We start from the raw sequence: 1,153,433 nt of genomic DNA, 5'->3' as shown, positions 1-1,153,433 counted from the left end.
AGAGATGTTGGCACTAGCAATTCCTCTCCCTTCAGTGGATGCAAATTTCCCATGAATCTGGGAAAAGAGATTCCGTCTGGCTCCTTGCATTCAGACCAAATCTTAGCTCGAATGCCATCAGTCAGCGGGAGGCCCTTCTTGAAGTGCCTGGCGGTGACCCCGGGATAGAGGGAAGCAGGATCAGCATCCGTACACTGCCTCCTTGTAGCCGCATGTTCCAACACCTTCCTTTAGGGATGTTCTCCTCTGCAGAATGAATGAAGTCGAGGCGGAACCGGAAGAACTATAGGATGAAGAAGAGACCCTCGTGCACAGAGACTTTGCTTTACTCTTTTGGGCTGTACTAAGTTCATCCTGCAGCATTTCCCTGATAAGGGCGTTAAATTTGGAATTTGAACACTCCCCTCTTCCATGTCTCAAATGTGGAGAGGAGGAGGACTCTATGGGCAGACTTGACATCTCTCTGCACCTCCTTTTGGTCACTCTTAAATGAACCCATGCTTTCCTAATATTGTATCTGATAGCAAACAGACTTTCCTCAATACATCAAGCAAGGAACAGCATAGCAAACACAATTACCTGGTTGCTTTTATGAAATGACACCAGGTAGATGTTCACTCCTCCCCTCCCTGCCAGCCTCGCACCATGTTGAGGAGAAAAGAAGAGACACAGCCTCCCAGCCTCACCTTCCGCATTTTTCTCCTGGGAAACAACATCCCATAAAGCCGCCGCACTAGCTCGACCAGCTTGCCTGGCCTGGTCCCATCCCGGCAAGCTTCACAAACCCTGGTCCACCATCTCGGCTTGCGTTCCTGTGATCGTTCCTCACCTGGGCACACCGGGACTTCCTCGCTCCATCACCTCCCAAATCCTGAAGGGGAAGCAAGAGTTGGAAGTGGGATTTCATGAGGACACAGCCAGCAGGTCCCCAGATGCCACAAGAGGCTGTGGCACAGCCAACAAAACAGAAGGTAACCGGTGTGGTGACATTTTCTTCAGCCCGGAGCGGGGTATATTTTTAAGGTATTGCTATGAGGGGGACTGTAGTGAAGGTTTAAAACCTTCAGATTTTGTGGACTGGGATGAAGAAGGAGAGGACGCAGAGGCAACGAGACAATTAATCATGGAACATAGTTTGACTGCTCAAGTCTCCCCAAATAGGGAGTCTCCCTGATTGGATAACAGTGTCCCTCTGGAGATTCTGACCACGAATCCCACATAAATGTGTACAATCACCCCACGTCTCCCTCAGTTACTAGAATTGACCCCAGTTTTCTCTGAAACCAATAAAATAACCACAAAAATAATTTATTAACCACATGGAAAGTACACCGCCAAAACTTATCTGCCAAAATGGTAGAATGGGCAGGCTTTCTAAGCCATGCCGATGAGTTCTCCAGCCCAGGGCGCAACGCCACCAAGCGCCCCTCTCCTCCAATGCCCTACTCCCATATCACAATCTCCACTCTGAAATCTCTCCCCAACATTATTAAATCATTAAACTAAAAAGTAATAAGCATACAACATTAAAACAAAATTACAAACAGGAATTAATTTTCATCCTTTCATGTTCATGTTAATTGTCTAAACGAGGAGGGGCACTCTCTTGCATTTTGCTACCGCAAAACCATCTATTGCCACTGCCCAATATATTTTTCGGACCTAATGTTTCACTACAACACTCCAGATCTCTGTTTTACGCCATACATCTCACCGACTTCATTACGTTTTTTGAAAAATATGTGCAAATCCCGAAACACGTATGTCACGCAATAGCTGGCGTAAATGTTAATGCGCACAAAAACAAATGCATAAAAAGCCTGCGCGATCAACAAACGCATGTATACAGCTACGATGAATGTACCATTTGTCACAGCAGTGATCATGGGACACCACATGAAGAGGAGGATGGCCAGGGCCTGTATTTTTCTACCTAGGACCAGCCTTTTTGCGATGCCTGATGACCATGTCTATGGCAGGTATAGGTTTCCACCTCATATCATATTAGACCTGGTCACGGAGTGGGAAGATGACCTTACACCACCCATCCTGTTCTCCCAAGCACTGAGCCCTTTGGAAAAGGTGCTCAATGTACTGCATTTTTTGGCCACTGGTTCATTTCAGCAGATAACTGCCATAGTTGGGGGCATTTCACAGCCCACGCAGTCACGCTGCCTACACCAGGTGTTGGCAATAATGACTGCATGCCCCTCAGTCCGCAGGCACATCTACATGCCCAGAACATCTACATGACCACTCTGGTGAGGAGTTGCTATATGCACCACCACACGTGTGCAGGATCATTGTTGCAGCATGTGTGCAAGTGAGGAGAGTAGGGGACAGCTGCAGATGAGAGGAAGTTGATAAGTTGGGGGAACCGGCTATCAAAGAGGAGGAGATTTGACTGAGGGCCTTGCACCATGACAGTGCCATACAGGTACACAATAATGATGACTCTGGAGGAGTCAAAGAAAGCCATGAGGACCTCCCAGCAGGTGCCACCATTAATGGGAGAGGAGGAGGTAGGGCAAAGCACAGAGATCATATGAGGTGTCCATAGATCAGGCGACGGAACGAAAAAGAGAATGTCAGTGAAGGTTTGTCTGGCAGGGGCACTGGAATAGGTATCAGCGACGGGAAGGCCAGGGTTGGAAGCCAAGATCTCCTTTTTGAATTTCTTATGACCAGACTTGGTGGGAAGGGAAGAATAGTTAATAGAGAAGCAGTTGGAATAGATAGGAGACACAGATATCACCCTGAGTAAGTAACAAGATGATGGCAGTATGAAGAATATGCAAGAAAAGAAAGCTTTAAGGAAAAGTCACTGGGCTAGCAGGTTGCAGTTGAGGTCACCAAAAAGTAATGTGAAAAACACTTCCAAATTTCTGTTACAAAAACACACCCCAATTTGATTTTCAAAAACACTCCCGAATTGCAGTTACAAAAACACACCTAAATTTGACTTTCAAAAACACTCCCAAATTGCAGTTACAAAAACACACCCAAATTTCACATTCAAAAACACTCCCAAATTGCAGTTACAAAAACACACCCGAATTTGACTTTCAAAAACACTCCCGAATTACAGTTACAAAAACACACCCAAATTTGACTTTGAGAAGAGGGAGTATGCCACTACCACATGCCAAACTGGACATCAAATCATCTGTGTGTCACATAACCATCCGATATGTCATGTAAAATTATCACCAGACTGTGCTATGGTATGTAATGTCAAAGGAGATGAATAAATGGCCAATACATAAAACAAGTGTCTTAAAGCGCTCAACAATGTATGAAACAAGTACAAAAATAACACCCGTTCATAGAGTTCCATACTTTTCTGGACAGGAACAGTAATTGCATACATACTATACTATTAACAGTGGATGTAACAGTGAATCTTTCGGACAGTGATTCATCATATTTTCAGAAGTGCCTCAATGTGCCATCATGCAGGGAGCGAGGACAGGGTGGAACAGACAGGCACTGTACCTGCATGGTGCAATCAGAAGGAGCAAGTGCACAGATGTTTAGAGGGTTGTGGTATTTGGAAGGTGACAAGTTATGGGGTGTTTCAAGTGCAAGCAGTCAGTGGATGCTCAGGTAAGTGCAGAGACATGCAACTCTCTCGGGTCTTTCCCCAAGTGCAGTGATGATGCCACTAGTCCAGGTCACGGAGGCAACTGCCCCACAAATTGCTGGGGGTGACAGGGGCGTGTGAGACCTTGACGTACATCAAGCAGTCATTAAGTAGCAAGCACAAAAGGAATAGAGAGAGCGAGAGAGCAGAGGGATTGCTTAGCAGGGAAGAGGGAGAGAGAAGGAAGAGTAGAAGATGAAACACATGGGTAGTTCATGGAACTTAAGGAAATGAGTCCCCAAACAGAGGGCGGCAGGATGGGTATCCCAGATGTTGGCCCCTGCTGACGATAAAGATCCTCTGCAAAAAATCTCCATCAAGAACTGACTCACCTGAAGAAGGGCGGAGTTACATGATGAAATGGCTCTGGAGGGACAGAATTGAGGAATGAATATTAGCGAATAGGGAGTAAATAGGCCTCACAAATCAGAGTGCACAATGCATATTTCTTATGACTAGACGCTGTGTGCCACGGCTAGCCAATGGAGGACAATCAGTGGCAGACAGATGTGGTACCTGGCCTTGACGTCAAGCATAATACTTGCGGTCTTGTGCCGAATGAATTACACAGGGTGTCGATTAGAAGCATGAAGTTGGTGCAACAGGCAGTAGCAGTAGTGTAGCCTGGAGAGTACCAACGCACGTGTAATATTGCACCTCTGCATGATATTGCGGAAGTGTACATTAAATGTGTGCATCAAGACCTGCAAGTCGGACTCCTTCACAATCACATGAATATGTGCCACTAATGGAAGGGGGTAGTTGAAAATTAAGGCAACATTCCTGCATTGGAATGAGTGTGCAGGGAGTGAGAACATGTAGGAAGGACTGCGTCAATGGCAGAAGTAGGCTGCAGTGGAGTCAATTGGGACATGCAAATTTGTAAATGGCACACAAGCTTAGGTAATTTTGAGGGCCCCAGTCCAGGATGGCTGTGCGGCAGACCGCAGATATGGTGACTAAGAGTGCCAGTGTGTCACTAGGAACAGTGCTGAAGAGTACTCTGTCCTCATCATAGCACATTAATAATAATGAAAATTTTCCAAATATGCGTTACAGCAGGCAAATGTATATGTCAAAGATGCATGGAAAAGGAATGGACACCTGCATGATGCCATATTTTCAGGAATGACATAAGCAGGTCCACTGTCCATTCATGGATCATCAAAATGAGGATTGAATGCATCACTGTGTGAAAAGCAAATGAGACATCAAGGATGATGAGAACAGCAGGGCATTATGAATGGAGGGATGCTACCATTCATCATGTTACCCCAGTGTCTGTTGCACCAGACTGTTTCAATGCACGCTGGTGTTGACGTACATCCCCAAGAATGCCCTAATGGGCGTACATTTGTGTGTCGACAAACTTCGCTAGCTGTTTCTCCCGGAAGGCGTATCAAGCTATTCACCAGTATGTTGGTGGTCAGGATGGCTGTGCATATGTAATATTAGCAATATTGTGCACAGGTGAGTGCCTGATGGAGGATTGAAACTAAACACCAGTAAATGAGAGTATGCATAGATCAGCAAGAGCATTAGCCCTAGAGGAGATGTTTGCAATGATGGTTCTGTAGGAGCAGGTGTACACCAATAGACACCTTCATGTACTTATCAACTTGGTTGAGTACTTCAGGGGAGACATGAGTGAATGGGGAGAATGAATAATGATGATGGTGAGTGTCAGGGTGCGTTGAGGTGCGGAGGGTTGCGAATAAAGTGTCCTGTCAGTAGTTGGTTCAGTGAGTCATGTGTATTAGCAAGACATATGTGGTGCAAGCGCATACCAAAGGTACTGTGAAGGAGGTCTTGGAGAATATACAGTGGATGTCTTCACAAATGATCAGATTCAGTATAAGGGCACCTGGCAAAACCCTGAAGAGCCCAGGTGGGCGTACTTTAGTGAACAAAAACGAAAATTCAGGGTGAGAGGTCACACCAATCCTACATATAAACACATATCAATGTCATGAGTGTAGCATTTTTGAACTGAGTGTATTTAATAACATTTATCAAAGAAAAGTGGGGATAGAGCACCCAGGGGAATTTTAAAATACAATACAAATCTGTATAATTCAGTAGACAGAAGAGCTGGATTTAAATGTAACCAACATAAACAGAAGCACTGCCAAAATTTAGTCAATTCTTTCAATTGTGCAGTTGTACAATGAACATAGTTTCATGGACATTTTGAGAAAAACAAACAAACAACAATGCTTAAACTGTGCATTGTTCAACTGGTATGATCGTCAACGCAACAGTGTTTCGGCCTAGAGAAGAGCTGTAAGATGCAGCTGTGTGGGCAGGCCTTCATCAGGACGTGTGATGGGGTAGTCCCGGGGTCTCTATCTACAAATAATAAATGGAGTGTGATGAGTAAAGGAGTAACCTCAAAATAAAATGATGATTCATTGAGCTCCCTGAGGATGCTACATTAAAACAAAGAAAAAAGCTTCACAGAAGTGTAGCCTGGTTCTTACCACTAGCTTACCCAGTGCTTGGATGAGCAGTAATATCCATCATTGGTGTAGATATCTGGGTAGCACCAAAATGTGCCACTTCTAGGGACAATTGTGTGCCTATAACAAAAAAGATAGGATCTATAAGGATATGTTCCAAATCCAAATCATCTGTCTCATTTAATGAAAACAAAAGACAAAAATCTTACCTAGGGCGGTAAGCGGTGTGCCTTCTTAAGTGATAGAAATGGAGACACCCACTATGTATGAATAGTGTCTTCTATGGTTAAAAAGACTGTGTATCAAAGAACACGCATAACCGTGTGGTTATCGCGGTGCGTTTGACAAAAACTGCCCAAACTTGTTATGAATGAACGAAACTCAAATGAAGGTTGCGTATACTCGGGAAAACGCATAACCGTGTAGTTATTGCGGTGCGTTTGACAATCAAAAATGCCCAAAATTGTTATGGATGAACGAAACTCCCAAAAAAAAATTCATATACTCGGGAAAGTAATGGAGTCCCCCTTTGTCTAAACACGCTCGAAGCGTGTGTATTCAGACTTACTTGCAATGGGTTTCTTCCGCGTACATGCGGAGCAATGCTGCACGGCGTCTCCAGCAGCGAGAGAGTGAGTGAAACCGTTTCTTTGGGAACCGCGGGTAAACATACCAGCGCGACATCCTGATTGGATGTGCATTGGCGCTCCCCTGTTGGCGCGTCATTCGACGCACGGCCAATGGCCCGCTGCCACGTGGGAGACGAGGCGGTGCTGCAGACTAAGAAAAACACAGTGCCGATGTCACGGATCAATTGCGACCAGTTAATCAGCGAATCTCGGAACATAGGTCCTGTGTTAAGAACAGAACACCGGACAAGCCCACGGTCAAACATTTTAGCCGACTAGGACACACCAATGAAGACCTCTCATGGACCATCATTCAACAACTCACTCCACAAAAGAGAGGAGGCGACATGGATAAAGCACTCACGAGGCTTGAACAGCATTTTGTCCACAAATTAGACACCGTGAAAACAGGACTGAATGTTTCCGTTGAATGGAAACACTTCTGCAACCAATGAATAGTCATTGACTCTGTCACTTGAACAGAATTTGGACACTGAACACTCGAGAGGGTAGCCCGCCTTTCCACAGGAAAGTGATTCTGTGTTTGCAGAGGGTACTAAATTTTTATACTTTTAGATACTTTTCTGATACATATATCCACGGGTCCCACCGGATCTATCTCAGAAGTTGATTGGTGTTTAGACAAGTACATCCGCGTTCTTTCTTAGCAAGTTCTGAAAAGAAAACACACTGCTAATTACACAATTATGTTTTCTAATTTGGATGTTATCATGCAATGTTGAATCCACAATAAGGTTTTTCCACTAGGGCCTATGTAATAGTTATACCTTGCATATTTATTGTGTACCTAGATACATGTATTATCTAACATTTATACCTTGCATATTTATTGTGTACCTAGATACATGTATTGTCTAACACGCTCGAAAACTTGTGTCCTCTCCAACTTGTCCCGATCACAGATGACATTCTGGTGATTTTTGACCATACAAGGTTTTTTTTCAGTTTATTCCAGTATTCTTCGGTCCCTTAGCCCCTGAGACCGCTCTATCGCATTCACAGTACACAATACAGTACGCACACACTCCGCGCTGTATTCAGTGATCTACGAACGTTGTGTTCATGCGCAGGGTTTTATAGGCCTGCTGATCTTTAAAGGGACCTACATAGGTAATTTTACATTCACCTGCCTTTGAGTAGGCTTTTTCTCCCTAGGCGCAAATCCCATACTCTCACCGAGTCCTGTGCAACACACTCATTTATGATTAACTGGTCGCAATTGATCCGTGACATCGGCACTGTGTTTTTCTTAGTCTGCAGCACAGCCTCGTCTCCCACGTGGCAGCGGGCCATTGGCCGTTCGTCGGATGAGGCGCCAACAGGGGAGCGCCAAGGCACATCCAATCAGGATGTCGCGCTGGTATGTTTACCCGCGGTTCCCAAAGAAACGGTTTCACTCACTCTCTCGCTGCCAGAGACGCCGTGCAACACTGCTCCGCGTGTACGCGGAAGAAACCCATTGCAAGTAAGTCTGAGTACACACGCTTCGAGCGTGTTTAGACAAAGGGGGACTCCATTACTTTCCCGAGTATATGAAAATATATTTTTGAGTTTCGTTCATCCATAACAAGTTTGGGCATTTTTGATTGTCAAACACACTGCAATAACTACATGGTTATGCGTTTTCCCGAGTATACGCAACCTTCGTTTGAGTTTCGTTCATTCATAACAAGTTTGGGCAGTTTTTGTCAAACGCACCGCGATAACCACACGGTTATGCGTTTTCTTTGATACACAGGTTGGGCAACGTATGGACAGCCAGCTTTAACATTCTTGGAGCACAGTGAAAGTCTCCAGTCTTTTGAACCAGAGAAGACACTATTCATACATAGTGGGTGTCTCCATTTCTATCACTTAAGAAGACACACCGCTTACCGCCCTAGGTAAGATTTTTGTCTTTTGTTTTCATTAAATGAGACAGATGATTTGGATTTGGAACATATCCTTATAGATCCTATAATGTTTGTTATAGGCACACAATTGTTCCTAGAAGTGGCACACTTTGGTGCTACCCAGATATCTACACCTATGATGGATATTACTGCTCATCCAAGCACTGGATAAGCTAGTGGTAAGAACCAGGCTACACTTCTGTGAAGCTTTTTTCTTTGTTTCAATGTAGCATCCTCAGGGAGCTTAATGAATCATTTTATTTTGAGGATACTCCTTTACTCATCACACTCCATTTATTATTTGTAGATAGAGACCCCGCGACTATCCTATCAAGCGTCCTGATGAAGGCCTGCCCACACAGCTGCATCTTACAGCTCTTCTCTAGGCCGAAACACTGTTGTGTCGACGATCATACCAGTTGAACAATGCACAGTTTAAGCATTGTTGTTTGTTTGTTTTTCTCAAAATGTCCATGAAACTATGTTTATGTTCATTGTACAACTGCACAATTGAAAGAATTGACTAAATGTTGGCAGTGCTTCTGTTTATGTGGGTTACATTTAAATCCAGCTCTTCTGTCTACTGGATTATACAGATTTGTATTGTATTTTAAAATACCCCTGGGTGCTCTATCCCCACTATTCTTTGATAAATGTTATTAAATACACTCGGTTCAAAAATGCTACACTCATGACTGTGATATGTGTTTATATGTAGGATTGGTGTGACCTCTCACCCTGAATTTTTGTTTTTGTTCACTTCACAAATGATCAGCCACTTACCTCTTGCTCCTCCGCCAGAACCCTGCTTGATGTCACAAAGTACTCCTGCACACCGATGAAGCGTCAAGGGAAGACATAAGCCAATAACAAAAAGCAAACATATAAAATTATAAACATTTAAATAATGGTAAAAGTACACTGTAAACCACCAAAACATTGTCAATGCAGACTTCATTGTCACTGCTTACCAATGGTGTAATGCAGCATCTATTCTAATGCAGCACCACCATGCACCAAGATGCGTTGCACTAGAAGCTGCATACACCATGTTGCCACATGCCTGAGAAAAGTTAGAAAACCCACTAACAATACAAAACCTGATGTGCTGTAAGACCAAATAGCCCACATACCAGCAGACATAGGAACATGTTTGTGGACTCACAATGCTCTAGCACACACCAATAGTTGAACCATAAATTTGACCCGGCAAATCTGAGAAACATCCCTAATCCCACAAACCCTGATAGGGATCAGATGTGTCACTCATTAGACCTGATAAAAGTTGAATGAGGCACACCTCCACTCAAACATCTGCCCCTGCCACAGTCCACAAACTGTTGACCATGCTACACACTCACAAACAACCATGAAAGCCGTACACAGAGTTAGAGAGCACAGTTATCATAATCAGTGAACAGTGGCCCCAGTAATCCATCAGATTAACAAAACCATAACAATCATTGAAATCACCCCTGGGTGATTAATGCAACCCTCGACCAATAGTGATAGAGCAAAAGGTTAGCAAATCCATAGTGAACACACACAGTGCCCCGCTCCCAGGCAAACACCACCAAAGTGTCAGCAAATTCCATGCACTCACCTGTCCGTGGAACTCACCTGCCTTGCATAAAATGCACACCATCGGAAGACGCTTTACCTCAATGGAATGCAATTCAGAGTAACAGTACAAACTACATGCACATACATGATCACAAATGATAACAGAAACAAAATATGCATGTAACACAGATTGCAGAAGCAACACAGGGTGACACAGGGTGAATGGTCATTGATATTGATTTGTGCAGGAGTAAAGTGTACTACACCAGAGAGAGAGAGAGAGAGAGAGAGAGCGAGAGTGAAACAGAGAGTGAATAACAAGGTAATGACAGATCAAGGAGGCCATGGCCTGGTTACCAGATGTAAAATGACATGCTGCACAGCACAGTCGGTGCACCCATCGAGGTATCCACATGGGTAGGTTACACAGTGACATGAGCTATAATCGAATTACCATAACACCATGTGAGCATGCAAAGGACATATAAAACAGCCAACACATGCAGCAAAGATGCCAAACAATGAAGCATGCTCAACATGAAAGACAGTACAAAAGCTTAGTGAATTACTGTGTCTGCATGGAATAAATCCCACACGACCTTCACCAGTAAGTGTGTTTCCTAATTTGTCAAAGGAAGGACAGTGTCTGGTGAAGGGCATGAGGAGCATGGACTTCGAATGGTGCAGGGTGTCTCCCCTGGGACAGCAGTCACCGCCACTTCACGGATCACTGAAATAACATGGCAGAACATATTAAAACAGCCATTGTGCAGCACCATTGACACAGCACACACGTGCTATGGAACAACAAACCTATAATTACCTGCACATGCCATCCTGTACACCCCCATGCAAACATGCAAGATGACTTCACTAGGCATTCCTGCATGTACACCACAGCACACGTGTAGTCCATGAGGAGTTAATGGCACACTCAAGGGCAATCAATACAAAAATGAACAAAGAACACAACCAGGAAAGGGCAAACCAAAATATGATATGCCAACATCTGGCCGGGGGGTAAACATTTTTTTAAAAACAAGAATAAAAATGTCCATCTTGGACTGGGGAGGGGGGGGGCACCCAGGAGGGGGGAGGACAGGGTATATGTCAACTCCCACATGGGTGGATGTTGAAAAAAACAATTCCCTCCATGGGCTCATGGACCGCACAGCTATCTTGCATTGGGAAGCCTATCACTGCTGTGGCCACCATCATGTGTAGAATCCGAAGGTGGTAGAGGTAAGGGAGGTTGACTACATATAGCCCTGCCCTGGTCCTCAGTGGCAGCGGCCAGGCGGGACTCTGATGAACGCATCTGCAACATGAAGCCTCGGAGGTCCGCATGCAACACCTCACGGGATGCACAGATTTCCTCTGAGATGGTCTGCCTCAATAGTTGCAGCTCGTGTTGGTACTGTGTACTGCAGGCTGCCTCTAGCACTTCAATTGAAGCTCTGAGGGCCAGAAACTGTTGCCTTAGGGCTTCCCTGTGGGCCAGACCATCTGCAAGCAGGAATGCCTGCAAAGACCTCAGATCGGCCGGTTGGCTCCTGCTGCTGGCCTCCATGTGCAGCCTGTTTGTGCGGCATGTGGACAGCAATGGCCGCAGCTGGTGCTGTACCTGTGTTTCTGGAGGGATCATATAATTGGCCACCCTATCCATTCCCTGAGCCAACATTTCATAGGAAGCACCCTGTTGTTGTGCAATACTATACATGGACTGCTCCCACACTTTCTCCCCAGCTGCCACACGTCCACCATGTGTGCAGGCCCCAGGCCTGCCTGACCCAAGGGAGCATGGCCCTTGATATGATGCTGCTCTCTGTGGCTGCAAGACTGCATTGCTTCCTTGGTCATCTGTCCCAGGACCAGAAACCAATACTGTGGAGCGTGACCTTGCAGCCGTAACACCACAGACGGACGTGACAACACTGACTGGCCCTGTAAGGGAACATGACCCCCTGCAGACGCACCGGCTACAACAGCTCCAAAACTTGATGCACTCACCTCCGACAGCATAGAGTAATGGACATCCGGTTCACCACCATAGCTACTGGTTTATCAGAGTTGGTTACATACTGAGCCATACCCCAGATGGCCTGTAGCACCAGTGGATTTTCATGGGCTGCCACAACACGTCCTCCACTGGTGCTCGGTTCCGGCTCAGGCTCCCGTTCCTCCTCTACCTCCTCCCCTGCATCGAGGGGCTCATCACCTGCACATGGACATATAAAGCCATGAAGAATCATCTTAATTGCATCGACTACATACAAAGGTATCACAATTCTGTCCTGCAACACATTGCCATGCATGTTACCATGCCATAATTTGCATACACACACTCTGTACAAAAATCTCAGAGATCATGGCGTATGCAGACTTGCCACTACATCCCATGTCCCTGACCATGTAAGCACTGCACACATTGCCAACACACATATATCTTCGTATGCACATCCTGTCCCATGGCACAGCAAACAGTAGAGTGAAACATGCTAATTGTGACTCATCAAGTGGATATGCAACGTGCCATTAAGGTACATTAGAACATGTCCACACATAATCACAGTCAAGTCCACTACAATTATATCTAACACCAGTGTACCACTGGCACAGGGAGTGCACACTATGCACTATGTGGAAATGCCCCGGGTGTGGAGCTCCAGGTGTGTGATGTGGAGAGAGTAATGACATGTGCTGGGAGACAGTGACACACAAGAGGGACAGGAGTGTGTGTTGAGTGTGGCAGGTCAACAGGGATGACTTCTGACAAATATCTTACAAGGGGGTCAGTGCCATAGCTGCGGCTGGGATTTGCACAGTGTAGTAAAATGCTATGTCACTCATGGCACAATGTCACGCCTGTTGCCAGTGTTCATGGAAGGTATCAGTAACATGAAACCATCTATGGACATGTGTGGATGGACTTTCTACTACATGCAGTGCATGATGTGCAGCACGTGCTTCAGACACAAGCACTTGACTGGCATAGCTGAGTCACTAACATCACTGATGAAAATACCTGCTGGAAATGTCTTTTAGTATCTGATGGTTGGTCATGACTACTGTACCAAAGGCATGTTCAACAGATATGCAGCACATGGGTTGTATGCACTCTGCAGTACACTAAGCACGAGTCAGTACACCATCACATGGTTCACCCATGGCAGTCATCCAAATGCAGGCAGAAGTGCTACACAATCATACCAATTTATTTAATATACATACACATATTCAGGATGCACACGCTTCATCACTCACCAGACGTTTCCTCGTAATCTGACACGCCTCCCACGCCTTGCAGCTGATCCACATGAATCAACTCGCTCATGGCCTCTTCATGTGGTGTGAGCTCCTGCTCCTGTGGTGACCCACCTCCAGTTACCAGAGCAGAGGCGAGGTTGGCACCCAGCTTATGTTTGGTTCGATGGTGGAGGTCGTTCCACCACTTCATGACCTCACGAGCGGTGCGCTTCTCATTCTCCAAGGTGTTCATGCCATCCGTGACTCGCTGCCAGTGAACCATACACTGAGAAGGCGTATGTGTGCTCCCTGGCTGAGTGCACATGTCACAGTGGTGTTCGTGCACGTAGTCCACGAGCATCTGGAGTTCTTCATCATTGAAGCTCCTCTTCCTCAACGTGGCGTTGTCCTGTGCCATGCTTTGGGATTGAGCCTTACCCTGTTCTGCACACTTTTGCTTCTTGGCAAGTGGTGCAGACCCTGTGTGGCTGGGACCACTCAGGGCAGTATGGGCTGGCCCATGCCATCACTCACTGATGTTGGGTCAGTAACTGCCCTTGCAGGTCCCTCAACATGGGAGCTGTGGGCAGGGGCTTTACCCAGACATCCCTTCCCCTTTGAGGCACAGACAACAGCTGCCCCTGCGTCTCATGTACTGGGGTGGGGGGCAACAACAAATACTGTTGCAGCTCCCTGACCCTGGGTGTTGGGTTCAGCAGCTGCCCTACAGGTCCCTCAACATGGGAGCTGGGGACAGAGCATTTAGCTGGACGTCCCTTCCCCTTTGAGGCACGGACAACAGCTGCCCCTGTGTGTCTGTGTACCAGTGTGGGGCAACAACAGATACTCCTTCGGCTCCCTGACCCTGGGTGTTGGGGTCAGCAGCTGCCCCTGCAGGTCCCTCAAAATGGGAACTGGGGACAGGGCCTTTAGCCGGACGTCCCTTCCCCTTTGGGGCACAGACACCAGCTGCCCTTGCATGTCCGTTTACGGGGGGCAACAACAGATACTGCTGCAGCTCCCTGACCCTGTATGTTGGGGTCAGCAGCTGCGCCTGCAGCTCCCTGACCTGAGGCCTGAGGTGGTGGGGACAGCAGCTGCACCCCAAAAATCAAAGATGCATCTACGCGACACCTCGGTAGCTCCTGTAAAAAGTAAGTGTTACGCGATATGCTGTGGCACCTAGCGACACCAAAAGGGCATACGCAGAGCCCAGGAAAGATACAGTAATGGTAATAATGGAGGTACGCGACTCACTGTTAGCCTCTGGAAAAAGAAAAGTACACACACGTGTGTGCAGAGGCAAATCCCCCTCCAAAATAAGAAGTTCACACTGTCACAGTAATGAACGTATTGCGTGGCACCCCAAAATTCTCTGTAATGCACTCGTCCAATTCGCACGTGCGGTTTAATTTTCTCCTATGCACTCCTTTATCCTGATTCTGAACGCCAATGCCCAGCGCATGTCACGTAACTTACGCGATGAGGGCCTTTCCTCTGATTTCACGTGTCCGCGCTAATTTCAAGCGCGCAGAGTAACCATCACTCTGTTTCCGGCTGCCCACGCGATAGACATGGAAGACACATGCTCCTGCCTGTGAGACTTTTTACCTGCCTCCTACTGCCCTGAGCTGCCTCCTATGAGCCATCTGCTGCTGCCTGTCCACTGCAATTTGAGTGCCTGCTGTGCAGCCATTGCCAGAACTCCTGTCCTTGGCCCTGTGACCACCTCAGCTGATTCCGAAGACTCCCAACGTGCCATTCCATCACCACTGCTCAGCAACCCAGCCCCAGGACCACCTTGCCCACCCACACGTGCCTCAGGGATTGTCATGTCTTAAGCAACATCATCTGAGGTGAGTGGCAACCCCACGGCAGCGAGGAAGAGGGCTGTCAACTTCACTGCCAGGGAAGTTGACATCCTAGTGGAGCATGTCCTGGGGCATTATGATGCCCTCTTCAACACCCCAACGCAAGTCGGCAAGGAAGGACAGAAGCTGATCTGGGACCGGATCATGGATGCCATCAACGTGGAGGGGGTGGCATCCTGTGACTACCACCACGTGCACAAGCTCTGGGCGGACCAGAAATCCAGGACCCACAGCAACGCCCTGCGCTTCCTCCTGGCTGGTGCCAAACAAGGAGGGGTGCAGGGGCCGGATGAACACCACCGACATGCGGGTCCTGGAGAAGTTCTACCCGGCGCTGCACACCCAGGTCAGCAATTTGCAGCAACGTCTGGAGTCATCAGGTGAGTTTCCATGTGTCGCTGACCTCCACATTGCATGCTCATGTATAGTGGGAGTGTGCACCTTGGGCTTACAGCAAATATGACTCTTGTACAGATGTCTGTGTGCATGTCTGTGTGCATGTCCCAGACAGTGTTCTACATTGTTCAGTGAACCATTTCAATGGTCTTACATTGGCATTGTGTGTTGTACTGCAGCATTTCACTACATGCACATGGTTTTTTACATGTGTCTGAGACGTGCCCATGTGAGAGGTGTGACAGATGAGGTAGTGTTGTCAAACTCATGTGCATGCATGGTGTTTATGTGTATGTGTCTAAGATGTGACTGTGTGACTGGCCATCACTCCTGGATGGATGCAACAGGTGCTTTTCATTGTGTGACGTAGTCATGCAGCATGATTGCTGTCGAGGGGACGCTGATGTGATTGCTCAGTGCACTGCTTGAAGACTGTCAGGTGATGTATGTGCATGACATGTGTATGAGCACATAATGCATGTGTGTGTAGCATGTGCAATTTATAGGTTGTGACAGTGCCATGTCCACGGATGTGATTTTCTGTTGTGAAGGACAGACATGTATGTGTATGTATGTAAATTGCATGTACCTTTGTGTTGTGGAGGGTGATGATGGTTGTACCCTTTAGCAGTGTACTTCATGCAAAGGTTTTTGGTGGCAAGCACACATCGGTGCAGTACCCTGATGTTTGTGTTATATGGGCCTCATCACAAGTCTGGCAGTAGACATGCCGGTAAAACTGGCAGACTGCCGCTGGACTCGTGAATTTTTCTGGCGCCTGGCTTGCCGGTAACCGCAGGGGATTCGAACCCTGCCGGTCCTGGAAATCAGGCACCGGAAAAATGGTATTTCCCATTCCCATCGAGTCCCATAGTACTCAATAGGAATGGGGAACATGGAGGCACAGTAAATAAGGGTGCTACTGCCTCCGTGAAAGTCTGTGAGTGGCAGCCGTTCCGCCCACCAGGTCAGACCTGGTGGGCAGGACGGCAGTCGCATGCAGACTCAGAGTGTGCCGGTCCGGTAACAACAGTGCTGGTAGGCTTACCGGCACTGTTGTTACCGGACCAGCATGCTCGTAATGAGGCCCTAGGTGTCCTTATCTGCAGTTGCATTGGAAGAAGAGGGCAGAGATGGTTCTGTGGAGCAAGGTAGCAGGGATGCCTCCATCAGTCATAGGCGCAAGGTCCAGCCACGCTCCCTGGACACAACATCATTGGGGAGCAAGGAGGCTGGTGCCGCATCTGGACCATCGGCCAAAGCTGCTGGGGGGAAGTCCAAGAGGGGGAAGGTGGACGTGGACTCCTTGGCAGCGGGGAGGGGACAGGTGAGCTTCCACTTCGGAAGACGCTCCGGAGGCATCCAGGATAGTGGGGGAGGAGGAGGAGGAGGGGGCCATAGTCCATGGGGTCCGGCAGGGGTGGTGAGGTGGGTGTGACTACTGTAGTCCTGCCCTGGGGCATGAAACTGTACGGGTCACCGTGGAGGTGCCTGTGCAAAATCCTGTCCCTGGAGCAGTGCCTACAGCTGTATGCACCTGCCGGCATGCCTCTTCCCAGACCCAGCCCCAGGTGTCGGATGCTTCCACTTAAACCAACAGCTCAATGCCGGTGCGCTTTTGCCATTCGGGACAAAGTGGTACCCCTGCTGGTCGGTATTGGTAGGCATACCGGCGACATACGTGATGAGATGTGGCGTCTACTCAACTGGTTAGCAGCATTCCTCGTCTCGAGTGTGCTGCATGTGCTGACCTCTATTGTGACCCCCTCCCCGTCTTGCTCCTCTGTGCTACAGTCATCCCGGCTGCCTTCCGGGCCAGATATCACCAGGGCCCCCTGTGCACCAGTCCCACCCATGTTGGCCCATCTGGACGAGCAAACATCCCTGCCTGAGTTGTGAGTCAACAGTGGATCAGCTGGGGTGGTCACCATGCCGATCCAGGCTACGACATGAGCAATGGCAATGGAGGGAGAGCAGGCACCAAGGAGTAGGGCACAGGCCAGACCCCCCGGGTAATGTCATCAGCCCGGAGGGTGTCCACACGAAGCAAGCACCGGGTGCTATGGCAGCAGCAGGCTCTGAGGAGGAGGCTATTCTACTCAGGGCATACCATCTCAAGGGGGCAGGTATCCGGCGTCAGGCAGGACGCAAATGTGGAACTGAGAACCAAGATGTCTTCCATGTTCGTGCAATACGGGCAGCAAATCGGGGCAGAGAGGCAGTGGGCTCGGGGGGCGAGAGTTATCGTGGCCAGGGCGGAGGTTGCACTGCGTCGGGCAAGGAGACGGGCTGCCATCCTCAAGGATACTTGCAGGGAGGTGGAAGGGATGGAGAGGAGCATGCTGGTGGCCCTGCAAGCCCTCAAGGAGAGAACATCAGGCCGGCCTAGGGGTGTTGGACGCAGTGCTCAATGATGCCCTGGTCCAGACATTGACTGAGATTGGTTATTGGTGATGAGGAGACTAGCCCCCTGCCTGTGTACATAGTTTTGTAGATATGAGTTTCCTTTGATTTTTTCTTATTATTTGGAGCTTGAATTTCAGACATTACTCAATTTTTTGTGTACATAGTTCTGTAGGTGTAAGTTCCCTTTTATTTATGTTTTTATTTGGAGTGGACTCTGGACTATCCTCCATGTTTTTTTGTACATAGTTTTTTAGTGTATGTTTGAGAGTTCCTGTTAACCATGCTTTATTGGTATTTTTTATTCTTTTTTATTGTAAATATATTTCTACACATGGACATTTTTATTTTTCTAGTTTTACATGTACATCTTTGATAATTTTATTTACAGTCTGTATGCGAATAATACAACTGTTCAATATATTTTTTACTCTCACAGTCATTGTTTGTCCCAGTTATTTTTGCAGTGTGCCTGTTTGGTAGTCCATTTAGTAGCCCTGCTTCTGACCATTGTTAGTCATGTGTGTGGTTGCTTACTTGCATGTGTGATGTTCGGGGTTTATTTGCAGGGTGAGTATACACATGTGGAGGACTGTTGGTGGTCTGTGAAGTGGGAGTTGGGGTGTGCACGGTAAAATGGCATTTCCTTTCACATCTGCAGCATCACTGTGTATTAGCCCTCACTGTGTTTGTGAGGGAGGTGGGTGGAGTGACTGTGGGAGTGTTACATGTTCAGGATATTGGCACGTGATTTGCTTGATGCTGTGTAACACACATGTGGTGCTTTCCCCTTCACCAGCATGTGTTTGTACAGTTATCATTATCTCTGGTGTTGGTCAACCTCTTGCACTGGGATACACTATTGGCATTTCTTTGTACACATGGGCGAACCGGTGATGTGTTCATTAGGAAATCTGTTCTAGAAATATCAGCTCAATAAGGCTCAGGCTGTGAGACACCTGGCCGGTGTTTGTTCATGTGACACACATTGAGGGTGTTGTTGATTCTGTCGTCATTGTAGAACTATTTGTCCCTGGGGATTGATGACATGACTTTGTCACATGGCCAGCAGGGCCTCACTTTAACATTAACTTGTTACATGTCTATGTTGGGAGATGGTTGTGAACAGCGATTGTGTTTGAGCAGATGCCACACTGATGGATGTGGCCCAGGTGAATGCATTCATTTTGGTTTGCGGAATACATGTTCCTGTGGATATTCTGACTGGTGTCACAGCACAGCAGTCAAGGTGCACAACACACAATCGATGGAGTGATGGTGTGTCACTATGTCAGCGTACAGCATGCAGGTGATGTCCCATCGGGAGGGGGCTGCCTGCAGGTTGGGGGTACAAGTGATGGGGACTGCAGTGTCCTGTCTGGAGGGGGCTGCCTGCAGGGTGGGGGTGACGGGTGATGGGGGCTGGGGTGTCCTGTATGGAGGGGGCTGCCTGCAGGGTGTGGTCACGGGTGATGGGGGCTGGGGAGTCCCGTCTGGAGGGGGCTGCCTGCAGGGTGTGGTCACGGGTGATGGGGGTGGGGTGGGAGTGTCCCGTCTGGAGGGGGCTGCCTGCAAGGTGTGGTCACAAGTGATGGGGGCTGGGGTGTGGGTGTCCCATCTGGAAGTGGCTACCTGCAGTGTGTGGTCATGGGTGATGGGGGCTGGGGTGGGGGTGTCCCATCTGGAGGGGGCTACCTGCTGTGTGTGGTCATGGGTGATCTGGGCTGGGGTGGGTTGTCCCGTATGGAGGGGGCTGCCTGCAGGGTGTGGTCACGCGTGATAGGGGCTGGGGTGTCCCGTCTGGAGGGGGCTGCCTGCAGGATGTGGTCACGTGGGATTGGGGCCGTGGTGGCGGTGTCCCGTCTGGTGGGGGCTGCCTGCAGGGTGGGGTCACGGGTGATGGGGTGGGGGTGTCCCATCTGGAGGGGGCTGCCTGCAGGGTCTGGTCACATGTGATGGGGCTGGGGTGGGAGTCTCCCATACGGAGGGGGCAGCCTGCAGGGTGTGGTCATGGGTGATGGGGGCTGGGGTGGGTGTGTCCCATCTGGAGGGGGCTGCCTGCAGGGTGTGGTCACGGGTGATGAGGGCTGGGATGGGGGTGTCCCATCTGGAGGGTGCTGTGTGCAGGGTGTGGTCACGGGTGATGGGGGCTGCGGTGTGGGTGTCCCATCTGGAGGGGACTGCCTGCAGGGTGTGGTCATGGGTGATGGGGGCTGGGGAGTCCCGTCTGGAGGGGGCTGCCTGCAGGGTGTGGTCACGGGTGATGGGGGTGGGGTGGGAGTGTCCCGTCTGGAGGGGGCTGCCTGCAAGGTGTGGTCACAAGTGATGGGGGCTGGGGTGTGGGTGTCCCATCTGGAAGTGGCTACCTGCAGTGTGTGGTCATGGGTGATGGGGGCTGGGGTGGGGTGGGGGTGTCCCATCTGGAGGGGGCTACCTGCTGGGTGTGGTCATGGGTGATCTGGGCTGGGGTGGGTTGTCCCGTATGGAGGGGGCTGCCTGCAGGGTGTGGTCACGCGTGATAGGGGCTGGGGTGTCCCGTCTGGAGGGGGCTGCCTGCAGGATGTGGTCACGTGGGATTGGGGCCGTGGTGGCGGTGTCCCATCTGATGGGGGCTGCCTGCAGGGTGGGGTCACGGGTGATGGGGTGGGGGTGTCCCATCTGGAGAGGGCTGCCTGCAGGGTCTGGTCACATGTGATGGGGGCTGGGGTGGGAGTCTCCCATACGGAGGGGGCAGCCTGCAGGGTGTGGTCATGGGTGATGGGGGCTGGGGTGGGTGTGTCCCATCTGGAGGGGGCTGCCTGCAGGGTGTGGTCACGGGTGATGAGGGCTGGGATGGGGGTGTCCCATCTGGAGGGTGCTGTGTGCAGGGTGTGGTCACGGGTGATGGGGGCTGCGGTGTGGGTGTCCCATTTGGAGGGGACTGCCTGCAGGGTGTGGTCATGGGTGATGGGGGCTGGGGTGTCCCGTCTGGAGGGGGCTGCCTGCCGGGTGTGGTCATGGGTGATGGGGGCTGGGGTGAGGGTGTCCCAGATGGAGGGGGCTGCCTGCAGTGTGGGGTCACGGGTGATGGGGGCTGGGGTGGGGGTGTCCCATCTGGAGGGGGCTGCCTGCAGGATGTGGTCATGGGTGACGGGGGTTGGGGGTGTCCCGTTTTGAGGGGTCTGCCTGCAGGGTGGGGTCACAGGTGATGGGGTGGGGGTGTCCTGTCTAGAGGGGCTGTATGCTGTGGTTTGTGAGGTGCAGACTCACAATTTGGCTGTGGTACGGCCGGGGATTGTGAGGTGTTGGGGCGTGATTTTTCTGGTGTAGGGGCTGCCCTTGCGTGGGAGGGCATGTGTTTTCTATAGGGTGTGCCCGGGGATCGCGAGGTGTTTTCGCATGATTACACTGGGGTGCAGCCAGGGATTGTGAGGTGTTGGGGCACGATTTGGCTGGTGTAGGGGCTGGCCTTGTGTGGGAGGGCCCACGTTTTCTATGGGGTGCGGCCGGGGATCGCAGGGTGTTTTCGCGCGATTACTCTGGGATGCGGCTGGGGATTGCGAGGTGTTGTCTTGCGATTTGGCTGGTGGAGGGGCTGGCCTTGCGTGGGAGGGCACGCATTTTCTATGGGGTAATCGTGGGATGTTTTCACGCGATTACGCTGGGGTGCAGCTGGGGATTGTGAGGTGTTGTTGAGCGATTTGGCTGGTGTAGGGGATGGCCGTGCATAGTGGGGCACGCTTTTTCTATGGGGTGCGTCCGGGGATAGTGGGGTCTTTCCACGCAATTTAGCTGGGGGGGGGGTCTGTATGCTGTCCCAGGGATGGCGCGCAGGCTTGCGTGTAGGGACTGGCCTTGCGTGGAAGGGCACATGTTTTCTATGGGGTGATCCACAGGGTGTTTTCACACGATTACGCTGGGGTGCGGCCGGGGATTGCAAGGTGTTGTTATGAGATTTGGTTGGTGTTGGGGCTGGCCTTGTGTAGGAGGGCATACGTTTTCTATGGGGTGCGCCCGGGGATCGCGGGGTGTTTTTGCCCAATTATGCTGGGGTGCGGCCAGGGTGTTGGCATGCGATTTATCTGGGGGAAGCGGGACTGTATGCTGGCCCAGGGATGGTACGGAAGCTTGCGCAAAAGCAGTACAGGTGAAGCAAATGTCCCAGACTACCCACGTCCTGGCAACCCAGGTGAAGATGAGACCTCCAGCAGGTCGGCCAAAGCTCTGGGGAGTATGTGGGCCATGAGACCTTGCGTACAACGCAAGTGCAGCGGGTGAGGACAGCAACTTCCCCATGGAAATTTACTTATATGGAGGAGAGGAGCAGCAATGCAAATCCTCCAGCATTAAATGCATGCGGGTGCAAATGCAGGGGTTGCTAATGGATACCACTGGTTTATTGGATCCATAGTGATGCATTGTAAATTCCGCCTGCCGTGCGTACATACCTGGCAGAGTTTGCTTTCTTTGCATGGCGGTGTGCAAAAGGGGAGGGCAAGAGGTAGCATACATACTTGTATGCCACCTTTTACCCTCCCCTTTTGCACTCTGCCATGTAAATGACTAAAATGCAGTGCCAGGGACCAGCCTACATGTATGTCTACATGTAATTGATCCCCACCACCGAATTACACAGAGCTACAAAATGAGCTCCTCAGTATCTCTCTCCTCCTTTTACCCACTCACACCCAGAAATGCAATTACCTATATGCACCAGCCCAGTGGTTTCCTCACTCGGACCCCATATGGTGGAAGGCTGATCCAGAGAGTGATGTTCTAGGCCTCCCCTTTCCGGGCAGTACTGGCCCAGAAGAGGAGTGCTCTAGCACAGGATGCCGGACTTAACCCCACTCTCTCCCTACTTTTGCACAGTCTGGGGGTGGGGCTCCTCACCAGAACCCACTCCCAACATGTCTGAGATACAGTATGGAGGGAGACAAAACTCTATGTGCCTTGTGTAGTCTTCACTTTTATCTCCCCCAGGCTCCAATTTTTCCCTGGCTTATAGAACCAATTCTCTGCAAGCCGGGAACAACCCTGTACTGCATATGCACAAAGCGTGGCTCAGAGAGCCCCCGCATTGAACAGCCACAGCGCAGAGAGACAATGTCTATTGGTGAGGCAGGCTGTGTTACTCAATAGCCATGAATGACTTGTGTCACACATGGTTATTGTTTCTCCGCAGCGGCAGAAGGGGTTGGGGCACCGCTTCTTTCGCCCTAATGGGCCAGCTGCCCCTGCCATTGGCTGAGAAAAGTTGTGAATGGTTAAGGAGAATCCTAGCTTTTGCGGACTGAACTATTTGGAGAATGTTTCGCATACATTTCCAATCTAGGCATAAGAAGGACCAGCACAGATGCAGAGCAATGAGGTTTATCTTCGAATTAAAAAGACACATGCCAGCTCTTATGTAGAGCCAGCAGCGCTGGACCGCTTTGGTGTCTTGTGAGTTAAAGGACAGTTTACAGGCCACAAAAACGCTAGGATTTCTAACTTCCTTGTTCAGGGAGTGAAATGGGTCCATCAACCTGACATCCAGAGATGATGGTGAGGAGATGGAATTCAATGGCCTGTCCTACATCTCTACTCCAATGTAAAGTCTCTTGGCGTCCCTGTCGAATGCTACCCCTTCTTCAAAACACGTATCACTGAGATAAAGCCGGTACGAGTTATCACCGCTACACAGAATCAAACCCTTCATCGTCTCTGATTTAAGAATTATTGTCCAAGCATTGGTGCGCTCCGGTTTATAGTCATTGCATCGAATGCAATAGCGTTGAATGCCATATCAGAGAAAAAAATAGCATTGAATGCATTCTTTTTTCATGTTTTTTTTAATGGACGGGTCCCGGGCGGGTCCCCCCCACCCACCCTTTTTTAACCTTTAAACCCCATTTTAATTAAACGAAACACTTTACCTTTAAAAAAAAGCATTTGATGCTTTGTTTTCGATGCTTTTATTTCTCTAGTATGGCATTCGATGCTATTTCATTCAATGCAATGACCAGATACTGTGCGCTCCCAACTCGATGGTGGAATCCCCCTTTCACTCTTTGGTGACTAGGAAGCTCCATTATGAGTTTCTGGTGCTGCAACATTCTTTAGACTGTTCACTTTTTCGGGTTTCTTTGGGGTTGGCTGGATGGAAATTATATTGATAATTCTTACCTATCCAGCTTTTAAAAGAAGTGTATATGTGCTGTTTTGGTTTGGTCCGGAAGAAGGCGCAGCCATCTGTCTCCCTGGCTGAAACATGCAGCCTATTCAGTGAGCAGCATACGAGTCTGCTAGGCCCAAAAGAAATATTAGATAAGCTTTGGTTCAACATAGACCCTGGTTTGAGGGTCCCCAGAAATAGTTGTAGCAGCTCTCCGTTAGTAGATAGGCAACACCTGAGGGACCCAGCAGAGTTACTACTCGTCTGTCCTTGATTGTTGATTACTTTCTCTATAATTCAATTTGTGAAGTCTGCAATTGTCTTAATGTTTTTAATGTGTAGTTCTGTACTTTGTTATTAATTAGTGATATTTCATGGATTATTAAAATCTGTTTTTCAATCGAAATCTTGACTTGCGCTAGATTGAGTATGTATTTCTTTTTTAATTGACTGTATGAATATTTTTCCCTAAAATGTTTTACTTTTGAGTTTATTGTAAGTGATGACTTTGACATCACTATTCGCTACTTGGAGTGTCGCACTGAACACCCAGCACCATCTTTATTGTTTTTAAATTAATGTATATATGTAACTCATTCCTGGAGGGACAATTTCATTGTTTTTGTATGCTTTGCTCAGTCCCTTCTAGAGTTCGGGGCAGCCCTTGTATATTTATTTGGAATCAAACCTTTGGCAGGTGTATTATCAACAAGCTTGGCCCAGCTGAAAGCTGTCAAGCATGCCGGAACCACCTCATTACTGGGCTGAAGCAGTTCTACAATCTCACTCCAAGACTCAAGGAACATCACTGGTTCCCCTTCTTATCCGGTTTCCAATTTATTTCAAGAACACCATCCTCCCCGTGGGATCTCACACTTACAGAGATGAATAGTTTCAATGCCAATGAGAAACACTGCAGTGGTGATGACATGATAAGAATGATGACACTCCTTTCCTTGTCCCGCCCCCTCCTGTCAATATCCTATACACACTTTTCTCTACTTTTCCAACTTGTTATAGATAAATCGGCAACATTCATGCATGCACACATCCTCTATCGTGCCCACCTCAAATCCAATTTCCAGAATAGGTTTGTCTGTGTATGGATTGTAATATTTTACCCCTTTTCCTCACCACCGTCTCAGCAATATGATAGTGAGATATGTCTGTGATACAGGCTGATGCTCCAGTCCATTTAATTTAGCAAAACTCTTTGCCCCGTTCACTGCTCTTTTGGGCATAATACACCTGACCAAATATTGTGTCTGGTTCCCTTGCTTCCTGGAGGCTGGATGCTGCTCTCTTCCTAAATAAACGACCTTTCCTTCTTTCTTTATTGTTTGTGTTTCATTGCTGATGTGCTGGGGCGGGGTCGTGCCCATTCCGATGTCTCAGCGGCACATCTGGAAAAAAATTGGTTTGTGATTTTCTTTTTTTTTAAGGTAGCCTTTCTGTCCAGGCTGATAGCCGGGCACTCCTTGGAGTGTTCACTGTGACAACCATGGGCTTCAACTCCTTGTGACGAAAGGACTGCTCTGCAGGAGCACGGGGATGAGCAGCGAGTTCCAATCTCCTACTCAGCCCTATACTAGTGCTACTTCTACTACTACTAGAACAGCCGTGATCACAATCATAAATGTGAAACAGACACACAATGAATGGTATACCTCCTTTGCCTCTTTTAGGTAACCTGGGACCGGAGGCAGGCTATACTCTTCAAGAGGGTGTGGTCCAGCTTGGAAGCATCCAAACAACAATAGTGCGGTAAGTACCAACAGAAAACTAATGTCCAATCAAGGTTCTATAAAAATAAGACTTTAAACAGAAGGTCGCATAAACTATTAAAATGCCGGAACCACCTAATTTTAAATTAAATTAAATTAAATTAAAAACACTAAAAACCCACCATCTAAGGAAATAGACTGTGAATTCAAACTTTGGGATAAAGGGGTATTTAGGAAACGGGGTCTGCAAAGTAAAGTCTATCAGAAAAGTCAAACACTGTCTTTAATTCATGCAATGTCACCAGGGCCCACACAACAAAGACAAGGGAACAGGACCACTGGTTTATACCTTTTGACTTTTTATAGGAGATCGACAGCATGGAAACATCTTTCTGGACGCCTTCTGGTGCGTTGAATCAGCTTCAAGATGTCGAGCAGGTTTCACGTGACTCAGCAAGACAGCACAGTTCAACAAGCTGCAACAGGGCTCGGCTCGAACAAGCTTGGGACAGGCAAGCGATGTTTAAATCGTTGTGCTTCAAAGGTGGCACAGGAAAGCATTGATTTGCCTTCAGCAGCAAGCTGGCTCAGCTGGGTCCAATGACACAATGCTGTTCGTTCGAAGAAGCATGAGACAGGCAGGCAATGAGCAGCACAGCTCGAAGGGCACCGGAAGTGGTCTGAAGCTTAGAGTGTTAAAGGCAGCTCTGTTGGGTATTTTCAGTGGCTCCAATCATTTGGTGCACTCGCAGTGGCACAAATCTGCCCAAAATTGAAAGAAGAGCCAAAGGTGATCATTGCACTGGGTCTCTGGGAACTATTAGGTCTCTGCTTTCCTTTTTTCCCAGTCAGGAAGGTTGCCAGGGACACAGTACCCTGTGTGTTTTGACCAAATATTTATTTGTCAGAGCAGCATTTTGTTCCTGCAATTGTTTTGACTCAAATGGGGGTGGAGAACCCCTGGATCCCTCCCTCTCCCTTCGACCACCACCTTCACCCAAACACCCCCTGTATTTTAGTGACAAAATTCAATAAACAAATTGAGGTAAAAATAATCTGTAATCGAAATTATTTGGTAAAAAGACTAGATAGCCAGGGACATTGTCCATCAAATGTTATGCCCTTTCCCTTTTCCAACTGCAGGTCACTTCGAATGTTCCCCTGGAGTAGTTAGGAGAAGAGTTTGCATTCTCCCCAGAAGTCATTATCTTCACCGCACTGGCCACGGACTTTGTGCAGTATTTCCCCCAACAAGTTTCCAGTGAAAACATGTAAAATGCTTCACGAAGATTGTCCCATGAAGATGAATCAAAGATGATTCTTAAAAATGGTTCAATGAAATGGGGTTGGTCTCAACCCCTTATATAGTCATTGTGCCCACAGTGGATAGGTCCATTTCAAGTCTTCTGTAAGGGGTCAATACTTGCTGTTGTAGCATGGAATAGTCCTTGGGATGTCAGCTCCCAGAGTACCCTGCCTGCAGGACGTTAGGGGCTCAGGAAGGAATTGTGGCCTGGGCTTACTAAAAATGGCTAGAACATTTCCCTGTGTATGGGTCCTTGCCTTAGTTACACTATACTTCCCCCTCTTCTGTCTGCCTAAGAACAAAATTACTCCAATAACTAAGTCCCTGGTGTGACATCCCCATTGTGTTGCAGAGATCCCTTTGGAGCAGCCAGCTTTCACGCCGTGCATGGAGGATGTATGTCCTGCTCTCCCAGGTAGGTGTCAAGCTTTCCCAGTAGAGAACAGAAAAGCTTCCTAGGTCAGGCACAACATTTGGCGACGGTGAAACCTCCAGGCCCAGGCACTAATACTTAAATGGCCATGTAGCTGTAGGTCAGTGGAACTAATAAAATGACATCTGATTGGGATTTGGCAGTTTTAACTGTCTCTCCTCATAAACCACTATATATAACTAGATATAGTTTTATATTTAACCAAAGTGCTAGCACCAGGCTATGATGATATAGAGTTCTATGTAGTTTGAATCATGGGTGACCACTGTTAAAAGAAGCCTATGGCTGTAGGAATTAGTTTGATTCCAGCAGTCTGGTTCAGGGAGGCACATGTTCGGCTGCTACTGTGTCAGTATACAGGGCCCAGCAAAGTACACATTTATGAACTATACTTTTCAGCATGGAGCACTTGGAAGTGAGAGATAATCTACCATCATTTTGCTAAGCAAAAATCCCAAAAGCTCAGGAATGGACACTCTCTCAGATTGTCTTCTGTCATACTCCGATGCATATGCTCTTCCAGATTTGGATTGTTCCAATGTCTCTACTGGCAGAGGGTTTTGCTGTGTGTGGTGTTAGTATGTGCCCATAGAATACTACAAAATATTCTCCTAAAACATATAGCTCCATGCAGTATTCTTCAATGCTTCAATTGGTAGTAACACAATTATGTTATTTCCTTCCATTATGCTTCATCTCAACTTTTAGCACAGCTCAGCGAAATGATCATAGATTTTCTCTCTGAGCTGTGCGGAACAGACCTCACTTTCCAAATGCTCCATGCTAAAAAGCATAGTTCACACATGTGTACTAAAAAGTATCACCTTAAGTTTATAAATGTATTTGATTGTTAATAATCAAATAAAAACTTTTAAAAAATCTTTCAAAACAAATAGTACATACATAACAATGTTGAAAATAAATATACTACACACATTACTTACATACATAAATAAGACCAAAGTTAGCATTCCTTGATGAAATAGATATCTTAGACAATTATGTTGAAGACATCTACTCTATAGAACCTAATGTCCATATAAACAATATTATGTAGAATTCCTTCTGGAGCGATGATACAGATCCACAAATAACCAACGCTTCTTCATCAGTGGTAACGTGAGTCTTGTTTACATGTTTATGATACTGAGAGGAACTCTTGCCATACATGTTTTGTTCCCTAAAAGGCGTTGTAGGGACTTCTTCAATGGACTATTTGCATTCATGCCAAAACTATAGAGTAAATCTAGTGGTAGTTACATGTAATGAAGACATAGCCCACCAAAGGTCAATAATTCTCTGCAGAGGTAACAGTGAAATCAATACCCCTACCTGAATCCATTCTAAATTAGATAACAAATGTTAAAGGGGACTTGATCCATATTTTGGTCAGCAATTCGTTAAAACCACCAAAGAGGATGCTATGTGTAGAAATAACCAGACTCTCTCCTGTGCAGAAATGGAGATAGATGGTATTAGAAGCTCAAAGGACTAAAGAGCACTGTGACAAATCCAGGGTATGTGTCCCTTCTCCACAAGGGGGAGCCACCCTCTTTCGTACTAGGGATATACTCCCTAGGGAACAGGGTAAGCCGGATCTCACTGGGGGTGACTCCCCCCCATTAGGGGACAATACATCCCCAAGCAGAATTACTTCCATATCCCACCCCTTATTGTATTGACTCCCGAATGTTTGTAGAATATATCAGAGCTGAACCATGTCATAACACGCAAGTCCCTTTAAAGGAGATTGGCTTGGTTTCTGACTCTTTACAGGTTATGCCCCTACCTGATCCCAGGATCAATGGTTACTTCTCTCTCATTCCAGCAATGAACTGAAAAGACTCAGGGCCCACGCACAAGAGGGAACTACCAATCCGTGGAGTGAGCAGTCTGCGCAGAAGTGCAGCGGAGGGAATCTTTCCCTCGCAACCACCTGGAGGCAGGACCACGCTGGAAGCATAGTGGGTGCAGAGCCCACGGAATGCGGCTGAGCCCAGGGAGGAGGCAGAGAGGAGAGAGCTGTCAGATAGGACGAACCAACCAACGCTGGAGCATTTTGCCAGCATCCACCAAGCACAACACCTAAGTCCTGTCCAAGACAGACAGGAGGAACTGAACCCAAAGAACCGATAGTGAGGAAGTCGAAGCCACCAGCACCCACGACACACACAGCCAAAGGAGTAAAGAGACATGGCCGTGGAGATGAAGTGGGATAAGGGTGGAAAAATAATGAAGTCCGCCTGGGGCTGAAGGTAAAAATTGCAAACAAGAAACTGAACTTAACATAACCTACAAGTGGTAAACATTTAAATTATCCCTGAAATTGGGGAAACCAGAACCAGTAGCTCACAAGGGGCTGAGAGTGTAAAAACCCCATGGGGGAGTTAAAACACAGTGAACGTGTCCTTGAGGGACAGATAAGGGGAGCATCCCAGAAGAGGGTGAACACCATTCAAGCACACTAATGTGAGAGGGGCCAACAAGCCTATGAGGCACAGAGATTGGGAACACCTTGCAAGGAGGTGGAAGAAGACAGAGAGGCCAGTGTCCTGAAGGGTCCATTAGCTCCAGATGAGCTAAGAGAGAAAATTACTGTAGCCCTTTCTAACAGAGTGAAATCAAGACCTACTGTGAGTGTCAAAATAAACAAACTAGCAAGTGTCAGTCACTTCTACACAGAAGCAAACTTTTTCATTTATTGGGACAATTTGTGTGGGAATACCGTGTAACATTCTCCAGGATGGGGGAAAAGACACAAAGGATCGAACTTTGAACTTGTACATTATCACAGGTCAGAGCCTGAGACAAAGAGAAGAACCAGAGAATGAACCTGGTGGGAGTTAGAAACCAACCATCCAAGCCAAAGTCCAAGCCAAAGTATAGTGAAAGCAACTTGCTTAGGACAATGTGATTGTTTCTTTTATTAGTAGGAAGCGCATAGGATAGAATAGGTATTGGACAGAGGACATAATTTATGTGAGACATCCTGACAATCACTCATTTGTCATTTTCTATAAAGAGTATGGAACCTTCATCACAGAGTTAGTGGTAGCTAAGGTTTTCTTTTCTATAATAAACACACTTGAATCATGTCTTTTGTCCATCTCGATGTCTGACTTACCACAGCTCTTACGACCTTCAATGGTAGTTTTTATCAAGAAAACATTTTTTGTTATCATGGGATACTGAATAAACATTGTAATATTATTTGGAGACCCAATCAGATAACAACCTGGAAGTTGTAGAACACATTTTTCCTAGCAACAGGAAATTCTCTGCTCAACCACTTAACATCCAGAATCTTATGATCAAGTTATAAATGATACGGAAGGAGGACAAAAGCAGGATTTTCAATTGATAATGCTAACTGCACCTAAGTGGGAACTGACACTGGTCATGGCGTTAAAATGACCTCAAAGTTTCCTGTACCTTACCTTGCAAGTGTGAATGCACTGCTTGGTGTTGTGGCTATTGGATTATTACCTGTATCACCTGTGGTGTACTAATAGTAATTCCCTCCAAATAGTAATTTCCTCAGATACCCAAGGGTTTGTAGCACTATATAAATGCTAAATTATTATTATTATTGTTATTATTATTATTATTATTATTATTATCAAAAACGCAGAGGTCATAGGTGACGTCATGCAAATGCCTGTGCATGATTATCTACATAGCATGATGGCGTAATGGGAAATGTTTGATCAGTTTTAAAACACAATGGGCCTGAAACACTAGCACCCTATTGCTAATGGATAGGGTCCAAATGTATATGTTACATTTTATGACAATACAACCAGATACACAAACATTGTTAATAGTTGTAATATGTTACAGATAAACACCCTATTTCCAATGGAGTATTATATCTGAATATGCAAACACTTTTTAAATAATTGTTAAAATATATACATATGCTGATTGAACAAACCAGTGTATTACATCAATTGTATGAGTAATAAAGGTATTCCAAGATGCAGAAAACATTATTTCAATGTGCCCATCATAAATCTTTTAATAGGTCTTTTCATTAATTTAAATTAAACAATGCACATCTTTTAAAAGTATAACACGTGTTTCTCTTCTTTTGGAACATTCCTAATGGCCTCAGGAGTACCACATGTGTGTATCTGGCAAAATGAAAAAATGTGTAACCATCTGATATATTGTACAACCCGAATTTGGTGAATGCTGAAGAGAACATGCAACCTAAAGAATATTGCGAGCCATAAATCTAGTTCCCCAAATAAACTGAAATAATGCACATCATGTCCAAAGTTGTAATTGTCCACATAAATATATCATTCCAGGAAGAAAGGGGAGAAAAGAGAGCCATAAAAAACTGTTTTAGAGTTGTGCAAACAACATATAAAGTACACATTTTAAAATACTGTTGTATATAACACTGTATGCCCACATGGTTGTTTCCTATACTCGAAAGAAAAAATCCAGAGTATGATAGACATGCATCCTTTGAATAAATCTCACCAAAATGTTAAGGAGTACCCATATTACTTTTATGTACAGCGGCCTTGTTAGAAGTTAGCTGAATACATGCACCTTCTCAACTGTAATGGACTCCATCTTCTAATGGTCAGTTAAACGAAATATCTTTTGTAATCCTTAGCTCTGTTTTCTGTTTAATTTGAGCAATGTTGGTATAAATTATAAAAGGGAGGTGATATTAGGATACAATCTATTGGTTAAGTTACTACTGTTCTTTTTAAAAAGATTTGTGAATACCTTTAAAGTGTCCGTTTTGTGAGGTGTTTTTAAAAGACGATTAATTGATTTTCGTCAAGGTCAGTCTTTCTTGGTAATTAATCATCTTAGTTCATGTGAATCCTCTCTATGTTTAAAAATTTCAAATGGACCCAACAAGTGTTTTGATTAAAACCTTCTTGTTTGAAGGATAGTAACCTTATCAAATTATCTATTTATGATAACATCTTATTTGCACAGCTTTAACCTTTAAGATTGAAACTTTTTTTTTCTCTGTGCAGACTTTGAGTATCATTGTATATTAAGAAGAAAAGGAGTGGCCATTTGATCAAACTTTGAGAATATTGTTAATCATGTAGGAATTCATATTTTCTATTGTGCCGCAAAGAATTACAAAACTGTAGTGTGTATTATGTTTTTAAAAATATCGCAAAATTGATTTCTAGAGAATATTGTTTTAATAATTAATCTGTTACCGTCAAATAAACATAGCAAAAAAGATTCAGAGTTTGCAATTTTGTCTGCTAGAATGAAATACATATTTACTGAATAATAATTGAATTCATGAGTGGTATCTAGATGTTTGTACCATAGAAAAATATGTTCACGTTATCGTATAATCCAAATGCAAGTTAACTAAGCGAAAAGATATAGAGAAAAATCTTGTTACCTTTGGATTGATCAATTCCACATCTAATTTACATAAACCAATGTGAAAGTACTGTGCTGAGACGAGGAAGAGGCAGCTGACCGCAGTGAACTCTATACCATTTGACCATTCTGGTACTGGGACGAAGAAGATGCCTGCTAAGTGTTGTGAAGGTCAGGTCACGCATGTCCCCTTAATCATAGTCAGGCAATTCAAATTGAAAAAGCACACCAGCAACCTTTTAAAGTGTTGCATGTGTTTAAAATAAGAAGGAGTAAGCAACATAAAGGGGAGGAGCAGGGAGGCTGGTGTCTGAGGAAAGACGAACAGCTGGGCAAAACTGCTATGTGTCGATCCACCGTATGGAGCATGCTGAAACACTGGGGACTGGTGAGACCTGAAAGGACATCAAGGAGGGAGTTGCACTCACTCTTTTTAACTCAGACCTTCGAAGCTTCCGATGAAAAAAACATAAGACCGGAAATCAGAGCTGGCAAATGGTGTGACGGATGTCAGCAGTACATGCAAACCTACCGCACTGATGGCCAGTGCGGGGAGATGCGGTTGCCATCGTGGTGCCATCCTTGACTCCAGTGGCAAAGGAACCACCAACAAGTTCAGCACAGCTGGTGAGTCAGAAGAACCCGATAGTCGACCGTCGACCGGACTGTTTTAGGCTCAGGGTTGCATTAGCAACATTAAGAACATAATTAAACAAGGGTTCTTTTGTGAACAAACTTGGTACCAGATATAGAGTGGTCCGGCGCCATGTGGGCGCTCAGTCGAAGGTCTCTGGCTGGTACCACTCTCCTAAACAAAGAGGCTGTGTTGAACATTGTGAGTAAAGAAACTAGAAGTACCAAGAGGCCATAGGGGAGACCGGTATAAGGTGTTACGGTGATCATACAAGGGTCAAGTCAAATCCTTTGTACAATTGAGATTTCTTGACACATTGCAGACGTTGTGATACTGTGAAACAGGCATTTGCGCCCGGCTGAGGAGAACACTGTGTGAACTGTAAATGTGTGAAACCCATGCTTGCTGCAGGCTAACCGAGTGACTCAGCGAGACGAGATCACCCTTCGGAAGTCTCTGTTTGAATTGACAAGTGCTCTGGTTGGTCTGAGTCCGACTGAGGGAGGCTGAAGACTAGAGAAAGATTGCAGCCCGGCTAGGGTATCCAAGGGTGAAGAGTAATCACCCAACGTAAAGGTTAACAGAAGGAACTTTGTTTTGTTGTTTTGGCATATCAGCTTGTGCCGGAGAAGTCCAGGAGAGTGCGCTGCTCCAGAGTCCCGCCTTGCCCAATTTTACAGTTTAATAAACACCCTTGAACTGTGATCACTTGTGTCTGTCTTACTTTAATGCCATGCCTTTCTTACACATTTCAATTAATGAATGGCTTGATCTCGACATTGAAATAATTGATTTCAATCTCCTTGATTGTGCCAAGCTCAACACATTGTGCAATCACCAAATTAGTGAAAGCCGTTGAGATCCTGAGTTAGCCACGTTCCAGGCAGACGACCTTGGATTTGTAAAAGACGGAGACACATGTTTTGGGGGATTGCCGGTGCTCTTGTTTATATCATTGATGGTCCTTTGATTATATGAGCAGTTCGGTTGAGCTCTCGCCTTCCTAGGACGGTGTCCTGGGATTCATTGTGTGGGGGCTGCAACCTTGCCATGGGGTTTTACCTCCCTCAGCCACACCTTAAGAAGCAGGACAGCAACTGTTCAGCAATTGGACTGCTATAGACAGACAGAATAGACTGCATGGATATTTCATGTGCGACAGACCTGGAGTATGGATTCGAACTCAGGCGGGAATAAAACCTTCCTGTACAGACACAGCCTTCCCCAGAAACGAAAACAAGCCCAGACAGTCAAAAAGGATTCCCCAAGCAGACCTCCCCTTCCCATGCCTTCTAAAGCATAATGTTGCACCTAATTTGGGGCGAGCTCCAGGCGGCAGGGGACGGCCAGGGCACCAAGTAACAGGAGCAGTGGAGAGAAAAGCAATCCAAAGGTAGGAGGAAAAAGCCTGCCAAGGAGTAGGGGTCACATCCAAGCGGCAGAGTCCAGGGAAGAAGAAATCCAGAGTCAATTGAATGTTCAAAAAACAAAGTTCCAGAGTTCCACAGCCGGGGCAATCCACACAAAGGGGCAATCGAATAAGAAGTCCAGAAACAGTCCAGAATCCAAAAGCTAAGATCCAGCAAGTGACAAAGCCAAGGGAAATCTAGGAGGGGCGAAGAAATCCGGTCTGGGTCAGAAAATCCCAAAATTCAACGGGCAAAGACATCCAGCAACCAATGTGCTACTCAGGTCAGTAAATCCATTGAGGACCGAGGTGGCGAGGAAAACAGCAGCCTATATGCCGCACAGCACCGGCATGTCTGTAAGCATACTCACATCATGGCTGGCACTGCAGAAGCGCTCCAACATGCAGGCCTGCAGGAAAGTGAGTTTCCAGGGACGAAGAATGGGCAGGTGTTTGGTAGACAGCCAAACGTCTCCCGTTTGATATGTAGATGCCGGTCTGCAATGAAAATCTGAGACGAGCATGGTTTGCAGTTGGGTCTTTAACAAATGGTCCCAAATGCTAGCAAATATGTTGGACTGATGTTTCAAGCTATCAGTCACAGCAGGTACGGTGGAGGACTCAGAAAACTCCAGAGGGAGCATCTTAGAGTGAAGTCCGTACAGAGCAAAGATCAGGGAAAGCCCAGTAGAGGAATGCATGTGGTTGTTGTAGACATGTTGAAAGCAGAGTTACTTATGTCAGTCTTGCGCTCAGTCTTAACTTGTATTATGACACTGATGGAGTCCAAAAAATGATATATTATGGTTCAGGACTAGATATATACTTAGAAACAGTGTATTGTCTTAAATATCCCCTTTTATTTGAATATTCGGATTAATAATTGTGTCAACTCCAGCCGTCCACTATAGAGGATCTGAAACATACTCTGATTCTTCTTTGATTACAGGAAACTGAACAGATTTCTGAATATGATTTAATTGAACAGCTAAATATTGATGAAGACTCCATCAGAATACCAGAGCTGAAGAGAATGTCCAAATGTGCTCGCAATATTTCAGAGGATAACGCCATAGATACATTCCAGAAGGCAGCAACCCTAGATATTTACAAACTTGGAGACAATGGAGACAATAGAAAAACAAAGTAATGCCATACCAGAAAGAACTGGTTACATGTCTTTATACCGAAGTAACGTATAAAGAATGCACATATAACGAATATTTTTTAACGTAATTTTTTATAGAGAATTCACTCCCCCAAACCCCATTTTCCCATCCCTAATAACCCACCCCAACCGAATTTAACCTTTTACCTCACCCCTAAATACATTCTCTATAAAAATGTTTGTTAAAAAAATTAAATAAAAGTTAATTCTTTAACAAATATTCGATATAAAGACTGCATACCAAAGAACTTAAAGATATCAGAAATACGGGCATGGAACAATCTGAAATCAGACACAGAGGGCGGTCGCTCCGTACCGGCACCTTTTTCTGGTCCAGCATATTCTGAGTTGCAATGCCGCTAGCACTGTCACCGCAAGTGACCGACCGTAACCGTAAACAACATGGCCAGAATCTGCAGCAAAATGCATCTGCCGTGCCTGAGACACACGGCATGGTGTCAGTACGTGCACATTCCGAGTACCACGTACACAGAAACACCAGCATGGACATGCCGGTAGCACTGTGATTTCCACGCCGGAAACACTGGCATCGCGGACCAGGCGTTAACTAGAGTCAGCTGTGTAGTAACAGTGGCCAAAATCAGCCCAGGTGGCCCCAATGAGCACTGCAAAAGCACAAAGGGACCACTGCCACACCCCACACCCCTTCCAACACTACCATGCTAGCAGTAACAGTACTGTAGCTGGAGGCCCTGCATGCAGGCCTACTACTTGAAAAGGCAGGGAGGCAGAGGATGTAGCAGAGGCGCAGGAGGGCCATCATGGCCCTGCAAAACAACAATGTCCAGCAGGTTGCAGCCTGCAGGCAGCCACCTATACCACGCATAAGGGCCACCCCCTGCAACCAGAGCCAAACCCAGATCCACACCCTGTACCGGCTAGTCAGGGAGACCATCACATCCATAGTGGACATGATCCATGATGACCTGGTCAGTCTCATACAGATTCTTACAGCCACCTCCCCACCCTTCTTGCTCATGGTAGTCTCTGCCCTACACTTCCTAGCCACGGGCACCTACCAACACACTGTGGGTGCACTGCATGGACTATTGCAACCCTGTTTCTTGCGTCTCCTGTTCCAGGTCATTGATGCACTCCTGCGGCACGTGGTAGATCACATAGGGCTACCCAGAATGGCTGGCGAGGTCAATGCCACGAAAATTGCACTCCATGCCCTTGCAGGCATTCCCAATGTGATAGGTGCATTAGGCTGCACATGTGGAGCTGGTGGCCAGGCATGCCATTGAGGCAGTGGCCAGACATGCCATTGAGGCAGTGTAAAGGAACCAAAAACTCTACCACTCACTCAATGTGCAGATGGTGTCTGATGCCCGCCACCTCATCACCCCCTGCTGTGCCCGATTCCCTGGTTCAACCCACGACTCCATGGTGCTGCGGAAATCCACGCTGCCAGGGTACATGGCATGTCACAGTGGAGAGGTTACCTGGCTGCTGGGTGAGTGTATCTACCAAAACATGTGCACTGTTGAAGGGGGGGTGGGGAGGATACATCATACTGTACCTGGCAGTTGGGTGAGTATCTACCAAAGCATTCGCACTTTTGAAGGAGGGGCAGGATGCACCATAGTGTACCTAGCTGTTGGGTGAGTGTATCTAACAAATCATGTGCACTGTTGAATGTTGGGATGCACAACACCTATCTGCAGTGCATGTGTGCAATACAATGTCCAACACAGAAATATCATGCCAGAGTTCAAGGCCTTGACCGGCGTGTGGCAATTGTCCAAACGGGACCTCCGCATGCATAACAACATAAAATTTGTACTGCAAATTCAAAACCAATTCATGTACTAGAATGCATCACACCAACGTCCTTAAAGCCTGCACAAATACACTCAGCAAAACCCACACCACCTGCTGCACCAACAAATCATTCTACAGCATCACAACACCCCACCCCCATACCACCAGCATTTCAGACAGCAGGTAGCCAGCTCCCCTGCCAGTTTCAAGTGCACATACACACATGCATGTTACCTTATTCTCAAAAATGCAGCCAGACATAGCTATGAATGTGTGATATGCTCATCATAGGACTACAGAATTGGAACATAATAAGAACACACACCACTCTCATTTGTATTTTGAAGTGAAAGGGTGAGAGGTCAGGGTCGGTGTGAATGAGCCATGGAAAAGCGACAACAAACCACACACACCCACACGCATATTGCAAAGGCGTATTGGCTTGTTGGCAATCATACTGCTGTCATCGCCTTCCCCATACATTCAATTCCTCATATGGTATCTGAATATATAGACATCCATCATTTTGCCATAATCTTTGATGCTCTACAACCACTGCCATGCAGCACGTCATTACATCAGAATGCAAGCATGACTTCAGGCATGTACGTAATCCCAAAAATAAATTAACTCACATTGCAACTCATATATACATCCTTACGTGTGTCAGACCTGCCTACCAGGTCTAGGGCCACCGACAGGGACTGTCGTGTCGGGCACACCGGCTGTGTCAGTCTAAATACTATTTTGCAGGCAGAGAAACATTGCCACCTGGTGATTGCATGGGCACGCTTACACCCGACCAAGCCACAATTTCATTTAGAACATGCCATTACCTTGACATTGATGACTGCAGACATAAATCCCTAATATGACCCTGATGCTACGCAAAATGGTCCATACAATGCATGGACATCCATTCACACTGACAATGCGCATGTTAACATGCACAACTAGGACATATGCTATGTCACCAGCAATTAGCATGTGTAATTTTGCATTGCTTAGTGAACACAATACATACTGTACCAACATGAAACGGCCACAACAATGACCTTCCACCCTTTCTGTCACTCCTATGCAGGTGATGCTGGCTATCCCCTGATGCCATGGATGATGATCCCTGTGAGGCAACCACAGAACAAGCATGAGCAGGGATACAACCATGCTCACATCTGTACCCGTTGTACAATAGAGCAGACATTTGGCTTGTTAAAGGCAAGGTTCTGCTGCCTGAGCAGATCAGGGGTGGGGGGAGGGAGGGGTAGGGCACACTTATGTACAGCCCGGCCCGGTGAAGGTGGGTAAGATAGTCCTGGTCTGTGCCATGTTGCACAACATGTGTATCAGGTGCAACATCCCACTGCCCCCCCGACATGGACATGCATCCATTAGGAGGTGGGGAAGGATGACAGTGATGATGAACTGCCATGGGCACATCGCAGGGATACCATGGATGGCCATGTTGCACGCATTGACCTGATTTACCACTATTTTTGAGCACCTCACACATGAACGTGGCACAGACAGGGCACATGTGTGTCCTGGGCCTATTTACGTCCCCTTTTCGGGTCAGCCATGCGGCTGTGTGCCGAGCTGGACAGCCGCAATGAGCGCCCTTTGAGCTGCTCTGCACAGAACAATCAGGCGTTGTACTGGTGGATGGTGCACGGGGGAGTTTCGTGGGCCGTGGGTCTGGGAATTTCTGGCGGAACAGAGCTATTGTCTCAGCTATTGATGACATTATACTGTTGCCCTCCCTTACCCTGAAACACTTGTGTATAGGTGCGTTATAAATGCCATATCATATCATGTCCTGGACATCTGTACTATGGCTCTTGCACAACGGCCAAGTGCATGGGCAGTACGACGCCCACTAGCCTGGATGCTCTCACGCATCAGCTGAGCCTCCATCTTGGAGTCTGCCATCAACTTCCCTCACACTGGGGAAGGGTGGGTATTGTGGGCTTATTGGGCCCATGGAGCTGAATAGCAAAGGCTCATCAGTGCTGTGGTCGGTGGTCTCCCCCGTGTCCACTCCGCCGTCATCTGCTATCTTCTCTACACTGGACACATGTGCACGTGCATGTGGCTGCGGTAGTGGTGGTGGTGGTACTGCTGCGGCCGCCTGGATGGGTGCAGCTTGTGCGACCAGTGGTGGCTCAATGGCTGGGGCTTGTGCAACCAATGGTGGCCCAATGGCTGGAGCTTGTGCGACCGGTGGTGGCTCAATGGCTGGAGCTTGCGCGACCTGTGGTGGCTCAATGGGTGCAGCTGGGGCGGCGGTGGCAGTCGTGCCTGTTGAGGCTGTGATGACCTGGGTGGAAGTGGTCTATTGGGTATGGCGGAGTCGACAGCAGGTGCCCCTTGAGGTGCTTGGCTAGGCCTCTTCATTGTCAGATGGTGTGCCTGAGGGAGTCAGAAAGGCAGATTGTCAGTGAACAGTGTGGATTGAGGAGGCAGAGATACATGCATTATCTTGTATGTGCCTGTGCTGTGTCGGGGACATGGTGGGGTACATGGCATGGTGCACACATGCATGTGTCATGTATACTGTGCAGGTGGATGTGTGATGTCCGTACATGGTAGGGTGGTGTGCCCGAGATACTGTTGTGGTGTTCTGACAATTGCTGGGTACAGTGTTAGGGGTGTGGCCTTTACGCTGTGGGATGCTCGGTTGGGAAGGTTTGTGCCATGGGCGGGGTTGCCATGTGCCTGCTGCCTGTACCACTTACAGTGATAGGTGGCCATTTCTGCTCAAGGGTCGGACTGGCTGGGATGAGGGAGTAACATGTTTCCTTTGTGTGTGACGCTGGTCATTTGTGGGTGGAGAAGGGGCTTAGCACTGATGTGATTTTGTGCCAGGGGAAGCACGGCAGGCACACACAAATTAAGCTGTGGCAGGGGGGTGTGTGTCTGTGTGGAAGCAGAAGCATGTTCTGTTGGCAGTACAGGATGCCTGTGCTGTGTTCTAGGTGTATTAGTGGTATGAGTGATGTTTTTTTGGGAGAGTGTATTTCGGTGTATGCACCCAGGTTGCTGTTCTCTTGGGGGGGGGCATGCAGGGCTTTATTGGTGTTGTGGATGATGCACTTGACATTCATGTCATATGTTGCAACAGTAGTGGGAGCAGGGTGGACAGGGAGGTTGACATTACATTGGGGATAAGTGTACTCACCAGCCTCTTTCGGTGTCATGACTCCGGCCTCCGCAGCACCAACCCCTTTAATGGACTCGAGATGCAGCAGACTGCAGCACGTCTCCTCCCAGGGCAGCAGGCATTTTGGGGATGCGCCCCCGCCACCTGTGACCATGCTCTGTCTGCGCTGGGCAGAGAGGAATTTGCACACCCTCAATCGCAAGTCGTCCCACCTCTTGTGGCAGTCTCACACTGTGAAAGGAGCTGTGCCGACAGCAAAGACTTTCTGGGCAACATCCTCCAAGATGCTCTTCTTGCACAGCTGGGCCTGCCTGCGCTGGTCGTTTGCGAAGAGCTCTGCAGCATGCTGGACTCTGGTGTCGGATAACATGTTAAGCTCTGCCTCACTAAAGCGTGGCTTGTGCCTCCTGGTCTCACAGACTCTTGATGACATAGTAAAGGTGGAGTTTCTGTGGTCAGGAATGGTGGATGTCGCCTGTGCTTTCAGGATTGCAATGGATTGTGTTTTTTTAATGGCCGCCAGACGATTTTCTGTTCCAGCGATCACTGTGTTTCCGGTCACAGTATTTGCGGGTCTGCTGTTTTCGGTGGCGGTGGCTCTGGGACCGTGTTGCCAGATCTGTAGTCACCGGCACCGAGGACGATTGTGTTGTCATTTTTGGGGGGTTTTGATGGTGTTTCCAGCATGCCAGTACTGCCGTTTCCACAATGGCACCGGCATAACAGAAAATCGGATTTGTTACCGGCATATTTGAAATGAGGCCTAGATATAATAATAAAGGAGGCAGAAAAAGAGGGAATATTGTCATTCTTAACAGATCTGACTATATTGAAATGGCCACCAAACATCTACAAATGCCGGATTGTTATGAACTACCTCCGATGAACCATACTATGACAATCACAACTGAAGCTAGAAACTTAATTGTTAAATGGTACAGAAGGAGATTGCTAACAGACGATGAAAAATCATTCTTAACGGTGAAACAGACAAAGATACCCACCATATATTTTCTACCTAAAATACACAAACCTTTTTAAACTATCCCAGAGGATATACCGTTCCCAAGTGTGATTGGTTGGGTAACTGGGCCCATTGCTAATTACATCAATATGGTCATCCAAAAAGAGCTGTGCAAGATTCCCTCCTGCATAAGAGACACTATGCATATTTTACACATCCTGAATGATTTTGCCTAGCAACCACACTATTTTTTAGTCACACTTGATGTTAAAGCACTTTATATATAAATCAGGCAGTATTTGGCCATTACAAGCATAGACTACTGTGACAATTCCCCGGATGTTTACACTTCTCCCCTAGGGATAGCCCCTTCCCATGAGGCCAGGGAGGTGAGGCTGCTTTCCGATAGTCCCCCTGAGGTTGGTACTCAGCGGGCTGGATCTCATGGGGGCGGGAAGACCCCTATGGGATTAGTAACGGCCTGGGGAGAACATGGCATCTCCACAGCACACCTTACTATAGCCCACCTTCTCCACTAACTAACACCATCACTACTGTTCCTATGTGTTTTTCTTATATTTACTGTATTGGAAGTACTGGGATGAGGAAGAGTCAGGATAACCCAAATAGAGTGCCCCTTCCCAATACCAAAAAGAGGATTTACTCTGTTAGTTCTTGGGAGACAGTTCCATTTAGTGCTGAGACGAGGAAGAGGCGCAGAGTACCAAGAAGTACTTCAGGGAACAAAAGTGAGCTGTCTAGTCAATATGGACTTGATGTGTGCATAGAAACTGAGGATGTACTCAAACTAAGGTCGAGCCCTCCCTGGAGGAACCAGGAGTCCAGGAAAAGCACTGGAGAGAAGTCAGACCGGGACACCACAAAGGGAGCACTCCAACATAAGGAGGGTCCGTTGTGGAAGGACCGCTACATGAAGGAGGAGGAAGCAGCTCCTGGTGCCCCATTGGGATGGCAAACATGCCGAGCAGGAAGTACGATCGGCGAAAGGAGATTTCCCTTGCGGTGCCGCCACAAGTGACAGGGAACCACTGACCAGCATGAAACACAGAGGTGGGTCAGAGCATCACAGAGGCCCTAAAATCACTGCGGACCATAGAGACACATACACAAATGTGAGGGGAGGTGAAAGGTGCCCAAGGAAGTGGTGTAGAAGATGGGAACCTGGAGGTACACAAGAGTCACGGGTCTGGGACACCAACCTGGAGAATATAAGAAGTTGTGAAAGCATCCAAATGAATCATCATGGTCTCAGTAACTGGCAGACTAATAAACCAGGTGGAATGAATGTGGAAAGAAGAAAGTGTGAGTCTGGTACTCACACCCATAGAGGCGATCAAGGCCTCTGAGTTAATCATCATAGTCACAGTAACTGGCAGGGGAGTATACTAGGCGGACTGTATCGGGAAGTTTTGGACCCACACCCATAAATCATCTTTGTCGATTCTCATAATAATAGTACCTGGCAGGAGTGTCCAAGGTGGATTGTGCACGCAAGTCTGGGACCCGCACCCGTTAAAGTGTCCTCATCAATCTTAAGAGTTGCAGTGCCTGGCAGCGAAGTGAGTCAGGTTAACTGTGAGTCCAAAAGCAAAATAAGGGAAAGGAAGTATTACCCTTGACACAGTTTAGTTATAGTAATACCTGGCCAAGTGAAAAACCAGGTTGGTGGTGAAACAAAGTCTGAAACCAGTGGAAGGGAGCCATGCCCCCTGGTGTATTGTGAACATTTTTGCAAACAGCCAAGAGAGGAGAGTTATTCTCTTGGCACTATAAAATGGCTGAGACCTTGGGAAGGGAGTCATACCCTCTGCTGTTTTTGTGAAATTGAGAAAGACCTGGGGAAAGGAAACATTCCCTTCGGGAGTTGTGAAGATAAGAGACTTTATTTTCTTTGTGACTTGGTGGAGAGTCAGTACAAGGAACCTCTGAGACTTTGTTTTGATGTTCTGCCCTTGGCGAAGAACATTAAATTTTGCCCTGTGAGTGAAGGTGGAGGTACCACCCAGAATAAAGAAATAATTCTTGGGAACAAAGAAGATCCCAACTTTAGTTTCCATTGAAGTGCAAGGGAAGGAAATAGGTTTTGGACACACAACGGTGGACTATTTGTTTTTGACAGACTTGCCTAGGAGTACCCCATCTGCTTTGTGTCTCTTAGATCCAGAAGCCAGAAGTAACCCCAGTGGCATCTAAAGAGTCGATAAGCCCTGTATTGCTCTGGTTAAGACTATGGAACCAAGAAGGGTTGCAGAAACACAGAGACGCATTAAACCACATAATGTCCCTAAATGGAGGTAAATCCAGAGAATGGGTTTGACAAGTTAAAAAGTCCCCCCTCATGGAAATAGGGGGTGAAAAATTATTGGATAACCCCCAGGAAAGCGCAAAGGGCCATGGCGGTCAAAAGGGCAAGGGATTGTTTGGTTAGGGATGCCCTTAGTCTTAAACTGGGCCCTGACTATCTTGAAATCATGAACCAAGGCAGGAAACCATATTTGGATTATATATCTCCCCACTATTAAAAATCCTTATTTGTGAGAGTGAGATTGTGGACCTGACAGTGGCTGTTTTTTCTTGTGTCTGGAAAGAAACTAACACCGATAAATGCCAGTTGTGTGGGGATGCTGTTGAATCGATGACCCATTTTATATTAGTATGCGAGAAAACTAAATACTTCAGGAATCTTTATTTAAGACCGATACTGAGGGAAAAAGGGGTCAGGGATTTCAGAACAGTGATGTTGTTCTTGAAACAATGTTCCTCACCACATGTAGTTTTTGCGGTTGCAAGATGTACCCATAGATCATGGTTGCTAAGAAAGAAGATGTTAAATCATGTTAATGGAAGAAGTTGGGTAACCCCAATACCAGAGGCTGTGAGCAGTGCTCTCCTCCGAGTTGTGTTTTTATGGAAAGCAAGGCCATTAGAGATGATTGTTATGTCAACAAGTGGGCTACCCCTAAGAGCTGTGAGCTGCTGCAGACAAAGACTGGAGAAATGCTTTGTTGTATTTTTTATTGAGAAGTATTGAAATTGCATGTTATTGTTTTTATTCATTCTGTAATTATTCTTCATTCATTTTGTGTTCATTGTATAATATATGTGTTAACTTAAAGATTTTATATCGAATAAACGTTTTTTGATGATGAATAGAAACAGATAGGGGTTTCTCTTTTATTTTTCAACAAAGGTCTTTGAGCTAAAATACACCACCTGGTGGCAGTGTCCCACTTCCACACCCTTACACTACACATACTCTATGACATCAGCATCATACTTTACGCATTTGGAGATGATCAAAGAACTACTGAAATGTGACTTAAAAACAATGGGCCTCATAAGTTTGCTTGTATCCTGGTGGTAATTCTGCCAAGATACCAGCAAATGGTATCACCATTACTGGCACTCAGTCCGGCGATAATACTGGTGGATTAAGAGAGCCGTTAACGGTGGTAACTCTCATAGGACTCAATGGAGGGATTTGCTAGTATTACCAACACCGATAATCCCGGTGCCAGTAATACCAACTATTTCTTTGGAAGGGTGTCAGAATTACCTACAGCTCTTGGCTGAGGTAATTTCCTTCATCCCACCAGCAAACGTGTACTTTGCCGGTGTGGAAACGGGCCTGTATATGGTAATACCACCAGGTTAATTCTGCACCAGCAAAGTTGTAATGAGGCCCAATATCTTTTTGTTTAAACGGCATCAGTATCACCAGACAAATGGGATCGCCATTGGACTCTAACTATCCAGCAGCCCTGGCTAACCTTTTTATGAATCAGGCCATGTGAAAAAATGGCACAGATATATTGATCATATCTTCATGGTTTGGCAAGGGACTCGAGAACACTTACAAAAGTTTGTTACATATCTTAGTCACAATGATTTTGGTAAAGAACTAACAGGCACCACAGATGACACAACTATTGACTTTTTAGATTTGCGTGTAACAGTGTATCCAGATGTACTGCACATCCAAACTTTCAGAAAACCCATTGAAGTTAATTCTACGTTACATGCCTCCAGTTGTCATAGAAGAAGTGTATCTAGGGGCGAATGTATCAGTGCACGCAGACACTGCAACAAGGAGACAGCTTTCACAAATGAATGCATTATTAAACCAACGATTTTCAACAGAGGCTACTGTGATGAAACTGATGGTGTCATCACTCCTTTCCTAGACAAAGCCTCTCCCCATGTGGCCAGGGCACGGCAGCCGCTACCTGATCCTGGCCTTGGGAGCGGCTATATGAGGGAGGACCACTTAGGGGGAGATGACCCTCAAGGGGATAACATGGCGTCATCAGGTAAAGACACGTACCCCCCTTTCCCGTCTAGGGATGTTTCGCCCATATCTCAAGCTTTTATGGCTTTTTGTAAAAGTTCCCTGCCATTACCCACAAAATCTAGTGATAACCTTTTCCAGTATCATGTGGTAAGAAAACCAAGAAGTGACCAACATTTTCATACATACGAGAATACTGAGATGAGGAGGCTGAATGGAGCAATGAGGATCCATGAGGCTGAGAAGTGCAGAAGGCCCTCTACTGGTTATGAGCATACGACAGGTGCCGGGACATATAAAAGGCAGGACCTGAATGGAAGATGTGAGAGCTACCTGGGCAGGCAGGCGTTGTCCTTCCAGCATCAACTGAGGAACTACTGAACCGCTGAAGAGAAGTCTGTGCAGTCAGCTGGCTCCAGGGGAATGCAGAAGGAGGAAGGCTGCAGGAGATGGTTTGCCATGCTGGAACACACCAGATGAAAGTCAAGTCTGGTTGGAGGCCACGGGAAAAGAAGAGCAGCACTTATGTCACCTATATATGGTGAAGAGTTCAGCAACAAGGTGGGAGCCACGAAGGACGTGGAAGATGGCGTGTGATTTGTGCCCTTAGGAGTCTTGAAGTCTTTTGAAGAGAAACCTGGGGAAAGGAGCCATTCCCTGCAACTGTGAACCTTATCCATTTGGAACTTTTGTGTTGGAGTACATATACTACTGTGCAAATATTCTGAAATTACGCTATCCGAAGGCAACATTGGAAAGAGCATATATCAAGGCACGGAACCTAAATCATGATCTCCTTTTGATTCAAAACCAAAGACAAGGTAAAGAAACATCATACTATGGCTGCGTTATATAGATGATTTGTGCATTCTATGGAAGGACAGCGAAAAACAATGGAAATAATTGGTCCAGATCCTCAATACCAACATGTTGAATCTGAAATTTACTGAAACACACAGTAAACAATCTATAATTTTCCTACATGTAACAGTAAAAAATAGTGACGGTGAAATGATAAAGAGAATTGTACCGCAAACCTACCAGCTCTAATATGCCATTGTTTGCCACCAGTAATCACCCTTCCTCCCTCAAATGGAGCATTCCATATAGCGAATTTGTGCGAATATGCAGAAATTGTACGTGGCTAGACACGTCTGATGAAGAGTGCCGCACTACTGGGCAACATTTTCTGAAACAACGGTATGCGAAGACAATATTGGAAAGAGCATATATTGAGTCGCGGAACCTATATTGTGAACTCCTTTTGATTCAAAACCAGAGACAAGATAAAGAAACCGAATCCGATCCGCCTAATTCTCACCTTTGGCGCTCATTCCAGCGAGATTCGACAAATAATACATCATCATTGGCATGTGTTGAACCTAGATAGCAATCTATCATCCATTCTAGGAGAAAGAGTGAACATTACTTTCAGGAAGTCCGCATCGCTGAAGGATTCATTGGTTCAAAGCTTCATGACATCAGACAAACCCAGTTGTTCTCTACCATGGCTTAATAAAAGTCTGCCAGGGTTCCACAAATGCACACATTGGGCCTCATTATGACATCGGCGGTAGCCGTGCCTGTAATACAGGCACGGCTGCCGCTGGTGTCATTTTTTTTCCTCCGTCTGCGAATGGGCAATTACTGGGCCATTACGGCCCTGCCGGACCCGTTAATTGTCCATTTGCGGGCGCCGGTAAAAAGATGCTCCCCATTCCCACTCAGCCCCATAGTGCCCCATAGGGGTGAATGGGAATGGGGAGGTCGGATGCACTAGCACCGTGCCGGTGCATCCGACATGCTGTGCTCACGGGTGCCGCTCTGCCTGCCAAGTCCGACCTGGCGGGCAGAAAGGCACCCGCAAGCACAACTCGTATTTTGCCGGTCCGGGAACAACGGTACCGGCAGGCTTACCGGTACCCGTTGTTCCCGGACCAGCAAACCTATAATGAGTCCCATTGTAAGGTATGTAAATATGCTGAAAATAAATAAAATTATCAGCATACGGTATTAGGACACAAAGTAGAACTACATTGCAACAACACCTGCAACACAGAATTCGTAGTCTATGTTTTGACATGCCCCTTTGCATTGTGGTATGTCGGCAGTACCATTGGTATACTCAAGATACAAATCCTCCAACACATGAGCCATCAACAACTTTGAGCCATCTTACCCCATGGAAGTACATTTTCGAGAAAAACATGATTGAAAACTAGAAGGTCTAAAGTTTTTTTCAATACAAAATGTAGAAAAAACTTCAGAGGAGGAAATAAAGAGCTAGAACTCCGACAAACAGAGACGAAGTACATCCTAGATCTCGAAACAAGGAAGCCAAGAGGACATAACCCTGATGAAGAACTGTGTATTTTAGGAACCTGATAGAAGGCAGCGTTTGGAAATGACTTGAATATTTGCCTGGATCCTTCATAGACCTTTTAATAAGATCTTCCAATTTATAAACCTTTTCATAATTTGTCTGACCCTCTTTGATCCACCTCCAACCCTCTCTTTCCATCTACATTTTTCTATTTACATTTCTATCAAATTGATCTTTTTCTCCCAATTTCCATTTTTATGTATTGATTGTTTTTAATAATTGAGTGTCACTCTGTTGAATCACATTTATAACATTTCCTTGCAATTACAAGCTTTGATGGCTAACGGGTGCTAATTGGGAATATACAGGCCGATTCATGGAAATAATGTGCGCGGAAAAACCGGCGCACGCGTGCGAAAACGTGCGATTCGCAGTGGCACAGAAAAAATTGCAGAAAATCGCACAGAAAACAGCGCACATCCATTCATGGAAGCACGGGCACACGCGAAATGTGGGATGTGCGCTGAGAAAGTGCGCGGCGCACGCTGGCGCACAGGTCATCGAACGCCGTGCGATAAGGCCACAGCGAATTCGCACATAGCGCGGCGCACAGAACAAAAGTAGGCGTAACACGGGGCGTCACACGCAGAATGGGGAACAACTCGTGAAAATGTGGGCGTCACGGGGGAAGTACAGGAGGCAAGTGCGCAGAACACCCACACGCTCGCCTACAACACGTATTCATGGAATCGAATAGGGAAGAACAGCGCACGGCCAAAGACGTGCAAAGGCCCATACATGTCCACCACACGAAAGCAGGCGGTAGCGTCCCTGCGCAGGAAAAAAATGTGCGCCAAAGTCCTACACGCGCGAGAAGGCCCACACGCGATCGGGCCTGGGGGAGCGTGTGCGTGTATTTCAGGGGTGCGCGTGAAGTTCCACACGCGATTGGCCTGGGCGCGTGTATTTCAGGGGTGCGCGAGAAGTATCTCACATGCGATTGGCCTGGGCGCGTGCATTCCATGGGCTCGCGGGTGGTTTCACACGCGATCGGGCCTGGGGGAGCGTGTGCGTGTAATTCAGGGGTGCGCGAGAATTTTCACACGCGATCGGGCCTGGGGGAGCGTGTGCGTGTATTTCAGGGGCTCGCGTGTGTTTTCACACGCGATTGTCCTGGGCGCGTGTATTTCAGGGGTGTGCGAGAAGATTCACACGCGATTGGGCCTGGGGGAGCGTGTGCGTGTATTTCAGGGGCTCGCGTGTGTTTTCACACGCGATTGTCCTGGGCGCGTGTATTTCAGGGGTGCGCGAGAAGATTCACACGTGATTGGGCCTGGGGGAGCGTGTGCGTGTATTTCCGGGGTGCGCGTGAAGTTCCACACGCGATTGGCCTGGGCGCGTGTATTTCAGGGGCTCGCGTGTGTTTTCACACGCGATTGTCCTGGGCGCGTGTATTTCAGGGGTGCGCGAGAAGATTCACACGCGATTGGGCCTGGGGGAGCGTGTGCGTGTATTTCAGGGGTGCGCATGAAGTTCCACACACGATTGGCCTGGGCGCATGTATTTCAGGGGTGCGCGAGAAGTATCTCACACGCGATTGGCCTGGGCGCGTGCATTCCATGGGCTCGCGGGTGGTTTCACACGCGATCGGGACTGGGGGAGCGTGTGCGTGTAATTCAGGGGTGCGCGAGAATTTTCACACGCGATCGGGCCTGGGGGAGCGTGTGCGTGTATTTCAGGGGCTCGCGTGTGTTTTCACACGCGATTGTCCTGGGCGCGTGTATTTCAGGGGTGTGCGAGAAGATTCACACGCGATTGGGCCTGGGGGAGCGTGTGCGTGTATTTCAGGGGCTCGCGTGTGTTTTCACACGCGATTGTCCTGGGCGCGTGTATTTCAGGGGTGCGCGAGAAGATTCACACGCGATTGGGCCTGGGGGAGCGTTTACGTGTATTTCAGGGGTGCGCGTGAAGTCCCACACGCGATTGGCCTGGGCGCGTGTATTTCAGGGGCTCGCGTGTGTTTTCACACGCGATTGTCCTGGGCGCGTGTATTTCAGGGGTGCGCGAGAAGATTCACACGCGATTGGGCCTGTGGGAGCGTGTGCGTGTATTTCAGGGGTGCGCGTGAAGTTCCACACGCGATTGTCCTGGGCGCGTGTATTTCAGGGGTGCGCGAGAAGATTCACACGCGATTGGGCCTGGGGGAGCATGTGCGTGCATTTCAGGGGTGCGCGTGAAGTTCCACACGCGATTGGCCTGGGCGCGTGTATTTCAGGGGCTCGCGGGTGTTTTCACACGCGATTGTCCTGGGCGCGTGTATTTCAGGGGTGCGCAAGAAGATTCACACGCGATTGGGCCTGGGGGAGCGTGTGCGTGTATTTCAGGGGTGCGCGTGAAGTTCCACACGCGATTGGCCTGGGCGCGTGTATTTCAGGGGCTCGCGGGTGTTTTCACACGCGATTGTCCTGGGCGCGTGTATTTCAGGGTTGCGCGAGAAGATTCACACGTGATTGGGCCTGGGGGAGCGTGTGCGTGTATTTCCGGGGTGCGCGTGAAGTTCCACACGCGATTGGCCTGGGCGCGTGTATTTCAGGGGCTCGCGTGTGTTTTCACACGCGATTGTCCTGGGCGCGTGTATTTCAGGGGTGCGCGAGAAGATTCACACGCGATTGGGCCTGGGGGAGCGTGTGCGTGTATTTCAGGGGTGCGCATGAAGTTCCACACACGATTGGCCTGGGCGCATGTATTTCAGGGGTGCGCGAGAAGTATCTCACACGCGATTGGCCTGGGCGCGTGCATTCCATGGGCTCGCGGGTGGTTTCACACGCGATCGGGACTGGGGGAGCGTGTGCGTGTAATTCAGGGGTGCGCGAGAATTTTCACACGCGATCGGGCCTGGGGGAGCGTGTGCGTGTATTTCAGGGGCTCGCGTGTGTTTTCACACGCGATTGTCCTGGGCGCGTGTATTTCAGGGGTGTGCGAGAAGATTCACACGCGATTGGGCCTGGGGGAGCGTGTGCGTGTATTTCAGGGGCTCGCGTGTGTTTTCACACGCGATTGTCCTGGGCGCGTGTATTTCAGGGGTGCGCGAGAAGATTCACACGCGATTGGGCCTGGGGGAGCGTTTACGTGTATTTCAGGGGTGCGCGTGAAGTTCCACACGCGATTGGCCTGGGCGCGTGTATTTCAGGGGCTCGCGTGTGTTTTCACACGCGATTGTCCTGGGCGCGTGTATTTCAGGGGTGCGCGAGAAGATTCACACGCGATTGGGCCTGTGGGAGCGTGTGCGTGTATTTCAGGGGTGCGCGTGAAGTTCCACACGCGATTGTCCTGGGCGCGTGTATTTCAGGGGTGCGCGAGAAGATTCACACGCGATTGGGCCTGGGGGAGCATGTGCGTGTATTTCAGGGGTGCGCGTGAAGTTCCACACGCGATTGGCCTGGGCGCGTGTATTTCAGGGGCTCGCGGGTGTTTTCACACGCGATTGTCCTGGGCGCGTGTATTTCAGGGGTGCGCAAGAAGATTCACACGCGATTGGGCCTGGGGGAGCGTGTGCGTGTATTTCAGGGGTGCGCGTGAAGTTCCACACGCGATTGGCCTGGGCGCGTGTATTTCAGGGGCTCGCGGGTGTTTTCACACGCGATTGTCCTGGGCGCGTGTATTTCAGGGGTGCGCGAGAAGTTTCACACGCGATCGGGCCTGGGGGAGCGTGTGCGTGTATTTCAGGGGCTCGCGGGTGTTTTCACATGCGATTGTCCTGGGCGCGTGTATTTCAGGGGTGCGCGAGAAGTTTCACACACGATCGAGCCTGGGGGAGCGTGTGCGTGTATTTCAGGGGTGCGCGAGAAGTTTTACACGCGTTTTGGCTGGGTGCGTGTATTCCAGGGGTGCGCGAGAAGTTTCACACGCGTATTGGCTGGGTACGCGAATCCATTGGACCAAAGGCCCTTACAGCGCAGGCGCGTCTGTGACGTGAACTGCACGTCCTAGTATCAGCACTTGTAATAGGTCCTTAGCACGTATACGCGGAAGTGGCGTTGGACGTGTGGTCCGGTTTTAAAGGTACGTGTAGGACGTGCATTTCGTGGAGAGCGAGTGGGTGAAATCTGTACTTCTTGTCAGTTCACACGCGAATTACTTCACAGCGTTTCGAGTTCGTACTCCCTGTTACCTCTGTCAGTTTTTATTTTTTCTCTTTTTCTCTTGACCTGTTCCCTCAGACAGCGTTCACTTCTCCTGTAGTCCTGTCACCTCAGACAGCGTACAACTCTTCTTTTGGCGGGGGTGTTGCCAACACGTGCGCGCGCCTGCGCGTGTACTTCACGCACTTTTCCCAGGCAGACGGTGAGTTGCGCACCTATTTTCCAACAGTGCTTGCCCCGTGTGTCGCGTACCCCTTCAGAGGTCATTGTAGGCTGCGTGTGAGACGCATACATTCATTATTGTGTTTCTGGGTGCCACAGCGTAGTGCGTGTCTTTGCTTCCACGCACGTGGTCTACGAGGGGTTGCTTGCACGTCATTTTCTGTTATTGGGGTGCCTGTGCTTTGCGTGACCCGTCATCTTTCCCCAGGGGTTCCATTCAGCCTTGCAAGTGCACTAGGGTACGAATACCATCTAGTACCCTACCCCTTTGACCCCCAATTGCCCAGGACAATACTTCCCTGCTACTCCCATACGCACAGCTACATCAGTGCCATGTCTGGGAGGCGAGCAAGAGGTAAGGGTGGCAAAGGTGGCCGACCCTCAAGAGGTGGGCGTGGTGGGCGCGGTAGGGGACGTGGCCGGGATTTGCAGGCTACCCCTAGCACCCCACGTGGGGAGGACCAGTCAGGGAGACCCATGCCCCCCCCCCATGGTTGAGGAAAACGTGGCTGACACCATCGATGCTCAGCCCTTGTTGGACCCGTCCATTGTGGCACCTGACCTGGCACAGGCTGACTCCGAGACTGATTTCCAGGTCCACAAATCTAGGCCACGGGTGGCCGTGCCAGTCAGTGTCACCAGGCCACGTGTATCAGGGGCAGCCATGTCATCTGCTGCCCCAAGTAGGCGGGGTGGGAAGGCTGCAGGGCAGCTGCAGCTCCGTCCACCCCAGCTCTGACTCTCCCAGCCAGGACAGTGTTGGTCCCAGTCCGTCAGTCTGAGGTTCCCCCTGCCACTATCACACTCGAGCTAATGCCTGCAGGAAGTCAGATGGTCAGTGTGCCATTGCACACTACGACACAGTCCACCGGTGCTCCTGCCCCGAGTGGCCAGAGCGGCATATGCCACTCACAGTCCCCACCACCTCACAAGAGGAAGAGGAAGAGTGCACGTGCACTACAGGCTGATGCCCCAGACACGGCTACACAGTCCGGCACGCCGAGGAAGCCTAGCTTCAATGATGCCGAACTGAATCAACTTGTGCAGTATGTGTCCGATCATGACGCCGAAATGTTGAGCACTCCAGGGTCTAGGATCACACCTGCTCGCCGTCAGGCACACTGGCAGGCCGTCGCGGACAGCATAAGTTCCCTTGGGTTTATGAGGCGCACAGCTACTGAGTGCTACAAGCGATGGAATGACCAGAAGCGCAGGGCAAAGAGTAAGCTGGCCTCAAGTCATGCCGCAACTCTGGTGACTGGAGGTGGGTCTCCAGTAGAGGACATTGAGCTCACTCCACATGAGAATGTCGCTGGGACCTACGTCACAGAGGAGCAGATCCAAGGTTTGGGAGAACTTCCAGATTACGAGGCATTGTCCGGTGAGTGCACATGCATGTGTGTGTGATCCATGTGTATGTTGCATGTGGGAGGGGTCCAGGGTGGGTGCCAGGTCAGGGTGTGTGTGCCTGAGTGGTTTGGGTCACCCATGTGCTTCATCCAATGCATATTGCCCCCCGGGATTTGGGTATTGCAGTGTCCCTTCTGGCCACAGCAGGCATTTGCCACTATATTGCGCCAGTTGACCTTGAATTGGCAACATGCAACAACATTGTTCCGTATTTCGCTGTGCCCGTTATGGCTGATTGTAGGAATACCCCCAGTTCTATTGCACATCACTCTGCCCTATTCTCACAAATATGACATGCCTATGGTACATGCCAACTGTGGGATGGCACTGCTAGCCAGCATGCATCTGATGTGTTGCCCTTCCATCTTGGTGTCATCAGTGTCTGACATTTACCTCCCCTTCCAACTCAGTGACAGTGCATGCATGGGAGGGACATAGTCATGTGGGACATGTGTCTATCAAGTACATTTCCTGTAGCTTGTCTGGCCTATTTGTGTGCCATGGTGCTAATGCCTGTTTCCATTTTCTGTCTTTCATGTTTTTTCAGAGGATGACGCACTTGATGCTGTTGAGGGTGAGGAGATGGTGCTCACCCAGGAGGGATCTCTGACACGTCCGAGCACGAGTGGGGGACGTGGTGTGTTGGTGGGTGAGAACCCACTCTTGCTGCAGGGCATTCTCTCCAGGGCTGTATATGGGTGCACCTCCCCAGAACTCTTTTCAAGTGTTGATTCGGATGAGACCCATGTGGATTCGCAGGTATGTGTTCATGGAAGGGATACTGTTCTGTCTGACCAACCTGCACCAGGGGTAGAGCCCACAATGGGGATGTCAGTGTCGGTAGGTGCTCCTGTGGTGGTTACGGATGCAGGGCCACACTCCGCAACATCTGATCCTGTTCCTGGGCCAGCAGATCGGAGGGGAAATGCAGTCCTGCAGCCTCAGGCAGTGCCGAAACAGCGAGGCGCAGTTCGCCTTGCCCCAGACAGGTGTGGTGCCCGCCAACGCGGTGGCCGTCCGCCACCTGGCAATACCATATGGGAGCAATCCATATATGGTATGGCCAACCAACAGGCAGCATCATCAGAAATGATTGCTCAAGCCATGGACAGGGTGGCCACTTCCATTGTCCCCCCAGAAAGGCAGAGGGAGCTACTAGAACAGGCAACAGCCTCCATTTGCCAATCAGTAAGGGAGGACATGTTGGCGTCCAACAGGGACAGACAGGCGGCCCTGGACAATCTGAGGGAATCAATTTCTCTAGATGCCCAGGGACAGAGGGAAGCCCTGAGGGGGGAGGTCCAGCACCTCAGGCAGACTCTACTGGACCTTGAGGCTTCCACTGTCACCAGGACAGAACAGCTGCTGGAGCGCGTCACCCACGCGCTCTCGGCAGAGATGCAGGCAACTCGTGCGGAGGTCCGGGCAACACGTCGGGTGTTGCATGGGGATCTCCGCACCATATCCCTCCAGAACGAGGCCTTCAACACCTGCATGCTTGCTGCAATGGAGGACCACACCAGGGCTTTGCGTGGGCTGCCTCCCATAGCACCACCACCTCCTGTGGCAGCAGCAGAGGTCGAGGAGAGCGAATCCAGCAGTGATTCTCCCACAAATTAGTAGCCGTGCAGGCCATGAGCCCATGGAGGTGTTTTATTTTCGCAACATTCACCCAGGTGGCTGTTGGTGAGCATCCTGTCCTCGGACCTCCTGGGTGGCCTCCCCCACCCCCCTGCCCCCCACATGGCCATTTTTGATTTTTGCTTTTTGATTTTTGAGGTGCAGTGTGTTGCCTTGTGTGGCTCCCGTGGGCTTCCACTGTGTTCCGTTGGGCACATGCAGGCTTGTCCTGAGTTTGGGTTAGATGCTTGGGTTTGTGAGACACACACCCCTCCTGCTTCCCGTTTCCATGGGCTTGCAAAGGGTGTGCCCAAGTGACAGTGAATTACACAGTGACGTTGGACTCCCATGAGCTATGTGGCCAGTCTGTAGTCAATACTGTGTATACATTCCTAGTGCATATTGTAGTAGTATTGTACACTGCATGGTGTATTGATGTGTGCTTGTGCTTCCATGTCTCCCTCCTAATTTGCATGGTCAGTCCTCATGTCTTCACAAGCCCGTCTACTTTGGAGATGGAGTTCATGTTGTTAGCAGTGCACTCGCAGATGTGGCTGGCACCAACACTGTACAGTAAGAGGTGGTCGATGTGCTGGCATCATCAGGTTGTAGGTCAATGTATCCTTTAGTATTTGGTCATGTTTGTTGTTATTTATACATGTATGTGGGCATACTGTGTGTGGGCAGTTTCCATTTGGGACACTGTACTCTGTGGCACTTGTGTAATGTTTGGGGTATGAATTTGTTTGCTCTCACATTGCATGACATGCCATGGTGGAGATGAGTGTGGGCCTGTTGGCAGGTGCCCCCCACTGCTGGGGGGTGGGGGTGCAGGGGGACATGGATGGGGGCCTGGGGGGGGAGGTGTTGGGTGACATGGCACTGTTGTCATGTACTATCTTTGATGGTGGTAGTGATATTGGCATCATTGAAGTGTGTCTTTTGATGATACAGCATTGGTGGTGTTTGTGTAGGTAGGGTGGCACACAATGGTACACTTCCAGTTGTACAGTCTCAGGCTGGTATGGTTGTGACAGGTGACTCTCCATTGAGGCATCATCTTTGTCAGAATGAGTCATCATTGATTGTCAGCTGGTATGTGCCAGGGCTGTGCCCACTCCACAGGGGTGTGATTTTATGTGAAGTAATCAGCCACCAGCTGCGTGCGGGCTGCCTCCCCCTGTGCCCTTTCCCCTCCCATGCGCAGCGGGCGTGCATGCGGTTGGGGATGTGGGGGCACCACCATGTCCACGGCCAGGCCCCGGCGTGTTGCAACGTTGTGCAGGACACATGCTGCCACTATGATCCTGCACACTACTGGGGGAGCGTATAACAGCTGCCCGCCAGAACGGTCAAGGGAGCGAAAGCGTGACTTGAGCACTCCGAATGTGCGCTCCACTATGCCCCGGGTTGCAATGTCGGCTGTGTTGTATCTTACCTGGGGTGGTGTGGTGGGGTTCCGAATTGGCGTCATCATGTGGGTGCTGAGAGGGTAGGCACTGTCCCCTGGGGAGGTGGTGATGGGTATCATTAGTGGGGTTGTGACATTACTCAGTATCTGATATGCATGCACACGCAGTGGAATTTTTACTCACCGAGCAGCCATGTATCGCCATGCCGCCCAGCCACTATGTCCCGGTTTAGGGTAGACATTCTGTAGATGAAGCTGTCGTGGGTTGAGCCTGGATAGTTTGCATATACTGAGGTGATGATTCCCTTGACATCACATACTACCTGGACGTTGATGGAATGCCAGTGCTTGCGGTTTCTATAGATGTGCTCAGTTGCCCTGGGGGGACGTAGAGCCACATGGGTGCAATCAATGGTGCCTAGCACTTTGGGGAATTGTGCCACCCTGTAGTATTCCTGTGCGACAGCCTGCCTTTCTGCAGGTGTTCTGGGCAGGTATATGTGCCTGCGGACTGATGGGCGTGCAGTGATGATGGCCAAGACCTGGTGTAGGCAGCGTGACTGGGTGGCCTGTGACACCCCCCCCACTATGGCACTTGTCCGCTGAAATGATCCAGTGGCCAAGAAGTGCAGTACATTGAGGACCTTCTCCAGGGGGCTGAGGGCTTGGGAGCAAAGGGTGGGTGATGTGAGGTCATCCTCCCACTCACTGACCAGGTCGAGTATAATGTGAGGTGGAAACCTGTACCTCCCATACACCTGGTCATCAGGCATCCCGAAAAGGCTGGTTCTGGGTGTGAAAATTCTGGCCCGGACTATCCTCCTCCTCCTGCGATATCCCACGGCCACTGCTGCTAGGAACGGTATATTCATCCTGGCGTCTGAGCTTGTTTGTTGTTTGCGCGCACTTTTATGCTGTGCGGGTCAACGTACGCCTGCTTCCTGCTGGCGTACGTGCTTCCGGATTGGTCACGTTCGATTCCATGAATACGTGTTGTAGGCGAGCGTGTAGGACTTCCCGCGCACCCCTGTAATACACGCGCCCAGCCAAAACGCATGTGAATCTTCTCGCGCACCCCTGATGTACACGCACCCAGCCAAAACGCGTGTGAGACTTCTCGCGCACCCCTGATGTACACGCGCCCAGCCAAAACGCGTGTGAAACCACCCGCAGGCCCCTGTAATACACGCACCCCGCTCCCCCAGGCCCCATCGCATGTGAAACCACCCGCAGGCCCCTGAAATACACGCACCCCGCTCCCCCAGGCCCCATCGCGTGTGAAACCACCCGCAGGCCCCTGAAATACACGCACCACGCTCCCCCAGGCCCCATCGCGTGTGAAACCACCCGCAGGCCCCTGAAATACACGCACCCCGCTCCCCCAGGCCCCATCGCGTGTGAAACTTCTCCCGCACCCCTGTTATACACGCACCCAGCCAATACGCGTGTGAATCTTCTCGCGCACCCCTGATATACACGCACCCAGCCAAAACGCGTGTGAAACTTCTCGCGCACCCCTGATATACACGCACCCAGCCAATACGCGTGTGAAACTTCTTGCGCACCCCTGATGTACACGCGCCCAGCCAAAACGCGTGTGAAACCACCCGCAGGCCCCTGAAATACACGCACCCCGCTCCCCCGGGCCCCATCGCGTGTGAAACCACCCGCAGGCCCCTGTAATACACGCACCCCGCTCCCCCAGGCCCCATCGCGTGTGAAACCACCCGCAGGCCCCTGAAATACACGCACCCCGCTCCCCCAGGCCCCATCGCGTGTGAAACCACCCGCAGGCCCCTGAAATACACGCACCACGCTCCCCCAGGCCCCATCGCGTGTGAAACCACCCGCAGGCCCCTGAAATACACGCACCCCGCTCCCCCAGGCCCCATCGCGTGTGAAACCACCCGCAGGCCCCTGAAATACACGCACCCCGCTCCCCCAGACCCCATCGCGTGTGAAACCACACGCAGGCCCCTGAAATACACGCACCCCGCTCCCCCAGGCCCCATCGCGTGTGAAACCACCCGCAGGCCCCTGAAATACACGCACCCCGCTCCCCCAGGCCCCATCGCGAGTGAAACTTCTCCCGCACCCCTGTTATACACGCACCCAGCCAATATGCTTGTGAATCTTCTCGCGCACCCCTGATGTACACGCGCCCAGCCAAAACGCGTGTGAAACCACCCGCAGGCCCCTGAAATACACGCACCCCGCTCCCCCAGGCCCCATCGCGTGTGAAACCACCCGCAGGCCCCTGTAATACACGCACCCCGCTCCCCCAGGCCCCATCGCGTGTGAAACCACCCGCAGGCCCCTGAAATACACGCACCCCGCTCCCCCAGGCCCCATCGCGTGTGAAACCACCCGCAGGCCCCTGAAATACACGCACCCCGCTCCCCCAGGCCCCATCGCGTGTGAAACCACCAGCAGGCCCCTGAAATACACGCACCCCGCTCCCCCAGGCCCCATCGCGTGTGAAACCACCCGCAGGCCCCTGAAATACACGCACCCCGCTCCCCCAGACCCCATCGCGTGTGAAACTTCTCCCGCACCCCTGTTATACACCCACCCAGCCAAAACGCGTGTGAATCTTCTCGCGCACCCCTGAAATACACGCACGCAGCCCAATCGCGTGTGAAACCACCCGCGAGGCCCTGAAATACACGCACGCAGCCCAATCGCATGTGAATCCACCCGCGAGGCCCTGAAATACACGCACGCAGCCCAATCGCGTGTGAAACCACCCGCGAGCCCCTGTAATACACGCGCCCAGGCCAATCGCGTGTGGAACTTCCCGCGCACCCCTGAAATACACGCACGCAGCCCAATCGCGTGTGAATCTTCCCGCGCACCCCTGAGATACACGCACGCAGCCCAATCGCGTGTGGATCTTCCCGCGCACCCCTGAAATACACGCACGCAGCCCAATCGCGTGTGGATCTTCCCGCGCACCCCTGAGATACACGCACGCAGCCCAATCGCGTGTGGAACTTCTCGCACACACCTGAAATACACGCACAAGCTCCCCCAGGCCCGATCGCTTGTGAAACCACCCGCGAGCCCATGACATACACGCGCCCAGGCCAATCGCGTGTGGAACTTCTCGCGCACCCCTGATTTACACGCACACGCTCCCCCAGGTCGCGTGTGTTACTTCTCGCACTGGTACAGGGTTGGCGCAGCCCTTTGCGATGGTTTAGCGATCTTGATGGCTTTTCCTTGCGCGAGGGCGTTCTTGGGGGCGTAACTGGCGCTGCTGCAGGGTCGCTGCGATACTCTGCGCCACGGCTTGTTTTGGAGGATTAATCCATGAATATGATGTGCGCTGAAATGGATTTTATCGCACGCGGCTGGCGCAGACATTCGCACGGGAACACTCTGCACCAGCCGCGTGCGATACTTTTGACTGTATTTCCATGAATCGGCCTGATAGTTGGATATTATTCCCATAATTTTAAGTACATGCATTTGTCTAAGGTATGATACACTTCAGATTTTGGACTGTAGACCTCTACTGCAATTGATGGTGATTCTTGTTATAGATTTAGGCTATGGTTTTAAGATGCACTAAGCCATTAGACCAAGTTTGGTTTAATCTGTAGCAGATACTTAATGAAGCACCAAGCACTTTAACTGCGAGTTTCCACACACATTTGCCTAGCAGTTTTAGATTCATGCACTAAGCTATTGGAGCAAGTTTGGTTTTTATCTTTAGAAGATATTTCATGAAGCACCAAGCACTTTAACTGCAAGTGTGCACACAAATTTGCCTAGCAGAATATGCACTAAGCAATTCTGCACAATGTCATCCTGGCAAGTCTGGCTCTAATTCAAAGCATATCTATCTTGAAGCGCTATGCACTTTAATTGCGAGTTTTGCACATACAAAATTGAATCGAGAGAAAGCACTTAGACGCATTAAGCTATTAAATATAGTTTGTGTCTAACACTCAAAAGGGACATCTTTTAGCACTTTGCACCTTAAGTGCGGGTCTGCACATAAACGAATCAGCTGTGTATGTATTTAATAACTTTGCATCATGATGACTGATTCAGAAGCAGTAAGCCATTACAGCAAGCCTGGCCAGTACTATTCACCTTAATAGCAAGTTTGCACACATGTTGATCTGCAGGAGATACATACAGCAACCGTGCACCATGCGTGTTATTCATTCAATCTGCCCATCTAGACACTCGTGGGCCCGCATACGGATACTCTCCGTGATGTAAAGGCATTCAGGTTTGTAGCCTGACGAGTTCTATGGGATTCACCCTTTGGAATGTGCATTTCCACACCTGTTATATGGAGGCGGCCAGTCAACAGCCTGCCCGAATCAGACTCCATTAGCTTGAGTACAACAGCCTTCCATTCAGGTGCCTAGATGACAAACTGGAGTACATCAGTCTAAGCACTGTGCACTTTATCTGTTGTTTCAGCTACACTTCTTGACTGCTGGCGTTACTACACCATGCATGTGCGATAACCATATGGTTTTACAATTACGCGGCATTAAGCATTTTATTAAGTCCTAACTGGACCAACCGTGTTCTTGCTATTACCTGAAATAAAATCCCCCAGCACCCAGAACCACCCGTATAAGCAGGTTGGCAGCCAGCCCAGTATCATCACTATCTCCATTACAGTAGCCCATGTTTTAAAATGGCCAAAGGCTTTTCACACTAGTTACACCTATGCTTTTCTAGGTAAACCTTACCACTATGGAAATAGAAAATGGACTGGTTTTCTTCTGTATCATGGAGATGGCTTGACTGCCTTTTTAAGAACGATTCCAGAGTAACAACGTGATTGAATATGTGAAGAAGTAGCCAGTGGGCTACGAAATGTGGCGTATCTTTTTCTGATCTGTGACCCAATAAACTGGAATTGGTCCGGAATCTTTCCTGGCTGATGGACATTTTCTGGTATTTGTATGGGCTCTAAAATAATGCAATACAGAATTTGTTGTATAGGTACTGCTTTGTTCATGTAATCTTTGGTGTGTGGGAAGTACTATTGGCAAGCTGAAATTGAGAATATTGCAGCATATGTGTGCCATAAAAAATGTAGATGCTTTCTACCCCATGGCAGTACATTTTAGAGACCCACATCAGAGCAAATTAGACAGCTTTAGATTTTTTGGAGTACACCATTTCAAGCTCAATCCACGTGGAGGGAACCGCGAGCTGGAATTACGACAAATGGAGACACGATTTATTCTAGACTTCCAAACCAAGAAACCAGGGGGACATAACTTAGATGAAGAATTGTATACATTCCTTGGGACATAAATTTCCTCGTCCGCCGTAGTCTTGACAATTCTCTGAAGTCAGCAATTTAAGAAAATATTTTTTGCTGTTCTTTGGTAGTTGACCTTGTTTTAACTTCAACTTTACCCTTTTTTGTATTATACATGCATGTTGACTTTTTATGTAATAGTGAGAACTGCACAGCTTTTAGCCCTGATTCAAATCTCTTCCTCTTTTTACATGCTCTTGTCTATATTGTTCCCAAATCCTGGTTTTATATTGTATATTGAATACTAGTTGTGTGCATTAATGTATGTTTACAGCACTGAGCACTTTAATATGCTTTTATGTCGCTGCCAAGAAATTATTTAAAAAAATTAATTGATTAATTGTGAGGAACAATGTTCAGGATATCAACAAAACACTTTGCACTATGCACTTTAGGAGTTTTTTAAAGGTGAATCGATTGAGAGTTATGTTTACAGCACTATGCACTTTAAAATCTTGAACTGGAACATTTTCTAAGAAAATGCTACGTTTCCCCACATATATATATTTAACAAACAGGAAACTAATTGGTGGCAGCATAAGAACATTGTATGTGGCCAGTGCCCAATTTGTAAATCCAGGCTGTCATTGGGAAAAATGTGTCGATGCACAGGGAGCAGGTTTTGACTGTGATCAATAAAAAGCATAGAGGTAATGAACCTAAATGGTTGCATAAATAAAAACGTGTGACCGTGCATTGAAAAGTTTTAAATAGATGAATGTGATATCCCGCAATATTTAAAAGCACTTGCTTTAATGGACCAAGAGTGAGACTTAACACATTCCAAAATGGCCGCATGTATTTGACATAGAGCGTCTATGGGGAATTGCAAGAGGTGAAAGAGAAAAGGGACAAAATGTGTCGGGCTGAACAATAGAAATGGAGCCCCTCTGTATTTAAAAGTATTGTGCAGTTCTCTCATGTTTTATATGTGAGCAAGCAACGGGAGCGTTGCGAAACGCGTCGTAGGTTGCAATGCCCTTAATAAAGCTGGATATGGCATTAGAACTTTGGCGATTGATGGATTGATTTATTTTCTGGAGATTCATGATGGCGTCCTGACCGCTTTGAGTGCCATCCCTGTATGGAAAAGCGCATCTACTTTTCCTTTTTTTCAAAATATTTGCCCGCCTAGTGACAGGCGCTGGACGTGCACCAGCTGGATTTTCAGAAGAAAAGAAGGAGCACTGAGTCGCGTACGGGCTTCCCGTCTTTGCTCCAGACGAGGAATTGGAACAGAGGAGGAAAAGCATGTGCGGAAGTTGCCGGGAGGGGCTCGACTGATCGGAGGTGAACCCGGTTTTCATCGGAGGGTGAGCGGAGACACCAACATTTCGGTGAGTGAACTCCTGGTTATCCACAGACAATATACACCTGTCCTCAGTGGTCTGTGAAGTGGACTGCGCGATAGATTTCTCTCATGCATATTATTGCGGCCAGGTTACAACGTCAGCTTCTCCCTATTTAATGAATTCCGACCGAGGGTGTCTGAATTCTCTCCATCTGTGTCATGATCTCTGCTTCCAAAAGATCAGGACTTGCCCGACTCCCTTGGAAGCAGACCCATAACCCCGGTTCCGAGTGCCAGCCAGTCCCAATTGGGACCTTTTGGACCCTGTCCTGGCGCCAGTGGCACCAGGCTCATAAAGATGCCCAGTCCCAGCGCTGGAAGCGCCGGGCTCATAATGCTTGGGTGGACTTACCTGCAGCAGACCATGCTGCTTATTTACCTGCCAGTTGAACCCCTGATCCTCTTCTGTTTGGGACTACTTTTCCTGTTGGGTGGGGCAGGAGCCACTCCCTAGGTTCAGAACACTGGAACTCTTCTGGAAAGCAGGAACTCTTTTCTTACCTAGGCGTGGCTGTGGAAGGAGACACCTAAGCACTACAGGAGGCTATTTAAACCACACCCGATGGATGTATCTTGCTTTGCGTTATTCTGCATTCTCTGCAGCAGAACGCTCATCGTGTCTTCTGCTTCTGATCCTGGGCCTAAGGGAACAAAGGCTTACCATCCTGGAATCCAGTCTTCAGCAGCACCTGTAAAGACAAAGAAAGAACAGGTTAGCACTACGGTCTTCAGTGGCAGCGCATCTCTTACCTAGTCCATCGGCTGTCACCAACGCCTCGCGCTGCATTCCGCCATCTGAAAGACAAAGGCTTACCTACTCTTCGCATGCTCCGGAGGTCTTCGCACTGCATTCTGGCATCTGAAAGACAAAAGCTTACCAGCTCTTTGCACGCTCCAGAGGCCTTCGGCGCTGCATCCCGCATCTGAAAGACAAAAGAAGGTGCGTTTAAAGACATTGGGCAACTTTATTACTCACGTGCCATTACTCCTTCCCACGCCGAATCCAGTGGGTATTCCAGCACCCTTCAGCTTCTCTAAAGCTCCGAACTTGTACCTGCAAGATAAAAGGGACAGTTAGTGCGCATCGTGAAGCAGGCTACAAGCGCTTACTTACGTGCTTCCAGGCGCTGCTATTCCTCACGCGGGTTTGATCCTCAACTCTCATCAGCCCGCCATCCGCCATCGCCGGAACCCTGCAAAACAAGAGATATCATTACAAAAGACTTTTAAGACATTTGAAGTGCCCAGAACTTACCGTTCGTGCAGTTAACGACGGACAGCAGTCCTCTGAGGTCAAGAGGCCTGCACCCTTATCCAGTGAAGAAACTGGTTACGGCACCCTGCCCCGAGGCAGATGGAGAGCTCGGCGTTCACTTACCTAAGGTGAGGGTGTTAACCTTTGGGGTTCTACAGGAGAAGAGAAAGGGAAGAGGAGAGAGGCACCCAATAACCCCAGTTCATTAATCCCATATTTTCTATCTGCAGACATCTTACTCTTCGAGTCAGACATACAATGCACAGTGGTCCAGCCCAAAGAGCCAACCGTGTGTTACACATCACCTTTGAAGATACGGCATTCACCCAGTCAAGACCGGCGCCTCTGCGGGAATCAGGTGAGCGTTACAGAACGCAAAGCCTATCGCAAAACTCCCACCCAGGCGCTATGGAAACCTCGGATACCGACCAGCTAGCCCAGTTACTTGGGGAACTAAGAGCAGAAGTGCATGCAGCCCGTCAGGAAACGAATGCTCTAAGAAGGGAACTGATTATTTCCAAGGAGCGAACAGACGATCTCGCTAGACAATTGCTACAGTCACAAGCCGGACAAACTCCGTTACCCGCATCAGGGGCAAATCTTCCTTCAACATCCTCTACGAACCCAGTGCAGATCAACCTACCTGGGAATGTACCTCTGGCTCCGCCCGAACGATTTTCTGGTGACCCAAAGAGGTTTGCAGTATTTATTAATCAGTGCCGGTTGCACTTCTTATGCCGGCCAGCAGCCTTTCCAACTGATCAAGCTAAGGTAGCTTTCGTGCTTTCGTACCTTAGTGGCAATGCGGCAGACTGGTCGATCTCTCTAGTTAATCAAGATGATCCGGTTCTCCATGATTTTCAAGCTTTTCAGCTCAGTATGGAAAAACTGTTTGCAAGACATTCACAGGGGCAGGCCTTGGACAATGAGCTCCTTTCATTGCGACAGGGTAATCAAGACCTTTTGGCTTATATTGCGTCTTTCAGCAGACTGATAGTGGAAACTCGATGGCCTGAGGACAAAAGGATTACGCTGTTTTATAGAGGTCTACGTGGAGAGCTCAAAGATGTGTTAGCCCAAGTAGTGAATCCCCCGCAAGACTGTTCGGACTATATTGACTTAGTCGTTCAAATTGACCACAGACTGCAGAACAGGAAGGCCGATCGTTCCAAGTTTTATGCTCGAGTATTTTCCAAACCACCAACTCCTACTAAAGGAGTAGACTCCAGGGAAACCATGCAAATAGGGGGCCTGAAAGGACCACTAACACAAAAGGAGCGGGAAAGGAGAAAACAGTTGCAATTATGCCTCTATTGCGGAAACTCGGGGCACTTTCTTCGAGACTGTCCAGTGAAACCAGCCAAGAAGGCAGTAGGAGCTGCAGTTACCAGGGTCATAAACTCTGAGCAGGGAAAGGACTTTACGGTGAAGGACAACCTATTATATTTCCAAGAACGGTTATACCTGCCCAGCACAGATTTACAGAAAAAGGTAATCTCTTGTTATCACGATTCTTTAATGGAAGGACATCCCGGTATGACCAAGACCTCGGAAAAGATCAAGCGCTACTTCTGGTGGCCGTCTTGGAAAAAAGATATCAGAGACTTTATAATGTCCTGTGGAGTATGCGCCCAAAACAAGAGTCAAAAGGAAAAACCAGCTGGCCTCTTACGCCCTATTGACATCCCGCCTCGCCCTTAGCATACGCTTTCTATGGACTTCATCACCGATCTACCTCCATGCTCCGGATACAATACGATCCTAGTAATCGTGGACCTATTCTCCAAGATGGCGCATTTCATTCCACTCAAAGGCTTACCAACAGCAGCAACTCTGGCCCGAGAATTTCTCGAAAACATTGTCCGACTGCACGGTTTTCCTTCAGTTCTAATTTCAGATCGAGGTAGTCAATTTATTTCTCATTTTTGGCGAAGTTGCTGTCGGTCGGCTCAAATTGATGTGAGACTTTCGACCAGCCACCACCCTCAAACCGACGGACAAACCGAGAGGACCAATCAAACTCTGGAACAGTATTTGCGCTGCATGCTACAACAAACTGAAAAAACTTGGAAAGATATCCTTTGGATAGCCGAATATGCCTACAATAACTCTGTCCACTCGGGAACTGGGAAGACCCCGTTTTTTCTTTTATACGGTAGTCACCCTCGAACCTCGGAGTTGGATCCACTCCAAGATCTTGGAACACCAGCAGTAGACCACCTGCATTCTACAATCACCCAAGCCTTTAAGGAAGCCGTTTCTCACCTTCAAAGGGCTAAAGAACAATACAAGAAAGGAGCAGACCAACACCGGAAGGAAGCCCCCCAATATCAAGTAGGAGATCAAGTCCGGTTATCCACCAAATATCTACCTCTAAAAGGACCACGCACATTCAACCCAAGATACCTTGGTCCCTATTCCATCACTACCATAGTAAATCCAGTAGCGGTCAAGTTGGACTTGCCCCCTCACATGAAGATACATCCGGTCTTCCACGTCTCTCTATTAAAACCCGTGCAACCTCAAACCCGACTAACTACATCTCCAAAACCTATTCTAGTTGATGGAGAACTCGAGTTTGAAGTCAAAAGCATCCTGGATTCCAAGATCTCCAAATCTAAACTATTTTACCTGATTGACTGGAAAGGCTACGGTCCCCAAGAAAGATCCTGGGAACCTGCAGAATATGTCCACGCGCCTCGTCTAATCAAAAGATTTCATCGAACATTTCCTAACAAGCCCAACCCCCCGGAGAAGCCCGGTTTGCGAGGGGCCTTGAGGGGGGGTGCTGTCATGATCTCTGCTTCCAAAAGGTCAGGACTTGCCCGACTCCCTTGGAAGCAGACCCATAACCCCGGTTCCGAGTGCCAGCCAGTCCCAATTGGGACCTTTTGGACCCTGTCCTGGCGCCAGTGGCACCAGGCTCATAAAGATGCCCAGTCCCAGCGCTGGAAGCGCCGGGCTCATAATGCTTGGGTGGACTTACCTGCAGCAGACCATGCTGCTTATTTACCTGCCAGTTGAACCCCTGATCCTCTTCTGTTTGGGACTACTTTTCCTGTTTGGTGGGGCAGGAGCCACTCCCTAGGTTCAGAACACTGGAACTCTTCTGGAAAGCAGGAACTCTTTTCTTACCTAGGCGTGGCTGTGGAAGGAGACACCTAAGCACTACAGGAGGCTATTTAAACCACACCCGATGGATGAATCTTGCTTTGCGTTATTCTGCATTCTCTGCAGCAGAACGCTCATCGTGTCTTCTGCTTCTGATCCTGGGCCTAAGGGAACAAAGGCTTACCATCCTGGAATCCAGTCTTCAGCAGCACCTGTAAAGACAAAGAAAGAACAGGTTAGCACTATGGTCTTCAGTGGCAGCGCATCTCTTACCTGGTCCATCGGCTGTCACCAACGCCTCGCGCTGCATTCCGGCATCTGAAAGACAAAGGCTTACCTACTCTTCGCATGCTCCGGTGGTCTTCGCACTGCATTCCGGCATCTGAAAGACAAAAGCTTACCAGCTCTTCGCACGCTCCAGAGGCCTTCGGCGCTGCATCCCGCATCTGAAAGACAAAAGAAGGTGCGTTTAAAGACATTGGGCAACTTTATTACTCACGTGCCATTACTCCTTCCCACGCCGAATCCAGTGGGTATTCCAGCACCCTTCAGCTTCTCTAAAGCTCCGAACTTGTACCTGCAAGATAAAAGGGACAGTTAGTGCGCATCGTGAAGCAGGCTACAAGCGCTTACTTACGTGCTTCCAGGCGCTGCTATTCCTCACGCGGGTTCGATCCTCAACTCTCATCAGCCCGCCATCCGCCATCGCCGGAACCCTGCAAAACAAGAGATATCATTACAAAAGACTTTTAAGACATTTGAAGTGCCCAGAACTTACCGTTCGTGCAGTTAACGACGGACAGCAGTCCTCTGAGGTCAAGAGGCCTGCACCCTTATCCAGTGAAGAAACTGGTCAGGCACCCTGCCCCGAGGCAGATGGAGAGCTCGGCGTTCACTTACCTAAGGTGAGGGTGTTAACCTTTGGGGTTCTACAGGAGAAGAGAAAGGGAAGAGGAGAGAGGCACCCAATAACCCCAGTTCATTAATCCCATATTTTCTATCTGCAGACATCTTACTCTTCGAGTCAGACATACAATGCACAGAGGTCCAGCCCAAAGAGCCAACCGTGTGTTACACATCACCTTTGAAGATACGGCATTCACCCAGTCAAGACCGGCGCCTCTGCGGGAATCAGGTGAGCGTTACAATCTGACGCCATCTTCCTCCAGTATATGAACTATAAATACTCCTTAAAGGAACATGGCATCGCAACTTGATGAAGAAAATGCACGCTGTGAAGAGGCACAGAATTTATTCAGTGAAGCTCAACAAATCAAAGCAGCAAGCAAAAATGTAATAGAAAAAAACATTGTAGACAAAAATGAAATAAGCTTACTGAAAGAATTGGAAAGACTACAGAAAAAAGAAGTGAGCAAATGGTGGGAGGAGCATTCACTTCAGAATTATGTGGATGTTGGAAGGATTCCGCGAGGGCTCAGAATCTTAACATCACCTTCTTTCGAGGAACAACATCCGGAAATGCTCAAAGAATGGGGCGATTCCACAAACCTATGCTCAGGACAGTTTTTGAACATTTTGATCAAATATGCCCGAATTGACAGACAAAAGGTACTAATGAAAATAGAAGACATTAATGATCAATTGTCCACCATTTCACCTAGTGAAGAAGGGGACAAACTCAGAAAAAGTATGGAAGTAACTCTAATAGCATATGAAGAAGATATTAAATTACATAAGCAGAGAAAGTTCCTTCGTGACAAAGAGGAGTACGAAAGAGGAAGAGTTTATACCTTTGCATGTCGATTCGACAACTTGAGAAAGAATATGGCAAGTCAAAACACTGAGAACAAGGAGACAACTCCTACCTCAAGTGAAGCAGCTACAACTTCAGATTCTGAAGCCTCCACCAGTAATAACAAAAATCCCCCCAAGAAAACCAATTTTTTAGACGAGATGAGGATGCTTAGTCTAGACGGCAGAAAAAATCCCACAATAAACAAGGGCAAAGGATGGGGCAAACAGCAAGGGTCAGGAGGAAGAAGAAAACAAGGAGGGGACAAGGGCACAAGCAGCTCAGAGTCAGATCAAGGTACAACAACACGCTCTGGGAAGAAGAGGGCACAATAGAACCAGATGAACCTGACAGAAGTATCATCAACCTCTCAAACTATGCACTCAACCAGGAACAAATCAAAGTTCTCCAATAGGGGTTTAACTTCTGCCCTACAGCAGGCTATGACTACATGGAAACTAGAATAGATTTCTTTAAATACATGAGGAAGATTTGATTGAAGAAATTCTTCATTTTGAATCCACCTAAAGAAAAACCCAAATCAAGTTCATCAGGTCGAACGGCAGTAGCTATTGAGGATTTGGAAACATTAATAGATCTGGCCGAATTAGAATCCACAAATCAATCAACAGACATGGCCTCAGATATCACCCCTGAAATGTTGAACATAGAAACTGATTGGCCTATTAAAAGCACATTAAAAGCCAAATCTAGATGTAATCCTATGTTTCAGCCGGGAGGCAAAGTTGAAGCCTTCCAGGACTTGGTCATCCAGGATCTTAAGAAAGCCATATCATATAGAAACATCACAAAGCCAAACTTTTCATTAAAGGAAAGAGAAATCCTAAAAGAACTACAAGAACTTGACCATGTGATCATAAAAGCTTCAGACAAGGGAAGCAACATAGTAATCCTCAACAGAGAAGCCTATGTTAAAGACGCCCAACGACAACTCAGTGACAAGTACTGCTATGAAAAGCTTGCAGAAAACCCACTGGAACTCATAAAAAAAAACAAAGTTGAGTGCTTCCTGCACAAATGGTAGGAATTGAACATTCTTGATGAGGACGACTTGAAGTATCTCTTCAATAAAACTCCTCTCATACCCACGATTTACTTCCTACCGAAGATCCACAAAAACCCTACCTGCCCCCCGGGAAGACCTATTGAGACTTTAAATGGTGCATGCCTGGAAAATATGTCGAAGTATGTTGATCAAACACTATTGCCTTTAGTGTTCACGTTACCTTCATATCTACGCGATACTAAAGACTTTCTCAGTAAAATTGAAGGAATCACCTGGGAAAGAGATTTCATGTTTGCAACATTGGACGTAGTATCGCTCTATACCTCCATCCAACATAACGACGGAAAAAAAGCATGCAAATACTTCCTTGACAGTAGGTCGTTAAATTATTTAAGTCATGGACAAATGATCATGGAGATGATAAACCTATGCTTAACAAATAACGTCTTCCTCTTCGACAATATTTACTACAACCAACTACGTGGAACAGCGATGGGAACAGGTTTTGCACCGTTTTATGCAAATTTAACAATGGGATGGTGGGAAAAATGTGTTGTCTGGACCGATGCCAATACCAAGTATACCAACCAAGTAGTCCTCTGGCTACGGTTTATTGATGACTTATTCATCCTGTGGAATGGAAAAGAAAAGGATTGGCTTGACTTTGCAACTATTTTGAACATCAACAATTTGAATCTTATATTTACAGAGACTCATAGTCACGAATCCTTAATTTTTCTAGATGTACTGTTGAAAACGGATCAAAAAGAAATCAGTACAGAACTTCATCGAAAACCAACAAGCTCAGACATGCCATTATTTGCGAGCAGCAATCATCCGACTCCATTAAAATGGAGTATACCATATGGAGAGTTTGTCAGGATTCGGTGCAATTGTAGTAAACTAGACTGTTTCGATAAAGAATGTAAGATCACGGCTCAGAATTTTGCCAAACAAAGATACCCTAAGGCAATCATCGAGAGAGCTAACACCAAAGCACCAAACTTAGATCGAACAGCATTACTCTCTACCAATCAAACATCTGAAAAGACTTTGGAACCTGACGATGTAAGATTAATACTCACGTATGGCTCACACGCAAAGACAATAAGGAAAATATTACACAAACATTGGCATGTCTTAAAAACCGATGAAGCCCTATTGCCATTCATGGGGTAACGAATCAACATAATTTACAGAAAATCTGTCTACATTAAAGATACACTAGTAAACAGCTTCATGTCCCCAAAGGCAGAAACTTAAGCTGCACCAACATGGTTGGACAAAAAGAACACTGGCTTTTCCAAATGCACTAAGTGCAAAGCATGTCAATTTGCTCTGAACAAAATGAACTATTTACATCCAATATTAGGTTATAATGTTGAGGTTAAAACTAAAATAACATGCAATACAGAATTTGTTGTATATGTACTGCTTTGTTCATGTAATCTTTGGTGTGTGGGAAGTACTATTGGCAAGCTGAAATTGAGAATATTGCAGCATATGCGTGCCATAAAAAATGTAGATGCTTTCTACCCCATGGCAGTACATTTTAGAGACCAACATCAGAGCAAATTAGACAGCTTTAGATTTTTTTGGAGTACATCACATCAAGCTCAATCCACGTGGAGGGAACCGAGAGCTGGAATTACGACAAATGGAGACACGATTTATTCTAGACTTCCAAACCAAGAAACCAGGGGGACATAACTTAGATGAAGAATTGTATACATTCCTTGGGACATAAATTTCCTCGTCCGCCGTAGTCTTGACAATTCTCTGAAGTCAGCAATTTAAGAAAATATTTTTTGCTGTTCTTTGGTAGTTGACCTTGTTTTAACTTCAACTTTACCCTTTTTTGTATTATACATACGTGTTGACTTTTTATGTAATAGTGAGAACTGTACATCTTTTAGCCCTGATTCAAACCTCTTCCTCTTTTTACATGCTCTTGTCTATATTGTTCCCAAATCCTGGTTTTATATTGTATAATGAACACTAGTTGTGAGCATTAATGTATGTTTACAGCACTGAGCACTTTAATATCCTTTTATCTCGCTGCCAAGAAATTATTTTAAAAAATTAATTGATTAATTGTGAGGAACAATGTTCAGGATATCAACAAAGCACTTTGCACTATGCACTTTAGGAGTTTTTAAGGGTGAATCGATTGAGAGTTATGTTTACAGTACTATGCACTTTATAATCTTGAACATTTTCAAAGAAAATGCTATGTTTGCCCACATATATATATATATATTTAACAAACAGGAAACTAATTGGTGGCAGCATAAGAACATTGTATGTGGCCAGTGCCCAATTGTAAATCCAGGCTGTCATTGGGAAAAACGTGTCAATGCACAGGGAGCAGGTTTTGACTGTGATCAATAAAAAGCATAGAGGTAATGAACCTAAATGGTTGCGTAAATAAAAACCTGCGACCGTGCATTGAACGGTTTTAAATAGATGAATGTGATATCCCACAATATTTCAAAGCACTTGCTTTAATGGACCAAGAGTGAGACTTAACGCATTCCAAAATGGCATAGAGCGTCATTGGGGAATTGCAAGAGGTGAAAGAGAAATGGGACAAAATGTGTCGGGCTGAACCATAGAGATGGAGCCCCTCTGTATTTAAAAGCATTGTGCAGTTCTCTCATGTTTTATATGTGAACAAGCAACGGGAGCGTTGCGAAACGCGTCGTAGGTTGCAATGACTTTAATATAGCTGGCTATGGCATTAGAACTTTGGCGATTGATGGATTGATTTATTTTCTGGAGATTCATGCTGGTGTCCTGACTGCTTTGAGTGCCGTCCCTGTATGGAAAAGCGCATCTACTTTTCCTTTTTTTCAAAAAAAAAAAAAAAAAAAATATATATATATATATATATATATATATATATATATATTCAGTGAAAAAACTTTGTTAAAGGGACGTTATGGTTCAAAGTAAAACTGAAAACCCCCTGAAATTCGGCAGTTATGGTAAGATAAGCAACCATAACTAGTGCACCCTGCACTGCTAACACTAACACCAAGGACATCAAAGATGACATCACAAATGTCATTGATGACATCACTGATGACATCACATGGCTGGCTCTCACTTTTTATCCTTTACTGACATATCTAAGCCACATAGTTTTCTTCAGTAACAGTCAGGAAGTAAAAATTGAAAAGGTACTATATTTGTAGACTTAGTGTCAAGTCACATCATATGAAACATATACATAGCGGAGGACACTGCCTTGAAAGAGAGCAATCCTTTCTGTGCATGAAGATAATCATTAGGGTTATCAGCAATTTCTCAGTTTTATTTTTATTACTCTACCTTCCCTGTATATGCTCATATTTGTATACATTATACTCACTCTCCTTTCCTTTGGGTGCAGTCACATCATGTGATACACACACATATGGTAAGTAGCAGCTTTGAAACAGAGCAATAGTTTCTCTGCATAAAGACAATCAGTATGCCTAGAGTGTAACTGACCCAATCACAATGGACCAAATAATCAAGGGTCCTATAGCTAGTAGAAAAAATGAGACGTTGTACTTTTAGTGACGTCTGCATGAGTGATGTAGAGGGATGGGCGTAGACGCCCACCCGATAAGAGTTATCCAATCCTCACACTCCGTTACCATATACAGATATAGTACCTATACTTAAGTTATCATTTTAACCAATAGAATTGCATGACAAACTTTTGAGTGTTACACGTCAATGATGACGAGAGTTTGCTATAACTATTACTGTCTGAATGAAGAACTGGGGAGTTGAAGCGAGACGGGCGATTGCATCACTGATGATCGTCTATTGTTTCCCCGTTTTTTGTACTTGTCATTAAACGGATTTTCCTTTGCCAAACCATTGAGATGTCCTTATTGATTAGTGTTGGAGTAAGAGAATCCCGCACCCCATCCACCTCAAGGTGCAGCTATCTCGTCTTAAAGTACTCGAGGGTGAGCTCTGATCCCATGGGCCCATCATAGGTCGCTCTGCCCTCCTGTACAAACAGATCAAGTTATTCAGTACAAGCCACAGTGAATCCGACAGAGGGCGGCTGATATTTGAGAGGGATCTGAGCCCAGAAGAGGGGGACCCAAGGGTGAGGAATCATCACCCAGAGTGCAACCAGAAAATAACTTTTGTTGAACTTTTGTTTTGTAGGTTGAACTTGTCAGGCCCGCGGAAGAAAGAAAACATAACTACCGAAGGTCCTGATATCATTAAGAGCTTTTTGTGGATCTGGAGCCCGGAAGAGGGTGATCAAGGGTTGAAAAGTCATCATCCAACATACATACAGAACTTTTGTTTATTATTTTAAAACCCTTCAGGTCCTCGGAGGCTCTGATTGCTGGGAGCGGAACTGTTGGCTCGTGCTGGGAAAGCTCGAGCGTGCGCTGTGCTCCAGAATCCCACCTTATGCCGTGCTTAAAACATGGGGAAGGGAGACCTGCATCATGACATATTATGTGTGAACACTTCCTTCTTTATCATGAACATTATTCCACACTTCTTTTGTATTTAGCTTAAGGATTGGCAATAGGTTTTTCTTAGTATAGGCCCTTTTTATTTGAAAAGGCGCCACTAGGACTGTCTTATTATTATTTGATGGTCGAAGCTTCTCCCATCTTAGATTTAGGTTCAGGTTAGGCGTTTTTACAACCTACCTATACATTTTAATAAACCATTGAACTGTGATCATTTGTGTCTGTCTTTACTGTTGCCACCATGAGTTCCTTACATTAGCCACTGTGATCTTTCCACAAACCGCCCCAGGAAAGATTTTCTATATTCCTGCCAAGGTAATCAATTAATCATAAGGTGTTTTAATGTTTGCAACTCTTTTGAGTCTGGCCAAAAATTACATATTAGATCCTTTTCCCTCTGGCTACAACGAGCTGTGGGTACTTCATTTGTATTGAGCAAATTCAGCTGAAATCTTTAAAATTGACCTCAACAAAAAACGTTGGGGATTCTAACTAAAGATCTATCTCAGTAGCGTACCAAGTGGCTTAACAATTATTGAAAACGTCGGGTGCAAGGAGCAGTTACGTGTGCAGTCAATTGCGGCAGACCAATCTGAAGCAAACACAGCCTTTTTTTTACAGAGTAAGGGGTTTGCAAATAAATCATTGAACGTCCTACCATAATTATTTAAAAATGAATCTACCAAGGATTTAAGCTTTACCAAAGCCTTTGATTTACCTGCTTCCAAAGAACTTTCAAATCAAAATACATTGAGCAATACATAGAAGAAAGCATCTTACCATACGTTAAAATTCTCCATTTAATCCATGCATTTAACTAAACTAATCCCAACTCACATCATAGGGCAGCCATTGGGAGGCTGGTGGAGGGGGGGGGGGATTAAAACCTTTTTCCAAATTCTTCCTTCCTTCAAACCAAAACCAATCGAAATCAAAAGCCACAGAGTCAATGTCTGTACCATATAATACTGAAGGAACCACCTTTATTTTATAATAATCTATCAGTGTCTTAATTGAAAGCCTGCAAAATGTGCCTGTGGGTTTGTGGCAGGATTTGTGGGTTTGTGACTTGACGAAGCGTTTGTCCTTATACAATTCCACACTGTTTCACCAATCTGCACCATATTTTGCATAGTTGCCTGTTAGAACCCTCCAAACAATACTGGCTACATGCCATTTGTACACCCCACCCCGTTCCCTGTATTTCAGCACAAGTGAAAAAGTGTTGGTGGGTTTGTGGCTTGGCAAAGTGTTTTTCCTTCTACGATTTCACAACGTTTCACCAATCTACACCAAATTTTGCATCCTTACCTGTTAGGACCTTCCTGACACTACTGGCTACATGACATTTGGACACCCCTTTCCCTGCATTTCACCAAAAGTTACAATTTGTGGGTTTGTGGCTAGGCGAATCGTTGTTCCTTATACAATTCCAAACCATTTCACCAATCTGCACCAAATTTTGCATAGTTACCTTTTAGGGCCCTTCGGACATTACTGGCTATGTGACATTTGGACACCCCACGCTTTTCACCAGATTTCAGGAAAAGTTACAATTTGTTTGTGGCCTGCCGACGAAGCTGTAAACCAGGAAGGGAAACAAAAAATGTATGAGAGGCGAATGGACCCAAGTGGCGAAGCTAAAGGCAGGTAGCATTCCAGAAGTTTCCAAATATTTGCTGCATTAGGTGAAATTACTTTTCCATAGGATTTTTGCGGGATGGTGCCTGACAACGAAGCCATAAACCATGTTCACCAGGAAGGGAAACAAAAAATGCTGTTTCTAAACAAGCTTTACAATGCCATAAACCATGTTCACCGGCAAGGGAAATAAAAAGTTTTGCCGCATAAGGTGAAATTACTTTTCCTGGGGATTTTCATGAGATGGTGCCTGCCGACAAAGCCGTAATCCATGTTCACTGGGAAGGGATACCAAAAATGTTGTTTAGCAAACAGTCTCGACACGCATAACAAACTCGAAAAACCATGTTTCAAGGCGCTAGTATGCACGGTTTGCAAGATATTTGCACTGCAATGCACCGCAACGAACTGCACCACGCCAGGGTGAGGCGGAACAGCGACGTACAATTGATGAGAGTGTTATAATGTCTGTCTACAGAACCCGTCCGGAGAACGGGTCCTTTTGCTAGTTTGATATTAAAATGAATCCATTTTACCTTGCAGTCTTATTAAAATCAAGCACTGATTTGGACAAGCAGAGATCTCAAAGCCCAAGTAAGTAACCTTTGTAACAGGCGTAAACTTAACAGCTTCTAAACTCCATGAAAACCCATATGGCTTCCCCTTATTTTTAGCAAGACGAATGATATGCGATTATTTAGGGTTTATATCAAGATCGTTGGCAGAGGCATATGATACCATAGCATTCAGGAGCCATTGGAGGCCTATGGGCGTTAGGTCGACCAGAACAATATCATTGGCATAGGCCGTCCAACATATCTTCAGCCCACCAATCTTAAGGGAAACAAAAGCTGTTTTTCCCAAGAAATCACCAATTTCTGCAAGATATAAATTAAAGAGGCAGGGTGCCAAAATAAAACCTTGACAAAGGCCTCTGTAGGTCTTAATAGGATTAGTCAAATGACCCTGCCCATCCAATCTTACCTGCATCATTGTATTATCATGAAGATATTTAATCATCGCCAATATTGATGCAGGTAAACCCCACTTTTTTAGCTTATGTCACAGAAAATCCTGATTAACAGTTTCAAATGCTTTCGAGTTGCATAAATAAAAATATCAACTTTGTCGCAGGAGTTTACCCACATACAGTTCAGAGCAAGGCCATTTAAATCTGTGCCCATGCCCTTCCAAAAGCCGGTTTGGAACTCCTTCAACAGACCAGTCTTCATTGCCCATGCCTCTCGCTTATTTAAAACCATCACCGCAAAGATCTTAGTATCCGCATTAAGAAGGGCAATAGGCCTATAATTAGCCGGATTCGCACGATCACACTTCTTATAACTTGGAATAACTATGGAAACTTTCCATGACGGAGGGGTAGATCTATTTTTAAAAATATTGTGGAAGTGTAGGGCAGGAAGGTTAGACCAGTGGGTCTTAGTAGGCTTTCAAAATGTGATTGCTGAGACGTTAGGTCCAGCTGCCCTTGAATTTGACACTTTGCTTATATGCTCTACTTTATCTAGCCCATCAATGTTTAATTCCCAGTTAGAACATGCCTTATTAACTTTTGTCCCTCCTTCCAGAAGCGACTACAACTCCTCAAAGTAAGTTTTTCAGTAGCCTTCCGACACCGAGTTACTTTGAAGAGAGGATTGTGGATTGTAAATTTGGTTTATTAAAGCCCATACTGTTCCAGGCATTTGTGTTAAACAATACCTTTAACATCTGCTCTCCATCTGTTTGGTCCATCAAATAGCGGTGAGCCCTAAGCCAGTTTTTATACTCCTGCTTAAAGACCCTTTTCTTTCCACAATAACCTTTATTGGATAGATTCAGGTTTTTTAAGGTTCTAAGATTCCTTTTTAAAATCCTCTTATTTTCCAACAGCATGGTGAAAACAATAGTGACAAACGCATGCATGATTTCCATTTGACCCCTTCCAGTCAGGTTTCTATAAAAAACAGACAAAGTTAGAACCTGTCAGTAGATCCACCTTTTCAACCCGTGATGTGCTCAGTAGGAATTTCCATAGATTTGTATTCAAGGTTTCCCCACCAGCGTTGACCCCGGAGATCCTATTTCCCTTTTGACTCACTGTTAAACCAGTATGCGTCAATTAATACACTGATTCACAACCAAATTTAAAACCTGCAACAAGCATGTTGTGATCACTAAGGGATGTTACTTCTATCTTAAAGAATATGCATTTCATGAACATTGATGGGGACAGCACAATGTAATCAATGATTGATTTATTACTGCTGCGTTTCCAGGTTGAGTGTGCAACTAAGTACCCTCAATGTTACCATTTGCCATTCTTAAATCCAAATCAGTAAAATGTCCAAGTGGTTCAATTTTTAGAACAAGGGGCCTTCTTAATTCTATCAGTTGCCTCAGTGATACATTGTAAATTGAAATCACCAGCCAAGATAGCATGAAATGGCACACTATTTCAGTCACATCACTCAGATAATCTTCTCATCTGGAGCACACAGGGTTCCAATACAAATCCAGCAACAGAATGTAAGAGGGAGATGGTGTATCTTTTAAATACATTTTCTGGGCCAGAAAACCCTCTGTGTCTGCCACGACCTCTACCTGATTTATGAGGGCATTTCTGGTACTGACCAACAGACCTTTTTCTTCCTTTCCAGGTTTCTCAAACTTAAGTGGCTTCTCCACATGGTGTTGTAAAACGCACTGTATCAGTATTTAAAATTTTGTGCGGTGAAAAACTAGGCATTTTCCTCCCCTTTCTCCCCTTTCAGGTTTCTCAAACTTAGGTGGCTTCTCACCGGTTCTAAAGTTGAGCAGTGCAAGCTCTTAAACCTGAGAGTCTGTCCTATTGCGCAACCTGATTGCTGCTTGCTATCTTGTCTGCCTACCCTCGCCAGTGTCTCCTCCCTTCCACCTACTCTATGGTGCTCTCTGTCTCTCTTATCTTCTCTAACTGCTTCTCTATTGACTATCCTGCTCTCCTCACTAAATCTGGTAGGAAGAAGTTTAAAAAGGACATCCTGGTCTCTAACCCAGGCCTCCCTATCGCTGACACCTATACCAGTGCCTCCTCCAAGGAAACTCTCACCGACATTCTCTTTTGTATGGACCCTTCATATGGTCTCTGTGCTCTCTCCTTTCTCCTCTTCTCCCATTAATGGTGGCACCCGTTGGGACGTCCTCCTGGCCTCCTTCCACTCCTCTAAGGTCATCATTAATGTTTACTCTAATGGGACCATCTTGGTCCAAGGCCCTCAGGCCAACCTTCACCTCTTTGATAGACGCTTCCAGTGCCTCATCAACTTCCTTTCTTCTCCGGCTGTCCCCCCTCCCCGTTCCTCGGCTACCTTGTCTTCCCCCTCCCTCTCTGCCCCCTCTCGGGCTCCGTCTACACCTCTGCAGGGCGTACCTCTGATCTGTATCCCTCCCCGGAATTCCTTCAAGGATGGCAACCTTCTCCACATTGCCACTCTTAACTCTCGCTCTGCTGTCAAACACTCCTCCGATATCTGCCCCCTTCTTGAAGAACTTGACCTTGATGTCCTCGGTCTCACTGAGACATGGTTCACGGCCAGCTCTGTCACCAGCTTTGACAAGCTCCTACCTGATGGCTACAAGATCCTCTCTGTGCCCAGGCCCAACAGCTCTGGTGGGGGTGTAGCCCTTACATTCCCTGAGTGGATTCCTGCCTCTGTCACTCCTACGCAGACCTACTCCTCTTTTGAATGCCTCGTCTGTCGGCTCTCTCTCTCTCTCCTAGCCATTCCCTTACTGTGGCTACTAGCTATCGGCCACCTGGTCAGATTTCTTCCTTCCTCTGAGTGGGCGGACCTCTCCTGCTCACTCCTGGCCTCAACCACTCAACTTCTCCTTCTTGGAGACTTCAACAACCATCTGGATGCCTCCTGTCCCCCCTCTGGACTCTTTCGCGAACTCTGCGACTCTCTCTCACTCACCATTCTCCCCTCTGGCCCGACTCATTCTGCAGGGTACACTCTGGATGTTCTGATCTCCTCTGACCTTCCCCTCTTTGTCCCTCTCTCCACTCCTCTCTCCTGGAGTGATAACTTTCTCCTATCCTCCCACCTCACCCTCCCTACCCCTCAGGCCAAGCCACCTCCATCACTGCCACCCACCTTCTCGGTCATCCGACCCATGAAGTGCGTGTAAGTTGAGGCTTTCACCGCCACCTTTTCACCCCCTCCTCCCCCTTTGGCTGACTCTCACCCTGACACAGCTCTCTCCATGCTCCACTCTTCTATATCTGATACTCTTGATATCCTTGCCCCTGTCATGAGAATCCACCTGAAGCCCAAAGCCAAGTGTAACTCCTGGTATGACTCGTCACAAGTGCAGGGTGGCCGAGAGGAAATGGCGTGCTTCATGTTCATCCTCTGACAAACTGGCCAGCCGCCTGCTGCAAAAGCAATAACGGCGCTCCATCCTCACCAAGAAGAGAGCTCATATCCAAGCCCGCATACGTGCGGCATCAATCAACTCGGCTGAACTTTTTAAAATCTGCAAGGAACTGGCCATTCCTGCGGCAGTCTCTACATCTCCTGTACCTTCCCAGGCCCTCTGCACAGTACTGGCGTCTCACTTCATTTAAAAAAACTCAGAACATCCTGTCCTCACTCTCTTCCTATCGCCTCCCTCCCTCCATTCCCTGCTCTTCCTCTGGTCCCCCTGCAGCCACCCACCTCCCTCCTTCTCTGAATTTCCCCATTTCTCTGCAGACGAGGTCTCTAGACAAGTCCGATCTATGAAAGTCTTGTCGAAACAGGTTCACCCCTGTTCCTCCAAAACTATCAAGGACCACATCGACCCCCTGGCTCCTGCCCTGGCTGATTTTTGCAATCACTCCTTTGCCACCAGAGTCTTCCCATCCCCCCTGAAGCACTCCCTTGTGCACCCTCTTCTTAAGAAACCCGCTTCCGACCCCTCCTGCCCTCGTGTGTCCTCATCTTGCTTGATCTCTCTTCTGCTTTTTACACTGTCAACCATGCCGTCCTCCTCAATCGTCTCCATGATAACCTGGGTATCACCGGGTAGGCTCTGGCGTGGCTGACTTCTTTCCTCTCCGACCGACCCTCCCAGGTCCAACTTGGGTCCTTCCTCTCTGATATCTTTTTCTCTACCTGTGGTCTCCCCCATGGATCTAACCTCTCTCCCTGGCTGTTCAACCAATACCTGGCACTCCTTGCCCACTGCATCGCTGCCCTCTGGCCCAATTTTCAGTGCTATGCGGATGATACGCAGCTCATTTTCAGGCTACCTTCGGCCTCCCCCTCTCCTTCCCTCATCTCTGACTGTCTGTCTGTCTGCTATCCAGGAGTGGTGTGCCGCTAATGACCTCTGCCTTAATGCCAGTAAGACTGAGATTCTACTCATCAGCACACCCACTCCCTCCTTCCCTGCAGCTCTCTGGCTGGCCTCTCTTGTCCCTCTTCCTGCTCCCACCTGCAAGGCTAAAAACATCGGGGTCATCTTCGACTCCACACTCCCCTTCTCTCCTCACATCTCTGACGTCTCTAAGAAGTCACACTACCAGCTGCACCTCCTCAGAGGTATTCTTCCTTTCATCTCCTCCCCAGAAGCTCAACATCTCCATAGCCCTGGTTCTCTCTAGGCTGGACAATTGAAACAGCCTCCATCTCAATCTGCCTGCCTCTACTCTCCGCCCTCTGCAATTTATCCAGAACAGGACTGCGAGACTTGTCCTTGGCCTCAAGCCCAGGGATCGTATCTCTCCAGGACTGAAATCTCTGCACTGGCTCCCAGTGGCTTCGAGGATTAAGTTCAAAACCCTCTGCATTGTCCACAAGGCCTTCTGGGGCCTGGGGCTGCAATACCTTCAACTCTCTCTTCCCAAATATCTTCCTTCTCGAGCTCTTCGCTCATCCACCTCCAACTATCTCAGGGTCAGTCGCTTCTCCAAGCAATGAGTTGGTGGTAGATCTCTCTCTTCGGCAGCAGCATCCCTCTGGAACAGCCTTCCTGCCCCCCTGAAACTTGAGGAGAACCATCTCAGGTTCCGGAAGCACCTCAAAACCTTCCTCTTTGCCTCCGCTTTCTCGCCCCCTCTCCCCTGCTGAATTCCCGGCTGAAACTGCACTGCTAACCTGGCCACCCTTTCTGATCTCGGGCCCAGGCCCGCCAATTGCACACCTGCACTGCACCCTGGCACCCGGGGACTGTTTTTCAGTATCCCTACAGTACCCCTACCAGCACTTATGTTTGCTCTTACCTTGCCCTTGCCACCATCTGGCCGTTTTTATTGATCTTATTTATTCTACTATCCCATGTACTGCACTTTCCCCATTCCCTTCCCTCACGCACTTTTCCCTTTCCACCTTCCCATGCACTTGCACAATCTGAATGACACCTGGCCTAGTAAGATCGCTATTGGTCTTCCCTCTGTTCCCCCCCCCTTGCCTCGTCGCGCCTTGAAACACTTGTGTATAGGCGCGTTATAAATGCCATATCATATCATATATCATACCACCAGAAAGGCTACCTCCATTTGCTATCTTTGATAACTGTGGGGCTATCGTAAATCCATCAATATTAATGACAGATGTAAGCTAAATCTCCTGCAAAATAATGTCATAATTAGCAAAATGATGGACCCTTCCCATTTCGTTCATAAACTGTTTTACCCCCATGTGCTCCAAAGCTGGAAAAAATTAGCGCCTGATGCCACTATCCCCACGTCTCCTGAAACCTCAGACAAGACATCTAGGAAGCCACAATCAATCATTACCATCTCCTTGCACTATGGTACATGGTGGCTTTTCAAAACGGACAGTGCGACCACTTCACAAAGAATGTTTACATGTGATTTTTATCGTGCCACCAGGCTCATTATTTCCAAGAGACCTACTTGCAAAATGAGAAAGTCTCCCATGTCCAATACCACTTAACCTTTTTGGGAGAATATCATAACCCAATTTATAATTGGCCTCTGCTTCCTCCAGAAGCAGTTTGACAACAAGTGGTGAATTCAAGCACAATTCCACTGTGTCAGTCCGGTCATCGTCAAAGAAATAAGCAGATTCAATGCCTCTTGATTCTAGCAGACGCAATGAAGGAACCTTGAGGAAAAGATCCAAAACATTTCATCTATTCAAAATAACAGGAGTAACAGATTTAACTATACATTCTAGAATTAAACCAATAGAATATGGATCCTCTGATATCCATATACTGTCTCTTTGATCTTGCAGAGAGTTCAATTCCTTTTAGGATGCATGAGTTTGTGAAGGTTATCTAGAGGCATGAGGCACATTATTTTTAAAGTACATCACCCGGGGAAACCTGCCGTACAGTTTGGACCACGATAGTCTGTGTATTCGTTTTGTATTCTTGATTTGTGCTCCACTCAAACCAGACAAATCACCGGCTGCAGACTGCTCCAGAACCACCAAAGGCATCTCCTGATCTGTGCCCATAAACTGATGTTGGTTACTCGATGAAGGGATAGGGAAATTAGCAATTGCAGGCTGCTTTTTCCCTAAGAAAATAGGTTTAAGTCTTATTGGCTTATGAGATTGTCAGACCGTGTTAGGTCGATATGAATAGGGGCATTTGGCTAAAACAGCGACTGGGTAGGAGCCTCTTTTATCTGAGGTGTAATTAGAGATGCATTTACTGGATTAGTAAACTATAAGAGTTCTCCAGATTAACACAGTTTACACTAGTCAAATACTTCTCTGCTTCTTCCTCTGTTGAGTGGAGATTACGAAGGAATTTCCTTGAGTTTTTCCTAATATTATTTTTACAACCCTTTTTTGGTCGCCTTTTTAGGTCTTATATTTATTTTCCTGCTGATCCTGAGGAATCTCAATTAGCTCTGCTGTACCAGCAGGAGGCCCAATCGAACAAGTTACATGAGGCAGGATGGACTTATCTACTTGATTTAGATGAGGCCTGCAAAATTTCATGGATTATTTGCAGTGTAATTTTAATCTCGCTCAGTTGTAACGAATGAACAGACAATTTCAGCTAAATATTATCGTATAAACTCACAAATTAACTCAAGCTAAGTTCAAAGCGGAAATGGACGGAGCTGTTCATTTAACTTTAACATGTAAATCAGGTAAAGTGTGATGAAGGGCTTGGTTAGTCATTGACCATCTACAAAAGAGGAAGAGGAGCTACTTGGTGAAGTGGCAGGATGTACTGTGATAAAAGAAGGTACGTCACCCAGGGCAAGGTGGGGCACACCCCAACCCTGCGCTACAGCCTTTTTAGATATATGTATAGAGGGCACTCTTGATCCATTTCAGGAGCTTCAGCTGTATAAAGGTCAATTTCTGGTAGGCTACCATTATTCATAAAATTGGATTCACTCTGGGCTAATGGGCACAGAGAATTGAGCGTCAATCATATTTTTTTGCAATTTGGCTGGGGATATATGATGAATATTTCTGGTGGTAGCTGATATTGGGGTGGAAACGTGCTCTTCCGCCCCCAATACAGCATCAGAAGAAGGCCCGGCAATGTGCAGCTGACCTGTGTTTAAACCAGTACTGAGAGACTCGTTAGTTGTAGAATTTCTCTCAGCCTCATCATTCACCCCACTGCAAACCAGTGAGATATTATTATGTGGCGGCTCATTGGAAAAGGAGGGTCCAGTACAGACAATACCACCTGACTCCGTGATAGAATTGTCCCCACTCAAAGGCTGCCCAGATTGTGGATCAATTTCAGGCGATTTACCCGAAATACACTGGTTCTCAAAAAAGGGCTCATAAACTTGGGCTGAGACCACTGCAATCAAGCAATCGTCAGGCACAGATTTGCACCTTAGGTTATACATATTCATCTGCAGATTTTTTAAAAGGGGATTGAGCAAAAGAGGAAAGATACTTACAATGCCCAGGTAGCTACCATCACCACCATTGTCTGCAAGACTGCCAAAATGCTTCCACACACAGCTGCACACTTTGCATACAGGGTTTCAAATACCTATCAGCGTATCTCCAGCTCTGACAATGTAGGCACAATGGAAAGCCTCTGTATTGTACTGTAACAAATCCTTGGAAGTCGTCACTTCTCCCCGAAGGGCAGCCCCTTCCCATGATACCAGGGAGGTGAGGCCGCCACCCGATAGTCCCCTTGAGGGCTGGTTCTCAGTGGGAGGATCGCATGGGGAGAGACTCTCCCTCTAGGGACCAGGATGAACATCCAAGGGAGACGAAGTATAATAACCCTCACCCACCACCCTATACACCTCCCCACCTTGTAAATCCCACTCCTATACCGATCCAACCCATGTATTTATGTAGGACCAGAGACTTGACTTCTACTGAGAGAAAGAAGAACATGGACTACCCAGGGGAGAGTAATAGTGCAAGAACTGGGACGAGGAGGGGGCATAGAGGAATAATGATTGAAAAGCCAAAGACACTGAAAAGGGACTTAGTATATTATGCCAACTATTACCAACCAGCTGATATAAAAATAAATGAAGGACTCCATGAAAGGAGGCAGCCAACCAGCAAGAAACGCAGTCCAGCGTGGGAAGTTCAATGAGAGGATGCCAAAGGAGCCGCGAGCAACCCGCACCCCAAGTCCGGAGGCTGGAGAGTGGAACCCTTGCCCGGGTGGCGTGGAGCCACTCCAAGGTAGAGCTGGAGAATGAAGGTCAGTAGCGTGATCTGAAGCGGGTGGGTGGACCAGGTGTCCAGAGAACAACGCAGGGGCTGCCAGTAATATCCTGCAGCAGAGCTGCACAGGATCCCTCAGTGCAGAGAAGAGCAGCACAAAACAAGACACGCTACAACGCAGAGATCCGCGGAAGAGCTCCCAGAAAACAGGTAACGGGAGAGAAAGGAAGTCCGGATGGGGACCAGGTGTGAGAGACATAGTCAAGAGTGAGAAAGAGTGCATCGACAGTCATCTTCCTCCGCTCAGTGATTAGACGCAGACCACTGTTGAGAACAAGAGTCAGAAAGAGTGCATCAGTAATCATCTTCCTCAGCACAATGGTTGGTCGCAGACCAGTATGGAGAACAAGAGTGAGAAAGAGTGCATTGGAAGTCATCTTCCTCGGCACAGTGATTGGTCACACACCACTATGGAGAACAAGTGTCAGAAAGAGTGCATCAGGAATCATCTTCCTCTGCACAGTGGTTGGTCGAAGACCACAATTGAGAACAAGAGTGCAAAGGAGTGCATCGGAAGTCATCTTCTTCAGCACACTTGTTGGTCACAAACCACTCCCAAAGTAAATAGTTAAAGAAAGCATATTGGAAGTTGTTTTTTTCTTGGCAGTACCTGGCAGGAGAGTGAACCAGGTCTGCCAAAAACAAACCTTAAAGAAGTACGGGTCTGGGACCTATATCCACAAGCGAAGGTTACAGAACCCCTTTTCGCATCGCAGTACTTGGTAGTAGAGTACACCAAGTACACCTGGAGAAAGAAAAGAAACCAGGGTAAGGGACCCTTACCACAATTGGGTCTTTGCGTGTTGAGAATGGTCAGGGGAAGGGAGGCATTCCCACTGGTGTTGTGAACAAAGAAAGCAAAACTAACGAGGGCCAGGAGAAAGGAGTCATTTTCCTGGCAAACCAACACGCAAGGAGGATCAAACCAGAAATTCTGAGGAAGTGAGTCATTTCCTAAAAGATATATAGTATTGAATTTTGAGACGCAGAGCGCTGGAGGATCTGCATCCTTTTTGTTTGTTTGTAAGGTGCTGGAATCAGGCGAAGGAAGCCATTCCCTTCGCCAGAACTGTACCACCTATTCCAGGAGGAGGAGTCATTCTCCTGGAACAAAAACTTTGGCATAGCTGTTTAGTTTAGTTACAAATGTAAGGGACATAGATAGGGTCATTTTGGCACAGAGCGGTGGACTCTTTAAGTGAATATGACAGGTAAACAGGGGTGTTGCTAGGTGGGGGCTAAGGGGGCTATAGCCCCTGATCTTTTGTTTGTAGCCCCTGATAGAATCTCAGGAGCTACAGCCAAAAGACTAGCTAGCCCCCAGTCCCAACAGTTCCAACATCAGCTTAGCCCCGGGTCTTTTCCAGACCTAGCAGCTCCGCTGCAGGGAAACCCCTCATAGATATAGGGAGAGATAGGTTTTCTCTTTATTTTTATTTCAAATAAAAGTCTACAGCAACCACTATGCCACCTGTGTGTCAGTCTCCTCCTTCTGCACACTTACAGTACCCAGTGCTAGACTGTTTCCACACGTTGCCTCAACCCAAGCTCAGCTGACCTGCAGGGGGGTTTGAAGTTACACCTCCCAGCAGGTAAAGCTAGTTGGGCAGGGCACCCACCTTAAAGGACGGCAGCCCCCACGATGCACTGCTCCGCCTTACATAGTCTAGCAACACTGGGTAGTTAATTAGTGAATAGTTCATTAATGTAAAACAAGACTGCTTTCAAACTATATCCCCTGCTCATGACAAACAGCGTGAAAACAATACAAGAAGTCAAAATTCAGAGCAACAAAGAACAGGAAGTAGAAAATGGGCGAGGACTGAAAAAGGTCAGGACAAGCACAGGCGGTACCAGGCAAGCCCTGCAGGGCACCCAACTCGAAGGATGGCAGCCCTCACGATTAATTCGCCAAGCGGAGTTGCCAGGTTCTCAGAGCCTTTTTACCTGAACTCGTCGATTTTACCAACTTCTGCTCACAAGCTCATAAACTGCTGAAAACTCCAGCTTGCCATGGAGCTCCGGGACGGTACGAGGCTCAGAATCTTCGCAGTGCCCCTCTCTCGTCTATCACCACTATCCACGAGCTCAAACGCTCAAAAGCTGAGGAACCACTTAGGAAACGTGAGTGTCATGCCCCAGCTCCAACAGAAATCAGCAAGGCCGCTTCCGATACTTAGCAACCATTTTTATTAATAACTAGACAGTCTATGCAACCCTGCAAGTTTCTTGTCCAGAAACGGGAGGGAGTCTGCAGGGAAACAATATTGTTAAATTGGGGGTCACAGGTTCATAAAAAGAATTGTATTCAATAAATAAAACTTGTGCGCGCATGATTTGGGGTGGATGGAAAATTCCCAGGAACTTATTGCCACACAATTTGAACATCCTACAGGTGGAAGAATGTGACTGCTATCTGGAGAGTCGAGTGGTGTACAGTGAGAAGGATAAAAAGGTCTAAGAAAGACTGTGCGATAAGAACAGTGCAGCTACTAACTTCTGCCAATTGTATTTCAAGTACTAAAGTGTTGAATAAAAACTATGAGAGAATAGGAAATCACAAGTGAAACGAGACCTCAGGCATTGATTTCTGGGAATTGTAGTTCATGTACCAAAGTGTGTCACAAAGACTGCGAGAGAAGGAGAGATCAGACAAGGAATTCTGCGAATTGTGGTTTAAGTTCCAATGTGTCTAAAAAAGACTTCCATGGGGGAAACGTGTTGATGCTGCGTTGTGGGAAATGTAGTCTTAACACCAAAGTGTGCCATAAAGACTCTGAGAGAAAGAATACCCAGCCACTGCATTTTGCAAGACAAAATCCTGAAGAGAACAAGAAACTTTGTGCATGACCCAAAGCACCATCCTGACAAAAGGTAATAGAAGTTCTTTTCAAAACAAAATTAAGTATATGGTTTTTGATCAAGACCCTGGCGAATGGGCAATTGCAGTTTCACCCAATTCTTATGTAGCAGGTGTGGTGCTGCCCCTTTAAGGGTACCAGCATACGGCAGAGTGATGTTGCACATTTTCCATGCAGCGTACCATGCATACGCTCTAAACTTGGTTACTCACGTGTGCTAATCCTGCACACCATATGGCACGTAAATCTCCTATATGACTTCACAGCTGCCTTTGGACCCAGCCACCCCTTGGTGAGGCACTATTCTCTGCAGCCAATTACAACACTTCCAAGTTAATTAATGTTTGGTGCTCATCCACTTCAACCCATTACCAAACAGTACAGTGTGCTATCACTTACCCCTCACTGAGGAGAGATCGAACCACACCACTCGCTGGTCAAGTGGGTCTGATCACTCTACCTTGCTTGGTTGACACAACCACTTTCATGATTTTCTCTCTTCCCGTGCAAATGGCGTTCTCTAAAATACAGGAGACCGTTCATTCAGCTTCAGGGGATGCCTCTCCACGTGTATATCGACGGCAATCAGTAGCCACACTTTCAATGTAAACTCTCTGCCCCTTTGCCCCTTTGTCTCCCTCCCTATAGGTGAGTCCTTGAGCACATCTCACAATCTAACATTGCAGCCCATGCACAACTTGCACGAGGGCAATTTATGTATGACACCGGGAACCATGTTGGGAAAGTTACGCATGGCACTAGTACCAAAACGAAAGCAACAGCTTATCTGACTGTTCTCATAGACATGGTCTCAGACCCAGCACTGCATGTTCACTTTTGGGCAGAGATTATCTCCACTAGTTATGAGGTCATTTTGGGTGCTTCACCTCATCGACCAATAGTTAGATGAATCATAATACGATTCACTTATACTTTGATCCAGCCAATTAGATCTGATTAACTGGATTGAACCACAGTATCGTGACTTATGTTTACCTTGCATTTTTGTTTTGAAACTCTCTTCTTTCCTCTCCATTTATTTTGCTATCCCTCCATCAGACCATACTAATGGTATGTATGATTTCTCCTCCAACTTTTGGAATTGTGACCATTATGATTTACATGTTATGATTTTCAATGGTAGTACTCCTGTTTGAACTCACCTTTACAACATGTGTCGAAACACATGTTGGCTGGTATTAAAGGACAAACAATCCTGTATCTTGATAAATTTGGATGGTTTTATAGGACAACCAATCCTGTATCATAATAAATTCGAACTCTTGGACATATTTGCTCACAATGATTTCTACAAACATGCTAACCAACTTTTAAGCGAGTGCGAGTGTTAAGTGTATTTAATTTCACTTATACGATATATAAGGTTTATGGTATAGCCTCATCACACCAATCACGCAGCACGCCGGAACATATACTAGAGGACCATTTCGCACCCAGTAAGCAACCATACACCGATTCAGTTATTTGCCTACTATTCCGCATAGGCGCCTGCCTGTTAAGTTAAACCAAAATAATGGCAGATTATTTGCTTAAAAGAGATGAAGACAGTTCTGCCCTGTTTGCACCCAGAGGAACAGATAGCAATGCTTTCAGGACCAACTTGAGTACCACAGAAACAGAAATGTGTACAGCTAGAAAGGCTATCTAAGAAAGAGATCAACAAGTATTGGGAACAGGCCTCTCAGTCAAATTATTTGGATAATGATAAGATTCCCAGGGGTCGGGGGCACTGTTGCACGCTTGAGTGATGGCTGCCTAATCCACAGAGCTCCGATCTGAAACTAATCCTGATCTACAATAAATCCTGTTTCGGGGACCCCCACAGACTGGAAACATAGGTGTGCACTTGTCTGAAGGTCTGGGGGGCACCAACTGAGAATCCGCTGTGAAACTGTAGGAAAACAGCTGAGATAACTCATCAGCAAAAACCGCTGTGGACGCAGAGGTGCGCGGGCTGCTCATGGGAACAATGCAGTGACTATTTGAGGCCGTTGGGGTGGTCTGGCTGCAGGCCACAGATTAGAGGAGCTGCGGACTAGCAATAGGCGCCAGTTGCACTGCAGTGCTCGTCACACAGCCGAAACATTGGCGGTATTGTGGAACCCTGATGAGCAGAGCTCGACACTAGCAGGAGCGCCCCTCCGAGTATTTGACCTCGTTTGAAGGCGGCACCACAATCAATCCGACTCGCTCTACTGCCTGAACGGCGAATCAAATCCTGGTTAAATCCTCACATCGAGGGCTGCGCTACGTCACGGTACTTGGAAAGTTCTGCTGACACCAGATACCCCGTGACCCAGCGGAAACAGAGAGGAGGCGTCCAGCCCCACACGATCCGGTGGCAAGTCCCGACGTCCTGCAGGTGGGGAGGCTGGCTGAGTGCAACGTTGCCTCATAATACTGACATACTACAGCGGGCGGTTGAGACCAAACATTAGAATTGGTCTACCACGGCTCCCTCTCCTCGACACCTCTCGCGGCCCATGCACGGTTCTCCCTCCCTGTCCAGAGGACATTGACCGGGAGTGCAGGCTCACGCACCCAGCAGAGTGGAAACCACCTGGGAGACCTTCCAACACCAGGACAGCCCTAGTGTGTGCCATGCGACGTGGGGCAACAACCATACGGGGGGGACTGCTCTCCTACCATTACAGTTAAACTATTAAGGCACGCACCCGGGACGAATGCAGGGAGAGGCGCCATGCGGAATTGAACAGATCTCCTACTACACACAGCGTTGAGGTGGCGTTGAGGCTCCTCCAGTGCTGAGCTGCGGTTGCACTACGCGTTGCCACGGATCAACTGCACTCAGCAAAGCTGGAGGCTAGCCATCATAAGTGGTACATGTGGCAGCCACCGAACCACAAGGAATGAGGGAACAAAAGAAGAATGAGGTGGTAGGAAGACAGCAAGAAATCCTATCCGTCACCCTAGCTGGCTGCCCATAGCGGTGATCGGCGCAACCCTGCACAAGGTATAACTGTAAGACTTCTCATTACCATATCCTGGAATCTGTGACATCCAGGCCACAATTGGCCACATGATGATTGGGACGCTTAGGTCGTATGGTATCGTGGAGGTGAGCGGAGGCAGGGAACACAAATGGTGAAATTGGCATACAACAACATCTCCCATACTTGATACTCTGTTGACTCCACGACGTGAGAGAACACGGTCCATTCTCAGACACAGATCACAGTGCACGTACAGATACGAAGTACGCCAGGCTCAACACACCACTGACCACTCCATTAAGGGCGATTGGGGGAGAATATGGAGGCTCACTGCACATACTTTTGGCGATATTGAACCTTGCAACTCAAGCCCCTGGTTGAATCCGTATCCTGCACACCATAGCCTTACCAGCGGGATCACGTATAAGTGATTCCTATAAGACTGGAAACATTGGCTGAGCCATTGAGTTAGGGGAGAACTGGCCATCCATCCCATTGTAGTGTAAACTCATAACGAAGACTGGAACACTGGGGTTAAACAGTGGGATGAAGTGAAGCAGAAGCAGGTGACACAGAGCACAGTGAAGTTGGTCACACTATCCCGCATAACTGCTGATACCAAGAGATATGAAAATAACCACGGTGGAGTGTCACAGTTTGGGAACACACCCCATAAGCAACAATCCGGTGGTTCTGCAACGTGGGAGGACACAGTCCATTCTCCGAAACAGATAACAAGGCAGGTACGACTGCGAATGACACCAAGCCAGAGACACTGCTAGCTCCTTCACCAGAAACGACTGGGTGAGGCCCTGGATATATATTGAGCATCCCTGTGGGGATACTGAACCTCGCAACACAGACCCCTATATAGAACTACATCCTGCATAACGTTGATTCGGCAGTGCCAGACATGGTGCACCTTATATCACTGGAATAACGGATTGAGCGGTCATATGGAGTGAAACTGGACCATCCCTGGTCATATGGTGGAAAAACATATTTATCCTACCAACTTTGATTAAACATATCCGCCGGCAGAGTGGCTGTGAGGAGGCCCAATTGCGTCAAACTCCTACTGCCAGGAGGCACAGGTGATAGCTGGTGAGGCATACTGTCTAGTATACAAGCAATCACACCTGAGCTGCCCCACCTCATCCTATCTTGAGGTGCAATGCACAGTGGACGCTGATTTAGAGGCGATGACGAAGGGAGCAGGTGCCAAAAAGAAAGGGCCAATGGATTCGTTCACAAGCTCTCAGACGCAGGGCCCCACGGCAGAAACGTCAGCGGCTGCCAACACCCAGCCTGGGACACTGGACTACGACAGAGAGGACCACCTGACGGCCATCATACAAAACGGATTCCTAGCTGAAAACGTCAAATTAGACGACATTGTCGTAACCATTGGCTCACTTAAAGCGAGGGTGGAAAAAAAAGTGCACGGAGGCTGAGGGCAGAATCAGCTCGAATGAAGACGCAATTACCCAACATGGCTGGGACATTGCTCAACTAAAAGGGGACCTTTCCAGAATGCAAAACAAGTGTGAGGATCTCGAATCTAGATCTAGGAGAAACAACATCCGGATAGTCGGGGTTTCAGAATCCTTTGGTAAAGGTCCAATGGAGGGGCGCGTGGAATCTCTCCTGTAATCTCTCTTCGATGCAGGATCCTTTTCGGAGCACTTCTGGTTGAACGAGCTCACCGCACTCTGGCCCCTGTGCCCAGGCCCAGAGCGCAACCCTGCACGATAATAGCAAATTTCCTCAATTACAGAGACAGGGGCACGATCCTCAGGTTGGCTAGAGAAAAAGGTACGCTGCACTATGAAGAGAACAACATACACATTTATCCAGATTTCGCTGCCGGCGTACAAGCAAATAGGAGGTCATACGAACCAGTTAAACGTCTACTCCGAGCATGCCAAGTGCGCTACGCCCTGATGTTCCCTGCCAAAATGAGAATCCAACACAGGGGAAGGGCGCATTTCTTCGAGACTCCCTCTGCAGCCATGGCCTACATAGAGGCCTCCATCCTCCTTAACACCAGGGTACTCGGGGCAGATCAGAACATGAGACCCCGACCTGACAAGGAGAGGCATGGCCCAGCAGACTGAATAATGTGGATGTTGATATCCTTTAGATTGGTTGAATGGTTATCATAGTGGGTGGCGCTATACGTTACCTGTTAAACATGGATAGGGGGTACCTGGTGATGGCAGCCATGTAGCAGCAACATGTTTGCCTCAGGAAAGCTCCACAAGTTTGAAGGGGAACATTGTCAAGTTGGGGATGATGATGCGGGAGGGGGGTGGGAAAGGGAGGGGAATTGGTTGTTCTACACGACACCTATGGGGGGATGGAGATGGGTGTGGAGTTCAGGCCCAGTTGTGGGAGTTAAATGTTTTAAAATGTATGGTCATGTCACCACGAGTGATACTTCCTTAGAAAATTCACACACGAATCCGGAAATATGATATGATAACATTTATGATATTTATGACATTTATGAATAGATGATGAACGCGAATGGCACACAGGTAACAAACGGGCGAAGGGCTGAAAATTAATTTACTGTCTTGGAATGTACGTGGGCTCAATAATCCAACAAAATCTAGAAAAGTGGGGACATACATCACTAGAAACCACCCCCACATATTAATGTTGCAGGAAACCCATGCACTTGGGAAAGTGAACACTGATTTCCTTGCAAACTGGGTTAAACAGCGATATTACACTGAATACTCTACTCAGGCCAGGGGGGTACTCAAGTTGATAAATCCATCATTGGGATTTAAATATACAGGTAGCAAAATCGACCCCAAGGGACGATATGTGGTGGTTTGGGATGATATAGCGGGACAACCGGTTACCCTAGTCAATACCTATGACCCCAAGATTGGCGACCCGGACTTTTACATTAAAATTCTAGATATCCTCACTCCGTTGGATGAAGCCTGGATACTATGGGGAGGGGACTTTAATACAGTTTTAGACACCGCCCGTGACAGATCCTCTAATATTCATCGGGCACCCACCAAGGCAGCCACCACTTTGTAGCAGATACTGACGCAACTATCACTGATCGATGCATGGAGAACGCTCCATCCGTGCGAGAGGCAATACTCATATTAATCTTCGGTGCACGATTCTGAATCGCGCATCGATTACTGGCTTCTTTCTTCTTCTTTCTCAAACACATTGATGAGCTGTGACATTTACCCCCCACACACTCTCTGACCACTCCCTGATATCATTGGTGGTGGTGCAACGCGAGACTCCACCACCAGCTAGGAGATGGAGGATGCCTTTGGCTATCCTAAAAGACCCCAATGTAGCAGAGTCCCTCCATATGGAGATTGAAGAATTCTTTACGAATAAGGAGGGGTCAGTTGATCGCTATGCGACACTCTGGGAGACCTTTAAGGTCTGGGTGAGGGGGGTCCTTATGTCCAAGAATACGGGGCTCTTGAAATCTGTGAGACTAGAATAGAACTGACAAGGGTGGAATCACAACTGCGTGACCTGGAACTTAGGTACAGTGATACTCATGATAAAAACATCCTTACAGAGATTAACAAACTATTGAAAGATTTTGATAAACTGGCTGCCATGGAAATACAATACATTTCTACCCCTGTTAGTGCACGTAGATATGGGGAGGGTAATAAGTTGGGGCAGTCACTGGCCAATCTAAAAAAAGCTGAAATACAACATAACCCCATTGCAAGTATCCACATGACGGAAGGCACAGTGATCAGGAGGGAAGAGGGAATTAATCAAGAATTCACAAAATTCTATACAGAACTATACTCCAATCGGGAAACAAATCCATCTTAGAAACACATAACTATCTTGATGCGTTAAAACGCCCAAAACTACCCCCAGAAGTCAAATTGACCCTTGAGCAACCGATCACCTGTGAGGAGATAATAGAGGCAATAAAGCCTCTAACATCAGGGAAGGCCACGGGCTCAGACGGTCTGGGTGCCGAGCTTTACAGGCAATACCACACAGAGCTAGCCCCGGTGCTGCTAAAAGCATGGGAGGAGGCGATGGACCGGAATATCTTGCCAGAATCCATGAGGGAAGCCGTAATAAACGTATTGTTGAAACCCAGACGTCCACCCCAGGATATGTCCTCGTGCAGACCCCTATCATTAATTAATTCTGACGCCAAACTTTTCGCAAAAGTCTTAGCTACCAGGCTACTCCCTAGTATGCCGAGCCTATGCAACCAGATCAAAGCAGCTTTTTTCCGACTCGATCTACTGCCTTAAACCTCTGCAGACTGTTTGGGGTCATGGCACAAATAGATGCCAAAGCCAGAGCTGCTGTGATTTCCCTGGATGCCGAAAAGGCTTTCGATTCCGTATCCTGTGAATATCTATTTGCAGTACTAAAATCCTTTGGAATGGGCCCTTACTTTAGTAAGTGTACAGCTATTAAACACAAACCCGGGGCTAGGTTTCTCACGAATCATACGATATCCAAATTATTCTTACTGGGAAGGGGCACCAGACAGGGCTGCCCGTTTTCCCCTATACTGTTTGCTTTAACTATCGAACCAATGGCAGCATTCATACGACAAAATCATGGGAACAGAGGCATAAGGAGGACAGGCCCAACCCAATCATGACACACTTCTGTACATCCGGGACCCCGAGGCAAACTTAAATCCCATTATGTCTGACATACACGAATTTGCCGAGTACTCTGGGTACAGGATTAATAATGCTAAATCCGAAATATTCTCGTTGACCCCAGCCACGCTGCGCCCAACGAACACTTGTGGACTTTAATGGTCGACCCAACACATTTGTTACCTGGGCATACTGGTATCCAAGGATAGGCAGACACTGTACGCGAATAATTATGAATAACCTTTGCAGTCACTCAACACTGTATTACAGATATGGGCTAGGCTTCCCTTCTCCTTATACGGCCTGATAGCCATTCTGAAAATGGCGGTCCTCCCCAAGCTCCTATATCTCTTCGGTAATACACCCATATGGCCAGGTAGAGCTTTCTTTGTGAGACTCTGGTCCATGGTTACGGCGTCCACATGGAATGAAAGCGTGGCTAGGATGAAATGGGAGAAGATGGTTGAACCATATAACACGGGGATCATTGCAGCACCAGACTTTGAGTTGTATTATATGGTGGCGCAGGCTCAATTTGCCAATCACTGGTATGACCCACTAGACACTGCAACCCATATCCGGATAGAAAGGTATGCCACATCCCCGATTGACCTCTGTTCTATCCTATTCAGCACACAACACAGAGACCCATGCCAATTTGACCCGGTCAGTGTTAAGGTCCACGCCTAGACAGCGATTTGTAAAAAATTATATATAGAGACACCTTATGACCAGGATGTCCCATCATGGAATTTCACTGGCATCTCCCCCACATTTGATGAAGCTCTACAGAAAACATGGGACCCGAACAGAGAGATAAAAATGCGAGACATGTTCCCCAACGGGAAATATGTGACATTAGACGACTTCAAAAACACAGTCGGGCGATGCAGCTCATTTCACTTCAATATCACTGTAGGAGAGTAGCTTCCAGCAGTAAATGGCCACTATTCCCTGATGAACCCCCTTCACATGAATGTCTGCAAGCCATGACGTGCGGGGACGGACCCCGAATTTCTACACTATATGCTGTGATACAAGCACACTCTCTGTCCTTGAATAACATTAAGGCAACATGGGAGGCGGACATGGAGTTGACGATCATGGAAGAGAAATGGTCCAAATATTGCCAACTGACCAAACCCGTGTCATTGAACGCTGGCCCCCGCCAGATCCAATTTAAGATTCTAAACAAATGACACTACACACCTGTCAAAATGGCCAAATTCACTACAAACTGTTCGAGGAATGTCACAAATGTGGGGCGGCGCAAGCAGGCTCGTTCCATATGTATTGGCCCTGCCCTCTGGTGGAAAGATTCTGGCGGCAATGGCTGATGTCATTTAAGGAGATAGCACAGATTCCAGCTTCTCTTACCCCGAAGAAATATCTGTTTGGGGACATTGGAAAAGTGGCAGAAACCAGTAGAAGGCTTTTTAATGTGTCTTGTGTAATAGCGAAAAAATGTATATTGCAAAGCTGGAAAAGCCCCTCTGCACCACAGGTAGAACATTTCCTCCGGGAACTGACATTCGTTAATGAATGCGAGGAACAGTATGTGATGACATTGCCCAAAACAAGTCGCCCCAAGGACATTTGGGCCCCATTAAGGATCTACCTATGTGATATGATATCAGATGATGAAGCCTCTCCTAGGCCTCCAACATAGGTATGTGGAGCCTAAATATGTAAAGTTATTGAGAATGCATCCTTGAATTGTATTTTAATTGAACGTACTGTATGTGGCTGTCATGACCATCAATAAATAAAGTGTAAAAAAAAAAAAAGATTCCCATCGTTATGAGAATACTAATACTTCAAAATTTCGAGAACAAAGCGGACCAAGATCTAGCCGACAAATGGGAAAATAATCTCAATCTCAGTTAGAAAACAATGATGGAATTACTAGTGGAACATGCCACTAGGGAACCCGCACAGGTTCAGGAAGGAATTGAGAAGGTAAAACGGGAAGTTGCAGACAGCACAGAAAGCACAAAACAAAAAAACTGCAAAAAAAGTATGAAATCTTGAAAGAATATCAAGATGAGATCAAGATGCGTAAATCAAGGAAATAGTTTTGAGAAAATCTGTATTATCGCAAAAATAGCATTTACACCTTCAACCGAAGTTTGATAAATTCAACAAAAACCTACATCTAGAGAGAGCACTCCTTACACATCACCGGGTAGCTCAGATGTAGAATCTGAAGGGGAAAGCACCTTAGGAACTGGGACACTGATCACTAACCTCATGAGTGATAATACCAGACCTAAGAAAGGTTTTTTAGATCAAATTAGGAGGTACAGAAAAGGAATCCAAAAAAACACTATCAAACAAGTAAGATTCCAAAACCCTTTGGTACAAAATATCACAATAGGAAACCATCAGGGGCAGGAGGGGGCAGGAGGATGTTCAGATGAAGAACAGGGACCAACCAGCAGATTGACAAGATCAGGTGCCAGGAAGCAATCGAGGATATGATTGCTCCTAACTTGGCCGTGAATCTGTCAAACCGCGAGATCTCTACCACTGAGGTGGAGGTTTTCAATAAAGGATTATCCTTTGCTCCCACTACAGGCACAGATTTCACAAACTTTCGAATTGATATCTTTAAGTTTGTACATAAACTTAAATAAAAAAGTTATTTGCCACTTGAGTTACAAGATATGTCCAACCTCAAGTTCTTAAACCACTAAGTGAATTCTCAATTGATGATATACAAAAGAAACATCTCTTGATGTCTCTTGATAATGGCACTGGGGCTACCCATTCGGGAATCTGCACTGACCTAGAGGTTACCCCAAGGAATCTGTCAATTCAAGAACTTAAGCCAAGATCTCAATTCACCCCACAGTTGTCTACGGACAACATTATTGAAACATTTCATGAAGCTATCACAACTGTTTTACATCTGTGTTTAGACAATAAACACCCCAGCCATGTCAAGAGAAGCGGTAATCTCAGTAAAAGCAAACAATTAGCTCTAGCAGCATTGGCATCTGATAAAAGCATAGTGATTAAAGAGCACGACACGGGTGGTAATGTTGTCATTATGAACAGGCTAGATTACAGCAGCATGGCTTTATCACATTTAGTGCTACAAGAAACTTACAACCAATCGGACTAAGAAAATAGTTGATGATTTAACAGCAATGGGACTCAGTTGGCATGGCTGTGGACTGTTGACTGGTGAGGAAAAATCCTTTCTCACCATCACTGACCCAACAATGCCGACAATATTTTTCTTGCAAGAAATTCACAAAAAATTCAAGACACGACCACAAGTGAGACCTATAATGAGCCGCATTAGTTGTGTCACTAAAGGTTTGAGTAAATATATTGACAATGCTATTAAAGAGCATGTACTTAAGCTACCATCGTATATTAGGGACAGTACCCAGGTCCTCCAATTTCTACAAAATATTGATTGGCAGGAAGGATATTTATTGGCCTCTCTGGATGTGACAGCTCTCTAAACTTCAATAGATCCAGATTTGACAATCTCAATTTTGTATTATACTTTGCAGGATTTTTCAGCATCCCATCTGTCACATGAGGAGATTATTAAAACGTTCCTGCAATACACACCGGCAAACAATATCTTCATTCTTCATATTTGAAGACAGTTCCTATGCACAAACGAAAGGTGTTGCAATGTGTGCTAAATATGCCCTTTCACTGGCCAATCTTTTCATGGCACATTTTGAAGACATGCATGCCCTCAATAACAATGAGTTCACGGATAAGGTGGTAATTTTGACGGATATATATTGATGACATCCTTATCATATGGAAGGGAACTCCAGAATCATTTGATAATGATACTGATTATCTCAATAATAACAGTTTTGGTTTGACTCTGATGGGGCATTGCGATGACACATGCATTGATTTTTTAGATTTACATATCTAAATACATGACGGTCATATGGAGACAAGTACATTTCGCAAAGGAAACTGAAGTGAATTGCACACTCCATGCCACCAGTTGCCACAGGAAGGCTACCATTAACAATATTCCTGTAGTAAAGGTACACCGAGCGAGATGCAATTTCAGTGATAATACACTCTTTGAAAAAGAATGTGATCTATTATCCAAGAGATTCATAGCAAAAGGGTATTCAGCGTCTGTGGTGCTTAAATCGTATAACAAGATTAATCATCAGGACCGAACAGACCTGATTCACTCCGACTGGGAAATCACTCTGTACAACATAGTGCAAAAGCACCGGCATCTTCTGTGTTTGGACAATATGACTTGAAAAACTCATTGATCAGATACCCACATTTGTATTCACATGGGCACTGACAATTAGAAACCTGCTATGTCCCTCGTTATTGGACACCAGCTGGGCAAACCCTAACAGGGGGCGCAGTGGCAGCGACTGGTTGAGAACCCTAACAGGTTTCCACAAATGTCGGACATGCAGCATGTGCAAACATGCACACACAGACTGTGAAAAATGTATTTACAAACCAGGTCTAGAGCTCAATATTAGAGATTTCATCAACTGTAAAACAACACATGTGGTGTACGCTATTGTATGTGCATGCATAAAAACGGTATATTGGAAGTACCATCAGGGAGCATCTGGCTAGTCTAAATAGTCAGGATCCTCGGTTACCATTGGCAAACATGCCACCAAATGTGCAATAAAAGAGATCTCCAGTGTATTGGCCTAATGAAAGCCAAACGTGGAAAATAATGGGGGGCGGGGTCTTAAACTGATTCTCAGACGCATGGAATCGAAATGCATTTGTTATTTACGCAGCACCACAGAGGGGCTCAACACCGAACACAAAATGTACGTGTTTCTGTAACAATGTTGTTTCTTGTGTTTCATCATGCTACCCAAGTTGGTGTAGCATATCAGTACCTGCTAAGAAGCAACCATTTGATTTCTTGCACTTTATGTATTAACATGCTTATGTACAACTGCTCAACATATCATCCAATGGGTTTTTGCATCTCATTATGCTACCTGTGTTGGGGTAGCATACCGTTGTACAGTATTTTCACTGATGACACATCGGAAAGTCATACGCTAGATACGTACTAATTCACTCTGACATCATATGCACGGCGCACATACAAACATACGTTTTTTTTTAATGGCGCCCGTGTGTACTTTACATGCGTGTTGCCAGTCATCGATGCCCCAATCTGGCACCTACACCTATTACAAGGTAAGTCCCACTCACACTAGCCCACCTTTTGGGTCTGAGACAACAACCTTTACAATTTAAGAGTCTTGTGTTAACACTCGAGCTAAGGATTAAGGTGATTGCTATTTGGCGCAATAGTTGCCCAACAAAATATTTGCAGCATTTTAAGCATAACAATCTTAATTCTAATACAATCTGACTCAAGGGGAGCTTGGAACTTTGACAACAAGCCACACCTGTTTGCCATCACCACTTTGCTATTAAGACATTTGGTTGCTAAGAAGTTGCCATTTGAGTTTCTTCACTCGTATGGACCAATTTCCATGCTCGTGTATAATGAAGATTCCCCCTGCTAATAGCGCAGGGAGCTCTTGATTCTATTAAAGACAAGGAGGCGAGCATTAAGCTTTCTCTTCTCTTTAATTTACTCTGCAGCAGTTTCAACAAATAAATCATATTTCATGAAAACAACTTTTTTTTCAACAAAAACTTCAAGTCCCATCATTCCCTGTAGTTTCAGTCTCTAGTCTCTGTGCCTTAGCCCTTCCAGTTCCTGTGTTCCACCTCTTCTTTGACTGCTTTAAACTGCAATCTTCTGTAATATTAACTTGCCAACGGGCCCAACACATTGGTTTTCCTGCTTTCAGCGGAATCGATCTCTTTGCTTCGGAACTTGCAATTCGATCTTCTCAATCTAACTTCCTCAAAAAGAGTTCAACCGTCCTTTTGATCATCTCCTAAATCAGAAAAGAAACAATAGAGATATGTTAGGGCTGGGAATACACACCCTGTTCTGGGAAGAAAATTATAATCCTGGTTATTTACAATGCATACTTCATTCATTACATTAACTTTTCCCATTTCCTGTGTATTTGGGTCGGGAATTTAATGCTCGCCTCCTTCTCTTTAATAGAATCAAGAGCTCCCTGCGCTATTAGCAGGGGGAATCTTCATTCTATGTCAAGACGGAGGCGAGCATTAAGCTTGCTCAAAGCTTTTTGCTACTGCTCCTGCTATTGTGTTGATTGGCCTAAAATAAAACGTCCTAAACGTTTTATCACTCGCCCAATCCACTGCTTTCATGATGTCTTGTAACGCTGCGCCCTGCCCCAGTGCCTACGAAGCCATTGCTCCTCTGACTGAATGCACTCCAAATGTAGACAAATCAATACCCGCTAGGCCCATGATATCTCTGACCCATCTTGCTATCGTGGCTGATGCTACACCTTTGTGTGGTTTTATGCGCGCTATAAGGATTTGGGTTGTCCCTACAGGTCTCATTTCTGCTGTTCTACTTTCGTATTCTTTTATACGCACCATTTCGGATAGTCTTGCATGTATGGATATGTGATTGTAGACGAATCTGTTTTCGTTCTTTTTGCCAGGTTAAAAATTACTCCTTCTGGTCCATATGTCTTTCTATCTATCTCCAGTGCCTTCACGTCTGCCACTCTCCTGCATGATACCATGCAAGGTAGCATCGCTAGTTTCCCTGATAATTGTTCTAGAGATAAGTATCTGTTACTAGGCCAGTCTGCTAGCAGTTTCAGTACCACTGATACGTCCCATAGCACCTTGTACTTAAGCTGCGGCGGTTTCCTAAATCTTATTCCTTTTAGGAGTCTAATCACTGCCACGTTCTCACCCACTGGTATTCCATCTAGTGGTATATGACCTGCTGAAATCACAGATCTGTAAACTCCTATGGTTCTATATGCTTTGCCATCTTGCAGAAGTTCTGCTAGAAAGTTCAGTACTTCGCCTAAAGGTGCAGAAACGGGATGAATATCTCTCCTTCTGCACCATGACGACCACTTATTCCAAGCTGCGTCGTAGCTCCTTCTGGTTGAAGATGCCCATGACTCGGCGATGAGGCTTGCAGCCTGCGCCGAAATGCCCGGGAGGTTCCAGCGTCTCCTGCTATCCTGCACGCCATCAATGGCAGCATCCCCTTCACTCTCAGAGGGTGAAATGGCCCAACTGGGTCCATGAGCAGGCTCACACCTTGAGGTAGCATTCTCGGGTAGTCTACTAACATTTCCATGAGTGCCGGAACCATACTTGCGATCTCCATATTGGCACTATTAATATCAGATTCGCTGCTTCCCTGCGAGCTTTCGCTAGGACTCTGCTCAGCATTAGGAAAGGCGGGAAGGCGTACAGTATCTGCTCTCGCCAGTCCTGCAGAAAAGCATCCACTCCAGCTGCTGCTGGGTCTAACCTCCAGCTGAAGAACTTCTCTTTCTGTGCGTTCAGTCTGGATGCAAACAGATCTGTATGAATCGGTCCCCAACGTTCTTCCAGCTGACGGAAAACCTCTCGGTCCAGCCTCCAATCGCTGGAGTCCGAGAGGTACCTGGAGTTCCAGTCTGCAATCACGTTCTGTGATCCCGGCAGGTATTCTGCTACTACCGAGATCCCTGATTCCAGGCAGGAGTGCCAGAAATCTTTGGCTATCTCTGCCAGGAGTTTGGATCTCGTTCCACCTAGGTGGTTGATGTATTTTACTGCTGAAATGTTGTCCATTTTCAACAGAATACAGGAGTTCACTTTCCCTTTGGTAAACGCCTTGATCGCAAATGATCTGGCTAGAAGTTCTAGACAGTTGATGTGAAGTTTCAGTTCTTCCGAACTCCACTTCCCTCCTGTCTGCAGGTCTCCGCAATGGGCTCCCAGCCTGCTCTGCTGGCGTCCGACTCTATAATCAAGTCTGGACGATCGCCGAAAATGGCTCTCCCGTTCCATGCGTCCATGTTTGCTAGCCACCACTCCAGTTCTGTTCTGGATTCCTGGTCGATGTGGATCAGCTGCTGATATTGCAGACCCTGTTGGAGGTGTCTTATCTTTAGTCTTTGGAGGGCTCGATAGTGTAGTGGCCCCGGGAATATCGCTTGTATTGAGGCTGCCAGGAGGCCCACCACTCGTGCTATCGTGCGTAGTGATATCACTGATTTGCTGAGACATAATCTTATTTCCCTTTTTATGTCTCTTAGTTTCCTGTTTGGAAGTTCTAGTGTTGCTGACCTGGTATCTATGATAAAGCCTAGAAATTCTATTCTCTTGTTTGGTTTCATTTCCGATTTTTCCTGATTCACTAGGAATGCCAGCGATGTCAAGAGATTCACTACCCAGCTGGACTGATAGCAGAGCGTCTCCTTGCAGCTGGCCATCAGAAGGATATCGTCTAGATATATAATCATACAAATCCCCTTCCCCCTGATCGCTGCTGCTACTGGCTTCATGATCTTCGTGAAGGCCCATGGCGCTGATGCCAGGCCAAATGGCATTGTGGCAAACTACCATAATTGCTCGCCCCAGTAGAATGCTAGGAACGGGCGAAAATCTTTTTAAACTGGTATTGTCAAATAAGCATCTTTGAGGTCTATCCTCACTAACCAATCGTCCTGCCCGAGTGTGTCTCTGAGATGATGGGTTCCTTCCATTTTGAAATGGTTGTACGTTACCCATCTGCTCATGTCTTTTAGGTTTATTACGGGTCTCACTTTGTCCTTTCGATGGACTAAGAACATGTTGCTCACAAATTTGGGAGGAGTCTCGCCAGGCTCTATCGCCTGCTTCTCCGCTAACTTCTGTAGCTCTGCGTGTAAAAGATCTATCTCTATCCGTGAGGGCGGGATACCTGACTTTGGGTGGGAGTCTCGATAAAATTTATGTGCATGCCTTTTACTGTCTGTAAAACCCAGGCGTCGCTGGAAAGCGCATGCCAGTTCTCCCAGAATACTGCTGTTCTCCCCCCAACTGGTGGATAATTTGTGACTCTCACCTGTTGAGAAGTTCTGTCCTCTCCCTTGTCCTCTGCTACGTCTTCCTCTCGGGAAGCGACCCGTGGGTGGGAAGGATGCGTCTGGCTGTCTGTTTTCCCAGTAATTACTTCTGTTACCTTGAGGCCTCCTGAATGCTTGGTAGCAACCGGTCGCTCGGCCTCTAGACCGACCGGTCCCTCCAAAAATTCTTCCTGGAAAAATCTTTTTCATGGATGCTTGGGCCTTTTCTAGGGAGGTGTATGTTCCCACAAACCTCCCCATTTCTTTACCGAAGGTTTCACCGAATAGAAGGCCTTGGGCGGCTTTGCCTGCTTCATAGGATGACAGGTCTCCTAATTTATGATCAATCTTAAGTAGCAGGCCTTTCCTGCGTTCAGAAGAAATTGCGCAGTTCGCATTGCCTAAAAGGCATACTGCCCCCTGGGCCCAGTTTGCCAGGACTCCTGGGTCCACTTCTTCCCCCTTGTCCTTTGCTCGTTCGGCGAGATCCATAATCTTCGCTAATGGTCCCACTATGTCAAGCAGTTTCTCTTGACAGCTTTTCCAAGAGCGATCTATGCCTTTCCTTGGATCTTTGTTAGATTTTGAGACAAATGATAACATTTTTGGGTCGAGCTCCGGAGCATCTGCTACCTTGCCTGGTAACTCCGGTTTCGGGCATTCCGCCCTCATCCTCTGCCTGACCTCTTTCCCTAAGGCTTTTCGCAATCTCTGCGTCATGTATTTCGCCACTCTTGGCGATGGTACCCATTCCGATGATCTTGGGTTCCTGATATCTTCAGGATTAAACATATCGGAGGTCTCTTCCTCCTCTTAAGTTGTTGAGCTTTCTGAGCCTCTTCCTCGGCGGAGGTTGGCTGCTCTCGTCCCCTTCGTTGTCTGCTTCATCTTGTGAGGAGGAGGTGGGGGATTCTGGAATTTCCTCTTCGGGGAAACCTCCTTCTATGTTGCCCATATTATCATCCCCTGGGTAGGGGGTCTCGAGGCTCGGCACCTGCGCTTTTTGTAAGAACGCTTCTCTTAGTTTGGTAAAAGCGTCTAAAGCCTCCGGGGCCTCAGTACTTGCCCCCTCAGTTTGGCCCAAGGGGTCAGAAGAGTCCTTGCTCTTCCGGGCCTTGTTACACCCCTTGGGGTCCTTTGCTGCGACCCTGGTGGACGTGCTATCATCGGTGCATTTACCTTTTGTGCTCAGGTATAGTTCTATGGTGTGTAGCCTGTCTTGCAGGGGTCTCACACCCTGTGCTACTGCCTCTGTGAGCGAGTCTCCCAGCACTTCCTTAAAGCTGTAGGCTAAATCTTCTGGATAGATTGTCTCTTGCTCCTCATCACTCCACTCAAAGTTAGACATTATTGTGCTGTTTAGGTGCCTTTCAAATACCTTTCCAGGTGTAGGGGCACGTCCACTGCTCCACTCAATGAGGCTGCACCTGCACTGTCTGCACTATTTTTTGATGTGCAGGGATCTTCAGGGCTAAACTCTATGCCCTATGCGCGAGGATATATGCCTGCATGAGAATGTATTCGTGTTAAACATGTAATGGCAATCCACTGAGCTTATTAACGCTCTGTAACACACAGCGCGGTGAAATCACTTCAAAGTGAAGATATCTCCGAGCCGTGTGTTTGACTCCGCCCCCCCAAGGGTGGGGGGCTCCTCAAGCCGAGCGCTCGCGCTCTTATTGGCTTAATCGCTCGGGAGTAGTGCTCCTGCCTCGCAAAGGAGGGGGAAAACTCTCCTTTCGGGAGTGCGAGCTTCTGTGCATACTCACGCCTCGCTCCGCCACATACTCTCTAGCGTGGGCGGGAAAGCAAGGCTTCCCGCTCGCGCCACTTGCTCCGCCCCTCCAAGGGTGGGGGCCACCCGCACTCGGCCGCGCTGGGGAGTGCTGCGGGCTTGAATGAGGAGATCGGCAGGCCCCTGATGTGCCAGTAATGCGGCACGGGGCCGCGATTCTCCTCAGTGACACAAATTACTTATCCACCGCACGCTGCGCTGCGCTCACGCTGGGCTCCACAATGAACCCCATACCATTAGACCTCGTCATTAACAATAAACGCCATACAATCCTACTTCTGTAAGCATACAATTCACGGAGCTCTAAAATAACGTGTACTTATCTGGAGAGCAGGAAAAGAAGAGGAGGAACACAGGAACAGGAAGGGCTAAGGCACAGAGACTAGAGACTGAAACTACAGGGAATGATGGGACTTGAAGTTTTTTTGAAAAAAAAATAATTTTGTTTTCACGAAATATGATTTATTTGTTGAAACTGCTGGAGAGTAAATTAAAGAGAAGAGAAAGCTTAATGCTCGCCTCCGTCTTGACATAGAATTGTTCAACATATCATCGAATTGTAAAGATGTTTTGAGATCTACAGTATTTGATCATGTAATTACCAACTAATGAAAACAACAACTCTGTTAAGGGGAGATGGATGAAGCACTGCAAATGGTTGCGCATTTAGTTTAAACTTGATGCTGTCACTCAGGGAATTCAAGGACAAATGGTAGATATCAACCGCAATACCCAGTATCCCATAGTGGTGCAAGATACAATCTAAGATCAAAGTATACTCCAACTAAACATGGGCCAGTGTACAGTATTTTCACTGTTGACACATCAGGACGTCATACGGTATATACGTATTATGTCACCCTGATGTCATACGCATTGCACGCCTACAAAAAGATGCGTTTTTTTTTAATGGCGCACATGTGTACATTAATGCAGGTTGCCAGTCATAGATGTTCCAATCCGGCACCTACACCTATACCAAGGTAAGTCTCACTTTCACTTGCCCATTCTTTGAGACATAAACTTTTTATAATGTATAGAGTCTCCTGTTACCACACGAGCCAAAGATTAAGGTGCATGCTATCTGGCGGAATAGTTGCTCCATAAGACGTATACAGCATCTTAAGCATTACAATTTTCATTCTTATATAATAAGAGACTTTTTTAAGTGATTAAAGTCACCCTGGCGTCATACGCACGTCTCGTACATAAACACGTTTTTCAAAATGGCGCCCGTGTGAACTTTACACATGGGTTGCCAGTCGTAGATGCCCCAATCCGGCACCTAAGCCTATTATAAGGTAAATCTCACTCGCACTAACCCAGATTTTGGGTCTGAGACAACAACATTTACAATTTAAGGAGTCTCGTTTTAACACATGAGCTAAGGATTAAGCTGATTGCTCTTTGGTGAAATAGTTCCCCAACAAATCATTTGCAGCATTTTAAGCATACCAATCCTAATTCTAATACAATCTGACTCTTGCAGGGGGGACTTGGAATTTTGACAACAAGCCACACCTGTTTGCCATCACCATTTTGTTATTAAGACATTTGGTTACCAAGTTCCCCACTTACAGTCTGCCTCGAACCTTTGCAGGATTAAATATTGATGCTGACTCAGCTCTTCAGCCAGCGGGCTTGCATATTTCTCTGACTCAAGAACCAGAGGTGAGTTTATGCCTCTCAATAACCATGGGGAGACAGGCTTTCCTCTGGCATCAGGTTACATTTCATGCACTTCAGTATTTTATAGTAATAGCAATCAGAACTACCCAGTATACTTGACCGCTCCAACCCATATTTATATTCGACTTTGAGAAACGGCACACGGGTAAGTGCCAATCTGTACATTCATGGCTTGCATCACGAGCTTTCTTGACAGAGTATTACTGTGTACAACCATTCATCTTTATTTGACAGTTTATGCCATTTGCCACACCATAGGTGAGACCTTGAGCACATTTCACAATCTAACATTGCAGCCCATGCACAACCTGCACATGCGCAATTTATGTATGACACCGGGAACCATGTTGGGAAAGTTACGCATGTCACTAGTAGAAATACGGAAGCAACAGCTTATCTGACTGTTCTCATGGACATGGCCTCAGACCCAGCACTGCATGTTCACTTTTGGGCAGAGATTATCTCCACTAGTTATGAAGTCGTCTTGGGTGCTTCACTTCATCGACCAATAGTTAGACAAACCTTAATACAGTGAAAGTATGATTCACTTAGTCTTTGGTCTGATTAACTAGATTGAACCACAGTATTGTGCATTTATCCTTACCTTGCTTTTTGTTTTGAAACTCTCTTCTTTCCTACCCATTTATTCTGCTATCCCTGCATGCTAATGGTATGTATGAATTCTACTCCAACTTTTGAAATTATAGCCATTATGATTTACGTTGTTATGATTTTCAATGTTATTACTCCTGTTTCAACTGGCTTTTACACCAGCCTTGATAAAGACTGTGTCGAAATATGTGTTGGCTGGTTATAAAGGACAACCAAACTCTTTGACATATTTGCTCACAATGAGTTCTACAAAATGCTAACATAACTTTAAGGTGAGTGATAAGTGTATTTGATTTCACTGATCACACTTGGAGTCTGCATCTTCACTGGCTTCCAGCTGGCCTTCTCCTGGTCTCTTGGTTTTGGTCACTGGAGAAGCTTCTGGGGATTGAGCCTTTGAAGGATCTTCTTCAGGCTTTGTAGCGCAGAGTCGCAGCTGTCTTGTTACCAGCCCTTTGGAAGGTTCTTCCACTGTCACCGATGGTGTCAGCTCAACCTGGTCACCTGGCCCAAGCCCCTCCCACCTGGTGCCTTCCTGCCTGCCGCTCTTTTTCACCACATAGCAAGCTCTGCCCACCTGGTGCCTTCCTGCTTCCTGCTCTTTCACCATTTAGCAAGCCACGCCCACCTGGTGCCTTCCTGCTTGCCACTCAGTTTCCCTACTTAAGGAGCCCTCCAGCTTCTTTTCCTTTGCAGATGGGGAGCAGGTGCAAGTGGATCTAGGTCACCTGGCCTAAGCCCCACCCACCTGGTGCCTTCCTGCCTGCCTCTCTTTTTTACCACTTAGCAAGCCCCACCCACCTGGTGCCTTCCTGCTTCCCACTCTTTTTCACCACTTAGCAAGCCCCGCCCACCTGGTGCCTTCCTGCCTGCCGCTGTTTTTCACCACTTAGCAAGCCCCACCCACCTGGTGCCTTCCTGCTTGCTGCTGTTTTTCACCACTTAGCAAGCCCTGCCCACCCGGTGCCTGCCTGCTTCCCACTCTTTTTCACCACTTAGCAAGCCCCACCCACCTGGTGCCTTCCTGCTTCCCGCTCTTTTTCACCAATTAGCAAGCCACGCCAACCTGGTGCCTTCCTGCTTGCCGCTCTGTTTCCCTACTTAAGGAGCCCTCCAGGTTCTTTTCTTTTGCAGATGGGGAGCAGGTGCAAGTGGATATAGGTCACCCAGCCTAAACCCCGCCCACCTGGTGCCTTCCTGCCTGCCGCTCTTTTTCACCACTTAGCAAGCCCCACACAATTGGTGCCTTCCTGCTTGCCGCTCTTTTTCACCACTTAGCAAGCCCCGCCCACCTGGTGCCTTCCTGCTTCCCGCTCTTTTTCACCACTTAGCAAGCCCCGCCCACCTGGTGCCTTCCTGCTTGCCGCTCTTTTTCACCACTTAGCAAGCCCTGCCCACCCGGTGCCTGCCTGCTTCCCACTCTTTTTCACCACTTAGCAAGCCCCACCCACCTGGTGCCTTCCTGCTTCCCACTCTTTTTCACCACTTAGCAAGCCACGCCAACCTGGTGCCTTCCTGCTTGCCGCTCTGTTTCCCTACTTAAGGAGCCCTCCAGGTTCTTTTCCTTTGCAGATGGGGAGCAGGTGCAAGTGGATCTAGGTCACCCGGCCTAAGCCCCGCCCACCTGGTGCCTTCCTGCCTGCCGCTCTTTTTTACCACTTAGCAAGCCCCGCACAATTGGTGCCTTCCTGCTTGCCGCTCTTTTTCACCACTTAGCAAGCCCCGCCCACCTGGTGCCTTCCTGCTTCCCGCTCTTTCACCACTTAGCAGGCCCCGCCCACCTGGTGCCTTCCTGCTTGCCGCTCTTTTTCACCACTTAGCAAGCTCTGCCCACCCAGTGCCTGCCTGCTTCCCACTCTTTTTCACCACTTAGCAAGCCTCACCCACCTGGTGCCTTCCTGCTTCCCGCTCTTTTTCACCACTTAGCAAGCCACGCCAACCTGGTTGCTTCTGCTCTTTTTCACCACTTAGCAAGCCACGCCCACCTGGTGCCTTCCTGCTTGCCACTCTGTTTCCCTACTTAAGGAGCCTTCCAGCTTCTTTTCCTTTGCAGATGGGGAGCAGGTGCAAGTGGATCTAGGTCACCTGGCCTAAGCCCCACCCACCTGGTGCCTTCCTGCCTGCCGCTCTTTTTCACCACTTAGCAAGCCCGCCCACCTGGTGCCTTCCTGCTTCCCACTCTTTTTCACCACTTAGCAAGCTCCGCCCACCTGGTGCCTTCCTGCCTGCTGCTCTTTTTCACCACTTAGCAAGCCCCGCCCACCTGGTGCCTTCCTGCTTGCCGCTCTTTTTCATCACTTAGCAAGCCCCACCCACCTGGTGCCTTCCTGCTTCCCGCTCTTTTTCACCACTTAGCAAGCCACGCCAACCTGGTGCCTTCCTGCTTGCCGCTCTGTTTCCCTACTTAAGGAGCCCTCCAGGTTCTTTTCCTTTGCAGATGGGGAGCAGGTGCAAGTGGATCTAGGTCACCTGGCCTAAGCCCCGCCCACCTGGTGCCTTCCTGCCTGCCGCTCTTTTTCACCACTTAGCAAGCCCCGCCCAATTGGTGCCTTCCTGCTTGCCGCTCTTTTTCACCACTTAGCAAGCCCCACCCACCTGGTGCCTTCCTGCTTCCCGCTCTTTTTCACCACTTAGCAAGCCACGCCCACCTGGTACCTTCCTGCTTGCCGCTCTGTTTCCCTACTTAAGGAGCCCTCCAGCTTCTTTTCCTTTGCAGATGGGGAGCAGGTGCAAGTGTATCTAGGTCACCTGGCCTAAACCCTGACCACCTGGTACCTTCCTGCCTGCAGCTCTTTTTCACCACTTACCAAGCCCCGCCCACCTGGTGCCTTCTTTCACCATCACTGTCTTGTGGCCAATGCTGGATTTGACTTTTATGGACTTCATTCATTCACGGTGCGTCACTCTTTCTCAACTCTCATGCTGGAATTCCTTTGCATCTTGTACTCATGGTGGCCCTGAATCATGCTGTTCCCATCTTCATCTTGTATCCTGGCTTGCAACATTATGTGTTACTACTGACTTCTGCAATTGTATTTGCTCTCCACTCTTGCTTCTCCACTCTTTTGACTGCTTACTCTCTTTTCTCTCCTCCTTTCCCTTCTCCCTTTTCCTATCTCCTCCCCTTACTTTCTTCTATGCACTTACTGTATCACAATTGTCCCTGGACCTAATATGATAGCAGCCTCGTCTGTTTCTGCCGCCCTCCCATTACTGTTTTTTTCCTCCCCACCACCCCTCCGGCACTATCTGAAGGCCTAGTATGATAGTCGCTTGTTTTGTTCCTCCCCTCCCTTTCTGCACCCCTCTCCCTCACCTTTTGTTTTTCTGCGGCTCTACCAGAAATGTCGTCAGGCCTAGTACGGATGTCGCCTGTCTGTTTCCATTTACTTCCCACTCTCCCCCTCCCTTCCTTATTTATGCCTTAGCTCTTGCACTATCTGAAATGTCGTCAGGCTGAGTACGATAGTTAATTTCACATCCTTTCTGTTCATGGCCTGTAAGAATGTGGTTGTATTTTCCCTTGTTCCCTCCCTTGCCTTGAAGCGCTTTGAAACACATTGTGTATAGGCGCTATATAAATAAACAATCATATCATATAAATAAACGATCATAACCTCTTCTCCCCGACTGGGAGCCGGTGGTTCTGGTGTAAGGTCTTTAAATTCCTTGGCCGTCCTTTCTTTAGAGTCGGTAGATGGGGAGCTCTCCCAGCTGATGCTCTATGATGAAAGGCTGAGACTCCCACTTGTCGCCTAGCTTGCTGTGTCCTATCTTTCCCAGGCTGCAGATCCACACATGATTGCCACGTTGAAGAGCGTGAAACCTGACCTTGGCATCATAGCAGTGTTTGTTTCTTTCCGCTTTCTTCTCTGTGGCAGCCTGGGCAAGCTGGTGTGATTGTTCCAATTGACGCTCTAGCTATTTTACATAGCCGGCCTAGTTCGTGCTATCAACGAATAGAAGGTAGAAAGGAATTATCAACAGTTAAACCTCTAAATACACATATCCTGAATCAATTCAAAATTGTATTAGAAATTATCTATCTCATCAGGAGATACACAGTATGAAATGTTTGTAAAAAGCTCTTAAAACATACACATTAATAGCAGAGACAAAACAAATCCTTATGCATTGAAGGCTAAGTGTTGAATACACCTAATTCTTTGTTGTACAACATTAGAGTGGATAAAAAAACTTTGTTGTATAGACACTTCATAGGTCTTCATATCAACTTCTTCCAAACCTCAAGAAATATGGACATCATTCTTTGCACAGTAGTAAGCATGAGTCAGGGTGGCCACATGCTAACTCCATCGATTCTTCTCCTCTGGCCTCAGGGTGCCCAGCATTGCCAAGAGGGTTAAACCTCTCAGCTTGGGAATCCCCCTGAGGGTGATATGGAGTTTTACAGGTCTTCTTGATGCCAACCAGCTCCAGCATCTGCTTGATGAGCATCAATTCAAAATCCGGTCCCTGGTCGGAATGAATCCTAGCCGGCCAGCCGTAGATCACAAAGTACTTTTCCCACAACATGCGGGCAACAGTGGTGGCACGCTGATCTCTGGTGAGAAATGGCTGAGCATACCAAGTGAAGTGGTCTATCACCTCCGGAATGTTCGGTACTCCTGACATGTCCATCTCCAGCTTCAGGAAATCGATGCATCGACCCTGAATTCTGCAGATGATGAGAATAGGCTGCAAGATCGGCCATGGTCTTCCTGGTGACACACCTGGCACAGTACTGGCAATAATACTCAACATCTGCCACTAGTCTGGGCCAGAAATATCTTTAGCGGACCAACTCGATGGTTCTGTCGCTACCAAGATGTCCATGCTGGTCATGAAGTGCATTCAATACAGCTCGGCAGAATCTCTGTGGCAAAACCAGGCAATGTAGTAGCCAGTGTCCAACTTTGATTTCCTTGTACAGGATTCCACCCTTCTGCACGAGCGTCTTCCACTCCTTCAGCATCGCAGCTTGCTGGGGTCATGAAGGATGTCTCTGGACACATCCACTCTCATTGGCCTGGCTTTCAGGAACAGAGCGATGCCAGGATGCAATAGCTGTGATATACAGATCTCAACTCAGGTCAGACGCAGTTTTATTTGACTGGAATTTGTGTGAGAGATGCAGCCCAGCACTCAGAGGCAGTGTGGAGAGCCCCTCACAACACTACTCAACCTGGGCCAGATCTGCCGAGTGTGGCCCAGGGAGTCCAGATGAGCCACTGGACAGTGGGGGTGGCCCTTCAATTATAGACAGCCCAGCAGGGCCTAAACCCACTGGGTGCTCCCCTGCGGTGGGTAGTGCGGATAATGTGATGTGCCTAGGACCCTGGCTACAATATTTGAGCCAACTAGGAGGTGGCAGTAGTTACAGGTGCTCCCCTGCTAGTCAGGGGAGTGCCAGCATGAAGGCCCAGGCTGCAGCGGTGATGGGCGCTGAGCAGCGATCCTCCTACCCACTTTTTATTTTTCAGAGTAAAGAGACGCTTGTGTGGCTTCATGCGAGGGTCCCTTATTCTAACTTTTTCATTTCGGGATCCACGGCGCAGCTTCACATGCCAGGGATCCATCTTTACACTTACCATTCAAGTAGGGAGAGGCATAGATCCAAGCCTTCAAAGAAGCAATGCAATCACAATGGAGACAACCAATCACAGCTGAGAGAAACCGTGGAGAGGCTTGATTTCAGCTGCAGGATGTTGCCACCTCTGCTGGAATCCATCCAAATATCGCCACCCAGGTACTGCTGTGGTGTCATTCATGAGAGAGAAAGAGAGAACGAACGCGAAAGATAGAGAGAATACACACAGGATGCACCCCAAAGAGGGCTACTGGTGCCTGTTAAAAAAAAAATCAGAAGACTGGGATGAAATAGTGCAAGTGAGCTGACTTGTGAACTGTAATGATTAGACAACTATTCAGGTAAAAGCAGTGTTGCAACATTGTTTGTTCTATTTCCATACATTTAATGTTGCGTGTCTATACTGCCCCTGTCTAATTTTAGTCGGCAAAGTGTTGCATAGCGACTCCCTCTATACTTGGGAATTGCTCAACTTTGCCACGGGATGCTGCTCATCTACGCCAAGGGGCATTTTCAGGCATATGTTGGGCTTCTCGGATATGACAAAGATCTGCTGAGCACCCTGGCCAGAGGAGGTGCTCAACTGTGGTATAGGAGATGAGCAAGGCCTTCAAAGGCAGGCTCTAACAGGGGGCTTAGCTTCTTCCTGCAACAGCCTTGCAGACATGTAATTGTATCTTCCTATGCCAGATGCTAGGAAGCCGTGAGAGGTGGCGACTTCGGCGTCCATTCCTTCCTCTTCCCTGGCCTGTCCGGAAGGTTCTTCGTTTTCTGAAAGATGTGCGATTCCAAGGGGTTAGGGGTTTCTCTTTTGAGGAGCCAATGGTTGGCCACCAACATGTGAAGGGATCCCTGAGGAAGTCTAGCAGAGGCATCTGCCCTTGCAGCCAAGCCTATGATCATCTTCCCTTCACGCCTTCACCCCATCCCCCCTGAGGTCATCATGGTACCTGCCCACGGCTGTTGCGCAGCCAGAACTTCACAGCAGTGTGGAGCTACTCCCTATAGACATGGTCTTATTTGAGGCATGGCCATAAACTAAAGGAGATATTATGTGTTTTATTGGAGTGTTTTCTTTTGAAGGCTTCTGTGGCCCGGCTGAAGTTTGAGCTTTCATAAGCTATCTTTATTGCGTCTTAAATAAAAGACGTTACTATTACGCAACCCAATAGTAGCCATTTTATTGACTGTGGAAGGAGGAAAAGCAGACAGAACCCTGTCAGAATTCGAACATATGCAGGCAGGCCCTACAGAGATATCTGGAGAGCCGCACATTTGAACCTGAACCCCGGGATTGAAGCCACCTAAGTGGCCTTCCCATGCCGGCTCTCCCTGTCGTTCTCACTTAGTATTCGCCCCATTTTTTAGCACAACACTTCATCGTTTGCTTGCAAGTTTCATGCTATACAAATCCCATAAATGCATAGCTAAATTGTTTTGCATCTCCCACGTATCAGTAATCTGCATCCAAAATAACTGCTGGGTGGGAATATTCAAAAGTTAGCAATGCAGACCAGACACACCACTGTCCACTTTCCTCAGCCACCTATTTCATTCACGGTTTTGTTTGTAAAACTATGATGAAAAATAGATCTTAAATCATGCTCTGTAAACCATGACATTATTAGCATGTCATTTTACAAGCATGTGCTGCTTGTATATACAGGAAAACTAATACCAGAATGCAACTTCATATGAGCCTAAAATGGCAAACTCCAGGATTGTTTGCATCTATGTGATTACTGTGACCCCCATCCCTGCGACCTCCAAAAATGCTGACTGATCTTTCAACCCCTTTTCACCTCATATATATATATGTGGGGGGAGGGAAGACCCTCCGCACCCTCCCCTACCTACATTATATGCTATACCCACCCCCCACATATATACATATGGAGTGTACAGGGGGTCAAAATCAATAAAGTCGTCATTTTCGGATGTCGTAGTGAATGAGTAGCAGTAATCGTATAATCCCAATTATTTTACACCTGAATTGAGAGCCTGTTTCACTTATTTCAAAACGTTAGCCTCTCTGTGGCGAGGTCACATGCTTGTAGTCATTGTTGGCAAAGGCATGCAACTTTTTGTCACGCACAATAACTGCACTGCCACAAAAGTGTTTTGCACTTCTATTTTTTTTATTATAACAAGCCAGAATGCATCCTTGTCAGCTGTCAGAGACAGGCCTGATCACACTTGAACTGCTGCCAGAATGGCAAGTCTGGCCCTAGGGCAATGAGGATTACTGCCACTGGTATTGCAACCTCTCCTTTCTCCTCACTTTTAGCCTCTCGGGTCTGCAGCCATCCTTCGGGGCTCTTGTTCGGGTGGCTAACACCTCGGCTTGAAGGATTGTAAAGCTTTGTTGTCTTCTTTGTACAGGGCACTTTCTGTTGATAAGATCAGAGGTGTTGATTCTGCTTTAAGACGGTAGATAGGTTATTGTCCCTTTTCTCTTTTCTTATTTCTCCACATTCAGTTATTGTCCCTTTTCTCTTTTCTTCTTTCTCCACAGTCAAAAAGGAAAGGTTCCTCTGTTGGATGTATGGAGACCAGTTCTTGTTGATCCTCAGAGATCTGCCTCTTTCTGTAAATGTGTCAGCCTCTTTGTGACCTTTGGGTATCAGGTGAGGGTGGGAAGTATTCCCCAGTGTTTCCCCTCATTCAATCATTGAGGGCAATCCTCCTTTTCACTCGCTCCTCTCCCCAGGCTTTATAGGGAAGTACGGTAGGGGTATGGCAGCTCCCTGAGGAGAAGCTGTGGGAGTCCCCCTCTTGCACGTGTGTGGGCCACCCACTTGGGTCTCTTGCCACACATTTGCTTCCCACTACCGCCTCCATCAGGAGGAAAGTTTCAGTCATTGTGTTTTTTCTAAATAATGAGTTATGTTTGAGCTGTTTCGATAAAGTCTTAGGAGTTTTTGTGCGCTTTTTAACCTTAGGTACTCCTAATGTGATTCTTATAGAATAAAGACTCGGACGAGGAAGAAGGTTTTGGGGGAAATGCCTGGATTTCTTTTTTTGTTTTAAGTCTGTTTATTACATTTTCAAGATAATACAATCAACAATAATAGAACAACAAACTAGCAATAGTAACAAGATAAAAAGAACATAACATGTTATCAACTGTAAACAATTTCCCATGCGTAGAAAGATAGAGAGAATGAGAAGAGAAAAGGGGTTACATGCAATTATAACTAATGAAATAATAACTAATGAAAGAATAACGAATACAAAATAACTCAATCTTAAATAACGAATTCATTGCTCGTTTTTTTGGGGGGTGCACCCCAAGCCCCCCCCTTTTTTTAAAAAAAGAACTTTCCCCCACACCCAAACCCACTAGTTATTTTGGTATTAGTTCTTTTTTCATTCGTTCTTTTTTCATTAGTTGTTTTGTATTCAATATAATCACTGCATACAGAGAAAACGAGACCGAAAAGAGGGGGAGGAAAATAAAATGTCAAACAAACAAGTCATTGAAGAGGCTAGTGCTGGTCATTGGGCCGGCTCTCGGCAGATCTGAGATCCGCACTAGATCTGGAGTCGGATCCCAGGATCCGGCCAGAGTCAGCCACCCAAGCCCATGAACCGCGCTGGAATACTTAAAAAAAATGCCTGCAACGGCAGCATTGCCTTTTACCACGGCTTTGGCACTGGTTTGTAATGCACAATGCTCGCTACATGTACAACTGATTCATTTCAGTTGTACATGTAGTGAGCATTGTGCGTTACACACCAGTGCCAAAGCCGGTGGTAAAAGGCAATGCTATCATTGCAGGCGTTTTTTTAAAAAAAATTAACTATTCCAGCATTGCTGGAAGTCCACTACAAGCCCCCACCTCCAGACCACGCCCCCTCGGGCACCGCCCCCAAACTCCTCCCCCACCCCAGCCCTTGTGCTACAGGATCCCCCACCACATTTTTTCCATTTCCACCACTGGAAAACGCCCCAAATTTCAGAGTACTGAAGGGTCACCCTCTCTCTGTCTGAGAGAATTGACAAGTCGAGCACCATCCATCCACAGAGGGCCTAATGTCACTTTTCCAACATTTTCCAACATTTCGAAATCTGCTCCTTGGCCCACATTCGTTCTAGTCGTACTCTTCCTCCTCCCAATAATAACACTCTCCCTCCCTCCCTGCGTCAAAGTTTCTCGACTTCGGCTATAGGGAACTCGGGAGGAATGCTGGGCGAGGATCCCTGGGGGACGAGCCCTCTCCCTCCAGAGGGAAGGCTTTTGAGCCTTGGAGAATGTTCCTGTACTGAGCGGGAGATCCCTTTAGCAAGGACGAGCAGGACTAGGGGTAGCGGTGTCCCCAGTAGTCTGGGCAATGCTGCAGGACCGCCGCAAGCGAGGCAGGGTAACTGCTGTTACCATCAGCAGGCCTGGAGAGGGGCAGCACAACCTCCCCCACCTTTTGGCTGTTCCTCTCCTTCCCCCAAGCCAGAGAGACATGCAGTCTGTGCAACACAATGCTGAGGAAGGGTGAGGTGTGAGCAATCACCTCACCCTTCCTTCATGCAGCAAGGTGCTAAGCACCTAAGGAAACCAACAGGCAGGCAGGGATCAGGTTCAAAGACCTGCCCCCCCCCCAGGGGGCCAGATAGTCGGCTATCCGCCCAGCGGCTGAAACATAACAGCCCCCACTACTATACATATTAAAGACCCAGGGCTTCCCTGGGTCTTATAAATACAGAGCGGCATGCTCTAAGAAAACACAGTTTGTGGACCCTGAACGGGGACCCAAACACACTGGAGGCTGCACTGTTCAAGAACCTCGGCTTCGATGAGCGAGCGGCGAAAACTGAACAAACAAAGTCTGCTGGGATGAATCAAAGAGAAGCAGGAATCCAATTACCAGCGCGAGTGAAGGAAAAGCCTGCAGTTTCAGCCTGGCATAATCGGTGTCTTCAGGAGAACGGTCATTTTGAGGTAAGCCGCCACGCCGGACACGTAATAGAAACATTGTTTCCCTACGCGAGTAAGCAAAAGTAGATATCCACAGTCAGCCGCTCCCCCGGCAGACGCGGGACACGCGATGCGCGTCTATTTCCATAGAAACTTTGCAAATTTCGAGAACAGTGACGGAGGTGAAACCTCATTCTGGGAAACACTGTTTCAAGGCTAAATAACTTTGTAAACAGGCCTTTTTTGGCAGAATACATATATTGTATGCATCATACAACAACTGGGGCATTATTTAAGACCCAGGCACACAACGGGCACATGCAATTAAGTCACAGCTAATAAGAAGCTTTAATATGCTACCCAGAAAGCAAACCTGGCACAAGAGATAAATCTGCGTTCAAAGTCCACTACATGCATTTCTGCTGAGCTAAATCGAATAATTTTTAGGACAACATTAGACAGTTTCCCAGCACGGGAAACAGCATACCTCTGCTAACTCACAACAAACCCACAAATAATATAAATATGTACGATAGCTGGTGCAATGAGCAGTGAACAGGGAGCTCATTTATGACATCTGTACAGAGACTGCTGACACATTTTCAAACCCCTACAGGGCCAAAACACAGCCTTTTCAAAAGTATTTTTTCTTCCAATCGAAACAGGCTGAAAGGAAACATGGGTCCCAAACGGAAATCACGGGAATCCACCGCACCAGCACAGGATCCCAAATCACCCCGCCTACTGGCAACCTTTGAGGCAGCGGAACACTACGGTTGGGCTTGGGTGAGGGAGAATATGTACAGCCTACCGAGGGAAGGGATAACCATGCCACCCATCCAAGATGACATCACTACACCGTCAAAGAGACAGAAAGTGACAGATGGCCCCAGAAAAGGTAACAAAAACTGACAAAATTGTGCGAGAACATGTCTGAAATGCAACAGCTATTGCAGGAAATGAGGGGGAAACAATTAGCCCAAACAGAGGAACAGGGTGCCACAAACCACATCATACCCCTAGAACCTACCATAGTAGTGACCCCCCCCCACACCAGCAACAATCCAAACAATAGCAGTACCAAACACAGTACTTCCACATGTGCCAGCAACGCCAACAGCCGCCACCACGGTTGCACCAACGGCAACCAAGGCAGACCCAACAGGTGCTCTAAAAGCATGGGTAACCCCCAGTACAGAGTTAGTGGGACAAACTGGACAAAGCAACATCAACCAAACAGACATAGCAATGATCTGCAATGCCCAATTAGATTTAAAAATGAAATCCTTTCAGACTGAAATACTGAATAGATATAAAAGATGCCTAGCATGGAACATTGACACCACATTCAAGGAAGCCAATTGGGCCAGAGTTCATAGAAATCTTTTCATTGCTAGAAGACCAACGTAAATGGAAAGATGCGTTTAGGGATCCCAAAAAGATTGAAGAGAAAGCTATAGCCAGAAACGCCCAAGTAGAACAAAACTGGGACAACTGGCTTCAGGCTTTTGCCATCTTGGCAACAATATACGAGGAGAAATTTCCCCTTGATGGCAGAAAAATATGGGCTTACATGGACAAAATAAGAGAAGTGAACGTAGCTCAGAAGGAGAAGACCTGGCTAGCATACGACATCAGATTTAGAAGAAGCATGTCAGAGAGGCCATGGAATGGGACGAGGTCCAAAATTACTTATATATGTTAAATGCTGAGCCCCCAGTGGAGGAAGAGGGCTCACAGAATTCCTCCAAAAATAACAAAAAATACACAAGGTCCCAGAAATAACGATAATGAGAAACACAAAAAGGGGGAACAGCCCTTTCGGAAGAACCAGCCATGGGCGGCTAAGTCTAATACCCACAGGCAAAACAAGAACCACTCTGCAAAAGCCAACATTCCATGCAGGAATTTTGGGAAAAAACCAGTGTACCTGGGGTAAGGAATGCTGGTACAATCACGCTTGCATAAATGGCAACAATGATCACGCAGCAGGAAACTGCACCAGACTGCCAGCCAAAAATTCAAAAGATTAGCACCGACCACACCTTTCCAACCCCAGACCTGGCACCAGGCACAACTCCCATCAACCCATCCAATTTTAGAGAAGCACTCTTGAATTACCCAGACAGGGGAACCAGCGAGGAAATCTGGCAGGGTTTTTCTAAGGGTTTTATCATCCCACTTAAGGGCAAAGGGTCACAGAACATCCCATTGAACCTAAAATCGGCCAGGGACAAGCCCCAAATAGTGGAGAGCAAAATCAAAAAGGAACTGCTCCTGGGCAGGATTGCAGGACCCTGGGACCACATGCCCCTCAAAGATTACTTAATATCACTAGGACTGGTCCCCAAAAAAGAACTGGGAGAAATTTGGCTAATTCACCACTTATCTTACCCCAAAGGCCAATCACTGAACGACGGCATTCCACACACGGAATCCGCAGTATCCTACATACACTTCCAGGAGGCGGTAAGACTCATACAGGAAAGTGGCAGGAACGCCCTGATGGCCAAATTAGACATCGAATCCGCTTTCAGATTATTGCCAGTCCATCCAGACTCCCAGCAATGGTTAGGTTTTACTTTAAACAACAAATTCTATGTAGACAGATGCCTCCCCATGGGGTGCGCAGTATCCTGCGCCCTATTCGAGCAATTCAGCTAATTTTTTCAATGGGCTTTCCAAAAACAGAGACCAGGGACCAAAGTAGTTCATTACCTCGATGATTTCATGCTAACGGGCCCAGAAAATTCTGAGGAATGCAACGGGGCCTTGGCGAAATTAGAAGGAATGGCCTCACAGTGGGGCATACCTCTAGCAAGGGAGAAAACGACCAAACCAGCCACCAATATAGTTTTCCTGGGCATTGAAATTGACTCGGTACAGGGACTATGCAAGATACCGAAAACGAAAGTTGCTGAACTATTGGAGAAAATACAAGCCCTGGCAACAAAAGACAAGGGCACAGTTAAAGAAATTCAATCATTAGCAGGAAGTCTCAATTTCGCTGCTAAAATAATCCCTCCAGGGAGGGTATTTTCCAGAAGCCTGGAACTAAAAATCAAATCATACACCAAACCCCACCTACACATCCTACTAGGCGCAGAGGTGAGACAAGATCTGGAAATTTGGGGGAATTTCCTCAAAGATTTTAACGGGACCTCACTTTGGCGAACGCCTTTGAACACATGGACAAAAAGGGTCCTTTTCACCGATGCAGCCGGGAGCAAGGGGTTTGGAGCCATACTAGACACAGAGTGGGTGGCAGGACACTGGCCCAACTCATGGCAGCAGGCAGGGTGGACTAAAAACATCACCCTCCTAGAAATATTCCCCATCTGGCTAACATTACACATCTGAGCCAGGCAGCTAGCTAACACGAAACTCTTGGTCTGGTGCGACCACATGGCCGTAGTAGGCTCCATAAACAGAAGGTCTACCAAATGCCCGCTAGTACTAAAAGTCCTAAGAGCCATCACAGCAGTCACACTACAAGAAAACATTGTGGTCAAATTAAAGCACATAGCTGGGACGGATAATAACATTGCAGATGACTTATCTCGCTTTCAGTGGCCAAGATTCATGGAGCTAGCGCCTCACGCCCAGGAACAGATGACGCTGATACCAGCAGAATGCTGGGAAATAATGGGAAACCAAAAATAACGGCATCAACGCCAGCGCCAGAGAGCCAAGGCGGGGATGTCCAACAAGAACCAGGCACCTCAGAGACGGGTGCCAACAACTCCCTAGGCTTCCTCACAGAAATGGCAGGGAAAGCACTGGCAAACACCACCGCAGCGCAGTACAGTAAGTGCTTACAAACAGTATTTAAAGCCACAGGCGTAAACCGTGTAGAGTTAATAACGATTAAAGACATAGAAATATTTTTTTAATGGGTGCATGACCAGGGTTTTAAGAAAGAAAAAGAACATTTAGTCGCAATCTCATATTTCTCAAAAAATCTGGGGTGATTCAGACCCTACTCAAAGCGCTCTCATTTCTTACGCATTAAAAGGTTGGGATAGAATAGAGGGGCCCCAGGTAGACACCCGCCGGCCCCTGGATTTCAATAAACTAGTACAAATCGCAAACCAGCTGGAAGCCATATGCTGGCATCCATACGGGATCTTATTGTTTAAAACAGCCTTTTTTCTGGCATATTTCCGGGCTTTTCGGGTGGGAGAGCTCATCGCTTCCAGCACCAAGGCCAACAATGGCCTGGGTGTCATGGAAGTCCGGGTCAGACAGGAGAGCGTCAGCATAGAAATCCAACAATCTAAAACTGGGGCCAAAAGAACTATCAACATTTGTTGCATTGATGAGGCAGTAAACTGCCCGGTATGCATCACCAACCTATATGACACACAAAGACCCAAGGTTGGTGGGAGGTTTCTAATCCACAAGCAATCATTGGCACTAAGCCGCTATCAATTCAAAGGGGTTCTGATGAAAGCAATCGGCAAAGCGGGTGGGACCCCAAAGGTTTTGGCACCCACTCCTTCAGAATAGGTGGCGCCAAGTCAGCATGGCAAGGAGGTTTAGCGCCTCAACAACTAAAAAACTTAGGGGGTTGGAAATCAGATTGGTACAAAAGATACATCAGACCACAGCTAATTTAGCCAGCCACCCTCCATTTTTCTCCCCGCCCCCCTTCATACAGAAACACCAGGAGAAGGGAGGAACTCTCTCCAATCAGCATGTATAGTCGGCCACCCTTTTATCTTCAGGACGGGCCGATGGGCAGAGGAGACCAAAGAAAGGCCACCTTTCAGAAACACCATTTCCTCATGGTGGGGTTACAGAGGCTTACGATGGGCGGAAATCCACGAAACATTAGCGGAGCTGGTCGCATACAGAGACCCGCCAGAATTTTTAGTCATATACCTAGGGGGCAATGATCTAGTTCCCATTGGAAGGAGAAATTTATTCGAGGACATGTGCGCCTCCCTAGCAGGCATTTCACACAACTGGAAGGGAACGGAAATATACTTCTCAGCCATCCTACCCAGAAATAAATGGGTAGGGGCCAACTGCTACAAATCTGTAGACATTTCTAGGAGAAAGCTTAACAGGGGGATAGAAAAATGTTGTACGGCAAGAGGACTGGGCTTTATAAAGCACCCAGCCATTACACTGGGTGACCCAGATCTTTTTCACAAACACAGCACCCATCTATCAAACTAAGGTATGGAACACTTCTTTCGAGAAATTACAGCAAGTCTAGCCTCCAGGGGTTGCCATTAAGAGATACTTTCGGGGGAACGTGGTCAGCCACCAACCTACCCACGTGTGGCGGCACGGGCCAGAGGGGGGTAACCCCAAGACCTGGTGCCCAAAAGTATGTTACCATCATGATATGTGATTATTGTTATCTCCATAACCATATCTGTACAATAAAAACCTACAGCAGTTATGGGCAATGCTGCAGGGCCGCCCCAAGCGAGGCAGGGTAACTGCTGTTACCAGCAGCAGGCCTGGAGAGGGGCAGCACAGCCCCCCCCCCCTTTTGGCTGCTCCTCTCCTTCCCTCAAGCCAGAGAGACACGCAGTCTGTGCAACTCAATGCTGGGGAAGGGTGAGGTGTGAGCAATCACCTCGCCCTTCCTTCATGCAGCAAGGTGCTAAGCACCTAAGGAAACCAACAGGCAGGCAGGGATCAGGTTCAAAGACCTGCCCCCCCCAGGGGGCCAGATAGTCGGCTATCCGGCCGGGGTATGAAACATAACAGCCCCCACTACTATACATATCAAAGTCCCAGGGCTTCCCTGGTCTTATAAATACAGAGTGGCATGCTCTGAGAAAACACAAACAGTTTGTGGACCCTGAACAGGGACCCAAACACACTGGAGGTGCACTGTTTACTAAGTGCCTTCAAACCTTTGCTTCTTTATGTTAGGCAGAAACCTGTGCAGTTCCCTTTGGGAACACTGCAAAAGATTTAGGACTACAGGTGTTAGCAGTAACCCACTTGGTAGCAGTCTGTACCACCCAGATTTACCTGGTAGCTGTGGCTGAGCAGTCAGACTTCCCTCAAGAAGAGTTAGGCAGTATGCAAAGTATACACAATAGGCACTCAGACACAATAGCACAAGCAAACACTGACCAGAGCTTTGGTATCAAAGTATATAATTATTTATTTAAAAACACACTGTTTGAAACACTCCAGCACTCTTATTGTAAAACACTCTAAACACAGTTACTATTATGATATATACAACCCTTATTCCTTATCAGACAAGTCTTAGTTAACACCACTTATTTCCAGACAGAGGTGAGCGCTTAACTATAGATGGCACTCCAATAAGTTCATGAAAAAGGGAGGGAAAAAGACAGAATATGTGAAGATACACCACTCTAAGATTTAGGAACACTTTTAGCAAGGCAGAAGAGCAAAAGTCACTGGTGAGCCAAAGTCCATAGGCTAGGCCCACTCTTAGAGTGAGCAGAGCACAAATGCGCCCAAGATCACAAAGTTACACTAGGCTTTTAAAGTCTTGCAGAGAGTTCGAAAAGAGTTTAGAGAGGCTCAGAAAAGTTTAGCCAGGGTGTCCCAGGCTAACCCAGGTTTGAAAGCCGGGGGCTAAATCTACCCCATACAGTCGGTGGCAAGGGAAGCAGGTGGAACACGGTACCTTAAGTGGGAAGGATCCTCCAGCGGTGGCAGTTGTTCCTGGCAGCGGGTGCAAGTCTCGGCGTCGTCCTGAGGAAGAGAAGATCTCGACTTGGAGGAAAGATGAAGGTCGTTGCACTGCCAGGGAAGAAACCAGCCGCATAGTTTTCCGGTTAACGGTATTACCCTTTATTTCGCAGCTGTGGTAAAACGTGGTATTCCGGTTGCCGGGTTGCTTGGCACAGGCAAGGCGGCCACGAGATGCATCGGGAAGGCGAAAAGACGGTGAAACTGGTTATCCCCACCAGTCAAAGGAAGAAGACTCTCCGGCAGGAGATCTCCCCTGTCGTTGGGAAAAGTGTTGAGACGGTCCAGCAGGGCTCCACCGGTGGTGTCGTCGTGGTAGGTTGGCTCAGCTTCTCCCTCGTCGGATTCTTAGGTCCTGTGGTGACTTCTAAAGTTCCAGTCCCCAAAGCCCTGCTTTTATGCAGAAAACCCCCATTCACTCAGCCTAGCTGTCACTCAAACATGCTAAGTGGTGAGCCGGCCGGCTCACCACTTGGGCCAATCAGGACGGAGTGCGACTTGAGTTGCCTAGGCAACTCAGTCCAGGGTGCCTAAATCCCCCTCCACCCCTCCTAAGTACCCCAGACAGAGTGGCACCACTTTGGAGGGCTTCTGTGGAGAAGCCTGCCAAAAAGTGGAACAAAGGGCTCGACTTGGGTTGGAGTCACAGAAGAGAACACAGACGCCATTTTAGAACCGAGTTTTGGCAAAAAATACCAACCGGAGAATTAATAATAATTAAATAAACCGGCGGTATGTTCGAGGCTATCGTAATTAAATAAATAAAGATAGTAGCCTCGAACAATGGGAAAATCCCATAGAGAAATATTCGCGGTTGAATATAACAAGTAGTATCCACTGCCACCAGCCAAAACTCGATGAGGGGAGACAGAGACGTGCCCCCTCGACTAACAGACCCCGGGGCAATCGAATTGCCCCGGCCAGTACGTCCACAATATGATGGTTTGTACTGGTTCTGTTCACAATTTGTGACTAGTAAAGTCAATGGTGACTTTACATGCCCTGGGAGACAGTAGTCAGTCCCAGGATATGGAGTCTATACTGGGGGTCACTATGACACCCCTGTGTTATTGCACTGAGGGTGCTGTGTAACACGCATCACAAAAACACATGCAGCCCTATGGAGTAAAAGACCCCATAGCCCATTAAACACATCTAGAGTCAAAGGGACACACTCAAATCATGCCCAAGAGTGAGGGTAAAAGAGTCTCACTCTTGGCAGGAGAAAAAAATGAACCCCAAAAATCCAGCAAAGCTGCTGGGGGACTCACTAGGTTAGGAAATTCAGCCTAAACAGGGAATTCTCCCTAACACTTTACCACACAACCCTCCCACCCTACAAATAAGGGAGAAGAACAAAGGAAAAGAAGTACAAGGCACTGTACGGTGCCCACTACAAGTCGCGGGACATGAGAAGGCGGGCACGGGCCAGTGGGGGGTAACCCCAAGACCCGGTGCCCAAAAGTATGTTACCATCATGATATGTGATTATTGTTATCTCCATAACCATATCTGTACAATAAAAACCTACGGCCTTTTATTGCCAACACTTGACAAACAATGTGGGAGCCAATTTATTCTGGGTGAGGGTATCGGGCCGGCAAGAATGTATGCATGCATATGGGTTCAGCAGTTACAGGCATTCATGAGTGTTCATCAGAACTAGTACAGAAGCCCGCGTCTAAGCTCACGGCAGCGTGCTACCCCAACCTCTGAGCCATAAGGCAGCCAGCGCAAGACGACTTATAGCCAAATAATGCCGGCGAATCTGAGAGGAAGACGTGATCCGTGAGAGCTGCGAGTTCACCTGCCGTGAATGACTACTACGGGAAGGCACTCGCGGGGAATAATGGTCGTTTACACTTGCCTCAAAAGTATGGCTTCAAGGTTCTCCTGACACGTCGACACATACCCTGGCCTAGAGCAGGCGTGCAACGCCATTGGGCTAACCCGCCTTCAGTCCCCTCCCACCCCCTCAAATGTGAGCTGTGAGGGGAATGGAAAGGGGGTTCCGCACGTAGCTTTTGTTAGTCAAAGCGGGGAGAGTCGCCTTTCCTGAAAACGCGGCTTTAAAGTGTTACTGTGTTCGTGCAGAAAAAAATGATTTGCACAAACGCAGCAAAACTTTAAAGCTGCGAGTTTCAGGAACGGCTTCCCTCGCCTCTCTCCCACACAAGAACCACATGCACACATCAGCCCTCTCCCCGCGGATGCGAGCGAACATATAACCACATCCGAGGGGAAGGGGCTGATGTGCACACTTGCGAGGGAAGCCTTTTCTGAAACTAGCAGTGTTAAAGGGTGTTGCATGTTAGCTCATGATGCATGTGTGCAAGGAGTGTGTATGTAATGTGTGTGTGAATGAGTGAGTGTGGGGAGGAAGGTTAGCTCAGGGACAATGCGTTTGTCCTGGACTTATGTGGGCCAATGTTCAAAAGAACACATATGTCGGAGCAGAATCCACGCGGAACCATTTAGAACTAATGGGCTGGCATTGCACTCCACGCCAAAAGTCCCAATGCCATTCGGCCGGCACCCATCCAGTTCGGGCTTTTGGCTTTGCATTATGGAACGAGCAATTGTGCTCCCCTTTTTATATATACAAGGCTGCGTTCCCAGGGCGTAAAGGACAAAAAACAGGAACGAATATCGTGGGGCATGTTGGCATGTATGTAAAGGAGCGTTTTAAGGGTGCAATCTAGTTAAAAAAAAAACATTAACTGTTATCAAGGACATCAAAGTGCGAGAATCAAGTTGGGTGACACCTGAGGCGGCTGGACCAAAGTTAACATTTTTTTTAATGCAACATGGCGGTTCTCAGCTCTGAGACTCCATTAGAACCAATGAGAGCATAGAGTGGGGCCAAGAGCTATACTGTGCAGCAAGCTACATAGTAGCAACATGACCCAGAGAACGCGCTTTCCCAGGCCTGGGTTTCTTGTTTGCATTCTGGAACGTGCAGTCCTGTGTTTCTCCAATAAGTCCAGAACTACAAGTCCCAGAATGCAAATAAAGAACAGGGCTGCATAAGCATCTCCCAAATGGAATAGATCATGTCAACAGCAAGTGAGTGATGCGGTGTCCACTGCTGTCTTTCTTGCTAAGGAAAATAGAAACATAATGCTGTTTTGCAGGTTACTTCGGAACATGTTCTCTATATTTGTATTTGCTTTTAGAAATGACTGTGCCAAAATATAACATCTAGGGTGTTGTAGTAAAAGTCCATGTTTACAGGGTGGAGTCCCCTCTTGCGTAGTTCGTTAATATTATACAGGAATGGACAGGCGAGCGTCAATAATGTCCAAAAGATTAATACAATTGCACAATACACTGACCTGGCCCACACTAGTTTGACGTTTAGATAAGCGTCGCAGTAATGCATTTGTATTAATTCCACTGACGCTTTAAGGGCCAGTGGTAAACTCATTTTATAAACTTAACCTGAGATGCACAAGTCACGTTAGACGATAGTAATACTGATGTGCGTACGTCAACAGATGCATTCAGTGTCGTATAATCTATACGTGGACATTTCTAGACCAATTGCCTCATATATTAAAGGTACTGTATTTAATGCACTTTGTGACGCACATTTCACTTTATAGTTGGCACTGTTTGCATAAGTAATTATGCCTCTAATGTTCGTTTTACTATATTTATTGTGTTCTTTTCTTTCTGAGCTGCTTGAATTTTCTCATTTTTTTCTTTTGTGAAAGGCTTTGTATTTCGCAAAAAGTAAATAATACAAATGATGTGTTCATAAATAAATAAGCATCTTCTCTCCTCAGAATGGGACACCAGAAAGAGGTGGGGCAGCATGGGAGCCGGAAGCATTCGCCTCTCCTGGCACGCTTCCGGTCCCCGCCTCACCAGGCCAATCCCAGGTGCAACCCTGCTCGGCGGAGCACCGCACCCTTGCAACGGGCCGCGTATTGCAGGAGGTCCCTGGAACTGCCGGCGTCTTTTCGAATTCCAGTCTTTTTACAACGTGGGTGGAGACCAACGCCGCAGTGGGACTTTGCCCTAATCAATAGCAGCAACGTCCAGGTCCTATGAGAGCCAGGGGATAGAGTACAGGTGCTGACTGCAGTCGGCAAATAACCTAATTATAGGTGGCCCGACAGGAGAAGGGGGGCACGAGAAGGTCAGGGCCGGCCCCATTTAGGCAATGAATGATCATTAACCTGTGCGTGTATGTGTTTGCTCGGAGGCTTCAATGCCGGAGTGGTTTACATGCATATAACTCGTTCAAATCGAGTGCTTTACTGCCACCGTGTGGTGGGAAAGGGGAATGGTGTGACAAAACGGCATTTACCTTTTTCTTGGGGCTGTTGAGAGGTGCTAAATTCTCCCGAAGTTGGCGCCGAGCTTCAGTGGAAGTCAAATAAAAAAGAAACAAGGTTGTTGTCTAAATGTTTTACCATCTGATGTTAACAGATGTCATATATAAATACAAATGCAACGGACACATAGGTCAGCAAACGCATTGCTTGCTCTCTGTAATAATTAATTTATAAGAAAGAGGCAAGCTTGCCAAGACTAGGTTACCGCAAAAGTTACCTTCCCCGGTCAACATTAGCCGAATACAGTTTCACACGCAAACAGTATTTACTTTATTTAACAAAAGACACACAATGAACAGAAATGTCGCCATTGGTAGCACGTTGATCGCCTACATTTTGGCGTTGATAAGAAATAGATACAAAATCGAATAAAGGAATGATTACCAAAAAGGGCGTTTTACTTTGAAGTGTTCCATGATGCGTCATCACTGCTCTTCTGCTGTCCCAAACTGGCTCAATAACTTCGGAGGTGGTTTAGATTGTTTTACAGACAAGAAAAAAGCTGCCGTTGATCTTTTGAAGTGGAGGGGGGGGCGAACGTTTTCCACGAATCGGTACGAGCAAGCGATTCGGAACTATTTACGGACTTTTTCCGGGGTGGTCATGCTGCAGAAAACATGTATTAAATAACGGGTTCAAAGGCGCGCTTTACAGAACGATTAAAAATAGAAAATGTGCGAAATAAGCCGTAGAGTAGCAGCCGGTTCTGTACAACCTACGAAAAGCTTAAATAGATGCCAGCCAGGTCACCAACACGACACAAGAGAATTGTACACAACGTTTCAGTGCTGGCTGCGTCCAGAGAAAAACAGAAAAGGAAATTCCCTGTGGTGGGTAATTCGACATATGGAAACACAAAGCCCTAATTCATGTAATTATTTGCGTGTAAAACGCAGATTTGCACGCCATTCTGCCCGAAAATCCCCATACCTCAAGCAGGGATTTTAGGGCAGAAGGGCACGCAAATCTGCGTTTTGCGCGCTGATAATTCCATGAAATCAGGCTGAACAGTCTTCCTCTCCGTTTCGATCCGTTTCGATCCAGTATTCGTAGTGTGAAACAAGCGTATGGCACCAATGATATCATTTATCATTATAAAAAAGAATTAGTTTGCAAAGGAATCATTTGTTGCGCTACTCTGTGAGAGAGAGCTATATTACGGGCGTGCGGTAGCAGTCCTGTAGTTATGGTTAAGTTGCTCAACTCGTACAAAGAGCACCATTTGGGCGGCTTATAACTTTGCCCCACTGGAAAAAAAAACTCACTATGCTTTGAAAAAAAGTATATGGCCCCCCTCAGAATGATTTTGTGAAGTTTGGGTCGATTTTATCCCAAAATTTGTGGAAATCCTCTTAGACGCAATGGAAACATTTTTGTTGCTCATGCCTACAGCCCAAACGGTTGGATGGATTGGATGGATTTTCGCCAAATTTGCTCCTGGAGCGGCGGCTTGTTCCCAAAAGTTTGCATTTGTAAATTTGGTGTAAATCTGTCCAGTAGTTTAAAATAAAATCGCCAAAAAGTATGTAAAAAAATTAGGGATATCTGGGTTAGGTCAGCGGACTCACTTCCTGATTCGGGGTCATCAGACACCTCTGGACCAATCAGAGAGTGGTGTGACGTTCGCAGACTTTGTACGTGCCCGCTGATTGTTCAGTTAAAAACGTGATGTGCATCAAAACTTTTGAAACGGATGCCATGTTGGATTCGTGATCAGTGCACGTAGTCCGCAGACATCGCTGTAAAAACATATTAAAACACGCAACATTGCACTTGTCAAACAAATGAAACTATCTCTGGGGAAGTGAGCGGCGATGAGGATGGGATATGGCCATAAAAAGCCCAAAATCAGGTGTTTTTGCTTCTCAGATGTTCAGGTACATTCATGCATATTTCTGCATTACAGGGTCGGGGTAAAACAGTTTTTGAATGGCTTATAACTTTGGTGCAACTCAATGAAACTACATGACATTTTGCAATACCATTTTAGACCTGACCCTGAATGGTTACACACAGTTTGGTGCCGTTTCCTCAAGAGGGGGCAAAATTAGGAGGTCCCAAAATAATTGAAAGGCTTATACATTTGGTGTCGTTTGACAACTCTGCATAAAAGTTTGCATAAAGATTTTAGGCCCAGCAATGGCTTTGCAAAGTTTGGTGAGAATTCGTCAAGAGGTGGCAAAATTGGAGGGGGGGCTCAACATTTTTAGATGGCTTATAACTTTGCTGCTGCTTGACGAATCTGCACACAAGTTTCAGAAAGATTATAGACCCAACTTCGAATGTTTGTGCAAAGTCTGAATGGATTTTGTCAAGTGGGGGCTAAGTTATATGACTATTTTTTGTACGTACATTTTGACACTTTTCAAAAAATAAAATATGGATGGATTTGCCACAAACTTGTGCAAGGAGTATCGGAAGGACCCGAAAGCATGGTTTTGCAAATGTGTTGGTGCTTTATTTTTTGAAAAGTGTCAAAATGTAGGAACAAAAAATTGTGATATGCCTTTGGTGACTATGGTATAGCCTCTGGCCACGGCCAGTGGTCACTACTGGCCATGACCACAAGGAATCGGCAATGGTGTTAAAGTGGGCCAGGGATGTGGTGCCCAATAAAAAAACACTTTCAAGTTTATTAATTTCAGATTCTGCTTTGAGAAGGCAGCCAACCCGTCTCACCCCCCCACCACCCTCCTTGACAAACACCCTGTGTCGCAGTGGACCATGAACCAGGCCGGTGTGTAATAATGAAATGTTTATTTTTAAATTCAAATGAAAATTAAACAGATGAAATGTAGGGCAGCAATCACCAGTGGGGTGATAATTACACAGAAAAATGATGGGCGACACATCAATGCAAAAATGAATGAAAGCAAGATTACTTTTTGGTTTATTTTTAAATGGCACAACTGTTGTGCATTCCCCCTGCAACACTTCCCCAAACCCCTGTGAACCACGTTTTGTGTGGGTGGAGAGGAGTAGCAAGGAGTCAGGTATCATAGGTTATTTTACATGTGTGGTTGAATGAACGAGACAGGAATTTGTGTGGCTGTACTAAAGAAGCATGAAAACTTCGAAGCTACAAGGCAAGGCACTAAACAACATGCAAACAGGTTAGAAAATCGACTTTGGGGAGGAAAAACAGTGCAGCAAGAATCACCTGTGGCAACATTGCAATTTCTTAGTTTTCATGGGTTAAAAACAGGAAAACAGCTTAAGAAATGAGCACAACAGACAGAATCAGAAATTGGTTTTACTGATGAAATACAAAGGTACATAACCGCTATGATACTAAAGTGAAAGGGTGACTCTTGATGGGTGACAGTATGGGATTCTTTATAGGGAAGGAAAATCTGATTTTAAAAGGGAAACACTTTTATGAGCAAACTCTGTTTTGTTAGCAAAATGATTGGTTCTACTGCAACTATATTTTAGTGGCTAGATATTTAAAGAAAGACACGGTACACAAGGACGTTCATTTGCAAGGTTAACCTATTCACGCCGCGTTCATCTCTACGGGAAATTAATTTATTCAAATACTAGTAAGGATTTACACAACGGACTGAAATGATTTGGAACGAATTGCGCTAAAACATGGAGACTAATACAGATTTTTCTAAGGACAGGGTACACAGAGAATTCTGACAGTTTAAGAAGTTACTTGGGTACCTATATGATTTTTATAGGGTTGGATAGAATGCAAGGTAACAGAGCTACGAATGCAGCTTTTTGGTCACTGGGGAGGGTAATACTTGCAAAATGCACTTGAATAGGGTAGTTTGGATAGCTAACCGGGTCTCTGGACAGCGGGACAAGGATCTGGTCACTGCGCAGCGGCTGGGCTCTCCTTTAAGGGAACAGCGGGGCAACCGGAGTCTGGTCACAGTGGACAGTGGGTGCATCAGCTGGGCAAGGACAGGTCTGGTCACTGGATTCTCCCAAAGGGGTCCGCTGCCTTTCATCCTTTCTCGCTGAATTATTGGGATTTTTGTAGGGTTTAATTCTGGATAAGTGGTTCTGCCTGGATCTGGATCAGCTACCCCTGGCCTAGCTGTGGAGTCTGGAGTCTTGCAGGGTGAATGTGGAATGTCTGGATCTCTGGATGTTGAAGGTTGGAATTTTGAATGTCCTGACTCTCCCTAGGCCTCCTCCTTTTATAAGCAGGATGACACCAGAGGATTTTTACTATGTGGGCGGAAATAACCTGGACATACCTCTAAGATGGGAAAAGTCAGGATGTGGATATTGCCACCTTCTTGTAAGCAGAGTGGACACAGGGAGGTGACATCAGTTTAAAAGTGGGTGTTCTATGATGTGCTTTGTTCCACCACAGTTACTTTTGCCAAAATCAGTTATGAAACAAACCCTTATATTTACAATTGTTATCCTTCTGAAAATCAGATAGGCAGACCCCATATTTTACAAGGAATATGCTATTCCAAACCCCAGGTTTGTACGGTGCTCTTTTGTCCTTCTGGCAATCTTTCACCATTTCTATGGAAAATCTTTCCCCTAAAATTCTACAAATGGCTAGATGAGCCTAACAGTATCGGGCATATTTCCATTAAGTTTCATAACTGTGCCATGTACACTTTCCCCAGAAATGCCCTTTTACTGTCATTCGCTCCTAACACATGTCAGGAAAACCCACATGGTCTTATTTTAATGGCAAAAAAATTACATTAAACTTGTCATAATTCCACATTACTGCTTCTTTAGATTACTGAGATAAATGTCTGAATATAAAAAGTTCTTTCAAGTCTTATGGATGGCATTTGTCACTGTAGGGCAGTCCTTCAAATCCCCACAGCCAGACAGCGCCCTCTGTGTCAGACCTGAACAACAGGGTTGCCATAGCACCCTTTGATTCTGGCAGATGAAGCTGAGGAGAGGTGTCAAAAGGAATTCACACTTCTCTGTGAAGTGCCGATTCCCCTTGGTCCATTGTCCCTTGCTGGGGAAATGCTGGTCAGTCTGACAAGGTCGCAAATTCCCACACCTTCGGGCCTTTTATAGTTTGTGGAGGGGATTTGTTTCCCAGGAAGGGTTGGTGCCTTTGAATTGCATGCCTAGGCCAACGTATTCTGCTGTTTTCAAACACATTTTTTTTCCTTTCTTTCCTTCACAGAAACCAAGTCTTTTTGTAAATAAATATAATATACACTTACCCCACCCCAGTTCCACTCATAAAATACTCTGTGCGAGTATTTGGGATGATTTCACATTTTAGCTTTCAAAAGTGTCATTTCACTGCTTTTGCAAAAACAAATTTACACATGTTCATTTTACATGGGGATTTCACAAGATGCAGTTTCTTTGGCATACATTTTCTGAAAGGCCTTGACAGATCAGATCAGTTTCAGAGCACAGAAAGATGCTGGAAATAGTTTTCTTTGTAATTGACGCATAGTCAGGGAGAAAGAGCTTTCTTTTGAAGTGCTCTGCATCGGTTAATTTGTTGCAAAAGTGAACGCTGGCCGTGCGGACTGAAATTAATTTCTCTGCTCTTCATAGATTTGACATGATAAACAATGCTGTTCTGGGCAGGAAAGCCTTATTTGATGATGTTAAATTTAAATATATGGACAGGGCTGTGTTCAATTAGAACAAAATGGTGTGAGGTTTGCAATGAAATTAGCACCAGTGCGATGTCATTTTAAATGCAGGTCCTTTCTGGGTGCAGCCTTGAGTTTTCAAGATGACAGCACAGCAGCGCAGAGCCTTTCTGCATTTAATTTATTTTCTCTGTATTGACATGAAGAAACAAAATGCAGCCATTCTTGGGGGCTATGTTCAATCTCGCCCCATATGTGCTCAGCAGACACAGCACAGCCATTATTCTGGTAACGGCTGAAAATGCAGTTTTGTGATGCAAGGGAATAGGTGCTCAGTAGCCACAGAGCAGCCATTATGTTTGTAATGCTAAAATGCAGTTTTGTGATGCAGGGATTTCTGTAGGGCTGGTAAATGTACTCCACAGAATCCCCCCATGCTTTCCCTGGACTTCTTGTTGAGGGAGAGTAGGGCAAAGTGGAGTTCATCTGGTGGAGTTCTTTCATCACAGAGCAGTACACCAAGATCTTCTTCCATCTTTTGGTTGGAGAGTGTGGAGTGGAACCCCCTTTCCTTCCTTCCTTTTCCAGGTCCCCGTGGAGGTCTCATCGGTTTAGGACGGAATGGAATAAGTACTCTAATAGGAGAAAGACAAAAACAGGTTTTAGAATCTTTCACTGACCGTCTTCCCGGAAGGTTGACATCAGTGGAATAAGGCACACATTTACATTTATCAAAGGTACTTGAACAATATCAGCAAACAAACTTCTTAACAAGGCAAAAACATGATTGGACTTTTACACCATGATTTCGTTATACATATTTGCAATAACAATGAAGGAAAGTACTCCTTGTTAGATAGATATACCTATGGACCTACCTATTCCCTTCTGCTTTTTCTTTTTCTTTCTTCTCATTCTCCAGATGTCTCCTCTATTTCACTTTTCTTTGGCTCCTCAATCAGCTGCAAAGTGTGTTAACTGATTAATGTGGACCCATTTCTCTTCTGACAGCTCTCCATTGGGGATGCAGATTCTGTAGGCGACAGGTGAAATTTTGTCTACAATTTCAAAGGGACCGTGCCAGGAGGGGAGACATTTACGCTCCTTAGTCTCGTTCCACTGAAAATTGTACAAGTAGACCCTGTCTCCTACTTGGTATTCCTTTTTGGTTGTTTTTAAGTCACATTGAGTTTTCATCCCCTCTTCCGATTCCTCCAGATTCCGCTGAGCATACGCAAAAGCATGCTGAAGGTGTTTTCTTAGATTCTCAACATATTCATGTGTTGTGGAGGCGTTTATCTTTGTCTGCTTTTGTGTTCTATAGAGCAGATGCTGAGGTAGCACCATTTTTCATCCAGTCATTAACTCAAATGGAGACATTATGGTCGCAGACAATGGTGTAGATTTGATGGCCACCAGGACAAGAGGTAATCGGATGTCCCAACTTGGCCCAGAATCTGCCACAAACTTTTTTAGAATGCTCACAATGGTTTTATTGTACCTCTCAACTCCCCCACTAGAGGATTGGCGGTATGCAATATGAAGTTTCCTTTTTACCCCAAGTATCTCCCACATCTTTGTCATCACTTCGCTGGTGAAGTGACTTCCTCGGTCTGACTCAATCCTTTTGGGAAGGCCAAAACGCGAGAAGATGTGGTTGATCATCAGGGAAGCTGCTGTTTCTGCCTTGCAATTTGGGGCCAGCAGACATTCCACCCATTTGGTAAAAAAGCATGTTACTGTTAACATGTACTTGTTCCCACTAGAGGAGCGAATCACGGGCCCGATTAAATCTACTTGTAAATCTGACCAAGGCAGTGTCCTCCCTCTCTTCTGGAGGGGAGCTCGGTGTGTGAGTGAACGTGGCTGAAATTGTGCACACACAAGACACCCCTTCAAATATTGGTCGAGGTCCTGCCCCATGTGTGGCCAGTATGCAACCTCCCGCAAGATTTCTAGAGTAGTATGAAACCCTTGATGACCGGCTGTGGCCGCATCATGGGCGTGACCTAGCATCAGTCTTCGGAATGAGGTAGATACCACCCACTGGTCACATCCAGAAATGGATCTCCGTACCAACAAACCGTATTGGATTCAGAACATTTTGGGACACTTCATCAACACCCTGAGGTCCTCTTTCCCAATGTAATCGGTTTCCGTCAGAGGGAAGTTCACAGGGTCCTCAATGTGTTGGTAAAATTTCCCAATAATTGGATCCCCGTTTTGTGCTGTGATTAAATCAGCATCTCGGGTCTCCTTACTCCACTGGGCAGCTGAGAGTTCATTGTGAGCATTTGTCTGGGACTTGGTGACAGCAGTGACCTGGATTTCCCCCAACAGGGACTCAATCTCAAGGAGATCCCCCCTGGATGGCTCTGAGTTTGACCAACTGATCAGCCAGGTAGTTTCCAGCTTTGTCTGGTCCTCTATTCTGGAATGACCCTAAAACTTTTGCCAATAGATGGTCATCCCGTCGGAGGTGACCAGATCATCAATATTTTGTATGAGCTTGCCATGTTTAAGTGGTTTGTTATTTGCACACAGCATGCCTCTGGTTATCCAATTGACCGGTGCTCCACGAACCAGTTCCGGACATAATCCAAATTGGTGATTATGACCAGTTTGTGGAGTCGGTGTTGCACGGCAGTGAGAATGGCCTGATGAATCAATTCCACCACCGGACTACTTCAGGGACGGATTTTGTACCCAGCGGAGGGCTCCAAGGCATCATTCACCCAGCCATTCCCAATGGCGGCCACCAGTTCCTTTACCCCACTGTTGTCGACATGGTAGAAGCACCCGTCCCCTCAAACTTGTCTTCTTCATTGACTTTGTGCGGGGAATTCAGGTACGCCTCCATGTTGTCTTGAGTTTTGAGACTTTCGTCCTCAAGACAGTTCTCTCTGGCACAATTATGCAAGTCAGTCAGACCTTGCGTGAGGGGACTCTTCTTGTTTTGACCATATCTGACCTCCACAAGAAACCTTTCATTGCCAGAATCCAGGAGGTACTCCTGGAATTACTCACATTTCCTGCTCGGACTCTGTCACTTTGGAGGTATTGCAAAGGTGTCATGGCCACTGGCCCCAGAACACAAAAACACCACCATCTAGTGATGGGGGCAATGGGTCACTTGACTCACTTATGTCCCTTTGGGACCTATAAACACAGGGGCCCTGGCTGGACTCAGTCCTGGCGCCTTTGGCGCCTGGCTCATATAGAGATGTGAGCAGGAACACTTTATTTCAGCGCAGGCGTGCGTTTACTTTAGTTCAGTGCAGGAGTACTTTTATTTTACAAGAACTTTCCAGGAGCTGAACGCCTTTATTCCAGAGAACATCCTCATGTGCTGACTTGTTGGATTTTTGAACTCATCAATATTGCCAAATGTACCTTCTATAATGTCAATATACAGGTCACTGATATGTCTTTAGAAAGTTACTATAGATACTGACTCCGTTTACTAATCCTTTCTCAACATTTAAATTCATCTTGAAAGGAAATGTAGCTTGTTTACAGAGGTGTAGAGTGTTTACTGGCCAGCACTTCAAAAAGTGAACCATCTTCGAGTCTGCTCACTCATTTTAACAGTAAAGCTTTGTTCTTGAATTGTGTCAGTGGCCTCAATTGTAATTACAGGTTGATTTTCCTGACTAAACATTGAAGTATTAAATGATTCACAGGCAGCTATTGTTAACATTAAAGCTATAGACATATTACCCTTTTAAAAGTCAGTATATTGTTATTGTTGTTTTGCATTTATATAGCGCCTTATATACCATTGGTATGGTTTGAAGGCGCTGGTAGGTTGAACGCCCTTGGGAACCGAAGTTCAGATCAGTTGAGAGAGTAGAGAGAGTCAAAAGGTGCGTGTGAGCACCGGGTATTTGTGCAGCTCGTGCGGTATCCATGTAATGGCTGCTTTCTAGCAGTAGGTGTGATGGTTGAGAGGTCAGGAGTGTGTGTTCGTTCTGGCAGGATTTATCCAGACCGGATGTGGCTGTGTTAGACCTGAGGAGAACGCCTGGCTGGGGGTTGTGTAACCAGCAGTGATTACTTAGAATGATGTGGAGTGAGCGGCGAATGTTGGTATGGGAACAGTTATACCGAATGGTGTCATAGTATCTCTGTGTTCTAGTTGAGTGGTGATGTAAGGAGAGAGTAAGCGTGGTGGTGAGATATGGTGGGTTATATGCCCTTTCAGACGTTCTCTGTGTTCCAAACCATACTATAAACGTCATACAAATTCTATGTGCTCCAGTCTGTTCCCTGCACTCCCATCCACTCCATGCACCCCAGTCTGCTCCATACATTCCGGTCCACTCCACGCATTCATGCATTACGGCTTGCCGTGTGCGTTCGAGTCTGCTGCGCGTGCTACAGTTCACCTTGCGTACTCCAGTCATGGTGGGTTATACGCTCTTTCACGCATTCTCTGCCTTCCCAACCATACTATATACATCACGCAATTCTATTCGCTCTGTCCGTTCCATGCCCTCCTATCTACTCTTGTCTGCCCCAAGCATGCACACCTGTCTGCCTCACGTATGCGCTCCTGTCTGCTCCACGCTCTAAGCATTCGGGAGCTCTATGTATTCACCCATTCTACGCACTCCTCAGTATTGGGTGCAATCTGCGCTTGTTCGTTCTACGTACTCGGCTGCTCAACGCAACATATCCGTTCACTCTGGGCACTCGTTCGCTCGGCATTCATCCGCTTTATGCCCTCACATATACTAAGCATTCATCTGTTTTACTCACTCACCCCCTCTAAGTGCTCGCCCCCTCTATGTGCTCGCCCCCTCTACGCACTCATCCCCTCTGCGCACCCACCCTCTCTATGCACTCACCCCTCTATGCACCCCTCCCTTCATACGCACTTCTCGCTTCTACGCACTCATCCCCTCTACACGCTCATCCCCTCTACGCACCCCTCATCTGCTCCCCGCACTCATCTGCTTTAAGCACTCGTGCTTTCACGGATTCAACAGCAATATCCTGTTCTATATATTCATCTCTGCACTCATCTGTTCTATACTTTCATCCGTTCTGTACACTCATTCTCTCTGTACACTTATCCGCTGTATTCCTTCATCCGCTTTATCCACTCATCCGTTCTATCCACTCATCCACTCTATCAGCTCATACGTTCTATCTACTCATCCACTCATCCGTTCAATCCACTCATCCGGTCTATCTACTCATCCGCTCTATACAGTCATCCGCTCTATACATTCGCTAGGTCTACACACCTTCCGCACTTCCATATTCATGCGTTATCCAAACTGATGTGCTCTACATACTCATCTGGTCCACATACTCGTCTGTTCTACACACTTATCCCGTTTACGCTAATCCGTTTTACCCATTCCTGCGTTCTACTCGTTTTTCTGTATTACGCATTCATCCGCGCTACATGCTCGTCCGTTCTATACATCCAGCCGCTCTACACGCTCATCCACTCAACATGTTCATCCATTCTATACACTCATCTGATCTACATATTCATTCGATTCCCACATTCATTCAGACTATATAGTTATCTGTTCTAAGTAATTCATTGACACCATTCATTTTATTCACTCTGGATGCATTCTGTCCATTTCGCGAGTTTAAATCTCTTTACTGTTTTCGTATGATTTACTCTTATTAACCCTTTCACTGCTTTGATCTACTTTATTTGTTTAATTCTGTTTGTCCTTCTAGTTTATATTAGGGGTTGTTAGGTGTTAGTTTCTCACATCACGAGGTTTGATGGATTGGTGTCCTTGAGTTACTGTTGGGTTTTTTGGGTTAGTTTGGTACAGGTTGGTTTTAGGGGAAGAGCCAGGTTTTCAGCAGTTTGCGGAAAGACATTAAATCCTCGGTTAGGCGGATGTGGGGTGGGAGTGAATTCCATAGCGTGGGGGCCAAGGCTGAGAATGATGATCCGCCTAACCTGCTTGAGTTTGTCTAAGGTATGACTAGGAGGCCAGCTGAGCTTGATCTTAAGGTGCGTGGGGGGTGGTAGGGTTTTAGCTTGTCTTGAAGATATTGAGGTCCGGTTTTATGCAGTGCTCAATGGGAGATGCACAAGGTTTTGAAAGTTACCCTTCGGGCTACCGGGAGCCAGTGCAGGGTCTTAAAGGCTGGGGAGATGTGATCTCTTGGGCCAAGTGCAAGAAGCAATTTGGCTGCCGCATTTTGTGCCCTTTGGAGTTTATTCAGTTGGTACGCGTGGACTCCAAGGTATAGGGGGTTTGCGTAGTCCAGTCTTGATATAACGATTGATTGGACTGCGGAGAGTCTGTTGGGAAAGGAGAGATATGGAAAGATGCGCCTAAGGGTTTTAAGGTGGTAGTGGCAGGACTTTGAGATGTTGTTGACTTGGCGCAAGAGTGTTAGGTCTGAGTCAAGGGTGCAACCAAGATTTTTCACTGAGTTGGAGGAAGTCGGTGAGTTGCCCATGGCGGATGGCCTGGGGAGTGGTTGTGGAAGAAGTTCCAGGTTGCCACATACCATGATTTCCGTTTTAGAGGGGTTTAACAGGAGGTGGCTTTGGGTCATCCAGAGTTCTATGTCAAGGAGGCAGGAAGCCAGGTCAGGTCGGCAGTTGGGATTTGAGTTCAGGAGTTTTAGAATTAGTTGCGTGCGTCGGCATAGTTGTAGCACAGGATGTTGTGTGAACGAATTATTGGTGGGAGGGTGATCAAGTAGAGATTGAACAGGAGGGCGGATAGGCATGCTCTTTGTGGGACTCCCGTGTCGACTGGTCGGGCTTGGGAGGGGTAGTTGGAGAGTATCGTTATTTGGTACCGTTCTTTGAGGAATGAAGCTATCCATTTCAGAGCGTTTCCACAAATTTCTAGGGAGTGGAGGGGGTCTATACCCCCGTTTCACTTTTATTGAAGGGTATACATTACTTAGAAGTTATTTATTTAAAAGGTCAAAAGTGATTATTCACATTTCTTTTAGAATATTAGCATATGAAATGTAACCCCACAAATTCATATTCAATACTTCCCATTCTTTTACTGCTGTCTTTAGTAGTTATTTTACAAACTGGTGGACCATTTACAGGAGTGAGCTGGAGTAAATCTCCAAATAAAATGGCATATTTTCCACCAAAAGTTTCAGTATTACTTGTTTTCAAAATGTCTACAAATCTTACAATATCAAACCTACCATAACATTTGAAAGCATATGGCCTTCACCTAATTATCAATACATTTTTACCAGAATTTGTGAGAATTCTGCAGCAGCCTCAACAAGTAATCTAGAATACTATAACTTTCTTTGTGCAAAACTGGTAACAAATAGGCAGTGAACAGCTAATCTGCCAATATTATCGACTGCTAAACCAGACGGAGCAGAAACTACACTTTCTAATGTACAACTGTTCAAACAAATAGATTAAAAAAAATAACTTTTAGCCATTCCTGCCTTACCACTTACACATAGTAAAGGTGGGTTTATGATTTTTACAGTTCCAGTCATTATCTATTTTTCATCAATTGTTTGAAAAATATGACTAGGTTAATTGTTTAATTTTTAAATAAAATCATGCAATATGTCATTTTGTGCTTTTGATTGATTTATGGCAGTCATAGCATCATGCATAGCCATTGATGCCTCCTTTTGGACAATGGTTTCACCTGAACAGCCTATATCATTCAAAGCATTGATGGAAAGGGAATTGAGTGCTCTTTTTAATTTCTCCTTCTATGAGATTCTCTTTTTGTAGTTCTTCATTGAGCATTTGCACATATTTTTGAAATTGTAAATTAATGGAGGATTACTCATATTATTTTATAACATTTCAGTTTCTTGACCCCAGGGTAGAAATAACTGAAGGCAGCAATGGTAGTACAGTTCTTGACTTTCATTTGTTCAACATGTAGGATTTTTAAATGAAACTTGCAATATGTCAAACAAGACACCCATTTTTTTACATTTTAAATAACAATTTTCTACATTATGTTACATGTTCACTATGTATGTTTATTTTTAAGGATTTCATACAGGCTTAAACCTATAACTCATTGGCCCTTACTCATTAATGATTGTCTAGAATATTAACAACTGTTCTCATACTGTCGGATTTAGTCTTGGCTAGCCCTCATAATAAAGTAGAAACTCTCTTTCCCTACTTACAGGATATCCTAAACATATCCATTTAGTATCTATATATTTGCCATATACAGCTGTTCCAGTTAACCAATCTGTTGCTGCATACGTTTCACACTTTTGAAGTGAGCTTTAATTTGCAAGCTAAATATATTGCTTGTGACTTCTTTTGAAGTGTCACCCAACAGATAATGCAATGGTACTTGTTTCTACTTTCAAAATGTATAAAGTTATATTCCCAGTTTCTGCCATATAATTGTCAGCTACAAAGTGAATATAAATATTAGCATTCCAAAACTAAAGATACACCAAGAAAAATCACTAAGGTGCTCAGATGTAGAACTACATAGTAATTCTGTAATTCATGATGTTGAAAGCTGATAAGTAATCATTTAATGGAGTTTTATCTGTTTGCTTCGGAGGAAATCCAGACAGACACCTTTAATAAAAGGGTTTATTAGTTTTTAAAGTGTGGTTACAGTAAACATTTATACTTTTGTTAGGATATTACGTTGTTGTAAAGATCTGGATACTGCTCATACTTTGGTATATCACAGATGAGATTTATGTCAAACTTGGACCATTCAATCTTCTTTGTTTTGACCAAATCAGAGAAATCCTTCTATACATAAATGCATGTCAGTTTGTGGTTCATTTCTTGATTGTTATTCTTTTTTCCAAAGGTAACATGTAGCAACATCTTAGCTATGAATATGTAGTATTTACAATAAAATGTATCATTGCTAAAAATCAGTGATAACAATTCCCAGAAACAGGATCTAAAGCCAAAAAACGTCGACTACAGGATAATATGTTCATGTTGAGAAGATCTATATTTGAAGTTTTTAGCAAATATATTCCTTAATGGCAAGCATATTCTGCACAACTAAATGTTACAGACCACATAGTACGGCTTACATTACATAATATACAATAATGTTCAGAGGAACATCTACATCAGTATTTACACATATTAGCTGAAATGATGGTTAAGCTATTTTCTAAAATGTGATCTTTTCTAAAAGTAGATGTCATTTTTTAAATAGCTTTCTTCTATTTAATGGATGAGCTACCCAACAAAACAATAGTATGGTTTTATCGAAAGCGTCAATCAAAAGAATATATGCGGTTTGATACGGTTTTCTGAGGAAGAAATTACTTCTTGTCTATCATCCAATCTACTAGCATGACCTGTTGGAAATAATTGAGGAATGCAGTTTCTTCTAAATGTTTTCAGAGACACTTAACATTTTACCATTTTCCTGTCAGATTTGATAACGTTCAATAGTATCACCCCTAACTTTGCAAGGGTGCATGTAGTTGGTGAATAGCGTATTCTTCCATCTACCTTTTGTGTGATATTAAAGGATACTTTTTAAAACAAATCATAATTTTCATCTGAATGGGGTTTATGAAAAGAGAAATGTGTTCTTCTCCATTCATCTTTTCATTGTTTGCATTATTTTTGTTTTTAAATATTTTAGTGCTTAACATACGTTGTTTAAATTCTCTAGGCCTGACCAAATGGTCTTCCTTTTTGCAGGCACTCCCATCAATTAGTACCAAACGTGTTTTTTCCTTTGCCCGAGTTACTTGCAACACTTTCAAGTTATCTTTAATACTGAATATAAAAAACAAACTTTTCCTTTTAAGGCTTTAACAAATTCATTTGCTGGATTCATTCTAGACTTTGGCGACATACTATAGTTTGAGAAGTATGTACAATTTGAATTATTACATTTTCGTATAACTTTAAAAATTTTCAGTTCATCTGGAATTGGTTCTGCTTTCATATTATTGGAGATAAACTCCCTGGTAATTTATTATGCTTTAACTTGTTTGTACATGTTGATCCACTTGTAATGTGTCATATAACAAACACCCTCATGAACAAATAAATAGGCAAATAAACCAAGCCACAATTTATTTTCATTGTTACTTGTCCTTTTTTGACCATTAACATTTTACCTACTTTTTATAAAAAAAATACATCTAAAACATTTGCAAATATTAGTGGAATATTGAATTCAGCAATTTGTTTTCCACCGAATTTCTTTAACATGTCATCAATAAAAGCAAGAGTAGCTAACATGATGGAAATATTTGGACATATTTTGCTGCTTAACACGATACATGGTGCCCACAATGTATTCTAATAGACTTTATTTAGACATGGATCTAGATTTATTTTGCTCTTTATGTTGCTTTTGTATATTTAAAACAAACAATTTAAAAAATGTGTAGCTGTCCTGTGTTATGTACTCATTTGAACACAAGACCATTGATTGCATTTTTAGAAAAAATGCATACATCAAATGCTAATTTGTCAGTTTCTATGCTACCATTAGTAGGTTACTTTAATAGTTCTTAAATATCTTTATGTATATTGTTGACATTATGGCAGTAATCTCTTTTTGTCTAAAAACCTTAAAGCACACTCCTTTATATGTGTCAATCTTTACTGACCAAAATAAAGAATTTCAATTTCTTTCAGAAAGTTTTTATTAGTTGTACTTTTTCATTTGTTTACTATAATAAACATTGCCATTCTTTTTCTGTTAAGACACGGTTTCTGTATTCACTTTGGTAAAGTCTGACAGTCTGCCTCAAATGGAGTATTGCACTTTCACATTTGAGGTGTAAGGTTTTTTTATCCGAGCCTAAGGCAAAGTCAATTTTCGGGAGCAAACAGCTTGCATTTGAGCTAATTTGCATGCCCACATTGCCTTGTTGATGTGGCTCTGAATTGGAGGTGTACGTCCAGCGATGGTTACTGGGTGGCGGTGTGGCATATGCGACTTGGCTGAAATGGACTATTGCACTTTCACTTTTCAGGTGGAAGATTTTTTTTAATTTAGCTGGCGTTATATTTATAAAATAAACTAAAAATATACATATGAACACACAGTTCACACAAGCAAATGGAAATGTTTTTCTTCCAGGTTTAGTCAACCAGGTGTTGATGTCTGAGGTATTTACATTTTAAAAGGGCTGGTTGTTTTTCTGTTCTCAAACCAAGCTAATCTGAAGTGAAATAATGTCTTAGTGGCATGAAACATTAAATAAGTGAAACCATCTATATTTGTGTGCTTATATATTCATATGAAAAAATACATAACAGTCGGCATGGCAAGTCAGAGATGGAGTTTTGTTTTAACTTAACTTTGGGAATTTGGTGCTAAACAGCGCAGATGATCAATGTACCATTAACCAAATCCAGTCAATAGAACATTTGGTGGAGCAGAGTGAAACATGGTACAAGTTGATCAAGGGGTCATCCAGTTGATGAGGCCCAGGTGGTGTGGCATTCACCAGGACCAACTCATGTGGGTGCTTTAGCCCCAACTGAAGCTGGTACTGTCGGGGAGGAGAAAGGAGATTCACTGAAAAGTGCATATTATGTATGTGCACAATATGGGGCGCCCTTCCAACCTATTTGGTAAGCTCAGGGCATTTGTTTTGTGAAGTACATGCCACTATGCCCTAGACATTCTTGGATATGTAGGACTAAATCTCTAAGGTGACAAAAAGCAGCTGAAACTCTGAGCAACTGCTGAAAATGTGATGCTCACCTCCTGAACGCCTCACTGACCTGCACCTCTCAATGACAGCATGAATTTCCAACGAGTACAAGACACATTGCTCCGGCAGGACCCTCTAAGCAGTTTACTTTGCGTCATACCAACAGCAATGTCTTTACACTAAGCTTTAGCTCATAACAACAGAAATATAATAATACAAATATGTAATGTAAAAACCATGCATACATAATTACGAATACTGAAAGTATTCACTGGAATTTTGTGCTCATTTACTGGCCCACGCGTGTTTTGGGAATAGTTCAAAACATGCATGGAAAGAAAGGCAGGGCAGAACTTAAACCAATAAACAAACAATAACGAACTCTGATGTTAATGTCATGTTGACGGAACGCATTCAAAATAACACTGGTGGAGTGTTTTGAAATATTGTGGCCAGTTGATTGAGGGGTCACCTAGTTGCTGAGGTGTTTAGTAAGTTCGAACCATGGACCCTGCTCTATAAAGGGGTACGAGGCAGGCACTCAGCCGTGTAGCCACCGATGTTACAACAAAAAGGCATGTGATGTGACGAAATGACTACTGCTCTGCAGACGTACAGAGATCAGTAGTGGATAAAACTCCTTCTCAGCCCTATGTTACTAGTAACAAGCAGTGATCCCAATCACTAGAAAACGATTGATTAGGCTCTCACTAGTTAATATGGCCCTTTAGGGCAGGTTAGAGAGCGGAGCCGCTTCAAAATACCTTTAAATGCTTATTTCAGAGTTAAACAGCACTGAGCCCAGCTTCTAGGTGATTTTTCCGAGTCGGCATCAAAACGTTTCTGGTTGAGAGGTCCCAGTGATCAGGTGTGTTGAAACATTCTAGTCTGCTTGAGACGGTCCAGCGATGTGGCGCAGTCCTGTGGTGATGACGGTCTCAAGTCGGGTGAAATGACTCAGGGTCTTGATATGGTTGCGCCGGTTCAAGGTCCTACGATGTGGGACAGTTCTTTAGCGATGATCGGCTCAAAAGACACTGGAGCTTAGTCAGGTGATGGGTTGTGTCAGTTCCTGAATGGCAGTTTGGAAAAGTGGCAAGTTTCAAAAGGTAGCTCTGGTTGCTTGCATAGGCACGAAAAGTGCATCTAGACAGTTGAGTTGACTCAAAGATGGATCAAGGCTGCAAAACAGAGACCAGTGCTGTTTCTTGACTTCTTGGTACTAGGGGATTCTGTCCAGTGTCTCCAGAGGCAAGATAAATCCTTTCCTCTGCACCTCCCATATAGGACATTTTGTAGAAATTACTTGCAGGGCCCCATCACCTCCAGTGAGGAGGTTTCTGAGTACCAATGGTCTCGGCTACAGTCAGCCTTGCCCAGCCAGCAGGGCATCCCAAACATTGGCTTTGGACGGTTAGGGAGGGCGAGCTTACCAATTCCTTGGAGCTTTCTGTCTTCACCTCTATGGCAGAGGACTTCGCATAACAGATGTTCAGGTGTATCCTCCAAGTGTTCAAAAACAAATCAATTAAGGAGAGAGTCCTCCTCCCCCGCTTCTATGGGCAGAATTCCATAGTGGATAGTACTCTTCTAGTCTTCTGTATGGTGTTCAATCTAGGCTACTGGTTTGTCGGGTGAGGTCATACCCAGAGTGCTTTGTCTGCAGGAAATGGGTAGAGAGACAGGAAGTCTGGAAGCCCTAGGAAAATGGAAGAAGGTGGATCCCTTCACTAACTGGAAAGTCCTCTACCAGTCTACCCCGCTCCGCACCCTTCATCTTTCTGCCTACATCGAAGGGTCTCCGTTAGTTAACACCCATGTATGATTTCCTTTAGCCTGGCAGAGCTTATCCTTTGATGCCTTTGACCTCTACCTACTTTTGGGAAGTGGGGCCGAGCGTCCCAGGCTCCCAAGAAGTTCCGGGTGAGGCAGCGACCTCGGAGTAGGCTGTAGATGTTTGGGAATGCTATAGACGGAAGGGGGTGGTGATAAAAGCCACACCAAGGGCGAGCTAGAGCATGTGTGGGTGTAGGGTGTAGTCAGACTGAAACACCATCTTAGAAATAGCAGTCACATTGAAATCGAGACCCAATGCTGCGCTGCAGCCAGGACAGTAGGCACAGGCCGCAAACGTGGAATTATGCTTGTGTATGCAAGGATAGGTTGTAATATGGGCAACAGAGAGAAAGGCCAGAGCCACAGAGATTCATAAACTTCCATTGTCTCAAAAGGCAACCATTCATATCCCAGGAGGAATGTGCCCTGCAATGCCATGAAGGGGCCGAGAGCCCCCTGTGAAAAATTATCCCACGAGAAGGAGGGCATGAGCCTCAGACCTTCCTCCATCCCAGCTTTAGGATATAGTGCCCAGATGCCCTCATTCCCAAACCCCTGCTTTCCAAGGTATTAGCCAGTCCCAGACCACTGACCATAAAGCCGCTAGATCACTAATCGATCAGAAAAGTTCAGAAAGCAGGAACGGCTGCCCCCACCACTAGGTCATGTGATTTGTGCTGCGAGGTGCCAGGAGAGGCAAAACAACAAACCTAAAAACCAGGGTGGGAAGCTTTAGAAGGGCGCCAACTTGTCTGGGATCAAGCTGGGGTTGCAAATCATAGTGACCTCAAAAGTATCCTCCTAGCACATGTCTGCAGTACCACATGCTCGTTATAAAAGAATATATTGTTTTTCTGCTTATAATTGCCAACTGCAGCTTCACGCCTGCTAAAGTACCAGGAGGAGCCCACGTGGAAGGAGACAGACAGAAAGGGGCTGAGACCAATGGCCTGGCATCCCTTATGGAGGAGGTAGTCTATGTATAGGGTCACACCAACCAGCCATTCAGATTTGTAACTTATATAACTTGCGTCACTAATGACATTGGGTGCCTTTTAAACATGTTGCTTGTCTTGATTTTGTGAAAGCGCTCCGTGGTAGCAGAGACCTTTGCTGGCCCGTCTATCTTTTTGTGGAAATAAAATGTGTTCTCCTTACAAGCAGTGTGCTGGGCCTTTTTCCCTAGCGGGTTGCATTTCTTCTGATATGAGCTTTGAGGGGTTTCTATACACTACCCTGAATAGCAGTTTCTAAGTTCCTGGGGGAAGAAAGCCGCTTTCCCAAGGATGAAAAAGGCTGTTGCTGCAGCTGAACCCATATGGCATGTTTCATGTCAAACTCGGTCCCAGGCAATGCCCACAAAGGACCAGGAAGGTCACAAGTAACTAAATTGTTAATAAAACAACACAAGGTTTTTGGCCAGTATAATTGTGGAGTCCCAAAGACTATCATAAAAATCAGGGGTTGTGTTTTGGTCAACACACAACTGGCCCTGATTTAATTTACCTTTTCTTACAACCAAAAGAGAGGTGGTGGTGGTGGTGGTGGTGGTTTGGTTGTCAGGCAATATTGGGTGGGGTGGGAACTGGTGGGGAGGGAAGTTGAAAATAATATTTTTAAAAAAGTGATCCCAAAACAACGATCCAGGCATGGCTTATTTGTTTTTGTTTGCTCAGGCCCACAATTATATGATTTAGTGTAGCTCCAGGATTGCCCACAGTTAAAGGACGAGGCTGGCTGATGCACATTGTTTAAAACAGTTGCTGGCAGGAATACACATCACTTTCCAAATGTCATGTTGGCAAATCACAAGGTAGCTGTTGAGGTGTCAGTTGACCACCATCTCAGCAAAGTCACACGTCTGCATTATTCTTTTATAGCATAGCGCTTGAAGCGATGTGGGGGGCTGATTAGCAGGCCACACTGTCAGAGGCCTATCTACCCACACCATTGTATAAATACAAATCAAAACAGCTCAAGCTATTCTACCCTCACAGATGGCATTGTCACACATGAACACCTATGTGCTTGAAAAAATGGCAACAACACTCCGCTTTGCAGTGAGTTTGTGTCCAGGGATGCTTCAACCACCTTGAAATGACAAGGAGCCACCCAGTGGTGAAATGATGAACACTGTCTCAGAAGGTGGTGTATGGTGTGTATCAGAGATAAACTGGGTTGAACATAGTTCAGATATGTATTTGTAAGGTTTGATAAAGTTTGATCAGAAATGTTGCTCAAGTACATCACAATAAAAAATAAAAAAGTGTCATACTAGATACATGAAAATAATTTAAACAAGTGACTATAAATGTACTTTAAAGGGCCACTGGTTATTTCGGAATGTTTTTTATTAAATATGTTTATATGTATGTACTTAAGGATGCGTAGAGTGACAATTATATGTACCTAGTGAACATTTAATAAACCAATGTATTCTTACAGCACCTAAAGATTTAGAGGTGTCTTGCATGCCAAGGACATTGCAAAGAAAAATAGTTTATAATTTGAAGGTGGGCTGAAGGCCAGTAAGCACTTGGGTTTCTCAAAAAATAAAAGCAAGATAGTCTAGCGTGTTTAAATTGGGAATAGAGGTGGCCTTCATATTTGCCATTCAGGTGTTCTGGGGAGGAAATTTGACGTGCAGGGGATGAATGCCTCCCTTTTCTCGTTTCTGATCAGGACATCACTCCCAAGGGATTGTTTCGTTGGTGATCAGAAGTGACGAGTGTGGCATTTGTCCTACACTGGACAGAACTGTACCCTGTGACATCAGGTAACCTGGGAGGGTATAAGCTGGCTGACCGGTGACGGTTGACTGCGACAGAACTTTAGTTTTTGAAGAAGGCAGCCACGGAAGACAATTCTTTTGGTAAGGGGCCCCACACCAATGTCCCTGAACTAGGAGTGCATTTCTAGAAGTAAGGGACTCCCCCTCCTCTTAGAGTTTAGAGAAGGGCTCCCACCAGCATATGTAGCGGTTGGTATAGCAATACCATAGATGCAACTCTCACTCATCAGAAATGTCTTTAAGGCGCTGGAATGCCTCAGTGCTGTGCTTAGCATCGCGACTGGTGAACTCTGGCCACTGATGGTCAGTGAGTCGATCAAGTCTCCATTATTGACAGAAAGCATCATTTAAGGACTCGAGTGGTTACTGGTAGCATCACCGTTACATCTAGGCACTATGCTTGGTGGTCATTCAGTGCAAGGGTTTTGCTTCCTTGTTCCTCATTTTGCCTAGATCTGTGTTCCATCGAGAGGTAAAGCGCTCTCTCCGGTCTAGAGAAAGCTTCAGAGGATTTTGGGTAATGTTCAACACTACATTTTGAAGTAGTCAATGGAGCCACAGTAAGTTAAGTAACCAGCCTTTATTGAAGCGTTACTTGCAGCCCCTTTGCCATCTCACACAGGCCACTTCTCTCACAACCTCCTTCAGCAGCAACCACCTGCGTATTAATATGTTCACATTGCATTCTTCCCATGCGTCATCCATCACGTTCCAAGTCCACATACAACAAAACAATAATTGATACATTTTACCAAAGGCTAAAATTGCCAATTAAACTCTTATTCAAAACTAAAATACTTCAACAGCCCCACAAACCAACAAGGGACAATCAATAAATTCCACAACACACAAACACCAAACATAATTACAACATTTTATTATTATTGTATTTATTGAGCGCAGACATAGGTACGAGATGCAACGGAGCGCTTTACACAGGGATACAATACAGATGTCCAGCGGGGGTAGGCTAAAGAGAGGCTCAGAAGAATGGTACAGCTGTACAGAGTGGCGAGGAGGAGAGGGGCGGACGTCACCTACCGAGTCAATGGAGCATTACTCCACTCATTACACTGTGCTCTTATGCTTCCCCCAATCAGGGAATTCACATCTTGAAATCATTGTACTGCTCTGGTAGTTTGGTATTCCTCACTGTACCTGGTTCATCCCCCAACTCACTATTTTCATAAATCTCTCTTCGCCAAGCTAAATGTTTTCTCATCACCACTCGAGCAATCCTTACATCTTTTAACATATACCTATGTATACGGCTCCCTTACCTGGTACACTCTATCCAGATTCCACATTGAACCATCATCAACTCTCACAGACTTCGTGAAAACATCAACAACTTCCCGTGGCTCCCTGTACTTTGAGGTTCCTTTCTCTGAAAACCTTCCCCCTCCTGATAATCGCCAAATCTCTTACTGCCACATTTTGTGGACCTTCACAAGCTCTACCATACTCTACCCTCTTCTTACCAGTTTTGGAGCGTGCTTCTAAACGCGTCATCTCTTGCACCACCACCGATTACTGCCCCTTTCATTCACACGACTCAGACACAAAAAGAGTTCAAGGTCGAATTCATGTATCTACCCATCATTAACCACTTGGGCACCTCCTTTATAGCTTTCAAAGCCCCTTCCTTTGGTTTATATCCTTGACCACTCACCCTGTGCCCCAAATATTCCACTTCCCTCTTTCCAAATGTACATTTACTCAAGTATATGGTAGCCCCCATTTCCGTTAGCCTTCTCAAAACTGCATCCACCCTTCTCCCATGCTCTGCTTCATCTGTCTCATATACCAACATGTCATCTTTGTAGATGATGGTTCTTCAGCTCCCTTTGGCGTGTGGCTCATGGCCCTCTGAAATACCGTGCTGCTAACACAAGTCTAAATGGCATCCTGAGAAACCAAAACGGTTCAAATGGCGTAACAAACGACATCAAGTGCTTGCAATACTCAGTGATCTTTATTTGATGGTAGGAGCCAAACAGGTCAAGCATCGTGAAGATGTTTGTGCCATTTAGACAGTTCATCAACCCTGCTATGTGCCGCAATGGGTATTGATCAACCAAGATGTTATTCTTTTTGATTCCTGAGGTCCACACACAGCCTTATCTTCTGATTTGTCTTTAGAGCAACGGCAATGGTACTCTTACATTCTGCCAATTCAATTAGTTCTATGATCTTCTCCTTCACCAGTCGATCCAGTTCATGTTCAACCCCCTCCATAAGGGAACCCCCCCCCCTGGGTTTCTGATGTCGGACTTGAATCTCTGTGTTTTCCGTAACTCACTTTCCAATGTTTTCCACCTGTCCACTGTCATAATCAAATAGGGTGAACAGCAGTCAAGCATAATTGAGGTCAGTAACTTCTATTTTTAACACACTATTGAAGCATTTAATTCCTGTGAAATCTTCCAATGTTCTTTGTACCATCATTACCTGCTCCTCTTGAGAGTGTTCTTCTTGTACGCATGTCATACCCTTTTGTTGGCATACCACTGCATAGTGCCCTCTTCCACCACAATTTGCACACTTTTGGTTTATTGCTGGATACCAATACTAGGTGGCATAGTGACCAATCTGCCACATCTGAAACATTGGTTCTCCTCCAGAGTAATTGTTTATTCCTTTTTTTCTGCCAAAGTCCCTTTTTGTGTGAAGGACTACGTTCGCCTTCTTGATCATGAGGTCATCTACTTTCTTGTTCTTTGTGACTATGTTTTTTTTTAACACTCTTTTTTATTAGTGGTCCAGAAGATACATAACACAGTTACAGCTTTGCCTTAAAGCTAGAAATAAACATGACAAAAAGAAAATCGGTACAGATATCATACATGTGATCAAGATGGTACGCTTACATAGCTTCATCGGAGATCATATCACATAGAAACATTCTGAAGGGTCCCCAAATATCTTTAGGTCTACTAGCTGATGGGCGGGTGAGGACAAATTGTTCTTCAGTCTCATTCACGTATGTCAATTCCCGGAGGAACTGCTTTACAGTGGGTGGCGCAGCACTTTTCCATTGTTGTAGTATACATTTTTTGGCAACTGCGCACGAGACATTAAATAATAATCTGGTTTTTTCAGAGCACTTGCCTATATCTCCGAATAAATATTTCTGTGGGGTCAATGCCGGGGGGATTTGTGTAACCTCCTCAAGGAACTCTGCCACCTCCCTCCAGAAGCCAGTCACCACCGGACAGCCCCAGTACATGTGGAATGAAGCAGCCTGATCGGCATTAAATTTGGGACATTTGCCTGGACTGTCCGGAACAAACTTTGCTATCTTGGCCGGAGTGTAATGCAATCTGTTTATAATTTTGAATTGTATAAGGCGTAACCCCACGTTCAGGGAAACCCTCTTTGTAAGGGAACAGTACCTTTCCCAGGTCCTATCGTCTATGGGGATTTGGAGGTCACTCTCCCATTTACCTTTGATCAGGTTGGTCCAGGGTGTGTGTGCCTGTATTGCACTGTATAGACTGGACACCCCCAGTTGGTCGCCCGCCGTTATCATCTGTACGCATGGGCGAGTAGGGGGTTCATCAGGGAAGGATGCCCAGCATTTCTGGAAGGCCGATCTCATACGATAGTACTTTAGTGTCCTAAGAGGGCCCCACCAAGAGCCCCCATGATCAGCTGAAGAGTCGCAAACTTCCCATCTATTAACATATCTCCCAGTCTCATTTCTCCCATGGGATCCCAGGCCTCTCGTAGGCTGGTGTCATGTGTTGGTGTCATGTTAGGGTAGTTCCAGAGGAAACCTCGGGGTTGTATGGGGCCAGTACTCCCAGTCTTTTAAATATAGCCTTCCATGCGCCAATTGTACAGCTCACCGGATTGAAGTCGCACGAGTCCCTATAGTTTGCATCAAAGATTACGGACTGTATGTTTGTGGGGGAAGTGGTGAGCTCCTCTACCTCCACATGTGGGGGACCCTCATCCTTGGAATACCAATATTTCGAAAACTGGGCCTGGGACACATAATAGTAAAGTTCAAAGTTGGGTGCTGCTAAACCGCCTGTGGAGTACGGTTCAGTCAGTTTTTCCCACCCTATTCTTGGAGTCTTCCCATTCCAAAGATAGGTCGTCGTCATGGATTTGAGGTTATTAAAGAAGAGTCTCCGCGGCCATATCGGGATGTTCACGAATAAGTATAGCAATTTGGGCAGGACTATCATTTTTAGGACTGCTACCCTACCATGCAGAGACATCGGCAAGCGGTCCCATAACAACAACTTGGTCTTCAAGGCCTGCAGTGTGGCATCGTAGTTGTCTATGTACAACGTGCGTTTCCCACGTGAGACAAGTATCCCCAGATATCGCATGGACACCCCAGACCACTTCAAACCACACAAGGAGTCGGGACGGCTGGTTGACGGTGTGATGGGGAAAACCTCCGACTTGTCTCTGTTTATAGAGTATCCCGAGCGTGCGGTGGACTCTTGAATCTCAGCCATAATGGGTGCCAAGTTGTTTTCCGGTTCACGAATATATAAAAGCGTGTCGTCCGCATATAGCGAGATAAGCTGGGTAGCCCCCTTAAGGTTGATGACCCTGTTAGAATGTCGCAGTCGGATCGCTATAGCCATTGGCTCTATTGTCAAGGCAAATAGTATGGGCGAGAACGGGCAGCCTTGCCTGGTGCCCCTTCCCAATAAGAACAAATCCGAAATTGACTGGTTGGTCAATACCCACGCCCCAGGTTCCGTGTAGAGTAATTTCACATAACTAATGAAGTTAGGGCCAACACCAAATGCCTCCAGCACTGCCAGCAAGTAGGCCCATGACACAGAATCGAAGGCCTTTTCCGCGTCTAATGATACAGCCACAGCGTTTCTGCCCGGGTCTATTTGGGCCATAATACCAAAGAGCCTACGGAGGTTAAGAGCCGTGGGGATAAACCCATTCTGGTCAGGGTGTACAAGTGTAGGAACTGCCGACAGAAGCCTGCTGGCCAGTACTTTGGCGAATACGTTAGCATCTGTGTTGATCAGAGATAGTGGCCTATATGACGACATGTCCTGGGGCGGGCGGCGCGGTTTGGGGAGAACAGTTATAAGGGCCTCTCTCATGGACGGGGGCAATATTTTGCATTGGAGGGATTCCTCCCAAACCCGCAATAACAATGGAACAAGTTCTGCACTAAACTCCTTGAGAAACTCGGCTCCCATGCCGTCTAGCCCTGGGGCTTTATTGGATGCCAAGTCCTTAATCGCCTCAGTGAGCTAGTCAGTAGTGAGAGGTTGTTCCATTGCCAGGTGGGTCTCTTCAGGGAGTTTCGGTATTGTCAGCGTCTCCAAATATGCCCCGATTTCTGTGATCGTCTTAGTGTCTCTGTTACTATACAGTTGTTGGTAAAATTTTGCAAACTCAGCATTTATCCCACTCTCATTTAGCACAACCTCACCGCCAGGCGTTTGTATATTAGTAATTCGATTAGGGTGCCTGTCCGGTTTCAGTAATTTAGACAGTGTCCTACCCACTTTGTTACCTTCCCCATATTTACGGGCTTGGACCGGGGCCGCCATATATTGTACTTCCCTAGCAGCTAGTCTGCCGAATTCCTGGAGGTGTTGTTGTATTCAAGCTAGTATGGCCTTATCATGTGTACAAGCGTACTCGTCCTCAAGTTTCCCCAACTCGTTCTCAGTTTGGGTAAGGTCAGCCCTAACTCCTTTCAGAAGACCCACAGATTTGGATAGAAGCGTCCCCCCAAGACCTTAAAGGATTCCCATACCGTGGAACATCTATCAACCGAGCCCACATTGATTTCGAGGAACTCTGCAATTTCGGTGTGTAACCCCTCCACCATCCCAGGGTCACTCAGCAACCCCCCAGGCATCCTCCATCTTCTGGGAGATCTAGGGCAGTTTTGAATTGCAACCTCAAGTGTTATCGGGGAGTGGTCAGACAGTGTACGAGGAAGTATCTCACACAACTTTGTTACATCAAGCATAGTTGGGGAAACAAGCCAATCAATTCTTGACTCGGAATCGTGGACCATAGAGTAGTATGTGTAGGCCTTCCCTTTCGGGTGCATCACTTGCCAGGCGTCATCGAGGGAGAGCTGGGAAAGGACATGTCGCAAGGTTAGAACAGCCCTACTTGGTGCTCTAACAATCGTGCTGGATCTGTCCAGTTTGGGGTCCATAGCGATATTGAAGTCACCACCCCAGACTATAATGGGAATATCAATGGCAGATAGCAGTTGGTATATATTAGTATAAAATGCGGGGTCATCTATGTTCGGCCCATATGTATTTACCAGTAGCATCCGCTGACCCGCAATCGAGCCCCACACCAGAGCATATCTACCAAGGGGATCTAACTTATGGCCATCAGGGCAAAACCTCAGATTTGGATGTATGAGTGTGGCAACACCCCTGGACTGAGATGAGTAATTTGTACAAAACCTGGATTTGCCCCAACCGGGAAGTATGCACTCACTGCCAGTATCAACCGTATGTGTTTCTTGCAACATAACAATTTGAGCGCCATGTCTGGCAATATAATTTCCAACCTTTTTAGTCTTTGACCGATTGTTCAGATCCCTTACATTCCATGACAGCAGTTTAACCCTTAAAGCGTGGTCCAAGTCTTACGTAGAAATGTTCGAGTAGCATCTCCAACCTCTTGGATGTATCCTTCAAATAGAATGAGGTGTGTCAGAATCTCACAGACCACTTGTTTAGCCAATAAACTATAACCAGAACCCCTGGTAGTCCTCCCAGGGCAAGGTGCCATACTGTGGGGGGACTTACCCAATTCAAACCATGGGATATCGCATTTACAACTCAAAACAGACTCCCCATCCCGCCCACCACCCTCATCGTCTCCCCCAACTTGACGATGTCTATCCCTTAACTTGTGGATAATTCCCGGGGTAGTCACGTTGCCTCACATGACCGCCATCCCCGGCTCACATCCATCACCAATTACAGAAGATGGCCATCTTTTGTATCAATTTACCCAGGGCCTTGAAGTAGGGCCCCCACCAGTTGCAACCAGATCCGTAGTGTGTTCAAGTCTGCCGGCCGGGGTCCGTTGTTCGGCGCAGGTCGTTCCCCCTTGGAGGGAGGGGAATAGAGGACTCAATGTAAGACTGGGCTTCAGACGGTTTTCAAAAAAGTGTGCTCTTCCTGCGTGTTGTATTCTCATTTTGGCTGGGAACATCAAGGCGTACGGGATCTGTCGTACTCTAAGGAGTTTCTTAACCGATTCATAAGAGCGCCTATTTGCCTGGACAGAGGCAGAGAAATCTGGGTATACATGTATACGGTTCCCCTCATATTGCAATGTACCGGCCTCACGTGTCAACCGAAGGATTGTATCCATGTCTCTGTAATTCAGCAGGCGGGCAATGATTGTACGTGGCGGGGCTCCTGGTTTGGGTATTGGTGCTAGAGTACGATGCGCCCTATCCACCAGGAAATGTTCAGAGAGCGATTCGGGCCCGAACAGGGTTTTGAAAAGTTCCTCCACATGTTTCTCCATCTGGCCCCTGCCGAAGGATTCCGCCATTCCGACCACGCAGACCTTGTTCCTCCTCAACCTGGATTCGAGGTCTTCACATTTGCTCTGTAGTTTGTTCATCGTGTCTCTGATGTAGGATATATCTCGACTGTGGTGGGCAATGGTATCTTCATTCACACTTATCCTACTCTCCGTCTCTGTGACACGCGCACTTTCCTTGTCTATTCTGGCTCTCAAGGAGCCGATAGTGGCAACTATTTCGTCCAGCTTAGTGTTCACTGCAAGGAATCCGTTTTGTACTAGTGTGGTCAATTTATCTTCTCTGTCTGCCACGTCTTGCTCACCCTGAGCACCCTCGTCCGGATGCATGTCCACCGCCACAGCGTGACTTGCCGTGTTGGCAAACGTGTCCATAGGGCCCTTCTTCCTGCCAGCGAGGGTTTCGGCCCTGTTTGACTTACTTGGTACCCCCATGTCCACGGCGAGTCGCGTGTGAATATTGAGTATGTCCAAAGAGCTCAGGAGGGTCCAACCTCGGACCGTGGGCTGGGGTCAGCGCCCCTCCAAGTGTCAGGATCCGTAAAGGTGAACCACGAGGTTCGGCCAGGCCTGCAGGTCGTATCAAGAAGGGCCGTGTAGCCGCAATATGGCGGCGGCGAGGCTCCACCTCAATCCAAATTGAGCCGAGCACGTAGAGCTGCCCGGTATGTTCCAATCGGCCTCACAGAGTGTTTACGGGCCCAAAAGAGGAGGGAAGGGACCAGGAGGACCACAGCACAGCTTAGCGCATCTTGATGAAATGTTTGCCAGGGGCATCCAGCGCAAAAATGCGCTTAATGTGATGAAACACGGCAGGACAAGGACACCGCGTCCACCCTCCCACCTCTCGTTGGCCGCTTACTTCTTTGTCCAGCTCCGCCGCCTGCGGATCTTTGCGTGGGCAGAGGCCACGATACTCTGGGATCAAGGGGAGGCGAGTGTCAAGCAGGTCGGCGCAGGGGGCAGATTAAGCTGGGGCTTCCACAGGGTCGACAGGCGCCTCCAACCACCACCTCGTGAAGAGAGCAGGCTGGACAGCAGGGCCGGGCGCGGACCTCCAGCATAGACTCCGCCCACTCACGGCCCGCAGCGCTCAGCAACCACGGCCTCCGGTTGAATTCCTCTGGTGCCGCGCGTCGGCCCGACACCGATGCTCGCGTCGGCGGATTTGTTGACAGCCAGAACTCAGGAGTCCAGAACCGCAGCGGGCCCGGATTTTCACAAGTAGTGGATACGTTCACCAGCAACCGCTACAGCAAGTTTCAGCCCTCTAGACGGCCTATGAACGGATCTTCAAGCACAGGATCTTGAGGTGATGGAGGAGCAGCGGGTTTAGGCGGCCATCTTCTACGTGCGCAACAGCGCCCCCCTCTTTGTGACTATGTTGATTTGGTTAACCAGTTTCTCTTTCTGGTACTTTGTAATTCTCCTTCTTTCAGACAGTTCTTGCACACAACTTTGTGTGTTCTATCTTAGCAATGGCGAATGTCTCCTCCAATGATAGATTGCCACATATCCGAAGGAATATTTGTATAGTACAATTTCTTGTGTGTATGATTATTTGGTCACAGAGGAGTTCATCTGTGGTGATGCCCACACCAAACCTAAATGCTTAAGCCATATTGTGAATGGCAGTGACTTATTCCAGTGTGCTCTCTTCTCGTTTCTGGTTTCTTGAATAAAGAATGAAATCAGTTAATGGCAATGTTTGTTTTTGGTGCATAGTATCCATCTAGTTTCTTAATTGCTGCTTATAAACCTTCACATCTCCTGCTTCTGTCTATCACAGTGGTGGAATTTCACCTTTTTTCTGCTGTCGTCTGAACAAGGGATTTTCAGCTCCCCAGAGTCTGGAAAGAAACATGTTGGCGGGTGTACCGTGATGGCTTGCATTTTGTGAGCAACTAGTCTTATGGTTTGTGAATCTTGTCTTTAATCCACTGTCCCTTTTTTCTAATTACATTTTTTATGCCCTACGCTTTCTTTGTTTTCCCTCCTCCTTCATGAGTTCTTGTTATAGCCCGCTTAGAATTTGTCTGTTTTGTTCTCTCTGCACTTCCTCCTCGGTTTCCTTAAATGCCCCCACCATAAGGAACATGTCCTCATCTAGCACGGCTCGAGGAACTATCCGGTGCTCGCACCGTTTCCTTTAAGTGGCTCTGCCACAAGGGATGCCTTCCATTGCACTGGCCTAACCTGTAGTAAAGATGGGGTATTTTCCCAGCCCTTTTCAGTCTTTGGTTGGGCTGCTAAACCATTAACTACAACGTTGAGGTGTTGTGGACTATTCCGCTCTTTCGGTTTTTTCATTCAGCATCAAGGCTGCTCCTTCTCGTCGCCAACATGTAGTCAATGGGGCCGCTGTAAGTTAATTAACAAGCCTTTATTGATGGGTTACATGCAGCCCCTTCACCATTTCTCACAATCCACTACTTCCACAACCTCCTTCATCAACCACTGCCTCTGTATCTACATGGTCTCATTACATTCTTCCAACACACAATCAATTACGTTGCAAGCCCACAAACAACAAAGTTAACAATCCTGTCCCCAAACTGTCAGTAAAAAAAAGAACCCCCGCTAGGTGCGTGATCCACCCCCAACCCTTTTCATAATATAAATGAATTAACCCAATATTAGGAACAGGACAAAGCTAGTAACACTGCAAAAGGCATTCTTTGCACCTACATTGCATGTCTTATGGTGGTATCCAGCGTCAGGTTATTCAATTAAAATAAAGGTTATGGGGTTTCTACACACAGATTTTGGTTTCACTAATCTGTTGTATATGAGGCATCCCGAACGCCACCTGTGTCATTAAACGCAGGCAGATGAAAGCAAAAACCTGTTTGGTTCATATCCAGATGGTGGTATATGCAAATCATTGCACCTTATAAATCCAGTCCTTTTTGGGGTGCCCCTCTCCTAGGTCAGCACCACACTGCCTCTCAAATGGAGGAGCTGTCCTCACTAAACTTCTCAGACGCTTAAACTGTTGAACTAAGAACCCATTTTTACATCTAAACAAAAATAAACACAGGATCCTCTCTGTAGTACATCCTTATATGGTGTGCTATGGAATGGATCATCATCACGATGATTATAGGTTCCAGAATACACCTAAGGACGGGTAGGAATGAATGTGGGAGTTGGTTGTGAGCGAGGAAGCAGTGGGAGACACTCAGACAGGGCCCCAGAATAAACTCTCTTAGTCGTACCGATTTGTCACTTATGACCAGTAACCACATTGGCGATGAAGGGAAAAAACCACAGAAGGGACCCCAGCAGCCATTTCGGAAGCATCCAGGGGAAGACGGTATCGCAAAGTGTAGGTTCACGGTGCTCTCCATTGAAGCAGTGGTATTATGCTCAAGTCGGAAGAAGCTGACTGAGGTCTGATGTAAACTGCACCACAAGGTAGGCACGAACAAGCAACCAATTTGGGGAGGTGAAGTAGCCAGCATGTGCTGCACAGCGAGGCCCCAACGGAATATGTACGAGCGTGCCACAACACCATTAAAAGTCTGCATTAGCAAGGAGTGCGGACAGGGCTGACAGGTAGCGCTGAGCATAGAAGAAAGAACCAGTCTACATGTGGACGTACAGTAAAAGGGAGCAGGCACCACAGGAAAGATGAGCAGCGTCGTAGTCTGGCACACGTGGAATGTTGTTCTATCTTGGAGAGCAACATTCCAGGCGAGTCAGTTTATGTGCTAAGGCCCGGCTGTGCTGCTGCAGGGTCCAGAATAAAGTAATCACTTACATTACAGTGTCCGGGATTTCATCACTGGCGACGAGGATAACCTTCTGGACCCTGTCTGGCGACGAGGATAACCTTCTGGACCCTGTCTCCCTGCCACGCTTGTGGGCACATACATGCCAACCCTTCCAATTTAGGCGGGAAATATAGCTATTTTTCACGGTCTCCCACCTAAAATAAACGTAGCCCCAATGCATTGCTATGGGGAAATGTTGGTCTCCCGATTTCCCTGATGAAATCTCCCTCCCAGGTGCGACCAAATGTTGGCATGTATGTGGGCGTCTTGTTGGAGGAGGGAGTTGCCGCCGCCGAGTGAGCCCAAACCCCTGCCGTCTACCTTTACCCCATCAGCACACTGCCAGTGCCTGCAGCGGGACGGCACAGTCACGTCTCTACCGATCGATGATTGGTGGAGGCTCAGCAGCTGCCTGAAAGCCACATGGCCTACCCTGAAGGAGGTGTGGGTGTGGCTGTACACACCCCGCGGGCCACGATTGGCTGAGGCTCGGCAGCTATACGGATCATGCCTGTTTTATCACATTGGCAGCCGTGGCTAGTGAGGATTAACCCTGCATTGTTGAGTCAATAGGGATGAAGACCTTTTGGGTTGGTGTGAGCCTGCCACATGTAAGGTGGGGGGGCCAGCCACAGCGTGGAGGTTCACAGAGCAAGCACATGATGAACTGCAAATGACACTGCGGTGACATTACAGGTATTGTGTTTTATGTTTATTTTAGCACATCTCCGTGCCGTATGCCAGACGCTTTTGCAGTCTGAAGATGGCATACTCCAGGGTGGTGTCGGAAGGAACGTTTAGAGGCAACCGCCTTGGTTTTGTGCGCCTGTCAGAAGGTCACTGGTTCTGCCTGAAGTTTGGGGGTGGTATAGTGTCACTCTGCTGCCCTCGCGCCTTGCTGCTGCCATGTTGCATACCAGTGCCAGGCCCCCCACCCCCTGCCTTCTTACCATCTCCGGGTGAACCAGCATCCCTCTGGGACCAGAGGATAGATTCTTTTAGAGTATACTGGAGAGCTGCTGGGGGTGCATATTTCAGCGATGATGAGGAGGCTGCGCTTTTAAATTGCATTGGTACAGAGGGCCTACGAATATTTTTCAGCATCTGCCAGGTGAAGATGTGTTCATGCCTGGTGGCGGTGAAGGTGACAGAGTAGTCAGCGCCTATGAGACCGCTTTGAAGAAGCTAGGACGACGATTTGGGAGGAGGATCAATGTGGTCCTGGAACGTTATCAATTATTTTCAATGGCTAAGTGTAAATTTACCGGTATCCTGGATGAATACATACAGGACCAGATTATGAGAACCAGCAATCCTAAAATTAGAGACAGACTCTGGATTGAGAGCGATCCACCCTTAGACATGGTCATGGAGATTGCCAGGGCTACAGAAGCGTCAATGGCCAGTGTGCAGATCATCACAGAGAAGGAAGGCCAAAGGGGCGATGTACAAGCGGCATTACCTCAGTATAGGAGGAGCAGTGCAGATGTGAAAGAGAGACCTGAGAAAGGGGACAACCAAGTTTGGAGGTTGTCTAAGGGTAGAGAACCTTGCAGAAAATGTGGTTGGTTCAGTCATGTGACTGGCGCAAAAAAGTATCCCGCCATCAGTATTGAGTGCAGGCGATGCAAATGCAAGGGACACTATGCGCGTATGTGTAAGGTTAATAGTGATGTGCAGACCAAGGGCGCAGTGAGCATGGTTGTGTCTGATGGCGGTGTGGTGTGCCAAGATACCGGGGCATTTGATAAACACACCCAAGGGGTAATATTACATGTGGAGGGTACAGTACGAAGAGGACCGTGGGAGAGTGTGTCAGTTAACGGTCAACTCTTAGAGAAGTTGGTGGATTCAGGCTCGCCATATACCATGATATCACCTGAGGTATATAAGGGGAAGTTTGAGAAGGATGTATCAAGCTTATGTCCTCCTGACATAAGTCCCAGTGCTTACGGTCAAGCTCCCATTAAAGTACTAGGCTATGAGTGGGCCTGAATTGAATTAAAGGGGCAGTGCACTGTGGGGAAGCTTTATGTGGCACATAAAGGGGATAGTGTTTTAGGTTGGGATGAGCAGGCGGCTCTCAATATTGAGATTCATCCTGGGAAGGAGGTGTCTGTGTTGAGTGTTCAGGAGGGGCCCAGTGAAACTGGGGGGTGGTTAACGGCCGAGTTCCTGCGGGATCAGTATCCAGATGTGTTCACTGAAACTGGGGAAGCTTAAGGGTTTTGCTCACCACATAGTGCTCAAGACGGGAGCATTACCCAAAGTGCACAAGGTTAGGAGTGTTCCGATCTTGCCAGGGAAGGACAAAAATGTGAATTAGAGAAGCTTAAAACTGAGGGAATTATTGAAGAAATAGAGTGCTCTGAATGGTCGTTTCCTGTGGTTTTAGTGAAGAAGAGTGACGTGGGTTTGAGGATGTGCGTTGACCTCTGGGAGTTGAATGCCAGTATATGGGTGGATCGACACCCTTTACTGAATATCAATGAGTTGCTGTTGACCCTGGGCAGAGCAAAATGGTTTTCAACGTTTGACCTATCTCGGCAGCCTACCATCAGATTGACATGCATGTGGAGTCACAGCCACTAACTTCCTTTATAACCCCTTTTGGTGCTTTTGCTGCATGCCTTTTCGATTGGCATCAGCATCGGTGGTATTTCAGCGTCTCATGCAGGAATTTTTTAGTGACGTGACTGGTGTTAGTTATTTCCAGGATGATGTTCTGGTTTGGGGGAGTAGTCGTATGGAACATAATGAGGGTGCACGAGGTCATGAAGGTGCTATGTCAGAAGGGGCTCACCGTGAAACTGTCGAAGTGCCAGGTCGGTGTGTCCAGTGTGTCATTCACTTAGTGCTGGGGGTGTTAGTCCCAAGCCAGAATTAGTCCAAGTTATGAAGGAGACACCTGCTCCCACAAAGACTAGTTGATAATTCCTTGGGTTAACAGAGTATTATGTAAAGTTCATTCTCAGTTATGCAGAAAAGACAGCATCCATGAGAGCTTTACTCAAGAAATGTGTCAGGTTTGAGTGGTCTAGCAAGTGTCAGGAGGAGTTTGACATGGCAAAAGATGAGGTGGATCATGCCCCGTATCTGAGATCTTTTGATCCCAAATGTAAAACAGTCCCCACAGTGGATGCCAGTGAGGAGGGGCTTGGAGCAGTTTTGGAACAGTGGTGTGATGGGGAATATGGTCCTGTGGCGTTTGCTTCTAGAGCTCTGCGTGATGCTGAGGCTAGATATTCAGTGATTGAAGGGGAAGCCCTAGCGGTGACATGGGCCTCAAAGCAATTTAGAACATTTTTATGGGGTATTCCCTACATTGTAAGGACAGACCATAAACCGTTGGTACATGTATTCTCCACTCGTGGTACCACATCTGTTTCTCCAAGAATAACCAAATGGGTGGTGGAATTGCAAGAGTACAATTTCACGATGGAGTATTTGCCTGGGAGGAAGAATGTTGTTGCCGATTGCTCATCTCGTTTACCGGTTGCAGTGCCCAATAGTGAACAGGAACTTGGTGAAGTAGGTATGTAGGTTGCAAGTATTCTTCCTGTTGATAAGGATGAGTGGGAGGTGGAAAGTGACAAGGACGTTGAGCTGTGTTGGATCAAGGAGGGTCTGCTCAAAGGGTGGGATGCTGTCAAAGGTAGGGCAGAAGGGAAGGGTTATGCCCAGGCGTTGGATGAGTTGGCTGTTGGGCCATGGGGTGTGTCTAGGGGCGAGAGATAAATACCTCCTGTGAGCATAAGGAATACATTGGTGGCGTTGGTGCATGAAGGTCATTTAGGTCATTCCTTAACCAAGAGGTTGTGGGAGGAATATTGGTGGCCAGCCATGGATCTGGAGGTCGAAGTTATGGTCAAAGACTGTGTCACATGTGCGCTTAGTGATAAGAGTAAAGTTGTGCATTTGCAGCCAATTTATCCGGTGGAGGTTCCCAGAAAAGTCTGGTCGGAGGTGGCATTGTACATTATGGGCCCTTTTGAGTGCTAACAACCTGAGTGCAGGTTTTTGCTGGTGTTGGTTGATTATACCTCCCCGTGGGTAGAGGTTGTGGCTTCTGGTAGAGTGACGACAGAGTCCGTCATTGGTTTTCTTAGGAAAGTTTTTGATAGGGAGGGTGTTCCTGTCAGCATAGTGACAGACAATGGCGTTCAATTTGTTTCCAAGCAAATGAGGGAGTTTTTGGAACAGTTTGGCATTGAGCATCATTGCACTGCGCTGTATAACCCGAGCGCCAATGGGCTGGTAGAAAGGGTAAATGGTGTAATCAAGAATGCCATTCAACTTGCACTAGCTAATGGGTTGGATTGGCAAGATGTAGTCGCAGATTATTTGTCCGCATACAGGACGACTCCGTCTGTTTCTACAGGGAGGACACCTTTTGAGTTAATGAGAGGAAGGAAGGTGGGGTCAAGGTCTATGGTGTTGGGCGGTGGTGGACCGTGTTGCAAGGATCTGAGTAGTATACAGCAGAGGGTGCGAGCGCGCCAGGAAGCGGTAAGGGTGAGTCAAACCATTAAGAGGAGGTTACATGTGAAGGTGGGGGGATGTTGTTTGTGTCAGAAATCCTAGGTTTGTGCCGAAGGGTAGGAGTGTATTCTTGCCTCCCCTAAGGGTGGTAAAGTGTGGTGAGGGGCATGTACAATTGGAGGATGGGTCAAGGTGGAGTAAAAACATTGTGGTTTTGGATGGGGCCAAATATGGTGTGTTTATAGGCAATCATCAGGACCATAGTCTCGATGGTGCTGCGCTAGATTTCCATCCGTTGTTGCAGGGTGGTCCGGCGAGTGTACCGGTTGAGAATGTTATGCAGTCAAGTGATGTGGTTGCGACTGATTCGGCTGAAGAAGGGAGTGGTGGTAACAAGGTGCTTCATGAGGTGGTACATGCTGGCACAAGTCACCCTGCGAGGTGGTGTGATCCTCTTATCAAGTTGAGAGATTATGTGTGCTAATGTTATTAGTGGAAATTTGGCTATTATTGATACGGTTGTATCCTCATTCTTCGTGATTACCTGCATACTGTTCTTTTTACTTGTTCTTACAAAGTTATGTTATATTTGTTCCTGGTTGTTAAGGGGGAAAGATGTGTCGTAGTCTGGTACGCATCGTGGAATGTTGTTTTATCTTGGGGAGCAACATTCCAGGCAAGTCCGTTTACAGTTCATGTGCTAAGGCCCAGTTGTGCTTCTGCGGGGTCCAGAATAAAGCAATCACTTACATTACAGTGTCCAGGATTTCATCACAGAGCTTTGAGCCCGGCCCCATTGTGACATCACAGAGAGAAATTCAAAGGGACTGCAACAGGGTGTTGGAAAAAGAGGTCCCTCTGCTTGGTTCCCTATACTGTCAATCATGCATCGCAGGACAATCACATTGCAGACTGGTAGTATGGCGAGGTTAGAAGTTGTATGAAAAACACTATTAAAGTCCTTAAAATTACTTATAACATCTTCGATCATCAGTTATCACAGGAGCAACCATTTGTTATGGTAAAAATGGAGCCGACACTGATCTGGTATTATCCATTTGCAGGCTGCATGTGTGTTGTAACGAATGCATTTATTCAATTTGAATAAATGCAGAAAAATCCTGTTTGCAAATTATATTTTTAAATGGCAAATAGTAAATATGGATAAAGACAAAAAAAATTGCCAAAAACATAAATAGACAGAAATGACAAAATAAATACCATAACACCGGGGGCCTTAATGATGACTGATTCAGGGTCTATGTTTACAATGGCAGACAGACTCAAGTTCCAAAACGATTTGACAATACTTCAAATCATTGTATTTCTTGTAGCCACCTCTTCCTTTCTATGTTTTTTTTAAATGTAATGTATATAGCACCTAAGCACTGTACAAAGAACACAACACCGTACAGTAATGAGAATGCAAAACGAGATCACAAAGGTTTGAGAGGAAGGAAGAAGCCGGTACTCTTGTACACCGTAAACAGCTCACCCCACCATTACTAAATCACAGGTATGATATGATTGTTTATTTATATAGCGCCTATACACAATGTGTTTCAAAGCGCTTCAAGGCAAGGGAGGGAACAAGGGAAAATACAACCACATGCTTACAGGCCATGAACAGTAAGGATGTGAAATTAACTATCGTACTCGGCCTGACAACATTTCAGATAGTGCAAGAGCTAAGACATAGATAAGGAAGGGAGTGGGAGAGTGGGAAGGAAATGGAAACAGACAGGCGACTACCGTACTAGGCCTGACGACATTTCTGGTAGAGCCGGAGAAAAACAAAAGGTGAGGGAGAGGGGTGCAGAAAGGGAGGGGAGGAACAAAAAAAAGCGACCATCATACTAGGCCTGACGACATTTCAGATGGAAGGGGGTTGGGGAGGAAAAAAAACAGTAATGGGAGGGTGGAGGAAACAGACGAGGTTGCTATCATATTAGGTCCAGGGACAATTGTGATAGAGTAAGTGCATAGAAGAAAGTAAGGGGAGGAGATAGGAAAAGGGAGAAGGGAAAGGAGGAGAGAAAATAGTAAACAGTCAAAAAGAGTGGAAAAGCAAGAGTGGAGAGCGAATACAATTGCAGAAGTCAGTAGTAACACATAATGTTGCAAGCCAGGATATAAGATGAAGAGGCGAACAGCATGATTCAGGGCCACCATGAGTACAAGATGCAAAGGAAGTCCAGCATGAGAGTTGAGAAAGAGTGACACACCGTGAATGAAGTCCATAAAAGTCAAATCCAGCATTGGCCACAAGACAGTGATGGTGAAGGAAGGCACCAGGTGGGCGGGGCTTGCTAAGTGGTGAAAAAGAGCAGCAAGCAGGAAGGCACCAGGTGGGCGGGGCTTGCCAAGTGGTGAAAAAGAGCGGCAGGCAGGCAGGCAGGCACCAGGTGGGCGGGGCTTGCTAAGTGGTGAAAAAGAGCGGCAGGCAGGAACCAGGTGGGCGGGGCTTGCTAAATGGTGAAAAAGAGCAGGAAGCAGGAAGGCACCAGGTGGGCGGGGCTTGCTAAGTGGTGAAAAAGAGCAGCAGGCAGGAAGGCACCAGGTGGGCAGGGCTTAGGCCAGATGACCTAGATCCACTTGCACCTGCTCCCCATCTGCAAAGGAAAAGAGGCTGGAGGGCTACTTAAGTAGGGAAACAGAGCGGCAAGCAGGAAGGCACCAGGTGGGCGGGGCTTGCTAAGTGGTGAAAAAGAGCAGGAAGGCACCAGGTGGGCGGGGCTTGCTAAGTGGTGAAAAAGAGCAGGAAGGCACCAGGTGGGGGGGGCTTGCTAAATGGTGAAAAGGAGCAAGAAGCAGGAAGGCACCAGGTGGGCGGGCCTTGCTAAGTGGTGAAAAAGAGCAGCAAGCAGGAAGGCACCAGGTGGGCGGGGCTTGCTAAGTGGTGAAAAAGAGCGGCAGGCAGGAAGGCAGGCACCAGGTGCGCGGGGCTTGCTAAATGGTGAAAAAGAGCAGGAAGCAGGAAGGCACCAGGTGGGCGGGGCTTGCTAAGTGGTGAAAAAGAGCAGCAGGCAGGAAGGCACCAGGAGGGCAGGGCTTAGGCCAGATGACCTAGATCCACTTGCACCTGCTCCCCATCTGCAAAGGAAAAGAAGCTGGAGGGCTCCTTAAGTAGGGAAACAGAGCGCCAAGCAGGAAGGCACCAGGTGGGCCGGGCTTGCTAAGTGGTGAAAAAGAGCAGGAAGCAGGAAGGCACCAGGTGGGCGGGGCTTGCTAAGTGGTGAAAAAGAGCAGGAAGTGGGCGGGGCTTGCTAAATGGTGAAAAAGAGCAGGAAGCAGGAAGGTACCAGATGGGCAGGGCTTGCTAAGTGGTGAAAAAGAGCGGCAGGCAGGAAGACACCAGGCGGGCGGGGCTTGCTAAGTGGTGAAAAAGAGCAGCAAGCAGGAAGGCACCAGGTGGGCGGGGCCTAGGCCAGGTGACCTAGATGCACTTGCACCTGCTCCCCATCTGCAAATGAAAAGAAGTTGGAGGGCCCCTTAAGTAGGGAAACGGAGCGGCAAGCAGGAAGGCACCAGGTGGGCGTGGCTTGCTAAGTGGTGAAAAAGAGCGGGAAGCAGGAAGGAATGCCTTGGTCTTTCACTCCTCTCCTTGCATAGCTTTTCATGCGCTGCCCATCTGCAGAAAATGTTGCACTTTCCTAGTTTTAAATATTTACGAACCTCCTTTCTTTTTGGAATTGTAGCGCCATTCTTGGAATGTTTTTTACCCAATTATATTATTGGAAGTCCATCACACTACAAATATAACCTTAACCCCGACATCACGTGCTCGGGACACACTTTAAATATTCGGTAGCTCACATCAATGCTGAAACGGACAGAAGAGGTGTGCAGACGAAAGGCAATGTTGGAAGGGGGATGGTCTAGACAGCATTACATAAAAGGGGACAGTGACCCGGAAGAACTACCTGCAAGGCTGAAACATTGGACGTGCTGCAAGACCATGCAGAGCTGAACAGGGAATGTCCCCCTCTCACTGGGAATTTTGGGCGGCCGATGGGACCGAGGAAGCAGCAATAACTCCTCTCAGACTCTGGGATTCCAACTGCCTCATTGAAGGGCAGTAAAGTCTCTTTCTTGGGTCCATCATCCAGGATATCTGCCAGTTCAAATTGAACCTTCAGTCTAGATGGTGTTGACGGTTTATGGTCATAATACCGAATTAATAAATCTGGAAAAAAAAAGGCCGAAAAAAAAAATATCGAATCTTTTTTAATGACTTTTTTTTCCAAATGGGGGGGGTTCCCCCCCAGCCCCCTTTTTTTCTATTTTAACCCTTTTTTTTTTACTTACCTGACCCAAAAAATACATATATAAAAATAAAAAAAAATTCAATATTTTTTTTCGGCCTTTTTTTTCAGGATTTTTGTTATTCCAGATTTTTTTTTTCGGCCTTTTGACCGACCACCGGTGTTGACAATCCTAAGGTGTCAATATTTTGACAATGAGACCTTGAAAAGAGGCCTGGGGTCTACACAGAGTCAGCACTGATAGTATTTCCAAATCCAGAGGTGCCAAGACCACTGGCATCTTGCAGCCCAGATACCAGCTGCAACACACCCTCTCCCTCACCATACAACTCCTCTGAGAATTCTCGCTCCTCTATGGCAGACAGTTGTTTCATCCCCAGAGGTGTATTGAGGATCGATTTTTGGCCATAGGAGTCAAAAACCAAGTAGTTAGGCGTGAATTGGGGGTCCTTTGCAGGGTTCCTGCTGGCATGTCCAGGCACAGTGGGCCCCAATGATGCTGCCAGGGCTGCAGCCATTGATGTCAGGGCCTTGGCAAAGATGTCAAACATCCTTAACCTAAAGGCCTCCCATTCTTCCAGAGTGGAGGATTGGGTAGGAATTGGTACCTGTGAAGCCACCTCTGGGAAGTCTTTGGAGTGAATACGCCTTCCTTGAAGTAGTAGTAGAGCGATGGGAAGAGGAACTGCTCAGTGAAACGGGACCTCTTGAGGTGCCTCTCTTTTCGGGCTGGGAACTTGAGTTCAGACCTTCAATCCGCACCCATCGACCTCGACAGAGATTGCTTAACTATGCCTTTTTACTTGTGGAAAATGGTCGAGTTTTGTTGCCCTCTCCCTGGGCCTTCAGGTGCATGAATTGGTACAGCATGCAGTCATGGGGGGGGGGGGGGGGGTCATGTTCTCCCCCCAGACAGTGTAGACAAACCATGTAGGGGTCATAGACCTAAATCTGCCAGCTAAAACCTGGGCAAGGCTTGAAGCTGGAGGCCTTTCCAGAATTAGCCATTTTAAGTCCAAAAACGAAGTAGCAGTGTTCCTGAAGTGAGCAGTGTGTACTGATAAAATGGAACAGAGTTCATGCAGCGCAGCGTCTCGATATATAGTGGCCCCGACATTATGCCTGGTATGGAGGACGCAGAGGCATTCGGCAGAGCCAATACAGAGCTGCAACGCCTGGCGGTGGAAATGGTTCTGAAGACCAGTTACGCTGGGATATGAGTGTCACAGAAGAGGAATCCATGGGAAAAAGGAATCCATTAGAACCACAGGGCCCTGCTGTTTCAAAGAGAAACATTCAACATTGGTGCCACATTAGAAAAACAGTGTTCCATCACAACTGTGGTCAACATGATATGGAAAGCAAGAAGGAGCTACCTCTTAAGGCAGCTCACTCCGTGGAGCTGCACTGTCAATGGCTAAACCAATCATGATCTCCACAGAATTAGAATTAAATTTTAGCTTCTGATCCCTGTTCCATGTCAACCGTCTACCACAAGTGATTTTACAATACCTTTGCGGACCCAGGAGTTGGGTGTGAACAAGTACCAGATCAAGCGAAGAGTGGGGGGGCAGACGGAGCATAGCATTAGCATTGCTTAGCGAGGCAGGTAGGCGATGAGAATCCAGAATAAATTGTGGCCAGCGGGTGAGGGAGCAGGAATGTGTGCAGGAGAAATGGGCAGAACAGCGCTCAGCGTGGAGGAGGGACCTAAACATTACCGTATCCTCCTGCAAGTACTGTCAGGAGGATTGGTGATATCTACACAATGGTAATCTCTGTTGAGCATCAGAGGGTCTTCCAAAAACTCATGCATCAATACCTTCCTGTGCCACAAAAGGAGCAATATGACCTATGGACACACAGAGCTTATACCTTTTGACCGGTTGTCAATTTTTATAGCCTTAGAGGTCTTGACGATCCACTTGCTGAGCAGTTCTAGTCTGTCAAAGGGCATGTCTAGAATTTGGATTTATAGGTCAGGTCTGAAATTGGTAACCTTCATACAGAAATGGCACTTGAGGACAGCAACATTGACTCCTGTGCCAACAGTGTCAACCTCAGGGTCAATTTTGCAAAATCATCCTCTTTGCCTATGCCCACCTCCCCTACAGACACGTTTGTAGGCAGGTGCACCTCAGATATCATGCACCACATTTCGGTGTCATAATGCATGTAATGACAAAGGAACTGACTGTTCCGAATGTGAACAAGGCAGTAGCAAAGACTTGAGGGCACAATGCCTCCAAACCTTATAATGAGGTGGGGCCCTTAGCTGTGACAAAGTGTTGACTCTGTGGTGTCTAGCACTACTGCAAGGATGGAGTCCGGCTTCAACAGGATTGTAATAAACTGGTAGTTTACTTTCAGGACTACGCAGAAATCCATTAGTCGTCCTGTCATGTGGAATCCTCTCCTCCACAGGATGATACTCTGAGGCCTTTCCGCCTACTGGGGATAAGCATCATCCGCTGGATCACCCCAAGCAAAGGATTCCACATCCTCTGCCAAGCCTACGTATTGTGAAGTATATACCATCACTTTAAGCTGCAGTGGCAAGCTAGGAAGAGTCACTGTGGAGGGCAGTGTCTTTGGTATGTGGGTCACGAGAAGTACCAGTGATTTGGCCCTTTTTGCTAAATGAAATGGAAAACAGCCTAGCAACAGAGGGTTCTGAATGAGTTTGTGTGTGGGACCTCAACATAGAGGGAGCTCTTTCCTACCAGAGGTGTTTGCGTCGCAGGCGGCCTACTACTAGAAGTTGCACACATATCTGTGACAATTCTGCTGTTAGTGACAACAATGTCACCATGACAAAGTCAATTTCTACTTTCTCTGCAGCCCCATTTGCTGTTTCTAAGAGGTCTAGCCCTAGCCTGTCCCTCCAACAGTTTCATTATGCAAGGAATCTGTGGAGGTAAGGCTTCCATTAGAAAGTGAGTTGTGAATCATTTGAGTAATAGCCATGCTTCCATGTGATGTAGTCCTAATGGTTTGGTAGATGGTGAACCAACCAGGTTGGCTTCAGTTCCGTTTTTCCCCTCTTCAAGAGGAATTACCAGGCGTGACAGACCGTAGGCTCCAAGAAAGTGTAACGTGTAAGAAAACGTACATTCTACGGCCAGGTAGGCTGGGAGGGGCGAGTATGAATACGTGGGAGGAACATCCAATCGAAAGAATGTTACCAGACATAAGTAACTTGTTTTTCGAATGGATTGTGTCCTCCCACGTATTCCTCATTTTATGATAGACTCCCAAAGCAGTTAAAATGTGGTGGTGGGAGTACAAATTATATTTTGTTTTAACTGTTGTCATGGACTGAGTGAAGGACCGCTTTTGCAAATTGTCCGTCCTGACTGGAAGATGAATCCAGGTAGTAATGTTTCACGAACGTGTGCTTAGACGACCAAGTGGCAGCTGAACACATGTCTTTGATTGGGACAAGTCCCTGAAGAGCAGCAGAGGTTGCCATGCCCCTTGTGGAACGTGCTCTCAAGCCTTACGGCGGGTCTATGCCCGCTAACCTGTAACATTTCCCAATAGCCAGGATGATACATCTGGATAGGGTCTGTTTTGTATAATTTGTCATTTTGATGAAATGTAGCCATTCTTGATATATAAAAACAGAGCCCTTTTTGGGTCCAGCCTATGTAATCTTTCCTCCTCCTTACCAGGAGGAGGTGGTGGATAGAAAGATGGCAAAATGATCTTTTACGACAAGTGGAAGTCGGAGACTACATTAGGTAGAAAAGAAGGTTTCACCCCAAGAACAACCTTGTATTTATAGAAAACCATATGTGGGGGTTTACAGGAACGTGCCCGCAACTCGCTTACCCTGCGGGCTGACGTTTTTGCAATAAGCAAAACAATTTTGAAGGTTAACAGTATTAATGTGCATGAGTGTATAGGCTCTAAAGGAATGCATGTTAGAAATGTTAACACCAGGTTAAGATCCCATAAAGGGACTTTGAGTGGAACTGGTGAAATTACATTAGTAAGACACTTTAGGAATTGAACAATCGGAGGGATTTAAAAATATGAATCCTCCTCTGAAGAGCGCTTGAAAAAAAATTGCGCCGCCAGGTAACCTGTAATTGTTCCAATCTAGAGCCCCAGATTCATCAAATGTAACAAAAAAAGAAAGCACCATAGATGTGTCACATAGAAAGGGATGCACATTCATATCCCTGCACCAGCTGCTGAACTTGTTCCAACAGCAGCAGCAGTACAAAGATTTTGTTGCTGGCCTTCTGGCCGAAAGCAAGATCTCCATTACGTCATCCAGGAGGTCCCAAACCTTGTTTCTCAAACTCTCAAACCATGTGCGAGGGTTGATGTCTTGACCTCTGGACAGAGAACCCGACCTTACTCTCCCAAGAGAATGTCCTCTTTGTGGAATATGCATTGGAGGGCAGATGGGCACATCCAGAAGGTCCGGTACCATGTCCTCCTGGCCTAATCCGGGGCAATTAGGATCATTGATTTCCTGAACTTTCTCAACCTCCTGATTACATGAGGAATGGCAGGGACTGGAGGAAACACACAAGAGAGGAAATTCCCAGTCCACTACAAACGCATCCCCTACAGCTCCTCTTGGGGGAAATTCCCTGGAGCAGAACAGTTTGCACTTCCGGTTGACACTGGTCGCGCACAGATCCACTTGAGGGGTTCCCTAAAGGGGGAAGGTCACTTGAAGGACTTCCTGAGCTAGTTCCCATTTGTGGGAGACTGTGCTCTGAATGCTCAGAGCGTCTGCCCCGTGTTCTCCTCTATGGTCAGGTTAACTGCCGACGGATTTCTTCTTGAATTGCCCAGAACCAGAGCTGCATTGCTTCTCTGCACAATGGTAGTGACCCTACGCCTCCTTTCCTGTTGAGGTAGTACATGGCCGCTGTGTTGTCCATGATTATCAGGATATTCTTTCCCCGTACAGAGGGCAGGAAGGCCTTTAGCGCTAGTCTGATTGTCCTCAGCTGCAAAAGGTTGATGTGTAGTTTGGACTCCGATGGAGACAAACAACTGCGGATTGTCAGGTCGTTGGTGTGGGCTCCCCACCCAGTGAGTGAGGCGTCCGTCACTACAGTTATCTCAAGCTATGGCTAACAAAAAGATTCTCCCTTGAGAATGTTGTTCTTGCAAGCCCACCACAGACGGTCCAGAGAGACTCTGCTCTGAACTTTCAGGTATTCTGACATTCTGCATGAGAATTAAGACCATTGAGTCCTGAGAGCCCATTGGACGTATCTCATTCTGAGGTAGGTCTCTGGCACCAGAAGAATGCAGGATGCCATACGACCAAGCAACCTTGAAAAAAAAAGACGAAGGCCGGAAGATGCTGGGACTCTGGAATGTGGTGACCATCTTCAGAATATGTTGTGCTCTCATCTCGGGTGGCGAGGCTTTACCCGAGGAAGCATCCAGGACTGCTCCAATAAATTGGAGTCCTTGGGATGGTATCATGTGGGACTTCTTATAATTGAAGAAGCCCAGTCTGTGGGGAGGGTGGCAGGTTCCACTGAGATGTTCCCGGGCTTGTTCAGGTGAACGTGCCCTGATTATCCAATCGTCCAGGTAGGGGTAGACGTGAATCCCCCCACCCCTCTTCTGAGACTCGCTGCCACCACCCTCAACTTGGTGAAAACCGTCGGGCAGAGGTCAGCCTGAATGGCAGAACTCGAAAATGATAATGAGAATCGCGAGCTGCGAACCTCGAACCTCAGGTACTTTCTGTGCTTGTGATGGATAGGCACATGAAAGTAAGCATCCTGAAGGTCCAATGACACCATCCAATCTCGAGCTGGAAAAGGGTAACCATCTTGAACTTGTCCTTCCTGAGGAAGTTTCTTAAGTCCAAGATGGGTCTCAATCCTCCGTCCTTTTTGGGAATTAGAAATTATGGGGAGTACCAACGCTTGCTCCTTTCCGCCACAGGTACTGGTTCTATAGCACCTTTCTCTAGCGCGGTCAAAATTTCCTGCACAAGGAGAAGATCCAGAACTTTGTTCCCCGGATGATGATCCCGAGGTCTTTTTTTAAATGGAAGGCAGTAACCTTAGGCTACAGTTTCCAGTGCCCAAGCATCTGAAGTAATGCCCAGCCATTCTTTCAGATGCTGAGTAAGTCTGCCTCCCACTGTGGTCTTGTGAGTCAATTTTTGAGGAGGCTGAGGGTAAAACTGCTGCTGCTTGGGTTGGTTTAGCACCTCTTCCTCGTCCACCACGAGGGAATCTTTTCTGACCTCTTGGACCGACTTGTCCTCTTCCAATTGAGGAGTAGAATCGAAAGGACACCCCCCTCCAAGAAGATGAACCGGAGTAGGGGTGTTGAGGCTGTGTAATGGCAGCGCTAAGGGATTTAGCCGCTGCTTCTGAGGTCTGCAGCTTTTCCAAACTCATCAGCCTTGCTTCTAAACAGCCTTGAGCCGTCAAAGGGCATATGGCGGAATCTAGATTTCACATCTGGTGCAAATCCGGACTTCCTCAACCACGCAAATCTGCGTAACACTGTGCTAGTTGCCATGGATCTGCTGATGCTGTCTACAGTTTCCAAACCTGACTGGAGGCATTCACCCATTGCCTCCTTACCAGCCTTGAAGATTGCAGAGAAGCCATCTTTCTTCACCTTCCGGGATGTGGTCAGCCGCCATAGCTATGCAGTCCCACAGGGTAAATGTAAACCTTGACAAGGTACAAGTTGTGTTAGTTGACTTTAATGCCATACTTCCAGCAGTCAATATTGTTCTCGGCCAGGCATCCACACTTATCTCCATCAGGAGGGATAGAGGGGTATGCTGATTGCTTAGTAGATTGCTTTGTCAAGTACTCTAGGTCACTGCTGGGTGGTCTATATTTTTTTAGCAAACTTTTTATTTACTGCAGCCGCAGTCTCTGGCGTTTCCCCAATATGCTGAGACCCCTTTATGTAGTGCAATGTGAAAGGGCAAAATTGGATCTTTTAAGGGGCCTTGATCCAAAATATCGGTCAGGCCATCCTGCTCAAAAGGAGTAGGCCTGCTCCATTCTAAAAACTCCATCTTGCTCATCACCTTCCAATATGAGGAGTCAGCGTGGTCAGTAGGATCTGGTTTACCAAATTCCAGTTCAGGAGAGGTATCTAACCCACTAGCAGATTGAAGGTTATCATACAAGTCTTTTAACCTAGCCTCTTCTGAGATAAATTCCTCAAGCACATTGGGGGTGCCATATCGTAACCCAAATGGTGGTGTTTTATCAGAAGGTTCATTATCTTCATAGATGGGCAAGGGCTTTCTGCTTGTCCTTCGAGGGTGTCAGGCTGCATTCTCGAAGATCTTAAGCATTACATAATGAAATTCATCCCATTTTGCTCGAGAGTCCGACTTAGTTGGACATTTGATTACCCCGGCTGAGGAATCACTAGAGGTCGAAGGTGACCTATGACGCTGTTTCTGGGCCTTCTTCGAAGATGGAGATATTTTAGATCTTTCCCGTCTAAGAGAATCTTTCGACTCGTCAGACTTCCTTTTTGAGTTCTTCGAAGAAGACTTCGAAGGCAACCTCCCCACCACCAATTTACTTTTACTCTCCCTCCAAGCCTTTTCAGTCATCGCCTGACAGGAGTTACAGTCGGACGTACGGTGACCGGTACCAAGACACCACAGACGTATGCGGTGGGGGTCGTTGATCAACGTTTTCAATCCACATTCTTCGCACTTCTTGAAGCCTGTCTTAGGCGTTTATGGAGCCGACTGGGAAGACATTTTCGACGATCGAAAATAGCTGACGAAGTTCAGTGAAGAAACAAAGCGCGCTGTAATTCTTCAAAGCGGTAGCTCGGAAAAACAGAACTGAGGCCAACGGCGCTGCGTGCGCTACTTATAATTATGTCGACCGTCAAACGGAGGCCTTTGAGGGACATCGACTCAACGAACGGCACACAGCGCGCCCTGTCGAAAAGAAATTACGAAGCAGCAGAAGCTAGAAGGATAATTTATCATAAAATGAGGACTACGTGGGAGACACAATCCATTCAAAGTGCCCGAATGGGGTTTCAGCTCGTAACATACTGTGCTGTAAAATGTAATTCTGGGTCAGAGTGTTTTATTACTGATTAAACGGGTAATGTGTTACTGTACGCTATGTAAGGGAAAAAATACTGTGACCCCATGTACATTTCCAGAAAGGCAAGAATAGATCAGCATTTTTACAGACCAGGGTTTTGAAGCCAAGAAAATGACTGAAAAACACCAGAACGTGTTGTGGTACAGCTATCAAGCAAAAAGGGATATTGAACTCTCATAAGCAAACTCCAAGGCATCTTTCCCATGCCCAAGGCAGAAGAGATTGGAGAAGAGCTACCCATCAGTAGTACATGCTTGTTAGAAAGGCATACTTCACAAAATAATGACCACATTGAATAATGTAAACTTGCATGTAACAAATTTAGATATTGACTGTTTTCATAAGTAACATACTATTGAATTACGCATTTCTGGTCGACACATACTTTGCGTTATCCTTCTAAACTACAAAGACAATTATTACAAGACTCAATATAATAAAATGTATTAACAGTACAGTTTTGCAAGTATTTATTTTGAAAATCTTTTAGACCTTGCTAAGCAATACATTTTAAAAAAAAAACAATGGGGTAGCAATGTAATACAGACATTAACTAGGACAGACATGAATGTAATTCAATAAACATTCATGCCAAAACATGAAATATGAAAAGAATACAAAATGTGTTAACACAAGTTTAAATAGGAGCATATACAAAAAAGGAACACTATTTCTACAAGAAATATTTAGATTTTTAAAAGCACTAATAAATCTCTGGGCCAAGAAATTAAAATCGAAATGAGAGTTAATTTCCTAAACCATGAAATGTTTTACAAACTTGAGATTTGCAAGGGCTGCAACTTTTAAGGGGAAATGGTTAATGCAATCAAACCTTTCTTCAAAGAAGGATATTAACCTCTGCTACCTTGCCCAAATTCTGCTGATTTGGTAGTGTGGGACTGCCCACCTAATAAAAATAAGTAATTGGATACAGATAATGTGAAAGGAAAAGAGTTTAGCTCCCAAGAACTATTGGTATACATAGCATACTGTTTCTTTCTCCGATAATCGGTATGGATCAACGACGAGCCACTCTTCATCAGTAAGGCAGATTCATTACTACTGGCAGAGGCCTACTTAAGGCACAATACAACCAAACTATTACAGGACATACGGATAAGTGTGGGGTGTCAATACTGCATAACCATAAACAAATGACTATATTTTAAACGTCCTCTTGGTAAGGCTGGCATAGCATGATCAACACTACGGCTACCCACTTAACATTTCTGGCATCACATTCGAGGTACCTTGACTCACAAAGGTTTGAACAATGAAGAAAGAGCTTAGACTAAAGAAAAGGGGTTTGGGACAGATTGGCTTTTGTGAAAAATACAATTGGTAAAGAGGATTTCTTGGACTACTTTATCACTTTATAAAAGAGCTACTGATACACCAGACCGGCATAAGATAATCTTGCTTGGCCGTGGTTTTACCTTCAAGACACCAGCCACATTAATTAGCCGTTTCAAAAGCAACCAATAGAGGTGAAGTGAAAACCCTTTGGGCATCATTAAGAGTTGGGCGGCAAATACACCGAATTACCACCAAACTCGCTTACCATAACCACCACCAAGGTGCCATGAATTTACCACAGAATTACAAATGGTGGTAGGGTTGTGTTAATCCCGATGTTAGGAGTACATAGGACTTCATGGGGATTCCGTTGAAAACGTTGTTTTAAAATGGCGGGTTTACTTCAAGCCTGATACTGGAAGAAAATACTCCACTTTAAGGTCAACCCTATAGTTGGGCAGTAGGGTAAAAATTGAAGTAATTCCATTACTGCCAGAAAAAGTGTCAGTAATGGAATTACCACCCGTTTTTGCCCAGAACACTGAACTCTTAATGAGGCCGTTTGTGTTTTACATACTTGTAGAGCATGACGACCCAACACGAGCATCTTAGCACAGAGTACCAGAACAGATTGCAGAAAAAGACACGCTTATTAGGTGAGTTTAGCAAATGATATAGCATTAAGACTCAGGAGAAGGCATTGGCAAGAATGCACCATTAAAAACTATAGCCTCAACACAATTATGCCGTGTTCCCACACCAGAGCCCGAGTGTTATCGTTACTAGCAGCCTGGGTTCGTACAAGTATTTTGGTTTATTTCTAAGGACAAACGGGCAGTGCGCAACGATTTCCCTTAAAAACAAATTACAAAACAAAATGGTGACAAGTGGAAATATTCGTACTTTTAACAGACTCAGTGGACAGGCGTATCAGACGTGTTGTGGAGCACCAGGACAAGCATTGGACAGCTAACAGTGGATTGGGGAAAAACTAGTTTCAGAAGGCTGGTGCGGGACTTCGTGGGACAGTGAGGTGGGTGCAGGGCATGGGGAGGACAGCAATAGCAGATCGCAGGGGGGCAGGAGGCGGCCATGGAAGAACGTGGCTAGTTGCTGGCGTATTCCACCAGCATCCCTGGCCACCTGATTAGCAGGTGTTTTATGAGGATACTAACAGCCTTTAGTTTCTTACAGATAGTGCAGTTGTCAGAAAAACATATAATGTTGGATGGGCGAATGTACCATATTTGTGCACTCCGAAATGAAAGAACAACCTCTTGCTGTTTAACAAATTACCCTTGGTAGTGTCCAGCTGACAAGTACCAGAATATTGCAAAAATCGAGCTGGGCCCTAGATGCAGAAAATAGAGAAAGTAAACGGATAGCCCCAAAAATGACTAATGAACCAGTGCTTTTCAATATGAACCTGTGCATCTGGAAGCAGGAGGAGAAATCAGCTAAGGTACATTGAGGCTGGTTGAGGACAACCCCAGCTGCAACCAATTGAGCACTCGTAGTACATTCAATGCATACACCAAGGCGGACCAGGTGGTCTCCATTAACACAATGGTGGCTAGAAATCACCAGTTCAAGGTGATAGAGGTGCATTGTGGTTTATGTGATCATTTGAACAGGTGCCTTAGGATTCTTAGCAGAAACCTACAATACTGCCACTTTTATAATCTAAGGGTTATGGGAGTTTGATAAAGGCAGACTTGTGTAAGTGAATATGTACTGCAAAAGAACACAAATGTGTAGCAAGACTTATCGTAAATTATGAATAGCCAGACAATTTTTTGCATTAAGAACTTAAGGATATCACCAACTACGGTTAAGGCATTTGACATTTTCAAGATGGAACTACAAGCTCAAATGGAACTTGTACACAGCATCAGACAATGGCTCACCTTGAATACCCCTCAGTCTGTCATTTTTTTTTTTTAGGGAAATGGAAGCAAAAGGGTAATATGGTGATCTACAAGACCTTCAGGTCATAAATTTTGATTAACTTAATTGTTCATCAATGCTGGTAAGATAGCTCAGCGGGTTGAGCGATCGCTGCTGCGATCTGGGCGTGATCTGCAGGTCGCAGGTTCGAATCCCGGCAAGGCCAACTCAGCCTTTCATCCTTCCGAGGTCGATAAATGAGTACCAATTTCGGTTGGGTGATATTGTATGTAAATATGTGCTCTGTAAAGCGCTTTGGATAAAGGCGCTATATAAATAACACACCATTAATTAATGGCTTTAAAGTAGAGAACCTCCAAAATGAAGTGCACTGAAGAACTTGTCAAGTAATCAGATAATTTTTTATGTAGAATATTCCAGAAGAAATTGTGCCCTACGGGGTCCAGGCCGCACACATCAAACTACCATCCGTGCAATTATTAACTTGTACAAGTGTGAACAAATTAACATCGCTGTATACAAATAGAAAAAAGAAATACCTTCATTTTTTGGCTCTGTGTTGCAGAGAAACTAATCAGAGACGTTGAGGTTACAAGAACGTAGTTGGACTATGAAACATGCTAAGGCCAATGTGAACAAGCATTGCAGAATGGTATGGGGAGGATCCCCTTGTCACTCACAGTTAATCCTGCCCTAAGGGAGGGAGTGTCACATGGGGGCATTCGAAGACACCATCATTTTAAGGGAGAGAATACTTAGACCTGGCGATCGGAAACTGTGTGGAATCGGTAATATTATAATCTCCTGATGCATCTGCTCCAGTAAAGCAACATATTTGTCAACACCAACTTTAAGATAACTGAACTTTGCAATGCAAGGAATAAAACCCCTTTGGCCTCAGTAGCAAATACCTGCTTAGACAAGACACCACAATTTCTTACAGCACTCGTTCAGTGAGTTCACTCAAACATCGGAAGTACAACTTGCTTTCACATGACATGTTTGTTCAAGAAACCGGCGCTGTGTTAATTTCCCTGCTGCGCAAGCACAGAAATCTCAGTGAAATAGCACTGCCTTCAAAAACACTTCCAATTTGCACACCAACAGTTGAACCTGCCATGCAGTTGGAGCTCAGAGTGGCCTTCGTGAAGAAAATATTCGAGTTGGCGGATCAGCCATATTAAAGGCTCGGCCCGGACCCAAATATAACTCTGATGAATCAAATAAGGTACCGTCAAGCACACTCCTTCATTCACATCCAAAGATGCAGGCCTTCACAAGAAGCCCAACCCAACGGGGATTGATCAAAGGGCTACGTAAGCTCAGAGCCCCAGTCAGGCAGTGTGGGTGTTTTGGAATAGTAGTGACAGCAAGGGGATGTAGTAATTTGGGGAACAAAGAAATGTTTGGATGAGGAGTGGGGACGAGATGAGGCGTTAAGTCATATGGAGGCGGTTGGGTGGAGACATTGGAGAAGATGGATCGGTTATTTTAGGAGGAGGTTTGGTTGAGAACCTAGAAGACAGCCTAAATGCATCAAGAGTAAGCCCATAAGTAGCCAGCTCAGGAAGGTCTGAGAGGGCACGCTTGGCCCAAGGCCGCAGACTAGGCCAACACCCTAATCTGAAGGGGTCAAGCCTGCATTGTGAGGGGCGATTGAGCATAAGGAATGCGGTCGAGAAAGACGAGAGCAGGAATTGAGGTAGAGAAGATGAAGGAATTGGGATCATGAGAGAGGGAGATGAAAGCCCTCTCAAAAGCCAGCCATTGGGAAACAAAGGCTGGCAAAGCCTGTTGCCCCAGCAGCAAATCTTAAGGGTCAAAAAGACCATGGGAATACTAGAGAAAAAGGGTGCGGAAACCTCTTAAACCTGCAATTAAAAACCAAGGAGAAGAAACCACGAGAATACCAGAGAAAGCGGGTGAGGGAAAATCCCTTTAAGTTGAGTTTGAGATGACCAGGAGAGACCCTGGGGAAGGTAGCGGGATGAGGGTTGGGAAGCTCCTTTCTTTTTGAATGTGTGCTGTGAGGTTGACCCATAGGGACCCCACTGCAAGCAAAGTCTAACCTCGTGTTCTTTGGTTTATGTTTCAAGTCCCCATCTGTTTTGGCCGCAATGCTTTATATCTGGAAATAAACCCATTTATTTCTGTATTTCGGTCGTGTGATAATTACTCTGTCACTTTCGTGACAGGTGGTACTAATTAGCAATTTGTGAAGTATTTCCCATTTTACAAGTCTGCTACATATAATGACAACATTAATTTAGAGTATTTGGTTCACTTTTTATTGATTTGTCCCGCATGTGCAGAGCTAAGATCTGTGACTCTAATACCAATATTGTGAGAAACACAATTTGTCCAGTTCGCCCTGCATGAATTTACCTCCTATAGGCTGACAACCCAAAGGTGGGATGGGCGCTTTTAACATACTTTAGGTGTGCACTGTACAAAAGGAAAGTTTTATTGACATCCGTTTTTATGACATATATGTGTGTCCCTTGATGCAGATAGGTATGCTATTCCCATCCTCTGAGCAAGAACAGAAGACGAGTTAAGGTTGCCTTAGGGAAGGATTTCCTTCTATATTTAATGTATTGCATATTTGTATCGGTATATTGTGCTTATATGATTGTTTGTATGGCAATTACTTTTATTTCGGAAATTAACTTGATTGAAAAACCATTTAAAATGCTATAAAGGGGAAGGGGGTGAGGACAGCAATAGTCCAAGTAATGTTCTGCTTCCTAAAAACGTGGTTTGAGGTTCAACATTTCTAAAGCTTAAAACAAGATTTCTACCATTAGTAAACCCATGAGGAATACAGTAAGTTTTTTCACGTACATATCCCTGCCTCCCCTTTGCAGCCATGATATAAAGAGACTGCAGAGATTACATTTGTTGCATTTTGTGTAACTGAGTTATCAGCTCCATCATGGAGTAAGAAAGGTACAGTTGCCTACCAGCCAATTAGCCCCACAGCAAGAGTTTCATTTGGAACTCGGTCACTTTCTTACATATAGGTGCATCCAATAAAGCCATGTTAACCACAGAAATGTGTAGCTAAATGCATACATTTGCTGGGTTGTTTACTTTTGGCTTTGCACCGGTACAATACAATAACCTTTTTCCTCACTCAAAAAGGTAGAATATTTTCTAGTTGTGGTATCACTCCAAAAAGGTTATAAGTAATAGTAATGCTGGAGAAAAATAAAAAATAAATCAATGGCCAAACAATATTGCTTTACCCACTCATAGCCATCCCAAAATATGTTAGGACTGGTACAATAAACAAACTTAATTGCTAGAACGCGTGAGGAAAATGCTGAAGAGGGTCCAAAACATATTACTTACACAATGATATTTTGATTTAATGCTAAAACTCTCAATACCCTCCAAAGAACTGTACATTTATCTAAATACAGAATCATCTTTGCAGAAATATTTTTAGGAATTGATTTTAAGATGCATATTTGCGCTTTACTTTTGAAACAGAGGTATTCCTGTAACAAATAAATGTATATAGCAAATTAAAATGAGAGCTTTTCCGGTTTAAAAAATAAATCAATAAATAAAAAACAGAGCGATGCTCCGGTTGCACCTTTTGTGACTAGGAAATAGGAGCTTTGGGAATATGGTCATGTGAAATCTCAGTGGTATATTTCTTTCTACCCTCTCTACACTTCCATAAACACTCTTAGACAGAGATGTATAGTAATAAGCAGAGGATACATTTACTCATTCGAGTTACATATGCAGGACTATGCATGATGAGACAAATCAAACCATGAACATAACAAAAGCTTTTTAACAAATTGCAGGAACTTGGCATCTATGGACATTTTCCACTTTTTTTGCAGAAAGGCAATTTCATCCAAAAAGGGGGGGGGTTGAGGGGAGTGGACACACCCCTTTAACCACTCACCCCCACTTTCTATTTACCTTATGTATATTTTTGTGGTAAAAAAAAGTGTCAAAAACGAGGCAAAAAAAACAGTCATCAAAATTGCTGTTTGCCAAAGAGGGTAATACTGGAACTTGAGCCACTGCGTTTGGAGCCTTCCATTTTCCGATAATGCCCTTACAACATGGAATGGCCTCATGTAATACTAAATATTTGTATTGAAGAATGCGAATTATATGTTTAAATTTTACTAAAGTTAACAAAGCAGGAGTGTAGGGCAATCACCCAAAACACATAAAACGGATCTTATTTTTCCTTGCCAATTAGCATACATCTGAAACCTTTGCATACCTTTAGAGGTCCGTCTGCACTTGTCAGAAAAAGGCAACAGCAAGTCCAATGACACAGACATGCTTGGTTGTTAGAACTCTTAAGAACAATACACTTATTGCGCAATCGATTTAAGGTTGGGACCAAGTCTGACATCCGCCGTTTGAAAAGGGATGATACAGACCTTGCCATTTCTCCAAAGCAATAAGCCTATAACACAAAATAAGTGCTACTGTTTGAAATGGAATTTAAATCTGTAAACATACAAACCCCCTTGAAAATAGTAAGATACTCGCCAACCGTAATACTGGTCTGGCCGCTAGCGCTCGAAGCACTTTATAAAGGAAATCATGGCAGAACACACAGCCTACTGTTAAAGGGATGAAAGCCAAAAGGCTGCAATGAATGAACCCAGCAAGCCTTCCTGGCATGGATTCTATTGTGCCCCTTTGTCTGCCTCACTTTTTAATTTCAAAAACGGAAATACACCCGGAAGCACTAACAGACGCACCTTAGCGATGTGCATGGTGGGCGTGTGTGGACGGCGAAGGGGGCTAGGGGAGGTGCAGGGGATCAGCAAATACCATGATGAGCTGTAATATTTAATTACTCTCATGGTCAGCATCAATTTCAAAATTGTGGGACCATATTATCAAGCAGAAAAACGCAAGGAATGTTTTGCCCACTTCAACCAAGCAATGCAGCCGCATGTGAAGTGGTGGAGGATGCCCGTCGAGGGAAAGGGGCGGGATTGCTATATAGCCTAAGACCCTTAGCTGGAGGAGATGATCTCGCACTGGTTTAGAAACCCAAAGGTTGCTTTCAAACAGGAGGCCAAGAACCTGGTCTTGTGTTGATCGGTAGAGGACAGGCTATGTTCATGCATGCCCGAATACTCCTGGAAGCCATTATCAAAATACAGCAAGAGAACAACTGCTGGCTGTTTCATTGTAGATTGACAAGAACTAGAGTTCCTTGTTGGGATATCGAGGGAGGATCTGGAATGTGGCAAAGTCCCCTCAACAAAGTCATCTGTCCACAATCTTTTTTTTTTTTTTTTACAGAGGGCGGTCGTCAACACAATAAATAGTGTTGCGAGGCGAGTGGAAACAGCCACAATAGGCATTTAGAATTTGATTGTGGCCGTTGGCCGCATTTTTGCCACCAACTTTTTACACATTTGTTTTTATAAACATCCACTTATCGCCGCCGTTTTCACCATTTTTTTGTTAACTATATTTTGTTGTGGGTTCATGGTAGGGGATTGTGTGGTGGGGGTTGCAGGGTGAGGTGGGTTAGATAGGGGTTAGTGGCCACCCCTCATTTAAAAATAAATATAATCGGCGAAAACGACAGTGGCACAGTGCACGTTTAAAATGCAAACGTGCAAAAAACTGACGAAAACACGTGGATCCGTTTGTGGCAATATAATTGGACAGAACAGTGGCTGAAAATCTAATTTTCAACCCATTGAAAGCAACCCCTTTATCAATTTCCTAATGCCAGCACAAGTATGAGTGGAGCCTCGGTAAACAAAGTAAACAAGTGGCACTGCTTGTATAACTAAAGTCATCGATATTTTCGGGGCTCCAGAACATGAATCAAGGGGGCTAATCATCCGTCTATGAAAAATGGAGGGAGGCTTCTAAGATGTGGAGTAGCACTAGGCAAAGTGCCAGAACAACGTCACTTTGCTCATTTGTGGTCTGGCAACAACAGCCTTTGGAGAGAGCTAGAATGTTCAAGCGAGGACACCAAAGTAGAATGAGACCTACCACTCATGGGAGAGGTGTGGCACAACTTGATGTCTTGATGAAAGCCCACAAAGGCATTGTTAATCATCTTGCCATAAGCTTCTGAGGAATTCCATACTGCGGAAGGAGACTGGCACATCCAATGTGGACAGACGACCTGCAAGATTGGCAAAGTGAGGGCTCTGCGCTGGCTTAAAGGTCTTGCAACCTCCTTTGTTACATGAGCATTCAGGAGACTTTAGAAGAGGCGCTGACATGGTGAATACATGGAAAATTAACTGAAATGCGTGAACTAGAAAAACAATGGGAAACTGACGTTTACAACAGGAACACGCTGAGTCTTTCGGGGAATGAACCACAGGTTAAACGGATCTCAAGTTTCCCCATTCCATGCATGAAAAGGTCACCCATTCCTGATTATTCCTCTGCATTCTGGGACGTTTAGTGCCAATTTCAAGATGGGAAAAGTGAAACTACAAGTCCAAGAACAAAAATAATTAAACCAGGAATAGATGTACTCCCTGGTGGAATGGGGACACACTTGAGAGCTTCAGGGGGAGAATAAATAAATACGGTTGCACCTGTTCAGTTATACATTGATAAATACGCCTGCAGTGTTTACCAATGAAAAAGCAAAGCAAGAGTGTACACCAGCTGAACATGTACCAACTTTCCACAAATAGCAGTTCAATGCTTTTGGATCCATGAGAATTGCCCAGGATTCTGAAAACGGAATGCAGTTTATAATCTCAGGAAGGAAAGATAACGAAAGACAAGTCTCATTGACAGGGCTTTCATTTCCCAGCCAAGACCCTGGTCTAATAATGTGCTACTATAAACTAGATCACCCGGGTATCAAGCAACATATAGACCAGTGATCTGGCTGAAATGTAGTAGAGAATTAAAAGATATAAGGATTGGCAAGGATGCAACCTCATCCCCAGATCATTCTTAACTGTACACGGACGCTAGTGTGCATTATAAGAAGTCGCTGAAATTCCCCCCAACACCCGAAGAATTCTGCTCCCGATCAAGGAATAGGAGCAGCAGTCCACGCATGGCAGATCTCGGTTTGCCATCGGATACTGCACGTACAACATTCAATACTTTGCGATTTGAATTGCTTTCATTTCAAATGTAATTTTTTTCGAATTTGAATGGTAATGAGAGCTCGTGAGTATGCCGATCTCAAGATGAAAACAGAGTTGGGACCCAGCCACTAAGACAGTCGCATGGTTTTGAAATGGCAAGCACTAGTCACATTACACCATGTAAGCATGCATTGCTTGCCAATAGAGGATGCAGAACAGTGGACCACCTTGCCACCATAATGCCCTCCAGTAACTGTGACCCTCTCAGAGAACCCTCAGCGAAGCTGCCAACAGGACATCACTACTCTCACTGTCCTATTCCCGCTACACCCTACTAACCCCCCACGCCCCTTCCTTTTCAGATCCGCCAGAGCACCTGGGGACCACTCCGGTGGTGACCGTCTGCGGTACAAATACCTATAACATTAACACCATTTATGAGTAAGAGGTTGCTAGAACTACAGACACACGCAGTTATGAAACGTGAAGTCATTCGTTTTGTTTGTTGTGCTTCTAAAGCAGTCTCCAGTTCTAGCGTTCAGCGCAATGGTTTGTGGGCAAGCAACATAACAGACACATTCAGTTAATGTCACAGCTGGAAAATCGGCTACTAAATGCAATACAATATAAAACCCACGATTTGAGATAAACACAGAGATAATGTACACTGACGGCAAAGGCAGGGCGGGTAAGACAATTCTACTGATGGCAAGATATACAGTCTGACACTATTAACTGGAGATCTGCTGGAGGGTGGCACCCTTTAAACAGAAATCCTTCATGCAACAGAGCTGCACAACTTTCCTAATATTTTCTGGCCAGACAGCACCACAGATTTGAAAGACAGCAAAATATGCTAGGGTTTAGAGCAATACTAGTCATTTTCTCTGTGGTTACCATCCAGGCTACGTATTACGTCAGTATACTGTCTTAGTCAGGGAAAAAAATGTTTTAAAAAAAAAATCACATTTACAGTCCTTGGTTTAATTTGAAAGGATTTCCGGACCACATTATTTCATAAACGACAGAATCGTAAGCATATTATACATAGTATGTTACAAAATGGTTTAACGCTGCAATGAAAAACAATAAAAACACGTGTTTACACAGTTTCTTTTTACATGGAAAGTGCCTAAATAATTTAACATTGGATTGGCCATCAATGCATCCCAAATGATTATTGTATCAATACTGCTTCTGGTGGAGTTCACAGCGCGTGCTACATCGGAGACTTAAGCCATGGGAAGGCGATGGCATGCTCGTAAAGCTAGTTGAGACTTGATCAGCGTAATAAGCGTGGGTAAGGGATTCCAGTTTTAATACAGGAGGATCCTCCTTTCTATGCCCTTGCGGCAAATTGGGCATTCGCTCATTCGATCTCCGCACAGCTGGCACGTCCCATGGCCACAGAGGAAGATCATGTTCTTCAGGCGATCCAGGCAAACCGGGCACATGGTCTGCAACACAAGAGAGGACAACATATCAGAGCGCCAGACAGTTTAGGGCAGGGAGGCGCTAGAAAACGTGAAACATATATACCCACAGTGCACACATTGCCAGATTTCATCCAGAGCGCCAGAGGTTTGGGACAGGCGCGGCACTTTTTTATCCAAGTAAAATTGGGAGTGTCAATCTGACACAATAAATCAATGAGACAGTCCTATCGTCAATCCACGCCCACAATGCACGTCATACCAGCGTCATCCCCGGTTACTTCTTGGCCTAGTTTTACACGTGTATTAGGAAAAGAGGAACTGATAATGTTATCGACATTAAGGTCTGGTAAAGTATTAGGGATCAAATAGGAAAAAATTAAGTATAATGAATCTGCAGGATTTGGATTGTTAAACGGCTTTGGAACAAAAAAGGTACATTTATGCTGAATTATTTCAACAACATTTTACAATACCAATGTATAGATTCGTTTTTTGCTAATATGATGACTGTTTGGTAATTTTCCAATTTAGGTGTAATGCAAACTAAAACACATCAATTAAAAATGTGTTTAATAAAGCATCTGTAGGCACCCTCTCAAGGAAGGAGCTCACTTTAAGTGGATGACCAAAATCAAGCTGCCAAACTATGGTGCCATGTAAGTAACTGTCATTTATAAACTCGGCTAGGGGCAGTGGACCGGAATCTGCAGTAACATTCTGCAGAGCACTGCGGTTTGAGGCCAAGCCACTTTGGCAGGAGTGCCTCTGACCAGCTGTTAACTGCAATTCTGAAACGTATCCAATGTTCTGGGTGTTTTAGTGTCGGGCAGCCGCGTATAATGCTGCAGACTGCTCTAATCACTAACTAGGAGCCAGTTGGCTTTGTATTGTATATACTTAACACGCATGGTTTCGTTTTAAAATACACAGTGGTTCTCCACTAGGTGGCGCCAGTGTATTGCTGAAGATTTTTAAAGATCCTAGCACTCGGAGCAGGACGATTTGCCGCGACTGCTTCGGCGCAGGAGACATTTTGGCGCGCCCAGTTCGACGCTGGGACGTTTCGCCGCGGGATCTTTTGGCGCCACGAATGCCGCATTATTAAACCCAATAGGAATCAGGTGTGTCACGCAATCTGCAGGTTTTTTTGGGGTCGGTAGCATCAGTAACTGACACCGTCCCAAACCCAGCCAGCCTTTGCAATGGAACCTGACCCTGTCACATTCACCAGGTTTACCTCTCCGTGCAGCACTGACGCTGATCTCGCTTGCAGGCACCCCTGCCCCAAACTCCTTGCTGGTGGGGATTCCGAAGAGTACACCGTCGACTAAATCGAGGTACAGCATGGGTTTCCCACAACTGTCACTGGTAATGTAGAGCAGCGGGTTAACGCGCCTGCTGCAGGGAAGATGCCGCCCAAGACTTTTAATCTTCTGAAAATACTGGAGTGGCTTAACACCTCCCCCACCCCTTCCCCCAACCCCCGCCCCGAGAAACTTGAAGGGCTGGTATTAAAATGGCCAGAACTTATATGAACGTGTGAGTCAGTGGCATTGTGAAAGAAAGCTTTGCAGCATGGGCTACCAGGCAGAGGGGAAGGGGTGCAAGCGGAATTATCCAGGTCCACGACACACTAACTCAACAGCAGAGGAACTCCCAATAAACTAGGTGGGCAGCTCCCACATTGGGTGCGCTGGAGAGGAACCAGGTCATTAAGCTCTTTTTGGCGTGAGGGCGTTTAAAATCAGCGGAGCCAGATGGGCGCGCTGAACTGGCCTGTGCGCCAAACCGGCCTTTGCCGAATCGGCGGCGCCAAAAAGGGGTGTACCGCCTAGCACTTACAAGAAGAATGTGTGTAGTCTTTCTGTCTCAGCAGGGGGCCAGGGGTACTGCAACTAATTTAAAAATTCAAGGTGAAAGTTACAAGCACCGTTTTGTCGCCGACAAATAGTCTCCAAACTAGGGTGGAATAACTATGAACAGAAAACATTGTGATTTTAATAATTGTGTCATGTTCTTAAAAAAACAGAGGAACCCTCTCTGCAATTTATTGAATATTAGGAAGCACAGCTCAGGCATGACGCAAAGTAACAGTATAAATTCGACTATATTTCAGTGTTTGGTTTGATGATGCGGCCTGGATCAAGTTCTGGGACGACGTGCCCATTTTGAGACTGCCTGCCCGCTCACCTTGCCTGGCGAAAAAAAACTGCACCGTGGTCTGAGCTCTTTGTTAGACGTTTGAAGCAGCCACCTTTGTGTAATCTGTACAGCAAACAGATAGTGAGCAAGCTTTGAAACCGCAGGCACTATACCACCTGACCAGGGGCGCAACAAAAGTTACAAAACCTACATTTCGCGAGGTGGGGGGGGGGGGAATGATAACTGGTGATAGGAGGGGCCACTTCAGAAAGTGGGCGGGGCAAACTTTGAGGCTCCACCCCCTCTGTTCTACTACAAGTGTTGTCTGGCGTGGGGCACAGTGCCTTAAGTGTAACAGGAAAATGAGCCAGGGCTCAGCAAGGGGGCGTAGCCTAATGGTGAAGGTAGGCCACGCCCCCTTGACAAGCCCTGGCTTTATGGGCTATAGGCACCCTCGACAGGCAGCCGTTTGTAGAGAGCAGCACCCTTTTCCCCCCACCCCCTGGGGAAAGGATGCTGATATCTGCATTTATTACCTGAAGAGATGTCTGATGGGGGACAGCGCTACGCGCCTTCAGCCTTAATGGTGGCACTGCCCCTCACCAGGCATCCCTTTAGCTAAGAGAAGCAGCAATCACCATCGGGTGATCACTGCATCTCATAGCTAAAGGGATGCCTGGCGAGGGGGTAGAAGCACCATTAAGGCTGAAAACGTGCGACGCTGTCCCCCCCCCCCCCACTGGAAGCAGAGCCCTTTTATCCTAAAGCCTGAAGCTCATGCGAATGAGCAGGAGTTTCGGGCTTAAAAAAAAGGCCTCTGCTTCCAACGGCCTCACCTTTTCTTCTACAATGGTGGCACTAGCCACAGGCATTTTTTGGTTAAAGGGATGCCTCGCAGTTGCTGGCACCACCATTATGTTATGTTATACTATGTTATTATGGATTATTGGATTACTCCATTATGGATAAACAGTGATTTTTTCTGAAGCCCTCGCACATGAGCGAGAGCTTCAGGAAAACGCCCTTGTCCTCTAGCGGCCGGGGCTGCCAGCGTACATTGGTGAGCCCTGCAGGGCCCTACGTCAGGACCATATTTCTGAGCTTGGCAGGGCTCGGCCCCCTTAAAGCCCTGGTGGGGCCCTATAATCAAATGGTAGAGGCCCGGCATTACACCTAAGCGCACCAGCAATTACACATCCACTCATTTAAATATCCCATTCACCATACACTTGCTCATTTACATGCACACCTATCCCCCAAACAACATACTCATTCACACATACATTACATACACACTCCTTGCATACATGCATACATAATGAGCTAACATGCAACACCCTTTAACACTGCTAGTTTCGGAAAAGGCTTCCCTCGCAAGTGTGCACATCAGCCCCTTCCCATCGGATGTGAAAGAACAAATAACGTGGTTATATGTTCGTTCGCATCTGTGGGGAGGGGGCATTTCATTTTTGTTAGGCAGGGAGGTGAGGGAAGCCTTTCTTGAAACTAGCAGCTTTTAAGTTTTGCTGCATTTGTGCACATACATTTCTGGGCACGAACACAGTAACATTTTAAAGCCACAAGTTTCAGGAAAGGCTTCGCTCCCCTCTCTGACTAACAAAAGCTATGAGCGGAAGCCCCGCCCCCAGCTCACATCACAGAGGGTGGAGGCTGAAGCTCGAGTAGCTCAATGGCGTTGCGCACCTGCACTTTACATAAGAGCGGGGCTGGTCATTGGGCCGGCTCTCGCTGAATCCGAGATCCACCACCAGATGTGGAGCCGGATCTCGGATCCGCCCAGAGTCAGCCGCCCCGAACCCCTGCTCTTCGCTGGGGAAAATAAAATAAAAGCACTCGCGAGGAAACTAACTTCCTCTGGTGACCCCATGCAAGAGGTCACAAGAGGAAGTTACACTCCTCAGCCACGACCCAGTTTATTTATTTATGCAATACATAGTGAAGTAACTCATCACCAGTGCCATGGAAGAGGTTTAAAGTGGAATTGATAAATAGTTTGGAAAAGAGGCAGCATGAAAGAAATAGCGCAGTTTGAAACTATTATTTTGGACATTTCCTTTGATCGGAGGTCAACTGCCAGCTCCGCCCCCTATCCCCGCCTCCTCGGGCACCGCCCCTCCAAACTCCGCCCCCAGCCCTTGTGGGATCTCCCACCAATTATTTTCCATTTACACCACTGCATAAGAGGTGGTATATGTAAAGCACATGGCTCTCACATCTGCATCTTGCCGGCGATTACCAAATGTTTAGTGTACCCCAACTCAATGGAACTAGTCGCATCGGAGGCTAGAATCTGTGCCCTCCGCAGTGGATGCATCCCTCCACTGAGCCACAGACCCAGCCAGCATAAAGAACACTGCCTTAATTAGCAGAGAGGCCTCTGCTCCACCTCACTTCACGCCCCTCTGCTGTAGGCTCTTCCCCATTTAGTCATCACTAACACCTGATGGGACAATGGTCCCTCAGAATCTGACCCTCCATTCATGGATTATATTTTTGTGGTTACACAGATCACTGCTCGCTTTGAGCTCTGGCACGAAATAGGTTCCCAAACTATCAAGCGTCCACCAGATTCTTCTCCCAAATCCCACGTTTTTCAAAGGGACAGAGGTAAGCGACACGCTCACTCATAACTCAGCCTATCCAACAACTGAACGCTTGAGCAGTTGTTCTGCTGGTCTGGCAGGCAATTGGAATTCTAGGAGAAAAAAGAACAAGCATTGGCAAAGCCACCAGTTTGAGTTTTGGGTAGGCTTGGGATATGATATGAATGATATGATATTTTATTTCTATTGTGCTCGTACACAAGTGTTTCAGAGCGCGACAAGGCAAGGGAGGGGAACAGGGGAGAACAAAACAGCGATCTTACTAGGCCCAGTGACATTGAGAACGCGCAAGTGCATGGGAGAGGGGGGAGGGGAAAAGTACATGGAAGGGGGGAGAAGTGGAAAGTGCAAAGCAGAGGAGAAACAGATAAATAACAATAATCAAGGCAACAAAACAGTGGTAATGCAGCCAGCAATTTGCAAGTGCTAGGTTTAGGGCAGCAGACAGGGTAGGTCTGATAAGTGCAGGAAGAAAAAGGTGGGGGGCTGTATGGGTACAGATACAGACCTTAGTGCAAGAGGTGGCCCGGGGGCAGCGCGGGAGGGTGGCAGGGTGAGCAGGTACCTGGGTCCGAAGGACAGAAGGTGGCCAGGTGCACAGTGCCAAGAGAGAACAGATCAGCAGGGGAGAAGGGGAGCGAAGGCAGAAGAAAAGAGGTAGGTCTTGAGGTGCTTCCGGAACCGGAGATGGTTCTCCTCAAGTTTTAGAGTGGCAGGGAGGCTGTTCCAGAGGGAGGCCCCAGCCAAAGACAGATCTACCACGTACTGATAAAATGGTAGTACCTGGGCGTATGGTGTCAGTACCCGACAACTGCTTATCTAATACTTCAATCCAAAACGGTTGGCTTTGCGTTGCTTTTTTTAAAAAACTGGATTTTAGTGCATGCAAGAGATCTAAATCAAGTGGCTGAAGGCACACTTGGTTAAGACATTTATTACACCAGTAGTGATTTACAGTTGCATGAAATTAAGCTATTCACTCTCAGAAGATTGTTTAAAAAAACCCTGGCAGGCTTAAGCTCGATGACACTGCTTGATTGAGAGAGCTCAAAGAGATCCCAGGGGATATATGTTTAGGATGGGGGGGGCCAGGTAGTGGGTGGGAATGGCCATAGGATGATCATGGCCCATGGGCTGTCAATGGGAGGGTAAATAACCTAACAACATCCACAAACTCTGTCCCTCTTCACGCATCATCACTCCCCTATATGTACACTAAGGCAATAGTTCCGGCTTATAGACAAACTAAATTGTTGGGGAGAACGTAAAAAGGTAAAAACCGCACTCGAACTTGGAATAAAAACCATGGCCCAAATGGCCGACGTTGCACTATAGAATCTCTGGCTGACATGAAAAAGTTAGTCCAATAACTTCTGCAAGGACTTTTCATAGTGTTTACGCGATCAATTGTTTTATGTACACAGTTTTCATGCTGGCAAGATCCATCCTGTTTTTTCCTATTCTGCCCAATTCCCACAGGGCATGTATACTTGTCGTATATAGACCTACGTGTACGCTTAGTGGCGAGATTTCTTGCTACCGTGTTTTCTTGTAGACCTTTCTCTTCTGCATAGATTTATTTTTCGGTTAAAATTGCTATTTTGGTAAATTAGCTGGAGGTCAAGTTCTGTGATTCTATGCAGCAATTAAATGGTTTTAGTATTTCTAAACCACCCAGTGCTTTAACTAGTTATCTGGAAGAGTCGATTACAGAATGCAAATGATATTCTTTTTCCAAATCGTGTTTACAGCAAAGGGAACAAACCTCTTTTACCTGTTCCTTGATGTCCTGCAGCTGCTGTTGGAGCTTTTGTACATCCGCATTGACATTGGTATTGTCCTTGTCTTTCTGTAAAGCGGGGATGTTTGCAGTTGCTGAAAGAGAAAACACATGCTGTGAAGCGGCCCTTTCCATAGATGACCAGGCGCCGCTAGCACAAAAGGAACGCTTCTTTAGGCCCACAGGTTACACAGGACTCCAGCACATTAGGGAACATCTACCGACACACACCCTCTCTCACAGCCTGCCCCCAACGGTCTTCTACAGATCAGTCAGCTCTCCCACCAGAGAACTCTAAGGACATCACATTCATGCGAAGTGGGCCAGACGGGAAGAAAGTACATTACAACATATCTCCCCCTTATGAGAAATCGATAACACAATAAGAACACTTGCGCATCACGAGGTACAACCACAAAACCTAAGTCACCATACAATTTAATCCAAAATCCACCACTGATACTACATGGACCCTAGGTCCCATCATACCTCTACAGTGTGTAATGGTCATCACCACTTGCACCAGTGGTATTCCCAAACCACTCCGTCTGTGGGTGACGCCAAAAAATACTGTAGGCAGAACAAAAGCGTCACACATTTATACATCAACTGCATGTTAGCCAGTCACCTGGTGTACTCAACTGTGGTGTCCAAACCCTCAACATTTAAGCAGAGGTGTCCAACATATCTCCTAACTACTCAATGGTGTCCAACGCCACAGAACTACCTTAGGTGTCCAACACCCCAATATTTAACCATAGATGTCCAACATCTCAAATAATGCCATAGGTGTTCAGCACCTCAAATACCTAACCATAGGTGTCCAACATCCAAAGAGCAGTACATAGGGAGGGTGTAGCCCACATTTTCAATCATTGCACTGAACTTCAGCAAGCACTCACCCATATCAGCTCGAACGTTACCGCCCTCTGCTGGGTCTGTGGGTTGCTAGGCCACACCCCCAGATTGTAGTGGTCAATTTGATCACACACACACACACCCCCCCCCTCCCCCCCACCCCACCCAGGTGTTCCCCCTGCATAGTGCACGGGCCTCACAGCAAGTAAGGCAGCAGGTTTAACTCGTTGCCAATGCTGCGAAGTGGCCCTTTCCACAGCTGACCAGCAGTCGCCAGTACAAAGGGAAAGGAACAAGTTACTTACCTGTGACTATTGTTCTCCAGCATGGATTCACATTCTCATGAATATTCCCTGACGTTAGGCTGGTAAAAGAAAAAACAGTTTCACTTTCACTTACAAACTGTATTCCTCCTCTAAACCAATCACTGCACTCTGGGTCATACTGCCCCCAGCCAATGACTGCCCTCTCCCTAGGCCCCTCCTCTGGCAGCCATCTTTAGATTTGGTAAGCACGTAAAGTGGCAGTATGACCAAGAAGAGCCACAGAGGGGTAGGAGGGAGGGTTCACATGTGAATCTATGCCAGACCCATGCTTGAGAACAATATAGTTACAGGTAAGTAACTTGTTCCTTCTCCAGCATGGGGTGTGGCAGGAAACGTACCATAATCTCGCCCTGATTTGTGCGCCCCCGAAGTCACTGCAACTTCGGGGGCACACAAAATACTGACTCCCATTACTACGCTCAAGTAAAGCAGGGGCTGCAGGGGTGTCCCCTGCTCTTCTTGGGCACAGTTCCGGGAGTCAGAGCTGCGGGGATGTGCCCCACTTACCACTGCGGTAAGCGGAGGACAAGAAAGTTAAAGGGAAAAAAAAGAAAGAAAAAAAGATACGCACCCTGCGCGGCTTCAGCTCCGACACACGTTATTGGGAGGAACCGACACCACAGGGATAGAGGAGTGTGGATCGCACACAGAGGTGTGCCGCTGTAAAGGTAAATGGGGTGGGAGGGTTTGGGAAGGGGAATGTGGGCAAATTGATCTATGTGATCACTGTGTTGCGCCGTAAATGGCATCGACAGTTTCATCGGCGCAGTTGTGGGCGGTGCAGTGATCACATAGATTTGGTCTGGCATGAATTCACATGCTCATGAATAACAAATACATAGCAGTACAACATTACACAACCACGGGAGGTGGCAAGGCTCAACAGAAGCAACACTTACCTGTGGAACAGACTCCCCTCAAGCAAACAGGTTGCGTAGCACTGCTTGGCCGACCCTGGACTCCTCTCTGGAATCCCTGTCAGTGCAGCAGAACCTTGTGGAGGTGTGCCTAGACCTCCACGTAACAGCCCTGCAGATGTGCAGCAGGGGCACACCAGACAGGAATGCTGTTGGGGCAGCAATCGCTCTGGTGGAATGGGTGCTCGGACGGCCGGGCAGCGGTCGGTTTGCCAACCGATGACAGTGTGTGATACAGCCGGAGAGCCACCTGGAGATGGAAGCCTTGGATACAGCTTCAACATGGTTCACAAGACCAAAGTTCACAAACAGTTGGGGCGTATTCCGAAAACTTTGTGTGAGCCACGTAGAACCTCAGAGCACGAGCAACATCCAGCAAGTGCAAGGCCCTTTCAGCCGGTGATTAAGGCTTTGGAAAAAACACAGGTAACAACAAAGGCTCGTTGAGGTGGAATTCCGACAGAACCTTTGGCAAGAAGGAGGGGTGGGTGCATCTGTATCACCACCCTCGATTCGTGGAACGTCAGATATGACTGTTTGCCGGATAGGGCCTGGATCTCACTCACCCTCCTAGCAAAGTTAATGGCCACAAGGAAAGCCGTTTTCCACGAGAGGAACTTGAGAGGGGCCTGATGCATAGGCTCGAAGCGAGCTCCCATGAGCCCCGTCAGCACCACGTTGAGTACCCATACCGGGGCAGGAGCCTTCACCGGCGGGAAAGATTGAGACAGTCCTTAGAGGAACTCCTTAACGAGATGGTGGGAACAAAAAAGAAGATCTTCCTGGAGACCTGGTGTAGCTGAAGATAGCCGCCAGATGCACCTTAATAGAGGCATGCGCCAGTTCCGCCTTGGCCAAAGACAAGTATGGAAGAATCTGCAGGGACGTGACCCTCAGAGGGGTGATCTTGTGCGACCTGCACCACGTAGCAAAACGCTTTCACTTGTGACTGTAGCACGTAAGAGTTGATTACGCTCCAACCTTAGCAAAGAACTCCCCGCATTCCACCGGAAACTCGTATCCTCCAAACTCTAGGGCTGCAGGAGCCAAGCCCCGAGGTCCAGCGATCCTGGGTCGTGATACAGGATTGCGCCTGTTCTCTGGTGAGCAGATCCACGACCACTGGCAACTTGACCGAAGGCGATGCTGACAGGCTGAGAAGGTCCGGGTGCCAAATCTGCCTTGGCCACGTCGGGGCGACTAGTATCATCTAGCATCGGGAATGCGTAAAGAAACAGGCTTTCCCATGGGGAAAGAGAACGTGTCCCCCCCATGTTCCTTGGCTGGTGGAACCTGATGGCAAATTTCAGATATTTGGAGTTCGCCGCCGTCGCAAAACGATCGATCTAGGGCCAGCCCCACTTGATGAAGATGCGGTCCACCCAGTCGTGGAAAAAAAGTTCCCACTTGTGGCAGGAGCGCAACTCCCTGCTGAGGGAGTCAACGGTGGTCTTCAGGGACAACAGCCGTTGCACTTTCCCCAGCATGGCCGCTACCCAATCCTCTGAGGGCGACGCTAGGCAGGAGACTATTGAGCCTGGTTCCTAGGAACAGTGCATTCTGTGATGGCTTTCAAGCAGGACTTCGGATAATTGATGGAGAATCCCAGATCTGTCACTAGCTGGACCTTCCGCTCCGTGTGTTCGACGGCTACCTCTCTTGACTTGGCCCAGATGAGCCAGTCGTCCAGGTAAGTGTACACGTGTATCCCTCGTAGAGGTAGATGGGCCGCCACTGGTGCCAGGCACTTCGTGAACACCCTGCGCGCCGACTTTCGGCTGAAAGGGAGGGCCTTGAATTGGTAGTGTCTTCCCTGCACTACAAAGCGTAGGAACTTCCGATGTTTCCTGTGAATGGGGACGTGGATGTAGATGTCCTCCAGAACAAGCAACGACAAGAAGTCTCCTTCCTCCAGTTGGCCTAGCACGTGCTGTAATGTGACCATGCTGAATTTTTTGGACTTGACGTTCAGGTCTAGAATGGGCCTCCAGCCCCCGGTCTTCTTTTTCACTAAGAAGTAGTATCTGGAGTAGACGCTGGAGCCTCGGAGTTGCCTTGGAACTAGCTCCATCACCCCCTTTCTTAGCATGTCCCGTACCTCCTGCAGGAGCTAAGGGATGTGGTGCTCCTGCCTGGTCACCAGAGGGATCCGCAGACACTTTTGCTGAAACTCCAGGGTATGTCTGTGGGCAAGAGCGTCCAGCACTGGGGTACATGAGTGGGGGCCCGACGTCCTGGCTGGTTCAGTCCTGCTTCAGCGCCTGCATTCCTTGGAGCAACGACAGCACGGACCACTTGCACCGAAAGCCTTGGAACAGCCTTTCTAGGCCTCCTGGGTTGTGGACCGGGAAGGCTGATGGTATGAGGAGCCTCCACCAAAACCCTTCGTCGATTTGCCCGACTTTCCGCCGGAGGCGCGAAAGCATGCGCGGTGCTGTTGGAGAGTACTCGGGGCACAAGCTGTATCCGTATCAGTCTTGATGGCCTGCAAGGACTTTGACAGCCTTCCCGAAGAGGTTATCCCCATCTAAGGGCATGTCCAGTACCCTCGTCTGTACCACCTGGCGGAAATTGGTGGCCTTGAGCAAGCCTCGACGATGGAGGTAGACACCGTTTCCGAACTTCGGAAACCTGTGTCGGCAGTGTCCAGGGCCAATGTGATGGCATGTTCTGATGCCACTTCAGCTTCCGGGAGGGGTGCGATAACCTCCACCCGCTTGTCGGTAAGAACTCCAGAATCGGGCCTAGCTTGTACCACAGTTCCCCGTCATACCTGGCTAGGATTGCCAAACGTTGGCTGCCTTGATGGTCGACAACGCAGAGTAAATTATCTTCCTCCGCATGGCGTCCAACTTCTTCCCCTCGCTGTCTGGATGGACAGAGGACAATGAGGGGTTAGACAACCTCTTCCTCGCAGCCGTGGGCACCACCGAGCCCGGCGACTGTTACGACCGTAGGCACTTGGGTGCAGACTCCGGCACCAGGTACTTTTTCTCCAACCAATCCGGCTTGGCCGGGCCGAGCAAGGATTCTTCAGGAGGGCTAGGCCTTCCTCCCACATGTCGTCCAGGAGTGGCACTGCCATGATGGTCTTCTTGGCTGAGCCAGCGTGGTCGGCACACTAGGCCCTGTGCCGTTGTTGCCGTAGTCATCCTCCACATCCTTGTGGACCATGTGCAGGGACTCCCAGTCCTCGTCCGATGACGAAACATCCATGTCTTTGGGTACGGCCTGGGACTTTGTGACTCCCCTCCCCCTTGACAACCTGAGGGGTCTTAGCCGTGCTCAGCGACTGCATCCTCTTCTCCGATGTGCCGGGAGACTTCGCCACTGCCTCGGCTGAGGCTTCCCACCTCAGGGGTAGGGATTCCATGGGTGTAGTAGGGGCTTAGCCGTGCTCAGCGACTGCATCCTCTTCTCCGATGTGCCAGGAGACTTCACCACCGCCCCGGTTGAGGCTTCCCACCTCAGGAGTAGGGATTCCCTGGGTGCAGTAGGGGCTACCTGTGCAGGGTCAGCCCCTTTGGCCTTCGAGAGGGCGGCTGCCACCAGCACAATCGTCAACAATTTCTCCTGGGCCTTCTTGGGCAGGTCCTCCGCCTTTTCCTCCACCCTAGGCTTCTCCCGCAGCTTAGCTGTGTTGGGCGACTTTCTTTTTTTAGGTGGCACTTGATCGATGGCTGGCGATGGAGGCATATTATGTTGATCGCCCTCCCTGCCCGCCAAGTGACCCCCTTGTGCGGCGACCCCGACGGAAACTGGCTTGCGGTGCTTGGCCTTGTGTTGGGCCCCTGCGGATGGAGCACCTTCAAAAGACTTAGAAGCCTGCTCATCAGACCGGCTGGTCCTAAGTGAGGCATTACCCTACCTGGGGCACATGGAAGAGGCCTTGGCACCTACCCATGCCCGCAGTCTACTGTGTCGATCCTTCATCGTTCTCTTGGAGAAGCCGAGGCAGATTTAACAATCTCCCTCATTGTAGCCCAGTTGAAGGCAGTAGAGGCATTGAAGGCGTTTGTCCTCCACAAACACGTTCCGCAGTCTGGATCTGTTGCAGATCTTGAAAAGGGAACTTCCTTCTCCTCTGTCATGGTGGGAGGTGCAGAGTAGGCCCGATGGCCTTCTGGAAATTTTGATGAAAACTCAACAATCCTTGCCCTTGATGGGCGCTGAAATTCACCGACAAATGGATCCCTGCTGTCGGCAGATGGAGAGAAGAGCACACAAGTTCTTATTTGATAGTTGAAAAATGCGAAAACTGCAGAATAGCTCACAGAGCAAAATTCAAGGACTCCCAACACTTGAACGTGCAGTGAAAATATGAAGATGGCTGCCAGAGGAGGGTCTTAGGGAGAGGGCAGACATTGGCTGGGGGCAGTATGACCCACAGTACAGTGACTGGTTTAGAGGAGAAATGCAGTTTGTAAGTGAAAGCAAAACTGTCATTTCTTTTACCGAGGATTCCCAGCCTAACGACAGGGAATATTCATGAGTATGTGAATCCATGCTGGAGAACAATAGTTACAGGTGAGTAACTTGTTCCTTTCCCTTTGTACTGGCGACTGCTGGTCAGCTGTGGAAAGGGCCACTTCGCAGCATTGGCAACAAGTTAAACTGCTGTGTGTGTTTTGTGTGTTGTGTGTGTGTGTTGTGTGTGTGTATATAAAAATTATTGACCACTACAATCTGGGGGCATGGCCTAGCGACCCAGCAGAGGGCGGTAACGTTCGAGCTAATATGGGCGAGTGCTTGCTGAAGTTAAGTGCAATGATTGAAAATGTGGGCTACACCCTCCCTATGTACTGCTCTTTGGATGTTAGACACCTATGGTTAGGTATTTGAGGTGCTGAACACCTATGGCATTATTTGAGGTGTTGGACACTTATGGTTAAATATTGGGGTGTTGGACACCTAAGGTAGTTGTGTGGCGTTGGACATCATTGAGTAGTTAGGAGATATGTTGGACACCTCTGTTTAAATGTTGAGGGTTTGGACACCACAGTTGAGTACACCAGGTGACTGGCTAACATGCAGTTGATGTATAAATGTGTGACGCTTTTGTTCTGCCTACAGTATTTTTTGGCGTCCCTGCTGTTGCTGGTAGATTCAAGTGCAGGGTTGGGGTAGGTTTCCGTTCAAGGTGAGGGGCTTGCTGTTTTAAGGGTGGTTACTGGACATGGCGTTTTTTTTTTGGTTGTCTGTGTTTTCAAGAGTTAGTAGATGGTATCCCGTTTCTCAATTGGAGTGTTGTCGCCCTCTCAGATGACTAATAAATTGAGGGGTGGCAGGGTTTGGAGTTGTTATCCCGCCGGCCTGACAACAGGGAATATTCATGAGCATGTGAATCCATGCCAGACCCCATGCTGGAAAAGCTTCTTTTTTGTTGTAGTACAGAACAGGTAAGCCCACAGCTTACACAGGACTTAAGTACATTAGGGAACAACCACCGCCACACCATCTCTCTAGCAGCCTCTCTCAAACAGTAATCTATACAACATTCAGCACTCATACCTTATTCATGTCTCATGACATCACTTTAATGCAAAGCAGCAGACAAGAAGTACATTATAACATAGCTCAACACTCCCCAAAACCTGTGTCCGGTAAATTATCATTATCAGAGCATAAAGGAAGCAAGAGCCATTGCTGAAAGATTTACAGATCAGGAATATAAATTATAAAATTCATCTAGACATCAAGGTTTTAGTTATCACCACAGTGTAGTGATTACATCTAACCCAGACTAAACAACAGATTAACAAAGTGAAAACAGATATGGCTTTCTATTCGTAAGGAGGTGGGCAGGATAGAAGAAAGGACCTGACAAGATGCCTTTCCCTCCCCCCTCACCAACACCGCAGGAAGAGGAACCAAAATGTCAGGTAGATAATCTATCCTTTGTCACGCTTACACTGATATAATCACAAGCATGGGAAGGCGGCCTTGGCTATGCTTGCACCTATTTACACAATACTTTTTTAGACCCGTGTTAACATGGTTTGAGAGAACCCTTCAACTAAGGCAATTTTTTCCAAGGTAATCCCTTACTTGTCAGTAAAGTCCTGACAGGTCGACATACCAAGTCTACTTTCTAACTACCTGTGCATGCCATTACAACTGAGCTGCTAACTTTTAAAGGCTGTGCTACAAGCTCTTGAACGTGTCTATAAGCAATCTAGGGCTCACTTTAAGAATATGTTCAAAGTGGAGCAAGCAGGTTTCAAATCCCTTAAGGACTGCTCAAATACTGCAATGAAATCAGCGGACAAGGGTGATGTGGGGGTTATTTTGAATAAAAGATTATGAAGACAGCCCGCTATATATGGAGTAATGCAAGGTGAATGTGCATCAGGCTTCCAAATTAAATGCCCTCCAACATTAACATTTGGCAGCCACACAATAGGGTATAGGGTGCCACATTTGAACCACAAATTTCAGACGCCCGTTCATACATCATGCAAGATATATGATATGGCATTTATAACGCGCCTGTACACAAGTGTTACTAGGCGTGACAAAAGATCCAGTCAGACCATGACCGCATATGGACATGCATTTGTTTTCATGCTTACAGGGTAACCACAGCTTCATCGTGGAGCTGCAACTGACTGCTAAAACCATGTCAACATTTTAAGGGCAATTCATTGAGTGACCCAAAGCGGGACGGGTATGCCCAGACCCAATAAGGCTGAAAGATGCCTGGGTTGCTTGTTGTTTCGCGCAGAAGGGATGTGACCAAGCAGCTCGGGCTGGACTGCCATTTGGGGTGTGGGGAAGCCTGATTTGTATATGGTCTTTCCCCTTATAGCTTGGCAGGCTGGGAAACAATGGTCTGGAGGGTTGCCCAGAGCTGTACCAGTGGGTATGATTGATTCAAAACCTTCCAGCCACCCTCTATTGGTTGTACTTAATGGGAAAAGGCCATTTAACACTGGAAAAGTAAAAAACGGATCTATGTGATCATATAGATCACTGTGCCCGCTTCCCCAGCCTGCTAGTCACTTCATAGCCCCCACCCCCAATTTACCTTTTACGGCGGTACACTTCTGTGTGTGCCGCCTGCACCCTGCTATCCCTGCGGCGTCCGCTCCTCCCACTAACGTGGGTTAGAGCTGGCGCTGCAGGGTGCTTTTCTTTTTTTTCTTTCGTGTCCCCCACTTACCAAAATGGTACACCCCCCGACTCCCGTTACGGCACCCAAGCAGAGCGGGGGTCAGGAAAGAAGACTAAAGGGGACCTTTGGCTGCACACCCTGTCCTGGGAGTCTTTCAGAGCTCCCATGGGAACATTACAGTGTTACATCGCCAATGAGTCCCAGAATGCGGACTCACTGGCCAACAAGGGGGACAGTGAATCTGTTGGCAAGCAAAGGTGTCAGGGGACTTGCACAAGTCATGCAGTGTAGGACATTCAACCAAACTGACCACACCATTAGCTTCTTAAACTTCCTCAATGCCCAGGCTTTTATTGTAGTGCATCTGTATACGAAAGAAGTTTTGTAAAGTCTTTCTTGTTGAAGTAGTACGTTTTCACTTATAAAATAATTAAAAATAGGGAAACCCATCAGTGGATTGCCACTATATTGACTTACCTATATCATCGACAACTTCTTCTGTAGCTTTCCCACTACAACAGATACTAAAAGGCACTCTGCGTTCAACAACCGCACGACACTGAACACACTTCTTCATCAAGTTGGCACAGTCTGTAGAAACAGTACAAGCAATTAGACAAAAGCTATAACCTGTGGAAATCCTACTCCAAAAAACAATTAACTTTGTACTCTATAAAAGATCAAGATTCATATGAAATGAATTCACATTTTACCATCCTTATTTGTTCAATATGGCTACAAAGTCAGGATAATGAGTGGTGTGCATACCTTGCACCATCAAAAATAAGGGCTTGTTAAAATAAATAAATGGTCGATGCACAGCCATCTTATTATACATCAAGGAATTTTAAAAAACAAACCATAAAATCCAATTTTTCGTGTTAGCTTTCAGAAAGAGTGCATATAATGTTTTTAAAACCCCAATTGACATGTTAGCTGAAAGAGAACTGCTTTTTTACAATTTCATGAGGTTGAAAGTTCTCCACTGTGACTCCGGCAAGAGGCCCTTCTGATTTTTCCTGACGGGTTACTTTCGTTCTCTTCAGAGTCCTAATTTGATGTCTCAGAGACACAAATGGCATTTTTGTGTTGGTCAGGATATACCAAGCAGCCTGTTCTACCCTGTTTGAGTATTCCCACACAACTGGCTGAGTAAACTGCGGGATGTTGACCAATAGAGAGTTTGGGTCGGGTTACACGTTGGAACACTTTGGGGGCGGGGGATTATGGAGAACCATGTTGAAATCCAGTAACTTTTATTAGAGGCAAAACTTGCCACTTATGTGTGGGTGGATGAAATACAAATGGGGATATGCAGTGGGGACTGGAAGGAAGCAGGCATTCGTCACCTGTCCATATATTTCTTAGGTATAGAAGGAAACCAGCTTTGCATAGTTGATATGGATGACATGGATGTACCTTTACACTCAGGGTTTAGACTGAAGTAAGGCCGAGCAAGGGCACTTGACAGCTATTGAGGTCAATGGATTGACATTCCTTTAAGAAAAGAGTTGGACTAAATACCTGCAGGGCTAGGAGAACGTCTAGGAACAATACAAATCTATCAAAATAAACAGTGTCAAGGATGGGCCAACACAAAGTGGGGTTCTTTCCAGGTGTCCAACACCTTCTTAGGTTAGTATTCACTTTATAAAGTGCTTAACCTATTGTTACAAGTCCTTGTTCCTCCCTGAGACATTCTATTCAACATAGCATAGCTCAACGAGATGGACAACCAAGTTCTCAAAATCTAACTTTAATTACTTTTCCTTCAGACTACCCCAAACAAAACCACAAGGGTTCTAAGGGGTAGCCAACAAATGAGTTCACAAATCCAAGTCTCCTGCGTCATACCCTAATCTAATGTAACAAAACAAATTATATATATATATATATATATATATATATATATATATATATATATATATATATATATATATATATATATATATATATATATATATAGTTATTTTGTATTTGGCACTTACGCACCTTTACAAACAAGAAAATTAACAAAATAAATTTTTTTATACAACATTAAAAATGCGTAAAATACATAAATACATAAAATCAGTATTAATAGACATCATCCTTATACAAACAAGGCTAAGAAGAAGTAAATTCAACAATGTTTCTGTACATCCTAAATAAGAATTGCTTTTGTCTGCACATTATGATTTTTACATGATTGTAACAAGCGAGCAACAGAGAGAAATTCATGTTTAGAAGAATGTTCACAGCATTTTTGTTTTTTGTTTTTTGTTTGTCTTTTAATCATTTATGCCGGTATTACATAGAGGGCTATTTCTATTAGCCGTAGAAGTCTAACAGTTGCCAAGATTATGGCATTTCCTGTCCCCCACATGCAACTGGCACATATGAGGTTCCGACCAGAGGATGGGTTTACATTTTGGAAGTCTTTCAGTGTTTTCTCAGCCTCGGCAGTACAACAAAAACGACATGACGTGTCACAAGACAACCTTTCATTTAAAAACCAGTGCTTAGTTTGCATTTTTGTATGGAACAAATCAAAACGGAATCTCATGTATAACTTGCGTGCATCGTTACAAGGGCATAAGATCAAGTATGGAAGACAAGGGCGTTGACTATGCCTAAAGGTGGCATATTCAGAAAAATGATATATATGATATGGCATTTATAACGCACCTATACACAAGTGTTTCAAGGCGCAACGAGGCAAGGGAGAGGGAACAAAGAGAAACAGACAACGATTCTACTAGGCCAGGTGTCATTCAGATCACGCAAGTGCAAGGGAAGGGGAAAGGGAAAAGTGTGAGGGGGAAGGGAGAGGGGAAAGTGCAGTACATGGGATAGTAGAATAAATACAATAAATAAAAACGGCCAGCTGGTGGCAAGTGCAAGGTAAGTGCAGACATAAGTGCTGGTAGCGGGACTGTAGGGATACAGTAAACAGTCCCAAGGTGCAGGGGTTGCCAGGCCGGCAGTGCGGGTGAGCAACTGGCAGGGCCTGGGGTCAGAAAGGGCGGCCAGGTAACCAGTGCAGTTTCTGTCCAGAAAATCAGCAGGGGGCGGGGGAGAGAAAGCAGAAGCAAAGAGGAAGGTTTTGAGGTGCTTCCGGAACCAGAGATGGTTCTCCTCAAAAAGAAGAGTATGTAGAGATTAGGTCAGAAGTTGCAGCCCATTCATTCAAAAAGAATCTTTTTTTGGCAAGACCCATCTTCCATTGCAGATCTTCTGGTAGTAGGTTGATTTGTCCCAATAATTTGAGCATTCGTTTTTGAAAAAGTGCAATTGAGACTGGCTGTGATTTGAGGAGCATGATGGAAAAATCCTCGTACAAAGAATTCGAGGGCGGGAATAGCATTTTCGTGAAAGTATTTAGCATTCTCCAATTAAAACCAGATGCCAGAGAGTTGAGCCGTAGTTCATGTCGCACCAGTGCGTTTGGGAGGTAGTTTGGAAGGCCAAGAGAGGTCTTCCAAATCTTCCCTTGGCGCTTGTTCAAGAACGGGTCCAGTTCAGTGAGGCAAAGATCCAACCCATAAAGAATGACAGCCTCCACTTTCATAGAGTAGAATCAATTAAAGTGGTAAGCGAACATTTGCAATACTTGTGGAGAATTAATTTAATTTGTCCCATTAAAGGGAGGACTTTTCCAACAAGAGAATTCGCCAATGCAAGGCAGAGGTGTTTGACAAGTTAAATCCCAAATATGTCAGATGCTGGACTAAATGGATTTCTTTTAGATTAATGGACCATCGAAATGTACACAATTCTTTGCACAATGATAAGATTACGATCTTAGACTTCGTTAAATTCACAGATAAATTGTTTTTAGTACAATAAAGAAAGAATCACTTAAGCTTATTCTGAAGGCTGCATGTCTGCGATCAAAGAGAAGGACATCATCTGCGTAAGCCAACCAAGAAAGGTGCAGATTGCCCAGAGGAACAGCAAATGACTTGGTAACGTCCCAAATGAAGTTGATGTTTGATAAATTAAGATTAAACAATACCGCTGCGAGGTTACACCCATGTTTGACACAGATCGCAGTTGGAATTGTCTCAGTCAAGAGGCCTTGTGTGATCCGCACCTTAAAGTTGGTGTTCTGATGTAATAAAGCTATAAGTGCAACCATTTTATGCCATAGTATTCCTCTTATCACGCTGTCAAAAGCGGACGAGAGGTCCAGAGAGGCTATGAAAATGGGACCTCAGGTGGAAGAGTGAGATAGTGAAGATGGGCCAAAACTGTGGCATTTAATTGTGTCCCCATGGATTTACAAAATCCTACTTGCGCTTTACTTAGAATCGAATTATCTGTTATGAAGGCGTCTACATCATGAAGAATCAGGAGTGCAAAGACTTTAGCAGCCACATCAATTATCGCGATAGGGTGGAAATTCGGAGGGTCATTTAATGGACCTTTTTTGTGTAGAGGGATAATGATGGATGTCAACCATGAGGGCAGAATTGTTTTAGTTCTAAAGATGGAATGATAGAGTTCTAGGAAAATGTACGCCCAGAACAAGGGTTCGTCCTTAATCACGCAGAGTGGTAAACCATCAGGACCTGCACATTTCGATGGTTTGAGCTTGTTAATAGCAAAGACAATGTCTGCATGGGACCATTGACACAGATCAGGAATATGATGAATTATATTCAGGATCTCGAACGGAGTGAAGGTTGAAGGCAAGGAGTATTTCTGCTCAAAGAAGGAAGACCAAGTGGTGCCATCGATGGCAGAGTCCAAAGAGGCATGGTTTAAGCCACTTGTGGTGTGTAGGAGCCTCCAAATTTCTCTAGTGTTACGGTTACACATATTACGTATCTTTTTTTATTAACTTCCAAAGATATTAGGAAGCGTAATCTTTTCCCTTCGTTTTTATATTTCTGTAAAAGAGATTTCTTAGAGCTGGTATAGGTCTCATGTTTTAGTAGAAATATACTCTTTATTATTCTTAATTCAAGATTTATCCTGGTTTTTAAGCATGCAATAGCAATAGAGAAAGGTGTGCACAAGGTAGAACCATGTGATGAAGATTTAGCTAGTGAAACAAAGGAGGCAAGATGAGTGAATCATATTAAGATTCCATTCTAAGATTTTTCCAGGACCACCAATGTCTTCATGCGAATGTGTCCAGAAATCGCGGTTAACAAGAAAGGTTAGTCGCCTACATGTGGTGGCAGTCCAGTGAATGGAGAGCATTGCACGATCTACTTGGACTAAAGCGAAGTCTGGTGATGAAGAAAAGGTCTTAACATCCAACCTCAAAGCTGAACTAACGGGAATGTGGTCACGAAGCTGAGAGGAGTGCATCACAATTGGCGAAAGTAGGCCCGATAGATTTCTTGAGGCCACTATAAAATGAATCGTGGAGGAGGCATAGCCTCTCTGCCACGTGTAGAATGTTGATGGAAATTTGGGAGGTACAACATGTAGATCCCAACCTTTCAGAAAACGAGTCCAAGTATTACCATTCGAGAATAAGTGATTATTATACATGGACACAGGTATTATAGGATCTAAAAGTGATAACGGATAAAGTGAAGCGTTAAAGTCACCCTCTTAAAATTTCCGCATGTGGACTGCGTATGAGTATCTCAAGGAGTGTTGTATTGAGTACGTGGATGGCGATTTTAATAGGTAACGTAACAGGATTCCAATAAAGAGAAATGAGAATAAGATTTTTACAGGAAGGAATGCTGAGGCTTAAATCGACCAGGAGGAACCCGGAAGAAGCGGTGGTATGATTGATTGTGGAACACAAGTTATTATTAAGAAAGATTGCTAAGCCTCCTGAAGGTCTCCCGGCATTCTTCTGTACAGCCAGCTTATAGAACGAGGTAAAGCCATCTAACTGGATGTCCTTTAGACTCTTGGTTTCTTGAATGAATAGAATAGAGGGCGCCGTTTGTGCAGCATATAGTTAAAATAATGTTTTAAGATTTTTTAGCCCACAACAATTCCAAGTATGGATGCAGAATTCATGCGATTATGAGGAAGCTACTGTTAGTGTATTAGCAGCCACTGCCTTCATAAAGGGTTCTAACCCTATTAAGCTGTTAACTGCTGTTGTAAGGGAGGCCAATTGTGCTAATATCTGAGAGTTATAAGTCCCTTTAGAGGATGATTATTCTATTTCAATGGGGCATCTAAGTACCATTGGAGGTTGAAATTCCAAAAATGACCATGCTTCCTCAAGAGAAGAGAAGCCCTGTAGTTCTAGCCCCAGTAAAGCAAGGTCAGTTTTAAACTCCCAAAGTAGTTTTGCTATGATTGAGGATTGCACTTTGCAGAGCATACGATTGTTATTAATGTTAGCAAGCCGTATCCAATCTACATGCTGAGAAATTAAGTTCCGCAGAGAAGGAATTTTGTAGAGAGCATTCGTTAAAAAAGCACGATATATACATGCCGAGCCATTGTGTTGGGAATTGCTAATCCATCCAATGGTAGTTTGCATTTCCTTAGGAATTTCCAGAAAGGACAAAAGGCTAGCATTTTTTATTACCAAAGGAAAGGAAGTCGGTATGGGAAGAAAAGAAGTCTCAGCTTTAGCGGTGTCAAGATCTTGAGCAGACAACGCGGAGGGCCCTCTTGGAGGATCACGTATAAGGATGTTATCGTTGGAGTTCTGTTTACATTGGAATTCTGATGAACTTGAGGAGGCACCGACAAAGGGGCTGAGAGACAGCATGTGCTGACACGGTGGGTAGTGAAGAAGAGTGAACAGCTGCCTGCACAGAGGTAGGGGACAGGTAAGGCCAAAACCGTAATAGTCAATTCAGAAGATACAGTTAGTTCATCAAGGTTTTTTATTCTCAAGTGCAGGAAAGGAAGTACTCATGTTTGCCTGCACCAACGTAGTTGGTAGTTCAATTGTGAGGTTCACAGGCATCGAGGGGGGTACAAGGCTCTTTTCCGACCCAACTCCAACATTGTTGGTATGTGATGTCAGATGTGAAATGGTAATTATGTTGGAAGATAAAGAAGCCTGCACGGCTTGTTTTGATTTAAGTTGTAGTACTTTTTTACTTTCTTCAATAAGTTCACTGAGATTCAAGTGCTATTCTTTGGAAAGAAGATGGCCATCTTTTTCAGAACCAGATTTAATATTGTTTCTTTGTACAGACTGGTTAGAAGGGGAACAAGATTTTGTTTCCTTATCAGACACCTTTTTTATTCATTTTCGCTCTGTGTCTTCTTTTTAGAGCTTTTTGATGAGTTTTCTTAATTCTGCGAGACGTGTAATGAAGGTTTGGTACTGGTTCTTCAGTTCCTAGCGAGTCAATGTTTATTGCAGGGTCTGCTGACTCCTGATCTAGTAGGTCCGTAATGGCAGATGGACTATTGGGAGAGTTATCGTAATGTACCCCTTCAGGGACCAAAGGGGGGGGGGAGCGTCAGGAAAGCCGGAGGGACTAGCTTCGCATTGTAAAGAACCTGTTCCACCTGCAATAGCCTTTCATGTTGCAGTTTTTCAACTGCTAAAAGATCTATGAAAGGGGACTCAGCAAAGTTTCTACTGGAGTAGTGTTCTGCGGTATCATGTTAGCAAATGTAGTTGGAATACCGTTTGCCAATAGGAGATCAGAGGTCTGGGTGCCCTTAGTAGACAAAGCTGCATGAGGAATCGTTAGAGGTATGCCTTGCCGTAATAATGAAGCAGCTCTTTCCGGACATGGTAGGTGAAATTTGTGGCACGCTTCCTGAGCGAGAATAAAGCCTTCTAGTTTCGAGAGCTTTTCTGTATTAAATGTAATGATGTCTCATGTCTTTTGGGAGAATGTGGGTATATTCGTGTCCTTTATCCAGTAGATTGAGGATTCTGGTGAGTACTGGAAAGTTATGGATCTCCTGTTAAAGTGTGTGGGAAGCACCCTCTTCTAAAGGGACAGAGGACACGGGGGAATGTGCCAGATTAGAATCTGGCAAGGAGTCTCGATCCATATGCTTCGTGGTGGGATCAAGCTCAATGTTAGCCAAAGAACGTTTATCCTGTGATGCAAAGAGCTCCCTTGTTGGGGAGCTTACAGACATGCGAGAAGGCAAAAATGGAAAGGCGGGAGCAGGGGTGCTAGCAGGTAAGGACAAAGTGGAATGCTGATGTAATGATACTGGATGAAAGTGCACTTGTTCCTGAAATGTTGGAGACTGTGGTCAATGTACTGAGCTAAAGGCTTATCCGTCTCTCCAGCGCTGCCATTAAAGCAGGCGCTAACATGGACGTGTCAGAGATAGGAACAAATGTGGCATCATGAGGCACCTTTTCCAAGTAATGAGTGTCGTTCAATACATCGATGACAGACGATGCAAACTGTACTGCAGATTCATTAGCTGCTTTTAATGAAAATGGAAAATTCAATTTAGCTTGTTTAATCTCTGCGTGTAAGTCAGATCACAGTGTTTTTTTTTTTTACTGGAGAGTTATATGGGGGCTTTAGAATATCATTAGGAGCTAAGGAAACTTCATCCTGCAATGATACTGAGAGCAAAGGGCGTTAGCCGCTTTATTGCAAGTTCTTAGAACAATCAGGTGGAGCAGTAAGTTTGCTGCCCGGTACTTTTTTTGGGAGCTCGCGAAAGTGCTTCCCATTCCAGAGTGCGATTTCCATTTTGTAGTAACAAAACAAAGGAAGGCAAAATGGAGCACCTTTAAAGTGTACAATCCTATTTTACAATAAGGGAGGCACCCAATTACTTTGCGTGGTGCGTTTCACAAAAGGTAAAGAAAAAGAAAATAAACAACTAAGTAAATCTTAGCAGAGGTGCACAAACAAAAAAAATTAGGGACACCCGCACCCCTCGCCAAACAGCCACTTCTGATGGCACTTCCGATGCGCGGGCACGCTGTGTGCGCGCACCCCAATGATATAGTGGGTGAAGTGTAGTTCAGGGCGGGCAGAGGGGTGGGCGTGAGGGGCGGAGCTGTACGATGAAACAAACACGTGTAAGTAACAAAGGGGAGGAAACACTAACAAGATTACACAGTGAGCCGTGGTGAAGCCACGGTATTAGTGATTAAAGTCCAACAAGATAAGTATTATTACTTGTAAAGTTCAAGCCATGTTGCAGCAACAGGCAAGCTTCCTCTTACGGATGGCAATGTCCAAGAGGTCCAAAGTCGCTGTGAAAGTAAAAAGCAGTCACGCAGCCGTTCCTGCCCAACAGCCACTTCTGATGGCACTTCCGATGCGCCATATATGTGAAGATATATCTTCAGGGTATACTCAGTCAGAGCCCTTCTTTGGTCTACCTGCTTTCACCACAAATCCAGAGCTTTCCCATGTTCTAGGCTTCTGGGTCCCTCAAGCTGAAGTTCGATTTCCACACTGCTCCTTGTTGGTTATGTTGGGTTCCCTCCCGAACCTCAGAAGTCCCGCAATGATCTTGGATTTGTCAACCTTAATATCAGGTCTCTCCCAGACCTTCAATCCTCTCTGCATTCCCTTCAGGTCTCTCCAAGATCTTGAAAGACTCGGTATGCACTTCAGGTCTGATGGGTACTCCCCCCCCCCCTTACCACACAACTCCTGACTCAGGGTCCTTTTCAGGCAGAACATTCCTCCCCTCTACTACCATGGTTGTACCATCTCTGGTTTCCTTCCTCAGGGTTTCATTGTGGAAATCATCAACCTCTGGCTCTGCAATTCACCAAGACCGAAGTGGGAGGTGGATTGTGGGGGGTGCCTTTGTGCACCACTGGTCAGCTTCTCCCTCCAGTGCTTCCAGGTATCAGCAGCTCTCAGTTTCTCCTTCATGTCTCCAGGCGTGTACTGCCTTCATCCAGGCAGCAGGCTTCACAGTATTCCTTCTGAGTACTGACTTTCTCCAGGCAGCAGTGTTTCTTCCTTCAGCAATACCATCCAGCACATCCACTCCCTCTACAATGTCCCCACCTACTGCACTTTCCCAGCCTCATATAAACCATAGGCTGGGGAGTGGTGTCCAATGTTTTCCTCGTGGCTTTTTTCTTTTAATGGTGGGGTCCCCTCATAGCCTCCTACCCAGTACCCCGCAACACATACATATACATGCGTATACTGTGAGAAACCGGAGGGTATTTTCACTCCTAAACCCCCTGGTGCTCTTCTCAGGGAAAGGCCATTGCTCTTGGATCCCGAGCCTGGGGGTGGAGAAGCGAGGGCGGATCACCTGGGTGCAGGGTCCTTGGGGTATGGGAGTGGGGTACACGCATGTATCCCCTTTCCCCATTAACGACCAACCTAACCTTCCCCCGACTTTTATGGGCTATTGTAAGCCAGCTCCCCTCATTTCCCCTCATGTGACAATTGACAGTACAGAGACGAGGAAGAGGCGACCAAGAGTGATGAACACTATGCCATTTCACCACTTTAGTACTGGGACAAGGAAGATGCCTGCAAAGTGTTGCGAGGGTCAGGCATGTCCCCTTAATCACAGTCAGGCAAGCTCAATTGAGAAAGCCCACATGCAACATGTTAGGATTGCAGGTGTATAAAATGAGAGACAGGGAGGCAAGTATGGGGGAGAGCAGCAGGGGACCTTGTTTGAGAGGAGGCGAGCCATTGGAGGGAACCGTGAGTCGGTCTGCTGTTTGCAGAACGCTGAGACGCTGGAGACTGCAGAAAGGGGTGGTCTGACGAAGCGTGGGTGCTGGTGCTCCTTGGGGCAGACTGAAGGCAGACAAGGGGGCCGTGTGGAGAGGCCGTCCCTTTCCCTCTAAGGGAAAGTGCTTGTTCTCCTGTGTTGAAGAGTACACAGAGTGTCTGAGTGGCAGAAGTTGGACCTAACATTAGAAGCAGAGGTTTGTATGCTCTGCATTGATGTGAGAGTTATCGATGAACCAGTGATTTTCTGACAGATGAGAAACCCGGTATAACTTGATAGGCGAGTGCATGAGCAGAAACATTTCCATTGTTGAAGTTTGAAAAGGAATACTTTGTATCGGAGTGGTCACGTGTCTCAAACGTTTGAGAAAGTCTGTGCTTGTTGAAAACGTAAACTTAGGCAAAATATATGCATATTGAAGACCAAACTGAATAGAACTTAAAATTAAGCAAACCAAATGTATGTTGAACCCCGAACTAAATGGAAATTTAAAAATCAAACGTCACAAATACATATTTAACACCGGATTAAATGAAACCCTGAAGTTAAGCATATTAAATATGCAATAGAAAAAATATGGGCCAATAAAATAAAGAGAACAGCCAAGGTGCCCATGTGAAAACAAATTATAGAAAAGGGCGCAAGTGTGACAGTCATAAGGATGATTTACTGTGGATTACTTACTCTCACAAGCACATATGTGGCCACAAGGTTGAAAGAGAACTGCTGCTTTCTTATCGGAGCATACCACACATTCTTCAATCTGTAGAAAATGAAACAAATGTGAGCAAATCAAATTCCTCAGATGCACCTACTTGCTTTATATTTAATACTAGTGTTTCACAAGTTAGTACCATCAGAATTATTCAAACCATCATCTATATAATGGTGGTAAACTATCAATTCATTGTTATGCACCTTTTCCTAAAGCCCTCTGGTGAAGGATTTGGAAGATCTAACAGCTTGGGGCAGGCAGGCAGTGTTCTCCCAGTAGTAGTGGTCAGAGCAGACAAGGCTTCCTTTTCACGAGGGGTGGTGGTAAAACGTAGTTTACACCAACATCAGCACACAAAGTATTGTCCACATACTATACCACTGAATATATACTCCAAATAAAGTAGTGCAGAAAAGAAATATCTACCCTGGAGGCAAGTACCCCAAAACAGAACATTACAACCGAAAGGGGACCCCTAAGGGACAAAAGAAAACAATTCTTAGACGTCAAGTTGCAAGTTCAGATACTTTTCAACAGCTTTAAATAGTTTAATAGGCAGCTAATGGTATAAATTGGTTAAAAGCTACTAATTTTACAGGGAAGCTGCAGAGGAGAAAATCTGGTCATATGTTGACAAGGAAGATCCAGTACAGGAATCGACCAGCAAAAAGTCCACAATGGAAGATTGCTTCTAAATTCTTTGCAATATATTTACGAGGAAACCGGTTATCCCTCCCTTTCAGACGAACACAATTTAGGATTGCAAATGGTCCTGGCCAGATTCTCGACAGGTCATCAGCATTGACAAACGGAGCATTTTTAATTATCAAAAATATATGTTTATTCTTTTTTTTATAAAATTCTTAGCAGATTAGAACATACACAATTACTAACATCCTATACAGATATAGATATTCATTCAGACAATTATTCAACAAATGACAACACTATAAAGTTGTTGTGCCTGGGGGTTAGTATGAGGTGATCTGTTTAGCTGCAAAACACAATTTTCTTTTATGGACAACAGTTTGACATATTTCATGACAGTCAAAACCACACAACACACTCTGTAGATACAACAGAAAAAGTTGAGTAATGTTTCAACCAACTCAAACCCTTTATATGGGTTTTTAATAAATCTATAATGTACAGATGCAAATTGTTGTGAGAAGGACAAGAATATGTTATCCTTTATGGAAATAAAAGACTTGTCAACCCATGATGTCTAGTCAGGTTTTGGTAGTCCCGTTGTGTTTCGGCCCTTCTCGTGTGAAACGCTTTTCCTGAGCATGCTCACGTGGTTCTGTATTGGGCCTTAGAAATGATTTGCTGGATATGCGAGTCACTGGCCGCAGCCCTATAGAGCAACTGTGTAGGCGTATCTGTGTTTTTTAGGTCCCGCCTGTCTGGCCACAAAAATCTTGGGCGTCTGCCTGATGTGGTTGGTGGGCTGTTTTAGGCCAGCCGATTGAGTGAATGTGTATATTTAAGGGAGACCCTGTTCATGCCCAAACTCTGCTTTTTCTTGCCTGAATTGCAAGAGGACTTGCTTCAAAGATTGGATGCTGAGTCTGCAGTACAAAGTTTGACCATACTGGCCGGGCTCTGTCCTTTGTGTTTAGCTATGGTGGTTCTTTTGTTTGCTCAACGTCCTTCCTGAGCTATTTCTAGTCAGCCTGGTCATCCCCACTGTCTGGGCTGATTGTCATGTGATGCTCTGTTTCAGGGGCCGTTTTAGCACCATCTTCCACTTCCAGAGACCGCTCTTCAATTGGCACGTCTGGTGGGTTTAGAACACCTTTGTCCTCATTGTGGGACTTTTTGACTGGTTAGCTGCTCTAGCTTGGCCTAGAAATTAAAGTTACTCACTGAAGTGAATAAAGTACTCATAGTCCATAGTCCCCTTTCCTCAATCTTTGTGGGGCATCCCCAAACATGGGGACAGTACGGAAACCTTTCGCATCGACAAATTGAGCTTCCCCTTTAAAGTTAGTAGAGCGTGCGGGCGCAGTGTTAGGCAAGATTGTATGCAATACCCTTTGGGTACACTACAACAACCCTGACCTCCTGGCAATAGGAACCCAACCTTTGGTATAAGTCTGTACTACAGAGGTTGGTAGCGTGTTGGCAGCCAGGCTCATCTCAAGAGGGGTCAATGTGAGCTGTAGGGGAGTTACACAGATTCACAGTGACAAGTATTCAAATAAACTTTTACACAAGGTTTCTTGATTAAACAATTATTCATTTATTTAACAGTCAGTTAGAGTACGCTTTCTTCAGAAGGGGGCAATACAATAGTAACACAAATACACTCCAAAATACACACTTAATATTTCCAAATCAGTAAGTACCCTTTTGGGATGAGACACTTCCTACACCCTCGGGTGACTTTAGTAACTAGGACACTGTGGACATGAATATACCACTGTTTGCATTAAGAACCAGACTTAAGAGTATGTAAAAGAAAAAGGTTATTAGAACAAAACAAAAGATCTCACAAATATTCTGAAGCAGGTAAGTACTTTTGGTTACCGTCCAATGCAAAGTAAGCAAGACCAAACACAATGTCAGAGGGAAGAAGAGTCATTCAGGGAGCCAGGCTAGGCCAAAGTCAATTGGGCAAAAGTCTAGGTGAGCTGAAGTACTTCTTGCAGGTAGGTAATAGTCTTGCACAAGGTTTTAGAAGTTTTTGTAGAAAAGAAGAATCAAAGCAGGGCCACAAGCTGATTAGGCTTGTGAGGTAAAGAAGCTGTTAGCAACTCTACAGAAGCAAACAAGACTAGTCTCAAATGAGAACAAGTGGGGTTACACAAGAGGTACGTCCTCTTAGACATTACAGTACCTTTGGTTAGAAGCAAAGGGCTTTGGCTGGCTTCTGTTCCTGTGCCGCTCTGCAGATCCGGTGTTCCTGGGCCTCAGTCGTGGGGACAAGATGGAGGACTCCTGCACTGCAACCGGACAGTCGGCGACTGAAAGGGACCAACTTCTATTCAGTGGCACTTCACGGTTTCAGCTCCTCGCGTTTAAGTAAATAGCAACATCGCAGACTCTTGGCTGTCGAGATGGGCTTTCCTTGCATCTGGGGTCCAGCACTGTTGAGGTGGTGTCTCTCCCTGGCTTTTCGGTTTTAGCAGCAACTGCAGTGGAATTTCAACCAGCTCCGAGAGGATGTCCAGGTGGCTTACTTTGGAGTTGATTGGTCCCAACAACTCAAGGGGAGAAGTCGTCCTTGCAGGGCTTCTCTCGTCGAGGTGAATTTCGGAGCTTCAGCACAGCAGCAGGGCTTCACCGGGAAAACCAACCGGTCCAGGAGTTGCAGCAGGCGTCTCTTCCAAGTTCTTCTTCAGATTCCGTCGTCCAGTGGCCGACTCTGCCTTCCAAGCAAAAAAGTCTTGCCTTTCATGCAGGCTTCTGTCATTCAATCCAGCCGTGGCTGCCCTTGCCGGACAGCCAACCGGCCAATCACCTAGGAGTGCAGTCCTGTCTCCTAGGTGTAACGCTCACCTGGTCTCCCCGGGGACGTCAGTCAGCCTGCTCTGACCTCTTACGACCGCGAACCCTTCCCTGGAGTCTACTCAACGGGAGACTGGGCCTGAAACACAGGATTGGTAGAGTTTAACTCCCTATTGTCTCTGTGTTTGAACCCCTTCTTCCCCGGGGTCCAATCCTTCCCTTTGATCCAAAGCTCACCTTGTTTTCTTGGAAAGTGTGCTCTCCGTCTTGCTTTCAGCGCAGGGGCGCGTTGATTGATGCAGGCTCATTGCTGCCTAGTTACTTCACTGGCAAAAGTCCGACAGGTAAGTATAATGAGTCTTTTGAACAGTTCTCTAACTTCGCTCCTTTCCTTCCTTAGATGATGGCCGGCATCCGGGGATGGTGACGTGCTGCTGAGATGAGTAGCGCTGAAGGCGAGTGAGAGCGCGATGCAACCCTTTCGTAATGAACTGAGTTCTTTTTCTGTGTCTTTTAGGTGCAGCGACGTTTTCAGGGTGGATGCCGGTTATGAAGAAGAAATGAGGTGAGTAAGCGCGGTATGCGGCGCCTCTAGATGTTTCCACGCTAACCTGGAGTGTCTTTTCGCTCTTGCAGATGGATGAGAAGTTCCGGAGACAGAGTTCCCCCAGAGCGGCTGGGATTCAGGTAAGCGTTTGAAGCTCGTACAGTCTTTAAAAATAAGCGAAGATTTGCTGAATGCTTACTAATGCCTTTTTTCTGTTCATTTCCCTTAGGAAGCGGCGTGCCGGGATGGGAATGACAGCGCCGAAGATGCCCGCAGAACAGAAGAAGCGATGAATGATGGGCAGAAGCGCTGCAAGGTAAGGCTGTTCCTAACAGTGTTCTTGTTCTTGCAGGAGCTGAGCGCTGAAGAAAGATGCAGGCCTACTGGAGACCGATCCGAACACGGTGAGTGTCACACTGCAGGTGCAGAAAACACAAAGCATGTTTCTCAGCCTGGGCGTGGCTTAAATAGTCTCTGGGTATCCCAGGTGTCTCTGGGCTGAGCCACACCCAAAAGACTAGCACATGCAGTTCTGGGAACTGAAATATGTGGGGGCATCCATCTTTGCCCCATCAATGCACTACAAGTCCAATCCGCAATGTTATCCTATGTGAGTGAGTCTGGTGCCACAAGCGCCAAGTCTGACTCCAAGTGGGTCTTTGGAGGGATGGAGAGGCCCTTGAGGGCCATGTAGGTGATTGTGGCCTGGCTCCAGCCTGACATCTTGGAGGGCTGGGGACATGAGGGCCAGGAATCATGACACGTAGACAGAGCAGCCAGGCTCATTTTAGGAGGGGGAGAGGGCTGTAGGAAAGTACATAGAACCTTTAGTATGCCAATGATTGCACAGAAACAATTACAACCAGAAGTATTATAAAAAATAAAGGTTTACTTTAAATGCAAGTAGGCCAAGTTAAGTCTCAGGGTATGTACTGGGCATAGAGCCATAAAAGAGTATAAAAGCACACCACAATGCTTGAAGGTACACAGACCAAAGCATAAAACCTTCTTCAGAATAGCTAACAGTAATTCTAGGGAAGTCGGTCCTTACCATACAGGTTTAGTATAGGTCGCACCTATTCATGCGGAGTAAAACCACTAGTTTCTTTTATATTCATTTCTGTAATAGAAGGGTAGTAGTTCCGGTCAGTTATGCAGTGACGCTCGACAAAGACATCACATTATCAACCATCTCTCTCCAGGATTCTTTTCTAAATAGTGGAACACGGATTCAAGGAACAGTATATACGGGGATAAATTATTCTAGGTGAGTAAAACCTTTTTGGTGTAATATACAAATACAGTTGCTTTTTAGCTCAGTGGAACACAGTCTAAGATAAGCAAGAACTCTCTACACTAATTTTAGGATGCACCAGGCAGACCAAGTTCAGCTACACCTAAAGAACACTTTTCAATAATGGCACACAGCTATTCTAGGCAGGTACAACCTAATGTTGTAATACACTTACAGTTGCATTTCAGATCAGTGGAACACAAACTGAGGTAAGCAATAACTTATTTTAGGATGGCACACAGCTAACTGAAGGTAAGTACAACCTATTTTTTTTGTTAAAGGATCTATCAGCAATTTATAGGTTTGTATAGACCTAGGGCTGTTTTAGCATCTGTATAAAACAGACCAGGGAAGGCAAAACCCAATGATACACTTTATGAATGACTCCATGTTTTTCTAGGTAGGTAAAAACCAAGGCAGACCTATTCTAAACAGGCCTATACAGCAAGTTAGGGAAAGCAATTCCCAGTTGGGGAACTTCTACACCTATTCTCTGAACTAAAAAGTTAGTGAAGCCACCAGCATTACTTTTTGGAAAGAGGCATAACCAATTCACAGGTGAGTACATTAACCGTGTACATACTTTTCAGAATGGCACAACACACATTCAAGGTAAGAACTTTTGTCACTGTCCACTCTCAGAGTTACAGTTACTAACTCCTTCACAAGTACGTACTTTTAAATACTTGCTATGCTTTTCAAGACAGAATCCTTTACTTATCCAGTCCTTCCCTATTCTATTGCACGAGTTCACTCAGAGGCAGAAAAGGCACCCTAGTGGTCTAGGAGCCAGCTGTAGGCTGGGCGAGATAGGCTTCTGCTGTGGAAGCCTATCTTGTTCAAACAAGTAAGTAGTTCACTTTAAAGTTAGTTAGGATCCAGGGAATTCGGAAAAGACACCCTAGGAGGACTCCAGCAGTGGGCCTGGGTGAACTGCATGAGAGAACTCCCAATCACAGAAAACACCCCTAAGCTTTACAGAAATCCCAAAGGCTAAGGTAAGGTAAGTAAATACCCCAGCCAACACAGTACCTCAGGACAGAAGACTTCAGGGTCTGCAGCCAAAAACCTGGTCGATGGATTCCTTTGCCATGAAGACGGAAGACAGGACTTTGGAAGAGATTTTGCATCAGGGAAAAACCGAGGAGGCTCCAGGCAAGAGTTCCCGCAGTGGAGCAGGAGCAGAAAAACCTGTGCGACGTCCTCTGCTGCGTCCTCCCGTTATCGCTGGGTGACCTGTCAGGCCTTCGTGTACCGCGGTCCCAGAACCCCTTGAAGCCAGAGAAGGTGCAGGGTTGAACTCGGTCCTGCCCTGGGACTGAGGAAAGTATTTCTGACCTGGTTTTGTCAGGATGGCTAAGGACTTGGCTGTTTGAGTGGAGGTTTTGTTCTTTGTCAACTCGTCATCGTTTGACAAATGAAAAAGGTATGTGCCCTCAAAGGGCAGACCCAGGATCCCTTCCTGCACAGCAGAAGAAAACTTAGTGGCGTGCATCCACGCCGTCCTTCTCATCTTGACCCCTAAGCACAGCCCTCTGGTGGCTGTGTCAATATGGGAGACTGAAGACTCCATGAGGTCCTGAGCAATGGCCTGGGCCTCTTCCAGCCCGGAATTGAAGGACACCTGCTTGTCCGAAAAGGGGTGGGGTGGGGGGGGGGGGGGGGGGGGTTTGTCAGAAATTCCCTGAGCTCCCGCCACAGCTTCTGGATAGCTGCGGCCAAGAGGGTGTCTGCGTTGGCTTGCCACAGATGTAGTCCAGAGATGGAATAACACCGCTTTCCCAAAGACTCAAGGACTTTGTCCTCCTTGGAGAGGCAACTGGAGGTTGCTCCTGTGGAGGAAGATGACGAAGACGATTGTTTAGAATACAAGGGGGCTGCAGCCACCACTGAGGAATGCAGCTGCAGGTGGGAGGCAAGAAGGATTGGCACCCGTCTAACAGCCTAAACCTGCTGTCCACCTTCTGATCAATCTGGGCGTTGGCCCTGGACTTCGCTCAGACCTTCCGCACCACCTGCAGAACATCCTTCTCCAGAGGGATGCCAGACCAGATTATGGTGCGCTTCCCCAAGACCTCTGCTAGCACTCCTGACTCCTGGGGTGCTTCCTCTGGCAGAGGGACCCCCAATAACTATGCCAGGCCCTGAAGGCAGTCATGAAAGGCCTTAATGGATGCAGAGGGATCATCCTGGGCGTCATCATCGTCCCCAACCCTACCCTTTTTCACAGGCCGAGGGGAATCCGGGCACTGGGACACAGGTGCTAGCGGGGTCCCCCCAGGTTCAGAGCCGCAGACAGGTCCAACGGCTGTTGAGGGGGAGGCGTTGGTGGTACAGGAGGTTGTGGGGGCGTCAGAACAAATGGTAGGGGCTGAACCGGGAGAGGGACCGGTACTGGAACTGGCAGCGCTGGAGGAACGGGAGGAGTACCCCAGAGTAGGGGGTTGTGGCGGCGCCACCTGCGCTATGACCTCCACAATGTCCTTTCAGGAGCCCCTTCATCTGAGTGTAACGCATGAGGAATAGGAAGCGCTCGAAGAAGCGATCCTCACAAGCCGCTGGGTCTCTAGGGGCCCTCCAAGGTGCTGGGCCTCCGATCCTGGTCGAAGCGCTGAGGCACCCGGTGCGTGTAGCTGTAAGGTTGTGATGGGTAGATGTATCCCTGAGGAGACCAGAAACCAGCAATGTAGGATCTGTTGCCGCTTCCAGAAGGAAGAAGGCTGGGATTATCCTGCAAAGGCCATTCGGTGGGCAAATGCACTGGTAGGCCCTGGGCTGGACCGTAGATGGCCGCTGGTCTGGTAGGCTCTGCCACGTGCCTCTCTGCCATTTTGAAGCCTTGCGCCACGGCCTGGGTGGGAGGGTGTGGAGGCGCTGAGCCAAGAGAGGCCTCAGACACAGGAGGATACAGCATGGGTCTTGCACCAGAAGCAGAGGCGTTGACCTCAGAGATCCCTCTGGTAAGCGCTGAGCCCTCAGCCAGCCGGCCGGCCTGTAGTCTCAATGCCCTGACTCACGACCTGAGAGCGAGCCCCGGTAGGCTGGATGCCCTCGGCACCTGTGCCGGTAATCATGCTGGATTGTGCAGAGGACAGACTCTTGGAGGTGGCACTTAACGATCCCTTACCCCCTGGGGTCGAAGAGGATGAACTTGATCGCCCTTCCGTGGTCAACCTGGTAGGGCCCCCGGGCCCCTCAGCTTGGGAGCCGGTAGCCTTAGAGGCTTTGGGTCCGTCAGAACCTGAATCAGAGGAACCCCTACCCCTGGGAACCCTGAGGAAGGAGTTGCTGTGCTGTGGAGGCCTACCTTGTCTTGAGAGGTCATGGAGACAAAGTCCTTAAGGTGGGGCGGAGGAGAAATGTAGAAGATCTCCCACCACGGCGACAACAGATTCTTTACTGCCCTGTGACCAAAGCTGCAAGTCGAACATGCATCCCAGCGGTGGTCTGACACCAAACACTCAAGCAAGAGGGCACAGGGGTCTGAGGCCGGGAACAAGCGGTTGCATGAGGCACATCTCGTCAATCCTCCTGTGGCCGACATGCGCCAGGGGAGGCAAGCCACCGAAGGGAAGTTAAATAAGATTGAAAAAACAAACCAAGGAGCAAGCAAACAGCTAAAAAAGTCTCTACGCTGGCTGCCAGGTCCAACACTGCCCGTGTGGAAAAAGGAGACTGAGGTGAGGCACCGGAGGGCAGGGCCTTGGCAGGGCATTCCCACACACAAGGCCGTGTCCCGGAGCGCTATACGAAATTTAAAGGGGAACTCAATTTCTTGATGACCAAGGTTCCGGTAGTGGACCCATGCTGGGGGATGCCCCACAAGGATGAAGGAAAGTGGATGGATGAGTAATATGCAGATCCACTTGGTCAGTATCCTAAACCTTCCTGCTGCCTCCTCCTTGGTCATTGCTTCTGCTCCTGCCTGGTGGGTCACCATCCTTTGCTCCTGGCTGGTGTGTCACCATCCTCAGAAGGCAGATTATTTCTCTTTTGGGTAGTCTGGTCTATCGCAGGTCTGGGATGCAAGTCCTTGGTTACCACATCCTGTAAATCGTCCTGTAAAAGAAGCTTAGTACTCAGCGTTTTTTGCAGTTCCTGAGCCAAGTGCTGTCTAATTTGCCACAGAGTACTACACCCCTAGTTCCTGGAAATGATGGGTTATTAGACTGATGTCCCATCAAAGGCCCCTGTATAGTGAGGTTCTGCAGGCGTCGCTAGCACAGTTCGCCATCTACTTCCATTAGCCTGAATCCTCATTTGGTTCCGTACTGGGTCTTGCACCTGGAACTCTTCTACAGTCTCCTCAGATGACCTCTGGAAAAGGTGGCAAATTTATCCACACCTACGAGGTAACACACATGCTTATAATTGAATTTGTCCAGTTCATTTCCAGGGGAAACTTTTCTACAACTACTAACCGCCACTGCGCTATAAATTCTCTGGCTATCTTGCCTCCCGCCACTCTTTGAGATCCGAGTCGGCTGGTTTGCTCTGTGTAACTTTTCGCGGGTCCCGATTGGGCGGACAAGCCTTTTCTGTCGCAGCAGCACAGCTATGGAACAAGCTACTAGTTGAACTGAAAAAGATCCATAATCATCTGACCTTTAGGAAAGCCTCAAAGACGCACCTTTTCTAATTATTATGGATAATGCTTTCTGGGTTTGCAATCTGTGATTAGGTTTCTCTAGTCCTCTGCAGTGCCATGATGCCCCAGGGCGACCGTGCGCTTTATAAGTAGTCTTAACATAACATACCTGAAGTGATTTGGAACAAGTTACTTACCTGTAACTGTTGTTCTCCAGCATGGGACTGGCATGGATTCACATGCTCATGAATATTCCCCGTTGTCAGGCCGGGAATCCTCGGTAAAGAAAAAAAATCAGTATCAGTTTCGTTTCTGATCTGTCTTTCTTAGTAGTAACCAATCAATGATCTCTGGGTCATACTGCCCCCAGCCAATGACTGCCCTCTACCTAAGCCCCTCCCCTGGCAGCTATCCTCAGATTTGGTAGCACGTGAAGTGGCAGTATGAACAAGTGAAGAGCCGCAGAGGGGAAGGAGGGAGGGTTTGCATGTGAATCCATGCCAGACCCATGCTGGAGAACAACAGTTACAGGTAAGTAACTTGTTCCTTCTCCAGCATGGGGTCTGGCATGGATTCACATGCTCACGAATATAAGAATACATAGCAGTATACACATGCACAACCACGGGATAGCTGCTAGTAGCTTCTACACAGTTGTGTGCTGCCTAACTTTTTGTGTGAACATTACTTACTTAGGGCAATACCCTGTCAATTTATAAAAATCGCCCCATTGTTTGTTAATAATCAACATTAAGCAATACAACAACTCAACATTAAGCATCTCTTACCTCCTCACCAGGCTCACCTTAAGCGAACAGGTTGCGCAGCACTGTTTGGCCGACCCTGGACTCCTCCCTGGAGTCCCGATCGACGCAGTAGAATCTTGTGAAGGTGTGCGTTGACCTCCACATAGCAGCCCTGCAGATGTCCAGCAGGGGCACACCAGACAGGAACGCCGTGGTATCAGCGATCGCTCTGGTCGAATGGGTTCTCGGACGGCCGGGCAGCGGTCGGTTTGCCAATCGGTGACAGTGCATGATGCAGCCGGAGAGCCATCTGGAAATGGAAGCCTTCGAGAGAGCCTTCCCCTGATTCACAGGTCCAAAGTTCACAAACAGCTGTGATGTCTTCCGAAAACTCTTTATGCGGTCCACGTAGAACTTCAGCACTCTAGCCACATCCAGCAAGTGCAAAGTCCTCTCGGCCGGCGACGAAGGCGACGGAAAGAAAACTGGCAACACCAAGGGCTCGTTGAGGTGGAAGTCCGACTGCACCTTTGGCATAAAGGAGGGGTGCATCCTCAGCACCACCCTTGTGTCGTGAAAAGTCAAGTATGGAGGCTTGCAAGATAGGGCCTGGATCTCTCCCACTCGTCGTGCGTAGGTGATGGCCACAAGAAATGCTGTCTTCCAAGACAGGAACTTCAACTGCCCTCTACCTAAGCCCCTCCCCTGGCAGCTATCCTCAGATTTGGTAGCACGTGAAGTGGCAGTATGAACAAGTGAAGAGCCGCAGAGGGGAAGGAGGGAGGGTTTGCATGTGAATCCATGCCAGACCCATGCTGGAGAACAACAGTTACAGGTAAGTAACTTGTTCCTTCTCCAGCATGGGGTCTGGCATGGATTCACATGCTCACGAATATAAGAATACATAGCAGTATACACATGCACAACCACGGGATAGCTGCTAGTAGCTTCTACACAGTTGTGTGCTGCCTAACTTTTTGTGTGAACATTACTTACTTAGGGCAATACCCTGTCAATTTATAAAAATTGCCCCATTGTTTGTTAATAATCAACATTAAGCAATACAACAACTCAACATTAAGCATCTCTTACCTCCTCACCAGGCTCACCTTAAGCGAACAGGTTGCGCAGCACTGTTTGGCCGACCCTGGACTCCTCCCTGGAGTCCCGATCGACGCAGTAGAATCTTGTGAAGGTGTGCGTTGACCTCCACGTAGCAGCCCTGCAGATGTCCAGCAGGGGCACACCAGACAGGAACGCCGTGGTATCAGCGATCGCTCTGGTCGAATGGGTTCTCGGACGGCCGGGCAGCGGTCGGTTTGCCAATCGGTGACAGTGCATGATGCAGCCGGAGAGCCATCTGGAAATGGAAGCCTTCGAGAGAGCCTTCCCCTGATTCACAGGTCCAAAGTTCACAAACAGCTGTGATGTCTTCCGAAAACTCTTTATGCGGTCCACGTAGAACTTCAGCACTCTAGCCACATCCAGCAAGTGCAAAGTCCTCTCGGCCGGCGACGAAGGCGACGGAAAGAAAACTGGCAACACCAAGGGCTCGTTGAGGTGGAAGTCCGACTGCACCTTTGGCATAAAGGAGGGGTGCATCCTCAGCACCACCCTTGTGTCGTGAAAAGTCAAGTATGGAGGCTTGCAAGATAGGGCCTGGATCTCTCCCACTCGTCGTGCGTAGGTGATGGCCACAAGAAATGCTGTCTTCCAAGACAGGAACTTCAACGGCGCCGAATGCATAGGCTCGAATGGGGCACCCATGAGCCTGGTCAGCACCACGTTGAGCTCCCACGCCGGGGCAGGAGCCCTCACCGGCGGGAACGATCGGAATAGTGCCTTCATGAATTCCATCACCAGGCGATGAGGCCACAAGGACGCCCGTCCTGTAGTTCTGGTGTATCGGGAAATGGCAGCCAGATGTATCTTGATGGAGGCGTGAGCCAGTCTAGCTTTGGTCAGCGACAGAAGGTACGGCAATACTTGAGGGGCCGTAATCCGCAGAGGGTTAATCTTCTGTGCACGGCACCAGACAGAGAACCTCTTCCACTTATGCCCATAACATTTGAGAGTTGAGGACGCCCTGGCTTTTGCAAGAACCTCTCTGCAGTCAGCCAGGATATCGTACCCTCCAAACTCTAGTGCTGCAGGAGCCAAGCCTGCAAGTTCAGCGACTCCGGGTCGTGATGAAGAATGGCACCTCCTTCTCTGGAGAGAAGATCTGCGTCCGTCGCCAGCTTTATCGGTGGGGACGCTGACAAGTCCAGAAGGTCCGGGAACCAGATCTGTCTCGGCCACGCCAGTGCGACGAGGATCATCCTGCACCTGGACCTCTTGAGCTGGTTGATGAGAACGAGCGGCAACGGCAACGGAGGGAACGCGTACAGGAACAGGCCGTCCCAAGGGAACGAGAAAGCATCGCCCATGCTCCTCGGTTGTGCGAACCTGCTGGCGAACCTCTGGCACTTGGAATTCGTCGCCGTCGCGAATGGGTCGATCTGGGGTTTGCCCCACCGTTCAAAGAGCCGATCCACCTGCTCCTGGTGTAGTTCCCACTCGTGGCACGTGCGCAGCTCCCTGCTGAGTGAGTCGGCGATGGTGTTTTTTATTCCTGCCAGGTGGAAGGGAACCAGAAACATCCCCTGGGCGACGGCCCAGTGCCACAGATCCTGGGCCTCCTTGGATAGGGCTGGGGATCTGGTGCCTCCCTGCTTCCGGATGTAGAACATCGTGGTGGTATTGTCGGTGAAGATCTTCACCACTTTGTCCTTGAGGGACGGAAGGAACGATTTGAGCGCCCAGAACACAGCTCGCAGCTCCAGGATGTTGATGTGAAGAGACCTCTCCGCCGGCCGGGAGCCAGAGGCCTCTTGTGTGGAGATCTCCGGTGTGGGCCCCCATCCCTCCAGGGAGGCATCCGTCGTTACCATCTCCTGATACGCCGGGGCTTGAAAGTCCATGCCTGCCGCGAGGTGCGCACGGGCACCCCACCATAGAATCGCCTGACGGAACTCCTCGTCGAGCGGGATCCCGTCTTCGAAGCTGCCCGCCGCTTGAATCCAGCAGGTGTCGAGGAACTCTTGTAGCGGACGCATCTGAAGTCTGCAAAGGTAGATGCATGAGGACATCATCCCTAGGAGGGACTTGATGGACCTCACTCTGGCCACATCCGTGGCCAACAGGCGCTGCACCTTGCCCAAAATGGCCTTCATCCTTTCTTCCGACGGAGATGCCAATCGTTTCACTGTATCGAGTTTCGCTCCCAGAAACAGTGCCACCTGCGACGGGACCAGATGGGATTTGGGGTAGTTGATGGCGGATCCCAGCTCCGTGAGCAGGTGGACGGTCCTTGCTGTGTGTTCGACGGCGAGTTCTCTTGACCTTGCACGGATTAGCCAGTTGTCCAGGTAGGGGTAGATGTGGACCCCTTGCAGGCACAGCCGTGCCGCCACAGGTGCGAGGCACTTGGTGAACACCCTGTGTGCCGACTTTAATCCGAACGGCAGGGCTCTGTATTGGTAGTGACGCCCCTGGACTACGAATCTGAGGAACTCTGTGTCCTTTTAGAATGGGGATGTGGAAGTAAGCATCCTCCAGGTCTAGTGACCATCCTGAATTTCTGTGCCTTGATGTACTTGTTCAACCGACGCAGGTCCAGGATGGGGCGCCAACCGCCTGTCTTCTTTCTGACGAGGAAGTATCTTGAGTATACCCCGGAGCCTCTTGGGGACGAGCTCAGTGGCACCCTTCTTGAGCATCGCCCTTACCTCCAACAGCAGTTGAGGGACGTGATTCTCCTTCCTGGCCACGGGAGGAATGTGAGGACACTTCTTTTGAAATTCCAGCGAGTGTCCGCGGGCCAGGGTGTCCAGCACCCAATGGTCGGTGGAGATGGACTTCCACACGCTGACGAACTTCGTCAGCCGGCCTCCCACCGGGGTGCTTCGGTGGGGGCCCGACGCTACGGCCGGTTCAGCCCTGCTTGGAAGAGGCCTTGCCGACAGCGGTGAGACCCTCCTTGCTTGCCACGGCCTCTGTAGGCCTCCTGGGACAAGGAGCAGGCCGCCTGGCAGTAAGTAGAGGAGCCGCCGCTGGATCCCTTGGAGGCTCCCTGTCTGCCTCCAGAGCTCCGGAAGGGCCGCCGTTGCAGAAGGACTCCTAGGGCTCGGGTTGTTTCCGTGTCTGTCTTGATGGCCTGGAGGGACTCATCCACCGTATTTCCACACAGGTTGTTGCTGTCGTACGGCATGTCAAACACTCTGGTCTGGACGTCCTGGCGAAAGTCTGTTGCCTTGAGCCATCCTCATCGTCGGAGGCAAACCCCGTTGCCCAGTTGGCGAAATCCGGTATCGGCAATGTCCGTTGCCACCGTTATGGCGTGATCCGACGCCACCTCTCCTTCCTGCAGAATCTGTAGGGCCTCCGCCCTCTTGTCGTCCTGCAGGAAGTCTAGCTTGGGGGGGGGGGGGTCATCGCCTCGCTCCCCCTCGGCTCCCTTCGAGATCGACCGGGGCCTCTCCAGAAGCTTACCCGGGTTCTCTGACTTCCTCTTCCCCGAACCAGAGCGCTGGCTTGTGGTTGATCGTGCCGGGGAAGTCGCCCCTGCCTGGCAGCCGAGGAGCCCGACCTTTCGGCGCTCCCGGTGCCCGCAGACTCGCGGTGCTTGGCCTTCTGTTGGGCCCCCATCACCGGGGCGCCCTCACAGGATTTAGAAGACCGCTCAGACTTTTTCTTTGCCTCCTCACCTGCTGTGCCCTTCTCCAGCCAGGCGGCGAGGCGGGAACGATGATCTTGCTTGGTCCGTTCCGACAGGTTCTTGCAGAACGCACAGTCCTTCTCCACGTGCGTCTTGTCCTCATGAAGGCAGTAGAGACATCTCGAATGCTCGTCCTCCTTGAAAACATTTTGCAATCCGCATCCTGGGCAGCTCCTGAACAGCTTGGATCCGGGCATCGAGCTACCCTTGTCCTGGGCCATGTCTGTTGAGGTAGGCCACAGATCTTCCGGAATCTTCCAAGAAGCGTAACTCGATGAAAACTTCACCCTTGAGGGGCGTAGAAGAATTCTGAAACGGGTCCCCGTTATCGGAAGTAGAAACGGTGGAGCTTGATGCTCGATTAACTGGAAAAAAAAGAGAAAATTCTCTTGAAAAAGCATGAAAACGCAGTAAAAGCTCGAGAGCTAAAACACGAGGACTCCCAACACTTCAACGTGCGGTAAAAATCTGAGGATGGCTGCGAGGGGAGGGGCTTAGGTAGAGGGCAGTCAGTGGCTGGGGACAGTATGACCCAGTGATCAGTGATCGGTTACTAAGAAAGACAGATCAGAAACGAAACTGATACGGATTTCTTTTCTTTTTACCGAGGATTCCCAGCCTGACGACGGGGAATATTCATGAGCATGTGAATCCATGCCAGACCCCATGCTGGAGAATGGAAGATACGTCCCAGAACATTGACATTTTTCCTGGGTGGCTTGTAGGTCCCTTGACTTTACTACCAAGAACTAGAAGTTTAGCTGATAATGCGTTACACTCCTCCTAATAAGATGTGCTAGGAGTATGAGAGCTTTATGTTGGAAACTGCAAGGGTAATACTATTTTGACTTTTGGGGGCGCCTTGCAAACTGCTAACCCCTTCTCTCCCTCTACGCTCCTTATCAAGCATATGGTTTACATATATAATATTTATTTTACAATGTACTAGAGGTTGTAGGGATTACTTTTGACCATTCATGTGGTAGTTGCTTGGGTCCGTATTATGATTATGTAAATGAATTGTAGCTTCTAAATTCCCCCTTTCCTCCCTATGCCTTGACGGTATATTTACTCTGCTTACCACCATATAATAATGTGTATTTTTCCAGTTTATCAGTGTGGTGCATTGTCTTGGTATATCTGTTGGAGACCCAACTGTACATCAGAGTCAGTTCACCTCCTCCCTTGAGTGAACCTTGTTAACATGGATTTCAACCCTGGCGGGAAGATTTTAGGAGGCCACCCCAGTTGTGGTGAACACAGGGACTTAGGGCCTGATTCACACACCATTTCCCAATGGGATTGTGCCATTATAAAATGCTTCTGTGAATCAGGCCCAGAGTGTTTAACTAGAACCAAATCAAGGTAGAGGGATTGATTTATTGTTTATTTATACAGCGCCTATACACAATGTGTTTCAAAGCGTTTCAAGGCAGGGCGGGAACAAGGGAGAATACAGTGACATTCTTACAGTCCTTCATAAATTCAGAATGTGACATTAACGATTGTAATCAGCCTGGCGACATTTCAGATAGTGCAAGAGCTTTTGACAATAAGGAGAGGAGGGGGGTGGGGGGGAGGAGAATGAGACAGACAAGCGGCTACATTAATATGCCTGACAATTGAGGTAGTGCCGGAATTTATCAATAGGTGGGGGAGGTGGGGTTGGAGTAAAGGGGAGAAGGAGACGAAGAAAACAAGCAACTATCATGCTAGGCCTGATGACATTTCAGATAGTGCTGGAGAAGGGGTGGCAGGGGTTAGGGGGGAGGAAACAATCAAGGGAAGGGGGAGGAGACAAACATTTGATGCGATCATACTAGGTCCGGGACAATTCTGTAAGTGCATAGAAAAACGTAAGGGAGGTAGAAGGGAGAGGAGGAAAGCGCAGAGAATAAAACAGTGAAAAAGAGCAGTTAGGCCTGTAAAAAAACACTAAGAAATTAAGCTAGCAGGCAGTATCACAAAACCATATATCACAAATCTGACACGCATTACTCATTGTAATAGCATTTCTGATGGTTGTATCTGCTTAGATTCACATGCTGTGCATATAGTCTGACATCTAGTGGAAATCGCAGAGCATTGCATCTTTCTTTCAAAGATCGAAAGGGACATCAACATGGGCGTGACTAACACTATCCCCAATGTGACGTGTAGCGTACCCAAATCCATGCGTCAAGGTCCCACCAGTTTTTTTCTGCTGTGAGGGAGCCTTACAGTCTGCGTGAGCGAGTACAGAAGAGAGAAGGTGTAAGAAGTCTATGTTTCTTCTACTCCACGATGGGTTGTGTGAAGGAACAGTAGCAAAGAGATGTCTTAGCACCACTTGTCCCACCTGAGAATCAGACCTAGAGGGTGTATCTATGCAGTAGTGTTGTGTAAAGGTGTATACATAACTCCAGGTTGCTGCTTTGCAAATGGAATCTAGAGGAATATTTATAATAAATGCTATGTTAGCCCCTGTGCCCAGAGTAGAGTGCTCTAGGCATGAAGGGTAGCTCTCTCTTGGCAAGAGAGAAACAGTGTGATGCAGTTTACTATTCACTTGGAAATAGCCGATTTAGAGACAGGATCCCCTTCTCTACCAGCTGCCACTGAAACGATTTACTGGTTTGTCTTTCCCAGACAGTAGATAACCACACGCCTTACATCCAGTGTGTGGTGGCTTCTTTGCGCCACGCTAGTGGGGTTCTGGAAAAAGGTGGGTAGTTCTATGGATTGTTTTACATTGAATTTTGAGATAAATTTGGGCGCAAAGCGAGTGTGTGCGCGCAAAACCACCTTGCCTTTGTGAATAGTGACAAATGGGTCCTGAACTGAAAGCGACTGCAGTTCACCAACTCTCCTTATAGAGGTGATCGCCACCAGGAATGGCAGTCTTGTAAGTAAGTGCTTTAAGGCTAGCCTTGTGCAATGGTTCAAAGGGAGGTCCCATTAGCCTGGTAAGAACAACATTCAGGTCCCAACGGGGAGCTGGGTTGAAGATGGGGGGATGAAGTCTCTCTACCCCTTCCATAAAGGCTTTAGTTCAAGGAATTTTCCACCATGAGATCTTTTTCTGGGACGTGGTGTACGCCAAATCTGCGGCTAAGAGGACTTTAAGAGAATTGAAAACCAGTCCTGAATCTAACAGGTGGGTTAGGTAAAGGAAGATATCTTTAGGTGAGCTATCAATAGGATTGATGCCCTTGACATTACACCAGATAAAGCCCTTCCATTTGCTGTAGTAGCAATATCTGGTGGTAGGTTTCCGTGCCTCTCGTGAGTATGTCCATGCATCTCTGAGGGAGCTGAAGGTGCCCGAACTCTATGACCTCAGGAGCCAGGCTGCTAAGTTGAGAGTTTGAGGGTTAGCGTCTCTCCCTGATATTGAGACATGTTGTACAGGCTCGGCAGTTTCCAGGAAGGGCGGCTGACATTGCCATGAGATGGGAGAAGCAAGGTTGGCAGGCCCACATAAGGGTCACCAGGATTGTGTTGACTGGTTCTTGGTGCATCTTGTGCACTATTCTGTTGAGCAGGGAAATCGGAAGGTGGGTGAGAGGGTGGCGGTGGGGGGATTGGAAGCATACACAAATCTCACGCACCATGTTCTCCAAAGAAAGTTCCCCTTGGAGCGGTTCTGTGGGTACCTGAGAGTTGTAATGTGGGCATTGGGTGTTCACCAGAGTGGTGAATAAGTCTATCTCTGGGATGCCCCATTCTGCGAAGACATGGAGTAAAATGTCCTCCCGTAGCCGCCACTCATGCTCTACGGGTAGGAGGGAAGTCTCTGCTGAGTAAGTCTGCCAGAAGATTTGAGTTCCCCAGGAACATGTTGTAAAAGGAGGAACATGTGTTTGATTGACCACTTCAAACTGTCCCAAAACATTTGGAACAGCCCTAGAGAGCGAGTGCCCCCTTGTTTAAGTAGTACATGGCCGTAGTACTTTCAGTGAGGACTAGAACCGTTTCCCACTGGAGGTGTATTTGGAAGCCCTTCAGGCCCTTGAACAATGCTAGCAGTTCCAACAGTTGGATGTGATTGGATGCTACTGCTGGAGACCACACGCTGTGCGCCGTCTGTTGAAGAATGTGAGCTCTCCACCCAGTCAGAGATGAGTCTGTGGTGAGAGTGGCCTCTACTGAGGGGGTGATGAAGGTTTTCCCCTGCAGAAGGTTTTCTCTTGACCACCACTGCAGACTGAATGATGGCTGCCGAGACAACCACTAGATACTCCCACTGGCCGCTGGCCTGACACCATTGGCTCGAGAGCCACTCTTGGCATGCACAGACAAGCGTGAGGAACTAGGTAGACGCACAAAGCAATCATCCCCATCAGTCGCATGGCTTTGCTTACGGTCACTTGGTGACTGGCTACATAGTGAGGAATATGGAACAGCATGTTTTGGACCCTCTCGTTGAAGGGAAAGACGAACTTGTCTTCTGTCTGAATTAGAGCCCCCAGAAATAGTTTGACTTGGCTGGGGGTTAGACTGGATGTTTTATAGTTGGTAGAGAATCCTAGGTTAAAGGGGAGATCTACCATCCTCTGGGTACTTGTCTGGCATGTTCCGTACAAATCCCCTGTTATGATCCAGTCAACGAGAAGGATAGACTGGGAAGGACTGCCTGCGCAGGTGAGCCGCTACTATCGCCAATACCTTCGTGAACACCTTTGGGGCTGAGGCAATGCCGAAGGGGAGAACCTTGAACTGATATACTGGGTGTCCTATCATGAACCTGAGGTACTTTCTGTGCCCTGGCAGCATTGAAATATGAAAGTATGCATCTTTCATGCCCTGCTGCAGCAGTGAGATTACCTCCTGAAGTGTTGTCATCCTGAACTTTTGAGGTTTGACGACCTTGTTTGCAGGGCGTGTCTAGAACAGGGCGCATGTGAAGATCCTTTTTGGGTACAAGGAGGCACATTGAATAAATACCCTTGTTTACTTGGAGAAGGGGGACGACTTCGATGGCGCCCTTTACCAGCAGGACCTGAACTTCTTCCAGCAGGATGCGCAGGTGTTCTGGCGACATGCGTCTGCTTCTCGGTGGGTGGTAGCGAAGTGGTCGGAGAAACTCCATACAATACCCGTGGGCATTGGTCTTTAGTTCCCATTGATCTGAAATGATTCCTTGCGACCCCTGACCGGGGAAGCATCGGAGGGGACCTGAACCAGCAAGTAACTTTGAGGCAGAGGCCGGGGAGCCTCTGGGAGGAGTTTGTGCCTCTACCCTTGCCCCTACGACAGCCTCTTTGCTGGTATGGCAATGCATTACTTACCGTAAATGCATTTCTGATGGTTGCATCTGCTTAGATTCACATGCTGTGCATAGTCCGATATTCAGTGGTCACTGCAGAGTATTGCATTTTGTTTTTCGTAGTCGAAAAGGGGACGTCGACATAGGCGTGTCTGTAACACTATCTCTATAGTGACGTGCAGTGTACCTACAATCCCTCACGCGTTGAGGTCACTCTGTTGGTATTTTCTCTGCCCTGAGGGAGCCCATTACACGCGAGTGAGTACAGAAAAGAGAGAGAGATATAGGATGTCTATGTTCCTTCCATTCGAGCGGGGAGGAAGGGTGGGCACACGTGAATCTAAGCAGATACAACCATCAGAAATGCTTTTACGGTAAGTAAAGCATTGTCTTCTGATGTTTGTTAATCTGCTTAGAATCACATGCTGTGCATAGACTAGCAAGGAGTGCCCGGAGTTGGAGGTGGGTTGTGAGAAGGAACAGTAGAAAAAAGATGTCTTAATACTGCTTGTCCCACCTGGGAATCAGATCTAGAGTGGGCATCTAGACAGTAGTGTTTTGTAAAGGTGTGTACAGAACTCTAGGTTGCCGCTTTGCAAATGGACTCAAGAGGGACATTTGCAATGAATGCTATGAAGCCCCAGTGCCTCGAGTAGAATGTGCTTTCGGCTTGAAGGGTAGTTCTCTCTTAGCAAAAGTGTAACAGAGAGTGATGCATTGGATAATCCATCTAGATATAGTGGATTTTGAAACTGCATCTCCTTCTCTTCCTGCTGCCACCGAGACAAAGAACTGATTAGTCTTTCTCAGAGGTCTAGTTCTTTACATATAAAACATGACGGCTCTGCGCACATCCAGTGTATGCAGGCTTTTTTCTCCCAAATTTGAAGGGTTTTGAAAGAACGTTGGTAGTTCTATTGACTGGTTGACATGGAATTTAGAAATGAATTTTGGTGCAAACCTAGGATGTGTGCGTAGAACCACCTTATCCTTGTGGACTGTTACAAAGGGGTCTAGTATAAAGAGCGCTTGTAGTTCACTCACTCTCCTAATGGAGGTGATAGCTATTAAGAAAGAAGTTTTAAGAGTGAGGTTCTTAAGGGTTGCCTTGCACATGCGTTCAAAGGGTGAGCCCATAAGCCTGGTAAGTACACATTTAGGTCCCACCCGGGAGCTGGGATAGCTATAGGAGGGTGGATCCTATTTACTCCCTCCATGAAGGCTTTAATAACTGGGACTTTCCACCATGACACTGTGTTGAGAAGTGGTGTATGCGGAAAGTGCAGCTAGATGAACTTTAATAGAATTAAATACCAATCTTGAGTCTAATAAGTGAGTCAGGTAAAGAACAATCTGTGTGGGAGAGCAGTCAACGGGGTTGATGCTCTTACCTCTACACCAGATGACAAATCTTTTCCATTTGCTAGAATAGCAGTAACAAGTGTTAGGTTTTCTTGCCTCCCTAAGAATGTCCATGCATCTTTGAGGGAGCTGTAAATGTCCAAATTCTATGACCTCAGGAGCCAGGCTGCTAAGTTCATGGTCTGTGGGCATGGGTGTAGCGTCTTGCCCCTGTCCTGTGACAGCATGTTGTACGGGCAGGGTAGTTTCACCGGTGGAGACAGAGACATCTCCATCAGGTGAGCGAACCAAGGTTGCCGGGCCCACATTGGGGCCACTAAGTATCATGGTGACTGGTTCCTGGTGCATCTTGTGCACTATTTTATTGAGAAGGGGAGTCAGGGGGGAAAAGCGTAAACAAATTTCCCTGACCATGTTATCCAGAGACCGTTCCCCTTGGAGCAGTTCTGGGGGTACCTGGAGGCGTAATCTTGGCATTGGGAGTTCTCCAGAGTTGCAAACAGATCTATTTCTGGAAATCCCCACTGTGTGAAAACGAAGACGATGTCTTCTTGTAACCACCATTCGTACTCGGAGGGCAGAGGGAAGTCTCTGCTGAGTTTGTCTGCTAGCAGATTGAGTTCCCCTGGTACATGTAGTGACAACAGGAACATGTTGTGTTTGAGAGCCCACTTCCAGATGTTCTAGGACAGCTTGGACAGTCCTGGAGAGTGAGTGCTCCCTTGCTTGTTCAGGTAGTATATGGCTGTGGTGCTGTCTGTGAGGACCATCACTGTCTTCCTAGCAGGTGTGCCTGGAAGGCCTTCAGTGCTTTGAAGACCGCCAGTAGTTCCAGCAGGTTTATGTGTTTGGACGCTACACTCTGAGTCGAAACTGAATGTGCAGTCTGATGGGATAGGTGAGCCCACCATCCTGTGAGGGATGCGTCTATGGTTAGAGTGGCTTCCACTGCGGGGGTGGCGAATGGTTTCCCTATTACGAGGTTTTCCTTCGACCACTACCGTAGCGAGAGAACCAAGGCCTGCAAGACCACCACTAGATCGTCCCATTGTCTGCTGGCCTGACACCACTGGCTGTGGAGCCACTCCAGTATTCGGATTGGGTACCTGGTATTGCCTTGCTCTGCCCAGGTCGGTACAATAATATTAATATGATCAAGTAGTCAATATTTGAGACATCTACTTGTACAGTTTCCATCCGAGACGACACACTGCTCCTTCAACGATCTGGGCAGCTGAATGCACTGGCAATAGGCGTGACCGCACCGGTTGACAAGATGAGGACTGCATCCTAAAGAAGTGGATCCTTCCACCTCTTAATCTGATCCACTAAGCTCCTCGGATTCAACCACATAGGACCCTCCACTCGTAAAGACACTCCTGTCCTGATGAAGGCCTACACCATTAGAGCTCACCTAGCTCCACGCAAAATGGCCGAAACACTGTCGTGTTGACATGTATTATAGGTTGTTGTTCAACTCTTGATTGTGCCCACAATCTTTGGGCCCTCTACCCATCTATGATTCCACTGAATTCTCGAAGCTTCCGTCCCAAGGAACCTATAGAGATTGAACAAACTGTACAAGTAGATGTCTCAAATATTGACTACTTGATCATTCGTACTCAGGTACTACACTTTGTATGTCCTCAAATGTGAATGTCCTATGTTTTTGAAAAATACCAGTGTATTACTACACTACTGCACTTCAAAATAAAACCCTTTTGTGCAGAAGAACAGTTTGATGAGAATTCTGTGACCACCCACACAAGGGGTTACCCACTCAGGTTGTAGCAGTGGTTAATCTTCAGCAGAGATAGACCTGACCTTGCTCATTCGTTTGTTGATATTGTTGAGCCACTCCTGCATTGGGCGCATGCGCAGGCGCGCGTGAGGAACCAAATATATACATGACGCCATCATTCCTAGCAAACTCATTGCTTTGCGTACCATCACCTCTCGACCGGCCACATATTGAGAGATCTGAAACAGCATATTTTTGACCCTCTCGGAGGGGAAGACGAGGCCGTCCTTTGTTCGAATTAGAGCCCCTAGGAATCGTTTGATCTGGCTGGGGTCTAGACTGGACTTCTTCTCGTTGATGGAGAAACCCAGTTGGAACAAAAGGTCTACTGTCTTTTGGGTATTTGAGAAGCATGTCTCGTAAGAATCCCATTATGAGCCAATCGTCGAGGTAAGGGTATACTGGGATGGCCAACCTGCGCAGGTGGGTCACCGCCACTGCCAGTACTTGCGTGAATACCCGCAGCGCTGATGCTATGCCGAAGGGTAACACTCTGAACTGGTAGTGTTTGCCCTCTATCATGAACCCAAGGTCATTTCTGTGCGCTGGCAACATTAAAATATGAAAGTATGCATCTTTCATGTCCAGTGTTGTCATGTAACCTCTTTACTTTCTGTAAGGTCACCATGCAAAATTTTTGAGGTTTGTCAAATTGGTTCGCTGGGCGCAGATCTAATACAGGGCGCATGGTTAAGTCCTTTTTGGGTACAAGGAAGTACACTTACCACCTTACTCCTAGTCCATAGTCCCCTTTCCTCCATACTTATGGGACATTTCTCCGTCCTGTGAGACGGGACCGGAGCAATTTGTAAAAGTATCCACATTTTTTTCAAAAATGTGTCCCTCCTCTCTTTACTGCGCGGGGCCCGGTACGCGGCCGTAACCCCGCCCACCTTGGCTCCGCCCCACGCATCGCCCATCAGTCCTTTTCTATCGCAGGGTCAAAGACCCATTAGCAATAACAGAGGAACCTTATTAGAGGGGACGGCGGGCGGGCGTATGGAGGAAAGGGGACAGGGGACTAGGAGTAAGGTGGTCACTATGGTGAGTAACCTGGTAATACTCCTACATCCCGTCCCCTTTCCTCCATACTTATGGGAGATTCCCAAGCACTTACAGTAACTATGGGTGGATGGAAATACCCCTTACTGAAAAAGGTTCTTCAGCACAGCCTGGCCAAACTGAGCGTCAGCTCTAGAGCTCATATCGAGGCAGGAATGCTTACAGAAAGCAGATGGGAGGCCCAAGTAGCCGCTTTAGCGATGGACTCCCAGGGAACATACTTCTGAAAAGCAACCGCGGCTGCCTTGCCCGCACCTGGTGTGCATGGATACCTTTAGAAGGTTTCAGCTTTTGGACGGTGAAAGATTCCGTGATACAGTCGGTAATCCATCGGGAAATAGATGCCTTAGACGCCGGCCTGCCCTGAGGTTTACCGAAGGTCAAACAGTTGGGATGAGCTCCGAAGCTCGGAAGTCCTGTCCAGGTAGAACTTGAGAGCTCTTCGGACATCCAGGCAGTGTTGACTGATTCAGATGGAATTCGGTCACTACCTTTGGTAGGAAAGCTGGGTTCGTCCAAAGGACTACCTTGTCTTTGTGAAAGACCAAGAAAGGATGCTCCACCGACAATGCCTGGAGCTCACTCACTCTCCTCGCTGACGTAATGGCTACCAGAAAGGACACTTTCCAGGACACGTACTTGAAGTCAACCGTAGCCATTGGCTCAAAGGGTTTATGGCACAGCGCCGTCAGGACTACATTTAGGTCCCAAGGCGGGTGCGGACTACGAACCGGAGGGTAGATGCGTGTCAAGCCAGCAAAATGTCTCTTCACCACCGGGTTAAAGAAGAAGAACACCGGTCTTAGAGAGGTAGGCGGAAATCGCCGAGAGATAAGTCCTGCAAGACAGAACATGAACCCCTGACTCTGCTAGGGAGGATACGAAGGACAGCACTGTGTCAATCGTTGCCACCTTCGGGTCCAATTCTTTCTCCAAACACCAATGACAGAACCTGAGCCATTTACTCTTGTATTGGGATCTGGTCGAGGGGTTCCTGGCTGCCTGGATAATGCGCATGTTATCCGCAGACAAACCCAAATGCTCTAGAGACGTGACCTCAGGCACCATGCCGCCAAGTTGAGAGATTGTGGGGAGGGGTGCCACATCTGCTGTTCCCCTTGGTGAAGAAGATCGGGAGTTACTGGTAACCTGATCGGCGGCCATGTTGAAGTTCTGAGAACCAAAACATGGCCGGCCACCACGGAGCTATCAGTAGAAGAGAACAGTCGACAGAGCTCTTCAACTTCCAAATTGCTCGATAACCAGGGGAAGAGGCGGGAAGGCGTAAGCTCTCATGTTGTGCCATGGAATCTCGAGTGTGTCCTCCTGAGAGGAGGCCCCCAGACCCCTTAGGAAGCTTCTTGTTTACCGCTGTGGCGAAGAGGTCCACGTCTGGTGTGCCCCAACGCGTGAAAATCCATGAGAGGATCTCCGCCTTCAACTCCCACTCGTAGCTGACCACTGTCCGCAGGCTGAGGACATCCGCAGTGACATTCAGCTGGCCCGGAATGTGCACTGCAAGCAGCCAGACCCCATGAAGTACGGCCCACTGCCAAATCTGGATGGACAGGTCCACAAGAGGGGGAGACTTTGTTCCGCCTTGCTTGTTTATGTAATACATTGATACCACATTGTCCGTTCTTATGCGGATCACCTTGTTGACAATGAGAGGTCTGAACGCCTTGAGCACCAGAAAAATCACCAGAAGCTCCAAATGATTTATGTGCAGGAGTTTGTCCTGAGGTGACCAGAGGTCCGAGACCTAAAGAAGATCTAACGTTGCACCCCACCCCAAAAGGGAGGAGTCTGTCGTGATCGTCACCATGGGGCTGGGTCCTGGAACCCCGCGCCCACTGACCGGTTGCTGAAAGATGACCACCAGTCCAGGTACACTCATGAAATCCGGAATCATTATCCGCTTGGAATCCGGGTCCACGCCTGACTCCAGGAACTCCGAAGAGCCATCTGGGTCCATCTCATTTTGAGAGGAGCAAGAGGAAGAGCCAGTACACACGAGGCCATGAGGCCCAGAAGCCTCTGGAACCACCAGGCCGACATGCTCTCCGACTGCGCAAACATCTGACATGTGGCCAACAGATCTGCCATTCTGTCCCCGGTCAGATGCACTCGGCAGTCGATCGTGTTCCAACGAAAACCCAGGAAAGTCAGGTCCTGTGAGACCGTCATGGAGGATTTCCGCCAGTTCACCGACAGCCCAAGATGGAACAGGAGCTGAAGGAGAGACTGGAGGTTTTCCGCTGCTGCCAACGGACAAGGGCTGCACAGGAGCCAGTCGTCCAAATAGGGATACACATGGATACCCTGGAGACGAAGATAGGCCGCAATCACCGACATTATCTTCGTGAAGACACGCGGCGCTGAACTGAGGCCAAAAGGAAGCACCCGAAACTGGAAGTGCTCCTCTCCCAAAGAGAAGCGGAGGTATCTCCTGTGTGGATTCCAAATCAGGATATGCATGTATGCATCCTGAAGATCCACCAGGCTGAGCCAATCACCCTTCTGCAAAGAGGACCGAATCTGGCCGGGCGTGATCATCCTGAATTTCTCTTTGGTTAGGAAAAGATTGAACTGGAAAAGGTCTAGGATGGTGCGCAGGCCAGCCTGGTTGGGTTTGGGCACCGTAAACAGCCGGGAGTAGAAGCCCTCCCCTCGCTCCCCAAGGGGAACGGTTTCCACAGCTCTGACGTGCAGAAGTTTCTGAACCTCGGCTTCGAGGGACGGTGAGCCCGACAGCTGAAAAGGAGGGTTGAGGGGTGGGCTAGGGGGTAAAGGTAAGCGGAAGCCCGCTCGAGCGACTGACGAGACCCATCTGTCTTCTGTGATGGCCTGCCACGCCTCCCAATACAATAAGACGCAATGCGCCCTCCCACCGGGGTCTCGTGCGAGTGCAGAAAACCCTCATTTGGCAGGATTATCGGTGGGGGTGCCACCTGAACCTGATGAGGAGGCTGAGGAGTGGGAGAAAAACCGCATACGCTGTTGTCTACGGCGGTCATTCCCCGCAGGAGTATCCACTCTGAGATTTGCGGTCGTGGAAGCCCCTTAAACCAGAGGAAGGTCGACTTTGCGACAACGGCCTTTGAGACTTGAAGGGAGCTTTAACCAGAACAGACAATGATTTAGCCGTCTGAGTGCTATCTTTGGTTTGGTGAGCTCTACATAAGTAAAAGAGTGAAAAAGCTCCTTAACATCAAATGGAAGGTCCAGATCCTTGTCTTGCACCTCCTTCGAGAACTTAGTGGCATGCAGCCACGCTTGCCGCGAGGTATTAACCCCAAGCATCAGACCCCGAGCCGAGGTGTCTACGTGATGAGCCGCAGCCTCCAGGAGATCCTGGGCCAAGACCCTGGCATCGGAAAGGCCTCCTCTGAAATCCTCCAACTTCTCTTTCGGAATGTGCTCCTCAAACTCCGACAGACCTCTCCACAGCCGCATGTTAGCTCCCGCCAAAATCAATTCTGCATTGACCTGCCTGAGCTGCAAGGCCGAATTGGCAAATATTTTCCTCCCTAGGGAGTCCAGGAGCTTGTCCTCCTTTCCCAAGACCTGAGTAGCTGTTGCGGAGGAGGATGCTGCAGGCCTGGATTACAACGTAGCCGCAGCCACCACTGTGGAGGGAGGCGGACAAGACGACAAGGCCACTTCTTCCGAAGAATGCAGCCTGTACCTCGTGTCAATCTTTTTATTGACAAAAAGTCCCGAGTGTGGCTTTTCCCAAACTCTTCGGACCACGGCCAGAACGTCCTTCTGCAAGAACAGGCCGGTACGCTCCAAAAGAGACAAGGTGAACACCCCAGAAAGCACGCCCTCCTGCGGAGCAGGTGCCTCAGGCACCGGAACATCTAAGAAACTCATCATGTCCAGCACCCGGTCATGGAAAGCTCTGATAGAGCGGGGAAGGTCCTAGTTGTCCTGATCGCCTTGAGGGTCATCTGACAGGTCAGGATCCTGCTGAGCCGTGTCAGGCACTGCCTTGTCCACTGGGGACAATGGTGGCACAGGCGGAAGCGCAGGGGGAGGCACCGCGAGCAAGGGAGGCGCCGGCGGGACCACCGGCGGAACCAGAGGCGCGGGTGGACATATCTCCTTGAAAAGCCCTTTGAAATATTCCCTCAAGGGGTCGGTGCGCATAAGCGCTTGAAATTTACTGAAAAAAGCATCCTCAGGAGATTGTTTCGGAACCTGAGGAGGCCTCTCATGAGGTGGACAAATCCAGGGACATAACGGAGAAGGGTGCCACACCGGCCCCTCCACCGACAAATCCACATAAATCAAGGGAGCCACCCCTGTGGTCAACGAAACATTGTGTGGAAGAGGCATCCGGGCGTTCCAATCTTAAACCGGTCGGTAAGGATGCGCACAAGGGACCTTAGGTTCACCCGAAGAATCTAACCCTACACCAGTGGCCGATGGCGTAGTTGTAGGGGTAGTACCTAAAATGGCCACCGTGGTCGTGGCGGGAACGGCCGCCAATTTGTCCTCATCTGAGGGGAACTGCGGCAAGTCAGGAAGTGCGGCCGGGGTCCCCGTCGATGGGTCAGGGGTCTTAATTTTAGCCTTAACGTATGGAACCTCGGCAGAGCCTGTACTATGAGGCCTGGAATGTTTCTGCGACATACCAACCGCCAACTGAGCCTTCGAAGGAAGGGCCTCGGCACTGCCGTTAAAAGAAGAAACTTTCTTCTTCGCCCCCTCAACAAATCTGGTGTCACCACAAGAGCGGGAACGGTGCGCTTTCACCGAAAGGCCTTGCCCGGCCCCTCAGAACTGTTGGTATCCTTAGCCTCTGTACGAGGGACCTCGGACCTAGGCCCGGTAGAAGCCTCATCGGCACGGGCCTCGAACATCCGTTCGGTAACCTCAAGCCCAGCCAAGACCTCGGGGCGCACCCTGGTTTTGTCTTTGAGGAAATCCGAAAGAGCGGCCTCAGAGCAAGCTCCGGTACCCCATGACTCAGAACTGGGTCTACAGAGCCTCCACAGAAGGGGCCTCGGAGCTACTCCGGTGGACACAGGCCCCTTACGGACACCCTCGGAGAAAACTCCGGTAGAATTATTAGGCCCGACGGGCACCTCAGGGCGAACCCCGGTAACAGAGCGATCAACGCCCCTCCCGGCTCGAGAGGAACCCGGAAAGGAAACCCCCCGGCCGGGGTGCTCTGAAAAGTGAAGAACTTACCGGGCGTTTTTTCTTCTCGTCGATGAACTCCTGAAAATGTGAAGGAGGAGTCCGTCCGAACACCACCTCCCACCGCTCCAACCGACGTCGAAGTGCCCGGACCGAAAGGGAGTCACAGTAAAAACAGGAGTCCCAACGGTGTTCCAGACCGAAACACTCTAAACAAAGAGGATGGGGATCCGCCCTCGCGAAGCAACGGTGACACGATGAACAGTCTGGAAAATCTAGTTTAAAAGACAGACAGACTAGTAAACGAACGCTAGCGAGAGCCAGAGAGGGGAAAAAGGGAAGAAAGTCTTCCGAGGATGCAAGTGTACCTGGCCCCGATCGTGCAGAGAAAAGGACTGATGGGCGATGCGTGGGGCGGAGCCAAGGTGGGCGGGGTCACAGCCGAGTGCCGGGAAAGGGCGCAGGAAAGAGAGGAGGGACACATTTTTGAAAAAAATGTGGATGCTTTTTACAAAGTGCTCTGGTCCCGTCCCACAGGACGAAGAGATGTCCCATAAGTATGGAGGAAAATGGAGGAAAGGGGACGGAACGTAGGAGTATGAATAAATACCTTCCGTTACCTGTTATAGAGGCACGACCTCTATTGCTCCTTTTTCTAGTTGCAGTTCCACTTCTTGAAGAAGGATGGCGAGGTGCTCCGGTGAAAAGCGTTGTCCCCTTGGGGGTCTGTACGTGGGGGACCGACTGAATTCTATGCAGTAACCGAGGGCTATAATTGACAATACCCAGCGGTCTATTGTTATTCCCTCCCATGCTGGTAGGAAAGATGTTAACCGGGCGTAGAGCTTCTTTCCTTCCTTGTCTGGGGGTGCTTCGCTAGTTGATAGCGGAACCCCTGCCCTTTTCCTTGTAGTAGTTACTACCAAGGAATCTGGTATTGAGTGACCCTTAATGTATAATGGATCCGATGGAGAGGGAATAAACAGTTTTTCAATTCTTGGGTTGACCCCTCTAACCAACGCAGGTGTAGATAACGATGGGATGATTCGTCTCTTAACTGAGGCGAGGAGGGGAATGGTCTGGCTAGTAGGAGGTTACTCCTTAATGATTTTTTCTACAAAATCAATTTCCGAGTAATTTCCCCAGTCTCAATTTCAAAATGTGCTGCTGCTTTCCGTAGTAGCGTGTTGAAAGTGGGTTGGTCATCTATAGGTGACGGGTTTCTGACTGGTGTGGTTTGAGGAGAGGAAAGGTTCAGGACGTCATGGACCGTTGACGCTGCTGGGGACTGCCAAGGCTGTGAGCCACCTTCATCTGGGTCTTCTTCGAAGCCCCTGTTACGCTCACCTGGCTCCCACAGAGGCGTCGATCTGGACTGGACTGCTGCGGTCTCCACCAATGTGACGCGTAGGGCCGAGATGACGGACTGGACTGGCCCACCTAGCTTCGTTTGCTTGGCCCGTAGGAATATTCTTCTGAAAGTGGAGAAAGGGAATTAACCACCCGTGGAGTTGAGCGTAAATCCCCCCACCCGTTGTTCTCCCCACTGATCACCTTGGATGTCCCCTCTTATAGTCTCACCTGATGATTTGAAAAGATGAGCTCTCCACCCTGCATTGAGCGCAGGGGCGCGTAGATAACCAGTTGCTTCACTGGCTCTAAGGAATTGTTGAGTTCCAGGACAATATTGACTCCGATATTCCCGGCAAGACGCCATAAGTATGCAGTTCGTAAGAGTTGAAATGCCTGACTTTCACTTTTGTCCGATTCCTTGCAGGTTGCAGCTTGACCCTACTGAAGAGTTCCTCGTGGCAACCGGTAATATTCTGGTAAGGATTTGTATTATCCAACACAGTTCGATAAATAATGTCCATATGTAACCTGTTGCTTTCTCCCTTATTCAGGCGCTGTGAGAAAGTATGAAGTCTCGGGGAATAATGCCTTCAGCGGTAAAATCAGGTAAGTCTTTTGTGGTGAGGAGGGTTCCCCTGGTTAGTCCCTTTGTTTCACCTTGCTGTCCTTTTGTTTCCCCTTAGGGGCCGGGGTTCGGCTAGGATGCAGTGGAAGCTGCGCAGACCCGTGAAGAGGAATAGTAACCCCGGTGGTAAAATCAGGTAAATCTATGGGGGGCTTTCCTCTGTGTATTCCCTTGGCTCACCTTGCTGTTCTTGTCTTCTCCTTAGGAGTCGAAGTGCGGCGGGAACATGCATGAGGATGCGGTGAAATGTGAAGATGCTGCGAAGGCCGGCGAGTTCAGCGCGGCGCTGCAGCAGGCGAGGAGACGTGCATAAAATAACTTCTTTCTTCCAGCTCGAAAGCGATGGATCGGGAATTCCAGTTAGGATCAAAGGTATTGCTCTTGTTCTAACCTTTTCTCCTTCTTTCTCCCTTTTTCTAGGAGCTCCAAACTCGAGGCGGGCGTGGCAGAAGACTGGATGCAGACTTGCAGGCACAGTGAGCATTACGCTGCTGGATGCAGAATAACGCAAAGCGTGTGCTGCTCTTCGGGCGTGCTTTAAATAGCCTCCAAAGTAGTTCCAGGTAAGTATTCCTCCCCAGCCCCACCCAAGTAAAAAATAGTCCCTAGGTAAAATAGTCCCTTCCAAGCCTCTTTTGGCTTGGAGCATGGTCTGCATAAGGTAAGTTTGCAGCATGGTCTGCATCAGGTAAGTTGTAATCTATGAGCCTGGCGCCTATGGCACCAGGACTGACTCTCCATATGAGCCTGGCGCCATAGGTGCCAGTACTTACTGGGGTAAATTGATGCCTGCTTCCGGGGTTGCTGGACTTGGTCTGGGTCCCCGGGGGTAGGCATCATGACAGCCACCCACACCCATGTCAGGGTTTTCCTCAAAACCTTCTTCTAGGTTTTGTTGGTCTTCACTATTTAAGAACTCCTCATCCTCTTGGAAGTGAAACTCTTCTTCAGTGAGGTCATAAGAATTAACCTCCTCTTGAAGGGGATTAAATAGTCTAGGATATTTAGCCCTGCAGTCTTCATGAAGTACCTCTTGACTTCTTGGGTGTTATATGTTCAGGAGTGGACATAAATCTATCCAGCTTGTCCATACATGATTGGAATCTTTCAAATGTCCAATGTGGTAACCCAGAACAGTCTGGAGGCGTAAAGGGAAGCTCCTCCGCCTGTAGCCATCTAGATCTGTCCCATAACGTCGAGGATAAACTCCCTTTGCCTTCTGAGAACCCTTCTCGTAGGCTAGGTCCTTCCGTCGATGGGAGCGGTCCCTGCCTTCCTTCCGGCATTCTCTGCATCTCCCTGGCCTTGTGAGCGGGGCTCGGCGTATTCTTCGCCGTCCGTCTCTGACCGTCAGTGGAAACTATACGAGCCAAGCTCTCGACGATTAATTTCTCCGTCGAGGGTTAGTCTGGCGTCGTGTTGGGCGGTGCCGAGTCTTTTTCGCCGACGGCCGCACTCTTATGAGGCACGCCGGCGTTTTGGTGGTAGCGCCCTTATCTGAAGGTAGCCATGTCGCTAGTCGCGTCTGCGGTGGAGAGGAGGGCTTGCGACCCTTACGGTTGGTGGAGGTTGCCGGTAGGCCCGGCGTCTCCATTGGCGCTAGGGCTTTCTTCGTCTTCGACAAAGAAGTGCCATGGGTTGTGTGTTTACGTTTATGTTTTCTGTGTTTGTCAGTGTCGCCGGGGTGTTCATCCCCATAAGTAGGGCGTGAGCCGAACTCGTCGGGGCCGGGGACAGACGCCGAGGAGCGGGTACTTTCCCTACAGAGGTCTACAACCTCCGAAACGGAGGTCGGGTTTATCACTGTCCTCGTCATACTCGGCCAGTGAGGAATCAGCTCTAGACATAGCATAGGCTGCCCACCTCTTGACCCTGCGGTCCTTTAAAGTCTTTGAGCAAAGAGGTTTACAGGCCGCACAGCCGTCCTCGTGGTGGTCGAGGGGTAAGCAACGGTTACACCACTTGTGCTTATCCTGCCATGTAAATTTTCCCTTGCAGAGCGGGCAAAATCTAAAAGGAGTCCTCTCCATAGCTGAGGATACAGTTAAAAGTGAAAGACCTTGAAGGAAAGGGGAATGAAAGAGAAAGGCATTCTTAGAAGGAAAAAGAAATGTCCCACGACCCCCCACTCTCCCTACTGTTTTAGGCCAGCGAGGCTGGGCCACGTGTTCGGCAGCACCGAAGGATCGCCTCCGTCTAAGTCATCGCCGTAGAAATTCTTAATCGGCGGGAGAAGGATTGACCAAAAAAGGACCAGCGTGCGTTAGAGCCTCCACGCTGGTGAAAGGGTTTTAGTCGTGATCTGGCCAAGTGACTTTAGAGTCTTGTATTCTTTCTTTGCCATCTCTGGAGCATCATCAACCACCTTCCCAAAAAGATTTGAATCCCCCACTGGTTTGGTAATCAGAGAGGCCTGAGTTTTGTGTTTGTACCCAGAGTTTTTTTAACAAGCCATGTCTTTTAAGCAGGGTACCCTGAGCGAGGGTGCGTCCGGCGGTCTCAGCTGAGACCAGTGTGTTCTTCAGTATGTTTTGTGTTACTTGTCTGCCTTCAGCCACGGGTGGACTCTGGAAAGTCCTGAAGACCATCCTGCACTAGGCCCCACTAGACATCACTAACTTGCCAGGAGTGTGTTATTTGCAATCCTTGTTGCATAGGCCACAGAGGCGGTGACCCACTTACCCAGGGCGTGTAAAGATTCTTGCAGTCTTTGTCCGGAGGGGATTCTGCTGAGGACAGATGTACCCCTGCCCTTTTCCGCGTGGTCATAACGACTAAGGAGTCTGGTGCGGCATGAGCCCTGATGTAGAGGGGGTCAGAGGGTGGTGGGCGAAATCATTTCTAATCCCTGGGGTTTACTGCCCGTGTGACAGACTGGGACAGCAAAAAAGGGGCCAGGCCCTTCTTTATAGAATTCAGTAAAGGGATGGCTTGGCTAGTTGGAGCCTTCTCCTTGAGGATATCCTCCACCAAGTCTGAATCGGCTTCGTGTGTTGGAATTTTAAAATGGTCAGCTGCTCTTTTTAAAAAATGGGGTTGAAGAACATCTGGTCGTCAACAGGTGACGACTCTCTTTGTGGAAGAGTAGAAGTGAGATTCAGACAGATGGCGTCTGGGTTGGCGGTATGTGTCGGTGTAAACCGAGGACCCTGGTCCTCGGCCTGGTTCCAGTCTGGGTCCTGATCAGCTGGGTATTGATCAAAAGGGTTAAGCTCTTCATAAGAATCCACATGGGTTGGGCCATCTGGGACCTGCAAGATGTCTTCTTGGTGTCCCTGTGCAGAGGTGGGGAGTTTCTGCAATTTGGAGGGGATGAGGCAAGAGTCCACTTCCCTAGGCCTCTCGGGTATAATATATCGGTCTGAAAAGTCAATGAACTGGGACATTTTGTCTATGTATTGGCTCAAACCTTTCCCTAGTCCATAGAGAGGAAGCTGAATAGTCAGGAGGAGGGAAGGGCTTCCCAGAAGGGGAAGGTTTTCCTAATAAGGCCTTAGAGAGAGTGCAGGGCTTCAGAATAGTCCTCTCAATGAGAGGGGGTGCCCTTGTACTCTTTGGCCACCAAAATGATTTCCGAAAGACGTTTGCGAAGCTTCGGCAGCTTTATAGAGGGTCTCGACACGCCTGAAGGCGTAGTCGTGGTCAGTGGCTCCACCGGGTCTTTCGGCGCATGTGCACTCTTGCATGGCGGGTCAACAGGATTTTTTCGGGGGGATGACCAGTCGCATGCCACAAATGTGGTTGCGTGGAGGATGTCTGCGACATTTTCAGCGGTCCTCTGGGTGTTGAGCGCTTCTTCAACGACTCCGTCGAAGAGGCCTTAGGGGTTGATATGATAGGTTATTTATAACGTGCTTAATACCCAGGTTACCAAGCGCGGACCTGGTGATCGAAACTGTGTTGCTCTGTGTCTTGCTTCCAAGGCGAGCATGTTGCCCCTGAGCTATCCTCCCGAGACGCTTGTGCACACGTGGCGGCCCTTGTCTCCAGGGTGTGATTTCCCCACAACAGTGCCGGTGGTCGGTCTGTCGGGCCGGGGACAGGCATCTATAAAACACAGGCTCCGCTGAGAGGTCGATGGCTTCCAATTGGAGCCATGGGTGCCGACAGATTTCTCGTCGTCCGAAGCGACAGCGCCGATGGAGGAATGGCTTTCGGCCTGCATAGATTAAGCCGCCCATAATTTAGTCCGCCTGTCCTTCAACGTCTTCGGTTGATGGAATTTACAGGCCTTGCATAAGCGTTCGTCGTGGTCACGAGGAAGACACTGATTGAGTCGGCGATGGGTGTCTTTCCAGGGAAAGAACAAGTTACTTACCAACTGGTAACGTTCTTTTGACTGGCTGTTCCTCCAACGCATTCCACATCTTTGACATGTAATGTCCACAGCTGTGTACTTCGGAAACTTTTTCGGCAGAGGGCGTCCTGCGTCGAGTCTATGTCCCTCGAAGGCCTCCGTCAAGGGCGCGTCACCGGATCTTATAAATAGGACACACGGCGCCCGTAGCCTCAGTTTATGTTTTTTCCTCCATAACGTGTGACATGCACATACCCGATGCTTGCTTGACTGCACATAGCCTTGCGGGAACGTAAGTTGCAACAGCATAGGAAATTCTCTAGAGGGGCAGGCTAGGAGGGCAATGTGGAATACATTGAAGGAACATCCAGTCGAAAAAACGTTAGCAGTTTGTAAGTAACTTGTTCTTCGAATGGATTGTGTCCTCCAACGTATTCCACATCTTTGACAGACTCCCAAAGCAGTACCAGAAAATTGAGGCGGGAAAAGAATTTAGAGTACCCAATCAGATGGCAGAATAAAGAACCGCCTTACCAAAGGCCATACCTTGACCATCGAGGGTATCCAGAGAGTAACGTTTACCAAAGGTGTGGATAGAAGCCCATGTGGCTGCATCACAAATATTCCTAATAGAACTCCAGTTGCTAGGCTGTGGAAGTAGCCATGCCCCTGGTGGAATGAGCTCGCAACCCTTCAGGAGGGTCCTTGCCTGCCAATCGGTAACATTCCGTAATGGTGCGGATAATCCACCTGGACAATGTCTGTTTGGCAACAGCCTGGCCCAATCGGGGTTCAGCATACCCCACAAAGAGTTGATCATCCACTCTGACACAGGACATCCTAGAAATGTAAAAGCTCAGAGCTCTGCTAAGGTCCAACGTATGAGTCACTTCTCTTCCTTACCAGGATGAGGAGGATAGAAAGAAGGAAGAACCACTTTCTGGCTTAAATGAAATTCAGACACTACCTGAGGTAGAAAGGAAGGAATGTATTCTCAGTACAACCCTATCCTTGTGGAACACAGTAAAGGGTGGCTTAAATGAAAGTGCCTGCAATTCACTCACTCTGCGAGCAGAAGTAACCGCAACCAAGAACACAGTCTTGAAAGACCATAGTCTCAAAGGACAAGAGTGCAGCAAAGGTTCAAACGGAGCACCCATCAGGAATTTCAAGACCAAATTTAGATCCTAAACCGGCACCTGGAATGGGGACGACGGGAACACATTAGTGAGCCCTTTAAGAAATTGGGAAATCAAAGGAATCTTAAAGTAAGAACATTCTTAAGAGGAGCGCTTGAAGATAGACAGCGCCGCCAGGTAACCCTTAATGGTACATACTTGAAGGCCCCTGTGGACCAAAGAAAGCAAGAAAGACAGAACCACAGGAATGAAACACTGAAAAGATCAACATTTTGTCCTCTGCACCAGTCGAAAAACGCAGTCGCAAAACGTACGACAACGGTACAGGGATTTGGTTGCCGGCCGCCTGGTCGAAAGCAACACCTCCATCACGTCATCCGGGATGTCCCAATCCTTATACCTCAACCTTTCAGATACCAAGCGTGAAGGTTGAGAGTCTTGATCTCTGGATGGAGAACCCAACCCCCCCTGCCACCACCACCACCACCACCACCACCACCACCACCTCGTGTATATACACACACACACACACACACACACACACACACACACACACACACGAGAGAGAGAGAGAGCGCGCGCAGATCCTCTCGGTAGGGAAGACTGTGTGGGGGGCAGATGGACATTTCTAGAAGGTCTGGGTGCCACGCTCTCCTGGCCCAATCCAGAGCAATGAGGATTGTCTGGGATCCGAACCGCCGTAACCTCCTTAACACTGACAGGGGCTGGAGGAAACGCGTACAGAAGTGGGAATGACCAATCCACTACGAATGCGTCTCCTAAGGCTCCTCTCAGAGGAAATTCCCTTGAGCAGAATCTCTCGCACTTCCGGTTGGCACTGGTGGCGAAGAGATACACTTGTGGGGTTCCCAAAAGGCCGAAGATCTCCAGAAGGACTACCTGAGCCAACTCCCACTCGTGAGAGATCGTGCGCTGCCTGCTCAGAGCATTCGCCGCCGCATTGTCCTCTTCGGCCAGATGAACTGCCGAGAGTGACATTCCCTGCTGGATTGCCCAGAACCAGAGCTGCATTGCCGCTGCACAGCAGGAGTGACCCCAACCGCCCCTTTTTATTGAGGTAATGCATGGCCACCGTGTTATCCGTCATGCTCACAATACTCTTCCCCCGCACAGACTGCAGAAAAGCCTTCAGGGCCAGCCTAATGGCCCTCAGCTCTAACAGGTTGATTTGGAGTTTGGACCCCGACGGAGACCAACGACCGCTGGCGGTAAAATCTTTGGTATGAGCTCCCCATCCTGTGAGGGAAGCGTCCGTCACTACCGTCACCTCCGGCCACGGTTGCCAAAACGGCTCCTCCTTCATCAGGTTCCCCTCGTTGGCCCACCACAGCAGATCCTGCGTGACCGAGAATGGAATGTGAACGGGATCCGACATCTTGCCTGAGAATTGGGACCACTGCATCTTGAGGACCCATTGCAGGGATCTCATCTTCAGGGAGCCTGGCCTCTGGCACCAGTAAAATGCAGGAGGCCATGAGGTCGAGCAACCGTAAGAATACAAAAGCCGGGAGACGCTGGCCATGTTGAAACTTGTCCACCATCTGCACAATGTGATGAGCCCTCACCTTGGGAGGCGAGCACTTCCCCCAATGATGTGTCCAACACAGCCCCGATGTACTGGAGCTGCTGGGAAGGTGTCAGATGCGACTTCTTGAAATTGAGTGAGAAGCCCAGGTAGTGGAGGGAGCGGCAGGTGAGACCGAGATGATCCAGAGCTTGCTCGGGAGAACGTGCTCGGATCAGCCAGTCGTCCAGGTACGCATGAATCCCCCCTCATCTGAGATATGCTACCACCACAATGAGCTTGGTGAAGACCCTCGGGCGGAGGTCAATCCGAATGACAGGACCCGAAACTGAAACTGCAAACTGCCAGCCGCAAACCTCAGGTACTTTTTGTGCTTTGGATGAATCAGTAAGCATCCTTTAGGTCCAGAGACACCAACCAATCCTGGAGACGAAGGGCCTGGAGGACTTGAGAAAGAGTGACCATCTTGAACTTGTCCTTCCTGAGAAGTTTGTTCAACCAACACAAGTCCAAGCTGGGTCTCAATCCCCCGTCCTTTTTTGGAATAAAAAAATATGGGGAATCTCATTGTTCCTCTCCGCTAGAGGCACCAATTTCTATAGCGCCTTTCTCCAGCAGGGTCAGGATTTCCTGCACAAGGAGCGGATTTGGAAGCTTCAAAGAGAGTTTCCCCGGTGGATTGTCGCGAGGCCGCTTTAGGAAGGGAAGGAACAAGTTACTTACCTGTAACTGTTGTTCTCCAGCATGGGTCTGGCATGGATTCACATGCTCATGAATATTCCCCGTCGTCAGGCTGGGAATCCTCGGTAAAGAAAAAACCAGTATCAGTTTCGTTTCTGATCTGTCTTTCGTAGTAATAACCAATCACTGGTCTCTGCGTCATACTGACCACAGCCAATGACTGCCCTCTACCTAAGCACCGCCTCTGGCAGCCATCTTCAGATTTGGAAGCACGTGAAGTGGCAGTATGACCAAGTGAAGAGCCGCCGAGGGGTAGGCGGGAGGGTTCGCATGTGAATCCATGCCAGACCCATGCTGGAGAACAACAGTTACAGGTAAGTAACTTGTTCCTTCTCCAGCATGGGGTCTGGCATGGATTCACATGCTCATGAATAAAGAATACATAGCAGTACACACATGCACAACCACTGGAGGTGGCAAAGGCTCAACATTAAGCATTACATCACACTCAACATTAAGCATCTTACCTCCTCACCAGGCTCACCTCAGGCGAACAGGTTGCGCAGCACTGCTTGGCCGACCCTGGACTCCTCCCTGGAATCCCGATCGACGCAGTAGAATTTCGTGAAGGTGTGCGTCGACCTCCACGTAGCAGCCCTGCATATGTCCAGCAGGGGCACACCAGAAAGGAACGCCGTGGTAGCTGCGATCGCTCTGGTGGAATGGGCTCTCGGACGGCCAGGCAGCGGTCGGTTTGCCAACCGATGACAGTACGTGATACAGCCGGAGAGCCATCTGGAAATGGAAGCCTTCGAGAGAGCCTTCCCCTGATTGACAGGTCCAAAGTTCACAAAGAGTTGTGACGTCTTCCGAAAACACTTCGTGCGGTCCACGTAGAACTTCAGCGCTCTAGCCACATCCAGCGAGTGCAAAGTTCTCTCAGCCGGCGACGAAGGCGACGGGAAGAATACAGGCAACACCAAGGGTTCGTTGAGGTGGAAGTCAGACGGTACCTTGGGCATGAAGGAGGGGTGCGTCCTGAGCACTACCCTCGTGTCGTGAAAAGTCAAGTACGGGGCCTTGCAGGAAAGGGCCTGGATCTCTCCCACCCGTCGTGCGGAGGTGATGGCCACAAGAAACGCTGTTTTCCACGACAGAAACTTCAACGGGGCCGAGTGCAGAGGCTCGAACGGAGGTCCCATGAGCTTGGTCAGCACCACGTTGAGCTCCCACGCCGGGGCCGGAGCCTTCACCGGCGGGAACGATCTGAACAGTCCCTTCATGAACTCTTTCACCAGACGATGAGACCACAAGGACGTCCGCCCCGTGGTTCTGGTGTATCGGGAGATCGCAGCAAGATGAATCTTGATGGACGCGTGTGCCAGTCCAGCTTTGGCCAGCGTCAGCAGGTACGGCAGTACTTGGGGAGCCGTAATCCGTAGAGGGTTAATCTTCTGTGCGTGGCACCAGACAGAGAACCTCTTCCATTTGTGTCCGTAGCATTTAAGAGTCGAGGACGCCCTGGCCTTTGCAAGAACCTCTCTGCAGTCGGCCGGTATGTCGTATCCTCCAAACTCTAGCGCTGCAGGAGCCAGGCCTGCAAGTTCAGCGATTTCGGGTCGTGGTGGAGGATGGCGCCTCCTTCCCTGGAGAGCAGATCCGCATCCACCGGCAGCTTGATTGGCGGGGACGCTGACAAGTCCAGAAGGTCCGGGAACCATATCTGCCTCGGCCACGCAGGTGCGACGAGGATCATCCTGCACCGTGACCTCTTGAGCTGGTTGACGAGCCGGATTAGCAGTGGCAAAGGAGGGAACGCGTAGAGGAACAGGCCCTCCCAGGGGAACGAGAAAGCATCGCCCATGCTCCTCGCCTGGGTAAACCTGCTGGCGAACCTCCGGCACTTGGAGTTCGTCGCCGTCCCGAACAGGTCGATCTGGGGTGTGCCCCACCGTCGGAAGAGGCGGTCCACTAGATCCTGCCGTAGTTCCCACTCGTGGCACGAGCGCAGCTCCCTGCTGAGTGAGTCGGCGATGGTGTTTTTTATCCCTGCCAGATGAAACGGCACCAGAAACATCCCTTGGGCGACTGCCCAATGCCACAGGTCCTGCGCCTCCTTGGACAGTGCTGGGGACCTGGTTCCGCCCCGTTTCCTGATGTAAAACATGGTGGTGGTGTTGTCGGTGAAGATCCTCACCACCTTGCCCTTGAGGGACGGAAGGAAGGACCCGAGGGCCCAAAACACTGCACGGAGCTCCAGGACGTTGATATGTAAGGATTTCTCCGTCGGGAGCCAAAGGCCTCTTGCGTGCAGATTTTCGGTGTGCGCTCCCCACCCTTCCAGGGAGGCATCCGTGGTCACTGTCTCCTGGTGGGCTGGGGTCTGGAAGTCCATGCCCGCCGTCAGATGCGCGCGGGTGCCCCACCACCGGATCGCTCGTCGGAAACTCTCGTCGAGTGTGATCCTTTCCTCGAAGCTGCCCGTCGTTTGGATCCAGCGCGCGTCCAGGAACTCCTGCAACGGGCGCATCCGGAGCCTGCACATGGGAATGAGGTAGATGCAGGAAGACATCATTCCGAGGAGGGACTTGATGGACCTCACCTTGGCCGCGTCGGCCACCAACATCAGCTGCACCTTGCCCAGGATGGTCCTGGTCCTCTCCTCCGACGGGGAGGCCAGAAGGGACACTGTGTTGAGCCTCGCTCCCAGAAACAGAGCGTCTTGCGCGGGTACCAGGTGGGATTTGGTGTAGTTCACGGAGAATCCCAGGTCCGTGAGAAGTTGGACGGTCCTTGCCGTGTGAACCACGGCGAGCTCCCTTGTCTTGGCTCGGATGAGCCAGTCGTCCAGGTAGGGGTAGACGTGGATCCCTTCGCGGCGCAGCTGCGCCGCCACCGGTGCGAGGCACTTGGTGAACACCCTGGGTGCCGACCGTAGTCCGAAGGGGAGGGCTTTGAACTGGTAATGACGCCCTTGGACCACAAACCTGAGGAATTTTCGGTGCCCCTTTAGGATGGGAATATGGAAGTAGGCATCCTCCAAATCCAACGACGACAGGAAGTCTCCTTCCTCCAGCTGACCCAGGACGTGCTGGAGGGTGACCATCCGGAACTTTTGCGCCTTGATGAACTTGTTCAGACGTCGCAGGTCCAGGATGGGGCGCCATCCCCCCGTCTTCTTCTTCACGAGGAAGTATCTCGAGTAAACTCCGGAGCCCCGAAGCCTCTTTGGGACGAGTTCGATGGCGCCCTTCCTGAGCATCGCCTTTACTTCCAGGAGAAGTTGAGGGACGTGAAGTTCTTTCCTGGCCACGGGGGGGACGCGCGGACACTTTCTTTGAAACTCGAGCGCGTGGCCCCGGGCCAAGGCGTCCAGCACCCAACGGTCGGTGGAGATGGACTCCCACACGCTGACGAAGCTCGCCAGCCGGCCTCCCACCGGGGTGCTTCGGTGGGGGCCCAACCCCACGGCCGGTTCAATCCTGATCGACGAGGCTTTGCCGCCTTGTCCTTGGCGACGACGGCGGGGTCCGCCAGACTTGCCTCGTCCTCTGTAGGCCTCCTGAGACGACGAGCGGGCCGCTTGACGGTAGGAGGAGAAACCGCCGCCGGAACCTTTGGAGGCGCCCTTGCCTCCGCTGCTCCGAAAGGGCGTCCGTCGTTGTTGCAGAACTCCAAGGGCCCGGGCCGTCTCGGTGTCCGCTTTAATGGTCTGAAGGGAATCGTCCACTGTTTTCCCAAACAGGTTGTTCCCATCGAAGGGCATGTCCAGGACTCTGGTCTGAAGGTCTTGACGGAAGTCCGTAGCCTTGAGCCATCCACGCCGCCTAAGGCAAACGCCGTTGCCCAACTGGCGGAACCCAGTGTCGGCGATGTCCGTTGCAACGGTAATGGCGTGGTCCGAAGCCACCTCACCTTCCTGCAGGATCTCCAGGGCCTCTGCCCTCTTGTCGTCCGGCAAGAAATCCAGCAGGGGAGCCAGTTTGTACCAGAGCTCCCTGTCGTATCGGGCCACGATAGCCAAGGCGTTGGCAGCTTTAATCGTCGTCGCTGCAGACGAGATGACTCTGCGTCCCATAGCGTCCAATTTCTTTCCCTCGCCGTCCGGTGGGGAAATCGATGTGGAGGCCGCACCCCCCCCGCTTTTTTCCTGGCCGCCGCGGAGACGACGGAGTCCGGGGTAGGCTGCGCCCGGAGGCACAGGGGGGCCGTGTCCGGGACCCGGTACTTTTTCTCGTACCGGTCTCTTCTAGCTGGCGTCGTGGAAGGGTTCTTGAGGAGGGTGAGGCCCTCATCCCAAATGTCGTCCAATAGAGGCATTGCGAGGACCGTCTTCCTCTTGGCCTCGCGCCGCTGATAAAGGAAACCTTCCTTCTTCTTCTCCTCAGGGCAGAGTTGGAAAAGCTCGGATGCCCTGGCGATCATGGAGTGGAACGATACAATCTCGTCGGGCAGAGAAGCCCTGGTGGGAGGCAACGACGGTACATCCTCGTCGTATACCTCGTCGTCCGTACCCGTCGCTGCCGTGTCAGTCCCCGTATCATCCCCTCGGGTGGACGGGGAGGAGGGCTGGAAGGGGCGCGACGGCTGAAAAGGAGGAGGAGGGTGGATCCTTCTTTTCTTGGTAGGGGGAACCCCAGAAGGTCCCGGTTCTGGGTCCCCCGACGGGAGAGGTTCCGTCGGCAACGGTAGTCTCGTCCTTATCTCTGAGCATAAGGACTGTATAGCCAACAAAATGGCCGCCGAGCTGTCTCGCTGCGCTGGCAGAGGGGAATCCGACGGGCGATCAGGGGCCCCGTCGGTACCCTCGACGATGTCGTCGTCACCTGCGTCGGGATCCATCCCGACGGGCCAGTCTTCTTCCACGCCGAGGCCGTGGCTTAAGACTTCGACCAGCTCCTCCTCCGAGGTTGAGGCCGAATCTACAACGACGCCCTGCCCCCCTTTTTTCTTCCCCACGGGGGATTTCACGGGGGTCCTATCGATGGGCACAAAAGAGGACTCCCTCCGAGGTGGCAGGGAGACTCTGAGCCCCGAGGTCGCCACCACTGGCGTAGCCTCCACAGGCTGAGCCAGGGCCGCCGCGACAGACTCGATAGAGGGCTTGGCCGGATGGATTAAGGCCTTCACCACCTTAGGTGCGCTCACCGCCTTATCCTTGAGGGGGGGGACAGTGCCTTGCTCCCCCTCCGCCTTCGAGCTCGACCAGGGCCTCTCTAGGAGCCTCGCCGGGTGCTCGGCCTTCCTCTTACCCGACCCAGAGCGTTGGCTCGTGGTTGATGGTGCCGGGGAGGGTGCGCCCAGCCTGGCGCCCGTAGAGCCCGACCTTTCGGCGCTCCCGGTGCCAGCGGACTCGCGGTGCTTGGCCTTATGTTGGACCCCCGTCGCCGGGTCGTCCTCAAAGGTCTTAGAAGACCGCTCGGATTTCTTCCTCTTCCTCTCGCCGGACGGGCTCTTCCCTTCCAGCCAGTTGGCGAGACGTTGATGGCGGTCCTTCATGGTCCGCTCCGACATGTTGCCGCAAAACGCACAGTCCTTCTCCACGTGCGTCTTGTCCTCATGTAGGCAGTAAAGACAAAAAGAGTGTTCGTCCTCCTTGAAGACGTTCTGCAGCTGGCATCCAGGGCAGACCCTGAACAGCTTTCCGGGCGTCGAGCTTCCCTTCTCCTGGGCCATGACCGGGCCTGAGAAATGTCTGGAGTCTTCCAAAAGCGTAGCTCGACGAAATCTTCACCCTTGAGGGGCGCAGACGAACCCGACACGGGTCCCGTTGATCGGATGGAGAGTCGGTGGAGCTTGAGGCTCTTTTGACCGAAAAAATGAAGTTTTTGAGAAAAAACGTGAAAAAAATAGCACTAAGGCTCGAGAGCAATAGCACGAGGATCCCAACACATGAACGTGCGGTAAAAATCTGAAGATGGCTGCCAGAGGCGGTGCTTAGGTAGAGGGCAGTCATTGGCTGTGGTCAGTATGACGCAGAGACCAGTGATTGGTTATTACTACGAAAGACAGATCAGAAACGAAACTGATACTGGTTTTTTCTTTACCGAGGATTCCCAGCCTGACGACGGGGAATATTCATGAGCATGTGAATCCATGCCAGACCCCATGCTGGAGAAGGCAGTAGCCATGGGCTATGGTATCCAGAACCCACATATCCGAAGTAATGGCTCGCCATTTTTCGAGATGCTGAGACAGTCTGCCCCCAACCGGCGAACCATGGAACATGGCCTCATGACTGTTTTGGAGCGGCTGCGGCAGCGCCTGAAGTCAAAGAGGCAGTTGCCTGAGCGGCTTTGCCAACCCTATTTCCCAGCCCACCATGGGTACTTTTTCGTTGGCCCCTTTGACTGGCGGCTCCTCTCGTCCTACCAAAAGAGGAGTAGTAACAAAATTAACCTCCCCTCCACTGTTGACCCCTAGGACGAAAAGGCAGAGGTTGACGCACAGCTGCGTCCAAAGATTTAGCCGCAGCTTTAGAGGTCTGCAACCTCTCAAGGCTCTCGTCAGCCTAGCTACCAAACAAATGCGCGCCATCAAAGGGCATGTTCAAAAGACGGGGCTTGTACAGCCAAAGCAAAACCGCAACCATGCAAACCTGCGCATGACAGTGCTCGCAATCATGGACCGGCTAACACTGTCAGTCGTGTCCAAACCCGACTGAAGGGATTCACTCACGGCATCCTTGCCATCCTGCACGAGAGCAAGGAACCCATCCCTTACTTCCCCTTCGGGAATATGCTCAGCCGCCAGAGAAACCCAATTCCACAGAGTGTGTGAAAATCTTGCTAAGGCACAAGTGTATTTGGCTGATTTCAGCGCCATACTCCCCGCAAAAAACACCTTGCGTGCCGAACCTTTGAAGCGTTTGCCGTCCCTATCACAAGGGATGGAAGGGTACGCTGCCTGTCTCGATGTGGCCGTAGCCGCCTGACCCACCAAACTCTTGGGAGTGGGGTGAGATGAAAGTTAGCTCGGGTCGCTACCAGAAGGGCAGTATTTTCTAGTTAACGATTTGTTAACAGCCGGAAGAGATTCCAGTGTCTGCCAAGCAGCCGCCACCCTTTTCTGCAATGTCAAATGAAAAGGTAACACCGGGTCAGAGGACAGACCTTGATCCAAAATATCCGTTAAGTCATCCTGAATAAAAGTTTCAGGAGGACTGGACCAACCAAAATACTCAGTGACCCTAGCCATCAGTCTCCTGTAGGACTCTGCATGAGCCCCAGAATCAGGACTGCCAAACTCCACCTCAGGAGAAGTGTCCAAGCCACTGGCATCATGAAGAGATTGCTTTAACTCTTCCAATTGACTGTCCCCGGAAAAGACAGGAGCCACATCAGGGTAAAAATCTACATCTGACCTCTCCTCATCCTCATAGATGTCATCCAGAGAGAGGAAAAAGTCCTGCCTCGAGACAGAAGAGAGTCTGGATTCCTTAACCGGCCTCACAGACTTGGAAGTAGCCTTCCTTGAAGGATCCACAGTACCAGGGATCTCCAGCGGAAAATTCCAGCCAAAAGGCCCAGAAGGCGTTGAGGGCGCTGATGGCTTCGGTGTCGATAACGGCGCCGACTGCTGGTGCGAAGGCAAAGCTTCGACGTCCGTATCCAACGGACAAGGTGCCGACGGAGTCGAAGCCAACCTCGAGCCCTTACCAGGTTTCTGCGGTCTCGCTAGGGACGAGGACCGAAACCTGGAAGCACGTCTCTTGCGACCATCCTGAGCCTTGTCTGAACGGGACCTCGAAGGTTCCCGATGAGAATCACACGAGGACCCGAGACCGAAGGCGCATGAGCCACGGATCGAGACCGTTCCTTGCCGGGTTCTTCTGAAGGCGCGGACGGAACGGTGTCCTGGGATTGGAAAATCGGCAGCATCTGCTCCCTGAAGGCAGCCCATTCCTCCGGAGTCGAGGGCTTAGATGGACAAGCCACTTTCCTCGCGGCTCCATCCTCAGAGGAGGACAGGGAAGGCGACCGGTGACAGCGCTTCCTGAAATGCCGAGACGAGGAGGACCAATGGCGGGAACCACTCCGGGACTGAGATCCCCGGGAGTCCTTCCGAAGCGGAGAGTCGCCCCTCGAATCATCGGTGGGCATCCCCATAGAAGTTTTACGGGACTTACTGGGTGGGTTTAGAACCCCTACCTACCTGGAGCTTCCCCTTACGCTACCGCAAGGCCTCAGCAGTTAGCGATTGGCATTTGAAACAGTCGTCGGTGTCTGCCTCTCGCCCAGGCATCACAAACAAATGCGATGCGGGTCGGTAATCGACATATTAGACTTGCAGTCCCGGCAAGTCTTGAAGCCAGACGGCGGAGTCGGAGGGGTCGAAGAAGAAGACATATCCACAAGGAATACACGAGGCGCGCAGAGTCTGCAGAGCAAAAACGTTTGCAGAAAAAATACAGAACTGAGGCTACGGATCCGTTCATCCTATTTATAACATCCGGTGACGTCGCCATCGACGGAGGCCTTCGAGGGACATCGACCCGACACCAGCGACGCAGGACACCCTCTGCCGAAAAAGTTTCCGAAGTACACAGCTGTGGACATTACATGTCAAAGATGTGGAATACGTTGGAGGACACAATCCATTCAAATGTGCTGTTATACGACAGGCATTGTTATGGAGAATTCTCAGAAATGTGCTAATTCCTCTCTACCTTAGAGACCCTCAGCTCTTTTGCTGGACTCTCGGACTTTCATTTTTTACCTGGAGAGAGCGAGACCCTTTTTTCCCCACTCTCTCATGTATTTTTAATTTGAACACTTTTTTTTGGTTGTGGAGTCTGACAAACTCCATAGGCATCATCATTTATATTATGACACACACAGCACCTTCAGTGCAGTGACACAGGGAGGTCTTTTTTAGATTTCCCATGATTTAAATACCTTCTCTTGGATAAACTACTGTTTCCAAGAGCAGTGAAGTGAAATTGACTTTACTTACATTGTAAACCTATAGACCCAGCACACAATCTTACAATAGGGTGCTGGAGGGGTTACTTAGTATCCCCCTTTTTTTTTATTAAGAAGTTGTTTTAATCAAGACAACTTGATTTTTCAACAGTATATGACAAATTCTTTAAAACAAGATAAATTCGTAAAAACAAATTGTTAGTTCAATGATATATTATAAACATATACTTATCTGCAGAACCATAATGCATCTATACACGATTCAGTATCAATTATGAGAGATGAAATGAAATCAATATTCGTAAAACATGAAAACAATTTCATGGTAAGCAAAAGACAAAAGGCAGAAAGACAAAGGCAACCCTTTGCTACAAATGAGCTGTCATACTCACAATTTACTATAGTTTGGATTTGTGACCAAGAGTTTCAAGTTGTAAAGATAATTCAAGATGGCATATCTGATTAACTGAATATTAGTTTGAAACAGAAAATCACATAATTTTTCGCTAGTTGTTATAACATAATTTTGCAATGGAGGTTTGAAAAACAAGTAATGAGGGACATTCTGAACAAAGATGTTTCATAGATTCAGTAGCTGATTTACAGAATCTGCATGAAAGTTCATCAAGTGAAAGTAATTTATGCTTGTATAGGATTTTGCGCGTGCCCAAATGTTCAAACGAAAGCGCAGGAAATCGTTTCATAATCGCGAATCAGGGAAAAATATCAAGTAATTCTCGGTGGAACCATATCGTTTCTAATTAAAGGGATTGTCAATAAATGAGCGGTACTGATTGCACGCACGTCGTGTTTCAACCCAATCAAACTCCCATAGGCGAATTTTGGCTTTGTTTGGATTCTGTATTAAAAGAGTGGTAGATATACCTGATTCACTCATGATTTCCTGTGCCTTCGTTCTCCAAGTCAAAGGAAAAACATAACTTGATGACAAGAGGTACTTTGCAATGATTAGTATCCCCTTTGTCTAGCTTCTCATGTAACATTTTTATGTTACCCTTTCCTCGATGAATGGCTGGTGGCAGTGGTTTACTTTTAACTACCATGGTGTGCATTTACAGCGGGCTGCATTCCCAGCTGCAGTAAAGCACCCAAGTGTGCCATTTTTGTCAAAATGGCCCCGTCTTCTTTTTTCGCCATTTCTTTGTGGAAAGGTGCTTCTTGAGATTTACTCTGAAAAAAGGGACCAAACCTGGTTTGGCGCGCATTTTGGCTTTGGCGGGATTCATGAATGAAGCCCGCCTCTGGCTCCAGGGTGTCTGGCGGGGGCAGGAAGGGAGGGAGGTGCCCGAAACTCCCTGTGCTTAGTCTCCTAGGAGACAGGAATGCACTCTTAGGTGATTGGCCAACTGGCTGGCCAGCAAGGACAGCCACCCTGCTGGGTGACTGACAGCTGGGCTGGAATGAATGGGAGAAACCTGCATAAAAGACGAGGCTTTTTGGCTTGGAAGGCGGAGTCGACCTCTGAATGAAGGAATCCATACAAGAACTTGAAGACGACACCTGCTGCAACTCCTGGACTGTTGGTTTGCCCGGTGAAGCCCTGAGGTTGTGCTGAAACTCAATTTCGTTTCGACTAGAGAAGCCCTGCAAGAACGACTTCTCCCCTTGAGTTGGTGGGACCAATCAACTCCAAAGTAAGCCACCTGGACATCCACTCGGAGTTGGTTGAAATTACACTGCAGTTGCTGCTGCAACCGAATAGCCAAAGGAACACTGTTGCTTTTAAGTTGGCCAAGAGCTCCAGGAAGATCCTCCGGACTCCCAGGGAGCAGGACTGGCCGAGCCTTAGCCACCACAGGGTGCTGGACCCCAGATGCAAGGAAAGCCCATCTTGGCAGCCAAGAGTCTGCGTTGCTGCTATTTGCTTAGACACGAGGAGCTGAAACCGCGAAGTGTCACTGAATAGAAGTTGGTCCTTTTCTGTCGCCAACCGTCCTGTTGCAGTGCAGGAGTCCTCGAGACGCCCTTCCTCTCGTCCCCACGACTGAGGCCCAGGAACACGGGATCTGCAGAGCTGGACAGGAACAGAAGCCAGCCAAAGCCCTTTTCTTCTAACCAAAGGTACTGTACAGTCTAAGAGAACTTACCTCTTGTCGTAACCTTACTTGTTCTCTGCTGAGACTTGTCTTGGTTGCCCTGTAGAGTTGCTAACAACTTCTTTACTTCACAAGCCTAATCAGTTTGGGGGCCTGCTTTGAATTCTTCTTTTTGTTATAGACTTGATGGTCGTGCAGAGTAAGGATACCTCCGTCCCCAAGTACCACACAGGCAACAACAGTAATACTGCCTGTGCGGTCTTTGAGGCCACAGGTGGAGTAGTTCGTAGGCCTGGACTCGGGAACAGCCGGAAAAGGACCCCCCGATCGCTGCAAGGCAATGGGTTATAGGTAAGCACAGAACAAAAGGCAAGAATATAACAGCCGGGTAAGGATCCTAATTGGCTTACCTATGTGTCAAAGATGTATAACCACAGCTGGCGTTGGGAATCCCCAAATGGCGGAGGGCAGATGGTTGGTAAGCAGACAGGCAAACGCCCAGCGTGAGGCCAGAGGCCAAGAGTCCAGGAACAGTGACGAAATCCGTAGGGCACAACCAGGGACAGTCAAAAAGGTCAGGCAGCATTAATATCAACAGTTCCAAGGCGTGGTAACAAGAGGCAAAGGGCACGAGGAATCCAAAATGTAGAAAAGGTAGTCCGGCAACTGGTTATCCAAATTCAAACACTAGGGCAAGGCAGAGGCAGTCCGTGGTACAGGAGACGTGGTCGAGTGAATTCGTAGAGTAAAGCAGAATGAGCGTCGCAGAATCCCGTTGGAAACAGCTGTGAAGCGACGCTCATTGATTTCCGGACGCTTTTATCCAGTAAAGACGTATCACGTGATGAGGGACTGAAATCACGTGATACGGAAGCATTTCTGTAGTGGAGAGTCACGTGACACGTGACGAGCGAATCCTCCTAGGTCCCTTCAGGGCACCTCGGTAACCTGGGAGCCTCCAACGCAACTGCCAGGAGCGGGAAGGAAGGTAAGTGCCAGGTGTATGAGCGAACCCCTGGGTATGACGCCCGAATGGGCGCCTGATCGTGCGTGCATTTGTGTGTATGTGTGAGTGGGACGGCAGGAGGCCGAGGGTGGGGGCGTGGCCACCTCAGAGAAGTTGGTGGGTGCAGGGGTCGTAACACTTTTCTACAAAGACTTCTAAAACACTGTACAAGACTTACCTGCAAGAAGTGCTTCAGCTCACCTAGACTTTTGCCCAATTGACTTTGGCTTAGCCAGGCTCCCTGAATGACTCTTGTCCCCTCTGATATTGTGTTTTGTCTTCCTTCCAGGAAGGGGTTAACTAACTTTGCATTGGGGGTTACCAAAAGTACTTACCTGCTTCAGAATACTTGTGTGGTCTCTTGTTTTGTTCCAATAACCTTTTTCCACAGTTTCCTAGTTACTAAAGTCACCTGAGGGTGTAGGAAGTGTCTGTGTGCCATCCCAAAAGGGTACTTACTGATTTAGAAATGTTAAGAGTGTGTATTTTGGAGTGCATTTGTGTGTTTCTAATGTATTGCCCCTTTCTGAAGAAGGCTTACTCTGTTCAATAAATTAATAATTGTTTAATCATGAAACCTTGTATGGAAGGGTTTATTTGAATACTTGTCACTGTGAATCTATGTGTAACTCCCCTACAACTCACATTGACCCCTCTTGAGATAAGCCTGGCTACTCGTCCACACTACCAACCTGTGCAGTATAGACCTATACCAAAGGTTGGGTTGCTATTGCCAGGAGGTGAGGGTTGTTGTAGTGCACTCTAAGGGTACTGCATACACTCTTGCCTAACACATGCCCACTGGGACAAATGAACTGGAGAAGGTCGAGCAGATCCTTGCTTAGGTAGGGAAGGGCCTTGCTTTGGTGGAGTTGGCATGTTTGGAAAGGAAGGCACAGCATCTTCCTAGTGTCAGAATACTTCCTATGGTGCCTCCATGTCAGATTCAGCACCCTGCTGTAACAGTAGTTTGGGGGGTGGGGGAGCATTGTCAGACAGGGTACTGCAAGCGGTGCATATGGAGTTGAAGAGACTGACCATGAGCCGTCGACTAGGATGGCGTAGTCATGGGGACTGTAGTCGTAGACTAGCATCGCTTCTCCGAAGAGTGCTTAGATGACAAAGCTGTCAACAAAGGCGTTCTCTGCACCGTAGTGGTCAATGAGGTGACCGTCGGCATAGACCGACAACGTCGACGAGGGGGCAGGCAAAGCATGGGATCCATGTCCCTTTTTTTTAAATTTTTTTTTTAATTCTTCCCGCATGAAGATTCTTCATGGGACCTCAGCCTCTTTGAAGAGGGAGTGCGTTCTAGGGGTCTGCTGTGCCTGGCAAAGGCATAACTACAGACAGAGGCAGAGGCCACAGCACCTTCATCCAACCAGGCCACTAACCTCTGGTTGCGGTCCTTGCGGGTTTCAGATGAAAACGACTGGCAGATGGTAGTTCAAGTCGTGGTCCGGGTACAGACAGACATTGCTCATGAAGATTCTCGAACACGTTCTTAAGGTGACAAGTCAAGCAAGCCTTAAACAGAATTTTCTTCCTCGTGCTGGCATTATGTTGATGGACTCCTGAAGACATCATAATGGGATGGAAAAAATATAGCAACCCCAGTAGCGAAGCAATGGGCACACATTCACATCAGCCGGTGGGAAGCAACACTGCACCAAACCAGATATTATGGAAAAACAAATCAAAAATAGACAAAATCGTTGACTATCTGAAGAGAGATTTATCAAGGAATCTCTTAACGTGCAGTAATAATCTGAAGATGGCCACCAGGGGAGGAACTAAGGGGTACTTGTCCATTTGGCTGTGGGCAGTATGACCCAAAAACGACTAATAGTGAGTGTCTAATTGACAAGCCTTTTAGAAATGTAAACTGCTTTAATGTTACTGAGGATTCTCAGCCTGACAATGGGGAACATTCAAGAGCATGTGAATCCATGAAAGATCCAAAGCTGGAGAAGAACAAGTTACTTACCAACTGGTAACGTTCTTTCGATTGGATGTTCCTCCAACGTATTCCTCATCGTAGATGTATTCCATCCAGCTTTGCTACTCTTCGGAAATTTTTTCGGCAGAGGGCGCCGTGCGTCGATGGTCCCTCAAAGGTCTCTATCGAGGGGGACGTCATCGGGTGTATAAGTAGCACGTGCGGCGCCCATTGGCCTCAGTTCTGTTTTTTCCCCCTTTTTATCTTTGATCTTGTACTGTGTAGATTGTGCCGGCAGACAGGTATGAGGCTTGCGAGATTTGAGATGGCAATAACCCGGAAAAATCTACAGAGGGGTAGGCTGGGAGGGCGATGAGGAATACGTTGAAGGAACATCCAATCGAAAGAATGTTACCAGTTGGTAAGTAACTTGTTCTTCGAGTGGATTGTGTCCTCCAACGTATTCCTCATCTTAGATAAGACTCGCAAAGCAGTATGGACAATTCCTCTGGAGGAGGGGGAAGATTTTTTGATACTCTTAGATGGCCGAGTATAGTACTGCTTTTCCAAAAGTTAGCTCCCTAGACTGGGAAGCATCCAGGTTATAGAATTTTGAGAAGGTGTGTAGCGAAGACCAAGTTGCTGCTTCACAAATGGATCTTATTGGAACACCTCTTTGAAGGGCCGTGGAGGAGCCGATGCCTCTGGTGGAATGAGCCCTTAACCCTTCCGGAGGGTCTTTTTGAGCTAGTCTGTAGGATTCTGAAATGCAAAGCACAACCCAGCGTGAAATTGTCTGTTTTGTTACCGAGTGACCCAGTTTCCTTCCTGTGTAGCCTATAAACAGCTGGTTGTCCACTCTAAGTCTGGAAAGTCTAGAGATGTAAAAGCTTAAAGCGCTTTTCGGATCCAACCTGTGTAATCGTTCCTCCTCCTTCGAAGGATGGGGTGGAGGATAGAATGCGGGTAAGACAATTTTCTGACTTAAGTGAAAATCAGATATTACTTTCGGTAAAAATTATGGTTTTACCCTCAACACAACTCTGTCCTTATGGAACACAGTATAGGGTGGCCCAGAAGACAGTGCCTGCAATTCGCTCACTCTTCTTGCTGATGTTAGAGCAACCAAGAAGGCTGTTTTCCACGTTAGTAATCTTAATGGACACATGTGCATAGGCTCAAACGGAGCACACATCAAGAATTTTAGGACTAAATTTAGATCTCAGATCGGTACTTGAAATGGGTGAGGAGGAAAAACATTAGTGAGTCCTTTTAAGAATTGTATTATCAAAGGAATTTTGAAGTAGGAGCATTCTTCCGATGAGCGCTTGAAAATGGAAAGCGCCGTAAGGTAACCTTTTATTGTTCCAATATTCAGACCTGTATGTGCTATGGTCAGAAGGTAAGATAATACTTCCGGAATAGAACATAGAAAAGGATCGACATTCTTTTCTCTGCACCAGTTGCAAAAATTTTCCAAATGCAACGGTATAGCGACTTTGTTGCTGGCCTTCTTGCCGAAAGCAACACCTCCATAACGTCATCTGGAAGGTTCCAATCCCTGCATCTCAGCCTTTCAGATACCAAGCATGAAGGTTGAGAGTTTTGACCTCTGGGTGGAGAACCTGACCTTTCATTTGAGAGAGAAGGTTCGCTCTCTGAGGAAGACGTACTGGAGGGCAGATGGACATGTCTAGAAGGTCCGGGTACCACATTCTCCTGGCCCAATCCGGGGCAATTAGGATCATGCGTCTCCGAAACCTTCTCAGCCTCCTGATGACCTGAGGAATGACGGGAATCGGAGGGAACATGTACAATACTGGGAAATTCCACTCCACCACGAACGCCTCCCCCAGGGCTACTCTCGGGGGAAATTCCCTTGAGCAATACCTTTCGCATTTTCGGTTGATTCCTGTTGCAAACAGGTCTACTTTAGGGGTTCCCCAAAGGGCGAAGATCTCTTGAATGACTTCCTCAGCCAGTTCCCATTCGTGGGATACCGTGCTCTGCCTGCTCAGAGCATCTGCCGTCATATTCTCTTCCCCGGCTAGATGAATTGCCCTTAAAGAGATTCCCTCCTGAATCGCCCAATACCAGAGATGCATTGCTTCTCTGCACAGGGGTAGTGAGCCCCATGCCTCCTCTTTTGTTTAGGTAGTGCATGGCCACTGTGTTGTCCGTCATTATCACGACATTCTTTCCCCTGACAGATGGCAGGAAGGCCTTCAGCGCTAGTCTGATTGCCCTCAGCTCTAAAAGGTTGATAAGTAGGTTGGACTCCGATGGAGACCAACGACCGCCGATTGTCAAATCTTTGGCATGAGCTCCCGACCCCAGGAGTGAAGCGTCCGTCACTACTGTGATCTCCGGCCATGGGTGCCAAAAAGGTTCTCCTTTTAGGATGTTCTCTGTACAGGTCCACCATAGAAGGTCTTGTGTGACCTTGTTCGGAATCTGAAGAAGATCCGTCATTTGACCCGAGAACTGGGACCACTTAGTCTTTAAGGCCCATTGAAGGGATCTCATCCTCAAGCGTGCCTCTGGCACCAGAAAGATGCAGGATGCCATGAGGCCGAGCAACCTTAAGAAGTCGTAAGCCTGGAGATTTTGGGCATTTTGGAATTTGGAAACCATCTGAAGAATGTCTTTAGCCCTCGACTTGGGAGGCAAGCTCTTTCCCAAGTACATGTCTAATACAGCTCCTATGTACTGAAGCTGTTGGGAAGGTGTCATCTGTGACTTCTTGAAATTGAGGGAGAAACCCAGTTTGTGGAGGAAGTGGCAGGTGACTTTCAGATGATCCAGTGCTTGCTCGGCAGAGCACTTTCTGATCAACCAATCGTCCAGGTAGGGGTAGATATGAATCCCCCCCTCTCCCGAAGTGCACTGCCACCACTACCATTAACTTGGTGAAGACCCTAGGGGTGGAGGTCAACCCGAATGGCAGGACTCGAAACCGATAGTGTGAGTCGCCAACTACGAACCTCAGGTATTTTCTGTGTTTGAGATGAATCGGCACATGAAAATAAGCATCCTGGAGGTCCAATGACACCAACCAGTCCTGGAGTTGAAGGGCTTGAAGGATCTGAGAAAGGGTAACCATCTTGAACTTGTCCTTCCTGAGGAACTTGTTCAAGTTTCTTAAGTCCAAGATGGGTCTCAGTCCTCCGTCCTTTGTGGGGATCAAAAAATACTGGGAGTACCAACCCTTGTTCCTCTCCGCTGCAGGTACTGGTTCTATAGCACCTTTCTCCAGCAGACTTAGAACTTCCTGCTGTAGGAGCGGGTTTGAAAGTTTCAACGGGTGTCTCCCTGGTGGATTACTTTGAGGTTGCTTTAGAAAAGGAAGGCAATAGCCTTGGGCTAGTATTTCTAGAGCCCAAACATCTGAAGTAATGGCTCGGCATTCTTGCAGATGCTGCGACAGCCTGCCTCCTACAGGTGTTTTGTGGTGCAAGTCCTCAAAGTGGTTTTGTGGCGGATGTTGCAGCTGCTGATGGCAAAGAGGCTGCAGCTGGAGCTCGCTTAGCACGTTTTCCTCGTCCACTACGAGTGGCCTTTCTTTGGCCCCTTTGATTGGCCATTCTTCCCGTCTTCCCGTATGAGGTAATAACGATAGGATCGTCCCCTCCATGATTGCCCTTGCGCACGAAAAGGCCGAGGTTGCCTAATAGCAGCAACCTCTCAAGGCTCTCGTCAGCCTTGTTGCCAAAAAGGTGAGACCCGTCAAAAAGCATGTTCAGGAGGCGGTTCTGTACGTCCGGTGCAAAACCCGACTTCCGTAACCACGCAAACCTGCGCATTACCGTACTAGTGCCCATGGACCTGCTTATACTACCCGCAGTGTCCAATCCAGATTGAAGGGATTCCTGCATGGCCTCCTTTCCATCTTTAACGATGGCTAGGAAACCTTCCCTTTCTTCCCCTTCTGGTACGTACTCCGCCGCCATTGTGATGCACTCCCATAGATAGTACGAAAATTTACCAAGGCACATGTGGATTTGGCAGATTTTAATGCCATGCTCCCGGCTGAAAATATCTTCCGTGCCCAACCATCTACACGCTTATCTCCCTGTCTGGAGGGATAGACGGGTACGCAAGTCTGTTGGAAGCTGTGGCTGCTTCTATGACCAAACTCTCGGGAGTTGGATGTTTTGACAGATAGCCGGGGTCGCTACTGGCTGGGCAGTATTTTGATGCGAGGGACTTATTTACCGGAGGAATAGAATCCAGAGTTTCCCAATTCTTGGCCACCATGTTTTGTAAGGCTACATGAAAAGCTAGTACTGGGTCTTCAGTGGGACCATGGTCCAATATGTCTGTTAAATCGTCCTGGACGAATTGGGCTGGTGGTCTAGCCCATCCCAAGTAATCTACCACCTTGGTCATTAACTGACGGTAAGATGGACTGGCATGCTCTCCTGGATCTGGTCTACCGAAGTCATTCTCAGGAGAGGTGTCAATGCCACTTGCATTGTGTAAAGACTCCACCAAATCCATCATTCTGCTTTCCTCTGAGATCAAGCATTCTGGGACATTTGGGGTGCCATACTCCAATCCAAAAGGTACATTTTCCTCCTCGGATCTCTCCTGTTCCTCAAAAATTGAGGTCAAGGATTTGAAAAACTCCTTCCTAGGGAGAGCTTGAAAACCTTCTCTGGGAGAGGAGGAGAAAGAGGTGTAGTACCAGGCTCTGAAGGAATTACATGTTTTTTTAACTTTTTCCTTCTCTTTTCTGGCTGCCCTGGCTTGGTTGGAGCCTTTGGCACCGAGGGTTTCGGCGTTGACGGCGTCAACGACATAGTGGTCGTCGACAGGGTCTGCTTCGAGGGCATCGAGGCGGCCTTTGACGGTTTCCCCTTCGAGGTGTGATAGGTCTCGGACGGCGGTGACCTCGAGCGGTCGACTCGAGCGTTTATCGCTCGGCGTCCTGGAAGGTTCCCTATCCTTCCTTTTACGATCACCCGGGCTCGAGGGCGCGCAAGTGTCGGAGCGATGACGCTCCCGGCGGCTTCCGAAGAAGACGCGGACCAAGGCTTCGCCTTCTCAAACACCTCCATCATTTTGACCCTGAATGCTTCCCACTCTTCGGTAGACAAATGTTTCCTCTCCTTTCTCGCAAGGCCTTCCCCGTCAACGCCTGACACTTCGAACAGGCCTCCATGTCGTGGCCTTCCCCGAGACACCACAAACATTTACGGCGCGGGTCCGTGATCAACATTTTTGAGCCGCACGACTTGCATTTCTTAAAACCCGATCTCGGGGTCGTGGTCGGCGTCGATCACGCGGACAAAATTACTTCTCGTTATATTATATTTCTTGACAGAACTCGAGGCTCGCCGAATGTCTGAAGCAACGTACTGCGGAAAAACGGAACTGAGGCCAACGGGCACCACGCATGCTACTTATACACCCGATGACGTCACCCTCGACGTAGGCCTTCGAGGGACCATCGACTCAACGACATCGACGCACGGTGCCCTCTGCCGAAAAAATTTCCGAAGAGCAGCAAAGCTGGATGGAATACATCTAAGATGAGGAATACGTTGGAGGACACAATCCACTCGAAATACCTGCATTTACCGGATGTATTGGTATGGTACAGTTTGGGTAGCTCCATTTTAAAGAAGCACCAGACCTTTTTGAAGCAGAGGCAATTGTTCCCATGGCATCTTTCTTTTTTCTTAGCAGCAGGTTTCGAGGTCCATCAGTTCCACACAGTGCCCCTGTTTTAACCTACTCTGCAACCCACTTGTCGAATGGGATCCCCTCCTATCTGTGGCTGAATTATGTAACCCCCCCCCCCGCCACGTAGCAGAGAAAGATGGGAGGGAACATGCAACCTTGAAGTCACTGCTTGGAAGCAGGGGCCACCCTTCACTGGGTTTTACCTCTACATGGGGCACAACCATAACGCTGCTTCAGCTGGGCTGTGTTTTAGGTGAAGGGCTGTGTTCCCACACTTGTGAAACACCCATCGCTAGCAGAATGACTACATTTCTCTGGAGTTTGGCTATAGGGATGGGCATGAAAGGAAAGACGATTGGAGGCTGCTCCATATTACTGGTGCCTCTGCTGGACATCTGTTTTAGCATTTTTAATGTGCTATGTTCTTCCTTTGCCAAGGCTTTGTACACTGCTTTGCTGAAAAAAAGAACCCCCAACAAACGTACTCAACAAATTTGCCTGGTTTCCAGCTTAACGTCTGTGCCTCATACCATGATTGGCGCTTAACTACAATTGCCCCAGCCACATGACATCCTGCAGCTTCCACCCCATCTTTTGGAAGGCTGATTGAAGGGAAACAGGGGTGTTTTTACTGTCTCAATTTTGTCCCATTGGGCCCTATTGCAGTGTACCATCAACGCTGTGACATTGACGATGTGGACACTGTATGCTATGGAACTGGCTATTTTTCTCCTGAAAGAATAATTCCTCTTACTTTATCTGGAGACTGTTTAGTGGCTGAAAGTGGCACATTGCACTGCTTACGGGCAGTAGTAACCGCCAAGGAATCCAGAAGACTGTGGCAGTGGCCTAATATGTTGAACAAATCTGTGGGTGACAGATTTTTTTTTCAATTCTGGATTGAACAGACTTTGCTACCTCTCTCCTTAAGCCACTAGCCACAGTCTGCTTGATGGATTTTAGCAAGAGGATACAATGGGAGACTGTTTTCTTCTCCAGGACGTCCTCAATAAAGTTCACATACTCCGACTCCTGACCCCCAAATAAACTCACATGCCACTCTTTTCAGTGAAGCAGTGTACTGAAAATGGTCCTCTGTAGGAGAGGCCGTTAATGGGGGTCCTCATCTGGGTGCAACCATAACATACTCATCAGGGTCGACTATAAACCTTGACTATATCCTGCTCTTCTCGAGGATGCTCCTCCTGGCCATACGCCTTGGTCGATGGGTCTTAGTAGTCCTCATCTTGGGCATCAGAAACAGGTCTGCCTGTGTTTTGAACACTTTATATTGCTGTATTTAAACAGCTATTGTCCAATTGTGCCTTTTTAGCACTCTTCACTCATTTTCCTGCATTAAGAGGACAACCTTCGTTATACTGGCAATTAAGTCTTCATGTTCCGAACTTGTTGGGACCGACTTGCTGGTCAGTTATAAAAAGGGGCAAAAAAGTGAGGAGGGAGGCACCATCTCAACCATTTCCTCGTTCTCCCAATCTTCTGCAGACACTGAAAACTCTACGAGACCCTTCTTTTGCACATTTGAGAGAAGGTGTGCCCCTCTCTCAGCGTATGAGCCCCCTGATGTCTGACTTATGTGGGGTGGATGTTTTAACCTTGAGAGTCATCTTTTCTAGCCCCAATGGCTTCTTTGTTTCGGTGCACTGGTGCGGACTGCGCTCAATGCCCGATCTGGCTCTATTACCTTTGGAGTCTACAACGCATGTTTGGCACTCTCTTTGTGGTGGGTGTGGTCTGGCTTTTGCTTGTGTGTGCAAACTCTTGATCACCAGAAGTCAACTCCATAGCTCAACTCTACACCAGGCACTTGGAGCAAAGATTGAAAGGTTTTACCCCCTTGGGACCTTGTTTTGCAGCTCCTCGGGTTGGTATAAATACTGATGCCCAACCCCACAGCTTTGAGAACCTCCATATAGAGCCATATTGCCTGCACAAACCCGGCCTGCATGGCATATGCTGCCCAGTGCTTGGGTTTGGCTCTCCTTTGGGGTTTTGGGCTTAAACTAATTACACTACTGGCACCAATACATTGCATGGTGCAATTACACTCCGGACAGAACTCAAAAGCAGTGTTCTCTATAGGTGTGTCAGGAAACTAGAAACCCCTTGGGAAATGTGTGGTAAGGACATTTAAAAAGGCCTAACAATAGTTATGTCCACCCACCCCCACACACACATTAACTACTGCATGCCTGTAGGGCAGATATCAAATGGCTTTCAAGTTTCTACTTGTGGGAGCATTGCTTCTTCGGCAGAGTGTGACTATCAATGTTCGTCTTCAAACGATGCAGTGGAATGGCGTTGAAGGACAAAAACAATTTTCTATTGTGCATACATGCGGGCAATCAATGGCGAAAAAATAACAGAGGACGTCAATGCACAAAGGATCACGGGTCTCTGTACATGTGAGATTGAGAAACCCCCATCAACGTACATTTTTTTAACCTGAAAAAAACAATATGTAATACTCTGAGTCAACCTCTAAATGGCAGCCTATGCAAAGCATGTGTGAATCTAAGCAGATTCACAAGACTGCGAAATATATGTATATACAGTAAACACAGTTTGTAATCTCAAAGTGAGAGTTCACAAGACCTTAAACTACCAAACAGCAGACATATTTCAGTGAGGCAGTGCAAAAATTGTACCAAGCAAAATGGAAAAGTGGATGAAAACAGACACCGTGCTTAAAGTTTTAAGGCAGGCACCTAACATAAGCAGTTCGGACTTATCAGGTAAACAGATTGCGTCTTGCGAGTTCACAATGCAGCTCAGTACCATAAAAGGTGGGGATAAGAAGTCTCAAAGTTCTCTGCACAAGTATTGGCTACAGTCAACAGGTAATTAAATGCACTTTTAAAGCACACTTTTAGAACAAACTTTTTTGGGACAGAATTAGTTGCACACATCGAATTCTACCTCATTAGTGTTTACCCATGGGGGAGTCCTAGTCTAGAACTCCACCGTTTTCAGTCAGATGAGGGTGGGAGTGGACTTCACACCCATGCAATCTCCGTGGGCAAGAGTGGCACAAAGCGTGGTATACAACTTCGCACCCTGATCTCTGATTTTCCAAGTAACCATCCCTGGGGTACTCAGAATCCTAGGGGCCAGTTACTTCTGTCATTGGTTGTGTTGGTTGAGGATCCAGGTGTCATGGACGCAGTGGCTCAAGTGGCTTGTTTTGGCTGGGAAAAGTGGAGGTTCCAATCTCCCGTTCTGGGACGGTTCCAGCAGGACAGGGCATACAGCAGCCACAAGCACTCCCATGATGAGGATGGACCCTAGGACACTGTAGATTAAGAGTGGTGGTGTAGAAACACTGTTCAGAGGTCAGCCGTTTCAGTTTGCTGCAGCGGTAAAGAAGGCCCCGCTTCATGCAGTAGATCAGCTGATGAAGGAGACTTACTGGGCCACAAGTTTAGGACCAGCAGAGTCCTAAACACCAGCTCAGGAGAGCAACTGCTGCAGCAGGTGCCTGGTCAATGGGTTGTCAGCCCACAGGGGGATCCTGGGGCACTCCCAAAGACTACTGATGCCAGGTGGCTGGCACAACAGAGTCCAAGGGAGGAAGGCATCAAGGGTCTTCCCTGGTCAAAGGAGAGGCAGCAGGACATCGCTGGTGAGTTGCCTGGGCTATGTTGGTTTGCTTCAGTGCAGTCATCTTTTCTTCAGATTGATGGGTCTAGTGGGTGACCTCTAGAAAGGATCCAGGGCTCCTCCTATCCAAACTCCAGGCTCGGGGGTTGTCCCAGCTCAGCAATGGAAAGAACCTGCACTAAGCAGGTAAGGGCTGTCCAATCAGACAGCCACATACCCACACACCTTGCCAGCAACAGACATCCACAGGAAGCAGTCTAAATTTGGACTGCCTCCTACCTCACCTGTAGGAAGCAGTCTAAATTGGGAGCAGACATTCCATAGCCCAGTTTCACCCAGTTCAGTCACACAGAACAGTTTTCCTGGGAGAACCCACAAAAGGACATGACCGTACATGGTAATTTCCAACCTGAGATTGCAGGAAGATGGACAAAAAAAAATAAATATAAAAAAAAAAGTTGCAAGGACAGGACTGAAAACACATGGGAAAGATTTTGAGGAATATATATTACTCAAATCGGCATTATGCAGTAAAAGATGTAAAACAAGGTTGACTGCCACTAGCCTCTCCTAGACCCACCCTAAGGGCATACATATGTTGCCAGACAAACAGGAATGTTGAAGAGGATACAACCACATTAAAATATAACAAACAAATTTGATTAACTACGAGTTGTTCATCTTCAAGAAGAATTTTGGGTATCATTTGTTGCACTTAAGCAAAAAGTTAAATGGTATTCTCTCCATTTTGAAACCCAACGGTGGGGTGGGACCAAAAATAACTAAATGTTATATCAATTACTCTAGATTTAACAAGTGTTACTCACCTGAGTGACTAACGTACTCCTAGTCCAATGTCCCCTTTGCTCCATCCTGTATGGGTGTCCCTCGCTCTGGACGGGAACAGAACCTTTTTTCACCAGAAAAAGAACACTTTCCCTTTAAATTTATACGGGCACATCCCTGGGATCACCACGCCCGCCGGCGCCACACCTCAGTCCCCTTTGACGCATCGGCTGTATTGAACCGTTCAACCTCACTGCTCTTATTTAGAGGTAGGATGGTGGAACGTATGGAGGAAAGGGGACTATGGATTAGGAGTATGTTAGTCACTCCAGTGAGTAACGCTTACTCATACATCGCATCCCCTTTCCTCCATCCTGTAGGGGCGACAACTGATGAAAACGCCCTGGGAAGAGAGCTTGATACTCTATGCAAACAGATTATGAAGGACAGCCTGACCAAATGCTGAGTCAGCCCTGGCGCTGGTATCCAGCCAGTAGTGCTTGCAAAAGGCCGATGGAGTGGCCCATGTTGCAGCTCTGCTAATTACTTGCCACAGGATGTGAGGTTGGAAGGCAACAGCCACTGCCTTGGCTCTTACAGCGTGAACGTGAATGCCCCTAAGAGACTCCTTGCGCTGAGCCCTGTATGCCTCCGGGATGGCAGCCATCATCCATCTGGGTATTGAGGCCTTGAACGCTTGTTGTCCAAGCCTTGAGCCTCCAAATTTGACAAATATGGCCTTGGTCTTGCGAAAGGCCTTGGTCCTGTCGAGATAGAATTTGAAAGGTCTTCTGACGTCTAGACAGTGGAGAGCCTTCTCTGCGTCTTCCTTGGGATTTGGAAAGAAAGTGGGGAGCACAATCTCTTTGTTAATGTGGAAAGAGGAGACCACTTTTGGTAGGAATGTGGGGTGCGTGCGCAGCACGACCATGTCCCGATGAAAGACAGTGTAGGGCTCCGAAGCCACCAAAGCCTAAATCTCGCTAACTCTGCGAGCTGAAGTAAGCCCCACTAGTATCATTGTTTTGAGTGTGACCAATTTGATGTCCACTTTGGCCATGGGTTCAAATAGTTTGTGTGCAAGTGTGCTAAGAACAATGTTAAGATTCCAGACTGGGTGCGGATGTCTGACGGGTAAAGTCTGGTCAAACCCACTAGATGCCTCTTCACCACTGGATTAGTTGAGGAAAAAATGAACCTGTCCAAGGTCTTGTATGCGCCAATAGCCTCTAGGTATGTTCTGCAGGTGTCTACCTGGACCCCTGATCTGGCAGAGTAAACCAAAAAAGACAACACCGGGTCCAGAGTGCAGGATAGCGGACCCACTCTGTTTTCCTTGGACCAGAAGCAGAACCTGGTCCATTTGCTTTTGTACTGCTTTTGAGTAGCTTGATTCCTGGCTCCCTGGATGACACCTATGTCGGTGCTTCTGCCAGAGAGAAGCTCACCAATATCCTCTTTGTTGTCCCTTTACCCGACCTATGGCCTCTTCATATGGTTACTCTGCTCTCTCCATACTCTACCTCACGCATAAAGGCAGCACCCACTGGGAGGTCCTTCTTGCCCTCTCCTCCTTCTGTTCCCTGTAAACCCCCCGTAAGTCTCTCAAAAATGGCAACCTGCTACATGTTGCTACACGTAACCCCTGCTATGCTGTCAAACACTCCTCTGACATCTGCCACCGCCTTGAGCTTATGGATCTTGATGTTCTTGCCCTCACTGAAACATGGTTTAAGGACAGCTACGTCACAAGTTGTGACACTTCTACCTGAAGGCTACAAGATCCTTTCTGAGCCCAGGCCCAACAGGCCAGGAGGTGGAGTAGCACTCATCTTTCCTGAGTGGATCCCTGTTTGCATTATTCCCACTCAAGCCTACTCCTCCTTTGAATGCTTGGTCTGTAGGGTCTCTCTCCTGTCTCCTCTCTTATTCTGGTCACCTATCGACCGCCGGGGCAGTCTGCCCTCTTCCTCTCGGAATGGGCGGAAATGGCCTTTGCTCTGCTTTGCTCCTCTTCCCAACCACTCATGTTGGGGGATTTTAACATACACATTGACTCTCCGGACACTTCAGGACCTTTCCACAATCTATGTGACTCTCTTTCGCTCTCCATTCTACCCTCGGGTCTGACACACACAGCAGGCCATACCTTGGATGCTCTCATCTCCACAGACATCCATCTCTATATCGCCCTCCCCCACTACCTCACTCTCCTCCTCTCTTTCTCCTTTAGCACTGGCACACCCTGCACTGTCTACAGCCTTTAAGGTCTTCCAACCCATGAAGAGTGTCAGTGGCTGCCTTTGCCTCCACCTACTTCTGCGGCTGACTCCCACCCTGACACAGCCCTCACTAACCTTCACCTTTCCATCTCCAACACTCTCGACATTCTTGCCCCCGTCATGAGGGTCCGACTGTAGCCTGCCAAAAAGTGCAACTTGTGGTACGACTCTGATCTGGCTACCCTTCAACACAAGTGCAGAGCAGGAGAATGGAAATGGAGCACAAACTGGCCTGCAGCCTTCCTCAAAGGCAATACCGACTCCTCATAAGATCCAAAAAGAGTTCATATTTAAGCTGCATCTTAGCGGCATCCAACAACACGGCTGAACTTTCAAAGTCTGCAAGGAACTGGCCAACTCTATTTCAGCATCATCTTCTACTGCGCCCACCCAGGCCCTTTGCTAGGCCCTGGCTTGTCACTTCATCGCCAAAACACAGGACTTTCTGACCACTCTCACCTCTGCACCCCTTCTTGAAACAACATCTCTTGGGTTCCCCTCAGCCGCCCTCTCCTTACCCCCTACTCGCTCCTCCCTCTCACACCTGAGGAGGTCTCTAGACAAGTCCGGTCTATGAAAGCCTCTTCCAAACAGGTGACCCCCTGTCCTTCCAAAACCATCAAGGACAATTATTGACATTCTCTCTCCAGCCCTGGCAGACCGCTGTAATCTCTACTTTGCCACCAGAGCAGAGGTTTCCCCACTTGTCTCAAGGACTCTCTTTACACCCTCTGCTAAAAAAACTTTCCGCCGATCCTTCCATTCCGGCAAACTACCGACCGATCTCCATCACTCCCTTCCTGGGTAAATTCCTTGAGAAGATGGCTATCTCTCCACTTATCCTCCACACAAAATCTGTTGGTTGTCTCCATGACCATCAATCTGGCTTCAGAGCATCCAGAGGGATGGAAACTGATCTTCTGAACAACCGTGAAAACCTGCTCTCAAATCTGACACCACCTCTCCCTCTGTCCTCATTTCTTCTCAGCCTCTCCTCTGCCTTTGACACAGTAAACCACAACATCCTGATATCTTGTCTCCATGACACCCTGTGGATCACAGATCAGGCCCTGGCATGGCTTGTCTCCTTTCTCTCGGACCGTCCTTCCCATGTGGAACTGGGGTGTTTTCTCTCGCTATCACACTCTCTACTTGTGGTGTTCCCTATCCCCCTAGTTCTTCAATGTCTACATGGCCCTTCTGGCCCGCATGAACTCAGGCTTCACCTCCAATTTTCATTGTTATGCGGATGACACAAAGCAGCTCTGTTTCCGGCTACCCTCCTCCACCTATCTCATCGCCGATTGTCTCTGCAATTCAATTCTGGTGTGCTGAGAATGATCTCTGCCTCAATGCCAGCAAGACAGAGATCGTCCTCATTGGGCCCCCTGCTCCCACTTTCCCACTGTCACTATAGCCCACCTCCCTTGGCCCTGCACGCTACCCTACCAGCGAGGAACAAACAAAATCTAGGGGTCATCTTCAATTCCACTCTCTCCTTCTCCTCTCACATCTCGGACATGTCAACAAAAAAGAAAAATTAATAAATTAAAAAAGTAGGTATTCAACCGTTTCTCACCTTCCCTTAGGTGCTAACCGTCTCCAGAGCCCTCGTTCTCTCTAGGCTGGACTATTTCAACAGTCTATTTCTCAATCTTCCTACCTCCACTCTCCGACCTCTACAACTCATCCAGAACAGAACTGCTAGACTTATCATTGGCCTCAAGCCCAGGGACTGCATCTCTCCGGCACAGAAATCCCTCTACTGGCTCCCCATGGCTGCAAGTATCAAGTTCAAGACCCTCTGCATAGACCACAAGGCATTCGGGGGCCAGGGCTTGCACTACCTACAACTCTCTCTCCCTAAATACTCTCCTTCTAGCCCTCTGCTCGTCTGACTCCACCTCTCTCCGGGTAAGCCGATTTTCAAAAGCGAGATTTGGGGGAAGATCTCTTTCCTCTGCAGGTGCTTCCCTCTGGAACAGCCTCCCTGCCTCTCTCAGTCTTGAGCATGATCACCTTAAGTTTCGGAAACTCCTCAAGACTTCGCCATTGTTCCTCTTCTCTTCCTTCTCCACTCTCCCTTTCCTTGTTAACCCCCATCTCTACTCTTGCCTACTGCCCTCACCCTAACTCTGCTTCATTTGCTGACTGGTCGCCTGCTGCACCTCCAGAACCACACAGGTCTCTGGCTCGCCAGCCAGTCCTTGCACTTGCCCCTAAGGCTTTGCACTCCACCCACCACTTCTGCACTTCTTTACTCACTCCTTGAGAATGGTAACTTCTTGGCACTTAACCCAAGTCCTTGGACTGGGCGCACTTGTTCCCCTCCCCCTTCCCTTTCATTCCATGTCTGGCACTAACGTTACCTAGAATGTACAGTAGTTTTGTGTTTCTGTATGTCCCTCTCCTCTCATCACCACCCCTCCTTATCGCCTTACTATCTGTCATGCACTTGCACTATTTGAAACATTGTTGGCCGAGTATGGTAGCTTAAAGACTATGTTCTCCTCCCTCTCCACCCCTTCATTCGTTCCTTTTGTCTTACACCTGCACTTGTAGCAAGGCCTTCAGGCCAAGTATGGTAGTCATTTTTGCAAGTTCATTTGGAAATTTCAAGGCCCAAGAATGACTGTATTCCCCTGTTCCCGACTCGCTTTGAAGCACTTCACCTGTGTATAAGCGCTCTATAAATAAACAATTACATTACATGATCTCTAGGTTGTATTGGGAAAGCTGGTGATGTTGTAGACTCACCTGCTCAGGTACCAAGCTGCTAGGGCTAGCCTTTCCGGGCAAGGGTGAATCACCGCCACCCCCCCCCCCCCCACTCCCCTGTTGCACCAGTAACGGGCCCTCCACAAGCCGGAGAGGGACTTCTGGTTGGGTAGACATCTGACGCAGGTCTAAGAACCGAGGCCTGTCCGGCCACTGTGGAGCTATGAGGATGAGACGCAGTTGCTGAGATTGTCCGATCTTGCAAACAACCTTATGCATGAGCGGGGTAGAAGTTAAAGCGTATGCCCACATCCCATCCCAGGGGATCTGGAGCGCGTCCCAGAGGGAGCCGTGCCCCGTTCACCAGCAGGAGGCGAACTGCTGACAAGTGCGGTTGCTCTCAGTCGCAAATAGGTCTATGATAGGATGACCCCACCTGCTGAAAATCTCCTGAAGGACTCTCGTATTCAGCTTCCACTTGTAATTGTCAGAGACCACCCGACTGACTGTCTGCCTCAAGGTCCGATTCTCCTGGCAGATGGGCTGCTGAGATCCAGATGTCCTGCTTGATTGCCCACTCCCAGACGCTGAGGGCCAATCTGCATAGGAGAGGGGGATCTGGCTCACCCCTGCTGGTTTATGTAATACATGCAGGTAGAGTTGTCCGTCCGAATGCACACCGTACTGCTCCTGATTAAGGGCAGGCATGCCTTGAGTGTGAGCCAAATGGCCATCATTTCCAGCCAATTGATGTGGTTTTTCTGGTTGGTCCTGGACCAGGGACCATGTACTGAGTGAGCCCCCAGGTTAGCACCCAACCCCTGGAGGGAGGAGTCCTAGTATGATCTGTTGGATGCGATCTGAATGGTCTGCCCATCATGAGGTTCACTTCATGCCTCCACCACGAGGTCCTGCTGTAGGCACGCTGGTATTATGACCGGGGCTCCCTGATGACCTGACTCCTGATCCCAGGATTCCAAAAAATGAAGCTGCAGTCTGGTGTGAGGGACAGCCAGGAGGCATGCCACCAGTACAACTAGCAGATGCTGGTACCATCAAGCAGTAGTTGCTGTTCTGCTGAGGAAGTGAGCAACTGAAGCTTTTAATCGCTGCCGCCTTCTCCCCTGTGGGGAACACCCTCAGCATCCAAGCCTACCACAGCAGCACCAGAAACACCAGAGTTTGTGTAGGACAGAGCTGCGACTTCTTGAAGTGGATTGAAAACCCCAGTTCGTAGAGTGTTGTCATGAGTCTGGTGGTTAGGTACTTGACCTGCTTGGGGGACTCCCCCTTGAACGACCAGTCGTCGAGGTACGGATACACATGGAGGCCTTCTGATCTGAGCAGGGCCGCCACCGTGTTCATCAGTCTTGTGAATACCCTCAGCGCAGAGTTGAAGCCGAACAGCTGCACCTTGTATTGAAAGTGCAACCCCATGACCTGGAACATGAGGAAGGATAGATGGTGCTGCATTATGGGGACATGCAAATATGCATCTTTCAGATCTAGGGAGCACGTCATCCCCCCCACACAGCATGTCCGCTATGAGCCCTGGCGTCACCATTTTGAACTTCTGCAGAGGTGGGTATAGATTGAGGAAGGACCACTCGCAGGCCCACCTGGTTCTTCTTTTGAATGGCAAAGATGCAGGAGCAAAAGCCCTGCCCCTGCTGAGGGAGAGGAACTTCCTCCACCACCTCGCTCTCCACTAGGGAACGAATATCTGCCAAGAACGAGGGAGTCCCATTCTGTGGGGGGTGGGGAGGCTGGTATGGAAGGGGGGATGGTAGGGGGATTCAGAAGCCAGAGGATACCAATCAAATCACCTGTGAGTCTGCGAACAGTGAACGCCAAGCTTGACTGTGCAGGGCCAGCCTGCCCCCGATTGGGGTGCTGTGGACCTGAGTAATGCCGTGATTGCTATTTTGGGTCTGAGGCAGATGACAGAGGGGGACAGGAAAAAGTCCTTGTGCAAAGACTTATGGTGTTTTTTCGCCTGTGCTGGCTGGGTGACCTGTCCGGTTGCCTGGACTGGCGGTGCCGGAAGACCCGGAAGCTGCCAAAACATTGGCCTCTCTCTGAGCGACAAGTACCAGAGGAAAGCAGGGAGTGCAGGGAATGAGGGTGAACATACTAAGTGCGAGGATGGGGCTGGATAAGGCTCAGCAGGATTGTAGGCCCCGCCATGCTAGTACATGGGGAGGGAGCCCAGTAGGGCAAGTGCAGGTTTGGAGGGGCAGAGGGAGTGGACGGGGGTTTCAGCTGAGAATCAAGTGCTGGGGTAGACTGGTCGAGGAGGGCCTGGTGACCAGTAAGACTCAGAAGGAACCAGGCAGCCATTCAGAATGCGGCAGAGGGGGAACATTAGCAGGGGAAAGGGAAGGAAGAAGAGAAAAGGAGGGTCTTGAGAAGCTTCCGGAACTTAAGGTGATCTGGCTCAAGCATGAGAGGGGCAGGAAGACCATTCCAGAGGGATCTGTCGAGAGTTGGAGCTAGAAGATCGAAGGGCTCTAGCAGGGAGGTATTTAGTGAGCGAGTTGAAGTTTGCAGGGTCCCAGGCCCCAGAAAACCTTGTGGATGATGCAGAGGGGGTCTTGAACTTGATCCTTGCATCAACCGGGAGCCAGTGGAGAGGTTTTAGGGCTGGAGAGATGCGGTCCCTGGGCATAAGGCCAAAGAGAAGTCTTACAGTCCTATTCTGGGTTAGCTGAAGGGGGCGAAAGTAGGATTTAGGCAGATTGAGGAAGAGGCTGTTGCAGTAGTCCAGCCTAGAGAGGACCAGACCTCTGGAGAAAATTAGTTTCTGGGGGACGGTGAGGAAAGGGAGAATGCCTCTGAGGAAATGCAGCTGAAAGTGGGCCTTCTTGGCAAGGTCAGCAATGTGAGGAGAGAAAGAGAGGAGTCGAAGATGATACTAAGGTTTTCTGCCTCACAAGTGAAGCAGGGGAGGGGGCCCATTGTGTGCGGCCAGAGAGTAGTAGGGAAGGATCCCAATGATATGATATGGAATTTATAATGCGCCTATACAAAAGTGTTTCAATGAGAAGGATCTCAGTCTTACTGGCATTAAGGCAGAGATTGAGAGCAGCACAACATGCCTGAATAGCAGTCAGTCAGGAATGAGAGAGGAAGAAGAGGAGGAAGTGAAGGGAAGCTTGAAGGAGAGCTGCGTATAGTCTGCATAACACTGGCGGTCACGCGAGAAGGTGGACATTAAATGGGCTATAGGGGCAAGGTAGATGTTGAAGAGCCACATCGAGAGGATAGAGCCCTGAGGGACGCTGCAGGTGGAGAATGTGATGGGGCAGAGAAAGTGCCAGGTCCATGATGCCAAGTGTATAAAAGTCAATTTTTGTAAGGGTGGCACGATTGACTATCAAAAGGTAGAGGAAAGGTCAAGAAGGATGAGAATGGAAGGAGAGTTGGAATCGAGATTTAGAGAGCAAGTCTTCACGGGTGTTCATGAGTGCAGTTTCTGTGCCTCTGGCTGCTCTGAAACCAGACTGGTGGTCTTGGAGACAACCAACAGATTCTGTGTGGTGAATCAGTTGGGAGATGACCAGTTTCTTCATTACCCCCTTCCTGGGCAAGCTCTTGGAGATAGAGCAGTAGTTGGTCGGGCAGGAGGATCGGCAGAAGGCTTTTTGAGGAGAGGGTGAACAAGGGAGAGCTTGTGGGGTAGAGGGAAGGAGCCAGTGGCAAGAGTGATAGCAGAAATCTGTCAAGGCTGGAGGAAGGGATGGAGTGTTGTCCTGTAACGCTCACCTGATTCCCGCAGAGGCACCGGTCTTGACTGGGTGAATGCCGTATCTTCAAAGGTGATGTGTAACACACGGTTGGCTCTTTGGGCTGGACTTCTGTGCACTGTATGTCTGACTCGAAGAGTAAGATGTCTGCAGATAGAAAATATGGGATTAATGAACTGGGGTTATTGGGTGCCTCTCTCCTCTGCCCTTTCTCTTCTCCTGTAGAACCCGAAAGGTTAACGCCCTCACCTTAGGTAAGTGAACGCCGAGCTCTCCATCTGCCTCGGGGCAGGGTGCTGTAACCAGTTTCTTCACTGGATAAGGGTGCAGGCCTCTTGACCTCAGAGGACTGCTGTCCGTCATTAAATGCACGAACGGTAAGTTCTGGGCACTTCAAATGTCTTAAAAGTCTTTTGTAATGATATCTCTTGTTTTGCAGGGTTCCGGCGATGGCGGATGGCGGGCTGATGAGAGTTGAGGATCGAACCCGCGTGAGGAATAGAAGCGCCTGGAAGCACGTAAGTAAGCGCTTGTAGCCTGCTTCACGATGCGCACTAACTGTCCCTTTTATCTTGCAGGTACAAGTTCGGAGCTTTAGAGAAGCTGAAGGGTGCTGGAATACCCACTGGATTCGGCGTGGGAAGGAGTAATGGCACGTGAGTAATAAAGTTGCCCAATGTCTTTAAACGCACCTTCTTTTGTCTTTCAGATGCGGGATGCAGCGCCGAAGGCCTCCGGAGCGTGCGAAGTGCTGGTAAGCTTTTGTCTTTCAGATGCCGGAATGCAGCGCGAGGCGTTGGTGACAGCCGATGGACCAGGTAAGAGATGCGCTGCCACTGAAGACCGTAGTGCTAACCTGTTCTTTCTTTGTCTTTACAGGTGCTGCTGAAGACTGGATTCCAGGATGGTAAGCCTTTGTTCCCTTAGGCCCAGGATCAGAAGCAGAAGACACGATGAGCGTTCTGCTGCAGAGGATGCAGAATAACGCAAAGCAAGATTCATCCATCGGGTGTGGTTTAAATAGCCTCCTGTAGTGCTTAGTGTCTCCTTCCACAGCCACGCCTAGGTAAGAAAAGAGTTCCTGCTTTCCAGAAGAGTTCCAGTGTTCTGAACCTAGGGAGTGGCTCCTGCCCCACCCAACAGGAAAAGTAGTCCCAAACAGAAGAGGATCAGGGGTTCAACTGGCAGGTAAGTAAGCAGCATGGTCTGCTGCAGGTAAGTCCACCCAAGCATTATGAGCCCGGCGCTTCCAGCGCTGGGACTGGGCATCTTTATGAGCCTGGTGCCACTGGCGCCAGGACAGGGTCCAAAAGGTCCCAATTGGGACTGGCTGGCACTCGAAACCGGGGTTATGGGTCTGCTTCCAAGGGAGTCGGGCAAGTCCTGATCTTTTGGAAGCAGAGATCATGACATGTCCACGATAGTTCTGGAGGAGAAGGGGAGCATCTGTTTGGAGGAGACTTTCACAGAGGACCTGTCTAGAGATTTCATCCAGTGGTATGGGTAAGAGAAGAGTAGGAGGGAAGGGATGAGGGGGGGCCAAGGGAGGCCTGAGAGCGGCTGAGGGAGAAGGGAGGGGTGAGGAGGAGAATGAGGACAGGATGTCCTGAATTTTGGTTATGAAGTGAGGCCAGCGCAGTGCAGAGGGTCTGAGATGGCAGAGGAGAGGTGGAGACTGCAGAAGGATTGGCGAATTCCTTACAGATTTTGAACAGTAGCGTTGTGTTTTTAGTAGCCCCAGAGATGCAGGCTATGATGTAAGCTTTCTTATTCAAGCAGATGGGGTCTGTATTGCCTTTGGAGCAGGCGGCTGGCCAGTCTGTTGGAGAATGTGCTCGAGGCCTGCCACTTCCGCTCAGCAACTCTGCACTTGTGTTTCGGAGAGGCTAGGTCAGAATCATACCAGGTGTTACATTTGGAGGCAGGCTTCATGCGGATCCTCATGACAGGGGCAAGGATGTCCAGAGTATTGTAGATGGAGAGACGAAGGTTAGCAAGGGCTGTGTCAGTGTGAGAGTCCGTGGGTGGAGGCGGAATGAAAGTGGTGGCAAAAGCAGCAACAGACACTTGCTTCATTGGTCGAATGATGGAGAAGGAGACTGGATGTGCGGGCAGAGGCTTACTCGGGGGACCCAAGAAATCCATGTGGGAGGGCAGGAAGGAATGGTCAGATCAGGAGAGGGGTGTAGTGAGAAGGTTGGATACGGGGATGCCTGCTTAGATGAGAGCATCCAAGGTGTTGTGCTGAGTGCTTTGGACCAGAAGTATGGTGATGTCGAGAGACTGCCAAAGACCAGAGGCTGCATCAGGAGAATCAAAGTGAACATTGAAGTCACTGAGGAAGAGCAGCTTGGAGGTGGCGGCCAGGAGAGAAGATGTGAGGGCAGACCTCTCAGAAAGAAAGGAGACCGGACCAGGTGTCCTGTAGATGGTGGCAAGAGTCGGTGACAGGATTGTCGAGGCACCAAGCCTGCAGACGAGGCATTCGAAAGAAGAGCAGGTCTGAGTGGGTATGATAGTAGCAGTGACCCATTCAGGGAAGATCAGGCCCACTGCGCCCCAAAGCCGGTTAGACATGGTCTTAGAGAGGATCTTGTAGTGACAGAGCTGGCAGTGAACCATGTCTCTGTGACAGTGAGAACATTAAGGTCAAAGTCTTCAAGGAAGAGGCAGTTCTCAGAGGAGTCTTTAACGGCAGAGCAAGAGTTGAGGGTAGCTAAGTGGAGCTGGTTGCCACCTTGGAACGTCTTCCGAGGAGGGGTACAGGAGTGTGGTATGCCCATTGGTGGTGGCAAAAGGGCCGGAGGGGGACAGAAGGAAGAGTGGCAGGAGAAGGGGGAGTTGAGACAAAAGACGGCTGTCAAGAGGAGGAGGTTGGGCTAAGAGCCCTGGGCCACGACAGTGCCATTTTGGTAGACATTAATGATGCCCCTGGAGGATCGGAAGTGTGTCAAGAGTAATTCCCATTGGGTTCCACCATTGATGAGCGAAGAAGAGAAAAGGGAGAGGACTGAGACCATATGGGGAGTTCAAAGATCCGGAGAGGGAACAAAAGAAAATATCTGACAATCTGCCTGGAAGAAGCGTTGACAAAGGTTTCAGCGATGGGCAAGCGTGGATTGGAGACCAGGAGATTTTTCTTTAATTTTGTTTTTTGCCTTCCAGACTGCGAAAGACCGATAGGATAGGTGATAAGAGTAGATGAGGGAGATTGAAGAGCACCATGGAGGGGGAGAGCAGCGATCGACAGAGAAACTGCACAATGCACGACAAACCCACCATGCGGCCTAGCAGTTGCAGACTAATCAGGTGCACGAGAAAGGAAGTCCAGACCAGTGAATAGAGTGGTGCGGCAGTCCTGATATTTACAGCTGAGGCCCGCTAGCCGCCATCGCGCCCAGCGCCGCTTCACCAGAGGCACTTCCATTCCCTCCACAAAAGGCACTTCCCTTCCAGGCCGGGAGGGCAACCACAATCACATGCTTTGCATAGATTAGCGAGCAGTACCAGGTGAAGGTGATGGATGGGTAGAATAAAAAGAGGCAATAAATGCTTTAATACTGCGACTCACTTCATGCCTGTGTAACAGTAATGTTGAGTGAAAGTGTGCACTGAACTCCATGTGATGGCTCTACAGATCGCATCCAGAGGTACTTTAGCAATGAAGGCTAATGTAGCTCCTGCACTGGCGAGTGTGTAATGGTGTAAACGGTAACTCCTTTATGGATAATGTGTATGTAAAAACGCTTACCTATTCAGGTATATTTCCAAGGGTTTTTATCCCAGTGGATTATAATTTGAATTAAGGCACCAATCTGTAGAGGCAGGTGTAAAGTATTTTAAAATCTAAGAGCATTGAGGATGAGGTTTCAGAACCTAAAATTCTTGAGTAGTACACTCACTATCAAGATTTCACTCCTAGTAGATGTGGTTGTTGATTCACTCCAGCCACGTGGCATAATATAAGTGGATACAGAGTTCTCTGCGATAGTTTTCTGAGGAGATCTAGAAGAGAAATCCAAAAGGTGGCGGTCAAAAGGATGTAAGTCTTTTGGACCTGATCTATTTTATGTGTGGGAAGTCTCAGCAATGGAGCCCACTGACAAGTTTATCAATGACTTACTTGGTGAAATCTTAAACCGCATCTCGCTTTGCCTTCTACTGTTGTGTTCACATAGCCATAGCACCGCTGGACTGCCCATGTGGGCGGGACAAAGACTGATATGCAAATGGATATTTCCCATCTGTGAAAGGCACAGTGAGCAAAAAGCGTGTGCTGCAAACTCATCTCAGAACAGGTTATCATGCCATGTTCTTTCTGGAGAGGAGCGCCTGCTACCGTTTTGAAATACTGTTGTGTTTGCGGTCCCAAATGGCTGCTCTTTATGCCGCGTCACATATGTGACGCGCTCATGTGACATGATGTCATGACGTTTGTTATGGTCTGTGACATCATACGTCCCGGCGTTCTATCGCGGTCATCTTAATACGGATTCCTGTTATTGTATACATATTTAGGTTCATTAATCGTGCAGCCTGGTGTCACTAGCCCATTCTGTTTTATTAACTGCCCACTAAAAGAGATGGGAGGTTCTCTATGGGGCTGACAAATTGATGTCCTTCAGTGGTTAATGTGCCGTGTACCATTTTCAGGGTTAATGTAAATCATATATAGGAATTGTACGAAATTACCTAACCGAAAATGACCGACTACCAAAAGTTTGAACTTTTTGTGGTATGTGTTTAGGTCTTTTGGTGAGGTCGGTTATATATAAAAAAATATATATTCAAAAAAGAGAAAAAAAGCTGCCGGGGGCTGCAGGGGTGCCCACCGCAACACACCGCTCACTACCTCTTCTCATCCTTCCCAAATGCAAATTCTTCTACATGCTGTTTTTCTGGTTTGAATCATGTTTATTTTATTGCTTCTATGTTCCATGTTTAATGTATTTTGGTTGCTTTGGTGTAAAGCGCTATATAAATAATAAAATACAAATGCTACACTGTACAGTATAGTGAGCGGGGGTTGCGGTGAACCCCTGCAGCTGCCCGAATTTTATTTATTTTTTAAAAAACACAAACAAAAAAAAAGGACCCTGTGGCGCCGGTTCCCAATCACGAAAGTGAAAGGGAACCGACGCTGCAGGGACACAGCACGTCGCATTGACGGGTAAGTGGGGTGTGGGTGGGGGTGTATGTTAGTATGCTTTAAGTGTTGAAATGTGATGGAAATGTTTGCATGGGAAATGTACGAACATTTTGTATTGCGTACATTTCCAATGCAAGCACTTCTGTTCCGGGTAATTTACCGGCGTACAAATCACACAGATCCCATATATAGGACCAGTCTCGGGTGAATCAGATAGATCTGAGTTCTCAATATTAGGTGTATCATCTGGAAAGCTTGGCAACATGGCATGTGCCTGTATAGGTTCCAAATTCTATGTGATTCTATATTTACAAGATTATGGATTATGTTAATAGTTTTACTGACCATAAATGATGGGATTACATGCGTTTTCCCATCATCCTCTTCAGAACCCATTTGAAACATTTTGACTAATTATAAAATTCCAACTATTCGGTGCAACATTCACAACGGTTATGATAATGATATTTGTACATTCGAATCTTCAACAAATCTACCAAGTTTGGAGTGCTTTAGCTGCAAAATGGATAGACTATGGTCAAGTGTAAGCTAACATGCAGCATTGCCAATTAACACTTTTTCAAGGAGATATCAAGGGTCAACTTCAATAATGACAATTTGTTTTAGATTGTGTGATGCAAACCTCAAAGCAAATAATTCCTTGGCAAGCCACATATTACACAGACACCATATGGCCCAAGTGACCAATATCTAAAAACGCATTCCTTTCTTTCAGAAAACAGTTTCAAATTAAGACTGGTTAACAACTAAAGAAGGGACATACTTGTTTGTACAACTAATCAAGCAGTTACGAGTCTTCTAAAAGAACAGTGGCATATAAATACTGTAGCCACATGTGAATTTCAGGTATGTACAGTCACAACCACTTCAATGACAATGGTGATGCTTACATTATTTGAAGATGCAAAGGGAAAGAAAATACCTTTGTTCTTGATTGAACTTGTTCTTTACATAAGAGGCATTTCTTGACCCGTGGTGAGCACAAGGAACAAGTAGCAATATGCCCACATGGGCCAAACAGGGTATCTCTCTTCATATCCGAACAGACCATACATTCTTCCAATGTTTCTGAATCGCTTGTCAATGAAGGACTGTGTGAGCCTACCAGGCCACTATGGGAAAAATGTGAAATGAGTACATCATGAAAAAGAAATCATACACATGGTCAGAAAATGTTCTTTGAAAATATATTTCAATCGTTCAGTAAGGAAGTAAAACATACTAGTTTTGTGGTAGTAAGCTGAGCAGCCAGGCTTATCTCAAGAGGGAATGTGAGCAGTAAAAGGAGGTTACACAGAGGTCTTACAATCACAGTGGTTCAAGTAGACACTTACACTCAAGGTTTCTTGGTAAACCACTTATTAATTTATTACACAGTCACTTAGAAAACATTCACTAGAAGCAGGCAACTTCATATCATACACAAATACACTTCAGTACCAAACCAATAAGTTTCTAAGTAAATTAGGCTCCCTGAAATAGGAGCAAAATGGCATTTCAGTCACTTTAAATAGGAGGACAAAGGCACAAGTTAGCAGAATAGATCACAAATACGTTCTTAAGCAGTGCAAATAGTTTCAGTTCACCAGAGGACTCGATTCAGTTCAATAGGCCTAGGCCAAAGTCAATGGACTAGAGTCTTGGATAGGAAAGAGCAGTTCTTGAAGTAAACGGTAAAGTCTTTGCCAAAGTTCTCAGAAGTAGTTTGTACGAAAAAGAATCATATGTTGGGTCAAAAGCTGATTAGGCCTGCAAGTTGGGAAACCGCGAGAGGCAAGTTCTCTCAATCGGGTTGGCACAGTACCTTAATATGAAGAACAAGATGCAGCAGAAGACGTTGGTTCCTGCAGATCTCACTGTTCCTAAACCTCAGTCGTGGGTACAAGAGGGAGGACGTCTGAGGACTCCTGCACTGCACGGGATCATTGTAAAACGCTGACAACATTGAGTCACTTCAGTAGCTGTAATTCAAGCGCACAAGCTGGTGTCCCTCTCTCTGGTTAATCCTACCCAGCTTCGAGAATGGTATCCAGGTGGCTTACGAGTTGATTGGTCCCACCAACTCAAAGGAAGAAGTCATCCTTGAGGGGACTTCTCTGTCGAGATGAACTTGGCAATTCGGACCAGCAGCAGGGCTTCACCGGGCAAACCAACGGTCCAGGAGTTGCATCAGCCGTCCTCTTCGGTTCTTTCGTTCCAGTGGTCGACTCTGCTTTCCAGTCCAAGAGACTCGCCTTTTAAACAGTTTTCTCCCTTTCATTCCATCCTAGCTGCCCCTCACCCAGCAGGGTGGCTGTCCTTGCCGGACAGTCAGCCAGCCAATCATGCCAGAGTGCATTTGGGTCTCCTAGGAGACTAAGCACAGGGAGTTTCGGGCACCTCCCTCACTTCCTGCCCACCCCACTCAGGCGCCAGAGGCGGCCTTCAGTCCTGAAGCCCGGCAAAGGCATAGAAACAAAGGGACCAAACCTAGTTTGGCACGCAGAGACAAACACTAGAAGGACCTTTCCAAAAGGAAATGGCAAAAAAGAAGACCAGGACCTGTTTAAACAAAGGGCCTTAAGGCGCCATCTTGAAAAACATGGCTTCCATGATTTTTAGCTACCGGTGTTCGCGGTTGGGAAAAATCATGGTAGTTCGCTGTAAAACCACTGCCACCAGCCATTTCGATAGAAAAGGCTAGCATTTGACTGCTACATGAGTTTCTAGACACACGGGGTACTAGGTAAACCCTCCAGCACTCTATAGGAAGATAGTGTGTGCTGGGTCTAGGAATTTAAAAAGACTAGTAAAGTCAATTTAACCTTACATTCTCTGGGAAACAGTAGTTTATCCCAGAGAAGGTATTTAATCCTTTGGGAAGTCTAAAAGACATCCCTGTGTCACTGCACTGAAGGTGCATTGTGACACACATGAAAAGATTATGCCTATGGAGTTATCTAAAACTCCATAATCAAAGAACATAAGAGTAAAACACACATCAAAACACATGAAAGAGTGGAAAAAAGGCTCACACTCTTTCAAGGTAAAAAAATCAAGTCCTCAAAATCCAGCAAAATTGCTGGGGGTCGCTAAGGTGAAGGGCATTAGCACATTTATGCAAATTCTCCCTAACAAAAATCCAAATGCAAGCGATGCTGCAGGAGGTGGGGCAGCTGCAGGAAAAAGTATGGTTATGTGGGAGCCAAAGTTGAAGATTCTAACTAAATCACAGAAACGGGGGTTTATGATTTTATAAATAACGGCATGGCTGGTGAGTGCGCAATGATGGAAACAGCAAACACCACCCACAATCCAAGACTGGCTGTAGAAAGTGTGGAATTGTGTTTCCTTGCAATGGTTAACAAACGGGCCCACCACAGGCGATCCTGCGTGACCTAGCTCAGGACCTGAAGGTGGTCTTTCATCCTGCTGGAGCATTGCAACCATTGGGATCTGAGAACCCACTGAAAGGATCGCATCCTCAGACGGGCCTCTGGCACCAGGAAAATGCAGGATGCCATGAGACCGAGCAACCTCAAAAAATCTAAGGCCGGTAGACGTTGGGCATTCTGAAACGTCATGACTATCTGCACAATGTGCTGAGCTCCTCACCTCCGGTGGCAAAGCTTTCCCTGAAAAAGTATCCAGATCCACAGCAATCAACTGAAGCTTTAGAGAAGGTATCAAGTGGGACTTCTTGACATTGAGGGAGAAGCCAAGCTTGTGGAGGGAGTGAGAAGTGACGCTGATGTGTTCCAGAACCTGTTCCGGAAAACAAGCTCTGATCAGCCAATCATCCAATATTTGGTGAAGATCCTCGGGGCAGAGGTGAGCCCGAAATGACTGAACCAAAATTGAAATCAAGAACTGCCAATGGCGAACCTAAGGTACTTCCTGTGCTTGGGCTGTATGGGCACATGGAAATAAGCATCCTGAAGATCGAATGACACCATATAATCTGGAGCTGAAGGGCCCCAAGGATCTGCAAAAGAGTAACCAACTTGACTTTGTCCTTCCTGAGGAACTTGCTCAAGCATCTCAAGTCCAAGATGGGTCGTAGTCCTATGCCCTTTTTATGAATTATAAAGTAAGGGGAGTACCATCTTTGGTTCCTCTCCGCTACAGGTACCCATTCTATTGCACCTTTCTCCAAGAGGCTGATAATCTCCCGTAAGAGAGGATCCAGATTCTGAAAGGACTGACTCCCCGATGGGTGGTCCAGAGGCCTTTTTATGAATGGGAGGCGGTAACCCTGGGCAACAGTTTGTAGTGCCCAAGCATCGGAAGTAATGCTTCGCCATTCTTCCCCATGCTGTGTTAATCTGCTCCTCCTACTGTCCAGTGGACGAAGGCCTCAGAGGTTTTGGTGCTGCAGATGGCAACGTAGTTGTGGCTTTTAGGGTCAGCTTACCCCCCACGTCTTCGTCGTCCACAAGGAAATCTCCTGTGGCCACTATGAGCTTTGGCCTCTTTTCCTTCCAACGAAAGAATAGTAACAAAAAGAACAACCGCTGTAACTCTGGGAGGTTGTTTGTCTCTGCTGCAGTTAACGTATTGCTCCACTCAGCAACTTCGCCGCTGCCTTAGAGGAATGAAGCTTCTCCAAGCTCTCATCAGCATTGGAGCCAAATAGCTGGGAACATTCGAAGGGCATATATAGAAGTCTTGCTTGAACATGCCGAGCAAATCCAGACCTACCCAACCAAGCAAATGTTCATGAGACACTGCTTGCTGCCATCGCCCAACTGACACTACCTGCAGAATCCAAACCGTAATGACTGGCACATTGCATCCTTGATGTTCCGGAAACCTTCCCTTTCTTGACCTTCAGGAAGGTGATCTTCATCCATTGCTGCCACCTCCTACAAAGTAAATGTGTACTTTGCTAAAGCGCATGCAGCATTAATGGACTTCAAAGCCATGCTACTTGCTGAAAAAAACATCTTCCTAAGGTGTCACATTTCTTGTCGTCCCTATCCGGAGGGATCATAGGGTAAGCAGCTGCCCTAGAGGTAGATTTAGCTGCCTGAACCACTAGACTTTCAGAAGTAGGGTGTTTTGATAAGAAATCAGGATCCAAAGCAGAGGACATGTACTTCCTTGTGAACTCCTAATTAACAGCCGAGTAGTGTGGTTTCTTCCAATTCTCTAGCACCCTGTTCAATAGGGCTGTATGAAACGGTAGGACAGGGTCCTTTGGAGGACCTTTATCGAATATATCTGTCAGGTCATCCTATTCATACACAGCACCAGGTCGTCCCCAGCCAAGGTATTGTGTTACCTTACCCATGACAGGCCTGTATGAAGCTTCTGCATGTCCAGAATGATCTGGGATGGCAAAAGCAACCTCGGGAAAGGTATAAAGCCCACTAGCATCCTTTAAGGAATCTACAAGGTGCTGTAATCTGGACTCTTTAGAGAGCAACTCCTCAGGCACATCGGGAGTTCCAAACTCCAGGCCAAATGAACTGAGGACTATCTCTAGCCTTCTTCTCAAAAATCAACTCCTGGAGGTGAAGTCCTTTCTTGCAAGAGGTCTACAATCCTTTGACAAATCTGTCAAAGACGTTGATTGCTTCAACATCAACTGTTTAGGCGTCCAAGGAGTCGACGCAACCTTCCGCGGAGTGGAGGGTGGAGGCTTTGGTATAACCCGAACCTTTGAGAGACTCGACGCTTCGTGGAAGCTTTGCTTTCTTGCACGGGCTTGTTGGCGCAGAAGCATCAACTGACTCCCTGTTGGCCCTATGAGGCATGATGGGGTCCAAAGCCTTCCGGCTCTTTGAAAGGGCAGGAGGGGCTGCATTCTCAAACACCATAATTTGGAGGCGAAATTCCACCCATTCGGCTTTTTCGACGTTGATTTACCTGGGAAACTTAACCGTCTTGCATCCGGTGAGGAGTCCAAAGAAGAGCCGGATCTTTGACCCATCTTCTTCAATTTTTTATGGGAGGCCAACAATGACGAGTGTCAAGAACTGATTCTCGACCTAGAGCGCTTACTATGGTTTGAGCGCTTTTTCTCTTGCTGAGGTGAAGAGATGAAACATCTTCGAGAATAGGATAAACCCAATACGAAACCCAAAAAATCACTGGGATGATTTTGAAGTGTGCGGAACATGCAGAAAAACAGAACTGACGCAACGGGTACAGTACGTACTACCTATACCAGTGTCAACGTGATAGTCGGGTGTTAGGCAGAGTTTGTATGCAGTACCCTTTGGGACCACTACACCCAACTAAGACTACAGGTGTAAGCAAAATCAACCTTTGGTATAAGTTTAAGTTTAGTTTATTTGTAAAGCGCAAACCAGGCCCAGGGGCAACCGGGCGCATACTCTTGAAAACAGGTTACAATAACAGTAAATACATAATACATTTACACAAATATACATAAAGTACATAAAAATACCATTTACGAATTATAATACAAGTACATTATGGAGTGCATCTACACATAACCTATATTACATGTGGAAAGCAGGACTGAGTGAGGAGCCTCAATTCGTGAGAACAGCCAAGATTTGGCGTTGTTCTTGAAAGTTTGGAACGATGGTTCAGTTTTGATGGAAGTGGGCAGTGTGTTCCAAAGTTTGGAGGCTAGGACAGGGAAGCTCACACCGCCCGCTTTTTGGAGTTTGAATCTAGGCAGGGTTAGGCTGTGAGTTTGGGCTGATCTAGGTCGTCGAGAGGTGTGAAGTGTAAGGCGAGAGGAAAGGTAGGGTGGGGCGTTGTTATTCAGGCATTTGTGAGTCAAGGTTAGAGTTTTCAGGGCAATTCTTTGTTTTACCGGGAGCCATCGTAGGTGGAGATATGGTATCGTCTCGGGATGTTTAGGGCTGCCCTTATGGCATTGTTTTGTACAGTTTGTAATTTATTGAGGTTGGACTGACTGGTCCCTAAGTAGAGAGCACTACAGTAGTCAATTTTGGCCATAATGAGTGTTCTGGCGAGGGTGATGCAGTTAAGAGTTTAGAAAGGGTCTGCAGGCGGTGATAAGTTTGCAGGTGTAGGCAGATGAACAAGTTACTCGCTTACCTGGTAACGTTCTTTCGATGGTATGGTCCGACGACGTATTCCATATCTATGACAGTAATCACCACAGCTGTGCTGCTTCGGAAAATTTTCGGCGTCTGCGTCCTACGTAGATGAGCCGTCCCTGAGGACCTCCTCCTACGGCCGACGTTACCCGATGGGATAAGTAGGACGCACGACGCCCGTAGCCTCAGTTGTAGTTTTTTCTCCCAGAACGTTTCCCACCAGTCTTCTGCCAGTCAGACACACAAGGCCTTGTGGAAACGTAAGCTGCAAACGCATAAGAAATTCTGTAGCGGGGAAGGTAGGGAGGGAGCGATATGGAATACGTCGTCGGACCATCCCATCGAAAGAACGTTACCAGGTAAGAGAGTAACTTGTTCTTCGAGTGGATTGGGTCCTCCGACGTATTCCATATCTTTGACAGACTCCCAAAGCAGTACCAAAGCAAGTAGGTGGGAAAAGAATTTATAACACAAATTTAGCATGCCCAATCAAATTGCAGAATAAATGACTGCCTTGCCAAAGGCCAGATCCTGCTGTCGGATGGAATCGAGGGAGTAGGGACGTATAAAAGTATGTACAGAAGCCCAGGTGGCTGCATCACAGATGTTACAAATAGGAACACCCCTCTGTAGGGCAGTAGACGCAGCCATACCCCTGGTAGAATGGGCCCGCAAGCCAGCCGGTGGGTCCTTACCTGCCATGCGGTAACACTCGGAGATAGCCAAAATAATCCAATGAGACAGTCTGTTTCGTCACAGCTTGTCCCAAACGCTTTCCAGCGTAACCAATGAAGAGTTGATCGTCCACTCTGACCCGGGACATGCGTGAAATATAAAAAAGCTCAACGCTCTCCTAGGATCAAGCCTATGGAGCCTCTCCTCTTCCTTACCAGGATGCGGAGGAGGATAGAATGCTGGAAGAACAACCTTCTGGCCCAAATGAAATTACGAAACCACCTTCGGAAGAAAGGAAGGACGAACTCGAAGGACAACCCTGTACTTATGAAACACAGTGAAGGGTGGCTTAACTGAAAGTGCCTGTAACTCACTCACTCTGCGAGCGGAAGTAACCGCAACCAAAAACACAGTTTTCAGAGTTAACAGTCTCAAAGGGCAAGAATGCAAAGGCTCAAACGGAGCACCCATAAGAAACTTAAGAACAAGGTTCAAATCCCAACCGGACACCAGAAAAGGTGACGGAGGGAACACATTAGTGAGCCCTTTCAAAAACTGAGAAATAAAGGAATCTTAAAATAGGAATATTCTTCAGACGAGCGCTTAAATATGGACAGCGCCACCAGGTAACCTTTAATGGTACCCACTTGCAAGCCCCTGTGGGCCAAAGAAAGCAAAAAAGACAGAACCATGGGAATGTCACATTCAAAAGGATCCACATTCTTAACTCTGCACCAGTCGCAGAATTTACGCCAACGGTACAGAGACTTTGTTGCCGGCCGTCTGGCCGAGAGCAACACCTCCAGCACGTCTTCAGGGAGGTCCCAATCCTTATACCTCAACCTTTCAGAAGCCAAGCGTGAAGGTTGAGGGATCTGACCTCTGGATAGGGAACTTGACCCCCATCCCGTGAGAGCAGATCGTCTCGGTAGGGAAGACGACGTGGAGGGCAGATGGACAAGTCGAGAAGGTCCGGGTACCATGTCCTCCGGGCCCACGCCGGAGCAATGAGGATCATCCGGGAACCGAACCTCCATAACCTCCGCAGTTCTTGCGGGATGACGGGGACTGGAGGAACGCGTAAAGCAGTGGGAATGACCACTCCACCATGAACGCGTACCCCAAGGCTCTTTTGGAGGAAATTCCCGCGAGCAGAACCTTTCGCACTTCCGGTTGACACTGGAGATGAGATCGACTTGAGGGGTCCCCCAAAGGGCTAAGATCTCCAGGAGAATCTCCTGAGCCAGCTCCCACTCGTGAGAGATCGTGCTCTGCCTGCTCAGAGCGTCCGTCGTCTTGTAGTCTCCGGCCAGATGAACAGCCGAGATCAAAACATTCTGCTGGATGGCCCAGAACTCTAGCTGCATCGCCTCCCTGCACAGAGGAAGTGACCCTGCCCCCCCCCCCTTTTTGTTGAGGTAGTGCATGGCCACTGGTCCGTCAGGATCAGGCCACTCTTTCCTCGCACAGTCGGCAGAAAAGCCTTCAGGGCTAGCATGACGGCCCTCAGCTCCAACAGATTGATATGGAGTCTGGACTTCGACGGAGACCAACGACCGCTGACTGTCAACTCATTGGCATGAGCTCCCCATCCCGTGAGGGATGCGTCCGACACGATCGTCACCTCCGGCCAGGGAAGCCAAAACGGAGCCCCCCTTCATCAGATTGCCTTCGACGGGCCACCACAGAAGGTCCTGGGCGACCGAGGGCGGCACCTGAACAAGGTCCGACATCCTGCCGGAAGATTGCGACCACTGCGTCTTGAGTGCCCACTGCAAAGATCTCATCCGCAGACGAGCCTCTGGCACCAGAAGAATGCAGGATGCCATGAGGCCGAGCAACCTCAAGAACTCGAACGCCGGGAGCATCTGGGCAAGTTGAACTTGTGCAACATCTGCTGAATGTGAAGAGCCCTCACCTGGGGAGGAAAAAACAGCCCCAGGGATGTGTCGAGCACTGCTCGGATGTACTGGAGCCGCTGTGTTGGCGTCAAATGGGACTTCTTTAAATTGAGGGAGAAGCCCAGCTTCTGGAGGGAGTGGCAGGTGACAGACAGATGATCCAGAACTTGCTCAGGAGAGCTCCCCCTGATCAACCAATCGTCCAGGTAGGGGTAGACGTGAAATCCCCTTTCCTGAGATGCGCTGCCACCACCACCATGAGCTTGGTGAAAACCCTTGGGGCGGAGGTCAATCCGAATGGCAGGACCCGAAACTGAAAGTGCGAGTCGCCAACCGCGAACCTCAGGTACTTCTTGTGCTTGGGATGGATCGGCACATGGAAGTAAGCGTCCTTGAGGTCGAGAGACACCAACCAGTCCTGAAGTTGAAGGGCCTGGAGGACTTGAGAGAGAGCGACCATCTTGAACTTGTCCTTCCGTAGGAGTTTGTTCAAGTTGCGCAAGTCCATGATGGGTCTCAATCCCCCATCTTTCTTTGAAATTAAAAAATAAGGGGAATACCATCGCTTGTTCCTCTCCGCTACAGGCACCAGTTCTATGGCGCCTTTCTCCAGCAGGGCTTGAATTTCCTGCACAAGGAGCGGATCCGGACTCTTCAAAGAGAGGTTCCCAGGTGGATTGTCGTGAGGCCTCTGCTGAAAGGGAAGACAGTAGCCGTGGGTTACGATCTCCAGAACCCACACATCTGAAGTAATGGCACGCCACTCTACAAGATGCTGCGCCAACCTTCCCCCAACCGGCGAACCATGGGACATGGCCTCATGACAGTGGTAGCGGCTGCGGCGTTGCCAGAGGGCAAAGAAGCAACTGCCTGAGCGGCTTTGGCACCTCGAGTACCCTGTTTTCTACCTCTGGTACTCCTACGGTGGCCTCTGACTGACAGCTCCTCTCGCTTTACTGAAGGATGAGTAATAACGAAAGGAACCTCCCCTCCATTGTTGTCCCCCAGGACGAAAAGGCAGAGGTTGTCGAACTGCAGCACCCAACGACTTTGCTGCAGCTTTGGAGGTCTGCAACCTCTCAAGGCTCTCGTCAGCCTTGCTGCCAAAAAGATGTTCACTGTCAAAGGGCATGTTGAGGAGCCGGGACTGTACATCAGGAGCGAACCCCGACTTCCGCAACCACGCAAACCTGCGTATTACGGTGCTCGCCGCCATGGACCGGCTGACACAATCTGCCATGTCCAAACCCGACTGAACGGCCTGACACATGGCATCCTTGCCATCCTGGACCATAGCAAGGAAACCATCCCGTTCGTCCCCTTTGGGAATATGTTCAGCCGCTAATGCAACACAGTTCCACAGAGTGTGTGTGAAACGAGACAAGGCAAATACGGAGTTGGCCGCCTGAAGCGCCATAGCCCCTGAAGAAAACACTTTATTCTGCCAGCCAACAAAACGTTTGTCGTCCCTATCCGGAGGGATGGTAGGATACGACGCCTGCTTTGCCAGGGCCGTAGCCGCCTGCACCACCAAACTCTCCGGATTTGGGTGCCTGGACAAGTAGCAGGGGTCGCTACTGGCTCGACGGTATTTTCGCGATAAAGACTTGCCCCACTGCCGGGAGACTCTCCGGAGCAGTCCAAGCCGCCGCCACCCTTCTCTGCAGAGCCATATGAAACAGCAGTACCGGGTCAGTGGGGGGACCAAGATCGAGGATGTCTGTAAGATCATCCTGAACAAACTCCCCTGGGGGAGCCGACCATCTCAAGTACTTGGTGACCCGAGACATTAGGCGCCAGTACGAACAATCGGCATGAGTGCCAGGCTGAGGCCTACAAAACTCCACCTCCGAGAGGTGTCCAGTCCACTGGCATCATGCAGTGACTGCCTCAGGTCTTCAAATTGGCTATGGCCCGAGAGAAGCTCATCTGGCACTGTATCCGGAACCAAGCCCTCAGAGCCCTCAACAACCTCTGAAATGTACTCCAGGCGGTGAGAGGAAGGCACCTGGGGACCAAGGTTATGCCTGACCTTAGCCGGAGCCTTTCTAGGGGCTTCCCCCGTTCCACGGGGCCCCTCCGACACCACTGCCTCGAAAGGCGTCGAGGGCGCTGAACGAATCGGCACCGAGAGAATCGGTGTCGAGTGAATCGGCATTGATGTCATCCGCAGCGCCGCCAGCATCGACAGCGTCTACACAGGCCTCGAAGCCAGAGCTACGAACGTGTCCTTCAACGACCTAGGTGCCGACAGGATCGACGACCCCCTCGGAGGCAGAGCCTCGAGAGAGGCCGGCGACGACCTTGGCGCCACAGGCGTCGACGTCTTCCTTGAAGACTGCACAGGATCACGCAGTCTCGAGCGCGTCGAGGACCAGGACCTGGAACGGGCATGGTGAGAACGGTTACCCTTCTCCGAGCGGGAACTCTTCCGCGAACCGTGCCGACCACCCGAGCCCGAAGGCGTGCGAGCTGTGTCACTCGACTGATCACGACCGACCCCACTCAAAGGCGCGGACGGACCGGTGCCCTGCAATTCGAGAATCGCCAACATCATCTTCCCGAAAAAAGCCCATTCCTCCGCTGTCGCTTGCATGGTGGGATAAGCGACCCGCCGACAGGTGGAGTCCTCGGAAGAGGACGGGGAAGGCGACCGATGCCGGCGCTTCCGGGAATGCCTCGAAGAGGCAGAGAAGTGGCGAGACCGACTCCTGGAAGGAGACCCACTGGACCTCCGACGAGGACGCGGAGAGTCGCCTCTCGATTCATCCGTCGAAAGCCCCGCAGACCTCGACTTCCGGGGCTTAGACAACCTACCTACTGACAACTTCTTCTTGCGCTCCCGCAAGGCCTTGGCCGTGAGCGACTGGCAGTCGACACAGTCGTCCGTGTCATGGGCCTCCCCGAGGCAACAGAGGCAGGCGTTGTGTGAGTACGTTACCAACATCTTGGACCCACAGTCCCCGTATTTTTTGAAGCCCGGACGCGGGGTTGAAGACGAGGTAGACATCGTCACGAACAGGCTTTTTCACAAAACCTAACAGGTTCAAAGAACTGAGAAGATTTCAACAGAAACTCCAAAGAGTCGAGGCGTACTGAGATTCACGAAGCGAACACGTTCGCGGAAAAAACGGAACTGAGGCTACGGGCGTCGTGCGTCCTACTTATCACATCAGGTGACGTCGGCCGTCAGAGGTCGTCCTCGGGGACGTCGCATCGGCGTCATCGACGTAGGACACAGAACATTTTCCGAAGCAGTACAGCTGTGGTGATTACTGTCAAAGATATGGAATACGTCGGAGGACCCAATCCCCTCGAAGCTGACCTTACTGCGATTGTCTGTTCAAAGAAAGCATGGAGTACAAATAGACACCTAAAGTTTTAGCGTCTTTAGAGACCTTGATATCATTACCATCAATGATGAAGGACTTGTAGGTTTGATCTAATTGTTTAGACGATGGCTTGATCCTAGTAGGAGCTCAGTCTTTTCGTCGTCAAGGCAAAGTTCGTGATGTGCCATCCAGGCCTGAATCACCAGGTAGACGTCGTTCAAGGCCTTAGTGTCGGCTGTGTAGTCACCAGGGATGGGAATGAGTATCTGGGTGTCGTCCGCATAGTTGGTGTAGGAGACACCCAGATAGTCGAGCACATCGAAGAGGGGCTTGGTGAATATGTTATACAACGTAGGGGACACAAGAGCCTTGAGGGATGCCACGGTGAGTGGGGGAGGGGTCTGCTGATGCTGTAGGTGAAAAGACCCTCATGATTCTGTTGCTCAGGAATGAATGGATCCAGGCATTGGCAGAATCAGAGAAGTGGGCCGCAGATTTAAGATGTTGGCAGAGTATTTGGTGGTTGGCCAAATCGAATGCCGCGGAGAATTCAAGGAGAATGAGTAGTGCTAACTTCCCATTGTCCTTTAGTGTCTCCATCTGAGTTTTCAGATCAATCAGGGCTGATTCAGTGCCGTGTTTGGGCCGGAATCCTGATTGTCTTAACCCAAAAAGGTTGTTGGATTCGAGGTAGTCTTGAATCTGCAAGTAGGCTGCACGATCCAGGATCTTGAGCAGGAACGGGACCGTAGTGATTGGTCTAAAGTTAGTTGGAATGTTAGGGTCAAGGGAAGGTTTTTTGAGAAGTGGGATTACCCACACATCCTTGAGGCTGTCCGGGACTATACCAGTCTTGAAGGATACATTTATGAATACTGTGATGAAAGGGGCTAGGTTGTGAGATGATTCGTTGATAGGTGCCGGGCAAGGGTCACCTTGGCAGTTGGATGGTTTGAGGTGGTTTATGATTCCTTCTACTTCAAGGGTGATGAGAGGGGAGAAAGAGAATGGTTTATGAGAGGGATTAGCTTGGTGGGTATTGGGTATAGGTGTGGTCAGTGGTTGATTAGACTGTAGGGATTTTTGTTTATCTCTAATTTTGGTTTGGAGGGTGGCAGTTTTACCCAGGAGTGCTGTTTGAATATTCGAGCACCAAATACTATCTTTGGTACGCGAGTTAGGGGGAGCTGCAGGCGTCTCAAGTTCCTTAAGAATTTTGAATAATTCCTTGGCATTTCATTGGGCTGACACAATACGGTTGTTGTAGGAGTCTTTTTTAGCCTGGAGCAAGGCTTCTTTATAGTTGAGGGTGGCGTCAGACGGGTGGCTTTTCCAAGGTGACTCTGCAATACGTTTCTCTTTGCGTAGCACTCTGAGCTGGGGAGTGAACCACGAGTTGAGGTGAGCGCGTTTTTTAGGTCTCCTAAGTTTGAGCGGGGCAATACAGTGGATGGCTGCAAGCACTGACTGGTTGTAGAGGTTGTCTAAGATAGTAGGGTAGCAACAAGTGTCAGGAGCATGATTAAGGGAAGGAAGGATGAGGGGGAGTAGTTTTTCCGTGGTAATGTTCTTTTTATTTCTAGTGAGTGTGGCTGGGGAAGAGAGGAGGCATGGGTAGAGAGGCTGCTTCAATACTGAAGGTGATGATGTGGTGATCAGACCAGATGCAAGGGGCGTTCGAGAGTATGCAGATATTGCAGTTGGTGTCACAGAGCCAGTCGAGGGACCGTCCTTTGGTGTGGGTGGGTTCCTGTATATGGTGTGAGAATCCTAATTCTGTTAGGGTGTTGTCGAGGTTGAGGGCTGCAGGATCGTTAGGGTCTTGGTAGCCTAGATTAAAGTCACAAAGGATGATGGTTTGAGAGTTAGATTTCGCTTTATCAAGTACTAAAGCACAGATGTCATCTACAAAGGTTGTAGGAGGACCAGGGGGTCTGTATATTAGGTGGATGGCGACCGTTTGGTTGGCTGAAAGTTGTAGTTTGACAGAGAGTAACTCTGCGGATTCCACATTGATACTCGGAATGGTTCTTGGTCCTAGTGAGTTTCTATAGATAAATGCAATTTCGCCGCCTCTAGAAGTACGGTCGCATCTGATGACAGAGTAATCTGTGGGGATAGCCAGAGAGAGTGCAGGGCCTGATGCAGAATGTAGCCAAGTCTCAGAGATAGCGATGAGGTCAAGCTCCTGAGTCTTGATGAGATCTGCAATGTCCAGTGCATGAGCAGCTAAGGTCCTTGCGTTGATCAGAGCGGCCTTGATTAAGCCGACGTTGCTTGTTGAAGCAAGGTTGGTCTGAAGGCATTGGGGCGTAGGTGAAGTGGACGTTTGGGAGGGGCGGGCTGGGCGTCAGGGTTTTGAAATGTAGGCTTGGGTACATAGGGTGACCCTTCTTGCCCATAAGTCTAGAGCCTAGTCTTTTGTTTCTTAGGGCGGTGGAGCAAGGTTGGTTAGGTGTGGGTTTTTTAGCGAAATGGTCAAGCCATAAGGCAGGAGCATTAAGGTAAATATTGGGATTCTGAAGTACAGTACTTGAATAGGTGTCGGCAAGTCTGTAGGTGGAGGCCATGGATGTAGTGTGCAAGGTGCTAGGTGCAGCTAAATTAGTAGATGAAAGGTAAAGTGACCAGGTAGATACCCACACTAAAAGTGGTACTCGTAATAGGGCGAGCAGAGGCCTTTGGGTGGACAGGCGTGGTAACACGTTACTAGAGTTGGAGAGGTAGTGGGGCACCAGGTCTGTGGAGGAGTCGCTGGCTAAGGTTGCAAGAGCTACTGGGCTCAGCAGTGCAAGCTCACAGGTTAAATTACTTGTTAGTGATGGGCACAACAAAGCAGGCAGGTTAAGACTGGAAATCAGTTGTATCGGTGCGACAGGCTAGGCAGTAGGGGCACATACAAATCAGGAGTACAAAGGCAATGCAGATACCAGGGCTTGCATATCAGGTACAGAGTAATGCAGCGTACACCGAGCACAATTCAATTGTGGGGCGCAACAAGTTGGACAATGCAAAGACCCAAGGGCTTGCAACAGTTGTGGGCATATCAGGCAAAGAGCAATGCAGCATACACAGGGCACAATTCAAATTGTAGGGCGCAACAAGTTTGGCAGTGCTAACACACAAGGGCTTGCAACAGTTGTGGGCATATCAGGCAAAGAGCAATGCAGCATACACAGGGCACAATTCAAATTGTGGGCGCAACAAGTTTGGACAGTGCAGAATATAAGGAGGCTAACTTAGATATAGCGCACATCAGTCTTGTAGGCAGGCGCAGCAGGGGAATAAGCAAGTAAGCAATAGCAATATGGGTAGAGTTATGCTAGGCTGGACGAGTATGGTAAAACCTTAGGCATTGGGGTGCTACAGATGAAGCGTCGTTAACAGACTGGAGGAATACAATGAAGACGGCGAGCAAGCTCCGTAGTACAAAGTCAATAGCGTACGTTAAGGTGATGCGGGGTGGCGGGATTACCTTGCGCTGGCGGTAGCCAAGCGCCGCTGGTTGAGTGAGCAGGGGAGGCACTGGAGATGTGATGAATTGCAGCAATTTGGGCATAAGGATGTCGCCTGGTGCCGATAGCGCTCGGTCAGCTCAGTCAGAGCCTTCTCTCATGAGCCTTACCTCATGGGCCGGCTCTCTTGCCTGCCGGCAAATCGTGGCAGGTTTGGAAGGATACCTGGCAAATCGGCTTGAGCCTAGGAGCTGTGAGGAGGCAGGGAGGGGAGAGGATAGGGAGCCTTGGTGGCGGCGGACATCTTGGAATTTGGAGCACCTCGTGTGTTCCAATGGTGGAAATACCAATTTCCCTGGATTATGGGCGCCTGCACACAAATCGAATCTAGATGACATAAGTCTGTACCACACCGTTTTTGGTAGCAAGCTGAGCAGCCAGGCGTATCTCAAGAGGGAATGTGAGCTTGTAAGGGTGTTACACAGATGTCTACAATGACAAGTATTCAGATAGACACTTATACTCAATGTTTCCTGGTAAAAATGTATTACACAATCATTTGTAAACCATTCACTAAAGGAGGCAACCAATATCACACAAAATGTATACCATACTAATTACTAAGCAGTTGAGCTCCCTTGAAGTAGGAGCAAAATAGCATAAAAGAAGAAGCCAAAAGGCATAAGTTAATAAAAACAAATATTACAGTTACTCCAAAACACTGCAAATAGTTTGAGTTCACCAGAGGAGTTGATGCAATGCATTAGGTAGGCCAAAGTCAATGGGCTAGTGTCTTGTAGAAGTAAAAACGGTTCTGGTATATAAAAACGGAAAAGTCTTTGCCACGGTTCTCAGAAGTAGTTCACAGAAGAAAGGTTTGTATGTCGGTTCACAAGCTGACTAGGTCTGCAGGTTGCCAAAGTTCCACAAACTTTCGCGGTGAGAGGTAAATTCTCTCAGTCGGATTTTCACAGTACCTTATATTTTAGAAAAAGATGCAGCTGAAGACTTCTGTTCCTGGCAGTTCCTGCAGATCTCGCTGTTCCTGAGCCTCAGTCGAGGGGACAGGAGGGAGGATGTAAGGGGACTCCTGCACTGCACGGGGATGGGTCACAAAAGCTGGCCAATTGGCAAATCTTCAATTCCGGTTGCTGTTCTTAGAAATGGTCTAGTTGTGGTACGAAAAATCTATTTCCTGACTAAAAGGAAACTGTACGAAATATATATCGAGTGTTGAAAAAGTGGTATATAGAGAGGCGGAGCACAGTGCTACAAGAAATTGATTAACTTTGACAAACTTTATTTAACACCTTTGTTTGGAAAGAGATCCAGAACTTAAACTTTTAATCCTTCTGTTGGGAGAGAGATCCAAAACATTGGGCCAGGCAACCACCAAGGACAGAGGCTGTTGCTCCGGCCTTCTTTTTGTTAAGTTTTCCTAAGTGGTTGTGTTAGTTAGCTGAATAGGATTTGGACTACGGACTGGTACTTTGGTACATTTGATGAGCACCATAAGTTTTAGTTTACTAGGTACGTAATGTCCTTCATAGAGGTAGGGCTAGATTGGCATTTTATTTGAATGAACGCCCTGGAAACAGGTCAGTAATTAGTCCTCCTGCTTCACCAAACATTGTATAAAATGATTTAAGGCTACAAAGTATCAGAACTGTACTTAAATGTAAGGTGCTGTGTGCAATTGTAACAATCCAGGAATTCATAAATAAACCAAGCACACACTATCCTCCTATAGAGTGCTGGAGGTGTTACCTAGTATCCCCTGTGTCTAGAAACTCATGTAACAGTCAAATGCTACCCTTTTCTATCGAAATGGCTGGTGGCAGTGGTTTTAGAAAAATCTACCATATTTTTCCCAAATCGCGGGAGCCATGTTTTTCAATATGATGCCTTAAGCCCCGTTGTTTAAACAGGTCCCCATCTTCTTTTTTCGCCATTTCTTTTTGGAAAGGTCTTTCTAGTGTTTGTCTCTGCACACCAAACCAGGTTTGATCCCTTTGTTTCCGTGCCTTTGGCAGGCTTCAGGACTGAAGACCGCCTCTGACGTCTGAGTGTCTGGGGTGGGCAGGAAGTGAGGGAGGTGCCGAAACTCCCTATTCTTAGTCTCCTATTAGACCCAAATGCACTCTGGCGTGATTGTCTGGCTGACTGTCCAGCAATGGCAGCCACCCTGCTGGGTGAGTGACAGCTAGGCTGGAATGAATGGGAGAAAACGGTTTAAAAAGGTGAGTCTCTTGGACCGGAAAGCAGAGTCGACCACTGGAACGAAGAACCGAAGACGAGTTGGAAGAGAACGGCTGCTGGAACTCCTGGACCGTTGGTTTGCCCGGTGAAGCCCTGCTGCAGGTCCGAATTGCCAAGTTCATCTTGACAGAGAAGCCCCTTCAAGGACGACTTCTTCCTTTGTGTTTGTGGGACCAATCAACTTGTAAGCCTGGATACCATTCTTTTTTTTTTAGAACACATTTTATTGCATTTTGTGCGATAATACAAAAACATACAAAACATAACCATATAACTTTGCATACAAAAGGCAGAGTAGTACAATCTGATATGATCTGAATATAAGCGGCCGTGGAGACACAGTTGTTGTGAGAAATAGGTGCAAACAGGTCAGCAAATGGCCGTTTACGTATTAGTCTTTCTCAAGCAGCCTCAAAAAGTGACGTCGGCAGAATTGCGCAACAAAGCTTGTTGTCCATTCTGGATCTGAGTTATAATGTCTGTTCCCATTTGCCCCAGATTCTATCTGCTTTGCCCGGACAGCCTCTAGCTTGATAGACTCGGCGTTCCATTAGGATGATGGCGTCCACATCTGACATACATTGGTCATATTTTGGGGTAACTTCTGAGCCCCACAATTGCGCAATGTTCCTTTTGGCAATTCCGGTTGCTGACGAGAGAAGAAGCTTTTCAAAGCGAGACATATCTACTGCATCTTCAATACCCAAAAGGAGGAGTTTAGGGTCTATTGGGATCGGACGGCACATTACTTTAGTGAGTCTTTTGCTACACTTATGGCAGAAGTGTTGTATACGTGTACATTGCCAGAGGAAATGATAGAAGGTCCCTTCTTCCTGTTTGCAACGTAGGCATTTGGGGTTGGTCTTTTTGCCCCAGTTATACAAAGCCACTCGGGGATAATATACCCTATGAAGAATCTTCAATTGAACGAGTCTGATTCTTGCGGAGATGGCAGAGTCTCTAGGATACATCAGAGTCGAGATCCAGTCTTCAGGTAATATTGGGCCCACATTGCGTTCCCATTTCATCTTCAGGTTCAGCAGCTCTTTTGTGGCAAATGAGGAGATAGCATTGTACATAGTAGACGTGACCTTGTTGTTCACACTGTCTATGACTGTATTCCTTTCCATAGGTGTACATTCCGGCATGTCCGCCATTTGGGCCCTATGTATGGTGAGGGCATGTTGTAATTGTCCATAGTGGAAGTGTTCAGTGTCCGGGAGACCATATGTTGCCACTAGCTCGGGGAACTGTATCAACTGATCGTTCACGAACACCTGCTGTATGGTCAGTATGCCGGCTGTTACCCAGTTTGGCCATTTCGGGAGATTGCTGAGGCTCGAGAGGTGAGCATTGTTCCAGATGGGTTGGACTGGGGTGATTTTGTTGTCCCATCCTAAGTGTTTGTGTACTTCCTTCCACACCAGGGCTGTATGCGCCACTATCGTGCGTTCAGGAGGGCGAGTCTGTTTACAGTAGAGGCTTTCAATCGAGGACATGCCATGTCGTGCAGCTAATTCAGCTTTTATATGGGGAATGGGCGGGTCTCCGTGCAATATATCATTGACTGTCGCCATCTGTGTCGCCCAGTAGTAGATCTGGATGTTTGGAAGTCCTATTCCCCCCTCCCAGAATGAGCGTTGGAGAGTTTTGAGGGCAATCCTCGGGTGTTTCCCCACCCCAAAGGAGTTTACGTGTTGTTCCATCTATTCTGCAGAACTCTTCGGTGGGGACATGGAGAGGGGCGTTTAGAAGGATGTATAAGAACCGGGGTAGGGCCAGCATCTTAAATAGCACCGCCCTGCCTAGCACTGTCAGTGGCAGTGCTTGCCAGTGGGCTGCATCTTGCTCATATCTCATAACTAGTGGATGCAGGTTTTGTTTTACATAGCTATCCAGCCCATTGGTGATTAGAATGCCTAGGTAGTGGAACTGAGTGGTTTCTACTTGATATGGGAAGCCCGATGCTGATATGCAGTCTACCCCTTCTATCGGAAACAGCACAGATTTGGACCAGTTTACACTGAGTCTACTGAAGATTCCATAGTTAGTCAGTAGTTGCGTGACCACGGGGCAGGAGGTCGCTGGGTCGCCCAGATATACTAAGAGATCATCCGCATAGAGGGATATCCCATCTTCCCAGTTCGGCCCCTATCTGAAGCTAGTCCACGTGGTGGTGTCCCGCAGAAGGACGGACAGTGGTTCCATTATCAGTGCAAACACCATTGCCGAGAACGGGCAACCTTGTCTGGTTCCTTTCCCTAATCGGATATTACGTGAGGGCCACCCATTTACTCTGACCTCCGCCGTTGGATTGTTGTAGAGGAGTTGCACCCATTTTATGAACGGTTCCCCAAATTGCATCTTGCGCATTATTGCCCATAAGGCCTCCCAGTAAACTGAATCGAATGCTTTTTTGAAATCTATGGCCAACAATGCAAGTGATTTTTGCAAAGCAGGCGCTCTCTCCAGTGCCAGGTGCAGCCTGCGAATGTTCATTCTCGTGGAACTTTCAGGCATGAAGCCGCATTGGTCAGGATGGATCAGTGACGTAATGACCAATTGCAGCCTGTTGGCTAGTATTTTGGCTTCACTGTTGATTAGGGATATGGGTCGGTAGGCGGTGCATTCCTCTGGGGGTTTGCCCTTTTTGGGGATCACTACGATGTGTGGGATGTTTTTACCCATGCATCCAAGCCCTACAATAAAACTGTGCAGTACTGGCATGGAAAACATCATGATGGCCAGAACTCCCCAGAGTGCGCACAGGGAAAACATGAAGAATAGGCTGCCACCCATTTTTGCCTATGTTGTGAGCACAGGAGGGCACTGCCTAAAACCACCAATGGGCTACACACACAGTAGCCTGAAACCATTGGGAATGGCAATGCTGATTGCAAAAAAAAAGCAACTCAGAACTGTGGGGAATTCATTTTCTTAATCCCAAAAATGGTTGCATTACTAGTACTCACCACTATCAGAAAGCCAGCGTTTTAAAACCACCAGACTTTTGTGTAAAACTGAACAAATGAAACAAAACCAGACCAAGGAAAGACTTGCTAAGAGGTGGATACCATGTAAAACTATATTCTGAAATGACTTGAAGGAAGTAATTAATGTATAGGTAAAAATTGTCAGTTTGATTTGAACGTAGAAAACTGGGAACAAAAAGTGACATTTAGCTGAAACCTGGCTTAATGAAACTGGATTCTGCCTGACAACTACCCCCGACAGGAGTTGAAACTGGATCAACAGCTGTGTTTCCTGCCAGGCCTGGCTGCATCCTGAGGTCACATGGCCCTGTTGATTGAAAGGGGAGTGGCAGCTGGGGACTACAGGGAGTTGAACAAAGGCCTGTCCTGGACTCAGGCAAATGTTATATTGGGGGCGTCGTAAAAGTGGCTTCCTCTTAGGGGAAACTGGGAGGGGCAGTGCCTCTGCTAGCAGCTGAGCCTGGGGGAAGTGGATAAACCAGTTATTCCACCCTGTGATGTGGGAAGCCACACCCCTTTTTGACCAGAGCATAATTTTAAAAAGATAGATAACTCATAGTGCGGACTTGTCAGAATTATATAAGTAATATCATTATTTTTGTGATTTTTCTGTGAACATTTTGAGAGGCGTTAGGACCCTGTGGTGTATTCTGGGGGGTTGCTAGCGGAAAATAGGGTCTCACTCCAAATGTCTGCATGTTAAAAATCTGACACTTCAATTAATGTCCATACTCCTTGCGCACATGTGTGTAATTTTGGGTAAATGTCAGATATTGCAAAACCAGTTAAAAAGCGCAAAATGTTGTCATTTTTGAATGCAAGCCCCCAGGAAGATCAGAGGCGGACAAGCATGGACCATAAGGAATATATAATATGCACATGTAATTTCAACAAATTGTATATCTGGGAAGGATGTATTTGAATCAAATATAGATTTGTGGGCAAACTGACCAGGGGAGGATCCTCTGACCCATAAACAGACTTCATCACTCTGACTCACATTTCCTTCCCCCAATCATGGGAGAGGGGAGAATTGGGCCAATGACAAGTGAGAGGGACAGGTTTAGTTATGACCAACGCACACACCCACTTTCCAAAACACATAAAAAGAGACTGCTGGGACAGGTAGAGACATTCAATTCCATTTGCTGCGGAGCATGCTGACGGACGACTTCACATCCAGAGATCCAGACTTCAAATCCATCAATCTCCAAAGACCAGAACTTCACTTCAGAACTTAAAGCAAGGGCCTAAACACACAAACTGAGAACTCTTCTCAGCAGGCCTCAGCAACCTTAAAATCATTTGCGAACTATTCCACAGCCGGGCGAGCTGTTTGAATTCTTTTGCCAAGGACAATTGCCAGAGACCAGACCAGAGATCCAGAGCTGACCCAGACCGCTGTGAGCAGAACCAGTGACCCAGATCACTGTGAAGTGCCGAGACCAGAACCGGAGTCTAGTCCAAAACCTGACCAGATCCGTGGCGAGGCCCATTCCTGCACAACATATATTGTGAGCACCTAGCAGAACTGTGCAGATCCAATCTCTTAGTTAAAATAATCTAATCCAAACTATTTTAACCTAAGTAGAATAGCCTCCTAGAAATTGTCTCATCTGTCATTTTTAAAGCTGCACAACTGTCACCTGTCAATTCTGCAGCTGCAAGCTGTCACCTGTCATTTTGAGTTTTACTTTAAATCCGAAAAACTACCTTTATTTAATCGTCCGTATCTCTGGCACCGTTTGGGCTAGGAACAAAATTTAACTTTCCTCTGACAGCTTAGAATCTCAGCTACTCCTTATATTTTTTGCCGTAATCACGATTCACGCACTCGCGAATTTTGCCGCGATTTGGCCTGATTTCTTTACCTGTAAAAAGATAGCAGCTTTTTGCTTTCCTCTGCTACAAATTTGTTTGCCTCTTAATAACCATCCCTGAATCATTGCTAAAGTGAGCCTGAGCTCATCCCAAGTATCTCTCACTCACCCTGAACCTCCTAAAGGGAATTAAAAGCATTTTCAGCATATTTCTCACTTCATTGCCACCACATTCAAAGCACTTGGGCCTGTGTTTTTAAAACTCATACCGGTTTTCTCTAAGCTTGCTGGGGTGGGAATTGAATTTCGTATTGTATTTGATTGCATTCCTGAGAACTGTGTGTGTTACTTCCATCTCCTTCCATTTCTTACATTGCATAGGGGAGGGGGGTGAATTGCCAGAGAAAAAGTGATTATCTTATCTTTTGCTAAAATCATATCAAGTATCTCTGTACTGCATTTTATTCCTCATTGCTTTTCCCTTGAAATCATAAAAGTATTTTTGCTACTTTATCCATCCTATACTAACTCCTCATTGATTATAAAGACGTGTGCTAGTGTCAGATTACCCATTGTTGATTAACATTATATTTAGAAGGGCGATTCGATCATTAATTTATTATAAAAGCGTGGTATCTATATTTTGTTTTATTTCTCAAATAAACCTTTTAAACTTGCAAAACAGAACTACTTCTTGGCTCAGTGGGGTCAGGGGGATTCTAAGAGAGGGGTGTTATATAGGGGTAGTCGTCCAGAACTCATGAACTGGACATAAAGATATATCAATAAGGGTTTCCATTCAGTATCCCAGACTAGGCATTGACTTAGCTGTAGTGTTGAATTGAATCCTCTTACAGATGGTGGCTTTACGGAGGTCTGGTGGGAGTTCGCCCTTGGCCAGGGAGTGTTCGAACATGTTGAGCAAGTGCGTGGGTATATCTAGATGGTTCAGCTTTTTCCAGATGTCAAGTGGGAACCCATTGGGACCTGGGGTCTTGCCTGTTTGGAGTTGGGCAATGGTTATTTCGTCAGCCGTAATTTTGTTGTCTAGAGTGGTAGCTTGTTCTGTGGTAAGTGTTGGGATGTCAATGCCGTTCAGTATGGTGCTGACTGCAGCATTGGTGGGGGGTTTGTAAAGGTCCTCGTAGAATTCTGCAAAGCGCTCTGCAATCTCGGCATCGGAGTAGACAAGATCTGTATTCAAGGTTCTGATGCACTTCACCTTCTGTTGTCCTTCGTCGCGCTTTTCCAGCCACACGAGCATTTTGCCTGCTTTTTCTCCCGTCTCGTACAGCTGTGCTTTCATTGCAATGTGTGCCTTTTTGGCACAGTCCAAGGCTAAATTGTGGAGCTTCTGCTGTGCCACTATAAGGGTTCTGTTTGTCTCCGGGGTGTCTCTGGCAATGTGATCTAATTCCTTGGACGTGACTTCGCCTTCGGTGATTCTCTCGCGTTGTACCTTCTTTTTTGCCGAGGTCCATGAGATGATTTCACTGCGCAAGACTGTTTTGTACGCTTCCCATAGTGTGTTGGGGTCGTCAACCGAGCCTGCATTCAACTCAAAATAGTTGGAAGTAGCTGCCTCCATCTTTTCCTGAAGGTCCGGGAACCCCAAGTAGTAGGTGTTCAGCCTCCACAATGGGGGCGGTCGTGGTCTTGCCGTTTCCAGTTCGAGTACCAGTGGTGAGTGGTCGGAGATCCCCCGCGGGAGCAAGAATGCGCTGGATATTTTATGAATATTTTGGCATGGTAAGAAGAAATAGTCTATTCTGGACATCGAGGCGTGTGCCCCAGAATGAAAAGAGTATTGTCGAACCTCAGCGTGCAGGTCTCTCCACGCGTCACACACACACAGGCCCAGTGATGACGCAAAGGAAGCCAATTTGGTGGTGGTGGCGGGATTCCTGGCTCTCAAGTGCGTGCGATCGAGGATATTGTTCATGACTTCATTGAAGTCCCCTCCTAACACCCATGTGTCTGCAGGGTTTGCTGCCAGGACGGGGTGATTTCGGTTAGCAGGTCATTAAAGAGAAGTGGCGGGGAGTACACTGCCATGAGTGCCAGGGTTTGGCTCCATAGCGTTGCTTGGATGTGTACATAGTGGCCTCCTCTATCTTGTAGCATGTGTGTGATCACAAGTGGAAGCCTTTTGTGGATCAGTATGAGCACCCCTCTCGCACCCATGGAGAAACCAGCGTGCACTGCTGTGCGGTAGTTTGATCTTTGGAAGAATTTGCACACATTTCCTGCAAGGTGTGTTTCGGACAGAAAGACTATATCCGGGGAGTGTCTATTTAGGTGTTGCAGTACCAGTCTTCTTTTGATGCTGGACCCCAGCCTATTCACGTTCCATGACAGGAGTTTGAACCTTCTCTGGGCTGAATTAGTCTCAGGTGCCATTGGCTGTTTGGGGCATAGATTTGTGCATATGTTTCCTCGATTGTGTACGCGGCAGTTGTACCGTGTTTGATCTGTACAGCGTACTCATCTCGCCCTTGGATGCTAAACATTGAAAACAGAAAAAAACGTCATCCTCAACTCCCCCCACCCCATACTCCACCCCCAACTGAAGCATCTGTCGACCCAATATAAACTTTCAACCAATTAAAACTTTTACTTTTGATTCGTTTCCTTGATCGGGGGGCAGCTGTTCGGTCGGCTGCCAGCCTAGATATGCCTTATGGTTCGATTTCCATTATGGAGCGTGAGCTCCGTTGCGTTACTTGTGCGATGTTTCAGGCATCCTCACTGGCTGTTATAGCTCCTTATGTGTTTTCTTGGTGCCATGTCGGGTGGGTGCTCAGGATGTTGTCTATTGCGTTCTCTTCTCCCCCCCCCCCCCCAACCAGGGCCCCAGTCTCCATCTATGTGCCTCTTGGCCCAACTCTACGCTTCCTTGGGATCTGTAAAATGCACCGATGTCCCCTTGTAGTAAATCTTGAGCTGGGCCGGAAAGATCAGACACCCAGTGAGTGGAGGCGCCTCTTGAGCGGATCGAATGATTGGCGTGCCTTTTGCACCTACTTGGTAAAGTCAGGGAAGAAGGCGATTTTTGATCCATTATACGTGATTGTCACTTTCCATCTCGCCAACTGCAGCACTGTATCCCTATCTCTATAGTTTAGAAATCTTGCGATAACTGTGTGGCGGTGCTCCCAGGGTGACCCTGCCTGTTGGAATTCGATGGGCCCGTTCGATGGAGAAAAATTTCAAGAAGGATTGCACGTCGTATGTGTCCACAAGTCATTCCTCCGCCTTCTCGGGAAGGCCAAGTATGCAAACATTGTTTGGCCTGGATCTGCCTTCGCTATCATCCACTCTAGCCTCCAGGAGCTTGATGCGTGCCATCATGCCGGACACTTTGCGGTTTATCCCTCGTAGGCTGTCTTCGGTTTCTGAAATTCGTGCCTCCGCCTCCCCAGTGCATGAGGTTAGTTTTTGCAGGTCATGTCTTAGTAGGGACATGTCCGCACCAATACTGTCCATCTTTTTTTCCATTGAAGTTCTGGAGCTGGCAATGGCACACATCTCTGAGGGAGATATCCTCTTCCACGCAGTCTAACTCAGATATTTGCGACCTCTGCCGGGAGCGAGTCACCGGCGTGGTAGCGTATTGTTCAATTCTGCTTTGCGTTGAGGTCTTCCTGGGTTTATCCTTCCCCATTGCTGGGTATCTGGGCGGAGGTAGAGGGGACAGCGGCGGGGCAAGAGGCTGGTAGTGCTGCTGGGCCAGGAATGTTGTCGCCGAGTCCAGGCGTCGCGTGGGCGGAACACCCAGGGAACTGCACCAGTTGTGACGTTGTTGGCCCAAGGACACTTTGTCAGTGCGCCGACCAGTCACTGGGACCCACCCGGGTCTGTTGTGTCATGGTTCCTTTCACTGGGTGGGGCAGGGTCGGGGCAAGGATGTTAGTCAGGCAGTGGGTTCTTCCAGTCCCAAGCCCTTGTTCGCTTCATAGATCCAGGGGCAACCCAGGGCTTCGGCAGGGCCGTGCCTAAGAGCAAAAAAAGGGGGGAGTCAGGGGGTCGACAGTGTCTTGAAGCTCGAGCCCCCGCCCAATGCTGCCCCCCTCTCCTTACCGCACAGTTGTTCTCTGGAACAGAGCAGCAGGTGTCAGTGGCTGCAGGGATTAGATGAGTCCGCAGGCGCTCTACGCGATGCGGAGCGCCCGCGCCGTTGCAGGCGGTGTATCAGGTAGTGGCCGACCCGATGAGCAGGCCTTGATGCGTCTCAGTGTGTGAAGGGCGCTGCCGGGGGTGGGTAATCGGCGCACAAACGTGTCCCCTCTGTCCCCGAAGTCGGATCAGCGCCGTATCACCCCTCGCCACGCAGAGCAGCCAGGGCACAGTTGGTCATGCAGTATCGCCTCAGGGGCGGGAGCGCTGGTACCACAACACGTGCGCCAGTTCGCACAGGGGGCCCGTCCCTCGTGTTTACAGGCACCAGGAGGATCGGTGTCTCGCTGCCACAGGCGGTCCCCAGACACCAGAGCAGGCCTGTGTACACCTCACTGTGACTCGCCTACTGCTGCCGCGTCTCGATCTCTCCGTCCACTGCTTAACATTGGTCTCATGGCGGCCATTTTGGGAGCGCTGCCCAGTGCGGAGGCCACGGCCACAAAACTACAATTCTACAGGATCTTACAGCACCCCCGCTCCGGTTTTCGTCGGAGATCGATGCAGCATATAGTCACACAGCTGTAGGAGAATTTTAAGCCATCTGGGGTGGATAGATGTGCAGGATGGATGCAGGATTCGGCTGGTGGCACAGGAGCGATGGAGGTTTACGTCTCCATCATTCGGCAGTTAGCCACGCCCCCCCCCCTGGATACCATTCTTGAAGCTGGTTAGGATTAACCAGGGGGAAGGACACCAGCTTGTTTGTGCTTGATGAACAGCTACTCGAACTGAAGTGACTCCATTTTGTCCGCTTTTTCCAAGGATCCCGTGCAGCGCAGGAGTACCCCAACGTCCTCCCTCTTGTCCCCACGACTGAGGCTCAGGAACACAGATCTGCAGGAACTGCCAGGATACATCTTCAGCTGCATCCTTTGCATCATACTAAGGTACTGTGCCAACCAGATTGAGAGACTGCTTCTCTCGCAGTGAAAGTTTGTGGAATTTTCCCAACTTGCAGGCCTAATCAGCTTGTGACCCAACATATGATTCTTTTTCGTACAAACTACTTCTGAGAACTTTGGCAAAGACTTTACTGTTTATTTCAAGAACTGCTCTTTCCTATCCAAGACACTAGTCTGTTGACTTTGGCCTATGCCTATTGAACTGAACCCAGTCCTCTAGTGAACTATAACTATTTGCACTGCCTAAGTAAAGTAAAGTATTTGTGATCTATTCTGTAATTTGTGCCTTGTTGCTCCCATTGAAAGTAACTGAAATGCCATTTTGCTCTTATTTCAGAGGAGCCCAATTTGTTCAGAAAAGTATTGGTTTGCTATTGAAGTGTGTGTGTGTGTGTGTGTATAATACTAAGTTGCCTCCTTCTAGTGAATGTTTTCTTAATGATTGTGTAATAAATTATTAAGTGTTTCACCAAGAAACCTTGAGTACAAGTGTCTGCTTAAACCACTGATTGTAACACCTCTGTGTAACCTCTTGTACTGCTCACATTCCCTCTTGAGAGAAGCCTGGCTGCTCAGCTCGCTACCACAAAACTGTAGTACAGACTTATACCAAAGGTTGGTTTTTGCTTACACCTGTAGTCCTAATTGTACGTCGTGGTCCCAGAGGTACTGCATGAAATTCTGCCCAACATCAAGATGTACACTTCTAAGAGAATACAAGTAGGACAAATCTCAAGTAATTAAATGATGCAGCAACATGCAGGTTTACAAGCCACCGTTTGAAATGAGACTGTCCTTCAAATAGAGCAGACTGGTAATGAGTGCTCTTACAGGGTCATTATTACAAGGTTTTGTTACTATTGACATTATACGCACACAAAAATTACACAGTAAACATTTATTTCAACTTTGATACATTTTAAAATAAATACACACCTGACTTTTTCTTTATGACATTTAGCTAATGCTTTGCAGAGACTAGGATCAGGACAGAGGTCGAGAGGAGATTGTCCTTTTTTATTCCTGACAGTGAGGTCTGCTCCATTGTGCGCAAGGAAGCATGCGATAGATGCTGCACTCTTCTTCTCTGCTCCTTGGGTGCCAAGCCCCATGATTAGCTAGGAAAGAAGTAAAAATAGGCAGGGTCTAAATATAACTGATTCTTCTTAACTGTGCATCTTGTGATTTGCAAATAATGGCAAAAGGTTTTAAATTGTAAACCATATGCTAATAACATTTAAACAAAAATAGTGAAAAACGTGATGGCTAGTCAAATCAAAACAATGCATTTCCAATATAAAAGTGTTTCAGTTGGGTCTTGCTGTAAACTGTTTTAAGTGAAAAACATGACAATACCATAAAAACAGTTTAGAAAATGATTTCAATTCAATAAAAAAAAAAAAAAAACTTGCAAGGAAAATGGGGGAAAAAGTTTGACAAAATAGTGTTTTAAATATAACAAACAGCACCACACCAACAATTAACAGGAACTCACAGGGCAGGATGTTGGGTAGAGGGGAGATCCCAGCAATCCCATCCTGGTCCAGACATGATGCAGCAAGGCCCTTTATGGGGGCCGGCTTCGCATGCCGGTTCCCCTAGTGACATGTTAAAGAACAAATGCCCCTCCAATCCGCTGGAAGCAAAGGCAAAAATGTGTGCAGCAAATCCCCAGCAACTGGTCTGGAGCAAGAGATAGCCATGCTTGAAGGGAGCCAGTGCTCCAACAAGACAATGGACAGCCCTACGAGTCTTACCTCAAGTGCGGCCAAGGTGGAATCATGCCGGTGGTAGATGTTAGAAGGGTGGCCCTCTGGATGTTAAGAAGGCCAAGACAAGGACTCACTTTGTGAGTCGCCCAACATTTTTGCTGGACTATTGGATTTTGGACATTCTTCTGAGTGGGAACCGTTTTCCACACCCGCTCAATTCTTTTACTCTAACCACAGGAACCGTTTTTCGCTACTTTTGATACTATTTAAAGCAGGTATGATTTCATCCATCTTTTCTAGCATCTGCCTTTTATTATTGCAGCACACAGCACTTTGTGCAGTGTCACTGGGAGCTACTTGAGCTTCCCTTTTTATTTTACCTGTGTTAACACATGTTTCCAGGACAGGATGACACCCTTTTGTCCCAACTGTATTTCATTTAGCGTGATCAACACACCCCACCTTAAGTGGAGTGCCGAGGGGAAACGATGTCTCCCTTTCCTCGCTTTTCCAGTAACATTTAGTTACTGTTACAAGTTCATCTGACAGGCTGTTGGCAGTGTACATTTTTGCACAACCTTTAGTGGGCTTTTGTCGCAGACTGCCTTCGCAGCTGCGGTAAGGGGCACAAGGGTCACCATTTGCCTAAAATTATGTCTGTACATTTTAAGCCCTGTTATTGATGACTTGTTCTTACTTGAGCCTTCTTCTACCTGCCTGGGTGGGGGGGTTTGGGGGATGGGGGGGGAGGACTTGATGGGTCTTCAGCAGGATTGCCTGAGAGGACAGGAAGTGGGGGAGGTGACCACAACTCTGTTCTTTGTCCTGCAGTGTGCCTGTTTGGAACCAGTTTGTGCTGGGAGTCTGGCTGTCATCACTGGACATCCACCCCAAGTTTGAATCAATGCATGTCTGGTGATTGGTGGGCTCAGCCAGTTTTCCTACATAAAAGGCGAGGGTCGTGGAGCAAAAACTCAGTCGATCACTGGAACTGAAGGACGTACCCAACTACTTCCACCGACTGCCAGAGCCAGCTGACCGCTGCAGTCCCAACCAGAACTTCTATGCTACAGGGATGCCCCAAAGCAGACTACTTCCTCCCTTGGACCGGTGGGTGTTATGAAGAATTCACATAAATGTGCTAATTCCCTTCACCTTAGAGACCCCCAGCAACTTTGCTGGATTTTGAGGACTTGATTTATTTTACCTGGAGAGTGTGTGAGCCTTTTTCCCCCACTCATGTATTTTGAATGGATTTTACTCTTGTGTTTTCTTTAGTTAAGGAGTTTTAGACAACTCCATAGGCATCATCTTTTAATGTGCGTCACACAGCACCCTCATTACCGTGACACAGGGAAACCTTTCCCCAAGATTTAAATATCTTCTCTAGGATAAACTACTGTTTCCCAGAGAAAGTAAAGTGAAATTGACTTTACTAGTCTATTCAAATTCATAGACTCAGCACAACTTATCTTACTATAGCGTGCTGGGGTGGGGTTCCCTAGTATCCCCTGTGTCTAGAAACTCATGAAGCAGTCAAATGCTACCCTTTCCTCTCGAAATGGCTGGTGGCAGTGGTTTTACAATGGCCTACCGACCGCGAACACTCGTAGCTAAAAATCACGGGAGCCATGTTTTTCAAGATGGCGTCTGAGCCCCCTTTGTTTAAACGAGTCCCGGTCTTTTTTCGCCATTTCTTTTTGGAAGTCCTTCTAGAGTTGGTCTCTGCAGGCCAAACCAGGCTTGGTCCCTTTGTTCCTTCGCCTTTGGCAGGCTTCAGGACTGAAGACCGACTCTGGCGCCCAAGTGTCTGGGGTGGGCAGGAAGTGAGGGAGGTGCCCGAAACTCCCTCTGCTTAGTCTCCTAGGAGACCCAAATGCACTCTGGCGTGAATGACTGGCTGACTGTCCATGAAGGACAGCCACCCTTTTGGATGAGTGGCAGCGAGGCTAGAATGAATGGGAGTAAAATGGATAAAAGGCGAGTCTCTTGGCTTGGACGGCAGAGTTGACGAAAGAACCGAAGGCGAGCTTGAAGAGCTGCAGGTCCGAATCGCTAAGTTCACCTCAACAGAGAAGCCCTGCCAGGACGACTTTTCCCTTTTGAGTTGGTGGGACCAAACAACTCGAACCGTAAGCCACCTGGATACCATTCTCAGAGCTGATCGTATTTTCCTCAGAGTGATCCAGGAAACCGAATAACCAGGGAGAGGAACACCATTTTGTGTGCTTTACTACAGCTGCCGTAATCGAAGATTTGCCAGTTGGCAGCTTTGTGGCCAGTCCCAGTGCAGGAGTCCCCTGACGTCCTCCCTCTTGTCCCATACGACTGAGGTTCAGGAACAGCGAGATCTGCAGGAACTGCCAGGAACAGAAGTCTTCAGCTGCATCTTTTTCTTCATTGTAAGGTACTCACTGCGAAAGTGCTTGGAACTTTTGCAACTTGCATGCCTAGTCAGCTTGTGACCCAACATATGAATCTTTCTGTTACGAACCACTTCTGAGAACTTTGGCAAAGACCTTTCCGTTTAACTACCAGAACTGCTTTATCCTATACAAGACTTTAGCCCATTGACTTTGGCCTAACCTATTGCATTGAATTGGCTCCTCTGGCAAACTCAAACTATTTGCACTCTAAGAGTAACTAATATTTTTATTAACCTATGCCTTTTTGCTCCTACTTCAAAGTAGTGTAAGTGCATCAGTCCCGTACCGTGTAAAGTACTGAAGTATATTTTTGTGTGATATAGATTGCCTCCTTCTAGTGAATGTTTTATAACTGAGTGAAATAAATTAATAAGCGTTTTACCAAGAAACCTTGAGTGCAAAAGTCTATTTCAATACTTGGGATTGTAGACCTCTGTGTAACATCATTACAGCTCACATTCCCCTCTTGAGATAAGCCTGGGTGCTCAGCTACGCTACCAAAACTGTGCAGTACAGACTTATACCAAAGGTTGATTTTGCTTACACCTGTAGTCCCAGTAGTGTGTAGTGGTCCCAAAGGGCACTGCAAATAAACTTTGCCTAACAGTGGGCTTAACCTGTCCCACAACAAACTGCATTTTGCACCATCCCTGGACGAGTTTCGACCTGCACGGCCTGTAATTCCTCAATGCCTGGGGTCCAGTGTCATTTTGCAGTGCAACGTCTTCTTAAGCAAGGTTTGGTCTGAAACTTGGTAGGCATCCTTCTGGAGCTCCAGTGACTGGACCAAGCTCCTGAAAGTCCACTCGGCCACAGAGTAACAAGAAAAGGCAAACTGCACTGCACGACAACTGCCCTTGAACCAAGGCTTGAAAAAGGCACCAACAAGCCCGTGCTGCGATGCTGGGCATCAAACCTCTGGAGTGCAACCATCAGGTCCATCTCCAGTACTTTTCTCATGTCTTCAAGCCCAAGAATCCTGACCCGGGGTCTGCTGTCACCTCTACTTCGGGACCGTCCTGCGCACCAGTTTCTTGGCCTACAAGGTACTGTTCAGCCCCTAATACTTACCTGGGGCCTGCTTTGTTATTCCGGGGCTTTGGAGGGCTGCGGTTAAGCTGTTACTTGCATACCCCTCCCAGACCTACATCCCCTCCAGGCCTACACTGAGATGCATTTGGGTGGACAATCCTTTGTGCTCCTTATGTACAGAAATCCAACTAATACTAACCTGTAAACCACCTGAGGAAACTTTCATAGACTCTGCCTTATCCACTGCTTAGCTGCCTTTTCTCAGTCCTTGGTCACTGGTTCCCCAGTGCTGCCCTTACTTTGTGAGACTCAACCAGGATATGGTTAAACTTCCCAAGATTGGTTAAGCAGGTGTTAACTAAAGTTACACAAGTTGGTCTAAATTTTGCATACTTGTTTCAAATGTTTCTACTTTTGTGTTACCTTACAAGTGTTCTAAAGTATTTTTATAATTTGGATATTGTAAGTATTCTGCGTTTAATACTACTGTGTGATAGTACTTAGCGTACCTAAAAGTTATAAGCCTTAGTGTATGTAAAATAAATGGTTATTTTTTATCTAACTTCTAGTGTTTAATGTTTCCTTGAACTAAGTGTATGCTCCGAGTATTGTGTGCCTCACTGCATCCCTTCTCCCTCCTAGATTAAGCCTGGCTCCTCAGCCATTGCTACCAAACCGTTGGGTAGTTCAGGCTAAGCCTAAGGGGTGTCCCCGGTTCATCCTAGGTGGGCTTTCTAAAGTCTGGTCACAGACCAGACTTTGGCAAAATCCCCCAACACCGTTCAAGGGCCCTGGTCGTCAATCGCATAATATGACGCAGCTGCTGAGCCCGCCCAGCCGATGTCATTCACTTCCTGATCAGGCCCCAAGTCCTCGATTCATTCTTCGGTTAGTTCTCTCTGCTTCATTCAACGCAGGGGGTGTTGTATTCGCCTCTTTGCCCGTCAATGAAAACGCAGTGATATTTCAGGATCACACCATTAATGAGTAGAGGATATATAGGACATTTGGTTCCATCTTGGGAGCACTCAAGATGCAGCCATCTTGCTGCGTGTATAACAGAGCCCCCGTCGGACTAATGTAACTTAAAGAACATCGTTTTTGTAATTAGAATGCCTTGGTAATCACCTGCCAGAAAACTAAAGTTGTGTGTTGCCGGAAAATAAATAACCCACAGATGCAATTGCAAGTCAAACCAATTGAGGAGAAAAAAAGCTTTCACTATTCATGCTTTTACTAAGTGGTCTCTCTCAGACTGTGGCCACCATCTTCAGGCCACCTGGCCAGGTTGCCATCTTCCTCTCAGAGTGGGCCGACCGCTCCTCTTCTCTCCTTGCCTTCACCTCTCAACTTATCCTCCTTGGAAACCGCAATATCCACCTGGATGCTTCTAATCCCTCCTGTGGGCTCTTCCGCAACCTCTAACACACTTTTTCTCCATTCTACCTTCCGGTCCAACACTCTGCTGGACACACCTTGGATGTTCTCATCTCCTGAGACATCCCCCCCTCTAATCCTCTTACCACCTCTCTCCTGGACTGACCACTTTCTGCTTTCCTCTCACCTGAAACTCTGTCCCCTAGGCAAAGCCCACCCCAGCACTGCCGCCTACTTTCTCGGTCTTTCAGCCCATGAAGCGTGCGTCAGTGGAGGCTTTTGTCTCGACCTTCTCTGCTCCTCCTACCACTCCGGCTGACTCACACCCCGACACAGCCCTCTCTAACCTGCATCTTTCCATCTCCAACACTCCTGGACATCCTTGCCCCCGTCATGGGAATCCATCTGAAGCCTAGCTCCAAGTTTAACTCTTGGCATGACACCGACCCCTGAAACGCAAGTACAGAGTGGCTGAGATGAAGGGGAGGGTCTTGGGCGCATCGTCTGACTAACTGGCCTTGCGCCTGCTCCAAAGGCAATACAGACTCTGTCCAAGAAGAGAGCCCACATCCATGGCTGCATCTGTGCAGCGTCGAGCAACACGGCCAAACTCTTTAAAATCTAAATCTAAACGGATAGCTTTCTTGCCCTGAAGATGGATTGTTAGGAATCTGAAATGTGTTGGCAACATACCAATTTCAAAGGAGCTATTTTGGATCTTTGTACCAACCAATGGTGTATAACCACTCAATTTGTGTGAATATTGTTAACACAAGTTGTCACATAGTGGAAACAACTTGCATATTTGTTGGTACATTCGTTTTGATTTAAATTGATGTATACTTGTAAAATGGTATTATCTATGCTTTATGTGATCCCAGTATGATGCATATGGGTATTCTCTTTACTTTGATGAGATAAAGATATGACCTTTTATCAACTTCTACAGATTCTGAATCACTTGTCTCCATCTACCTAACCTTTTTGGTTCACTGAATCATTTTTGCAGTACTGTGCTTTATTTAACCTATTGAAATCTCTGATTTACTGAACTTTCGTGTCTTTGGGTGGGCGTACCTTGTTTGAGTCTCCCAGACTATAGACCTTCTTACTGGACCTGGGACTAGTTGTCCCTGAGGAGTGCAATTTAGGGCTACCGTATGGCAGCATACAGTTTTGTTTTGCTTAGGGAAAATATCCAGTGCCACCAGTTCATCCTAGGCACAATGTCCAAGTAACTAAAAAGCCATTGCAGCAAAGGTTTATAAGGATGCTAAGTATCCTCACCACACTTCACTTTCGGATGACGTGTGCAATAACTATACGAGAAATTCACCAACACGCCCAGTCGCTCAGTATTGCTAGTCTTGTCGACTAATCAGTTTCCCTATAGGAATGAGAAAAAGGAAATAGTAAAGCACAAGGCATTACTTGCCTCCAAGATGTCAGGACAGGATTCAAAGCAACAAAAAAAGGGTGCCCCATATAAGTCTGTGGGAGGAAAGCAGGAAAAAGAAAATATTTCCAACAATGTGTACGAGTGGTACCAGTTGTGTGTAGTGTAGTGACGTGGTGCAAAAGGTGAGGGAAATAGAGGGATAGCTTAGTGAAGGGGGATTTACAGAGGGAGTGAGTTTAGGTGACAGTGTATGGTAGGAGTAGTGAGACTAAGGCGGTAGTGGTGAGGGTGTAGAGAAGCAGCTGCAAGACAGGTGGGATAGATAGGCAGAGAGAGTGTGATAAGATCAGGACACAGGCGTAGAAGATTGAGAGTAAAGAGAGGGAGCAGAAGGGAAAGCGGGAGAGAGAAGAGAAAGGGAGAGAGTAGTAAGATCCGAGAGAGAGGAGAGTGGAGATCTGTATAGAGGGCGAGGCCAAGAGGCAGAGGGCGAGGCCAAGAGGCAGAGGGCGAGGCCAAGAGGCAGAGGGCGAGGCCAAGAGGCAGAGGGCGAGGCCAAGAGGCAGAGGGCGAGGCCAAGAGGCAGAGGGCGAGGCCAAGAGGCAGAGGGCGAGGCCAAGAGGCAGAGGGCGAGGCCAAGAGGCAGAGGGCGAGGCCAAGAGGCAGAGGGCGAGGCCAAGAGGCAGAGGGCGAGCAATACGGGAGAGGGGGAGCAATGGGGGGGTGCGGGGGGAGGATCCCAGGGAGAAAGTCATAGCGACCCCTTAGTTTCAACCATAGGAGTTTTCCCAATGACAAAACCTTTAATAAAGTAGCTGGACAGCCCAAGCAACCCAGAATGCAGACCTCAAGGAGTCCCACGACAATAGGAGACCCTCCAGGCACAATGAAAGCAGGCAACAGCAGGAGAATCACATGGCGAGCACACAGGAACTGCTCATGTAAGGACCCTTAGAGTTGGGAGCAGGAACTGTAAAAGGATTGTTCTTGGGCCACACTGCAACGGCAACCGATGAACAGCAGAGGTTCTGGGTGCAGGAGGTTAACCGAAAGGATAGTCCCGGGACACTTCTGAAGGCTCCTCAGCGTTAGATTTTCTTTTTGCACCTTTCTCTCCATAGATTGCTATGGGATCCCCAGTCTTTTTGCTCATTTTTTAACTCTGTCCTGACATTTGAGGTCAGTAAAACAGGCTTTACTTTCCATGCCTGTGTTGCTTATTCATATGGGGAAACTGACTAGTCCCAAAGCAGTATAACGATCTGGACTAGGGAGAATAGCAAGGAAATCACCCAAATCAGAAAACTCTGAAGGACCACCCTGTTAAAACCAGCGTCTTGACCAGACAGAGAATCCAAGCAGTAATGCTTACTGAATGTATACAAAGAAGCCCATGTCACACGCTGGCAAATGTCCAGAACAAGGACTCTGTGTTGCAGAGTAGAGGTGGCAGGCTGTCCTCTAGTGGAATGAGCCCTGCGACCCATGTGTAAATCCTTACCCATTCCATCACAGCCCTGCCAACATGGACCCCAGCATAAAAAAACAAAGCCGGTCATCTTTCCTAGCCTCTCTTGTCCGAGAGACCTAGTAGCTGAGGGCCGGAGCAAGCTCCAGGAGAAAAACACTTTTCTGCCTTGGAAGAATGAGACAGAGGAGGAAAAGATGGGAAGATTGATCTTTTGTGAGATGGAAATCACAGAACACTTTCCGGAGGAAGGATGGCCACACTCAACGTCACCTTCTCCTTGGAGAAAACCACATAGGGAGGTTTAAAAAACGATTGGACAGGAAACAAGGGGCTCAAACGAGCACCCACTGGCAATGGCAGAGTACATTTAAATATCAAACCAGGACAACAAACTTGTGTGGGGAACTTCTTACAGTGACCCCCCCCCCCCCACGCCCTAGGAAATGTATTACCATGGGGGTCGTAAAAAGGGAGCCCTGTTTGGATGTTCTCTTGAAGACCGAAATAGCCACAAGATACCCCTTCACAGCATCGATCTGAAGACCCGTCCAGGTCAAAGACAGCAGAAAATTCAAAACAGATGGAAGAGCAATTAAAAGAGTCAAGATTCCTCAAACGGCAGCAAAACAAAAACTTGCACCAACTGCAGGCTTAGATGGATTCGGCGGCGGGCCTTCTAGGAAAGAGGAGCACTTCCAAAATGTCCTCTGACAAATCCCATGACTTATACCTCAAACTTACAGTAGCCAGGGAAGATTCAGGCGGCAGAGGTTTGGGTGCAAGACCCGCCCCTCTGTAAGGGATAGGTGGTCTGTCCTCTGTGGTAGGTGCCACAATGGGCAGATGGACATTTTCACCAAATCTGGGTACTATGTTCTCTGGGCCCCATCTGCAGCGATCAAGATCATTGTGAACGCTAAGAACCAGTGGAATGACAGGGACTGGTGGAAATGCATAGAGCAGGACCAAGTCTAATGCAAAGCTCCCAACGAGGAACTTCCCAGGAGTAGAACCACCTGCACTTCTTGTTCACACTGGCAGAGAAGAGATCCCCTTGAGGAGTGCCCCAACAAGTGAAAATCTCCTCCAGAATTTCCTGGCAGAGCTCGCACTCGAAGGAAGTTGAAGACTGCCTTCTTATGACATACACCAACACCTTCTCATTTCCCGCCAGGTGAGCCGCCGTCAGACATTCTCCCAGCACCCAAAACCACAAACGCATTGCTTCTCTGCACAGAGGCAAGGAGTCCAAACCACCCCTCTTGCTGAGGTAATGCATGGGCACTGTGTTGTCCGCAAGGACCAACACTGTTTTGCCTCTCACAGAGGCAAGGAAAGAGACTAGGGCCAGCCTGACCCACCCTCTACTCCAGCAAAATGATGTGCTCCTGTCAATCCGAAGGGGACAACATGTCACTTACCATCAGGTCCTAAGGAGAGTGCCCCAGCCTTTCAGGAACACGAATTTGTGACCAGTCAATTGGGGCCAGGGTTGTCTAAACGCCTCTCGCAGAAGGTTGTCTTTCAGTGACAACTGTTGAAGGCATCCAGACACTCACCAAGAACTGAAGGCGATCTGATGTCAATCCCTTAAACTGAGACCACTGGGAACTCAGAAGCCAATGAAGCGACCTTATGAATAACAGAGCATATGACACTACCAGGAGGCCAGTAAACCCAGCAAGCACATAAAAGTGGAGGCTGGAACTTTTTTCTGTGTTTGGAAGACATGGACCATCTTAGATGTTTACCACTCTGTCCTCGGGCAAGGAGGAAATCCCAGGCATCCAAGACCTCTTTGATGGATCGGAGGGACTGCAACAGCGAAACATTTGAGTTCTTGAATTTCAGGGAGTAGCTCTAGCTGTGTAATAGGTTGCACGTCCGGTACAAGTGTCCCAACACCGGGTCTGGGGAGCATGCCTGCATGAGGTAGTCAACCAGATAGTGAAAAACATAAATGCCTTCCCTTCTGAGGTAGGCAGCTACCACTGCCAGAGGCTTGGTGAAAATCCTGGGTGCAGAAGAAAGACTGAACGGCAGGACCTTGAACTGGCAGTGACCATTCCTCACCTTGAACCTTGGGTACTTCCTGTGTCTCCTGTGGATGGCCACATGGAAGTAAGTATCTTGGCGATCCAAGGAGACCAGCCAATTGTCAGGTCTATGGGTAAGAGTGACCATTTTAAACTTGTCCTTGCGCAAGTACAAGTTCTGAAGTGGCAGATCCAGGATGGGTTTCAGACCCCCGTCCTCCTTAGGCACCAGAAAATAGTTCTATGGCCCCTTTTGCAAGAATCGGACAGATCTCCTCGAGTATGAGAGGGGGAGGAGGGGGGGGTTCCGGCAACAAGGACTGGTTGACCTGAGGATTGTCTGAGGGCAAAAGGGAGGCAGTATCCCTGGTGAATGACCTGTAAGGCCCAGACATTGGAAGTGGTAGGCATCCATATTCCTTGCCAAACTGGGATATTCTGCCTCCTACAGGGGTATGATGTTGAATGTCCACTTCATAGAGATTTCGCACCAGATTCTCCTGAGGGCACAGTGGGGATGGAGGCACTTCTGCCCCCAGGGCCAGCCATGGCTCCTGTAGCACCCAGGGTGAGAACAAAATGTGTCCCCACCCCTCAGGGACAAGGCATGGGGGAGTAGGTGGGGTGGGGCATTGGGCGACTAGCAGCGGTTCTGTAAGTGCTTAACTCCATGCTCCGTTCTGAAGCGGGGAGTTAATCACTTCAATAGGGCATTGCATGAGGTAGTGTGAAAAACCAGAGGGTGATTCACATCCCAGTCCCCAGGGATCCCTTACTCAGGTGACCAGGGAAGGGCCATTGCTTCTGGATCCCGACCCTGGGGTGGACAAGAGAGGAAGGATCACCTGGGTAGGGGGTCCTCAGGGAGTGGGAGAAGAGACACAATGGCGAGGCATGGTATCCCCCTTTTCCAATTACCCCAGAAATCACTGTCTCTACCTATTTCATAGGAAACTACATCTCCCAGAAATCCTCCCCACTTCACCTTCCCAAAACCACTGAGACGAGGAAGAGGAGAAACAACAGGATGAGACTTTTTAACACTAGGCAGAGTGATAAAAGGTGGCAGGCACAAGCACACAGAGCAAGACAGGGAGCCAAGAGAAGCAGTTCCAACGAAGTCAAAGGAGCGGGATGCTGTCAAGCAGGGAGGCCAGCGGACGGTACGAGACAAGCTGCGAGCGGCAGAAACCCTGACGGGAGTCCTGTGTTGGCAGACAGCTGTGAGCAACTCGAAACGGAACAAGCTGTGAGCAACTGGAACGGAACAGTGTGTGCACCCAAGAAGCACGCTTGCAAGGTGCTCCAGGACAGCCGGCTCTCTGCCCAAGCACGAAGCAAGGTCGAGGAGGAAACAAGGCTGCGGGCGATGGCCTTGGAAGCAAGCAGGAAGGCATCACTGAAGAAAGACCCCTCCCCCCCGCAACCTCTCAATACACGACCAGTGAGTGATCTGAAGGCCGGCTCATGTTGAGGCAGGGGAGCATTGTTAACAAAAGGTTGAAAAGGAACTGCAGAATGCTTAATGAAACAGAACTATTATGGTGAGACGAGAAAGGATACAGTTTACAGATTAACAGAGGGGTTTGCAAGGAATCATCAGCCCTTCCAAAGACTCTAATTCTGTATAAAAGGAACATTCTGCGCAAAAAAACACGAAAAAATTGGGAAGCAATTGAGAACCGCCCTTAAGCAAAGCAAATACAGGGAATGTAAACGCAACCTAGGAAGCTGAAGTTTTGTGGAAGATTGAAAGTCAACAGTTGATAAAAATTGTGAAGGGCCAAGCGGCCGAAGTAAGAAAACCTGATGAGTCCTCACAAACCTTTTGAAATAGAGAAAACTGTTCGAATTGGATGTCAGAGTGGTCATGCAAAGGCCTGAGACAAATCGTTGCAGTTTCGAAAGTCTTAGATGGTAATAGCCCAAGGAACAAGAAATTGAAACAGGAGAATTAAGACTTGGGGAAGGAAACCCCAAGGTGAAAGGAAAAGACAGGCTCGTGCCCGGCAGAGGGAAGCCTGTAATTAACTTTTGGTGGCCGGAAAGTGCATATTGAAATATTGTGAAATTAAGGTGAACATTGTGTTGTGGTGAAAGAAAAGGGACCACTGAAACAGGTTTGAGTCTGGCAGAAGAAGGCCTGTGTAGGACGATGGTCCTATGGCTGTTTTAGAACTGAACTGTACATGGAAAACGAGACCAAGAGAGCTTAAAGGAGCTGTTGAACTGTGCAGGTCTCTCAGTAAGACAGAGTGTGCTGCACTTGATGAAACTGTGAAGTCACCAATCCATCTGAACTCACTAAACCACTGTGCTAGTAAACGTGGGTAAGGGAACTGCTATACAAGCCATTCTGACAATTCTTTTGATGGCACTCTTTTGTTGGAGAAAGAGGGCTAGGTTTCTTTAGTATCGGCCTTTAAAATTTGACTTAGACTGACGAGGACTGTTTATCTTTTGTTTCATGGTCGAGACTACTCCCATGCTAGCATTAGGATTAGCTGGGAATTACTCCAACCCTACTGATTTTCTAAATAAAGCTTTTTGAAACTTGCATCTTTTGTTGTGTATGTGTATATCTGCTGTTGTTACCTTAACCTATTTACAGTAGCCTTTCAAAGGCTGCCACATGCTGGTTTAGCATTGGCAGCCTATTGAAGTGATTAACTCCCGCTTCCGTGCTGGAGTGGGGAGTTAATCACTTCAATAGGGAAATAGAGCGCCAATTCTGGTTTAGCATCAGCGCCCTACTGAAAATAAATGTGACCTGCTCTCGTGCTGGTGCCGACGATAGTGGGCCGCATTTATTTTCAATAGGGCGCCTTTAACCACCATGCCAGTTCAGGGGACCACTTGAAAGACTCACCCCCCACCGAGTGGGGGTTTGTGGAAATAGTTATGTAAGCTCATCCCCCACCCCCTTTATTCAGATTTCACTAGAAACCACCTTATGGTTCCTAGATAAGCTGGGCACACATACTTCTACCTTTGGTTCAATTGCAGGGGGTGCAGGAGTCATTCCAAATAGGGTCAGGCAAGACAACTGTTCTGAACTCCGGTGATACAGACCCTGTAGCTTGGAAGCTGGTTGTCCCAGGTCCCCCCGAGATGCAGCCACCACATGTCCCATGATGACAGGAGACCCCCGCACCCTCCCCAGGACACAATGGAAGCAGGTAGCAGGGTAGATCACCACACTGAAGCGGCAGGCTGCGACACTTATCAAGCAAACACTGCTCCTGGAAGGCCCCTCTTCGAGTTGGAAAGCAGCAACTGCAATAGGTTTGTTCTTGGGCCACAAGCTAGGCAGAATTCCATGGCGAAACTCACACCAGTGACAGATGCGCAGCAGAGGACCAGGACAGAGCTGGGCAGTACACTTGATGACCCGGGACACTCACGGACAGGATCGACATACAGAGTCCGGGAATGATTGGTTCCACCAACCCAAGGGTTGAAGCACTGACTAGAGTATTCAGGAGCTCAGTCTAGATAGGCAGGACTTTGCTGGGACTTGGCTGGAGGCAACACTGGAAGTCCTCAAGAGTAGAACACATGTCGACAACAGGCTGCAACTTTTCATAATAGTCTTGCTCCAACAATGATCTGAAAAACTGGCGAGCAAGTTCTAATTTTATTTTTAATTTGAGCCATGGCCACCCCCATCCCTACAACTGAAAGGATCTGCACCATTCAAACTGACAAGGGATGTCCGATCCTGGACAGCCTCTTGCCCCAACATGCCTCCACATGGATTGGGGCCAGATGCACACTGCAGCTTTGCCCAGACAAACCTAGGTTTACCCGGGAAGAGGCTTCTTTTATTTGTTTTCTGAGAAAGCACAAAGAAGGCTAAATGACAAGATGGCCAAAGGGCATGAGGAAAAACTAAGGACAGTGCCATTTTTGAGAAAATGGTACTCAAAGATATTATGCAACAAAAGTGCATGCAAAAATAATGAAACAGTATAAAAATATCTGGCGTCTTGGACACCATAAAACACAGTATAAAAATATCTGGCGCCTTGGACACCATAAAAGTAACCCAAATATCACTAAGCGAAAAAGGGGAAGGGATACAAAGTGACCCTGCCGCATTTCATAAAAGGAGACTGGGTGCCCCAATACTGGTAGCATTAGGTACTGACCAATGTCCCAAAAGATATGCGCTAATCAAGGAAGGTTAAGCAAAAAGGCTTTACTTACCTTCAAAAGTCAGGATAGGAATCAAACAATTGCAAAATATGCCAACACAGAAAATCACCCCAGTATTCCTTAAAATCAAGTACATAGGGATTTACATGAAAAAAATGCACACCATTAACTAAGTATGTATATGTTTATTGAATTTATATAGCGCTTTAAGCCAAAGCGCTTTACAATATAGCAAGTACAAAGTGAGAGAAGCATATATGTTTATTGAATTTATATAGCGCTTTAAGCCAAAGCGCTTTACAATATAGCAAGTACAAAGTGAGAGAAGCATATTTACAAACATGAACAGGCCATTAGAACAATAAGTAGAACTATTTACAAGGGGGGGGGAGAGACGGTGGGAGGAGGGTAGAGGAGGGGGTAGGTGATGGGAGTTACGGTGTAGGATTTGAGGCAGGGGGGGATGGAGGGAGGAAGGGAAGGGGGAGTGGTCTGGTGTCCTCATTGACCTTTAGTATTTGTTACCAATTTAAGGTCAGGGGGAAGTGGAGAGGATGGTGGAAGGAGGAGGGGCTAGGGTAGGAAGGGAGGGGTAGGGAAGGGAAGTCAGGGGGGTGAAGGAGATGGGCTTTCAGGGAGTGGCGGAAGGATGAGTAGGTAGCGGTGGAGTGGATGGAGAGCGGGAGGGAGTTCCAGTGTAGGGGGGGCCAAGAGTTGGAAGGAGCGGAAGCGTGAAGAGGCACATGGGGTTGGGGGTACAGTGAGGAGGTAGAGGTTTGCTGAGCGGAGGGCGGGGGGGCAGTAAAATGAGGAGGGAGAAAAGGTAGGGGGGCGCCAGGTCATGGAGAGATTTGTAGACAAGACAGAGGAATTGAAATTTCAGTTGTGAGAGGAAGGGAAGCCAGCCAAGTTGAGAGAGAGAGGTAGAAATAGAGACTCGAGGGCCGAGGAGACAAAGTACGGATAGAGGAGTGGTAGATGGATGTTAGGGGAGTTAGGTGAGAGACAGGAAGTCCAAAGAGGAGAGAGGAGCAGTAAGAAGAGGCGGGAGAAAATAAGGGAAGAGATTGGAAGCATGGAATGTGAGAGAGGAGCGGATCTTGCGGATGTTATAGAGGCGGTGGCGGCAGGCTCGAGAGGTTAGAGAGATGTGGTTGGAGAAGGAGAGAGAGGAGTCAAGGTGGAGTACAACACCCACAGGGAGGACAAGAGGTGAATATTTTAGTTACCCAGCCCCAATGGACAGCAAAATTAGGTTTCAATTAGCGTGACAATACTAGACACCGAATGTCTCATTACACTTCTAAAAAACGGTTTTTCCAGAAGGCAAGAGTGTAGTACCAAGACTATAAAAATGCATTAAAAGTAAATGGCAACATTCCATTACGTTGCCCATCACACAAGTTGCAGACTTTGATACCTTTATTAGACTAACTCAAAAATATATGCAGAGATGGGGCAAAACATTAGCTTACGAAGTCCCACAGACCACTCAGAAGTTAGAGTGAAATTATTTGTAAAGTAAAGCCGCAGCACCGATCATTCTCAAAAAGAAAAAAGAAAAAACATTTAATTGGCTGGAGGAACAGAACGAATGTAATGTGGGCCTGGAATTGCTTTCTAATCTAAAACGCCATCAAAACTCATGGATGGGGCCACAATGGGTTGAAAAAACAGTACACATTCTGAGAGTTCCATTTAACAGACGAAAGGAAAAAATACTGATTCTTTTTGCATGTAATCATTAAGTTAGGTCTAAGCAGTCTTAAGGTGGGCCCTGCTAGTTTCCCAAAATTACTGATGTTATCCTAAAATTATTGATGTTATTTTAAAAAGGTATATGGAAATGAGAGATTTCAAAACACATAATAGGAAAACTGGGACAGTTTGTATTTCAATCACAAAGTCTAAAAAGGTGTTTTGCAGCCTTCAAGTAGCGTCAGGGCGTGTTATTTATTCCAATGCAGGAGCTAAGGGTTCCTGGTTGGTATACTATTTGGCACCGCAAAAATATGCTCACTTTGTCTGAAGAGTCACAATGGTTTCCTGACTTGTATACAGTGTGGCAAACCAAAACAATTTCACCAATTTTTGGACGGTGCAGTGTCTGCTTTTATCTCAGCTGTTCTCAAACTCAGTTTGGGTACCAAACATTTGCGTTTAGACCCCCAAGATATTAGTTGTGGGTGTCCTGTGCCCCTCACACATTAGGGATCCTGAACAGTAGTGTCTGGCAAATGTTGGTGAGAAATGGTGCTTGAGGGGAGTCTTCTGACTTCGTTGATGTGATTGCACTGCTGGACCTGGGCTAAGGGTTGGCCATAGTGTCATAAATCCAATATCGAGGTTAAGACCACTGTCTTTTAGGTTAAGCAGCTTCACGTACTTGAGCTCCTATGTATTGCGTGTGGAATTTGAGAGGCCACCTTTTAAAACCATCCCCAATAGATCCTCCCATGAATGCCCCTCCTTTGTGAAGGGTCGACCCACTGGTGTCGGTTTTGTGGTTTGAGAAGGTGTATGCATGTAGGTTTATCCTTTCACAAAAAAACTCTTTGCAGGTCCCTTGAATGCACTGTTTGCAGTGGAGGAGGTATACAATACTGTATGATCTGAAGTTGTATGTCCTTTGTATTGTTTGGTTCTGAGAGGTTGTTACAGCAGATTTGGTGCCAAGTTTTGCATCGCCTGATGTTGCAAGTGTACATTCCAGGTCTTCATTTTTCTTGATCTAGTGGACATGTACTCCTGATCAAAGACTGTACTAGGTTTGTCGGTTGCTTGTTTGTATGCTGTTAGGGAGCTTCTTTGAAGATGTGCCTCAGTACATCATCCCTGCAGAAAATTGGTTGTAGGTCCCTAATCCTATTCATTTGGGTTAGTGCTGGGTGGCAGGCTGAGCAGGTTTTCAGGATAGCAGATAAAATAAGGAATCATCTCATACACTATCTCCACTCCAAGAGAACGTGATTGAGGATGGAGAAAACAACCTCACAACAAGGATGAGAGAGCACATAAATGTCCCAGCACCACAACACGAGCTCAACAAGAACTATCAAAAGGCACTGAATTATTTACTAATTTGGAAGAACAAGAAACTCCAAGACTTTCAAGGAATGACAACCCTGCAAGAACGGAACACCCCAGATACAAGCAGCAAACAACTGCAGATCATGCAATTAGCATCCAACGTAAAAAATGTATCCAAGGGAATTACATGGGTGAGACCTGCAAAGAGCTGTGTGAAAGGATGAACCTACACAGATGCACCATTTCAAACCACAAAACAGAAACACTGTGCTAAGATGCATAGGCACAAGAAAGTATGCATCCTGAAGATTAAGTGACGCCCATCCAGTCCTGGAGGGTCTGAGAAAGAGTGACCATCTTTCATCTGTCCTTCCTGAGGAACTTTTTCAAGCGTCTCAGATCCAAGATGGGTCAGGGATGTTGTTGGCTGCTTGGGGGACTACATTCCAAAAAGTGAATGTGTACTGTGACAGTTCACAAGGTGTTGTCACTTCTCCCCAAGGGGAGCCCTTTACCATGAGGCAAGGGAGGTGCGGCCACTACGGTTTGGGTGTGGGTGGTTTAATGCAGGAGTACCTCATGGGGAGGGACTCCACCTGTGGAGTTTTGGATGATCACCTGGAGTGTGGCACAGTAATTTATTTTTTTTTGTTATTTATTTTATATATTAATTATACGCCCAGACCCAGAGGTATCCCGGCGTAGGTTACAGAGTATTTACTTATCTGGTTACGGTACACAATCAGTGCATTAGTTACAGATATACATACAATTCTGGTTACTGGTCACTTAAGATACTGGTTACAGATCATAATCAGAGCGTGAATTACAAGTGTACAAGTGCCCGGTGGTAGTTAAGGCTTAGTCGTCGTACAGGTTAAACAGCCAGGCTTTTTAAAAAAAGTGTGAATGCCTGAAGGGAGGGTTCAATACAGATGTTGGGTGCAAGGGTGTTCCATAGTTTGAAGGCCATGACTGCAAAACTATTCCCCCCTGCACTTGATGTTGAGTAGTGGGGGACAGAGAAGTGAGTTGTTGCTAGACCCAAGGACTCTGATAGTTTTTTTTGAGGGCGATGGCCTTGTTCAGGTAGGTGGGAGCTGTATGGTCGAGGCACTTATGCGTGATGGAAAGTGTTTTGAGATTCTGGTTTTGATGGGGAGCCAATGGACATCCCTTCTAATTTTTTAGATGCGGTTGGATTTTCTTATGCCTAATGCTGCTCGTACTGCTTTATTTTGTAGGAGTTGGAGTTTGGCGATATTGGATTTGGAAGCACCTAGCAGTAGTATGTTGCAGTAGTCTGACTTGGACAATGAGAGCCCTGGCTAGTGTAATACAATTTTGAGGGGTCAAGAATTTCCAACTTGGTGCTATGAGCTTGAAGGTGTAGGAGGTGGCTGAGGAAAGTGCATTGACATGTTTGGTCAGTGTAGGGTTTGTGTCGAGATAAACTCCTAGTGTTTTGGCTTGGTGCAGGATGGGGATAGATGTGCCGTCAATAGTTATGGCATTATAATCTTTGTGGAGAGTTTTGATTTTTGCTGGTAATCCTACGATGAGGATCTCCATCTTTTCATCATTCAAACATAGACTGTTATTCGCCATCCAGTTTTGGATAATGGCAGATTTTATTGACCGTTATTGTGTCTTGCTCATGGTTTCCTGAGATCGGGATGAGGATCTGCGTATCGGCGGCGAAATTAGTATAGATCACGCCCATATCTAATGATGCAAAAGGTAGCTTAGTGTAAGCATTGTAAAGGGTTGGTGATAGAAAGGATCCTTGTGGCACTCCTATCGGGACTCGGATGGGGCCGGCTGCTTCCTTTTCTATGCTTACTCTGGAGGTGCGATCAGATAGGAATGATTTAACCCAAAGTGTAGCTTCGTGGGAGAAGTTGAAGAGAAGAGTGTTGCAGAGCTTGTTGTGATCCACCAAATCGAATGCGGTTGAACAATCTAATAGTAAGAGAATGCTGAGGTTACTGGAGTCCCTAATGAGATCCATTTGGATTTTTAAATCTAGAAGTGTCGTTTCGGTGCTATGGTTGGGCCGAAGGCCAGATTGTCTGGCACCTAGGGGGTGGTGCTCTTCTAAATAGTTTTGAATGTGGCAATAGGCTATTTTATCGATTATTTTGCGTAGGAACGGGATGGTGGTTATTGGGCGATAACTTGTGGGTATCGCTGGGTCGAGAGAGGGTTTTTTATGTAATGGAGTGACCCAAGCCTCTTTGATGCTGGAAGGGACAACCATAGAGGTAAATGATGCATTAACAAATTTAGTGATGATGGGTGCGGGAGCGCATAGTTTAACGAGTTTGGCTGGGAAGCAGTCTCCTTTGCAATTAGAGGCTTTGAATTTAGAGATGGTATCTAGGACTTGATTTTGAGTGACTTTGAGAATTTAAAAGCTGTTGTTGGGTTCATAGGTTCGAAGTCCAGTGATACGGAAGTTTTTTTTTGCTAAGATTTTATTTTGGAGCAAGTCAATTTTTGATGCGAAAGCATTTTATATGGCGGTACACCATTATTTGCTGGTATTTGTGGGAGAGGTTATCGATAGTGGATTTTCTAGTTCTTTCAAAATGGCGAAAAGCTCTTTAGTATTTGACTCAGCGTTAATGATACGTGTATTGAAAGCATTCGCTTTTTGTTCTATTAGGATAGATTCGGTTAGCTTTAGTGAAAGCCTTAGCTGAGTCTATGGTGCTTTTTTTTTTTTTTTAGAGTGGATATGGTCCAACACCCTTTTGTTGCGCCTTAACTCCTTAACTCTATAAGCTTATCATTGAACCAAAAGTTGGAGCGTTTGGCTGGCCAAGGAGTTTTGGTTTTGATTCGTACTAATGCATTGATTGTGGTGGTGAGGCAGGTATGATAAAAGTCTGCGAGGCAACTAAGGTCTGTATCTATGTTAGTTAGTGCATCAAGTGCTTCTGTCAAACCAGGTATGATAGTTTCAGCTGAGAGATTTATTGTGTTTCTTATTTTGATGGGGTTAAGGAGTGTTGGGTCCCTAGTTACTAGTCCTTGTGGGAGGATTTGGAAACATACAAGGTGGTGATCAGTCCAATTAATATCTTAGATAGTGTCGATGAATAGGCTTGTGTTTAGAGTGAGTATCCAATTGAGCGTTCTACCTTTAACATGAGTAGGTGCATTCACGAGTTGTGTGAAATTCATGGAGGGCACTTGCTTGGAGTTCAGAAGTGTCGTTGAAACCAAGATTCAGGTTGCCAAGTAATATAAATTTGATATTAGGTTTGATACAGGGCGAGATAAGGAGTGGTATGTCAGATTCAGGACGGTTGAGGTGGTTGGGGGCTCTAGATAAAATGAGGAAATTAATGGTTGTATTGGGATTGGCGGTGAGTTTGACCAGGAGAAGTTCATAACCTTCCAAGTTGTCACAGGGACAGATCCGAATTGAAGATGATTTTTAGAAATTAGGGCAACACCTCCTCCCACTGAGTTAAAGCGATCTGGTCTGAATATGGTACATTCTGGTGGAATAGCTAATGTGAGTGCAGGGCCTGAACCTGGATGCAACCAGGATTCACTGATTATTAGGGAGGAACAAGTTACATACCTGTAACTGTTCTCCAGCATGGGTCTGGCATGGATTCACATGCTCATGAATATTCCTTGCCGTCAGGCTGTGCATCCTCTAAAGAAAAAAATCAGTTTCACTTCTGAACTGTCTTTCTCCTAACAACCAATCACTGGTCTCTGGGTCATACTGCCCCCGTCAATGACTGCCCTCTATCTAATCCCCTCCTCTCGCAGCCATCTGCAGATTTGGTAGCACATAGAGTGGCAGTAGGCCCAAGAGAAGAGCTGCAGAGGGGTAGGCGGGCGGGTTCGCATGTGAATCCATGCCAGACCCATGCTGGAGAACAACAGTTACAGGTAAGTAACTTGTTCCTTCTCCAGCATGGGGTCTGGCGTGGATTCACATGCTCATGAATAAAGAATACATAGCAGTACACACATGCACAACCACAGGAGGTGGCAAGGCTCAACATTAAGCATCTCAACATTAAGCATTTCTTACCTCCTCACCACGCTAACCTTCAAGCGAAAAGGTTGCGCAGCACTGCTTGGTTGACTCTGGACCCCCTCCCTGGAATCCCGGTCGACGCAGTAGAACTTTGTGAAGGTGTGAGTCGAGCTCCACGTAGCAGCCCTGCAGATGTCAAGCAGGGGCACACCAGACAGGAACGCCATAGCAGTGATCGCTCTGGTTGAATGGGCTCTCGGACAGCCAGGCAACGGTCGGTTTGCCAACTGGTGACAATGGGTGATGCAGCTGGAGAGCCACCTGGAAATGGAAGCCTTGGAGAGGGTCTTCTCATGCTTCAAAGGGCCAAAGTAAACAAAAAGTTGCGAGATCTTCCGAAAACTCTGTGCCCTCCACATAGAACTCCAGCGCTCTAGCTACATCCAGCGAGTGCAAAGTCCTCTCAGTCAGCGACAAAGGCTTTGGGAAGAATACAGGTAACACCAAGGGCTTGTTTAGATGAAAGTCTGACGGCACCTTGGGTATGAATGAGGGGTGCGTCCACAGCACCACCCTTGTCTCGTGGCATGTCAAATAAGGTGGTTTACAAGAGAGGGCCTGGATCTCTCCCACTCGTCATGCGGAGGTGATGGCCACAAGAAAAGCTGTTTCCACGACAAAAACCTCAATGGCGATGAATGCATGGGCTCAAATGGGGGACCCATAAACCTAGTAAGGACCACATTGAGCTCCCACGCCGGGGCAGGAGACTTCACAGGCGGGAACAAGCGAAATAGTGCTTTGACGAACTCCTTGACCAAACAATGCGACCATAAGGATGATCGTCCAGGAGATCTGGTGTAGCGGGAGATAGCCGCCAGATGAACCTTGATGGAAGTATGGGCCAGGCCTGCCTTGGCCAACGACAACAAATACTGGAGCACCTGCGAAGCAGTGACTCGTAGAGGGTCGATCTTTTGAGTACGGCACCAAACAGCGAACCTCTTCCACTTGTGCCCGTAGCATTTGAGAGTAGATGAAGCTCTGGCCGTGGCGAGCACCTCCTTGCAATCCGCTGGGAGATAGTATCCCCCCAAACTAGTGCTGCAGAAGCCAGGCCTTCAGGTTCAGCGATCCTGGGTTGTGATACAGAATCGCACCTCCTTACCTGGCGAGAAGATCTGCGTCTGCCGGAAGCTTAACTGGAGGGGACGCTGACATGTCCAGAAGGTCCGGGTATCAATATGGTCTCGGCCACGCCAGTGCAACGAGGAACATCCAGCACCGGGACCGTCTGAGTTAATTGACTAGTTGAAGAAGCAACGGAGGGAATGCATAAAGAAACAGGCCGTCCCAGGAGAAAGAGAATGCGTCCCCCATCCTCCCCGGCTGGGGAAACCGGTTGGCGGACCTCAGGCACCTGGTGTTCATCGATGTCACAAACAGATCGATCTGGGGATTGCCCCATCTGCCGAATAGGTGATCCAGCTGGTCCTGCCGTAGTTCCCACTCGTGGCAAAAGCACAGCTCCCAATGATAGAGTCAGCAATGGTGTTCTTCACTCCTGCTAGATGAAAAGGGATGAGGAACATCCCCCTTGGCTATGGCCCAGTGCAAAAGGTCCTGCGCCTCTTTGGAGAGCGCCAGGGATCTGGTCCCCCCTGCTTCCGGATGTAGAAAATCATTGTGGTGTTGTCCGTGAAGACCAGTACCACTTTGCCCTTGAGGGACAGAAGGAAGGACATGAGGGCCCAAAACACTGCCCGCAGCTCCAACAGATTGATGTGCAATGACTACTCCTCCGGTAGCCACAGGCCTCTTGCATGAAGACTTCCGGAATGCGCTCCCCATCCTTCCAGGGAGGCCTCCGTCGTGACAGTTTCCTGATGAGGTGGGATCTGGAAATCCACACCTGTGGATAGATGTGTGCGCACTCCCCACCACCGTATTGCTCGACGGTAACCCTCAACGAGTGCGATCTTGTCCTCAAAGCTCCCCTCCACTTGTATCCAGCAGACGTCGGGGGAACTCCTGCAGCGGACGCATCTGTAGCCTGCACAGCTGAATGAGGTAAAAGGCACGACATCATGCTGAGTAGGAACTTGCTGGATCTTACCCTTGTGACATTCAGGGCCAACAGCCGTTGTACCTTGCCCAAGAAGGCCGTAATCCTCACCTCCAACTGAGACGCCAGGCACAACACTGTGTTGAGTCGGGCTCCCAGAAACAGTGCGTCCTGCGATGGAGTCAAGCAGGACTTCGCAAAGTTTATCGAGAACCCCAGTTCTGACAGGAGTTGGACTGTCTTCGTCGTGTGGTCGACAGCGATGTCCTTTGAGATCGCCCTGATGAGCCAGTCGTAAAGGTACGCTTGAAGAACAGCTACTCGAACTGAAGTGACTTCATTTTGTCAGCGTTTTCAGACGATCCCCGTGCAGTGCAGGAGTCCCCCCCGACGTCCTCTGTCTTGTCCCCACGACTGAGGCTCAGGAAAAGTGAGATCTGCAGGAAATGCCAGGAACCAACGTCTTCAGCTGCATCTTTTGCTTCATACTAAGGTACTGTGCCAAACCGATTGAGAGAACGCTTGTCTCGTGCTGAAAGTTTGTGAAACTTTCCCAACTTGCAGGTCTAATCAGCTTGTGACCCAACATAGGATTCTTTTTCGTACAAACTACTTCTGAGAACTTTGGCAAAGACTTTACAGTTTACTTCAAGAACTGCTCTTTCCTATCCAAGACACTAGTCCATTGACTTTGTCATATGCCTATTGAACTGAATCGAGTCCTCTAGTGAACTATAACTATTTGCACTGCCTAAGAAAGTATTTGTGATCTATCCTATTAACTTGTGCCTTTACCTTTCCATCCAAAGTGACTAAAATGCCCTTTGGCTCCTATTTCAGGGGAGCTTAAATTGCTCAGAAACCTATTGGTTTTGTGTTGAAGTATATTTGTGTATACTATTAAGTTGCCTCCTTCTCCTAGTGAATGTTTTCTAAATGATTGTGTAATAAATGTAGAAGTGTTTTACCAAAAAACACTGAGTGTAAGTGTCTACTTGAAGCACTGTGATTGTGATACCTCTAACTTCTTGTACTGCTCACATTCGATATTGAGATAAGCCTGGCTGCTCAGCTCGCTAACACAAAACTGTGTAGTACAGACTTATACCAAAGACTGGTTTTTGCTTACACCTGTAGTCCTAATTGTATGTAGTGGTCCCAGAGGGTACTGCATGCAATTCTGCCTAACGCCGCCGTCGCAAACAGATCTATCTGGGGCCTGCCCCATTTGACGAAGATGCGGTCCACCTGGTCCTGCCGAAGTTCCCACTCGGGGCAGGAGCACAATTCCCTTCTGAGGGAATCTGCAATTGTGAAGAGGAACGAGGAACATCCTCTGTCCGACAGCCCAGTGCCACAAGTCTGCCTCTTTGGAGAGCGCCGGGGAAAGAGTGCCGCACTGCTTCCTGATTTAGAATATCGTGGTGATGCTGTCCGTGAAGATCCTCACCATCTTGCCTTTCAGAGACGGGCAGAACGGTAAGAGGGCCCAGAACACAGCCTGTAGCTCCAGGATATTTATATGGAGATCTTTCTCCTCCGGCAACCACAGGCCTCTGGTGTGCAGATGTCCGCTATAGGCTCAAGGGAAGCGTACGTGGTGACCTTTTCCTGGGATGGGAGGTTCTGAAACTCTGTGCCCCGGGCGATACTGGAGCAAACACCCCACCACCGTATCGCCCGATGGAACTCCTCGACGAGCGAGATCTTGTCTGTTTACACTTGTATCCAGCGAGCGTCCAGGAACTCCCGAAGAGGTTGCATCCGTAACTTGCAGAGCTGGATAAGGTAGATGGAAGACGACATCATGCCGAGCAGAGATTTGTTGGTTCGCACTGTGGCAGTCTTCATTGACAACAGGTGTTGCACTGTCCCCTGAATGGCCACTACTCTCCTCAAGGGCGACGCTAGGCAGGAGATCGTGTTGGGTCTGGCTCCTAGGAACAGCGCGTTCTGCGCTTGCGTTTATCAGGAATTCGGATAATTGATGAAGAACCCCAGATCCGCCAGCAGCTGGACAGTCGTCTGTGTGTCCGAGGACTAACTCTCGCGAGCTGGCCCGGATGAACCAGTCGTCGAGGTACAGGTACACATGCTTCACCCGTAGACGCAGATGGGCTGCCACAGGTGCCAGGCACTTCTTGAACACCCTTGGCGCCGACTTCAAGACAAAAGGGAATGGAACTGGTAGTGCTGTCCCTGCACTACGAAGCGTAGAAACATTCGGTGGTTCTTGCGAATGGGGACGTGGAAATAGGTATCCTCCAGGTCCAGCGTTATCAAGAAGTCTCCTTTTTCTAGTTGGCCGAGCACGTTCTGCAACATGACCATCCTGAATTGTTGGGACTTGAGGTACTGGTTCAGACATCGCAGGTCCCGGATGGGCCTCCAGTCCCCCGGTCTTTTTGACTAAAAGGTATCTGGAATTGACTCTGGCGCACCAGAGTTGTCAGGAAACCAGATCCATCGCCCCTTTTCGTAGCATGGCCCATACCTCCTCCAAAGGCTGAGGGATGTGCTGCTCCTGCCGGGCCACTCCAGGGTATGTCCTTGGGCGGAAGCATCCAGCACCCATCCGTCGGTGATCTATTCCCTCACTCCGATGATTCCAGCCAGCCGGCCGGCGTCCCACCGGGGTGCACGGGTCGAGGCACGAAGTTCTGGCCCGGTTCAGGCCTGCTTTGGCACAGCATCCTGCCTTGCGGGCGACAGCAGCGCTGGCCTACTCCACCGTAGGCCTGGGAACGACCTCTGTAGGCATCCTGAGTTGTGGATCTTGAAGGTTAGCAGTACGACGAGGAAAACCTTTTGACGACCTGCTCGACTTTCCTCTGGAGGAGCGAAAGGAAGAGCGGTGCTGCTGCAGCATGCCCAGGGAACGGCTGTCTCTGTATCCTCCTTGATGACCTGCGGGGACTAGTCACGACCTTCCCAAAAAGGTTATCTCTGTCGAAAGGAATGTCCAGCACCCTCGCATGGACCTCCTGGCGGAAAACTTGTGGCCTTCAGCCAGCCCTGACAAAGGCAGACACTGTTCCCCATCTGCCGGATTCCTGTGTCAGCAATGTCCACCACCACCGTGATGGCGTGATCCAACGCCTTTCCCTCCTGGAAGAGGGTGATCGCCTCCCTCATCTTGTCGTCAGGGAGTAACTCCAGAATCGGGCACAGCTTGTACCACAGCTCCCTATCGTACCTTGTCAGGATTGCTAGTGTGTTGGCTGCCTTGATGGTGGACGCCGCAGTGTAAATGACCTTCCTTCCCATGGTGCCCATCTTCCCCCTCGCTGTCCGCAGGTACTGAAGACGAGGATGGGTCAGCCGACAGGTTCCTCGAGGCCGCCGAAACCACTGAATCTGGTGATGGTTGCGACCTTGGGCATGGATTCTGGCACCCAGTACTTCTCCAGCCTATCCCGTTTGACCTGAGACGTGCAAGGGCTCTTCAAGAGGGCCAGGCCCTCGTCCCACATGTCATTCAGAAGAGGTACTGTTGAGCAAGATTGTATGCAGTAACCCTGTGGGAGACTGCACCAGCCTTGTCCTCTTGGCAATAGGAACCCAACCTTTGGTATAAGTCTGCAATAGACAAGTTGGTAGAGTGACTGAGCAACTAGTCTCATGTCAAAAGGGGTCAAAGTGAGCTGTAGGGTTGCAACAGAGGTTTCTTGATTAAACAATTATTTATTAATTTAACCGTCAGTTTGAATAAGCCTTCTTTAGAAGGGAGCAAATATGTAACACTTAAATATACTTCAAAAATACACACCGTCAGTTTCAATACATGAGTAGATACCCATTTGGGATGGCACACAGACTTCCTACACCCTGAAGTGACTTCAATAACTAGGACACTGTGGACATTGATATATTATTTAATTAAAACAAATTGATATATTATTTAATTAAAACAAATCTAAACTGGTACATTTAGAGCAATACAGAGTTTTGTGTCAAAAGGAAAAGGTTAGAGGAAGAAACAATGGTTAACACATTTCTCAAACAGGTAAGCACTTTTGAATCCCCCCAATGCAATGTAGATTAACCCTTTCCCAGCTATACAAGTAAAAAACGTATGACTTTTTGGAGGGACAGATCAAAAACAAAGGTTAAAAGAGTCCATCAGGGAGCCAGGACAGCCAATGTCAATTGAGCAAAGTCTAGGGGAGCCAAGTTCTTCAAGGTAAGTAAAAAAGTCTTGCACAACGTTAGAGAGAGTTTTTGTTGAAAAAGAAATCACTGTTGGTCCACAAGCTGGGAGGCTTGCGAGAGGCAGAGCTGCAAACAACTCTACAAAGGACAGTAAATGCAAGTATTAACTGAGAGCAAGCAAACTACACAGCAAGCGGTAAGTACCCCTTACAAGACAGAGGACGTCTGGGGACTCCTGCACTACGGTTTGAAGGTCAGCGGCAGCAATGAGCAAAGTTCAGGTCAGCGGCACTTCGCGGTTTCAGCTTCTCGCTAACAGCACCACCGCGGTTCTCGGATATCGTGTGGGCTTTCCTTGCTTCTGGGGTCCAGCACTCTGTTGAGGTGGCTCAGGCTTGGTTAGTCCTGCTTCGAGGGAGTCCGTAGGAACTTCCTGGAGCTTGGGTCCGACTTACAAATTATGCATTCAATTCTGGTGTTCATCTCCTCTGCACTCGGTTCCTGTAGCAGCAATGGAAGTACAGCCAGGTTTGAGAGGATTTCCAGAAAAGTTCATCTTGGGGTCGATTGGTCCCACCAACCCAAGGGCAGAAGTCCTCCTTTGTATGGCTTCTCTAGTCGAGGTGAATTCGGAACTTCAGCACTGCAGCAGGGCTTCACCGGGCAAACCAACGGTCTAGGAGTTGCAGCAAGCTTCTCTTCAAAGTTCTTCTTCGGACTCCTTCGTCCAGTGATCGACTCTGCCTTCCAAGCAAAAGACCTTGCCTTGTATGCAAGTCTCTCCTTTTCATTTGCAGCCTAGCTGTCCTCCAAGGACAGCCAGCCAATCACCTTTGGGTGCATTCCTGTAACCAAGGTGACTAAGCACAGGGAGTTTCGGGAACCTCCCTCGCTTGATGCCCTGCCAGACACGCTGGAGCCAGAGGCGGGCTTCAGCAGTGAACCCCGCCAAAGATAATCCGAACAAAGGGACCATACCTGGTTTGGCACGCAGAAAAAATCTCAAGAAGGACCTTTCCAACAAGAGATGGCGAAAAAAGACTGGGGCCATTTTGACAAAATTGGCACCCATGGGTGCTTTACTGCAGCTGCAATTGCAGCCTGCGGTAAAAACACACAATGGTAGGAAAAAGTAAACCCACCAGCCATTAATTGTTGAAAGGGTAACATAAAAATGTTACATGAGAAAGTAGACAAAGGGGATACTAGGTAACCCCTCCAGCACTCTATGTAAGATAGTGTGTGCTGGGTCTACAAAGTTACAAAAGTCAATTTCACTTTACTGCTCTTGGAAACAGTAGTTTAACCAAGAAAAGGTATTTAAACCTTTGGGAAATCTGAAATACTTCCCTGTGCCACTGCACTGAAGGTGCTGTGTGTCACAATGTAAAACGATTATGCCTATTGAGTTTGTCAGACTCCAAAAACAAAGAATACAGAACCCAAATCAGTTAACGCATGGGTGAGTGAGAAAAAGGGCTCACTCACTCCAAGGTTTAAAATTAGAAAGTCCCAAAGACCAGCAAAAGTGCTTGGGGTCTCTAAAGAGGGAGGAATTAGACCCTAAAATGAAAATTCTCCTGAACAGGCACTGCCATGATGGTCTTTTGCCCACTGCATTGCCACTCTCTGCCTCAACTTTCAGTGCTATGCCGTTCACACTCCGCTCATTTTCAGGCTCCACCACCTCTTCTCCTCATCTAATTTCTGACTGACTGCTATCCAGGAGTGGTGTGCTGCCAATGATCTCTGCCTTAATGCCAGTAAGACAGATTCTCCTCATCAGCACACCTGCTCCCTCCTTTCCTGTCACTCTCTGGCCAGCCTCTCTTGGCCCTCTTCCTGCTCCCATCTGTGAGGCTAAAAACCTTGGTGTCCTCTTCGACTCCACACTCTCCTGCTCTCCTCACATCTGATGTCTCTAAGAAGTCACACTACCAGCTGCACCTCCTCAGAGGTATTCTTCCTTTCCTCTCCTTCCCCCAGAAGCTCACTGTAACCAGAGCTGTGATTCCCTCTACGGTAGACTACTGCAACAGCCTCTTTATAAATCTGCCTGCCTCTACTCTCTGCCCTCTGCAACCCATCCAAAACAGGACTCAGAGACTTGTCCATGGCCTCAAGCCCAGGGATCGTATCTCTCCAGGACGTATATCTCTGCACTGGCTCCCAGTGGCTGCAAGGATTAAGTTCAAACCCCTCTGCATTATCCACAGGGCCTTCTGGGGCCTGCGGCCTCTATACCTTCAACTCTCTCTTCATAAAAACCTTCCTTCTCAAGCTCTTCATTCATCCGCCTTCAACTCCCTCACGGTCAGTCGCTTCTCCAAGAAATAAGTTGGTGGTAGATCTCTTTCTTCGGCTGGGGCCTCCCTCTGGAACAGCCCCCATGCCTCCCTGAAATTTGAGGAGAACCATCTCCGGTTCCGGAAGCACCTCAAGACCTTCCTCTTTGCTTCTTTCTCTCCTCCATTCCCCTGCTGAACTCCTAGCTGAAATTGAAATTGCACTTGTCACAAAACTACCCTCTGATCTCGGCCCCCCCCCCGACCCGAGCAACCCTTGCACTCTTATTTTATTGTTTTTATTGTATTTACTTATTCTTACTGTTGATCCCATGTACTGCACTGTCCCCTCCCCCTTTGTCTTGCACTCCCCCCCCCTCGCCTGCCCTTGCGATCTTAATGTCACCTGTCCTAATAAGATTGTTGTCTCCATCTTCCCTCTGTTCCCCCTCCCTTGCCTCAGTGCGCCTTGAAACAATTGTCTATATGTGCGTTATAAATGCCATATCATATCTTCCTTTTGGCCTTGTTCCTCTGGTACAGGAAACCCTCCTCCTTGGTTTCCTCTGGCAGAAGCTGAAAAAGCTTGGAGATTTTGGCAACCATGGAATGAACTGACCCTTCCTCATCCGGTAGGGACGCCCTTACTGCGCAGACCCGCCGCCCGCTGCAATGATATCATCATTGTGGCTGTGGCCGTATCCGTCCATGGGGGTGAGGGCGCCCGGTGCGGATGTGGAGGCTGAAACGGGGCTTCGGATGAAGCTTCCTCTTCTCTGCCGGAGGTTGATCGAGGGCCTGGGGGCCATATGAACCGGGTCCTGCGGCATCCTCTTCTGGATCTCTGACACCAAAGTGCAGAGGGTCGACAGGCAGAGATGCTTCCCTCAGTTGAGCTGGCGTGATCGGGACACTAAGTCTCGTGCCGTTGCCGTCGTCCCCCGCCATGTCCTTGTGGACCCTGTGTAAGCACTCCAGGTCCTTGTCTTTGGACGAAACTTCCATGGCCTGGGACATGGCCTGGGGCTGGTCTGCGACTTCCTTGAACACCCCCCCTTTTTTCCCACCCTGAGGGGTCGGAGCCGGGCTCAGAGACGGCATCCCCTTCTCCGGCATGGCCACAGGCGTCCCAAAAAGTCACTGCAGCTGTTTCTCGCCTCGGAGGCAGAGACACTTTTGGCACTGTGGGGGTTACTTTTATGGGGTCAGCCCCTTTCACCTTCGTGAGAGCAGCCGCCACTAGCTCCATCGTCGACAAAGTCTTCTCCTGAGCTGCTTTGGCCTTCTTGCACAGTTTGGTCGTCTTCTCCTCCGTCCCTGGCTTCTCAGGTTTCTCGGACAGCTTAGCCAGGTTGGACGATTTCCTTTTCCAGGAGGAGCTCGATCGTTGGCTGGTGATGGAGGGGGATGGTGATGTCGATCGCGCCCCGACCATTGCGGGACCCGCTTGCGCGGCAACCCCGATGGAACCGAACTTGCAGTGCTTGGCCTGGTTTTGGCCCCCCACGTATGAAGTGCCCTTGAAGGACTTAGAAGCCCACTCCTCGGACCGGCCCGTACTGGGTGAGGCATGACCCTGCTCAGAGCACGGGACAGAGGCTTTGGTGTTCAGCCATGCCACCAGTCTACTGTGCCGATCCTTCATCGTCTTTTTGGAGAAACCGAGGCAGATCACGCACTCTCCTTCCTTGTGGTCCTGATGAACAGTAGAGGCATTGGAGGCGTTTGTCCTCCACAAACACATTCCGTAGCCTGCACTTTGTGCAGGGCCTGAAGCAGGATCTCCCTTCCTTCCTTCTCCTCCGTCATGGTCGGAGGGCGCGAAGTAGGCCCAATGGCCTTCTGGAAACTTTGAAGAAACTTCAACGATCTTTGCCCTTGAAGGGCGCTACAATTCAATGACATCGGATCCCTGCGGTCTGCAGTTGGAGAAAAGAGGACACAGGCTCTTTTTAGAACAAAATAGAACTTGTTCCCGTCAAAAAAGGAAAAAACATAGAAGTGTATCACGGAGCAAAACTCAGGGACTCCCAACATTTGAACGTGTAGTAAAAATCTTAAGATGGCTACCAGAGGAGGTGCTTAGAGAGAGGACAGTCTTTGGCTGGGGGTAGTATGACCCAGAGTACAGTAATTGGTTTAGAGGAGAACAAGTTACTCTTACCTGGTAACGTTCTTTCGATGGGATGGTCCGACGACGTATTCCATATCTATGACAGTAATCACCACAGCTGTACTGCTTCGGAAAGTTTTCTGCGTCCTGCGCCGATGACGTCGATGCGCCGTCCTCAAGGACCTCCTCCGACGGCCGACGTCACCCGATGTGATAAGTAGGACGCACGACGCCCCTAGCCTCAGTTGTATTTTTTCCCCAGAACGTGTGCCACCAGTCTTCTGCCAGTCTGACACACAAAGCTTTGCCGAAACGTAAGCTGCAATCGCATAAGAAATTCTGTAGCGGGGAAGGTAGGGAGGGAGGGAGCGATATGGAATACGTCGTCAGACCATCCCATCGAAAGAACGTTACCAGGTAAGAGAGTAACTTGTTCTTCGAGGGGATTGGGTCCTCCGACGTATTCCATATCTATGACAGACTCCCAAAGCAGTACCAATGCAAGGAGGTGGGAAAAGAATTTAGAAAACAGAAATTTAGCATGCCCAATCAAATTGCGGAGTAAAGAACCGCCTTGCCAAAGGCCAGATCCTGCCCCAGGATGGAATCGAGGGAATATTGACGTACACAAGTATGTACCGAAGCCCAGGTGGTTGCATCACAGATGTTGCGAATAGAAACAACCCTCTGCAGGGCAGTAAAGGCAGCCATACCCCTGGTAGAATGGGCCATAAGCCGACAGGTGGGTCCTTACCCGCCAAGCGGTAACACTCAGATAGCCAAAATAATCCAGCGAGACAGTCTGTTTCGTCACAGCTTGTCCCAAACGCTTTCCAGCGTAACCAATAAAGAGCTGATCGTCCACTCTGACCCAGGACATGCGTGAAATATAAAAGCTTAACGCTCTCCTAGGATCAAGCCTATGGAGCCTCTCCTCTTCCTTACCAGGATGCGGAGGAGGATAGAATGCCGGAAGAACAACCTTCTGGCCCAAATGAAATTCCGAAACCACCTTCGGAAGAAAGGAAGGACGAACTCGAAGGACAACCCTGTACTTATGAAACACAGTGAAGGGTGGCTTAACTGAAAGTGCCTGTAATTCACTCATTCTGCGAGCGAAGTGACCGCAACTAAAAATACAGTTTTCAGAGTTAATAGTCTCAAAGGGCATGAATGCAAAGGCTCAAACGGAGCACCCATCAGAAACTTGAGAACAAGGTTCAAATCCCAAACGGGCACGGAAAGGTGACGGAGGGAACACATTAGTGAGCCCTTTCAGAAACTGAGAAATTAAAGGAATTTTAAAATAGGAACACTCTTCAGACGAGCGCTTAAATATGGACAGCGCCGCCAGGTAACCTTTAATGGTACCCACTTGAAGGCCCCTGTGGGCCAAAGAAAGCAAAAAAGACAGAACCATGGGAATTTCACATGTAAAAAGATCCACATTCTTATCCCTGCACCAGTCGCAGAACTTTCTCCAACGGAAACGGTACAGGGACTTTGTTGCGGGCCTTCTGGCCGAAAGCAACACCTCCATCACGTCTTCAGGGAGGTACCAATCCTTATACCTCAACCTTTCAGAACCACGTGTGAAGGTTGAGGGACCTGACCTCTGGATGGAGAACTTGACCCCCCCCCCCTCCCGTGAGAGCAGATCGTCCCGGTAGGGAAGACGACGTTGAGGGCAGATGGACAAGTCGAGAAGTTCCAGGTACCACGTCCTCCGGGCCCACGCCCGAGCAATGAGGATCATCCGGGAACTGAACCTCTGTAACCTCTGCAGTACTTGCGGGATGACGGGGACTGGAGGAAACTCGTACAGCAGTGGGAATGACCACTCCACCATGAACACGTCTCCTAAGGCTCCGTTTGGAGGAAATTCCTGTGAGCAGAACCTCTCGCACTTCCGGTTGACACTGGAGGCGAAGAGACCCACTTGAGGGGTCCCCCAAAGGGCAAAGATCTCCAGGAGAATCTCCTGAGCTAACTCCCACTCGTGAAAGATCGCGCTCTGCCTGCTCAGAGCGACCGCCGTCTCATTTTCGTCTCCTTCCAGATGAACTGCCGAGATCGAAACTTCCTGCTGGATTGCCCAGAACCAGAGCTGCATTGCCTCCCTGCACAGAGGAAGTGGCCCTGCCCCCTCCCCCTTTTTGTTGAGGTAGTGCATGGCCACTGTGTTGTCTGTCAGGATCAGGACATTCTTTCCTTGCAGTGTCGGCAGAAAAGCCTTCAGGGCTAGTCTGACGGCCCTCAGCTCCAACAGATTGATATGGAGTCTGGACTCCGACAGAGACCAACGACCGCTGACTGTCAACTCGTTGGCATGAGCTCCCCATCCCGTGAGGGATGCGTCCGTCACGATCGTCACCTCCGGCCAGGGCAGCCAAAATGGAGCCCCCCTTCATCAGATTGCCTTCGTCGGCCCACCACAGAAGGTCCTGGGCGACCGAAGACGGCACCTGAACAGGGTCCGACATCCTGCTGGAGGACTGAGACCACTGGAGCTTGAGTGCCCATTGCAAAGATCTCATCCGCAACCTGGCCTCTAGCACCAGAAGAATGCAGGATGCCATGAGGCCGAGCAGTCTCAAGAACTCGAACGCTGGGAGAGTCTGGGCAAGTTGAAACTTGTGCACCATCTGCTGAATGTGATGAGCCCTCACCTGGGGAGGAAAACACTGCCCCAGGGATGTGTCGAGCACTGCTCTGATGTACTGGAGCCTCTGAGTTGGTGTCAAATGAGACTTCTTTAAGTTGAGGGAGAAGCCCAGCTTGAGGAGGGAGTGGCAGGTGACTGACCGATGATCCAGGACTTGTTTGGGAGACCGCGCCCTGATCAACCAATCGTCCAGATAGGGGTAGACGTGAAACCCCCTTTCCTGAGGTGCGCTGCTACCACTACCATGAGCTTGGTGAAGACCCTCGGGGCGGAGGTCAATCCGAATGGCAGGACCCGAAACTGAAAGTGCGAGTCGCCAACCGCAAACCTCAGGTACTTCTTGTGCTTTGGATGGATCGGCACATGAAAATAAGTGTCCTTGAGGTCGAGAGACACCAACCAGTCCTGAAGTTGAAGGGCCTGGAGGACTTGAGAGAGAGCAACCATCTTGAACTCGTCCTTCCTGAGGAGTTTGTTCAAACCGTGCAAGTCCATGATGGGTCTCAATCCCCCGTCTTTCTTGGAAATCAAAAAATAAGGGGAATACCATCCCTTGTTCCTCTCCGCTACAGGCACTAGTTCTATGGCGCCTTTCTCCAGCAGGGATTGAATTTCCTGCGCAAGGAGCAGATCCAGACTCTTCAAAGAGATTCCCCGGTGGATTGTCTTGAGGCCTCTGCCGGAAAGGGAGACAGTAGCCGTGGGTTATGATCGCCAGAACCCACACATCTGAAGTAATGGTGCGCCACTCTGCAAGATGCTGCGCCAGCCTTTCCCCAAACCAACGAAGCATGGGACCTGGCCTCATGACTGAGCTGAAGCGGCTGCGGCGTTGCCTGAGGCACCTCATGTACCTTGTTTTCCATCTCTGGCACTCCTACGGTGGCCCCTTTGACTGGCAGCTCCTCCCGCTTTACCAAAGGATGAGTAGTAACTAAAAGGAACCTCCCCTCCATTGCTGTCCCCTAGGACGAAAAGGCGGAGGTTGACGAACTGCAGCGCCCATCCACTTTGCTGCAGCTTTCGAGGTCTGCAACCTCTCGAGGCTCTCGTCAGCCTTGCTGCCAAAAAGATGTTCCCCGTCAAAGGGCATGTTGAGGAGCCGGGCCTGCACATCAGGAGCAAACCCCAATTTCTGCAACCACGCAAACGTGCGTATCACGGTGCTCGCCACCATGGACCGGCTGACACAATCTGCCATGTCCAAACCCGACTGAACGGCCTCACACATAGCATCCTTGCCATCCTGAACCATGGCAAGGAAACCATCCTGTTCGTCCCCTTCGGGAATATGTTCAGCCGCCAAGGAAACAGTTCCACAGAGTGTGCGTGAAACGAGACAAGGCACAAATGGAGTTGGCCGCCTGAAGCACCATACCCCCAGCAGAAAACACTTTCTTCGCCCAGCCGTCAAAACGCTTGTCGTCCCTATCAGGAGGGATGGTAGGGTACAAGGCCTGCTTTGCCGGGGCCGTAGCCGCCTGCACCACCAAACTTTCCGGAGTAGGGTGCTTGGACAAGTAGCAGGGGTCACTACTGGCTGGGCGGTATTTTCGCGGCAAAGACTTGCTCACTGCCGGGAGACTCTCCGGAGCAGTCCAAGCCGCTGCCACCCTTCTTTGCAGAGCCATATGAAATGGCAGTACCGGGTCAGTTGGTGGACCAATGTCGATGATATCCGTAAGGTCATCCTGAACAAACTCCCCTGGGGGAGCAGACCATCCTAAGTACTCGGTGACCCGTGACATAAGTCGCTGGTACGAAGAATCGGCATGAGTGCCAGGCTCAGGCCTACAAAACTCCACCTCCGGAGAGGTGTCCAGCCCACTAGCATCATGCAGGGACAGCCTCAGGTCCTCAAACTGGCTATGGCCCGAGAGAATCTCGCCAGGCACCGTGTCAGGCACCATGCCATCATCGGAGCCCTCATCCGCCTTGCTTGACCTTGGCCAGAGCCTTCCTAGGTGGTTCCCCCAAGCCACGTGGTACCCCCGTCAACACAGCCCAGAAAGGCGTCAAGGGCGTTGAGTGAATCCGCGCAGGCGTCGAGAGAATCGGCATCGACATATGTGGCGCCGACAGCATCAACGGCGTCGACACAGGCCTCGAGGGAGGAGCCCCGAGCGTGTCCCTCGACATTCTGGGTGCTGAAGGCGTCGACTACTTCCTCAGAGGCGGAGCCTTGAGAGAGTCCTTCGACGACCTCGGCGCCACAGGCGTCGATGTCTTCTTCGAAAACTTCACAGGTTCACGCGGTCTTGAGCGCGTCGAGGACCGGGACCTGGACCGGGCATGCCGAGAACGATTCCCCTTGTCCGAGCGGGACCTTTCCCGCAAATGGTGACGACCACCCGAGCCCGAAGGCGTGCGAGCGGTGTCTCTCGGCTGATCACGACCGACCCCACTCAGAGGCGCGGACGGACCAGTGCCCTGCGATTCGAGAATCGTCAACATTTTCTTCCCGAAGGAAGCCCATTCCTCCGGTGTCGCATGCTTGGTGGGGTAAGCGACCCGCCGACGAGCGGAGTCCTCGGATGAGGACGGGGAAGGCGACCGATGACGGCGCTTCCGGGAGTGCCTCGAAGAGGCAGAGGAGTGGCGAGACCGACTCTGGGACCGAGACCCACTGGACTTCCGATGACGAGGAGAGTCGCCCCTCGAGTCGTCCGTTGAAAGCCCCACAGACCTCGACTTCCGTGGCTTGGACACCTTACCTACCGATAACAACTTCTTGCGCTCCCGCAAGGCTTTCGACGTGAGCGACTGGCAGTCGACACAGTCATCCGTGTCATGGGCCTCCCCGAGGCACCAGAGGCAGGCGTTGTGCGAGTCCGTGACCGACATCTTGGACCCACAGTCCCTGCACTTCTTAAATCCCGGACGCGGTGTGGAAGACGAGGTAGACATGTTCACGAAGAAATCGTACACAAACAGGTTCGAAGAACCGAGATGAACAACAAACTCCAAAGAGTCGAGGCGTACCGAGATTCACAAAGCGAACACGTTCGTGGAAAAAACAGAACAGAGGCTACGGGCGTAGTGTGTCCTACTTATCACATCGGGTGACGTCGGCCGTCGAAGGAGGTCCTCGAGGACGGCGCATCGACGCAGGAACTTTTCCGAAGCATCACATCTGTGCTGATTACTGTCATAGATATGGAATACGTCGGAGGACCCAATCCCCTCGAAACACAGTTTGTAAGTGAAAGTGAAACTTTTTTCTTTTAACGAGGATTCCCGGCCTGAGTATGTGAATCCATGCCAAACCCCATGCTGGAGAAAAGGCTATTTACATAAACTTTGCATCGAACAACACATTGATACTTACGGTGTTCTTTGATGGTTCCCAAGCAGTATCCACCTTGCCTACATCTTGCATATCTTGTAGCTGACGGAGTTGAGATAAGGTATGATGTCGAAGGGCTTCATGAAGGGGCGTATCACCATCTTTGTCCTGAATGTCAAGTTTGGCACCTGCACGGACCAAAAGCTGCCATACAAAAATGTAAATATTTATATTACATTTTAATAGATCTAAAGTAACTTTAGATCGGAACAGACATTTCTATGACAATTTATTGATTGTACTTTACTGAATGATTGTACGTTACTGAAAACGTTTGCTTGTCACAGCCCAAAAGTTTGCCTTTAGATTAAATATAATAGTGGTACTATAAAATCACTGCCCACTGTAGCCCGTGGGAAGGCAGGCTACAAGAACAGTCTTTAGAATAGAAACTATTGTCATTAATCAGAAACTTGCTTTAGAGACTCCCAACGCTTGAGCCCTACATGATGCAGTCACACTACATGCCATGAAATATAAGAACATTTGCTTCTCTCTGGATACTACTTTGAACAATGAAATGCATTACAAGCTTTGTTATCCGGTGCTTCATTAAGCAGAACACACTAGAAGCCCGGACTCGTCATTGACTAAGTGAAGTAACCAAGGTTTTAGATAGCAGAATGCTGGTAAAGAGAACAGCATGCCTGAAGCTTTTTTTATAGGCCTTCAGTCAACAACACAAAGAATCAAAACCAATTACATGCACCAAATGATTGAATTTGACAATGTGAATACAGCGAAAGGCAAAAGAGAGGTTTGATTTGCACTCTTTACTCCTAGGCAATGGCATAAGTTCTTATTTTGTACTTTGACAACTGAGGCAAGCAAACTGAAAGCAAAAATGCCTCCTTCTCGTGCACTCCATAAGCTATTGGATGAAGGTTTTTCCAAAATCAAGTTTGACATTTTCTTAATGTTTATCCATATACACATTGAAAAATCGTATGGCAAACATTACATATCTTTCAACTCCACCCAAAAGCCCCCACCCCCATCCCTCACGCAATGCCCATGGAACATCATACATCAGCAGTACTGTCAACATAATACCATCCATTGTGGTATCACCTACAGGGTCAGCTAACGTCCATATTTAGTGAAAAAAGGAAGCCACGCTCCCTCTATATTTGTCCTAGACTCATCCATCAGGTGGGTTAAGTATTCCATATTGTAAATGGCCCTCAGGTTCTGAAACCACGCTTTCTGTGCCGGTTTCCCCCCCTCTTCTAAAATTGGGCGATACAGCTTGCAAGGGAGAATTCTCAGAAATGTGCTAATTACCTCTACCTTAGAGATCCCCAGCAACTTTGCTGGATTTTGAGAACTTGATTTTTAACCTGGAGGGAGGGAGACCCTTTTCCCCCACTCTCCCATGAATTTTAATGTGATTTTGTACATTGTGCATCTTTTTGGTTGTGGAGTCTGTGTTAGGCAAAGTTTGTATGCAGTACCCTCTGGGAACACTACAAACTCTTCTTACTACAGGTATAGGAAACCCAACCTTTTGTATAAGCTTGTACTACACAGTTTTGGTAGCATGCTGAGCAACCAGGCTTATCTCAAGAGGGGTCAAGGTGAGCTGCAGAGGAGTTACACAGAGGTTCACAGTGACAAGTATTCAAATAAACTCTTACTCTCGAGGTTTCTTGAATAAACAATTATTAATGTATTTATCAGCCAGTTATAATATGCCTTCTTCAGAAGGGAGCAATATAATAGTAACAGACAAATACACTTCAATACTGTACACTCTTAGTTTCTAAATCGGTAAAGACACTTTTGGGATGGCTCACAGACAACCTACACCCTCAGTTGACTTAGGGTGCTGGGGACATTAATAGCTTACTGTTTGCAACAAGAGACCACACATATTCTTAAGCAGGCAAATACTTTTGGACCCCCACAGTGGTCACTCAGTATAACAGGCTAGGCCAAAGTCAATGGGCAAAAGTCTCATAGGATGAAGCACTTCTGGTAGGTAAGTAGAAAAGTCTTTGCACAATGTTTTAGAAGTCCTTGAAGAAAAGAAGAATCAAATTTAGGGCCACAAGCCGTTAGACTTGTGTGTGGTAGAAGATGCAAGCAACTCTACAGCAAGAGGTAAGTTCTCTTAGACTTTGTACAGTATCTTTGAACTGAAGAAAATGTGAAGCAGATGACTTCTGTTCCTGGGCCTCAGCCGTGGGGACAAAAGGGAGGACTCCTGGGGACTCCTGCACTGCAATGGGACGGTCACCGCTCGCAACCAGCAATTTTCAAATCATTGGCTGTTCAGTGTTTCAGATTCTCGCATCTCCCGCAAATAGCAACACTGGTTTCCTGGCTGTTGAGATGGGCTTTTCAGTCCTGCTTCCTGGGAGTCTGGAGGATCTTCCTGGAGCTCTAGGCCAGCTTAAAAGCAACGCAAACAATCTGGGGTTTCTCTCCGTGGCTATACGGTTTCAAGCAGAAACTCTCTGGAAATTCAACCAGCTCCGAGAAGGATGTCCAAGTGGCTTACTTTGGAGTTGATTGGTCCCACCAACTCAAGGGGAGAAGTCGTCCTTGCAGGGGTTTCTCTGTCGATACGAATTTGGAGTTGCAGCACGACAGCAGGGCTTCACTGGGCAAACCAACAGTCCAGGAGATACAGCAGGCATCCTCTTCAAGTTCTTGTTCAGTTCCTTCGTCCAGTGGTCGACTGACTTCCAAGCAAAAAGCCTCACCTTTTATTCAGTTCTCTCCCATTCATTCCAGCCTAGCTGTCTGTTACCCAGCAGGGTGGCTTTCCTTGCCAGACAGTCAGCCGGCCAATCACTACAGAGTGCATTTAGGTCTCCTTGGAGACTAAGCACAGGGAGATTCAGGCACCTCCTTCACTTCCTGCCTAACCCAGACCCCCTGGAGCCAGAGGCGGGCTTCACTAGTGAATCCCACCAAAGGCAAAGCGAACAATGGGACAAAACTTGGATTGGCCCGCAGAGTAAATCTCAAGAAGGACCTTTCCACAAAGAAATGGCAAAAAAGAAGACTGGGCCATTTTGACAGAAATGGCACCCTTAATTGCTTCACTGCAGCTGCGAACGCAGCCCGCGGTAAAAGCACACCACGGTAGTTAAAAGTAAACCACTGCCACCAGCCATTCAACGAGGAAAGGGTAACCCAAAATGGTTACATGAGATGAGAAGCTAGACAAAGGGGATACTAAGTAACCCCTCCAGCACCCTATTGTAAGATAGTGTGTGCTGGGTCTATAAAGTTAAAAATGTAAGTCAAGTAAATTTCACTTCACTGCTCTTGGAAACAGTAGTTTATCCAAGAGAAGGTATTTAAACCTTGGGGAAATGTGAAAGACTTCCCTGTGCCACTGCACTGAAGGTGCTGCGTGACAATGTAAAAGATGATGCCTCTGGAGTTTGTCAGACTCCACAACCAAAAGAAACAGTGTTCAAATCACATTGAAATACATGAATGGGGAAAAAAGGGTCTCACTCTCTCCACGTTAAAAATTCAAGACCTCAAAATCCAACAAGGTTGTTGAGGTAGAGAGGAATTAGCACATTTCTGAGAATTCTCCCTAACAGTTACCAAAAGGAGGACAATCCTACTGTAAGAGTAGTGTGGGGGAGACAAAAGGGTGCATTACCTCTGCTTGAGGGAAGCACAACCTCCACACATCTGACCAATACTGCTCTGCAAGGTGGCGCACATAGCCTATTCCGCTTCTGTTTCTTAGCCACACCTTATTAGGGAGAATTCTCTGATAAGGCTAATTTCCCAAACCTAGCGAGTCCCCCAGCAGCTTTGCTGGATTTTTGGGGTTTGTTTTTTTCTCCTGCTAAGAGTGAGACTCTTTTCCTCCCACTCTTCGGCATGATTTGAGGTATGTCTTTGACTTTTTGTGTGCTTATGGGCTATGGGGTCTTTTACTCCATAGGGTATCATCTGTTTTAGTGTATGTGTTACACAGCACCCTCAGTGCAATAACACAGGGGTGTCATAGTGACCCCCAGACTCCCTGCCTTGGGACTGACTACTGTCTCCTAGGGCATGTAAAGTCACCATTGGCTTTACTAGTCCAAAATTGTGAACAGAACCAGTACAAACCATCATATTGTGGAAGTACTGGAAGGAGTTAATTAGATTGCCCCTGGGTCTGTTTCCAAGGGGGCACTGTCCAGTCCCCCCTTGTCGAGTTTCTGGCTGGTGGCAGTGGTTACTCCACAGAAGCCCTCCAACTGGTGCCACTCTGACTGGGTTCCACAGGATGTCTGGGTGGGGGAATTGGCAACCTGGACTGCGTTGCCTTAGCAACTCAAGTCGCAGTCTGTTCTGACTGACCCAGTGGTGAGCCGCCTTAGCATGTATGAGTGACAGCAAGGCTGTTGAATGGGGGTTTTTCAGCATAAAAGCAGGGCTTTTGGGACTGGAACTTCAGAAGTCGCCACAGGACCTAAGAAATCCAAAGAGAGGAGAAGCTGAGCCATTTGCAATGACACCACCGGTGGAGCCCTGCTGCAACAACCTCACCACTTTCCCGACGACAAGAAAAGATCTTCTGCTGAAAGAGTCTTCTTCCTCTCAGCTGGTGGGATCAACCAGTTCGCCATTTCACCTTCCAGGACGTCTCTTGGTCGAATCGCCCGGCGGCCGGATAGCCAAGCTTCACCACTGACCGCGAATAACAGGAACGCACCTTTTAACCGACGAATTCCGCGGCTGGTTTCTTCCCTGGGCAGTGCAACGACTTCAAGTTTCCTCCTCGACAAGATCCTCTCTTCCCCTGGTCGAAACCACGAACTGCACCCGCTGCCAGGAACAACTGCCACCGCTGGAGCTTCCTCAACTTTAAAGGTACTGTGTTCCACCTGGCCTCCCGTTCTACGGTTGGGTAAAGGTGGCCCTTAAATCGTTGGCTTTCCAACTGGGTGGGCCCCCAGACCTTCTAACTTTACCTTCTGAATCAACCCAACCCCTTTCAAACATTTTTACAAAGACCTGAATGCATTTCTAAACTGTGTGATCTTGGGCACATTTCACCTTGCGCCATTTAAAGTGGGCCTGGCCTATGGTCTTTGGCTGTACAGTAGACTCTGCCTTCACTAACTTGTTTTGTTCTTTTAAAAGTGTTGGGAACTGTTTTAATTTCATGACCTGCCTTTTTCTCTCCCTTTAACCTAATTATTGGAGTGCCATCTAAGTTACACGCTCACATTTGTTTGTACAAATAGTGGTGTTTTGACTTAGACTTGTCTAATTCTTAAGGGAGGTGTGTATACTTTTCTGATTGTGTTTGAACTTGCTTTGATTTATAGTGCTAGTGTATTTCTTAACTGTGTTAAATAAATAATTATATACTTTTGATAACGAGCTCTGGTCAGTGTTTGCATGCTCTGTGGTTTTTGCCCTATTGTGTATCCTCTGTATACTGCCCTACTCTTCTTGAGAGAAGTCTGACTGCTCAGCCACAGCAACCAGGTAAATCTGGGTGGTGCAGACTGCTACCAATTGGGTTTACTGCTTACTCCTGTAGTCTTGATCTTTTGCAGTGTTCCCCAAGGGAACTGCACAGGATTCTGCCTAACACACCTCCCTTGGCCGACCACCAATCCAGTGCGGGTTCCGCAATCATGTTGAAATCCCCCATCTCTTCTCATTCTTCTATCACATTCAGCACACCACTGTGAGAAACCTGAAAGTGTCTCACCCGCTAGCCCCCGGGGATCTGTCATCCAGGTGGCCAGGACACAGCCATCGCTTTTGGATCCAATTCCTGTGGGTGGAACAGTGAGGGGGGGGTTCACCTGGGTGAGGCGTCTTCAGGGAGTGGAAGTGGGACACCGGACAGCGAAACACTGTGTCCCCTTCCCTGTAACCCCTTTTCTCCATCCTACCAGATAGGTTACTTAGGAACCCCTCCCACCCCCCGGCTCCTACAACAAAGCAGCGCCAGTGAAGTCAGTACAGCCGGTGAGTTGGGGCCTGTGTTGAAGCCAAGGTTGCAACTGGCAACATTGTATAGAGCAAACTGAAGATAACAATGTGCGACGTGAATGTGGCAAGTGAAGACAATATAATTAAAAGAGCAGATGATTGACTGAACTTTGAAGCTAAGATTTGATAACATACACAGAGCGGTCAGGTACCACGTGGGTGCTCATTCGAAAGTGTGTTGGGTATCCAATCGAAAGGTGACGAATGTTAAAGGGAAGAAATTGTAATTGTAAGAAATTGTAAAATCGAAGTGGTCCTGCAATGGATCAAGACAAACCCAGTGCACATTCGAAAGTCTTTGATATTTGAAGTAAATTGAAATTGGTCCAAGCCCAGCTGAGGGAGACTAATTGTGTTAAAAGGAGATCTGAGGGGGATCCGGGTTGAACCGCGAGTCACCTGAGAAAGAATATTCTATTAACATCGTGCAAGAGAATCTGAGCACGGATGAGGTGGATCCGGGGTGAATAGCGAATCTCCCGAATTGAGTACTTGTGAAAATCTGAAAGAGGAAAATAACTTATTGGTGTTTTGTCGCATCAGGCCTTCTGCATGAAGCGACTTTTGATCGGCAAAGAGACGTGGGCACAGAAAGCCTTGATGCTAATGCTTGAACCGTATCCTCGTGCTAAAGAAGCCAGAGATTGTGCTACGCTCGAGTGAACCGCCTTGTCCCATGCTGAAAATGTGGGGAAGGAAGCCCAACGCCCTGAACATCCTGACATATTAATTTGTGAACACTTCTTTCTTTTTGCGAACACCGTTTCCCACACTATTTGTATTAGAGGTAACGGTTGGCAATGGGCTTCTTAGTATAGGCCCTTTTATTTTGACAAGACACCACTAAAACTGCCCCCAAAGCCCCTCGTATCAGGTCGGCCTGGTCACGCATTGGGAGACCGTGGCTGAAGCAGAATTATGGGTATTTGATTTGTATTTCGGCTCCGATGAGTGTTGAGCAGTGGCAGGTGTAACCTTGGTGCGGGGAGCGCGGCGTGTAGATTGCAACTTCGTGGCCTTGACTGTGAGGCTCTCGTCAGGGTTTGTTCTGCATGATCAGCACCTTGCAGCCCCATCTGAGCTGCTCCGGGGCTGGGGACTCTGGTTTGCGGCCTACCTTGGCCTAGTCTACTGGTGGCGGCATACAGTCCATAACAAGGGGGTCGTGAGAGGCGACATGGGTCCTTATACATTAGTCCATCTACAGGGTGACATCATGGTTTTAGTAGCAAGGAAGCGTCTGCTAGCATATACACGAGCTCTTCTGGCGTCTTGCGTTTCTGCGGTGCAGTAGTTAGCCTATGTGGAAAATAACGATGCATGTGTGCGAGTGTGAGCAGGCCTCTATGTCACAGCACTGAGTATGGTCTTCGTGTGGGTTGGTGTGTGTCTGATCCAAGTGCTTGGTGGCACGTGTGTTCTTGTCCGTTGGCTACGTCGTCATGTCATCTCCAACAATGGCGATATTTGTGGGTGATGTCTAATCGAGTTGGTCCATATGGTCGGTCTCAGCTCCACCACCACGAGGTCCCACCACGTGGTTTGGATGACGCACAACTGGCCTGGGTGTGTGTGGGGCGTGGCCACGGTGGATCTTGACGCCCGGGGCAGCAGTCAAAGGGCTGAACTCATCCCGCGGTGGGTGCTTAGGTCGTGACGTCATAGGCCATGGTCTGGACGGAAATCGGGGGAAGGGTATGTCCCATTTTCCCTCTTCAAATTACTGTGAGGCCAGCTTCAGGTTTGACAGGCCCAGGCTTCACAGGGCCCTGCCTTTCCTGGGAACACAATCATCTTCCCTCCAAGGGGACCATCCCCCTGGAAACTATGAACGGGCAAGGGGGAGAATGTAACGCCTCAGACGAAGCAGCATTCTGCAGCCTAAAAGACAATGTACACATAGGTGAGAAGTCCTGGTGACACCTCCCCTCAAGGGCTTCAAAGGCGAATCCATGGCAACACTGGACTAGAGACATTTGGCTGTGGGAAGGAATGCCCATATTTGGAAGACAGACAGGTGTTAGGGAGAATTCTCATAAATGTGCTAATTCCCTTCACCTTAGAGACCCACAGCAACTTTGCTGCATTTTGAGGACTTGATTTTGTTTTACCTGAAAAGAGTGACTTTTTTTCCCCACGCTTCCATGTATTTTGATGTGTGTTTTATTCTTGTGCTCTTTGATTATGGAGTTTTAAGATGACTCCATCGGCATCTTTTTTTGTGTGTTACACAGCACCCTCAGTGCAGTGATACAGGGTTGTCTTTTTAGACTGCCCAAAGGTTTAAATACCTTTTCTGGGATAAACTACTTTTTCCCTGAGAATGTAAGGTTAAATTGACTTTACTAGTCTTTTTAAATTCCTAGACCCAGCACACACTATCTTCCTATAGAGTGCTGGTGGCGTTACCTAGTATCCTCTGTGTCTAGAAACTCATGTAGCAGTCAAATGCTACCCTTTTCTATCGAAATGGCTGGTGGCAGTGGTTTTACAACTAACTACCATAATTGTTCCCTACTGCGAACACCGGTAGCTAAAAATCGCGGGAGCCATGTCTTTCAAGATGGCGCCTTAAGCCCCTTTGTTTAAACAGGTTGCTGTCTTCTTTTTTCGCCATTTCTTTTTGGAACGGTCCTTCTAGTGTTTTTCTCTGCACGCCAAACCAGGTTTGGACCCTTTGTTTCTATGCCTTTTAGCGGGCTTCAGGACTGAAGACCGCCTCTGGCGTCTGAGTGTCTGGAGTGGGCAGGAAGCGAGGGAGGTGAGCGAAACTCCCTGTGCTTAGTCTCCTAGGAGACCCAAATGCACTCTGGCGTGATTGGCTGGCTGATTGTCCGGCAAGGACAGCCAGCCTGCTGGGTGAGTGGCAGCTAGGCTGGAATTAAAGTGAGAAAGCTGTTTAAAAGGAGAGTCTCTTGACTGGAAAACAGAGTTGACCACTGGAACAAAAGAACCAAAGTCTAGCTGGAACAGAACGGCCGGTGCAACTACTGGACCGTTGGTTTGCCCGTGAAGCCCTGCTGCAGGTCCGAATTGACAAGTTCATCTCGCCAGAGAAGCCCCTTCAAGAATGACTTCTTCCTTTGAGTTGGTGGGACCAACCAACTCGTAAGCCACCTGGATACCATTCTCGAAGCTGGTTAGGATTAACCAGGGAGAGTGACACCAGCTTGTGTGCTTGAATTACAGCTAGTGGCACTGAAGTGACTACATTGTGTCCGTGTTTTTCGACGATCCCGTGCAGTGCAGGAGTCCCCCCGACGTCCTCCCTCTTGTCCCCACGACTGAGGCTCAGGAACAGTGAGAGCTGCAGGAACTGCTTGGAACCAACGTCTTCTGCATCTTGTTCTTTATATTAAGGTACTGTGCCAACCCGATTGAGAGAACTTACCTCCCGCAGTAAAAGTTCGTGGAACTTTCCCAACTTGCAGGCCTAATCAGCTTGTGACCCAACATCTGATTCTTTTTCGTACAAACTACTTCTGAGAACATTGGCAAAGACTTTACAGTTTACTTCAAGAACTGCTCTTTCCTATCCAAGACAGTATCCCATTGACTTTAGACTAGGCCTATTGAACTGAATCAAGTCCACTAGTGAACTAAAACTATTTGCACTGCCCAAGAACACATTTGTGATCTATGCTGCTAACTTGTGCCTTTGTAACTTGTGCCTTTGTACTCCCATTTAAAATTGACTGAAATGCCATTTTGCTCCTACTTCAGGGGAGCCCAATTTACTTAGAAACTTATTGGTTTGGTACTGAAGTGTATTTGTTTATGATATCAAGTTGCCTCCTTCTAGTGAATGTTTTCTAAATGATTGTGTAATAAATTAATAGGTGTTTAACCAAGAAACCCTGAGTGTGTCTACTTGAACCACTGTGATTGTAAGACCTCTGTGTAACCTCTTGTACTGCTCACATTCCCTCTTAAGATAGGCCTGGCTGCTCAGCTCGCTACCACAAAACTGTGTAGTACAGATTTATACCAAAGGTTGGTTTTGCTTACACCTGTAGTCCTAATTTTATGTGGTGGTCCCAGACGGTACTGCATGCAATTCTGCCTAACACCAGGCCACATAGGTCAAGAGACTTTTCTTATTTAATAAAATTTAAGACTTATCTCTGCAACCTGAATATGCAGTAATGCGAAATTTTAACAGTTCGAATGTAATTTTTGTGCCATTAAAATAAGAGGAAAGTAGCTTTTCCTATCAGGTTGGAGACGCAAACGCTAGAAAAATGACATTTAGGAAAAAATTGCACATGACACGGTTATGAAAGTTAGATGCAAATATGTCCCACATTGATAGGCTTCAGTGTACCGATTTGTAGATTTTTAGAGGAGACTCTTCCCATTAGAAATTGCTACAGATTATTACAAGGACAAAACATTGTACAAACTTGGGAGTTGGAATGCCATGTTCTGTGTCAAATATGGAATCTGCCTATGTGATTTTCAGAAGCGTAACAGTTGTAAAAAAGTGCATTTTGTGTCATAACCGATTTTGGCAAAAGTAACTGTGGGATAGCTCTGTACCTCTTAAAAACAACACACCCTGAGTCCCCTCCTTCAGTCCAATCTGCTTCCAGGGAGGAGGCGACATTACAGATTGACCTATCCGATTCTTAGAGTTAGGTCTAGCTTAGTTCTGCCCCATAGTAAAATTCTCTGATGTCATGCTCCTTATATAAAGGGGAGGCATGGCGAGCTCTGGACACACTTCTGACTTGTCCAGCTCCCGTGCATCCAGAGATCCAGACATTCCAGATTCAACTTGCAATATTCAAGATTCCAATGCCAGGACAGGGGTAGCTGATACAGACCCTCCTATCCAGGCAGAACCACCCTGAATAACTCAAGCCCTACAAATATCCCCATAATCCAGGGAGAAAGGGGAAAGGTGGCTGAATCCTCATTGGGATTCTCCAGCGCTATCTGCTCTGCCCCGCTAACAGCTTTATCACGCTGATGCACCTCGCTATCTACTGAGACCAGACCCCAGTTGCCAGCTGTCCCCTTCGAGGAGAGCCTGCTGCTGTGTACCGTGACCATATCCTTGTCCCGCTGTCCAGACACCCGGCTGGCTGTCCAAAATAACCAATGCAAGTGACTATTGTAAGTATAACCGCTTCCCCATACAAAACGTAGCATATCTGATTTTGATACCTTGCCATTTGTTCCACCCTATAAGTAATCCCATAAGTAGCCTAGTAACTTGTTAACAGGTCAGAATCCTCTGTGCATTCTGTTTTTGATCTCCATGTGTTAGCGCCATTCTTTCCTATCCTTTTAGTCCATTGCATAAGTCCCTAGTCATATTTGGAATAAACTAATGTCCACATAAAGAGACACACAGCGTGGGGAGGGGGGGGGGGGGGGGGTTAAGACTGAAGCTTAACCTTTTTCACAGGAGGCGTTCTTCTTTTCTAGCCACTAAAATCTAGTCTCACTGAATCTTATTTCCTTTTCAAACCGATTTTCCCTGTGCAACTGATAACCGTTTAAAAAACGAGTTTCCTTTCCCATTAATAATCTCATACTGTCATCTCTCCAGAGTTACCCTCTCACTTTCATATTATACCTGTGATGTGCATTTGTGCGTTAGCATCAAAACCGCATTCCGATTTTGTCTGTTTAACCCGTTTTTCAAGCTGTTTTGTCATTTTAAACCCATGAAAATAAGCAAATGCAATTTCTCCACCTGTGATTTGGCTGCAGTGTGTTTTTCCTTCCTAAATCGATTTTCCGAACTGTATGCCCGTTGTTAGTACATTGCCGTGTAGTTTGCTAGTGTTCTTACATCTCTGATACTGCTAAACTCATTTCTACCTCATTCATTCAACCACAAATGTAAAATAAATACTTAGCAATTCAGAGTGCTATTTTGCTCAATGTTCAAAGGTTTTCAATTGGATTTTGCCTCCCATTCAGAGGGGGGGAAGGTCAAATTTCAATTCAGTTTGTTGCCTAGTATACCTGACTCCTTGCTAGTCCTTTATACTCACACACATGGGTTGGCGGGAGTGTTGCAGGGGGAAACATTAACTGTGGTGCAATCAGGAAAAAACACACACCCGAAAAGTATCTCGCTTTTATTGAATTGTGCATTGGGTTTCTAATGTTAAAAGGTCAAACTAAGTGTGTGCTATCGTTTTACAGTGTAATTATCACCACACTGGGGATTGCTGCCCTATATTAAATGTGTGATTTTCATTGAAATTTAAAAATAAATATTGTATTATTACACACCAGCCTGGTTCATGGTGCATTGTGACCCGGAGTGTTTGTAAAGGTGGGTGTGAGACGGGTTGGGTTCCTTCTCAAATTGAATTCATAATAAATAAAATAAAAGGTATTTTGATTGTGCACTGCATCCCTGGCCAGTAGCAAGGGTCCTGGTCTGGAATGTGACGCCCTTTAGAATCCTTAACATACTGCTGCAATGCTTGGATTATACCTAGGGTTGTCTGGATACCACAATGATTAAATCTTCTCATTCACATGCTCATCCCACCATTGTCTGGTGGAATGAGACTAAAAAGGTACACTGGTGTGCCGATAGCAAGTAGTACATGTCATGAGGGGGCTGAAGAGGAAGAAGGGAAAAGCTGCTGCCTCCAGGTTCCCGATATACAGGAAGTAGAATTCTCAGAAATGTGCTAATCTCTCTCTACCTTAGAGACCCCCCAGCAACTTTGCTGGATTTTGAGGACTTGAATTTTTAACCTGGAGAGAGTGAGACCCTTTTTCCCACTCATGGATTTTAATGTGATTTGAACACTGTTGCTTTTGTTTGGTTGTGGAGTCTGACAAGCTCCATAGGCATCATCTTTTACATTGTGTCACACACCACCTTCAGTGCAATGGCACAGGGAAGTCTTTCAGATTTCCCCAAAGTTTAAATACCTTCTCTTGGATAAATTACTGTTTCCAAGAGCAGTGAAGTGAAATTGACTACTTACACTTTAACTTTCTAGACCCAGCACACACTATTTTACAATAGGGTGCAGGAGGGGTTACTTAGTATCCGCTTTGTCTAGCTTCTCATGTAACAAATTAATGTTACCCTTTCCTCGATGAATGGCTGGTGGCAGTTGTTTACTTTTAACTACCGTGGTGTGCCTTTACCGCGGGCTACGTTCACAGCTGCAGTAAAACACCCAAGGGTGCCATTTTTGTCAAAATGGTGTTTTTTTTTGCCATTTCTTTGTGGAAAGGTCCTTCTTGAAATTTACTCTGCACGCCAGACCAGGTTTGGTCCCTTTGTTTGTTTTGCCACGAGTGAAGCCCTCATCTGGCTGCAGGGTGTCTGGCGGGGGCAGGAAGCGAGGGAGGTGCCCGAAACTTCCAGAGCTTAGTCTCCTAGGAGACAGGAATGCACTCTGGTGTGATTGGCTGGCTGACTGTCCGGCAAGGACAATTACTGTGCTGGATGACTGACAGCCAGGCTGTAATGAATGGGAGAAACCTGCATAAAAGGCAAGGCTTTTTGGCTTGGAAGGGAGAGCTGACCACTGGACGAAGGAATCCAAAGAAGAACTTGTAAGAGACAAACGGCTGGACTCCTGGACCGTTGTTTGGCCCAATGAAGACCTGCTGCTGTCCTGAAGCTCCAAATTCGCCTCGACTACAGAAGCCCTGCAAGGACGACTTCTCCCCTTGAGTTGGTGGGACCCATCAAATCCAAAGTAAGCCACCTGGACATCCTCTCGGAGCTGATTGCATTTCCACTGCAGTTGCTGCTGGAAACTATTAGCCAGATGGCGTGCGTTGCTTTTAAAGTTGGCCAAGAGCTCCAGGAAGATCCTCCTGAATCCCAGGAAGCAGGGATGACCGAGCCTGAGCCACCTCATGGTGCTGGACCCCAGATGCAAGGAAAGCCAAACTCGACAGTCAAGAGTCTGCAGTGTTGCTATTTTCTGAATAGAAGTTGGTCCTTTTCTGTCGCTGATCGCCGCTTTGCAGTGCAGGAGTCCTCCAGTCCAGACGTCCTCCCTCTTGTCCCCACGACTGAGGCCCAGGAACACAGAGCTGCAGAGGAACACAAGCCAGCCAAAGCCCAGATGCAAGGAAAGCCCATCTCGACAGCCAGGAACCACTGTATTGCTATTTGTGGTAGACGCGAGGAGCTGAAACACTGAAGTGCCACTTGTTTGAAGATTGCCAGTTGCGAGCAGTGACCGTCCGATTGCAGTGCAGGAATCCCCAGAAGTCCTCTCTCATCCCCATGACTGAGGACCAGGGACGCCAGGATCTGCAGAGCTGCAATGGAACAGAAGTCATCTGCTGCACTTTTCTTCAACCTTAAGGAACTGTAAAGTCTAAGAGAACTTACCTCTTGTTGTGTAACCTCACTTTTCCTTGTTGGAGACTTGTCTTGGTTGCATCTGTAGAGTTGCTAACAGCTTCTTTGCCTCACAAGCCTAATCAGCTTGTGGCCCTACTTTGATTTATTATACTCTACAAAGACATTTAAAACATTGTGCAAAACTGTCTACTTGCCTGCAAGAAGTGCTTCAGTTCTCCTCGACTTTGCTAACTTAACATTGGCTGGCCTGGCTCCCTGAATTACTCTCCTCTGCTTAAGTGTTGTGTCTTCCTTCCAGGAAGGGGTTAACTGACTTTGCAATGGGGGTTATTTTGAAAGTACTTACCTGCTTAAGAATAATTGTGTGAATACTTGCCTATTTCTGAAATGTCTTCTCTTTGACACTCCTCTCAAGGATATTCTAAATGCAACAGTGATGTATTAATGTCGCCAGCACCCTAACTATTGGTCACCTGAGGGTATAGGTAGGGTCTGTGGGCCATCCCAAAAGGGCATTTGCTGATTTAGAAAACCAAGAGTATGTATTTTGAAGTATGTGTGTGTTGCTTTATTTTGCCCCCTTCTGAAGAAGGCTTCCTCTGTTAAATTAATAATTGTTCAATCAAGAAACCTTGTGTGTAAGAGTTTATTTGAATACTTGTCACTGTGAATCTCTGTGTAACTCCCATACTGCTCACATTGACCCCTCTTGCGATACACCTGGCTGCTCAACACACCATCAACCTGTGTATTACAGACTTATACCAAAGGTTGGGTTCCTATTGCCAGGAGAGCAGGGTTGTTGTAGTGCACCCAAAGAACCTGTGTGAGTGCCTCAGTCACCCACCTGGCTGCATCAGCAGCAGACTGTAAAGCAACGTCACTGGCGAAATAGAAGTGTTTCCCGTAACCCTGTAGGAGATGTAGCGGGATAGGGAGTCCCTCGAGATGAGGAGCGGAATGTCCCTGGGAGTGTGGGGAGGCGGTGGGGAGTTGCAGATATAGAAGCTGCGGAGTGCTCCGTTGTCACGGCAGGGAGAGCTCGACTGATCATGGGAAGGAGGCGGCGAGGACAGAGCAAGTCTCCCACAGCCCCAGAAGGGAGAGAGGAGGAAGGTCGCAACACCCAACAGCAGGTCCGGAGCAGGGTGGTGCCCGGAATCCAATCGGTAAGTCAATAAGCCACACAGGATAGAGGGCGAGTGGAGGAGGCCCCTGGAGTCGGCGGCACAGTAAGGATGAGAACGATCAGCTTGGGGGAGCTCAGGGACGGACTTGGATGCCCTGGGGTGGCAGAGGCAGAACGGGTAACCCCCTTTCCCCATATGATATTCCCCACAGAGGACAGGCTGGCAACGTAAGCGGAGACGCTGTGTGCGCAAGCACCAAGAGGATAATGGAGACAACACCGGTGTACGGAACAGGTGGTGGCTCCCCCCCACCCCCGGGACGGTTGAGGCCTTTCAGTAAGCATCAGGGATCGTGGAGGAAAGCTAGTATGGTCAAGGCTCCACAATTATCAAACCAGTGAAACCCATCACGCACATACAAGATCTAGATTGGCCAATTCTAGGGGCAATTGCAGGACTTTGAATAGGGCAAATCAGCCTAAACAGAGCATGTTAAGAATACTTAGGCACGTTCCTATCATTCAAACGGCTTGGGGTGCCCAGGACTCAGGAGACTGCATACGCAGTGGGCATCCCATCTCGCCCCCATGTCAAAGAACAGGGGGAAAGCAGTGACAACAAATTGGAAACCCTCCAGGCCCGCCAAGAAACCAGTATTAGACAATTGTGGAGCTCGGAGACTTCATCACAAGATCACGCAGGGGGCTGCAGTCAAGATCCTCCCCCATAGGGAACCAGAGAGGAAGGGGCAATGGTACTGCACAAGGAGTACATGCAGAGCTGGTTCAAAGAGTCCCAGGACCAGTTTATGACGACTTTTCACTCTCAGTTCGAGATGCGGGAGGAGATGAAGCAGTCGGTACAGGAACTAAAAATGGATGTGGCAGAATTGGAGGAGCGAACTGAAACGGTGGAAAGGGCAATTCAAAGTAGAGGAGGACATGTAGAAGAACAACAAGGCCCTAGAACATCTTTCAAGCCGCACACAATTTGGAACTTCAATGTGACTACTTGGTGAACTGTTTGCTGCAACTCCTGGACCGTTGGTTTGCCCGGTGAAGCCCTGCTTCATTGCTGAAGCTCTGAATTCGCCTCGACTAGAGAAGCCCTGCAACAGACGACTTCTCCCCTTGGGTTGGTGGGACCATTCAATCCCAAAACAAATTCGTCTGGACATCCTCTCGGAGCTGGCTGTACTTTCATTGATGCTGCAGGAACCAATTGCCAGGGAGAGGAACACCAGGATCGAGTGCATTGTTTTTAAGTCAGACCCGAGCTCCAGGAAGATCCTTGTTAGGCGAGATTGTGTGCAGTACCCCTTGGGAGACTACAGCAACCTTGTCCTCCTGGCAATAGGTAACCCAACCTTTGGTATAAGTCTGTACTACACAGGTTGGTAGTGTGGCTGAGTAGCCGGGCTCATCTCAAAAGGGGTCAAGGTGTGCTGTAAGGTTGTAACAGTTTCACAGTGACCGTTATAAACACTTAAACTCAAGGTTTCTTGATTAAACAATTATTAATTTAACAGTCCGTTATATAAGCCTTCTTCAGAAGGGAGCAATACATGTAACACCTAAAGTACACTTCAAAACACTTTCTCTAAATCCTATGATACCCATTGGGGATGGCACACACACTTCCTGCACCCTCAGGTGACTTAAATAGCTAGGACACTGTGGACATTGATTTATCACCGATACGTTTAGAGCAATACTGAGTTGGGTGAAAAGGATTTGATATGGGAATAAAACAAAGGTTAACAAATAATTCATAAACTGACAAGTACTTTTTTAAACCCTCCACTGCAAAGTAAATGAACCCTTTCCTGGAGGAAAGGCAGAAGCACAAAGTCAGATGCAAGAAGAGTCTCGCAGGGAGCCAGGACAGTCAATGTTAGTTGAGCAAAGTTTAGGGGAGCTGAAGATCATCTTGCAGGTGAGTAAAAGTCTTACAGAATGTTTTTAGAAAAGTTTGTAGAAATAAGATTCACTTGAAGGGCCACAAGCTCTGAGGCTTGTGAGGGGCAAAACTGCAAGCAACTCTGCAATGGCAACCAAGACAAGTCTCAACTGAGAACAAGTAAGGCTACACAATTAGAGGCAAGTCCTCTTAGGTTTACAGTACCTTTGGTAAGAAGAAATGGTTCCGGCTGACTTCTGTTCGTGTAGCTCTGCAGATCCTGTTGTTCATGGGCCTCAGTTGTGAGTACAAGAGGGAGGACGTCTGGGGACTCCTGCACTACAATTTGAATGTCGGCGGCAGCAATGGGCAAACATCAATTCAGCGGCACTTCGCAGTTTTTAGCTCCTCGCAGCTATAACAAATAGCACCACTGCGGTCTCTCGGATAACACTATGGACTTTCAGAAATGAAATCACAGATGGGAGAGATGTTTCAGGGGACGGAATTGCTGAGCCAAGAGGTGTGGCTGTCCATTCATCCTTTAGAACGTATTCAAAGATTCAGAAGAGGGGCTTCATGGCCCTTCGAATAGCTGCGTTGTTGATAGCTCAACAATGGAAACAAGGACAAGTCCTGACAAGCCAGGAGTGGCTCCGGAAATGGTGGCGTTTTGTTTCACTAGAATGGGTAACATACATGATTCAGGAATCCCAGGAAGCTTTCATACAAGAATGGGGTACGGTTCTATCGTATTTACCAAGTGACTACAGGTGGCAATGGTGCCCCCATCAAATAAGAATTTTGGACATTCTATGAAACCACTAAATGACACAACACAACGAATAAGCATGGACTCGCCTCTGACGGCGAGGAGAGGTGGGGGGCTAATGGAGGGAGGAGATTTGGCTTGTATTGTGTTATATTTGAAAATGATTTTTTTTTTAATACAAAAATTCCAACACAATTCACCATCAATTTAGACCTCCTAGGGCCTTACAACAATAGAAATATCCTGTCATCCAGAATAATATTAAAGCAAGAAAGATGGAACCATAGTAAACATTAGGCATCTCCCAAGGCTCACTAAACATTTCAGTACAGTTCCCGATATAGTTCATAGATGAATATACACATTGTTGCTAGTTGCAGACACACTGTTTCAAGTACATTTATCACAGCAGAAATTAAAGGGATGACTTTAAAACTTTTTATAAAATCACAGGTAAGTACAGAATTGGCAAAACTTGATTAAGAGCTCACTACACCCAGAGGAGAGTCAGGAAAAATGTCCTGGGGAAGGCAAGTACCTCAGTCACTAAGGAGAGTTCCAGTGTCAGTTCACAGTTCCATGGAAATGAATGGGAAAGGTTAAAAGCAGGTGCAGATGCAGCAATGACCAACCCCAGGGAAAGCCAAAGGAGGCTTCAAGGAAGAGTTCCAGAAGTTGGAAGATATTCCCCAGAAGTTGTTAAACAGGAGGACCTTCAATAAAAAGTCTGAGGGGCATTGCAATTAACACTCACCTCCCAGGATTCTCTACCACAGAGAAGGGGGACAACCAGGGGTGAGAATTGTGAAAAATCACCCTTACCAATACCCCATGGTAGATACCCACATTGGTGATTTTGGTGAAAACGGCTGCAGTGACCCAAAACAACCTGGTAAGTGAACAGTTATTTTCCATGGGTGCAGTTATTCAGGATTCGATTCCCAGGGCCTTGCACTCTGAACTAAAGATGAGCCCAGCAACACAAGAGAACAACAATGGTTATTTGTAGGACATTTACCTTCAATCCAGGAGTGAGAAATCCCATAAAGAAGACTTCAGGAAGATGGGAGAAACCAAAGGGATTTCTCCCAGTGGTTCATAGCACAAAGGATTAAGATAAACGATCCCAGGACACGGACAACGGGTGAAGGGACCTTCACACGTTCCAATACAACAATCTGGTGGAGTGATTAACTCTCAAAACCTATTTGGATGCCAAGCGGAAGATCCTGGTTGGTAAACGGCAGGATCCAGAAGTAAAACATCCCAGAAATGGTACCAAAGTGGCAAGCTTGACCCAGCACATGAGGGGAACCAACTGGAGTCCTCAAGAAACATGGCCGTGACATCTAGCAGCAAAAACACACCCAAACTGGGTGTTCAGATAGATTTCCAAATTCAGCCCTGGTGGGAGGGTTTTGGGAGACCACCCTATTATGATGAACAGGGAAGATACTGAGAGGTTAGCTAAAACTCAATCAAGTTGAGGCAACAGTAATATGCTAGACAGTATACAATTATTTATTAGGCCTGTAGTTTACACACGGAGCATACAAACATCACAGATAAATATTGTGACACAATCTTTATAAGACATGCATTACTCACCGTAATAGCATTTCTGATGATTGTATCTGCTTAGATTTGCATGCTGTGCATATGGTCCGACATCCAGTGGTAACCGCAGAGTATTGCATCTCGTCTTTCGGGGACCAAAAGGGGACGTCGGCATAGGTGTGTCTAACACTATCCCTATCGTGACGTGTGTAGTACTCAAAATCCCTCACGCGCCGAGGTCCCTCCAATTGTATTTTTTCTGCCATGAGGGTGCCCAAGGCCATAGTGAGTGTGTACCGAGTGGGGAGGTAGGGCAGGCGCATGTGAATCTAAGCAGATACAATCATCAGAAATGCTATTACGGGGAGTGATGCATGTCTCGTGATGCTTGTTAATCTGCTTAGAATCACATGCTGTGCATAGACTAGCGAACAGTACCCAGAGTTGGAGGTGGGTTGTGAGAAGGAACAGTAGAGAAAAGATGTCTTAGTACTGCTTGTCCCACCTGAGAATCAGGCCTAGAATGAGTTTCTAGGAAATAGTGTTTTGTAAAGGTGTGTACAGAACTCCAGGTTGCCGCTTTGCAAATGGACTCAAGAGGAACATTTGCAATGAATGCTATGGATGCCCCAGTGCCTCGAGTAGAGTGTGCTCTAGGCTTGAAGGGCAGTTCTCTCTTCACAAGAGTGTAACAGTGTGATGTATTTGACAATCCACCTTGAGATAGCTGATTTAGAGACATGATCCCCTTCTCTACCAGCTGCCACTGAAATTAAGAATTGTTTAGTCTTCCTTAGTGGTTTAGTTCTTTCCAGGTAAACATGACTGCCCTGCGCACGTCTAGAGTATGAAGGCTTCTTTCGGCCATGTTATTAGGGTTCTGGAAGAAAGTGGGTAGTTCGATTGACTGGTTCACATGGAACTTCGAGATGAATTTAGGCGCAGAACTACCTTATCTTTGTGGACTGTAACAAAGGGGTCTAAAACAGACAGAGCCTGTAGTTCGCTAACTCTTCTGATAGAAGTGATAGCCACTGGGAAGGCTGTCTTATAAGTCAGATCTTTCAGACTTGCTTTGTGCATAGGCTCGAAGTGAGCTCCTATGAGCATGGTCAAAACCACATTCAGATCCCAACCAGGGGCTGGGTGAGAGATGGGAGGATAAATCCTCTTAACCCCTTCCATAAAGGCTTTAATTACTGGTATTTTCCACCACAATACCTTCTGTTGTGATGTGGTGTAGGCTGACGGAGCAGCCAGATGAACCTTAAAGGAATTGAAGATTAACCCAGAGTCCAACAGGTGGGTTAGATACAACACAATGTGTGAGGGTGAGCAATCGATGGGATTGATGCCCTTGGAAGTGCACCAGATGACAAAACGTTTCCATTTGCTGGCATAGCAATAACGTGTATTGGGCTTTCTCGCTTCCCCGAGTATGTCCATGCATCTCTGAGGGAGTTGCAGGTGTCCAAACTCTATGATCTCAGGAGCCCGGCTGCTAAGTGCAGAGTTTGTGAGCATGGGTGTAGGGTATCCCCCCTGTCCTGAGACAACATGTTGTATGGGCAGGGCAGCTTGACTGGTGGGGGGAGGGACATTTCCATCAGGTGAGCGAACCAGGGTTGGCGGGCCCACATGGGGGCCACCAATATCATGGTGACTGCTTCCTGGTGCACCTTGTGCACTATCTTGTTGAGAAAGGGAGTTGGGGGGCGGGGGAGGGGCAGCATAGACAAATTTCCCCGACCAAGTTATCCAGAGACTGTTCCCCTTGGATCGGTTCTGGGGGTACCTGGAGGCGTAGTCTTGGCATTGGGCGTTCTCCTGAGTAGTGAACAGGTCGATCTCTGGGAAATCCCATTCTGCGAAGACATTGGACACAATGTCTTCGTGCAGTCGCCATTCGTATTCTTCTTCCAGAAGATTGAGTTCCCCTGGAACATGTTGAGACAACAAAAACAACCTGTGTTTGAGAGCCCATATCCAAATGTTTTGGGACAGCTTGGATAGCCCCGGAGAGTGAGTGCCCCCTGTTTGTTTAGGTAATACATTGCTGTAGTGCTGTCGGTTAGGATCAGCACCGTCTTCCCTTGCAGTTGCACCTGAAAGGCTTTCAATGCTTTGAACACCGCTAGTAGTTCCAGTAAGTTTATATGGTTGGACGCTACTTGAGGGGACCACACTCTGTTTGCTGTCTGCTGAAGCAGGTGATTCCCCCCCCCACCCCGTGAGAGTTGCGTCTGTCGTGAGAGTGGCCTCCACTGCAGGGGTGGTGAAGGTCTTCCCTTTCAAGAGATTTTCTCTTGACCATCACTGCAGAGAGAGAACGAGGGCTGACGAGACAACTAACAGATCTTCCCATTGTCCACTGGCCTGACACCACTAGCTGTTGAGCCACGCTTGCATGGGACGCATGCGCAGCCGCGCGTGGGGAACAAAGTATATACATGACACGATCATCCCTAGAAAACACATTGCTTTGCATACCGTCACCTCCCAACTGGCTACATATTGAGGAATCTGAGAGCATGTTCTGAACCCTCTCGCTGGAGCGGAAGACAAGGCCGTCTTCCGTCCGAATCAGCGCTCCCAGAAATTGTTTTACCTGGCTGGGAATTAAGATGGATTTCTTCTCGTTGATTGAAAAACCCAGGCTGAAGAGGAGATCTACTGTTTTTTGGGTGTTCGAAAGACAAACGTCGAACAAGTCCCCCGTAATGAGCCAGTCGTCGAGGTAAAGGTAAACTGGGACTGATAGTCTGCGCAGGTATGCCACTGCCACTGCAAGGACTTTGGTAAACACCCTTGGCGCCGAGGCGATGCCGAAGGGGAGTACTTTGAATTGGTAGTGTCTGTCCTGGATCATGAACCTTAGGCATTTTCTGTGCGCTGGCAACATTGAAATATGTAAGTATGCATCTTTCATGTCCAATGTTGCCATGAAGGCCCCCTGTTTCAGCAATGGGATCACTTCCTGCACGGTTTGCCATGCAAAACTTCTGGGGTTTTATAAACTTGTTCGCTGGGCGCAGATCCAGAACAGGACGCATGGTGAGATCCTTTTTGGGTACAAGGAAGTACACTGAATATATACCCTTGTTTACCTGAAGAATAGGGACGGCTTCTATGGCGTCCTTTCCAGCAGTGCTTCCACCTCTTGGATCAGGATTTCCAGATGGTCCGGTGAAAGGCGCCATGAGCGCGGCGGTCTGAACTGTGGAGGTCAGGCGAATTCCACGCAATAACCGTGGGCGACCGTCATTAAGACCCACTGGCCGGAAATTATCCCCTCCCATGCCTTGAGAAAAGATGTTAATCGCCCCCCGACCAGGGAGACATGGGAGGGGACTTGGACTTGGTGGTCATTTCTGACCAGAGGCTGTGGCTCCTCTGGGATTGGGGCCTCTGCCTCTACCTCTACCTTTGCTGCGTTTGACACCTTGAGGGGTAATAAGTAGGGCTTCCGGATGCTTGATTTGTGTTGGAGTTACCCGTGCCGTAGTTCTGACCGGCACGGGCTTGTCCTCGAAAGGACCGCCGAGAATTATTACCCCTCTGGGAGGAGGGTTTCTTTGTAATCTGGTGCAAAGACCTTATAGTCTCGTGCTCCTTCTTGGCCGTCTCCAACGCTTCATCCACTGCTTTCCCAAAGAGGTTAGTCTCCTCAATGGGTTTATTAATGAGGGAGGCCCAAGCCTCAGGTCTGAAGCCTGATGTATGCAGCCATGCGTGTCTTTTCAGAAGAGTACCTTGTGCAAGAGACCTGCCTGCTGTTTCTGCAGTGTCCAGGGTGTTCTTCACCACATTCTGGTTAACCTGTCTTCCCTCTGAAACAATGGCGAGAAGCTTTGTTCTGGCGGGTTCAGGAACCTCCTGGAGGCCTTCTTGGAGTAAGTTCCATTGGGCATCAGCATAGCTTGCTAATAACGTAGTATTATTAGCAACTCGAATGGTGTATGCAGCCGCTGATGTGACACGTTTGCCAGGGCATATAACCTTTTAGACTCCTTGTCCGGTGGTGATTCTCCCGTGGCAAGGGGTACCCCTGCCCTCTTCCGGGTAGTAGTCACTACCAGGGAGTCTGGGATGGCATTCCCTTTGATATACAGAGGGTCGGTAGGAGAATGCCGAAATAACGTTTCGACTCTCGGGTTCACTTCCCGTGTCTGAGCAGGTGTGACCAATGAGGGAGCTACCCATCTCTTAACAGAGTTAAGGAGGGGGATGGATTGACTCGACAGAGGTTTTTCCTTAATATCCTCCACGAAATCCTGCTCCGGAAACCGCCTCCTGAGTGGCAATTGTGAAGAATTCTACTGCTTTTTTCAACATGGAGTTGAAAGCCATTTGGTCATCCAAAGGGGAGGCCTGGCGAGCCGGGGTGGACGGAGGAGAGTCCAAACACAAAATATCAGAATCCTGATCTTGCTTTGTGTAAGGGTCTTGACCTTCCTGCTGGTTTTCCTCCCAGTTGTTTGTCGTATCCTGTTGATCCTCCTCAGTTTGAGAAAAGAAGCTTCTTCTTCCTCATTATAGATGTCTCTAAGTATCCATAGAGATCACGTCTTCTTGTTGGAAAACCTGAAACTGATCTACTTGAATTTGGGGGTTAGGGTCTACCCGAGCCCTTTTAGGGGGCGGATGATCAGAAGAACTGATAATCCGCTCCAGCCGATCAATACAACCCTCAAATTTTTCTGTAGTCCATTTAGAGGACCCAAACGGGCATGCGTGAGAAGTGACATTCTCCGCACCTTGGCGTCGACGGGAACCTCGAAGGGTGTCTGAGAGAGGCTCTTTGCCATCTACGTAAACCTCATCGGAATCGGGGAATCCAATCCGCTGAAATCTTAGACCCATAACCTTCAGCGGAATAAGGCCCACCGCCACTGCGATTCTTCCGATGCTACTTTGGATAGTCGCCGAATCGTCGTGAGACAAAGGCTCCGATGATTTGCTGGCAGTAGAAAAACAGTTCGCGCCACCAGGAGGCTTAGTGGACGGGTTTCCAGGTAGAGGCCTAGCCGTAGTTTTCGGGCCTACTGAAGCCTTGGAACTCGTCAAAGCGTTGGGCTCCCGACTTTCGACACGTGTAGGTTTTGGAGTAGCGCCCTTGGTTTGTTTTGATTGCCCAGTCGCCATGCGCTGCTGCGACTGCGGGGAAGGCCTTGGATCAGAGCGAAGGTGTCGAAATCGGCGCAGGGGTTGTGTGCTCAGTGCAATGCGCTTGTACGCCCCTGTCGCCGGGTGTGGTCCCTGGTCCCTGTACAAGACCAGAGTCGAGCCTGGAAGGGTCGGGGACGGGCATGGCGAATCTAGAAGTGTCCGCCTCAAGGTCTATAACATCTATGTTGGACGTTTGGTCATCCGAAGTACCCCCGTCACTTTCGGCTGGTGTGGCGGGGGGGGCTCCATGCGTGACATACCGTACGCGGCCCACCGCTTTACACAGCGCTTAAGGGTCTTGGGCCGTAGGAGTTTACACGCCGCACACTGCTTCTCTTCGTGCTCTAGGGGGAGACAGGCGTTACACGTCCTGTGTTCGTCCTTCCAAGGATATCGGACCCTACACTTAGGGCAGAATGTAAAAGGAGTCCTTTCCATAGCAAAGGGGAAGGATGACCAGACCGAAAGGGAAAAGAGGGGAAAGGAGGAAAGACATATTAAACAATATGGCCACCCCAACCCCACTCTCCCTACTGTATAGGTCGCCCATAGGGCCCGACCACGTGGACAATCCGGGCGCCGGATCTTAGGCGCCGAAATCCACAGCCGTAGACGGTTCCCCCGTAGTCTTCATCGAAGATGTAGGTAAAGGCGAAGTGACTTAACGGGGAATAAACCGACAATTCGTTAAAGATAAACAATGTCTCTAGTAAGAGCTCCGCTATAGGGGGCGACCAGTTATCTTGGCGGAAAAAAACAATCTGAGGGACCCCGGCGTGTGAGGGATTTTGGGTACTACACACGTCACGATAGGGATAGTGTTACAGACACGTCTATGCCAACGTCTTCTTTCGGTCCCTGAAAGACGAGATGCAATACTCTGCGCTTATCACTGGATGTCGGACCATATGCACAGCATGTGACTCTAAGCAGATTAACAAGCATCAGAAAACATATACACACTCACCCTTAGGAGAAATAGAAATTCATATGAACCAATTAACAGTTTAGTAGTCAGATGCAGTGAAATAGACAGAAATCTTTAAAATCAACACAAACAGCTTCCCTAATTAGCTAGTGTAACATTAGCCTGGCTCAAGGTTTGAGAGAAGGTTTCTTAGCATAGCAAGTCTTTTAAGTCCAAAAAACGCAACCGTAGCTGAAGGCGGTTCGGAGACGGCTCAAAATCTTGACAAGCAGCAGAACACGAAAAGCTCCTGTCGATTTCTTCCAGTCTCTAGTGTTATAGAAGCAGCAAGTTACCAACTAACAAGGGTGACCTTGTAAAGGACTTGATGTAGGGACACAAACAGTGACTTGAGTCGGAGTTAAGAAGGGGTGACCCTGGACACCTCTAGGTGGACTCCAACGCTCTGGAGCGACTTCTTGGAATCGGCTAAGCAATACCTTTTTCCTTACAGTACGATCGGTTAGAAAAAAAGGTTTGTGCTGGATGCCCCGCAATGTTGCAGCTCTGGACCCGACCTCTGGATTCCTTGGTCTGATGACTGAAGGCAGGATAATGGACGGAATATCTCAGCAGCAGTCTCGAGGGAGGACGTGTGGCACCACTTTCAACAACTTCTTGGTTCATTTGGCACCTTTTCTGCAGCACCAACAAAGGACACGAACGTCCAGTCAATCTTCTTCCCTTCCTGCAGTCCCACACTCTGGTGAGAGGGACCTGGCGAGTTGGATCGGATCTCTGGAATGTACTTATGGATTCAGCAAAGATTTGGATGGATTCAGCCTTTCCATGACGATTCACTCAAAATGGGCAGCAGGTCTGCAGGCATTGGAGTGCCGCAGCTCTGGAAACTCATAGGACCTCAGGAGATGGCACCATTCAAAGTTCATCTAGGGAATGGTCTTTCCCACCAACCAAATTGATTGAGTTGTACCCTTCAGAGCTCCTCTGTCGCATAGAAAACAGGGTAACAGCAGCAGTGGTTGCTTCATGGTGTTGCAAAGGGACTGCAGGCATCTCTGGTCGTCTTCAGTTACTTAAGCTTCCAGTGGTCAACTTGCTTTTCACTCTTGAAGCCTCGCATTTTGTACAGTTCCACCACACACTCCTCTGCAATCGCTCTCAGAATTTTGCAGAAACGGGCATTTGGCTGACCAATCATGACATCCAGACCCCTATGTGAGCAGGTCCTATTCAGGCATTCAGACAAAGGACAGGGGCGGGGGTTGGGGGGGGGGGGGTAGAAAACTCCTCCCCCACTTGCTGCCTGCCCAGACACCTAAGGGTCCCCAGCAACACTGCGAATAAGGAGCCGTGTGCTGCAGTAGTAAAAAGCAGATGCCTTTAAGAGCTATGGAGCAGACAGACTCCATAGTACAGGTAGAATACAAAGAAGAGTTCCGAAAGACAGGGCCCACAAGAATGAATGAGGGAAAAAAGGCTCCGCTCATTCAGGATTTAAAGAAAAAGGTCCAGAAGTCCAGCAAAAAGTGCTAGGGGTCTCACTAGGAGAGGGGATGAAGCATATAAATGATAAATCTTTCTAACATAGAGCTCACCCAGGTACACCAATGGTAAAGATCTGCACCATCCAAACTGGCAGTGGCTATCCAATCATGGATAGCCACTGGCCACAACACCTGCCCAGAAATAGACATTCAATTGCTAGGTTGTGTACTGGGATCAGACAGTCCCAGCCTCCACATCAAGCCTCTAACAAGCAGCAGCTTTCCCTGGAAAAGGGCATTCCCTATATGCATTTCCTGACCTGAAAAGGCAGACAGAAGGCCAAAGAACATGGCCAAATGACGAGCAAAACCCTTGTGGCACTGCCATCTTGGGGTTGGAGACACTTTTAGTAGCCATCTGCAGTAAATGCAAAAGTGCACGAGTAAAAATTATAAAACACAGTAGAATCATATCTGCTGCCACTAACTCATCCTAGGGACATTTTACCCTTATATCCTTCTCTAATAGCTTTTTGGTTAATTTGACAAAATATCATAAGCGAACTTCGGGGTGATGTGTGCAATTCCAACAGTACAAGAAAGGCACTGAGATTGGGCCCTAATTCACAGAAGCATTTTATAACGGCACAACCCCACTGGAAAACGCTCTGTGAATAAAGGCCATAGACTCCAAGTGGTGATAACCAGTTTCCCCAGAAGAATGAGCAAAAGGACCAAGGAAGTAACCGCCAAAGAAGTCAGGAGAGGATTCTAAACGAGGCAAAAAGAAGGGGTATCCCCCATAGAAGTCTAAGGGAGAAAAGCAGCAAAAATAATCTTTCACAACAATGAGAACAAGTTACTTTCTTACCTGGTAACGTTCTTTCGATGGGATGGTCCGACGACATATTCCATATCTATGACAGGTAATGTCCACAGCTGTGCTGCTTCGGAAAATCTTCGGCGTCTGCGTCCTGGGTCGATGACGTCGATGCGCCGTCCCCAGAGGACCTCCTCCGACGGCCAACGTCACCCGATGTGATAAGTAGGACGCACGATGCCCATAGCCTCAGTTGTAGTTTTTTTCCCCCAGAACGTGTGCCACCAGTTTTCTGCCAGTCAGACACAAAAGGCCTTGTGGAACGCAAGCTGCAATCGCAAAAGAAATTCTGCAGCGGGGAAGGTAGGGAGGGAGCGATATGGAATACGTCGTCAGACCATCCCATCGAAAGAACGTTACCAGGTAAGAAAGTAACTTGTTCTTCAAGGGGATTGGGTCCTCCGACGTATTCCATATCTATGACAGACTCCCAAAGCAGTACCAAGCAAGGAGGTGGGAAAAGAATTTAGAACACAAATTTAGCATGCCCAATCAAATTGCGGAATAAAGGACTGCTTACCAAAGGCCAGATCCTGCCCTCGGGTGGAATCGAGGGAGTAGTGACTTACAAAAGTATGTACTGAAGCCCAGGAACACAAATAGGAAAACCCCTTTGCAGGGCAGTAGACGCAGCCACTCCCCTGGTAGAATGGGCCCTCAAGCCAGCCGGAGGGTCGCTACCCGCCAAGCGGTAACACTCGGAGATGGCCAAAATAATCCGACGAGAAAGTTTGTTTCGTCACAGCTTGTCCCAAACACTTTCCAGCGTAACCAATGAAAAGTTGATCGTCCACTCTGACCCGGGACATGCGCGAAATATAAAAGCTCAACGCTCTCCTAGGATCAAGCCTATAGAGCCTCTCCTCTTCCTACCAGGATGTGGAGGAGGATAGAACGCCGGAAGAACAACCTGGCTCAAATGAAATTCCGAAACCACCTTCGGAAGAAAGGAAGGACGAACTCGAAGGACAACCCTGTACTTATGAAACACAGTGAAGGGTGGCTTAACTGAAAGTGCCTGTAACTCACTCACTTTGCGAGCGGAAGTAACCGCAACCAAAAACACAGTTTTCAGAGTTAACAGTCTCAAAGGGCAAGAATGCAAAGGCTCAAACGGAACACCCATAAGAAACTTAACAAGGTTCAAATCCCAACCAGGCACCAGAAAAGGTGACGGAGGAAACACATTAGTGAGCCCTTTCAAAAACTGAGAAATTAAAGGAATCTTAAAATAGGAACATTCTTCGACGAGCGCTTAAATATGGACATCGCCGCCAGGTAACCTTTAATGGTCCCCACTTGCAAGCCCCTGTGGGCCAAGGAAAGCAAAAAAGACAGAACCATGGGAATGTCACACTCCAAAGGATCCACATTCTTAACTCTGCACCAGTCGCAGAACTTTCTCCAACGGCAACGGTACAGAGACTTTGTTGCCGGCCGCCTGGCCGAGAGCAACACCTCCATCACGTCTTCAGGGAGGTCCCAATCCTTATACCTCAACCTTTCAGAAGCCAAGCATGAAGGTTGAGGGATCTGACCTCTGGATGGAGAACCTGACTGCCCCTCCCATGAGAGCAGATCGTCTCGGTAGGGAAGATGACGTGGAGGGCAGATGGACAAGTCGAGAAGGTCCGGGTACCACGTCCTCCGGGCCCACGCCGGAGCAATGAGGATCATCCGGGAACCAAACCTCCGTAACCTCTGCAGTACTTGCGGGATGACGGGGACTGGAGGAAACGCGTACAGCAGTGGGAATGACCACTCCACCACAAACGCGTCTCCTAAGGCTCCTTTTGGAGGAAATTCCCGCGAGCCGAACATTTCGCACTTCCGGTTGACACTGGAGGTGAAGAGATCCACTTGAGGGGTCCCCCAAAGGGCGAAGATCTCCAGGAGAATCTCCTGAGCCAGCTCCCACTCGTGAGAGATTGTGCTCTGCCTGCTCAGAGCGTCCGCTGTCTCGTTGTAGTCTCCGGCCAGATGAACAGCCGAGATCAAAACTTCCTGCTGGATGGCCCAGAACTCGAGCTGCATCGCCTCCCTGAACAGAGGAAGTGACCCTGCCACCCCCCTTTTTGTTGAGGTAGTGCATGGCCACCGTGTTGTCCGTTAGAATCAGGACACTTTCCTCGCACAGTCGGCAGAAAAGCCTTCAGGGCAAGCCTGACGGCCCTCGGCTCCAACAGATTGATATGGAGTCTGGACTCCGACGGAGACCAACAACCGCTGACTGTCAACTCGTTGGCATGAGCTCCCCATCCCGTGAGGGATGCGTCCGTCACGATCGTCACCTCTGGCCAGGGCAGCCAAAATGGGGCCCCCTTCATCAGATTGCCTTCGACAGCCCACCACAGAAGGTCCTGGGCAACCGAGGGCGGTACCTGAACAAGGTCCGACAGCCTGCCGGAGGACTGAGACCACTGGAGCTTGAGTGCCCACTGCAAACATCTCATCCGCAGACGAGCCTCTGGCACCAGAAGAATGCAGGACGCCATGAGGCCGAGCAGTCTCAAGAACTCGGACGCTGGTAGATTCTGGGCAAGTTGAAACTTGTGCACCATCTGCTGAATGTGAAGAGCCCTCACCTGGGGAGGAAAACACTGCCCCAGGGATGTGTCGAGCACTGCTCCGATGTACTGGAGCCGCTGGGTTGGTGTCAAATGGGACTTCTTTAAATTGAGGGAGAAGCCCAGCTTGTGAAGGGAGTGGCAGGTGACGGACAGACGATCCAGGACTTGCTCGGGAGAGCTCCCCCTGATCAACCAATCGTCCAGGTAGGGATAGATGTGAATCCCCTCCCCCCTTTCCTGAGATACGCTGCCACAACCACCATGAGCTTGGTGAAAACCCTCGGGGCGGAGGTCAATCCGAACGGCAGGTCCCGAAACTGAAAATGCGAGTCACCAACCGCGAACCTCAGGTACTTCTTGTGCTTGGGATGGATCGGCACATGGAATGGATCGGCACATGTAAGTAAGCGTCCTTGAGGTCGAGAGACACCAACCAATCCTGAAGTTGAAGGGCCTGGAGGACTTGAGAGAGAGTAACCATCTTGAACTTGTCCTTCCTGAGGAGTTTGTTCAAACCGCGCAAGTCCATGATGGGTCTCAATCCCCCGTCTTTCTTCGAATTAAAAAAATAAGGGGAATACCATCCCTTGTTCCTCTCCGCTACAGGCACCAGTTCTATGGCGCCTTTCTCCAGCAGGGCTTGAATTTCCTGCGCAAGGAGCGGATCCGGACTCTTCAAAGAGAGGTTCCCAGGGGGATTGTCGTGAGGCCTCCACCGAAAGGGAAGACAGTAGCCGTGGGTTATGACCTCCACAACCCACACATCTGAAGTAATGGCACACCACTCTAAAGATGCTGCGCCAGCCTTCCCCCAACCGACGAACCATGGGACCTGGCCTCATGACTGAGTGGTAGCGGCTGCGGCGTTGCCTGAGGGCAAAGAGGCAACTGCCCGAGCGGCCTTGGCACCTAGAGTACCCTGTTTTCCACCTCTGGCACTCTTGCGGTGGCCTCTTTGACTGCTAGCTCTTCTCGCTTTACTGAAGGATGAGTAATAGCGAAAGGAACCTCCCATCCATTGCTGTCCCCTAGGACGAAAAGGCAGAGGTTGTCGAACTGCAGCACCCAACTACTTTGATGCAGCTTTGGAGGTCTGCAACCTCTCAAGGCTCTCATCAGCCTTGCTGCCAAAAAGATGTTCACCGTCAAAGGGCATGTTGAGGAGCCGGGACGGCACATCAGGAGCGAACCCCGAATTCCGCAACCACGCAATCCTGCGTATTACGGTGCTTGCCGCCATGGACCGGCTGACACAATCTGCCATATCCAAACCCGACTGAACGGCCTCACACATGGCATCCTTGCCATCCTGAACCATAGCAAGGAAACCATCCCGTTCGTCCCATTCAGGAATTTGTTCAGCCGCTAATGCAACACAGTTCCACAGTGTGTGTGTGAAACGAGACAAGGCACATATGGAGTTGGCCGCCCGAAGCGCCATACCCCCTGAAGAAAACACTTTCTTCGCCCAGCCGTCAAAACATTTGTCGTCCCTATCCGGAGGGATGGTAGGATACGACGCCTGCTTTGCCGGGGCCGTAGCCGCCTGCACCACCAAACTCTCCGGAGTGGGGTGCCTGGACAAGTAGCAGGGGTCGCTACTGGCTGGATGGTATTTTCGCGACAAAGACTTGCCCACTGCCGGGAGACTCTCCGGAGCAGTCCAAGCCGCTGCCACCCTTCTCTGCAGAGCCATATGAAACGGCAGTACTGGGCCAGTGGGGGGGACCAAGATCAAGGATGTCCGTGAGATCATCCTGAACGAACTCCCCTGGGGGAGCTGACCATCCCAAGTACTCGGTGACCCGAGACACAAGGCGCCGGTATGAAGAATAGGCATGAATGCCAGGCTCCAGCCTACAAAATTCCACCTCCGGAGAGGTGTCCAGTCCACTGGCATCATGCAGTGACTGCCTCAGGTCATCAAGCTGGCTATGGCCCGAGAGAAGCTCATCTGGTACCGTAACCGAAACCAAGCCTTCATCACCCTCTGAAATGTACTCCAGGCGGTGAGAGGAAGACACCTGGGGACCAAAGCTATGCCTGACCTTAGCCAGAGCCTTTCTAGGGGCTAACCCCGTGCCACGGGGCCCCTCGCCTCGAAAGGCCTCGAGGGCGCCGAACGAGTCGGCGCCGAAAGAAACGGCGTCAAGCGAATCGGCGTCAGCTGTAGCGCCGCCGCCAGCGTCGACGGCGTCGACACAGGCCTCGAAGCCGGAGCTCCGAGTGTGTCTCTCGACTGGCTATGGCCCGAGAGAAGCTCATCTGGTACCGTAACCGGAACCAAGCCTTCATCAGAGCCTTCATCACCCTCTGAAATGTACTCCAGGCGGTGAGAGGAAGACACCTGGGGACCAAAGCTATGCCTGACCTTAGCCAGAGCCTTTCTAGGGGCTAGCCCCGTGCCACGGGACCCCTCCGACACCACCGCCTCAAAAAGGCGTCGAGGGTGGCCAACTAGTCGGCGCCAAAATAAACTGCGTCGACTTTGAGCGAATTGGCGTCAGCTGCAGCGCCGCCAGCATCGATGGCGTCGACACAGGCCTCGAAGCCGGCGCGCCGAGGGTGTCTCTCAACGACCTAGGCGCCGACAGCGTCGACTACCCCCTCGGAGGCGGAGCCTCGAGAGAAATCGTCGACGACCTCAGCACCACAGGCGTCGACGTCTTCTTCGAAGACGGCACAGGATCACGCGGTCTCGAGCACATCGAGGACCGGGACCTGGAACGGGCATGGCGAGAACGGCTACCCTTGTCTGAGCAGGACCTTTCCCGCGAGCCGTGCTGACCACCCGAGCCCGAAGGCGTACGATCGGTGTCTCTCGACCGGTGCCGACCGACCCCACTCTGAGGCGCGGACGGACCGGTGCCCTGCGATTCAAGCATCGCTAACATCTGCTTCCCGAAGGAAGCCCATTCCTCCGGTTTCGCTTGCATGGTGGGATAAGTGACACGCCGAGGGGCGGAGTCCTCGGAAGAGGACGGGGAAGGCGACCGATGCCAGCGCTTCCTGGAATGCCTCGAAGAGGCGGAGGAGTGGCGAGACCAACTCCTGGAAGGAGACCCACTGGACCTCCGACGATGACGCGGAGAGTCGCCTCTCGAGTCATCCGTCGAAAGCCCCGTAGACCTCGACTTCTGGGGCTTAGACACCCGACCTAACGACAGCTTCTTGCATTCCCGCAAGGCCTTGGCCGTGAGCGACTGGCAGTCGACACAGTCGTCCGTATCATGGGCCTCCACGAGGCACCAGAGGCAGGTGTCGTGCGAGTCCGTGACCGACATCTTGGACCCACAGTCCCCGCATTTCTTGAAGCCCGGACACAGGGTTGAAGACGAAGTAGACATCGCCACAAACGGGTCCTCACAAAAACTGAACGGGTTCAACGAACCTAGAAGAATACAGCAAACTCCAAAGAGTCGAGGCGTACTGAGATTCACGAAGCGAACACGTTCACGGAAAAAACGGAACGGAGGCTACGGGCGTCGTGCGTCCTACTTATCACATCGGGTGACGTCGGCCGTCGGAAGAGGTCCTCAGGGATGGCGCATCGACGTCATCGACGCAGACGCCGAAGATTTTCCGAAGCAGCACAGCTGTGGACATTACCTGTCATAGATATGGAATACGTCGGAGGACCCAATCCCACCGAACTACAAAATACTATTCAATATACAGCAACCGATACCCTAAATATAAAGCAAATAAACTTTATCAAACAGAAAATTCACACGCAGAATACACCACCACATGCATCCCGTGTGAATGTATATTTAATTGGCAAGTTAAAGATGTAATCTCCTAGAAATAGCATGCTACATAAAGAGTTCAATGTCCTATACCTGCATTTTAAAGACAGAAAACAAGACAGATCTTTTCTGCTGTTTGTGTGTCGGCTTTAAAATGCTAAAATATGACCCCCCTCCTACCCCCTCTTGCAAGGTGATCCCTTCACGCTTGTTTTTTTCTTAATCAAACCCCCCTTTTCCCCCACCCACCACGTCCATTCCAGCACAACACACATGCACATGCACACACACACACACACAAACACACCCTCCCCCACTAAAACAAACGCACTTACCCGTTTCTGCCGTATGTCTTCCGGCCTGGCCCTGCCCGTCAGCCCCTGCGTGTAATCGTGTGCGGTAGGGGCTGACAGTTCGATTCATAAAGACTGCTCTGTGCAGTCACAGAGTGGTCTTTCTAATTCTAAATCGATCCGTGTTTTTCTTCGTTTTACAGAATTAAGTTATTTTGCCCCAATACCACAAACTGATTCACCACCTAATAGAAATCTTGAAGAGGATCATTCTTTGTACTCATTAGTGGACATTTTTTGTGCTCTAAATGTGGATTGCAGTTTCCAAGTTAATTGTATAAAAGAAATCTTACTCTAACTATCTGTGTATGCTGGCGTTCAACAGCAAGATGCAGCGCGGTCTGTTGGTTAACATTCTGGATATCCAAATTAGCACTTCCCTGAAAAACAAAAACTTTAATTAAGGAATCAGTTTAAAATTTGAATGAAATTAAAACCAAGCAACATTCAATTCAAAACATCTAGGACTTTGTAAAAGAGCAGCAATCATTTCCAACCTACTGTTTTACTGGGAAAGATGCATTGGCATCTTACAGGTAAACTAGCCTAACTTAGGGATGTGGGAAACACAATTAGGTTTAAAGAACTTAGTTAACCAATGCTAAAATATGCCATAGATACTTTGTTCCAATGATAACTTATAACATTGACACAGTTGTACAAGCTGTTTGGGGAGTTTTCCTAAGGTCCTACAGGCAGTAAGACTTTAGTAAGCTATCACAGTGGTTTGTAGATCCAACTCTTAGTATCAGTCTGTACTAGCTCAGGACCTTGGTAGAGTGGCAGAGCAGTCAGGCTTATCTTAAGAGGGAGATGTGAGCTGTAGGTAAGTACAATGAATCTTAGCTAGACAGGCACAACAAAGAAGCACTTGCACATATAGTTATATAACAAGTATATATTATATATTCACACCAGAATCACCTTAAATACTTCAGACGTTTATACTAGAACACTTAGGATACTTCATAATACACTTCAAAAGGCACTTTCACGTTTATGTTTGTTCACAGTTACATTTGTAGCAACGTTAGAAAGGGAAAAGACCATTATTGTATTATCGGTTTTTGCGCACTCGTGTGGTTTTCAACGGTTTATACGGTAGTAAGTTTAATCTGCACTTAAGTCACTTAAAGGGAGGAAAATGGTTAGTTAGTGCAACATAAGCTTAGTTCAAGGTTCTATAGATGGTTTCTTCGCCTAGTAATGTGGGATATATTGACCCACTCAACGCATTGCCCCACATCACTGTGCTGCATTGGTACTAGAAACGGCAAAATGGCCACGCTGGCTCCTGTGTGCGCCAGGACCTCCAAATTGCATTTTGACAACCACCAAAATAAATTGCTGCATCACCCTGCCACACATTTCAGGTGGGGTGAAACAAGGGACACACTGCAGGAGCGTGACAGTGTCCCTCTGAAACATATACAGGGAAGTAAGTGAAACTAGGCAACATTGCCTTGCTGAAACCTCCCAAAATTCCCTTTAAAATGACACCTTTTTCAACCTTTAAGAGTGTGGTTTGGCGCTAAACTCATCCAGACCTTATGAAACCACTGTGAAAAAGGCTTGGCAATGCCCATGATCATCCATTGTATCTCAGCAAAACCGGGCCCAATTCCTGAATGATAGCCCCTGTCAAAAGTAACTTTGAAAAAGTAACCAAGAACTCTGCTTTTACTTGCACAGGAAAGTGCATGTGTTTCTCCACAATGTATCAAATATTAGCTGTCTTCAAAAGAACTTTAACTATCTGAGTCTGGTAAGTTTCATATACCAGTGTTTAGATAAAACTCATGCATTCAAAGAAAAATGACTTTAGCTGCAAGGACATTGTGGAAATCGAGTGAGCTGCCCAAAAGTGTATTAAAGAAATGTCAGGCTGTACCACGTGTAAAAAAACGGACCTTTGCAAAACTACAGAAAAAAATAGTCTATTTAAAAAGTAAATTACTGAATGAAAGCTTGCATTACCTAGCAATGGGAAAGGTTTGTTGCTGTTGAGACTGTATAACATGGATTATTTAATGCAATAGGCTTGCTTCAATTCTGGATTTAAGAGCATAAATGAAGGCTTTTTAAAACCAGGGTGCTGGAGTTGCAAGTTGAAAAATAGATTTTCTGCTTGGAGGATCTGAGTCTCGCTCTCTCTCGCTCCTGGCAACTCCCTGATAATTACAGGGTGGGACAGACTTATCCCTATTGAGCCCACGGACAATGGAGCTCCCAGGGTAAGGAAGTGTGAAGGGCAATAAAACCTTCAGTTAAGAGAGAGGCGCCCCCCCCCCCATCCTGCTTGGAAGAAACTGCCAGTTGGTGTCAGCCGGGAAGAAAAAAATGACAGACAATGACTCCCATTTGTCTTAAGACTATCTTATAAAGAACTTTAAAAAGACTTGTATCTCAGCTGTCAAAATTGGTAAAAATGTGGAAATGTTCACAGCGTAAAAGTGGAATTGTGGGCTGCGTTTGAAACCTTGGTAGAATGTTGTGACACACTCTGGACAGAAATGGTGATATATGTTGTATTACCAGAAAAGCATCCATGTTGCAAATGTCAAATTTTGTACATACATCCCTGAGGACAATTCACATCAATGTATAAAATTAGGGAATTGTGGGCCAAATCTTTAATGTGTAAAATTACCAAAATGTTTCAGAAATGTGAAACAAGGTTGCACAGACTGGAGGTTTGGCCGAATCCGTGCTGCACAAAATAGGTAACCTGTGTATCTGAGTTACTAAGAGGTTGCAACTGCATAAATATCTGTTTGTGGCAAAATTAGATTTTCAGTAAAGTAAATGTGGGAGTGTCTAGATACTATAAAAACTACCTCACAAATATGACGCTTTACTGATATCCAACCAATTGTGAGCAAGGCAGAGACTATGCCCTTGCCCAATACTATTGTTAGGGACATGGGTAGTGAATCCTGCCCCTGTCATACTGAAATGATGTCATCTGGCATTATAAATAAGGACCCTTGACTAGCACTCAGGACACACCAATTCCGGACTGATTCCCGATTTCCTGCCCGGCGTCCTGTCTGTTCCAGTCTTCTTGCAATTATTCATCTAGAATCTTATCCCAACCACAAGGCCAAACCTTGCTGATCCTGCTTCAGCTAGGCCTCAATTTTAGATGAATCCAATAACCAAAGAGAAGCTGTGGTGTTTTGGGAAATCATCCTGAATTTAACCTGGCTTGCTGCTCACTAAATGCAAACTTGTCATCCAGCTGATCTGTAGTATCCAGTAACCAGAAGTGCTATCCGGTATCCAGTCCATGCCTGCTGATTTTGTCCGGCTGCCCTGTGTTAGACCAGATCTGTGTGGTGATCCAGAGCGCCGACTGTCCAAAATCCAAACTAAGTGGACTGTGAGCATCAATAGGAACCATAGAAAACCATAGCATACCTTGCCTTGTCTTGTCCTATCCTCACCTTAACTTGTAACATTGTCAGAATCCTTATTGCAACCCGGTCATTGATTTCTAGTGCAAGCGCCATTTATTTAGTAATTCTTGTAATTTAAATCCTAAACCATCAATCCTATTTCGAGTGATTGGACTGGTTCCGCCAGGGCGGGCGCTGGGGAACTGCGGTTGAATTCTTGAATCAACCCTAGAGCTTACTGTGACACTCTTTGGTATTCTAGCCTGAATGCTCTAGTATAGAGTAAAACTGTTCTTGTCCAAACTGAATTTCATTTCTGTTTTCACTCCCCGATTTTTCTAAAAACGCCTCTTATTCTACATTGCATATCTCCCTCAGTTGAATAGCTAGAGACTTAATTTCACCTCCTGATTGTACCCAAGATATATAGCTACACCCCAACTAAAAAACCGCACTCCAAATCAGTTCTCAAAAACAGTTTGGTTAATTTCAGGTGGGAATGAGCATTTTTTTACATGTGTTATTTTTACTATCAATTGTTTTAAACCTTCCATTCATTTTCGAATTGTATGCTTTTGCTCAATCTATTGCTTATGATTGCCTGTAACTTACCAATGTGGCTCCCGTAGAGAATTGTACCCATTTAAGGATTTTTGCTCACATTCATCGTTTTATTCAGCCATTTCTGAATGTCATTTTAACATTGCAAGGGTTTCAAATCCGTTTTTCTCTCTTGTTTGGGGAGGGAAGGTTGGATTCAAATTTTGTTTCTTGTTCCTCATTCCCGATGACCTGCTGCTTCCTTATATCTATTTAGAATTGATTATTTGTGGGTTGAGGACTATTGCAGGAGGAAATCCTAACTTCAGTGCTATCGTTCTAAAAATTAAAAAGTGTCTATTCCCTGGTGTTTTCTGTGTTGCTAAAGGGTTAATTTAAGTGCCATACCTACATTCCTATTGTTATTGTAACCACATTGATGATTGCTGCCCCATATATTAAAAAGTATGATTTCCTTGAATTTTAAATAAATAAATATTACCTTTACCAACCAGCGTAGTTCCTGGTCCACTGTGACCCGGGGTATTTGAAAAAGGGGTGCAATAGGAGTAGTGTATCTCTCAAATATTGAACCTACATATATAACAAAATAAGCATTTCAGATGTGCGCTGCATACTAGGTTGAGACCAGGGTGTATCGCTGAATTGAAATAGTTACAGTAAGTCTTTTAAGTCCAAAAACGCAACCCTAGCAAAAGGCATTTCGGAGAGGACTTGAAGTCTTAACAAGCAGCGAATTACGAAGAGTTCTGTGGATTTCTTCCAGTGTATAGAGTTATTGAAGCAGCCATTTAACAAATAACGAGGGAGACCTTCAGAAGGACTCGAAATTGGACACCAGCAGCAGCTTGGATCTAGGGTAAGAGGTGGTTGCCCTGGACACCTCTACATGAACTCCAACGCTCTACAGTGACTTATTGGAATCAGGTAAGCTCTGCGATGTTGCAGCTCTGGACCAGACCTCTGCATTCCTTGGTCTGGTGACTGAAGGCAGGACAATGGACGGGATCTCTCAGCAGCAGTCTCGAGGGAGGACCTGTGGCACCACTTTCGCAACTTCTTGGTTCACTCTGCGGTTTCAGAACCTTTTCTGCAGCACCAACTAAGGACACGGATTGCCCGGTCAATCTCTTTGCTTCCTGCAGTCCCACACTCTGGTGATGGGGTCTGGGCGAGTTGGATTAAATCTCTGGAGTGTCCTTTCGGGTTCAGCAAAGATTTGGATGAAATGGCTTGAAATGAGCAGCAGGTCTCCTGGTACTGGGGTTCAGTAGCTCTGGAAGCTCCTACGCCCTCCGGAGATGGCTTGTTTCAAAGTTTGTCGTGGGACTGGTTGTTCCCACCAGCCAAAGGCAAGGAGTCGTCCTCTTAGGAGCTCCTCTGTCACATAGAAAACAGGGTCAGGACAGCAGTGGTCGCTTCACGGCATTGCAAAGGGTCTGCAGGCGTCTCTGGTCGTCTTCTTCGGTTTCCAGCCATCGACTTGCTTTTCACTCCAGAAGTTTCAACTTTTATACAGTTCCAGCACCCACTGCTCTGCAATCTTTCTCAGCATTTTACAGAAAGAGGCGTTTGGCTGTCCAATCAGGACAACCAGACCCCCTGTGGGAGCTGGACCTATTCATGCACTCTGGCAGACAAAGAATAAGGCCGTGGAAAACTCCTCACCTACTTACTGCCTGCACAGACACTCTGGAGCCTAGGAGGGGATACCCAGGGGTTCCTGCCAAAGGCAAAACACACACACTGACCTCCCCCTCCCAGAATCTTATCCCAACCACAAGGCCAAACCTTGCTGATCCTGCTTCAGCTAGGCCTCAATTTTAGATGAATCCAATAACCAAAGAGAAGCTGTGGTGTTTTGGGAAATCATCCTGAATTTAACCTGGCTTGCTGCTCACTAAATGCAAACTTGTCATCCAGCTGATCTGTAGTATCCAGTAACCAGAAGTGCTATCCGGTATCCAGTCCATGCCTGCTGATTTTGTCCGGCTGCCCTGTGTTAGACCAGATCTGTGTGGTGATCCAGAGCGCCGACTGTCCAAAATCCAAACTAAGTGGACTGTGAGCATCAATAGGAACCATAGAAAACCATAGCATACCTTGCCTTGTCTTGTCCTATCCTCACCTTAACTTGTAACATTGTCAGAATCCTTATTGCAACCCGGTCATTGATTTCTAGTGCAAGCGCCATTTATTTAGTAATTCTTGTAATTTAAATCCTAAACCATCAATCCTATTTCGAGTGATTGGACTGGTTCCGCCAGGGCGGGCGCTGGGGAACTGCGGTTGAATTCTTGAATCAACCCTAGAGCTTACTGTGACACTCTTTGGTATTCTAGCCTGAATGCTCTAGTATAGAGTAAAACTGTTCTTGTCCAAACTGAATTTCATTTCTGTTTTCACTCCCCGATTTTTCTAAAAACGCCTCTTATTCTACATTGCATATCTCCCTCAGTTGAATAGCTAGAGACTTAATTTCACCTCCTGATTGTACCCAAGATATATAGCTACACCCCAACTAAAAAACCGCACTCCAAATCAGTTCTCAAAAACAGTTTGGTTAATTTCAGGTGGGAATGAGCATTTTTTTACATGTGTTATTTTTACTATCAATTGTTTTAAACCTTCCATTCATTTTCGAATTGTATGCTTTTGCTCAATCTATTGCTTATGATTGCCTGTAACTTACCAATGTGGCTCCCGTAGAGAATTGTACCCATTTAAGGATTTTTGCTCACATTCATCGTTTTATTCAGCCATTTCTGAATGTCATTTTAACATTGCAAGGGTTTCAAATCCGTTTTTCTCTCTTGTTTGGGGAGGGAAGGTTGGATTCAAATTTTGTTTCTTGTTCCTCATTCCCGATGACCTGCTGCTTCCTTATATCTATTTAGAATTGATTATTTGTGGGTTGAGGACTATTGCAGGAGGAAATCCTAACTTCAGTGCTATCGTTCTAAAAATTAAAAAGTGTCTATTCCCTGGTGTTTTCTGTGTTGCTAAAGGGTTAATTTAAGTGCCATACCTACATTCCTATTGTTATTGTAACCACATTGATGATTGCTGCCCCATATATTAAAAAGTATGATTTCCTTGAATTTTAAATAAATAAATATTACCTTTACCAACCAGCGTAGTTCCTGGTCCACTGTGACCCGGGGTATTTGAAAAAGGGGTGCAATAGGAGTAGTGTATCTCTCAAATATTGAACCTACATATATAACAAAATAAGCATTTCAGATGTGCGCTGCATACTAGGTTGAGACCAGGGTGTATCGCTGGATTGAAATAGTTACAGTAAGTCTTTTAAGTCCAAAAACGCAACCCTAGCAAAAGGCATTTCGGAGAGGACTTGAAGTCTTAACAAGCAGCGAATTACGAAGAGTTCTGTGGATTTCTTCCAGTGTATAGAGTTATTGAAGCAGCCATTTAACAAATAACGAGGGAGACCTTCAGAAGGACTCGAAATTGGACACCAGCAGCAGCTTGGATCTAGGGTAAGAGGTGGTTGCCCTGGACACCTCTACATGAACTCCAACGCTCTACAGTGACTTATTGGAATCAGGTAAGCTCTGCGATGTTGCAGCTCTGGACCAGACCTCTGCATTCCTTGGTCTGGTGACTGAAGGCAGGACAATGGACGGGATCTCTCAGCAGCAGTCTCGAGGGAGGACCTGTGGCACCACTTTCGCAACTTCTTGGTTCACTCTGCGGTTTCAGAACCTTTTCTGCAGCACCAACTAAGGACACGGATTGCCCGGTCAATCTCTTTGCTTCCTGCAGTCCCACACTCTGGTGATGGGGTCTGGGCGAGTTGGATTAAATCTCTGGAGTGTCCTTTCGGGTTCAGCAAAGATTTGGATGAAATGGCTTGAAATGAGCAGCAGGTCTCCTGGTACTGGGGTTCAGTAGCTCTGGAAGCTCCTACGCCCTCCGGAGATGGCTTGTTTCAAAGTTTGTCGTGGGACTGGTTGTTCCCACCAGCCAAAGGCAAGGAGTCATCCTCTTAGGAGCTCCTCTGTCACATAGAAAACAGGGTCAGGACAGCAGTGGTCGCTTCACGGCATTGCAAAGGGTCTGCAGGCGTCTCTGGTCGTCTTCTTCGGTTTCCAGCCATCGACTTGCTTTTCACTCCAGAAGTTTCAACTTTTATACAGTTCCAGCACCCACTGCTCTGCAATCTTTCTCAGCATTTTACAGAAAGAGGCGTTTGGCTGTCCAATCAGGACAACCAGACCCCCTGTGGGAGCTGGACCTATTCATGCACTCTGGCAGACAAAGAATAAGGCCGTGGAAAACTCCTCACCTACTTACTGCCTGCACAGACACTCTGGAGCCTAGGAGGGGATACCCAGGGGTTCCTGCCAAAGGCAAAACACACACACTGACCTCCCCCTCCCAGAATGGTAGAAGGGCTAACAAAAACAACCAACCACCAAGCTAGTAATGGCAAAAAAAGAAGGGAAGCCCCAAGTTGGTACTTGGGTAGCCCTATTGTGCACTACCGGGGCTATTGACATAGCCAGCGGTATAAAAAATACACAATAGTCGGTACAACACATCCACTGCCACCACTAAAAAGTCAAAGGAGCAGAGAGAAGGGGGATACTAGGTATCCCTTTGGCACTCCACTGAAGGTGATGTGTGCCAATCTCTCAGACTATAGAGTTTTGGGAGAGATACCAAGTATCCTTAAGAAGAAGTTACTTCTTACCTTGTAACGTTGTTTCAATGGGATGTTCCTCCGACGTATTCCTTATCTTAGATATCTCTTTCCAGCTTTGCTGGCCTCGGAAATGTTTTCTCTCTAGAGGGCTCTGCGCGTAGACGTCCCTCGGCAGCCGCCGTATCGACGTCGACGTCATCCTGCCTATAAAGGCCGCGCGCAGCGTCGTTGCTCAGTTCCGTTTTGCAGCCCACAATAATTCTTTCTGGACTAGACTAATCACCCTGAAGGAGCGTAAGCTGCAACAACAAGGGAAGTAGTACTGAGGGGATGGATGGGAGGGTCGATAAGGAATACGTCGGAGGAACATCCCATCGAAAGAACGTTACAAGGTAAGAAGTAACTTGTTCTTCGCAGGGATTGTGTCCTCCGACGTATTCCTTATCTTAGATAGGCTCCCATAGCAGTATTCTGTTATTGGAGGTGGGAGTACTGACTTCATGCTTCCTCTTATTGATGAATAGAGTGCAATACTGCCCTTCCAAACCTAGTTTCCTGACCGGAGGAGGAATCCAAGTTGTAAAACCGTGTAAAGGTATGGACGGACGACCATGTGGCAGCCGCACATATGTCTCGAACCGGCACTCCTCTTGAGGGCCGATGAAGCTGCGATACCTCTGGTCGAATGAGCCCTAAGATTTTCAGGGGGCTCTTTTCCTGCCAGTTTATAACATTCCAAAATGGCTAAAATAATCCATCTGGAAATGGTCTGCTTAGTTATCGGTAGTCCCAGCTTGTGACCTGCATAGCCTACAAACAGGTGGTCTGCTTGTCTTATCCTAGCCAGTCTACTAATGTGAAAACTTAAAGCCCTTCTTGGGTCCAGCCTGTGTAACCTCTCTTCCTCTTTCCCCGGATGGGGAGGAGGATAGAAAGATGGAAGGGCAATCTTCTGTGTGATATGAAATTCAGAAACCACCTTTGGGAGGAAATTAGGCTTCACTTGCAGGACAACTTTGTCTTTGTGAAAGATTGTATGAGGGGGTTTACAAGAAAGAGCTTGTAACTCGCTCACCCTTCTAGCAGATGTAAGTGCTACTAATAAAACAGTCTTAAGGGTAAGAAACCTTAACGAACAAGAGTGGAGTGGTTCGAAAGGTGAGCCCATCAGGAAAATTAGGACTAAATTTAAATCCCATAGGGGAACCTGGAATGGTCTTGGGGGATAAACGTTAGTTAACCTCTTTAGAAACTGTATTACCAAGGGTAACTTGAAATAGGATGGTTCTTCCGCAGTGCGCTTAAAGATGGATAGCGCTGCGAGATAGCCCTTGATAGTGCCAACTTGAAGGCCTGAATTTGCCAAGTAGAGTAGAAAGGATAACACTGTTGGTGTACCACATGAAAAGGGCTCGATATTCTCTTCTCTACACCAGCTGCAAAATCTGTTCCAACGGCAGCGGTATAATGATTTTGTTGCTGGCCTTCTTGCCTAAAGCAACACCTCCATAACGTCATCAGGGAGGTCCCAATCCTTGTACCTCAGCCTTTCAGAAGCCAAGCGTGAAGGTTGAGGGTTTTGATGTCTGGATGGAGAACCTGACCTCCCTTCTGTGAGAGCAGATTCTCTCTGAGTGGAAGTCGAATTGGAGGGCAGATGGACAAGTCTAGAAGGTCCAGGTACCACGTTCTCCTGGCCCAATCGAGGGCAATTAGGATCATGGTCTTCCGGAATCTTCTCAACCTCCTGATCATTTGAGGAATGACAGGGACTGGTGGAAACGCGTACAGGAGTGGAAACTCCCAGTCCACTACGAACGCGTCTCCCAGAGCTCCTCTCGGGGGAAATTCCCTTGAACAGAACAGATCGCACTTTCTGTTGGTGCTTGTGGCGAACAGATCCACCTGAGGGGTTCCCCAAAGGGCGAAGATCTCTTGAAGGACTTCCTGAGCTAGTTCCCACTCGTGGGAGACTGTGCTCTGCCTGCTCAGAGCATCCGCTGTCAAGTTCTTCTCTCCGGCTAGGTGAACTGCCGATAGAGAGATTCCTTCTTGGATTGCCCAAAACCAGAGCTGCATCGCCTCTCTGCACAGTGGTAGTGATCCCACGCCTCCTCTTTTGTTGAGGTAATGCATGGCCACTGTGTTGTCCGTCATTATCAGGACATTCTTTCCTTGTACAGATGGCAGAAAAACCTTCAGCGCAAGTCTGATGGCCCTCAGCTCTAACAGGTTGATATGTATTCTGGACTCCGATGGAGACCAATGACCGCTGATCGTCAAGTCGTTGGCGTGGGCTCCCCACCCCGTAAGTGAGGCATCCGTGACTACTGTTATCTCCGGCCAAGGTTTCCAAAACTGCTCTTCTTTCAGAATGTTCTCCTGACAGGCCCGCCACTGAAGGTCTCGAGCCACCCTGTCGGGAACCTGAAGAAGATCTGTCATTCTCCCTGAGAATTGTGACCACCGAGTTCTCAGTGCCCACTGGAGAGATCTCATTCTCAGGCGAGCCTCTGGCACTAGGAAAATGCAGGATGCCATGAGGCCTAGCAACCTCAAAAAGTCGAAGGCTGGGAGAAGTTGGGCATTTTGAAACTTGGTGACCATCTGTAGAATATCTTGAGCCCGCACCTCTGGTGGCGAGGCTTTTCCCAGGGAAGTGTCCAGGATCGCTCCGATGAACTGGAGTCTCTGCGATGGTATCATTTGTGACTTCTTTAAATTGAGGGAGAAGCCCAGCCTGTGAAGGGAGTGACAAACATAATCTAGCTGGATCTGAGCTTGTTCCGAAGATACAGCTCTGATCAACCAATCGTCCAGGTAGGGATAGATGTGAATCCCTTCCCTCCTTAGACTTGTAGCCACTACCGACATTAACTTGGTGAAGACCCTTGGGGCGGAGGTCAGCCCAAATGGCAGAACTCGAAATTGATAAGAGAGTTGCCCATTGCGAACCTCAGGTATTTCCTGTGTTTGAGATGGATTGGCACATGGAAATAAGCGTCCTGAAGGTCCAGAGATACCAACCAGTCCTGGAACTGAAGGGCCTGAAAGATCTGAGAGAGAGTTACCATCTTGAATTTGTTTTTCCTGAGGAATTTGTTCAATTCCCGCAAGTCCAAGATGGGTCTCAGTCCTCCGTCTTTCTTTGGTATGAGAAAGTAAGGGGATTACCAGCCCTTGTTCCTCTCCGCTACAGGTACCGGTTCTATGGCACCTTTCTCTAGCAGGTCTACAATTTCCTGCAAGAGGAGCGGATCTGGAGCTTTTTGAGAGCTGATCCCCGGTGGATGACTCTGAGGTATGCGTAGGAGAGGCAGGTAGTAACCTTGTGCAACTGTCTCCAATGCCCAAGCATCTGACGTGATAGCCTGCCATTCCGCCAGATGTTGAGTTAACCTGCCTCCTACAGATGTCTTGTGAGGGAAGTCCTCAGAGTGGTTTAGGGGCGGCTGATGCAGATGGTAAAGAGGCACCTGCTGTGGCTGCGGCTTTTGAATATCTACCCCATCCACCTCGGGTAGTTCTTTGTCCCCTTTGAGCCGGTCGTCCTCTACCTCTTCCGAATGCGGAGTAGAAGCGAAAAGACTTGCCTCTCGCAGAAGTTCCTGTGGGACGAAAAGGTGTCTGACGGATTGCAACACCTAGGGATTTTGCTGCTGCCTTTAATGTTTGCAGTTTTTCTAAACTGTCATCCGCCTTTTTCCCAAACAAAGAAGAGCCATCAAATGGCATGTTCAAGAGCCTGGCTTGCACATCTGGGACAAAACCAGACTTTCTCAACCAAGCAAATCTCCTGGTTGTTGTACTTGCCCCCATTGCTCTGCTGATACTGTCAGCCGAGTCAATGCCCGTCTGGAGGGATTCGCACATAGCGTCTTTACCGTCCCTTATGATATTTAGGAACGCCTCCCTTTCTTCTCCCTCCGAGATGCAGTCAGCCGCTGTAGAAACACACTCCCAAAGTGTATGGCTAAATCTAGCAAGGGTGCAAGTAGCATTAATAGATTTTAACGCCATGCTACATTCCGAAAAGACTTTCTTAGCCATAGCATCGTATTCTTTTATCGTCCCTGTCCTGTGGGACGGTAGGGTAAGCAGTCTTGATGTCAGTAGAAGATGCTGCCTGTACCACCAGACTTTCTGGGGATGGGCGTTTGGACAAAAACTCTGGGTCTGCAGAAGATACCCTGTATTTAGCAGACAGTTTTTTATTTACTGCCGGGACGACATCTGGGGTTTCCCAGTTCGTCATTATTTTTCTTTGAAGAGCTTTATGAAAAGGTACTACAGGATCCTCCTGTGGACCTTTATCAAGAATATCCGTGAGGTCATCCTGTTGGAAAGCCGGTGAAGGTGTTGACCACCCCATAAATTCTGTAATCCTGGCCATTAAGGCTCTATAAGGGGTTTCAGCATGCTCCCCCGGGTCTGGCCTAGCAAACTCCACCTCTGGGGAAGTGTCTAAACCACTTGCCTCATGTAAGGAATCATGGAGTTCCTTTAATCTGCGTTCCTCTGAGGATAGCTCCTCTTGAACTGGGGTTGCAGATCCCTGCAACTCAAATGGCTCTTCTTGATCAGACAGTTCTCCCTCTTCCATAATTGAAGACATTGTTCTCAATTGGTCTGAGCTCACAAAGGGTGTGAAACCCATCTCCAAGGCAGAGGGTGCCAAACTTGTCGTAATCAGCCTCGAAAACGTCGATGTCGTCAACGCCGGCGTCGAAGGCTTTGAAAGTGGCGTCAAAAACAAAGGTGGAGGCCTCGATAGAATCGGAATTCTGCTCGAGGATATCGACAATCTCGATGACATCGAAGACCTGGGAATAGCCACTGGGTGCGCCGCAACCGTGACTTTCCTTGGCGTCGACACCGGTGTTGAGGATGGCGTCAAGTCGACAGACCCGTGTGTCGAAGGTCCCTTCGACAACGGCGTCGAAGACACTGACCTCGGCGTCGCCGGAACCTTCGAAGAAGGATTCGAGGTCTTTGCTTTACTCGAGCGTTCGTGACGCGCTCGAGAAGCTTCCTTCGCCGGGTGCTGCGACCTGCGGCGTTTTGGACCTTCGCTCTCGGCAGTCTTCGAGGGGGTCGAGGTCGCTTTCTCGAAGACGCTCATCATATTTTTCCGAAATTCCTCCCATTCAGCCCGGGAACTATGCTTCGCGGCGCAAGGGATTCTCTTAGGTGAAACAGAGGAAGAGGAGGACGAAGAAGGGGATCTTCGGCGTCTCCTTTTCGAGTGCTTCGATCTCGAAGAATGATGGGACCCGCTTCGAGACCTGGAGCGCGAATGGCGACGAGGAGAGGAATGTCTCGACTTCGTCGAGGAAGAAGAAGCTTTAGAAGTCTTACCTTTTTCCAGCTTCCCCCTACGCTCCTTCAGGGCTTTAGCTGTCATGGACATACAGTCCTCACACTCCGAACAATGGTGTTCAGCTCCCAAACACCACAGACAGACCCTGTGAGGGTCCGTTAGCGACATCTTTTTTCCACAGTCTCAGCATTTTTTAAATCCGGACCGAGGGGTCATCGGTTCAGACGAGGAAGCCATCGAGTATGGATCGAATATCTCGAGGAAAACGGAATAATACATCTACGAAACTGAGCAACGATATTCCGAGGCACTGAGTAAGCGCAGAAAAACGGAACTGAGCAACGGACGCTGTGCGCTGCCTTCATAGGTAGGATGACGTTGACGTCGATACGGCGGCTGTCGAGGGACATCGACTCGGCGGACGTCGACGCGCAGCGCCCTCTAGAGAGAAAAAAATTCCGAGGCCAGCAAAGCTGGAAAGAGATATCTAAGATACGGAATACGTCGGAGGACACAATCCCTTCGAACTGTAGTTACTTGAGGATATAGAAAAAGTATTTCAAAGGAGGACTCCAAGGGTCCCCAGCAACACTGCCAATAAGGAGCTGTGTGTTGCAGTAGTAAAAACACAGATGCCTTTTAAAAGCTATGGAGCAGACAGACTCCATAGTACAGGTAGAATACAAAGAATAGAGTTCCAAAAGACAGAGCACATTAGAATGAATGAGAGGAAAAAGGCTACACTCATTCAGGATTGAAAGAAAAAGGTCCAGAAGCCCAGCAAAAGTGCTGGGGGTGTCACTAGGAGAGGGGATGAAACATACAAATGATAAATCTCCCTAACACAAGCCTCTGGAGACAGGTGCACAACTAAGGTTCAACTAGTCAAGACATTCATGGAAAATACACCACAATGATCTACTACAACATACACACATTTATATAGACCTTGTAGTTGCATACATACCTTAGTAAACAAAACAGTATAAAATACCTAGTGTATTATAAAAACACATGTTAAAGACACATCCCATTCCAACTATATAGTATTAGGTCCTGTAAGAAAGGCATGTTATCAACAGTAAGGCAGACAAGTGACCACAGTTCAAGGGCGTTTATTGAACTTTATCAAACCCTTTTTTGAACGCTCATCTAATCCTAAATCTACAGATGGGAGCAAGCTACAACCATCAAATAATAAGGCAGTCCTAGTTGTGTCTTGTCAAAATAAAAGGGCCTATACTAATAAACCTATTGCCAATCCTTACCTCCAAATACAAATCGTGTGGGAAATAGTTTTACGAAAAAGAAAGAAGTGTTCACAAAATTATAAGTCAGGATGTTCAGGCCGTTGACCTCCCTTCCCCACGTTTTCAGCACAGGGCAAGGCGGCACACTCGAGCTTAGCACACACTTTGGCTTCTGCAGCCCGAGGATGCATTTCAGAACACACACCAGGGTCTTCTGCAATAAAGTCTCTTTCCCCTTGAAAGTCTTTTATTCGTAGAATACCATGGAGTGCAAAATAATATTTAAAGTTTGTTTCTCTTTCAGGCTTACACAATTGAAACGGGATATCCTTTCCCAACTTTCTTACTTTTCAGATTCACTTTGCTTTGCTGTCAGAGACTTTCGAAACTATATGGCTTTGCTTTATTCCCTTACATTCCCACTTTGACACGGCTGCATTCTGGTACTTGTATTTCTTAAAATCAATTCCTTCTACTTTACATTCAGTTCCATTTCAAAGCAGCCTTCTTGGGGATTCTCTTCACTTTTCCTCTACTTAGTGATTTCCCTATTTTGGCTTTTAGTTTCATTTTCTTTTCAGTGTTCACTTCACTTCTCTTCACTTCACTTCAGGAACTTCACTTTCATTTTACAGAGACTTCCGATATTGTGTTCACTCACACAGGGTCACTGTTACTTTGGCTCTTATTATCTTTCAGGTATCACTTTCTCGGGTGATTTACGGTTCACCCCGGATCCCCCTCAGCCGGGCTCAGATCCTCTTAACACAATGTTCAATTAGTCTCCCTCTGCAGGGCTCAGACCAATTTCAATCAACGTTCACCTTCCTTTTTGGGGTCGGGCCCCTTGCCTGCTTTACTTGGTGCCTTCCCTCACACACTCTTCTTCCCACCTGCTCGCCCGAGTCTCTCCCTCTCTTGATCAGACTCACTGGGCAGCGTTGTAAGGTCAGCGGCTCCGTCCTTCAGCATGCGGATGAGGCCAGGGTCTCACCATCTGCCCCTATACATCCTTGGGGTCGGCACTGGCCCCAAGGGAAGAAGTAATTGTTCGGACCTCAACAGCAAGGTCCTGGCTGCCCGAATCTAACACTTGGGAGGAACAGCTCCTGTGACACGCGGTCATCTGGATTCACCCGACAGCTCCCAGCCTCTTGGTTTCTCAGCTCCAGACAATCTTCCCAGCTCGCTTTTGGGGTTTGAATAGGGCTCCTCAGCCTAGCAGCCTCCCTCTTGCTCTCCCAACTGCATCTGAACTTTCTCTCTCAGCAGCCTCGCTTTATACACCCGTGTGAGGTTAATGGGCAGCAGGTGTGTGATTAGGGTTGGAGCTGCCTGACCTTGCCTGATTTTAAGGGGACAGCCTGCTGTCAAGAGTGTTGTAGTCGGTCCTCTGTGTCTTAGTGGGTTTTTCACTTATTATCCTCACCCCTCCAGGTTGCCTCTTCTTCACAGTATTATGCAAAAATGGTTGGGGGGTTGTTGGGGGGTGAGTGTTTGAAAATACCCCCAAAAGACAGGGGGGATAACAGGTGAGAGGGGGCATACAGTGTGTCGCCTTGGGTATTCCCATCACAATGACCCCGGACTCCCATACCCGGGTAATCCTCCTGTACTGGTCCACCCCCAGGATCTGGATCCAAATGAGATGGCCATGCCCTGGCCACCCGAATAAAGGATTCTATGGGTCTAAATGGGAGAATACCCTAGGTTTCTCACAGTCCACTATCTAGTGATAGGCATATTTCACAAAGATGAGGAATGGAAAGACTTTTCTAGCAGACATTAAAATATATTACAGGATCCCAATCCCAACAATACAAAGCCAGTGTTTGACCTCTGGGATACAGTATGCCAACATTATCCATTCCATTTAATTAATTTAATGTATTCATTGTGCATTTGTAAGGTGCTTATATATCAAGAAATTGGGTTTCAAAGCACCCACAGGGCAATGGGGATAGAACATGGGAGCGAAAGGGAAAAATAATGATGAGAAAAGACAGAGGCGGTCCTACTAGGCCTTGTGAGGATTCAGAATGTGCAAGTGGAGCGAGAGAAGGGACAATGGGTGGGGGGTAAGGGAATCAGTTGCAAGCAACAATTAAGTTCCTGGCAGAGATCACTTTGTACAGAGTGGTCACCTGCCAATACAATAAGTGCAGGCCTGTGAGACAGCACAGGCCAGTGGGCGCCCAAAGGCAAGTGTTGGGTGTGGACAAAGGGTGTGTGCAATTTGGGGGGGGCTAGGACCCAGAAGGACACAAGGGCCCGGGTCACCAATATCAGCAACTGTGGGGTTTAGCATGGGAGGGAGTGGGGCAAGGGGGAATAGAAGAGGCAAGTCTTGAGGATCTTCTGGAATTTGAGGAGATCCGGCTCAAGACGGAGAGAGGAAGAAGGAGGGTGTTCCAGAGGAGGGAGTCAGCCTTGGAAAGAGATTGGCCTCCCGCTCGCTTTTAAGAGTAGCACTTGACACGCAGAGACATGGAGCAGAAGGAGTTTAAAGATCTGGGGGGAGAGTATTTGGTGAGAGCAAGTTGTAGGTAGTGTGGTGCCCTGCCCCATTCAGCCTTATGGATGATGCAGAGGGATATGAATTTGATCCTTGCAGCAACCGGGAGCCAGTGGAGAGATTTGGGACTTTGCCAATACCAGGAAAAGGGAGTCATTCTCATGGGCCTGAAAATGACTGGTGCAAAGAATTGTTGGAACCACATGTTCGAATGGAGGTCTAAACCCTGGCCTGGTGGACAGATTTTTGGGAAGCCACCCTTATTGTGAACAGGTAGTAACTTCTGGGAGTTTAGCAAAACCAATCAAGGTAGCATGGAGATAGGCTAAGGCTAAATCTCAGGAGAGTGAAGTGGGGCCATGGGTCCACAATGACTCCACAAGTGAAACACCAAGAGTTACACTTCGACTGTTATAAAAGTAATATCTATTGTAGGTTCTCAAAACACATGAAAAAGGACTACTAGCAAGCATGATCATCACACAAGACTAACATACTATACAACAAATACACAGTTGCTTAAGTTGGTGCAGCACAATTCAATAACAACCCCCCCAATATCTGAAAGGAAAGGCATATGGTTAGAGATAACACCAATTCTCCACATGATTTGCAGTCCTAACTTTATAAATTCAACCCAAAAATGTATGAGTCCCTTGTGCCCAAAGTTCACAAAGTTCTGCACTGTTTGATAAGTCGGGAACATTTCAGAGAGGGTTCCTGGGGGCGTGTAGATGGGTCCAAACATTTGATAAGTAAGTATTCCAGAGAATAAAACTATAACCAGCATTTGGAGCATTTCAGTGAACAAGCTATGGCAAAGCCAAACTAACGTAAACGTTTAAAAAGTTAGGACAACTTTTAAAAGGGGAGCAAGGGGTTCAGGTAAGTACAACTTTAACTCAACCCCATACTCTGGTTTCTCTTGTGCCTTGCCAGGTATTCAGAAGGTTGTCAGAGGATGCGTTTTCCGACAATTTTCTTCCAGTCCTCGGTGCCCAGAAGTTGTAGGTTCGAGTGAGTCACTGTCAGTGACAATTGCAGGAGCAAGCTGTGCCTGTTGTAGATTGCAACTCTCATCGATGCAGACCTCCTCTCAGCAAATGACTAGATGCAGAAAAGCAGTTCAGACGGTCACAATTGCCAGGTGACAGAAGGAGACAGTTGTCGCGGCCAAAGTCAGCCCTGTATCTATTGTCCCGTGGATGTTGGAATGCAGATATTTTGCAGAGACAACCTCTGCAGGACATGCTGGCAGTCCCCAAAGTTCCAGGCCTAAACACAGAACCACAATGCTCCTATCGCATCAGCCCAGTTTCCTAGTTGATCAGCCCATTGGATGGCCCAGGGACACTTTCCAAAGACTTCAATTTGCTTGGGCACCAGGAGACATCAGGACCAGTTGTTCCCATCGGTCTAGAGGGTCAAAGCACTGAATTCTGGGATCGGCAGCTCGACAGAACTTCAGCAAGAGTTGGTCGCCAGCCTCATCAGGGATCGTCCACAGGTCTATTCGGTCTTCACAGCTGCCTAGGATGGTTGGCTCTTCTGATCTCCTGGAATAGCTGCAGGACACCTCTTCTTATACCAAAGTCAGGTGAGTGATAGTCCCAGCCCTCCATAGCAAAATCTACCCTACACATGCACACCAGCAGTGGTCCAATCAGGGACCACTGTGGGAGACATGCAAGCATGCAAACCATATATTCAGGCACCAGTATGTGGATTGGGACCAGACAGTCCCCACCCATTTCCTGGGACCACCACACCAAAGCACTGCACTAGTCTGCGAAAAGCTAGGCTTTTCCCGGGCAGTGCATGACCATTAAAGGATTTTCCTGACCTGGCAGGTCAGGAAGTAGGATGAAGGTAAAATGGCCAAGGAACAAACGAAAAACCTTGTGGCATGGCCATGTTTTGACACAAGCCACTGTTAGTAGCCAAACGCAGTAAGGCTAGCAAAATGTACAGGAATAAGTTACTCACCATAGTGACTAGATTATTCACGGCCCATAGTCCCCTTCGCCCAATCCTGGTGGGCGTCCCCCAACATGGGGACAGTACCGGAACCTTTGCAGCTAAAAATGTAGCTTCCCTTTAAATTTAGTATAGCGCATGGGGGTGCAGCCTCAGGAACGCCCCACTGAGGCCCCGACCTCCAGCGACTCATCTCAGTCCCCTTTGAACACATCGGATGCCTCAATACCTGGCTACGCTTATTACATATTGGCCTTTGGCATATTAGCGGGGGGAGGCCAGTGGGACGTATGGAGGAAAAAGGACTAGGAGTACTCCAATCACTATAGTGAGCAACTTTAATCACTCACACGCCCCATCCCATCCATCCTTGTGGGCGATTCCACTCAAGAACATGGGTGGAGCAGTGATAACCTGCCTCATATCTAGGACAAAGCAAATAAGGTTCTTCAGAACTGCCTGACCAAACTCTGCATTGCGCCTGGAGCTGGTAGCTAGTGAGTAGTACTTCCAGAAGGCCGGAGTGGCCCAAGTAGCTGCCCTGCTGTTAACCTTCCCAAGAAGCATGTCTCTGAAACGCGACGCCCGTGGCCTTGGCTCCGACCACATGGGCATGAATCCCTGCAGGAACCAGTTTGCCCATGGCCATATACGCTTCCGAAATGGCCTGAACCATCCAATGGCCGAAGGAAACCTTGGAAGCCTGAGAGCCGGGAGAGGAGCCCCCAAAGGACTCAAACAATGCCTCTGACTTCCTGAAAGATTTAGTCTGAGAAAAATATAACTTGAGGACTCTCCTGAGGTCCAATAAATGCAGGGCCCTCTCTGCCTCGACTGTGGGTTCGGGAAGAACACCGGCAGACAGATCTATTGATTCAGATGAAATGGAGAGACCATCTTGGGCAAGAAATATGGGTGAGTGCACATGATTTTCATTGAGAAACATGGTGAAGGGCTTGCACGAAGTGAGGCCTGAAGATAACAGAACATAAAACAAGCCACAAATCTTCCCTATCCAAACTACAGATTCTTTCATGGTATTTATGAGCATAATCTTTTGGAACAGATTCATGCCACAAAACGAGAGAGGAACAATATTCAGAACATGTGGTGTCTTTACTGGCAACTGCTTGAGGCTTACAGATCGGGGAAAGAGTCAAGCATATCAAGTGTTTTCCAGTGAAGCATTCATTAAACACCAACACACTAGACCGAGGATGTTCAAATTCAGATGGTATAGCGCAATTTCTAACCTATTCAATGCTTTTCACAGCAATATAAAAATATTAGAGGTTAAACATGCAATAAGTAATCTAGCATTCACCATGCACTAGAAAAAACAGAACATGTCTGACCTGATGAACTAGCAGCTCAGCTACTTCCACATGATTATTGAGCGCTGCCAGATGCAACGAAGTGTAGCCATCATCCTTTTTCTCATCAACGATCCAGGGCCTCGGTAGCTTGGACAGCAAAACACGCATTGCACTATATAACAGAAAAAACACAGCTTTAAAAAAGAACAAAATACAATACTTGCAAGTACCAGAGTAAATGTGTGAAAAGGCTGCAAAGCAATAAAGAAATCTTAAATTAAAAATATTAACATGCTTATTCAGGAACGGCTAATGATGTTCAACGTCCATTACCATGAAAGTAAGTATCTTGCAAATCAATCTTTTTGGCAAGTAGGTAGAGAATTATTTGATTTGTAGCGCATTGATACGAGCACGTTTTTGCAGGACATTTCAAACTTGGGGGTAAATTACCATGAGCAAAGTAGCAGTATTAAGAATTGCAGTTTAAAAGTAGTGTGCTAAACAAGCAATGTTTGTTTTGCCGAGAGTTCTATAGGTCTGTTTATAATTGTAAAAGCGCTGCCAAACTGACTGAGGGAGCGGCATCAGAAAAATTCTAAAACTTTTTCCAAAGACTCAGACTTTATTACAAGAGTCCAAAGTCAATTAGTGGAGTAAGTCTGCGATGGCCGTGGAAGGCCACATTAGTCATTTGTTGAAGAGCAAGGTTTTAAAGTTTTCTGAAGGTCAAATAGATGCATTATAACATGACGTTGGCTGGCAAGGTGTTCCAAAGTGAGGGAGCGGTGACCAGGAAGCATACACCACCCACTCTTTTGCTGTTAAATCTGGGGGTGGAGAGGGAGATGTTAGAGGAGGAGCGCAGCAAGCCCATATGACGTTTTGGGACGATGTAGTTGTTGAGGTAGAGAGGGGCCTCTTTGTAGATAATCTATGACCATCGTAGACCCAGGGCAGCACAGGGTCCTTTGTTTTGTAGGAGTTGTAGTTTGGTGATGTTTCTCGAGGATGTGCCCATGTATAAAGCATTGCAGTAATCTAGTTTGCGGAGGATGATGGCTCGGGCAAGCGCAAGTCAGTTGTCTGGTGAGAGGAATTGTATGCTCAGGGGATGGGGGAAATGAGCTTGCTGTGTATGCAATGGAGGAGGCAAGGGTGTTGACCTGGTTATTCATCCACAGTTCTGCATCGAGGTGCATACCTAAGGTTTTGACATGTTTAGACATCGCAATGGGGATACCGTCAGTGATGTAGGCGTGTCTAGGCCTTTGAGGCGGGCAGGGTTGGGCACGATGAGCAGCTCAGTTGGTCTTTGTTGAGACAAAGGTTGTGGGTAGCCATCCAGAATTTGAGACCGCTGTACAGGCGGGTTACTGTGGCTGCAGTGTTGTTTCCTGAGATGGGGGATCAGGATTTTGGCATCATCCGCAAAGTTAGTGTAGCCAATGCGGAGGGAAGCAAGCAGGTCGAATAGAGGGTTAGTATGGGTACTGTACAGGGGAGAGGCAGGAACCTAGAGGGACTCCAATGGGAACAGCAATGGGGTCAGTGGCTGAATTTCCGATCGATACCCTAAAGGTGCATTTACAAAGGAAAGATTTGACCCAATCTGAGGCTACAGTGGAGAAAGGGAAGTTAGTGCTGAGGTGGTTATGAAGTATGCCATGACCCACCAGGTCAAAGGCTGCTGAGATGTCTTGTTACAGAAGCAAGGCAGGGTTGACCGAGTCTCGGATGGTATCTAGTTGAATATTGAGGTCGAGTGGGTCAGATTCTGTGCTGTGTTTTGGACACAATCCGGATTGCCTAGCGCCTAGAAGGTTGTGGTGTTGGTGGTGGTGTGCTTGGTGATGGGCCATGCTGTCTGGAATCTTGAGGAGGAAGGGCACTGTGGTAATTGGGCGGTAGTTGGGGGAGAGAGGGGTCAAGGGATGGTTTCTTGAGAATGGGGGTGACCCAGGAGGACTTGAGGCTGGAGGAGAACGAGTTGTTCGCGAAGAAGTCGGTGATGGCTGGAGTGAGGGTAGAGGCACAGAGCTTAACGATATGGGCGGGGCAGGTGCAACCCTTGCAGTTGGACGGTTTGCATTCTAGAATGGCTTTGAGCACTTCCTCTTGGGATACTTGCGAGAAGGAGAAGAGGATGGGCAGGGAACAGGGGGGCAGGCGCTGGGCATATTGCAGACACCGAATAAGGGGTTATTGCTGCAGGTTGGGTTTTTTGGCTTTGATTTTCAGTCTTCAGGAGTCCATTTTGTCGGCAACTGAATGGTAGAACGCCAATCAGTATCTGACTCAGTCAAGTGATTGTTAGGGTCTGGGTTTTCCAGCTCTTTAAGGATGGTGAAAAGTTATTTTGTGTTTGAACTGGCGTTGGAGATGCGCAAGTTTTCAAAGTGTTTCTCACCAGAGTGACGAAAGTACTCCTAGTCCATAGTCCCCTTTTCTCCATCCTGTATGGGCGTCCCTCGCGAGGGACAGGAACATGTTTTTCATCAGGAAAAGACATTTCCTCTTTAAATTTACTTACGCGCAGGCTCGGATCGGGGCTCCCTTAATCCTGCACACCGGTGCCACACCTCAGTCCCGTTTTTGACACATCGGCTGTATTGCACTTTAACAACCTCATTGGTCTTATCATAGGGGGATGTATGGCGGAAAGGGGCTATGGACTAGGAGTACATTAGTCACTGCGGTGAGTAACACTTGATTACTCCTACGTCCCCTTTCCTCCAACCTGTATGGGCGATTACAACTGACTATGCGCTGGGGAGGAGAGCCTTACGCTCTAGGCAAATGGATTATGCAGCATTGTTTGGCCGAATGCTACATGTGCCTTGGCACTGGTATCCAAGCAGTATTGCTTGCAAAAAGCCGAAGTAGTGGCCCATGTCACTGCCCTCTTGATCACCTGCCAGGGCACGTGGCGCTGAAGCCCGACTGCAGTCGCCTTGGCTCTTACCGCATGCATGCCCTGTGGCAGATCCTTACATTGCACCTTGTATGTCTCCTGGATCGCTGCAGTCATCCATCGAGCTAAGGATGTCCTGGAAGCTTGCTGCTCAGGCCTGGCTCCTCCAAACGTTACAAATAGAGTGTCCGTGTTAGGCAAAGTTTGTATGCAGTGCCCTTTGGGTGCACTACAACAACTCTGACTACAGGTATACGAAACCCAACCTTTGGTATAAGCTTGTACTACACAGTTTTGGTAGCGTGTTCAGCAGCCAGGCTCATCTCAAGAGGGGTCAGTGTGAGCTGTAGGGGAGATTCACAGTGACAAGTGTTCAGATAAACCCTTACATACAAGGTTTGTTGAATAAACAAATATTAATGTATCAGAGTAAGCCTTCTTCAGAAGGGAGCAATATAAAAAGTAACACACAAACACACCAATACTATTCACTCTTAGTTTCTAAATCAGTAAAGACACTTTTGGGATGGCGCACAGACACTACACCCTCAGGTGACTTCAATAGCTAAGGTGCTGGGGACATTAAAATCTTACTGTTTGCATTTAGAATACTGTTAGAAGTTGGTAAAAGGAAAAGGTTATTAGAACAAGAGACCACAAATATTCTTAAGCAGGCAAATACTTTTGGATCTCCTAAGCAGAGTCATTCAGTATAATAGGCTAAGCCAAAGTCAATGAGAAAAAGTCTTATATAGGATGAAGCTCTTCTGGTAGGTAAATATAAAATGTCTTTGCACAATCTTTTAGAAGTCTTTGAAGAAAAGAAGAATCAAATGTAGGGCCACAAGCCGTTAGACTTGTGAGTGCTAGAAGATGCAAGCAACTCTACAGCAAGGGGGAAGTTCTCTCAGACTTTTTACAGTATCTTTGCATTGAAGAAAAGGTACAGCAGATGACTTCTGTTCCTTAGCAGCTCTGCAGATCTCACTGTTCCTGGGCCTCAGTCGAGGGGACAAGGGGGAGGACTTCAGGGGACTCCTGCACTGCAATGGGACGGTCACCGCTCGCAACCAGAAATCTTCAAATCAGTGGCTGTTCAGTGTTTCAGCTCCTCGCGTCTACCGCAAATAGCAACACTGCAGTTCCTGGTTGTCGAGATGGGCTTACCTTGCTTCTGGGTTCCTGCACTCTTGAGGGGGTTCAGGCTCGGTCAGTCCTGCTTCCTGGGAGTCCGGAGGATCTTCCTGGAGCTCTAGGCCAGCTTAAAAGCAACCACACAATCTGGTGTTCCTCTCCCTGGCTATACGGTTTCCAGCAGCAACCCTGTGCAAATTCAACCAGCTCCGAGAAGGATGTCCAGGTGGCTTACTTTGGAGTTGATTGGTCCGTGCAGGGGCTTCTGTGTCGATACGAATTTGGAGTTTCAGCACAGCAGCAGGGCTTCACCGGGCATACCAACAGTCCAGGAGTTGCAGCAGGCGTCCTCTTCAAGTTCTTTGGTTCCTTCGTCCGGTGGTCGACTCTGCCTTCCAAGCCAAAAGCCTTGCCTTTTATTCACTTCTCTCACATTCATTCCAGCCTAGCTGTCAGTCACCCAGCAGGGTGGCTATCCTTGCCAGACAGTCAGCCGGACAATCACCTAAGAGTGCATTTGGGTCTCCTAGGAGACCAAGTACAGGGAGTTTCGGGCACCTCCATCGCCTTCCTGGCTACCCCAGACACCCTGGAGCCGGAGGCGGGCTTCACTCGTGAATCCCACCAAAGGCAAAGCGAACAATTGGACCAAACCTGGTTTGGCGCGCAGAGTAAATCTCAAGAAGGACCTTTCCACAAACAAAATGGCGAAAAAAGAAGACCGGGGCCATTTCGACAAAAATTGCACCCTTGAGTGCTTTACTGCAGCTGCGAACACAGCCCGCGGTAAATGCACACCACGGTAGTAAAAACAAAACCACTGCCACCAGCCATTCAGTGAGGAAAGGGTAACAAAAATGTTGCATGAGAAGCTAGACAAAAGGTAACCCCTCCAGTACCGTATTGTAAGATAGTGTGTGCTGGGTCTAGAAAGTTACATATGCAAGTAAAGTCAATTTCACTTTACTGCTCTGGGAAACAGTAGTTTATCCCATAGAAGGTATTTAAACCTTTGGGAAATGTGAAAGACTTCCCTGTGCTACTGCACTGCTGCTGTGTGACCCAATGTAAAAGATGACGACTATGGAGTTTGTCAGGCTCCATAACCAAAAGAACTACAAAGCTCAGAAACCACACTAAAATATGAGAGAGTGGGGAAAAAAGGGTCTCACTCTCAACAGGTTAAAAAATCAAGTCCTCAAAATCCAGCAAAGTTGCTGGGGGTCTCTAAGGTGGAGGCAATTAGCACATTTCTGAGAATTCTCCCTAACAGTCCGTCTTGCGGATGCCCTTCGTCCTATCCAGGCAGAATTTCAACGCTCTCCTGACATCGAGGCAGCGGAGCGTTTTTTCTGCCTCTTCCTTGGGGTCCGGGAAGAATGTGGGGAGCACAATCTCGTTGATATGAAAGGATGACACCACCTTTGGAGGGATCTTTGGGTGCGTACGCAGAACAACTTGTCTTTGCGAAATCTAGTATATGGTTCTGAGGCGACTAATGCCTGGATCTCACTCACTCTGCTAGCTGACTTAAGACCAACCAGAAGGGCGGTCTTCCGGGTGACCAACTTAATGTCTACTGTGGCCATGAGTTCAAATCGTTTGTGTGCTATAGCACTTAGTACTACATTAAGGTCCCAAATGGGATGCAGGCATTTCACAAGAGGATAAAGCCCAGTCACGCCTCCCAGATGTTTCTTTACGACGGGATTGGCCAAAGACAAGATAAGAGAGTCAGAGTCGACAATAGCGACCATGTATGTCCAGTAGGTATTTACCTGGACACCCGATCTGGCGAGACAGGCAGAGAATGATAAGACTTGGTCCAGGGTGCATGTCAGTGGGTTCACCCCATTTTCCTTAACCCAAAAGCAGAATCTCGTCCATTTGCTTTTGTACTACTTGCGTGTGGCCCGACTTCTGGCACTTTGAATGATTTCCAGATTGTCGCTAGACAACTTAAGGTGTTGAAGCGTTAGCTGCTCAGTAACCAGGCCGCTGAGGCTAGCCTCTCCGGGCAGGGGTGTAGCACTGCACTCCCTGCTACACTAGCAGAGGCCCCTTCCCGAGGGGAAGCACAATCTCCGGCCGGGTTGACAGCTGCTGTAGGTCCGAGAACCAGAGTTGAGCTGGCCAGAGAGGAGCTATGAGGATTACCTTCAGGTTCCTGATCTTGCACACCACCTTGTGAACCAGCGGTGTGGGTGGGAATACATGTGCCCACATCCCATCCCAGGGTATCTAGAGTGCGTCTCCTAGAGAGTTGCATCGCCTTCCTCCAGAGGACGCGAATTGCTGACAAGTCCGGTTATGTATTGTCGCAAATCGGTCTGTTGTTGGGTGGCACCATCTGCTGAACACTTCCTGGAGCACTCTCCCATTCAGCTGCCACTCGTAATGGTCGGCAGCCAGGCGACTGAGTCGGTCTGCATCAGGTTGGGTTCTCCCGGAAGGTGAACCGCCGAGATCTACACCTCCTGACTGATAGCCCATTCCCAGATTTTTCACCAAGATTTCTAGAGTCAATGAGCACAGCTGCGGGGATCTGGTGCCCCCAGTTTGTTGATATAGTACATGCAGGTCGTGTGTCAGTATGCACACAGACCTGCCCTTGATGGTCAGGAGAAAAGACTTGAGGGCCAACCAGATTGCCATAAGTTCCAGCCTGTTGATGGGATTCTTCCAGTCAGTCTGGGTACAGAGCCCATGCACCGAGTGCATACCCAGAGTGGCTCCCGATCCATGGAGGGTTAACTCTGTGGTAATGGTGTACTCTATAGGGGGTGGACAGAATGGCCTGCCCACCAAGAGGTTCTCTTCCTGTTGCCACCATTTCAGATCGTGGTCCAAATGTTGCGGATGGGGACCTGGGCCCCCTGATGGCCTGATTGCCGATCCCAGGAATCTGCAAAATGCAGCTGAATCCTTCTCATGCAGAGTCTGGTGTAAGGGACCGTCATGGGGGCATGCTGCCAGAATGCCCAGAAGGTGTTGACCCCACCAAGCCATGGTGAATGACCTCCTGTGGAAATGGGAGACGCAGTCCGAATTGCTTTGACCTGGTCCCCGGTGGGGAATACCTTCTGCTGTTGTGTGTCCCACAATAGGCCCAGAAACACTGGTGTCTGTGTAGGGGTAAGCTGAGATTTCTGGTAGTTTATTGAAAACCCCAGGTACAATAGGTTGGAGATGAGCCTGTCCGCAGAGGCTTGAACCTGCTCCAGCAACGAGGCTCTGACTAACCAGTCGTCGAGGTAAGGGTACACATGCAGCCCCGCTGACCTGAGGAGAGCTGCCACCGCATTCATGAGCCTCGTGAAGACTCTCGGAGCTGAATTTAACCCGAAGGGCAAAACCTTGAACTGGAAATGCAGGCCCATGAAACAGAACCTGAGGAAGGCCCGGTGAGGCTGCACAATAGGAATGTGAAGATACGTGTCTTTCAGGTCCAGGAAGCACGTCCAGTCTGCCCAACACAATATCTCGGCTATGTTCGCTGGCGTTATCTTGAACTTGTGCAGGGGTAGGTAAAGGTTCGGGAAGACAAATCCATCTTGCAGGCCCGCGAGGTTCTTCTGAACAGAAGAGATGCAGGAGTAAAAGCCCTGCCCCTGCTGGGGGGGGAGGGGACCTCCTCTACTGCCTCACTCTCTATAAGGGAGCAAATCTCTACTAGGAGTGATGGTGTACTGATCTGTGGGAGAGGGGGAGAACTCGGGAGAGGAGAAGGAAGAGGTAACCGGAAGCCCCAGGACACCACTGAGATGACCAAAGCGTCCGCGAACTTCGCCCGCCAAGCCTGACTTTGCAGGGCCAGCCTGCCCCCACCGGTCATTGCTTCTTCTGGTGAGAGGCGGATGAGTTGGAGGGGGACTGGAAGAATCCCTTATTTGAGGATTTGTGGTGTTTTACCCTGTGCTGACTGGGAGACCCATCAGGCTGCCTGGCTTTGCGGTCCTGGAACCTGTGGAAGCCGTCAAAAGATTGCCCCTTGGAGGACCACCAGGGGGCGCAGAGGCAATGGTAGCCTAGTGCCGAGCTCCCGCCAGGACAGGGCCTTACAGAGGGATTGAGCCCCCCCCCGGACCCCCTTGGCGGATCAGCTATCTGGCCATCGACTGGTGGCCCCCCCGTGAGACGCCGGCACGAAGGATCGGATCTCGCCGCCCCCCGAGAACCAGAGTTCGAGCCGCGTTGGAGTCGCGGCCGAAGGAACGGGGAGAGGCCTGCGGACGTACGGAGCCCAGCAGTGCAGCCCGATCGCCAGCCGGAGCGCAGTGTCTCGCCGACCCAGAAGGAGCAGCCGAACAGAAGCGGCACCAACATCGGGCGGAGAAGGTAGGGGGGCCACGGTAGCAAAGACCACCCCCGGCCGAAGGATCGCCTCAGAGGATCGGCACGGGCCCGCCCCTGCCGAACCCCGGCGGTGGGAAGCGGCCCGGGAAAAAAAAAAACCGAAGAGCCGGACGGGCCCCTCCCGCCGGCCCACCACTGTCAATACCCCCCCGGGAGGGGAACCGGACTCCCAGCCTTGGCCCCCGCACCAGGCCGGGACGACCCAGTCGGCGGCCCCGGGCCCAGCATCCGGGGCCTGGAAGCGTTGCCCTCCGAGCCCTCAGGAGACAAACGCAGGAAAAGGAGAGCCCACCCGGGATCAGGGGTGGCCAAGGCGACCCCCGCAGCACGCCCCCCCCCCCGCTATCGTAGTCCTGTTGGGGCCCGGGCAGCACAGCGCAAGACACGCTGGGGGGTGGGGATACCACCCACCAACCCAATAAAGAAACCCAGAGAGCCCGGAGGTACTGAGACCAGGCCTAATCAGGTGGTGGCCCCCGGTGACGACCCCGGGGCGTGTGCCCGCCTGACTCCCCCCCTGGGTGCAGAACTTGGACGGCAATCAGAGGCTGGGACGCGACGTTGGCAGCCTCCCCCTCCCCACGGGACCACTCCAAGACGTGCGGGATCTGGGTCAGCGGCAGACCCCGAGGGGGGCACAGAGGGGGATTGCATGAACGGGCTAGAGTCGCTGCAAGCGTTCAGGTATAAGGACCGCAACAGCAGCCACACGGGCTCCGGGGACCCGACCCACCCGGGAAACATGGCGGAACCCGCAACGGCGATGGAGAGGGGCTTTGCCTCCATCCTTCAGGAAATTAGGGAAATGCGATCAGATATCGCCCAGAAATTTGAAAAAATGGAACAAAGGGTGGACAAAGTGGAGGAGAGGCTGCAACGGGTAGAAACCAATCAGTCCTCGTCAACGGCACCGGAGGTCCAATTTGACATGAGGCTCTCGGCCTTGGAGAAAAGGGACGAGGAAAAGGCCAGACAGTTTGACGACTTTGAAAACAGGGAAAGGAGGAATAACTTAAGATTTTTCGGGATCCCGGAAACGGAGGGGGAGACAGAGAGAGATCTAACCCGAGTCGTGAAAGACATTATCACCCTCCTGTTCGCGGAGGAGATGACCACAGAACCCATGTTCGACAGGGTGCATAGAGCAGGGGGCAGGGCCGGGAACCCCCGGTCTGTCCTAGCCCGATTCCACTACTACACGGAAAAAACCAAGGTTCTGGAAGAAGCGAGGAAGGCAGGGGTGATCACCTACAACAATGCCCAGATCACTATTTTTCAGGATCTCTCTGCCTACACCTTGGCGAAGCGCAGAATGTGCCGTCCCCTGGCGCAGCTACTCAAGGAGAAGGGGGTGCGCTACAGGTGGGGCTATCCTTTCTCCTTATCCTTCGAATACATGGGCAAACGCACCACGCTGGTCACAGAAGAGGATATTAGAGGAGCCATACACGATTACGTGGTGGACCCATCCCCCCGGAGAAGTCCAATCGGCCTGGAGGCTCTGGCCAGGGGTGGGCCGGGGCAGTCGGGACCCAGGAGAAGGAAAACAGCCTCAAGAAAATACAAAAAATTGAATACTCCACCTCCCGCCCGGGAAGGAGAACAAATGGACTCGGAAGGCTGACGGCGGGGGAACCCCGACAATCTGCGGGACAGGCGTGGAAGCACGTGAGGTCCCAGTGACGACGACTGTCCCCTGGAACAGCAAGTACACAGTGGGCAACCGAGGGGGAAGAGGCTGGGGGGGGGGGGGGCTCAAGGAGATGAGCATTGTTCAGCGGGCCCAGCCTGGGGAGGCCAGGCTGGTGGTCCGGCCACAAGCCAGTGATGGCGGAACTCATTGGCTGGACGTCGGGTAGGGGGGTGGGGGGTTCTTTCAAGTTGGCGGGGGATGTTTTCTCAGGGAGGGGGGAGGAGGGGATGTTTGGGGTCAGTTTTAGGGCCCTGGGGGAAGGGGGAAGGGAAAATCCAAGCAATCCAGTAGCGAGACAAATGAAGCGACACAGGGTTTTAGACACGACGCGGGTGGCCAACCGGGAGAGATACATAGAGAATGGCTAATGGTTTGCCGGCCCTGGGGGTGGGCACCTTGAATGTGCGAGGTCTGAACACCCCCACAAAGAGGTCCCTGGTTTGCAGGGAGTTCAGAAGAGCCAAGCTAGACCTGCTTTTCCTGCAGGAGACACATTGGGCCCGGGGGAAAGAACCCAAGATGAGGGGAGGAGGAATCGGCGAGGTTTTTTGTGCATCACATGGGTCAAGGAGGAGGGGAGTGGCAATTCTGCTAGCAAGGAGCATAGGCTTTGAGCAGGTCGGACCCCGAGGGTCGTTACCTAATGGTGAGGGGCACATTACAGGGGGCCCCCTTAACCCTCGTAGCTATATACGGCCCTAATGAAGGCCAAGCCCAGTTCTGAAGGAGGTGAGGGACAGGCTCAAACTCTTTGTCCAAGGAAAAATAGTGGTAGGGGGAGATTTCAACATGGTCCTAGACCCGGCCTTAGATAGGAAGCGACTTGGCCCTCCGAACGTCAGACCGGCGGACGAGGGCATGGCACGCTGCTTCCGGAGGGTCAACACTGAGCTGGGCCTGGTCGACACGATTCCACTCCCCAGGTCCGACGTCCCCTCGTTCACATACTACTCGGCCATTCATACCTCATTTTCCAGAATCGATTATATCCTGGTGGACGAGACGCTTCGCCCACACGTCTCGGGCTACAGTGTAGACCCCGTCCCCTGGACGGATCATGACATGGTCCGCGTCACTATAGCTGAGGGTTGGCACGCGGATCGCAGAGGCCGCTGGAAATGCAATGATTCCCTTCTCAAAGACGAGGCCATTGCGCAGGAAGTGCTAGATGCCATCACAGAGTTCTTTGACTTGAACGACAATGGGGAAGTCGGCACACACACACTGTGGGATGCATTCAAGGCAACCCTACGAGGTGTGCTCATCAAAATAGGAGCCCAGAAGAAAAGAGAAAGGGAGACCCTGGAAAAGGCCCTAAGGGATAAAATAGCCCAGCTCCGGCCTGGCGGGCTTCCTGAGCGGCCACTCGAGCGTGACCAGGTCACGGCCCTGGAGGATTACAGACTCCAACTCAAAAACCTCCTCCTGCACAAAACGGAGAGGAGCCTCCAGATGGTGAAGCAGAAATATTATGACAAAGGGGATAAGGCAGATAGTATCCTAGCCTGGAAACTAAGGGAAGTCCAAAGAAGCAGAATGGTCAAGGCAGTGAAGGACGCCCAGGGGACGATAGGCTACGATGCTCCTCACATAGGAGAGGCCTTTCGCCACTACTATGAGGAACTATATACCTCAGAATATGGCGAGGGCGATGCCCAGATAGAAGGCTTCCTGGAGTCCATACAAGTCCCGGCCCTAACACAAGAGATGTCGGAGGGGTTAGAGGGTCCGGTAACCGAGGAGGAGATAGACAAAGTGATAAGTGGGATGAAGGTGGGAACCTCCCCGGGGGAGGATGGTTATACAGTGTACTTCTACAAGAGGTTCCGCTCCAGCTTGGCCCCACACCTGGCGAGGGTCTTCAATTCTGTCCTCGAGGGAGGCACTCTCCCTGACTCCATGATGGGCGCCATTATAGCAGTACTGCCCAAGGAGGGGAAAGACCCGGCAGAATGCTCCTCATACCGCCCGATATCGTTACTGAACACGGATGTCAAGATCCTGGCCAAGGTGGTGGGGAGGCGGATGGAGGGGATAATGCCGAGGTTGGTTCATGGGGACCAGGTGGGCTTCATAAGAGGGAGACAGGGGTCGGACAATATCCGAAAAACGATAGATCTGCTCCACTTCGTACAGGAATCTGACCTGGACGCATGTGTCCTCTCTCTAGATTCCGAAAAAGCTTTTGACAGGGTGGAGTGGAGGTACATGGAACTTCTTCTCCAAAAAATGGGCTTCGGGTCCCATATAAGGAGCTGGGTATCGGCACTCTATAGAGCCCCCACAGCGAGGGTCCAGGTGAATGGGAGGTTGACCGAGTCCTTCGCACTTTCGCGAGGGACCAGGCAGGGTTGTCCCCTCTCCCCCTTGATACATGTCCTAACAATAGAACCATTAGCTATAGCGATCAGAGCGCATGCGGGCATCAGGGGGATTAGCAGAGGCGACGTAGAGTTCAAACTCTCCCTCTTTGCAGACGACATCCTTGCTTATGTGGTGGAACCGGCCGCCTCGCTCCCCCCCTTTCTGTCCCTGGTGTCCACATTTGGTCGCTTCTCCGGACTGAGAATCAACACAACCAAATCGGTCCTGCTCCCAATGAAAGTGCGAGACCCCGAGCTGGACCCCCTGGACAGGTTCGAGGGAATCACGGTGGGAAAGACATCCATCCGATACCTGGGAGTCCTGCTAACTAGGGACCTATCCAAACTAGCCTCCACTAACTATGACCCTATAATTGCAGGGATCAGGTCAGACTTGAGGAGATGGGACAAGATGATCCTGTCCTGGTACGGCCGGATGACAGCGGTCAAGATGAATATCTTACCCAGGTTTTGTACCTGTTCACAGCGCTCCCCACCACCATCCCAGAGCAGACCTTCAGGGTCCTACAAAACGCAGTCCAAGAATTTATATGGCAGGGGAAAACCCCAAGGACTGGGAGAGCGACCCTGACACTGCCGAGGGAGGAGGGGGGATTTGGGCTCCCTGATTTCCGCCAGTACTTCCGGGCTGCACAATTGAGGGTTCTCTTGGAACACATGAGAGAGGGGATGGGGACATACTGGAATTACTTAGAGGACATGGGCGCCCACCCCCTGAAGGTTAGAGACCTCCTGTGGGCCCCACGCAAATCTATCCCGGGGAAGTTAAGAAGACACCCGACCCTGGGAGTCCTTTGGGAAATTTGGAGGGAGGGCCCACAGACAGCCTACCTCACTTCATGGCCGTCCCCGATGTCCTCCCTTTGGGGGCTCCCCCTTGATGTGGGCGGGAGGGGATTTCGGAATTCCCAGACCTGGTCCGACATGGGGATGGAATGGGCTGGGCAGATGTTCAGGGAGGGGGAGTTTCTCCCATACGAGGGCCTGAGGGAGGCCCTCGGCGGGGGATCCCTCACCATTTTTGAATACCTCCGCCTCAAGGGCATATTGTGCGACCAATCATGGGGCCAAAACTTGAGGAGGCAGCTGACCCCCTTTGAAAAGTTCATAGATACAGCGACTACGAGAAAGGGTGCGGTGTCGAACATGTATAAAATCCTTAACACTTTTAACCTCCCCGGGAGAAGGGGCTTCCGCTCATTCTGGGACGATTTGGTGGGAGAGGTCATCTCGGAAGACACCTGGTCGAGAATTTTCAAAATCGCTTTCCATGGGAACTTGTTCACCGCAGACATGGAACATAATTTCAAGGTTTTGCAGGGGTGGCATAGGGACCCAGTAAAATTATCTAAAATGTTCCCGGGTGTTACTCCAATGTGCCCGAGGGGTTGTGGCCAGAGGGGATCCAGGAAGCACATGTGGTGGCTCTGCCCGAAAGTTCAGGTCTTCTGGGGAAGAGTTCGGTCCTGGATCGCGGAGGCATCGGTCGAGCCTCTCTCCCAGGACCCTCTGTCAATGTTGTTGGGAGTACCCCCGGAAGACTTGGAAATATATAGATATCCAAGGATGATGGAAACAATGCTGCGAGCGGGGAGGGTGGCCCTGGCTCAGAAGTGGAAGAGCCCGGAACTCCCTCCAAGGAGGATTGGCTGAGGAAAGTAAAGAACATGTTCTTGATGGACAAACTCACAGCTCTGGTGAACAACGACTCAGGGTCTTTCATGGCACATTGGTATGGGGTGCAACAATCTTGGGGATGGGATGTCCACTGACTTGAGACACTGACCCACACCGAGGGAGGGGAGGAGGGCCTGGAGCCCAGCTGGGCCTGCCTTGCATGCCCACGACCGGGGAAACGGCACCATCGACCACGGCCGGAAAGAATGGTCACCCACCACAGCGTCTCCTGAACACAGGGAAGGATAAAGCCGCTCATTGTCTCTTTCGTTTGAAGTTATTGCAGGATTGCAGGGGGGAGGGGCACTGTTGGGAGGGGGGCGGTGGGAAGGGGGGGGTTAAGGGTTGAATGGAACAGTTAATCACCTTGTGTGCCTAATGGGTTATTCAGCCCGGTTTGTTAAATTTACAAAATGCCAATAAAACCAAAGTTTAAAAAAAAAAAAAAAAGATTGCCCCTTGTCTGAGCGGGTCTATGTCTGTGAGAAAGTCTTTTTACCTGGCTTAGTAAGAATCGCAGTGACTTGGCTGTCTTCATCAGTTGTGGAGTTGAAAAGATCCCCTCCTTTGAAGGGAAGGTCCAGGATTCTATCCTGGACATCTGGGTTGAAATTGGCAGCCATCAGCCAGGCTGTGCGTCTCATGTCAGTTGCCGGACAGATAGCTCTGTTAGCTGCGTCAATGTGGCGTACCGTGGCTTCCATCATGTCCTGTGCCACAAGTTTCGCCTAGGCTATGCCCGCTTTGAATGCGGCTTGCTTGTGCTTAGGGATGTCGGGCAGGAGGTCCAATTTCCCTCCACAGGCGTTGATTAGCCACATCCAGAATGGTGTCTGCGTTGGCTTGCCGGACATGTAGCCCAGCGTTAGAGTAGACCTTCTTGCAGTATGATTCAAGAGTCTTTTCCTCCTTGTTCAAGAGGGCTGCCATGGAGTACTGGACGAGGACGCCTGAGGCTTGGCATATGTGGATGCTGCAGTGATAACCGGTCACAGGTTGCGGGTGCATAGAGAGTAGCATGCTGTCCCCCTCGGCCTGCCTGAACTTAGCATCCAGCTTTTTATTAATGGGTTGCGTGGAGTGTGGCTTGAGCCACACTTTCTTGGCCAAAGCCTGCACGTCCTTTTGCAGGGGGATGCCCGACCTTGCCTACGCCCTGATGCTTAAGACCTGTGCCAGAACTCCTCCCTCAGGAATCTCCTTCAGCAGTTGGGGGATGTCCAGGTATTTAGACAGGCCAGCAATCCTGTTGTGGAAGGCTTTTGCTGAGGAAGGAGTGTCCTGCTCCTCCTGGTCTGTGTCCTGCTGGTCCTCTGCCCCGGGAGGGGTGAAGCCAGCATCCTTTGGAAGTGCTTCCGATGTGGGGGATTGCACCTGTAATGGGTCTACTGGAGCCTCAGGAACAGGCCGATGTGGTGGCAGAGCAGGAGGCAGGAGCATGGGCTGTGTTGCAGTGGGATGCGCGGGCGCAGCCGGAGGCAACATATTGATAATGCCCCCGAGAACGGAGCGGAGACTGCATGAGAGATTCATTTTTCAAAAAACCTGTGCTCACAGGCTGGCTGAGCGCGATCCTATGCCGGGCCGGTGGTGAATACGCCAGCTGCCTCCCCAGCCCTTGTCCACACATAGTGTCACTGTACCTTGAACCCAATAAGTTGGGGTATGACATGGTCCAGGTGACTGGCGTCATTGGTACCCAGTCTGACCTTGGAGTAAAGCTCCTCCTCTGTTGATCGCCTGGCTGGCGGGCCTCCGTACCCGTCTCTGTGGGTTTCCCCCCTTGAGGATCAGGAGTGGCTGCCATCTTGTCTCGTGCTGCCGCCATTTTGTCTGTACTTTGAGCATACGGACCTGTAGCCGACTTGTTCCCAGGCTATGCCTGCATGCTTGACTGCACCGGCTCTGCCTTGCCCAGCCCTACCCCGCCCCTCAGGCGTACTCTCAGTAGGCTGTGTGCCTTCGGCCTCCCGCCCAGTAGTGCTGGCCGTGCGTATAGGGACCCGGTAGCAGGGAAAGGCCCCCCGGGATGAGTCCCGGTAGTGGTAGAGCTCACAGGCCCCTCAGCTGTGGAAACGGTAGGGCCATCAGACCCCTCGGTCGTGAGACCAGTAGCTGTGTGAGCCTCTGTGCTCCTCAGCCGGTGCAAGGGCCGGATTGACACTTCCCGCCAGAGGGATTCCCTGGGTAGGAGTCGCCTCTGCAGGGTGCTTTTGAGAATAAGGCACCTACCTTCTCCGTCTTCCTCCCGACGTAGTCCTTGATGTTCAGTGGAGGAGTCTTGTTGAACAGGTCTCTCCAGCGTGCTAGCTGGTGTTTAAGCGACCTGGGAGTGAGAGCGTTGCACGTGGAGCAACCGTCCCATCCATGGTCTTCACCAAGGCACCAGAGTGTGTGTGTGTGTGTGTGTGTGTGCGGGTCTGCTGTGGGGAAGGAACTGTCGCACGACGGGCACCTGCTACAGCCTGGCGAGGCCGACTTGCGCTGCGGACAAACTAGGACACCGGTAGACAGCGTTCACAAATCTGCAAGAGAAAAAAGAAAAAGATTTTGGGGAAAGAGCATGGAATTACGAGGCTTGATGCCTCACCCAGGAGCTCTGGTGGTAGCGGTCCCTTCCCGTTGACGCGTAAAAGGGGACCGAGGTGTGGCGCCGGTGGGTGGGGTTAAGGGAGCCATGCATGCTAGTAAATTTAAAGGTGAAATGTCTTTCTGGTGGAAAAGAGGTTCTGTTCCCGTCCCTCGCAAGGGACACCCAGAAACGATGGAGGAACGGGGATGGGACGTAGGAGTAATAGGAGATGGCTTTGGACGTGATGGAGTGTTTATCTTTTGGTAAGGTTGGAGAGGTTTCTCGGTTGGTGGGGGTGGGGAGTTCACTAGAGGTCCTCCAGTGCCCTTTTTTGTTTTTGGAAGGTAATAAGTTCCTCCATGAGTTAGTGAACGTGAGGTTTCATGAGTATTGGGGGGGGGGCGTGCTGGTCCATGGCTATTAGGAGGCTCTGAGTAGCGATGTGCAGGGAGTTGTGGGTCTTTGCAGGTGGCTGCTTCAGGGGTGGGTAGCGATGTTAGTGTGGGGCCGAGAGTTTATTCGGTCAATTTACGGGTATTGCGCATCAATATGGGCAAAGTTGGAGGTGTAGGTTTCGGGACCTTTTGGTCGAGGGAGATGCTGAACTCAACTAGCACGTTATCAGACCAGTCCCCTGGGTTAATGGTCGAGATATCCACAAGTGTGTGTGTGCAAAGGATCCAGTATAATGTATAATGTATACTCTTTGTCAGAAGTTGGCGTAGAGACATGTTGGGAGAAGTTCATTTCGGCGAGTGAAATGGCCAGGGCATAGGCTTTGGAGTCCACTGGGTCAAGCCCAGGTTAACATCTCCCAGTGGGATACATTTGGTGGTGGGTTTCATGAAGGGGGTTAGGAGAAAAGGTAGGTCAAGCGCTGGGGAGCTGAGGGAATTGGATTGTCGATATAGCAGCAGCAGGTTGTAGGTGGTCTTGGGATTAATGTTAAGTTTTGTGAGTAGAAGCTATGGCGGGTATCTCAAATTTGTCTGATACTCAGGGAAGATTCAATGATGAGGGCAACGCCACCTCCTGGAGCATTGGGTCTGTCTGCTCAGTATGGTGAAAGTGGGGGTCGGGGGGGGGGGGGGGGTAACAGCCAAGGATAAAAGGGGACCAGAGGCATTGTGCAGCCAGGATTCAGTGGCAGCAAAGATGTCAAATTTCTGGTCGACGATCAGTTCATGGACTGGTATGGCATTTGCTCCAAAGGAGCAGACATTAAGTAGGGCACACTTAAAGGTTTAATGCTGGCTGGGTGTATCCGAGCTCTGCGCCATAAAGTGGGATTTAGGCAGGCAAGGGGTGGTGAGGGGACTGGCCGGGGACTAGGTGAACACAGTCCGTATGGACAGCCTAAGAAGCATGATTTCACCCTCCAAGGGCTGGAAGTGAGCTGAGATCTGTGAGTCCCATGTTTGGCTCCATGTGCGAGTATGGAGCTTGAGCAATCTTAGAGAACCTACACATGGACGAGATGGGTGGTGATGGTATGAGCCAAGGGACGCTGGAGAATTTCAGCAGCTGGTTGCATTGTGCAGTGGTGCAGCCTGCTTATATAAGTTCACTCAAGGTGCAGTTGAGGGGGGGAATGGGGTTGGAGCTGGGAGAGATCTGTGAATCTAGTTACTTTAGGCAACACATCATGATGTAAGGGGTAAGCAATACGCTGCAGTGAGGAGCAAGGTGGCTCTGTGCTCAAATCTACGCAGTTGAAGTGCAGAGATGGTAGAAATGCGAGGGGGTGGTGGAGTGCGGGTCATGTTAGGTATGCCGTGCGATCTCCTGTAATACAGGAGCTTGTGGGTGCCACAAAGCGCTGCTCTGGATTACGGGTTAACAGGTATGTAGCGGGTGTTTCTGCGCAGTGGTGGTAGGAATGCGGTGGGGTGGTGCAGGCCGAGCTGCGTATGCAGTACATGCTTGCTGTGCCAATGGGGGTTAGAGGTGGCGCATCGCGCTGTAACAGGTACACAAGTGTAACTTTGCAATGGGGGAAGAAATGGTGTTGGGAGGGCGGGGCATCATGTGTGAGAATTATGGGTTCTAGGCTAGACCCAGGGTTAGAAGAGGTGGCGCTCTCCTAACCTTTAATGGTGCTATGAGGCCCTGGGTGTTCAGCCAGCTGGAAGTGAGAGTGGAGACAGCGGTCATGCCAGGACAGGCCAAGACAGGCTCCCTTGGTCTTAGAAGATGGCCTTTGAAGTGTGCCGGCTTCATCATCCAGCTCAGAGACAGTATCCCCTTTTCAACTGTAGGCAGTCAATCTGCATGCATGTGTGTGGAGGCAGGTATCAAGGCTTGCAAGTACCTGGGAAGGCTGATTGTAGAGCAGCAGACCTTTTTATCTGGTAACACCTGGGAAGAGGCAGCCCCACAAATGTCCTTTGCCCCCACTGAAAGGATCCTTAAGCCAGGTTCCACTATCAGAGTTTAGATCAGCGTGAGTTAGGGTCTGCACTTTATACCCAAGGGATCCTATCGGAGACTTGGAGAAAACAACAACAGGTATGTAGACGTGTCTCCTGGCTCAGGCTGTTCCAGATTCCACTTGCATTGGTACCAGACTTCATTCAAGGCCTGTACTTGTGTTTTTATAACTTTTGCAAGGGTCATCTAGACAGGTTTATTAGTTTCTAGGAGTTTAGCTTCGGTGCACAGAAAACAGTTCGACAGCTTCCAGTTGAAGATGGAAACAATGTGAAAAGGCAACTTCTACGGGAGAGACGACCATGGGACATCTAGTCCTTGCTCACTTGTCTATCTCATACATTCAACACCGCCTTAGTCTGCGGAAGTCACAGCTTTCCCTGGCAAAGGGATTTCCATATAAGGCATTTTCCTGATCTGAGAAGGCAGGAACAAGCACAATAACCAAAGAACAAGAGAAAAACCTAGTGGCGCGGCCACGAGTGCTATCCACCTTTAGTAGCCATTTGCAGTAAATGCACAAGTAAAATAACACAAAAATGGTAAAAATATCAATGCTGCCAACAGCTTGTCTTAGGCACATATTGTAGGATGTTTTAATCGGACGACATCTAATTCAGGGAAACGTACGACCCACCCCAAACCAGTCACACACCATTTTCCTTCATTTAATAAAGTTCTTTATATGAATCTACGACCTCCAATTTAACATAATTGATTCTCTTTCGGGATAAGAAACACACATGGTTGCACAGAATGTCTGTTTGTTAACAAAATAGAATTAAAGTAAGTTCTAAACCCGTGAAAATCTAATGCAAATGGCGAAAAATTAACACGCTAGTCATCTCAGTTTACAAAGGTACAGTTAGACTTTTATAACACAGACTTTTATAACGCACACATCACCACTTATATGTTTTATGTTGCTTGTGTGTGCATTCACCATCGATTACAAATGCATGAGGGTCCAGGATTAATTTGTTAAAAAAAGAATTACTTTAAAACATCCCTTTCAATCAAATTCTATTTCCCGTTTTTTCCAAAAAGATGCCGCACTCTGTTAGGACTGATCTATACTCTGGCCTGGTGGACAGATGTATAGCAGATGTATAGAAGGCCAAACTAGTATTGTGACAGGGACAACGCTGGGAGCTGTAGACAAACCAGTTAAAGGGCTAGGTTAAGTCTCAAGAGGTGGTGAGAAGGGGCTCCCAATGCGTACACACAGTGCAAAGTCAGGGATTACACTTAAGACAGTTTTAAAAATATTTATTTATGGTCATATCATACTGAGAGAAACTACTACTAACAGGTAATACTATCACACAATACTAATAGATACATATATACAGTCATTGGAGTAGGGAAAAATACATATAAAAACCCCTGTAAAGGAAGGTGAGTATTTGTATAAGCACTACAGGTCAACAGAAATACAATACCAGCTTCAGATGTCCATTCCTACATTGTATGGAGCCTTGTGCCCAAAAGTTCATCCAAGTTCTATATAGTTTTGTGAGGCTGGAAAAAATGAAGGAAGGGTTTCTGGAGTCCAATGAACAGTTGCAAGCAGAAGGGCATACGTTGTTCTAACTAATAAAGGTTCGGAGTGCTTGCACGAACAAGCATTAGCAAAGCCAAACTATTTTGAACGTTTATAAAAGTTATCAAAACTTTTAAAAGGGAGTTAGGGCTTCAGGTAAGTATGTTTACAAACTCCCCCCGGACTCCGATTGTTTGCAGGACTTGGCAGGTCTGTTGAAGAAGATACAAGGTCGCTTTTCCCGCCATCAGCCTCAGCCCTTGATCCCCCAGGGGTTGAAGATCTGAGCACTACTCCAGTCGGCGACTAATGCTGGTGCAACTTGTTCCAGTTGGGAAATGCAAAAGAACTCTATACAGGGCCCCTGCCAGGACACGACTGGGTGCAGGTAAGCAGTTTCGGACAATGGCCACTGATGCACGGCGACGCAAAGGGATTCACTTGCCGTGGCCAGACATTGCCCTCCCCCCATCTTGGGTCCCCTTGATGCTAGGTGTTAGTACAGTTTTTCTAAAGAAAACCATGCAACTGAGGCAGTACAAGACTCCACTCCTAGTATAAGACTGTACCACACCTGAGTTCATGATAGCGTAGACAGAACAGCCAGGCTTATTTTAGGAGGGAGAGAGGGCTGTAGAATCAGTACAAGTGAAATTGTGATACAAAGAAACACTGAAACACATTGTATTGTAAAAAAAAAAAAAAAAGGATTCATTTAAATACAGGTAGGCCCAGATAAATCTTGGGGAAAGTAAGCACTAAAACATTATATGAAATCACAGTATAAAACACAACACTATACTTGAAAGTACACAGACTCAAGTATAGACCTTATTTGAAGTATCTAACAGTAGTTCTAGGGAAGTCACAACCTTTTCATACACATTCAGTATAGGTCAAGCCTATTCTTGGGGAGTAAAAAGCAATGGTTACTTTTCAAAATTACATTCAGTAATGCAAGGGCAGTAGACCCCTACCATTTATACACCGGCTCTTCGTACAAATCACGTAGTCAGTCAACTCGACAATATACTTTTGGTGAATAGTGGAACACTTCTCCCAGGTGCATTAAAAACGTATAACTACTTTTGTGATAACACACAGTTAAACTAGGTGAGTAAAACCCAAGGATGTAATATACAATTACTTTTGAAATCAGGGAACCCCAGATTGAGGTAAGCAGCAACTCTTGTACCTTATTTTGTATGGCATACAGCTAACACAAGGTAAATAAACCCCACATACTTTGTTTAACCTCACAATGAAGGGGAAAGTAAAACCCAGTGTCACTCAAAGTTATTCTAGGTAGGCAACAACCTAATACAGACTTATTAAGGACAGGCTAGCAGCAAGTCAGTGGAAGCAAGACCCAGTTGGGTGACACTCCTACAATGTTCTCAAAGGACCTATCTGGTGATACCAACACTTTACTTTTGGGAGAGGCACAACCGAATCACAGGAGGGTAAAATACCTTCACATCTACTTTCTATCAGACTGGCAAAACAGTTGCTAAGGAAGAAAAGATGTTAACCATACTTTTAAGAATAGTGCCTCACACATTCAAGATAAGTAAGAACATTTTTAATTGTTCACTCTTAGAATTACAGTTACCAACCAACTCTTTACAAGTAAGTAACTTGTAAGCACTTTTTCTTTCTTAGGCAGAAGTCCCAATCCCTTAAAAGCCTTTCCCTTATTCTTGGAGCATGAGTGTTCTCATTGGCAAAAGGGGGTCACTAGGACTAGTGACCAACAGGCAGTGTCAAAATAGGTTCTTTAGTAGCAAATGTCAGAGTTCCTTAGGAAAACTGGGCAAACAGGGGAGTGCTTTACTTTAGAGTTAGAGGAGGGTCCAGAGGCTTCGTAGAAGACGCCCTAGCAGGATTCTTGCAGTGGGACTAGGTGCACTGGATGAGAGGCCTCCCCATCACAGAAATCCTAACAGGCTTAAGGTAAGTACATACCCAAGCCAACAAAGTACTTCAGCACTGAAGAAGATTTTGCAGCAGGAGAACTTCAGGGCTGCAGCCAAATACCCAGTCAGTGGATTCCTTGTTGTGGAGACTGAAAACAAGACCTCAGAAGGGACTTTGCAGCAGGGATCGATGAAGAAGGCTCTCTGCAAGGTTTCCCTCACGGCTGAATGCGGTTCTGCGGATTTGGCGCCGTTTCAAGGAGCAGAGAAGACAGAAAATCGTGGTTGAATTTGTCATTTTAAAAAGGTCCAGCACTCTGGTGAGGGTACTTTTCGGACTCGATTAGTGTCTCTGAAAATCCACCAGCATGCCCATGAAGTTTCAGCGAGATTCGGAAGACCGTGCACCACACGATGGCTCGAGGTCCATGGGTATTGGGGTATTGCAACAAAGCAAGGTCGCAGCAACACATGGGATGGCTCAAACTGCAGGTCTTCTTGAGTCAAGTGGGTCTCGTCAGGCTCTGGGTCAGTGTCAACGTTTTCGGAGTCCCCAGGTCGATTGGAAGGAAGGGCTACAGCAGGCTCTGGTTGCACAGCAGGCTCTCCGGTCACTGGAAATCATTACAGCCACATTTCCTTCATCTTCCTCTTCGGTTCCAGTGGTCGACATGTCTTCAGCTTCCAGGTTTGCAGTATTTATCAGGAATTACAGCACAACCTCTGCATTCTCTCCCCACATTTTACAACGGGCAGTCTAGTTGTCCAATCAGGACAACAGGCCCTCCACTGGGATTTGCCCCCATTCAAGAAAGGCGTAAGACAAAGGGCTGGGGAGTTCTGGACTCCTCCCTCACTTCCTGCTCTCACGGACAGACTGGAGCCTGGGCGGGGAGACCCAAAGATCAAAATCAAACAAAGGAATTTCCTGCCCTGGAGGTCAGGGGAAGGAACAAGAAACGACAAGAAAGACTGAAATGGCGAAAAAAGAAAATGGGGGCCATTTTGGTAAAAATGGACACCCTTAACTCTCTTTACTGCAGCTGTGAACACAGCCCGCGTTAAAGGTGCACCAAATTAATACAAGGTATCACTGCCACCAGCCATTGAAGGTATGCGTGTCACTAACAGAATTGTTACAGTTTTAATGTGAAAGGGGATACATTGCATCTCCCCAGCACTCCACATAAGGTGGGGTGAGCTTGTTTCAGTTAACAAAATAAAATGTAAAAGGGATCCAAAGATCCTTTTTACCCTTGGGAACTGTAGTTCACTCAAGGTTAGCACAAGAAAGTGAAAAGGGGATCCCCTAGGGCAACCCAACCACAACAGGCACTTATTGCCAATAAGTTGTTAAAGAGGGTAACTTTAAAGAGACACTATGGAGAGTCTTAAAAATGACACCAATAAAAAAAAAAAAAAGAGTTAAAGATTATGTGAGTGTGGAAAAGGGTTCCCACTCACTGAGGTATTAATGAAAAATATCCCACTAGTAAAGCAAAATGTTCTGGGGTTGAACCAGGAAAGGAGGATTTACCAGTTCTGTGAAAATCTTACCCAACACTAGGATCATGACATTTCACAGAGGCAAGTCGTGTAGCACATACCGAGGATCCCCCAAGTTCCAAGCCTCAACTCGGAACGGTGACATCTGAAGCACGGTAGTCCAAACTCTAAGCTGGTCAGCCAATGGCGCGATCCAGGGACACTTCTGAAGGTTCTCCGAGCTGACATCGAGAATGGATGTTCCCTCCACTCCAAGGGTCGCAGTTCCTTCACAGGACTGCTGAAGATCTCTAACAAGACGGGGCTCTACCAGGACAGCAACAGAAGTTGGTCGACAGGCCTCCTTCTAAGGGGTCTCTGGTCTCCTCGTGGTCTTGCAGCTGGACAAGATTCTTGGCTCCTTTGGTTTCTTCCAGGATCTCTCTAGAGTGGGCACAGGGGTCCTCTTATCCAAAATGCCAGGTAAGAGCTGAAACTCCAACTAGCCAATCACAGATCTGGCCTAGCAGTGTTCCAATCAGGACCACTGGTGGCGCAACTCATGAATACCACTCAGACACACCAAAACCAGTTTTTGGATTGGGACCAGACAATCCAACCCACTTCCTCGCAGCAAACACCCATCGCACTGTAGTTGCCCGACAAAAGCCTCTGCTTTCCCAGGCACTGGAAGTCCATTTAAGGATTTTCCTGGCATCACAGGCCAAGAAGAAGTGTAAAAGACAAGATGGCTAAGGAACAATCAAGCCACAGTTGATAGTCGAACGCAGTAAAGCTAAAGTAAATTACACCAGAAAAATAGGAACAAGTAACTGCTGCCACCAGCTTGTCCGTAAGGCACACTCAAAGTAACCAGAAATCCTTGAGTGTTCGTCTAGGGCAAAAGAAAAGGTATACTCCATTGTACAATGATAAATGTTAACAAAAGTAATAAAGTAACAAGACGAAGGGAAACCATGTTTCCCAGTACAGACTGTCCGAAGGACATGTCATTTTCCCATGTCAAAAAAACAAAAGCCAGTGTAGTAAAGCTTAAGGCTCCACTGTGCTGCAAAAAGAGGTCAAACTCTAAAATAAATGCAAAAAGTTTAGGGGTCCGTAAAACTGGAAGAAAAGGTGCTGTAAAAAGCAATCTTTCCTAACACCCCCTTTACTTAATAGGCATGAGACCTTCATGTATGTAAATGGCTTGTAGAAAGGAAACTATGTTCAACATATGTATGAAGGTCAGATTCCTTTCAGAGATGTTTCTCTTTAATTACTATGTAAAAGAGTACCTTTCTCCCTTTCATCGAGCAACTTAAAAAGTGTGAAAATGATTAGCAAATAATCCACCTCACCCTTTTATCTTGAGCAACTCTGCATTAGTAAGAGTATTCTGCTTGAGTGTATACCCAGGAGTTACTTGAATGATATTGTTTTGCTAGGCATGGACACAGTGATATGTCCATTTAACTACCCTAACGATTCTTTCGCTCTAGACGCCATTACACAGAGAAAGAAGTACATACACTTCTGAAATGTTCCCCAACTTCTTAGGTGGCACAATCAATTATATTTTCCCACCCCTCAGGACTGAAAAATCAGAGAGGCCAGGGTGTAATCCAATTCCCTTTACAGTATTGTTCCCCTCCTGCTTACTTCCCTTTTAGATCATACTCGCATATGAATTTCTTTGGCTGCCTTACAGAAAGGTGGGCACCCTCTTATGGATGGTCCCATTCTCACCCTCTAGTTACAGGTGTGCATCAGTCAGCAAGATGGGATCATCTTCACTCCACAGCCTATCTGCGGTCTCTTCCACTAAAGGTGGCCTACAAATAACCCCTACTAGGCCTCCCTTAAAGGGTTTTGGTGATAATCCAAAATGGGTCCAAAAGGAGAGCAATCTATTCCTTCTCCATCCTGTTATCAATTCTCCTTCTTCCTCTCCATCGGTGAGTGAGTCTGTTCCTAGTGAGTGGGTTTGACCTTTAATAGAACACAAAATCCTCCCTTCTATCCACAATCTAATTGGTCAATATATGTGATTGGACAGTGTTCCAAAAGTGACATCACAGTAGACCTACCCATCTGTGATCATTGGGCATATTAATAAAGTGGGCTGTCTAATGGGAGTAGCTTCTACAGCCAGTTTCACTTCCCATGTGATGCAACGTCATTTTAGGGATTTCTTGCATTAAGCATTGCAACGTTCTGAAATAGTAAATTCCATACACATGACCACTTTACTAATCAGCTCACCCGATTTCTCTCTTTGGCACGAAACAAACAATTTCTATCACAAGACAAAGTTAATGACATACAGATTTTGGCTTATTTCTTTCTTCTACTTATTATACACAAATTATTTTCCATCTCAAAGTTACAGGTTTGCCAAAATTTGCATAATGAAAAGGACCTCAAACAAATTTGCTTTTAATACTACGTAATAGGGAATTTGAAGTTGAACTTTTTAAAAAAAAGACAAACTATGCGGTTCTGTTCCAGAATTATGAACGACAGTGAAACCCACTAACTTTCAAAAGCCATTTTCTTTCTTTGTATGTACAAAGAAAATGGCATCTGCCGTTGGGTCTGTCAATAACAGGGCATCTGGGGTCTTCACGGTTAATTCAGAGCTAAAGATCCATAGGACTTCAGCCTGGCAGCGGTGCAATCTTTTGTATTTTTGTAGTTCCTGGTGGTTTCCAGGGCCTAGCGGATCTTAGATAAAACATTTTCCAAGTGTCAAGATTCCTTTCCTCCGACAGTTGATCCCCTGCATTTAATCAATTTCCATCAAAGCTCCCCCTTTAAACATCTGTAGGTTTCCTAATCCTAACTCTTCATTTCTGTAAAGGAAAATAGAACAAACAGCAGCAGAAAATGCAATTTAATTTTGTTCTCTTAATTTAAATATATTGATGTTCACCTCAGATTGAGAAAGTCATCTGTTACTAAATGTTGCTAAATGCTTCCTGGTACTCGAAAATAGTTATCTTGTCCCATGTCAATTATAGTTTTATCTTAAAGGCGTTGCAAACATTTCACCTTTGACTTCATGTGTGTTTTTCAGATGCTGTGCATAGGCCACAGCTAACATGTTTATGTCACCTCGCTCTGCATCTTTTCTTGAATCAGATTTCCCTACAATATGAAAACTAAAAAGCCACTATATTTTTTTTTAAAGAGACAGTCTGTCTATGGTGACAGTCTTGGAGATTATTAGGTTTACCCCTAAGAATGAGCAAAACATTCACCTACCTCAAAAATGTCATGCCAGAGTTCGAAATAAACAAAAAGTAAGTATGTCCCATAGAAATCTAAGGAGGGAAAGGTGCAAAAACAAGATATTTCCTAATAATGGCCAGATGACAGGCGGAAATCTCGTGGAAATGTCATTTTAGAGCATATGGTACTCTTTATGGCATTGTGCGTTAAATGCAAAAGTGCACGAGTGCAAAGTCAAACACTTGGTAGACAAATAGCTGCTGCCACGGGCCTATACTGAAAACCTTGCATTTGTAAACCACAAAGTTACAAAAGAAAATGTTATAAGGATAGAGAGCATCTTAACTGCACTTCACTGTAAGGCGATTGTGCAGCTACTTTTAAAAATGCAAGCAATCCACTAAGGTAGACAGTCTCCCACTGTTGATAGTCTTGGGGCATGATCAGTTACCAAATAAAAATGACCACAAAGCAAGGGAAGACGGAGGGTTTTTCTTACCTCCAAAAAGTCAGGTCAGAGGTCAAAAGTAAAAAGAAAGTATGTCCCATAGAGGTCTATGGGATGAAAGCAGCAAAAAGAAAATCTTTCTTAACACCTACCTTTCTGCAGTTACTCTCCCCATTCGAGCTTTAGGCACTAATTACGCTCCTAAGTCATCTCAGGCAGCCTACCTCCCAACCCCTCCAGCACATAAGGAAATAATGCATTGCCAAGGCCAATCCCTTTTGTTGTGTCCACATGCAACCAGCCCCCGCCCCCAATGAAATGAGCACCAAGACCGGGCACTGCAGCTCTTTTATCATTGATGACTTTGCAATGTCCCTTCAGATCTACATCCCCTTAGTGCCCCCCACCCCAACCCTGCTACTGTGACAATATCCATCAGCTCCTCAACCTGCCCCATTTCTCAGCACACCACCCCCTTGCAGAGAGATCCTTTGGATCTTTCCCCACTCCTAATTGCTTCACTCCTCCCTCAGTTTAGTAGCTTTCCCTTCACCCCTTTTCTTACCCTCTCCTCTGGAAAGACCAGGCTCATAATAGGAGGCCCGCAGAACCCTTCCCTGCCAACACTTGCACATTTGACTGACCTAGCCGGCTAGAACTGGCACTAGACTCCAATTTTGGTTATCATGCCAACCCCAAACCTTGATACCCAGAGCAGAAGGGAGGTTTGAAATTCACCATATGACAGATTATTTCCGAAAACAAGTTACAACTCAGAAAAACTAGCATACTAATATTCCCAAACTTCTCACTGCACCAATATATCATTTAAGCGGTTACTGTGACACACAAACCTCTTCTTGCACAACCAGCAACTGTTTGCAAACTTTTAAAGGTAGTCTTCCCAGACCACTTCCCACAAAACTCTTGGAGTCGTCACCAGAATGAATAATTAACCCAATAAACCTCACAATCAATGTGTGCAAAATCTGTGCTATGATGGCCTCCTGTTGAAGATGGATGCGAAAGCTGGGGGACCTAGCCACGTATGAGGCTGGCGAGATGGCACAGGGGCTGCTCTTCGGAGAGTCTTTCGGTAAACAAATTTGGAGCTTCATAGGAACTTATATCTCACTGGGAAAAGCCCAAGCCTTGATAAGAAGAATCTTCCCGAGCAGGGTTTTGCAGGTACCGGCCACTATCAAGGTCGTGCAACCAGTCGATGTCAGGGTGCGAGGAGACATCAAAACAATAGGGCCCACTATTGGGAGAATAGACAACAGGATTCATTCTTCCCCGTCAGAGGATGCTTCCGCAGAGATCGCAGAGGCAGAGAACCAGGAAGAGGGCAAGGCCCCGCCACAGGTGAGAGTCCACACATCCATCAGTAAGGGGTGGGGGGGGCATAGCTGTGCTAGTAAAAAATTGATGCGCGCTTTCCAGCGATGCATGGGTTCTATAAACAGTCAGAGGGCTACAGTGAGAAGTTATTCAGGAGCCAGTGCAGCGTTGACCCCACGAGCGATTCATATGGCGCAAGCGGAGAAAGACATTCTGCAACGAGAGCTCCAGGAACTCGCCAGAGAGAGAGACCCATAGAAAAATGCCTAGCGACACCACGTTTCATAAGCAACATGTTCCAGGTCCACAGGAAAGAAGAAAGGTGAGACTAGTCATAAACGTAAGAGTTGAACAGCTGGGTGATTTACCGCAATTTCAAGATGGAAGGCATTCACCAGCTGCGAGATAACCCTAAGGAAAGGAGACTGGCTGACCAGAATAGATTTGAAAGATGCCTACCTTACCATACCAGTCCAAGAGGCATTCTGACTGTTCCTAGCATTCAGTTGGAACGGTCAAATTTGGCAATTCAAGACAATGCCTCTTGGCCTAGCATCAGCACCTTGGGCTTTGACCAAGCTCATGAAACCAGTAGCAGCAGCGATCAGGGAGAAAGGAATCCATAGGATAATCTACCTGGATGACATACTGCTACCGACGGACACCAAGGAAGCCCTGAAAATACCAGACAGCGTGAGTAGAGGACCTACTACTGTCGCTAGGGTTCCTTGTGAACAAAGAAATCGGACCACCCCACCAAGAAGGCTGCAAATTCCTATGGTTTGTGCTAGATACCGAGTTAGCTACGCTCGAGCTCCCAGCAAGGAAAATCTGCGACATCAAGGAGATCAGACCATGCCTGACCAAACAAGTAGAATCCCTCAGAGTGCTAGCAGGGATAGTAGGATTATTGGCATCATCTATCCAAGCCATATTTCCAGGTCCTCTTCATTATCAGGCTGTACAGAGACTGAAGATAAAACACATCCAACAACGGCTGCGATATCACCAAACAGAGCCGTTAGATCACAAATTCATCGCAGAACTGGATTGGTGGTTAGAGAATATGGAAGACTGGAACGGGCGAGCCATCTTCGGAGACTGTCCAGATCTAGCTATAGAGTCAGACTCCAGCAGGATAGGATGGGGAGCATGTTGCTGCTGGTTAGAAACAGGAGGCAAATGGAGCGCAGAAGAACTGCAGATCCACAAACTGCCTAGAACTGCTGGCAGGATCCTGCTCGATCAAAGCGTTCACAAAAGGGTGAAAGAGTGAACTTGTGCAGACTACTGAAGATGGACAAGATCTCAGTGGTGAAGTATATCAATCACCTAGAGTGGACGAAATCAAGACTCCTAGCGGAACTAGCGAAGGACTTTTGGCACTTCTTCCTCCAGTCAGGGACATCAGTAACAGCAGAGTATCTCCCAGGCACACTCAATGTGATAGCAGACTGCAACTCCCGATACCCGAGGGACTCCAGTGATTGGAAACTAGAGCCAGAAGTATTCCGACAGCTGGAACATTTATGGGTGCCAGTACACATAGACCTATTCGCGTCGCGACTGAACACACAGAAAGACAGCTATTTCAGCTGGAAGTTGGACCTGTCGGCTATGGGAGCTGATGCATTTCTGCAAGATTGGAGAGGGAAACTACCACTAAGCTTTCCCCCCCTTCATGACGATGAGCAGAGTACTAGAGAAAACGTGGCAAGAGAGCGCAGCGTTAGTACTCATTGCCCCATTACGGAAGGCTCAAGTCTGGTTTCACACATTCATGGAAATGAACGAAGACTTAGGGAACGCCTACTCACGGACACAGCTGGGTCGTGTCATCCTCAGAGAGTGAAAGGGACTCTCCTGCAGAATATCAGGAGACGTTGGGCATTGGCAGGCATTTTGAAGGAGGCAGCAAAAGGAATTGCCGAATCATGGGCCCCATCCACTCGGAGGAGCTACGACGCGGCTTGAAGTAAATGGTCAGCCTGGTGCAAAGAGAAAAATGTTCATCCCGTTTCTGCCCCTATAGTAGCCACCCTAAATTTCCTAGCATCCCTTCTGCAATATGGTAAAGCATTCAGGACCATAGGAGTATATAGATCAGCGATATCAGCAGGCGACATCTCCATAGAAGGGATTTCAGTAGGGGAGAACCCAGCAGTGGTGAGATTAATTAAAAGGGCCTGTTTTAAGGTTCCTCCTGAGCCAAAATATGTACAACTATGGGATGGAACGAGTAGTGCGGCTTCTGGCTAGTTGGCCAGCAAACAAGTATCTATCTTTGAAGCATCACAATGCGCTCTGCTGGGGGTAAGGGACTAGAGACTTTTACATTGACTTTTGTGGCTGAAATGTTGCGACTGCAAATTTTGGAGGAATTGGCACGATTCGATTGTGCTATGTATCACCTGGTTGGTGTGTGCAGCTCGATGCGCCCTGTGCTAACGTTGCTTGGTGCACTTAAGTTTTCATCTCCTGCCCTGCTCATTGCCACTTTGCCTAAGGCCCTCCAAGATGGCTGGTCGCCATGTTTGCTGTTCAATATGATGTAAAAATGATTCCCGTTTCATGCGCCAGCTCCCGCCGCCCCCCTCCCATTGGTTGCCATTGGCCCCTTAAGCCAATGATTGCAACCGGGAGGCGGGAGCCAGCTGCAGCACCTAAGGCCCACAACGGGGCCCTGCCTCCATCCGCTCCTTTCTCACTCTTCACTTCGGGCTGGAGCCCTTTCCTTCTACCCTCCAGCATGCACCATCAGCGCTGGACTTGAAATCACAATGCGCTCTGCTGAGGGTAAGGGACTAGAGACTTTTACAATGACTTTTGTGGCTGAAATGTTGTGACTGCAATTTTTGGAGGAATTACTCCGATTTCATGAGATGGCTATGAGATCATCGTTGGATGTTGAGAAGAGTTTGAGTTGGCTGACTAGCAGACCTTTTATCGGCAGACACAGCTCTCAGAAGGTTGGTCGACAGAAGGACGGTCTTGCCATTTGCACAGTTTTGACGTCGGCAATTTCCAGTGCGAATGCCGACCAGCATATCAGAAGCCCATGCACAACTGTACAAAGCATCAGAGGAGGAGACAGAGGGGGTGAGCAAGAGAATTCATGGTAGGGCCGAGCCCGGGGTCTGGCCTGGCTCTTAGGGCCCAACACGAGCCGAGCCTGGGAAATGGGTGCGCACAACAGGGGGGTTGGTTGGGTGAGGGGGGCCTGTGTCAGGGTAAAAAAAAGAAAAAGGCTGTGGGGAAGGAAAGGGATTAGGGCAATAGAAGAGGCCAGAGATGTTTGGGGGCAACAAAAGAGCCTGGCCTGAGAAAAGGGGCTAACGGGGGAGGGAGAAAAGGGGAGAAACAGAACTGAGGGCAACACAAATTACTAAAGGGGGAAAACAACAGGGATTAAAGGGGACAAGAACAAGGGCTAAATGCGTCTGGGGATCCAGAAAAGGGGCAAAATGGGTCTGGGGCACCTAAAGGGTTTGGGGCAAAAAGAAAGGGGCACAGGTACTGAAGGAGAAACATGGGGCTCGCTTTTTGGGGGGGGAATTCGCTACTGCCTCACAGCACCACCAGGAAGTGTTCCAGCCCTGCCCCAGCCAATTAATGACTGGCAGTAAGGCAGCCAGGACCGGGAAAGAAGCAGAAGCGCTCTTGGAAGTGCCGTCAGCACACCAACGGGAGCGTGTCTTTTTTCAAATGGAGTAGACGAGCAAACAGTGAGGCTCTAGCCCGAGGAGGTTTGGGGGTGCCAGAGCCCTGCCAGACTCTCAGAGCTCTAGCTGCTAAGAAATTAGTCGGACATACAATGGTGTTTGGCATTCAAAAAGTACCAGCAACTTCATGGCCTGACTTCAATCCCTTCCAAACTAGAAAGATTTGAATTGCCCGTTTAGGGCAGCCCGTAGTGTAAAGTTTAAGTCGGGGGATAGCAAACTTCACTGATTTTACCGATGGTTTTTGAAAGGGCGGAGCCTTCTCATGTGGTCTTCCTTGTAAATGACTGGTTTCTTCCCTCTCAAGGCAAAAGGGTTGACGCCCCCCATTCGCCACTGGTTATCTAAATCAACCGCCCACAGCGCTTTGTTTATTCGGGATTGTCGCGACCTGCCTCAGATGGCTCTATGATTTCGGACATAATTTGGCTTTGTTTGCTGCGAGTGTTATGATCAAGCATCAGTAGTGTTGCCATGAGGGGCCGTTTTGGGCAGGGAGTAAATTAGATAGCGACAGCAAGATTAGGTGCAGGGAGCATTGGGTGTTGCACAAAAAAAAAGAAATTCATCGGCGCATAAGCAAGCAGGGCCACATTAAAAAACACGAGATAGAAAATGAGTGACTTTTGCTTTGTGTAATTCTGCATGTATTGCAGGGAGAAAGGAGGGGGGTGTGGAATTAATGGCCATTTCTGAAACTAACTTTATTTAACCCAGTGAACAGAAGGAGCCTGTATCTTTTTCATGCAAAGCTTCTTGGAAATCCTGGACAGGCGCTGGTATAGGAGCGCATGGAAAGAGAAATAGGTATGTCAAATATCCAACCAACCCAATGTTTATCATTAACCATACCAGATAATGTCATTGTTTTATGAGAAAACATTGGTTGTGCTGTCCAATCCATTGCTTCTGCTCTCCAATCATGGTTCCTGAGTCTACCTGGGCGAGAGATGCTGTGTGTGGGTGTGGTGGGAAGATGTGTTTTATACTTTTCAACTCTTAAACATTTCACTGCTTTCGCCACTTGTTACAAGTCAGCAACGGTTGTGTGCCGAATGTTTAGTCCATTAGAAGACGAGAAAGGGGAATGGGGCATTGGATGCATGACTCACGACCAATGTCCCCTTACTTGCAATTTCTGTTCTATAAAAAATGCATGGGATAGCATAAAGGAGCAAGGTATGGGTAGCAGAACATCTAGTTCTCAAATAAGATAGTAATTTACACAAACTATGTTCAGTGCAGTAAACCACAATTGTATTTTTTACAGGTAAGAAGCCGAGAATTTCCAGCATGCACACGCTAGAAACAGATCCCATAGTGATATCTCCAAGACTTTTTGCAGCCATTAACGATGTTGGCAAATTCTGAGGTACTTCCCAAGTGCATCTATTCAGTCTTTGCTGTTTCACTACATGCCATCAATGAAAGGTTAAGTGTCGGAGGATGCAACCAGTCTGAGTGGGCATGAGGAAGCTGGCCCAGTCAATCTGAGAAGTGAGGCAGCAGAGATATGCAAAGATGTTTGCGATAAGGAGGCCAGTAGCGCCAGTAAATATCTCACTACACTACAGCCGTGTCAAGAACCTCTTCTAACCTGATTGCTGGAGCGTGCAGAAATTGTGTGAATTTGAAGCTGAATATGAATGCATTTTTCTTGTTTGGGGTCACATTTGATGGTGTGTGTGTAGGGACGTGAAAGCAGTGCAATCAGTGGGCAAGGTTTGTGCATAAGCATGGAATGGGCAGATGGAAAGATGGGTCCTTAAGGTTCTGGCAAATATGCTAGGCAGAAGCAGCTCCGAAAGAAGATTTTGGACCACAAGTGAAGTGGTGCTCATAAGGCATCAGAAGATATTCTTACAGAGAAAAAATAACTACATGATGGAAGCCATGCAGCAAAGCAGTGGCAAACATTTCAAAAGCATGTGCAGAGTTTTTCACACTGTATTATACCTGGCCAAAAAGAATTGGTCATTTACAGATCACCCTGATTTGGTATACCTTCACGAAGTGAATGGTCTGCGTGTTGTGCAGTAATGTTACTGCACCTGAAATAGTAAAACATATTGTATCAGAAATGCTAAAGTTGGTGTATGTCAGAGAACACAAGCCAAAGATTGCCATGTTTGTGGATGAGAGCACGACTGTCGGCAACAAATTAGCATTGATTATTTATCTGCTTGGTCTTTTTGGGGCTCATGGTAACCCAGTCACCATTTTCTTTGGTGTAGTTGAGCTGCAACAGACAAATGCCTTAGCCATAAAGGCAGCTCTGTTGGGATGTTTTGAGAATGTTGCATCGAAAAAACCCTGTTGCATGAGATCTGGATTGCTATTTGTTCTAATGTTGCAGCTGTAATGTTTTGTTAAAAAAAAAAAAGGTGGGATGACATTATCACGAGCTGAATTTCCAAATCTTGTTTTATCTTGGCATCGTCTAGCTCAGCGCCATGAACTGACCGCAGAAGACAATTGACGTAGGTGGGGACAATCATTTTAAAATGGTCATGGACTCTTTGTACAACACATACAGCATAGAAATGGCTGCCGTGATCTGGGGTTGCAGCTGCAGAAGATGGGGAAAATGCTGGACAACCGATGGGTTGCATCAAGTTATAGGACAGTTTAATCTGTTTGGAACTGCTTCCCTGCTTTGTGTGAGCATTTCGGAGAAGCTTCCAGGGACCCCTCAAGTCCCATAGGAGACTGAAGCAAATCCGAGGCTCTGCTTAGGAAGCTTACCTCCTGTTCTTTCCTGAAGGATTTAGGGCTGATATGTGATGCCCTTCAAGAACTAAAAGACTTGTCTCTGGCTCCTCAGAGGGTGGGATATCTCAATTGTTGATGCACACAGACTTTTGTTAGGGCAAGTTCTGAGATTTTCTAAATGAGGCAATCTGCTGAGGAGTTTGCTTCTACTGCTCAGAGGGCAGTTGATTGTGGACAATTCAAGGACGTTTATATTTCCAAGAGAAGGGCAAACTGTCGCTCAATGAAAGGCAATTTTATGAAAGCCTTTCAGTTAACCTTACAAAAAGGTGTGCTCCAAACCCGGATAAAGAACTTGTAGCAAGTTTTAGTGTGCTAGATGCAAAGAATGTACTTAATTATGAAGAAATTGTGCTATATGGTGAAAATGAAATTCAAAGAATGTACCAAATTTCAGATCCCAATCAGAGACACCCCCATGCCTTCAGGGATGTTAAGGAGTTTGGTGGCAAAAGCCTTGAGGACTGTAGATGCTTGCATGGAAATGTTGCCTGCAAGTAATGCCGATTGCGAAAGGGGCTGAATTGAATTGCTTCGCCAAGCATCCCTTCATGTGGCCACTATCGTTTTTATAGCTGTATGGCCCTCCAGTAAAAGCTTTTAAGCCATTGTCCTTTGTGAAAAGTTGGCTAGGGAAACAAACAGGTGAGGAAAGGCACTGTGAGCAACCTAATGCAAAGAAGGACTCCCTTGAAGATTATGTGCAGTTCTGGGAAATTGTCAAATGTTTAAACATTTGAATGCACCTGCTAAAATACCTCAAAACCTACCCTTTTGTCAAAGGCCCCAGTTAAGGGTCCAATAAATATTAATGACGTTGCGCTTTGCTTCGTTATACTTTAAGCAATGTAGCACACATACTCTGTTGCGATACACAGTTATGTAGGCCAGACCATGTTTACATGTTTGTCGTTAGGCCACGCCCACCAAGTCTTATGCCACGCCCATCATGCAAGCCACGCACCCAAATGATTCCCCCCCTCCCACCCCTTTGAATTTCTTACCCTTCTTAAAGCACTGCATGTATTGCAGCTCAGGTGCGGGTTGTCACTGCTATGAATTACACCCGAGCCACAACATATGCTGTATGGTATGCAGGCGGCACGGACTAGTGCAAGGCTTGCTGCTGGGATCACAGTCAGTAGTAAGTCTTCGAGCTTTAAGTTAACACCAAGACTACAGGTGCAAAAGGCCTTGCCAGGAGCGTTCCAGTGCATGCGTGTATACATACACACTTGAATAATAGTTTTAAGTTTAAGGGTTAAAACTAAAAGTACTTCAAAACTAATTTTAAAAAAACTGCAAAATGAAGGTTTCCTCAACCTCCACCTCAGAAGGAGATGCACAGAAAACATCAGTGACAATACCGCCGGACATTTTATTCACGGATTAAATAAGCGACTACTGCATCACTAGAAGCCGTGCATGCGCCAAGCACAGGTGCATGGGTCTAATCCTCAAGGGCAACCATACCGGAGGACTCGAGAGCATGCCACGTGACGAACCGTGCGGCTCCGTGCCACCGCTTACCATATTCAATGCACTTCACTTCTCAGGGAACACATAATCGGGTTAGAAAGCCTGTGCTGGTCGCATAAGGGTATTTATTATTCCACACAAGTCCCGGTGGCCTTTGTTGTTCTAGTAGTATTTTTTTCTTCTCACTTTGCAGTGTTGCTAAGTTTAGTGGCAGCCGCATCATGCTCTACGGGTAACCGCGCAAGCCCAGTTAAAATCTGGGAAACATAAGAGACTGCTTTATTTGGCAGTGCTAAAAATAGAAGAACAAATGGCAGAGCTGTGTTGGGAATCTGCAGGAAGAACAATCAATAGGCAGAGAACAAGATAGAGGCTTCCCCGGGCTCGTGGATCGACAATCGACAGCTGAGAGACTATTTTTTGCTATGGTTGCCTAAATATGGTCAGGGAAGAGCGAGGCACAGGAGAGCCGTTTGCCTGGGAGTGCGTGTTTCAAATGCTTAGCTGTCTATAAAGCGCTAACAGTTTTGCTTTTTCACTCCGAGTTGGAAATACGGGTTGTCTCCAGGGTTTGCAAGTGGGAGCCCTGGCCTCGCTAAGAGTCTTGACCTTTGGCAACGTGGAAAGTAGCTTCAGCGCACAAGTGTCTACCGAGCCCGGGAAAGAATAAAGTCATTCTAGGGGAGAAAGCACGGGACGTCTGCCGGGATTGCGACTCGCTCTACCTGTTCTGTGCTGGCGATTGTTTGCTGGAACTTTGTCACTGCCGTGAATCGCCTTAGCAGGGGCGCCGGCCGGGTACCCCGCCACCCACCGGCACACTGCAGCTGCACAGATATTACGGTAGCCTGGTGGCGGCAGAACACTTGTCTCCCGCGTGAGCTGCGGTGATCGCCGAGATGTTCCCTTCCCATCCTCCCTGGCAATAAAGAGCTGAATCAGCGGCAAGGGGGCGCTTGCAAGAGGAGATGGCTGGCTGCCGCTGCTGCTGCTGTCTCTCACTAGGTCATTACCTCGCCTCCAACTGCAAATGCTGCATGATACTAAACGGCGGACAGGTAACGGGGCTGCGCAAGGGCAGCGCCGCTGCACTTTTTACACCTAGAAGAGGTTCTGACAGTTAACTACCCCTAACAGCCTTACGATAAGAGGGTTTGCTTTAGGGGACGGGAATGCTCACTTAAACGAAAAGCACGATGTAACCTTGTCGTGTGCACTTGTTCATCGTAGCGGTAACGATTCCAAATCTATGCGAGAATTAGATGGAGTGCTTTACTGTTGTATGCGTTTATTTTGTCACTGCTAACCAGTGCGAAGTCATCATTTTGGGCAAGTCTTTGTTTAGATGCATGCCGCACTGCTGCTTCAGAAGGCACTGGACACGCATGCAGCAATTATCAGTGCACAACTATCATGAAGAACATCCTTGGTGCCGCCCAGGTGGTAGCATGAAAGTTCCAGGGCCCCGCTCATGGAGGGGCCGTGTGCGTTAATATAGCTGGTAAAAACATACGCCGAATTAGGCCCAGTCCGATGAACGCCTGAACGTGCATGCTGTCGTAATGCTGCATTGCTGTTTCTCCTTGCACTACTGCCATATCTGCAGCCACCCTCTGATTTGCTCCTATCAGCTGCACTCGCTTTGTGTCATGGGCTGCAGGAATTTCACTTTCCCTAATCTCCCTTTCTCTCAGGACTCGATCGCCGCCTGCTGATTTCGGAAGCGTGTTCTCCGGAGCCCACGGCACAGCCACGCATTGGACACAACTTCATTTCCCTGCATAGGCTTAAATGGAGTCTGACCTCACAGAAGCAGTGTGCAGCATGCTGCGCTTCCGGGAGCCTCTGCAGCAGCGGGAGAGACATATGTGATATGAGCGCCATGTGGCGTGGACCCTACACGCGTGGAACGGAGCAGTGACCCCGAAACAAAGGAAGCAGGTGAGGAGCAGACGGCAGACACTGCAGAGTGCTGCAGCGCACGAGCCTTGCATGCGACCTCTGGCCTAGTACCCGACTAACCCCCTCCCCCCCCCCAAGCAGCTTGTGGTGCATTCAGCACAGCCACCAGCGTTTAACAGAACCGTGGTAGTGGCGCATGCCGTGACTTAATGTTTATGATAGACCGTGCACCGCCATAAAGTATGGTATTTGCAATGCAGAAAATGTAAACCTTCATTTTCTTTTTTTGTGCTCCCCTTTCCCTCCCCCATCCCGTCGTAACAGCCGTCTGTACTTCTTGCTGGAACGCGGACGCCGGTTAGAAATCCGCCAAGGAAACCTGAGCGATCACCTCCAGTATGGGGGCGAGAGGGGCGGGTTGCTCATCCAACGGAAAGACAACGGGGACAAACCTCGACGACGCAAACGCGACCAGCAGCCAACGCGTGTGGGGCAAAGTCAGCTCTGGAAACAGGTAAACACCGTGGTGGAAATGGAAAAAAATGCCCAGCTTCTACGGAATCATGTCAATGGCCACCGTGTCCACCGGGATGGCTCGTGATGGCTCGTGTACAGCAGGACAGCCTGTCCAGGAGACATACTTCTTTATGTGCCCATATGAACATTCACAACTATGGAATGTAAAGAAGTATGTATTCTGGTGAGGCGACGATCATCAAACCAGGACAACCATGAACGCGAGGGGTCTTTCCCAACTTGCTAAAGTGCCTTTCCTTCACCACAGATGTTACCACAGGTTATTTCCTGCAACTGTTATACATATGTAAAATGGTCTCAAACACGTGCTATGTATTGTTCAGACAAGAGCTATGTTTTAACTTTGTTAAAAATTTCATTGCAACTCTGCCCACAGAACGAGTCTAGTGGCCATTATTGACGTGTGCACAAACTAATTTAAACGGGTCTACTTTTGTGAAAAACTATTTGGATAATCTAGACTGTAAAATTAGACTTGCCCATTAAAACAACTAAAAAAAGTAACAACAATGTAACTTACCCCACAAAAAAGTACCTTTAATCAGAAGATAGAAGGAGAAGGAAAACCCCATAGCTTTAAATGTACAACTCGGCCCATTGCGTTACTTTGGATGCTAGTGAGCAAACTGCAGTCAGGCCTAGACCAGCCATGCAGATTTACCTGAGTAACAGCATAGCTTGTTTGGCACCAAAACACACGCCGAGCGCAACGCTACTGAAAGATTTTCTTGTGGTGTTGCGTACATTATCTGGATTTGTTAATACATTAGTTTAATTAATAAAGATAGCATCTTACGAGGTATATTTAGTTGAAAAGTGCCTGGCTAGAATAATTAACCCCATATTTTTCGAATGTACAGCAACTCCCATTCTAAACCTACAAATCGGATCCAGCCCTCTGAATGTATGGGTATATTGCGTTTTGGCTTTCTTCTAGGAGAGCAAGGCGAATGCTTGTGAAACGCCAGGGCTGGCTTGAAAGCAGCCAAGCATCCAGCCAGATCGGATCACGCCAAAAGGCTAAATCCATCAGTAAGAGCAGCTGTCTGTCCCTCCCTTCCTCCCTCCCTCCCTCTTTAAGCGACTTCGGGCGGCATGTGCTGACACTGGTCAGCTCTCTGACTGACACTCCGAACAGATGCTGACATTATCAAATGCTGCCCTGCTTTTTCCATAGCTGCTCTGTGCCCTGATATGGCCAGTCTCTGAAGCGGAGGCGCTGCCATCCAAAAGCACACTTGAGCAGCTGTATCTGTAGAACAGTTTGCGCACATCCAGTATAAATAGCATCCCATTTCATGACTGCATGCAGTGCTCGAGTCCAGCAGATAGGACACGTCCTGTTCTAGGTTTCCAGCCAGGCACATGGGCAGGAGGGTTATCGTGGCCCCGCCTTGATGTCCAGGCTTCTCTATGGTTCAACTGGTGTTCAATGCTCATTCCATCTGGATGCAGCGCAGGATCACCTGGTCAGGGCTTAGGCCTCGCCTGGTTCCCTTGTTCTCGTGCTCATACTCTTACACACCTACTCCAACAGACATACTTTAGCCATCAGGAAGACCGATCTTTACATTTAATTTTTATTAGGATACGCAAATGATTAGGACCACCAAGTACGAATACCTCATGTGATGTGCTTAAATTGCTCCCACCAATATGCATTGCTTAAAAACAATATTTCTACGTGTTGATTTTGGGGAAACCGCAGTGCTAATGTAATACAATAAAAACAATCTAACTGTATATGTACACTGTTTTCACAAAACTATTTAATTGAGAAACTATTAACAAGTGTACGTGTTTCATATTCTGATCACTGAATAACCGCATTTTACTCCCCCCAAAAAATGGGTAAAATGCCTGAATCGGAGTGCAGTAGAAGTCAACTATTTGAATGCACCAACACTAATGCTTTGCTAGAGCTGGTAAAATGGAACCAAATCGCTTCTTCAATGGATTTGGTCCCCTTCAACCAGCTGTAGATATGCATTGAAAACTACAGACGCCATTTCCTCTCGACAATGACAATACTGAAAACGTTCTACTCTGGCATGGCTCCCGACTGACGGCCATGGTGAAGTAACACTGCATGAATCTTTTGTACCATGTGATAAGAATATGTGGGCGGATACGGTGGTGTCTGGCATGGAAACCATCAGCAGCGCTCAGGTAGACAGAAAAGCCAATATAGGACAATGGGCCATTCTAGAACACTTTATTGAACGTAACTCATGCAATGGTAAATGTGAAACACTAATAAAAGTAATTTAACAAATGATACGTTATTTCTTCGTGTTTATAAGCAAAATACATCACTTGTTTGAATAGGAGGTGCACGGGTTTTCTTCATACAAAGACTTTTCAAAGTGTACTTTTTTGTGTTTAAGTAGAGTACTCAAAGAACTTGCACTGTAACTTCAGTTCACTAGAACAAGAATACAGATACTGCAGTTTTACTTGTAGCCAGTGGAATACTTCTGCAAGCAAATCCCAATGGCTGGTATATGTGTCTATTGGAAAGTCTATCCATCATCACACTACATACATTCAAAATGCGTGCTGCAAACCTAGGCCTTGCCGAGGATCCAATTGATCCAAGTCGATTCGTCACTGCAACGCCTCCATACTCATGAAAGAGGAAATCTAGTCTGCCTTGAAACCCCTTTCTGAAAAGGTGGGTAGGGGGAACCAGCATCTCTGTTTTGAAAGGGAACGTCAGGCAGTTTAGAACATGTTTCGGTCTGGATTTTACCATCATAGTATACTGCATGTGTTTGAATCTGCAGGCAAAGATGTGCATATTTCAAAACCTGGAAATAAATATCTTCGTTCCAATTAGAATATCAAACATTCTGACTGGAAAAATCTGTCCACAACAAAAACAATTCTAAAACCTTTAAAAAATTATTCACTTGAGATTTTAGTACACAGGTCCACTTCACAAACACTGTCCACATCAGGCCACAAGCGGGGATATGCCAGAGAAAATGGCAACCTTTCTTGTATATATCCAATCGAAAGCAGGAGACGGGTGAACATGGGGTGGCATTCCCAATCTCTCCAGATTTCAGGGATCTAAATTTAAAGTTCAAAGCTACTAGTCAGATGTAAAAAGTCACTCGACCCCTCAGTTTCCCACATGCACAAAGCACAAAATGTTTTACTTGCCAAGAATACATTCTCACTCACTAATGGCTTGTAGCGAGTGCACTTTGAGGCCTGTCTTATTTGCAGCACCATCGTACATAGTTCCACAGCTCATGCAACAGAGCACAGTTGTAAGAGAATTATACATTAGTGAATCCTCAAACTACAATGGTACTGTAAATGTACATAGGATTTGAATTCTAGCAGCACCCACTTACAACCCCTTTCCCGCCCCATCTACTGCTGTATTCTGTCTTTAGAGATTACAGACCTTCCATTGGTGCCCTAACTTCGCTAGCAGGCCATCTCTTGTTTGGATGGTGCAGTTTCTGCATTTTACTCTTATGCAGTTAAAAAGGGTGGTAACAAGTCTCGCAGGTCAGCAGCGTAACAGTCACCCACTTCCTAAAAACAGGCAAATCCTCAACCAAAAAATAGGAAACGATGGTTAGCTGGAGGTCTGCACAGCACTGTGGACATGTTCAGACCAATGCCAAAAGGAAGGTCGTCTACTATATCACTGCATGGTCTGAAGAAGAGCTTTAATGTCCCCAAAAACATTGACGCATATTTTGTTTTGGTTGATTGCTACAAAACCAAAGAACTTTGGTTCAAAAAAGTCAAGATCAAAAGTGCAAACATGTTTAGTCCCCTAAAAAAGTGCACCTATTAAGGGAATGGAAGTTACTTTTTTATTACCCCAAAACCATTTTTCTCCCAAACTCAAAAATAGGGAGTAAAATACTTGCAATCTAAAATCTTCTATGGAGCCATGGTTAACCCAGCACACTGCACTCTCAACATTTTGTATGACACACCGCTGCCATTTACCTGGTCTCCAGGCTATCATGTACCTCCAGCTCACCCGAGCACTGCAGTTAACTTATTTGTCTAATGTCGTGTTCCTGCCCCCTCAAACATACTAAACTCAAGCTTCCGGGAGCGTTAGTCTTAATGACTTTATATTTTGGGCCTGGGAGGAGAGACGGACACTTAATTTGCATCCCCTACAAGAATTTAATTCTGCAGTGGCAACTTGATGTGTGGGCTCCATCACACTCAGTCCTCTCATCATATACCAACGTCGAGAAAAACACTAACGTGTTTCTACTTGTTATTTCCAATTCCCTGCCAGGGTCCAAAATACATGGTGGGGACTTAGGGTATTAATTCAAGTGGAGGCCCCTTCAATGAATGAACGTTTTAATTGAAACAGCAGAGCTTTCTAAAATTGGCGGTTTGCTGCCAAAGATCTGAACACATCGATAAAGAAATGTTAGTATATTGTGCCAACTCCACCTTTATGCATCGAACTGCTCTAGAGGGAAACCTGCAAGAGCATGTGGCTTTAATTGTAAAAGGGCAAGCAACAGCTGATTTTCCAGACACGATAGCAATGAGTACAGGGAGAGATATACACGACCACACACACAATATTCAGAACAAAGTAGACATTAGCAAAGTAAACATTAGCAACACACATTGCAAGTACAGCACACAGCACAATGTGTTACACTAACACAAGAGACGATTCATCCCATTTAAAAGCAACAGCATTTACACGGATTTATTTCGCGAGACGCTTCACTTTCAAGCTGTGTTGGCACACTTTCAACACATTCAATTACACAAAGCAGACCCTTCTTCACGCCTGACTCACAAGAACTCACGCAGGCCATATTTAGAGAGAAAGGGACTTGTATAGGTTCAGTGTGGCATGTTTAAACTTCTGCCAGAATGAGCTTTTACATGTGATCGAAAACTTTTGAAGTATGAATCAGGAACCAAGTATTCGCAAGGGGGAAGGGTAGGCAGGCTTACGCTGCTCTCCATCGGGCACCGGGTAAAGTGTGGAAAGTTCAACTGAGGGCAAAATGCCCAGTGCACCCAGTAAGAGGAGACAGATTGGGGGCCAGCACCAAATCGTTAAACTTGTGAGGGGAAGAGGCCAAGAATAGCTGAGCACCCAGCGCCTTAGTCCGGAATGCCATACAACGCCTTGGTGCGAATGTGGCTAACCACTACGAGTTCTTTCCACAGTGGGCACACTCCCAATCGTTGACGTTACCACAGAGTCACTCCGAGACTGAATCGGACGCTTCAAGTACACGAAGCATTGACACAATAGTGTGCGCACGCATCCTTCGTTTTAACATGGTTGCAACAGTCCAGTCTCAAGAAAACGGCCTCTGCTCGAATCCTTTCAAAACGTACAGGAAGGAAGCAGTCCGGGATCTGGGTTCTGGCATAAGGCTACGACACAGGCAAGCCATTAGAAGGCTGCAGCCCTCACCCTTGGAAGATGCATGACAACTCAACATCAAAGGGAAATATGGCAGTGGATGAAGTCATCCAAACCAGAGGTAAACAGAACAAGCACAAGGAGTTTTATTTTTGTATTTATTTATTGACCAGTTGTATGGCGCCTATACAGCAGAATGTTTCCAGGAGTCACAAGACAAGAGAGGGTGTGAGGGGTCGGGGGGGGGGGGGGGTCATCGAGTGGAACAGGGGAGGATAAACAACAATATACAGTCCTACTAGGCCTTGTGACATTCGGATTGTGCAAGTGCAGTAAGCAGGAAGTGCAGGGAGGAGGGGCAGGTCAGGGCGAAGGGGAAGTGCAGGAGGAAGGGGGCCAGAGGGGCTGGGTAAGTGCTAGGGGGAGCCCAGGAGGGCAAGTGCACGGAAAGATGGGACAAGTGCGAGGAAGGGGGTGGACGCGACTCAGGATAATCAGTGAAAGGTGCCCAAAGGCGGGTGCTGGTTAGGGTGTGCTGGGGTAGACTGGTCAAGGGAGGGCCTGGCACCTGTATGACCCGGAAGGGACAAGGCAGACAGTCGCAGCAGCGGGGGGGGGGGGGCATTAACAGGGGAGAGGTATGGAGGAGGAGAAAGGGAAAGTCTTGAGAAGCTTCCAGAATTTAAGGAGATCCGGCTCAAGTCACAAGGGCAGGAAGGCCATTCGAGAGGGAGGCTCCTGCCAAAGAAAGATCTTCCCACCCACTCTCTGCTTGGAGAAGCGTCTGACCTGCAGAGAGTTGGAGCCAGAGGACCAAAGGACTCGAGCAGGGAGGTATTTGGGGAGAGCAAGTTGGATGTAGCGCGGTCCTATGCCGCAGAAAACCTTGTGGATAATGCAGAGGGTCTTGAATTTGATTCTTGCAGCCACCAGTAGCCAGTGGGGAGATGTTAGGGCTGGAGAGATGCACTCCCTGGGCTTGAGGCCAAAGATAAATCTTGCAGTTCTATTCTGGATTAGTTGAAGAGGGCGGAGGGAGGAAAGAGGCAGATTGAGGAAGAGGCTGCTTCAGGAGTTCAGCCTGAAGAGAACCAGAGCTAAAGAGAGATTGAGTTTCTGAGGAAAGGAAGAATGCCCCCGAGGAGGTGAAGCCGAAAACGAGCCTTCTTGGCAAGGTCAGCAATATGAGGTGAGAAGGAGAGGAGTCGAAGATGACACCCAGGTTTTTGCCTCACAAGAGGGTGAGGGGCCCAAGGAGGACGGCTAGAGAGAAGAGTGGAAGGAAGGTGCGGGAGTTCCCTTGAGAAGGAGCTCGGTCTTATTGGCGTTAAGACAGATTGTTAGCAGCACACATGCCTGAATAGCAGTCAGACAATCAGGAATATGAGAGGAAGGAGAGGGAAGCTTAAATGCGAGCCGAGCGTCATCCGCACTGGAAGTGAGGAGAGTAGGTGGCGATAAAGTGTGCAAGAGAGGCAAGGTAAATGTTGAAAAGCCACAGCGAGAGGAGGATAGAACCCTGGGATGCCGCAAGTAGAGAGTGAGGTAGAGGAGAGAAAAGGGCCCAGTTGAACCTGGGAGGGCCGATTAGAAAGGAAAGAGCTCAGCCAAGCCCTTGCCCGGTCCGTGATGCTCAGGGTATCACAGTCTCGATTTAAGAGTGTGGCATGATTGACAGTGTCGAAGGCAGAGGATAGATCAAAGAGGATGAGAACAGAAGGAGAGTTGGAGATATGAGATCAAGTTAAATCACATTTGGGAAGAAATTACACATGTAGACCACTCCAATGAGAACAAAAGCAGTGACCTAACTAGTGGCTGTCCGGTTTACAAAACTCCAAAAGGAACAGAGAAGGCTGTTGGTAGAGCAGGCACTTCTCAGTTGGACCTAGCAAATTAAAGCAGCCCCCAAGTGAAGTGTGTTTTCAGGGCAATACAGCTATCCTGCCTAGAGATCAGGGTGTTCTGCAGCCATGGGCCACCTAACCCAACGGATCCTGGCTTTGTGTATGGTGATTTACCAGGACCCTGTCTTGTTGTAGCACGGCTACATCAGAAGCAGCCAGTAGAGATATGGTCAGTAGATTTTTTAAAGCAAAAACCAGGACAGAATGGCTAAGCCCAGAGACTAGAATATACGTGTTCCTTTCATCCCAGCTAAATTTGGCATATTCTTAAACTCTTGTCACCTATTTTAGGAGTAATGCAACATTTCAGGAGCAACTTTCTCAGTGAATACGTTTTCTGAGAGTTGGGAGGGGCTAGTCTTCTGCACCAAGGAAGATAAACACTGGTGGTGGCAAACCTGTAACAATATTTGGAAGTTTGGTGTGCAGTTATTTTAAATTGGAACAAATATGCCTTCCTCTCCTTTGCATCCGTTCTCCCTTTTACACTATGCTGCACCCATCTTACATTTTCATTCCTTCCATTTCCTACCACCAGTGATGCCTTCCTCTCTATTTTCTAAGCCATCTGATCTACTGGCAGCAATGAAACGCTTACGTTGCACCGTCTGTCCCTCACTCACGCCTGACCTGCATTCACACTATCAGACAAATGTTAAGGACCCAACTTCACAGCCTCTTCTAAAAAGTGGAATGTTTCACCATTTCTTAGAAGCTCACCAGGATATACATGGTGAGCCAGAGAATGCACCCTAAACCACCAGGAGTAGTCACCATAGAAAGGCAGCAGGTTGCACCTTTATAAAATAAACTAAAGAGATGTAACGTTTGCACAGGCAAAAGTAGGGAACATGTGAAACTCCCCATGAGCAAGTATTTGATTGCCGTAAGAAAAGTCCTAATCTGTCTGGCAGCCTGATTCAGTGTCCGTGTACCTTCTCACTTTTCCCAGAATAGTTTACAGATTATTTTTCTCCCCTGGTGAGACCTAATTTAAGGAATCTTAAGTGAACTGCGTGGGAGACCGTAGTTCTCCTCGGGTACACCACATGCCTGTGAGTAACATGGCCTAGCTGGCAGTTTGGGCTCCACTCATTGACAGCACGCTATACCTGATGTTCAGGAGTACGGCATGATGCAGGCTAGGGATTGAGAGCTTTCCAGCAACCCCACACACAATCCAGTACAAAAACAGACCTTCGGATGGAGAGTGTGAAAAGATCCGTTTTTTTTTTTAAATTAACAAAATGTGATCTGCTAATCCGACACCTCTTTCATAAATGCACCATGACAAAATTATATTGCTAGCATGTGCTAGCCAACCTTAATCCCAGCTCAGCAGTGGCACAGAGCAGGTTCAAAGGTTGCATGTGCATTTCTGACTGCTGCTGGGACACATTTCCTGCACGCTGTTCTCTGCACCCATGGTATAATATTTGCTTAATCTAGTCAGTCTGGCGGCACTTAAATCAGTAAATATAAGCCATGCCCGAGTTGGCATGGAAGCTGCTAGAATCCCACAATTTGATTTGATTTTTATTTATATAGCGCTATACGTCAAAGCACTTTACAGGAATAAAATAAACTATACAATTCACGAGAAACAATCTGAGAAACACAAATTAACAGGCAAGCAAATGAGTCTTAAGGCGTGAGCAGAAAGCAGGTAAAGAAGAGAGCAAGAAGAGGGATCGAAGAGGGAGCGAAAGTACGTTGCAGTGTTGGCGGCCAGGAGAGTAAGAACGAAAACTGGAGTTAGCGCAAGTGGGACGAGGAACAGTAAGAAGAAACATTCAGAGCACAGAGCGTGGAATGGGACATAGAAAGAAATTAGAGAGGACCGATAGGAAGGGGAAAAATTATGGAAACATTTAAAGGACTAGGGAAAGGAAGTTAAATAGAAAACATGATTCAAAAGGGAGCCAGTGGAGTGAGGCAAGAGAAGTGGCAATAGAGTCGCAGGAGGATAGAGAAAAAAAAAAGATGAATAGAGTTGTAGATAGATCGGAGGGGCGAGAGATGAGTAGTAGGGAGACCTAGGAGAAGAGGAATGATAGAAGAGAAGGGAGAACATGAGAGCAGAAACTAGGATATGGGTTGGTAGCAGAAAAAGTCTAGCCTTTTGGATATTGAAAAGGTGAAACCGACAGGAGCGGGAAAGCGTGACTATGACGGGAGAAACAAAGGGAAGAGTCAAGAACACCACCAACATTCCGGGCAGAGAGAACAAGGGGGAAAATAAATGAAAGGGGAGGTTGAGGAGGTGGCACAGTGATGGCAGGGAAGAAGAGAACTTCAGTCTTGGAGGGATTGAGATGGAGGAAGTGGGCCGACGTCAAAGACTGAATAGCAAAAGTGAGAGTAGAATGAATAGATGGAGAAAATGAAGACAAAGAAATAAAGAGCTGGGTATCGTCAGCATAAAGATGATGGGAAAGGCTGAAAAAGGAAATAAGAAGCGAGAGGAATAGTATAGAGGGGGAAAAGCAGGGGACCCAGGATAAAGCCCTAGGGTACACCATACTGAAAAGGAAGGGTAGGAAAGTTAACACCAGCCCAGGATACAGAATAACTGCGGTTAAAGATAAAAGTGAATCCAACTCCGAACCGAACCATGGAGACAGCGTGGAAATGGATTGAAGAAGGGAGTGAACAGCAGTGTCAAAAGTGGCTGACAGATCAAGGAGAAAAAGGAGAGAAGATAACTTAGAGTGGGGAGCAAATAGAAGTGCATCACAAACAGAAAGAAGGGACGTTTCAGTGGAATGGAGAGGACGGAAACCAGAATGATGGATAGGAAGGAGGGAGGCAGTGTAACATGAGTAGAGACTTGAGAATAGACCATCTGTTCGAGAAGTTTGGATAGAAAAGGAAGGCATGAAATGGGTCAATAATAAGATGGGAGAAAAGGGTCCAAAGAAGGTTTAAGAATAGGAAGAATAGAGGCATTCTTGAATGAAGAAGTAAAGGTAGAAGACTGAAGGGAAAGATTAAAGAGTAGGTCTCAGTATGTGGAAAGGCAGCGATAGACCTTAGGAATAAGAGAGGAAGGAAGCCGGTCAGAATGAGAGGCTGTAGGTTGGGCTTTAGAGAGAAAGCAGGATATGTCGGCAGCAAAGATGGGAGAAAAGAAAGATAAGGGCGGTGAAATGGGAGTGGAAAAAGACAAGGCAATAGATGACCGAAGAAGGGTGAGTTTAGATGCCGAGTTGGAAGAGGAAAGAGAAGGATCTAGGGTAGAAGGAGAAAAAATATGATTGGTCTCTGGAATAAATGGTGGGGATAGGAGGAGAGAGTCGATCATTTTGGTATAGAAGCGTGTTTCAGCAAGAAGAGCAGCATCAGTCAGAATGGAGAGAGGAAAGATTATGCAGGTCAGAAGAGGATAGAGATGTCCTCCAGAGGTGTTCAGCGCGATACAGAGAACGATGCAAAGAACGAAGAGCTGGAGTAAGCCAGGGTTCAGATGGCTTGCATTAAATACACAAAGAGGAAGAAGGGTAAAGGGAATCAATGGTATCAAGGAAAGAGATTGATAGCAAAGAGGAAAAGGAGTCGACTGAAAAGGATGCAAGAGCATGTCTGCAGGAAGTGGGGAGGGTGCACAGGAAGTGTGAGTGACCTAAGATTACATGATAGCGGGTCTATCCTCTAGACAGACTCATCTTCCTGTCTGCCCTGCAAAGTCTCCAGTGATGAACACCCTGGTGTGACATCCCTGCTGAGGACGCAGGCTTATTTTAGGAAGCACTGGTCCCCTCTCTCTACCCTCTGGTAGATTTCCTGTCTTCTGATGAAGGTGACACCTTTCCCAGAAAACAAAAACGACAGAGACCGAGTCCAAATAGTTTGTCTTGGATGAAACCCAGAATGACCCAACAGAAGGACTCTTAGAAACCAAGCTGACAATAAAATGGTGTCAAAGGGTTTGGAAACAAATAGGGTCTCAGGGGCCACCATGTCAAAAGTAGCCCCTGGCAGCACAGGATCAAGGCTGCCACGGATAAAGGTGGACCCTGGCTGGTGGGACTTTGGGTTCCATCAGGATGTTTGCAGGAATGCACATGTAACGAACCGCCATGCTGCCAAATTACAAAGCAGCTTCTGAGGGGTGTCAGTACATGGTCAGAAAGAGTTCCATGTTTGCACCACACATTTCAGCATGGAGCATTATGAAAGGGAGGTTTAACATATCACTTTCAGAGGCATAATTATCTTTGCAGTTTTCCATTACATAATCCAAAGCTCAGGCTAGTCCGCCTTCACAGATAGTATGCGGTCACATTAACCTCCAAAGCTGTCTAAAAACAATTCATCTCGCTCTCTGGTGCTTAACCCCATTAACCTGAAGGACGTCCTTCACTGATATAAATGTGATATCTGCAAGTTGGAGATATTTTTGTAACAGTCATTAAGCCCCTGAGATACCTTATTGGCATGGACACCTGGAACCTGCAGATTCCAAACAGAGCTTTACATTTGGAGGAACCTGTCACCTGTAGGTTACACACATCTCTGAAGTGGATGCATTATCCATGAGAGCTATTTGACTCGGCATCTATGCTAAGTGGGTAGGTCACCAACGTCCTGGGTTACTTTACATGTAAACTATTTTACCAAACCCACGGGAGCTCGGACACAGTAAATGTCAGACCTACCAACACCACAGGTTTTGCATTTGTCACTCCCACTGACCTACACCAAAGCTGCCTCCTCAATCTTCTCTTGCAGACACACACAGAAAAGCCAACAAAAATGGCAGAAGGGCCCTATATATACACATATGACCACATTATTATTATACATATCTCCAGAGCAGAGGAAATTAACGACACACCACTAGCACAGACACCAGAGTGGTCTCACTGGGAATGGAAACTGTGCCTGTGTGTTACACAAAGATGTTTGCCTTACGCATAATTAACCCACCCTTCTTTCACCCCCCCCCCGTTCTGTGAAAGGGATTGGAGTCGGACTTGCAGATCATACATGGAACTCTGTAGTAGTCTGTGCATTAACCTCCTGGTCAACTTCCCCTAGATTGGAGCCTGTGAACACCCAACCACTTGGGTGTCTTCCCCAAGCAACAGTCAACGCGTGTTCAGGAATAACAATTCTGATTTGCCCCTGACAAGGCCTGAAGCTATTGTGAGGACACATGAATGGCAACCAGGGTCAGGCGACAAGCAGGAAAACCACCCGCTTGTCCCAGTAGATATCAATCTCGTCAGTAAACAGTGACTTAGAGCAGACCACACAGAGGAAAGAACTCAACTTTAGAGAAAGTTACTCATCATAGGTACTACTGTACTCATACTTGTGCGAGTTCCTGTGGGTCTGGAAGGGGTTGAAGCAATTTTTCTGAAAAATTAAAAATCAGTTTTCATTGATTAGCGTAGCCGGGTGTACATTGGCTTTCCCCTCCATACACTCCTCTGAGCCTTACCCCCCATCAGTCCTTCTCCATCACCCAGGCAGTATATGATTGATGTTCAGTTTAGCACGAAAGAGATGAGGACATATGTAGGAAGTGGGCAGACTGGGAGTACAGTAGTCACTATGATAGTTGACTTAATTACCTAGGATCCCGTCCCTCTCCCTCAATTACTGGAGATTACAAAGCAGAAACGCCCCCATGCAGGCGATAGATCCAAACTGATTAACCAAAGAGGTTCTGCTGTACTGCTTGAACAAACATGATGCCCGACCAAGGACAAGAATCCAACCAGTAGGGACCACAAAAAAAGTGGAAGGCGAGGCCACGTGGCAGTCCTTGAAATGACTTCCCAAGGAACATGCCTTTGGAAAGCAAAATATGCTACCTTAGCTATCAACCCATGCAGGTGGAGGTCTTTACGATAGGTTAAACTAACATTTGTACCTTTCACTGTTGCAAGAAAGAATCCACCTGGCTATGGTGGCCTGCAAAGCCAGCTAACCATGTGAACAACCCACATAAATGTCTTTGGATTGGAGAGGTTTTGAGAGGGTGTGAACTTGGAAGTCAAGAAGTGAATTTGGTTATGTAGCATAGTTGCTGGGCTGCGACAAATTGATTAATCATTATCTGGCAGTATAGCACACTCAACCCTTAACCAATCCCTCACATCAGGAATCTTCCTGCAAGCCTTCAAAACCTCCTATATAAACCCCTCAAAATAAATCTACTCTCGACCCCCTCACTCCCCAGAACTACGAGCCCATTTCCAACACCCGTTTCATGGCCAAACCCATGGACAGCACAGCATACAAGCAACTCTGCCATTTCACGGAAGCCAACAACATTCTTGACCCTGCCCAATCCTGTTTCAGACCCTTCTGAGGAACTGAGTCCTCTCTAGTGTCCACTCTAGTGTCCATTTGGGACGGCCTAAAAAGAACAGCAGATGTGGAAGGATGCACTGTACTCATTCTACTTGTCCTCTCTGTTGCCGTCAACACTATTGACCACTACATTCTCTTAGACATGCTACACTCTTTCGAAATCAAAGACACTGCCCTCCCATGGATCTCCTCCATCTCTAATCGCTCCAAAATCATGCTCCTCCACACTCACCTCTGCATCCCGCCCATAGCCAAAAGGGTCCCACAGGAAGCATCCCCATCTACCCTTTTCTTAAAATTCGACCTCAGCCAACTCATCCGCTCAGACAATCTCACCTGCTACAATTCCGCAGACGATCCCCCGACCATCCTTAAAATCCCCAAATCGCCAATCTCAACCCATCCAGATCTGTCATCATACATCTCTGATATTGACCGCTGAATGAACCAACCACCTCATCCTCAACCCTGGGAAGACAGAAATCCTTGTCTGCAGGAAAAGCGTGCTCCTTCCCCCAACCTATCGCCTGGCCTCACTCTCTACGGTCCCCACCCACTGCCCGCAGCAACCTCCACTTCCGAGGTTTTTCACCGATGCACACTGGATACGGATCTAGCCCTCTCCCAAAACATCAACTCTGTATACAGAACCTGTTTCTTCCACCTACGCATCCTCAGATGTATATTACCTTACCTGACCAATCCTCACTGACTCTCTGCCATCCTCACCATCATCCTCTCCCACTTATTATGCAAACTGCCTTTATCAAGGTGCACCAGCGTTCCAATTTAGGAAACTGCAAAGAATCCAAAACGCTGCAGCTCACCTGCTCATTGGCTACCCTCCCAGAGAGCACATCAGCACCACACAGAGTCCTCCAATGGCTCACTATTGGTCGACAAACTACATTTAAAACCATGTACATTACTCATTGTGCCATCCACAACACCGGGCCGGAATTCCTCCAAGACAAACTCACACACTACTGACAGTCAGATCCGGCCCTCCTTTTCTTCGGGTTATCCCCCAATATAACTACATCAGACTGGGCAGATCCTCCTCCTCAGTCTAAACTTCCACCCTTTGGAACTCTCTGCCCCCTCCACATCCGCAGCACTGACAATCACCTCGCATTCAGAAAAGCCCTCAAAACTTGTCTTTCCTTCCTCCTCTTGAAACTCTTCCACTCTGTGTTGCAACTGCCCCAGGCATTCTAGTGCTGGCCCAGACCCAACTAAACAACTACTCCTCCAAACCACTGTGAATGCCGGCAGCGTTCGCAGTGGCACCCCGTGAGGCACTTGCACTCTCTCTTTTAGCCCATGCCCACCCCCTCTGACTCGACAAAAAGTTCACTTGGCAAAACCTTCACTGTATCTTTTCCTTGTAAGTTCTTTAGGCTTCTCCGGGTCTCTTTTCCTTGAACCCCAAAAGCCCTCTGGCTCACACTTCAGTTGGTCTCTCCGGCTTCCCTTGCCCAACCTCAGACCCTTGTGATCAAATCACCACCGTCCCACTGGTACAGTTGTATTTCCTTTAACACAGAAAAGTTCAACTCACAAAAGTTCCATTTGAAAAACATCACAGTTCACTTGGCTTCTTTCGGGACTCCCTTCCCTATTCTGAACCAAGTTCTTTTAGCTTTAGCAACTCCTGCAGTTCCGTTCTCTCAATTGGGCTCCCCTGGTTGTGGTGCAGTTGTCCGACTGCTCAGTTCACCGATTACAGGTCGCGCAACCAGGTGCCTTATACTTTAGTGGGGGCTACTTTTCCTTATAGTGGATTCTCTGAGGCCATCCCATTTCATTTCATTTCATTCTCCTGCTTGGTGGCCACCCCAATGCTTTTACAACAGTCTTTACTTTGTTTCAATACTTTTCCATTAGCTTTGGGATTTTTGCTCCCACTTCATTTCTCCCGTAGCTCCCCCTTTTTGGATTTCTATTTTCACTCCCACTTCAGGTCTGCGCACAGCTCCCCTCTTTGCAGGTGCTTCTTTCTTGCATACAGAGTCCTTTGAGAATGTGGAATTATACACGCCACCACTCTGCCACTATGTATCCTTGTATTTCTCATCATCAATTTCACCCAACGTGTCTTCAGCCTAACGTGATTGAGCAGCAACGTTGTATCTCACTCGCTTGCTTAACACACACCGGGCTTTCACTGCGATTTACTCACTGGTTGTGTTCTCTTCGTTCTGGGGTCAATATCCTTGCTGTTTGAGGTCATGGTCTCAACACCTGCCCCCTCAAACACTGCTGGGTTTTACCAATATATCAAGATATCAGCATGCCTTCCGGCCCCCTTCAACTGACCCCTCCTTCTCGCTGGGGATGCAGGCCTCTAGCCCTGCTTTTCCCGGGTATCTCTTCGCATGGCGACTCAGCATCCCAATTCCTCCAAGCTGGTCCTGAGAAGCCATGGCTTCTTAGCTCTCCTCCCAACTCGTTCATTCTACTAAATGCATGTGTTCTTTTTATGCTCTCCTGAGTACTTGATAGGCTGCAGGTGGGCATGTTTGCTGTCAATTGCCTGACCGTGCCTGGCCCTGCTGATGGGACGTGTCCAATAAGGATTTTGGTGTGCCTCTCCGCGACTCTTCTTCGCCCCAGTACCATAGTGGCGATTCCCATAGGAAGTCTGTACTCCTCTTGACTTCCTCTTCTTTGTCACAGTACTTAGATGAAACTTGGGGAAATGAATATGGTGTGCCTTAATATATCCGCCGGAGGCTGAGGAAAAGTTGGATGGGGTACTGTCGCAGAAAGGGGAATAGTGTGTCTTTGTTCTAGGGGTGTTCTTATGACAGAAAGGGCGTATTACTGTTAGTTTACTCTTCCCCTTCTCAAGGTTAGAGTAATGTTCAAGATGGTCAGGGTGTCACGCATTTAATCTTTTCCTTCTTGTTTTATAACTATGGTGATAAGAGGTTTGTGGTTGTAGGTCTTTCACTCTTGTATCATCAATAACTGAGGATAATAGGCAAGTGTTGGGGAGAATTCTCAGAAATTTCTCTACCTTAGAGACCCCCAGCTCTTTTGCTGGACTCTAGGACCTTAATTTATTGCCTGGAGAGAACGAGACCCTTTTTTCCCTCTCTCATGTATTTTAATGTAATTTTGAACTCTGTTTCTTTTGGTTGTGGAGTTTGACAAACTCCATAGGCATTTTTTTACACTGTCACACAGCAGCTTCAGTGCAGTGACACAGGGAAATCAACCGAGCAACCACAACAAGTCTCGCCAACAGAACAAGTGCAGTTACACAACAAAAGGTAAGTTCTCTTGGACTGTACAGTACCTTTTGGTTGAAGACAAGTGCAGCAGATGGGTTCTGTTCCTGTGCAGCTTTGCAGATCCTGGTGTTTCTGGGCCTCGGTCATGGGGACAAGCTGGCGGACGTCTGGGGACTCCTGCACTGCAATTGGACAGTCACCGACCTCAACCGGCAATCTTCAAACAAGTGGCACTTCAGTGTTTCAGCTACTCGCATCTAACGCAAATAGCAACACTGCCGTTCCAGGCTGTCGAGATGGGCTTTCCTTGCATCGGGGGTCCAGTACTCTGTTGAGGTGGCTCAGGCTTGATCAGTCCTGCTTCCTGGGAGTCCGGAGGATCTTCCTGGAGCTCTTGGCCAATTTAAAATCAACGCACACAATCTGGTGTTCCTCTCCCTGGCTATTCGGTTCCAGCAGCAACTGCAGTGGAATTTCAACCAGCTTTGAGGGGATGTCCAAGTGACTGACTTTGGAGTTGATTGGTCCCACCAACTCAAGGGGAGAAGTCGTCCTTGCAGGGCTTCTCTAGTCGAAACAAAATTGGAGTTTCAGCACAGCAGCAGGGCTTCACTGGGCAAACCAATGGTCCAGGAGTTGCAGCAGGCATCTTCTTCAAGTTCTTCTTCAGATTCCTTCGTCCGGTGGTCAACTGCCTTCCAAACCAAAAACCCTCGCCTTTTATGCAGGTTTCTCCCATTAATTCCAGCCTAGCTGTCAGTCACCCAGCAGGGTGGCTATCCGTGCTGGATAGCCAGCCAGCCAATCACCTAGGAGTGCATTTCTGCCTCGTAGGAGACTAAGCACAGGGAGTTTCTGGCACCTCCCTCGCTTCCTGCCCCCGCCAGACACCCGGGTGCCAGAGGTGGGCTTCACTTGTGAATCCCCGCCAAAGACAAAATGAACGAAGGGACCAAACCTGATTTAGTGCGCAGAGTAAATCTAAGAAGGACCTTTCCAGAAAGAAATGGTGAAAAAAGAAGACTGAGCCATTCTGACAAAAATGCCACCCTTGGGTGCTTTACTGTGGCTACGAACGCAGCCTGCATTAAAAGCACACCACGGTAGTTAAGAGGATAATAAGTAACCCCTCCAGCACCCTAATGTACGATAGTGTGTGTTTGGTCTAGAAAGTTACATGCAAGTAAAGTCCATTTCACTTCACTGCTCTTGGAAACGGCAGATTCCACAATCAAAAGAGAAACAGAGTTCAAATCACATTAAAAATACATGAGAGAGTGGGAAAAAGGGGTCTGACTCTCTCCAGGTAAATAATATAAGTCCTAGAGTCCAGCAAAAGAGCTGGGGGTCTCTAAGGTAGAGAGGAATTAGCACATTTCTGATAATTCTCCCTAACAACGACCAATCTGGATTCCGAGCATCCGAACACCCGTGAAGAACAGCTCGCTTCTCTGGACTCCCAACTCCCCAGATGTCCTCATCCTACTCTATCTCTCCTCTGCATCTGACACGGTCAACCATTCCACACTCATACCAAGACTCCACGATACCCTTGGTATCTCTGATCGGGCACTGGACTGGCTGACATCCTTCCTGACTGCTCATCCCAAGTCATCCTGGGCTCCTTCTCCTCTTCCACCTCCTTCTCCACCTGTGGTGTCCTCAAAGGTTCTATCCTCTCCCCTTAGCTCTTTAACATCTACCTTGCTCTGTTGCACGCCTCATCTCTCTCCCCCCCCAACTTCCAGTGTTATGCAGACGACACACAACTCTTGCTCAAACTTCCTTCAGAGCCCCTTGCACACTCCATCATCCCTGACTGTCTGCCATCCAGTCCTGATGCACCTCCAACGATCTCTGCCTCAACGCCTGTAAAACTGAGATCCTTCCCATCGGGAGCCCTGCTCCCTCTTTGTTCCCTTCACTCTGGTCTTCCTCCATAGGCTCTCCCCCCTGCTCCTTCCTCTGAAGCCGGAAACCTTGGAGTCCTCTTCGACTCCCCCACTTTCTTTCCTCCCTCACACTCCTCACTTTCAACTATTCCTTCTCAAAGGAATTCACCCTTCTCTCACTTTCCCCAGAGGATCAATGTTACCCGAGTCCTGGTTCTCTCTAGGCTTGACTATTGCAATAGCCTCCTCCTGAAGCTACCTTCTTCCACTCTGCAACCTCTGCAGCTAATCTAGAATAGGGCAGCAAGACTTATCCTTGGCCTTAGGCCCAGGGGCTGCAGCTCTCCTGCCCTAAAAGGTCTTCACTGTCTCCCAGTTGCCACACAGATTACATTTAAATCCCTCTGCATCATCCACAAGGCCATCTGAGCCCGGGCACCCCGCTATCTTCAACTTTATCTCACTAAATATTCCCTCTCCAGACCTTTACATTCCTCAGGCACTAATTCTGTGTGTAAAGCGCTTTGCTAAACAGAGGGCAGGAGGTTGATCGCTTTCCTGAGCTGGCGCTCTACTTTGGAACAGCCTCCCCCTCCCTCTACGACTTGAGCAGGTCTTCCTTAAACTCCCAGAACCTCCTCAAGACCTTCCTCTTTACCTCCCCCTCCTCCCCCTCTCCTCCTCTGCTAATCTCGCAGTGGCTAAGATTGGTATCCGGGGCCCTTATGCATCCTCAGGGCTCCTGACCTCCCACACCCAATTGCCCCAGCCTCGGTCTACTCTCAGCACTTGCCTTGCCACTCCCTACACCCGGAGCAACGTACTAACACCCAACACAGCTCCTGACTGTGTAGCACTTACTTCACCATGCACTTCATCTCTTGCTCACTCAGGAGCATGGACACTCCAGCGCCTACCCCCTCTGCCGTTTTCCTTGCTGCACTTGCACGTTCTGAATTACTCACAAGGCATAGTAGGTTCGTCCTTTTCCTTTCCTCTCATCTGTTTGTATTCAATATGCATCACTCCATTGTTTCCCTCGCTTGCCCTGTGGGCACTTTGAAACAGTATTTACTTGCTGTATAAGTGCTTAACAAGCGGCCAATAAAGTTCAGGTAGCAGTGACGGGCGAGGGATCTTGGGTACACCACATGTCACATAGGGATAGTGTTACAGGCACGCCCATGTCGACGTCCCCTTTCGATTCTCGAAAGACAAGATGCAATACTCTGCAGTTACCACTGGATGTCGGACTATGCACATCATGTGATTCTAAGCAGATTAACAAACATCAGAAATATATATACATTCACGTATTAGAGGGCATAATATATATCACAAGCTCCTGCAAAGGAAAGGCAACATTATCATGCACTCAAGGTCCCAGAGAATGATCCCCAACTTAAATTTTCCAGCCTTAAGTTGTCTGGGGCCTTTTGCCCAATAGTTTAGGTAAAGTTCCAAATAATCTCTGAAGCAGGAAAAAATGCAGGTAGGGTGTCTGGGGTCTAGTGAAGGCGTCTAATTGTCAGAGTACAAGTTAAGATAGCTAACAGATTTAGCCCCAACTTCTTGTGCAAGCAACCAATGGCAAAGCCAATATTGTTATAATAAAGTTTATTATAAACACAGACTTATAATGGGAGTTTAGGGGTAGGTAAGAATCACTGTCAACCCCCGTACTTCGATTCTTCCCAAGACTTGGCAGGACAAAGGAAGAGGGTCCGAGGTTGCTTTTCCCGCCGACAGTCGCAGTCCTTGATGCACAGGAGTTGCAGGTTCTAGCTGAGCTCCGGTTGGTGTCTTTCTGTTGCAAGGACTCTTGAATTAAGAATGCATCAAAACCCGATGCAGGACCCCTCTCAGGACTAGACTCGTGTTAGGTAAGCAATCGCACGGTGGTCACCGCAGCACGGCAATGCAAAGGCACTCAACTTCTGCAGTCTAACTTTCCCTCCTATCTCGTGTCCCCTTGATGCTAGGATGCCGACATTTCACAGAGGTCAGTCTCGTATAGCCAGCTGAGGATCCCCCAAGTTCCAGGTCGAAACTCGGAACGGTGGAGTCTGCAGCACGGTAGCCCAAACTCCTAGCTGGTCAGCCACAGGATGGTACCGGGACACGTCCGAAGGCTCTTGTTTGCAGGGCACCGAGCAGACACCAGGAATGGATGTTCCCTCCACTCCCAGGGACATAGCTCCTTTGCAGGACTGCTAAAAATCAGGGCTCCTCCAGGACAGCAGCATAAGTTCGTAGCCAGGCCTTCTTCCGACGGGTCTCCGATTTCTTCAGAGGTTTTACAGCTGGACAGGATTCTTGGCGCCATCAGGTTTCTCCAGGATCTCTGAGGAGTGGGTGCAAGGGTCCTCTTTTTATCCTAAATGCCAGGTAAGAGCTGCTGCCCTCAGTAGCTAATGACAGGACTAGCCCACACACACCCCAGCAATGGTCCACTCAGGACTACTGGTGGGAACACTCATACATAGGACTCAGACACGCTGAAACCAGTTTGTGGATTGGGACCAGACCGTCCCAGCCCACATCCAGCCAGCAAACATACACAGCCCTCCAGTAGGCCCACCAAAAGCTTCTGCTTTCCTGGGCACTGGAAGTCCTTATATGGATTTTTCTGGCCAAACAGGCCAGGAAAAAGGCTAAAGAACAAAATGGCAAAAGGCCCTATGGGCGTAGCTGTTACAGTATTCAACCCCTTTTTGTCACTTTTGGTGCTACATTTAAATGTATGGCGTGCATTTAAAATGTATGTTATGTGCTAGATTTCTAGGAATTCGTGTGACTATATTCTTTGTTGGCATTTTGGGTCATGAATAATAGTAGGCAAATGTATTTTTCTACTATGTCTAGGGTTCTGTTTCTTCCGACCCCATATTCCATGTGTATAGGGCATACAATCAAATAGTGGGCTTACACTTTAGAATTAAGAGTGGGTTTTGTATGAATTGACCAATACTGTGGTAATACTATGTCTTATGTAAAACAAATTACTTATTCAGACTGCTATGGATTCAATGTGTTATTTTAATAAAGTAGTGTATACTTTTCAATCTCCCAGTGTAGTGCATTGTTTGGCAGTAACTGTGTGGATTAACTGTAATTGACACTTCATTACCAGCCTTCAGTTCTCCCTCGAGTTAAGCCTGACTGATATGCCACAGCTACCACATTATACAGAGTCTTGTCTGGTCTGTTCTTTGGGTTGGAAACCCGTTTCACTAGAAATCCCTGACACCCAAATGGGGAGCTTGAAATGTACCCCCTCACCTGGAAGCCAAACTACAGGGCAGAACACCAATATACGTTGTGGCGACAGTGGATTTCAGCAAATGTTCAGCTGAGCAGAGCAAAGTAAACACTCTGAAAAAGGCAGTCAAATATTTAGGGTGCTGGGAAAGGAAGGCAAAAGTAACCCACAAATTAAGTTCTACCCTCACAGCGATGAAGGGACAACAACGAGTATATGGAAAGGTGACTAAACAACTAGCCACTCTAAATCCACTGGAGCGAAGGAACAGCACCTCCACTGTCCAGTAAAGGAAGAGCAGGTCAGATAACTGGTTTAGATATCCGCACCAGTGGAACAGGGGCAGTCTATAAAACTCAAGGATAGTAAACTGCAAGTCTTTCCATTCCATAGTGTGAAAAAGTGTGTTGTTTAATAATCTAAACCAAAAGGTAGGCTCAGATTCCTCTACAGTATCAGGCCACTGAGCGGGGAGCCAGCAGCACCTTCTCAGGGTGGGAGAAAGGATGTGGGGTTGTGGAGACACGATTCTTCGAGGATGAGAATATGCCATGGGAGCTAAACCGCTCTCCTCTTCCCCCCTCTCCGGAATGGGACATAACCAACCAAGGGGTCTGGAGATGGGAAAAACAGCACTGGAGGGAAGAGAAATAAATCCCTGCCATGTTTGAAAGGGGTAAAAACCTTGACTGGGCATTCAACCACCTCAGAGTGGATGGCCACAATCAGCAGTTGTGTGGTGGTGTGGCCCCCGACACCAAATACAGTATTGGTGCAGCTCATACATCATCTGCAGTTTGCACTCTCTACAATGTTTAAGATCCTAGATATTCAAGGGGAGGAGTGTGGGGGTATTTGAGGGGACGGATGGGATGGGTGAGAGAAAAATGCTGTGACACAAAGACTGTTTTCCAAATCAAAGCATCTATAGCAATAAACAAAAAGAAACCGAAGGGCACAGTGCTTGTGTGTCTCTGTTTATGTACTGAGAACATAACTTCTGGTCTCAAAGGCAATAATGATGCAGGACGATCATTGGGGCACCATTTGCCCCTACCTCCACTCACCTTATTGGCTAAGCTAAAAGGTTTCCGCTTCAACGCACCCCTTGAAAATATTTGAAACTATGAGAACTTTGTAGGAGGAAGATATAAATTACCAAGTCCCACGAGTACTCATCTGACGCCTCAGATGCAAATATGTGTCTGTGAGGGATGCAAGTCCTCCACGTCAGACACCATATACACTCTTCACTCGGCTAGTTTCCGCCTGCGGCTGGCTGTGAACACTCCATTAGTTGGTAGCAGCCCTTTTTTGCGATTCGCAGGATTACAGCTTTCTGTAGTCGAAGGACACCAGAGTAAAATTCAGTACTGCACACAATATCCAGAGATATTTCCTCTGAGAAGGATGGGTTACGGATGTGACCATTGTGAGTTAGGTAAGAATTGGTGCAGTCCAACTGGTGTGGGACTAGGTAACCCACATTTTAATATAGGCCTGTACTACACAAGTTAGTAGTGTGACTGAGCAGCCAGGCTTACCTTAAGAGGGGTAATGTGAGGTGTACAATGAAATCAGTAAAAACAGGTATCAACACTTAAAGTTATAGTATAAATATTTATTTATATATACACAAGGATAAATAGACCATCTTTAAAAAGCAACTACTAGTAAAATGAATCCCAAAGAGGATTCAATTCAACAAGAGCAATAAAGCAGGTGAGTAACTTTTCATATGTTATACATATTCCAGCACATTGAATTACGTCATTTGAGGTCAGTATTAACACTTATTTGTGATGGCCACTGCAATATTGAGTTATAAGGAGGGAAAGGTTATAGTTCGATAAGAACTTGGAAAAACAGTTAGATTCTCCCAAGATGTATCTGGGCCTACTTGTATTTAAATTAACCATTTATTTTTTACAATACATAGTGTGTCAGTGTTTCTTTTGGATATTTGTATTACAATTTCTTTGTACTGGATTCTACAACTCTCTCTCCCTCCTAAAATAAACCTTGCTGCTCTGTCTCGCTACCCTGAACTCAGGTGGTACAGCCTTATAATAAGAGTGGAGTCTTGTACTCTCTAAGTTGAATGGTTTTACTAAGCCCTTAGTTGGACTTCAGAAAAACTTTCCTAACACTGTTGGGCATGCGCTGGGATACATGTAGATTGCATTACATTGATTATTGATATACTTTGTGTCCAATGGAAACCACCCAGTAGGTTTAGCCAAAGTGAAGTGTACGTATTGTATTTAACTCAAGAACCAACACCATGGACTGATTTAGACCAGAGGATTACTCTTCTGTTGCAATGGAAAGATTGTTCACAATATGAAAAGAGAAGGGCTTCAATTGTAAAGGAAGTAAGCTTGATTTAATACAAAGGTTGTGGGACCATATGAATGGCTCCAGAGAACCTATGTCCACTTCTAACAATACTGCTGAGAGTCAGGATGAAGAGGGTTCAGGCAGCTGTCCAAACCCCTCTGAGGGCTATGAGGGTTCTGATGAGGATGTTGGCTCCCCCTCTCCTTACCCCCCCCTCTACTTTACCTCATACCATGACTTCTGAAATGTCTCTGGAACTTTATAAAAGGCAACTCCTGTGGAAGTAACCTGAAGATCTGTGAAAGGGAGAGAACATATAACCTATCTGTCAAATACAGGTTTCTGGACACTTTCTTTCAGGGTTTCCAGGATCACAAAACTGGTGAGTCACCATGATATGGAATGCGATATTGTTATATGGCTGAAAACCATTTAGCTCACTTTTAAAACGTTTGGTCTGTGTGAGAGTGATGGAATACCCTGGGTTCTTTTTCAGCTTCCCAAGAGAGACTACCAAGTATTTGTGGATTTAAATGTAGCTAAAAGAAATAACTGGGCTAGGGTAAAAGAAGCTCTCATAAAAAAGACAACTTCTCAATAGCTAAACCCCTTAAGGGACCATGAGAAGAAAGGTAAATCTAAAAGTGTCATCTCCTCCTCCCTTAAGGACTCTGTCAACACTTCCTGTAGCAGAAAAGCTGTGGCCTTAGGCTCAACTGATCCTCCTTATAAAAAGGTTGAGGCTCTTAAAACTGAAGTAAGAGAGGTCCCCTTAAGAGACCCCTCCCTTCGACATAAAAGGCATTTACTGCACTATATAGGGCACTTGGGTCAAGCACCCATGACTTCAAATAGGGACAAAGCTGTTAGGCCCACAAAAGTAGAGGTCACCTCTATGACCCCCCACCTTTAGCAGCTGCTAAGGTTACTGAGTCTCTTGAAAAACCACATAGTGGAAGTGGTTCAACTAGTTCCCAGAAACTTAGAAACGTCTGTTTTAGTACCAATATGGTGTGATGCCATTAACCAGGCCACTGGTGCGACCCCACCTTCAGTTCACACTGAGGTGAAATAATCTCTTGAAAACCCACCTAGAGTGGAAGTGGCTCACCCTGTGGATAGGAACTTAAGTGTTATTATCCAATCTATAACGCTGTATAAAAACGTTGTTGAAGTTGCTGATATGACTCTGCCTTCAGCAGAACAAATGGTAGAAACCCCTCTGAAACCTCACAGACTGTGGAGGGGGGTCCTTGAATCTCAAAACCTGGACCCTCAATCAGCTGCTGTGGAGGCAACAAACACCCTGTGTGGTTTAAGTCTTTTAGAATAAAGGTCCATTCAGTTAAATCCGAAGTGGCTGACTTGAAAAACCAATTTAAATGGAAGTGGTTCCTAAAACTCTAAAACTGGATGTACATGAAAATCCACCTACAGTGGAGGTGACCAGGATGATGTGAAAAGCTTAGGTGTTTTTTAACATGTCTAAGAGGGCAAGGAGCCTTGACCCAAAGGTAGGAATTACGTATTCTCCTATAGTTCAGAGTGCCCAGAAGGAAACTTCCAGGCCTGAAAAACTGAAATACCCAAAGAGTAATAAGAAATCTAAGAATAGCTTTCTTGCTATGCCTTCCAATAGAAAGCCTGACACTCCAACTACTCCTGCAGTCGAGATGGATAGGCTAGGGTCTACGTTTCAAGAGACTACTCTAAACCTGTGGGATCCTCTACAGAGGACCCTACTGTAAGTCCTCATGTTAGTTGGGCAACCTCTAACAAAGGTAAATAAAAAAACTAGAATTTTAGGGAAATGGGAGCCTAAACTATGCTCCACCATTTCCTTTGAGGACTGGTAATCCTCAAAGCTGGTGGAAATCCAGAAAAGATAAGTCCAAGGCTAAACACCTTGACACTGGAATCTTCTGCTGAAGGCCCCATGGAAATCCTAGTGTTAGGAGGGACCTCTAACCCAGGTAAAACCAGATCTAAGAAGAAGTGGAAGTATGTACAATGCTTTGCCACAACCACTCAAAATAGGATACCTCCGACCCAACCTGCTCCAGTGGGAGAGGTGTGAGGAATCATGGAGAACCCTCTAGGTCTAAGGGATTTCTTTATAAGAACCTCTTTAAAAAAGCCTATTGCAGGTTTAGAAGATGTCGCAACTTCAGAAGGACTGTGCAATGAGATCCCCTATACATTAGGCAAGAGAAATGTGCCCAACAATACTTGTAGGTCATATAGTTTGCAAATGATAACCAATATTAAAAAGTATCGCAGCATGGGTTACAAAAATATTGCTGGTGGACACAGCAAACAGTTTAACCGACTGAAACATGAGATCCATCCTGGTGAGGATTAGATCCTCCTGTTCCTTAATCTGGGGGGACAAGTGTTAGGGCAGTTTTTCTGAAGTCCAACTAAGGGCTTAGTAAAACCATTCGATTTACACAGTTGTAGGGGAGGACTGGTCCAGGAGACCCCTCTCGCCTGCGTTTCTTCCCCAGGTGAGGGCTATGGCCCATTGGGCGTTCCCTCATGCCACCCGGGCCCAGGTGGTGGAGGGCTCACCCACTGGAGACATTGCCCACACGTATCGAATGCCCACATGTATTGATTACAATACAAATTTAGCTAGGCCCAAAAACCATTCTTTGCCCGGTAAAGATGGTGTGAGCTCAGCGCACTGTAGCGCGGCCCCCACCCTTGGAGAACATCCCTGTTGCCGCAGCACCCTGGCAGATCCGCTGCGAGCACGTTCCCACGAACAAGACGGACATGAGCTAGCGCAATACGCTAACATTGTAACAGTTCACCTCCCGCAGTGTACCATCACTATCAGCATGACCCGGCCAGCAGGCCTGAACAATGAGAAGAACAGTAAAATGGTCCTCTGATGGCAGACAGTCTTTATATATATGTATATATTAATGTCAAGACCTCTTGCATTATTTCTTTCTTCCACAAAATACAAATGCCTGTAGAATGTATTAAAATGAGAGAGTATGCTCCCATGATATAAGCTATGGCGAGCTCGCACCATTGCAGGTGGATGCCAATGATAAAGGAACGCTCCAGGGATCTGTTCGTTGCGTGTATCACTGGGCAGCCTACCTCACGTGGTTTCGCGCCATAACTAAAGCTAATGCTGCTAGAGTACACGAGAAAGCGGATGCAACTATACTATGAACTCATTAAAGAATGCGCGAGAGTGCACGTATCATGTGTGAATGTCTGAGCCCCTCATATGCCACCACCGTCACGAACGGTGGCGGGTCGTTTTCTATGTACTCCACTGATCTAACCACTACCTCATTTACTGCGAATGTATATGCATGTAACTGAAACACTGTAGCTGCTAGAGTGTAATGTACAAATATGATGCTCGAACTGGGTATAATCGAAACGCACCCAGCAAAGGTTAAATGCATGTTTTGACGTGATTTTAAATAAGTATTATAGAAAGTGTTCAAATGTTTGCGATGTCTTTACTTGTATTCAGCAACACACGAGGGAGATACCTTTGTGAAAGCGTACAAGGTCTCGATGTATCCCCCTCCCTCCCTCAGAAGGCTGCCAAGACATGAGAACAGAGCCCCGCTCTGCGTTATCACGCCTCCCCCGACCCGACTGGAGCCGCTTCAAAGACTTGTAGCCCCACTGCAGCACCCAAGGCCGCGGCCAGCCACCTGCATTATTTACAGCACAGTAGTAAACCTCAGTTTAAACTCAAGCACCCCCTCGTAAACCCCACAACCCACCGGACTGTCTCAGACTTATGGCCCTGTGCAATCAGGACACCCAACACTTTGACAACACACAGCGAAACATCCATAACCACTTCTAACAAGACAGAAAGACCTGTACCACCAGCCCCAGTCCCCGAAGCTTAGCCCCTCGACCTACGGTCCCGGTCAACAGATCACGAGTAACCAGGCCACGATATATTATCTCCAGACCCCTCACAAGGTGCATTCCTCCTGTGTTGCATTAACCTATTGAAAGATTTACTAAAGAGAATAGAACTGTAAATGACTGAATGACTGCAGCGTGCATGGCAGAGGGCAAGTAAGTCAGAAAAGGCATTCATCTCTGCCACAGGCCGCCTCGGCACGCCAACACCGCCCGGATGAACTCAAGCCGACCTGCCAGGCCCAGCCCAACCCACGAGGGTGACCAGTGACGTCCTCCAGCCAAGACCAACCAAACCGCAGCAGCACCTATAGTTAGTCGTCGCCACCCAATCCCAAAGAACTTGTGCCCCCTATAGTATGTAGGTTTTGATGACGTTTTTTGTAAATATATACGCCTGTCTTTGCTATTGTCAGGCAGAGCGCTCTCGGAGTTTGCAGAGTTCTTTGCATGCCCAATTCTGATTGATAAACTCCCATTTACGCTCACCCGCACTCTGTCTTGGCCTTATTCCCATTTTGGGAGAGTCCTTCATTGTCTCTCATTGCGGGGAGGATCGTGCTGTCTGGGGACGCTTGCTTTCAGTGGTGACCCTGATGGCGTGATTTTTATTTCTTCCTAAACTCCTTATAACCGTCCCCGTTTGGCACGAGAATCTCCGGTCGAAAAGGGATACGCACGGTGAGCCGGCTCCGGGAGGCTGCCCGCCAACGGCGACCGGTACACTAAGAAGTGCGCACTCAATAGAGAGGGGGTACGGGATCCCGGTTGAAAAATCCCCTTGGAGTACCGCTCGCCGGAGCCGGGGCTGACTGTTGAGCTGACGGCGACACTGCCTGGACGGACCCAGTTTCGGAGAGTATCGGTTCAAGACGGGCACGTGAGTACTGAGTGCGAGCGATCTTAAGGGGAGCGGGAAGTGAAGTGTAGAACAGGAAACGAAGAGGGGGTACGCAGATCTACTAAAGATCATCTTAAAATTTCCTTGCTTTTTCTTTGCATATGGCCATTAGGATTAAGAGGTAAATAAGAGATAAAAGTGACGGGAACCTAGCTCCGAAAGGGGGTGGAAGGCGGCGCCGCATAGTGCTATCTTGACTAGTACTGGGAATATATGAAGACGTGGAGTATAAAATAAAAGTGTTCAGCAAAAGGACACAGAGTACATTAGTGACCGCTATTACTTTCTTCCTTTTTCTTAAGGGTAGGGGGGAGAATAAAAGAACTGTGATTAGCACAGACTTGGGGAGACAGTAAGAGAAACAAAGTCCTAATAGAAGGAGGGGAAAACAGGTTAATATCTATATATATATGCGCGCATCTAGATATTCAAATAAGGCGATTAGGGACAGCCGGCTAGGGAGGCAAGGGAGGGCAGCTTGAATGGTGAATGGTGCCAAGAGGTGTGTGCACCTCGTATGTGCTAGAAGAGATTTTGACGTTGTGAATGTGTGAACGATTATAAGTGCATAATAGTTAAATGGTCATGATAAGTGTGGTCGGATAAAAGTTTTTTTTCTCTCTTCAGACAACGCCAATATAGTGGAGTGAGTGAGTACCTTTTTGATTTCCAGTCTGACATTGTCAAACCAAAGGATGGGTTGCTCTTGTATGTGCCCCTCAAAAAGAACATAATAGACATTGTGTACGGCCAGTTTTGTATTGTACAGATAGGGAGGGGGAGAGCCCAAAGGGACCCAGCATTGAATGTGAAGTAAAATATAAAGAATAATATTTATACGACATTTACATTGTAGTTGCAAACACACTAGGCACATCAGCACTAGGAGGGCATAGAAATGGGGGCGGAAACACCCTTATCGCATATTTGTAAGAATCTCCCGGGGTACGTAGAGCGGATTAAAAAATATCACGACCAATGGGTGACCGAGCTAAAGGGGGAGGGGTTACCTCAGATTTGGCCCGAGGGAGGGTCATTTGATAAAAGTGTTCTGGATACAGTGGCCGCATGCATTTATCTAAAATACAAAGGAAAGCAGCTGCAAAATAGGAGGGAAATATTAGATCTTTGGAGGTTATTTGAAGAGATACCACCGCCTAAGGCACCAGCACTAAATCCTGATCTCCCGTCCACCACAGACAATCCACTGCTAATACAAAGAGATGTCAAAGAAGGCTCAAGTGTAGCGCCACCAGTAGAGGTAATAAGTTTGTACCCGATAATAAAGAAGCCTGTGCCCGCAGAGGGGTAACAGTGATCCCACTTACATACCTCCCCCGAGAGATACTACACCCCTCCGGCCCACGGCACCTCCGCCATACGAAAGCACGAGGGAGCGAGCCCAGGCAGGCGCACAAAGGGTGGATATAGAGAAGCTCACAGATGATTTAGAATCAAGACTGACGATAGCAAAGGATGAGCTCTCGAGGATAAAAGACATATGCGAACGAACAGCACTAGATGCAACTAGATCAGGGCGTACGTCTAGAGCGCTAGGTGAAAATAGAAAGCCCGAAGAGGGGTGGAAAAAGGGCGAGATTTTGTTCAGAATTGAGGAAGAACCAACGCGAATAATAGAAGTAGGGCCCGGAGAAGGAGATGTTGTAAGTGAAGAAAGGAGGGGGGGAATTAGAGAAGAGTTGCTGTGTGATATAAGGGACGAGGTAGAAGAAAGCGACAGGTTAAGTATGGCGATAGGAGGGGGAAGCGAAGGGGAGGAAGGTACGTGTTCACTGAGAACCTTGGATGAGTGGACGGGGCGACTAAGGAACAGAGTGGGAAAAATGGCATCACTAGGGACATCAACAGCTCAAACTGGTCCGGACGGAACGACAAAAGGAAGGCTACAGCTCCCGTTGATACACAGGGGAGGAGGGAGGCCTAACTATATCCCATGGGCACAGATGGATAAAGCCAATTTATTAAAGCTATTGCCCCCGTTGTCAGGAGGGGCAAGTAAGTGGATATATGCCTTTGAGAAACATACTGCCGGGGTACCCCTAGCCATAGGAGATGTAAAAAGTCTACTCGTATCAGCAGTAGGTGACCAGGCTGAAAGGGTATGGGTTAAGGCCGGTTTCCCGGGAGTAACGTTAGACTGTGACCGCCATGATGGGGCATCCTTCAACACGGTGCGTGCCAGGGTGTGGGATGCCTTACGCGAAACATTCCCAGACACACCGGACTTGCAGTCAGTGATGCAGTGTACAATGAATGACGGGGAAGAGGCTATGGATTATATTTTTCGGGTCCAAGAGATGTGGAGAGCAGAAACGGGCACGCCCTGGTATCAATCGACATCTTTATTTTATTTTATTATAAAGAGAGGGCTCCCAAAGGAAGTGCAGAAGGCGCTTGACAAGATAGCAGGTATTGAAGCAAAGGGATGGCCAGAAATTCAGAGCATAATAGTACACCATTGTAAAAGAATCAAGGAGAGGGAGAAGGAGGTGGCGCAGAAAAGATTGGCAGACGAGGCGAAGTTAGTACAGTCAAAGTTAGTGAAGGTTGCAGCAGCAGTAGCCGCGCTCACACACAGTAGAGAGGGAGATGAGGAGGAGGAGGGGCTGATAGCACTCCAAGGAAGGGTGGCAACTAATTGGGCAGGACCAGCACAGCGGCAGTGGACTGAGCAAGAGCAAGGTGGAAGCCCGCAGTGGCAAGAGTGGACCCCTCGAGGGGGACGAGGTGGGTACAGGGGCCGGAGAGGAGGCGGACAGGGGTATGGGGGAATGGGAGGAAATGGATGGCAGGGCCCTAGGGGCCCCCAAGGGAGTTGCTGGAACTGCGGACGATGGGGACATTACTCCAGGGAGTGCAGAAGTAGACAAAACAATGGGTTCCAGGAGGGGGAGAGTTATGGTCATCCACACCCGGGAAGCCCATACGGTCTCCCAATGGGACAGCAGCAACTAAGAAACCCCGGCCAGGGTACCACGGGCCAGCAACAAGGACACCAGTATAGGACACAGAACCACCCCCAAAACAATGACAGCATGCAATACACACCAGGTAACCCTTTCGCGACAACAGCAAACGGGGCCCCCGCGCCAGCGCCTTACAGCGGCATGTCGGTAGTTTCCGGAAATGTCTTTAATGAGGGAGGGGCGACGAGATACCCCGCATAGGACAGCCCACAGAGAACACTTGCGTGTCCAGTTCTATCCACCACCTACAATGCAGCAGAGGAACCATTGGTAGGGGCGCAGATAGGAGACAAGCAGTTTATATTCATGGTTGATTCGGGAGCGGAGAAATCATGTATCAGAGAGGGCCGATTCCCGTTATCTAACAGGAAGTTAGAGACGCAGGGGTTCTCTGGGGCTGTAGTTGAAGTTCCTTACACAGAAGCTTTGGATGTAACAGTGGGGGGTAAGACCGTGAAGGCACCCTTATTGTATTACGAACATTCCCCAATTAACTTGCTAGGGAGGGATCTCCTGAGTAAACTCAACATGACCATATCATTTACCGAGAGAGGGATAGTGTGTTCCACACCCGGGATATGCCCCTTGCGTGCAATGTTGCTAGTGCAAGCCCACACAACCACGCAGGAAATACGAGGACTGCCACAAAACGAGGAAATGTTTATCAAAGGGCTGAAGACTCTGGCCCTCATAATTCCCGAGCTGAGAAGCATGGACTGGAGGATCCCGGCGGAGTTCCTCTTCCGCCCCATAGTATGCCCCAACACAGCACCAGGATCAGTGGTATCGTTAGATTTGCACGCTGTGCAAGTGTCAGCAAAAAGAATAGCTGTGATCGGAGTGGACGAGGAAGGGTGTGAGTGGCGCACAGTGCTATGCACAAACGCCAACATCGCCCTGCGAGAGGTAACAGATGAGGATCTCTTTTCAGACTCAGAAGGGGATGGTGAAATAGTGATGGAAATAGCGATGCCCTGTGATATTTTAATACAAGCAAGGGAGACTCCCGTCCAATTGATGACAGTGGTAGGAGCACCACCGTCGTTTTTTGATGATGACATGAGGCTCGTACCAAACAACTTATGGACAACAGGCCCCCATGATGTGGGACTGTTGCATGGAGTACAGCCTGTGGTAATAAAGCTAAAACAAGGAGCAATTTTACCACGAGTTAAACAGTATCCTCTGTCTCGTGAAGCTGAAGAGGGGATAAAAGAGACAATAAACGCCCTACTAGCACAAGGGATAATAGTGCCTTCAAACTCCCCATGTAACACTTGTATTTATCCGATCAAAAAAGCAAAAGGGGGGTCTTGGAGGATGATACAGGACTTACGCCCCCTCAATGATGTAATTCAGAAGGAGTTCCCTCTAGTCCCGAACCCCGCATCAATACTATGCAGCATCCCGAAAGAGGCATCACATTTCACAGTAGTGGATTTGAAGAACACATTTTTCTCTATACCCCTGGCTGAAGAGAGTAGATACCTTACCGCCTTCACACTGGGGGGTAAAAGGTACGAGCATTGCAGATTACCACAGGGTTACTGCGAGAGCCCGAGCATCTTCAATCGCGTATTACATGAAGACCTAGGAAACCTATCAGTTGAGAGCACCATTATTCAGTACGTAGACGATTTACTAGTCTGCGCACGAAACGAAGAGACATGCAGAAAAGATTCCATAACATTATTGACTTTGCTGGCCAACAAGGGGTACAAAGTAGACAAGGGAAAGCTACAATACTGTCTGACAGAGGTCCTATACCTAGGACAGCTGATTTCGAGAGATGGAAAAAGAATAATACCAGACAGGGTGGAAGCCATAAGATTAGTACAAGAACCCACAACAGTAAAAGACATGCAGAAATTTCTGGGAATGTGCAATTACTGCCGAGCATGGATATTAGATTATGCGGCATACACTAGGCCCTTATTACAAGCATTAAAGGTGGCTCAACAGGAGAACAGGAAGGTGGAATGGACGGAAGAGATGAGTTCCTCCTTCCAAACACTAAAAGAGTTGATTTCAAGCGCCCCAGTACTCGCAAACCCAGATTATGGACGCGAGTTTTACCTATTCTCCCACTGCAAGGAAACACTGATGACAGCAGTCCTGACACAAAAAACATCCTTAGGACACAAGCCACTGGCTTACTATAGTGGCACTTTAGATGCCGTGATGCAGGGCCATTTCGCGTGCGAGCAATCACTCGCTGCAGCCGCGTTCGCGATTGAGAAAAGTGCCACAATAGTAATGGGCTGCCCTGTGACATTGTTTGTGGAACATTCATTATTTGCAATACTCGAAAGATCAAAAAGCACACTGACCACACAGCGGGCAACTGCCTACGAGATTATACTGTCCAGTGCCAACATCCATATAGTGAGATGCAAGACAGTGAACCCCGCCACATTCATTACAGAAACGTGCACGCTCGAAGACATGCAGAACCACGATTGCGCAACCTACACAGGAGGAAGTGGGGAGGAGACAGTGGTGTGTGAGAACGCTCTAAGCGAAGGGGAAGTGTACTTTGTGGATGGGTCCGCATCTATTGACACGGACACGGGAGAGAAACATGTTGGCATGGCAGTGGTGAGGTTAGAAGACGGCGAGTATGAAACACTGGTACAATATCGTCTCCCATCGCATTACTCCGCGCAGGCAGCAGAACTGGTTGCACTCATAGAAGCACTACATGCAGCAAAGGGTTGTGCAGTGACAATATACACAGACTCAGCTTACATGACAACGACAGTACATGGAGGCCTAGCAAGATGGGGGCGGAGGGGCTTTAGGAGGGCAGATGGAACACCTGTACAGCATGCAGAATTGTTAAAAGAGTTAATTGAGGCCCTGCAAAACCCCACTGCAGTAGCAATAGTAAAGTGCCAAGCACATACGTCCAACACAGATGTTGTGTCTTTAGGGAACGCGGCAGCGGACGCTGCCGCCAAGGAGGCTTCCTATTTTCAGAAAAATGACACAGGTGAATACATGCTTAAGGACAAAACAAACGAAGAGCCCCCAGAGGGATATAATGTCATGCCCATACCACAAATAATAGAATTGCAGGAAGGAGCCAGTGCAGAGGAAAAACTATTGTGGACAAAGCGAGGGTGCAGCAAGTCAGGAACAGACCTGCTGTGGAGGCAAAATAACTCGGGGAAGGTGGTAATGCCAATTCAGCTACTAGAGATTGCATTTCAACAGCTACACTTCCCTGCACATAACACCAAACAACACATCGCAGCAGAAATTCAGGAAGAATGGTTCGTGCCCTGCCTTCAGGAGCATGTGTCTCGATTGGCAATGGAATGTACAACATGCCAAATATACAATTCAGGGATGACATTACGCACTCTCCGGGGAACAATCCCTAAACCCATTGGCCCATTCAAGGAACTACACATAGATTACGCAGACATGGGGGAAAGGTGTAATGGTGCACGGTACATGATTGTGGTCGTGTGCCCATTTTCAAGGTGGGTGGAAGCAGGACCCTGCGCGCGCCCCGATGCCAAGAGCGCCGCCAAATTCCTAGTAAGGGAAGTATTCCCGCGCTGGGGAATTTGTGACGTGATCCGCTCAGACAATGGCACTCATTTTGTGTATGAACTTAAGGAAGTGACTACATTGTTGGGAATAAAACATAAATTATGCTCAATTTATCATCCTCAAAGTAATGGCGTAGTGGAAAAGATGAACGGACTGTTGAAGGGCAGGTTATCAAAACTATGCTTTTCATTAAAAAAGAATTGGATTTACTGCCTACCGCTTGCGCTATTTGAGTTACGAAACCAGCCAAGCAAAGACCACCATTTGTCCCCGCACGAGATCGTGACCGGGAGATGGATGAACACTGCACATTCACCACTGCGCGAACACTCAGACGCTCACAGAAGCGCCGCGATATTGGGGGATGAGTTCACAGACTATTTAAAGAAACTGACAAGGGCAGCGCGCGTGATAGCAAAGCAATTGTCCCCACCCTTCACTAGAGAAGAGGGAAATGTAACAGGCGCTGTCACGGAGCCAGGGCAACAGCTACAGCTAATGCCAGGCGACTGGATATATGTCAGAAGTTTTGTGCGCCGGTGGAATGCACCACGATTCCATGGCCCATATGAAGAATTTTGCACGCCTACGGCGGTAAAGGTCAAAGGGTTGAGGTACTGGGTGCACTTGACCGATGTACGGAAGGCATATAGCAACGTACAAGAGGAGGTAAATGGGGAGGCACAGACAACAGCAAACGCTGCAACTGAGCAGAATGACTGAATACGAACTTGCGTGTATGTGCTGGTACTGAGTTTGAAGAAATGCACAACTGATAAAGATGCAAAAAAAAAAAAAAAAGGGGAAAATTTTCATCTTGTTGAGTGTGTGTATATATATATATATATATATATATATATATATATATATATATATGGGATACATTACTCACCGTAATCGTATTTCTGATGCTTGTATCTGCTTAGATTCACATGCTGTGCATAGGCCGACATCTAGTGGAAGCTGCGGAGTATTACAGTTTGTTTTTCGAAAATCGAAAATGGGCGTCGACACAGGGCGTGCCAGTAATACTATCCCTAGTGTGACGTCCACTGTACCCATGATCCCTCACGCGTCTAGGATCCCCAGATTGTGTTTTTCCTGACATGAGGTAGCATGAGGAGTAGCGTGAGTACAGATAGTCCAAGCAGATAGACAGAAAGGTAAGACTACAAGCAACCATGCGCCTTCTCTCGGAGGGGAGGAAGGGTGGGTCGCATGTGAATCTAAGCAGATACAAGCATCAGAAATACGATTACGGTGAGTAATGTATCCCTTCTGAGGCTTGTGGAATCTGCTTAGATCACATGCTGTGCATAGATTAGCGAGCAGTACCAGAAGAAGGAGGTGGGATGTGAGAAGGGTCATGAGCAAACAGGTGTCTTAGAACCGCTTGTCCCACTTGTGTATCTGTCTTGGAATGAGTGTCAATGCAGTAATGCTGAGTAAAAGTGTGAATAGAGCTCCAAGTAGCTGCTTTGCAAATGGTGTCGAGGGGAACATTTGCAATGAAAGCCAGAGTGGCCCCAATGCCTCTAGTAGAGTGGGCCCTTGGCGTAAAAGGCAGAGTCTTTTCAGAAAGAGAGTAACACAGCTGTATACAGTTGATAATCCACTTAGAGATAGCGCCCTTAGAGACGCGATCCCCCTCTCTGCCTGTAGCTACGGAGACAAACAGTTGATCTGTTTTCCTTAGCGGTCTGGTTTTATTTACATAGTATAAGACCGCCCTACGCACATCTAGGGTGTGTAGTTTCACCTCAGCCGAGCTTTGTGGGTTTTGGAAGAAAGCCGGAAGCTCGATGGACTGGTTTACATGGAACTTGGATATGAATTTTGGTGAGAACCTAGGGTGTGTGCGTAAAACCAGTTTGTCCTTGTGGATAGTAAAGAAAGGATCTTGCACTGACAGAGCCTGAATTTCACTGACCCTTCTTATGGAGGTAATGGCTACTAAGAAGGCCGTTTTATAAGTCAGGTGTTTGAGACTACTTTTATGCATGGGTTCGAAGGGGGGCCCCATGAGCTTAGCTAGCACCACGTTGAGGTCCCATCCTGGCGGTGGGTTCGAAATAGGAGGGTGAAGTCTCTTTACTCCTTCCATGAAGGCTTTAACCACTGGTACTTTCCACCACGAGACCCTGTTATGGGATGTGGTGTAAGCCGAGAGGGCTGCCAGGTGTACTTTCAGAGAGTTAAAAACCAACCCTGCATCCAGCAGGTGGAGCATGTATGTTACAACGTTGGAAGGAGTGCAATCAACCGGGTTGATTTGTTTATTCTGGCACCAGATAACAAATCTTTTCCACTTGTCAAAGTAACAGTGTCTTGTATTTGGTTTCCTGGACTCTTTTAGAATGTCCATACACCTCTGTGGTAATTTGAGATGTCCAAACTCTATGACTTCAGGAGCCATGCTGCTAGGTTCATAGAGTTGGGTTCCTGATGCACTGTTTGACCTTGTTGCTGGGACAGAAGGTTGTACCAGGCTGGGAGTCTGATGGGCTCGCACACCGCCATCCTGCGTAGGTGTGGAAACCATGGTTGTCTCGCCCACATGGGAGCAACTAGGATGAGCGTCATAGATTCCTTGTTCATCTTGTACACCACCTTCCTGATGAGAGGAGTTGGTGGAAAAGCGTACGCAAACATCCCTGACCAGTTCATCCACAGGGCATTCCCCTGGGAGTCCGTTTGGGGGAACCTGGATGCAAATCCTGGGCATTGTTTGTTTTCGCTTGTGGCGAATAGGTCTATAGTGGGGAAACCCCACTGAGAGAAGAGATCTTCTACTACGTCTCTGTGAAGGACCCATTCGTGTTCTTCTGGGAGGGAGTCTCTGCTTAGAGCATCCGCTAGGGAATTGAGCTCCCCTGGAACATGTTGCGATGATAGGAAGATGTTCCGTCTGAGTGCCCATATCCATATTTTCTGGGTAAGCTTGGACAGATTTGGCGAACGAGTCCCTCCTTGCTTGTTCAGATAGAACATGGCTGTCGTGCTGTCCGTCCTGATCTGCACCGACAAGTTCAGTAGATGGGGCTCGAACGCCTGCAGCGCTCGGAATACTGCCAGAAGCTCTAGCAGATTGATGTGGTTCTTGGCTACTGAGTGAGACCAGAGACCCTGAGCTGTGTGGTGGAGATGGTGAGCTCCCCACCCAGTCAGGCATGCATCTGTAGTCACCACTGCCTGTACTTCGGGATCGTAAAAGGGTTTCCCCTTTGCGAGATTCTCTCTTGTCCACCCAGTGTAGGCTCTGTACGAGTGTTGGCGAAACGACCACTAGATCGTCCCACTGACCACTTGCCTGAGACCACTGTTTCGCCAACCATTCCTGCATGGGACGCATGCGCAGACGCGCGTGGGGGACCAGGTAAATGCATGACGCCATCATGCCCAGTAACCGCATAGCTTTGCGTACTGTTATCTGTTGACCTGACTGATAATGCGGAATTTGCAGAAGTATATTCCGAATTCTTTCTTCCGAGGGGAAGGTCAATTCTTTCTGAGTATCTAGGATAGCTCCTAGAAACTGTTTTGAGGTGCTTGGCACCAGACTTGACTTTTTCTCGTTGATAGAGAAGCCTAATTCGTGGAGGAGGTCGATAGTCCTCTGAATGTTTGACCTGCAGATTCCTGGGGTTTCCCCCGTTATGAGCCAGTCGTCCAGATAAGGGTACACTGGGATTGCCTCCCTGCGTAGGTGTGCAGCTGCCACCGCCAGTACCTTGGTGAATACCCTTGGTGCTGAAGCTATCCCGAAGAGCAGTACCTTGAATTGGTAGTGGCGACTGTCCACCTTGAAGCGCAAGTATTTTCTGTGCGCCGGGAGCATGGAAATATGAAAATAGGCATCTTTCATATCCAAGGTTGCCATGTAATCCCCCTTTTTTAGGAGTGGGATTACCTCTTGTAGCGTGGTCATACGGAATTTTTGGGGCTTGACATACTTGTTGGCAGGCCGTAAGTCCAATACTGGGCGCATTGTTAAATCTTTCTTTGGCACAAGGAAGTAAGTTGAATAGATACCCTTGTTTACCTGGTGTCCTGGGACGAGTTCTATCGCGTCCTTTAGGAGCAGATTGTAGATTTCCTCGAGGAGGATCTTTTGATGTTCTAAAGAGTGGACTTTTTGTCTTGGAGGATGGTTTCGGGGACGTTGCAGTAGTTCTATACAGTACCCCTTGGATACCGTCGACAGCACCCATCTGTCGGATGTTATCCCTTCCCATGCCTGGGTGAAGCTGGATATTCGTCCCCCTACTGGGGTTGCATGGGAAGGGACCCTGAAATGAGCGTCACTGCTTTGGTGGAGGCGTGCCGCCTCCTTTACTGGGGCTGCCTCTGCCTCTACCACATCCTCTTCTACTAGCCCTACCATACCCCTGGGTAGACTGTTGTGAGTTGGTGTTCCACTGTGTACCCTGGGTGTGGGAATAGCTATTTCCTCTATTGGAATTTTGGCCGCGGGGGCGACGAAAATTGCCGTTCCCTCTTTGGTTAGGTGGTTTTGTAGTTAATTGGCCAAGGGATTTGAGGGTGTCGAATTCCTCCTTAGCGTTTTTTAGAGCGTCCTCGACTGCCTTTCCAAACAGGAGATCACTTTCCACTGGTTTGTCTAAGAGTGCAGCTTGTGTTTCTGCTCTGAATCCTGACTGCCTCAACCAAGCATGTCTTTTGATGACAGTCCCCTCTGCTATAATTCTACCCGCATTGTCTGCGGCGTCCAAAGTTGCTTTTAAAATGCAGCCTGAGACGTTTCTTCCCTCTGCACAAATGCGAGCTAGCTGGCTCTTAAGGGGTTCGGGAGCGGAATCTATTAGTGCTGCAACTTCTTCCCACTGATGGCAGTTGTAGCTGGCCAACAGTGTGGTGGAATTCGCGATTCTGGTTTGGTAGGCTGCCGTGGAAGCTACTTTTCTACCAAAACCATAGAGTTTCTTACTTTCCTTGTCGGGGGGAGCCTCCGAGGAAGATAATGTTGTTCCAGCTCTCTTGCGGGTGTTAGTTACGACTAGAGAGTCTGGCTTAAGTTGGCCTCTAATATATAGAGGGTCCGACTGGGCAGCTTTAAACAGCTTCTCTACTCTCGGGTTTACAGGTCTTGTCAGGTTTGGGTTGACAAGGGATGGTGCTATTCTGCGTTGAATAGATTTCAGGATGGGAATGGTCTGGGCTACTGTCTTCCTTTCCCCTATTAGTTCCTCCGCGAAGTCCCTCTCTTCTTGGACACCTTGTGTGTCTATGTGGAAGTGGTTAGCTGCCCGAGAGAGCAGTTCATTTAGGAGGGGCTGATTATCTATTGGGGAATCAGACACTGGGGCTTCCCTTTCGACTGGTGAGTCCATTCTGAAAATATCTGGGCTATTTTCTGGCTCATCCTCGTCTTCGTCCTCCTCGTAATAATCGGACACTGCGAGATCTTCTGGTGTCTCAAAATCCTGGCCCTCTATAAGGGAAGAGTCTCCTTGGCCTGTAGGGAAAAGGCAAGAATAGGGTTGGACCTCGAAGGGGTCTGAAGCCTTTAATGGTGTCTCGACCCGGGGCCTTTTATTTGAAGGGATAGGGTCCCTTGAACCTGAGGGAGAAGATTCCTGAGGGTTTAAAGCTAGGAGTTGGTCAGGGTGTCTTTCGAAGAAATTTGCTAAGGAGGACATCCTTGACATTACTCTGTCAATGTCCTCGCATGACCAGAGTTTTGAGCTTGGGGTGACCTTGCTGGAACTCTCTATGGACTGTCCCTGAGAAGACTTGGACGGGGAAGACAGTTCTTTTGTTGTGGGGGATTGCAAGGGTTGTTTCCTTTGTTGCTTACCCCCTTCCCCGTGGGTGGAAGTGTGTTTACCATTTCCCTTATCTTTCGACGCCTGGCGTCGAGGATCGGAGGTGGAATCCCTGTGTTTCGAACTAGGCTTCGACACTGGGCCCTCCTTACTCCCAAGTGATGTACCCTTTCCCTGGGGTGCAGGCTGGGGATGGAAGTCGTGTTCGTCTGCGGACGAGTGATCTTCCGTGATGTTAATGGGCGAGGCACTATGTGCAAGTGTGGAGGCTTGCCTGACGTCGTGCGGCGATCTCGACCGGGACCGCCCAGAGGACGTCCTTTCGGACCGCTCCTTCTGTGCCTCTTTCCGAGGTTTCGACGACGTCGAATCTCGGGTGGCTTTTTTGTGTTTAGCGTGTGTATGTGTAACGCTCTTGTCGCCGGGGGACTTCCCCATAGTCGCCGGGACGGACGACCTTCCGAGGCCGGGGACGTGCGTTAGGCTGTCTTTCGACGCCTTGGTGCCCTCGCCGTCCGAAAGTCCGGCGTCGCTGCCGTCGCTGAAGGTACCCTCCGCCTCCATAGCTGCTAGCTTGGCGTGGTGGGCCCAACGCTTGGTGGAGCGGTCCTTAAGGGTTTTGGTCTTAAACCTGCTACAGGCCCTGCAACCCGCCTCGGGGTGGTCTCTGGGCAGGCAAAGGTTGCACGTAGCGTGCTTATCTACCCAAGGGTATTTCTTATTACACTTGGGGCAAAACTGAAAGGGCGTACCCTCCATACGCGCCTGTGGGCAGCGGGCAAGTGTGTGTAGGTAAGAAGGTGTCTATAACCGAGTGTGGAAGTGTACCACCCCCCACTCTCCCTACTTGTAGGGCCGAGGCCAGCGGCCCAGGCCCGAGCCGAGGCGGAAGCCTCAAGGCCCAATCCGTCGGGTTTCGACGTTGATCTCCTCCCCGGTTCGGCGTCGAGATGCTGATCGACGTAAGGGTGACAAAACGGGGCAAATTAGAATTAGTTTTAAGTGCAAATATGGCAAAGCCAGGGAACTCCGATGAAGTGCTTCCGACCAGAATGGCGGAAAAAAACAATCTGGGGATCCTAGACGCGTGAGGGATCATGGGTACAGTGGACGTCACACTAGGGATAGTATTACTGGCACGCCCTGTGTCGACGCCCATTTTCGATTTTCGAAAAACAAACTGTAATACTCCGCAGCTTCCACTAGATGTCGGCCTATGCACAGCATGTGATCTAAGCAGATTCCACAAGCCTCAGAAATATATATACATACATAAAATGGAATGCTGAACTATGAACTTATATACACCCTTGTCTGTGAATACCCCTCCCCGCATCCCCACCCGCTCCCACTCCCCGTGACATGTATATTGGCGCTGATGGTGCCAACAAAATGTTTACATGTATGCACTCAAAGCACTTTTATATCTTAAAACAGGAGCTTCCATGGCATCTAACGGGCGGCCTGCAACGGATAGATTTACTAGAATTAGAGAATGGTTAACTGTGAAATGTATATATTCGTATGAATGTGGACTATCTGCGTGCATTATATTGTTTTTTACATTATTATTTGGTCTGGTTACATACTGGTTCATAGCGTTCATCTCTATCGAGATGAACGAGGGGGGAGGGAGTAACACAACTACTGGGACCAATACAACTGCAAGTGTCAATGCAACTACAAGGGAAGGTGATTTTTTGATATGGGATGGAACTAAACTTGTGTGGGGCTACTATACTACGTCATCCAATGTTGTCATCTCACACGATGGAGGGCCAAAGGGTGAAAGACAAAACAACACACTGTCCCCACCTGAGATGTCTAATTACAATGCTCACAGCTTAAACGACCGAAATCCCTCTGCCATATCCTGGTTGTATAATACCCCCACCAGCCAACCTGCCCCCACGGCCATAGAGAATCAAAGAATGAGAGAAACACATGAAATATTATATGATGACTGGGTGAAGGGGGGCGGGAATGAGAAAGGGGGGTCTAGTTTGTCTCTTGCCCAGGGAATCGGGAAGAATATGAGGAATAAGAACAATAGACGGAAGAGGGAAGCAGGAAGGAGGAAGTATGATGAGTACCATGGGCTAGGTCTAGATAAGATGGAAGACCCACGACACCCCCACCAAACAAATAAGTGGTATGCAGACATGAGTGCCGCAGCTAAACAAACAACAAACGAGAGCTGTTATGTTTGCTCCCTCATCCCTCACGCATCAGGTACACCCAAAGTACTGTTACCCAAAGAGTTGCCGATTATAGATGCCCAATGTCTCCTTCATCTCACGTTATGCAGGATTAAGAACACCTTCCAGGCACATGAAGTGACTTTTCAAATGCTGCAGAACGAGAAAACGTGCTACCCAAAACCGTCAGGGGTTGTATGTCTGAAAGAACCATTTTTTGCAATTGAAGGGACACTTTTTTCTGACAACAAGTGGAAGAATGAAGAAGTAATGTGTAAAGCTGAAGCACTGAGGGGTGTGGCACCGGAGAAATTGCAATGGATAGAAGAAACATGCACACCCTTATGGAGAGAACACATTTCAAAACTAACCTGGGTTACGCCCATCGAAAAGCCTTTCAAGTTGCAGAATGAAATAGACTATGAACTATGTTTCAAAGGAGAGGGGAAAACGTCCATGGGGACAAACAAGAAGTGCAACAAAACCCTCACTATCCCAGACCTAAGAAAAGGGACTGCGGCCCTTATGGACACGTATTGGGTATGTGGAAACCAGGCATACCTACACCTCCCCCCGTCGTGGAGTGGCAGCTGCTCAATGGCCACTCTGCACTCAGCTCTAATGGTGATACCAGAAAGCCACATCGATGGAAGCAAAAGGACACAGGAACGCACACAACAGAGTGTGGCTCAACCAACTGCAGAACCACAAATGTATGTCCTGTCTTCTGGAAACAAGGGAGAGGTGCTGACCCGCAACAGACGAGCATCAAACTATATATCAAAGGCATCATCAGAATTATTGGCCCAGATCCCAGACAAATATCGATTATTCAGCTCAGCAGAAACATTCTTTGCCTCGCTCATATCAAGTGTCCAAGCAAGGGCTAACGCAAAATGGCTCCAGATAACCCGCTGGGAATTAATTCAGTTGGCGAACGACACCGAAGAAGGTTTTAACATAATAAAGGTCGAACTAAGAGCCTTGCGACTGATGACCATGCAAAACAGGTATGTCCTGGACCTGTTGACGGCGATGGACGGCGGTGTTTGCCGAAAAATAGGAAGTGCCTGCTGCACTTTCGTACCTTCTGAAGACGCAGAGAACGGCTCACTGTCCCATGTGATCGAAGCAGTCCACAACCTAGGAGAAAAAATGAAGATGGAAGGCGGAGCAGAAGATAGTACATGGTTCGATAACCTCTTCTCCTGGGTCCCCTCATGGCTTGGAACAACGATGAAATTTTTGATGCCAGCTGTGGTGTTCCTCCTTTTGATTTTCTGCCTATGCCAGGTGGGTCTTCGAGTCTGTGCTAACGCAGTACCAAATGGTGCAATGATGATGGTGACAATGGGCAACTCACACGGTACAATAAAAACGGTGCAAGAAGCACAAGTGCAAACAGGGGTAGACAACACACCCAGGTACCAACTGGTGCCCATGTACCACGACAAGGATATTGTAGATAAGCTTTGGCACACCACCATCAAAGAGCCCCGCATACTAGAATGGTACGAGGAAGTGTGGGTAGATTTGGAAGGAGATGGTGGGTGCATATATCTTACGTGTACTCCAGATGAACACGCCAGGAGAGGTGAGAGTTTAAGGGGGGTGTGCAGAGCATGGATGCCTATCAAAGGAACTCCTGCATGGGATGAGGCGGTGATGGACGAAGCAGAATGTAGGAGGATAGAGGAGTTAAAGAATTCGTTACTTAAGTAACGAAAGGGGGGAAATGTAGGGGAGGACTGGTCCAGGAGACCCCTCTCGCCTGCGTTTCTTCCCCAGGTGAGGGCTATGGCCCATTGGGCGTTCCCTCATGCCACCCGGGCCCAGGTGGTGGAGGGCTCACCCACTGGAGACATTGCCCACACGTATCGAATGCCCACATGTATTGATTACAACACAAATTTAGCTAGGCCCAAAAACCATTCTTTGCCCGGTAAAGATGGTGTGAGCTCAGCGCACTGTAGCGCGGCCCCCACCCTTGGAGAACATCCCTGTTGCCGCAGCACCCTGGCAGATCCGCTGCGAGCACGTTCCCACGAACAAGACGGACATGAGCTAGCGCAATACGCTAACATTGTAACAGTTCACCTCCCGCAGTGTACCATCACTATCAGCATGACCCGGCCAGCAGGCCTGAACAATGAGAAGAACAGTAAAATGGTCCTCTGATGGCAGACAGTCTTTATATATATGTATATATTAATGTCAAGACCTCTTGCATCATTTCTTTCTTCCACAAAATACAAATGCCTGTAGAATGTATTAAAATGAGAGAGTATGCTCCCATGATATAAGCTATGGCGAGCTCGCACCATTGCAGGTGGATGCCAATGATAAAGGAACGCTCCAGGGATCTGTTCGTTGCGTGTATCACTGGGCAGCCTACCTCACGTGGTTTCGCGCCATAACTAAAGCTAATGCTGCTAGAGTACACGAGAAAGCGGATGCAACTATACTATGAACTCATTAAAGAATGCGCGAGAGTGCACATATCATGTGTGAATGTCTGAGCCCCTCATATGCCACCACCGTCACGAACGGTGGCGGGTCGTTTTCTATGTACTCCACTGATCTAACCACTACCTCATTTACTGCGAATGTATATGCATGTAACTGAAACACTGTAGCTGCTAGAGTGTAATGTACAAATATGATGCTCGAACTGGGTATAATCGAAACGCACCCAGCAAAGGTTAAATGCATGTTTTGACGTGATTTTAAACAAGTATTATAGAAAGTGTTCAAATGTTTGCAATGTCTTTACTTGTATTCAGCAACACACGAGGGAGATACCTTTGTGAAAGCGTACAAGGTCTCGATGTATCCCCCTCCCTCCCTCAGAAGGCTGCCAAGACATGAGAACAGAGCCCCGCTCTGCGTTATCACGCCTCCCCCGACCCGACTGGAGCCGCTTCAAAGACTTGTAGCCCCACTGCAGCACCCAAGGCCGCGGCCAGCCACCTGCATTATTTACAGCACAGTAGTAAACCTCAGTTTAAACTCAAGCACCCCCTCGTAAACCCCACAACCCACCAGACTGTCTCAGACTTATGGCCCTGTGCAATCAGGACACCCAACACTTTGACAACACACAGCGAAACATCCATAACCACTTCTAACAAGACAGAAAGACCTGTACCACCAGCCCCAGTCCCCGAAGCTTAGCCCCTCGACCTACGGTCCCGGTCAACAGATCACGAGTAACCAGGCCACGATATATTATCTCCAGACCCCTCACAAGGTGCATTCCTCCTGTGTTGCATTAACCTATTGAAAGATTTACTAAAGAGAATAGAACTGTAAATGACTGAATGACTGCAGTGTGCATGGCAGGGGGGCAAGTAAGTCAGAAAAGGCATTCATCTCTGCCACAGGCCGCCTCGGCACGCCAACACCGCCCGGATGAACTCAAGCCGACCTGCCAGGCCCAGCCCAACCCACGAGGGTGACCAGTGACGTCCTCCAGCCAAGACCAACCACACCGCAGCAGCACCTATAGTTAGTCGTCGCCACCCAATCCCAAAGAACTTGTGCCCCCTATAGTATGTAGGTTTTGATGACGTTTTTTGTAAATATATACGCCTGTCTTTGCTATTGTCAGGCAGAGCGCTCTCGGAGTTTGCAGAGTTCTTTGCATGCCCAATTCTGATTGATAAACTCCCATTTACGCTCACCCGCACTCTGTCTTGGCCTTATTCCCATTTTGGGAGAGTCCTTCATTGTCTCTCATTGCGGGGAGGATCGTGCTGTCTGGGGACGCTTGCTTTCACAGTACAAGACACCACTCTTAGTATGACATGCATTACTCACCGTAATGACATTTCTGATGATTGTATCTGCTTAGATTCACATGCTGTGCATATGGTATGACATCCAGTGGTAACCGCGGAGTATTGCATCTCGTCTTTCGGGGACCGAAAGGGGTTGTCAGCATAGGCGTGTCTAACACTATCCCTAACGTGTAGTGTACTCAAAATCCTCGCGCGACGAGGTCCCTCCGATTGTATTTTTTCTGCCATGAGTAAGCCCAAGGCTATTGTGAGCGGGTACAAGAAAAGAGAAAGTAGAAAGACGTCTATTTTCCTTCCACCGCCAGAGGAGAGGCAGGGACGGCGCATGTGAATCTAAGCGGACACAATCAGAAATGCTATTACAGTGAGTAATCCATGTCTTCTGATGCTTGTTAATCTTCTTAGAATCACATGCTGTGCATAGACTAGTGAGCAGTAAGCGGAGTTGGAGGTGGGTTGTGAGAAGGAACAGTAGAGAAATACTGCTTGTCCCACGAGAGTCACATCTAGAATGAGTGTCTAGGCAACAGTGTTTTTTAAAGGTGTGTACAGAACTCCAGGTTGCCGCTTTGCAAATGGACTCAAGGGGAACATTTGCAATGAATGCTATGGAAGCCCCAGGAACCAGAGTAGAGTGTGCTCTCGGTTTGAAGGGCAGCTCTCTCTTAGCAAGAGCGTAATGCTTGTCTTGTAAGTAAGGTCTTCTAGACTTACTTTATGCATTGGCTCAAAGGGAGATCCCATGAGTCTGGTTAAAGTCACATTTAGATCCCATCCAGGAGCAGGGTGAGAAATGGGGGGGGGGGGGGATGCATCCTCTTAACCCTTTCCATAAAAGCTTTAATCACTGGTATTTTCCATCACAACACCTTCTGTTAATGTTAAAGGACATTTGTACCATGCACTATCATCACCGGAGTGGTCCCCTGGCGGCTCTGAAAAAAAGGGAGGGAGGGCGAGTTAGTGGGAGAAAGCAGGAAAGCAGGAAAAGTGCAAGAGAGCGGTGATGTGCTGTTGGCAGCCTCAGCCCGGTGGTTTCATTGGCTGGGCCTGGGGTGTTTGCAGCCAGTAGTCGTCGTGCACTGTTGTGGAAGTCTATGTGTGTTTTTGTTGTGTTGTTGCAATGTAGTGAAGTTTGTGTGGTTTGTTGTGCTCTAGGTTTGTGTTTGGAGTTTGAGAGGTGTGTGCAGAAGGGGGAAATTGTTAGTGGAATTGGTTAGTTGGCATCTCTATCCTGAATTGAGGCGCTGGGCTTGTGTACTCTTTCCTGATGCGCCACTGATCTCGGCCCATTTTGCATTCAATGTCCCTTTCACATCTGTCCGCCACCTCAACCAGCCTCCCTCACAACCCCACCTATCCTCCCTTCCTACTCCTGTGGCCAGAGCACCTGCCAATGTCCACCATTCAGCTAGTGTGGTGATTGTCAGTATCTTGACAATTCAATTGACACTTGGTACCTGGTGGCAACTAAGGGGGAGGGGAGGGATTGTTGGTGGGATTGTCTGGGGTAGTTGACTCAGTCTACACGGGTGTCACCTGTGTTTCAGTCTATCTGGTGTCATCCGTCCCGGTACTGCAGGAGCTTCCCTGTCAGTTCTGGGGCTGTCAGTGTCCTTTCCAGTTTAGTCATCTTTTTCTCTGTTTCGTTTTCAGTTTGAGTCTGTGGTCTTTAAGAGCCAGGTTTTTATTAATTTTCTGAATTTGTGGTGATCTTCCGTGTTTCTTATCTCTTTTGGGATGTTCCAGGTTTTTGCGGCTAAGTGGTTGAAGGAGGTGCTTCCAAGTTGTTTCTTAAGGTATGGTTTTAGTTCCAGACGGATTTCGTTGCTGGATCGGAAGGGCCTCTTTGGTTTGTAGACATTTTCTTTTGAAGGAATTCTGCTCCTTGCCCTGTGCGTTATACACATGGTTTTGAAGGTGATGCGATGTTTTACTGGGAAATTAACAAGGGGGGTCCTGGGAGTCCCTCTGCCAGACATTAGTCCTGGTTACGAGAGACTTACCCAGAGTCTTTAGCTCACTATTTTTCAGAGAAGAAATATCCCAAACATATCAGTCTTTGTCCTGCCCTGGGGCAGTCCAGCACCGAAATGCTAGACAATTCTCCTCTGAACAAGAGTACCAACAAACCCCAGGCACGTGTTTCGGTCTGGTTGGACCTCATCAGTAGGGTGGATCTGTGCCTCTCTAAGAATAGTGAGCAAGGGGTCCACGTCTGGATTCCCCTAGTAACTTAGGGTGAGACCCAAAGTTACTTAAATATGCAAATTAACAAGAGGGGTCCTGGGAGTCCCTCTGCCAGACATTAGTCCTGGTTACGAGAGACTTACCCAGAGTCTTTAGCTCACTATCTTTCACAGAGAAGAAATATCCCAAACATATCAGTCTTTGTCCTGCCCTGGGGCAGTCCAGCACCAAAATGCTAGGCAATTCTCCTCTGAACAAGAGTACCAACAGTAACCCCAGACACGTGTTTCGGTCTGGTTGGACCTCATCAGTAGGGTTGATCTGTGCCTCTCTAAGAAGAGTGAGCAAGGGGTCCACGTCTGGACCGCCCCTTTTGGGGTGGGGCCAAGCCCGATTTGCATATGGTCTTTCCCCTTCTGTAATGGCTTGGCAGGCGAAGAACGAAGGTCTGGAGGGTTGCCCCGAGCAATGCCAGTGGTTAAGATTCAGTCTAAACCTTCCAGCCATCACCTCTTTGTTTTTCTTTGTCACCCCGTGTGGGACGGGTATGCCCAGACGTGGGTCCCGTGCTTGCTGGGCCTAGAGACTCAAGCTGTTCCTCACTGATGAGCCCCAATAAGGGCGAAACATGTTTGGGGATGCTTGTGGTCTCGTGCAAAAGGGATGTGACTTAGCAGTTCGGGCTGGGCTGCCCCTTTTGGGGTGGGGCCAAGCCTGATTTACATATGGTCTTTCCCCTTCTGTAATGGCTTGGCAGGCGAAGAACGATGCTCTGGAGGGTTGCCCCGAGCAATGCCTGTGGTTAAGATTCAGTCTAAACCTTCCAGCCATCACCTCTTTGTTTATGTTTTACTGGGAGCCAGTGTAGTGTTCTTAAGGCAGGAGTGATGTGGTCTCATCTGGATAGTTTGAGTAGTCTGGCTGCCACATTTTGGATTTGTTGTAGTTTCCTCATGAGGTATTCTGGTATTCCGAGGTAGAGACTGTTTGCATAGTCGATTCTTGACATGATGAGGGCGACGATAGTGAGTGTTTTGTCCGTGTAGGAGAGGAAAGGTAGGATTCTTCTTGCCTTGTGGAGGAGGAGGAAGAAACATTTCTTCACTGTTGCATTTATTTGTGGTTCTAAGGTTAGGGTGTTGTGCATCAGAACTCCCAGATTCTTTACTACCTTAGATGGTGTTGGTGCGTTTCCCATTTCCGTTGGCCATGGGATGGCGGTTTTGTTCCCTTAGTGTTTGGATATGATCATGATTTCGGTCTTTCCTGGGTTGATTTTCAGGTTGTTGGCATTCATCCAGTTGAAGACTTCTTTCAGACAGTCAATTAGAGTTGAGTGAACCGCTTCGTTGTCTTTGATTTTGTAGATGATTTGAGTGTCATCGACGTAGTTTTAGCAAGTAATGTATTTTTTGAAGATTCTTATGACCGGTGTCTGATAGATGTTGAAATATAGTGGTGATAGTGAGGATCCTTGTGGTACTCCACAGTCGTTAACTCGTGGAGTGGATTTGAAGGGTTTAATCCATACAGTTTCTGTTCTGTCTGCTAGGAATGATTTAGTCCAGAATAGTGCTGTGTCTGGTATGCCTAAGTCTTCTAGTCTTTTGGTCAAGGTGTCCTGGCTAACTTTGTCAAAGGCTGCAGAGAGGTCGAGTAGAATGAGGGATGAGGTTGTGTTGGAGTCTGCGTTAATTTTAAGGTCATCCCAGATGGAAAGTAGTGCTGTTTACTTCCTCTTGCTGGTCTGAAACCGACTTGAGCTTGGTCTAGCAGGTAGTGTTTTTCTATGTGCTCTTGGGTGAGTTTATATACGTAGGTTTCCAGGAGTTTTGCCGGGTAGGGAATGTTTGAGATTGGTCTGTAGTTGGAGGTATTCTACGTTGCCACTTGTGTTTTTTAGAAGTGGCTTTATATAGACTGATTTGAAGATCCTCGGCACATTCCCTGTTGCTAGTGATAGATTTAGAAGGTTTCTGTAGTATTCTGTTGGCGTTCCTTGTGCAAAGATTGATTTGTAGATGTCCGGGGGACAGGGATCCATGGGTGATCCAGCTTTCTTGCTCCATTTTACCAGCATTGCGAATGCCTCTGCTGATATTTCAGGAAAGTTTTTGAGTTTGTGCTGTGGTTCCGTCTTAGGTCCATTTGATTGTATGTTGTGGTTGGTTGGTGTCTTTTGTATGGTTTGTCGGATGGCGTTGATTTTTTTCTTGAAATGGTCTGCCAGGTCGTTGCAGTTTCTCTGATGGGGTTGGGGGTGTTATCGCAGCCTGGTGGGTTCCTCATCTCTTTAACAATGTTAAACATTTCTTTTTGTATGTTCGTGGCATTGGTGATTCTGTTGTCATAATGCCTTCTCTTCGCCTTTTGAATTTCCTTCTTGTATGCGCAGATTTGTTTTTGGAACAGTGTTTTTTTTGTCTGGGTTGTATTCTTTCCTCCATTTCAGTTCTATCTTTTTGTTTTCCTTTTTCATGGTGTTTAATAGTGGTGTGAACCATTTTGCCATTGCTCTTTTTTTTGATGGGGTGAATGGTTTTTCTGGGGCAATCTTATTTATTGTGTCTGCAATCCATTTGTGTAGTAGCTCTAGTTCTGTAGTTGAGGGTTTGGTTAATTCCAGTTGCTCGAATAGGTTGCTTTCTTTGACGTGTTTCCAGTTTCTTTTGGTAGTGGTTGGGAGTTTAGGAGGTTGGATGCGTACTTGGGTTGGCATGGTGATCATGAATGGGATGATGAGGTGGTCGCTCCACAGTATTTGTATCGGATTTATCGGAAACTGATTTTGCCACCAAGCATGCACCATGCATAAATACCCATACAGACCCCAAACCCCCACTCCCACCCCTGCATACAGACTAGCAAGCATACACCATGCACCCATACAGACCCAAACCCCCACCACCAGCTCAGCAGAGAAACTCACAAGCATACACCTTGAACCCGTACAAACCCGAGCCCCCCCCCAACTTAGCCTACATACTCACAAGCATACACCAATACACTATGCACCCATACAAACCTGAGCCCCCAACTCAGCATACAAACTCACAAGCATACACCAATACACTATGCACCCATACAGACCCAAACCCCCACCCCGCATCTCAACATACACATCACTTCACAAAAACACACTCTGGCAGACCCGAAACCTCCCAGCACTGCATCTCAACATATTCTGCACATTCACCCAAAAACAAACAATCAGGCAGGCAGACCCAACCCCCCCGCATCTCAACATACACTGTACTTCACAAGAACAAACACTCAGACAGGCCCGACACACCCCCCCCACCCCAGCAACTCAACATACACACATACAGGCAGGACAGGCACAAAACACAAACAAGCAAACAGCGCACCCTCTTACCCCCGTACTTACCGGACGTGCTGGAAGGCAGGTTAGCTGGAACGCTGGCAAGGTCTCTGGCATTACGGCTGGCGTGGGCGTGGCAAGGCTGAAATGCCTTCCGGCATCAAGTCTTACTGGCCACGCCAGCTGTAGTGCTGGCCCTCCCATTGGTGCAGCACACACGCACTATGTCTCATAGAAGCCACGTGGTGTGTTTGCTCTGAGCCAATGAGGTGTTTTGTCTGGGCAGGAAGAGTTACAAAGACATTCCTAATGGAAGACTGCCAATGCTGCTTGCGGGCCGCCCTCCATTAGGAAAGTCGTTCTTCACGGGCCAGACAAAACTGCATGGCGGGCCGCAACTGGCCCACAAGTTGTGCACCCGTGGTATAGGGTCTCCCCTCTCCCTCTGTCCTGAGACAACATGTTGTACGGGCAGGGTGGTTTTACTGGTGGGGAGAGGGACATTTCCATTAGATGAGAACCAGGGTTGGCGGGCCCACATGGGGGCTACCAATATCATGGTGACTGGTTCCTGGTGCATATTGTGTTGAGTAGGGGAGTCGGGGGGGGGGGAGGAAGCGGAAACAAATTTCCCTGACCATGTTATCCAGAGTCTGTTCCCCTTGCCCTTGGAGCGTTTCTAGGGGTACCTGGAGGTGTAGACTTGGCATTGGGCATTCTTCTGAGTTGCGAACAGGTCGATCTCACCCCATTCTGCGAAGACGTTGGACACGATGTCTTCATGCAGATGCCATTCGTATTCTATGGGCAGTGGGAAATCTCTGCTGAGCAAGTCTGCCAGAAGATTGAGTTCCCCTGGAACGTGTTGGGACAACAGAAACATCTTGTGTTTGAGAGCCCACACCCAAATGTTGTGGGACAGATTAGATAGCCCTAGAGTGTGTTCCCCCTGGTTTGTTCAGGTAATACATGGCTGTGGTGCGGTCTGTCAGAACCAGCACTGTCTTCCCTTGTAGTTGCATCTGAAAGGCTTTCAGTGCTTTGAACACCCCCAATAGCTCTAGCAGATTTATATGGTTGGATGCTACTTGTGGAGATCACACTCCATGCGCTGTCTGCTGAAGCAGGTGAACCCTGCACCCCGTGAGAGATGCATCTGTCGTGAGAGTGGCTTCCACTGCAGGGGTGGTGAAGGATTTCCCCTTCAAGAGGTTTACCCTCGACCACCACTGCAGGGAGAGAACGAGGGCTTGCGAGACAACTACCAGATCTTCCCATTGTCCGCTGGCCTGACACCACTGGCTGTTGAGCCACTCTTGCATGGGACGCATGCGCAGCCCCGCGTGGGGAACCAAGTGTATACATGACACCATCATACCTAGCAAGCGCATGGCCCTGCGTACCAGTCACCTCCCGACTGGCTACATATTGAGGTATTTGAAAAAGCATGTTCTGAACCCTCTCGCTGGAGGGGAAGACTAGGCCGTCCTTCATCTGGATTAGAGCCCCCAGAAGCAGTTTTACTTGACTGGGGACTAGACTGGACTGGATTTTCTCTCGATCAAGAATCCCAGACTGAACAGAAGGTCTACGGTATTCTGTGTGTCCAAAAAGCATGTGTCGTAGGAGTCCCCTGTTATGAGCCAGTCGTCGAGGTAAGGGTAAACCGGGACGGATAGTCTGTGCAGATGCGCTGCCACTACTGCCAGGACTTTTGTAAACACCCTTGGCGCTGAGGCGATGCTGAAGGGGAGCACCTTGAATTGGTAATGCTTGTCCTCCATCATGAACCTTAGGTATTTCCTGTGTGCTGGCAACATTGAAATATGAAAGTATGCATCTTTCATGTCCAATGTTGCCATGTGGTCCCCCTGTTTCAACAGTGGGATCACCTCCTGTAGCGTTACCATCCAAAACGTTTGAGGTTTTATAAAATGTGTTCGCGGGGTGCAGTTCTAGAACAGGGCGCATGGTGAAGTCCTTTTTGGGTACAAGGAAGTACACCGGATAAATACCCTTGTTTACCTGAAGAATAGGGATGGCTTCTGTGGCGTCCTTTCCCAGCAGCGCTTCCACCTCTTGATTCAGGATCTGCAGATTGTCCTGCGAGAGGCGTCGTGAGCGTGGCAGTCTGAACTGTGGTGGTCGGGCGAATGCCACGCTGTACCGGTGGGTGACCGTCTTTATAACCAACTGGTCTGAAGTAATCCCCTCCCATGCCATGAGGAAAAATGTTAAATGCCCCTCGACGGGGGTGACATGGGAGGGTACCTGGATCTGTTGGTCATTTCTGACCAGAGGCTGTGGCTCCTCTGAGATTAAGGCCTCTGCCGTGTTGCTGACCCCTAGATGGGTAGTTGGCAGGGCTTCCTGATGTTTGTCCAGAGTTATAGTTTCACGTGTTGTAGTTGTTCTGACCTGCACGGGACTACCCTTGAAAGGACCGACGAGAACCACCCCCCTTTGGGGGGAAGGTTTCTGAGTTATTTGTTGCAAGGACTTAAGAGTCTCATGCTCATTCTTGGCCATCTCCAGGGCATCGTCGACCGCTTTCCCGAAAAGATTGGTCTCTATGGAGTTGTTAGAGCGGCCTGTGTTTCAGGCTTGAATCCAGAGTTGCGAAGCCAAGCGTGTCGCTTGAGTAGAGTGCCCTGGGCCAGCGACCTGCCTGCTGTTTCAGCCGTGTCCCGAGTGTTTTTGATTATATTCTGATTTATCTGCCTGCCCTCGGCCACAATGGTGAGAAGCCTGGACCTAACAGGTTCAAGAACCTCCTGGGGACCTTCTTGTACAAGGTTCCATTGTGCGTCTGCATAACTGGCAAGCAGCGTGGTGTTATTGGCAATGCGTGTGGTATATGCAGCTGCCGAGGTAACACGCTTAACTAGGGCGTACAACCTTTTGGATTCCTTATCCCGAGGTGCCCCGCCTGTAGCAAGGGGTACCCCTGCTCGTTTCAGGGTGGTAGCGAGTACCAAGGAGTCAGGGGTGGCATGGCCTTTAATATATTGAGGGTCCGAAGGAGCTGGCCGAAATTGTTTTCCACTCTTGGGTTCAATGCCCGGGTCTGAGCTGCCGTGACCAGGGAGGGGGCCAATCTTCTTTCAACAGAGTTTAAGAGGGGAATGGCTTGGCTTGAGGGGTGTTTCTCCTTGAGAATGTCCTCCACAAAGTCTTGTTCGGGTACCGCCTCCTGAGTAGTGATCTGAAAGTGATCTGCTGCCTTCCTTAAGATGGTGTTGAAGGCCATTTGATCGTCTACAGGCGAGGCCTAGCAAGCCGGGGTGGTGGGAGGAGAATCCAGGCATAGAACATCAGTGTCCTGATCTTGCATGGGGAGCGTTGATGACTGTTTCCACTTGCTGGGTTTCCTCTCAGTTGTCCCTGGCATCCGTCTGGCCCTCAGGGTAGTCCTGCAGGAAGGGTCTTCTTCGCTGTAGATGTCTTGGTAAGTGTCCATCTGGACCACATCTTCATGGTGGACAGAAGCCGAGGGTCAAGATTTTCCTGGAAACGTGAAGTTGATCTCAAAAGAGGGTTTTCACGAGATCTTAGGGGAAGGCTGCTCAGAAAGCGAGACAATCCTTACAAGACGATCCATGCACCCCTCAAATTTCTCCCTTGTCCATTTAGAGGAACCAGAAGGGCCCAAAGGTGGAAAAACGTTTTCCGCTCTTTGGCGTCGAAATTTGTCTCCAAGGGTGTTGGACAGAGGCTCCTGACTGTCCTCATGGGTTTTGCGAGTATCGGGGCACCATGGCGTGTCTTTAGACTTGTCCGCGGCAAGCTCCATGCATTTCGACGGTGTAGGTACCAGCACAACGGCCGAAGTAATTATCGCAATACTTTCTTCAATCTCCGCCGAATCGGCATGAGTTAACGGGTCAGAAGGCCTATCGGTAGATTTATCGCCTACTGCAGCATTAGAGGGCCTACAGCCTAGTAGTAGGTTTTGGGCCTACAGGGTCTTTATGAGCCGCCGGAGCTTCGAATGACCGCGCTTCGGCGTGTAAACCCGATTTAGGTGTAGCGCTCTTGTTTTTGGAGTGCCCAATCGCAAGACGCTGCTGCGGATGCGGGGAAGGTTGCTGATCTTCCCGATCAGAGGAATCGGCCAAAATTTTCGGCGGCCCTGTTGCTGTTTTCACCTTTTTCGACGGAACCATTGAAATCGGCGGTGGGGTTGTGTGCTTAGTGTTTCGTGATTTCTGTACGCACACGTCGCAGGGTGTTGTCCCTGAAGCGAGACTTGCGTCAGGCCTCGAGGGGTCGGGGATGGGCGTGGCAGATCTAGAAGTGTCCGCCTCAAGGTCTATGACATCCGATACAGATGTTTGGTCATCGGGGGTGCCCCGTCACTTTCAGTGGGTGTGGCGGTGGGGGACGAGGGATCAGCCCGCGACATACCGTATGCGGCCCACCGCTTTACACTACGCTCCTTAACGGTCTTAGGCGGAAGGAGCTTACAAGCCGCACACCGCTTCTCATCGTGATCTAAGAGGAGACAAGAATTACACATTCTGTGCTAGGCATGGGTACCTGACCCTACACTTAGGGCAGAACCTAAATGGTGTCCTTTCCATAGCAAAAGGTATAAACAAAGATGACCAGACCTAGAGGGCAAAGAGGAAAGACATAACGAAAGATATGGTCCCCCCCGGACGCCACTCTCCCTACTGTGTAGGCCGGCCAGAGGGCCCGGCCACGAGGATGACTCAGCCGCCAGATCTTAGGCGCCGAAATACAACGCCGTCGAAACTTCATGTCGTCTCTGTCGAGGGTTGTCTGAATCGCTGTTGAAGTAACTTAAGGGGAAGTAATCGACAAAGTTGGAATAAAGAAAATGTCTCTTAATGAAGAGCTCTGCTATAGGACGACCAGCATCTGGGTGGAACAAAAACAATCTGAGGGACCTCGGCACGTGAGGGATTTTGGGTACACTACACGTCACGTTAGGGATAGTGTTACAGACACGCCTATACCAACGTCCCCTTTCGGTCCCCGAAAGACAAGATGCAATACTCTGCGGTTACCACTGGATGTCAGACCATATGCACAGCATGTGATTCTAAGCAGATTAACAAGCATCAGAAAAGGCTGTACCACCTGAGTTCAGGGTAGCGTAGACAGAGCAGCCAGGCTCATTTTAGGAGGGACAGAGGGCTTTACAATCAGTACCGAATGGCTGAACATTTCTAAGGCAAGTTATATCTTTTGTAACTGTTCAATCTAGAGCTACAGTACCAACCAACTTCTTTTGCAAGTAAGTAACTTTTAAACATGTATTCTCTTTTCTAGGCAAAAGGCCCAATCATTGGAAGGCTTTCCCTTATTCTTTGAGCACGAGTCAGGATAGGTTCTTAAGTTACAAAAGTCAGAGTTTCTAAGGAAGACTGTTAGAACAAGTAAGTACTTTACTTTTAGAGTTAGTTGATGGCCCAGGGGCTTCAGAGAAGACACTGTAGGAGAATTCCAGCTGGGGCCTGGGTGCACTGGACGAGAGGTATCCCAATCACAGAAAACACCCCAAAACTACAGAGGATTCACAAGAGACTTAAGGTAAGTAAATGCCCAAGCCAGCACAGTAACTCAGCACAGAAGATGATTTTGCAGCAGGAGGAATACAGGATCAGCAGCCAAAAACCTAGTTGTTGAATTCCTTCATCAAGAAGACAGAAGACTGGAAAGACTTTTGCAGCAAGGATCACAGGGAAGGATCTAGGCAAGGTTTTCCTCTTGGTGGACATCTCTGGATTTGGCACCTTTTTCAGGAGCACAGAAGAAAACAGAATATCGCTGATCCGATTCTCGTGGTTTGCAAGGTCCAGCACTCTGTTAAGGCTCCTTTTTGGCCTGCATTCGTGCCTCTGGAGATCCAGCAGCCCACAAAGTTTCAAAGAGATTCGGAAGACCATGCACCACACAGTGGCTAGAGGTCCCAGGGTATTGGGGTATTGCGGCCCGCAACGTCACAACGTTTTCGCAGTCCCCATGTCGATTGGAAGGAAGGGCTACAGCAAGCTCCGGTTACCCAGCAGACTCTCCGGTCGCTGCAAATAGTGTCAGACGCAAATTCTTAATCTACCTCTTCGGTTATGGTTCCAATGGTCAACTACCACTTCAGCTTCCAGAATCAGAATTTTATGCAGGAACCAAGCAAATCAAACAGCCATGCAGCATTCAAACTTGGGGGGTTTGGCAGTCCTTTCAGGACAGCCAGCCTTCCAGTTTGAAGTGGATGCTCGCAGTCAGGCTGGAAGACAAAGGGCTACAGAGTTTGACACCTCCCTCGCTTCCTGCCTTCACAGACACTCTGGAGCCTGGGCGGGGAATCCACAGGATTCCCGCCAAAGATAAAAATTACATAAATGAATTCTCCGGCCTGGATGTTAGGAGAAGGAACAAGAAAAGCTAAAATGGCGAAAAAAGAAGACTGGGCCATTTTGTTAAAATTGCCATGGGTGCCTTTACCGGGGCTGTGCAAATAGCCTGCGTTAAAAGGTTCACCGAATTAATAAAAAGGTTCACTGCCACCAGCCATGAAAGGTAAGTTTGTCCTTGTAACATAAATGTTACATTTAAAATGAGAAAGGGGATACTCAGCATCTCCCCAGAACTCCACATAAGATGGGGGTGCTGGTCTCACCTAAGAAAATGTAAAAGGGATCCAAAGATCCATTCTACCCTTGGGAACTGTGGAGCTCACAAGGCTAGCCAGAGAAAGGGAGCCCCTTGGGTAACCCAGCAACAATAGGCACTTAGCCAAGTTAAGAGGGGAACAGAAGTTAAAAGTCCTGAACCCCATCTCGGGGGAAAATTGGTCTAGCTACATCGCCAATAAATTTAATCAGGACGGGCGGGGTGATGATTACACGATTGCCTGTGAGCGAAAAACCGTGGCCTCTCCATCTTAGCCACATCATAAAACAATCTATTTTGAAATTAAAGTCTTCTAATGCTCTGGGCCCCAATGGGTTGGCAAATGCAGTGCTGAAAAAAGACCCTAACAACTGGGCCCAAGTGTTGCTTACTTTATTCTCCCGCATCTGCAGGGCATGCCTTGTCCCATCGTCATGGAAAAAATCCCTTCTGATCCCTGTGTATAAAAAGGGTGATAGGGGATCTCCTGCTAACTATAGACAACTGTCTATGCTAGATGTCACTAGCAAAATCTTCATGACTCTGGTCCTGAAAGAAGTCAAAGCCTGGGTAACTGAAAATCACTCTCCACTACGCACAAACTGGATTCAGACCTGGGGCTAGTACTACCCATAACATCTGGGCTCTGGACCAATTTATCAACAACACCTAGCAGCCAGGAGAGTACCCTATATATCGCTTTTATAGATTCCAGCAGTGCTTTTGATTTAGTGGTCCGGGACACCATCTGGCGCAAACTCAGAAGCATGAACTGTCCGCCTTGGATACTCCATATCTTAATTGAGCTTCATAGCGATACCTCGACCAAATTCCGCCTCAACGACAATGCAGAATTGTCCACTTACAAACCTATCAACTTGGGGGTGAAACAGGGCTGCGTGACGGCGCCTATGCTTTACAATCTATATATCGCAGAACTCCTAGAGTGCATGACGGCTAAATCAAACTGCCCCCCCAAGCTGGGTGACACCCATTACTGGCATGCTCTATGCAGACGATCTAATTTTATTCGATCAAACTTTATCTGGCATAAAGAACATGCTAAATTAGCTGGCAGAGTATGCGTCCCAACTGGGGCTGATCATCAACCTGGATAAGTCTAAAGTAATGGTCATTGCTCGCAAAGGCCCTACCTGCAGTGGCATTGATACCAACCTGGGAACCATTGCAGTGGTAGAATACTACCCCATTGTGGGGTTGGATTTCAAAGCACCTGCTAACTATGAAGGAATAATTTCCAACAAAAAACGCTGTGCTAAGCTGATAACTCTCCAGGTATGCAAATTTGCCAGGGGCATGGCAGGTTTTAGCATGGCAGGAATACTAAAACTTTACCAACAGTGTTTTGTGCCTGCCATTCTCTATGGCCTAGAGGCACTGGCTATGCAAGACTTGAAGTGGCTGAACATCCTGGAGGGCCACTTCTGGCGTGCGGTACTAGGGCTGGGCCTGTCTTGCTCAGTACAGTACCTACGCCTTGAACTGGGCCTCATATCCCGGAGAGGCATGGCACTATGCGCAATCTGATCCTTCCTGCAGACTCTTGAGGCTGGCTGGGGAAAAATATGAGGCCGAGAGGCACCCCCAGGGATCTAACTATAAAGCGCTAAATGAAGCCCTTTTCAGGCCGATTGTCTGGTCGTACGAGAATAAGTCCCATCTATTTTATGTCCATCGGAAATGCTCATTTGAAGACAAATTGAATAGATGGGACTGGACTATGAACACCATGCACCTGGCCAAACCTAAAGGGTACGAGGCTGTAGCTCACGTAATCCACAGATATCGGAAACCCCAGCCTTATTTGCTCTTGTGCCCAGCGCCCGATGTGAAGCATTTTATACTAAGCCTCAGGACTAACCAGCACCCGGTGCTTGCCATCATTGGGGGTCGTATGAAGATACCGTTGCAAGCAAGAAACATCTGGATATGCCAGAATGCAGGAGTGCTGCAAACTAGCCGGCACAGGTTAACTCTTTGCCCTAAACTTGGCCCTGAATACATGTGCTCCTTTTCCGATGGGTCCACAATTATGTGACCATAATGAGTCTAGTCTTTTGGATTAGCTGTTTAAATTCTGAGGCATTGGGACTCCAATTGGCTCTTTTTAGGACATGGTCTCAAGTAAAATTCTTTCCGTCAGTCGAATCGGGACAGAAATGCAGTAATGCACTGATTTTCGATTCCCCTCAGCCCTGTTTGGTCGACTGATTTATTTTGGGGTTGAGATTTCATTACCTGTTATTAAGATACATGTGTTGAAATACTATCTATTTATGCATTCACTTGTTTACTTTTATCTATAGTATTATTCTCTATTCTTTACTCTCTATCTTTTTATTCTTCTTTTACCTCTCTTTACATTTCATATTGTATTATTAATGGGAACTTATTGCCAAAAGTTAGGATAACAGGAAACAGGATAACTTTTAAAATACACTAGAGTCTTAAAAATGACACCCATAAAAAAAAAAAAAAAAAGTGTAAAATATTCTGTGAGTGTGGAAAAAAGGTATCCGCTCAGAGGTATAAGGAAAAATAATCCAACAGTAAAAGCAAAAAGTTCTGCTGTTGACAGGTCAGGGAGATTTATCATTACTATGACAATCTTACCCAACAATAATCAAGGTTTCTGCCAGCTTTGTAGAACCAGGACCTCAGTTGCCAGGACAATCGGATATGTGTGTGAAAGCTATCCGAGATTCAACCTGAATGCAAAGCAAAGAGAAACTAGGTAAGAGGCACCATGAATATGGCAGCCCCCCCCCAAATTGATTGCATGCTTCCCAGAATGAATGGATGAGTATGATCTAAACACCCATTTTGCCTAATATGTTTGCAGTCCCATGAACGTTTGCTGACTTTTTGCAATGGTCTCAACCTTTTTCTCCAGTGAGTCACATTCAGATATCACTGGAGTTGAGACTTAATGTTTTCTACTTACTCACGACTCGGTGGGTGTTACTCAGATGAATCTTGGTTCTGGCGGATGGTAGTGGTAATGTTGTGGTTGCATTAAATGTGGCAATTTTACCGCCAATGGAGCCTTACTTGCTGCATTGAAGGGCCCCAACATGGAGTCTCATTCTTGTTTAAGCAATTGTTATGTTGCCCTTTGCATGTGGCAATCATATTGTTAATACTGGCAGAGCTCCAGGTAGGAGGTCAAAAAGGGGCTCTGGGCGGGTTGTACCTCTGTACTTGGGTGTTTAAAGTCTGGATGGAGCCTGTGAACGTTTGAAGGTGGTGATCAGCACTGATTGGCTGGCAGCCAAAAGTGAATGATACATGTGTGTGATTGTTGGGGTCACCCCCATCCCAAGTTTATGGATACAATCTCAACACTGCACCATGGAAATAATTTCTGTTGTTGAATCTCCCGACTCCTTGGTTGTCCGAAGGGGAAGATCTGCCTCCTCAGCAAATAGCAAGGGCATTATTTGGCACTGCCTTTTATTGATCTGGCAGATCAGTCGGGCCTGCAACCTTTTCTGGGCATTTGAGCCACCTGTATTTCCTGGCTGGGCCCGTGTCACTGTCTCAGAAGTGGAGGCTTTGTTTACCTTCAGAGCCCTGGCATGGCCGTTGCTAGACACTGCTGCTTGGAGTCATCCTAGAGGGCCTTGTTTCTATTCTTCCAGTGTGAAGAACAACGGGGTGCCTTGCACAGCAGCCTTTGTCGTTAACTGTATTGTACCGAATAGGGTCACCACTATGCATTTTTTTTGTTTATTTGATAATGTGCTCCAAGCCCTTGGGCAGCTGGGCGCAACAGTACAAGTAGACTCGAAACATAGTTTCAGTGCCTGACACAGGCTATTACAAAACAGTGGTAACTTACAACAAATGATACAAGTGATACAGTATATATAGGATCAAGATGGGTAAGCGTAGAAGAATACCGTCTTAACAAATGTATAACGTGATCAGCTAGATAATGGTGAATATCGTTACATATCATTATTGTGCAGCCATTTGAGCGCGTTACATCTAAATCTAGTGTAGGGTAATGGGCGTCTAATGTCAGGTGGGAGTATGTTCCATGATTGTGCAGCTCTAACTGGGAAGCTAGATCCACCCGCCGTAGTAAGTTTGAATCTCGGGACTTCAAGTAAGAAGGTGTTGGCAGATCTCGTCAGTCGGTTAGAGGGTCTCCAGTTGATTCTTTCAGCTAGGTAGGGGGGTGCTTGATTGTTGAGGCATTTTGATGTGAGAGAAATAGTTTTAAGGAGCATTCTGTCCTTTATCTTTAGCCAGTGGGCCTCAGTCCCGTGTTTGGAGATATGCTCTACGTGGGATATTCAAAGCTGCTCTTAGGGCGTTATTTTGTAATCTCTGGAGTTTGGAGTTTGTCAATGACCGACTTATTTGCGCCCGAGTATAAGGCGTTGCAATAGTCCAGTCTGGACATGACAAGGGCATTGGCCAAGGTGAGGCAGCTGGCACTGGACAGGAAGGGTCTGGCAGCACGGATGAGTTTACACGTGTAAGTGGTTGTAGAGGCGAGGGAGTTCACTTGTTACTCTTCAAAAACGCTGGTACAATGGATCCAGTCTTCAGGAGAGCAATGTGTGGGTTCTTCCAATTTCATATAAGGTATTTGTTCTATTCCTCTGGACTTCGGATCTTCAGTTGCAGTCTCTGCCAATCCAGCAGTGAACTGCAAACTCTGCGGCTACAGAGTTTGGACACCACTATTCAAGCCCTCGAATGACATCTTCAAAATATCTTAGTGGTTCAATTTGAGGTGCTTTTTGGTGCTACCCTTAGATTTGTACTCTCGCGACCGATACTTTTGCTCCAAATCTATTTGGAAATTGGATTTTTTGAATTGGAGATTCTGTTAGTTAACCTTCAGTTTGTTTCACAGATGTATGGTTTATTTCTTTTATTTCAATATTTGTCACAGAAATACCCGGATTTCAGAAAGGCAAAGTGTAATGCCGAAACACACGTCATCCAAACGGGTCTAGAATTATCACAAAAATTAAAAAATCTACATGCAGACGAACTTAAATGCTTTCATTTATTTGTTGGGCATAGCGTAAGTCATTTATGGGAAGACAGGAAACACTGGCACAAAGAAAGGTGCAAGCAAAAGCAAAAAGGTTTTCAAAATATCTTAGTTTGGCATTCTCTAACTTCACTTGGGATCTTGGTTCCTTCCTTCCGGCATCAAGGTCTTCAGCTGCGATTTTGCATATCTGGAAACCAGTCAAGAACCCTCCGACTGGTGATGCAGGAACCCCTCCAATCTCGAAATCTGTGCTGCTTCAATGTTTCCTTGGTGACTGGTTTTTCTACTTGTGGTCGCCCTCAAACTTTACAGAGTCTTCATGCCACTCCTCTAGCAGTAGAGTTTTGGACCCTGGATCTTCACCAATGGAGTAACAAGGGTCCATTGAAAATAACTGCAAAACAATCAATACTAGAAGAAGAGCTTAATACTAAAGGGAAATAGCTCTCGCGGTTGAAGGAGGTTTGGTTCTAAAATGGCCAGTGGGCCTCTTTAAAACGTCCCGTTAGACTTTGTAAGAAGTCTTAACATTTGTGCGACAAAATTGTGTTACCCTTACTGAAAGGGCTAGCATTGAGTTAACAAAAAGTATATGGTAGTGTTTACACACTTTCCTATGAAGAAAATGTTTTGATAAATCTACTGCAAGGACCTTCCCCAATTGTGTGCCTATTCTGTGGGCTTACTGTTGTGCTTTTAACTCATCCTGCATCTTCCTAAGTGTCTGCCTCGACTGCTCAGCCAAACTAGCACTCAGTCAAGATATTCCAAGGAACAACTAAGACATGTAGGTGGCTACTCCAACCTTATGTGGGCCCTGCTCAGAAGGCTGGAGAAATATCTCCCCAACAGGATGCAACCCCAAGAATAGGGACTGGGATCCCTCCTCCACCCCAATTCCCCAGAAATATTGGAGGATCTAACAATTCTTTTGTGGAAGCAGTGGACAAATCTCCCAGCATGCACGATGTCCACTCAAAGACCAGAGGTGAGCTCCCTCTGATGCAGCAACCTTTAAAAGCCTCTTCCGATGGCAGAGCTCTGCTACAGTAACCAGTGGTCCCAAACATGGGTGTTCACTTCCTTCGATCCTGCAGTACCCGCAAGGCCCCAAACCTCAAGAATCTTTGCAGTCTTTCCCTGCAGAGAGACAGAGGTAAGAGTACTGTTGCCATAGTGCACTAGCAGCAGTCAGTCTGCGGTCTGACACCGAATTGCAACTAAAGCTATCCACAGAACAAAAACATTGGCACTCAATGTCGTGATTTACACAGTATCCCACCTACAAACGTGTCATGCGTTGAAATATCTCCACGGGCAGACTAGACTGGAAACCTTACCTAAACATGCAGACAGTGCCAAACAGCTTTGAACCAACTTGACCATGTCGCCACAGGTGTCAGTGGTGGTGAAATTGACATGTATACAACTTAAGTGGAGCGGCAGGGTCCCCATGACCTCGGTTCCACCCAAACATCCCTGTACACAGATGACGAGGAAAGGTACAGCTGCCACAAAATGTTATGAGCAACAGGGTCGTCCTTAAATCCACCCAACTACTTGTGAACTTTGAAAGCATTGTCTTGCCAATTGAAAGTCCCCTGGTGAAGTAAGGATCAACTAGTCTTTACCACTAAAGGAGACTTGGAGGCACATATATGTGGCATGCAAAGGGGTTTCACGCTTGCCTTGTCTCGATGTTTGTTCTTTCATTTACCATGATGAGCTGTGTAACCTAGGCTCCCCTTGGAACCATATATTTGCTGGTTATCTCTAGCAGTAGTGAGGTTTATAAATGCAATTTTAGCTACCACTGGTTGAGATTCACCCGAATTTGAAATATTGCTGTGCTTTGATGAATGTTGACAAATGTAAAAATCAAATTTAGCCTGCCAGTTTATTTTCTTCTTTTTTCCTTTTTTAACTTAATTAAATTAACCTTTTTTTATCTCTTAGTTGCACATATGGTTTGGATGCCGTTTTAGTATTTCTTATGGTTCTGATGTGCTATTCTGTTTTTCATTTTTGTAGATCTTGTTTGTAATAAAACATTGTGAAAGGTTTTAATAAAACATCCCAAAAAAGAAATCACGAAGTGCATGTTTAATTCCAAACATGAACCAAATGAAACACTTGCTAATGGTTAGCAACCCAGGCAGTCACAGGTGCTGTCCAGATCTTGGGAAGCATAGGAGTACCATGGTGTTGTCTGGTTGTCCTCAGTCGTGTGTTTAGAGTGGCAGAAAGACCATCCCACAATTAGATAATAGGGTTTCCCTGGAGCCCAGTGAACTCTAATAGTGCTAAATGCTAAGGAGCGGCAAAGGCTAAACTTCCAAATGGGTAACAGGGTGGTTAAAGGTACGTTTCATTAAGGGCATGTCCAAACAATATATTAGTAAAAATAAATCTGTTTTGCAGTTAAGTAAAACAGTGAAGTTTAAATTTTCTGTTATGAAGCAGTTATGCTGGGCTAATCACCAATGCATTAGTGTTACGGCACCTTGTCTGAAGTTTCTGTGCTGTGCACCGCTAGGGGTAACCAGGCACTAGTTTGCTGATGGAAACAATAGTAAAAGGGTAGAGAGGAGAAGCAGGAGAAGGGACAGACCAAACAAACAAGTTGAACAGATATGAGGGTTGTGTTAAAAGGACAGTGGTTGTGTGACTAGGGGTGCATATGTAGTATTAAGATCTGGATCAGACCTGAATGCTAATCTGGAAAAGGAAATAATTAAAAAACATGTTAATGAGCATGTTCCAGTGTAAACAGTAACATAATTAGTGGCAGCATAGTGAGCGATGGCCCCAAGATGAGTTTGGGAACGTTTCGTAACGTCAGGTAATGTTTTAGATGCCCCTGCAACCCAGAACTATAGTCTGGGATTACCTGGCCAGCTGTCAGACACGAAGTGTGAATAACTTATAAATATGATCAAATATTTCTTGCAGTGCCTTCCGAGTTAGAATCAGTGTAAGCCAAGGTCAATCACTAGTTGGGGTCTAGGGCAAAGGGCTACAATCTTAAGCTCTGCAGATGTTTTGGACTACAACTCCCATCAACCCTGGCCAGCATAATCAATGGTAAGAGATCATGTGTGCCATAGTCCAAAACATATGGAGAACCACAGTTTGCAGACCCCCCTGGTCTATGGCGTCCCAAGGCTAAGCTTATTCTAAGCAGAAGAAAGTCTCATAGGGTTCAATGTTAATGGCACAACGACTTAATATTAGCTCTTGTGGTTCTTGGGAATCAACCACAAGCTGTCAAACTTTGACAATGTTTATGAAGTCAAAGTCCACCAACAGCAGAGGCAGTGTTCTGTTTCCAGTGGGAGAAAAAGATTACTTCTATGTGTAGAACTGGACTATGAAACCACTGGAGATCATGCTGGGCTGGAGACCCGGTGGCCCGAGCCTGGGGTATGTTGCAACTGTCCAGCAGCTGACTATGTGCATCTGGCTAAAGGGTGGTGCAGGCAGTGATCTGGCAGCACATGTCAGGTAAGGCTGGGGTTCTCATGGGTCTTTGTTCAATGTTCTTTGAGTTTCACAACGTTTTGTAACAGTTGGCCTCCAGCGCCATCCATTAATAACACTGGTTGTCTACAGCTTCCACCTCTCGTTCTAGGCGGAGCATGGCCAAGCAGCAAGACGTCTTCTGGAAGAAGAGGATCCTGGAGGCTTGTTAACCAGCTGTGCCCAACTGGCCGTGGGAAGTGAGCATCAGCTTTACAGTTAGTTCCCACTGGTTAAGGTACCCACCGATCCCAGCAGCACATTGCCTTTAATGTGTGATCTTGGACAGATGCCGCAGCAGAGAGTCCTCATGGTCCTCTGCGGTTATTTTCTTGGGTGCTTTTGGACTCACTCCAATGATTCGCAAAGGCAAAGTGCAGATTCCCTTATCTAATAGCACTATTTGATGCAGAGGGTAAACTCTGCTTCCAATCACCATCATGCATCCTTTCACACGTCTGTCGACCACCCAATCATTGGGGGCTGCCATGTCCAAACCTTACAGAGCAAACACACCAGATGTGCATTACGCCTTAAATCCTAGGCAGTCTATTCAAGTCAGAGCAAAACCAATCACACACACAAACACCTGTATTCTTTCAAACTATACAAAGCAAAGTTTATATGTAGAAATCCCATGGGATTTCCAAAGCAAGAGCATCATCTAGGGGCCCTTTAATAAAACGTATCTCTGATGCCAAACTATGAAAGTTACACCTTGTGAAGTGAATAAAGCTAACTGGGCAAGGTTACTTACCCAGATAAACAAGGGAAGCTTTGTGGCAGCCCGACCAGAAAGGCTCCAGGTGTTTTAGTTGGCACATAATGGTCACGGCCATGGTAGGACTCGCTAAGGAAAATGTGTTGGCGTACCAATACCAAAGAGTCAAGGTTTCAGGTGACTCGAGCAAAAGCTACAGCTTAAGCCTTTGTACAATACATGCCCCTCCCAAAGCAAAATGAGAGCGTCCCATCAAAGTGCACGTTTCCATGCTACCGGATGCCCGAATCACCTACATTTACCGGTCCTTCCTTCAAACACGTTTGTTAGTTATGCATGTCAAAGCATCAATTCCACAGAAAAGGAGGCAACATGAAGAGTCTAACAGCAGACAGTGGGGTTGAGGGGGACACAGTCGCCTGCATCAGAGGACTGTCAGCCATTCGCATCTTTCTCCCTGCCTTCCTGCTCCAGCTCTTCTAGGACGTATTATCCACTATAAGAGCACCATTTCTCCAGACTCCATGCACTCCAACCACCAGCTTTTCCACTCACTGTGCTGGATTTCTAACTCACCACCATGTCCGATTCCTCAAATCACCACCCCGATTTCTCCACCATCCTCACACCCTACTAGGAGTATCATCTTGATAAAAAGGCTCTAGCGTGCGTCTCAGAAAGCACATGACCTGCTTTGGGACCCTCTCCTACTCTTTTGTTCAGAACTCAGTTGTCTAGGGATTCAGAATTGGTAATGTGAGCCTCCTTCCTTAGATCAGTATTCCACATCCACCTGTTAAATATCTTCCTATCTTTGCATGCTCTACTCTCGTCAGTGGTTCTGATATTGTGTTTACTCATTTGATGCATGCACGGTTTGCTAGTTGAAAGACTGGAGTAAACCCAAGTACACCATGCCTCTCCAATCCCACAAGCTGTTCGTGGAAAATCATAAACCATCATACATTACACAACCGGGCACAGGAGGTCGGGAAACATTTCTGTTACAGTACTTTGTCTGTGGCACAATGTAAATTAGAAAATAGTAGAATTACCTGGGGTTTCCTCTTAAAGCTGCATGATGCAGAGCATTAAATCCATTGTTGTTTGTGATAGTGACATCGGCTGCAGCTTCCAACAGAACAGCAAGTATATCATCACGTTTCTTACTAATGGCATCATGAAGAGGAGTATCACCTTCAGAATCCTTCAAATCCAAAGCACAATATTTTCAATGTTTACTTGCTTGATATCATGGCTTAAATGATTTACATTTTGAGGCGTATAATCCAAACAGGGTAGGAGAAATTATAATTTACTCACCGTAGTGACTAACATACTCTTAGTCCTTAGTCCCCCGTCGTCCATACTGCATGGGCGTCCCTTCTAAGGGACGGGAGACGGAACCTTTTTCACCAGAAAAAATCTTCCCCTTTAAATTTAGAGGCACGCGGGCGTGCGGCCAGGGAGCATGCGCTGCCCTGACTTTGCCCTCCGGTGCCACACCTCAGTCCCCATTGACGTGTCGGCAATAGATTTAACATTTCCTAATGACACCAGTATTATTAGGGGTGAGGTTGGTGGGAAGTATGGAGGAAAGGGGACTGGTGATTAACTTCTAATTACTCTTCCGTCATGTCCCCTTTCCTCCATACTGCATGGGCTATTAACTGAATTTAGCCCCAGGGTGGAGAGGAGACCCTCCTGAAGCAAATAGGTTTCTGAGAACCGCCTGTCCGAAAGCCGCATCTGATCTAGAACCAGCATCCAAACAGTAAAGCTTGCAGAAAGCCGTGGAGAGTGTCCTAAGTGGCTGCCCTGCTTATGACATGCCACGGGACATGGCGCTGGAATGCGATGGCTGTCGCCTTGGCCCTGACTGCGTGGGCATGCATGTTGGCCGGAAGCGGCTTGTGCTGGCCCTCGTATGCTTCCTTGATGGCCGAGACCATCCAGCGGGATATGGAAGCCTTGGAGGCCCGATAGCCTGGTCTTGAGCCTCTGAAAGTGACAAACAGGGCGTCCGATTTGCGGAAGCCCTTGGGCCTGTCCAAGTAAAATTTCAGGGCACACCCAAAATCCAGGCAGGGCAGCACTTTCTGTGCTTCGTCCTTGGGATTGGCAAAGAATGTAGGAAGGACTATTTCCTCATTCAAGTGGAAAGCAAACGGCACCTTGGGCAGAAATGCCGGGTGTGTCCACAGGACTACTTTATCCCTGTGAAAGTTAGTGTATGGTTCCGAGGCGACCAGCGCCTGTATTTCGTTGACTCTGCGAGGCGATGTGAGGCTCACTAGTAATGCAGTCTTGATGGTGACCAGCCGGATGTCCGCGGACGACATTGGCTCAAACGGTTTGTGCGCCAGGGCACCCAAGACTATGTTGAGGTCCGACACGGGGTGGGGCCTCTTGACGGGCGGGTAGAGCCTTGCGACCCCTGTCAAAAGTTTGACGATAGGATTGGAGAAGATACCTGTAAGCACCGGTGGCTTCGAGGTATGTATGGCAGGTGTCAACCTGCACACCAGAGTGGGCAAGGTGCGCTGAGAAGGAGAGCACATTGTACATGCCAGCGGGTCGATTTCCTTGAAGTCTGCCCAGTGGCAGAATCTGGTCCATTTACCTTCATACTGGGGCCTGGTAGCCTTGCTCCTTGAGCCCTGTATGATTTCCAGATTAGCCTGTGATAGGCTGAGTTGCCGCAGCGTTACCTGCTCAGGTACCACGCTGTGAGGGCTAGTTTCTGTGGCACAGGGTGGATGACCCTACCCCCCCTGCTGCACCAGATGATGTGCTGGGCCCGTCGGGAGGTGAATCGAAGGCATCTCTGAGAGACTGAGCAGCTCCAAAAACCATGGCCTGGCCGGCCACCATGGAGCTATTAGAATGATGTTGAATTGGCGAGACTCCTTGATCTTGCAAATCACTGTGAATCTGCGGAGTGGGCGGAAAGGCGCAAGCCTTCATGCCGGTCCACTGAAGCGAAAATGTATCACCCTGTACCTGCCAGGAGGAGAACTGAGGGCACTTCTTGTTTTGCGAGGTGACAAAGAGATCCACCTGGGGATGACCCCACCTGTTGAACATCTCCTGAATGAGGTTGTTAAGCTGCCACTCGTAATTGTCCGCTCCCAACCTGCTGAGCCTGTCCGCCACCAGGTTGGCTTCCCCCGGGAGGTGGACTGCCGTGAGGTAGATGTCATTTTCCAGGGCCCACTCCCACATGCTGATTGCCAGTCTGCACAGAGGAGGGGATCTGGTGCCTCCCTGCTTGTTGACGTAGTACATGCTGGTCCAGTTGTCTGTCTGGATGAGGACAACCTTGCCCCTGAGAAGTTGATCGCTAGCCAGATGGCGTTCAGCTCTAACCAATTGATGTGGTATTCCTGCTCCTGTCGAGTCCAGGTGCCGTGGACCGAAAGATCGTCCAGGGTGGCTCCCTAGCCCTCGAGTGAGCAGTCTGTGGTGATGGTGGCCTGCAGGGTGGGTGGCCGAAAGGGCTTAGCCGTCCGTAGGTTGCAGTCCATGGACAATCATGTTAGGTCCGGGTAGAGTGAGGGAGGAACATTGATCCTCTCGGATTGGGAGCCCCGCTCCTGGTTCCATGAGGCCGCGAAGTGCAGCTGAATCCTCCTCAGTCTCGTGTGTGGGACGGCTAATAGGACCGCCACCAAGAGACCCAGGAGATGCTGGTACCACCAAGCCAAGGTCACCTCTCTGCTGAGGAAGGGGGCAGTGGCCCTCTTGATTGCCGAGATCTTGTCCTCCGACGGAAATACCTTCTCGGAGCACATGTCCCAGATGAGGCCCAAGAATGTCAGAATCTGCATGGGCTGCAGCTGCGACTTCTTGAGATTGAGCGAGAAGCCCAGATCGTGCAGCATGTTCATAAAAGCATGGGAAGAGTGGTGAACCGATTCCGGAGATGTAGCCCTGACGAGCCCATCATCGAGGTATGGATAGATGTGGAGGCCCTGTGCTCTGAGGAGGGCAGCCACTGTATTCATGAGCCTGGTAAAGACCCTGGTGGACGAGCTGAGGCCAAAAGGAAGGACCTTGTATCGAAAATGGTAGCTCATGATCCTGAACTGAAGGAAAGAACGATGGGGCTGCCAAATCGGTACGTGTCCTTCAGATCCAGGGAGCACATCCAGTCTCCCTTGCACAATGTTTCCGCTAAAAAAGCTGGCATAACCATCTTGAATTTTTGCAGGGGTAAGAAGAGATTGAGGGTGGAAAGGGCCAGCACAACTCAGGCCCGCCTGGTGGTTCTTCTGAATGGTGAAAATCCTGGAATATAAGCCCAAGCCTCGCTGGAAGGCTGGTACTTCCTCCACTGCCTGGCTCTCTACGAGCAAGCAGATCTCCGCCAGAAGAGTTTCTGTCCCTACTTGAGGTAGTGGAGAGGAGGGAGGGAGGGAGGAGAGGCTGGGATGGGTAGGCGGATCCCTGTGGATCCTAAGGACAGGATCCAGGGGGCTGCGAAATTCTGGTGCCAGAAATGTGCATGAGAGCAAGTCTGCCCCCCACTGGAGGGGGGTGTCATGCCTTCTTTCCCTCAGAGGCTGTCGCGGAAGAGGGGGACTGGAAAAAGTCCTTACTCCGCCCCCCCCTTTTTGTTGTTTGCGCCGGTTCAGAGACCGCAAGTGGTCAGGCTGCATGGATCTCTGTTCCTGGAAGCCGCGGAACCATCTGTGCGTACGCCCCCTGTCGAAGCGCTGCTGTGACTGGGTGTACGTCTAGGGCGTGGTCTTTGTGAAGATGGACAAAGACTTGGCCATTTGTGAGCCGTTTTTCTTCTGATCTAGCAGCTCATCGTCCGTGGAGGAGTGGAAGGACACCCCCCCCCCCCCCAAACAGCAGATCTAATATGTGTTCCTGGACGTCCGGGTTGAATTTAGTTGCCCGGAGGCAGGCTGTCCTCATGTCCGTTGCGATACAGATGCCACGGCCAGAGGTGTCAATATGGGGCACGGTGGATTCCATGAGGTCCTGTGCCACCAGCTTGGCCTCAGCCAATCCCGCCTTAAAACATGATTGGCTCTGCGTAGGGAGTTCCGGGAGGAAGTCTACAATTACCTGCCAGAACCTTTGGATAGCGGCAGCTAGCATGGCATCAGCGTTGGCCTGACGAAGATGGAAGGACGCGTTGGAATACAGCATCTTCCCGTATGCCTCCAAGATCTTCTCCTTGCCTGACTGAGGCTTGGAGTATACTGATGCCGCAGCAATCACCGAGTAGTGTGGTTGAGGATGGGCTGATAGCAAGAGCGTATCCCAGACATCGATGACCGGCTGGGCAGAGTGGGGCTTGAGCCAACCCTTTTTGGCCAGGGGAACTACATCGGTCTGCAGTGGAATTCCCGTTTTGTCAGAGGGGCGTTGTGTGAGGACTTCAGCCAGAAACCCTCTCTGCCGGCTGCTCAACCTCAGGCTGAGGTAGGCCCAGGTACTCTGCCAGCACTGCAAGGCATTCGTGGAAGGCACTGGCTGAGGATGGCGTGTCAGGATCCTCATCCGTATACTGTGGGTCAGGAGGATCCTGTGTAGGTGGAGGAGTAGCGGGAGCCAAAGGCTAGGGTACAGAGACCGGAGCCGTAGGCTGAGGCGGAGGCTGGTGCAGAACTGCCTGAGGATTCTGCTGAGGAGCTGGAGGAGGAGCCTGTGGTGGCAGTAGCATCGCGGGAGCACGTCCTTAATGGTGTCCCTGAGGATAACCCCCATCTGAGGGGATTTCATGAGCCTGAGGAACCTCTCCAAGAACCCTTCTTCGCAGGCCGGAGAGGTGGTAGGGGGTACCGACATGGTAGTGGGGGCCTGCTGGAGACGCTGCATACCCTGCCCGTAAGGACGCAGAGGGAACCTGCCCTGCGCAAATGAAGGATAGGCTGTTGGCCACGTACCTGGTTGAGGCCAGTCCCACCGTAACACTCGTTCTTCGCCGAACTCCTGGAATGGCGTTGGACGGGTGCCCATATTTGACACAGCTGCCATTTTGTCGAGCTGCCTGCCACGTGCCTGCGTCGCGTTGCTCGGCTCGCTGGGCCCAGCCTCCTCCAAGACGAGTGTGGATCGCGAGGCCTACCCTGCTCCTCTGGCCTAGACCCGGTAGGTGTGGCACCCTTGACCACGGGGGTCGATAGAGCTGCGTTTAGGCGCCCCCTAGGAAGTATTGCCGTTAGTAGGGTGTAGCTCCTCGGACATAATGCCGGTAGAAGGGCAGAGCCCCTCAGATGAAAATCCAGTACAAGAACCTTCTGGTACCTCAACACCATCACCGGGAGGATCCAAGGATCCCTCGGCCTGTAGCTGAAGCAGCCTCGATGCACATGCTGGTACAAGGACCTGAGCGGTCCCTCCCGCGCGGGCGAGTGCTTGGGAAGAAGTTTCCCTTGCGGGGTGCGATGGAAAATAAGAGGCCCTACCTTGGGCCTGGTTCGATGTTTCACGAAGTTCTTCAGGTCCTCTGGAGGCGACTTCTGAAAGAGCTCCCTCCACCTGGCTAGACTGTTCTTCAGCGATTTCGATGACAGGGTGTCGCACACTGAACAAGCTTGCCAGCCGTGTCGGGTACAGGGCAACGTAGGCAGAGGGTGTGGGGGTCTGATGTTGGGAAGAGCCTGTTGCAGGATGGACACCTGCTGAACACTGTGGAAATCGACATGTGCCAGGGAGAAGTGTGATGCCTGAGGACCAAGTACCTGAATGATGAGAAAGACAAAAAGAATCCGCGCATGGAATTACATTGTCGAAGTCAAACCCCAGGAGCACTGGTGAATTCAGCCCATTCCCGTCACGGAAAAGGGGACTGGAGTGTGGCGGCGGAGTCAGGGCACTGCATGCTCCCTGGGTCGCACCCCCACGTGCCTCTAAATTTAAAGGGGAAGATGTTTTTTTCTGGTGAAAAAGGTTCTGTCTCACGTCCCTTGGAAGGGACGCCCATACAGGAGGGAGGAAAGGGGACGGGACGTAAGAGTAAGGGCTTGGAAAGTTCCATGCAATGAAGAACAGCCCAGAGCAATCTCGAACTGCTGGAAAGCCAGCTCCTGTTATTCTCTTCTGACCGCAGAATACAAATCTCAGATATGCTGGGCCCTCACGGAGACATGGTTCAAGGCCAACTGCGTCAATGCTTTTGACACTCTTCCTGAGGGCTACAAGATCCTGTCCAACCCCAGACCCTCCCGGTCTGGTGGTGGAGTAGCTCTGATCTTCCCTGAGCGGGTTCCTGTCTCCATCATCACCACTCAAACCTACTCTTCCTTTGAAAGCCTACTCTGCAGGCTGTCTGTCTCGCCTACTTTCTCGCTTACTTTCGTTACCATCTAAAGACCACCCCTCCCCCAGACCTACCTCCCTCTTCCTCTCTGAATGTGCCAACTTGCCCTCTCCCCCCAAACGTATATTCCTTGGGGACTTCAACATCCATCTCAACCTCCCTGATGTGGCCACTGTTCTCTTCTGTGACCTCTGACATCCCTCTCTCCAACCCTCTCACTAACCCTCTCTCCTGGTCCTACCACTCTCTCCACTCTTCCCTCCTTGACCTCCCATGTCTCCAGACTCCTTCCCCCACACTGCCAGTCTCCCCCTGCATCATTCAACCAATGAAGCATGTCAGTCGCTGCATTTGCTTCCTCCTTCATCCCTGCTCCACTCCCTTCATTGGACTCTCCCGATTCTGTCCTAACTAACCTCCATCTCTCCATCTCCAACACATTGGACATCCTTGCCCATGTCATAAGGCTCTGCGTGAGGCCTGCCTCTTGGTAGGACTCTGACGTAGCCGCTTTGAACCGCAAGTGCAAAATCGCAGAGCGAAGACATCTAGCTCATCCCTTGACAAACTGGCCTGCGCCTACTCCAAAGGCAATACCGACTCTCCATCTGCTCCAAGAAGAGGGCTTCTGTCCAAGCCTGCATCGCTGGAGCCACCAATAACACAGCTGAACTCTTTAAAATCTGCAAAGAACTTGCCAATCCTACCACAGTCGTCTCCTCTCCTGCTCCCTCCAAGGCCCTCTGCCCTGCACTTGCCGCTCACTTTTCCTCCAAAACTCTTGGCATCCTGTCCGCTCTGCCATCTGCTCCCACCTTTTCTCGCCTCCTTTGGCGAGCTCCCTCCCCCACCCCCCCCAATACTCTCCTCCCTTTCCCATTGCACCAGATGAGATCTCTAGAGTTGTCCCCTCTATGAAAGTCTCTAACCTGGACTCTAACACTCCCTCTGTTCTGGTCCTCCTCCATCTTTCTTCTGCTTTTGACACAGTCAACCACTCCATCCTCCTAAACCGTCTCCATGATACTCTAGGCATCACAGACAGGGCACTGGCATGGCTGATCTTCATTTCCAACAGACCTCCCCAAGTGCTAATGGATTATTTTCCCTCCTCCACCTCACTCTACCTGTGGCATCCCTCAGGGCTCTATCCTATCGCCATGACTCTTCAACATCTACCTGGCCCCACTAGCCCACCTGACCTCTTCTTTCTCCCCTCATTTCCAGTGTTACGCAGACGACACCCCCTACCTCAAGCTGCCTTCCCCTACCTCCTCATCCCTCATACCCGACTGCCTGACAGCTATTCATGCATGGTGTTTTGCCAATGATCTCTGCCTTAAAGCCAGTACGACAGAGATCCTTCTCATTGGGATGCCCGCTCCTTGTTTCCCCCTGATCCCCTCTCACTCTCCGGCCAGACTCCTTGGGTCCTCTGCCCCTCACCCACTTCAGGCAAAAAACCTTGGGATCATCTTTGACTCGTCTCTCTTTCACTCCACACATCATGGACCTTTCAAGAAGTCAGGTTTTCAGCTTTATCTCCTCAGGGTCATTCTACCTTCCTCACCTTCCCCAGGAAGCTCAACGTCTCCAGAGCCCTGGTTCTCTCTAGGCTTGACTACTGCAAGAGCCTCTTGCTCAACCTGCCCCTTTCCTCCCTTCAACTAATTCAGAATAGGACTACAAGACTTATCCTTGGCTTCAAGTCCAGGGGCAGCATCTCTCCAGCCCTAAAATCTCTCCACTAGCTCCTTGTGACAGAAGGAGCCAATTCAAGACCCTTTGCATCATCCACAAAGCTGTCTGGGGTCTGGGACCCCTTTGCATCCAGCTTTCTCTCCCAAAATACCTCCAGGCCAGAGTCCTTCGGTCTTCTGGGTCCAACTCTCTGCAGGTCAAACGTTTCTCTAAGCAGAGATTGGGAGGTAGATCCCTTTCTTCGGCTGGCTCCTCGCTCTGGAACAGCCTCCCTCCCCCCTCAGACTTGAGCTGGATCTTCTTAAGTTCAGGAAACTTCTCAAGACTTTTCTTTTCTCCTCTTTCTTCCCTCTCCCCCTCTCCCCTCCCCCTCCCGTGCTAAACTCACCATCTGCTTTGCGACTGGGTCCTGGTCCCTACAGTCATACAGGGGCCAGACCACCCCCTACCAGTCCCCCCAGCAACCTTTGCCAACACTTGCCCTCAGGCGGACTAGCCCAAGTTGGTCCTCCCTGTCCACTGCACGCATCTTCCCCCTCCCCCTTTTCTCTGGCACTTGCTGCATTGGCCCGCCAGCACATGCCCGGACAGGCCGGCCAATGCAGCAAGTATCCCCTCCTGCACTTCTCCCTCTACCCCCCGCCCTGCTGCACTTATTACCTTGTCATACACTTGCACGGTAGGATTGTCACAAGGCCAAAATAACAGTTTTTTGTTGTTCTACTTTTGTGATTCCCATGTAGCACCCATCACCCAGATGGTCTTGTGGTGCCTGGAAACACTGGTGTATAGGCGCCATACAAATGTCCAATAAATAAAGAAGACTGCAAACAACTTCCCCCGACTCCATGGACTAGGTAGTTTCACTTCACTGTACTCACAGGCCCATTGCATTTGTTGCAGTGATAAAACATCATAACAGTTCTAGAGTATTACACCACCAAGCAGCATATCTTCTCAACATACGATCTGTTACTGTGATCAACTATTCTCTGGCAACGCTACACCTTTACCATTAATTCCATCTGCCTCACCTTTCACCAGCAACATTGTTCCTGCACTCGCTCCCACCAATTCACAACCTTGCACAGGGTTCGAAATTAGGATTGGGTAAACAGGAGCTAAAAGCAGCTCCTGGGTACCCAGCATTAACCAGTGACCAGGATCTACAGCTTGGGACGGAGCTATTAAATAGCGTTACACAAATCTAACTTGCACACAAGATGCAAACTTAATTTTGCCCATTATTACCCCTTATGCTTTAAATGATGTATAGATGTATCCTAATGTGTGCCGATGTTAGTTTATAGATTCAACCAAACGCACAGAGTTAAATTCACATCAGTGTGTTTGTTGAAGATCATTTGGTCTGGGGAACCAAAAGTAGCTCTCAGTACTGGTTTGTATCAGGCTAACCAGGCCCTTCTGGGCTACAAGCAGGAGCTAAATGGATCCCTGCTCACCTCAATTTCGAACCCTGTTGCATCTATACTGCCTTTCCGGTCATAGATACATTCTCACATATCCCCCTTGCCTGCCCTACACCCCCGAAAGGAAAAGGGACATGGCTAAAGATGTGTGAAAGTCACCTGCATCTGATGGAGGCCTTGACGTTGAGGGAAGGGAACCCGGTGCTCATAGCACTGGACGCCGATGAAGGCTTTTGACCGGGTGGACTGGGGCTTCCTAGATGGGGTCCTGCAGACATTTGGATTCGGGGACCGGATCTTGAGGGATACGGGCACTCTGTTGCCCCGGCGGCGCAATTGACTGTCAACAGGAGGCTGTTGAGGTCCTTCAAGCTACGGAGGGAGACAAGACAGGGTTTCCAGCTTTCTCCTCTTCTATTTGTGCTAATGATGGAGGTGTTGGCTGAGAGTGGCCTCACAGGTGGAAGGCATTGTGGTGGGTGGGTGAGAGGGAGTTTAAATTAGGACTCTTTTCCATCCCATGCATCAGGTGAGCTTATGCACTGCGACCACCAGGCCCCCTCTGTAACCATCATGGCGGCGGCTAACACCTTGGGAACCTCGCAGGCTTCTGAGCCGTGCCGGAGCCTGCCTTCCCCATATCCCACCCCCTGTCCCTCCTCCAGGCCCTGATTGGCCAATTCCTCCCAACTACATTTGGGGGAGAGAATTGCTGCACAGCATCTCCCTGTGCCATTTCCATCCCAGGCATCAGGTGAGCCTGTGCACTGCGACCCCCAGGCCACCTCTGGAACCATCAGGGTTGCGGCTAGCACCTTGGGACCCTTGCAGGCTTCCGAGTAGGAGCTTGCTTTCCCCATATCCCGCCCCCTGTCCCTCCTCCAAGTGCACTGTTTCCTTGCTTCCTTTCCACACCCAGCTCCCGCCTCCCCCCCCGCCCGTCCCCTGACAGGCTAGATCACCAGTCATAAAGAGCCTTCATTAGGGCAGCCCCCTGGCCGGCAGCCCTTTCAGCTAAGGGCCCCAAAGCAAAGGGCGGCTCCTACATTGGCAGCTCCAAGACGTGTCTGCAGGTGTCCGCAGGGGAAGCCAATGAAGCCAGCAGTCATCAGACACTGACAAAAACTGTAAGTGTTGGCATGGGTGGGGTGTAGAGCAATTACTCTACTTCAGAAAGCTCCAGCCACTCCAACTTACTCTTCCATAACACATACTGCCACAGACTTAAACCATGCATTATTAAAGAGATATGTGACCACCAGCCTAAACCTATTCATGGCTGGACAGCAAATATTGCCTGCATTACAATGTTAACTAGTACCATACCCAGAGAGAACTATGATGGTTCGCCTGCATTCCATCTAGATAGAATTGTAAATGTTAGCATCTGCCACGCATAGATGGAATTCCTAAGTCTAGCCTGCGTTGAAATCTAGATGGTAATGTGATTCGCGATTGACATACGATTCGGCCACGCCTGGACCTAGCGTGCAATCATGAATCAATAACTGACTCACTAACAATTTCACGCCTCTACATACACCCCTCAAACTCCAAACGCACACAAACACAACTCTATAACACAACAAACTGCACAAACTTCACAACACTGCAACAACAAAACAAGCACACAGACTCGCACATCAGTACACGACGGCTACAGAACGGAAAGCACCCCAAGCCCAGCCAACAGACCCACCGGGCTGAGGCCGCCAACAGCACATCACTGCTCTCTTGCACTTTCCCAGCTTATTCCCACTAACTCACCCCCCCCCCTCCTTCCCTTTTTCAGAGCCGCCAGGCGACCACTCCGGTGATGATAGTGCGTGGTACAAATATCCTTTAACATTAACATTAGAGGGGCCGGTGTGGTAAGACTAGTAGCTCTTGGGCCCAGCAGAAGCCACCTGCTGCAATCCACAGAGGTGGTATATGGTAGATCCATCAGTCAGTCCTCTGCCTAGACCAGTGTGCTGAGGGGTCACAGAGAGGATGAGACGGGCCAGATGTGAAGGCAAGGTGAGGGTGCCCCGGAGACCGCAGTGGATGAGGAAATGCAGCTTCAAGAATACATCTGTTCATTGAATTAATAAGGCAGCAGGTAGGCGGTTGCTATCGGGCTAGCACCAAGGGAAGACCACAGACAGAGCAATCAGCTAGAGAACCTGGCCAGGCTTCACTCAGGGAGTGTGCCAGAGAGGGGAGTGTGCCAGATCGGGCAGCTTGTGCAAACAGTAGCATGTAGGTTTGGTCCGCCAGGGTACCACTCCGGTGGTGATAGTGTGCGCTACAAATATCCTTTAACATTAACTCTGTGAACACTATGGAGCTGGCAGGACAGTGCCACCAAACCACAAAGCAGCACTGGCTTCCTTTAGATTTTTGGCAGATTCCCCCTCCCGACCCCCACCCCAGTTAAAATCTTTCATTTTGCAAACACAGTACTATGGAAATAATTCACCAGATCAGTACAATGAGCAGGAAAGAGGAACAGATTGGGGAGGAGGTGGAACCCGCGGTCTCAAACAATCTTGTGAACTTGGATAATCACAAAACAGTCTCGGGCATTATGGGGGCAGTTTAGATGGCTACGACAGTAAAAACAAAAAAGGGTGTGCAGCAGGCAGACCTAGGACAGAGCTTGCGTAGGTGGAGAGAAAAAGGGGGGAAATCAGTTTACAGAGTAATGTAGCTAAGTCGTTGAAGCACACTGCAAAGTGCCTACAGGAGCGATAGCACAGATCCTTCCAACAACCAGAGTGTCTTACAGAGGTGCAGACTACAAGTGTTCTGGGGGTTGTTGCCCAGATCGTGGTACGGACCAGTGTTCTGGAGAGAGGAGCCGGTTGCAAGCCTGCTGGGGGCTACATGACAGAGCCTGCCCAGAGCCAGAGGACCATAAAGATCAACCAGAGCATATAGTCGGATCAAGCCCAGGTGGGGCACCCTTAAGTGGTGGATGCTAAAAAAAGGTTTTCTTTTTGACGTTTCCTCCCATAGTCCTCTTTAATACACAATTAGCTTGTTGTGTAACCTGTCCTGACTTTTTGAAGAGAAGTAAAGCCTTCTGTGCTTTACTGCCCTAGCCTGTTTTGCTCATCCTTATGGGGAAACGTAACGGATCAGCCCAGAAGACTGTGGGGTGTATTTAAGGCCCTAAGCAGAAATCCCTGTCACCTAGAAAAGCTGCATTAAACATTGCCACCAAAAACGGCGGTGCTTGGTTTCCCTGGCACATGTGTGGTAAGCATTTGAACACTGCACTGAAAAATGGCCCTGCGTTTGCTTCGCGTTCATCTGAATAATAAGAAGTTATGCCCTGCATTGAAGAATGGCCCTGCGTTTGCTTTATTCCATCTGAATGTCAAAAAGTTATGCACTCCATCACATGAGGGGCAAGGATTTCTACATTGCAACCCGACACGCCTTTGTTTTCCCTTTCATGTGAACCGCAGCGCTCAAACATTGTAGATGGAAAAAAAGGCTTGGATTTTCCTTTGCATCCTGCGTCAAATTAAAATAACCCTGTGCAGCGGGCCTACCACTCCGTGTCCATGAACCAACAGTAAATGCAAACCCACCCAGAAGGACAAATTGAAAGAAAATCCCATGACCTGCAGAACCGCATTTCTAACATTAAATGAAATACTGCTTCTACACGTGTGAAGGGAAAATGACGTGTAAAAGCCAATGTGAAACAAGTGCTTTTGCTTACACAGAAATGGCAGTGAATCTTGGGTGGGGGATTGGCTAAGCAATGTTCATCCATGCATGACATCAGTCACTTTGGAAAAAGGCTCTGAATACGAGTAAAACCAGTTTTGGGCTCAGGCACAAAATTCAATAGAAAGCCTGGCCTCCCACTGGAAGTCGCACCAATAAGTGAACCATTCCGCAATGATATGTGACGTGGCGGAGGGCGTGAGGATTCTCTGCTCTGCCAACTAGAAGGCAGTACAAGCAGGGATGACAAAGAAAGCAAGTGTGGCTAGTGCTTGACCAATAATTGCAAGTTCCTTTTGCACCCAATCCAAAGGACAAACTGACAAGCTTCAAAGGGTGTAATAAAAGTCTTTTGTTGCAAGCTGAGCCAGGGGGGGAGACCTTTGGCTGTGGGGGATGAAACACCGCCCTCCCATATGTGACAGATCCTCCAAATTGACATTGAAGGATTTATTCATTTTAGGCATTTTTCCCAGCACTCAGAATAAGAAATAATTTTGTTTTATGATATTTTTCCACGCGATTTCTGGGCAGATTATTAGAGACTAAGTGCAGGTTCCTAGGACTTTATGAACAGAAATGGCCAGTAAAGACTTGTGGCTGATTTATAAAATGGGACAAATATGAAAGTTGGTGGAAAGATGGAGATTTACATTATGAATATGCTTAATCATTTGCAGACTTATGACTATTATGCATTTAATGGAAAGGACCAAAATGTGCCAAAGGGCCATGCTACCTCGCAGAGTCGGCGATTGGCTGGTTTATTCCCTATTCCCCCACTGAAACCACCTATCTATTTCTTATGGCGGTGGCTAGTATACATTGGAACTTAAGATCCTAACTCTGTTTTTTCTAAAAAGTGGAACTGGGAACAAAACTATAATAAATGACAGACAGATGATGCTGCCTCCCCTTTGACCAATGATACCAGGGGGCGGGGAGAGGAATGGTGGACTGTCCTATCCGTAATTCTAGGGTACTTCCACAGATTGTAAAACGAATGATGTCATTTGGGCTATATAAGGGGGCACTGTATTAGACAGAGCGAGACACAGACACACAAACAAGAATCCAGGGAGTCAGGAGAAGGACGAGACCCTTGCCTAGCTGTCCAGAGAGGCCTAAGATCCAGCTGGCTGTCCAGAATCCCAAACCAAGGCTTACTTTGTAAGTAGCAAATAACCCCAGTCCCAAATTGCATAATCTTTTCCTTTTTGTAACAAATCCCATAGAAAATCCCATTGAAAGTCCCAAATTGGCAGTATAATTCATTCACCTTTACATATAAGAATCTGTATTAGCCTGTATATGTTAGCGTATTCCTTTGATAAATCTTTCAGTTGTCTGTGTAAGTCCTTAATATCATTTTGAAATAAATCAATGAATTCCCCCATTGAAAGTCACGTTCAATAGTTGGCATTCAAAATCAACAATTTTGTCGAGTGTTTTTAATAGTTATAGTCATTAAAGTATTGCCTCAAAACAGAGTTGGTCTCCTTGCCACTGGAAACCGAATTTGTCTGTGTAGTGTGTGCCTTCCACACAAATTCCCATTTGCATCGCTACTATTGAAAAACCCAAACCGAAGTCCCATTGAGAGCAACATCTTTTGCTAGCATCTCACCTGTTATGGGTCAATGTCCTTAAAAAACTATTTCCGATTTTGAAAGCTAAGCCCCTTCCTTAGCTGCCTGTCATTGCAAATACTGTGTAAAACGAGTTTTAATTTGCCGTTGGTATTTTTCTTTTGCATTTGCTTTCTTCCCCACAACTGATTTTCCTACCTCCTTTCCACGTTGCCCTTGTGTGCTGATTAGTAGTATTTAAGCTTCTTTATTTCCGAAGTGTAGCAACGCAAATTTCCTTGCTAGCTGTCCCAAAGCAGATGCCAGTAGCTGTGCGAGTAATAAGCAAAATCTGATTCTGCCGTTTTGCTCCCATAACGGGTTTTCCCTTTCTTTTCTGACTTCCCATCTTGGTGTGGTGGGCTTTATTTACAAATCCGATTTTCTCTTTCTATCCCTACACCTTGCCACTGCCTTCCATTCAAAGGGAATTAAGTTAGGTGATGTTTGGAGGCGAGTGTTGCAGGGGTGGAGTGCTTAACCTTGTTAGGCAGAAACCTGTGCAGTTCCCTTAGGGAACACTGCAAAAGATTTAAGACTACAGGTGTTGGCAGTAAACCCACTTGGTAGCAGTCTGTACCACCCAGATTTACCTGGTAGCTGTGGCTGAGCAGTCAGACTTCCCTCAAGAAGAGTTAGACAGTATGCAAAGTATACACAATAGGCACTCAGATACAATAATACAAGAAAACACTGACCAGAGCTTTGGTATCAAAGTATATAATTATTTATTTAAAAACACACGGTTTGAAACACTCCAGCACTCTTGTTGTAAAATATTCTAAACACAGTTACTATTGTAATATGTACACCCCGTTTTCCTTATCAGATAAGTCACAGTAAAACACCACTTATTTTCATACAGAGGCGAGCGCTTAACTAGATGGCACTCCAGTAAGTTTGTGAGAAAGGGAGGGAAAAAGACAGAATATGGAAAGGTACACCACTCCAAGGTTCAGGAACACTGTTAGCAAGGCAGAAGAGCAAAAGTCACTGGTGAGCCAAAAGTCCAAAGGCTGGGCCCACTCTTAGAGAGAGCAGAGCACAAATGCGCCCAAGATCACACAGTTACTCTAGGCTTAGAAAGTCTTGCAGAGAGTTCAAAAAGAGTTTTAGGCGGCTTAGGAAAGTTTAGCCAGGGTGTCCCAGGCTCAGCCAGTTTTGAAAGCCGGGGGCTAAATCTACCCTGTACAGTCGGTAGCAAGGGAAGTCAGGCGGGACACGGTACCTTAAGTGGGAAGGATCCTCCAGCGGTGGCAGTTGTTCCTGGCAGTGGGTGCAAATTGCGTTGTCGTCCAGGGAAAGAGAAGATCTCGACATGGAGGAAAGATGAAGGTTGTTGCCCTACCAGGGAAGAAACCAGCCGCAGAGTTTTCCGGTTAAAGGTGGTACCTTTGTTTCGCGGTCGTGGTAAAACGTGGTATCCCGGTTGCCGGGGTGCTTGGCACAGGCAAGGCGGCCACGAGGTACGTCGGGAAGGCGAAAAGACGGTGAAACTGGTTATCCCCACCAGTCAAAGGAAGAAGACTCTCCGGCGGGAGATCTCCTCTGTCGTTGGGAAAAGTGGTGAGGCGGTCCAGCAGGGCTCCACCGGTGGTGGTGGTGTCGTGGCAGGTCGGCTCAGCTTCTCCCTCGTCGGATTCTTAGGTCCTGTGGCAACTTCTGAAGTTCCAGTCCCCAAAGCCCTGCTTTTATGCAGAAAACCCCCATTCACTCAGCCTAGCTGTCACTCAAACATGCTAAGTGGTGAGCCGGCCGGCTTACCACTTGGGCCAATCAGGATGGAGTGCGACTTGAGTTGCCTAGGCAACTCAGTCCAGGGTGCCTAAATCCCCCTCCACCCCTCCTAAGTACCCCAGACAGAGTGGCACCACTTTGGAGGGCTTCTGTGGAGAAGCCCGCCAAAAAGTGGAACAAAGGGCTCGACTTGGGTTGGAGTCACAAGAGAACACAAACGCCATTTTAGAATCAAGTTTTGGCAAAAAATACCAACCGGAGAATTAATATTAATTAAATAAACCGGCGGTATGTTCGAGGCTACCGTAAATAATTAAATAAAGATAGTAGCCTAAAACAATGGGAAATCCCATAGAAAAATATTCGCGGTTGAATATAAAAAGTAGTATCCACTGCCACCAGCCAAAGCTCGATCAGGGGGGATGGAGACGTGCCCCCTCGACTAACAGACCCTGGGGCAGTTGAATTGCTCCAGCCAGTACGTCCACAATATGATGGTTTGTACTGGTGCTGTTCAGAATTTAAGACTAGTAAAGTCAATGGTGACTTTACATGCCCTGGGAGACAGTAGTCCGTCCCAGGGTATGGAGTGAATACTGGGGGGTCACTATGACACCCCTGTGTCACTGCACTGAGGGTGCTGTGTAACACACATCACAAAAACACATGAAGCCCTATGGAGTAAAAGACCGCATAGCCCATTAAACACGTCTAGATTCAAAAAAACACACTCAAATCATGCCCAAGAGTGAGGGTAAAAGAGAGTCTCACTCTTGGCAGGAGAAAAAAATAAACCCCAAAAAATCAGCAAAGCTGCTGGGGGACTCACTAGGTTAGGAAATTCAGCCTAAACAGAGAATTCTCCGTAACAAACCTTGGTGCTACCATTTGCTTTAAAACAGTTTTTCCTGTTTTGTCATTAAATATTCCTGACCAGCCGGTTAGTGCTGGTTTGTGTCCATTTTGTGGCAGCAGGACTGGTTTCCTACGCTCACTCAGGCAGTCAATTGACATCTTCAAGACTACACAAGATTTGAAAGAAGTCAATGTTCTGTTTTGCATTGTGAGCTGGGAAGTGAAGCTGTTGGAACGCTATATCTAGTGGCGTGCGGCATTACTACTTTACCTGTGTTGTTCTGGTGCCAAAGGAGATAATTTCTGCCTTTTCTTTACTGGATTGTTGAAAAGCCTAATTACATATCCGAAATGTAAGCAGCACTTGGAGTTACTGGAGAAAGAACTACATCAAGAAGAACTTTTGACAGAGAAGAGACTCCTGAGGGAAGGCAAGATTCTGCATCAGGAAGTCAAAATGTGCTTGTGATTATATGTGTAAGTCGGAGTCTGCAGAGTCTCTTGGAGTGACCAGTGGCTCTTCTCTTTCCTTGCTGAAGGCGGAACTATTCTACAAATACCTAGACTCACCGCGGAGCGGCCGCAGAGTCTGCAGAGTCTCTTGGAGTGACCAGTGACCAGTGGCTCTTCTCTCTCCTTGCTGAAGGCGGAACTATTCTACAAATACCTAGACTCACCGCGGAGCGGCCGCAGAGTCTGCAGAGTCTCTTGGAGTCTGTGGGAGTTCTGTGGGAAATGGGACCCGGAATCACACAACAGCCCATTAAACCTAGTGTGAGGTGGTCCAGAGGCAAATCTCCAGATACCCATACTGGCCCGCTCGCTGGACCTCACCCCCTCACCAGGCTTCAACTGCGCAAGGGAGCCCTTGGACTGGAGGGAAAGGGCTCCCTCTCGGCGCCCCTAATGGTCTCCAAGCTACAAGTGAGTAACCAAATATCACCTAAATTGATGACCTTTGCCACTACTAGATTGCCATGTTTGGAGGCACCGGATCAAGCCCACCGTGATGGTGATGGTGTTTTGGTTGACTTAAACATACAGGTGTGTGAGCACTGCCACATGGAAGGATGTAACAACTGTAACAATTGTGAACAGGTGGTCTGCGAACTTGCAGACTGTGAAATAGCTGAATCAGTGGACTTAATGAACCTACACGCAATACATGAAATGCAGCAGCCTGCGATGACTGCTAAAATGAGCAGTCCAGTCTTAATTGCGGCCAATTCATCGCTATGTGGAAAAACGAAAGCTAAACTTACATGCTCACGTGCGGAGGAGCTGGGGTCTGCCGACTTGGCTGGCGGTCGCTGCATGGAGGAGTGCTGGGCTCCCGCGGTGCCACCGGGCTGGTGGGTGTTGTGGGAGCCGCTGGTGTGTGTTTCGCGGCCGCGGCCCCTTCGTTCCTGGTACAACCAGTTGGTGCGGCTGCCGAGGCTAGTGGGGCTGGTGAGGCAGCTCCTGCCGCCCGGACGGTTGAGTCCGCGGGCTCTCCTTGTTTGCTGGTGTCCATGGACACTGTTGCGATGCGGGCCGCCTCGCCTGCCGCCCCCGGCCGGTTGGCAGCGGGCGCGGGTGTGGCCGTGCACGGACTGTCGGATGGAGTGTCCCTCGGGTCTGCGTGTCTCCTCGAGGCATGCCTGGAGGGGAGGAGCCATCGCCAGGAATACGAAACGAAAAAAGGACTAAACTTGGCCATGATGCAAGAAATAAAAAATGGACTGCTGGCTCTCTGGACAATATGCATACTGGAGAACAGCTTAGCACCACAGATACAAAGGAATTATGTTCCGATGAACGTGGTGCGGAGGTCTTTTTCTCTGCCAATTTAGATCCAGACCCTTCGTTTGGAATTATTCCTGAGCCGTCAGCAAATATTTCTCCCTTCATAGTCCAGCGACAACACAAGGATCAGATAGAAAGAAGACAATCATTGGAATTAGTAAACAAAATATTAATGGATCTAACTCACATCAACCAAAAACGAAAAGATCAAAATCCAAACCTTTCTATGATGAACACAAGCGAGATAACTAAGAATATTAATTCACACGCTAATCGGTGCAAAGACGATGAACCCCAGGCAGGTGTACAACATGATGACAATAACACAGATCAAAACATAAGCAACGAGGAGTACACTAGACAACGGATCATTCAGACAAATACCAAATCCATATGGCCGAGTGGATTAATGAAACGAAGACGAATAATGAACAGCGAGTCTCCGAAGATTCTCGACTCACAAAAAAAGTTGAGACAAGCTCAAACTGACATGGAGCCAGCTGAAAAGGCGCTTACAGACAAATCAATAAACATCAATGATACTGATAAACAACAAGTGTCGAATAACACGAAGACTGCAAAGTCCGCAATGGTTACTTCCTAAGACGAAACCAGTATGGAGTCCTCTATAATGGACCGTGAGTACCCCAAAATCAGAAGAACGTACTTGTCATGATCTCTGCTTCCAAAAGATCAGGACTTGCCCGACTCCCTTGGAAGCAGACCCATATCCCCGGTTCCGAGTGCCAGCCAGTCCCAATTGGGACCTTTTGGACCCTGTCCTGGCGCCAGTGGCACCAGGCTCATAAAGATGCCCAGTCCCAGCGCTGGAAGCGCCGGGCTCATAATGCTTGGGTGGACTTACCTGCAGCAGACCATGCTGCTTACTTACCTGCCAGTTGAACCCTTGATCCTCTTCTGTTTGGGACTACTTTTCCTATTGGGTGGGGCAGGAGCCACTCCCTAGGTTCAGAACACTGGAACTCTTCTGGAAAGCAGGAACTCTTTTCTTACCTAGGCGTGGCTGTGGAAGGAGACACCTAAGCACTACAGGGGGCTATTTAAACCACACCCGATGGATGAATCTTGCTTTGCGTTATTCTGCATTCTCTGCAGCAGAACGCTCATCGTGTCTTCTGCTTCTGATCCTTGGCCTAAGGGAACAAAGGCTTACCATCCTGGAATCCAGTCTTCAGCAGCACCTGTAAAGACAAAGAAAGAACAGGTTAGCACTACGGTCTTCAGTGGCAGCGCATCTCTTACCTGGTCCATCGGCTGTCACCAACGCCTCGCGCTGCATTCCGTCATCTGAAAGACAAAGGCTTACCTACTCTTCGCATGCTCCGGAGGTCTTCGCACTGCATTCCGGCATCTGAAAGACAAAAGCTTACCAGCTCTTCGCACGCTCCGGAGGCCTTCGGCGCTGCATCCCGCATCTGAAAGACAAAAGAAGGTGCGTTTAAAGACATTGGGCAACTTTATTACTCACGTGCCATTACTCCTTCCCACGCCGAATCCAGAGGGTATTCCAGCACCCGTCAACTCTCTAAAGCTCCGAACTTGTACCTGCAAGATAAAAGGGACAGTTAGTGCGCATCGTGAAGCAGGCTACAAGCGCTTACTTACGTGCTTCCAGGCGCTTCTATTCCTCACGCGGGTTCGATCCTCAACTCTCATCAGCCCGCCATCGCCGGAACCCTGCAAAACAAGAGATATCATTACAAAAGACTTTTAAGACATTTGAAGTGCCCAGAACTTACCGTTCGTGCAGTTAACGACGGACAGCAGTCCTCTGAGGTCAAGAGGCCTGCACCCTTATCCAGTGAAGAAACTGGTTACGGCACCCTGCCCCGAGGCAGATGGAGAGCTTGGCGTTCACTTACCTAAGGTGAGGGCGTTAACCTTTGGGGTTCTACAGGAGAAGAGAAAGGGAAGAGGAGGGCGGCACCCAATAACCCCAGTTCATTAATCCCATATTTTCTATCTGCAGACATCTTACTCTTCGAGTCAGACATACAGTGCACAGAGGTCCAGCCCAAAGAGCCAACCGTGTGTTACACATCACCTTTGAAGATACGGCATTCACCCAGTCAAGACCGGCGCCTCTGCGGGAATCAGGTGAGCGTTACAGTACTACAAAACTAAGCGCAGAATGCAGAATGTGCAAAGAGACACATCTGATTATTTGGAGGACACAATCAAAAAATACATAAAAGAATTGTTGCCTGCCTTGTCCTCCGTAATGTCAATGACCATCTCGCCATTCCTGAAAATGTATGAGCACTTAAATGAAACAATAAAGGATCAAACTACTTTGATCGCTTTGATGAATTCTAAGCTAATTAGCATTTAATATGAAACGACACATGACAGTGTTATAAAGAACTTGCTCAGAAAATTGATGGAATGATAACCATACTAGCAACACAAAAACGGAACAATACTGAAGATAAAAAGCTATTGGCTGAAATTGCAAAAGAAGCGCTCTCCCTGTTAAAACAGGAAAAGAGTACCGAAGGACCTAATCCCATACCAAAAAAGGTGTGTAAACAGCAATCTGAGTACGGATGTAACTGTTCCACAAAAAGAAGTAACAAATGAACATCTTTATGGGGAACCAACTGCTATGAGTCCAATGAACAAACAAATAAGTACTGCAGAACCCAAAGTGATGGATCTGACAATACAAGAACCATTAAGTGTGGCAAGAGACAATCTGGACCCAGCCACAGAAAACACACCGACCACCAATGAAATTCAGCAACAAACCAGGATTCAGCCGCAGAAGTCAGGTATAAGCCTCTCCTTTAAAGACGTACTTGTGTTAGCTACTAGAGCAGAAAATGGAGCTAATACAGATAACCAAAAACCTTCCACATCCCCAAAGGATAAACCTGAAATAACAGAGGAACACGCAATAAATCTGACACCTGAAAAGCTGACGACTAAGCCACCTGAACAGACTGTTTGACATCTTCAATGCACTTAAACAACCTGCAAGATCGAAGCGTGCAAATACCGCACAAATTAAAAAGACCAAAAATCAAGTTATGAAAAAAAATAATACAACCAATAGCTCAAGAAAGTTTCTACGAAACCTAAAAACTGTGAGCTTTACAATAAATCAAGGTGAAGATAATACAGTAGAAAAGGTGAAGGATCCCAATATTGGAATGAAAGAAAACAAAAAACAGGAAAGCTGTAAAAATATAACTATCGATATGGAAAACTCAAACAATTTAATGGAGCTATCGATATATGAAGATGCAGGTGTAAGCGAAATTAAGAGCTCAGAGGACATCGTAGTCGGTGATCAACCCAAACCGTACGACAACCCCGCTCTGGAGGCCACGCAGGAAGCCAAAGACAAAACAAATGAAACTGTCTATGTCCCGTCCACAAGGGAAGGTCAGGATACAACAGAAGCACGTGTATGTGTGATGATGCCAGTAATAAACATCGAAAAAAGCAAGAAGGTAAATGAAAGCAGTCCTGTGGTTCGAACAATGGAGGAGAAACGGAACCAGCTAGCTTGTAAAGAGCCGCACATCAGTGACCAGCCCAAGAGAGCTAGTCGATCCATAAGTCCATACATGCACAAGAAAGTTGCGACTCAAACCAGAGATGTTGCAGTTAGCCAATGCGCCTCAAAGAACAATTCCAATGGCCCAGCGTGGATCCCTCCTTCCCAAAGAGCTCAAACAGAACATGCTTATAAAAAGAACAGTCGGCAGAATGGTAAACAGGAACCGGAACGAAAACCTCTATTTAATTATTGTCTTGGTTTAGAACGGACATTTACAGGAAAAGACGGTTTAACGCTGAACCGTACAAATGTCCTACAACTCTTTCACTACGTCCCGGCGCTAAGGACAATTGAATCCGGGGACATTAAATGTGTCGAATTCTTCAAAGAACCGGAAAACAATAAAGTAAAGCTCCATCTTGACTCTAGAATAGTATGTGACATCCTCCTAGATGCAACGGCAGCCTTACTCTCGCTAGGATTTGACATCTGTGAAGTCAACAAGAAGGAAGACCGAATCAACAACAGAACAAAAAATTCAAACAAATATGCCATCCCCGATAAGAGAAAAAGTGAAAGTAAATTATGAAGATTTAGACAATGAGAAGATGGCAAGAACGTATACCTTAACCGACAACTCAATAACAAGTGAAACTGCACACAACGAACAAGTAGAAATACAAGTAGAGAAAGAACAAATCCAAATCACGTTCACATGTAACAACCACCAAAGAAAGGACAGTAATACAAGATCTCTGCTGCTTGAGAACGATGATGATCTAGAAAACGAACTGGATCCCGGTTGCATTGACAAAATCTAATAGAAAAAATTAACGCCAGGCCGTTCCAGCTAAATCAACAATTAGATGTGGATCATGGAATACACGAGGATACAAACATCTTCTACAACAGGAGTGGATGCAAGGCCTAGACATAATATGCCTCCGGGAAACCTGGATGACCGATCCTCCAATCTGACGCATATGATATCTGTTTTAACCCAGCCATTAAAAACGAGAAAGGAAGACCGATGGCTGGATTAATTACACTAGTCAAGAAAGAACTAGGATACAAGATAACTGAAGATATAAATGTAAACGCGTACATACAAGTGATCCACATGTACAAACAAGATGAAGAGCAAAGGGCTACAGACTCAATACATATTATTAACATCTACTGGCAACATAAAACAATGAAACCAACGTGTTTTATTGACATAACGCAATTGCTCGACGAAATCAATGAGCAAGTTGATGCGTCTAATATTATACTCTGTGGTGACTTAAATATCAAGTGCATAGAAGATAATACATCAGAGCACATGAGCGAGTCTACCACAGCTAAGCAATGATGTATAGAGATGGAAGCACGAAAGATGCATATGCTGAATGGAAACACGCCTGGGGATATTCCAGCTAACATGACCTGGAGAAGAGACAACCAGAAATCCATTTTAGATTACTTCTTCGTATCTGAGACTTTGCACTGGAGAATAAAGACCATGCAAGTACACGAAAAGCAAGAAAGCGACCACAACTTGTTGGAAATAACTCTGGCCAATATAACATCAGAATCCCGAGCTTATTGGAAACATGATGTTGTCATTGATTCGTCAAGACTCCGTTTGAAACTTGAGGACTCGGATGTTAAAGACCTTACAGCCATGTATAATTCTGAAAAAGATGTACTGGAATATGATCATATTCTCGCGCAATTCAAGGTAAAAAATCATGGCCTTAAAAGACCAGGCTTTGTACCAAAACATACATTTGATCTAGAGATTCTAAAACAAAAACGTAAAATGAGATCACAAATACGAGCTATACAAATAACGAATACTCCAGAAAAACAAAGCAAAAAAAAACACATTATGCAAATGTATAAAAACTGGTTAAAGTCCCATAAGTCGATCGTGAAGCAACGCGATGCCGAAATGATGTTAGCAAAGCTCGATAAAACAAACACGCGAGACTTCTGGAGTGTCATTAACCAACATGGTACCTCGCAACAAGGAACCATGACAAATGCAGTAAAAGAAAAAGACTGGATAACTCATTATACAAATGTATATTGTAAGAAAGAATACAAAAGAGCCAAAATTTGCACCCGTGACATTGTGGGACTTAACTTTTGAGTATGATGAGATTCTAACAATCATCAAAAATCTAAATCTCTCAAGAGCGCCGGGCCCAGATGGGCTGAGCAATCACATATTAAAACAGAATCCCGATGAATGGGCCAGCTTCTGTCATGTACTCTTCCATAAAATTGCGATCTAACGCCGTACCCCGAAATCCTGGAAAAGTGCTATTGTAGTCCCTATATTCAAAAAGGGAGATAGAAGCAATCCGAAGGACTACCGTCCAATAGCCCTTCTAGATGTCTTTGGAAAGGTATACGTAACAATGCTAACATGCAAATTAAACCAATGGATCCACACTACAAACCAACTGGACCCAAGGCATACAGGATTCGTTAAAGGAGTCGGGTGTGCCTTGAATCGGCTAATTGTCAACACTAAAAATGGAAACGATAAGATCGGGCAAAAAAATATACATCAATGTCATAGATTTTGCTCATGCTTTTGATAGTATTCCTCGAGAAAAGGTATGGGCCAAATTACACGCTTGGAAATGTCCCATAAGTCTTATATTGGCAATACGCGAATTACATACTGAAACTAATATACAGATTAGACTGGACAGAGCTAGTAAATTATCGGATGCCATACCTACCCACTGTGGAGTCAAGCAGGGATGTCCATTGGCATCCATAATTTTCAATTTATTTCTCTCGGATATAGATGTCACTCTTGATCAGATCCAGTCATTCCCACCAAAAATAAATGGTCAGCAAATAAGCCGTCTTCTCTACGCGGATGATCTAATTTTATTAGATCTTACTCCTGTAGGCCTGCAACGAAAACTAAATGCACTAGAGAGATATGTTCAAACTAACAGACTCACCATTAACACGGCAAAGTCTGAAATTCTCGTCCTAGAAAATCTAAGAAGCAAAAGCAAAAGGCAGAGTAAGTAAATTCCGCTGGTCATTAGAAAATACTTTCCTTCAAAGCACACCATCGACAAGATACTTAGGAATGATCATCAACTCAAGCATTAATGACACACCTTGGGTTGCTAGTGTTAAATCCAAATGCCAACAATTGGCAAATCAAGCATGCATCATACATAAAAAATATGGACAATACTCTCTCCTCCCAGCCTTGGCGTTTTACAAACAAAAAGCAGTTCCAGCACTCATATGGAGCTGAATGTGCATTTGGGGCCTCATGGAAGCTGTGGAATTCCCTTGAAAATACCTTTTGGACTAAGGTATTACATCTGCCCCAAGGTACTCCGACGGCGTGCATCAGATATGAGCTCGGCCTAATATCAATTCACGCCAGAATCTGCTGGAACACGCTAAATCTATACTCGAAAATAACCAACATAAATACTCCTATTCAATTTGAGATCTTAAAAAACATTAAAAACTCCAAGGAACTAAATGTGCTAACCTCATGGGTGGAGAGCTGCAAGATGATTTTAAAGAATCTTGATACTGATACCAAAACCTTACACAGTAACCCAAACTTGGTGAAAAAATACCTATGGAGAAGTGACTGGATCGCAACAGAAGAGAAAAGAAGAACGCACAAATTGATGGAAAATGTACCACATGAAAAACGAGCATACAACGAAATCCCAAACTACCTAAAATTATTTCCAGAGATGCGGCGACGTGATTTATACTTTAAATTTAAATTGAATCTATTTAAGACACAGGAGCGAAAAAGCTTATGGCGGAAAAATAAAAACATGACAAAGATCTGCAGATTTTGTGGGCTATGTGAGGAGACGTTAAAACATCTTACTTTGCTATGCACAGCCCTCACAAGGGAACAAACAAGATGTCTCGGAGACTTGATCAACAAAAGACCCTTCCTAAATGCTGACGAGTGGTGGCAAATTTTGTTTGATGAGACAGATAGGAAATTAACTTTTGCCCTTACCTTTTTTATAGATATTGTGGAAATTAAATTAAATAGTTTTGAAAAGGAAACTGCTTAAGCAAACGACCAGAAAAAACTGCTGAGTAAAACTGCAACAAGCTGTTGAATGAACATTTTTATGTTATATTGTATGGATTCAATGATGTAATCATATTTTAAAGGTTTGTAATAAACCGTATAAAATAAAAAATAATAATAAATAAATAAATATTCCTGTGACCTGTTTAGGATTTTGAATCCATTGTTCTGTTGGAATCATTGCATTTGTGTTCACACAACATTGGTGGCTGTTATAAAATTGTATTTTGAATATTTTTCTTTATCCATTAAATAAATAAATATCTTATTGATACACACCAGCCTGGTTCCTAGTCCATTGTGACACAGGGTTTTTTGTATAGGTGGGTGCGAGACGGGTTGGGGGCCTACTCAAAGAGCCTGTGGTTTAGTAAAAATAAAAAGAGTTTTATTGGGCGCCACATTCATTATCAGGGGAAGGAGTCCCCACTCTGGACTGTGCCGTTTTATAAAACCGTGACAAGACTATCAGTAATGAGAGAATGTCTTTGTGAATATCTTGCATGGTTACAATTGCACATATCCACTTAAAATGAATTGTGGTTAGGATCCTTCTAACATTTTCTGTAATTACTTTCTGGGTACTAGCTGTGGTGGAAGCAGGTATTTTTATACTGTGTTTTGGTAATTCTTCTCATGCCCTTTTGCATTTAGAGCAAATGGCTACTAAGGGTGGCTAGCATACCAAGATGGCCATGTGACAGGGTTCTCGCTTGTCCTTTGTCCATGTGGCTCTTTGGCCTTCTTTCTGCCTTCTCAGGTCAGGGAATATCATTTGGAATCCTCTTTCGTGTGGAAAATTGATGCTTTCATGGGCAAATGGGCAGTTTGTGTACGAGTCTGATGTGGGGCTGGAACGGTTTGGTGCCAGTACACATTCAGGTGCCTGAATGTCGGATGCTGGGCACATGTGGCCAGTGGCTATCAATGATTTGACAGCCGCTGCCTGTTTGAATGGTGCCGATCTTTACTATTTGTGGGCTTGGGCTTGCTCCCAGCCCAGATATTGGCTAAAAGCAGGGCTCCTGCAGCCATTCGACAGATCATCATTGGAGCCAAGACCGATAAATGCAGCCCGCTGATGACCCCTGAAGCTGATCAGCATGGACTTCAGTGCAGTCCCTTGAAGCCCTACTCCTTTGTCCTGATCTCAAGAAGGCCCTCGTCAGTGCTGCACCCCCCCCCGGACCAGTGGGAGCAACCTGTCTTGACCCCTGCTCGACTTTCCGTGCCTTCGGAAGTGTCCATGGACCAACTGGTTGAATGAACGACTCTCTCCTGGGCTACCTCACTGAAACCATCATCGTCTTAGTGCATCATTGGAACTTGGAGGATCTTCAACTAGTGTAACAAGACGTTTGCTCAGCATTTTCAGAAACAGGGCTGGGCCTGCTCCTTAGTTTGCCCACTGAAAAATCGATTTCGCCACCTGACCGCAGTGACTCCCGCTGCAACATACCTTCAATCCCTGGAGGTGTCTTGAGGTAGTATGCCCTGCAGACGTGTAGGTGTTCTACTTGAAGCTGCATGGAACAGATTGCCAAGCACTGCGACCGACCAAAACCTAATCCTGCGTCTGAAAACAACCTCTGTCCCTTTTCTCGAAGGGACTAAGCACCCCTCCAGATAAGATGTGTTAGGGAGAATTCTCATTGCTGTGCTAATTCCTTTCAACCTGAAAGACCCCCAGCTCTTTTGCTGGATTTAGGACTTTTTAATTTTAACCCTGGAGTGAGACAGACCTTTTTTTCACTCATGTGTTCTTACCTGATTTGGATTCTGTATTTTCACTGGTTTTGGAGTCTGACAAACTCCATAGGCATCTACTTTTTGTATGGTGACACACAGCACCTTCATTGCAGTGACCCAGTGAAATCCTTTAGATTTCTCACAAGGTTTAACTGCCTTTTCTTGTGTGAACTACAGTTCCCAAGAATAGTAAACTGAAATTGACTTTACTTACCCTTTCTCTTTGTTGGACCAGCACACACCATCTTATGTGAAGTGCTAGGGGGTTACCTAGTAGCCCCTTATCCTACTCTCTCATGTAACAGTTTTATGTTACCCTCACTACTTTAAACTGTTGGTGGCAGTGGGTAAGTTTTTCGTACCATTGTGCTTTTCTACCGCAGGCTGAACGCTCAGCAACGGTACAGCACTCATTGGTGACGATTTTGTCAAAATGGCCCCAGTCTTTTTTCGCCATTTTCTGTTTGTGAGGTGTTTCTTGGGTTTTACTCTGTGCGTTGAGACAGGGTTGAGCCCTTTGTTTGTCTTGCCTTTGGCAGGCTTCAGCCCTGAAGCCTGCTTCTGTCTCCAGTGTGTCTGGAAGGACGGGATGTGAGGGATGTCTCAAAACTCCCCTGTCCTTTGTCTCCAGGAATGCCTGAATGCAACCAGTCCTGCTTGGCTGGCTGTCCTTTCAGGATAGCCGCCCTGCTGTGCGACAGCCTAGGCTGTGCATGAATGGAAGAAACCTGCTTAAAAAGGTGAGTTTTTTGGGACTAGAGGCAAAGTTGACCACTGGGAGAAACACCCGATGAAGAAACCGTGAACGAAGCTTGCTGCAACCTCCTGGACCTTTGAATTGTCCAGTGAAGCCCTGCTGCTGTGCTGACTTCCTTTTCACCTCGCCAGAGAAGCTCGTCCGGAATGACTTCTCCCCTCGGGTTAGTGGGACCAACAAACCCCCAAGACGAACTCCACTGGACCACCATCCCGACTGGCTGTGCTTCTTCATTGCTGTAAGAACCCAATGTCAGGGGCCGAATGTCTGTAGTCGAGTGCAACGTCTGCTGTGGAACGAATCCGGCTAGGAGTCTCCTAAGGACCATCCCGAAAGCAGGACCTCCAGATACAAAGTCCCCTCACCAGAGTGCAGGACTGTGGGAGCAAAACGAGTCCAACCGGTATCCAAGATCTGCAACGGTGCTGTTAGCTAAGCGCTGAAACTGCAAAGTGCCACTGACCTCCCAAGTACTGCCGCTGGAGCCCTCCAGACGTCCTCCCTCTTGTCTCCACGACTGAGGCTCAGGAAGAAGGGTCTGCACCGGTGTAGCAAGACAGAATCCAGCTGGACTACTCTTTTTCAAACCAGCTGGACCACTCTTTCAAACCAGAGTTACTGTTTAGGGTTGGGGTACTTACCTCATTGTCTTTTAGCCGTGCTCTTCTCAGTTGGGAATGGCATTGGCTTACCTTTCAGAGTTGATTCCAACTCTCACCTCACAGGCTTAACAGCTTGTGACCCTACAAGTGATTTTCTACAAACTAACGTTTTGCAAGTCTTTTGATCTAAGAAGTGCAACAGATCCATAGACTGTCCCAATTAACTTTGGCAGTACTGGCTCTCTGAAGACTCTTCCAGTCCATTGAATGATACGGTTTGTCCCTCATAGGTGGTAGCTTAGTGTATATGGTTACTGCTGTGAAAGGCTTACCTAGATTTCATTGCAAGATTTAGTTGCCCTCACATATACTGAGAAACTAACCTTTTTCCTTCCCTAACATTTCCTTTCTGCAACCTCAGAATCTGATCTGCAAAGTATAACCAGTGCAATATATAAATGCCATTACTGTCCTTGTGAATGAAGTCACCCCAGGGTGTAGGAATTGTGTAAGAAGCATATCCAAAGATATCCACTAACTCGTTTTGATTCTGAAAAGTAATTTTAAAGTATTTACATTGTTACACAAATTGCCTTTTTAAATAATCCTTATTTAAAAATGTATGTTAAATAATTATTTATAACAGAAAACTTGAGTGCAAGTGTTACTTGGCTACTTGTATTTACGGATTTCATTTGTACAGCTCTACAGCTCATTTACCCCAGTCACACTACCAACTTGTGTAGTACAGACATACCAAATGGTGGGTTACCTAATACCAAGCATATAAGTGTTATGTAGTCTCACACAGTGTGACTGCATCAATTCTTACCTAATAAGATGCATATCAGCCCATTTTACACACTGAATTCTTGAATACGGCACCTTTCTTTTTCCTATTCGTATCCATTACGAGGCTATTCTTGGCAGCACCCCCATAAATCATGGATTTCACTGCCAACATCCAACTGGGTCGAGTCATGATCAGTTTATTTATCACTTTCCTGTGTTGGTTATTTCATCTAGGAAATACTGTTAGAGTCTAAAGTGCAACACTTGGAAATAAATAAGTGTGTGTTTTTCACTTCGTTCAAATGTTTTGATTTTCTGTATTAGAATGTTATTTAAGAATTTTACATCACTAATGTGCATTGCACATTGCTTTGACACTTTAGGAAGTTTCATTAGAATTGGCATTCTTACTGAGCCTGATTTTGAAGATTGGTGTAGTACAGTGCAAAGTGTGTTCTAGCAAGGGCTGCATTTTTGTGTTATCAGCACTATTTTCATTGGTTTTAATATAGGCCGCTCTGCTGAAGTATCATTTTTTCATGTAGTGATTTGCATAGGCATTTCATGCTAGGTTTTCTCTTTATCTCTCACGCACATCAAAGGAATTGCATGGCTTGAAGTTTGATATGTTTTTGTTTTATGAGAGCTTCGGAGCCAGACACTGTTTGGCATTTCTTATTACGAAAGGCTTTTGATGTTAAATTATTAGATAGGTTTGGTATGGTTTTAAAATATTACAAGTGTTTGCATTTGTGCGTCTGTGTGCGAGTACATGCATAAAAGGGCACGTTCACTAGTCACAGTAGAGCGAGCAAGTAATGGCTTGACACGTGGGCTGAATGTTACTTTTACTACCCCACCATTCCTCTGAGCAGGTATAATTCATACACATAGGGAGGGTAAAAATCCACCAGCAATTCTTTGATGGACTTCCATATAAATTTAATGGGACATTAGCAGTCCTTACCCCCATAAGGACTAGGTATTTTTTTTTTGTTTTTAAATGAGACCAGGTAAACACTTCCCACTATTGCTGTATATGTTTTTAGTAGGGTTCACTGCACTAGTACTTCTCAACAGCTCAGCTATATATTTCATTCTAGGTCAAAAGACCTTTTTTAAAAAACGAAATAAAAAGATGTAGAAAGACCGCTCTGTGACCGCACAGAGCGGTCTTTCTAAATCGAACTGTCAGCCCCTGCGATGCGCACATGGGCTGACGGTCTAACCAGGCGCTGGAAGAGCCGTCTCGGGAGTGTAAGGTAAGTAGGTCTATGTGTGTGTGAGTGTGCATGTGTGTAGGGTTTCATGTCATTTTCGCCAACCCCCTTTTTCCGACTGGTGTTTTGCAGCCAGTGTTTTACCGAAAAACCTAATTGAAATATATTTGCATAATTTCTAGGGGTTCCCACCCAAATCCCCTTTAATGTAATTCTTTTTTTTAGTTTACTACCCCCCCCCGACCCCAAACTTTAATTTACCCTTTATTCACCCCCCAAACCCCCTGAAAAATTTCGATGAGAATTTTCAGCAAAACACCTGTCGGAAAAACGTGAAAGGACGCAATACCGTGTGTAATGAGTGCGAGTTGTGATGGGAAAGGGGCAGAAGTTCGGGGGGGTAACCCCCCTATTATGCATACGACCTGCGGGAGAGGGTGGGGATCACCTTGTCAGGTGCGGGGTGGTGGGGAGCAGAAAGTGATATTGCTGCATTTTAAAATCAGACACGGTTGAAAAAAACCTTGTGTTCGGTTTTTAAAATGCAGTAATAACACACAGAACCTAATATTTAAGCACAGTATGTTAGCTGCTAAAGTGGAACTGTCATATTGATCTATTCACAGCAGGATTAAAGCACATTTAGTGGCATCATATCCAGATTTCTTAACAAGACTGCTAAGTTTTGGAGCAGTACCTGAATTTTCCAACAGTGGCATTGTAATGACAGTATCCTTTCACATATTCAGAAAAAAGGCTAAAGCATGGCTCTCCACACAAGAGAATTAGATATACGGTGCCTTTTAATGATTGCCTGTTAACTTACCCTGCTATACCTCTTGAATTGTACATAACCATGTCTTGTAACTACACTTACACGGTTACAATAAATTACATGTTACATGAATCGCAACATTTCATTGTATACTCCTGCAAGAAAAGCACCCAGATGCCTCAGGGCTAGGCACTCTCTACAAATAAATAAAATCAAAACATGTGTTTGCATTTTCAGTATGTAGCTAAAGCACTAAAGAGAAACAGTCTCTAAACTCTCCCCTTCATTCTCCTGAGGTGGTAGTATGCACACTGGTGGACAGGGACAGTGTGAGAAGTGTTGCATTGCTTTGGTAGGCTTCAAGGCATCCTGCTCTCAGTATAGCGCTTTCCCTAACTGCTGATTCTCCCATGTCTGTCAAATCTCTAGTACCTCTATAAATCGCCTGCTTCATGTGTAGGATAGTTCATTGAAAGAGGCATGTAGCTTGGGATGAGCCACTTATGTCAGGTAAGCCATGCATGGGACTGCGATGTCCCAACCCTACAAGCCTTTCACACAAGTTAGTTTCCCAACTAAGCCTGTCAGGAAACTTAGTCCAGTGGGTTGATGAACCTGCCACACAGATCAATGATTCACATGCGAGTTCCAAACCTACCTATCAATAGCTTGGTGTGCTCATGCAGCGATATGTGTTTAAGATTGAGATAACAGGGTTGAATTTTAGCAGAACTGACTTAGCTTTCCGGAAAGTAAATGTTTGATGTTCAGAAATCACATCTCGTCAGTACTGCCATACTTTGTATTTAGTGCAGGTAAAGCATTTTCATGGAAACAAAGTCAACATCTGCTGATAGAAAACTCTAAATCTGCAATTTCCAGCCTAACTTCCAAAAGCAAGGTTGCATACACTTAAAAGGAACCACCCCCCTAATTGTCCAACTGAACTATATTTATTGATGGAAAATGCATTTTCAGCTTGTATCACTTATTATTTCTATGTCAAATTCCAAACAAAAAAAAAAAAAAGATGAAGACCAATTACAGACCTAGGAGACACAGGGCAATAAAGGGATGAATTTTGGGCAGACGGAACAGAGAAAGTAATTGAAAGGAGGGCGAGTCAGAATAATACAATGTGAGAGAAAACTGAGGAATTAACACGAGCGAGAGGCACTGGAGTTACAGCAATGGAGAGAGCAAGACAGGGGAGAGAAACAGCAATAAAAGTATTCTGAGACAGGATATGCAGAGAGATACAGAGCAAGAGACCACAATAAGCATGGAAACACTCAGTTAGAGGTAGAGCAAAAAAGTGGGAGACAGGGAAACAAAGTAATGACAGGAAGGGTAGAGCCAAAACACGAGGCAGAGGCCATGAAACATAGGTAAAGAGGCAGCAACAGTCAGAGGGAAAGGCATAGTAGTGATGCCGGTAGAGAAAAGGACTGACAGTATCGAAACCCAACTAGTTGGTATTTGGTTCTGTAGCTATATTAAATTCTTAAAGAGGTCCTGTGTCCTAATGTCATGAAGATGCAGCTGGATAGCACACACCCACAAGTTATTGCATGTGAGAGCATTTGAAGAGCCAGATCAAATGAAATACGACTATACTGTTTCTAGTATTTTCAAAATGTTCCTATATGCACACATTGGATAGATGTCCAATACCTTTTACTCTCTTGCAAAGGTGAAAACACATTTTTACTCTTAATTTGGATTTACTCTTCAAAGCTCAAAATAGGGAGTAGGATACTCCCACCTCAAAATCCTAAATGGAGCACTGCGACCAATCACAGAGGATTGTGTTGTCCAAGTGTATTCCTAGAACTCATGCAGTCGTCTCTGGAGAAATCGAGGTAAGTTAACATATCTGTTTCTGTCTCCCCCTCCCACCCCCCTTTCCTCCATAGGGTTTACATGGGTGTAAAGTCTGAACCCTAAATCACTTTCCTGGCTTTGGTCAGTGGATTCCTGGTCCAGTATTCCTTCCTAGGGCGATCTTAAGAACTGGGATTGAGTAAGTTTACTTTCCTGACATTTATCTTTTTGACTCTTATTAATCATTACCACTGGCACAGATGTGCGCGCACTCCCCACCAGTGTATCGCTCGACGGAAACTCTTGTTGAGTGATCTTGTGCTCGAAGCTCTCATCCACCTGTATCCAGCGGGCTTCGAGGAACTCCTGCAGCGGGCGCATCCGTAGCCTGCACAGCCGAATTAGGTAAATGCATGACGACATCATGCCTAGTAGGTACTTGATGGACCTTACCCTTGCGACCTTCATCGCCAACAGTCGTTGGATCTTGCCCAAGAAGGCCGCGATCCGCTCCTCAGACGGGGACGCCAGGCACAACACTGTTGAGTCGGGCTCCCAGAAACAGTGCGTCCTGCGATGGAGTCAAGCAGGACTTCACAAAGTTTATCGAGAACCCCAGGTCCGTCAGGAGTCGGACTGTCTTCGCCGTGTGGTCGACTGTGAAGTCCTTCAAGTTCACCCGGATGAGCCAGTCGTCCAGGTACGGGTACACCCGGATCCCTCGTAGGCACAGCTGCGCTGCCACCGGGGCCAGGCACTTGGTGAACACTTGTGGCGCTGACTTCAACCCGAAGGGAAGGGCATTGAACTGGTAATTTTGTCCTTGGACCACAAAGCATAGGTACTTTGTGTCCCTTGTGTATGGGTATGTGAAATTAGGCATCTTCCAGAGACTATAGCAAATCCCCCTCTTCCAGCTGTCCCAACACGTATTGAAGGGTCGCCATCCGAAACTTTTGGGACTTGATGTACTTGTTTAGACGGTGGAGGTCCAGAGTGGGCCTCCAACCGCTGTCCTTCTTTCCGACGAGGAATTCACAAGAGTACACTCCGGAGCCTCTTCGGGGTGAGCTCGATTGCCCCCTTTAACATGGCCCGTACCTCCAGCAGGAGCTGGGGGACGTGGTTTTCCTGACGGGCCACTTGTGGTATCCTTGGACACTTCCGTTGTAACGCTAGGGTGTGTCCGTGGGCGAGGGCGTACCAGCACCTAACAGTCAGAGGAGATGGTCTTCCACACGCTGACGAAGCTCACCAGCCGGCCTCCCACCGGGGTGCACGGGTGGGGGCCCGACTCCACGGCCAGTTCAGTCTTGTTTTGATGCCGAAGCACCGCCTTGGGGCCTTGGCGACGACGACGTCCACCTCCATACTTGGCGCGGCCCCTGTAGGTCTCATGGGACGATGAGCGGGGCGGGGGAGGGGGGATGACAGTAGGACAGACACCTCCTCCGAATCCTTTAGAGAAACCTTGGGATTTTCCTCCAGAAGGCCGAAAGGACAGCGGTCGTTGCTGAAGCCTGCCCAGGGCATGAGCCATCTCAGTGTCTGCTTTGATGGCCTGGAGAGACTCGTCCACAGTCTTTACAAACAAATTGTCCCTGTCGAAAGGCATGTCCAACACCTTCGACTGAACATCCTGGCCGAAATTCGTGGCCCTCAGCCAGCCTCGCTAAGGCAAATGCTATTGCCCATTTGGCGGAACCCTGTATCGGCAATGTCCGTGGCCACTGTAATAGCGTGGTCCGAAGCCGCCTCGCCTTTCATTAGAATCTCCAATGCCTCAGCCCGCTTGTCGTCGGGAAGGAAGTCCAGGAGGGGGGCCATCTTGAACCAAAGTTCCCACGATGGTGAGGGGGATTGCGGACTCCTTCATGGTCGTTGCTGCCGACGAGATCACTCTTCGCCCCATTGCATCCAACTTCTTCCCCTATCCGCGTGGGGGTGGGGAGGGGGGGGGGGGGGCGCCGACGAGGATGAGCCCGAAATGACTTCTTGGCTGCTGCTGAAACCACAGAGTCTGGAGACGCATGGACCGTAAACACTTGGGCACAGAGTCCGGCACTCTATTTCTTCTCATAGCGATTCCTCTTCACCTGAGCCGATGAAGGGTTCTTAATGAGGGACAAACCCTAGTCCCAAATGTCATCCAACAGCGGGATAGAAAGTACGGTCTTCCTCTTTGCCTCCCGGTGCTGATGAAGGAACCCCTCTTTCTTCTTCTCCTCCGGGACGTGCTGGAACAGCTCTGAGGCCCTGGAGATCATGGCGTGGAATGAGCCAATCTCGTCGGGCGGTGAAGATCTGGCCGGCGGAGAACCCCCAGGCCGCTGTCATCAGTGCCAGTGCCCGTCGTCGCCGTATCCGGTTCATCCCTCATTGGGGGAGAGGGAGGCGAGGGGTGAAAAGGCAGAAGGGGTGCACTCTGCTCTTAGGTGGTTCCTCCTTTAGCCTTGGCACTGCGGCCTTGGCCACCGGCGCAAGAGGCATCCTTGTTCGGATATCCGAGCACAGGGTATGCAGAGCCGTAAAAATGTCCACGGAGATATCCCCATGTGGCTGCTGGGGTAGAGGCGACTGGGACCGGGGCGTTTGCGGCTTAGGCTGATCTGTTCCATCATCACTGCCCTGTTGCTCCTCGTCGGTCTCCTCGTCGAGGACCGGGAGGCCAGTGAGCTCTTCCTTAGAGGAAATGTCCGTTCCCTGGAGGACTACCATGCCCCCCCCCTTTCTCTGCGGCCATGGGAGACTTTCAGTGAAATGATGGGCATCACCTTCTCCAGAGTCTTCTCGATGGGCTGGAAAGAGGACTCCCTCCTGGCAGGTAGGGATACTCTCACCTTAGGGGCCGTGCCCTACGAATCCGCTCCGGCGGCCTTTGTGAGGGACGCCGCGACTACTTCGATGGAAGTGTTCTTTGTCTGATGCACCTGGGCCTTCGTGGTCTTGACCGCGGCCTTCACCTTAGGGGAAGGGTTGTGACCTAGCTCCCCCTTTGCCTTCTCCGTCGGTCCAGCTTGGGTCTTCTCCAAAAGCTTGCCCAGATGGTCCGACTTCCTCTTCTTTGAAGAACCTGCACGTTGGCTCGCGGTCGAAGGCGCTGGAGACGCTGAGCTCGCCCTGGCCGCCGAGCAGCCCGTCGCAGAGTAGCCCGTCGCCACAGCGCTCCCGTAGGCAGTGGACTTGCGGTGCTTGGCCTTATGTTGAGCCCCCGCGGGAGGTGCGGCCTCAAAGGTCTTAGAAGACCGCTCATCTTTCTTCTTCTGGGCAGGGGAGGCATGCTGCCGGGATTCACCCAGAGGAGGGGCCTTGGCCTGCAGCCACTCATTGAGGCGCTTGCGTCGGTTGGCCCGTGTGCGCGGCACCAACTCCCAACAAGCCACGCAATCATCCTCCACATGCGGCTGGTCCAAATGCAGGCAGTAGAGGCACAGGGAATGTCAATCGTCCGAAAAGACGTTCCATAGGTTGCAGCCGGGGCAAACCTTGAAGAGGCGCCGAGTCCTCCTCCTCCGCCATGACAAGCGGTGTAGGCCTCGAAGAAGCTTCTCGAATTCTCCAAGAAGAAACTCAATGAAAATCCGTCCTTGAGGGGCGCTGAAGAATCCGAAAACAGGTCTGCGTTAATCGGAAGGTTGATCGGTGGAGCTTGAGGCTCAATTGACCGAAAAAAAAACAAGCAAAATTCAAAAAATAAATAAATCGCAAAATGCAGTAAAAGCTCGAGAGCTATAGCACGAGGACTCCCAACACTTGACCGTGCGGTAAAAATAAGAAGATGGCTGCCAGAGGAGGGGCTTAGGTAGAGGGCAGTATGACCCAGAGACCAGTGATTGTTAGGAGAAAGACATTTCAGAAGTGAAACAAACTGATTTTTTCTTTACTGAGGATTCCCAGCCTGACATAAGGGAATACTCATGAGAATGTTAATCCATGTCAGACCCCATGCTGGAGAATAAGCCTTCCTCAGAATCAATAAAGACCCTTTTGGGATGGCCCACAAACACAAACTAGACCCTCAGGTGACTTCAATAGCTAGGGTGCTGGGGACATTAACATCTTACTGTTGGCATTTAGAACACTCTTAGAAGTTGGTAAAAGGAATAGGTGATTACAACAAACAAGAGACCACACATATTAAGCGGGCAAATACTTTTGGATCCCCTAAGCAGAGTCAGTCAGTATACTAGCTAAGCAAATGTCATTGGGCTAAAGTCTTGTATAGGATGAAGCACCTCTGGTAGGTAAGTAAAAAAAGTATTTGCACAATGTTTTAGAAGTCTTTGAAGAAAGGAAGAATCAAATGTAGGGCCACAAGCCTTTAGACTTTTGAGTGGTAGAAGATGCAAGCAGCTCTACAGCAAGAAGTAAGATCTCTCAAACTTTTTACAGCACCTTTGTATTGAAGAAAAAGTGCAGCAGATGACTTCTGTTCCGGAGCAGCTCTGCAGATCTCACTGTTCCTGGGCCTAAGTCGTGGGGACAAGAGGGAGGACTTCTGGTGACTCCTGCACTGCAATGGGATGGTCACCGCCCGCACCGGCAATCTTCAAATCAGTGGCTGATCAGCGTTTCAGCTCGAGTCTACCGTAAATAGCAACATTGTGGTTCCTGGCTGTCGAGATGGGCTTTCCTTGCTTCTGGGGTCCCGCACTCTGTTGAGGGAGCTCAAGCTTGGTCAGTCCTGCTTCCTGGGAGTCCAGAGGATCTTCCTGAAGCTCTAGGCCAGCTTTGATAGTCATATCGTTGGCGTGGGCTTCCCAACCCGTGAGTGAGGTGTCCATCACTATCGTCATCTCCGGCCATGGTTGCCAAAAAGGTTCTCCCTTCAGAATGTTGTCCTCGCAGGCCCATCTCACAAGATCCTCTGCCACCCTGAAGTAGGTCTGACATGTTGCCCGAGAATTGAGACCACTGTGCCCTGCAAGCCCATTGGAGGGATCTCATTCTCGGGCGAGCCTCTGGCACCAGAAAAATGCAGGATAACATGAGGCCGAGCAACCTTAAGTAGTAGAAGTTTGGGAGGCGCTGGACACTCTGCAATTTGGTGACCATCTGCAGAATGTGTTGAGCCCTCACCTCGGCTGCCGAGATCTTTCCCAAGAATGTATCCAGTCCAGTCCAGTGCAGCCCCGATGAATTGGAGCAGTTGAGATGGTATAATTTGGGACTTCTTGTAATTGAGTGAGAAGGCCAGTCTGTGGAGAGTGTGGCAGGTCACACAGACAATCCAGGACTTGTTCGGGAGAACATGACCTGATCAGTCCATCGTCCAGGTAGGGGTAGACGTGAATCCCACCTCTCCTGAGATTCGCTGCCACCACCCCCATCAGTTTGGTGAATACCATCAACTGATCATGAGTATCACCAACTGCGAACCTCAGGTACTTTCTGTGCTTGAGATGGATTGGCACATGAAAATAAGCCTCCTGAAGGTCCAAGGACACCATCCAATCCTGGAGCTGCAGGGCCTGAAGGATCTGAGAAAGTGTGACCATCTTGAACTTGTTCTTCGTGAGGAACTTGTTCAAGTATCCCAAGTCCAAAATGGGTCTCAGTGACTTAGGAGGGACAGGACAGGCGTCAACATCACTATGTCTTTAAAATATCAAACTGGCACGAAAAATGTATGAACTCAGCCATTTTATTGATACAAGTCTCAAATCTGTCCCTGGTACATTCAGGAGGCATCTAAGGGATCAGGAGGGGGGTAGAAAAGGCAGTGCACAAGGGGCTGGATACTGGGGAAGGACTTCAGAAGCAGAAGTAGAGGTCGAAGAATAGTCCTCAGGCAGAGAGGTCCCCCGAAACGTCCGAAGTAGCTTTGAAAAGCTTCTCCCAAAGCTTCAGGAGTGTTTGTCAAGTGGACCGGTCTCAGCGTGTCTTTCGACCGTCTTTTGGCAACATCATGGCTTTGCGTCGCTACTGCGTTGGGGGCAATAGATTTAGTAGGCACGCCGTAACAGAGGATGATTTACTGCCATGCGTAGGCCGCGGGGGCGCAGAGGGCTTCGAACCGCGAGGTTCGGAAGGCCCCGCCAAAGACAGCCCTGCAGGCACAGAATCCTTCAATGGCTCTGCCGAGGGAATGTTAGGGGTTGTGTGCTTTGGAGCAGGTGGTGCGTGTGTCCATGTCACGGGGATGCAAATTCCCCACACCAATGCTGGTGGCATGCTTTTCGTGCCGGGAACTGTTAGGTAAGAACTGATGCAGTCACACTGTGTGAGACTATACACTTATCTGCATGGTATTAGGTTACCCACCTTTAGGTATAGGTCTGCAGTACACAAGTTGGTAGTGTGAGAGCAGCCATGCCCATCTCAAAAGGGGTAAATGTGAGCTGTGCAACCTCTTCTCCTCCGGCAGCCACAGGCCTCTTGTATGAAGACTTTCGGCGTGTGCTCCCCAACCTTCCAGAGAGGCGTCCGTCGTGACCGTCTCCTGGTGCGGTGTGGTCTGGGAATCCACGCATCCGGACAGATGTGCGTGATCTCCACACCACCATATCGCTTGACGGAAGCTCTCGTCAAGCGTAATCTTGTCCTGGAAGCTTCCAGACGCTTGTATCCAACGGTCGTCGAGAAACTCCTGTAGTGGACGCATCCTTAGCCTGCATAGTCGGATGAGGTAGATGCATGACTACATCATGCCGAGCAGAAACTTGATGGTCCTCACTGTGTCGATCTTAAGTGCCAACAGCCGTTGCACCTTGCCCAAGATGGCCGCTATCCTTTCCTCCGACAGAGGCCAGGCATGACACACTGTTGAGTCGGGAACCCAGAAACAGCACGTCATGCGATGGAGTCAAGCAGGACTTTGCATAGTTCACCGAGAACCCCAGATCTGTCAGAAAGCAGACGGTACTCGCTGTGTGGTCGACAGCGATGTCCTTTGAGCGTCCAAGTAAGGGTAGACATGGATCCCTTTTAGACGCAGCTGCGCCGCCACCGGTGTCAGGCACTTAGTGAAAACCCTTGGTGCCGACTTCAATCCGAAGGGAAGGGCCTTGAATTGGTATTGCTGGCCTTGAACCACGAAGCGCAGAAACCTGCGGTGACCCTTGTGAATGGGGATGTGGAAGTAAGCATCCTCCAAGTCCAGTGACTACAGAAAGTCCCCCTCTTCTAGCTGTTCGAGCACGTGCTGAAGGGTCACCATCTGAACTTTTGGGACTTAATGTATTTGTTTAGACGACGGAGGTCTAGGATGGGCCTCCAGCCGTCGGTCGTTTTTTTCACGAGGAAGAAACAAGAATACACTCCGGAGCCTCTTTGGGACGAGCCCTATTGCGCCCTTCTTCAGCATGGACGGCACCTCCAGCAGCAGCTTAGGGATGTGGATTTCCTGTCGGGCCACCGGTGGTATAGGGGGACACTTCAGTTGAAAATCCAGGGTGTGTCCGTGGGCGAGGGCGTCCAGCATCCAGTGGTCAGTGGAGATGGTCTTCCACACACTGATGAATCTCGCCAGGCGGCCTCCCACCAGGGTGCACGGGAGGGGGCCTGATGCCACAGTCAGTTCAATCCTGCTTGGGCGTCGAAGGGCTGCCTTGTGGTCCCTGGAGATGACGTCCTCCTCCAGACTTGGCACAGCCCCCATTTTCCTGGGTCGAAGAGCAGGAGGATTGACGGTAAGACGAGGCAACCCCAACGGAAACCTTTGGAGGATCCTCGGGATTTGCTGCCCGAGATCCGAAAGAACGGCCGTTGCTGTTGAAGCGTGCCCAAGGCATGAGCCGTCTGTGTCAGTCTTGATGGCTTGAAGAGACTCATCTACGGCCTTCCCGAACAAATTGGCCCCGAAGGGCATGTCCAACACACTCGACTGAACGTCTTGACGAAAATTGGTGGCCCTAAGCCAGCCCCACCGACAAAGGCAAACACTGATGCCCATTTGGCAGAACTCTGTCAGCGATGTCCGTGGCCTTCGTGATGGCGTGGTCCGTGGCCAACTCGCCTTCCTGCAGAATCTCCAAAGCTTCCGACCTCTTGTCGTCAGGAAGTCCAGAATGGGAGCAATCTTGAACCACAGCTCCTGGTCATAACGCGCCACAATGGCGAGAGCGTTGGCGGCCTTGATAGTAGTCGCTGCTGAGGAGATAATCCGTCTCCCCATGGCATCCAACTTCTTCCCCTCACTGTCCGGGTTAGGGGGGGCGGGGGGGGGGGGAGTAGGGGGGTGGAGGCCACCTTAGAATCATGAATCTTGGCTGCCACTGACACCAGAGAGTCCGTTGCTTTCTGGAATAGTGGTTTGTTCTGACCTCCTTCTGGTTTGGCACCAGGAGGTACACTAGCCTGATTTGGTTTCCCTGGTGGCTTACCCTTTTGGTTCTGGGCAGTGTAAGGGTTCTTCATGAGGGACAATCCCTCATCCCAAATGTCATCAAGGAGTGGGACCGAAAGGACGGTCTTCCTCTTCGCCTCCCGGCGCTGATAAAGGAAACACTATTTCTTCTTCTCCTCCTCCTTACGTACAAGCTGGAAGAGCTCCAAAGCCCTGGAGATCATGGCATGAAACAAGCCGATCTCGTCGGGCGGTGAAGATCTGGGAGGTGGCGACGGGAGGTCCCCCAACCCGTCGTTGTCCATGCCAGTCCCTGTCGTCGCCGTATCAGGATCAGTCTCATCCCTCGGGGGGATAGGAGGGGGTGAAGGGTGGCAAGGAGGAGGTCCTCCATTTGGCTGATAGTTCCCCCGTTTGCACGGGTGGGGGCGCCGGTGTAACAGGCATCCTCGTCCGGATCTCCAAGACCAGAGTATGCAAAGCTGAGAGAATGTCCACCGAGATACTCCAGGTGGCAACGGAGGCAGAGGTGAAACCTGTGTCTGCGGCGTAGGATGGTCACCCAGGCCCTCAACACCCTGCTGTTCCTCATTGGCCTCCTTATCGGAATCCTCGCCATAGGGCCCGCTCCAGACATTCCTCTCCTCCTGGATGGTCTGGAGGCAGGTAAGCTCCTACTCAGGAAATATCCGTGCCCTGGAGGGCTACTGCCCCCCCTCCCCTTCTCTGCGACCAGAGGGGACGGTTTCAGGGAAATAACTGAACTGGGGTCATCTTCTCCGGTGTCTTCTCTATGGGCTGAAAAGAGGACTCCCTCCTGGCCGGCAGGGACACTCGCCTTCGGGGTTGCGCCCTGCGGATATGCCATGGAGGCCTTCGCCAGGGATGCCATCACCCCTTCAATGGAAGGGTGGGCCTTCGTCGGATGTACCTGGGCCTCCACGGACAGGACAGGTCCCTGGTCCTGCTTGGCCTTGGTCAACCCTGCGGCCTTCTTAGGGTGAGGCTCAGCGCCCGGTCCACCTTGGCCTTCTCCTCGAGTTTGCCCGGATGGTCCGACTTCCTCTTTGACGAAGATCCTGAACTTTGCCTGGTGATCGAAGCTGCTGGAGACGCTGTACTCACCCTGGCCGCCGAAGAGCACGTCGCAACGGTGCTTCCGGTGACAGTGGACTCGCAGTGCTTAGCCTTTTGTTGGGCCCCGTGGAAGGAGCTCCCTCAAAGTTCTTAGAAGAACGCTCATCTTTCTTGGAAGCAGGGGGGCCATGCTGCTGGGACCCACCCAGAGCAGGGGCCTTGGCCTGTAGCCATTCCTTGAGCCACATATGCCGATCATTCAGCGTGCGGGGCAGCAATGTCCACTGCCACTGAGATGGCATGGTCCGAAGCCGCTTCCCCTTCCTGAAAGAGGGCGAGAGTTTCCATTTTCTTGTCGTCAGGGAGGAACTCCAGGATCGGGCCCAGCTTGTACCACAGATCCCTGTCATACTGGGCCAAGATAGCCAGTGCGTTGGGTGCCTTGATCTTCCCCGTGGCGGCCATCTTTCCCTCGCTGTCCAGGGGGACTGATGACGATGAGGCCGGGTTAACCGAACGCTTCCGTGCGGCAGGAGTCTGGCCACGGTTGAGACCTCAGGCACTGGAGCGTGGGGTATGGCACACTGCACTTCTCCAACCTGTCTTGCTTGGCTGGAGCCGTGCATGGGCTCTTCATGAGGGACAAGCCCTCCTCCCAAGTGACGTCCAGAAAGGGTAAAGCCATGATCGTCTTCATCTTGGATTCTCACCATTCATACAAGAAACCCTCCTTTGTTTCCTTGGGCGCCAGCAGGAACAGCTCTGAGGCCCTGGAGATCATGGAGTGAAACAATCCCACCTCGTCCACTGGCGAAACTATGTGGAGCATACAAATGTGGCAATTCATTGTCCGCCGGGACGAAGTCCTCATCTTTGCCTGTTCCCATGGCTGTCTCTGAACCAGTGTCGGTATCTGGGTTCACTGGAGGAGTCTGGTCCCGATGCGGTGGTGGAGGCACCGGATGATGCTTTCTTTTTACGTGGAGGCGGATGAGGAGCTCGCGGCGCCACGGTGCCGGTGGCAGCCTCTGTTGAATCTCTGTCACCAGAGCGTGGATCGTCGAGAGAATGTCCACGGAAATGTCTTGGCTGGGGATGGAGGGACGGAGCGCTAGGCACTGCGCCGCCGCCGTCATAGTCGTCCTCGTGGATCGCAGGAACGGACTCTTGGTCGTCGTCCGTGGAGGAAATGTCCATGGGTTGAACATCAAACTTGGAGGGCAGTTTCGGGCACCACCCCCCACCCCCTTTTTCCAACCTGAGGGCCTTTACCCCTCCAAGGTTACTTGCAGCCTTCGCTGATGCCTCTGCGGTCAGGTACTGCCGCAGGGGCAGGGACACCATCTGAGCTGCAGGAGCCACCCTTGTAGAATTGGCTCCCACAGCTGTGGTGGCCATCACTGTAGTTGTCAACGAAGTGGCCTACGAGGACTTTGGCTGAGCTTGTGAAGCCTGTTTGCGCTGCGCAGCCTTCTCCTCCTCCGGCCTTGGCCTGTCTGCCTTCTCCTGCACCTTGACTGGGGTGTATGACTTCCTCTTTCAGGAGGGGCTCCATTGCCGGCTGGCTATGGAGGCGGACGGTGATGGTGATAGTGGCCTATCTAAACTGGGACCCACGGCAGCAGCAAGCCCGGTGGACTCTGACTTGCAGCTCTTGGCCACAGATGGGGCTACCTGAAAGGACTTCAAAGAGTGCTCTTCGAACCGGCCGGTCCTGGGTGAGGCATGCCACTGCTCGGAGCACAGGGCCTTATTAGAATTGAGCCATGCCGCCAGCCTGCTGTGCCTGTCTTTCATAGTCTTCGAGAAGCCCAGGCATATCTCGCACTCCACCTCCATGTGGTCCGGGCACTGCAGATGTTTGTCTTCCGCAAAGACAGTCCGTAACCCACATTTGGTGCAGGGCCTGAAGAGGGTCCTTCCCTCCTCCTCAGACATGGTCGGATGGCGTGAAATTGGCCCAAGTAGCCTTCTGGAAAGTTCGGCAAATCCTCGCCCTTGAGGGGCGCAAAACTTCACAGACAATGGATACCCATTGCCGGCCAATGAGGAAAAGGGCACGAATGCTCTTGGACACAAAAATTGTACTTTTCCGTGAAAGAATCTGGAAAAACATACTAAATAGCTCGAACAGCAAACTCAAGGACTCCCAACACTGACCGGTGCAGTAAAAATCTGAAGATGGCTGCCAGAGGCGGGGTTTAGGGAGAGGACTGTCATTGGATGGGGGCAGTATAACCCAGAAGACAGTGATTGGTTTAGAGGAGAAATACAGTTTAAAGTGAAAGTGAAATAGATTTTTCTTTTGCCAAGCATTCCCAGCCTGATGACAGGGAATATTCATGAGCATGTGAATCCATGCCAGACCCCATGCTGGAAAATTGTATTTAGTTAGCTAAACCACATAAGATATAGGGCCTCATTACAAATCACCCGGTATGGAAACAACGGTGGTGGTAAACCTGCCGCCACCGTTGTTTCCATGCCGGGCGATCACAACTCCTGCAGGCGGAGGCGTCAAACCCACCAGGTCTGACCTGGCGGGTTTAACACCGCCCGTCTGCAGGCGGACGAGGAAACACTGGCACCATCACAAGCTGGTGCCGGTGTTTCCATGATCCCCATCCCCATTGAGTCCTATTGGACTCAATGGGGATTAACACCATTCCGCCTCTGGAATTCCCGGGACACCGGGGTTGTAATGCCCCGGTAATTCCGGGAGTCACGGAGGCGGAATGGTAATACGAGTCCGGTGGTAACCAGGCGGTTTTACCGCCTCGGTTACTGCCGGACTCGTAATGAGGCCCAAAGTCTTTTGGGAAGGAAAACAGTTGGTTAGTCAAACAGTAGCAGAGCTTAAGGTTCTAGAAGCAGTTTTAGAGCAAGCTAACGCTTGTAAAGTCTGATCATTAACTATGTAAAAGTCAATTTGGAGAGGACCCAAAGTCTTACGAAGCAGCAGATCAGCAAACGTTCCTGTGGATACTTGTAGTCTCTAGTTAAGGATGCTAGAAGAATAACAACGTTGGAGACCCTGTTAAAGGACTCGCAAAAGGGACACAAGCTGGCAGCTTGGGTCAGAGATAAGAGTAGACACCCTGGACACCTCTTCCTGCACTCCAATGCTCTGGAGCGACTTCTCGGTTTAAGATTAGCAATACCTTTTCACCCCACAGTACCTTAGGTTGGAAGAAATGCTTGTGGCTGGATTCTCCCCTGTGCAGCAGCGATCAATCCGTCTCTGGATTCCTTGGTCTGGTGACGAAAGGCAGGACAATGAACGGGAGGTCTCAGAGCAGCAGTCTCGAGAGGGGACCTCTGGCACGGATTTCTTCAACTTCTCTTGTCAGTCTGCGGTTTTGGCACCTTTTCTGCAGCACCAACAAAGGACACAATTTGCCCAATCAATCTTATTCGATTCCTGGAGTCCCGCACTCTGGTGAGGGGACTTGGATGAGGAGTCGGATTGCGTCTCTGGTGGTTCACCAGGAGCTCAGCAAAGACTTGGACGGATTCGGCCTCAGCAAGATGTTGCACTACAAATGGGTCAGAGGTCTCCTGGTATTCATGGTCTGCAGCTCTGGAAAAGCATTGCATCTCAGGAGATGGCTCAGATTGTAGTTCGTCTCAGGGCTGGTTGGTCCCACCAGCCAAAGGGAAGGAGCTGTCCTCTACAGAGTTCCTCTATCATATATAAAACAGGATCAGGACAGCAGAGGTCACTTCAGTGTTGCAAAGTGTCTGCAGGCGTCTCTGGTCGTCATCTTCGGTTACTTCAGTTTCCAGAGGTAGACTTACCTTTCACCTCAGGAACCGCACCTTTTATAGTTTCAGCACACACTCCTCTGCAATCTCTCTCAGCAGTTTACAGAAAGGGGCGGGTGACCGTTTAATCAGAACAGCCAGCCGCCTCGAAGTGGGCACTGGTTCCATTCAGGCACTCAGGCAAACTAAGGGAAGGGGAGTGAAAATATCTTCCCCCACTTCCTGACTGTACAAACACACTGGAGTCTAGGCGGAGACACCCAAGTGTTCCCGCCAAAGGCAAAAAACACACACACACACAGACCACCCCCTCCCAGAATGGTAGGACTAAACAAGAACAACCACGCTAGAAATAGCAAAAAAAATAAAGGAGCCACCAAGTTAGTACTTAGGTGACCCTATTGTGCACAACCGGGACTGTGAATACAGTCTGCGGTAAATAAAAAGTACAATAGTTGGTAGAACACCTCCATTGCCACAAACCCTAACTAGATGGTTGGCTATGTGACTAAAAAGTTACAGGAGCAGGATGGAATACATTACTCACCGTAATCGTATTTCTGGTGCTTGGATCTACTTAGAGTCACATGCTATGCATAGGCCGACATCTAGTGGAAGCTGAGGAGTATTACAGTTGTTTTTCAAAACTCGAAAATGGGTGTCGAAATAGGGCGTGCCAGTAATACTATCCCTATTGGTACCCATGATCCCTCACGCGTGTGGGTCCCTCAGATTGTAGTGTTAGTACAGAGTTCCTAAACAGATACGTACATATATGGAAAGCTCAAGTAAACATCTATAAACCTTCTCTCAGGGGAGGAAGAGTGGGCCATGTGAATCGAAGCAGATGCAAGCACCAGAAATACGATTACGGTGAGTACTGTATTCCTTCTGATGCTTGTGTAATCTGCTTAGATCACATGCTATGCATAGATTAGCGAGCAGTGTTATGAGAAGGTGGTGGGTTGTGAGAAGGAGTAGTGGCAATTAGATGTTTTAGAACTGCTTGTCCCACCTGTGTACCTGTTTTGGAATGTGTGTCAGTGCAGTAGTAGTGCTGAGTAAAGGTATGAACTGAGGTCCATGTCGATGCTCTGCAAATGTCGTCTAATGGTACATTTGCAAGAAAAGCTAACGTTGCCCCAGTGCCCCTTGTAGAGTGGGCTCCAGATGTAGAAGGCAGTGTCTTGTCTGATAATGAATAGCATAACTGAATTAATTTGACTATCCATTTGGAGATTGCTCTTTTTGAAAAGCGCTCTCCTTGTCTGCCTGTAACCATGGAGACAAACAGTTGATCCGTTTTCCTAAGCGGTTTGGTCTTATCTACGTAGTAGAGAACCGCTCTCCTGAAATCTAGTGTGTGGAGTTTGACCTCAGCTGAGCTAGTTGGCTTTTGAAAGAAGGCTGGGAGCTCAATAGATTGGTTCACGTGAAACATGGAAATACATTTTGGTGAAAACCTAGGGTGCGTCCGTAAAACCAATTTGTCTTTATGGATGACAAAGAAGGAGTCTACCACTGACAATGCTTGGATCTCACCGACTCTTCTTATGGAAGTAATAGCCACAAAGAAGGCAGTTTTATAGGTATTGTCTCCAAGGATAGCTTGTTGCAAAGGCTCGAATGGGGGTCTCATGAGTTTTGCTAGCACGACGTTTAGATCCCAGCCAGGCGGGGGGTTAGAGACTGGAGGATGTATTCTTTTCACTCCCTCCATGAAAGCCTTGATTAATGGAACTTTCCACCATGAGATTTTACTCTGAGAGGTGGTGTATGCTGATAAAGCTGCTAGGTAGACTTTAAGAGAATTAAAGACCAACCCTGAATCCAACAGGTGGAGCATCTAAGTAAGAATGTGCGATGGCATACACTCTACAGGGTTAATCTGTTTAATTGGCACCAAATGACAAATCCTTTCCACTTGTGGAAATAGCAGTGCCTGGTGTTCGGTTTCCTTGCTTCTTTTAGGATGTCCATACACCGTTGTGGAAGTATAAGGTGTCTGAACTCTATGACTTCAGGAGCCATGTTGCCAAGTTCAAAGGGTGAGGTTGTGGGTGTATCATTGCCCCCTGTGTTGAGTCAACAGGTTGACCTGGTACGGGAGCTTGATGGGATCGCACATCGCTAGCTTGTGCAGATGTGGAAACCACGGTTGTCTCACCCACATAGGAGCAACCAGGATGAGTGTCATCTGTTCCCTGTGTATTTTGTTCACTATCCTGCTGATTAATGGAGTCGGGGGGGGGTGTAATTGGGGTTGGGGGGAAGCGTAAGCAAATATCCCTGACCAGTTCATCCATAGGGCGTTCCCCTTGGAGAGTGGCTGGGGAAACCTGGACCCGAAGTCTGGGCATTGCTTGTTTTCTTTTGTAGCAAACAAGTCTAGCGAGGGGTATCTTCTGGTAGAGGCTCTCTGCTGAGAGAGTCCGCTAGTGTGTTCAGTATCCCTTGACCATGTTGGGAGGACAGGGACATCCCTCGTCTGAGTGCCCACTTCCATATTTTCTGTGCCAGCTTGGACAGATTTGGAGAGTGTGTACCTCCCTGTTTGTGGAGATAGAACATTGCTGTGGTGCTGTCTGTTAGGATTTGTAGTGACACGTTTGTTAGATGCTTTTCGAAGGCTTGTAGGGCCTTGAGGACTGCCAATAACTCCAGAACGTTTATGTGTTTCTGTGCAGTCACTTGTGACCACAGGCTGTGTGCTGAAACTAGTGGGAACCCCACCCGGTAAGGGACGCGTCCGTTGTGACGACTGCTTGTGCTTCCGGTATGTGGAAGATTTCCCTTGAGTAGATTTTCCCTTGACCACCAGCGTAAGTTCTGAACCAGTGTAGATCGTCCCACTGACCACTTGCCTGAGACCATTGTTTCGCCAACCATTCCTGCATTGGTCGCATGCGCAGGCGTGCGTGGGGGACTAGGTAAATGCATGATGCCATCATACCAAGCAGGCGCATTGCTTTGTGTACGCTTATCTGGAGACCGGCTTGATACTGGGGTATCTGCTGAAGCACATTTTGCACTCTTTCCATTGATGGGTAGGCTAAGACCGTCTTTGTATCTAATACAGCTCCTCTGAACTGTTTTGATGTGTTGGTATTAGACTCAACTTTTTCTCATTTATTGAGAAGCCCAATTGGAAGAGAAGGTCTATTGTCCTTTGTGTGTTTACTTTGCAAAGATGGTAGTTTTCGCCCATGATCAGCCAGTCGTCCAGGTAGGGGTACACTGGGATTGATTCCCTGCGTAGGTGCGCTGCCACCACCGCCACTACCTTGGTGGACACCCTTGGAGCCGAGGCTATTCCAAAGGGCAGCACCTTGAACTGAGTGTTGGTCTGCTACTTTGAATCGCAAGAATCTTCTGGGTGCTGGGAACATTGAGATATGAAAATAGGCATCTTTCATGTCCAATGTTGCCATGTAAACCCGTTTTAAAAGAGAGATTACTTCTTGCAGCGTTGTCATGCAACATTTTTGCGGTTTTAGAAATTTGTTTGCAGGGCGCAGGTCTAGTACCATGCGCATGGTCAGATCTTTCTTTGGAACAAGGAAGTATGTTGAATAAATACCCTTGTTTACCTCTGTGTGGCACAGCCTTGATGGCGTCCTTGAGGAGTAGAGCTTTCACCTCTTCTAGCAGGATACGTTGTTCCTCCTGCAATGGTCTCTTTGGTGCGGGGGGAGGTTTGACTGTCTTCCTTGAAGCACTATACAAAACCCCTTGTCACAGTTGACAACAATCATTTGTCCGATGTTATACCCTCCCATACGTGGGTGTAAAAGGATATTCGTCCCCCGACTGGGGAGGCATGGGAGGGGAACAGTAGCGGGGCGTCATTGCATAGAGGGTGTCCCTCCACCTCTGGTGGGGGAGCCTCTCCCTCTTCCGCGGGCCCTGCACTGACCCCTGGGGTACCCTGGGTGGCTTGTTGATTGATATTCCAAGAGGAACCTTGATTTTGGTTGTATCCTGTTCCTCTCTGCGCGCTTTAGCCCTAAAAACGACAAAAATTACTACAACCTCTTTGGCCTGGTTGTTTATTAGTCAATTGGCCAAGGCACCTGAGGGTCTCATTCTTCCTTGGCGGACTTGAGGGCGTCTTCAACTGCTTTCCCAAATAATACATTCTGCTCAACTGGCATGTTTAGTAGGGTAGCCTGCGTCTCAAGTTTAAAGCACGACTGCCTAAACCAGGCATGGCGTTTTAAAATGGTGGCTTCTGCAAGAACGGGTCCAGCGTTGTCGCAGCGTCGAAAAGTTATTTTTTAGGAGGACGCCTGCTGTAGCTCGGCCTTCGGCACCCAGAAGGGAGAGTTTGGCCTTTAGTCGCTCTGATGCTGACTCTGCCAGGGCCTTACCTCATTCCACTTTGTGCAGTCATAGCTGGACAACAAGATGGAATTGTTTTCTATACGCGCCTGGTATGCTGCAGTGGATGCTATTTTCCTATCCATAGCATATACATTTTTGCTCTCCTTGTCTGGAGGGGCTTCGGAGGAGGCTAAGGGTGTACAAGCTCTCTTGCGGGTGGTGGTAACCACCAGAGAGTCAGGTCAGTTGTTGTCCCCTTATATATAAGGGGTCGGATGGTGCTGGTTTATCGAGTTTCTCGATCCTAGGGTTCACTGCCCTGGTATCGCTTGGTAGTTCTAGGGAAGGTTGAATCCTTCTTTGGACTGATTTTAGCAGGGGGATAAATTGGGTTGCTGGTTTTTTATAGGCCAACATATTCTCTGCAAAATCCTTGTCCTGCTGGGCCTCTTGTGTTTCGATGCCGAAATGCTCCGCAGCCCTTATGAGTCTGGTAAAACGGGATCTTGGGGGGCTGGAGAGTCCATCGTGAAAACCACAGAGTCGGTGTCCTCTTTGTTTTGATCGCCTTCTCCCTTGGCGTCGTAACCCTCGATGTCAATCAAATAGGGTTCACCTTAGTCTAAGTATTCATCCCCCCCTACGTCGTAAAGGTCGTAGGTGAGGAGTTGTGTGGAGGTTCAGCAGCCAATTCTACCGGGGGAAGAGGTCTCTTTTTATATTGTACAGCCGTTGTCTGAGATTGAGAGGCTGTAGGTGTTGTGTTTGAACCAGGCTCTTGTGTAGTGGGAGGCGTGGAGGCCAAGTTGTCTAGAACATGAGGATGTTTTTCAAAGAAATTTGCTAAGCAGGTCATGCGGCTGTCAACCTGTGCAGACCATCTGGCTGAACTGGGTATAAACCCCGGGTCGGAGGGGGCTAGAGTGGGGGTAATGGGTGTATGTTCCTCTTCCACATCAAGACTGATAGAGTCAGGTTGATGTGTCTGATCAGAGGAACTGGACTTGTCTCTCTCCTTATGTTCCCTGCTCTTCGAGGATGATTTTTTGGAGCTCGGGGGGTCAAAGAGGGGGTAACGGCGGACTCCCTGGGCTTGTCCCCGGGTGTAGGCCAAACTTCGACAAGGGGATGGCTTGCGCGGCGTCTTTCAACGTCGCCAGGCTGGTCGGGGGAGTTTTGAGTCGGGTGACCTTTGTCTTGTCGGGCTTGTCATGCGGCGGCAGTTCAGAGCGCCCAGAGAACATCTGATCAGAAGATTTGCCCTTCACCGTCGACTCTGTGTGCAACCTGGCTCGCATCGCTGTGGGGTATGCGTTTGTGGGGAAGTGTGGTGCCCTTGCCGCCGTGCGTCTTCCCCGTAACAGGACCGCTGGCCTGTCTGCTAGGGTCGGGGGCTGGCACTGGGTAACGTGGAGGTTCCCCGTCGCTGCCGTTGTTGGATGCCCCTTCGACGTCCATGGAGGTTTAGTTCGCCTGTCTTTGAGGGTTTTCGGTCAGAGAAGCTTACAAGCCCGACAATGCACCTCGACGTGGTCGCTATTGAAGCAGAGGTTACAGATCCTATGCTTGTCGACCCGCGTAAACTTCCTATTACCGGAGGGGCACAGCGTAAAGGGAGTGCGCTCCATGATATATGTAGGCAGCTGGGCGACTATGGGAAAGGGTGGGAATATACATGTTTATGACAACCCCCAATCTCCCGACAGCAAGGCTGAGGCCGAAAGGGCCTTCCAAGGTCGGGCCTTCCAAGGTCGGGCCTTCCAAGGCCGGGCCTTCCAAGGCCGGGCCTTCCAAGGCCGGGCCTTCCAAGGCCGGGCCTTCCAAGGCCGGGCCTTCCAAGGCCGGGCCTTCCAAGGCCGGGCCTTCCAAGGCCGGGCCTTCCAAGGCCGGGCCTTCCAAGGCCGGGCCTTCCAAGGCCGGGCCTTCCAAGGCCGGGCCTTCCAAGGCCGGGTGGCGCTGTCGAAGTCTCCGTCCGACGGTCAGCTTCGATGTCTTCTTCAGTCTTCTTCAGTCTTTACCATGTCGCGACACAGCGTCAGCAAAGGACAGGAAGAAACACTAACTATTAATTAAGTTCAACGGCGTACGCCGAAAATTGACTCCGCTTATATTATGCGAACGCTCACGATGGTGGAAAAAAACAGGGTCCCACACGCGTGAGGGATCATGGGTACAGGGGACGTTACAATAGAGATTAACTGTAATACTCTGCAGCTTACACTAAATGTCGGCCTATGCATAGCATGTGATCTAAGCAGATTACACAAGCATCAGAAATATAGACACATATGTATAGACAGATACATGGGTACATCACTCAGCATAATCTTATTTCTGATGTTTGTATCTGCTTAGATTCACATTTTCTGCATAGTCTGACATCTAGTGGTAGTCGGAGTGTATTACAAGATTTTTTTAGAAACTCCAAAAAGGACGTTGGCTGGGTGTTAGGGGAGTTTTCCTAAAGTCCTACTGAGAGTAAGACTTTAGTAAGCTACCTCAGTGCTTTGTAGATCCCCCAACTCTTAGTATCAGTTTGACTAGCTCAGGACCTTGGTAGAATGGCAGGCTTATCTTAAGAGTAAGATGTGAGCTGTAGGTAAGTACGCTGAATCTTAGTTGGACAGGCACAACAAAGAAGCACTTACAATTATATAAAAGTAAATATTTATTATATTTACACCAGAATCACTTTAAATACTTAAAGACGTTTACATTAGAACACTTAGGAATACTTGATAATACACTTTAAAGAGCATTTTCACTTTTGTGTTTGTTCGCAGTTACATTTGTAGCAACGTTAGAAAGGGAAAAGACAATGTTAAAGTATTATCGGTTATTGCGAACTCATGCGGTTTTCAACAGTTTATACGGTTATACATTTACTCTGCAAACACATAGTAAAGTCACTTAAACGGAGGAAAATGGTTAGTGTAGCATGAGTCCAAAAACACAAACCTAGTTAAAGGCAATTTGGAGAAGGCTTGAAGTCTTGACAATCAGAAAATTACAAAGAGTTCCTGTGGATTTCTTCCAGTGTCTAGAGTTATTGAAGCAGCAAGTTAATTAAGAAAGGAGACCTTAAAAACAGACTTGAGAAGGGGACACAAGCAGCGGCTTCGGTCAGAGGTAAAAGTGGGTCCCCCTGGACACCCCTAGGTGCACTCCCACCCTCTTGAGCGGCTTTTTGGAATCAGGTAGGCAATACCCTTTTTTCCCCACCGTGCCCTAGGTTAGAAGAAAATGTTTGTGATGGATGCTCCACGATGTGCAGCTCTGGACCCCCACCTCCGGATTCCTTAGTCTGGTGATTGAAGGCAGGACAATGGACGGGATTCTCTCAGCAGCAGTCTAGAAGGAGGACCTGTGGCACGACTTTGCAGAGTGAACCTAGAAGTTGCTGAGTTTTGGTGCCTTTTCTGCAGCACCAACAAAAAACATGGATCACCTGGTCAATCTTCTTCAGTTCCGGCAGTCCCACACACTAGACAGCGGTCTGGGTGAGTAGGATCGGATCTCTGGAGTGTCATTACGGGTTCAACGGACATTTGGACGGCTTCAGCCTTTCCACGATGATGTACTCGAAATGGCCAGCAGGTTTCCTGGTATTGGGGTTCGCAGCTGTGGAAACACCTAGGACCTTGGGAGAAGGCTTGTTTCAAAGTTAGTCTTGGGACTGGTTGTTCCCACCAGCCAAAGGGAAGGAATCCTCTTTAGAGCTCCTCGGTCGCACAGAAAACGGGGTCAGTACAGCACTGGTCGCTTAACAGTGTTGCAAAAGGTCTGCAGGCGTCTCTGGTCGTCATCTTCATCGGTTACTTCAGCTTCCAATGGTCGACTTGTTTTTCACTGCAGAAGCCTCAACTTTTACACAGTTCCAGCACACGCCTATGCAATCGCCCTCTGCATTTTACAGAAAGGGGTGTTTGGCTGTCCAATCAGGGCAGGCAGACCCCATGTGGGAGCTGGACCTATTCAATCACTCTAGCAGACAAAGGACAGGGGGGTGGAAAACTCCTCCCTCACTTCCTGCCTGCCCAGACATTCTGGAGCCTAGACAGCTATACTCAAGGGTTCCCGCCAAAGGCTAAACACACACTAACCTCCCCCTCCCAGAATGGTAGAATAAGGGTTAACAAAGAACAACCATGCTACTAATGGTGAAAAAAAAGGGAGGCCCCAAGTTAGTACTTGGGTGCCCCTATTGTGCACTACCAAGGCTATGGACATAGCCTGCAGTAAAAAAAATACACAATAGTTGGTAGAATACGTCCACTGCCACCAGCCATGACTAGGTGATGGTCTATGTGACTACAGTCACAAGAGCAGAGAAAAGGGTGATACTAGGTATCCTTTTGGCACACCACTGAAGGTGGTGTGTGCCAATCTCTCAGAATATAGCGTTTTGGGAGAGATACTAAGCATCTCTATCCTTAAGAACTGTAGTTACTTGAGGATATAGAAAAGGAGTCAAAGGAGGACCCTAAGGGTCCCAGGCAACACTATCCACAAGGAGCCATGTGCTGCAGTCGTAACAACACAGATGCCTTTAAGAGCTATGGAGCAGACAGACTCCATAGTACATTTAGGATACAAAGAATATCCAAAAGACAGAGCCCACAAGAACGAATGAGTGGAAAAAGGCTCCACTCATTCAGGGTTGAAAGAAAAAGGTCCAGAAGTCCAGCAAAAAGTGCTGGGGGTCTCGCTAGGAGAAGAGATGAAGCAATCTCCCCAACAGGTATGTTAGTAAGAATATCCCTTGTGCGAAGTCTACTGTACCCATGGATCTTCGCGCGTCAAGTTCCCTCAGATTGTTTCTGGCAGGAGGTTGTACGAAGTGTAGCGCGAGTACATTGTGATAAAGCAGAAAAACATCTATGCGCCCTCGACTCCAGAAGAGGACGGGTGGGCACATGTGAATCTAAGCAGATACAAGCATCAGAAATACGATTACGGTGAGTAATGCATCCCTTCTGGTTGTGGATCTGCTTAGATCAGATGCCCTGCAAAGATTAGCAAGCAGTATCTGGAGAAGGTGGTGTGATGTGAGAAGGTACATCGGTAAATCGATGTTTTAGCACCGCTGGTCCCACTTGTGAATCTGCTTTAGAGTGATTATCAATGCAATAATGCTGTTAACGGTATGAATGGAATTCCATGCATCTGCTTTGCCAATGGCGTCTAGGGGGACATTTGTAATGAAGGCTAAGGTAGCTCCTGTACCTCTGGTAGAATGACCCCTGGGAGTGAAAGGTAAAGCTCTTTTGGATAAGCAATAGCAGAGTTCTATGCATTTGACTATCCATCTGGAGATGACGTTTTTAGAGCTATGATCGTCTTCTCTGCCAGGTGCTATGGAAACAAAGAGCTGGTGTGTTTTCATTAGGGGTTTAGTTTTGTTCACGTAGTACAAAACTAACCTTCGTACATCTAGTGTGTGGAGGCTCAGCTGGACGGATTCTTAAAGAAGGTTGGAAGTACGATAGATTGATTAATATGGAACGGAGATGAATTTACGTGAAAACCTACAGTGTGTTCTAAGGAAAATGTTGTCCTTGTGGATCACGAAGAAAGGGTCTTGTACGAACAATGCCTGTATCTCACTGGCTCGTCTTATGGAGGAGATGGCTACCAAGAATGCAGTTTTGTAGGTCAAGTGTTTTAGGCTGGCCTTCTGCATAGGTTCAAAGGGCGGACCCATGAGTTTAGAGAGCACAACATTAGGATCCCAACCTGGTGGAGGGTTAGAAATGGGAGGGTATAGCCTCTTTACACCTTCCATGAAGGCCTTAATGTCAGGAACTTTCCACCAGGACACCTTGGCTCTTTGAAGTGCTGTAAGCGGACAGCCACCAGGTGTACCTTGATGGATTTAAACACTAGGCCGGAATCTAGTAGGTAAAGCATGTAATGCAGAATGTTGGCTGGAGAACATTCAATTGGATTTATGGATTGTGACCGGCACCATATCAAACCGTTTGCATTTGTTTAAGTAACAGTGTATGGTGTTGGGTTTCCGTGCCTCTTTTAGGATACCCATACACTGTTGTGGAAGATTTAAATGACCGAACTCTATGACTTCAGGAGGCAGGCTGCCAAGTTCATAGATTGAGGCCAAAGGTGGAGAGACGCCCCCTTGTGTTGTGATAGCATGTTGTAGGGGTGCAGCAGCATGATTGGGTTGCACATCAACAGTTTGAGCAGATCTGGAAACCAGGGTTATCTTTCACATAGGAGCAACCAGGATTAGAGTGGCTTGTTTGTGGTGCATCTTGTGCACTATTCTGCTCAGTAGTGGTGTCTGAGGGAAAGGCGTAAGCAAATTTCCCTGACCAGTTCATCCACAGGGCGTTTCCCCTAGACCCTAGTTAGGGAAAACTGGACGTGAAGTCTGGGCACTGCACGTTTAGGCTTGTGGCGAACAAATCCAATGGGGGAGGACCCCACTTGTAAGAGGATTCCCTCTAGAATATCTCTGTTGATTTGCCAGTCGTGTCCTTCTGGTAGAGGCTATCCGCTTAGGGTATCTGCTTAGAGTATCTGCCAGAGCACTGCGCTCCCCTGGAACGTGCTGAGATGTTAGGAACATGTTCCACTTGAGTGCCCACTTACATATTTGTTGAGATAGCCTGGCCAGACGTGGAGTGTGCTTCCCTGCTTGCTTATGTAGAACATGGCAGGGGTGCTGTCTATGGGGACATGCACTGTTTGACCTGTAAAATGTTGTTGAAGGCATGTAGAGCCCTGAGAACCGCCAGAAGTTCTAGGAAATGTATGTGTTTTTGGGCTGTGGTGCGTGTCCACTGGCCATGGGCTGTGTGGTGGAGGAAGCGAGTTCCCCATCCAGGGAGTTAGGTGTCTGTAGTTCGGATTGCTTGTGTTGGTAGAATGCGAAAGGGTTTTCCTTTTAGCAGGTTGTCCCTGGATCACCAGCGAAGAGCTTGTACCAGGTTAGCGGAAAAAATCACTAGATCGTCACACTGACTGTTAGGCACGATTGTATGCAGTACCCTTTGGGTGCACTACAACAACCCTGACCTGGCAATAGGAACCCAACCTTTGGTATAAGTCTGTACTACACAGGTTGGTAGCGTGTTGAGCAGCCAGGCTTATCTCAAGAGGGGTCAATGTGAGCTGTAGGGGAGTTACACAGATTCACAGTGACAAGTATTCAAATAAACTCTTACACACAAGGTTTCTTGATTAAACGATTATTAATTTATTTAACAGTCAGTTAGAGTAAGCCTTCTTCAGAAGGAGGCAATATAATACTAACACACCAATACACTTCAAAATACACACTCTTAATATTCCTAAATCAGTAAGTACCCTTTTGAGATGGCACACAGGTACTTCCTACACCATCAGGTGACTTTAGTGACTAGGACACTGTAGATATTAATATACCACTGTTTGCATTTAGAATCAGACTTTGGCAAAGAAAAAGGTTATTAGAACAGAACAAGAGATCACACAAATATTTTTAAGCAGGTGAGTACTTTTGGTAACCCCCAATGCAAAGTTAGTTAACCCCTTCCTGGAAGGAGGATAAAAGGGCAGCAGAGTCATTCAGGGAGCCAGGCTAAGCCAAAGTCAATTGGGCAAAAGTCTAGGTGAACTGAAGCACTTCTTGCAGTTAAGTAAAAGTCTTGCACAATGTTTCAGAAGTCTTTGTAGAAAAACGAATTCAAAGCAGGGGCGCACGCTGTTTAGACTTGTGAAGTAAAGAAGCCATCAGCAACTCTACAAAAGCAACCACCACAGGTCTCACCAATAGAGAACAAGTGCAGTTACACAACAAGAGGTACTTTCTCTTAAGACTTTTACAGTACCTTTAGGTTGAAGAAAAAGGGCAGCAGATGACTTCAGTTCCTGTGCAGCTCTGCAGATCCTGGTAATCCTGGGCCTAAGTAGCGACGACAAGAGGGAGGACGTGTGGGGACTCCTGCACTGCAATGGGACAGTCACTGATCACAACCGGAAATCTTCAAACAAGTGGCACTTCGGTGTTTCAGCTACTCGCGTCTACCGCAAATAGCAACACTGCGGTTCCTGGCTGTCGAAACGGGATTTCCTTGCATCTGGGGTCCAGCACTCTGTTGAGGTGGCTCAGGCTCGGTCAGTCCCGCTTCCTGGGAGTCCGGAGGATTTTCCTGGAGCTTTTGGCCAGCTTAAAAGCAACACACACGATCAGGTATACCTCTCTGGCTATTCGGTTCCAGCAGCACTGCAGTGGAATTTCAACCAGCTCCGAGGGGATGTCCAGGTGGCTTACTTTGGAGTTGATTCGTCCCACCATCTCAAGAGGGAGAAGTCGTCCTTGCAGGGCCTTCTCCGTCGATACGAATTTGGAGTTTCAGCACAGCAGCAGGGCTTCACCGGGCAAACCAACGCTCCAGGAGTTGCAGCAGGCATTGTCTTAAAGTTCTTCTTCGGATTCCTTTGTCCAGTGGTCGACTGCCTTCCAAGCCAAAAAACCTAGCCTTTTATGCAGGTTTCTCCCATTCATTCCAGCTTAGCTGTCAGTCACCCAGCAGGGTGGCTGTCCTTGCCGGACAGCCAGCCGGCCAATCACCTATGAGTGCATTCCAATCTCCTAGGAGACTAAGCACAGGGAGTTTCGGGTTTTGGGCAGAGTTTGGAAGCAGTACCCTTTGGGACCACTACACACAACTAGGACTACAGGTGTAAGCAAACCAACCTTTGGGTAGAAGTCTGTACTACACAGTTTTGGTAGTGTTGCTGAGCAACCAGGCTTATCTCAAGAGGGGAATGTGAGCTGTAATGATGTTACACAAAGGTCTACATCACAAGTATTCAAATAAACTTAAACTCAAGGTTTCTTGGTTAAACACGTATTAATTTATTTCACAGTCAGTTATAAAACATTCATTAGAAGGAGGCAATCAATATTACACACAAATATACTTCAGTACTTTACACTGTACGTTTCCGAGGCATTTAAACTACTTTGAAGGAGGAGCAAAATGGCATTCAGAGTACTTTGAAGTAGGAGCAAAAAGGCATAGGTTAATAAAAAGAAGATTACCGTTACTCTTAGACAGTGCAAATACTTTGAGTTCACCAGAGAAGTTAATTCGATGGAAAAGATCAGGCCAAAGTCAATGGGCTAAAGTCTTGTATAGGATAACGCAGTTCTGGGAGTTAAATGGAATAGTCTTTGCCAAAGTTTTCAGAAGTAGTTCGTAAAAGAAAGAATCATATGTTGGGTCACAAGCTGATTGGGCCTGCAAGTTGGGAAAGTTTCAAGCACTTTCACTGCGAGAGGTAAGTACTCTCAGTCTCGTTTCACGGTACCTTACAAATGAAGAAAAAGGTGCAGCTGAAGACTTCTGGACCTGGCTGTTCCTGCAGATCTCACTGTTCCTGAGCCTCAGTCATGGGGACAAGAGCGAGGACGTCGGGGGACTCCTGCACTGCACTGGGACTGGTAGCAAAGCTGGCAAATCTTCAATTCCGGTAGCTGTAGTAAAGCACACAAACTGGTGTTCCTCTCCCTGGTTATTCGGTTTCCTACAGCAATCTGAGCAAAATACAACCAGCTCAGAGAATGGTATCCAGGTGGCTTAGTGTTGAGTTGATTGGTCCCACCAACAAAGGGAGAAGTTGTCCTTGCAGGACTTCTCTGTCGAGGTGAACTTAACGATTCGGACCTGCAGCAGGGCTTCACCGGGCAAACCACCGGTCCAGGAGTTGCAGAAGTCGTCCTCTTCCAGCTAGTCTGGGGTTAATTCGTAGTGGTCGACTCTGCCTTCCAAGCCAAGAGCCTCGCCTTTTATTCAGTTCTCTCCCATTCATTCCAGCCTAGCTGTCACTCATCCAGCAGGGTGGCTGTACTTGCCGGACAGTCAGCCAGCCAATCATGCCAGAGTGCATTTTGGTCTCCTAGGAGACTAAGCACAGGGAGTTTCGGACACCTCCCTCACTTACTGCCCACCCCAGACACTCTGACACCAGAAGCGGTCTTCAGTCCTGAAGCCCGCCAAAGGCACACGAACAAAGGGACCAAACCTGGTTTGGCACAAACACTAGAAGGACCTTTCCAAAAAGAAGACCAGGACCCGTTTAAACAAAGGGGCTTAAGGCGCCATCTTGAAAAATATTGCTCTTGTGATTTTTAGCTACCTCCAGCACTCAATTGTAAGATGGTGTGTGCTGAGTCTATGAATTTGGAAAGACTAGTAAAGTCAATTTCACTTAGAATTCTCTGGGAAACAGTAGCTTATCCCAGAAAAAGTATTTAAACCTTTGGGAAGTCTAAAAATACATCCCTGTGTCACTGCACTGAAGGTGCCGTGTAACACAGATGAAAAGATGATGCCTATGGAGTTATCTCCATAATCAAAGACCACAAATGTAAAACACACATCAAAATACATGAAAGAGTGGGAAAAAAGGCTCACACTCTTTCCAGGTTAAAAAAAAAAGTTGCTGGTGGTCTCTAAGGTGAAAGGAATTAGCACTTTTATGAGAACTCTCCCTAACATACAAATATTTCTAAAACATTGTGCAAGACATTTTACTTACCTTCAATAAGTGCTTCAGCTCCCCTAGACTTTGTGCTTTAAATATCCCTCAACAAAAGTCGCACATTCTATAATCTGTGTAGCTGGGAAAGGGTTAATTAACTTTACATTCGGGAGGGGTGGTGGGGGGGGGGGGACGGTGTTCAATAGTACTTACCTGCTTAAGAAGATTTGTTAACCATTGTTTTGTTCTGTAAAATTTTCCATTTGACACCAAACTCATTATTGCTCAAAAAGTGCCAGTGATATATCAATGTCTACAGTGTCCTAGTTATTTAAGTCACCTCAGTGTGTAGGAAGTATTTGTGTGCCATCCCAAATGCGTATCTACTGATTTCTTGAAACAGAGTGTGTATTTATTGAAGTATATTTTGGTGTTACATAGTTGCTCCCTTCTAAGAAAGGCTTACTCAACTGACTGTTAAATAAAAAAAAATACTTGTTTAATCAAGAAACCTTGAGTGTAAGTGTTTATTTGGATACTTGTCACTGTAGATCTCTATGTTACAACCCTACAGTTCACACTGACCCCTCTTGAGATAAGCCTGGCTGCTCAGTCACTAGCAACGTGTGTAGTGCATGCCAATACCAAAAGGTTGGGTTAATTACTGCCAAGAGGACAAGGCTGGTGCAGTCTCCCAGAGGGTACTGCATACAATCTTGCCTAACAAGCAGTGCGTCTTTGCTTCGGAGAGGTGGAGCCTCTGGCCAGGGAGGTTCTGCCTCTTCCTCTGGATCTTTTAAAGGCCTCTTTGAAAATTAAAAGAGGAAGACTGTCCCTGTGAGGAGCCCCATGACGAAGACTGGCTGCCTTGATTATACCGGGAAGAGTGTTGCATGCCCTGTCCCTGAAACCTCCTGGAGTTAAAGGAACCCGTTGGATAAAGGGTCAATTGACCGAGGGACTTGAAGAGTATCATTACTCTTCCTTTGCACATTGAGGGCATCTTCGACTGCCTTGCCAAAGAGCATTAGGTTCCACCAGCATGTTAAGAAGGGTGGACTGTGTTTCCAATTTAAAACCAGACTGTCTAAGCCAGGCATGGCGTTTGATAAGTGTGCCCTCTGCAATGATGCGACCCGCATTTGTCTGCGGCGTCGGGTTGTTTTTAAGAATGCAGATAGATAACTGCTTGCCTTCTGAGATGGTTCTTAGTAGCTGAGACTTTAAGGGTTCTGGGACCGCCTCAACCTGGTTTTCCAACTTGTTCCATTTATGACAGCCATAACTAGCTAGAGGGGGTGGGGGTGGTTATTTTTGACAATTCTTGCCCAATAGGCCGCTGAGGACGCAACCTTTCTACCGAAGGTGTAAATCTTTTTGCTCTCCTTATCTGGCGGGGCTTCAGCCGATGCAAGAGGATTGCCAGACCCCTTTCTAGTAGTGGTGACAACTGAGTCCGGTTTGAGCAGACCATAATGTTCAGGGGTCTGTGGGTGCTGGCTTGAATAATTTGTCAATACGAGGGTTAACCGCCCTTGTGAGATTTGGCGTAAACAGGGAAGGCTGGATATGCCTCTGGATGGACTGTAAAAGTGGCAGACTTCTTGTCACCAAGAATGTCCTCCACAAAGTCCTTGTCCACCTGGGTGTCAATATTGAAGTGTTGGGCAGCCTTTAGCAGCAGCTTGTTATATTGTAGCTGATTATATACTGGAGAGTCCGCCACAGGCTGATCTTGGTGGTCAAGCGACTGGATGAAAAATGTGATCATCGTCATCATCATAGTACTTGTCTTGGCTGTAATGATCTCCCAGGTCTCAGAGAGCTAGGATCCTGAGACCCTGAGGGATCGATAACATACATGTCCTGAGAGGGGTTTTGATAAAGGGAGGCTGGCAGGCCCTGGGCAGAAGTGCTGGGCTGCGAGGTGTCAAGATGTGGCTTTTTGGCAGCAGTCCCCGTCTGAGAGGAGTCCCTAAGAGATCAAATTCTACAGGGTGCCTGGCCATGAAATATACAAAAGCAGGACATCCTGTTCATTTTTTATTGACATGTTCAGGGGTCCACTCAGTGGGGGGTTGGAAAAACTGAGGGGGTAGACGTGTGCTGAGAGGGTGTCTGGTCTTTGTGCTGCATAGACCCTGTGAGGTTATCTGCAAGGGAGGAGGAACCAGCATCCTAAGAGACAGTGGGCTGGAGTGTCAAAGGCGTCTAGGAATTAGCCAATTTTGGCGGCTTTGTCTTTAGAAGGGTAGCAGCGGCATGTTTCTTTATAAGTTCTTGCATTTTTGGCATAGAGTTAGGGGACGCCAAAGCGCCTTTCACCACATGATTTTCGGCGTGCGAAAAGAGGGCCTTTTTATGCGTGATGTACGAAACTGCTTTCAACGCCAGTTGCGCAGGTCTTTCATGCGGCAAAAGCGTGAGCAATGACCCAGAATACAGGGAATGTTTAGAGGCTTTCTCCACGAACACTGCGTGGGCTTCGACGGTTGACGACTTTGCTGACTGTTGGCCATGGGTTGTGTGTTTAGTGTGTTTGGTAGTGTGCGCGCTTGGGCTGTTGGGTGTAGTCTCTGTCACAGGGCTGCGGGCCTGCTTAGTGGAGTCGGGGGCCCGCACATGGCGTTCCGACAAACCTTGGTCGCCTTCGGCGTCACTAAGGATGCCGATACTTCCCTCAGTGGATTCCCCACGTCATGTCGATGTAGGCTTAGGCCTGCATGGCGTGGACGGCCCAGTGCTTGGTCTGGCGGTCTTTCATGGTTTTAGGGCAGAAAAGTTGTTAGGGAGAATTCTCAGAAATGTGCTAATTCCCTCAACCAGCAGCTGGATTTTGAGGACTTGAAAGAGATCCCTTTTCCCACTCATGTATTTTAATGTGATCTTCAACACCGTTTGTTTTGGTTGTGGAGTCTGACAAATTCCATAGGCATCATCTTTTACATTGTGTCACACAGCAACCTCGGTGCAGTGCTACAGGGAAGTCTTTCTGATTACCCAAAGGTTTAAATACCTTCCCTGCGATAAACTACTGTTTCCCAGAGCAGTAAAGTGAAATTGACTTTCTAGACCCAGCACACACTATATTACAATCGTTGATGGAGGGGTTACTTAGCATCCCCCTTGGTCTATCTTCTCATGTAACATTTTGATGTTACCCTTTCCTCACCGAATGGCTGGTGGCAGTGGTTTACTTTTAACTACCGTGCTGTGCATTTACTGCAGGGCTACGTTTGCAGCTGCAATAAAGCACCCAATGGTGCCATTTTTGTCAAAATGGCCCCAGTCCTTTTTTCGCCCTTTCTTTGTGGAAAGGTCCTTCTTGAGATTTATTTGAGATTTACTTTGCCCGCCTAACCAGGTTTGGTCACTTTGTTCGCTTTGCCTTTGACGGGATTCAGGAGTGAATCCTGCCTGGCTCCAAGGTGTCTGGTGGGGGCAGGAAGTGAGAGGGCCCCGAAACTCCGTGTTTAGTCTCCTAGGAGACCCAAATGCACTCTGTAATGATAGGCCTTCTGACTGTCCGGCAAGGACAGCCACACTACTGGGTGACTGACAGCTAGGATGGAATGAATGGGAGAGAACTGAATAAAAGGCGTGGCTTTTGGCCTGGAAGGCAGAGTCGACCACTGGACAAAGGGACCAAGGAAGAACTTGAAGAGGATGCCTGCTGCAACTCCTGGACCGTTAGTTTGCCCGGTGAAGCCCTGCTGCTGTGCTGAAACTCCAAATTCGTATCGACAGAAAAGCCCCTGCAAGGACGACTTCTCCCTTTGAGTTGGTGAGACCAATCAACTCCAAAGTAAGCCACCTGGACATCTTCTCGGAGCTGGTTGAATTTCAACAGAGTTGCTGCTGGAAACTGAATAGCCAGGGAGATGAACACCAGATTGTGTGTGTTGCTTTTATGTTAGCCAAGAGCGCCAGGAAGATACTCTGGACTCCCAGGAAGCAGGACTGACCGAGCCTGACCTTCCCTCCACCCCCATGCCCCCCCACGAGTGCAGGACCCCAGAAGCAAGGAAAGTCCATCTCGACAGCCAGGAACCGCGGTGTTGCTATTTGCAGTAGTCACGAGGACTTCAAACACTGAAGTGCCACTTGTTTGAAGATTGCCGGTTGCGATCAGTGACCATCCTGTTGCAGTGCAGGAGTCCCCAGAAGGCCTCCCTCTTGTCTACACGACTGAGGCTCAGGAACAGTGAGATCTGCAGAGCTGTACAGGAGTCATCTGCTGCACTTTTTCTTTAATCCAAAAGGTACTGTAAAGTGTGAGAGAACCCACCTCTTATTGTAGAGTTGCTTGCATCTTCTACTACTCACAATCTTAAACAGCGTGTGGCCCTGCATTGATTCTTTTCTTCAAAGACTTCTAAAACATTGTGCAAAGACTTTTCTTACTTACCTACCAGAAGTGCTTCAGCTCATATAATACGTTTGCCCATTGACTATGGCTTAACCGGTTGTACTGAATGACTCTGCTTAGGGGATCCAAAAGTATTTACCTCCATAAGAATATTTGTGATCTCTTTGTTCTAATAACCTTTTCCTTTAACCAATTCCTAAGAATGTTCTAAATTCTACAGTAAGATGTTAATGTCCCCAGCACCCTAATTATTGCAGTCACCTGACGGTGTAGGTTGTGACTGTGGGCCATCCCAAAAGGGTCTTTACTGATTTAAGGATATTAAGAGTTTGTATTTTGAAGAGTATTTGAGTGTTACTGTTATATTGCTCCCTTCTGAAGAAGGCATATTCTAACTGACTGACAAATTAATAATTGTTTATTCAAGAAACCTTGTGTATAAGTGTTTATTTGAATATTTGTCACTGTGAATCTCTAACTCCCCTACAGCTCACATTGACCCCTCTTGAGATAAGCCTGGCTGCTCAACACGCTACCAACCTGTGTAGTACAGACTTATACCAAAGGTTGTGTTCCTATTGCCAGGACGTCAGGGTTGTTGTTGTGCACCCAAATGGTACTGCATACAATTGTGCCTAACAAAAGTCTGCAGGACTTCCTGATCTTTTCTGGGTGGTCCCTAGGAAGAGAGTTGCACAATTGGTGCATATCCTTCCAAGGGAACTTCCTATTGCGGGATGGACACAATTTAAAAGGGGTATTTTCCATAGTAAATGGAATGGGCAATTTGACAGCAAATTGGAAAATAGGGTGGCAGAATAGGCACTCTATGAAACCTCCCCCCGCTCTCCCTATTGTAAGCGCCAACACCGAAGAGGCCCGTCAAGGCCGCAGTGTCTGGTGGTCAAGTTTGTCAGGCGTGTAGTCTACGATGGAGCTGTCCTCCGAGGGTCGTCGAGCAGTAGATGATACAGCGGCAACGGGCGGAAGGTAAAGGATATAAAGAGAAAGACTATGAATAAACTTTAGATGATCAAAGGCATCAGCCTGAAAGGAACTCCGCAACTTGTGACCCACCACAATGGCAGAAAGAAACAATCTGAGGGACCTCGACGCGGTACAGTAGACATCACACGGAATAGTATTATTAACACGCCAAGTTGACATACTTTTATGCATTTCGAAAACAAATCTTGTAATACTCTGCGACTACCACTAGATATTGGACTATACAGAGCATGTGATCTAAGCAGATCCATAAGCCTCAGAAAAATATATATACATACACACAATCACTGAGAGATCACTTACTAGTAGTCAACAGGTAAGTAGTTCAAGGTATGAAAAACAGTAACATTATATCAAAATAATCCCAACCCAGTTCCCAATGTCTTATCAAGTCCAGCCCTAAGATGTAAGAGGCCTTGTGCCCAAAAAGTTGCAAGTTCAAAGTAAGGTTTCTCCAGGGAAGGTATTTCAGAACTGATGCAGTGGGTGGTGGTGGTTGAAAAGGTCTTCAAAGTAAGGTATGTATTTACTTCAAATCAGCTTACTGACCTTCTCACAGCATATTTACAAACACTAGATCTGAAATGAAACACTTGAGAAGAGTTTAATACTAGTTATTACTTCCTCGAGGCATAGGGACATCTGCAGAAGGAGACAATGTGTATATTGGTGAGGCAGACAGCAGTTCAAAGTGTGCAAGATGAAAGACTGATTGTGTGAGACTGATTGTGTGATTTTGAACCTCATGGGCATCCAATTTATATATTTCATAAAACTGAAGTCCACTGGTGATCCATCAACTAATTTAGTAATTCCAGCTTTCTGTCACATCCATATAGCTTTTGATTGTATAATGAAAAAGCCAGATTCTTCTAAACAGAAACCTTCTCAAAGAAGCAATGGTTACTCACCATACCTACTGGATTTGTGTGTGGTTTACCCACCCCCAAATCAAAAAACACTAAACACTTTGTAAATAGTGTTTACATACTTTGCATTGAGTGCAATAGTTATGATCAAAAAGTGCGATCATTTAGAAAGTCTGGTCATTTAAATTACATACATCGTACCCCATACACTTTTTTACATTTTCCCCCCCATCTATTGCAATCAAACAATTAATCAAAATTTGTCATTTGACAACATAGGTTTTTGGGTCTCTAATATTTCAGACCATCTTTATCCCAGCAAATCCAGATTGCAACAACACAGCAGAGAAAGCAATCTGGAAATGACCATCTATTTTGGGATTACTTTGAAATTACCAACTATTCCAAATTGGCGGAGTAATTCAAACAGGTGATTTCTGATTGGTATCCGAGGTTTTGAAGTATAAATAATTTACTGTTTTATTATGAGTGTACTTTATTTAATTAATATTTTAATTGAGAAAACCAAATAAACTTGTTCGAAAAGATTTCCTTTTTGCAAGTTTCCCTCCATAGTTTATGGAACCCCATTATTTTTGCTCTGTTTTTAGTCCTGTCCTGATTTTTTTGATGGGAAGTGAAGCCTTCAGCTTCACTTCTCTTGCCCTTTGTTCACTTATGAGGAAACTGATCAGTTCCTCTGACTATCAGTACAGGGAAACATTGTCTCCCTTTTGAATTTGTGTATTTTTAACATTGCACACAGCATCCTATAATGCATTGACATGGGGACACCTTTATATCACCATAGGCTGTTACAAAAATAATTTTTTAAAAAACTTTTATATGTTCCTAAAGTCAAGTTTGTGGCAGCAGATTTACAATTATTGCATTATCTCTTGAGTGCACATTCACGTTTACCACAATTTGCTACTAAATGAGACTAGTGCCCTAAAAAGGCGGTGGCAGGAGATTTCTGCTTGTTCTTTGGTCATATTGTAGTTTGTCGGCCTTCCTGCCCTCTCAGTCAGGAAAGTCCTTATAAAGGTCATGTACTTGCCCATTCGCAGGGCTAGTGAGGCTGTGTGTATGATTGTGTCCCAGGAAGATGGCTGGGACTGTACAGTCCCAGGCTACATTACTGGTGCCAGCAATGCTGCTTCTGGGGTGGATATGAAACCAGCAGCTGTGCCTTAACTGGACAACTACTGACTGTTTGAACGGTATATAGCCTTAGCGTTGGTGGGCTCGCACTTGCTTACTGCTTGGAATGCAGATAAAAGGAGGACCTTTGCAGCTATTCTTCAGATCTATGTTGGAGCCAAGAATCCCTTGAAGAGCAGACCGTTGATGACACCAATAAGATCCCTAAAGTGGCCCAGCATCCCTTCCAGTGTCCAGCCCAGTGAAGCCCTGCTCCTCTGCCTGATCTTTCAAGTCCCTGAGCGGTTCTTCAGCCATTGGACTAGTGGGATCAACTAGTCTCGACGCCTTCAAGGAGTCTGCCCTTCAAAGCATTCGGAAGTGGCCGTGGACTGCCTGGTGGACTGACCAGCTCTTGCATGGGCTACCCCACTAGAAGTATCCCTGTTCAAGTCCAGATCTTTGGTGGTCGCCAGCTTGTGCCACAAGTCATCATCTTTGAAAATTCCAGCTTTCTAACTCCACAGGAACCTGTCCTGGCGCAGGTCTTTTGGTTGCAACTGGAAGGATGCCTGTCATCCCATTCAAAATGGTGATTGTCGCTGGAACTCTCCTTGTTCCATCCTATGAAGTGTCCCAAGGAGGCCTGCATCGGTGGATTTTGCATTTCCTTGCCAATAGGGGTTGTATCTTGCATTTAAAACCAGAAGAATCCTTGAACCCTCAACTTCTGGGCACCTTTCACCAGAACAAAGAGTGGAAGATCGAGGCCTCAGTGACCCCTAGACAATCCATACAGAAATCTGGGAAAATCAAAGTCGGGGGGGCTAAGTAAGCATTAGAGGCCTGTAAACCCCCCACCCACAACCAACTTCCCCTCTGCACCCTCCCCCGTGTCCTCTATAAGATAACATTGGGAACAAGTCCCTTTGTCTCCGGTCTCTCCTAAACTCACCTTTGGTAGTCGATCCTGGTTCGGGATCCAGCCCCTGGGTTAGCCTTGGGTGTGGAACAAAGGAGAGAACTTACCTATCCTTGGGTAAATTGTTGTTGAACATTTAAATAGTTTGAAACTAATCACCACCACAAGCCCATTGCATCCTTATTAAAAGAGAAGTCATACTTGTGAGAAACATTGTGTTGGACCCTGTGACCTTTGAGCACAAGGCACCATTCATCTTAGGGCTTGGACCTTTAAAATTGCAATATTGTGCTTTAAACTGGTTCCCATCATATTGCTGCATCCGCATTACTTACCTGCATTGTTTGGTCAAGTTATTTGATAAAGTGCAATAAGTGAACTTACTGGTGATTGTATATATTTGTATTATAGAGACTTGTGTTAGTACTACCTGCTAGTTTCATTTTTCTGTTTTCTAAATAAATATTTTCATAACTGTCTAAATTGAATTATTGTGTCATTCTGTGTAGCCTCATTGGGGGCCCTGACCCCCCACTCACTGTCTCCGGAGACTAAGCCTTGACTGATAAGCCATGTAGCATGATTGGGCTTTGAAGTTTGACGGTTAGTTTATTTATAAAGCGCAAACCAGGCCCAGGGGCAACCGGGTGCATACTCTTGAAGACTGGTTACAATACTCAGTAAATACAAAATAAATTTACACAAATATACAACAATATACAGAAAAAATACCATTAGCAGATTATAATACAAGTGCAATAAAAGGTGTATATATGTATAACCTATATACACATGGAGGCAGAACTGAGTGAGGAGTCTCATAACTAATGAGATGACAGCCAAGTTTTAGCGTTTTTCTTGAAGGTTAGGAACAACGGTTCGGTTCTGATGGGAGTAGGCAGAGTGTTCCAGAGTTTGGAAGCTAGGACAGGGAAACTCACACCACCCGCTTTTTGGAGTTTGAATCTAGGCAGGGTAAGGCTGTGAGTTTGGGCTGATCTAGTGGGTTGAGAGGAGGTGTGGAGTGTAAGGCGATAGGAGAGGTAGGGTGGGGCATTGTTATTCAGGCATTTGTGGGTCAAGGCTAGAGTTTTCAGGGCAATTCTTTGTTTTACCGGGAGCCAACGTAGGTCAGATCTCACGGTGGAGATATGGCAGCGTCTCGGGATGTTTAAGGCTGCCCTTAAGGCATTATTTTGTACAGTTTGCAATTTATTGAGGTTGAACTGACTGGTCCCTAGGTAGAGAGCACTACAGTAGTCAATTTTGGCCATAATGAGTGTTCTGGCGAGGGGGATGCAGTTGATAGAGTTTACAAAGGGTCTACAGGCAGTGATAAGTTTACAAGTATAGGCAGATGCCGACCTTACTGCATTTGTTTGCCTATTCAAGGAGAGCGTGGAGTCGAGATAGACGCCTAAAGTTTTAGTCTCTTTGGAGACCTTCATATCATTGACGTCGATGGTGAAGGACTTGTAAGTTTGATCTAATTTGTTAAGACGATGGCTTGATCCTAGTAGTTGGAGCTCGGTCTTATCGTTAAGGCAAAGTTCGTGATGTGCCATCCAGGCCTGAATGACCAGGTAGACCTCATTCAAGGCTTTGGTGTCGGCTGTGTAGTCACCCGTGATAGGAATGAGTATCTGGGTGTTGTCCGCGTAGTTAGTGTATGAGACACCCAGATAGTCAAGCACATCGAAGAGGGGCTTGGTGAATACGTTGTACAACGTAGGGGACACACAGGAGCCTTGAGGAACGCCACAATGAATGGGGGAGGGGTCTGCCGATGCTGTAGGTGAGAAGACCCTCATGGATCTGTTGCTCAGGAATGAGTGGATCCAGGCATTGGCAGAATCGGAGAAGTGGGCCGCAGATTTAAGTTGTTGTCAGAGTATTTGGTGGTTGACCAAATCGAAAGCCGCAGAGAGGTCCAGGAGAAGGAGTAGAGCTAACTTCTCATTGTCCTTTAGTGACTCCATCCGAGTTTTCAAGTCAATCAGGGCTGATTCAGTGCCATGTTTAGGACGGAATCCTGATTGTCTTAACCCCAGGAGATTGTTGGATTCGAGGTAGTCTTAAATCTGCAGGTAGGCTGCACGATCCAGGACCTTAAGCAGGAACGGGACCGTAGTTATTGGTCTAAAATTAGTTGGGATGTTAGGGTCGAGGGAAGGTTTTTTGAGAAGTGGGATGACCCATGCATCTTTTAGGTTATCCGGTACTGTGCCCGTCTTGAAGGAGGCATTTATGAATGCTGTGATGAAATGGGCTAAGTCGTGAAATGCTTCCTTGATGATAGATGCCGGGCAAGGGTCACCTTGGCAGTTGGAGGGTTTGAGGTTATGATTCCTTCTACTTGGAGGGTGGTGAGCGGGGAGAAAGAGAAAGGTTTATAAAAGGGATTGGCTTGGCGAGTATTAAGTGTAGGTGTGGTCAGTGGTTGGTCAGACTGTAGGGATTTTTGTTTGTCTGTGATTTGAGTTTGGAGGGTGGCAATTTTACCCAGGAGTGCCATCTGAATATTCGTGCACCAAGTACTATCTTTAGTACACGAGTCAGGGGGGGGCTGCGGGTGTCTCAAGTTCCTTAAGAATTTTGAAGAGTTCCTTAGTGTTGGACTGGGCTGACACAATGCGGTTGTTGTAGGAATCTTTTTTCGCCTGGAGTAAGGCTTCTTTATAGTTAAGGGTGGCTAGCAGAAGACCGTCCTTATGGGTGTCAGAATGGTGGCTTTTCCAACGTGACTCTGCAATACGTTTCTCTTTGCATAACACTCTGAGCTGAGGAGTGAGCCACGAGTTGAGGTGAGCTTGTTGTTTAGGTCTCCTCAGTTTGAGCGGGGCAATAGAGTTGATGGCTGCCAGCACTGACTGGTTGTACATGTTGGCTAAAATGGTGGGGTCCGAACAAGTGTCAGGGACATTATTAAGGGTGGGCAGGATATAGGGGGAGGGGGGTGAGTAGTTTTTCCGTGGTTATGTTCTTTTTATTTCTAGTGAGGGTAGCTGGGGCGACAGGAGGCGTGGGTAGAGAGGCTGCTTCAATACTGAAGGTGATGATGTGGTGATCAGACCAGATGCACAGGGCGTTCGAAAGTACGCGGATATTGCAGTTGGTGTCACTAAGCCAGTCAAGGGACCGCCCTTTTATGTGGGTGGGTTCCTGTATATGGTGTGAGAATCCTAGGTCTGTTAGGGTGTTGGCGAGGTCGAGGGCCGCTGAATCATTAGGGTCTTGGTAGACTAGATTAAGGTCACCAAGTATGATGGTTTGAGAGTTGGATTTCGCTTTATCAAGTGCTGAAGCAGAGATGTCATCCACAAAGGATGTAGGAGGGCCAGGGGGGTCTGTATATTAGGTGGATGGTGACTGTTAGGTTGGCTGAAAGTTGGAGTTTGACAGAGAGTAACTCTGCGGTTTCCACCTTAATGCTTGGGATGGTTCTGAGTCCTAGTGAATTTCTATAGATAAATGCAACTCCTCCACCTCTCGAGGTGCGGTGACATCTGATGGAGTAATCTGTGGGGATGGCCAGAGAGAGCAGGGCCAGATGCAGCGTGCAGCCAAGTCTCAGAGATGGCGTTGAGATCAAGTTCCTGCGTCTTGATAAGATCAGCAATGTCCAGGGCATGGGCAGCTTTTGCGTTGATCAGAGCGGCCTTGATTATGCCGACGTTGCTTGTTGAAGCAAGGTTGGTCTGAAGGTGATGGGGAGTAGGTGAGGTAGGCGTTTGTGGGGGCGGGCCGAGCGTCAGGGTTTTCAAATGGGGGCTCGGGTACATAGGGTGACCCTTCTTGCGCATAAGTCTAGAGCCTAGTCTATTGTTTCTTAGGGTGGTGGAGCAAGGTTGGTTAGGTGTAGGTTTTTTGGCGAAATGGTCAAGCCATAAGGCCGGAGCATTAAGATAGATGTTGTGGTTCTGAGGTGCAGTACTTGAATAGGTATCAGCAGGTCTGTAGGCGGAAGCAATGGAAGTAGTGTGCAAGGTGCTGGGTGCAGCTAAGTTAGTTGAAGAAAAGTAGAGCGTCCAAGTAGTTACCCACACTAAAAGTGGTACTTGTAATAAGGAAAGCAAGGGCGGACAGGCGTGGTAACAAGTTACCAGAGTTGGAGAGGTAGTGGGGCACAAGGTCTGTGTAGGAGTCGCTGGTCAAATTTGCAGGGGCTACTTGGCTAAGCAGTGCGAGCTCATGGGTTAAGGCAATGCAGATACCAAGGCTAGCAACAAAGCGGGTGTAGAGAGCAATGCAGCATACATGGGGCGCAAATCAATTGTGCGACACAGCAAGTTGGGCGATGCAGAAACACTAATGCTAGCAGTAAGTGTGGGCAAATCAATATCAAGGTCAATTGTGAGGCGCAGCAAAATAGGGCAGTTCAGATGTACGAAGGCTAGCAACAGATGTGGGCATATCAGGCGAGGGCAGTGCAACATTCATGGGGCACACAGCAATTGTGAGGAACAGCAAGTAGGGCTATGCACATACACTAAGGCTTGCATCAAATGTGGGCATAACAGGTAAGGAGCAGTGCAACATACATAAGGCACAGTTCAAGAAGTGTGGCGCAACAGGCTGGGCATTGCACATCAAACATTATCAGGCAAAAGCAATGTAACATGCATACAACTAGGCACATTTAAGTAAATTTGCAATGAGGAATACAGAATGTAGGCACATCTAGATTCGAAATGTGGTATGGCAGGTAGATTCAGGCATTTTTTTTTAAAGAGATTCTGATAGGGGGGCTTGAGGCACAGCATAGAGAACTAGTATAGCTATGTGTAGATGGGTGAACAGACCGAGTCATGGAGCATATGCAGGTGACAGAGGGCCTAAGTTGCCGGTGCAAAGGTGGATTAGCAGTGGACAGTTTGTGCTGGTTCACTAATAATCTAAGGGTGGCTTTACTGGTGCTTGCTTTGCAGCGGTACCTCGTGGCCCGTATATGCGGCGACACGGGTGGCAGTCGGTTGCTCGCGAGTAGGCGGAGGTTAGCCAGGACAGGTAGGTGAGATCCACCAAGTACATGGCGCTGCGGCAGTGCATGCGCAGGTGGCGGTAGCAATAATGTTACCTTGGAGGAGGCGGTGTGTGGCCAAGGGGACTGGCAGATTGCAGTTTCGGCAGAAACAGGCAGCAAACAGGAGACTGCATTATTCCAGTGGGCCTTATATGCAGTGGGCCGGCTAAGCCTGCCGGTGGCCAATGGGGTAGAAGAGGCCTTGATCAGCCAATTGGAACGGGGCAGGCTGTGGCCTGGTTAGTTGCTGGATGCGGCGAAGTGAAGGCGATCGGCCATCTTTAAATGGCTGGGTACCTCGTGTACCGGAATGGCGGCAGAGGTTAGATTACAGTATTTACTGCTGTGTGAAGGCGGTCGAAGGTGTTTTCCTCCGTCTGGCGTGGAGGAAATTAATTCCATGTGCTGGTGGCTGCTTGAAGGGCACAGATCAGGGCCAGAGGGCAGCTCTTACCGCGCTCGTGGTTATTCTGGCAGGTGTTAGCTGAGCCTTGCACGGGATGCCAGCTGCTCCTGCAGTGGGAAGCTCCTGCTAACAACTCTCAGAGCTCTCTGTTCATCATAACTAGTGTGGCCGCCTAAAATCTGTCCACCAAGCCAGATTCCAGAAATCCATCTAAACACGTATTGATTGAAGAAGAACAAAAAAGAAAAGGGAGTAGAGAATGTTTAAGGATCAGACATTAGGACTAATAAATCATCAGTATATAACTAAATGTTTGACCTGCAATAAACAACTTCTATAGTGTCTAGTTTCCTTTTTCTTCTATTAGAAATACATTTGTCATAGATCAAGGTAACAAAGGCCTTGAGAGTGAGTCCCAGCACACACAGTTGTAATGTTCACTCAAACTGCGACTAGGAGTTTTGGAATCTGTCCAGATGCACTGCCCATCCATAATGGGGACACCATTGAAGAAAACCAAGATTTCAGAAAAACAGGACACGCTACACTATTCTGAAAAATGTGGGCAATAGTGTTCTTCGGGATCTTACTTGCACTGGCCTTGCAAACATTCGTGCAAACCTCATGTGGAGGATGAATTTCAGAATAAGATACATACAGACTTGGTGCTAACCTTGAGATACCAGCCGCACTCCTCACATGCCATTTTTCAGATTACACATGGTTCGAGAGAATTCTCAGAAATGTGCACATTCCCTTCTACCTTAGAGACCCCCAGCTCTTTTGCTGGCACTTAGGACTTTTCATTTGTAACCTGGAGAGAGAGATGTTTTTCTCACTCTCTTGTGCATTTACTGTGATTTGTACTCTGTTTTCTGTGACTTTGGAGTCTGACAAACTCCCTAAGCATCATCTTTTTACATTGTGTCACACAGCACATTCAATGCAGTGGCACAGGGAAGTCTTTCAGTTTTCTCAAAGGTTTAAATACCTTCCCTTGGATTAACTACTGTTTCCAAGAGCAGTGAAGTGAAATTGACTTTACTTACATTGTAACTATCTATCCCCTTTGTCTAGTTTCTCATGTAACATGTTACCCTTTCTACAATGGCTGGTTCTACAATGGCTGGTGGCAGTGGTTTACTATTCACTACAATTCAGTGTTTTTAACGCAGGCTGCATTTGCAGCTCCAGTAAGACACCCATGGGTGCCCATTTTGTCAAAATGGCCCGGTCTTTTTTTGACATTTCTTGTTGGAATACTCTGCGTGCCAAACCAGGTTTGGTCCCTTTGTTTGCTTTGGTCTTTGGCGGATTTCACTGCTGAAGCCCGCCTCTGGCTCCAGTGTGTCTGGCAGGGGCAGGAAGTGAGGGAGGTGCCCAAAACTCCCTGTGCTTCATCTCCTTGGTTACAGGAATGCACCCAAAGGTGATTGGCCGGCTGACTGTCCTCTGAGGGCAGCCACCCTGCTGTGTAATTGACAGCCAGGCTGCAAATGAATGGGAGAAACCTGCATAAAAGGCAAGGCTTTTTGCTTGAAAGGCAGAGTCGACCACTGGACGAAGGAATCCGAAGAAGAACTTGGAAGAGACGCCTGCTGCAACTCCTGGATGGTTGGTTTGCCTGGTGAAGCCCTACTGCTGTGCTGAAGCTCTGAATTCGCCTCGACTAGAGAAGCCCTGCAAGGACAACTTCTCCGCTTGGGTTGGTGGGACCAGTCAACCCCAAAGCGAACTCGTCTGGACATACTCTCGGAGCTGGCTGTACTTCCATTGCTGCTGAAGGAACCGATTGCCAGGGAGAGGAACACCAGAATTAGTGCATCGTTTTAAAGTCAGTCCCGAACTCCAGGAAGATCCTCCGGACTCCCAGGAAGCAGGACTGACCAAGCCGGAGCCACCTTAACAGAGTGCTGGACCCCAGATGCGAGAAAAGTCCATCAAGGTATCCAAGATCTGCAGTCGTGCTATTTGCGAGGAGCTGAAACCGCGAAGTACTGCTGATCTGAAGTATGCCCATTGCTGCCGCTGACCTTCCACTCGTAGTGCAGGAGTCCCCAGACTTGCTCCCTCATGTCCCCACAGGATTTGTAGACCTACACAGGAACAGAAGCCAGCTTGAACCAATTTCTTCTAACCAGAGGTACTGCAAAAAGAAGTGGACTTACCTCTTTTTGTGTAGCCTTGCTAGCTCTCAGTTGAGACTTCACTTGGTTGCCATTGCAGAGTTACTTGCAAGCTTTGCCCTCTCAGTCCTCCCAGCTGGTGGCCCTACAGTGATTACCTTCCTCCAAACATTTCTAAAACATTGCGCAAGACTGTTACTTAGCTACCAGATGATCTTCAGCTCTCCTAAACTTTGCTCAAGTAACATTGGCTGCCCTGGCTCCCTGATACTCTTACCTCTGACTTTGTGCTTTGCCTTTTCCCCAGGAAAGGGTTCATTTCCCTTGCATTGGGGGTTCAAAAGTACTCTTCTGTTGAAGAATTGTTATCATTTGTTCTATACCCAAACCTCTTCTTTCACACCTAACTCAGTATTGCTCTAAATGAACAGTGATAAATCAATCTCCACAGTGTCCTAGCTATTTAAGTCACCTGAGGGTGTAGGAGGTGTGTATGTGCCATCCCCAATGAGTATCATCTGATTTAAAGAAACTAAGTGTGTTTTGAAGTATATTATAAGTGTTACCTGTTTTGCTCCCTTCTAAGGAAGGCTTATACAACTGACTTAAATAAATATTTGTTTAATCAAGAAACATTGTGTGCAAATGTTTATTTGAAAAACTGACACAAACTGTGTTACAACCTTACAGCTTACATTGACCCCTCTTGAGATAAGCCTGGCTGCTCAGTCACTCTACCAACTTGTATAGTACATGCTTATACCAAAGGTTGGATTAACTATTGGCAAGAGGATAAGGCTGGTGCAGTCTCCCACAGGGTACCGCATACAATCTTGCCTAACACACATCTTTACAACAACCATCAATTGTCTTTCACAGTCCAGGCATTGATAAGATTCCCAGCACCAAGGCTTTAAAGTACATATTCGGTATTCTACTGGGTCAACTGCCTAATGCTGTGCTGTTCCAACTGTGGGTTGCACCCTAACTAATGCAGTCTCAATGTGTTTTATATTAAAACAGAATGCATCCATATTAATGTCTATGTTAAAAGAGAAAAACAACCCTATAATGAAGACACATCAAAAGGTTAATGCAATGCATTTTCAGTCTCCACAGAGAAAGTATCAGCTAATAAAGCAAATTATGCCAATACAACTTTTTTTTTGCTAAGCTTCCTTTTTTCCAGTATGCAGACTCTTATTTCACCAGATGTAGCACCAAAATACTGTTTTTCGGAGAAGGCCAAATCCAAAATTATTTTTTGAATGTTCAGTTTGAAGCTTCAAATCCAGAGGTATGTCATGATCCTCAAAGATCAGCCATGGAGGAAATCTCTAGCTGTAAAGATCCAGTGTTGGCAGGTGTTCACACAGGATGATTTCACAAAATATGTTGCCCCTACCTGAGAGTTGATTACTATTTGTTTCTGAGCAAGTACATACAAAGACATCCAGCATATCATATATCCATAACCTGGGCCCAGTACAGTTCAAGAAAACCTGTACAGACCTGATGTTGCATGTCATCACAGAAAATGGGAAACAGGACAAATTATAACACTTAACATTCAAATTAGCAAATAAAGGCTGAACATGTATACCTGGAGGCTTGGGTGGCATCCAAAGTCCAATAGTGTCTTCACAACTTGTAAATGGCCCTTGTTTACAGCAATGTGAAGGGGAGTCTGCCTGCGCTTGTTACGAGCATTCAAATCAGCACCACCTCTGTGCAAAACTTCTATAACTGAACCTTCATCTCCAAAAGCTGCATGGTGCACTGCACGGTCTCCATCTTTGTCCTTAGGTGTAAAAATATTGTTTGCATTGGTCAAAAGACATTGTAGTGTTGTAACATATGAAAACACACCTGGCATGAATAAGCATACCTTTAACTAAACATATGAAAAAGTAACCATGCTGCAGCACAGCTGAATATTGTTATTTAGGAATTTCAAGAGAGCCAATCAAAAGCTACATTATGTTACGGTTGCTAAGGAGATTTTCCAAAAGCCTCCTAGCAGGGGCTTAGGGTGACCAACCTGTAGTGTTGGGCTTTTCCTTCAATTTATTCCTGAGCCTCATAGTGAAAGCAGTCAAGCAGTCAAGGCTTCCCACTCAGTGATGGTGGAGGAGTGCCAATAATATGCAACTTATACACAAACACTCAAATGCACATCCACATAGTACACTTCGTTCAAATAAAAGGCATATCTACAATAACAAGTAGGCAACAAGGAGTAATGACAGTAAAGTGGCTCAAAAGGAACAAGTCAACAACCTAAACAAGCAAAAGGTTACACTATGTCTTTTCAGTGTTAAGTATGGGGACCTGTTCAGCAAGATTTAATTCAGGGGAAGACACTACCCCCATCCCCCATGCAGTATAAGACAATGGTTTGTGGTAGCCCATTGTTAGGAGGTCAAGATTAATTGTATGTGGACTATTATTCAATACATGAATCAATTTTACACTTTCAACACCAAAATTATCAGTTGACAAACGTTGGAAATCAAAGTAAACCTGAGTCAACGTCTGTGATAATGACATACGATAATACCCATTGGATTTCAACATTTATGACCACCGAAAAATGGCTCCACTTGTTTTGTGCCTAGCGCTTCCCTCTGTACAGGTAAGGTTGGTCAGTAAGATAAAGTAACAGCCAATCATGGCATAAACACAATCAATCTACAAATATTGACCAAAACATGAATATACCTAAATGGACCCAGTTATGTGAAAAAAGAAGAGCAAAACAAAAACAATGTTTTTTTATTTATTCTGACATTATTGTGCATTAGTCTTAATTATACAACAAAATCTTTTGGTCCTCAAATTTGTAAGGAAACCTTTTTGATCGGAACAGTTATGCACGTATATACACATTTGAATATCCTGTAACATATTGGTGCACATCAATTAGCCAATACATATGCTACCAGATTTTACGGCAACTGTTTATTTTATGACTGGTCATTAGATATCAATTTTGAAAACTTGAATTATGGCCTACTTTACAGAACTAGATTACTATACATCAATCAAAGTTTAGTAACTGTATTCTGTGTAATAGGTACTAATTGTCAAGAAGCATCTGATCAACCTTTAACCTGTATATACTACAGAGATCTATACATGGGATACAAATCTTAATCGGCTTTCCTAATTTCCTAGGATACATTACTCACCGTAATCATATTTCTGGTGCTTGTGTCGGCTTAGATTCACATGCTATGCATAGGCCAACATTGAGTGGTAGCCGCAGAGTATTCCAACATCAACAGGGCATGCCAGTAATACTATCCCTAGTGTGACGTCCCCTGTACCCATGGCCCTTCACACAGAGGTCCCTCAGAAGGTTTTGTTCCCAACATGAGGTAGCATGAAGTTTAGCATGAGTACAGATGAGGTGGGCTCATGTGAATCTAAGCAGATACAAGCATCAGAAATACCATTACGGTGAGTAATGTATCCCTTCTGAGGCTTGTGGATCTGCTTAGATATCATGCCATGCATAGACTAGCAATCAGCATCAGGAGAAGGAAGTGGGTTGCGAGAAGGTAGAGTAGCAAATAGATGTTTTAGCACCGCTTGTCCCACCTGTGAATCGGCTTTAGAATGCGTCTTAGTGCATAGTGCAGAGTAAAGGTATGTATGGATCTCCATGTATCTGCTTTGAAAATGGCGTATAGCGGGACATTTGCAATAAAAGTAGCTCCTGTAGCTCTTGTAGAGCGAGCTCTTGGTGTGAAAGGCAGAGTTTTGTTTGATAGGGAATAGCAAGAGTTGTATGCATTTCACTATCCATCTGCATATGGGGTCGATCACCTTCCCTGCCTGGTACTATGGAGACAAACAGTTGATCCGTTTTTCTAAGCGGTTTTGTTTTATCTACATAGTATAAAAACACCCTCCTTGCACCCAGTGTATGGAGATTCTTCTCAGTGGGGTACATTTACCAGCCCAACAGAAATCCCTGCATCACAAAACTATTTTAGCAGCTACAAAAACAATGGCTGCGCTGTGTCTGCCGAGTACATATGGGGTGAGATGGTACAGACACCCCGAGAATGGCTGCATTTATTTTCTTCATGTGAACCCAAAGGGAAGAATTCAAAGGCAGCCTGGCTCAGAACTGCTGTGTTGTCAGCTCAAAAACGTAAAACTGCGCAAGGAAATGTTCTGCGTTTAAAATGACCTTACACTGGTGCTACTTTCATCTTTAATCACCACCCAGTTTGGTTCCAAGTATAACACAGCCATGTCCAACACACACACACACACACACACACACACACACACACAACTGTGCATTAGGTATATTTAACTGTGTATTTTATTTTTCTCATAAAAAAAACAGCCTGGCTGAAGCAGGCATTCCTGTTAGACCAGTTTGGCTCAAAGGACAAATATCGCACCTCCCTGTGATTTGATACTGCCAGGGCAAGGACCCTGTTCTATGGGATGACGGTGTGATAATTACAGTGTGCCTCAGACAGCCTGGCAGCGATGCTCCCGAGAACAAAGGGGAATCCAAGCCCATGTATGCCATCCCCTGCATTCAAACTGAAGGACTTCAAAGGAGGAGTCATAACAACTCCTGTGCAAGCTGACCAGAGAAAGACATTTGGCTGGGGGTTTGGAAAGACTGCCCACTTTTGGGAACAAAGCCAGCCCATTTGAGTTAAAGGACTTTTTACATTAAGACATTTATTTCAGTAATCTGAATAAGCAGTAATGTGAAATTATGATGTTTTTAATGTATTTTTTTTATCAGCAAGATTGAGGCGATGTGGGCCATTCTAGTATGTGGGGGACGCGAACGGCATTAAAGAGGCATTTCTGGGGAAAGCGTACATGACACAAATTTAGAATTTAACGGAAATATGCCCGACAAGGATAGGCTTATGCGTAGCCATTTATAGAATTTTAGGTGAAAGGGTTTCTATACAAATTGCGAAAGAGTTCTAGAATAGCAAAGCAGCATTGCACAGACTTGGGGTTTGAAATGGCATATTTCTTGAAAAGTGTGGGTAGTGCCTATCTGATCTTCATGAGGATAACAATTGTAAATATAAGGGTTTTGTTTCATAACTGATTTTGGTAAAAGTAACTGTGGTGAAATAAAGATCATCATAAAACACCCACACTAGAACTGATGCCACCTTCCCTGGATCCAATCCGCTTGCAGGGAGGCAGCAACATCCACAGCCTGACCTATCCTATATTAGAGGTATGTCCAGGTTACTTCTGCCCACATAGTAAAAATTCTCTGATGTCATCCTGCTTATAAAAAGGAGGAAGCATAGAGAGAGTCAGGACACGCAAAAATCAAACATTCAAAATCCAGAGAACCAGACATTCCACATTCACCCCGCAAGACTCCAGAGCCAGGCCAGAGGTAGCTGGTCCAGATCCAAGCAGAACCTCCTAGCCAGGGAGAACCACTTATCCAGAACTAAACCCTACAAAAATCCCAATATTTCAGGGAGAAAGGAGGAAAGACTGCTGACCTCTTTGGGAGAACCCAGTGACCAGACCAGTCATTGTCCAGCTGATGCATCCCACTGTCCACTGTGACCAGACCCCGGTTGCCCCGCTGTTCCCTTAAAGTAGAGCCCAGCTGCTGCACAGTGACCAATCCTTATCCCGCTATCCAGCGACCCGGTTTGTTGTCCAAACTACCCACTCAAGTGCATTTTGTAAGCATCACCCTTCCCCAGTAACCCAAAAGATGCATACACCGATCTGTTACCTGCATTCTGTCCAACCCTATGAAAACCCTATAAGTACCCTAGTGACTTCTTTTTTTTTTCATAACACATTTTATTGATTTTTTAACATACAGTCGCTAGGCTTACCATGGCCAGCGTTTAAACAAAAACAATAATAATGATAATAGAGGTAAAAAATAACGTTGGATGGAAAAAACATTCATATGGAACATATACTGTATGCTTATTTGTAAACTTCGATACACAGTGTAATGGAGTATGGTACAATAACATATTTCCCACAACAGTGTCCACAACCCCAGTCTATGATGTCCTAATATTAACGGTTCAGTAGTTCACACCGTGTCTTCCCAGCGCTGCCATACCTCGTCTGCTTTTTCAGGGCAACCCCTGGCTCTGTATAACCACCTTTCTATTGCAATGCAGATATCTACATCATCTGTCCACTGCTCCACTTGCGGGGGTTCCGCTGTTCGCCATAGGCGTGCTATGTTCCTTTCGCATATTGCTGTTGTGGTCATAAGGCAGAGTTTCTCATATTTAGACAGTTCTATCTCGCTGTCCACACCCAGTATCAAGAGTGTAGGATCTCTGGGAATCGTCTGGTTCAGAACTCTCGACAGCACATTGCAGCATTGCTGCCAGTATTGACAGATCACCGGGAATTCCCACAGTATATGGAAGAAGGTTCCATCCTCTTCCCGGCATCGTAGACAGTTGGGTTCCGCTATTTTGCCCCATCGGTACAGGGCTACTCTCAGATAATAAATCCTGTGTAATATCTTCAGTTGTACTAGGCATAGTCTAGCTGATATGGTTACCTCCCTGGGGTACATTAGGGTTTGGACCCAGTCTTCAGACAGAATTTCTCCCACGTCAGCCTCCCATCTTAGCTTCAGTCGCTCCAGTTCTGGTGTGGCAAAGGAGGTGATGACACTATACATAACAGTAGTGACTTTGGCTGGAATATGGTCCACCACTATGTTCCGTTCCAGTGGGGATGAGTCTGCCATGTCAGAGAGGGCAGGGAGGTGTAGCTGCAGAGCATGCCGAAGCTGTGTATAGTGGTATCTCTCTGTTTCTGGAAGATCAAAGGTCAAGACTAGCTCATCAAAAGGTGTTACGACTCCTTCCTTCATAATGTCCTATACTTTTTGTATATCGTGTCTCTTCCACGCCAGCCATTTCGGCAGTTTAATTACTTCAGGAAGGTTTCTATTGCTCCATTGTGGCTGTAGTGGAGTGATTTTATCCCGCCAGCCTATAAAGGTAAGCAACTCTGCCCAGAGGCGTAGTATGTGTGAGATCACGTCGCGGGGAGTTGCTCTACATGTTCCAGCGTACAGTTCCATGATGGGGGTGGGGGGTTTTACGCTCTAACATGTGGTAGTGTTGGGCTGTCGTGCAAAGCATTGTTTATTATCGCCATCTGGCTAGCCCAATAGTACGTCTGCAGCCTTGGTAGACCAATAACTCCTTCCCAAATTGACCTTTGTAGTGTTTGAAGAGCTATTCTTGGGTATCCGCCTCCCCACAGTAGTTGCCTAAGTACACGATCTACCTCTTGGAACGTCTTGGTTGGTATGTGCAGTGGAGCATTCTGCAATACGTCCAGGTACCGTGGAAGTGTTAGCATCTTGAACAGTGCAGCACGTCCTAGGAGTGTCAAGGGTAGGGACTTCCAATGTTGCACATCCCTTCTGAACCTTTTCGTGATAGGTTGTAGGTTATTCAGTGTGTAGTCGTCGAGATTTCTCGTAACCCAGATATCGAAACTGTTCATGTGGGATTTTGTATGGGCGGGGCTCAGGGGTCTCGCTTCCTAGGTGATTCAGTGCGAACAGTGTCGATTTAGATCGGTTCACCCTCAGGCCATTGAAGGTACCGTATTCCTGCAGTAGCTGTGTCACCACTGGGCATGCTGTTTTCGGCTGTTGGAGGTAAATCGGCAAGTCATCCGCATATAGTGAGACTCTTTCTTCCCATTCTGGTCCTCCAGGGATGCCTTCCCAGCTTCGTGCATCTCGCAGCCATTGGGCCAGTGGTTCCATGGCCAGTGCGAAAAGGAGGGCCGATAGTGGACAGCCTTGCCGCGTCCCTTTCCCCAGTGCGAAGGATCGCGACGTCCAACCGTTCACCCTTACTTCAGCCATCGGTGCCTCATACAGCAGCTGGACCCAGGTCAGGAAACGTTCGCCAATCCCCATTTTACACATAATCGCCCAGAGTGCCTCCCAGTGCACTGAGTCGAAGGCCTTCTCAAAGACCCTAGTGAATTCTTAAATTGTCAGAATCCTTTGTGTATCCTGTCCTTAGAAGAATCTGTGTTAGTCTCCATGTGTTAGCGCAATTATTTTTCAATCAGTTCAGTCCTTTGTGTAAGTGTTATGCTCACCTGGCTCCCACAGAGGCGTCGATCTGGACTGGACTGCTGCGGTCTCCACCAATGTGACGCGTAGGGCCGAGATGACTGACTGGGCTGGCCCACCTAGCTTCGTTTGCTTGGCCCTTAGGAATATTCTTCTGCAAGTGGAGAAAGGGAATTAACCACCCGTGGAGTTGAGCGTAAATCACCCCACCCCGCTGTTCTACCCACTGATCACCTTGGATGTTCCCTCTTATAGTCTCACCTGTTGATTTGAAAAGATTAGCTCTCCATCCTGCATTGAGCGCAGGGGCGCGTAGATAACCAGTTGCTTCACTGGCTCAAAGGAATTGGTGAGTTCCAGGACAATATTGACTCCGATATTCCCGGCAAGACACCGTAAGTATGTAGTTCGTATGAGTTCAAATGCCCGACTTGCACTCTTGTCCGATTCCTTGCAGGTTGCAGCTTGACCCTACTGAAGAGTTCCTCGTGGCAACCAGTAATGTTCTGGTAAGGATTTGTATTATCCAACACAGTTCGATAAAATAATGTCCATATGTAACCTGTTGCTTTCTCCCTTATTCAGGCGCTGAGAGAAAGTATGAAGTCTCGGGGAATAATTCCTCCGGCGGTAAAATCAGGTAAGTCTTTTGTGGTGAGGAGGGTTCCCCTTGTTAGTCCCTTGTTTCACCTTGCTGTCCTTTTGTTTCCCCTTAGGGGCTGGGGTTCGGCTAGGAGTAAGTGGAAGCTGCGCCGACCCGTGAAGAATAATAGTACCCCCGGTGGTAAAATCAGGTAAGTCTATGGGGGGTACTCCTCTGTGTATTCCCTTGGCTCACCTTGCTGTTCTTGTCTTCTAATAAGGTGCCGGAGTGTGGCGGTAACATGCAGGAGGATGCGGTGAAATGTGAAGATGCTGCGAAGGCCGGTAAATTCAGCGCGGCGCTGCAGCAGGCGAGGCGACGCGCATAAAATAACTTATTTCCTCCAGCTCGAAAGTGCGATGGATCGGGAATTCAGGTAAGGATCAAAGGTATTGCTCTTGTTCTAACCTTTTCTCCTCCTTTCTCCCTTTTTCTAGGAGCTCCAAACTCGAGGCGGGCGTGGCAGAAGACTGGATGCAGACTTGCAGGCACGGTGAGCGTTAGGCTGCTGGATGCAGAATAATGTGAAGCGTGTGCTGCTCTTCGGGCGTGGTTTAAATAGCCTCCAAAGTAGTCCCAGGTAAGTATTCCTCCCCAGCCCCACCCGAGTAAAAAATAGTCCCTAGGTAAAATAGTCCCTTCCAAGCCTCGTTTGGCTTGGAGCTCTTCCAGCATGGTCTGCATCAGGTAAGTTTTAATCTATGAGCCTGGCGCCTACGGCGCCAGGACTGACTCTCCATATGAGCCTGGCGCCAGGACTGCACCCAAATAGCCCCTAGCGGGGGTTGTTGGGCTTGCTTGGGGTAACTTGATGCCTGCTTCCGGGGTTGCTGGACTTGGTCTGGGTCCCCGGGGGTGGGCATCATGACAGCACTCCCCCCCTCCCCAAAGGCCCCTCCTAAAGTAATTCTTCCCTGTGGTTTCGGTTTGTCTGGGAAATTTCGGTGGAATTTTTTCACCAACCGGGGTGCATAAACATGGTTACTAGGTTCCCGTGACCTTTCCTGTGGTCCGTAACCTTTCCAGTCGATTAAATAAAAAAGTTTTGACTTTATCAGCTTGGAGTCCAGGATGTTCTTCATTTCAAATTCGGGTTCTCCGTCTACAAGGATGGGGTCTGGTGGCTTGGTTAATCTTGTCCCTGGTTGTACTGGTTTCAAAAGTGACACATGAAAGACGGGATGAATTTGCATATTAGCAGGTAAGTCCAACTTGACAGCCACCGGGTTGATAATGGCCTTAATAGAGTAAGGTCCCAAATATCTGTGGTTAAAGGTCCGTGTTCCCTTTAGAGGTATATGTTTTGTGGCTAACCATACTTGGTCCCCTATTTGGTATTGTGGAGAATCACTTCTATGCCGATCAGCAACTTTCTTGTATTTTTCTTTCGCCCGTTTTAAATGTTTAGTTGCTTCCTTAAAGGCTTGTGTAATCGTAGCATGCAGATGGTCCACTGCCGGCATTTCTAAGTCTTGGGGTGAGTCAAGGTCTGAGGTTCGAGGATGGTGCCCATATAAGGTATAAAAGGGGCTTTGTCCAGTTCCAGAGTGTACTGAATTATTGTATGTATATTCGGCGATCCAAAGAATGTCTTTCCAATTACTCTCCGTCTGTGTAACATACAACGCAGGTATTGTTCAAGAGTCTGGTTGGTCCTCTCTGTATGACCATCGGTCTGGGGGTGGTGACTGGTCGATAACCTCACATCGATTTGCGCCAATTGACAGCATCTTTTCAAAACATGTGAAATGAATTGACTGCCCCGGTCAGAGACCAACACGGACGGAAATCCATGTATGCGAACAATGTTTGAGGAATTCATTGGCCAGGATTGAGGCTGAAGGTAGTCCTTTTAAAGGAATAAAGTGGGCCATCTTGGAAAAAAGATCCACAATAACTAGAATGGTGTTAAACCCATTACAAGGAGGTAGATCGGTAATAAAGTCTAACGATAAGGTGTGCCATGGTGTAGGCGGAATGTCTAAAGGTTGTAAGAGTCCAGCTGGTTTTTTCTTTTGACTTTTGTTTTGGGCGCAAATGCCACAAGACATGACAAATTATTTAATATCCTTTCGCCAGGTGGGCCACCAGAACGGTCTTAATTTTAGCTTCAGTTTTTGCAATACCTGGGTGCCCCTCCATTAGGGTATCATGATAACGGGAAATGACTAGCTCTTGTAGTTCCATGTGTGGCAGAAATAGCCACCCTTGGTAATAAGGCAGATCATTGGTGTCAGTATTCCAGGCCTTTCTTTACCCAGTCCTGCAGGGCTGTAGGTTCAAAGAGTTGCTGGATTTTTACCTGAATGTTCTCTAGTGTCTGTAGAGTAGTCATGCCAAGAATCCTTTGTTCGGAAATTATAGGTACCGGTTCTGGGTTCACTTCTGCCTCTCCCATCCCTATTCGGGATAAGGCGTCTGCTTTACCATTCTTACAACCTGGTCGATAGGTTATCACGAAATCGAACTCGGCAAAGAACAATGCCCATCGGAGTTGACGTGACGATTGGGCCTTGGCTGTTTTTAAATACTGCAAGTTCCGGTGATCACAGTAATGGTATGCCTGGCACCGAGAAGATAGTGCTGCCAAGCCTTGAAGGCGGATTTAATGGCTAATAACTCCTTGTCGGTAACCGCATAGTTTAACTCAGGTGCCGAAAACTTACTGGACCAAAATGCTACTGGGTGAAGCTGGCCAGTTTCGGGGTCCTTTTGACACAGAACAGCTCCCATGGCTAGACTGGATGCATCAGTTTCCACTATGTATGGAAGTTCAGGGCGCGGGTGCTTTAACACAGGTGCAGACGTGAATTTCGCTTTCAGCTCTTGGAAGGCATTTTCAGCTTCTTCAGTCCACATAAAGCGTTTATTTTTTCGCAAGAGTGCTGTGATGGGATGTACAACATGTGAAAAATCTGGGATGAATCTGCGGTACAAATTGGCAAAGCCGAGCATTCTTTGTACTCCTTTAACTGAACTTGGTGATGGCCACTTAAGGATTGCGTCCACCTTTCGTGAGTCCATTCTGACTCCTAAACCCAAGGAATTCAACTTCTGTGGCATGAAAAACGCATTTTTCTAGTTTTGCATATAGTTTGTGCTGGCGCAATTTCTCAAGGACTGCTCGGACGTGCTTCACATGGTCAGATACTGAAGAGGAGTATACTAGAATATCATCGATATACACAAGAACACAAACGTCAATGAGTTCACGAAGGACATCGTTCATGAAGTATTGGAAGGCTGCTGGTGCATTGCACAACCCGAAAGGCATCACCTGGTATTCGAATAACCCATACTTCGTGCGGAAAGCAGTTTTCCATTCGTCGCCCTCTTTTACACTTACCAGATGTTATGCCCCCCGGAGATCTAATTTAGTGTATATACAAGCGTCCTTCACTTGGTCTAGTAGTTCAGGGATCAGAGGCAACGAATATCGGTTCTTAACAGTTATCTGGTTCAATGCGCGGTAGTCTATGCACGTTCTGAGGTCACCTTCCTTTTTGGGTACGAAGAACAAAGCTGAAGATGCAGGAGACTTGGATGGGCGAATAAAGCCATTGGCAAGGTACTGGTCTAAGTATTGTCGTAGGTGAAGGTTCTCAGGTTCCGTAAGGGCATAGATCCTGCTACAAGGGGGTTGTGCACCGGGTAGGAGATCGATTTGCAAATCGTACGATCTGTGAGGAGGTAAGGTGTTTGCCTGTTCCTTTTGGAAGACATCCTGGAATTCCCGGTATTCTGGAAGTAGTTGCATGACTGCTGCGGTTACTGTGGCCAGGCCTGCGTTCTGATTTTTCTTTGGGTAACAGGTTTGTGCACAATCCGGGAAGGTTCTCTTCTCTCGCCAATCAATATAAGGATTATGTGTTTCCAGCCAAGGTATTCCCAGTATTATTTGGAACTGTGGGGCTTTGATTAGATCAAACACAATAGTCTCTCGATGCCCATCCTGACCCAATAGTGTCATCTCTGCGGTGGAATGAGTTACAGGCCCAGAGGCAATTTCAGTTCCATCGACTGTGGTGATGATATCTGAGGTGGTTTTTCGGCAGAGAGGTAGATTCATGCTGGAAGCCAATTCATAGTCCACATAGTTTCCTATGGCCCCGCTATCAATGTATGCCCTTACTGCGTGCATACGCGATGGCTGCCCTGGATCTACGAGGACCATTGTATGATGAAATGCGAGGTCCGATTATCCTTCTTCAAGCTCGGCAAGCGGACCTCTACGCTTGTCGGGCGTGGTCGTTTCCCCGAGTCTGACTCCATATGGCTTTTATCTGCAGCTCCTACCACCTTCTTGGGTGGTTTTACAGGGCAATCCCGTAGAAGATGTCCAGAAGTTCCACAATATAGACAATTTCATTTGCCGTCTCCTTTCTCTTACCTTCTGGGTTAAGGGTCCTTTAACCCCTCCGATTTGCATGGGTTCTGAAGCATCTACTCCTTTGGGGTTAGCGTGGGTTTTGACCAACACCCGATTCTCAAACTTGGCTCGATCAGCCTTTCTGTTCTGAAGTCTGTGATCTAACTGGACCACTAAGTCTATATATTCAGCGCAGTCTTGAGGTGGGTTCACAACTTGAGCCAAGACATCCTTGAGTTCTCCTCGAAGCCCTTGATGAAATAACATGATTAGTTTTACCTCAGGCCATCCAGTTTCCACTATTAACCTATTAAACGTCGCGATGGAGGATAGAAGGTCCTGGTTACCCTGTCGTAGGGATAAAGGTTTGTTGTCCAGGGCCTGTCATTGGGAGTGCTGGGCAAATAGTCTTTCCATGCTAGTTTGAAAGCCCTGAAAATCCCGAAGAATTGGGTCATCCTGAGTAACTAGTGGAATTGACCAATCAGCTGCACTGCCGCTGAGCTATGACAATACAAAGGCTACCTTGGCTTGATCGTTTGGAAGGCTCTAGGTCTGCATAAAAAGTGCAAGCAGCATTGGTTCATAAACATGGCCAAACTTTTGGGATCTCCGGCAAAGCGTTCGGGTGAGGCTAATGGAATATGTCCTGATAGGTTTATTTGCACAGGGTTACTCAATAACACAGGAGCTGGATTTCCCCCGGAACCAGGTAGGGGTGCTTGTCCAGCCTGGCTTTGCAATAGTTGCCTAGCAAGATCATCAGTTCGCTCCTTTGACAAAATCAGTTCTCTAAGAGCATTGGTTTCTTGACGGGCGGAATGCACTACAGCCCTCACTTCCCCTAGTAATTGGGCCAATTGGTCAGTCCGAGGTATCCATAACGCCCGGGTGGGAATTTGTGGGTAGGCTTCGCGTTCTGTTACAATCACCTGGCTCCCACAGAGGCGTCGATCTGGACTGGACTGCTGCGGTCTCCACAAATGTGACGCGTAGGGCCGAGATGACGGACTGGACTGGCCCACCTAGCTTTGTTTGCTTGGCCCGTAGGAATATTCTTCTGCAAGTGGAGAAAGGGAATTAACCACCCGTGGAGTGGAGCGTAAATCCCCCCCCACCCCGCTGTTCTCCCCACTGATCACCTTGGATGTTCCCTCTTATAGTCTCACCTGATTTGAAAAGATGAGCTCTCCATCCTGCATTGAGCGCAAGGGCGCGTAGATAACCAGTTGCTTCACTGGCTCGAAGGAATTGGTGAGTTCCAGGACAATATTGACTCCGATATTCCCGGCAAGACGCCATAAGTATGTAGTTCGTAAGAGTTCAAATGCCTGACTTTCACTCTTGTCCGATTCCTTGCAGGTTGCAGCTTGACCTTACTGAAGAGTTCCTCGTGGCAACCAGTAATGTTCTGGTAAGGATTTGTATTATCCAACACAGTTCGATAAAATAATGTCCATATGTAACCTGTTGCTTTCTCCCTTATTCAGGCGCTGAGAGAAAGTATGAAGTCTCGGGGAATAATGCCTCCGGCGGTAAAATCAGGTAAGTCTTTTGTGGTGAGGAGGGTTCCCCTTGTTAGTCCCTTGTTTCATCTTGCTGTCCTTTGTTTCCCCTTAGGGGCCGGGGTTTGGCTAGGAGGCAGCGGAAGCTGCGCCGACCCGTGAAGAATAATAGTACCCCCGGTGGTAAAATCAGGTAAGTCTATGGGGGTACTCCTCTGTGTATTCCCTTGGCTCACCTTGCTGTTCTCGTCTTCTCCTTAGGTGCTGGAGTGCGGCGGTAACATGCAGGAGGATGCGGTGAAATGTGAAGATGCTGCGAAGGCCGGTTAGTTCAGCGCGGCGCTGCAGCAGGCGAGGCGACGCGCATAAAATAACTTCTTTCTTCCATCTCGAAGGCACGATGGATCGGGAATTCAGGTAAGGATCAAGATATTGCTCTTGTTCTAACCTTTTCTCCTTCTTTCTCCCTTTTTCTAGGAGCTCCAAACTCGAGGCGGGCGTGGCAGAAGACTGGATGCAGACTTGCAGGCACGGTGAGCGTTACGCTGCTGGATGCAGAATAACGCGAAGCATGTGCTGCTCTTCGGTCGTGGTTTAAATACCTCCAAAGTAGTCCCAGGTAAGTATTCCTCCCGAGCCCCACCCAAGTAAAAAATAGTGCCTAGGTAAAATAGTCCCTTCCAAGCCTCGTTTGGCTTGGAGCTCTTGCAGCATGGTCTGCATCAGGTAAGTTTTAATCTATGAGCCATAGGGCCCGGACTGCACCCAAATAGCCCCTAGCAGGGGTTGTTGGGCTTGCTTGGGGCAACTTGATGCCTGTTTCCGGGGTTGCTGGACTTGGTCTGGGTCCCCGGGGGTAGGCATGACAGTAAGTCCTTAGTACTATTTTGAATAAATTAATTAATTTCCCATAGGGATGAACGCGGCGTGAAAAGGTTAACCTTGCAAATTAACCTCCTTGCGTACCGGGTCTTTCTTTAACAATCTAGCCACTAAAATATAGATGCAGTAGAACAAATCATTTTGCCCATGAAATTGTTTCCTTTTTAAAATAAGATTTTCCTTTCCTACAAAGAATCCCATACTGTCACCCATCAAAGAGTCAACCTTTCACTTCAGCATCATACCGGCTATGTGCCTTTGTACCTTATCAGAAAAAGCCATTTATGATTTTGACTGTTTAGCTCATTTTCTAAGCTGTTTGCTTGTTTTAAACCCGTGAAAACTAAGAAATTGCAATTCTGCCATGTGTGATTTTTGCTGCACTGTCTCCTTCCCAAAGTAGATTTTCAAACTTGTATGCATGTTGCTTAGCACCTTGCCTTGTAGCTTGTAAGCTTTCTTGCTTCTTTAGCCTAGCCACACAAATTCCTGTCTTATCCATTCAACCGCACACGTAAAATAACTGTTCAGTGAATTCCGAATGCCATTTGCTCATTTTTCCAGGGGGTTTCAATTCGATTTTGGCCTACCATTAAGGGGTGATAGGTTGGATTTCCAATCTGATTTTTTGCCTATTATACCCGTCTCCTTGCTACTCCTCTCCACCCACACAAAACATGTTTCACAGAGGTTTGGGGAGTGTTGCAGGGGGAAATGCATAACAGTTGTGCCATCTAAAAGCATTACCAAAAAGTAATCTTGTTTTCATTAATTTTTGCATCGACGTGCCCGAGTTTAGAAAGTTAAATTAAGCGTATTCTATAATTTTACTGTGTAATTATCACCACACTGGCGATTGCTGCCCTATATTGAATCTGTTTGATTTTTATTTGAATTTAAAAATAAATTAATATTTAATTATTATACACCAGCCTGGTTCATGGTTCATTGTGCATTGTGACACAGGGTGTTCGTCAAGGGGGTTGTGAGACTGGTTGGTTGCCTTCTTAAAATAGAATTTTAAATTAATAAACTTGAAAGCTTTTTTATTGTGCAACACATCCCTGGACAGTGGAAGGAGTTCTGGTCTGGAGTGTGCCGTGTCTTTAAATCAGTGACATCTCCGCTGAGCTTGAAGGATTTTGAAAGAAAGCAGGTAGTTCAATGGATTATTTAACATGGAACTTGGAAATGAATTTAGGTGAAAACTAAGGGTGTGTTCTTAGAACCAACTTGTCTTTGTGGATAACAAAGAAAGGGTTTTGCACTGACAAATTTTGTAGCTCAGTAACCCTTTTTTATGGAGTCGATGGCTACTAGGAAAGCGGTCTTGTAAGTTAGGTGTTTGAGGCTGGACTTGCGCATAGGCTCGAAGGGAGGTATGAGTAGGTATGGGTTCATATCCTTAAAGTGTACGCTATGATCACTCTGAATTATTGTGATATGGCAAGCTGTGTCACCTATACCCCCCCCCCCAAGGCCAACCACCAGAATGCCTTGAATAGATAATAGTACAACAAAGTGGTGGGAAATGGTGTTTCACACTCTGCCTCTTGCACGTTGTGTAAGCATATATTTGGTACAATAAATTACTCACCGTAGTGACTAATATAATCTTACTCCTTAGTCCCCTTTCCTCCATACGGCATGGGCGTCCCTTCCTAGGGACGGGAGACGGAACCTTTTCCACCAGAAAACCCCTTTTTCCCTTGTTAAATTTAGAGGCATGCGGCCCTGGGAGCATGCACTCCCCTAACTCCGCCCTCCAGCGCCACACATCAGTCCACATAGATGCGTCGAAAATATATCAACATTGCCTAATGACACCAGTTTTATTAGGGGGGAGGATGGTGGGACGTATGGAGGAAAGGGGACTAAGGACAGAGTACGCTAGTCACTACGGTGAGTAACTTATTAGTGTTACGTCCCGTCCCCATTCCTCCATACTGCATGGGCAATTACAACTGAATGTAGCCCTAGGGTGGAGAAGAGACCCTACTTAAGCAAATAGGTCTCTTAGAACTGCCTGTCCAAAAGTCGGGTCTGATCTAGAGCCGACATCCAAATAGTAATGCTTGCAGAAAGACTGCAGGGGCGTGCATTTTAGCAGGCAATGGCTTGTGCTGCCTTTCATAGGCCTCCTGGATGGCCGAAACCATCCACCGTGCTATCGATGCCTTGGATGCCGTATACCTGATCTTGACCCGCCGAAGGTGACAAAAAGTGCATCCGTCTTACGGAAGACCGTGGTCCTGTCCAAGTAGAATTTCAGAGTCCGTCTGACATCCATACAATGCAGAACCCTCAGAGCCTCGTCGTCAGGCTCGGCAAAGAACATAGGTAGGACTATTTCCTCGTTTAGATGGAAGGCGAAGGGTACCTTTGGTAGGAACACTGGGTGTGTCCGCAGGACTACCTTATCCTTGTGAAAAGTAGTATATGGCTCTGAGGCCACTAGAGCCTGGATCTCGCTGACTCTGCGAGCCAAAGTCAGGCCCACTAGCAAGGCCTTCTTAATGGTAACCAGCCTGATGTCCACGGACGCCATACGCTCGAACGGCTTGTGCGCCAAGGCGCCCAACACGACATTGAAGTCCCACACAGGGTGTGATTTTTTGATGGGCGGGTAAAATCTGGCAAGGCCTGTCAAATGCTTCTTGACTAATCGGGTTGGAAGTGAAGAAAATGTCCTACTCCGAATTTCTGTAGGCCTCTATGGCTGCCAAATACGTGCAGCATGTGTCCACCTGCACGGCTGGGTGTGCAAGTTGTGCCGAAAAGGAGAGCACATCCTCCAACTTTCACGTAAGAGGGTCGATCTCCTTAGATTCTGCCCAGTAACGGAACCTAGTCCACTTACTCTTGTACTGGCTCCTGGTAGCCTTGCTCTTCGCACTATGATCTCTAGGTTAGTCTGTGAGAGGTTGAGGTGCCTTAGCATGACCTTCTCAGGAGCCACGCTGCGAGGGCTCATTTCTGTGGCGCGGGGTGGATGACCCTGGCCCCCTGTAGGGCCAGAAGATGTGCTGGGCCTGTCGGAAGGTGGATGGGAGGCATGTCCAATAGGCTCAGCAGCTCAGAGAACCATGGTCTTGCCAGCCACCATGGAGCTATCAGAATGATGCTGATGTGACCAGATTCCTTTATTTTGCAGATCGCCCTGTGGGCCAGTGGTGTGGGTGGGAAGGCATATGCTGTCATGCCGTTCCACTGAATCTGAAATGCGTTGTCCAGGGAGCCGGGGCCCTGCCCCTGCCAGGACGAAACTGCTTGCACTTCTTGTTGTACGAGGAGGCAAAAGGATCCACCTGAGGGTGCCCCCATCTGCTAAAGATCTCCTGCAGCACCTGGTCCTTCAATTGCCACTCGTAATTGTCTGCTCCCAGCCTGCTGAGCCTGTCCGCCTCCAAGTTGGATTCATCCAGAAGGTGGACGGCCGTGAGGTAGACGTTCTCCAGGGCCCATTCCCACATGCTGACGGCTAGTTTGCACAGTGGAGGGGACCTGGTACCCCCCTGCTTGTTTACATAGTACATGCTGGTGAAGTGGTCTGTGAATGACGACAATCTTGCCCCCAATGACCGGAAGGAAAGCTCTCAGCGCTAGCCAGATGACCTTCAGTTGCAGCCAGTTGATACAAGACTCCTGCCGGGTCCAGACACCATGGACACAGTGGCTGTCCAGAGTGGCCCCCCAGCCCTCGAGAGGGGAGTCCGTAGTGATGGTGGCCTGCGGGGCCGGCTGCTAGAAGGGCTTGCCCGAACGCAGCTAGCAGACCCTGGGCCACCAAGTGAGGTCAGAGTAGAGAGAATGAGAAATGCTGATCAGCTCCTCTTGGGAGCCCCGCTCCCGATTCCATGAAGCTGCGAAGTGCAGCTGTAGTCTCCTCATCCCGAGTCTCATATGGTGGACGGCCAGGATGACCGCCGCCATGAGTCCCAATAGGTGTTGGTACCATCAGGCCGAAGTCACTTCTCGGGCGAGGAAGTGAGCCATGGCACTCTTGATGGCCGTGATTGTGTCGTCCAAAGGGAAAACTCTCTCGGAGCACATGTCCCAGATGAGGCCCAGAAAAGTAAGTCTCTGCGTGGGCTGCAGCTGAGACTTCCTGAGGTTGTGCAAAAATCCCAGGTCGCGGAGTGTGCTCATAAGAGCGGGGGAAGTATGGTGCACCGCCTCTGGTGATGTCGCCCTGACAAGCCAGTCGTCGAGGTACAGGTAGATGTGGTGGCCCTCCACTGCATTCATGAGTCTGGTAAACATCCTGGGAGCCGAGTTGAGGCCAAAGGGTAGCACCTTGTATTGGAAATGGCAGCCGATGATCCTGAACCGTAGGAAGGAACGATGTGGCTGCCAAATCGGGACATGTAGATACACGTCCTTCAGATCCAGGGAGCACATCCATTCTCCCCTGCACAATGTCTCCACTATGAATGCTGGCGTAACCATCTTGAATTTTTGAAGAGGGAGGGAGAGGTTGAGGGTGTAAAGGTCCAACACAACTCTCAGGCCAGCCTGGTTGTTCTTATGTATGGTGAAAATCCTGGAATAGAATCCCAATCCTCGCTGGGAGGCTGGGTCTTCTTCCACTGCCTGGCTCTCGACAAGCTACCGAATCTCCGCCAGCAGAGTTGCTGTCCCAATCTGTGGGAGTGGAGGAGAGGAAGGGATAGGTAGGCAGTACCCCGTGGATACTACAGAGGATCCAGAGGTCGGCAAAATACTGACGCCAGCACTGTGCGTGAAGGGCAAGCCTGCCCCCACCAGAGACACGTGGACCCGAAGGGGTCCGTCATGCCTTCTTTCCCTCGGAGGCTGCTGCTGAGAAGGGGGGCTGAAAAAAGCCTGTACTCCCCTCCCCCCAACCCCTTACCCCTTTTGTTGTTTGCGCCTGTGTTGACTAGACTAACGGTCAGGCTCGCTGGACCTCCGTTCTTGGAAGCCGCGGAACACTCCAAACATCTGCCCCTTGTTGGAGAGATGTGACTGGGTGTACGCCTTGGGCGTGGCCTTCTTAAGGATAAAGACTTTGCAGTTTGCAAACTGTTTTTTTTTTTCTATCTAGCTCCTCGTCGGTGGTGGAGAAGAAGAGGTTGCCACCCTCGAACGGAAGGTCCAATATGCGTTCCTGGGTGTCCGGATTGAATTTAGAATCCAGTAGCCAGGCCGTCCTTCTCATGTCCGGGGCAATGCATATGGCCCGGCCAGAGGTGTCAATGTGGGCCAGAGTGGACTCCATGATGTCCTGCGCCACCATCTTAGCCTCTGCCAGTCCCGCATTGAAACATGACTGGCTTAAGACCGGAGGTTCTGGAAGGAAGACAGCTTTTCCCCACCAAAGCTTCTGGTTAACAGCTGCCAGAAGGCATCTTCGTTGGCCTGTCGAAGATGCAGCGAAGCGTTGGAGTAAAGCTTCTTCCCATATGCCTCAAAGATCATCTCCTCCTTGCCTAGCAGCAGCGAGGACAACTGAGGCTTAGAGTAGAGTGATGCTGCAGCTATCACCGAAGAGTGTGGTTGAGGGTGGGCAGACAGCAAAAGTTTATCCCCCTCCATTTACCTGTACTTGGTGTCCAGGTGTTGACTGACCGGCTGTACGAGTGGGGGTTGATCTACCCCTTTTTGGCCAAGGCAACAAGGTCCTTTTGCATCGGGATCCCCATCCTAGCTGAGGGGCGTAGGGTGAGGACCTCAATGAGTGTTAGTCAGAATTGTATGCAGTACCCTCTGGGACCACCACATACAATTAAGACTACAGGTGTAAGCAAAAACCAACCTTTGGTATAAGTCTGTACTACACAGTTTGTGGTTACGAGCTGAGCATCCAGGCTTATCTCAAGAGGGAATGTGAGCAGTACAAGAAGTTACACAGAGGTCTTACAATCCCAGTGGTTCAAGTAGGCACTTACACTCAAGGTTTCTTGGTAAAACACTTATTAATTTATTACACAATCATTTAGAAAACATTCACTAGAAGGAGGCAACTTAATACTATACACAAACACACGTTCCTGAACAAATTAGGCTCCCCTGAAATAGGATCAAAATGGCATTTCAGTTACTTTCAATGGGAGTAAAAAGGCACAAGTTAGCAGGATAGATCACAAATACTTTATTAGGCAGTGCAAATCGTTTTAGTTCACTAGAGGACTCGATTCGGTTCAACAGGCCTAGGCCAAAGTCAATGGACTAGTGTCTTGGATAGCAAAGAACAGTTCTTGAAGTTAACGGTAAAGTCTTTGCCAAAGTTCTCAGAAGTAGTTTGTGCAAAAAAGATTCATATGTTGGGTCACAAGCTGATTAGGCCTGCAAGTTGGTAAATTCCACAAACTTTCACAGCGAGAGTGGCGCTCTCTCAATCGGGTTGGAACAGTACCTTAATATGAAGCCAAAGATGCAGATAAAGACGTTGGTTCCCGGCAGTTCCGGCAGATCTCACTGTTCCTGAGCCTCAGTCATGGGGACAAGAAGGACTCCTGCACTGCACGGGATCGTCAGAAAACGCAGACAAAATGTTGTCACTTCAGTTCGAGTAGCTGTTCATCAAGCACACAAGCCTGTGTCCTTCCCCCTGGGTAATCCTAACCAGCTCCTAGAATGGTATCCAGGTGGCTTACGAGTTGATTGGTCCCACCAACTCAAAGGAAGAAGTCGTCCTTGAAGGGCTTCTCTGTCGAGGTGAACTTGGCAATTCGGACCTGCAGCAGGGCTTCACCGGGTTAACCAACGGTCCAGGAGTTGCAGCAGTCCTCTTCCAGCTGGTCTTCGGTTCTTTCGTTCCGGTGGTCGACTCTGCTTTCCGTCCAGGGCACTCGCCTTTTAAACAGTTTTCTCCCATTCATTCCAGCCTAGCTGCCACTCACCCAGCAGGGTGGCTATCTTTGCCGGACAGTCAGCCAGCCAATCACGCCAGAGTGCATTTGGGTCTCCTAGAAGACTAAGCACAGGGAGTTTTCGGGTACCGCCCTCACTTCCTGCCCACCCCAGATAACCCCTTCAGTCTGAAGCCTGCCAAAGGCATAGAAACAAAGGGACCAACCCTGGTTTGGCACGCAGAAACAAACTCTAGAAGAACCTTTCCAAAATTAAATGCCGAAAAAAGAAGACCGGGACCTGTTTAAACAAAGGGGCTTAAGGTGCCATCTTGAAAAACATGGCTCGCGCGATTTTTAGCTACCGGTGTTCGCGGTCGGGAAAAATCATGGTAGCTCATTGTTAAACCACTGCCACCAGACATTGCGAAAGAAAAGGGCAGCCTTTGACGGCTACATGAGTTTCTAGACACAGGGGATACTAGGTAGCCCATCCAGCACTCTTATAGGAAGATGGTGTGTGCTGGGACTAGGAATTTAATAAAGACTAGTAAAGTCAACTTAACCTTACATTCTCTGGGAAACAGTAGTTTATCCCAGAGAAGGTATTTAAACCTTTTGGAAGTCTAAAAAGACATCCCTGGGTCACTGCACACATGAAAAGATGATGCCTACGGGGTTATTTAAAACTCCATAACCAAAACAAATAAAACACAGAAAAAGTTCAAAGTCCCAACATCCAGCAAAAGAGCTGGGGGTTTCTAAGGTAGAGAGGAATTAGCACATTTTGTGAATTCTCCCTAACAGCGAGCACCCCTGCTTATGGTCGTTCGACTTCGGGCTGAGGAAGGCAGAGTTACTACGCCAGAACTGCAAGTCGTTTGTAGAAGGCCTTGCCTGATGATGTTGTATCAGGGTCTTCTTCCTCATCTGTGTCCACCTTCGCGTCTGGCTGGCCCGGCGCAGGAGGCATAGTTCTGGGCGCTGAGGGCTGGGGTGAGGAGGCCGGAGCAGGAGGCTGTATTGGAGGCTGGCACGAAACCGACTGAGCTGTGGGAGGCAGGGGAGCCAGAATCGAAGGAGCCGGCGTGGGCAGCAGAGGATGCACTGGGGGCTGCAGCGCCGGAGCCATAGGAGGAATGACTATGGGCGAGGGCGGTGGGGCCGTAAGGAGCATGTCCCTGATAGCATCCCTGAGGATGACTCCCATCTGAGGAGATCTCACGCAGGTGATATTTACGCAATCGCAGACGGCTGCTGAGGCATGTGCGTATTCTGTCTCGGTTGCAGAGGGAACCTGCCCTGCACTGCGCTTCTGATGGATGAGTTGTAGGCCATGTACTTGGTTGACCCCAGTCCCACCTTGTAACTAGTTCACTCACCTGCACCATTCCTCGGGGAGGTATCGGAAGAGTGGCCATCTTGTCAGGCTGCATGCCACGTGCCAAAGTCATGGTGCTTGGTTCACTGGGCCCAGCCTCCTTCAGGACTCTTGACGGTGGGGCACGAGACCTGCCCTGCACCTCAGGCCCAAGGCCTGGTCGGCGCGTCGCCCTCGGCGAAGCCATCGGTAGTGCTGCGTGTAGGCACCCCCTCGGCCATACTGCTGGTAAAAGAATCTTCGGGAGAATCTACAGACCCCTCGGCCTAGCGGCCGGTAGCTGAATTAGCCTCGGTACTCGTGCTGGTATGAGAACCGGAGAGGTTCCTCCCGCTGGAACGCTTGCTTGGAAAGGAGTCGCCCTTGCGGGGTGCGCTGGAAAAGAGCAGCCCTTCCTTCAGCCTTGATCGATGTTTGACGAAGTTCCTCAGGTCCTCTGTAGCGACCTCTCGAAGAGCTCCCTCCACCTAGCCAGTCTATTCTTCAGGGCACGCTAGGAGTGTGTCACACACGGTACAACCTTCCCATCCATGGTCGGGGCCAAGGCAGAGAAGAGCACCTCACAGGCTGGACACCTGCTGAAGCCCGCTGAAGTCGACATGCGCCGGGGAGGAGCGTGCTCCAGAGGACAGAGTACACAATTGATAAATGAAGACAAAAAGACAGAAGTATCCGGGAAAGAGCACGTGGGAATGCTGGAGAAATCGGCCCGTTCCTGTCGACGCAGAAAAGGGGACTGAGGTGTGCGCCGGAGGGCAGAGTTAAAGGAGCGCATGCTCACAGGGCCACACCCTTGCACTCCTCTAAATTTAAAGGGGGAGGTTTTTTCTGGTGAAAAAGGTTCTGTAATAGGAAGAGAAGCCCATGCAGTATGGAGGAAAGGGGACGGGACGTAGGAGTATGAGTTCTTTATATCCTCAAGTCTTCCAATAGACAATTTATTCACAAGAAGGGTCAGCCGACACGTGTTTCAACCTTTGTCATCCTCAAGGCTGACATGACAGAACATAAACATATGTAATGACATTACAAAACAGGAAATTTGAAGAACAAAAAATGTATACCAGGATAAACCATCAGTGTGCATATGTGTTATGTACCAATTGCAAACAAATGGATACATGCGTGACAAGTATTTAAATATTAGGTCAAATGGTTACATACCCATGCAAATTGCGTCAGCAGCGGGGTAGCCCAGAAAACGGAAAAACAAAAACATATATACACATTCTTAAAATTGGTTCAATCTTAATATTGTTCTTACATGAGTAGCCTAGGCCAAGCAAAGTGATGCACCTGACCCACATTGCACCAACTAAAACTCGGGTTATCACCTTTGTGTTGCATAGCATGCGTGTGCTCTACTTGATTGGGTTGTTCACCACGCAATGTGTTTGTGCTTGCTATTTGAAATGTCTTATGTCTCAGCGATGTGTTGGAACTTATGCCCCATATTGGCACCATGTGCATTCCCTCACCCACTGATGTAAAAAAATGTGTACCATTTATAACTCACCCAGTCTTAATCCAAAATGGATATACACACCTGATAAGACCAAATGCAATTAAAATTTGAATGTCATTTTGTCTTGTTCTTAAATGAAATAGCCTGGACGTATAGTCCAAAATACATGCTGTTTTTAGATACCTATTATAACTGCCTCCAATGCGCTGTTAAAATCTAAAATAGTCCCATCTCATGTGGAATGTCCCCGATTAAGTTGTGATGAGTAATTACTTGTTCTATAATAAAAATTGCATTTTTTTATGTAGGTGTGCCGTTTCTATTGCTAAGGACCAATTTGAAATTGCATAAACTCACTTTAATAGTTTTCGCTTACCATGTATGTGCTGAATTGAAATTATTCTGGTGTGCGTGTTCAGTTTTAATAGGGTATAGACCCTCGAAATTATCTCATCTAAGACAGTCCACGGCCTGTACAAGTAAACAAATTCTATGCTTGATATAGATATGCTCTAACTGTTGTTAGGGGCCAGTCGCTATATCTTGAGCCAACGTTATTAAAAAGGAGACGCTTACTGTGTTCGCACCAAATTATGAGTTATGCATACTATTTGTTTTACTTTTAGAGGTCGTGGAACATAAATGTCGAGAATTTGGGGCATTACACCCACCAAAATTTGAATATGCGCATATGAATAACTATGTATGGAATGTTGCTACTGCCAGACTCCTTTTTGGCTATGCTACTGTTAAGATGTATTTCGAAAATTTGGCTTGGTGGACAGATTTAAGGAGGCCACCCTAGTTATAGTGAACAGGGGCACTCAGACTAGCCAAAACCAATCAAGGTAAGCGTTTAAAGTGGTCAAGACTTAGTCTCAGGTGTGAGTGAGTGAGTGTGCTCAGGGATCCACAATGAGTCCATCCAGTGAAGCACATAATTCTGCTTAGACATGCAAGTACAAATATACTGTATTATAGGTCCAGAAAACACCAGAATACAGTCACCTTAAGTTAGTAGAAATGCATACATTAACTTATTCAACACAATGAAGGTAAGTATGATGCAGTAAGGGAAACCAGTTCATAAGAATAATGCCCTAACTTTATCAATCCATCCCTGTGTTGAACGGGGCCTTGTGCCCAAAAGTCACAAAGCTTTCAGGAGAGGGGACACATGAAGAGTTCTTGTGGTGGTGAAAAATGTTCCAGAAGACTTAATATTACAGGCAATTAAGATTAATTTCCTGTCATTTAGAACAGCTTTTAGAAACACTCAAAAAAAAAAAAGATGGAATGGAATAAACCAAATCCTATTCCAAGGTTTATTTGTAGGGGAGATAGGGGCAGCTGATTGTATTGCTAGTACTCACCCCCTTCTCCCCAACACAGATTTTCCCAAGTGACTTGTCAGGTTGACTGGGAGATGCTGGAGGTAGATTTTCCCACTGCTTGGTCCAGTAGAAGACGTGCAGGAGCTGTGGGTGCCGAGATAATTCCGGTCTGGTACAGGAGCACAGTGCAACCTTTTTCGATGCAGAAATACAGCTGGCACCGATGCAGGCCTCTTCAGGACACTCCACTAGATGGAAGCAAGCTGGTTCCAGCAACAGTCACCATACATAGACAACAGCAGGCGTCTCTCCAGTTACGGTCAAAGTAAACCATTGAAGGCTGGAACACGATGTTGGGAAGCTGAAAGTTGGCGGGAAGGAGACTTGTAGCACAAGCTGGCCACTACCGAAGTTTCAGATGAAAACTCAGAACGGTGGCACTTCTGTCGAGGTAGCTCAATGGAGAGCTGGTCAGCCCATTGTGTGGTCCCGGGACGATTCGGAGAGCTCAGGAAGGCTGGATCGTGTGATGGCATCGAGACATGTTGGTCCCACCAGTCCAAGGGTCGAAGCGCAGCAGAGGGCGCTCGCAGATTAGGTAGTCCCACAAGGGCTTAATCAGGCCAAACGCAGCAAGGTATTGTTGTGAATGACTTTCCTTCTTTCTTCCTGCATCCTGCTTGCATGAGGTGTATTGCACAGTGTGATGTCATGTGTGGAATGTTAGTAGAATGATTGGAATGTTTGTGTGTGAATGTAGTTTGATCCAGGGCAGTTGAAAGATGTAGCCTGGGTGGTGGGAGCCAGTGGGTTCCTCTATGTACTTCCTTATCTCCTAATGTACCTGATGAACTTATGATACGTGAATAAAGTAACCAGAAAAATACCTGCAGCCTGTCAGTGTACCCTTCAAGGGGAATCCTGTGAGATCTGTCATTACAGGGATGTCAGGCTTCTTCGGGAGTCTTCCAAGGATCTTCAGTCAGCTGCTCTTCTAGGCAGGATACTTGGCTCCAGCGCTGATCTGAAGAAATGGTTGCCGGTATCATCCTCGATCCCAAATCCTGGCTGGAAGCAAGTCCAAGCCCACCAATGGTAAGGCTCTGCACCCTTCAAAAAGCCAGCAGTGGTCCAATTAGGGGCCACTGTGGGTTTCACTCATACACACACCCAGACTCTCAGCCACCACAGATGTGGAATGAGACTAGCCAGTCCCACCTACTTCCTGGGTCCACACACAAATAGCATGCACTAGCCTGCGAAAACTGCTGTTTTCACAGGCAAATGCATGACCAAATTAGGGATTTCCTGACCTGAGAAGGCAGTGAGAAGGCCACGAAATAATAAGGCCAAAGGACGAGCACAACATTTTGTGGCACAGCCATTTTAGGGCACTAGCCACGTTTATTAGCCAGGCATGGTAAACGTGCGTGTGCACACTAAAAATACTGCATAAATGGTAAAAATGTATCTGCTGCCATCAGCTTGTCTTTAGGCACATATACAAATAACCAGACATCTGCAGTGTAAAAGTGTACGGCCCGCTCCATAAACTTTTCCACTCCTACCTCAAGTCACAGAGAGGAGAAAAACAATTTGAGTCAGCTACCGACTGTCCCTCAAAAATGGCGCGCACACTCAGGCCCCATCAGCTCGCGTTGGGCTGTCTCCCTCACACGTTTGCTCGCTACCTCAACCCTGGAGAGGGGAGAGCGTGAGCCGGCCCAGCAACACAGTGGAACTCTCCACACCGGAGGGCCTGCCTGCCCTGCGTGTTACTAAAGATAAGACGACCACCGTGCCTCTCAGCGCAGCTATATAAAATCCCTGGTCCTGTCCACCTGTCACCCGGAAGCGGGGAACCAGTGACAGGATTTGTTTTGAAATCACTTCATGCACGCTCTCATTCCCCCTGCGGGCGGGCCATACCAAGTCCCCCGGGATCTCAGGAAGGATAATAATCAGTCATAAAAACAGGACTAAGCAATATGAACATAAGCACACCATCCATACAGAACAATGAAACGCCCACGCTGGAATGTGGGGCTTTACACATTCGACTATTTCCAAACTCATCAATCCTCGCAAATTAGGCATACGATTGCTTCCGGGTTTTTACTATCACAAAAGTCTTCTGTCCATTTTCTACTATCCCAAGAGTCACATTTCTGCAGGAGGGCTGGCAACTGCCGTGATACTATGCAAAAGACGCACAGCATTGCATTATTGACAAATTCATGAAATTGCACTTTGATGACACCAAGCACTATAAACCTTTTATTTCAATAACATCCTTCAAATAATTGGTTCAAAGTCTGCCACCTACTTTAGTATGCTCTTATTTCATTTTCATTGGGGCAGGTCAGCACTAGCAGAAGGGTGGCCTTGTCTGCAGGAGCTCAAGATAACAGAAGGCATATTTTACCTGTGTTTCTTATCACTCATTGTTAGGACTGATTTTCTATACTCGGTGGAAAGATGTATAGAAGGCCAACCTATATTGTGACAGGAACAACTCTGGGAAGCTGTAGTCAAACCAGTATAGGTAGCAGTGACAGGCGGTCTAGGCTAAATTCTTCAGAGGAGGTGAGCTTGTAAAGATCGTCTACAATGAGGTCACACAATGGGAATCGCAGATTACAATTAGACAGGATGTATAAAAATACAGTTATTTATGGCCAAAACACACTATATAAAAATTACTACAAGCAGGTATATCAAGCTAAATACATATATACATTCACTTGTTATAGGGCATAATACACATCAGAAACTCCTGCAAAGGAAAGGTTAGAAAAGTATATTGCACAAAAAGGCCACAGAGATTATCCCTAACTGTAATTGTCCAGCCCTAAATTATCTGGGGCCTTGTGCCCAAACGTTGAAGTTCAAATTCCACAGAAGTTAGGAGGCAGGAAAAAAAATGCAGGTAGAATCTCTGGGTCCAGTGAAGTGTTCTTAGGGTTCAAGTTAGACTAATGCCCAAAAGGTAGCCCCAACAGTGAGATGTCTTTCGCAAGCAATGGCAAAGCCAATATGATTATAAATAAGATTTATCATAAGCCCATAGATTTATAATCTGGTCAGATGGCACAGCGAGTAGAGCATACGTGCAGAGCCTGCCAATGCAGGTTCGAATCCCAGCAGGGCCAAACACAGCTTTTCATTCTTCCGAGATCGATAAATGAGCACCACACACTGTGGGTAGTAATAAGTAGAGCTCAGATGACTGAGGGTTCGTAGCGCTATATAAATGCAAAAATATATATTATATAATGGGAGTATATGGGTAGATTAAAAAAATCTATAACTTACCCCTGTACTCCGATTTTTCCCCAGACTTGCCAGAACAAAAAAAGAGGGTGCGTTTCTCGCCGAAAGTCGCAGTCCTCGATTGACAGGGGTTGCAGGTTTGAGATCTCTGGTTGGTGTCTCTTACTGTTGCAAGGACTCTCGATCGAAGAATGCAGAACAACTCGGTGCAGCGTCCCTCTCAGGACTGGACTTGTGTCAGGTAAGCCATTTCGGACGGTGGTCACCGCAGCAGGGCGACACAAAAGGACTCAGCAGCCGTGGTCAGACTTTCCAATCTATCTGGGGTCCCCTTGATGCTAGGACACCGGAATTTCGCAGGAGGTAAAGCGGAGGATTCCCCAAGTTTCCGACCGAAACTCAGTCACAGTAGCCTAAAAACGAAGCTGGTCAGCCACAGGACGGTTCGAGGGCACTTCCGAAGGCTTTCTTTGGCAGGGCACCAAGCAGACATCGGGAATGGATGGTCCCTCCAATCAACAAGACGTAGCTCCTTTGCAGGACTACTAAAGATCACAAGCAAGACAGGGTTCCTCCAGGACAACAAAAACAGTATAAACACCAAGCACACCTGGCTTTCGTTTAATTTTCAAGTGTGTATTTTCTAACCAAAAGGAGTGTATGGAATAGTTAGTTTATTAAATTAAATGGGGTTCAAGGTGTGTGGGAGAAAACAGTAGCCTTGTTTAAAGGCTGGAGAGGGGTGTCTGTACTCCTGCTCTTTATATGGCAGAGGAGAGGCACTGAGGACCCCAGTCAAGATTCTCTATAGGGTAGTTATGGACGAGCAATCAAAGCTTAAGCTCTCAGGAGGTGATGCGGGCTGGTTCTTAAGTATAGTCCCCAAGCACCCACAAAGGAATGTCCACACACTATGTTAGTGAAAACATTCTTTATATAAATAAGGTTCACGTTATATACACAATCACACACTTTGTACTCTGGCAATCCTATAATGGCAAATATATACAGGTCTATGTGGTACCACTCTTAACTATCGATTCCTTTGAAATGCGACCACAGCTAACAGCCCCAAATAGCATACGAATCAGATTGTAAGATGAATCAATGACAGACATAGGAGGAAAAGCAGTTGGTTAGAACAATTGGCAGAATACTGAGTCCCTAGCACGAGGCACATTTCTGTATGAGGATCCCCCCACTTGGGTAACCTGTAAATAAAGATGTATCGTACAAGCCCAGTCCATATATTGTTCACAGAGTCTTATTTCCTACTAAATAGTTCTACAACCCCAATGTACCTGGAATAGCAGAGTTAGACATCGCGTCGTCGACAGATCCTTCTTGGGTGGCTCCCTTTAAGGCAGGAGCCACGGATCGTCAAGCGGCAGCAGCTTTGGTTCTTGCGGTGCTCGTTGACGATCGGTCGGAAACATCCTGCAAGCTGAGGGGTGTTTGTTGCCGCAAAGAGTCAATGAAGAACTTTGGCCCAGCAAGGGCGTCGACGAACAGGTCAGGACCACGGCTGGGCTCCAGTAGCTTCACCGGCATCTGAGGTCTTCGGGTGGCGGGAAACCCACCGGCGGCTTCTCCTCGGTCGTCGGCGGCCTTGACTTTCTCCGGCAGGACGAAAGTGGTCGACTATGATGAAAAAGGGATCCTTGAATCAAAATATTCTTAGGCAAAGGGAGCACTGCAGCTCCTGTCGGCGATAGTGGACGGCTGTCCGGTGCTCGTCTTCGTTCTCCTCAGCAGCTCCCTTTTCTAGTCGGCAGCCTTTCGTAGGTATGTCTACCAGGGAGCTTTGGCAAAGATCAGCTGGTGCACAATGGTCCCTCGTAGCTCGGGAAGAAGTCTCCTAGCCAGGTCCTCTCTTGGATCAGTTCCATGAAGGCACAGCACCTTTCAGATTAGCGAAGGACAGCAGCAGCAGTTCTTCTTCCAGTGGACTTCAAAGTTAAGCATCAGTTTCGACTTGAGCTTCAGAACGATTTCTAGCAGCGACAGGCACCCAGATATACTGTTGATCTCCCATTCATTCTGCTGGGTCACTCAGGCAACCAATCACTCAGAAGGGCAGTCAGGCAGCCAATGAGGCACACGGTGCATTCGGCCATTCTTTTCCATCCAGACACTCAACACAGAATGTGGATTCGGACAAGCACTCTGCCATTCAGCACTACACACTGCAATCATAGCAGTTTCGGGCAGGGCTGTCCTAGTCATTGTGTCAAACACCAGATACTAGACACCCATAACACAGAATGCGTATTCGTCACACACTCCATTCACCCAGGTCCCACCCCACGGGCGAACCCACAACATACAGTCATTGGGAAGGCTCCATCCAGTCTGGCCTGGATTTCCCCACAACACCATATATGGAACTTCCACCCAACAGCCAGTCAGGGGGAAGGGACAAAGTCAGGGCTTCCCAGGACTTCGGGAAATAAGGTAACAGGTGATGGAAAACCAGAGGCCACCTTGTCTCCATCAGGAATCCACCGATTCCAATGACAGGGCCTGGGCATCCCAAAACGGAGGAAGCACAGGGCACCTGTCACTTCAGCACAGAGCTGCCACCAGCCTGTACCTACTCTGTGGGCCACACACAGGTGCGTAAAAAACAAACTAGGAGTACAGGGTTGTACCTCTACCCATGGGTGCCATAAGGGTATCCCAAGGGTCTGTTCACCACGACCAAAGAGGATGAGCCGCACCGGCAGGAGACTCAAATGAACTCCTGCGCTTGAAAACAAGACAGAACATACATGATAAAGCAATAAAGGCCAAGAATACGGAGGCCCAGTCCCTCCAATGTATTTCCAGCATCACACACCTTGGCATTAGGTTACGAGCTGATAAATACCAAACAGAAGTAGTTCCCAAGAAGGGAACTCCCATCCCCTGCACACTTTCTATGGCTTCAGATAATAGCCAAGAATTATTTGAGAGCCAGAAGCACAAGAAAGTCAAAACTCTTGGCTCCTTAACATTCCTATGCAATTCTAAACCCTTCAAATATATTACAGTTGAAACAATTCTTAACAATAGAAATTCCAATGACCATTGCGTAGTGTATATAGTATCAAAATGCATGGTGCAAATAGCCCAAAGCGTTTTGAGTTTTGACTCAGAGGCAAGTACTTTCAATATTGTTATACAAAGGAAGTCAACAAATAAGTTTGATAAGTCCCATGTACATCATACAAGTTAGATTTAAACAGTTAAGCCAAAGTAACCAACATTTGTAATTTATATCGAACAATGTTTTTGAGCATCACGTATTCCCTAGAGCTCCAACAAAGTTAAACAAAAACATATACATGACCCGTTCCATAAAGAGGTGTTAATAAAGACTGAACTCTGAACCAATTGTTTGTCCAACCGGGGGAATTCACCATTGCTGGTGTGTCTTTTATCAACCAATGGAGAGTTGTAAAGAACTTCCAGTGTTTTTGACCAACTCTTTCTTATATTTACTACAGTTGGGTGCTTAAGATCTATCAGTGAAACAAAATTGCTAGGTCTGTGCGTACAGAATTATAGCAAAAGAGAACATGAAAACCGTTATGATAAGGTAGACTCTTCTAAACCCATCAATTTAAGTCAACTACCATTTGTTCTGACCTTGAGAAGTTGTCTTAATAGGGTACCGTGGCTATGGCGGTAAATCTATTTTCAGACAGGAGGCTACACTGTGATCTTGTTGCCAAACATCAGTGGACTGTCTGTAGAAGAAAACCAAAATAAATCTAAGTTAAAAACGCAAGGGTGGGGTTTAGGCCATTGAAAAAGGACATCATCAACCTTAGTATAATTTACCTGATGGACCGTTGTCAGCCACAAATGTCTAGACTAGTTATGGGTCCATAGAATCAATCCACCTTGGAGGATCTGAAAGCGCAGCAGAATTTTCTGCTAAGTCTAAGTAGGGGAGATATTATAATGCATTGTTGGGGATAGTTAGATGTGCTCTTACCGGCTAAGGTGCTACTATGTATCAGCGCGAAACTCACGGATGTCTGGACAGATTGTCCTGTTGGCTGCAGTTACCGGCGTGACGGCGGTCTGTAATAAAACCAACGATCTAGATAAAAATAAGAAATGGAACAGCTTGATACTGAGCACTTCGGTGCAGAGGATAAGGACCTGTACGGTGGGAATGAACTTACTTGTCACGAGAACTGTTAAAGTAAATGCAGTGGCACTCCAGCAGGGTAGGATTCCCATAGCAGCTGTATTGATGCAGCATGGTTTCTGCCATGTTTATGTGTCCATTTACAAGTGACGTCATCTCGCGCATGGCGTATGATGTCACTTAGATGTGGACACCAAGTTAGTTATGTGCCTAGTCTGCAGAACTAGGCTGTTTAGTATAATGCCACCCTATTGGTATATTATAGTATTTCTTCTAGCAGGGGAACCATTCAATGTCATCCGGGTTTCCCCCTTCACTATCATCTTGTTGTGACTTTTAGGCACAGTTTGTATGCACTACCCTTTGGGACCACTACACATAACCAGGACTACAGGTGTAAGGAAAACCAACCTTTGGTATACGTCTGTACTACACAGTTTTTGGTAGCGGCACTGAGCAGCCAGGCTCATCTCAAGCGATAATGTGAGCTGTAATGATGTTACATAGAAGTCTACAATCAGAGGTGTTCAAATAAACTCTTACACTCAAGGTTTCTTTGTTGAACACTTTTTATTTAACTGTCCGTTATAAAAAATTCATAAGAAGGAGGCAATATAATCACACACAAATATACTTCAGTACTGTACACTAAGTTTCTGAGGCATTCAGAATACTTTGAAGGAGGAGCAAAAAGGCATAGGTTATCAGAACATAGAAAGAATACAGTTATTTCTTAAGACAGTGCATATATTTTTGAGTTCACAAGAAGAGTCAATTCAATAGGCTAGGCCAAAGTCAATGAACTAAAGACTGGGATAGGATAAAGCAGTTCTGGTAGGTAAACGGAAAAGTATCTGCCAAAGTTCTAGGAATAGTTTGTAAAAAAAGAATCATATGTTGGGTCACAGGCTGATTAGACCTGTGAGTTTGGAAAGTTTCAATCACTTTCACCGCTAGAGGTAAGTACCCTCAGTCTGGTTTTACAGTACCTTTACAAATTAAGAAAAAGGTGTAGCTGGTGGACCTCTGTTCCTGGCAGTTCCTGCAGATCTCACTGTTCCTGGGCCTCAGTCGTGGGGATAAGAAGGACGACGCCGGGGGACTCCTGCACTGCACTGGGACTCATCAAAAAGCTGGCAACTGGCAAACCTTCAATTCCGGTAACTGTAGTCAAGCACACAAGCTAGTGTTCCTCTCTCTGGTTATTCGGTTTCCTGCAGCACTCTCAGGAAAATACAAACGGTTCCGAGAATGGTATCCAGGTGGCTTAGCGTCGAGATTATTGGACCCACCAACTCAAAGTGAGAAGTCGTCCTTGCAGGGCTTCTCTGTCGAGATGAAATTAACGATTCGGCCCTGCAGCAGGGCTTCACCAGGCAAACCAATGGTCCAGGAGTTGCAGCAGCCGTCCTCTTCAAGCTAGTCTTCAGTTCTTTCGTTACAGTGGTCGACAGCCTTCCAAGCCAAGAGACTCGCCTTTTATTCAGTTCTCTCCCATTCATTCCAGCCTAGCGGTCAATCACCCAGCAGGGTGGCTGTCCTTGCCGGACAGTCAGCCAGCCAATCACGCCAGGGTGCATTTGGGTGTACTAGGAGAATAAGCACAGTGAGTTTCAGGCACCTCCCTCACTTCCTGCCCACCCCAGACACTCGGGCGCCAGAGGCGGTCTTCAGTCCTGAAGCCCGCAAAAGGCGAATGAACAAAATAACCAAACTAGGTTTGGCGCGCAGAGCAAAACTCTAGAAGAACCTTTCCACAAAGAAATGGCGAAAAAAGAAGACTGGGACCTGTTTTTACAGAGGGCGCTCAGACGCCATCTTGGAAAACATGGCTCCCGCGATTTAACGCTACCGGCGTTCGCGGTCGGGAAAAATCATGGTAGTTCGTTGTAAAACCACTGCCAACAGCCATTCTGATAGGAAAGGGTAGCATTTGACTGCTACATGAGTATCTAGACACAGGGGATACTAAGTAACCCCTCCAGCACTCTATTGTAAGATAGGGTGTGCTGGTTCTAGGAATTTAAAAATACTTGTAAAGTCAATTTCACTTTACTTACTCTCGGAAACAGTAGTTTATCTCAGAGAAGGTATTTAAACCTTGGGGAAGCCTGAAAAGGTTTCCCTGTGCCACTGCACTGAGGGTGCTGTGTGACACAAATGAAAAGATGCCGCCTATGGAGTTGTCTAAAACTCCATAACCAAAGAAAACACAAGAGTAAAACACATGAGTGGGAAAAGGTTGCTGGAGGGTCTCTAAGGTGAAGGTAATCAGCACATTTTTGAGAATTTGCCCCACCAGTGACGTCATCACGCAAATTAGTGTGTGAGGTCAGCAGTAAATAAACACTGTTTACATAGTTTGGTATCATGAGTTATCAGGGAAGGACCCTGAAGTGTTTTTTAAAAATATGTGCAGTTGAAAAACAGTGCACTTATCAGTATGTAAAACAAAACGGGGGGTTCAAAAATAAGTTGTGTGATTAAGGTGTATATTTAGTTCTGCTTATTTAAAAGATGTTCTCGGAATGGCGAATTGCGAGATTAAAGTAAATGCCAACTATGCTGATATGACCGATGAGTAGCTGGTGTGTGATGATAAGTATATATAAAGCACCACATATTTGACAAATATTTGGATTCTACCTACCCAAACTTTCTGGTGGGTATAGAGGTGAGGGTATCAAAGTACGCTAAATGGATTTTGTTAGCCTTTGAAAATGTCCTCCTGCAGGACAACAGCAGAAGTTGGTTGCCAGGCCTCCTTGAGTCCGGTCTATGGTTTCTTCACTGGACAGGATACTTGGCTCCTTCAGGTTTCTCCAGAAATACATATACATATATTGAGGTCAGACAGACTCAGCCCACATCCTGCCAGGAAACACACACAGCCCTCCAGTAGCCTGCCAAATATTCTGCGTTTTCGGGCACTGGAAGTCCTGATACGGATTTTCCTGGCCTGTCAGGCCAGGAAGAAGGCTAAAGAACAAGATGGAAAAAGAACAGGCAAACAAAATCTCGTGGCACGGCCATGTTTGACCAGTAGCCACACTTAGTAGCCAAATGCAGTAAACGCGGTAAAGCTAAAACTAAAATCCCCAAAAAGTGGAGATAAGTCACTGCTGCCACCAGCCCATCCTTTTGGCACACCTCGAGTAACCAAAAATCCTCTGAGTATTAGTCTAGGGCAAAGCAAAAATGTACCCCATTGTACTGCAGTGTAAGCTGCAGTGTACAACGATGACAAGTAACTACAAGTGATACAAAAGTAACCAAAAGTAGTAACATAGTAACACGACTAAGGAAAACAAGGTTTCCCAGCACTGACAGTCCGAAGGACATATCAGTTTCCCCATAACATATGAGCAAAGGCCAGTGTAGTGAACCTTAAGGCTTCAGCGCACTGTGAGAAGTACAGGTCAAATTAAAAAATAAAAGCAAAATGTTTGGGGGTTCCATCAAGATGGAAGAAAAGATCCAGTAAAGAGAAATCTTTCCTAAGACATGCTCGCCGCACCCCCTCTTATACTAAGGGACAAGGGGAACTAATCCACCCCTGGATGGGTCCTCTGTTCCAGTCGGTTATCCCTGTTGGACAGCCCATCAAAATTGCTACATTTGGGATCTGACCTATGCCCAATAGTGAAGTCCAAGGCCTGCAGACTCATGAACCACCTGAGCCACTTTGGATACTCTCCCTTAACATTTATCAACCACTTCAAAGGCTTAGGGTGAGCATACACAGTGAAGTTAAGTCACATGGAGGCAGGACCTCGCCTTCCCAAGGCACCATACAATGGAAAAACAACTTCTCCAACTGGGGCCAACTGAATGCTCCACTCCTAAACTGGTAGCACAGACACATAGGATGTTCCGCACATTTGTCATTAAGCTGTGAGAGTTATCAAGCTATTCCAGTGTCATAGGCATCTGTCTGCACTAAGAAAGGTCTCTTCCAAGCAGGTGCCCTTAAACCAGGGAATTCTTTCAGGCCAGTGAAGGCCTTCTAACACTCAGGGGGGGGTCCATAAGAACTCTTTAGTTCCCCTATGAGTAGTGAGGGCAATCAGAGGACAGCTATATTTCTATAGGCTGCCACTTTGCTCCTGTATTTCCCAGTGAGGCCCAGAAAGTCCTCATTTGAGCATGGGTAGTGGGGGTTGCCCAGTTCTGTATATGAAGTACTTCACTGACAAGAGGTTGCATCTTGTCCCCACATACACCAACCTTATGTATGAGGAAGGCCAATTGCTCCTGTTCAGTTTGACACTTGGCTGTCTTCCTGAAAAAGTTGGCCTGATGAAGGTCCTGACACCCAGTCTCTCGAGTTAGACCCAGTTCCTTCCAAGTGGGGGTTGAATCTGCCATGCTGAGATCCATTTTCCCCATTCAGAAAAGGGTGTAAACTCATTTGACAGGTGTCAGTTGCAGCCACCAATCCAGAAATCCATACAGTGAAGTAAGGCTCTGAAAAGGCTGAAACTGCGGTCTCCCCAGCATAGACCGACAGGGATATGTTGCTATACCCGGCAGAGAGAACATGACAACAGCAGTACTTTTCAGTACAGTCCTGATCCACTTAGATTTTACCTCTTAGTGAAGAGTGTGCTTCTGTCTTGGGGACATACAGAATCCAGAACTGGCTTTACCTGCCTCCCCCCCCCAGTTCTTCAGAACTGAACTCTTGACAGCTAGAATGCTCACAGACTCTTTGTTCCAACAGTGGGTGATCTCACACCAACTCCCAGAACTTTCTCTTGGTTCTGAGCCACCACAATACCAAATCTTGGTGGGTTCACTTATTCTCAGAATACAGTCTGGTTTACACCACCCTGTTATAAAGGGTGTCAGTGACATCAAGGGGGGAGATTGCTTTAGCAAACTGTTACGGAGAATTCTCATACATGTGCTAATTCCCTCTACCCTAGAGACCCTCGGCTCTTTTGCTGGTCTTTGGGACTTTGTACTTTTTAATTCTGTTTGTTTTCTGTGTTTATTTCTTTTGGTTATGGAGTTTTTTAGACAACTCCATAGGCATCTTTTTATTTGTGTCACACAGCAACCTCAGTGCAGAGACACATGGAAGCCTTTTAGGCTGTCCCAAGGTTTCAATACCTTCTCTCGGATAAACTACTGTTTACCAGAGTAAGTAAAGTGAAATTGACTTTACTAGTCTTTCCAAATTCCTAGACCCAGCACACACTATCTTACCATAGAGGGCTGGAGGGGGTTACCTAGTATCCCCTGTGTCTAGAAACTCATGTAGCAGTCGAATGCTACCCTTCCCTCTCCAAAATGGATGGTGGCAGTGGTTTTACAACGAACAACAATGATTTTTCCGGAACTGCAAACACCGGTAGCGTTAAATCGCGGGAACCATGTTCTTCAAGATGGCGTCTGAGCCCCCTTTGTTTAAACAGGTCCCGGTCTTCTTTTTTCGCCATTTCATTTTGGAAAGGTCCTTCTAGAGTTTGTCTATGCGCGCCAAACCAGGTTGGGTCCCTTTGTTCCTATGCCTTTGGCGAGCTTTAGGACTGAAGACCGCCTCTGGCGCCCGAGTGTCTGAGGTGGGCAGGAAGTGAGGGAGGTGCCCGAAACTCCCTGTGCTTAGTTTCCTAGGAGACCCAAATGCACTCTGGCGTGATTGGCTGGCTGGCTGTCCGGCAAGGACAGCCACCCTGCTGGGTGAGTGGCAGCTAGGCTGGAATGAATGGGAGAAAACGGTTTAAAAGGAGAGTCTTTTGGCTTGGAATGCAGATTCGACTACTGGAACAAAAGAACGGAAGACTAGCTGGAAGAGGACGGCTGCTGCAACTACTGGACCGTTGGTTTGCCCGGTGAAGCCCTGCTGCAGGGCCGAATCGCCAAGTTCCTCTCGACAGAGAAGCCCTTCAAGGACGACTTCTCTCTGAGTTGGCGGGACCAATCGACTCATAAGCCACCTAGATACCATTCTCGGAGCTGGTTGTATTTTGCTCAGAGTGCTGCAGGAAACTGAATAGCCAGGGAGAATGACACCAGTGTGTGTGCTTGACGACAGCTACCGGAATTGAAGATTTGCCTTTGCCAGCTTTTTGACCAGTTCCAGTGCAGGGCAGAATAAGTGTTTTACCAAGAAACCTTGAGTACAAGAGTCTATTTGAATAGTTATAATTATAGACCTCTGGAAAATCCTTACAGCTCACATTCCCTCTTAAGATAAGCCTGACAGCTCAGCAGCGCTACGACAAAACTGTAGTACAGACTTCTACCAAAGGTTGGTTTTACTTACACCTGTTGTCCTAGTTGTGTGTAGTGGTCCCAAAGGGTACTGCATACAAACGTTGCCTAACACAAACTCTCCAGCTCACCTTGCTGATATGGGGTCAGGTGAGGCGACACTGTCACCCTCACTGAAGCCATTAGAAGGGCTGCTTTGGCACAGAGCAGGGAGACACAGATTGCTCTGGCTCCTACTCTATAGCCATAAGCAGGGCTCCAATTGTAACCCTCAAGATAAAATCCTCCACACTATTCCCAGGAAACTGTATGGCAACCTATCCAGGTTCACCAAAGCCTGGAGAATAGTTTACCTTGCCAAGTTGTGAAACATGGCAAGGCTCAGACCACTGACAGGTGGTCAGGGATTTACTGAACAAGTTTGACAGGACAAGGTCCCACCTTCTCTGGGGCTCAAGGGAGCTCCAATCAAACTCCTGAGAGATCCGACAGATCTCTCTCAACATCCTGTGGACCATCCTGTTCAGTGACAGGTCATTTCACCATCCCACCACTGGGCCTGACCACTAATGATCACAGCAGAGGAGCTACCTCTGTAGCCGTCATTCAGTACGGTGTCAATGACTGACCTGGCAGTCATTCCCTGTGGGTTGGCACAAGGGCATATGGGATTGGGATCAGCAATCACCAATTGCAACCAATTGCCCGAGGTCTCCAGTGTCAATTGGGCTAATAAAATTAGTTGTTTTTCTCTGGTAGCAAGGAATTCACTCCTAAAAGTGAACTTTGGAGTAATTGAATTCTTGTCTCACCCCCCGCCCGTCTCCTGGTGACAGAGAGTGAGACTCCTACATTGGTTTTCCTCTGGGACCCCCATCATGGGCAAGCAGGAATGTGTTAGACCAAACATGTGATATCCTGACACTAGGATGCATCACAAGGGGAATGTCACAAACCAACTGTAGGAGGAAGAGCCTCACAACCTGAGTAACCTCCGACCTCTCAAGGTTTTCACTTCTGGGCTCTGTGGGCTTACTTTACAGTAACCCACCTTCCTGTTGAACTCTTTGCTTCACTGGAGGAGAATAATCCCATTGGAAGCAGGCCTTTCTCCTGAGGAGGCCCATAGGATTCAAGGTGTTCTGGGGGTCCTTCTTCCAAACCTGGAATAGGGACTCTTCCAACTACCTCAAAACCAGTTGTGGGTAAGGCAGGGGGAATATTCTCCTTCCCTCTGCCTCCGTTTCGGACTCCACTGGCTATGGGTTTCCCCTTAGGCCTAGGCTTCCTCTTAGGCTTGGCTAAAACAGCCTGGTTTGGAGACCTAGTGTCTAAAGGGTCTGGTGAGGGCACATCAGGACCCAAGTCTGGAAGACAACTCACCCAGCACTCTTCTAGGAACCACCCCCCTCATATTGATGCCCTGACCATTACTCTAGTCAAAGCTTGAATGACAAGTGCTACTGGAACATTAAGAGGGGGCCTACCAGCCAACTGGGTATCCCCCACAGGAACTCTGGCAAGAACCGGTGGGTTTACCATGAAGGAAGCTACATCAGTAGAACTGGGCCCAGTGTTCCTAACAGCAGAGGTAGTTAGTCCTGCTCCTGAAGACTATCCTCCTAAGAATTTTTACTATGCAATAGGACTGGGATGGGAGCCAATGCTCCAGAACTACTAGTTTCCAAGGAATTTAGACCAACATCTTCCTCTGAGGGAATGCAGTCTAAAGGGAAGGACACCCCTGCCATCTCTTCCTCCACATACTGAAAGAAGGCCAGACTGGCAGAGTAGACGCACAAGGTCTTACCCTTACATACGGGGTCCCCCTTCCTGTGGTCACTTGTTATACTTGTGGAGCAGGTCCCATTGTCGATTGACAGATAGGGAGGCTTAGAGTAACCACTCACATCTTGGGAGGGTTAGTCCCACTACCCTGACCTGATGAAGTCCCTTTTTAAACATTTTGTGGGCCATCTTGGACCTAGTTTTATCAGTACCCCCTCCCTCTTTCTGCTTCTTTCCCTCCTCCCTCCTTACTTGAAGCAGGCTTGTCCTTATGGGACACTGTGATACCCATAAATCAGCAGCAATGTCTAGCCTCTTTGGATTTTACTCATTTGAGTCAGCCAAATACTGCTTGAGCTCTGGAGAACAAGAGGCAAAAGTATGATCAAGTATGACCAAATTGATCATGCTCTCAAAGGTGGTTACCTGATAGCCTTCTATCAAGACACACAAGTTCTTCAAAGAATCTGCAACAAAACTTATAGGTGATACATTATTATTATCTTTTGTATTCTCTAAACCTCTCATTATTGAGAAGGAGTCTTCCCAAACTTCAGTTTCACAATGTCAAATCTATCAGCCTTTGACATTTCCATAATGGTACTGCAGCCAGAATGGGGCAGTCTGCTGATCAACCATGCAATCCTGTCAGCGCCACTCACACCTTGCACCTCACATGCATACTCAAAAGTTACAAGCCTGTCAATTATGTCATTCCTCTTAATACATATTCAGGAGATCTTTAGGAAACCTAGGATGTGAAGAGAACCCAGAACATCTGGAGGAACCGTGTGAAGCCTGAATCTTGACAAGCTCCAGCTGGTGATCCCTGTCTTTCAACCCTCTCAATTTCCAATTTGATCATTTCAAAATCAAGCTCTTTCTCTTTGAGCCAAAGTGTGTCTTTTTCACATTGAACATGTCTCAGCATTTGAAGAGGTCAGAGACAGAATTTCAGAGGATGCCCTTTCTTGCTCCTCATCCTCAACACTAGCCACTGTAGTGGCAGCAATTACATTACTGGTGCTGGGTCCAGCCCCGACTCCACTATCAGGCACAACCTTGTTTCTTTCAAAGTCCAGAAACTTTACAACTAACTCGGCTTTTATGCCAGAGACTGTCAAGCCCCTCTCAGCACACAACGTTCTCAACTGATCCACTTTTGAGGCACTCAAAGTGGTGAAAGTGATCGTCTCCATTATATTTAGTACAGTTGGTGACCTGTATCTACAAGGCAATCAAAAATTATAGTGTTCAGTGTAAGTATTATCTGGACACACCACCAGTGATCTACACTGTGATACCCATTAAAGATCCTTTTCACAAAACACCCAGATGTTATGTGGAGAGGGTGATCCCACCGCTGCACACCAATTTGTTAGTACTGATTTTCTACATTCTGGCCTTGTGGACAGATGTATAGACAGCCAACCTATATTGTGACAGGAGCAACTCTGGGAAGCAGTAGCCAAACCAGTTTAGGTAGCAGTGACAGGCTGTCTAGGTAAGTTCTTTAGAGGGGGTGAGCTTGTAAAGGGTCCACACTGAGATCACACAATGGGAATCACAGATTACACTTAAACAGGATGTATAAAAATATTTATTTATGGCCAACACTATAAAAAAATGACTACCAGCAGGTAGACTTATCAGACAACACTTTCAAAACTAAATACATATATACCTTCACTTTGGTTTGCCGTTGAGCAACGCTGCCAACCTACTGCAACAATCCTTGACGGAGCGCTCGCAGAACCCAAGGCAGATTACACAATCTGCTTCCTTGTGGTCCGTATGGAGACAGTAGAGGCACTGAGTGTTTGTCCTCCACAAACATGTTCCTCAATCTGCAGCTGGAGCAGAGCTTGAAGCGGGAGTCTCCCTCCTTTCTCCTCCGACATGATCCAGCGTGCAGTGAAGGCCCGATGGCCTTCTGGAATCTTCGATGAAACTCGATGATTCTTGCCCTTGAGGGGCATTTAAAGACACCAACAAACAGATCCCCGCTTGCCGGTCAAAGGAACGAAGGAGCACACAGGCTCTATTTGACAAAAACAGAAACTTTATCGAAAAAGCGCGAAAAAGTAGAAAAACTCTAAGAGCAAAACACGAGGATTCCCAACACTTGAACGTGCAGTAAAAATCTGAAGAAGGGTGCCAGAGGAGGGGCTTGGGGAGAGAGCAATCATTGGCTGGGGGCAGTATGACCCAGAGCTCAGTGATTTGTTTATAGGAGAAAGACAGTTTGTAAGTGAAACTTTTTTCCTTTACCGAGGATTCCCGGCTTCACTGGGAATATTCATGAGCATGTGAATCCATGCCAGACCCCATGCTGGAGAATAGCTATCCGCCGAAGGAAGGGATACTACTCAGGTAAAGGTAAGATATGGGTTCTTACTTTGGCCTTGTCAGACGTGCCTTGTGAAGCTGCCTATGCCCTTGCCTTGTTCCCACTAGGTAATTTCCTTTCACTTCTATGATTTAGCACGTAACCTTTCAATATGAACAGTTTCACTAAATCATTCATGTGCAAGTAGGTAGTTTGTCTTCTTCAAAACCAAGCCTCACGATTTGCACATAAATTGTCAGATGTATTGTATAAAAATTGACTTTCGCATACTGACTTATGTGATGTCACATGCTTGGAGAGTTGGACAGGGATGAGGAAAGTCTTGGTGCCGTGGTGTGAACAGGCTAAAAGGACGAGGAACAACAGTGGCAACCAGAGAAATTAGAAGCCAGACAGGGAAAGTAGGAGAAGGAACAAGTTACTTACCTGTAACTGTTGTTCTCCAGCATGGGTCTGGCATGGATTCACATGCTCATGAATATTCCCCGTCGTCAGGCTGGGAATCCTCGGTAAAGAAAAAACCAGTATCAGTTTAGTTTCTGATCTGTCTTTCGTAGTAATAACCAATCACTGGTCTCTGCGTCATACTGACCACAGCCAATGACTGCCCTCTACCTAAGCACCGCCTCTGGCAGCCATCTTCAGATTTGGAAGCACGTGAAGTGGCAGTATGACCAAGTGAAGAGCCGCAGAGGGGTAGGCGGGAGGGTTCGCATGTGAATCCATGCCAGACCCATGCTGGAGAACAACAGTTACAGGTAAGTAACTTGTTCCTTCTCCAGCATGGGGTCTGGCATGGATTCACATGCTCATGAATAAAGAATACATAGCAGTACACACATGCACAACCACGGGAGGTGGCAAAGGCTCAACATTAAGCATCACATCAACTCAACATTAAGCATCTTACCTCCTCACCAGGCTCACCTCAGGCGAACAGGTTGCGCAGCACTGCTTGGCCGACCCTGGACTCCTCCCTGGAATCCCGGTCGACGCAGTAGAATTTCGTGAAGGTGTGCGTCGACCTCCACGTAGCAGCCCTGCATATGTCCAGCAGGGGCACACCAGATAGGAACGCCGTGGTAGCTGCGATCGCTCTGGTGGAATGGGCTCTCGGACGGCCAGGCAGCGGTCGGTTTGCCAACCGGTGACAGTACATGATACAGCCGGAGAGCCATCTGGAAATGGAAGCCTTCGAGAGAGCCTTCCCCTGATTGACAGGTCCAAAGTTCACAAAGAGTTGTGACGTCTTCCGAAAACACTTCGTGCGGTCTACGTAGAACTTCAGCGCTCTAGCCACATCCAGCGAGTGCAAAGTCCTCTCAGCCGGCGACGAAGGCGACGGGAAGAACACAGGCAACACCAAGGGTTCGTTGAGATGGAAGTCCGACGGCACCTTGGGCATGAAGGAGGGGTGCGTCCTGAGCACTACCCTCGTGTCGTGGAAAGTCAAGTACGGGGCCTTGCAGGAAAGGGCCTGGATCTCTCCCACTCGTCGTGCGGAGGTGATGGCCACAAGAAAAGCTGTTTTCCACGATAGAAACTTCAACGGGGCCGAGTGCAGAGGCTCGAACGGAGGTCCCATGAGCTTGGTCAGCACCACGTTGAGCTCCCACGCCGGGGCCGGAGCCTTCACCGGCGGGAACGATCTGAACAGTCCCTTCATGAACTCCTTCACCAGACGATGAGACCACAAGGACGTCCGCCCCGTGGTTCTGGTGTATCGGGAGATCGCAGCAAGATGAATTTTGATGGACGCGTGTGCCAGACCAGCTTTGGCCAGCGTCAGCAGGTACGGCAGTACTTGGGGAGCCGTAATCCGTAGAGGGTTAATCTTCTGTGCGTGGCACCAGACAGAGAACCTCTTCCATTTGTGTCCGTAGCATTTAAGAGTCGAGGACGCCCTGGCCTTTGCAAGAACCTCTCTGCAATCGGCCGGTATGTCGTATCCTCCAAACTCTAGCGCTGCAGGAGCCAGGCCTGCAAGTTCAGCGACTTCGGGTCGTGGTGGAGGATGGCGCCTCCTTCCCTGGAGAGTAGATCCGCGTCCGCCGGCAGCTTGATCGGCGGGGACGCTGACAAGTCCAGAAGGTCCGGGAACCATATCTGCCTCGGCCACGCAGGTGCGACGAGGATCATCCTGCACCGTGACCTCTTGAGCTGGTTGACGAGCCGGATTAGCAGAGGCAAGGGAGGGAGCGCGTAGAGGAACAGGCCCTCCCAGGGGAACGAGAAAGCATAACCCATGCTCCTCGTCTGGGGAAACCTGCTGGCGAACCTCCGGCACTTGGTGTTCGTCGCCGTTGCGAACAGGTCGATCTGGGGTGTGCCCCACCGTCGGAAGAGGCGATCCACCAGATCCTGCCGTAGTTCCCACTCGTGGCACGAGCGCAGCTCCCTGCTGAGTGAGTCGGCGATGGTGTTTTGTTTTTTATCCCTGCCAGATGAAACGGCACCAGAAAAATCCCTTGGGCGACGGCCCAATGCCACAGGTCCTGCGCCTCCTTGGACAGCGCTGGGGACCTGGTTCCGCCCTGTTTCCTGATGTAAAACATGGTGGTGGTGTTGTCGGTGAAGATCCTCACCACCTTGCCCTTGAGGGACGGAAGGAAGGACCTGAGGGCCCAAAACACTGCACGGAGCTCCAGGACGTTGATATGCAGGGACTTCTCCGTCGGGAGCCAGAGTCCTCTTGCGTGCAGATTTTCGGTGTGCGCTCCCCACCCTTCCAGGGAGGCATCCGTGGTCACAGTCTCCTGGTGGGCTGGGGTCTGGAAGTCCATGCCCGCCGTCAGATGCGCGCTGGTGCCCCACCACCGTATCGCTCGTCGGAAACTCTCGTCGAGCTTGATCCTTTCCTCGAAGCTGCCCGTCGTCTGGATCCAGCGCGCATCCAGGAATTCTTGCAACGGGCGCATCCGGAGCCTGCACATGGGAATGAGGTAGATGCAGGAAGACATCATCCCGAGGAGGGACTTGATGGACCTCACCTTGGCCGCGTCGGCCACCAACATCCGTTGCACCTTGCCCAAGATGGTCCTGGTCCTCTCCTCCGACGGGGAGGCCAGAAGGGACACTGTGTCGAGCCTCGCTCCCAGAAACAGTGCGACTTGCGCGGGCACCAGGTGGGATTTGGCGTAGTTCACGGAGAATCCCAGGTCCGTGAGGAGTTGGACGGTCCTTGCCGTGTGGACCACGGCGAGCTCCCTCGTCTTGGCGCGGATGAGCCAGTCGTCCAGGTAGGGGTAGACGTGAATCCCCTCGCGGCGCAGCTGCGCCGCCACCGGGGCGAGGCACTTGGTGAATACCCTGGGTGCCGACCGTAGTCCGAAGGGAAGGGCTTTGAACTGGTAATGACGCCCTTGGACCACGAATCTGAGGAATTTTCGGTGCCCCTTTAGGATGGGAATGTGGAAGTAGGCATCCTCCAAATCCAACGACGATAGGAAGTCTCCTTCCTCCAGCTGACCCAGGACGTGCTGGAGGGTGACCATCCGGAACTTCTGCGCCTTGATGAACTTGTTCAGACGTCGCAGGTCTAGGATGGGGCGCCATCCTCCCGTCTTCTTCTTCACGAGGAAGTATCGCGAGTAGACTCCGGAGCCCCGAAGCCTCTTTGGGACGAGCTCGATGGCGCCCTTTCTGAGCATCGCCTTTACCTCCAGGAGAAGTTGAGGGACGTGAAGTTCTTTCCTGGCCACGGGGGGGACGCGCGGGCACCTTCTTTGAAACTCGAGCGCGTGGCCCCGGGCCAGGGCGTCCAGCACCCAACGGTCGGTGGAGATGGACTCCCACACGCCGACGAAGCCCGCCAGCCGGCCTCCCACCGGGGTGCTTCGGTGGGGGCCCGACCCCACGGCCGGTTCAATCCTGCTTGGACGCGGCCTTGCCGCCTTGACCTCCTTGGCGACGACGGCGGGGTCCGCTAGACTTGCCTCGTCCTCTGTAGGCCTCTTGCGACGACGAGCGGGCCGCTTGACGGTAGGAAGCGAAACCGCCGCCGGAACCTTTGGAGGCGCCCTTGCCTCCGCCGCTCCGAAAGGGCGTTCGTCGTTGCTGCAGGACTCCAAGGGCCCTGGCCGTCTCAGTATCCGCCTTGATGGCCTGAAGGGAATCGTCCACTGTCTTCCCAAACAGGTTGTTCCCGTCGAAGGGCATGTCCAGGACTCTGGTCTGGACGTCCTGCCGAAAGTCCGTAGCTTTGAGCCATCCACGACGTCGAAGGCAAACGCCGTTGCCCAGCTGGCGGAACCCATTGTCGGCGATGTCCGTCGCCACGGTGATGGCGTGGTCCGACGCCACCTCAGCTTCCTGCAGGATCTCAAGGGCCTCCGCCCTCTTGTCGTCCAGCAGAAAATCCAGCAGGGGAGCTATCTTGTACCAGAGCTCCCTGTCGTAGCGGGCCACGATAGCCAAGGCGTTGGCCGCTTTAATCGTCGTCGCTGCCGACGAGATGACTCTACGTCCCATAGCATCCAATTTCTTTCCCTCGCCGTCCGGCGGGGAAGTCGATGTGGAGGCCGCACCCCCCCCCCGCTTTCTTCCTGGCTGCCGCGGAGACGACGGAGTCTGGGGTAGGCTACGCCCGGAGGCATAGGGGGGCCGTGTCCGGGACCCGGTACTTTTTCTCGTACCGGTCTCTTCTAGCTGGCGTCGTGGAAGGGTTCTTGAGGAGGGAAAGGCCCTCATCCCAAATGTCGTCCAACAGAGGCACTGCGAGGACCGTCTTCCTCTTGGCCTCGCGCCGCTGATAAAGGAAGCCTTCCTTTTTCTTCTCCTCAGGGCAGAGTTGGAAAAGCTCGGAAGCCCTGGCGATCATGGAGTGGAAAGATCCCATCTCGTCGGGCGGAGAAGCCCTGGTGGGAGGCGACGACGGAAAATCCTCGTCGTATGCCTCGTCGTCCGTACCCGTCGCTGCCGTGTCAGTCCCCGTATCATCCCCTCGGGTGGACGGGGAGGAGGGCTGGACGGGGCGCGACGGTTGAAAAGGAGGTGGTGGATGGATCCTTCTTTTCTTGGTAGGGGGAACACCAGAAGGTCCCGGTTCTGGATCCCCCGACGGGAGAGGTTCCTCCGTCGGTAACGGTAGCCTCGTCCTTATCTCGGAGCATAAGGACTGTATGGCCAACAAAATGGCCGCCGAGTTGTCTTGCGGCGCTGGCAGAGGGGAATCCGACGGGCGAGCAGGGGCCCCGTCGGTATCCTCGACGATGTCGTCGTCACCTGCGTCGGGGTCCATTCCGACGGGCTGGCCTTCTTCCACGCCTAGGCCGTGGCTTAAGACCTCGATCAGCTCCTCTTCTGAGGTTGAGGCCGAATCTACGACGACGCCCTGCCCCCCCTTCTTCCCCACGGAGGGTTTCACAGGGGTCCTATCGATGGGCACAAAGGAAGACTCCCTCCGCGGAGGCAGGGAGATTCTGGGCCCTGAGGTCGCCACCACTGGTGTAGCCACCACAGGCTGAGCCAGGGCCGCCGCGACTGTTTCGATAGAGGGCTTGGTCGGATGGATCAAGGCCTTCACCACCTTAGGTGCGCTCACCGCCTTATCCTTGAGGGAGGGGGCACTGCCACGCTCCTCCTCTGCCTTAGAGCTCGACCGGGGCCTCTCCAGGAGCTTCGCCGGGTGCTCAGCCTTCCTCTTACCCGACCCAGAGCGTTGGCTCGTGGTTGATGGTGCCGGGGAGGGTGCGCCCTGCCTGGCGCCCGTAGAGCCCGACCGTTCGGCGCTCCCGGTGCCAGCAGACTCGCGGTGCTTGGCCTTATGTTGGGCCCCCGTCGCCGGGGCGCCCTCAAAGGTCTTAGAAGACCGCTCGGATTTCTTCTTCTTCTCGCCAGACGGGCTCTTACCCTCCAGCCAGTTGGCGAGACGTTGATGGCGGTCCTTCATGGTCCGTTCCGACATGTTGCTGCAAAACGCACAGTCCTTCTCCACGTGCGTCTTGTCCTCATGAAGGCAGTAAAGGCAGAAAGAGTGTTCGTCCTCCTTGAAGACGTTCTGCAGCTGGCATCCAGGGCAGACCCTGAACAGCTTTCCGGGCGTCGAGCTTCCCTTCTCCTGGGCCATCTCCGAGACCGGGCCTGAGAAGCTTCTGGAGTCCTCCGAAGCGTAGCTCGACGAAATCTTCACCCTTGAGGGGCACAGATGAATCCGACACGGGTCCCCGTTGATCGGATGTAGGATCGGTGGAGCTTGAGGCTCTTTTGACCGAAAGAATCGAAGTTTTTTGTGAAAAAGCGCGAAAAAAGCACTAACGCTCGAGAGCAATAGCACGAGGATCCCAAAACATGAACGTGCGGTAAAAATCTGAAGATGGCTGCCAGAGGCGGTGCTTAGGTAGAGGGCAGTCATTGGCTGTGGTCAGTATGACGCAGAGACCAGTGATTGGTTATTACTACGAAAGACAGATCAGAAACGAAACTGATACTGGTTTTTTCTTTACCGAGGATTCCCAGCCTGACGACGGGGAATATTCATGAGCATGTGAATCCATGCCAGACCCCATGCTGGAGAAAGGAAGAGGAAAGACTGTCCAGATTGGGTGATTAGGCGGTGCAGAAAAACAGACGGTAACAGCGGAAGGTGGGCGAAAGGAGGAGAATCAAAAAGTAACTGCAACCAGCACATTGGGCCCAAGAGTTCGGTACGTTTTTCTAAAGTCCAACTGGGGCTAGCCTTCATAAGACGTTGCTTGGTATTAGGGCCCCAACTCTTAATATAGGCCTGTACAAGTCGGTAGAGTGGCTGAGCAGCCAGGCTTCTCTTAGGAGGGAGGAATGTGAGCTGTAGAGCAGTATAAAGAAATCAACACATACACAGATTCAATGAAACACTCGCTTAAAGTTATATTAAAATCTATGTATACATACACAAGGCGCATAACTAAATCTAAAATGCGTTAACTACTAATAACATTAAATGAAAAATGGAATAAGATCTACAAAAGTAACAGTGCAGGGGAGTAACTGTTCATATACATTTCATATCCAGCACACAGTGAGTGATTTCAGTGAAGGTCAGTAAAAGCAGTTATATGCATCACCTTTGCAAAACTGAATATCAAGGGGAAGTAACGGTTAGACAGAACACAGTGTACAACTGGTAAGTAACAATGTAACTAGCCCAGAGTGGTTCAGGCAGTCTGTTTCCTAACTAGAATAGTGTTCACAGTTCATGTTGTGGAGGAACACGCATTACACTACCACCAGCCATTTGATTTGTTAGTCACTGGAACAAACAGTTACAGGAGTAGTGGGAAAGGAGTGACAAGGTAACCCCCCACCACCCAAAATAAGGTGGTGTGTGCTGGACCCACAAAAAAAAAGGTAAGTAAGATACAAGTTATCTTACTACTCTTGGGAACTGTAGTTCACACAAGAGAAGGAAATTACATATAAAGAGGGGCCCAAGGGACTCCTCAGTGACACTACACAGAGGGTGCTGGGTGTCACAAAAGCAATACAGATGCCAGTATTAAACACATGGAGGAAAGCATACTCCACAAAAACAGTAAAATCAGAAACCCAGTCAGAGAAAAAGAATGAGTGGTCAAAAGTTCCACTCACTCAGGAGAATAAAATCAAAAATGTCCAAAGTCCAGCAAAAGAACTGGGGGTCTCAGGTTAAAGGGAATAAGCACAAAAACTGACAATTCTCCTTAACAGTGAGGGAAGAAGGGTGAAGGGCAAAGGCAGTGAAGACAGTCAACTAGCCTAAGAGAAACTGCAATAACCAAAAAGAATGGTGGAAGGGAATATTCAAAGAAGTAAAGTGTCGTTACTGGTGGTGAACAAGGAAAACCACTCCTACAGGAAAGGCTGAACAAGAACAACCCATATAGAAGGAAGGGAGTGCAACAGGAGCAATAGGGAAAGGAGGCCAGAAGGATATGGAGGGACCAAAGCCAGAAGGTGGCAAAGGGAAGCCACTAAAGTCAAAACTGGCCAAGTGGATGGTGTTGGGTAAGATTTTCATATGTGATGAATCTTCCTGACCCCAGAACCTTTTGCATGGACTTGGTAACTATTTTACCTTGTCCCTAGGCGAAGGGGAATCTTGTTCCCCCTCTCACCTAGTCTTTTACTTTTTTATGGCGACCTTTAATGTTGCTCCATATTGTATGGTTGAGGTTCTAGTTGCCTACACCTTTGGGCTTAGGCTGGTGAACTGGAGCTCCCAGCCCTTTAAAATGAGTTAGCAATACCCTTGAGATGGATGGGGATGCAGAAATTATTCAAACATCAATAATCAAAACGACTCAAGTAGTTGGCAAAAGGAAAACTGTTTTTATATCAATTATTTAAAACAGGGAGTACAACGGACATCTCAGCGTAAGGACTCTAAGGAACAAGTTACTTACCTGTAACTGTTGTTCTCCAGCATGGGTCTGGCATGGATTCACATGCTCATGAATATTCCCCGTCGTCAGGCTGGGAATCCTCGGTAAAGAAAAAAAAAACAGTATCAGTTTCGTTTCTGATCTGTCTTTCGTAGTAATAACCAATCACTGGTCTCTGCGTCATACTGACCACAGCCAATGACTGCCCTCTACGTAAGCACCGCCTCTGGCAGCCATCTTCAGATTTGGAAGCACGTGAAGTGGCAGTATGACCAAGTGAAGAGCCGCAGAGGGGTAGGCGGGAGGGTTCGCATGTGAATCCATGCCAGACCCATGCTGGAGAACAACAGTTACAGGTAAGTAACTTGTTCCTTCTCCAGCATGGGGTCTGGCATGGATTCACATGCTCATGAATAAAGAATACATAGCACTACACACATGCGCAACCACGGGAGGTGGCAAAGGATCAACATTAAGCATTACATCAAACTCAACATTAAGCATCTTACCTCCTCACCAGGCTCACCTCAGGCGAACAGGTTGCGCAGCACTGCTTGGCCGACCCTGGACTCCTCCCTGGAATCCCGATCGACGCAGTAGAATTTCGTGAAGGTGTGCGTCGACCTCCACGTAGCAGCCCTGCATATGTCCAGCAGGGGCACACCAGAAAGGAACGCCGTGGTAGCTGCGATCGCTCTGGTGGAATGGGCTCTCGGACGGCCAGGCAGCGGTCGGTTTGCCAACCGATGACAGTACATGATACAGCCGGAGAGCCATCTGGAAATGGAAGCCTTCGAGAGAGCCTTCCCCCGATTGACAGGTCCAAAATTCACAAAGAGTTGTGACGTCTTCCGAAAACACTTCGTGCGGTCCACGTAGAACTTCAGCGCTCTAGCCACATCCAGCGAGTGCAATGTCCTCTCAGCCGGCGACGAAGGCGACGGGAAGAACACAGGCAACACCAAGGGTTCGTTGAGATGGAAGTCCGACGGTACCTTGGGCATGAAGGAGGGGTGCGTCCTGAGCACTACCCTCGTGTCGTGAAAAGTCAAGTACGGGGCCTTGCAGGAAAGGGCCTGGATCTCTCCCACCCGTCGTGCAGAGGTGATGGCCACAAGAAACGCTGTTTTCCACGACAGAAACTTCAACGGGGCCGAGTGCAGAGGCTCGAACGGAGGTCCCATGAGCTTGGTCAGCACCACGTTGAGCTCCCACGCCGGGGCCGGCGCCTTCACCGGCGGGAACGATCTGAACAGTCCCTTCATGAACTCTTTCACCAGACGATGAGACCACAAGGACGTCCGACCCGTGGTTCTGGTGTATCGGGAGATCGCAGCAAGATGAATCTTGATGGACGCGTGTGCCAGTCCAGCTTTGGCCAGCGTCAGCAGGTACGGCAGTACTTGGGGAGCTGTAATCCGTAGAGGGTTAATCTGTGCGTGGCACCAGACAGAGAACCTCTTCCATTTGTGTCCGTAGCATTTAAGAGTCGAGGACGCCCTGGCCTTTGCAAGAACCTCTCTGCAGTCGGCCGGTATGTCGTATCCTCCAAACTCTAGCGCCGCAGGAGCCAGGCCTGCAAGTTCAGCTTCGGGTGGTGGTGGAGGATGGCGCCTCCTTCCCTGGAGAGTAGATCCGCGTCCACCGGCAGCTTGATTGGCGGGGACGCTGACAAGTCCAGAAGGTCCGGGAACCATATCTGCCTCGGCCACGCAGGTGCGACGAGGATCATCCTGCACCGCGACCTCTTGAGCTGGTTGACGAGCCGGATTAGCAGTGGCAAAGGAGGGAACACGTAGAGGAACAGGCCCTCCCAGGGGAACGAGAAGGCATCGCCCATGCTCCTCGCCTGGGGAAACCTGCTGGCGAACCTCCGGCACTTGGAGTTCGTCGCCGTCGCGAACAGGTCGATCTGGGGTGTGCCCCACCGTCGGAAGAGGCGATCCACTAGATCCTGTCGTAGTTCCCACTCGTGGCACGAGCGCAGCTCCCTGCTGAGTGAGTCGGCGATGGTGTTTTTTATCCCTGCCAGATGAAACGGCACCAGAAACATCCTTTGGGCGACGGCCCAATGCCACAGGTCCTGCGCCTCCTTGGACAGCGCTGGAGACCTGGTTCCGCCCTGTTTCCTGATGTAAAACATGGTGGTGGTGTTGTCGGTGAAGATCCTCACCACCTTGCCCTTGAGGGACGGAAGGAAGGACCTGAGGGCCCAGAACACTGCACGGAGCTCCAGGACGTTGATATGGAGGAACTTCTCCGTCGGGAGCCAAAGGCCTCTCGCGTGCAGATTTTCGGTGTGCGCTCCCCACCCTTCCAGGGAGGCATCCGTGGTCACTGTCTCCTGGTGGTCTGGGGTCTGGAAGTCCATGCCCGCCGTCAGATGCGCGCGGTTGCCCCACCACCGGACCGCTCAGCGGAAACTCTCGTCGAGTGTGATCCTCTCCTCGAAGCCGCCCGTCGTTTGGATCCAGCGCGCGTCCAGGAACTCCTGCAACGGGCGCCTCCGGAGCCTGCACATGGGAATGAGGTAGATGCAAGAAGACATCATTCCGAGGAGGGACTTGATGGACCTCACCTTGGCCGCGTCGGAAACCAACATCCGCTGTACCTTGCCCAGGATGGACCTGGTCCTTTCCTCCGAGGGGGAGGCCAGAGGGGACACTCTGTCGAGCTTCGCTCCCAGAAACAGTGCGTTTTGCGCGGGTACCAGGTGGGACTTGGCGTAGTTCACGGAGAATCCCAGGTCCGTGAGAAGTTGGATGGTCCTTGCCGTGTGCTCCACGGCAAGCTCCCTCGTCTTGGCTCGGATGAGCCAGTCGTCCAGGTAGGGGTAGACGTGGATCCCCTCGCGGCGCAGCTGCGCCGCCACCGGTGCAAGGCTCTTGGTGAATACCCTGGGTGCCGACCGTAGTCCGAAGGGGAGGGCTTTGAACTGGTAGTGACGCCCTTGGACCACAAACCTGAGGAATTTTCGGTGCCCCTTTAGAATGGGAATATGGAAGTAGGCATCCTCCAAATCCGACGACGACAGGAAGTCTCCTTCCTCCAGCTGCCCCAGGACGTGCTGGAGGGTGACCATCCGGAACTTCTGCGCCTTGATGAACTTGTTCAGACGTCGCAGGTCTAGGATGGGGCGCCATCCTCCCGTCTTCTTCTTCACGAGGAAGTATCTCGAGTAAACTCCGGAGCCCCGAAGCCTCTTTGGGACGAGTTCGATGACGCCCTTCCTGAGCATCGCCTTTACCTCCAGGAGAAGCTGAGGGACGTGAAGCTCTTTCCTGGCCACGGGGGGGACGCGCGGGCACCTTCTTTGAAACTCGAGCGCGTGGGGCTAAGGCGTCCAGCACCCAACGGTCGGTGGAGATGGACTCCCACACGCTGACGAAGCTCGCCAGCCGGCCTCCCACCGGGGTGCTTCGGTGGGGGCCCGACCCCACGGCCGGTTCAATTCTGTTTCGACGAGGCTTTGCCGCCTTGACCTCCTTGGCGACGACGGCGGGGTCCGCCAGACTTGCCTCGTCCTCTGTAGGCCTCCTGAGACGACGAGCGGGCCGCTTGACGGTAGGTGGAGAAACCGCCGCCGGAACCTTTGGAGGCGCCCTTGCCTCTGCTGCTCCGAAAGGGCGTCCGTCGTTGCTGCAGAACCCCAAGGGCCCGGGCCGTCTCAGTGTCCGCTTTAATGGCCTGAAGGGAATCGTCCACTGTTTTCCCAAACAGGTTGTTCCCATCGAACGGCATGTCCAGGACTCTGGTCTGTACGTCTTGACGGAAGTCCGTAGCCTTGAGCCATCCACGCCACCTAAGGCAAACGCCGTTGCCCAACTGGCGAAACCCAGTGTCGGCGATGTCCGTCGCAATAGTGATGGCGTGGTCCGACGCCACCTCGCCTTCCTGTAGGATCTCCAGGGCATCCGCCCTCTTGTCGTCCGGTAGGAAGTCCAGCAGGGGAGCCAGTTTGTACCATAGCTCCCTGTCGTAGCGGGCCACGATAGCCAAGGCGTTGGCCGCTTTAATCGTCGTCGCTGCAGACGAGATGACTCTGCGTCCCATAGCGTCCAATTTCTTTCCCTCGCCGTCCGGTGGGGAAGTCGATGTGGAGGCCGCACCCCCCCCCGCTTTCTTCCTGGCCGCCGCGGAGACGACGGAGTCCGGGGTAGGCTGCGCCCGGAGGCACAGGGGGGCCGCGTCCGGGCCCGGTACTTCTTCTCGTACCGGTCTCTTCTAGCTGGCGTCGTGGAAGGGTTCTTGAGGAGGGCGAGGCCCTCATCCCAAATGTCGTCCAGTAGAGGCACCGCGAGGACCGTCTTCCTCTTGGCCTCGCGCCGTTGATAAAGGAATCCTTCCTTTTTCTTCTCCTCAGGGCAGAGTTGGAAAAGCTCGGATGCCCTGGCGATCATGGAGTGGAACGATCCAATCTCGTCGGGCGGAGAAGCCCTGGTGGGAGGTGACGACGGTAGATCCTCGTCGTCCGTACCCGTCGCTGCCGTGTCAGTCCCCGTATCATCCCCTCGGGTGGACAGGGAGGAGGGCTGGACGGGGCGCGACGGCTGAAAAGGAGGTGGAGGGTGAATCCTTCTTTTCTTGGGCGGGGGAGCACCAGAAGGTCCCGGTTCAGGATCCCCCGACGGGAGAGGTTCCTCCCTCGGCAACGGTAGTCTCGTCCTTATCTCTGAACATAAGGACTGTATAGCCAACAAAATGGCCGCCGAGTTGTCTTGCGGCACTGGCAGAGGGGAATCCGACGGGCGATCAGGGGCCCCGTCGGCACCCTCGACGATGTCGTCGTCACCTGCGTCGGGATCCATCCCGACGGGCCGGTCTTCTCCCACGCCAAGGCCGCGGCTTAAGACCTCAATCAGCTATTCCTCTGAGGTTGAGGCCGAATCTACGACGACGCCCTGCCCCCCCTTTTTCTTCCCCGCCGGGGGTTTCACGGGGGTCCTATCGATGGGCACAAAAGAGGACTCCCTCCGAGGTGGCAGGGAGACTCTGAGCCCCGAGGTCGCCACCACTGGTATAGCCTCCACAGGCTGAGCCAGGGCCGCCGCGACAGTATCGATAGAGGGCTTGGCCGGATGGATTAAGGCCTTCACCACCTTAGGTGCGCTCACCGCCTTATCCTTGAGGGGGGGGGGGGGACACTGCCTCGCTCCCCCTCCGATGGGGCCTTTGAGCTCGACCGGGGCCTCTCCAGGAGCTTCGCCGGGTGCTCGCCCTTCCTCTTACCCGACCCAGAGCGTTGGCTCGTGGCTGAAGGTGCCGGGGAGGGTGCGCCCTGCCTGGCGCCCGTAGAGCCCGACCGTTCGGCGCTCCCGGTGCCAGCGGACTCGCGGTGCTTGGCCTTGTGTTGGTCCCCCGTCGCCGGGGCGTCCTCAAAGGTCTTAGAAGACCGCTCGGATTTCTTCCTCTTCTTCTCGCCTGACGGACTCTTCCCTTCCAGCCAGTTGGCAAGACGTTGATGGCGGTCCTTCATGGTCCGCTCCGACATGTTGCCGCAAAACGCACAGTCCTTCTCCACGTGCGTCTTGTCCTCATGTAAGCAGTAGAGACAAAAGGAGTGTTCGTCCTCCTTAAAGACGTTGTGCAGCTGGCATCCATGGCAGATCCTGAACAGCTTTCCGGGCGTCGAGCTTCCCTTCTCCTGGGCCATGTCCGGGCCTGAGAAACTTCTGGAGTCCTCCAAAAGCGTAGCTCGACGAAATCTTCACCCTTGAGGGGCGCAGACGAATCCGACACGGGTCCCCGTTGATCGGATGGAGAGTCGGTGGAGCTTGAGGCTCTTTTGACCGAAAAAACGAAGTTTTTTGAGAAAAAAACGTGAAAAAATAGCACTAACGCTCGAGAGCAATAGCACGAGGATCCCAACACATGAACGTGCGGTAAAAATCTGAAGATGGCTGCCAGAGGCGGTGCTTAGGTAGAGGGCAGTCATTGGCTGTGGTCAGTATGACGCAGAGACCAGTGATTGGTTATTACTACGAAAGACAGATCAGAAACGAAACTGATACTGGTTTTTTTTTCTTTACCGAGGATTCCCAGCCTGACGACGGGGAATATTCATGAGCATGTGAATCCATGCCAGACCCCATGCTGGAGAAAGCTTGCTTTCATAACAAAAAAATCATCATAGGTGATGTCAATCTACGTATTACTAACGTCATCCTACGTGGCAAACTACGCAAACTTATTGAAGAAAGTGATAGGGTGCAAGGGATCATCAAAGTATATGATCCATACTAGTCTAAGGCAGTGGAAGAAAGTGATTTGTTTCTTAACATCCAGTGGGGCAACTAAGCCCTCCCCTTAAACAGGTCATTATGAACGTCACTAATACACAACGTCCCATTGGCTACACAACTATAGGACCCTTAATCACGTGGCCCCTATCATTGGTTGGCTTCTAACCTCAGTCAGGACTTTTCCACCTACGCTAGCAGCACGCAAGATGAGCTTCCAGGTGCTGGTGAGCTAGTCTTTACCATAGCTTCCCTCCAATTAGCATAATCATCCATCATCACCTCAGTGGTCTGCTGTCAATTAGGACTTTGAACTTGTCCTTGGGAGTGTTCTCTTGCTCTGTAGAATTCAGGGGAGTGAAAGGATGCTCTGCCCTCATGTGTACGTGTGACCATCATGCTCATCCAACTTTTCTCCACGTGACCGAAGACCACAAAATCAAGCTTCTAGTGTATACAAATTAATTTTTCGAATAGACCTCCGACGTCTTCCTTGTTTTGTTCGTGCCTCCTGAACAGGAGCCTTGTTTTTTCACACGATTTGTATCCAATGTCTGTTCATTCCAGCCTGATATGGCCTTGGCTTCTTGGCTCATCCAGCCTCGCCTTTCTGAGATTCACTTTTTATTAATTTGTTTTCTAGCTGCGTCACACTGGAAAAGTGGCCTTCCTTCTTTAGCCCAGCTCTGCTATAACACGTAGTGGAAACATTCATTCTTTACCGACTCCAATATATATATGTACATGGTGGCGCATGCCGTAATCTATTCACTATAAGCTAGCCTCAATACTACCTTGGCTGCTTGCGTTTCTTTGCATATGTACACGTGTAAAAACAGTTTGACATATTCATCGGTTCTGTATCATACTTTTCTTCATCTTGATCCCAAGATGCCACTTATCCTCGACTCTTTCTTGATGCCTTATAGAATATCTGCATTCTCTAGCCTCTGCATCTCTTCTACGTACGTCAGCTCGACTCTGTGTGATGTCACCATTCGTCTTGGCCATTCATTGGTCCTGCTTCTTCCAGGATTTAATTCAAACGGCCATCATACGGTCTTGTATGCAGGTATGGTTTTCTCAATGGGAACCATGCTTCCAGGATTCTACTTGGTATCGGCATTTTCACTGGTACTACATGTGTCTCTCACTCTGGCTCCCAACATATAGGCAATATGGGCAAGGGGATTGAGGTGGGGGTACTTAGCTCCTTCTCTAGACTACCCCCTCTGGGCGATTCATCGACCACTCTCCCATCATTCTTCACATCTAAACATCCTTGTCCAAAGAACTGCTTCTTTGGGATCCATATTTTTATGTCTCCCTTCAGGCATCCAGCTGATTTCACATACTCATCCTTGTTCCAATTTATGAGCATGCACTGTCCACTTGGACTGCAATAGATCGATCTTCCCACATACTTCTTGTGATTCCTTGGATACAGGAACTTTGTTCCCTCAGGTGCGTGGATAAAGTCTCTGATTCCTTCATCTGTCAAATCTCTGGCCTTTCATCCCGATTCAACATCGATGATGATCTTCATCCCTATGGCTTTCTTTGCTGTCTTCTTGCATTGTGTGATTATTATCTTGATTACACAGAATCCGAGCAACACCAGTACGATCAGGGCTCCAAGGAACTTGAACATGTCTGCCATCCATTGTGGAACCCAAGAAAAGAGTGATCCAAACCAGCTGTCATCAGCAATGTCGTCTACTTCGTCTATCATCTGGACGTGTAGCTTCATCAGCATCTCTATGGCCTCTGTCAAGGTGCCATTCTCGTCATCGTGAGAAGGTATGAACGTGCAACATGATTCTCCAATTTTTGCACAAACACCACCATCAATTGCTGTGATCATGTCTAGGACATATCTATTCTGAAGAGTCATCAGGCGTATGGCTCATTTCTTCTTGGATAGCATTGAATCACTTTATGGTTGTGTTGATCATCTGCAGCAAATCCCATCTGGTAATCTGCAGCCATTTGGTATTTGCTCCAACCTGGATTCTCGACATAAAAAAATGTGAATACTGACAGTCTGGCTGAACAGTCTGTGCTCATACGGGATAGAGTCAAAGGCTTCTATTGACTTAGCAGAGAACTATCCATGATCACTGCTGTTCCCAGTTTCATTCCTGGTACAGCAAAGATACAACCACAGTTCTGATTCTTTCCAACTTTTCTTGTGCCAATGTTTCTGAAGCACAGCTTTGCACACTCCAAAAGGCACTATCTGCAAGGGTCATCCTCTGTCTTCGACCCTTGTCAGTAATTTAGCAAGTTTCGGCCATAATGGCTTACCATCCATTCTGCATAATGTCAATGACTGGCAACCAATGACTACCCAGGCTCTGCAGATAACCACTCCTCCTTCCCAACCATCTGGAGATAACACTGATCCCCAAATCTGGCCTCTGTTCTTCCATCTTTCATTTCTTCTGCAGATTTTCTTGGACTGACAAATCTTTTGTTTTTTTCCTGCCTGATTTCTGCTCCTTTCACTCCCTGGCTTTCGTATCGGATATCATGATTCTTAGTTTGTGCCTTATTTCTGGTCTTCCAATCCTGGATATAATCATCTGGATCTGTCCAATCAGTTGTCCATTTGAGATAAGCATCTTGACCCATGAACTGGCCTCTTGTACGACAAAGTGCTATGTGTGAAAGACAATGTGCTGTCTGTATGTCTATTTCCAAGAGCTAGGAAGATCTTAGACTTCCCCATGCTATAAGGCAGGAGTGCACATACAAAGCATTCCTACTTTGAGGTCCTCCTTCCTACTTACTTCATATGCCGATACCAGATGTTATTCCCCAAATGTGCTTTACTGTCCAGGTAATCGTTTAGATCATGATCCTCCTCCCTAGCATTTCTCTTAGGTCTGGTTCTTTTCTTAGGAGCCTCTATAATCATCTCATGAAGTATGTCAGCATAACTCTTTCTTAGTCAGACCCACCAGTTTATAGCGATTTTGCGATCCCGCAAAATGCAGTGAAAACGCCCATTTTGCGCAAAATGCTGCGAAAAGAGCCATTTTGGCCAAAAACAGCATTTTTTTAAAATAAAAAATAAATCTGCACTGTTTCAAAAAAAAAAAAGAATACTCCAGGTGCCAGGTTCTCAAAATGTTTGTTTTGTTTGTTTGCTAACACATCTCATCACTTGCGCCCATAAAAAGAGCAGCCCAATCCACAATGGACACCTGAATGGGCACATGTTATATGCGCACCCATTCAGATATCCTTTTTCACCTCCTTGAGCAAACCACGTGGCGTTTCTCCCAATTTAAAAGTGCATCCCACATTTCCAAGCAAGATGCACTTTTAAATGTGCAGAAATTGTAGGCAACCCTGCGTGCACGGGATGTGGGGGTGCCCTGTCATGCATTTCTTTTAAGGTATGAACCGCTGCTGTGTCGCTTGCATTTCTGTTCCTCAAACAGGATAAAAATGCGTTTTTTGGGCCGCATTTTACAGTGGCATGCCCCTGAAGAGTCTGTCCCTGTGAAAGGCGCTGGGAGCTTGCAGAAACCCTGCCGGGAGTGCGCTTCTATTCAAGGTACTACCCATTTTGACCGACAAAATAGATTGAATGGTACAATTTGACCTATTTCGGCCAGTACCATTCGATCAAATTTTATAAATACAGAGCATGTGTTGCGGGGGTGTCACCTGCTCCCATGTTCAGTATTTCTGGGGTTGCAGGAGTGTCCCCCACTTCCTCAAAATTGGAGGCGGAGGACTGAAAAAAAAAAGAAAATAACTAAAAAGGGACCCTGCGGATTCGGATCCGACCTGCGTTGAAGGGACAGATCTGACACTGCAGGGTTGCAGGGGAAGGGGCCGCGACCAAGCAGTTAAGTAGGGGAGGAGGTGGGCTGGTGTTGAAAGGTACATTTTGGGTTCTTTGACTGAAGTGCAAATCCATTTGCAGCGAAATGGACTACGGTCAATTCCGCCGCAAATAATTACACTTCGGTCAAACAACCCAGAACCCTATTCAAGGCAGCTGGCCAGCGCAGAATTTGCGCTACAGCTCAAGCCCGTGGAAATGCGCCACTCACCTTTGAGAATAAGGTGACCTGCTCATTTCCAAAAATGGATAGCATATCCTCAGCTCTATTTTTAAATGCCCCATTTTTTGAGGATCTGGGTCAAAATCTACTTTAAAAAAATTATAATAATAATGGTCACACTAAGAGAGAAAGGAGAGCGGGGGAGATGAGGGGTGAGATGTGAAGTGATAGGAAAGAAAACAGAGGGAGAGCAGTGGTTCAGAGGAGGAAGCGGTGCACAAGAGAGCAGAGGAAGCAGTGATGTGTTGGGCCAGAATTCTGAGAGCAAGCGGAGGTACAGAAAGTAGAGGGAGCGTGTTGTCATTGAGCCAGAATGCAGAGAGGAAGCAGTTGGCCGGAAAGAGGCAGTGAGCTGTAGATTGGGAAAAAGAATGAGGGATATAGAATGGGGGAAAGGATGCAAGATACAGAAGCAGCACAAAAGAATGAAGGTCTGTATATTGCAGGAGGAATTGTAGAGTGTAAGGTGTGAGTTGGGAGTATGATTTGGAGTGTGGCAGGGGCTGGGAAGTGCAAATTGTGACTTGACAGTGTGACATTGCACGTGGGTATGTGTATGACAGAGGTTCAGGAATGCAAGTTGTGATGGGGAGTTGGTGAAATGTGTGATGTGTGTTGGTGAGAGAGGTGTGTGGGTGTTAGGGGGATTGGAGAACATAGAAGGGGAATATCTTCCGCATTACAACTGATAATGATCAATTTAGTTAATACTATTAAATAGGCACGCACATTAAACCAAAAATGTAGCCAAATCAAACACTGTTCTGCCAAGCCAGAGACATCTGGGACTCTATTAAATTGATACAAAAGATGCATTATAATGATACCCTAGCTCTCTTGTAGCCTTGCACTCTGCCTCTTTTCTGCAATGGCAATCTTACACCCTCCAGTTAATAAATAATGCCCTGCAAAAATGCAGCAAAAAAATAAAGGTTTGTGCTACAAACTTTGCCATTTCATGCTGCAAAATTTGCCATTTCATGCCGCAAAATCCTGGAAGGTCTGCTTAATGGACCATTAATGGAAACATTTGTCAGTGAACTGGGTGTTTTTACATGTGATACCTGTGTAGGAGAAAGGTCTAGAAGCCTTTTCCTATCCCAATGCCATTTTTTAGCAGCAGCGTATGACGGCCATAGAGAGTCTGCTATAATCTCCATACGTGACCTCCCTCCAAAAGGTAACCCAGGTACATTTATCACAGGACCATAAGCTCTCGTGTGTACCTCTAAAGTAGGGACAATTACAGAAGGTCTTGGCTGCCTAGTAGTTGCCATGTCTGTACCCTTCTCTTGTACAGGACGATACACAGAAATCTTTACTTCATGTGCGTCTACATAGTAAGCTGTGCGTACTGTAAGTAAGAGCAATACCACTATGAACATAATACAAGTGTAGATTATACAAAGATAGGACCACTTGCAGCAATAGCTTTTTGCACATGTTGGACGTCTCTCGTGATCTGCCATAAAGTTACTACTGATGCTGCTGATTTTACTTTTAAGGACAGAAAAACAACATCATGCACTATTTCTGGAATCTGCTGAGTCGGCTCCAAACGTTCTTCGATCTGCTCCAGTTAGCTGACTATACAATCAACACAAATTACCAGTGGGTACCACGAATTGGTCTGACCAGACGACGAAGACTCTTTCAGCATGAAACAAAGTTCCTCAATCAACAGACTTTTTGTTGTTCTTCCTCAAAAGTCTCATTCAGTTCTTAATGTTCTTTGAGTATCTATTTACTTGGATTATGATGTCTCGCAATACTTCATTAAGCGCTACATTGTTTCTCGAATCTCTCAGGAATGTTCTGACATCAGTTTGTCTCCAACAAGATGTGGAAATTCCTCAGATAGTAAAACACTAGGATAACCAGTCTATGTGAATTATCCGATGACAGGAGCATTTGTATTTTCCCCACTGTACTCAGGAAGCTGAAGGATCTGCTCAATGATAGCTGTAAGCAATGTTCTCACAATTGGATCGTTCTTAGGATCTTGCAAGAACAGATGAACCCTAGTAGTTCTCCCCACAAGCGCAGGGTAAGCGCGCAATAAACAGAAAAACTGCAAGAACGATCCGTTAAACATTGTCATTGGGCACCACCATAGGCACCTCCGAAAAGAAATTCAGTAAAAAAGGAATCTGGGTACTGCGCCCTCTTCCAGTCGTCGAAAAGGAACTCCAAATCTGGCATGCTCTCCTTTATGATCAAGACTTAAATATGTCTCAGTCCAATGAAAACACATTTTTGTGGCTCAAGAACAAATAGCTCACTCCTTTTTTAGTGACTGAAAAAGAGTGCCCCGAAATAAGCCACAGTCCAATATATTCTTTGTCTTTACTCGACAGCTTCTGCATCGTCCTTCCTCGTCATAGACCTTGTTTGCACGTGCTGTGGTTCTTGCCAGATGCTTGCTTCCGATGGGCGTGAGGACAGGGGTTCTCCAGTACAGACCTTCACGTCTCCAAGAAATATCCAAGCGCGTCTGCCTTGTATTTTGACTGCAGACGGTGTAACGTTCTCCACTATGAAGGGGCCGTTAAAACGAGGCTCATGCCACCTTCTAGTGAAATGTGTTTATTAAGACTGCATCTCTGGGGAAAACTTTGGGGAAACAAAATTATCAACTCCGGTTGCTGTAGCATCTCCTGGGTTCTGCACTGCCCCACACACCTTTTGCTTGAGCTGATCTGAAATGACAGATACTTGAAGTCATACACATAAGGTAATCACGTATCTCCGTTCCAAACAATTCTGCTGTTTGCTGGGCATCACTTCTAGTTCTATCTAGATGGTGGTCTGAGAGGTGTCCTCCTTCGCCTCACTGTCACCATCTTGTGGGGGGTAAGCTGGTGGTCTGCACCGGGCTGATTTCTCAATGCATACAATGCCAGTGGTAGGCAATGCAACCATCCTTTCTTCAGGGTCAATTTCAATTTGACTATTCACTCTTTAAGCAAGCAGATGAGTCTCTCACAGACCTTGTTCGCCTGCGGGTGACATGCCAATGAAAACGTGTGCTTTATACTAAGCAACAAGCTTATTTGTTCTAGGATTTAACAAAAATGAGGGTCATTATCTGATCTTAATACTTCACATATTTCCCATCTAGGAAACACTTCTTGTACTTCAAATCTGGGTGCACAGGTGGCGCCTGGGTGTGTACACGGTCCAGCTTCAATCCACCTCGAAAAGGGACATAGTACTATCATACATCTGTATATATTACATACTTGCAGCATGTCGACATCGTCGATATGCAAACGATGAAAGGGATCTTGGAATAACTCCTTTAATAGTGCGCAATGTATGCCCAGCAGTAAACCTTAACATACAATACACTTTACTACATAAAATGCAACGTGTTCTACTATATTTGGAATGAACCAATCCTCTGCACTTGTTGCAGAGAGGTTCTCTCTAATAACGTGCACAGGGTAGTGTAGCTGCTCTAACGCCACCCTTACCAAGGCTACAGGCATCACCAGTTTGCTAGTGCTGTCTTGTAGCCGCAATGCTTCAGAGGTGTTTAAAGAACACCCCCTCCGCATCCACAAGTCTGTTTCGTGTTGAGGCGCTTTCCCTTGAATCTCTACCAAATGAGTTCTAGATAAATTATTATAACAGTTAAACACTCACCACCGTGCTTTCATTCACATCAGGCGTGTCAACCAGCATAATAACTTCTGTACATGCGACAAGTTTCGCTTCCTCATCTGCTTTTTAATTTCCACGCAAGATAAAATCTGCCCAGTAAGTTTGAACTGCACATTTCACAACTGCGATGGCTACTGGGAGTTGTAGTGCACTAATGAGTCTGTCCAATAAGGCTGCATGCTGCACTGGCGTGCCGTCCACTCAGAGGTAGCCCCTCCTATTCCAGGGTGCTAATCCTGCATGCACTGTTGACGTCACAATAGGCGGAGTCACTGTACACCGTTACTCCCTGGTCTGCGTGTCACTCAAGCGGGATAATCAGCACCACTAATTCTGTGGCCTATGCCGAAAAGTGAGACTGTAGTCGTGCACTTATCAATACTTCAAAACACCCCATTGGCCATATGCTTTACCACAGCGGCACCTGTATATCTTTGTACATCATTTTGATTGATTATCGAAGAACCGGCAATAAAGAGAATCTCCCAAGCTGCCAACACATTTTCCTTCACCCTCTGGAACTCATCATATAACTCCTCAATTTCGAAAACACCTTAATCTTACTCTTGAAACATGGGATACCGTCGTGCCCGAGGTAAAATTGTTCCTGGTTTCAATGTAATCTTCACTTCCCCTGCTCCCTTCAATAGGCCTACGTCATAGGTACCTGTTGTCCATGATGAGACTGGCACTTCGCCCTGTCGTTATCAAAATAATCTGGGTGGTCCCGTGCGAACATCATTTTCTGAGGAACTCCACATTTAATTGTTCTCACCTAATAAGTAATACTTATCTCAACTACTACTTCGCTAAACAAATCCTTAGTGACGTTAGTCAATTTGTAACCCTCCCAAATGGCAATCACTGTGCACCATCGTCTGCCATCATAATCCACTCCATCAAAAATAGCTAATTCTCCTCGCACTATAGCTGCTTGTAATTCTAAAGGAAAAACGTGTCCTTCCTCTTCATCCATAGGTATCTTTGACGTGAATACAAATTAATCAGGTTTTCTCATAGTTCTCCACACTAAGCATGGCAGCCATATTAAAAAAAAAAAGGCGTACCCCATAGTGAAATTATAATTCTTACGGCACTCCTCGTATGACCACTTGTCCTGCAAACGTCATAACATTTTCTTTTCTTTTTTAAATCATTCCCGTTTAAATAATGCTTTCCTGGTGTCTGAACACACTGTCTTCATCAGTGACCGAAATCATCATATTCAACGTGATCATTAATTCTTGACCTAATATATTGACAGGTGCCTGCCTCGAATACAATAATGGCACAGACATGTCACGCACTCATAGATATTGGCAATGAGTCAATAATAGGAACTCTACTTGTAGCTCCTACTCATAGTAATTTTTAGATAACGAAAATTTGCCCTCTCATATACATGGGCATGTTGCACTAGTCTCTGCTAAAAAACGAAAAAGATGTGCCTCCTATATTAACGTCAACCCTCAGTTGCTCTTGAGGATTGGGCATCACTAATCATATTAAACATCAAGTTTCCCAGTGAACTGTCCTATTATGGATATATTCTCATCCCTGCATCTGTAAAAGGATTCCCTCCAACAATAAAAACCCCTATTCTAGGAGACATTTGTTGTCCCGTGATTGTCTTTTGCTGTATCTCGGTGACTGCCCTTGTGGCGGATTCATTGGTGCCTGCTGGGTTTGAACATCTTGCTGCACTTGTGTCGCTTGTGTCTGCTGCACTGTTTGATTCTGAGCAAATCCATCTCTATTCACTATTATTTTGATCAAACTGCCTTTGGATATTCACCTACGGTATGTACGCTGCTTGCTGTGAACCCCACCCGTCTCCACTAGTCAACATTGCTCCTTAAATGGGGTACTTGGATAGGTTTTTCTACACTAACTTTGTCTCTTCACCGTTCCTGACATTGTCTTTTTGAATTTTTCCCCTGCAAACAGTACTGCCTTGATTCTTCTTGACCTATCCGTAGCATTCAACACTGTCAACCACGACATCCTCAAAGAGATTAGAAAGACAGGGAATAACAGGTACTGCCCTACTATGGATCAAATCCTTCCTAACAAACAGAACCGAAACCGTATGGTTGAAACCATTTAAGTCCAACCCAAGAGACTCCATGTGCGGAGTACCACAAGGATCATCTTTCTCCCCCGCTTTTATTCAACATCTACCTATACCTATTAATCAAAATCATCAAAAGACACGGCCTCACATGCTACTAATACGCGACGACACAAATAATCTTCAAAATACAAGACACCCGAGAAGAAAACAACACTAGAGAATTGCCTTTGTGATATATTCAACTGGATGAACCTGAAGCACCTCAAAATGAACCAAGGCAAAACAGAGATAAGCCATGCATTACTTACCGTAATAGCATTTTTGATGATTGAATCGGCTTAGAGTCACATGCTGTGCATATTGTCCGACATCCAGTGGTAACCGCAGAGTATTGCATCTTGTCTTTCGGGGACCGAAAGGGGATGTCAGCATAGGCGTGTCTAACACTATCCCTATCGTGCCGTGTACTGTACCCAAAATCCCTCACGCGCCGAGGTCCCTCCGATTGTATTTTTTCTGCTATGAGGGAGCTCAAGGCTATTGTGAGTGAGTACATGAAAAAGAGAGAAGAACAAGTTACTTCTTACCTTGTAACGTTCTTTCGATGGGATGTTCCTCCGACGTATTCCTCATCTTTGATAATTCGTCTCCAGCATGCTGGCCTCGGAAATGTTTTCTCAGTAGAGGTCGCTGCGCGTCGAAGTCCGCTGAGTCGATGTCCCTCGACAGCCACTGTATTGGCGCCGACGTCACCATGCCCATAAATAGCTACGCTTGGCGTCCGTTGCTCAGTTCCGTTTTGTAGCATAAGATAAGTCATGCCTGAATTGGTTATTGACCTTGAAGGAGCGTAAGCTGCAACCACAAGGGAAGTATTACTGCAGGGATGGATGGGAGGGGCGATAAGGAATACGTCGGAGGAACATCCCATCGAAAGAACGTTACAAGGTAAGAAGTAACTTGTGCTATTCGAAGGGATTGTGTCCTCTGACGTATTCCTTATCTTTGATAGACTCCCATAGCAGTGACATGTAATTGGAGGTGGGAGTAATAATGTCATGTATGCCTTTTAGGAATGAACCGAATGTAATATGGCTTTGCCAAATCTGGTCTTTTGACTAGTGGAGGAATCAAGGTTGTAAAATCTTGTGAATGTATATGCGGACGACCATGTGGCAGCCGCACATGTGTCTCGGACCGGTACCCCTCTTTGGAGGACCGAAGAGGCTGCGATACCCCTGGTTGAATGAGCCCTAAGATTTTGGGGTGGCTCTTTCCCTGCCAGTTTGTAACATTCCAGAATGGCCAAAATGATCCACCTGGAAATGGTCTGTTTTGTTATGGGTAGTCCCAACTTGTGACCTGAGTATCTGACAAAAAGTTGGTCTGCTTGCCTAATCCTAGCCAGTCTGCTGATGTAAAAGCTTAGAGCTTGCCTTGGGTCCAGCCTATGTAGCCTTTCTTCCTCTTTACCCGGATGGGGAGGAGGGCAGAACAAAGGTAAGGTAATTTTCTGAGTGATGTGAAATTCAGAAACTACCTTTGGGAGGAAATTAGGCTTCACCTGTAGGACAACTTTGTCCTTATGGCAAATTGTATGGGGTGGTTTACAAGAAAGAGCTTGTAATTCGCTCACCCTCATAGCAGATGTTAGTGCTACCAATAGGACAGTTTTAAGAGTAAGAAATCTCAGCGAACAAGAGAGGAGTGGTTCGAATGGAGTACCCATTAGGAAATTTAAGACAAAATTTAAGTCCCATAAGGGAACTTGGAATGTTATTGGAGGATAAACATTAGTTAATCCCTTGAGAAATTCTATTACTAGGGGTAGTTTGAAATACGATGGTTCCTCCGCAGTGCGCTTGAAGATTGACAGCGCAGCGAGATAGCCTTTTAGAGTGCCAACTTGAAGGCCTGAGTTTGCCAAGTAGAGTAGAAACGATAACACCATTGGTGTACCACATGAAAAAGGGTCGATATTCTCTCCTCTACACCAGCTGCAAAATTTGTTCCAACGGCAGCGGTATAAAGACTTTGTTGCTGGCCTTCTGGCCGAAAGCAACACCTCCATGATGTCATCAGGGAGGTCCCAATCCTTGTACCTCACCCTTTCAGAAGCCAAGCGTGAAGGTTGAGGGTTCTGATGTCTGGATGGAGAACCTGACCTCCCTTGAGTGGAAGGCAGGTTGGTGGAAAGATGGACATATCTAGAAGGTCCGGGTACCACGTTCTCCTGGTCCAGTCCGGGGCAATTAGGATCATGGTTTTCCGGAATCTTCTCAACCTCCTGATCATTTGAGGAATAACAGGGCCTAGTGGAAACGCGTAAAGGAGTGGGAACTCCCAGTCCACTACGAACGCGTCCCCTAGAGCTCCTCTCGGGGGAAATTCCCTTGAACAGAACAGATTGCACTTCCTGTTGGTGCTGGTGGCGAACAGATCCACCTGAGGGGTTCCCCAAAGGGCAAAGATCTCTTGAAGGACTTCCTGAGCTAGCTCCCACTCGTGGGAGAGAGACTTTGCTCTGCCTGCTCATAGCGTCCGCTGTCAAATTCTTCTCTCCGGCTAGGTGGACTGCCGATCGAGAGATTCCTTCCTGAATTGCCCAAAACCAGAGCTGCATTGCCTCTCTGCACAGTGGCAGTGACCCTACGCCTCCTCTTTTGTTGAGGTAGTGCATGGCCAGCGTGTTGTCCATCATTATCAGGACATTTCTCCCCTGTACTGATGGCAGGAAAGCTTTCAGCGCTAGTCTGATCGCTCTCAGCTCTAATAGGTTGATGTGTAGTCTGGACTCCGATGGAGACCAACGACCGCTGATGGTCAAGTTGTTGGCATGGGCTCCCCACCCCACGAGTGAGGCGTCTGTGACTACTGTTATCTCCGGCCATGGTTGCCAAAACAGTTCTCCTTTCAAGATGTTCTCTGGATAGGCCCACCATTGAAGCTTGCGGGCTACCTTGTCCGGAATCCGGAGGAGATCTGTCATTCTCCCTGAGAATTGCGACCACTGAGTTCTCAGTGCCCACTGAAGAGATCTCATTCTCAGGCGAGCCTCTGGCAAAAGGAAGATGCAGGATGCCATGAGGCCTAGCAACCTCAAAAAGTCGAAGGCTGGGAAACGTTGGGCATTTTGAAACTTGGTGACCATCTGCAGAATATCTTGAGCCCTCACCTCTGGTGGTGAGGCTGTTCCCAAGGAAGTGTCCAGGACCGGTCCAATGAACTGGAGTCTCTGTGATGGTATCATCTGTGACTTCTTTAAATTGAGGGAGAAGCCCAGTGTGTGAAGGAAGTGGCAGACATAATCTAGCTGGATCTGAGCTTGTTCCGAAGATACAGCTCTGATCAGCCAATCGTCCAGGTAGGGGTAGACGTGGATCCCTTCCCTCCTTAGACTCGCAGCCACTACCGACATTAGCTTGGTGAAGACCTTCGGGCGGAGGTCAGCCCAAATGGCAGAACTCGAAATTGATAATGAGAGCCGCCAATTGCGAACCTCAGGTATCTCCTGTGTTTGAGATGGATTGACACATGAAAATAAGCATCCTGAAGGTCCAGAGATACCAGCCAGTCCTGGAGCTGGAGGGCCTGAAGGATCTGAGAGAGAGTTACCATCTTGAACTTGTCCTTCCTGGGGACCTTGTTCAATTCTCGTAAATCCAAGATGGGTCTCAGTCCTCTGTCCTTCTTTGGTATGAGAAAGTAGGGGGAGTACCAGCCCTTGTTCCTCTCCGCTACAGGTACCGGTTCTATGGCACCTTTCTCTAGCAGGTCTACAATTTCCTGCAAGAGGAGCGGATCTGGAACTTTTAGAGAGCTGTTCCCCGGTGGATGACTGAGGGATGTGTAGAAAGGGTAGGCAGTAACCCTGGGCAACTGTCTCCAATGCCCAAGCATCTGACGTTATAGCCTGCCATTCCGTCAGATGGTGAGTTAACCTGCCCCCTACAGGTTTTTTGTGTGGAAAGACCTCAGAGTGGTTTGGGGGCGGCTGATGCAGATGCAGAGGGTAAAGAGGCACCTGCTGCGGCTTTCGTACCTTTGACCCATCCACCTCGGGTGGATATTGTTTGGCCTATTTGAGCCGGCTGTCCTCTGCCTTTCCCGAATGTGGAATAATAGCAAAAGGACTTTCCTCTCGCAGAGGTTCCTGAGGGGCGAAAAGGAGTTTGGCGGATTGCAGCTCCTAAAGATTTTGCTGCTGCTTTAGATGTTTGCAACTTTTCCAGACTGTCATCAGCCTTCTTTCCAAATAACGAAGAGCCATCTAAGGGCATATTCAAAAGTCTGGCCTGTACATCTGGAGCAAAGCCAGACTTTCGCAACCACGCATGCCTGCGGATTGTAGTACTTGCCGCCGTGGCCCTGCTGATACTGTCAGCGGAATCGATGCCAATTTGAAGAGATTCGCACATGGCATCTTTAATGATGTTAAGGAAGGCTTCCCTTTCCTCTCCTTCGGGTATGCAGTCAGCCGCTGATGAAGCACGCTCCCAGTGTGTGACTGAACCTGATGAGCGCACAGGTGGCGTTGATGGACTTCAACGCCATACTACAAGCAGAGAATACTTTTTTGCCATAGAATCGTACCTTTTGTCATCTCTATCCTGTGGGACAGTAGGGTAAGCGGGTCTGCTGCTTGATGAAGTTGCCGCTTGAACCACCAGGCTCTCTGGAGTCGGGTGGTTTGATAAATATTCAGGGTCAGCCGCAGCTACCCTATACTTGGCTGACAATCTTTTATTGACTGCAGGGATAACCTCAGGAGTTTCCCAAATTGATGAAATCTTCCTTTGCAAGGCTGCATGGAAGGGGACCACAGGATCCTCCTGTGGACCTTTGTCTAGTATGTCTGTAAGGTCATCCTGTTGAAAAACAGGTGAAGGCGCAGACCAACCCATGAATTCAATAATCCTTGCCATCAGGATTCTATAGTGTGTTTCGGCATGTTCCCCAGGGTCTGGTTTGACAAATTCCACTTCTGGGGAAGTGTCCAGCCCACTTGCCTCATGTAATGATTCTTGTAGGTCTTTCAACCTTCTTTCCTCAGAAGTAAAATCCTCTGAAACAGGTGGTGTGGTCCTCTGCAACCCAAAGGGTCTTTCCTGATCAGAATCCTCCCCTTCTTCATAGATTGAAGATAATCAGGGGTACTCTGACCTCGGAAATGGTGTAAAACCCATTTCTAAGGCAGAAGGAGCCAAACTCGTCATTATTGGGCGAGAAAACACTGTCGTCAACGCCGATGTGACAGGCTTCGAAGGTGCCGAGAAAGGCATCGAGAAAACTGGAAGAGGCCTCGAAGAACTCGAGAGGATCGGGATCCTACTCGAGGATGTCGACGACATTCTCGGCGTCGTGCCGGAGGCTCTTGGTATAACCTTTGGCTGTGAAGTAGCTGTGGTTTTCTCTTATCGGCGTCTATGTCGGCGTCAACGATGGCGTCGGTTCGATCGACCGATGCATCGAGGAACCCGTTGATGGCGCCGATCCATGCGTCGAAGGGATCTTCGACGACGGTGAAGATGATGCCTTCTTACCCGATGGCCCATGGCGCTCTCGGGTGGACTCTTTCGCCGGGTACAACGACTCGCGGCGTTTTGATTTTTTGGGTTTTTCACTCAGGGTATCACCCTCAGCTGTCTTCGAGGGGGTCGAGGCCGCTTTCTCGAAGACGCTTAGCATTTTCTTCCTGAATTCCTCCCACTCAGCCGGAGAGGCCCCACGAAGCGCGGAAAAACGAAACTGAGCAACGGATGCCACGCATGGCTATTTATGGGCATGGTAACATCGGCGCCGATACTGTGGCTGTCGAGGGACATCGACTCAGCGGACGTCGACGCGCAGCACCCTCTACTGAGAAAAAATTTCCAAGGCCAGCAAGCTTGAGACGAATTATCAAAGATAAGGAATACGTCGGAGGACACAATCCCTTCGAAGTAGTAAGACGTCTGTGTTCCTTCCACCCTGAGCGGGGAGGTAGAGAGGGCACGTGTGAATCTAAGCAGATACAATCATCAGAAATGCTATTAAGGTAAGTAATGCATGTCTTCTGATGCTTGTTAATCTGCTTAGAATCACATGCTGTGCATAGGCTAGCGAGCAGTACCCGGAGTTGGAGCTGGGTTGTGAGAAGGAACAGTAGAGAAAAGATGTCTTAGTACTGCTTGTCCCACCTAAGAATCAGACCTAGAATGAGTGTCTAGGCAATAGTGTTTTGTAAAGGTGTGTACAGAACTCCAGGTTGCCGCTTTGCAAATGTACTCAAGGGGAACATTTGCAATGAATGCTATGGATGCCCCAGTGCCCAGAGTAGAATGTGCTCTAGGTTTGAAGAGCAGTTCTCTCTTAGCAAGAGTGTAACATCCTGGGATGCATTTGACAATCCACCTTGAGATGGCTGCTTTAGAAACAGGATGCCCTTCTCTACCAGCTGCCACTGAAACGAAAAATTGGTTTGTTTTCCTCACTGGTTTAGTTCTTTCCAGGTAGAACATGACTGCCCTGCGCACATCTAGTGTGTGTAGGCTTCTTTCGGCCATGCTAGTGGGATTCTGGAAAAAGGTAGGTAGTTCAATTGACTGGTTCACATGGAACCTCGAGATGAATTTAGGCGCAATTCTGGGGTGAGTGCGCAGAACTACCATATCCCTGTGGACCGTAACAAAGGGGTCTAGAACAGAAAGTGCCTGTAGTTCGCTAACCCTTCTAATAGAAGTGATAGCCACTAGGAAGGCCGTTTTATAAGTCAGGTCTTTTAGACTTCACTTATGCATAGGCTCAAAGGGAGCTCCCATGAGCCCAGTCAAACCCACATTTAGGTCCCATCCAGAAGGTGGGTGAGAAATGGGAGGATAAATCCTCTTAACCCCTTCCATAAAGGCCTTAATCACCGGTATCTTCCACCACAACACCCTTTGTTGTGATGTAGGCTGAAAGGGCAGCCAGATGAAACTTTAGGGAAATGAAGGCCAACCCAGTGTCTAACAGATTGGTAAGGAACAGCACAATGTGTGTGGGTGAGCAATCGATGGGATTGACACCCTTGGAATTACACCAGATGACAAAACATTTCGATTTGCTGGCATAGCAATAACGTGTGTTAAGTTATCTAGCTTACCCGAGTATGTCCATGCACCTCTGAGGGAGTTGTAGGTGTCCAAACTCTATGACCTCAGGAGCCAGGCTGCTAAGTTCAGCGTTTGTGGGCATGGGTATAGGGTCCCCGCCCCCCGTCCTGAGACAACATGTTGCATGGGCAGGGTAGTTTTACTGGAGGGCAGAGGGACATTTCCAGCAGATGAGCGAACCAGGGTTGGCGGGCCCACAAGGGGGCCACCAGTATCATAGTAACTGGTTCCTGGTGCATCTTCTGCACCATCTTGTTGAGAAGGGGAGTCGGGGGGGGGGGGGGAAGCGTAGACAAATTTCCCTGACCATGTTATCCAGATACCGTTCCCCTTGCATCGGTTCTGTGGGTACCTGGAAGCGTAGTCTTGGCATTGGGCGTTCCCTTGAGTTGCAAACAGGTCGATCTCTGGCAATCTCCATTCTGCGAAGACGTTGGACACGATATCTTCGTGCAGACGCCATTCGTATTCTTCGGGAAGCGGAAAATCTCTGCTGAGCACGTCTGCCAGAAGATTGAGTTCCCCTGGAACATGTTGGGTCAACAGGAACATAGTGTCTGAGAGCCCATATCTAAATGTTTTGGGACAGCTTGGATAGCCCTGGAGAGTGAGTGCCCCCCTGTTTGTTCAGTTAATACATGGCTGTAGTGATGTCCGTTTGAATCAGCACCGTCTTCCCTTGTAGTTGCATCTGAAAGGCCTTCAATGCCTTGAACACCGCTAATAGCTTCAGTACATTCATATGGTTGGATGCTACTTGAGGGGACCACACTCCATGAGCTGTCTGCTGAAGCAGGTGAGCCCCCCCCCCCGACCCCGTGAGAGATGTCCGTCGTGAGAGTGGCTTCCACTGCAGGGGTGGTGAAGGTCTTCCCCTTCAAGAGGTTTTCTCTTGACCACCACTGCAGAGAGAGAATGAGGGCTGGCCAGACAACTACCAGATCTTCCCATTGTCCGTTGGCCTGACACCACTGGCTGTTGAACCACTCTTGCATGGGACGCATGCGCAGTCGCGCGTGGGGATCCAAGTATATGCACAACGCCATAATTCCTAGCAAACGCATGGCTTTGAGCACCGTCACCTCCCGACTGGCTACATATTGAGGGATCTGAAAAAGCATGTTCTGAACCCTCTCGGAGGGGAAGACAAGGCCATCTTCCGTCCGAATTAGAGCTCCCAGAAATTGTTTTGTTTGACTGCGGACTAGGCTGGATTTCTTCTCGTTGATAGAGAAACCCAGACTGAAGAGAAGGTCTACTGTTTTTTGGGTGTTCAAAAAACATGTGTTGTATGAGTCCCCTGTTATGAGGCAAGGGTAAACTTGGACGGATAGTCTGTACAATTGTGCTGCTGCCACTGCCAGGACCTTCGTAAACACCCTTGGCGCTGAGGCGATGCCGAAGGGGAGTACCTTGAATTGGTAATGCCTGGCCTCTATCATGAAGCTTAGATATTTTCTGTGCGCTGGCAACATTGAAAAATGAAAGCATGCATCTTTCATGTCCAATGTTGCCATGTAGTCCCCCTGTTTCAATAGTGGGATCACCTCCTGTAGTGTCACCACGCGAAATCTTTGAGGTTTTATGAACTTGTTCGCTGGGCGCAGGTCTAGAACAGGGCGCATGGTGAGGTCCTTTTTGGGTACAAGGAAGTACACTGAATAAATACCCTTGTTTACCTGAATAGGTACAACTTCTACGGCGTCCTATCCCAGCAGCGCTTCCGCTTCTTGATTCAGGATTTCCAGATGGTCTGGTGAAAGGCGCCGTGAGCGTGGTGGTCTGAATTGTGGAGGTCGGGCGAATTCCATGCAGTACCAGTGGGCGACGGTCTTTATGACCCACTGGTCTGATATTATCCCCTCCTATGCAGTGAGGAAAGATGTTAATCGCCCCCCCCTGACCGGGGAAACATGGGTGGGGGGACCTGGATCTGATGGTAATTTCTGACCAGAGGCTGTGGCTCCTCTGAGATTGGACCCTCTGCCTCGTTTCTGACCCCTTAAAGGGTAGTATGCCAGGCTTCCCGAAGTTTGTCCTGTGTTGAAGTTCCCCGGGCCATAGTTGTTTTGACCTGCAAGGGGTTGCCCTCGAAAGGACCGCCGAGAGTTATTACCTCTCTGGGGGGAAGGTTTCTGTGTGATCTGTTGCAGAGACTTAAGAGTCTCATGCTCTTTCTTAGCTGTTTCCAAGACCTCATCCACCGCTTTCCCGAAGAGGTTAGATTCCTCAATGGGCTTATTAATGAGGGAGGCTTGTGTTTCCGGCTTGTGTCTTTTAAGTAGGGTCCCTTGGGCCAGAGACCTGCCTGCTGTTTCAGCCGTGTCCAGGGTGTTTTTGATCACATTCTGGTTAACTTGTCTTCCCTCGATTACAATGGAGAGAAGCTTGGATTTGGCAGGCTCAGAAACCTCTTGGAGGCCTCCCTGGAGCAGGTTCCACTGAGCGTCAGCATAGCTTGCCAATAATGTGGTATTATTAGCAATCCGCGTAGTGTATGCGGCAGCCGAAGTGACTCGTTTGCCTAGTCCAGCGTTCGTCCTTCCAAGGATATCTGACCCTACACTTAGGGCAGAATCTAAAAGGAGTCCTTTCCATAGCAAAAGGGAAAGATGATTAGACCAAAAGGGTAAAGAGGGGAAAGGAGGAAAGACATACCGACAATATGGCCACCCCAAACCCACTCTCCCTACTGTAGAGGTCGGCCAGAGGGCCCCACCATGTAGTGTATGCGGCAGCCGAAGTGACTCGTTTGCCTAGAGCATACAGTCTCTTGGATTCCTTGTCCGGGGTGCTTCCCTCGTGGCAAGGGGTACCCCTGACCTTTTCCAGGTGGTAGTCACTACCAACAAATTTGGGATGGCGTTCCCTACAATGTATAGAGGGTCGGAAGGAGAAGGGCAAAATAGTTTTTCCACTCTTGGGTTCACTGCCCGTGTCTGAGATGGTGATACCAATGAGGTGGCCAACCTTCTCTTGATAGAATTAAGGAAGGGGATGGCTTGGCTAGATGGAGGCTTCGCCTTAAGGATATCCTCTACAAAATCTTGCTCAGGAACAGCCTCTTGAGTGGAGATTTGAAAGTGTTCAGCTGCTTTGTTCAACATGGAGTTGAAGGCCATTTGGTCATCTACAGGTGAGGCCTGGTGAGCCGGAGTGAACGGAGGAGAATCTAGGCACAAAACATCAGTGTCCTGATCTTGATGTGTCCATGGGTCTATTCCTTCCTGCTGGGTTTCCTCCCAGTGTTCTATGGTACCCTGCTGTTCTTCCTCATAATTCTGCAGAAATTAAGCTTCTTCCTCTTCATTATAAATGTCCCTATATGTGTCCATGTGGACAATGTCTTCCTGCTGGATGGGGACAGAAGTCTGATATTCTTGAAAATTAGAAGAAAAATGGACGTTAGGCTCTACACGAGACCTTTTCGGGGATGATCAGAACTGATAATCTTCTCCAGCTGATCCATACACCCTTTGAATTTCTCTCTAGTCCATTTAGAGGACCCAGGCGGAGCGACGGGTGGAAAAACGTCATTTTCCGCCCTACGGTGCCGAAAAGAGGCTCTTGATAATCTTCATACGTATCGTAAGAATCGGGATCCCAAACCGCATCTCAAGATTTTTCCGCGGCTTGTCCCATGACTTTAGGCGGAACCGGGGTAAGACCCACCGCCGCCGTAATTCTTCGATGCCGTCTTCGATAATCACTGAATCGGCATGAGATAGTTGCTCCGATGGTCTATCGATAGGTGTATTACCTCCCGTGGCGCTAGAGGGCCTAGCGGATGGTTTCTCATATAGAGGTCTAGTCGTAGTTTTTGGGCCTACCGCGGCCTTCGTGTCAGTCGCAGCATCGGATTTCTGCGCTTCGACATGTGAAGTTTTAGGAGGAGAGCCCTTACTTAATTTTGCTTGCCCAGTCGCAAGACACTGCTGCGGATGCGGGGAAGGCTTTGGATCTGAGCGATCCGAGGAACCCGTCGAAATTTTCGGCGGCCCTTTTGGCGCTTTCACCTTGTTCAACAAAGACGTTGAAAACGGTGTAGGGGTTATCTTCTTAGTGTGATGCTTTTGTACGCCCCGGTCACCGGGTTTTGCCTCTGAAGCGAGACCAGAGTGAGGCCTTAAAGGGTCGGGATGGGTGTGGCAGACCTAGAAGTGTCCGCCTCGAGGTCCATAACATCTCCAACGGATGTTTGTTCATCCGAGGTGCCCCTGTCACTCTCAGCGGGTGTGGCGGTGGAGGAAGGGGGTTCCACCCGCGACATACCGAACGCGGCCCATCGATTTACACAGCGCTCCTTGAGGGTCTTAGGCCAAAGAAGTTTGCAGCCGCACACCGCTTTTCGTCATGCTCTAGGGGGAGACAGGTGTTGCACGTCCAGCGTTCGTCCTTCCAAGGATATCTGACCCTACACTTAGGGCAGAATCTAAAAGGAGTCCTTTCCATAGCAAAAGGGAAAGATGATTAGACCAAAAGGGTAAAGAGGGGAAAGGAGGAAAGACATACCGACAATATGGCCACCCCAAACCCACTCTCCCTACTGTAGAGGTCGGCCAGAGGGCCCCACCATGTGGAAAATCCAGCCGCCGGATCTTAGCGCCGAAATCCACAGCCATAGACGAATCCCCCGCAGTCTTCGTCGAAGATGTTCTAGTGACCGAAGTGACATAACTGGGAATAACCGACAAGTCTGTATAGGAAACAATTTCTCTTCTGTAAGAGCTCCGCTATAGGGCGACCAGATACCTGGGCGAAAAAAAGAATCTGAGGGACCTCGGCGCGTGAGGGATTTTGGGTACACTACACGTCACGATAGGGTTACAGACACGCCTATGCCGACGTCCCCCTTCGGTCCCCAAAAGACGAGATGCAATACTCTGCGGTTACCACTGGATGTCGGACTATATGCACAGCATGTGATTCTAAGCAGATTAACAAGCATCAGAAACATGTATTTCTTGCCCATGGAAGGTTGCTCTATCCTCATTGGACATATCCTGACCCCAACTTGTGTGACTTCTCTCGTCTTCATTTCCATTCAGAGTCAGTCTATCTAAAGACCGCTCCTCTGGCTCAAAACTACATGAGGCTCCCTCTCTTTCGTACAGCTGCGCACTCTCGAGTCGATCATCTTTACACTTTCCCTGCAGTACCTTTAGTCCTCATCTCATGCTAGACTTTACAAATGCTTCCTCAGTACTTCTAGAGTCAACCTCATCCTTTAGATTTGCTCTAGCCAGACCTGCCATTGGCTCATGTGCTGGGATGAACTCTAAGTCCTCGCATGTCACTACTGGATTAGGATTCATTACTTTGTTTTCCATACGATCAATGTCGCGTGCTCTCTGCCTTCTCTTTCGTTCTAACTCATCATCAAATTCTCTTCTCTTCCTTACTTCCTCCCTTACCCTGTCTACCTCTTATTTTCCCATCTCTTCTCTCACCTGTCCTTCGTATATCTTCATCTTTTTTATTTCATTTAGTTTATACAAACTTTTTGAAAATAAATACAAATAGAAAAAAGAAAAAAGAGGAAAGAGAAAACGACAAGAAAACTTGTCAACATGGCATTTTCCTATCCTCTGGAATCATTCATTTTTCTTATCAGTCCTTTTCCTTAATCATTCTGCTTATCACATGTTACTTTACTCAAAAATTAATTAGGCCGTTTCCTATCTTATAACTCTTTCATTTAAAACATCAAGTCTCTTTCCTCTCACACTCAGCGGCATCGTTACAAGTGTATGGTGATCTTGACTCTAATTGGATTTGGATTTGCTCCAGGAATCGCATAGTTCCAATCATCAGCTTTTTGCTTTCCCCGATGTGCAGACGTTTCCACCATTCATCGGCATTATATGACTGGTATGAGCTCCGCACTTTACCCAGACAATTCTCACGTTGGATCCTTAGGTCCGTGCAAAACAAAATTAGACGTTTTAAATTTTCCTCATCCTTTGCACACAGTCTACATTTTGTATTGTTTATCGGGATCATCCTTTGTTTCGAAGATATTTAATCGGAACTTTAGGAACAACCTTCTTAAACGCTTGCATGGAGCTAGCCTCAGGTAATTTGGGAGTGTATTTCGTTTTTTTGCTTCTGGTGGTTGATTTTGCATAGATTTATGGGTCAATCTTTTCTCTGCTATTTCAATCCAATCCAGATCCAACAATTTCTTTTTCACCGAGTCTGGATTAACCCAAAGGGCTCGTTCGTCTGTTCCTAGTTGCTTTAGGATCACTTTGCACTGTTTCCATTCGTTTAGCGCCGATTTCTTTGGATTCATCTCTTCTCTCAAAATTTTGAACGGAGGTAAATTTGCCTCATCACAAGTCTTTCTAAATAGAGAGAGCTTGTTCCATGTGATCCTAGCATTAAGGGACGACATCCCAACTTCAAACAGGACACTCGCAGTTGGCGTCCCTTGGGGGGATCTAGAGGATTTTCTTCCAGAAGAAGCCTGCGCATCGTGACCATAGTTTGTGTTCCAACCCAAACATGTTCTCAGCTCCGTAGGTTAGAATTGGTGAGACTTTGCTCTGGTAGAATTTTCTTATTGGATCACATGAATATTTTCCATATTTTTTTGGGATTATCATACCCTGCGCAGTCAGTTGTTTGCAACTGTTTAGAAGTTCTTTCACCATCGGAGCGTCGTTAATACTTGAGCTGATGATTGTTCCCAGATACCTTGTTTATGGGACTTTGTTCAGCTTTTTCACACCAAGCGACCAACCTGGTCTAAACCCATCGGATTTTCCTCCTCTTGTTTTCTAGAACCAAAATTTCAGATTTGTCGGAATTAATCTCCAATCCCAGATCTTCCAGGAAGATTCTTAGCGCTGTCAATTTCCGTTGAAGGCCAATTGGTGTTCGGTCTAAGATCACCATGTCGTCAGCATACATGATATGATTTATCGGACATCCATTCATCCGCGGTGGAAATGACAACGTTTGCTAGAGCAGTGCCTACTTCTGATATGTAGAAGTTAAACAAAGTTGCCCCTAATGGGCAGCCTTGTTTTACACCCCTCTCTGTAGTGATGGGGTTTGTTAAGTTACCTTCTCGGTCCAAACAAACTTGGATGTTAGTGTTTGAGTATAGCTCTTTGATGGCTTGAATAAGGCTTTTATTACATCCTCTTTCCACGAGTTTGTACCAGAGTGTTTCTCTACTCCATCAAACGCATTCGCCATGTCAATGAAGGCAAGGTATATTTTTTGACCAGATATAATTGCATCAATTTTTAGCAGATTCAGCATTAGTAAGTTTACGCCACAGCCTACACCTTTGATGAACCCAGACTGTCGGTCATCGTAGATCTCCTCCTTTCAGATCCACGCTGTAAGTTGTGCCAATAGTTGTGTTGCAAACACTTTGCCCACTACATCTTAGAGGGCTATTGGACGATAATTAGCCGGGTCCGTGCGGGTTCCTTTCTTAAAGATGGGTACGATTATCCCAGATTTCCATGACACAGGGATCCGACCTTCTTTGATTATTAGGCGGATGTCTACCCACTCGTCGATGTTCTCTTTTAAGTCTGCATTCGACAAACCATCCGGTCCGGCTGCGCGCGAAGCGCTGCTTTTTTTGATAGTTGCACAAATGTCTTCTCTGTCTATTTCAATTTCCCACGGTTCACTCCACTGAAAATTTATGGTACTCGAGATTTTTCTCTTTTAGAATAATTTTTCAGTGACTTGTCCACTCTTTTTCAGGTACCATACTTGATATTATTGCCCTTTCGGAATTAGATACTTCATTTATTATGGCCCAGAAACCTTTGGAGTTTCTTTGGTTTAGAGCCTTCAACATTAGTTCTGCATCTCGTTGTTCCATTATCGCCCGATGCTGTTTGTACCAATTGATGTATTTATTCTTTGCCTTTTTAGCTTGACTGTTGTCCTTCATTGGTTTTACAGCACCAATTCTTCTTATGAGTTTCCTCAACTCTTTCTTCTCGCTACCTCAGGATCGTATTGGTGATTTTTGAACCCCGGTTTAGTCATATGGTTGACCTTTTGACTTTTATAAATCTCCAAGAACTGCTGGTATTCAATTAGTTCAGACCGACCCAGTTCCTGATAGTGTTTCAAAGTTTCTGTCACCGCCAGTATATCGGCATTTCTCAGTCGCAATCTGTTCCGCCCTGGAACCAACGACAATCCTTGTTCTCCATTGTTTCCTCTGAGCGGGTTTGTTCGTCTTCCATTCCATAACCACAATATTATGGTCACTTTTGTTTGACCTGTTCACCTCGAGGGAGATTATTTCTTGCACCAGGTTGGACGATACAAAGATGTAATCTAATATGGATTTTTGACCACCTCTTTCCCAAGTTGGTTTGGCTGGGATATCTCCTTGCGTCGTTCCATTCAACATTGTCAGGTTCCTGTATGACATTTCTTTTAAACCAGCATTTGCCGTTATATCTTTCTTTGGACTTTTTGTTGGTCAAGTTCTATTATTTTCATATTGAAGTCTCCACACACGATCAACCTAGCTTCCGGGTCATCAATTCTGATGTTGTCGATTGCGTCTAGGAGATCTTCGAATTTTTGGTGTGTTTTCGGCGTTGTGTTCCAGTAGACATTTAGAAGGTGAAACCCCTGCACCTTCAGCTCTGACTGGCTTGCTGGTTCTACACACATTTTCTGCACGAAGGGTGAAATGTTTAATGCTGATTTGATTCTCATACCGCATTTTCTTTTAATTAGAGTTAATTGGCCTGACATTGGACGCCCTTTAGTCATTCTAATGGCTGGATTTATTGCAACTTCAAAGCCCTCAACATAGGGTATATTCGCAAGCCACGTTTCTTGCAGGCATATCAAATCTGCATTTCCTATAATTTCCGGTGGAGCATTCAGAAGATGGGAAAAGCCTCTCGTATTCCAAGAGGCTATCACTAGCTTTGTCACTTTCTCCTGGCATTAACTCTTTGTTGCGCCATTTAAACTTTTTGCCAACCATGCCCATTTTGTTCCCTTGACATCCTGGATCTTCGGCTCCTCATTCATAGACTCAGCCGATTTATGGTCTTGCGGGTTTTCTATAGTTATTTTGATTTCACTCAGCCTTGTATCATTCAATGGGCCTCGATTGTGTCATTTCTCTGCACCTCATCACTAACACCTATTGTTGCAGGGCTATTCGCCGGACATCCATTTCTTTTTTCTATTGTCCCTTTTTTTCCTTTAATTTATCAGGCACAACTCATATCAGCGCGTTATCCACCTCATAAATTTGGTAACCAGCTTCCCACAACTGCCTTTCGCACATCATGACCAATTCCACATCTTTTTTGTCCGTGATGTGTAACAGGACAAATTTCTGGATTGCTTCTGTTATAATTTCAACCCGATTGGTATGTGCACTTTATACTTTTTAGGGCCGGGATTTTTTGGAATAGCTGTAATATGGTGTACCTATTTTCTGGCTTTGATATTTTCACCAGTATTCTGTAAGGTTGGAGTCTTACTCGAGTCTTAAGGGTGGAATTGGAGATGGGGTGCTGCTGCCGGTTGGATTTATTTGGCTTTTCGCTCTCCCCCACATCTAATTTAGTAGCAGCGCTCTGGACCACTTTCACTGGCTCTGCGTTTAGGTTGCGATTTTGTGGGGCGTCCTTCGTTTTGGGGTGTGCTTCTACCGGTATCAACACCTCACTATTCACTTTCATCATGCTTATCACACGTTTCTCCTCAAGCGTATAGAAGACTTGAATTTCCTGAGGTTTTACACTTTCTTTTTCTTTCGTCAGGTTTGTTTTCACTGGGGATAGAGGCCAAGATACCACTCTTACCTCTGGGATGGTCGTCTCCTGCTTTCTCATGTTCTTTTATTGGCACCCGGGGACCAGTTAGGTCAGCAGGGATCTCTCCATGGCCACTTTCATCCACACTTGTTTGATTTACCTCAGGTATGGTTTTGTTCTCTATGCCTTCGTCACCCGGTGAACTATAAATTGACAGGTTCAGCAATTCCTCAGAATCTTCTTCTTCGACCTCTATCAGTGGGGGAGCACTGTTGGGCTTTGGTTTATTGATTGGTCCTGGCTGGGCTTCTTTATTCTCAACTTGCGATTCTACAGTTTCATTTTCCCCATCTGGCACAGCGTCTTCATTGTTATTTTTGTTTTTTGTTGTGATTTGCTTTGTATTGTTTACTGTAATATTCAGTGTGAAGAAATTCGCCGAGCTCTTCGGCTTTTTGTTCTTTTGGGCTTGCGGAGGTTTCGTCTTTTTATTCCCATTGCTCTGCTTCTGATCTGTTTTCAGACCTTTCTTTGATTTTTCACCGCTCACTTGCGATTTCGGGTTTTCCAATATATCAAACCACTCTGCATCGTTCTTTTTTGGTGGTAATGCTTTAGCACTGATCTCGGGATTCGCTGTGCTGAGAGCATTGCTTTTATCTGGGTCAGTCAGGTCGATAATTGGAGAATTCACACCATTTTCATTCTCTCTCACTTTGAGGAGTAATCACTGGGTTCGCTTTTGCTGGTATCGTCATGGCGGGTATAATTTCTTGAGAGCCCGTTTTTTCTGGGACTACCCGTTTCATTCAGTCCTTTCTCGGGAGATACACTGGACGCCTTGCTAATGGTGAGTTCATTAGCATAACATCAATTCTGAGGTGGAGAAGCCTTATTCTTCGTAATTTTCTCTTTAGGTTGATTATCGTTGAGTGGCTTCTCGCCAATAGCCTCAATTCTCGATTCTGACATTGTCACAACTGGAGGAAGCTCTTTATTTGGCTGCCCTGTGGCTGCCACGACATCCTTGTCCTTACGTTCAGTTTGTAGCAGTGTCAAGGCCTGTCTTGTAACTTCAGCCAAGAGTCTTATCTTCTGCTGAGTTTTTTAGAGACTCTTTTAAGGCTATTAGAGAAATTTCATTGCCTCCTCTTGTCAAAACAACCTGTGCTGTCATTCCCACTAGATCAGCTTCCAGTTTAATGATTTTGGAGTTGAGTAGTGCTATTAACGTAGTTTGATCACGGCAGTGCTTATTTAAATTTTCATACAACTTCATCAGGGGCGCCACAGCTATTGTCGTGGCTGACATCAAGATCGGAGTTAATTTTGAATCGACCAACTCCAAAAGGGCAGCGATGTCTTGAGAGATTTTCACTTCGCTAGAATTTGATGCTCGACTCGACTGGCGTCTCGCTTTGTGTGCACAAGATGTCTTGTCCTCAAACTCCGACTCAGAGGAAGACTGGCTCTCAATGTGCTCACTTGGGCAATTGAGCAGAGGGGATCCTATCTCACCTAATCTCCCTTTGAATCGTTTGGACGAGCCTTCTGTTTCGCTATCAGAGCTTATGATTCTTCTGCCCCTCTTGAGAAACTGTAATTTCATCATTTCTCAACTCAAACGTTGGTGTATTTGCTTCAAGTCTCAAGACGTCAGCAATGTTCCGATCCTTGATCGATAGCCACTCAACTTGTGGCAATGTTTTCTCGCTTGAGTTTACTCAGAGGGGCTTTCGTGGTTGGACTATTTTGGAATTCATCGCTGCCAGATCTTTCAACAGTTGATCCGCGATCCCCAAGGAGTCTCTTCGGCGTATCATCTTAGGAGAATTGAGTTCAGTAGTTCCTTCCATCCGGACCTCAGGTCTTGTCCAGTCCTCATTTATCTCTCGCATGGTCTCTCCCAGGTTTGTAGTCTTCATTGTTTGAAGAGGGGAATTTGAACCCTCAATTTCATTCTGGAATGGTAGTGAAGCAAACGTGTGTGCTGTTTTTAGAGTTTTAGGTCCTGGTTTATGCATTGCTGCAACTCTAGTCCATGCCAACATTTTTAAAGAAAGTCCTGAGTTTGGTATATTCTCCATAGTCGATGAACATGTTGAAGATAGCCGAACCTTGTAGCAACTCGCCATCCTTGGGACGGTTACCTCCGGCCTCACTCGTATGAGCCTCAAGGGTACTTGCTCCTCTATAGGGCTTTCCTTGTCATTTATCGTTGCCGCTGGTTGGGTGTGATTTCCAGTGTCTCTGACCTGAACTTCTTTTTCTGGAATGAAATCCCATTTCCTGTCTTTATGCATTTCCTCCATATGCTTTGCACTAACATTGTGAGTCAGATGAACATCTGTCGGGGCGCACCGAGCAGCTTTACCCTTCGCAAAAGATTCAGTTTCACCCAGTGGATCTACACAATGTCTGACGCACAGATCGGGCTGAGAGAGACATGGGCACTGAGGGGAGGGGGCAGGGGCGATGTTACTCAGCACAGGTGTGTGATGTACCAATACAACGCATCTTTCCTTCACAGCGCCTGCATTGTCACTCGCCACCACCGCCGATATCTCTTTTACCACCAGATCCTCGGGTTGTGATGGATGTGAGTGGTTGAGTGTTTGTTGCTCACTCACAGCGACTTCATCAACCCATACCTCCACTTCTTCCTCATTCACACTGCCCAGTTTACTCGTGCTTTCCTTGACCCCACTTCCATCACATACTTCGGTTGCTGCTCTGTTTGATCCTACACCTCCTCCCTGCTCCCTACTGGTTAATTCTGTACCACCAGGGGTTATGGATGAAGATTGCGGGGTTAATGAGGGGAGGGGGGCCGCCGGGGCCGTGTCTCCGTTTTCCGCTTGCGGGATCCTCGCATCCGTGTGCAGGATAAGTACATTTACATTAGCATTTCCAGAAGCCGCGCTTCGCTTGGGCGCGGGTGTGCAGCGTTGTCACTGTCCTCATTCTTTGGACTCTCGGCCTCACATACACCCACAGCTATTTTCAAACTGGGCTAGTCCGTTCTTACCCGCTCTCCAATTTCCAAGATGAGGTAGTGTGTGTTGTTGCTCTTCACTACTCCTGTCCGTCCGCGTCTACATCTCCACGGACCACCAGGGAACACAGGAAACACACTCCGTACACTCCACTACGCCAAGGTGTGTAAACCGAAATATCTTCATCTCTACATGTTTGCATTCTTTTATCCCTTAATTTATTTCTGTTCCTCTCGATTTCCCCTTTGCCTCACATCCTTGATGCTCTTACCATCAATTTTGATCAAACTGACCACCCATCCATTCGTTCTGTATAAACGCTAACTCCTCTGTCTATCTTTTTCTCCTTTCCATCTCTTTATTTCCCGTCCTATATTTAAGGATGTACTTGGATGTTCATGTCTCTCCTTATCACATCTTTCCTTGTCCTACGGGACCTTAGAGATTTCATCTCTCTCAATGTTTTTCTCTGGGCCCTCGTCGCTGTTTTGCACAGGCGACTCATATGCCGGGTTACTATACCCCATTGCTGCCTTGAGCTCCCTTAATGGGTACAGCCCAGCATCTTTCTTACTATCGCAGTCTGCTTCAGGTGCGGCGGGTGGAGCAGGCGGCTATTCACCCCCTCTTTGCATATATTAAGTATCCAATCTACAAGAGGCGGGTCTTCTCTCTCCTCCTAATACATCTTCCAGAGCTCTAAGCTGGCTAGTCGCTTTCCAACTTTCATCCCGTATATGCAGCATGCAAATATGTGGTTATATGCTGCAAAACTGCCTTCGATAGTGATCCCCTTTGTGGCCATGGCATGAACATGTTGTCTGCTGTGCCCTTAACCCATTCTGCACTGTACTGTCTAAGCTCGGGTGCATGCAGATTTTCAAAAGTAGGTTTTTCAGAAAAATAAACTATGAGTGTGCACCAATCGTCGCAGGCTCCAAACCCTCTATATCACAATGTTTACTTTAATCTATGTTTTCACTAAACACCATCAATTCAATACCAACAAATAAATAATTCACAATTCTCGTGTTCTCTTTTCACATGCATCAATTCTTCTATTGTTTTTTCACCATATACAGTTACATAAAACGAACAGAAACGGAAATACTCGACCGCCACCTATATAAGTCTTCTCCTTTGAGACTCTCCTGCCCCCTAAAAATACCCAGATTTGGGATGTTAATCGACCACCTTAAACTGTCTTTAAACAAGTTTGTATTCTATGCCACCAGTAAATAGGGCTCTAGGTCCGATGCCTTATGTTCCTTTCTGTAAAACACAGGTAACTGGGGTGTACTCTATCTTGGCCCCTTCTCACAATACCTCTTAATTGTTTGGCCTCTTCTCAAGTCAATTACTTAATATTTAATACTCATCATTCTCAACTTATTTTATCCCAGGCTCCCTCATTTACTCGTTTTTACCTTGTCACTCTTCACCCACTGCCCATTCACACTTCTGCCACCTCACTCAGTTTTTACTCACCATTTGTGTTTTTCAACTTCCGTCTCGGAACAGTACGCCTCCTCAGTAGCCTCTTCAACCTTCCGTCCGCCCAGCTTCCTGTAGACGCCGGGAGGGGTTTCTGCCTGAAAACAAGGGACCCGTCTAACCTAGCTTGTACAAGACTCGCGTTACTCTAGTCCACAATCTACAGGAAGCTTCACGTCCTTTCAGCTGAACGGCAGAGGTCATGCGATATTTCCAGGACCCCACAGTTTACTTATCTTGATGGATAAGTAACCATTCTCTCAGCTACAACGTGAACTGACGCTCCAAGCCTTTAAGATGAGGTAGCAATACCCTTGAGATGGATGGGGATGCAGAAACTATTCAAAAATCAATAATCAAAACGACTCCGGTAGTTGGCAAAAGGAAAACTGTTAATATCAATTATTTAAAACCGGGAGTACAACAGACGTCTCAGCGTAAGGACTCTCAAAGCATTTAACAAAAAAAAAAAAAGCTTGCTCTTATAACAAAAAAATCATCATACATGACGTCAATCTACGTATTACTAACGTCATCCTACGTGGCAAACGAGACAAACTTATTGAAGAAAGTGATAGAGTGTAAGGGATCATCCAAGTATATGATCCATACTCGTCTAAGGCAGTGGAAGAAAGGGATTAATTTCTTATCAGGTGGGGCAACTAAGCCCTCCCCTTAAACAGGTCATTATGAACGTCACCAAATACACAACGTCCCATTGGCTACACAACTATAGGACCCTTAATCATGCGGCCCCCTATCATTGGTTGGCTTGTAACATCTGTCTGTACTTTTCCACGTACGCTAGCAGCATGCAGGCTGAGCTTCCAGGTGCTGGTGAGCTAGTCTTAACCATCGCTTCCCACCAATTAGCATAATCATCCGTCATCACCTCACTGGTCTGCTGTCAATTAGGACTTTGAACTTGTCCTCTGGAGAAGGGGCATGAAGGCACGCTCTGCCCTCGTGCGTAGGTGTGACAATCATGCTCATCCAACTTCTTCTCTCCACGTAACTGAAGACCACAAAATCAAGTTAATAGTGTATTAAAATACTATTTTTCTAATAGACCTTTGAGGTCTTCCTTGTTTTGTTGGTGCCTCCTGAACAGGAGCTTTGTTCTTTCACACAATTTGTATCCAATGTCTGTTCACTCCAGCCCGATATGGCCTTGGCTTCTTGGCTCATCCAGTCTCACCTTTCCGAGATTCACTTTTAATTCATTTGTTTTCTAGCTGCGCCACACTAGAAAAGATGCCTTCCCTCTATAGCCGAGCTCTGCTATAACACGTAGTGGAAACATCCTTTCTATATTAACCCCAATATATAAGTAGATGTTGGCGCATGTCGCAATCTAGTCTCTATAGCCTCAAGAATACTTTGTCTGCTTGTGTTTCTTTGCATACGTACACGTGTAAAAACAGCTTGACATCTTCATCCGATCTGTATCATAAGTTTCTTCATCTTGATCCCAACATGCCACTTACCTTTGACTCTTTCTTGATGCCTTAAAGAATATCTGCATTCTCTAGCCTCAGCATCTCTTCTGTGTATGTCAGTTTGACTCTGTGTGACGTCACCATTAGTGTTGGTCCTGCTTCTTCTGGGATTTCATTCAAATGGCCATCATACGGTCTAGTATGCAGGTATGGTTTTCTCAATGCGAACCTTGCTTCCAGGATTTTCCTTGGTATCAGCATTTTCACTGGTACCGCACGTGTCACACTCTGGATCCCAATGTATAGGCAATATGGATGAGGTGATTGAGGTAGGGGTACTTGGCTCCTTCTCTACACTGGGTTGTCCCTTTGGGCTCCCCTGTTAACTTCTCTTTCATGTACGTGGGTGAACTACTGTTACCAAATGGTAAACAGGGATTTTCATGCCCTTTGCATTTTGTTACAATTGCGCCAGCACACCCCACCTTATGTGGAGTGCTGGAGGCATACAATGTATCCCCTTTCTTACATTCCTGGTAACATTTTGTTACAATTGCAAGTTTACTTGAATGACTAGTGGCAGTGGTTTTACCTTGGAGACTTTTTAGTCTTATTACTCGCAGGCAATTAATTAAGCCTAAGTAATGCAGAGAAGGGCCACCATTCTTCGAGAATGGTGGGTTCCTTCTCTTTCTCCATCTTTAAGTATGCTTGTTGTTTCCGAGGTCTTTTCCTGCCATTCTAGGCGGCAACAACCTCAGTAGAAGTTTTGTCTTTGGCGAGAATCCTTTATATTCCCTGCCCAGGCTCCAGAATGCCTGAGAAGGCAGGAAGCAAGGGAGGAGTTCTAAACTCCACATCCCTTTGTCTCCTACCTTGCCTGAAAGGAATATAGTCTCAAAGGAGGGCTTGCTGTCATGGGTGTAATTTTAGGGGGGCAGGGATGTTTGTCCCCCCAACTTTCATGGCATGCCATTTTGGTCCCCATTCATTTGGCTGGGGCATCTTTTCTTCAGATGTCAAGACCCCCCCAACGTTTTAAGCAAAGTTACTCCACTGTTGGCTGTCCCAATTGGACAGCCAGACCGCCCCCTTCTGTAAACTGCGGAAGTTGTGCTGTAGTTCCTGATCAATACTTGGATCTCGGAAGCTGACAAGTCAATCACTGGAGCTGAAAGCGAAGAGGAAGATGAAGAAAATACATCTGCAGCCATTTCCAGCGACCAGAGAGCCTGCTTTGTAACCAGAGCCTGATGTAAATCGACCTAGGGTCCCAAATACGACTCCTATCCAGAGGCTGGTAAGAAGACCTGCATTATTATGAGCCATCCAACAACGTTCTGCGACCTTGTTGTGCTGCAATACCCCAATACCCTGGGCCCTCAAGCTATTGTGTGGTGCATGGTCCTCCCAAGTCCGAATTAGTCTGGACTCCTCCTGGCTCTCCAGAGACACAGTTTGAATACCTAAAGACCTCTCAGAGTGCAGGACCGAGAGAGAAGAGATTCCGACGAGCGGTATTTATTCTTCATCTGCCTGCTGTAAAAAGGCGCCAAATGCTGGACGCTTCCTCCGATGCCTGCTGCTGCAAGTTCCCATCCAGTGTCCAGTTCTTCGTCACCAGACCAAGAAACCAGGGACAGGGTCCTGTGCTACTGCATCCTGAAGGCATCCACTCCAAAGCTATTTTCTCCTTAGGTACTGTGTGGGCTTGGGTAATACTTAATTTAAGTCTGGTGTACATCCTGTGAGGCTGAGTGGGTGATTTGTGTGGTTGGGCGTTTGCCCATACCACTTGCGACATATAGTGAGCCTTCTCAAAAGTCCCTGAACACTAACTCTGAAAGTGAATGCTTACTTGTTGACTAAGATCTCCGGAACTTTGACTTTCCTGTAACTGAACACTAACTGAACCTCCCTACAGCAGGCTCCTAGACCACTAGGGTCCCTCTTGCGCCTCTGAGCCACTCATGCAATGGACTAGGAAAGAACAGGATAAGAAAAGGGCTACTGTCTTGAAATGAATAACAAGTATAATAGTACTTACTTGCTTAAAGAATTAGTGTGGTAACTGTATCTCTGTGAAAGAAGTTACAAAATGTCCTAAATTATACTTACCTTTGAGTTGCATTGTGCCCTCTAAAAAGAACATAAGTTGCTTTACTTTGAATGGTGTTTCCCCCTTCTGAAAAGTAATGTGTTGGTACTGGTATATCATTGCTTAACTGAATGAGTGTAAAAGTTTTCCAATAGGGTTCATCTACTTTGTTGTTCAAGTGTAATTGGGTTTTGCTGCCCTTTATCTGCTTGTTACAGACCTAAAACAGTCTCGAATGTAATGCTAGTCTTAGGAGTTGCTTGAAGCCCCTCTTAAAAGCATATGGTTACTTACCTTTAATAGCTGCTGCTCTTCTAAAATTGAAAAACTGGCTTGGGCCTCTGCTGAAACTGCTTAAAGCATTTCCAAAATAGTCATAAGGTCAATTACCTACCTTGAAATACATGGAGTCTTTCTTAAAGTATAATTGGGATTTGCTTTCCTTGAACTGCGTAGTGCATTCTAAAATTGTTATTGAGTGTTCATACTTGTCATAGAGTAGATTAAGGCGCCTCCAGAACGTTTATGAGTTGTTTTACTAGATCTGAACTGAGTTCTACAAAGCAATGTTGTAAGGTGTATACTTGTAAGAACGTTGGTTTATTTTGTGATTTCAATAACCGAGTGTCACTGCAAACTGACAGGGTCAACTACCCTTGAAATACAGATTGCATTCTAAAAGTATATCTAACCTGGTCTTATTCCCCAAGAATAGTAGAGTACTAACCTGCCGACTACCCCATTATAATAATTACTATCCAGAATGTATACCTTAGGTGTGACTCACCTTGACTTGCTCCTCTAAATAAGATTATACCTTGGTTTGCATATCATAAGTATTGAGGTGGTTTTTATGATTGTGTTGATCCGATAAGTGATAGTACTTATTTCTCCAAGATTTTTCTGGGCATACTTGTATTTAAATAAATCCTTTATTTTTACAATACATATTGTTTCAGTGTTTCTTTGGACCATATGTATACTACAATTTCTTTGTACCAAACTACAGCCCTCTCTCCCAGCCTTGGAATGGCAGTACGAAATGGTAGACGATACCCATCTTGACAGTCGTTGCTTTGAAATGGCTTTGCCTTTAGCACCCAAACCATAGGCCACGAACAATTGCCTCGTTTTCCTGAAAGGTTGCGTGCGATGAAGATAAAACTTGAGAGCCCTTTTCACGTCTAATGTGTGTAACGTGCGCTCCGCTCCCGAGCATGGCTCTGGAAAAAACGTAGGTAAGACAATAGAGGAATGTTTATGGAACACTGAAGGAGCTTTCGGTATGAACTGTGGGTTAGTGGCAAGGACCACCTTGTTCTTGAAAAATCTTAAGTATGGTGGGTCTACCATAAGAGCTTGGATTTCCGAAATACGTCGGGCTGAAGTGATGGCCACCAGGAAGGCCAATTTCCACGACAAAAACTTTAGAGACGATGATGACATTGGTTCAAAAGGAGGTTTCATAAGATACGCTAACACCAGATTGAGGCTCCACACCGGAGGAAATCTCTTCTCGGGAGGGAAACTCCTGAACAAACCTTTAAGGAAGTGCTTAATCAGGCGGTCGCTGAATAATGGTGCGGAATGCCGTTGACGCGTAAACCTGGAGATGGCGGCCAGGTGTACTTTTATCGACGACACCGATAAGCCCTTTTGAGCTAAGAACAGCAAGTATGGAAGGAGCTGTTCCGGCGTAATCGACTGCGGAACCAAACCTGGTTGATCCGCACACCACTGACAGAAACTTCTCCATTTGTACGAGTATGAAGTGTTTGTGGAAGGTGCTCTTGCCGCTTGCAGAATACGACGACACTCCTCCGGAATCGTTAGCTGACCAAATTCGGCGAAGTCAGGAGCCAGGCCGTCAACTTGAGGCTGTCCGGGTCGTGATGCCAAACGGTACCCTCCTGTCGAGACAGAAGGTTGGGGATCTTCCTGAACCTCATTGGCTCCGCTGCCGCTATGTTGAGGCCATCTCCTTGCATACTGCGGGCATTTCCTGTTGTCCTTCGTCGCAAACAGATCGATGGAAGGATGTCCCCACTTCTTGAATACATGTTGTAGTTGTTGGTCGTTCAGCACCCATTCGTGAACTTCGTTCATTTCCCTGCTTAGGGCATCTGCCTCCACATTTCTCACACCTGGCAGGTGGAACGCCAAGATTAGCATGTTGTGTTGCAGGGCCCAATGCCAGATTTTCTGTGCCTCCCTCGACAGGGACCTGGAACGTGTTCCTCCTTGTTTCCTGAGGTAAAACATTGTAGTCGTGTTGTCCGTCATGACACGCACCACGGAGTCTCTCAGTTGAGGGAGAAAAGATTTTAGAGCCCACCGCACTGCCCTCAGTTCTAGCAGGTTGATATGCAGGGAGGACTCTTGTAACGACCACTGGCCTTGTACCTGTAACTTATCCAGGTGAGCTCCCCATCCGCTCAGCGATGCATCCGTCACCACCGTCTTCTGGAACTCCGGTTCCACCAGAGGCATTCCTTTCGTTAAATGAGTAGAGACTCCACCAACGGAGTGCTTGTACCAGTTGTTCGTCGATGACCAGTCTGTCGGACCAGCGACCTTGGCTCTGCACCCAACGATCCGCTAGAAATTCCTGGCAAGGCCTCATAAACAGACGGCAGTTGTTTATCAACGGAATGCAGGATGACATGGTCCCCAGCAGGGACATGTATTTGCGCACCGACACCCTGGTACCACATCTCCATTCCGACGCCTTGCTTTGTAGCTTCTGTATTCTTTCGCTGGATGGTCTTACAAGGCTTGTGTGCGTATGAAACTCCGCTCCTAGAAAGACCAAGGTCCTCGAAGGCTCTACTGAGGACTTGCTGAAGTTTATCGCGAAGCCCAGTTCCTGTAAGAGGGACATCGTGGCCCCCAGACTGTTTCGTGTTTGTTCCATGGACGAACCTCTGACCAGCCAGTCGTCTAGATAGGGATAGACATGGTGACCGTCCTTCCTTAAATGGGCCGCTATAGGGGCCAAACACTTGGTGAACGTCCTGGGGGAGGACTTGAGACCGAACGGGAGGACCTTGAACTGAAAATGCTTTTGCCCGACGACGAACCTTAAATATCTCCTGTGTCGTGGACGTATTGGGATATGAAAATATGCATCTTTAAGGTCTAGCGACGACAGATAATCCATGGGTTGTACTGACCTGATAACCTCCTGGAGCTTTAGCATTTTGAATTTTGAGCTCTTTAGCCATTTGTTGAGTACCCTCAGGTCGAGAATGGGCCTCCATTTTCCATTTGGCTTCTTGACGACGAAGAACCGGGAATAAACCCCTTTTCCTTCCTGTGCCACAGGAACCCGTTCTACCGCTCCTTTTTGCAGCATAAGTGCCACCTCTTGTCTTAGAACTCGAAGGTGGGGCTGGGTCGAAAACACTGGCGGAAGACTTGGAGGCTTGTTTTTGAATTGCAGCGCATGACCCATGAGAATCGTGTCCAGAACCCATCGATCTGTGGTGATGCATTTCCATTGGTCGATATGATGCGAGACTCGACCCCCCCAGGACGTTCCGAAGGCCGTCATTGGTTGCTGGTTTGCTTGTCCTTCGTCGACGAGGGACCCGAGCCGCGTCGTCTGGAGGCTTGGTAATCTCTGCCTCTACGTGCCGACTGGGATGCCCGTCTGTAACCTTGTGAGGATTATGAGGGCCTGTTAAACCCACGGTCCCTAGAGGCTCCAAAGCGGAGTTTCCGGAAGCACCTCTGAAGGGGCGAAAAGAGCGAAAACTTCTACCTGTCTGGAGGGCGCCAAGAGACCTAGCGGTATCCATGTCTTCCTTCATCCCCTTCAAGGCTTCATCTACCTTGTCTCCAAACAGATGTTCTCCTTCACATGGCATGTCTAGGACTTTGTACTGGACTTCAGGTCTAAAAGTAGTACATTTGAGCCACGCTTGTCGACGTAGAACTATGCCATGATTGATTTGTTTGAACCCAGACTCTGCTAGGTCCACCGCAATATTAATTGCATGGTTCGAGGCCTCCTCACCATCTCGCACTAGCAGCATGGCTGCTTTTCGATGTTCTTCCGGCAGATGTTCTAGGATAGGGGCTAGTTTATGCCACATCTCCCGATCATATCGTGATACAATCGCCAAGGAGCTGGCTGCTCTTACCGTCGTGGCGCCAACAGAGCACCTTTTTTCCAAAGGCGTCCTGCCTCCTGGCCTCGCATTCTGGTGGGGTTGAACATTTTTGCTGTACTCTGGCCTTCCTAGCCGCCGCCGCCGAAACCACAGAGTCTGACAGAGGCTGTGATGTTAGGCATTTTGGAGTGGACTCCGGAGCTTTAAACTTTTTCTCAGTACGCCCCTTAATAGCCGGGTCCGAGAACGGATGATGCATCGTCTTGAGGCCTTCTTGCCACACGTGGTCCAGGATTGGGATGGCAAATACCGATTTTCTCCTTTGACCCATGTGATCAAAAAGAAAACAGTCTTTCTTTTGCTCCTCAGGAATTAAGCCGAACTCGGAACACGCTTTTCCCATCATTGCATGGAAGGCTCCCACATCATCCGGAGGAGATGGTTGTGCCTGGCTCCTCGTAGACTCTACCTCTACATCCGAATTCCATGTTGGGTCTCTCAACGGTGACAGGGAAATGTCCGACCCTGAGTCGCCTCGTATAGAATGCTTGACTCCGATAGCTCACCCTCCTCCTGCGCTCGAGGACGATCCTTCACCACCTGGGAGGCCGACGGGCTTTTGGTCGTCGAGCGAGCTGCTCGAGCTTGTTCGTCGACAGAAGGTGCAGAAAATACCAGCGATGAAGTGCCAGGCTGAGGGATCTGCGTATCCAGACGCTGCAGGAGCTTCTGAAGTGTATTAAGCACATCCAGAGACAAAACCATCTGGGGGGTCAGCAACGTCGAGGATAGAGGGACCACACCCCCACTCGCACTCGTCGTCGACGTATTGGAAGGCCGTAAACCCAAGTCCGACGGCTGCATAACCATGCCACATTCTCCTTCCACCGACGACACCGACAAGGCCGTGTCTGGTTGCAGTAGGACCTCGGGGGGGGGGGGCCGGGTCGCAAACCTCCGGCTGCCAGACCATAGATTGAGTCACCGTCGACGAAGGAATCCCCACCGCTGCTGCCTGAATAGTAATAGGCATCGTCAACGACACCGGGGTCGACGAGCAAGTAGCCGGCACCGAGCCTTTAGACTTCGTAGCCGATTTCGTCGCCGCCTTCCCTGCCGAAGCGTCTCGACTCACGGAAGACCTAGGACGGTCCCCTGAGGAGGATTTTGATGCCGCTTGCCTCTCCGTCTTAGAGGATGAGGAGGAGGACTTTTTGTGTGATGAGGAAGACCCAGCATGCTTCCCCGTATGCTTGTCCGCAGGGCATTTTTCGACGGGCCGCACCTTCTTCGAGGGAGGTTCCGACTTGCTCCTGGAGGCCGTGGAGCCAACTTCTGATGCCGGATAGGCACCTGCTCTGTCTTTAAGGGTTTTTTGTGAGAAACCCTGGCATATCTCGCATGTATCCGCCGTGTGGTGCGGGTGGAGACAGTAGATACAGTCCATGTGGGCATCACCTTCATAGACTTATTTGAGTCCACATGTTGCACAAGGACGAAATAAAGCTTTTCCGGACATATTTTTTCCAGAATGGAACGTCGCCGAAGCGACAATACAACCTAATTTCAATTAGCAGTAACGACGAGGATCCCACTACTTTGAAAGACGGTTGAAATCTGAGGGAGCGCGGGGGCGGGTCCTGTATTTATATCATGGCGTCCTGACGGCGCGGGCACGCATGATACAAAACGAGGTGGATAGGACGCATAAGCGTCGAAAAAGTTTCCCTACGGGAAAGGGTCTATATAATGTACCGGGGATTCCCAGCCTGCCGACGGGGAATATTCTAAGCATGTGAATCCATGAAAGATCCAATGCTGGAGAAATTAGGCTTCACCTGTAGGACAACTTTGTCCTTGTGGAAAATTGTATGTGGGGGTTTACAGGAGAGGGCTTGTAGCTCGCTCACCCTCCTAGCAGATGTTAGTGCTACCAATGGGACAGTTTTAAGCGCGAGAAATCTCAGCGAACAAGAGTGAAGTGGTTCGAATGGAGTGCCCATTAGGAAGTTTAAGACTAAATTTACGTCCCGTAAGGGAACCTGAAATGGTTTTGGAGGATAAACATTAGTTAATCCCTTGAGAAATTGTATCACTAGAGGTAGTTTGAAATACGATGGTTCCTCCGCAGTGCGCTTGAAGATAGAAAGCGCTGCGAGATAGCCTTTTACAGTGCCAACTTGAAGGCCCGAGTTTGTCAAGTAGAGTAGAAACGATAACACGTTGGTGTACCACATGAAAAAGGGTCGATATTCTCTTCCCTACACCAGCTGCAAAATTTGTTCCAACTGCAGCGGTATAAAGACTTTGTTGCTGGCCTTCTAGCCGACACCTCCATGACGTCATCAGGGAGATCCCAATCCTTGTACCTCACCCTTTCAGAAGCCAAGCGTGAAGGTTGAGGGTTCTGGTGTCTGGATGGAGAACCTGACCTCCCTTCTGCGAGAGAAGATTCCCTTTGAGTGGAAGACGGATTGGAAGGCATATGGACTATCTAGAAGGTCCGAGTACCACGTTCTCTTGGCCCAGCGCGGGGCAATTAGGATCATGTTTTTCCGGAATCTTCAACCTCCTGATCATTTGCGGAATAACAGGGACTGGTGGAAAAGCGTAAAGGAGTGGAAACTCCCAATCCACTACGAATGCGTCCCCTAGAGCTCCTCTCGGGGGAAATTCCCTTGAACAGAACAGATCGCACTTCCTGTGGGTGCTTGTGGCGAACAGATCCACCTGAGGGGTTCCCCAAAGGGCGAAGATCTCTTGAAGGACTTCCTGAGCTAGCTCCCACTCGTGGGAGACTGCTCTGCCTGCTCAGAGCATCCGCTGTCAAGTTCTTCTCTCCGGCTAGGTGGACTGCCGATAGAGAGATTCCTTCCCGAATTGCCCAAAACTGGAGCTGCATTGCCTCTCTGCACAGTGGCAGTGATCCTACACCTCTTTTGTTGAGGTAGTGCATGGCCACCGTGTTGTCCGTCATTATCGGGACATTTTTCCCCTGTACAGATGGCAGGAAAGCTTTCAGCGCTAGTCTGATCGCTCTCAGCTCTAATAGATTGATGTGTAGTCTGGACTCCGATGGAGACCAACGACCGCTGATGGTCAAGTCGTTGGCATGGGCTCTCCACCCCGTGAGTGAGGCGTCTGCGACTACTGTTATCTCCAGCCATGGTTGCGAAAACAGTTCTCCTTCCAAGATGTTCTCTGGATAGGCCCACCATTGAAAGTCGTGGGCTACCTTGTCCGGAATTCGGAGGAGATCTGTCATTCTCCCTGAGTATTGTGACCACTGGGTTCTTAGTGCCCACTGGAGAGATCTCATTCTCAGGCGAGCCTCTGGCACAAGGAAGATGCAGGATGCCATGAGGGGTAGCAATTTCAAAAAGTCGAAGGCTGGGAGATGTTGGGCATTTTGAAATTTGTTGACCATCTGCAGAATATCTTGAGCCCTCACCTCTGGTGGCGAGGCTTTTCCCAGGGAAGTATCCAGGACCGCTCCGATGAACTGGAGTCTCTGATGGTATCATCTGTGACTTCTTTAAATTGAGGGAGAAGCCCGGTGTGTGAAGGAAGTGGCAGACATAATCTAGCTGGATCTGAGCTTGTTCCGAAGATACAGCTCTGATCAGCCAATCGTCCAGGTAGGGGTAGACGTGGATCCCTTCCCTCCTTAGACTCGCAGCCACTACCGACATTAGCTTGGTGAAGACCCTCGGGCGGAGGTCAGCCCAAATGGCAGAACTCGAAATTGATCATGAGAGTCGCCAATTGCGAACCTCAGGTATTTCCTGCGTTTGAGATGGAGTGGCACATGGAAATAAGCGTCCTGAAGGTCCAGAGATACCAGCCAGTCCTGGAGCTGAAGGGCCTGAAGGATCTGAAAGAGTTCCCATCTTGAACTTGTCCTTCCTGAGGAACTTGTTCAATTCTCATAAGTCCAGGATGGGTCTCAGTCCTCCGTCTTTCTTTGGGGGGTGGGGTTGGGGGGGAGGGAATACCAGCCCTTGTTCCTGTCCGCTACAGGTACCAGTTCTATGGCACCTTTCTCTAGCAGGTCTATGATCTCCTGCAAGAGGAGCGGATCTGGAACTTTTAGAGAACTTTGCCCCGGTGCATGACTCTGAGGGATGTGTAGAAAGGGTAGGCAGTAACCCTGGGCAACTGTCTCCAATGCCCAAGCATTTGACGTTGTAGCCTGCCATTCCGTCAGATGGTGAGTTAACCTGCCCCTACAGGTGTTTTGTGGAGAGACCTCAGAGTGGTTTGGGGGCGGCTGATGCAGATGCCGAGGGTAAAGAGGCACCTGCTGCGGCTTTAGTACTTTTGACCCGTCCACCTCGGGTAGGTCTTCTTTGGCCTCTTTGAGCCGGCTGTCCTCTGCCTTTCCCAAATGCGGAATAATAGCAAAAGGACTTTCCTCTTCCAGGAGGTTCCCGAGGGGCGAAAAGGAGTTAGGCGGATTGCAGCTCCTAACGATTTTGCCGCTGCTTTAGATGTCTGCAACTTTTCCAGACTGTCATCAGCCTTCTTTCCAAATAACGAAGAGCCGTCAAAGGGCATATTCAAAAGTCTGGCCTGTACATCTGGAGCAAAGCCAGACTTTCGCAACCATGCATGCCTGCGGATTGTTGTACTTGCCGCCATGGCCCTGCTGATACGGTCAGCGGAATCAATGCCAGTTTGAAGTGATTCGCACATGGCATCTTTGCCATCTTTAATAATGTTAAGGAAGGCTTCCTTTTCCTCTCCTTCGGGTATGCAGTCAGCCACTGATGAAGCACACTCCCACAGTGTGACTGAACCTGGCGAGCGTACAGGTGGCGTTGATGGACTTCAACGCCATACTACAAGTAGAGAAGACTTTCTTCGCCATAGAATCGTACCTCTTGTCATCTCTATCCTGTGGGACAGTAGGGTAAGCGGTCCTACTGCTAGATGAAGTTGCCGCTTGGACCACCAGGCTCGCTGGAGTCGGGTGTTTTGATAAGTATTCAGGGTCAGCAGCCGCTACCCTATACTTGGCTGACAATCTTTTATGGACCGCCGGGATAACTTCAGGAATTTTCCAATTAGATGTAATTTTCCTTTGTAAGGCTGCATGGAAAGGGACCACAGGGTCCTCCTTTGGACCTTTGTCTAATATGTCTGTCAGGTCATCCTGTTGAAAAACAGGCAACCCATAAATTCAATAATTCTTGCCTTAAGGGTTCTTATAGGGTGTTTCGGCATGTTCCCCTGGGTCTGGCTTAACAAATTCCACTTCTGGGGAAGTGTCCAGCCAACTTGCCTCATGTAGTGACTCCTGTAGGTCCTTCAACCTTCTTTCCTCAGAGGTGAAATCCTCTGAAATAGGCAGTGTGGTCCTCTGCAACCCAAACTTTTCCTGGTCAGAATCTTCCCCCTCTTCATAAATTGAAGATAGTTCAGGGTACTCTGACCTCTGAAATGGTGTAAAACCCATCTCTAAGGCAGTAGGAGCCAAACTCGGCATTATTGGGCGAGAAAACATCGATGCCGATGTGACCGGCTTCGAAGGCGTCGAGAACGGCGTCGAGAAAACTGGAAGAGGTCTCGAAGAACTTGAAGGATGTCGACAACGGTCTCGGCGTAGTTCCAGAGGTCCTTGGAACCACCGTTGGCTGTGGAGTAGCCTTGGTCTTCTCCTTCATCGGCGTCGATGTCGACAACGGCGTTGATGGTGCTGATCCATGCGTCGAAGGAATCTTCGACGGCGGCGTCGAAGATGGTGCCTTCTTACCCGATGGCTCGTGGCGCTCTCGGGTGGAATGTTTCGCCGGGTGCAGCGACTCGCAGCGTTTTGATTTATTTGGGTTTGTCACCCAGGCTATCACCCTCAGCTGTCTTTGAGGGGGTCGAGGCCGCTTTCTCGAAGACGCTTAACATTTTCTTTCTGAATTCCTCCCACTCAGCCTGAGAGCTGTGTTTTGTGGGACAGGAGACCCTTTCTGGGGAAACAGAAGACGAGGAGGAAGGGGATCTTCGATGTCTCTTTTTGAGTGTCTTGATCTCGACGAATGGTGGGAGCTACTTCGAGATCTAGAATGGGAATGTTTGACGGCGAGGAGACGAATGCCTCGACTCAGCCGAAGGACCCTTCAAGGAGGTTTTGACTGACTTACCGCTCTCGAGCTTCCCCTTGGGCTCCTTCAAGGCTTTCGCCGTCATGGACATGCAGTTCTCACACTCCGAACAATGGTGCTCGGCTCCCAAGCACCACAAGCAGATCCTGTGTGGATCCGTTATCAACATTTTTTTTTAACCGCAGTCTCGTCATTTCTTGAAGCCGGATCGCGGCGTCGTCGGTTCCGATGAAAAGGTCATCGAGAACGAGTTGGTATTTATTCGAGTAGATATAGAGCAGGGGTGCACAACTGATTTTGACAGAGGGCCGAAAGTACCCTACATGATGGCTATAGTGGGCCGAAAAGTAAATGTGGGTGGGCGGTAGGCGTGGCAGGAGGCTTTTTCAACCCCTAATTTTTATTAAACCCTATACCCCATGACACCCACCCCTCATGCAAACCCTATGCCCCAAGACACCCACCCCTCATGCAAACCCTATGCCCCAAGACACCCACCCCTCATGCAAACACTATGCCCCATGCCACCAGGCATGCACCATGCATACATACTCAGACCCCAACGCCCCCACCCCCAACTCACCACACAAACCCACAAGCATACACCATGCACCCATACAGACCCAACCCCCCCACCCCAAACTCAGCACACAAACCCACAAGCATACACCATGCACCCATACAGACCCAAACCCTCCACCCCCAACTCAGCACACAAACCCACAAGCATACATCATGCACCCATACAGACCCCACCCCCAACTCACCAAACTCACTCAAGCATGCACGCATACAGACCCCGGACCCTCCAGCCCCACATCTCAACATACACTGAAGGTGCACACAACAACAACAAACATTCAGGCATACCCAACCCCTCCAACCCCCCCCCCCTCCCCAGCATCTCAACATACACTTCACTTGCACAGAAACACATTCAGGCAGACCCGACACACCCCACCCCCGCATCTCAACATACACTGAACTCGCACACAAACACATTCAGGCAGACCCGACACACACACCCCCTCCGCATCTCAACACACACTGCACTTGCACACAAACACATTCAAGCAGACCCGACACACCCCCCACCCCCGCATCTCAACATACACTGCAGACATACAAATACAAACACACCCATACACACCAGACACACCCCCCCCACCTCCGCATCTCAACATACATACAAAAACAAAAAACACAGTCAGGACGGACCCGAGACAGACACACACAATCATACAGCCCAGCCCCCCCCCCCCAATGTACTTACCCAGACGTGCTGGAACGCTGGCGAGGCTTCTGGCACTACAGCTGGCGTGGCAAGCAAGGCTGAAATGCCTTCCGGCATCAAGCCTTACTGGCCACGCCAGCCGTAGTGCTGGCACTCCATTGGTGCAGCACACACGCACTACGTGGCTCATTGGAGCTGTGTGGTTCGTGTGCACTGAACCAATGAGGGCCAGTGTTTTGTCCGGCCCGAAAGACAACAAAGACTTTCCTAATGGAGGGCGGCCGATGCTGCTTGCAGGCCGCCCTCCATTAGGAACGTCTTTGTGCCTCGCGGGCCGGACAAAACGGCATGGCGGGCCGCAACTGGCCCGCGCCCGTATGTTGTGCACCCATGATATAGAAGGTTATCCTGGCTGAACTGAGCAACGACGTTCCGAGGCCCCACGAAGCGCAGAAAAACGGAACTGAGCAACGGACGCAGCGCGTGGCTATTTATGGGCATGGTGACGTCAGCGCCGATACGGTGGCCATCGAGGGACATCAACTCAGCAGAAGTCGACACGCAGCGCCCTCTACAGAAATAATTTCCAAGGCCAGCAAGCTGCAAACGTATTATCAAAGATAAGGAATATGTTGGGAGGACACAATCCCTTCGAATAGTATTTTCTAAAAAGCATACATATACTAGGACAATTACAATCTTCTAGATAACATTTACACTTTAAGACTCACCTCTGCTTCTACGTCAACATTTTGTTTCAAAAGTAATTTCAAAATGTCTACATGTCCATTCTGACTGGCTGCCTGCATGGCTGTGTGTCCAGCACACTGTCCATTCACCTGAAACAAAACAAGCAAACTTTCAGATCTTACCCAATGTAAAAATAAAATACCACAACAGTTTTGGCAGAGGTTACAGCCAATATAAAGTAAACCGCAAAATATAATACTTAAAAATATTGTCTCTACTTTACTCCACAAATATTCTACATATCGGACAGAAAGGTGCACAGAACAGTAACAGCAGCCCTACTGATAAGGGGTGTATCTGCCACTTACTCCCTAAAAATAGTCAAATACTGCCTAAAAATAAAAATAGGGAGTAAATATACTGCAAGTAAAGCTGCAAGTCCGGATTAAAACAGTCTAACGGCATCATTTGTGAATGCAAGGCTCTTTGTGAACATGGATTTAAGAAACCAAATCCAATTAGGAACAATTATTACCTTTGTGAATATACATACTGATGTGTATCATCTTTCACCCAAACATTCTTAATCTTCTACAAATCCCAACACCCACCAAGGAGCAATTCCAGCTTGCTCCATTTCAGTGGCTTTAGAGCGGCTGGAAGAAACATCATAGGTATACAACATGGAGCCATCTGTGCCCCTTCTCTGTTCCACATAATGCCCCCCCTCGCACCCACCCGCACTGTACAGAGCCCAAAAGAAATGAGAGCCTGATGTGAATTCAGATACAATACATATAGCAAGAATTAAAAGTATGACATTTGTAGGAAGGGAGATGTGATTGTCAATGTTAGGGAGACTTTTCTACAACCCTATTGTAAGGGATGTAAACCAATCAAACCTGGCAAGACAGGTTACCAACTAGTCAGACTGGCAGAGAGTTGCTGTTATTGTTGGGGAGAGTTTTCAGAAATGTGCCAATTCCCTTCTATTTTAGGGAGAGCGGGAGAGAGAGACCTTTTTTCCCCACTCTCGTGTATTTCACTGTGATTTGGACTCTGTTTCCTGTGGCTTTGGAGTCAGACAAACTCCATAGGCATCTTTTTACCTTGTGTCACAGCACCTTCAATGCAGTGGCACAGGAAAGTCTTTCAGTTTTCTCAAAGGTTTAAATACCTTCTCTTGAACTAACTGTTTCCAAGAGCAGTGAAGTGAAATTGACTAATTACATTTTGTAACTTTCTAGACCCAGTGTTAGGGAGATGTGCCAATTCCTCCCACCTTAGAGCCCTCCAGCTCTTTTGCTAAACCTTTGGACTTTGAAGTTTTCAAGTCACAGTGTTTTCTGTGTACGTTTCTTTTGGTTATGGAGTCTAACCAGTTTCACAGGCATCATCTTTTACAATTGTGTCACAAAGCACCTTCAGTGCAGTGCCACAGGGAATTCTTCCAGATTTCCCAAGGTTTAAATACCTTCTCTGGGATCAACTAGTTTCCCAGAGCAGTAAAGTGAAATTGGCTTTACTTAGCATTGTACTTGCTTGACCCAGCACACCCTATCTTACAATAGAGTGCTGGAGGGGTTGCTTAGTATCCCCTGTGTCTAAAAGCTCATGTAACATTTTTTATGTTACCCTTTCCCCAATTGACTGGCTGGTGGCATTGGTTTCGTTTTGAACTACCTAGGTTTGCATTTACTGCATAACATTAACAGCGGGAGCCATCTTTTGCAAAATGGCGCCCAGCCATCCTTGCGAAAATGGTGCCTGGTATTTTTTAGCCAGGTCTTTGTGGAAAGGTCCTTCTAGAGAGTTTCTCTGCGCGCCAAACCAGGTTTGGTCTCTTTGTTCATTTTGCCTTTGGCGGTGTTTGAGAGAAACCTGACTCTGGCTCCCGAGTGTATGGGGTAGGCAGGAAGTGATGGAGGTGCCCGAAACTCCCAGTACTTAGTCTCCTAGGAGACCCAAATGCACTCTGTGGTGATTGGCTGGCTGACTGTCCGGCAAGTACAGCCACCCTGCTGGGTGAGTGACAGCTAGGCTGGAATGAATGGGAGACAACTGAATAAAAGGTGAATCTTTTGGCTTGGATGGCAGAGTCAACCACTGGACGAAGGAACCGAAGAAGAGTTTGAAGAGGTCGCCTGCTGCATCTCATGGACCATTGGTTTGCCCGGTGAAGCCCTGCTGCAGTGCTGAAACTCCAATTTCGTTTTGACTAAAGAAGCCCTGCAAGGATGACTTCTCCCCTTGAGTTGGTGGGCCCAATCGACCCCAAGACAAGCTCATCTGTAAATCCTTTCGGGGCTGGCTGTACTGTACTTCCATTGCTGCTCCAGGAACCAAAGTGCCAGGGAGTGGAACACCAGACGAGTGAGTGTCTTGAAGTCGGACCCGAGCTCCAGGAAGATCACCTGGACTCCCTTGAAGCAGGACTGACCAAGCCTAAGACACCTCAACAGAGTGCTGGCCCCCAGATGCAAGGAAAGTCCACAGTGGTGTCCGAGAGACCACAGAGGTGCTGTTTGCTATAGGCGCGAGGAGCTGAAAGCGCAAAGTGCAGCAGAATTGAAGTTTGTCCATTGCTGCCGCTGACCTAGTCTCCAGATGACCTCTTGTCCCCACGACTGAGGTCCAGGAACAACAGGATCTGCAGAGATACACAGGAACAGAAGCCAGCTGGAACCATTTCTTCTAACCAAAGGTACTGTAAAGTTAAGAGGACTTACCTCTTAACTTTACAGTACCTTTGTGTAGCCATACTTGTTCTCAGTTGAGACTTGTCTTGGTTACCCTTGCAGAGTGGCTTGCAGCTTTGCCTCTCACAAGCCTCCCAGTTTGTGGCCCTACAATGATTCTATTTCTACAAACATTTCTAAAAACATTGTGCAAGACTTTTACTTACCTGCAAGAAGATATCCAGCTCCCCTAGACTTTGCTCAACTAACATGTATACGATTTAGATGTGTGTAATTGTGGTTTCAGTTATTTGTCAACACTATGTTAAGTAACTTTTTGATATATATGTAACGCTCACCTGTTATCCACGGGGACGTCACTCAGCCTGTTCTGACCTCTTACGACCTCGAACCCTTCCCTGGAGTCTACTCGACTGGAGACTGGGCCTCGTTTTCTTGGAAAGTGTGCTCTCCGTCCTGCTTTCAGCGCAGGGGAGCGTTAATTGATGCAGACTCGTTGCTGCCTAGTTACTTCACTGGCAAGAGTCCGACAGGTAAGTATAATGGGTCTTTTGAACATTTCTCTAACTTCGTTCCTTTCCTTCCTTAGATGATGGCCGGCATCCGGGGATGGCGACGTGCTGCTGAGATGAGTAGCGCTGAAGGTGTGTGCAAGCGCGATGCGTGATGCGACCCTTTCGTATTTGTATTGAACCGAGTTCTTTCTGTGTTTTTTAGGTGCCGCAACGTTATCAGCGTGGATGCCGGTTATGAAGAAGAAATGCATTGAGTAAGCGCGGTATGCAGCGCCTCTAGATGTTTCCACGCTAACCTGCAGTATCTTTTCCCTCTTGCAGATGGATGAGAAGTTCCGGAGATAGAGTTCCCCCAGAGCGGCTAGGATTCAGGTAAGCGTTTGAAGCTTGTACAGCCTTTAAAAATAAGCAAAGATTTGCTGAATGCTTACTAATGCCTTTTTTCTTTTCTTTTCCCTTAGGAAGCAGCGTGATGGGATGGGAATGACACCGCCGAAGATGCCCGCAAAACAGAAGAAGCAATGAATGATGGGCAGAAGCGCTGCAAGATAAGGCTGTTCCTAACAGTGTTCTTGGTACTGCAGGAGCTGAGTGCAGAAGAAAGATGCAGACCTACTGGACACAGATCCGAACACGGTGAGTGTCACGCTGCAGGTGTAGAAAACACAAAGCATGTTTCTCAGCCTGGGTGTGGCTTAAATAGACTCTGGGTATCCCAGGTGTGTCTGGGCTGAACCACACCCAAAAGATTAGACTGCACATGCAGTTCTTGGAACCGAAATATGTGGGGGCATCCATCTTGTCCCCATCAATGCACTACAAGTCCAATCCCCAATGTTATCCTATGGGAGTGAGCGAGTCTGGTGCCACAAACGCCAAGTCTGACTCCAAGGGGGTCTTTGGAGGGATGGAGAGGCCCTTGAGGGCCATGTAGGTGATTGTGGCCTGGCTCCAGCCTGACATCTTGGAGGGCTGGGGACAGGAGGGGCAGGAATCATGACAATATAAAGGTTCAATGAATAAATAGACATATTTTTTACCATGTATTCCAGTCCTGCAAGGACGAGCGATCTTTTTGAAAAACTGAGTAAAAAAGAAAAATAGATTAACACTATACACTAGCTTTCCCCTTTGGTTTTAGGTTCCCCTTGCACACTTGTTTCATTCATTGTTTTATCATGAGATGCTGTTCAAATGTGCTTAACAGATGTTGGGTGCCCACTCATCTACTGTAGTCCTTTCAGGACAGCCAGACTCCCTGTTTGAGCTGGATTCTCGCAGGCAGGCTGGAAGACAAAGGGCTGCAGAGTTTTGGACTCCTCGCTCGCTTCCTGACTTCAGATACTCTGGAGCCTGGCTGGGCTTGATTAGGTCTCCTGCCGAAGCTAAAATTGACACAGGATTTTCCCGCCCTGGAGGTCAGGGGAAGGAACAAGAAAGGACAATGAACACTAAAATGGCAAAAAAAGAAGACAGGGGCCCTTTTGGTAAAATGAGCACCCATGGGTGCCTTTACCGGGGCCGTGTAAACAGCCCCGTTAGGTAAGGTAAAGTTTGCATGCAGTACCCTCTGGGACCACTACACACAACTATGAGGACTACAGGTGTAAGCATAACCAACCTTTGGTATAAGTCTGTACGACACAGTTTTTGGTAGCGAGCTGAGCAGCCAGGCTTATCTCAAGAGGAAAAGTGAGCTGCAGTGAGGTTACACAGAGTTCTACAATCACAACTATTCAAATAGACTCTTATACTCAAGGTTTCTTGGTAAAACACTTATTAATTTCTTACACAATCAGTTACAAAACATTCACTAAAAGGAGGCAATCAATATTGCACAAAAATGTTCTACAGAACTTCACAACATCCGGTTCTGAGGCATTTAAACTACTTTGAAGATGGAGAAAAATGGCATTCAGAGCATTTGAAGTAGGAGCAAAAAGGCATAAATTAATAAAATGAATAGGAGAGTTACTCTTAAACAGTGCAAATAGTTCACCAGGAGTTTGTCCAATGCAATAGGTAGGCCAAAGTCAATGGGCTAGAGTCTTGTATCAGTAAAAACGGTTCTGGTAGTTAGACAGAAAATTCTTTGCCACGGTTCTCAGAAGTAGTTCATAGACGAAAAGTTTATATGTCGAGTCACAAGCTGACTAGGCCTGCAAGTTGCCAAAGTTTCACGCACTTTCGCAGTGAGAGGTAAATTCTCTCGGTTGGGTTTTCACAGTACCTTAAATTGAAGAAAAAGATGCAGCTGAAGACTTCTGCTCCTGAGCCTCAGTCGTGGGGACAAGAGGGAGGACATCGGGGGGACTCCTGCACTGCACGGGGACTGGTCACAAAGCTGGCAAACTGGCAAATCCTTGATTCCGGTAGCTGTCGTCAAGCACACAAACTGGTGTCCTTCTCCCTGGCTATTCGGTTTCCTGCAGCACTCTGGGGAAAATACAACCAGCTCCGAGAATGGTATCCAGGTGGCTTAAGAGTTCATTGGTCCCACCAACTCAAAGGAAGAAGTCTTCCGTGAAGGGCTTCTCTGTCGAGATGAACTTGGCGATTTGGACCTGCAGCAGGGCTTCAATGGGCAAACCAGCGGTCCAGGAGTTGCAGCAGCCGTCCTCTTCTAGCTCGTCTTCGGTTCTTTCGTTCCAGTGGTCGACTCTGCCTTCCAAGCCAAGAGACTCACCTTTTAAACAGTTTTCTCCCATTCATTCCAGCCTAGCTGCCACTCACCCAGCAGGGTGGCTGTCCTTGTCAGACAGTCAGCCAGCCAATCACACCAGAGTGCATTTGGGTCTCCTAGAAGACTAAGCACAGGGAGTTTCAGGCACCTTTCTCACTTCCTGCCCACCCCAGACCCTCGAGCGCCAGAGGCGGTCTTCAGTCCTGAAGCCCCCCCCCTCAAAGGCGTAGGAACAAAGGGGCCAAACCTGATTTGGCGCGCATAGACAAACTCTAGAAGGACCTTTCCAAAACGAAATGGCGAAAAAAGAAGACCGGGACCTCTTTAAACAAAGGAGGCTCAGACACCATCTTGAAAAACATGGCTCCCGCGATTTAACGCTACCGGTGTTCGCAGTCAGGAAAATTCATGGTAGTTTGTTGTAAAACCACTGCCACCATCCACTTCGAGAGGAAAGGGTAGCATTGGACTGAGTTTCTAGACATAGGGGATACTAGGTAACCCCTCCAGCACTCTATTGTAATATAGTGTGTGCTGGGTCTAGGCATTTGGAAAGACCAGTAAAGTCAATTTCACTTTACTTTCTCTGGGAAACAGTAGTTATCCCGGAGGAGGTATTTAAACCTTGGGACAGCCTGAAAGGCTTCCCCGAGTCACTGTACTGAGGGTGCTGTGTGACACATGAAAAGATGATGCCTATGGAGTTGTCTAAAACTCCATAATCAAAGAACACAAGAGTAAAACACATCAAAACACATGTGATAGTGGGCAAAAAGGGTCACACTCTTGCCAGGTAAAAAATAAAGTCCTCAAAATCCAGCAAAGTTGCTGGGGGTCTCTAAGGTGAAGGGAATTAGCACATTTATGAGAATTCTTCCTAACAAGCCTGCGTGAAAGGTTCACCGAATTAGTAAAAAGTTTCACTGCCACCAGCCATTAAAGGTAAGCTTGTCCCTGTAACAGTATTGTTACAGTTCTAGTGAGAAAGGGGATACATGGCATCTCTCCAGCACTACACAAAGTGGGGTGTGCTGGTTTCACCTAACAAAATGTACAAGCGTTAGAAATATCCTTTCTACCCTTGGGAACTGTAGTTCTGACAAGGGTAGCCAGAGAAAGTAAAAGGGGAGCCCAAAGGGCAATCCTGTAACAATAAAACGTTATACACCAAAAGTTGTCAAAGAGGATTATATTAAAAAGGACACTATAGAGAGCCTTAAAAATGACACCCATAACAAGAGTAAAACATTCTGCAAGTGTGGAAAAGGGTTCCCACTCACCGAGGTATAGGGGGGAAAATAATCCACCAGTAAAGCAAAAAGTCCTAGTGAGGTAGATTTAGCACTAAAATTAACATCTTACCTAAAAGCTCCACAGCAACCTCCTCGTGGGCCTGGAGTCCTCGTGGGTGGTGCTGCATTGATCCTTCGTCACCTACGGCTAGAGAACCGGGACTAATGAGATGCTCCAATGGAGGGCGCAATGCATGCAGTCGCATGGGGGGCCTTGGACCAATGGGCGCCCTGCCCAACCCTGTAATGGCTACTCAGGAGGGGCGGGTGGAGAGAGCACGCTAGTATTAGCAGGAGAGGCACTGTGGGGTTCTGGCTGCACTCCTGCAGTACCATTTTGCACCTATGGGTTACACAAAGGGGTAACAAAATCCACAGGGCTACCAAAAACTAGGTTTAGATGAATATTATTGTATCAGACCCCCAGGTCCCATTACACTGCTATAAACTAAATCAGCAGTTCAATAAAGTAACAAGATTTCTGTCGACAGTAATGCAAAGCTATATACAAAATTAAAAAATGACTGGTACAAGCTAAAATTCAAGTACATTGGCCTTTAACTCCAGTGTCCAAAGGGGGACTCAGGAAAAATGTCACAGTAAAGATGGATTTCCAAAATCAGCCCTGGGTAGGATTTTGTGAGGCCATCCTATTATGGTGAACAGTGTTAGGGAGTTTTACTAAAGTCCACCTGTGGTATGACTGTAGAAGACTCACTCTTAGAAGACCAGGGCTCCAACTCTTAGGTTTGGCATCAACTACCCAAAAGGTTTGATAGCTATAGTCAAGCAGCCAGGCTTAGTCTAGGAGGGAGAAGGGCTGTGGTTGAGTACAAAGACATTTGAGTGCACTTATAGTCAAGAATACTGGCACACTGTAGTTTTAAAAAAATTAGTAGTTTAAGGCAAGTAACATATTACTAGGATTTCAGGTAAGTAAACTTGTAATATATACAATAAAACATTGTTTGAGCATTACTCAATTAACTGGTAGAATTTAGATGATAAACAGGTAGTAGTCGTCAAGAGTAGCATTCAAGTTAGCAAATCAACTCGTTAACCAACTTTCAATATAATGCAACAAGGACACTGTCCTGGGAGGATAGTTCAGGGATGATGCACTCTGCTTGGAAGCAAGATGACGCGGAGCAACCAAGGTTCAAACCCCGGGTCCACGCTTAGAAACCTCTGGGTATTGAGCACGTTATAAATAACCAATTACAATAAGTAACTTCTAGGCAGCCTATTCTTTAGAAAGTCCAGCCCTATCTGGGGATGAGAGTCTCAAAGTCAGTTAGGACATCGGGTGTTAGGCATGGTGGACAGATGTATAGAAGGCCATCCTATATTGCGACAGGGACAACTCTGGTGAGCTGTAGCCAAACCAGTTCAAGGTAAGAGTGACGGGGGTCTAGGCTAAGTCTCAAGAGGTGGTGAGCTTGTAAAGGGTCCACAACAAGTACACACAATGGGAATCACAAATTACACTTAGACTTAGACAGAATGTATAAAAAGACAGCTATTTATGGCCAAACACTATGAAAAATGATTAAAAGGTAGAAATATCACAACATTAATAATATATTACATATACACAGTCACTGAAGTAGGGCATAACACAAATCAAACCTCTGTAAAAGAAAATGCAGATTAGGTTATGTACTACAGTTCCACAAAGAATTACCCCTAAATTCAAACGTCCTTCCCCAAGTTGTCTGGGGACTTATGCTGAAAAGTTCAGGAAAGTTCTGACAGTTTTTGATGCAGGAAAAAAAAATCAAGGTAGGGTCTCTGGGGTCCAGTGAACAATTCTAAGTGTTAGAGGACAGTATATTCTAACTAATAGAAGTGTCCCCAACCTTTAGAATGCTTGCGCCAGCAAGCTATGGTAAAACCAAAGTATAGTAAAAATTCTGTAAATGTTAGGAAAACGTTTAAAAGGGAGTTTAGGGGCAGGTAAGAATCTCGGTAATTTACGCTCGTACTCCGATACATCCCAGGACTTGGCAGGTCAATGGAAGAACGTCTGAGGTTGCTTTTCTTGCCGTGGCTCTCAATCCGTAATTCGCAGGGGCCGGTGTCTTTCGGTAGTGCAAGGACTCTGAGATGAAGAATGCAGAAAACACAATGCAAGACCCCACTCAGGACTGGACTCGCCGTAGGTAAGCAGTATCGGACAGTGGTCACCGCAGCACCGCGACGCAAATGGCCTTGTCTGTCTTGGTTAGATGATCTCTCCCCCCCCCCCTAACCCCCTGGCTACGCTCTCCCCCCCCCCACCCAAGTTCCTCGTCACAACTCAGAACGGCGATGTCGGCAGCACGGTAATCCAAACTTGTAGCTGGTCAGCCACAGGACGGTCCCGGAACACTTCCGACAGCTCTTCTTCGCAGGGTACCGAGCAGACATCAGGATTGGAGGTGCCCTCCACTCCAGTGGTCGCAGCTCACTCGCAGGACTCCTGAAGATAAAGAGCAAGACAGGGCTCCACCGGGACAGCAGCAGAAGTTTGTCAGGTCTCCGGTCTCTTCACGGGACTCACAGTTGGACAGGAGTCTTGGCTCCTTCGGGTTACTCCAGGATCTCTAAAGAATGGGGCCAGGGTCGTCGTCTTATCCTAAAAGCTAGGTAAGAGCTGAAACTCCCACTAGCCAATAGCAGGACTAGCCCCACACACACCCCAGCAGTGGTCCAATCAGGACCACTGGCGGGAACACTCATACACAGGGCTCCAGATAAGGAGAGTACCCGGCTTTTTTACGCATTAAAATCTTGTAAAAACGCCAGCTTTATTATTTTCCTGGGTACATTTACACACAGGTTTAGAGCAGAGGGCAGTGCAAAGGTCAGGTTACTTGAAACAAACCAGAAGGCTTCCTGTAATTTTTATCTACATGGATGTAATTGCAAGCCACCTCTGAAACCGAAGGTATTTCTCTGAAGCCTTTCAAAAAAATAAACTGCACACTGATAAAAGGAATGGTTTCTTTCCATTCAGCTTCAGAAGCACTGTGCATGTATTCCTAGAATTTTAGGATTGTATAATTAATAAGATGGAAAACTAGGGGCAATAGAATTTCTTTTTTTTTTTTTTTTTTTTTTAACAGGTTACGCTTTTTTTCCAGTGAAAGCCAACCAGTATTGCACAATTGTATTTTTCAGAGTTCCGGTGCTGTGTGCATAATCATGCAGAGGCAGATCATTTTTACACTTCTAATTTAATTTACAGTCTAATTGTAAAAACAGTGTGTAAAATGACTATGCACAGTCTAGTTTACATCCATTCAACCTTGCAGTCAATGGGGTACACTACTATAAATGGTCAGTGGCAGCAGAGTCTTTGCTCAAGGTTGAGTAATTGTCATTACACTGATCTCAGGTGTTCTAGCCTCTCAAATCTTCAAGACTACAAATAAAACATCCAAAACCTGACTCAAGAAAGTGCAAGCGCTGTTCAAAAACAAATGAACGTTACATTGGTAATTTAAATAGAAACTCAGCAAAACCTGTCCCTGTGATAATCCAGATAGGCATTTTATGCATTGCTTCATAAATGGTTTGTCATACATCGATGTACTGTGATCAGTATACCTCAGTCGATACTCAAGTTATCCAACCTCTGAAGGATGTTAGCCAATAAGATAGCTCAACCGGTTCAGCAATCTCTGCATGATCTGTTGGTTTGAATCCCGGCAAGTCCAATTCAGCCTTTCATCCTTTCAAGGTCGATAAAGGAGTAACGACTTTGGTGGTAATTGTGATAATTATGTTTTATGTACAGCGCCTTGCCAAAAGAGCCATATAAATAACCATTTGACCACTAGATTAGATCTAGAATTTAGCATGGAGTCCTTGCCTCTCTGCACTTTTGTATCATAACATTGGGATACCAGGAGGTAGTAATAGCTCCAGGAAATTAGGACTTTCATTAAACATCAAAAGACAATTCTGCTATCGAACCTCAAACACACAATACAATTCATCTTTGCTTTACTATATAATTGACTAGGTTTTTGTGATTTCAACATTTAAATATATACAGGAGAGATCAAATGGCCAGAAATAATGAAAGGTGTATTCTGTCATAATGCAGAAAGCTGCTGCATAGTAATGATTTCCATACAGTTTTTTCACACGTCGGCTGGATGTCGTATACATTTCACTCTTGCGAAGGAGAAAAGTCATGTTTACTCTTAAAATCACATTTACTCTCAAAGTTTCAAAATAGAGTGTAAAATACTGCCACCACAAAATCTTATCTGGAGCACTTCTCATACATGACAACACGCTGAAACCAGTTTTTAGATTGGGACCACACAGTCCCAGCCCACATCCGGCTAACACACACATAGCCCTCCAGTAGCCCACCAAATCCTTCTGCTTTCCCGGGCACGGGAAGTCCATGTAAGGCTTTTCCTGGTAGTTTCTAAGAACCAAGAGTACCCTGCATCCTTCCGTATCCTCTTGTCTTCAAGGCTTACCCCTCCAACATTCTCTTAATGTAATAACTCTGAGGCGAGACACTGGTTACGCTCACTCCCAAGGCCTACCTTGGCCAGGAAGCCCTTGGCTTCGGGAATACCACCCTTGAGCCACTGCCAAGTCTACTGGTTACCAGGGAGCGCGTCTTGGTGGAGTATATTGCAGCAGCGAATTTAGTCCTTGGAGCAAAGCAGCCCTGAAGGTGACTAGTGAAAGCCTGGTGTCGATATGTGACCCAAGTACCAAGTGTGTGCTAGGTTCTGAGGTGTGTGGCACACACTTGGCATTGACCAGCGGTTGGTGTGACAGGACTCAGGTGGATACACTGCTCCCAGTTTACTGCAAGTCTTCTCTCATGACCTATTTCCCCTTCCCTCAACTACCACAGGAGTAAAATTATAATCCAGAAATATACATAGCTTTTTTGTTTTACAGTATGGCATGCAATGTAAGTAACTAATTTGCATGGAAGAGAAGCATACCATTATAGTATGTGTATAATGAGGGGAAAGTGGTATTGAAGTTTCAATGCCTCCTATCTCCGCCTCCTCTCCTGTCGCCCCTCCCTCTGTTCTTCTACATCCAGGATAAACACATTATGTTGGCCAGGCATAAAAACCGCTTGCATCCTCGGTTCTCTGCGTACATACGACACCCTTTCTCACTCGGCAACAGTCGGTTTACTAGCCAATGGCTATAGAAACATTTGTGTACAGGTGCGTTATCAATCACTTATCATATCATAGTGGTATGTGCAAGTATATGGGTCAGAGACCGCTGTCTTATTGCACATCTATCTGGTGACGGGCAGCGAGTGGAGTAATCCTGGTAACAGAATACATGGGCATAGAAATGAATGTGCCTTATTACTTTGAATCGGACCATGTACTTCAGATGAAGGCTTAACAATGAGGTGTACCTGTAATAACACAGCCCTTGAATGCTCCACCTCTCTCTGTAATCCCCATGTTCCTCACTCTGCCTTGTCAGTGCTTGGAGAATTGATATTTTAACCCTCTGTGGTGCGATGCGGTCCGATGCCTTTGCCACAGCCATGCTCTGCTCTACTGAAGTTTCACTGCGTTAAAATACATGGCCTTTTGCTCTGCAATCTGGACCCGCAGCTGCAACCTCCCCGACTAGATTGGATTTGTGTTTCATTAAATTGTTCCCTGTTTTTGTTGTGGTAGAAAGCTTTTTGTGTCTCAATGGCGTTTATAGAGCAGCGCAAATATTCCTGCAGTCCGTAAGAGCCATTAAATTACATTAGTATATTGATCAATGTAGATAAGAGCTTTGGAGTTTAAGCGGTTTCCTTCCCTTAAATATTGCTGGTCAGTGGCACGGCGCTCTAGGTGTAACAACAACGCACAACACAGAACTATTCATATAGCCTCAGTTTTGCTGTTTGTTTTACAGCTCATCTAGAAGATAACGAACACAGAATGTTGTTGGTCCAGCATCATTGGAGAACCTTATACCCTCCATCTTAATGATTAAGAAGCAATTCTGCATTCGGTTCTTGCCTTTTCATTGAGTTGCATGTGTGTGTATTTAGGATTTAGGGCTGTGAATGAGTCGGTAGGGGGTAACTAACGCTTGGAATCTCCCAAAATAGAAAAAATAAAGATGCTGGGCCATTGTCGATGGAAAATGCCAGCCCTTTACTGATAAGTGTCCATGAGTGGCAATGCTTTGAATGGGACAGCACGATCCCCGATTTGTGAGGGGCTAGTCATGTCCCATGGAAAGGACACCCATTCTGCTGGGTGAGAGGTGAGTATTCTATTAATTATTGGGCTTTTATACTGCAGAATCGCCATCCTATTGGTCTCAAGTGCCTTTCCTTGTCCAATATTTTATGAGGTGAGGGATGAAGATGATGACATTGGAAACATGTCATGTGGATGCATGAGGGGCTCCAGATGAACTCGGGCTGTGTACTTAAGGCGTGATTGGCCGGGCCACTACTGGGATAGACTGTACCTTTTTAAAGCTCTAGACAAGTTGGCTGCTATCACGAGAAATCGCATGAGGGCAAACGGAAGATTCGTACATGCCTAATCAGTCCTTGCCCTCTTTGCAGAGTTTGCCATATGTTCCTGTGCCATTTTAAACACAGGCTTTAAAAAATAGTTGCCACAACACATTACGTCTCTATGTATTATTTTTATTATTTAAAAAAAAAAAAAGTAAAAGGGCCTACTGCCGTAGCCAATGCTGCCCTGCAATTCTATAGGTGTATATGGTATTACCCGAGGTCAAAGTGGGCGGGAACTAGAGGCAGGGACGTCATTTCACCAAAATGCCAGGGGTAGCGGAAGGGACACCACACAACACTTGACAACCTGATGACATCACAGGAAGTGATGTCATTTGACCCCACCCGAAGTGATATCGCGGGAAGCGATGGAACAACATCTTTCACCCGTTGACAAAACAGGAAGTGGCATCACATAGCATTGTACACTACGAAAAATATGGTTACGACATCACTAATGTGATGTACATTTCACACAAGAACTGACCGCCATATGTATCCTTAAGATCAGTGTGTATAGGGCCACATTACCAAATTACTGTGAATGCAGGCAGACGTCCATGACCAAATGATGTGTTATTATATAGCACTTACGCTTAAGCACTTTATATTAAAAAAAATATACACCCAATATCACCCAACCTGTGTTGGTACTCATTTATCGACCTCAGAAGGATGAAAGGCCGAGTTGAGGTTTAAGAACAGACTAAATCAGTGACTCGACCCCTGAAGTGTGCCTGAAATAAACCTTTAATGAGTCTAGAAATTATTGTATAGAATTCCAGAAAGACACATTTGTTATTCCTGTTCTTTCTTATTTAGGGTCAGTGCTGAAAGTGTTAGACGTGTGGCACTCCTGTTCTTAGTTTTTTTTTTTTTGTTTGTTTTTTTTTAATGGGCCTGAACAAGAAAGCCTGCCACTCCAGAAGTAAAGAGCCACATGGTGCTGGCCACAGCGCAGGAGCGTGCATTACAAAACAAAACAAAAAAATTTTAAAAAAAGTTTAGATTTTTTTTTTATTATTTTTTTTGAGGTCGCAAAAGACCCCTCAGAGGTCGTAGTTGTGACCTCTGGCGACCCTTGCCCTGTGTGGGGTTTTGTGCACTGCCGGCCACAAAGGCCAAACAACAGAACTGAGCCCACTGCTGTTCTTGTAAAGTGTGTTAAGGGCGCTTTGCCCCCAGCTCCGTGTCATGTAAACGGCACCTATTAAAGAATCATGGATGCGGTTTACATGATTCGGAGCTGGAGGCAAAGCGCCCTTTATTTGCTGCGCTGTGGGGGTGCCCTTGTGCGTCCTCCGAGTGCGCTTTGAGCCGACACTGGGTACAAGGATCCTCCAGTGTAACACCATGCTGCGCTATCTTGCAGGTGCTGGGGTGCGCATTGCTGAGCAGTCCCAAAACCCCGTGGGGCACTGATCTTGTGCAGTGAATCGTGGATTGCCGACAGCGTGTGTGGGCGAGGGGTGTGTGGCTATAGCCCGAGGGGGGAATGGTGGGTGATTGGAAGGGGAAGGGGAGGTTTCGGGACAATGAGTAACTTAATGGTGGTTATTTGAATGCGTTTGTGTTTTCGTAGTACAGTACTGTTGTAAACAGCAGTGTGGGGTGGGGTGGAGGGAGGAGGAAGGTATGGTGTTTGAATTGTGGAGGTGGGTTGAGAATGGTGTCGGTGGGACCGGAAGGGGTCTGGGCTGGGGGAACATAGTGCCAATTTTTTATTAACACTTCGACCATGCCTGATTTCATCTAAAAAGAAAAAACGTTCTTGTCAATAACTATCGTGCGTTGCCTTCCTGCTGCTGCCCCCCCCCTCCAGAGGCAGGATTCTCCACCTGGGCATGCCTCTATTCTCGTTGCTCCTCTTTCCGTGTGTCCTCTGGTTCATGTGGACCGATGCAGCCTCCCCTGCAGTCGCAGAGGACGCGCTCATAAATGGACGTGGTTAGCCATCTTTCCCTTCTAATCGTTTTGTAGTGTGTGTGAGGCATCACCACCATTTCGTGTGATGTCTTGTCTCTTGGCCGCCAACCACAGAAGTAACTCCTTGTGCAGAGCAGCAGGCGGCTCAGCAAGAATTGTAACAGAAGGTGCCACTTCTTGCTTCTTGTGAAGGTTTCCTATTGTGCTTGTTTGCTGACAGTAGAAGGGCCGTTTTCATCTAAGAAGACCCCCTTTAGGGCCATTTTTTGCTGGATTTCAGAGTTTTCTGCTACGTACTAGCCCTTTTATAAAAGCCCTTGTGGAACCCACTTGGGCCTTAGGACGCAGACAAGAGTGCCAGCAGGTCTATACACTGATGTCCAGTTTCTATACATCTCTAGATGCTGGAGAGACCGACTCTTGGTTCTAAAATCTCCCAGATTAGCAAAAAGGCAGATGAAGCGATTGGCTCAGGACCCATCCACTGAGGTGAAAGCATAATCAGAAATTATGCTATTTATCTAGTTGGTCCCACCAGCCTAAGGGAGGAAGTCGTCCCTTACAGGTCTTCTTAGTCGAAACAAAAATGGTGTCAGCCCAGCTGAAGGGGTTCACCAGGCACTTCGCAGTCCAGGAGGGTGCTGCTGGCATCTCTTCAAATCTTCTTTGTCGGTTGTTGTCCTCCATTGGTCGACTCTGCCTCTAGTCCTAAAAACCTCACCTTTTAAGCAAGTTCCCATTCATTCACAGCCCTAGGCGGTCATTCACCCAGCAGTGTGGCTGTCCTCCATGACAGGTTTCACTCGGGCACACCTAGAGAAAAAGGACAGGGAAGTTTCGGGAGACTCCACTACTTCCTTCCTTTCCAGACACACTGGAGTCGACGTGCTTCAGGGCTGAAGCCCACCAAAGGCAAAACACCCAAAGGACTCAAACCCGATTCAAACAACAGCCCAGAAGAAACGAATGGACAAGAAATGACGAAAAAAGAAAACAGGGGCCATTTTGAGAAAATTGTCACCCTTGGGTGCTGTACTGAGCTGAGGAGTCAGCCTGTAGATGTATGGCACAAGTGAGTTAGTGTAACCGAATGTTAAATGAGGATTGGGTTAAAGAAGTTACTGTGTAACCCCCAGCACTCCACATAGGGTGGTGTGTGCTGGACCCACAAAGGAAAACCCAAGACAGACAGGGGTCATCTGACAATTCTTGGGAACACTATTTCATCCAAAAACACATTAAGAGAAGTCCAAGGGACTTCTCAGTGGCACGGCACAAAAGGTGCAGTGTGTGTCAATGCAAAAAGCAGATGCCTATGGTGTTTACCAGACTCCATTAACAGTAAGAAACACAAATCTTAAGTCAGAAAAAACACATGAGTGAGAAAAAAGTCCAACTCACTCCAGAGTTAAAATTAAAAAGCCCAGAGTCAAGCAAAAAAGCTGAAGGTCTCTAAAGTTAAAGGGAATTGGCACACAAATGAACATTCTCCCCAACACTCGTCCCCTCTTCCCCCAGACTAAGGGACATGAGGATTTAATCCACTCCTGGGTGGATCTCTTTTTCCAGTCATTCATACTTTCTGGAGAGACCATCAGCATGTTGGTGATTGCATCCTGACCTGTGCTCGATGCTAAAATCAAACCCTTGGAGGATCTAAGTAATTTAGGATTTTCCCCCTTCATTTGCATCAACCATCTCAAGGGTTGGTGGTCAGTTTGAATAAGGAAAGTAGAACCATACAAGTATGGCTTAATCGTCTTCAATGACCACACAATGGCAAAAAACTCACGTTCTAGAATAGGGAGTTCTCTGCCTTGCTCATCCAGTTGACTTAAGACTGCACCTATCCCTCTATTGGAAGCATCTGTTATTATAATAAAGGATTATTATATAAGAGCTCCTGATATGTCTATAATCAGGAGCTCTTAAGACTGGAGCTTTGCAGAGGGCGTGTTTCAGCCCTTCGAATGCCGTGGCACACTCCCCATTCCATCTGACCTTCTTAGGAAACTTTGGAGAGGAGAGGACATTCGGGGGAGAAGCTATGCTCCCGTAATTTTCAATGAAATTTCAGTAGTACCCAGTGAGACCTAGAAAGGCTCTCAGTTGGGTCCGAGTAGTGGGGGTGGCCCAGCCCTGTACAGCTTGTACTTTATAAGGCAAGGGCCTGATATTACCTCCTCCTATCTCATGTCCAAGGTAGGCCACTTTGCTTTGACCAATTTGACATTTACTTGCCTTTATGGTCAGGTGGGCCTGTTCAAGAGCCTGCAATGCATAGCCTAAGTGATGAGGATGGTCTTACCAAGTGGGGCTGAACACTGCAATGTGATCCAGTAGGCCACGCAGAAGTCCTCTAACCCATTCAGAACCTGGTTCACCATCCGTTGAAATGTAGCATGTGCATTATTTGTCCAGAAGGCATAACCCTAAACTGGTATAAGACTCCTTGGGTGGAAATGTAGCTTTCTCATTGGCATGGCCTGTCAGTGTTATTTGCCAATAGCCTGAGGTCAAGTCAAATGTACTGAGGAACTTGGCAGCTCCAAGTTTATCCACCAGCTCATCTGTCCTTGGAAAAGGATGGGCATCAGTCTTTGTGACTGCATTCAGAGCCCTATAGTCCACACAGAACCTCAATTACCTGGTTCCTGCTTTTGGTACTAGTACCACTGGACTAGCTCATGGACTGGTAGATGGCTCCATAACCCCCCCCCCCCAAGGTCAAACATCTTGTTAACCTCTTCCTTTATTGGAGTTCTGATATGATCAGACATTCTGTAGCCCCTGCTTCTGACTGGGAGACACTCACCAGTGAATATATCAAGCTGGCCCAAAGGGCTCAGGCATTGGTGTCAGAGAAAACAGGGAGGCACACTGAGTTAAGGTAGCTTTGCACTCCTCCTGTTGCAGCAGAGTCAGATCTGAAGAGAGATTAACTACGTCAATTGGCTCATCTGAAGGGTGGCCCCGGAGGTGATCAGGGAGAGGCTCACTCTCCTCCTCCTCCTCTCGATCAGAGGCTAGAAGCAAAGCTCCCTGTTCTGGTCTAGAAACATAGGCCTTCAGAAGGTTAGTGTGAAAGACCCTAGGGCCCTCTTGTGGTTGCCCAAGTCCACTAAATAATTTACTGCTCCACGTTTGACTACAACCTTGTAGGGTCCTATCCATTTGTCCTGTAAGGCCCTCCGCCTTGTAGGAACCACAACTAGTACTAACTGATCTGGAGTAAACTCCACCATGTTGGCATTCTGGTCATGCCAATGCTTGACCAGAGCCTGACCAGCTTTCAAGTTTTCTGCTGCTTCAGTCATGTGGATTTGGCGCCTTTTACAGGAGCACAGAAGAAGACAGAATATCACTGGTCAGATTCTCATAGTTACAAAGGACCAGCACTCTGATGAGGGGACTTTTCAGACTTGATTCATGTCTCTGGAGATCCAGCAAGATTCGGAAGAACGTGCAAAGCACAATTGCTTGGAGGTCCCAGGGTTTGGGGTTATTGCAGCCCGCAAGGTTGCAGCACGGCGTGGGGTGGCTCAAAATGCAGGTCTTCTTGAATCTAGGTCTCATTAGGCTCTGGGTCGCCTTTTTCGGAGTCCCCAGGTCGACTGGAAGGAAGGGCCACAGCAGGCTCAGGTTACACAGCAGGCTCTCTGGTTGCTTTTTCTTCATCATCCTCTTCGGTTTTCGTTCCAGTGGTCGACTTGTCTTCAGCTTCCAGGTTCGGAGTAATTAACAGGAACTACAGCACAACTTCTGCATTCTCTCCCAGCATTTTACAACAAGAGGGCTCCGGTTCACACCCAGCCCCCCACACCGTGATTTGTCACCATTCAAGCAAGGAGGAAGACCAAGGGCTGTTGAATTTTGGACTCCTCCCTCGCTTCCTGCCTTCAAAGACAGACTGAAGCCTGGGCGGGGAGTCCAGGGGACTCCCGCCGAATATAAAAATCAAACAAAGAATTTCCCACCCTGGATGTCAGGGAAAGGAAGGACAAGAAATGCTAAAATGGCGAGAAAACAAGACGGGGTTGGGGGGCATTTTGGTCAAATGAGCACCCATGGGTGCCTTTACTGCAGCTGTGAACACGGCCCGTGGTAAAGGTGCACCAAATTAGTAAAAGGTATCACTGCCAGCCATTAAAGGTAAGCGTGTCCCTATTACAGAATTGTTACAGTTTTAGTGTGAAGGGGTATACATTGCATCTCCCCAGCACTCCATATAAGTCGGGGTGTGCTGGTTTCACCAAATAAAATGTAAAAGGGATCCAAAGTTCTTTCTAACTTTGGGAACTGTAGATCTCTCAAGGTTAGCCATAGAAAGTTAAAAGTGGAGCCCCTAGCCAACAACAGGCACTTATCGCCAAAAGGTTGTCAAAGAGGATAACTTTAAAAAGACACTATGGAGAGTCCAAAAAAATGACACATAAAAAGAGTAAAAGATTCTGTGAGTGTGGAAAAAGATTCCCACTCACAGACGGAAAAGGAAAAATAATCCACCAGTAAAGCAAAAAGTTCTAGGGTCGACACAGGTCAAGAAGATTTACCATTACTATGAAAATCTTACCCAACAGTCTGCAGCTCGGGATGGTCTGTAGGACCCATATCTTCCAAGTAAAGAATCTTCTCCTCCAGTTCCGTTTCACCAGTAGCTGGGTTTTCAGGAGCTGGTTTGTCCACCCACTCAGACTGAGCTGGGAATGGAGTCACTGGGGTGACCTGGGATTGTCCTCTCGGGAAGTCCTTGTTATCAGAGCAGGTTTGGGGTGAGAACCTTTTTCTGCACTACGGTTTGAAGGTCAGCGGCAGCAATGAGCAAACTTCAGATCAGCAGCATTTTGCGGTCTCAGCGTCTCGCTAATAGCACCACTCCGGTTCTCAGATACCTTATGGACTTTCCTCGCATCTGGGGTGCAGCACTCTGTTGAGGTGGCTCAGGCTTGGTCAGTCCTGCTTCATGGGAGTCCGGAGGATCTTCCTGGATCTCGGGTCAGACTTCAAGACGAGACACTAGATTCTGGTGTTCCTTTCCCTGGCAATCAGTTCCTGCAGAAGCAATGGAAGTACAGCCAGCTCCGAGAGCATTTCCAGAGGAGTTCGTCATGGGATTGATTGGTCCCACCAACCAAAGAAGTCGTCCTTGCAGGGCTTCTCTAGTCGAGGCAAATTCGGCAGCAGGGATTCATCAGGCAAACCAATGGTCCAGGAGTTGCAGCAGGTATCTCTTCGAAGTTCTTCTTCAAATTCCTTCGTCCAATGGTCGAGTCTGCCTTCCAAGCAAAAGACCTCACCTTTTATGCATGTTTCTCCCATTCATTTGCAGCCTAGCTCTCACTCACATCAGGGTGGCTATCCTCCAAGGACAGCCAGCCAGCCACCTTTGGGTGCATTCCTGTAACCAAGGGGATTAAGCACAGGGAGTACGGGAACCTCCCTCACTTCCTGCCCTGCCAGACACGCCGGAGCCAAAGGCGGGCTTCAGCAGTGAACCCTGCCAAAGAAAACAAAGGGACCAAACGTGGTTTGGCGCAGAGCAAATCTCAAGAAGGACCTTTCCAACAAGAAATGGCGAAAAAAAAACGACCAGGGCCATTTTGACAAAATGGGCACTCATGGGGGCTTTCCTGCAGCTGCAAATGCAGCCTGCAGTAGAAACACACAATGGTAGGACAAATGAAACCACTGCCACCAGCCATTAATTGTAGAAATGTTGACATAAAAATGTTACATGAGAAACTAGACAAAGGGGATACTAAGTAACCCCTCGAGCACCCTAAGATAAGGTGTGATGGGTCTAGAAAGTTACAAATATAAGTAAAGTCAATTTCACTTCACTGCTCTTGGAAACATTAGTTTAAACCTTTGGCAGATCTGAAAGACTTACCTGTGCCCTTGCACTGAAGGTGCTGTGTGTCACAATGTAAAAAGATGATGCCTATGGAGTTTGTCAGACTCCACAACCAAAAGAAACCGTGTTCAAACCAAAGAAAAATAAGAGTGGGAAAAAAGTCTCACTTTCTCCAGGATAGAAATTAAAAGTCCTAAAGTCCAGAAAGAAGAGCTTGGGGTCTAGGTAGAAGGGAATTAGCACATTTCTGAGAATTCTCCCCAACACAGTCACACACACAGCGGATGGCTGTCCTCGAAGGACAGCCAGCCGGCCAATCACCTTTGGGTGAATCCCTGTAACCAAGGAGACTAAGCACAGGGAGTTTCGGGAACCTCCCTCGCTTCCTGCCCTGCCAGACACGCGGTAGCCAGAGGTCGGCTTCAGCAGTGAATCCCGCCAAAGACAAAATTAACAGAGGGACCAAACCTGGTTTGGGGCACAGAGTAAATCTTAACAAGGACTTTCCAACAAGAAATTGCAAAATAAGACCAGAGCCATTTTTACAAAATGGGCCCCCATGGGTGCTATACTGTAGCTGCGAATGCAGCCCGCGGTAAAACACAATGGTAGGAAAAAGTAAACCACTGCCACCAGCCATTAATTGTAGAAAGGGCAACATAAAATTGTTACATGAGAAAATAGACAAAGGGGATACTAAATAACCTCTCCAGCACTCTATGGAAGATAGTGTGTGCTAGGTCTACAAAGTTACAAAAAGGTAAGTAAAGTCAATTTCACTTTACTGCTCTTGGAAACCGTAGTTTATCCAAGAGAAGGTATTTAAACCTTTGGGAAATCTAAATGACTCCCCTCCGTCACCGGTGCCTATGTAAAAAGATGATGTCTATGGAGTTTGTCAGACTCCACAAACAAAAGACAGTGTTCAAATCAAAGAAAAATACGAGAGTGGGGAAAAAGGTCCCTCACTCTCAGGATAAAAAAAATCAAAATCCTAAAGTCCAGCAAAAGAGCTGGTGGTCTCTAATGCAGAAGGGAATTAGCACATTTCTGAGAATGCTCCCTAACAGAAGGTTGACCCGTCTGCTGGTTTGAGATGCTGGATTTCTCCCTGACCTCAAACCGAGTCCCTCAAGGTTGCCTCTCTGGCCAATCTTGTCAGCTCCTGTTACTTTTTGCTGGGAGGTCTGGGGGTACTGGAGACTACGCCAAGAGTTTTCAAGTCATTGCCCAACAGAGCTCTCCCAAGTGCTTCAGATTGCACACTAACAGGAATTCATATAGTCATGTTATTGCACTGGATGAGGGCTGACACAATAGGAACCATTTGGATAGGGCCTCTAGCAAGTTTAGCGGGACCTTTGGGTGCCTTAGCTACATCCTCAGGTTTGAAGAAGCTCTCATCAACCACTGTAATGCTGGCCCCAGTGTCTGATGGCAGGAGTTTCCTGCCCCTTGTAAGGAACATGGTGGGAACAGTAAAGACAGACAAGTGATCACAGTTTGAGGGTGTTTATTAAACTATATAAATGGGTTGGAAAAGCGCCTAATCTAAAACAAAATCTAAGATGGAAGCAAGCTACGACCAATAATAATTAGGCAGTCCTAGTGACGTCTTGTCAAATAAAAGGGCCTATACTAAAAAAATGTAAACTAAAAAATATATACAACTATTGTCAATCCTTACAACCAAGTACAAAAAGAGAGTGGGATACTGTTTGTAAGAAAAGAAAGAAGTGTCCACAAATGATATGTAAGGATGTTATAGCCGGAGTCTCCCTTCCCTGCATTTTTAGCACAGGAAAAGGCGTGACTTTTGAGCACAGCACACTCTTGGGCTTCCCCAGCACAAGGCTACAGTTCTGTTTCTCTGGTATCAGGGTCTTCGGTGGTTAAGTCTCTTTTCTACAAAAAGTCTCTTGCCTCCGAGGACCTGATGGGTTCAAAAACAACAAAACAAACAGTTCCTTTCCGCATGTATGTTGGGTGATTACTTTTAACCCCCGGATCCACCCCTTCCGGGATCAGATACTTCTCGAATACAGCTTTCACACAAAAAGCTTTCACCTGTTGCATTCACAAGTCTCAATGTCTTTTGAAACAATCTTTCACTGTGGACATCCCTCGTTCAGGTGTATTCTTGTCCACAATGTTCATGGGGTTATCAGGCTTCACCACGTTCTGCAGGCATCCCTGAGCCGGGGTCACGTTTGCCAATTTAACACAGTTTGCTTATTTGCAAGATTCACTTCCCTTAGCTTTTCCCAGCCCCCCGTCAGGCTTTCTCTAGCACCCAGTCAGGCTTCACACACGTGGTTACGGGTCAAAAACTTTCAACTGTACAGGGGGTTTTACTCGGCCCTTGTATGACCAATTTCACCCTTTTGGGTTTGGCTTGCCTAGCGCCGTCTGGTATCAGTAGTTTCAACAAAAGGGGGACCAGCCAGAGTCTTTCAAGTAAGCACCCACGTGGCATCGGACCACTCGGCAGCTGATCTTCCCCTGTGATTTCAACAGTTCTTTGATTCACCTTATTCTGCCACTAACAGCCCTCGCTCAGAGTCAGGTTTCTTATCGGTGCTCCCTCCGACTCCCCGGCTGTGATGAACCGCTTGGCTTCGCTCGTCTCTGGAGTCAAGGTCGGTACCATGGTAGCAAGCGTCTCTCCCTGTCCTGGTTACTAGTGTAGGAGGGCTCTGTGTACCGTTGACATGTGGTACAGCACACGCCGGCTATTGCTCGCGGTCTTACGATTCATTTCACGGTGGCTTTGCGGTTCTGGGTCGAAAAGGGTAAGGCCACTTCTCTCCTTGACGTCCGTTCGTTTCTCGCTGCTTTTCTCCTCCTCTTGAACTGCCACCCTAGAATAGAAGTCTCGTCATGCGATCTGCCTTGCTCATAGTGTGCTCTAGTGCTCCACCTTTTATCCCTGTGGGCAAGGGAAAGGGCCGTCAGGTGTGCATTTTTATTAATTGCCTGACCCTTGTATTAAGACAGGTCAGGTAAACCGCTTTAGCATTGGTCAGTTTTTTTTAATTTTAATTTAGCTTTTTTAAAGCGCTCACACAGCCCGCGGGCATCGAGGCGCTGTTACAGGAATGGTTTGTTTTTTTAGTTGCGTAATTGCTTTTTTTTGTCTTAGTTGCGTATTTATAATGTGCTTAAATACCCAGAGGTTTCTAAGCACAGACCCGGGGATCGAACCTGTGTTGCTTTGTGTCGTCTTGCTTCCAAGGCGTTCACATTACCGCTGAGCTATCTTCCCGGGACACAGTCTAGGAAAATGTTTCTGTTGGAAAAGTGGGATGGGGGGCTGAGTTTGAGTATCCTACAGTGTAGGATGGGGAAAAGGCGTTATAAAAAAGGGGCTACCGCGTCTCACTCGTCGGTGTCCCACTTTCACTCCCCGAGGACACCCCATCCAGGTGATCCTCCCGCACTGGTCCACCCCCAGGAACTGGATTCAATAGGGATGGCCGTGTCCTAACCACCTGGATGACTGATCCCAAGGGTCAAGTCAGGCAGACACCTTCAGGTTTCTCACCATCTGCAAGTACACTGTCCTTGTAATATTCTTTTGTGTTGTCAGGTATGGTATTATACACATCTATATCTGTCGTTCCCACTCTAGCTTGAACTCCATTGGGGTCACCAGCCAGTAAGTGAAAGTGAGCACCTGTCATTGGAGCTTCCTCCTCAGGAGCGAAGGCTAAGGAGACAGCGTGGACCCCTGAAGGTTTATCCTTGCATCTGGGATTCCCTTTCACATGGTCACCAGACCCACAAACCACACATTTAAGAAAGATTTTCTGGAATTAGAGTTTCTAGTAACTCCCCCCTGGTTTAGCCCAGAGGTTTCACTAGCCCTATAAGGTTTCCCATGGAAAGTACCCTTATAGTTTTTGTGGCCCTCTTTAGGTGGTGGAGGATTCAAATTTTCTTTCTTGTGCTTTTCCCCCTCATCCTTTTTCTGAGTTGCAACAGAATCCCTATGAGTTGCCCTGTTGGCTACCCATAAGTCAGCAGCTTGGGCTAGTCTCTAAGGGTCAAGTTCCTTAGAGCCAGCGAGGTGCTATCTCAGCTCAGGAGACCAGGGATGAAAAATATTCTCTAGTAAAAACAAATTCCTAATCCCTTCAAAGGAGTTCACTTTGTAACCCTTAACCATCAAAGTTGTTCAGGTATTCACAGACCCAGGTAGCCCAAGGGATACCATCTTTCTTTTTATCGTCTCTAAACCTTTTAAGGTATTGAGAAGGAGTCTTCCCAAATCTGTCAATAAAAGCCTGTTAGGCTAGGCAATAATCTTTTCTGTCAGTAGCATTCAACGCCATTATAGCATCACAACTATTCTGGGGGAGCCTAGACCTGATCCATGCAACTAAAAATCATTCCCACAAATATTCTGCAAACCATTCAAATGTACTCAACCAATCCAACACATTAAGTTTAGAATCATACATACATACATACATACCTGCCTTCAAACGCAGTTGTTCATTCTTCTTTGGCGCTGGAGAAAAAGGTGCCAAAACCACAATGAGCCGCTAAATCCCGAGGAATCAATTGCTGCTGAGTCCCTCTCTCAAGCGCTGCTGCAGGAGCCCGCCAGACGTGCTCTTTGTCACCACAACCAAGGACCAGGAACAAGGGTCTGCTGCACTGCAACCAGAAGGCATCCAGCTGGAGCTAATTCTTCGGTTCACAAGTACTGTGGGGCTTGGGTGTACCTTATCCTTTTGCCATTTGGCATGCTCCCTACCTTTGGGAGTACTATTTTACCCTATCTCGAGTTGACCTCTACTCACTTGCACTGGCCTTTCAGCTTGTGCTTCTTCAAGGTGACTCCTCCCGAGTTGCTGTGATTTTCTATTTTTAACTACTGACTACTTAAAGACATTTTCTAAGAAGCGAGCATCAGAATTTTGAACCGGCCCATTGACTTTGGCTGTCCTGCACCCTAAAGGCCCGATTCTGAACCTATTGGCTTTGGCAGTGCTTCTTCAGTTACAGAGCAGCTCTGGAAGGGACAACTTCTTCCCTTGAGTTAGTGGGCCCAACTAACCGTGAGACGATCTCCACTAGACCATCTTCATCGATTGGCTGTACTTCTTCACTGCTGCAAGAACCAAGTGCCAGGGGTCGAGAAAAAACACAGTCGAGTGCAACGTCTGAAATCCAGCAAGAAGCTCCAGGAGTCTAAGGACTCACCAGAAGCAGGACGACCAGAGCTCGAGTCCCCTCACCAGAGTGCAGGACTTAAGAAGTGAAGGAAGTCCAACCGGTAACCGAGACCCGCATTGGTGCTGTTTAACGCACGCTTAAACCGCAAAGTGCCGCTGATCCGAAAAGAGTCCGTAGAAGCTGGCGACTGCCAAATTGCTGATGCACAAGTCCTCTAGACGTCCTCCCTCTTGTCCCCACAACGGAGGCTCAGGAATGCAGGATATGCATACCTGCAACAGGAAAGAATCCAGCTGGACCACTCTTCTTCAAACCAGAGGTACTGTTTAGACTTGGGGTACTTACATCAGTTTCTTTAGCTGTGCTCTTCTCAGTTGAGACTTGCATTGGCTACTTTTGTTGGAGTGGATTCCAACTATGCTTTTCACAAGTGTAACAGCTTGTGACCCTACAAGTGATTTCTACAAAACTCTCTAACTTTGCGCAAGACTTTATTAACTACAAGGTGCCTCAGCTCCATAGACTCTGCACCTGCAGACTCTAGTCCATTGACTTTGATATTTCTGTCCCTCATAGGCGGTCACTTGTTTTAGACCGTTATTGCTGGGAAAGGCTTGTCTAGACTTCATTGAAAGATTTAAGTATACTCACATGCCCTGAGAACCTGTTTACCCTTTTTCCTTCATTTAACCTTTCCTTTATGCAACCTCAGAATCTGCAAATTATAACTAGTTATGTTACGTGCGTGCTTATTACACGCCGGTAGCCCGCAGGCATCAGGGCGCGGGAAACCAAAAGATCAGAAAAACGAAACACCTCAATTAAGACAGGTAGAAAACCTAGGGAAACGAAGCTCTAATGCTCATTGAAACAATGAGGTTTTTAGCGATTTCCTAAAACTCTGGTAGTTCGCTTCAAGCCGTAAAGCCGTCGGCAATTTGTTCCAGAGGTCTACTGCATTAGCCGGGAAAGATTTGCCTTGCCTAAGTACGGATTTAGCCCCAGGTCTGTTCAGCATGCCCCTATCGGCTGATCTTAGACATCTTCCAGGAGCATAGAAAGAGAAGTGTTTTTTGAAGTAGCTAGGGGCCTCTCCATATAGGCATCTGTGAATTATAGTCATAGCCTTGAACCTGACTCTCTCCTCCACTCTTAGCCAGTGTAGTGCTCTTCTCCCTGTTGACACATGTTCTCTATTATTTATGTTTTTAACTATGCGAACTGCGTCGTTTTGTATGACTTGGCACTTTTGAATCTCCCTTTTTGTGGCTCCTAGCAGGAGAGTGTTGCCATAGTCAAGTCATGACAGAATGATGGCCCTAGCGATTGTCGCAGCGTTGACTTCATTAATGAATGGTCTTATTGCTCTCATAAGTCGTAGATAGTAGGTGTTGTTTTTCTGCAGGTATCTTACCTGTACCTCTGCGCCCACTGAGGCCTCTACCATCATCCCGAGAGTTTTAACATGTGGCAACACCGGGATGTTAGCGTCCTTGATGGTAGAGGATTTGTATTCATTCCCTAGTTTGCATCTGGTCTGTCGCGTGCCGAAAATCAGCAGCTCTGTTTTGGTATTATTTAAACACATCCAATGATGTTGCATCCAGTGGTCTATGATGTTATAGACCTCTGAGATTTAAGCACTGTCAGTGGTGTAATCACTAGTGATATGTAAATACCATTACTGTCCTTGTGGAGGAAGGTCACGTCCAGGTGTAGGAAGTGTGTAAAAAGCATCCCTACAGAGTATCCGCTAAACTTCTGCTGATACTGGAAATGTATTTTAAAGTATATTTGGTTGTTACATATCTTGCCCAACGCTTATTTAAAAATTGATGTTAAATAACAATTTATAACTGAATCCTTGAGTGTAAGTAACTTGTATTTGCGAATTTCTTTGCTGCTCAAGCACACTACCAACTTGTGTAGTGCAGACCTATACCAAAAGGTGGGTTACCGAGTGTAAGGGAGAATTTTCATTTCTGTGCCAATTCTTTGCTGGACTTTAGGACTTTTGATTTTTATCCTGGAGTGAGTGAGACCATTTTCTCACACATGTATTTTTGATCTGATTTGGATTATGTTTTCTTTGTTTTTGTAGTCTGACAAACTCCATAGGCATCGACTTTTTGTATGGTGACACACAGCACCTTCAGTGCAGCGTCACACAGAAATCCTTTCGATTTCTCTCAAGGTTTAAATACCTTTTCTTGTAAGTACTACTGTTCCCAAGAATAGTAAAGTTAAATTGACTTTACTTACCTTTCCTTTTTGTAGATCCAGCACAGACCATCCTATGTGGAGTGCTGGGGGGGGGGGGGGGGGGAGGGTCCTTAGTAGCCCCTGTTTCTACTTCTGTAACATTTTTTATGTTACCTTCACGACTTTAAATGGCTGGTAGCAGTCGTTATTTTTCCTACCATTGTGCTTTTCTACGCAGGCTGAACCCTCAGCTGCAGTATAGCACCCATTGGTGACTATTTTGTCAAAATGTCTCTGGTTTTCTTTTTTCGCCATTTCTCGTTAGTGAAGTCTTTCTTGGGTTTTACTCTGCGCGCCAAACCAGGTTTAACCCTTTTGTTCATTTTGCCTTTAGCAGACTTCAGTGCTGAATCCCGCCTCTGGCTCCAGTGTGTCTGGAAGGGCAGGAAGCGAGGGAGGTACCAGAATCTCCCTGTCCTTAGTCTCCTTGGTAACCTGGATGCATCCATTCGTGATTGGCTGGCCTTGAAGTACAGCCCTACACCAAAAGGTGGGTTACCTAATACCAAGCAGATAAGTGTTGTGGAGGCTCACACAGTGCTACTACATCAATTCTTACCAAACACCGTCCAGCAACAGACAAACGCCAGAGGATGTGGACTGGGATCAGACAGTCCCAGTCCCCTCCTCTTGCTCACACACACAAAGACCACTTGCCAGCAAAAACAGCAGCTTTCACCAGGAAAGGGGTTACCAAATATGGCATACCTGGACCGGACAAGGCAGGACAAAGGCCAAAGAACAAGAGAAAGTCTTGTGGCACAGCCATTTTAGGGGGCTAGCCACCACCTTTGGTAGCCATTTGCAGTAAATGCATAAGTGCATGAGAAGATCCTCACAAAAAAGGTAAAACAATAAAGAAATGTAAAAACAATTCACACAGCTTCCACCAGCTTGACTTAGACACATCGTAAAAGTAACCAAAAAGCCGTAAAATGTTAAACATATAAAGTATCCTGACTAAACTTCACTGTAAGGTGATGTTTGCAATTGTAAAAATAGAAGAATTACAAAAGAGAGAAAGTCGCTCAGTACTGACAGATTAAGGGACTAGTCAGTTTCCCCACAAGAATGAGTAAAATAGGCAAGGGAAGTAAAGCAGAAGGCTTTACGGTCCTCCAAAAGTCAGGGCAGGGTTAGAAAATTGGCAAAAAGACTGGGGTTCCCATAGGAATCTATGGAGGGGAAGGTGCAAAAACAAAATATTTCCCAACATCAGATCTTTAGCTTTATACACAAAAGAATAGATTAATGGACAAGGAGGCAATTCAAAACGGACCCTACCAGGGATTTATTCTTAAGATGTTTTTCTGTGCGCCAACAGTAAGTCAAACAAAACATGACCGTTTTTTAAACTAAATCAATACAAGTCAATCTTACGTCTACATCTGGCCTCTTAAGCAAATCTTCCACTTTTGCTACATCGCCATTAGCAGATGCTTTCACCAATTCTTCATTGAGATCGCCAGATTCTTGCGTTTCAAACAGTTTTTTCAATAGTTGAGACAAGCGCTCTAAGGGTAAAAGAAAAAAAAGAGTAACTGGCATTTATTTTTTCCAAGGATAAACAAAAGAAAAGTATTCCAGGTTTCAAAACCTATGTAGTTTTCAATTTCACCACTTTTTTTTATAATTTCTTACATAGTGACCATAATCATGCAAACTTTACATAGGAACTAACTTTTGTAGGAAACTAATACTACTATTTTTTGGTAATCTGTTAATAGCCGTCCAAGGCCCCTGGTACAGCTAGGAAGCCTTCGATAAAAATCTCATACTGGACTTCCAACAGACTTTTTGAGCATCAAATTAACAATTCCACTGTCAAGATGAAGACCAAGGATGGAAATAAGAATGTGCTGAACAGGAGATCAGAGTAGCTTGTTAGTTGCTAGGGCGCATCCCAAAGCAGCTGGAAGGTGGCCTCACCAAAATAAAAAATAAATACAAATGCTCCGCTTCTGCGCTCTACAACGCGATGGCAAAGTAGTGCTGGAAACAGCACGCTCCAGATCTCAAAAACCAGAAGGAAACATGCCAGTGCATTGTCAAGCAAAGCCAGATTTATCACCTCAGGATTCCGGGTCTCAGACTAGCACTTCTAGCCACTAAAGATTGCCTGTTGTGGGGGTCTCCAACCCTCCTGCTATGCATCTGCAGTAGTTGACGCCCAAGACATACAAATGCACCCACAGCATCTTGCCTGCATATAATCCAATGGGCCTCCCCCTGCACCATCTTCACCCAATGGTGCATCCTCACTGACAAATCGCTGCCCATAGCTCTGGCACCTGATTAATCTCTGCTGGGTCCAGCGATATCGCCCAGGGACCTTGTGCAAGTAGCCTTGGCCGGGGGTCCCACCAGAACACCTTCACTGGACTGTAGCTTTGCCAGCACCTTTTCTCCATAAACCAGAGGTTCGCCACTAGAGTGTCGCATTGGTTAACAAAAGGCACACAGCAGAGAATTGGGCACCTCCTGAGCGCAACCGCGCCTTGTGAAGAGACTGCCTCCAGTTTGACAGCTCCTTTTACCTGTGACCGCAGGCTTTCTTTTTGGATTCATCCAGCTTGTTAACATTGCAAGTTTTGAGAACTGCGTAAAACTATAAAGTGGACATAACAGAACTTGCAAACACTTAGTTCCTTTCGAAGTTACAGTCCCAAAACATTAAATAGTTTAAAGTCCCTTACCTATGAAATCGTGGATACCATTTTTGCTAAAGCTTCTACTTGGAGGAAAGACCTATAAAAATATCCCTTGGTATACAGGCCCCCAACTCTTCGTACAAGTCTGTACTACCCAAAGGGTTTGGTAGAATGGCAGAGCAGCCAGGCTTATGGTGCCTTTTCTACAACACCAACAAAGGACACAATTTGCCTGGTCAATCTTCTTCAGAAAATGGGGTCAGGACAGCCGTGGTCGCATTAAGGTATTGCAAAGGGTCTGCAGGCATCTCTGGTCATCTTCTTCGGTTACTTCAGCTTCCAGTGGTCGACTTTCACTCCAGGAGCCTCGCCTTTTATCCAGTTGCAGCACTCAATCTTCCTCAGCCGTTTTCAGAAAGGGGCGTTTGGATGTCCAATTGGGACAGCCAGACCCCCAGTGGAAGCTAGTTCCATTCAGGCAGACAAACGGTAAGGGAGTGAAAAACTCCCTCACTTCCTGCCTGCCCATACACACTGGAGCCTAGGCGGGGACAACTCTGTTGAGATTGGATGTTCTCAACAGGAGTCGTTTTTCGTCATTGTCGGAGGTGACAAGGGTTTGACAGTATTCTGAGTTTGCAGCTTGGTCACCTTCGGCACTGTTGGATTCACTTTGGATGACAGTTGTGTTCTGATTAGAGAGGACAGCATGTTTTTTGAGGTTTCAATCATTGCTATAAGGTCATTAAGGGGTGGATAATCCACTTGCAACGTCTTAGGTTTGTTGCACTGGCTTTTCTGTTTATGTTTCGCTAGGTGTTTGTGTTTATTCAGGGCAAGATTACCAACCCTGAACGTTGGGGTCTTAAGAGATTTCAACCTATTAATGAATTGTTTAACATTGGCCATACTGTTTAACACCAGATTTTTCGAGTTCTTCAGTTTGAGAAGCGATTTACTTGACTGTTCTTTTTGCAGAGTTGCTAGTTTCACTTATTCGTTTTTCAAACAAATTATAAACTGGTTTAGAGTTGGTGCTCAGGTTAATTGTAGAAGGCAATGAATTGGACGTTGAGTCTGCCTAACCGTTTCAGGTTCAGAATGAATAACGTGTTTGAACATCGGAAGGCCTTTAATTTGTGTATTCAATTGGTTATCACACATAGCGAGAACAGGTGAAGATGGTGACACACAAATGACATCAGCAAGGCTATGAGCCTACATGTTTTGTACACAGTTTACACCATATTTGGCTTTCCAACTCTTCATCCACAGTTTGATGGCATCAATTTTCTTTGTTCGGTAATTTTTAAATCTAGTGTCGAACAATTCTACTAAGGACATTATGGTATTGTTCATAGCACTTAAGGTGATTTCCAACAAGGGGTCACTTTTTGGAGAACATTCAACAACCATAGACGAGACAGGACACCCGAGGGCCCGGAATCTTCCGGGGGAGTCGGTTGTGCATAGGATCTTGAACACATAGAAATATCTTCTGAATGGTCAAACAAGCACCGGGATTGGTATAGACCGATTCAACATCCTGTAAGCCGGTTGCCTTCGGGATGTAGGATCTGTAGGGAGTGGTGCCTCATCATAATTTTCAGGGATGGTGTCTGAGGGCACTTGATTACAAGAAGGGGCACACACATTCTCAGTGGAGTTGTCACATATACCCAAGTAGCCAGCAGAATTGCGAGTGGATAAAGATAAATGCGGTTTGGTGGGTAAGGGAAAGTGTTATATTAGATCCACTTTTGGAGTATCATTAGACTAGTCATCCAGAACAGTCATGATCTGGGTGTCGGAAATGGTAATGTTACAAATAGGGGTGGCAGTATGTTGACCACACAAATTACCAAATGTCTCGTCCTTGTGATTTGTGTTCGAAGAAAAGTCTGTTGGCGCACGTAGTGTGCAAAACTCTCGTATACCTGCAGTTGCTGTTTTTCTTTCTAACAAAGGCAGTAGTCCACCAATCTTTATGTTAATGTTAAAGGACATTTGTACCGCGCACTATCACCACCAAAGTGGTCCCGTGGCGCTCTGGCGGCTCGGAAAAAGGGGAGGAGGGGGAGTGGTTTAGTGGGAATAAGCTGGAAAAATGCAAGAGAGCAGTGATGTGCTGTTGGCAGGCTCAGCCCGGTGGGTCCGTTGGCTGGGCTTGGGGTGTTTTATGGTCCGTAGTCGTGTGCTGTTGAGCAAGTCTATGTGTGGTTTGTTTTGTTGTTGCATTGTTGTGAAGTTTGTGCAGATTGCTGCGTTTTAGGCTTGTGGTTGTGTTTGGTTATAGTTTGAGAGGCGTAAGCAGAGGGATAGAATTGTTAGTTGGTTGGTTAGTTGGCATAGCTGTCCTTGCAATTGTGGGATTCCATATAGGTGCGGTACATGCTAACAGTCACATTTCTATTTAGATGCGGCGCAAGCTAAAGTTCAGAATTTCATACTAATGTGGCACATGCCAACAGTCACATTTCTATCTAGATGCGACGCAAGCTAGGTTCAGAATTCTAGGCGTGGCGCATGCTAAGAATCACATATGCTAATAACATTTCTGAAATTCCATCTAAGTGTGGCATATGCTAACAATCACATTTCTGTCTAGATTTGGCACAGACTAAACTTGAGAATTCCATCTAAGTGTGGCATGTGATAACTATCACATTTCTGTCTAGATGCAAGGCAGGCTAATCTTTGTGGTTCTCTCGGGTATGGTACTGGTTAACATTATACTGCAGGCAGTGTTTGCTATCCAGCCATGAATAGGTCTAGGCTGGTGGTCACATATCTCTCTAATAATGCATGGTGTAAGTCGGTAGCAGTCTAGGCCATTGAGAGGTAAGTTAGAGTGGCAGGAGCTTTCTGGAGTAGAGTAATTGCTCTACCACCCCCCCCCCCCCCCCAACTCATTCCAGCACTTACAGTTTTGTCGGTGTCTGGTGGCTTCATTGGCTTCCCCTGCTGACACCTGCAGACACATCTTGGGACGGCCAATGTGGGAGCCGCCCTTGTCCTTGGGCCCTTAGCCGGGGGGCGCGGGGGGAACAGGGAGGCAGCCAGTCACGGGAGGGGGAGGACTGGATGCAGGGAAGGGGGTCCGGGGCAGCGGGGAGCGCCAGGTGGCTACTGGCGCAAGATGGAGGCTCACCTAGGCCGGGGGGGTGGGGGGTCAGAAGGAGTACTCTCACCTGCTCTGCAGCTCAGGATACTGAGTGCAGGCAGCGAGCGGTGCAGGTCGTGGGCTGGAGGCACCAGGAGGCGTGGACCCAATCAGGCTGCTGGGGCGGGTTTGGAGGCGGGAGGAGGGTGGAGCAGGGAAGGGGATCCGGGGCAGCGAGGAGCGCAGGGGCGCTACTGGCGCAAGATGGAGGCTCACCTAAGCTGGGGGGGGGGGGGTCAGGCGGAGTACTCTCACCTGCTCTGCAGCTCAGGATACTGAGTGCAGGAGGCAAGCGTTGCGGGACGTGGGCTGGAGGCACCAGGAGGCTTGGGCCCAATCAGGTTGCTGGGGCGGGTTGGGAGGCGGGAGGAGGGTGGAGCAGGGAAGTGGATGCAGGGAAGGGGGTCTGAAGCGTGCACGCAGAAGCGTGCAGCCGCCCTTTTAGTAGGCGGAGTAATAAAAGGGAGGAGTCACAATCACTGAAATGAAATCCGTTATTCAGTTGAATGTAAAACACTGTGCAGGGGTTCCTCAGCATAACAGCGACTTCGAGAAGCGCGTACCTATTGTAATATAGTGTGTGCTGGGTCTAGAAAGTTACAATGTAAGTAAAGTCAATTTCACTTCACTGATCTTGGAAACGGTAGTTTATCCAAGAGAAGGTATTTAAACCTTTGGGAAATCTGAAAGACTTCCCTTTGTCACTGCGCTGAAGGTGCTATGTGTCACAATGTAAAAAGATGATGCCTACGGAGTTTGTCAGACTTTATAACCAAAGGAGAAACAGAGTTCAAATCACATAAAAATACATGAGAGTGGAAAAGTGGTCTCACTCTCCAGGTTAAAAATTTAAAGTCCTAAAATCAAGCAAAGTTGCTGGGGGTCTCCAAGGTAGAACGGAATAAGCACATAACAGAGTTTATTCCTTAATAAAACTTTCAGTGAGATGGCAAATCAGAGCCCGAGCCCTTCTGAGCTGCCACACAGTTACCAATAGGAGTTTGGTTTAACCTATGGTTGGAACCCTGTCTGACCATTAGGGTAGAGATGGTTTCACACCCCTCATCAGGGGGGGATGTGGAAATATCTCCCTAATAGGGGGGTACGTAGTATCGGGACCATATCATGTGCTTATGATCACAAGACTGACATGTACATTCATTCCTATGAGAGATTAACTCCTCGTTCAGCAGATAAGAAATCTGAGTGCATCCCCACAACTGATTTGTTATCCAAAGTATCTGCAGCACTTTACACACGACTAAATGATAGGGTCACGACTTTCGATCACTTATAAAACTTTAGCAGCAAATGTTTCATTACCTGTAACCTGAACACCATTAGTTAAGTTTTGAGATACTGTTTAACAGTGTGGCATTTGTAAATACTTTGCCTAACACTGCTCAGCCACCTATCCACAGTGAGGAAGAGAAACCCTGCTGCCTAGCTGCAGGTCAGTGTCTCATTCCAAACACAGGAGACACACAGTCCAAACATGTTACGGTGTAGAAATTGAGTAGAATATTTCCATTCTCATCACGTGGGATCAAGGTTGAAACCATCAAATGCACTTTCATTTCAAAATATATCCCTTTAGCAAAGAGAAAATATTTCACTCTGACATCTACACAGAATTTCAGGAGGTAAAAGTTGCAATCATGTGTCAATGAACATACATTTGGGTCATACCTTAAGATGTATAGAGAATCTGATGTACAAAATCAATACTTGACAGTCAAATGTTTAACATAAGATACATTTTACAAAAGTGCATATGCAATGAATGTATAGATCACACAATGTCAAACCTACATTCAAAAATTCAGGTTTTCGAATCTGGGCATCAAATTACATCTACAAGAATAAAGACCACAAGACGTCAAAGCCACTAAAAGGGAAGCTAACCCAAACACTGGAAAAACTAACCTCCCGATGCATTACTTATTGCTGATCCAGCCGATGCAACTTTCGAGACTGCTGCTGGATTATATGTCCAGGAAGTGCCACAAACCTCCACTTTTAAATCACTGTCCGAGTAGATTTGCTGCACTCTGCCAACTTTACCGAGGGTCTATATTGATGAACAAAGGAGAACGTTTAGTTACTTTGTTTTTCATATTTAGCTGTCACTAGAAATAAACCATAAATAACCACAATGTTAACTTCTGTAGGAATGTTTTTCAAAATGTTACGTTCTGCATCAAATTAGTCTTCCTGCAAAAACTAGAGTGAAAATGTACATTACTATTTCTCAATTTAATGGCAAAAGTAACATACTTGAAATATTTTAAAATAGTTTATATCCCCTTAACATCAATCTATTCTCAGCCCCTCGGAGTGCTGACAGGCAGGCTTCCATCACAGTCACCCATCTCTCCGCCCTATTTGTTTATCGTGCTGTTCAGATCTGGGTCAGATCTGAAACAATTATCTCCATACTCACTGTCTACGGATCTCCAGGATATTGTCTTTAACAAATGAGAGGTCCTCAGGTCTCGCCTCACCCAGTTGAATCTCGAGACTTGCTGTCCTATTCGTCACACTTGAAGGGTCTCTACAAACTAGACTGCGCCTTACATGACAAATTTCTTAAACACTCAACACAACGAGCATCATCACAACTGCCACCATTTCTTCTCACCCAGAACTCCTGCCTGTAATCAACTCAACTACATGATGCTCAAGCCCACTGCAGCCAAGCATGTCATTACAATTAGGGCAGAATTCCATTTTTAATTCTGTGCAGTCCTTTTTTGGTCCATAAAGACTTGCATTCTTTTTGCAGACTTCATTGTTTTTTTTCTTTTTTAAATTGAGGCCTAAGGGATTTCTATTGAAGCCCACCTATGTCTGCAACAGCTTTGTATTATGCGGCCATTGCAGCCCATTTGGCTACCTACCAGGACAGCAGTGCTTTTTAACCAGCCCAGGTTGATTCTCTCACCCTACAATAGTGTTGGGGAGTAGGCTGCTGGGAGTTGAAATTTAGTTTTGGTTGACCACGGGAGCAGTCGTATTGTATTGCATTAGCCCAATTCACCAGTATGGTAAGCATTCATCAGTATGGTATGATACAATATGATAGGTTATTTATAACGTGCTTAATACCCAGAGGTTTCTAAGCGCGGACCCGGGGATCGAGCTTGTGCTGCTCCACGTCGTCTTGCTTCCGAGCCGCCAAGCGCATTGCCCCTGAGCGTCATCCTGCGACAAAGCATTGGGGTACTAATGTATTTTTTTAGGACCTACCGTTTGGGTCATCCATTTGCACCGACCATGAGGCAGGACTAAAATTGACATTGTGCTGACAAGGGATGGGCCCACTGAGCACAGCGCTGTATCTAACACTCTGCAGTGGGTTTTAACTGGCTTAGCCTGTTTTTCTACCCCCTGAAAAGATACATTTACATCCTGTGTGGATGGATCGGAGCACTCGAGAGTTTTTAGGACCAGTCTGATTGGATGGCTGCCAAAACCTGTGTGCCTACCTGGTATGTGGTTGGAGGTGCCTGCTTAGGCCAGCCCCTGAGTGAGAGGCGCTTATATAGCAGAGACCCTGTACATTCTGTACATTCCTCAGATCAAAATATCTTACCTGCACTGCTGGAGGAAGAGCTGCTGCATTTCAGTACCTGGTTTGGTCATATTGGCTGGTTCCTTCCCAGTTTCTTCTGAAGGCTGCTGGAAGTGCTTGCTGAGCTTTTCGTCTGACCCCACCCACCGCTCAGGTCCTCCTAGCTGGCTGGATTGGCTGTCCTGTACTGGGAAAGTTTCTGGGCTACTCCTTTGCTGGCTCCCTGCAAAATACCCCTGGAGCAAGCACCTCAAGGGAGTCTACACGGCCTTTAAGGGTGGTAGGACAGGACTACACTGCTTCAGCGCAGTCGTGTACCATACTGGGTTACCTCAAACCATTGCCCCCCATTGTGGGACCATTCTTTTTTGGCCAGCTGCCTGCCTGCTCCTCCTGCTGCTCATCATCATCATCATCATGCTCTCAAACCGCCTGGATGACATTGTATGGTTTCTTAAGCTTCCCGATGCCTTCTGTCACTCCTGTGGCTTCTGGCTAGTGGGTTGTCTCCCTGGGAAAACAGATTATTCTTTGCATCTGTCTGGCTTGTCCCTGGACTGGGATTTAAGTCCCTGGGTATCAGATCCATGCCCCAGCCCAGCAAGAGCCCTATACATACACGTTTTAGCTGCTGTTTCCAAGCCAAATCCTCTATAACTGGCACTGTTTAAGTACTTGTCCCCAGTTCCTGGGGTCTGGATTTATTCCACTGAGTTGTTTTCAGTGGTCCCCTGTGTCCAGGAGTTGCAGAGGGTGGGGGTTTGGTGGGTTGGGCTCCCCTCTGTCCCAAAACACTATCGACTTCCATTGGCTCGATTCCTACTTGGCATCCAGCCTACTCTGGCAGGGTGGGTGGGTCTCAAACCTGGCACTGGAGCACTTTTAGGAGTTCTCCTCTGATGTTCCCTGGGGTTGGTTGCTTCTTTGGCTGCACCCGTGGGGCCAAACAAGTACTTACCTGGCTGGAACCCAGAACTGCAGCTTGCATATGACCTTTGTCTCACTAATTCCTGTGGTAAAATCCTTTACAAACCTCTAAACTCAAACTGACTAAAAAGGGTACTTACCTGAAAGTAACATTTTTTGTGGATCCTCTTAACCCCACACCATGCAATGTTATACAAAAGAATAGATTTGTAGCCGGTACCTGCGATTTATATTTAGATAAGACTATAAGATAATATATCACTGCACTTTACAAAGACATGTACCAGATTACTGTATTTAACTTTGGTTATTTTGTTTGCACATATTTCTAGGTGTAGCCCAAGACCAAGTAGGCCTTGTATTATAAGCCTCACTAAATTGTGTATACTGGTGGCCCTCTGAGTATTGTGTAAAATTGTTTAAACCCTTCACTCGCTCTAGGTACCATACTTATGTATATGGTTTGGCTTCAAGTAACCTATTTTACTGTATAGTAACGTTTGTGAGGAACACAGACTTAAGATGGGTTTCCAAAAATAAACCCATGGGGTGGATTTTGGAAGACCACCTTATTATGGTGAACAGGGAGCCACTGAGATTTCAGCCAAACCTCATCAAGGTAAGGTAGCAGGACAGCAAGGCTAAGTATCAGGAGGGCTGTGTGAATGGTCCAGGGCTACAGAGTCCACACAGACCACCACCAATAATTTAGGTTAGACAGAGAAGTAGAAATACTGTGGAAAGTCAGACAAAGGAGCTGGACTACAGGGTGTTTGGAACAGAATATTTAATTAAAGAAAAGAATACCGGAGAGACCACCAGGGGGCTCAGATGGAATGGAACATTAAACCACCGTCCTCCTCGCAGTGCGGCAAACAGAGAAAAATGTCTGGTGTTTGGGTGAACGATGCTGCCGGCGGAGACGAAACGCAGCCTGCAAACTTGCTGAGAGGCCGGGGCGGCGGAAGAGCAGGAGCCCAGCAGGGAAGTTGGGAGCAAGTCCCCGTGAGCCAGTGAGAGGCGGAGCCCCCGGTAAGTGCGCCATAGGCGGTGAGGAGGGGAGCAGGCGAGGCTAACCCTACAGCACCCAAGGAGGTAACCTGCCCACCCCCAAGCAGTATTGTGAAGGAGCTAGGCCTCACAGACTGCAGGCTTCATCATAAAGGGGGCGGCAACACCAGGAGAGTGACAAGTGTCCACACCTTCAGGGGAATGAGCAGCAACCAACGGAGGGCCCCCCAGCAACACCAGAGCACCAAAGAGGCTCGGGGACCTGAGGCAACGTTGAAATAACCCCCCTGCCCTCCCCCCCAGGGTGGGATAGTCAGGACAGGGAGGACAAGGCCACAGACGCTTCGTCACGAGAGAGGGAGGGAGGGGTCAACAGCCCCAGGAGATTCCGGCCCACACCTGAGCGAAACAGTGACCAATGGGGGGCCATACACACTCCCTCTCCCCCTACAGCCTCGGCAAGCCCCCCCCTCTGCACACGAGAAACAGGAGACAGCCCCGGTGAGCAGGGCAGCCAACGAGAGGACAGGTGGTGCGACGGGACAACTAGATCCCCACGCAGGGCCATCAGAAAGGGGGGCAGAGGGACTGAGGCTACCCAGGCAGATCTAAAGACATTCAGCTGCTGAAGAAGTGTCAGGGTACTTAGGAAAGAGTTAGGGGACATTTGGAGTGGAAAGGCCATCGCACAATTTCGATACGTGAAACAAAAAAACTACGAGAAAGGGAACAAGGCACATACCATTTTGACTGCTTGCCTTAGGGGTCAAAGAGATCAAACGGAGGAACGGGCGGTTTACAATATAAGGGACGAAAGGGGTACAGTACACAGCCCACCCGAAGACATTGTCCAGCGCTTTGGGGAATATTACACACAACTATACACGACAGAGGCCACGGGGACAGAGAGGGAGGCCAGGTAATTCCTCAAAAGTTTGACCATCCCCCAAGCAATGCAGAAGACAGGGCAGCACTCGAGCACCAGGTCAATACCATAGAAATCATGAGGGTAATAGCCAGGCTGAAACCGGCCTCAGCCCCGGGGCAAGACGGATATACTCCGGCCTTCTACAAACAGCATGGCACCCAGTAAGCGCCATTTCTGGAAACGTTATTTAACAGCAGGTTAGATGGCAGGGTGGGGGGGGGGCGCGCATCAGACTCACGCAAGCACAGATCATAGTCCTACCAAAAGAGGGAAGGGACAAGTTGTGCTGTGGTTCATACAGTCAGGTCCTCCCTAAACTAATTCACAACCAGCAGGTGGGATTTATTAGGGGCAGGTAGGGTGCAGACAACATACGCTAGACGCTTGACATTATAGCGGGAATGCTGAGAGAGTCCAAGGATCCCATCTTATTATTGGTAGATGCGGAAAAAGCCTTCTATACAGTTGAGTGGCAGTTCATGTAACAGACCCTACGGAGAACAGGCATTGGGCCCAGGTAGCTCGCCAGCACACTGGCCCTATGTTATGTTGTGTTAGCGGTATTTGTATAGCGCACCGTCACCAACGGAATTGGTCCCCAGGCGCTCTGGCGGATCTGTAAACAAGAAGGGTGGGGTTAGGGTTAGTCGGGAGGAGGGGAGAAGGAGAGTGGGAGAAGTGGTGTGCTGTTTGCAGGTTCAGCTCGGTATACACAGAGTGCTGGGCTTTTGTGCTAGTATCGGATGAAGGCCTAGAGTGCTGTGGGTGAAGTTTATGTGTTGTTGCTGCAGTGTTGTAAAGTGCAGGCGGATTGCTGGGAGAGAGATGGTTGTGTGGGTTTAAGTATGCAGAAGATTGAGGGTTTGGTTAGTGGGGTCTGTATCCTGGTTCAGGTACTTATGATTCCGTTAGAGTTGTATACCTGTGGGTTCGGATGTCGCTGGTTCCTCGTGGGAAGACTTGATTAGGTGGTGTTGCGCTGATCCAGCTGTATGGGTGCGTCTGAACCTAATCTTCAGGTGTGGGACTGGGTGGGTGATATCTATTCTCAGGTGATCTAGTGTGACCTTGGTCGGGTAAGGCTTTGAGTGGTTCAGGGCCGGGGTCGTGTTGAAGTGTTGTCCTAGTGGATTCGTCTTGGTGAGCGTGTGTATTCAGACGTTCGTATCCTTCTTTCCTGACTGGTTCTTTGATTTCCGTGGGGTGAACATCCTTGGGACTGTTGTTTAGTTGTAGTTTTGTGTGGTGGGGCATTGTGCTTCCTGCTTTGTATTGGTGGACCATGTGTAGTGATAAAACATTCTATTTCTCACCCATTGCATTGGGCCCGTGATGCAGTGCTTCCTTTCCCTCTCTATGTTTGTTCTAAGGGCTATTGGGGAAAGTCATAGTTAGGTCCTGGTCCACTTGATGATTTGTTCTAGTCTTTGTCTTAGTTTGCTATTTTTACTGTCTTTGGTCGTATTGCGACTGTCTCCGGTTTGGTCCTTTTAATATGCCGTGGGATATTTATCTCAGCTTTTCCCCATTGATTGATCGGTGCGTATCGCGGCTGCTCTACGTTCATTGATGTTTTTAGTTATGTCGGTGCCCCTGTGGCCAGTCTTTCTAGTTATGACGTGAAGAACCAGGTTTTGAGTCATTTCCTGAATAATCAGTGGTTTCCTGTGTTACGTATGTACTTTGGAAGGTCGTTCCAGGTTTTCGGGGCTTGGTGAGAGAAGGAGGATCCTCCAAGTTTTCTTTTGTTGTAGGGCTTCGGTTCCAGGCGCATGTCCATGCTTGATCTGAGCGTTCTTGTTGGTTGATGTAGGCGCAGTTTGTCTCTTAGGAACTCAGCGCCTTCGTTGTGTACTGCTCTGTGCGTAATGCACATTATTTTGAATTTTATTTGTTGTTTTATTGGTAGCCAATGTAGTGTTTTCAGCGCTGGTGCAGTGTGTTCTCTTCGGGGTAGTTTCAGAAGTAGTCTGGCTGCTGCGTTTTGAATGCGTTGTAGTTTTTTTAGGAGTCGTTCAGGCATGCCTAGGTATAGGCTATTGGCATAGTCTACTTTGGACATGACGAGGGCGATGATGGTGGTCGTTTTGTTGGTGAACGAGAAGAACGGTAAGATTCTCTTTGCCGCTCGCAGGAGGAGAAGCATTTCTTGAGGAGAGCGTTTACTTGTGGCTCTAGCGTGCGATTATTGTCCATCAGAACCCCCAGGTTTTTTACAATCGCCGAGGGTACTGGGGTAGTCCCGAGTTCCCTTGGCCAAGGGATGAATTGGTTTTCTCCTCCATTTTTTGTGACCATCATTATTTCAGTTTTGCCTGGGTTGATTTTGAGGGAGTTGGATTTCATCCAGAAGAATACATCGCGGAGGCAGTTTTCTAGCGTCGAGTTTCTTTCCGGGTTGTCTTGTATTTTGAAGATTATTTGTGTATCGTCAGCGTAGTTGTAGCAGGTGAGGCCGTGGCTTTTGATGATTTTGATAAGTAGATACAGGTAGATGTTGAATAGTAGCGGGGAGACGGAAGATCCTTGTGGCACTCCACAGGTGGATTCTCTCGGGCTGGATTTGAAGGGTTTCATCCATACAGTTTCCGTTCTGTTTGTTAGGAAAGATTTGATCCATAGTAGGGCGGTGTCCGTTATTCCAAGTGTTTCTAATCTCGTTATGAGGGCGTCGTGGTCGACTGTCAAATGCTGCCGATAGGTCTAGGAGTATCAAGGCAGTGCTGTTGTCCGAGTCTGCGTTGATTTTTAGGTCGTCCCATATTGAAAGTAGAGCCGATTCCATTCTTCTCAGTGGTCTGAAGCCAACTTGTGCCTGGTCTAGTAGGCCGTGCTCTTCTATAAACTCTTGGGTCGTTTTGTATATGTACGTTTCGAGCAGCTTGGCTGTATACGGGATGTAGTTGGAGGTCCTCTACGTCTCCCGCTGTATCTTTGAGTAGTGGCCTGATGTATGCAGTTTTGAAGGCTTGTGGCACTTTCCCAGTTGCAATGGAATAGTTGAGGACGTTCCTGTGATATTCCATGGGCGTTCCTTGTTTAATAATTGCTTTGTATATGTCTGGTGGGCATGGGTCTTCGGGGGACCCCGAGTGGTTGCTTTCATTCACCAGTTTGACGAATGTCTCCACTGATATTTCTGGAAAGCGTCGTAGTTTGTTTGTGTTTTCCTCCCGGGTGTAGGTTGGGGTTGTGGTCAGATCAGACGGTCTGCTTTGAATGGTTTGTTGGATGTTGGCGATTTTATTTTTGAAGTGGTCTGCAAGGTCGTTGCAGAGTTTCGCGGGCAGGGTTGGTATGTTACATCCTGGAGGGTTTTTGAATTTATGATTTTGAAGAGCTCTTTTTGGGTGTTTGGTGCTTCAAAGATTCGGTTGTCGTAGTGTTTCCTCTTTGCTTTTTGTATTTCCTTTTTGTAAGCCTGGTTGTGTTGTAGGAATTTCAGTTTGTTCACCGCGTCGTTTTGTTTTCTCCAATCAAGTTTTAGTCTTCGGTTTTTTCTTTTCATGGTGCAAAGTAGTGGGGTGAACCATTTCGCCATAAACCGTTTATTAGAGGAAGCAAAGGGTTCTTCTTTGGCGATGTTGTCTATAGTAGTGATAATCCAGGAATGCAGCAGGTCAACCTTTTTGTCCAGGTCAACTTCTTCCATGAATGTTGGGTGTGGTTTGTTTAGCTCCAGGAGTTCACGCAAGGTGGAGTTTTTGATGGTTCTCCAATTTCTTCTCATGGTTTTTGTTGTTTTGTCCGGTTGATTGATTGTTAGCCTGGTCATTTTGATTACGAAGGGGATGAGGTGGCCGCTCCAGGGTATTTGAATTGGGGGTGCCGTGGTGAGGAGTAGGTTGTTAGCAAAGATTGCGTCAAGCGTATGCCCTGCCGAGTGGGTTGCTCCTTTGACTTGTTGTGGTAGGTTCATTGCTGCTAGTTGGCTGGTTAGCGATTTTTGTATGGTTGTGCTTTCTCCTTCAAACCAGATGTTGAAGTCTCCTAGGACTATCAGGTGATTGTGTTTGATGGCTAGGACAGTAATTGCTTCTGTAAAGGAATCTACGAAGGTTGCATCGTAGTTTGGTGGTCTATATATTAGTACGAATTTCAGGTTTGTTTTGGATGTTACTGCTAGACGTATGATTAGGGATTCACATTTATCGATCATTAGTGGCTCTTCCATTTTGATATCCAGGTGCTCCTTGTGAATGATTGCCAGTCCCCCCCCCCTTTTGGTTTTTCTGTTTGATTGGACGCATTTGAAGTATTCAGGTAAGCAGTTGTTGAGGTTGATCTTGTAATTGTCGTGTAGCCAGGTTTCTGTTACAAATAGGATGTCAATCCTTCCGTCGCAGAGCAGATCGCGTATCTCAGTGGCATGTTTCGACATTGATCTTGCATTGATGAGGTTGCAGTGGATCTTACTGGTGTGGTTTTGCTTGTTGGTTGTACCTTGTTTTGGTTTGTGGTTCTTTGGTTGCGGTGCATCATTGTTGGCGTTGATTGGGGTTGGATGAGGATCAGCGAAGGTTGTATCTTCATTGTAGGAGGGTGTATGAGGATCAGCGGAGGCTGCACCTTCATTGAGGCGGTCTGCTAGATTGAAAGCTTGGCTGTTCAGTGGTGTTGCTTCTACATTTGTGCTGGTTTGGTGAAGGTCCGTGAAGGCTTCTTCGTTGAATTGGTCTGTTAGGTTCATGTTTGGGTTGTTGGTTATAAGATCTTCGTCGTCGTTATGTCCGGTATGGCACGGGTGTTGGGGATGTCCTGTTCTTGTGATGTATGGGGTGATGGGGTCGGACTCTGGCCACCTTCTTGGGTGTTCCCGTCTTTTTTCTGGTTGTCTCGGGATTTTCTTTGTCTTGCTGTCTCTGTGTCGTTGGGCTATCCTGGTTCTGGGGTTGTTGCGAGGTATGGTGTGAGATATAGGGATTTTTCCCTTTGGAGTTTTGTTCTGGTCGTTTTGGTTTTTGGTGTTGTGTTTCTACTATTTGAGGTTGTTGCTTCGGTGGTAGGTTGGATTTGTGTGCCTGTTTCCAGTGCAGCCTTGTCTTGTGCCCTTTCTCGTCGCCCCTTTCTGGTCCCGGGCATTTTGGTGCTCAGTGCGGAGGTGCCGGTTGAGTGGTTGGCTGCTGTGTCTTGTGATAGGAGTGCTGGTATTTCTTCTTGTATTGGTAGGCTTGGGAGCTTTTGTGCCGTCTGTTCTTCCGGTGGGTCGGTTTGTGTGTCCTCTGAGCGCTGTCGGGTGGGGTTTTGGTGCTGGGCGTACTGTTGTCAGGGGTGTAGGTCAAAGTTCAGTGCTGTCTGTGTAGGTCTCTCTGAAAGGATAAGGGCGGATAGAACTATTCTATCACAGTCTAGTCCTCTCTGGGAGTATGTTAAGGTGGTTAAGCTAAGTTTGTGCTTGAGGCTAGTTCTGACTATGTTCTAGAGTCTCGTATGGTAGGAGGGACCCTAAGGAGTATTGTAATTCTTATGATTCAAACAATTTTGGGGCGGAGTCCCTTCTAAATTTGGGAGACCTGTGTAGTGGGAGAGAGGCCTATCTATGTAAACTGAATAACATACAATGCGGTATGGGACCAGAGCCCCCGCTAAAATTGGGAGGCCTGCACGGTGGGAGAGAGGCCCCTCAATGCAATCCGAATGTCATACAATACAATTTTGGAATAGAACCCCTGATGGTTTTTGGGAGGCCTGTATAGTGGGAGAGAGTCCTATCAATGCAATCTGAATTTCATACAATACAACTTATCAAAGCGATCGGACTGTCATACAATGCAATTTTGGAATAGAACCCCTAATAGTATTGGGAGACCTATACAGTGGGAGTGAGGTCTCTCACTGCAATCCGAACATCCTGTAATACAACTTGGGGACAGAACCCCTGATGGATTTGGGGGACCTGTATACTGGGAGACAGTTTTAACTATGCAATCTGAATGTCATATAATGCAATTTTGGGGACGCAACCCCTGTTGGATTCGGGGGACCTATACAGTGGGAGAGAAGCCCATCAATGCAGTCCGAACATCATGCAATGCCATTTTGGGGACAGAACCCCCGCCAGGTTTGGGAGACCTGTGTAGTGGGAAAGAGGCCTATCAGCGCAATCGGAATATGATACAATACAGTTTGGGAGCAGGCCTGTATAGTGGGTGGGAGGCCCACCAATGCAATCTGAATATCGTACAGTACAATTTGGGGTAGAACCCCTGATACATTTTCGAGACTTGTATAGTGGGAGAGAGGCCTATCAAAGCAATCAGATCATCATACAATGCAGCTTGGGGACAGAACCCCTGATCAATTTGGGGGGCCTATAGAGAGGCCTATTAGAACAATCAGAATATCATACAATACAACTTGGGGACAGAACCCCTGATGAGTTTGGGGGACCTGTATACTGGGAGAGAGGCCTATCAATGCAATCTGAATATCATACATACCATACAATTTTGGAACAGAGACCCTGCTAAATTTGGGAGACCTGTGTATTGGGAGAGAGGCCTATCAATGCAATCTGAATATCACACAATATAGTATGTGGACGGGACCTCTGATAGATTTGGGAGACCTGTATAGTGGGAGAGAGGCCTATCAATGCAATCTGAATATCTTACAATACAATTTCGGAACAGAAACTCTGATACATTTTGGAACTGTTTTATATTGGTATGTTAAGTGGCTAGGATTATAGGGTAGAGTGGTTGATCTACTCCTAACCCAGGCCACTCCTACCTTACTGGTCCTTGTAGCTGATGGTTGACGGCTGGCACCTGGTTTCCCCTCTGGACTCCTACCGGCACTTCCTGGAGTCGCCTCTGTGGCGGCGGCCTTTGACCTTGGGGCTACCAGTCAGAGGGCTTCACTTGAAGACCAGTGAAGAAGGCTTCCCAGTGAAGGAAGCAGGGGGCGAGGGAGAGAGGCAGGGGTCAGCAAATATAGAAAATAAGGGCCCAGGGGGCTCCTCAGCGCCCACACGCACTCGCCTGCCTCAGATGGTAAGAGGCGTGCGGTGAGGGCAGCAGGTCTCTAGGCTTGGAAGCACCGGCGGGATCAGCCAATCAGGGGAGGTGGGAGGGTCGGAAGGCAGGAGGCGGGAGGAATCAGGGAAATGGATACGAGAGGGGCTGGATGGAAGGGGACAATGGCGCTGCAGACGCAAAGGCTACCCTGCAAATATAGGAAAAAAAGGCCCGGGGGGCTCCTCAGCGGCCACACGCACTCACCTGCCTCAGAAACATAAGGGCTAAAGTGGTAGTGAATGGATCAGCGTCTGCAGAATTTCAGCTGTCCTGGGGGACACGCCAGGGGTTCCCGTTCTCACCACACATTTTTGCCATACCGTTAGAGCCCTTGGCGGCATCCATCTGCGCCAATGCACAGATCAGGGGAATCCAAATAGGACCGACAGAATTCAAACTAGCCCTATATGTGGACGATGTCTTGGCATAGACTACGCATCCGGTCACGTCAGTCCCCGCCTTCCTAGAAGCAATAACATATGGAGTTCTCTCCGGGTTCCTTTTGAAGACGATGCAATGCCATTAACAAATGAACCCCCACAGGGAAGGGACGCTGAAGGCACAGGGCATAAAGATGCATACCACCAGCATAAAATACCTGGGGATATTTATCACACCGAGGTATGAGGACATGTTTAGGGCCAACTAACCCCAGTTATGGGAAAGCATTAAACAAGACCTCCAGAAATGGTCAAAGGTGACATTATCCTGGGCAGCCCGCTGTTCGACAATTAAAATGAACATCCTACCTAGACTACTGTTCTTGTTCCAGGTGCTCCCACTCATTGAACCGTCAACCTTCCATGAGGAGATAAGAACTGTATTGACATTCATGGGGGCAAGTAAGAGGTCCAGAATTGCATATAACACTCTGATCCTACCGAAAGGGAAAGCTTCTGGGACCTTTAAGAATACTACTGCAGTGCCAAACTCAGGACCATGGTGGATCACCTGCATGAAAACTAAGAAACAATGGGTGGCGATGGAAAACACCCAACTCGCACCTGTCACCCTTAGGAAATGGCTATGAGTCCCGTACAAAAATCTCCCACGAGAAATCCAATCCCACCCGAGCTTGCGACCCTTTGGCACGTATGGAGACCCACAGGGGACATGAAGGGTGTCACATCCTGGCCATCACCAGTAAGTTGAATATGCCCCTCCCCCGATTTCCGAGCCACTAAGATTCCAACCCTACTAAGAGGTAGGCCTCGTCTGAGCGGGCTAAATGTGGAAGGCGGCACACTTATGAATAAGTCAGAATTAGAAGCAGCCATCAGTGTCCCAGGTATCCCTCCCCCAACTTTCCTGCAATTTAAGGGAGCCCTCACAGACCGGTGCTGGGGGACACAAACTAGCCCGGCCGCTGACCAGGATCAAACAAGTCCTCAATACATTTGTGGACTCAAAAGGCCTCATATCGGCCCTGTACAAAGCCCTCCTGCTCAGAGGTCACATCCCTTCACTGAATACCAAAAATGCGTGGTCCGCAGAGCTACATCTCCCAGAGAACACAAAAGCCTAGCAGCCGATCTTTAAGGGGACATGGTCCTCGACATTGCAGTGCAGTATAAAATGCACAATGCAAGGCTCCTCTTTCGATGACACCTTACCCCGTAAAGACTCTTGAAGACGTACCCAAACGTTAGCGCCCTATGCTGGAGGAACTGCAGAGAAGTCAGCACATATTGGAACATATGGTGGGCATGCCTGCGAGCACAAACATTCGGGAAAGAGGTCTTGGTGTGGATAAGGGACATAGATGGTATCACCAGAGAGATGTCAATATTACTGGTACTGTTTAGCATTGAGTCAATCGACGGCAAACACACGTCTACCTCACATGCAAAAAAATCTTTTACAGGTGGACAGAGTATTTGTCACACTTTACTGGAAAAAGGCCCACCCACCAACACGGAGGAAATGGTTGACAAAAGCGTCCGAAATATACGACATGGAAAGCCTCATGGCCATCTTACTAGAAACACACACACACACACACATATATATATATATATATCGACATGGAGTGGCTGCAATTCATGGAATGCTACCGCCAGCACATAGAGACCCATCATAAGGTTGACATTCACAGCCCATAACCCCGGCACACTACCCAGCTCCAGGACGTACCCCCAACACACCCCGACAGGCCTGTGACAACTACCACCCAATCCAAACTAGAGTCTAGTGATTGGCACAGCACCCAGCAGCCCCATCAGGAGGGAGGGAATGTTGAACTTCAGCCATTACATGTTGCATGATTGAATGTACACCATGGTCCCCATGTTATCAAGGATTTATTGTTTCAAGAGACTTGCTCCCAAGTGATATGTTTAAAATACTGTGCTGTACCGCATTCCATAAGAAATACCAGATTAAAAAATTTTAAAAAAAAGAGAAGAACAAGTTACTCTCTTACCTGGTAACGTTCCTTCGATGGGAGGGTCCGACGACGTATTCCATATCTATGACAGTAATCACCACAGCTGTGCTGCTTCGTAAAATCTTTCGCCGTCTGCGTCGATGACGTCGACACGCTGTACTCGAGGGCCTCCGTCAAGCCGAAGTCACTGGATGTTAATAGTAGGTCGCACGACGCCCGTAGCCTCAGTTGTAGTTTTTTCCCAGAACGTGTGGCTCCAATCTTCTGCCAGTATGACCACAGAAAGCCTTGCGGAAACATAAGCTGCAATCGCGCAAGAAATTCTGTAGCGGGGTAGGCAGGGAGGGAGCGATATGGAATACGCCGTCGGACCCTCCCATCGAAAGAACGTTACCAGGTAAGAGTAACTTGTTCTTCGAGGGGATTGGGTCCTCCGACATAGTCCATATCTATGACAGACTGCCAAAGCAGTACCAACGTAAGGAGGTGGGAAAAGAATTTAGAATATACAAATTTAGAATGTCCAATCAAATTGCAGAGTAAAGGACCGCCTTGCCAAAGGCCAGATCCTACCCATGGATGCAATCTAGGGAGTAGTGACGTACTAAAGTATGGACCGAAGCCCAAGTGGCTGCTTCACAGATGTTACGAATAGGAATACCCCTCTGCAGGGTAGTAGAGGCAGCCATACCCCTAGTCGAATGGGCCCGTAAGCCAACTGGAGGGTCCTTACCCGCGAGGCGGTAACATTCAGAAATTGCCAAGATAATCGATCTAGACAAAGTCTGCTTAGCCACAGCTTGTCCCAAACGCTTTCCAGCGTAACCAATAAAGAGCTGATCGTCCACTTTGACCCGGGACATGCGTGAAATGTAGAAACTTAAAGCTCTCTGAGGATCTAACCTATGGAGTCTCTCCTCGTCCTTACCAGGATGCGGAGGAGGATAAAATGCCGGAAGAACAACCTTCTGGCTTACATGAAATTCCGACACCACCTTCGGAAGAAAGAAAGCACGAACTGTAAGGACAACCCTGTCATTATGAAACACAGTGAAGGGTGGCTTAACTGAAAGTGCCTGTAACTCACTCACTCTGCGAGCGTAAGTGACGGCAACTAAAAATACAGTTTTAAGGGTTAACAGTCTCAAAGGACAAGAATGTAAAGGCTCAAATGGAGCACCCATTAGAAACTTGAGAACAAGGTTCAAATCCCAACCAAGCACCTGGAAAGGTGACAGAAGGAACACATTAGTGAGCCCTTTCAAAAACTGAGAAATGAAAGGAATTCTAAAATAAGAAGACTCTTCAGACGAGCGCTTAAATATGGACAGCGCCGCCAGGTAACCTTTAATGGTTCCCACTTGAAGGCCCCTGTGGGCCAAAGAAAGCAAAAAAGACAGAACTACAGGAATGTCACATGAAAAGGATCCACATTATGAACCCTGCACCAGTCGCAGAACTTTCTCCAACGGTACAGGGACTTTGTTGCAGGCCGTCTGGCTGAAAGCAACACCTCCATCACGTCTTCAGGGAGGTCCCAATCCTTATACCATCACCTTTCAGAAGCCAAGCGTTAAGGTTGAGGGATCTGACGTCTGGATGGAGGACCTGATTCCCCCCCCCCCACCCGTGAGAGCAGATCGTCTCGGCAGGGAAGACGACGTGGAGGGCAGATGGACAAGTCGAGAAGGTCCGGGTACCAGGTCCTCCAGGTCCATGCCGGAGCAATGAGGATCATCCGGGAACCGAAACTCAGTAACCTCCGCAGCACTTGCGGGATGACGGGAACTGGAGGAAACGCGTACAGCAGTCTGAAGGATCACTCCACCACGAACGCGTCTCCTAAGGCTCCTCCTGGAGGAAATTCCTGCGAGCAGAACCATTCGCACTTCCGGTTGACACTGGAGGCGAAGAGATCCACTTGAGAGGTCCCCCAAAGAGCAAAGATCTCCAGGAGAATCTCCTGAGTCAACTCTCTCGTGAGAGATCGCGCTTTGCCTGCTCAGAGCGTCCTCCATCTCGTTTTCGTCTCCGGCCAGATGAACTGCCGAGATCGAAATTTCCTGCTGGATTGCCCATAACCAGAGCTGCATCGCCTCCCTGCACAGAGGAAGTGACCCTGCCCCCCCCCCCTTTTTGTTAAGGTAGTGCATGGCCACCGTGTTGACCGTCAGAATCGGGACATTCTTCCCTCGCGCAGCCGGCAGAAAAGCCTTCAGGGCAAGCCTGAAGGCCCTCAGCTCCAACAGATTGATTATGGAGTCTGGACTCCGGAGACAAACGACCGCTGTCAGCTCGTTGGCATGAGCTACCCATCCCGTGAGGGACGTGTCCGTCACGATTGTCACCTCCGGCCAGGGCAGCCAAAATGGAGCCACCCTCATCAAGTTGCCTTCGACGGCCCACCACAGAAGGTCCTGGGTGACCGAGGGCGGCACCTGAATGGGGTCCGACATCCTGCCGGAGGACTGTGACCACTGGAGTTTGAGAGCTCATTGCAGAGATCTCATCTGCAACCTCGCCTCTGGCACCAGAAGAATGCAGGATGCCATGAGGCCGAGCAACCTCAAGAACTTGAACACTGGGAGACTCTGGGCATGTTGAAACTTGTGCACCATCTGCTGAATGTGGTGAGCCCTCACCTGGGGAGGAAAAAACAGCCTCAGGGACGTGTCGAGCACTGCTCCGATGTACTGGAGCCACTGAGTTGGTGTCAAATGGGACTTCTTTAAGTTGCGGGAGAAGCCCAAATTGTGAAGGGAGTGGCAGGTGACGGACAGATCATCCAGGACTTACTCGGGAGAGCGTGCCCTGATCAACCAATCGCCCAGATAGGGGTAGATGTGAATCCCCCCTTTCCTGAGATACGCTGCCAAAACCACCATGAGCTTGGTGAAAACCCGTGAGGTGGAGGTCAATCTGAATGGCAGGACCCGAAACTGAAAGTGCGAGTCGCCAACCTATAACCTCAGGAACTACTTGTGCTTGGGATGGATCGGCACATGAAAATAAGCATCCTTGAGTTCTAGAGACACCAACCAGTCCTGAAGTTGAAGGGCCTGGAGGACTTGAGAAAGAGTAACCATCTTGAACGGGTCCTTCCTGAGGAGCTTGTTCAAACCGCGCAAGTCTATGATGGGTCTCAGTCCCCCAGTCTTTCTTTGAAATCAAAAAATAAGGGGAATACCATCCCTTGTTCCTCTCCGCTACAGGCACCAGTTCTATGCCGCCTTTCTCCAGCAAGGATTGGATTTCCTGCGCAAGGAGCAGATCCGGACTCTTCAAAGAGATTCCCCGGTGGATTGTCGTGAGGCCTCTGCCGGAAAGGAAGACAGTAGCCTTGGGCTATGATCTCCAGAACCCACACATCTGAAGGAATGGCACGCCACTCTACAAGATGCTGCGCCAGCCTTCCCCCAACAGGCAAAGCACGGGCCTCATGACTGAGCTGTAGCGGCTGCGGCAGTGCCTGAGGGCAAAGAGGCAACTGCTTGGGTGGCCTTGGCACCTCGAGTACCTTGTTTTCCACCTCTGGCACTCTTACGGTTGCCCCTTTGACTAGCAGCTCCTCTCGATTTACCAACGGACGAGTAATATCGAAAGGAACCTCCCCTCCACTGCTATCCCCTAGGACGAAAAGGTGGAGGTTGTCGGACTGCAACGCCCAACGACTTAGCTGCAGCTTTGGAGGTCTGCAACCTCTCAAGACTCTCGTCAGCCTTGGTGCCAAAAAGACCATCACAGGGCATGTTGAAGAGGCGGGCCTGCACATCCGGAGCAAAACCCGACTTCCGCAACGACACAAACCTGCGTATCACAGTGCTCGCCGCCATGGACTGGCTGACGCAATCAAACGTGTCCAGACCCGACTGAACAGATTCACACATGGCATCCTTGCCATCCTGCACGATAGCAAGGAAACCATCCCGTTCCTCCCCTTCAGGAATATGATCAGCCGCTAGGGAAATACAGTTCCACAGAGTGTGCGTGAAACGAGACAAGGCACAAACAGAGTTGGCAGCCTGAAGCGCCATACCCCCAGAAGAAAATACCTTCTTCGCCCAACCGTCAAAACGTTTGTCGTCCCCATCAGGAGGGATGGTAGGGTACGACGCCTGCTTTGCGGGGGGCGTAGCCGCCTGCACCACCAAACTTTCCAGAGTGGGGTGCGTGGTCAAGTAGCAGGGGTCGCCACTGGCTGGGCGATATTTCTTCGGCAAGGACTTGCTCACTGCCGGGAGACTCTCCAGAGAAGTCCAAGCCACACCACCCTTCTCTGCAAGGCCATGTGGAATGGCAGCACCGGGTCAGTTGGTGGACCATGGTCCAGGATATCAGTCAGGTCATCCTGCTGAAAATCCCCGGGGGGGGGGGGGGGGGGGGGATCAGGGACAGACCACCACAGGTAACCCGTGACCCTCGACATCAGGCGCCGATAAGAGCAGTTGGCATGCATGCGTGCCAGGCTCAGGCCTACCAAATTCTACCTCCGGAGAGGTTTCAAGCCCACTGGCGTCATGCAATGACTGGCGCAGGTCCTCAAGCTGGGTATGACCAGAAACAATGTCATCAGGGACCTCTGCAGGAACCACACCTTCCTCAGACCCCTCATCCACCTCAGAAATATAATCCAGAGGCTGGAAAGAGGGAACCGAAAAAGGAACAAAGACATGTTTTGCCTTAGCCAGAGCCTTTCTAGGGGGTTCCCCCGTACCACGAGGCATCCCAGACAAAGCCGCTTCGAAAGGCGTTGAGGGAAATCGGCATCGAGCGCGGCGCCGACAGCTTTTACGGCGTCGACACAGGCCTCGAGGGCGGAGCCCCGAGCATGTCTCTCGACAGCGTGGGCGTCGATGACTTCCTCGGAAGCGGGGCCTCTAGAGAGTCCGTCGACGACCTCGGCGACGCCGGAGAGGTCTTCTTCGAAGACTTCACAGGTTCTCGTGGCCTCCATGGCGTCGAGGACCGGGACCTGGAATGGGCATGCCTAGAGCGACCATCCTTGTCCGACCGGGACCTTGTAGGCGCCCGGTAGTCGCGACGACTGCTCGAGCCCGAAGGCGGACAAGCCGTGTCTGTAGCACGGCCATGACGAGCGTCCTCAGATGGCGCAGACGGACCGGAGACCTGCGATTGAAAAATCGCCAACATCTCCTTTCGGAAGGAATCCCATTCCTCAGGAGTGGAATGCTTGTTGGGACAAACAACCCACCGACGGGCGGAGTCCTCGGAAGAGGACGGCGACTGGTGACGGCGCTTCCTGGAGTGCCTCGAAGAGGCAGAGGAGTGGCGGGACCGACTCCCAGACCGAGAACCCCCAGACTCCCGACGAGGATGCGGAGAGTCGCCCCTCGAATCGTCCGTCGAAAGACCAGTGGAACGCGACTTCCAGGGCTTGGCCACCTTACCGACCGACAGCTTTTCTTACGCTCCTGCAAGGCCTTCGATGTGAGCGATTGGCAGTCGACACAGTCGTCCGTATCATGGTCCTCCCCAAGGCATCAGAGGCAAGCGTTGTGCGTATCCGTCAGCGACATCTTAGACCCGCACACCCGACCCTTCTTAAACCTGGACTGCGGGGTGGAAGAAGCCGAAGACATTCATTAGCAACGAAGACCCGAAAGAACAGGATTCAGTAGAATCGAGGCGCGCCGAGATCTCCGAAGCGAACACGTTCGCGGAAAAAACAGAACTGAGGCTACGGGCGTCGATGCGTCCTACTTATAACATCCAGTGATGTCGGCTCGACGGAGGCCGGCGAGGACAGCTTATAGACGTCATCAACGCAGGACGCAGATGCCGAAAGATTTTCCAAAGCAGCACAGCTATGGTGATTACTGTCATAGATATGGAATACGTCGGAGGACCCAATCCCCTCGAAAAGAATACCTCCTCAAAGCCCTACTTCTACGATGATGTCCGTATACAGAAAAATAATAAAACAGGTGCTCATTTAGACGTTTTACAAAAAAATTATACTGTCGAAAAAAAAACTATGCTACCCTAACATTTGCCTTACGACTATGAAAAAATGGATAGCAAACTTTAACTTAGGATAGGGTTACTTCCCCTTTAAATGGATTAGTGGTGGCTGGTTTTCTGTCCCCCCCCCCCCAGCAAAGTGTTATCAATCCCTATACCCATTATTGTAGTTTAAACCAAAAACAAAAGTCTATTTTCCGCTTAGCAAAAAGATCTCGTCAGGCAGTTCAAACAGTTCTCGGCCTATCCAGTCTCCCAGGATATGTTCTCTGTGTTGGAAGCAACAGGTTCTCCTGTTCCAAGTTGGTCAGTATTCACGAAACCGAACACTGCTCTCACACCAACTTGCAGTAGTTATTAACTTGGAGAGTTTGGGGTAACTACTTTGCTGACCCTGGCTTCAGTTGTGTGACTTCTTATCCACTTGTGTAATATTGGGGGTCTACAGGTAAGTAACTTGTTCCTTCTCCAGCATGGGGTCTGGCATGGATTCACATGCTCATGAATACAAGAATACATAGCAGTAAACACATGCACAACCATGAGAGGTGGTAAGGCTCAACATTAAGCATTTCAACAACTCAAAATTAAGCATCTCTTACCTCCTGACCAGGCTCACCTTCAGTCGAACAGGTTGCGCAGCACTGCCTGGCTGACTCCGGACTCCTCCCTGGAATCCCGGTCGATGCAGTAGAATCTCGTGAAGGTGTGCGTCGACCTCCACGTAGCAGCCCTGCATATGTCCAGCAGGGGCACACCAGACAGGAACGCTGTGGTAGCAGCGATCGGTCTGGCCGAATGGGCTCTCGGACCACCGGGCAACGGTTGGTTTGCCAACGGGTGACAGTGCATGATGCAGCCGGAGAGCCATCTGGAAATGGAAGCCTTCGAGAGGGTCTTCCCCTGGTTCACAGGTCCAAAATTCACAAACAGCTGTGACGTCTTCCGAAGACTCTTCGTGCGGTCTACGTAGAACTTCAGCGCTCTAGCCACATCCAGCGAGTACAAAGTTCTCTCAGCCGGTGACGAAGGCGACGGGAAGAAACCAGGTAACACCAAGGGCTCGTTGAGATGGAAGTCCGACAGCACCTTGGGCATGAAAGAGGGGTGCGTCCTCAGCACTACCCTCGTCTCGTGGAATGTCAGATAAGGAGGTTTACAGGAGAGGGCTTGGATCTCTCCCACTCGTCGTGCAGAGGTGATGGCCACAAGAAACGCTGTCTTCCACGACAGGAACTCCAACGGTGCCGAATGCAAAGGCTCGAATGGTGGCCCCATGAGCCTGGTCAGCACCATGTTGAGCTCTGATGCCAGGCCGGAGCCTTCACCGGCGGGAACGAGCGGAACAGTCCTTTCATGAACTCCTTCACCAGGTGATGAGACCACAGAGATGACCACCCCGGAGTTCTGGTGTAGCGGGAGATAGCCGCCAGATGGCTGTTCATGGAGGCATGCCCCAGCCCCGCTTTGGCTACCAATAGCAAGTACGGCAGCACGTGAGGGGCCGTAATCCGCAGAGGGTTAATCTGTGCACGGCACCAGACAGAGAACCTCTTCCATTAGTGTCCATAGCGCGAGAGTCGAGGGCGCCCTGGCCTTTGCAAGTACCTCCTTGCAGTCTGCCGGGTTATCGTACCCTCCAAACTCTAGTGCTGCAGGAGCCAGACCTGCAGGTTCAGCAATCCAGGGTCGTGGTGGAGGATGGCGCCTCCTTCCCTGGCGAGAAGATCCGCGTCCGTCGGTAGTTTGACTGGGGGGGACGCCGACATGTCCAGAAGGTCCGGGAACCAGATCTGCGTCGGCCACACCGGTGCAACGGGGATCATCCTGCACCGGGACCGTCAGTTGACTGATGAGTTGCAGCATCAGAGAACGCATACAGGAACAGGCTGTCCCAGGGGAATGAGAAGGCATCGGCCATGCTCCCGGGCTGGGGAAACCTGCTGGCGAACCTCCGGCACTGTTAATTGCCGTCACGAACAGATCTATCTGGGGATTGCCCCATCGTTGAAATGGCAAATCCACTTGATCCTGCCAGAGTTCCCACTCATGGCACGAGCGCAGCTCCCTGCTGAGCGAGTCGGCAACAGTGTTTTTTACGCCTGCCAGGTGGAAGGGTACCAGGAACATCCCCTGGGCAACAGCCAGGTGCCACAGATCCTGCGCTCCCTTGGATAGGGCTGGTGATCTGGTGCCCCCTTGATTCTGGATGTAGAACATCGTGGTGGTGTGGTCGGTGAAGACTTTCACCACCTTGCCCTTGAGGGATGGGAGGAACAACCTCAGGGCCCAGAACACAGCTTGGAACTCCAGGACGTTGATGTGTAGTGACCTCTCCTTCTGGAGCCAACTGCCTCTTGCGTGAAGATCTCCAGTGTGCGCTACCCATCCTTCCAAGGAGACGTCCGTCATCACGTCTCCTGTGTCGGGGTCTGGAAGTCCATACCCGCCACTAGATGCACGCAGTTGCCCCACCACCGGATTGCCTGGCGGAACATCTCGTTGAGGGAGATCTTGTCTCCGAAACTGCCTGCTGCTTGCATCCAACGGGCATCGAGGAACTCCTGCAGTGGTCTCATCCGCAACCTGCAAAGGCGCACGAGGTAGATGCAAGATGACATGCCGAGTAGGGACTTGATGGACCTCACCCTGGCTATGTCCATGGTCAACAACTGTTGCACCTTGCCCAGGATGGCCTTCGTCCTTTACTACAACGGCGAAGCCAATCGCGCCACTGTGTCAAGTCTGGCTCCCAGGAACAGGGCGTCTTGCGACGGTACCACGTGGGATTTCGCGAAGTTGATCGAGAATCCCAGATCTGTGAGCAGTTGGACGGTCTTCGCTGTGTGATCGACGGCGAGTTCCCTCGACTTTGCTCTTATTAGCCAATCGTCCTGGTAGGGGTAAATGTGGATCTCCTGCCGGGGCAGCCGCACCACCACCGGTGCCAGGCACTTGGTGAAGACCCTGGGCACCGACTTCAATCCGAAGGGAAGTGCCTTGAACTGATAGTGTCGTCTTTGGACCACAAATCGTAGGAACTTTCGATGTCCTTTGAGTATGGGGGTGTGGAAGTAGGCATCCTCCAAGTCCAGCGACGACAGGAAGTCGCCTTCCTCTCTAGTCCCAGGACGTGTTGAAGAGTGACCATCCAGTATTTCTGGGACTGGATGCATTTGTTTAGACGACGAAGGTCCAGGATGGGTCGCCAACCGCCGGTCTTCTTTCGGACAACCAAGTACCACGAGTACACTCCGGAGCCTCTTCGGGACGAGTTCTATTGCGCCCTTTTTCAGCATTGCTAATACCTCTAGAAGTAGCTGTGGCACGTGGTTTTCCTTCCTGGCCACAGGTGGTAGACGGGGACACTTTCTTTGGAATTCCAGAGTGTGTCCGTGGGCCAGCGCGTCGAGCACCCAACGGTCGGTGGAGATGGACTCCGACACGCTGACGAATTTCGCCAGCCGGAATCCCACCAGGGTGTGTGGGGGAGTGGGGGGGTGGGGGCGGCCCCGACGCCGCCGCCGGTTCAATCTTGCTTCGTCGAGGCCTTGGAGCAGTAGGAGATGGAAGATCCCTCCCGTCACGACCGTCGCCGTTTCTGTTCCCGTCTCATCCCTCGGTGGAGGGGAAGGAGGTGAAGGCTGGAAGGGAGGGGGAGGATGGATTCGCCGCCGCTTGTTCGGCGGGCTTCCCGACGATCGCGGAAGGCCGCTGGATCATCCGCTGGGGGTAAGGGCAATCTTTGTACACAGGGCCTGGATAGACATCAAGATTGCTCCCGAGTTGTCATGTGACCGGTTGCGACGAGAGCGACGGCTGGGAGTTGGGTCCTCCATCTCCTCCACGGTCCACGTCCACCTCATCAGGATCCCTCCCGTAGGGACGGACTTCCCTGAATTTTTTGTCCAGGATTTTTGCAACGCCAGCCAGCTCATTTTCAGAGGTGGTATCTGTGTCCGTTATGGCTACCGTGCTACCCAGGGTTTCACGGGGGTCTTATCGATAGGCTGAAAAGAGGATTCCCTCCGGGGTGGCAGGGAAACTCTAGGCCCGGAAGTCGTCTCCACTGGGATAGCCTCCACAGGCTTCACCAGGGCCGCCACGACTCCTTCGATCGAGGCCTTAACAGGGTGAATCAGGGCCTTTGTAACTTTGGGCTTGCCTGAGGCCTTTGCCGTGGGGGGGTGGGGGGGTCACCACTTCGCTCCCCCTCGGCTGTCGCCGTTGGGATCGACCGGGGCTTTGCCCGAAGCTTACCCGGGTTCTCCGACCTCCTTCACTGAGCCAGAGCTTTGGCTCATGATTGATGGTGTTGGCGACATCGCGCCCTGCCTGGCAGCCAAAGAGCCTGAACCATCACCTCTCCCGGTGCCTACGAACTTGTGGTGCTTTGCCTTTTGTTGGGCTCACATCGCCGGAGCGCCCTCAAAGGTCTTAGAAGGCCGTTCGGATTTCTTCTCACCTGGTGCTGGGCTCGACCCCTCCAGCCAGTTGGTGAGTCGAGTACGACGATCCTTCATTGTCCGTTCGGACATATTCTTACAAAACACACAGTCCTTCTCCACGTGCGATTTGTCATTGTGAAGGCAGTAGAGGCATTCGAGAGTGCTCATCTTCCTTGAAGACATTCTGTAATCCGCATCCAGGGAAGCTCCTGAACAGCTTGGATCCAGGCGTCGCGTTTACTTTGTCCTGGGCCATGTCCACGCGGGGTAGGCCTCAAAGATCTTCCGGAATCCTCCAAGAAGCGAAAACTCAATGAAAATTCACCCTTGATGGGCGCAGAAAAATTCCGAAACGGGTTCCCGTTGATCGGAAGTAGAATTGGTGGAGCTTGAGGCTCGATTGACCGAAAAAATAAGGGTAAATTCTTTGAGAAAAATAAATAAATCGCAAAATGCAGTAAAAGCTTGAGAGCTATAGCAAGAGGACTCCCAACACTTGAACGTGCAGTAAAAATCTGATGATGATTGCCAGAGGAGGGGCTTAGGTAGAGGGCAGTCATTGGCTGGGGGCAGTATGACCCAGAGACCAGTGATTGGTAAAAAGAGATCAGAAACGAAAAACTGATTTTTTCTTTACCGAGGATTCCTAGCCTGACAACGGGGAATATTCATGAGCATGTGAATCCCTGCCAGACCCATGCCGGAGAAATCATTTTTAAAATATAAACATAACTGTGCTATGTCTTGTTAAATGAAGATCTTGTTGAATCTGCAAATAGAAATCTTGGACAGTTTCACAGTAGTTTTTGAAGCAGGTGCCTTTCATTAACAGGAGATGCGTACTCCCAGAGTAAGTGTTGAACTGAGATGGCAGGGTTAGGTGTAAAGGTTTTGAAAGTGATTGGTGGATGGATATGTGACTCTTTGAAAGCAGCCAATAAGGAAGTGTTGATAACATGTAAGTGGAAAGGGTAGAAGGGCTGTCCCTGTGCTATGAGGTCTGTGGATACTGCGGTGGTCCACGGACGGCCATGCCACTTCCAGGTCTTTTGAGGATGCCGGCATAGAAAGGGGACTTTGGGGATCAGCCAATCAGGTTTGCTGGGTTTTGTGTACAGGAAGACAGGGTAGCAGGAGTTTTGTTTGCAGGAGTTGTGAGCACTGAACAGGACTATGAATTTGTGTTTGAGAAGGCAGAGTGTGTGGATTTTGGGGGACTCTTCAATCATTAAAAGTGAATGCTGAAAATCATGGAATCTTTGGAAATATTGGATTGGCAGGTGTGGATGTTCAGCGGCATGTAGTTTGTGGCTTAAACTGAGCAAGCTTGTTTTCAATCTGTGAGAGTATGGCTCACTTTCAATGTCCAGACATTGTAATTGTGCATTGTGGAGGGGACAGTTTGGGGTATGTTACGTCAGTGTATTTGCAGGTTGCCCTAAAGGATCTCTTTAAAAGCTTAATGGAACTGTTTCCTGCTGCCAAGATAATTTTTCTGAAATAAATCAAAGGCAAAGATGGAGATGTCCAACAAACTTATTCAGTTCACAAATGGAAGAATCAAGGCAGCTTGTCAATAAAGCTGTATCTGCTTTTTTACATGCTGCATCTTTTGAGAATGATAATATATGGTCTCATGGTGTGAATTTTTGTTTGTGAAGATAGAGTTCATTTCACAGATGTTGGAAAGTCATTTTTTCTTTACAATGTTAGGAATGCATTGAAAAAGTTCCTGTAAATTAAGATTTAGTGTACAGTACTACTGTAAAATGCAAAAGAAAAAAAGGAAAAAAGGTGTTTACAAACTCCACCAACAAAAGGTTTGTTTCAGAGCCACCACTAAAGAATAAATAACTGAAATTGAATTTACCCACCCACCCCTTTGATTGGCTGACTCTGCAGGAGTCCGCGGAATGCACGTGCCACATCTGGGTCTTGAGGATGCCCGGCATGGAAAGGGGACTACAGAGACCGCGGACAGTCGTTTTGTCCACGGACATCGAGGGATCATCCAATCAGGTTTCCTGGGTGTTGAACTGAGATGACGGGGTTAGGTGTAGAGGTTTTCCTGGGTGTGGTGTACAGGAAGAGAGGGTAACAGGAATTTTGTTAGTAGTAGTTGTGAGAGCACCGACAATGGCTATGTCTTTGAGAAGGCTGAGTGTTAGACAAGATTGTATGCAGTACCCTGTGGGAGACTGTACCAGACGTGTCCTCTATGCAATAGTTAACCCAACCTTTGGTATAAGCATGTACTACACAAGTTGTTAGAGTGACGGAGCAGCCAGGCTTATCTCAAGAGGGGTCAATGTGAGCTATAGGGTTATAACAGAGATTCACAGTGACCCGTATTCAAATAAACCCTTACACTCAAGGTTTTGTGATTAAATAATTATTTATTAATTTAACAGTCAGTTGAATAAGCCTTCTTTAGAAGGGTGCAAATATGTAACAAAAATATACTTCAATAAATACACACAGTTTCACTAAATCAGTAGATACCCATTTGGGATGGCACAGAGACACTTCCTACACCCTGGGGGGACTTAAATAACTAGAACAATGTGGACATTGATGTATCACTGGCACATTTAGAGCAATACTGAGTTTGGTGTCAAAAGGAAACGGTTACAGAATAAACCAATGATTAACAAATATTCTTAAGCAAGTAAGTACTTTTGAACTCCCAATGCAAAGTAAAATGAACCCTTTCCCAGCTAGACAAGTTATAGAATGTGCGACTTTTTGGAGAGACAGATCAAAACACAAAGTCGGAGGTTAGAAGAGTCTATCAGGGATCCAGGACAACCAATGTCCATTGAGCAAAGTCTAGGGGAGCCGAAGCACTTCTTGGAGGTAGGTAAAAACGTATTGCACAATGTTTTAGAAATCTTTGTATCAGAAGAAGGTGGGTTGTGAGAAGGTACGGTAGCAAATAGATGTTTTAGAAAAGCTCCCCCCACCTGTGAATCTGCTTTAGAATGTGTCAATGCAGTAGTGCTGAGTAAAGGTATGTATGGAACGCCATGTAGATGCTTTGCAAATGGCGTCTAAGAGAAGCTTGCAATAAAAGCCAAAGTAGCTCCTGTACCTCTGGTAGAGTGATCTCTTGGTGTAAAAGGCAGATTTTTGTTTGATAGGGCATAGCAGAGCTGTATGCATTTTACTATCCATCTGGAGATGGCGTTTTTTGAAACGTGATCGCCTTCCCTGCCCAGTGTTATGGGGACAAACCGTTGATCTGTTTTTCTTAGCATTAACCACCCTCCTTACATCCAATGTATGGAGGTTCTTCTAAGCTGAGCTTGAAGGATTTTGAAAGAAAGTGGGTAGTTCAATGGATTGGTTAACATGGAACCTGGAAATTAATTCAGGTGAAAACCTAGGGTATGTTCTTAGAACCAACTTGAACAAAGAAAGGGTTTTGCACTGACAAAGCTTGTAGCTCACTAACCCTTCTTATGGAGGTGATGGGTACTAGGAAAGCAGTCTTGTATGTTAGGTATTTGAAGCTGTATTTGTGCATAGGCTCTAAGGGAGGACCCATGAGCTTTGAGAGCACCACATTGAGATCCCAACCTGGAGGCGGGTTAGAAACGGGCGCAGGGGGTAAAGTCCCTTTACTACCTCCATGAAAGACTTAACAGGGACTTTCCACAAGGACACCTTGTTTTGTGAAGTGGTGTACACGGACAGAGCCGCTAGGTGAACCTTGGGAGTTAAATACTAGGCCAGAGTCTAGTAAGTGGTGCATGTAGTGAAGAATGGGTGTGGGAGTACATTCAATAGGGTTTATATCCTTTGACCGGCACCATATTACAGATCTTTTCCATTTGTTGAAGTAGCAGTGCCTGGTGTTAGGTTTGCGTGCCTCCTTGAGGATTTCCATACACATTTGAGGCAATTTTAAATGTCCAAACTCTAGGACTTCAGGAGCCAAGCTGCCAAGTTCATAGACTGAGGAAATGGGTGGAATGTTGTCTTCCTGTGCTGGGAGTTGTAGGGGCACGGGAGCTTGATTGGTTCACAGATCGCCAGTTTGAGCAGATGTGGAAACCAAGGTTGTCTCGGCCACATAGGAGCAACCACGATTAGAGTTGCTTGTTCCTGGTGCATTTTGTGCCCCATCCTGCTCAGGAGCAGTGTTGGTGGAGAAGCGTAAGCACATTTCCCTGTCCAGCTAATTCACAGGGCGTTCCCCTTAGATTTCGTTTGGGGTAACCTGGATGCAAATTCTGGGCATTGTGTGTTTAGACTTGTGCCGAGCAAGTCTAAGGGAAGATAACTGCAGAGGGAAAAGACATTGTTTAGAATTACTCTGGAGTTGCCACTTGTGTTCCTCGGGTAGAGCATCTCTGCTTAGATAGTCTGCTAGGGAATCTAGTTTCCCCGAAACCGGTCGAGACACTAGGAACATGTTCCGCTTGAGTGCCCACTTCCACATTTTCTGGGATAGCCTGGACAGACTTGGAGAGTGTGCGCCTCCCTGTTTATTTATGTAGAACATGGCACTAATGCGGTCTGTGAGGATTTGCACTGTTTGGCCTGTTAGATGCAATTGGAAAGCTTGCAGGGCTTTGAGCCCATCCAGTAGTTCTTGGAGGTTGAAGTGGTTTTGGGCTGTGGTGTCCACCGGCCATGCGCTGTGTGGTGTAGATAGTGAGTGCCCCATCCGGAGAGAGAGGAGTCTGTTGTAACCATCGCTTGTACTGGAGGATTGTTAAAGGGTTTTTGTTTGAACAGATTCTCCTTTGACCACCAGCAAAGTGCTTGGAATAGTGTTGGTGACAACAAGCACTAGATTGTCTCACTGACCGCTTGCCTGAGCTCACTGTTTCGCCAACTACTCCTTGACAATTAGAACCCTTCACTGGACCCCAGAGATCCTATCAGCATTTTTTCCTGTATCTAAGAATCTGTGGAACTTTACCTGAACTATTGGGCAAAAAGCCCCAGACAACTTAGGGCTGGACCCTTTGAGTTAGGGAGCATTCTCTGTGGACCTATAAGTGCATAATGTAACCTTACCTTTGCAGAGGTTTGTGATGTATATTATGCCCTCGGATAAGTGAATGTGTGTTGTGTGATACCTCTACTTGCCAGTGGACATTTTTCTATAGTGTGTTCGGACAATACATGCTAATGGTATTTCTATACATCCTGTCTAAGTGCAATCTGCGATTCCCATTGTGTGAACTCATTGTGGCCCCTTTACACACTCACCCCCTCTGAAGAATTTAGCTTATACCGCCTGTCACTTCTACCTGAACTTGTTTGGCTATAGCTCCCCAGAGTTGTCCCCGTCGCAATGTAGATTGGCCTTCTATACATCTGTCCAACAGGCCAGAGTATAGAAAATCAGTCCTAACAGTTAGGAACATGTTCCGCTTGAGTGCCCACTTCCATATTATTTGGGATAGCTTGAACAGACTTTGAGAGTGTGTGCCTTATTGCTTGTTTAGGTAGAACATGCAGTGGTGCTGTCTGTGAGGGCCTGCACTGTTTGACCTGTAAGATGTTGCTAAAAGGCCCAAAGAGCCTTGAGGACTACGAAGAGTTCTATGAAGTTGATATGTCTTTGGGCAGTAGCATGTGTCCACTGGCCATGGGCTGCGTGGTGAAGGAAGTGAGCGCGTTATCAGGCGAGTGAGGCGCCTGTAGTTCGAATCACATGTACTGGTGGAACGCAGAAGGGTTTTCCTATTAGCAGGTTGTCCCTGAACAACCATTAAAGAGCCTGTACCAGGGTTAGCGAAACAACCACTAGATCGTCCCACTGACTGCTTGCCTGAGACCATTGTTTTGCTAACCATTCCTGCATTGGGCGCATGCTCAGAAGCGTGTGGAACCAAGTGAATGCATGAGGCCATCATCCCAGCAAGAGCATTGCTTTGTTTACAGTTATCTGGCGACCGACCTTGCAGTGAGCTACTTGCAACAGCATGTTTTGTGTACTCTCATTTGAGGGGAAAGCCAGCTCCTGCTTTGTCTTTAGAATGGCCCCTAGTAATTTTTATTTGGCTGGGGACTCAACTGGATTTCTTTTAGTTGATGGAGGAGCCCAGATTGAAAAGAAGGTCTATTGGCATTTTGAGTATTTTGTTTGCAAATTTGAGGAGATTCCCCTGTAATTAGCCAGTCGTCCAGATAAGTGTATATTAGGATGGATTTTCTGCGCAGGTGTTTTGCCACAACTGCAAGTACATTTGTGAATACTCTTGGTGCTGAGGCAATGCCGAAGGGGAGTACCTTTAACCAGTAGTGAACACCCGCTATCTTGAAACGCAGATATATTATGTGAGCATTGAAATATGAAAGCATGCATTTTGCATTCCCCCATTTTAGGAGTGAGATTACCTCTTGGAGCGTGGTCATGCAAACCTTTTGGGGTTTCACACATTTGTTCGCAGGGCACAGATCTAGTACTGGGCGCATGGAAAGGTCTTTCTTTGGCACAAGTACGTACGTTGAATAAATACCCTTGTTTACCCGATTTTCTTCTGTTGACATTTCCCTCTGTCTTGGGGACGGTAAAGTGGTTTCTGTAACAACTCGATACAATACCCGCCGGCCACGGTGAACAACACCGACTTGTCCAACGTTATCCCCTCCCATGCATGGGTTCAAGTGTGAAATTCGGCCTCCTATTGGAGTTCAATGAGAGGGGACATGAAACAGTGTGTCATTGTTTGGGAGGGGTGGAGCCTCTTCCAGATGAGGTTATGCCCCTTGCTCTGCCCCTTTTATTTCCGCTTTGAAATTTGGAAGAGGAACTTTGTCATTGCGATTGGCCCCAAGATGAGGACTGTCCGCCCTGAATATAGCCAGAGGAACATTGAGCACCCTGACCCCAAAACCAGGACAGTGACAGACATACTGTCTGCACGTTTATAATTTTGCCACTTAGGCTCACTACAGCAACGCAGAAACGCAAGAAGAAATTGTGTGCCTGCTTGCAGATGCTTACATGCAACTAACTATGGAAGAACCAGAGGGACCCGATCAACCATGACACACACTGACCTATGGCACTATGGAGAACACATGCTAGAGGGCCGTGCAGGCCTTAGAAAAATATAGTAGGCCATGATGGTCTGTCTCAAAGAAATCTCAAAGCGAAAGATGCTGTGCCAGCAGAATAGTCACGGCAAGATAAATGGCAGCCAAGGCCACGATGTTGCGAGTGACATTCCAGACACATAGAGCCAAGGTGACACCGGCTGCAGCAAAGGATATTTCCTGCAAAATGGAAGCTAATTCGAAGCAGTTGGGGCCGAAAAGATGGTCTCCGACCACGTGACTCAGCCAAGCTGGTATGGGGCTAAGGCTCCGAGGCTGGGAACGAGCAGCCGTCCCACAGCTAGACAGCGGCTTTGCAACAGTACTCCCTACTCTATAGCTACTTTGTACGATGGGACTGGAACACTCATTGCATTAGGCTATTACACACTATTGTACAAACAGACACATAGTTGCACCTTGCGGACACATCATATACATGTAGCGAGAACAGGTGTCTCGCGGGCTGGGAACAGTTTGTCCCAGGCTTGGGGGCCCGCAGCCTGATCAATCAGGACACTAGGGCCTGGGGGCAGATGGCGGCGGCTATTGGCAAATCACAGGCCTTAACTGATGTAACATTTTAGAAGTAGCAACTTTCAGGGATGATCCAAACATACCACCTGACACAGCAGCATCCACTAATATTGTTCCCTATACATTTCTATACTGGAACTATCACTCAGGAGCCAATCCTGAACCCGGTTAGGTTTTGGGGAGGGAGCCTGCCGAGTGACGAAGGTTATGACGTCACAAGTCTACAAAACTGACCTGCAAGACAGAAAGCGGCGAGATGTGCCTGGATCGCTCCATGCAAATGACCGCTGTGTGTTTTCTATGATAAACCACAGTAACTCTTTGCTCCTTGGGTGGACCTCCACTTCTTTGGGACAAGGGAAGGAGCTAGGGCCTTCCGTGAACGGGAAGTCCGCAGACCCTTGGCACGGCTTTGCCTGCCTGCCCTAGAAACTACTCCGACACTTGTCTGGCGGGGCCTCTGCCGACGCCAGGGGAGTACCTGCCCTCTTTCTGGTACTGGTGGCCACTAAAGAATAAGGTTTAAGCTGACCCCTAATATACAGGCGGTCAGTGGGCATCGGTCTGAATAGTTTTTATATTCTGGGGTTGACCACCCTTGTGAGACCGGGCGCCAGTAGGGATGGCTGGATGAGTCTTTGTACAGACTGCAGGAGCAGAGTGAACTGGGTGGCATTCCTTTTGTCTTCCACAAAGTCTTTGTCAACCTGTGCTTCCGGAGCGTCAATGTTAGTGTTAATGTTGTGAAGCCTTTAGTAGTAGTTCATTGTACTGCAGCTGGTTATCAACGGGAGAATCTGCTACCAGTTGGTCCTGGTGGTCCGGTGACAGGATTACGTAAATGTCATCGTCGTAATAGAATTGGTCTCGACTATAAGACCCTGGGTCTTGTGACCCTGAGGGATCGTCATAGTACATGTCGAGAGGGGTCTTGGTAGGTCGAGGCCAGGGTGTCCAGAGCAGAGGTCCTAGGCTGTGGCTCAAGACAAGCTTTTTTGGCAGAGGGCTGTTGTGTTGGGGCTCCTGGCTGTGAGGGCATCTTTAATTGATGTTAGCTGGTCTGGTTGCCTGTCCATAAAATCCACAAAACCCGGCATCCTCAAAATCTTATATAATCACATGAATACGGGAAGCCTGATGTGATAGGGGTGGCTTGGGAGGGAGTCTGGTCTTTTTGGTGCATAGTCCCTGAGAGAGAGTCGACAGGGGGGGATATGTACAGCCTGTGTGCTTTTAGTAGACCGAGGCGGTGAAATCTGCGACTTTTTCACCAACCTGGCTTTAAGCAGGGAAGCAATGACATGTTTCTTGATTAACTTCTTGGGGGATGCCGAAACGCCTTTCGCCGCCTGTTCTTCGACACGCGAAAAGAGGGCCTTTTTGTGTGCGGTGTCCGAACACACCTTCGGAACTGGTTTCGTAGGCCTGTCATGAGGCGAAAGCATATGTGATGGCCTCAGATTAGTCACTCTCCTCTGGGCCTTCTCCGTGGACACCGCATGGGCTTCAGCTATCGACGATGCCATCGAAAGTCAGCCGCAGGGTATGTGTTTAGTGTTCTTGGGCTTATATGTGCTCGGGCCGTCGGGTGTCTTCTCCATCACAGAGTCACCATCCAGCTTTTTGGAGTCGGGTACCCGCACATGGGGTTCCGACAAACACTGCTAGCCTTGGGTGTCACTCATGATCCCGATACTGCCCTCACTGGAGTCTTCCGTCATTTTGATGGAGGCCTCTGCCTGAATGGCGTGAGCGGTCCAGCATTTGGTGGGCCGATCCTTTAGAGTTTTCGGTCAAAAAAAGTTTATAAGATTTGCAAACTTTGTCTGAGTGATCCCTCGGGAGACAGTAATTGCACACTCGGTGCGTGTCCTTCCACAGGAATTTTCTGTGGCAGGTAGGGCAAAATTTAAAGGGAGTATCGCCCATTGTTTTTTTTACAGGGGTAGATTGGCGAGAAAAGGGGAAATGGGATGACAGAATATGCAATCTCTTAAGGATGTCAGTATGAAGAACCTCCCCCCTCTCTCACTACTGTAAGTGACAAAGCCCAAAAATGCCCGTGTAGGCCGCATCTGGTCGTAGATCAGTCAAGTCGCTGACGATGAGGTTGTTCATCGAAAGCCATTGAGCAGTCTTTTGGCCATGCGGCAAGCGAACAATAAGGAAAGAAAGTCTACAAGTAACTTTCAACTAATTAAAAGCATCAGCCTGGAAGAGAACTCTGCATTTGCGACCAATTGGGATGGTAGAAAAAAAACAATCTGAGGGACCTAAACGCGTGAAGGACCATGGGTACAGTACACGTCACACTAGGGATAGAATTACTAACACCCCCTGTCGATGTCAATTTGAGTTTCGAAAAACAAATCTTGTAATACTCTGCGACTACCACTAGATGTCAGACTATGCAGAGTATGTGCTCCAAGCAAGTCCACAAGCTCCAGAAATACATATGCATACATATACACACATTCACCAGTAGGTTCACTTACAATGCATCGATCAATAATTACCTAGACAAGGTAAGTAATCAGATGGAGATAAAATGAGTAGAACCAATACAACCTGAATTGCCATTTACATAAGTAGTACAGCCCTAAGATGTATGGCAGCTAGTGCCAATAAATCACAGGTTCCAGTACAGGTTTCCCCAGGGAAGGTGTTCTCGCAAAGGATGCAATGGGCTTGTGGTGTTGATTTAAAACAGTTCCAAACGGTTTCAAAGTTAAATGGGTGTTAGGGAGATGTATCATTTGTATGCTTTATTACCTGTCCTAGTGAGACCCCCAGCACGTTTTGCTCGACTTCTGGACCTTTTTCTTTCAATCCTGAATGAGTGCAGCCTTTTTCCACTCATTCATTCATTCATTCTTGAGGGCTCTGTCTTTTGGAACACTATGGTTTGTATTCTACCTGTACTATGGAGTCTGTCTGCTCCATAGCTCTTAAAGGCATCTGAGTTTTTACTACTGCAGCACACAGCTCCTTATGGGCAGTGTTGCTGAGGACCCTAAGGGTCCTCCTTTAAGAAAATGTTTCTGTATCCTCAAGTAATTACATTTCTTAAGGATAGAGAGATCGAGTATCTCTCCCAAAACACTATAGTTTGAGAGATTGGCACACACCACCTTCAGTAGAGTGCCAAAGGGATATCTAGCGCCCCCCCCCTCGCTCCAGTCCTGTGACCTTTCAGTCACAGACAACCTCCTAGTTCTGACAGTGAGCATGTTCTACCAACTATTGTGTAATTTGTATACCGCAGGCTATGTCCATAGCCTTGGTAGTGCACAATAGGGGCACCCAAGTACCAACTTGGGGCATCCCTGCTCTTTTAGCCATTACTAGCGTGGATGTTCTTTCTTAGCCCGTCTACCATTCTGGGAGAGGGCGTTCAATGTGTGAGTTTTGCCTTTGGCGGGAACCCTTGGGAATCCCAGTCTAGGCTCCATTTTCTGGCCAGGCAGGAAGTGGGGGAGGAGTCTTCCACCCCCCCTGTCCTTTGTCTGCCAGAGAGCCTGAATAGGACCAACTCCGGACCAGCTCCACAGGGGTCTGGCTGTTCTGATTGGACAGCTAAACACCCCTTTCTGTAAAATGCTGAACAAGATTGCAGAGAAGTGTGGCCTGGAACTGTATAAATCCTCCCAAATATTTGCTGAACCCATATGGACCCTCCAGCGATCCGATCCAACTCGCCCAGACCCCCTCACCAGAGTGCAGGAAGCAAAGAAGAATGACTGAATGATTTGTGTCCTTTGTTGCTGCTGCAAAAAAAAAAGTCATCAAAAACCAGAGAGAACCAAGAAGTTGCTTAAAGTCGTGCCACAGGTCCTCAATCGAGACTGCTGCCGAGAGATCCTGTCCATTGTCCTGCCTTCAGTCATCAGGCCAAGGAATCCTAAGGTCGGGTCAAGAGCTGCAACACAGCAGAGCATCCAGCATGAACATTTTCTTCAAACCTTAGGTACTGTGGGGAAAAAGGTATTACTTACCTGATTCTAAGACGTTGATCTAGAGGGTTGGCGTGCACCTAGAAGTATCCAGGGTCACCCCCTCTTACCTCAGACTCAAGCCGCTGTGTGTGTCCCTGCGAGTCCTTGTGCAGGTCTCCCTTGTATTCTGCTGCTTGTCAAGAATCTGAGCCGTCGCCGAACTGCCTTTAGCTAGCGTTGCACAAGACTTGCTGTGCGAAGAAACCCTCTATAGGACCTGGAACCAAGCTAATGTTACACTAACCATTTTCCTCCCTTTAAGTGACTTTACAATACATGTCTGCAGAGTAAATGTATTACCGTATGAACTTTTAGCAGGTGTCCGTAATAACCGATAATACGATAACATTGTCTTTTCCCTTTTAAACGTTGCTACAAATGTATCTCTGAACAAACACAAAAGTGTCCTTTGAAGTGCATTATAGAGTATTCTGAAGTGTTCTAGTGTAAAGGTCTAAAGTGATTCTGGTGTGTCTATATAATGTATATGGGATACATTATTCACCATAATCTTATTTCTGATGCTTGTATCTGCTTAGATTCACATGCTGTGCATAGGCCAACATCTAGTGGAAGCTGCTGAGTATTACCGTTGTTTTCAAAACTCGAGAAGGGATGTCGACAGGGCGTGCCAGTAATACCATCTCTAGTGTGACGTCCACTTTACCCATGGTCCTTCATGCATCGAGGTCCCTAAGATCGTTTATTTTTCTGACATGAAGTGTAGCGCGAGTACAGTTATATCCAAGCAGATGGGTATCAGACAAGCTCATAAGCATCCATGCGCCTTCTCTCTGAGGGGAGGAAGGGTGGGCGCATGTGAATCTAAGCAGATACAAGCATCAGAAATACAATTACGGTGAGTAATGTATCCCTTCTGAGGCTTGTGGAATCTGCTTAGATCACATGCTGTGCATAGATTAGCGAGCAGTTTTAGAAGAAGGTGGTGGGATGTGAGCAGGTTTATGGGCGAACAAATGTCTTTGAACCACTTGTCCCACCTGTGTATCTGTCTTGGAATGAGTGTCAATGCAGTAATGCTGAGTGAAAGCATGTACTGAGCTCCATGTAGCTGCTTTGCAAATGCTGTCTAGAGGGACATTTGCGATGAAAGCCAGAGTGGCTTCTGTGCTCCTTGTGGGGTGAGCTCTGGGGGTAAAAGGGCAGTGTAATGTTTGATAGGGAATAGCACAATTGTACACATCCGACTATCCACCTGGAGATGGCATCCTTTGAAATGCGGTCTCCTTCTCTGCCTGGTGCAATGGAGACAAACAGTTTATCTGTTTTTCTTAGTGGTCTGGTCTTGTCTACATAGTAAAGGACCGCCCTCCTCACATCTAGTGTGTGGAGTTTTATCTCAGCTGAGCTGGTGGGTTCCTGAAAGAAAGCCAGTGGCTCAATAGACTGGTTTACGTGAAATTTAGAGATGAACTTTGGGGAGAACCTAGGGTGAATACGTAAAACCAACTTGTCTATGTATAACAAAGAAAGGATCTTGCACTGACAATGCTTGTATTTCACTAACACTTCTTAGGGAAGTGATAGCCACTAAGAAGGCAGTCTTGTAAGGTATGTGTTTAAGACTAGACTTGTGCATCGGCTTGAAAAGAGGACCCATGAGCTTAGCAAGTACAACACTGAGATCCCATCCTGGCGGTGGATTAGAAATTGGTAGTGTGAAGTCTCTTTACCCCCTTCATGAATGCTTTGATGACTGGTATCTTCCACCATGAGACCTTATTGTGGGAGGTGGTGTAGGCTGACAAGGCCGCCAGTTGGACCTTTAAAGAGTTAAATACTAACCCTGAATCTAGCATGTGGAGCATATAAGTTAGAATGTGGGATGAGTACATTCTATGGGGTTAATTTGTTTAGACTGGCACCAAATTACAAATCTCTTCCACTTGTCGAAATAACAGTGCCTAGTGTTAGGCTTTCTTGCTCCCTTCAAGATATCCATACACCTCTGCGGTAGATTAAGATGTCCGAACTCTATGACTTCAGGAGCCATGCTGGCAAGTTCATTGAGTGAGGTGGAGGGTGTACTGTTAGCCTCCCGTGCTGAGTGAGCAGATTGGCCAGGGATGGGAGCCCGATGGGATCGCACATAGCTAGATGTGGATACCAGGGTTGTCTTGCCCACATAGGAGCAACTAGGATGAGCGTCACCTGTTCCTTGTGCATCTTGTTTATCACCTTCCTCATGAGAGGTGTTGGGGGCAAGCGTAAGCAAAATTTCCCTGACCAGTTCATCCATAGGGCATTCCCCTTGGAGCCAGGCTGGGGGAAGCTGGATGCGAAGTCTGGGCATGGACTGTTTTCGCTGGTATCGAACAAGTCTTTTGTGGGGAAACCCAATTGGGAGAAGATGTGTTCTACGACCCCTGTGTGTAGTTGCCACTCATGCTCTTCTTGTAGGGGATCTCTGCTCAATGAGTCTGCCAGAGAGTTGAGATCCCCTGGAACATGCTGTGACGATGGGAACATCTTCTGTTTGAGTGCCCATTTTCAAATTTGTTGCGCAAGCCTGGACAGATTTGGAGAACGTGTGCCCCCCTGTTTGTTGATGTAAAACATCGCTGTAGTGCTGTCTGTCAGGACTTGAACAGATTGGTTCACTGAAGGGCTCTGAATACTGCCAGCAGTTCTAGCAGATAGATGTGGTTCTGCGCCACCGCCGCACAAGACTACAGACCATTAGCTGTGTGGTGAAGGTAAGGAGCCCCCTCAACCCGCAAGTGAGGAGTCTGTTGTGACAATCGCCTGTACTTCCGGATCATAGAAGGGTTTCCCCTTCAACAGATTTTCTCTTGTTCACCAGCGAAGATTTTGAACTAGTGTTGGCGACATGACCACTAGTTCGTCCCACTGACCATTTGCCTGAGACCACTGTTTCGCCAACCACTCCTGCATGGGTCGCAGGCGCGTGTAAGTTATCAGGCAAATGCAAGATGCCATCATGCCTAGCAAACACATAGCTTTGTACACCCTTATCAGGCGGCCTGCCCGATAATGCGGTATCTGCATTAACATGTTTTGGAATCTTTCCTCTGACGGAAAGACCAACCCCTCTTGTGTGTTTCTAACAGCTCCTAGGAATTGTTTGGTTGTGCTTGGCACTAGGCTTGATTTTTTTCTCGTTGGAGAAACCCAATTGAAAGAGAAGGTTGATAGTTCTTTGAATGTTTTGCCTGAAAATAAGGGGAGACTCCCCTGTAATCAGCCAGTCGTCCAGGTAAGGGTACACTAGGATTGCCTCCCTGCGCACGTGTGCTGCCACCACCGCCAGTACCTTCGTGAATACCCTTGGAGCAGATGCTATTCCGAAGGGCAGCACTTTGAATTGTTAGTGCTGGTTTGCCATCTTGAAACGCAAGAATCTTCTGTGCGCTGGGAACATTTAAATATGAAAATAGGCATCTTTCATATCGAGTGTTGTCATGTAATCCCCTTTTTTAGTAGAAGGGTTGCCTCTTGTAGCGTATTCATGCAGAACTTTTGTGGCTTGACATTAGTTTGCAGGGCGCAAATCTAATACTGGGCGCATTGTTAGATCTTTCTCTGGAACAAGGAAGTACGTTCAATACATACCCTTGTTTACCTGATTGGCCGGATGACTTCTATGGCGTCCTTTAGGAGAAGCGTGGCGATTTCCTCGAGGAGGATACGCTGGTCTTCTTTGGAGTGGGTCTTTTGGCGTGGGGGGTGGTTCCAGAGTCGCTCGAGGAGCTCTAGACAATATCCGCCCGCTCCAGTGGACAGCACCCATCTGTCTGAGGGGATTCCCTCCCATGCTTGGGTGAAGTTGGAAATGCACCCTCCTACTGGAGAGGCACCTGAAGCGGGATGTCACAGTTTCTGAGGTGGGGTACCACCTCTGGAGGAGGGACCCCTTTCCCAGATGCGTGATCTGCGTGGAGGGACTCCTTTCCCAGATGCGTGATCTGCGCAGTCCTCTCTGGTAATTTTGAGAGGCTTGGCCTTGATTATTCCCCCAGGCTGTTTCCTGACTTTGGTTATAGCTGGAACCCCTCTGGGAAAATTGTCTGCGTGAGCGACGAAAATTGCTGTTTTCCCTTTGGCCATGAGGTTTATTGGTCAATTGTCCCAATGACTTCAGTGTGTCATATTCCTACTTTGCTGTCTTCAAGGCATCCTCGACGGCCTTGTCAAAAAGAACATTAGGCTCAACGAGCATGGTAACGAGAGTAGCCTGCTTCTCTGGTTTAAACCCTGTTGGGGAGAATTCTCTGTTAAGGCTAATTTCCCAAACCTAGCGAGTCCCCCAGCAGCTTTGCTCGATTTTTGGGGTTTATTTTTTCTCCTGCTAAGTGTAAGACTCTTTTTCTCCCACTCTTAGACATGATTTGAGGATGTCCTTTGACTATGTAATGTGTTTTATGGGCTATGGGGTCTTTTACTCCACAGGGCTTCATGTGTTTTTGGTATATGTGTTACACAGCACCCTCAGTGCAGTAACACAGGGGTGCATTGTGATCCCCAAACAGACTCCATACCCTGGGACTGACTACTGTCTCCCAGGGCACGTAAAGTCACCTTTGGCTTTACTAGTCTCAAATTGTGAACAGAACCAGTACAAACCATCATATTGTGGAAGTACTGGTAGGGGTAATTCTATTGCCCCTGGGTCTGTTTTCCAAGGGGGCACTGTCAAATCCCCCCTTGTCGAGTTTCTGGCTGGTGGCAGTGGATTCCACGCAAAATATTCCACCAGAATATTTCCTATGGGATTTTCCCATTCATTTTAAACGCACCACTTTTTGGTGCAATGTTAAAGATACCGCCGGGTAATTTATTTAATATTTATTCCCTGGTTGGGTCTTTTTGCCAGGGGTCGGTTTTAAAATGGCGTTTGTGTTCGCCTCTGAAACTCTAACCCAAGTCGAGCCCTTTGTTCCACTTTTTAGCGGGCTTCTCCACAGAAGCCCTCCAAATAGTGCCACTCTGTCTGGGGTCAACAGGATGTGTGGGAGGGGGATTAGGCACCCGGGACTGAGTTGCCTTGGCAACTCATGTCGCACTGTTGTGTGATTGGCCCAGTGGTGAGCGCCCGGCTTAGCATGTTTGAGTGACAGCTAGGTGGGGGTTTTGCTGCATAAAAGCAGGGCTTTGGGGACTGGAACTTCAGAAGTCGCCACAGGACCTAAAGAATCTGAAGAGTGGAGAAGCTGAGCCATCTACAACACCACCACCGGTGGAGTCCTCCTGTACGAAACTCACCAATTTCCCGATGACAGAGGAGATCTTCTTGCAGGAGAGTCTTCTTCCCCTTGAGCTGGTTGGACCAACCAGTTCGCCTTCTTGGATCGTCTCGTGGTCGAATCGCCCATGCCAAGCACCCCGGCGGCCGGATAGCCACGCTTCACCACTACCGCGAATTAAAGGATAGTACCTTTTAACCGGGAAACTCCGCGGCTGGTTTCTTCCCTGGCAGTGCAACAACCTCCAGCTTTCCTCCACGTCGAGATCTTCTCTTCCCCTGGACAAAGCCCCAACTTGCACCCGCTGCCAGGAACAACTGCCCCCGCTGGAGCTTTCTCACCATTTCAGGTACTGTGTCCCGCCTGGTCTCCCTTGCAACAGACTGTCCAAGGTGTCCCGTAAATCCTTGACTCTCTACCCTGGGGTGACCTTGGACCTGCTAACATTACCTTTCTGACTTGATCCAACCTCTTGACTTTTCTGCAAAGACTGAGTGCATTTCCACTTTGTGTGATCTTGGGCACATTCCACCTTGCTCTCTCCAAGAGTGGGCTTGGCCTATGAACTTTTTGCTCTACAGTAGACCCTGCCTTTCTTGACTTGCTGTGGTTTCTAAAAAGTGTTGGTACTGTGTGTTTTTCCTATTCTGCCTTTTCTCTCCCTTTTTAAACCAATTATTGGAGTGCCATCTATGGTTACGCGCTCACCTGTTTTGCTAAATAAGTGGTGTCTTAACCTATACTTGTCGAATAATTAACTAGGGAGGTGTATATACTTATAGTGACTGTGTTTGAACTTGCTTGACATATTAGTGCCAGAGTATTTTTACAAGTGTGTTTTTAAATAAATGATTATATACTTTTATGCCAAAGCTCTGGTCAGTGTTTTGCTTGTGCTACTGTATTTTTAGCCCTATTGTGTATACTCTATATATAGTGCCTAACTCTTCTTGAGAGAAGTCTGACTGCTCAGCCACAGCTACCAGGTAAATCTGGGTGGTGCGGACTGCTACCAATTGGGTTTACTGCTTACTCCTGTAGACTTAAACTTTTTGCAGTGGTCCCTAAGGGCACTGCACAGGTTTCTGACTAACAAACCCGGATTGGCGTAACCGCGCATGACGCTTAATAATGGTACCCTCAGCTATGATTCTGCCAGCGTGGTCTGCGGCGTCAAGAATGCTTAAGCAAGCAGCTAGAAACTGCCCTTCCTTCTGAAACCACCAGTGCTAATTGAAACTTGAGGGGTTCCGGGGCCGAGACCTTGTCCCATTTATGGCAGATGAAACTGGCTAATAGAGTAGAGTTATTAGCTATTCTGGTCTGGAAAATCTCTTACTTTCCTTATCTGGAGGAGCCTCAGAGGAGGCTAGGGGAGTATCTGCCCTTTTCCTTGTCTTAGTAACGACGAGCGAGTCAGGTCTTAGTTGACCCCTGTTGTACAGTGGGTCCGATGGGGCAGGCCTGAAAAGTTTTTCTATGTGGGGCTTGGTGTTTCTAGCAAAGGCTGTACCTGTCGCTGCACAGATTTTAATAGGGGAATAAATTGAGACACAGCCTTCTCATCTCCCAAGATCTCGTCAACGAAATCCTTGTCCTGCGGATCTTCTTGAGTAGATATTTGGAAGTGCTTGGCCGCTTTAATAAGTATTTTGTTTAAAAGAGGTTGATTATCTACGGTGAGTCTACCACAGGTGGGTCATTATCCACTGGGGAGTCGATGTTATAAATGACAGTATCTGGGTCATCCTCATCGTCCTCATTATCTCCATAATAAGGGTCTGCGGCCTCCTGACTATATAGATCCTCATGCTCAGTGTCCGGGTCATAAAGTTGAATGATAGTGGGGTCTTGCACTGGCTCACTAGAGCGAGACCTTTTAGCAGGGGACTGAACAGGATTTAGAGACCTTGAGGCAGCTATTGTGGGAGGGGTGGAGTGAAAACTTGCAAAATAGTTAGGGTCTTTTTCATAAAAATTAGCCATGAAAGACAATTCTACTCAGGACCCAATCTATATCCTAACATAACCACTGGGCAGAATTAGGATACATTTTTTGTTGAGGTGGGAAACCCAAATCTTCTGGAGTGGGTGGGAGTATAGTAGAAGGCGTAGCCTTTCTTTAGGGCTGAAGATAGTAAGGAACCTTAGGTACAAGATTCCCTCTTGTGAGGGGCCTTATGTGTTTTATTTCCATGAGGGGTCTTGGAAGAACTCTTCTTAGACTCCTTTGGGGCGTGTTTTTGTATTAGATGGGCTAGTCCCACCTGTATGGGCTTTACCGATTTCGACTTAAGACGTCAGATCTCGGCTACGGGCCTTTCCGAAGTCTCGTCATCGGATTCGCAATCTTCAGGAATATCTTGATCCACGACGTCTGATCTGTCTTTGGACTGTCAGGATTTGTCATTAGGCGATCTCTATCTCGAGTGCCCAGAGGACACAATCAACAGACCTTTCCCTAGATGTTGTGCGTTGATGTTTGCTCGACACGTGTGTCTAGTCTCAGCGGTGGGTTGTGTGTTTGGTGTGGGGGTAGCGTGAGCACTTCTGTCGCCGGGTGTTGTCCCCATGACAGGGCCGCTGATGCGGTCGAGGGCCTGCGCCTGGGAAACCGGAGTAACCCTGTTGCTTTCACCATCTGATACCGTGGCGTTGCTGCCGTCGCTGAAGGCACCCTCCACTTCCATGGCCTCGAGTTGCCTGACGTAGTGGGCCCAGCGTTTAGTTAATCGGTCTTTCAAAGTCTTGGGCTTGAAGAGTCTGCACTTTCGACAAGAACCCTAGACGTGGTCTCGGGGGAGACACAGGTTACAGACAAGGTGTTTATCGACCCACAGGAACTTCTTGTTGCATTTAGGGCCAAATTTAAAGGGAGTCCTGACCAAAATGGAACAACATAACGGCTAGGCAAATGTAGTGTACGAAAAGGGGTATATAGATTCTAAAATGACCTCCCCCCTCTCTCCCTACTGTGTGGGCCAAAGCATGTAGCAGCCTTCCAAGGCCAGAACCAATCAGTCAACGGGAGTCTTTCGACGGTCGTTTCTTGTTCTTCACTGGCGTTGGGTGTCTCAAAAGTCAGTGATTATAAAGGATAGTAAGAAGAACTATCGTTAATTTGATAATAAATGGTGATAAACTGAAAGAGGAACTCCGCTATAAGCGTCCGTCTATGAAGGTGGAAAAAAACTATCCGAGTGACCTAGACGCATGAAGGACCATGGGTACAGTGGACACCACACTAGGGATAGTATTACTGGCACGCCCTGTCGACGTTCCTTTTCAATTTTCGAAAACAACTAATACTCTGCAGCTTCCACTAGATGTCGGACAATGCACAGCATGTAATCTAAACAGATTCTACAAGCCTCAGAAGAACAAGTTACTTACCAACTCTAACGTTCTTTCGACTGGATGTTCCTCCCACGTATTCCTCATCTTGCGATATTCGTTATCGGCAGCTTCGCGGCTTCGGAAACAAAATTCGCCAGAGGGCACTGTGCTAGAGGTCATGGCGTCTATTGTCACTCGACCGTCTCCATACCGTGTCAACGTCACTGTTGGTATAAATAACTAAAGCCGTGCCCGTTGGCTTCAGTTCTGTTTAATCGAGGAAATATTCGTGGAACACCCAGGCGTGTCCTGTGACAGAGGCCCATTGTGAGAGGAAAGTGTAAGAAACGTACACTGTACTGCGGGGTAGGCTGGGAGGGTCAATGAGGAATACATGGGAGGACCATCCAGTCAAAAGAATGTTACAGTGGTAAGTAACTTTTTCTTCGAATGGATTGTGTCCTCCCACGTATTCCTCATCTTGTGATTGACCACTGCTATGGGAGTCTATTTGGAGGTGGGAGTACTAGTTATTGTTTTCATGGACAGAATGAAGTACCGCCCTGAAAATAAACCTTCATCGGAGGAGGAGGCATCTAAGCAGTAATGCTTGATGAAGGTATGCATTGATGCCCATGTTGCAGCCGAGCAAATAACCTTTGGCAGGGAATCCCCTCTTCAAAGCCACAGAAGTAGCCATTCCCCTAGTGGAATGGGCCCGTAGCCCATCCGGTGGGTCTTTTCCTGCTAATCTGTAGCATTCCAATATAGCTAGAATGGTCCAGCGGGATATAGTTTGTTTGGTCACTACCAACCCCAATTTACGACCTGTATAACCCACAAAGAGTTGGTTATCTTGACGTAATTTTGACATTCTTGAAATGTAAATACTGAGGGCCCTTTTGAGGTCCAGTCTATGCAGTCTCTCATCTTCTTTACCCAAATGAGGAGGAGGATAGAATGTTGGTAAAATGATTTTTTGTGACAAATGGAGAGCCTGTAGTTCACTAACCCTGCGGGCTGATGTTAATGCTACAAGGAGGACAGTTTTTAGTGTTAGAAGCCTCAATGGACAGGGGTGCAGAGGCTCAAAAGGTATACAAGTTAGAAATGTAAGAACTAGGTTTAAATTCCAAGTTGGGACATGAAACGGTACTGGTGGATATACATTGGTAAGTCCTTTCAGGAACTGAATGATTACTGGAATTTTTAAGTAAGAAACCTCTTCCGAGGAGCACTTGAAAATGGACAGCGCAGCAAGATATCCTTCAATTGTTCCGATCTGGAGATTGGCTAGATGCAATAGGAAAGAAAGCACCATTGGGGTGCCACAATGAAAAGGGTCCACATCCTTATCTTTGCACCAGTTACTGAATTTGTTCCAACGGCACTGATGACAATGCATTACTTACCGTAAAAGCATTTCTGATGGTTGTATCTGCTTAGATTCACATGCTGTGCATAGGTCCGACATCCAGTGGTCACTGCGGAGTATTGCATTTTGTTTTTCGTAGTCGAAAAGGGGACGTCGGCAAGGCGTGTCTGTAACACTATCCCTATAGTGACGTGTGTTGTACCCACAATCCCTCACGCGTCAAGGTCCCTCTGTTTGTATTTTTCTGCCCTGAGGGAGCCTTCTAGACGTGAGTGAGTACAGAAAAGAGAAATATAGAAAGATGTCTATGTTCCTTCCATCCAAGCGGGGAGGAAGGGTGGGCGCATGTGAATCTAAGCAGATACAACCATCAGAAATGCTTTTACTGTAAGTAATGCATTGTCTTCTGATGTTTGTTAATCTGCTTAGAATCACATGCTGTGCATAGACTAGCGAGCAGTACCCGGAGTTGGTGGTGGGTTATGAGAAGGAACAGTAGAGAAAAGATGTCTTAATACTGCCTGTCCCACCTGGGAGTCAGATCTAGAGTGTGCATCTAGACAGTAGTGTTTTGTAAAGGTGTGCACAGAACTCCAGGTAGCCGCTTTGCAGATGGACTCAAGGGGAACATTTGCAATGAATGCTATGGACGCCCCCGTGCCTCGAGTAGAATGTGCTCTTGGCCTAAAGGGCAGTTCTCTCTTAGCAAGAGTATAGCAGAGAGTGATGCATTGAACAATCCATCTAGAAATAGTGGACTTTGAAACTGCATCCCCTTCTCTTCCTGCTGCCACCGAGACGAAGAACTGATTAGTCTTCCTCAGTGGTCTGGTTCTTTCCATGTAGAACATGACCGCCCTGCGGACATCTAGTGTGTGCAGAGTCCTTTCTCCCAAGTTGGAAGGATTTTGAAAGAACGCTGGTAGTTCTATAGACTGGTTTACGTGGAATTTTGAGATGAATTTTGGAGCAAACCTTGGGTGAGTGCGTAGAACCACTTTATCTTTGTGAACTGTAACAAAGGGGTCTAGAACAGAAAGAGCCTGTAGTTCACTTACTCTCCTGATGGAGGCGATAGCTATTAGAAAAGCAGTCTTAAGAGTGAGGTCTTTAAGAGATGCTTTGTGCATGGGTTCAAAAGGTGAGCCCATGAGTTTGGTAAGTACCACGTTTAAGTCCCATCCGGGAGCTGGGTTAGCTATCGGGGGATGTATTCTCTTTACTCCCTCCATGAAGGCCTTTATAACAGGGATCTTCCACCACAACACTTTGAGTTGGGAAGTGGTGTATGCAGAAAGTGCCGCTAGGTGGACTTTAATGGAATTGAACACTAGACCTGAATCCAATAAATGGGTCAGGTATAGAATAATATGTGTGGGAGAGCAGTCAATTGGGTTGATGCTCTTTCCTCTGCACCAAATGACAAATCTCTTCCATTTGCTAGAATAGCAGTGGCGAGTGTTAGGTTTTCTGGCTTCCCTGAGGATGTCCATGCATCTCAGCGGGAGCTGTAGATGTCCAAATTCTATGATCTCAGGAGCCAGGCTGCTAAATTGATGTTCTGGGGGCATGGATGCAGAGTCCTGCCCCTGTCTTGTGACAGCATGTTGTACGGGCAGGGGAGTTTCACTGGGGGAGATAGAGACATCTCCATCAAGTGAGCGAACCCTGGCTGTCGGGCCCACATTGGAGCCACCAGTATCATGGTTACTTGTTCCTGGTGCATCTTGTGCACTACCTTGTTGAGAAGGGGAGTCGGGGGAAAAGCGTAAACAAATCTCCCTGACCATTGAATCGACAGACCGTTCCCCTTGGATTGGTTCTGGGGGTACCTGGAGGCGTAACTTTGGCATTGTGAGTTCTCCAGGGTTGCGAACAGGTCTATTTCTAGGAACCCCCATTGCGTGAAGACGTCGAAGACGATGTCTTCATGCAGTCGCCATTCGTACTCTTCGGGCAGGGGGAAATCTCTGCGGAGTTTGTCTGCCAGCAGATTGAGTTCCCCTGGTACATGTTGTGACAGAAGGAACATATTCTGTTTGAGAGCCCACTTCCATATGTTTTGGGCCAGTTTGGACAGTCCTGGAGAGTGGGTTCCCCCCTGTTTGTTGATGTAATAGATGGCTGTGGTGCTGTCTGTAAGGACCATCACTGCCCTGCCTTGTAGGTGTTCCTTGAAGGCTTTTAGCGCCTTGAACACCGCTAGTAGCTCCAGAAGATTGATGTGTTTGGATGCTACGTTCGGAGTCCACTCTCCGTGAGCAGTTTGATGGGATAGGTGAGCCCCCCATCCTGTGAGGGATGCGTCTGTGGTTAGAGTGGCTCCCGCCGCGGGTGTGGCAAAGGGTTTCCCTTTTTCTAGGTTTTCTTTTGTCCACCACCGTAGCGAGAGAACTAAGGCCTGCGAGACCACCACTAGGTCGTCCCATAGTCCGCTGGCCTGACACCACTGGCTGTTGAGCCACTCCTGCATTGGGCGCATGCGCAGGCGCGCGAGGTACCAAATAAATACACGCCGCCATCATGCCTAGCAAGCGCATTGCTTTGCGTACCGTCACCTCTCGACCGGTCACATATTGAGGGATCTGAAACAACATGTTTTGGACCCTCTCTTTGGAGGGGAAGACGAGGCCGTCCTTTGTTTGAATTAGAGCCCCTAGGAATTGTTTGATTTGGCTGGGGTCTAGGCTGGACTTCTTTTCATTGATGGAGAAGCCCAACTGGAACAAAAGGTCTACAGTCTTTTGGGTATTGGAGAAGCATGTTTCGTAAGAATCCCCTGTTATGAGCCAGTCGTCGAGGTAAGGGTAAACTGGGATGGACAACCTGCGCAGGTGGGCCGCTGCCACTGCCAGTACCTTCGTGAATACCCTCGGTGCTGATGCTATGCCGAAGGGTAGCACTCTGAACTGGTAGTGTTTGCCCTCTATCATGAACCGGAGGTATTTTCTGTGCGCTGGCAACATTAAAATATGAAAGTATGCATCTTTCATATCCAATGTTGTCATGTAATCTCCCTGTGATAGCAGTGGGATCACTTCCTGTAGGGTCACCATACAAAACTTTTGGGGTTTGATGAACTTGTTCGCTGGGCGCAGATCTAATACAGGGCGCATGGTTAGATCCTTTTTGGGTACAAGGAAGTACACTGAATAAATAACTTCCGTTACCTGAGATAGAGGCACGACCTCTATGGCTCCTTTTTCCAGCAGTAGTTGTACTTCTTGTAGAAGGATGGCAAGATGTTCCGGTGACATGCGTCGTCCCCTCGGGGGTTTGTATGTTGGGGAACTGTTGAATTTGATGCAGTATCCGTGGGCTACGGTGGAAAGTACCCAGCGGTCTGACGTTATACCCTCCCATGCTGGAAGAAAGGATGTTATCCGGCCCCCGACCGGTGTTGCATGGGAGGGGACGCGAATCTTCACGTCACTTGGTGTTCATCCCAATAAGCAGGGCGTGAGCCGAGCCCGTCGGGGCCGGGGACAGACGATGAAGCGCATGTGCGCTCTCTAGGGGGGTTTTCGACTTCCGTAGCGGAGGTCGTGGTATCACGTTCCTCGTCACTGTCGGAGGTAGCGACGGTGGGTGGAGCGTCGGCCTTCGACATAGCGTAGGCCGCCCACCTCTTGACCCTACGGTCTTTTAGAGTCTTCGGCTTAAGAAGCCGACAAGCCGTGCAACCTTCCTCCTTGTGATCGAGGGGCAAGCAGCGGTTACACCGTGAATGCTTGTCCTTCCAAGTAAACTTGCCCTTGCAAAGCGGGCAAAACCTAAAGGGTGTCCTCTCCATAGCCGAGGCAATAAAACGTGATAACCACCCCAAGGGAAAGGAAGGGGAAAAGGAAAGGCATTCTCAGAAAAGAATTAGAGATGTCCCACGACCCCCACTCTCCCTACTGTATTTGGCCTGCGAGGCCAGGCCACGTGTTCGGCAACGCCGAAGGATCTCCTCCGCTCGTCCCCTCCGTCGAAGATCTTGCTCGGCGGAGACAGCTTCACAACAGCGTCGAGGGGGGGATCGATATGTTCTATATTAATATAGGAAAACGACCAAAGGTCGAGGAGATGAAATCTGCAATGTCTCTCGAGGAGCTCCGCGTAAAGGCGACCAGTAGCTGGGCGGAAAAAAACAATCTGAGGGACCTCGACGCGTGAGGGATTGTGGGTACAACACACGTCACTATAGGGATAGTGTTACAGACACGCCTTGTCGACGTCCCCTTTTCGACTACGAAAAACAAAATGCAATACTCCGCAGTGACCACTGGATGTCGGACCTATGCACAGCATGTGATTCTAAGCAGATTAACAAACATCAGAAACAAGGATTTTGTTGCTGGCCTTCTGGCCGAAAGCAAAATTTCCTTTACGTCGTCCGGAAGGTCCCAATCCCTGTCATGATGCCTACCCCCGGGGAACCAGGCCAGGTCCAGCAACCCCGGAAGCAGGCATCAAGTTATTTTGAGCAAGCCCAAAAACCCCTGCTAGGGGCTGTTTGGGTGCGGTCCTGGCGCCATAGGCGCCAGGCTCAGAGTAGAATTTACCTGATGCAGACCATGCTGCAGAGCTCCAAGCCAAATGAGGCTTGGAAGGAACTATTTTACCTAGGGACTATTTTTTACTCGGGTGGGGCTGGGGAGGAATACTTACCTGGGACTACTTTGGAGGCTATTTAAACCATGCCCGAAGAGCAGCTCACGCTTCGCATTATTCTGCATCCAGCAGCGTAACGCTCACCGTGTCTGCAAGCCTGCATCCAGTCTTCTGCCATGCCTGCCTCGAGTCTGCAGCTCCTAGAAAAAGGGAGGAACAGAAGGAGAAGAGGTTAAGAGCAAAACCTTCGATCCTTACCTGAATTCCGGATCCTTCGAGCTGGAAGAAAGAAGCATTTTACGCGTGCCGCCTCGCCTGCTGCAGCGCCGCACTGAACTCACAGGCCTTCGCAGCATCCTCACGATCCACCACATCCTTCTGCACGTTTGCGCCGCTCTCTGGCACCTAAGGGGAACACAAGAACAGCAAAGGTGAGCCAAGCAAATAAACAGAGGCAATAGTAACTACCCCCATAGAATTACCTGATTACCGCCGGGGGTACTATTCCTCTTCACGGGTCGGCGCAGTCTCCATTGCATCCTCGCCGTACCCCCGGCCCCTAAGGGGAACAAAAGGACAACAAGGTGAGACGAAGGGACAAACAAGGGGAACTTTTCTCACCACAATAGACTTATCTAATTTTACCGCCGGAGGCATTATTCCCCGAACTTCATAATTTCTCTCCACACCTGAATAAGGGAGCAAGCCACAGGTTACATTCTGGCCTTATTTTATTGAACTGTGTAGGATAAGCCAAATCCTTACCTGAACTTCGTCATCTACCACGAGGAACTCTTCGCTGGGGTCAAGCTGCAAACTGCAAAGAATCGGACAAAAGTGAAAGTCAGACATGTGAACTCTTACGAACTACATACTTTTCGGAGTCAATATTGTTCTGGAACTCCCCAATTCCTTCGAGCCAGTGAAGCAACTGGTTATCAACGCGCCCCTGCGCTCAATGCAGGATGGAGAGCTCATCTTTTCAAATCATCAGGTGAGACTATAAAAGGGTCATCAAAGGTGATCTGTGGGGAGAACAGCAAGGGTTGGGGATTTACGCTCAACCCCACGGGTGGTTAATTCCCTTTCTCCATTTACAGAAGAATATTCCTACGGGCCAAGCAAACAAAGCTAGGTGGGCCAGTCCAGTCCCTCATCTCGGCCCTACGCGTCACATTGGTGGAGACCGACCGACGCCTCTGTGGGAGCCTGGTGAGCATAACAATCCCTGTATCTCAACCTCTCAGAAACCATGCGTGAAGGTTGAGTGTCTTGACCTCTGGATGGAGAACCCGACCTTCCTCTTGCGAGAGAAGATCCTCTCTTTGCGGAAGACGTATTGGAGGGCAGATGGACATGTCCAGAAGGTCTGGGTACCACGTCCTCCCTGGACCAATCCAGGGCAATTAGGATCATGGTTTTCCTGAACTTTCTGAACCTCCTGATTACTTGAGGAATCACGGGGACTGGAGGAAACTTACAGTAGGGGGAAATCGCAGTCCACCACGAACGCGTCTCCTAGAGCTCCTCTCGGGGGAAATTCCCTTGAGCAATACTGTTCGCACTTCTGGTTTACCTCGGTCGCTAACAGATCCACTTGAGGGGTTCCCCAAAGGGTAACTATCTACAGAAGAACTTCCTGAGGTAACTCCCACTCGTGGGAGACTGTGCTCTGCCTGCTCAGAGCGTCTGCTGCCGTGTTCTGCTCTCCGGCTAGGTGAACTGCCGATAGAGAGATTCCTTCCCGTATTGCCCAGAACCAGAGCTACATTGCTTCTCTGCACAGTGGTAGTGATCCTACGCCGCCTCCTTTTGTTGAGGAGGTACATGGCCACTGTGTTGTCCGTCATTATCAGGAAATTCTTTCCTTGTACAGAGGGCAGGAAGGCCTTCAGCGCTAGTCTGATTGCCCTCAGCTCCAACAGGTTGATGTGTAGTTTGGACTCCGATGGAGACCAGCGAACGCCGATTGTAAGATCGTTTGTATGAGCTCCCCACCCCTTGAGTGAGGCGTCCGTTACTATTGTTATCTCCAGCCATGGTTGCCAAAAAAATTCCCCTTTGAGAATGTTGTTGTTGCAAGCCCACCATAGTAGATCCTGAGCAACTGCGCTCGGGACTTGCAGAAGATCCGGCATACTCCCCGAGAACTGGGACCACTGAGGGCTCATTGAAGGGATCTCATTCTCAATCTGGCCTCTAGCACCAGAAAAATGCAGGATGCCATGAGGCCGAGCAACCTCCGAAAAATCGAAGGCCGGCAGATGCTGGGCTTTCTGGAATTTTATTACCATCTGCAGAATGTGGAGAGCTCTTATCTCGGGAGGCGAGGCTTTTCCTGAGGAAGCGTCCAAGACTGCTTCGATCAACTGAAGTTTTTGGGATGGTATCATGTGGGACTTCTTGAAATTCAGGGAGAAGCCCAGATTGTGAAGGATGCGACAGGTGATCGCCAGATGTTTTTGAGCTTGTTCAGGAGTACGTGCTCTGATCAACCAGTCGTCCAGGTAGGGGTAGACGCGACTTCCCCCGCTCCTGAGACTCGCTGCCACTACCGCCATCAGCTTGGTGAAAACCCTCGGGCGGAGGTCAGCCCGAATGGCAGAACCCAAAACTGATCGTGAGGACTGCCAACTGCGAACCTCAGGTACTCTGTGCTTGGGATGGATTGGCACATGAAAGCCAGCATCCTGAAGGTCCAATGATACCAACCATTCTTGGAGTTGGAGAGCCTGAAGGATCTGAGAAAGGGTTACCATCTTGAACTTGTCCTTCCTGAGGAACTTGTTCAAGTTTCTCAAGTCCAAGATGGGTCTCAATCCTCCATCCTCCTTTGGGATGACAAAATAAGGGGGAGTACCAACCCTTGTCCCTCTCTGCCACAGGTACGTGTTCTATTGCACATTTCTCTAGCAGGTTTAAAATTTCCTGCAAAAGGAGCAGGTCTGGAATCTTGGTCAAGTTGGCTCCCGGTGGATGATCGGGAGGCCTTTTTAGGAAGGGAAGGCAGTAACCTTGAGCTACTGTTTCCAGTGCGCAAGCATCTGAAGTAATGCCCCACCATTCTTGCAGATGCTGAGAGATTCTGCCTCCCACTGGTGTTTTGTATGATAAGGCCTAAGAGTGATTTGGAGGTGGCTACAGGAGCGTCTGAGGGTAAAGATGCCGTTCCTGAAGATGGCTTTGTAGTCTTTCCTCGTCCACCACGAGTGACTTTTTTTGCCTCTTTGAAAAGCCTGTCCTCTTCCTCTACCAAAAGAGTAGTACCGAAAAGGACGACCCCTTCAGGAAGATGAGCCTGAATAGGGTTTCTGAGGTTGTCGCACGGAGGCACTAAGGGATTTAGCTGCCGCTTTTGAGGTCTGCAGTTTTTCTAGGCTCTCATCAACCTTACTACCAAACAGCCTCGAGACATCAAAAGGCATGTTGAGAAGCCTGGCCTGAACATCTGGTGCAAAACCAAGACTTTCTCAACCACGCAAATCTGCATAGCACTGTGCTTGATGCCATGGATCTGCTAATACTCAGCAGTATCCAATCCAGACTGGAGACATTCCCCTGTTGCCTCCTTCCAGTCTTTGACAATATTCAGGAAGCCTTCTCTTTCCTAGCCTTCCGGAATATGTTCAGCCGCTGCCGAAATGTATTCCCACAGGGTATGTGTGAACCTGGCTAGGGTACAGGTGACATTGGTTGACTTTAAGGCCGTGCTACCCAAAGTAAAAACTTTACGGGCCCAAGCATCAACCTTCTTATCCTCTCTACCCGGAGGTATGGTTGGATATTCAGTTTGTCTCGAAGTAGTTGCAGCCTGAATAAGCAGACTTTCTGGAGTGGGATGTCTATTCAGATTAGAAGTAGAAGTTCTATACTTCTTAGGAAAATTGCTGTTTACCGCAGCAATGTTGACCGGGGTTTCTCAGTTCTTTTCCACTGTTCTCTGAAGCGCCCTATGGAAGGGGAGAACTGGATCCTTCTGGGGGCCCCGAACAATTATGTCCGTCATATCGTCCCGTTCAAAGGTAGGTGAGGCTCTACCCCAGCCCATATATTCTACCTCTCTGTTCACTAAACTCCTGTACCCTGAATCTGCATGTTCTGCAGGGTCAGGTCTTGCAAACTAATTCAGGTGACGTGTCAATGCCACTAGCAGAATGCAGAGTCTCGCACAGGTCTCTCATTTTAGATTCTGGGTCTATAAGTTCTTCTGGAACTTGTCTAGTGCCATATTGCACTCCAAAAGGAGAGATTTACTCATCCTCAGAGCCAGTTTCTTAAAGAATCGAAGACAGACTTAAAAAAGTCTGATTTTGGTAACGTGTAAATCTCCTCTCTTCCTCTTGAGTTTTCGTCGAAGGAATGGAAGGATTCTTCGAAGGTGTCGAAGGAATCTTCGACAACCCTGATGAAGCCTTCGACAAAGGCGTCAAAGACGTTTTAGGCTTCGATATCTAAGCGGTCGGCGCCGATGGCGTCGACGAAGTTGCAGATGTTTTCAACAACTTCTGTTTTTTATGAGGTGTCGGTGAAACACTTGACTCTCGAGGATTCCTCAACGATTTGTTAACTAGAGTTTTACGGGGTTCACCCATACTACTGGGTCTTACCGCAGTAGTTCCCCGACTTCCCGGTCGCTCCATTGTACGTCACAGGGGTCTGGCTCTTTTGGGGTTTGAGGGGGTCGAGGCCGCATTTTCAAAGACCTCCATCATCTTTCTTCTAAAGTCCTCCCATTTTCTTGGGGAATCCGATTTAGTAGGGCATCAAACCAATTCGGTCGATGTATCAGATGATGATGGAGACCTATGTCTCCTTTTAACTTTTTTAGAAGATGAAGATTGCCTCGATCTACGAGATCGGTGTTTTTTGTGACATTCCGATTCTTTGATTCAGACGATTTTTTATGCCTTTTCGACGAGCCTTCGAAGCCTCCCTCCCGAACGCTAGTTTCCCTTTCCTCTCACAGAGGGCCGTCTCCATCATCGACTGACAGGAGCCACAGTCACCGGTTCGATCTGAACCCAGGCACCAAAGAGATGCAGCGAGGATCGGTGATTGACATCTTCGAACCGCAGTCGATACACTTGTTAAACCCAGTCTTGGGTGTAGAAGCAGTAGATGATGATGATGATGACATTTTCTAACAGAAAATCTCGAAGCGTGCCATTCGAGAGCGAAGCAATCGGAAAAATGGAAATGAAGCCAACAGGCGTGGCTGGAGCTATTTATACCAACAGTGATGTCGACATGGTACGGAGCCCGTCGAGAGACAATCGACGCCACGACCTCGAGCACAGCGCCTTCTGCCGAAAAAAAAATTCCAAAGCAGCGAAGCTGGCGATAACGAATATCACAAGATGAGGAAATACGTGGGAGGACAGAATCCATTCAAAATAATGTTATATAAATTATAAGTGTAAGAGGCTCTTTGATGTACATTTATAGCTAAGGTTCAGTGTACTTACGTACAGCTCACATCTTCCTCTTAAGATAAGCCTGAATGCTCTGCCATACCAAGGTCCTGAGTTAGTACAGACTGATACGAAGAGTTGGAGATCTACAAACCATTGGGCTAGCTTACTAAAGTCTTACTATCAGAAGGACTTTAGGAAAACTCCCCTAAAAATAAGTATTTGTCGAAAGACAGTTAAGTACTCCCCTCTATGCCTGTCTCAAGGTTAGCACAGGGATGGGATACTTGACCACAGTTCGGCGACCAAAGGAAAGCACAGAAGGAGTTGGGGGACAATGGGCTTTGCACCCAATGGCCAACATGGGGGACAGGAACTATGTTTACTTAACAGCCTGACTCAGATTTTACCAGGTCCCAGTGTGGTTCATCCAGGAATCGCTGGGGACATGATATTCCATCCTTTGTTCGGGTGAGAGGTAACCAGGGGTTGCATGCTCGAGTGCTTCTTCCAGTCGGGTTCAACTTCAAGATGCAATATCAGAAGAATGCAGAGTGTCGCAGCACTGTAAGGTGCTGTGTGCAATTGACAAAATATAGGAATTACCAATGAGAAACACAGTTTCGCAGTACTAATATTGTAGAATCTGATAAAATAGGGATGCCTGGGTTTGTTATCATTAGAGAATCAGTACTCTTTGTTAGAGAACCATTACTCATTGTTACTCAGTATTATCCCTTTAGGAATCCAGTTATTCATTCATCATGTTTAGTTATCCATTATTGCATCCTGTTTAGTAGTACATGAAGAAATGGCATCATTATATTATCCACATATTAGACTGCCACTTTTGTATGCAAAGAGCCATTTGCATTATGCATTTGAAGAGAGAAATAGGCCGTTATATGAAGGGTTTGCTTAAAATTTTATTGCATTATGCATTAGAATATAATGCTTGCCATTGAGAGAGAAACGTGCTACTATAGAACGAATGAGGCCTGGAATGACACTGTCGTATTTGAAATGCCATGTAGAGCCATTTCGAATGACACATTGTTATGCTTTGTAGTTACACATTTAGAGATATGTTTGACACACATGTATGTAGAGTGTGCACTGAGAATGAGTTTGCATAGATCTAGCGCTTGCATTGCGAGAAGAATAAAGTAAACGTTAGAAAGCATTTAGCTGGCATTTGAAGTCATTTTTGATGGACACAAAAGCGCCACTGGGCTCAGTGCGGAGAGATTGTTATGAGTTAGTGTGAAAGAAAGAATGTAAACAGTTTCTTGGCAGACAAAGAGGTCACCTTCGCCTTAGGAGAAGGAGGCTAATCAGCATGGCTTGGTGTGCCGCAGAGACAGCAAAGGTTGGGGCCATGGAGGGAGCGCGACATGGGGAGATGGGAGAAGTGACTTTTGCATGAGGAGAGATGGCCTGCTCTCTGGAGGAGAGAGGATTTAGTGATGCAGACAGAGCCAACAGTGGAGTTAAATGAGAAATAGATGGAATAGATGGTGTTTTGCACCGCACACGGAAGGCCAAGGCAGAGATATGATGTCCTATGTCACTTTGACACAGAACGTAGTGACCAGAACACCAAACACGCATAACAGACTGGCAGGCACTGCCTGAATATAGAATGCTGACAGAAGAATAGACATTCTTAGCTTAGAGAATGTAAGTAACCATGGAGAAATTAGTGTGTCATTGGATTAGTATAAGCAGAGGTGAAGAGAGAGGAGAGCCCGTAGTTGCTGGTAGTTGCCTATAGTTGCTGTTAGTTCTTGGTAGTTGCTGGAGGAGAATGGGGTTAGAGACTGATGAGTTCGTTCAAGCTAGTGGCTGATGGAGTTTTGGATGGAGGTGCAGTCCTGAGGAATGAGGGAGAGATATCTTGGTGCAGCAGAACCTGATGGCAGAGCTTGGCAGAAGCAGTCGTGTGACCAGATCTTGAGGGGCCTGCCACTGCTGACTGGCTGATTGCAGAGTTGTACAAAGAGGAGAGAATTGACAAAGACAGAGCTGGAGAGGAGAGAGCTGCACATGAAAAATGAGAAGTATGGTTCATGGCCTAGGCAAACTGATTGATTACAGCCAGTGGGGTGGCTTTGCTGATGGGTTTGGGGAGGACATGGCATCTGTAGGGGAGGTGCCCAAGCCAAATGAGTGGGGGACAGAATGGTGTGCCATGGAGGTTGAAAAAGGGGGGACGGGCACCCGTCCACCCCCTCCCCCCAGAATTACACCCATGATTAGAACAGACACTCCCACAAAGAGCTTTGGGAGAAACGGGAGATCAGACAGGGATGATCTTAAGAGAGTGAGTGTGAAGTATGATGTGGATTGAAGAGAGGATTGATTCTACATGAAGGAGAGGATTGTTGGATGTTTGAGGCTTGCATTAGACTGCATTAGAATCACAGGCTTGCATTAGGAACCCGAAAGGCATATATTGCATGGTAGATTTGCACCAGAAGCATAAAAGGTGCAAATTCGATATTGGCTAGAGTCTTAGCATTGTCTGCATTATGCTTTGCTGTGCATAAATGTATTCCATTGTTATAATTGAATCGATTCATGGGTTTTCTTTGTGTCTTGTGTTTTGTGTCCATAGAAGTAAGATAGGTTTATGTTATTAGGCGTAAGATAGGAGTAACACAGTGCACAAAGGCCTCTTAATACAAATGCAGGGGGGGCATATAGTGATCCACACACCCCTAGGAGATTGTCTGAGATTGCCTAAGACCGGAGCATGGTTGCCAGGGGAGGAGGGGGGGCAAGACGATGGTAGGGATTTGTTTTAAAGATTAACAACATACTTGGGGACTAGTCAGTTTCCCCGTAACAATGAGCAAAAGGCAAGGGTGCCCCATTGAAGTCAATGGAGCCCAGTGGAGAGAAAGGTGCACAAGAGAAAATCTTTCCTTACATTAGACACTGTCGTATCTTAAACGGTTACTAAATAAAACACAAAATAAACATGATGAACTCTATGACTTGTTTATTACATTTAATAAGAATACCAATTATACTTACAGGCAACATTGCTTCAGCCCACTCGCCATGACCTCTTTGAAGGAGTTTGATTCGTTCTAAATCATAACAGATCTGAACAAGATCCCCCACTTGAAACTGTGATGTTCCTCCTTCTGCACCTTGGACAGCATCACCACTACGAACCATGTTGGCCTTTGTTAGTACAGCTGGATTAAATGTCCATCTAAGAAATAAAATAAATTGAGTAGTTTGTTTTTAAACAAAACTGAATTCAACAGAGCCTAAAAGAAAATGTAATAAGAATGCAAAAGCAGTAACTATCCACAGAACCATTTAGTACAAAAAGGACCTTAGTCTTTCTATCAGGCATGTTTTTAATTGTCAGAGAAAGAAAAAACACAATACTTTATTTTTTGTAGAAAAATGAGTAAGTACCCATCTGGTAAAAACTCAAAAATGGAAATAAAACATTTACAATATACAATGCTTCTCTTGAAATTAAAATGTCAAGGAATTTAATTCCCAGTGTAGCATTATCATGCAAGTCAGCTTGTTGCGAAAACATCTGCTTTAGATTCATGGCCATAAATTACCTTTTCAGATACTTTGGTTCATTAATCTCCCTATCACTTTCGAGTACCAGAGTCTTTTCAGGTGAGACTTTCAATTGCTGTAACATCTGGCCTTCACATAACCCCTGACCTTTGAAAACAGAGAAACTCAGAGGGTGGTAGAAAAAGGAAAATCCAGAGTCAATCTTTTGAACAATACCAGGCTAAATGTGGAAGCTGTTCAAGAATGCATCTAAGAATGCATGTGAAGTTGTCCTTACCAATTCTAGATTAAATGTTCTTTCCTCTGCAAGGGTGCAAAAGGAGGAAGACGAGCACAGGTGGCATATTTGTTTTGGTTAGAGATTTTTATTTGCACAAAATAAAAAGGAAAGGAGGTTGGGGAAAGGCCTCACTGTCCCAAACTACTATGAGGGGTTGGAGTTGCACTGCCTCAACAAAAGAATACTATCGACCCGGTCAGGATGTCCACCGTCCTTTCTATCGACCCATTTCCATCCCTTACACTTTCAATCTAACTGAAGAAAAAAGGGGTGTCTTCTTAATTCCTGAATGAGGCCTCTCCCGTTCTGGATGTGGATACCAAAGCACAGTTCTTGTGTGAAAGAATATGAATAGTTCACGGCTCACAAAATCAGCCAACTTAAAGATAACCCAGTTACCCCGCTTTCCAGGGTATCACTACATATTATACCCACCAAAAATATCACTGTATATATGGTCGTCTGGAACGGCCATAGGCTATATTTTTGGGGAGATAATTTTGGAAGCGGGGGTGTCCCCCGCTCCTTTAAAAATAATGGTGGGGTTGCAGGGGTGTCCCCTGCAGGTTCCATGCCTTAATATTGCTGCAAAGATATGGCGATATTTTTTGTATGGCAAAATTTTTGTGGGGATATTAACACATGGAACCTATTCCTGGAGTGAACCTCTTCATGGGTTCCTGTATCTTATTCCCAAAATACAGTTTCTCAAAATCCTCTGGGGAATTCCTCTTCCCAACTCGTAACACAAAAAGATGATCCTTCCCAGTTAGTCAGGTCCACTATCTAGAAACACATTTTTCTGTACAGTGCGCCTTATACATACTCTATAAATAAGTTAAAATAACCTGCCAGACCTCATCGTAGACTTGTCCAATAGGGTATCATGTCTGGTTTACTCGCCTGCCAACTTGATTTCCAGAATTTTCACTTTCAAGATATTTGTGTTTTGGGCTCCCAACCACTGGTTATAATTATTTTTGTATTGCGGTGGGCCCTCGACCCTTAGGCATTCCACTGGTGGGTTTCACCTGCCTTCATATGGGTCCCGACCCTGTTCCCTTGGCTTAACGGGATCCTCATCCCTTTTCTATCTAGTGTCCACTTGGACAGACCCGGTATACTCCCCTGCCAGGTACTGTCCCACCAAGGTGCACTCCCAATGTTCATATCTGTCTTGTTATTCCCTTGTGATCCCCAGGAGTGTTAGTATTATATTGTAGATTCTCTTTCTCACCCCAATGTGCTCTTCGGGATTTTCTCATTGGGTTTATAAAGTTTGTATCTATTTGTTTGCTTCCCTTTTCATCCCCTTGACCTGTTTAAAAAAATAAAGTTTGCAAGGTTAGTATTATATTGTACATGATCCCTTTCACCCACTTGAGTTTTTCGGGATGTTTTCATGACCCTCCTCAGCTCCCTCAATGTCCTCCTGACCAATCCTGCCCTTTCCCTACCTTTGGTAACTTTCAGGTGGTCTCCGGTCTAATATGGGGTGAGCAAAACTACTCTGCTCCTGCCGCGCTTGGCGTTCTTTGCCTCGCGGCTCTGCAGCTCCGCAGCTCCAGCGTCTCTCGCCATCGGCTGCCCCAGTTTCTCGTCCTGGTCGGTTTTGCTGGTCTGGCTTCCTGTGTCTCTGCCAGCCATCAGGTTCGCCTCGCTAAGACCTCCGGTATCTATGGCAGTCCGATCCTGGCCGCCAGTCAGGTTACTCGGTATGGGACCAGCGTCTCTTTGCCTGATCCTGCAGGGCTGGCTGTTCGACCCCAGAATGAGTCCTTCCTCCTTTTTACTGTTGGCCTTTCCACACAGCTGTACCGCGTGTGTTGGTTCCGCAGTGGGCTTTCGCATCCTTGCTTCATTTTCCTCGTCACAGTGATATTCTGCATCAGGCTTGGATGAGTCTTCATCATCCAAGTCTTTTTAAGGATGTTGTAAGGGATCAATAGTAATACAAACACAGTGGCATGTTAAGTGTTGATTATAAAATTTTCTTTATCACAAAATAATAAGGAGGTTGGGAGAAATCCTATCTATCCCTAATCCCAAGAGAAGTTCGCCTGCCTCAACAAAACTAAGGAACGTCTGTGTCAGAATGTTAAACAAAAGAGTGTCCTCCGTCTTATGTCTAAAACCCTAAACTCAACAGTGTAAAATAGGGATGTCTGTAAGCTAGAGAGTTGTAGCTTTCCCTCAAAGTTCAAAGAAAGTTATAAGGTGTCAAACACAAAGGAAGTGTTCACCAGGAAAGGGGTTTTCCCTTCCCCTAAATTTCTTCTGGTAGTTTGAATGTCACTTTATCACAGTTCAAGGAGGAAGAATCTTCCCTCGAGTCACCTTTAAATATTCAGTTTATCCCCCTCTGTAGCTCAAATAACCTTAAAGGGGTATGGTTCTTCCCTTTTCCTTTGACTGTTCCTGTTTTCACCTTTGCTGTACTTTCCTGTATTGCGACTTCATCACTGATCCTTAAAAGGGGTGTGGGTCTGTATTAGTCATTACTGTTCCACAGTTTCAGATTTACTTTTCTTCTCACTCCTGGTTTACTCTACGGCCAGGATATCACAGTTCGGTTTCGTGGGTGAGGGTCCTAGACCCGCAGTGTGCCTGCTTTACTCTCCTCACAGACTTAATATCCTTTTTTGGGTGCAAGTCCCAGACTCACTATGTGCCTGGTGTGTTGTGTTATTTTTTTTCTCTTTTTTTTTCTCTCTCTCATGCTTTTCTCTAAATAATGCTTTTCTCTAAATAATGCTTTTCCAATATTGGGTCATGTGATGCTGGAAATGCATTGGAGGGACAGGGCCTCCATGTCCTTGTCATGGAGACCTTTTATCATGTGTGTTGTGTGTTATTTTGTGCACAGGAGTCCATGTGGGACTCCTGGCAGTGCAGCTCCTCCTCCTTTTGGTTTAGTGAACAGACACTTGGGATACACTTATTGCACCCATGGGTTGGGAGAACAACCCTGTACCCCTAGTGTATGTTTTTGGGCACCGGTGTGTGGCCCACAGAGCCGGGTATGGCCTGGTGAGCAGTTCCATGCTAAATTTGACAGGTGCTCTGAGTATCCGCCATTTTGGGATACCAAGGCCCTGCCATTGGAATCAGTTCATTCCTGATAGAAGACAAGATGGCCCCTGTGGCCTCTTGCTTTCTATTGCCTGTTACCTTGTTTTCCCAAAATCCCGGGAAGCCCCGACTCTGTCCCTTCCCACTGACTGGCTGTTGGGTGGAAGTTCCATATATGGTATTGTGGGGGAAGTCCAGGCCAGACTGGCTGGAGCCTTCCCAGTGACTGTATGTTGTGGGTACACCCTTGGGGTTGGACCTGGGTGAATGGAGTGTGTGACCAATATGCACTTCATGTTATGGGTGTCTGGTTTCTGGTATGCAACACCATGAATTAGACAGCCCTGCCCGAAACTGGTATGAATGCAGTGTGGAGTGCTGAAAGGCTGGGTGCTTGTCCCAATGCATATTCCTTGTTATGAGTGTTTGGAGGGAAGTGAATGGCCTGAATGCACTGTGAGTCTGATTGGCTGCCTGCATGAATGCCCTTCTGAATGATTGGTTGCTCGAGTATAACCCAGCAGAGTGAATGAGACACAAAACAGTATATCTGGGTGCCTCTCACTGGTGGAAATCGTTCAGAAGCTGAAGTTGAAACTTGCTGCTTATCCTTAAAGCCCAGCTGGAAGAAGGCGGCTTGATGCTGGATTTGCTTTGACCCAATCCGAAAGCTGTCGAGGACTGATCCGCAAGAAGACCTGTCTAGGAGACCTCTTCCCGAGCTACGAGGGAACATTGTGCAGACCGATAACGTTCGTCGAAGCGCCCTGGAAGCCAGCCTTCGAAAGACTGTCGACCGGAGACGGGGACCGCCGAGGAATCTCGAAGTAAAGTACCCGGACATCGAGGCCATCTGCTGTCGACCAGGGTACCGCTGGAAGCCCTTCGAAGCAGTGTTGCCCAGAAGCGGGTACCGCTTGACGCTGTGCTGTCGACGACAGGAGCTGCAACGCTCCCTTGCCTAAGAACACTTTGAATCAAAGACTCCTTTGCTCATTACCATCAACCGCTTTGTCCCGCCAGAGAAAGTCAAGGTCGCGACGAACCAAAGAGAATCCGCCGGTGGGTTTCCCGCCATCCGAAGACCACAAAGACACCGACGACCTTGCTGGGCCAAAGCTTCATTGATTCTTTGCGGCAACAAACCGTCGTTGAGGTGCACCGCACGACTCATCTTCACAGGACGTCCACGACCGTTCGTCAACATCAAACCTTTTCTTCGAGGACTCTAGACGCCAAAGTTCACCTTCTTAGAGGACCATGGAAGATCCGTGGCTCCTGCCTTAATGGTGGTCACTCAAGAAGGATCTGTCGACAACCCATCAAAGAAATCTGCTATACCAGGTACATTGGGGTGGTAGAACAATTATAGAAGGAAATAAGACTCTGCTAAAACAACATATGGACTGAGCTTGTTTATTATCTTATTTACAGCTTGCCCAGGTGGGGGGGGGTCCCCACACAGAACTGTGCCTAGTGGTAGGGCCCCAGTATTCTGCCAATTACTTAACCAGCTTGTTTTCCTCGTCAAGTCTATCGTTTCAATTTTTGTAATTGATTTATATGCCATTTTGAAACGGTCTACAGTTGATGCATTTTAATGGAATCAAAGAAGTAATTGTGGTATCACACAGACTGTATATATTTACCACTTTAGAATTGCCTGAGCACAACGTGTGTTATTGTATGTGTACATAATCAAAGCCTTATTTATATAAAGAACTGTATTTCACTAACAGTGTGTGGACATTCCTTTGTGGGCACTTGGGGACTACACTAACCAGCCTGCATCACCTCCTGAGAGCTCAAGCCTTGATTGCTGGTCCACCTTTACCAAATAGAGAATCTTGGCTGGGGTGCTCTGTGCTTCTACTCTGCCATAAAGAGGGCAGGAGTACAGATGCCCCCCCTCCATGTCATGGCCACTGGCCCAGAAACACAGACCCCGCACCATCAGGGGACAAGGGAAAGGGGTAACAACTTTAGATTGTCCCTTTGGGACAATACAGCATAAAGGACTCAGCTGGACTCATTCCTGGCACCTTTGGAACCAGGCTCATGAACAAATATAAACTGACACACTTGGTTCGGTGCAAAGTGCTTTATTTTACATGCAGGAATCTCCACATGCATTTGTTCGGGTGTGGCTGCTGGGGAAAGTCTGGATTGCACGTGTAGCATCCTTAGGAGTGGCAGGGTGAGCCAAGGCTAATGGGCGTGGCCAGAGCTAGACTATATAAACCCGGCCAGCCTTCTTGCAAGCGATTTGCGTTATTCTGCACTGATGGCAGAGTAACGTTCACCGCCGCCTTAGCGCATCTTACCTTTGTTTCCCGCAACCAGCATCAGTATCTTACCTTTTTTCCAGCAACCAGCATCAGCAGCTTACCTTCGTTTCCAGCCTCAACACTTACCTTCGAACCTGCTTTCGTCGCCATGCATCATCAGGGACTCTGGCATTCATCAGTTATCTCCAGACCTCCGGAAAGCTGCACTCAAACTCTGACATCGCGGCACGGCGAGCAATCCTGCGAGAGAAAAGATAAAGACAAGGTTAGAACTCTCAAAGACATCGCGTTTAAGGTCACGCTTTTGACAAATTTTCGCACTTAACCTTAAACCAACACTCAGCTTCTGTTGGAGCATCGTGGGCAACATTCTCTTCCATTTTGGTCTCGCTTCATGCACCGCAACTACCGCAGGGCCGCAACTTTGCCTGTAGGGAGAAAGCAGAAGAAAGACAACATTAAAAAGACACGAACAATAATCAGGAATCAACATCACAATATTTTAAAGCCTTAAGACACTTACCATCAGGAGTGGCGTAGCCACAGCTGGACTGGGCTACCACCTAGAATGGGCCAGTGAAGGAACTCTGTCCATTTAGAGCGCCCCTGCAGTGAGAAGCAGGACGGAGAGCTCATCACTAATCAACAGGTGAGCTTATATGGGTCGGCGCATGCTCACCACATTTTGGGAAGAAGGGTTCGAGTGGGAGAACAGTCGCATAGCAGCATTCTCACAATCTCATCTCCACGCAGGAGCAGTGTCACCAATCGCTGCAGCCCACAGCATATGTGCAGGGGAAGGAGCCTGACAAGGGTGACCCATTTCCAGGGAGGGCTGTGACTATGCCCCAATCTCCCCGCAGAGACCAGGTGAGCGTAACACTCCAGTCTTCACAGGTCACCAACCCTTTCTCAGCAAATTTCTTATTGTTATCAACTCCTCTTTTCAAATATTGGGTCACAAACCCTTTAACATTGGTTGTATTTGTGTCAATGTCCTTTTCCAAGCATTGGGTCACAACCCTTTCTTCAAACTGTATCAATCTCTCTTTCCAAGGTTTGGGTCACCGATCCTTTCTTAAAACTATGTTTGTATCGGTTCAATTACTTTAATTGGGCTTTCTCGCACTGTTAATGATATGCAACTCTCTCTGTCTCTCTCTCAAGTGCTCCAGTAATACACAAGCTCTCTATGGGACTACCAGGCAGCTCTGGCGTTCCTCGCATCCTACTGGCTTCTCCTTCGGTTCACTGGCTAGGGGTATGACCAGTCATCTGTTGGGCTCCATCTTTATCTTCCGTTGTTTCTGGTGGCTCCAGCTGCCTATAGCAATAAAGCGGTGAGCTTCTCTTGGCCCGGGCTCTCTGCACGCCGTTCTCATCAGCCTCCGTATTGCCTTCCACAGTGTGCTCGCCTCTGGCATTCCAATCCGTGTCCACACAAGATGTGTTCCGCTGCATTTTCTGCCTCTCACTCGTATTCTGTTCAGCTGTGTGTTTAAACTTCCCGGTATTAGTTAACACTTTCCAAAGACTAGAACGCAGCGTTTGCTTATAGCGTCTGTCATCCTCATTGTTCTATACCTCTTCCTGGTCTCAGTACTAAAATAAGGGGGGGTGGGTGGGGGGTAAATATGGCTGTTGATGAAGGAAACGTGGGAATTTATTTATCGGTGTCACAATAAGTCATACAGGCATGTTGCAAAGGCACATGGGTGTCATTAAGAATAACATCTGATGGTTTATTTTGATTCAGAATGTTCCTGCCCCTGGGGTTTGTCCTCCCCTACGTGGCCCTCCCGAGATAGCCACCCACCCACAGGGTCATAGTCCAGTACCTTCTGCCTTTCCATGGCCTCGTAAGAGAAGCTTCCCTTCATAGAATCAGTGAAGACGTTGCTAGATTTGACATCAAAGGGGTGTATGAATACTGCGTTCTCCTAGGGCCATTTTCACCAATCCCATGAAGGGTTTACCTCCCCAGGAGATCCACCCACCAAGTACCAGCCCCAGGGGGAATATTGGGTAGCGGACTCACCTCCATAGCCTCATGGAAAGGGGCATCCCCCATGGAAAATGTGACAATTCCCTCGAATTTGTCACACGCCCGACCCACTGCAATTCAGGTAGAAGAGCAGGTAAGGCCAAGCTCTCAAGGGCGTAGGAGGGGAGCAAGCATTGAATAAGGAAAGGTCCGCAAAATAGATTAGTTAAAATATACCTAGGGTATTGTGCACTAAAATGCCACACACTTGCAGGAAAGTAACTATGTAACATGGAGTTAGTGCCTTTGGTACACGACCGTACCAGGTATAAGAGTCCCAGGTCAACCAAAGCCTCAGGAAGCACAGGCTGAGCAGTTTAGTGCTAGAAAGAACCGCAGGTCAAATTTATTCTGAAGAAAATTTGTCTTGTTTACAGTTCAATGGTAGCCGTTTAAAGGCAATAGGCATGTGGGAAATCAACTGCAAACTGTCACATGTCAAAGATCATTAGTCTCTGGTTTTTTATTTTTTAAATGAAGAATAACTTGTAGGCATGGTCGTCAACTTTTGTGCCAGTGGGTGAGGTGACCTAAAGCCAGTACATGGTGAAACGGTATGGAAGTTGACTATGCAGGCTCAGGAGGTGCAAACAGTGACCCACAATGAAGGTCCAGTAAGCCCGGGATTCCTCATACTCCTGTGCAATCAGTCAGGTATCGGGAAGCAGAGTAGTCCCCTGGCTGAGGAGTAGGGAGCAGTTACTATATGGGTCCCTCTAGATTTGAGATGTTTGGAATCTGCAGATTCCAGTAGTGATTCCCAGTCAGAGTTTCATATTGGACTTATGCTACAGCATAGGTTTTCAATGTCTTGTGCCATTTTCAGTCTGTTGAGGTGCTTACAGACTTCTCTTAGCAAGAGACAAACTTATACGTTCAGACTACCCTTTCTTCTATAAATACTGAGAGAAGAGCGTGTGCTAAAGTTTAATTGAAAGAAAACCAAGCAGCAGTTTTGGAGACCTTTCAGAATTAAGAAATGCAAAAGCAACACCCAGGAGTTCTCTGAGAGAACAGGCTGTTTGCCAACGCAAGTAAACTGCTAATATCTTGCAACTTACCACGGCTGACACAGTCTTGGGGCACTAACAGTTGAGTAAACAATGGCACTTGCCACAGAAAAGATAAGGTACCTTTCTGGTACCCTATCCCTCACAAGCTTAAGATCTCAGCGAGAATACACCTAGTTGTGCCCCTAAGGATGCCGGAGGGTGGGCGGGCGCACGTAGGTGTGTGTGTGTGTAGGTGTGTGTTGTGGTGACAAGGAATGACTAAGAGGTGCCATGATGATTGCTATAGTTATTCAAAAGAAAGATAAACCTAGTGTCATGATGCCTACCCCCGGGGATCCAGACCAGGTCTAGCAACCCCGGAAGCAGGCATCAAGTTATTTTGGGCAAGCCCAAAAACCCCTGCTAGGGGCTGTTTGGGTGCGGTCCTGGTGCCTATGGCGCCAGGCTCATATGGATAGTCAGTCCTGGCGCCATAGGCGCCAGGCTCAGAGTAGAATTTACCTGATGCAGACCATGCTGCAAGCTTACCTGATGCAGACCATGCTGCAAGAGCTCCAAGCCAAATGAGGCTTGGAAGGGACTGTTTTACCTAGGGACTATTTTTTTTACTCGTGCGGGGCTGGGGATGAATACTTACCTGGGACTACTTTGGGGGCCATTTAAACCATGCCTAAAGAGCAGCACATGCTTCGTCGTATTCTGCATCCAGCAGCGTAACGCTCACCGTGCCTGCAAGTCTGCATCCAGCCTTCTGCCACGCCCGCCTCGAGTTTGGAGCTCCTAGAAAAAGGGAGAAAGAAGGAGAAAAGGTTAGAACAAGAGCAATACCTTTGATCCTTACCTGAATTCCCGATCCATTGCGCCTTCGAGCTGGAAGAAAGAAGTTATTTTATGCGCGTCGCCTCGCCTGCTGCAGCGCCGCGCGGAACTCACCGGCCTTCGCAGCATGTTCACATTCCACCGCATCCTCCCGCATGTTCACGCCGCATTCCGGCACCTAAGGAGTAGACAAGAACAGCAAGGTGAGCAAAGGGAATACACAGAGGAATATTAGTAACCCCCCCATAGACTTACCTGATTTTACCACCGGGGGTACTATTCCTCTTAACGGGTCGGCGCAGCTTCCACTGCATCTTCGCCGAACCCCGGCCCCTAAGGGGAAACAAAAGGACAGCAAGGAGAAACAAAGGGACTGTCAAGGGGAACCCTCACCACATTAGACTTACCTGATTTTACCGCTGGAGGTATAATTCCCCGAGACTTCATACTTTCTCTCAGTGCCTGAATAAGGGAGAAAGCAACAGGTTACATATTGACATTATTTATCGAACTGTGTTGGAAATACAAATCCTTACCAGAATAAAACCGGTTGTCACGAGGAACTCTTCGCTGGGGTCAAGCTGCAAACTGCAAGGAATCGGACAAGAGTGAAAGTCAGACATGTGAACTCTTACGAACTACATACTTTTCGGAGTCAATATTGTTCTGGAACTCCCCAATTCCTTCGAGCCAGTGAAGCAACTGGTTATCAATGCGCCCCTGCGCTCAATGCAGGATGGAGAGCTCATCTTTTCAAAGTATCAGGTGAGACTATAAGAGGGGACATCAAAGGTGATCCGTGGGGAGAACAGCGGGGGGGTGGGGGGGATTAACGCTCAACTCCACGGGTGGTTAATTCCCTTTCTCCATTTGCAGAAGAATATTCCTACAGGTCAAGCAAACGAAGCTAGGTGGGCCAGTCCAGTCCATCATCTCGGCCCTATGCGTCACATTGGTGGAGACCGCAGCTGTCCATTTCAGATCGACGCCTCTGTGGGAGCCAGGTGAGCGTAACACCTAGCGGTCCTCAACTCTAAATGGGTTTTCCTAAAGAAACTTATGTGCTCATCAGGAAGTCCATGAAAGTCCAAATCAAAAGGCACAGACCATGTCAAAATGCTCCTACGCTATCCCGCTCGCTTCTCCTGTGTCACAAGCCCAAACTCTATAAACAATAATAGAGTTTGGGCTTGTGACACAGGAGAATAAATCCCTTCTCCTAGGTGTAAAGTGTCCCAAAGACGTCAGGTTTTCCCCACAGAAATGTTCCAGGCTTTCTGGAACCCACAAAACAAACTTCTACAGGATATTCGTGGGACTAGGAGAAAGGCTCTCTTCTCCTAGCTGGTTCCCCAATGTTCCTTAAAGTTTTCAGCAAAACTTGTAATTTCTTCAGAGATTTCCGCCTGTTCGATTTCCACCCATACTCTTATTCCACCTGGAGATAAATCCTATGAAGTCTCATCACTGATCCCCAGCCCAAAATGTCCTCCCCTGTGGCCAGGGGAAGGCAGTCGCTACCTGATCCCTGTCCCTGGGGGTATTATTATGAAGGAATATCACATGGGAGGAGATGGATGTCGGGGAGAGGGAATGACCCCATCAGGCGAGATGCGGTATGCTCCTCTTCCATGTGAAGAAGACACTATAATTCCTGAGTTCCTGTGTGAAATCCTAAAACCCGTCCTTGCCAAACATCCTAAACAAAATGCCATTCACATTTCATATGTACTTAACAGCAATATAACAGCTTCTGTCTCTAATGTTTCGGATTTAAAACACAAATGTAAAGTGATGTAACATTGAAAGGTTTGAAACTCCTAAGGCCACCACTTCCGTAAACCCTCAAGTACTGAGACGAGGAAGAGGAGGAAGGAGTCAATGTGGAATGAAAGGAGCATCAAACTCCACCTGCAGACTTGTTGTCAGATTGGTAATCAGCTGTGGGGCATTTAAACCTGATAAAGAACTTCAATGGAGGAAATGAGAGAAGAGTTGCAGAGCAGGTAAAGCGTGGCCAACAGCAGAAGGAGACACACGGAGATCAGCCGTGCTGGGAGAGCAAAGCGTTCACAGGCAACCATCTGAAGGCCTGCTTCACCAGAGGGACGGGGAAACCAGTGAGAGCAGCTGGAGAACCACTGCAAAGCAGACCACCACTGCAAGGCTACAAGAGATGTGGTCTTGTGGGGCTGCCTTGGATCCATCGGCGAGGAGTTGGGAAGCAGACGCAGGAATCAAAACAGGGTCTGCATAAACAGGGAAGCCTTTCCATAGAAAGAACTTCCCCCACAGCCAGACGTTACACGAGTGAGTCGACCCAGAGAAGTTGGGGATCCCGGACTTCAAACAATTGAACAGTCAATTTGAATACCGACCAAACAGAGAGGAACAGCAAAGATTGTACAAGTCTCCTTATATGAAATATTAATTTGGGAAAAATTGGAACAAGCATTGCCACCAGCCACGCAATGTTAATGAAGAAGATGAAAGGCAAAAGTTGTACAAAGCTCCTTATATGAGATGTCAATTTGGAGAAACTTGGAACAAGCACTGCCACAAGCCAAGATATGTTATTCAAGAGGTTAACAGTAAGAACTTGTACAAACCTCCATGTATGAGATGTCAATGTGGGGGGAAGGGTAGTTCGAACAAGTAGTACCTGAAGTAAAAGAGGCATAAGCAGTGAAGGACTGCAACTGTGTTATACTTAGGAAGAAAGTGGACATTGCAGAAAGACCTGGTGACCAAAGCGCAACAGGCAGTGAAGTCTTTCTGGAGAAAGATACCTGGCAGGAGAGTACACCAGGTAATACATAAAACCTATGAAAGAGACAGTGAAAGATACCTGGCAGGAGCGTATACTAGGAGATCTAAAGAGTCATCTTTGGAAAAGTAGTGCGAAAGAGACATTTTGCAATCCTGTCAATTTTGAAGCAGTTGTGAAAAGTAGACTATTTCCATTCTTTAAAGTTGAAAATACTTCTTTTGCTATCCTCCAAACAGTGTTGTGGGAAAAGACATTTCTACCATTTCTGAGGAATCACTGTTTGGGAAAAGACACAGTTTGCCATCCTTAAAGTGCTTTATGAAAGACTTTCCAGCTACTCTTAAAGACTCCGATTTTAGAGAACACTTTGGTTATCCTACCTGAAATAATCCCAGGGAACACAACCCCTCCTAGATTCAAGGATTATGTGTTGAATTTTCATACTTGTTTGCTATACAATTTTTTATCAAGTAAAATTCAGAACATTCACCTTTTGATTGTTTAAGTGTGAGGGTCAGTTATAGTTTGGACACACAGACTTTTTATATAATGTTGACAAGACTCAGACTGATCTTTAGCTTCCTAGGTAGGGAAGGATGGAGATAGAAAGACCTTTATCCAACCCTTTTGAGTTTATAAATTGTCTGGTGTTGAAAACAGTACAACTTTGTGTCTGCCTCTCATTTCTGACCCCTCACATCCCCCACTGGGACAACAAAGATGGTCCCTGAGTCACTCACAACTCTCCAGCACCACACTCTTGTGGAACTGTCCAGGGAATTGTGCTAATCTGCTTCTTCATGGTTTACAATCTTGCATCTTCCCTGCCCTTTCCCGGTCTTCTACCTGCTCCAATTGCCTTCTCCCAGGGAACTCTTCACCGGTTTCGCCAGAGGTCGTGGGTCCACTCTACTTCCACTTCCTTTCATGCTACTTCTGTGGCCCGCTTCACTCCACAGCCAATTACTGCTGGCGGTCTTGGCGCAGTCGTCGTACCCCTCGGTCCACCTTCGACAGGTCACGCCACCACAGTCTCTTGCACTCTCTACACATTCGCCTACGCAGCTCTGCTGTACGCTATGGTAGGCGGTCTTGGTACCGTTGTAAGACCAAATGGTCCACCCACTACAGGTCGCGGCACAAACTCTGTCTTTCCAGGTTCACTGCGCCGGTTCCCAACCGACTCGTAAAACGCTTCTCAGGTGTCTCACTGCTTCTTTCTTCAACTTTAGAGACGTGCTATGCTGCAGTCTCCCAAAGCTCAGCCTTACGTGCTTCAATGTGCCCCCCTCCTCCACCGGGTTCCCCTTCTGGACGTACAACTCTCAGCATACCAGAACTGCATGGGCCAATCCAGATGTGTCAGAAGACGACAAGAGCCCAGTCCTCCTTTGCTGTTCAGTTTGAATAGCGGGGACGGCCCCAGCGCTAAATCAGTCCGATTGACATCTGATCAAGCCTTCGTCCCTCTCGATTGTAGCGTTCAAGCTCTTCATCCCTGTACCTATGACAACATGGTGGGTTGATATTTTACAATAACACAGTTTCTGACGCGAGCTGATATATATATATATATATATATTTAAACAAGTTACTTACCTGTATCTGTTGTTCTCCAGCATGGGTCTGGCATGGATTCACATGCTCATGAATATTCCCTGTCAGGCCGGGAATCCTCGGTATAGAAAAAAATCAGCATCAGTTTTGTTTCTGATCTGTCTTTCTTAGTAGTAACCAATCACTGGTCTCTGGGTCATACTGCCCCCAGCCAATGACTGCCCTCTCCCTAAACCCCGCCTCTGGCAGCCATCCTCAGATTTGGTAGCACGTAAAGTGGCAGTCTCACCAAGTGAAGAGCAGCAGAGGGGTAGGCGGGAGGGTTCGCATGTGCATCCATGCCAGACCCATGCTGGAGAACAACAGTTACAGGTAAGTAACTTGTTCCTTCTCCAGCATGGGGTCTGGCATGGATTCACATGCTCATGAATAAGAGAATACATAGCAGTACACACAGGCACAACCACGGGAGGTGGCAAAAGGCTCAACATTAAGCAATACAACAACACGACATTAAGCATCTCTTACCTCCTCACCAGGCTCACCTTAAGCAAACAGGTTGCGCAGCACTGCTTGGCCGACCCTGGACTCCTCCCTGGAGTCCCGATCGACGCAGTAGAATCTTGTGAAGGTGTGCTTCGACCTCCACGTCGCAGCCCTGCAGATGTCCAGCAGGGGCACACCAGAAAGTAACGCCGTGGTAGCAGCGATCGCTCTGGTCAAATGGGCTCTCGGACGGCCGGGCAGCGGTCGGTTTGCCAACCAGTGACAGTGCATGATGCAGCCAGAGAGCCATCTGGAAATGGAAGTCTTCGAGAGAGCCTTCCCTTGATTCACAGTCCCAAAATTAAAAAATAACTGTCATGTCTTCCGAAAATTGTTCGTGCGGTCCACGTAGAACTTCAGCGCTCTAGCCACATCCAGCGAGTGCAAAGTCCTTTCAGCCGGCGATGAAGGAGACGGGAAGAAAACTGGCAACACCAAGGGTTTGTTGTCGTGGAAGTCCGACGGCCCTTGGGCATGAAGGAGGGGTGCATCCTCAGCACCACCCTCGTATCGTGAAACGTCAAGTATGGCGGCTTGCAAGATAGGGCCTGGATCTCTCCCACTCGTTGTGCGGAGGTGATGGCCACGAGAAACGCTGTCTTCCACGACAAATTTCAACGGTGCCGAATGCATAGGCTCAAATGGGGGCCCCATGCACCTGGTCAGCACCACGTTGAGCTCCCAGGGCAGGGGCCTTCACCGGCAGGAATAATCTGAACAATCCTTTCATAAATTCCTTCACCAGTCGATGAGACCACAAGGACGCCCGTCCCGTAGTTCTGGTGTATCGTGAGATGGCGGCCAGATGTATCTTGATGGAAGCGTGAGCTAGTCCAGCCTTGGTCAATGACAGTAGGTACGGCAATACTTGAAGGGCCGTAATCCGCAGAGGGTTAATCTTCTGTGCACGGGACCAGACAGAGAACCTCTTCCATTTATGTCCATGGCACTTGAGAGTTGAGGACGCCCTGGCCTTTGCAAGAACCTCTCTGCAGTCGGCCGGGGATGTCGTACCCTCAAAACACTAGTGCTGCAGGAGCCAGGCCTGCAAGTTCAGCGACTCCGGGTTGTGGTGGAGAATGGCGCCTCCTTCTCTGGAGAGAAGATCTGCGTCCATCGGCAGCTTGACTGGTGTGGACGTTGACAAGTCCAGAAGGTCCAGGAACCAGATCTGTCTCGGCCACGCCGGTGCGACGAGGATCATCCTGCACCGGGACCTCTTGAGCCGGTTGATGAGCAACGGCAGCGGAGGGAACGCATAAAGAAATAGGCCGTCCCAGGGGAACGAGAAAGCATCGCCCATGCTCCTCAGCTGGGGGAACCTGCTGGCGAACCTCCGGCACTTGGAATTTGTCGCCGTCGCGAAGAGATCAATTTGGGGTTCGCCCCATCGTCGGAAGAGTCGATCCACTTGATCCTGGCGTAGTTCCCACTTTATTCCTGCCAGATGAAGAGGCACCAGAAACATCCCTTGGGCGACGGCCCAATGCCACAGATCATGGGCTTCCTTGGATAGGGCAGGGGATCTGGTTCCGCCCTGCTTCCGGATGTAGAACATCGTGGTGGTGTTGTGGTGAAGATCCTCACCACCTTGCCCTTGAGGGACGGAAGAAAAGACCTGAGGGCCCAGAACACTGCGCGGAGCTCCAAGATGTTGATGTGGAGTGACTTCTCCTCCGGGAGCCAAAGGCCTCTCGCGTGAAGATCTCCGGAGTGCGCTCCCCAAACTTCCAGGGAGGCGTCCTTCGTCACCGTCACCTGGTGAGCTGGGGACTGAAAGTCTGAGCCCGCCGACAGATGAGAGCAGGTACCCCACAACCGGATCGCCTGACGGAACGTCTCGTCAAGAGGGATCCTGTCCTCGAAGCTGCCCGTCGACTGGACCCAGCGGGCGTCGAGGAACTCTTGAAAGGGGCGCATCCGAAGCCTGCAAAGGCGCACCAGATAAATGCAGGAGGACATCATCCCAAGGGGGGACTTGATAGATCTTACCCTGGCCATGTCCGTGGCCAGCAGACGCTGCACCTTGCCCAGAATGGCCCTGGTCCTTTCCGACAGAGGCCAGCCGCGCCACTGTGTCGAGCTTGGCTCCCAGAAACAGGGCGACTTGCGACGGAACCAGGTGGGATTTTGGAAAGTTGATGGAGAATCCCAGGTCCGTGAGCAGCTGGACGGTCTTCGCAGTGTGCTCCACGGCGAGCTCCCTTGTCCTTGCCCGGATGAGCCAGTCGTCCAGGTAGGGGTAGACGTGGATCCCCTGTAGGCGCAGCCGCGCCGCCACCGGTGCGAGGCACTTGGTGGACACCCTGGGTGCCGACTTCAATCCGAACGGGAGGGCCTTGAACTGGTAGTGCCGCCCTTGGACCACGAACCTGAGGAACTTTCGGTGTCTTTTTAAAATGGGGATGTGGAAGTACGCATCCTCCAAGTCCAACGACGACAGGAAATCGCCCTCCTCCAGCTGTCCCAGCACGTGCTGGAGGGTGGCCATCCGGAACTTCTGTGCCTTGATGTACTTGTTCAGTCGTTGCAGGTCCAGGATGGGGCGCCATCCTCCTGTCTTCTTTTTTACGAGGAAGTACCTTGAGTAAACTCCGGAGCCTTGAAGCCTCTTTGGGACGTGCTCGATGGCACCCTTCTTTACATCGCCCTTACTTCCAACAGTAGTTGAGGGACGTGATTTTCCTTCCTGGCCATGGGTGGAACGCGAGGGCACTTCTGAAACTCGAGGGCGTGCCCTTGGGCCAGGGCGTCCAGCACCCAATGGTCGGTGGAGATGGACTCCCACACGCTGACGAACCTCGCCAGCCGGCCTCCCACCAGGGTGCTTTGGCGGGGGCTCGACCCCACGGTCGGTTCAATCTTCTTTGGAGGCCGCCTTGCCTCCTTGACCTCCCCGTCGACAACGACGGGCACCACCTGACTTGCCGCGTCCCCTGTAGGCTTCCTGGGACGAAGATCTTGCTGCTTGGCAGTACGTGGAGGAGCCACTGCCGGATCCCTTGGAGGCACCTTGTCTGCATCCGGCGCTCCGAAAGGACGGCCGTCGTTGTTGGAGCACTCCCAGTGCCCGGGCAGTCGGTGTCTGTCTTGATGGCCTGGAGGGTCTCATCAACCGCCTTCCCAAACGGGTTGTTCCCGTCGAAGGGCATGTCCAAAACCTTGGTTTGTACGTCCTGGCGGAAATCTGTCACCTTGAGCCATCCTAGTCGTCTCAGGCAAACGCCGTTGCCCAACTGACGGAAACCATGGCGTGGTCCGAAGCAATCTCACCTTCCTGTAGGATTTCAAGGGCCTCAGCCCTTTTGGCATCCGGAAGGAAGTCCAACAGAGGGGCGATTTTGAACCACAACTCCCTGTCGTAGCGGGCTACAATAGCCAGGGCGTTGGACGCCTCGATAGTCGCTGCGGATGAGATGACCAGTTGTCACATCGTGTCCAGCTTCATGCCCTCGCCGTCCGGTGGGAAAGTTGATGTCGAGGCCGATGCCCCCCCAGCTTTCTTCTTTGCTGCCACAGAGACGACCGAATCCGGGGTAGGTTGCGCCCGAAGGCACAAGGGGGCAGCGTCGGGGACCTGGTACTTCTTCTCGTACCGGTCTCTCTTTGCCAGCGCCGTGGCAGGGTTCTTGAGGAGGGCGAGCCCCTCATCCCAGATGTCATCAAGAAGTGGTACGGCGAGGACCGCCTTCCTTTTAGCCTCGCGCCGTTGGTAAAGGAACCCTTCCTTCTTCTCTTCTGGGCAGAGCTGGAAGAGCTCGGATGCCCTGGAAATCATGGCATGAAAGGATCCAATCTCTTCGGGCAGGGACGCCCGAGCAGGGGGCGACGGGGGACACGTCCCGTCGTCGCCTCCGTTGTCATCTGTACCTGTCGTAGCCGTGTCCGTGCCTGTATCATCCCCGTGGGTAGTAGACCGGGGGAAGGCAGAGCAGGCCGCAGAGGTGAGAGGTGGCGTAGGATGCGTCGTCGTCCTCTTATGCGGTGGACTTACCGAAGGTCCTGGCTCCGGTTCCCCCGTCGAGTCTGTCTCAGGTACCTCCGTTGGGGGGAAGGGCAACCTTGTCCTGATCTCCGAGCATAAGGACTGAATTGCTGACAAAATGGCTGCCGAAGTGTCCTGCGGCGCTGGAAACGACAGGCGCGAGGGCTCTTGAGGAACCTCGTCGGCGACACCGTCGCTCTCATAGTCGCCCTCATCGGGATCCCTCCCAATGGGCTGGGCCTCTTCCACGACTTCGATGAGCTCTTCTTCAGAGGTCGTGTCCGTATCCACAAGGGCCACCTGCCCCTCCCCCACCTTTTCCAACGAGGACTTCGTGGGGGTCTTCTCAATGGGCCTGAAAGACTCCCTCCGCGGTGGCCGGGGGACTCTGGGTCCTGAGGTCGCCTCCACTGGCGTAGCCTCCACAGGCTGAGGCAGGGCCGCTGCGACATCCTCAAACAAGGTCTTACCCGGGTAAATTAAGGCCATCGTCACCTTCTGTACGCCTGGGGCCTTCACCTTGGGGGGACGGTCCGAGCCTCGCTCCCCCTCTGCCGGAATCTTCGAGATTGACCGGGGCCTCTCCAGAAGCTTCGCCGGGTTCTCGAACTTCCTCTTACCCGAGCCAGAGCATTGGGTCGTGGTTGATGGCGCCGGTGAGGATGCGCCCTGCCTGGCAGCCAAGGAGCCCGACCGTTCGGCGCTCCCGGTGCCCACGGACTCACGGTGCTTGGCATTTTGTTGGGCCCCCCTCGCCGGGGCACCCTCACAGGACTTAGAAGACCGCTCGGACTTCTTTTTCTTCTTCTCGCCTGACAGGCTCTTCCCTTCCAGCCAGTTAGCGAGACGGAGGTGGCGATCCTTCATGGTTCGCTCTGACATGTTCCCACAAAACGCACAGTCCTTCTCCGTGTGCGTCTTGTCCTCATGGAGACAGAAGGGCATAACAAATGCTCGTCCTCCTTGAAAACATTCTGAAGCTGGCATCCAGGGCAGTTCCTGAACAGCTTCACGGGCGTCGAGCTTCCTTTCTCCTGGGCCATGTCCTGGGTAGGCCTCGGAACTTCTGGAATCCTCCAAAAGCGCAACTCGACGAAATCTTCACCCCTGAGGGGCGTAGAAAACTCTGAAACTGATCCCCGTTGATCGGATGTAGAAACGGTGGAGCTTGAGGCTCTATTTAACCGAAAAATGAGAAAAATCTCCTGAAAAAACGTGAAAACGCAGCAAAAGCTCGAGAGCTACAGCACGAGGACTCCCAACACTTGAACGTGCGGTAAAAATCTGAGGATGGCTGCCAGAGGCGGGGCTTAGGGAGAGGGCAGTCATTGGCTGGGGGCAGTATGACCCAGAGACCAGTGATTGGTTACTACCAAGAAAGACAGATCAGAAACGAAACTGATACTGATTTTTTTCTATACCGAGGATTCCCGGCCTGACGACGGGGAATATTCATGAGCATGTGAATCCATGCCAGACCCCATGCTGGAGAAATAAATATATATTGGTTAAGTTGGCGTTTCCATAGGAAGAGCACTTTTTGGGCAGCTTATAACGTCGATCTCCCTGGACGAATCCTCACCAAACTTGGCAAAAAAAGTATTTGGGTCACTCTGAATTTTTTTGCAAAGTTTGGTGAGGATTCCTCCAGGGGGAGCAAAGTTATAGGGAGGGTCCCAAAACACTTTTTCCCATAGACAGAATGGGAAAAAAACTTTGCTCACGCCTACAGCCCAAACCGCTGGACGGATTTACACCAAATGTGCGGCAGGAGCGGCGGCTTGGTCCTGAAAGCGTGCTTTGCTTTATTTGGTGTAAATCCGTCCAATAGTCTTTAAGAAAATGACAAAAATGTAAGTGAAAAAAATTAGTGATATCTGTGTTCTCTTCGCTGACACACTTCCCTGTTCGCTCCGCGGACAGGACTGTGATTGGACAAGCAGCTTGCATGATGTCCGTGGACATCCGACATGCTCTCTCATTGGATGCGGTGAAAGCGTGCAGTGCGTCTGGCTTCAGAGGCGCCTGCCATCTTTCTTCCTCGCAGCCTGCACAGTAAGTCTTGTGTCTGTCTCCTGTTCCTCCCACCCCCACTCATGCCCCGTGTGTCCTTGTCCCCCACCCCCATTCATGCTCCGTGTTTCCCCTGTTCCTCCAGCCCCCTGCTCACGCCATCGGCACACGGTGGCCAGCGGAGGGCCGAGGAGCGGGATCTGCCGCCTGCACACAAACGCTGTGTGTCGCTCTCCCTCCCGCCCACCCCTGCTCATTACCAGTGTGTCTCTCTCCCTCCCGCCCACCCCCCGCTCATGCCCCGTGTGTGTGTGTGTGTGTGTGTCTGTGTGTCTCTCTCCCTCCCCTCCACCCCCGCTCATGCCGTGTGTGTCTGTGTCTCTCTCCTGTTGCCCCCCACCCCCCTCGCTCATGCCCCGTGTCCCTCTCCCTCCCCCCCACACATGCCCAGTGTGTCTCTCTCCCCTTCCCCCCCATGTTCCATGTCCGTCTCCTGTTCTCCCCACCCCCCCGCTCATGTGCCGTATTCGTCTCCTGTTCTCCCTACCCCCGCTCATGCCCCGTGTCTCTCCTGTTGCCCACCATCCCCCTCGCTCATGCCCCGTGTCTCTCTCCCCTGTTGCCCCCCCACCCCCCTCGCTCATGCCCCGTGCCTGTCTCCTGTTGCCCCACCCCCCGCTCATGCCCCGTGCCTGTCTCCTGTACCCACCCCACCCCGCGCTCATGCCGCGTGTCGCTCTCCTGTACCCCCCCACCCCCCAGCTCATGCCCCGTGTTGCTCTCCTGTACCCCCCCATCCCCCGTGTCGGTCTTCTGTCCCCCCCACTCATGCCCCGTGTCTGTATCTCCTGTTCCCCTCCACCCCCGCTCATACCCCGTGTCTGTATCCTGTTCCCCTCCACCCCCCGCTCATGCCCCGTGTCTGTCTCCTGTTGCCCCCACCCATGCCCCGTGTCTCTCTCCTGTACCCCCCCCCACTCCCCGCTCATGCCCCGTGTCTCTCTCCTGTTCCCCCCATCCCTCGCTCATGCCCGTGTCCGTCTCTTGTTCTCCCCACCCCCCGCTCATGTCCCGTGTCCCTCTCCTGTTGCCCCCCACCACCCGCTCATGCCCCGTGTCTCCCTAGTGTTCCCCCCACCCCCCGCTCATGCCCCGTGTTTCCCTCGTGTTAGCCCCCACCCCCCCACTCATGCCCCGTGTCTCCCTCGTGTTCCCCCCACCCCCTGCTCATGCCCCGTGTTTCCCTCGTGTTAGCCCCCACCCCCCCACTCATGCCCCGTGTCTCCCTCGTGTTCCCCCCACCCCCCGCTCATGCCCCTTGTCTCTCCTTTCCCCCCCACCCCGCTCATGTCCCGTGTGTGCCTTGTACCCCCCCGCTCATGCCCAGTGTTCTTCCCCACCCCCCGCGTCTCCCTCATGTTCCTCCCCAACCGCTGCTCATGCCCAGTGTGTCTCTCGTGTTCCCCCCACCACCGCTCATGCCCCGTGTTTCCTTCATTTTCCCCATCCCCTGCTCATGCCCAGTTTGTACCCTGTTCCCTCTCACCCCATGCTCATGCCCATGTGTCTCCCCTGTCCCCCCCCCCCCCCCACCCCCCGCTCATGCCCTGTTGTGGTTGTGTTCTTTATACACCCCCCCCCCTTCCCTTTCCATGGTGGCCATCTTGGTAAAAGATTTTCCTTCCTACACCGGGACGCCACAGGCGTCCCGTGTTGCAAGGAAAATCTTTTTGGTTTTTTTTACCACCCGGCGTTCCCACTTTGAGGACATAAAATGTTAGTGGTCTTCATCTATTGAAAAGGATGTTATGGTGACGTTGCACTAATAAAAACCTTTAAAATTTAGTTTAAAAAAAATGTTACAGGGACGTTATGGTTAAGTTGCGTTAATTCAGTGAAAAAACTTCGTCAAAGGGACGTTATGGTTCCAAGTAAAACCGAAAAACCCTTGAAATGCACACTAAGCTAAGCAACCATAACTCCCGCCACCACCGTGCACTGCTAAGACTAACACCCAGGACATCAAAGATGACATCACAAATGTCATTTATGTCATCACTGATGACATCACATGTCTGGCTCACTCTTTTCTTTTGCTGACATATCTAGGCAACATGGTTTTCTTCAGTAACAGTCAGAAACTAAACATTTTATTTTATTTGTAGACGTATCCTTCAAGTAGGTTCTTACAGTAATTCCCTTAAAGTCCAGTCACATCATATGAAACATACATAAGGAAAGACACAAGCTTGAAAGACAGCAATCCTTTTTGTGCATAAAGATAATCAATAGACTTATGAGCACTTTCTGATAGTTCTGTTTTTTTATGGCTGTACTTTCCCTGTATATGGTCATATTTGTATACATTGTACTCACACTACTTTCCTTAGGGTGCAATCACATCAAGTGATACATATACCTAGGGTAAATAGTAGCTTTGAAACAGAGCAATCATTTATTTGCATGAAAATAATCAGTTAAATTATGAATTGTTTCTGTTACTACTTGTGTTTTTTTGCTAACTTCACTTTCCCTGTATATACCCATATTGGTATGTGTTCTTGTGTCTTTGTGTTTTGTCTATAGTAATGCAATTATGTAATACATGTGTTTTATTAGCTACTTCTTACATATTTCACAGTACACAAAAATCTATTAAGAAAACAATGATTTCATTATTCAACATATTAACATTACGAATATTATACCTTCATCTTGTACACTGCACACAATGTTTGTATGAGTAGCTTAGTATACTAGATAGAACCCCATAATAGAATGCTATTTATATCAATGCATCGTTCAATGCACTAATTAGGGTATGATATTTATTGCAATGATCCTTGACACTTGTTTCGCGAAACATTATAAGAATCCCTTGTACACATATTTCATGAAAAATACATACACATGTGATGTCATCAATGACATTTATGATGTCATCTTTGATGTCCTGGGTGTTAGTCTTAGCAGTGCACAGTGGTGGCGCGAGTTATGGTTGCTTAGCTTACCATAACTTGCGAATTTCAAGGGTTTTTCGGTTTTACTTGCAACCATAACGTCCCTTTAACAAAGTTTTTTCACTGAATATATATATATATATATATATATAGTGCGTGTGTTTTTCTTTGCCTACCTGCAATTAGCTGGAAGACTGCCAACGGCTACAGTGCAGCTGGAAATTAAGACTTCACAAAGGATCATGCTGAAAGCCATGTTGCTTGACTCCAAATCCTCCTGCCAAGGCAATGCTATGTCACTACACAGCCAAAGAGAACACACTACAATGATTCCCTCCTTGGCCTGGTGTTTTACCATCCAAGAATTTGAACTATTGTTTTGCTGGCAGAGCCCCGACAGTGTGGCTTCTGCTTTTGGAAGGTGCTTACTCCATCAATGCACTCTTCAGTGCCAGACACTGCTGTGGTCTATTCTTCAAGGGAGCCTCTACTGACCATAACTAAATTGTTGCCAGATGGACGCATCTGCTGCCTCGAATTGGAGCTCTAAATTCTGCTTCAGCATCCACCAACCAAAGCGTCAGCTTATGCTTGTCTACTAATCTTCATCTGCACCATTGGCCCCATTCTTCCATTGCCAAGGGGCTTTGCATGCAGACCTGCCTCACAGAGCCATGACCAGTCCCGACTGCCCCTCAGCCTCTATGCACCCTTGTCTCCAATACTTCTACGAAGACCTCCAGAAGCCTTTTCCACAACTTGGGGTCATCCAAACCCAGATGCATAATTAGTCCTTTCATTTTTGCCTTCTTGGAAACGGGCCACAAAAGGGCCTACCTCTTGAACTCTGCTTAACTTTGCAATGTTCCTTCCTGAGATTCAACAGATCTTCGTCTGGATCTCCTGTAGGAGATCCAGACTAGGGGAGGGGTTTCCTTCAACTGTCGGCCAATGATCACCTCCTCCACAGCTGCCCTACCAAGTTAATAACTTTTGATAGTTCTTACCAAGAACAGTGAGCAGCCCATTTTCTTTATCCTGGTTCCTAGAGTGTAACGCCCACCTGATTCCCGCAGAGGCGCCGGTCTTGACTGGGCGAATACCGCATCTTCAAAGGTGATGTGTAACACACGGTTGGCTCTTTGGGCTGGACCTCTGTGCACTGTATGTCTGACTCGAAGAGTAAGATGTCTGCAGATAGAAAATATGGGATTAATGAACTGGGGTTATTGGGTGTCTCTCTTCTTCCCCTTCTCTTCTCCTGTAGAACCCAAAAGGTTAACGCGCTCACCTTAGGTAAGTGAACGCCGAGCTCTCCATCTGCCTCGGGGCAGGGTGCCATAACCAGTTTCTTCACTGGATAAGGGTGCAGGCCTCTTGACCTCAGAGGACTGCTGTCCGTCGTTTACTGCACGAACGGTAAGTTCCGAGTATTTCAAATGTCTTTAAAAGTCTTTTGTAATGATGTCTCTTGTTTTGCAGGGTTCCGGCGATGGCGGATGACGGGCTGAAGTGAGTTGAGGATGGAACCCGCGTGAGGAATAGAAGCGCCTGGAAGCACGTAAGTAAGCGCTTGTTACCTGCTTCACGATGCGCACTAACTATCCTTTTATCTTGCAGGTACAAGTTCGGAGCTGCTGAAGGGTGCCGGAATACCCACTGGGTTTGGTGTGGGAAGGAGTACTGGCACGTGAGTAATAAAGTTACCCAATGTCTTTAAACGCACCTTCTTTTGTCTCTCAGATGCGGGATGCAGCGCCGAAGGCCTCTGGAGCGTGCAAAGAGTTGGTAAGCTTTTGTCTTTCAGATGCCGGAATGCAGTGCGAAGACCTCCGGAGCACGTGAAGAGTAGGTAAGCCTTTGTCTTTCAGATGCCGTAATGCAGCGCGAGGTGTTGGTGACAGCCGATGGACCAGGTAAGAGAAGCGCTGTCACTGAAGACCGTAATGCTAACCTGTTCTTTCTTGTCTTTATAGGTGTTGCTGAAGACTGGATTCAGGATGGTAAGCCTTTTTCCCTTAGGCCCAGGATCAGATGCAGAAGACACGATGAGCGTTCTGCTGCAGAGGATGCAGAATAACGCAAAGCAAGATTCATCCATCGGGTGTGGTTTAAATAGCCTCCTGTAGTGCTTAGGTGTCTCCTTCCACAGCCTCGCCTAGGTAAGAAAAGAGTTCCTGCTTTCCAGAAGAGTTCCAGTGTTCTGAACCTAGGGAGTGGCTCCTGCCCCACCCAACAGGAAAAGTAGTCCCAAACAGAAGAGGATTAGAGGCTCAACTGGCAGGTAAGTAAGCAGCATGGTCTGCTGCAGGTAAGTCCACCGAAGCATTATGAGCCCGGCGCTTCCAGCGCTAGGACTGGGCATATTTATGAGCCTTGTGCCATTGGCGCCAGGACAGGGTCCAAAAGGTCCCAATTGGGACTGGTTGGCACTCGGAACCTGGGTTATGGATCTGCTTCCAAGGGAGTTGGGTAAGTCCTGACCTTTTGGAAGCAGAGATCATGACATAGGGACAAACATGCTAAAAGTATTGACTATACTATTTTTGTATTGCTCCAATTCTAAAACAAAGTACTTCCCTTTAATGTAGATTAAGTCTATCAAGTGTAGTCAGATCACAAAACTCCCAGACCTACGCCACAAGGGACTGGGGTAGGTCCAACCACTACACAACCTGCCAAAGCGAATGTAATGATTGTACATATATGGTTTACATTTTAAAAGGCATAGGTTGCCGGGCTGCATTCTCTAACTTTATTTATTTTTTTAGAATGTATATATGGGTTTGTTGGGGTGTGGAGGCATGTAGGAGAGGGGAGAAAAGAGAAAAAAAATGGAGTTTACGGTGAACCCCCCTCCATGTATTCACAATCGTTAATGACCTGGGACCAAAGCAACAGGACACTGCATTTGTGAAATCTCAGGTCTGGAAAATTAGGGTAAGGTCAGAGGGCTTTGTTGTACATGGACAACCACAATTTTATGAAATGAAAGAGGGGTTCAAAAAGGAATCGGCCAGGTAAATTGGATTCCATTTCCCTCACCCTCGTGGAACCATATTACACACTCGAAAAAAGCCACACCAGCCTAAACACATGACTGAGATGGGGCACCTACTCTGGAATGCTGAGGGACCTTTGGGGTACACCTGCCTTTGGATTCATAAGGACTCTTAAGGCAGAGCACACAAAACAGAGCCACACTCTCAGTCAGGTTTTGCATTAAGTTTGGCCTGAAGGAATATAAAAGTCCAAAATTCAGAATATCGATCAAAAGGTACAGGAGTATAGAAAATGGGCCTTCAAACCCAGGGACACTATGGCCAGTGCACTTGATAATGCAAGTTCAGCCTGCACCCAATTAAAATCATACAAAGGCTGCCATCAACCAGTGCAGCCCCATAAAGCCAGCTGCTTGATTAAACAGATATAAAGGATTGGCCCGTCAGACTTGCATTTCCTATGACAATTATTCAAACACTGGCCCTCATGTCATTTTGCAGAACGGGGAAAGGCGTCTAACTGCACAATCCCACCCCCCCTCCCAAACAATAAAAAAAAAGGTTTATACATTTAAAAAAAAATCATTTTGCACCTGTTGCCACTTGGGTATTGTACAACAATATCATGATCTTCATCAATACCACAAACTGTGCCCGTGGTGGTAAGGGTCTCAAACATTCCGTCAGTCCAGCCTCCATGGCCATGCTGCAACGACTGTACAATCTCCAAGTCCAGGTCGATGTTAACCAAGTCTCCAATCTGCAGTCCACCTGGGTTCCTGTTACCGTTCTGCTCACCTAAAGTAACAATCAAGGAGAAATACATTTTGATCAATATTAAATATTTGCAGTTTCAATGTTAGACAATTATACTCCAAAAATAAAGGAAAGTATGACAATGGATTTTGCACAATAAGAACTAAAAGAAAACCACTTCCACATTTTCAATATTCTCGATATTGGAAAACAGAGGTATGGGGTAAAAAGAAACTGAAGGGCATAGTTAACTAAGCAAAGAGACCACCAAGAAAATTGATGTTTATGCAAAGGAAATGTACTTAAGCTCTCAAGTAGTCATATGAATGCTTGGAAGTAACTATTGCTGAAGTACGTGACTTGTGATAAGGCTACCAAATTGCCACCTTTTTAATGAACACACCAGGCACTGATGTGTTTTAAATGTAGTCACTTCGTTGGCTCCTCTGACAAATCCTGCTCAACGTATTTCAATGTGAAATATTTAAACTGCCCTTTTTAGTGAATGGGCCAAATGTAGACCTTTTGTATTTTTTACTGCTGGGCGGTGTAAGGAAAATGACCCATTACCTACACTTCTTTTCCACTTCTCAAAGCCACTCCATCCAGGAAACCATATGAATGGACACATGGAGGACTTTGAGTGACTGCTTTTCCTTAAGGAACAATGCAATAGCTCTAAACTCTGCTGGATTCCTCAAGGTTGGCGGTTTCCAACCTCTGCAATTGAAGCTCATCAGGCAGTTTGGAGATTAGAGTGTGGGCAGTGGCCAACGCTAATCCTCCCCTAGGGCCACCTCTGCCTCTTACTCTCTGAAGGCATCTGCCCTGTAGCCTCCCCGGTGCTGCGCAGCCCTTTTGGCACGCAAGAGGCAGAGAGGCAAAAACCCTGACCCCTTGTAGGTTGAGCAAAGGGTTACTGAACAGCCAGAACCAAAGACTTGGAGGACTGGAACCTCTAAAGGGAGTCGTCTGCCTTAGCCCCGAACAGAATCTGTCCAACAAGCAACATGTCTAAAAGATTTGCCTGTACATCTTGCACTAGGCCAGACATCCTCATCCAAGAGGGACGCCTCACCACCATACTCGTGGCCATGGACTATCCGATACAATTTGGAGTGTTGAGTCACAACTGCAGAATTTGACGGGAAGCCTTTCTGCTGTCTTGGACCATGGCCAAAAATCATTCTTGCTGCATTGGCCACTTCAGACCACAAGCCAATTCGCCAGGGCAGGAGAAGCATTGATGACACAAAAGATTAGATTGCCTGAAGGAAAAACCTTATTTCTCCAAGCATCTTATTCTCTTACTCTCCCAGTCAGGGGAAGAGAAGAAAAGGTGGATGTTTTAGGCTTGCAGCTGTGGCCTATACCACTAAGCTCTCAGAGGAGGCATGAGTGGACAAGAAGTCTTTGTCTGAGGGGGCAGGGTGGTGTTTCCTAGCCAGTTCCTTGTCAACTGCCAATGCAGAGACCGGCCTTTCCCAAACCTCTCGCACAAGAGCTTCTACTGCTACACTGAACAAGGTCTCCCTTTCTGGCCTTTCATCCAGAATGTCCGTCAATTCAAATTGAACTTTCGGTCTGGATGGAGCAGATAGCCCTAGGGTATCAGAAGTCTTGGCCATTGCGATGCCCGAGGCTTAGTGGAGGCAGGAAGGATATCCAGCTCAGGGGCGGTGTCCAGACTACTGGCCTCCTGAAAATCTGCAGCGAGCATTTATACATCTTCACATTGCCCATAACACCATAAAGGTTCATAGGTGGATACCTCTGGGGAAGCCCTGGAGTGGTGAATCCTTTTCTTTGAGGAAGAACAACAATGCTGGTGCAAAGTTCCACTCAGTGAACAAGACCTTTTGTGGTGCTTCTCCTAGCGCACAAGTGACCTCTCCTCAGATCAATTTTGCACGCCATGCAAACTCATACAGGACCATGCGACTTTCCCCTCCCCCCCAATCCTTGGGGACATGGGTGAAGTTCTTTGCCACCCTTTCCCAGAGGGGCTTTGCAGTTGTGCCAGTCCATGTCCCCAATCTTGGGTGTTGTGATCTTTACCCAAGCAGTGGACAAATCCTGGGCGGATTTGATGTGACATCTGCCAGCTGCAATCTGTGTAAGGTTTGAATTTCCAAAGCCTTCGCTGGGTTGGGCATGGTGTCAAAAAATATCAAAGAGGTGGATGGTTGGCGGCAGCGAGAACCGATGAGCATGTTTCCGAAGTGAACAGAGGGCAGTGAAACAAGACACTGAGGTTCAGGGGCATAGCACCCAGATATATACTGGCCCCCGATGTCATGTGCAGGAATGTAGAGACATTGTGCTGAGCAAACGCAGAGCCATGCTGCACCCACGCAGAAAAGTTTAAGAAGATCAACTGTGCTGTGTGCAGGTGGATCACGGATTACCTAAACCCAACGTAGGCTCACCTCTTAAGAGGCGAGGGCATGTTTGTACTTCAAGTAAGTTTATTGTATAATGGCCGTGAGGTTCTAGATGACACTGTAGAGTCAAACTAACCAGAGTCCCTCTGAATGGCACAAGTTTTCAGATTACAGTTAAAACACTCCCACATATTGTATTACAGATCACCCCCCCACACAGTTGGTCAAACCTATACAATAGAAATTCGATCGCCTTTAATTCCCACACTCTCAATGGACATATTTATTGGACTACCATCCCCTTTCAACATATCTTTGCATCGGCTCATATTTGCAACACACCCCTTTTTGGGATTATGACGTCATCCCATGGTTACACATTCACACAAACAATGAATTACAGTTCCAGCTGGCCTGGGACCTCCAACCCCTGACATGATGCACATGGTTTGCAAGGACACTATTTCTCCCTCTCCTCATGTAGTTAAACAAATTCCCATCGTACTGGCGATATCTATCTTACCCAACCAGACTTGCTGGCATCCTTGTTCCACACTAATCTATACGACTACCAATTGAATACTCATGGCCTCTGGGCACATCCCGAGAAGATGATCGAAACCCATAACACATTTGTCAACTCTGCCCTTAAGCAGTCCTTGCACCGGGTTTATTACTCAAGTCACAACTAGATGGCCGGACTTCCCTGGACAATGAACAACAAGCTCCCATGTACTTAAAAAGATTGCATCTCCTTTTCACAATATTACCAAGCCATAAAAACCAGAGCCAAGCTGTAACTGACCATCTGAGATGATCGCAGCTACCCACTGCAGTTCCTCAGCCTTCAACCTTGCCAAAAACAGCTTTCCCAGTCACACAGAGGTCATCTCGCCAACCCAGGCTTCTGGGCCTGCACAATCCCTAGCTTATGAGAGGATTTGCGGCATACAGATTTGTATTTTCACCATGCACCCCAAATGTCTCAAAATACATATCCCGCAAGACCCCCATTTATGTATGTCTGTGCATGCAAGTTCAGAAGCACAGGGTCCTCACAGCGATTTCCCCTTTGCAAATCTCCTATCTCACATGCGCATATGAAGCTCCTCATTACCCAACTTTTAGGAGCTACGTGGCCCACCACACCTATATTCTTTAGATTTGAATCAGCAGTTTTGACATTTATCTTGCTGCGCGCAAATCTAAAATGTATCAACTTAAACACAAAGTAACACTAAAAGTAACACTTATCACATTCCCATTCACTAAACTAGATACATGTTAAATTTTAACATTACGTCAACATCGCCGTTCCCCCAGTCACCAATATGGCACGTGCAACATGAACCCCCTCTTTCTAATTGGGACCTTTATTGACCACTCCAACAGCTGCGCATAGGAAGATCATAATGAGGAATCCATGAGAGATGGGGGAATCCAATAGAAACTCACATACTTCATTAAAGGCACAATCCAAAAGAGCCAATGATATAACAAAATGCTGTAGGTCTTTGGCACAGGCATGCAGCTTGTTCTGCATGATGAAAATCTGCAGTTTAACTGAATAATATTTTACATATCAAAAGGACACTAAACAGTAAATTGACAAAATTCTTCCTGGTTACAGGCAACAGATTTTTGCAAAGATAACAATCCTTAAATGCCCATGCGCTCCTCTAGCCATCTTCTCGGAGACCGGTTCAGGAAACAGCATAATTATAGTAGGCCAAACTATGACGCAGGCATTTGCAAACTAGCAAGATGACTTGCAAGAGTGAGTCTGCTTCAGCCAGCAATAGCAAAACATGTAATTATCTGAGCGGCAGAAAGTGATCATTTATTATTAGCAATCGGGTCAGTCCTGTTTACTTATGAATAAAGACACTATGCATATAAACAGAATGCAAGATGTTGCTGTCCCATAAAATCCACCATTCTAGGCCAAGGCCTAGTAGGCCCAATTATAAAACACTGCTGGATGTTAGGGTGTTTTTCCACAGCCCTTTGGAGAGGGGTGTGAAACGATCTATCATAATACAAATAAAAGGCCCCAACCAAATGTTAGACCAAACTCAAGACAGGCTTCACTCAAGGGAGGGAAGAGGCTGGTGGTTAGGTGACCTACACCTATTGGTAAACGCAATACACAACACTAAGGGGTGGGGGGGAAAAGGGTGGGAGCTCATCTCACATTAATAAAACATCACCTCAGTCATGTCAAGGACCCAAAATGCCAGTGCACGAAGAGTCGTTACTACCTGCAATCTATTGTACACAGTATAATAGTTAAGACTCATGCAGACCATATACTCAGTAGTACATCTAGAAGGAGTAAAGTGATTTAACAATTCTAACCAACGCCCAAAAGGACCCCTGAAGGTTAGGATACAGTGGACTCAGAATAACAGACCTGCATGGTCTTAATGCACTCGTTAGAAATAGGTGGTTACAATGTAACCAAAGTAAGATAAAGTACTGAGGCACAGTACAACAGGAAGGAGTGCAGTGCAGCAGTTCATTACAGTACATTCTGCAATAAATCAGGGGAAAATGCAAAAAATGCAATCTTAGTAAGAAACCTTAGGAGCCAAAAGGGATCCATGTAAAATTCCCAGAATCATGCAAGTACCCTTTTCAGTCACTTCGAAGAAGTTATAAAGGTTTCCCACAGGAATAAGCAAAACAAAGTCCATAGGCAAGTTTAAATTATGGGTTAAAGCCAAATAAGGAATAGTTTTACTCTACAGGTGCGGTCAAAGGAGCAGCCAACCCCCGATGGCGCCAGAAAAGACTTGCTTGAAGAGCCCAAGTGTGAGGCTTGAAATGCAGCCAGCCACAGAAGGAACAAAGCACACAGGGGCCTGCAGCCCTCCACTACTCCAGGACCCACGGGACACCTGAATAGGATTTTGTAAGAATATATCAAGACCCAAAGACGGGTACCCAGGATTTAGTTCTGATGAGGCTGGTGGACCAGGTAAGTATAGGAATTATTTTACAGGGCTGGAAACCGTATCCCGTACTCGTGGCTGGACTAGCCTACAGGGAACTCTGGAGATTTTCCGGTAGGCCTCTCCACCCTGGGCCTCTTTTGTATTTTATTTGCAAATTCTCATAGGAAAAGCATTGGGCTTGCTCAAAATGTGTAATATGGGGACACTATGAATTATTTCCAGGGCGTTTTTTGGTTCCCAGTCCATCCCTGCCCATACTCCAGGCCTTGAACCCTGGACCCAGACGGAAGAAAATAAATCAATATATCCAGGATGACCATTCCCTGCCAGAAGTCAAAACAGTGATGAGACTGCCCCATGAGAATGTAGGAACCAGAACAAGGAGATACGGGCAGCTCTAGAGGTGAAACAGCGCAGCCAGCAAAGAACGGTCCGAGCATTGGAGCAAAGGAAGTAGACCCAGGACGAGCCAAGACAAAGCTGAAGCAGGGTAATGGCGACTTGCTATTTTCTAGGCAAAGAATGCTCCCAAACTCCAGGCGCTTGGTCCAAGAGGTTTACTAGGTGATCACATTGGCCTAGAAATAGTCCCAGTCAAAGAGTCAAGAAAACCAACAAGAAAAAGCAAACAAGTTTAAAGGTCCCATAAAATGGGGCAGCAGAACCCTCAAAAATGTGATTCTGTACCAACATCAGTTAACACACAAGCAACCATGAAGACAGACATCGGGAAACAAACCGCAGCAAACCAACTGCTGCCAACAATGTTTATTAAAAATTGAGTTTTAAGCCATAGTTTTGCAATTGCACCCTTTCAGAAATTATGTAATAGATGGGCATATTTTAAAACAATTTGTTTCAAATTTTGACAAACATCACATATGAGTTCCTGTGTCCTGGATTTAAGCAGTTATATAGAATATTTGTTTGATGCTTTTTATAGGTGGCAGACAACCTGTCACTTAACGACATTACAATAAAAAAAAGCTTAACTGCAAAGGATGTGTACAACAGAAGACACTAATCAAAATCCTTGCTGCACCCACAATGATGTTGTGCAGAAGCAGTTCACTAAAGTTTCTAGCTACAGTTAAACACTTTCAGACTGATTCACACATACAGGGATCATAGGATCAGGGAGCTATTTGGCATGAATGAGCCTGTTCAACTTAAAGAGCTATTTTTGACTTTAACGCAACTGGTGCCATACAATTATGCATACGACGGTAAACTTTTGCCAGCCATTTGGGACACCCATGAATATCTTGATTACATATACAAAAGATGTTTCTCTTTTAGTCTATGAAATTCTAAATTACGCAATAGGATTGCAAAAATTCACAATACATCAATGGCTGGTGCTGATCATATGCATGAGGGAAGTTCGTTCACTGTGCTTACATTTTGAAAACGAGATTAGAAAGTGTTAGACTTAAATCTACATTACATGTACAGTCACCTAGGATGTACTCAAAATAGAATGCATCAACAACTTTGTTATTGTGCTGGATGGAAAAAGTGACATTGCTGAATCATGCCGAGGATAGTTTTGCTGCATCATATTTGTACTACTATAGCTTCATTTCCCCCCACAAGTAGTTTGATAACTGGGCGATGGGCTATATCACAAGAGCCACATTTAGCACCTGTTTATCAAACATTTACTTTGATCCCTGATATGAATTTATAGAAATGAGAAGTAAATGGAACACATCCTTTGGATGTACTTGGAAGGCACTTCTGTGCAACAACTGAGAAAAGGGAATAAGGGTAAACACCCATTGAAAACACCAATGAACTGTATATTGTAAATGAGATTAAGACAAACTGGATCAAGCTGTACACCTATTAATGTGTGCAGCCACTGGTTCCCTCGAACGGTAAGTTTAATATGTCATTATACATTGCAATGTTCCACCGCACTAAAATGACCTAGAGAATACTAGCAAAGATTACCGTAGACAGACTTTTTTCAGGAACAACACTGATACTAGTAGATCTGATCAGCTGTCCTTTACAGGTCGATTATCTAAAACTAAAAGGTTGTGTTGCCATTTCGCTAATGAAAGTCAGCAATACTAAACGACCACTTAGGAAACGAGATTCCCAGAGTTCTTATCCATTTGTGTGGATGTGCCTAGGAGGATGAGAATATTCTGCATAGAAAAAAAAATCCGCTGGAAAGGACATTTAGCACTAAAGAAATTTAGAACCATGGTCCAGTAACTGTTGTATATTTGCAACCACTAAAAAAGCACTGGAGCAAATTCTGAGCGAGCCACTATCCTTAATCAAGACTTCATCCATCATTAAGTTTACTTACCCAGCACAGGACAATGGTCTCTATAGAAAGATCCACCTTTGGCATCCTGGACACATTTCAAGTCAGACTGGAAAAAAAACGAGAAACACATTCAAACTAAATCAGGGTTCGAAATTGCTGAGGAGCCATTTAGCTCCTGCTTGTAGCCTAGAAGAGCATTCTCAGCTTAACACTAACATAACATAACATGAGGTACTTGTTGCTCCCCAAGTTAACTGGTGCCATACAACGTACATATGTGACATCAACACTGTTTGAGAATGTGTATAAAGGAGCAGTGTGACACCTCAGCAAGGCTTAAATATACACACAGACTTGTTAGTGTTCAGTTTACATGTTGGTAGAGAGACAGATTACTCCTAATTTCCATCTCAACCATTGTATTCCCAGTAGTGTGTGGCGGGGTGCGGTAGAAAGGTGGTCATGAAAACAAGGGCTTGCTTAGAAATACAATGTTGAGTACCATTAACAAAAGGTACCACCAACAACAGCCATTGCAGAGTTTACAACCATGAAGAACCTGACAAGTGGACAATATACAAACGTGACATTGCTAAACAAAAAACATATGGCTACCCCAATATTTAGAAATGGATAAACGCTGCTCATCTAGAAACCACTGTATCTGGTAAAGAAGAGCCGTAATAGCTAGCAAGTGTGCATGATAAAAGGAAAGGGGTAGTAAGTATCAACAAAAAGCAAGACAAAACCACTCTTTGATGTTCTTGACTATCTGGGTGTCTCTTACACTAATTATGCGGATGACACCCAGATACTCATCCCCATTACTGGTGATTATCTGGTCGACACTAAGACCCTCAACGATATCTACTTAGTTATCCAAGCTTGGATGGCCCAACACCAACTGTGCCTAAATGATGATAAGACAGAGCTCCTTATCCTGGGCACTGCACAACGCCTGAGCAGACTCGACCCGGCATATCAATCTTTTACTATTGATGGCAATAGCATACGAGTCTCTAAAGATACGAAAACACTAGGGTTCTACCTTGACGCCACGCTATCACTAACTAGACAAACGAATGCGGTCAGATCGGCAGCGGCTCACACATGTAAACTCATTGCTGCCTGCAGACCCTTCCTCACCACATCCAACAGTGTCACACTAGCGAGAACCCTCATCATGGCTAAAATTGACTACTGCAGTGCCCTTTACCTAGGCACTAGTCAAGAAAATTTAAATAAATTGCAAACCACCCAAAACAATGCCATCCGTGCCGCCTTAAACATCCCTCGCAACCACCATATCTCTGAAACCAGATCAGAGTTAAAGTGGCTACCTGTCAAGCAAAGAATCTCACTCAAAGCACTTGCCATCATGCATAAATGTCTGGCCAACAAGGCTCCCATCTATCTCGGCAGTCGACTGTCGCGACACTCGACCACCTGCCCACTAAGAACCGCCCAGTCCCACTGCCTAGCCATCCCTAGATTCAAACTGCAAAAAGCAGGGGGTTCAAGCTTCCCGGTCCTAGCGTCCAAGCTTTGGAATTCCCTCCCTGTTACAATTAGAGCGGAAGAGTCTTTTCACACTTTCAAAGCCAACACCAGATCCTGGCTCTTCAACTAGTCCTAAGACAGCGCCTCTGCCTTTACCTGCTCTTACCCTCTGACTGTTTTGTATTGTGAATACATTGTTTTTGTCCATATCCTGAAATGTCATGTCTCTGTAAACACTTGCACTGCTTTGCCTGTATCTATACTTCTCTGTATCTCTGCAACTACAAATTGCGCCCTGATGCCTCCGGGCCTGTGGGTGCGCGTTACAAATAAATAAAATACAAATACAAATACAAAACGTTTCATACATACGTTTACATAATGCACAATATGCAAGTGAGGTACACGAATTCACCCTCTCTACGTTTTGCAAACGGCTCCTTTTTAAGCTTTTAAAATATCACATTAGGTCAAAAGTTACTTTTCGTACACCTTGCAAAGCACTAATGTCCTTTGATGGAATGTACTACTTAAGAATGACTATCGGTTTATCAGAATTGTGTTACTTCCGTAAAATTCAATAAAGAAACCTTGCAATAAATTCTTGGTGTAAGGCATTCTCACAAACGTGTAAGACTGTGAATGTAGAAGTCATCCGTTTTAACCTCCAGTTGCCTGCACCATTGAAGACAATAGTGCAGTAGACCCTGAAGCCTGCCACACAACATTTATGAAAATGTATATCTATTTGATATCAGAACAACCAACAAATAGGTCGGGAGTTCGAGTCTTCTTGGAGATCATATAATTGAAATGTCTCTCCCCGCCACCTAAGGCCACTCACATGAGGAATGTTTAGCTCCCGAGGACAGAATGGCAGCTCCAAATATGGCAGACACAGTGAGAGATGAGGACCAATGCACATTAATTTACTAATCACATAATGGACCCAATAAGGGTTGGGGACCACATGGAAGTACTTTCTAGCACTATAAATTAATGATACGTTTGGATGTATACCTGGAGGGATGGACATGGAGAGCCCAGGTGCCATTCTTTAATGAGAGATCAAACTACAGCTCCTACTAAATTGGAATGAGTGGTAGTCTACTCTTTCTTAATTTCTAGAAAATCACCTGATGGGTGACAGCATGGCTCCAATATTGCCACTGTGTGCGAAGAGAAATATTCCGAGTGTTTTTCCACTTACTACGTCAGGCAGAAGAGAACTACAGTTTTGTCCATTTATATTAGAATCACCTTTATTTAACAGAACGATAGAAATAACTTTGGTCCTAAATTACATCCTACAGAAACATGCCCTCATCAAATATAATAGCGAGGAACAGAGAACATAGCCCCCTCACCTACCGTTCGTAATGCAAAAAACATTTACAGGGTAGTCATTGTGCTTAGATGGCAAACTCTTTCAGTAGCTTTCAATCGGTTGCCTTTGAACATAGATTCCAAAATGCAATTGCTTTGAGGTCTATGACACCCAACCATGAAAGCAACAACTGTATACATTTGTTGAGCGTTAATAAAAAGGCACATATTATATATGGGGGATTTTGGGTTAATTTATTTTAATAAACGTTTCATGCAATAGCTTTACTGAAGGGCAGGGAAATGCAACTGGAACAATCACTTATGTGCAACACTAAGCTAAAAGTTGTCAATTTATTTTGCTTAACACCACATGCAGGGTTCACTCCAATATACATATTAATGGCAGCTGGACACAATGTGCTGTCTGATGTATTCAAACGGGCAGCAGGTTGACAAAAGGCAGTGCCTAAAGGGGAAGAAAGGTATCCATGCTTAAACCCCTCCCTCCTTTCTTTCATCCTTCTCGTTTTACTACTCACCATTCCTTCAAAGCCAACTCTGTAAAGATTTTTTGCCCCATTGTCCCATAGAACATATGCTGCGCTGTGCGGGCTTGATGCACTCCAATCCTGGATCTCAGTCACCTAATAAGAGTTGACCAGAAAAATAAATATATATATATATATAAAAAAAAGCACTTCAAATTCAACTCAGGAACAATGACAAACATATGCGCACAGTTCACATTTTTTGTCATCTCTAAACGAAGATGTAGATGGGAAGAATTTCTTGTAAAGTTTGCAACGCCGGTGTTCACCAAATGCATGCATTAGTTTGACCTTAATCAGATGGCAAATAAATGAAATCTTGACATGCGGCTATTTTGGTGGAATGATTCGCCACCTACCATCTCTTTCATAAGAATGTTTGCTTAAGATTGTAACAAACAGCCAATGAGTCATTCAAGCTGCGAATCAGTGTCACGTCAAACACAGGTCGCCTACAATTAACGGCCATGTGTGTGTCACCAGCATCGCTTTGCATCGTGCTGCAGTGCACAGCAGCTACGAGCAGATGAGGGAGTTCCTGGGGGACACGCAGTACAAATTAAGGCCCCTCTAGGTGCTCGTGTGACTTTAGGGCATGTGTATAGTGCTCAGAAATAGGTGCCATTGCCCTTAATCCTTCACCATTCACCTAGTAATGCATCAGACCCAATGAACCTATACCTTCCAAAAAGATTCTAGCGAAGTACTTGCGGTGGTTTTTTTGATAGATAGGGGGACAAAAGGGCAGTAGATAACTCCAGTAAGAGCCCTTAAAAATTGTGAATATAGGAGAGACAACAGTCTGTCCGTACGTCCCCTCCCTGCCCCCTTCTCACTCTCACTCTCCCTCTACACCCCAGACCATAGATTTCTTTGCTTTGCATGGCATGGCATGGCCTGAAGAATCATTGAGGACTAGTAGGAAAGAATGGGAACATTCTGCACAATATAGGCAATGACTGTTGTATCCAACACCACTTGAAATTGCCAGCCACAATATTGCAACCAAACAATATCTAAAATCCAATGACGAGAAATGACACTGCACAATCTGTGAGAACGCTCTGGCAAGAGGGATTTGTGGTTTCGTATTTTCCCTGACCAGTTAGCCAACTTTCCATTTTAGGTCCTAACAGGAGGCCTCACCAAGGAAGCAAAGATGATTGATGTGCTCCTGAAAGCCTCTGGGTCGTGGTACAGAAAGTACTCAGCTTTGTGTGATTAACACTCGCACAACTTGCGTGAGTGACCAGTTTGCAGGTGGCTTTGTGTATCATTACAGTTGGAGTACAGAGAAATATACCGAGATGTTTAAAGGACAAACAAAAATAAAAAGGTAAGTGCTGTTTGCTGGATCTATTAAAGTCTTAAATCAGAAAGCATCAAAGCGTTTGGACCGCAAGGGTCTCATAACTCAACATTAGCGTAGGTTTATAATTGGGACAACCACAGCAACAGGACCAGTATCTCTCACAAGCAATCAGCTGGAAACAATAGTTCTAGGTGGGTGCAAACAAGTCATGAAACTTAAGAGCAAAAGGGCTGAAACTTTGGACATTGTAGCCCCTGTTGGGCTAAACGTTTAGGGTCACAGCTGGTCACCCTACACATATCCAGAGACTCCTCTACCCCCTCCCACTCCGCCCCACCCAACAAAGACGTGTATTGCATCTGCAAGTGTACATAGCAATACTTACTGAACTACAACAGTAAACGATATACAGAATTGTAACCTTGAGTTAGCATTCCTTCATTTGAACTACGGGTCTTTTACACAGTTTATCTGACCTTTTACACAGTTTATCTGACCGTCTCCCTGCATTATCTAGGGAGAAGTGTGCTTTGGCTGCCTGATCGTAGTTACCCCAAAGTAGGGTGAGGATATTTGCAAAGTCCTGAAAGTGGATTCCATCATGGTGGTGACCTACAGGCTTGCACACAAGCCTCAGGAGATGCCTTCTAACACAGCCTCTGCCCCATGACGCTACTGCAATTGGCAAAGGTCAGTCAGGAATGCAGTTATTCAAATCATGGAACTATTGCAGAGGGGTGCCAGATTGGCTGTCTGACAGACCAACAGTCCCAGCAGCCCCTCTTGCATGATGCATGTATTTTGCCTGTCCCTTTTTGGTGTACCCTCCATTTTCTCTTTTGAGCCCCAGAGATTAGAAGACTGGTATGCCCCATCAGACACACAACATTCCTCAGGGTTAGAGTACGGACCCCAGCTGCCAGACACTGTTCTTACGAAAGGAAGGAACTGTGATACAGATGTTACCATATATGGTCGTGCCTACTGCCTTAATCCGAGAGCAATGCCTGGAGTTGCCAGAACACGATATGGCCAATTTTATGAATAGTAACTGAGTCACGCCAGAGCAAGACTGCGAAATTTGAATGTGGCAGTTCCCACTGATAGGGTAGAAGGCAGGGTGTTTACATTTGTGCAATTTTGTAACTGGAGTCTGGGTAGGCAATGTGGCCCCAGAAGCACTTAAGAGTGTCAATTTCTTTACCCGAATACCTATGGACAAATCTCAAAGCACAGACTTGCACACCAACCTAAAGACAATTCATGAAGAGGCGCAGCCTAAACCAGCAATCGGATTACACCGACTAACTCAAACTGTAGTGGACCTCTGCTTAAAAAAAAACAAGTGATGCTTCCTCCCCTGGAGTTGGTGGGGCTAGCAAAGTCACAAGCCCTGAAGAATAGGTGACCCCAGAAAAGCTTTACAGAGCTGTCCTTGTGCAGAACAAATATGAAGAGGCACAGACACCTGACAATGAGTGCACATGCATCAAACAGAATCCGACACCTTTGGTTAAAGCAACCCAAGAAACTAAGCTACAATGCGGAAATAACAAAAGGAAACCTTTATACTCAAATGACTACATATACCTGAACTGCCTGCTCGGGACACAGTCTGTACTTTCCAATACAGTAGCTGTGCATCCAATCAACCAGTGAGCTAACCACACCCTAGCTCCAGCAGTAGCTCAGAGTACACACAGCACCACAGCGAATGCTCTTGAAGAACTCGAGCTGGACTGGAAAGCATTGCTGAACTAGAAGAACACAGGAAAGGTCACTATTGTGAGGGATTTTCAGAAGAAGCCCTGTGAGAGGATTTGGGGAGTCCAACCTAGGCTCTTAGTTCCCCAGGGCAAGTTTTGGCTTCAGCCAACGGGTGAGTTAAATGCAGTTTAAAAATCACAATGATAGGAAAAACGTTCTCCAACAAAATTAGAGGCACACTCCCAATTACGGCACTTTAGGGATTGCCTACGTTGCAATCCTAGCCTAGAACTCCATAAATCAAAGTCAGGTAAGGGTTGTGATAGGAAGTGGACGTAATGCCCATGAAATCCCTATGGGCATGGGAGCACACCTGCTCGTCAAACTCTTGGCTTTCCAGGCAAACAGCCATGGGGTACTCAATCGCTTGGGCCCCTCATTTGTCACTGGTAGGCGTCCAGGAGTCACAGGCGTAGTTGTTTGGTTTAGCACTGTTCATGCAGTGGTTTTGATTTCCGATTCTGTGGCATTTGTATTTGTTTTTTGTGCTTTATATTGCAAACCTAGCTCAAGAGCAACGGAGTGCTGTACAAGAGTTCAAGGGTGCAGTGGGAGATTTTACAATGGGTCCGAAGCAGTGGCAGAACCAGGGACAGAGTTGTGCAAGTCCCACCTAGAAATAGGGTTTTCAATTCTTTCCTGAACTGCTGGAGAGTGGGCGCAGTCCTCTTTTCCACCAGGATGGCGTTGAAGTATGCTGGTGCATAGCATGCAAAGAATGGTGTTGTGGCCCTTCACCCTGCAGGCTATCTACAAGTGGTTTGGATTCGAGAGGGGTGTGTACCACCCGAAGTTTAAGGTTCATCTGCAAGGTAGGCATGCTTCCAGGGCTGTGGTTGTCTTGTAAGAGAAACAGGCAATTTTGGAAAGGATCCTGGCAGGGAGAGGGCATCAATGAAGGTCACACAGGATGGGGGTGATGAGGCCACATTTTTTAGAACCAGTGATCAGGCAGGCTGCTGAATGATGGACTGCGTTGAGTGGAGCAAGGTGTACTGCAGGGAGCCTGGCAAGAAAAATGCTACCCACATCAGTATGTGCAGTTGCAAGAGCCTGTATCATGGTCCAAACGTCCTGGGGAGGGAGGAAGGGCTTAATCTTGCAGAGTAGTTTCATCTGGTACCACCTGGCCTGGGTTTTCTTTTTGATGTGCTACTGAAAGGAATGTTGCTGCTCACGATGAAGTATAGGTATTTTGTGGAGTTCAGGTGTGAATACGCTTAGGTGCATCTCATTCAGTCATCTCTGGATGGTTTCCTGTTCGGATGGGTGTCTGTTAGGGAGATGTATCAGTTTAATGCTTAATCGACTCTCCTAGTGAGACCCCCAGCACTTTTTGCTGGATTTACAGACTTTTTTCTTGTTCTCCTGAATGAGGGGAGCCCTTTTTCCCCCCCTCATTCATTCTTACCTGCTCTAATCATGGGAACTCTGGTTCACATGTTTTACTTTATGTTATGAGTCTTGCTTTCCTCCATACCTTTTAAAGGCATCTGTGTTTGCAACCCTGTGAGGGGACAGGCTCTAGGGGACTCTAGAGGACTTGGTGTCAGTCTGCCTTTGCCTGTTTACCTGACTGAGAGGGTGGTCGTAGGAGGTGCAGGAGACGTGGGAGGCCGACATGGGAGTGAATACCAGATCAAAGAGGTGGGAGAAGAGAAGTCAAACCGGCAAGTCAGCTCATATCCATGCGCGAATCGCACCAGCAAGCACAATCGGTGAACAAACGTTTTCAAACTATAAAATGGGCCCTGAGAAAGTGCTCAAATAAGGTGGCAGCAAATGGCCATACAGCTTCTGGAATCTTTGGCGGTGCCCCTATTATCCTGCTCCTATTTCCCCCCACTGCGACCCTACTAGCCGCTCTAAGATAGAGAGCAGCAGAAGATGTTACAAAGGAAAATGTGATGGACTGGGGATGCGATAGAGGAGCTTGCTGCGCAAATTTATCTGGACGCTCATCAGGAGGGTCCCCCCCCTTATTGCCCCACCAATTCACTAACTCACCCATATCATTTGGTGTAGGGAGGGGGGGCTCTGGCTGCCCATGAGGAAATATGTCAAGCTGCCCCACTCTCCTCTCCACTATCCACATCGGTGTTCTACCTTTCCTCGGCCTGGGCCTGGCTTCACAGAACCAATAGCTCTCACAAGACCTACAGGACTGCAACCAGAAACTGGTCCCTCGTTCAGGTCAGTGTCGGAAGCACTGGAGAGACTGATAGATCGATATTACACAGAAAATTGTATGGAGCCAACACAACCTACCGCCAATGCGTATGGAAAACACAAAGAGTATGCTGAGAACCTAGGGGGAAACATGGCTATGGACTTATCAAGTACTCAAGAAAGCCTCTTGATCATTTTGGACGGAGGCCGGGGAGTGGGTATGGGCTTAGAGCTCGGCTGGGGGGGACTAGGAAAGGGGTTCCCTGAAGGCTCTGAAATCATAAATAAACCAGCAGACCCCCTTATTAGGGAGTCGATTACTGATACCATTGACAGCGTGGGGTGGCCCAATGGTGGGCAACAACGGGAGGAAATTGAGCCAGCGGAAGAAGCAGAAATCCGACTGCTCCAACAATATGAACTCGTCTTCATTGCACTCATCCAGACCCGTGTGGAAAAGGCCAAGCAAGCACAAGACTGAAATTTCTGTACATAGCCTGCTCAATCCCCCTGCCCTCGGGGAGGTAGTAAAGATGTGTACAACATTAGTGAAGAACATCAAATCCCACAGGATGAAAGGGGGAGGCGGCAGGAATATTAGAACTCTGTTTAAATGACATTATTTATCAATGGATGACATCTGCAAGATACAAACCCTTCGTGTTAGGGATGAACGGCATGTAGATCAATGTATTGAAAGCATCCTTAAACTCCTCAGAGGTGGTGCTCCACAGTTATTGCAGGATACTAGGAAATCGGCTGTGGTGGAAGCTGGGATGCAGATACAGAGTGGGGCAAAGGTCTGCAAGCAAATAGTTCCTCAGGGGCGCAACTTGGAGGTTAATAATGTACCTACTGGGGGCACTTCTATGTGCCCACACTGTCCAATGTGGAGGGCCTTTTAGGACCTGCTCCACCTGTGCCCTCCGTGCCAAACCCAAATAGGAGTTCACGACCCGACAACAGTTGGTGTCCCCCACGGAAGTGAGAAATGGATAAAAAGCACTGCAGTTCGTTGAACCCTTGTCACCACTACACGCAATAAAGATCATGCACTCAGTCCGAGGACTAATATAATTAAAAAAGGAGGAGAATGCTGCAAATGACCTCATACTGACTTGAAGTATGCAAATGAGGGCAAAGCTAAAGTCTCGCATCCAAGAGCAAAGAGTAATGAAGTGCACCTTTTTGGCTGGCTGGAGAAAGGGAAACGTTTGTTGTTTTAAGGGCCGAAATCACAGAAATAAGAACTCCGATAGGAGAGCACTGGTGAAAGTGGTCCCAGAGACTTTGAGAATTGATGATTTAACTTTTAAAATCTTTTCAGTAATGCAGATTCTTTAGGGCTGCATGGTCTGCGGCAGCTGTAATGTTAGATTTTGGATGGTGAACCAACACTTACGAGCTGCAATATTGAGGTGTGGAAGTATACCGGGACGAGCAACACGTCATGTGCCATTTACACGATACTTGGCTTGTGCCGCTTTGCGACATCACAGAGACTCGGCAATCACGCAAAAATACATGAGCATGCACTGATGCGGTCGAGTTGGTATTTGGTACCAGAAACTGCAATGGACCCAAGTCAAGTAGCCTTGGAAGGTGTTGTGGCAAAACTACAGCAGTGAGTGCATGTTAACAACTAAAGCTAAGGACACCGAGTGCATGATGCATGTCCCTCTATTTTGTATGCGTCATAGTTTAAAAACATTTTATTTACACATTCTCCCAATTCATTACATTTCATCATTACTTCCAAACTAAAAAGAATATCTACTATATAATTTCTCCTTCTCACTTCAACATGGTATATTCTCATCTGTTGCCGAAGTTCCCCTAACACAACTGTACAGATACGAATTTCATTGTTTCAAGAATATTGTCCAAGAATTCTATTCCTGCGCATGTAAGTCCAACCATTTCGACCTCCACCACTCGTTGGATGTTAATGACAAGCCGTTGTTTATCCATTTCCCTAGATAATGTGTTCTTTTGATTGTCAATCCTGTACATTTTATAATAAGATGTTTTGTAGTTTCTATCGAGTTTACATGAAGACAGAATCTACATGTACTGTCAAAGTAGCCGCACTGAGCTCACTTGAACAGGCCTTGGTCTGGTATAAATTTAGTCTTAACTGCAAAAGTTGGTTTCGGTGATATAAACTGGGAAATTGCCTTAGATATGTCCCTCCTTTTGGGTCCCAACGCTGGAAAATGGCGTTACGCACCCTGTGAGTAATTGTCTCTTGGAATGTGGCTGGCCTTAGAACAAGGCTTAAAGAATCTGATTATGATTTTTATAAAACAAATGGATATTCTGCTACTCCAAGAGACATGGGATCTGGACACGATACGCTTGGCAAGCTTTGATGTTTATACAGCCAAGGCAGCAATATCTACTCGTGCAGGAGTTGTGGAGGTCTCGCAATATATTTGGCACACTCACCCAAACTGAAGGAGCATCCGTTAGTGTGCAACTCCCCGGCTCTTCTGATAGTGGATGTAGCTCTGGTGGATGGTAATGAGTGGCGTATAGCCAGTTTCTATAACGCAATTAGCGACAGAAGTAGCAGGGTGCCGCTTCATGCTTTGATAGAGGTACCGGAGGATGTTAGGCGCCATGAAGAATGCTCCCAAATATTAGATTTTTGGTAGGTGGCGATTTTTACTTAAAAATAGGAAATTATACAGGGATGCTGATAGTATCCAATAGAGACTAGCACAGACAATTTGCATAGAAAATTCATGGATGTGTTGATTAAGCTGGGGTTTAGAGAGGTGAATGGGAGATTTACGTCTGATACTCAGGGTAAGCACACTTTTGCAAATACGAAATATTGTTTGATAATTAATTAGATCATCCTAAGTGTCGAGGAGTGGTATTGGAGAAATGATTTTTGGGTGGTCCCCAGGGTTGAAAGCAACCATGACCCTCTCGTTCTAGTGTTATGGTATGGGAATGAGGGGTCTCTAACGGGTGAAACTGCCCGACACCCCTATATATATATATAAAACATTGCGGTGGGTATGGCGGATCCAGATTTAGTGCCTAGGGTGATGTATTTAGCCATAGACAACTTGGCACATATGACTTGCATATCTCAGGAGTTCAGGAAGAGTGCTTTGACCCATCAACCAGGTCAACAAAAAGGTTGGCATGGTTTAACGCAGAATGCAGGTTGGCAAAAAAAGGACTCCTACAGGCATGAAGGTCCCAAAATAGATCCCAGGCACACACCATTGCAGCCAGAACTTTGTATAAGCACGCCTTTAAGTCCAGCAAGCTAGAATGGGTGGAATTTGCCTGCCATAAATTGGAGAGGGCTGCCCTGTTGGGCAATTCACAGGATTATCGGAGAATACGTTAACAAAGGGGCACACTGAGCACGTAGGTGAGGCAAAAAGGATTAAGCATTTTTTTTTGGTACTATACAGTGACCGTGACCTTGAAGAAGGTGGATGGGATAAGAGGTGGCGTGGTCCCTTAGGCTATTAATGGTGGTCCGGGTCTGGTGGCATCAATGGACGAGGTAATAATGCTTCTTGTGGGATTTGCTAATGGCAGGTCGGCAGGTCCAGATTCCATTCCAATAGTGTTATTTTTTTTTTAAACACAAGGAGATCTGGATGTGTGTCACCTCGATATTTAATATAATACTGCATGTGAAGATCTTCCCAGACTCAAAGAAGGAGGCGGTCATTGTTCCAATTTCTAAAAAGGAAGGTAGAACCGACCCAGGTTGTTACGGCCCAATTTCACTTAGACACGTCTGCAAAGTGGTTTGAACTGTTCATTTTTCAAAAGATTATGGCTTGGATCACCAAGAACTAGATCCTCTCGGAGAACCAATATGGTTTTCGAGAGGGTATTGGAACTGTTGATCAGATGATAAACATGGGTTTGGTTATGGATAAGTACGTTTGTGCCCGTAAGGGCACGATCTACTTAGACTTTATGGACCTCCTAACTGCCTTAGATTGTGTTGATCATGGTAAGCTCTGTAGCATATTACACACTATGGCAATGACAGGTAAGCTGTTACAGACCTTGGTTCATATGCACACTAACCTGACGGCAATTCTCAGGAATATTATGGGTATGATGCAGGCCTTCCCAGGGTATTTGTTACATAAAGAACTCAAGCTGACTTATATGGAGGATCTCATAGCAATGCAACCTTTAATGTATTTGTTACGCTTATGGGAGAGGCCCGAATTGTCAGTAACCAGGGCCGTGGTGAGGGAACTAATGACCTTGAAATCTTGTGCTGCTTCCCCTTGACTAAAATACATACAACTATCTTTACGAGAGCTTGACCTTGGGCACTTGTGTGGTGGTGAGCTGTTGGCAGGAAAAGCAACCAGGGGGAAGTTAATAGAGAAGAAAATGAGGAGTGAGCGAATTGCAGAAGCAAAGTGTGCAATTCTACCACTGTAACCTTGCTCCTAAAACTGACAGGCCAGGTTATGTTCAATGGGGTGTCACCCAAAAGGAAAAGGGCAGTCATTATGGCTTTTAGAGCAAATCTTCTGTTCACTGGGGAGGGGGCATTTTCTTCATTAATGAATTGTACTGCGAAGAAGAGCTGCTCTTGTTGTGAAAGTGACAGCAATGATTTGCTGCATTTGCTATTGGTTTGCCCTACTTTAGTAAAATTAAGGAAAGACCTCCTCATTCCGACTCTAAAAGCGTGCAAGTTTACACATGCTCAACCAGCATTAAGGATTTTACTATCAGTGCCGGAACCCACTGACAGCTAATAATGTACATTTATAAATTGAACAGGCTCTTATCTTGCGTAAGCAGTTTTACTACTCTGATGAATGTCTCTATTTCCCATTTTTTTATGTGTGGATCGCTGGATTTATGTCAAGTATGCTCTTTGATGGGAATTTATATTTCTGAATAAAGATTCCCTCATCTGTTTCACACTTTTGCAGCACACAGCACGCTATGTGCAGTGTTGCTGAGGGACCTTTGGGTTCTCCTTTTATATTCTTTTAATTTCCTTAAAACTACTGTTCTGATAGGGGGATACTTTTTATCCTTCCTAAACTTTTACTCGAGAGATCCACAAATGCCACCACATATGGAGTGCAGAGGGGATGCCAAGTATCCTCCTCTCTGCTCCTGTAACTTTTTAGTTACAGTAACACTATAGTTATGGCTGGTGGCAGTGGACGTGTTCTACCCACGCTTATGCAATTATCTACCGCAGGCTGTATTCACAGATGTGGCTATGCACAAGAGGATCACCTATGTTCCAACATGGTGGTCCCTTTCTTTTTTCGGCAGTTCTTGTGTGGTTGTTCTTCGTTAGCCCTTCTACCATCCTGATAGAAGGAAGTCCCGATGCAAATTTTGCCTTTGGTGGGAACCCTTTGTGTACCCGCCAAGGCTCCAGTGTGTGAGGACAGGAAGCATGGGAGGATCGCAAAACTCTGCTATCCTGTCTGCTGATGTGCCTGAAAGGAACCAGTTCCCATTGGGGTGTTAGCTGTCCTAATTGGACAGCCACCCACCCTATTCTGTAAACTGCAGGGAGTGTTTGCAGAGGAATTAATGGGAAATACTGATAAAAAGGTGAGGTTCCTGAGGCAGAAGGCAAGTCGACCACTGGACAGAAGATCTGAAGAAGACGACCAGAGATGTCGGCAGACCCTTCCAGTTAATGCAAAGAGACCACTGCTGTCCCGACCCCGTTTTCAAATCAACAGAGGAACTCAAAAGAGGACTCCTTCCCTTTGGCTTGTGGGACCAACTAGCCATAAAACAACCTGCAGACCAAGTAATCCCCAGACATGCTGTGACCTACCAGGGCTGCAAACCCCAAATGCCAAGGGGACCTCAGACCAAATTGCAGTGCATCATCTTCCTGTAAACAAATCCTCCCAGAACTTTGGGGAGCTCCAGTTGGACCTCCAGAGACAACACCCCCACCCCCTCGAAGTCCCCTCACCAGAGTGCAGGACTGCCAAATCAAGACAGATCAACCGGCCAGTAACCATTCACTATTGGAGCTTGTAAAAAGGCACCGAAACCGCAGACCAACGTGGGAGTCAGATGAATTCATTGCTGGGGTCTTTTCTCGCAACTGCTGCCGCAACATCCCTTCCAGAGTCTGTCCTTTTGTCACCACGACCAAGGAACAGGAGACCGGTTCCATCGCTGCTGCATAGGAGAGAATCCAGTTGCATCTACTTCAATACTCCTAAGGTACTGTGGGGCTCAGGGTAGTACTTGCCTCAAGACAATTTGGCACTCCTGTGTTACTGGAGTGCTGTATCTAGAGTTTGGGTGTTCACCCATACCAATTGCCCAGGCCTAACAGCTTGTGTACCCATAGGGTGTCCTTTCCAAGGCCCCTAATTAACTTTTTTATTCCACTAAAGCATCCTACTTAAAAGTAATTAACACTTTACCTTTTCTGCTGCTGTACATGACTTTGCACGCTTCCTCAACTTACTTTGAAGAACTCTTAAGTAGTTAGGGAATGGACTGCTAAAGTATTAGAATCATTGAAAAGTATTACAAAGCCGGGGGAAGCAAGAAGCCTGCAGCCGTCGACCTGCTGCCACCAACCAGGTAGGTGCGGTCATGGGGGACAGCAACTACTGAACTCCACTAAACTGACACCACCCACCCCTCAAATTATGCCTTTTCACTTACCGTTCCACCCTTTAGCAACTCAGTAAATTGTATTGGTGAGCCACCCCTCACATTTCCCTAAGAAAGTGCATTGGATCGGAGTGTTTTTTTTACTCCAATTGTGCTGTGTTTATAACTGGGCTTTTCCCCCTACTTTTAGGAAAGTCGAATCTGGGTTGTTTTTTGCAATGTGGCTACTGTTGTATTGCAAACTGTGTCCCATAAGGCTCTCTCCCACTCTCTAGGTCCACACCCCTCCTGGGGGCACCATTGTGTGTGTCTGCCCCGCCTGTGTTCTCCCTACTGTGCAACCCCCACACCTCCCTCTTTTTGCGCTGCCGGCGTGCACAGCATTTGCACGCGTCTCCCCCCCCCCCCCCCACTGTAACTCCCTCCTCCCCACCTCCTCGCACCCTCTATGGTACTTTCCATCTCGTCCATCTTCTCCAACTGCTACTCCTATCCTATCCTGCTCACTAAATCTGGAAGAAGTTCAAGAGGGGCATCCTGGTCTGCAAATCTGGCCTCCCCATCGCTGATACCTACACCAGTGCTTCCTCCAGATAGGCTCTCAGCGACATCTTCTGTTCCCTCGCCAGACCAATGGACCCTTCATATGGTCTCGGCTCTCTCCTATCTCATCCTCTCCCATTAATGGTGGCACTCAGTCAGGGGTCTTCCTGGCCTCCTTCCACTCCTCCAAGACCATCATAAAGTCTATCTGAATGGCACCGTCTTGATCCAGGGCCCTCAGCCCAATCATCTCCTTTTCGATAGATGCCTCCCGTGTCTTATCAACTTCTTTCCTTCTCCTGCCATCTCTCTGGCTATTATACCACCTCTGCCCACACTCAGCCCCTCTACCACTTCTGCTGGGTGTACCTCAAGCCTGTACCCCACCCCAGAATACATTCAAATGTGGCACCCTGCTCCATGTCGCTACTCTCAACTCTTGCTCTACTGTCAAACACACCTCCTCAAAGAACTTGACCTGGATGTCCTCGCTCCCCAGAGACATGGTTCACAGCAAGCTCGGTCACGAGTTTCGACACTTTCCTCCCCGTTGGCTACAATATCCTCCCTGAGCCCAGAACCAACAAACCCGGGGGTGGAGTAGCTCTGATCTTTCCCGAGTGGGTCCCTGCTTCTGTCATTCCTACGCAGACCTACTCCACCTTTGAATGCCTGGTCTGCAGGGTCTGCATCTCACCTGGCCTCTCTGACTGTGGCCACCATCTACCTGGCCAGGTTTCCCTCTTCTGCTCAGAGTGGGCTCACCTCTTCTCGCCTTGCCTCTAAACTTCTCCTCTGAGAGATCCCTCTCCCTCTCCCTCTCCCTCTCCCTCTCCTCTGAGAGATCCCTCTCCCTCTCCCTCTCCCTCTCCCTCTCCCTCTCCCTCTCCCTCTCCCTCTCCCCCCCCCTCTCCCTCCCCCCCTCCCCCCCTCCCTCTCCCTCTCTCTCCCTCTCTCTCCCTCTCTCTCTCTCCCTCTCTCTCCCTCTCTCTCACTCTCTCTCACTCTCTCTCCCTCTCTCTCCCTCTCTCTCCCTCTCTCTCCCTCTCTCTCCCTCTCTCTCCCGACACACTCTCCCGGACATACCATGGATGTTATCTCCGAAATCCCCCTCTCTAACCCTCTCACCACTCCTCTCTCTTCGATTGACCACTTTCTACTTTCCTCTCACCCGAAACTTGCTGTCCTTCAGTCAAAGCCCACCCCAGCACTGCCACCTACCTTCTCGGTCATTCGGCCCATGAAGCGTGTGTCAGTGGATGCCTTTGCCTCTACTTTCTATGCTCCTGCTACTCCTGCGGCTGACTCACAACACCCTGCCAAACTTCCATCTTTCTATCACCAGTACTCTGGACATCCGTGCCCCAGTCATGAGAATCTGTCTGAAGCCTACCTCCAAGTGCAACTCTTGGTAGGACTACAGCCTCGCGCCTCCCTGAAACGCAAGAGCAGGGTGGCTGAGAGGAAGTGGAGGGCTTCAGGCGCATCCTCTGACAAACTGGCCTGCCGCCTGCTACAAAGGCAATACAGACTCTGTCCTGTCCAAGAAGAGGACCCACATCCAAGCCCGTGTCTCTGCGGCCTCTAACACGGCCAAACTCTTTAAAATCTGCAAGCAGCTGGCCAATCCTTCTGCAGTCTCATCTCTCCTGTTCCCTCCCAGCCCCTCTGTACGGCTCTAGCCTCTCCCTTCACCACTAAAACTCAGGACATCCTGTCCTCTCTCCCCTCTTCCCCTCCCTCTAACTCTCTCTACCTCTCTCGCCCCCCCGGCCTCATCTCTGTTGCCTCCTCTCTCCTTTTTTCTCTCTGATAACACCCGACGAGGTTTCTAGACAAGTCCGATCTATGAAAGATGCCCCCCTGCTCTTTCAGAACAAACAAGGACCATATTGACACCCTCACTCCAGCCTTGGCCGATTTCTGTAATCACTCTTTCCCTACTGGATCTTTCCCCTCTCTCCTCAAGCACTCCCTTGTGCACCTGCCCCTTACAAAGCTGTCCACCTATCCTACCTGTCCAGCAAACTATCGCCCGATCTCCATCACTCCTTTCCTCTGCAAACTTCTGGAAAAGTTAGCCATCTCCCAGCTTACTCTCCACATTGAATTCTCTCCATGGCGATCAGTCTGGCTTCAGAGCAGCCAGAGGCACAAGAACTGCTCTCCTGAACATGCGTGAAGATCTGCTCTCTAATCTTGACCTCTGCCTTCCTTCGGTCCTCATCCTCCTTGACCTTTCCTCTGCTTTTGACATGGCCAATCATGCCATGCCGATCAATTGACTCCATGAGAACCTGGGCATCACAGATCAGGCCCTGGAGTGGTTGACCTCCTTCCTACCGGACCAACCCTCCCAGGTCCAACCCGGGTCCTTTTTCTCTGCTACCTCTGTCTCCACACGTGGTGTTCACCAAGGCTCTAAACCCTCTCCCTGGCTCTTCAATGCCTACTTGACCCCTTTGTCCCACCTGATTTCTACCTTCTCCTCTAACTTTCAGTGTGATGCGGACAACACTCTGCTCCCTTTCAGGGCCCCCTCAGCCTTCTATCCTCTCTCGCTCATTCCGGACTGTATCTGGAATGCAGGATTGTTGCACCTCCAACAATCTGTGCCTTAATGCCAGCAAGACAGATCCTTCTCGTTGGACCCCTGTGTAACGCTCACCTGATTCCCGCAGAGGCGCCGGTCTTGACTGGGTGAATGCCGTATCTTCAAAGGTGATGTGTAACACACGGTTGGCTCTTTGGGCTGGACCTCTGTGCACTGTATGTCTGACTCGAAGAGTAAGATGTCTGCAGATAGAAAATATGGGATTAATGAACTGGGGTTATTGGGTGCCTCTCTCCTCTTCCCTTTCTCTTCTCCTGTAGAACCCCAAAGGTTAACGCCCTCACCTTAGGTAAGTGAACGCCGAGCTCTCCATCTGCCTCGGGGCAGGGTGCCGTAACCAGTTTCTTCACTGGATAAGGGTGCAGGCCTCTTGACCTCAGAGGACTGCTGTCCGTCGTTAACTGCACGAACGGTAAGTTCTGGGCACTTCAAATGTCTTAAAAGTCCTTTGTAATGATATCTCTTGTTTTGCAGGGTTCCGGCGATGGCGGATGGCGGGCTGATTAGAGTTGAGGATCGAACCCGCGTGAGGAACAGAAGCGCCTGGAAGCACGTAAGTAAGCGCTTGTAGCCTGCTTCACGATGCGCACTAACTCTCCCTTTTATCTTGCAGGTACAAGTTCGGAGCTTTAGAGAAGCTGAAGGGTGCTGGAATACCCACTGGATTCGGCGTGGGAAGGAGTAATGGCACGTGAGTAATAAAGTTGCCCAATGTCTTTAAACGCACCTTCTTTTGTCTTTCAGATGCGGGATGCAGCGCCGAAGGCCTCCGGAGCGTGCGAAGAGCTGGTAAGCTTTTGTCTTTCAGATGCCGGAATGCAGTGCGAAGACCTCTGGAGCATGCGAAGAGTAGGTAAGCCTTTGTCTTTCAGATGCCGGAATGCAGCGCGAGGCGTTGGTGACAGCCGATGGACCAGGTAAGAGATGCGCTGCCACTGAAGACCGTAGTGCTAACCTGTTCTTTCTTTGTCTTTACAGGTGCTGCTGAAGACTGGATTCCAGGATGGTAAGCCTTTGTTCCCTTAGGCCCAGGATCAGAAGCAGAAGACACGATGAGCGTTCTGCTGCAGAGAATGCAGAATAACGCAAAGCAAGATTCATCCATCGGGTGTGGTTTAAATAGCCTCCTGTAGTGCTTAGATGTCTCCTTCCACAGCCTCGCCTAGGTGAGAAAAGAGTTCCTGCTTTCCAGAAGAGTTCCAGTGTTCTGAACCTAGGGAGTGGCTCCTGCCCCACCCAACAGGAAAAGTAGTCCCAAACAGAAGAGGATCAGGGGCTCAACTGGCAGGTAAGTAAGCAGCATGGTCTGCTGCAGGTAAGTCCACCCAAGCATTATGAGCCCGGCGCTTCCAGCGCTGGGACTGGGCATCTTTATGAGCCTGGTGCCACTGGCGCCAGGACAGGGTCCAAAAGGTCCCAATTGGGACTGGCTGGCACTCGGAACCGGGGTTATGGGTCTGCTTCCAAGGGAGTCGGGCAAGTCCTGATCTTTTGGAAGCAGAGATCATGACAGCACCCCCCCTCAAGGCCCCTCCGAAACCGGGCTTCTCCGGGGGTTTGGGCTTGTTAGGAAATGTTCGATGAAATCTTTTGATTAGACGAGGGGCGTGGACATATTCTGCAGGTTCCCAGGATCTTTCTTGGGGACCGTAGCCTTTCCAGTCAATCAGGTAAAATAGTTTAGATTTGGAGATCTTGGAATCCAGGATGCTTTTGACTTCAAACTCGAGTTCTCCATCAACTAGAATAGGTTTTGGAGATTTAGTTAGTCGGGTTTGTGGTTTTAATAGAGAGACGTGGAAGACCGTATGTATCTTCATGTGAGGGGGCAAGTCCAACTTGACCGCTACTGGATTTACTATGGTAGTGATGGAATAGGGACCAAGGTATCTTGGGTTGAATGTACGTGGTCCTTTTAGAGGTAGATATTTGGTGGATAACCAGACTTGATCTCCTACTTGATATTGGGGGGCTTCCTTCCGATGTTGGTCTGCTCCTTTCTTGTATTGTTCTTTAGCCCTTTGAAGGTGAGAAACGGCTTCCTTAAAGGCTTGGGTGATTGTAGAATGCAGGTGGTCTACTGCTGGTGTTACAAGATCTTGGAGTGGATCCAACTCCGAGGTTCGAGGGTGACTACCGTATAAAAGAAAAAACGGGGTCTTCCCAGTTCCCGAGTGGACAGAGTTATTGTAGGCATATTCGGCTATCCAAAGGATATCTTTCCAAGTTTTTTCAGTTTGTTGTAGCATGCAGCGCAAATACTGTTCGAGTTTGATTGGTCCTCTCGGTTTGTCCGTCGGTTTGAGGGTGGTGGCTGGTCGAAAGTCTCACATCAATTTGAGCCGACCAACAGCAACTTCGCCAAAAATGAGAAATAAATTGACTACCTCGATCCGAAATGAGAACTGAAGGAAAACCGTGCAGTCGGACGATGTTTTCGAGAAATTCTCGGGCCAGAGTTGCTGCTGTTGGTAAGCCTTTGAGTGGAATGAAATGCGCCATCTTGCAGAATAGGTCCACGATTACTAGGATCGTATTGTATCCGGAGCATGGAGGTAGATCGGTGATGAAGTCCATAGAAAGCGTATGCCAAGGGCGAGGTGGGATGTCAATAGGGCGTAAGAGGCCGGCTGGTTTTTCCTTTTGACTCTTGTTTTGGGCGCATACTCCACAGGACATTATAAAGTCTCTGATATCTTTTTTCCAAGACGGCCACCAGAAGTAGCGCTTGATCTTTTCCGAGGTCTTGGTCATACCGGGATGTCCTTCCATTAAAGAATTGTGATAACAAGAGATTACCTTTTTCTGTAAATCTGTGCTGGGCAGGTATAACCGTTCTTGGAAATATAATAGGTTGTCCTTCACCGTAAAGTCCTTTCCCTGCAGATGCCAATTCTGTATGTCTGCTGGAGTTACCAGTAGCCTGGCTTTATCCTTAACTTCCTCTATGGATTGTGTGGCGATTACACCTAGAATTCTTTGTTCGGGAATGATAGGTACAGGTTTAGGATTGATCAAATGTTCTTCCACTCCCATCCGAGAAAGGGCATCAGCTTTACCGTTTTTTTGTACCAGGTCGATAGGTAATTATGAAGTCAAACTCGGCAAAGAATAGTGCCCAACGGAGTTGCCTAGAGGATTGAGCTTTTGCGGTTTTCAAATATTGCAGGTTTCGGTGATCTGTAATCACAGTAACGGTGTGTCGGGCCCCCAGAAGATAATGCCGCCAAGCCTTAAAGGCGGACTTGATAGCTAGAAGTTCCTTATCAGTATTAGTGTAATTGATTTCAGGAGGCGAGAATTTGCGGGACCAAAATGCCACGGGATGGAACTGATTGGTTACTGGGTCCTTTTGTGATAGAACTGCCCCCATGGCAAGGCTCGAAGCATCAGTTTCAACGATGTAGTGGAGTTCTAGGCGAGGATGTTTTAAGATCGGTGCAGAGATAAATCTAGTCTTCAAATTCTGGAAAGCTTGTTCGCCTCGGTAGACCATTCAAAACGTTTGTTTTTCTTTAACAAGGCGGTGATGGGCTGGACTATTTGAGAGAATTCGGGGATAAACCTGCGGTAAAAGTTAGCGAAGCCTAACATGCTTTGAACACCTTTTACGGAGGATGGCGATGGCCATTTGAGAATTGCATCGACCTTCTTTGAATCCATACGCACTCCGCTAGGTGATAATATGAATCCCAAGAATTCAACTTCAGTCACGTTGAAAACACATTTTTCCAACTTAGCGAAAAGTTTGTGTTGACGCAATCTCTCGAGGACCATTTTCACATGTTTCCAATGTTCAGTTTCCAATGAAGAATAAACGAGGATGTCGTCAATGTAAACAACAACACACACATCTATGAGCTCTCTGAGGACATCGTTCATAAAATATTGAAAGGCGGCCGGGGCATTGGAAAGTCCGAAGGGCATGACCTGATATTCAAATAGCCCATACTTGGTGCGGAAGGCCGTCTTCCATTCATCGCCCTCTTTTACTCGTACCAAGTGGTAGGCTCCTCTAAGATCCAGCTTTGTATATATGCATGCTTTTCTGACTTGGTCCAGGAGTTCAGGGATCAAAGGTAACGGATATCTATTCTTAACGGTGATCTGGTTCAGGGCGCGATAATCTATACAAGTTCTAAGGTCCCCTTCTTTTTTTGGAACGAAGAACAAAGCTGAGGAAGCAGGGGACTTGAAACGAATAAACCCATTCGCTAGGTATTGATCCAGGTATTGTCGGAGGTGAAGATTCTCAGGCTCGGTGAGGGCATAAATTCTACTACAAGGAGGAGTAGATCCAGGTATCAGGTCTATCTGGCAGTCATAAGACCTATGAGGAGGTAGAGAGTTAGCCTGATCCTTCCGGAAAACATCTTGGAATTCTAGGTATTCAGGAGGTAACTGGGGAGCCTCCGAGGAAATTGCTGCCAGTGCAACACCAGGTCGAGGGTGACAAGTAGAGACACATTCTGGAAACTGAACCGTTCTTGCTCGCCAATCGATCTGAGGATTGTGCTTCTCTAACCAAGGAATTCCTAGAATAATCTGGAACTGAGGGGTCTTGATCACATCGAACACGATCTTCTCATGGTGTCCATCTTGACTTAATAGCGTCACTTCTTGGGTGGTATGCGTTACTGGTCCGGAGGCTATCTCCGTACCATCCACCGTAGTAATGACGTCCTTTACAGCCTTTGGACAAAGAGTCAGATTCATCCTCAAAACCATTTCATGATCCACATAATTGCCGATGGCACCGCTGTCGACGTAAGCTTCAATCGCATGTAATCGATCCGGATGTTCAGGGCTAATGAGGACCATAGGTATTACGAAATGCGAGGTCACGGAACTGGTTTTAACGCTCGGCAAGAGGACCTCTATTCTTGTCGGGCGAGGTCGTTTCCCTGCTCAGAGTTTGTGACCATGGTAACTGCAGCTCCTACTGCCTTCTTGGCTGGTTTCACTGGACAGTCTCGAAGAAAGTGCCCCGAGTTTCCGCAATAGAGGCATAATTGCAGCTGTTTTCTCCTTTCCCGCTCCTTTTGTGTTAGTGGTCCTTTCAGGCCCCCTATTTGCATGGGTTCCCCGGAGTCTACTCCTTTGGTAGGAGTTGGTGGTTTGGAAAATACTCGAGCATCAAACTTGGAACGATCGGCCTTCCTGTTCTGCAGTCTGTGGTCAATTTGAACGACTAAGTCAATATAGTCCGAACAGTCTTGCGGGGGATTCACTACTTGGGCTAACACATCTTTGAGCTCTCCACGTAGACCTCTATAAAACAGCGTAATCCTTTTGTCCTCAGGCCATCGAGTTTCCACTATCAGTCTGTTGAAAGACGCAATATAAGCTAAAAAGGTCTTGATTACCCTGTCGCAATGAAAGGAGCTCATTGTCCAAGGCCTGCCCCTGTGAATGTCTTGCAAACAGTTTTTCCATACTGAGCTGAAAAGCTTGAAAATCATGGAGAACCGGATCATCTTGATTAACTGGAGGGATCGACCAGTCTGCCGCATTGCCACTAAGGTACGAAAGCACGAAAGCTACCTTAGCTTGATCAGTTGGAAAGGCTGCTGGCCGGCATAAGAAGTGCAACCGGCACTGATTAATAAATACTGCAAACCTCTTTGGGTCACCAGAAAATCGTTCGGGCGGAGCCAGAGGTACATTCCCAGGTAGGTTGATCTGCACTGGGTTCGTAGAGGATGTTGAAGGAAGATTTGCCCCTGATGCGGGTAACAGAGTTTGTCCGGCTTGTGACTGTAGCAATTGTCTAGCGAGATCGTCTGTTCGCTCCTTGGAAATAATCAGTTCCCTTCTTAGAACATTCGTTTCCTGACGGGCTGCATGCACTTCTGCTCTTAGTTCCCCAAGTAACTGGGCTAGCTGGTCGGTATCCGAGGTTTCCATAGCGCCTGGGTGGGAGTTTTGCGGTCGGCTTTGCGTTCTGTAACGCTCACCTGATTCCCGCAGAGGCGCCGGTCTTGACTGGGTGAATGCCGTATCTTCAAAGGTGATGTGTAACACACGGTTGGCTCTTTGGGCTGGACCTCTGTGCACTGTATGTCTGACTCGAAGAGTAAGATGTCTGCAGATAGAAAATATGGGATTAATGAACTGGGGTTATTGGGTGCCTCTCTCCTCTTCCCTTTCTCTTCTCCTGTAGAACCCCAAAGGTTAACGCCCTCACCTTAGGTAAGTGAACGCTGAGCTCTCCATCTGCCTCGGGGCAGGGTGCCGTAACCAGTTTCTTCACTGGATAAGGGTGCAGGCCTCTTGACCTCAGAGGACTGCTGTCCGTCGTTAACTGCACGAACGGTAAGTTCTGGGCACTTCAAATGTCAAAAGTCTTTTGTAATGATATCTCTTGTTTTGCAGGGTTCCGGCGATGGCGGATGGCGGGCTGATTAGAGTTGAGGATCGAACCCGCGTGAGGAATAGAAGCGCCTGGAAGCACGTAAGTAAGCGCTTGTAGCCTGCTTCACGATGCGCACTAACTGTCCCTTTTATCTTGCAGGTACAAGTTCGGAGCTTTAGAGAAGCTGAAGGGTGCTGCAATACCCACTGGATTCGGCGTGGGAAGGAGTAATGGCACGTGAGTAATAAAGTTGCCCAATGTCTTTAAACGCACCTTCTTTTGTCTTTCAGATGCGGGATGCAGCGCCGAAGGCCTCCGGAGTGTGCGAAGAGCTGGTAAGCTTTTGTCTTTCAGATGCCGGAATGCAGTGCGAAGACCTCCGGAGCTTGCGAAGAGTAGGTAAGCCTTTGTCTTTCAGATGCCGGAATGCAGCGCGAGGCGTTGGTGACAGCCGATGGACCAGGTAAGAGATGCGCTGCCACTGAAGACCGTAGTGCTAACCTGTTCTTTCTTTGTCTTTACAGGTGCTGCTGAAGACTGGATTCCAGGATGGTAAGTCTTTGTTCCCTTAGGCCCAGGATCAGAAGCAGAAGACACGATGAGCGTTCTGCTGCAGAGAATGCAGAATAACGCAAAGCAAGATTCATCCATCGGGTGTGGTTTAAATAGCCTCCTGTAGTGCTTAGGTGTCTCCTTCCACAGCCTCGCCTAGGTGAGAAAAGAGTTCCTGCTTTCCAGAAGAGTTCCAGTGTTCTGAACCTAGGGAGTGGTTCCTGCCCCACCCAACAGAAAAAGTAGTCCCAAACAGAAGAGGATCAGGGGCTCAACTGGCAGGTAAGTAAGCAGCATGGTCTGCTGCAGGTAAGTCCACCCAAGCATTATGAGCCCGGCGCTTCCAGCGCTGGGACTGGGCATCTTTATGAGCCTGGTGCCAGGACAGGGTCCAAAAGGTCCCAATTGGGACTGGCTGGCACTCGGAACCGGGGTTATGGGTCTGCTTCCAAGGGAGTCGGGCAAGTCCTGATCTTTTGGAAGCAGAGATCATGACACCCTGCTCCCGTCTTCCCTCTCTGTGGCTGCCCTCCTTGGGCCTTCTTTCTTCGCCTTCCTGTGAGGCAAAAAAACATTGGTGTCATCTTCGACTCCAATCTATCCTTCTCCCCGCACGGGCCTTGCCAAGAAGGCACACTACCAGCTGCACCTCCTCAGAGGTACTCTTCCTTTTCTCACCTTCCCCCAGAAGCTCACTGCCTCTAGAGGCCTGGTTTCTCTCTAGGCTGGAATACTGAAGCCCTGGTTATCTCTAGGCTGGACGACTGCAACATCCTCTTTCTCAACCTGCCTTCCTCTATACTCCACCCTCTGCAACTAATCCAGAACAGGATCTGGACAGGACTGCAAGACTTTATCCTTGGCATCAAGCCCAAATACCATCTCTCCAGCCCTGAAATATTTCCACTGGCTCCTGGTGGCTGCAAGGATCAAGTTCAAGACCCTCTGCATCGTCCACCAGGCTTTCTGGGGACAGGGCCAACAATACATCCAACTCTCTTCCAAAATACCTTCCTTCTCAAGCACTTTGCTCAGCTACCTCCAACTCTGATGCTTCTCCAGGCAGAGAGTGGGGGGTAGATCTCTCCTCTGCAGGTGCCTCCCTCTGGAATGGCCTCCCTGCCCCTCTCAAACGTGAGCCATGCCAACTGAAGTTCTGGTAGCAGCTCAAGGCCTCTTCTCCTCTGCTTTCCCCCCTCTCCCTCCCCTGCGGATATACCCGTCTGCTGCTCCGACTGGTTGCTTGGCTACCATAAGTGTCTCACTGGGTACCAGGCTCCTCCATGATCAGTCACCCCTGCACTGCCGCAAGGCCTACCGCGCACTTAGGGCTGTAACTGTAACCTTTACAGTCCCCTGCCTCCTTGCACTTACCGGGAGCCACACTACTCTGGCAATGTTGCCCCGATTGCAGTCCCCACTGCACTCTGCGTTGTCACACTTGCATGATCTGAATGACAAGGCCTAGTAGTTCGTCTTGTTCTCCCTTTGTCTTCCCTTCCTTGTCGCGCCTAGAAACACTTGTGTACAGGCGTGTTATAAATGACATATATATATATTGCTGTTACTAGTGTTGAATAACCCTTTTTCCTTACAACAGAACATTGTCTGAGTGACTTTACAAAGTGAATTGATTTATTATTTAACTGTGTTCAAGACCGGTGCAAGCCACTACTGTTGAAGCAATCACCTGAAAAAAGTGTTACTCAGGTTTTTCATTTGTGTTGGTATGTCTATATAGGATTGACTTCCCTTTGCCTAGTGTATATAAAATAAATGTGTATTTCACTATAATTAAAAGTGTGCGAGAGTTCCTTTGGGCTAATGTATTTATTGGGTTCATTGTACTTGCCTACAGCTCACATCCTCCTCATAAGATAAGCCTGGCTGCTCTGCCATTCTACCAAACCTTTGGGTAGTACAGACGTATACTAAGAGTTGGAGTCTGTATACCAGGGGATAGTTTTATACAGTCTCACCTGCTAGTAGACTTTGGGAAAATTCCCCCAAGTGTCCAAGAAGTGCAAATTCTGTTTTGGTTGAGTTGAGTTTTAGGTGTGTGTACCATCTTTTAACCTTCTTGGTAACATCTGTGAAGAGGTCAATATGTGTTATTGCCAGCATGAAATTGAAAACCTTCTTTTAATCACCACTTCTACAAGAAGAAATAATAGGATGTGTGGAGGCAAAGAGAGTTCACAACAGAAATAGAAAAAAGGCACAGCTACTTGCGCAGGGAAACCCCATGGCTAGGTCAATCTAGAAAAGGTAGGTGCCTGGTGAATTAAACAGAGCTGTGAGCTTTAAGGGAAGAGACGCTGGATCCAGAGAGCAGCAGAGGCAAGTGGCACAGCATCTTACAGTCAGAGAAGGCCGGGATCTGACAGGCATACTACAGTCGGTAGCAAGAGGGTCAGGCGGGCTAAAGCCAGACACATGGCGTACTGAAGCAAAGCAGGAGTAAGAAGCAGAGATTGGTGGCATGACCACGGGCAGCTTGTGGTGGACCGGAGGTCCTCATAACTGCATTGAAACCGTTCTACCACGACAGATTAAAGATAAACCAGTACCCGAGATACCGGAACACCGTCCACAACAACCGAAGAGAGAGGAAGCAGGCGAGAAGACCGGAGACACCAGAGAAAGAGGAAAGGAAGTCGATACTCACCAAACAAGAACCCTGGTGAAGTTAACCCTAAACACTAACAAGGATAAGGGGAGACCCAGGGTAAGACATAAGAATCATTATTGGAATGCTCATACTAGTCACAGTCAAGAGAGAAAACATAACAAGAGTGAATGAGAATCAAAACACATCATGTGTGATTTACTCAAATGCAATTTACGGTCTCCAGTCCAAGATGTCAGTCATTAGCCAAAGAGCCCAGAACCATAGTGTCCATCAGCATTTCAACATGTTTGGTTTATGCTCCACCAACTACTTCTCACCAGCACCGATTTATGTGCATTAACTCTCAGTGAAAGAAACATCTTAAATGAAACCCGATACCTATGCCATTAAGCTTTGCAGGGAAAGAACCCGTTTGAGCTTACGAAGCAGTTGCTCTATTTTTAGCCAAGAAAACCTGATCATATTAGATGTCTGCCTAGTTAAATACAAGAGGTTTGGACAAGAGCAAAATACAGACTGCTCTACCTGCTGGAATGTCATCTTACCGTCTGCTGTTCACCTCTCGTTTCCCGCTCTCGCCCTCTCCTCTCGCACTTACTACGGAATATTCTTCCACTCCCTATATGCACTACTCAGACGATCACTACTTAAATCGAGCCTCCTAAGCTGTCCTCCTTCCTTAAGAACCACTTTTATAGCATTCTACTTAACCACATATACCAGTTCTCCTCTACCCCTACCTCACCCAATCATCCTAAACTTAGAACCTCCTCCACTATCCTGTTCCTATATCATGCTGTACTGTATTTATTCCTGGTTCATGCTTCTACCTCCCGGCATCATCTGGCCTTATATCCACATCCTCTCACCCATTGTTAAGGATACTGGTCCTCCACTATGTACAATAATTTTAAACAATTTAAAGCTTTTTTTTTACAACAATGCCTTGCTTTCCCAGTAATTTCCATAAACACATTTTGATGACTTGTGAATGTATAGACGATTCAAACATCACATTACACAGTGTGGCAGTTTACAAAACTCAATGAACTTGGGAAAGAATGTTTCAAGTAGGCCGTAGCACCTAGCTTCAAGTATTTGGGTTTGTAAATGCTAAAGAGGGTTTAAACTACATTTCATCTTCAACTGTAATTTCTAGCTATGTATTTGCAATAGTTCAGGAGCATATGTTTACATGAAACAAATGTTATCAGCCCAATTTAAAATTGAAATGTATGTACTCATTGAATGGTGTATTATTTATACATGCTGAGAAGGCACTTGATAATCTTTTCGTCTCACTCTGAACAGCATATGATTTCCCTGTTCCTAGGTGCCTAGAAAATTAAGACGCTAGAGTGGAGCACAGTTCTACATAGCTAGGCAGATCAGGCACGGTCAAAACAATGATTAAGCCTTCCACGATCAAAAGTGTAAGCAGACTGTTCAGCTTGCTTTGTCAATCAACCTTCGAAATGAGGAGAGCCTGGTCAACATTTAAAATCTTGATATCCTTTGGGGAAATGACTAGAGGAATTCGCCCTTTCGTAACTAGTACTAGTGAAAAAATAAAAGGAAAAGCCCCGAGTAGAGTGGTACAACGAGGACTGTGATCTGGCAAAGCAAGAGGTGGTCAAAGCCCTGGTTAAGGGCACAGCAACGGATAAAACTACACAGGAAAAAGAGGTCAGAATATAAGGAATTGGTTAAGGTTAAAAAGGTTAAAGGTTAAAAAGGTCCTATACCATAGGAATAAGTGGGAATCTCTGGCCTCGGCACTCGACTCAAGGGATTACGTTACATTTTGGAAACTGGTGTTGGGTGCTGTGGTGAGAGGAGTGTAGAGATCCAATGCAGTATAACAGCATGGTCATGGCTTGACAACTTTTCTCAGTTAAACGGGGGTGAGAGGGAGGATGAGCCAATCAGACTCTAGATGGTTATTCAAGAGATTCTGAGAGACTCATTCAGCATTAAGGATGTGGTCAATGCTATCAAGTGGCAAAAGGTTGATTAAGGCAGCAGGCTCTGATAACATTCCAAAAGGCTTGTATAAAGAAGCTGTCACCTGGGCACGACCCTCTGGAAGTTTGAGGCATAGGTTACTACTGATTCTGTTCCCGATTCATGGCGGATGGCAGAAATCGTGCCGATTAATAAAAGGGGGGGGAATCCCCCACAAACTATCGCCCAATATCTTTGCTAGACAGTCTGGGTAAGGTTTTCGCAAAAGTTATGGTGGGACAAGTACATAAATGGGTGGCAGAGAACCGGATTATAGGCATGCTTCAGGCGGGTTTTCAGAAGGGGAAGGGCACAGAGGATCGGAGCTTTCATCTTTATAACGACATCCAAAAATACACAGTCCTTAGAAAGAGGAGACTTTTTGCCACTTTTGTGGATTTCAGGACGGCCTTCGATTCCATCTCCCGGAATTTGTTATGGAAGTCCTGCAGAAAAATGGTATGCCAGAGAGACTATTAGGGGCTATCAAATCCCTCTATAAAGAAAATAAGGCTGTAGTTAGAGTGGGCATGGGGGGGTGAGGTAACAGAAATTCAACGTCAATAGAGAGTAAGATAGGGCTGCCCGCTAGCACCCCTTCTGTTCTGTATTTATATAGAGGAAGTGGTGAAACAACTGCTGTCGGGAGGCAAAGACCTGCCAAAACTAGGCAACTTAATATATCCTGGTCTGTTCTTTGCAGATGATGCTGTAATTCTATAGACAACGCCCCAGGGAATGAACCTATCACTATCAGCCTTCCTGGGAAAATGTGAAGAGTTAAAACTGGTACTGAATACAAAGAAGAGAAAAACAATGGCCTTTGGGCCCAACTTTGGGGGAAACGTCAATCTTGATATTAGCACAGGGGTGTTGCCTTTAGAACAAGTAAGGCGCTGATTATTTGGGCACACGCTTTAGCGACGCTGGCAACTGGTCGAGTCAAATAGCTAGAGCTACTGTAACACTGGAAAAATATAGTAGGGTACCCGTGTTTTCTTTAATAAGCATGGCAGAGGGGCTGTCTCACGCACCCTAGATCTATATAAAAAGCAGGCCACGGCAGCAACTCTTTGGGGCCGAATTATGGGGGTTTTGAAATTTGAAGCCACTGAGAATGGTGGAGAATACATTCTTCAAACGATTATTGCGTCTCCCTCTAACCGTGTCTAATACGCTGCCGCACCTCGAACTGGACTTGTGTCCAATTGATGCAATAGCTGCAGCAAAACCAATATTTTACTGGCTTAGGCTTTGGAGGACGCCTGAACTTGACTCCTACAGGGCAGACATGATTCACCTGATAAGCATAGAGGGAGCAAGGAAACTGACTTGGTTGGCGCATGTCAGGAGAAGCCCCTATGATTTAAATGAGCACGAGACATGAACTCAACCTCAACTAATAGACAAACAAAAGACCAAATGCATCATGGCAAAGATCTATGAAGAATCCTATAAAGGAGGCATGATAATAGCCTGTATGAACCTAATGTTTGCACCCGATTATATACGGGTTAAGTCAGACTTCGGGTTCGAAAACAATACCTGGACTGGATTACCCCCCTGCTTGACTGCACTCTTAATTTTAGACTTGGTTCATTGAAGTTGGCAAAGTTTACTGCCTCATGGAGGCCAGGGAATACGAGCGAGTGCCCCCAGTGTAATGCAAGTGAGGAAACTATTATACATTTTATGTTCTTCTGCCTCGTCACAGAAAGCTAGATCTTAAAATCCTAATGAGACAAGCGGAGATAAACACAGTGACGGAAGCGCTGGAGTTATGCAAGACAACTGACGACCCAGGAATGGTTTATACAGTATCGAAATGTATACACAGGGCTTGGAGGCGGAGGCTGAAAGTGTGAGATGCTATTCTTATGGTTACCGTTCGGAGGTGCGGGGGGGTATGAGTTTCCAAAATGTATATGAATCTAGATTCTCTCCCCTCTTAAGGCCTGGTTTTATCAGTATCATATGTTGAGGCCCAAAATATGGGATGTTCCTTTGATGATTTCCCCCAGGCATATTGTGATATATTTTATCTATTCTATGGGGGGAATGCAAGGTTTTATCAGCATTATCATTTGTTGAGGCCGAAATTATGAGATGTTGATTTTTGATGACCTCTCCAAGGTATATTGATTTTTAGCTGTTTCATTAGGGGGCTGCAAGCTCTACATATATGACATGCTAATAGAATCTCTCCCCTCACTTAAGATATGGTTTTATTACATTTTGGTTAGGTGACTTATCTTTCAGTACATCCTGATTCTAAGACATCAACCATTTTAATATATGATTTTTTTAAATAATTGTTTTCCTTTTTTAAACTGAATGTATTATATTGATGTAATGTGAAGATGTTCTTTTATGGCTTGACAGCCAAATAAAATATTACAATGATTATTTGGGCACACGCTTTAGCGACACTGGCAACTGGTCGAGTCAAATATCTTAAGTTAGCCTTGCACCAACATGGCGAGACATTTCAATGTACAATGACCATTGCAATATACCTTGGAAAAACCTTGAGTTGTAATGTCACTTGAAATTCATTTTCAAAATTCACTGCCTTAGATATACACATTATGCAATGCAAGGGAGGGGCGAGGAGAATTGAATGGCCTATTTCAAAAGCAAGCAAGGCTGAGCTGAGAGATTGTGAAAACCTTTTAAACGGATCAACTGATAAGTGAAGTGATGTTTTGCTGATCCAAACAGTTGAGGCATATTGTAGTGTTTACCAAATCAAAATGGGAATCAATTATGCACTGTTCGCTATAATAAATATGTAATCTGGTCTAATTTCAGTGTTAATAGCCGCATGTAAAACCAATGATCAAGGTTTCTTTAACCGTATATTCAAATAAAACCTTTTTAAACATTCACACCCTCGCTTAACTTGATTGAAAGAAAGATTAATGTGTAATAACTTGCAACAATTTTCCCAATTTCATATTGATCTAGATGTGTGTACAGTATTAAGAGGTAAAGCACATTTACTTTCAGCATGATGAGACACAGAATCATGGTTTATGCTCTACAATGTTCAAATATCACAACCATTTGATTAGCTGGGAACATTGAGTAGCAGAGATTATTGGCTTGCAGTGCAGTGGGTAAAACTCATGACCGGACCACTGGATTTGGGTGGCAAACTTTGTGCATGTGGACATGAACATGCTTATATTCAATCAAGTAGACCATTCCATGAAGTCTATCTTCACACAATAGTGAACTGGAAGTGTGGTGCTATGACAGTCTTGTTTTTTCAAGGAAGGCTGTAAAGATCTGAATCATCTTACCCAAGACAAACAGCAGCCATTTTTTGGGGCATATATAGTCCTGAAGTTACAAACTTCTTAAGGCCTATCGTTTGTAAGGCCGACAAAGTCTAGATGCTCCAAGGACATTTGCCTAGAGAGCACAGTCCTTCACTTAATCACTGGAGACAAACGCCTTTGTAGTTCTCCTCAAGCCTCTACCATGACAGTGGAATCTACTCACAAGGCTATGATTGAAATCATTGAATATATAAGCAATTAAGTACTTGTTCTAAGGATTCTAACTTGGTTCAATATTTTTTGTTACAACATGTGGCAATGTATTGGTTTATGAGGTGCCGACGGTATGGCTTGGACTTGCATTTTTCAGAGGAAGGCATTTCAAATGCACAAATGAAGACATTTCATAGAATAAGGGAATAGAGGCAACTGAAGGAGCAAGCTTTACATGTTTTAGTGTAGGATTAGCATTGTCACAATCCACAAGAGGCCCCTACGTCACTATGAGTCTGTGCAGCATGGAAATACCTTCCACATCCCATTCTATACTCTGAGTATAACGGGACGGTGACAACATGGTTAAGGGTTAGGATTCAGTTCCCCCAAGAGTCCAGAAATGGCACAGATATCAGTACAGCAACGTTTGCGTATTTTACATCGGAATAGATGTTGGCGGAACATGAACATGGCAATAAAGAGAAGCACAGAGTGACAATTGCTGCTTTTCAATAGGTGTTCTTTCCTCAGAGTAGTGCAAACCGGTTTATCAGACCTTTTGGATTCCCCCACCTCAGCTACGTTACCGGATTGTTTCTGGTCTCTTGCATCAGTGTATTGTTTGCATCAGTTTTTGATGACAGACCAACTTCCTGACCTATTCCACACAGATTTTGTGTAGAAAGCACACAGAGACAATGAATTAGGCTCATGCTTTTTCTCCCCTTCTTGGAGTACTAGAACATCACATCTCCCGCGTTGTTTTAGTTCGACATCGGGTCAGCTCCCTTTTCAACTTGTTACATGGGTCCGTCTGCGTGTTTTCCCTGTAGCAACGGGCAGTGAACTCATCTATGGATGGAAACATACATGGTTTTCTGGGAGATCAGCAGGGCAAAACCAGGCAATCAGATGGATTCTCTTTGTTGAATAACTTGTGTGTTTTGGATATAAATCACGCCAACCTCTGTATTCTGGTCTCTTCACTTCCAGCTTGAAGAGAAAGGCAGGCTGGTCTTCCTACAATTCTTTTGCCCGATTATCTGTACCAACCTAGCGGGGTCATCGGGAAGAAGTATGGTCTACCAGGAAACCGCATTGCAGACCGGACAAATTGGGACACCATTCGCCCCACTTGGACAATATGGAAGGGCACCAGATCCTATAGCCACTCTAATACAGGCCATAACTGAATTAAGGGCGGATATGACTGCCAACCACAAGGTAATTAATCAAAGGCTAGATCCACTGCACAGCATCACGGCTCCTCTATCAGTGGATGAAGTGGTGGGGCCACAAGAGGGTGCAGCCCATGCACCTCATCCAGCAGCAGCCTCACCACTTCCTGCAGTAGCTCCGTTGATGGTACAATCTCCATTCCCAATCACACCCCGAGAATGCTTCCATGGAGATCCCTGGTCCTACTCTACCTTTGTAAATCAGCAACAGCCTCACACTTCCTTTGCAGACCATCTTCCTTCTCTGACTCCACAACCAAGGACGATTGTGTACTCTATTTGGGCGGGCTGGCCATTGCCTGGGCCAATCTGCTCCGTGAATCGAATTACCCAGCATTGTAGGCGAACGCCGTATAGAACGCCACAAGTCTTGTGTTTGGCATCAAGCAGAGGAAGCGGGAGGTACAATTTATGGCCTCCCACAATATCTCTTGAGCATTCCCATGAAGTTCTGGCCCTTCTTCGTGGCAAACAGGCACTTCAGAGACTGTGGCGAAGAAGTCCACTTGTTGAGTGCCCCAGATAAGGAAGAGGGATTGGGTCAGTTGTACCGCAGGCCCCAATAGAGATTTGCCTTCACCCTTTTTGTTAAAATAAACACATCAAAACGGTTTGTTTTTATGGATGCTGTTAAGAGCTAAAAAGATCTGTTCATTTGAGAAAACTGATGTGTTGATCCTCCTTCTCTCTCCCCCTTTCCCAGCCGCAATCATCAATGTCCGTACGTACCCCCTCCCACACTCCTCAGAGTTACCTCTCCAGGAGCATTTGCTTCCCTTCCACTACTCAGTTCAGCAACAAATTCACTTTTCATGCAGAGATCGGAGATCCAATCTATCCACTGCAGTCTGGTCCCAGTGCCTTTTAACGTGCCCCAGGTCCATCTCTTTCTTTCTCTTTTTCTCTCTCTTGGCCCCTCTGTCTCTCTTGAACCCCTCTCTCTCTCCCTCTCTCTTGGCGCCTCTCTCACACACACACAACACCTCCCCCCCCGGTCTAGCATGGCTAACCCCTCCAGGACATCATTCAGTCAGAGGCTCATTTCTGCGTAGGATTCTCTCTTCCCCCTTTCCATGTTCCTCAGTGTTTTATGCACGTCATCTCACGTCGTTCCTCTGACAGCAGTTCAGGCGAGATCCATCATTACCTGGAGCCAGAGAGATTAAAGAAATGAAACTACGAGGAGAATCTAAAATTGAATTAACAGTCTTTCCGATTCCCAGATAATGTATTCTGGACAAGGAGTTCCTTGTCCCGAAGAGGGGAGTCGACCCAATGAGGTCCCACTTACCCAAAGCCTTAGGGAGGGTCTTGCTGAGCGGGCTCGCCTCCCTAACCTCAAAGGGGGTGGCTTGCCTCTGGGGAGAAGGGACAAATAGTCCAGGTTCGTCAAAGAAAATATTTTCTGAATGTCCGATTCACTGTGCTATTGGAAAGCTGGTCTCCCAGTGGAAGCCGATTAACATCAGTTCTTTTGTCACCGTAAAAGGACGGCTTCCTGCAGTTGACAGACATGCCCAGATCCAACAGCATGTCCAACTGTTATTTAGGCTATGCTTCCGCAATTTGTGAGGACTTTGCCAACCAGTGATCCAAGTAAAGCTATACATTGAACCTCCTAGAGGTGAAGGAAGGCAGCAACAGCGGACATTATTTTGGTAAACATCCTGGATGCAGAATTCAGGCCAAAGGGAAGTACTCAATACTGGAAGTGGAGACAACCCCTCCCCCCCACCGCCCGACCCCACGCAAAAGCACAGAAATTTGCAATGTGGGGCCAAAATTGGAATGTGGTGATAAGCCTCCCTCACATTCAGCGCACAGATCCAGTCTCTGTGTTCTAGGGTAGACCAGATCTGGGCTACAGTGATCATCTTGAATTTATCTAGGGGGAGATGCAGATTGAAATCCACCGATTCAAAAATTGTACATGCGACCTGCCTGGATGGATTTTGGCACTGTAAAGTGGCCGGAATAAAACCATTGGTCACTTTCTGAGAGGGCACTTTCTCTGTTTCTCATATTGAGTAACATGGAGATTTCTTCCATCTTGCATTTAAGGAAGGGGGGGGTGGGGGGGGGGGGGTGTAGAAAGTAATCGCCCACTGATCCGAGGTGATGATCCAACAGGACTTGATTGAAGGGAAGTTCCCCAACAGGAGTGCAGTGGGTCCACTCTGCCCCACTATTTATTATGCTTCTCAGATGCGACTGGGGAGGCTCTAAATATTGTGGCCAAGAGGGAGAAAACCTTTAAGTCAAGGACTTCTGCGCTTTTTCCTTGGCAAACTAATCTGACCTGTTGCATGACTTTTCTGTATTGGAACCACCGAAACCCTGCAAAAGAGCGTGATGAGCATCCGGCCTCAACGGGACAGTCTGCTTACATAGTACCTGTTTAGTTAGCACAGACATCCTTAGGGGCGAGTGCTACCTTTCATCATGAGTGGTGGGGTGGCAAAAACCTACCACATCAAAGGTGACATAACGGACCTTATCATGGGCCTCCTTTGTAAACTTTACATTGTAAAGACATGCTTTTCTGCAAGTGTAAGCACCTATGGCGACCCCTCTCGAAGAGGTGTCCATGTAATGAGCCACCATTTCTAGGGGGTCCTGGGTGATCATCCAAGCATCCGCTAGAACTCCTTTAAAATGTTTGAGATATTCAAGAGAAGTAAAACTTTCATACTCTGATAAATCTTTCCAGAGGTCTTAATTCCACACTGCCATTAAAGCTGTTGCATTAGCCTGGTGCAATTGTAGTGAAAAGGGGCATAGACTTTCTTGTATAGAGCTTTACGGGCTAGGTCTTCTTCAATCAAGTGAAGGGAGAAGATTGTCTTAACTTGCCATCCACCACTACGGACTAGGATTGCAGGGGACCAGAGCCGACAGACACATACATTCATCCATCCATCCATCCATCCACCCATCCATCCATCCTTCCATCAATTGGCACCTCACATCAGTCCAGTAATTGAGTGGCTTGGTCCAGAAAAGTTTTGCTTCAGCGAAAGTCTTTCTATAGGCTAACAGCAGACCTTGGTCACTCTTATCGAGAGGACTCCTGCCAGGATGCCAGTGTCTGTAGATGTGGATTCCAGAACAGAAATATCCAGAAAACCCATCAAATCAACAAGCCTGTCATGGAATGCTCTTGCAGAAGAAGGAATCTCCTCTTCTTCCTGTGGAGCATTGTCCTGCTTATTTGTGGGGTCCGGAGAAGGGTCCTTAGAGGCAGTTATTGGCACAGAGGTGATGGAAGAGGGGGCACCAGAGGAGTCTCCTTTATAGTGACAGGTTGTAATGGCTCTGGTACTTTCTCCACAAGATTTGGCCACAATAATAAAGAAAGCACTAAACAGGTGCCCTGGTACTAGACAGAGTGAATAAGGGGTGGCACTAGCAAGACAACTAAAAAGGGTTGTAATAAAAAAAGAAAATCACTGGTGATGTATGCGTTCAATCCAGACTGTGCCGGATAAAACGCCTAAGGGGCGAGGGTGGAGGTGGGGCTTATGGATGCGAGGCCCATTGCCATGCATGCACAAGGCCCACATAAAAATAAAATGACACTGATGGTTCAAAAAATGCTCCGCTCCAGTCCCAAAAGGACAGAATGTCCTTTAAGTAAGGAGGTAACAAACATAGGAGTTATGTGCGAGAGTGAGTCTGGAGTGGATGTCATGCCATGCTCCGACATGTGATTGAGACAGAAAAAAAGTGTACTTTAAGTGACCCAAATACAAAGCTGAACCACTCGAGCAACTCGCCTCTCCCCCTCCTAGGTCATGAAAGGGTGTGAAAAATACTAGCACTTGGTGCAAATGAAGCCCAGGACGTCCGTTGGGTAAATGAGAACCGGGTTTAGGAATGTACTGTAGGAGGCTAAAGCACAAAAATGTAATTAAACACACAGACACTCCCTAGATTATAAAAAAGGCACATATTTCATGGGGGGCTGGGGAGGGGGGGAAATAAATGGCAAAAAATAAAATGAAAAGCAGTTTGCTTCCCGAGAGACATAAAAGTATGTGCGTAAAGAACAATAGCAGCCCAATAACTAAAATACCAATGGAGGGTGGAGGGGTAGTAAAATACTGTAAAGATTATGGAAGAGCTATATGAATTAAAGGGACAAAACAATGTGATCAAATATTCCCACCCCATAGTAGGTCAAACCATAATGGCAAAGAAAAGGAGTCATGATATATAGCTCAACAAACAATGGTCCAACTGGAAAAATGTCCACCACGTAAATTAGTCAACTGACACAGTTGCTTTGACAGTAAAAGGGACCCAGGCACTCGGTTTTAGAAACAAAAGCAGAAGTTCAAAGCTTTATTTTACCCGTATGGGTAATTAATGATAAAGGTTTCAATAAAACATGTCCAGAAAAAGTACAATACATACCCATTAGAATCGAGTAGTTGGTGCCACGCGTTCCGTCCTCACAGACTTCCTCAGGCTGGCAGTAAACATACAAAATGCCCAATTGTTTACTATATGCATTGCGCTTCAAACACGTGATCGGCTACGGTCTCATGTGATTTGGAAAGCCAGAATGGCTTCTAGCTGTTGATACAGCAGGTATTATCCAACAGCCATGTTGAAATAGTATAACCTTTCCCAACAATGGGGAAACTTATTTAAAAAGGTAGTTCTTGATCGCAAGTGCGAAAAAAACATACCGTTCAACTTCGAATATCCCAATTCAAAAAATAAACCAAATCTTGTTGTTCCGCTAATGCATATACTATTATTTCATTTGTATGGGCTCAAGACAAATGCATATAAATGTTCTGCTCAGCTTAGTGCTGATAGGTTGATGTACATCAGTTACAGAGTATTCCTTATAGCTCCAAAGCATAGAGGGATAGCGGTTAAGAAGTGATACAAATTAGAAAAAAGGGGGACAAACGGGGGGAGGGGAATAATTGAGAAGTGAAGGGAACAATTAGAGGAAAGCATAGATGGTTCATACAATTAACACAATTCATTGTAGTATAAATAAGGACTGGTGTGATGTAATATCGTGTATTTGAGTATGTCCCAAATGGAATCCTCTCAAGAACACATAGCTCCTCATCATTATTATGACCTTGAGGTTGTAATGCTTCCATTCTAATAAGTTAGCCTCTCAATGTCATTGTTGCTTCCCCCCCCACAATCATCCCCATCTCCTTTACGCTTATGTTCCCTCACATTTGCAAGTGCACCAAATTTCATTCAACAGACATCACAGTCATGTTTTATATCAAAATGTACTGCCAGGGGGTAATTCATGTCCTTGTTTTTAATGGCTCGAAATTGTAAAATTCGAAGTTTTAAAGACACTATTGTTGAGCCAATGCATCTCATCTTGCAAGGGAAGTCTATGTAATAGACCACAAAATTGGTATTACATGTTATATTCTCTTTAACATGCCAAATCATTTGTTTTCCATAATAAACACTATTCATCTTAATGGGCAAATTGCACATTTTACATTTGTTACAAGGACGAAAACCCTCCTTACGATTCAGCTGTTGATGCCATGGTGTTTTGAGGCATTTGGAATCTTCCTTCAACATGCTCGAAGACAATTTATCTTTGAGAGATGGCACCCTTGAATAGGTAATTTGAGGGTGACTGGCCAGAACTTTGCATAGATCTTGGACATTTCTCAATATTTGCCAATGTTTTTTAAATATCCGAACAATGTTGGAAGATTGTACATTATATTCAGTTCTACATCTGATTGTACTGGGATCAGTTTCACTTTTGGTTGGCTTTGTCAAATGCCTTATTGATGGTACTGTATGTACAACCTTGATTTAAGAATCTATTACCCATAGTTTTTGCTACTGTTTTGAAGCTGTTACTTTCTGAGCAATTTCTCTTCACCCCAAGCAATTCCCCATAGGGGATGCTTTGAATAAGATTATTCGGGTAGTGACTATTTGCATGTAACAATGTGTTAGCTGCAATAGGTTTTCTATAAAGGTCAGATGTTAATTGATCATTGCTCACTTTAGATTCTACATCTACAAAAACCAAGGAACAAGTTACTTACCTGTAACTGTTGTTCTCCAGCATGGGTCTGGCATGGATTCACATGCTCATGAATATTTCCTGTCAGGCTGGGAATCCTCGGTAAAGACAAAAAAATCAGTTTTTCAGTTTCGTTTCTGAACTGTCTTTCTCCTAATAACCAATCACTGGTCTCTGGGTCATACTGCTCCCAGCCAATGACTGTCCTCTACCTAAGCCACTCCTCTGGCAGCCAGCCTCAGATTTGGTAGCACGTAAAGTGGCAGTAGGACTAAGTGAAGAGCCGCAGAGGGGTAGGAGGGAGGGTTCGCATGTGAATCCATGCCAGACCCATGCTGGAGAACAACAGTTACAGGTAAGTAACTTCCTTCTCCAGCATGGGGTCTGGCATGGATTCACATTCTCATGAATATAAGAATACACAGCAGTACACACATGCAACCACAGGAGGTGGCAAGGCTCAACATTAAGCATTTCATCAACTCAACATTAAGCATCTCTTACCTCCTCACCAGGCCCACCTTAGGTGAACAGGTTGCGCAGCACTGCCTGACCGACCGACCGACCGACCGACCGACCGACCGACCGACCGACTCTGGACGCCTCCCAGGAATCCCAGTCGATGCAGTAGAATCTCGTGAAGGTGCGCGTCGACCTCCACGTAGCAGCCCTGCAGATGTCCAGCAGGGGCACACCAGATAGGAACACTGTGGTAGCTGCGATCGCTCTGGTCAACTGGGCTCTCGGACGGCCGGACAACGGTCGGTTTGCCAACCGGTGTCAATGCATGATACAGCCGGAGAGCCATATGGAAATGAAAGCCTTTGAGAGGCCTTCCCTTGGTTCACAGGTCCGAAGTACACAAACAGCTGTGAACTCTTCATGCGGTCCACGTAGAACTTCAGCGCTCTACCTACATCTAGCGAGTGCAAAGTCCTCTCGGCCGGCGACGGGAAGAAAACAGGTAACACCAAGGGCTCGTTGAGATGGAAGTCAGACGGCACCTTGGGCATGAAGGAGGGGTGCGGCCTCAGCAGCACCCGCGTCTCGTGGAAAATCCAGTATGGAGGCTTGCAGGAGAGGGCCTGGATCTCTCCCACTCATCGTGTGGAGGTGATGGCCACAAGAAACGCTGTTTTCCACGACAGGAACTTCATCGATGCCAAATGCAGAGGCTCGAAAGGCAGATCCATGAGCCTGGTCAGCACCACGTTGAGCTCCCACGCCTGGGCCAGAGCCTTCACCGGCGGGAATGATCGGAACGGTGCCTTCATGAACTCCTTCACCAGGCGGTGGGACCACAGGGATGAGCGCCCCGGAGTTCTGGTATAGCTTGAGATAGCCACCAGATGGATCTTGATGGAGGTATGGGCCAGCCCCGCCTTGGCCAGCGATAACAAGTACGGCAGCACGTGAGGGGCCGTAATCCGCAATGGGTTAATCTTCTGTGCCCAGCACCAGACAGAAAACCTCTTCTATTTGTGTCCATAGCACTTGAGAGTTGAGGACGCCCTGGCCTTTGCAAGTATCTCCTTGCAGTCCGCCAGGATATTGTACCCTCCAAACTCTAGTGCTGCAGGAGCCAGGCATGCAAGTTCATCGACCCCGGGTCGTGGTGGAGGATGGCGCCTCCTTCTCTGGCGAGGAGATCCGCGTCCGTCGGCAGTTTGACTGGGGGGCCGCTGACATGTCCAGAAGGTCCGGGAACCAGATCTGTCTCGGCCACGCCGGTACGATGAGGATCATCCTGCACCGGGACCGTCTGAGTTGGTTGATAAGTTGCAGCAGCAACGGCGGGAACGCATACATGAACAGGCCGTCCCAGGGGAATGAGAAGGCATCGCCAATGCTCCCCGGCTGGAGAAACCTGCTGGCGAACCTCCGGCATTTGGTGTTCGTCGCCGCAAATAGGTCGATCTGCGGGTTACCCCATCGTTGAAATAGCAGATCCACTTGATCCTGCCGCAGCTCCCACTCGTGGCACGAGCGCAGCTCCCTGCTGAGTGAGTCAGCGATGGTGTTCTTTATTCCTGCAAGGTGGAGGCTACCAGAAACATTCCTTGGGCGACGGCCCAGTGCCAGAGATGCTGGGCCTCCTTGGATAGGACTGGGGATCTGGTGCCCCCCTGCTTCCGGATGTAGAACATCGTGGTGGTGTGATCCTCACCACCTTGTCCTTGAGGGACGGGAGGAACGACTTGAGGGCACAGAACACAGCTCGGAGCTCCGGACGTCGATGTGTAGTGACCTCTCCTCTGGGAGCCAAAGGCCTTTTGCGTGGAGATCTCCAGTGTGCGCTCCCCACCCTTCCAGGGAGGCATCCATCGTCACTGTCTCCTGATGCGCCAGGGTCTGGAAGTTCATGCCCGCCGCCATTTGCGCGTAGGTGCCCCACCACTGGATTGCTTGGCGGAAGGTCTCGTTGAGCGAGATCCTGTCTTCGAAGCTGCCCGCCGATTGCATCCAACGGGCGTCAAGGAACTCTTGCAGTGGACGCATCCGCAGCCTCCACAGGCGCACAATGTAGATGCACGAGGACATAATGCCGACAAGGGACTTGACTGACCTCACCCTGGCCACGTCCATGGTCGACAACCGTTGCACCTTACCCAGGATCGCCTTCGTCCTTTCCTCCGACGGAGAGGCCAATCGCGCCACTGTGTCGAGTCTGGCTCCCAGGAACAGTGTGACTTGGTGACGCAACCAAATGGGATTTCGTGAAGTTGATGGAAAATCCCAGATCTGTGAGCAGTTGGACAGTCTTCACTGTGTGCTCGACGGCGAGTTCTCTTGTCTTTGCTCTGATGAGCCAATCGTCCAGGTAGGGGTAGATGTGGATCCCCTGCAGGCACAGCCGCGCCGCCACTGGTGCCAGGCAATTGGTGAATACCCTGGGCACCGACTTCAATCCGAAAGGAAGGGCCTTGAACTGGTAGTGCCGCCCTTGGACTACGAATCTGAGAAACTTTCGATGTCTTTTTAGAATGGGGATGTGGAAGTAGGCATCCTCCAAGTCCAGCGACGATAGGAAGTAGCCTTCCTCCAGCTGCCCCAGTACGTGCTGGAGGGTGACCATCCGGAACTTCGGGGCCTTTATGTACTTGTTTAAACGACGAAGGTCCAGAATGGGTCGCCAGCCACCGGTGGTCTTTCTTACGAGGAAGTATCGTGAGTACACTCGAGCCCCGGAGCCTCTTTGGGACGAGCTTGATGGCTCCCTTCTTCAGCATCGCCCTTACTTCCAGCAGCAGTTGAGGGACGTGGTTTTCCTTCCTGGTCACGGGTGGAATGCGGGGGCACTTCTTTACAAACTCGAGTGTGCCCGCGGGCCAAGGCATCCAGCACCCATCGGTCGGTGGAGATGGACTCCCACATGCTGACTAACTTCGCCAGCCGGCCTCCCACCGGGGTGCTCAGGTGGATGCCAGAAGCCACGGCCTGTTCAGTCCTGCTTGGCAGCGGCCTTGCCGCCTTGGCCTCCTTGGCGACGACAACGAGATCCTCCTGGCTTGCCGCGTCCTCTGTAGGCCTCCTGCGATGAGGAGCAGACCACTTGTTGAGGAGTTGCCGCTGAATCCTTCGGAGGCACCTTGCTTGCCTCCGGAGTTCCGAAAGGGCAGCCGTCGTTGTTGCAAAACTCCCAAGGCCCGAGCCGTCTGTGTCGGCGTTGATGGCCTGCAGTGACTCGTCCACGGTCTTGCTGTTCTGCTCAATTTATGCTTGGTTTAAAATGGTGCGGGCGCACAATGCATTCTGGGAGTGCTCGGAGCCATGTTGGATATTTACTTCACTCCGCAGTGAAAGGCTGCACACATTTTGCTGAAGTGTTAAGATTCACAGTGCTGAGATAAACATGCTTTTTCAAACTTGGTATGCAGTCAAGGCCATTTCTGCTGGGAAAAGCCAACGTTATGACTTGCTACTGTTCTCCGTGGAGCATGTTTTTAGAGCAGGCAGGCCCTGCGTTCCTTGGGGGGGGGGGGGGCTCTCGATTGACCCAGCTGGCAACCGACGGCTGTTCCACAACTGCAATTCCAGAAGGTTCGAGAATTAACTCCTTTTTTTGGAGTGCCTATATAGGTGGAAACCTGGAGGGGTCAGGTGAGACTTCAGCCAGAGAAGGACGCTCCGTCTGGCCTTCCTGTGAGCTGTGGCATTCTCATCCTGGCTGTCCCCGCGGTCATCCAGCCGATTCTCGACGAGATGAGGAATATTACGCTCACGGTGATGTATTCTTTTGTTGACTTCTTTACTTTTTCTGTGATCTATGTCCATATTAGTTTGCTGAGTTATTTCTATGTACTTGTAATCTTTGAATAAATAGCCGTAAAGAGCTGATTATCTTCTAAAGAGTGCGTGGGAGTTATTGTGTAGGTCTGTTTATGGGTTGAAGTATTTGCTCTATAATTGCATAGGTGATTTATGTTTGTTCCGTGCACTTTTCAGAGGAGAGCAATACACTTGCCAAACAGGTTGTTCCCGTCGAAGGGCATGTCCAAAACTCTGGTTTGCACGTCCTGGCGAAAATCGGTCGCCTTGAGCCAACGACGCCGGCGAAGGCAAACACTGTTGCCCATCTGGCGGAAACTGGTGTCAGCAATGTCCGTGGCCACCGTTATGGCGTGGTCCGACGCCACCACGCCTTCCTGCAGGATCTCCAGGGCCTCAGTCCACTTGTCTTCCGGGAGGAAGTCCAGCAGAGGAGCAATCTTAAACCACAGCTCCCTGTAGTAGCGGGCCACAATCGCTAGGGTGTTGGCCGCTTTAATCGTCGTCGCCGCCGCCGAGATGACCCGTCGTCCCATGGCGTCCAGTTTCTTCCCCTCGCCTTCCGGCGGGGAGGTCGAAGTTGAAGCCGTCGCCCCGCCGCTTTCTTCTTGGCCGCCGCCGAGACGACCGAATCAGAGGTTGGCTGCGAGTTAAGGAACAAGGGGGCGGAATCCGGGACCCGTTACTTGTTCGCATACCGGTCTCTCTTGGCAGGAGTCGTGGACGGGTTCTTCAGGAGAGACAGCCCCTCGTCCCAGATGTCGTCAAGTAACGGGACCGAGAGGACAGTCTTCCTCTTGGCCTCACGCCGTTGATAGAGGAAGCCTTCCATCTTCTGTTCTTCGGGGCAGAGCTGGAAGAGCTCAGATGCCCTGGCGATCATGGTGTGGAAGGAGCCAATTTCGTCGGGTGGGGAGGCCCGAGGAGGTGTGATGGAAGGCCCATCCCGTCGTCACCACTGTCGTCATCCGTCCCCGTCGTGGCCATTCTGTTTCCGGGTCATCCCTCGATCAGGGGAAGGAGATGAAGGCCGTTGGGGCCGCGAAGGCTGGAAGGGCAGGGGGGGGGGGGTGAACTCTCCTCCGCTTGCTTGGAGGGCTTCCCGACAGTCCAGGCTCCGCTGGATCGTCCGTTGGGGGTAAGGGCAACCTTGTCCTCATCTCCGTACATAAGGCCTGGATCGCCATCAAGATTGCTCCTGAGTTGTCCTGTGGCCCAGGTACCGGCCGCGACGGTTGTGGAGTGGAATCCTCTGCCTCCACGGAAACCTGGTCGGCACCACTGTCACACTCTTCGTCCGCCTCGTCGGGATCCCTCCCGTTGGACCGGACCTCCTCGAACCTCTTGTTCAGGATCTTCATGACTCCAGCCAGCTCCTCTTCAGAGGCTGTATCTTTGTCCGTGATGGCCAGTGCCCCCCCCTTTTACCACCGGGGTTCTCATGGGGGTCTTATCGATGGGTTGAAAAGAGGATTCCCTCTGCGGTGGCAGGGGAACTCTGGGCCCCGAGGTCGCCTCCACTGGGATAGCCTCCACAGGCTTTGCAAGGGCTGCCACGACTCCCTCGATAGAGGCCTTAGCCGGGTGAATCAAGGCCTTCACGACTTTGGGCGTGCTTGAGGCTTTCACCTTGGGGTGGGGAGGGGGTCGTCACTGCCTCGCACATCCTCGGTGTCTGTTGGGATCGACTGGGATGTCTCTCGAAGCTTCCCGGGTTCTCCGATTTCCTCTTCCCGAGCCAGAGCGTTGGCTCGTGGTTGATGGTGTTGGTGAAAGTGCACCCTGCCTGGCAGCCGAGGAGCCCAACCATTCAGCACTCACAGTGCCAGCGGACTTGCGGTGCTTTGCCTTTTGTTGGGCTCTGACCTCTTCTCACCTACCACTGGGCTCTTGCCCTCCAGCCAGTTGGTGAGGCGGATACGCCGATCCTTCATGGTCCGCTCCGACATGTTCTTACAAAGCGCACAGTCCTTCTCCACGTGCGTTTTGTCTCCGTGAAGGCAGTAGAGGCATCTAGAATGCTTGTCCTCCTTGAAGACATTCTGCAATCCGCATCCAGGGCAGTTCCTGAACAGCTTGGATCCGGGCGTCATGCTTCCTTTGTCCTGGGCCATGTCCAAGCGGGGTAGGCCTCAAAGATTTTCTGGAATCCTGCAAGAAGCAGAACTTGGCGAAAACGTCACCCTTGAGGGGCGTAGAAAATTCCGAAATGGGTCCCCGTTGATCAGAAGTAGAAACAGTGGAGCTTGAGGCTCGACTGACCGAAAAAATAAGATTAAACTCGAGAGCTATAGCACAAGGACTCCCAACACTTGAACGTGCGGTAAAAATCTCAGGATGGCTGCCAGAGGAGGAGCTTAGGTAGAAGACAGTCATTGGCTGGGGGCAGTATGACCCAGAGACCAGTGATTGGTTATTAGGAGAAAGACAGTTCAGAAACAAAACTGAAACTGATTTTTTCTTTACCGAGGATTCCCAGCCTGATGACGGGGAATATTCACGAGTATGTGAATCCATGCCAGACCCCATGCTGGAGAATTCCGTCTTTCTCAATGTCATAGTGAAACTGAGGTTATGTGATTGACATATTCTAACAATTCTTGTTCTGTACCATTCCATACAATAAACAGATCGTCTATAAATCTGTACCAATGTACTACATTGTTTACGTATTGATCATACTGTTCTGACCAGGCTATAGTAGCCTCCCACCTTCCCATGAAGAAATTGGCATAGGTGGGTGCCATACATGAGCTCATGGCTGTGCCCACCAATTGTCTATACTAGTGTGTCTCAAATAAAAAAAACATTGTGCGTCAGACAGAACTCTAACCTTAGCAAAAGCATTTAATTTTTCTGTTTGTAACTAACAGATCTGGTGTCTAAATAGACTCTACATGCATTTAGTCCTGATCTGTGTAGGATACTGGTGTAGAGTGATACAACATCAAGTGGGACAGAAATATAATTGGTTTTCCACTTGATCAGGTCAGACGTATCTCTAACATAGGAATTGAGGCTTTCGCACACATGGTTGCAGGAATGTATCCAGAAAGATTGATGTTGTTTCTAACAACTTTCAGCCTAGCCGAGCTAGCCGTCTCAGAATACAAAACCCAAATATACAAATTCAGAGACTACTTCTAGCTGTTCTTCCGCCAGTACCCACCGGCACCCTGTTACCTGAGTTTGTTTAGAAGGGATCAAGATCATAATTTTAGATTTATTAGTGTTGATCTCCAAGCTTTGACCACAAAAGAGAGCAACTTGCGCAGTCAAAAGCCATAAGAAAATCTATATAGCAAATGTACAAACAGAGTTCTTTTTCAAAATATGAGGCCTTTAGTAAATTCAAAATAAACCCATTAAGGGTTGAGCCCACACCTTTAACAAAACCTGATTGGAACTGGTCCACAATTCCAGAAGAAAAGGCCCACTCTAAGCAATTTTGCACAGAGGCTTTTACAAGGCAAATCTACAAGGGTGATAGATGTGTACTTGGCAGGGGGACATCCATCACCCTTCTTAAAAATCAGAATAATTATTGAGGTTTGTTTTTTCAGGAATTTTTCTGGAAACAATTTTAGTAAAACTAGCAAAAGAGAATCTCTGACCAAAGCGCAGTGTTGCCTTTGAAAGCAACAGTAGATAGCCCGTCCGGGCCAGGGGCCATTTAATTGGTACTCTTTAGAATAGGGGGCGTAAATGGCCTCGCTATCAAAGTGAACATTCCACTCAAAAATCTCAAGATCCTCGTTAGGGACGGCAACACCTTTTGTTAAGCATAAATCGCTGTATAAACATTAACCCATTCATTTCCTGAGATAGGATTTACTTGGACCATAACCTGGGGTTTAAGATAGTTATAAGCCTCAAAAAAGCACAAGCATTTGAGTCACTTAAAACTCCAAGCATACTTTCTGCATCATTTAGTATTAAAATGGACTTCTATTCGCAGAGCCAGTTCTTGTACCTAGCTTTGACTGATCTGCAGGCAGAGACTCGTAAATCGACGTCAAAAGTACTAATCAAACGCAGATCTTTCCTTAGCATCCTTTTATTAAACTGAACATTTCTGTCAAAGTAATGGAAGTGATGTACCGTCCTAATTTTAGGATTATGCAGGATTTTATACAGGCCATCTACTAAAACTCGATATAATCCATTATTGAGAAGTATATTCACATCTGTCCTATCTTCTAGGAGCCTATTAAATTGGGCAATATTTGTATATTTCCAACAATGCCGGTTTCCAGCATTATTAGCAGTAACACTCTGGTTCTAATTATCGGTATAGACTCATTGTTCATTTGATCTTCGTCTAACCACAAACAAGAATGATCATTATTTAATGTTTCCTCAACATGCAGGGACACACATCTGTAAATGAGACTTTCAGTCAGGAAAATATATCAACAGTGTAGGATGCGCCCTCCACATAGGGTTATGGGGGATGTCACCTGGTAAGTTACATTTACCCTTACAAAATCCCAGGCGTAGAACATATTCAACCAACAGGAACCTTATCACAAGGCAAATTTCAAATGCGCTGGGGATGCCCTCTGGGTCTCATCCATACAGCAGCTGTTAAACACTCCACCCAAAATTACTTCCAAGGTTTCATTGGGGGGAGTAGCTGGAATCCAAGATTTTCTGCACCCCATTTAGCTCATTTGTTAAACAGGTAGCCACTGAATTTCAGTAAATATTTAGGAATTGAATGGGGACATATTGTGACAAGGATTTATCCCAATCCAATCTCACAATTTGGACACTTAAATCCGGAGACTTTAACTCTGTTGCAAGCAAGCCCTTGCCATTCCGGATACCCATTAGTAAATCCCTGCGGGGCGAGCCAATCCCTTCTTAACAGCAGGCTTAAAAGACATACTAAAACCGTCCCGCAAAGGCTTCTGCAGCAGCCAGGTCTCTTGTAGAAAATACATGTCAGCTGGGGTAAGGTCAATATTCCCAACATGGAACAAATGGCAGTTCCCCCTAGTATTCCAGACCAAAATACAGGGGGAGGGGGCACACATGATACATCCATTTAGTAGAATTAGAGGCAACATGTAAGGCTCTCGCTAAATATAGTGAGGTATCTTGACGATGGTCGAATTTTGTATTGGATTATCCACCTTCACTCTCCTCAAATTAAGGTCAATTGCTGAGCAGGTGATCTTCAAGTTAAGCTCAGGGACTAAAGAATTAGAGGAAGAAACTGTCGCCCTGGTGTAGGATTGAGTACTGCCTCTCTCCCTCTGCAAATTAAATCTTAACAGGCCATATCCCGGGGGAGGAGCTGCTCCGTCGCCTCTAATAACGCAGATGCCACCAGGTTCGATTTAATGTGCAGAATAACCCTTTCCAGTAAAAGCCATCCCAAAACTCCACCCAGTCGATGTAGTTGGAGGCTATGCCACGTAAACTAGGTACTGACCAAAACAGCGCCAAAACATTGGATCTGTTCAGGGTGACCCCGCTCAAGCACAATTGGCAAATTCTCCAGCAACAGAAGATTAATTTGCTTGTTAGACAGCGTGGTTAGATTACTGGGAGCCATATCTCAAGGGGCACACTTTAGAAACCCCAGCCTGACTGTTGTAATCCCGACTGAAATCAGGATCAACAGCATCTTCCATTTCAAGCCCAGAGGTGTCATCCTTGGGGAAATTTCGGCCATCCTAAAGAAAAGCATGTGCTGAGCCTTTAGCAGGAGATTTGGCCAAAAAAGACAATCAACATTGTTCCGTAGTCAGAAAAGGTTATGTCACAGCGACCATTAGAGGATCTTGCAAGCCCTCTGCAGACTTCACAACAGATGGGCTACTTGTTCCAACAGAAAGGCCTGCTGCGCTACCTCTATGGCACCCAGCATCCTCTACAGGGCGTCCCATTTCGTCCTCATTAATTTAATACGCCAAAATGTTCAATAGTAGGGGGCTCACAGGGGACAGAGCATTCCTCTCATTCAGGTCTCCTACGGTCACCTCCCTTGGCTCTATTTGAGTCAGGCAATATCAGATTCATTTCAATTCTTGTTTTGCCATCTTTTCGGCTGAGATGAACCCAAATTAACTAAGGTCAAAAACAGGGTGTGAAATCGAAGACAAATACATGCTTAGTAAAAAAGGAAAAACACTGATTAAAACCAAAGACTTTAGTGGGTGTGAATCAAAAATTTAAAAGGTGAGCGAGCATAATGTACATGTTACGTCAGTCTCCCAGAACGTTTTTACACTTATTGTGGCCATATAGGTGGTTGGTGACCAAGTCTATGATGGTTCTTTGTTCATTATACACAACTAACATGTTTGTTGATCTTGCTGATGGAAAAGAATTTGAAATGGTTGATGGTGGGCTTCATGTTTCTCCCAAGAAATGCTTGGCTACAGAGAATCTGAAGTCAGAGTTCCTGATGGCAAACATGTGCTGTGAGATGCAGGTTGTGAGAGCGCATGTGGTGCTACCCATTGACAGCTTCTTACACGGACATGTCAGTGTATAGACAAAAAAATGTGTGCTGACATGAGTGAACCGGGTAAAAAACCTTATGCATATTTGGATGTCTTACATTTGCAGCATTTAAAGTAAAAAATGTTGGTGCCATTGGCAGCAAGACAATTGATACACAGTAATTAAGTCTCATTAAGCTAATACTTCTAAGCAAAGGGTGCTTTCCTGCATGTAATGTACCTCTGGTTGTCAAGGATGTCCTGAAGTTCTTTGGCCAAGGTAAGCTTTTTGGGGATATTTTTCAAATTAAATGTGGTGATCATTGTGATCTTGGGGTCTCTTAGGCATATCATTTGTTGGTGGATGAGAAGGGTTTTGCCTTACTTCGTCAAAACCTGTTTGACTGCTTTGTTTTAAATACACCTCTATTGAGAAATGTTATACCACTCCCCTTGATTTTGAAAACTTTTTTTTTAGCGAAGTCAGTTACCAGAACATTTGGGGTTGGCTGCTATAAATTCACCGTAATGTATGCGGTGCATGAGATTTTCTTTTGGGTGGCCGATCTTGCTGAGCAATATGGCACTGGAATAGGTAGGCTTATGGAATAATTGCTTTGCAGTGCTTGGGTACGGTCAAAAATGTTTACATTTAAGTAGCTAATATTGGTTTTACTGTGTACTGCTGTGATTTCCAAGTTTAAAAAGTCTTAACAGTTTTTTTTACATTGTATCCCAGATCTCCGTTGTAACTAAACCATACCACCACCTGCCACCCCTCCACCCCCCCCCCCCCCCCCCCAACAACAACCCCATGCTGGGGATTGCATGGGCAGGAGCAAAAGTGGTGGACATGACTCTGGTTTGTTTGGAGTATGCTTTATTTAACAGGAAACTGCTGTTAAGTTAGGGAACAGTCTAGAATTTGCACATGCACATCATGCCTCGTTAAATCCACTCGACTACTAGCAGAATCTAGTACTTTTTAGGAGGATAGAGTACTGCGCTACTGTCATGATACTCAACCCTTTGGTGGAATGTCCTTTCTGAATGTTTCTCTGTACCATTTGTACTGTCCACAGTTGCCCCTAGATGGCAGGAGTGCAATAGGTTAATCCCAATCACCTGGAAGTCAATCTGTGTAAATGTTGAGTTCAGGCAGACTGGGATGGTGGCTCCGGAGAAGCTCTGAGGAGATTTATACTGAGAAAGAAGGGGTCTTCCTCTGCTGTCTCGAAGAAGAGATTCCCAGAGGAGCAGTCACCAAGACCTGTTAGCGGTTAACACAAAAGGAGGCGTCCATGCAACCTATAACTGGTGTGGTATAATAAAGATCTTACTTCATCATATGCTGGGCCTCAGCAGATTTTTTCATTGTGTACCGGATCATTCATCTTAACCCCAATTCAAATCCTAACTTTTAGAGTTAATTTAACCCCACCTTGAACCAACAACCTACCGCAAATGCCAAGCAGGTCATGCAAATGTATTATAACAAATCATATTAGCCTTGTCTAATGTTAATTCACATAGGGTGATCTTGTACGGTCTGTGGTCTATAGGAAATTGTGTTCCAACGTGTCAAGGAGGAGGAGACTATTTAAAAGGCACATCGACATTGCTTCTTCATGGGTCACCATGGTTTTTCAATGCAAACAATATTATGCCACAAGTTCATGGGTACAGTCAATAGAGAAACTAAGTAACTCAACCCGCAGGTCTTGCAGGATTTTAAAGATTTGTTGAGGCCTACATACGAATGTGCTTCAAGTAATTAAAAATGGCCCCCCAAAAAGTAGTTGCAGGCATTAAAATCTGGCAAGAAACGAATGCTGATGTATAGTGATTTTTAATCATTTCAATATTATTACGTAATAGAAGAGCCCTAGTGTTATGGATAAGTTGATTCCCCATAACGAAAAGCAATTTTTGAGATGCTCGAACTTTAGCTCCTTTATATAGCTCTTCATGAAATGTTGCCAAAAATTATAAACCAGACTGAATTTCACAAGGTTCCATCAAAGCAAAGGGGGAGTCCAGCGGTTATGGAGTGGAACCAAAATGTTTGCTCTTACCTACAGTCCAAAGAGCTAGACAAATTAGAATTAAAACTTCACAAGGAACACGCAATCTTTTGGCGTTCTGGTGAAAATCTGATCAGCAGTTAGTTTTAAATGTGGCCAAAACCCTGTTGGTGAGATTTTTTTTTTTTTTTTTCCGAACTGATTGCAACCCACATTGGAGTTTCCATGGTCTCGAATGGCCGATTGGCATTTATGGGCCTGTAAAAGTAGATCATTTTAGTAAGGGATAACCAGAATCACGATTTGAACAGCCAATCTGATTTGAATCGGTTTCTGTGCCCTCAACCAAATGGCAGAAATGTCGGTCTATAGACCTTCTGCATGGTCCTGTGGAGCTTGACCTGAGACCTGACTGGGCTCAGAGCTGAGGACCGGATCTGGGGGGTGGTAGTAGTAGCTGTGTATCCACCACAGTAACTGGGGTACCTGGCCACTTCAGGCAGAGTGCCCTTAGCAAGGTTGCAGCATATACCCTGTGGTCACAGCAAGTGGTGTGTGGGGATGACAGGGGCATCATCAAAGACCAGGCACAGTGGCCGCAAGCCATGGCCAGTGTCAGTTTCAGGTGGCTTCTGTATGGCTGGGACGTACCTGAAGGCCCTGGCATAGCAAAGTAGCCATACAAAGGGGTTCAGGATAGCCTGGAGTAGGACTTTGGTCAGTGACCCATGAACTGCCTTCGCCACAGTTCAATGTTTCAATGCAAGTGATCAGGTTACACTGTTTCGATTAGCTTCTGCAATAGCTAAGCACTATACAATTCTGCTCATCCTCACCAGATGACAGAACCGCTCAACCCCACTCCGTTAAATTGAAGGCTAGAGGCCAATTACTTTAGCTTGAACAGTATGAGATGCTATAAAACCTTCACCAAGCCCTTACGTCTGGATTAAAGAGACATGCACCATTAACCTTTCCCTGAATGGTCCATATTTGATACAAGTCAAAGAGGCATTATTCAGCCAATGCCTTACCTTTCCTCGACGTCCGTTGCCACCATCTTGATCTTCCCATTGCCAATCAACTCCCCGAACCACCCTAGCACCTGCAAATATTCCTCTGGCTGTAATTTTTTTTGACTTGCGCCGCGATTCTAGGAGCACCCTAAAAATTAAAGCAGAGTACCTTTTTAGTCAATTTAATTTGAGATACAGAAAAACAAAATCACATTAGTCAGAGAGGTTTACGTTGTACCACGCAGAGAGCTTCACTCATGTATGTAGTTCTCTGGTGGGAAATGTGGGTTAAAGTGGTACTGTTTATGTGAGAGGCCCCAATACAGTACTGTGGAACATGTTCATACTTGCCAAATACCAACCATAAAACGAAGAGAGGGCAAACACAGACACCTGCACACTTTCATTTGAACAGGTCTCATGAATGGCATGAATGAATACCTAGGAAATTATCAGGCCCAACACACTTGCACTTCACATATCAAAGGCAAAAAACAATCAGGCACCTAACACCACTTTTACGCCTGCCAGGATCTACAATGCCTTTAAAGGCTTCTATTTGAGTGACAAACATAAGAATGTGCTATGTTAGCATATAAGATTAACCAGCAAGAAAATAATATGCAAGATACAAAACAAAGTATATCATTATGACTTCTTTGCAGGATCAAATAGAACCCCCACCGGACCATCAAAACAACAGACACCATGAGCAATCCCACCTTCCATATATTCCTGTCCTCTTTCACTGTGTAACGATAGAATGCTTAAGGCATGATACACATACAAAGGTTTCAACGAGGAGCCCTAAAATGTATTATAACCATCACTAATTTCAACAAAAATGAAACAGCACAACGTAACAGGGCTAGAAACTGCACAGGAACCCCAATAATGGCCTCAAAACCATAAATGTGTATTTTTGCAATAAACACTTCCATTTGAGCTCACAGCCTGAAAGACAGTGGTGGCAGTATCTCCATTCAGTCTGAAGGAGCCTGGGTTCTATGGCCAAACGCCACCTGTAATCTGCCAATCAAGACCCTGGATCCCTGGCTTCAGAGAACCAAAATATTACGGCGAGTGCTTGGAAAAGGGGTCTTCAACATTTGGCTCTCCAGATGTTTTGAACTACAAATCCTATCTGCCTTGTGCAACGTAGTCAAAAGGTGAGGGACAATGGGAGTCTTAGTCCAAAACACAGCACCGCAGGTTGGAGACCCCGAGTCTAGAAAGCAAACCTGTAGGAAAAGGCAGACATTTCCACCTAGTTACTCCTGACTCACAATGATAACGTGGCGAAGCAGCAAGGCATCACACTTTGGAGCAGTGGGGTAGTCAAACCTCAGGCGATCAAACCACACAACACAAGAAATGGTCAACACAATATACTTAATAAAAATAAATCTACTCTTTAGTGTAAAGGTTAAGTAGAATTTAAATTACTTATTTTAAAAAGAGGGTGTGGCTACACAGCTATGCAACAGGACGTTTCTCTCGGAGCTCCTGTGATCCTGACATGCTTTAGTACAAAGAATGAGGTTTCTATAAGACTACAACTTGAAAATTGCAGCACCGCGTGGGGGGGGGGGGGTGTTGGGGGAATGTGGCGAGCACAGCTGTGTGGCATTTCGGTACCTGAGGTGCTCTGCTCAAGGAAATCTAGCAGTCCGAAGTAGTTGTGACCCGAATGAGCAAGCACCAAGATGGAGACGAAGAACAAAGAGAATGCTGCGGTGTACTGATGGCACGCAGCACGACTGAGCTCCAACGAAGGCAAACACTGGTGGATGAGTGCAGGGAGTGAAGTGTTTCCACACTGGACCAGACTTCAGGACTCCAGGCGCAGCGGAACAGTCGGGAGCCGCAGGAGAGGAGCAGGCACGTACTGGCGATGCGACCCCGGGAGTGGGAACGAGGAGCACTGGCATAGGAGACGCAAGTGAGGCCTGAGCCAACGAGGCAAAGCGCGTGCCATTAGAGGTTCCGGGACACCAATTCGGAGCTTGATAACTTGGGCAGAGGCAACCGGGAAGCAGACAACTATCAGTCGGTAAGGCGGATGCACTTAAAGATTGCTGCACTGAGAAAGCGGGGACGGTGCACAATGGCGAGCAAATGGAGAGATTAATTGAATGAACGAGAAAGGACAGAATAACGAGTCGGCCATCCGGCTGATCTGAGGGACAGCTGCGAGTAAGCTGAGGACTTCAGGAGGTGAGCGGTGCCACTGCAGCCCAACATCGGCCCGGGCGCAGGTAGCACAAAGCAAGAGCGCCGAAGCAGAGAGGTGAAGGACGTGAGGAGGCCACCCTGGTGGGCCACTAGCCGACTGGAAGCGTGATAAGGCTGCGGCACGGACGAGTTGGTGGAAGTAGAGTGAGTCCGGAGCAGGAGGCATAACCCCCGCTGCTGGAATTGTGTGGACTATGATTTGGCCCTATACCTTGAAAGGAGGACATGAGACATGCACAATAGTGGCAACTGGCCGTAAGAGCAACAGCAGTGCAGGTTGTGTGCGGCCACGTACTACAAAAGAAGGTTGACACGCCAGCGCATCAGGGAACTATCACCAGCCTAGCTGTAGTCCGTGTGGAGTGGAGAGTGCGCTTGGAAGGAAGGAAGGAAGCCAAGACAAAGGTACTGCATGAGGAACAAGACACAGAGCCTAGCCTGGGAAGGCAGAAACGGTGTGGCCAGTAATTAAGTCCCGGGCACAAGCGCAGTCAAGGACATCAGTAGACCCACAGAGCGCTGCGGATAAGACCCATGCTGCTGGGGGCCTAAGAGACCGAGTCGTACTGGGGGCTCTGACTTGGAGCTGCAGCAACCCGGAGGAGAAAGGTGAGGAGTTTGCCAGCCGGAGGATCGGGCACTGCACTGGGTTGGTATAAAGGAGGGCGCGTCCAGCAGCGCAACACCCAGTGGGATAGACAATCTCCCTGGTGGGACTCCCACCTCCGCTGCATGAGCGTGTCAAGATAACAGCACACCTGAGTTACTGGTGCAGAAGGGGGTAAAATAAAGAAGGGCCCCTTGCTACAATCTCCTACACGCATGGGTAGTTTGAGACACGTAACAAGGCGATGGTGATCTGCTTCTCCAAACACACCAAGCTGCCACAAGCCAGGATAAGTGAACCGAGAAGTGCTGTCCTGAACAGCGAGCCACAACAAAGAGGCTGACTGGCGCTTTGGGCCTAAGACAGTCGGTTATTGGCGCAGGAAGGTGAGCCCGTCGGGTGGGACAAGCAGCACCTGGCAAGTACACCAAGCATTCCAGGAAGTGAGCGGTATGGCCCAACTTGCCTGCACCGCAAGATCGGCAAGCAGTGGAATTGACACGCCTGGGTCATATAAACATTGTCACGAGTGCAGAGAACAGCAACGGGATAAGTCATGGTATCCAAACACCAGAAGAGTAAAGGGAAACAACTTACCCTGGAAGCATACACCAAGACTGTGCCCTCGGTGGAGAGCCCTCTGCATGCTACTTCAACACCTAAAAAAGGAATAGAAGCTCGTGGAAAGTGAACAGATCCTTGCGGCCATAACTTCTTTAAATGAGTCTCTAGAGGCCAAAATAGACGCCATCAGCATTGACGTGTCATTGCGCAGATAAGATGTGAGAGCCCTCGCGAACGTACAGGAACGCTTGAAAAGTCAGTGCTGGAAAACACAAGTGGTCTTAAAGACAACACGGAAGAAGTCGGGGTACTGCGCCAACAAGTGCATAACCTGGAGGACAGAGTGGAGGTCGGAGAGGAAGACGAAGGAGAAAATCCAACGGAGTACATTAAAACCCTGCTGCAGCAAGAAAACGGCCCGGAGGCCCTTAGTCAAGGCTTCACAGTTGAACGGGCGCACAAGGCACAGATAAGGAAGCCACTGCCAGGTGCCCAGCCGAGGCTGATAATAGACCAGATTCTGAACAAACGCGATAGAGAAAGGATTCTTGAGCACTTTCGTAAAGTAGGGACGATCCAATGTCGTCAGCCACGATAACTGCATATACGGACTATACTTTGCAGGTTTAGAAGTAGCGAATGAGCTACATAGCGGTCAAGAGGAGACTGCGGCCGGCAAACAGAAATACATGCTGTTGTATCCAGCCAAGCTGAAGGTGATCCATAAGGGCCGCACACTTTTTTTTGATAATCCAGTGGATGCACAGAAATGGATGGTCAACCGGAGAAGCCGCCGATCCAAGTAGTCAGGAGTAACTACAGACAGTAACCATTACCATCACAGGACTGCAGAGGCTTGACATATTGACCTCAGGAATAAAGTTGCTAAAGTCAAGAGCCAACGACGTGGCGCTTACTTCAGATCGCACTACGCAGGAATGTTCTACACCCAAATTTGCATTGGATTGCTCGGATACTAGCAGTTGAGTATCCACTCACTGCGCCTTACGCACCAGGACATGATCCAGGGTTGGAGGTGAGAAGTGGGAAGGCCTGTGCATGTGAAACCGAGCTGGGCTATTGGAGGGGTCGGGGTGGGGCAAGGGAGTTGGGGAAGTTAATGGGGGAAAAGGGGCCTACAGATGCACTCAGGGTGGAGACCGGACATGGTACATGTGGAGATTTTTTGTTAGTTGGAACTTTAAAGCAAAATGGGGGAACTTAAAATAGCATCCTGGAATATCAGGGGCTTGAACAGTTATATAAAACGCAACAGAGAAATGGCCTATTTGAAACGCCAGATGATATATATCGCCTTATTGCAAGTAAAGCACTTCACCAAAGAAAAGCTAAATACCTTGACACGGAAGTGGAGTGGGATGACGGTTGGCTCGCCATACTCACCATTCGCCAGGGGGGTCCAGATATGGGTGGCGCCGTCGGTTCCATTTAGATTCCTTAAGACCTCCCTAGATGAGGAGGGTAGGATGGTAGCGCTAGGGGTTGGTGGAGAACAGATTTGCGTCATCAATATGTATGCGCCGAATCAGGACACTGCATTATACTTTTGATCACTGTATTCCAAGATCAGCCCCTACAGGGACGGCATATTGAAATGGGGGGTGGGGGAATTTTAGCTGTACACTTAACCCGGCAGTGAATAGGTCAGATGATAATTTCACTCATCCAGCTCAGGCGGCTAAGGCCCGGAGTACGTTGCTGCAGGCATTTAAGCTATCTGACGTATGGAGGGCGATACATCCCCAGGAGAGAGTATACTCCCATTAAACTGCTCCCAAGAATCTTTACACAAGGTTGGATTATGTGTTCGCTGGGGAGGAAATACTGGGACAGTTTACAAGGGCAGAATATAAAGCAAGAGCGCTTGTAGTCAGCAGGTACACTGTGGGAGGCCTTTAAATTGGTGGTGTGAGGGGTGGCTATGGCTAAATCTAAAGGGATGTGATTGAGAGTGACCCAAGTAAAGCTGAGGCTAAACTGGAAGCCACCGAGTTAAAAGAGAATAGGTCCTGAGATAGTGCACAAGAGGTGGTGCACCTGCAGAAAGAATGCTTGGAACACTGGGATAGGCTAAGCAAGTTGAGCTACAGGAGATATGTGGAGCGACAACATGCAGAAGGAGACAGACCTGGCCGTCTGTTGACCTGGCTTTACAAGCGTGAGACCAAGAGGGAAACGATTAGAGCAATAATGGGGAGCATTGGGAAACTGTGCGAGATGCAGGAAGGGGTGAATAAATGTTTTTACGAGTATTATAGGAAGCTATATGAGGAAACCACAGAATGCTGATGTCTGCGATTGAGGAAGCAGTGTCACAGATCAATCTCCCTAAGCTAAATGTAGATTAAGTACATAACCTGGAGGCCCCTATAACTGTAGAGGAACTACGAGAGCTGCCGACGGGCAAAGTCCCGGGAGCAGACGGACTGCCCGGCAAATTCTATGAAGGCTATAAACCGGAGGTAATAGCCCCATTGTTGGCAATGCTTAACGAGGTGTTGCACATAGGCCGACTGCCTAGGTCGCTTAGAGAGTCAATAATTATCCCCCTCTTGAAACCCAGCAAGCCAGCTACAGACTGTGGCTCATGTAGGCCCCCCGTCACTGCTGAATCAAGACGGAAAGATCCTCACAGCTCCACTGGCAAACAGGGTTAAACCAACCATTTCCAAGCTAATACACTCGAATCAAACAGGATACGTTCTGCATCGACATATCACGAGTAACTTGAGACGACTGCACCACATTATAGACTATACCCAGGGCAGCACGCACCACATGGCTGTAGCCTCGCAGGATGCTGTCAAGGCGTTTGACTGTCAGGTGGCCTTGGCAGATAGTGCTGGAGAGGTTTGGCATAGGCCCCACATATGTCAATTGGGTGCGGTTACTATATAACAAGCCGATAGCGAGGGTTAAAACAGGTACAATAGTCTTGGATCAGTGGCAGCTGGGCAAAGGCACAAGGCAAGGTTACCTGTGATCCCTGATGCTCTTTATTTTGGCACTGGAGCCACTGGCGGTCTATCTCTGAAGAGAATATAGAAGCGGAAGGAAGGCATTTGCTCTCACTGTACGTGGATGACATGCTTCTGTACCTGCAGCATCCGGAGGTTAATCTGCAATATATCCTAGATGTGTGAGCGCTATGCGGCCTTGTCGGGTTTACAACGAACCTGCAGAAGTCGAGCCTGTTCCCTCTGGGAGGATACGTGAGACGGCCCGAGCGTCCACGGTCGGTGCTACCTTTTAGATGGGAGGTTGATAAGCTCAGGTACCATGGGGTTGATATATACCATGATCCCAAGACTGAGCATACGCAGAACACACAGAAAGCGGTGGACAAAATAGAGAACTCTGTCTTTCTGGGCTAGGCTGCCATTGTCAATGATGGGGAGAGCAACTCTGTGAAAGATGGGTGCTACGGAGACTCCTTCATTGCTTTGCTAATGTCCCGTATGCTACTCTGAAAAATTTCTTCAGGAGATTGGACGGGAAATGTAGGAGCTTCCTGTGGCATGAATCGAGATGCAGAGTGGCATTTCAGAAGCTCCAGAATTCATATTGAGGTGTACTTCGTCGCTAGCCAACTGCAATTTGTGACCAAATGGCTGTCTGATGAACAGACACAAAGGTCACAGGTGCTGCAGGCGGCGGCAGCTCCATTCTTTCTCAAAGAAGCGGCATGGACAATGCCCCTCGCAAATCCTGCCCGCCCTTGCTATTGAAGCTGGGGATAGTGACGTGGCGCCGGGTTTTCCAGCTGCTGGGGAGGGCAGCATCATACTCTCCACAGATCCAACTGGTCACACTGTATGAGGAAGATAAGCAGACAAGGCTAAATGTGAGGAAGTATTGGGAACCCAAGGGAGTGGCGACAGTGGGAGATGTGCTGAAGGAAGGGGTGCGTTTAGACTTTGGGGAACTGACGGCAGACACAGGGATACATTCGGGACAACATCTGACGTACACACCCGCCTGCTCACTCAAATTAGGCAGAAACCGCCGAGGGTAGAAGAGGGTCTACAATAAGATGAAAAGCTAGAGATGCTTAATGACATTTCAGAGGGAGGACACAAGGTCTCGAGGATATATGAATTATTGATGGTCAGGCTGGGAGGCAGGATGGAGCAGGTCAGGCAGAGTTGGGACTATGAAACAAGAAATGTACCCTTACTATTTTTGCTGTGACCACAGAGGTGCAAGAAGAGCAGGTCAAAACAGTTATTTGGCCTGATCTCTTGGGCTATTTAGAAACAAAGTGAATTTCTTAATTATATCACACATTAGTGTGATGTGACTGGGTTTACAGCCGCGGGTACCCAAATCAATGGGGCATAAAAGGCAGAGTTGGGAGGCTGAATTGCAAGAACAATTGTCAGACGAGATGTGGGGCATGGCAAGGGTTTATCACAAGAAGGTGTCCAGAAATGCCAGATTACACCAGATTCAATTGTATGCGACACACAGGGCATACCCGACCCCTGGAAGGATAGCGAAGTTCCGCCCCACGGCAGCAGAGTCCTGCCTGAAGTATGGATTCATCGATGCAGATCTGGTTCCCATGTTCTGGGCCTGTGGTAAAATTAGACCATTCTGGGAGGAGATTGCTCAAGAATTGGCATGGGCAGGTATTACCCTAGAAATTGGATCCCCGAAGGCCTGTCTGCTGGGTGGCTTTGCAAGACCTAAGAAAGTTAGACCTGTGAATAAGTTAAAAGATCTGGCATACATACTGGCAAAACGTAGGATAGCGATGGGTGGAAAGCACATAAGGGGCCTGGGATACGGGTGTGGTGGGCTGATCTGGAGAAATGGATGGACGCAGTGTCTGTGGCCTGGCAAGAAGCAGCCAGTCATGACCCAAAACAGAGTAATATGGGTCTGGATGCTTGGAGACAGATAGTAATGGATATAACCGTTGCTGTGAATTTCATTGCAAGATTGTACATTGTAGTCTGTAAATTACCATGTTAAACAAAAAATAAAAGTTGGTTTAAAAAAAAAGTTTAAGTGCGAAGCAGTGTTTTTCTTAGAAAGGCATATAACAGATTGTAATAGGAATACACATTGAGCTTGAGCAGATTTACAGGTAAAGGAAGTATCTCAAGTACTTTTAAAGAGTCTGAAAAGTTTATCCATAGAAACCGAGACAAGACAATAGGTCAACTCCTAGTTATAATGAAAACGCTGGTAAGAATTATTAGAGAAGAGGAAGGTTGCACAGGTGACCCAAAAGGATTCCAGCAGACCAAGAGTTGGAGACTGCCAGTAGAGATGGATTTAAAGCACAAGGATGGGGTAAAGGCTGAGGATTCCTGCAAGAACGGTCTAAAATTCCTGGGTGCAATGGCCAAAATCGAATTGGGCGTTATTCGTCACAATTCCAACTACTGACTGCAAATGGAGCCTCTGAGCGTAGAATAACAGATCCAGTGAATCGGACTAAGTCACCAAACTCACGAGAGACAACAATCAGCATGGTGGACAAAAGGACTTTCACACTAGCAATCTACCACACGGCATAACATAAGCAGTGTCGCATAGCAATTTGCTATGCAATTCTGTAGGTTTGCTAATTAAATGGACAATTGTGTAGCAAAGATAGCCATTTAAATGACCTTGTTGAATGAAAGCACAGCTCACCCTACATTCCTCTCTTGCCCTCGGGGCTCCCTCAACCCTCTTTTTTTCTGTTCACTGCAAGTTCAAACGGGTTAATGGCGGGAGAGAGTGCAGCAGTAATCATCTCCTCTACTCAAGGGCCAAAGGCCTGTGTGGGAGTGCTAGACAAGAAAAGTTCTCTTTCAAGTAATTGGAAACCAGTGTCCATTCATGCAGCAAACCTTTACATTTATTTGGCAGACTCATCTCACTTATGTCTTACTTCAGTGGTGCAGATAAATGTTGCTTATTTTAGGTCTTGGGTACAAATAACTTCAGGTGACATTACAAATAAAAATATTAGCACAACATTTCTAATCAAATCGGTTTGTTTGCTCATCAAAATATTTTTAATTCGCAAACTCTGCTAATCAATGTTTGAAAAGAAATGTATGCCTTGTACCTTGGTACTTTTTTTTTCGGATGCAGGTCAATGATGCTCTGGTGGGGACAAAGGACCTCTGAACTTTAGGACTGGTGGCAGATAGTTCCCTTTAAAGAATAGTTGCAGGTCCCCAGTCAAAATATCCCACAACAGGATAGAGAATTTGAGCAGCAGAAATATGCCATTCTATTCCAGCAAGGCAGCAGGGGTACCCATATAGGTCCTAGTCGCAGACAAAGTAGGAACTCGGCAGGGTGACACGGGGCTACAAAGGAGGATCATGTAGCTGTGCCCACCAGCCCAGATCCTCAAAAACTTTAAGCTTGTAGCGCTTGGCTCATGAAGAGCATCCATCCACTAAGCAAACGATTAACCTTCATTTATCTGGGAGAGATACATGATTTTGCTGCTGGTACGGTTCTATCCATTCACGGTGCAAAAAAAAAAACCACCCCAAAAACATTGTTTAACTGGGAGAAACACATATTTTTACTGTTGGCATTCTTCAACACAATTGTTTGTGTCTATAGTGGTATGTTTCAACGCTGAAAAATGCTGTATGCTTTATATGTATATCAATTATTCATGTGATATGTTCAAGTGATTATGTAAAACGAACGGACTTTATTTTGCCCATGGAAAAGAAAAACATGGATTCAATTATTTTGCAGTTTTTTAGAAGAGACATGGATCGCTAGTTCTGACTAGCAAGGTCAGGCAACTACAGGCATTTTGGAGCGTTCCCTCTGGGATCGCGACATATGCGCAAGGGGATAACGTGATGGCGCATAAATGACCAGTTAGGACGATTGTTTAGAAATGCTCTAAGGGCACTGGCAATGAAGCACGGTTTCGCCTTACTTGATTACATCAATGGAGGATGCATAGAGCCCATAAAGTCTGATATTGGGTAAGAAGTGCTTGCTGCTTTGCATTTAGATGAACAAGTTACTCTCTTACCTGGTAACGTTCTTTCGATGGGATGGTCCGACAACGTATTCCATATCTATGACATGTAATCACCACAGCTGTGCTGCTTCGGAAACTCTTCGGCATCTGCGTCCTGCGTCGATGGCGTTGATACAACTGGATGTTATAAGTAGGACGCACGACGCCCTTAGCCTCAGTTGTAGTTTTTTCCCCAGAACATGTGGCACCAGTCTTCTGCCAGTCTGACACACAAAGCCTTGCGGAAACGTAAGATGCAATCGCATAAGAAATTCTGTAGCGGGGAAGGCAGAGAGGGAGCGATATGGAATACATCGTCGGACCATCCCATCGAAAGAACGTTACCAGGTAAGAGAGTAACTTGTTCTTCGAGGGGCTTGGGTCCTCAAACATTTTCCATATCTATGACAGGCTCCCAAAGCAGTACCAATGCAAGGAGGTGGGAAAAAGAATTTAGAAGACAGAAATTTAGAATGCCCAATCAAATTGCGGAGTAAAGGACCACCTTGCCAAAGGCTAGATCCTGCACACGGATGAAATCGAGGGAGTAGTGTCATACTAAAGTATGTACTGAAGCCCAGGTGGCTGCATCACAGATGTTACGAATAGGAACACCCCTCTGTAGGGCAGTAGAGGCAGCCATACCCCTGGTAGAATGGGCCCGCAAGCTGACCGGTGGGTCCTTACCCGCCATGCGGTAACACTCAGATAGCCAAAATAATCCAGCGAGACAAAGTGTTTCGTCACAGCTTGTCCCAAACGCTTACCAGCGTAACCAATGAAGAGTTGCTCGTCCACTCTGACCCGGGACATGCGTGAAATAAAAGCTTAACGCTCTCCTAGGATCAAGCCTATGGAGCCTCTCCTCATCCTCCTCCACATCCTGGTAAGGAAAAAACGCCGGAAGAAAAACCTTCTGGCCTAAATGAAATTCCGACACCACCTTCGGAAGAAAGGAAGGACGAACTCTAAGGACAACCCTGTCCATATGAAACACAGTGAAGGGTGGCTTAACTGAAAGTGCCTGTAACTCACTGACTCTGCGAGCAGAAGTGACCGCAACCAAAAATACAGTTTTAAGAGTTAACAGTCTCAAAGGGCATGAATGCAAAGGCTCAAACGGAGCACCTATCAGAAACTTAAGAACAAGGTTCAAATCCCAACCGGGCACCTGGAAAGGTGACGGAGGGAACACATTAGTGAGCCCTTTCAGAAACTGAGAAATTAAAGGAATCTTAAAATAGGAAAACTCTTCAGACGAGCGCTTAAATATGGACAGCGCCGCCAGGTAACCTTTTACGGTACCCACTTGCAAGCCCCTGTGGGCCAAAGATAGCAAAAAAGACAATCATGGGAATGTCACAAGCAAAAGGATCCACATTCTGAACCCTGCACCAGTCGCAGAACTTATGCCAACGGTACAGAGACTTTGTTGCGGGCCGTCTGGCCGCGAGCAATACCTCCATCACGTCTTCAGGGAGGTCCCAATGCTTATACCTCAGAAACAAAGCATGAAGGTTCAGGGATCTGACCTCTGGATGGAGAACCTACCCCCCCCCCCTCCTGTGAGAGCAGATCGTCTGGGTAGGGAAGACGACGTGGAGGGCAGATGGACAAGTCGAGAAGGTCCGGGTACCACGTCCTCCGGGCCCACGCCGCAGCAATGAGGATCATCCAGGAACCGAACCTCCGTAACCTCTGCAGTACTTGCGGGGTGACGGGGACTGGAGGAAACACGTACAACAGTGGGAATGACCACTCCACCACGAACGCGTCTCCTAAGGCTCCTTTTGGAGGAAATTCCCACGAGCAGAATCTCTCGCACTTCCGGTTGACACTGGAGGCGAAGAGATCCACTTGAGGGGTCCCCGAAAGGGCGAAGATCTCCAGGAGAATCTCCTGAGCCAACTCCCACTCGTGAGAGATCGCACTCTGCCTGCTCAGAGCGTCCTCCGTCTCGTTTTCGTCTCCGGCCAGATAATCTGCAGGGATCGAAACTTCCTGCTGGATTGCCCAGAACCAGAGCTGCATCGCCTCCCTGCACAGAGGAAGTGACTCTGCCCCCTCCCCCCCTTTTTGTGGAGGTAGTGCATGGCCACCGTGTTGTCCGTCAGGATCAGGACAGTCTTCCCTCGCACAGTCGGCAGAAAAGCCTTCAGGGCTAGCCTGACAGCCCTCAGCTCCAACAGATTGATATGGAGTCTGGACTCCGATGGAGACCAACGACTGCTGACTGTCAACTCGTTGGCATGAGCTCCCCCATCCTGTGAGGGATGTGTCCGTCACGATAGTCACCTCCGGCCAGGGAAGCCAAAATGGAGCCCCCTTCATCAGATTGTCTTCGACGGCCCACCACATAAGGTCCTGGGTGACCGAGGACGGCACCTGAACAGGGTCCGACAACCTGCCTGAGGACTGAGACCACTGAAGCTTGAGTGCCCATTGCAAAGATCTCATCCGCAACCTGGCCTCTGGCACCAGAAGAATGCAGGATGCCAGGAGGCCAAGCAACCTCACAAACTCTAACGCTGGGAGACTCTGGGCAAGCTGAAACTTGTGCACCATCTGCTGAATGTGATGAGCCCTCACCTGGGGAGGAAAACACTGCCCCAGGGACGTGTCGAGCACTGCTCCGATGTACTGGAGCCTCTGAGTTGGTGTCAAATGGGACTTCTTTAAGTTGAGGGAGAAGCCCAGCTTGTGGAGGGAGTGGCAGGTGACTGACAGATGATCCAGGACTTGCTCGGGAGAGCGCCCCCTGATCAACCAATCATCCATGTAGGGGTAGACGTGAATCCCCCCTTTCCTGAGGTGCACTGCCACCACAAAACAAAACCTGTTATATGCTAACAGGAGACCCGACAATCCACTCCTATGGGGATAAAGACTACCCAAGGTAGGTTAGGTCACACTAGTGTGGGGAATGTGACCACCAACCCCACTTCTGTAAGAAGGGTATAGTTATTTGTCAAAATTAGAGTTTTTAGAAAAGTCTGGTAAATAAAGTATCCTTTCAATCAGTAATTACCAACATTCTTACAGTGTACCACAGTGGATCAGAGTATTGTCTCGCAACAATAATGGACACCACCCTTGTATACATGTGCAAAAGGTATTTTTAGTGAATGTAAACATAAAAGTAAACATAATCAGAAAATCCACCGAATTTCATCAAACCATTGGCCAGTACTAATTATTGACCAATGAAACATTCATCTCAATAGGTACTAATACAATTAATTCCTCTCAACAATGTATACAGTTACAAAGTTAATACAAAAACAAAATCAAAGTCATGTGATCAACAGTTGTGTTTAGATATTGTGTTATACATTCCACACAATAACTTCATCACAGAGTTTTGATTTGAAAACTAAACTAATAGGATCCTAAAGATGTAATAGAAATGCCAACGCGTTTCGGATACTAGATCCGTCTTCAGGGCTAGATGCCTATTATTCGTGGCTGAATCGTGTTCAATTCGTAATTCAATTCAAATATTAGTAGTCAGTGGTGTGTCTTTAAATTCTGACCTGTAATTAAAATAGAGAAGTATCTTAGCATTAAATCCGATTCCTAGAAAAAATAATAATGGACGTTTTTAGCTGGCTGTCCGAAATTACCTCCAAGGGCAGAAGGACCTCACAGGCGTGAGTAGACTGACAGGTGTCTGTCTTGAAGGGGGGTCTCCGGTAACCAAATATGTGTATCAAAATTCAGGCTTGCTCTCCCGATGCTGGGGTAATAGTGTCAGAGCCAACGACAACCTAGGACAAAATTAAAATGCATCTGTCACCAGGGCTGTCAACAAAAGGTTGAAACAGGTAAACAAGTGTACCAATAAGGAGTATTCGTGCTCAGTATGAGGCCATCACATAGTGCAGTATAGGTATGGCAGAGCCTGACTGTCATAATCTGTGTGTGCAACGTGTATCTACACCCAGGAATTTAAACCTGCGTGGAGCCGGCATTTGAGAATGCATGAGAGATCGAGGTCACAGACATGAAGGGTAACGCAATAAACAGCGAAAGATTACCTTGAAGGGGTTCTGCTGCACAGAGCCATGTACGCGGAAAACTCTCGTTTGTACGAGTGCGAGCGAAATGTTTATAGCGGTTGCCATGGGTGCCCTACGCATGCGCACAAGGAGCCGCGGCGGCCATACTGGTGTGAGCAATCAGCCCTAAAGCTGTTATGCGCGTGTGTAGACTGTTCAGTGCTGTAAAACAGCGAAAAGGAGTGAAAACCTGGCTCGACTGACCTAAGCCGAGGACATACCGATCGGCTACTCATACTCATGATGCTCATACGCATCCGCGAGTAAGTAAGAAACTACATAATTGGATGAAACCAGGGAGACAGGCAATTATCCGAGAACCCAAGTTTCTCGGTCAGGTGCCCATTCCCTGGAGCACTCGAAAGTGGAACTTTACGGGGTACGTCATATACACTATACTCAAATCTTCACCAAATGTATGGGATGAGAAAATGCAGTGTAAACCCCTAAAGATTCAAGCATGTAGCATGACCCATGTTTTTTCTTAGTGTGCACTTGAGACCGAGTCATTATTACCTTGGATATGTTCAAGCGTATAACCACAAAAACTTTGAACTACAGTTTCCAGATACGACCTGTCTAGCTTTAAACAGAGGCATGATGGACATAGAAAATACATACAGTATCTTGTAAAAACGGCCACCTGCCATTAAAATCACATTGAAAATTGATATTCTATACCACATTGTACATCCATAATCAAACACCTGGTGGTGTGCAGGGTATACAGGGTGCATTCAGGATATTGAAAACATTGCAGATATATCATGCCAAGAATTACGCCCCCCTGTATGCATTTGCAGAAGGATCTAGATGAAACACAAGTTTAGATTCACAGTTCATTCCCCTTGGTTGAATGCAATCAAGGAGGTCTATCCATAACACCTCTCGTTGGAGTAATTTCCTGTTCAGATTCCCCCCCCCCCTTACCTAGTGTCACCTTTTCTAGAATAACACATTTCAATTGCGCAACAGTGTGGCTGGCTTCAAGGAAATGCATTGCTACCGGTGATTTCAAGTTTTTTGTTCTTATGTTGGACTTATGTTCAGTCCAACGGATTTTAGCTTTCCGTGTAGTCATGCCAACATAGAGGCCGCAGGGGCATTTCAGTGCGTAGATGACATTTTTGGAGTCACATGTACAAGAGTGTCTTAGCGTAATTGGTTTGCCAGAGTGTGGATGTGTGATGGAATTGCCGGTAATGATATTGCTGCAATGCTGGCAGTTAAGGCAAGGTTGTGTACCTTTGAATATTGCTCCTTTTGGTTCAGCTTTGCGTAACTCTGCATTGATCAAGCTGCTCCGTAATGATTTGCTGTTGCGATATGCAAACATTGGTGGGTCCCTAAAACTGCACTGCCACCACAACCATGAGCTTGGTGAAGACCCTCGGGCGGAGGTCAATCCGAACGACAGGACCCGAAACTGAAAGTGCGAGTCGCAAACCGCAAACCTCAGGTACTTCTTGGATGTATCGGCACATGAAAATAAGCGTCCTTGAGGTCGAGAGACACCAACCAGTCCTGAAGTTGAAGGGCCTGGAGGACTTGAGAGGGAGTAACCATCTTGAACTTGTCCTTCCTGAGGAGTTTATTCAAACCGCGCAAGTCCATGATGGGTCTCGATCCCCCGTCTTTCTTGGAAATCAAAAAATAAGGGGAATACCATCCCTTGTTCCTCTCCGCTACAAGCACCAGTTCTATGGCGCCTTTCTCCAGAAGGGATTGAATGTCCTGCGCAAGGCGCGGATCCGGACTCTTCAGAAAGATTCCCCGGTGGATTTTCCTGAGGCCTCTGCCGGAAAGGAAGAGAGTAGCCGTGGGTTATGATCTCCAAAACCCACACATCTGAAGTAATGGCGCGCTACTCTGAAAGATGCTGCGCCTGCCTTCCCCCAACCGACGAACCATGGGACATGGCCTCATGACTGAGATGAAGCGGCTGCGGCGTTGCCTGAGGGCAAAGAGGCAACAGCCTGAGCGGCCGTGGCACCTCTAGTACCTTGTTTTCCACCTCTGGCACTCCTACGGTGGCCCCTTTGACTGGCAGCTCCTCTCGCTTTACCAAAGGATGAGTTAATGAAAGGAACCTCCCCTCCATTGCTGTCCCCTAGGACGAAAAGGCAGAGGTTGGAGAACTGCAGCGCCCAACGACTTCGCTGCAGCTTTGGAGGTCTGCAACCTCTCAAGGCTCTCGTCAGCCTTGCTGCCAAGAAGTTGTTACATCAATGGGCATGCTGAGGAGCCGGGCCTGCACATCAGTAGCAAACCCCGACTTCCGCAATCACGCAAACCTGCGTATCACGGTGCTCGCCACCATGGACCGGCTGACACAATCTGCCATGTCCAAACCCGACTGAACGACCTCACACATGGCATCCTTGCCATCCTGAACCATGGCAAGGAAACCATCCCGTTCGTCCCCTTCGGGAATATGTTCACCCACTAAGGAAACAGTTCCGCAGTGTGTGCGTGAAACGTGACAAGGCACATACAGAGTTGGCCACCTGAAGCGCATACCCCCTGAAGAAAACACTTTCTTCGCCCAGCCGTCAAAACGCTTGTCGTCCCTATCAGGAGGGATGGTAGGATACGATGCCTGCTTTGCCGGGGCCATAGCCGCCTGCACCACCAAACTCTCCGGTGTGGGATGGCTTGGTCAAGTAGCAGGGGTCGCTACTGGCTGGACGGTATTTTCGCATCAAAGTCTTGCCCACTGCCGGGAGACTCTCCGGAGCAGTCCAAGCCGCCGCCACCCTCCTCTGTAGTGCCATATGGAACGGCAGTACCGGGTAAGTTGGTGGAGCTTGGTCGAGGATATCTGTAAGGTCACCCTGAAGAAAATCCCCTGGGGGAGCAGACCATCCCAAGTACTCGGTGACCCTGGACAGAAGGTGCCGATACGAGGAGTCGGTATGAGTGCCAGGCTCAGGCCTACAAAACACCACCTCCGGAGAGGTGTCCAGCCCACTGGTATCGTGCAGGGATTGCCGCAGGTCCTCAATTTGGCTATGGCCCGAGAGAATCTCGTCCGGCACCGTATCCGGAACCATGCCATCATCGGAGCCCTCATCCACTTCTAAAATATACTCAAGCTGGCGGTAAGAAGGCACAGAATGTGGAACAAAGCCATGCTTGACCTTTGCCAGAGCCTTTCTAGGCAGTTCCACCGAGCCCCGGGAAACCCCCATCGAAACAGCCTCGAAAGGCGTCGAGTGAATCGGTGTCGACGCCGAACGTGGTGCCGACAGCATCGATGGCGCCGACAGTCCTCGAGGCCAGGGCCCCGAGCGTGTCCGACAGCGTCGACGACTTCTTCGAAGGCGGGGCCTCGAAAGAGTCCGTCGACGACCTCAGCGCCACCGGCGTCAACGTCTTCCTCGAAGACAACACAGGTGCACACGGTCTCGAGCGCATCGAGGACCGGGACCTGGAACAGGCATGACGAGAACGATTCCCCTTGTCCGAGCGGGACCTCTCCTGCGAATCTTGCCGACCACGTGAGCCCGAAGGCGTGCGAGCGGCGTCTCTCGACCGATCACGACCGACCCCACTCTGAGGCGCAGACGGACCAGTGCCCTGCGATTCGAGAATCGCCAACATTTTCTTCGCAAAGGAAGCCCATTCCTCCGGCGTCACATGCTTGGTGGGGTAAGCGACCCGCCGACGGGCAGAGTCCTCGGATGGGGAAGGCGACCGATGACGGCGCTTCAGGGAGTTCCTCGAAGAGGCAGAGGAGTGGCGGGACCGACTCCGGGCCCGAGACCCACTGGACTTCCGACGACAACACGGAGAGTCGCCCCTCGAAACGTCAGTCGAAATCCCTGCAGACCTCAACTTCCATGGCTTGGAAACCTTACCTGCCGATATCAACTTTTTGCGCTCCCGCAAGGCTTTGGACGTGAGCGACTGGCAGTCGTCACAGTCATCCGTGTCATGGGCCTCCCCGAGGCACCAGAGGCAGGCGTTGTGCGAGTCCGTAACCGGCATCTTGGACCTACAGTCCCCGCACTTCTTAAAGCCCGGACGCGGTGTGGAAGACTAGGTAGGCAGCTTCACAAAGAAATGCTTACACAATATGTACAGGTCCGAAGAACCGAGAAAGAACAGAAACTCCAAAGAGTCGAGGCGCGCCGAGATCTCCGAAGCGAACACGTTCATGGAAAAAACAGAACTGAGGCTACGGGCGTTGTGCGTCCTACTTCTAACATCCAGTGACATCGGCGGAGGTCCTCGAGGGCGGCGTATCGACGCAGAAGATTTTCCGAAGCAGCACAGCTGTGGCGGTTACATGTCATAGATATGGAATATGTCAGAGGACCCAATCCCCTCAAAACATTTGTTTTGCCAGCAATTATGTTCGAGCTGCAATATACCAAAGTGCTTTGTTTCGCTTTCTACTGTCCATGAAGCAAACCTTTAGAACGATTATTCCTGTACGCAGTGGGCGTTTTTCTTGACATCTATTAAACAATATCATTGTGGCAGTTTCCCCATGTACTTTCCTCTGAAGTAATTTACTCGAGGTATGTCAATATAGCTGGTTTGGCGATTAAGCATAGTTTAGCACTCCATTTGAGAAGTATTGGCTCTCTCTGACATGCTTGTAAATAGTGGTTTGTTTATGTGACCATGCGACATTGTTGGCTCTTTCCATATTAGGTTCCAAGTTGAATTAATGATTGAACTATCATGTGTTATTGTAGATATACGGAGCTGATTATGTAGGAAGGTGCCCTAAGAGGTCAGTATTTTTTTTACTTAGGTGGGCGAGGGTGCTTCTGTAAGCTTTCTTCGTTTTTAATAACTTTAAAATGTATTTATTTATGAGTCCAATTTGTGTCTCAGCAGGGTGTCTCTTTTGGTCCTGAAGGAGGCTGTTTATCTTTATTTGCCTAAGTGCTTTTTGAAGCGTACACCCCTGATTCAGCACTTAAGACATTTGCTTTGTTTTGTTTCACGTGCACATACTTTTGATCTTTTTCACTTTGCACAGCTTGGAACACCACTTGGTGAATGGGTTAATGTTGCGTTGAAATATCTTATAAATATGTGTTCCATGCCAGTTTGTTAATCATTTAAAAATGGTATGTTTCAAAACTATTTAAAAAAAGTTGCTATAATTTTGTGTAAAAAAACATCAAAAGAAATCCTTGATGAGAAAGTAATAAAAGTAATTTATATCCTTTTCCAAACCTTTTTTGTCTGCAGTAGCACAAGAGCTAATCAATTCTGATTGATCTATATTTAGTGCCTAGATCTATTTAGTTATCTTTGAAAATGAGATATGTATAGCGTCTTTCACCATAATTATGGTCCCAACGTGCTGCTGATTGAACGCCCTCGGAGGGACCAGAGACCACATTTGGTAGAAGTTGGGAAGTGCCATTATGCGTGTGTGCATTTCACCCATGTCTGAATGGTGTGTGGATGGACGCAGCGCAGGTAAACAATGAATTAGCCGGGGGATGGGGAGGGGGAGTTATGGAGTGTTTAAGGAGAGAGAGAGTTATGAGAGAAGCTACAATTCGAATTAGCTTCATTCTAATGGCAGAGGTGTTGTGCAGTCGTGTTTGTGTTATATGTGAGTGCAGGGTGTGAGGAACGAGCTGTGCCTCCCGCTAAATTACAAAGGTGCGGTGTGCCAAGGGAGTAAAATGGGCTAGCTGTGCAAGAATATGGCTACCGTACACAATTAGGCTCAATGAAAAATATGGCTGTCTAGCGCAGTTAAGCTTAAAGCAAGGTAATGCTGATGCACTACTTCGGGTAGCACCCAAAGTAGTTTTCAGCCCATAAGCAGACCACCTTAAAGGTCTCCCTGTGAGCATAGGGTAGGATTACAAAGAGCCAGCAAAAACAAGTCACTAACAATAAGCAAGAAGAGTCTCAAAGGTGAGTTCCTGACCAAACAGACCAAAGCAGCAATATATCTGGTGCGTGATTTGTGAATATAGTTCGGACAAACCCACTACGAGCTTTAGACAAAGGGCCCTGAAGAACTAGTCAATGGCAAACACGTGTTGGCTCGGCCGTAAAAAAATAAAACGCAAGTCCCTAGCACCCTTACAACATGTCTGAAACCAGTTTTCATTGTCAAACTACTACTTACAGTCGACCAATAAGGCAGTCCTAATATACAAAAGTTAAAATAAGTGGGCAAACAAAAAGGTCAGGCTTTTTCTTCATGAAACAGCACCTAATGTGTCAATTCAGCCCCACACCGCATTCACGATGTTGCAGTCAAATCTGACTCAATTCTAGGCAGTACCTACTAATCTACGAAAATAAAACCTCTGTGAGGACAGCACACCAAACCTGTAAAATTGTAAGCCACTGTGTTAAACACAAATAAAATAATATCATCATCTAAAGTACAAGAGATGGCCTTTATTTCCCTTTAACACACTAGCAGTAACCGTCTATTTACTGGTATATCGAACTCCCGGTGGAATTTTTCCATAGTTGCTTCGACTACCAGAAAGCAGGCAACCACAAGGGACTTGCCCGGTGTTGCTTAAACAAAGAAAGTGTGTTTCTGGGTTCCATGTACTGCTTGTGGGACTCCGAGCACCATGGAGGTTGCATCCACCCTACAAAAGGGTTCTTTGTAAAAAGATGCATAATACTGGCGAGGTAGACCCCGTTTCCTGTACAGTACCAGCATGGGCAGCACTATTTCGCAGAGTAGCATGCACAGAACCATATTGCCCTCATCCCCCCCCCCCCGCCTTTGGCACCACCCAGACATAGCACATACATTGGATACGACGTTTGAGAAAAGCTGGGACCCGGGGAAGCAAATGCATCTGGGAGACCTATTCCCTGAAGGGCAGTTCGTACGTTTGCAGGAGATTCGGGGTAAGGTGGGGGCTGGTCTCACTACAATACTAAGTAGCAGCGTGCAGAAACAAATGGGCTTCATTCCCTACCGTGCAAACACCACACCTGTTCCAGACTAGTATGTCACAAGAGGGATTTAAGGGTAGCATATCCATGTTATATGACAAGGTCCAATTGCACACACCCTGCAAGAATACAATGAAGGCAAAATGGGAAAAAGACCTGAACAGAACTAGAAGATTCTCAATGGGCTAAACACTGTCACTATACCAAACCTATCTCCCTCTGCGCCAACTTTAGGCTGATACAGTTCAAAATGCTGAACCACCTACATATAACCCCCAGTAAGCTGGCCAAATTCAGCCGTTCCAAACGGGTGCTGTGCCCAAAATGTAACGCTCCGGAGGCAAATTCCATCCATATGTACTGGGCCCACCCCCTGCCCCCCCCCCTCCCATCCGACAATTCTGGGAGGAAGAGTCCACCATCCTAAGCAGCATACTCGATATCCACATCCCGGCCACACCACTGAAATATCTGCTCGAAGATATAGGAAAAATATCAGTTAAGTCATGCAGGCTCCTTTCAGTGGCGAGCGCAGTGGCAAAATGAACGAAACATACTAGGAAGGCGAGAGTGGCCCCACAACTCGAGCGTGGCTCAAAGACTTGATATCTGTGTATGAATGTGAAGAGTTATGTTAAGGGAATTTCTTCAACCTGCAGGCCAAAGGAAATTTGGGCAACACTCCGCCAATACCTGGCCGATGTACATGCAGAAACAAGTGAAGAATTAGATCAGAGCAGCCCCGTATGATACACTGATTCGACAGTTGATCGATCCACTCTGTATGCATTCCTGTGTAATGCATAAAAAAATATGTACTAAGAAATGCTATGCTGTTACCGTCAGTTGAAAATAAAGGTAAAAAAAAGAAAAAAAAGATTTACAATACTGCCTTGCTGGAGGATATTTCCCAATTAGTCTGATGTCACGGTGACTCATTCAGTATTCATCCTGAATACAGAGCAATTAATTGCCTAAAAATAGATTTTTCAAAAGTCCGCGATCGGTTTAACTTAAGTGCCAAGGGCGAGGTATCTCGTCCTTGGCACTTAAGGGCTTAATGAAGGAGAAAATGTTAGTAGGCATTGAATGGTGAAATACCGAAATCACCAGAAAAGGCCTTAGCACTGGGGGCTGAGGGGGTGCAGCCATGGCAGTTAAAGTTAAGACTAGTAGTCTGAGCCACAAAAATACCTCAGAGATGAATACTAAAGCAAATATTTCTTGAAGCCAAACATCCACCAAGGCCCTTGCACAATTGGAAACATGTGATGTGATGTGATTCTGATACCTCTACCTCACACAGCCTTTCCTCCACCCCAAGGGGAATGTGCTAGACCCCTGCACCCAGTAGGAGCTGTGGTAGGAATAGAGGTAGAGACAAGTATATACCTTTCACTATACATTAAAAGAGAGTAGGCAACAAACCCCTGCAGTGGGTTAGCCATCCTCACTCATCCACACAGGACTGATTTACTAATGTACCATATATTATTGAGGTTCTACTGTTCAAACCTTCTAAGCCCTTCCTCATCAAAACATGCACCATATACAGAAAAACAATATACAGTACTTTAAATAGATGCCGCACACTTACATATGCACAAATGCTTCAGACGATTCTCATTAAAGAACACCATGAATGCGCTCACAATCCTGTAAACTGTCCTTATTATGAGAAAGTAGTAATAAAATAGCATTGCCACTATTATTGTAACTACACAACACTCAATATGCAAAATGTTATAAATGAAAATACAGCCATCACAGTGTATCCTATATGTCTAAGTAAGATGAGTCAAACATCTCAAAAACATAGCTCCTTAAAAGTAATTGACTCACTGAACAGCCTCACAAAATGAACTGAAGCTAAAAACTCACCTCTTCATTTAACCTTCTGTCTTCAGTCTCATTTGCTTTATTCACCTGAATGTAATTAGCGCCTAGGTGCCTCTGAGCTTTGCTTGCTGCTGTAAATGAATAAAATGAATAAACTGTGTTCTTAATACCTCTCCTTTTTCCCAATGTGATAATAAAAATGGGTAAAACTGACTCCCGTACTCACTACAGTCCACCGTTAGTGGGGAAACGAGAACTGAAAGCTGGATGCCTGGAGCCTGGCCGAAGGGTTGTGGTCTGTACAATACATAAAAATATAGAAAAAAGCAAAACGCAGCAAAGAAAGTAAAAATGGCTTAAAAGATTCAGTGCCTCATGCCACCGGAATGGAATTACACTTACTGGCACTTGGTCAACAAGTGCCTAAGGGTAGTTACTCCCCATTCCATAAAGTCCCATAGGATTCCATGGGGGTGGGGGGGGGGAATTTGCCGGTAATATCGGTGCTGGTAATATCCGCATTCTTTGCTGGGGGGTGGTGGAATTACCTCCAGCTCTTGGATGTATGCAATTCCAGCCACCGAACCAACAAACTACGGGAGTTTGCCGGTGCAGCAACATGCCAGTAAACAGAATTACTGGCAAGTTAATTCCACACCAGCAAACTCCTATTGAGGCCCTTCGTGTCAATTGGAATTGACCATTATGCAAACTAAGCCAAATCGGAGTAAAACAATTCCATGGGTGAGCAGATTACCATAGGTAGGATTAAAAATAGCAGTTCTCATAAAAAAGCAAAAAAAGACTTATGAGCCTCGAGAGGACAGAAATACCATTTCAGATGCTTCGAAATCCAAGCAGAAAAAATGAGGGATGATCCTGCACACTCTTCATAAGCCAGCATGGAGGGAGTAGTTCCAGCTTGCTCCTGTCTGGGTCTTCCAGCTCTGCCTCCAGCCTGCCTTATCCGGGATCACAAACAGTACCCCCTGCGCCCTCCCAGAAACTGGCCATTTACATCTTTAGCCCAGTTCTTCACCAAAAGCACAATGCTTTTTTACCTCAAACAATTTAAAGCTTTTTTTTCATCTCCAACAGCCTGAAGATTTTTTTATCTCCAAGCCCATCAGTTCACAATCTCCCTTGCATCCGGCTTAGCCCAGAAACCTTGTAGTCCACTGTAGTCTTTCAGGGATTTGTTACTGTTTAGTAGAACTTTGGGTACTAGTTACCAGAAGAAAAAAAAAGGAACTATTGGAACACATCCCGGACCACTGGATTGCAGCCCAGAAGCTATCTTAGTTTAGTGTACCTGGGAGTACCAGAACCAATTAGTCTGGCTTGAAGCCCAGACTTGCAAAGTGAATGGTAAAATCTTTTCATAGTTGATATATGCTCACCTCATGCATACATTGCAATGCATTTGACCATTTACATGCCATTGTGCATAAATAGTACATGGCTAATGCGCAGTCTCATGCATGGCTAAAATACACACCTGATTTTCTGTGAGCAGATAAGACTTCTCAATCTTGTGACACATACAGCGAAAAAGAAATCTGCACTTACCATAAAGGGATAATTAGTTCTTGCATAAGCTGCTACTTCACTGCAAGCTCGGAATGCAAGGCCTTCAACTTTTCCCCACATAGTTAATCCTTTTGTCATCTTTGTGAGGGGCAGGAGCGGGCGGAAGACAACTAGCTAGAAAGAAAAGTGTATATTTCTTGCTTATCCAATTGTAAGGGAATCTGCTGGATAATGGTTCCTTGAAGTGGAGGGATCCTCTGTGGCTGTATGTACTAAACTAAGTTACTCACTGTAGCAACTACTCTACCCCCAACCTTCAGTCTACCCTTTCCTCCATACGTTTGAGGTATCAGCATTGGATCTGCCAAAACATTTTTACACAACAAAATCTACTAAACGTGAAGCTGGGATGCATACACGGGACAGCTGCACTCAGCAATGCCTCTCCTGTTTCTGTCTTCTGGTTATTCATAACAGTTATTTTCCACCAGACTAGGAAAAAAATGCAAGAGGCCATCAAAATTATTTTTTTTACAACTGTATATGTCACCAAGGTCTCAGATCGCAAGTTGCGATATACACAGAAGCCTGCCAATTACGTTCAACACAACTACTTTAATACTGAATAATGCCAGATCGGGGATTAAAGTCAAGATCTGGGGTCTACGAACTAGAAACCGCGGTCAGCCAGGGGTCCAGAGCACGATGATGGAAGCCTATCCAATGTCCGCAACATTGACAGCCTGTGGATGATTTGCCGGCAGCCTGAATGTCCTCTAAATCGAACTGAGACAATTCTAAGAGCCCCATATCAGTTGCTCAGGAAATCGCGCTGCAAATTTCAGCAATCAAGTTGACTGATGGAGAGGAGCCAACACTCATGCTAGCACAACAGGTCCACTATCCATTCCAAGAATTTGCAAGTCTTCGACAGGCACACCAGGTCTAAAAAAAAAGAAATAAATCTGGCAGGCCACTGGAAATAGACAAGTAAAGTCAGACAGTTGTGAATTTATTGCAGCAGCACTTTAACCTTTTCTCATTTAACCCATATTACAACCACTCACATTCCATTCATAGCCCAACATATTTCATTCCTCGTTCACTCCATTTAAGACCAAATTCTATGACAAGACAGAAGACTTGCATTATGGTTCATCTTTATTTGCTGCCATACCAGCACTTCAAAACTTAAACTTTAATACTGAACATTTGTTGTTTTCCAATCCATACATGGGAAATCAAAATGATAGAAGTTTAAAGTTCTTTCCTGAAAAAAAAACACCAAATCGACTGTCCATAAACCGGAACTACCAGCCTCATGATCCTCTGGGCTCTAGTAGATCTGACCTCCACTTTCTCCACCTATCAGAGATCTGCTTCAGGTATAAGAGCCCTTGACACCAGGTCCCTTCCTTTCTTTTTGCTGCTGAACGAGATAATTACCACATTTCAAATATATGTTTTGAATGAATGCTAATGTAATTATTGTTAAGCATTAATATAAGGAAGTTCTCCAATATCAAATAACATGACTGTGTCAAATGTAAAGCATTACGCGATACCTTTAGTTAACGTGCAGTGCACAAGACATTCTCCACAGAGTGCGAATTGAGTGGCAGTTACCTCATAGCCGGCGAGCACAGTGCGCGTACGAATAGGCAGTGATTTAACGTGATAGGAGTTGGGGCCGGAGCCGCAAGCAATCACGTCCACTTCAGACAGCCGAGCCCGCTCCTGTTTCAGTGCGAAGCGCGCCGGCGAACACACCGGCTTCTAGGACCCAGGGGAGCGGGAACCTCGTAAGCTTCCCGGAATCCCCTGGGACTGTTACTAACGTTCGCATTGTGAGTTAAGGTGAACGAAGGCTAAGAGCTCCAGCATTATAATACATTTTTTTTTAAATAAAAATGCTGGGGAGTACTGTTTAGTTACACAAACGAACGCTCTCAGCATTTCAGAGCGTTACTGACAGAGAAGCACAGTGTCACAGCCTCTCTTCAGCTGACGCCCCAGCAGTTGGCACTGCCAACATAGAAGTTTGGCTCAATACTCTAGCCCCAGAGGAACCCCATCCACCACACCAGAGTGAAGTGAAGAAGAGTGAGAGGAGAACACCAGCCAGCAGGATACAGAGCTATCCTTGAGTTTTAAACAAGTGCTTGGAGATTCCCTCACATAGGCTGTTTCTCAAGGAGTCCAGCCTATAGCTCAGAGGCTGGAAATGCTGGAAACAATAATGGCTAATGTTATGATACTTGGCATTTTTAATAGCGCCTTATGTATCATTGGTATGACCTCAAAGCACTGGTAGGTTGAACGCCCTCGGGAACCGTAGTTCAAGTCAGTAGAGAGAGAGCGTCATATGGTGCGTGGGTGCACCAGATGTGTGCAACTGGTGTAGTTTGATGATAGCCGCTTCCAACAATGGGTGTGGTGAGGAGGAAATCAACTGGATGTCTTGTGGGTAGACGCCCAGACTGGGTTCTCGCTGCGTTAGGCCTGAGGAACGCCTACGCTAGCCGGAATGTGCTCGAGCTAGCGGTGTTTTATTAGGTTGTTGAGGTGAACGTGGAGTCGTGTTCATACCTGAACTGCTAAGCTGAATTAACAGGGGTATACCTGTGTTCTGGTTGAATGTTGGTGTATAATAGAGAGTAGGCATAGTGGTGTGAAATGGTGGCTATCAGTATAAGCGCCTGAGACCAGGTACGTGAACAGGACAGCGGGGACGTACATAGTGATATATATATAGGATACATTACTCACCGTAATCGTATTTCTGATGCTTGTATCTGCTTAGATTCACATGCTGTGCATAGGCCGACATCTAGTGGAAGCTGCGGAGTATTACAGTTTGTTTTTCGAAAATCGAAAAAGGGCGTCGACACAGGGCGTGCCAGTAATACTATCCCTAGTGTGACGTCCACTGTACCCATGATCCCTCACGCGTCTAGGATCCCCAGATTGTGTTTTTCCTGACATGAGGTAGCATGAGGAGTAGAGTGAGTACAGATAGTCCAAGCAGATAGACAGAAAGGTAAGACTACAAGAAACCATGCGCCTTCTCTCGGAGGGGAGGAAGGGTGGGTCGCATGTGAATCTAAGCAGATACAAGCATCAGAAATACGATTACAGTGAGTAATGTATCCCTTCTGAGGCTTGTGGAATCTGCTTAGATCACATGCTGTGCATAGATTAGCGAGCAGTACCAGAAGAAGGAGGTGGGATGTGAGAAGGGTCATGAGCAAACAGGTGTCTTAGAACCGCTTGTCCCACTTGTGTATCTGTCTTGGAATGAGTGTCAATGCAGTAATGCTGAGTAAAAGTGTGAATAGAGCTCCAAGTAGTTGCTTTGCAAATGGTGTCGAGGGGAACATTTGCAATGAAAGCCAGAGTGGCCCCAATGGCTCTAGTAGAGTGGGCCCTTGGTGTAAACGCCAGAGTCTTTTTTGAAAGAGTGTAACACAGCTGTATACAGTTGATAATCCACTTAGAGATAGCGCCCTTAGAGACGCGATCCCCCTCTCTGCCTGTAGCTACGGAGACAAACAGTTGATCTGTTTTCCTTAGCGGTCTGGTTTTATTTACATAGTATAAGACCGCCCTACGCACATCTAGGGTGTGTAGTTTCACCTCAGCCGAGCTTTGTGGGTTTTGGAAGAAAGCCGGAAGCTCGATGGACTGGTTTACATGGAACTTGGATATGAATTTTGGTGAGAACCTAGGGTGTGTGCGTAAAACCAGTTTGTCCTTGTGGATAGTAAAGAAAGGATCTTGCACTGACAGAGCCTGAATTTCACTGACCCTTCTTATGGAGGTAATGGCTACTAAGAAGGCCGTTTTATAAGTCAGGTGTTTGAGACTACTTTTATGCATGGGTTCGAAGGGGGGCCCCATGAGCTTAGCTAGCACCACGTTGAGGTCCCATCCTGGCGGTGGGTTCGAAATAGGAGGGTGAAGTCTCTTTACTCCTTCCATGAAGGCTTTAACCACTGGTACTTTCCACCACGAGACCCTGTTATGGGATGTGGTGTAAGCCGAGAGGGCTGCCAGGTGTACTTTCAGAGAGTTAAAAACCAACCCTGCATCCAGCAGGTGGAGCATGTATGTTACAACGTTGGAAGGAGTGCAATCAACCGGGTTGATTTGTTTATTCTGGCACCAGATAACAAATCTTTTCCACTTGTCAAAGTAACAGTGTCTTGTATTTGGTTTCCTGGACTCTTTTAGAATGTCCATACACCTCTGTGGTAATTTGAGATGTCCAAACTCTATGACTTCAGGAGCCATGCTGCTAGGTTCATAGAGTTGGGTTCCTGATGCAGTGTTTGACCTTGTTGCTGGGACAGAAGGTTGTACCAGGCTGGGAGTCTGATGGGCTCGCACACCGCCATCCTGCGTAGGTGTGGAAACCATGGTTGTCTCGCCCACATGGGAGCAACTAGGATGAGCGTCATTGATTCCTTGTTCATCTTGTACACCACCTTCCTGATGAGAGGAGTTGGTGGAAAAGCGTACGCAAACATCCCTGACCAGTTCATCCACAGGGCATTCCCCTGGGAGTCCGTTTGGGGGAACCTGGATGCAAATCCTGGGCATTGTTTGTTTTCGCTTGTGGCGAATAGGTCTATAGTGGGGAAACCCCACTGAGAGAAGAGATCTTCTACTACGTCTCTGTGAAGGACCCATTCGTGTTCTTCTGGGAGGGGGTCTCTGCTTAGAGCATCCGCTAGGGAATTGAGCTCCCCTGGAACATGTTGCGATGACAGGAAGATGTTCCGTCTGAGTGCCCATATCCATATTTTCTGGGCAAGCTTGGACAGATTTGGCGAACGAGTCCCTCCTTGCTTGTTCAGATAGAACATGGCTGTCGTGCTGTCCGTCCTGATCTGCACCGACAAGTTCAGTAGATGGGGCTCGAACGCCTGCAGCGCTCGGAATACTGCCAGAAGCTCTAGCAGATTGATGTGGTTCTTGGCTACTGAGTGAGACCAGAGACCCTGAGCTGTGTGGTGGAGATGGTGAGCTCCCCAACCAGTCAGGCATGCATGCATCTGTAGTAACCACTGCCTGTACTTCGGGATCGTAAAAGGGTTTCCCCTTTGCGATATTCTCTCTTGTCCACCAGTGTAGGCTCTGTACGAGTGTTGGCGAAACGACCACTAGATCGTCCCACTGACCACTTGCCTGAGACCACTGTTTCGCCAACCATTCCTGCATGGGACGCATGCGCAGACGCGCGTGGGGGACCAGGTAAATGCATGACGCCATCATGCCCAGTAACCGCATAGCTTTGCGTACTGTTATCTGTTGACCTGACTGATAATGCGGAATTTGCAGAAGTATATTCCGAATTCTTTCTTCCGACGGGAAGGTCAATTCTCTCTGAGTATCTAGGATAGCTCCTAGAAACTGTTTTGAGGTGCTTGGCACCAGACTTGACTTCTTCTCGTTGATAGAGAAGCCTAATTCGTGGAGGAGGTCGATAGTCCTCTGAATGTTTGATCTGCAGATTCCTGGGGTTTCCCCCGTTATGAGCCAGTCGTCTAGATAAGGGTACACTGGGATTGCCTCCCTGCGTAGGTGTGCAGCTGCCACCGCCAGTACCTTGGTGAATACCCTTGGTGCTGAAGCTATCCCGAAGGGCAGTACCTTGAATTGGTAGTGACGACTGTCCACCTTGAAGCGCAAGTATTTTCTGTGCGCCGGGAGCATAGAAATATGAAAATAGGCATCTTTCATATCCAAGGTTGCCATGTAATCCCCCTTTTTTAGGAGTGGGATTACCTCTTGTAGCGTGGTCATACGGAATTTTTGGGGCTTGACATACTTGTTGGCAGGCCGTAAGTCCAATACTGGGCGCATTGTTAAATCTTTCTTTGGCACAAGGAAGTAAGTTGAATAGATACCCTTGTTTACCTGGTGTCCTGGGACGAGTTCTATCGCGTCCTTTAGGAGCAGATTGTAGACTTCCTCGAGGAGGATTTTTTGATGTTCCAAAGAGTGGACTTTTTGTCTTGGAGGGTGGTTTCGGGGACGTTGCAGTAGTTCTATACAGTACCCCTTGGATACTGTCGACAGCACCCATCTGTCGGATGTTATCCCTTCCCATGCCTGGGTGAAGCTGGATATTCGTCCCCCTACTGGGGTTGCATGGGAAGGGACCCTGAAATGAGCGTCACTGCTTCGGTGGAGGCGTGCCGCCTCCTTTACTGGGGCTGCCTCTGCCTCTACCACGTCCTCTTCTACTAGCCCTACCATACCCCTGGGTAGACTGTTGTGAGTTGGTGTTCCACTGTGTACCCTGGGTGTGGGAATAGCTATTTCCTCTATTGGAATTTTGGCCGCGGGGGCGACGAAAATTGCCGTTCCCTCTTTGGTTAGGTGGTTTTGTAGTTAACTGGCCAAGGGATTTGAGGGTGTCGAATTCCTCCTTAGCGTTTTTTAGTGCGTCCTCGACTGCCTTTCCAAACAGGAGATCACTTTCCACTGGTTTGTCTAAGAGTGCAGCTTGTGTTTCTGCTCTGAATCCCGACTGTCTCAACCAAGCATGTCTTTTGATGACAGTCCCCTCTGCTATAATTCTACCCGCATTGTCTGCGGCGTCTAAAGTTGCTTTTAAAATGCAGCCTGAGACGTTTCTTCCCTCTGCACAAATGCGAGATAGCTGGCTCTTAAGGGGTTCGGGAGCGGAATCTATTAGTGCTGCCACTTCTTCCCACTGATGGCAGTTGTAGCTGGCCAACAGTGTGGTGGAATTCGCGATTCTGGTTTGGTAGGCTGCCGTGGAAGCTACTTTTCTACCAAAACCATAGAGTTTCTTACTTTCCTTGTCGGGGGGAGCCTCCGAGGAAGATAATGGGGTTCCAGCTCTCTTGCGGGTGTTAGTTACGACTAGAGAGTCTGGCTTAAGTTGGCCTCTAATATATAGAGGGTCCGACTGGGCTGCTCTAAACAGCTTCTCTACTCTCGGGTTTACAGGTCTTGTCAAGTTTGGGTTGACAAGGGATGGTGCTATTCTGCGTTGAATAGATTTCAGGATGGGAATGGTCTGGGCTACTGTCTTCCTTTCCCCTATTAGTTCCTCCGCGAAGTCCCTCTCCTCTTGGACACCTTGTGTGTCTATGTGGAAGGGGTTAGCTGCCCGAGAGAGCAGTTCATTCAGGAGGGGCTGATTATCTATTGGGGAATCAGACACTGGGGCTTCCCTTTCGACTGGTGAGTCCATTCTGAAAATATCCGGGCTATTTTCTGGCTCATCCTCGTCTTCGTCCTCCCCGTAATAATCTGACATTGCGAGATCTTCTGGTGTCTCAAAATCCTGGCCCTCTATAAGGGAAGAGTCTCCTTGGCCTGTAGGGAAAAGGCAAGAATAGGGTTGGACTTCGAAGGGTTCTGAAGCCTTTACTGGTGTCTCGACCCGGGGCCTTTTATTTGAAAGGATAGGGTCCCTTGAACCTGAGGGAGAAGATTCCTGAGGGTTTAAAGCTAGTAGTTGGTCAGGGTGTCTTTCGAAGAAATTTGCTAAGGAGGACATCCTTGACATTACTCTGTCAATGTCCTCGCATGACCAGAGTTTTGAGCTTGGGGTGACCCTGCTGGAACTCTCTATGGACTGTCCCTGAGAAGACTTGGACGGGGAAGTCAGTTCTATAGTTGTGGGGGATTGCAAGGGTTGTTTCCTTTGTTGCTTACCCCCTTCCCCGTGGGTGGAAGTGTGTTTACCCTTTCCCTTATCTTTCGACGCCTGGCGTCGAGGATCGGAGGTGGAATCCCTGTGTTTCGAACTAGGCTTCGAAACTGGGCCCTCCTCACTCCCAAGTGATGTACCCTTTCCCTGGGGTGCAGGCTGGGGATGGAAGCCGTGTTCGTCTCCGGACGAGTGATCTTCCGTGATGTTAATGGGCGAGGCACTATGTGCAAGTGTGGAGGCTTGCCTGACGTCGTGCGGCGACCTCGACCGGGACCGCCCAGAGGACGTCCTTTCGGACCGCTCCTTTTGTGCCTCTTTCCGAGGTTTCGACGACGTCGAATCTCGGGTGGGTTTTTTGTGTTTAGCGTGTGTATGTGTAACGCTCTTGTCGCCGGGGGACTTCCCCATAGTCGCCGGGACGGACGACCTTCCGAGGCCGGGGACGTGCGTTAGGCTGTCTTTCGACGCCTTGGTGCCCTCGCCGTCCGAAAGTCCGGCGTCGCTGCCGTCGCTGAAGGTACCCTCCGCCTCCATAGCTGCTAGCTTGGCGTGGTGGGCCCAACGCTTGGTGGAGCGGTCCTTAAGAGTTTTTGTCTTAAACCTGCTACAGGCCCTGCAACCCGCCTCGGGGTGGTCTCTGGGCAGGCAAAGGTTGCACGTAGCGTGCTTATCTACCCAAGGGTATTTTTTATTACACTTGGGGCAAAACTGAAAGGGCGTACCCTCCATACGCGCCTGTGGGCAGCGGGCAAGTGTGTGTAGGTAAGAAGGTGTTTCTAACCGAGTGTGGAAGTGTACCACCCCCCACTCTCCCTACTGTAGGGCCGAGGCCAGCGGCCCAGGCCCGAGCCGAGGCGGAAGCCTCAAGGCCCAATCCGTCGGGTTTCGACGTTGATCTCCTCCCCGGTTCGGCGTCGAGATGCTGGTCGACGTAGGGGTGAGAAAATGGGGCAAATTAGAATAGTTTTAAATGTAAATATGGCAAAGCCAGGGAACTCCGATGGAGTGCTTCCGACCAGAATGGCGGAAAAAAACAATCTGGGGATCCTAGACGCGTGAGGGATCATGGGTACAGTGGACGTCACACTAGGGATAGTATTACTGGCACGCCCTGTGTCGACGCCCTTTTTCGATTTTCGAAAAACAAACTGTAATACTCCGCAGCTTCCACTAGATGTCGGCCTATGCACAGCATGTGATCTAAGCAGATTCCACAAGCCTCAGAGATATATATATATATATATATATATATATATATATATATATATATATATACACACACGTCCCTGCTGTCCTGTTCACGTACCTGGTCTCAGGCGCTTATACTGATAGCCACCATTTCACACCACTATGTATATATATGTATATATATATATATATATATATATATATGTGTGTGTGACATGATGGATAGAGGTATATATGGGATACAGATATATAGGATATATAGGGGATACAGATATTTGGTAACATCATGGTGAACAGGTGTTGCCACCGTCCACAGCGTCTGCGTCATCTGTTCCATCTGCTCTTTCTGCATCTTCTGCTCCATCTGCTTCATGCATTCCATTCGTTCCATTTAGTCTCTCCGTTTTAGTCACTGAATCCATTCCATCTACTCCATTTACTCCTTTATTTTCATGTTCGATTTTCTCAGATTTCTGTTTACTGTGACTATTCACTGTTTACTCTATCCTTCGACTCTATTCACTCCATCAGTCTTTCTCATCCATCCATTATGTCCTACCATGTGGGTGTGTACCTGGTAGGACAGCTTCGTTGTGTGTTTCATCATTTGGTTGCTGGGGGATTTGGACATGTCTAACAGGGCTAAAGGCAAGGCTGCTCACTCACTGTGCTTCCACTAAGGAAGGTGAATAAAATCTTGGGAGGTCATGGTGTTATGGAAAGAGACGTTTTCTGTAGTTTGCGGAATGACAGGTAGTCTTCAGTGAGTCGGATGTACGGTGGAAACGAGTTCCATAGAGTGGGGGCCAAGGCTGAGAGTGAGGATCCTCCTATCCTGACTGAGCTGGTGTTTGGCATCACAAAAAGAAGGGCAGAGCTTGATCAAAGAGTGCGCGGTCGGTGGTATGGTTTAAGCTTGTCTTGCAGGTATATCGGGCTGGTTTTGTGCACTGCTCGGTCTGTGATGCATAGGGTTTTGAAAGTGGTCCTTCGTCCAACCGGGAGCCAGTGGAGAGTTCTGAAAGCTGGAGAGGTGTGGTCTCTTGGGCCCAGTGCTAGAAGCATTTTGGCTGCAGCATTTTGTGCTCTTTGTAATTTCATGAGGTGGTATGCCCGGACTCCGAGATAGAGGGAGTTAGCATAGTCCAGTCTCAACATTACAATAGACTGAACAGCGGCAAGTCGGTTAGGAAAGGAGAGGTAGGGAAAAATGCGTCTAAGAATTTTCAGATTACATGACAAGACTTCGATACGTTGTTGATTTGGCAAGAGAGAGTTAGGTCAGAGTCGAGAGTGCATCCAATGTTTTTTTACTGTGGTCAAAGTGGTGGGTGGATTGCCCATGGATGTCGGCCAAGGTAAAGGCGGGGGAAGAAGCTTGGTTTTGCCGCATACCATGATTTCGGTTTTAGTGGGGTTTAGGAGGAGTTGGTTTGTAGTCATCCAACGATCAATGTCAAGGAGGCAGGCTGCGAGGGCGGGCTGAGAGGTGGAGTCTGAGTTGAGGAGTTTTAAGATTATTTGGGGGTCATCAGCGTAGTTAAAGCACAGTATATTGTGCGGGCAAATTATTCTGGGGAGGGTGGACATATAGAGGTTGAACAGGAGGGCTGATAGGCATTCTCCTTGTGGTACTCCAGTATTGACTGGTCGGGCGACGGAAGTGAAGGTGGAGAGGAGGGTTATTCATTTCCTGTTAAGCGTTACGCTCACCTGGTCGCTGCGGAGGCGTTGGGGCACGGTTGCACCCCTACCGGGGGGGGGGGGTTGATCGGGTCCGACTTCGCCCTCTGCGCTTATGTTGGGACTGATGGTAATAGGTGATGCTGCTCGGGACTGCTCCTGCGTGGATAACAGGGGGCGTGAGTATGCCAGCTTGTGCGCCTGATCCCCTTCCAGACCCCTTCTCCCCAACTGTGGTACCCCTGGTATGCGCTGTCCCTGGAAAGCTCACTTGTTGATTAGTTTTGGCAAGCACTCCGTCCTGCTGCTTCTGGCAGGGGCGCTTGTAAGATGTGGACCGAGTTCCGTCACTGGTCCTTTGCACGTGGTAGTCCAGTCCTGCTGAGACTAAGCCACTATACTTCAGGTAAGTATTCCTGTTTGCCTTTGTCTTTCCTCGTCTGTTTTATTGTATTGTAAAGTTTGTTATCTTGTATTGCTGTCTGTTCCACTTTTGATGTTTGCTCTTTTGCTTTCTTCCCTTGCAGGTGATGTTGCCGGCCCGGCAGAAGCTGGGGAGCTCGAGGCGGCAGCCGAAGGGAACGAGGAACGAAGCTGCAGCGGTACAGTAGCTGGTAAATTGTTAACTAGGGGGCGCACGGGGTTCAAATGCGGAGCGGCCCTAGGACCGATGTTCTAACCTCGTCTTTCTTCTTCTTCACAGGGTCCGAGTTCGTGGATGCGGAGTGCAGTGCTGCGGCGTTGGGGTGAAGATCACTGGATGTCAGGAGATAAGTCTGCAGATGAAGCGATGAAGCACCGGTTTACTGGAGGTGAGTATGCAGGAGAACACCTGGTAAAGTAAGTAAACTGGTCCAAGCGGCGGTGAGCGTCACGTTGCACGCGAGTGCACAGTAACGCGAAGCACCGGCATGAAGGATGGAGCAGCTTTTATAGCTGAGCTTCTGAAGCCACGCCCACCAGGTTCAGCCTGCCTGCCATACCCAATGAGTCCGCACATGAGGATGTATCAGCTCCTGGAAAATTCTTGTAAAATAAAAGCACTCCTGCATTGAAATAAAGTGTTCCTGCTCACATCTCTATATGAGCCTGGGTGTTTATTATGGGTCCCAAAGGGACATAAGTGAGTCAAGTGACCCATTGCCCCCATCACTAGATGGTGTGGTTTTTGTATTCCGTGGCCTGTGGCCATGACATTGAGGAAAGAGGCTATCCATTTGAGAGCGTTTCCACGGATCCCTAGGGAGTGGAGGCGGTCAAGTAGGATTGAGTGGTTAATTGTATCGAAGGCGGCAGAGAGGTCTAGGAGGATTAGTGCAGCGCATCCTGCAGAGTAGGCAGTGATCTGAATATCGTCCCAGATTGAGGCCAGCGTTGTTTTGGTTCTGTGTCGAGGTCCGAAGCCTGATTGCGTGGGGTCCAGGAGGTTGTTGGATCCGACAAAGGCATTTAGTTGGGAGTATGCAGTTTGGTCGATGAGTTTAGCAAGGAACCTGGTGTTTGAGATGGGGCGGTAGTTTTTGGTGTCGAGGGAAGTTTTTTTTTTTTTTTTTTTAGAAGAGGCTTGACATGCAGGGTTTTGAGGGCGTCGGGGAAGATTCCCAAGCTGAGGGAGTCATTTAGTATGGTTCTTGCATACTCTCCTGCGCAGGTGGATAAGAATATTTCTTTGAGGACTGATGCAGGGGTCAAGGGGGGAGCTAGATGGTTTCCGATCAGAGAGAAGGTCAAGAAATTCATCTCTCGAGATTGGTGTGAAGGAGTCGAAGCTGGGTGGAGTTGTTGTTGCCATTGCGGGCGGGGGGGGGGGTGATTGATAAGGTGGGCGGATTATGTGGTGGTGAGAGGAGGGCCAGTTTGTTGTTGAGGGAGGTTGTCCTGTCGAGAGCAGTGGTGTGGAAGTGGAGGAAGAGCGAGTCGCAGAGTGCTTGAGATGGGGTGGATTGGGTTGAGGTAGAGGTCGGTTTGACAAATTCAGAAATTATTTTGTGGAGTTCCTTGCTGCGGTTTCCACAGTTGAGAATTTGAGAGTTGTAGTGGGCTTTTTTTAGCTTTTCGAATTTCAGCTTTCTACTGGCGATGGTGCAGAGCGAGGGTGGATCTACTCAGGCTTTTTTTTACTTTTCCACCATTTACATTCGAGGGATTTATTCAGTTGTTTTGTAATCTTCAATTCTGGTGTAAACCATCTGGGATTAGGACCATGGCGAGCGGAGGATTGGTAAATGGGGGTGAGCGGGATTAGTGAGATATTGAGCCAGGAGTCGAAGGAGTCGATGGTTAAGGGTTCATTACGTGGGATGGTTGAGGGAGGTCTTTGAAGCAAAGCTTCGGCTAGGTCAGGGAGGATCTTTAGTTTCTTCCAGGATTTGCGGCGGACGTGGGCAGCTGGCGCAATGGTGGTCATGGAGACAGGCGAGTGGATGGTGAAAGGGACAATGAAGTGGTCAGACCAGATGACAGGTACAGGTCGGGGGGGTTAGACGTATCTGGTCAGGGAAGCTACGGATGGCATCAAGGGTGTGTCCTTTAGTGTGAGTTGGGCCATTCATGTGGAGGCAGAGGTTAAGCGCATCAAGGCAGTTGACCAGTGAGTGGGTCATGGGGATGGTGGGAATGTCTAGCTAGATATTGAAGTCCCCTAGAAGAGTGAGAGAGGGGTGGTTTACTTGGATGGTGGCTATAGAGTCAGAGGTTGGTTGTGAAATGTCCATCATTGCCAGGGGGTCTGTAGATAAGGAAGCTGTTGGATAACGGCGGGGGCAGGGGGGGGGGGCAGGGCGGCAGGGGGGAGTGACAGTTTGACGAGAAGAGATTTGCAGGAAGGAGTGATTGGCAGTCGACGACAGACGTAGGTGTGATTTGAAGACGACTGCTACTCCATCTCCTCTAGAGGGTCTGTTGAGTGGGATGATGGAGTAGTCGGGGGGGTGGAGGGGAGGCCTCATGAGCAACAGGGGCAAAGTCGTCAGAGAACCAGGTTTCTGTGATAAAGACTAGTGTCTGTATTGTTGGAGGCGAGGAGGTCAAAGATGCTGTGTCTATTTTTTGCTACAGAGCAGGCATTAAAAAAGGATGCATCTTATTTCGGAATGGGGGGTTGTCCTGGAGGTTGTGGCGGTGGGGGAATTGGGCGAGTAGCTGTCGATGGTGGCAGGGGTGGGTCGGGGGTAGGAGGGAGAGGGATGGGTGGCAGCTGGATCTGGAAGGTGAATGATGAGGTCCAGTCGATGGAGGTTGGGAAGAGTAGGCGGGTGGAGGAGGGGGTGGGGAGGATGGAGTTGGACGGGTGTGTGCGGCATGGCAGTTGGGCAGAAGGATTTGGGACTGGGGATTCAAGGGTGAGTCGTTTCGGATTAGGGATGATAGGTGGGTAGGGGGAGAAATTGAGGGAGAGGGGTTGGAAGTGGGGTGTGGAAGGGGGTGAAGGTGGTGATGGTGGGGGGGTGAGAGATTGAGGAGATGGGTCGAGGAAGGATGGTTGAGTAGTGGGAGATTGAAGGGCACCAGGCTCGTTTTCTTTTTTCCAGGGGTTTGAGTGCAGTTGGTGTGTGTGTGAGAGGGGGGAGGGGGTTGGAGGGCGATGGAGATGCGGCCACTGCTCTTGCCAGGGCGAGGCATGCCGTTTTTAGGGAGGGGAAGGGATATGGTGGGAGGTGGATGTCAGTGGGAGTCGACGGGAGGAAAGAGCATGGGGCGGGGGGGTGTCGGTCTGAGTCGGTGGGTGGCCGGTTCAGTAGTGGGAAGGGGGGCGGGCTCATGGGTAAAGAGGGGTGAGGGGGGGAATTAAGCTCAGAGGCGGGTGGGCTGGAGAAACAGGTCTTTGGATGGTTGGCGCACCATCGGGCTCCTCTAGCTTGGGAGTTGGATAAGGGGTGGGGTGAGATCGTGGAGGGTTGGGATGGGAGGGGGAGGAGTTAAGGGGAGGGGGCTGGGAGGCGCGCCCGAGTGAGTCCCTCACTCTGGACCTAGCTTGGAGGGATGAAGTCATGGCGAGGCACGGGCAGAGTTAAGGCTTGGTCGTAATATCAAGAAGTGTAATACTGCACAGTGAGATTGATAGGTAGACTCAATTTCACTTGACCTCAATATGTAGTTGCACAGTTTAATATAGTAAAGCCCTAGTGGACGCTCAGTGTTTGGGCAGACTTTCCAGCTGCAAAATTCAGCTCAGTGAAGATTTTGGAACGACAGTGCGATTCTTAGGGCACACTCAATGATGTTGGGCACACTTTCTAATTTTAAACTTCAACAGAGTGGCGCTACCAGGGCACACTTTCTATTGTTGGGCACGCTATTTAAATTCAGCTTCAGCACGGTAAAGTGTTTTAGGGGATGACACAGTGAAGTTATTAGGCACACTGAATGTTGTTGGGCACACAGTCTAGATACAAGGTTCAATACAGTGACGCTATTAGGGAACACTCAATGTTGTTGAGTACACTTTCCAAATTCAGATTTTAACACAGTGATGCTATTAGGACACACAATTTAGATGCAAGATTCACCTACAGTGACGCTATTAGGGCAAACTTAATGTTGTTGGGCACACAATCTAGATGCAATATTCAGTACAGAGATGTTATTAGTGTGCTCCACAACATAGTGTGCTCCAAGCAGCAAGAGCAGCTGGCAGCCAGAAAAAGACGGGCAATCAGCCCTGGGAGGGGACGTCAGCAGGACACCCCCAAAAAGGCTTGATAAAAAAGGGGTTTAAGGTAGCCCGGAAGAGTAAACACTCTTTGACCACCCGGGCCATACGGAAAGGGTTAACTCTGTTCCCCAAAGTGATAGCGACCACGTCGCCAGGCTGAAGAGAGCCTGTTCTGGCAAAAAGGAAAGATTGCCAAGACAAAACCCCTGCCCCAGGGGGGAATAATTCAGGGGACTGCGATAAGGACTACTCGCCCAACGATGAAGGGGGAGAGGAAGACGACGCATGGAAGATCGTAGAAGAGAGCGTCGAACCCCAAGACATTGAGAACACCTCAGACATGTTTGACCCAGAGGCCATTCGACACCCAAAGTCGTCAGTGGGTGCCATCGCCTAAGGTGGCATTGTACATGGCTCAACATATTAGAAGACCTATAGATAGAGAGGTAAGATCTCGGATGAGATCTGAATGTCTGATCCCGGAGTTGCCAGGCAAACTGGTCACCTTTGTCACGAAACAGCGCAGGAGACATCAGAAAAGGTGTTGACCGCACCTGGCAGGCATGTCAAGACATACTCCTTGACATGGCAGGGCCACAGGCCAAAATCATAGATTTAGCGGAAAAGGCAAAGGATACAGGATCCCCGGTAGACGCCCTCGCTCTGGGTAATTGGGTGCAGCGAAGAGTATGTCGCCTTGGAAACGCCAACTGCGTCCTCTCCTCAGAGGAGGAGACGTGTCTTATGGAAGATAGACAGCAAATTAAGCGGCCTAGCCTCCTACGAGGCGGGAGAAGGAGCCAAAGGTCTGCTATTTAGGGAAGCATTCGCGAAGGTGATGTCCCAGTTTGTCGGGACATACTCTGCGCTAGAGAAAGCCCAAAGCTCCATAAGGAACATATTTCCAGGGTGAGTTTTTGCCAGGATCGGACATCACAGGGGTTGCTCGTCCGGTCGCTACAATTTCCAGCGTCGACCCCAAGGGCCACAGGCCCAATACTGGGAAGGGAGGCAACAGGATACCTTCTTCCCAGCCAGAGCGAGATTTCCCAGAGGTCGCAGAGGGAGAGGGCCCCACCGGCAGCCCAGCGCCTCAGGCGGCGAGTACAGCATGCTTGCAAATGGGAGGGAGTACTCTCCAGCATTTGAGCGAGTGGCAAGTCTGGTCGCGCGATGCATGGGTGCTTCAAGCAGTAGCGGAACTACAGTTAGACTTTATCGGTGAACCCGTGCAGAGAGCAGAGCCTTACCCCATTTGTATGGCACAAGAGGAAGTAGCGCTTCTACAGAGCGAGCTTCAGAAGTTGTAGACAAAAACGTGATAGAGCGCGAGTAACAAAGTGGGCCAGGTTTCCTCAGCAACATGTTTTTAGTACACATAGGGGAAAAGATAACGCCAGTGATAAATTTGAAGAGCTTAAAACGAATGGCTCGTGTATAACCATTTCAAAATGGATGGCATTCATCTGCTCAGATCTTTTACGTACAGGAGATTAGCCGGCACGATTGGATCTCAAGGATGCGTACCTTACGATTCCGATAGCGACAGCATTTCGGAAATACCTGCTCTTCTGGTGAAACAAGGAGATATGGCGCTTCACTGGTCTTCCGTTCGGCCTATCATCTGCAGCTTGGGCTTCCGCCAAACTCATGAAGCCAGTGGCAGCAGCCCTAAGGGAAAGAGGAATATGTATTATTTACCCGGACAAAGCGACGCTCACCAAGAGCGTACAGTGGATTATCGCATTCCTATCTTTGCTCAGTTTCCTGGATAACCTAGACAAGTCACAGCTATTGCCAGTGCAGACAATCTAATTCCTAGGTTTCACAATAGATACTGCGAGAGCTACCCTGTAGCTCCCGGGGCACAAGGTGACGGCGATCAAAAAAAAAAGAGATCAGCAGTGATAATGAACAGAATTATTTCGCCTCGGAATCTAGCCAGAGTAGCAGGGCTGCAAGCAGCTTCCATTCAAGAGATATTTCCAGGCCCACTCCACTATCGAGCACTCCAACAGCTTAATATACGACATCTGCAAGGTGTCTAGCCTATCACCAGCTAGTGACCCTGGATCACGAGGCCCTCACAGAACTACACTGGTGGTTACAGAACATGGAAGGGTGGAACGGTCAAGCGATCTGTGGCGACGTTCCAGACCTAATCCTAGAGTCAGACACTAGCAGGTCAGGCTCGGGAGCCAGGTGCGAGCACATACAGACAGGAGGGAAATGGTTGAAAGAAGAGGTCCGCCTGCATATAAACTGTCTCGAACTGCTAGCAGGTTCTTTCGTAGTGCGCGCTTTCACGAAAGACAAGATAAAATGTTGTGTACTGCTCAAGACGGACAACATCTCAGCAGTGCGGTATATAAACAAGTAAGGAGGGACGAAGTTCAAAATGTTAGAGTTGGTGAACGATTTTTGGCATTACTGCCTCCAGAACAGAATCACAGTATCAGCAGAATATTTACCAGGGAGGCAGAACGAAGTGGCGGACTGTAATTCACGATATCTTGTAGACTTCAGCGATTGGAAGCTACATCCACAAGTGTTTGACAGCTTACAAGAGCTTTGGGGTCCCCTACTCAGATCTATTTGCGTCCATACTGAACACCCAGACACGAAAGTACTTCAGTTGGAGGACAGACCCGGGTGCAGCGGGCACAGATGCCTTTCTGCAACCGTGGTACGAAGCGGTACACTAGGTCTTCCCACCGTTCATGATCACGAGAGCCCTAGCGAAGATCCGCAGGGAACAAGCAAAGATTGTGATTGTCCTACCCTTATGGAAGTCCCAGCTGTGGTTTCCAGTAGCGATGGAACTTTCTACGGATTTTCGAGGATAGTTCTGCATCGGCCGGACCTTCTTCTCGACCCATCCGGTCAAGTTCACCCACTAATGGCAGCAGGCATGCTACACTTGATAGCCTGCAGGGTTTCAGGAGGAGACGGGAGTTGCCAGAATTTCGCAACTCGCTGCAGACTGTATCAGAGACTCCTAGGCGCTTTCCACCTAGGAGCTATAGTACAGCATGGAACGGTTTTTCGTCCTTTCCTTAGATGGCCAGGAAATGACAACCTTTCCCGTTCACAATTATCAGGCAAGCTAGCAATGTTGCTATGTCTTACAGCATGCAGAGGAGTCTCGGACGTTAAAGCTCTGGAGGTCGATAGAAAAATATTCTATCCAGAAGGAGTAACATGTGTTACGTTCACCTGGCTCCCACAGGGGCGTCGATCTGAACTGGCCAGCTGTTTCCACCAGTGAGACGCGTAGTGCCGAGATGATGGACTGGACTGGCCCACCCAGCTTCGTTTGTTTGACTCGTAGGAATATCCTTCTGTAATGGAGAAAGGGAATTAACCACCTGTGGAGTTCGAGCGCTAACCCCACCTTACCCTCTCCCGTAGTTCTTCCCACAGGTCACTTTTGGATTCCCTCTATGCTCTCACCTGATGGTTTGGAAAGATGAGCTCTCCATCCTGCTTCGAGCGCAGGGTCGCGTAGATGACCAGTTTCTTCACAGGCGTTGGGGAGTTCCAGAACGGTATTGACTCAAAGAATGCCGGCGAGACACCGTAAGTCTGTAGTTCGTAAGAGTTCAAAACACATCTGACCTTCACTCTGTCCAATTCCTTTTAGGTTGCTGTATTGCCCTTATGAAGAGTTCCACGTGGCAACCGGTAAGATGCAGGTAAGGGTTTATATTATCCGGCTCAGTTCGATAAAATGGTGTCAATGTATAACATGTGGCTTTTCCCCCATTCAGGCGCTGATGCGGTATGTGGTCTTGGGGATTGATGCCTCCAGCGGTAAAACCAGGTAAGTCTATTGGGAAAAAAAAAATAAAAAAATCGGTTTCCCCTTATTGCGCCTTGCTGTTCTGTTTCCCCATAGGAGCCGGGGCACGGCGGAGATGCAGCGGAGGCTGCGCCGACCCGAAATGAGGTAAGTACCCCCTGTGGTAAATCAGGTAAGTCTTAGGGGGTAGCTTGTACAGTCTTAAGAGTATCCCCTTGGCTCACCTTGCTGTTTTTGTCTCCTTAGGTGTCGGAGAGCGGCCGCGAGATGGAGAAGAGCGTGATGGAATGCTGAAGTGCTGCAAGGCAGGCGAGTACAGCGCGGCGCTGCAGGATGCGAAGTAAGGCGTTTTTAAAGACTTCTTCTCCAGCTCCGTGGCATGATGGATCAGGATTCAGGTAAGGATTAAAGGCAAAACTCCTGTTCTGACCTTTCCTCCTTCTTTCTTCTCGTTTCCAGGAGCTCCGGACTGGAGGCGGGCGTGGCTGAAGACTGGAAGCTGCTGCAGGCACAGTGAGCGTTACGCTGCTGGATGCAGAATAACGCGAAGCATGTGCTGCTGTCCGGGCGTGGTTTAAACAGCCTTGGAAGTAGTCCCAGGTAAGTATTCTTCCACAGCCCTACCCGAGTAAAAAGAAGTCCCTTAGGTAAAATAGTCCTTCCTAAGCCTCATTTGGCTTGTGGCTTCTTGCAGCATGGTCTGCATCAGGTAGGTTTTCTACTATGAGCCTGGCGCCATAGGCGCCAGGACTGCACCCAAACAGGCCCTAGCTGGGGTTTTTGGGCTTGCTCCAAATGACATGATGCCTGCTTCTGGGGTTGCTGGGCCTGGTCTGGTTTCCCGGGGGCAGGCATCATGACAGCACTCCCCCTCAAGGCCCCTCCTAAAGTCGTTCTTCCCCTTGGCTTTGGTTTGTTTGGGAAATCTCGGTGGAATCTCTTCACCAATTGAGGTGCATGCACGTGGTCACTAGGTTCCCAAGACCTTTCCTGTGGTCCGTAACCTTTCCAGTCGATTAGATAGAAGAGTTTTGACCTCACCCTTTTTGAGTCCAAGATGTTCTTAACTTCAAATTCGGGTTCCCCATCTATGAGGATGGGATCTGGTGGTTTGGTTAGCCTTGTTCCTGGCTGCACTGGCTTCAAAAGTGACACGTGAAAGACGGGATGAATTTGCATATGAGCAGGTAGGTCCAACTTGACTGCTACCGGGTTGATAATGGCCTTGATAGAGTAAGGTCCCAAATACCTAGGGATAAAGGTCCGTGTTCCCTTGAGTGGTATGTGCTTAGTGGCCAACCATACTTGGTCCCCTATCTGGTATTGCAGTGCTTCACTTCTGTGCTGATCAGCATCGTTCTTGTATTTTTCCTTAGCTTTTCGTAAATGTGCAGTTGCTTCTTTAAAGGCTTGTGTAATAACCGCGTGGAGATGGTCCACCGCAGGCATCTCTAAGTGTTGGGGGGAATCAAGGTCCGAGGTTCGAGGATGGTGGCCATATATGGTATAAAAAGGACTTTGTCCAGTTCCCGAGTGTACAGAATTATTGTACGCATACTCGGCGATCCAAAGAATGTCTTTCCAATTACCCTCAGACTGATGTAGCATACAACGCAGGTATTGTTCAAGAGTCTGGTTGGTCCTCTCCGTTTGACCGTCGGTCTGAGGGTGGTGACTGGTCGAAAGCCTAACATCTATCTGCGCCAGTTGGCAACATTTTCTCCAAAAATGTGAAATGAATTGACTGCCCCGGTCCGAAATCAACACGGATGGAAAGCCGTGTAGGCTAACTATGTTTTCAAGTAACTCTTTGGCCAGGGCTGAAGCTGAAGGTATTCCCTTTAAAGGAATAAAGTGGGCCATTTTGGAAAAAAGATCCACAATAACTAAAATGGTGTTAAAACCATTGTACGGGGGTAGATCCGTGATAAAGTCTAATGACAAGGTGTGCCAAAGTAGGTGGGATGTCCAAAGGTTGTAATAGTCCAGCTGGTTTTTTCTTTTGACTTTTGTTTTGGGCGCAAATGCCACAAGACATGACAATAACTTAATGTCTTTTCGCCAGATGGGCCACCAGAATTGTTTCTTGATTTTAGCTTCAGTTTTTGCAATACCAGGGTGTCCCTCCATTAAGGGAGCATGGTAACGGGAAATGACTAGCTCTTGTAGTTCCTTTTGTGGCAGAAATAGCCACCCTTGGTAATAAGGCAAATCATTGGTGACGGAGTATTCCGGGCCTTTCCTTGCCCAGTCCTGTAAGACAATAGGATCAAAGAGTTGTTGGATCTTCCCCTGAATGTCCTCCAGTGTCTGTACAGTTATCATGCCAAGAATCCTCTGTTCGGGAATTATGGGTACGGGTTCTAGGGTCATTTCAGCTTCTCCCATCCCAATTCGGGACAAGGCGTCTGCTTTACCATTCTTACAACCTGGTCGATAGGTTATCACGAAATCAAACTCGGCGAAGAACAATGCCCAACGGAGTTGGCGCGAAGATTGGGCCTTGGCTGTCTTTAGATATTGCAAGTTTCGGTGATCGGTGATGACCGTAATGGTATGCCTGGCACCAAGTAGATAGTGCCGCCAAGCCTTGAAGGCTGACTTTATGGCTAACAGCTCCTTGTCGTTAATGGCATAGTTTAATTCGGGAGCTGAAAACTTTGTAGATCAAAATGTCACTGGGTGAAGCTGGTTAGTTTCGGGGTCCTTTTGAGATAGGACAGCTCCCATGGCTAGACTGGATGCATCAGTTTCCACTATGTATGGGAGCTCAGGACGCGGATGCCTTAATACAGGGGCAGATGTGAATTTCGCTTTTAATTCTTGGAAGGCGTTTTCGGCTTCTTCTGCCCACACAAAGCGTTAATTTTTTTCGCAAGAGTGCTGTAATGGGATGTACAATGTGTGAAAAGTCCGGGATAAACCTGCGGTAGAAATTGGCAAAGCCAAGCATGCTTTGTACTCCTTTGACTGAACTTGGCAAAGGCCATTTAAGAATTGAGTCCACCTTACGCGTATCCATCCTGATCCCTCTCAAGGTCAGAATAAACCCAAGGAATTCCACTTCTGTGGCGTGAAAGACACACTTTTCCAGTTAAGCCTATAGTTTGTGCTGGCGTAACTTCTCTAGGACTGCTCGGACGTGTTTCACGTGATCAGATTCTGATAAGGAGTATACTAGGATATCATCGATATAAACAACAACACAAACGTTGATAAGTTCTCGAAGGACATCATTCATGAAGAATTGGAAGGCTGCTGGTGCATTGCATAGTCCGAAAGGCATCACTTGGTACTCAAATAACCCGTACTTGGTGCAAAAAGCAGTTTTCCATTCATCGCCCTCTTTGACACGTACCAGATGATATGCCCCCCGAAGGTCCAGTTTAGTGTATATGCAAGCGTCCTTCACCTGGTCTAGTAGTTCAGGGATCAAAGGCAATGGGTATCGATTCTTAATGGTTATCTGGTTCAGTGCGCGGTAGTCTATGCACGTTCTGAGGTCACCTTCCTTTTTGGGCACGAAGAACAAAGCTGAAGATGCAGGGGACTTGGACGGGCGAATGAAGCCATTAGCAATTTACTGGTCCAAGTATTGGCGCAGGTGAAGGTTTTCAGGCTCCGTAAGGGCATAGATCCTGCTGCAAGGGGGTTGTGCGCCGGGTACGAGATCTATTTGACAATCATACGATCTGTGAGGTGGTAAGGTGTTTGCCTGTTCTTTTTGGAAGACGTCCTGAAAGTCTTGGTATTTTGCAGGTAATTGCACGGCGGCTGGGGTTACTGGGACCAGGACTGCGTTTAGTGTTTTCTTTGGGTAACAGGTGTGCGCACATTCTGGGAAGGTTATTCTCTTCTCTCGCCAATCGATACAGGGATTATGTTTTTCCAACCAAGGTATCCCCAGTATTACTTGGAACTGTGGGGCCTTGATTAAATCAAACACCATAGCCTCTCGGACCCATCCTGACCCAGCAATGTCATCTCTGCGGTGGAATGAGTTATGGGCCCAGAGGCAATTTCCGTTCCATCTACTGTGGTGATGACATCTGAGGTGGTCTTTCGGGTGAGAGGTAGATTCATCCTGGAAGCCAATTCATAGTCCACATAGTTTCCTATGGCTCCGCTATCAACGTATGCTTTTACCGCGTGCATACATGATGGCTGCTCTGGATCTACAAGGACCATTGGTATGATGAAATGCGAGGTCTGAGGGTCCTTCAAGCTCGGCAAGCGGACCTCTACGCTTGTCGGCCGTGGTCGTTTCCCGAGTCAGGTTCCAAATGGTTTTTATCTGCTGCTCCTACAATCTTCTTTGGTGGTTTTACAGGGCAGTTCCGTAGAAAATGACCAGTAGTCCTGCAATATAGACACAATTGCATTTGCCGTCTTCTTTCTCTTTCTTTCCGAGTTAAGGGTCCTTTAACCCCTCCGATTTGCATGGGTTCTGAGGCATCTGTTCCCTTGGGACTAACATGGGTTTCGACCAACACCCTATTCTCAAACTTGGCTCGATCAGCCTTTCTGTTTTGAAGTCTGATCTAACTGGGCCACTAAGTCTATGTATTCTGCACAGTCTTGAGGCGGGTTCACGATTTGGGCCAAGACATCTTTGAGTTCTCCCCGAAGCCCTCGATGGAATAATGTGATTCGCTTTACTTCAGGCCATCAGTTTCCACTATTAATCTGTTAAAGGTTGCAATGTAAGATAGAAGATCCTGATTACCCTGCCGCAAAGACAAAAGTTCGTTATCCAGGGCCTGTCCCCGGGAGTGTCGGGCAAATAGTCTTTCCATGCTTGTTTGAAAACCCTGGAAATCCCAAAGAATTGGGTCATCCTGATTGACTAGTGGAATGGACAAATCCGCTGCACTGCCGCTGAGATATGACAGTACAAAGGCTACCTTGGCTTGATCATTTGGGAAAGCTCCAGGTCGGCATAAAAAGTGCAAGCGGCATTGATCCATAAATACGGCGAACCTTTTAGGGTCTCCAGCAAAACGTTCGGGCGGAGCCAATGGAACGGTTCCTGGTAGGGTTACAGGAGTTGGACTTGCCCCGAGTCCTGGTAGGGGTGTTTGCCCAGCCTGGCTTTGCAATAGTTGTCTGGCCAGATCATCTGTTTGTTCTTTTGATACAATCAGTTCTCTCCTGAGGGCATTGGTTTCTTGGCGGGCGGAATGCACTTCGGCCCTCAGTTCCCCTAATAATTGGGCCAACTGATCGGATTCCGAGGTCTCCATAACACCCAGGTGGGTATTTGTGGGTAGGCTTCGCATTCTGTTACGCTCACCTGGCTCACACGGGGGCGTCGATCTGAACTGGCCAGCTGTTTCCACCAGTGAGACGCTTAATGCCGAGATGATGGACTGGACTGGCCCACCCAGCTTTGTTTGTTTGACTCGAGGAATATCCTTCTGTAATGGAGAAAGGGAATTAACCACCTGTGGCGTTCGTGCGCTAACCCCACCTTACCCTCTCCCGTAGTTCTTCCCACAGGTCACTTTTGGATTCCCTCTATGCTCTCACCTGATGGTTTGGAAAGATGAGCTCTCCATCCTGCTTCGAGCACAGGGGAGCGTAGATGACCAGTTTCTTCACTGGCGTGGAGGAGTTGGGGAGTTCCAGAATGGTATTGACTCAAAGAATGCTGGCGAGACACCGCAAGTCTGTAGTTCGTAAGAGTTCAAAACACGTCTGACCTTCACTCTTTCCAATTCCTTTTAGGTTGCTGTATTGCCCTTATGAAGCGCTCCACGTGGCAACCGGTAAGATGCAGGTAAGGGTTTATATTATCCGGCTCAGTTCGATAAAATGGTGTCAATGTATAGCATGTGGCTTTTCCCCCCATTCAGGCGCTGATGTGGTATGAGGTCTTGGGGATTGATGCCTCCAGCGGTAAAACCAGGTAAGTCTATTGGGAAAACAATCGGTTTCCCCTTATTGCGCCTTGCTGTTCTGTTGTTTCCCTATAGGGGCCGGGGCACGGCGGAGATGCAGTGGAGGCTGCGCCGACCCGAAATGAGGTAATTACCCCCTGTGGTAAATCAGTTAAGTCTTGGGGGGTAGCTTGTACAGTCTTAGAGTATCCCCTTGGCTCACCTTGCTGTTTTTGTCTCCTTAGGTGTCGGAGAGCGGCCGCGAGATGGAGAAGAGCGTGATGGAATGCTGAAGTGCTGCAAGGCAGGCGAGTACAGGGCGGCGCTGCAGGATGCAAAGTAAGGCGTTTTTAAAGACTTCTTCTCCAGCTCCGTGGCGTGATGGATCACGATTCAAGTAAGGATTAAAGGTAAAACTCCTGTTCTGACCTTTCCTCCTTTCTTCTTGTTTCCAGGAGCTCCGGACTCGAGGCGGGCGTGGCTGAAGACTGGAAGCTGCTGCAGGCACGGTGAGCGTTACGCTGCTGGATGCAGAATAATGCGAAGCGTGTGCTGCTGTCCGGGCGTGGTTTAAATAGCCTTGGAAGTAGTCCCAGGTAAGTATTCTTCCACAGCCCTACCCGAGTAAAAAGTAGTCCCTTAGGTAAAATAGTCCCTCCTAAGCCTCATTTGGCTTGTGGCTTCTTGCAGCATGGTCTGCATCAGGTAGGTTTTCTTCTATGAGCTTGGCGCCATAGGCGCCAGGACTGCACCCAAACAGCCCCTAGCTGGGGTTTTTGGGCTTGCTCCAAATGGCATGATGCCTGCTTCTGGGGTTGCTGGGCCTGGTCTGGTTTCCCGGGGCAGGCATCATGACACATGTACCAATCGCTAAAACAACAAAGACAGATTCGAGAGTTATCACCTATCCTTATTTCACAGAGAATAAAAAATTATGCATAGGGCAGTGTATCAAAGATTATGAAGAGGCAACAGCGCATCCTAGGCCACAGGGGGTGTACCATTGCTAGATGGATGAGAGAGGTGATGCAATGGGCAGGGATTGACTTGTCCCTTTTTGGCACGCATTCAACCATAGGTGCAATGGCATCTAGAGCCTTTACAGCAGGAGTGTCTCTGCAAGATATTATGAAGTCAGCAGATTGGTCCTCTGAGTCGACTTTTAAGACATTCTATTTTAAGCCCGTATCCGAAATGGCAAATAGGGTGCTAGCAAGCGTTGAACAAGCATAATGCGAGCCTCCGGTCTCGTCCTAGAATAAAGATTGCCCATGCTTAAAGCTCAGGAAGTCTTCATTCTATTAAAAAAACACTGAGGCAAGCATTATATCCAACCCAGGATGGGAAAATTATTGTGTTCACGTGTGATATACTATGTATGAAATTTTGCGCATTCCCACCCTCATGAATTATTCTCCATTCCTCGTAGGAGACGACCAGAAGACAGTAGGATGACGTTACATGAAGGGATTGAGAGGATAAAGTTTGAGTTGTCCAGTTGGACCAAGATGTTAATCATTTCAGTGAGGAGTTCTCAGTTTCGATCAAAAGGATCAGTGTTACAAAGGACAGTGACGTTCAGAGTTATGGCCACTTATAGCAAAGAAAGAAGAAGGGACCTGGTGTCAAGGGCTCTTATACCTGAAGCAGATCACTGATAGGTGGTGGAGAAAGTGGAGGACAGAAATACTAGAGCCCAGAGGATCACAGGCTGGTAGTTCCTGGTTTTATGGACAGTGGATTTGGTTGTTTATTCAGTAAAGAACTTTAAACTATCATTTTGATTTCCCTGTGTATGGATTGGAAAACCACAAATGTTCAGTATTAAAGTAAGTTCTGAAGTGCTGGTATGGCAGCAAATAAAGAAAGATAAAGCATAATGCTTGCTTCCTTGTCTTTAATAGAATGAAGACTTCCTGAGCTGTAAGCATGGGTAATCTTTATTCTCAGGAATTTCATCAGGGTAACACCAATTTACAGTTCCACTTTTTTTGCACATTTAACCATTGCAATTTCTTGCATTAATATTTAGTTAGCTTCCTGCTTCTCATTCTTTATCACACAGGCGATGTATAACACCACTGGCACTCATCCACTGTGTCTGGAAGACTCTTCAGTCACTTCCTACAAAGGACCAATAACACAAAAAGGGTGTTTTAATTCACCTTTCTCATACCTGTATCTTACTTTCAATGTGCCAGTGCTCATATTTAATTTGTGCACAGAGTTCAATTTTCTTAACAATTGTGGCATAACCGATTTAGCAAAACTGCTGAGCTCACCTATTAAAAAGTTATATTCTGTGTATTTCTCTACACTGCTGGAGTCTAGGTTGCAATTATGATTGGCGCTCATTCCTCCGTTGTCAGCATCTGCATTCTGGGAGCAGAAGACCAAAGACAAGGGAGAATCTTGCTTAATCAAATTCTTTCTAGGTTCATACCATTCATATCGAACAAATCTATTTTTTGGTCACCCTCACACACTGCCTTTACGAAGAGGGGAATTGTCTCTTCTATCAGTCGGCACACGTTCCCTCACTTTGTCACTTCGTATTTAATTCCCTCAATGGGCATCAATTCCCAGGCATTATGTTATACACGTGTTCTCAACGTGCACTAGTTTGCATATCTCTTAATACCCTGTTATGTTCTGCAGGTTATGGGTTTACAGTGTGCATTCTCTTACCCGTCTCTCATGGACGTCCTCATCCCTCCTCTCTCAGTATTCAGGTGCTTGCGTCATCTATGCTGTTTCCAACTGCGTTTTCAAAACTTCAAAGCCACTCCAACTCCAGTCTGAAAATTGAACACCTTGTTTAGCTTCCAGCAGAATCACGTCTTACTTCCCCCTTTTTTTTTTCCAGTCCCGCGGTTACCCTCCGTTACCTCCATGGGCATATTCTGTGGCTTCCACAATGCACAGACTACAAATCGCCTCAGGTTCACGCTGTTCCCTTAGCAACCTTACTTTAAGCTCTCCCCTTCTTTAGGTCCTTTCCTCTGGAGATATTACTGGCATGTTTTTTCTGTCTAACAGCGCTCAACTTTATACATTGTTTTTTGTTTTTTAAATGTCGGCGTTAGCTGCCAAAAGTACTTGCTGCCACGTGTCTGTTCCTTTTTGTTTTTTCACTTTATTTCTTTTTTACATACTATTCCTCACATCCATCCAAGATTTTAACCCTGGTTGCCCAGTGTTTTATTTCCCAGAACATGGTTATCTCACCTTTATATGGCTTATCCAGAAATATATTTAAACAGTTTGTTTTCATTTCTCCATCTCAGTTGTTTCAATCTATTTGGTCTTCTTGCTCATTACAACTCATAGCTATGTTGTCTTGTACTTACAGCTATTTCTATTTGTTACTAGTACACGCTCGGCTTTTTTAGCTGGGGATCTCGTGCCTATTCCTCCGTGCGTTCATTCAACCCAATGATTGCGCTCTTAAGATATCAGTTCACTTTTCTTTCGCATCAACTTTTTTTTTCCAGATGTATTTCTCCTCCTGGCATTACTTGAGAGGACAATCCATTTAAGATCTTCCGCCTTATGGATCCATTCAATGAAGTGACCCACTAAATCGGCGGTGTGAATCCTATTTTTGATACAAGTTTTATGTTCCGTTATTCTTGTCTTTATTTTTCTCTCCGTCTTGCATACACAGATCATGCCACAAGGACACCAAATGGCATATACTACCATTGTTGAGTTGTAGTTTGTTAATGCACGTTGTAACCACAATTTTTTAATCCCTTTGTCAACCTCCGTACTTCTCTTAGTTTGTGCACAGCTAGTACAGTTACCACATGGTGTATGTCCTAATGCTCATGACATAACCCAGAGTTTGTTGTGTAGGGTGTTTCAATGATTTGTTATTCCGCATCACTTGGTCTTTAATATTCTTGCTTCGTTTGAAGGCCATCAACAGTCTCTCCAGTGGGCTTTTTTTCCTTTTTCTAATACTTTCCATTTCCTATGAATGATTTCCTGAATCTGGTTAGATAGGTGACCAAGTACTCACAAACACTAGTTTTTCACCATCCTTTTTTTCCGTCTGTTGCCCTTTGTTTAACAGGGCATCTCAGTTATTTTTTGCCCGTTTCATAGCCTTTGCTGTAAATGTTTCAGAATATCCACGCTGATATATAGCTTGTTTCCATGGACTCCAGCTCCCCGTGTGTAGTCTTCTCGATTGGTGCAATTTCTTTTAAGTCTCAAGAATTGTCCCAGCGGAAGATGGTCTCGCATATGTTTGGGATGGAAACTCGTGTAGTGTAGTAACGCGTTCTTGTGTGTTGGTTTGTGAAACAGCTTGACATAAAAGGTTCTTGTTCTCACTATCTACTTTAATTGTCAAATCCAAGTAATTAAGTTTGTGACGGATTAAGGTGTACGTAAACTTCAAATGTCCAACCTTTTTATTTATCCATGCACACAGTTCTGCTTCCACTTCACTTCCTGCCCATAGAAACAAAATGTATATTTTCCATTAAAGTGAAAATAATTATCTTTCAATGCGACTTCTGCACACCATAGAATAAATGACAATAGTGTTTTTGTTTCCAAGGCAGTCTGTCTTAGACGCTCTTCTATTAACTCTAGTGAGAGATCTTGCAGAATACTTGTGTAAAGAGCTACGACATTCAGACTTATGAGTATTTCCTTTTCTGGATCAAACTCCAGTCCTTCCATCTCATTTATAATTTGTGGAGTGTCTTTCATGTAGGATGTCATCTTTTTTTACCAAAGTTTCAGAAAAAATCTGCAAACCTTGACAGGGGCTCAAGCATGGAATTAATGCCAGAAACTATCGGACGACCAGGTGGCTTCTCCTGGCCTTATGTATTTTTGGGAGTGTGTAGAATTGTGGTATTCTTGGTTTTTCTCAATTCCGAAATTCAGCTTCTTTATTGGAAATCCATCCCCTTCCTAGTGCTTTTTCTACTTTCAAATGAATCATTCTCCTAAGCACCACGGTCGGGTCCCCTTCCAGTCTCAGGTAGCGACTGCTCTCTTGTAATTGTCCGTCACATTCCTCAATATAGGCTTTCCTATCTTGTACCACTGTCAAGCCTCCCTTATCCGCTCTACGTATAATGATGTTATTCTTAAAGAGTGAACTTAAAGTTGTTCTTTCAATATTGCTCAAGTTCTGATAATGTTCTTCTGTGCCCTTTTTGTTTTCTAAGACCTCTAATTCACGAAGGACTCGGTTTTCAAAAACTCCAACCTCTGGGCTCCTACTTTGTATAGGAGGTGTAAATGTAGATTCTTTTCTGCAAACCACAATCCGCATTTTGAATCCCTGTGTCTTTGTTCGCAAAGAATTGTTTCAAATGCATTTTTTGCATTAATTCTGAATTCTTGCCTAAATGTGAACTTATGTCTATTGCTCGTCACATAACCCAGACCTTTTTCAAGTATTGTCTCTTCATTGTTGGTTAGTAAGTGTGTTGATAAAATCACCATAGTGCTCTCATACTGCTGGTTATTCTGGGTTCCATGTCCCAGTCTTGTGGGTCCCGTTCTAAAAAATGATGTCCTGTGTAGCCCCTTCTATTACTGTTGGGCCTACTCCTTGGTCTCCCTCGTGAATTTCTTCTTCCAGTTCCACTTCCTCTTGTGCAGGTTCCTGCCTCTTCATTTGCGCTTCCTTCACTGGAGCTAAAGGCAGAACCTGCACTCTACATTTTTCATTTCTTTGTCTATATTGTACCGTATCTGCTTGTTCTGTAGGGTTTTAGTTTTCTTGGGTGTATCTAAAGGCTTTTTCATGGCTTAAGTTCTTTACATCCTTCATTCTTTTAATCTCTTTAGTCAGATTTTCTTTAAACTCATTCATTTCTTTTAATAAGGCTTCTGCTCGTTTCTTTATACAGATCTAAGGGGGCTAGTTTTTAATTTTCTCCTCCGTCTGCAGATCTATCCTTATTTGCTCAGTAACTTCCCTCACCGTATCGATAGAATCACCCAGTCTCTCCTGCACTTCTTGGCGATATAACTCCACTCAACAATTAAGTTTTTGTGATCTAAGAAGAGTCTGGGCTCATTTCTGACAAGTCCCTGAGTGAGTATCCCATTTCGCAGGTACTCCAACATGATGGATCCATGTAGTTTAGTTCTCACCAGCCTTTTCTTTAATTGAGAGAGTTTATCCCAACTTGTTAAACTTGTGGTATCTTCCACTTCTCCCCCAAATGAGGTTGATTTTGTGAGTAGCTGCGATATATTCTTCATCATCACTTTTACACCTTTCTGCTGCCATTTCTCCCTTTATTTAAATCTATACACCCATTTGCTGGTGAGTTCACAGTGCAAATCGGGCTGTCCACTGTCTCACGGCTATGCTGGCGTACTAGAAACAAATAGACCAAATTTAAAGACTAGAGGGTGTTTAATGACTGGTTGGAACTATCCCCCTCCCCCAACTAATAACCAATACTTATTATAAAATGTTCCAGCAGTCTTGTGTTTTAGATCCTTATCCGGTATGACTTCTCACATACAACATACTCCTAGCTTTATTTGCACCATCATCATTTTCATAGCACTTTTCACAAGGAATGTCTTCTCTTAAAACAAAGGCCAAACCTTCAATTCTCTGACCCAACTCAAAAGAGAAGCAGAAACATCCCATTCAGGAGGCAAAAGTCCCATATTTCCTGTTGCCCTAACTAGGAAACAGGTGGTCAAATCCATATTTGAAAAAAGGCCAAACCACTCGGTGTAGCTCCATTTGGGTTTGGAGTTACCATGCATGCATTAACAACTCTTATTAAGAAATCTAAATGGGAGCCATGAAGGGCAGTGCCCTCATATAGGGCCAATTCCTAGAGCTCTATTTCCAGAGCAAACAGATTACATTTTGTTCCTACTTGCTTGTTGATTTAAAATAGATGTTGGTGTTAAACATTAGAATCGACCCTTTGCCCACCTTGAGAGAAGGCAGAAAGGCTCAAAGAATCTGAAAGATTGCTTTGAGGTCAAATACATGGATGTGGCACACTTGGTGATTGGAATCAAAGTGGATGCATACCCTTAGGCCGGCTAAAGTTGCCCACCACTCAAATTGGCAGGAATCAGTTGGGGTCAAGATTGGGGGTTCGGATTCCAGGAAGACCGCCAACAAATTTGGATTCTTGAATCAGGGTTAAAAATAGCAAGCTGCAAACTATTATGCTTGCATAGCAGTCACTCAATCCCTGGCCTAAATCAAAGGGATTGTCCTTGTGACAAGGCCAGTAAGCTGCCCTTGTCAAGAGGGGATAGGACCCCTACCAGCCAAGAGTGGGAGGTGAACCAGGGAGAGATTCATAGCCACTCCTATCCCCAAGATGGACGGTTGCAGTTGAGGGCCAAATTTCTGCCCCTCCCCCTTGTGCCAACCTGTTTCTCTGCAGACCATTGCTAGCTCAAGCCTTATCTACCATATTGGATCCTTGCCAGTGTCTTTGGTGCTTTAAGAGACCCAGGGAAAGAAAATAAGAAAAACCAGAGTGTAAACCCAGAGGAGAGAACAGTTGCCATCAGACAGCAACAGTGATCGGCTGCAGAGAGCCGCCAAGACTAGGTAGTGTCCAGCGCTACACGCACACATCGTAACCACGTGTGCCTCTTGCTTACCTGTATATTACATTACCGCCTGCTGGCCTTACTGATGATTTGTATATACTGTACATAACATTTGTGCACCTATTTTTGTATTATGTATATTCCTCGTGTACTGTAACCAAGCTTCGAAAATTCTTGTAAAGTCTGCGCCCTGATACCCCCGGGTACGCTCGCGCATTATAAATAATAAAACAAACAAACAAGAAGAAGGAAAGTTGCAACATTGATATGCAAACGCACACAGGACGCTGCTGTGATCTGCAATGGGGTGAGAAAGCTGCATGGAGAGCCACCTCCATATGCAGCAGACAAGAGGTCCTCGAAGAGCTGCTGGGAGACACCAGTAAGCCCACGCCAAAGGCCCCTTAGACTACCAGGGACAAAAATGGGAGAAGTACCCACCCTTCCCCAGAGAACTTCCCTTGGGATGACCTGAGAAACAGCGTCCCAGAATCCAAACACAGACACTTGCTCTCCTGGGTTGCCATCTCCATTAGGGGACCGGACCTTTGTGGGAAAAGTGGTCGGGGCTTAGGCCTCTACTTAGTACCTTTTGCTTTACACATACCTTGAGTGAGGAAGACCTGGTCAGTTTGGGCACTGTGATGAATATTACGGACTCCTTACTGTCTCCTGCCGGGTGGCAGGGAAAGTAAACGCTTCCAGATCCTGACCTTGGGGGTGGTGTTCTGCGGAAGGATCACTTGGGAGGACAAAGGGCCAAGGGGAATGAGAGGACTCCGTGGGATGAGACACAGTATTTGTCTTCCACTAGGGAGGATATTTTGCAAATGCCAAAATATGTAATGGCTTGTTAGAACAATCTGCCTCTTCTGCAACTCGTACATATTAATGTGAGTAAAACCAATCTTAAATCCTTTGGCATTGAAAGAAATATATACCTATCTAAATATAGGGAGATTTATAAAGTTGAAAATTCCCCCAACTCCCAACGAGACAGTGAAAGGAAGTCTGTGAATTATAACAGTTTAAACTACCAGAAACTTTATTCCTCTTTTCAATTAAATACAAGGACTGAGCCTTATGATAATTATTTAAAGTAAAATATAGGGAAGAATTAACAAGAAGTACAAAAATCGAATTGTCACTTGGGACTTCAAGTCCCATAATTCCCCCAAGTACTGGGACGAGGAAGAGGGCTGAAGAGGAACAATTCTGTAGAAATGGTCAACTAATTAATGTTAATGACCCACCCACGAGGGAGACTTGGAGGCTTAAAAAGCGCCATCAGGTGCAGGCATTAGAGAGAGCAGACTGAACAGGAGGAGCCGAGCAGACCGTGTATGTAGCCGAGGTCGGGATTGGAAGAGAGAAATCGCTGAGACCATTGTGAAGCCAGAGACGGTGTGGCTGGTCCGGAGAGGGTCTATGCCTCCAGTTGTCCCAATTGCAGAGGTCGTGCAGCGGAAAGAATGCAAAAGGAATGCTTGCCTGTGGGGAACCTGTGGTGCAGAGGCTGTGCAGCAGAAAGCGCCAGAGAAGGAAGCTTTCCCTCTCGAGAGGCTGCCTCTGGTGGCTGGCATACATCAAAAAGCCTCAGGAGCAAAGGAAGCTCCAGGAACGTGTGGCGCCTGCGAAGGTGGACCAGGAAAAGGTGTTCACTGGATCGCAAAGAGCCACTTCAGCAGAAGAACTGCTAACGCCAAGCGGATTGGGAGCATCCAACTTACCCGGTGAGTTCACAAGTGGAAAGTGACCCCAGAGCACTCCAAGACTGCCCGTGTTCAGGGCAGGCGGTTTCACTCGCGTGTGAGTGAAAAAGGTGTTTGCAGTAATATTGAATACCGAACTATCAGGAAGCAGTGAAACACATTTGTTAAAGCCAAAAGACTAAAGTTAAGCATGTGAGTTGATGGAGTTTAACAACCCAAAAGGTCCAACATTGTTAAAAGCTAATGCATGCAACCGTTACTCAAGCCAAGAAAAACCAAAACCTAAGCAATTCAAGCCTAATAGATATTACCAAATAAGAAAAGGGGAGTAATGGAAGGCTCAAGGGTTGTGAGACATTTTTATTTATACTTTTTGAAACACACAACAGGCGATATAAACACACATTGCCAAGAAAAAAGCAGAGTAAGACCATCCTTATCAGTATTCGGTTAACTGTGCAGTGCGAAAACATAAGCGGCAAAGGGGCTGCCCTTCTGGATAAGGTTATTCAGAAGGAGCGCAGCATAGTTTGCAGAGGAGTGTTAAAGATTACCAATGTGAATCTCATTTTCCCTGAAGAGTTGCTAAAACATTTAATGGTGCAAATGAGCGACTGTTGTAAAGCCGTTTAAGTTGAACATTACCACTGAAGCACATTCCATTTTATGAAAAACTGTTCGGGCAGGGGAGAATACCCAGATGGCAAACCTTTGAAGTAGTAGGCCTGGTACAAGAGTAAACCAGGTAGCAGTTGTTGAAGTGCTGTAGAGTGGCCCTAACAAAGATGATACATGGTGTATGTGGTACTGAAGGAAGAACTATATAAGCCTGCTGTAGAGGAGTTGCATTTATTCAGAAACATTCAGTTGCTGCAAATCATCCTGGCAAACAATTATTGGTGATTATGTGAAGATGATAATTCAGAGACTCATTCTTGCTCATAGAAGAGAAAGAACATTCTATTTTCTTTGCTATTTCATATAAGTGTTGGTCCTTTCTGTTATCAAGTGGAGGTTGCAAAGAACTGTGCTCAGACTTGTTATAAACCAGGATGTTATTTATTTTTGACTTGTGTAGCAGAATCCTGCTTGAATCTGGGGAAAGGGAATGCACCCAGATCACAAGGAGGAACTGTGTTCATATCATGAACTCAACTGTTATATTATTTTTGTTGTGAACTGCAATGCATTGCATTATCGATTTGTTGAATGTATATGTTTGAGGGACAGATATCCTTTGTTAGAGTGTTTTCTTTAGTTTGTTTTAGTCAGGCTAGGGATGATGAGGCGTGCATCCAACCTTTTTATTTAATAAAATGGCGTATTTTGAAAACTCTACAAAGTTGTCCTCCTCACATTCCGGACCCCTCACAGCACAGAGAGAGAGGTCCAATCCTGGCAGAGAGAAAGGGACATAAGCAGGACAAGTGGGTTATTCGCGTGAGGTGGAAGTGGAAGATGACCTACAGACCAGGAGGAGAGAGGAAGGCATGGCGGACTGCTGAGGCGATTTTTGGAGCAGGTTAGGTATTGGTTAGAGAGTGGTAGTGGTACTGCTATGTGAGTGTTTAGAAAGATATAGTGTAAAGGGTGATTGCGAACTGGATGGTGAAAGGAGGGCTTTTGAGTAGTCAGGGGAAGGTGTGTGGTATTCCTATAGTCCCACTCCCAGGACAAGTTCTTTGTTGTCACCGTCAATCACCCCATACCCATCTCACATCATGCTGGCCACTTTTCATTTCTTCCAGAAAACGAAGTATCCCAGCATACTAAGGAAGAAAGAATCAATCGATCAGCCTATTGTGAGGCAGACATGGTATCAAGCGATGACAGACTGTTTTCATGTTTCTACAGGACTTATTAATGTCCGGATGGAGTAATGCCTAACTTACCCTATATCTATAATGGGTTTTCCCCTCAACTAATGCAACTAAGGAAAGTCCATGTCTGCATGTCCAGATCAAAAGTCGGTCTGTGTCAAAAACTATACTTGCCCCAACATCTATATCTAAACTTGGTGCAGGGATATTCTCAACCAACTAAACAATGTTCAACTTCTAGCTCTGAGCATCTTCCACCTCTTTTCAGAAAGGTTCAACATAGTGCCACCAACTCTTTGTTTCAATGTTTCACCAAGTCTTCCTTTCCCAAGTTCAAAACAACATTAGCCACAATATTACACGTAATCTCGTGGCTTCCCTTCTCCAAGTTCAAAAACACACTGTAGCACTTTGGTTTGCAATATTCCACTGGATCTCATGGTACCCTTCCACAAGTTCAACAGCACTTCACTTAGCACTCACTTTCAATTTTTAACAATGTTTATAAACTGTTTGGGACTCTCTGATCTGGGCGCAGTTGTCAAACTGCATGGTCCACCCATTCCAGGTCACGCAACCAGGTGCCCTGTTCTCCCCCCCACCCTCCAACCCTCTTTCATGGGTTCTCTTCAATCCACTTTAGTCGTTTTCCTCTATATCCATTTACTCTGTGTTGCAGTACATTTCCCAAACCTTTGACAACATGTCTTTCCTTACACACCACCACTCTGTTGCTTTGTATACGTTTCTTTCTGTTCATATGACGTTAAATGTTCAGTATACTGATCCGGGACTTTCACAAATGTGCTTTCATTCACAGGTGATCCCTCTATTACTTTGCATACGTTCCCCTTTGTTCCTGTACCTTCAAATGTTCATTTTACTTCATGAGCGTGCTCTGGTTCAAACGCGGTTATCGCTACTATGTATTTCGCTCCCACTTCAAAGTGCATTAATTCCCTGGTAACTCTAAAGGATCTTACAGTAACACGGAGAGCACGGTCCTCTCCATTTACACCAGGGCTCTGTCATCTGCCTCTCATACACTCCTGTGTCGACTTCTTGTCAAAGGGGAACAAGCTCCTTAAGCAGACAGGAAAGGGGTAGCTTCTCCACACAGCTCCCTTCTTCCTGTACCTTCTGCTCCTCGCCAGCTCTGTTCCTTCACCACGCTTCACGTAACTCTCCTCTTCTGCAGCTCCCAGCGTCTCAGGTTCCTGCTTCCACACGACCACCAACTGTACGTGTCGGCTCTCTCCCTTTCTGTCTTCACGCTCTGCTTTCTTTTCTGCCCTTGTTTACACCAATCAATAGGACATGGCTGACCTGCGATGTGCGATTCCTCCATAGCCCTATTCCTCGTCCCCAGTACTAGAGTGGTGTTTGCTATAGGAAGTCTCTTCTTCCTCGTCCCAGTACTTGGCCAAAATGAATAGGGAAGGATGGGATGGGTTGGCCATAGCCCATTTAGCCTGACGGGATAGGGTGGATCATGAAAGGGGGATACCATGTTTCACCTATGGGTACTCTCTACCCAATCCCCAAGGACCCTCCACCCAGGTGATTCTCCCACAATAAATCAACCCTAGTATTGGAATCAGTGACCATCTGCACTCTCCTAGCTTCCCGGGTGGTGTCAGGGTTTCAGTGGGTGGATCCATGGTATTCTCCACACAAGCCAAAGCTCTAACGAGTGTCTGGGCACCGGCGAGCTCAAACCAGCAATATACAGAATAGAACCTGCTATACAACACAGCCTACATTCAACAGCTGAGGCCCCTCAATACACACAACGCTCCAAAGACATTACCCTCACCCGTGGGAGCCACAGAAAGGTTTCCCCATCCAAACTAAAGGGCCGACAGCCCTGCAGGGACCTCACACAAACTGGGACTTAAACGCCATGACTCACCACCTCGGGTGCCATTGCAAAACAGAGGCAGATGCTCACATGAGAAAGGGGCAGGGCTTAGAACCATTTTTAATGTGTTTTAACAAATGTACCACCTCCCAGAAAGGGAGCGGAGAATAATTAATTAGCTAGGGGAAACAGGGGTGAAGGTCAATGGGCAGCAAACGGGCAAGATAAAGAGAGACCTAGGAGGCAGGAAGTTGTGGGTTGTTCTGATGAGGTCAGAGGAAGCGGAGGCTGTCCAAAAGACCAGGCAGAGGAAGGAGGGTGCAGAGAAGTGAAGGTGGATTATTCGAGCTGTGCGCAAGTTGAGTAATTGGTTGGTGAGACTAAGTCGTATTGGAAGTGAATGAGTTTATATGTGAACAGAGTGGTAGGATAGTGTAAGCAAGGAGTGAGAAGGTGACAAATTGAAAGACGATGTAGGAGTAGTAGTAGTTTTGAGAGGGGAGAACAGTAGTAGTTTGGGGACTGTGGCAAGTCAAGAGGACATGGTTCACAAGTTTTTATTAAAGTAAAATTAAGACCCAACTTTCCCAATCACTATGGGCGGTCCCTGCCTATGTTACGAAGGTGCTTCTCAGTCATTTGTGAATGTCCAAAGGAATAAGCCTGCTATCCAAAACTATTAATACATATTCCTCAAATAATCTCTATTGATGTCCTGGATCAACTCTTCAATGGGCTTTTGAGTTTTCCCTCTACCTTGGTGAAGTCCCTTTTGGGGATCGTTTATAAAGATATACATTCCTGGTTGCTAGTTTCAGCATATCCTTGAAAAGTATTATCGTTATGGTAGGCTTTCCCTTCTGGGCAATTCTAGCTCTGCTTGCTCCGGCCTACTTTATTTTGTACATGGTTCAATTGAATGGTTACTCTGAACTCTGTCTCATAATACTCTGTGATAGTAGGTTCTTCATGCACAAAAGATCTAATTGCTTTCCCCTTTTCACAGGGTATCGTTAGTCACTGTTCTTGTCTCTCAGAATTCAGATTTTCAGAAATTCTCTCTCTGGTACCACAACATTTTAAGTTAATTGGTTTCAGGTTCTTTTCCCCCTTTCCCAGCATATTGTTATCTACTGTTTTTTTCACTCAGTATGAATTTTCTCTCTTGTAACGTAACCGTTTAAGTTCATTGGGTTCAAGGTTAACTTGGTCTCATGACTTCTACTAAGACAAGTTATTTGCACCATATACTGATGACTCGTGGCCTCCCGTTATTCACTTTGTCCACATTATCTTCTACTGTGAAGGAGAACGTCTTCGGGAGCCTTGTTCCTCGGGGACCTTCTCTGTGGTCTTAGACCGCTGTCGCCTTATTGGCATTGGCGCTTTCCTCCTCACAGTGTTCCTGAACACCTGATCTCTTACCAAGGTATTGTTACACCTCCATCGTGTTTGCCTCCTCGAAGGGCTCTCTACCTTCCAAAATCCCACCAGCAGTTTGTGGTCCGACCAAGTTATTGCCTCCCCTCTAGGCCCTTTTTTTATCTCATCATATTCCTGGGGTTCCAATAGCATATCTATCCTGGTGTAGGTTTGCTGTGAAGTGGGGGGTGGAGAGGAGAATGTGTACCCCGACGGCCCTGCCTGGTGCTTCCTCCATACATCAGTCCAATGGTAATCCTGCAACAGGTGCCCAACATTGAATTTTCTCTGGTCTCAACCATCTGCTTGTCCCCTTTAAGTGACCAGCAATCCACCCGTGAGTCTCCCACCAGGTTGAAATCCCCTCCCAGGACAGCGATACCCTCCGCCATCCCGAATATCCTGCGCAGGAACTTCACCTGCCCCGCGTTTGCCGCATTCACTGTGGCTGGGGTAAACTGTACACCCTTGCGGATAACCTTTATCCCCAGGAACCGGCCCCCGAATCCCTGGTTTACCTGCGTCACCACCAACTGGAATGTTTTTGCCAGTAGGATGCCTAGCCCTTCCTTCTTACAGTGCTTAAGACAAGCCCAGTACCTCATACCAACATCCCTCCCTTTGATTGGGGACTTAGCCCCTCATTTGTAGTCCGTCTCCTGCAAAAAGAGGACTGCCAAACATTGTTTATGGAACATATTGGCAGTTGGCGACCTTTTATTCTGAAGTTTAAACCTTTGACATTCAGCGTGGCTATCCTCAACTCAGCCATGCCCCTTTGACACTATGCCTGCTGTATCTCTTCGGGTGTCGCAGGAGCCCCTCCCTTCCCTCCTTTGTAACATTGACTGCATGCAATACCCATTCCCACCCTTCCTCCTTCCCCCATTTCTCCCCTTTCCCCCACCCTTCAACACTCCTCCCTTTTCCCATTGTCCACGGTCCCACACTACTCGCATTGTAGTGTCACGAATCAAATCACCTAGGCGTGTGTCCCTGCCCTGGCCCACCTGGCGTCCCTCATTACACCTCAGTGTTACCGCCTCTTTGCTTACAACGTACTAAGGCCCCTTGTCTCCTTCCCGTCTTCATCCCCTCAGTCGTCCTCATGACCCCCCCAGAACTCCGAGAGTAACTTCCACATCTTCCCCGTAATGAAACTTTGAACCAAGCAAACAGTGCTCCTTTGTAATATTCCCCCCAAAGTTCAACTCCATCCCACCCCCAGAACACACGCATCAATCAACTAACCAACTTGGGAGGTAACGCCACTGTTCTTGATACGACCCAGGGGTCAGGCTAGAAACCTCACCAGACCGGCATTGTTCCCCTCTGGTAGTTTCCCCCCCCATGTGGTTGGGGTGCCGAGCTTCTGGAACTTCCTGGCGCCATGAACTTTGCGTCGGGCCCCCCCATCCCCTGAGGTGTCCCCAGTCCTGCTGCTCCGTTGGTTTGGCTGGGCCCCTCCCCGTCATTAGCTCCACAGCCGTCCTGCCCACACCTGAGAGTTCCTCCAGGGTCTGTTTGATGACATCATCCGTTACCACCTGGCGCCCCTCGCCTTCCCATTCAAAGTTAAGCGCAAAAAGGGTATCCCATCTGCATCTTACCCCCTTTTTTCTGAGCCCTCTTATCAGGGGGCCACATTTCTTGCGCCTAAAAGTACTTGGGCTGCGAGCTCTTGGATGATGGCCACTTTAGAGCCTCCATATTCAATGTCCCCTGTGTGTCTAGCCTCCTCCAGAACATCCACCTCGTCTCGGTAGTAATGTAGCTTGGCAAGGACCGAGCAGGGCCCCCTGCCTGCACCACCCGTCCGATGCACTCTGTCCAGAGGCACAGTCTCTCCTTCCTTGGAGCACAGGAGCAGCCTTATAATCCCCTGTATCTTTCATTCCAGCCCAGCCAGGGATTCACCCTCCTTCTCCCGTAGGCCGAAGGGGAGGTTGTTGCGCCTTTCCCTGTTTTAAATTTCCTCCACCTTTAGCCGTAGTTCCTCCTCATTTCTCCATTTCTTGAATGCGTGCCCCCACACGAGTCCCAAGGGCCACAGATGAGGTTTGGTTTGCCTCCAGGCCCTTCACCTTTTCATCCAGGGTAGTGACTCTCACTGAGAGGTCTGCCAATTTCATGTCAATGTCGGTTGTCATGCCGCGTATCTCCTCCAGGATCGTCTTAGTGCTGATTTCAGACGTACATGGGTGGGACCGGCTATCACCCTTCCCCGCCGCCATTTACACTCTCAGGGAACCGGTATTGCTGGAGTGTCAGTTTCCAGCTCATCCAGGTGGGGTATGCAGTACTGGTTGACCACCGTTTACCTTACCCTAGTCCAACCTTCCCGTAACGGCTCACGTAGCACCACCTGACTCTACAAGTTTAGGCTCAGGGGGCTTACTGCTACACTGCCCTCCACTGCCAGCCTTTTCTCCGGGATCCCACTTTGTGGGTGTCCCCTACAGTCTCCTGGGTCTGTCTACTGCTACTTTTCTGTTTCCCTTCAAACTGAGGAAACTCCACTTGCACCCTGATCAAGCGTCCATGGGGCCCCACTCTTCCAGAACTCCTTTGTAGTTCGCCCATCCCTTGCCCCCTTCTACCTATGGCGGGAGAGGGCACTGCAGCAGCCCGGACCGATCACACAACGCTCCACCCCCACTGCTCCTCCATCCCCAGGCTGCCCCCGTTGTGGAGATTGCAACTCCCAATATTTGCCTCCCCCTTCCTCTGGGGGCCGTTCCACAACAATTCCTGGGCCCGGGCAGCTCAAACAGCCTTCCCCCACTTAGCTGTTCAACAGGCCTCCCCCCAGTGTGCACTCAGTCTGTGGGCTGCGACTCTCATTAGGCCCTGTTTTCACCAGTCCAGGGGGTGCCACCTCGGCTTTTTTCCGGCCCACGGTGTCTTGGGGCACTCTGCCTGCTGTGATCCCAAGGCTGTGGGGGTTTAGGGGCAAAGGAATCCCGCTCTGAAGCGCCCTTCATGGTTCCCACACAACTTCACTCACTTCCAGAAGAGGGGCAGGAGCGCAGGGCTAGTCGCCAGCCTTTAGTGCGGGCGGGGGATGCTTTCCACTTAAAACACTGGGGGTTACACATCTCTAGGAATGGCTGTTTTAGGGTAGGACTGCCCTTTTCTAGGTTAGAGGAGGGGGGCATTAGGCTCTTGTGAAATAAAAACCATTGAACCATCTTTCGGAGGTAGTGTGTTCTTGAGGCCATCTGACAGTAGGTAAAATCTGTATAGGTGTTTTGGACCTCACTTTTAACTATTGTATACCTGGGAGCATCATGGCTACCATTTGTTTGTTGGTGACTCTGCTGCATGGCTTCAACTGTATTGGTTACATTGTGATGCGAGATTGAAACCACTTATATCCACGGTCGATTGCTTGGATGTGCTAGAAAGTGTGATCTGGCAACTTCATTCTGATATTTTGACAGTTGTTCAAAAGATGTATGCATGTGTTCCATTTTCCTCAGCATAGCTCAAGTCCTAAATTGTGCTGTGTCACATACATTTATTATTCCTGTGGTAGGCCCCATTTTGTTTTATTTTTAAACATAATCCCACTTGGGGGACGTGGCCAGGAGCAGGCCAATGTAGACGGGCTCTGTGTGTGCTCCACGGCTTGCCGTCTATATATCCTGCAATTACCCCATTTAAAAAGTAGTCTGAAGGGGAGAAAGGTGAACCGGACTGGCGGGGGAGAGGAGCGCCAGAGTTAGTGTGGTGGACAAAGTCCTTCTCCTGCAGCACCTACGTGGGGAGGAGATGAGAGGCCGACCGGCATCTTGGGGAGGCTGATCGTGGCGTTGCCATGGAAGGAAGTGGTCAGATTGCAGCTGGATACCCCGAATACCCTGGGGAAGAGTGCCTAACAGACCCGGAGTATGGGACCAGCCTGCGGTGGCGGAGCTAGGGGCTCTTTGTCTTGCCGAGTGATCTAGCTGTTGCTGTTGGTGAGGGATGCGTGGGACTGGGAGACTTGATCCATAACAGCAACGGAAGGAGGGGTTTATCCTACCCTCCCATTTGAGGATGCTGGACAGGCCCCTGATGGGAAGCTGCTCGGAGGTCAGAGAGGCTGGGTGGAACACTTTTGCTAGGTGCAAGACAGGACTGGTTAGCCATGCTGGACCCCTGGATAGGGACCACGTTGGTAACGTGGGGGATTGCAGGGGAGCCGAGGGTAGAGGATTCGACACCCCGGTTCTGAAAAGCCTTGATAGGGGAAAGGAGTGGATAAGCGGCCTCAAACGGACAGCGGGGCAGACAATATGCCAGCCCTAGAGGTGGAGCTAGATAGTGAACCACCGTACTGAGTGAGGTAGAGCCCACACTTGGACACCCTGAACCCCGGGATAACAGCTGCGAGTAGCGTTTTTGTCTGGGTAACACCTGGACTGGGTGAAACTGGAATCTAGTTTGGCACATTGTTAAAGGTCAACAAAAGAGCGAGCAACATGTGGGCTCCAAATGAAAGCACACTAAGAACTAAGAATCAGTCCCTAATGAGAGGTGGTCCTGTGGCGGTTGTTGACAGTGTGGCAGGAATTAGCATGAAACATCTCATGGCAGACATCCGGGAGTCCAGATCTTCGTTGGAAGAGGAGATTCAAGAGATCCGCACATATACCTCCCTACTGAGGGTCGATCTATGAGAGGTGAACAATAGGGTGGCCACAGCGGATCAAAGGGTCAGTGACATCGAGGACTCTCTAATGGTCTTACAGAACAAGGTTGAAAGGAATGGCAATGGCTACATTAATCACTGGAATTGAGAGCAGAAGACGCAGAGGGACGATCAAGGCGCTGTAATGTACGGTTAGTGGGGATTCCGGTGGGGGAAGATCAACGCAAGGAGCTGTTCCTGGAAAAGTTGGTTTTGGACACCTAGGTATGGGGCTCTCGAGATTGCACACAATTGAAAGGTCACATAAGGTGCCAAGGAGGCGTCCCTCTCCTGGCGTCCCTCAGAGAGTGATTGTGGCGAAATTGCGGGAACAAGGATATGGGTTTACAGGAAGCTGAAGCTACTGGAGACTTCATGTTGGGCTCGGCCAGGATCCTAATCTCTTCAGACTTTACACAGGAGGTTCACAAATTGAGGTGTTATTTTGACACTGTGGGAAGGAAATTATGATGAAAACATACGATAGATGTTCTTTCCAGCTAAATTGAAAGTGATGACATGCATTGCTTACCGTAATAGCATTTCTGATTATTGCATCTGCTTAGATTCACATGCTGTGCATATGGTCCGACATCCAGTGATAACCGCAGAGTATTGCTTCTCGTCTTTCGGGGACCGAAATGGAACGTCGGCATAGGCGCGTCTGTAACACTATCCCTATCTTGACGTGTAGTGTGCCCAAAAACCCTCACGTGCTGAGGACCCTCCGATTGTATTTTTTCTGCCATGAGGGAGCCCAAGGCTATTGTGAGTGAGTACATGAAGAGAAAAGTAGTAAGAGGTCTATGTTCCTTCCACCCCGAGTGGGGAGGTAGGGAGAGCGAATGTGAATCTAAGCAGATTCAATCATCAGAAATGCCATTACGGTAAGTAATGCATGTCTTCTGATGCTTGTTAATCTGCTTAGAATCACATGCTGTGCATAGACTAGCAAGCACTACCCAGAGTTGGAGGTGGGTTGTGAGAAGGAACAGTAGAGAAAAGATGTCTTGGTACTGATTGTCCCACCTGAGAATCAGACCTAGAATGGGTGTCTAGGCACAAAAGGTGTGTACAGAACTCCAGGTTGCCGCTTTGCAAATGGACTCAAGGGGAACATTTCCAATGAATGCTATGGATGCCCCAGTGCCTCGAGTAGAATGTGCTCTAGGCTTGAAAGCAGTTCCCTCTTAGCAAGAGTGTAATAGTGTGATGCATTTGACAATCCACCTTGAGATAGCAGATTTAGAGACAGGATCCCCCTTCTCTACCAGCTTCCACTGAAACGGAAAAATGGGTTAGTTTTCCTCAGTGGTTTAGTTTTTTCCAGATAGAACATGACTGCCCTGCGCACATCTAGTGTATGTAGGCTTCTTTCGGCCATGCTAGTGGGATTCTGGAACAAAGTAGGTAGTTCAATCGATTGGTTCACATGGAACTTCGAGATGAATTTAGGCGCAAATATGGGGTGAGTGCGCAGAACTACCTTATCCCTGTGGACTGTAACAAAGGGTTCTAGAACAGAAAGAGCCCGTAGTTCGCTAACCCTTCTAATAGAAGTGATAGCCACTAGGAAGGCCGTTTTATAAATCAGAACTTTCAGACTTGCTTTATGCCTTGGCTCAAAGGGAGCTCCCATGAGCCTGGTCAAACCCACATTTAGGTCCCATCCAGGAGCTGGGTGAGAAAATGGATAAATCCTCTTAACCCCTTCCATAAAGGCCTTGATCACCGGGATCTTCCGCCACAACACCTTTTGTTGTGATGTGGTGTAGGCTGAGAGAGCAACCAGATGAACCTTTAGGGAATTGAAGACCAACCCAGTGTCTAACCGATGGGTAAGGTAGAGTACAATGTGTTGTGTGTAGGTGAGCAATCGATGGGATTGACGCCCTTGGCATTTACACCAAATGATGTTTCCATTTGCTGGCATAGCAATAACGTTCATTAGGTTTTCTAGCTTACCTGAGTATGTCCATGCACCTCTGAGGGAGCTGTAGGTGTCCCAACTCTATGACCCCAGGAGCCAGGCGTCTAAGTTCAGAGTTTGTGGGCATGGGTGTAGGGTCTCACCCCTGTCTCGAGACAACATGTTGTATGGGCAGGGTAGTTTTATTGGTGGGGAGAGGAACATTTCCATCAGATGAGCGAACCAGGGTTGGCGGGCCCACATGGGGGCCACCAGTATCATGTTAACTGGTTCCTGGTGCATCTTGTGCACTATCTTGTTGAGAAGGGAAGTCGGGGGGTGGGGGGGGGGGATAGGGGGGACAGGGGGGGATACCGTAGACACATTTCCCTGACCATGTTATCCAGAGAACGTTCCCCTTGGAGCGGTTCTGGGGGTACCTGGAGGCGTAGGTTTGGCATTGGGCGTTCTCCACAGTTGCGAACAGGTCGATCTCTGGGAAGCCCCATTCTGCGAAGTTATCCACTGCCGTGCCGTGAGGAAAGATGTTAAGCGCCCCCGACCGGGTTGACATGGGAGGGGACCTGGACCCGATTATCATTTCTGACCGGAGGCTGCGGCTCCTCTAGGATTGGGGCCTTTACCTCTGGCTTCGCCGCCTCGCTGACCCCTTGGAGGGTAGTATGCAGGGCTTCCTGATGTTTGTCCGGTATTGAAGTCTCCCGTGCCAGAGTTGTTCTGACTTGCACGGGACTGCCCTCGAAAGGACCACCGAGAGTTACTTCCTCTCTGGGGAGGGGCGTGGGGGGAGTTCTTGGAGTGATTTGTAAAGAGTCTCATGCTCTTTTTTTGGCTGTTTCTAGGGCCTCATGGACCGCCTTTCCGAAGAGGTTATCTTTCTAAATTGGTTTATTGATGAGCGAGGCCAGTGTTTCGGGCTCAAACCCCGAGGTACGCAGCCAAACGTGCCTTTTGAGTAAGGTTCCTTGGGTCAGAGACCTGCCTGCTGTTTCAGCCATGTCCAGAGTTTTCTTTCTTACCTTCTGGTTGACCTGCCTTCCTTTGGCCACAATAGAGAAAATCTTGGACTGGACGGGTTCTGGGACCTCCTGGAAGCCTTCCTAAAGTAGGTTCCACTAACCGTCAGCATAACTCTCCAGCAGCGTAGTATTATTCGCTATACGCGTGGTATATGCGGCAGCCGAGGGGACTCGCTTGCCTAAGGCATATACAGCCTCTTGGATTCCCAATCCAGAGGTGCCTCCCCTCGTGGCAAGGGGTACTCCTGCCCGTTTCCAGGTGGTAGTCACTACCAGAGAATCGGAGGTGGCATGCACTTTAATGTACTGTGGGTCCGAAGGAGCTGGCCGAAATAACTTTTCAACTCTTGGGTTCACTGCCTGGGTTTGAGCTGGTGACACCAGGGAGGAAGCCAATCTTCTCTGGATAGAATTAAGGAGGGGGAATGGCCTGGTGGGAGCTTTCTCCTTAAGAATATCCTCTACAAAGTCCTGCTCAGGCACTGCCTCTCGAGTAGATTTGAAAACTCTCAGATGCCTTCTTTAACATGGTATTGAAGGCCGTCTGGTCGTCTACAGGCGAGGCCTGGCGAGCCGGGGTGGACTGAGGGGAATCCAGGCACAATACATCAGTGTCCTGATCTTGATGGGGAAGCGTCCATGGGTCCACCCCCACTTGCTGGGGTTCTTCCCAATTGTCTGTGGCATCCGCCTGGTCCTCATCTTAATTCTGTAGGAAGGGAAGTTCATCTTCTCTGTAATAAGTGTCCATCTGGACGATGTCTTCATGTTGGACGGGGACAGAACGCTGATCTTCTTGGAAATTTGTAGCAGATTGAAGATTAGGCTCTCCACAAGACCTTTTCGGATGCTCAGAAAAACTGATAATTCTTTCAAGACGGTCCATATACCCTTCAAATTTCTCCTTAGTCCATTTAGAGAACCCAGAAGGGCCTACGGATGGAAAAGCGTCGTCTTCCGCCCTTCGGCGCCAAAGATGGTCTCTCAGGGTGTTGGAAAGAGGCTCTTGACTGTCCTCATAGGTATCGTGAGAATCAGGGCATCATGGAGTATCAAGATTTGTCCACGGCCTGCCCCATGTTTTTCGGCGGAAAAGGAATAAGCCCAACTGCCGAAGTAATTTTTGCGATGCTGTGTTCGATGATCGCCGAATCGGCATGAGTTAGTGGGTCCGAAGGACTATCTGTAGACTTATTGCCTTCTGCAGCGTTAGAGGGCCTAGCAGTTGGTTTTTCGCCTTGAGGCCTAGTCGTGATTTTTGGGCCTATCGCAGTCTTTGAAGCTTCGAATTTCCGCGCTTCGACGTGTAAACAAGATTTGGTGGTAGCGCCCTGGTTTGTCTTGGAATGCCCAGTCCCAAGACACTGCTGCGGATGCGGGGAAGGCTTTGGATATGTACGATCCGAGGAATCCGCCAACATTTCGCCAGCCCTGCTGGCGCTTTCACCTTTCACCTTTCTCGACCTACCCGTCTAAGTAGGTGTAGGGGTTGTGTGCTTAGTGAAATGTGATTGTACGCCCGTTACCGGGTGCTGTCCCTGAAACGAGACCAGAGTGAGGCCTTATAGGGTCAGGGACGGGCGTGGCGGACCAAGAAATGTCCCCCTCGAGGTCTATCACATCCGCAACAAATGTTTGGTCATCGGAGGTACCCCCGTCACTTTCGGTAGGTGTGGCGGTGGGTAAGGGGGCTCCACCCGCGACATACCGTACACGGCGCTCCTTAAGGGTCTTAGGCCAAAGGAGTTTACAAGCCCGCACACCGCTTCTATTTGTGATCTAATGGAGACAGGCGTTGCACGTCCTGTGTTCGTCCTTCCAAGGATATCTGACCTTACACTTCGGGCAGAACGTAAAAGGAGTGCTTTCCATAGCAAAAGGGGAAGATGACCAGACCTAAAGGGTAAAGAAGGGGAAAGAGGAAAAACATACCGAAAATATGGCCACCCCAACCCCACTCTCCCTACTGTAAAGGTCGGCCAAAGGGCCCGCCCACGTGGAAGCTCCGACCGCCGGATCTTTGGTGCCGAAATCCACTGCCGTAGACAAATCCCCTGCAGTCTTCGTCGCAGTTGTTCTTGGTGTCGAAGTGACTTAACGGGGAATAACCGACAAGTCGGTATAAGATAAACAGTCTCTTATGTAAGCGCTACGCTATAGGGCCTCGGCGCATGAGGGATTTTGGGTACACTACACGTCACGATAGGGATAGTGTTACAGACACTCCTATGCCGGCGTCCCCTTTCGGTCCCTGAAAGGGAAGATGCAATACTCCGGTTACCACTGGATGTCAGACCATATGCACAGCATGTGATTCTAAGCAGACTAACAAGCATCAGAATTACTTTTTAATCTGTTTTTAATCTTTTGTTATAGCACATGATACATACACAAGATTAGTGTAGCATTGTAACAAGGGTGTACTGTGACAGTTCCTCAAAGAGTTTATTGCTGACACAGCAGTGTAATTACAACGTTCAGCATCCATGTGCCATCTCGTCATAAAACAACAAAAAGGAAATAAACAAAAACAAAACACAAAGAGCTCAGATATTAATTACCACTGAATATTAATATGCATGGTGTTTGGGATCCTGTGTTAAGCGGGCATTCAGGTGGCTCTCCAGCCTATCAGGATGTTGTAGTGGAGAGAAGTGGTAGGCACGGCCTTCGCATTATGCAACCTTAAATACATTCGATCTCTCTGCTCAAGGCGGTTTATCGTCCAAAGTTGGAAACATCTTTACATTTAGACCCTTCCAGGTGTCGAACATGTCCTTTGACTCTTCCCCACCAACGTTCATGGCCCCAGCCCATGCTTTTGTCTCGGCTATACACCAGCACTCAATTTCTTTATACCATTGGTTGTATTGGGGTCCCTGCTTATTTTTCCAAGACATGGCTACGCGCCACTTTGCTAAAACAAACGCCAGGTCCATGAACTTAATGACATGCCTATGTTTGGCTGATCTGGGTTATATTCCCAGAGACACTAATGGCCAACCTCTGTCCATGGGGGCCAGGTACCTGCTCATCCTGCCGCCCTTTGCACTGGGGTCTATATCTGTACCCATACAGTCCCCCCAACCACTTCTCTTTTGCACTTACCAGATATACCCTATGTGCTTAACCTAGCACTTGCTGGCTGCACTACTGTTTATTGCATGTATTTATTTTACTTACTATTATTTTTTCTCTGTTCCCTCTTCTGTTCTGCACTTTCCACCTCTCCCCCTTGCCCCCCTTACCCTCTCCCATGCACTTGCGCGCTCTTAATGTCACAGTAAGATTATTGTTTTTGTTCTCTCCTGTTCCCATCCCTTTGACTGGTCGCACTCTGAACACTTGTGTATGAGCGCGATATAAATAAAATATATCACACAAAGCTGGTGATAGACACTTTCTTGCATGCCTGCTCTATTCCATAAAGGAATCCCTGTACGTGAGTGCATATCCAAAACATGTGCATCAAATCTGCCATCTCAACCCCACCCCACCCAAGGGACAGATCAGGGTCGTTCCTGTGCCAAATTTAGCCACTCTACAGGGAGTCATGTGTACAGTGCAATACAATTAATTGAACTAGGCAGAATAGCCTATTTTGGGACACTTAGACAAAAACTAGTGCCAGTTCCCATTGAGTCTGATCTGCAATCCCACATCTCCCTCCCCCGACCCCCATTTGCTTTTCAACCGCTCGTGTTTTGTGCTAGTCTTTCCCAGGAGGCATTCATAAATTCTGTCTTTTTGTCTACAACCATCTTCAAGGTCATACAGCAGAGTTGGAAGTATTGTTGCCTCTGGTTCGGCGGGCCATCCCTCCCAATTCTACTTGGCCACCTTTTGTACCCTGATATACCTTACAAATTGCCCTCCAGAGATTCCTTCATTCTCTATCAAATCTTCAAACTCCTTAAATTCCCTGTTGGAAAAAAAACATATCTGCCCAGGTATATATTCCGTGTGTTTCCCAAAGTCTGGCCTTCCTTAATTCTGCCACATTCGTACAAGCATCTGCAACAATGAGGGCTTTCCGGGAATGTCAATCTTCATTGTCCTGGCCCAGATCTGTCTGCCCAATTCCACTATCAGACTCTGGGGGCACATGCTGGGTCTGGGGGCCCACAGAATTTCGTTAAGTCTAGCAGGTTTCACTACCACCTGCAAGAGGCCAGTTTCAGCCGTGAAACCGTCAGACAGTCACATGGTCACGTAACTTAGTTGGGCAGCTAAATGGTACATTTCCAAATTGGAGAGTTGCACTCTGCCCTCGCTGTATGGTAGATGAAGAAGTTACTTACCAACTGTAACGTTCTTTCAATTGGATGTTCCTCCCACGTATTCCTCATCTTATGATAATCGTATCCCAGCTTCAGCTGCTTCGGAAAGTGTTTTCACCAGAGGGCACAGTGTTCGAGACCGCAGAGTCCAAGTCCCTCGAGTGCTGCCGTCGGGCGTCAACCACTGTATAAATGGCTCAAGCAGCACCTGTTACCTCAGTTCTGTTTTTACGGTGTTCATGGTCACATCAGTTTATCAGCCTTTACGTCTTCAGGCTCTTGAGGAAGTCAGAGTGCAACTTGTGTAAACTGTACGGAGGGGTAGGATGGGAGGGTCGATGAGGAATACGTGGGAGGAACATCCAATCGAAAGAACGCTACAGTTGGTAACTAACTGGTTCTTCGAATGGATCATGTCCCCCCACGTATTCCTCATTTTATGATAGACTCCCATAGCAGTGGGTAATTTTGGAGGTGGGAGTACTAGGAATTTTAATTATGGACTGAATGAAAGACTGCTTTTGCAAATAGTCCTCCTCGGTATGAAGTAGAGTCCAAGCAATAATGTCCATCTGGATAGAGTTTGTTTAGATACTGCAAGGCCCAATTTGTGCCCAGTATATCCAATGAATAGTTGGTCACATTGTCGGAGATTTGCCAATCTGGAAATATAGAAACAGAGCCCTTTTTGGATCCAGTCTATGTAACCTTTCCTCTTCCTTATTAGCGTGAGGTGGAGCATAAAAAGGAAGGTAAGAATCTTTTGTGACAGATGAAAATCAGACACTATTTTAGGCGAGAATGATGGCTTGACTTTTAAAATAACTTTGTCCCTATGGAAAAAAGTGTGAGGAGGCTTACAAGACAGTGCCTGCAACTCACTTATCCTGCAGGCTGATGTTATAGCCTTTAACAGAATTGTTTTAAGAGTAAGTAGTCTTAATGGACAAGAATGTAAAGGCTCGAAAGGAGCCCACATGAGAAATTTTAAGACTAGATTTAAATCCCAGATGGGCACCTGAAAAGGTGTCGGAGGGTATACATTTGTCAACCCGTTCAATAATTGAATGACTAAAGGCATTTTACAATAGGACACCTCTTTCAAGGAGCGCTTAAAGATAGATAGCGCTGCCAAGTAACCTTTTATCATTCCAACTTGAAGCCCCAAATTGGCTAAGTGTAAGAGAAAAGAAAGTACTGTTGGAGTATTACAAAGAAATGGATCCACTTTCTTATCCCTGCACCAGTTACTGAACTTGTTCCAAAGACAGATACAGGGATTTTGTTGCTGGCCTTCTGGCCGAAAGCAAAATCTCCATTACGTCATCTGGGAGGTCCCAATCTTTATATCTTAGCCTCTCAGAAACCATGCGTGAAGGCGGAGTGTCTTGACCTCTGGATGGAGAACCCGACCTACCTCTTGCGAGAGAAGATCTCTTTGTGGAAGACGTATTGGAGGGCAGATTGACATGTCCAGAAGGTCTGGGTACCACATCCTCCTGGCCCAATCCGGGGCAATTAGAATCATGGTTTTCCGGACCTTTCTCAACCTCCTTATTACATGAGGAATCACGGGGACTGGAGGAAACGTGTAAAGGAATGGAAATATTCAGTCCACTATGAAAACATCCCCTAGAGCTCCTCTTGGGGGAAATTCCCTTGAGCAATACAGTTCGCACTTCTGGTTGGCCCCGGTCGCTAACAGATCCACTTGAGGGGTTCCCCAAAGGGCGAAGATCTCTTGAAGGACTTCCTGAGCTAGCTCCCATTAGTGGGATACTGTGCTCTGCCTGCTCAGAGCGTCTGCCGCCGTGTTTAGCTCTCCGGCGAGGTTTACTGCCGATAGAGAGATTCCTTCTTGTATTGCCCAGAACCAGAGCTGCATTGTCTCTTCACAGTGGAAGTGATCCCACGCCTCCTCTTTTGTTGAGGTAGTACATGGCCACTGTGTTGTCTGTCATTATTGGGACATTCTTTCCTTATACTGAGGGCAGAAAAGCCTTCAGCGCTAGTCTGATTGCTCTCAGCTCCAAAACGGTTGATGTGTAGTTTGGACTCCGATGGAGACCAACGACCGCTGATTGTCAGATCGTGGGTGGGGGATCGTTGGTGTGGGCTCCCCACCCCACGAATGAGGCTTTCGTCACTACCGTTATCTCCGGCCATGGTTGCCAAAAAGGTTCCCCCTTGATGATATTCTCCTTGCAAGCCCACCATAGGAGATCTTAAGCCACATTGGTCGGGACTTGTAGAAGGTCTGACATCTCCCCTGACAACTGAGACCATTGAATCCTGAGTGCCCACTGAAGAGATCTCATCCTCAATCTGGCCTTTGGCACCAGAAAAATGCAGGATGCCATGAGGCCTAGCAACCTTAGAAAGTCAAATGCCGGTAGATGTTGGGCATTTTGAAATTTCATTACCATCTGCAGAATGTGGCGAGCTCTCTCCTCGGGAGGTGAGGCTTTCCCTGAGGAAGTGTCCAGGATCGCTCCGATGAATTGGAGTTTTTGGCCTGGAATCATTTGTGACTTCTGGTCATTGAGGGAGAAGCCAAGACTCGGTAAAAAGCGGCAAGTCAAGGCCAGATGTTCCTGAGCTCGTTCGGATGAACTCGCCCCGATTAGCCAATCGTCCATATAAGGGTAGACGTGAATCCCCCTTCTTCTGATACTCGCTGCCACCACCGCCATCAGTTGGGGCGGAGGTTAGCCCAAATGGTACAACCCGAAACGGATAACAAGAACCACCAATTGCAAACCTCAGGTACTTTCTGTGCTGGAGATGGATTGGCACATGAAAGTAAGCATCCTGAAGGTCCAATGAAACCAGCAAGTCCTGAAGCTGAAGAGCCTGAAGGATCTGAGAAAATGGTCACCATCTTGAACTTGCCCTTCCTGAGGAACTTGTTCAAGCTTCTCAAGTCCAAGATGGGTCTCAATCCTCCATCCTTTTTGGGGATGAGAAAATAGGTGGAGTACCAACCCTTGTTCCTCTCTGCTATAGGTACATGTTTTATTGCACCTTTCTCTGGCAGAGTTAAAATCTCCTGCACAAGGAGTGGGTCTGGAAGTTTTACAGAGTTGGCTCCCGGTGGATGATCTTGAGGTCTTTGATGAAAAGGAAGGCAGTAACCATGGGTCATTATCTCTAGCGCCCAGGCATCCGACGTAATGCCCTGCCATTCGTTGATACCGAGTGATTCTGCCTCCCACCGGGGTTTTGTGGGTGAAGACCTCAAAGTGGCTTTGCAGCAGCTGTAGCAGTGGCTGAGGAGGTAGTAGCCACTGCTGTGGCTGATCTAGCACCTCTCCCTTTTCCACAACAAAAGCGTTTTCTCTGTTGGCCTGTCTAACTGGCCTGCCCCGTCCCTTTTCCAAAAGAGGAATAAAAGCGAAAGAGGCAACTCTTCCGGGAAGATGAGCCTGCGTAAGAGTGTTGTTGAGGTTGCCTTATAGCGGCACCGAGCGATTTTGCTGCCGCTTTCGAACTTGGAGCTTCTCCAAGCTCTCGTCCGCCTTGCTGCCAAACAACCTCAAGCCGTCAAAGGGCATATCAAGTAATCTAGACTGCACATCAGGTGCAAAACCAGATTTCCTTAGCCATGCGAATCTGTGCAAGACCGCGATAGATGCCATGGACCTGCTTATGCTATCCGCAGTGTCCAATCCTGACTGAAGGCATTCCTCCATAGCCTCTTTACCATCCTTCACTATAGCCAGGAAACTATCGCGTTCCTCACCTTCCGGGATGCGTTCAGCCGCTGATGACATGCAGTCCCACAGGGTATAGGTAAATCTTGCTAATGTGCAAGTGACAGTCGATTTTATGGCCATGCTGCCCGAAGTAAAAGCTTTCCGGGCCCAAGCATCAACTTTTTTTATCATCCCTGTCTGGTGGCATTGATGGGTAAGCCGATTGCCTGGAGGTTGCAGCTTGCACCACTAGACTTTCAGGAGATGGATGTTTGGATAAATATTCTGGATCTGACAAGGCTGGTCTATATTTTGGTACCAGTTTCTTATTTACTGCTGCAATCGAATCTGGAGTATTCCAACTTGCCATTACTCTTTTTTGTAGTGCCTTGTGGAATGGGAGAACAGGATCTTTTAAAAGGACTTCCACTAAGGATGTCAGTCATGTCATCCTGGTCAAAATCCGGGGAAGCTGCTTTTCAACCCATAAAATCAATGACCCTTCCCATAAAAGTTCTATAACTGGGATCAGTATGATCTGTAAGATTTAGCCTTTCAAAATCCACTTCAGGTGAAGTGTCTAAGCCACTTGCATTTTGGAGACAGTGATAAAGGTCCGTTTTAGACTGTGGGTCCACTAGTTCTTCAGGAACTTCCCTGCTCCAAATCTAACTCCAGCTGGAGTGACATCCTCTTCAGAGGAATGTTCTTCATATATAGAAGACATGGATCTAATAAATTCCTGTCTTGGTTGTGGGTGGAAAGTTTTTTCAGGCAAAGAAGGTGGAATTTGCCTAGGTATGGATAATGGCGTCGACTGGGGTCTTGGTATCAAAGAAGGCCTCGATAAAGGCATCAAAGGCGTCGATAAAGTAGACGTTGGCTTTGATGCGGTCGAAGGAGGCTTTGATACAGCCAATGGTGTTGACGCTATGGTAGTCGACGGTGGAGTCGAGTTTTGGTTTCGACTTCGTCGATTCCGTTAGCCCCGATTTATGCACCGGAGGCTTAGGCTTAGTGCAAGGCGTGGGGGAACTTTCCTGCAAAGACACTCTCGACTCTTTTTCAATTCTTGCGTATTTGGATCTTGATTTTCCTCTGTCACTGAGTGTGAGTAGAGGCATGATCACAAAGCGGCAACTTCGAGGGGGTCCGGGCCACTTTCTCGAATATTTTCAGCATTGAAGCCCTGAAGTCCTCCCATTTTTCTGGGGAATCGTGCTTTGAAGGGTAAGTAACTCTCCTCTCACAAGAGGAAGAGAAGGAAGACGACCTATGACGTCGATTTTGTGACTTTTTCGTCAGAATACAAGGAAGACTTCCTCGAGTGACTTTCCGATCTTGACCTCCTCGAATCGTGACGATTTTCTACCAGATTCATCCGAATCCTTTTGTCTTTTCGAAGACTTATATTTTTCCTCCCCCCACCGCCAGCTTACCCCTGCGTTCCCTATGGCCTGACAGGACCCGCACTCATTAACCCGATGGTCTGGGCTGAGGCACCAGAGGCAATTCCGATGGGGGTCGGTTATAGCCATCTTCCTGCCACACTTCAGACATTTTCTTAATCCTGTCTTGGGTGTGAAGGGAGTTGAAGACATCGAAGAAAATCTTGATGCGCCGTTCATAGCACAAAGCAGTTGCATCGGAAAAACAGAACAGGTAACGGGCGCTGCTCGAGCCATTTATACAGCAGATGACATCGATGCCCGACAGCAGCCCTCGAGGGACTTCGACTCCGCGGTCTCGAACACAGCGCCCTCTGGAGAAACATTTTTCCGAAGTAGCTGGAGCTGGGATACAATCATCGTAAGATGAGGAATACGTGGGAGAACACAATCCATTCAAAATAGTGTTTTAACTGCGATCCTGCAACGTCCTCCCCCCGCCCCACAGGAACCCCCAAAGCATAGCTTCGAGATTTCAGAAAAACCTCTGCTCTATGTGATAATGCACATTTGTGAATGCATAGAGTAATCTTGGTAGGATGATCGTCTTGGTTATGGAAACTCTTCCTATGAGCGAAAGTGGCAAGCAGGACCAGTATTTCATAGATTTCTTGATCCCATCCATCGCCCTGACTGTGTTGCATCTATGTGTGTTGTGGGGTGTATGTGCAATCTGTACACCCAGGTATTTAAACGTGGTTGTTTCCCACTGCAGGCCCAGATCTGGTAGTTGGCTACAACCTACTGTCTAAGTTCCCCCCGCCCCCAAAAGGAGGAAGACGACAACTTCGATCTACTAAACAGGATCCCAGATAGGTTTGCAAAGTCATCCAACACATCTAATATAATGGGAAGGTTACGAGTTGTCTCACATAAGTATAGCAAAACGTTGTCTGCATATAACGGGTGTCTAGTGCCCCCCCCACATTTATACCAGCCTCCAAAAATTCCTGTCACAGATACACTGCCAGGGGCTCTAGCGCCAGTATGTAGAGCATAGGGGAGAGTGGGCATCCCAGTCTAGTTCCTCTTTGTATATTCCAAATCTCAGAAATATACTTCACTGATTTCACCCTAGCCACCGGGTTGGTGTTTAGCAGTTTAACCCAGCAAATTAATGTTTCCCAAAACCCCAAGCGCATCATATTTCCACTCCCAAAAGACTGAATCAAAAGCTTTGATGGCGCCCAATGCCACCATCAAGTGTTCAGACTAATTCACAGCCAGATCTATGATATGTTGTATCCTACGAAGGTTAAGCGCAGTACTGCGCCCAGGCAAGAACCCCCTCTGATCAGTGTATTATGGTGGTTATGGCTCTACATAGTGGACCAGCCAGTATGCTGGTAAGCATTTTTGTATCATAATTCAACATGGCTAGTGGTCTGTATGAGTCACATCTCCACACAAGCTTTCCTGGTTTAGCAACAATTATCACTAAAGTTTCTCGCATACCAGGCGGGAACACCCGTCTTGTAGGCTTCCTTGTAAACCCACAGGAGCGGCACCATCACTAATGAACTGTACGTTTGATAAAACTGCTGGGAGGCCGTCGCTACCCAGGGCCTTGCCTGTGGAAAGTGCAGCAATTGCTTCCTTCACCTCTTCTAAAGTAATGGGTTAGTCCAGGCCACAACCTGATCACTTGCCAGTTGCGGCAGTCGGATCTGGTCAAAGTCAGCCTCTATCTCCCCCTGGGGTAGCTGGGTGTTGTGTCTACACAGTTGTGTGTAAAACTCAGGCCACTTGGGACCTCCAAGGGGCCATGCATTAGTCTAGTAGCAACATGGCCATAACCTTGTGCTGCTCCCTCTTGCACAGCCATACCAGCACTCTGCCAGGCTTGTCCTCATCAGCGTGCGTCTGTGTCACACTTGCCTCAATACAATTTGGAAAGCCTACCCCATGCCTGTGCACATTGCATCCTTAATTCAGCGAGTTCTCGCTCTAGTTGTTTGGTTGCAGGGCTCCAGGACTCCATCTTTGAGATTGTATTCTCCATTGCTTCTAAAGCCACCCTTAGTTGCCTGTGTATCCCTCCTGCCCTTGCCACGCTATCTCCCCCGCATTTTCCAGGTACTGCTCTATGGTTTCATGCAGCGCTTCTCTGAAAAAGCCTTCGCGTAGGGTATCCGTGGGCATACGCCATGTTGGGATGGGTGCTCTAGGTCCCCCTGTTTCCCATGTAATCGTCAGTGGGGAGTGATTAGACATTGTGACCCCCAAATAGTCAGTACTGGTAAATTCTGAAAATGTTCAACATCTACGAACATATAATCTATTCTGGTGCAAAGGCCATGAGGGGACGAGAAGGAATATCTCTTTATGTTCGGGTGTAGTGCCCTCCATAGAGCAAACACCTTCAGTGCCCCGTTAAGCGCATCAGTGGCTGGGGAGAGTCCACCTTTAGGGGGTAGATCCATTTAGTAGTACATCCTGCAGTCACCACCCCACAATAGCATTACGTCCCTCTGCATCGCAATTTTGATACGGAGTGACCTTACATGCGCCGGTATTGCAATACACACCTCCCTGTGGCCCAGTTCGCCGCAGAAGATGACATATCTCCCTTCCCCAGTCTGTCACCACCTCCAACAATCGAAAAGGGACCGCTTCATCCAACCTTATAAGAACCCCACTAGCGTATTGGGAAAAAGTAGAGCCGTATCCTGTCCCACCCCATCTGGATAGGAGCTGCTCCTGCTCTTCCGGCAGTAGGTGGGTCTCTTGTAGAAGGGCCACCGATATCTTTTTCCTTCTTATTCAAGATCCCAGATCCCTCACATTACAGGACAAATACTTTGTCGTCACAAGAACTTTCCACAACCATCCTCACTTCACCCTGCGCCTAAATCTTTACATTCTCCCACACTCTTCCCGCACTCCTCATACCCGCTGCCAGTTGACTATATACCCTACCGTGTCTGGGCCAGTTCCAGCCTTTAACTCTAATTCTTCCCTTTCTCACCCCTTTCGTACCTTCATTGAGCTCTATAAAACTCAAAACCAAATACCACAACCCCCTAAACCTGGTGAACAAACAGCAGCCAAGAGTAAGCCCTGTTCGGGCGTACTCGTACCACTAAAGCTATATTTAGCCATTGGTATCAAGTAGCAGTGCCAGCAACCTGCCAGTATCCAGTACTTCAAATCCGGGGTAGTTCAAGCACCATCCAGCAGGCGATGATGCACACCCCCACTGTACTCAGTAGTAGTTCAGCGGGTCCCTTAAATGCATAGTGAGGCACTTCCAGTCTGAGTCAATGGTGTTTCTGAGCAGTGCCCCCTCCAAGTCCTGAGCTCGTCCTTGTATCATCTTTATTTTATCACAACGCAAGCGTCTCTTAGCTGTTCCCAAAGGCGATGAAAGGTGAGCAGAGGTTGGGTTCCCACAGCTAGTTAGCTAGTTGCATATCTCCTACTTCCAGTCCTCAGTGGGAATTCAAGAGAAAGTCTCTATATTTCTCCTAGCCCCGTCTTCCTCTCTATTCCTAGATTGTTGTGTTAAAGCCACATTTTAGCTGCTGCTGGGGTTTCCAGAAAGTGTGTATTTCCACCATACAGAATCTTCAACCTAGCTGGGTATATCTACATGTATTTTATTCCAAGCCGCCAGAGCTGCGCTTTGATAGGCACAAACATGTTTAGTCACTGTTGGACCATAGACGTGTAATCTGGGTATATGGCCATTGTCTCGGGAGGACAGCTCAGGGGCAACGTGCTCACCTTGGAAGCAAGATGGCACGGAGCACCACAGGTTCGATCCTCGGGTCTGCGCTTAGAAACCTCTGGGAATTAAGCGTGTTACAAATAACCCATCATATCATAGCCAAGTTGTCTCTCCGTATTGCTCTGCCTTCTCTGGAGAACTGAAGTATCACTTCTCAGTCCCTGAAGTTTAGAATGTTAGCAATGACTGGCCTGGGGTGGGAGGCGGGTGGGGGTCTCTTCTGGAGTGACCTATGCGCTCTCTCGACAGCGAACACTTGTGATAGCTTTTCAGGGCCAATCTCTTTCAAGAGCATTCTCGATGTAGCCGGTAGGGTTCCAGCCTTCCATACCTTCAGATGGCCCCAGCACCCTTATGTTTCTACGGGACAGTCCTGCCTCCTCAGCTCTCGATTCTAGTATAGCGTCTATGGACTCCAGGGTTTTCATCCTCACGGAGGACTCCAGTGGCAGTATCTTTTACAGTTTTCTCCGCTGTTAACCTCTCTGCAAGTGTGTGCACGTATTGACAAAGACGTTGCATATCTACGCTTATTGCATCAATTCTGCTCTCCGAGGTCCTCAGGTCCGCAATAGTCGACAAGACCTTAGATTCTTGTGTTTCGGCCTGCTGCACCTGACCTTCACTCAATATTTGACCAGCCGAAGGCACTGCATCTTTTCTTGCTAGGCGAAGAAGTCCATAATGAAGCCCTTTGTTTTGTTATGAGTAGGCAACATCTTACTTCCACTGCATGTATGTTTGAGTCCCTGCAGTCACAGCAGCCCAATATTCCTCCTGCTGCCCTTAACAGTGATTTATAAAGAAGGTTTTCTCAATATAATAAGGTCTGTGGCACATCCCAGTCTGTAGTGCATGGGTTTGTAGTCCGGTCCTATAAATGAAATGTGCCCAAAAGTATGGACCAAGAGCTTCCTATATTGGTGGGTTGTCCACCAGCTCATTCACTGTTTGGTAATAGCCGTAGGGGAGCAACAATCCTGACTTCAAGGTGTAACAAAGCTAATCCCTGGGCTGTGCATGTAATCACTGTAGGCGAGTCCTTCTCTGTAAATGAGCTGGGAGCTCCCTCTGCACCCATCCGCTGGGGTTCTAGGTGCCTTAATCTACAGTCGAGCGTTGGCTCATGTTATTTTGAAACAGACTCACCGGGCCGGACGGAAAATCAAAGAATTTCAGCGACCAGCACCAGCGTGCCTTGTCAGCATGCTCGAGTACTCAGGATCTTATACGCCACTCCCGGATGCTGTGCCAGCCACCCGGCTCACCTCCCACCTCTGTAACGCCTCCAGTTTGGCCAGCTTTGTCGGCGATGCCGCGAGCGGGCTCCGTTTCCAGCTTCCAGTGTCCGAGTATTCTTGCACCTTTCGGTAAGCCCCCTACTGTAGATCTTGCTCACAGTTGTAATTCCACCTCACCAGACTATCTTATGTCAGTGGGGAGATTATTCCTCACTCAGCGCATTTGATTTGCCGCCCAAACACTATTCAGCGCCAAAGCCATTTCTGCACCCCGATTGTTCCTCCGTGTTCGGGAGATATGGTGTGGGGGCAGTGTGGAATATTCCTACAGCGTAGTACTGCTATATACTTCAGGGCAACCAATCTAACCGCATCGCTCTCTTCACTCCCTCAGCTCGTCCAGGGCCAGGGGATTTCTCTGGTCGCCATCTTGGATTTTCGCCGCAGGGAATCAGCTCTGTCTCAGGCTCCAGGAGCGTCAATTGATCCCAGGAGCGAGGCACCACAATGTCTTGACTGTATTCAGTCAGTTGTTGGCATAAATGTTCCCAAAGAATATTCTTTTCGCCAGTTGTAGAATCGTCATGCAGGAACGCAGTGGGAGCTTAGGCAAAGCACGTCCTTACAGCATGAGCCCTAAGCTATGCCCCCCCCTAAATTGAAAGTGATGACCAACAGGAAATCTTGGATTTTTCAGTCAGCAAAGGAGGTTTGAGCGTGGCTGGAGTCTAGAACCCTTGGTTCCCACATGGAAGATAAGGGTGGGAAGCTTACAGGATGGGGCGTTTGAGACAAGAGATTTCTTCCTTTTTTAGCACAATGAGGGCTCCATTGATGAGGTGCAGGTGCTTTGGTAAACTTAACTATACGGGGGGGTTGTATAGACAACACAGTAGGTTTGCGTAAGTCACTACATGATTTCTTGCGCAAATCTCAGAAGGCAGTTAAGACACTTGAAAAGGAGTACACCGGGGGACTCAGTATGGAGAATCTCTCTACAAAGAATTGGACTGTCAACATGAATTACTAGAGGCTCCAGAAATACGAATACAGTAACACAGTCAGGGTCCAAGGGGCAAGCGGGTTACCTCTTGGCATTGATCATTCGGCAGGACACACAGAGATCAGTGGTCACACAGATTTAGGATACAACAGGTTCGCTGATGGTCTCCCAAGAAGGGATTAATGAAGAGTTTAGGGAATATTATCGCCCTCTATATTCCAGCAAAAGGAATTTTTAGGAGGACGACGACTCAGACTTCTTGGGGCAGGGCAGATTGCCATGCTGGGCACTGACCTGGCAGGCTCTGGACAGACCATTAAGAGGACAGAGAAAACCAGGTAGCAATTGACTCATTGCAGAATTAGATGGTCACTAGGGTGCGACAGTGTCCCGGTCAAATTCTATGCAACATTAAGAAATGTTGGTTCCCAAATTGAACTGCTTTGGGGTATGGGCAGGAGCAGGGTGGCATTGTCAACCCTGAGTAAATTTTCCAGACTTCCAGTCAACATTTTGGGCAGCCCAGCTACAGAAAGCGTGGAGATGGGATGACTCGGCAGACAGCAAAGTAGTCCGACTACTGGGGGATGGAGGGTTATACTGACGAATCGTCGGGGATTGGAATTACTCTGGGATATAGTGGGTCGAACAGGGAAGTCATGCATTGTACGGGTGGTACAACAGGTGTGGAAATTAGTATCCACATTTGGGCTGCGAGAGCTGTATTGTCCGGAACTGCCACTGAGCAATGATGTGGGCCTCCTATGGATAATGGAGGACATGGGATTTTTGGCATTCCATCGGGAGGGGTGCCGATCTCTGGGGGACTTTTTTTGTGGAAGGGAGTTGCTTACATTTTTGCAGTGGGCAGAGAAATTCAATCGACCCAAGGACCAATTTCTGAATTATGCCAGATTGTGTAGAAGATGTCAGAATTATGGACAGACTTGCCGATGGAACCAAGCCCTACCACACGGATGTAGATGCTTTTATTAATGGGAGACAGGAAGGGATCAATCACTGGAATTTATTCATTTTTAGCGGGTCGGGACCATCTGTAACTTTTAAGGTGCAGGACAAATGGGAGAAGGTTTTGGGATATGCGATATCAAAGCAAGACCAGTTAAAAATATGGGAGCAAGTTGCAAAGGCCCGAAGTGCCCACTTTAAGCTAATCCAATAATATCTTCTTCACCGGGTATATATGATGGTGGCGAGGATGCAGGTGGTAAGCCCTAAAATACCACAGTTGCCGCAGATGTACGATGAGGTTGGTGGCTTTTGGCACATTGTGTGGGAATGTCCGATGATCCAACGGTATTGGAGGGCGGTGATCCAGAACAAATGCTTTGCTGACAGGGAACTAGTAGTGCACAGCAGTGATGTGTCTGGTAGGGAATCTACCAGAAGGGAGGGCGCACAGATACAAAAAAATTATGCGGTCTCTCCCGATATTGGCAAAACAATGGGTGGTGAGTGCATGGAAGAGCCCCAGAGGACCTTTGATGGGCCAATCGGCATCTGACAAACGGTGGGGGTGGACTGAGCTGGGGAATTTATGCACCACCCAAGGGAAGGAGCGGGGGGGGGGGTGGTCTCCAGGGACTGGGGTCAATCGCTGAACACTCAGACAACCTCCCCCGATACAATGCCACCATGAAGTGGCACTGGTGAGGGGATGATGGGAGCAACGAAGGAAGGGGAGGGGAGGGGAGGGGAGGATAGCCTGGTGATGGGGAGTTAGAGAGGGTAATGGGAGGGAATCGGAGGACAGTCAGCAAGAAGCAGAAGGGGGAGGATAGATTGGTCTCAGTAAATGGCTAGGAGGAATATTCCTGAAGGGTGAAGTTGATATTATATATGTAATCCCATGAGTCACCAGACCAACCACAAGTTATCTTTTGTTGAAAATTACCAGGTTACTCACCGTAGTGACCACCTTACTCCTAGTCCATAGTCCCCTTTCCTCCATACTTGTGGGACATCTCTCCGTCCTGTGGGACGGGACCGGAGCACTTCGTAAAAAGCATCCAATTTTTAAAAAAAAAAAATGTGTCCCTACTCTCTTTCCTGCGCGGGGCCCGGCACGCGGCCATAACCCCGCCCACCTTGGCTCCGCATCACCCATCAGTCCTTTTCTATCGCTGGGTCAAAGACCCATTAGCAATAACAGAGGAACCTTATTAGAGGGGACGGCGGGCGGGCGTACGGAGGAAAGGGGACTATGGATTAGGAGTAAGGTGGTCACATACTTGTGGGAGATTCCCAAGCACTCCTTACAGGAACTACGGGTGGATGGAAATACCCCTTACTGAAACAGGTTCTTCGGCACAGCCTGACCAAACTGAGCGTCAGCTCTAGAGCTCATGTCGAGACAGTAATGCTTACAGAAAGCAGATGGGGAGGCCCAAGTAGCTGCCCTAGCGATTGACTCCCAGGGAACAGATGTCTGAAAAGCAAACGCGGCTGTCTTGCCCCGCACCAGATGTGCATGGATACCTTTAGGAGGTTTCAGCCTTTGGACGGTGAAAGACTTCGTGATGCAGGCGGCACAAGTAGCTGCCCTAGCGATTGACTCCCAGGGAACAGATGTCTGAAAAGCAAACACGGCTGTCTTGCCCCGCACCAGATGTGCATGGATACCTTTAGGAGGTTTCAGCCTTTGGACGGTGAAAGACTTCGTGATGCAGGCGGCAATCCACCTGGAAATAGTTGTCTTAGACACCGGCTTGCCCTGAGGGTTACCGAAGGTCACAAAAAGTTGAGAAGAAGTCCTAAGCTCGGAAGTCCTGTCCAGGTAGAACTTGAGAGCTCTTCGGACATCAAGACAGTGCAGAACACTTTCAGCCTCTGAGGCAGGGTTTGGAAAAAAGACCGGAAGGGAGACAGACTGATTCAGATGGAATTCGGTCACTACCTTGGGTAGGAAAGCTGGGTTTGTCCGAAGGAATACCTTGTCCTTATGAAAGACCAAGAAAGGAAGCTCCACCGACAATGCCTGGAGCTCACTCAATCTCCTCGGTGACGTAATGGCGACCAGAAAGGACACTTTCCAAGACAAGTACTTGAGGTCTACCTTAGCCATTGGTTCAAAGGGTTTATGGCACAGCGCCGTCAGGACTACACTTAGGTCCCATGGAGGGTGTGGATTACGAACCGGAGCGTAGAGGCGTGTCAAGCCAGCAAAATGCCTCTTCACCACTGGGTTAGTGAGAGAATAAGAACACAGGTCTGTAGAAAGGTAAGCGGAAACCGCTGAGAGAGAAGTCCTGCATGATCGAACATGAACCCCTGACTCTGCTAGGGAGGACACGAAGGACAGCACCGTGTCAATCATGGCCACCCTCGGATCCAACTTCTTCTCCAAACACCAATGACAGAACCTGAGCCATTTACTCCTGTATTGAGATCTGGTCGAGGGTTTCCTGGCTGCCTGGATAATGCGCATGTTATCCGCAGACAAACTCCGATGCTCTAAAGACTTGAACTCCGGCACCATGCCGCCAAGCTGAGCGATTGTGGGGAGGGGTGTCACATCGGTTGTTCCCCTTGGTGAAGAAGATCGGGAGTTACTGGTAACCTGATCAGCGGATACACCGACAGGTGTTGAAGTTCTGAGAACCAAAACCTGGCCGGCCACCACGGTGTTATCAGTAGAAGGGAACAGTTCACAGAGTTCTTCAACTTCCAAATTGCTCGATGAACTAGAGGCAGAAGCGGGAAGGCGTAAGCTCTCACGTTGTGCCATGGAATCTCGGGAGCATCCCCCAGAGAGGAGGCTCCCAGCCCCCCTCTGGAGGCATACCGAGGAAGCTTCTTGTTTACCGCCGTAGCGAAGAGGTCCACCTCCGGTGTGCCCCAACGCGAGAAACTATGAGAGGACCTCTGCCTTCAACTCCCACTCGTAGCTGACCAGTGTGACATTCAGCTGGCCCGGGATGTGCACTGCAAGCAGCCAGACACCATGAAGCACGGCCCACTCCCAAATCTGGATGGACAGGTCCACGAGGGGGTGGGGGAGGAGAGACTTTGTTCCCCCTTGCTTGTTTATGTAATACATTGATACCACATTGTCCGTTCTTATGCGGACCACCTTGTTGACAATGGGCGGTCTGAATGCCCTGAGCGCTTGGAAGATCGCCAGAAGCTCCAAATGATTTATGTGCAGGAGCTTGTCCTGAGGCGACCAGAGGTCCGAGACCTGAAGAAGATCTAACGTCGCACCCCACCCAAGGAGGGAGGAGTCCGTCGTGATCGTCACCGTGGGGACCGGGTCCTGAAAACTCGCGCCCCCAGACAGATTGCCGAGAGATGACCACCAATCTAGGTCCACTCTCATGGAATCCGGAATCATTATCTGCATGGAATCCGGATCCACTGCCCGACGCCATGAATTCCGAAGAGCCATCTGGGTCCGTCTCATTTTGAGAGGAGCAAGAGGAAGAGCCAGTACACACGAGGCCATGAGGCCCAGAAGCCTCTGGAACCACCAGGCCGACATGCTCTCCGACTGCGGAAACATCCGACACGTGGCCAACAGATCCGCCATTCTGTCCCCGGTCAGATAAACTCGGCAGTCGATCGTGTTCCAACAAAAACCCAGGAAATTCAGGTCCTGCGAGACCGTCATGGAGGATTTCTGCCAGTTCACCGACAGCCCAAGATGGAACAGGAGCTGAAGGAGAGACTGGAGGTTGCCTGCTGCTGCCAAGGGACAAGGGCTGGGTAAGAGCCAGTCGTCCAAATAAGGATACACATGGATACCCTGGAGACGAAGATAGGCTGCAATCACCGACATCTTCGTGAAGACACGCGGCGCCGAGCTGAGGCCAAAAGGAAGCACCCGAAACTGGAAGTGCTCCTCTCCCAAAGAGAAGCAGAGGCATCTCCTGTGTGGATTCCAAATCAGGATATGCATGTACGCATCCTGAAGATCCACCACGCTGATACAATCGCCCATCTGCAAAGAGGAGCGAATCTGGCCGGGCGTGATCATCTTTAATTTCTCTTGGGGTACGAAAAGACTGCACTGGGAAAGGTCTAGGATGGTGCGCAGGCCTGCCTGGTTGGGTTTGGGCACCGTAAACAGCCGGGAGTAGAAGCCCTCCCCTCGCTCCCCAAGGGGAACGGGTTCCACAGCTCTGAGGTCCAGAAGTTTCTGAACCTCGGCCTTGAGGGAGGGTGAACCCGACAGCTGAAAAGGAGGGTTGAGGGGTGGGGTAGGGGGTAAAGGTAAGCGGAAGCGACCCATCTGTCTTCTGTGATGGTCTGCCACGCCTTCCAATGAGACGCAATGCGTCCTCCCACCGGGGTCTCGTGTGAGCACAGAAAACCCTCATTTGGCAGGCTTATCGGTAGCGGTGCCATCTGAACCTGATGAGGAGGCTGAGGAGCGGGAGAAAAACCGTGTACGGTGTTGTCTACGGCGGTTATTCCCCGCAGGAGTTTCCACTCTGCGAGATTTGCAGTCGAGGAAGCCCCTAAACCCAGAGGAAGGTTGACTTTGCGACAACGGTCTCTGGGATTTGAAAGGAGCTTTAACCAGAACAGAGGATGATTTAGCCGTCTGAGTGCTATCCTTGGTTTTGGTGAGCTCTACATCAGCAGAAGAATGAAAAAGCTCCTTACCATCGAATGGAAGATCCAACACCTTGTCTTGCACTTCCCTAGAAAATTCAGTGGCATGCAGCCACGCCTGCCGTGAGGTATGAACCCCCAAGCATCAGGCCCCGAGCCGAGGCGTCTACGTGATGAGCCGCAGCCTCCGGGAGATCCTGGGCCAAGACCCTGGCATCGGAAAGGCCTCCTTTGAAATCTTCCAGCTTCTCGACCGGGATGTGCTCCTCAAACTCCGACAGACCTTTCCACATCCACATGTTAGCTCCCGCCAATATCAATTTGGCGTTGGCCTGCCTGAGCTGCAAGGCCGAGTTGGCGAAGATTTTCCTCCCGAGGGAGTCGAGGAGCTTGTCCTCCTTTCCCAGAACCTGAGTAGCCATCGTGGCAGAGGATGCTGCAGGCCTGGACTGCAAAGTGGCCGCAGCCACCACTGTGGAGGAGGGAGGCGGACAAGACAACAGGGCCACCTCTTCCGAAGAATGCAGCCTGGACCTCGCGTCAATGTTTATATTGGCAAAAAGTCCCAAGTGTGGCTTTTTCCCCAGACTCTTCGGACCTCGGTCAGAACGTCCTTCTGCAGGAACAGGCCGGTACGCTCCAAGGGAGACACGGTGAACGCCCCAGAAAGCACACCCTCCTGCGGAGCGGGTGCCTCGGGCACCGGAACATCTAAGAAACTCATCATGTCCAGTACCCGGTCATGAAAGGCTCTGATAGAGCGGGGAAGGTCCTTGTTGTCCTGATCGCCTTGAGGGTCATCTGACAGGTCAGGATCCTGCTGAGCCGTGTCAAGGACTGCCTTGTCCACTGGGGACATTGGAGGCAAAGGCGGGAGAGCAGGGGGGGCACCACGGGCAAGGGAGGCGCTGGCGGAACCACCGGAGGAACAGGTGGAGCCGGAGGCACCGGTGGACATATCTCCTTGAAAAGCCCTTTGAAATATTTCCTCATGGGGTCGGTGCGCAGAAGCGCTTGAAATATACCGAAAAAGGCATCCTCAGGAGATTGTTTCGGGACCTGAGGGGCCTCTCATGAGGTGGACAAATCCAGGGACGTAACAGGGAAGGGTGCCACATCAGCCCCTCCACCGACGTATCCACATAAATCAAAGGAGCCGCCCCCGCGGGCAACGAAACATTGTGCGGAAGAGGCATCCGGGCGTTCCAATCATAAACCGGCCAGTAAGGATGCGCACAAGAGACCTTAGGTTCACCCAAGAGACCGAGCCCTACACCAGAAGCCGATGGCATAGTTATAGGGGTAGCACCTAAAATGGCCGCCGTGGTCGTGGCGGGAACGCGTGCCATTTTGTCCTCATCTGAGGGGAACTGCGGCACGTGAGGAAGTGAGGCAGGGGTCCCCGTCGATGGATCAGGGGTCTTAATCTTAGCCTTAACATAAGGAACCTCGGCCGAGCCGGTACTATGAGGCCTGGAATGTTTTTGAGACATACCAACCGCCAACTGAGCCTTCGAAGGAAGGACCTCGGCACTGCCGGTAAAAGAACTTTGCTTCTTTGCCCCTTCAACAGATCTGGTGTCACCACAAGAGCGGGAACGGTGCGCTTTCACCGACAAAGCCTTGACCGGCCTCTTAGAACTGTTGGTAGCTTTAGCCTCTGTACGAGGGACCTCGGACCCAGACCCGGTAACATCCTTTTCTGCACGGGCCTCGAACATCCGTTCGGTAACTACAAGCCCAGCCAAGGCCTCGGGACGCACCCCGGTTTTGTTTTTGAGGGAAGCCGACAGAGGCCTCAGAGCGAACTCCGGTTCCCCACGGCTCAGTAGAACTGGGTCTACAAACAGCCCCCACAGGAGGGGCCTCGGAGCGTACTCCGGTGTTCACAGGCCCCTTACGGAGACCCTCAGAGAAAACTCCGGTAGAATTATTAGGCCCAACGGGCACCTCAGGGCGAACCCCGGTAACAGAGCGATCAACGCCCCTCCCAGACCGAGAGGAACCCGGGAAGGTATCCCCCGGTCGGGGGTGCTCTGAAAAATAAAGAATTTACCGGGCATTTTTTCTTCTCGTTGATGAATGCCTGAAAATGCGAAGGAGGAGTTTGTCGGAACACCTCCTCCCTCCGCTCCAACCGACGCTGAAGTGCCCAGATCGAAAGGGAGTCACAGTAAAAACAGGAGTCCCAACGGTGTTCCAGACCCAAACACTCTAAACAAAGAGGATGGGGATCTGCCCTCGCGAAGAGACGGTGACACGATGAACAATCTGGAAAGTCTAATTTGAAAGACAGACTAGTAAACGAACGCCAGCGAGAGCCAGCGAGGAAAAAAGGGAAGAAAATCTTCGAGGATGCAAGTGCGTCCAGCCCCGATCGAGCAGAGAAAAGGACTGATGGGCGATGCGCGGGGCAGAGCCAAGGTGGGTGGGGTTACGGCCGCATGCAGGAAAGAGAGGAGGGACACATTTTTGAAAAAAATGTGGATGCTTTTTACAAAGTGCTCCGGTCCCGTCCCAGAGGACGGAGAGATGTCCCACAAGTATGGAGGAAAGGGGACGGGATGTAGGAGTAGGGGTAAGTGCTTTTTCACATTGTCTCACTTGTTATTTGATTAATTAACATTTAAATAAAAAAGTATAAAGCTGCCTACTTCGACAGACCAGGTTTTAGTTACAGCTGAACATGCTGCGTTACATTAATTTCTAAGCATGAATGTGCCTTGTATATTTGACAAGAATCAAATATGGTGCAAGTGACTGGTAAAAATGTGTACAGGACAAGTAGATTTGTGTAACATCTGGTCCTTTGGCCAAGTAGATTTTGCAAAATATTGCCCTCCTTGGAAGGGATGGGGAGGAGGAGGGAAGTTGCAGCGCATAGGAAGGAGCAGTAGTGTAGTGGAAGGAGGAGTTACATCAAAGGTTGGACGCAAGACCCTGGGGGAGTGAGAACATTAAAGGGACTGGAGACTGGTGGGACGAGTGAGGCAAAGTTGATAAGAAGAGAGTAGGAAAGTAAGAGGAGAGAGTGAGAGCTTAGACTCCAACACAGCATTTGTAAGGCACTATCCCCAAAGCGCAATAGAACACCAATCGCTGTATAGCATAGGGAAGGTTTAGAAGTCCCTATGGGGGATTAACGAGAGTATTCTGCCAGTAGGTTCTCACCATTAGCAGAAGATAGAAATAGACGATAGGGGTCAATCTTCTGCATTTATTAACCAGGGGTCAGCAATGCATGGGTTAGGGTTGGGGACAGGGGGTGGGTGGTGGGGGCAACACCACCCAGTTGAGGCGCAGTCCTAGGGCCCCAACTATAACTTCAATGAAAACCCTTCAACCATATCCGAGATTGGGAGTGATTCTTGTTCCATGCACAAAAGCAGATTATTTAATGACAGTACAAATTGAGGCATGCTTGAAATATACATTTTATTGCCATTTTAACCTATGAAAATTGGAAAAGGAAATTACTCCTTGGGTGGGTGGATTTCAATAGGCTGACAATGTTTATTGTACTGTGATATTAGTTGTACATACTCAACCTTACACAAACAAAATTACAATATTCATACCACAAAGTTGAAATTAGCCATTATAAAAGTATTCAAATCATAACTCATGATACAATAAAACGAAATCGCAAATATCCATCAAAGATAAAAGAAGAAAGGAAAAGAAAACAAAAGATTAAAAACATCCCACCCCTAATAAATAAGATGTTTTACATTAAGGCATGTACAAACTTTGGTGTCAGAGGCCATCATCAGTGTCACCACCCAATGTGCACCAAAGCCTGCCTAATGTAAAATCTTAATTACAGCAATGGTCAAAACAGTCTCCTCACCGCTTTAAATTAGTCTGAAGTAGTCCCCAAAGTCCAGCTAGGCGTGTTCATAAACAAACTGACCCAGCCACAATGTTCTCTGCACTCGTAATGATGTACAAACAACCAAACCCCCTGGTCTGTGCAACCTCCTCATTCTTACAGAGGGCAAATCCTCCAGAATGGTCATAGAGTAGAGTAAATTTCACCCATGAGTAATAGATCCAATCTGAATCTGAAACATTGCATACGCCAATAGCCATTGGGGAATTTTTCTAGGTACTTTGGTATGATCTCATCATGGACATTGTCAACATCCAGTCATAGTTAAACAAATGTTTTTTTTATACAACAGTTGGCTCGCAAACGAGATCATTAGCCGTCAACTGACAATTCCCCAGCACCAGATGAGCCTGCTTTTTAAAATTGGTATAAAGGCCCGACACTTCATGGTGTCAGCAAGATCAACCTAGAGATATTCCACTGGAGGAACCAACAATTTCCTATACAGAATCAAAATCCTCCAGTCCAACTGGCAACTTAGCAATGTCAGTCCCAGTTCAAAGCATAAAGCTGTAATCTGTACACAACTGGGTGAATTCAAAGCCCCTTTCCACACTCTAGATTCCACCATGTCATAGTTCAAAGCCCAAGAATGAGGACTAATCTCCATACCATATAATAGCTTTGGCGTGACTTTCATCTTGTAATAATTGAACAGTGGGCCAATCGAGAAGCTGCCAACTTGAGTTGGGTGTGAATTCTTCTACTGAATGGCACCAATGTACTGATATACTAATGTATTAGAATAATATACCTGAAAAAACAAGTAATATTAAATTGAATATGAACAATGTGCAATGGATAAAAATGTGTATGTGCGTCACGATCATTGGAGGTCACAATAGATTCCAAGTTAAGCCATAACTACGACGTTAACATGTGTCACAGACAATTCCAATAAACAATATATGTATGAAATTAAGAGCCTAAAATCTTCCCAGGCTCCGGGACGTAATGGCTTGGCCAATGAGTTCTGAGGAATAATCCCCATTTTTGGTCCTCCTTACTCAAAATATTATTCGATAAGGTTCTGGCAGAAGGCACGATTCCAACCACATGGCAAACGGCAATTCTCATTCCAATATTTAAATAAAAGGCTCTCCCCGGATCGTGGTAACTATGTTAGACTCTACCGGGAAGCTTGTTGCTTCATTCCTATTATAGGAATTATAAAAGTGGGTAGAAAATAAAGGTATTCTGTATAGATATAGTGCGGATTCCGACCTAATTATTCAACTGTTTATAATTTGCCCCTTATGGACTCCTTGGTTTAAACAAGCACATGGCCCCAATAATCCACCCTTTATGCTGCATTTATTGATTTCAAAGCAGCTTTCGATAAAGTCAGGAGGGAATTGCTTTGGCGAAAATTAGATCTATTGGCCTGGCCACCAAAGCTATTACATAGTAACAACTCAGTGTGTCCGAGACTCGACAATAGGGGAGCTATGACTAAGCACATCATTCAAAACTGTGGGGTCAAGCAGGGATGTGTCACGGCTCCCCTATTGTACAATCTCTGGGTCTCAGACCTTCCCCTGTTTCTGTCCCAGACCAGAGGTTGTCCTCCCAAAATAGAAGACGCGCATTGTACGGTTCTGGCATACGCGGACCATCTGGTGCTACTGGATCACACCTTCAGCAGAATCCAACGCATAGCCAACGCCCTCTGGGTATATGCGGACAATAACGGTCTTGTTATTAAAAAAGGGGAAAAACATAGATTATGTTATTTGCTGCTAAATGAATAGCCAGACCTAGGCTATTTGTTCAGGATATTGAGATCGCCTATACCTTACACTATAAATATTATGGGGTTGAATTCGAGCCTGGACCAGGCTTTAAAAACATGCATCGAAGTCAGAACCAGGAAGGCAGCACAAGTGACCACTTTAATTGCACAGTTTGCTAAAAGAAGGGTGGGATAATAAGAGAAAATAACTTATGTAAATTAAGATGTTGAATGGGCCATCTAATCCTCTCCTACAAAATCTAGGGAACTCAGAGCGGAGATTGGAAATTAAATCTAACTTAAGAAAGAGTAGGAACATCTTATTTAAAGATATAGGTTGGAACCCCAATTGGGGGGAAGACTATCAATCTCCGGCGTCAGTTTGAAAGATGCCTAGAGACTGGATTGAAAACTTTGTACATTTGAGCTCATTGAAAAGTTATGCCTTTGTGCCTCATGAGTTATACACTCATGAGTTATACACTTAAGAAAATGCAACCCTATCTAATGCTATCCCCCTCAATACAATTGAGGAGATGTATTATTCTTTAACGTATTAACCACCTTCCAGTGCCGAGTGTCCTGGGCCCTTCACTTTCTCCCCCGGAACAGGAGTGTTGCTGTCAACAGCAACACTCCTGAACCACCTGGGTAAATGTGTACATCAACTTGATACCATTAAGGACCATTTATTCCTGAAGAAATGCATAAATAATCACAATAAGGGAATGCATATTGCCCAGTTTAGAATTGGGAAGGTGGTGGAAACTCACTTAAGTACAGTACAAGAGGGAAACCCTTTTACACGCTCCGATGCCCCGGTTTAATGGGGCACATATTGTTATGAAGACACAGTGGCTCTGATTTTCTAATTTCTACCATATACGCTGCTAAGTTGCAGAGTTTATTAGTTTTATTATTATTGCTTAAATCTTAAATCTTTTAAATTGGTAACCTGCTTCATTGCACTTGTACATTATTGATACATTCTATTTAATTGAACATGCATTGTGCCAACTATGAAATGGACATTGATTCTAACTGATGATTATCTGTTATAAGAACTTAATTATTAATGTTAATGAGTATATAAATTCTAGTTTTATTACTGCATTTTAAACTAAAACTATATCACATTAAATAAACAATATAAAAGTTACGTTTACATGATTTTGAAAACGTTTTTATATGAAGGATATGCTATAACTGGAAACAAAAGTACAGTATTCCAGACTTTGAAAAGAATACTAGATCACAACGTTTTCACTCCAGTAACATTCATACACTGCTTGTGCTTCCTTAGTGCCTGGAGAGGAGCAAATGTGAACCGAGAACCATTGTGGTTATGTCCAATGATGTTGTTTTTAGTCTTTTTCCTGATAGTATATGAAAAACAGGATTGATGCCATCAACGGTCTGGGAAACACTGAAAGCACGCTGCAACTGTTCCTTGTACTCTCATATCAAAGAGGTTACTTAAACATTATCATACGCAAGAACACATGGTATTTCAGAAACCATATATCAAACAAGATAACCTTGAAATCATTGGACTCTGAACAACAGTGGGTCCCTTCATTGTTTAATACAGATACCACCAGTAAGTTACTAACACAGTCATTAGACATCACCACAAGGGTGATCAGTTGACATTACCTCCATGCCAAGAGAAAGCTAGAGTGGTGACAGGAACTCCCTTGTGAGCCATCCTATGTACTCACCACACGTGTGGCTTGTTTGTAGGAAACACAAAGTTGGCAAACAAATCTGTTACTTAAGATGCCTTTTCAGGGCATCAGTAGACCAGGTTCAGTCAAAAGGGAAGCTTCGGGAGTAAACCCGATGGTAGGTGCAGCAACATTGGTGACAAGCTGAATTCCAAGCTACGGTTGTTGCGGCTCTTGTACTTCGCACAGTTCATTATTGTAATTCACTTTACCTTGGTCAACCTCGCTATCTTATGAACCGTCTCCAGCTTCTCCAGAATGCATCAGCCAGGACTGTCCTTCATCCTCAGTTGGGGGCGCATAGGTTTCCCTTACTCCGGCAGCTTCACTGGCTACACGTTGAGAAGCGCGTTTTTTTCAAATTTCGGTTTTGTCCATCGCGCCTTCTACAAATTGGGCGCGGAATACCTTCAGACTAAGTTCCTTTCCTATGTCCTGTCTCATCTGCTTCGCTCTCAGTCTGCTCTCATGGTCCAAGTCCCCCGGTTCACACTCTCCCGTATGGATGCCCATGTTTTTTTCAGTTGTCGTCGCCAAGGCTTGGAATGCTCTCCCTCATTCTTTGCAGGCCATCTCCGACCATTTCTCCTTTCACTGTACCAACTTGAAATTTCTTGCTGAAGCCAAAGAGGGATGTTCAGGGCTGCTACATAAAGCTTTCTGAACATCTTTTCCAAGAGTCAAAGACATGAGCCAATCATACAAAAATTAAGTGCAACCAGCAGGTGCCAAGACAGTTTGGGGCTTCAACACTGTGGCAGCCTACTGTACTTTCCTAAATAGCGAAAACATGACCTGCAGACAGAATACCCCAAATTACAAAAGTACGATGCATTACTCAGAAACATGTAAAGATTGCCTCTAAACTGTGCACCGATTAGAAATCCAATACCGTTTTACAAGATTGCATCTAATATACACTGTAAAAAAGTCTCAAACAAAATCAAGAAGACTGAAAAACAAGGGCCTGAGTTGTTGAAAAAGCATTCAGTTGCTGTGGAATTGTTACAGTCTGCGCTTTCCCCAGTAGCGGGGTAATCATCATTTGAACACATCACTTACACTTGATCCATTTTTCCTACAAGTGCTTTAGATCACCAACACGTGACTTACCTGTAAAGGGCCATGTTAGAGACATTCTGTACATGCTTGATTGAGGATCGCACTTATTTTTTCCACAGTGGATACAGTGCAGTCAATTTAATCAAAAAGATGAGCTGAATGAGTCGATTATCAATTAGCTTTTTCTATACCCTTGAGGTAAGTCCAAGCGCACTGTGATCCAATCTGAAGAGTGTGATTTGTGAAACCACAAGAAATCCATCAATAGGATCCAGCTCAGAAACCATAGCTAAAGTAGTTTCATTGCCAGCACAAAAAACAATTCATGCAAGCAAGCCACCCACACAATCGCTCAGTCCAGAGCTGTGGGATACGTTTTCATGAAGAATAGGATTAAAGGCTTTGGAAATCAATAGATGGGAGTCGTTACCTGTAACTCCATTTCTCCAGCATTGGTATCTTTCATGGATTCACATGCTGTGAATATTACCCGTCGTCAGGCTGGGAAACCTCAGTCACTTTAGCCTAGCGTTTTCCTATGGAAAACCTGAACACTTTAGTGTCCTATCAAAGTCCTTTTTGGGCGCTTTATGCCCCACCAATAGGACGTGTGGTATAATTAGCCCCACACCCCGCCGCTTCACTTCAGATTTTAACCTCCAAAGTAGAGGAAACTCGAACCAGGTTTATCTGCAGGGGCGGCTGGCAGGCGCATGTGAATCCATGAACAATACCAACGCTGGAGAAATGGTGTTACAGGTAAGAAACTACTCCCTTCTCCAGCATTGGATCTTTCATGGATTCACATGCTGTGAATAGATTACATAGCAGTACAACCAATGAGTGGCAGAGTGTGACAGGCAAACCAACAAACAGTACTTAATCACATCCATGAGACAACAAACCCATCAAGTGAAAAAGATCAAAAACAAACACCCCAAAGCTGCAGGGCTTACACCTTATTGGAACAGGCGTTGCAGGACAGCACGCCCCACCTGCACATCATCCACATGCTGCTGCCCCAGACAGTAATGCCGGGTAAAGGTATGCGGTACTGCCCAGGAGGCCGCCTGGCAAATGTCCACCAGTAGAATCCCAGACCACAGCGCCGCCGCCGAGTCCGTGGATCGCGCCGAGTGAGCCTTAGGAACCCTCCTCAAAGGCTTCCCAGCGTTCGAGTGGCACAACGAAATTGTAGAGGAAACCCAACTTGAGAGTCCTTGCTTTGAAATAGCCTGTCCCTTGGTGGACGGACCATAAGCCACAAACGGCTGCTTTGACTTCCTGAAGTCCTGAGTGCGCTTCAAATAAAACTTTAAAGCCCTCTTAACGTCCAGAGAATGCAGGGCCCTTTCCGCTGGTGTGGATGCCGTAGCAAAAGACTAGGGTAAAACAATAGACGAGTTTGTAAAATCTGTTGGCACTTTGGGGATAAAGTGCGGGTTAGTGGTCAGAATAACCTTGTCCTTCAGAAATCTCAAGTATGGAGGGTCGACGACCAGTGCCTGCAACTCGGATATCCGCCTGGCCGAAGTAATTGCCACCAGAAAAGCCACCTTCCATGATAGAACCTTTAAGGGAGTCGTCGACATCGGTTCAAAAGGCAGTTTCAATAAAACCGTAAGTACCACATTACGGCCCCACACCGGCGCAAACCTCTTCATAGGAGGAAAAGTTTGAAACAACCCTTTCAAAAAATGTTCCACTAACCGATCACTGAACAGAGGAGCAGCATGTTGCTTCGTAGTGAATATATAATACCTTAATGGGTGACAACGCCAGGCCCCCTTCCGCCAAACGCAACAGGTACGGGAGAACCTGTGCCAGAGAAACATTCAAAGGGTCAACCCCAGGGCGGGCCTTCCACCATTTGCAAAATCTTTTCCATTTAGGTCTGTATGAGATATTTGTGGGCGGTGCCCTTGCTGCCTCCAAAATTCGTTCACAGTCCTGGGAAATACCTAAATGGCCAAACTCTGAGTGGTCAGGAGCCAAGCTACGCTGAGAGAGCCCGGATCGTGATGTCACACCTTGCCTTCATCCTGAGACAGGAGATCCGGAGCTGCTCCAACCCGAATCGGCTCTTCCATCGACATATGAAGGAGATTGGAGAATCACATCCGTCTATGCCAGAACAGGACCACCAGAATCACACAGCATTAGTATCTCCGAAACCACTGAGGGTCTGTTGAATTAGCGGAAACAGGGAGGGGTGCGGGAGGTGGGGGGTGGGAGGGGTTTAGGGGAGGGGGAGTGCATACACGAACCGGCCCGTCCACGGGAACGAAAAACGCATCCCCCCCAGAGACGGATGTACCCTCTGCTGGCGAACTCCCGACACTGCTTGTTTTCTACTGTTGCAAAAAGAAAAAGATCCAACAGAGGATTTCCCCGACCCCCCCAATCGCCGGAAGATTGGCAAAACCTGCTGCTCCTTCAGTTTCCATTCGTGCAGCTGCCCGGCATCCCTGCTGAGTGAGTCTGCCTGAACATTCAGCACACCCGGCGGATGATCGGCCACAATGCGGATCTCTTGAGCCAGAGCCCAATGCCAAACATCCTGCGCCTCCTTTGACAGGAACCTGGAATATGTGCCCCCCTGTTTCCTTAGATAAAACATTGTGGTGTTATTGTCCGTCAACACCCTCACCACCGATCCGCGTATGCGCGGCAGAAACGACTTGAGGGCCCAGTGCGCCACACAATTCCAGCACATTGATGTGGAACATAGATATCCCCCCCTCTCCCTGAGACCACATGCCCTGCACATGTGAACCGGCGAGATGAGCTCCCCATCCTGTCTGAGAGGTGCCCACCACAACCCTAAACTGGAAATCCAGCAACGGCATGCCCTGCACCAGATTGGCAATGCATGTACACCAGCAAAGAGCGTCCACCAGACTTCGGTTGACCACCAACTTGTCTGACTACAACCCGCGACTCTGCGCCCATCGGTCCGCCAGGAACTCTTGCTCTGGCCTCATGAAGAGACGACAATTGGGCAGAAGGGGGAATACGAAGCCATGGCCCCCCCAACAGCAACATATAACTTTGGACCAACACCACTGTGCCCTCCTTCCACTCGCATGCTCTTTGCTGCAACTTCTTGACACTTGCTGGAGGGCTTCACTAGATTGTGCCGGGTGAGAAACTACCACCCCTCCACACACCCCCCCGCACCTCATTAACACCAAGTCCATGGACGGCATCAAAAATGTGTCCGGCTGCACTGACCGGATGACCTCCTGAAGAGTGAGCATCTTGAACTTCAGGCGTTGCAGAGTCTTGTTCAACGCCCGAAGATCCAGAATGGGTCTCCACTTGCCGTTTGGCTTCTTCACCACGAAGTAGCGGGAATAAACCCCTTGGCCACCGGCACAGGTTCTATTGCCCCTTTCTCCAGCATGAGAACTACCTCCTGCTGCAGGATTTGAAGATGCGGCTGTACGATATACACCAGTGGAATAGGATCTGGGGAACACCTGAACTCTTAACGAGTGGCCCAGATGCACTGTGTCCAACACCCAGCAGTCCGATGTTATTTTTCTCCACTCGTCCACGTGCATGGCCACCCTGCCCCCTAGCAAATTGTCCATAAAGCAGTAATTGTTGCGGCTTAGCTTGCCTCCTCTTAGACGCTGCGGACTGCAAACCCCATTTCCGCTAAGCCTGGAAGTCTCGACCTTTCTGTGCACACTGGGCCGAACGTCGATATCCTTGAGAGGAGTAACTGGATCGACAAACCACGGCCCCTGGTGGAAGCAAACCGGGCATTACCTGAAGCACCCTGGAACGGTCGAAAGGAGAGAAAAGAGTGCCCACTCTGTAAGGAACCTAAGGACTTAGCTGTTTCCGTGTCCTCCTTCGTCCCTTTCAGGGCTTCATCGATCTTTTCACAGAACAAGTGCTCCCCTTCACAGGTCATGTCCATGACTTTATATTGCACCTCCGGCTGAAAGTCAGTGCATTTTCACCAGGCCGGTCGTCGAAGCACCACCCCATTGTTAATTTGTTTAAATCCTGACTCCGCCAGGTCCACGGCAATATTTATGCTGTGGTTGGAGGCTTCTTCACCCTCACGCACCAACAGCATGGTGTCCTTGCGGTGCTGCTCCGGCAGATGTTCTAGAATTGGGGCCAGCCAATGTCACATTTCGCAATCATATCAGGCCATGATCGCCAAGGAATTAGCCGCCTTGACCGTCGTCGCCCCAACCGTCAACACCTTCTTCCTGAAGGCATCCTGCCTCCTGGCCTTACTGTCCGGAGGCGTAACAAACTTGTGTCAACTTCTGGCCTTCCTGCTGGCCGCCGCCAACACCACAGACTCGGGTGTGGGCTGTGATACCAAGCATTTGAGGGTAGACTCCGGAGCCTTGAACTTTTTTTCAAGGCGACCTTTGACAGCCGGCTCCGAAAACGGATGGTCCATCGTGCGCAAGCCCTCCTGCCACACATGGTCAAGAATAGGCACGGAGAAGACAGCCTTTCTCCGCTTACCCATATGATCGAATAGGAAGCACTCTTCTTCTGGTGCCAATCCAAACCCCACACATACCTTAGACATCATGGCGTGGAATGCCCCAATATCATCTGGTGGAGAGGGCTGCGCTGGGCTCAGGTTGCTCCACCTCCACATCCGTGTCCCACACATCGTCCCTCGTCAGTGAAGACGAAGCAGTAGACAAAGTGTCCCCCGGAACACTCTCTGGCTCAGACTCTGGAAGCTCGCCTTCTTCTGGATGAGACTGGACAGCCTACCCCCACTGGCAACAGCAATGGCAACTGTGCCGGAGGAGACTTCCTCTGTGTTACACCAGGCACTTCAACCACCGGCCCCGCCGGACTCACATTAAGAGGTAACCTCGCACCCAGCTGCCCCAACCAGGACTGAACCGTGGACAGTACTTTTAATGACAACAGAGACTATGGGTTAACCAGCAGATAACTGGCTGGACCAGCTCCCATTCCACTCGACGAAGGCTGCACACTTTGGGTCTCCAAAGCCAACAGGCCCAGAAACTGATCGTGGACGTCCTCAACCTCTGATAAAACCGAAAAAAAAAGTTGCCGGATCCTGAAGCAGAATGTTGTCAGGCAGAAGAGAATCAAAGGCACTGGACTGCCACGCCATGCTTGTCGACAGCAATCCTCCCATTTCCACTCCCGTGGACGAGAACAGCATCAATCCACTGTCAATTACTGTCGTGGATGACATCGACACCACCGTCGACGACGGGGCCATAGACAGCAGCCCAACCATCAACGAAAGATCCACCGTCAACCAGGTCGTCGGAAACACCTCCCTCGGCGTCGACTTCACTGGAGACCCGGATTTCTTGGCCGAACTGGACCGGTGTTTGGAAGACTCCCAGCTGGACGAGGACCTGTGATGATCTCCGGATGACTAATGCTCCGATGAAGATTCCTTCGGCTTGGCCAAGCCTTTCTCCTGCGCCGTCGACTTCTCGGGCCTACCGCCAGACCCCCGGGAATGGTCCGATCGACCCTGCTTGGATGAAGAGGAACTTGCACCCCTGGACAGCTGCTTGCTCGAAGACCAACTGCTCTTTCCTACCTCCGATGCTGGCAAAGCAGCACGATAGTTTCTTCGGCGGAGGTTCGGCCGACGCCGCACAGCGATGTTCTGCGGACTTCACAGCCCGCTCCGAAGACCGACTCCAGGCCGACCCCACCTCCGAAGCCGGGTACGTGCCCTCATTGAGCCAACATATAAGCTGCTGATAACGGTCCTTCAGAATATTCTGCGAGAAACCCTGACATATCTTGCAGGTCTCTGCCGAGTGATGGGGGGTAAAGACAGAGGCAATCCATATGGCCGTCGCCCTCGTACACCTTCAAACCACAAGTAGCACAAGACCGAAAAAGAGACTTCTTCTGAGCCGATGCCATCGTAGCTCTCGATATCCAAAACGCACGTGCACAAACACGAAGAACACAAGGTGATCCAACAGTTTGGAGAAGATTGAAATCTGAAGGGAAGCCTTGTGGGCGGGGCTATTTACACCAGATGTCCTATTGGTGGGGTCTAAAGCGCCCAAAAAGGACGTTGATAGGACACTAAAGTGTCAAGGTTTTCCATAGGAAAAGGCAAGGTTAAAGTGACCGAGGTTCCCAGCCTGACGACAGGGAATATTCACAGCATGTGAATCCATTAAAGATCCAATGCTGGAGAATGAATACAACAATATAATAAGAGAACATAAAATTTGCGTTGCTTTTCATTTGGGAATTTGCATTACATTTTGCAGATTGACTACCTACAAAAGCTCATCTAGTTATTTGTTTCACAGAAATACCATAATTGGCAATTTGGAAACCTTCTCATAGTATGTCAGGGAAGCCTACCATGTATGCTGGGTCTTACATTACTGGGTTTTATACGATTATGATTGGAACGCGCTTAATACCTAGAGGTTTCTAAGCTCGGACCCGGGGATCGAATCTGTCTTGCTCCGTTGTCTTGCTTCCAAGGTGAGCGTTTTGCCCCCGAGCTATCCTCCCAAGACAATTATGTAGTGCAATTGACCTTCTCATTACCTCTCATTTTAAAATAGCTCTCTGCAATACTGGATCTGGTGCACCCACAGCACACCCATTAATAAATGATAATTCAGTTAAAAAAAAGTGGACTCGTGGGGAACTGCCTTCATGCTCAGGGACTTCAAGCCGGGCCAGTGACCTTCAACCTGAAACTTAAGATTTATAAAAATATAATGTTCAGGGTACAAAATGTGCACTCACCGCTAGCCACTAGCTTGTGAGAATAGACTTGGTGAATAAGAAAAGATGTGCTGTATGTATGTGTAAAAGTGAGGTGGATAGTGACTTTTTATGACCGGCTAGAAGCTTGCAAATTGAAATTGTCACACCTGCAAAAATGTAGCAATTTCTAGCACTCTGCTTGGGTTCGTTTATTTTAAGTTGTATGTGTGCCTCCACCCCGTATTACATTTTTCATACTATCTTTACATTATGGTACTGTAGCTGTCCTAACGTGGTTCTTTTTGAGTTAGTCGTAGATTAATTTGTGATGTATGGGTGTGTGGTGTAATTTGCAATACGGCCCAGTCAGGACATCATAAAGCAAGTGCTCTAACAGGCCTTTAAGTACTTCGAGGCCCAGCCTGATAAACCATGCCAATTAATGATCACCTCTGGTGCCGCCGTTGTAACCCTTTTCAGTGTACTGCTTTCATGCAAGAGAACTGCCCAAATAGATGCAATCCACTTGACCTTCTCCTAGGAACTGCACCGAGAACATCAAACCTTGCAGACACCAACAATTACTTCATCTTGTAATACTGTGGGATGTGTGTTGGGTGTGTGCAGTGGACTCAAATAGCGGAGAGGAGACACCAGTGAAACGAAATTAATAAATCGCTCAAAATTCCAGTACTTAAATTTACAGGTTTTACCACCAGATTTGGTTGCATCATACTGGAGATGTGTACCTTAATTAACTGCTTACCTAATCTAGAACAGTCATAAAAACCCATTACAATTGGATTTCCCGATGTGTAATGAGCACAGAAAACGTTTAGAGAACACTAGTGGCTGAGAGGTACATTAAGCAGGGGATCAGAGCGTTCCCCTCCTATATATATATATATATATATATATATATATACACACACATATACATATACACACACACACACATATACACACACAACTTTGATGCATCTCCTCATTGAGTAACTTACTAACCAAAGCCAACACATGCGTAAACCACACACTCCTCAACATTAACGTAATAAAATGTAATAAGCATTCATAAATGTGCCCGTTACCACTGCAGTGGTCTACAAACGCCCACGCTTTAATTCATGCCTATTTGGGCTAATACCGAGCAGTCTGTGCTTATGGCCTGCGGGAAGGACAGAAGGCAAATTAGGAGGAGTTCTATGCAATGGGGCAGTTATTCCGAGAGTCAAGTAATTTGATTACCAGGGCATTCGATTTTCTAGTGTGGTTATCAGCCCAGCTCTTATGTCCAAACCAAAAAGGGTGCTTTCACATTTTTTGCCCATGTGCCAAGGGTGCCCACTTTACCTCATTTTTAAAGTCTATGGGGCACAGACGAAAGCGCAAAGCAACTATGGTGCCTCACTATGGGGCACAGTTTCCACAAAAGCCCTACAGATGCAGGAAAATCTTTTCATAAAAAGACTTTTGGGGTGTGGGGAGGGTGGGTGGTGGGTTCTTCCTTTCTCCGTACCAAATTATGCTGTTCACACTGAATTGGAAATCTTTTATTTGGAAAAGGAGTGGGCCATGGCCCCATACTTCACTGGCTACGTATTTGGTGTAATGGTAAAGCTGGATTAATCCAGTTTATTATGAAATCTTTATTGGGGAGGAGTAATTGGTCCAGGATTATCTGGTTGCACTATGTATGGGAAAAGGTCTCTTGCTTGAATGCACATGCACTTTTTTCATGTTATTGTCTGATCTGGAGAAAACCTTTTACAGGACCTCTTTCAGCAATTTGGTTAAAGAACAGAGTCAGTCGCACGAACTACAGGTAGAAACCGGCTACATCTGTCAGTCAGATGGAATCGCTACAACTTTAGCTTAACCGCAGTACAAAAAAACATCTGACTGGTGGTTAATCGGAGGGGCTCGATTTAACAGTTTAAAGGCTACGTGTAAAAACTGCTGGTTGGAAAGAGTTTCCAGACAATAAAAGTTACTGTTTGTGTGGGTATGTGTTGAAGGATGTTCTTCTGCACTTTGTAATCTTTTGTCCAGCATATGATCGAATCAGACAGGCATTGATGATTCCTGTGCTTAAGCATTATAATTTTAGACAGTGCCGCCCTGCTTTGGGATTATTATAGCAACCTGAATTTCCATACGCAACTTGGGCATTGCTAATGTTTTAAAGGAGGAGTAGGTTTGTCAGGAGGGATTTCTTAAAACAGCAAAATGTTCTAATTTGTTGAGAACCTTTAACCATTGCTTGAATTATGACAATTATTAATGGCTGCTAATGAAGGTTATTTTCCATTTTTTGTATTTGTATTTCCTATGTTATTTGTATCATGTCCATTTTTTTTTTTGAAGGATTTGATTTTTATCCCAAAAAAAAAAACAAATACAATAAAAAATCAAAACAGATAACATATGCAAGCAGACATAACAGTGTGATCAAACAACTACACCAGGTGTCATACTGTTTAAGGTTACCTTTAGGAGGTTGTCAAAACAATGCTTGGTCTGAAGAAAAAGTAATCCCAAGAAGAACAAATGAATGTCAGCACAAAACGTTACCTTTCACTTCCAGGTGTTGTGATTCTGTAAAATCGGTGTCTCAGATGATGCTTGTCTCCATGGTAACAGACTGTGCATAAATCATAATTTGTACATTCAGCACATTTCCATCGGATTCCAATAATGGGCTGTTGACGACAAGTATCGCACATTGTGCCATCGTGCTTGATGCCTGGCGAAAGAAAAGTAAGCACAAATATGACATGGGCTTGGTAACCACTTCAATGCTAAATAAAGACCGTTTTTACTATGTTTTGCCCTTACTGTTATGTAGCTTATGGGGTACACCGTACAATGACCTAGTGTCACCTGAGTGCACTGGAAGAATGGTAAACCAGCAATATATGTATGGATAGCTTGCCAAAGATGTACGTCTTGTAGGCAAGTGCCTCTACCATGTTTGTGCAGACTATCTTGGCAATTGAGTCGCAGGAACATAGACGCAGAACACAGGGCTGATTGCCCGAGAACAAACACCCACAGGACCTGGTACCTCGCAAATTAACTGCTGCTTCAGAACCAGAAATTATACTATTAGAAACCAACTAGAAACCTTAATTCTTGTTGCCAAAAGAAAACCTAAAACATGAAGATGTGGCCCAAGTACCAATAAATACGAACTAAAGGACAACAGTTAGGCCTCTGCACCTACCAAATGTTGGTGTTTATCTCTTCTGCAGAGGCAGAAGCTGAAGGCAAACAGAGGTCCGGCTGTAGAATTGACAAGTTAGGGTCAAGCAGATGTTTGGTTGAGTTTTGCAAGGTGCAAATAACCACGATACAAAAATGACCCAGTACATCAGCATAGTGGATAAAATGTCTGGACCACATAGATTTGACAAGAAATGTTATTGGATCAGTGGCCGATAGTCCTCTGAAGCAGCGGTGACAATATAGCATCTGACAAGATATTCTTCATGCACTGCAGCTACTGAAAATGTAATACCCCTCAACCTCCAATATTTAGATAAACATTTACACACAGCCTGAATAAGTCCCAGCAGGGAAAACAAAGTACCGTTCGCTGGTGGAATTATATACAGGAGTTGGTTGACAACCAATCCCTTGTCACCACGAAACAAGCACTCTCGTAGAAGGGAATAACAGGCGGTGCCCCTAGGAACACCTCTCAGGATGATGGGACTCTCCCACAAAACGGCAGTCTTACTGGCTGTGTACTTGTTTGGAGATGGCAGGAGGGCACCCTTCGCGTGTCAAGCCTTTTCACAGGTCATGCAGAAAACATTGCCAGAACAAGACTGGTTTGAATGGATGCCCACTTGGAAAGTTTGCCTGTGATGCAGCCCCCATCCTCCAATGATTTGGAGGCCATCACAATGGAACATGAAAGCAACCCTGCGTTTGGGACATGACGCCCTTTCTTTTGCCTCAACTATCTAAATTACATTCCAGAATAACTTGGATCAGAAGACGACCCTGCTCTATAGATTGAATGAGAGGCAAGCCCTGCTGTAACCTGCAACCTTCTATGACCCTCCTGAGGGGCAAAGCTCTGTTCAGGACCTCCATGCATAGAAACCAAGGCGAGACAAAGACTGTGCTCCATCCCCCTTAGACTGAGCAGGAGCAGCTTGGTCACACACTAGCCTCAAACCTTTGCCTCTCCGAAATATGTGCTAGACCTAGGCACCAGATTGATCCCCCCTCCCCCACCTACAAAGCTGGCATCTCTGGTCAGAAACAACTAAACCCGAGAGTACAAGGACCCTGAGCATTTGACAATCCTTCTAAAGGACCCACAAAGGATCTGCGTGTGGAGTACCAAAACACTTCACATTTCATCTGGAGGGGTAAGAGTGGTTCCCTTTGAAAAAGTATCCACCCCCTTTTAACCATGTAGTATGTAGATCATCTCATATTAGACCAATCTGAACCTAATGGGTCTCTCCCACAGTCTCCTGCAAGAGCACAGTACTGTGTCTGAGAAGTGCAGCATAGCCCTGGAGCACCCCATCACCAATCACCAAACATAAGACATAAGTCAGTCCAGTGGGGTGTTGTCTATGGCTATACCAGACTGAGTCCACAGTTCGCCATAGAAGTTAAGAGGTAAGAAATGCTAACAATCAAAGGCCTTCCTTTTCATTTGCCCTTTACTGCATATTCAGAATTTGCTTACAAACAGTATTTGAGATTTACTGGCCTGTGACATTGCTGTAATGAAATGGTTACCTTGTATTCTCATATGCCTCACTCCCCTTCTCAGAGCTTAGCCGTGACCAATTAACTACAGCTACCAATAGGTAAGGGAACCTAGCCCCGCCAATCAGAAGCCTATTCCAACCACCAGACAATGTCTGGAGAAAACCGACAACTGTGGACAGATGAACAGGAATGGAGGCAGAAGTGTACACATTAAGGAACATCGTACCCAGCAGCACATTTTAAGCTATTTACATTGGCACCAGGACTAGGTCCTCCCAACTCGTTCAGAACTGTAAAGTGCTTTGATCTACAAACCGGTGTCAAAGGTCTATTGAGACAGTTGCCAGAGTTTGATGACAGTGAAAGGTTAAAAATAAAAAAATAAAAATCATAATGGCTTAAACGACCCTGAAATTACAAACATTGTCTACAATTTCATGGAAAGTGTTTCAAATTGAACTATTATTTTTTTCCTTTAAGGAGCAGGGCAGCACGTACATGTAGATTTGCAATATGCTCAAATCCTCAACCAATGCAATTGTGCAGCATGTTCGGGTCTTTATACTGTAAAGGTATACAATACTACACTTTTGGAAACACAAACGCTCCAAGCATGAGCCACCTGAATTAATGGGCACTCCATTAAAAAAGAAAAATACAAATTATAGTACATCATTCGCACAGTGGAACACAGCAACAGACTTCAAATACGTTACACATCCCAGAAAGTGTTCCCCCAAAATGGCAACAGCAATACAGCAACAGTAGCCCCTAATATGAGTGAACCACATGTATACCCGCTGGTAGAGATAATGCTTACCTCAGTTTATAATTGAATTAAGACTCCCTGTACTAACCTAGTATGGGTAATCTTTACTATGTCAAGAACCGAGGAGAGCATTAGGATTGTTCGAAGCTTATCTTCCCCTTACGTTGTTACTTTGAACTAATAAATCTCTATGGATCTAAACCAAGTCGCATGATCTTCTCCAAAGTTGCTCCGTTCATGAAAGCCTTGGACTCCACCCCTTGCTGAGTGTACCCTGAAAGCAGATTTAAAACCCGCCAGCTGCATGACATCCTGTACTCACCTTGCTAGAGTCTGGGTCGTAACTGGCATGTATTGGTTTCCTCAATGCAATCGGTAGCTTAGATACTCCCATACAGTTTATGAAATTGTGTACATGCATTGTACTCCTTCAAACATCAGCCCATGCTAATCTTGGGCTAATCCGCAAAGTAGGGGTGCCAAATTAATCTTAAACTTGACTTAATGTGCATAATTATATTTAAACTATCAGGTAGTTAACACCCTCTTGTTAGAATGACAGGCCACACATCCTGGGCACGGCCTTCCGAAACTCAAGTCAAATGTAAAAAAACTGAAAATCAAGTTTAATCCCAAAGGAATGTGTGCCACACCTCTGGTGGGTTCGACATTTAATCAATTTGACCAATCCGCAGATTGCATCCATGTCCAAACGGCTTCCATTACACTGCTTCATGACCAGCCGAGATCGCAGATCAGTACACTCATACTGTGAAAAACGCCTTGCCTTCTACAACCAGGGCCGCCAGGAAGTTGAGCACTTCTGCTACAGGTGCAGAAATAGGATGCAGCTCCCGCTCCAGTCACCAGGACTTGCATCGGCTGCAAGCACCCTTTTAACGCTTTCATAACGAGTATGCCCAGGAGTCAGAGTCTAGCAGCTACTTCTGAACGGCGTGGCATTCTTCAATGTTTCCAGAAACTTTGCATGCTAGAAGACAGAGTATCCTTCTCGATGACGGGATGACTCACCAGCCAACATAGATTCTGCAACAGTTTTGGAATCTGAAGGAACACTGGCAGGAAATCCGTGTAAGGTTATGGAACTAATAGAAACATGCTAACTTGGTCCACAAAAGGGACTAACCGATGCGCCTTTCCCCCCCCTTATCTTCACCAATACTGTGGGAATCATCTTGAACAGGGCAAAGGCTGCAATCTTGCAGGAAGGCATGGGTTTCCGAACTTCCATACTGGACTTTCAATGGAAGAAATGCGATAGTTGATTGCTCAATCTGGAAGCATGAAGGGTCACCTGCAAGGGACCCCACCTCAGGTTGATCTCTCCAAACACTTCTGTACACTGCTCCCAGTCACTGTGGTCTCATAGGTACCGCAAGTTCCAATCAGCAACTGTGTTTAAGAGGCCCAGAAGTTGTTCTGCTGCGACTAATATCCTTCTGTACAGGCACAAGATTCAGAAATCATTTGCGAGATCCACTAGCGTTGTTTGCTTCATGCCTCCAAGGCGATTCATGTACTATACCACCGACCCATTGTCCATCCTTAGACGTATGCAGCAATCTACTTTGTCCTTGTGTAATGATCGTAACACAAATAACCCTGCTAACAGTTCTAAACAATTTATGAGCCGGTTGATCTTGTCCACAGACCACTTTCTTCCTGTAGAAACTGTCACCCCACCCAGCACCGGAGTTTGTCCTGCTGGTGACCATCACTGTGTCGGGACAATTGCAGAAAATTGGACGCCCGTTCCATGATTTCATGTTTTGGAGCCACCAGTTGAGCTCTCTAATGCTCCCCTGGTCTAGTCCAAAGCGTAGCAATATGACCGACCTGCTCAGAGAATTCTCCCTTTCAACCTCTGAAGCGGTAGTGAAGGGGGCCTAGAAATATTGCTTGCTAAAATTCCCACCATTTTCACTAATTCCCTAAGGAACGCTTGCCCTCGTCACAGGACTATACAATTCTTTCTTGATGCCCATGGCCATCTGCTTTGGAAAATGTAGCATCCTCAACTCTATGTCGATCTTGAACTCCATCCTCTTCCTTGGGGTCAGATTCGATTTCTGACAGTTCACAAGAAAATTGGAGAAACTTCATGGTCAGCCACATCTGTTTGAGAAGCTGCCCACCTGTCCTGGACCACACAAATCATATTGTCCAAACACATTCGCAATTGTACCCAATGTTCTCAGAACAGAGCACTGTTACCAAGGGTTTCATAATCTTGGCAAAGCACTATAGTGCTGACGATATTTCGAATGATAGACATGCAAATTCTCATATCCTGTATTGCCAACAGAAATTGTCATCGTCTGTGCAAAACACTCATGGGTATTTTAAGAAATGCATTTTCAGACCCACTCTGAAAAGCAGGTACATTTTCCTCTGGATGTTGAAGGAGATGAAAACCTTTCATTTTGAAGTGTCTGTACCTCACCCAACCATTCGGCAAGCCTTTTTCCTTTCTGGGCACTAGGAATACAATGCTCAACAAGCAGTTTCACAAGCGTTGTGCCAGCGCCATCACTTTTCTCTTCACTAGCCAAATGAGCCCTGCATTAAACGCAAGCGTGTTTGCGTCATTTACTCGGATGGGTTCTGGTTCCCTTCTCTGCACCAGGTCTGCCCAGAAATATTGAAAACAAAAACGGCTGTGTCTAAGATCCAATAGTCTGGAAATCATACTCTCCAATTCTCTAAAGACAGCTTTGTCCCCCCCCATCCGCACTGGATGATAGGATACTGTACGATCTTTCACCTGTGGCGCTGGTAATGCTGCAAGTTTTCCCGGTCCAGCAACATCCTCCGCTACCTACCTTCCCCTTCCACATGTGGTGAAGAACAAATCCGGATGATTATCTTCTGTAGTCAATTCGTCCCTTCTCCCCAGAGGGGAGCCACCCCCTGTAAGGCTAAGGGGGTGAGCCCACTGCGCAAGACCCTCCCTGGGGGTCTGGGCTAGTGGGACCTCACTGGGAGTGACTCCCCTTTCGGGGACAAGGACTCCCAGTCCAGAAAACAATGTCTGCCAACATGGGATTTGAGAAAAACAGTTTTTACCCCCGTTTGGACTCCACCAACCAGTGACATTTCTTCCATCTCTTTGGCTTCAGGAAATGCTGGATTTCGTCTGAACACCACAGTCAAAGAAGAACACACCTTTTTGTTCATGATGACGTACATAAACCCAGGAGTAACTGTGAATGGGGAAGAAACGCCTATGCAGAGAGGAGAGTGAATCCTACACAGAGGCGAGCCTCTGTAGAGACGGTCTGGAGGGGCAGAGCCACGCTGGACCACAGAGCCTGCAGTAGCATGGAGAGGGAGCACAAAGCTAAGGCTGGCGTCCTATCTGACCGAAAGGTCAAGGTCAGGGGGAAGAGGAAGAAATGGAGAAGCACTAGTTTCCACTGGTGGCATGACCATAGGGCAGCGAGAGTGGGCCTGGGGCCCGGTAACTGACACCAAGACCAAATCGCCAGAGAGAACACGGATCCCCGAGCTCTACGCCCGAAGGACATTAGCTGCAGAGGCAAGCGACAACAGCAAAGCGAACCCTCCTACAGAGAGACTACCACACAGAGGTACAAACACCATCAAGGCTTTAAATCAAGGCTAGGAAGCAGACAAGGTTATGGGAACCTGGGAAACCAGAGCGGGCAAGCGCCCCATGTGAATCAGATTGAAATGGCAGTTAGTGCACCCGCACCAGGGTAGCGTAAGGGGCACATGCTGAGGGAAGTGGAGTGGCACAAAATTGGATTGGGCAGGGCACCAAAGGCCTGTGTGTGCCTGGAGGACTCGGAGGGCTACCCCTCGTTTGTGCACCCCTGCAGCATCTCATGAAACATCCACCAGGCATGCAGCCTGTAATCTCACAAACTTGGGCATTCAGAACCTTGTGCACCCCTCAAGAATACATGCGAGTCATGGTTAAACATTGTTATAACTCTTCTTTGTTTCCACACTAACCTAAACAACTATTGAACCAAGGTATGCCTTCTCCAATCTGCCTCCCTTGCCTTACTTAATCCTTCCTCTCACTGCATTTCCGTGTCTCCTGTGCAAATTCGAATCCTAGTGTGTATTTAGCTTTTTGCCATCCTTGCACCCTTTTTGCATTGCATTCTCCAGTGCAAATTCAAATCCTGGTGTATTTTTTCCATCTCTGTACCCTTTTTGCATTGCATCCATCGTTCTCGTTAGTGCAAAATCCAATCCTGGTGTGTTTTTAGCTTTTTGCCATCTCTGCACCCTTTTTGCATTGCATTCTGTGTCTCCGGTGCAAATTTGAATCCTGGTGTATTTTTATCCATCTCTGCACCCTTTTTGCATTGCTTCCTGGGTCTCCTGTGCAAAGTCCAATCCTGGTGCGTTTTTAGCTTTTTGCCATCTCTGCAACTTTCTTGCATTGCATTCTGTGTCTCCTGTGCAAATTCGAATCCTAGTGTGTATTTAGCCTTTTGCCATCTCTGCACCCTTTTTGCATTGCATTCTGCGTTTCCTGTGCAAATTCGAACCCTGGTGTGTTTTTTTAAATACATTTTTTTTTTAACATCTGTGCACGTTTTCTTGCTTCCCTTAGCTACTAAACCGCCTGGTGAGTCTATGCTCGTACTGTGCAGCCCCATCATCTTCCTCCTAACCTCTGCCGCTCTATGGCACTCACCATCTCCCCTATCTTTTATAACTGCTATACTATCACCTATCCTCCCTCTCACACAAAGCCTGGAAGAAAAAAAAGTTTTAAAAAGACATCTTGGCCATTAACCCTGGCCTACCTATTGGAGACACCTATGTCAGCACAACTTCCAGACAGATTTTCATCGATATCCTCTTTACCGTCTCTTCTCCAGATCCATGAACTCCTCATTTTCGCTCTACTCTCCCTCTCCTCTCATCAACACCCATTAATGGTGGCACTAGATGGGAAGTACTCTTGCCAGGCTCATCATCCAGGTGTATCATTAATGTCTATCACAATGGCACTATCTTGGTTCAGGGTCCTCAACCTGACCTCTTTGACCAGCGCTTGCCGTCCCCAGTCAACCTTCTTCCCTCAACTGCTACTCCTTCCACTCCCTCTGTCCCCCTCCTCCGACTGGTGTACCACACCTCTGTACCCCTCCTCGGAAAGCCTTCAAAAAGGGAGTGACCCCTTGCATCTAGCCACACGTAATGCACACTCTGCCATCAAACACTTTGCCGACATCGGTCTCCTCCGAGACTTGGTTCAATGCTTTTGAATCACATCTCCCTGATGGCTATAAGATCATCTCTATGCTGCCCCCTAACCGGGCTGGTGGTGCGGTTGCACTGATCTTCCCTGTGTGGGTCCCTTCTTCCCTCAAACCCACCCAGCCTTAACTCTTCCTTCAAGAGCCTGGTCTGCAAACTGGTCATCTCTCCCACTACCTCCCTGCCCATTGCCACTCTCTACTGGCCTCCTGGCTCTACCACCCTGTTCCTCTCGGAATAAGCCTATTTCTCCTCCGCTCTCCTCTCTTCCACCTCCAACCTCCTTTTCCTGGGTGACCAACAATTACGGCTTCCCCTCTCTTCCATGACATCTAGACCTCGCTCTCCATCTCTCTCCCCTTTGGTCCTACCCACTCGGCTAGGCACACTCTCGATGCCATCATCCACACTGATCTCCTGCTCTCCCACCATCTCACTACCCCACTCTCCTGATCAGACCATTCCCTCCTTTCCACTCACTTGGGCCCTCTCGGCAGTCTGACTGCACCTCTCCCAGCCCTGCCAACCTCATTCACGAACATCCGTCCGATGAAACAAGTGTCAGCTGCTGCCTTCTCATCTATCTTCATCACCCCTCTCCCACCACTGCAGACTACCTCCGACTCTGCTCTCAACAACCTTGATCTTGCCATCACTAACACTCTTGACATTCTTGCCCCAGTCATGAGGATCCGCCTGAAACAAGCCTCCAAGCGTAACACCTGGTACAACTTCAAACTTGCAGCCCTGAAATGGAAGTGGGAGGCTGTGGGAGAATGGATGCATTCCAACTGGCTTAAACTGAACAGTGATAAGACCAGGGTTATGGTGCGAGGCGTCCCTGCAGCGGCCTCCCTCTGGACGCCTGCCTTGTGGCCATCTTCTTTGGGCCCCTTTCCTCAGCCAGTTCCCATGGTTAAGGATCTGGGGGTTAAACATACTTAATCACTGTCCCTGGAGGCACAGGTTGCCTGTGGGCATCAGTAGGCCACTTCCAGCTCAGTCTCCTGCGATGGGTCATGCTCTACATTTCAGAGCTCCTACGTGCCTCTGTTATCACTGCTTTGGTCACGTCCCTGTTGGACTATTGTATCTCTTTACTTAGGCCAGCCTGCTTATGTACTCCATTGTTTGCAAGTTCTTCAGAACTCTGCTGCATAGCTGGCAACTTACATGCCACACGGCTGTCACATTTCCCTGGTTCTCCGTAAACTCCATTGGCTGCCGGTGGCCAAACATGTTCAGTTCCAGGCCCTTTGCCTGGTCAACCAGTTTATTTATGGCCAGGGGGCGGAATATATTATGGCTACATTTCTGCCTTATATTCCGAGTCCTGCCTTGCGGTCAGCTAATGCCTGCTTGCCAACTGTCCCTCCGGTGATGTATAGTTGCATTGGCGGATGTTCTTTTTCTGTGGCTGCTGCAGTTCTCTGGAACTCAGTTCCTTTGTCCCTTCGTACTATCTCTGTACATTTAACGTTTCACAAAGCTCTGAAAATGTTTCTCTTTTAGGCTCCATCTCTCGTTGATCTGTGAGGAGCACCAAGATGCCTTCAGGTGAACGTTGCGCTTAATAAATAAAATCCAATCCAAGTGCAGAGCTGCAGAACAGAGGTGGCAGACCTCACTCACCCTGTGACAAACTGGCCTGTCGCCTGCTCCAAAGGCCATACAGACTCAATTTGCACCAAGAAAAGAGCCCACATCCAGGCTCGGGTATCTGGTGCATCCAACAACACGGCGGAACCCTTTAAAATCGGCAAGGAACTTGCCAACCCTTCCGCAGTCTCCACCTCCTCTCTTCCCTCCCAGGCCCTCAGCAATGCACTGGCCTCACACTACAATGCAAAAGCTCAAACCATCCTGAGCACCCTAGCTTCTCTTTCCCCCTCCCCTTGACTCACCCTTCTGCCACCCAGGATGTCACATCCCCCCTCCTCCTTCTCTCCCAACACATCTGATGAGGTCACTAGAGTCGTCCGCTCTATGAAGGTCTCCTCCAAAACGGGTCTCCCCCCGTTCTTCCAGAACTATCAAGGACAATATTGGCTTTTTTGCCCCTGCACTTGCTGATTTCAGCAATCAGTCTTTTGCTACTGGGTCGTTCCCCTCTCCCCACAAGCACTCACTTGTGCGCACTCTTCTGGAAAAACCTTCTGCAGACCCGTCCTGTTAACTACCGCCCCATCTCCATCACCCCCTTCCTTGGGAAACTCCTGGAGAAGCTGGTCCTACCCGCAACTGAACCAGCACACAGAGCGTGTTGGTTACCTTCAACACCATCAATCTGGATTCCAGGCATCCCGTGAAGAACTGCTCACATCTCTTGACTAACTCTCCTGCTGTTCTCATTCTACTTGATCTCTCCTCAGCATTTGACATGGTCAACCACTGCATCCTCATAAAACGGCTCCACAATACCTTAGGTATCTCAGAGCGGGCACTGGACTGGCTGACCTCTTTCCTCAATGACCGGCCCTCCCAGGTTATCCTGGGCTCTTTCTCCTCTCCCACCTACATCTCCACCTGTGGAGTCCTCCAGGGCGCCAATTTTTCTCTGTGGCTCTTTAACATCTATCTTGCCCCACTTGCACACCCAATTTCCAGCTACTCCCCATATAGTGTTATGCAGAGGACACAACTCTTCCTCAAACTTCCCTCTGATCCTCTGCTTACCTCCTCAATCATCCCAGACTACCTATCTGCCATCCAGTCCTGGTGTGATCTCTGCCTCAATGCCAGCAAGACTGAAATCCTTCCCAGTGGGATTCCTGCTCCTCCTTTCTTCCCTTTACTCTGGCCACCCTATATGGGCTCTCCCCTTCATTTGAAGCCAGAAACCTTAGAGTCATGTTCAACTCCTCGCTTTCCTTCCTCCCTCACATCCAGGACCTAGCCAAGAAGTACCACTTTCAACTCTACCTCCTCAAAGGAATCCTTCCTTTCATCACTTTTCCCAAGAAGCTAAATGTCTCTAGAGCGCTGGTACCCTCTAGGCTGGACGACTGCAATAGTCTCTTCCTAAACCTACCCTCTTTAGAGCTCCGTGCCCAGACATTGTTTATCCGACATCAGCGGTTAAATTCATTATCCTGCATCTGAACCCTCCACCCTGTGTAGCGTACGCCTCGAGCTGCATTTGCTCCCAATCCTGAAGGAAATCAGTGCTCCACAGCCAAACAGCGACTGCTTACCTTCTGCCTGCGTGTGTGGCCTGGTTGGTGGCCATTCCGGGGCATGCAGAGCCGCCGTGCGCCCACTGGGGTGCAACTGTCCGGCTGCGTCCTTCACCTGCCGCGAAGGAGTATTGGCTGGAGCGGCGACCACTTGCTCTGGCTTGGTGCCACCTTGTGGGACTGCGACTGCCTCTGCCGCGCTGCAGAATTCTGGGCCCATCCCAGAGGTACGGAGTGGGGCGGGCGGCCCGCGTCCTCTCGCGGCCCTGTGCGGCGGCCTTGCGGTGCTCACTCATTGGTGGGCTGGTCACCTTATGCAGGCTTTGCTGGGCAGGGAGGAGGACCTGCAGCGGGAAGACCGCCATTAAAAGGAGGCATCCAGAGTGGGGAGAGCATTGGCTCCCTCTGGAAATCATGCTGCCAGTTCCTGCTCTCCCCCTCCACCTCAAGAAATGGTAAGAACCTGCCATCCTTTCCGCTGATCCTGCATCGCCTACCTGCTGACCTACTTTGGACGTGGACACTGCCCTTATGATGTGTCTCCTCTGGTTGGGGGAGAAGTGACATTGGTTCTTCAATTGCACTGGCGCACGGTTGGACGGATCTTGCCGCCACGGCCCTGCGATTGTGCAGCTGTGCACCTCCCGACTGGATCCTGTGGCTCTCCCCCGAACACCACCAGGAGCCGGATCCGTGTTGCTGCAGGTGAGGAGCTGGGGGGGGGGGTTGCCTGCTGTGCTCTGCATACCTTCGTCACTGGGCTAACATGGACCCTCGCCTCTCTCCCCAGCTGCCACCGGATTACCCATGTGTGTGTACCTCGCCCCCACGACTGAGGCCCTGACCACTGCCAGCCATCACGTGGTCCACCAGCATCGGTCCATCCTCCTTCATTACCCCCAGCGACACCTGCAGCGTGGTCTGTGTTCCACGTGGGGCCTCCTATGGCTTGCTCGTACAGCACTGCAATTTGAATTGGGAGGGCTCCTGTGCTCACCAGCATTATTCCCTGCAACTGAACTGGCTTCAGAGCCACACACCGCATTTGCAAGAACCATCACTTGGCGGTAGTGGGTTACCCACACTCTCATATCGCTACTGACCTTATCTGCAGGAGCAGGTCAGCTGATTCCCACGCTGTCACATCATGTGGTGAGGTCTGACGAGTGCTGCATATCTTCTCCTGGCTTTGCGCCCTAGATACTTGCCGCGAGGACTTCTCCATCTGGCTGGTTAGACGGCACTACGCAGCCCCACATTGACTTGCAACACACAATCCTCAACACCCCCACCTGATGCCACCTTGCTTATTCTCTGCAACAAGCGGATTGCTTCTGAGTGAACTGTAACCACTGGTGCCCAAGTTCGTTCTGCCTTTACTGCCACTTCCACCCCTACTCATACAGTTGGGTCCCACAATGTCCTCAATGCAGCTCACTAGCCGAGCTGCACGGATATACTGGAGCTCCCCCTGCAGCTGCGTGGTCCCTACCTGGCTGTGCCTTTATCTCCATCTCTCTGCCCCGCTGATGCGGTATCCAACTCCTACCTGCTGTTATTATCGCCCACTGCACTGTGCGTTATTACCATACGCTTTATATGCTAGGGCAGCAGTGAGCGATTGACCTCACAGCGATGTCGTATAGAGCCTGTGGCAACAGCAAAGGGGTGGCCATGGACAAATTTGTCAAGGCAGCACCCGGGCCGGAGCCGGGCCACTCATCAACAATCAGAAGGACACAGACTCTCACCCAGGCACACCAACTCCTGACCTAGCTGCAATGATGGAATCCATAGCCAAAACCATTGCCTCTTTCCAGGAGAAATTGGATGACATCAATGCCAATGTCGCATCACTTAAATCTCAAATTGATCAGGTTGGCACCAGGATCACCGACGCGGAATCCAGAACTGGCACGAACGAGGATGATCTGCGTACGCTTCAGGACACTTTTGCATCACTTTCACGCGATATGAAGACAGTCAAGGCAAAATGTGACGATTTGGAGTCCAGGTCGCGCCTTAATGTCCGTATCATCTGGGTGCCTGAAAATGCCCTCAAAGGACGCATGGAACTGGCAGTTGAAAACTTGATTAAAGAGTTGCTTGATGGCCCTGATCCGTCTCCTTTTTTCACTGTGAAAGTGCTCACCGAGCCCTCTCGCCTCGCCCTAAACCTGGCGACTTTCCCAGAACCGTCATCGCCAGAATCCTCAATTATCAAGACAGGGACCTCATTCTTTGTCTGTCCCGAGAGAAGGGCGAGCTTCGTCTTGGCTCTCAGGTCATCAGGATCTTCCCAGACTTCTCTGTAGGAGTACAACAAGAGCGGTGTCAATTCCTAGGCGTGAAGAGGCTGCTGAGGGAGCTTAACATCTCATACGCTATGCTGTTCCCCGCCCAACTCAAATTTACCTTCAGACAGAAACTATACCTCTTCACCGTTCCGGTGAAGTTCATCGAATCACGGATACCTGTCCATAACCCAGGTGATGACCTCATGGACAATGCCTGAGCCAGGTCCTATCCACCTCTGCAATGTCTGTGCGCTGTATATTGATGCTCGTCTGTCTTTGAATTACTTGTAGATTGATATACTGATTTGATATTGGTTGGAGTTCATGCTCAGGAAATCGTGCCACTATTCCACTGCCCCTACTGAAGTGGCGAAGCTCGCGTGGGCGGACACCAATCAATAACTTAGCTGGTGATCCTATGAGGGATGCTTGAGCTATCATTTATCTATTCTCAGTCTTCCTATGGTCCATGAACTTAGAATCCCTTAATTTCTGTATCTGTGGCAAGGTCGAGTCGCTGCCTCCTTCCCACATGCATTGTTACTATTTCAACTGTGTTGTGCTCTATCATCTGCACCGATATTATGAGCCCTCAATCAATCACGTATTTGATATAGTACTGCCTCTAGTATACTCTTGCTCATAGCAGAGTTCTGTTTTACCCAAGACATTTAAAATGGTTGGCTCACACCTGCAAGTACGCTGGCCTTACATCGTAGCCACTACATGCGTTGATGTTTCGGTAAAATGTATTGTATTGTTTATACTGCCGATTTACAGTACCATTCTTGGTACTGCAATCCTCCTGTTCTGGTCGGATGCACGGCAACAGCACCCCCCCCCCCACTGCGGTTGCAATTGCCACTTTATGGGAATTGTTAGAATTTGGCCCCCGTTGGGCCTATAGCACAGCCAATCCACGTTGGGATCAGCCCGCTATCTCCTGTTTAGCGGAGAATACTGTTTGTGGGTGGGGGGGGGGTGGTTGGGTTCACTGCCAGCTATGAAAGGGTGGGGTGGGAGGGGGCAGTTGCTGTTCTAGGGAGTTTTACTGGAAACGGCGGAGGCAGACCAGTGTTTCAGGTCCTCGCAGAGCACACTTGTACGGACAATCACACTTGCAGAGACACAGTGAGACATCAGTTGGGATGTACCTTAGGTCATTGAAATGCCTACAAAAATAATGTTTGGAATGTTCGGGGACTTAGTAACTTCACCAAGTCCCGTAAAATCGTTGCCTACGCCCAGAGACACAGGGTTAAAATACTTATGCTGCAGGAGATGCAATCCACAGGCAGTTTGGCGACGCATAATGCACCATCTTGGGGGCCTAATATGTTCCACACGACCTACTCTACACAAGCTAGGGGAGTACTGACCTTGATTCATAAGTCTAGTAAGTTCACACTCCATAAGGACTACATTGATCCCAAGGGCAGGTACGTTGTCTTGCATTTGCACGATCGTGAACAGGGAATATATTCTTGTTAATTCCTACAGTCCCAATGTGGATACCCCAGATTTCATTGACAATATCGACTCAATACTGCTGGGATATGTGGGCATTCCGATCGTCTGGGGAGGCAATATGAACCTAATTCTCGACACTGGCCTGGATAGGATCGGAACCGCACCCAGACCTCTATCACAATCCGCATGCAGGCTACACATACACAGCTCAACATTGGATATTTGAGATGCCTGGAGGACCCTCCACCCTCAATTACGCAAATACACTTACTATTCTATCGTGCACGATAGTTCCTCCAGAATCTACCTTTTCCTGGCATGCAACATCCTTATGGGGAAGATTACTGAAGCGCAGATACTCACCCGTACGCTGTCAGACCATGCCCCAATCACCCGACCATGCCCCAATCACCCTGTCTGTGGAGTTGAGACCTTCTTTGAATGCAACTCCCTAAAGTCTACTACTGCCGGGGTCCGCTGGGACGCTTTTAAAAGGTATATGTCAGGGGGAATGTCCATCTCAAGGGAGGCAGGGGTGTTAAAGACCATACTAAATGACCCGACTCGCTCTGAATCCAAACTGTGTGAATTGGAAGAGGATTGCTCGTCAGCGGCTGACCCCGCCAAACTTGCTCGGATCAGCGAGTAACTTGAGGTGTTCCAAACGCACGCCACTAGGGAAGTTTGATATTTTATTCGCCCTCAGGCGGCTCGTAAATACGGGGAGGATGAAAGACCAGGCAGAACACTGGTGAAATTGAGAGGGGAAGGGGGACAGGCCCAAATAGTGTCGGTCAAGGATGCGCAGGGAGTCCCACAGTGGTCGGACCAGCAGATACTGGACATCTTCACCGTGTTCTACACTAGGCAGTATGCCTTGCACCCTGAACATAGCGAACAGCACATGAGAGACCTTCATGAACCAATTCCTATGACACAGATCTCCTCCGATACACATGACCAACTGGAATCCCCGATCCAGTTGGACTAAATAGTTGAAGCCATTTCAGACCTCCCCAAGGGCAGGGCACCTGGCCCTGATGGACTCACCCCCGAGTTTTATCAGGAGCACAGGGCTATTCTTGCTCCCAAGCTACTGGAGATGTGGAAGGAGTCGTTGCGGTCATCTACTCTACCCTCCCTCCGTGAGGCTGTTATAATATTATTGCTCGAGCCCAACAAGCCTAGTGACAAGTGTGATTCATATAGGCCCCTTTCCCTCATGAACATTGACACCAAGATGTTTGCTAAGGTTATAGCGAATCGCTTCCTCCTGATCATGCCACACCTGGTCCACAAAGACCAAGGGGGCTTTGTACCCAGGAGATCCACTTCACATAACATCTGACGTCTCTTCAATGTCATGGCCAGAATCGACCAGGACGCAAGTGCCATCGCGGTCACGGGGGATGCTCAGAAGGCATTTGATATGGTCTCATGGAAATATATGTGGCTGGTCCTAGAGACGATGGGGATTGGCCCCAACATGATTGGATACATGAAATTGCTGTATACTGCCTCAATGGCAAGAGTCCGGGCCAACTCCCTGACATCTACACTATTCACACTCTTCAGAGGCACTCAGCAAGGCTGCCCTTTCTCACCAATCCTTTTTATATTAGTTATAGAACCAATGGCTGACCACATCAGAGCGTGCCATTCCCATCAAGGAATACGTCTGAAAGACTTCCCTGAGATAATTTTCCTGTATGCTGACGACGTATTACTATACATTAGAGATTCCGCCACCCGCCTGCACCCAATACTACGAGATATCACACGCATGGGCACCCACTCAGGCTTTACAATTAATTATTCCAAATCTGGGATCCTCCCGCTTACCGCCTCCTCTAAGCAACCCCACTCTGAATATCCGCTCTGCTGGTCCCCCGGCGGCATCAAATACTTGGGTGTCCGTATCTAAATCTGCCCTGTTCCCAGATAATTACTTGGCTGTGGCACAAATTGCTGAATCGAAAATGACACGATGGCGCCATCTCCCACTATCACTGGCTGCTAAACTCTACCTCATTAAGATGATGCTGGTCGCTAAATTACTCTCCATCTTTAGCAACATACCCATCTGGCCTGGGAAGCAATACTTCACACAATTGCACAAATCGTGTGCCCAGTTCCTATGGCACTCAGGGGCGGTACGCAAGAAATGGCTGGACATGACGCTCTCATATGAGAACGGGGGATTCCGGGCCCCCGACTTACTACTGTACTGGACGGTCGCACAAGCCCAATTCACCACATGCTGGTATCCTGGCTCCTTGACTCGGCGTGGCGGCGGCTGAAGTCAATATCATGACACTTGTACTCCACCGCGGCTATATACCGGACTCCCCTATTGACCCTGTGGCGGCCACCCTACTGGGCTGGGGCCGGTTGCTGACGGCAACAGACCCAGTTTACCCCCATTACAAATGGCTCCCCATATGGCGATTCCCTGGATTGGAGCCCACAAATGATGCGCCCCTGGCCCACCGGTGGGGGGCACTGAGATACCAAGCGCTAACCGACCTTTTTCCCGATGGGAAATTCATTGATACACAGACATGGAGGCAAGGTCACACCGGATCTGCACTTGAATTGTTACAATATTACAGGCTCCGAGCTGCCTTCTGTGCTATATGGCCCACCTTCCCAATGGAGCCTCCTGATGCCTCGGAAATTGCTTATATTGCAAACTCAGGTGGCACCTGGGGCGTTGTCTCGTACAAAATGCTACTTGGTGCCGCTCCACACCGGCAATCCAAAGCACGCTCCAAATGGGCTGATGAACTGGGTTTAGAGGTCACCAACCACTTATGGGAAAAGATGTGCTCCCACATTAATCGAGTATCCCTCCATTCCCATCACCGTGTCATGCAGTTCAAATGACTAAATAGGCTGTATTACACCCCTCTCAAGATCTCTAGATTTGCTTGCACCAATTCACACAACTGCGCTCGCTGCAAGTCAGAGTGCTGATCATTTACACATTTTGGACGTGCCACATATTGGGACATTTTCGGAATGAGATTTTGGGGGCTCTTACGGACATCACTGGTGTTAGGCAGAAACCTGTGAAGTTCCCTTAGGGACCACTGCAAAAGATTTAGGACCACAGGTGGTTGGCAGTAAACCCAATTGGTAGCAGTCTGCACCACCCAGATTTACCTGGTACCTGTGGCTGAGCAGTCAGACATCTCTCAAGATGAGTTAGGCAGTATGCAGAGTATACACAATAGGTACAGAGACACAGTAGTACAAGCAAACACTGACCAGAGCTTTGGTGTAAAAGTAGATTATTATTTAAAGACACACTTGTAAATTACACTAGCACAAAAAGAAGTAAATTCAACACACAGTCACTATTACAAGAATTTACATCCCTTATTTCTTATTAGACAAGTCTTAGTGAACGCCACTTATTTCCAGACATAGGTGAGCGCTTAACTAAAGATGGCACTCCAATAAGTTAAGAAAAATGGAGGGAAAAGGCAGAAATTAGGAAAAGCACACAACACAATACTTTAGAAGCACCCAGCAAGGCAGGAAAGTCAAGTCTACTTGTGAGCAAAAAGTTCAGAGGCCAGGCTCCCTCTTAGAGAGAACAGAGCACCAATGCGCCCAAGATCACACAGCTAAAAAGTCTTGCAGGGAGTTCAGCAAAGAATTAAGTCAGCTTAGAAAAGATCAGTTAGCCAGCCTAGGGCCAACCCAAGTGGTAAGTGGAGACTTTAAGAGTCACCCCACACAGACCGTTGCGAGGGAGGCCAGGCGGTCACAGTACCTTCAAAGTGGAGAGGATCCTCCAGCGGGGGCAGTTGTTCCTGGCAGCAGGTGCAAGTCACGGCGTCGTCCAGAGGAAGAGATGGTCTCGACGTGGAGGAAAGCTGAAGGTTGTTGCACTGCCAGGGAAGAAACCAGCCACCGAGTTCTCCGGTTAAAAAGGTAAGACCCTTTTATTTGCGGTAGTGGAAAAACCGTGGTATCCCGGTTGCCGGGGTGCTTGGCACAGGCAAGGCGGCCACGAGATGATCCGGGAAGGTGAAAAAAAAAAAACGGGCAAACTGGTTATCCCCACCAGTCAAAGGAAGAAGACTCTCCGGGCTGGAGATCTCCTCTGTCGTCGGGAAAAGTGGTGAGGCGGTTCAGCAGGGCTCCACCGGTGGTGTCGTCGTTGCAGGTCGGCTCAGGTTCTCCCTCTTCGGATTCTTTAGGTCCTATGGCGACTTCTGAAGTTCCAGTCCCCAAAGCCCTGCTTTTATGCAGCAAACCCCCATTCATTCAGCCTAGCTGTCAAACATGCTAAGTGGTGCCATTCACACAAGAGTGTGACTTGAGTTGCCAAGGCAACTCAGTCCAGGGTGCCTAAACCCCCTCCCACAACCCCTGTGGTACCCAGACAGAGTGGCACCACTTTTGGAGGCTTCTGTGGAGAAGCCCGCCAAAAAGTGGAACAAAGGGCCCGACTTGGGTTGGAGTCACAGAAGCGAACACAAACACAATTTTTTGAGTTTCGGCAAAAATTACCAACCGGTGATTTTATATTAATTTAATAAACCAGCGGTATGTTCGAGGCTATATTAAAAAGTGGTAGCCTCAAACAATGGGAAAATCCCATAGGAAAATATTTGCGGTCGAATATAAAAAGTAGTATCCACTGCCACCAGCCAAAACTCGATCAGGGGGGACGAGACGTGCCCCCTCGAACAACAGACCCCGGGGCAATCGAATTGCCCTGACCACTATGTCCACAATATGATGGTTTGTACTGGTTTCGGTTCATAATTTGGGACAAGTAAAGCCAATGGTGACTTTACATGCCCTGGGAGACAGTAGTCCGTCCCAGGGTATGGAGTCTCTGTTTGGGGGTCACTATGACATCCCTGGGTTACTGCACGGAGGGTGCTGAGTAACCCACATACTAAAAACACATGAAGCCCTATGGGGTAAAGGAACCCATAGCCCATAAAACACATTCAAAGTCAAAGGAACACCTCAAATCATGTCTAAGAGTGGGAGAAAAAGAGTCTCACTCTTAGCAGGAGAGAAAAAATAAACCCCAAAAATCCAGCAAAGCTGTTGGGGACTCACTAGGTTTGGGAAATTAGCCTTAACAGAGAATTCTCCCTAACAACTGGCACAGTGATTGACCCTGATCCGCTGGGGGTGCTGTTTGGGGTGTGGAATGACTGAGGCTAGACGTATGGCTAAATTTCTGAACATTGGTTGCATGATAGCCAAGAAGTGCATCCTACAACGCTGGAAGAACCCCTGCCCCTCCACCCGACCTTCCAAAGCGGCTTAGCGCACTTACCTGGGCCCGGAATTGTGAAGAATTTCTCAAAATGCTCCAGCACATTCCCACCCTAGGAACATATGGTCCGTCTTTAATAGCTACCTCAACAATCGGGATGAGAGTGTGTCTGGAAGTAACTCATCTCCGGCTTTAAAAGACTGATTTTGAATACTATGTTGTCTCACATTTGAGTACCCCTTTTACTGTGCATATGATAGCCTATCAACTTATGTACAAAGTCTCTTGGTTGTATCTACTTTATTGTATGCTCTGACGTGTCTGTTCACTGTAAACCTCTGCCAACAAAAATAAAAGTTATTTTTTTTAAATACACGACACAAAGGGTCTGCAAGAAAGTATAGGGAGACCTTATGTTGGCCAAATGTGTGCTGAGTTGGGATTGTGTTTTAAACTGTTATTGCTGAGCCTTTCATATATTTGATGGATGATTGATTGTGCCTATACACAAGTGTTTCAAGGTGCAACCAGGTAAGGAGGGGAAAACAACGGAGAACAAAAACTATCTTACTAGGCCTAGTATCATTTAGCTTGTGCAAGTGCACAGACAAGAAGTGCAGGGGAGGGGATGGGGGAGAAATGCACCCAGTGAAACAGTGCCCTGGGTTAAGTGCAGGAAGGCAGGGCCTCCAAGCGGAGCATGCCCAGGAAGAGCAAAGAAGGCCAGGAGGCACTGTGGGAGGGCCCGGAGGCAAGTGCTAGGGACTGGGCGGGCAGGTGTCCTAAATGACTCAGAGGAGCACCAGGCAGCCAGTCAGTCAGCATAACAGCAGAGCAAGGGTGGATAGCAGATGGAAGGCAGAGAGAAAAGGAAGGTGGGGAAAGGTAAGCAGGGAAGAGACAGAATGAAGAGGAAAAGAGCAAGGTCTTGAGGGGCTTCTGGAACTTAAGGAGGCCTGGCTCAAAGTGGAGAGTGGCAAAGGGCCCATTCCAGAGGGAGGCACCTGCAGAAGAAAGACCTGCCACCCAGTCTCTGCTTGGAGAAGCGACTCACCCGTAAAAAATTGGAGGTAGACGAGCAGAGGGTTCTGGGAGGAAGGTACTTAGGAAAAGCGCATTGGAGATGGTGTGGGCCTTGGCCCCAGAAGGTCTTGTGGACAATGCAGAGAGTCTTGAGCTTGATCCGTGCAGCCACCAGGAGCCATTGTAGGGATTTCAGAGCCGGAGAGATGCGGCCCCTGGGCTTGAGACCATGGATAAGTCTTGCAGTCCTGTTTTAGAAGAGTTGCAGAGGGTAGAGTTAGGTAAATTGAGAGAGGCTGTTGCAATAGTCAAGCCTTGAGAGGAGGAGGTGCAGTTTGAAATGGTACTTTTTAGAGACATCCGTGATCGGTGGAGAGAGTGGAGTCAAAGATGGCCCTGAGGTTTTTTTGCCTCACAAGAGGGTGAAGGCGCAGGGCCAAGGGAGGCCAGCCAGAATGAAAGAGGAAAGGGGAGCAGGGGTCCCTATATGAAAGATCTGTGTCTTACTGGAATTAAGGCAGAGATCATTAGAGGCGCACCATGCCTGAATAGCGGAAAGACAAGTCAGGGGTGAGCGAGAAGGCAGATGGTAGCCTGAAAGAGAGCTGTGTGTCATCCGCACGACACTGAAAGTTAGAGGAAAAAGGTAGAGATCAGTCGGCCCAAGGGAGCCAGATAGACATTGAAGAACCAGGGCGACAGGCTAGATCCCTGGGGATCACCACATGTAGAAAATGTAATGGAGAGGAAGTAGGGTCCGGATCTGTGATTCCCAGGGTATCTCAGAAACGGGTGATCAGGATGTTGTGGTTCACTGTGTCAAAGGCCGAAGAAAGGTCGAAAATGAGGACATAGGGAGAGTGAGAGTCAAGGTTAGAGAGTAAGTCTTCACAGGTGTTCAGGAGAGCAGTTTCCGAGCCTCTGGCTGCCCTGGAGCCAGACTGATGGTCATGGAGACAACCAACAGTCAGTGTGGAGAGATAGTTAGTTTGCCCAGGAAAGGAGTAATAGAAATTGGGCGATAGTTTGCTGGGATGGAGGGGGTCGGCAGAAGGCTTTATGAGCAGGGGGTGCACAAGGGAGGGCTTGAGAGGAGAGGAAAAACTCCAGTGGCAAAAGGAGTGGTTGCAGAAATCAGCGAGGGCTGGAGCGAGAGAGTCAATGTTGTCCTTAATGGTTCTGGAGGGTCAGGGAGACACTGGTTTGTATGAGACTTCATAGACCGGACTTGTCTGGAAAACTCATTAGGTGTGACAAGAGATAAGGAGCAGAGGGGAAGGGGAGGCCAAGGAGGGCCTGTGCGAAGTAGAGGGCGTGAGGTGTGCAGATGAGGATGAGGACAGGATGTCCTGAGTTTTTGTGGTGAAATTAGAGGTCAGGGCCGAGCAAAGGGCATAGGCGGGTGTGGTAGAGGAAGATACTGCAGTAGGATTGGCTAGCTCCTTACAGTTTTTCTGCCCTGTTGTTAGAGGCTGCGGTAATACAGGCTTGAATGTAGACTTTTTTCTAGAGGATAGAGAATCTATATTGCCTTTGAAGTAGGCGGCAGGCCAGTTCGTCAGAGGGTGAACCTGGAGCTATCCATTTCCGTTCAACTGCTCTGCACTTGCATTTCAGGGCAGCCAGGTCGTAGTCGTACCAAGAATTTCACTTTTTGGCAGGCTTCAGGCGGATGCTCACGACAGGGGCAAGGATGTCAAGAGTGTTAGAGATGGATGGGAGTTAGCTGCAAGAGTAGGTGGAGGAAAAGGCTGCCACCAACTCTCTTCATGGGTCAGATGACCATGAAGAATGGTGGCAGTGCTGGGTGGGCCATTGCCTGGGGAACAGGAAGCTTCAAGTGAGAAGAGAGAAGAAAGTGATCAGTCCAGGAGTGAGAGTGAAAGGTCCATGTGGATGTTGAGATCCCCAATGAGGAGAAGCTGGGAGGTAGAGGACAGGTGCGAAGAAGTTAGGTCAGCCCATTCAAAGAGAAGAGGGTGGCCTGGCCAGCTGGCCGGGAGAAGTTGACCAGAGTCCGAGAGGAGCCAGGAGAAACAGAGCCTGCAGACCAGGCATTCAAAGGAGGAGTAGGCTTGAGTGGAGGGAGGGGTGCTAAGGGAGCCATAGAGGTGGGTGGCAAGGGAGCCAGAGAAACGGAGGGAGGGGGTGGCAAGGGAGCCAGGGTGAGTGAAGAAGGTGGCAGAGGGGCCAGTGCAGAGGTAACCAGGGTGGAAGAAGGAAGGAAGTTGATGAGGCGAGGGAGGCACCTATCGAAAAGTAAAAGGTTGGGGGTGGGGCCCTTGTGCCATGACGGTACCATTGAGAGAGACATTCATGATAACTCTGGAGGAATGGAAGGAGGATAAGAGGACCTCCCAGCGTGTGCCACCATTAATGGGTGAGGAAGAGTAAGGAGATAGAGCCACCATAAGAAGGGTCCAGAGGTCTGGTGAAGGAACGACAGAGTAGGTCAGTGAGGGTCTCTCTGGCGGAAGCACTGACATAGGTGTCAGTGATGGGAAGGCCTAGTTTGGAGACCAGAATGTCCTTCTTAAGCTTCTTCCTACCAGACTTAGTAAAAGGAGGAGGATAGGAGATAGAGAAGCAATTGGAGAAGATGGGGTAAATAGAGAGCACCATAGTGGGTGGGGGAGGGCGTAGAAGAGGCAATTCAAAAGGCTCAGCAACTTAGGTGCAAGGGATGGGTACGAAGGGAGGGGGGGATGAAGAGAGAACACAGTGAAAAACACAGGATACAAGTACAGGGAAAAGGCTAGGAATGGTATGTTACAGTAGGGTAACAGAACAACAGAAAAACACAGGCAATGAGTAACAGTGGGACGAACAGTAGGTTAAGGTATGGAAACCACGTCTAGAACAGACTACATAGAAAAAACAGAAAAAGCACAGACAATGAGTACCAACAGTTGGAGCCGGCTCAGCGAACCCTAGGGGGAGAGCTGGGTGCCAGAGTGGGGGAACCTAGAGAAGTGGAGAAAGGCCTATTGGGAAAAGCAAATCATAAGAACAGAGCTGTGGCACAGTACAAACTGTAGGGGAGGGTAGGGTAGGGTGTCCACGAGCGTTCACCTAGAAGGAAAGAGCAGGAGCAGTGCAATAAAACAGTAGTGGGAGTGAAGAAACCGTACAGCTAACCTGGAGTAAAGGGGGAGCCTAGTGGACGCGTGGGACGGGGTAAGATGAGAAACGCATTGGAAAGGCAAGTACGCGTGAGGTAGGGCGCATTAATGGCTGTGCCCCCCACCCGCACCTTTCCTACCTTGTGGTTGCTGCCGGTCGACAGCTGTGCTGTATGCTCACACTCTACGATTGCGCAAACCGTTCAGACACCTGCGTCACTCAACACCGCAACCTAGTACTGCGAGGACTTTGCCGCAGATCCTCGGTTCTTAAAGGCTCGGAAGCGTGGAAGTTGCGTTGCGCGTTACGTGTCGTCGGGCAGCATCTCCTGCGTACCTGCGTCAATCAACACCGCTGCCCTGCCCTAGTTGAATATGTAGTGTTGACAATGTATGCCATCCACCAGCATACTGATGTGATGCCTTGTGTTGAAGGTGAACACTGTGTTCATTTATCTCCCACCCCTTGACCATTATCCATCTTGTTCTGCTAACTGCTGTTACTGGTATGCAATACCTATCTGACTGCAAACAATTAAATAAACTTGCAACACAAAATGAGGGGTGGGAGGACAAAGCTGGAAAACAAATTTAAGTAGAACTTAAAAGTGAAACACCAAGACGAGCAGAATGCTACAGGCTGCTCGAACTGTGGGGAATGTCTGGCTTTCTGAAAAAGCAGAAAACAAATGATGTGTTCCTTCAATGAGTCATGGATGCAACATCCTAATTATGAACTAACCTTTGTTGCGTCATTTGAGAAGATGGTTAAAAGCTCAACACTAAAACTGGCACGGTCCACTGGCCAAGGAAAAAATACATCCCAAACTAGTTTGATCATTTGTAGTAAATACTCTTACCACCAGCACACCGCTTTATGAAAAAGAGTGTTACGAGAAAGGAGGGGCCGTAACAAAAGAGATTAGGAAGAAGGTTCATGCACCAAGAATCCATAAGCCGAGTGGAAAAATTGGTCCTCGGTGTGCTTCATGATTTCGGGTGTCCTATAAAGGGGCTAGAGGACTTTCACGTGACCTCTGGCAGTGTAGGGATCAATCCCTGAAACAGTTGTACCTCAGCCAGCAGGATTTGAGAGGTAGCCCCAAATGTCAGGTCATCCAGATATGCAACATTCTGGCGATTGAGAACAAGACAATAGCAGCCTTCGTAAGCCAGAAAGCCTGGAAGTGAATCCAATGTTAGAACGACAGTCGGTCTAGTGATTTTACAGTGCTCAGACATGATCACACAGTTTAGACCTAAAGAAAAGGGGTTGACGGTAACGTATTAGGATATCTACTATGTTTTGGATAGCAGACTTAGGTAAATGGCGTATCTCAACAAAAAAAACAGGAGCAAAAGTACTCCTGAAAGCAAGCGTCCCCAGACAGCACGATCCTCCCCGCAATGAGAGACAATGAAGGACTCTCCCAAAATGGGAATAAGGCCAAGACAGAGTGCGGGTGAGCGTAAGTGGGAGTTTATCAATCAGAATTGGGCATGCAAAGAACTCTGCAAACTCCGAGAGCGCTCTGCCTGACAATAGCAAAGACAGGCGTATATATTTACAAAAAACGTCATCAAAACCTACATACTATAGGGGGCACAAGTTCTTTGGGATTGGGTGGCGACGACTAACTATAGGTGCTGCTGCGGTGTGGTTGGTCTTGGCTGGAGGACGTCACTGGTCACCCTCGTGGGTTGGGCTGGGCCTGGCAGGTCGGCTTGAGTTCATCCGGGCGGTGTTGGCGTGCCGAGGCGGCCTGTGGCAGAGATGAATGCCTTTTCTGACTTACTTGCCCTCTGCCATGCACACTGCAGTCATTCAGTCATTTACAGTTCTATTCTCTTTAGTAAATCTTTCAATAGGTTAATGCAACACAGGAGGAATGCACCTTGTTAGGGGTCTGGAGATAATATATCGTGGCCTGGTTACTCGTGATCTGTTGACCGGGACCGTAGGTCGAGGGGCTAAGCTTCGGGGACTGGGGCTGGTGGTACAGGTCTTTCTGTCTTGTTAGAAGTGGTTATGGATGTTTCGCTGTGTGTTGTCAAAGTGTTGGGTGTCCTGATTGCACAGGGCCATAAGTCTGAGACAGTCCGGTGGGTTGTGGGGTTTACGAGGGGGTGCTTGAGTTTAAACTAAGGTTTACTACTGTGCTGTAAATAATGCAGGTGGCTGGCCGCGGCCTTGGGTGCTGCAGTGGGGCTACAAATCTTTGAAGCGGCTCCAGTCGGGTCGGGGGAGGCGTGATAACGCAGAGCGGGGCTCTGTTCTCATGTCTTGGCAGCCTTCTGAGGGAGGGAGGGGGATACATCGAGACCTTGTACGCTTTCACAAAGGTATCTCCCTCGTGTGTTGCTGAATACAAGTAAAGACATCGCAAACATTTGAACACTTTCTATAATACTTATTTAAAATCACGTCAAAACATGCATTTAACCTTTGCTGGGTGCGTTTCGATTATACCCAGTTCGAGCACCATATTTGTACATTATATTCTAGCAGCTACAGTGTTTCAGTTACATGCATATACATTCGCAGTAAATGAGGTAGTGGTTAGATCAGTGGAGTACATAGAAAACGACCCGCCACCGTTCGTGACGGTGGTGGCATATGAGGGGCTCAGACATTCACACATGATACGTGCACTCTCGCGCATTCTTTAATGAGTTCATAGTATAGTTGCATCCGCTTTCTCGTGTACTCTAGCAGCATTAGCTTTAGTTATGGCGCGAAACCACGTGAGGTAGGCTGCCCAGTGATACACGCAACGAACAGATCCCTGGAGCGTTCCTTTATCATTGGCATCCACCTGCAATGGTGCGAGCTCGCCATAGCTTATATCATGGGAGCATACTCTCTCATTTTAATACATTCTACTGGCATTCGTATTTTGTGGAAGAAAGAAATAATGCAAGAGGTCTTGACATTAATATATACATATATATAAAGACTGTCTGCCATCAGAGGACCATTTTACTGTCCTTCTCATTGTTCAGGCCTGCTGGCCGGGTCATGCTGATAGTGATGGTACACTGCGGGAGGTGAACTGTTACAATGTTAGCGTATTGCGCTAGCTCATGTCCGTCTTGTTCGTGGGAACGTGCTCGCAGCGGATCTGCCAGGGTGCTGCGGCAACAGGGATGTTCTCCAAGGGTGGGGGCCGCGCTACAGTGCGCTGAGCTCACACCATCTTTACCGAGCAAAGAATGGTTTTTGGGCCTAGCTAAATTTGTGTTGTAATCAATACATGTGGGCATTCGATACGTGTGGGCAATGTCTCCAGTGGGTGAGCCCTCCACCACCTGGGCCCGGGTGGCATGAGGGAACGCCCAATGGGCCATAGCCCTCACCTGGGGAAGAAACGCAGGCGAGAGGGGTCTCCTGGGCCAGTCCTCCCCTACACTCCCCAAAAATATATTGAAAACATGTTGGTTGCTTTCACCAACACATCTCCATGGATACGTTCGGATCAGTGGTACTAACATAGCAGTGTAGCAGAAGGCAAAAATGATTAGTTCCCGATCTGAAGAGGAACATAATAATGTCGTTTTTAATTTGCATGAATTACTGAGAGCCAAGTGTGGATAGCAAATAAACCTTCAGAATTCAAATTAATTTTCTCTCCCAAAAATTGTCATTACCTTTTAACCATTTGTTAATGTTTTGTAAAGGTGACAAATTGTACACAGGACACTTTATAGCATTTGGGCGGTGGCAGAGGGACAGAAAGGAAACTACGACTCATTTTAAAATCGTGCAAAATACCATTTATAACAAGGAATTCAATCTGCTATAAGACATGCAAGAACAAACAAGTGCACTGATCGGAGTGCACATGTTACAAGGGAATTTTGGTGTAAGGCCTCCGTTTGCAGGAACCTGTTGCTTTCCGAGGTCCTAGCTAGAGCTTCTCTGCAGAAATGTCTTTGTTACACTTTAAGCTACAGTATAGGGTTTCCAGTCTCACTTTAAGTGGAGTGTAGTTTCCTCTTTGGGTGGAGAACATCAGACCTAACCTAGATAGCATGGGTCGGTTTTCACTAGCCAATGTGTCCTGGTCGGATTGCATAATTACAAGAGAAGATACACGTATGTGGGACACTTCTGTTTTGTGTGTGTTTTGCTTCGAGGGTTGTGTTTTTCTACAGATTGCTACTAGTCTTCAAGCCTCAAATAGCTTTGTAAACTGAGGGTTCGAGTACTATTATCAGGCGAGCTGCCGGGTGTTGGACGAATTGAAGTTGGTGAATATTAGTTGGATTCCCAGGTAGTGGACAGTAGTTCAAAGCGGAGAGCTAAGGGGCTCTGGTTAACTCCATTTTGTAGTTCATCTTTAGTAGTGGGATGGGCTTCCTCAGCATGTGTGGATCAAAGTGGGATCTACTTGAGTTTTCCTTTATTTGGGGTGTGAAAGCTAGATTGTCTAGGAATTTGCCCAGGTTTTTTTTAATTGGTCAGAGAAGGTTGGTTAACAAAATGAAGTGTGTCAAAGGGTGGTAGTTTAGGTGTTGGTATGCCGACACATTTTTCAGTTTTGCTAGTGTTTAAGCAGAGGTTTTCAAGGACATGCTTTCCTGGATGGTGTTGGCAATTTTTAATATATAGATGGTAGGTTTGGTTGTGATCGATGTTGCAGACGATTTGGACATCATCCACGTATATCTGGAAGGTATTTGAAGAGGACACATGAAAAACCAAGGACAGCCCTAAAAATCACTATATACACATAAAAAATAAAAAAAAGGGAGCTCAATACACGGTTTTAAATCCTACCTGGAAACCAGGGTGGCACACTAGTACTGTAAGCATCACTGTTATTTTACGAGGCTGGAGTTGATTGGCAGGTACAAAAAAGCATGCACGTGTTCTTCCCTCCCCCCCAAACAAAGAGAAAGACGACGTTTTTGGGTAGAGGGCAGCAACATTGAGAAGGAGGGCTAAAGCAGCCATCCATTAGAAACAAAAGAGAACAGGTAGGGCTCTAGGTAAGATGTTGAAGTGCAGTATGTTGTGCCCTATTTTTAATGTTCGGAGTAATAGATTCTTTGGGTGTGGGGGTAATCATGATTCTCAGATGGGGGTATTTTGTATACAAGTAATACAATAACAATATCTGTGTACCCTAATTCATATAAATAAAAAAATAAACAAAAAAAAGGCGCCTTTGTATCTAAGATACTTTACTACTGCAGGGAAGAGGGAGGACTAAGGGGCCCAGAATTGGTATTTTTACAGATGCTGGTAGAACGTACCCTACCCTCGGTTCATTCGTTCTTTCATAAGGCATAGGTGCCTGCAACTTCTGCAGTTAAGAAATTAAAGTACCTGCTCAGATTAGACTAATATTAGGGTGCCTTCCTGTGGCACTGGTACCACTGATCCCAACATACTGGTAGAGCAGTGTGGGTAGGAGTGGGGATGGCCTCTAGCTCATGGGCGTCAGCTTTTTGAATGATACGAAAGGTTATTTATAACGCGCTTAATACCCTGAGGTTTCTAAGAGCGGACCCAGGGATCAAATCTGTGTTGCTCCGTGTCGTCTTGCTTCCAAGGCGAGCACTTTACCGCCGAGCTATCCTCCCGGAACAATTTGGTAACATTTTTTAATGTGCCTGTCTTTAAGGAGCAAAGGTAGCTGATGGTACTTCGCTTACCTTTTGGGCTAGAGGGAAGGAGTTGATCGTGCCCATGAACAGGACCTCATTGATCATCCAGTTCTAGTCAATAAAGCAGTTTATGAATCCAGCAACAAAACTGCACTGAACATTGAAGCATTGACGCCCATGTACCAACAAGGAGCACACTTTAAAAGTCCTGCAACACAGTGGGTTTTGATCCTTGAACTACCATTCGTACTTATGCATTTGCTTTTATTGCCCGTTACGAATATTTCTGCATTTTAACTGTGCCGTGCTTTAATGGAAATGTTTTTTTTCTGAATTAAAGCCAATTGAATTGTAATGGGTGGAGAAGGAATCCATAGTCTTCCCATTCTAAGCAGGATTTAAGAAAAACATTGCCAATGTGTAACAATGCCTGTTCCTGCAACGGACACTAACTAAATATATGGCAGCAAAGAGGGAACCCTTGGTTCTTGACTTTATAGATCTAAGGCAAACTTTTGACTCAGAAAACCAGTTGCTCTTCGAGAATCCTGAAGAATATGGAAGGGAGAACTCGTTCCTGAATTCCATCAAAGCACTTTACCCAGGGGAAAAGGACAAAGGGCGGTCTTGGCCTTGTTGCACAGGGGGCATTAAAAGACTTGTGAATGCTGAACCAGCGAGTGAAACAGGGACGTCTGCCCATAGAAAAACGTGTTAGTCATATGATTGTGGGCTAGATGCAGAAGATCCTGCCAGACATTCAAGACTTGGGCGGCTGTCATGGCACAACAAAGGGTAGCAGCTCAATGCTGAGATGAAACCTACTATAACCCACTCAAAATCTAAGGTATTGTTCATGGGGCTCCAGGGCTAAGGGAAGGGGCCCTTTACACTGGCAGATATTGGGTTGGGATGGGTCCAAACGGGTCTCCACGTCTGTCTGATTCCTGGGCTGCTAAAACCAAGGCTGACTCAGCTTTGAGCCAGACTAGTAATGGTGTACTACGACTCTGCAAGATACAGAAGACAGTGACAGAGGCCTTGGAAGTTTAACGTTGTAAAGCAATTCCCATCTGGTACATATGTGTCAGAAATACAGGGAGTAAAGCCACACCTGCAGTAATGTTTTCAGTGCTATAAATCATCAGGATACACTTGAGTGCCTTAAATGAATTCCAATCATCCCCATGCAAGCAGCAGACTGTGTAAAACCAGTGGGGAAATTGGTGTAGTTTCAATCTCAATTCTGAGAAGAGTAAGGACAAACACAGGGGTTTGGAGGGGGAAAGGGGGGGTAATCTGTATTAGGGTGCAATCAAGGACGTAAAATCCATCCATAACCCTGAATAGAATGTATGTCCATCTTGTTTGAGCAAAGCTCCGAGGTCACTCAAAAATATTCTTGCTACTACCCTGAATTCTAGGTGTTAAACCTGTTCTGGCAAAGAAAGCTTGGACAGTAGCGAGCTACCCTGACACTCAGGAGGACAAGTAGCTAAAGACACTGGTGACAAGATTTCGTTTGGGCAAATTACCAGTTCTTGCAGGGTCACTGAAAGGAGCAAGAAACCAATGAGTGTGTGGGTTAGATTGAAACACTAGAAAAAAGTACCACACTTCATGATGTCTCCCCCTCTACCCCTTCGACCCCCCCCCACCCCACCCCATTCGAGATTAAACGCCCATTTGCTATAAGGTCCTCGTCAAAGAAGCAGACTTGGGCACTGGAGTGATTAGTCTGGTAAAGTCGACAATTCGGGCGAGGGGGGCCTTTGCTGCGGCACAAAACATTCCAAGACGTGGGTACTGTGAGAGACCATTGTAGGTTGTATTTTCTAGACCCAATTGACAGAAGGGCAATATCTTCTGCTCATCAACCTATTTATCTATATCCTTATCCTTTAAAAGCATGGTGCCAAAGATTTTACTTGATGTATCCAGCAAAGCAATGATCCGGAAATTCCACAGGTCTTCTCACAGTTCCATCTTAAAGAGAGGGATCAGGATAGCTTCCCTCCAAGAGTGTGGTAAAGTGTAATCCTTTGAGATAGAACAAACGAATCTGTCAATATAGGAACCCAAATATCAGGGGCAGACTTAATTACTATGTTGACCAGACCACCAGGGCGGGAGGCCAGAGACAGCTTCAGGTTGGTTAAATGTTCTGTAGCAGCTGCAACTGAGAACTCAGAGTCCCAGAGATTGGATCTCTCAAACAAACAGTCATTTAAATCCTTGATCCCTCCCACTGCATTTAAGCGGTGTTAAAATCATCGCTTTTCATCGCTTAACTACAATGGTATTAAGTAAATCATTCACAGAATATCGTTTACCGTTATTAATCAGGGACCAAAATGGCCTTAGAAGCATTTTGCTACACAGCCTCAAGTATTGTATGCCAATGCATCGCCTTGGTTTTAAAAACAGGCTGAATCCGTTCTCTTGTGGCCAAAATACCTTACCAGGCTGGCATAAAGGGCACAAATGCGACTTCTCATATCACGTTTCCTAGACTTGTCATGCCATTGTGTTCAGAGGCCAGAATACATTTTTGAGTCCATAGCATAGATGGTGCCACTGCCGATTTAGCATACAAAAGACAGCCCTAGTTAGAGAATAGCCTTATATCCATTATAGCCCGGTCAACCCTTCCAAAGGAAAGAGAATCCAAGTTACACTTTTGCAAATATTCACGTTTTAAAAAATGTCCCTTTCTGATCACTTGAGGCGACGTAACTATGGTACCATCTACAATTACGACCTGGAGGTTTAATCTCACTTTCAGAATTTAAAGCAACCCGTGATAGCATGCTGTGATCGCACAAATCTCCATTAAAATATATATCACTTGGGCTTTTATCTGATGAAAGTGTAAAGTGGCGGTAAAAGCAATCTCAAGTGGACCATGTTCCAGTCAATTTAGTATAATCCACAAAGACATTCCCCCTAGACTCTCCTATTCAAAATAACCATGTCCCAGCAGTTACCTAATACATGACTCCAAATTGTTCCTGATTTAGTCACCGTCTGTTGGTGTAACTTCCCCACTGAAATTGTAACTGGGCATAGAGTGATCAGGCCCATCATAGTCGCGATAACGCAAAAGGCATTTAAATCTCCTGCAAGGATTATGTGCCCAGTTTTGTCCTACTATGCTGCCACTCCAAGAGCGTAAACAGTTTAGCTTGCTTTTGCAGCGTTGACTATTCTCAGTAGATCGCATACACTATACACAATCAGTTTTATGCAGGTTATATCCAATAGAGAAAACCTGCCTTCAATCTATTTAGGAGTAAATAGCAAATTTAAAAACAGAATAAGTATTCTGAACATCAATGATAAGACTATGACAGTGCAACAACCCCAGTTCATGGCAGAATTAAACAATATATTGATCCAATCAATAAAAGGACAGGGGAAACTAAGCTGCATCTCCTGGAGAAGAATGTCATGCTTCAAGAAGTGCTCTAAAATATGGTCTCAAATAACACCAAGATCATGATCACTAGAATTCTACAGGAGATTGTTCCTGCGGGTTAGAGGCAGGAGACCAACTCGGGTTGCAACACTCCTTAAGCCATATCCAGTCGGTTCTTCTACAGATTGTTCTCCCTCATGTAGCTGGATCACAATTCTCTCATTTTCTAAACCAGGTTTAAAACTTATTTTTAAATCTTGTTTGTATTTATTTTTAAGAGCTGGGCCTTGCATGTGTTAAACCCCATCAAAAGAAATCGGAAACCCCTTTTCTTGCTTTATGGAGAGAAACAAGGGTACAAAGTATACAACATAAACCAGGCATAAGATATTTTTAAAATTCATCCATAAATTACCATCTTGACTATTGTCGTTTTACATTAAATCTTAACCCAAGAAAACTGCAAAGTCTAAAAATTAATGTAATTCATAATCAGATGTTGCAACAAACCCTTAAAGCAGAACATTCATTAAAGATAATGTTGACGTTCTTCGTATTCAAATTAAGCTTATCAACACCAGGAAAGGTTTCCTCCATCACAGAAGGTGAAGAATTGTTAGATTTAACATTACACAATCATTAGTTAATACAGTTGTTCCTTCTATGATCTCGGAAGTGCTACCTGGCCTCTCAGACTCATCCCTTCTACCATAACCTATCCCAGCAGAGCGATCAGATGTAGCTGCATCTTTGCGCTCATGCTTCATTTACATCAGGTGATGCCAAGGTCAGCCAAGAACTATCTGATGATGCATCAAGGTTAAATGAAAGGTCAGGGGCCTGGCTCCCTGTGGAGAATGAGGTCTGTGGGGCTTGCATCTTCACAATCTCCACCCTGTAGCATCTCTTTCAAAAGCCACTTCTCATGATTAGAGTTTGTTTCCAAAGCTTTATCCTTCTCTGTTCCATCAGTTTAATCTCAAAAGGCTTTGCTGCATAGAGACTTTCATACGGTCGCAAAATCCACTGAAGGTGCCATTTTCCATTTTGAATAGGCTTCAGAGACAACTTTATCAGCCTTCAGCCCAGCACGGTCAGAGAAGGTCGTGGATCTCTGTGCTTGCTTTTCTGGCACAGACTAGGCTGGCTTTTTCCTTTTAGATTCTTCCCATCCTTCTTTTAGCAACCAGCTGCTCTACTGTAGATCCTGGCTGTTTATGCTGAGATGAGAACCCTCATGTTCACGAACCTTGTGTAGAGAATTATCCTGATGTTCCCCCATGCCACTTATTCTTGTAAATCTGCATTTTTCTTTGAGAGTTTAAACTAAAAAGGACTCCGGTTTGGCTGCACCGCTTGCTGGAATTTCAATGGCAGAGAACCCAAACCCCTCTCCCACTGCCCATCGCTTGTACTTCTCCAGGGGGCTGAAGTGCTTGTTACTAACACCAGACCCAAAATGTCTTCCACTGAGGTGGTAGCCACCCATTTATGTTCTTCCCACCAAATGCTTGTGTAACTTTTTTTCTTACACAAATCATTGATACCCGTCAGCTTTTCAATGCGATACCTCACTTCTGAGGCAAACTCCTCAAATAAATTCACCAGAAGAAAAAAGGAACAAAGGTGCAGGGCTTTTGGTGAATGGGGTGAGAGGGAGGGCACAGAAAAACATCCTTCAGTTCTGTTGGCCAGTGAGGAATGGTATTTTTAGTGGACTCCGAAACAAGAAACCAATCATCTGATAAAATGTGTTTACGTCTTTCCTTTGATAGAAGGTAAAGTCTCGTCTCATTTGCAACTTAGATTTAGATGCAGCATTGGGACACTCAAAGTGGCAAGGCCCTTACTGACTTCCTGTTCAAGGGTTATACACGTTTACAACAAAGAGGCATCAGAATCTCTAACTTCGGTAACATGTTACCACGCTTGTCTTCCCTAAGGTCACTGCTCTTCTCACTACAAGCACCACTCTTAGTGTGGGCAATTACCTGGACGCTACACTTACCACCATCCAACTTAGTTGCACCTAGCTCCTTGTACACCTCATCCATGGCCATCATCTACAGACCTGCTGATACCTACCCAAGCACTGCACCGCAAAACCACAACATCTACCTCAACGATCCGGCCTTATGGCTTGACCATTTTGCTAAAAAACCCTCACCTAACCAACCATGTTCTATCTCTCTTAGAAACTTAAGATTAGGATCTAGACTTATGGGTAAGAAGGGCCACCCCATGTATCTGAGCCCACATCTGAAAACACAGACGCTCAACCCGCTTCCACAAACGCCCACCTCACCCACGCCCCATCACCCTCAGACCAACACAGCTTCAACAAGCAACGCTGGTTTAATTAAAGCCGCCCTGATTAACGCAAGGTCCCTAGCCGCACACGCTCTGGACATCGCTGATCTTATCAAGACTCAGGAACTCGACTTCATCGCCATCTCTGAGACCTGGCTGCACGCGGCATCTGGCTCAGGCACTCTCTCTGGCCATCCCCACCGATTACTCGATTATCAGATGTGATCGCACCTCGAGAGGTGGAGGAATTGCATTTATCTTTAGAAACTCATTAGGACTTAGAACCATCCCAAGCACTAAGTTGGAATCCACAGAGTTACTCTCTGTCAAACTCGGACTCTCAGCCAACCAAACGGTTACCATCCACCTAATATACAGACCCCCTGGTCCACCCACTTCCTTTGTGGAGGATATCTCTACCTTAGTACTCAACAATGCAAAATCTAACTCTCAAACCATAATTCTTGGTGACCTTAATCTAGGACACCAAAACCCCAATGACCCTGCGGCCCTCGACCTCGCTAATACCTTAACAGATTTAGGCTTCTCACACCACATACAGGAACCCACCCACATTAAAGGGCGGTCCCTTGACTGGCTTAGTGACACCAATTGCAATATTAGCATACTATCCAACGACCCTTGCATCTGGTCTGACCACCACGTCATCACTTTCAGTATCGAAGCAGCTTCACCACCCATGCCTCTGATCCCCCCAGCTACCCTCACCAGAAATAAAAAGAACAATACGACTGAAAAACTACTCCCCCCTCATCCTTCCCACATTAAATAATGCTCCTGACAATTGCTCAGACCCCAACACCCTAGCCGACATGTACAACCAGTCAGTGCTTGCAGCCATCAACTCCATTGCCTCGCTCAAACTGAGGAAACCCAAACAACGAGCACACCGTTAACTCGTGGTTCACCCCCCAGCTTAGAGTGTTACGTAAAGAGAAACGTATTGCAGAGTCACGCTGGAGAAGTCACCACTCTGACGCCCACAAGGACAGTCTTCTGATAGCCACCGTTAACTATAAAGAAGCTGTACTCCAGGCAAAAAAAGATTTTTACAATAACCGCATTATGTCAGCCCAGTCTAACACCAAGGAACTCTTTAATATTCTTAAGGAACTTGAGACACCTGCAGCCCCCCCCCCCCTCCCCGACTCTTGTACGCAAGACAGCACTTGGTGCTCCAATATTCATTCAGTCAGCACTCTTGGGTAAAATTGCCACCCTCCAATCCAAAATCAGAGACAAACAGAAATCCCTACAGCTTGACCAACCACTGACCACACTCACACTCAATACACACCTAGCCAACACTTCTCATAAACCTTTCTCCTTCTCCCCACTCACTACTCTCGAAGTAGAAGGCAAACAATTTAAAACCATCCAATTGCCAAGGTGACCCTTGCCCAGCACCTATTATCAAGGAAACATCTCATGCGTTAGCCCCGTTCATCACAGCATTCATAAATGCTTCTTTCAAGACGGGTATTGTCACTGACAACCTAAAGGATGCATGGGTTATCCCACTCCTCAAAAAACCCTCCCTTGACCCGAATATTCCAACTAACTTCAGACCAATCACTACAGTCCCATTCCTGCTCAAGATCCTGGACCGTGCAGCCTACCTGCAGATTCAGGATTACCTCGAACTAAACAATCTTCTGGGCTTAAGACAATCAGGGTTCCGCCCTAAACATGGCACGGAATCAGCTCCGATTGACCTGAAAACTCAGATGGAGTCACTAAAGGACAAAGGGAAGTTAGCTCTTCCCCTCCTCCTTGACCTCTCTGCGGCTTCTGATTTGGTCAACCACCAAATACTCCACCAGCATCTCAAATCTGCAGCCCACTTCTCTGACTCTGCCAATGCCTGGATCCATTCATTCCTGAGCAACAGATCTATGAGGGTCTTCTCACCCATGGCCTCAGCTGACCCCTCCCACATTCATTGTGGCGTTCCTCAAGGCTCATGTGTATCCCCTACATTGTATAACGTATTCACCAAGCCCCTCTTCGATGTGCTTGACTATCTGGGTATCTCCTACATCAACTACGCGGATGACATCCAGATACTCATCCCCATCACGGGAGACTACACAGCTGACACCAAAGCCCTTAATGATGTTTACTTGGTCATCCAGGCCTGGATGGCACATCACGAACTTTGCCTTAACGATGATAAGACCGAGCTCCTACTTTTAGGATAAAATCATCGGCTCAACAAATTAGACCAAACTTACAAGTCCTTCATTATTGACGGCAACAATATTAAAGTCTCCAAAGACACGAAGACTCTAGGCGTCTATCTCGACTCCACGCTCTCCCTGAACAGACAAACTAATGCAGTTAGGTCAGCTTCGGTTTATACTTGCAAACTTATCACTGCCTGCAGACCCTTCCTAAACTCTACCAACTGCATCACCCTCGCCAGAACACTTGTCATGGCCAAAATTGACTACTGCAGCATTCTCTACCTTGGGACTAGTCAGTCTAACCTTAATAAATTGCAAACTGTACAAAACAATGCCCTAAGGGAAGCTTTAAACATCCCGAGATGTTCCCATATCTCCTCCATCAGATTTGACTTACGTTGGCTCCCGGTAAAAAAAAGAATTGCCCTGAAAACCCTAGCCCTGACTCACAAATGCCTGAGCGACAATGCCCCACCTTACCTGTCTGCTGGCATCACACTCCACACATCCACTCGACCCACTAGAGCATCCCAAACTCACAGCCTCATCGTGCCGAGATGTAAACTCCAAAAAGCTGGTGGGGTGAGTTTCCCTGTCCTAGCTTCCAAACTTTGGAACACTCTGCCCACGCCTATTAGAACTGAACCATCGTTCCACTCCTTCAAGAACAATGCTAAAACATGGCTGTTCTCCCAAGATCCATGATACCCTTACTCAGTCCGGTCTCCCTGTGTGGTACAGGACATGTATATACATCTCTGACTGCTCTGTACTTGTATTATATTCTGATAATGGTACCCCTCGGTTGATATATATATGCTGTATATTTTGTAACTTACTGTGTAACTACACATTTTATTGTAACATGTTTAAGAGTATGCGCCCGGTTGCCCCTGGGCCTGGTTTTCTGCGCTTTATAAATCAAATCAAATCAAAAATCAAATTAATTTTAGCAGGTACATTCTCCGCCAACTAGTCTTCCATTTTAGCAATGAGTTCACTTAAAAGAGTTAACGAAAGCACACACACATTAACAGCACCATCCAAATTTATTTAGGTTTTGAGTTATTTTCCTTTTAGTCAACTACGTTCTTCAAATTTCACTCCATGGGCGAGGATGATGTGATTTGTGTACTCCCTACTGCCTCAGTTACTGAGGACAGGCAACGTAGGGTGGGGAGACGCATCACGTCAAAAGGAAGGTTGCCAAGCAAAGACATAACAAGTACCTCTTCATCATAACTGCTTGCCAATGAAGGGGCTGGCACACATAAAATACCTGCCTCCTTAATACTGTTCAGTAAATTGTAGTGTGATGGGCCAAAGGATCCATCAGAGCCTGTAAAATGTAGATTAAATGCCCCAGGAATAATATGACTAGGACAGGACCGCTATTAAAAAAAAACAGGAAGGTGTGTGCTACAATCTTATAACCGAGCAACAAGCCGTCAAAAGCAGACAGGCTGAATACGCTATCCCAACAGTATCACAGTGTAGCGTGGGAAATACAAATAAAGTTTACTGCCAATCTTTTAATCCGCTGGAGTCTGTAAGTCACTTTCTTTACCGGTCCTGCAATCTTTAAAGCATACGTCCTTGCCCTCTCCTGTTCTGACTCATCCAGGTCCTAATGCTCCATACTTGCTCCAAGTTAAATGTGCCAGATCTCTAGGCCACTTCGTCACTTTACATTGTGTTGCTATGTAGCATATCATGCCAGACTGCTCCCTCTTCTAAACGATGTTCTCACCAATGTAATTAGCCTATTTGGAATGCTACTTTTGAAGGATGAAAGGCTAGGTCGGCAGCCGAGCTATGGTATTCCAACTTGCGAAATGGCAGGCTGCCCTCTTGCCATAAACCAACGATTTCCTCGCGTAGCTACCCAATCCTGGCTACGAAACACACACAAACAACAGGGAAGAGATGGGGTATTCATTAGTATTAGGTTTAAACCTCAAATTGCTGTAAGCTGCTTTAAATAGGAATACTTTCATGTTGCTTCAATAGCCAACTCAAAACAGAAAGACTTGCCTAACACGGTGTGAATGCGCAATTAAACCATTATCCAATGAATACCAAGTAGATTGTTCTATGAACGATTTTTGACACAGAGGCGAGCATTTCACATCATATGGTAATTGCATGCAGAGGACCACCAACGCTAACGTGTTGCTGGTTCCCTGCATGAAATTTTAAACACTCAAAGAGTGTAATTGAGAATAGTAAATGAAGGTGAAATCGTCTTTAATCTTCACCTTTAATCTATGCTTTGTGAGAAATAAGATTCAGCCTGCAAATTACACTTTGCAACTGGCGTTTTATAGTGAAGTCCTACGGAATTCACCTGCAGTTACTAAGTGTAAATGCGAGTCATATTCCATTGGAATCCTTTGGCTTTAAGCCTGCATGAAAATCTCATGCAGGTGTAAAAACATGCGCTCTGTCAAGACGCGGGAAGCAAAGTAAACTCTACTTTGTTGCCGTCTTACGCATTGGCACAGCGGGAAATACAGATGGAGCATAACATTCGTTTTCTGAAATGGCCCCTTAGGTGTTTCAATTGCACATGTAAATAGTGGATGTTGACGTCTGATCCTGCGATGGAGCTGGTATGTCTAATGAAGGTCTGTAATGACAGGGGGTGGCTGCAGTCATTCCAGGTACAACCATGCCATGCTAGTTACATTCCAAGAAGTTGTGCATCCTCTGAAAGGACTTTCCTGTATGTCTGCATTTCTTGAGAGCACTCGCAGGGGGCCCTTCACCTGATACGTGGTTTGGAGAAAGGGGTTTCTTGCAGAGACAACCAAAGTGACATTTCCTTCGGTATTTAGACAATACTGGCTTTGCAACTGAAAGTGCACAATTGGAATTAACAACAGGGTGTATGTGTTACCTAAGCACTCTCACCAAGAGCAAGGTGCACAACGCCATTAAGCTTCACGGGCTACAGTCTGCTTCCCCACCCCCAGGAAATGCGAGCTGAGGGGCGGGGTTTCCGCACAGAGCTTTTTGTTAGCCAGAGAGGAGACAGAAGCCTTTCCTGAAACCGGCGGCTTTAAAGTGCTACTGTGTCCGTGCAGAAAAAAGTATTTGCAAAAACGCAGAAAACCGTTAAAGTTGCTAATTTCACTTAAGGCTTCCATCGTTTATCTGCCTCAGAAAAATTTAATGCGCATATCAGCCCCCTCCCCAGTGGGTCCACACAGATGCAAGCCAACATATAACGTTATATGTTCTTTCACATCCGAGGGGAGGGGCTGATGTGCACACTTGCTTTTTGTTAGGCGGAGAGGCTAGAGAAGCCTTTTCTGAAACTAGCAGTGTTAAAGGCTGTTGCATGGTAGTGTATTATGTATGTCGGCAAGGAGTGTATATGTAATGTATGAGTGAGTGTGTGTAAATGAGCATATAATATATGGGGGGCATGGTTGCGCATGTAAATGAGCGAGTGTATGGGGAATGGGATGCTGGGTCGAGGAGCTGATTTTGGCTGGTAGAAGATGGGAGGGGTGGTGGTTGGTGGGAGAGGGGCTGGTGTGGAAAAGGAGATGTCAATTAACATAACATTTTAGTTGACATCCATAATAAAGTAAGCATAATGTGTTATGTGACTAGAATGGCATTTTGACGCAGCCAGTCTAGTCGTTTATTACTGAGGCATTACTTTTCTTTTACTGGGCATCTATAACAAAGTAGGCATGACGTATTGTTACGTGGCTAGACTGGCATTTTGGTAAAGCCAGTCTAGCCATTTCTTTCTGTGGCTCGACATTTTTTTACTTGGATTGACATGTTTTCTTATAGTATCATTACTGGCATTATGGGCAAAGCAAACATAAGTATATTCATGTATGGAAATATTGACGATTTTGGTGCAACCAGAATTATGGGCACAGCCAGCATGAAAATGTTTTATACTGTCATACAGGCCTCCAGATAAGGTGCGTACTAGGCCTTTTTAACGCATGAAAATCTTGTAAATATGACAGCTTTATTATTTTCCTGTGTACATTTACCGAAGTTTAGAGCAGAGGGCGGTGCAAAGGTCAGGTTACTTGACACAAACCAGAACGCTTATGTACATGGATGTCATTGCAAGCCATGGATAAAAGACTGAAACAAAATGTATTTCTCTGCTTTCAACAACAAAAAAAAAAAAAAAAGGAATGGTTTATTTCCATTCAACTTGTGCTGTGTTGATGCCCATGGAGCAAACAGAAGCACTCTGCATATTTATTTTCCTAGCTTTTTACGATTGTATAATTAATAAGATTGAAAATTAAGTTGCAATTGAGAATTAACATCTTGTAACAAATAATGCTCTTCTTTCCAGTGAAAGCAAAGCAGTATTTCACAATTGTATTTTCAGAGTTCATTATCATGCGAAGGCAGATCATTTTTACACTAAATGTACACTCTAATTATTAAAACAGTGTATAAAATGAACTATGCACGGTCTAGTTTACATCCATTCAACAGGGTACATTACTATAAATGGTCAGTGGCAACAGAGTCTTTGCTCAAGGGTGAGTGATTGTCATTACACCAATCACAGGTGTTCTAGCCTCTCAAATCTTCAAGATTACAATTAAAACATCCAAAACCTGACTCTCCAGGAAGTACAAGCGCGGTTCAAAAACAAACAAATGAAAGTTACATTTGTAATTGAAATAGAAACTTAACCAAAACCTGCCCCTGTGATAATCCAGGTAGGTATTTAACGTTATGTAGTGCTTCATACATGGTTAGTCCAACATCTAGGCACTGTGATTATTACACATCTGTTGATACCCAGTTAACCGACCATTGAAGGATTTTCACCAATAAGACCGCTCAGCCGGTTGAGCACTCATTGCTGCTATCTGTGCGTTGTAGGTTGCAGGTTTGAATTTCGGCAAGGCCAACCCGGCCTTTCATCCTTTCGAGGTCGATAAAGGAGTAGTGACTTCCGTTTGGTGATAATTGTGATGACTATGTTCTATGTACAGCGCTTTTCCAAAGGTGCTATTAACCATTTGACCACAAGATTAGATATAGATTTAGCATGCAGTCCTTGCCTCCTTGCACCCTTGTATCATAACATTGGCATACCATTAGGCAGAAAGAGCTCCAGGAAATGAGGACTTTTATTAAACATCAAAAGACAATTCTGCTATCGAACCTCAAAACACAATACAATTCATGTTTGCTTTACTATGTAATTGGCTAGGTGTCTGTGTTTTCAACATTTAAATATATACAGGAAGATGAAATGGCCAGATCTTAGAGAAATAATGAAAAGGTGTACTCTGTCACAATGCAGAAAGCTGCCGCATAGTAATGATTTCCATACATTGTTTGCACACGTCGACTGATGTCGCATACATTTTACTCTCTTGCAAAGGAGAAGTCATTTTTACTCTTAAAAATCACATTTACTCTCAAAGTTTGAAAATAGGGAGTAAAATACTCCCACATCAAAATCTTTTCTGGAGCACTCATATATTGGTACAATGAACACAAATGTATGGCTTGTATCTCATGTGGAAGTTAGGCTAGTGGCACACTGTACTTATGCTTGTTCCCCTGGTAGTCGCTTTTGCTTTAAGGGTGATGCCTGATCGGATACCTGGGCATTAGATATAAAAAATAGTCAAAGCAACTAAATGTGTATGTTAACTTTACATCCAATCACTGTCATTCTCACTGGCATATTGGCTTGGTGCCCACGCCAGAAAACACTTGGGAGTAGAACAGAGGGGTTGAGCCTCAAGTTTGCCCCGCCCAGTTTCTCAAGTGGCCCTTCCCATCACCAGTTAACCCTGAAATGTAGGTTTTATTGCACCACTGCCAAGAGCAACTGTCGGGCATCCATGGAAAGACATACCGCATGTTTATGGGTACCCAACATTGTGTGGATATGCAGGACAGTATTTTAACAGCTGTGTCATCACACGAGTGCTTTGTCTTTTCGGGGGAGGGGCGAGTTCACCAAAATGTGCTGTACCAAAACGAAGAGCGCATACAGAAGTGTGTTTTTAATCAGCATTGTGTGCTTTTGAATACTATATTTTGAAAAACAGCCATGTATACACCTAATCTACATTCTTATAAATGACACTTTTGCAAGTCTACAAATCAAACTTATTAACTTCGAGACATAACATGAAAAGACTGTTCTCGTGTCAATGAGCCCCTCCTGCACTTATTTGCATCGGCCCACTTGCCACACAGAAATTGTGGAACGCCTGCCGCATTGTACGAAGCACAAAAGCCTTTGCAGAGACAGGCAGTGCGATGCACAGGAAATAATGATTAAAAGCGTGCTCCCTGCCCCCCGTCAGTAGGGTATCCTCCGAGCACACAGCAGCAGGACAGGCACAGATGGGGAGCATACATTGTCATGCAAATGTCCCAGATGAGGGTCTAACGGCTCTGGGCCTCAGCTGCTCTTTAAACTGTGCACTGGCAACAAAGTAGGATGCATCACCGTGCACGACAGCGGTATTCTACACAGTGTAGGAGGCTCGCAGTGTTGATGGACACAATGCCCACCCTGTAAAGAAAATTGTTAGGTAATATCTATACTTTTGACTAGAGTCAAAAGTTGCAAGATGATCTGTCAATGTTGAGATTTAACATATCTCGCACAACCAAGGGAGTAAATGAAATACCCGAATTGTCAGCCTAAAGGGGGGTCAATCAAGGTCGTGTCAAAGAAGGTAACAACTCACATGGTTACTTTAGATTGTCCCCACAACAATACTTGCCTCGGAGTATATATCCATCCTCCTTACAAAGCACCTCATCGATGGCAGGGCAGTTAAGCTCACAGCCACTACAGAATGCTCGACAATCGCACCACAACACGTGCATCAGTGACCCTGGCCCCAGGCTGAAAAGCTTATCTGGGTGTGCGATGTACTGCCGAGGGAGCTATACTCGATGGAAACCAGGATCCACTCACAATGTTGATGGCCCACTGCACTCGACAAAACTAAAACGGGCGCTAAATCCGCGGCTTCAACAGTGACTGCCGGGTGGAATATTGACTACAGTAAAACATAGTGCAAACATACCCAAAAGTCGACAATGCACACCTACATCAACACACCAGAGGTGCAAACCTTCAAATAGAAAGATCGCATCACCTATCCTTACGTAGGAAGCAGGATCTATGCACTAGAGAGTAGCTGCAATGTAACCATTAAGACAGGTAGACTTGTTTATCTAGCACCGCTTTAGTGTAGCTCCAAAGAGGGGCGTCCGTCATGTGGGTGACGAGCATTATATTGTCCCTCTCTCCTGAAACTCCACAGCGAAAACTCGTTGTTGCACAGCATTTCCTTCAAATCTCCTGCCTTCTGTGGATCCTACTTCTAGGATAGCATCCTGTACCCACTATCCCAAGCAATACACAGATGAGCACGCGTGCTTTTCCTGTAGACCCATTTCCCAAGTGACGTCCTTTGCCCTCAGGTCCGCTGCCACCTTTCACGTGAAGGATCCTGCCCCCATCCCAACACCAAGCCCCTCCTGCCCGGGTTTCTCACCAGTGGGAGCGCTGTCCAAGATGCGCAGGTCGTAGGCTCCAGAGCAGCGGTAGTTGGCGGCTGTGCCGTTGTCCCACACCACCACCACTTCCTCCGGGCTCTCGAAGCTACGCACAGTGCCCACATGCCCCTCGCCGCCGTCCTGCTTGCCCCACTTCCAGTCCGGGCCACGGGAAACCCGCGCGCCGACACCCTCCACCATCACACGGTTGTTGCGGGAGTTACTCATAACACCTCCGAGGCCGGGTCCGCTGCACCAGGATCTGCGGTCACCCTGTGGCTGCAGATACTGAGACTGTAGCGAGAGCCCTAGCGAGTACTTAAACTTTTCTGCCCTTCTGCCAGCGTTTCACATCCGGGGACCCGACTGTCCAGCAGCCGAGCAAAGAGTTTCTATGACCACCAGAGGCCGCCGGGTTGGGGCTTTGCGGGACAAGGGGGAGGGGGGAAGGGAAGGAAAGCGACAAACCCAAAACATCCCCGCCGGCGACACGCACAGCGCTTGCGCGCATCTAACACATCAGAGACCCTACCACTATACGAGTAGAAGAAGGGCATCGATTTTCGTAAACCCAATGGACTACACTAGATAACAACAGCGAACAGGCGGCCATCTTGGAAAATAAAGGATTATTACCTCATAAGACTCGGAAAAGATATCTGAAACGAATGATTAGAAAATATTACATTGGTAATGGCAAAGTGAAATATTTATATTAAATTAAAAGCCTAGTTACCTAAAAACTACTTATTATAATTTCTTTATTTTTTAAAATAAATATACCTTTATGCCTATTTTAATTTCCTTTCATTGACGTTAACATTGCATGTCGCAGATTGAAAATCTTTTGTTTAACTGAACAACAAATCAGACTTTCCTTGCACTCCATGGGTCATTCCGCATGGAACAAGACTGCCTCTAAACATGGCTTCCGTCAAAACTAAAAATAATGTTGCCCGTCTTCCCTATCAACAGGTAGATTGAATTAAATGGGAATTATCTATTGGACAAATGGATTTAGCAATCAAAACGGCAAGAATAGTGTGATATCTGCAGGTCAACAAATCTGCAATACTATATGGAAAATAATCTTTTAATATTCACTCTCTGCAATCCTCTCATAAACTTACTTCTTTGCACTGCATAGAGCTTCTTCATGCAATAACTAAATACTAATGTGATAACAGGTGTTGGTCTTGTGGCAAAGAAAGGATGTAACTTTTATCATATGTGTTTGGTTGATTTTTGGAGCGTACATTCTGGGAACAAATATGTGCACCGATACAGCATATTTTTTTAAGCTATCTTTGCCTCCAATTTTTGTAAATATTTTGGTTGGCAACCTATGCCCAGACATGAATCTCAAATTGTGCCTCATCTACATTGTTAGATTCGTTTGAGTGTGTCTTTCAAGCCCGAAATGGAAGAATTTCTCTACATTCATTTGCAATGCTTGATGGAATAATGCAAGCAACATTCATACAATTGAAAGGGCTAGTGTAGTTTTTTTACTCTGTCTGACCTTCAGAAACATGAATTAAATGGTCGATATCTATAGACTATTTGTCTGTGACAAGTAGTATTTTTAATTTTTCTATTTGATGGTTGGCTTAATTTCACCATTATTACAATGTTAAACCAATACAATTTACATATACAAAATATTAAACCATAACAATTTTCCCCTCATGTCCGCAATTTCTAAAAATGACTCCAATAATTTGAACACTTCATTTAAAAATGTGATCAGGGCCAAGATTAAAAACATACTTTCCCCACACATAAAAATCCACCACCATTCTTCCGGGGTCACAGAACTAGATTCATCAAAAAAAATGTCCCGAAAATCTGGACCTTGTTTTTGCTAATGCCGTGCAAAACAGTAAAAGATGTTGAAGATATTCTTTAGCGTTCTCGTATTTACAGAGTCAACATGTCACATCATTGTCACTGTTTCGATTTCGTGCAACTAATACTTCTTTAGTAGGATAAAGGTTTAAGCGAAATTGCATGTATTGTTGTGGGGACATCACGTGATCGCGGGAGCGTGTTCTCGCGAGATCTCGCGAGACGGGATCTCGCGAGCCCACGCTCCGCGGGAAAACGTTCCCGCGACACAGTTGGCGCCCTGCCAGTCGAAGCGGTCGTGCAGGAGCGCTGCTCCTGACTACATGAGAAGGAGAGTGAGTTACAGAACTCTCACCACAGCTCCTAGGGCATAACACCACAGCCACTGGAGGCTTCATGGGGGCCCTAGGAGTCTACAGCGTGCCACCGGTGAGCACAACCCATCCACAGTGAAGCAACTGGGGAAGCACAGGACTTGGTCGCATTGAACAGTGAGTAAGTGCCCCGCGCCACCAGGCCGCTTTAGAACCTCTCCACTTGTTGCCAGTCAATAAAGACTGTTAGAAACCCTACAGCGTCCTGTCATCCATTTAGGCCACAACATAACTGGCGACGAGGATACCTGAAGTCCCACGGACCCACCATGCAAGGCGCCACACCACCCCCTGCGTTTCTCCCCTTGCCAGGGACACCGGCGATTCCGTGGATGCAATGGGAACCCCTTTTTTCCACCTACTTGGAAGCGGTGGGCGGCACGCGATATGCCCCCATCAGGAAGAGGGCGATGCTGTTGAATGCGCTAGGGGTTGAAGGTCAGCGTATCTTTGCCGGCCTTAAAGAAATACCGGCGGCCGACGATGACGCCGAAGACGACGACGTTTACAAAGAAGCCACTCGTCGTATCATGAAGAGGTTCACCAACAAGGAGAACATTGTACTGCACAGGTTGAGATTCTACACTCGCAAACAGGAAGGGAGCGAACCTGTGGATGACTACATCACCAGGATGAGGGAACTTGCTTCTCTTTGCGCCTTCGGAGAAAATGCAGAACAGGTCATCTGCGACATGCTCGTTGTCCACACCAACTCTAGGAAAGTACAGGACAAGCTCATCCAAGAAAAGGAGGTCACCCTCGATAAAGCCATCCAGATTGCCAGGGCGGAGGAAGAAACCTCCAGCAGACGCAAGGAGGCGGGAAGTCACCTGCCCGTGCCCAAAATGGCAGCGCTACAATGGAGAGGTCGCAGAGACAAGCAATCCCGCGACGGCCCCAAAGACAAAAGTCCCAGGAAAAAGGAGGCACCGAAATGCTACAGATGCGCCAGCCTCAAGCACATGGCGAACGACCGCGACTGTCCCGCCAGGAATAAGGAGTGCTCCAAGTGCGGACGCATTGGCCACGTGGCTCCAGCATGCATGTGGCGGGAGAAAACTGTGTCCCGTGTCGACGGTGACTACACCTCAACCGATGAGGATGAACTGCAGGACATACCCATGGTTGTCATGGTCAATGCCCCCCATGCCAGAAGAGAAAAGCCCCACTGCACCATTAAAGTGGACGGCATGGAAACGCGCGTCATGGCTGATTCGGGATCCGACCTCACCATTCTGCCCATCAACACGTACAAGGAGATGATGGGACGAGAAAAAGTGGAGATTAGATCAACCAGGCAAAAACCCACCGTGTTTGGAGGGGCAACGGTCGAACTGTTGGGCTACATCAAGGCCCGCATCGATTTCAAGGGGAGGTCTACCACCACCAAAGTGTATTTTTCTCCCAAAGGTCCAGCCGTGCTGGGGTGGGATGACCAACATAAACTCAGCATGAAACTAGATCCCAGCACTCCGGAACAAGTGCTCATGATCTCGTCAGGAGCAGCGCAAAACTACAAGGAGACCTTTCCAAGCCTGTTTTCCGAGAAACCGGGAAAAGTGAAAAACTTTGTCCACAAAATTCGGCTGAAACCCAACGCCACTCCAGTCAAGCACAAAGTAAGGGCAGTACCTGCCACCGCAAGACCAGCTTTGGACGCCCACCTGAGGAAGATGGTCAAAGAAGGAACCATTGAAACCGTGGAATCCTCGGAGTGGCTGAGTCCGGTAGTACTAGTAAAGAAAAAGTCCAGCAACGACCTCAGGATCTGTATCGACCTGAGAAGCCTGAACGTGGAGGTGATCACGGATAGCTTCCCACTCCCCAGCATCAATGAGATCGTCCTCATGATGAAAGAGGTGGCCATTTTCTCAAAGCTGGACATGCGTGATGCCTATCACCAGATTCCCCTACACAAGTCCTCCCGCCCCCTGACGGCGTTCATCACTCCTTTTGGCACCTTCCAATACACCCGCATGCCTTTCGGGTTATCATCCGCAGCATCCGCATTCCAGAGGATGATGAACTCCCTACTGAAAGGCCTCACCAATGTCTCATTCTTCCAAGACGACATTCTGGTATACGCCAAGGACAACGAGACCCATGACAAGGCACTCAAGTCAGTCCTAAGCAGACTTCAGGAGGAAGGCATTCACCTACGCCATGAAAAGTGTGTCTTCGGGGTGAACAAAGTAGAGTATCTTGGGAACTGCATCTCGAGTGATGGGGTAAGCCCCAAGAGGAACCTCATGGAGGCCATTACTGAGGCACCGGCGCCGATGTCCAAAGAGGAACTACGCTCATTCTTAGGCCTAGCTGAGTACTATGCCAAATTCGTCCCCAGGTTCTCTGAGACCACGTCTCCCATGAGGGAGCTTCTGAAGAAGGGGGCAGCGTACTCTTGGGGCCCAGAACAAGATGAGGCTTTCGGCGAAATCAAGAATAGGATTCTACACGCGCCGTGCCTTAAACCATACAACCCTGAATGGGACACATACATCACCACTGACGCCAGCGCATACGGCCTAGGGGCCACCTTGACCCAGAAAAAGGGCGACACGGAGAACATTGTGGCGTTTGCATCCAAGGCATTATCCTCATCCGAGAAGAATTACTCTACGGTAGAAAAAGAGATGTTAGCATGCGCTTGGGCCGTCGACTACTTCAGATCATACGTATGGGGGACAAGATTCAAGCTGATCACCGATCACAAGCCCCTAATTCACATGCTGAGCCCGGGCGGCACCAAGACGGCCACCCCCAGACTGGCCAGGATCGCCGCGAAGCTCCAAGAATATACCTATGAGATACAACACATTGCGGGCTGGAAAAACGCACAAGCGGACTGCATGTCCAGGCTCCTCAACCAAAGCGCCCCCGGCACCACATTCCTGGAAGACGAATGTGTCGTTGCGTCCATCGGCGACCTGAGGAAAGTCGAGTACATGGAAATGAGCGAGCGCCACTGGCAGGAAGAGTTCGAGCAGGACTACGCTCTAAGGCACGTAAGCACCTGGGTTCGAAATGGATGGCCCAACGAGAGAGCGATCCCCGAATTTATTTTTAAATCTGTTTATTGGCATTTGTTATTTGTTACAAGCACAGAAAAATTGTCAAATCTGTTATCAAGCAGTAAATCAGATTGCGGCTCAGGTTATTAACATTTATAACTTAACAACTTAACATAGAAACTTTAACTATCTCCAGGTGTCTGCTTCTTGAGGGGTCGGTACCAAGTGGGGCTCAGGGAGGGTCAGGATTTACAGGAGGTGAGGGGACTTCCTTTAGGAGGGTTCACATGAAGGTATGGCTGGACTTTCTCGAGGACTCTGCTCCTGTCCTCGGGGCCTTCTACTGCATGCTTGTGGTGATTCATGGGGGCTTATCATCAGAGGGGTAAAACAGGGGGTCTGTAAGCCCTCTCCAGGCATCTAGGGTCATACTCGATGCATCCGTGGATCTGGCTACACTTTCTTCCCAAGCTTTCGTTTCAGCTCGCACCCATCGTTTCAGTTCTCTGTGCCAGATTTTTGGTTGTGGTCCCGATGGTTTCTTCCAGGACATTGCAATTGTCCTCTTAGCCAGAATGCTCATAATGTCCATTAATCTAATGAGGTGTTTTAGTTTTGCTGGTCTGGGGTATGTGCCGAGTAGGCACTCCTTAGGAGTCCATTCATATCTGGTCAGCCCCAGAGTTTCGCTTGTCTGCTGTATGAAGGACCACAGTGAGTGTGTCTTGGCACACCGCCAGAACATGTGGAACAGGTCCGCATTGTCCATTTCGCACCAGGGGCATCTGGAGCTCTGAGTATTATGGAGCTTGGCAAGCCTGAATGGGGTTAGGTATGTACGATGTAGAAGGTTCAATTGTATTTGCCTAAATCTATGGTTTCTGGATACTGTTTTAGGAAATATGAGGGCCCTTTCCCATTCACAGTCTGTTAACTCTCGACCTATGTCTGCTTCCCATTTGGATTTTAGCCCAGCACTGCGTGGATTGGGGGTGTCGTTTAAGTGGCTGTAGATCTGTGACACTGGTCTCCCTCCCTCTCCTAGTTCGTATAGCAATGTGATCAGGGGGTTCGTGTCCGGTTCCTCCGGCCATGTCGACCATCTGGCGCGTGCCGTGAATCTAAGTTTCTGGTACCATAGAAACTGGCCAGTGTGGACATCATTTTGTTCTTGAAGTGTTTCGAATTCCATGAATTCCCCCTCCATGTACAAGTCCCCCCATGAGTAAATCCCCTTCTGTTCCCAGTGCCTGAGGTGTTGCAGATCTGCAGGAGAATTGCATAGGTCTGAGATAAGCGGTATGTTTGGGGAGTACTGGTGTCTGACGTGTGCGAGGGATTCTGCCCTATGCCAGATTTTGCGTCCAAGCGAGACCAATAGGGGGGAATTTCTTATCAAATGGGTGGGGGCCCAGGGAAGTTCTTTCAAGTATAACGGGGAGACCAGCGGCTGCAGGAGTGGCGTCTCCGATGTGGCATCGTCTGCTAGCCACTTGGTGACAAAGCCAAGCTGCGCTGCTAGGAAGTACTTTTCGAAGTTTGGAAGTTGGATTCCCCCTTGAGTGTACGGTAGTGACAACGTGGCAAGCGCTATCTTTCGTCTTCCCTTCCCCCACAGGAAGTCTCTCAGGATAGTTTCCAATAGGCGAAAGAAGGGCGCTTTGATGTAGAAGTGTACGTTTTGAAATCCGTACAGGAATCTGGGAAGGACAATCATTTTAGTTATGGAGGCCCTGCCCATCATGGATAGGGGGAGTTTCGCCCAGAAGGCCATGGATTTCCTCAGGGCCGGGAGAGCAGCTTTAGTGTTGCGCTCATGCATTTGTTCCGGGGAATGCATTATGTGTATGCCCAAGTATTTGAACGAGGTGTGTTCCCACCTTATTCCCACCAAAGGAAGCTCCGATGGTTCTTTTCCCTTAAGACTTGCCAGGGGGAAGAGGCAGGATTTGACTCTGCTGAATTTTATTCCAGAGACCTTCGCAAAATTATCTAGGACCTCCAGCATCGTGGGCACATTATAATATGGGTCCTTGACAAATAATAGGACATCATCCGCATAGAGAGAAATGATGTGGTCAGTGTCTCCCAGTCGGATCCCAGCATCAAAAAATTGCTTTCGAAAATAGATTGCAATGGGTTCCAGGCCCAGTACGTAGAGCATGGGGGAAAGGGGGCAGCCCTGTCTGGTCCCTCTGCATATGTTCCAGACCTCCGATACATGCTTCCCAGTTTTTACTCTGGCTCTAGGCTTCGTGTAGAGTATCTTGATCCACCTTATGAACCTAGGGCCAAAACCAAACCCCTCCAGAACCGCCAATAGCCATTCCCAAAAGATCGAATCGAACGCCTTGATGGCGTCTAGGGATAACAATGCGAACGCTTCTGTGCCATCCCCAGTTTGGGCGATGACATGTTGCACTCGGCGCAAATTCATGGTTGTGTTTCGGGCAGGTATGAATCCGCATTGGTCCTCATGTACTAATTCCCCTATAATTCTGGCCAGTCTATTTGCTAATACTGTTGTCAGAATTTTCGCGTCGTAATTAAGCATTGCTATCGGGCGATAAGAGTCGCATCTATCGGGGGGTTTATTAGGCTTGATAATCGGGATCAGGAGGGTCTCTCTCATGCTATCGGGTAGTATCCCTGTCTCATATGCTTCGAGAAAGACCTCATGTAGCAGGGGCGTTAGTGTGGGCTCATACGTCTTGTAAAACTCTGTGGGTAGGCCATCGCTCCCAGGGGTCTTGCAAGTGGCTAGTGATCTAATAGCGTCCGTGATTTCCTCAGTTGTGATTTCTGTGTCTAGGGCCTCTGACTGCTCTGGGGGCATCCTGGGGAGTCCTATCTCTTCAAGGGTGTCCGTGATTTTTTCTAGGGGGACCTGGTCATCATGTGAGTAAAGGTGTTCATAGAAGCCCTTAAACGTTTCGTTAATAGCTTGTTGTGTTTGTACCACCTCCCCCTCTTCGGTGTGTAATCCTGTAATAGTGTGCCTGGGGTGTTCTTTTTTGCAGAGCCAGGCAAGCATTCTGCCTGGTTTGTCAGCCTCCGTGTGTATACGATTGGTTTTGGTGGCATAATCAAATTTGGCGAGCCTATTCCATGCCGAGGTGGAATTAGTTCTAAGTGCTCTGAGGTTGTCTTCCCTGTGTTCCGTGTCGACCGGGGCTGCTTCCAGTTGTTCTATTTCCCGCTCCCAGTGGGCCAGTTCACCCCTAAGTTGTCTCCTGATGCCCCCTGCTTTTGCTATTATTTCTCCTCTCGTCACTACTTTCAGGGCGTCCCACATTGTGCTTAGGCGGTCTACGCTCCCAGTGTTTCTTTCTATGAAGTTTTCTATGAATTCGTGTAGGTCCTCCCTAAATGCCGGGTCTCCCAGGGCATCTATCGGCATTCTCCACATTGGGATAGGAGGTCTGGGGCCAGTGTGATTCCAGCCCACCAGGAGGGGTGAGTGGTCCGAAATGGTTCTGCCCAGATATTGGGCTTCTTCTATCTGTGGAAGGTGCTCATCGCTTATAAAAACATAGTCCAGTCTGGTGTGGAGGCCATGTGGAGTGGAGAAATATGAATACTCCCGAGCGTCGGGATGGCACTCCCTCCAGGTATCTGCCAAGTGTAACCTATTGACTAGTAGGGAGAGGGCTGTGGTAGCTGCTGAGGGCCCTTTCGGGTGTGGGAGGGACCTATCTAGTATCGGATCATGGACACAGTTAAAATCTCCCCCCCAAAACAGGATTTCATGCCTGTTTAGTGCAATCTTAGTGTACATGGAGTTTAAGTGTGATGGGATGTTAGTATTGGGGAGATAAGAGTTCACTATGCAAATATCCGATTGTTCTAGCCTGCCCCAGATTATTACAAATCTTCCCTCTGGGTCGGACTCGGTCTTAGTTATCCGGAAAGGGAGTTGTGGGTGAATCCAAGTATATACCCCTCTTGCATACTTGGAGTACGAAGATCCGGCCCCCTGGCCTCCCCAGTGTTCACTTAGTTTCGCTAAGGATTCAGCCGTGCAATGTGTCTCTTGGAGTAACGCTATCTGTACTTTCTTTCTATTTAAATAGGACTTGACCCTATTCCGGCGTAGGTATGATCCCAAACCTCTCACATTCCAGGTCAATATCTTTATATTCATCTTAGCCGCCATTACAGAGTAATTGAGTCACACTCACAGTTGTCAGACCCCTGTTACCTTCATATGTCCTGCCACACCGTCCTGGTCTTCTCCTCGCCCGCCCTCTCGCTCCGGCCCCAGGTCTTTCGCTGGTTGGAGATTTTTTAACTTGTGTACATCCCATTTTGGTGAACGGGAGGAAAACTAAACTAAACTTTCCAAACTGACCCTAGCAGCCGCTTTTAACTTGCAGCGCTCAGGGGCTCCTGAGCCTTCCAGGCCACTCCTGGCCTTCCGGATCAGGTTGTGTGTGAGCAAACTGCTTACACCTTTGTTGGTGGGGTGGGTTGTTTGTCCGCCGCTTGTGTGCTCCTTGGGTCTCGCGTCCGATGTAGCGGGTTTAATGATAGAACTTTCCTGATGGTTCGTTTAACTACGATTCGTGTTGCTTCCCTTTCAATTGCTGCAGGGATTGCCGTCGCTCACATTCATCCGGGGGTGGGTGGTCATCCCCGATCTGAGTTCGGTGGGTCTTCCTTGTCGTCCGCCAGGTTGTTATGCTCAAGCCACATATTGGCTGCGGCTGGGGTCTCCAGGAACGTTGCTTTTCCTTTATATAGAACCTTGAGTCGTGACGGGTATAAGAGCATATATTTTAAGTTGAGCTTTCTCAGCCGGGCTTTTATCGGAATGTAAGAGTTCCTGGCTCGCTGTACTGCAGGGGTGTAATCTGGGTATATGACTATTGTGGAGCCATTTCTTTTAATCTCCCCGCCTTCTCTGGAGAACCGGAGTATGATTTCGCGGTCTCTGAAGTTTAGGATCTTAGCTATGATTGGGCGTGGATGTGATCCAGGTGGGGGACGTCTCTGGAGAGACCTGTGAGCCCTTTCAACGGAGAACCCCTGGGAGAGTTTTGCCGCCCCTATTTCCTGCTGTAGGAGCGTTTCGATGAAGGTTGTCGGGTCCGGGCCTTCCAAATCTTCAGGGACCCCCAGTATACGAATGTTATTACGGCGCGCCCGACCTTCAGCGTCCTCAGAGCGGGCTTCTAGCCTTGCTACCTTCTGTTCCAAGTCTCTAACCGTCATCTCCAAATCTCGGGTGTTCTCAACATTTTCCTGCAGGGCTGTCTCAGTCACCGTGACTCTTTCCGTTAGATTGCGGGCGTCCTGCCGCATCAGTTGCATGTCAGATTTCACTTCTTCAAGCCGTCCCTCGAGTGATGAGCGGAGGGCCGCTATCGCCTGGAGGACTTGCGTGTGTTTAAGGTCTTCCTCTTGTTGAGGCGGGTCCTCAGGGGTTTCTTGGTCTTGTTGTGTTGACTGTCGTTGGGGCCTGACTGTCGTGAAGGAATCCATCGTGACTAGTTTCGGCTTGGACCTGGGGGGAGACATCCTCTGATTAATGATCTGTAAGTGCTGCCCCCGGCAGGGTGAAGATCCGTCGGCGATCCCTGTGTTGGGATACTAGGGAACTTGGTCCAAAGGATCCTACCTCGGGTACTCGGTTGCTTCTGGTTGCCGGTGTTTCCCACCGTTTGGTTCAGAGAGTATGGAGGGCCCTGCTCAGGGAGTGGTTAGGCCCAGGGCCACAGGTTGCGTCCGGTATTTTCGGCTTCCTGCCGGTTTCTCCAACGGGATACCGGCCTGTAGGTGTCAGGCTATTGGCCACCCGTGGTGTGAGTGGGTTCTGCCCGCTGGGGTCTTCGTCTCGCGGGTTTACCCGCGTATCAGGCAGCCTCTAGAGCAAACGGGCCAGTCCTCTTCACAGGAGTCAGTATTGGGCCCCAGGCCTCGCTCCCCCAGGCTGCTGGGACTGCGTGAGGTAAACTGCGGGTGGTCCCGCTGGGGAGTGTTGTAAAGGGGACCCAATCTCACTTCAAGCGTTTTCTCACCGCCGGAACTGCTCCGTGTTCCCCGCTCCAGCGTCCGCGGCAAATGCGACCTCCTCCCGGCCGTGCCCGCGCCGCGATTTCATCCACCTCCGCAGCCGACACTGGCAATCGCTGGCGCCGGCCTCCCGCTCTCAGATGTCCGCCGGCGACAGGCTCCTCCGCAGCAGCCGCCCCCTTCTGCAACAGTTCGTGGTGGGACCCAGGGGGCCGAGGCTGGCCTTTTCCTACTCTGCGGCGGGCGCCGCCATCTTGGAATCCCGGGGGGACTCGAGTTCGGGCTTCCCGTTCTCCGCCGTTCGGTCTCCGATTCCACCCAAAGTTGTTGTCGGGTGCTGGCGATCGGTTCCCCCACACTATTCTGGCCTTAGTAAGTCTCGTAGACCCGGTTTCAGCGTAAGTTGTGCGATAGTTTCAGGATCGCGGACGGAGCTCCGTGGAGGTCTGTCTTTACGGCATGCGCGCTGGCCAGAGAGCGATCCCCGAAGGCCTTCATCCCTACTGGAAGGTGAACGAGGAAATCACCGCCATGAACGGTCTCATTCTCAGAGGTGATCAAATCATCCCACCCAGCGGAATCCGCAAAGTCATACTGTGCAGAGCACACTCGGGCCATTTAGGGTGCAACATGACCAGAAGAAGGATACGCGACGCATACTGGTGGCCAGGTATGGACCAGGACGTTCGGCAGATGGTCGATAGGTGCCACGAATGCTCCCACAGCGACAAGCGCCTAGCCGTGAGGCAAGCCCCCATGCTGCCCACCGAAGTCCCCAAAGGGGTGTGGCGAAAACTGGGGCTGGATTTCATAGGGCCGCTGGACAACATGCCCCCAGAGCACAGATACGGGATAGTCTTGGTCGACTATTTTTCCAAATGGGTGGAAGCTGACTTCACCCCGGACATCACCACGGGAACAGTCATTGAAACACTCACCGCCATATTCCAGCGGGAGGGCCTGCCCGAAGAACTCGTCACGGACAACGGAGTCCAACTAGTCTCCAGAGAAATGGAAACATTTCTCAAACTCAACAACATCAAACAGCGAAAAGCAAGCCTTTATCACCCACAGGCAAATGGCCTAGTCGAGCGGGCCAACCGCTTCATCAAAGGGGCGCTGCAACTGGCTCACGCCTCGGGCCTAGACCCATACAAGACGGTCAAAGAAGCCGTAGCAGCCCACCGTCTCACCCCCAATGCCGTCACAGGTGTTTCACCGTTCCATCTGCTGAGGGGGAGAAGGGCGGCATCCTCACTGGTACCACCATGGCTTCAGCAAGTGAGGGCCGACAAAGACGTTGACATGGTTGACGTAACGTGCCGCATGCAGCGCAACAAAGAAGCAATGAAAGCACAGGGGGATTTGCGCCGAGCCGCTCGACACACACAAGTCAACAAAGGGGATCTGGTGAAGATACGACTTCCCCACAAGGACACTTCCACAGGTTCCAGATACAGTAGTCCCATAGAAGTCATGGAGAGAGGGACAAACCACATCTGCACCAGCGATGGCAGGAGATGGAATCTAGAGAGGGTAGCCATGTACCGCAGGAAAGAAGACACTGTACACTCGCCAGGAGACACTGGAGGAGATCAAGTCTGCCAAGAGCCACACGAGAACGATCACCTCCCAAGTGGAGACATCGTAGAGCCGCACCATCACAACGACTTCGCAAGCTCCCTTCCCCCAACTACACCCAGGGGATCACAGCAAGGAGCTGGACAAAGAGAACCCGAATCACCAGCACCCTCCCAAGGACACTTCATCGATCCCGCTCCATACCCGGATCCTGGCAGGCCCCAGAGAGAGAGAAGGAAACCCAGGAAATATGCGGACTTCATCATGGAGTGACCTCCCATTCTTTTTTTCCAGCAGAGGAGGTGTGTGAGGACATCACGTGATCGCGGGAGCGTGTTCTCGCAAGATCTCGCGAGACGGGATCTCGCGAGTCCACGCTCCGCGGGAAAACGTTCCCGCGACACAGTTGGCGCCCTGCCAGTCGAAGCGGTCGTGCAGGAGCGCTGCTCCTGACTACATGAGAAGGAGAGTGAGTTACAGAACTCTCACCACAGCTCCTAGGGCATAACACCACAGCCACTGGAGGCTTCATGGGGGCCCTAGGAGTCTACAGCGTGCCACCGGTGAGCACAACCCATCCACAGTGAAGCAACTGGGGAAGCACAGGACTTGGTCGCATTGAACAGTGAGTAAGTGCCCCGCGCCACCAGGCCGCTTTAGAACCTCTCCACTTGTTGCCAGTCAATAAAGACTGTTATAAACCCTACAGCGTCCTGTCATCCATTTAGGCCACAACAATTGTGCACAATAGTTTCTATTTGGAAATTTGGACAGGTACTTAGGGAGATTGTTATATTGCCTGACTTCCGGGTCGGATTGAGCATGAAGTTTATACAACTGTCTCTGGCCTTGTGTCTCTATGCAGTCTCATAGCTCTCAACCATTTGTTGCAAAGGCGGGTGAAATCACTCGATTTGTTTTTGGCGGGTGAGACGCCCATTGGAATGAATGGGCGTGCAGGAGTCTTGGCGGGTGAGCCAGCCCTTTACAAGGCGGGTGACACCCGCCAAAAGCGTGTGAGTTGAGAACTATGCAGTCTTGCCTCCATGGTTTATGTTTTACAGAGGCCCGGTTCGACAAGGTCTCCTCAGAGGTACCCACATTTACCAGAATTGCACAATATACTGTTCCACTCAACCAATATGGGCTCACTCTCATTACAAATAGCACCTTTTAAGATTTTAAAGCCTCTTACAGGATCAGACAATATGCATTTACGATACAGTGCCAGGCTATTCCACATTACCATTGTGGACATTGAAGTTAAGCCAAGCTCCAATCTCAATACTTGGATCGGAACACAATTTTTAGCTTTTACTCACAAAAAAGCTTCCCATGGACTGTCTTTCAGGCTTAAGTTTAGGTACATCCCCATGTACACAAAGGAGTCAACTCTCACAGGGGTCTGGTTGTTTAAATAGCATGAGCTTCTAATACCTTTTTCCCCTTTTGCAGACTGTAAAATTAGTATCCTAGATTTGGAGGCATTTATCTTCAAACCATTTTGGCCGATATAGCCCTGTAGGGCGCTCAGTTGTCGCAGCCCATTTGGTGTTTGATCAATCAGGACAAAGTTGTCCGCATACAGCAATCTGTCTATGGACTCACCATTAATACTACCTGGAAAACTCCTCGCCCTTTTCAAGGTGTCATTTAATTCAGAAATAAATAAGTTGAGGGGACCAGGGAGCTGATCCCTTATGTCCAATCTTATTTTCAGTGATGTACCAGAATGCAACTCCTTGATAGCCTCCAAAAGATCTCTCAAGCACGCCCAATTCCTTAATTTGGCCCAAGCCGGTTTCGGTCCGCAGTGTCGGCTTGGGCCAAGTCTATAAAAGCTAGGTACACCGTAGTTTTATTTCTCGCTGTACGCGTCTTCAAGATGTTGATCAAGCACACGTTCAGCGTTGTACCCACCTCTTTAACGAATCCCGACTGCAAGGGTTCATAAATACCCGATTCTATGACCCACTTTGAGAGTGCCCTCAGAATCATGGTTTCAAAATGTGTTCCTGCCACGTCAAGAAGGACGATAGGCCTGTAGTTTTTTAGGATCAGACCTATCAGCCTTCTTGAAGATATGGGCCACCACTGAGGTTTTCCAGGAGGGAAGAACCTTTTTAACTTTCTTTGTGTGAATGAACAGTTTCCAAAGGAATGTTGCCCACAATTCGGGGTCCTTTTTTAACATGGCGTTAGTCAACCCATCAGGCCCAGGTGTCCGGGAGTTGCTAGCCTTCGTTATGAAATTAAATTATATTTTATTTATATCACGCTCGTACGCAAGTGTTTCAGAGCGTAACCAGGCAAAAAGGGAGAACAAGGGAAAACAAAAAAAGAAAACAGCGATCTTACTAGGCCCAGTGACATTTAAGAAAGCACAAGTGCATGGAAAAGAGAAAAGGGGAAAGTGCATGGAAGGGGGGAGTGGAAAGTGCAGAGGAGAGAAAACAGAAATAAATATTAAATAAAATAAATAAATACATAAATAAATAAGGGCTATATACCATGGTAGTGCAGCCAGGAAGTGGCAGGTGACAGTCAGATAAGGTATATCTAATAAGTGCAGAAGAAGTGGGAGGGGGGACTGTATGGGTACAGATATAGAACTCCAGTGCAGAGGGTGGCCTGGAGGCAGTGCATGAGGGTGGCAGGGTGAGCAGGTACCTGGGCCCGAATACCAGAGGGTGGCCAAGTGCACAATGCCAAGAGAAGAAACAGATCAACACGGGAGAAGGGGGGCAGAGGCAAAGAGGAAGGACCTGAGATGCTTCCTCAAGTTTCAAGGTGGCCGGGAGGCTGTTCCAAAGGGAGGCACCAGCCGAAGACAGAGATCTACCCCCAGCTCGTTTCTTTGCAAAACGACTAACCCTGGGGCAGTTAGAAGTAGAGGAGCGAAAGACTCGCGAGGGGAGGTATTTACGGAGGGATAGTTGAAGGTATTTTGGACCCAGGCCCCAGAAGGCCCTGTGGACAATGCAGAGGGTTTTAAATGTAATCCTTGCATCCACTGGGAGCCAATGAAGGGATTTCATGGCTGGAGAGATACAATCCCAGGGCTTGAGGCCAAGGGCAAGTCTTGCAGTCCTGTTCTGGATTAGTTGTAAAGGGCAGAGAGTGGAGGCAGGTAGATTTAGATTTGTTACAGTAATCCAGTCTGGAGAGAACCAGAACTTGGGACACAGTGAGCTTTTGAGAGAAGGAGAGGAAAGGCAGAGTGCCTCTAAGGAGGTGTAATAAGAAATGTGACTTTTTGGAGGCATCAGAGATGTGTGCAGAGAAGGAAAGTGTAGAGTCAAAGATAACCCAGAGGTTCTTAGCCGTGCAGGTGGGGGTAGGAGGAGGGCCAACGTAGGCCGGCCAGAGAGTGAGAGGAAAGGATGGAGATGGTGTACCAATATGGAGGATCTCGGTCTTGCTGGCATTTAGACATAGATCGTTGGCGGCACACCAATTTTGAATGGTGATTAGACAATCAGAGATGAGGGAAGGAGAGGAGGAGGCTGAAGGAAGCCTGAAAATGAGTTGGGTGTCATCAGCATAGCACTGGAAAGTTGAGCAGAAAATGGAGATGCAGTAGGCGAGAGTTGCCAGGTATTGGATGAAAAGCCAGGGCGAGAGGTTAAACCCTGGGGTTATCAAATCTATTATGTCCTCTCTATCCATTCGAAATGCTCATTCTTCAGAGGATGTATCATCATCTTGTTACGCTCACCTAGTATCCACGGGGACGCCACCCAGCCAGTTGGTCGTTGGTGCCCTTCCCAATGATTCCCTGGTGTGGTCTCGGTGTTGATGGGATTCCGCCTGGAAATTAGGACTATATTAGGACTGGGTGACAAAGGTAAGTGTTTCCAGCCCCTCCAGGTTCTCTTCTCACCTGGTTGTCGGAATCGGTGGGCTCTCCGTCCTAGTCTCTGGGCTGGGGCGCGTTGTCTTTTGTGGGCGCGGGCAGTCCAGTTACTTCACTGACTGCTGCCCTTGTAGTGTCTTTCAGGTAGGTTTTATTGCGATTGATGGCGTCATAATTCTTGCATGCCTTTTCTCTGTTCTAAATGTCTCTTTTTTTATCTCCCTAGGAGCGCGGAGTGTCCGCTTGGAGAACTGGATATGCTGGTTCTCACCGGGAGATGATGGCGCGCTATAGCGCTATGATGCAGTAAGGAGGCGCTTTGCGTAGTGCAGCAATGTCTTGTCCTCACTAACCTGTGCTTTTCTCTTTTCGTAGGTCGTGGTGAGTTCCCAGTGCAGATGGAGTTCCGGAGCTATGCCGGCCGAAAAGCAACCAACCAGGTAAGTCTTTAAGCGCTTTGTGGTTGTAATGTCTCCACTACCTCCTTTAATGATGTCATGAACCGTCGTCAACGTCCTTTCTGGACCTCCTGGTCCCTGACTCGCAGGGGATTGCTTGCAGTTATCCTTCCAACATGGCCGCCCGGAACAGATGGCGCTATAGCGCTATGATGCAGTAAGGAGGCGCTTTGCGTAGTGCAGCAATGTCTTGTCCTCACTAACCTGTGCTTTTCTCTTTTCGTAGGTCGTGGTGAGTTCCCAGTGCAGATGGAGTTCCGGAGCTATGCCGGCCGAAAAGCAACCAACCAGGTAAGTCTTTAAGCGCTTTGTGGTTGTAATGTCTCCACTACCTCCTTTAATGATGTCATGAACCGTCGTCAACGTCCTTTCTGGACCTCCTGGTCCCTGACTCGCAGGGGATTGCTTGCAGTTATCCTTCCAACATGGCCGCCCGGAACAGAATACTCCTGATCGGTCTATGCGTTCCACGCTGCTCATCCTACAAAAGGGACACGCCCCCGCGGCTCTGCGTGTCTCAACGCTACCGCTACCTGTAGTCGGACGTGCTTAGCCGGAGTTCGATCGGGGCTCTCGCTTGATTCCTTGTTCCCAGTCCCTTGAATTCCCTCCTTTTCGCTTTCCTCCCCAATCTCCTGGAAAACCTTCCGCGCTCGATTCACGGTCTTCCGTGCCTCCGAGCGTACCTTAATTACTTCCTGGAATTACCCTGGACTTGTAGAACGCTCCTGGAAACTGAACCGCTACTGTCATGATCTCTGCTTCCAAAAGATCAGGACTTGCCCGACTCCCTTGGAAGCAGACCCATAACCCCGGTTCCGAGTGCCAGCCAGTCCCAATTGGGACCTTTTGGACCCTGTCCTGGCGCCAGTGGCACCAGGCTCATAAAGATGTCCAGTCCCAGCGCTGGAAGCGCCGGGCTCATAATGCTTGGGTGGACTTACCTGCAGCAGACCATGCTGCTTACTTACCTGCCAGTTGAACCCCTGATCCTCTTCTGTTTGGGACTACTTTTCCTGTTGGGTGGGGCAGGAGCCACTCCCTAGGTTCAGAACACTGGAACTCTTCTGGAAAGTAGGAACTATTTTCTTACCTAGGCGTGGCTGTGGAAGGAGACACCTAAGCACTACAGGAGGCTATTTAAACCACACCCGATGGATGAATCTTGCTTTGCGTTATTCTGCATTCTCTGCAGCAGAACGCTCATCGTGTCTTCTGCTTCTGATCCTGGGCCTAAGGGAACAAAGGCTTACCATCCTGGAATCCAGTCTTCAGCAGCACCTGTAAAGACAAAGAAAGAACAGGTTAGCACTACGGTCTTCAGTGGCAGCGCATCTCTTACCTGGTCCATCGGCTGTCACCAACGCCTCGCGCTCCATTCCGGCATCTGAAAGACAAAGGCTTACCTACTCTTTGCACGCTCCGGAGGCCTTCGGCGCTGCATCCCGCATCTGAAAGACAAAAGAAGGTGCGTTTAAAGACATTGGGCAACTTTATTACTCACGTGCCATTACTCCTTCCCACGCCGAATCCAGTGGGTATTCCAGCACCCTTCAGCTTCTCTAAAGCTCCGAACTTGTACCTGCAAGATAAAAGGGACAGTTAGTGCGCATCGTGAAGCAGGCTACAAGCGCTTACTTACGTGCTTCCAGGCGCTTCTATTCCTCACGCGGGTTCGATCCTCAACTCTCATCAGCCCGCCATCCGCCATCGCCGGAACCCTGCAAAACAAGAGATATCATTACAAAAGACTTTTAAGACATTTGAAGTGCCCAGAACTTACCGTTCGTGCAGTTAACGACGGACAGCAGTCCTCTGAGGTCAAGAGGCCTGCACCCTTATCCAGTGAAGAAACTGGTTACGGCACCCTGCCCCGAGGCAGATGGAGAGCTCGGCGTTCACTTACCTAAGACATCTTACTCTTCGAGTCAGACATACAGTGCACAGAGGTCCAGCCCAAAGAGCCAACCGTGTGTTACACATCACCTTTGAAGATACGGCATTCACCCAGTCAAGACCGGCGCCTCTGCGGGAATCAGGTGAGCGTTACAGAACGCAAAGCCTACCGCAAAACTCCCACCCAGGCGCTATGGAAACCTCGGATACTGACCAGCTAGCCCAGTTACTTGGGGAACTAAGAGCAGAAGTGCATGCAGCCCGTCAGGAAACGAATGCTCTAAGAAGGGAACTGATTATTTCCAAGGAGCGAACAGACAATCTCGCTAGACAATTGCTACAGTCACAAGCCGGACAAACTCTGTTACCCGCATCAGGGGCAAATTTTCCTTCAACATCCTCTACGAACCCAGTGCAGATCAACCTACCTGGGAATGTACCTCTGGCTCCGCCCGAACGATTTTCTGGTGACCCAAAGAGGTTTGCAGTATTTATTAATCAGTGCCGGTTGCACTTCTTATGCCGGCCAGCAGCCTTTCCAAATGATCAAGCTAAGGTAGCTTTCGTGCTTTCGTACCTTAGTGGCAATGCGGCAGACTGGTCGATCCCTCTAGTTAATCAAGATGATCCGGTTCTCCATGATTTTCAAGCTTTTCAGCTCAGTATGGAAAAACTGTTTGCAAGACATTCACAGGGACAGGCCTTGGACAATGAGCTCCTTTCATTGCGACAGGGTAATCAAGACCTTTTGGCTTATATTGCGTCTTTCAACAGACTGATAGTGGAAACTCGATGGCCTGAGGACAAAAGGATTACGCTGTTTTATAGAGGTCTACGTGGAGAGCTCAAAGATGTGTTAGCCCAAGTAGTGAATCCCCCGCAAGACTGTTCGGACTATATTGACTTAGTAGTTCAAATTGACCACAGACTGCAGAACAGGAAGGCCGAGCGTTCCAAGTTTGATGCTCGAGTATTTTCCAAACCACCAACTCCTACCAAAGGAGTAGACTCCGGGGAACCCATGCAAATAGGGGGCCTGAAAGGACCACTAACACAAAAGGAGCGGGAAAGGAGAAAACAGCTGCAATTATGCCTCTATTGCGGAAACTCGGGGCACTTTCTTCGAGACTGTCCGGTGAAACCAGCCAAGAAGGCAGTAGGAGCTGCAGTTACCAGGGTCACAAACTCTGAGCAGGGAAACGACCTCGCCCGACAAGAATAGAGGTCCTCTTGCCGAGCGTTAAAACCAGTTCCGTGACCTCGCATTTCGTGATACCAATGGTCCTCATTAGCCCTGAACATCCGGATCGATTACATGCGATTGAAGCTTACGTCGACAGCGGTGCCATCGGCAATTATGTGGATCATGAAATGGTTTTGAGGATGAATCTGACTCTTTGTCCAAAGGCTGTAAAGGACGTCATTACTACGGTGGATGGTACGGAGATAGCCTCCGAACCAGTAACGCATACCACCCAAGAAGTGACGCTAGTAAGTCAAGATGGACACCATGAGAAGATCGTGTTCGATGTGATCAAGGCCCCTCAGTTCCAGATTATTCTAGGAATTCCTTGGTTAGAGAAGCACAATCCTCAGATCGATTGGCGAGCAAGAACGGTTCAGTTTCCAGAATGTGTCTCTACTTGTCACCCTCGACCTGGTGTTGCACTGGCAGCAATTTCCTCGGAGGCTCCCCAGTTACCTCCTGAATACCTAGAATTCCAAGATGTTTTCCGGAAGGATCAGGCTAACTCTCTACCTCCTCATAGGTCTTATGACTGCCAGATAGACCTGATACCTGGATCTACTCCTCCTTGTAGTAGAATTTATGCCCTCACCGAGCCTGAGAATCTTCACCTCCAACAATACCTGGATCAATACCTAGCGAATGGGTTTATTCGTCCTTCCAAGTCCCCTGCTTCCTCAGCTTTGTTCTTCGTTCCAAAAAAAGAAGGGGACCTTAGAACTTGTATAGATTATCGCGCCCTGAACCAGATCACCGTTAACAATAGATATCCGTTACCTTTGATCCCTGAACTCCTGGACCAAGTCAGAAAAGCATGCATATATACAAAGCTGGATCTTAGAGGAGCCTACCACTTGGTACGAGTAAAAGAGGGCGATGAATGGAAGACGGCCTTCCGCACCAAGTATGGGCTATTTGAATATCAGGTCATGCCCTTCGGACTTTGCAATGCCCCGGCCGCCTTTCAATATTTTATGAACGATGTCCTCAGAGAGCTCATAGATGTGTGTGTTGTTGTTTACATTGACGACATCCTCGTTTATTCTTCATCGGAAACTGAACATCGGAAACACGTGAAAATGGTCCTCGAGAGATTGCGTCAACACAAACTTTTCGCTAAGTTGGAAAAATGTGTTTTCAACGTGACTGAAGTTGAATTCTTGGGATTCATATTATCACCTAGCGGAGTGCGTATGGATTCAAAGAAGGTCGATGCAATTCTCAAATGGCCATCGCCATCCTCCGTAAAAGGTGTTTAAAGCATGTTAGGCTTCGCTAACTTTTACCGCAGGTTTATCCCCGAATTCTCTCGAATAGTCCAGCCCATCACCGCCTTGTTAAAGAAAAACAAACGTTTTGAATGGTCTACTGAGGCGGAACAAGCTTTCCAGAATTTGAAGACTAGATTTATCTCTGCACCGATCTTAAAACATCCTCGCCCAGAACTCCCCTACATCGTTGAAACTGATGCTTCGAGCCTTGCCATGGGGGCAGTTCTATCACAAAAGGACCCAGTAACCAATCAGTTGCATCCCGTGGCATTTTGGTCCCGCAAATTCTCGCCTCCTGAAATCAATTACACTATTACTGATAAGGAACTTCTAGCTATCAAGTCCGCCTTTAAGGCTTGGCGGCATTATCTTCTGGGGGCCCGACACACCGTTACTGTGATTACAGATCACCGAAACCTGCAATATTTGAAAACCGCAAAAGCTCAATCCTCTAGGCAACTCCGCTGGGCACTATTCTTTGCCGAGTTTGACTTCATAATTACCTATCGACCTGGTACAAAAAACGGTAAAGCTGATGCCCTTTCTCGGATGGGAGTGGAAGAACATTTGATCAATCCCAAACCTGTACCTATCATTCCCGAACAAAGAATTCTAGGTGTAATCGCCACACAATCCATAGAGGAAGTTAAGGATAAAGCCAGGCTACTGGTAACTCCAGCAGACATACAGAATTGGCATCTGCAGGGAAAGGACTTTACGGTCAAGGACAACCTATTATATTTCCAAGAACGGTTATACCTGCCCAGCACAGATTTACAGAAAAAGGTAATCTCTTGTTATCACGATTCTTTAATGGAAGGACATCCCGGTATGACCAAGACCTCGGAAAAGATCAAGCGCTACTTCTGGTGGCCCTCTTGGAAAAAAGATATCAGAGACTTTATAATGTCCTGTGGAGTATGCGCCCAAAACAAGAGTCAAAAGGAAAAACCAGCCGGCCTCTTACGCCCTATTGACATCCCGCCTCGCCCTTGGCATACGCTTTCTATGGACTTCATCACCGATCTACCTCCATGCTCCGGATACAATACGATCCTAGTAATCGTGGACCTATTCTCCAAGATGGCGCATTTCATTCCACTCAAAAGCTTACCAACAGCAGCAACTCTGGCCCGAGAATTTCTCGAAAACATCGTCAGACTGCACGGTTTTCCTTCAGTTCTAATTTCGGATCGAGGTAGTCAATTTATTTCTCATTTTTGGCGAAGTTGCTGTTGGTCGGCTCAAATTGATGTGAGACTTTCGACCAGCCACCACCCTCAAACCGACGGACAAACCGAGAGGACCAATCAAACTCTGCAACAGTATTTGCGCTGCATGCTACAACAAACTGAAAAAACTTGGAAAGATATCCTTTGGATAGCCGAATATGCCTACAATAACTCTGTCCACTCGGGAACTGGGAAGCCCCCGTTTTTTCTTTTATACGGTAGTCACCCTCGAACCTCGGAGTTGGATCCACTCCAAGATCTTGGAACACCAGCAGTAGACCACCTGCATTCTACAATCACCCAAGCCTTTAAGGAAGCCGTTTCTCACCTTCAAAGGGCTAAAGAACAATACAAGAAAGGAGCAGACCAACATCGGAAGGAAGCCCCCCAATATCAAGTAGGAGATCAAGTCTGGTTATCCACCAAATATCTACCTCTAAAAGGACCACGCACATTCAACCCAAGATACCTTGGTCCCTATTCCATCACTACCATAGTAAATCCAGTAGCGGTCAAGTTGGACTTGCCCCCTCACGTGAAGATACATCCGGTCTTCCATGTCTCTCTATTAAAACCTGTGCAACCTCAAACCCGACTAACTACATCTCCAAAACCTATTCTAGTTGATGGAGAACTCGAGTTTGAAGTCAAAAGCATCCTGGATTCCAAGATCTCCAAATCTAAACTATTTTACCTGATTGACTGGAAAGGCTACGGTCCCCAAGAAAGATCCTGGGAACCTGCAGAATATGTCCACGCGCCTCGTCTAATCAAAAGATTTCATCGAACATTTCCTAACAAGCCCAAAACCCCGGAGAAGCCCGGTTTGGGAGGGGCCTTAAGGGGGGGTGCTGTCATGATCTCTGCTTCCAAAAGATCAGGACTTGCCCGACTCCCTTGGAAGCAGACCCATAACCCCGGTTCCGAGTGCCAGCCAGTCCCAATTGGGACCTTTTGGACCCTGTCCTGGCGCCAGTGGCACCAGGCTCATAAAGATGCCCAGTCCCAGCGCTGGAAGCGCCGGGCTCATAATGCTTGGGTGGACTTACCTGCAGCAGACCATGCTGCTTACTTACCTGCCAGTTGAACCCCTGATCCTCTTCTGTTTGGGACTACTTTTCCTGTTGGGTGGGGCAGGAGCCACTCCCTAGGTTCAGAACACTGGAACTCTTCTGGAAAGCAGGAACTCTTTTCTTACCTAGGCGTGGCTGTGGAAGGAGACACCTAAGCACTACAGGAGGCTATTTAAACCACACCCGATGGATGAATCTTGCTTTGCGTTATTCTGCATTCTCTGCAGCAGAACGCTCATCGTGTCTTCTGCTTCTGATCCTGGGCCTAAGGGAACAAAGGCTTACCATCCTGGAATCCAGTCTTCAGCAGCACCATTAAAGACAAAGAAAGAACAGGTTAGCACTACGGTCTTCAGTGGCAGCGCATCTCTTACCTGGTCCATCGGCTGTCACCAACGCCTCGCGCTGCATTCCGGCATCTGAAAGACAAAGGCTTACCTATTCTTCGCACGCTCCGGAGGCCTTCGGCGCTGCATCCCGCATCTGAAAGACAAAAGAAGGTGCGTTTAAAGACATTGGGCAACTTTATTACTCACGTGCCATTACTCCTTCCCACGCCGAATCCAGTGGGTATTCCAGCACCCTTCAGCTTCTCTAAAGCTCCGAACTTGTACCTGCAAGATAAAAGGGACAGTTAGTGCGCATCGTGAAGCAGGCTACAAGCGCTTACTTACGTACTTCCAGGCGCTTCTATTCCTCACGCGGGTTCGATCCTCAACTCTCATCAGCCCGCCATCCGCCATCGCCGGAACCCTGCAAAACAAGAGATATCATTACAAAAGACTTTTAAGACATTTGAAGTGCCCAGAACTTACCGTTCGTGCAGTTAACGACGGACAGCAGTCCTCTGAGGTCAAGAGGCCTGCACCCTTATCCAGTGAAGAAACTGGTTACGGCACCCTGCCCCGAGGCAGATGGAGAGCTCGGCGTTCACTTACCTAAGACATCTTACTCTTCGAGTCAGACATACAGTGCACAGAGGTCCAGCCCAAAGAGCCAACCGTGTGTTACACATCACCTTTGAAGATACGGCATTCACCCAGTCAAGACCGGCGCCTCTGCGGGAATCAGGTGAGCGTTACAGAACGCAAAGCCTACCGCAAAACTCCCACCCAGGCGCTATGGAAACCTCGGATACTGACCAGCTAGCCCAGTTACTTGGGGAACTAAGAGCAGAAGTGCATGCAGCCCGTCAGGAAACGAATGCTCTAAGAAGGGAACTGATTATTTCCAAGGAGCGAACAGACGATCTCGCTAGACAATTGCTACAGTCACAAGCCGGACAAACTCCGTTACCCGCATCAGGGGCAAATCTTCCTTCAACATCCTCTACGAACCCAGTGCAGATCAACCTACCTGGGAATGTACCTCTGGCTCCGCCCGAACGATTTTCTGGTGACCCAAAGAGGTTTGCAGTATTTATTAATCAGTGCCGGTTGCACTTCTTATGCCGGCCAGCAGCCTTTCCAACTGATCAAGCTAAGGTAGCTTTCGTGCTTTCGTACCTTAGTGGCAATGCGGCAGACTGGTCGGTCCCTCTAGTTAATCAAGATGATCCGGTTCTCCATGATTTTCAAGCTTTTCAGCTCAGTATGGAAAAACTGTTTGCAAGACATTCTCAGGGGCAGGCCTTGGACAATGAGCTCCTTTCATTGCGACAGGGTAATCAAGACCTTTTGGCTTATATTGCGTCTTTCAACAGGCTGATAGTGGAAACTCGATGGCCTGAGGACAAAAGGATTACGCTGTTTTATAGAGTTCTACGTGGAGAGCTCAAAGATGTGTTAGCCCAAGTAGTGAATCCCCCGCAAGACTGTTCGGACTATATTGACTTAGTCGTTCAAATTGACCACAGACTGCAGAACAGGAAGGCCGAGCGTTCCAAGTTTGATGCTCGAGTATTTTCCAAACCACCAACTCCTACCAAAGGAGTAGACTCCGGGGAACCCATGCAAATAGGGGGCCTGAAAGGACCACTAACACAAAAGGAGCGGGAAAGGAGAAAACAGCTGCAATTATGCCTCTATTGCGGAAACTCGGGGCACTTTCTTCGAGACTGTCCGGTGAAACCAGCCAAGAAGGCAGTAGGAGCTGCAGTTACCAGGGTCACAAACTCTGAGCAGGGAAACGACCTCGCCCGACAAGAATAGAGGTCCTCTTGCCGAGCGTTAAAACCAGTTCCGTGACCTCGCATTTCGTGATACCTATGGTCCTCATTAGCCCTGAACATCCGGATCGATTACATGCGATTGAAGCTTACGTCGACAGCGGTGCCATCGGCAATTATGTGGATCATGAAATGGTTTTGAGGATGAATCTGACTCTTTGTCCAAAGGCTGTAAAGGACGTCATTACTACGGTGGATGGTACGGAGATAGCCTCCGAACCAGTAACGCATACCACCCAAGAAGTGACGCTAGTAAGTCAAGATGGACACCATGAGAAGATCGTGTTCGATGTGATCAAGGCCCCTCAGTTCCAGATTATTCTAGGAATTCCTTGGTTAGAGAAGCACAATCCTCAGATCGATTGGCGAGCAAGAACGGTTCAGTTTCCAGAATGTGTCTCTACTTGTCACCCTCGACCTGGTGTTGCACTGGCAGCAATTTCCTCGGAGGCTCCCCAGTTACCTCCTGAATACCTAGAATTCCAAGATGTTTTCCGGAAGGATCAGGCTAACTCTCTACCTCCTCATAGGTCTTATGACTGCCAGATAGACCTGATACCTGGATCTACTCCTCCTTGTAGTAGAATTTATGCCCTCACCGAGCCTGAGAATCTTCACCTCCGACAATACCTGGATCAATACCTAGCAAATGGGTTTATTCGTCCTTCCAAGTCCCCTGCTTCCTCAGCTTTGTTCTTCGTTCCAAAAAAAGAAGGGGACCTTAGAACTTGTATAGATTATCGCGCCCTGAACCAGATCACCGTTAAGAATAGATATCAGTTACCTTTGATCCCTGAACTCCTGGACCAAGTCAGAAAAGCATGCATATATACAAAGCTGGATCTTAGAGGAGCCTACCACTTGGTACGAGTAAAAGAGGGCGATGAATGGAAGACGGCCTTCCGCACCAAGTATGGGCTATTTGAATATCAGGTCATGCCCTTCGGACTTTGCAATGCCCCGGCCGCCTTTCAATATTTTATGAACGATGTCCTCAGAGAGCTCATAGATGTGTGTGTTGTTGTTTACATTGACGACATCCTCGTTTATTCTTCATCGGAAACTGAACATCGGAAACACGTGAAAATGGTCCTCGAGAGATTGCGTCAACACAAACTTTTCGCTAAGTTGGAAAAATGTGTTTTCAACGTGACTGAAGTTGAATTCTTGGGATTCATATTATCACCTAGCGGAGTGCGTATGGATTCAAAGAAGGTCGATGCAATTCTCAAATGGCCATCACTATCCTCCGTAAAAGGTGTTCAAAGCATGTTAGGCTTCGCTAACTTTTACCGCAGGTTTATCCCCGAATTCTCTCAAATAGTCCAGCCCATCACCGCCTTGTTAAAGAAAAACAAACGTTTTGAATGGTCTACCGAGGCGGAACAAGCTTTCCAGAATTTGAAGACTAGATTTATCTCTGCACCGATCTTAAAACATCCTCGCCCAGAACTCCCCTACATCGTTGAAACTGATGCTTCGAGCCTTGCCATGGGGGCAGTTCTATCACAAAAGGACCCAGTAACCAATCAGTTGCATCCCGTGGCATTTTGGTCCCGCAAATTCTCGCCTCCTGAAATCAATTACACTATTACTGATAAGGAACTTCTAGCTATCAAGTCCGCCTTTAAGGCGTGGCGGCATTATCTTCTGGGGGCCCGACACACCGTTACTGTGATTACAGATCACCGAAACCTGCAATATTTGAAAACCGCAAAAGCTCAATCCTCTAGGCAACTCTGTTGGGCACTATTCTTTGCCGAGTTTGACTTCATAATTACCTATCGACCTGGTACAAAAAACGGTAAAGCTGATGCCCTTTCTCGGATGGGAGTGGAAGAACATTTGATCAATCCTAAACCTGTACCTATCATTCCCGAACAAAGAATTCTAGGTGTAATCGCCACACAATCCATAGAGGAAGTTAAGGATAAAGCCAGGCTACTGGTAACTCCAGCAGACATACAGAATTGGCATCTGCAGGGAAAGGACTTTACGGTGAAGGACAACCTATTATATTTCCAAGAACGGTTATACCTGCCCAGCACAGATTTACAGAAAAAGGTAATCTCTTGTTATCACGATTCTTTAATGGAAGGACATCCCGGTATGACCAAGACCTCGGAAAAGATCAAGCGCTACTTCTGGTGGCCGTCTTGGAAAAAAGATATCAGAGACTTTATAATGTCCTGTGGAGTATGCGCCCAAAACAAGAGTCAAAAGGAAAAACCAGCCGGCCTCTTACGCCCTATTGACATCCCGCCTCGCCCTTGGCATACGCTTTCTATGGACTTCATCACCGATCTACCTCCATGCTCCGGATACAATACGATCCTAGTAATCGTGGACCTATTCTCCAAGATGGCGCATTTCATTCCACTCAAAGGCTTACCAACAGCAGCAACTCTGGCCCGAGAATTTCTCGAAAACATCGTCAGACTGCACGGTTTTCCTTCAGTTCTAATTTTGGATCGAGGTAGTCAATTTATTTCTCATTTTTGGCGAAGTTGCTGTCGGTCGGCTCAAATTGATGTGAGACTTTCGACCAGCCACCACCCTCAAACCGACGGACAAACCGAGAGGACCAATCAAACTCTGCAACAGTATTTGCGCTGCATGCTACAACAAACTGAAAAAACTTGGAAAGATATCCTTTGGATAGCCGAATATGCCTACAATAACTCTGTCCACTCGGGAACTGGGAAGACCCCGTTTTTTCTTTTATACGGTAGTCACCCTCGAACCTCGGAGTTGGATCCACTCCAAGATCTTGGAACACCAGCAGTAGACCACCTGCATTCTACAATCACCCAAGCCTTTAAGGAAGCCGTTTCTCACCTTCAAAGGGCTAAAGAACAATACAAGAAAGGAGCAGACCAACATCGGAAGGAAGCCCCCCAATATCAAGTAGGAGATCAAGTCTGGTTATCCACCAAATATCTACCTCTAAAAGGACCACGCACATTCAACCCAAGATACCTTGGTCCCTATTCCATCACTACCATAGTAAATCCAGTAGCGGTCAAGTTGGACTTGCCCCCTCACATGAAGATACATCCGGTCTTCCACGTCTCTCTATTAAAACCCGTGCAACCTCAAACCCGACTAACTACATCTCCAAAACCTAATCTAGTTGATGGAGAACTCGAGTTTGAAGTCAAAAGCATCCTGGATTCCAAGATCTCCAAATCTAAACTATTTTACCTGATTGACTGGAAAGGCTACGGTCCCCAAGAAAGATCCTGGGAACCTGCAGAATATGTCCACGCGCCTCGTCTAATCAAAAGATTTCATCGAACATTTCCTAACAAGCCCAAAACCCCGGAGAAGCCCGGTTTGGGAGGGGTCTTGAGGGGGGGTGCTGTCATGATCTCTGCTTCCAAAAGATCAGGACTTGCCCGACTCCCTTGGAAGCAGACCCATAACCCCGATTCCGAGTGCCAGCCAGTCCCAATTGGGACCTTTTGGACCCTGTCCTGGCGCCAGTGGCACCAGGCTCATAAAGATGCCCAGTCCCAGCGCTGGAAGCGCCGGGCTCATAATGCTTGGGTGGACTTACCTGCAGCAGACCATGCTGCTTACTTACCTGCCAGTTGAACCCCTGATCCTCTTCTGTTTGGGACTACTTTTCCTGTTGGGTGGGGCAGGAGCCACTCCCTAGGTTCAGAACACTGGAACTCTTCTGGAAAGCAGGAACTCTTTTCTTACCTAGGCGTGGCTGTGGAAGGAGACACCTAAGCACTACAGGAGGCTATTTAAACCACACCCGATGGATGAATCTTGCTTTGCGTTATTCTGCATTCTCTGCAGCAGAACGCTCATCGTGTCTTCTGCTTCTGATCCTGGGCCTAAGGGAACAAAGGCTTACCATCCTGGAATCCAGTCTTCAGCAGCACCTGTAAAGACAAAGAAAGAACAGGTTAGCACTACGGTCTTCAGTGGCAGCGCATCTCTTACCTGGTCCATCGGCTGTCACCAACGCCTCGCGCTGCATTCCGGCATCTGAAAGACAAAGGCTTACCTACTCTTCGCACGCTCCGGAGGCCTTCGGCGCTGCATCCCGCATCTGAAAGACAAAAGAAGGTGCGTTTAAAGACATTGGGCAACTTTATTACTCACGTGCCATTACTCCTTCCCACGCCGAATCCAGTGGGTATTCCAGCACCCTTCAGCTTCTCTAAAGCTCCGAACTTGTACCTGCAAGATAAAAGGGACAGTTAGTGCGCATCGTGAAGCAGGCTACAAGCGCTTACTTACGTGCTTCCAGGCGCTTCTATTCCTCACGCGGGTTCGATCCTCAACTCTCATCAGCCCGCCATCCGCCATCGCCGGAACCCTGCAAAACAAGAGATATCATTACAAAAGACTTTTAAGACATTTGAAGTGCCCAGAACTTACCGTTCGTGCAGTTAACGACGGACAGCAGTCCTCTGAGGTCAAGAGGCCTGCACCCTTATCCAGTGAAGAAACTGGTTACGGCACCCTGCCCCGAGGCAGATGGAGAGCTCGGCGTTCACTTACCTAAGACATCTTACTCTTCGAGTCAGACATACAGTGCACAGAGGTCCAGCCCAAAGAGCCAACCGTGTGTTACACATCACCTTTGAAGATACGGCATTCACCCAGTCAAGACCGGCGCCTCTGCGGGAATCAGGTGAGCGTTACAGCTACTCTCACGCTGGACGCCAAAGATCGGCGTTCGGGACTATACAAATCCCAGACCGTAAAGAAGAAGAAATCCCAGAAGGTCGCAAGTACACAACAGAAACAGGTGAGAAGGGGAGAGACTTGTGACAGATTGAGACGCCTTAAAAACGATACAGATTCAGAGATGGAAGCCGCCGTTCAAGACCTCATGCAAGGCATGCAGGAATTAACAACAGAGGTACAGAACCTCAAGGCAGAGAACGCAGCATTAAAGCAGCTAGTTCTATCTTGTGATTCCGCAACCAAAGAAAATGTAATATTGGGTGGAATAGTGGACAAGTATGACGGTTCTTCCAAGACTCTCCGCGCCTTCCTTGTTTCGTGTTTAGTTCACTTCACGTTCAAGCCCTACTACATCTCCACTCTTAGAGCAAAGGTGGGTTTTATGATTTCACACCTCACTGGAAATGCATTGACTTGGGCAACCCCCCTAGTCAATACAAGCGACACTCTCCTGGATGACTATGATGGCTTTGTGAGAGCCCTTAAGGAAATGTTTGATCGCCCAGAGCAGGTGTATAGTGCCCAAGAGAGACTACTCGAGTTTCAACAAAGGTCCCAGGATATGCTCACCTATGTTACTCGTTTCAAACAACTTGTGAAAGAAGCAGACTGCTCTCCAGAAGCTAGTTTTACACTCTTCCGAAGGGGGCTGAACGAAGAAATAAAAGATGAGCTTGCTAGGGTGGCCGGCCCAAGCGCCTTCCAGGCTCTTATGCATCTATCCTTACAGATAGATTTCCAAATCCAAGAAAGAAGAGCAGAGAAGAGGAAGTCTAAGGCAAGTCTCCAAAAGACCATCACGGAACATGCCCCTAGAGCAGAGTCAGCTGTTCCTTCTACCCCGGACCCAGAACCTATGCAACTAGGAGCCTTTCGTGGACCCATTACCCCTCAGGAAAGGATGCGACAAATCCATACTGGTCTATGCATGTATTGCGCCTCCGATAAACATCTTGTGAGAGAATGTCCCATTGCTCCTCCACAGCGTTCGGGAAACGCCAGCTCCCGATACTAGATGGAGCACAGTGTCGGGAGAGAGATGTTTGCTCCACATCAATTACATCCTTGAACTCTCCTGGACAAAATAACCTTGTGGTTCTGCAGGCCTTACTATCGCCTTCCAAGACAGAATCCTACCCCATCCTGGCATTAGTTGACTGTTGAATATGGGCGTATTTCTAGATCAAGATTGGGTCACTGCTCATAACATTCCACATGAAAGCCGAGTTATAATGCAACCAGTAGAGGCAATTGATGGAAGGCCTCTTTCCTCAGGACCCATTACCCTTCAGACTAAAGAGATTCTCCTTTCTATTAATCACCATCAAGAGAGAATCAAATTTGACCTCATTAAATCAGCCCATTATCCGATGGTTCTTGGGATGCCCTGGCTGCAGAGGCACAATCCTTACATCAACTGGGCAGCCGGCTCACTGTTTCTTGGATCTGAATTTTGTATGGCTCACTGCCTATCCCTGGATACCTTACCAAAGCCCTCTAGAGACTTTCAAGAGAACCAACAAAGTCCAGTCACTGTTTCTAACAGCATCCAGATTCCCAGGGCCTACCAAGCCTTTTCTGATGTTTTTTCGACCGCGATAGTCCAAGCTCTCCCTCCTCACAGGCCAGAGGATTGTGCCATTGATACCGAACCCACAGCTTTGATTCCTTTTGGCAGAATGTTTATATTATCTGAACCTGAAAAGAAGGCTCTCCGAGAATACCTGGATACTAACCTGGAAAATGGCACCATACGCCCGTCCAAATCTCCAGCGGGTGCTTCATTGTTCTTCGTACCAAAGAAAGATACCAAAGAACTCAGACCATGTCTGGACTACCGTGGTCTAAATCAGTGCACTCTCAAGGACCGTTATCCTCTACCCCTCATCTCGGATATCCTGGAAGCAGTCAGAGGTGCAGTAATCTTCACAAAATTAGATCTAAGGGGTTCTTACCATCTCATTCATATAAGGGAAGGTGACAAATGGAAAACAGCCTTTAGAACTCCCTTCGGCCATTTTGAATATCTGGTCATGCCCTTTGGACTTGCTAATGCCCCAGCAGTTTTTCAACGTTTCATGGATAGGGTGTTCTCGGACATGCTGTTCCTCTTCGTTATCGTCTACCTGGATGACATCTTGATCTACTCCAAGGACCTTCTAAGGCATGAAGAGCATGTTAAGGCAGTGGTTACGTGAACACAAACTCCTAGCTATACCCGAGAAATGCCTGTTTCAAGTCACTTCTGTTCATTACCTAGGATTTGTCCTTAGTCCAGAAGGAATAGGAATGGATCCTTCAAAGGTAAAAGCCATACTATCTTGGCCGGCTCCCACATCCGTGAAACAGATTCAATCTTTCCTGAGACTAGCCAGTTTTTACAGAAAGTTCATACCGTCCTTCTCTGAAATTGTTCAACCGATCATTGCTCTCTTGAAGAAAGATGCTCCATTTCTCTGGTCCACAGATCAAGACAAGGCATTCCAACGATTAAAGACAGAGTTTACTCAAGCCCCCATCCTGGCTCAACCCGATATTAACCGACCATTCCTAGTGGAGACGGATGCATCCAATTACGCCATATGAGCAGTACTAAAACAGGAATTTGAGGACAAATTGGAGCACCCCATTGCTTACCTTTCACAAACCCTGACGCCCAGTGAGACTCATTATTCTGTCTTGGAGAAGGAACTGCTAGCCATCCGCCAAGCCTTCACAGAATGGCGACACCTACTCCTGGGAGCTAGGCATCCAGTCCAGGTCCGTACGGACCATCGAAATCTTCAAGTTCTACAATCTTTGGAGTGTAGGAACAGTCGTCAGGCCCGTTGGGCCTTCTTCTTTGCCCAGTACCAGTTCCACATCCATCACATTCCTAGATCACAAAACATAATTGCCGATGCCCTTTCCAGACGTCCTGACTATGAAAACTCTGAGGATCGGACCTTTCCAAAGATGTTTCCTCGCACAATCTTTGTTGCCCAAGCACTCACCCTCCTGGAGAATATCCAAGGCCAAACTTGTCTTTCAGACCTCTGGAAGGAGCACAAGAGAAATAACAGATGGAATCTCACAGCTAAGGACGGGTATCTATTCAAAGATAATCGCCTAGTCATTCCCACTCCTGGACTGAGACAAAGGATCACAAGTCTATGTCATGATACCTTACATTCAGACATCGTAGGATAACCAACACTCTCCATCTAGTACAAAGACAGTTTTGGTGGCCCAAGATGAAGGATGATATTAGGATCCATGTCCAAACATGCGCAGTTTGCAATCAGAACAAACACGATAATAAGAAGCCAGGCGGACTCCTACTCCAACCAGCAATACCAAGACCCTGGGAAATCATTGCCACTGATCTTATCGTGGAATTACCACCCTCTAGATGCTACACAACATTTCACTATTGATTTGTTTACTCATATGGCTCATTTTACACCCTTATCCAAACTACCTTCCTCATCAGACCTTGCCGGAATTTTCCTGGAACACATATTCCGACTTCATGGGTTGCCTTCCAAGATCATTTCAGACCGAGGACCTCAGTACATATCTCAGTTTTGGAAGCAAGTATGTCGTATTCTGGGAATCCAACGTGCCCTATCCTCTGGCTACCATCCACAAACCAATGGAGCCACGGAGCGTGTGAACCAGACTCTCAAACAATATCTATGATGTTTCGCCACCAAGGTTCAGGACGATTGGTCACTCCCAATACCTATGGCTGAATTCGCCTATAAAAATTCAGATCATTCAGCTATCAAGACCAGTCCCTTCTTCTGTAGCCAAGGATTCCATCCATCAGTCCTACCCGCCGTACTCCCACATCCTACTCCAGTACCTGCAGTAGACTCCTGGATCGAAAACCTCATCACAGTACATAAGGAGGTTAAGGAATACCTAGAACGGGCCCGAGAAGATGTCAAACGTTATGCTGATTCTAAAAGAAGACCTGGACCTTCCTATTCAGTAGGGGATAAGGTTTGGTTATCCTCAAAGCTCCTTCCTCGACACCTGCGCCCCAATAAACTGGCTCCCAAATGCTACAGTCCCTTTTCCATACAAGAAATCATCAACCCTGTGGCCTTTCGACTTCGGTTACCTGAATCTTGGAAAATAATCCATCCAGTCTTTCACACTTCTCTGTTAAAACCATACATTCAGTCATCCCGAACAGCTCCTAGATCTACCCCTGTTATTATAAATGATCAACTGGAATACGAGGTTTCCAGGATTTGTGACTCAAGATATCGACGGGGTCAACTACAATATCTGGTTGAGTGGAAAGGGTACCCCTCCAGTGAGCGTACCTGGGAACCCGTGTCAAACATGAATGCTCCCAGATTGGTTCGACGATTTCATCTGATCCATCAGGGCAAACCCGGAGGAGCTGGTTTCCAGAGGAGGCATACTGTCATGAACCGTCGTCTACGTCCTTTCTGGACCTCCTGGTCCCTGACTCGCAGGGGATTGCATGCAGTTATCCTTCCAACGTGGCCGCCCGGAACAGAATACTCCGGATCGGTCTATGCGTTCCACGCTGCTCATCCTACAAAAGGGACACACCCCCGCTGCTCTGCGCATCTCAACGCTACCGCTACCTGTAGTCGGACGTGCTTAGCCGGAGTTCGATCGGGGCTCTCGCTTGATTTCTTGTTCCCAGTCCCTTGAATTCCCTCCTGTTCCCTTTCCTCCCCAATCTCCTGGAAAACATTCCACGCTCGATTCACGGTCTTCCGTGCCTCAGAGCGTACCTTAATTACTTCCTGGAATTACCCTGGACTTGTAGAACGCTCCTGGAAACTGAACTGCTACTCTCACGCTGGACGCCGAAGACCGGCGTTCGGGACTGTACAAATCCCGGACTGTAAAGAAGAAGAAATCCCAGAAGGTCGCAAGTACACAACAGAAACAGGTGAGAAGGGGAGAGACTTGTGACAAATGATGTCTTCCTCCTTTTCTCAGGTCCTTCAATCTGGACGGGAACTCCACCAACAGAGCTGCTCAGGAGCTGCGAGCAGTGAAGGATGATGAATGCAGGTAAGATTCTGCTGCTAACGATGTTCTTGGTTTTTCTGCAGGTCTGGAATTCACCAGGCTCGTGAGAAAGCTGGACACGGTGAGCGTCACGTTGCTAGAAGCAAAGTAACGCAAAGCGTGTTGTCTTGTTCGGTTGTGGATTAAATAGCCACTGTAAAGTAGTCCAGGTAAAGTAGTCCCTAGGCCACCACACCCAAAACACTAGACCGCATAGCTTGGTTCTAGGAATCAAGCTATGTGGATGCCTCCATGTTGGCTGAAAACCTAAATAAAGTAGTTCCTCAAGCAGATGTCTTTCCTTACTGATGAGCCTGGCGCCAAAGGCGCCAGGACTGGCCCCAAGTGGGTCTGAGAAGTGGATGCCAGGCCTTATTAGTGATCCTGGCCAATGGGCTTGCCAGTGGGGATCAGGGCTGAGGGTCATGACACATCTATGTTGAAAACATTGCTCTCCATAGAAAATAAAACTGTCAAGTGGTTAACCCAGCTGGACTCTGACACCGCATTTATTAACAGCATGTCGTGGGTTGCGTATAATGAATTTATTAACTGCCAGATTTCACCTGTTCTTTTCCCTGACATTTTTTGCAGCATAAACTCTTCATATTTTTGCAACATTACGCACTTCCATAATCTAACCCAGTTTCTATACTGCTGTATAAACCGTCTTTTAAGAATCAACGAGTCCCGGGTCTCCTCACCGTTCAGCTTCCTCAATTCAGATTTCAATTTTCTCTTTACATCCACCAATTCTTCATCATATGAATGCAAATGAAAAAATTAGCTTTTCATACCATGTTTCAGATTTCAAGTAGAATTTATACCATTAAGAAACGTGCTAGGCAAATTACGAGGAAAAAAACACAAAAACTGCTCTGTATGTAGACTTGGTGTCAGTTAATGTATTTTTATAGTTGCAATCTGAATACCTGTTACGCTCACCTGGTCTCTGCCGAGGCGTTGGGGCACGGTTGCAGCCCTCCCTGAACTTGAATCACCCTCTTCAGGCCTCTCCCTCAGTAGAAAAGCTGTGAGTGGTGGTACATGGTGATACTGCTCCTGCGTGGCGATAAGAGCGTGTGAGTGTGCCAATCTGTGATTGTTGTACCTCTCGAACCCTTCACCTCAAAGTACGGTTTCTGTGAGCATACGCTGGCCCTTAAAGCTCACCTGTGAATTATGGAAGATAAGCTCTCCGTCCTGCTACTCCTGGCAGGGTCTCGTCGAATGGGATCTAGTTCCTTCACTGATCCCTGATAAGGATTAGTCCAGTCCAGCTGTGACTATCCTTCTCCTTATAATTGGTAAGTCTTTCTCGAGCTCTCGTGATGCTGTTCGTTCTGTTTAATGTCTTTTTATGTTGCTCCTATCTATGCCCACAATAATGTCTCTCTTCTGTTTTCTTCCCTTAGGTGGAAATGCGGCCTCAATGCAGCTGTGAGACCTGAGACGCGGCCGTATGGAATATGGATGCTAACGCAATTTTCAACAGCAGGTAAGTGATGGTTTAAGGAAAGCGCGAAGTATGGCGAATCGCAACCTCAAACTGACAGTTTTTTCGATGTCTAACCTTGAGATATTGCTCTAAAGTTTGGTTGGTTCATTGTTTGCCCATCAGTTTGAGGGTGATAGCTTGTGGACAACTGGAGATCGATTTTGGCAATCACACAACACTTTCTCCAAAAGGCAGAAACAAATTTCGTTCCGCGATCAGATACTAATATTGATGGAAATCCATGCAATCAAACAATTTGCTCTAGGAACACAGACGCGAGAGTTGACGCAGTTGGGAGTCCCTTCAGAGGGATGAAATGGGCCATTATGGAGAATAAATCCACGACGACTAATATGGTGTTGTATCCATTGCAGGGTGGAAGATCCGTGATGAAGTCCATCGACAGGGTATGCCAAGGTGCTGGGGGTACTGTTAGGGGATGTAGTAAGCCAGCTGGGTTCTGTTTCTGAGACTTGTGTTGTGCACAGACACCGCAAGTTTCAATAAATCGGGCAATGTCTTTTCGCCAGGTTGGCCACCAGTAGTTTTGTTTTACCTTAGCCTGAGATTTGGCTATTCCTGGGTGTCCTTCCACTAATGAATCGTGGTAATTTGTGATGATTTGCTTTTGCAGTTCTTGGACATATAATCGTCCTTGGAAATACGGTAGATTGTCTTTGATGATGTACTGGTCACCTTTTAACAGCCATTCCTGTTGTGTTGATTGATCCATCAGGGATTGCAAACTGGTTCTTTGGTCATCCACACACATGGTGGCAGCTATTCTGGTTTGAATCCTTTCCTCAGGAATTATGGCCACGGGGTCGGATGCTGTAAAAGCCTCTTTTTCTTCACTCATGCGTGATATAGCATCTGCTTTCCCATTGCGGACTCCTGGTCTATAAGTGATAATAAAATCGTATTCTGCAAAAAAGAGAGCCCAACAAAGTTTACATGAGGATTGTGCTTTGGCGGCTTTCAAGTATTTCAAGTTACGGTTGTCTGTGTTGACAGTGCCCGTATGTCTCGCCCCAAGAAGTTAAGGTCTCCAGGCCTTGAATGCTGCTTGAATCGCCAGTAATTCCTTATCTATGATTGCGTAGTTCAACTCGGGGGCTGAAAAGTTGCGGGACCAGAATGCGACGGGGTGTAGTTGTCCTGTTTCAGGGTCTCGTTGTGACAATACTGCTCCCATGGCTATTTTTGAAGCATCTGTCTCAACTATGTAAGGTAGGTCTGGTCGTGGGTGTCGAAGGACTGGTGCTGTAGTGAATGCTAGTTTCAACTTCTGGAAGGCTTCTTCAGTTTCTGCGAACCAATGGAACATTAGATTTTTCTTCAACAAGGAGGTAATTGGATGCACAATTTGTGAAAACCCAGGTATAAACCGGCAGTAAAAGCTGGCGAATCCGAGCACACTTTGCACTCGTTTTGTGGACGTTGGCGAGGGCCAATGAAGGATTGCATCCACCTTTCGTGTATCCATATGTACGCCTTGTGGTGTGAGCATGAAACTGAGAAACTCAACCTCGGTTACATGGAAAAAACATTTTTCCAATTTAGCATACAATTGGTGTTGTCGAAGCTTCTCTAAGACTGCCCGGACATGGCCTACATGTTCTTCCATGGAATTTGAGTAGATAAGAATGTCGTCAATGTAAAAAAGAGCGCAAACGTCCAGTAGTTCACAGAGTACATTATCATAAAGAATTGGAACGCCGCGGGGGCATTGCATAGCCCAAAGGGCATGACCTGGTATTCAAAGAGGCAGTACTTCGTGCGGAAGGCCATTTTCCACTTGTCTCCCTCTTTTACTTTTACAAGGTGGTATGCTCCTCTTAAATCCAGTTTTGTGTAGATTTGAGCATGTTTCACTTGGTCCAGGAGCTCTGGTATAAGTGGTAAGGGTTATCGATTTTTTACTGTGATCTGATTGATGGCTCTATAGTCGATGCAAGTTCTTAAGTCCCCCTCCTTTTTAGGCATGAAGAATAAGGGCGAGGAGGCAGATGACTTGGATGGGCGAATGAAACCGTTCGCCAGGTACTGATCCAGGTAAGTTCTAAGATGCTGATTTTCCTGTTCTGTCAGAGCGTAAATTCGGCTGCAAGGGATCTGGGCTCCGGATACAAGATCTATTTGACAATCATAGGGTCTGTGCAGGGGCAGAACGTTGGCTTGCTCTTTTTTGAAGACATCCTGGTAATCTTGGTATTCAAGCGGTAAGGAGCTGATGAGGCCCAACACGATTCCTTTCTTCGGGATCAGATTGGTGTCATCTTTTTTGTAACATGTGTCGGCACAATCATGAGGAAATGTCAGAACTCGTTTTCGCCAGTCGATCCTAGGATTGTGGGTCTTCAGCCAAGGCATTCCCAATATCACCTGGAACTGAGGAGTACCGACGAGATTGAAAGTAATGTCCTCTTGATGCCCGTCCTGACACAGAAGCTTGACTTTCTCTATGTATTGTGTCACCGGGCCGGATGATAGCTGAGAACCATCCACAGCAGTGACGTTTTCCGATTTCTGCTTCTTTCGGAGAGGAAGGCCTATTCGGACAGCCAAATCTTGGTCAATGTAGTTACCCACAGCTCCACAATCAATATATGCCTCCAAGGCATGTATTTTTGATGGTTGCTTGTGATTCACCAAAAGCACTGGAAGGACTAGATGTGAGGTCTGTATGGATTCCTTTTTCATGCTCGGCAAGCGGACCCCTACACTTGCCGGGCATTGGCGTTTCCTGAGTTCTGTTCTTCTTCTTCATCAGTTTTGTCTGTTGCCCCAACCGTTTTCTTGGGTGGTTTTACCAGGCAATCATGGAGGAAGTGACCTGCTTGTCCGCAATATAAGCAAAGCTGTTGTTGTCTTCTTTTTTCCCTTTCTGCTTTGGTAAGGGGACTTTGTAATCCACCAATTTGCATTGGCTCAGACTGTTCATGTGGTTTAGTCTGATTCTCACAAGGTCGTACGTAAACTGAACGTCCCTCTGATCTAGCTTGATCCATTTTGCGATTCTGCAACCTATGATCGAGTTGCACCGTCATGTCTATGTAGTGCGCACACCTCTCAAGGGGATTCACCACTTGTGCCAACACATCCTTAAGTTCTCTATGTAACCCTCAGTAAAAGAGTGTAGTCCTCTTCTCTTCTGGCCAGTTGGTCTGGGCTATGAGACGATTGAAGGTTGCAATATAGGTTAATAGATCTTGACTCCCTTGTCTTAGTGTCAACAACTCGTTGTCCAGAGCTTGTCCTTGAGTATGACGGGCAAACAATTTCTCCATCTCATGTTGGAAATTCCCAAAGTTCCGGAGTAAAGGGTCATCTTGATTTACCAAAGGTATAGACCAATCCGCCGCACTACCTCATAAATATGAGAGTACAAACGCTACTTTGGCTTGGTCATTAGGAAAGGCTCCTGGTCTGCACAAGAAATGAAGGCGACATTGGTTCATAAATACAGCAAACCTGTTTGGGTCACCGATGAAGTGTTCGGGAGGGGCTAGAGGCACTGCTCCTGGAAGAACCACCTGAACCGGTGTTCATTGTTGTGGTGTGGAAGAATGAGAAGAATGGGTCACTCCAGGCAGTGGAACCTGTCCTGCTTGTGCTTGTAGCATTTGTCTTGCCAATTCATCCTTTCTTTCTCGAGTTACAATAAGATCCCTCCGTAATGCATTGGTTTCCTGTCTTGAAGCATGTACTTCAGCCCGTAATTCCCCTAGTAAGAGGGCTAACTGATCTGTTTCTGAAGTTTCCATAATGCCCAGGCAGAGAGTATTAGAGGCTTTGCGTTCTATTACGCTCACCTGGTCTCTGCGGAGGCGTTGTGGCAAGGTTGCAGCCCTCCTTGAATTTGAATCACCCCCTTCAGGCCTCTACCTCAGTAGAAAAGCTGTGAGCGGTGGTATGTGGTGATACTGCTCCTGCGTGGATATAAGAGCATGTGAGTGCGCCAATCTGTGATTGTTGTACCTCTCAAACCCTTCACCCCAAAGCACTGTTACTGTGAGCATATGCCAGCCCATAAAGCTCACCTGTGAATTATGGAAGATAAGCTCTCTGTCCTGCTACTCCTGGCAAGGGCGCATCGAATGGGATCTAGTTCCTTCACTGATCCCTGATAAGGATTAGTCCAGTCCAGCTGCGACTATGCTTCTCCTTATGATTGGTAAATCTATCTTGAGCTCTTGTGATGCTGTTCGTTCTGTTTAATGTCTTTATATGTCGCTCCTATTTATGCCCGCAATAATGTCTCTCTTCTGTTTTCTTCCCATAGATGGAAATGTGGTCTCAATGCAGCTGTGAGACGCGAGACGTGGCCGGATGGAAGATGGATGCTACCGCAATGTTAGACAGCAGGTAAGTGATGGTTTAAGGAAAGTGCAAAATATGGCGAAGCGCAACCTCAAACTGACTGTTTTTTCGGTGTCTAACCTTGTCTTCTGTTTTTCCTTGCAGGCGCTGCTGTCGATGATGGTGCGTGTCGTGCTGCAGTGCCAAGATGAAGATTTCGGCGTTCCGGAAAGTGTGAAGATAAATACTTGGTTCGCCGAAGAGATGTACAGGTAAGAACAGCTTCCCCCAGTTGGTAAGTATGCTGGCAGGAAGCAGGATGTCCAGGAAGCAGGATCTTCAAAGGTAAGTCTGACCTCAGGCGACAGTGAGCGTTACGCTGCTTGCAAGTGCAGAATAACCCGAAGCGTCTGTCTTGAGGATCAGGGCAGCTTATATAGCTGAGATAGTGAGCACGCCCATTAGGGCCGGCTTACCAGCCACACCCTGCCACTCCTAGAGAGTGAGCACGTGCAAAGGCAATCCATTTGCAGCCACACCCGAGAATACACTTGGGGCTGCTTAATGGATGGAATATTCAAGGTTAATGCATCTGAAGTGCTATGTTCATAATAAAAGCTTTTTGGTTTTAAATTGATGTTCTTGTTTACTTTTGTTCATGAGCCTGGTGCCAAAGGCGACAGGACAGTGTCCACCCAGGTCTCCTGTGCATGCGACCCCTGCATGCCTGTGCCCCTGACTTCATGACCATGACAATACCTTAATGCATTCTTCCCTTCTATATGGTTATCATGTCTCCCCTATCCTTTTGCTTGTGTTGGCCATGGATTTTTTGTTAAGTGTTTGTGTCCTACCAAATTGTCTTTTTTAAAATAACTTGTATTAATATTTTGGATTGTGTTGTATTTATTTATTTCATATATGTTGTTTTGAAAAGTAGTCCTCATCATAATCTTAACAGTAAAATAGGTTTGCGTTTGTCAGTTTTCCTATTTTATTTATAGACATTATTCTATATGAGGTTTTACTATTTATAACCATTTAATTTATCATTTGTTGATTATTAAAATGTTACTGAATTATTAGGCATGGATATTATTGGTTTCCTTCTTGCCTTTGATTACTTTTTAGTTAAGTTTAATGTTTATGCTTCTAACATTTATTTCATCCTGACACTTTTAAATTCATGATTCGGTTTGTTAATATTATTTATGTAATAGTTATTGGGATCATATTACTTATGCTATGTGTTACTCATTTTGAAAAATTAGTTATTGCATGGCTATTTATTGTACTAGTCATGTTTTAAGATGGATAATTTCATCTAACACAGAAACTGATCAGATTACTTACCATTAATCCTCATTACTCCTAGTAATCCTCTTCATCGTCACAGTCATGTATTTTTTTGAGACTCCCGCATCCTTACATGCACTTTATTTGCAATTAGTGTTTTTTAACCCCTGTATTTAGGAGATATCTTTAGTTACTAGTAAGTAACCCGATCATTACCTCTATATCGCTCTTTCTCATTCCAGTGCTAACTTTTGAGGAATATTAAATACAGTGATGCTAGGGGCTTATGACCACCACAAAAATACATTGTAAGATTGTGCACACCCTCACCAACAACTTTATTAACAGTTAACTTTAAATGAAGCATCTAGGCATATGCACCCACTTTCTTATTTAAAAAAAATAACAATTTTGTTCAGAGAGAGTTACATCGAGACTGAACTTGCTGGCAAACAGTGCATTACAACAACCAATACAGTGGGCCTCATTACGACCCAGGCGGTAAGGGGTTTACGGCGGCGTAAACAGCGCCGACCCTTACCGCCTGATTCCGAGGTCCCTTAGCGCCATGGAGGATTTAACACCTGCTTTTAGCAGGTGTTAAAATCCATGGCGCTAAGGGACCTTGTTGTTAATTACACCACCGTAATTTACAGTGGCGTAATTAACGCCTTCCCCACTCCCATTATGCCCTATGGGGCAAAAATGGGAATGGGGAAGGGTAAATGGGGATTGGGGACTTACCGCCCCGCCAACCTCGGAATGGGGCGGTAAGTCCGCCAACCACCATGGCGTAAACGTAGTTTACGCCATGGTGGTAAAGGTACGACCCAGGCGGTAACTTACCGCCTGGGTCGTAATGAGGCCGAGTACAAGGAAGTATACACTTATCAATTTACATATGTCATATTGTACAAGTGTGTATAAGAAGGCGAAGATGCATTGTTTTCTTCTTCCGGGAGCATGTTGCATAGATAAAGTCTGAACAATGCCCATATGTATTTGGGTCGGCATGCCGTTGGTAGGGTTATTATAAACTGTTCCTCACATTCGTTGATCATTGATAAGTTTTTCAAAAAGTCTACCCTCATAGGAGCTTCTATGGATTTCCCGCATTTCAGTATGTTACGCTATGCAACAGCACGTGCCACATTAAACAAATGTCTGGTGGTTTCCGCCACCTTGCCGATATCCCCAAATAGGTACTTCCGCAGAGAGTGTGTGGCCGGAATTGTGGTGATGTCTTCAAGGATTTCTGCCACCTCCCCCCAGAATTTAGCCACTGGTGGGCAGGCCCAGTACATATGGTACGAGTCTGCTTTAGGGGCATCGCACTTGGGGCCTTTCCCAGTATGACCTTCTACAAACTTAGCCAGCTTGGCGGGGGTATAGTGAAGTTGGTTAAGTATCTTTAATTGGACCAGGCGTAGCCCTGAGTTCATAGAGACATGTTTGGTCAGCTGGCAGTACCTCAGCCAGGTGGTTTAATACAGTTGCACCCCCAAATCCTGCTTCCAGGCCTCTTTAATGTTGTTGCTCGTCTTGGAGTGTGTTTGAATTAAGTTGTATAGTGCAGATACACTCTTCCTGTGCCCACCTGTTTCTGTGATGGCACTGATACATTTGTGTATGGGTGGTTCTGCTGGGAATGAGGGCCACTTAGCAGTAAAGGCAGATTTCATTCGATGAAATTTAAATTGTGTAAGGTACCCTCCACCCACTGCCTCAGTAAAGTCCTCTAGTGCAAAGAATGTACCTCCCAGGAACATGTCCCGCATCTTAAACTGTTTCTCTGGGTCCCATGCCCCTTGTTGTGCCTTATCAAATGTGGGTGTTATGCCAGGGAAGTTCCATAATGGTATATCTGGGTCGTATGGGGTTGCAAGATCAATTCTCCTGTAAATCTTAAACCATGCTCGTGCAGTAGTGCTCACAGGGTCATATTCGCAGGGGTCTTTCTGCCTGGGATCGAACATCACTGCTCGTAGATCTGAGGGGGATGCCGCATCGTAGATCTGAGGGGGATGCCGCATATCTTTCCAAGGGGATATGCATTGCTGTATCCTCCGAGTCAAACCAATGTCTCGCAAAGTGTGCCTCTGATGCTAAATAATTGTCACGTCTCCCGCACCGAGTGCATCCCCTACAGGTGCTCTTTCTCCGCCCTCGGCCTCCGTCCCTCCCACTACCCCACACACATACCCTGGCTCACGTAATCCCTTGCATGCCTTCGCCCATCATGGTAGATTGCAGCATGGCAGAAATCCCTTGCATCCCTTCGCCCATCATGGTAGATTGCAGCGTGGCAGACCTGGCGTCTATCGCCCATCCCGTTCTTGGCAGCTGAACTGGAGGTTTTCGTCTCGCCATAACGCCATGCGCTGCCCACGGAGACCCACGCGTCACGGATCACGTGATTTTCCATCACGCAGCAACGCTTCCGTGTCACGTATCACGTGACTCCTGACATTGTTTAAAGGCTTCCGGAAACAAGGAGCGTTGCTTCACAGATGTTTTCCTTCTGGATCCCGTGACGCTTAGTTCTTCGGTTTGACTTACGGATTGTTTCCTCGACCACGCTTTGTTCCACGGATTGCTTTGCCTCACCCTTCTACTGTTCGAACTTTGGACCTCCTGTTGCCAGACTACGCTTTGCTCCACGGACTGCTCTGCCTCACCCTTCTACTGTTCGAACTTTGGTCCTCTTGTTGCCTGACCACGGTATCGTCCCTGGATACTCTACGGATCACGTCTCTTTGTCTTGGAACCTGACCTCAGGCCTCCACGCTAGGTGTTTACCTGTCTATACTCCTGACCTCATACAGCTCCTACCCTGGGGTCCAGTCCTTCCTCACATCTCTGGGCAACCTTTTCGTACACATAGGTAAGCAGTGTCAAGTTACCTGTGTTCTTGTGTTATTCTTCCTGTTCTGTGCATAACCTCATAATCCATTGCCTTACAGCGTTCAAGGGGTTCTTCTGGCTGTTCCTGAATCAGGCCCGACGGACTTCCACCTGTGGCCTCAAAGACCGCACAGGCAGTATTTCTGGTGTTGTCTGTGTGGTACTTGGGGACGGAGGTATTCATACTCTGCACGACCATCAAGTCCATAACAATAATGTAGTTAGAAATCAAGTGCCGAGATCCCTCCCTTTGCAAAAGGTTCCGTCATTTTGGACCATTTAGTCTTGCCGCCCCCCCCCCCCACACAAATGTTGTGGTTAATGTGTTGAGTTTTGCGAAGAATGTTCTGCCCGACCAGATCGGGAGGTTACAGAAAAGATATAATATTTTGGGGAGCACCACCATTTTGAGAAGCGATATTCGACCGTAAAGAGATATGGGGAGTTTGGCCCAAAGTTGCAGTTTGACCGAGAGGGATTGTAACAGTTCCCTATGGTTATCAGCGTATAGTGAGCTTTTTTCTCTTGATACCATGATCCCCACATAGCAGACGCGCACAGGGGACCATTTAAACCCCTGTATGTTGGACATGTCTCTAGTGTTAGGAGTAAGCGGGAACAGTACAGATTTGGGTATATTGATTTTGTATCCTGATACTCGGCGAACCTCTCGATCTCCGCCATGGTGGGTCTGAGGTTTTCCTCAGGGTTTTGGATGTATAGTAGAGTGTCGTCTGCATACAGGGAAATTATTTGTGGTGCCCCGGTCATTATAAGACCCCTGTGTACATGGAGTTGTCGCACGTATTCAGCCATAGGTTCTATTGTGAGTGCAAATAGAATGGGGAAGAAGGGGCAGCCCTGGCTGGTACCTCTGCCTAGCAGGAATAATGGTGACATAGTTTGGTTGGATAGTACTCTGGCACCTGGGCACGTGTAGAGTAGTCAGACACATTTTACAAAGTATTGTCCTAGCCCGAATCTCTCAAGGACCAAAAAAAGGTAGGACCAGGAGACAGAATCGAAAGCCTTATATGCACCCACTTTCTACTGCACTGGGATGGGGCATTTAAATACCATGACAAAATATATTTGAGGACTGCTGCATGCTCACAGGTTCAGTGGTTATGCCTCGTGCCACTGCAGAATATGAAGCTTGGAAAATGAACTCCTGCGTACAGCTCGCACAATGGTCCCTGCAAATACCAATAGGATTTTCCCATAAACAAGCTGAAGCTAAGCCAATTAAGTGATACATATGCCATTGTATATGCCAGCACGCCGAACATGGCAATATTCTGCAGCATCAGACTTTCGTTGACTAATGAGTCAGCAGATCCACATTGTTACCGGCATCTAATGATTAGCATCTAATGCATACCAGATGAAACCTTGAGATTGCTCACTGAACGATGCAACGCAACTGACGCTGCATCCACCTGCAACAATGCCCAAATGGACATAAGGATATTAAAGGAAAGCCAGCCTCGAAAAAGACCTTCCAAGGTCGAAACACGTGTTCCCGTAACAGCAATTTAAGGATTAAAATTAACCAAATGTCTAATGACATATATATATATCACCTAATTGGCTCTGCTTCAGCTTGTATATGGGAAGAGCATGTTGGTATTTGCAGGGACCTTGCGGGAGCTCTACGCGAGTGTTCATTTTCCAGGATTAACAACTGACATTAACTTTCTTCAGCACTTGCCAAAACTCGGCACACCAGTAGCAAATGAAGAGGCTGGCTGGCTGGCCAGCTCGGCTCAAGTTGCTGCTCTACATAACTCCTTCAGAGAGGCCCTATTTGTGTATTAGTGCATTAGTCCTGGATGTGGATACCCCTCAACCTTTTTAGTCCTATCAGCAAGTGAAAACAAACATTTATCTTTTGGCAGGTGAGAGCCCATTGGCATTATGACCAGGAAAGTGCTTGGTGGGTGAGTAAACTGATTCGATGATGGGTGGCCCCTGCCAAAAAACGTGTGAGTTGAGAGGTAAGGGTGTGGCCATGCCTCTGGTCGAACAAGTGGTCCACTTTTCAAAAGGCTGCTGTCCATCCACTATACATGAGCACTGCACCTCTAGCATCCAACCTATGCCAAACCTCCCCATTAGGAGAAGACAGGTTCAGATGGAAGGCCGGAAGCACAATATCCTGTCACTTATGGCATTTGGAAACCACCTTTAGCAGAAAAGCAGGGCCACAATGAAGCATCACTGCCTCTGGAAGAATTCTCAAAAATGGCCCCATGCACATAAGTGCTCTAATCTCCCCACAACATGCATTCTGAATTGATAGCAAACAAAAACAGTTTTCAGCATCAGCAATGTCAAATCAATATCCTCTATCAGCTCAAAGAGAGGACTCTGCAGTAACTTCCATACCAGAAAACGTTCCCAAAGAGGAGCCCCTGTTTACTCCACAGGTCTTGCAGCTAAAGACACACCACCAGAGTCTTGCCCTCAGCTAGGTCATACCTTCTCCACCAGCCATTTTGCCTTCAGAGTAGAGATGGCAGGCCAGCTCCTATCTTAATCCTTCCAATAAGAACTGCCAGAATGTCACACATTAAAGCCTGCACCCCGTTCTTCATGCACCAGGACATCAAATGGTTCTAATGCCCATTATAACACTTTAGGGTAGCAGGGCCCCTAGATTGCTTAAATGAATGAGCCAACTGAGGAGTAAGGTCTAGCCGCTGCAACCCGCTCTTCTCAATTTCCAAACCAGCCATTGCACCAGGGACATACCTTGATCCCTCAAGTGGAGGTGGGTACTTTGGTAGGATCCACACTGTTACCATCATCAGTACCACACGAAGGGGAAATAAAACCCTTCTGTGCCACTCAGACACCACCATAATCACCTCTGACCTGCTGTCCCTGAGCTTGCCCAGCACTGCCCGGATCAACAGAATCAGACAAAATCCATACAAAAGACCCCACAACAAATCTGTGGATATCACATCCACCGCCCTTGCCACCTGCTTGGGGACCTGGTGCAGGACAGCGGGAGCTCAGCATTCCCTGGAGTGGCTTAGAGGCCCGGACCCAGATACCAACGCGTGCCCCAATCCTTTGGAAAATTCGTGACTGAAGAGACATCGCCTGGGAGGAAGAAAACACCTGAGTGAGTAGATCCACAGACCAGCTGTCCACTCCCCTGATGTGTACCACCTTGAGTGACTCCAGATACAGCTTTGGCGATTCCCCCAGCGAACTCGACAGAGTGCTCCCCTGCTTGTTGACATAGGATCCTGTCATAGTAATGCCTATTTGTACCAGTACTGAGTGGCCAAGTACCCAACTGAAAATGGAACCAGTTCCCTGGCAATCGTTCTAATACCCTCCAGTTGGAGGAAAGCATTTTCTTGTTCTGGGTTAACGCTTCACGAAGAGTAACCTCCACGAGAGCCACGACCCACCCTATTTGTTTGTTAGGGAATTTCTTAAGCGCAAACGGTCGCCCAAGGGCATCTTGGCACTAGAGAGAAGGCAAACTGTCCATATAGAAGGATAGAGCCAACAGGTACAAATTTAGAAGAGAAGAGTCTTTATCGCTTTCCTAAAAACTAGATGGCCAGAGAGTTTCTTTACAGGAGGTGGCAACATGTTCCATGCAATGGCAGCAGCCACGGAAAAAGAGCAACCTCCTCTCCTTGCACATTGATATGGCGGCACTACGAGCAGGTCAGCAGTGGCAGAGTGAAGCTGGCGGATAGGAAGATAGCGCACAACTTGGCTTGCAGAAACTCTGCTCCCAAATTGTGCATCGTCGGAGAACAATGCACAGAGCTTTGAATCTGATACGCTGATACAATGGCAGCCAATGGAGGGAGCGCAAAACAGGGTAAATATGTGCTCCATAAGGGAAGCCAGTAGCTACTCTTGCTGCCAGATTTGGCAGGCGCTGTATTCTCTGGATAAAGCCCCTGGGTTGGGCTAAATATAGAGAATTACAATAATCCAGCCATGATAGAATTAGGGCGGCTACCACCGGGGGACGGAGATGTTCAGAGATTAAAGGCAGCACTTTTTAAAGAACTTTCAGCTGCAGATAGCCAGTTTGACATACAGTAGCAACCTGACTCTCCATAGAAAGAGAAGCTGATAGTGTAGCACCTAGATTCTTTACCTTCCCTGTGGGAGTGGGAAGGTTACCCAAAGATGGCGGGTAGAAAGAGGACACCCAGAGTGACAGATCAGCGGGACACCCCACCACCAGAACCTCAGTCTTATCTCCGTTCATTTTGAGCCAATTGTGGTTCATCCACTTACCCACGGCTGCCAGGCATTCTCGCAGGCACAAGGCCATCTCAGTCTAATCTAGATCTAAACGAATCAGAATCTGAGTGTCGTCGGCATACGAATAACACCTGATGCCGAAGGAGCGGATAAGACCAACTAATGCCCAAATATAGATGTTAAAGAGAATCGGAGATAAGGAGGAACTCTGCGGCACTCCACAGCTAAGAGAGCATGGAGTAGACAGAAAGGGAGGCATCGAGAGAGTCTGAGTACAATCTGCCAGGAACGAAGTGAACCATGCCAGTACTTGACATTGGTGGTAAGAATGATTGGCACTAATTGCTTCATTGAGAAACCTTTCCTCAGCATGCCTATGTCCAGCCAGAAATGAAAGCTAATGTCAGCGTTGGGTACCTGGCAGCAGAGTCTTAAATTCCTGGGTCGTTGGACACCAAATGGTATATCAGAGGCCTCGGGTGCAGTCTTGCCCATGGCACCATGCACACACATGATGCTGTATGCCCCTGTGCATGAAGCAGCATCCTGGCTGTCATTATTTTCATCCCAACAACCATATGTAGAAGGGCAACCCACACTATAATGTAAAGCAAGAATCCATTGCATCATGGAACAATTATTATTATTTTGTTTTAAAACAATTTTTTTTAACAATACACCAAACTTAACCAACACATCAGACATTTTTGTTTGCTAGCTTCTTAGCTTACATTTACATGTTACACATTGCAGTCCTCCCCCTCCCTCCCCATTAACTCGAGCTCCTACTTCGATGCCTCAGATTTTGTTTCTCTTGGGTTAATCCCCTTGACTGTTCTCAGACGTATCATATTCACTGGGTTCGACATGGGAGAGTCCCGACATTGTAGCCACCATTTGTCTCCATGCTGTCAGGGGTCCCGCTTCCTCCCCTCCCCTACTAACTGCTTCATACCATGCAGCATCTGCCCATTTCAGGAGATCATTCCACCACACCTCTAATCTAGGTCTTTGGGCTGCTTTCCAGCCCATAGCAATTCTCCGTTTGGCCAAGATGTAGGCCAGGTCTTTCAGTTTACTGATATGCTTTAGTTTGCGTGGTGTGGTAAATCCCCCCAACATGCATGCCCATACTGATTCCACCTCTAACTTAATCCCCTTTTGGGACAGGCGGTGTTTAACTTCCACCCAGAATCTTCCCACCTCCGGGCACGCCCAGAACATGTGAACCATCCCAGCGCCCACCTCCCCGCACTTGGGGGATTTCTGTACTGCTGTGCTTCCGGACCTGGCGATTTTACTGGGGGTCATGTATGCCCTGTGGGTGACATATAACTGAATTTGCTGCAGCCTCGCATTCCTGGACACCTTCTTATGATATCTCTGGGCTCTTTCCCATTGCCCATCCTGCATATGTTCTCCTGCTTCCTCCTCCCAATCCCGCCTCAGTTGGAGCAACTCCTTACCCACTCTAGACATCAATAGTTCATAAATTCGGGATATTCCGTGTCCACCCTCTGAGAAATCATACATCGTTTCAATGACAGTATCGGGTTGTTCTGCTAGTACTGCCTCTGGCCACTTTTCTCCCACTCATTTAATGATTCTAGTATGCATGATGTATTGTCCCTTGTGTACTCCGGTTTCTTCCATTATCTTTTGGAAGTCTAGTGCTTCCCCTCGTGCCACATATCTCCTAGGGTCGCGAGGCCCACAGGTTCCCAGAATTTACAGATCCCTTTCATCAATTGCTCATTCTCTCCGCATAGCGCCACCGGTGGCACCTGCGGGGAACATGGGGCCGGGTTTCCAAATACTTGGCACGCTTTGCGCCAGGTTTTCCAGCCTAGTTCCAGCAATCTCGCTCACCCTTGCAGCTCTAGTTTAGGTGACCATATAAGTTCTTTTAAGAAGAATGGCTCACAGTCCCTCCTCAGCAATCTATCTTCTGCTGTCTCGTCTTCAGACAACCACCTAGCTACGTACTGTAGCTGCCCCGCTAGGTGGTATATCTCGAAATTCGTCAGGTTTATGCCCCCTCTATCATACGTGGTCTACAATTTCCATAGAGCCACCCTGTTTCTAGTGTTATGCCATATAAAGCCCCTGCATAGGCTCTGGTGTTTTGTGAAGAAGCGTTTGGGGAGCATATATGGATATTCGTGAAGAAGTGTAGTAGCCTAGGCAGGACCACCATCCTTAGCAAGACCGCCCTACCCACAATGGCCAGGGGGAGTTTCGGCCAGAACCCCATGCTGTTCTTGATGCCTTCCACTGCTCTTTCCGTTTTGTATTTATATTCGTCTACAATCGTGTGGTATATGTTGATCCCCATGTATCTGAATGTTCTGGTCTGCCAGGGTATCTGCAGGAGAGGTAGGTTCCCCTGTGGGACTCCCCTATACCTCCCCAGGGGGAACATGCATGACTTCTTAGGGTTTACTGCTATGCCTGAAAGGGTCGCGTAGCGCTCCATCACTTCCAGGATATACTGCAAGTTTTCCTCTGGGAAGCACAGGTATAGCAGCATATCATCTGCGTACAATGATATCAAGTGCGGTCCCCCCTTTGTGTGGACCCCTATCTCTCCGTACTGCTGTCTGAGGCATAACGCTAGTGGTTCTAATGCAAGGATGTACAGCATGGGGGACCAGGGGCAGACCTGTCTTGTGCCCCTGCCAAGTTGCCATTTATCTGAAATTATTGCTCTCGTGTTGACCCTAGCTTTTGGAGAGCTATACACCATCTTCACCCACCTCGAGTACCCTGGTCCCATCCAGTATTCTTTCAAGGCTGCCATCATCCAAGGCCACCTCACAGAGTCAAAGGCTTTTACTGCATCCAGCGAGACTATTGCCATTTCTCTAGGGTCGCCCTCTGTCTGTTCTATGATGTGGTGGAGTCTCCTGTGGTTATCGGATATATTCCTGCCTGGGACATAACCAGTTTGATCAGGGTGTATGAGTTTGTTTATTACCCTTTTGAGTCAGTTCGCCAACACGGCGTGAGAATTTTGCTGTCCTGGTTTAACATGGATAGGGGTCTGTACGACCCGCATTCCGTGCTCGGCTTATCAGGTTTGAGAAGCAGAATAATTACTGCCTCCCTCAGGGATTCCGGCAATCTTCCCCTCTCGAATGCCTCATTTACCATAGCCAGCAGCGGGGGGAGCACTTCTTGTCTATACGTTTTATAAAATTCGCTGGGGAGCCCATCTGTCCCCGGGGCTTTGCTTGCCGGTAGGTGCAGTACCACTGTCTCTAATTCCTCTATTGTGATTGGGGCCTCCAGGTTATCCCTTTCTTCCTCATTTAATTTAGGTAATCCTATGTCTTCCAGTGTCTCCCGAGTCTCCCATTCTGCAATCTCCCCTGTGTCTTCATAGAGACGTTGGTAGAATCTTAGGAACCCCGCATTCACCCTCTCCTGGGTGTTCCAGATCTGGCCTTCTTCTCCCATTATCTCCCTGATTACTGGTCTTGGTGTCTCTCGTTTTTATATAGCCATGCTAGTAGCCTCCTCGGTTTATCCCCCCCTGCATGTTGCATTTCAATATATTTTTTTATAGTTCAGATTGCATAGCCTCTCCCAAAGTCCCCCGCTCACTTGTTGTAGTTGGCTCATTTGTTCGGTGTCCTCCTGTGAGGTACATCCCCTATTCATTATTTATTCTAGTTTCTTCTCTGTCTCTTGTAGCTCACGCTCTATGCCCCCTTGGAGCCCTCTAGATTTGGATATGGCCTCTCCCCTCACTACCACCTTAAACGCCTCCCATAGGGTTCCCTCTGACTCAATGATCTCCTCCCTTTGGTCCTCTTGGAATACCGAATCCTGCAGGGCCTCGGCTCTAAGCCGCCATGTCGGAATTCTTGCTCTGGGGGGCTGATGTCTCCACTCCAGGGCCAGAGGGGAGTGGTCCGATAGTATTCTTGCCCTATATTCTGAGGCCCATCATTTCCCCTACAAGTTCTGAGGCGACAAACATATAAACCAGTCTCGTATACAGGTTGTACGGGGTGGCGTAGTGTGAGTAGTGCCTATCATTCGGGTGTTGCTGCCTCCAGATATCCTCTAGCCCGAAGTCTTTCAGCAGGGCCTGTAGTGCTTTCGCGGCGGGGGTGGGTTTATCTAGTTTCATATCTGACCTGTCCATTTAAGGGTAAAGCTTGCAGTTAAAGTCCCCTCCCCATATGATCGTGCCTCCCATATGGGGGCTAATTGTGCTGTATATTGTCCTGAAGTAGGCCGCCGTATCTTGGTTGGGGGCGTACGTATTTATGATACTCAGCTCTCTATTCTCTAGCAGCCCGTGCATCACTATCATCCTCCCATCCGGCTCTGCCGTGGCCTGAAGCATCTGGAATGGCACATGAGGTGCCACCCAGGTTACCACCTCCCTGACGTAAGCTGCGTATGTTGCTCCCATGGTGATCCCTCTCCACTTTTTCTTGACCACCTCTAGTTTCTCTTTGGTAAGGTGGGTTTCTTGCAGTAATGCTATGTCCACTTTTTGCCTTCTCAAATACATCATTACTTTGTTCCTCTTCAGGTAACTGTTGAGGCCTCTCACATTCCAAGTTACTATTCTAAGACCTCCCATTGTCATCCATATTTTATCAATACTCCCTCCCTCCTCGTTCTTCTCTCCGATTTTGCTTGCCATGAATGTGGGCTTGTTCCCAATCGCTTTTTAACATTAACTCCCTAACTAACCCCCCCATGCCCCGTACTCCCCAACTAGGTTCCCTACACACATTCCATCCCCTCCCCCCTGCCTGCCCGTCCCCAACTGATGCCCAGCTCCATCCCTGGATCCAGGCTCCCCCTCATTTGGTCCCATCTCGGTGTCCCGAAATCAGGAACCCAGCAGGGTGTTACCCGTCTATCGGTAACCTAACTAATCTATTCTTGGGGGTATGAGAGCAAGTCCCTTGAGGCTCCTGCAATTTTGCACTATATCGCCGTGCTTGAGCATTCCTTTTTGTGCAGCCCGTGTTGCATCTATCCCAGCTGGCTTCGCCCTGTCTTATATTCTAGTCCCAGTGTCTGATTCTGCAGCACCATGGGTACCGTAGTCTCTATTTTACTTATCTGCACCGTCTTCTTTCTGGTTGTTTGTTTCCAATGGGCAGTTCTGTGTGTCCAGCCACTCTGACGCATCCTCTGGGGTGTCGAAGAACAGTGCTCTATTTTTGTGGTACACCTTCAGTTTGGCCGGGTACATTAACATGTATTTGTAGCCTGCTTCCTGCAACCTTCTCTTCACTGACCCATAGTTCATTCGGCGTCTTTGCACCAACAGTGTGTAATCTGGGTATACCGTGGTATTCGCCGATGCCCTTTGTATCATGCCTCCCTTCCGGAAGTGCTCTAGGATTTTTTCCCTTTCTCAATAGTTCAGGATTTTGGAAATTATTGGTCTCAGGAGGGCTCCTGGCGGTGGCCTCCTCGTCAGGGCCCTATGCGCTCGTTCCACCACAAATCCTTGAGTGAGCACCCCTCCTCCTATTTCTTGCAGCAGCATCGTCTCAACGTAGTCCGTTGGGTTTGATCCCTCTGCTCCTTCCGGTAGCCCCACGATGTGTATGTTGTTTCTCCGGGCGCGTCCCTCCGCTTATTCAGCCCTATTTTCCAGATTGCTCACGCGTTGTTCCAGGATGTGAATCTCTGAAGTGTGAGACGCACATGCAGCTGTATTCGGGGTCACTTCCTTTTCCAGTTCGCCTGTGCGATCTGCTAGTGCTTTAACATCTTGTCTGAGGAGATTCTCCTCTTGCTGTACTGCGCCGACTTTAAGTTCCAGTGCCGCCTTCAGTTCGACCATGGCCGATTCCAGTTTAGTTTCCCACGCTAGTTTCAGATCCGCAATGGCTTCCAGGATCTGCTGGTCTTTGCTCGCCGTGGCGGTATCCGTGGCGGGGGTCTTCTCCTTGCTCCTAGCCCCTTCTGCCAACTGCGTTGTTCTTGTATATTCTTCCAGCGTGTGTTGTTTGCCCTTTGCCTTGGTCTGTTTGTTCGCCATCTCGGTGTTGTCGTATGCTTCAATTTGGGCTCTCGGGAGTGTGGTCTCCAGCACGTCGGGGCTAGTCCATAACCAAACTGTGATGCCTGAGGGTGGCTGTTGTAGAAGTCCTCGTATTCTGTTCGTGTTGTTGCACGAGTGGGTTGTGTACCGTGTGGCGTCTCGTTCAGCCAGGTCTCTCTAGATGGTCCGTCACATGTCGCTTTCCTGTGTCGTGTTACTCCAATGCTCCCTTGGCAGCCCTGTTACACAGTGATGTGCTATAGCATGGCTCCGCTCCCAGTGGCCTGTTATCTGTTGTGGTGCTTAACTCACTGCCAACCTTGCATCTGTACGTCCCTGTGGTCATCCCGGGCCATGTTGACTGCCTTTGCTGCACGATATGGGGGTTGGCGATGTGTTCTGTGGTTCTTCACGACCATCATAGGACAAGCTTCACCCGGCCCTCACAGTACCGTCAATGTCCCCAGATGGGCAAGGCTGTTTTGTTATATGTCGCTTCAGCAGCTGGTTCTGGGTATGCCCCTCTGGGACCAGTGTTACCCACTGTTCAGTGGCCTCAACGTGGTATTTCATCTAAACCTATCTGTCTGTCCATTTATAAGGTGCTCGCCTGGTGTTTTAGCCATCTGTTTGTCTTTTTGCTGCTCTACTATGAACTTCTCAGCGCTACGCGTGTCGTGGCGATGCTGTTTGGGCAGTCATGCGCCCCTACGGGCCATCCCGTAATTGCAGGCTGGTTTGTGACGAACAAAGGGTTTTAAGCCGTTCAGCGACTGATGTTATTAGATGCGCTCCGATGTGGCACCTGTGCACTTCTGGTCTTGAGCAAATACCCCAAGAAAGGGGCAAGCTGTCCCCCTAGCGCTGCTTTATCCCGCCATCCACAGCACACCTCCCGTACGCTGCCTCGTTTATATTGTGTTGCGGCTGCTCGTGCGGCTACCCATTTGCATTCGCTGTGAACATGCCCTTCTTCGTTGGTCTTCGTGTTCGCTGTTGACATGTATGCTTCAGAGGGTCCACGCATCACTTCTGGGGCTTGTCTGTTCCCAGCTTATTACTGTCGGGTCCGTGACTGCAGTACAGTTGCCCTGCGTAGATCCTCGTATGTGAAACTCCGTCAGTGTCCTACGAATGCCTGCAACAATGTATCTGTCATAGCATTTGCAGCCTCCCTTGTGTCTTTCATAGGAGGCGCTGTAGGTCTCAGTGTTTGTAATCACTACCCGCTCATATTGGCGAGCCTTCCTCACTCTGGGGGCACCTCACAACTCCATGCATCGTCCCGCTGCAGGCTTCTTTGTCCGCACAATCATGCCCTGCAATCACTGATTCTCTTTTACAGCTGCACGTCTCTCTCTGTTATTCGCGGCCGGTTTCTTATTTGCAAATGATGGTGACGGCATCGGCACAGGCGGCGATCGTGTTGCTGAGCCTCGCGTCCTCTATCCGTTTCTTTGTTCTAAGTCGGCCACCATTTTGTTTTTGGTTTCGGCGAGCATCGGGATATTATTTCTGTTCAGAATTCCTGAATGCCGGCCTAGATCCTCACGAATCCATTCTGCCTGTGTGCGGTGGATATTCACACAACTGCTCCTTCCTTTTCTGTTTTCAGTTACGAAGTTTCGTGCACAGTATTTGTCTCAACAGGAGCTCCATAAGAGACACGTCCTATCGCATGGCTCTGTAGCCAGGCACCCGCGTCATGGAACAATTATGTCTACAAATACAGATCCCTGCATTTTTATGTTAAAGCAATTATATTCAAACGTAGTGGGATAGTACAGGACTAACACAAAAAGTCCCTGAATACTAGGTCTACTCCGTACATAGAATTTTTTTTTTTTTAAAACATCCAACAAATGCGTCCAATTTTCCAATCCCCCCAACAAAATAACCATTTGTTCAATACCACAAGGTGAACCCTTCAGGAAAGGGTCTAAAAGCAAATGAGTAAAGGGCCTCATCACGATTTGGACTGTATCGCGGCTGTAATACCGCCCGACTGTAATAGCCTTAGCAACGATTGGTCCGGCAGTAATACCGCTGGATCACGGGTTGGACGTTAACGGTAAATCCCCATTCCCCTCCATTGGCTCCAATGATGCATTTTCAATGCTAATACTGCAGACTATTACAGCCGGCGGTAATACAGCCGAAAACAGGGCGCTAAATGGGATTTTCACCTCCAGATAAAAGCTGGAGGCAAAACAGGCCAATTAGGCCATTTAGCGCCCAACTCGTGATAGGACCAGCCCTTAAATGCGGCGCTAAAACCGTTACTACCGGATTTAAGTGCTACAGCCCAACTCGTGATGAGGCCCTGAGACTAGAGGCTATTACTCTATGTCAATCAAAGCAACATTTCCGATTGAGAAATTGACAACAAGATTCAGCAGTTCATCTCAGTACTCTAAAAACCTTTATAACAGCCCAACGACACATAGATCATTTAGCCGCAATAAAAACAGGAGGTGATCAAACACTTCATATATTCCCATAATGTGCCTACAAGGTAGCTGGAAAACCAGGCAGCATAATCCAGAGACGCCCTTGACTCAGAATTTCACACACACACAGATTTAATCATGAATGGAAGAAAGCAAGCACATGTCAGTGAACTGCAACACCCAAAATGCCACAGAAATTATTATGCTTTTGTTTTAATACAGAAACTCCTAGAGATTGTCAGCACTGGCTCCTCCCTCAAAGTCCATGCCAGGGATTTTTTACTAATGACACCAGTGACTGCTTGTGTGCTGCTCAATCAGATGTCTCCACCCTACGTTTCCTCTCTGCTAGCACAGTTTATAAGACGTCATGTCCTAAAGCTCCCTGTTTGTGAGCTCTGAACCACGTGCAGCTGGCTTCTATTTGGAATCACTCTTGCCTTGCTGACCCTTCTGCATTGTGCTTTACCTGTGACTCATCCCTGCTCCTTTGCTGCCTTGCTCCAAAATCCGGGGTTTCTCCTGTCCTCTGTGCTATGTCCCTGCATCCTCTAACCCCTGTTTCTTGTGCTGATTTCCTGCAGCTCCCAGCCGCTTTTTATTGTGCTGTGTCCCTGTAACTTCCAGCCTCTGCTACTTGCACTATTTCCCTTCATTCTCCTTCCCTGCTCGATGATATGCCCTTCTGCTGCTCTCTCAGGTGTTTATACTCTCAAGCTATATCCGTACCTTTAATCAGAATGTTTCTCTTGCTTCTGATTAGTTTGAATCCAGAGTCCCATGCTGTCTACAGCTTATGTTTGTCTAGTCCAGTTTCACAGTGTACTTCAGTTACCATGTCCTAGTACCTTCCCAGAGTTACGTTGTTCCAGTCTTTTGCTACAGATTATCTTGTTCTAGTCTCATGCTCCTTAATACCTTCCTTTAGTCTCATTCTATAGTTATGTAATTGTAGTACTTTGCTACCATTTTCTGCATTTCCAGTTCCCGAGTTCCTGTTTGGAATTCTTGTTTTCCTTTTGGGGCCTTAGTGACTGGTCAGTGTTTTATAGTGTCCTCACTTGTGCCTCTTTGTATTCCTTTGTACAGAGATTGTCTCCTATACCGTAATGGCAATCTCTGCCCCTCCCTTTGTCTTGTTACACCTGTAGTCTACAAAGTATTTTGTGTAACAGTGGCTGATTGATGTTACCACAGCAGGCATCCACTGTATGTTCCAGCTGGACCCACATAGGCTTGCTTGTGTAAGTACACTCCTTGTTTATGCCTTAGGGACCAGACAGAGAAGCCGCTCGTGCTGCCCCTTTTCCTATGGGCTTACAGGGTGAGTATCTGTAAGAGTCACTTGCACAGAGGCATTGAGTGTCCCTTATTTCTGTGGCCAATCCCAAGTCCGACCTGTGTATATTGGGAGGAACCTGAGGGAATCCTCCCATCTACTCCCCTTGGATCTTCCTCTGAGGTGGCCAGGGAAAGGCCATCGCTCTTGGATCCCGATCCTAGGGGTGGATATGCGAGAGACCTTGGGGAGTGGGGAGAGGATGTCGTTAGGTGAGGCCTTGTATCCCCTGTTCCCTTGTCAGAATGAATCCATACCCCCCTACCTTCGTAGGTGTTTGTCAGTCTTTTCCCTTTTCACACACACCAACTGTCCCAAATTCATACTCCTTCAAGACTGGGACGAGGAAAAGGCAACTTGCAGTTATGCACACTTCCAGTCATTTTCACCACTTTGGTACTGAGACGAGGAAGAGGACTATGGAGTACCATTACAAAGGCCAGGCATGTCCCACTAATAGAGTTTACTATGGCCAGGCAAAGGAGCTGCACCTGCAACCAAAATGAAAGGCTACAGATGTATAAAAGGATAGACAGACAGGACCGAGGGAGCAACCTGCCTGGGAAGAAGGACGCGGCAACCCGACATTGAGCAGGCTGGAGAAGGGCCTGTGGAAAGGACACCAAACCTTGCAGAGGGGCAACAGAGATGCCGGGGCCAGAGCGGGCCACGAGAGAGTCACGACCCCTGCAGTCCCCTGAGCCGAGTGTCCACAGCTGGAGCTGTGGGACACAGAAGATTCCAGTGAGCCACAGACCGCTGCAGCAAGGTTCGTAGGAGGTGAGCACTGCTAGCCAGAGCTCCCAACAAAGACAGGGGGTGCGAGAGAGAGCCCGAGAAGAGAACAAAGACTCCTGGAAGAACGGCTGGAAACCAGTGAGTGAAAGAAAGGAAACACTCATACCGGGGCACTCCTGGAGCTGTAATTGGGCAGATTGAAATGCTGATCAAACAAAATCTCATAATGAATGGGTTTGAAAACCGAATGGAAGAAAATTGAATACCGAACAAGCTGCAAAGTACTTTTGAAAAACAACAGTATTATTGAATACCGAACTAGAGAAAAGATATCCAAAGTATATTGAAATACTGCATGAGTGAAAAGAAAGAAATGTGTCATTATGAACGTAGTGAAAACAAGTAATGAGCATTGATGGACAATGTGAATGTATGAACAAAATGAAAGCCACTATTGAGCACTTATGAACTAAGTGAAAAGCAAGTGATAAGTACAAATGGACGTTATGAAAGCAAGGTGGTGAAAAGGAAGAAACACCACCAAGTGAGTTGTGTGAAAGTCACGTTGTGGCATGGTCAAGAGACTGCTAAGGAGAAACAGAATTGAATGTGGTCAAATGACACAGGTCCAGAGAGAAAACCTGTGTGGGCAAAGAAGTCCAAAGAAAAGCCAAGAGCATGACAAAAGTGCCAAGGGTTATCGGTTGCGTGCCATTTAATGGGTGGACTGTGTGGTCCGACAACTGCGTCTAGACCTAGTAACCTCTACTTTGGAAGAACAAAGGAAAGTTAAGCTACAGAAGTTGTTTTGTTTAATGAGTGTTGAAGTAATTGAAGAAAGAAGCAATCTATGTCAACTGTTGGAAAACATGAAAAGTTACAAAGATGAGCTGGAATGATTTTTGAAAGCTGAGAGATTTGAATTGACTGTTGCTTTGATGCTGGAAGAGCTGCCTTCTTGGAGAAGGGCACCACAAGACTTTGAGAACTGTGTTGAACTTGGGGAAGGGAACCCTGAGGTCTTCTGGAGTTGTTTTGAACTTGGGAAAGTGAAACCCGAGGCCTTTTGGAACTGTTTGAACTTGGGGGAGGGGAAGCTGAACAGTAAGCCAGGAGCTGGAAGAAGCTCAAAACCTTAGGTTGAACACTATTTCTTTTGATGCTGACATCCCTACACATTGTATATCTTTAGGTGTGAGGGTTTTGGACACAGACAGACTTTTGAGTTGAACTTAATGGCACAGACTATCCTTAACACAAGTTAGGCATTACTCCATCCTGTGAGAAACCTGAAGGTGTCCCTCCGGCTAGTCCCCAGGGATCTCTCATCTAGGTGTCCAGGACACGGCCATCGCTATTGATCCATTTCCTGGTGGTGGACCAGTGAGGGAGGATCACCTGGATGGGAGGTCCTCAGGGAGTGGAAGTGGGACACCGACAGGGGAGACGTGGTATTCCCCTTCTTACAACACCATTTCCCCAACCTACCGCGTAGGACACTCAAACACTCTACCCCCACCCCCTTTTTCGACACAAACACTTTCACACACCACGAAAGACGACAGACAAACACCAGAGCCGTTTACCTGACATGTCCCAACACATTCATACTGCCTTAGTATCAGTTCGCGTGCCGCATTTGTAACACTGCGTGCACTTGGAATTACAAGTCCCAGCAGGACTGTAGTCTGGGACAGTATTTAGTGAATTTTCAGGCGAGTCAAGTCTACGCTGGGCCCTGAACAATTATTTTCTCCTCTATTCCCTCTCATTTGATTCATGATGGAAGTGAGGGGTGACTCCACCTCGGCTACGAACGTGATTCAGAATCACAACGCATTCCCACCAAAAGACAGTACATCACTGGTTGAAGGAGCTCATACCAAGAAGGATATTGGGCATGTTCTTGCGTGACACTCCTTAATACCAGAACCCTGGATACACATGCACTCGATGTTAGAGACTATTTGGAAGCACAGCAAGTCGACATAATAGTGCTTACTGAAACTTGGTGCCAGGATTCCAGTGGGCCTAATATCGGCTTATCTACTTACACTTTCTTTGGATAGAATAGAGAGAGTGGTAGCGGAGGGGGGTATCCATTTTTGCGCTTACCAACTTGACTTCTTCAAAGCCCCCATTTGGTGTAAAGGTTGCAAAATCATCTTCATTAAGACTACGCCAACAAATAATAATTGCCTTAACATCATTTTGATATATCGACCCCCCCATGATACTCCCTCATTCCTGGAGGACCTGGCTGACATCCTATCTTTACGTCATAACGCCAACACATCATCTATTGTGTTGGGGGATTTTAACAGGTGGTTTGGAAACCCTCTGGATACAGAGGCTACCCAGTTAGCCCAACTGTTTGAGCTCAATAAGTTTACCATTGATAGCAGCAGGGATCACACACATAAATTGGGCAATGTGCTAGACTGGGTCACTAGAAAAACTGTGGTCTTGAGCACGCCACTGGTTCAGCCTTATATTTGGTCTGACCACTCCTTTGTAGTGTTTCAGCTCACCATGCATACCCCTATGGTCCATAAAAAGAATCTCTCACTTGTCGTATTAAGTGAGAATTGCAATACAATTTGACAAGAAGATCTAGGACCTTGTTTGGCCAGACTTATGCAAGGTACTTTGGATCAGGACTATCCAGACAATTTAGTTATTGAGTATGATAGACTCCTCACTGACCTCTTGGACCATATAGCACCTATGACCTCCAAGAAAGTCAGGGAAAGATCAAACGACCAGAAGTGGTTCTCTGATGCACTTCAGGATTGTAAAAGAGAAAAAAGGAAAGCAGAACGTGTATGAGTGAAGGACCAATCCCCGGCTAATAAAGAAAAATTGAAAATCTTGGAAAAATGTAACCGCACTGAGATCTTGCATGCAAAAAATCCTCACTTTGGTAATCAAATCACGCAGGCCGAAAACTACTCTAAGAAACTTTTCCACATCCTTCAGGAACTTAAGAAACCCAAGGTTATGCTGCAAGAGTTCTCCCCTACTACTCTGGATTGTGAAGCAATTCAACAAGCTTTTCCCCAGAGAGTAATTGCTGCACAGTCCCAGAATGCAGTCAAATTGGGTAGTATGGAGCCTACTATTATCCATCGTAATAATAAGGAAGCCACCCTGTGCAATAAACCCACCTTTAGTTTTTCCGATATATTGAGAGCACCCTTGACTAACATCTTGAAAAAAAGGAATCCTAACACCTGCGCAGGGGATACTCTTCCATCCAAAATGATTAAACTTGTGTGGCATACTAATGCCAGTTTAAGAGAAAAACAGGCCCGAATGCTCTGGTGAAGGTCTCAGTTACCCAATTATTAAAGAAAGCATGGTTGGATCACAAAACACACTCCAACTTCCTCGAGCACTTCACCCTCAGCAATCAGGCTTCAGAGCCTGTGTTGGCACTGTAAGTGCTTTGCTGAGCATGCAATCGGAAATGCTTCATATTATGGAGGACAGAAAGGTGGGGCTGCTGATGATGTTAGATCTGTCAGCAGCCTTTGACCTTGTCGATCATGATAAAGTCCTGGAGAGCTTAACAGGGGCAGTTATCTATTCAGCCGAGGCAATTACCTGGATTAATTCTTTCCTATCTGAATGAGTCTCTAGCATTGTTTGGGGAAATGCCCATATTGTCCGATGAATTACTGAAATGTGGAGTGCCACAGGGCGCATGCCTGCCCCCTCACTTTTTAATGTCTTTTGTCGCCCTCTTTGTGATCTCTTACAAGGGCTGGGAGAACATTTCACTAATTATGCTGACGACACTCAGCTCGTGTCTGAGCTGAGTGGTAACTATACAAAAGATTGTGAGAGGATAAATATGATCTACACCAAAATATAGAATTGGATGTCCAACAATGGCATGTGTTTGAATACTACCAAAACCAAGCTTATGCAATTTGGTTAATCCCAGGCCAGAGCAAAATTGCATAGTCAGTACACAAGATTTATTATTGAACAACATCTTAACAAGGTGGTTGGCAACGTTAAAACAGTGGGCATCACGTTCGAATCATCCTTGAACCTAGATGTCCATATCACTAAGGTTTCCAATAAAACCCAATACTTTCTCAGACTCTTGAGATTAATAAAGCCGTACGTCTCAGAGTCAAACTGTGCCACCTTGGTTTGCGCACTCATAACACTAGATTATTGCAATGCGCTTATGGTCATAGTTAGTACCAATGGACTAAGACGCCTGCAGGTGCTTCAAAATGACGCTGTGCGGATTGTCAAGAATGTTCCCAGGCACAAGCCTATTTCTGCTCACAGAAGGAGGCTGCATTGGCTGCCTGTGGAAGCACGCATTCAGTTTAAGGCGTTTATCTTCATTCATAAATGCCTCTATGTTCATGCACCCAGTTACCGGAAAGTAGGCATAAATGCTTACTGTTTGGGGAGAACTAACAGATCTAGTGACGGGGCTTACCTGTTGGCTCTTAGGAGCAAAAGAGCAAGAGGCATGGGTAGGGCTTTTGCTGTTCAAGCCACCAACAGATGGAATGAACTCCCTAAAAACTTGCGTCTGGATGAAAAGAATTGAAAACCCTCTTTGAAAAACATGCTAACGATTTTCTTTCTCCAGCTGCTGTTTCATTTCCACTTTCCTGCTTGTCCCCTGTCCCTCTTTTCTTCTGCACTCTGAGGCCTCCGGGCTCCAGCACATTTTACATGTATAATAATAATAATAATAATAATAATAATAATAATAATAATAATAATAATAACAACAACAAGAGTCAGGCAAAGTCAGGCAATTGACCAGAATCACACACAACTGACGGGCCTTTCCCTTCCCCACAGTGATAAAAGGTGGAGTACAAGAGCACAATACGAGGAAGGCCGACCGCACGACGAGAGAGCTAACTCAGCACAGCAGTTGAACATGAGGAGAAAGACAGCACGAACCGTAGAGGGTGACAAGGAGAGAAGCAAATTTGCCCTTTCCGACAAATGCCTGTGAAACCTCCACAAAAGGAATCGTAAGACCGCAAACAATAGCCAGCAGGTGTTGCAGCAGATGTCAATGGTACACAGGGCCCTCCTCCGCTGATAACCAAGCCGGGAGAGATGCTTGCCACTGTGGTACCGGCCTTGACTCCAGAGACAAGAAAAGCCACGCGGTTCATCACAGCCGGTGAGTTGAGAGGAGAGCTGATAAGAAACTGAACTGTGTTGAACAAAAGTAGCAAACGGCTAATGGAAGAAAATACAAAGAACTGTTAATACAAGAGGGGAAAACCAGCTACAGAGGAGTCAGGCACCACGTGAGTGCTCAATTGGGAAACTCTTGACGATTACCTTATTGTTGAAACTACTGTGACCAGAAGGCCTTGGGAAAGGTGAGAAAAGGGTCAAAGTGGTCATACAGGGGTCTAGTAATATCCTCTATACAGTCGAAAGTCTTTAGCGGGCAGATGCACGTGAAGCTAAGGGAAGGGAATCCTGCATCGTGAAGAACTGTTCAAGGAATTATGTGATTGGCAAACGTTGGCAAGAGTGAACCCGATGGAGGGATGCCGATGAAAAGGGGGCGAAGTCTGAAGTCCCAATAAATAGTATTTTGACAAGAGTGAACCCAGCAGAGGGATGTCCACAGTGAACTGTTTAAAAAGACATTAAGATTTGTGAATGTCACAGATGAGATTGTGTTAAAAGCCGTAGTGAACCCGACGGAGGGAGGCAAACAGTTGAGAAGGATCCGAGCCCGTAAGAGGGAGATCCAGGAGTGAAAAATCATAACTCCAGCGACATATGAATGCAACAGAGAAACCTTGTGAATATGAGCCACAGTGATCCCAATGGAGAGAGGCTGAGATTCGATAGGGGTCTGAGCCCGGAAGAGGGGGACCCAGGGGTGAGAAATCATCATCCAAGTGCGAACAGAAGCAGAACCTTTGTTTGTGTTTTTGTAAAAAGGAACTGTTTGAGGATCTGATCCCGGAAGAGGGGGATCCAGGGGTGAAAAGATATCACCCAACGTACAAGCAGAAAGGAACATTTGTTTATTATTTTGATACATCGGGTCCTCGTAGGCAAGAGACATTTTGTAGAAAAGAGATTTAACCACCAAAAGCCCTGATAGCTGAGAGCGGAACTGGTAGTTTGTGCTGGGAAAGCTCAAGCGTGTGCTGTGCTCCAGAATCCCACCTTGTCCTGTTCTCAAAATGTGGGGCAGGGAGAACCCTGGCTAAAACATCCTGACTTATTATTTGTGAATACTTCTTTCTTTCCTGTGAATCCTATCCCACACTCTTTGTTTGTATTTAGCGTAAGGATTGGTAATAGGTTTTTCTTAGTATAGGACCTTTTATTTGACAATACACCCCTAGGACTGCCTTATTATTATTTGATTGTAGTAGCTTGCTCCCATTTTAGATTTAGGTTTAGATTATGTGTTTTTCCAACCCGCATACACAGTTTAATAAACACCCTTGAACTGTGATCACTTGGGTCTGTCTTTACTGTTGCCGCCATGAGTTCCTTACAATCCTGACATATAAACAATATAAACCATTTTTGTAGAAAATTGAATCTGTTGTTTGTGTCTTACTCCATGATGCCTTCACAGTATTTCTAATGGGATTCCACATTGTTTTTCCAGTACACGGTTCCCATCCCTACTTGTGCACCATTGCGGTCTGCCTTTTCTTCTTGTTCCATTGCTCTTATTTACCTTGTCTGTTTTTCCATCGTGTTCCCCTTCCTGCTGTATGTGCTTGCCTGTCCCTCATCATTAGCAGTTCCCAAACCTACAAAGGGTGCCTCGTACCTCCTGCCAGAATGCACAAACCCAACAAACATTTCATGTCCCATGAGCAAGAAAGGCATATATAGACCTAAATGAATTTCTTGTTGGTTTAAGAATACTGTGCCTAAGCCTAAAGGCCCTCTACAGGCAGCAACAGGAAACCTTAATTTAAAAGACCGACTTGTGTGAGGGTGCAGAAGTAAGGCTCGGATACAATGGTGGCATGATTTTGGGCACAAACTTTTATTACATGAAAAAGGGTTGGAAAAATGCCTCTCTGTCCCTAAAACTTAGAAGGCTTTCCCTGTCAGTAAGAAATTTAAGAACATTGTCGGAATGTCCAAAAGTATAAAGTCTGTTCCTGTCATGTCTCAAAAAGCTTTCCTCTGTCCATAACACTAATAACCTAAAACTACTGTGCAAGGATGATCTCTTCCCAAAGTAAAGTGTTCTTTGTAGATCCAACCAACAGAAAAGTTCCCAGTCTCTCGGGTAATTGTAGGACTCCAAGTTTAGAGTCGTAATCCTTTCCTCTAGATTCCTTCTTGTAATGTTTCTCTCCTTCTGGGGCATGTGAGGGGTCAGAGATGCAAGATGTACACACATGTATAGATTTCTCACAAGGGTGTGAGAGAAACGCTGATCTTTGCCTAGCCTGACAAGAATTTCCCTACATTAAAAATAAGGCTAAAGGGAAATTACCTAATGTCCAAAAGTATCAGTCTCTCACACTAATACATACAACAAAACTATACAGGAATTCCCTGGCTGTTTAAACTTCTCAAATGAACATTTAAAAGGTTATAGGCAGGAATCCTTGTGACCAGAGTTGGATCCCCTTCCCGGATCAATTCAGGATGCTTCAAACCAAGGTTCAATTTCGGGAAAGTTCTTTTCACTAGCTCCAGGTAGAATATAAAGTTATTTTCATTCAATATGTCCTTGACTTGGCAAAGTGACTATCTTAGTTCCAAAGGTTCCAAAGGTGTCCTCACACTTAAAGACAATTGTTAGTTTCCACAACCTTCTGCTTGGCAAACCAAAAAGACTTTCTCTTCACACATCAAGTTAGAAGTCAATGTTAATCTTCTTTTCCAATTACTTTTATCACATCGTATTTCTCCTTCATAAGCAACACCTTAGTCAGGCTGGTTAATTCAAAAAGATATACTTTAGTCAGGATAGTTATACAAAAGTTCATCAAAACACGGTAGTGGAAATGCCACTTCTTTTCCACCACAACCTTCTACCTTATTCACAGTACTTCAAATTATCTTCTTCATGGTCCACTCGCCTGCCAGGACTAACTACTATTTGTCCCTTTCCTGGTTAACTCGACTGCCAGGATAAAACTCCTCCTACAACAACTTGTACTCAAGGCTTGTTCCCAACGTCCCACACTTAAATCCTTAAAGGGGAAAGTTGAATCAACAACTGCTTCTCGGGTTAGTCTTTTGACTTTCAACACAATTGGCTTACAGCTTCTTCCACAAGTCTACTGCACAAAAAGATAATTAATTATTCTCACATTGATCTGTTTGCCATAGGCAATGCAGATTACAGTTCTCTCCCCCTTGATCCTTTTTTACAAGGAGGGCTTTTCTCCTGCAGTCCCTGATTTCTATTTACACAACATTTTGGTTGTTGTCAATGTGGTTTACAACTTCCTCCCTCGAGTATCTTGTTGGGCTGTTATATTCAAATTGCCTTGGTGTCACTCTCAGCTTTGTTTGACTTTGGCAATGCAGGTTATAATGTCCCCTTACTGGATATCGCTCTTTAGGAAAGTTGTGTTCCCTTTGCTTACTATTGCCCCTCTTTGGCTTTGGCAATGCGGGTTAAAATATTCCCCTAGTCAACATCTCTTAATAGGAGAGTTGCACCCAGTTTGCTTAAATTCAAATGTTCGGTATTCAAAATGTGCGTTATTACACAGCAGTCTCCTTTGGGGCACCCTGGTGTCACCTGTATCAGGCCAACTCACCAGTATGTCCTGGCGTCTCCTTCTGACTCGCCGGTTCTGCTTCTTTGTTCGTCGGGACTCCCTCAGCTTTTAACAGCTCCTGTCAGTCTGCTGCTGCTCGCGCTGACCGTCAATGGAGCTTTCACAGCTACATACGCTCACTGGTGAAGACCCTACAGGACACAGAGAGAATATCTCTCCCTCGGGGTAGTTTGCCTAAATACCGCTTCCCGCTGCGTGTCCTCTACATGAAACAGGATTCCTGACCTCCACCACGTTCTCTGTGCGGCATCCTGCTGTCAGCACAGCAGTGACTCCAACTTCTGCTTCTTCCTGCTGCTCCTCTGTGGCCCATACCTGAAAGGCCTTTAAATGTTTAAAGGTCCCGCTCAGGTCTGGGTCATTACAACAACTAGACCGCTCATTACAGTTTGGTAACTATGGACCCCTCTTCCTCTTCTCAGTATTAAGAGCAGTATGGTACTTGAAGTCAATAATGTTCTTATTTGTTTTAAGATCAGAATCATCAATTTTACAATACGCCATTAAGACAGTATCATCATTAGGGACATTGTTCAGAGGGTTCTCTGCTGCTGACCTGAGTTTTATTGCATTCAGTATTTAAATATATTTAATTTCACCTTTTCATTCAGTTCGGTATTCAAAATGCATTAATTAGGCTTAATTTTAAGTTTCCATTCAATTCGATATTTACGATGCATTCGTTATGCTTAAGTTTAAGTTTCAAGGCAGTTCGGTTTTACAATGCATTAGTTATATTTAGTTTCAAGTTTCAGTTCGGTATTCAATAGGTATTTGATGAGCTTGGTTTCAAAGACCATTACGTATTCACGGTCTGTTTGTAGGGCCCTGGTGCCCAAGTGCTCTCCCAGACACTCACCAGCTCTTTGCAGTCCCCTTCCGACGGTCCCCGCAGCTTCCTTTTCCCTCGCGAAGTCGGCAGACCATCTGGTACAAGCCCTGCTCGCATGCCAAGATTTCTTCTCCGTATGCTGGCAATTGGATAGGTTTCTCTCCCAACGTGGACGGCGCCCTCTCCCTCTTTCAGTCGCCCACAGCTGCTGCTCGCGTTCTGTGCTGGAGGCTCCCACACCTGTGGCCACATCACGGCCCACATTTCTTGGGCCCCTGTTTTGCCCTCCCCAATCTTAGCACTTTAGATATCTTTTGCCGAGGTGAGACAGAAGTGGTCTGCCGTGGTAGAGTGGAAGAGAGCCGGCGAGTAATTTCTCACCATCTATTGTTCTGGAGGCGGAGCTGCTGCAGAGGACACTGTGTGCAGAGCTTAGAAAACGTCAGTTGCAGCATGGAGCATGGCCCAGAAGAGGGACAGAAGTGGTCTGATGTGGTAGAGTGGAAGAGAGCCGGCGAGTATTTTCTCACCATCTATTCTTCTGGAGATGGAGCTGCTGCAGAGGACACTGTGTGCAGGGATTACAAAAGGCCAGTTGCAGTGCGGAGTGCGGCGAGGAAGTGGGGCAGAAGTGGTCTGTCATGGTAGAGTGGAAGAGAGCCGGCTAGTATTTTCTCACCTTCTGTTGTTCTGGAGGCAGAGCTGCTGCAGAGGACACAATTTCAAAATAATGTATATCAACACCACACAACAGAGGGAAAAGCTGACTTGTCACCTGCGATTACTGGAGATTACTAGCAATCTGCTAAACAGTGGTCGGAGCATGTGACTGAAAAGTGATTTCAATCTTCAGAACTAAGAAATATATTGGTGCTGCAAAATCAGATAAAACCAGTTGCAGATAGTTGCTGTAAATACAGCACACATATATAATCTAAGAAGTGGACCATTGTGGGATGATCTAAAAGCCCCTGAAACTGAAGACATCAGGCAGGTAGGAAGCAGAGTGAGAATTGAATCAAAAAGTTCTTTCAAACCCCCAGTGTGAGTTCAAACACACGAAGATACATACAACGGACAACCAATAAGAAAGGATCAGTTTCCCTCAACCTCGGGGTTAGTCATATGGGGGAGAGAACAACAGTGATGTCCCCAATCAAATTAGCTCTCAAAATGCACAAGTAAAGAGCAAGGAATATACACTGATGGCCACCACGATTAAAAAAAATGATAATGGCATTTCTTCCCAAACGAAAGTGCCGCAGCCTTGGGGACGTTGAACAGCTAGATGTGGAAAAAACATATCTGCTACTAAATCCACCATTGCCAACTGAATATGATCCTTTGTCTAACCAGACATTTATAACCTCAGGTGGAGGTGAATCCGACAACCCACACACCTCACCAGAAACGTCATATGAACTAAATGAAATCTTGACACCAAGAGTGGAATGGCAGCAGACACAACAAAGTGCCAAGAAAGATCAACAGATGGGAGAACAAATAACAATAGAGCCGCATGAAGAAGCATCAAGAAAAAAAAACAAGAAAAAGGAAAAAGAAAAATAGCAAAGAGCTTCAAACTGAAGAAGCCAAAAAAGTTATACATGAACAGAAAACCAAGAATCGGAAAAGGCAGAAAATACGAAAGGCAAATACAACTGAATTGATCAAAGCACTAAAATTACCATCACTAAAGGGCACCAAGAAGTCGACAACGAAAAGGGAGAAGAATGCAAAAAAGAAACCTCAGCACAAAAATCTGCAAACAGAGATACGATATTGCAAAAGCCAACAGTAATGGTGCATACAGTTGGAATTCAAACAGTTATCGTACAAGTGCCATTAAAGTTGACGCCCATATTTCTAAGGGGAAAGAAATGCCCCACAGCAGAAGAGCAAAATAAGGAACGTTATACTCCAGAAAAAGCAAATTTGGAGCAAGAGATCACTTCCTCTGTGATGGCGGTGGAAGGAAGACAGGAAGAACCCTGCAACGCTCATACAGTAAGGGGGTGTCAAGATAAACACATATGTCATTGTATAGAGAGTCGAGAGAGCATGGTGGTAAATGAGCAAGAAGAGAAATTGCCAAGCACGCCACCATTTGCAATTCCAAAGGTTTGGATGAAACGAGTGGGTAAAAAGGGAACATGATCAAGACCCCTAAATCGAAGCATGATTTTATCCATATTCAAGGAAATTGCAGATCTCTTTCTTTTTTCAACCACAGATATATACAATACATTACATTTCCCCATACCAATTGTACAGATAATGTGGAGATGAGTCTAAAATCTAGATTGGGAATGCAATTCTGGCAACAAATAAGGAGCTAACAAAGCGGGCTATGTTGTTTCTTCTGAAATGCCGAAATCTTTTTTAATAATGAGTGATGGTAAGACACTCCCAAAGGGGAACCCCGTAAGAAGGGCAGATATAAGTAGCAGAAGCCCAAAAAATGAAGAAATCAATCAGAGTGAAAGTCAGTAAAAATCAATGGCAAAACAAAAGCATGGTCCTTGCTGGCAGAAATATTAAATCAGATATGAGTGAGAGTGGCGAAAAAGAACTACGATGCCCTGCGAAATACCTGATGACATTCCCAGATAGTTCCCTGCGTAATAGCTTCCTAAGAATCAGGTTAAACCTGGTTCATTGTGGAGAAGTGTTGGCAAGGCGCTATCAGGGTTGTGATGCGAAGCAACTATGTAAAGTCTGCATTGACCCAGTACAGCAGACATTGAGGCATTTACTCATGGAATATGAGGGGACATGGAACTCCCGCTTGACATACTTCAGGCGTTTTGTCCGAGAAGAAGAAAATATCATCTCAGAGTTCTTCTGGGACAAAATCGTCTCAGGCAGCAACGCCGCGCTTTCTTTTGCAGTGATATGTGTGTTGAAAAGCTGTGAGATTATGCTGTAGAACTGCATATGGTGTTGAAGTTAAAAGAAAGGTGAAGTAAAGGCAGATCTTGGCAAAAAATACCAATGTGATAGAGATCAGGATAATAGGGTTTTATGTATTTTTGTTTTTTGTTCCTTTTCATTATGAATGTATTGCTCTAATGGTATGGTTCAAATGATGACATATGTTGTTTTATTCATTTTGTAAAGACTTGCGAGTCATACACAAATAAAATAAAAATAAAAATATATTAAATCAGATATTCAAGAAGCTGGGGCTTCCAGATGAGTCACTTTAGCAAAACAGGAACTAAAGTTGTGTGGTTGGAATACGAGGGGCTCTAGTTCGTTCAGAAATAGAGCAACCAGGGAGGTGATTTTCAATCAACATGACATAATTGCATTCCTGGAGACCTGGCTCATGTCTAGCTTTAAGGTGAATGGGTTTTCAATAATAGAACAGTTTGCCACAAGTAGGGGTGCGGGGCGGCCATCGGGGGGGTCTTTTGATTGCCTGCCCAAACTCAAAATTTAAGAACATATCTCTCCAGAGCAATGAAACACAGGGCACCCTGGCAGTCAAAATAGAATCTAGAGATGAAACTGCATCACAAACAATGTTAGTGATTAATCTATATTGGAATCCATTGAATTCATGTCTCAATGAGTTTCTACAATATGTGACAAATTTGTTGTTCAATACAGAGGCTCAGTTTGGCTCAATGATAATCATGCTAATGGGGGACCTGAATTCCCAGTGTCTGGAAATAACAAATCGAGTGGGTAGTCAAGAAAGAAAGCAGACGGCAAATGGCAAGTGACTGCTTTCCCTCTTCACAGATTGGAACATAACCATGGCAAATGGAAACATAGAGGGGGATATCCCTGAAGGCTCTACTTGGAATAGAGGAAGTTTGAGTACAACAATAGACTACCTATTCCTCTCCAAAAAACTGTTTGAAAGATGACAATACATTTTTTAAAATCAAAGACGTTGCCAGCAGTGACCACAATATGTTGATCGGGACCCTGGTAGACAACAGTCAAAACAGAGATAACAAAACATGTGGAGAGATAATAATAAACAATGTGAAGACCAGAGTGGCTAAATTCTGCATAGGTGGGATTACCCTAAACAAGAATCTCAAGAATTGTGTTGATTGTCTATGCGATAATGAAATAAGAGCAGTATACAATCCTGTAAATTTTGTCGATTTTATATGGGATTTAGATACACCATGTAATCCGGGAGAGAGGGAAAGAAACACACATAAACATGTATTTGATGATGCCACATGGGGACAAAAAAGAGAATTTAGGAAAGCAGAGCATATACTAAAAAGCAGACACTTGACTGGGGATCAGCATAGCAACTTAATTAAACAGCTAAGAAGCAAATATAAAAATGGGTCTAAAGTGAATAAACAACTTCGCCAGCAAAAAGACTGAGAACTTTTGTTGAGGGTGGTGGGACATCCCAATTCAAGAAATGTTTGGTCCCTCGATAACTCAATGTCAAATTCACAGAGTAATGTTCAGAGTAACATCATCAGAGAAGAAGTGTGGTAGGAATACTTAAGTAGACAATGCAGAATACCAGCATGGATTGTTGAGGAGCCTGTGATCAACCTGAAGGTGTCTCATGTACAAATTCCCAGGGATCTGTCATCCAGGGGGCCAGGACACAGCCATCGCTATTGGATCCAGTTCCTGGCGGTGGACCAGTGAGGGAGGATCACCTGGATGGGGGGTCTTCGGGGAGCGGAAGTGGGACACTGACAGGTGAGACGCGGTATCCCCCTTCTTATAACACCTTTTCCCCATCCTACCCCATAGGATATTCAAACACTCTAACCCCCCAGACCCCCTTTTTCCAGCTCTAACAATTTCGCACATCGCAAAAGACGACGAACAAACCCCAGAGCCGTTTACCTGATGTAGCCCAACACAAGGGTCAGGCAAAGTCAGGCAATTGACCAGAATCACACACACCTGACTGCCCTTTCCCTTCCCCACAGGGATAAAAGGTGGAGCACGAGAGCACCATACAAGCAAGGCAGACCGCACGACTAAACAGCTATTCAGGCACGGTAGTTCAAGAGAGAAAAAAGACATAGCGAACCAAGAGGTTAACAAGGAGAGAAGCAACCTTGGCCTTTCAGATCAAGGCCTGTGAATCCTCTGTGGAAGGAATCATAAGGCCGCGAACAATAGCCCAAGTGTGTTACAGCAGATGTCAACGGTGAATGGAGTGTGCCTACGCTGATAAGCAGGACAAAGGGAGACGCCTGCTACCCTAGTACCGGCCTTGACTCCCGATACGAAGAAAGCCAAGTGGTTCATCACAGTTGGTGAGTCGAGGGGAGAACACATAAAGACACTGAACTGTGTTGAACAAAAGTAGCAAACGGCTGATTGCAGAATGTATAAAGAACTGTTGATGTAAAAGGGGAAAGCCAGCTGCAGATGAGTCAGGAACCACAAGTGTGCTCAATCGAGAAACTCTGGGCGATTACCCGATTGTTTGTTTGTTTGTTTGTTTATTTATTTTATATAGCGTTCCTGACCCAGGGGTATATGGGCGCTTATACATCAAGTTACAGGCATAGGTGAGGAACATTTGTACATTTGTGCAGCATAAGTATGGTTACAAGAAAGCAGATAGTAACAAGCAGACATAGTAGAGGATACAAGCATACATTAGTCATGTATACATAGTTGGTTATTAAATTGAGTAACCAGGTGATGACCTTAGTTCTGAAGGGTTGGAATGTAGGGGTAGAATTGATGTCCAGTGGGATGGTGTTCCACAGTTGTGAAGCTAGAACTGGGAAGCTGGATCCACCTGCTCTTTTAAGGGAGTATTTGGGCACCGTCAGTTGTAATGTATTAGAGGATCTGGTGGTTCTGGTGTTCTGTCTTAAGGTGAATTTATTGGTTAAGTTGGGCGGGGCTAGGTGGTTGAGAGCTTTGTAGGTGAGGCAGATGGTTTTTAGGTCTATTTTGTGTTGGATGGAGAGCCATTTGCATGAAATTCTTGTGGTCGAGATATGTTCTCTTCTCGGACTGTTGAGGGCAGCATGGAGTGCATTGTTTTGTAGAACTTGCAGTTTATTGATTACCGTTTTGTTGGCACCTACATAAAGGCTATTACAGTAATCCAATTTGGATTGTTGAAACTACTATAGCCAGAAGGCTTTGGGAAAGGCGAGAAGAGGGTCAATGTGGTCATACAGGGGTCTAGTAAAATCCTCTGTACAGTCCAAAGTCTTTGACCAGAAAATGATCGTGAAGAAGGGAAGTGAATCCCAGACCATAAGAAAGTAGAAGGAATTATGAAATTGGCAACAGTGAACCCAAAGGATGGATTCAGATGAAGAGGGGCAAAGTCTTATGTCCCAAAGGAACAGTGTGTTGACAAAGGTGAACCCGGCAGAGGGTTTTCCACCTTGAACTGTTTGAAAAGACATTAAGATTCAAGAGAATAAGCAGTGGAGAGTTGAACGCCATAGTGAACCCAACCGAGGGAGGCATAAAGTTGAGAAGGATCTGCGCCCGGAAGAGGGGGATCAAGGGGTAAGAAATTCACACCCCAACAACACGTGAATGCAAAGAAGAAATCCTTTTGAATATAAGCCAGAGTGAACCCGACGGGAGGGAGGCTGATATTTGAGAACGGTCTGCGCCCAGAAGAGGGGGGCGTAGGGTTGAAGAATCATCACCTCAATGTACATTTGAAAGGACCTTTTCATTTATTATTTTTGAACCTATGAGGCCATCTGAAGCCAGAAAGCTAACCTCCGAAGGTCCTGATATCACTAAGAACTGTTTTGGAATCTGAGCCCGGAAGAGGGAGATCCAGGGGTGAAAAGTCCTCACCCAACTTACATACGGAAAGGAACTATTTGTTTTGTTATTTTGAACACATCAGGTCCTTGAAGGCAAGAGACTTTTTACAGAGAAAGCGACTTGGCCATCGACGGTCCTGATAGCTGAGAACAGAACAGTCATCTCGTGCTGGGAAAGCTCGAGCGTGTGCTGTGCTCTAGAGTCCCACCTTGTCCCGTGCTCAAAACGTGGGGAAGGGAGACCAGGACTACCACATCCTGACATATTATTTGTGAACACTTCTTTATTTCTTATGAGCCCTATCCAACACTCTTTTGTATTTAGCATAAGGATTGGCAATAGGTTATTGTTAGACTTTTAATTTGACAAGACGCCACTAGGACTGCCTTATTTTGATTTGATGGTTATTGCTTGCTCCCATCTTAGATTTAGCCTTAGATTAGGTGTTTTTCCACCCTACCTATACAGTTTAATAAACACCCTTGAACTGTGATCACTTGTGTCTGTCTATTCTTGATACCATGCAATCCTTACAAGCCCAATACTGGTGGTCATTAGGAGTTAAACATCACGGCAGATTTAGTAGAAGAGCCAATTTCATAAATCCTCGTCCTCCCGAGCAGCTGGGCCAAATGGGCTTACTAATCAAATCCTAAAATCAAACAACACAATATGGTCAAGTCTTTTAACAGCACTGTTTGAGCAGTTGGGGAGGTCAAGACACCTACCAGCATCTTGGAAAAGATCAACAATTATCCAATCTACAATAAAGGAGACCAGGAGGATCCTAAACATTACCCCCTGATGTCCCTTCTAGATGTAGATAGTAAGATTTTTGCTGGCATTCTTGAACGAACTGGAGGTCTGGGCCAAGAACAAGAGAATTATGCCCAAACAACAAATTGGCGTTCGAAGAGGGCTATCCACATCGCTCAATGGCTTAATGAGTTTAGTTTGTAGTACATCATTTCCAAAAGGTGGTTCTACATTGTTTGGAGCATGGACTGACCTCTCACAGGCTTTCGATACTGTAAATAGCAGCCAGTTGTGGAAGAAGTTAGAAAATGGGGACTACCTCATCCACTCTTAGCAATCATTCTGGAACTTCACAAACAAAGTTACAGGTCAGGTTGAATAAGACAGGCAATCTGAGTTACTGAATAGTGACTGAAAGAGGGGTCAAACAGGGATGCAGAGTGACCTCATGCTTATTCAATCTTTATCTGGCTGACTTATCTGAGAGTTTAAATAGAGCAGGCGAGTCCTAAAATTGGTAGGGAAAGACTCACATGGATCGCAAAACGCGGATGACATTGTTCTCCCGGATTATACTCCCATAAGGCTCAGCGGTTGCTGAGAGCTCTAGGGGAGCATTCCGGTTAAAATTACTTGCTGATTAATCCGAGCATGTAGAAAAAAATGTCACATTTAGATGTCCTCAAAAGCATGTCCCACAATTTACTTGGCAAATGGAGGGACCGATTAGAACGAGGTTATATATTTGGGCTTTCATTTAAGATGTCGTCCAACAATAGGAACACTGATGCAAGATCTGAAGCTTAAAGTGGTGCATTTGGAGGCAGACATTAAAGAAAATATGCGTATCTATTGTAAGTTCTCTATGACCCTGTTGACAAAATTCTACACAGGAAAGGTAGTTCCATCTCTCATTTATGGCCTAGACATAAACCCAGTGACAAAGACCATCAATTGGGAAAGGATTGAGGGCAAACTGTGGAAATATGTTCTCCACCTACCCCAGTTCTTACCGATAATGTAGTTGAGATATGAGCTGGGATTGGAGTCCTTAAGATCACAGATTGAATGGAGTGTGCTTTCCTCATTTAGGAAAATTATAGATCCACGCCAGAATTCACTATATGAAGACATGAAGGATATGTTGAGGGAGAGTGATAACCCTTACTTAGAAAGATTGAAAACGCAGGTAATTGAAATCCTTCTAAAATGTGAGCGTTGAAAAATATATCTGTTGCAGAACCCAATGAGTGTAAAAGAATCCCTAAAGAGAGCCGACTGGATCAACATGATCTCCATGATGCAGGAGTCACAAGTGTTCCAGTCACTCTCATGTTGTGATAAGCCTAGAAGATGGTGTCCTATGTATTGGAGGCATTTTCCGAACTCACGACGGAGGACAGAATTCTTAAGATTCTACCTCAACCTCTTACCAACAAGGGAAATATTATACATAAGATGTAAGGAGAAATATTTAGACATCAAATGCCCTTTGTGCCCCGATTAACAAACAAAATCCCTGAGACATGTAATGACAGAGTGTGCCGGAACGATGAACATCAGAGTTGAGAGGTTGTCAAGATTTGGAGATACAAATTGGTGGTTAGCAACACCCTCCTTTTGGGAAAGATTAGGGTCTGGAAATGAATCGGGTGGACAATAGAAACTTTGAAAATCCTCAGGGAGCTAAATATAGTCTTTTTAAAGATCCAAACTCGAGACGAGTTGGGTTTAAAAAAGTAATTGCACTGAATCAATTTCATTTTAATGTTCTGATGGGAAATGAACTTAATTAAATAATTGAAATAATTATTTTTACTGACATATATGTATGTATCTGTTTTAATTTAACTTGTCTTTCTTTTGTGAAAAGCTGTTTTGCGGCTATAACACAATAAAATAACTTACAATTTTAAAAAAAAGGTATCTTTTGCAATTAAGGGGTTCCCCAATGCAGGAAGGCAAGGTGCTTATTAGAACACAAGAATTCATCAACACTGCGTGTAAATTGTAAAATGGGCACTTATCCGGCCCTCTTTATTATCTCTTATCAAAATACAGAAAGAAAGAAATGCAGAAATGTTAATACATCACCATTAGTGTTGTTTTAAAACAAAATATCTCTGCCAAATCCCTTCACTGGCACCCCCAGGTTGGAAGAGAGTCACTTGCCACAAAAACAGGCTGACCGAGCACGTCTGCTTACATTAGCCCAGCCAAAATTCCAAGTGACTTGCTTTTTCTCTGTCTGTGTGATGTCTTTCACTCAAAATGTAATCCAGTATTTTTCCAGTGATGTTTACGTCAGTAGAACCCCATAGCTGCGCGGCCGTTGCAGCCACTGGACTTTACTGAATTTGTAAATAATCTCTGGTTTCTCATGAGAAGCCGACAGACCTTGCACTCGGCTGCTGAAAGAATGCAAAACAGGCTTTGTCTGAACACATAAACAAGCTGTCTTTCCATGGCTCAAGCAAACGCATATTGTGCTCAGAAATGGGCTTCTCTTTAAGCCTGGAATCTAATGTTCACTGGTGTTCCCAGAATGCCTCTCATCTTCACTCCATTTTGGAATCAAAGCTAATAAAGTTTTAAAAGCGTTCAGCTCCACACATTCCCTGAGGTATCTGCTGGCGTCCTGGCTCCTGCTCTGGTCTTACCATGGCTGCCTCCACACTAAGGGTCCTCTGCTGGTCTCTCCCACGCAGGCCTCCCTGTTACTCTCTGTGGTGTTCTCTGCCTCATTTTACACACCTGCAACCAGTTAACAGACGGCAGGTGTTGATCCTTAGTTAGGTTTGCCTGGCCATGACTAAAGGGACATGCCTGACTCTCTGCAGGCATCTTCTTCGTCCCAGTACCAAAGTGGTAAAATTAAGGTGTAGTGTGTATTACTCACCAGGAATGAAAGAGGAAAAGAAAATAGAAAATAATCTAAGTGGTACAGGAGACTGGAACTGCAGACTAGAAACTAAGGACCGGAATCAAGCAACAGCGGACTAAACTATAGACCAGGAAGAAGAAAACTCAGGACTGAACCTTGCCACTAAGAAAACAAGGACTGAACAGCAGACTGGTAACATGGAATTCAAGTAATTGTAAATCTGGACTGGAATAACAAGGGCAGGACTGCAGACAGATAACAAGGAAACTCAAGACTGGAAACTTGTAAGCTAAAGCCAGGTAACACAGGCTATGGGCATAGAACAAGGATCTACAGGCAGGGAACAAGATAATAAGGTGGTAGAGAGCAATGGGCTGCAGACAGGGAACAGAAGACCGCAAGCAGGGGATCAGGACTGCAGTTAAGGAAGCAGAGAGGAGCAGGGCAGAAGACAGGGAAGAGTAGGCAGAGTAGTAGGGCTGCAAGGCAGGGAACACAGGGCACGGGAACAGGAGCAGGTTCTGGCAGCAACAGGAACAGAAGAATTCTGAGGCTCAAGGCACAAAGGGCTGGGAGCGAACTCAATGCAAGAGCCTTATTCTCCTGCAGGCAGCTGCTTAAATACTGAGCTGCCCTGTGCTGAAGCAGGCTCATTAGCAGCACCTGGAGCAGCACACCTGAAGGTAATCTGCCTCGTCCTTCCCTGGTCCTGGGAATGTGAAAGCAGCACTGATCTCTAGGGCTTCTGGGGATTGTGGTTCCAAAAGTGATGCATAGAAATAACCAGGGAATGAGCTCTGCCACAAGGTGCATTATGGGAATTGAAGTCCATGTTTTTGGATATACAGATTTGTGAAAAGGAATGTTAAATAAAGATTTAGGCTCTTCTCTGAAGATGGTAGAAAACACCCTGCAGGTCTGCAGACAGCGCCACCCAGAGGCAGAGATGCAGAAACATCTCCTTTCTTCCAGACTTCTTTAAACTTGTCTCCCTCTCTAACATCATATCCTGAGTTTGGGTGAATACCATGGTATTATATGATGACTCAATTGTTTTTTTCTTATTCTCTTTATTCAGACTGGGTTCTCTTACTGATGACGTGGTGGGAAGATCAATTATGTTTAATGGACAATATCTCGCAATATACCCCAATCCTTTACAGGAGAAACCTTTCTGGTCTTGGATAGGAGAACGGGGAAAGAGAATGGAAGGTTTCCATCCCCAGCTCCTATCATGAGATTGTCTGAACCTAACTTTCCTAAGGTATCCAAGGTTGTTGGCAGCAATCCCGAGATAAACATTGCAAGCTTTAAGTTAAGCAGACACAGAGTGGCCTCTATTATTTACTGTTCTTAAAGATAAGCAAAAGCGATAGCTGATACTGCATGTTTAAACTGTCGGATTTACTAGGACTAATGCAAAGGCAATGTTTGTTACTTCAATTTTGCATGAGAAAATCCCTGTACACATCAAATGGTGTAGACAATTCAAGGTGAAATCATGTACACAAATTCTCGTGCCGAGCACAATTAAGCGCAACAATGAATCTCTGGCGCGCATCCAGCGGAGTACTCCAGACGAGTGCTGTTAGCTGTCCCTCTGCTTACCTCTGTGTTGGAATCACTTTGGACTGCTGGACGCTTTGGACTGTATCTACGTGATCAGTTGGAAAAACTATTAAAGTATCTGTCCATGTGGCAAGGACTCACCCAGAGGATTGATAAGAGGCAACAGTAACTTTAACACGGACATTTAACAGACATTTAATTTACTTATTTTCTTGTTTCCCTGATCGTTTGTGAAGGCCACGCCCCCTTCCCAGAAAACCCTACTTTAACGGCAGGCATGTGCATGCTCCGGACGAGTGCTGTTAGCTTTTTGCGGTGCATGGGTTGAGCGGGAAAGGAAGAAAGTACCCCCTCTTTTTTTGGCCCAGGGACACAAGGTATCTAAGAACCTTATTGATATTACATTGCTCTTTTACTAGACTGCTAGCTAGCACATTATATTTACTATACTGAGAGCTAAGTACACGGGCGGGGTACTAATAATTGTGGACTAGAGGGGTTACTGACACCCCCAGCCTGAACTGTTTGGTAATTGTATTGCCTTGTTTCCCGTTGCTTAACCACTCCCCTCTAGCACCCCCGCTCCCCTCACACCCTTGCTCACCTGCTCCTCACCCTTCCCCGTCTTTGCTCCTTTCCTCTTGCTCACAGAGCGTGTTGTACAAAACCATCTGCAGGATGGGCCCTAAACTACGCTCTCAAAATTTGAAAAGGACAAAACGGGTTAGGAGTGTGTCAGCCATTAGCCCTCCCATATCTCTTAATGGTACCCAGAAAGAAAAAAGAGGAATAGGATTGGGAAGTAAAAAGTCCCGGATAAATGAATTGTCAACAATGGAACAACCCAAAATCTCAAGTTTCGTGAACAAAAGCAATGTGTTAATAGAGATACATAATTAGGAAACACCACCTATTCCCAATACTAGCTCTATGATTGACAATCATTCTCTACTGAATCTATGCCATGATTTCAGGAGACATTCCTTGGGCATTATGGTGGCATCAGGAACTCCTCAAGTTGAAAAAAGTATTGAGCAAATGGCGAACATGGATAATATTATCGGAACAAACCTGTCTGGAACACCAGACTTAGAAAAATTGGGCCAGGAGGAATCTATAAATGGGAGGAGGACTTCTCATGGAATGAGTTTAAAAGCACAAACGAGATTGGTATCAGGTAATATTATCCCCACCAATAACATCGCCATATATATGGTCATCGGGAACGGCCATAGGCGATATTATTAGTGGGGATAATTTTTGGGGTAAATGGGAGCAGGGTTCCAGGGGTGTCCTGGTTCAATGGGTTAATATCGCTGAAAAAATATGGCGCCATTCTTGTATGCCGATATTTTTGCAGGGATATTACCACATGGAACCACAAGATCTCTATGAATATGGGAGGAAAACTAGAAGCAATTGCTGCAACACTGGAAATTGTAGTTGGTATTTGTTCTAGCCTCATGAATGAGCAGCAAGATATAAAGGATCTAATGATAAAAATGGCTGAAAATATTCAAACCAAAAATGAAAGGGTTGAGGAATGTGTTGTAGAAAAGGAGGCTTTATTTGGGGAGAGTATGAATAATCTCAGTGAGCTATGTATTGCTATAGCAGAAAGGGAAAGTGGAGTTGCGCATGATTTAGCAATAAACGAAATGGAGATAAATGAACTATCTACTAATGACAATATCATGAATCTAGATACAAACTCAGACGATGAGGAAAGAGATATAGATGGGAATAAGAGATGCACGGGCCGAAAACGGAACAATTAAAAAGGTGCGAAAAAAGGGGCAAAATTTGTAGAACAAGCAAGAATAATATTGTTAAAAAGAATAGCATAGGACTGGCTCGGACGGAAAATGTTGAAGTCATATGTGTAGAGAAGGACAATAGATTTGAACTAAGTCTGTTCAGCAAAGAAAAAGATGAAGTAAAGAAAATAATAAATAATGATGGCAGATTGATGGAAGATTGGCTAAAAGGGAGGGAGAGGGAAACCAATACGAATGCAGCCCCGGCAACATTACTTATTGTGCAAAATTTGGAAAAGGAATAATGCAAGGGGAGAACTGTGAGATATCTGAACCTCCTATTAATAAGGTGGTAGGATCTCTTACCACTAGGGAAAAGGATATCTAATTGGGTGAAATGGAGAGATTGGCTATGTGTAATCATAACAAGGATCACATTGAGAAGCCCATGGGTACTCTTGCAGATGGTGAAGGCATGGTATTAAACCTAGGTAAATGTATTACGATAATAGACAGGAATACCTCGGAGGATAGCCCCTACCTAAATCGAGCGTGGCTCTTAGAACGCCTACATAGGGTCCCCCAACTCCATTGTATAACAACGACAGACATTGAACAGGTGACATTATCCCAATATGGTAGTAGGGAAAACTGGGCAATTGTCCAATTTGTGACGTTTGTCATAGTGGAACTCATTAGTAAATATTCAGGGGCTGTATGGGACAATGGCTACAACATTATAATCTGCAATAAAATTATGAATAATGATCCCAAAAAGGGTAAAACAGGTAATCATGGCTGGAATAAAGGTCAAACCTCAGAAGTAAAAAGGAGAATGGACAGGTGGATCCCAGATGGGGACTATATTGAAGAATGTTGAGATATGGAAACAGGTCACGAGCCTGTCATCCTCTCTTGGAATACCAGAGGGTTCCGTTCATTCCTACACACAGATGGAAATAGTAATATGATGAATTGCAATGTATTTGCCTTTCAGGAGATGTGGGTAAGTGGCACCATCTGGATAAATGGCTTTAACATTTTGGTTAAGCCTGCACTTAGCAGTGGAATTGGACGACCAGTGGGGGGACTCTGCATTGGTGTCAAATGCCCAGTGACAATTATAGAGTATAATAAATTTGGTTGCTCTCCCTTTGTTATATGTGCGATTATTGGAAACTTGGGCATGTTTAAGGACTTACTTTTTATTAATGTATACTCACGTGCAGGGGGGATAAATCTAGAATCAGTGTCAAAAGTAATTATGGATACTATTGAAGGCTGGATGTTGGAATCTCCCAAATCCGAAATTATGGAAGTGGGGGATTTTAATGCTTATTGTGAAGAGGCCACTGAGATAATGGAGAAATGGAATGAACTATGTGGCAAATTTGAGGTAATGCTCCCCACTGATCCTGGAAAAAGTGGAAAAGGACATAACTCATCTTTACAAATCACCAACGGGATCAGATGGGTAAATATGTTACAGAATTGGGGCTCATCCTACTTGAACCCTAATAATATAGGGGAAAAAAACACATGGACAAATGGGAAAGTGGGGTACAGATTAAACTAGATGTTTGTTAGCAGTGGCATGCGCAAACAAGTGGACCATTTTGAACATATCCTCACCCCTTAAGTGATCATACTGTGCTCAAATGCAAATTTAACAAAACTAATCAAAAAAAGCCCCACCAAAGAGGTGATAATATGAATATCCAGAGGAGAGCAGGAGGAAATAGAATACTATAGACTGAAAAAAATCTGGACATATTTGATCACATGTTCAATTTGCTAGTCATTGATGGAGCGGAGATTGCCTTGAATGGACTGGAAGTGGTGAGCGATCTGCTTGGAATGATCCAAAAAACTAAAAAGCAGAGTGAGTGTTACCCAACATACGGGTAAGAGGCATAATAACAAGTATGACAGCATGATAAATAAGGTGAAAAAAAGAGTAAAGGAAAACATAAAGAAAGTAAGAAACGATATGGGGATGGAGGGGGATGCAAAGTGGGAAAAGATTGCTGCCATAAGGACGAAGTTTAAAAATTGGCTAAAAGCCCATAAACATGATATTAATAATGCTAATTTGTCAAAAATCCTGATACTATGTAAAACCAACGACTCCAAAAAGTTTTGGTATTTATGTAGACAACTTAGAGGATGATAACAAGGATGTAAATGTTATCATAGCGGAGGAATGGTTAAAATATGTAGGCCATTTATATTATAGGGAGCATAAGGACTGTGTAACAGATCTAAAGCTATGGAACTTTAGCAAAGCAATATTCCCCTTTGACCTGGCCGACATCATTAAAACAATTAATAAAATTAACTCATCAAGAGCCCTGGGGCCTGACGGGTTAGCGAATGCAGTTATAAAACGAAACCCGAATAAATGGGCAACCTTGCTCCTCTAGTTGTTCACCTCAATCTGGCAAAGTGGTAGTATTCCAGTGACTGGCGCAAGGCACTTTTAGTGCCTACCCTTAAAAAAGTGAAAAGAACCAGCCCTAATGGCTGCTACTAGTTGTAAGATATTCTGTACCGTTTTGTTGAAAATTATAAATAGATGGATTGAGAAGAAAGACCTATTGGGCCCACAGCAAACTGGCTTCAGTCAAGGCCTTAGCACATTAGATAATATGTTTATGCTGAACCATATTGTAACGGATACTATTATCAGGAAGGGTACCAACTTGTATGTGTGCTTTATTGATTATTCCAGATCCTTTGAGTGTGTAGATAGGGACAGTTTCTGGAGTAAATTGGCGAATTTGTAAATTTGCCCCATAGTACTACTGTTACACCATCCACTGGTCACCTTACGCACACGAACACCCGTGCAGTCACTAAGCCCTCCTTCCATGCCCTCACTCCCTCAAGCAGCACGGCAGCGGCGCACACGAAGACATCTAACGCGCTATGGTCATATTCATCCATTGCAACGTTGGCAGTTGCCCTGGCGTCTTAGTGACAGCTGACGGAGACACCGGCTTTTTCGTCCCGTCCTCAGGAAGACCCGGCAGCATTTTGATAACTTGGGTCATGTGACAAGGAAACGTGCTACATCATCAGTCACGTGATGGGTCATGTGACACTCCTAGGCCCCTTTAAAACCGGAGAGGGAACGCTCATTCAGTGCTTCACAGCTGACCCAACCAGGCACTGTTCAGCGTCTTCCTGTCTCCTCATCTTGAACCTGGACTACGGACTGTTCTTCTTGGATTCCCCTGTCTAGCCCTTGGATACTGTTTTGCTCTGCTGTTTTCAGGACCTTGGAACTGTATTTTTGGACTCCTTTGGATTACCCCCTGGTTACGACGAACTTGGCTGGTTTTTTGACCTTGGAACTCTTAACGGACTGATTTCGGATTTCCTCTTCTGTCAACTGCTGGAGTACCCTTTCCATACAGGCCTTGCAGTGCCTATTTCTACAACCATCTACGCCTATCCACTGCTGCTTGCTACACTCTGCAGCCCCACGGAACACCTTCTTTTTTCATCTTTGTTCTTCATGTCCCCAGACCCTTGGTAAGCCCCTTGATACTTGTTACCTCGTTATTCAGTATATTGTTTGCCATTGTACTAACCCATTGCTTGCTTTACAGCAGTTGAGGGGTCACCCGTGTTCCTGGTTCCTGGCGTTCTTTGGCACTCAAAAAACCTGTGGCCTCAAGGATTGCTCAGAAAGTTATTTGTATCTTTCTGAGCGGAACTTGTGGACAGAGGCCCCATAATCTTCACGACCATCAAGTTATAACAGACTCTGAAGCCGACAGGTCGTTCAGATTATGGAGGCGTCGGCTGGGGACCCCGTGGCCGCTCTACTGGAAGCAGTTACTACCTTGAGAGCCGATATGGCCGCAGCCACCACGGCGTTACACCATCGCCTTGACTCTCGTCAGAGTGCTCGCCATCCCCTACCTTCTGATTCTGAATTTGGGGACTCCACACCTCCAACCCCTGGTCCTTCTGCCACCCCTTCCAGCCCTTCCATCATCACACCAGTAATTGCTTCCACTCCTTTTCCTTTAGCACCCCCTGGGAGATTCCAGGGAGACCCCAGGAAATGCCGTACATTTTTGAATCAATGTAAATTACATTTCCTTTGTAGACCTTCAGCGTTCCCTGATGCACCTGCCAAGGCTGCGTTTTTGCTTTCCTATTTGTCTGGTGTCGCCGCCACATGGGCCAACCCATTACTTGAAAACAATCATCCAGCGCTTTATGACTTTGATCTACTAGTAACTGAAATTTCTAAGGTTTTTGACACTAGACACAAAGCTCAATCCAGAGATTTGGAATTACTATATCAAACTCAGGGGAAAAGCACCCTTATAGAATACATAACATGATTCAATCAGTTAGCGGCAGAAACATCCTGATTCGAAAACAAGAAGGCTGTAGTGTTTTACAGAGGTCTAAGTGGCTCCATTAAGGACGCTTTGTCAGTGGTGCCGTCGCTCCCAACTCAGTACTCTGATCTGGTTGATCTAACACTTCAGTTAGACGCTTGAAGCACCGAGCGCAAGGCAGAAGTCAGATTCTCAGGTACACAGTTGTCGGTTTCTCCTGATGTAGCCAGTGAACCCATGCAAGTGGGTGGAATACGTAGTCCTATAACTATGACGGAACGAGAAAGGCGGAGAACCGACAATGCTTGCTTTTATTGTGGACTTAATGGACATTATGTCAAGACTTGTCCACGCCGTCCAAAGCAAAAGAATCCGGGTTTTCCGACTGCTCGTCCTTGAATATGGGGGCCAGGACGAGTTCTCCACAGTCCCCCTCTTATTCTCCTCCAGCATTTTGGCCTATTAGACCAGTCACAGTCCACGCCTTATTAAAGCCTACTCCTGACACAATGCACCCCGTTCAGATTATCATTGATTCCGGGGCCACTGGCTGCTTTATCGACATACAAATGGCTTATGCCTTGAACCTTCCACTAGTTACCAAGGAGTTTCCTGAGCCTGTACAAGCTGTGGATGGGACTTCCCTTGCTTCTGGACCTATTCGACAACAGACTGCTCCAATGGAAGTAGTCATTCAGGAAACACATAGGGAAACACTTGCCTTTGACCACATAACCACCCCTCAGTTTGGTATCATTCTCGGCATCCCTTGGTTAAAAAAACATAATCCCCAATCAATTGGGGTACTGGCCAGGTCTGTTTTGAATCCAAAATCTGTCAACATTTTTGTCTTATCGAGAGAGAGGAGGTAATCAATACACCTGCTGCAGCGTTGGGTGCAGTAGCACATCTGACCCTGTCCGAGACTGATGAACATCACTCTTCCACTTCACACATGATTGGTGCTGTCTTTTCCAACATACCACCAGTTTATCATGAGTTTTTGTCAGTCTTCGACAAGGGCACTGCAGAGAGTTTACCTCCACACAGACCCTACGATTGCCCCATAGATCTGGTCCCTGACGCTCAGATCCCCAAGGGCCGAATCTACTCCTTATCACCAGTAGAGGATAAAGCCTTGAAAGAATACTTGCAGGAGGCATTACGTTTAGGCCACATTTGGCCCTCCTCCTCGCCTGCTGCATGTCCTATCTTCTTCGTTCCAAAGAAAGAGGGGGATCTTCGCCCCTGTGTAGACTACAGACTTTTGAACGCCATCACTATCAAAGATAGATACACCATAACTCTCATCTCTCCACTCTTGGATAGACTAACACACACCTCTATCTACACCAAATTAGATCTTCGGGGAGCATACAATTTGATACATGTCCGCAAAGGGGATGAGTGGAAGACAGCGTTTTGCACCCGACAGGGTTTATTTGAATACATAGTAATGCCCTGCGGTTTGTGCAACGCCCCTGCCACCTTCCAGCGGTTTATGAATGAGGTCTTTGGGGATATTCTGGACAATTATGTGGTGGTCTATTTGGACGACATTCTGATCTTTTCCTCCTCTTTAGATGAACAATTCTTCACGTCCAAGAAATCCTATCCCGTTTGCGCAAGAATGCGCTATTTGCCAAACCTGAGAAGTGATAGTTTCATACCAAAGAAGTAGAATTTCTGGGTTTTCACATTTCGCCAGGTGGGTTGACTATGAATCAGTCTAAAGTACAAGCCGTTTTGGAATGGCCTGTTCCGGTAAACTTGAAGTCTTTACAGTCTTTCTTGGGCTTTGCCAATTTTTATAGACGGTTCATCCCCGGTTTTTCTACTATAGTGGCACCATTAACTAAATTGACCAGTCCACGTGTCCCATTTACCTGGACCCCCGAACATCAAGCTGCTTTCGAGTCTTTGAAATGTGCGTTTACCTCAGCTCCGGTCCTACAACACCCGGATCCGGAGTTGCCATTCGTTGTTGAGGCAGACGCATCATCCTTTGCATTGGGAGCGGTATTGTCACAACCTTGCCCAACCTCTGGTCAATTACACCCTGTAGCTTATCATTCACGCAAGTTTACATCTACTGAGTCCCATTATACAGTTACTGAAAAGGAACTCCTGGCGAGTAAAGACGCATTTCAGGTATGGAGACACCATTTGATGGGGGCCAAACAAACAAGTCACAGTTTTCACTGATCATAGGAATTTGCAGGATCTCGCATCTCTCAAGTGCGTCAACAGTCGTCAGGTGCGTTGGCAATTATTCTTCGCAGCTTATGACCTTGTTCTGAAACATCGTCCTGGTCTGTCTCATGGTAAAGCAGATGCTCTATCCCACTCTCCTGGAGGGATGTCACTTCCAGTCTTCCCAGAAACGGTGCTTGACCACAGGCATGTAGTTTGTCTATGTACTCCTTTGCCTTCCCTGTTGTCAGCCATACGCTTATGGGTTTCCCAACATCCACAACAGTTAGCAGAATGGGATCCTGTTTACCATGATGGTCTACCTTTTGTCCACAACAGGTTGTTCCTACCCTCTAGTGACACATGAAATCTAGCTATGGAATGGTCTCATGATGCTGCCATCCATGGCCACCCAGGACAACAGCGTACTCTGGATCTACTTAAACCTGGTGCTGGTGGCCTTCGATGCGGCGTGACATTGAGAATTATGTCAACACCTGCTCAGTGTGTGCCCAGTGTAAGTCCCGTAGAGGCCGTCCTTTGGGTCTTTTACAGCCTTTGCCAATTCCCCCCAGACCCTGGCATACCCTTACAATGGATTTTGTTACTGATCTCCCTCGTTCACAGGGTTATGATACAGTATGGGTTGTAGTAGATGCCTACACAAAGATGGCTCGCTTTATTCCTTGTTCTGGTATACCCTCTGCACCTAGATTGGCAAATCTGTTTTTCAAGTCCATTTTTTGTTTATTTGGGCTCCCCACGGTCTTGGTTTCTGACAGAGGTTCACAATTCACATCCCGTTTCTGGCGTGCGCTCACTAAATTATTGGGTATTGATACACGATTTTGTTCTGCTTACCATCCGGAAACCGACGGCCAAACAGAAAGGGTAAATCAGGCCATGGAACAATATTTACCTTGTCTTTCACTACAACATCGGAAATCATGGGTACACCTGCTACATCTCGCTGAATTCGCCCATAACAACTCCTTGCACTCTTCTACTGGCTTTTCTCCGTTCTACTCACTTTATGGCCAACACCCCCGTACATTGCCCAATCCCGATTATGCATCCTCTTGTGCTCCTGCTGCCTCATCTTGTGTTCGCGACGTGGCCATGGTTCATGGCCAGACTCTTGCCCATCTGCAGGAAGCTCAGTTGGCCATGAAAGCTTCAGCCGATAAGAAATGGGTTGCTGCTCCTGTTTATTGTGTGGGGGATCGAGTTTGGCTGTCGTCCCGTTATCTACACTTGCCTGGCTGTCGCAAATTGCTTCCCAAATTTGTTGGTCCTTTTTGGGTGTCTGGTGTCCTGAGTCCTGTGGCTTATCGCCTATCCCTTCCTTTGACCTGGATGGTCCATCCTGTTTTTTATACTTCCCTCCTGAAACCATGCCCTGGTCCTACGCGCCTGGTCTCTCGCCCTGCCCCCTTGTCATTGGATGACCCTGATGTTTATGAGGTTGGGGGTATTCTGGGCTCTCGTTTCTTCAGGGGGCAGCTCCAGTATCTCGTGGATTGGCTGGGTTACGGTCCTGAGGAGCACTCTTGGGTTCCTTCCCGGGATGTGCACGCCCCTCGTTTGGTGGTTCAGTTTCATCGAGATTTCCCTGCTTGCCCACGGGGTCGTGGGCCTTTGGGGGGGGCTCTGTTACACCATCCACTGGTCACCTTGTGCACACGGCCACCCGTGCAGTCACTAAGCCCTCCATCTCAGGTCCTCATCTGCCTTCCATGCCCTCACTCCCTCAAGCAGCACGGCAGCGGCGCACACGAAGACATCTAACGCGCTATGGTCATATTCATCCATTGCAACGTTGGCAGTTGCCCTGGCGTCTTAGAGACAGTCGACGGAGACGCCAGCTTTTTCATCCAGTCCTCAGGAATACCCGGCAGCATTTTGATAACTTGGGTCATGTGACAAGGAAACGTGCTACATCATCAGTCACGTGATGGGTCATGTGACACTCCTAGGCCCCTTTAAAACTGGAGAGGGAACGCTCATTCAGTGCTTCACAGCTGAACCAACCAGGCACTGTTCGGCGTCTTCCTGTCTCCTCATCTTGAACCTGGACTACGGACTGTGTTCTTGGATTCCCCTGTCTAGCCCTTGGATACTGTTTTGCTCTGCTGTTTTCAGGACCTTGGAACTGTATTTTTGGACTCCTTTGGATTACCCCCTGGTTACGACGAACTTGGCTGGTTTTTTGACCTTGGAACTCTTAACGGACTGATTTCGGATTTCCTCTTCTGTTACCTGCTGGAGTACCCTTTCCATACAGGTCTTGCAGTGCCTATTTCTACAACCATCTACGCCTATCCACTGCTGCTTGCTACACTCTGCAGCCCCACGGAACACCTTCTTTTTTCATCTTTGTTCTTCATGTCCCCAGACCCTTGGTAAGCCCCTTGATACTTGTTACCTCGTTATTTAGTATATTGTTTGTCATTGTATCAACTCATTCCTTGCTTTACAGCGGTCGAGGGGTCAACGGTGTTCCTGGCGTTCTTTGGCACTCAAAAAACCTGTGGCCTCAAGGATTGCTCAGAAAGTTATTTGTATCTTTCTGAGCGGAACTTGTGGACAGAGGCCCCATAATCTTCACGACCATCAAGTTATAACAACTACACTTCTTAAAAGCAATGTACTCTGAAACAACAGTAACTATGTGTTTGGATAAGGGAGCTGTTAAAACAAACATGGGTCTGAAACAAGGTTGTGTTACATCTCCTGTTCTGTATAACCTTTATGTCGCTGATATGAGGGAAACCCTGGAAACAGTAAAAAACCACCCCCCAAAGTTGGAGATGTCGCTATAAGCTGAATGACGTATGCTGACGATACTGTAATCCTGGATAAAACACTGATAGGTTTGCGGGGAATGCTAAATACTATGCACATATTTGCTAAAGATAATAACTTATGTATCAATGCAAATAAAACTAAGATCATGGTGTTTGGAGGACGTAGTTGCAAGAAGGTAAAGTATATTTTTAGGTGGAAGATCGATACTGTGACTCTGGAAGTAGTCGATATCTATCCATACTTAGGAATCTCAATCATGAACAACCCTTCGAAAACCTTTTATAACAACATAATTGAAGCTAAGGTGTCAAAAAATGGAATGTCATGATGAGATATATGGCTAAAAGGGTGGACATTCTGTTGAAGGTCTCCTTGAAATATACAAGAGCAGTATTGTGCTGGGAGCATTATATGCCCTCGAGACTCTTGAAGCCAGACACATCACTGGCCTGGACAAGCTAGAAGGTAAATTACGGAGACCAGTTCTGAGCTGCCAAGGTCTGTCCCAATAGAAGCCATTAGATGTGAACTGGGCCTTACTTCTTTAATGACACTGTGGAAGATTCGCTGTTGCAAATTGTATATTAAAATCAAGTTATCGGAAAACAAAGATAACAGCTTAATGAGTATTATTGGCATAGATATGGACAAGAGGAAACAACTTAATAGCTTAATGAAAAACTTACAGTTTACTGCCAGCACCTTCTTAAATGATATTCATTTGTGCATACTGAAGAATGAATCGGAAAAAAAATCTATGCAAAAGCACCTGAAAATAAATGCTGTGGAATGAGATGCAGCCAATAATTTGACTACGCTGTCAAGCAAGAAACGATATGCCTTATATAATTTGCAGGGGCTACATATAGCTAAGCCCAGACGCTATTTACTTAAAATAAATAAGCAAGAATTCTCCAGATTCATTATATTCCTCTGCTTTAACATTCTGCCCTGTTGGGAGTATGTGGGGGCCTGACTCATGTGCCCCGAGAGGAAAGAGTTTGCCGGTTATACCATAAGGAGGTTGAGACAATTTGACAGCTTTTAACAGATTGTAACTGTCTATACAGGAATGGTATTATAAAGGATACAGGGACTTAGTATGTGACCTCAGAATGATAACTACTGACCAATTTTGGTCTACCATTTTTATGGCAGAAATACTTGTCTATGTGGGAGCGGCATACTGCATATGGAAGAAAGTAACCTGCAGACTGAAAGAAATTTGACCTCGGTTGATCCCTTCCTTACCTGGTCATATGTAATATCTTGTTATACCCTAAGGCAATTTCAAAACGGACCCCCTTTGTTTTCGGTCGATAAATGAATTTAGTTTTAAATCCTTGGGAGGAATGGTTTTACATATACATTTGGAATTTGGAATATATGTTTCTCTGTTAAACTAAAATTATAAGGAGATATGTAGGAAATGTACAGATACGTTTACCTACTAGGTGTGTATTGAATGTACTTGCAGTAATGTATTGATTGATTTTAATATGCTATGGTTATATGTAATGGAATGTATAATTTGACTGATGTTAATATGTTATGATGATATATAATGGAATGTATAAATTGAGACATTTTTAACACTCTTTTACAAAGTGTACACAGTTTTAATTAACCAATTGCACTATAAACTAAATAAAAATAAAATATAAATAAGGTCTCCAACTCATGATATTTAAGAGGCATTTGGAGGTCCAAAGGACATGGTTCATTTAGGTGACTAATTTATCTGCATGAATAACAGGAGCTTCCAACATCTAATGCTGCTGGAGCAGAAGAAAGACTCTCACCCCCTTTCCACCTACTGTTTAACTTGATATCTTGGATTTCCATATTTTCTGGGCAAGAGATACTTCTGTTAGAGTATCTTTCTTAAGGGAGAATCGGCTTTCCTTTTCTAAAGAACTGAAGGGAAACTTCTGACTCCCCTATTTACCAGATGTTTTCTGCTGGTAACCTTCTCTCAAAGGCGGATCGGCAAGAGGTTCCCACTAATGTTCATATCTTAAACTTCCCGCCAGTTGTCCCGTTCGATCTCAGTGGGGTCTTGAGAGAAATTAAAAAGAACAAACTTCAATTCATCTCCCCAGGAGAGTAGAGGTAGTATTTGTTATCCTATTTCTCTATGTGGTAGCACATAGATGCCCATGCCATAGGGGACACTTAGTTGTAAAACTAAAGAGATTATTATCTTGTCTCTCCCCGGCACTTGACAATCTTGTGGACAAAAAAGATGGAAATCATTCCCCTCTACAGACCTTCTGATGGGGAGGATAGCTTGTGAGTTCAAAACCTGAAAGGTAACGCCTAACTGATGGTTTTTATGGTCGGGGAAGTTAATGTTTCCCCCCTGACTCCCACTTTGTGGACTTGACCCGGTGAAGAGGTTTGGGTCGGTCTTTGCCTCTTGGGACTTTAATCTACAAATAGAGCAGGTAGGTGGTATACGAGGGCTAGTTTTCTGGAAGATTATAAACACCTACATGAAGTTTTCAATGTCAGCATCCATTTCAGGCCAGAACAACCTTTCTGTTATATGGGTCTGAGTTTTGGACTGCCCCAGATGTAAGTGTGCTATCTCGAAGTCCACCTGCTTGTGATTTTTAGGGATAACCACTTGGGTTTTTACCCGACCTTCTGCAGTGGTGTCTCCCCTATAAAGACTCCCAAGTTTCAAAAAGAAAAAGGCCCCCCCTTTCTCACGACACTCGGGCTCTGATACCACTTGCAAAAATGCCTCAGCCAAAAAAGGGTTGTTTCCTCGGGCTAAGACTAGGTCTACACGGGTCTCGGTTGGGTTCAGGTTTGGGAGGGCCATCAGATGCCTCATCAGCCTCCCCAGAGCTTTTAGTTCCCCTGTCTGTGTTTTCCTCCCCAGATTTGTCCTTAAGCCTTGGGAACTCTGGCTTCTCAAGCACCCGTTGAGCAACTTTATCCCCCTGATAGATTTGCAATGGGTACTTCCTGTGATTTTGTCGCATTACCTTAACATCACCTCTAAAGTCTGGGTTTATCACTCCCACTAATACATCTATTCCAAATCTCCATGCCAGCCCGGACCTGGGTGCTAGCCT

General features: G+C 47.6%; 1 protein-coding gene and 1 long non-coding RNA gene across 3 annotated transcripts; one reads left to right on the top strand and one right to left on the bottom strand.

Moving 5' to 3' along the window:
* Positions 1-193,537: 193,537 nt before the first annotated feature.
* On the bottom strand, positions 193,538-1,057,516 carry MIB1 (MIB E3 ubiquitin protein ligase 1). 2 transcript variants are annotated; one of them, XM_069620891.1, is made up of 21 exons: positions 1,057,055-1,057,516; positions 1,011,430-1,011,601; positions 901,088-901,217; positions 849,953-850,057; positions 846,624-846,690; positions 838,797-839,001; positions 811,339-811,522; positions 752,417-752,561; positions 746,057-746,190; positions 715,780-715,887; positions 611,606-611,803; positions 531,767-531,918; positions 422,285-422,417; positions 401,533-401,619; positions 366,441-366,602; positions 328,122-328,303; positions 299,570-299,759; positions 221,031-221,109; positions 210,249-210,362; positions 200,551-200,651; positions 193,538-194,031 (listed from the first exon to the last, which is right to left on the bottom strand). In XM_069620891.1, the coding sequence occupies exons 1-21, from the start codon at positions 1,057,281-1,057,283 to the stop codon at positions 193,891-193,893; spliced, it is 3,018 nt and encodes a 1,005-aa protein (XP_069476992.1). In that variant the 5' UTR covers positions 1,057,284-1,057,516; the 3' UTR covers positions 193,538-193,890. The 2 variants fall into 2 exon arrangements, with proteins under 2 accessions (XP_069476992.1, XP_069476991.1); XM_069620890.1 differs by having other exon boundaries at positions 193,670-194,031; positions 200,542-200,651; positions 1,057,055-1,057,429.
* On the top strand, positions 459,888-464,059 carry LOC138497423 (uncharacterized). Its single transcript, XR_011278578.1, has 3 exons — positions 459,888-460,403; positions 461,040-461,286; positions 461,572-464,059. It is a non-coding gene; the product is annotated as an uncharacterized lncRNA (long non-coding RNA).
* Positions 1,057,517-1,153,433: the final 95,917 nt, after the last annotated feature.

The sequence above is a fragment of the Ambystoma mexicanum genome, chromosome 5q, assembly GCF_040938575.1.
Source record: "Ambystoma mexicanum isolate Mex_15411 chromosome 5q, UKY_AmexF1_1, whole genome shotgun sequence".
NCBI lineage: Eukaryota > Metazoa > Chordata > Amphibia > Caudata > Ambystomatidae > Ambystoma > Ambystoma mexicanum.
The sequence above is the reverse complement of the archived record's forward strand: the minus strand, read 5'-3'. Positions and strand labels throughout refer to the sequence as shown.

Bases quoted from the DNA above. Each gene is read 5' to 3' on its own strand.
- MIB1 (XM_069620890.1), bottom strand. From the start codon at position 1,057,283: ATGAGTAACTCCCGCAACAACCGTGTGATGGTGGAGGGTGTCGGCGCG. The intron at 839,002-846,623 runs GTAAGTAAACTT...TTGTTACTTTAG, and splicing joins AGACCATTGTCCTGTGCTGG to GTGAGCAGAACGGTAACAGG. The intron at 611,804-715,779 runs GTGAGTCTTAAA...TTTACACCTAAG, and splicing joins ATGTTGACGTAGAAGCAGAG to GACAAAGATGGAGACCGTGC.